The sequence below is a fragment of the Equus asinus genome, chromosome 2 (genome assembly GCF_041296235.1).
Source record: "Equus asinus isolate D_3611 breed Donkey chromosome 2, EquAss-T2T_v2, whole genome shotgun sequence".
In the NCBI taxonomy this organism is placed as follows: Eukaryota; Metazoa; Chordata; class Mammalia; order Perissodactyla; family Equidae; genus Equus; species Equus asinus.
This window is the reverse complement of record NC_091791.1, coordinates 80,128,283-81,186,953: the sequence shown is the minus strand read 5'-3', so window position 1 is coordinate 81,186,953 and position 1,058,671 is coordinate 80,128,283. Positions and strand designations below refer to the sequence as shown.

Genomic DNA, 1,058,671 nt, shown 5'->3' with positions numbered 1-1,058,671 from the left:
ATACCTCACAGAGTTGAACATTTGCGTACCTTAGGATCTAGCTTATGACTCAGACTCCCGGTTGTATATCCAATAAACTCGTGCACATGTGTACCAGGAGGTATGTATGAGAATGTTCACAGTAACATCTTCATGACTGTTAATAACTGGAAAAGCTGAAATGCCTGTCTGTAGGAAAAGAATAAGTAAATTAGGTATATTCATACTAAGGGGTAGTATTCAATAGTGAAAATGAATGCAATACAGCTATACCTGATAATAAGAATGAATCTCAGGAAATATTGAGAAAAAAGGCAAGTTCCAGGAGACCATATTTGGTATGAAACTATTTTTCTTGAGCTCAGAAACCATCAAAACCAAAGAGTATATTGTCTGCATACATAAATGGTAAAACTATATTGTAAAAAAAAAAAAAAGTAACAACAATATACCAAAATTTAGCCTAGTGGTTATGCCCAAGAGGGGGAAGCAGAGGGAGCGGATAGCAGAGGGACTCGTAGATAGATGCAGGTTATTAGTAAGGTTCTAGTTCTTGGGTTGTTTTATGGTTGTTTATTATATTGGCTTTATGACTAAGATATAACATACAGTTTTGTATGTATTGATGTACTTAATACATGTATTAAATATATTATAAAAATAATAAAGGCAAAATGGAATAATAAGCAAAAATGTGGGATGATGACTTTGTATATAATGTTTTATATGTGTCAAATATGTTTTTTAGAGAAAGGAAGGGCATTTTGACCAGAGTGAACAACAATGCAAAGGCAGGGGGCAATGAGTGGTGCATTTGTGCACCGCACAACAGTGCCACAGGGCTGGAGCCATCTGTGGCTCCCAGATATCAGGCTTTGGTGAATGAATGGATGGCGGCTCCGTTTGCCAAGGTGGAGAATATAGGAGCGGAGAAGTGATGAGTTTTGGACAAATTTGATGTGACTGAATATGGGCAGTTGGATACCCGATTTTGGAATTTAGGAAGAATGACATTAGAATTGAGACTTCAGCGTGAAGATGGAGGTCAGGCCATGGGTGGAGATAGGTTCCCTTATGGAGGATGTGAAGAGAAGGGGACCTGAGATGGAACTGGATTCTAGGAATAGGGGATGGGAGGAGTAGGAGCCAGTGGAGGAGCACTGTATGGGGCTGAAGGACATCTGGAGAGCGCGCAACATCGGGAAGCAAAGGCAGAGGGTTTCAGGGCCTGGCCGTTGGAGCCGAGTGCTGCAGAGGTCTGGAGTGGGCCTGCAAAGGGCCCTTCTCCCAGGTGATCCTCGCTAGAGCAGCTTCAGGAGATTCTGGGGACCCTGGCAGACTGTGGTAAGTTGAAGATCGAATGGGCGGTGAGGAAGATTTGTTGGTTATTTTAAGAAGATGGGAGGAGAACACAGAATTTAGAGAGTGTTTATTTTAAGATAGAAAAAGGCTTTTATGCTGAGGGGAATGTATCAGTTAAGAGGTTTGCAGAGCGTGCAAATTTTTTAAAAAATCTCTTTTAACCTAACTTCTGGAGAGACTGGACTTCCATCTACCAAGCACCACCATTTTAAGCCTGGGAATTGTCCCTAACCCCTCCCTTTTCCTTAAACTGCACATCCAGTTAGTTTTCACGCCCTGATGGCTTTACCTGCTAAGAATCTCTTTAGTCTCTCTCTTCTACCCCCGCCCGGGTTTAGGTTCTCATCATTTCTCCTCTGGACACAGTCTACTGGGTGGTTTCCTGGCCTCCTACAGCTGTAAGAGTGAGCTCTCCGATCCTTTATGCTCCCCCAGTCCTGTGCCTAAATCAGTCATCTCCCCATGACCTAGGATCTGTCTGAAGTCCTTTAGACGCCTGCAAAGCCTTCCACGTCTGACCCTCCTTCGGAGGCCCCAGAAGCCCCAAACTGCTGTGGTTTCCCTGCATGCCATGAAGGAGGTATCTGCTGGCGTTAGCCCCTCTGCCTGAAATAACCCCACCCCAGCTCCCCCTGTGCACTTCAGGAAGGCTTCTCAACCCCCTTTTCTGGCCCCCCCAAAGCTAAGTGGTTGACCCCATGTCTTGCGTCATCTTAGCACCATGCGCATTTCACACTGCTCTCATGGTAATAGAATAATGTTTCCCCATTTGACTGTTCCTTAAGGGCGCGTTTGGAACCTTGTTCGTCTTTGTGTTTATTGTGTCTAAAATAGCCGTTGGTTCATGATGGGTGCTCAGTAAAGGTTGGCTTGAATGAGTTGGCGAGCAGATGCTTTCAAGGGGGCAGTGGTTTGTAGGGCGAGCAGACTGTAAAGCTCCGTGGGGGCAGGGCCGTGTCTGACGGGGCTCAGAATCCCCAGAGCCTGGCCAGCACCTGCCGTGTAGTTTCCTTCCATAAAGTTTTTAAGTGAGTGGAGGGGAAGCCATGATGATTTTTTCTTGCTCAGGAGGAGACCTGGGCATAAAAGCCCTGGCACCCTCCACATTCGTTTTCAGGATTTCACATTATAAGAAATGGCCTTGTTGATGTTCTCTCAACTGCTCCACAAAGACAGCACATTGACAGCCCCGCAGGAAAACCACCGCACTTCATAGCTTACTTTACTATAAATCAGCTGTAAGTATTGTCAGGTTATAGAACAGAGTATATTATGATTCCATGTTGTGTGTGTTTTAAGGAAATATATGCCAGTATATGCACTGAAAGTGTCTAGAAGGAGACTCAAGAAATTGTTAAGTGATTACCTTGGGGATAGGATTGGGGGATCAGGGGTGAGGTACTTAGGGTTTGGGTATTTCTCATTCTTTCTGCACTGTTTGAAATTTTTACAGCAAGCATATATTATTGTACTTTTAAAAAGATAAGCTTGGCAACAAATCCAGTGTGAAATAGATATTATTTTGAATAACTTTGAGTGAAAAGTTGGGATTTAAATGAATTAACCCCCAAACTTGGTCCTATTTCTCAACACTTGGAATAGCTAATTCCATTTACATTCTCCCTTCTTCAAATGTAATTTTCAGAGATATCTTTTGCCTCATCTTTCGCTTTAAATTGTTATTATAGCCTTTTGGAGATTCACACAAAAAAGCAATCTCTGTAGTTGTTGCCTAGAAAAGGATCTTGGATTAAGTGATTTTTGAGAACTTTGAGATTAGATAGTCCATGAAATGGAAGAAACAAAAACCAGACAGACTCATGAATGATGTTTATCACAGTCTGCCTTCTATTATGCAAATACATATGGCAACCTACAGAGTAGGCAGCTTGCAGCAACTGAGAAGAGAACTTTGAACTTTTTATCGTCCTGTTTATTCTTTCACCAGAGAGAAACTCAGAATAGAAAAAAGTGACATTTCATTCCAGATTATCTGAAAGAATTTCAATGCGTACCTATCTTTAATCATGAGATATTGTTTATCCTATTATAGAAAAGAAGAAATATTTATTTTGTGCATGTTTTCAGTAGAAATATGTGAAATCCAGTTGTCTTGGATAGTCTAACTATCATCAATTAAAAATATTTTAGGTCTGGGGAGACATGGGGACCAAGCGGCAGCAACTCAGACATCTGAGCTGTCGCTGCTGAAAATAGGCCTGCAAGACAGATGAGCAATATGTGTTTCCAAGGCTTTTGGCCATGTTTGGGTCTTCTACTCATCTCAATTAATGCAGAATTTATGGATGATGGTGTTGAGATGGAAGAATTTGATGAAAATTCAGAAGAGATTGATGTTAATGAAGGTGGACCCTCTACAGAGATTAATATAAGACATCTCCACCTGTACAAGAAGTATATTTTACACAAACTTTTGATAGTGGAAGTTTGGCTGGGCGGTTCTTATCGAAAGCAAAGAGAGATGATACAGATGGAGATTTCTATGATGATGGACTCTCCTTGAGTATGATGAATTTCTTCCTTCTTATAAATCCAGCTGCCTCAACTGTTGTGTCCTAACGCAAGATCAGCTTCTCAAGGAAGATGGGAAATAGAAGAATTGAAAGAAAACTGAGTACCTGATGCCAGAGGCTTGGTCTTGAAATCTAGAGCTAAGCTTGTGCAATAGCTGCTGTATTAGCAAAACCCTTCTTTTTTGCTGATAAGCTTTTGATAGTTCAGTAAGTTTTATATTTTTGAATGCTTTTTCTGAAATTTGTGTTAGTTTTGTATAATTTGGCTTCTGACTATAGGTTGTATTTGGATAATGGTTATAAAAACTGAGATTTGCCTCTTCAGTTTCACTTACTTAAAAACACAATTGTGTATACACATAAACACCCTGAGGGTTTGAGTGAAAAGCATGTTAATTTAAAAATTATACAATATATATTATAATATATAAAATTCTGCCACCATAAACTATGTGGTACATAGTGAAATCAACATTTTTATTTTAACTCTTAAAGTTACTTGCTATTAAGATATTAACCTCAGTGTGTTCAGAATGGAACCATAAATATTGCTGTTAAACCAGTGATAAGATTCAAAGGCAGCAAATTGTTTTAGAAAGGAAATAGATATATAGATCAGTGTCTTTCAAGCATGGACCCCTTTTAAAGGGCACGTGTTCTCATAGGCCATCCTCTCCTTCTCCCCAGTGGGACGTAAACTAGTTTTATTATAACGTGGCTTGCGTGTGTTTATACAAAACATTGTTTTGCATGCATTTATACAAAACAGGTATAAATTCTTCAAGCTTATTTCACCTTTACTAGTATAAAACCAGAATGCATCTAAACAAATACAATTTAAAAATCAATAAAATTCAAATTAAAAACAGGGAAAAGGAAATGTATTAATGTTACTTTCTATCTTTTTGGAAGATTTGGCTGTCCAAAGTTAATTACAGCATAAGGAATATCATTAACTGTAAACTATATGACTCCAGAACCTCTTCAGTTTTTTTGTTAACGTGTTAAACATGTTCCTACATGGTGTGACTAAAATACCATTTTCTATTTTAGAATTTTTAAAAAATACGGCATTAGGTGTATTACACCTAATGTATTACACCTAATTTTTCAGTTGTGGTGCTTTGACTTAGTTGCGCTGTCATTTCGATAAATTTAAAATACTAAGTCAAAATTTTTTTTAACCTGATATGATAGATTGTTGTTTGTTTTTTAATTCTGTTGAAATGAGCACATCAAGAAAATTGGAAGAATTTCAGTGAAAAACATCTTAGTATCAAAAAATGCTTGATTATTTTTAAAACAATGCAACTCTTCAGAAAAGGTAGGAATTAGCTCTAATACATATTTTAATGGCTTTCCTTCTGTCAAGCCTTCCATCCAGTCATCATCTGACTTCTCCCTTCATTCCTAGGGGCAAGTACTAACACATCCGTTTTAAAATCGTTGAGGAAGCTACAGTACAGGAAATCCAAGCAAGAGCTTGGCCGTTGGCAGAGCCAAGCCTGCTTCCTGGTCTGCAGAGTCCCTTCACCGTGTCTTCAAATTAATTAAACCTTGAATAAAGTTAGAGATCAAATATCAATGAGCGGATATCATACCCCCGCCCCGCCCCCCCCCCCCCCCCCCCCCCGGCAAAAAAAAACCTCCTCAATTGCTGCATTATATGATGGAAGGAAGGAGGTGGGGCACACCTAAATATAAGTTTCTGAGTCCATCTCAGCTTGGCCTAGGGATGAGCTCAGGTACAATTCTCTTTTGTAATTAGAAAAATGGTCAAGAACTGGAAATAATTTAAAAACCTAATCATGCTTCACATTTTTATCGTGCGTTACGACCCAACGAACCAGATGAAGAGAAAGACTCTACAAAACTTCTACTCCTCTTGCTATAACTGACCATCGTGGGAAAACAGACGTAAACAAAGCTTTACCAGAAAGTTGGAGGCTTGACCAGAAAATAGGGAGGCATGGCACCTATTCTGTCTGATGGGGTCCTCAAGGAGGAGATCATACGCAATAGTTAAGGCCAGAACCAAAAATTTAGAAATACTGCCAGGCCCCTGTTAGGAACTTAAGTATTTGTTGAATGGATGGAATCATATTAGAGGACTGAACAGCGAGAAACCAGCCAGGACGTGAGAGAAGTCAGAGGAAAACAAAGACTGTATGGTATTACTTATATGTGGAATCTAAAATAATGGAACTTGTAAAACCGAGAGTAGAAAGGTGGTGACGAGGCGCTGGGGACAGGGCACTTGGGACATGTTGTTTAAGGGCACAAACCTACAACTAGTAGGTAAACGAGTTCTGGAGACCTAACACACAAGATTGTGATTATGGTCAACAATGCTGTATTATAAAATGTCAAAGTTGCTAAGAGACTACATCTTAACAGTTCTCAACACAAAGAAGAAATAATAAAGATGTCACATGGTAACGGTATTGGGTAATGCTGCTGTAGTAATCATATTGCAGTATGTAAATGCATCAAATGAACAGATTGTACACCTTAAACCTACACAATGTTATATGTGGATTATATCTAAATTTAAAAAAAACCAAAAAACAGCCAGGGTTCCCCACGGGTTTTGCAGGCACGTTCAGAGATTTGCTGCACCTGTCCGTTGCAGGGAAACAACTGAGCAGAAGCAAATCTGATGCATCCCTCAGGGGCCTTTGCAAAACCTAGAATTCAGTAGTGATCACTGGTATTCATAATGAGTCATAAGCATTGCAATATTCCTGCGGTGCCTTCTGAATCATCAAAGACTTACTAAAATTCAGTATAACTTCAGAATTAAGTACATTTTACCATGCAAATTACTGTATTTGAAGGTTGGCCACCCAAGATGATAAGCGTGACCCCTCTCCTTTATCCACAATATAGATTAAGAAAAATTCTTCCTTCCCTTATGATGTCAGACAACAGAGTATCTTCTGCCCACATCATAGGTGGCAAAAGAGCCAAATCCGACCTTGTGGAAACTAGAGGGATGCTGAAGTGAAGAAGGTTCATCGGGGTGAATGAAAAGATGTGGAAGAAGCGCCGTTACAGAATGAAGGAGTGTCGTGACAAGGATGTCAGCACAGACCCTGGAAGCTGAAGGGGCTGGGCATGGCAGGGTTGAGTCATTTAATGCCATTGGCATTGAGGGGGAAGGAGCATGCTAATTTTGGATGGTTGGTGTCGGGTTTGCAGGAGTATCTGTCTTAAGAAAGCAGAGTAATTATTGGGTTTTATTAAGTGAAAAGTGAGGTTTGGTTTTGGATGCCGCCTTTAAATTTTTGCTCAAAAAGTGTGTCATGGGGCCAGTTGAGATTTCTGGGTGGTGAGAAGCAAGAATAAATTTCACTAAGGATTTGGTAATATAAGTAGCAAACATTTCTGGCCATATGGGGAGGCGGGGCAGGGGAAAAAGTAGGAAAGAGTAGTAGAGTCATGACTGCCCTAAAAATGGGGGGAGAATGGAAAGGACTTTACCCAAGTATTTTCCTACAACATTAGAGGGATAAAGGCTGCCTCTGTAGGGAAAAAGATGTGGGTCTTATTCCAGTGAGATGGGTGTGTGGTTGCCAATCTCTTTGGTATTATGAATACAGGCCACTTCTGTTACTCCTCTCAGGTAAAATTCTGAAAAACTTTTATTCTAAACCTTTTATTTGTAGATTTGATGGGTGCCCTGCTATCAGGGCCCTGCTAAGATTTGCAGCAAAGGGGGAAAACTGTTTACTTTCAACTTCTTTTCCTATGAGCTCTTCCTATGAGCACAAACAGTGCCCGTGATATTAGAGAGGAAATGCTGGCTGGGCAAATTACCTCCACTTTTGCTTTGGCTGAGATCCCCCAAAGGAGAAATATTTATGGTTAATATCGCATTTGTGCATCACTCAATTCATTTATATGTCATTCATCAAATATTTATTGGGCCAGGTCCTGTTGTAGGGCTGGGTGTACAATGATAAGACCTGAGTCAAATTCCCTGGCCTCCTGGAGAATAACATTCTCTGCAGAGTTTGTAGCAGACAGACTGCCTCCAGTAGCTCCTATAGTTCAACTCAAACTCATACTGCAGATTTAAAAACAGAGGAGGCGTCTCCTGGTCTCTGGTGTATTTTGAGGAACATTGCACCACCCATGTATATTTCAGGTCTCTTTCCCAAGGTTTTCCAGCTGCTTCTGGATGCAACTCCCAGTGGTTAGGAAACGCTGACCTTTCTTTCCCTCTGCCCCGTGACCACCTCCAGTTTCAGCCTTCACCAAGCAAGTGTGATTTCATTTCTTCTTGTTTAACCAGGACTGAAACCAATATGCTGGGTGCCACTGGTGAAAACACTGGAACGGTGTCCTAGTGACAGAACTCTTTCTGAACGTTAATCTCCTTATTGCTAGCCCAGGATCAGTAAAGGGTGTGTGTGCGTGCACGTGTGTGCACTTGCAAGCATCATTCTGTATCTTAGAAGGAAAGGCCTGTGATTAGCCATGAGCATAAGTATGGTTCAGCATTGCTTCATGAATACAGATCCAAGAGCAGCTGTCCAGCTTCCCTCCTCCTTATCTCATCATGGCCTTTGGGGAACGAAAGTGCCCAGACATCTCCCCCTGCAGATTAACAAGCTGAGCTTCTGAGGAGTATTTACCGATAAACATCTGCCTTCCGAAGAGAAACCATTTATTTAACAAACTGCTCTTTCGAGATTTATAGATGCGACTTGTCTTCCTGCCGTTGCTCTAACTCATGAGTCCCTTCCTTATCCTTCTCTATTTTTCTTTTCTAAAATTTTGCTTTTTGAGCCTTGGTACACTGAGGAGTCAGTAATTTCACAGTAACATAAATTTTTGAAAACCCCCAGCTCACTTTAAAGCATCTTTTTTGTTCGCTCATTAAAGGATATTTATGATGAATAAAATCTATAGAAGAACACTGCTTTATCACATTAAACCATTGCCCTCCAATTCTGAGTCAAAGTGCCTTTAGCCACCAAATGCCCTTCCGCGATGAACGCATCCTATCCCCCTCAGTTGGTATAACTTGGCCCATCTTCTGTCGCTTGTGTTGCATTTTTGGGGCTACATACTGCTTTGTAACTCTGCTTACATCATAGGATATCCGTACTGTCTCCCAAATTAGACTGAAGGATCTTTAACAGGGCAAGAAATGTCTCCTCTGCTTCTCGGTAGGTTTTGAAACTTTAAAGAGTTTAAAGAGAGCAGATGATTAGGCGTTTGTTTACGAATAGTCTGACCCGAGAGGAGCAGTTGTGTGAGGGGACCCTAGGGTCAGACCTTTCATCTTTTCAGTGGACAGGTGCGGGATTAGCTGTAGTGTATATTCCGCATTGCTTCATAGACGCTTCCTCCCTAGGGCCTCCAACAATTACTAGCTGGCAACTTTGGGCAAGTCACACGGCCTCTCTAAGCTGCTGCTTCTCCATCTGTAAAATACCCACGATGCCAGCAGCCACCTCCCAGAATAGTGCAGGAATGTGAATGTGGTGCTCCATGGAAAGCTCCTAGCTTAAAAAAGAGTCTTCCTTAACCAAAGAACGATAATGAAGACCCTTGGGAGATGCTTCATTTGCTCAGTTCTTTACCAAGCTTTACCAGAAAAATGAATGCCACACCACATCGAATAGACCTCATTTATAGACAATGTGTATAAATCTAATTATAAATGCCAGTGGCACAAGAGAATGCAGGGACAAGAGACCCAACTGTTGTGAGACTGGAAATTTTCCAGAGGGAACTGTAAGCATCGCAGAGGAGCCAGCTGAGTGCAAATCAAGGCCGTGCTGTGAATTGAGAGAAGGTGACTTGGGTTTTGTCAAGTATCTTATCATAACTGTAGCATCACGTTTTTGTATATTAACCTTCTCTACGTAGGAATTTTATTTTCATTTTGACGGGGTTTATTCCTGAGCAAAGTCATAAGTGGGCAACTTATTTTGGTCCTTTAATTATAGACAACATTCCAGTTACAGAATTGACATCTTACCAATGGCTTACTCTGGTCATCAGGGAAACTATACCAGACATGATGGGGGATTAGTGAAATCCATTCCGCACCTGGAAAGCGCCCCAAATCCGTTAAGCTACGTTTGCATTTAAAAAGCCCACTTAAAAATAAGTAGCATTTTTCATTATAAAAGTTGCTCATTGCAAAAAGCTTGTAAACTATATAAAAGTGTACAGAGGAAAACAATTGATGATTCTATAATCACATTTAGCTGCAATTAATGTTTTATTATATTTCCTTCCATTGTCTTTTCTTCTTTCTTTCCTTCTGTCCATCTGTGTGTGGGTCAGCTGAATAATGGCTCCCAAAGATGTCTGCGTCCTAACCCCCAGAACCTGTGAATATTACCTTAGATGGAAAAAGGTGAATGTTACGTTATACAGCAAAAGATGTGGTTAAGAATCTTGAGATGGGGAGATTATTCTGGATCATCCAGTGGGCTCTAATGCAATCCCAAATATCCTTAGAAGAAGAAAGCGGGGGGGGGGGGGGGGGTGGATTTGGCACAGAAGAGGAAGGCAGAGTCACCCCCGAAGCAAGAGACTTCACAGCTGGTTTTGAAGATGGAGGAAAGGCCATGAGCCGAGGAACAGTGCAGGCAGCTTCTGGAAGCTGCAAAGAGCAAGGAAATGGAATCTCCCCTGGAGCCTCTGGAGAGAGCACAGCCCTGCTGACACCTTGGTTTCCACCTGGTGACACTGACTGCTGACACCCAGAACTGACAGAGAATAAATGCATGTTGTTTTAAGCCACCAAATTTATGGCAATTTGTTACAGCAGTGATAGGAAATGAACACACAATGAATCTGTCTGTAAACCACACATCACCCTTTTGGTATGACCTACATATTGCTGTGTATATACGTAACTATAAACACTCAGACATGAATATGTACACTAAGTATGATATATATAATAATACACGTATGTGTATATATCCAGGTGTATTTTTTATTGTGTTAAAATATACATAACATAAACATTTACCATTTAAATCATTTTTAAGTGTACAGTTTCATGGCATTAAGTTCATTAACGTGTTGTGCAACCATCACCACCATTTACCTTTACATCTTTTTCATCTTCCCCAACTCACACTAGGCACCCATTAAATTCTAACTCCAGGGCTAGCCCAGTGGCATAGTGGTTAAGTTCACACCTTCCACTTTGGTGGCCCGGGGTTCACTGGTTCCAATCCCAGGTGCTGACCTACACATCACTTGTCAAACCATGCTGTGGTAGGCGTCCCACATATAAAGTAGAGGAAGATGGGCACAGATGTTAGCTCAGGGCCAGTCTTCCTCAGCAAAAAGAGGAGGATTGGCGGCAGATGTTAGCTCCTCAAAAAACAAAACACTAACTCCCCATTTTCTCTCACCACATTCCCAGTCCCGGCAGCCACCATTCTACTGTCTGTCTCTATGAATTTGACTCCTCTAGATATCTCATATAATTCGAATCATACAGCATTTGTTCTTTTGTGACTGGCTTATTCCATTCAGCATGTCTTCAAGGTTCATCCGTATTGTAGCATGTGTCAGACTTCCCTTCGTTTTTAAGGCTGAGTAATATTCCATTGTACCACATTTTGTTTATCTATTCATTTGTTGATGAGCGCTTCGTTTGCCTCCACCTTCTGGCTATTGTGAATAATGCTGCTGCGAACATGGGTGTACAAATATCTATTCGTGTCCTGCTTTCATTTCTTTTGGGTATATACCCAGAAGTGGAATTGCTGAATCATATAGGAATTCTATGTTTAGTGTTATGAGGAATTGCCATACTGTTTTCCACAACTGCTGCACCATGTTGCATTCCCACCAGCAGTGCACAAGGGTTCCAATTTCTCTACATCCTCACCAATATTTATTATTTTCTGGGTGTTTTGTTTGTTTGTTTGATAATAGCAATCCTAAGGGATGTGAAGTGATATCTCATTGTGGTTTATACCTGTATATTTTTATCTTGCTTTTTCCACTCACTTTTCTATCAAAGTTTTCAGATTTTTTTTAAAGCCTATATTATAATTTATTCTAAATATGTACTATAATTTACATAACCATTCTTCCTTATGGAACACTAGGCTATTTCTAATTTTTCACCATTGTAGATTACAAAGTGTGAGCATAATTGAACACTAAACATTTGTTCACATCTCTGGGAATGTTCTAAGAAAGAATTACTCAAAGGAGAATTACACTGAAAACTATTGGTGTGTTTAACAAAATTGCTTTCCAAAATGAGGGTCCAGTCAGCAGACTATGAGCGCTGAGTAGCACATTTTTTAACCATATTTTTTCAGGTGTAGGGTATCTCTAGAATACAGATGAGAATACCTGTGAACTTAAAGAACCACAGTGGCAGAATCCACTTGCTTATTTGGGGGCAAAAGTCTCATTTTTCAATGTGGATTTTGAAAACAATTAGACCTGATTTTTCCTTAGATTCTCAAGAGACGGGATTTCCATATGAAAAAAGTAGATGGCTGGAAGGAAAAAATAATTCGTAAGCAACCCATAAGACCTGAGCTCTGATCTGGCTCAGTCACTAAAAAGCCATGTGACTTTTCCACAAGTTATTTAAAACCTCAGAGTTTCAGATGATTCAATTATGTATGAGAGGGTTCAGTTCTAGAATTTTCTCATGTACCATATAATTATGGATTGTGAGCTCATGTTTGGTGGAGTTTTATCTGCTGGGATCTTATAGGCTTGAGTTAAAGTTGTGTCCCTCTAGATGTTTCTTTCTTTCAAGCATAGCAGGGGTATTATCAGCCCAAGATGGCTTTTTATGTGAGTGTTTCAGTGTGGGAATACTTAGACCACAAAGGTAGTACGAATTTGAACTTCAAACACGAGAGAGAAAAGGTCCATGGTTAGAACTCTCAGAGTAGTATTGATTTTTAAAGACAATTAGAACACAAGAGGAGACCAGAAAACTATCTTGTCACACTTCTTTGCTGATACATGGATGCTATTTTATTTTATTTTTTTCCTGAGGAAGATTCACCCTGAGCTAATATCCATTGCCAGTCTTCCTCTTTTTTTTCATTTTGTATGAGCTGCCGCTATAGCATGGCTGCTAACAGACAAGTGCTGTAGGTCCTCGCCTGGGAACCGAACCTGGGCTGCCTAAGTGGAGCAGCTGGACTTAACTAACAGTCCATTGGGGCTGGCCCAGGTGGGTGTTATTCTTAATTCACACTTTTACTGAGGTTGTCAGCCTTCGAGGGTCCTGACTCTAGATAAGAACTTCTGCTCCATCTCCCTACCATGTGTCCAAGGCCTTATTTCCTGTCCTCGCATGACTATTAAAATGATGCCCCTTGGCTGTCAAGTCCAGCAAAATTCCTTAGGGCAGTCTGAACTTCTGCTTTTTGGTTTTGTTTCTGGCTTTGCTCCTAGGGGTCTCCCTTACTTTCTTGCATGTTTAGTTATACATTTAAAAGGATGTTTATGATATTTGTCCATTATTCCCAGGTGGGAGGGTTCTTAGTTAATCTAATCTGCCATAATTGCAGAAATGGAAGTCAGCTAAGTTCTAGGATTCTATGGGTATTAACCATTTTTCTTCCATTTAGCTAATTTGGATAATTATCTCATTTTTTCCTCATGAATTGGGTATTCTGAGTCCATAATGTGTTGGAACTGTCCTGACTCAATCCTCTTGGAATCCTAATAAGAAAACTGCATACATGAATTTAGAAAGCTGAAGTGAAGGGCTGTAGATTTGGTGTCTATGTGCAGTGGCTGAACCTAGCTTCAAGAGGTGCAATTGTCTTCTCTCGAACATTTCGGCCTGTGCCACTGTATGGACCATCAAGGTCACTTTTATTGCTATGCTGGGCAAGTATGTCTGCTATATCATGAAGGAACAAACAGCAACATCCCTCATCAGTAAAGTCAAGTCAGTGGTGAACTAAGGAGGCTCTACTTGTCTCTATGCCTGGCACTGGGGGAGGTCTGACTGCCCTTGGGAGTGGGTATACTCTGGGTTTTCTAGATATTGATGGTAGAGTCACCTTAAGAATGTAAAAGATGGTCTGCTAGCAGGCCTACAGATTATCAAGCCATTAATTGGAAAAACAAAAGATACGTGATTGTGTTTCTATCTGGAATGGGTGGAGTAGTTCACAGTGGCTAAGCATTATTTTTCTCTTCCATTGATTTTCTCATTAAAAAAAAATGTTGAAACTGTCTATAATGGAAAATTTCACGGTTACACACAAGTAGAATGAATAGAATAATGTACCTGGTATCTTCATTGCCCGGGGTTGTGGGCTGAATTGTGTTTCCCCAAAATCCATCTTTTGAAGTCCTAAACCCCGGTACCTCAGAATGTGAGTGTATTTGGAGAGAGGGCCTTTAAAGAGGTACTGAAAGTAAAATAAAGGCATATGGGTGGGCCCTAATCCAATGTGACTGGTGTCCTTATAAGAAGAGTAGATTAGGACAGAGATAGGCGTGCACACAGAGGAAAGACCATGTAAGGACCCAGAGAGAAGGCAGCCCCTGCAAGCCAATGAGGGAGGCCTTAGAAGAAACCCAATCTGCTGACACCTTGTCCTTGGACTTATAGCTTCCAGAACTGGAGGAAATAAATTTCTGTTGTTTAAGCCCCTCAGTCTGTGTTATTTTCTTATGAAAGCCTTAGCAAACTGATATACCCAACTTCAACAATTGTCAAAACATGGCAAATCTTTCTTCACCTACATCCACATTGACTCCATATTGTTTAGTAGCGAACCCTGGACATCATATTATCTTATCTGTAAATTTTTTCATGTGTACCTCTAAAAAGACTTAAAAAAAAAAAAAAAGAACGTGACCACAATACCGTTATGACACCTAAAATTTAACAATACTCTAATATCCAGTCAGTGTTTACATTTTCCTAATTGCCTCTTGTTCTTTATTTTCTGATGGTTTGTTTGTTGAATTGGACTACAAATACAGCCCATGTATTGCAATTGACTGAGGTCTCTTAAGTCTCTTTAAATCTATAGATTCCCCCTCCACATCTTTTATTTTTATTATTGCAATTGCCTTTAAAGAAAGTGAGTTGTTTGTCTCACAGATTTTCCTCAGTCTGGATTTTGTTAACTGCAGCCCCATAGTGCTGTGTAATGTGTTCCTCTTTTCCTCATGTTTCATGTACATTGGCAGAGCCTCAGCAGATTCAAAATTTTTGTTTGTTTGTTGTTTTCGTTTTGTACAACACCTGAATAGGTGGTGTTGGGTGTGTCCATCAGGAAAGATAGAATTTCTGGAGTCTCTCTTTTTGTGAGGTTTCCAGCCATTGATTATTATTGCCTAGATCTATTCATTCATTAGGAGCTGCAAAATGGTGATATTCTCATTCTGTCAGTCCTTCATTTATTAGCTTGAGTACTTACGTAAATAGAAATGTGCTCTCTTCAATTATTTGGTTACCCTGAAGCACAGATAATATAGAAACAGCAAAAATAAATACCTGATTTGTTTCCTTTACTTATAGTATTTCAAAATAATGTTTCTGTTCTCCAAAGATGACGAATGAGGGGTGTTTGTTTGATGACATTATGAACTAACTCATAGATGTTAACATATTTCAAGTGTTTTACTCTGTTTCATTTGTTGTTTTATTTTGATGCTCAAATTTTCCTACCTTTGATCAGTGTGGTATTACTCAGGTTAGCTCCTGAGTCTTTGGGATACAAATATAGCAATCTTTAATAGCATCCTTGCTTTAGGTATGATCCAGGCTTATCTTTTACACTTCCTGCCGCAAAGTTAGAATTAGCCATTTCTCTAGAATTCCTTGTCCTTTTAGGGAAATAGTCTTTAGAAACCACAATCTTGGCTCAGGGAGTGCTGATTGCTACTGGGTTTATTATTGGTTCTTGTTTTAGTCAGTGGAAAGAGCAAAGAAATACAATTTTAAAAAATCTTTTCATTGTAATATAACTTAGATACAGAAAAATGCATAAATCTTAAGTGAACAGCTTAAAGGATTTTTACAAAAGTGTACACCAGTGTAACCATGATTCAAATCAAGACATAGGACATTACCAATATCCGAAGAGCCTCCCTTTTGTTCCTTCCCAGTTACTATCATCCCCAAATGTAGACATCCTAACTTCCATGAACTTAGATTGGTTTTTGTACATTCCATAAATGGAATCCTATCACATGGATTCTTAGGTCTTGCACTATTTACCTAAAATTTTATTTCTGAGATTGCAGTATGTTGTTGTATGTTATTGTAGTTTTTCATTTTTCATTGATCTATTCTATTGTTTGAATATACAGCAATTTATCCTTTCTACTGTTGGTAGACATTTGGGTTGTTTCCAGTTTTTACTGTTAAGAATGAAGCTTCTATGAACATTTTTGTGCATGTTTTTTGGTGTATATATGCACTCATTTCCGTTGGGTATATACCTAAGAGTAGTTATAGGGTATGTTCAGCTTTAGTAAATGGATCCAAAAACTTTTTTCAAAGTAGTTGGTCCAGTTTACACTTCCACCAGTAATGTATAAGAGTTCCAATTGCTCCATTTAATGGTCACTATTGATTGTAGTGTATATCTCCTGGCTTCCAGCTGTCAGTATCTGCATCTCTCTTTGCCGAAAGGCTGTCTCTGAAGGCTGGAGCCAGCTCTGCCCAAGCAGATGGTAGACCAAAAATACTATAAGCTTACTGCCTACAGGAGCCGCTCTCAACCAGTGATTGACAGGAGTTGGTATATAAATCCTTCAGGTCCCTCACTCCTCAGGTAAGATAACTTTGGGGCAAGTGTTCTACAATGTCTCTCAGAGTTCCCAGTGGGATAAAATTTCAATTACTCCTAGTGGTAACTTGCTTGGAACGCATACTTTTATTATCTGCCTTTTGTTCCTTATTTCCCTCCCTTCCTCACTTCTCTACCACTGTTTCTTGGGATCATATCCCAAATAAATTACTTGCATTTGAAACCTTGTCCCAACATTTGATTTTGGGGGAACTCAAATACTGATGTTCCACATCCTTGTCGACACCTGTATTGCTGGCCTTTAAAATTTTGGCCATTTGTATGATGATAGTATCACATTGTGCTTTCAATTTGCATTTCCCTTATGATCATTGATGTTGAGAACCTTTTCATATTTATTTAATAGTTTTATTTAAGATCACTTCCTCAACATTCATAAGTGAAATTGTTCTTCAGTTTTCTTTTCTTGTACAATCTGTATTAGGATTTTGTATTGCTATTATTCTTGCTTCATAAAACAAATTGGGTTTTGTGTTTCACAATAGTTTAAGTCTACTTGGGAATATCTGAACTTTGAAGTTTGGTAGAGGTACTCTGAGAAACCATCTAGTCTTGGTTTCTTTGTTTTCTGTGTATTTTCTCTGTGTGTGTATATGTGTGTGTGAATAACCTTTTATTTCCTGTGACAAGTAGTCTATTAAGACTTTCTGTATCTACTAGGATTCATTTTTTTAACGTTACACTTCTTTTTTAGAATTGCTCTTTTTATCTAGTTTTTAAAATTATTTGTAGAGAGTAGGGCAAAGTAGTCTCTTAGAGATTTTTCCCTACTTTTTCCTGTTTGTTAGTTATTCCCTTTTGTCATAGATTATTTTGTATATTTATGTTCTATCACTTTTTGTCTTGCTTAGGCTAGCTAGTGGTTTGGCTATTTTGTTGAGTTTTTTAAAAATCAGCTTCTTGATTTGTTACTCTATTGGTTTTCTGTTTTCTAAATCATTAATTTCTGTTTGTAGCTTTAAGTCCTTCTGCTTTCTTTGGTTTCCCTTTGTGGCCTTTTTGTAGCTTTTTTACTTGGAGGTTTAATTCATTTTACTTTTTAATATTTATTGCTATGACTTTTAATGCAGGAACTTTTTCTTTGCTAACTATTTTAGGTTTTGTGTGTGTGTGTGCATAAGATTGGCCCTGAGCTAACATCTGTGCCAATCTTGCCCTACTTTATATGTGGGATGCGGCCACAGCGTGGCTTGATGAGCAGTGCTAGGTCCATACCCAGCATCCAAACCTGTGAACCCTGGGCTGCCAAAGCAGAGTGCACAAACCTAACCACCATGCAACCAGGCCAGCCCCAACTATTTTAGTTTTATCCTACAAATTCTGACATATATTGTTTTCATTATTATTTTTTTAATTGCAATTTCATTTTATGTTTTCCTTAGACCCAAAAGTTGATAGTATTTTTTGTTTGTGGTTTAAACTGTGGTCAGTTTTCTTGAATATTCCATGAGTACTTGAAATGGAGGTGTATTCGTTCTTATTGGAGCTCAGAATTTTATATATAATATATATATTATTGATTGTGTTGTTTAGGTCTTCTATTGCCTTACAAATTTTTTATCCATTTGATTTGCCTTCAACTGACAGAAGTGTATTAAATTCTCCTATTATTATTCTGTTTCTATCATTTTCTACTTGTATCTCCTTTATGAAAGTTGTTGCTGATATTTGGTGCATAAAAACTAATAACTGTTATGTCTTACTACTAATCAATGGTTTTTAAGACAGTGTGGACCTGACCTAAAGATAAACATATAGATTAGTGGAATAGAATTGAGATTTTAGAAATAAACCCTAACACTGATGGTCAGTTGACTTTGAACAAGGGTGCCAAGACAATTCAGGAGGTGAAAGAATAGTCTCGTCAGCACACGGTGCTGGGACAATGGGATATCCGCATGCAAAGGAAGGAAGTTGAACATTGACCTCACACATACACAAAAATCAAGTTAAAATGGATCAAAGACTGTTTTAAAAAGACATGTAAAAGTGAAAACTAGAAAATTCTATTAGAAGAAAACAGGCATAAATCTTTATGACCTTGGATTAGTCAATGGTTACTTAAATATGACACCAAAAGACAAACATGAAAGGAAAAAACCAAATAAATTGGACATAATCAAAATTTAAAACTGTTGTGCTTGAAAAGGCACCATCAAGAAAGTGAAAACCCAGCAAATGGGAGAAAACTTTTGCAAATCATAGATCTGATAAAAGACATGCATATGAAATATATAAAGACACATAACTCAATAATAAAGAGGAAAATAACCCAATTTAAAAGTGAGCAAAAAATTTGAATAGACATTTCTCCAAAGAAGATATACAAATGGACATTAAGCACATGAAAAGATGCTCAACATCATTAGCCATCAGAGAAATGCAAATCAAAGCACATGAGATGCCACTTCACATCTACTAGGATGAATATCATCAAAAAGACAGATAATATGAGAATGAGATTGTAACATTCCTAGAAGAAAACACGGGGGAAATTCTTCCTGACATTGGTCTTGGCAATAATTTCTTGGATATGACACCAAAAGCACAGATAACAAAAGTAAACATAGACAAGTGGCACTATATCAAACTAAAAAGCTTCTGCACAGCAAAGGAAACAAACAACAGAATGGAAAGTCCACCTACAGAATGGGAGAAAATATTTGCAAATCATATATGTGATAAAGGGTTAATTTCCAAAGCATATAAGAAACTCCTACAACTCAATAGCAAAAAACCAAATCACCTAGTTTAAAAATGGGCAAAGGGAGGCCGGCCCAGTGGCACAGTAGTTAAGTTTGCACATTCCACTTCGGTGGCCCGGGGTCCACCAGTTCAGACCCCGGGTGCAGACCTACGCACCGCTTGCCAAGCCATGCTGTGGCAGATGTCCCACATATAAAGTAGAGGAAGATGGGCACAGATGCTAGCTCAGGGCCAGTCTTCCTCAGCAAAAAGAGGAGGATTGGTGGCAGATATTAGCTCAGGGCTAATCTTCTTCAAAATAAAAGGACAAAGGACTTGAATAAACATTTCTCCAAAGAAATTTAAGTATGCTATTGTAAGACTCTTTTGTTATTTGCGAAGTGATATGATATCACTTGAAGGCAGACTGTGGTAAAATAAGATGCGTACTGTAATCCCTAAAGTAAACACTAAAATAGCATGACAAGGAGTTATTGCTAATAACCTAACAAAGGAAATAGAATTAAATAATAAAGAAAGCCTCAACTTATCAAAAAGAAGGCAAAAAAAAAAAAGAACTAAAGGGGACAAAAAACAGATGGAACATATAGAGAACAAATAGCTATATGGAATAGTTAATCAAATCATTTCAATACTCACATTAAATGTAAATGGATTATTCAATTCAAATGCAAAGATTATCAGATTGGATAAAAGAGCAACACCCAACTATATGGTGCTAACAAGAAACCCACTAGAAACAACTCAGCTAAACAAAACAAAACAAATAAAACCTACACAACCACTATTGTCATCTCTCAAGAATCTTGTCATAATCTTATTTTTATATTTTATACTGTATGAGTCTTTATAAGCTTAAAATTCTTTCTCAAATGAGGCAAGCTATAACTGGTAAAATATTTATGAGTGATACTTAAGATAAATATATAGCCTTTAATACTTATTTTAAAAGGGAAAAAAGGCTAAGGGCCAATATGAAAAAATTAGGGAAAATAAAACAATAGAATAAGTCCAAAGAATGTGGAAAGAGAAAACATAAAAAATAAGAACATAAATCAATAATAATTAAAAATAAAAAACGATGCCTTAGAAATCATCAAGAAAGCCAAAATTTAGCCCTTAATAACTAATAGAATAGTCACTTCTCTGGTGAGACTGATGAAGGGAAAAATCATAATATTGGGGAAGGAAAAAATGATATAACTATAGATACAACCAAAATTAAAACAAAATAACGAGTATTATAAACAAGTTTATGCTGATGAATTTGAAAACTTAGACAAAAATGTTCTTAGAAAAATATTACCTACTGAAATTTTCTCAAAACAGAAAGAGAAAGCTTGAATGGCTCAATATCTATAGGGGAAAGAAACAGTAGTTTAAAATTTTCATACAGAGAAAATTCCAAACCCCAATGATTTTTACAGGGAAGTTCTAACAAACTTTCAAAGAACAAATAATTCTAATCTTAGAGATACTCTTCTAGAGAAGAATAAAAGATCAATTATTCCTCAACTTCTTCTATTAGCCTAGTTTAATCTTGATGACACAACCAAACAGCCCTGGCAGAAGAAAAGAAAAAGACAAATTGCAACTTTAACACAGATGAAATTCTGGACGAAATGATACCAAACAGAATCCAGTAATGTATATAACCAAAGATTATATATCATAATCAATCTGGATTTATTCCAGTTATCAAAGATAACATTAGGAAAACACCCACCACACACACACATTTGTACAATTAATAGCTAAAAGGATACAAACAATATGATTATGTCAACAGATACAGAAAAGGTATTTGATAAAATTCAACACCTTTCAATGGTAAAAACTGTAGAAAACTAAAAATAGTAAGCAACATCCTTGACCTGATAAAAGCTATTTATTAGAGAACCCACACAAAACATCAATCTTATGGGAAACCTTGTAAGAATTCCCATTAAAATAAAAATCAAGTTACTTAAACATTGAACTGACGATTCTAGCCAGTGCAATAAGACAAGAAAAAAATTAAGTCATAACTGATGCTTCTGGTTAGGATGGATTAGGTTATAGTGGACTAAAATTTCCATCAAAAACAACTGGAAAGGTCATATTTTTTAAAGAAACTCTTTGAAAGTGTCACAGAACTACTGAGCCAAACAGGACATGATCAGCCATGATCTCTAGAGAAGAAAACCTCAGAGGGGTAAGCCAACACTATGCAGTCTTTTTTACTCTCAGAGTATTTGCCACTTCTTGATAGTGGGATGAGGGAAGTTGAGATTTGGTGTAAAAGGCCTAGGTAGAAAGCTGCTGGTAAGAAGTAGAAATACCAGCTGAAGTTTTGGCAATCTCACAGGACAAGAAAGGCAAAAAGTAGCGTTCAAGGTTATTAAGCCTCCAGAATTTGGGATCGAGGGTAGCTAAGATCCTGGTAACAGGGGAGGCATAGAGCAATTGTGCCTGAAAAACTGCTATTTTCCCCTTTAGACATTTTCTGAGTTCTTAGACTGTTCTTGAAACAAGACAGAAAACTACTGTTGGGTCAGGCAGAGTTTTCCTCAATTTCAAAGCGCTAGGGAGGCAAAAATTGGAGTTTAGGACCCACTAAGGGAGAAGGGCTTCAGTCAAAACTCCAGAATCTCAGTTGGGAATCTTGGAGGGCTACACACTAGGTGTGGGGAAAAATAGAGAGAGATGGAATTTTGAAAATAATTACAAACCAGTCCCTGATCAGCTACTGCTTTAACTGACTACCAGAAAATAGGATGAGCTCTCTCTGGAAGATGAGAACATCATTTAGAACCTCACAAACAAACAAAAATCACCAAAGATGCCAATAAAGAGGACCAAAGAATAAAGACAATGGAAACAGACATGCAGATGATTATTGGAGTTACCAGAGATGGATGTTAAAATCTCTGAACATATATTCAAGAAAATGAATAACAAAGAGCAGACTTCTACTTGAGAATCGGATTTCCCATTCTAGATGGCTTCATTGATAGATTTTTCCAAGCATGAATAAAGTCACTATAAATATTCTTGTACAAGTCTCCTTATGAATACATTTTTATTTCTTTAGTTAAATACCTAGCAGTGGAATTGCTGGATCATAGATGTATTTTTACTTTATAAGAAAGTGCCAAATGGGGCCAGCTCAGTGGCACAGCAGTTAAGTTTGCATGTTCCACTTTGGTGGCCCGGGGTTCGCCAGTTCAGATCCTGGGTGTGGACCTATGCACTGCTTATCAAGCCATGCTGTGGCAGGCATCCTACATATAAAGTAGAGGAAGATGGGTATGGATGTTAGGTCAGGGCCAGTCTGCCTCAGCAAAAAGAGGATGATTGGCAGTAGATGTTAGCTCAGGGCTAATCTTCCTGAAAAAAAAAAAAAGAGAGAGAGAGAGAGAAAGGAACCCAAACATAGAAGTAAAGAAAGCCATCAAACCACAAGGGAAGAGAGCAAGAGAAGAAGAAAGGAACATAGAAGAAAAACTAAAACACCAGAACAAAAGTAACAAAATGGCAATAAGTACCTACTTCAGTAGCTGCTTTTAATGTTAATGGACTAAATGCTCCAATCGAAAGGCATAGAGTGGCTGATTGGGTAAAAAAAAAATCAAGACTCATATATATGCTGCATACAAGAGACGCACTTCATACCTAAAGACACTCACAAACTGAAAGTGAAAGGATGGAAAAAAACACTCCATGCAAATGGCAATGAAAAGAAAGCTAGGATGAAATACTTATACCAGACAAATGGACTTTAAAACAAAGACTGTAACAAGAGACAAAGAAGAGCACTACATAATGATAAAGGGAACAATCCAACAAAAGGATATAACACTTGTAAATATGAAGCCTACAGAGGAGCACCTAAATACATAAAGCAATTATTAACAGACGTAAAAGGAGAAATAGACAGTAACACAGTAATAGTAGGGGACTTTAACACTCCACTTACTCCAATGGATAGATCATCCAAACAGAAGATCAGTAAGGAAACATTGTCCTTCATTGCCACATTAGACCAGATTATACAGAACATTCCATCCAAAAACCACAGAATACACATGGAACATTCTCAAGGATAGATCACATATTAGACCACAAAACAAGTCTCAATAAATTTAAGAAGAACTGAAATGATGCCAAGCATCTTTTCTGACCACAACAGTATGAAAATAGAAATCAACTACATGAAGAAAATTGGAAAAGCCACAAATACGTGGAGACTAAACAAAATGCTACTGAACAATGATTGAGTCAACAAAGAAATCAAACGAGAAATCAATAAATACCTGGAGATGAATGAAAATGAAAATATGACATGCCAGAATTTATGTGATACAGCAAAAGAGATTCTAAGAGGGAAGTTTACAGCAATACAGGCCTACCTCAACAAACAAGAAAAATCTCAAACAATCTAATAGTGCACCTAAAGGAACTGGAAAAAGAAGAAACAAAGCCCAAAATCAGTAGAAGGAAGGAAATAATAAAAATCAGAGCAGAAATAAATGAAATAGAGACTAAAAAAAATAGGAAAAAATTAATGAAAATAAGAGCTGGTTCTTTGAAAGATAAACAAAATCGACAAACCTTTAGCTAGACTCACCAAGAAAGAAGAGAGGAGCCTCAAATAAATAAAATCAGAAACGAAAGAGTAGAAATTACAATGGACACCTCAGAAATACAAAAGATTATAAGAGAATACTATGAAAAGCTATATGCCAACAAATTGGATAATCTAGAAGAAATGGGTAAATTCTTAGAATCATAGGACCTCCCAAAACTGAATCAAGAAGAAATAGAGAATTTGAATAGACCAATCACCAGTAATGAGATCAAAACAGTAATCAAAAACCTCCCAAAAAATAAAAGTCCAGGACCAGACAGCTTCCCTGGTAAATTCTACCAAACATTCAAAGAGGACTTAATATCTATCCTTCTCAAAATCGTCCAAAAAATTGAAGTGGAGGAAAAGTTTCCTAACCCATTCTAAGAAGCCAACATTATCCTGATACAAAAACCAGACAAGGACAACACAAAGAAAGAAAATTACAGGCCAGGGGGCTGGCTCTGTGGCCGAGTGGTTAAGTTTGTGTGCTCCGCTGCAGTGGCCCAGGGTTTGGATCCTGGGCGTGGACATGGCACCACTCGTCAGGCCACGTTGAGGCGGCGTCCCACATCCCACAACTAGAAGGATGTGCAACTAAGATATACAACTGTGTACAGGGGGGATTTGGGGAGATAAAGCAGAAAAAAAAAAAAAGATTGGCAACGGTTGTTAGCCCAGGTGCCAATCTTTGAAAAAAAAAAAAAAGGAAGATTGGCAACAGTTGTTAGCCCAGGTGCCAATCTTTAAAAAAAAAAGAAAAGAAAGAAAGAAAATTACAGGCCAATATGACTGATGAACATCAATGCAAATATCCTCAACAAAATACTAGCAAATCGAATGCAACAATACATTAAAAAGATCATACGCCATGATTATGTGGGATTCATTTCAGTTCAACATCTGAAGATCAATAAACATGATATGTCACATTAACAAAATGAAGAATAAAAATCACATGATCATCTCAGTAGATGCAGAGAAAGCATTTCACAAGATACAGCATCCATTTATGATAAAATCTTTAAATAAAATGGGTATAGAAGGAAAGTACCTCAACATAAATGAAGGTCATATCTGACAAACCCACAGCTAATATCATACTCAATGGAGAAAAACTGAAAGCTATCCCTCTAAGAACAGGAACCAGACAAGGATGCCCACTGTCACCACTCTTGTTTAACATAGTACTGGAAATCATTGCCAGAGCAATCAAGCAAGAAAAAGAAATGAAAAGGATCCAAATTGGAAAGGAAGAAGTGAAACTGTCACTATTTGCAGTTAGAAATCTTATATGTAGAAAACCCTAAAGAATACACCAAAAGACTTTTGAAAGAATAAATTAATATAGTAAAGTTGCAGGATACAAAATCAACATGCAAAAGTCAGTTGTGTTTCTGTACACTAACAATGAAGTAGCAGAAAGAGAAATTAAGAATACAATCCCATTTACAATTGCAGCAAAAAGAATAAAATACCTAGGAATAAACTTAACCAAAGAGGTGAAAGATCTGTACACTGAGAACTATAAAACGTTATTGAAAGAAATTGAAGAAGACACAAAGAAATGGAAAGATATTCCATGCTTTTGGATTGGAAGAATTAACATAGTCAAAATGTCCATACTTCCTAGAGCAATCTACAGATTCAGTGCAATCCCTATCAAAGTTCCAATGACATTTCACAGAAATACAACAAAGAATCCTAAAATTTATATGGAACAACAAAAGACCTCGAATAGCCAAAGCAATCCTGAGAAAAAAGAACAAAGCTGGAGACATCACACTCCCTGATTTCAAAATACACGACAAAGCTATAGTAACCAAAGCAGCATGGTACTGGCACAACAACAGACACACAGATCAATGGAACAAAATTGAGAGCCCAGAAATAAACCCATACATCTATGGACAGCTAATTTTTGACAAGAGAGCCAAGAACATGCAATAGAGAAAGGAAAGTCTCTTAAATAAATGGTAAAACTGGACAGCCACATGTAAAAGAATGAAAGTAGACCATTATCTTACACCAAATACAAAAATTAACTCAAAATGGATTAAAGACTTGAATTTAAGACCTGAAGCTATGAAACTCCTAGAAGAAAACATAGGCAGGATGCTCTTCAACATAGGTCTTAGCAGCATATTTTCAAGTACCATGTCTGACCAGGCAAGGGAAACAATAAAAAAATTAACAAATTGGACTACGTCAAACTAAAAATCTTCTGCACAGCAAAGGAAACCATCAACAAAATGAAAAGACAACCTAACAATTGGGAGAAGATATTTGCAAACCACATATCTAATAAGGGGTTAATATCCAAAATATATAAAGAACTCATAAATCTCAACAACAAAAAAACTAACAACCCAATTGAAAAATGGGCAAAAGATCTGAACAGACATTTCTCCAAAGAAGATATACAGGTGGCCAACAGGCACATGAAAAGATTTTCAACATCACTAATTATCAGAAAAATGCAAAACGAAAATACAATAAGGTATCACCACTCACCCATCAGAATGGCTATAATTAACAAGACAGGAAATAACAAGTGTTGGAGAGGATGTGGAGGAAAGGGACCCCTTGTACACTGCTAGTGGGAGTGCAAACTGGTGCAACCACTATGGAAAACAGTATGGAGATTCCTCAAAAAATTATGAATAGAAATACCATATGATCCTGCCATTCCACAGCTGGGTATTTATCCAAAGAACATGAAAACATGAATGTGTAAAGATACCTGCACCCCTATGTTCATTGCAGCATTATTCACAATAGCCAAGACTTGGAAGCAACCTAGGTGCCCATCAAGGGACGAATGGATAAAGAAGATGTGGTATTTATACACAATAGAATACTCCTCAGCCATAAAAAAGGATGAAATCTGGCCATTTGTGACAACATGGATGGACCTTGAGGGTATTATGCTAAGCGAAATAAGTCAGAGGGAGAAAGACAAATACCATATGATCTCACTAACAAATAGAAGACAAAAACGACAACAAACAAACACATAGAGACAGAGATTGGATTGGTAGTTACCAGAGGGGAAGAGGGGCAGGAGGAAGGCAAAAGGAGTGATGAGGCTCATGTGTGTGGGGATGGATGGTAATTAGCCTTTGGCTGGTGAACATGGTGTAATCTACACAGAAATTGAAATATAATGATGTACACCTGAAATTTATATAATGCCATAAACCAATGTTACTGCAATAAAAAAATGAAATTTTTTAAAAAAGAAATTAAAAATAGAACTACCATGTAACCCAGCAATCTCACTTCTGGGTGTATATCCCAAGGAAACGAAACCATTGTCTCAAAGAGGTATCTGAACCCCTATGTTCATTGCACCATTATTCCCAGTAGCCAAGGTATGGGAACAGCCTAAGTGTCGATTGATGGATGAATGGATAAAGAAAATATGGTATACATATGTACAATGGAGTATTATTTGGCCATAAAAAAGAAGAATATCCTGCCACTTGTGACAACATGGACTGACCTAGAGGGCATCGTGCTAAGTGAAATAAGCCAGACAAAGACAAATACCGCGTGGTATCACTTATATGTGGAATATGAAAAAAAACTTGAACTCATAGAAACACAGAGTTGAATGGTGGTTGTTAGGGGCTGGGGGTGGGGGAATTGAAGAGAGGTTGATAAAAGGGAACGAATTTTCAGTTATAGGATGAATAAGATCTGAATATCTCCTGTATAACATGGTGACTGAAGTCAATAACACTGTATTGTACAATTGAAATTTGCTGAGAGAGTAGAGCTTGTGTTCTCACCAAAAACAAAAAGGTAAATTATGAGAGGTGATGGATGTGTTAATTAATTCGATTGTGGGAATCCTTTCACAATGTATATGTATATCAAATCATCTCGTGTACACATTTAATATATTACAATTTTATGTGTTAATTATAACTCAATAAAACTGATAGAAAACTACTTTTATTAATAAAATTTACGTTTCTCACTGCTGGAAAAAGCAGTTTTAAATGTGGAAAGGAGGAAAGACCGTTGCCATAGTCAGCAATCTCTGGCATCTCTTTTTAATCTAAAATTTTAAAAATTCAGAATTTGGAAACATTTTGGATAAATGGGAATTTATTATAAAATAAATCAGAAACCTGATAGCTATGTATTTTGATATATGTTAATTCTCGCTCAGGATTATTCTAAAACCATATCCCAGGAATCTAATAGATTTTGCTTTGATTTGGAGTTTCCATAGAAAATTCCTTTTAAAAATTCTTTCCTACAAAAAGAAACAGCGGTTTTCAAAATATACGCACAGAACAAGAGAAATTTCCTGTTAGAGGTAGGCATAGGTCCGCGGTGAAGCCTGAATGGTCTGGTGTTTCCACTTTAAGCCTCTTAGCTAAATTTCTGTTTCCGTGGAGCAAGAGCAGATCCCAGAAAAGTAATTTTTCTTCTTTTGTAGAAACTTCTTTATCTGGCAGAAAATGGCAACTCATCAAACCCGCAGCAGAAGGCAACTTTTCAACTCTCCATCAATATGACCAGCATTAAGCATCCATCAAATGAAGGATTGGGAGCGATAACCTTAAAAAACCCTGCGAGGGAACTAGTTATTGATTCTCTGTTCAGCCTGATGGATGAAGGGGCAAGGGCCACAAGTGATTGCAGAAGGCACACACCTGGCTGCCCGCCCACTCTTGCCTGTGTTGGGCAGGACTTTTGGCTAGAAAGCATACCTTTGGTTTTACCAAAAGCACAGTTCCCTCATGGTGATCAATTGCAATTTGATCCAAGCTGGAGGTCTGCTCTTCCTTTCCTTTCCTTGGGATTTCAGAAAAGCCCAGAGGACAATTTACAATGAAACGTAATTACTCTTCGCCTGGCTGTTTGTATGATTGGGACTATTTGGAGGATGAATTGTGATTTATACCAAGAAGGAAAAAACTGGTCTGTTAATCGTGTGAAGGAGCTTGTAAGAAGGGCTTAACTTACTTTGGAGATTAAATTCTTTTCAGGGACTTGAGAAGCATTGATTCATATTAAAATAACAAATATGCTAACTACAGTTTAATCCTTTCACCTCATTAAGCTAGAACCACAAGACCTCTCATTAGCCACGCCACCTTTGTGGGCAAGAATGATTATCCGTGTTGGCCAACGACTCCCGGAGTCAATCAGCTGGCCATGGCTGAGCTACCCTTGAACACAATCAGAAAGAAGGGATCTTTTTGGCAGCATCCTTCTCTCAAACCCCACTCCTAGAGGTGTTCAATGCCCTGCGGTTTTCTGCCAGAACACCTCTGAAAGCGTTCCCTCAGCAGGTACCATAAGAAGGATCGAGTCAATGAACTGTGCTTTACTACGACACATAACTTCCTGTTATAATGATTTATTAAGTTTCTCTCCCTACTAGACTCTAACTTCTAGTCGATAAATTTTTATAAGTAAACTAATGTGTGATGGATGAAAGTCATAAATGACTGATACTTTTTTGCCTACTTGAAAATAATTAAAATTTAGTGAACTAGATTGTAAGCTCCTGGTGGACAAAAAGTAGGTCTTATTTAAGTTGCGTCCTGAAGATAAGACAATGTCTGGCACAAAATTGTTGCTTAATAAATAGTAACGAGAAAGGGGCTGGCCCTCTGGCCGAGTAGTTAAGTTCTCGCACTCTGCTTCAATGGCCCAGGGTTTCGCCAGTTTGGATCCTGGGCACAGACATGGCACCGCTCATCAGGCCATGCTGAGGCAGCGTCCCACATAGCACAACTATAAGGACTGGCAACTAGAATATACAACTATGTACTGGGAGGCTTTGGGGAGAAGAAAAAAAAAAGTGAAGATTGGCAACAGATGTTACCCTCAGGTGCCAATCTTTAAAAAAATAATAAATAATAATGAGAAAAACGGTGACAGTCTCTCCACCTCAAAGGAATGAGCTTTAATGGGAGAATTCTGACCTTGGACAAGAGCAGACCTGGATGGGCTTCTTCCCAGTTGCCCCTTGGAGTCAGATATCTCCCAATGGGACCCCCAAGGGGGGAAATGTTTGTATGAATAACTAACTCCCTTTGACTCAGACCCAGCAGAGCCGCAGCAAACAGCTGTCTGGTAGGAGTGAGTAGGCTGTCACTACTGGACACGTCCAATGAGAGTCAGGATGTGTCCAAGTCACTGGACCAGAGTTCCTCCATTGAGAGGATTACATGAGCTCTGAGGTTTTGTGGATCATGTATTTATTTACTCCATCACTCACACAGTGACAACAGCGAACCGTCATCATCATCTAACGTGGGCTCAGCATTACCAGAGAAGAAACCAGGACAAGAAACACTTGTCACATGGAACTGCTCATTAAGCTACGGTGAGGTGGTGTCCCACATACCACAACTAGAGGGACCCACAACTAAAATATACAACTATGTACTGGGGGGATTCGGGGAGAAAAAGCCGAGAAAAAAAAAGAGAAGATCAGCAACAGTTGTTAGCTCAGGTGCCAATCTATAAAAAAAAAAAAGAAATGCTTGTCGCAGCTACCTGGGGTGCTCAAGCACGTAAATCAATTCCCGTCCTAATTAGTCAGTGTCTGCTGAACACCTTGAAAATGGAAAAAGCCATACAACGCAAGTTACATAACAAACCTCCAGCTGCAGCCCATGCCCTGAAAATTCTTCTAGTAACTTTCTTCTGATGATCCATCTTTCCTGTCTTAGAAATTGTGAACAAACAGATTAAGGTAAACAATTAACAAAAAAACATTTCAGAACCCCTCCTCCTATTAGAGGATGTAATCTGGCCGAGTGTTGTCTATTTACTTGAGTTGATTGAAAGAGGGAAAAGAAACTCATCTGGCACCATGCAAATCAGCCAGCGAAGTGTTGAGAGGGTGTAAGATTTTTACAAAACAGTCCAGCTGGTTTACACTGTTGGTTTAGAAAAAAATATTTTTTCATCTACATTCCTAAGTTAAAGGTTTGTTTTGGAGATGGGAAGAAACTTCATGATTCACTTTTGTTCCTGTCTAATATTGACATTGAGATGGTGAATAAAGAGAGAAATCGACAGGTGCTGAGGGTAAGTCAGAAGACACGTGTTTTGTGGGTGGGGGAGTGTAGTCTTCCTGTCTTCTCAGCTTTGTAAACTTCATCCAGGACAGTGGGGAGGACGAAGTCTCCCTCAAAGCCTCGTTAAGGAAGGATGTATGAGCCAAAGACAACTTAGAAGCAAATCAGGAAGATTCTGAGGGAGGGGTGTCTATGCAGAGAATAATAACGTTAAATCTAAGGATTTTTCAAGCTCCAGCATTCCTATTTCACTGGAGAGGAGACGTGAAGACACCGCCAGGGTGGAGGTGGGGCGCAGGTGTGTGCCTGGCGTACTCCTGCACTAGAGACAGGGAGAAACGCGTGCATGAGTGAGAGAGTGAAGAAAAGCAAACGAGTGAGGACAAATGAGTGAGGAAGAGAGATCTGTGGAGGATGGGGAGAGGAAGGGAGGGGAGAGGTGTGGATATCCTTCTTTCCCTCTCTCTGCGCCTGGCTGCCCAGGGACCCAACAGCCCCACAGTCATCTCATGTCCGCAAACACGCCTCCACGCTCAGGCCCCAATCCTCGCCCCGTCTCCTTCTCTTCCACCCATGTGCAATCCGTCAGTAAATGTACTTGCCTCTCAGCAAATACATCCCAAACCCACCCCCTTCTCACCCGCTCTGCCTCCCTGGTCCTGCCTGCCTGAGTCCTGGAATGGGCTCCTAACGGACTCGCCACTTCCCCTCTTGCCCTCCAGCCTGCTCTCTGCACTGCACTCACAACAGGCCTTTTAAAATGATCTCATTGCTCTCGGTTCGAAACCCTTCGGTGAGTTCTCTCCTTCAGAATCCTGTCTAAACCTTGGGTGACCTCGCCCCTGGGTGCTTGTCTGTCCTCATCTCCCGCCGTCCTCTCATCTCCAGCCTCCCTGCTCATGCTCTCTCTTTCTCCATCGCAGGGCTTTTGAAGGCGCTGCTCCCTCTACTGGATATTCTCTTCACAGAGGGGCCTGGGGCTCACTCCCCATCTTGATTCAGGTCTCTGCTCAAATGTCACTGCTTAGAGAGACGTTACCAGCCATTTCATAAAAGGGGAGCTCCTCTCTTCTCCACCCAGTCGTGGTCTAGCCTCCTAATCGGCTTTCTTCGTAACACACATCACGGTCTGATATTATAGTCTATATCGGTTTATCGTCTGTCTCCTCTGCTAGAGAGTGAGCTCCATGAGGACAAGGACTTTGTTTTGTTTACTGCTGTGTCTTCGGTAATCTGATAAAGTCCAGCACATAATCAGCGTCCGATCAATACTTGTTGAATGAATATATGAATAACTGACTGGACCGTGTCCATGTTTGCTTTGCTTTCCCTCAGCTTTTGTGACTAAATATCTGTGTGTCACTCTCCTTCCTCCCTGCCCCACTCCCCACAGTGCCTAGCATTGGGCAGATCCAAAGTGTCTGGAAAGGAGAGCATCCATCATCTTCTGTGATCCTTCTGTGCGCTGGTCACTGAGAACAGTGCTGTCAACCGTGTTAGTAGTTACTTGATAACATGGGCGATGACCTTATCTATCGCCCTCCTTTATGGATATGAGATGGGACTGAGTGATCGGCACATAGTTCTTGCTGCTCCCTGTAGGAAAAGGTCCCTATTAAAAGTTGTGATTCCCAGGGCTCCTTAATGTGGAGACTCAGCTTCAGTCATACTGTTTACTTTGGTTTCATATCTAAAGAGCTGTTTTTTTCTTCCCTTACAATGAAAATTTCATAGTCAAAGAGTCACCTCCTCACCTTGAAGAGGCCTTGGGCTAGGGGACTTTCCTCTTGATAGGGATTTCTTCACCTCAAATAGAACATGTACCAGTCCTACCGAACGCGGCCCAGATGGAAAGGCGTCCTTCCCCATCCAGCGCACTCTCGGCTCCCTCCCGGCTCACCTTAACCAGCCCCCACAGCTCTGCCCCCTTCAATTTCTGCTCTGACAACTTTTCACTTACAATTTAGTCAGCAGCCTGAGCATCTAATGTGGCTGACAGACCAGGACGTGCCTTTGTTTACTGGGGGTGTGGCGGCAGCTTCCTGGAGTGGAAATCGACTTTAATTAGCACTCCTCCAGGCTATGGAACTCCACTACCTGAAGCGAGTGACACCACAGCTTTGTGAGAATCTTTTCAATCCCTCCAGGCCATTCTAGAAACCACAACAGGGGCCGCTGCGGCCATCCCTGGGGGTTTCTGAAGTTGTTTTACGGAAATACTGACGCTGATGGTGAAAGGTCCCACTTCTACTTCCCCCACAGCCCTAAAATCCTGTGATAATGAAGCATTTTGTGGATATGCTGCAGAATTTAAACTCATAAGACAACTGGATAGTGTGGGAAGAAATTTAATTAATCATCCGTCCTGGTTTAAAGTTTAGTCTGATCCGATCGTTTGGTTGTGCCCAGCTCCTCCTGACTAAAAATGCTCAGTCTCTCCAAGACGTTCCTCGCCGGCTCCCTGTCTGGGATCGTACGTGGAGTGGGTGAGGCTTACACACATCTCGTGTGGTGGGGAATTGTCGGGATGCTTAGCAGGGCTCTGGGCTTGGAGGGTGACATCTCTTGTCCATCTGGGAGCTGCTCACCTTGCTAGCCTCTGCAGCTGAAGCCTACAGCTGTGTAACTCGTAAATTTGTCTCTGTCTGGTTGGGGCCCAGCCTGGGCTGTATCTCCTTTGAAGCCTGCCTGTGAGTCTCACTGGTCTGGGCCTGGGCATCCATGATAGGCCTAGCGAGCCCACTCATGCCTGTTACCTCCTCTACAGGAAGCAAGCCCCCTGCAGACTCTGTCAGTCCCTGGGGGTCTTGTCTACCCACTACTTGAGCTGAGGAAAGCCCAGTCAAGACATACCCAAGGCCTGCTCACCTCAGCATCTGATGTGGTGGCATCCTGGGTGGGTCCGGGGAGGCCTCTTCCTGTGGCCTTCTTCCAGAGTCCCAAAGAAGGAGGGGAAGAGCACCCCTTTCCTCTGCTTCCCACAGCCCCTCAGGGTAGAAAGGCTGGATTCCTTTTATCTTCCTTGGGTCACTGCATTAGTCTGCTAGGGCTGCCGTAACAAAGCACCACAAACTCGGTGGGCTAAACAACAGGAATTTACTGTGGAGGCTGAAAGTCTGGGATCAAGCTGTTGGCAGGATTGGTTCCTTCTGAGGGCCGTGAGGGAAGGGTCTGTCCCCAGGCCTCTGTCCTTGGCTTGTGGATGACCATCTTCATGTTCACAAGGCATTCTGCTTGTCTAGCTATCTGTATCCAGTTTCCCCCATCAATAAGGATACCTGTCACATTGGATTAGGGTGCATCCTAATATCTTCATTTTAACTTAATTACCTCTGCAAGGATCTTATCTCCAGATAAGGTCACATTCTGAGGTACTGAGGGTTAGCACATCAACATATGGATTTTGGGGGGACACAATGCAACTCATAAAAGTCATATTCCGCTTCCACTGTAGAAGAACTCAGATCATAGAGTTATCCCCACAATGTGGCTGTTATGGGCAAACGGGTTATCTTTTCTTCATTATATGGATGATTCTATGACCGAATCATCCAGGCTTGATTGTTAATATGTGAACAGAGGAGAGAAAGATGTTTAGAAAATCCTCTATTAAAATTGTAGCCTGGTTGTAAGACTGTTGCCTTAGCACTTAATCCTACTTTACATGCCAAAAGCAGAATATTAATTAAGTCTTTCTCTTTGCACTTTTTCTGTAATAATTTTAATCTTCCCCCAAACATTTCCTCCTCCCAATTTGTGCCTGCCTCTGGGAAAATGGATGCTCTGGACCAGCTTGGAAGAAGGTCATGCAATTAAAAAGGTGAAAAATCAAGTATCACTAAATTTTAAAATAGTATTCCCATTACAATAAATTGATGGGAGAAGCCAGTAACTTTTGGAAGAAAACCTTCTTGCTCTTCCATATGCCAAGCTTATTTTTAATTAAATATTTACTGAAACCCACACATCTTGGTTTACAATAATATTAATTGAGGAGAGAATCTGGTGTTCAGATTGGAAAGAGATGGAATCGGTAAAAAAAATTGTAATTCAGGGAGGAATTGATTCGGAAAGCTAAAGACGTAAGCACAGCTTAAGACGAAACATTTAAAGCAAATATAGACTGGGGATGAGGTGGCTGGAAGTCTTTCAGCACCATTTTCTCCTCTGCCACCCGCTCCTTCCTCGATTCTTTCTTCTTCTGTCCCCGCCCCTTCTCTCTCTCTAATTTTCCTTCTGCAGAGCCTGTCTTCAGGCTGAGGATGGAATGATTAGTACTTAGATTAACTACATCTGAGTTGAAGGGCCTCTTTGCATTCATGCAGAGAGCTACCTAAAATTTGTGTTGCTCTTTGTTTCCATTTTTATTTTTAAAATAATATAGCACCCCCAAAAGAAAATTTTACTCATATTCCTACGAGTATAATGCAACTCATTTTATTTTTCTATAACACCCTTTTGGCATGCCATTGTACATAAATATTTTTGTGAAATTGCAAGCTGGGGCCACATATCAGATGTATCTTCTGACTCCTTCACCTAACATTACATCACAAATATTTCCTATGTGACATAATAGCCATCATAATCATTTTTAATATTTGCATAATGTCACAGCACACTGATTTCTCTTATTTTATTTAACCGTTTTTCTTTACGGCACAATTTGACAGTATCTAGTTCTGCAGTTTAACAATAAGAACAATCATTGAACATCCTGGTTCTTTTTTTCCCTATGAATCAGTCACTTAGGCCACATTCCATGCAGTGGGATTCCAGGGTCAATGACTATAAACACTTCCATGGCTTTCGCTGTGTATTTATATGATTTATTTAATTGGAAAATAAATTCTGAGTTTTCCAAATTGCTGCACGAATAAAATTATATCACAGTGTCGTTTTAAAATTTGGGACTGGCTGTTCTGTGTTACATTCATACTATACAAATTTATCCTTCTGAGTACAGACCCACCAAATGGATCAGTCTTCTGGTGAACAGCGTATCCTTAGCTTTGGGGAGCTACAATGTTATGCCTGAGGGCAGGCGTTCTGGGCAGGCGTTCTGTTCCCCTTCCGGTCCCAGGACTCTTCAGCCTGCTGAGAATGCTAATAAATGCATCTTGCTGGATTCTGGCTGCAGGAGGTAGAGCAAGGGAGGAGAGGTGGTGTCTCCAGTGTACCAATGTCTTTTTCCAGAATATTCCTGTAGGCGGAAGGAGTAGGAAGTGTTGTCAAGGCCTGAGAAACAGGACCCAGCTGCTTCTCAGAGCTCTGTAAGGAAATGGGAGGTTGCCTTGTGGGCCGCTGGCTGTCTTTCCTCCTTCAGGTGAAGCCACAGTTTAAATATCTTGCTAATGGAGTTCTCTGGAGGAGCAGAGATTTGATTTTCTCGCTGGAGCCTGCTGCCAACTCTCAAGTACTTTCGAGAGCTGGCAGAGCTGCCAACAAATGTGTCCAGAGATAAATTTGAAAGAGGAGAAGAACAGAAATGGCTCTTCCTTGCCTTCCTTCCTTCCTTTCTTTCTTCTTTCTCTTTCCTTTTTTTTGTGAGGAGGATTGGCCCTGAGCTAACATCTGTTGCCAATCTTCCTCTTTTTTGCTTGAGGAAGATTGTCACTGAGCTAACATCTGTGCCAAACTTCCTCTATTTTTGGTATGTGGGACTGCACCACAGCATGGCTTGGAGTGGTGTGTAGGTCCACACCCAGGATCTGAACCCACAAAGCCCGGGCTGCCATAGCAGAGAGCGTGGACTCAACCACTATGCCACTGGGCCAGACCTTCTCTTTCCTTTTTTAGGCATTAAAAAACTCAGACCATTTTCCTTTAAGGGAAGAGCCAACTTTACACCGCACACTTCAGAACAAAATATGGAGCTCCACAAGGAGCAGTGGGAAAGTTCCAGTTTCCGGGCCCCTCCCCAAAGCTGGGCCCTGACAGCGCCCCTCTCTCCTAGCCTTTACCCATGAAGATTAACTTAACCTGGAAGCCAGCACTGGTGCTGGTGAGTGATGAAGGCAGGAGCTTGGACTCACAGGATGACACCTGCTTTCTGATCAGCTGTGGAAGGAGAACACTATTGTTCCTCTTGAAGTGGTGGATGTTGAGGCTGGGCTTGGCTCTGTTAAAGAAGCGACAGTGTCTTGCTCCAGAAGCGGCTCCAGACAAGATGGGGATGGGTATATCCCCCGTGTATAGTATAAACCGTGTTTAAATAGGCTTAGAACAGTGCACGTAGGAAGCACTTGATAAAAACATGGCACAATGGAATGTTATTCAACAATAAAAATAATGAACTACTGGGGCCAGCCCAGTGGTGCAGCAGTTAAATTTACACATTCCACTTTGGCAGCCCAGGGTTCGCCAGTTCGGGTTCCAGGTGTGGACCTACGCACTGCTTGTCAAGCCATGCTGTGGCAGGCGTCCCACATATAAAGTAGAGGGAGATGGGCATGGATGTTGGCTCACGGCCAGTCTTCCTCAGCAAAAAGAGGAGGATTGGCAGCAGATGTTAGCTCAGGGTTAATCTTCCTCAAAAAAAAAAAAAAAAAGAACTATTGATATATGCTACATTACGCAAAGAGAAAAAAAAGTCAGACACAAATGAACACATTATGTGATACCATTTATATGAAATTTCCAAAAAAGAAAAAATGTCAGTGATTACCTCAGACTGGAATGGAAAGATCGAATACAAATGGTTGTGACAGAATTCTTTCAGGTGATAGAAATGTTCTAGAACTGGATAGTGGTGATGTTGCACAACTCTATATTCTTTCAAAATAATTGTACTATACACTTATAATGGCTGTATTTTTATGGAATTTAAATTATACTTCAATAAAGCTATTACAAATAAAAACTAAAAAGAAAAACAACAAAATTCTCAAAGAAATAAAGGAGGGTGTCACATCCATAAAGTTGGTGATTATGAAATAAGAACATGTAGCTTTGAAAAAAGACTATTTGGATATCTTGAAAACAGAAAATACAATTTTGCAAAAGCAACAAATTCTTCATTGGCAAGGCTGGAAGTCAGAACATGAGGGAGGCATATCTTACAGTGCCAAGAGAAGAGATCTGAACTATAATTCTACATCTAGTCAAATAATCACTTAAGAGTGGGAGTGAAATAAAGACATGTTAAGCCATGTAAGGTCTTTAAAAGAGTATCACTCATCGATTCTCCCTGAGAAATTCCTAGAGGTTGTATTCCAGTTAAAAGACAGAAGAATTCAGCAGCAAGAAGTGTCATACAGGGTGTAATAGCGAGAAAAAGTAAGTAAAATGTATTCTTGTTTAAAAAAACAGCTTTTTATTAGAAATACGGACCTGAATTTGCAGATATCAATGGAAGTCGTAGACATGAAGGAAGCTGGGGTCGGAAAATCTGTATATCTGAAGGAGATGAAAAGTGCGTTAAGGATGCTGGCTTACACTAGGGGAGCCTTTTGAACCACATGAAATTACCACTTTTTATAAATAAAAAATGACCTAATACTGGCAATTTCACTTGGTTCACCCGAATCAATACTGATTTACTCGATGAAGGAATCCACCACGGGAAGAAGAGAACTAGAACAGATAGCTTTCAAATCCAGAGAGAGAGAAACGGAGCATTTCACAGATAAGGAAACAAAAATGTTGAACACAGACGTTGCTTTGTGTTGGCACCCGGCCACACTGACTTCGGGACTCGCACTTTCGCTGGGAGTTACCCACCCCATTGGTTCACGCTGGACGCTGCACGTTCCTCCCTTGGCAACCAGAAATGTATGAATCGTGCAACTGAGAAGCTGATCACACAGTCGAGCCTCCAGGTCCTCTACCCTCTGCTCTCCCAGGGGCAGAAGCTCGAATCTGCATTAGGAATAAAATGGAATCTGGTTACGGCAGCCCCCGCCGCCCCCCCCCGCCCCAAAGAGGTAGAGCTTCTAGTGGGAGGAGATGAGGCGCTGTCGGCCTCCGTCCTTGTGCTCTCAGGTGGCTCCATCTCATAGCCAATGCTCTCAACAGGCAGGGACAGGCTCTGGTTTGGGAGAAGCTGGCCCTCTAGCCCTGCCCCCCAACCCAGAAAGGCCAAATGGAGGTCAGAGTTGGGCCCGGAAAAGAGAGGCCTGAGGATCCACCGAGGAGGCCTCTGCTCTAGACCTGAATGTGCTCGAGGGGCTCACTCCATGTGCATTAGCCAGGGCTCTCCTGAGAAGCAGAACCTGGAGGAGAGAGACAGAGAGAGAGAGACTGACTTTAAGAATTGACTTTAAGGACATGATTATGGAGGTTCAAGTCCCAAATCTGCAAGTAGCCGGCAGCTAGAGACCCAGGGAAGGGTCGATGTTGCATCTCAAGTCTGAAGGCAGCCTGGGGTCACAACGCCTTCATCTTTGGGGCACCTTGGTCTTTTAAGGTGTTCAACTGAGTGAATGACCCACACGCTTTATGGAGGGGAATCCTCCTAACTTCAAGTCCACAGATTTAAATCGTAATCTCATCTAAAAAATGCCTTCACAGCGATGTCTAGAATGATGTTTGACCAAATATTTGGGTACTGTGGCCTAGCCAAGTCGATAAATAAAATTTACCATCGCCTTATGGTTGGGTCAGTTCATCAGGGAAGACGACAGTGGAGCTTCCACACTCATGACCCCAGGGCTGCAGGGAGCAGGAGGACGAGACTCAAGGCTTCTGAGCCCCGCTGGGGGCCCGTCCGTGAACACCAATCGCGCATGACTCTGCCTCCCTCCTCCCTCCCTGCCTTTTCTGAAACAACACAGCAAATGTTCTCCAACCCCACTGATATTAGAAGCTAGTTTGGCAGTGTACAAAGTCCCCAGGATTTAGAGACACGCAGACCTGGCTTTACATCTCAGTTCCACCATTTATCAATCATATAACCTTGAGTAAATAACCAAACTTCTCCAAGAATCAGGTTCTTGAAAATAAGTTGTGAAGTTTTAGTGAGATAATGTGGGCAGTCCCTGGCACATGATAGGCAATCAACAAGTGTTGGTTCCACCACTTATCTGTAAGGCAAGGCTGGGAGAGCTCTCAGGGGCCCGATAATGGGTACATGAAAATTATTTGGCTGTATCAAAGGAAAATGTAACAAATGGAATTGTTAACTCAGGTGATACAAATACAGGTCTTTGGGGATGAATAAAATTTTTTGGATACTTTCTTTCTGACGGTCTTTTCCTATTTCTGTGGAAAATGTTTAACTCTGGGATGTGTCTATCAAAGACTGCCCAGACACTCCTAGGTTTATGGATGAGATTTGCCTGCAACTGGCAGTGTGGCCTCGGCTAAGCCTTGTCACCTTTCGGGGACATCTGTAAAGAGAGGAGGTTGTGCCGCAGTCTTTAACTTCCTCCCCAGCTGTAATATTCCATGATTCTATGTACCAGTGTTTGTGTACTAAGATGTACAAGGCATGCCATTTTATAGTTGGCACCAAGCTGTGTTTAGGTGAGAGCTGTAATGTGACGTGACTCAGCGATGGGACTGCAGTTTGCAGCTGGAACATTAATCGTTGCTGAGAGCAGGTGCCCGGGTTTTAATGAAGTTTGCCTCTTAGTGCTCTTATTTTGTGTATTGACACCCCAGTCCTTCCCCGCCGCCTTACAGTCTGTGCATAATCAGAGTCTAAATTCTATTGACACAAGATATGTATTTCGAATTCTTCAGAAATTTCAGCTTATTTGGAAGTTCTGAATTCTACAACTTTTTTTTTTTTTTGGATCTTGCAGAATAATTCCCCTCCCTGTAAGAAATCCTTTCAATGTTTCCATTTTGAAATTGAAGTCACAAATTCAACATTATGAAGAAGAAGCTGTTTTCCCCCCTGGGGGATATACCGTGTGCCTAATCTTATTTTGTAAGAGTTTAAAATTCATGGGAATGCGTTTGAGATTCTGCCTCTAAAGTAGCTCAGGACTCAGCCTTGCCATCTTGTGGCTGGGGCAGGCTCCATCTGGCAATTTCAGGTTGGGACAGGTTGTCTGAGAGAAGGATGTGCCCATAGTTTGAAGGAACAACTCCTGCCCTAGGTTATTGCCTCTCAGGTGCTGTGTTTCAAAGACACAATCCCCAGGTCACAGACTGATGAATGTGGGCAGTTAAATTCATGGGTAAATGGGGTGTAGACTCACAATTGGATCTTTTTCTTCTCTTCCCAATTCCATTCTCTCTAAACAAACACTGAACTAGTATTCAGAACACCTGATTTCCAGTTTGTACCCTGCTTCCAACTAACTGTGTGGCCTTGAGGATGTCACTCAACTTCTCTGGACATCAGTTTCCTCACATGCAAGTGAGATCAATAGACTAATTTGGGAATGGTAAATACACTACCTGCACATTATCAGCTGCCCAACTGGCGCAAGGAGGAGACATCACTAATCAATTGTAGCACTGACAGTACTCAAGAAAGCCTATATGAATTGATTGAAGTCAGCACATAAAAGGCTATCTGTTTATTGTCCTTGCATGAAATGTCTCTAAGATCTCCTTTAGTTTGTTTGAAATATCAGAAAGTAGAGTAGGTTGCCAGTAGGCCAGACTCGCATCTACCTAGAATTAGGAAAGTCCTACTGGAAGGCAGCAGAATGGGTAAAATGACCTTAAAGTTTCCCAACAAAACTATAATCATGTAGCAATCGAACTCAATTAAGCTGACATTTATTAAAGATTTACTATGATTAAAGCTCTCTGCTAGGTGACACTGAAATGCAAAGATAAATGACAGTCCTTAGCTTCAAGAAACTAAAAATCCACTAGAAGAAGCAGATAGAATAGGCAGACAGAATGGTCTGAATGTAAATAGCAATATAAGCAACACGTGGGAGTCAAGATACTAGATAATTTCTTGTCTTGTTCTACATGCTTTGAGCACAAAATCTCATTTAATATTCTCAACAGCTATGCAAGGAGATATTTTTATTATTGCTATTTTTCAGGATAAGGAAACCAAGACCCAATGAGATTAAGAAAATTTCCCGAAGTCATACAGATAGTTAGCAGCAAGTCAGGACTAAAACTCAGGTCCTCAGGAAAGGATTCCAAGAAGACTAGGGTCAACGTTGCAGAAGGTTGGCATCTGACTCGGAAGATGAGAATGATTTTAAGAGGTGTGAAAGAGCAGGGCCTTCCAGGCCGAGGAAACAGAGCCAGCATTGGGCAGAGTTGTGGAAAGACGTGGTAGGCTACAGGACTGAACACCACTGATAGGCCTGATCACAGGCTCGCGTCCTGATTACCAATCTTCTTGAGCAAGTTCAGAGTCCCCAGCTCTAGCAGAGCTCAATGTATGTTGGTTCTATACATGGTTGGTGGGATGAATTGTAAGGTTCATGCAGTGGGTGATGAGGTTAGAGGTAAATCTGGAGACAGGTTTGGCAGGACTTGGAATGCAAGGCTAATGAGCGTCGACCAAGGCACCACTCCTGTGGGATTCTGAGAAGACCTGTGACGTGACCGACCTTATTTAAGGATGATGATTCAGGCTTTAACGTGATGAGCGCAGATGGGGCAGGAGGCTGGTAGAATTGTCTGGGTCAGAGAAAAAGAGGAGACCCCAATTGAATGAGGACAGTGTCTGCTGGACTGAGGGAAGGATGCAGACTTGTGGGTGTTAGCGAGCGAGTGTGCACGGGCAAGCTGAAGACGACTCCACAGTTTGTAGTCTGGGAGACGGGGAAGATGGGACATGCACACACACACACACGCACACTTCTCTGTCCTGGTCTGACACTATTCTCAAAATTATTTAACGGCTAAGTGAAACATGCTTTAAGGCAATGAGATCTGATTCCACAATATAGTGGTTCATCAGATTTACAAAATGGAAAGTGGATGGAGCCAAATATAACCCTCCAGAGTTTGTTTTTGAAGCAGATACCATGCAAGGTTGGGTAGATACATACAGACACGAAGCTAGGGGTTAATGTGAATCGGGCATTCCCTTCTAGAAGGTATGGACCACCGCTTCTGATTCCAGAATTGTTGATCTCAAGCTCCACATTTCCAGGGGATTGAGGGAAATATTCTATCCGAATACACAGCCAAAGCCAGGAAGCAGTGATGCTGTGCAGAGATAAAGGTAATGAGCTAAGCTGTCAGAATCAACGTCGGGAGCAGAGAAAATCTATGAGCCCAGCAGCTCCTAGTCACCATGACGAGGTCTAAGGGCTTGTCATGGAGAGCTACACCCGGGGCCTAGGAAGGGGGTCCTCACTGGGACTGATCTGAACCAAATCCAGTGAGATGGGCAGATGGGTGTGATGCGGGCATCAAGCCCTTGCTCCCTCACTTACTAGCCATGTGACATCGGTGAGTCCTTCGAGCTCTCCGAGCCTCGAATTCTTCATCTCCAACACAGGGATGTTAAGGAACATTCCTCAAAGGTTGTTGTGAGGATTAAATGAAATTGTATAATGAGTGCAGTGCCCGGCACATAGCTGGTGCTCAATAAACATTAGCCATGGCCATCTTATTATCAGACGTTCACAGTTTGCATGTGTCTACAGAGGTTACATGTTTCAGATCTCGGACAATTTTCAGGTACCATTTTTATCCACCAGATTTTGGTTTATTTGTACTAGATTCTGGCAGGAATCTTGGTCATTTAGTCTGACCTCCAGAAAGAATTCAGAATATAGTGCCTGTGTTTCCATTTGTATTTCTCACGTAAAGCAAAGCCTCCACACTAGGAGTGGGCATATGACACACATGGAAATGAAACAGTTAAACAGCAACTCCCAGTGGGGCAGCAGGTGGGCAGTTTTCAAGCCAGTTGCTCATGCCAAGGTGAGTGGTACGGGAGGCACAGGAGGCTCCGTGGGGCATGGGCTCCTGGGGCACAGGAGACTTCCCAGCAGCATTCAGGCTGCCATCCAGTACCAACAAGATCTAGGGCAGGGGAGGGAGAGGGTAAAAGGAGAGGGGGGAGAGAGAGACTGTTTACTCCCCCAGTGGAGAGAAATTTGCCCTACAAACATTGAAGATGAGCCATACCTTCTTAAATTCTAGGATTTTGGCAAAAATGTGCTGCTATATAGCAGCAAATAAGAGCAGATATAACCAGAGCTATGGAGATGCTGTTGCTGAAAGTTCTAGATTTAGCATGAAGACCTTCACCTGTTAGCTGGGCTCTATCTCCATTCGCTGGGCTTTCCCTGCTGCCGGCTGTTAGAATGTATCCAATGCAGCAGGTTCCGGCCCTTCCCCAGGGGTAGCCAGAGGGAGCTAGACCTGGGGATGCTGGGGCCTTGCTCAGGGCCAGGAAGGAGAGCAGCCACTTCCCTCCCCTCTCTGTGCCTCCTCGTCCCTAGGACAGTTCTGTGGCCTGAGTTCCCCACTGCCAGTTTCCATCCCATTTCCCTGCTGGGAGGGGGTTCAGCCATGGGGCCCCATTTGTCGGGTCCCTGGGCCAGTTTTGCCATCTCCTGCTCCACAGTTGTCCTTGTAGCAGATTTGGACAAACTTCCTGGCTTCTGATCCTCACCCTCCTGTGACACGGAGACTCCCAGCTGCTGCCCGCCATGCCTCTTCCCAAACCTGCATCAGCTCACGTCTGGTGTTGACAGTGGGCCCGAGAGTGACTGCAGATGGGCCACCACCCTTGGATTCAGTGACGGCAACTGCCAGCCACGCTTGAGAGGGAGGCCCCGTGTTCAGGTTAGCGCCCCACCCAGTTTTGTCTGGTTCATCCACCGCCACCCCTGAGAAATCCCCCTCTGCTCTTCTGGATTACAGGCCGGGAGCCTGAAAATTCCCTGCAATTTACATGTTAGCGCTGATACAGAAAAGCAATGAGGTCTCTCTTAAGATCAGCGATGTAATTTGTGGGGCCCAGTGCAAAATGAACACACGTGGGGTCCCTTGTTCAAAAATTATTAAAAATTTCAAGATGGAGAAAAAAGAGCATTAAACCAAGCTCGGGGCCCTTCTAAGGCTGCACACCCTGAAGCCAGCCCTGGCCTCGCTGAATGAGTTGGGACACAGCCAAGGCCAGGAGCGGATTCCAAACTGGCTGGTGGGGCCTAAGAAGGGACCCTGACCCCATCCTGGACCGTGAGACTGGATGAGCTTTGCTCCAAAACCACCCTGTGGTCACCTGTTCTTTATAGTTGCATATTGTATGTGTGACTATACACTTATGATGACTTTATTAAGCGATATATCACTCTTTTTATAGTGGGAGTCCCATCCTCAGTAAATAGCTTTTGCCGCTGTATGAAGAACCTCTTCAGGTATCGTTACAGTGAAAAGTCTAATTGGGTGGCTTTACCGGAAGTCATGGTGGCCTTTCCAGTGTAGGTGGGCGGGTGCATTAAGCATCCGCCCTAATTCTCAAATAACACAGGAGTCGTCTGACCAGCTGGGTAGCAGGGAACGCCTCGGGGGTTTGGCCAGGCCATTGATAATCTTCAGGCTGTAGTTTGAAGGATATTTGGAATAAGTTCTTGTGTGTGCTTTGGATTAATTTAGACTTCACTTTTGCAAGAAATAAAGCAGAGTCATCCTGGTTCAGTCAGCAAATCCTCTGCTTGTCTGGGTAAGGCTTTATATCAGGTGTTGCAAGGGCTGAAAGAGGACTCAGACGTGGTTCTGGCCCCAAAGGGGGTCCTAGTTGTGATAGTAGGGTGCAGTATCAAACTGTCGGGTTAAACGGTGGTTTGACCGTTTGTTCCTGGGAAAGTCCAGATGGCGCAGCTGGGGAAGGCTGCGTAGCGAGGAGCAAGCGTGAGGCACGGGGCCAGCCCAGCAAACCTGTGAAGCCAAAGGCGTTTGTCTTCAGTGGGACTCATCAGTACTGGGTTTGAGTCCAGGCTCTGAGGGTGACCTTGAGCGACTCACATGTCTTTTCTGAGAGTCTTGTTCCTCATCTATAAAACAGAGAGAGTATCTCCCTCAAGCACTGCTGTCAGGATGAAATGCTACTGTGAAAGCAATTTGGAACCATATAATCTTCTACAAATATCAGATATTAGCGATAAAACAGCCTTCCTCCTTCCCTTTCTCTGTCTCTTCCTTCCAACTCAATACAGCACCCTTCCCACGTGCGCAGCTCCCTTATAATTCTTTGGAAATCTTCTCCAGAACTTTCCTTTCTTGGGAAGAACCTAGTTCCCAATTTCACTCCAAAGCTCAATGGGTTGGCAAAGAGCAGAGGACCAGATAAACTAATTTACATTAAGGAGTGTATTAGTTTACTATGGCTGCCATAATAAACCACCACAAACTGCGCTGCTTAAACAGCAGAAATGTCTTTTCTTACACCTCTGGAGGCTGGAAGTCCAAGATCAAAGCGTTGGCGGGGTTGGTTTCCTCTGAGGCCTCTCTCTGTGACTTGCAGATGGCTGCCCTCTTGCTGCCTCTTCACGTGCTCTTTTCTCCGTGCTCTTGCATCCTGGCATCTCTTTGTATGTCGAAATTTCCTCTTCTTACAAGGACACCAGCCATTGGATTAGGGCCCATCTGTCTGACCTCATTTAACCTTCATTATCTCTTCAAAGGCCCATTCTCTAAATACAGTCACATTCTGGGGGTTGGAGATTCAACATATGAATTTTGAGGGACACAATTCAGCCCTTAATTAAGAGTTAATGAGAAATGCTGTCCTCCTAAAATTCTTTGCATTTGTAAAGAGGATACTGAAGGAGGAAAGAATGACTAGATGAAGGATGGTAGATTTTAGCATCTCATGACCAGTTGGATGTGGGGGGATTTTTGGCTGGGAATCTTCTTGGCACCCTTCACAGACCAACATATAGGCAGCCACCTGCTCTGCCCATGAACACGGCTGGCGCTGGGTAGACAGACTGCATTTCATTTTCTTCCTGGATTCCAAAGAAATAAGCCGGTCTCACCTTCCTGCCTCTAAGGAACACCAGCATTTTTTAAATAGTTCCTCGAATGGCAGCTGTTTCAGCTCTCCCTTTAGAATTCAGTCGGTGGCCTTGCCAACTGTTGAGTACTACAGGGAGAGGCATTATGTGGCTCCGAGGAAGTAAGAACTCCAAAGTTTTCACCAGAGCAGGGCGCAGCCCTGAACGGCTGCTACTGGTCACAGTCAAGAAGCCAGTGGCTGCTCCAGCCACGGCGAGTTGTAGATAAATTACTTGCTGTGTTTTTGTGGAGAAGAAAAAGATAAAGGGTATTTTCAGTTTTCTGTTAAAAGAACAGGGCTCCTGCCTTGGGTCATTGAGAGATTCAATGCTAGAATATGGAATACACTGTCGGCAGAAAACAGCAAGCTGAGCCCAGCAGGTGTCAGCTCCCTTCAGGGGAGGGTTTCAGGAACTCCACTTGTCCCCCAAAGAGACTGGACTTCCTCAGACAATATCTGTGACTCATCCTTCTGTGCCTGGAAGGGATGGAAACCTTTCATTATCCCCTTGCTTGCAGAAAATGGGTTTGTGTGTGTGCGTGCGTGCCCAGATATTTTAACAACTACAAGCATTTGAATTCAGAAATCTGCTGGAGCTTTTAGAAACAAAACACTTGACAAATGTAAAATAATTTTACCTTGCTAATCAGAGGGGATTTCCTCATCTCTTGCTGATTGGAGAGGAATGCCCTTTCATATCTATACACGCATATGTGCAACTAATTTTGTGCATTAGAAAAACAGATGAAATATTTTGCTCCAACCTCTGTCCTTATTCACAGAAATCTTTGCTCACCACATATCCAGGCCATTATAATAAGGATTGCTTTCTCTTGGTTTTCCTACAGCTCTTAAGCTACGATCCAAAGCCTGTTGTTTGTTTGTTTACATTTGCAGCATGCCAGCAGCCTGCTAGGTGATGGCCCAGAATCCATAGCTAATTACAGTCTTTGCCAGTAGAATTCACCAGCTGAATCCCCCAGTCACACGAGACCCAGGGAAGCTTCTCCATCTGCCTGCAGTGGCAATCAGAACTGTGCTGGCGGAATAGTGCACGTTCAGGGAAGGCTAGGCTTCAGAAAGTCAGATGAGGGAGGTGGATTTTTCCCTGAGATGTGATTTTTAGTCCCTTGCCTGGGAAACTTTCATTGCTGCGTAAGGCTGCAGCTGTCTGGACAAAGGAAACAGATAAAAGGTGCATTCTTGGGAATAAAGGCGATCACCCCCTCCAGCAGAGAGGAATAGAAAATAAGACTAGATACAGAAAAGATCCTCTGGATCCAAATGACTCAAAGAAAGCGAAAGTCTCTTTGTACCTGGATTGAAATAGGAGGTATTGGTGAAAGTGGGACTGGAAAAGCAGGTAGAAGGGCCGTATGTCTGGATAGGCTATGTTATACTGTGATAACAAATAACTCCATGTTGCAGGGGCTTTAAACAGCGCAGGTTCATTTTGTAGGCATGCTAATTGTTCCTCAGATCAGCCAGAAGCTCTGTCTCTTGTGATCATCCAGGAACTGGGCTGCTGGAGGCTCCATCTTGACAATGTGGTAAGGGACAAGAACATAAGTTAAATTTATATTGAGTGCACGGTCTTAACACTTCCACACCAAGTGGGTCAAGGTAAGCCGCTTGCTCACACCTAAATTCCAGAGGATGAGGAAGTGTAATCCTATCACGCTTAGAAGGAGAACCAGCCACTTTGGTGAGTAGCACTCATGACGACCACAGTAGACATCACAGATTGAGAGAAGGATGGGAGGGGGACACGGGTGAGAGAGATGACCAGGATCACATATATGAGAGAAGCTGGGGTGGACTTTGGATAGGGGATACTTGCGTATATATCCTGGAGGGGTAGAAATCTGGCAAGGAAGTAGAGTTACCAAGTTTCTACTTCTAAAATCTTGAGGTCAATCTTGCCTTGCTCGTGTAAGCTGTTGCATTGCCTTACAAATTTATACACACACATACATGAAGCCATTCATTCTCATCAGTTAAATAACATCTCTTCAAGTATTACTTTGCCCCATTCTCTCTCTCTTTTCCACCTGAGACACCAGTTCAACTATGTTAGACTAGCCTCTTCGTCTCATATTTTCTGTATATACCATCATTTTGTCTTCCTTTCATCTCGATTTTTTTCTGGCTTAGTTTACAGTTACAAATTCTCTCTTCTATCCTGTCTTATATGATGTTAAATCCATCCAATGTGCTCTTAATTTCAGTCACAATATTTCTCCATACTAGAATTTCCATTTGGTTCATCTTTTTAGTTTTTAAACATAATTTACAGTTATTAATCAAAATTCTTAGTTCTGCCTTTTATATTCTTTTATTTAGCTTTTTTTTTTTAAAGATTGGCACCTGAGCTAACAACTTTGCCAATCTTCCTTTTTTTTAAAATTTTTTAGTTTTTTTATTCTTCTCCCCAAAGCCCCCCAGTACACAGTTGTAGATTCTAGTTGTGAGTGCCTCTGGTTGTGGCATGTGGGACGCCGCCTCAGTGTGGCCTGATGAGCAGTGCCACGTCTGCGCCAGGATAAAAACTGGCGAAACCCTGGGCCACTGAAGTGGAGCGTGTGAACTTAACCACTCGGTCATGGGGCTGGCCCCCCTGCCTTTTATATTCTTAAAGGTATTTATCACAGTTATTTTAAAGTTTGTATGTGCTTTATTATCTGGACCTGTTGTGGGTCTGTTTCTATTGTCTATTTTTTTCTTTATTTTTGGTGATGTTTTATCTTCCTACATGCCTAATTATGTTTTAATGAGTGCCAGAGGTTGTATATGGAAATCTATAGAGATAATTTCAAGCTTTTAATGCTGTTATCTTCTTCCAGAGAGGGTGCACTTTAGCTTCTGGCAAACAGCTAGGCTATGAACCTTCATAATTCCAGATTGCCTGCATTCAATCAAGGATTTAAATGATTTGAAACTGAGCTTAAGATCCTGTGAGGGCTGGTCTACTGGTTCACGCTTATTTCCGAGGTAACTGATAGCGTAGGATATTTACCTGGGCCCCTCCTCCTCGACAGTCTCTTGAACCCATAGTCTCTTGATTTGTGGAGAACTTGATCTGTGTGAGAGCTTTTCAGGCTCTCAGCTCCCACTTTCAGAATTTACATATGCCTCTGAGGAAAAGTGGTTCCAGATGCCAGGCACATCTTGGGCCTCCTTTCTCTCTTAGACGTGCAATTCCTCATTGCTTTGGTAGCCATCTGATGCCTCCAAACAGACATAATTTTATCTTCACCCATCTTCCTAGCTGTTCTCACGGGGAGAACCATTTCCAGAAGTGGAAATTTAGGAAGTGATGTTTGGACTGAGACCTGAGTGAGAAAAAGCTAGCAATACCAAGATCTGGGGAAGAATGTCTAAGGCAGGGGAAATATCAAGAAAAATATCTTGCAGCGAGTTAAAACGTGGGTATGTTTGAGGAGTAGACAGGCCATTGTGGGTGGAGACAAGTTGAGTAAGGAGGAGAATGGTATAACAAGAGGTCAGTGAGGTAGTGGGGGCAGGATCATGGAGGTGCTAGAGGCCATGGAAGGGAATGTGGGTCTTTTCTTAAAGAAGATTCAGAGGGAAGTGGACACAGTGCTCAAAATCTGTTTGTTGAATTGGTCCCTGCCTTTCAGGGAGCTTTCATTGTGGAATGGCTCATGGATTATGCTCAGTTCATAGGAACTTAAATAAATGATCCAAAGGTCCTACTTATAGATCTGAAAACTAACGAAGATGCCTAAGTTTTTGGTTTATCCATAAACCAGACAGCTTACTTACATCAGAGCATATTGATATACAGAGCAGCTTCAGCAAATAGGGACAAACTGAGAAGCGTCATTCACTGGCACACGGTAGCTGCTGGGACTCTAGGAAAACGGCCAATTGACTGGTGCTTTCCCACTCTCCTTTTTCCTTCTCCTTCCTCCTCCTTCCTTCTCTTCACCTCCTGTTGCTTTCATGCCATCCAGTGTGCCATCCAAAGTCCCCCAGGTCCAGACCTTTCAGGAAGCCCAAGACAAGCCTCCTATTCCCTGAGCATTCTGACCTCATTTACTTATGATCTCTGTCGTGGAAGGTGATAAATCCATATTGAATAAAGGTGTGACTGAGTGTCTGAGCAAAGTAATTCGCAAAAACGTCTACTCAACTCAGTTTTCTCTGAAGAGAATGTACTTACCCAAATGAATTTATTATCCCCCATAATGTAACAGAGTTAATTTTGAGCAGGATTTCAGATGATTTTTCTTTTCTCCACAAACCTCCCAGGGAATAGAATGTCTGTTCTCAGTACAAAACCTTCACAAGTTATCTCAATTCCTCCCTCACCATTTGGAAGTGGCTCAGCACCTCCAGAAGCTCAGGAAACAGAAGCTAGTGCTTCTGGGGAAAGGCTCTGGGGTGGGAAGGTGGGTACGAAAAGACTCAACACTGGGAATCATGTCTCCCTTCATAGGAACTTGGAATCTATGATCCGAATGTCCTCCTTGTAGATTGCAGACCTCATCCATGGTTCCAGAGTTTTTGGTTTATCCATAAACCAGGCAGCTTACCTACATCGGAACATATTGATATTCATTGCAGCAGAAGCCACACCTGGCAGGCCAAACATCAAAGAGAGAAGCTGCATGGCAGCCTGCTGTCCTAAAGTTCCTGCTGGCGTTTATCAGGTGACCTTGAGTGGGGCTGATCTTTTCTACATGCTTGAGGGTCTTAATCTCATACATCACAATGATTGATCTGAATACAGGAATAAATAGCTGCAGGATTCTGCTACCAAGAGATATCTCTGAAAGAAAGAGAAAAAAAGGAGAAGGGAAATATCTTTCTTTTTAGTAACATTTTCTCAAATGGTGTTTTCTAATACTGTGTCCTTCAGGCGTATCCCACCTGTGGTGAAGATTTTCTGGGCTTGTAAATGGATCTTGTGCAGAAAATGCAATCCATTCCATCTCAGGGGGTATGGCGTGCCTTGTTATGCTCAGCTGGGGCTTTCTTGCCTCGCCTCTCATGCTGATGATATGCCCTTGATACGTGTGTGATCTTTTCTTGAAGCACTAACTCATTCACACCCCAGAGCCCTTCCTAGAAGACACGTCTACTTGTTTCGTGACATGTTTGATGAGCTGAGCAGCGTCCTGAGCATGTCATTCCAAATGTACTAGGAAGGTGTGTCAATGTTGAGCTCTTTGACAAGGGAATTCAGTGGTGGAAATAATGAAGAACAAACAGCTCTGGGCTCCAGAAATAGTGCTATTTTCCTTCCCCATAGCGCCAACTCAGGCGGTTAGGATCACAGATGGCTGCAGAACGCAGGGCCCTCCTGGGAGCATTCTAAAATATGATTCTAGAATAAATACCATAATTGCATGGGAAGCACCTGCAAGCAAACACCTCCCATCCATGAGGACGAGGCTCTGTTTAGTGCCCGACCTGCTTCATTGGCATGTGACCCATCCATCGGAGTAGAGCTGGGCAGGACGCATCTCATGCGGAAGAAGAGGACAAGGAGAGATGCAAAATGACTTACCTGAGATCACTTTATAGGTCAGTGCCAGCTTTTTCTGAAAGGAACTAACTTCCTATTCCCCACGCTCAAGATATGAAGCCTACTGACAGCCAGCATGTGGGATCTGAGGAGCCAAATTTTGATTCATTGATTCATTCAATAATTTTTGTGGGGAAAGGGGTATCTCTCATATGAGGCACTGAGAATGCAGCTGTGAACAAGCTGACGTGGTCCCCATTATCACAAACTTCCATTCTCGAGGGAGAGAAGACAATAAACAAGAACACAAACAACACTGTGATCAATGCTGTGAAGGAATGACACAAGATGAGGAGGTGAAAAGTCTGGGAGAGCGGTCAGGGAGGCGTCTCTGAGGAGGGGACATTCAGGATGCTGAGATGAGAGGAAGAGCTGGAGTCAGCTAGGCACAGGCTGGGTGAGAGAGTACAGGAATGAGAAGTAGGGGAATAGCTTGGCATCTTCTAGAAACTACCACACTATCAGAGAGCCTGGAGTGTGGTGAGCAAGGGGCAGAGTGGCCAAGATGAACTGGAGATGAGGGAGTGGCCAGACTGGGCAGGACTCTGTGAAAGAGGTTAGGGACTTTGACTTTGCTCTGAGCACCAAAGGAAGCTAGTGAAGCTTATAAGCATGGGTGGCCACAATTTGATTTGTATTTTTAAAGATCATTCTGGATATTACGTGGAAAACTTAGACTTTGAGGGTCAGAGTGGCAACAGGAGCTTACTGCATCGTTGGGAAACAGTGGAGGCATGGACCAGGTGTTGGCCGTGGAGGGGCAGGAGTGGGCAGTCTCGTTATATTTTGGGTGAATTGCCAGGACATACAAATGGTAGGATGTTGGGGAGGGCAGGATGAGAAGAGGGAGGAACCAAGGATGTTGGCTAGATTCTTGGCTTCAGCAACTGAGTTGAGAGAGGTGTCTTGCTGAGGTGGGAAAGAAAAGGGGAGGAACAGGTTTGCAAGATAAGAAATCAAAGAGTTCTGTTTTGTGTATTCTATCCAAATGGAGAGGTAAAGAAAGCCATTGGATTTGTACGTCTGGCACTTAGAGGGAAGGTTTGGGTTGGAAATAAGCATTTGGGAGTCCTCAAGTTGTAAATGGTGTTTAAGGAACTAGGAATAAACTAGACCCCCAAGGGAGAAGGAGTAACTAGAACTGTAGCTGAGCCCTGCAGCACTTGAGAGGCTAAAGGTGCTGCAGGGGAAGAGAAGCCCACAGGGTGACTATGCAAGTATATTCATTTCTACTGCACTGCATCGAATCATCATAAGCATGATGTTTAAAATAACACACACTCTCTTACAACTGGAGGGCAGACGTCCAAAATCAGCTTCAGTGGGATGAAACCACACTGCGGTCTGGGCCGTGCTCCCCATGGAGGCTCTAGGGGAGGATCTCTTTCCTTGCTTTTTCTAGCTTCTAGAGCTGCACTCCTTGGCTCGTGGTCTCTCCCTCTATCTTCAAGGCCAGCAGAGGAGCATCTTGCTGAGTTGTGACTTAGCCTTATTCTTCTGTAGTCATATCCCCCTCTACCTACCTCTTACAAAGACCGTTGTGATTGCATTTAGGGGCCGCTCAGATGATCCAGGATAATCTCCCTGATCTCAAGATCCTTAACTTCATTACATCTGCAAAGTCGCTTTTGCCATATAAGGTGACATATTCACAGTCTGGGGATTAGGACGTGGAGATCTTTGGCAGGCTATTTGCCGCCCACTACTTGCTGTCACCAACAAAACATGAAGAAAACAAACACTCCAGGAGAACAGAAGACCATAGAAGTTGAAAGAATAGTTTTTCAAGAAGGAGAAAAGCTTCCTCTGAGTTTGGAGCTGCTGTGAGACTAAGTAAGATGGGGACAGAAAAGTGTCCATTGGCTGTGGCATGAAGACACTGTTGGTGATCTTTAGTAAGCTTCTTGATGTCAGTCTTGGTGATGATTTTTTGGATTTGACATCAAAAACAAAGGCAACAAATGTAAAAATAAACAAATGGGACTACATCAAACTAAAAACTTTCAGCAGAGCAAAGGAAACCATCAACAAAATGAAAAGTCACCTATGAAATGGGAAAAAATATTTGCAAACCACATACCATTAAGCGGTGGAGTTCGAAAATTTACAGAACTCACACAACTCAATAGCAAAAAACCCAAACAACCTAATTAAAAAATGAGCAGAGGAACTGAATAAACATTTTTCAAAAGAAGACATACAAATGACCAATGGGTACATGAAAAGGTGCTCAATATTACTGTCATCAGGGAAATGCAAGTAAAAACCACAATGAGATATCACCTCATACATGTTAGAATGCCTATCACGAAAAGACAAGAGATAACAAGTGCTGGTGAGGATGTGGAGGACCCTGTGCACAGCTGTCAGGAATGTAAATTGGTACGGCCACTATGGAAAGCTGTATGGAGGTTGCTAAAAAGATTAAAAATAGAACTACCATATGATCCAGCAATTCTGCTGCCAGTGTATATTCAAAAGAAATGAAAACAGGATATCAAAGATACCTGCACTCCCATGTTTATTGCAGCATTACTCACAGTAGCCAAGACGTAGAAATAACCCAAGTGTCTGTCAACAGATGAATGGATAAAGAAGATGTGGTATATAAATATATATATTTATACAATGGGACATTATTCAGCCATGAGAAAGAAGGAAGTCCTGCCTTTCACAACAACATGGATGGGCCCTGAGGGCATTATGCTAAATGAAATAGCCAGATAGAGAAATGCAAATACCATGTGGTGTCACATATAAATGGAATTTAATATAAAGTTAAATTTATAGAGATATTGATAAATAACAATTTCAGTGGAGCAGTGGTGACAAGAATGAGTTAAAGAGTAAACGTAGATCTTTCTGGTCAAGATGGTGGGATTTCATGTGTTAAACCCCTCTCCTCTGCTCCAACTCACAGTCATAATTAGATAGAAATGGCAGACAGATTCCTACCCCTTCTTTATAGTGTGTACTTATTTCTGGGAGCCACCTGCCCAGCCAGAGACTGCACTTCCCAGGTGCCTTGCTTCTAGATGGACCTATGTGGTTAGTTCTTGCCAATGGACTTGAATAGGGGAAACCATGAGCTGAAAAGAGAGGAGCCTCAAGATGGAAGTTTCTTAAGTCTTCCTTGAATTACCGCTAGGAGATAATTATCATTCTGGTGAGAAATGCATTTCCATTGTATTTAAGACATTATATATTTTCACATTTGTTTGTTGGTAAAGTTAACTAAGATGCAAAGCCTAAAAGCAATATTAAAATGATATACGTGGCCACAAATAAGACAAATCAAAAACACCTTTGTGGTCTCTACACACAGAGGTAGGTGGGACTAAGGCTGTGGGCTCAAGGACCCAGGTTCTGAGTCCATCACTTGGCAGAGGCAGCCTCGAGTTTGATTCTTCACAGAACCAGAAGCTGTGGTTTCTCCTGAGTGACCTGTCCAGCATTGAGCTGTGCTCTGGGGAGAGCAGAGGGACCTGAGACAACCAGGAGCAAGCTCCTGGGCCAAGCCTCCTGCTTATTGGATCAGAACATCTCCAAAAACAAGAGTTATAGCCATTCATCTTAGCCTTGCTTTGAACTGGGGAGCCTGTTGGATTGGGTGGATACAAGTAAAAATAACCAGACATGAGCATGCAAGAGTAAACACGCACATTCTCTCTCTCTCTCTGCAGCTATCTTTTCTTTTCTGTCTCTGTCACATCCCTCCTACTGAAGATAAATCTGTATTAAAATTCCAAGGCACACACAAAAAACTAACATAATGAAAAGTAGCCAACGAACTGAACAAATAAGAAAATTAATTCCTGAAGCACTTCAAATAATAGAGAAAACTTCTGAAACCACTTAAATCAAGTATATTTGATTCCTCAAATAGATAAAGGGAACAATAATAACACCCAGAAAGCCAGGATAAGAAATTATGAACCAAAAAACAAGTCAAGAAGTCATTCTGGAATTCTTAGTGCTGAGAGCCATCTAGATCCTGGCCCATTTGTGCCTGATTCCTTGCTTCCGTCGCCCTCTGCCTCTCCATCAGCATAAGTAAAGAGAGAAACCCAGAGTTCTGTGTGCTCCTGGCAAGACCCCCACCCCTCTCTCCCACTGCCCCTTCTAACACTCCCACATTTCCACCATTACTGAGGCCCATAACGCCTTTGATCCAGCAAGTTGTAGATGCTTAATAAATATTCTTCAATGAATGAATGAATGAATGAATGAATGACAAACAGATGGAGATTTAAAAAATAATAATAAAGAACCAACTATATGCTATGCACAGGAAAAATGGAGGGGTTTTTTTTTGGAGAAAGATTAGCCCTGAGCTAACATCTGCTGCCAATCCTCCTCTTTTTGCTGAGGAAGACTGGCCCTGAGCTAATATCCATGCCCATCTTCCTCTACTTTATATGTGGGATGCCTGCCACGGCATGGCTTGCCAAGCGGTGCCATGTCCGCACCCAGGATCCAAATTGGTGAACCCTGGGCTACCAAAGTGGAACATGCGCACTTAACCACTGTGCCACTGGGCCAGCCCCTGGAGTTATTGAAATAATAATTCAAACACAGATTGGGTAAATACTTGCCTGGATACAGCAGAAGAGAGAATTTATGAATTGGAAGATAGTATCAAGAAAATGACCCAGAACACAGCCTGTAGATACAAAGACATCAACATTATGACAATAGATTGACAGGCTCCACTATACACCCAGTAGGAGTCAGAGAAGTAGAGAATGGCAGAGCCAATAGTTAGAGAGAATTTCCTAAAATTGCAGAAAGATATGAATCCTCAAATCCTCAGATTGAAAATGCACATCAGGTCTCTAACAACACAATTTCAAATAAATCCATCCCTAGACACATTTTAGTAGAAATACAGAGTATCATGGATAAAGAGAACAAGGCTACCAGGGATAAGGTTACTGAAAAAAAGAATAGTGAGATGACAGCTGACTTCTGTGAGCAATAGAAGGTGTCAAAAATCAGTGCTGAGTTAAAATAACTCATCAAAGTGCTGAGGTCAAAGAACTGCAATCTAGAAGTCTATTCGCATCTAAACTCTCTTTCAAGAATGGGGGATGTAACTAAGGCATTTTCAGACATATGCAGTTTATCACCCACAGATCTTTGCTGACAGAATTGCTTATGAATCTACTTTCCCAGGGAGAAAAGTAAACCCAGAATTAGGAATGGAGCATAACAAGCAAAGTAAACAATTTTATCAGTAAAATGTGTTGGGAAAACTAAATAACTATTGACCACTCAGAAGAAGAATAACTAGTATTTTGTATTAAAACAGGAGTGAAGTGAGGAAGTGGTGACATCACGTTAAGATACTTCTTTGAAGAATTTTTGACATGAAAAACACCAGAAAGTGGGTCACAGGACCGCTGGATGTGGGTCATTACCACACATTTACAAATTTCACATCACTGTTCTTTCAGAACAATTTTGATTAGATCAATATTCAATATCACAATATTATGGATATGTATGCTATTTAAAATAGAGTCATGTAGGAAATAGGACTACTTTTTCTTTTCTGCAAAATCTTTCCCTGCAGCTAAACCATTGTCTTGAGGGATTTTTGTTCATTTGCTTATTTTTCTAGGTATTTTTCAGCAATTCAGTCTCATATTCCATGAACAGTTGTCTAAATCTCCTCTTAAAACATTTACTCACATTAGTTTTTTCTTATCCATTTGATCTTCTTGATAAAGTTCCTCCTGTTGACTTCTTTCAATTTGGGGGGCTGCCCAGTTGTCATCCTGAGGTCTCCACTTACCATCATTCTGAGGATTGCATCTGCCTTCCTCCCCTTGGTCTCCTGTTTCCTGTATCTCATGCTTTGTTTTCTCTGTCCGCTTTCTTGGACCACAGCCTTGTTTTCCTCTGTATTTCTTTCGCTTAGTTTACTGCTTTGTTTTGATTGAAATATCCTCCAGGGGGTTCTTCCTGAGAAAGGCTGAAGGGGAGTTTATAGCATTAAATTATAATTACCACGGTTTTATAATGTAGGGCAAGCCTACCACCCAGCCCAAACTTCCTCTTCTTAAAAATTACCACAGCCACTCCTGGCACTTCATTTTTCTATAAGTTTCCATTCTTGCATTAGTTGGTCAACAAATATCTATGGAACATCTATTCTGCAGGCACTTTTCTAGGCTCTGGATACTGCAAAGAAGATGAAGGAGCTTACATTCAAGTGGAGAAGACAGATAATGAACAAATAAAAATACATGAAAATAAAATGTAATGTCATACAAAAACCAAAGCAGGATCAAAGGCTTCAGAGTGATAGGGATGGGAGCGGGTACTGTTTTACTTAGGGAAGGCCTCTCCCTCTCTGTGGGGGTGACATTTGAGCAGAAGCCTGGAGGAAGCAATGGGACAAGCCATGTGAAAGTGTGATTATGCCAGGTGGAGGGAACCTACAGGACAAAGGCTCTGAGATCTGAGAGACAGTCAGAAGGCCAGTATGAGTAGAGGGAGTTAGTAAGAGGGAGAGAATTGGGAGATAACGTTAAAAAGAGATGTGGGACCATGTAGGCCATGATAAGGACTTTGTATTTTACCCAAGGTGTCACGTGGATCCAATGGGGGGCAGGATTGAGCCATGGGGGGCAACTTCTGATTTTTTAATTAAATTTTTAATTTTGAAATAGTTTTAGATGTACAGAAGAGTTGTAAAGATAGTAGAGAATTCCTGTCTACTCTGCTCAATTTCCTCTCAAATCCCAGCTTTCCTCTCCTATTTGGCCAAGAGGCACCTGAGAGTTGCTGTGTGATTAGGAGACAGTGACCTAAGAGGTAGTTCAGTGTAAGAACCCCCACTAAATAGATATCAGGATCTGCAGGCAGCTCTCAAAACTCTACCCACCTCCTGCTGATTGTTAGTTTGCCCAAATTCCCAACAGGAAGGGCCACATCCCTTAACAGTGTCCACCCCTGCCTGCCTTGCTCAGGAAGTCTGTTGTCAGAATTCTCTTCCTACAGCCACAAGATGTCAAGGTTTCAGAAAAAAAAAGTTCTCTATCACGAACCGTCAGGATCTCTGGCTGGTGGCACCTTGGAGAAGTATGTTATTCTACTGTGCACGCTTTCTCTTCTATGCACAACGCCTCCCTGGGGTTTTCGACACTTTTCCTTCTTTCCTTCCTCCCTTCTTCCCCTACTGCCTTCCTTCCTTCCTCCCATCCTAGGATTCACAAGCTCAATGGGCATCTCTCTGCCATCTACCATTGTGGGTGAGATGCTGGGAGGGCCCATCAAGTCAGGTGCCAGTCCAGCTGCCTCACCTCGCTGCCAAAGCAGCACTCATCAATGGAGCACTGGTGAGGAGAGTTCATGGTGATGATAGGAGGAATTTCATTTTCTAGTATTCCACGTCTCACAGCTTAGATCAGTTGAGTTCTTTGCTTTCCTGGCTTTTGTCCCCACAAACATTTAGGGTTCTCTTCTCCCTCATTCGTATTAAAGACGGGGAGGCAATAAAAGCTGGCAGGAGGAAACCCTGTATTCCACAAATATAAAACCGTAAAAAATGCCTCATCAAGGTGAAACGATGAGAAAATACGCACAACCTGGGGAAGGAATTCCTTTTAGGGGAGGAAACATCATTTTTGGCCTCTGAAATGATAGCTCTCAGAGTATGGCTTGAGTAGGCCAAGAGAGAGAGATAGAGAGACAGTTGAAGGTCTCTGAAGAATTTCAGAGAGCCAGTGGGAGGTATTTAAGGAGACAGAAGGAGGTCTGAAGAGAAAGGAGGGGCCCAGAAATACGGCAGGATGCTGAGCCTGAGTGGAAGAGATCACTAGCCGTGGGATTAGGGGGCAAGCTCTAATATTCTCCTCTAAATTATCTGCTAAGCTGGATTACAATGTAAACCCCTGTCTTAACTCGCTGAATCCTCAGCAAAATCCACTGTGCACAATTATCATGTGTAAATGGTATTTGTTGCAAATCAGGAGAAAGGGGCTGCTTTTGTGCCCTGCTTCCTTTGTAAAGCCCTCTGCACACACCTTCCTGGTCATGAGGAAGAGATGGAAAAGGGGGCCACATTAATTCATATCATGCTCCATCCTCTCACCCCTGTATTAATTTTGCCCATCTTAATTTTAAGAGCTTTGCACTTACAGAAGGGAAAACATGTCAGTACAAGTTGCCATTATTGTCTATATCATTTGGTAGGGAAGGAGTTAAAGCTTTCTCAATGAGTGTAAAATTAGTAAGTTTTCTGATCTCCTACTAGGGTCTACAGGAAAGCTCCAAAGAGGGAGAAGGGCTTAGACATAGTGATGATTTTCCTGTCAAGAAAAAGCCATTTAGACAGGAGAGGTGTGCGGGCAGCCAGTTGGTTCAAAGGAATGAAAATGAGAAATGGATTTTGGGCTGAGTTTCACGAGGCTGCTGCAAAGGTTAGCCTTAGGTTTAGCTAACGTGGCATTTTAAGAAAAGTATCTGGGAAGAGAATGAGCAGCAGGGTAGATGTAGGCAGTACTAGATTCAGTGGGGCCCCCAACACTGGGGACATCAAAGATCGGCTATGAAAGATTGGGATGTTTGGTGGTCATTGGACAGTAAATAACAAGAGAGGAGGAAACCACAAAAAGTAATCTAATTGTAAATTCTGTGTGGAATGCAATAATGCTTAAAAGATGGCTGGGGAGGAGTGTGGGCGGGATGGTGATAAATTAGGAAGTCAGGAAGGTTTTGCACAGATTTTGCATCACAGTGCTGAGACTCCTAGAGCTCTCGCTAAACCATATTGGATTGGAGAGGGAAGTGCTAGTGGGATTATTTTCTGTGAGGACTGGGAACGATGATGAGATGGAGATGTACGCCTACAGTGGTTCCCTAGAAAAGCCTTACCTTTTGTGGGGAGGAGAAGCTATTTTTGACTTCCTAAGAAATGGGGTCCTCTGGGAATGGACGGTGCTACCTTTGGGTCCCAGGGAAGGGACTCCTGTTGCTTCTACTTCCCTTCTTTCTGGAATTTCCAGCAGCCTTGGACAGAGGGACAATGACAGGAGGGGAGGAGAAGACTCCACAATAATTAGGTGCAAGAAGACACACTTAGCTTTATTTCGAAAAATTAGACTTAGATTGAGCTCCAAGTTGTACTTATCAGGATTTTGAGAAATTCAATCTCAGTCACGTATATTTTGGGGGATGGAGGTGGGAGAGAGAGGAAAGGCTGCCACTTTCTGAGATCATTCAAGAGTTCTTGGGGACTAGGATGTATACTTTCCTGAAAATTTGAAGGAAGCCTATATTTGTTTCCTATGGCTGCTGTAACAAATTAACACAAATATGGTGGCTTAAGACAAGAAATTCTCTTTTCTGCCTTCTCTTTCTATTATTAGGATACTTGTGATGACATTTAAGGCTCACCAAGATAATCTAGGATTATTGCCTCATCTCAAGATCTTTAACCACATCGGCCAAGATCCTTTTTCTCAATTAAGATGCCATTCATGGGTTCCAGGGATTTACATGGATATCTTTTGGGGAGCCATTTTTCGGCCTACCACAAGAACCTTCTGGTTTTCAGTCTGCTTTCGCACTATTGAGATTCAACCTTGTCCAGAGCATACGGCCCTGTTCAAAGCCAGGGCACAGAGAACTTTGAAGGAGGCTCCCAAGCCTTCGTGTTTAGCATCCTGTCATTCTAGGTCTCTGCTATTCAAGAAAAGTCCACTCCCTCTCCCCTCCTCAGTCTCAAAGAAGATCTTCCTGTGGGGCCTAGATGTCTTCACTGCAAGCCCAGTCTCCATTCTCCACCCAGTTTACTCCTCCAAAAGAACTGGACTCCCAAACAGACTGACTCTCGTCTGGCCAGAGAGGCACAGCCTAGAGGATTACTGGGGTCAGCCAAGAAAGACGTGAGCTAAGAAGTAATAGAAGAAGACTGGGCTATAGAAAGACTAAAAGACATTGGCCTGTTAATCATGGAAGGTCCTGGAAAACAAGCCAGCACTGATAGCAATTACTTAGGATGGACTAATGGGAACAATGGCAGCAAGTTAATAATAATAATAGTAATAATAACAGCAGCTACCAGATATTGACTATTAATTATTAATATATACTATGCTAAGCACTTTATAGACACATTCTCAGTTCATCATCAAAACTTCCCATTCTACAAAAGAGAAAACTAAGACTGAGAAGGAGTGAGTAATTTAGTCAAGGTCATGCAGTTAATAAGGCAGAAACAGGATTGTGACTAAGATTTGTGCAATTCCATAGATTGTACTTCGTGGCTAAGTATAAATATAGAAAACTATTTCCCTATGAAAGCCATTGTTTTGTTTAGAACATAAAGCTGACCGATCCAAATATTTCCCTTATTGTCTTGAAAGATTCCAGGAACCTAGGAAGCCCTTTAATGATGTGACATGGACACAACTCATCCAATATTTCCAGTGAAACTCTGAACGTATCGCTTTTGCCTCCTGAGAGTTTAAGCTCTAGGCAAACAATCAAATTTCCCAAATTATTGAGGAAAGGAGAAGCCCACATCTACAGAGCTTCTAGAAAACACGATTGGCTCTGCATACATCACTTTTCCTTATCAGTAAGAGAGTATGAAACTCCTCCTATATAAGAATAAAATAATGCTGCTAAGACTGATACTAATGAAGAAATAGATTTACTGGGAAATTACTCACCGGTGTCCTACGGTTGAGGTTCTGGAATGCAACTTTGTGGTTTTGTTTCTGGTTCTGCCTCTGACCTCCTCATGTAAAGGGTCCTCTGACAGAGCTGAGCGTTGGGCTCATATTTAGTTTTAGTCGTTAGAAAATGCTCTTATGCCAGAGTAATGGCAGGAAATGAGGACCTCAAGGGACCTGGTGCCTGAGTGCTGTGAGTCTGGAGAAGTCGGTTGTTAGGCTTTTACGACTGATCAGACTACTGTTTTTAAAAACTCCTCCCTTAATTTCTTATTTTAAAGGTAAATGCTTTTTATGTGATTTCATGATTTAGAGAGAAATGGGAGAGGCCAAATTCGGGTGTATTTTAAAACAAGGTTCTCCTGTCTGAAAATCACGAAGTGGAAGAATCTGAGGCCCCAAAGGCACTTTTGAGAGCCCTGGTCCAGTCCTCCCATCTGAGGATCGAATGCCTCCCTTTCAAGACTAAAGCGGAGAATAGCATCAACTGGTTACATCAGTTTCATATTTTAAAGAGAACAATGAGATTGGAATAATCTGCCAGGTCACATTTGTTTAAAAAATCTTAAGAATACTTTTGAGTGGGAAACAAGTAAGTTGAAGCAAAACTGCAATGGACTGATGACAGGATAAAGATGATGTAAGGTTGCTAAAGACAAGAAAAAGGTAATTACAAAGGAGAATGTATGGTACTATCCGATATTTTTTAAAATGCGGTCACTTACGTGAGAGTATATTTGCAAACCTGGAAGAGCCTACACTGAATATCAATTCTGCTTTACACTCACGCAGTGGTGGAAAGATGGTTGTTTTAATTTTTCTTCTTTCTTCTTTCTCTATTGTCCAAATTTTCTAAAATAAACACGTAAATTTCCAAACACTTCTCAAATGGACGTTTACAATAAGAAACAAAAAAAACAAGGAAGTTGCTGTCTCTTCTGGGGTGTTTCCTGTTCCTTCTCAAATGCTGTGATCCCCTCGACAAAGGAGCCAATAAAGGTAGAGGTGGTTTGGGAAACTCACTTCCTGGGTTTAGGCGCTGAGTGTTCACGTTGCACAGACCTCATGAATGACTCTGTCAGTTCTCACTGAACTGAGATGAAGATCTCTCACACCTCACATCCAATCCATTTGCAAATCCCGTTGTCTCTACATTCCAAAATAGCCCCAACCCCATCTCTTTGCACCTCTCCACCTCTGGTAATTTAGGCATCGCTTCCCTGGACTTCACAGCAGCCCCCTAACTGCTCTGTCTGCTTCTCCTTTGGCCTCCTCATCTCATTGTCCACACATGTAAAGACAGTCAAAGCAAGCCTTTAAAAATGGAAATCAGATCATTTCACTCTCTAGTTTAAAAGCCTCCAGTGGTCCCCCCAAGACCTACAAGGCCCTGCATGGTCTGGTTGCCCCCAGTGTCCACTCTGCCTTGATCTCCTCCTCACCCCCTCTTACAACCTCCACTTCTGGCCTCCTTGGTGGAGGAACCTCAGAAATCCCAGAGGTGTTCCTATCTTTGTACTCTTTTTTTACCTAGAAACATTTTCCCCTAGATACTCACATGGCCCCGCCTCTTTTATCCTTTAGATTTACATGTGCTCCAATGTCACCTACAGGAGAAGCGTTCCCTGACCACCCCGTATAAAACAGGACCTTCGAGCTCTGTCTCCCTTCTTTGCTCTATTTTTCTTCAGAAACTTCTCTCTTCCGTGCCTAGAACAGTGTCTGGCACATAGTGCTCAATACAATCATGTTGATTAAATAAATGAATGAATGAATAATTAAATATATTCATTATTAATGATAAAATGGATCCTTGTTGTGCTTTTGTTTTCTTTAGAGAAATACCAGTGTGTAATTATCCCCTACCATAGAAAACAGAGAAATGAGGTAATTACTGCGTCTTTCAGTCCCAGGGACAACTTTTACCTAAATGACCTAGAAAATTGAGATCAAACTATATTTTGACCCAAATATAAGAACTGCTTCAATTTCCTTCCTCATTTTGTCAGTGACAGCCACGCCCTAGTTTGCTAAGATAAATTAGATTTTAGCCAAATGCAGCCATGGATCGTCGGCCTAACTGATGATAAGTAAATGAAGTTTCCATTTTCTCTCTTTTTAAAATGGGACCTTGGATTTACTCTCATAGTTCTTCATGTCCTTCAAACAGACAACTGTTTACGTGCACCAAATTCTTTAAACAGAGAGCTGTCATTTTAAGGCTTCAGTAATCCTATTTATATAGGAAATGCTTGTCTAAATATCAAAAGAGCTCCTGGTTCTCTGTTTATTCATTGTATAGGTGACCCAAGTTCTGCCTGTTCCCTTTTTTGAGGACATTTTCCTCAACTAAATTTGAAAAGAAGGGATTTGTATCATGTTCTCGCCTGAGTCACCTCTTAGTGAGTATTTCTTCCCACCTCATGCTACATTCCTTTAGTCTAAGACAAAAATAAAAAGTAAAATATGAAAAAATTAACTGGAGAGATGTTTCATCTTCATGGATCGGAAGACTCAATATTGTTACGACGTCACTTCTTCCAACTTGGTCTGTAGATTCCACGCAATCCTAACCAAAATCCCAGCAGGTTATTTTGTGGATATTGACAAATTGATTCTAAAGTCTATATGAAAAGGCAAAAGACTCAGAATAATTAACTCAATCCTGAGAAAGAAAAAGTTGGAAGGCTGACACTACCTGACTTCAAGACTCACCCTAAAGCTACAGTAATCAAGACAGTGTGGTATTAGTGAAAGAACAGACACACAGATCAGTGGAACAGAACGGAGAGCCCAGAGGTAGACCCGCACAAATACAGTCAACTGATCTTTGACAAAGGAGCAAAGGCGACACAACGGAGAAAAGATCATCTTTTCAACAAATGGTAGTGGAACGACTGCATGTCCATATGCAAAAAAAAAAAAAAAAAAAGAGAGAGAACTTAGGGACAGACCATACAACTTTCGCACAAATTAACTCAGAATACACCTTAAACCTAAGTACAAAATGCAAAACTAAAAAATTCAAGAAGAAAACATAGGAAAGAAATCTAGTGATCTTAGGTTTGGTGATGAGTTTTTAGATACTCCAAAAGCACGATCCATAAAAGAAAAAAATTGGAACAATGTACATGAACGCTTTGCAAACTGTGAAGCGCTGTGAGATATAGAGCATTGTTATTACCACTATGACGCCACTATGACGAGGGCTTTCCCTCACACGGCTTTCCCCTTCCATCAGGGAGGGATCTCTTTCCTGGGAGCCCAGCCACCATTCACTGTGGCACTTTCCCTCAGGTGTTAGGAGTCTGAATCGCATCACATGCTTACCTCAAAGCTGCAAAGAAGAGACGGGACTTCCACGACCCTGTGGATGAATCACGATCCATTCCTGGGTGCCAGACATAGAGCCACCTGCTACCTGAACACAACTGGGGGTCAGGGAGCAAGGAAGGAGTATGGAATGGTTGTTGGGAAGGCAAAGAACGTGGTCTGCCACCCGATTGCTCTCTTGTGCACTTCACAGTTGGCGTCATAGTGGTAATAACAATGCTCTATATCTCACAGCGCTTCACAGTTTGCAAAGCGTTCATGTACATTGTTCCGCTTGATTCTCACCACAACCAGGACAGATATGGGCTAGCTGTTATTCTCCCTCCCTGACAGAGAGGGAGGCTGAGGATTGTAGGTGGTGGGTGATTCGCCCATGGTCGGGCTTCTGACATGAACGTCCAACATCTTTTTTACTATTCCTTTCAATGGGCGCATTGCCGGGTAACTGTCAACTCATGGATGTAGCTGGACTGTAAGTTCTGTGTGAATTTCCTCTGCGAGCCGATGCCCTGTGTGCTCCTGACAGATGCAGAGTGATGGATGCTGTTTGAGCATAGGCAGCTGCCGAGAAGGAGTGGGTGGTGCAGTAAAACTTTCACACAGACACGTCTTGTGCAAAGCAAGCGATGCCCGAACAGAGGACGATATCCCACAACAGGGGAGCAGATGGAGGCTGCAGATGTGTGAAGGCTGCGCTCAGCCCACGCGGAATCCAAGAGCTCCAAAAGGCGTCTCGGTCGTCCAACTTTCTGTCAGAATTGGCTCCTAGATGGGATCCAGCTCCTAGCTTACTTACTCTTAATGATTTAAGGCAAATAAGATAAAGATGATGGCTTTAAAGAAGCAGTTGGGAACACACAGAAAACGAGAAAGGCGTTTGATTACTGTTTAAAGCAGAGGACTGAAGGCAGCGAGATCTCCCAGGATTTACAGCCTGCAATCCTCTTGTCCTCACTTCCCATCTGGTCCCCAGGCCTGGTCTCCTCGCCGAGGAGTCAGCAGGAAAATTGTCTGCTAGTGTGCTCGGGCAATGCTGGCGACAGTCTACGCTGGGAAATTCTTTTTGAAAAGTAATTTGGACATATATATCAAGAAGTATAAAAATGTGGATTCTGTTTAAACCACGGATCCCGCTCTTGAGATTTCATATTAAGTAAATAACTAAAGCAAAGGAACAAAGCTTTAGGTGTGGTGATGGCTGTTATTTTGTTATTCATATGTGAGTGGAGAGTTGAAAGCAACCTAAACATTCAACAGGAGGAAATAAGCATATGATCTACTCAATGGCATCGAAGCAGCTGTTAAAAAGTATAATTATAAAGCTTATGATTCACTCAAAAAATATTTATTGACTGCCTAGAATATGCCAAGTGCTGTTTTAGACACTGAAACAATGAACAGAACAGATCAAGTCCCTACTTTTGCCCAGTTTATACTCTCTTTAGTGTATACGGCAAAGGGGAACTGATGTGACAAGGAAAAAAAAAGCAATGATTCAGAATTAGTGAAAAACGCAGAAGCGAAAAATTTTAAGTACAATATGGCTCTTTTTATGTAATGTTTCCAATTCTATGAACAGGAATTGGAAGGAAACAAAGAAAAATAGACAGCTGATGGGACGATGGGACTATGAATAATTTCTTTCCTTTATTGTTTTTCCCATGTTTTTAGTGTAATATTGTTTTAAAAAATCTAAATGGGGACAGAAATCATCTGATATTTTTAGCATTCACTCTCCTGTTTCAAAAGAGGTGTGTTTATCCAACTTTGTAGAAGTCGAAGAAAAAAATATAATGAAAACATATTTGAGAAAAGAAAGAAGAAAGCAAGGAAAAAGGGAGGAAAAAAGAAGAATAGACTCAGCTTTTGTGTTTATTTCTGGGTTTAATCAGACCCCGTTTTGTTCAAACTTGTCTCTCTAGACCCCAAGCCCATGAGAGTGAAGTGAAAGACCGAAAATGTTATTCTAACTTAAGTTCTGGTTTGCCTGGGCGAATAAGAACCTTTGTATTGTCACCACCATAATGGACTAGTGAAATCCAGTGAAGGCAAGTTCTCCAACGACTGTAAAAATAGCAAACACTTGGTGACTACTTGCAGCCAAATTCGGTCACAACCTTTAAATTCCAAGTCTATCTCTAAATGTGGAAACTGTGCCTGTCTTCATGAATGCCTCTTGTCTAAGTCTGGCCACGCAGCCACCCAGACACAGATGACTCTATGTAGCCTTTACTGTTGGTATTGGACTGCCGTGATGTGTGTTTCTTTAAAACAGCTTTTTTCTTGTTTTCAAGATCCAGCAGTCATCTGTTCCAAGATCCAGGCATTTGGGGTCATGAAAGAATCCAGAGCACTTTTGGTAAAGAGGTGAAACTATGAAGCCCTTTTTGGCTGCTCAGTTTCTACCATCTGCTCCTTATATTCCGGCTACTTAGAATTCCACCTGCTGCTTCACCTGCTCCGTCATTTGTCTTCAGCTCCTGCCCCGAGCTCCTCCGTGCCATCGCCGTGCTCTGCTGAACAGCTGCTGTCTCAGAGAAGGCTGCATTTCTCTGAGCTACAAGATGGTCCTTGCAGGTGTCTGGTGCATGAATTTTCAGCTTGCCAAATGCTTTGAGACATGAAGCTAAAAATACACATGCGCGTGCGTGTGTGTGTAGGTGATTATTCTTTATGATTATGAGCAGTAAGAAAAAAGTGATGATTGAATATATGCAGTTGATGATTGCCACATCATTATCATCATCAAATAATATTTATTAAGCTTCTTCTATGTGGCTGATGTTAATGGCTTGCAGGTCCTCATGAGATGAAGACTGGGCTTCTATTTTCTTCCTCTCCGTGTACCCAGTCTTGAACTTTCCTTTGCCCTTCACCAGCCTCTCAATTTAGGCATTTTGTATTGGTTTCTGTTCTGGGACTTGAGCAAACAATGTTTTGAAGGAGAAAAGGAATGCTATGGTCTGAGAGGGATGGCTTAACATGCAAATCACACATCCTCACACCATCTCAAAGAGCAGAACAGAGCAGGCGCTGAGCCTAAGGGAGCCCTGAAATGAATATTGTTCTTTCCTATGTGGAGGAGATTAAATACAAGTAGAGGGTTTCTCCTTCAAAAAACGTTCTGGAGACTCCTTCCAATGACGCACCACCAGAATCCCCCTTGAGGAAGGATTTTGGTTATAGCCACTGGAAGTGTGTTGGCAGACAGCCTCAGCTGCAGAGAACTGCCTTGGCTGGGGTCACACCCTTCTTGTGTAGCCCACATCCAGTGACTGGTCAAGGCAGGAATATAAAGGCATAGCCAGTTTAGATCAATATGGGAAAAGGACTGGGTCCCTTGGGGGCTTGCAAGAGCTCACCAACACGTCCTGGCAGGAGCTTGACGAGTACACATGATAACGTGTTCGGAGAGTGTTTGATCAAGGAGACCTGGACATAAGATTGGCTAAGGAAGGATTTGTTGACTTAAGTGGGCTCCAGAGAGTTAAGGAGATGGTTACTAGAACTGGGTGTCCCCAGGGGGAAAAGAAATGGGCAAATGGCAAGGATACCACTCAAGCTGTACCATCAGAAGAAATCATCCCAGTAAGAAGTCATACTGCTTGCCAATTCCCAGACCTCACCAGGTTTGGAACTGAAGCCCATTGATTGAAAGAGAATCTGTGTCTTCAAGAGGAAGGACCCTATAACAGCATGACAAATATACATGGTACATCCAATCCATAGAGAAGAACTGAGGAAAGAATACCAAACATTTTAATAAAAGACTATTGGACACAGAGCCCTATCTGACATTTGTTATGGACTAAATGTTTATGTCCCCCTCAAATCCATATATTGAAGCCCTAACCCCCAATGTGATGGTATTTGGAGCCTTTGGGAGGGAATTAGAGTTATATGAGATCATGAGGGTGGGTTCCTTGTGATGGGATTAGTGCCCTTATAAGAAGAGACCTCAGAGTGCTTGCTCTCTCTCTGCCATGTGAGGACACAGTCAGAAGGTGACGGTCTGCAGGCCAGGAAAAGGACGCTCACCAGAAGCCAATCATGCTGCTACCCTGATCTTGGATTTCCAGCCTCTAGAACTGAGAAAACACATTTCTGCTGTTTAAACCTCCCAGTCTGCGTCCTTTGTTATGACAGCCTGAGCAGGCTAATACAACATTGATATCTGAACACCTAAAGCATCACCTTGGGCCCCCTATTGGAGTGAGGCATATGGGAATTAGGCAATAACATATTAATTTGCAAGAACTCTCTTTTTTATTATGGATATCAACCCTCAGATTATCATATCTAACAGGAGATTTTCCTAGTTTGTTGTTTGTCTCAATTTTTAAAAATTTTGTTTACTTGTTTTTGCTCTTTAATTTTTATGTTGTCAAGTTATGACTTTTTCCTCTTTCTGCTTTTTTCACCAAGATTACAGTGGTTTTCCTACTTGGAGATGATAAAAAGATGCGTCCATATTTTCTTTAACAGTTTCACTTTAGAATTTATTTGATCCTTTCTAGGGTTTTCAGTATGGAGCTTTATTTTTTCCTTAATTTATTTTTATTATTATTTCAGCTTGGAGCTTCATTTTTGCCATAGATGGAGAGCCAGTTGTTAGCACACTTTTCAAGAAAAAAACTTTAAAAAACATACCTTTAAAAAAGAGGCTCTCCGGCCACTTTGGAAAGCAGTCTGGCAATTCTTATAATGATTAAACATGGAGTTATCATATGATCCAGCAATTCTACCCCTAGGCATATACCCAAGAGAATTGAAAACATGGCCGCAGAAAAACTTGTGCACAAATTGTTCACAGTAGCATTAATCATAACAGCCCAAAGGTGAAAACAACCCAAATGTCCATCAGGAGGTAGATGGATAAACAAAATGTGATGTATGCATACAATGGAATATGTTCAGCCATAAAATGGAAAAGGAGTCCTCATACATGCTACAGGATGGATGATCTTCAAAATTACGCTAAGTAAAATGAGCCAGTCACAAAAGTCCACATACTATATGACTCTGTTCATACGAAAGGCCACAAGAGGGAAATCTATAGAGACAGAAAGTAGATTACTGGTTGATTAGGGCTGGGGTCGGTTGGAGTAGGAGGAATAGGAGAATGACAGCGAAGAAGTACAGGGTTTATTTTGGAGGTGATGGAAATGTTCTAATATTGACTGTCGTGATGGTTGCACAGCTCTGTGGATGTACTAAATACCATTGAATTGTACACTTTAAATGGGTGAATTGTATGGTATGTGAACTCTATCTCAATAAAGCTATTTAAAAAAAATAAAGGCAAGAAAACTTAGGTATAGAGACCTTACGGAACTAAAAAGGAAACATAAAAAGAGCCCATCTGCTGAAAATTGAGGCAAAGCTTTGATCATCAGTGAAACAAGCAGGTGAAGGACAGGAGGACCTACTCCTCCCAGTGGGTAGGGCTATCTAAAGATGATCTGACCATATTGTTGGGTAAACGCCGTCATTCATTGGCATCCCAGTTGACACAGTGCAGAAAGGATCATTGTGAGAAAGAAAGAGAGGAAATCTTCTACTAGATTCACCAAATCAATGACAAATGAGCAAGTATCTGCTTTCACAGCTGGAAGACTCTACAGAACAGGCTGAGCGGATTCCCAACAGGCCAGCTAAGCAGCAGATTTTTCCAGGCATTATGTGTCTTCACTGCTTCCCCCATCACTTCTCAAAGTGCATTGGAGGTTATTTCACAGAGCGAGTGATATTTTCTTGGATGACATGATGATAGTACATGAGACAGAGATCCTTAGTTATAGAATTGGCTCTGCCACCAAAGGGCTGCAGATCCTTGGCAAAATTAACCAATGTACAAAATTTAGATTTTCCTCACCTAAAAACTGAGAGGGTTGAAGTGTGTGGTATCCTAGTTCCTTTTAACGATGACATTCTATGCCTGTTTATGGAGCTCCAGAGAGCCTTTCGTCCTGACTCTGACTTTCAGGCTGAAATACCCATGTGTGGTACCCTACTCTGTAGTGGAATGTCACTGTAAGGCTGTGTTGAGCATTATCTGCCAAAAAGGGTTTTTCTGGCTTTGTCCTTATGGGAAGTCAAGAGCAGTGAGGTGTATTATGCAGTCCTGGCACTAAGCATTCTTAGACTTTCATCTTAGAGGGGGACTTCCCTCCAGCTCCCACTCTTCCTGAAGAACTTCCTTCAGAATTGCTTGATCTCACAATTTTCAATAGCCTTTTAGTAATTATCTTCTCTATGGCATCATATTATACAATTATACCCCTTTTTGTCCAGAAAGCTCTCCCATTGTGTGACTTTATGATGCTTTTTCCCTTTCTGTTATCCTACTTATTCTGGGCCACTCCTTTTCTGTTTCCAAGGGTCACCCTGTGTTCTCCTGTCTCCAGAAGTACACATCCCTCAAACTCTGCCCTTGGCCGCCTTCTCTCCTTCCTCCATTGGCTTCCTGAGTGAGATTACTCACTCTTACAACTTCAGCTGTCCTTTTTGTGTCTCTCTCCCCCAGAACCCTTCTCTACCTCTGACCGCTTTCTGGAATTCTAAATTTCTACTTGCTTGCTAAACATCTTCACCCAAATTTCTTGCCAATGCATTGAATTTAACATATTCAAAATAGACCTCATCAACATAGCTAGAGAAGTTCTCTTTCCTAATGAGTATTTCCCAGACACTGAGAGTCAAAATTCCAAAAAGCTTCCATCAACCACCCTTGACACCTCCCTCCCCTCAAGCTCTTATCCAATTTGGCCTCTACAGGCTCTTGGCAAACCTCTCAACTTCTGGACCTTCTACACACCTACTCAGCTGTATACCTGCAGCTCTCATTCTTCTTTTCTCATGCCCATGGGTAAGAAGCTTTATTCTTGCTATGGCTAGTTTCTCTAATGCTGCTCTGGATTCTTTCCCATCAGCCTCTTCAGGGACCTCTCTATATCACTTCCTCCACCTGGATCCTTCTCTCTTCTGTCTTTAAACTTTGTTTTTCTATCAGTATTGTAACATCCTTCAAGTCTAGGGAGAAAGAGTTGTCTATTTTCTCTTTATCAATATCTTCCTCCTATTAATTTCTTTTAAATTGAAATATCATTCACATATCATAAAATTCACCTTTTTAAAATATACAATTCAGTGTTGGTACATTCATAAGCTGTGCAACCTTCATCCCTATCTCAGTCCAAAATGTTTTCATCACCCTGAAAAGAAACCCAGGATAAGTCACACATTAGGCCACAAAACAAGTCTCGATAAATTCAGGAAGATTGAAATAATACCAAGCATCTTTTCTGATCACAACAGTGTGAAACTAGAAATCAACTACGGAAAGAAAATCAGAAAAGCCACAAATTTGTGGAGATTAAACAAAATGCTACTGAACAACAATTAGGTCAATGAAGAAATCAAAGGAGAAATTAAAAAAATACCTGGAGATGAATGAAAGTGAAAATACGACATACCAATGGGGCTGGCCCCGTGGCCGAGTGGTTAAGTGCGCGCGCTCCGCTGCAGGCGGCCCAGTGTTTCGTTGGTTCGGATCCTGGGCGCGGACATGGCACTGCTCATCAAACCACGCTGAGGCAGCGTCCAACATGCCACAACTAGAAGGACCCACAACGAAGAATATACAACTATGTACCAGGGGGCTTTGGGGAGAAAAAGGAAAAAATAAAATCTTAAAAAAAAAATACGACATACCAAAATTTATGGGATACACCAAAAGCAGTTCTAAGAGGGAAGTCTATAGAAACAAACAAGAAAAATCTCAAATAAACAATCTAACAGTGAGCCTAAAGGAACTGGAAAAAAGAAGAACAAACAAAGCCCAAAATCAGTAGAAGGAAGGAAATAATAAAAATCAGAGCAGAAGTAAATGAAATAGAGACCAAAAAGAAACTCCACACACTTCAGTAGTCACTCTCCATTCTTTCCTTTCCCCAGTTCCTGGCAAACACGAATCTACTTTCTGTCTCTATGGATTTTCCCGTTCTGGACATTTCGTATAAATGCAGTGATACAAGATGTGGTTCTTTGTGACTGGCTTCTTTTACTTAGCATAATGTTGTCAACGTTCATCCATGTTGTAGCATATCAGGAATTTATTTCTATTTTATGGGTGAATAATATTCCATTGTATGGATAGACCTCATTTTGTTTATTCATCTGATAGTTGATGGACTTTCGGGTTGTTTCCATCTTTTGGATATTATGAATAATGCTGTTATAAATATTTGCATATAAGTTTTTGTCTAAACACTTGCTTTCAATTGTCTTGGCATATACCTAGGATAGCAGTAGAATTGCTAGGTCTATGTTAAACTTTTTGAGGAACTTCCAACTGTTTTTCAAATTGGTTCTATCATTTTACATTCCAACCATCAATTTTTCACATCCTTGTCAACACATATTATTGTCTTTATAGTTCTAGCCATCCTAGTGGGTGTGAAGTGGTATCTTATTGGGATTTTGATTTACATTTTCCAAATGACTACTGATGTTGAGCATGTTTTCATGTGCTTAGTGGCCATTTTTATATCTCCTTTGGACAAATGTCTACTCAAATTCTTTGTCCATTTTTTCCATTATCTTTTTAAAGTAAAATCTTTGTTTTAATTTTTTGTTGGTTGCTTTTTTAAAATTAAGACATAATTGACTTTTAACATTATACTAGCTTCAGGTGTACAACATAATGATTTGATATTTATATATATTATGAAATGGCCACTACAATAAGTCTCGTTAACTTCCATCACCACACATAGTTACAAATTTTATTCTTGTGATGAAAACTTTCAAGATTTACTCTCTTAGCAACTTTCAAATACACAATACAAGATTACTAACAATAGTCACCATGCTGTACATTGTATCCCCAGGAATTGTTTATTTTATAAATGGAAGTTTGTACCTTTTGACCACCTTCACCCAATTTGGCTCCCCGCTCCATGTTTTGGCTGTTGTAAACAATGCTGCAAGGAACACATGTGGGTGCATGTATCTTTTTGTTAGTGTTTTCATTTCCTTTGGATAGATACCAAGAAGCAGCATTTCTGGATCATACAGTAGTTCTATTTTTAATTTTTTGAGGAACCTCCAATGCTGTCTTCCATAGTGGCTGCACCAATTTACATTCCCACCAATAGTGCACAAGGATTCCCTTTTCTCCACATCCTCACCAACACTTGTTATTTCTTGTCTTTTTGATAATAGCCATTCTAACAAGTGTAAGGTGATATCTCCTTGTGATTTCGATTTGCATTTCCCTGATGATTAGTGATGTTGAACACTTTTTCACATACCTCTTGGCCATCTGCATGTCTTCACTGGATAAACATCTATTCAGAGCCCATGTCCATTTTTAAATTGTATTGTTTGGTTTTTTGCTATTGAGCTGTATGAGTTCTTTATATATTTTGGATATCAACTCCTTATTGTATATATGATTTGCAAATACAAAATAAAATATTACTAATATCTTTAAAACCCTTGCACACTTCTTGTTGATTGCATCTTCTTCTCTATCCTCTCCCTGGGTTATTTTTACTTTGGTGTTTAACATTCACGTGAATTTTATTTCTATATTTCTAATTCCTTTCAATATTGTTTTAAACTTTATGTAAGTTGTATCATATTGTATATTTTCTTATGCAAGGTGGTATCTTCATTTAACCTTATGCTTATAAAATTCATCTATGGTATTGCATTTAGCTCTGGTCCATTTATTGTCACTGCTGTGTGTCATTTCACTATGAGAACAGACCACAACACATTTGTCCATTCTTCTGATTGCCTCCTCCAAATGACTCTCCACACTGCTGACAGAGAGATCTTTCTAAAGTGTAAATTTGATCAAATCACTTTTCTGTTTAAAATTCTTTAATGGCTTCTCTTTGTCATTAGGGAAAAAAAACGGATTGAACTTGTTTGCATGGGGTATAAAACTCATATAATCTGGTCCCTCTTCAGACTCATTTCTTTGTCTAGTCGCTTACAGGATTTCCCCTTTATCTTTCAGCAGTTTGACTCTGATGTGTCTGGTGTGTGTTTGTGTGTATGTGCATTTTATTCATCCTGCCTGTGTTCTCTGAGGTTCTTAAACACATGGTTGTTGTTTTCTCCTTTGTTTCAGAAAATTCTCATCCATTACCTCTTTAAACATCTTTTCTGCCTCTTTCTATTCTTCTTCTTCTGAGACTCCAATTCCAAGTATGTTAGACAATATGATATTGTCCAACTGTTCTTGGATACTTTGTTCTTTTATCCCCCTCACTCTTTTTTCTCTTTGTTTTTCATTTTGGGTCATTTTTTAAAAATATAAACTCATGTTTACTGATTTTTTCTCCTCTGTTATGTCCAATTTGCTAATAAACCCATCAAATAAATTCTTCATATTTGAGACTGTATTTTCCATTTCTAGCATTTCCATTTGACTTTTTAAAAGCAGTTTTCATCTCTGCTTAAATTTTCTATCTGCTCATCCATTGGCCCATCTTTTCTTCTAGATCCTTTAACATATTAATCACAGTTATTTTAACGTCTATAAGAGCTATAAGATCTGGGTTATCTCTGAGTCTGATTCTATTTATTGCTTTCTCTCTTGACCATGTGTTGTGTTTTCTTTGCTTTTTTATCTGTCTTGTAATTTGTTATTGAATGATGGGCATCATTTATGGAATAGTAGAGACTTAGGTAAATAGTATTTACACCTGGAAATAGAAACTCTTGGAAACACCTGGAAATAGATACTTGTTAGTGTGTGTGTATGTGTGTGTGTGTTGTGGGAACGAGTCAGTCTAATCAGCAGCTGAGCAAGATTTGAGTTTTCTTGTTGTTTGTGTCCCATGGGCTTCCTGTTCCTCCAGGGTTGGGCTGCCAGGCAGTTTTTCTCAGTGCTCTTACTCCACTTCAGCTTTCACCATCTCTCCACATCTAAGCAGATGGGGGTGTCTCTCCCCACTCTTTTCACTTCTCCAGTGGTATACTGCTATTATTTAGTGCTCACTGCTGGGTTCATTGCGAGAGACAAGGAGGGCCTCTTGGTCCTCCTGGCCCAGCCTCAGTTTTGGGCAGGGCCTGTGTGCCTCAGGTGTGAGCCTTCTTGGAATTCCTATCTTTACCTCCATCACAGACAAACTTTGCCTTGTATCTATTGTAGGGCTTGGGCCGAAGAGTGTGACCTGCCCACCTCCTACAATAGCACATGCCTGCTCTGTATTGGTGCAGGATCCTGGGTCAATGAAGTTTTCTTGCCCCTCCTCCAGGGAGAGATGACTGATGCTTCTACCCTTCCTCCAGACACACAAAATTGCTGGCTGGCTCCTGGGGCAGGTTAGAGGGTTTCTACCCCACCTCTAGAAGCAGACAGGTTTTCTTCCTCTTCTTCAGCAGTCCTAGGGAAAACGAGGGTTTGCTGCTGCTCCCCCATGGCTTAAGGCTTTTGCTTCACATGAAAAGAACATCTAGGGAAGTAGGTGATGTTTATGTCTGTCCCCTAGAGGCAGCATTCAACTCCCACACTCCTGGGTCAGTGAGGGGCACGCTTTCAAGGCCCCCTGCCCTGCCACAGCCAAACTTTCTTGTGAGCACCAAGTGCAGGTTTATGGAAAAATCTTGGGGTGAGTACAAATTTTCTGGGTATATGGGGCTCCCAGTTCTAAACTGATAGGCTAGCCACACGTGATCTTTAAGAATTTGTTCACTTTTTAGCTGATTTCTTCTTATCTAGTTCTGCCACAGCCTCTTTTCCCTTGTGTGCTCTTCCAATGGTGAAAGAGTTACTTGTCCCATCTGTCCTTGGAGGGGCTCATCACTCTTTGAAATTCGGTTGCATCCTAACTCCTATGCAAATAGAGCATTTTGTGATGCTGAGGCAACGCCATATCATTCCTTCTGCTGAGAATGTCTTTCTGCTTTCATTTATTTTCGTTGTTGTTTTATTGACTTTTTTCCATAACATAGTTTAAAAGCAAGTACTTTAAAAGGCTTGTTACTAAAGGTAGAGCCCCCTTGTTCCTGCTGTCCCTTTCGATCTTCTTTCCCAGAGGGCAACACTTTCAACTCTTTTAGATGATTTTTTAGTATATATCTTCATATCTCTAAATATCATCTTTAGATGGCTACCTCTTGATTTTTCAGTTTTAGATAATATCAATTTATATTCCATTATGGAAACTGAGGAATTGTCTCTCTTTCACCCTTTCCTCTATCACAAACATCCACCTATTTTGCCCCCAAACCCCAACTTCCAAAAATATTTCCTTATGTCATAACTTTGGCAAGATCAATATTTAGAATTTACTTTAATATGACTTTTGACATACTATTCAAAGCTGAGCTATGGAGTAAACTGTAATTATTTTAACTTTCCTGAAAAATGTTTTGATTTCCTTGACTAAATAATTGTCTTGTTTGCTCAGTTTCTATTGCTAACCCAAAACTAATCATTAATTCAACCATAAAACTCTGTGTCAACGTCTCAATTTTTTCTCAATACATTTAGACCCAACAGGCATCCTGTCAATTTCATCTTCTTCCTGATGTGCTCAGTCTGGACTGGTTGGCTCTGTTCTATACCTGCTGCTGATGTCTTTCTTTTTTGGTTTATTTCATTGTTTTGATGGGGCATATACTCAAATAGCTTCCTCAGATAGTCGAAGTTCCAGGGGTTCGTGACAGGTAAACTTATAAGACTGCACATCTAAATATGTCTTTATTTTACCCTGTTATCTGACTGATTGCTTAACTGCATATCATGTTCTACGTTGGAAATAATACTCCTTAAAAATTTTTTAAGACATTTTGACATCGTCTTTAGTTTCTGGTGCCATTTTGATTTCTGCACCATTGTTTGTCCTTGGTATTCTGAAATTTTATGACACTATCCTGAGCATTTCCTGGGCTCTTTCAAATGCGAACTAATGTCCTTTGTTTCTAGGAATTTATCTATTTTGTTGATAATTTCTTCCCTTTTTCTCTCTTTCTGTGAACTACTGTTTGGTGTTAGATCTCCTAACTTGGTGCTTCAAATTTCTTATTTCTCTCCTCTAATCCATCTTTTTCTTTCTGCTTTGCTTTCTGAGAGAATGCCTCAACTTTGTCTTTCATCGTTTCTGCTAATTTCTCATTTTTGCTCTCATATTTTTAATTTCCAAGAGTTCTTTTTCATTCTTCGCATGTTCCTTTTTGAAAGCATCTTGTATTTGTTTTATGGAAGCAAAATCTTGTCTCTCTGGTGATATTAAAGAAAAGTTTTTAAAGCTTCTTCTTCTATAGTCTTTGTTTCCTTTAAGTTCTCTTTTACTTTTTTTTTTTTTTTGAGGAAGATTAACCCTGAGCTAACATCTGCTGCCAATCCTCCTCCTTTTGCTGAGGCAGCCTGGCCCTGAGCTAATACCGTGCGCATCTTCCTCTACTTTATATGTGGGACGCCTACCACAGCATGGCTTGCCAAGCGGTGCCATGTCCTCATCTGGGATCCGAACCGGCAAACCCCAGGCCACAGGAGCAGAATGTGCACAGTTAATGGCTGCACCACCGAGCCGGCCACATCTTTTACGGTTTTCAAAATTTTGTTTTCTTGCACCTATTTTAGGGGCTTTTCTCAAATGTCTGGTGATTCTTGGTTGTCTGCTCATATTTAAGAGCAGGGTACTAAGTAGACTGTTGGAAGATCTAAGTTTGGTGGTGGGGCTTGTGGAATCATGGGATCCACCGCAGGAGAGGCAGCTGGCTGTTGTGTTGGGCAAACTCTGTCAGTAGTGAGTCTTTCTGACAGAACTGGCCAGATTTTCCAAGGATCTTCCTGTCTCCTGCCTCCCAGCATTCTGGGAGCTGAGCTGGGGGAGAGGGCTGGGATCTCAGCATCTGTAAATGAATGTTCATTTAATCCCCTGCTTTCAGTATGGTGCCTGCCCCTGTGCTGGGCCTGCAATCCCCAGTCTACGGACCCTCTTCAGGGAACAAGCCTCTAGTCTTTCGCTGGGGAGTGGATCTCAGGCACTTCTTTGTAAGCATTTTAGTGCCATTCTGTTTGGATGTCCCTTCATACCACACACCCCACGCCTCCCTGTCTTGCAGAGGTAATCAGTGCCACCCGTTCCTGAGCATTTGGAGATTCTTTGGTGTAAGATGAGTTGATTTTTGACTTTCTCTAATACTGGTTTAGGATTCAGCTTTCTCAGGTCTTCCAGTTGGTTATGCTGTTCCAACAGGTTTCCAACTACTTCTCTTCTCCCATCTTCCTTTTTATTGGGAGTTTTTCCCTTCAAGATGGGACAGTCCTGATGGCCTTTTTAGCGGAAGGTGAGGCAGACGTCCAGGCCAGAACCCAGTGTCTTTGGCCATTATGGGGTCTCTGGTTATGGTTCTCTCTTGCAGGAGAAGCGAGCTTTCCAGAGCAGAAACACAGATGTTCTAGGCTAGAGCCCTCAGTTTGTGCAGGTCTCAGGGATGGGAGATGTCACTGGAGCAAGCAGATGGAGGTGCACCAGCTTCCTCAAGGTGCTCTGACAAGTGTGTGTTGGGGCCCAGGGGAGAGGGGGAGGTACCCATTACTCATTACGATTGGCAATAAGGTCTTTGCTAGGCAGAGGTTTGGGGCTAGAATAGTACGAACATTCCAGAAGGTGAGAAAGCATCTGTGAGCCTTCAATGTCCCTCTCTCCTCCATGATGGTCTTTCTGGCCTGACAAAGGCAGTCACACCAGTTAGATGACCCCGTGCCCAACTTCCTTGAATGGAGATGCAAAGAGCTGTCAGCGTCAGAAGTGAGAAGTGCTTGGCCTCTCTCGTGGATGTCACCTTACTCTATGTCCTTTGTCACCCTCTCCTGCTGACAGGACTGTGCTCACGAGCTTTGGCAAAGCTGACGAGGAGAGAACAGTTCTCTGTCACTCAACCATTGAGGCAGCACTATGTAAGGTGGCCTTCTGTCCCCTCCTTGGCTGTGACCCTTCAGTGTCCTCGTTTCCCCCACAAAATGAGGATGACTAACATTCCATGTCACTCAGTGACTGCACATGCCACGAGAAGGGGAATAGGTCAGCCGTGCTATATTTTCTCTCACGTTGGGGTTGACATTTCACCACAGCACTTTGTGGAAGGACAGTTTTCCCCAAACTCACAGCTGGGGAAGAGAGGAAGAACATACTACCAGTTAAATAAAAAAATTCTCAAAAAGCACAGTAGATACAACACCAGAGTGACCCTAATGTAAGTTATGGACTCTGGGTGAGAGTGACATGTCAGTGTCAGTTCATGGGCTGTAACAAACGTACCACTCTGGTGGGGGAGTGTTGACAACGGGGGAGGCTGTGCATCTGCGGGAGGCAGGGCATCAGGTGAGGCAGGGGGGATATGGGAAATCTCTGTCCCTTCTGCTCAATTTTGTTGTGAACCTAAAACTGCTCTAAAAAATAGTCTTTAAAAAAAAAAACCCCCGTAAATTCCCAAAGCAGACTCTTAAAAATGGTTTAAATTATAGGACTAAATAAGGGTACCTGACTCCATGCTTAGAAGACCTGACTAGCTCAAAAGAGCTTTGTCATTATTACCTCATTTGTGAGCCAATTAGCCCAGGCAGGTCTTGCTGCCCAGAAAGAACGCTTGGGGACTATCGGTTGAGCGCAGGCCCGAGGCACAGCCCCTGTGATTCCTCCCAGGCTCTCCCCAGCCACCGGACAGACACCGTGCAGGATCCCAGTTCTGGTTGTTTCTCCAAAGGGGTAGAGGAAATCAGTGGGTCCAAGGGCCCAGGCAGGGTCTGGGCAGTGGGTGAGTTCTGGTAAGCTGCTTCTCTCTCCATGCCCACTTGAGGGTTCTTTTCGAGAGAAAGGAAGTTGGGGTTTCTCTGCAACATGTCACCCTTTGACCTGGCTCCCCATTACTTCGTGAGGCCAATGGGATTCCTGATTCTGCCCTGTGTGGTCAAAACCCGTTGAGAGAGACAGGTCTGAACCGAGACTCTGCCACTACCTCACTGTGTTAACAGCTAAATCTCTGAAACTCTGGGCATCCCTTTACCTCTCTGTACAATTGTGGGGACTTTAGGGGCCTTACCACTCCAAACCTCTGGAGCTCTAGCGGCTCTCTGGCTGTCCATGGGTAACACACACGTCTATTTTGCCCTTTATTGGCAGGAGTGGAGACTTTTATTGATTTGGTTTGGTCTGAGGAGAAGGAAGCCCTGGCACTCATATTCTCCTCATTAATTTTTCATGTTCCACAGCAGCCATTCCTCCTACAACCAGGAGAGGCTGGGCAGTGGCCTCTCTGATGCTTTTTTAGCATCAGATATGAGCAGAGCTCCTCCATCTACTGGTCAGTGAGTCCCACTGGGTGTGTGGGGAGGGGACACAGCTGTCCTTTCTGTCTTCTCAGAGATAGTGTGGCTAAGAGGAATTGAGGTGGGGGGAAGAGAGAGAGGAGAGGTTGGTGGGGGAGAGGGAGGAAGGAAGGGAGAGAGAGAGGGAGAGAGAGAGAAAGACGGAGACAGAAAGAGAGAGGGGGAGAATGGCTTGAATAATTGAATTGCAACCATCCTCCCTCAGATGAAGTCCCTCCTCCCTCCCTGGGCCCAGAGGATGATGAGCATTTCCCAGCAGAGAACTGCTGAAGCGGAAGGTGGCCATTAGTCTCCTCCAAGTGTTAAACGGCACCACTGCAATTCCTATTGGTTTCCATCACTGAAGCAGAGCTGCCTTCTGCCACGAGGGTAAGATTTGGTTTTCCAAATTGTCACCGAAGATAGTAATGTGCATCACTATTTGCTACCAGAAGACTGTTTTTCTCTTATCAAGAAGTCCTGTGGGTCTTGTTCCACAGAGCTATGGAGATCTGGTTGGCCTGTGGACACCTGCGATGGTGATCGTGGCACCATCTTTGTTAAAATACAGATCACACTGTTGGGAATTTCTTGTGTTGAATTCCTCCACTGGATTGAGAATGCTCTGAAGAGAGGAAGTCTCATATTTTTCCGGTTCCCAAGGTCCCATCCAGAGCTGGGCACAGGAGGTGCCCATTAAATAGTCGTCCAATGGGTGGGAAAGAAATATGACCCTTGTAGGCATCTTCCCTGGCTCCTGAGCTCTGGCACTTAGACTGAGTTGTTACAGTTTATGGAAGTTGATTCTGCAGGACTGTGGCATATGAGCACAGGGAAAGGGAGTCTGCCGAATTATAGCCCTTCAATGTGCCCTGTGCTTCGTTTCCAGGCTTTCTGATGTAGCTTGAAAAATCCACAGTGAATTTCAAAACAATCTCCTTAGAGATCGTCTAGTACAATTCCCTCATTTTCTCAAGCAAGGAGGCCCAGAGAACATAAATTAATCAAGTTCCCCATCAGTAAGTGCCCCCACTAACTGCCTATTAAGAATCCTGCTTTGCAATCCTATACTCCTTTTACCATATTATCCTGACTGCCTGTTTATTTGCTTCTTTTAAGAATAGAAATTGCATAGAATTTAAAGACTAGAAGTTGAAAAACTAGTGTGGTAAGTGGGTAGTAAGGAGAATGTTTAAGTGACTCGCTTCAGAATGCAGTGAGGGTCGTCTCCCCTTACCCACAGTTTCGCTTTCCATGATTTCAGTTATCCACGGTCAACCATGGTCCAAAAATATTAAATGGAAAATTACAGAAATAAACAATTCACAAGTTTTAAATTGTGCATTGTTCTCAGTAGTGTGATGAAATCTTGCGCCATACCGCCCTGTCCTGCCTGGGACATAAAATCATCATGGTGAGTTTTTGTTAGTTTACTTTGTTAAATTTGTTATGTCCATTTTGAAACATAGAAAGTAAACCAATCCTAGCTCTCTCTTTTTGACATTCTTGCTCAGACTGGGTCTCTGTTCCCAGGAGAATACTGGCTCTTGAGCTACGTTCTTGGTGGCCTTCTCTTCTTCCTCTGATTGTCACTGAACACACTGAGGAGGAGGTAGAGGAGAAGACGGAAGATGAGGAGGAGGAGAAAGAGAAGAAAACCAACCACCATCCACGGTCACCAAACAGGCAGTCCAGGCTGCCATGCCGCATGACTCCAGTGAGAGCCACTGTCATTGTGGTGATCACGGATGGAGCCTTCTGGAGGTGTGCACTGACAGCCACATACTAAGGACAGCCCTGAAGTTAATAATCCTGGAACAGAGGATGCTTTTTCCTAATAAAGGACAGTGGGCTACCTTCCACAGATACCCATTAAAGTGCCGTCCTTTTCCTCCTTCTGCGAAGGACTGTGGAAACTTCCTCAAGGCCCTGTGTCTAGAGACAGCACCCTCAAAGGAGCTGTGAAGCTCCTCTCTATTCAGGCATTTAGGATCCACGAGAACTTGAGAGACGAGCTTCAAGGGGTTTGGGGATTTACTCTGCCATGAATACTCAGGCCAGGATTAAATATGACACTTACCAAATGCTTTCCCTTATTAACTGTTTAATCCTCACAACAACCCCACTTCACATGTGGGGAAACTAGGCAAAGTCCACACAGCTGGCAAATCTGATTTGTGCCCTTTCTATCACAGCAGTTTGCTGGGGCACAGGCCCGGCCCCCACGGTAAGGTGTGTGGTTTAGTGGCTGCTGTCTTGTGGACCCCAGACCTCGATTCTCTCCCTCCATTGGCTAGGACTGGCCTGCTCACTGGTGCCTTCTCGTGATTTAGCTTCTCACTGAAAGGCCAAATACATATAAACGCTTTGAGAATCCAGTAAATTTTTTTCAGGCTTTTGGGAATTTTTGCCTGTTCTCAGTTTTTAATTGTGACATAACAGAAGAATAGATCTGAAGTTACACAAGAATGCCTCAAGTAATGCCCTGTGCTTGTTTTATCCTAGTTTTTAATCCTATTAATAGATCTTATCACAGAGATTCTAATTTATCTTACAATTGAATTTCCAGTAACTGAACATACTTAATTTTTAGTCTTTTCTTTAGTTCAAATCTTTATCTCAAGTCTTCTTTATTATAAATACTAGTGCCAGAAAATAAATATACAACACACTGTATTTCATGCATAGAATGCTGGTTCGTTCAGCTCTGAAAAGCAGAATGTGGTCCTGGGCATGGCTCTATGCCACGGCCTGCTCATCAAAAGGATTCCGTGAGTATTTGTTGAGCGATTAAATAAATGAATGAATGAGTGAATATGACGATGCTGATATATGACATTAGATAAGTCACTTAATTGTGAGTCTTATTTTTTTCTGTCTGTTCTCCCTCACTAGGATGAGGCCAGAAGTGTTGTCTGATTTATTTACAGGCACCTCACATGGTGCCTTGGACACAGAAGACACTCAAGAAATATTTCTTGAATAGTTAACAAGTCTGAGACCACAGCTCCAGATTACAGTCTCATCTCAGCCTGATTGTTCCTGAAGGTACGTCTTTGGTCACAAAGGGAATTGGGAGAAATATTTTGATGTGTTAAAGGACGAGGGCGGATTGCTCACTGTTCCTGGCCCCTTTATGCAAATGTAGTCTGCCCAAAGGAGCCCTCGCTGGGAATTGTGACAGGCAGCCACAGATAGCAGCACTTTTTTTCAGGAAATTTCCAGATCCCCTCTAATTTGTTTGCTCTACAGTTTCTCACTTTTGATTCCTTAAAACTTTTGCTTCTAGTGAAAGCAGGACTGGAAGAAATATCTTTACACCCCTGTTCACAGCAGCATTATTCACAAGATCCAGAAGGTGGGAGGATGGATGGATGAAAGGGTAAAGTGTGGTTTACATATATGCAACAGAGTATTGTTCAGCCTGAAAAAGGAGGGAAATTCCGACACGTGCTACGACATACACGAGTCTTGAAAACATAATGCTAGGTGGAATAAGTCAGTCACAAAAGGACAAATATTGTATGATTCTACTTTTACGAGATACCCAGAATAGTCAAATTCATACAGACAGAAAGCAGAATGATGGTTGCCCGGGCCTGGGGGAAGAGGGAATGGGGAGTTAGTATTTAATGGGTATTTTCCCTAAACTGAAATGTTTAGGAAGATGAAAAAGTTCTAGAGATGGATGGTCGTGATGGTTGCACAACAATGTGAATGTATGTTGTGCTACAGAACCGTACACTTAAAAATAGTTAAAATGACAAATTTTCTGTTATGTATGTCTTACCACAACAACAAAAAAAACACTTCTGTACATTTTGGCTCTGTGATTCAGCTCATGACCATTACCTTGCCCTTGGTTTGAGGTCCAGTTTTTGATAAATCTCCAGTCACAAATCTCAGCCTACTTAAAAGATTCACCCTGTGCCCTCGATCTCAGGTTTGAGTGGCATGTTCTCAGACAGTCCTGAGCCACCATATGAGAAGTCCAACAACCCTTTCTCCTTCATATAGGAGAGGCTGTGTTTTGGGGGTTTGGTCCGTGGTCCCAGATGAACCCAGCTTTCCAGCCATCCACCAAAGCACTAGCCATGTGCTGGAAGTCATCTTGGACCTCCCTGATTAGGCCGTCAGCCAACTGAGCACCACTTAGAGACCTCAGTCAATGCCACGTAGAAGAGGAGGAATTGCCTGACCAAGCTCTGCCTGAATTCCTGACCCAAAAGTCTATGAGATACAATAAAATGGTGGTTGTTTTATAAAGCCACTAGGTTTTGGGTAATTTGTTATATTGTAATAGATAACAGATTTTACCACTCAAAGTAGTTTCACTTTTGGAGATTATCTGCTATTGTTTCACTAACATGGGTCAATCAACTAGGGAGAGTCAGTCTCCTGTCCTACAAAACTGCTCTGTCTTTAAAGATCTCTGCAGGACCAGATGTCCTCTGGCAAAGCCAAGGGGGCACCATCGCAGTCTCCAGAATGATTCAGAAACTCTTACCTTTTCTGCTGCCATTGTCCATGTATTTGAGATGATCTCAGCCTATGGATTCTAGACTGTGTCTTTGCTGGTGGAGACTTGAGCAATAAAATAAACGGAACTGGGAAATCAATGGAATAAAATTCCTACTATATCATTTTTTAAAAAGTGAGGACCAGAACTGCTCTTGGCTGTTGTTGTTTTGTTTAATCAGAGTAATGCACCCACATGCTTAAAACAAATTCAAATGCTACAGGAAGGCATAAAATAAAAAGCGTCTCCATCACCACTGCAGACCCACTCCCCAGGGGCCATCACTGTCACTGTTTCTTGTGTATTTCTTCCAATGTTTACATCCATAACTTTACATATTATACTCATAGCTATTTTTCTTACTCTGTTAATGTTTGCTGGTAGCTATTTATTCTTAGCTATTAAAGATGGATAATTTTATCACCTAAACTCTCTCCTACCTCCCATTCTCCACCCTGTTTACACATTTGTTATGTCATTATTTTGAATTCTTCTGTTGGTAATCTTTATAATATTAGTCAATACACACAAACCTCTATTTGTTGTTCTATCAACTTTAGACAGTATCTCTAATCTCCTCATTGTGTAGTAAGAGCCTGCCTTCCTGGTCCACTGCAAACTTCTGCTAGTTACACTGTTATTTTTACACTGTTCACTAGTGTATCCCCAGAACCCAGCAAATTACCAGCACATGGTAGGTAGTGAATGAATAAATTGTCAAGATCTAGAAGATTTTGATCTTGTTTTGTGCTTTTCTTATCATTGATTCTAAAAAATGACAGCATTAAAAATATGATGATATAAATATTATTCACTGAAGAAACAGACGGTCTAATTGAACCCATAGAGAAGGGAATGTGTTTTGTGTCACTAAATCTGTGCCTCCTAAAGTCTGATGTTTTGAGCCTCAAGGTCAACTGGAATTTGTTTTCTAACATTATAACTTAATTTTCTAATTAATTCAAATTGCTATAGAAAACAGCCCCCAGGTTTCAATGGCTTCACACACAAAAAATATTATTTCTTACTCACCAGAATCCAATACAGACATTCCTGGTTGGTCAGCTCTTCAGGAAATCTCTTCTCCAACTGGTGACTCAGGGTTTCTGGGTCCGTCCATCTTGTAGCACCATCAGTTTCTAAAGGCTTCAGAATCCTTCACTTCTAGCTGCAAAGAGGGAAGAAAGAGTTTAAGAATGGAAGATTGTGAAGGATGCTTTATGGACAAGGCTAGAAATGGTAAAATCACTTCCACTGGCCAGAACTCAGTCACATGGACTGACCTAAATGCAGTGCGGGAGGCGTTTGCAGCTAGAAAACGTAGTTTAGCTGTACACCCAGGAAGGAGAAGGGAACCAGACTTTGATGGGCGTTGACAGTATCTATTATGTACTCCAACATACTCAGAAGTATGCCACATTTTAGTTTGCTTCATGTATGTGCACTGCCAATCCTTGAAGTTAGATGCAGCGATGTGACTCCCCTTGGCTAACGAAATGTGAGCCAGTGTGTGCTACATGACACTCTCTTCTGTCACAAATATTGGTAATGCTTCAATTTTGGCTGCCTGTCAGGCTGAGTCCTAGATTGAGGACAATGCAGAGTAGAGCTTCCAGCTGACCCTCAAGGGGCATGTAGCATAAGTAAGAAATAAGCCTTTGTGGTAAGACACTGAGATTTTTGTCTTTATTACTGCAGCAAAATCTAACTCATCCTCATAGAAACAAATTTCTCCCCTACTTCCTATTCCTGCCCTCCCTTCCCATCTGCTCTTTCCCCCACCGAGCTTTACTGAGATGTAACTGACACACAACATTGTGTAAGTTTAGGGTGTACGATGTGATGACTTCACACATGTATATATTGCAAATTGTTTACCACAGTAAGGTTAGTTAACACACCTTCACTTCACATAAAAACTATTTTGTTGTTGTTCTTATTACAGTGAGAACATTAAAGCTCTACTCTTGTAGCCACTTTCAAATATGCAATAATACAGTGTTGTCAACCATAGTTACCATGCTGAATATTAGATTCTCGGGACTTATTCATTCTATAACTGAAAATTTGTACCCTTTGACCAACATCTCTCATTTCCCCCACCTCTCAGCCCCTGGTAATCGTCATTCTACTTTCTGTTTCTATGAGTTTGATGGTTTTGGATTCCACAGTATTTATCTTTCTCTGTCTGACTTATCTCGCTCAGCATAAGGCCCTCAAGGTCCACCCACGTTGTCACAAATAGGAGGATTTCCTTCTTTCTCATGACTGAATAATATTCTATTGTATATATATATATATATATATATATATATATATACCACATCTTCTTTATCCGTTTGTCCTTTGATGGACACTTAAGTTGTTTTCATGTCTTGGCTTTGCAAATAACACTGAAATGAACATTGGGGTGTCGAATAGTCACCCAGAAGTGGATCGCTGGATCATATGGTAGTTCTATTTTTAATTTTTTGAGGAACTGCCATACAGGTTTCCATAGTGGATATAGCAATTTACATTCCCACCAACACACACAAGGGTTTTCTCTTTTCCACCTCCTCACCAGCATTTATCTCTTGTTTGTTTGTTTGCTGTTGTTTCTTGATAGTAGTCATTCTATCAGGTGTGAGGTGATATCTCAGTGTGGTTTTGATTTGCGTTTCCCTCATGACTAGTGATGCTGAGCACCTATTCATGTCCTTCTTGGCTATTTGTCTGTCTTCTTTGGAAAAATCTCTATTCAAGTCCTCCGCCCATTTTTAAATAAGATTTTTTTTTTACTATTGAATTCCTTACATATTTTGGATATTACCTCTTATCAGATACATAGTTTGAAAATTTTCTCTCCCATTATGTAAGTTGCTTTTTTATTTTATTAATGGTTCTTTTAGTGTGCAGAAGCTTTTTTGTTTGATATGGTCCCGTTTATTGATTCTTGCTTTTGTGGCTTATGCTTTTGCTGTCACATCTGAAAAATCACTGCCAAGACTGATGTCAAGCAAGTATTTCCCTATGCTTTCTTCTAGGAGTTTTATGGTTTCAGGTCTTATGTTTAAATCCTTAGTCTATTTTGAGTTAATTTTTGTGAGTGGTATAAGACAGGGGTCCAATTTCATTCTTTTACATATGGATATCCAATTTTCCCAGCACCATTTGTTGAAGAGACTATCCACTCCCCATTGTGTACTCTTGGCTCTCTTGTCAAATATTAGTTGACCAGATGTGCATGGGTTTACTTACAGACTCTTGATCCTGTTCCATTGGTCTATATGTCTGTTTTTATGCCAGTACCATACTGTTTTCATTACTATAGCTTTGTAATATAGTTTGAAATCAGGCAGTGTGATGCTTCCAGCTTTGTTCTTTCTCAAGATTGCTTTGGCTATTCAGGTCTTTTGTGGTTCCAGATGAATTTTAAGATTGTTTGTTCTATTTCTGTGAAAAATGCGATTGGAATTTTGATAGGATTGCATTGAATCTATAGATGGCTTTCAGTAGTATGGACATGTTAACAATATTAGCTCTTCCAATCCATGAACATAGGATATCTTTCCATTTATTTTTGTCTTCCTCAACTTCTTTCATCAATGTCTTATAGTTTTCAATGTATAGATCTTTCACTTCCTTGGTTAATTTATTCTTAAGTATTTTAATTTTACGGGTTTTGATGTTATTGTAAGTAGTACCGTTTTCTTTATTTCCTTGTTCATATAATTCATTGTTAGTGTCTAGAAATGCAACTGATTTTTGTTTATTGATTTTGTATCCTACAACTTCACTGAATTATTTTATTAGTTCTAACAGGTTTTTTTTTTTTTTTTTTTTTTTTTTACCGAGTCTTTAGGATTTTCTATATACAAGATCATGTCATCAGCAAACAGAGACAATTTTACTTCCTCCTTTCCAATTTGGATGTTTTTATTTATTTTTCTTGCCTATTTCTCTGGCTAGGACTTCCAGTACTATGTTGAATAGGAGTGATAAGAGTGGGAATTCCTGATCTTAGAGGAAAAGCTTTCAGCCTTTCATCATTGAATATATTAGCTGTGGTTGGCATATATGGCCTTTATTATGTTCAGATATGTTCCTTCTATACCCAGTTAGTTGAGAGTTTTTATCATGAAAGGATGTTGCATTTTGTCAAATGCTTTTTCTGCATTTGAGATGATCATATGACTTTTGTCTTTCATTCTATTAAGGGATGTATCATATTTACTGATTTGCATATGTTGAACCATTCTTGCATCTCAGGGATAAATCCCACTTGATCATATATATAATCCTTTTACTGTGCTGTTGAATTATGTTTGCTAGTATTTTGTTGAGAATTTTTGCATCTATAGTCACTAGAGATGTGGGCCTGTAGTTTTCTTTCTTGCAGTATCCGACCTGGCCTTATAAAATGAGTTTAGAAATGTTCCCTATTCTTCAATCTTTTGGAAGAGTTTGAGAGGAATTGGCATTATTTGTCTTTAATTGTTTGGTAGAATGCACCTGTGAAACCATCTGATTTTAGACTTTCGTTTCTTGGGAGATTTTTTATTAATAACTCAATCTTCTTCCTTGTTATTGATCTGTTCAATTTGCTATTTCTTCATGATTCAGACTTGGTAGATTGTATGTCTCTGGATATTTATTTGCTTTAGGTGATCCAATTTATTGGCATACAATTTTTCATATCAATCTCTTATAATCTTTTGTATTTCTGTGCTATCAGTTGTAATGTCTTCTATTTCATTTAGAATTGTATTTATTTGAGTCTTCTCTCTTTTTTTCTTGGTGAGTCTAGCTAAAGGTTTGTCAATTTTGTTTATCTTTTCAAAAAGCCAAGTTTTAGTTTCAATGATCTTTTCAATTCTTTTTCTATTCAATTTCAATTATTTCTGCTCTATTTCAATTGTTTCTATTTCAATTATTTCAGTCATTTCTGCTCTGATCTTTGTTATCTCCTTCCTTCTGCTAACTTTGTGCTTAGTTTGTTCTTGTTTTTCTAGTTCCTTGAGTTATGAAGTTAGGTTGTTTATTTTAGATGTTTCTTTTTGTTAATATATGCATTTATCACTACATACTTCTTTCTTATCACTGCTTTTGCTTCTTCCCATAAGTTTTAGTATGTTGTGTTTCTGTTTTTGTTTGTTTAAGATTTTTTAAATTTCATCTTTGACCCGTTAGTTTTTCAGGAGCATGTTGTTTATTCTCCACATATCTGTGAATTTTCCAGTTTTCCTCTTGTTACTGATTCCTAGTTTCATACTATGTGGTCAGAAAAGATACTTGGGGGGCCGGTCCTGTGGCTAAGTGGTTAAGTTCCCGAGCTCCACTGCAGTAGCCCAGGGTTTCGCTGGTTTGGATCCTGGGCATGGACATGGCACCACTTGTCAGGCCATGCTGAGGTGGCATCCCACATGTTAGAACCAGAAGGACTCACAAGTAAAATAAATCCATACAACTATGTACCAGGGGGCTTTGGAGGGAAAAAGGAAAAATAAAAATCTAAAAAAAGAAAAAGAAAAGAAAAGATATTTGGCACAATTTCAATATTTTGAAACTTGTGGAGACTTGTTTTATGACCTAACATAGGATCTGCCCTAGAGAGTGTTCCATGTGCACTTGGGAAGAAATTGTGCTCTGCTGCTGTTGAGTAGAATGTTCTGCGTATGTCTGTTAGGTCCATTTGGTCTAAAGTATAGTTCAAGTCCAATGTTTCCTTATCGATTTTCTATCTGGATGATCTATCCATTGATAAAAGTGGCATACTGGAATCCCTACTATTATTGAATTGTTGTCTATTAGTCTCTTCAGGTCTGTTAATATTTGCTTAATATATTTAGGTGCTCTGATGATGGGTACATATATATTTACAATTGTTATATCCTCTTGATGAGTTGACCCTTTATCATTATATGACCTTGTTTGTCTCTTGTTACAGTTTTTGGCTTAAGGTCTATTTTGTCTGAATGAATTCCAGCCACCTCTGCTCTCTTTTGGTTCCATTTGCATGGAGTATCTTTTCTTTTCTTTTCTTTTTTTTTTTGAGGAAGATTAGCCCTGAGCTAACATCTGCTGCCAATCCTCCTCTTTTTGTTGAGGAAGACTGGCCCTGAGCTAACATCTGTGCCCATCTTCCTATACTTTATACGTGGGACACCTGCCACAGCGTGGCTTGCCAAGCGGTGCCATGTCTGCACCCAGGATCCAAATTGGTGAACCCTGGGCCACGAAAGCAGAATGTGAGAACTTAACCACTGCACCACCAGGCCGGCCCTGGAGTATCTCTTTCCATCCCTTCCCTTTGAGCCTGTGTGTGTCCTTGAATGTGAAATTTGTCTCTTGTAGGCAGCATATAGTTGGATCTTTTTTTTTTCCTATCCATTCAGCCACTCTGTGACTTTTGATTGCAGAATTTAATCTATTTACATTTAAAGTAATTATTGATGGGTAAGGACTTACTATTGCCATTTTGTAAATTGTTTTCTGGCTGTTTTGTAGTTCCTTTGTTTCTTTCTCCCTCTTTTGCTGTCTTCCTTTGTGAATTGATGATTTTCTATAGTGGTATACTCTGATTCCTTTCTCTTTATCTTGTGTGTATCTACTATGGGTTTTTGTTTTGTGGTTCCCCTGTGGCTTGCTTGAAACATATTATAGATATTATAGATATAGTCTATTTTAAGCTGATAACAACTTAACTTTGATCACATATATAACTTTATCCTTTTGCTCCCCATCCCCACACTTAATGCTTTTGATGTCAGAATTTACATCTTTTTATATGTGTACCCATTACAAAATTATTGTAGTTATAGCTATAGCTAATTTTAATACTTTTGTCCTTTAAGCTTTGTATTAGTGTTAAGTGGTTGACACAATACTGTATTACAGGGTTGCAGTAACCTGAATCTGCTTACGTACTTACCTTTACCAGTGTATGGTATATTTTCATGTTACTAGTTAACATTCTTTCATTTCAGCTTGAAGAACTCCTTTCAGCATTTCTTGTAAGGTAGGTCTACTGGTAACAAACTCCTTCACTTTAGTTTGTTAGGGAAAGTCTTTATCTTGCCTTCATTTCTGAAGGGCAACTTTGCTGGGTAAAGTACTGTTGGTTGGCAGTTTTTTTCTTTCAGCACTTTGAATATATCATCCTATTCTCTTTTGGTCTGCAAGATTTTCACTGATAAATCTGCTAATAGGCTTATGGGAGTTCCCTTGTATGAGAGAAATTTATTTTCTCTTGCTGTTTTTAAAATCATTGATTTTACACAGATTTACTATAATGTGTCTTGAAGAAGAGCATTTTAGCTTAAAATATTGGAGTAACCTATTAACTTTATTCACGGAAGTCCAAATCCCTCACCAGGTTTGGGAAATTCTTGGCCATTATTTCTTTATATAAGCTTTCTACCTCTTTCTCCCTTTCTTCTCCTTCTGAGACTCCAATGATGCAAAGTTGTTTCTTTTAATGGCGTCCCACAGACTTTCTTCTTTCATTTTCATTCTTTTTTTTGCTTCTCTGACTGGATACTTTCAAATGATCCATCTTCATACGGTGATTCTTTCTTCTGCTTGGCTCAGTCTGCTGTTGAATTCTTCAGTTCCATCACTGTATTCTTCAGCTACAAAATTTGTTTGCTTCTTTTTAATGTTTTCTATCTCCTTGTCAAACTTCTCATTTTGTTCCTATATTGTTTTCCAATTTCGCTAAGTTATTTGTCTGTATTCTTTTGTAGCTCTCTGAGCATCTTTAAAACAATTATTTTGAATTCTTTCTTGGGCAATTCCTGTGTTTCCATTTCATTGGGATCAGTTACCAGAAGTTTACTGATTCCTTCGGTGGAGTCATGTTTCCTTGATTTTTTATGATCCCTGTAGCCTTGTGTAGGTGTCTGTGCATTTGAAGAAGCAGTCACCTCTTCCAGACTTTATGGGCTGACTTCAGTAAGAAAAGACCTTCACTTGTGGGTGGAGGCACAGTGGAAAGTGCTGTGATCCCATGTCTAGTGTAGGGCACCAAGTGTGTAAGTGTGTGGTAGCTCTGGGCCTCAGGGTGGGTGGGTGTAGTGACTTGTTGGCCCAAGCCACTGGAATCCACAGCATTGATAACTGCATGGTCCTCAGTGAGCACTTTGGGGCGTGGTCTGTAGAGGCTACAAGGGTTGTTGGAGTTCTAAGCGGTTCCTCCAGATCTAGCAGCTAGGGACCAGGGGAGGCAACAGAAGTGGCCGGAGCTGGTGGTATGAACACACTTGGCTGTGGGGGCCAACTATGGGTGCTCGTGTAGTGGCAGAGGCTGGTTGCAAACATACACAGAGTGGTGGTGGCCACAGCAAGCAGAAAGGGCTGGGGCCAACTGTGGGTACCCTGGGAGCTTCAAGGGCCCTGAAACTTCTCTGGCTGCTGGTTCTCACCACAGGTGCTTGGCAGTGGAGGCTGGTGTCAGGAGTCAGGCTAGGGCATTGCAGATGCACAGCTGGAGGGGCTAGCTGCAAGTGAGCCCAGTGGTATAGGCCAGTGACAGGAAACAGGACTGGATCTGGGCCCACAAGCAGCTGCAGAGGCCTTGGCTGTCAGTGTGTCCTCTTGTGGCTGCATGAACTCTCCACGGATGTGCACATGTCAATGGTGGCTAATGATGGGAGTCGGCCCAGAGGTGTGCAGGTGTGTAGATGCCGGGGCTAGTTACAGGTGAGCCCAGTGGTACAGGCCAGTGACAGGAGATAGGGCCAAATCCTGGCCTACAAGAAGCTCTCTGGGCCTTGGCTATTGACATGCACTACTGTGGCTGTAAGATCTTGCCATCTGTGCACACCCAGCAATGGAGGCTGCTGTGGGGCATCAGGCTGACAGTGTGCAAGTACAAAGTGGACGAGCTAGCCCTGACTGCACACATGGTTGTGGAGTCTTTTGCAAGGATAAAGGCTGGCATCTTGCACTTGCACAGCTCCAGAGGCCTGAGCTGGCTGCCAGTGCTAGTCCCAGGTGCTGGTGGGGGCTGGGGCACGGAGGGAGCAGGGAGGAATTCAGGCAGCTGGCATCAGTGAGCATGAGTACCGGTGGACTGAAAACCAGGGAAATCTGCAGGGGGTCCACAGCAGCTGTGCTGGCCATTGGTTTCTTCAGTGGCAAAAGGTGCTGGGTCCTCTGCTGAGTGGGTCACTGGGAACTTTGGTTGCTTTCACTGTGCTGCTGCTATTGGTAGCCCCTGCTTTTCTTCCTTGTTCCTAGCTGGTCTCTATACACTTCAGCTTTGCCAGTCTGGGTGGGGTGAAATCAAAGTGGGTGCTGTGCCCCAAAAGGCTGGGGAAGCTTACCACTCACCCTACTTCCCATTTTCTGGTGAAGGGAACTCCTTCCTGCTGGGCAGTTCCCTCCGGGCACTGAGGGATGCTGGCCTGGGGGATGGGATGATGCAGGCAAAAGGAAGCTGTCTTCTTCTCTTCTTGTGTGGTTATTCTCGGGGTTTTTCTCCCATCGTGTTGCTGAAGTTTCTTAAATGGACTCCAGAGCTCTCCCAGAGCTGTTTTTATTTCTGGGCAGCTGTCTGTTGATTTTTGTTGGGGACAGAGGCTGGGGTCTCCTACTCTGCTATCTGGGTGATGTCACCCCTCCCCCCATCACTTTTGAGTTGGGAGCCTAGATGGAGCTCCCTCGCTGGCATTCCCTTCACTCTTTCCTAATCAGGGTCTGAACTGTAGCTTCCTACACTGTTTATCTCTATTAAAATATTCCACACATTTTCTATATTCCAGAGTTTGTCAAAAACTCTGCTTCATTGCTACCTAACTTTTCCCATTTGTTGTACTGTTTTGGGTTTATTCCATTTGTATGTCTTTCTCTTGCCCTCAGGTGAATGGGTTTTGGGGAGGGGAGAGCAGCAGTCTTGTACATTCCATTCGTTCACCATCTTGAACCTAAAGTAAGGGATTCACTTGTGAATGTTGTCTTGGTTTAACTCAGGGGCCTGCATATTAGAGCTGCTTTTTCTGGGTTTTGGTTAACCAATCAGAGTTATTCAGGTCCCCGCTGAAGACAGATTGAAAAGTTTCATGGAAGCAGAAAACAATTAGGAACTATAGATTGTACTTATTGTACTATTGAAATCTGTTCCAGATAGGAAGGAAGTAAATATTCTAATAGAATACATATGTCTATGTACACATCTACCTTTGAGTGTGTATAAAAATAAGTAGGTGATTTGTGCATTTGCTTACGTGTTATCCTAGTCTATAAGTTTATGAAGGTAGGGATTTTTGTCTGCATTATTCAGTATTCTATCCCCAGTGCCTGTAACAATTAGGTGTTCAATTAACACTGATTAAGTGAATCAATGAGTAAATCTTATACGCATGTGTGTGCACACACACACACAAACACACACACACAGAGCCATTGCTGCTTCTGGCTTATTGCAAGAAGTGCTACATGTAGAGAAACTCAAATCTATTAGAACATTCAGCTTTTGACAGGCTTTCCTTATTCTCGCCAAATCATAATTGTGGACTGCTGTAAATGGCATTTCCTCTCATTCTTTGGAAGGTCATCTTCATTTTAAACCTATTTTATAGTCCAATTTAATGCTCCCTTTCTATACTGTGTGCAATTTCATGAGCAGATTGGAAGATGAATTTTAAGGATTTTAATGACAGTATTTTGAGTATATAAAGGAGAAAACCACTGAAATTTTCTTTGTACAGTTCTTAATGCTTTAGAATCCTCAGGGCAATTTAACGACTATTATTTAAGGAGACTATAAAAAGTCATGCAGATTTTTTTGCATGTATTTGAGACATACGTAATGCACTAATTATTGGTGTTAGTAACACCAGTTCGTATGCAGCATCCAGTATTTGTTAAGCATTACAACAGTAATTATGTTAGTTCCCTTTAGGTGATTCCTCTAAGGCATATATGTGACCATGTGTTGTTAATCCTCATAACACTCTTGGGAGCTAAATATTGTAGGTTGATGGTAACAAATGTCTCAGATATTAACTGATTTGCCATAAAAGGACTGAAAATTCAGGAAAGTGTATGGTGCAAGTATTATGAATTGCTCTGAAAACACTTGAATTTCCGCCCCGTCCATTTTGTCAAGCAACTGCGCAGTATCTTTTCTATGACTTTAGCTTTTTCTTCAAGACAAGGTTGAGCTAGATTTGGTTCATCTCAGGCCGTGACCTCAGCCTCTTTGAGGCCAGGGCAGCAGCACTGGGTTTTAAGCTCCCGGAGGACTGGGACTTCTGGATGCCAAGAGAAGAGAGGGAAAGGTGAAAGTGAGTTTGGTCTTTGAACTCCTACCTTAACTCCACAATGCCAGTGGGTTAGGTAAATTGCCTTCTATAGGTTTAAGCAACTGAGCAAAAAATACAACTTAATTGGAAATGATATGGGGAGGGTTGAAGGGGCAGGAAGGAGTTAGTGGGGTGCCACTGATCTCTCTAGTTTCCCTACAGCCTCATAGCATCTTCTTACTCCCTCTCTCCATCACCTCTCTCTTTACAGGCTCCATGTCAGCAACAGGAAAAGCAAGGTGGGTGGGAGAGCTGCCAGGCGTTGAGATACAAAAACAGGGGAGACAGAAGGGGAGGACTTGGTTCTTACTCAAACTATTCAGTTCCTTCTCCTCTCTCTGCTCTTTTTACTGATCCATTTCATTTTCCCACATTGTCCACTTTTGCAAGCGCAAACACAGAGGTTCTTTAATATAGCATTAAAAATACAGTTACTGAAAGTCCATTTATCTTTGCAAAATGAGTATGCAAGATAAACAGGATGCTCAGTTTCTAACCATCTGAGGACTAGAGGCAGGGGAGGTGGAAATGCCATAGGGCTGCATGACATCCAACATCCATCATGTGGCTGTCCCTGTCTGCTGGTAAGCAGCAGAATTAGATAGAACAAGTTGACCTAGCCAATCAGGGCTAGAAAAGCCCTTGTGGAGATTAGGAACCCACAAGGCAAAGAGATAAAGCTGCAAATAGAAAGGGCTTCGCACACAGTAACCATGGCCATCACCCAGAGGACAGTCTTAGCACGTAAGCAGTGGGGCTGTGGCTTCAGTGTTGGCATTTATTGTTAATATTTTTTCAAATGGTATAATCTAGAGTCAGAAAACAACTATGTATGTCTGAAATGATAATAAAGAAATGCAGTCACTACCAAAAGGACAGTGGCCCACCAAACAGCATACTAAGTGAAACATTTTGTAATTCTCTGTCAAGTATAGATTTTAAATTATATTAAAAACAATTTCTCATATAATTTCACAACAATCCTATAACGCAGGAAGGAAATTATTTGCACCATCCTTTGACCAGTGGATCAGCTAAGGGGCCTGCCTGGCTTACCTGACAACTGTCTCTTTGGGACCAATGATCACCTGCTCACCCAGGTTGGGAACCTGCTCATTTCTGAATCATTTAAATTTTGTGTCTTCCATTTCTGGGAAGTATCTCCCCCTTCTTTCAAGGTGTCTCATTTCTCTTCTCCATTCTTGCTGCTTCCTTTACCAGCGCAGGTGCTTGTGGCCTCATTTTTGGCTAATTGTCCAGAGTCCCCTAGCTGAGGTCTCTCACTTCCCATTGGGTTCCTCCAACGCCACCTCTCTTTAACCCCACTTTATTCCTCCTGATGTCAATGTCATTTTCTGACATCCCTGCAGTGCCTGGCACACAGTAGGGATCGAATAACCTTCAGTAAACAGAATCCTTCCACACTGTGTCTAAACTTCCCTGTCTGCTTACCAATTCTCCATACGCCTCCTTTTCCAAAGGCCTCACAAGCCAGCACAGGTAGTCTTGCCTCCCACACCCTGAGCCGCGCTTGGGCTCTTTATCTGGAAGGTGCTGCGCCCTCTTCTTTCCCTGTCCACAGCTTACCTGACAGTCTAACTTCTACCTTGAGGCCTCGTGGGCTCCTTTACTCATTCCTTGGAATTGTGTATCAGCATAGAACCTCACTGCAAATTTTCTTACTGGGTGCCACTGTACCTTTGGTTTTAATTTTGTGACACCAACTAGATGTGAAATCACTTGAGGGAAAAGATGGAACATGTCTTCTCCCAGACCCCTCATTTACTTGGAATTGTGCTATAGTGAATGCTCAGCAATTTTAGTTAAATGACTTGACTCAAGTAGGACACTAGAACCCAGGTCTCCAATTCTCTCTCCGCAAAGCCATTGTTCTGGAAGTTATAGCACTTATGTCCTAATTCTGTGATATTTTCTATGCCTAGCCTGACAACAACATGGCAGTTCTATTAGTCAACGAAAGTCAGAATTATATCTTCTCACTGGAAACTAAATAAAATTAGTTTGGCTTTAGTTGTTCTCATAACCAATTTGACCACATTTCCAAATAGTGGTTATTTATATTCAAAATCACTTCATATACTTACAGAGATTCAAGCTTATTTGTTTGAAGAGATTGACAAATGGAAACATTTTTCTCTGGTTCCGACTGTGATTAAAAAGCATTTAAATGTTAATATGATCATCTGAAAGGTGAGGTAATCTGGTCTGGCTTTACTTTATAATTCACATTTTTATTTCAGTGTGTGGGGGATATTTTTGGATACTCGTGGAGTCACACAGTTCCACACTTAGCTCTTTTGTATATCAATAGTTCACTATCTTAAAAATAATTGTAACTGGTGACTAATCTAATAGAAGGGTGAAAGAGCTTCTCATTTGCCCAAGTTGATTTCGCTGCATTACGGAGACGATGGGCAAGGATAGCAGGGCAGCTTCTTCCCCACACTGGTGTTGGTCATCTCGCTTTTCTTTTGCCCAGCCTCCCACAAAGGGTGCTGGACCATTCTCCTGAAGGCCCAACCCAGCTCTGTCTCCCAACTAACCAAGCCCGGAGGCAGGAAGGTATGAATGGTTCTGCACCTCCTCTAGCAGGATTCAGAATGAACTCTGTGAGGTGGGGTCCTGAGTAATACCAGGACCCCCAGGTGAAACCAGCCACTTCCACAAGTAGCAGCTCTTCCCTGGACTCACCGCTTTTTCTCCCAATGTTGGAAAATTCTACAGAGTTGGTTGTGGCTGACCCCACCAGGGCATGTTCTCCACCCTCTGACGAGGTATCTGGGACAGTACTAGGAACCTAATAAATCGCAGGCTAAGTGTTTGGAGCCATGCACCTCATCAAATAGGTCCCAGCTGATGACCGAATGTTTAAGCTGCTCCTGCCCTTGAGGGCCAGATCAGTGTGCCGGCTCACTCCCTAAGGCTCCGTGTCACTTGGATGCTGTGCCATGCCAGGAGGGCTGGACCTTAGAAGTTATCTTCCATAGCCTCTTGGTGCTCCCAGCTCCTGGATATCCCTGCCAACACCATACTGCTGAATGATTGCTATGAATGACAGCGACAGTGACAAATACCACATATAGAGTATCACGGATATTGTATTAGTGCTTACCATACATTTTCTCATTTAATTCTCACAACAGGCTCATAAAGCAAGAACTTCCCCCTCCTTTTTGCAATTGAGAAAACAAAGTCAGTAAGTATAGGTAACTTGAAAGGATTTATAATGAGTAAGTGAAAGTTGGAATTCAAATCCAAATTCGAAGCCAAGCTCATATTCTTAACTATTAAGACATGTTGACTTTCAACAGGATTTTGGATTTTCTTTCCTCCCCACAACTACCTTTTTTTAAAGACTCAGCCAGTAGGTCACGTAAGCATGAGTTTATTTGTCTCATTTGCATTGTATCTTTGGCCAGAGCAGGGTAGGTCTTTTTTTCCTCCCCCAAAGCCCCTGGCTCAGTGCTGTGCACAGAGTCGGTCCACAGTAGATAGAGAGTGGCCAATTAATGGTAAAGCTATGTTTCATAAACACAGAGATAGTAGGGATAGCAGGACTCAGCTCAGACTTTGTCCCAGAATCTGGTACCATCAACAAAATTAGGTTCTTGACAGCCCGTTAGTTGCTGTGGACTTGGCAATGCGTGTACCTGTTGTTTACAAACAGTGGTTCGACCACTGGCTCCGCTTCGTGTGCTGACGTCTAGCCCTATATAAACATTTCTTTTTTAGAACTAGTTCTTAATTCCTACACCCCTTAGTTTATCACTAGTTTCTTGAGAAAATAATCTGTCCGCATTCTCCAGTCATGGGAAGATGACTCAGGCCAGGGATCCAGGCCATTTTCTGGGCAGTAGCTGGATTTCTGGCCCTGTCCTGGTGGGACCCATGCCAGCACGCCCCAGAGAGGTGCTCCTTCCACCTCCTTCCTACTGATGCCAGCCCTTCTGCTCCTCGCTTCCTGCCCACTCTTGCCTCTGTGGTTGCCAGAGTAACCATAAAAATATTACTCCACATGCTCTAGGAACAAAATGTCAGCTCACTTTACTATTGTTTTAATTTAAAAAACTAAAGTGTGAAAATAACTCCAGCCTGGGAGAAATTCCCTTTCTGGCAGGCAACTCCCTTTGGAAAGGGGTGATACAAAATCAGTACGAAGAACTCAGGAATGGCAGCCACACTTAGGCTTATTAAAAGAGCCTAAACTCCAATGTCCAACACAATGGTAAATGTGCAATAATGCTTGTTCAATGAATGAATGAATGAAAAATGTGACATAAACTTTGCTGAAACGTTTACGAAGATATATATATATATTTATATGTATATGTGAATTTTTTTTAAAGATTTTAGTTTTTTCCTTTTTCTCCCCAAAGCCCCCCAGTATATAGTTGTACACTGTTCGTTGTGGGTACTTCTAGTTGTGGCTGCCTCAGCGTGGTTTGATGAGCAGTGCCACGTCTGCGCCCAGGATTCAAACCAATGAAACACTGGGCCGCCTGCAGCGGAGCACGCGAACTTAACCACTTGGTCACGGGGCCAGCCCCTATATGTATATGTGAATTTTAAAGTAAAATTCTTAATTCCTGGATGCTTATACATTTCAGGATGATGGATATAGTGTGTTGAACAGATCCCCCCAAAATTCACATCTACCCTGAACCTCAGAATGTGCCCTTATTTGGAAATAGAATCTTTGCAGATGTAACTAGTCAGGAATCTCACAGTGGAATCACCTGGATGGTTCTAGATGATTATAGAAACAATCCAGATTGATTCTGATCATCCAGAATCAATTTGGATGATTATAAAGATAAGAAGAGGAGAGGACACAGAGATGAAGACAATGTGAAGAGAGGCAGAGATTGGAATTATGCTGCCACAAGCAAAGGAACACCATTAGCCACCAGGAGCTGGAGAAGCAAAGACGGATTCTCCCCCAGCGCCTTTGGAGGGAGCATGGCCTTGCCAGCACCTTGATTTCAGACTTCTGGCCTCCAGAACTGTGAGAGAATAAATTTCTGTTGTTTAAGACACCCAGTTTGGGGTGAGCACAGTGGCGCAGCAGTTAAGTGCACACGTTCCGCTTCTTGGCGGCTTGGGGTTCACTAGTTCAGATCCTGGGTGCAGACATGGCACTGCTTGGCAAAAGCCAAGCTGTGGTAGGCATCCCATGTATAAAGTAGAGGAAGATGGGCACGGATGTTAGCTCAAGGTCAGTCTTCCTCAGCAAAAAAGAGGAGGATTGGCAGTAGTTAGCTCAGGGCTAATCTTCCTCAAAAAAAACACAAAAACAAAAACACCCAGTTTGTGGTAATTTGCTATGGGACCCCTTAGAAACAAATCCAGTTGGATAGCTAGGATTAATATTGATGTTTCCTTATTTACTTAGTAGTCAAAGGGCATATCATGAACTCAGAAGGTGTGTGGAAAAGTGAACTTATTATAATAATGATGGTAAAGAAAGATAATCTCTCTTCAGCCTATTTTGAGGAATTCTTCTCTTCTTTGGCACACCTTTTTTTCCCCTAAATTTACAGCTGCTCAGTGATACAGATGTAATGGGAAGAAAAACAACTGATGGGCTAAGGAGGATGTGTGGATTCTCGTTAGAGAGAAGTCTCTTTTGGGTCATGAAAATGAGGCCTCTGGAGCCTAGTCCTGATAATAAATGTTTTTTAAAAAGAAAAGTTAAATTGCTTGGAGTGAGAAAGTAAGAACTTGGAGTTCTTCTAGTTGGTTCCAAAGAAAGTAAGAGAGGGGATCTTGGAAAAACAGAGAAAAGGTGACATACAAAGATGTCAAGGGAGAAAGTCGGGAAAAGGGGGAGGGGTGACACAGAGGAGGTGGGAAAGAGAAAGATAGAGAGGAGGAGGTGAGAGAGAGAAAGAAGAAGGGAGAAAGAGAGAGAAGGAGGGAAGAAGAGAGGAAGGAGAAGGGGGGGTAGGGAGAGAATTTTTTAATCCAATCTTCCTTTTAATTGAAATGTTTAGACTATTTACATTTAACGTAATTAGCGATAAGTTTTGATTTAAATCACCATCGTTGACATTTGTTTTGTTTGTCCCATCTGTTCTTTGTTTTCCTCTTTTCTGCCTCCTTTTGGATCAATTGAGATTTTTATTATTGTATTTTCTGTCCTTTTTTCCGTCTTTTTTTTTTTTTTTTGCTTATTAGCTATACTCCCATTTTATTGATTGATTTATTTTTTGTGGTTGCTCTGGGATCAAAAAGATATGTTTTTAACTTATTGCAGTTCAAACCTTCAAATAATATCATGCCACTTCATATATAGGGTAAGAACCTATAACGGTATACTTCCTTTTTCCCCTCCCACCCACTGTGTGATAGCTGTCAAACATTTTACATAACATTATAATAACATATGTATATGCATGTACAATGTATATACTATTTAAAATTATGTTAATATATATTATATATTATAGTTATATTGTTACACGTAACATGTAATATAACAAATGCATATACAATGTAACGTATGCATAACATAATACCATATATATGTATAAACAATGTATATATGTTGTTATTAGTTTTGCTTTAAATAGTCAATTATCACTTAAAGAAATTTAAAAATGAGAAAAACAAAAGTGTTTCTTATTACACAAAAAAATCAGATCATGTTATGTCCTTGCTTAAAACTTTTCAATAATTTCCTGCTGCACTTTGAATTAAATCTAAACTCTACACATCCCACAACTTAAATCTAGCTAGGGGGAGTGAACAGGTTTTCAGCATCTAGTTCCATGCTCATTTCATGAGAAGTTCTCAAGAAAGGGTAGCTAGTTTCATTATTAAGTTAATTCTATCTCGGTGTAATTTACATGCCCAGAAGAGAGTCAATTAACCTAAATGAGCGCCTAGCAATAAAAACTTCCTTCCTCCTTTCCTCTGTTTCTTCTTTTCTCCCTCACCTCCCCACCCCTAGCTTTGCTGCAGTCTCAGAAAAAACACTCTGCCAGGGATTTTTTTGTTAGAGAATTGGACCTTTTGGATTTGTGATGGACCTCTTACATTTGTCTTGTGTTTTTAATCAGATATTTTGAAAATGTAGAGGTTTTCTGCGAATTATTTGCTCTTTTTTAAGAGACTGCTTTCTTCATTCTCAGGGCTCTGTTTTCTGGTGGGAGGGATTGGCTTGTTCTCGTCTTCAGAACACTGGATTTAATTGTGATTACTGTTACACAGAGCTGCTCAGCACACGTTTCCCTTAACAGTTCGATGAACAACCTAATATATTTCCCTTCCTTGTGGGCTCGCAAACGACTGGTTCTTATCCAACACCTCGTCTACATCTGCTCTTGATGAGGCATTCCGCCAATCCGTGTGTGGGTTATTGGAGTTCTCCATTGTTACTAACTGACCTAATTTGACGTTTCCCCGGGGTGCCAGCTTTTTCTGCTCGGTCTCGAGGCTGCGCTGCTGAGCATGGCATTACTCCTCACTCTGCCGCTCTGAATCTGTCCTTGTCCTTCTCTCTCTGTCCAGCCCTTCTGATTCACTCACTGAAGGGAGGAGCACAAACATGCCTGACATGTATGACCTGCTCCTCTTTCTATACAGCCCCCTGTACTACCCATTCCAGGAGAGTTATTTGCTCACGCAGTCGCTCACTCATTCCCACTTTCAATCAATGTCCATTGACTCCCTCCTATGTGCCAGGCACTGTGAACTGGGGTGCTTTGACTACAGTGAAGTAGACCACTCCCAACACCCTACCTGCCTTTCAGGGGTTGTAACTGATGTTCTAGCTTGGTTCTGCCTATTCTTATTACAAGAATTGGGCAAGAGAGTTTGGGCTAGGTCCTCTCCTCTTGTTATAGTGATGATGCTCCATGGTAACGATGCTACTGCTCTATGGTTTTGCAGGTCTCAAGTCCGGCTGCCGATTGACTCTGCTTGGTCTGCTGGGATCTCTGGTTTTCCCCAGTGCTATTTGCCCCTGGAGCCTAGGGCTACTTAATCAGTGCATTACTACTAAACAGCAGACACTTCCTTTTCCCAGAAGCTCAGACAGAGCCTCAAACATGGAGTGGAGCAAACACTCCTCATGCCATCTCAGACTCTTAGAGGCTTCAATTGTGTATTACTGTGTCATATTTTGCCCCTTTTACTTTTTCCATTCTTTTTTCTTTCCTTCCTTCCTTCCTTCATTCCTTCCTTCCTTTCTTCCTTCTTTCCTTCTACTCTCTCTCTCTCTCTCTCTTTACTGTGAGCTAGATAGAGCCCCCGGTCTTCATCTTTCTCTCCTACTTTCCATCTCTATCTTTTTGTTCTACTTCTAGGAAATCTCCTCCATTTTGATTTACAACATTTCTATTGAAGTTTTTATTTTGGTTAACACTTTGAATTTCTAAGAACTCTTACTAGTTTTCTCATTCCTTTTACATGGGTACCTGTTCTTGTCTTACAGGCGTAACATCTCATGAATGATGATATTCATTGTTGCTGTTGTTTTCATTATTTGGCTTTATTCTACACCCTATATTTTCTCTGTTTCTTGGGGTCCTTTTTTCTGTTTATTCTGGCTTCTCTTTTCCATGGTAGTGGTTTCCCTAAACTATCTGCTTATCCCTAGCTTTATATTCTTATTTAAGATTAAGGTATAGTGTCTGTTAGGGGTCAAGCTCAAGCTTCTGTAACACAGAGGCCCCAAAACTACAATTGCCTAAATAAAATGGAAGTTTGTTTATCTCTCTCATGGGTAAACTAGAGGTAAGTGGTTCCAGTTGGTGGGCAGCTCTGCTCTATGAGGTCATTAGAGTCCAGCCAAAGGTGACTGTGGCGGTCAGTTAGCGCCAAGAGTTGGGGGAGGTGCCGTGGAGAGAGGAGATAGAGAATGAGAGAGCTAAGACATAGCAAGGAGCTCCAACAGAGGGTAGAGGGGGAAATGAGTAGGGTTGGTGGCAACTGGAAACATAGGTAGGGAGACAATGAGCAACATCCCACTAACTCAAGGCTCAGGAGTAGAGTTCACATGCCTGGGGTGGAGCCTGACAAAGGCAAGGCCCAATCTCAGTCTAGAAAGAGACAAGGCGTCATAACAGAACCCAGGATCAGGGCCCAAGGACTGAGCCCAGAATGACCTAGAACCTTAGCAACTGGAGGTTTGCTCCAGATTGTGAGGCCATTGCAGCCAAGTGCTTCTTGCCTTGGCTCTGTGACAGACTAAATGTTTGTGTCCTCTCAAATTTCATATGCTGATATCGTAACTCCCAGTATGATGGTGTTAGGAAGTGGGGCCTGCGGGAGGTGATTATGTCATGAGGGTGAAGCCCTCATGAATGGGCTTAGTGCTTTTATAAAAGGGACCCCACAGGGCTCCCCCATTCCTTCCACCATGTGAGGACACGGTGAGAAGACACCATCTGCAAACCAGGAAGAGGGTCCTCAGAGGTACCGGATCTGCCGGTGCTGTGATCTTGGACTTCCCAGCCTCCAGAACTGAGAGAAATAAACGTTTGTTGTTCAAGCCCCCAGTCTGTGGTGTTTTGTTATAGCAGCTCAAACAGACTAAGAGAGGCTCCGAGAGATTCTGAGAAGCAGGGCAAGCACGCAGCATGTGTACGGGGTTCGGTGGCTCTCGGCTGTGCGGCTGTGGTGCCCTGCTGCTGCTGCTGCTGTTGCTGATTGACTTTCAGTGTCTGGAAACAAGGAGGATTTTGTTTTCTATCTGAAGATACCTTCTACTGAACAGATTAAGATTGATGAGCAGATAATTAAAATGCATTTTAAGGATATGCAAATTGAATTAGCAGAAACTGAAAAAGAAATAAAAAATGAAGCCAGAGCAAGAAGACTGGACATTTTTACATATACTTTATTAAGAAGAAAATAGTAATTTCCATATACGGACAAAGAAAAACGTAAAATGAAAACTAATTGACTAAGCAAAATACTTTCTAGGACATGGAATATAAATGAGAATGTTACAGGAATGAAAGTGGGGCAGTTTACCGGGAGTAACATGAAGAAATGCTGAAAGCTAGCAGGTAAAATGAGAAAACTAAAGCTTATGAAGGAAAATTGAAAAAGACTAAATGTCTTAGTAATGAGATATACAAAGAAAAGTATTTCTACTTATTAGATAGATGTAGAAATGTGATTTTAAATGAAACCTAGGGGGCAGAGACATTAAAAAACTGTTACTTATCCATCCATCTATCTATGTATCTATAGTGGAACAGCACTGTGTGGTTTTACTTAGGAGGCATAGATTGAATCTAAAAAATCGAAAAAAATCAGACTCATAGGCATCCACAAGTTTGGGTTATTTATAGTTTTAAGTACTGAGCAAGCGTTGGTTCCATTTTAGAGAATTTGTAGAGGAGAAGTTTGCATACTAACAAAAATAATAAGTTATATATTTATAAAAAATAACCTAGATGTCTTCAGACTGATAAACATAAACTCCATACCAGGAATGAAGATGGAAGGAAATGATTGTGAAACTATTTTATAAAGATTTTAGTAAGAATAGTAGTAAACAACATGGCTTTGTAAAGAACTAATCCTGTCAGACTAAAATCATCTCCTCCTATGACAGAATGACAAGTTTGCTGGATTGAGGAGGAGGTAACAGATATTAGCTACCATGACTTCAGCGAGGATTTTGATTTCTGCTTGGGAAGCAAATAAATAAGATAATTTCAGGTAGTGATAACCAGTTAAGAAGGAAATGAAGCAGAATAACGAGGAAGGAAGTGATGGGTGAAGGCTAGTGCCTTAGAAATGGTGGTCGGGGAGTCTTCTTGGAGAGGATATTTGAACTGAGATCCAAAGAGCTACAAGGATCAAATCCTGTGAAAATCCTAGGGAGAGTGCCCTGTGGCGGGAACAGCTAGTGGGTTACCGCGGCCTGTCTGGAGATGGGTGGAGAGAAGGCCAGTGGGGTGAACGCAGTGAACTAAGGTGGAGGAGGGTATGACGATGAGAGGGGCAGGAAGGGACGGAGAATGCAGGATCTCGAAGGTGTGTGATAAAGGGCATGGATTTTATTCAAGGGCAATGGGAAGAGTTCTGAGTGTTTTAAGCAGGGGAATGACATGATCCAATTTATGTTTGTAAGAGGTCTCCTGGCTGCTGTGCAGGGAGGACTTGAGTGGGAGAGGAGAGGCAGAGGGAGGCCATTGAAGTAACCAGAGAGTGGAGGCTCGGATGAGGATGCTGGCAGCGGTCATAGTTAGGAGTGCCAGATCTGGAATATATTTAGAGGGAGAACTTGACAATGGGTTAGATATGGGGAGTGAGGAAAGACAGTTGACCCAAGGATGCTGCCTGGGACTTTGGGCTTATCAGCTGTCCACCATTAACTGGGATGGGAGAAGACTCATCAAGGAGGGGTTTGGGGAAGAAATTTGGGAGGTCAGTTCTGTCTGGGATATGTGGTATTTGCCTGCCTGCTCTCCATCTACACGAAGGGCTTGTGTAGATAGTTGGAAATAATTCTGGAGCTTAGGCAGAGAGGTTGGTGTTAGAGAAAAACCATTTAGAAGTCACAGTATAGAGATGATATTGAGGTAACCTCGTTGGGATCCTCACGATTTCTCTGGGAGGTAGTTGTAAATAACAGTAGATGAGTGGTGAGTATGTACTGGTCCAAGTGTGACCAGGTATGTCTGTAGAACCCACAGTCCAGGAAGAACAAGACCAATGAGGAGGACAGATTATATAAGAGGATTCCAGGGCCCATCTCTGTTCCATGAGCATAGCTGTACCAGATTTAGCAGATAAAAATATTGCATGGGACATACTTATACTAAAACATATATTTGTTGTTTATCTGAAATTAAAATTTAACTGGATGTTCTGTATTTTGTCTGGCAACCCTACTTCAACATCTACCAAAGTTGGAAGCCATCTTTCTCCATCCCATATGCCTCACAATCATAGTTTTAATTTTTAGCACATTGAGGTAAAACTGCTTTAAATTTCTCTTCCCTGTTAGACTTTGCGCACTTCCTGAAGACAAGTCTGCGTGTTATGCATCCTTGTACAGCTGTGATGTTCAAAGTCCAGAGCTGAATAGGGACATGAGGAAGGTAAATTTATTCTTTTTTCTCACTGGCCCTTTGAAACCACTTAAAGCCTGTTTTTTGCTCTGTTCTATGAATGAAATCTTGTGCCCATAATTTAGAGGACACTCCTGTCACTTTTAGTTATAAGAATAGTCTTGCAATGCCAGAATGTTTAGTCCAGCTTCATAGTCCTGATTTTAAACTTCATATAAAAAGTGTCTCCTTTAGCCAAGAACATACAATGGAGAAAGGAAACCCTCTTCAGTAAATGGTGCTGGGAAAACTGGACAGCCACATGCAAAAGAATGAAAGTAGAACATTATCTTTCTCCATACACAAAAATAGACTCAAAATGGACCAAAGACTTGAAGGTAAAACCTGAAACCATGAAACTTCTAGAAGAAAATATAGGCAGTACACTCTTTGACATCAGCCTTAAAAGATCTTTTCGAATACCCTGTGTACTCAGACAAGGGAAACAAAAGAAAAAATAAACAAGTGGGACTTCATCAGACTAAAGAGCTTCTGCAAGGGCAAGGAAACCAAGATCAAAATGAAAAAAACAACCCACCAACTGGGAGAAAATATCTGCAAATCCTATATTCAACAAGGGGGTAATCTTCACAATATATAAAGAACTCATAGAACTGAACTCCAAAAAATCAAACAACCCAGTCAAAAAATGGGCAGAGGGTATGAACAGACATCTTTCCAAAGGAGATATACAGATGGCCAATAGGAACATGAAAAGATCCTCAATATCACTAATCGTCAGGGAAATGCAAATCAAAACTATACTAAGATACAACCTTACACCTGTTAGAATGGCTATAATCACCAAGACAAAAAATAACAAATGTTGGAGAGGGTGTGGAGAAAAGGGAACCTTTATACACTGCTGGTGGGAATGCAAACTGGTGTAGCCACTATAGAAAACAGTATGGAGATTTCTCAAAGAATTAAAAATAGAACTACCATATGACTCAGCTATCCCACTACTGGGTATTTATCCAAAGAACTTGAAATCAAAAATACAAAGAGACTTATACACCCTTATGTTCATTGCAGCATTATTCACAACAGCCAAGACACGGAGACAACCCAAGTGCCTATTGACTGACGAATGGATAAAGAAATGTGGTGTATATATACAATGGAATACTACTCAGCCATAAAAAGGATAAAATCATCCCATTCGCAAATGCATGGACGGAACTTGAAGATATTATGTTAAGCGAAATAAGCCAGACAGAGAAAGACAAATACTGTATGATTTCACTCATTTGTGGAAGATTACCTAACACACAAAGAGAACAGTTTAGTGGTTACCAGGGGGAAGAGTGTTATGGGGTGGGCCCAAGGGGTGAAGGGGCACATTTATATGGTTTCTGACAAATAATAATGTACAACTGAAATTTCACAATGTTATAAACTATTATGACCACAATAAAAAAAAGTGAAAACAAACATGTACCATGAAAAAAACAAAGTTTCTCCTCTCCTGGAGCTTCGGAGCATTGGCTGAGAGGCCTAAGGCTGGAGGACCATGAGTTGAGCTTCTCTCTATTTCCCTACCTTGCTCCTCTTCTCCTCCCCACTGCCCCCCAGGCAGCCGCTCACCCTCCAGGGTTTGAGGGGGTCTGTGAGAGTGAGGAAGAGCACGAAGGAAGAGGGATGTCAGGTTACTTGCATTTGGGAAATCCTTAAAGGTGATTCTTTCAGGGAGGTTTTCAGGGGGTCCCCCCGCCCCACTTCAGGTCCCTACAAACAGCAATGCCTCTCCCGGCCTCTCCCCTCTCTCCCAGCTTCTGCATTGTCAGCACACCTCCAGCCTCTCTGTGCTGAGGCTGTCCTGCCCTGGCAGGAAGCCCTCTTGGGTAGGCTCCCTTAAAAATGATCTTAAATTGCAGGAAGATACGTCTACCTGTGGTTTGTAGGAAGAAGCTGGCTCCTGGTGTGGCCGTGTCTCATCCCCAGGGAAAGCCGCTCCCTTTTTGCTTTCTCAGACACGAACCAGATATGAACCCCCAGAGGACCCATCCCAGCTCTCTGAGTAGTCACATTGCAGCCCCTCTCCCTGGCTCCAGGTGAGGGGGACACTCTCCGCTCCTCCCTGTCTCTCCTCCCCCAGGCTGGGTGGATATGTTCAGGAATATGACCACACTCCAACTTTATCCAAAGAAATTATCTCTCTCAGTGACTTCAACCTCTACCCTTTTATATCCTCTAGGACTAAGGGCTTCAAAATCAGTTTCCAGCAACTTCTCTGAAATTCCTACATGGGTGTTCTAGAATTTCTCTTTAGAATGTAGAGTCTTTGCCACTTATTTTGTTGGTTTTGGCTTTGGTGCCTTAGCTGAAGCTGAGACAAAAGAGTTCCATCCTACTATCTTTTGTTAAACAGTCATGTGCCGTATAAAGACGTTTCGGTCAATGACCAATCGTGTGTACCACAGTGGTCCCATAAGATTAGTTCCATATAGCCTGGGTGTGTAGTAGGCTGTACCATCTAGGTGTGTGTAAGTACACTCTATGATGTTCACACAATGATGAAATCGCCTGACACATTTCTCAGTATGTATCCCTGTCGTTAAGTGACCCATGACTGCATCTGTATTTTTAGGACCCAGTTCACAGCCTGGTATATAGTAGACACTCAGTAACTGTTTTTTGAACAAATGAATTATTAACAAGAAACAACAGTCAGGAAAGGAGGTTGGCGATTCCCGATCCAGACAACCCATTAGTCTAGCTCAGGCAAAATATTTCCCTGGAAATTGAGATTTCACAATTGAAGTGAGATGGACTTGAGGGAATTCAGAATGTCTGCTCCATTCCTGGTTCCCCCAAGGACAATATGAAAGAACATCAGGACAGGCTCTTAGGTAACACCTTGGCCCATCTCAGCTTAAGTGGAGATTCTTGGGATGGTGTCACCATTCTCAGCTTCATCCCTGAGATCTCTCCCTCTGCCTTGCTCCTTCCTATGCTCCTCAATCACGAGGACCACTGCTCTTCCCATGCCTATCCCTCCCCCAAATCTGGATGACACCTCCTTACCATTCAGCTTATAAGTCACTTCCTCCTTATTGCCCTCATCAGCTTGTCCCCTACACCTCCCATCCTCAGCACCTGTCACTCACCCTTCCGCATTGTGTACCCCTGTAACTTTCTGGAAGCCTGGCACTGCCTCATTCACTTTGTGTTCCGAGAAGAGACACAGAGCTAGGCAGGAAGTGATGATGAATGAATGAATAAATGAGTGAATGGATTGGCACTGGAGTATCAGTTATAAAACCTCCTGGGTTGGGTTTCAGGGGTGGGTCTATCCTGGGCCTACAGCCTTCATCTCTCATTAGAGCCCAACGTATGTCAAGGAGAGGGTGCTGGTTTGGGCAACCTCATCCTTCATGGCTGGATGAGGCTCCCATTGATGGCTTTGTGAACCTGCTACCTGTAGTCTAAGCACAGTCATGCGTCACTTAAGGATGGGGATACATGTCGAGAAACACATTGTTAGGTGGTTCCAGCATTATGTGAACATAGAGTATATACTTACATAAATCTAGATGGTACAGCCTGCTACACATCTAAGATGAATGGTACTAATCTTATGGGACCACTGTCGTATATATATGGTCTGTCACTGACTGAAACATCACTATTTGGTACACGACTGTATAGAATTGTGTCTTCATGTAACATCACAGAGTTGATAAATCATTTTGATCTTGAGGTTTATAGCTCCTTTCCTCAAACTCACATTCTTTAGTCCATCACCTTTGGACACCAATTTCACTGTGATCATGGCATCCAGTGACAAATTTAAAAACATAATTCAGTTTGTAGCATAACATTATTATTCAGTTTGTATCCAGTTTAGCACTGTATAAGTCAGTGTTAAAATTCCCCTGGATTTTATTATATTTTATTTTTTATTTTTTCGAGGAAGATTGGCCTTGAGCTAACATCTGCTGCCAATCCTCCTCTTTTTGCTGAGGAAGACTGGCCCTGAGCCAACATCTGTGCCCATCTCCCTCTTCTTTAAATGTGGGACATCTACCACAGTATGGCTTGACAAGGCGTGCATAGGTCGGCACCAGGATCTAAACTGGCAACCCCCAGGCCGCCAAGGCGGAGTGTGCGATCTTAACCACTGTGCAACCAGGCCGGCCCCTTCCCTGGATTTTATACTCTTCCAAAAGAATCATAATGTTGATGTGTGTGTGACCCACTCTTTTGCCAGCATCATCTCTACCCCAGACAAATGGATCCCTTATAGTCAAATCAAGGTGAAGCGGGAATATGGCATGAACTTGTGGTTAAAAAAAAAATCCAATATCTTCTATGTGGAAGAAGTTCAGTACGTGTATTGGAAATCTAATTAAACTGAAAAGAAAACAGTGAGGAGGTCATTTTAGTAAATTACATAATTAATTCTTTTAGGCTTTTGAGGAATACCTAAAGTTTTTCCATTTATGGATTAAACAAATGAGTATCCTGGTTGATGACACAAAATATATTTCTTTTCTTAAGGGATTGTAAACATTCTTGAGATCATCCTCTTAACTATGAAATTGTAAAGTCATGTACACACATTATCCAAAAAGACAGTTATAAGGAAGTTGAGGCCAATTTGCTGGTTGCCTACCCAATGTTCACCTTCATTTTCTTTCTCACCAACAGAGCCCTGATTTTGTTGAGGGCTGCAATATAACCAACTAAAAACTGTATTCCATAGCCTCTCCTATAAAGAGAGGTGACTAAATTCTGGAAGTTATTGGTGGGAGTTCCAGGAAAGCTCCTTAAATGGTGGATTAACTCATATGGCATGAGCCCTTTTGTCCCACTGTACACCCTTCATTCTTATCTGGAACTTGGATCTGATGGCTGGTGCTGCAGCAGCCACTTTGCAACAGTGAAGCTTGATTCTATGAACTAAGGATGATGGAGGTGAAAGATAGAAGGAGAATGGCATATTGGTAACATCACAGAGCCACCATACCAATTTTGGATTGCCTAGTTTTAGACTTAATGTTACATGAGAGAAATGATCCCTATACTGCTTAACCTTCTGCTTTTTAGGTCTTTGCTATTTGTAAACAAACAAAAAAAAACAATGAAAGATAATGTTTCATTCTTTCAAACACATTCAGTGTTTATGGGACAGTTAATAAGTTAGTGCATTTGTGTCCTAGATGAGAACTTAGCAAACAAACTCTTTGTATCAACAATAATCATGGAACAACTAGAAAAATCCTCATTTTTGAATTTGTTCCACTGAATATGCCATCTGATTGATTTTATTTCAGAGAATATAAATAATTTCCGTTCTAAATTTAGCTGTTCTAAATTTAAATTACACAGACATGCAAGCACGCACAATTTAATGAGTGTGTCCATGTTCCAGGCATTGTGCTCTGCAAGTTATATTCTTTATCTCATTTAATGTTCACAGCAGCCTTGTGAGGTATTATGATTCTCCACATCTTATCCATGGGGTAACAGATGTCTAGACAATAAAGTAACTTCATAGTAAGTGGCAAAGAAGAGATTGGAACTGAGTTTGTTTAGCTTCAAAGCCCAGACTTACGACCACAACCTTGTCCTGTTTCCTGGGACACGACCAGATGAGCATGGGTCCTTTGTTTTACCCATTTACCATCAATAGCAAGGGTGGGAGAATACAGGGTGCCATAGTATAACAATAAATAAATATAATCCATCAAGTTGGACCTCAGCAAAATTTGACAGATAAAGAGAATTTATACTCAGGTGGAAGACTCCTAGATGCACAGAGAATGGAGATTCAGGTTAATTGTTAAACTGGGTAGCCAACTGGCCTAGTTTAAACCAGGCTGAGCACACTAGACCCTCTTTCTTGAAAAGGTGATGGGTGTTACCACTCGGAATGGGGCAGGACATGTACATGTTCACCGCCCCCTGACCTCATTGCCCACCATCCTTTCACTCCCTTGCTCTGCCCATTACACTGCCCTTCAAAATGCCATCTCACCTCAAAGTTTTTGCACATACCAGCCCTTCTGCGTGGAATGCTCCTCCTCCAGAAACCCATGAGGCTCATTCTCTCACTTGATTCAAGTCACCGCTGCCATGTGACTTCATCAGAGATGCCTCCCCTGACCATTTTATCTATAAAATAGTCCCCTCTGTTACTCCTATCCCCTTATCCTGCTTCATATTTCTTCATAGCACGGAATGCTCTTGACATATATATTTATTTGTTTATGTCTATCTCCTCCCCTAGAATAAAGCCCATGAACATGGGGCCTGTGCTTTATTCACTAGGACAAGGCTTGGTACATACTAGATGCTCAATAAATATTTGCTGAATGAAGGAATGAAAGAATGAAGGATTCCAAGAACCTGCTCATGTCCTATGTTATTATGTGAGAACCTGGAAGACATTGGAGAGATTAGTCCTATTCTGGAACAGACTCTCTATTCATAAAGGTTTTTAGGTTAGTTTTGTGTTATGAGCACAACCAGGTGGTCAGTACCTTGCCATTAATGAATGACTTCCATGTAGAAGAAGTGATAGAAAGAAGAATGGTGTTTCAAAATGGAATTTCCTTAAAAGGAAAACAAAACTGGAAAGTCACATACAAAGTGGTAGCAGTGACTAGCAATCTATGACCATGGAGAGAAGACATTCTTGATTACTATCTACGAAGAACAAGCATGATGAAAAGCAGATGCCTCTAGGTGGGTGTGAGTGCATTTGGGGGACACTCTCCTTAGATGCATAACGACAATCCTTGGCAACACAGGATGAAGGGCTGTGCTTCAGGAGGAACTTACTATCTCTGCCCAGAGTAATCAAGCCCAGAAGTGGGCTTTGAACTGTTCCTAGGAGGATGGAGCAGATTTTGACAGGATTTTGTGGCCCTAGGTGGCAGAAGAAACAGCAAAAGAAAAGGCACTTTGATTAATGCACACATGTTATCTGAGGAACAGCAGCCTGGTGTGGGGCCCAAACAAGGTACATTTGGAAATAAATATGGAAAAGGTATGTGGAGGTCTCTATCCTGGAGGGCCTCAAATGCCAGGCTAGGGGGTTGGAACGCAATATGGTAGCTGTCTGGGAGCCATTCTTCAGTGGCTCCAGTTCTGAGTGGCAGTAAGGAGCTGCCATGACTAAGGAACCATAATAGGACACTGATGGGTGGTGAAGGCGAGGGAGTGTCTCAGTGCGCTTGGGCTGCCAGAACAAAATCCCACAGACTGAGAAGCTTACACAACAGAAATGTAATCCTCATAGTTCTGGAGGCTGCGAAGCCCAAGATCAAGGGCTCGCAAGGTAGCTTTCATTCTAAGGCCTCTTCTTTTGGCTTGTAGGCAGCTGCCATCTCGCTGTGTGCTGATATGCCTTCTCTTTTCTCCCTTCCCCTTCTTATAAGGGCATTAAGCCCATCATGGGGGTCCCACCCTCATGGCCTCATCTGAACTTAAGTACCTCCCAAAGGTCCCACCTCCAAATACCATCACATTGGGAGTCAGGCTTCAAATATGAATTTGGGGGGACACAGACATTCAGTCCATAACAGAGAGGAATCAAAGAGGATGATTAGGTTTTCATCCAAGTTGTGGTACAATAGAAATAGGCAAGCCAGGAGGAAGACCTGCCTTAGCGGGTGTGTGACAGCCATAGTGACCTACTTGTAAAGCCACTGAGGTGATTCGGGCTGCAGATGTCTCGGGGGAGCCCACACCTCCTCAGGAAAACCTCTTTCAGAAGAGAGGGTGATTAATTAGCAAAGTTTCAGTCATGTAGGGTCAACCCTCTCTGTGATGTCAAGGGCTCTGCTGACCCCAAGGAACAGATCCTGTTCACTTTTATCGTCCATATGCTGTTCAGTACCGATTAGAATACTAATTATAGTTTCTGGCTTCCTAATGTTTAGATCAATTTAGGGAACTGATAAGATAGTGATGAATAACTTTCGAGCCTTAAAAAACTGATTTCCCCGAAGAATCCCAACTCTGGAGGAGGGCATAAGTTGGATTTTATTTCTAAGCACATAGTAATCCCTGTTTCCTTATGCAGAACTCACGTGGCCTTCCATGAGCTAGCAGGACCCCAAGGGTTGACTCGAAACTAGGAATAAATCTCCTGGGGCTGTGAGGCCCTTTTTTAGTTCCTGCTGGTCTAGACTTTTCTAGTGTTTTCCATGCTGGGATGGGGAGGGGCAATAGCATAAAGAGCTCGGGTTTGGAGGCCTCAGACCCCTGCCTCCTTGCTCAGCAGCTGTGTAATCATGGTCAAGTTACTTAACTTCTCTAACCCTTGGGCTCCTTTTCTCTAAGATGGCATTGCTCTGAAGACGAAAAGAAACAAAAATAAAGTGGCTGAGCACAATAAATTCTCAGTAAATGAGCCTTTATCGTCACCATCATCGTTCCTGACATCATTCCTGGCCACCCGGCATTAACGCAGACCCAGAGATTCAGCCTGTGCGGCCCGGGGCCAGCTTGCCGTGAGTTCCTGGATCTACTGGCGTTTACTTTTAGTTCAGGTCCACATTAGAACTGTCATGTTCTAGAATCCAGGTAACAAAGGTGTAAATAAAATGGAAATTTTCTAAAATTTTGGTTTGTTGGGGCCAGCCTGGTGGCACAGCGGTTAAGTGTGCACGTTCCACTTCGGCAGCCTGGGGTTCGCTGGTTCCGATCCCGGGTGCGGACATGGCACCGCTTGACACGCCATGCTGTGGTAGGTGTCCCATGTATAAAGTAGAGGAAGATGGGCACGGATGTGAGCTCAGGGCCAGTCTTTCTCAGCAAAAAGAGGAGTATTGGCAGCAGTTAGCTCATGGCTAATCTTCCTCAAAACAGAACAAAACAAAATAATAAAATTTTGGTTTGTTAAGTTCTGAAATGGGATACGAAGAAATGCTATGAAACCTTTCTAAGAGATATTGAAACTGGATATCTGAGTTGACAAGGAATGGGCTAACCCTCGAGATGTTAGGGCTGCTCCAATCCTAAAATAAGGATCTAGGGATAATTCCAGAGGCTTTCACTTCAGCAGTAAGGTCTTTGTGTGGTCTTAACTGAAAGAAGCTGAATTAAAATGACAGCACTGAGTCTTTTAGCAGACTTTCTGTAGAAATCTCGAGAAAGAGCTTAATTTTCTAATGCTCACATACATCATTGGTGAGCTTAGTAAGTTGGAAGTCAAAATGAAAAATCTTACATCTGTCTTAATTTTTTCTTCTTTAAGAATGCCCAGAGTCCTGCCACGTGAATAGAGGGCTACCCTGGCCCATTCTGAATGAGATGACTGTAGAAAAATTTGAATCAAAGAAAAAAGGAAATATGAATTTTTCCCTCACTTTCAGTGTATAAAACTGGTCATAAAGAAAAACATTTCCCAAATTTGGACTAAAAAATATAGAAATATCATCCTCTAAATTATTCTTCATTATGATTAATAAAGTCCTAAAGTGGAGTATTATGGGAAACACAACATCTATTGAGTGTAAAGATTCCAATAAAGCAATATTAAAATGACAAATTTCAGTAGCAAAAAGCAAAATAAACTATTATACACACTATGCATTTAGAATATAAGAAACATTTTTATAAAAATTACAAACTCCATAGATATCAGGTATTGTATGCTTATGAAAATACTAAATAAAAAATATATTTTTTTCTGTTTTATGAACTATAGTTTTGTGCCTGTGAAAACGTGTACTTGCTAATCTCTTATAGCTTAAGTCTACAATAAGAATTAAAGACATTGTGGGGCCGGCCCCCTAGCTGAATGGTTAAGCTCATGCCCTCTGCTTTGGCGGCCCAGAGTTTTGCTGCTCTGGATCCCGGGCACCAACCTAGCACTGTTCATCAAGCCATGCTGAGGTGGCGTCCCACATAGCACAACCAGAGGCGCTCACAACTGGAATGTACAACTGTGTACTGGGGGGCTTTGGGGAGAAGAAGAAAAAAAATAAAGACTGGCAACAGATGTTAGCTCAAGGCCAATCTTTAAAAAAAAAAAAAAGGATTAAAGACATTGAACATAAACTTTAAGCTGTATCCAAATATTTCTTTTTCTCAATTAAAATTATATCTAAAATTGAGATTAGTCTCATCCTGCCATTTTATGATCTTTCCAGTCAAAAACAATTTTTCTCACTACAGTTGTTCACCAGAAGAAGAAAGTAGGAAATCGTACATAAAACTAAACCAAACAGTCAAAATAAAAAACATTTTAAATAAAAAATTCCCATAGCCTTTAGTAGCTTTAGTAGTTTTCTTGTAAAAATTATCCCAATTTTTAAATTATGAAATATATCAAAAGTACCAGAGTACCATACATAATATGACACCCATATACTCACCACCAATATTAAATCACTTGCTATATTTGAGGCTCTCCTTTTAAAGATAAATATTACGGGGGCTGACCCCATGGCATAGTGGTTAAGTAGGGGCTGACCCGATGGTGTGCTCCACTTCAGTGGCCCAGGTTCACAGGTCTGGGTCCCGGGTATGGACCTACATCACTCATCAGCCGTGCTGTGGCAGTAACCCACACACAAAATAGAGGAAGACTGGCGTGGATGTTAGCTCAGGGCTAATCTTTCTCAAGAAAAAAAAAAAGAGGAAGATTGGTAACAGATGTTATCTTAGGACAAATCTTCCTCAACAAAATAAATAAATACTATGTATCATTGTCAAACATGTTTTTATACTTTCAGTACAGAGATCTGTAAACTTCATAGCAATGCATTTTTGTGTTTTAAAGTCCACATAAGTCGGATGTTTTATAAACATCCCCTGCTCTAAGTCTATTTGCTGTTGAAGACTGTATGTGGTGAATCATAATCATTGAGTACTGAGGCCATCTAGCACTATGTCACTCATGTTGAGAGAATTAAAGAAATACTAAATGTAACTCTTGTTAGAAAAGTTTGCAACCTGGTTAAAGTGCCCAAATGAAAAACTGGTGAGTTAGAGTTTTTATAATATTTTACCTACCATATGGGTAGAATGGAGTAATTCCCCAAAGTAGAGTATGTATGTTTATTTTAATTAAGAAACTGTCTATGCATAGTTCCAAATGAAATACTTGAAAATGTCAATTTGACATGTCTTAAGTTTGGAAGATCAAATAATTTAACATAAATTATGAGCCAATTTCAGAAATATTCATCCCTTGTGGAGGACTTTTATCTTTTGCAAGCTCTTGGATTGCTGGTTTAGAGGTTCCTGGGAGTAAAAAGTCACGTAAATTATAATGGTTTAAGAATTGGTTAGTTGTCATGGATCAATATACAGGAGTATGTCAAGGACTTGGGTAAGATGACTAGTATCATGAGATAGAGCTGAGCATTACTAGTCTCACCAGGGAGGGAGAGCACTTACAGAGATATTCTTCATGGTATTTATTCCACTGGAAATAGGCAAAACCAGCTCGGTAAGTATAAAGTTAATAAAAGCTGAAAATAAAATGTAAGCTGCGTAGAACTTCCCAGCAGAGTTGAATAACTAACAAGATGTTGCAAAATGTGTAATGTAGGTAAAGTGATGCAAAAGCCTCCATTTTACAGTTTCTGCACCTTTGTAGGATTGTCATTTGGAACCTTTGTTTTGCATATACTATTTTTAAGTTTCCTAAATGAAAGAGCTGTGGACTAGGAATAAGAGACAAGTGCTAATTCTTGCCCAGATTGTGTCAGACCCTGCATTTTCTTAGTCACAGCCGTTTATCAAACGGCAATGTGATGGGCTATTGCACGGAAGGTTGCGGCTCATCAGGGATTCGCACCTGCAGATGTTATCCCATCAATCATCGCAATTTTTTGTTAAATTAAGGTTTGCAGTTCTAAAATACAAACTCCGGTCTGTCTTGTACCCCACTGTCTGGCATAGGCACTCACCGTATATTTGTTGAATGACTCTGTTAATGCTCTGCTAATGCACCATGAATTTTGTGCGGTTTATCCGTGAAAAGCATGGTATCCCGAAACTAGATACTACTGAAGAATTCTCATGTTGATGGGGAATGGAGGGAATCCAAGTTTAAAATACCCTGCGTTGGGTAACCTTTAGTTGGAGACTACACACCCGGCGCATCCGGATGAAGGATGATCCTTGCGTGCGACCTAAAGTGCTGTGGAAGTTACTGCCATTGCCCCCTCCCGGAGGGAGGAACGCCAGCGCCGGGTCTAAGGGCAGAAGGGGCAGGCGGAGGAGCCCAGGCGCTCCAGAAGGGCGCAGGTAGGCGGCCGTGCGCTCGTCGGGTGCGCTCTGGCTCCGATACCCAGCGCAGCCAGTAAGCGGCGCTGGGCCTCGGCTTTGGCGGCCCGGAGGAGCGGGCTGCGGATTACCTGCAGTAGAGGGGAGCCGGCGAGCTCCTCCCCGCGCGCCCGCCCCCACTCCCCGCCCCCACCGCGGCACTCACCCGGGCTCGGCGGGCTCGGCGCACTCGCCCGGAGGAGCCAGGGCAGAGCAGTCCGCCTGCTGCGGGCGGGGAGCGCGAAGCAGGCGCGGCGGGGCTGCGGGGCCACCTCCCCGCGTCCTCCAGCCCGGGTCGCCCTCCTCCCACACAGTGCGGCGCAGGGTGGCTCCCGCCCCGGCCGCCCCCGCCCGCCTGCCCGCGCCTCCTCCGCTCTGCAGGCGGGGACCGCCTGGCGCTCGGCACCCAGCAGCCGCGGCCCCCGCCCGCCCCCGGCTCCGGGTAGCAGCAGCAGCAGCAGCAGCAGCAGCAGCAGGAGGCAGCGCGAGGGGCCGCCGCCGCCGGGCTCCGCGGGGCTAGGGAGCCGGCCCCGGCGAGAAGGCGCGGAGCCATGGCCGATGGGGGCGAGGGCGAGGATGAGATCCAGTTCCTGCGAACTGTAAGCGCCGCGCGTCTTGTGTTCCCCAGGGGCAGGGGCCGCCGGGGCATCCGCTAGCTGGGTCTGGGCGAGTGACAGCGGGCAGTGGGGACGCGCGGGCTGCGGGGGGGGTGCCCACGGGGGATGTCTGAGGAGCCGGGCATCCGCCAGTGTGTGCAGGTGTGCTTGTTGGGGCCAGGGGAGGTGCGTGTCTGTGCGCGCGTGTGTAAAGCCAGGGGACCAAGGCGGCGAGAGCGCGGCGAGCTGGCGGGAGGCGCACGGGCTCGGTCCCGGGGCACCGAGGACGGGGGAGGAGGAGGCGGCCGGTCCGGCCTGACTGGTCGGCGGGGCTGGGACCTTCCGGGCTAGCCGTGGGAGGGTGCAGACAGGGTGGCCGGCGGGGCCGCGCGCTGTCGCCGGGAATTCCGCCGCGGCGCGGGTTCTCCGGCTTTCGGGCTGGCCCCGCGCGCTGACGCGCAGCCCAGGGATTCGCCTCCTCGGCGTGGCGCGCGCCGGGGCTGGCCGGCCGCTGCCCGAAGCTGTCCCCCAAGTTGGGCTGTTGCGAAGGGGCGGGAGAGTCGCCTTCCTGGCCCCCGCGGCTCCCCGGGCTGGGGCCGTGGTGATGCTGTGACTGCTTGTAGAACGTGGAAGGGATAGGAAGCGAGTGTGTGTGTGTGTGTGTGCACGCGCGCGCGGGGGCGGGGGGAGGACAGCGCGAACGTGTCGTTCTCTAAATGCTGGCTTATTGAATGCCGAGTGCAGCAAAGTGTGTGTGTGTGTGTGTGTGTGTGTGTAAGGGCAGGATGGCTGCCCGGAATTTCCACACTGGGTGGCAGCAGGGAAAGGTTGGCTCCACGCGAATACAATTTTTCCTCCTTAAGTACCTCTTGGCGCTGCTGCTTCCTCTCCTGATTTGTTCGGACGCTGCAGATACTCCCAGGCTGAGGCATTGCTCCCTCAGAGCTGGGACTGGAGAGCCTCTAACCCAAGAAAATGCCCCAACTTTGTCTTAAGAATAGCCTAGTTAGCGTTTGCAGCATCCTTTCCGTCCCGTCGGTCCTCCCCTCCACTCCTGTCCTCCTCTCCGAGGGACGGTCCCTTCCAGGATTCCCCCACCGCCGCCCCAGACTGCAGCTTCTGCGGTCACTTCTCCCCTCAACAGTGGACAAGATATCACTTCCCGGTTACAGTTACTTCCACAACCGCAGAAAGTCACAGAAATAGTTAAATTTTGAAATATTTACCAGACAGTAACTTTTAGGTTTAGGTTTTGAGTGCTAAACAAGTGAAAACAGTAAATTTGTCCAAGAATATTGTAAGTGACCGTTTTTTCCTTTATACTCTTCGAATTTTTTTTTTGGCACTCATTTTTGCATTAAGGGGGAAAATCTTTAGAACGGATAAAATCCAAGGTATGCATCAGAAGGTGAATGATTCGACCTAATGGCTGCGTGTTTTGCACCATTGCATATGCTGTTGGCGGTGCTACTGGCCCAAGATCAGCTCTGAAGCTGTTCACTAAAACCTTGTTCACGGGGAATATTTTAAGCCTACTGGTGATATAGTTTATTTTTGTGTGTGTATATGTGTGGAAAAGTGTCTGTAAGGTTTTAAAAAAAATAATAAAAGCCACATGAATAGATGTTTCTGAAAACCACCAGATCTTTTGTTCAGGTGAACAGAATATTTAGTTACTTTGTAATTTTTAAATTCATTTTTTTTTTTTTTGACTCCATGGGGTTAAAATTAGCTAGGAAATTTTGGCAGGCTTTGTGCATCAAGGGCTGCCTGCAGGCTTAAATGTTAAGCTGAGCTCATGGAGGTGGTGTTATCAGAATGCTTAATGGAGATGGACGTCCTGTGCTTGCTGCTGGGCTTCTGTACATATAAAGTCATGTTAACTCTGTGCCACTCGACAGCTGCCTGTCAACTGGAGCAACACCTTTGATAAGTGGGTCCTGGGTAGAGATCTGGCAGTCCCAGGCTGGGAGTTTTCTTTTAATAAAACATCCGTAGGTTGTCGTGCTGATGGTAAATGACCTTGAAGGAGGTAGCACAATGGAGCAGGGGAATTTTTTGGTGTAGCGTTAACATCTAAAAGGAAAATATTTCTTTTCCTCTAAATTTTGGAATTTTATATGGAAATCCTCAAATCTTTTATCAACTCCTCTGTCTCCTGCCTTGCTCCTTTCTATTTTATTCTTTTAACCTAAGAATGTTAATGGTCCGCAAGTGGTAACCGAGTTAGTAATGGAGAGAATGTAGTTCTTACGGTAAATTCATCTTTTTTTTTTTCTGGGGCATTTATTTCTCTGTTGTGTGTAATCTTGTCCATGTGAATTATTTCTTTTTTTTAATAGCCCAGGGAATATTAATAATCTGTACACCTAGATACAGTAGTTATAGATTATGGATGAAGCTGTTGTACTTAAGAAAGAAAATCAGTCATTAAGAGACCATAACTGTGAAGTTGACTAGACATTTCGTTTATTCTGATTAGAGCACCTTAACTATTATCTTGGATTTTTATTCAAGCACTGCAGCCCGTTGAAGCATCTTTGGCATCTTTCTGTCCACAGAAAGCTTTTTTCCCTTCTTCTTGTTCTGGAAGAGGTCACTGCTAAGGGAAGCAGAGGTGTAGTCTGTAGTGGACTGTAGTCATGAGTTGTGTCTGCTGCCGTGAATTAGTTCTTCTCTTGCGAAGGGGAGTTTTTGCACTGTTTAGCCCGTGCCAGCCCCTCTCTCATCTCTTTTCCTTTATGCGGTTGTGAGCTTGCTAACATTCCCTTCAAACGGTTATACAGATGAAGGACCATCTTCTATTCAGTGGCTCCCCCACCATCTGGAAGCTTGCCCACTCCAGTATGTTTATCTCTGAGAGAAATTGAGAATGTGTCCATGTCGGCTCTGGATGTGCTGGACACTTAGAAGAATCCTATCAGAAACTAAGCCTTCGGCCCCGTGATGCGTTTCTTCACTCTTGTTTCCAAACATCCCCATGATTTGGAATGTGATGTTTATTTTATTTTAAAATTTTACTAAGTTTACTAATATAGCAATGAATTATAATTTGGTACTTAAAAACATGAATCTTTTTAGTTACACTCTTTTTTTCAAGCAATCATGCAGAATTTTATAGACGGAATTCCTTGACTTTAAGAAAACCATGATGTAAAATAACCTTGGACAAGGGTTGATTCTGTGTACTTTGTTTCTTTCGTCTGTGTAAGTACAGTTGAGCTACTCCTGGGGTATACTGTGTCTTGTAGTTTTGTCTTTATATATGCGCTAAGACTTAAAACTTAGTCCTGGCTGCAAAAATTATCCTGATAAATATGCTTCTAGCTTTCCTCTGGCCTTCTTTTGCAGAATGAACTATTTCACTGTAGATTTCTTCTCCATGCTTATACATCTTGCTCGATAGTAACAGGAAGCATCTTAGAAAGTATTCAGCAGTTAATAGTAATAATCATAAAGTAGAGATGCCACTGCACAATACTGTGAAATAGATTGGGCTGAAATATTTAGCTCGAGTTTGTAGAGGTGGAGGAAGGTTAATTGTAGGAAGTCAGAGGCTCAGCCGTGCAGAACCAAGACTAAAACTGAGATCTTTGGCTAATGTCCTTTGTGGGAGAGAAAGCCCGCTTTATCAGCTGCTCAAGTGTGTTTTCGATTTACAGCAAACAGGATATGCAATCAGATTTCTCAGCTGTAGTAATGTCACAGGGTGCAAATGAACAGACCCTGAGTGAGCAGTGGGAATTGGCACCTTTGGCTCCCTGGATAATGAAGGTGTGAGAAGCTTTAGATAGACGTGGGCTGTGGTATTTTTTCAAGGAACTGATGGAAAACCCATCCAGGCTTATTTTTTGACTTAGATGTTTGTGTGTACACATTGGCAGGAAGGGCGGGATTTAAAACACTTAGGGCACTAATTTATTTGACATTCATTCCTATTTGTACTTTGACTTTAGATAAGTGTTTTTATCAAGGCTGAATTACCCAGGAAAGGACTACAGCTTCTGGTGACTGCTTCTAGAGACAGCTGTTGGGGCAGAGGGAGAGATGATGAAGCACACATTTGTCTCCTGAAACTCTGACATTATGGGAATTTTATTAATTCAGGAAAACATTTGTTGAACACCTTCTGTATGCATGGCATGATAGTAGGTATTAAGGAAGCGTTCGAAATGAGAGAAGTGGGCTGCAATTATAATCACAAAGAAAAGATTTAGAGGATGGCATGAAGCAATTAGAAGGAAAAGTACATGTATAAACTCTAGGATATTGGGCTATGAAGAGACCTTTAGAAAAAGTTACCCAGTCTATCCCTGCCTCCCCCTCCCCCATCATTTTGCAGATGAAGAAATTAAGCTCAGGGAGCTGAAATAATTTGGCCCAGTGTCCCACTCCACGTTAGTGCCTCTCTTAGTTCAGGTTGCTGTAACAGAGTAGCGTATACTGGGTGGCTTAAACAACAAACGTTTATGTCTCACAGTCCTGGAGATCCGGGAGTCCAAGGTCAAGTGCTGGTTGATCCAGTGTGTGATGAGGGCTCTCTTCCTGGTCTGCAGATGCCCATCTTCTTATTATATCATCATGTGGCTGAGACAGAAATCATCTCTCTTGTGTTTCTTTTTCTAAGGGCACTAATCCCGTTCATGAGGGTCCCACCCTCGTGACCTAATTTCCTCTAAAGGTCCTACTGCCTAATACTATCCCCTTGGGAGTTAGGATTTTAACATGTGAGTTTAGGGGGACACAAATGTTCAGTCCATAACAGCAGCCTAGAGTAATGCAAAGCGTGTGAAAATCTCTGAAGAATTGCCAAAATGGTAGTTTATCAGCACACCATTCTTTGTAGAATAGATGCCTGCCTCATTTTTATCCTTATCTTCTCCTTCTAGGGTTCACTGTCTAAATCTGCCCGCTTGTTCTTCCAGCCACTGAAAGGGAGGTTTCTTTCCTCCTTTCTAAAGTTCCAGTCCCTCGTGTGTGTGTGTCCTAGATCTCAGTACTTACTCACTGGTCCTTGACAGGAATCTTGCACATATTCCATCCTTGCTTTACCTCCCTTTCCGCTTGTTCCTTCTGGTTGATCTTGAAACATCCTGATTTCTCTCATCTAAAATGTCTTTGTTTGACCCTGATGCCTGATTTAGTGCTTAATTCCTCCAAATGTGGTTTCCACCCACTGCTCATCTCCACCTCTCCTTGTAGTTGTCATCTAGCTTCTCTCCCCTGTTAAAACCACTTTGCTGGATGTTACCAGCATCCTCCTCCATGCCGAATCTGAGTGCTCCTCTCTATCGCTGTTCCTTAGGCCCCTCAAACTCTACTAACCTTGCTCTCCTTTTTGAAGCTCCTCTGTTTGGCTTTGGAGATATGGCACATTCTGAGTTATTTCTATATTTTTCTGCTCATGCTTTTTTGAGGTTCTTTTCACTCCTTCTACTCCAAGTCTGTGTTTATCCCAAAAGATTCTGTCCTATTTCCTATTCTGTCTCTTCTGCCTCCGTGAGCTTATCTGTGCCACAAAGTCTGGGATCCTTGGAATAATAGATTTAAAAAAATCTTAACAATGACTTCATTTAGCTCTGAGAGCCAGAAAATTATAGGAACTTTTCCAAAGCTGTTCCTTCCTGTGGAAGAAACTCACTATAGATCTGACAGCCCCCAGCCCCTTATTCCCAGCTCCCCACGGCCTCTGTTTTGACTCCCCTTCTACGTCTGGACGTACCTCTGGAATGTGGACACACCATGCTGAGCTCACCCGTATTTGGTCCCCAGGAGGCTCTTCCTCCTAGTGGCTCTGTGTTGGCCAGTGGCACTGCCATTTCAGGCTCTGGCTTAGAAACACCAGTCTGATCCTAGCCTTCAGAAGACCTGGGTCTGAGGCCTGAATTCACCAGTACCTAGCTAATGGACTCAAGAAAATTTTTAAAATTTCCCTTATAACAAAAATATTGGGCATCTCAGAGGGGTTTTTGATGATCGTATGATGGAATTTATGTGAAAACCCTGTTACAGTGCGTGGCGCATGGTAGGCCCTCCATGCGTTGGTTTAGTTCTTTTTTTCTCCCCCTGTATCTAATTTGTCACCATCTCCTGTCATGTTTTCCTTGGCAGTCTAGCTCAGATTGAGATTTTTGTCCTAGCCCTGTACTTAGGTTCTAGCCTTTGTCATCCCCCCGCCCCCATCCATTTGCAGGCCACCTTGAATTCTCCTGCCATTCTGATCTTCCTGAAACCCTTGTGTCCGTGCCACCATGCCTAAGTTCCAGCTCCCTGTCACATCCAGTCTCCTCTACTTAGCTCATGACCTTCTATAAACTGTTTTTTGGCACCTTATTTAAGTTCCCCATCCTTCGTGGAGCTTTCTTGGATCACTCCACGCAATTCTGAATTTATCTTTTTCTACCATCTCTTGAGCTTCCCAGTTCTACACATCTTATCACTTATTTGTGATCCTAATTTTGGTCCCCTAATGCTCTGTGGGAGGGCTGCCACCATGTTGGGGGCGTTAGTTTCCCATGATGCTTAGGGCAGTGTTAACTACAAGGACAGGCTTGAGAGAAATCTTCAGGCAAATGGAAGACTGGGACAAGAGAAATTTTCCTCCTTCTTTTCTCCCGCAGTTAAATGTAAAGATCCCCTGAATGTGTTCGAATGCAGAGGGAGAGGGAGGGAACCTGTTATGAGGGAAGTAGGCAAAGAGAGCGGGGGCGGGAGGGTGGAAGTGGGGGCGGGCGGGTGGAAGTAAGATCCCTTCGAGAGGCGGAAGAGTAGGAGGTCAGTGGGTTAAATTCTGAAAGGAGGACAGAGGAGGCGTGTGGCTGAGACAGGCCAGGTGACGTTTGAGGCCGTGGGAGGGCTGCCTGGCTCCTGGGCCAGCAGGGGAGCACATCTGGTCTCAGGCTTGTAATGGGAATTTGCCAGAGGGAAGTTCCTTACGGTTACTGAGGCAAGTGGACTACAGAGAGAAAGAGAATGAGTGAAGGATTAAGTGAGTCCCAGTGATTGGGGCTGCCCAAGAGAGACACTGGGTTCTAGCCAGACTTTGTATTTCAAATGAGAAGCTTCTAGGTGGTGAGGTGACTTCCAGGGCATCGCAGGGGCATCTGGGTAGAGCAGTTTTATCCACTTACTTTCATCTTTATTAATTGTGGGAAGAACATTGGGATGGGGACTCTGCTAATAAGTGGTTGTGTGACTTCGTGGTTGCTGGGGTCCTGTAAAATTCTTTCAGGAAAGATAAAATGGGGCGTTAGTTATCTCTGAGGGGCTCTCTGAGTTAGTTTTATGTTGTCTTGTTATGAGTTGTGGGGTAGACCAGACTCAAACAGTTTAGACGGATGTGTGTAGTAAAACCTTGCCCTTGGACTAGAAATGCATACTTCCAATGGTCCTGGGGTCCCTGGAAATTCTCATTCTGGTGGATCACAGGGTCATTAACAAAACCCCAGCAGCCTTCTTTGCTAATCCTCTCCACTATCTTGGCTTTGAAGTGCTTCTTTGACTTCTTATTATTACTTGGGCTAGTGAGGAAGTGACACATATTTCTGGGGTTTCCTACAATGTTACACTTGGCTTCAGAGCCCATATAGGAGGTATGTTCTCTGGGTCCTGTGGCCCAGTGAAAGTTCTTGTAGTGACATTTCTACAATGAAACGGAAATCTGAAGCTTTCCCTATTACTAACTTGGAGTGTCCAGAGGACCTGCATGTAATTGCTTCCACTCTCATTATCCAAGCAGAGTTCTCCCCAGAAGAAGGGACAGAGAGAGCTAGAGCCGCCAACACTTGTGCCCAGGTGAGACCTCCACTAGGTGGCTGTGCCTGGGGACCTACTGTCACTAAATGATGATCAGTATTTGCCAATTAACCTGACGAAAACCTAAAATTTACCTGGAGAGTGAGGGCAGAGTGGAACAGCAGAAAGTGCTGTGGGAGCTCAGAGGGTGACGGGGCCTGCTGGGTCAGAGGAGGGTTGAGGCGGGAGTTATGGGTGGGTGCTGTGAGCTCACACTTGTTCGCAGGGACACACTCTTCTCAGGGTGTGGGGAACCTCATGTATGATTGGTGAGCAACACGGGCTCACACATGCCCATCAGCGAGGCAGGAAGAGCAACTTGATGTGGTCAATTTATTTTTTCTGCTATGGCAAGCACTTTTTTTTCCCTTAAAACAATTTTGTGATTTAAAAGCTTTTTGTACATTTGTTCCACTTCTAAATAAATTTTTAGTTGTTTTATTTCCCTCTGAATTTAGAATCTGACTCTTAATGTTCACATGAACCTGTGAATTTCACTCATATTTAATACATAACCAAAGATGTGTTTTGAGAGGACAAAAAAAAAAGAGAAAAGTAAAAAGAAAGATTACAGGAAAAATCAAATCCTTACTGTTGAGTAAATTGGGACACTGTTAAAATAAGTACTAAATGTTACACTGAGTTTATATCCATTAAAAGTTGTGCTTACTTATTTTCCACAGCGGGTTTCTGGTTATTAAAATAAAAGGAATTATGATTTAACTTCTTTCAGATTTCACTGGAGTTTATCTTTATTTCACATTCAAGGATATTTTCAGGGGGAAATTTTGGTCTCACACACACACATACATGCACACGAAAGAAAGCTAGTACTCCGTATTTCTTTTATCAAATTTTGACCCTAAAGTGATATTCTATTAAATTAGTACCTGGGTAGCAGTGAAGTGTTAGTCTCTGTTACTGCTTGCAGTACTTTGGGTTTTTGTTTTTGTGTTTTTGACAGGAGTACATGACAGGGCTCATGGGTGAACTGGCTGTGAGAGGCGCCATTTTGATAGTGGCCGGGCTGACCACAAGCCAGCACCTCTCAGTGCTTAGGGAAAATGGTGTCCTCATGTCTTTACGAGGTTGTCTGGGGCATTCTTAGGGCACATCTGAACAGCTCCAGAGGCTGACGGAAGTTCCTCCTCTCATATGAGGTACAGTGACAGTCCTGAGGGGTAGCCATCTCTCTGGTGTGGTCAGGAGGCCAAGGGGTGTTTTATATAGTTAGCTACCTTCTAGTGTTAGTGGCCTTATTTCTTGTAGGTTCATTTCTGTGTGTGGTCCAGAATGTCTGCTCTAAGTATTTCCATGCCTTTTCTCATGAAATCCTTGCAAGATCCCTCAGAGGAAGGTCCAGATAAGTCTGGTCGCTGGGCCCATGTCTGTAGGCACAGCTGTGGAGCTACTTTCAGATCCAAGCAGGTGGCTCTAGAACGTAAACTCTTAAAGACCAGATGGGGTCCCTTTCTGCTGGAGAGGAATGTGTTTTAAAACCGGAGGGAAACTTGATGCCATGCTTCCCTCTGAGGGAATATGCTCTATATTTTCGAGTGTGAATTTCTTAGACTCCCAGTGCCTCGCAGGATATGTACCCGGTAACAGGCCCTCGTGAAATGTTTGGGGAATTGAGTTGAACTGATTCTGTGAGACAATATTTTAGATAATATATGCAGAATAGAGCAAATGTATGCAAAGTTTACTAGGTTATCTTAATTCAGACACACAAGTTGGGTACCTGGTTTGTTCACAGCATAATACCAGGTACAGAGGATATACCTTGGGGGTCTCCCGTAGAGTTGAGGGGTCAAAACAGTGGAACCTTATACACATCGGTGTGGGAACGCTGAGCTCATGGTCCTGTGAGGATTGTGCTCCGTAATTCAGAGGGGACAGGAGGTGAAGAGGTGATGCTTGTGGCTATGGTAGGGGACTCAAAGCCTTTACCTCTATCGTGTGGAGTAAATGGCTGTAAAAGTAGATTAGATTTTATATAAGATGTGAAAATAACACGAAAGACAGCACTCAGAATGTGGAACAGCATGTAAGGCAGGAATTAAAACTTCAGTAAAATGCCACATAGATCTCTGAAAATCCCGCAAATTCCACTTGTAGTTTCTGAAAATTTTGATTCATTTTATTTTTGACACAGTTGAAATTTGGGGGATCAGGCGAAGCGGTGAAAATACATTTCGAAGTGCCTTTTTTTTGAAAAAAGAATATTTTAAAGAACGGTGCTTCAGGGACATGTACAGTTAGGAGCCTATAGGGCTGGGCAGAATTTCTTTTCTTCTTGTCTGAGAAGAACAACATACAGAAGGATGACTAGGGCACTTGAAACATTTAGCAGAAATTCACACACACTCATACTCGCTGGATTTCATCCTCAGTGCCCTTTTACCTCTCTCCTTATTGTCTTCCACAATATTCCCTCTGTCCCCTTTGGTCCTGGACTCATCTGACATGATTTGTCCTCAAGGACAGTGCCCACGGTTGGGAGCTATGATCAGCTTACAAGTTCTGGCCAGGAGGTTCAGTGAAACGTCAGGAAATGTTTCTTCTTGAGTCGCAGACAAATGAAAAGCTGAGATGAATTGTTTCTGATTGATGGCTGTCAAAGAAGCTTAAAACGTGTGGTTCTGTTGCTGTCCTCTTTGTGACAGGAAAGGGGGCCTTCGTCTCCTGAAGGTGGGGCATCGTTATTGAGTCTAAAGTCCTTTTGCTGCTGCAGAGAACAGCATCGCTCAGGAAAGCCTGCAAAATCGGCCCAGTTTAAGTCCTGCTTAGGCAAGAGAGGATATGTAAACTGATAAAGGAGAAGAGAGTTGTGGTTTTACCCCTGCCTGCTCCGATGCCCCGATGCCCTGTGTTGTCTTTTTTCTTTTTTTGCCATGGGACTGCATTAGTATGTATACATGCATATATCTATGTATTTATTTTATTGTGGTATAATTGACATATAACATTATAATAGTTTCGTATGTACAACACACAATTTGTATATATTATATATATTTGTATATATTTTGTATATTTGTATGTATTGTAAAATGATCATCACAAGTCTAGTTTAACATAAATCACCACACAGAATTACAAAATATTTTTTTTTGTGATGAGAACTTTTAAGATCTATTCTCTTAGCAACTTTCAAATATACAATACAGTATTGTCTGGCAATCACCAATTGGTTCTCTGTATCTATGAATTCAGTTATTTTGGGGATTTTTGCCTTTAGATTCCACGTACAAGTGAGATCATTCAGTATTTGTCTTTGTCTAACTTATTTCACTTAGCATAATGCCTTCAAGGTCCATCTATCTTGTCACAAATGGCAAGATTTTGTTCTTTTTTATGGCTGACTAATATTCCATTTGCATATATATACCACAACTTCTTTATCTCTTCATCCATCGTGGACACTTAGGTTGTTTCCATATCTTGACTATTGTAAATAATACTGCAGTGAACATGGGGGAGCAGATATCTTTTCGAGTGAGTGTTTTTGTTTCATTCACATAAATACCCAGAAGTGGGACTGCTGGATCCTATGGTAGTTCTATTTTTAATTTTTTGGGGAACCTCCATATGATTTTCCCTAGTGGCTGCACCAATTTACATTCCCACCAGCTGTGCCAAGGGTTCCTGTTTCTCTACATCCTTGCCATCACTTGTTATTTCTTGTCTTTTTGTTAATAGCCATTCTAACAGGTATTAGGTGATATCTCATTGTGGTTTTGATCTGTCATTTATTTTAGTTCATTTTGAAATATTTGTTGACTACCTACTGTGTGCCAGGCACCATGCCGGGTGCTAGGACTCAAATATATCTGAGCTTCTTCCTGCCTTCAAGGAGTTTGTTATAGCTCTGGTGGGTAGGCTGGGGAATAGGGAAAAGCAAATGTTCTACTGCAGAGTGGATGTAAGAGGCACAGAACCGTTATGGGAGAGGATGCTGAGGAGGGAGGCATTCATGTCTGGTCATTATGATTGTCCCAGGCTTCATGGATTTACAGTCACAGAATTTTCTGACTGAAAAGGAACTTCAGGTCTAACGCCATGATTTTACAGTGAAGGAAAAGGAGAGAACCTCAAGTATTTTGGCTACCATTTAGCTCGGACAGGATAGCCACAATTCATTTGATTCCTAGAGCAATTCATTTAGTCTGTAAAGCAGTTAATTGCTTTTTTGCCGATCAGGAAACTGAGTTGCAGAGAGGTGAAATGAGTTGCTCAAGGGCAATTAATGAGTAAGCGATGTTGTTGGTGGTGCCCAAGGTCTTTCTGACGCCAAAGCCCTTTTCTTTCCTTCCTTCATTCCCTCCTTCCCTCCCTCCTTCCATCCTTACTTCTTTCCTTCCAGCGGTTGGGAAAGGTTGTGAAAAACTGTGAATTTGGCCAATAAAAAAAGAGTTGTGGGTGCTCTGTCTACTTTACTCACCCATTTGGATTATCTCTGCCTTTCGTTTGTCTCTGAGCAATTTTACAACTCTGTCAAGTTGTAGAAAACTGATAGTCATGATTCCTGAATGTTTGATTCTTGATCATAGAAAATGCAAATCGTATCTGGTGGAATGCAGTTGTGGATATTGAGCAGTTTTGCACTCAGCAAGCAAATTCATTTCAGTTTTCCTGATTGGCTTATGTATTCGTGTGTTCTGTGCATTCTCCTTTGAACCTGCTGTAACATCGTACTGGTTCTTTCATTGATTATGAATTCAATAAAATCTTAGTCACACATACATTTTATATTTGTTTAAGAGTTACGTTTTTACATTTTTATAAAAAAAAATCTTTTGTATCACTAATATGCCTTTTAAAGGTGAGTAGGATTTTGTTGAATTGGAGTGAGAAGGGTGGGCAGACAGGCTCCCAGGTGAGTAGAGGCAGTGTGTTGATATTCTCTCCCAGCTTAGTGGGTTTTCACTCGTCTCTGCCCTGCTCTGTGTCCAGGGGGCTCCTGGACACTGGGAACACTATTCTCCCCCAACCTCCCCCTGTCGCGTAAGACAGAGGGCTGGTAATAGCTGCCCACTGTTGCTGGTCACCAGGTATCTCCCCCTCTCTGTTGGACCCCAGCAGCCTCCCCGACCGCTCCTTGGCCCCTTCCTTAAACGCTTTTCAGTGAAAACCCTTTGAGAGTGCCATCTCTTTCCTTGTCAAGTCCCTCACTGAAGCAGCTGGGGAACACAGGGGTCATGCTGGGGAAAGAGGCTCCGTGAGAATGTGGGCTGTGGTAGTCCTGGAAGGGTGGGAGCCCTAAGACCACTGGGGGCAGGGATTTGTGCTTAATTCATAAGGCAAGAAGAGCCTTTGAAGTTATTATCTTTTTCTTCTTTTCCCCTCTCTAGGGAGGGAAATGGGTCAGAGCTGTCTGTTAGGAAGATTAATGTGGCAGCAATTTATAAGATAAATTGGGATATAGAGAGATCAGAGAGAGACTGGAGCGAAGAAGTCTATTAGCAGACGGTCACCATGGAGTTGGTGCAAGATAATTCAGCCTGAATTCGTGTGGTAGTTGTGGGAAGGAAGAGGAGGGGAGAGGTTTAGGAGATGCTCTGGAGGAGGGGTTTCAGCATCGATAACCGATTAGATGTAAAGAGAGGAAGAGACACATGAGCTTAGGAGACTCGAAGAAATGTGGTACAAGTGAAGGTTTCAGGAGAAGGCAGTGCGCTGATTTTGGAAATACTGATTTTTGAGTCCCCCCCCCAATAATATGTTGGAGTCCTAACCCTCCGTACCTCAGAATGTGATCTTATTTGGAGATAAGGTCTGTAAAGAGGTAATCAAGTTAAAATAAGGTCATTACAGTGGGCCCTAATCCAATATGACTCATGTCCTTATAAAAAAGGGGAAATTTAGATTCAGACATGTGCAGAGGGAACATGCTGTAAAGACACACAGGGAGAACACCGTGTGAAGACAAGATTGGAGCGATGCTTGTGCAGGCCGAGCGATGCCTAAGGCTACCGGAAGGCAGGAGGGAGGCCTGAAGAGATTCTCCCTCCCAGCCCTCCGAAGGAGCCAAGCCTGCTGACACCTCGATCTCGGGCTTCCGGCCTCCAGAGCTGTGACGATAAATTTCTGTTGTTTCAGCCATCCAGTTGTGGTACTTTGTTACAGCAGGGCTAGGAAACAAACAAAGTACAAAGCTGGAAGTGTGGGTTTCGTGTTCTGGAGAGAGAATGGGCCTAAAGAGGCAGATTTGAGTGCTGTTGGTGTGATAGCAAAGCCACGAAAATGGATGAGTTGATCTCGGATAAGGAGCATTAGAGTGCTCTGTAGCTGAGGGGCAGGTGACTAAAAAGACCTTTGAGGTGGTCTCCAAGGGGGACGGTCAGAATAGGTGCCAGACTGCAAAGTGAGGGGGTGTCAGGAAACTGAGGCAGCCTCCCTACCTCCTACACTGAGGAAGAGGAAGAGGAAGAAGAGGTGGTAGCTTGAGGGGGAGACACGTTTGAAAGAAAGTTGTGATTTTCTTCTTTTCTTATGGGAGAGACCATCATCTAAGTTATGGGGGAGAGGGATAAATGATGGAGCAAGGGCCTAGGTACAGGACAGGATAGACAACCTCGTCCTGCACCTGCTGCCATAATTGGGCACACAAAGAGACTGATGCATCCCCTCTTTTTGCAGATACTTAATTATCTATTGCTTTCCCTAATTTGAGAGCACACAGTGTTTTCATTTGGTTTTAGGGTAGCTTTGCATAATTTCATTTTCTGCTGGGGACCTTTGGATGAGCAATTAAAGTTAGAGCTTCGTTGGTTCTAAGCTGGGCGTGTTTAGTTTAGATGTGTGGCTTGGTGATTAAATAATCCAGCTAGTCTTGAAGCAAGCATATCTCATTAGGACAAGTGGGAGAGGGTCATACTGCTAGTGCTTTTTGTTTTTTTTCCCATAGCTACTGACTCACAAAGACTGCAGCGTTTATATAGATATTTACAAAGACTTTTTAGCCAATTGACAGCCTAGGAATATATTAGAACAGTTTTCCAACATCTTAGATTGGGGAACATGTTGAAATATCTCAGGGAACAAAATGATGCTGGTAACAACTGCCATTGGCTCTTTTACTGTGATAAATACCTTATATGGCTAAACAAATTTCAGGAATTTTTCAGAAAATTCAGCAATTTACATTTTCTGAGTTTTTTTCTCACAGTTTTTGTAATTGGCACTATACTGCATATACAATTTATAGCCCGTGAAGCTCTGATTTTTTTTTTTTTGAAGCTCTGTTTTTAAAAAACCTAAGCAGGAAATATATATAGCATTTAAGTGTGTAAATCTCAGTTTGTTTCATACTTAACACCAGTGATTTAAAAGCAAAAGCTTTCAACAAATGTCGCACTTAACAACAAAAAATCGTAATCTCTTTGGTGCCCTGAATCACTGCCCACAACACTTTCTTAAAAGGAAACAGCTTTTGAGGTGATGATTATAGGATCTGCTCAAAACTAGCTAAATCACAGACTTACCATGCGTTGAATACGTAATTAAGATGAAAGTACGTCACCTCTGCCCCTATCAAAATAGATACATCTTACCTAACGGTTTATGTAGTACATATATATGTGTGGGCCAAATGTTGGTCAAATTTATGTCTTTTGTAACTTTTTAAGAACTTTCTTCAGCCAGTAATGTGCTAGGTGAATTGCCCAACATGTCATCCGTCTCCTCGCTCTTGCCCAGCTATGCTCAGGGCAGCTAGCACTTGCTGGGCATGCAGAGGTTCTCACAGTTTGAAAGTGGAAGATTCTGTCTTTCTGCGTGCCAGAATTAATTTTAGAATGCGCCCAGGATCAAACTTACCAACCCTGCATATCCAGTTCTTACTCCTTTCTTAGAAAATGAAATTAACTCTCGTGCGAATGTGAAAGAGGATTTGGGAATCAAATGCGAGGAAGAAGGGTTGGATCAAATGATCTAGAGGCTTCTTCCTGTCTACCCCTGGACTCTGCCGTCTTTTCACCTGGTTACAGTGCTTATGGATACTGGTCCAGAGAAGAGGAAATGAGGAGGATGGTAACACTCAAGTACAAATTAAAAGGTGGGGAGATAGCTACCCGATATGTTCATTAGATATTAACATTTTCATTATTATTATGATAATAAACTGCCATATCTACCGTTAGTAAAACATTTTCTAGTTTCAGTCCTGCCAAGGACATTTTCTATGGAAAAAATTTTGAGAATTTCACATGATTGGCAGAACAAGAAACATGGCATAAGTTATAACAACAAAAATATTGCTCTGGAAAGGCCTAAAGCAAGGACCTGAATGTCAGTAGAGAATGGTACCATTGAGTCCATAAATCACACCAGTTTCATGCAGTCACACAGTAGGGGTGGAACAGAGAGATCATTTCTCCATTTCCTTCTACAGATGGCCAGACTGAAGCCTAGAGTTTTCTAAGAAGGGTTATCTATATAGATAACCCAGATGACTAAGGATACAGAAATGGACTTTAAGACCTCAGCATTAACAGTGATTGTGCTATTCCCTCTACTGTGAATAATGGAGCAAACTAAAATCTGACCAAAACAGTCTGGTAAATAAATCAGGGAGGACTTGCAAATCGTTGCATAAGAGAGAAAATGAGTAATGGCACCCTCTTTTGCTTGTTATTTACACTATCAGGAGGCAACATAATTTAGTAGTACAACTTCCAAGAAGGGGCCATATTGTGGATAAATGGAGTCTAATTTTAAGGTTAGATAAATTCAGCCTATTTTTATGGGCAGAGGAAAATTATTGCTGTAGTGTTTTTGATAAGATTCTTCTATGCCATAAACTTAAATACTGAAAGCATAGCAGTTTTTCGCATGAGTGAGGCGGAGAGAAAAAAAAACTCCCGTAAATTATAGGAGACAAAGGCTTTATTTTTATTGGGTACTGAATTAGTAAGTTTTTGGACATTTGTTTTTATTTAACTATACAGTTGGCTTTGTGGTCGCTCCAGTTCATTATGAATGCTATAAATATTGGATTGACCATTTCTTAGGCTGCTGTTTTCACTGATTGGTGATGTTATGAATGTCCTGGATGGGACCCTGATTATCTGTGTACGTGTATTCCTGTATTCAACAAAAATGTATTTATTCACTACCTCCTGTGTGTCAGGTATTTGTGGGGTGCTGTGGACTTATCCTAAAGCTTCCTTCTTCATTCGTGTTTTAAAATAGTTTCCATAGAGGCACTAATAAGTCTCCTAAACAGGAAAGGGCTGAGGCTAGAACCCGATGGCCAACCTAAGATTTCCCCTTAGTTGTCAAATCAGTTCTATAGTACTTTATAATCATCCAGTCCACATTTTTCTGTTTTATCTACAGGGAAATTAATGAGGATGATCAAATGCTGGCTGAAAGCTCTCATATTTGTATCCATAGAAAATGCAATTATGTGTAAATTTATATATTATTATTGTTATGTTCTTAGCATTTCTAATTATCTCTGATACGCTAGACATTCTTCTTGACTCTCTGGACATAATAAGATGTATAAGACATAGTCCTTGCCCACAAGCAACTATTCCTAAGACGTTTGTTTGCCTCTCATAGACTTTTTTTCCTGTTAAGTTTTTCTTAAGTAAATTAAAAAAATATGTAAAATCGTAGTGTAATACAGAACATACATGCAGTAAAGTATGTAAATCTTAAGTGTCCAGCTTGATGAACTTTTGCAGTGTGACCACACCTGTGTAACTGCCTCTCAGATCAGTGTTGTGAGCTCCTAGAAGTCTCCCTCATACCCCGTCCCAGGAGTTACCTGCCTCTCCAAAGATAACCACTATTCTGACTTCTGGAAAAACAGATTAATTCTGCCTATTTTTGTATTTTGTATAAATGGAATAATACAATATGTGCTCTTTTGCTTAATATTATGTCTGTGAGATGTGTACATGTTGCTGATCAAGTGGTGGCTCATTATTGTCATTGCTTTATATCACAATTTGTTTAGCCATTCTGTTGATAGACATTGGGTTGTTTGCAATTTTTACGATTATGCGTAAAGCTGGTATTGATATTCTCAAATGTTAAATGCATGCCTGAAATATGGGTATGTGTACATTTCTGTTGTATGTGCATCCATGACTAGAACTTCTGATTGGAGTGTACACATGCTCAGCTTTCTATCCAGTTTTCTAAAGTGTTTGTACCAATTAATGTTTCCACTGGCAGTACTTAGTAAATGTTAGTTTCTGGAAAAATTAATCATTATGATGTATTTCGTTGTGACTTAATTTGCGTTTCATGATATCGAACACCTTTTTGTACCTTTAAGGGCCGTTTGGAAATACTCTTGTGAAGTACCTAGTCAACTGTTAGCCTGTTTTTAAAATAAAGTTGTCTTTTTCTTATTAATTTGTTGAGAGTTTTTATATAGTCTACATATGAATCTTTTGTCAGATATGTCTATTGCAAACATATTTTCCAACACTGTTGCTTCTTTAGCCTTTTCCTTGTTTTTTGTTGCTGTTGAACAGCAGTTTTTCATTTTAATGAATTTCAGTTTATCCATTTTTTCATTCATGGTTTGGCTTTTTGTATCCTGCCTAAGAAATCTTTGCCTACCCAAAGGCCATAAAGATATTCTCCCATGTTATTTTATGGAGTTTTTATTATTTTAACTTTGACATTTAGGTCTATGACCCATCTAGAATTGATTTTTTAGTTTATAGTTTGAGGTAGCAATCAGTCTGCTGCCTGGTTCCCCCATGAGTGTCCAGCTGATCCAGCACCAGTTGTTAAAAAGACGTCCTTTTCCCCATTGCGTTGCAGTAAATCAGGTGACTGGAAGCGTGGCTGTCTGTTTCTGGTCTCTCTTTTCTGTTTCATTGCTCTATTTGGCTTTTCTTCCTCTGATGCTATAACTTTTAAATGGCTCTAGTTTTATATGGTCTTGTTTTATGTTGGTGTTAGTCCTCTAACTTTGCTCTAATTCTTCAAAATTTTCTTTGCGGTTCCTGGCTCCTTTTGTTTCAGATTAAATTTTGGAATTAGCTTGTAAATTTCCACAAAATAAAGTGCTGGCATTTTTAATGAGATAGCATTGAATCTGTAGGTCAGTTTGGGAAGAACTGACATCTTCACAATATTTAGTCTTCCAATCTGTGGACATGAGCCACCCTTCCATTTATATTTAGGTATTCTTAAAGTTCCGTCAGTAATTACACTTGGTTTTCTGTGAGAGGTTTTGCACATTTTTTGGATCAGATTTAGTCTTAGGTACTTGATGTTTATTGATCTTAATGTAAATTGTATCATTTTTGCTTTGTGTGTGTATGTGTGTGTGTGTGTGTGTGTGTGTGTGTGTGTGTGTGTGAGAGGAAGACTGGCCCTGAGTTAACATCTGCTGGCCATCTTCCTCTTTTTTCTTTTTCTCCCCAAAGCCCCAGTACGTAGTTGTATATCCTGGTTATAGGTCATTCTAGTTTTACCATGTGGGATGCTGCCACAGCATGGCTTGATGAGCGGTGTGTAGGTCCGTGCCCAGGATCCCAACTGGTGAACCCCAGGCCACCGAAGTGGAGAGCATGAGCTTAACCACTCGGCCATGGGGCTGGCCCCTAAATGGTATCATTTAAAAATTGTTTCCTAGAATGTAAAAATATAATTGACTTTAGATATTGACCTTGTATCTAGAAACCCTGCTAAATTCACTTATTAATTGTAATAGTTTATCTGTAGCTTCTCTTGGACTTTGTATGTACTCTATCATGTCATCTCTGCATAATGACCATTTTGTTTTTTGCTTCCCAGCTTTTATTTTTTGTTCTTGTCTCATTGCACTGGCCAGGACCTCAGTAAATGTGGACTAGAAGACATGATAGCAGATCTTTGATCCTTTCCTTTAATTTCAGGGAAATCTTAGAGAATTTCAAGTGTGATGTTGCTGTGGTTTCCTGAGAGGTTTTATTTTGTTGTTTTAAGCAGCTGAACTCTGCCTAGTATTGGGAGTTTTACCCTGTGCACATGCAGCATAAAAATACGTGGTTTGAAATCTATTATCTTATTTTTGTTCTGTTCTTTGTACTTTTTAATTTTTTAATTTTTTGCCTTCTTTCAGATTAATCAAGTATTTATTACCATTAACTTGTGAGTTACATTCTTATGTATACAGTAGAGATTATAACATATATCCTTAACTTATTGGTATCTATCTGAAATGAATACTTTTATGTTTTTCTGGTCAAAAATAATATTGCAAGGATCTGGTAACACTTTAAGTCCATTTACCCCCTCCTGCTTTTTGAGCTATTGTGGCCATATTTCAATTCTACATATGTATTTAAACTCCACAAGACACTATTGTTGTTCTTTTCCCAGTCAACATTCCTTTAGATTTACCTGTATATTATTCTGTCTTGTACCTTCCATTTCTTCCTGCATTACCATGCTTACATCTGGGATCATTTTTCCACTGTCTGAAGAACTCCTGTAGGATTTTTTAAAAAAAATCATGGATCTACTTATAATATCTTCTCTTGGTTTTTGGTTGAAAACATCTGTGTTTCTCCTTGTCTGAGTATAGAATTTGCAGTTACTGGTGGTTTTTCTTTCAGCACTTCTGACTTCCATTGTTTCTATTTGAAAAGTCACTATCAGTTATTATTTCTTTTAAAGGTGATATTTTCATTTTATTTATCCTGTTTGGGATTTGTAAAATATCTTGAATTTCTGGCTTTTTATTTTTGGCCATTTTGGACAGTTTTGGACCAGTATTTCTTCAGACATTGCTTCTGGCTTATTCCTTCTCTTCCCTCTTTTTGGGACTCCAATTATATGTATTTTGCTCCTTTTCATTGTATCTTTTTACATTTTCTCCTGTATTTTTGCTCCTTTTTCTCTTTGTACTTCAATCTGCATGTTTTCTTTTGACCTTTCTACCAGTTCACAAATCTCTTTTGCTTTGTCCAGTCAGCTGGTGAACCCATCTTTTGAATTCTTAACTTTTCAGTTATTTTATTTTTTAGTAATAGGATTTGCATTTGATTCATTTTCTAGATTCAGATTCTCTTGTGATATTCTTCCTGTTTTCAAAGATATTTTTTATAGCAGTTTTGTAATAGATAGTTCCAATGTTTTTCTCACATCTAGATTTATTTCTGTTGTCTTTTGTTTTTCAGACTTTTGGTCTCCTTTTCTGGCATGCCTGGTAGTTTTTAATTGAAAGCTGGACATTATGTAAGAACAATTGTAGAGGTCTGGATGATATCTTCTTCCACATGTCTTATTCCATAGAATATTCCATATTCTTCCACAGATATATTAATATCCTACAGGTAGAGTATGAACACTTCACATTAATCTCATTGAGGTTTGTTTCTAGATTGCCCATACTCATGGGCATAGCTCTTCCAGAGTCTTACCTGAATGCCTGAAAGATTCTTACATGCAGAGGCTGGGCTACTGGCTGGGTTCTCACTTATCCAGAGGCAAAATTTGTGCCTCAGCAAAAATACTAGTTTTATAGGTCATAAACCTTTGACATAGCTTAAGAACAGTTGAAAGTGCTATTGTTACATATGTACAGGTGAAACTTTTCTTATGATGGATAAGGTTAGGTTGGCTGTCCATCTGTCCCTTGCCAATGTGACTCTTTGCATCAATAGAGTCTCTGTTTCAGTCTGTAGTTATTCGTTTGCACTGGTGGATAGATAGATGTTCTCTATTTTTAGGGATTTAAAAAAAAACTTCCATGTTAATTTATTGTCATCCACCTTATAGTCCTATTATGATTGCCTTTGCCCTCACTTTTGTAAGAATGGGTTTGGGGATGGAAATTTCTTTAAGAAAGTCCTTACTCTGTTATGATTAAAGCACATATTTAAGTGAATTCTTGTTTTCCAAAATCCATTTTTACTTTGAGCTTAAATGGTTTCACTGACTCTTTTCTGGCTTTTGATGTATGAAATGAACTTCCTGTTCCTGTTTTTAGAATCTCCCTGTTCTGTGGCCTTTAACTGACATTTTCTTCCAACCTGCTCCTAGGTGAGCCAGTTGATAAAAATACATACAACAGAGCCATTGTTCTGGGGCAAAATCTCTTGTATCTCTTAAAGTTTGGCATCATTGTAGCAACTCCAGGAGACCTATGTTTTTCTGAAAAGACCTTATTAAAGTAAGAAGAGTTTAATGATGGATGCGGGAAAATGACTCTTTAGGACATTATGATCTCAAGCTGCTAATTTTTTAAAATGGAATTAAAGTCTGCTCTTTATAGGTTGCTCTGGAGGAGTATTGGTGAATATATTTTAGGTGCTAGAAAAATCCATGAGATAAATTGCAGCTTATCCCAGTTTGCATCATTTACTGATAATCTGGCTGTATTTTGTGGTAAGAGAAAGTGAGGGAAGAATAAAGAAAACCATTTAGAGGTGTAGCAATAGACTTTAAAGGGAGTGATTTAAAAATGGTAATTTTCTTATGTGTATTGATACATAAATTTACTTTGTAAGAGATTTAATAATTTTAAAAATTATTTGTGTCTAGTACAAGTCATTCATTTCAAAATAGTCCCAGCAAGTTGGACATTTATAGCTTGTATGATGGGTACAGAGCAGACTTTTGTACTGGACTTAATTATTAATGTCTGCTATCCAGATGGCTAAAAGTAGTCCAAAAAAAAAAAATCAGGAATGTTTATATAACATTTAACTTGAGAGAAATATTTTCCAAGAAAAATCCTTGATGCTTTTAATCAGTCAATGCTATTGCATGTCACAATTTTTTTAAACTTAAGTGAACTACTGAATTATCAAGAGTAAATAATTTCCTTTAATATTTTGGCAAAGTCTATTTTTTTTCCTTCTAAATAGTGTCAGGCAAGAGTTTGGGTATTTTTTATGATGCTTGATTTTCAAAGTTATTTATTTTAGGTTAGTTTTATTATGCCATTTCTCAAGAAATGTGTTTTGCTTTATAATTTTTCACTTTCATACTGGTTTTCCCTAACCATTTCTTTTATTAGGAAGTTTTTCTTAAAAACTTACATTTGAAATTGAAATGCGCATTGAGTATGGCACGATGTTCAACATTTTCCTTTGTTCTCCTCACCCTAAATTTTTGTTATTTCCCATTGCTCATCATATTATTATAAACTCATCACTCATTGTTAAGAACAACATGTTTGTCCAGTGAAGTTATTGGGGGATGGTTTGACATACCTACGTTTGCATTTAACTTTTTGCTTTTCCATTTTTCTTATTTTCCTTTTGCACGCTGCCTTGAATCAGATTTGCCTGCACATTCTGTTCATCCTTCAGTCCAAAGCGAATCGCTCCAGGGAATTAGAAGCAGTGGGAGATATAGTCCCCGCTCTCAAGGATCCTACGATGTAGGAGCAGAGAGGAAGCTGGCAACCTAACAATGTTAAATGGGTCTAATCGATGCCAGAACGAGAGAATTGTGCAGCTTTTGAGGCAGGTGGAGTCGAGGAAATTCTACATCCCACCAGTCAGGATGGGCTTTCTGGCATCTTAGATGAGCAGATAAGGTGAGGGAGAGACAGGTTGGGGGAACACTACCAGCAAATGAACAGAGATGAGGAGGCATGAAGTATGCCCAGGTGGCACCAGGCAGCCAGGGCTTTTCAGAGTGTCGTCATCAATGCACCAACCAGCAAGAGGGGAGCAAAGCCCAGTGGGAGTGGCTGGAGGTTTTCTGCAGTGTCAGTTTTAGAGCTGTTTGCTGTAAACACAAAATGTACTTGGAGACTTGTAATTAATCTTAACAATCGGTAGGGGTTTTAGCCTTCTCTTTCAGTATATGTCAGAGCATTTCAATATAAAAACATTTAAAAACACTCACCAGTTAGTATAACTGGTGCTCCAGCAAGATGCAGCGTGTTCACTTTGGGGCCTTCTTCTCCCTTCACCCCCCTGCACACTAAACCTTTTGGGGCCCAGAGTAGAGGATTTATAAAGAGGAAGAAGGGAGGTTACAGGCTAAACCTGAATGTCATTTTAAGGCATTTGGATTTCATCCCAGCGTATTTAACTGATTGACTTTAACAAACGTTTATTGAATGTCTGGTTTGCGGTAGGTGTTGAGAATACAAATATGGCTCTTGCTTGGGGTGGGCCCTACTTTGAGCAAGTGAGTCAGACCACGTTAGGTAGATGACTCCAGCTGCGACATGGAACATGGTGGTGAGAGTGGGCGAGGGGCAGAGAAGAACCTCAATGAGAGAAGCGGTGACCATGTAGTGAGTTAGTGCCGTGGTCTGTATTTGAAATAATCGTTATTCAGAGCGATCTGTGTCCAATATGGTAGCCACGTGCCACATTGAACACTTGAAACGTGGCTAGTGGGATTGAGATGTGCTGTCAGTGTAAAGTACATAGCAGATTTCAAAGACAATATGGCAAAAAGAATGTAAAATATCTCATCAGTAGTTTTTCGATATTGATTACATATTGAAATAATAATACTTTGGACATATTAGATTACATAAAATATATGGTTAATTTAATTTCACCTTTTTTTAATGTGGCTGTAAGAAAACTTAAAATTATACGAGTGGCTCACATTATATTGTATTGGACAGCAGTGCCCTGAACTAAGTGACAGCTGTAGGGATAGAAAGAAAAGGATGGACCCTTGGGAGGAACACGTGGCACTGTTAGGAGATAGATAGAGGCTGCTTTAGACTGTAGAGGCCTCCAGTGGGATTCACCATGAGGTCATTTGTATTCATCCAAAGTCACCTGCTTCTGTCTTTTTACTTCACCTGTTTCAAATGGTCTGCCCATGCCATAACTTCTCCCTGCAAAGACATGTTTAGGGTGTTATTTTATAACTGGTCATTTACCATGGGTATAATAGATGTTTAAGTGCAACAATCAAGTATGACCAGTGTTAACCCAAGGTGCCACTTTTTTGCGCTGTATAGAGTCTGGCCCATGCCTGGCCACTGAGGATCGGGGAAAACAGTCCGTCAGAGATGGCTCAAGAGATTTTGCATTTGTGTGACTGGAACTGTGGTTGTATTATTAATAGAGAGAGGGACGTCACTGGGAAGAGATGATTTGCAGGTTGGGATGGTGAGTGATTGATTTTTAAGCTGGTGTATGTCTAAGAAAGAATATTAAACATGCAGCTGGAGTTGTGTGGCTGGGCCTCTAAGAGGAGGGGTCAGGGCTAATATGGCACGTTTGGGAACTGCACTCATAGAGAGAATGGAGTGTGGGAGTCACCCTGTTATTATGAGGATAGAGACCCAAGAATTAAACTCGCTCTGATTTAGCTTTCATGCTTCGGTGTCAAAGCTATGATTTTAAAATCTGAGGCTCTAAGCAAAATTTTGAAAATCCTGTTTCATAATTCTGCCTGTTTAGGGTTTTCTACCCTTTCTGCCCCTGTATTATTTTCTCCCTTTAGAAGAGGGTGAAATGTGGGAAGCAAGTTTGTGGGAAAGAATGTCAGCAAAGATCCTGAGCCATAGATATGACATATTTACATTTGCTTTGGTCCAGGATGCGCCAGATTTGTGCTCCTTAGTCCCCTTGTGTGGACACCCAAGGCTCACACTTCAGGGAGGGACTGCAGGTTATAAAGGGACAACCTGGACCTGTGAGAGGTCCCTCCCTTTATGCATATATGTATATGTATACATACCTATGCACATGCATACATACGCACGTATGTCTGTGCATGTATATGTGCTTGAAGTTAGTAAGTAAAATTCCTCACAATTTAGAAAATTCTTGGCAAACTTGCATGCAAGATGTGTGTTACATACATGTTGCACATGTGTCACACATGCCTCGTCATGGTTTCCCACCCCAGTGACCCTCCGAATTGAAAGATGGTTTAATTGGCTCTTCTCTGGAGACTTGTGCTTCCCAGAGGCTTCCCTCGTTTATGTCAGTAGGAGAGAGCCATCTAACGACTAGAAACACGAAACCTTTACTCCTGAAAAATTGTCCTTCCTTCTCAGGGTGCAGCTTTTTCTCTCCTGGCTGCCCTCATTGAGCTCTTCTTTCTTTTAAAGGTGAGCTCCCCCAGGCAATACTTGGAAATAATCCCTGGAAGGCAGGAGTTATCAGGACCTGCGTGAGAGGAGAAATAAACAGTCAAGATCACTGTGAATTTTCAATGTGGAGAAAGATATGGGGGCAAAGACTTCTTTAGGGGTCAAGCTCTCCGTCCTGGTCACACTCTTTGTGTCTGTGAGGTCACCAGCTGGAATCTTGGTTTGCTGTGATCAGGTGCTGATAAGCATTAACTGATTAAAATAGCAGCTAGCGTTATTGAGCACTTAGTAGGGGTGAGGTCCATTGTAAGCAGGGCTTGTGTATTAACTCATTTTCTCCTCCCAAGACCATGTGGAGTCATACTATTATTATCTCTGTTTTTAACTGAGTCATAGGGAGGTTAAACCATACAGCTCATCGTTTTGAGCCAGGACTCAAAACCTGTTCCAGAAGGTGACTGCTAATGACCACCCTATACTTCTGTAAAAGAAAGGTCTTCTGTAGGAGCCATCAGTGAACTGAGCTGGTCTGGAAATGAAGTGTTAAAGTTGTTACTATCAATACACCTTTGTATTCGTTTGTTGGTGCCGCTTTCATGCACTGCCCCGTTATCTTGTGGGATTAAAACCCTTGTCTTATGTTCCTTCAATTAGGAAAAAAGATTATATTATGCCAAACAGAGAATTGCATTTTACAGCTGCCCCTGCTGCAGTCCTGTTGGGTTTCAAGTTCTCAGCCCCGTAAGGTGAACCAGCAAATGCTTGGCTGAGCAGATGCCGAGCGCTCCTTAGCTTCTCTGTGAGTTTCTCCTGTATATCGGGAGTGTCCAGTTGGACGCTGCCCTTGTTATAGTTCATTACTTGAGGAATTTAATAGAGAACATTTATAAGTTATGCAATTTACATGTGAAATAACCGTTTCCATCCACACCTGGTGTCAGGTGACATTTTGCGTGTCCTGGCTGTTCTTATAAAGTACTAGAGAAATCACAAAAGCTTGAATAATGTCTAATTGTTTATGAAACAAAGACTGGATGTTTTAGCAATTTGCCAGATGACTTAACTTCTATAACTACTTGCATATTTTCTTTTTTTGTGAAAGTTTATAATGACTTGTAGCCCATCCAGAATGATGGCTTGACCCTGCATCAAGCATGCAGAAGTGTCCATTTTTGCCATGAATGGAGATTCAGAAGTTACAGGTAGCTATCAGCAGTTACAGCTTTCATAACTAATTTATTTGTGGGCTGGAGAATTGGAAGAATAAGCAGCCTAAGGGTTCTATGGCATTTACGTACATGCTTGAAGTTAGGTAGTAGTAAAATTTCTCACAACCATGTAGACATTTCCCGATAAATGTATGTTCAAGCAGTGGCAGGTGGCAAGCCAACAGCCGCGTGACAAGTCCTTGGAATCCCAGGATCCAGAATGTGGTTGGTGGTGCCCACCCCATGCTGTTCTCAGAGCAAGTGGTCAGCCCTCCGTCAGCACTTCCAGGCTTGCTCTCCATGATCTCATCCAGGATTTAAAACAGAAACCCAATGAGCAAGGGCCGAGCTCCTTTTTAGATGAATCACGTAATACCTCCCATTCTGTCCCCTTCTGCCTTCTCTGCTTGTGTTGGGGTGTGAGCTGTTCCCTGATGGTTCCGTGGGGGTGAGAATGTGAGTTTCGGAGGGAGCATGTCTGTGTGTTGCTGGGGAAAAAAAGAGGAGCTGGTATGCTGTTTACAAACACTCACAGGTCTTCCCTTTCATGAAAAACAAAGTGGAATGTCCCCTATCTCTGCTTCTCTATTTCACTGCCAAAAGTGTCTAGAGACAGCAATTGTTTGTTTACTCACTGGGGAGTAGTCCAGCTCCCCACTCTCCAAGATGGCTGTCTCAAATGCTTTCCCTCAGCATTAGTCCCCTTGAACTCTCCTGGTAGACATGGGACTTTTGTCCATTTAGGCCTCAAAATCTAGTGTGTGTTTTATCCTTACAGCACATCTTGTGCGGACCGGCTACATTTCAAGAGCTCAGTAGCCACATGTCACGAGTGGTATTGGAGAGCGTGGCTCTGAACACTGATGATTTCACTCTCCATCCTGGTTTCCTTTGGCTTCCCCTAGTTCTCCCACTGGCCAAATGTGAATGCCTTGAGAGTCTGGCCCTCAGTTCTTCCTCATCTGCCCACACTATCTCCCCTCTGAAGGTCTCATTCACAGCCAGCCACCAGTTCACTGTAGCAAGGACTCTACCCCAGTGCCTTGTCTCCATTTTCACCCGATGCCCCATTGTTCTCTGAAAGTCAGCTTGTCCAAAATCAAATGCATCCGTATAAAGCTGGCTTCTCTGCTTTCGTCCATGCTTCTTTTATTTTCCTGGCTTCTAGTGTTCCCTCTAATTTTATAAAGCTGTAGAACAATCAGGTTATGTAAGCAAAACGCTGTGAATACTAAGAACCAGGAGCTGAGGGTATTGTGCACATTGAATGGCACTTATAAGAAAGCCCAACATATTTAGTGACGTGAATAATTCTTATAGGCAGCAAGGTGGCTAGGTATATGTAGCTATTCATGAGCATTAAGGTCATTAGTGCTTTTTTTCATGGGCAGAGCAAGCATTTTGGGTAGCAAATGGCAAAGTTGGGGAGGGAGTCGCTTATGGCCCTCTTTCACCTCCTTGCTGCTAGGATGCTCCCCTCTCATCATCCCATACTCCGGTTCTGTTCCTCGGAGCTGGTCCTGCTGGGTTGGGTCCCTTCGCTGTTTCCAGTTTCACTGCTTAGGGACTGGTGCATCTCTTTCACTCAGGCATTCCGAATGCGCTCTTGTCCCTTTTCAGTTCTCAGGGAAGAAAATTAAATTAAGGGCTGATTTGGGGCTCATTATAAGGTGAAGTTAACTGCTGATTTCACCCGCTGCCCCCATGCAGGAACCATGAAAAGAGCTGCCTGCAGTGGCAGGCCTGGCACTCTCCTGGACCGTGGCCTCTGAGAGCCTGGAATCACCTTGTCACCAAAACCGTATCCTCCAAATGCTGAATGATGTTAGGAAGGCACAGAACTCACGTTGCCTTTTTATAGTCATTATTCCGTATTTTAAAAGAAGGTATTTCATTGAATTATCTTTCAGCAAAAACTATTCAAGGGTGTTATTGTCATTTGTGTTCATTTTCAGCATGATTTGTAAAACATGAATTCAAATTTTATTTTCTCTACAGGCTTACATAGTAGAGAGCATCTAATTAATACAAATTTAGAATTGATCTCTAGGGATATTAGGGTAGTGTTTACAGTGGCTTTTCCCCCCAATAGAACTATTTTATAAAACATTAGACCATCTCAGCTGCAGGAAAGAAACTGTGGCTTGGTGGGAAAAATAAGGTCTTCAGAGTCAGAAATATCTGGGCCAATTCCTGGTTCTACTATTGGGGAGGTTACTTTAACCTCTCCGAGCCCCTCCCGTTTTGCCTAAAATGAAATCTACCCTATAAGATAAAATTCTTAACTTGCTCAATAAATGTTTATTTCCTCTCTGCTGTTCCTGGAAGCTGGAGGGGGGAGAATGGAAGCAATGGGAAGAGTAATGGACTGAAGCCATAGGGACTGCAGCTGCTATATTTTTGCAATAGTGTAATGATGTGTGTGTGTTTAATCAGATTGCTTTCCTAATATCAATAACTGAGAGCATTTGGAGTGAAATGCTCCATTACTCGATTTCAGTTAGGGGACAGTATGAAGATGATGGGGTCCTGGGGACATGAGGGGAGAGAACTCTGGGGGGAGACAGCATGTGGAAAGGGATAGGAAGAGGCAACTTCTGACATCTTTAATCTAAGACATGCTCTGTTCCTTCCTGTATTGATGTGCTAGGGCTGCTGTGACAATATACCACAGGCTCTCTGGCTTAAACGACAGACATATATTTTCTCACGGTTCTGGAGGCTGGAAGTTTGAGGTCAAGGTGTTGGGAGGTTTGGCTTCCTCTCTTCTTGGCTTGTAGATGGCCGTCTTCTCTCTGCCTCTTCACGTGGTCTTTCCTCTGTACGTGTCTGTGTTCTAAGTTTCTCTTCTTGTGAGGACACCAGTCAGATTGGATAGGGCCCACCCTAATGCCCTCCTTTTACCTTAATTACCTCGTTAAAGATTCTGTCTCCAAAGACGGCACATTCTAAGGTACTAGGGGTTAGGGCTTCAATATAATAAATTTTGGGGGGACATAATTCAATCCATAATGCTTCCAATCTTAGCAACCAAGATTTTTTTTTTTTAACTCTTCTGTGTTCTGGATTCATCCTTTCCTCCATCCCCGTCTGTTACCTTTAAATTATTAAGGTATCTTGGTGGGAAAGAAAGGAGAGGTGCTGACCGCACGAGGGAGCTTAAGCATGTTGGTTAACTAATCCCGGCCAGGGCTTGCTTAGGGGAAATCTATTTCCTACGATATCATCGGTACCCTGTGCAGGGCAGTGAGTGGTACAGGGTGGCAAGGAGCATTGGTCAGGGCCACACTGCTTTCCTCTGTGATGCCAGGAGTGTTGGGGCTTTGGGAGGAGAGGAGGAGAGGTCAAAGGCAGTGTTACAGTTTGAATGTGTAAAGGCATGAGCCTTCATTCTCCAGCTGCAGTGGAACCAACCTGGCTAAAAGCAGTAAAAGTTATGCTTTTTAATTAGATGGATGACAATGGACAAGTTAATACTAAGCCCAGAGGAGTATGAATTGCCTGTATTTGTGTGTATATATACCCACAACTCTCAAATTATTGTATTGTGTCTTGTGGCGTATGAGTTCTTCTCTTTTCAGGCTGCATGGTGTATTTTCATGGCTAGCGGCCATGGAAAAACTCTTCTTAACTTGCACTTGTGGAAGCTAGGAGGACTGCTGTTACTTAAAGCTTTGATCCCCTGCGGGAGGGACTGCTTTAGGGCAAACTTTAAATTGCTGAATTTCTTTTTTCCCTGACTAGTGGCTGTTCCTTCCCAGTGGCACCTGAGCCAGCATCTGGGCCAAGAGAGTGATGTGCCAACCAGTCTTCATTCGCTGGGCTGGGTTTTTGTTGAGTGTCTTTATAGCAGCAACTCTGTCACATACTGTTCTGGTTCCAGGTTCAGCCTCAGGGTTAAGATATACTGCTCTTGTAGCTTTCCTTTGCTGCTGCTGCTGGGTTTTTTTTTTTTTTTTGGTAACCTGGTTACCTGCCTGTGATGAATCGTCTGATTTTCTAGTCTAGCAAAGTCAGGATAAAAAATGTAAATGTTTTTGTTTAAATGGAGATGCAAAATGCAAGAAGCGTAATGAGTAATGATTCGCTCTTGAAGTACCATTTGTGGATGTGGATTGATTCCTAATACCAGATGCGCCGGGACACATTCTTTCTTTTCAGCCCACAGAGATGTCAATAAGCAGAAAATGGTGTTCACGCCTTTTGTCAGAAACCAAGTGCACAGAAGTGAAAGTTACTGGATCTCACTACATTCTTGGATTTGAGATGTTGACAGAATTGTTGTCCCTCTCTGCATCTGGGGGGCCATCTTGGGTTTCTCTTCTCACATTCCTCTACCACAATGGACTTGGATATGTTTTTAAAATGAGCTTTAATAGGGGCCAGCCCTTTGGTGTAGTGGTGAAGTTCATGGGCTCTGCTTCAGTGGCCTGGGATTCATGGGTTCGGATCCTTGGCGTGGACCTACGCACTGCTCATCTAAGCCATGCTGTGGCGGCATGCCATCTATAAAGTAGAGGAAGATTGGCACAGATGTTACCTCAGGGCCACTCTTCCTTACTAAAAAACAAAAAAAGCTTTAATAAAAACTTGAGATCTCCACTTAGCTTTATGTGGTTTTCATCTCAGAAATTCTCATTATTTAGAATAGAGAGAACATTTTAGACCACTTAAAAAAGACAGTATTCCCTGCCATTATTCCTCTGTGAATGCTGGCTTAAATTAGTGGTGTATGTGCCACCCATTTGGTATCTGCTGGCACCAGCTGAGAACTGTGCCCAATAACACCTTCAAATTTAGAAATGGAATGATGGCTACATTTGCTATTTCTGTCTTTCAGAGAATGCTGGAAATTGATGTAAATAGATGGAAGACGTGATACTCACTGAATTTACTCCTTCTCAAATTGTTTGGGATGAACTCCCTATAGAGACGTGCCTGGCATATATGCCTGGCATGTACGCATGTATGGGTTGGTGGCCTTTGGTATTTGGGCAGAATGCAGATGGTTAGTGAGGTCCTCCTAGCCACCGCCACACCCTTTGTGACCAACACTTGTGTCTCAGTGCCTGGTCAGGAGAGGTGGAAGCAAGTACTAGTCCTGTCCTTTTCTTCTTGTACTTTCCTTACAGGAGTGGACCCTATTCATAGGTTCCTTCACCAAATGAGTCAATGTGTATTGGATGTCTGCTAAATGTTGGGCACTGGAGTAAATGCTTTCCTTGACCTGTCACCCCAAACTCCTATGCCATACATGACAAAACGAAAACAAAACCCAAACCAGGTCATTGGTGTTGTACCTGACTTTTCTAAGGTTGATCTATGATTTATCATTCATCTGTGTTTTTGGGTTCCATGACATGGCAAAAGATTAAATGAGTGATTCACAAATTAGCCTACATTGGTTTTATGTTGTTGTAGAAAATATTGGAGGGCTAAAGTAAGTTTTCTACCAATCAAGTTAATTCTTTCCAGCCTTGTTTATGTGGTAGCTAGTATTTTTCCCATAGTACTTAAATATGTTTAGCTTAAGCTGTCATGTGAAAGATAACAAGATATGGCTCATAATATCTTGCTTTCGAACGAGGTAACAATGGGACAGTATTCTGAGGGATAGCATTTTATTGAATTTCAGTTAAGAGTTTGTATTATTTATGAAGCCAAAATAACCATTTCTTGACTGAGTTTTTACCATAACAGAAATGTCTGTTTTGTTCATAAATGCAAACCAACCTGTGTGGGTTCCACAAAGCTGAACCTCTCATCCTTGGTTTAAAAATAGCCCCCAGCTGGTGGAGAGGCACCCTCTTGCTTTCTGCCCTTTTCACCTGCCGAGACTTATCTTTTAAGTATTTCAGCCCTCTTAGGAGCTCTCTGCTCATTCCGTCCATTTCATCTGCCTCCAACTTAACCCATTCCTAGTGAGGGAACTTTATTCGGGAATGGATCTCAGACTAGTTTTTCTTAGATGTAAATGAAGAAAGCTAACATCTTGGTTGGCATATTTGAGAATAAGCAGAGCCTTTTCTAACCATCCCTTTAATTGCTGAATTTTTAGAAGCATTTCCAAATTAAGATAGTGATGTAAAAAATAACCATTTCTTTTCATATACTGTTTCATTCCTTTTGAATACATTTATTATTGGAAATAACTTTTTTGTTCAGTCTCATACTAGTTCAGATTTGTCACTAAGAGCTAGTGAATCAGTAAGAAATAACCAAAAAGCCACATGAGTTTAAAGAAATAAGCTACTAAGAGTGAGTTAAACTAAAACGTATCATGTCAACTTTGTGTATGACCTCGCATTTTATCACCAAAATCCCTCAAAGGAAGCAGTGAAATCCACACTAGTTTTAGCAAATGATAATTGCATATTATCTTAATAAGAAGTATGAAAAGGTAAATAGTCTATAGTTCAGAAAAAGAATTCACATTCCTTAACTGTTCTCAGGATATCTCACCTGATGTTGAACTGCATAATGCAAATATAAAACTTCAGTTGGTAAGACTATATATCATGAGTTTTTGATTAATCCCTAGTCCTTCAAAACATTACTCTTAATTGGGTAGTGTGCAGAGATGAATTTATAAAGTTGGTATGGTAGACAGAATAATGTCCCCTCCGCCAAATATCTATGTCCATTATCTGTGGAATGTTACCTTACAAGGCCAAAGGGATTTTGTCGATATGATTGAGTTAAGGATCTTGAGATGGGAAGATTATCCTCAGTTATTTGGGTGCATTCAGTGTAATTACAAGGTTCCTTATAAGAAGGATCCAGGAGGGTCAGAGTTAGAGAAGATGTGTCCATGGAAGCAAAGGTCAGAGAGAAAGATTTGAAGCTGCTCCACCACTGGCTTTGAAGATGGAGGAAGGGGCCATGAGCCAACAGACTCTCTCTTGGAGCCTTGAGAAGGAGTGTAGCCCTCTCAACTCGTTTTAGACTTCCAACCTCCAGAACGATACAATAATAAGTTTGCATTTTTAAGCAACTCTGTTTGTAGTAATTTGTTACAGCAGCAATAGGAATCTAATACAGCTGGGTATAGAAGTAGGATGTTATGATAGCCACATTTAGTGCAATTGGCTTGAATGGTTTGAGGCTTTGGGTACCCTTGGTTATAAATGACTGTCCTCTCTGATCTTCAAGTGAAGTGTAGTCCGTTATTTGACTCTTAAAAGTGAAAAAGTTTTCAGTTGCAGGAAGATCACAGAAAGAATATTTTACTTGGCCAGGTGTTTCAAGAGGAAGGTTCTGTTTTACAAAGGAAGGTTGGTGATGAAGCACAGGGTCAAGACCTGCTGTGACAGTTACAGCCGATTGACTTGAGAGCATTGCCACACGTGCGTGACTAAATTTGAGTTACTGGTGAAACAAAGATTATGTACTTGTGTTTGAGCTTATACATTTACTTTTGGAAAAATCTTCACATAATATTTGTGTAGAGTAAGAGCTTTGGTTGGTGAAGGAGTTATTGTTCTGGAGGAAGATATTCATACTTGCTGAATTGAAAATGTGGCTTGGTGAATGGCCTGAACTTGGTGAATGGAAAGAATTGTGGGATCTACCACCGCTCTTAACTACTGGGGGGCTCTGTGGACATCTAGAGAAACAGTCGGCAGCTGCTGTAGTATGAGCTTCATCATCGGGCAGGTTGTTTCTGGGTTCTGATTGAGGGATGGAAACATGTTTTTGTATCGTTATGGTGGACTTAGGCTCCTGTAGGAAATGCTTCACCTGAAGAAGGGCGCCTTTCCCAAATCTCTGGTGATATGGACTCAAAAAATGGACAGAGCTGGGATTGTTCTTCTAAGACCTGTTCTTCAAATCCTAAACCATGGCCAAAGCTGAGGTCCCACTTTTCTTTCCTCTGAGCCTTACCCTTGTTGTGTAAATCCTAGACCTGTGCTGCCTAGTATGGTAACCATTAGCCAGAGCATTGCTAAATGAAAGGCCCCCTGGAAGCAGAAAGCACAGCTTTTGATGCCAGGGTTCTTGGCTAAGAAGATGGGAACATGGAAAGAGGAGCAGAGAGTCAACAGGGGATGGGTTAAAAATGGCAGTATGTTTTTGACATCCATATGTTTTTTTCCCCTTTTATTTTGTCCTGTTTTTTCCTAACCCTCTCTGGTCTTGATTTGGCATGAATACAGCTGGAATGATAATTGCCTGATCAGAGTGCACTGGGGAACCTTCATAATACTGATTTCCGAGGAAAGCGGTCTTTCTAGAAAAGATGCGCCATCAGGATGTGTTGTATATTGGAATGTAGTCTGTCCATGTCTGGGTTAATAATGGGTTACTGTTACCTGGTAGCATTGTACAGTGTTGTTAAGGTTAAATGAAGGAATATTAGAGCAGGTTGAAATGTCCTTAGACAGAATCTAATTGGCCTTTTGATACCTTAAAAGCCCCTCAAATTAAAAAAAAAAATTGTTTTCTTGAGAGAGAACGTCTGCTGACTTCTCAGGCTTTGCATTTTCTCCTCTGTGTCTTTTTATGTGCTATTCTGTCGTATAAAATGTTATCCTATTTGAGATCATGTTCTTTAAAATATATGTAAAAATTCCTTTATATGCAAAATACTATACAGATATAAGACTGTTACCATGCTTTCAAAACCTGTTCAAAACTCACTTCCTTCATGACATTTCTTGGATAAGTCCCACTGTAGCCAAATTGGCCTCTCCCCTCTACATGCAGAACCTTGCTTGACTGTCACCAGAGCAGCAGTATATGGGTATGTATACAGTCAGCCCTCTGTATCCGCACATTCCACATCTGCGGATTCAACCACCCATGGATTGGAAGGCTTATGATGGTTGTGTCTGTACTAAACATGTACAGACCTTTTTTGTTTTTGTTTTTTTTTGCTGAGGAAGATTACCCCTGAGCTAACATCTGTGCCAGTCTTCCTCTACTTTATATGTGGGTTGCTGCCACAGCATGGCTGATGAGTGGTATAGTTCTGTGCCCAGGATCCAAACCCGTGAACCCTGGCCGCTGAAGTGGAGCTTGCTGAACTTAACCACTATGCCACGGGGCCAGCCCCCAGACTTCTTTTCTTGTTGTTATTCCCTAAACAATACAGCATAACAGCTATTTACATAGCATTTACATTGTATTAGGTATTAGAAGTAATTTAGAGATGATTTAAAATATACAGGAGGATGTGCATAGATTATATGCAAATATGATGCCATTTTATGTAGTGGACTTGAGCATCCTCAGATTTTGGTGCCTGAGGAGGTCCTGGAGCCAGTCCCCAGTGCCTACTGAGAGATGACGGTATGTCAGCACTCTGTAACAGCGCTGTCCTGTCGAACTCTTTGTGATGATGGGCATGTTCTGTATTTGCACTATCCAATACTATAGCCACTAGCCACATGTGGCTGTCAAGTCCTTAAAATGGGGCTAGTGCCACTGAGGAACTGAATTTTAAATTTTACTGAATTTGAATTTAAATAGCCACATGAGGCTGGTGGCTGCTGTCTTGGACAGCGCTTCCCAGGAGCCTTGCACGTTGCTAAGCATGTTACATGGCTTATGTCAAGTAAACCTCAGACAACCTCATGAGGTAAATGTTATCCTAATTTTATAGGTGAGACTTCTGAGGCTCAGAGAGGTTAAGTACCTTCTTCAGGCTCTAGCTGCAAATTAAAATGTTGGAAGGATCATCAGTGTTTCTCCCTTTGCTAATTTCCCCTCAGGTTCTAGAGGGTGTGAGTTGGAGTTCCCCCTGGGCCTGTCTCACTTCATAGCCCTTGTTTTTCCTCTCCACCGTGTGGATTTGTGAACTGGATGGCAGTTTTAGTGGGCTGGCAGTAGAGAAAGGAAGCGACGTGATGGTCCATCTCTCTTTGGGATGGAGAGCAGCAGCAGCGAGTGGGTTAGGGGCTCACTCGATGGGGGCCAGCTGAGGGCATTAGATGAAGGAAGATGGGGGCGCAGGAGAGACCCCACAGTGAGACTGGGGCTGAGAGAAGAAATATAGAGGACCAGAAAGAGGGCTGTCTGCACAAAATCAACATGGCGAGTTAGCTGGGGTTGCTATTAGACCACATGTCTCTAGGAAGTTACAGTGTTGAAAATAACGCCATACAGGTAGCGTGCCTTTTCTCCCGTCAGTATTTTTTCCTTAAAGTTTTAGAGACAATGAAGGGCAGAGGGCATGTCAAGGATATCAAAGATAAAGTTTATGTATTAATCCTTTTTCTTAGGAAGGGAAGCCTTGGCTTCAACTATGAAACTTGGAATTATGTAAGCCAGAGTTGGGCACTGTGTGTTTCTAGGATTTGGTCTTCAACTGAATACTATATATACTCTAAATATGTACCACATACTCCCATGGCGACTTCTGTGGGGCCGTGCAGCGCTCTTCCAACAAAGATAATCTAGAAGTTATGGGACGACCATCCTCCCATGCATGTAGGAAAAGTGTAACATTTTGGGGCTGGCCCCGTGGCTGAGTGGTTAAGTTCGTGCGCTTCGCTGCAGGCGGCCCAGTGTTTCGTTGGTTCGAATGCTGGGCGCGGACATGGCACTGCTCGTCAAACCACACTGAGGCAGTGTCCCACATGCCACAACTAGAAGGACCCACAACGAAGAATATACAACTATGCACCGGGGGGCTTTGGGGAGAAAAAGGAAAACATAAAATCTTAAAAAAAAAAAAAAAAAGGTGTAACATTTTACTGGGTCCATACTTGAAATCACCGTGCCTGAAGTCAATTTTTGTAGCCGAAAAGTGCTGTACAAAATAAGAGGGTTATTTATCATAATTTTAGCTGACAGCAGGACTGACTGCTGAAGCCTCTTTCTCAGTAAAAGGAAATGCCCAGTAGGCAAACTACAGTGCATCCCTCTAGCCTGGTAACTGGAGATCAAGGAGCTTCCCTTTAGTGTTCAATCTGCGAGGAACGCTTTGCTTTGGTGAGGCGTTGGGAAATGTTACCAACCAGCCATTGGCACACACTGCTCCCAGCTGGGGAGAAGTTATATGTGAAGGATACCAGTCGGAAAACAAGATGGCAGGTAATAGGCATGTAATAAGCTACTCATTGCATGGCTCAACCTGGCTCAGGCAGCAACTCAGATGAGAGGAATCAGCAACAAGAGATAAGGATGTCAGCTAGATATACAAGGAAGTGGATTTGGGGTTGACCTTGAACCCTGGGCATTGCAGGCAGGAGGGACAGCATGAGCTCTGAGAAAACTGGGTTTCACTTGAATCATTCTACTAGAATAGTTTTCCTTTTTCATGCAGAAGTCTGAGTCTTCATGTGAATTATTGTGAAGAACAGAACTTATAAACTGTCACAGGAAAATGGTGAAGGTCATGACCTCAGGGATCCTGAAAATTATTTTGTGTTTTCATAGACTTTTACAGTCCTGGATTTATAGGAAGGATGAATAAAAACCAGATTTGACAGTCTCTTCCTTCCACAGAGGGGGCATGCCTTTTAGTTTATGACATTAAGCAATGCTCTATTTCAAATACTTTCCACTGAAGAAAGAGTGCCCTTTGCTGTCCTATTGCCAGTCTGGGAAATCTCTTTCTGGAGTTGTTTTGTTTGGGATTAAATCACATGGCACTCTTTTCTCCAGGTCTTGTCATTGTACTTCAGACACTCTCACTTTTCCCCTGTCATTTCTAAACTGTGAACCTTTTCTTCTGTATTTTTTTTTTTTAAGCCAGAAACGAACACTTCTAGTGTATGGTTCCTATGAGAATGGTTTCCTTACAGCACCATGTGGAAGATAACAAGATCTGAAACTTAAAGTATTCGGGACCACAGTGTTTTCAGTTCCAATTTCCCCAAGCAGCTTTGCCTTTTGGGAAAGGAATATACATTGCTATCTTATTTTTTGAACCCCAGTACCAGTATTTGGGAGTAGTGTGGATTATCATGGTAGTCATTCTACCATCTGTAACCTGCTTCACAAAAAAAAGTATCCGAAGATACTTAACTAAAAAATTAAGGCTACTCAACACTTGGACAAAAGATGAAAGTTCCAGAAGGGGAAAAACTGAGCTCTCCAGCATGTTTGGAACTTGTCTTGTATGACCTCGCCAATAGAGGGCAACATCTCCTGCCCCCTTTAAATCTGTGGGGGTGTGCTGTGCTCCAGAAAGCCTTTCTCCTAAACTCTGTTGAATTAGAAGTCTTACGCCCTGAAGGAATTGGAGCTGAAGTCCTGTCCCACAGTCTGTGGTGGGAGTAGAGTCCCAAGTGAGAGCTGTTCAGCTGCACTTGTGATTTTAGTCTATTTTAGTCTAGCCTGTGTGTTCAAAACCTTACTAAAATTGGGATTGACTAATGGCCTTCTTATAATTGAGTTGATATGAGCTTGAATACATATTTTCTTTTCTTTCTCTACTTCTGGGTGGCTCATATTCCAACTAGTATGATTCAAGTATTCCAGTGCAGTGAAGGATCCAAGCTATGTCCCTTAGGTAGATAAATAAACAGAGAGTGGAATTCTTCAGAGCTGCCAGATCTTTTCCATCAGCACTAAACTCTGAAAAATGGTACCGAGATTCAAGGCCTGCAGTTAAAAGGGGAAGAGACTGAGCTGTTGACCTAAGGAATCCAGGAGAATCTATCTGTTTGGGTCTTCATTCTTGTGTATTAATGTTTAATAAGGAAGTGAACCCCAGATGACAGAACTGATTTTCTTTTATTGGGTGACTGTGGAAATCTATTCCATTGCTTAAATCAGGTTAAATCAGAAAGAATTATGTTTCGTAAGTCTGGCCTCTGGGTCTCTGGTATATTTACAAAGATTTCTACTTAATACATAGTTCTGTTTCTCAGGGATCCTCAGGACACCACCCTTGAGTTTAAGAGATCGACAAGGATAAGACAAAAGGAAACTATCTTTTTTTTAGATTTTATTTTTCCTTTTTCTCCTCAAAGCCCCCCGGTACATAGTTGTATATTTTTAGTTGTGAGTCCTTCTAGTTGTGGCATGTGGGATGCTGCCTCAGCATGGCGTGGTGAGCGGTGCCATGTTCACACCCAGGATTCGAACGGGCAAAACCCTGGGCCGCCGAAGCGGAGCACACGAAGGTAACCACTTGGCCACAGGGCCGGCCCCGGAAACTATCTTTTATAATACAGTCAAAGCAGCTTTAATTGTATTAGGCAGGGAGGATATGGGCTTAGGTAAAAGACTTAATTTCACTCCTTCTTGGACTTTATTTTTTTAAACCAAGTATGATAATATTCCATGTATGTCCATTACCAGTGATGTTAGTAATCGTCAGTCGGGCTGGAGTCCTGGAGAGGGAGAAACCAAGCCTTCCGTGCTGTGACCTCTTGGCAAGTGAACGCCCCCAGTCCTGTTGGCCTTTATGTTGCACTGGTTTCGTGGGTGCACATTTGTATTTTAGATAAATATATTGGTCATGATCTGAATTTCCTTTACCATTTTCTTTAGGTAAATGTATATGTTAAAATTTTTGTACTTGAAGATAAAAATTAAGATCAACTCTGATGGTCTCTTTTCCCATTGGAATGGTAAAAATTCAGTTATTCATGTATGAAAATGGCATTTAAGACCTTGAAAATGGAGAAAATTTGGAAGGGAAAGTCACTTGTGCTGTAAAATTCCTGAACACAGAAGAAGGGCCAGTGACTCAATCTTGACTGAAGGGGAGATGCAGGAGACTTCGAGCAGACCCTGCTAATTCTTCAGCCAGGACCTGACACAGGCTCTCTTACCGCACATCTCAGCCATCTCTGCTCCGTGTGCCCCATTACATATGATGCTGAAGGAATCTAAAAACCACCCAAGTTCCTTGTCTGCTTGGACTCTGAGTCACATTACCCCCCTGATGATTAATGGTTGTAACAATCATCTTTTAACAATGAGAAAATAATGTGAACATTAAGGGAAAAGAAAAAAAGAATGCTATAGCAATATAAAGACAATATTTAGGTTAATTCAGCCTACCTGGTCAGCAGAGGTTGCTCTGCTCTCCATGTTCCAGAACCACAGACGGCCAGCCAGCCTCAATGGTTCTTTTATAGCTCTCTGCTATCGGTTACAAGATGAATCCAAGGACAGGGCATAAATATATAAGGACAAATTACAAATTGAAACTCCCACTCTGTACTAGGAAATTGTTTAATACCATATACTCTATGGTGGATCAATAGAACCTTCTTTCACTCTAAAAAACATTGCATTTGAAACAAATATTTAGGTATTTGTTTGGGGGGGGAAGCAAGGAAGAGGTGAGTATTTAGTGCCAGTCACTGTTCTAAGTACTTATTTAATTTTCCCCCAAATATTATAAAATAAGCACTCTTATGTTTTCCATTTCACAAATATTGAAACTGAGGCAGAGAGAAATTTTGTAGCTTTCCGCAAGGTTAAGCAGCCCATTAGAAGCAGAACTGAATGTGAACCCAGGGCAATGGGCCTCAGAGCCTGTGCTCTGAAGCTCTGTGGGACAGTCTGACTTGGTTCTGTCCCTTCCTGGCCTCAGTTCCTGGATTAAGGTAACTGCCACCTCTGTACCTTCCTTTTTGGGCCCCTCCTTCTGCCCTCGCTAACAATTTAGGTTAGAAATGGGTAAGTTTCCATTTTTCTGGGGTCCCCATTGGGACAAATCTGGAACTTTTCAAGGAATGCTTACTAAAAAATAAGGGGTGGGAGGATGGTATGAAATTAGAAAAAAGAAAATGGGAAGGCAGGGAAAGAAATAGATGAGGTTAAAGAGCATGAATTTCTTTCCTTCATGCTTACGTCATTCATCGAGCCTCTCCTGCACGCCTCTGGGCTCTTCAGGAAGTTCCTGGTCTAGAATTTAAATGGGCAGTTGCTGAGTGATGGGAAGCTGGGGCAAGAAAGGCGTTACATGGCTGGAATTCTTGGGGTTTTCGAGTCAGCCACTGATTCTTACTTTTGTATGGGTCCCTCTGAAGTTTTCCTCCTCCCTGAAGACAGAAGATACTTCCTCACCTGGAAGGTCCTGCATCTTCCTTGCCTGCTGCACTGACCTCTTGGTCACCCCTTCATCCCGTCTCTGCAGGCCCCAAAGTCTCCCCTTACCCGAGGCTGATGCCCTCTGCCCCATGGCTTGTGACCCCTCCCTTCCTAAGCTGACAGAGGGGTCCAGGGGGCTGCTAACTCAGAGCTGCATGACAGTGCTTCCTTTCAGGGTCCAGCACCTTCCCGTTTGGTGTCTGGCCTACCTGCTGAAGGCCTCGTCTGTCTGAGGGACAGCTCTCCATTTTAGCTCATTGGCAGAGCTGGCGTGACTTACTGGTCCCCAGCTCAGTGAATAAGCAAGTTCAGACGCTTGGCTCTGGCCGTTCTGTTCTCTTAACTCAGCCCTTTGATGCCTCTGGGGAAATTACCTGCCGCATTCCAGTTACTACTTTTTATAAGCTGAAAGAAAACCCTAAAAAACCTCATGAACAAAACTGTTTTTTGGTACAGTTGTAACAATATGCTATCTCACCATTAGTAAGGGAAGCTATCTCCTTAGAGTAATGGTAGTTGTTTTTTTTTGAGTAAGATTAGCCCTGAGCTAACATCTGCCACCAATCCTCCTCTTTTTGCTGAGGAAGACTGGCCCTGAGCCAACATCCGTGCCCATCTTCCTCTACTTTATATGTGGGATACTGCCACGTCTTGGCTTGCCAAGCGGTGCCATGTCCGTACCTGGGATCCGAACTGGTGAACCCCAGGCCGCGGAAGCAGAATGTGCGAACTTAACCGCTGCACTACCGGGCTGGTCCCAGTAGACTTTTTTATGATACACAAAACACAGTTCATTTGTATTTCTGTTTTTTGTTCCTTTAGTTAATCATTCAATTAAGTGATATTTATTGAGCACTTATAGGTTCTATAGAGGTCAAAAGCAAACACGCACACAGTGAGAGTGAGAATTCCTGCTCGTACACTGTTTTCAATCTTGTTTAAAGTACATATACACAGAAGAGGTATAAGGCAATATCAGATAAGTGCCACATGGGCCTCCACACAGGTTTATAAATATCACACAAACCTTTATTTGTACAAAAGCAAAAGCATGCACCTCATCGTTAATAGAGGAGTTTTTGCCCCACACCCTAGGAAGCTCTTAAAGAATTACACAAAATGCACTTTTCATCTATTTTTCACTTTTTTCTGTTTTAAACTTTTTTTGTCAATCAGCTGCTTAATATTTACTAAGTATTTCTTCTAGGCCAAGGTGGAGGAAGGTGAGATTTCAATCTTGTTTAAATGATCATTCATAAGAGGTGAGTTAGTGAAATAAGGTGGTATCGGATGAGTGCCTCGTGGACCTCTCGACGGTGATGTTACAGGAGTGGGAAGTCAGAGATCGCTGTGGGTGAAGTCTTTGTGGTAGACTGGGCCTGAATGGGCCCTTACAGGTAGACAGGATTTAGGTAGGTTGATGGGGAACAGGACAGACAGGTGGGGAGAATGCTCACAGGGAAGAAGGAGTGGACAAGGGACGAGGTCAGCCCACCCAGAGTCGAGGCTTTGTTTAGGGAAGAGGCAGTACTGTTTAGCCTGGAGAAGCACCCAGGAAGGTCAAAACCATATATTTCTGTCCCCACCTCCCAGCCTGTATGCATGCGCACACACATAGAAACACACCAACAATCCTTCCGTAGGTAATGTGTCTTCTTTCTAAATACAAACATGTCCAGGAGGCTTATTCTTGCTGCTCATTTAAAGTAGTTAAATATCAGTGAGGCAGGCCGCCCAGGGCATGGGACCTGACCTTAGCACAACCAGTCAGAGCCTGGCCCGGGACTTTGAACCTGCAATGTAAGTGATGTGAAGAGTTGGGTGGGGTTGGGACAGAGCCAAGTTCGCTGGTGCTGGGACATCCCATCTGTTCCCATGTGGGGCTGTGGGCCTTGTTCTGGCCACCAGCTTCCTGCCCACTTTCCAAGCCGGGTTCTCTAGTCTCCCTGTCAATTCTGTGAGCTCCCATCAGCATTCCAGCTCAATCGTTTTCTGTTGTTAGCAACCCAGAACTCTGACTGGCTCTCTTTGTTCTGATTGTCTCTCTGTGGTCACCCAGGCCTTTCCTGGTCTACATTATCCTGACTGAAATTCCTCAAGGGTTCATAATCTCTTGTGGCTGTAACTCCGTCTTCAGTGCAAGCGCGTTAGGTCAGCCCCTCATCATTTCTCCCCTGGACTAGGAAGAGGCTTGCCTCTCTCCAGTCCATCTCCTACCCTTGTTGTTTGTAGTAGGTCCTGGAGGGAACAACAATAATCTATCATCCCTGGAAGGTGCCTGCTTGTGGCTTGGACTTGTCGGGATTTGTCCCTCTTGCATTGCATTTGGTGCGCAGAAACTTCCCTGAGTAGTCATCAGCTGTCCCGCTCTTCAGGAGTTTAGTATCATGCTTTGGGTTATTTTCTCCTCTTCCACCAAACTGTGCCTTTTCCCACTTCCCATTGAGTCTTCCTAGGTGATTGGCTAGATAATTCTACCCTGTCAATACCTTTGATGTGGATCTTGCTTCGTCTCCTTGTTGCTCTTGCCTTAGTTCAAGCCTGCCTGGTTTCTCACTGGGACTCCCACCACAGCCCTTTCATTAAGGGCCCTGCCAGTGAGGCCTCTTCCCTCCAGCTCCTCCTCCTGCCTGCTGCAAGGGCATCTTCCCGGGAATCTGCCCCGTTCTCATACTCTGCCGCCTTCCACCAGCCAGGAGACAAAGCCAGTGTCTTAGCTCGGCACGCTCTCCCTCCAGCCTCGTCTTCCACTGCTCCTTCCATGTGATACTCCAGCCCAGTGAGTTTATCAACACTGTTGTTTAAATGTGCTGTGCCTTTTACAATTTTGTGGCTTTGCAGGTGCTGTTCCCTCTTCCTCCTTTCTTTGCCTGACAAATTCTGGTGGTTTGTGAGCCTCTCTCCTCTCTGATACTTGAGGGTGCTGTGCACACCTTTATTGCAGCTTCGACCCTACAATTCTGCAATTGTCTGTGTAAGCTCTTCTCTCCCTGCTGAGACCCTGATGTCCTTGAGGGTAGGGATGGAGGCTCCTCTTAACTTTGTTCTGAGTTTCTAAGCACAGTGCTTGTGCTTGGCAGGCCCTCTATCTGTGTTTACTGTTGCGGATGGATATTCCAGCAGACTCATTTTTCCCCAGATGATAAGGGCTGTGAAGGTCTCACCACATTCTCTCCTCCCTTGAGGCCCCAGCCAGAGGTCTGATGGTAATGCTGAGAATTTCAGGCACTCTGGCAGACTCTCAGGGGAGAAATTTCAGTGCAGAAGGGCCTTCTGGAATCTTGCAAATAAGATCTCAAATAAGGGTTGCTGCTCTCTGCTTGTGAGTCATCCTCCTCCTGACATAAGATCCTCAGTTCTGGCAAACATGGTGGTGCGGTGGAGCGGGACACTGACCTGGTCCAGCTGCTCTCTTCACGTTGTGTGAGGAAGGTGCGGGTGTTTATTGAGTTCCTCCCGTGTTTCAGGCACTGTTCTAGGCGACTGAGACAAGTTGTTGGACAAGCACTCTGCCCTCATGGAGCTTAGATTCTGGTGGGGAAGACGTAATTAAAAATAAACATAGTAAGTGAATTACTTGGTATGTTAGAAGGCATTATGGGGAAAAATGAGAAGCAGAACAGGATGAGGGGGTTGAAGGAGTGGACGAGTCTGATTTTAAATACGGTCATCAGGATGGGTCTTCTTTAGCTGATGCCATCTGAGCAGACTTGAAGGAGGTGAGGGGGTTAGTCCAGGGGCCTCCAGGCAGGAGGAACAGCCAGTGGGAGTGTGCCTGGAGAGTTCCAGGAGGAGCAGGGAGGTAGCAAAGGGGCCGTCTGACTGCCTGGGGCAGATGGAGCGGGGCCTTGAGGGCTGCTGAAAGGACTGGCTTCTTGGTAGTAGCTACCAGGAGTCATTGCAGGGCTTTGAGCAGAGGGGTAACTTGGTCCTTTTTGTTTTAAAAGGACTACTCTGGCCGCTGTGTTGAGAATAGGTGGTGGCCAGGTAAGCGGGGAGCAGACCAGCCTTGTCGCAGCTCCTGCTGTGCCTCACACAGGATCTCATGTGGCCTGTACCAGGGTGGTAGCAGGTGGAAATGGTGCAGAGTGGCAGGACTCTGGACATGGTTGGACCCTTGGGGCTGCTGGATTTCCTGGTGGTGCCGGTGTGGGCTGTGAGAGAGGAGGAGGAGTCATAGCTCAAGGCAGGTTCTGGCGGATGGATGATGTTGCCGTCAGCTGAGCTGGGAAAGCTGCAGGTGGAGCCGGGCTGGCAAGAGTGGGGCTCAGGAGGTTGGTTTTGGACACATGGGTGTTTTCCACATCTGCTGGAGAGTCAAGTGCAGCTGTTGGCAGCTGGGCAATCTGGGGTTCAGGGGAGGGGTCTGAGCTGGAGATAGAAACTTGTCCTGGGGGAGATGGATTTCTCAGTGTTGTGTATATACAGCATCCCCTCCCCGAACATGCGGAGGGTAATTTGGATTAAGAAATCTAAGCCTGTATGGGAAAAATAGGGTTGCAGGCGTGAAACATGAAGTCTCTTACAGACATTAATATGTTTATGAAAATAAAACAGACCACATTATATAATGACATCAAAATGTCAATGACAGTGTATGCTTTATAATTCTTAACTTAGAAGTCATGGGAGCTGTACTATGAATCCCATTTATGATTCCTGCTTATTAGAAAACGTTATAGGATCTCACTTCCCTGTGATTTTAGTTTTTCTGAGATGCTTATAAACATACCTTGCCCTGTTCTGGGCAGCAGGAGCCAAGTGCTTCTGGTTTCTGGCTCTGAGCTGGTGACTTCCATCTCTGAGGCCTTGTCCCTGAGTGCCCTCAGGCTCTGGTTGGGTCGCAGAGATGTGGAGAAGTCCGGGTACTTGAGGTGGAAAGCATTGTGGGGAGTTTCCTTCCAGATACTCAGTGTCCTGGGGTCTTGGTTCTCCCTCGAAGCACTTCCTGCCAGAGCGGGTGATGGCCGCCCCGTTCCCCACACGCCAGCCCTTCCCTCCTTCCTCAGGGCCCCTGACACGCTACCGAAGGCTGAGCTTGACCTTCCCTCGTCTTCCTTTATTTTCTGGAGTCATTGCTGGAAAACCTCTTCTTCTTTGCCGGGCTACTTTACCTCCTGGTAAAAAGGTTCTAGTCTTGCGCTCACAGTTTCTCTGATTTTCCCCTGTGGGAGTGATTAGAGCTAAACTTGTTGGCAGTGCTGTAAACCTCTGTGGGAGCTGGCCATGTAGACCCCCAAATTTTGCATAAAAGGGACCTCAATACTAGAATATTCTTTTAGACAGTTTTCCGAATAATGAGAATCTCCTGGGCTCCTTGCATAAGCATTAGGTGCTAATTTAGACTTACCCAACCAGCACCTCCAGGGAGGGCCTGGGAACCTGCATTGTTAGACTGTACCCGGCTGTCCAGTGTATGCTAGTCCTCTTTCCTGCCCAAGTTTTGGGCAAACTGAGAAGAAAAACAGTGACTAGGACAAAAGGGAGGTCAAAATGTCACTTATTCCCTAATACAGGCTTGGCTGGGGGATGTTGTGTTAAGTCGGCTGGCCCGTTGGCTTGCTAATTAAGTTCCTGGAATGAGTCTTATTTGCGCTGAGTCCAGACCAGACCTCTCCCTTGGGGCCGGGGCCCTGGAGCAGCTCCAGAGCCTCACAGCCTGCATGAAGCTCATTTCTGATGGGAGAAGGACAGAGCTGAGCAGGGCGCCATGATTCTTCCAGATCTATCAGTCAGAGAACTTACTTCTCCCCCCAGGGGCAGAGGGAGGGGAAAGACAGAGGCCAAGAGTGTGTTTGGGGGAAAATCCCTCCAGGAGGTCAGCAGTGGGAAACGACTTCTCCCTCAGCACCCTGGGGGATTTGCGAGATAAGGGAAAGCTGGAAGCAGGTCTTAGGGTTCCTACAGTGTTCTCTCCCGTCTTCTGTGAATGCTCCACCAATACAATTTCAGCGTCTCTGAGCTAACTCAGCTGCTGTGTTTTGGGGTGCTGGCTCCTAAGAGCAGCGAGGCTGTGCACCGTTAGACGCGGATCTGCCTCACTAGTTTATCCCTGTGGTGGCCACATGGTTTTACACAGACCTGAGCCAGTGGGTTCAATTCTGAAATCACTAAAAGAATTTGGGCTTGTGACTTCTTGCACACGTGTGTGTGTGTAACAGAATAGTCCAGGGAAAATCTAACCGTGTGTGTGCTCGTGTGTATATATGTGTGTGCGTGTGTATATATATATATATACACACGCACACACATATATATAAACTTTTATTTTGGAATAAAGATTCACAGGAGGTTTCAAAGAAACATACAGTGATGTGCCGTGTGCCCCTCTAATTTATATTTTTAAAAATATAAATTTTTTTTAAGCTAGCAAAGAACAGGTAGTAAAATTCAGGCGTAGCCTGGAGAGAAAACTGCCTTGAAAACGAAGATTTTTTTTCACATTGATTTTCGTCTGTGATGTTAGTTGTATGTTTTGGGAAATCTAAAAGCAATATTTGATTCCTAAAACTACGAGCATGCCAAGACTGTCGACTCTCCGGAAGGGCCTCGGAGAGGGGCCTGGTAGTAGTGCGTGGTGCCTGCAGCATCTCTGCCCTGTAGCACGGGTGCAACTCCACTGATAGGGGAAATTTTAACACTGTGTGCTACGGCAGGTGGGGGAAATAGAGAAAGTGAGATGATCGCTGACCTGACTACTGATCTTTTCCAGGGAAAATTGCCCCCGTCAGGGCTTTTTGCTGTCAATGTCATCTTATGGTGTTCAGCGACACTTATGGACTGTGTGACCCGGCTCTGAGCTCTGAGAGAATTACCCAATAGAACAGGTTCCAGAGTTTGGTCACAAGATACACACATGGCCAGCTGTGCCCTCTTTGCTAAGCTGAGCAGGTCTAATCCCTCTGCTGTACTTTCCAACAGTAGAAATGTTGGACCGTGCCATATCCTCTATTAGTTTTCCTTCTGGAACTATAGAACCAGAGAACTAAATGTTCTGTGCTGCTGACTTTCCTCACTCATGGTTCTCAAACTATGCAGGCGTCAGAATCCCTTGGAGGGCTTGTTAAAACACAGATTGCTGGGCCCCACCCCCAGAGTTTTTGCTTAGTTGGGGCCTGAGAATGTGCATTTCTAACAAGTTCCCAGGTGATGCTGATACTGCTGGTCTGGGCACCACACTTTGAGACCTGCTGCTCTGGGCAAAGCTGGCAAATTCATTTTGTCTCAGGTGCACACCTCCTACCTTCCCAGGTAAGCTCTGCTTCTCCGTCACTCTGTCGTCACAGCTTCGTTTCTCCCTCTGGGTGCCCGTGCTCTGGAACCGCCTCTTGTGGAATCCACCTTTCTCTTTGATTACTTTGAACTAAGATGTCGATTCAGTGTTTCTAACATTTGTGTGTTTTGCTGTGCCGGCGGCTCTGCTGCAAGGTGCTTCTATTTGTTATTTAATCTTCACCACAAACTCCTGAGGTAACTTTTGTAGTCTCCCTTTATCAAGACTGGAGAGTTAAATGACTTTATCAGGGTCCACTGTGATGACGGGTCTCCACCTCGCAGCCTCTGGTGCTGGGCCTGCTGTTTTTCCCCCGCCAGCTATGAGGTCTTCTCAGGAGCATTTGAATCCTGTGTGAGGAAGCTTGGAGGGTAGGTGGAGTGCCGAGACTAAAGAAATGAATGTGCCTTTGGTGAAATTTCTGACAGTGCTGTGTCAGGCTGCTACAGGAGAGGCAAAAAATTTGGATGGAAGATTCTTCACAAGGCTATCCTCCTTGAATTAGTTATGGAATTAGCTATTCCAACCGTTATATTTTTCTCTCCTTTTTCTCTCTCAAAAGTAGCAGAGGATGGAGGAGAGGATATTATATTTATTTCTGAGAGGAAATGATTATAGTTCACTCGCTTCCTCTCCCAACTTCCCACAGTGCCTCCGTGTGTGACGGAGAGTTGGATGGTGACAGGCAGTGGCCATGGCTTTGAGGAGGTGGCCTTTTAGGTAGGTCTGGAGGAAAAGTGGAAGTTTGAAGTGCTGAGTGTGAAGCGTGCTTCAGGATAGGAAATGGGAAGTATCAAATGGAAGACACTGCTGTCCTTGGGATTCTCTTTATTTTTTGCTCATTTTTGCCTGTCCTGTCAGGGACCAGTCAGGGTAACAGAAAGCTCCTGAACTTGAGGTCAGACAAACCTGCCTGGTCTTTGCCCTGGTTCTGCCCCACTCGAGCTCTCGAGTTGTAGTGCTGGATGTCTCTGGGCCCGTAAAACTGGCATGACGAAATGTAATTCACTCCTCGGTAAGCTCCACGGAAGCAGTGGTTGTGTTTGTTTGGTCCCCTTGTGGCATCCCTGTGTCCCACCCAGCAACTCTCAGACAGACACCCAGTCGGTGATTCAGTCAGGGGGTGGGGGGTGGGGTGGCCCCAGGGAATGGTCAGGAGGATTAAATGAGATTCTGCCTGTATAGAGAGGGGAGTGCGGGCCACTCTCACTCAGTCGCCACCCCGTCTCTACCCTTGATGATTCCCTCTTTTCATTGGTTTACCTTCTCCATTAAATTCTGTTTTTTGCCCAGCCTATGCCTTGGGCAGGGAGGGGAACTCCGCCCACCTGTCCTTTCTAACCTACAAAGTTAAAAAAATTTAGCTAATGGCTCACCCCTTCCGGGCAAATTTCTAGGATTAAATGACTTAATGTTTTCTTCCCCTGATATGAGGGTTTGTCTTTCCAGGCTACATATAGTAATAATTATAGTTTTACGTTTCTGGGGATCCACGTTTATTTGATTTATCTCCCTATGAGAATGTAAGCTTCTTAGGAATGGGGACCATGAGTCTCTCATGACATGTAGCTGACTTTTAAAATAACAACTGAATTTCTGGCTCGTGTTTAGTTTATGCTTCATTGTGTAGTTTGCTGTCATTCTTGTGTGTAACTGGTTTATCCTTAATCCTGGATCTCGGTTGGCTGCTTTTTTATGCCTAAGTGTCTCACCTCACAGAGCCTCAGTGTTATATAAATATTTATTAAATAAGCTTGGCGGAATCTTACGAGGGACTGTACTCACATATCCCAGCAGTGTGCTCCTTTCACATGCATTTCCCCGTCTGCGTCCTGGACACAGTACTCTGTAGGAATCCAGAATAAACCCCTGCTGTTTCGGTATTAACAGTTTCTGAGGTTCAGTTTTTATAAGCTTGGAAAGGGAGCTTTCCCACTCCTCCCGACTCTAGGCCTCACGACCCTTCATTTTAGGACTCTGCCCAAAGTCGTTTAAGGATGTGTCCACTCCCTGGAGGTCAGGAACCACGTTGTATGAAAGCATCTGACAACATCTTGCACAGTTCCTGCCGGGAGAGGGCACCTCCTAAATGCTAGTGGAATGGAATTGAAACTGTCATGAAATAGAATAGAGAAGCCATGTGGCACGCTGTGAGGAAAGGGAGATGAGAACCTAAATTTTGCAGGCAAAAGGATAGAGAGAGCTAGAAGATGAAATTCCATAGGCTAACACCTACTGGGTGGTAGGGAGATGAATTTCAATCACATCTGTTTCAGCATCTCTGAGTGCATTATTTATAAAAATCACATGAGAATAAATACATCTTAAAACTGTAGCGTTGATATGCTGGTTAACTCTTCCTTATTGAAGAGAGGGAAATGAAAAACTCAGTGAGGGCCCTCGGCTCAGGCAGAACAGGTGGCCTCAGCACAACTCCTGCTCAGTGTCCTTCTTGCTCCAGATATGCACTAAACTCACCTCTTCCTCTCCCAGCTATTTGCCCAACTAACACACGGTCCACTGGGCATTTCTTTATATAGGGAGCGGAGACTTTTATTTCACAAATAGAGAGTATTTTTAAAATATAGATGTCTCTGGGAAAAATAATAATCCAACTGATATAAATTCACATCAAATTGTATACAAGCAATTCTTTTTGGTTAGGCATTTTCATGGGAGCGTGGAGAGAGGGGAAAGGTCAAAGGGCCAGGGATCCCCCAAGACAGACCTGGCTTGGTCAGTATGACTAGGACTGGCCTCAATGCTAACAATGATCTTTTCTTTATTTTGTTTACTTTTTTTTTGGTGAGGAAGATTGGCCCTGAGCTAACATCTCTTGCAAATCTTCCTCTCTTTTGTATGTGAGATGTTGCCACAGCATGGCTTGATGAGTGGTGTGTAGGTCCACACCCAGGATCTGAACCGGCAAACCCTAGGCCGCTGAAGTGGAGCGCGTGAACTTAACCACTATGCCATCTGGCTGGCCCCTACATTTTCTTATTTCTAGACGACTCTGTTAAATTGGATGTATAAAATATTTTTTCTCTTTGTAATTTTAGCCACTACAGTTAACAGTCTACACAAAAAGTCTTTGATTAACAAGATGTTCTACCACATGAAAGCTTTCAAAAGTGGTGGAATTGAAATGACGTCTTCACCTTTAGCAAGTGATACTGAATCATAGAAGTTCCTATTATAGAATGTGAGTAAAATATTTGAGTTTGGACACTTTAGCTCTGTCAGAAGATGGTAAATATTTAGATTTTAAAGCTGCTCCTCTTCCATCTGTATCACTCTGGGAAATCATTTTGGAAATCATGTTCTTGAGGGAAGAAGACCGAGGGTGGCCAGAGCATTACTCCATTGAGAAATGTTAATTTAGGAAAATAATTGGCGTGAGGGGCAGTCTAGCCTAGAGGGTAAAACCCATGCTCTGGAGTCAGACTGCCTGGCTTCACATCCCAGCCCCACTGCCTTCTAAGTAGCCTGGTGACCTTGGGCAAGTTGCTCAACCTCTCTGAGGCGTGGTGGCTTCTTACTCTGTAAAATGGGACTAGGACAGTGTTTGCCTTCTTGGGTTGTTGGGAGAACTACTTGAGTCAACGTGGGTAAAGGTACATTGTTAACAGAACATGATGACTGACTCTGCCTTTAGCTGTGGGCTCTTTTGTCGTAAAGATGATCCGGGAAACTGACAGAGTGAGGTAGTCACCACCAAGTAATAGCACTCGGGGAGGGTTCCTGGCCTTTGAGATCCAGATTCAAAAGGGGAGAAAGAGAAAGGAGGGAAGTGAAGTGAGGACGTCGTTTCCCTCCCCCAGTTGTCATGGTGGGCACCACTGCTGGCTGCACAGGAGCAGCCGCTGGCTCTGGCTGGGCCACTTGGCAGCCTTCTGCTCTCGGGGTCGGTCGGCCTCTTGCATGGCACTGTCTGTTCTGCGGGAAGCAGGCTTCTTTGACAGACATGGAGGGGAACCCCTCTTCCTTCTCCAGATCCACAGGGAATGGAAGCCCCTATGCCACAAGGCTAATTTCTGGAAACCCTTAACAGCCCCCCACTCACCTTGACTGCAACACAAAGGAATACTCGGGTGGTTAGAAAAGAATGGAAAGTGTGTTGTTAAACCTTTCTTTTAGAAAGTGTGATAGAAATTTTTCCTTGTGAGGAAGGCAGTATTCTCCTTCTTGGAAATGAAGTCGATTTTGTAGTAACCACTACTAAAGACGAAGGTTTATTTTCACACGGAAAATGCGATGAAGCCCCAAACACCACAACTTAGCGTTGATGTCTAAGAGAGGTGTGAAGGTATCTGTGCTGCTGGGGGAGAACAAACTTGTAGGCCTTGGAGCTTTCGCAGGTGTGAAATGTTACCTTCAGAAGCTGCAGAACTAACCTAATAAATTTCAGAACTTTGCTCCAAAGTTTTTTTTTAATTGACTTTATTCTAGATAGGAAGATTAAATGTGATAGTGATGTTAACAAATTGCCCTTTTTGGTCTTAGTGGATCATTTAGTTCCTTACTTTGAACAACACATTTCTTGTGTTTTCTTGTCCATGACTGAAAAGTGGAAGAACTTGTGGACCTATAAGAAGAGAGGAGAAAACTATGAGGAAAATTTAATAGGGTCAAAAGATGATTTCAGTTGATCTTAAAGTCTGAAATTATGATATCAGAATCTGAATGTCTTCTATTTAAGAATTGGAATTCTTTCAGAGTGTTTTGCAAGCCTTCTTGGTTGATCCTCACAGAAGTCTGCCAGGGGAGGACAGTGGGTGTGATGACTCTCTCTGTTTTGAGCCAGGCTAAGTGACTGCCCAACCACTTACCCACCTTGCACGGACTGTTGTCACTCAGAGAGAGGAGGGATGGGGGAGATGTATTCCTGTCCTTTCTTCATTAGGGACTTGCTTCATGTCAGAAACTGTGGCCAGGCCCTGGAGAGTGACAGTTGCCCAAGACACCTTGTCTGCCCTCCAGAAGGTTCTGGTCCAGTGGAGGAGGCAGACGTAATGGGAGGTACTCTGATCCAGTAGAAGTGTGAGCAAATGGTCCGAGCTCCCAGACGGTAGAGGGATCCCTCAGTGCCAGAGCTAAGGAAGGCCTGGATCATGGGAGGCCACGTCTTGAAGGGTGAGCAGAAGCTTCTCAAATAAAGAAAGCGATGAAGAAGGAAGAGAAAGTAGCAAATGTTAAAGCAGAGAGAGAAACTTATGAAAAGATTGTGGGTGACAGTGAGAAGTACAGTGCAGTGGAACATGAGGTACTGCTTGGGCAGGATAGGGGGAGGGTAGAGTGGTAGGTCAGACTCAGGTCATGAAAGTCTTTCTCTGTTTGACTAAGGGATTCTGACCTATTTCTCCAGGCAGTAGAGGTCAGTGGAGGTTTGTAAATAGTTGAGAAACATCAGGCTGTGGTACTAGGAAGATAAATATGGTAGCAGTGTAGAGGTTGGACAATTTGGGTGGAGGCACTCATTTCTTTTCTCTTTGCTTCTCTACCTATATTGGGTATTTGGGATTCCCGCAAGGAGGTTAAGGAGGACCTCATGCCCTGGGCTGGGATGTTGGCCATCTTTAGGAAGAGTTGGAGTCTGTGATTGGTTGGCTACTGTTTCAGTCAGTTTTCAACTTTTATGGTTTTGCAACATACACACAAATACCTGCCAATACTCTTTCTCTCATTTCAAAGGAACTTAGAGGACTATGCATATATGTAGGTATATTTTAAATAGGAGTTGATTAGAATTTATTTACTTTTTGGGTTTTTTTTTTGAAAATTAGATTTCCCGGGTGCATCTGAAACTGTGGCTGGGAACCAGCACCATGGAGAGTGAGAGTGCTTCCTGCTGACTTAACACAGAGTGTGTTTCCACATCTCCTGTGATAACTGAACTCAAAACGGAAGCCACAGACATTTTGCTAGATGTAGAAAGCAAGCACTAGTTTTCTCATTCAGTAATCTGTCTCAACTACAACTGGATGCTGTGCTTGGCCCTGGGGAAACAAGAATAAAATTATTCATGGTCACTACCTTCAACGGGCAGGCTCATTAGCTAGTTAAAAATACTTACTCTGTAGTCAAATTAATAGGGACAGAAAGTAGACTGGTGGTTGCCTGGGGCTGTGGGGAGGAAAAAACAGGGAGTTGTTGTTTAAAGGGTAGAGTTTCAGTTTTGCAAGATGCGAAAGTTCTGGAGATTGGTTGCACGGCAATGTGAATGTACTTAACACAACTGAGTGGTACGCTTAGAAATGGTAAAGATGGTAAATTTTATATTATGTGGATTTTACCACAGTTAAAAAAAAAGCTTTCTGTTATGTGTATGAATACATGAAACAATTTTTCTGGAAGTATGTTTTGAATACATCGTAAGTACTTCAGAAAGACTCACTGTCTTTACTTCATAGGTGAGGAAACTGAGGCTCAGAGACCTGGAGAGCCTAGATGAAGAGCATGTGGCCAATCAAAGGAGAAGAGATTAAAAAAATTTTTTTTAAATGCTAACAGAAGCAGTACATGCTCCCTCACTCTCCTGGGGATAAGTTTAGCATATATCCCTATGTCTATATATGAATATACTTTAAAAATTAAAAGTACAAATTGGCAGCATTTGGAACCTACTGTTTCATAACACGTATTTTTTTACTTAGTAGTATTTTGTGAACTTTTTCTAAGTCATGAACACTCCTCTACTACCTGATTTTTAATGGCTGTGTGAGACACTATAACATATTTAGTCAGTTCTTTAAATGTGGGGCATTTAGATGTACAGTTTGCTAATATAGAGCATGATATGATGAAGTTCCTTTATATAAATGTTCAGAGTAAATCTATACAAGTGGAATTGTTGGGTCAAAGAGATTATATATTTTTAAGGCTTTTTCCTTTCTATTTATTCTTAGCAACATTATTCAAGTAGTTGTGGTTAAGTATTTTTAAAGGAGCCTAAATTTATTAAATTTTTTTGGACCTAATTCACATGGAAAAAAAAAGCCTTCTGTAAGAAATGAATTTAGAATGAAACTGTTCTGATTAGTTGTAAAGAAGTTTATTTGTAATGTGGGTCTTACGGGCTGAATTGTGTACCCCCAAAATTCCTATGTTGAAATTCTAACCTCCAATACCTCAGAATGCAACTGTGTTTGAAGACAGGATCTTCTTTAAAGTGGCAGTTAAGTTAAAATGAGATCATTTAAGGTGGTCCCTACTCTAGTCTGACTAGTGTCCTTATGAGAAGAGGAGATTAAGATGCAGAAACAGAGGGAAGACCATGTGAAGACACAGGGTGAAGATGGCCATCAACAAGCTAGGGACAGAGGCCTCAGAAGAAGCCACCCATGCTGACACCTTTATCTTGGGCTTCCAGCCTCCAGAACTTAAATCATTTCCCTTGTTTAAGCCAGCCGGTGTGTAGTACTTTGCTATGGCAGCCCTGGCAGTCTGAGACGGCGGGGTAGTTGTTACCCTCATGCCTGCGTGCGCTTTCATCTTGATGCACCTGAGCGAGCATCTGAGCACTGGGGCTGGTCATGACAGACTGGACTCCAGGTGTCCAGAGACAGACCTACAGGGGCAGCGTCAGCTGGGCCGTGTGGGTTCTAGCAGGTGCCTCTCTCTAAGGACAGTCGCTTTGTTTGGGGGATCCACACACATTTGATGAATGGAAGAAAAGGCTAGCTTGGCCTCAATGGGCATGATGCTCTTCTACCATTCATGTTTAACCAGCTGAAGTCAGGCCTAGAAAAATGGACTGTACTAAAGTGAAGAGCCTGCCTTCTGCTGCCTTTCAATACCAGGGGGACCTGGAGCGAAGCCCTGTTCACCGGGATCCCTAAGGGCTGTCCGTTGGTGCCACATCTCCTCACTGGATCTCATCTGTGATCACTTTTATTCATAGTTTTGGGCTTAGTTCACAACACATATGCTATTAAGGGATAAATTAACTATTTATCCTAACATGTTTTCCTGAAGGACAGAGCAGCTGCCTTTCTCTGTGAGTACACGCAAATGCTTTAGGCCAGGTACCCAGGTGCTTGTTCTTAAAAGCAGAGATAGTAGAGTGTAATATTTCTTTTGATGGTCTCTGGAGTCACTCTTATCTCCCTACTCTGCTTTATATCCTTTAGCAAATTTATCAGCTTCTCTGACCCTCAGTTTCCTTTTCTGTAAAATGGTTTAACAGCTTTTTCATCATAGGAGCACTGGGAGGATTAATGAGGTAGTTTATTTATGGCTCATGTCACATTGCCAAACACATAGTAAGAGCCTGATAAATGTTAGCTTCTGTTATTATATTATTTAAACATCCCATCAAAAAATACCTTAGGAATTGCAGTGGTTGAGAAATGCTCTTTGAAGTCCAACAACCCTAGCCTATTTAGCTCCGCTTAAATTTGTGTCAGAAATATAGTAGATTTGATATCGCTGACTCACCTTTAAAATGCAGAGTTGTTAGGATTCTGAAAAGAGACGATGTGTGAAAAGTGTTTAACACGGCGTGGCATCTTGTAAGTACTCAATAAATGGTGGTTATAAGTCTCCAGAGTCAAGGTGAGTCTGAGCCGGTTTTGGGTCCAGCTCTTCCACTAAGTAGCTTCACGGCTTTAGGTAAGTCTCTTAGCTCTTCAAGCTTCAGTTTCCTCATTGGTAAGATGTAAACAATAGTAGAACCTACCGTCTTCGGTTTGTGAGGCTGAATGTGCTTCATGGAGCTTTGTACAGCTCTGGATTGTTGTTGTTGCTTTTGTTGTCATTGTTGTTTTTCCCTGATCTGGCTCTCTAAAATATATAATGGCTAATGAGGGATAAGGACTTTCAAAACGGAGTTCTGGGAGGCTGTGAGAACAATCTGTGTGGTGCATCTGTGGCCCTGCTGATTGCCAGGAGATCTGGAGATCTGAGTGGCATTCTCTCCCCTCATGCCATGCACATCCCTCCTGAGGCTGTGGGCTGTGTCCAAGAGATGACCTTCCTAGACAGGAAGGCAGTTTTGCAGGCAAAAAAAGGAGGAGCTTCCTTCTTCTGTTAGAACTCACAACAACAGATTTAAACTGCCGTGTGTGTGTATGTGTGAGTGTGCATGTTTAGTTGGTGAGACCACTGTAACACACACAGGTAGAATATAGAAGGCCTGATACTGGCTCATAAGGATGATGACAGAAAGGATATGTATCCCAGAGAGGTTTGTTCATGCAATTTGCAAAATGCAGACAAACCAACAAGCACCTTTTTTTAGGTTGTATTTAGGTCAAGGAGAAAAATGCAAAAAGATTACTTCAGCTCCTGGTGAAGTAGGGAAAGGAAGAAAGCAAATCCTTTTTTGATTACCAACTTAGTACCAAGCACTGTGGCTGGCATTTTGCAAAAATTCTCTCATTCAGTTTAAGAGTAACTGAAGATAGAAAGCAGGAACACTCAGCTCCTTTTTTGCTTCTGATTTCTTGGTCAAGGAGGAGGCTGTAAAATGTACTTGTCAGAGAATTAAAGCCTAGGAAATGAAAAGAGCAAGTAAACTCCAAATGAGCTGGTTTCCTAATCTGGACAAATTACTTCCTAGGATTTTTCCAGAACTTGTAGTGGAGGTTGCTGAGCTACTCTCATTACTTATTGAGGAGCTGTAGAAAGAGAAGTAGCAGAAGACGGAGAACTGAATCCCACATGCTTTAGATTAATGTTTTTGATATTAGTTTCAGTGAAATTCTGGCCTGATAATCAAACGTATGTTCTGTGAGAAAGGGAAGCAGTAATTACCAAAGCCCCTCATGGGTTCGCTCAAACAGGCATGGTGGGTAACCTCGTTGGGTTTGTAAGTAGCCTCACTACACTGGAAACGTTAGCAGAATGTTGTAGCTATGGGATCTATAGAGTGGCATGGTGTACTTGATAAAGTTTCTTTTGGTATCCCTGTGGGAAAAAACAAGAGTGAGCTATAGAAGAAACTATAATGGATGATGGCTCATTATTGTGGAGACAAGACTATTTCAATGTCTGTTTCCTCCCAGGACTGATTGGTGGGTTAGGATCACTCTAGAGGGAAGCCTGCCTTAGCCTCTTTGGGTTCAACATTTTCTTCAGTGCCTTGAATGAAGCATAGATGATAGGCTTAACAGACTTGTGCAAAATTTGGGGTTAATGTTCGCCAGGAAAGTGGGGTTGCGGTTGAAGGTCAAGGATGCTGGTGGGAATGATTCAGTCAAGAGAGAACTAATTCAGAGGCGAGGGTTATTTTAGCAGTGAAGTCCCTTCACATAAACTGTTTGCTGATTTGAAATGAAAAATGGGTATCTAAATAAGGAAAGACTTAACAGAATTATGACCCTTCCTTTCCAAAAGATGGAAGCTCCAGGGGAGCATACATAAAAAGGATGGCATATATAGGATGATTAAAGACTTATTCAGCAAATTCTATGATCCTAATTAAAAGAGAGGAGAAGCAGTTAGCTAACTTTCTTTTAGGCATGCTGCCTGATTTTTGTTAGGTATTGCAGAAGTACTAATTTTTGTGATTGCAGACAAGTTTATGCTATTTGTAAAGTGCTATTACTTCCTCAAATAATTTTCATTGAAAGTTAACACGTTTCCTCTTTAAATTTTTAAAAATGAAAACCTTATGTATTTAAGGGCTAAAATAAATTTTCCAGAGACTCTGAGATGAAAAGTCATTTATATCTTCCTTAATGTTACTTAATGAACAAATGTTTGTGTTATAGCAGTTGTGTGCAATGCAGCTCTTTTAAATACTGAATTGCAATTTGTGTGTGTGCCTTTTGTACTAAACTGTGTGCTCCTGTCCTTTCTAGTACAGTGGCTTTCAGAGCCTCAGTTCATGTTCAAATGCTATAGTTGTCCCTTTCTTCCAGGGAGAAACTGTTTGATATTGTCATCTCGTATTGCCTCATTACAAATGAGGTCAAGTGAAATACTTCTAGATAGCGGGCAGTTTGTTTTTTACAGATGGAGAGCAGTTACATGAGTGGTGAATCATAGTCAGGAAACAAGCTAGAGTCTGGTCATTGGTTTACGGTCCATTTTGGTATGACTTGCCCAAAATCTGTCAGCTGCCTCATGTCTGGAAATTAGGAGAAAATATTGGCTCACAGACTATTAGAGTTGGAAGGAGTTGTAAAGGTCACCTGTTATAACTTCTCACTCAGTGCAGAGGTCAATTCTGTAGTGTCCTCATGGTTGACCGTTCAGCATCTCCTTGATTACCTTCAGAAACAGTGAGCTCACTGCATTAGTTTTCTATTGCTACTGTGATAAATTACCACAAATTTAGTGGCTTAAAGCAACACAAATTTATTATCCTACAGGTTTGTAGTTCAGAAGTCTGAAATGAGTCTCATTGGGCTAAAATCAAGGTGTTGTCAGGGCTGCATTTTTTTCTCCAGGTTCTAGGAGAGAATCTGTTTTCATGCCTTTTCCAGCTTCTAGGGGCTGCCTGCATTCCTTGGCCCCATTCCATCTTCATAGCCAGCAATGATGAGTTGAGTCTTTCTCAGATCCCGTTGCTCTGACTCTCAAATCTTCTGCTTCCCTCTTTCTTTTTTAAAGGACCCTTGTTCTCTGGGTTAACATTGAGTCCACCCAGATAATACAGGATAATTTCTTTATTTTAAGGTCAATTGATTAGCAACCTTAATTCCACCTGCACCCTTAATTCCCTCTTGCCAGGTAAGGTAATATATTCACAAATTTTGGGGATTAGGACATGGGCACCTTGGGGGGGCATTACTGTGCCTACCATTCTCACTGTCTTCTGAGGTAGCCCATTCTATTGTCTCATGGTCCTAATTATGGAAAACACAAGTGTGGACTTAGGACAGTGATTTTTATTCATGTAACAGGTGAGTTATTAAAAGTAGAATAAGGAAACCTGAAGATTTTCAACTTCGAGAAAACCAGCTGTGTTGAATGCTGAAACAGAGAAAAGTATGGTGGAAACTGATTCACAGGAAGTCAAGTCTCTCATTACTGCTGTGAGTTACCATTTGTGTTTTTATAGAGAGAGATATTTACTTGGTGTTTGCCAGAAAGAGGAGAAACCGTGAATCTTGAATAAAAGGCCCAGAAGAATCTGTAAGACATTGGGCTGCTGAATACCTTACTTGCACTGTTTCACTTGGTCGATGTTGGGAAGGTATTTTTAAGGTGGCTGCCACCAGGCCCGGAGGTTCGGTTGGTTATGAGTGATTATAGGGCATCTTTTGGCAGCTCTGAGTATACTAGAGATTCTAATCTGCTGCTGAGCCATGTGCGTTTGGCCTGCTGTCTGTGACTCTCAGCCACAGAGGGGAAATAACTAAGCAAAGTGATGACTTAATAAAGGCTGTTTTCAAAAGAAAACAGCTTGCAGGTTCTGTGATTTACTGCTCCATTCTGTTAACATTGAAATTACGACAGTTTAAATACTAATACTTTGAAGTATTCTACTATTATTAGGATGCCTTCATTTTGGGGAGATGACAACAGATAAATTAAGAAACGATGTAAAAGTATTAGCACCCTGTTCCTATACTAAGTTCCCCAAGTGCATTTAGAGAATTATCAAACTGAATGCAAAATCAATTTAGAGACAGTTTTTCAAATTAAGGTCCTTCGTGAAAGCAGAATAAATATATAGTAAAAGGAATTTTACTTTGTTCTTTGGTGCCTATTTTGATTTTAATTTAACATGGGCAAGGAGAGACCTTTGTTACTTATAAATTAAAATGCCACTTTTCAAAATGTCACTTTCTCTAATGTACAAAATAAAGTAAATATTGGCCAAAAACATGTGGCAGAAGTGGAGGTGTGCCACTCAGCTCTCCCTTCTGGAGAACCTGCTGTGAGAGGGTAGTTGGTGACAGCCCAGCTGTTGGACCTTCAGATATGCTGTAGAGTTCATGCTGAGCCCATGCTCCCCCTGGGCTGCTCCCATCCAGTGACTGAGTCTGGTGGAAGGACTAGAACTGGGCTGTTCCTGTGCTACGCAGAATGCTTCTGATGGGCACTCTTTTGTCTCCCTTCTCCTACCCTGCCTCAGTCTTACCAAGACCTTTTCAGAGCTGCAATTCAGCCTGAGGCTCTTCCTCCCTCATCCTCCTTCCTTCCCTCTCTCTTTCACAGATGTCAGGCCTGCATCTGGGTCTGAAACTTCTCCCTGCCCACTCCTGCTTTGTTTCCCCTTCCTCCTTCATGAGTGTTTCCCCAGAAAACTGCTTGCATGTCTAAATCTGCCTTGGTGTGAGTTCCTTGGAGGATCTGAACTGGTATAAGTGTGAAGAATCATTGAATGAATTTTAAGATCCCTTTAGAACTTGTTCAGTTTTCCCTTGCAAAGCTTGTGGTATGGTTGACCAACTCATCCAGGTCTGCCTGAGACTTTCTGGGTTTTAGCACTGAACGTCCACATCCTGTGAACCCCATCCTGGGCAAACCAGAACAGTTGTCCACCCGAATATGGTGTGTGCGTGTGTATCTATTAATTGACACTTCCAATCTTTTTCCCAAAGGGCTTAGAGTAGCTCTCAATCAAGGAGTTACATAAGATAGTAATAAAATTTAAATATAGAATCAGGATCAAGCAAAGCAGGAAGCAAATATGCCAGCCATAAGCACTGATCTATTTTGGGGAAACATTTTTGTTGGCATTAAATTCTTAAAGGAATTTCTGACATGGGACTTCATATAAGGACAGTGAGTAATTTAAACAATGTCCTTGGCAGTAGTTCTTCAGTAAATCCAAAAATGTTTTTCATGTGGCCCTTTTTAAAGTGATCTTTGATAAAAACCAAGGGGATATTTAGATGTGCCTTGGCAGGTTTGATCTTACGAGGTTCTGGGCTAATTTAATACAGCTACATTGCAAATGTATTGTGAGTGTTCTGTTCATCTAGAGTTATTCGAGGAAAAAGCTTTGAGTACCAGGAGGAGTGGATGCTTACATGGTCTTATCCCTTAGAAAAGTAGCTCTCAGAGTTGGTGGAATAGGTTCAAAATTTGCTCCTATTAAAAATATCTAGTTAGTTAATACTCTTGAAACTTACTATGAAGACAAATGTAATAGCAGAATGGCTAAAAACAGATTCTCTGCTTGGTCACAAGTTCTGAGAGGCCATCCCACCATGTGATGAAGACACTCAAGCAATCTGTAGAGGGGCCTGTGTGAAGAGGAACTGTGGTCTTCCACCAATAACCTGGACAGTGTGAGTGAGTCATCTTGGAAGTGTATCCTCCAGCTTCAGCCAGTCCTGCAGATGATTGCAGCCCTGGATGACATATTGATAGCCACCTCATGAAAGACCCTGAGCCAGGACAGCCAGCCAAGGTGTTTTTAAATTCCTGATTCAAAGAAACTGTGCTTTAAATAACTTAGTTTGGGTTAATTTATTATACTGCAATGGATAACTAATGTGTGTGGTCTTAGGAACAGACTGGGCACTTCAGAGGACAGAGGCAGTGAACTTGAAGATAGGTCAATAAAAGCCAAGCCAGAACACAAAGAATGAAAGGAATGAGAAACAAAACAAAAGAGAACAGCACATCTGATATATGTGGTGCAAATATGAAATACAGAGAGAGATAAAGGTACAGGAGAAATATGTTTAAAAATAATGAGTGAGAACTTCCCAAAATTAATGAAAGACAATGAACCACAGATCCAAGAAGTTCAGAGAATCTCAAGCAGGACAGGTATGTAGAAAAACACAACTAGGCACGTAGTAGCCAAACTGGTGAGGACCAAAGATAAGGAGAAAATCTTAAGAGCATGTAGAGAAAACAAAACTATTACAAACAGAGCAATAAAGGTAATAATGACATCTGCCTTCTCATAAACCATCCAAGCCAGAATACAATGGAATGATATCTTTAAAGTACAGAAAGAAATAAAAAACAACTGTCAACCTGGATGTTTTATCTAGACAAATTATCTTTCAAAAATGAAGATAAAATAAAGGAATTTTCAGACAAATAAAAACTGAGAAAACTCATTACCGACAGACTAAGAGTATGAGAAATTGTAAATGCAGTTCATGAGGCAGATGGAAAGTGATAACAGATGGAAGTTTGTATCTACACAGAAGATTGAAGAGTGCTGGCAATGGTAAAAATGTGGACAAATAAAAACAGATATTTCCCTCTAATTTTTGATCTCCTTAAACAATAATTGGCTGTCTCAAGAAAAATAACAACAGTGTATTGTGGAGTTTATAACATATGTAGAAGTAAAATATGTGACAACAATAGCACAAAAGGCAGGAGGTTGCAAATGGAAGTATACTGTACCTTATGTGAAGTGGAATAATATTATTGGGAGGTAGATAGTGATGTTAACAATGTATATTGTAAATTCTGGAGCAATAACAAAAATAAATGAAGAGCTATAGTTAATAAAAGGATAGTAGAATAAAATAAAAATTCTTATTAAAATCAGGAAAGAAGGAAAAAAGAACAGATGGAACAAGTAAAAAACAAATAGCAAGATGGTAGATACACATTGAACATATTGATAATTACATTTAATGTAAATAAAATAAACATGCTACTTAAAAGGCACAGATTGTTAGATTTGATAAAAAAGCAAGAACCAACTATATGCTCTCATTAGGAAACCCACTTTACGTATAAAGATACAGATTAGTATTGAAAAAATATCCCACTCAACCACTAATGAAAAAAAAACTGAAGTTGCTATCATAATAGCAAAGTAGATTACAGATAAAGAAATATTACAAGGGATAAAGAATGATATTACATAATGATAAAGGCATCAATTCATCAAAAAGACATAATTTTAAATGTACATTCGTCTAATAACAGGACTTCAGAATACATGAATGAAAAACTGATAGAACTGAAAAGAGAAATAGGTAAATGCACAGTTATAGTCGGGTATTTCAACACTCCTATCTTAATGAATAGAAAAAAACAGAAAGAAGATCAGTAAAGATTTCAATAGCATTATCAATCAACAGCATCTATGGAACCCTCACCCAGTGCCACTCACTAGTACTTTTCAAGTACTCAGGGATATTCGTTAAGGTTCACTATATTCTGGGTCATAAAAAAAATCTCAAATTTAAGAGGATTGAAATTACAAAGTATATCCTCTGTTCAAAATGGAATTAAACTGGAAATCAGTATAGTAAAGGTATGTGCAAAATATCCAAATATTTGGAAGTTAAATAACACCCTTCTAAACCCATAGACTAAAGAAAAAATGACAAGGGGAATTAAAAAATAATTTTTAACTGAATAAAAATATAACAATAAAATTTCTAAATCATTTCAAAAGAAGGCACAAAAGAGGAACAGGGAGATGGGACAAATAAAAAGCACATAGAAAGACGGTAAATTTAAATCCAAATATATCAGTAATTGCATTAAGTGAAAATCTTCTAAAATTGCCAATTAAGAAAGACAAGGCTTGTCGGATTGGATAAATGAATGCAACTTAAATATATACTGTTTACAAGACACAGTTAAACATAAGGATACAGAAACGTTGTAAGTGAAAGACTGGAGAATGCTATACTATGTAAACATTATTTTAAAGAAAGATGGTATAGAATATTAATAACAGGTGAAGTAAACTTTAAGACATAAAGCGTTAATAGAGCTAGAGAGACATTTCATAATGATAGAAGATTCATTTAATAATTTTAAATTTGTACGCAACCAATAACATAGACTTAAAATATATGAAACACAAATTGGCAGAATTTTGAAGCATAATTACCAAATCCACGATCATAGGAGAGTTTTACATGTCCCTCTCAGTAACCGATAAACAAGCAGACAAAAGTCAGTAAAGATAACGATTTGAGCACTATGATCACAAACTTGACTCAAATGGTACCATGAAGAACATTTCCATGGTACCAAGAAGAAGATTTCCTGTAGATTTTTTTTGACAGTACTCTTTATCAGATTGAATATGTTGAGTTTTATTCCCAGTTTCCCAAAAGGTTTTATTGTGAACAGATATTGAATTTTGCCAAAGATTTTTTCTTTATCTCTGAAATGATGTTATAATTTTTCATCTTTATTCTTTTAATGTGGTGAATAATAGTGATTGATTTTTGAATGTTAAACCACGCTTGCGTTCCTAGAATAAGCCCAGCTTATTTGTAGTATATTATGGTTTTTATATATTACTGATTTCGGCTTGTTCACATTCTGTTGAGGGATTTTGCATGTGTGTTCATGAGTGAGCTTAATCTCTAGCTTTTCTTTCTTGTAATGTCCTTGCTGGGTTTTGGAGGGAGTGTAAATTAGAAAACAATTTCCTTATCTATTAAAGTTGAAGATGTGGTTCAATTACCCAGAAATTTTACTCCTTTCTATATACCCAAGAGAAGTGCTTGCACGTGTGCACAGAGACATATGCAAAATGTTTATAGCCGCATTCTATGGGTCAGTAAATTGTGGTTTACCTGTAGAGTGGAATACTATATATCAAAGATAATGAGTGAACTGCAGCTAGAGACAACAAAATGGAGCAAAATATATTTGAGTGAAAGAAGTGTATTTCGAGAGGACATAGGGGCCGGCCCTGTGGCTGAGTGGTTGAGTTTGCATGCTCCTCTTCGGTGGCCCAGGGTTCGCCAGTTCAGATCCTGGGCATGGACATGGCACTGCTCATCAAGCCATGCTGAGGCGGTGTGCTACATAGCACAACCAGAAGGACCCACAACTGAAAATACACAACTTTGTACCGGGGGCTTTGGGGAGAAAAAGAAAAAATGAAATCTTAAAAACAAAAAAGAGGACATGGTTTATGATTCTATTTCTAAGTTAAAAAATTGGCAAAAGTAAACTGTAGTGTTTAGAGATGCCTGCTTAGATGGCAAGACTATAAAGAGAAGCAAGAAGAGGAAGTGAGAATGATGCTTACATTTACCAAGCGAGGTGAAGGAAAGTCATTAAGTTGGGTCATGAGGGGATTTGCAGAGTAACGTTTTATTTCTCGACATGGTCTGTGATTTCAAGGGTGTTTCATTGAGATGTGCATATCTTTTTGTCTATACTTTTCTGTATGTTTATTATATTTCACAATAAAACCTGTTGAAAAAGTACAAGTCAATTCATGTTATTCCTCTGCTTGAAACCTGCACAGGCCTCCACCACCCAGAGAAAAAGCCTTGCGATGGCCTGTGAGGCCCAACAGAATCTGGCCCCCTTGTTATCTCTCTATACTCATCTCTTCCTGGCCGCACTGACTCCTCGGTGTCACTCCAACAGGCCAGGCCTGGGCTTGCCGCAGGGGCTCGCACCAGTGCTGGCCCCCATGTGGACCATCACCCTCACTTTACACAGGGCTCTTCTGTTACTTCTTGTAGGGGTCTTGACTCACACATTGTCTTCCCAGTGAGACCACCCCTGCTACCCCATCTGTTATTGTAACTCATCCCTTCCCCCACATACACTCCCTGGTCCCCTTCCCTGATTATCTTTCTTCTAAGCCTCTTCCTTGTCTAATCCATAATACATTTTATTTGTTTTGCTTATTGTCTGTCTCCCTTATTAGCCCAATAGCTCCACAGGGCAGAATTTTTTACTGCTTTGTTCTCTGCTGTACACTCAGTGCGTATGCCTGGCATAAAATGCATGCTTAAGAAATATTGTTGAATGGAAACAGAGATGAAATTAATGAATCAGGAGTTGAGAGGAACAATGTGGGCTGGAGTTATACCTTAGGGCTTTAGAAGGAAAAAAGAGAAGACGATTAAGGACAGAATCGCGGAGATGAAGAGGATCCATCAGAGGACTGGAGGAAAAGCAGGAGAATGATCTTCCGAAGACCTACTGAAGAAAATCTTTCTAGGAGGATGTGATTGATAATAGTCATGTTCCAGCCAATTTTCCAAGCCCTTTCCTTATAATAACTTATTCAATCCTGACAACAACGTCTAAGAGATAGATATTATTATTATCACTCCCATTTTACAGGTGAGGAAACTGAGGCACAGAGAGATTAACTCTTTATCCAGGGTCACCCAAGAAGGAAGTGGAGGAGGCAGGATTTGAACTCAGGAAGTCTGGCTCCCGAGTCTATGCTCCTAACCACTTTACCGTGCTACTTTCCAGCGGGGTTAAGTGCTGCTGATCAAGTAAGATGGTGATTGAGAATTGGACTTACTGTGGATTTTTCACTGATGACCTTGGCATAGGGTCATGGGGTGAACTTCTGATTACAGTGGTACAAGAGCAAATGGAAGGAGAATTGAGTGTAGACAACTCTTTAAAAAATTTGGCTCTAAAGGAAAGGAGGAAAATGGGATGATACCTGAATTGGAAAGCAGGCTCAAGAGAATTTTAATACAAGAGGAATAAAAGCATATTAGTATGCTGAGGTGAAGGATCCCATTGAGAGGGAACATTTGATGATGCAGGAGAGAGAGGAGACTTGTTCTTCAATAGGAGAAAGGTAAGAGCAGGACCTTGTGTTTCTAGCTAAGGGTTGGCCTTAGCCAGGAACTAAGACAGTCATCCCTATAAACGGGAGGAGGCAGAGAATATGGACACAGGTGCACTTAGGTGAGTGAATGGGGTGGGAGCTTGTGCAGTTTTTCTGATTGCTTCTATTTTCTTGGTGAAATAGGACACACGGTCTTCCATTGAGAGTAAGGATGGGAAGATGTTGGTGTTTTAAGGAGAAAGGAAGAAAGAAATAACCTAGGATTGTATGAGATTGAACAGGGAAAAACTTGAGAATTCCTTCCGATCCCACTTAGTTTAGTGTCCAGGTAGAGTTGGGCTGTTACCAGGGGTGGTTTTGTCAGGCAAGTAGGGTGAAGGAAGAGAAGACAGGGAGCTGAGGGTATATGCCAGAGAGTGATGTGATGATGTCTGTAAGGTGGCTTGTAAGTCTATAGGATGGCTTATAGACTTCAGCTGAGTGAGGAGTGGAGCGAAGACTTTGGAGGAGTAGGGATGGGGTTGAGAGAGAGTGGGCTGGTGGCAGGATCAGCGTTCAGGGGATCAGATGAGTCTGCAGGCAGAGTACTAGCAGGAATGCAAGTGGGATGCTTGAAAGTGAGGTTGTGGAGGAGTTACACTTAGTAAGGTCTGGGGAATGGCCCTGGGTATGAGGGATGGAGATCTGGTGGAGAAAAGATCATCGGAAGAGAAGAGATCAGGAAAGAATAGGTCACTTTCTTGGATGTGAATTTAAGCTATTGGTTTAGAATGTGTTTTCCAGACTACTTTTCTTACTTGAGATTTGATAGGAGTTAGTAAATAATTTGTGTAGTCCGATAAAGACCTGAATATTTTGCTTGCAACCAGTTGAAACAGGAGGTAGGTTGAACTTTCTTGTGGAAGTTGAGAAGTCTGATGTTCCCACCCATTCAGAAGGCCTTATTATAATTTAGGCACAAGAAGACGTATAGAGCAGTGTGGCTTTGTGCCTTTTAATACTGTATGTTCAGGGTTGGATTGCCCCTCAAAGGGCAAGTAAACGTCTCCCCAGTTGTTTGTAGGGAGTCAGGGGGCGGGGAATCTGTGTAGGTGGTGGTCCTCCCTTTGTTAGGGAAGTTAGGAAAGCACATGCCCTGTTGGTTGCCACCCTTTCTGTTTGCAGCTGTTGGAGGTGTTTCCTTGGATTTGAAGCACTGAGCTCACCAGGATGACTTCCGCGTGACTCATGCACCGATCCGACACAGTCGGCATTTGGGATGCATAGAGGGTATTGGGCTGCTTCTGGGACACCATTGTGGGTGAAGCCTGTGAAGTTCCTGGCTCAGAGTGCCTCTGGTAGCCATCGCTGCTGCACTTGGCTTGGCGGACTCTGAGCCTGTCCAACCCTGCTCTTGGCTCTCCGTTGGAAAGAGCAACCACTGATTTTTGGTATTGTTCTTTTTTAACTGGTTTATCTGATGTTCTCTGTAATTATAATATGTATAAAGATGAACAGGGTAAAATAGAATTTAATACTTCCTTTCAAAGCAAGTGGTCAAAGGTACTGTCAAATTTTTGGTTCTGTAATAATGATATAATCATAAACAGCTGTCGAAAGTGCTCGAGACTGTTGTAAGTACTCTACGTTTATTAACTTCTCTAATCCTCAGAGCACTCTGTGATGGTTGTTACTGTCATCCCTGTTCTACAGATGGGGAAACTGAGTCATAGAGCAAGAAAATGGCAGAGCTGGGATTCAAACCCAGATAGTTTGGTTCCAAACTCTTTTCCCTATTCACCATGCTTTACTGTGTCTCACTGTGGCAGGAAAAATTGAAATGATGGAGGAGAACCATGCCAGGAACTTGAAAGTGGAGGCAGAGTCCAGAAAACATAAAACTTAGATCACTTTTAACTTTTAGTTAACAAGTAAGCTGTTTGCAACATATTTAGTCTGCAGGCTCTCGGTGATAGATGACTCATGCTTTCAATGCCTTATGTAAGGTTACTCAGTTACATTTAGTTTATTTTCAGGTATCTTCGAGAAATCTTAGCAACAGCAACCAAGGATGGTGTAGCATCACTTTTCAATTTTCTTTGTGATATAAATCCATGAGGCAAGTAAAAAAAAGTTCCTGTAATAGAATGTCATGGGGAACAAAGGCCTCTCATTGTTCTTTTGGCTTACAAATTCTGAAGTCACACTCCCCAGCCTCTCTCAAGTTCTTTTTACTGCTTGTGTTTTATATCAAGTTTTGATTTATGGCTTATCGAGCAGTTGTAAATTTTTTTTTTTCCCTGAGGAAGATTCGCCCTGAACTAACTTTAGCTTCCAGTCTTCTTCTTTTTGTATGTGAGCCACTACCACATCATGGCCACTGACAGATGAGTGGTGTAGGTCTGAATCCAGGCCACTAAAGCAGAGCACACCAAACTTAACCACTAGGCCACCGAGGCTGGCCTGAGCATCCTTAATTTTGATAGGTTTGTCTTTTGTACACCCTTCACTTTCATACATTAAACCTATGTGGCTGCCTCTGGAGGGTCTTTCCTATGCTGAATGCAATCTTTTGAGTTGATAACATGAAGCAGAGAGAGAGAGAGAGAGAGAGAGCAGAGCCTCCAGGGTGGAGATGGGGCGTGCAAGCATGTTAGCTTGTTACCACTCCTCCACTTGGTCATAGGGTCCCTGGGGAGCACCCAGAGCTTCCCTGGCCTGAGGGGTGGGCAGCATGAGCCCCACTGAGTTCATGCTGCTGTGTTCCTCACTGGTTCTTGGGAAGGAGGGCTGTATACAATTAACTTACCAACATAACTGGGGTGTCCATGACAAATGACCCTTCTACCCTCTCCCAAACACTAGCTTTGCCCACTGAATTTTATTAATGCTATTTGATGCAGTAATAAAGCAGAAGCAATACTCTGCTACCTGCCTAAAATGCAGTTGCCATGTAAAGAAAGTAATGTGGAGTGTGATAGCACTATAATACAGAGGCTCTTGGAAAAATGTCAAGTGCAAGGCAGAGTTGCCTAAGGGGCTGAATAACCTTGGGTTAGTCTTACTGTGAAAAATCGCGTCACCTCTTTCCTGTAGTCACCTGGGCTGTGTGACCGCACGCATGCTGGTTTGGAGGGCTTCTGAGAGCTCCAAATGGTAAAGGTCCAGATCAGATCTTCCCCTCTTTCCCCCTCTCTCTTGTTTTCCCCACCATATGGGTTATCAGACTCCCAACAACAAGCGTATAAAGAGCACACCCACCTTCCTCCAGCAGGTCCTGGGCAGGCTTGGCATCTTGCACAGTGATGGTTATTTAGGATGTGTGCTCAGTGCATTGGATCTTTCTAGAGCAGGCTGTGTGTGGGAGGGAGAAGTACTGGGGGGGAGGCAGAGGTTTTGCCTGTTCAGATACACCGCAGTGTGAAAGCAGCGTGATGGTTCTTAGTACATCAAAGGTTATAAGTTGGTGGTTAAAAAAGGATGCTGAATAAAATATTCTAGATCCCTCTAGCCTGCGGTCTCAACCTTAATGTTCATGAACTATACTGGAGAACATGCAAAATTTTACTTTGCTTTGAGAATCACCAAGTAACATAATTTTGTGTGTGTATGGTCCCTGTTGTAACCATTAATTTCACTTCCCTTAAAGAACAATTCTTTGCCGGTGGTAGGCAACTGAGTCAGTGAGAGTGGGGAGCATTACCTACGCCATTGTCTCTAGAACCTTGTGGCTTGTGTTTGTTCTGCTGGACTGACCTCTAGTTCTCAGCTCTAAAATAATTTACCAGAGAGCGGGCGCAGGGTTCCTAAGCATTGTAAATATTAAGGCTTTTAGTAGCTAATGTGAGATATCCCTGCTGCACCTAATAATTTCTTGGTGGGTGAGGGAAAACAGGTGTGACCCTGGGGTTGTGCTTAGTTTACAGTTGACAAGAATGTCAAGGATTTCCTGACCTTGTAATCCATGTAATTTTCAGTAAATTGTCAGGAAATGATGTTTATCAAAGGGGAGTCACTTAGAAGAATGGGTTATCTTTGAAAGCAGTGCTCTGTTTATCTGTACGGAATAAATTAAGATGTGCAATGAGGTCTCTATTTGAATAAGTGTGAAGAATAGAAGGAAGATAATTCTCTCCTTTTAATTGCCAGCTTTGGATGAATTTTAGGCAATTTCTTTTGTAAAGCAAAATCTTCCACTTAATTACCAATAAATTTGCATGAGCAAAGATTTATTTTTAAAGTTTTTAATTGTGAAATATAAAGTCTACATGACATCTGTAAACAGTTAAATAATTAAGTGATAATAAATAATAAACAATGAAGAAGTGAATACTTTCTTAATCACTACCTGAAATAGAACATTGTTAGCACCACAGAAACTCAGAATGCTATGCCCTTCAGGGTGACCTCTATCTTGACTTTTGTGATAATCATTTACATGCTTTACTTTCTAGTTTTACCACTTTTCTGCTGGGAATATTATATAAAATGTATCACTAAGGTGTTTTTATTAATTTTGTTGTTGTTCTTGTTCATCTAATTCTGCTAGAAAAAGCTGTCTGGGAGACAGACTATTATCATCATCATCATTATTATTATTTCTCCGGTCCAATTTAGTTTTGTCATTTAAAGTCTCTTGGCTTATTTTCTTATATGTGGAAAGAAACAGATGAGAGATTTGATTAGATTAGTGGTTTCATTTTTTTAAGGTAACATGAAGTCTATGAAACTTGAATATAAAAAAAATAAATTAGTATTTATTTTGTCAGTTTGGGTTTATAAAATTTACTCATTACAAAATCAATAAATGAGAACGCATTAGCACACTGGCAGTTTTCAGTGTGTTAAAATTGGTAATCAGCAGGTTTCTTATTTTAAATGTAATCCTACTTTAAAGATGTGTGAAAGTTGAATGTGCAATAGCCAATAAGCACATGAAAAGATACTCAGCATCTTTAATTATTAAGGAAATGCACATCAAAAACCACAATGAGATACTACTTCACACTCACTAGGATGACTATGCTAAAAAAGACAGACAAGTGTTGGTGGGGATGTGAAGAAATTGAAACCCTCATCCACTGCTGGTGACAATGTAAGATGGTAAAGCTGAAGATGGTCTTGCATTCCTTAAAAGGTTAAACATAGGGTTATCAAATGACCCAGCAATTCCACTCTTAGGTATGTACCCAAGAGAAATAAAAACAATGTCCACACAAAAACTTATTCACAAGTGTTAATAGCAGCGTTATTCATAATAGGCAAAAGTAGGACCAACCCAAATATCCATCAACTAATGGATGGATAAACAAAATGTGGTATATCACACAATGGAATATTATTTGGTCGTAAAAAGGAATGAAATACTGATATAGGTTACCATGTGGTTGAAGCTTGAAAACATTATACTGAGTGGAAGAAGCCAGACACAGAAGACCGTGTTGTATGATTCCCTTTATGTGAAATTTCCGGAATAGGCACATCTACAGAGACAGAAAGTAGATTAATGGTTGCCAGGGGCTGAGAGGGTGATGAGAATCTTGGGAGTGGCAGCTAAGGGGTACAGGGATTCTTTGAAAATATTGTAAAATGGATTGTGGTGATGGTTGCACAACTCTGTGAATATATGCTAAAAACCACTCATTGTACACTTTAAATAGGTGAATTGTATGGTAAATGCATTCTATCTTAATAAAGCCAGTATAAAAAAGTTGAATGTGCACAAGTGAGATGATCTTGCATGATCCAAAGCTCGTGGTAGAAAGGCGGAACTCCGTTCCTGAGAGAAAAATAGCATAATGAATCCCTGTGAGCAGTATTTGACATGTATCCAGCAGGTTCCCTGCTGTCCGCCCTGACCGTGATCAAGGTCATCTTGTCTAGCATGCCTAGTGCCTAATGATTTTCTTTGTCTCAATTATCACTAGCAGTTGCATTTTCAAAATATTTCTATTTATATTCATTTTTTCAATAAGAGCAAAATTCAGTAACAGCTTCAAATAATTTCACAAATACTGTGATGCTTTGTTTTGTAAGGATGGGGGCTTTGACAAAATGGAATTGCTGGCTGGCAGGCAGTGCTCGGTGATGAGATAGCTCAAAATGTGTATACAAAGAGGCATGCAAGTTCAAACTCAGGGACGAGAAGGCCATGTTTGTAAAGGTACACTGTAGGTATCCTTTTGGGTCTCCTTCAATTAGCATTATGTTTCCAACACTCACCTGTTGTGGCATGCAGCTAAGCGTATTCATTTTTGCTGATATCTAATATTCCATTTCTTGTATATATAAGTGTTTATCCATTTTCCTGTCTGTGGACACCTGGGTTTTTTACTAGTTTGTGATAACCTATGAACATCTTTGTTGTGTCTCCTGGCGCCATATGCAGGAGTTTCTCTGGTTGTGTACCAGAAGTGGAATTGCTAGGCGCCCTGTTTTATTTTCCTTATAGCACTTCTGCCTCTGAAAATATCTTGTTCATCTGTTTGTTTCTTTGTTTTTTGTCTGTCTCTTCCCCTCCTGCACAGTGTGAACTCTGGTCGAGTGGGTCTTTGTCTCAGTCTCCTTTGTGTACAGGTTTGCTCGAGACCTGCTATACACGTAAATACCAATGAACCAAATCCTGATGACTGGTTTTTCTAAATAGACCCTCCAGATAAACACCAGCTTTCCATTCTGGTGAAGGCAGTGAAGAAAAAAATGAGGAACACTAGGAAACTGATGGTTGCGAGCCTGAAAATAGAAATTTTAAGGGAGAAATTATATGCCTTAGTTGTAATTTTAAATGTAGGGGTTTCTGACTGTCAAGATCTATTATTAGTTAAAGTTGAAAGGATTTTCTTTTCCAGCTGCCACTGTTTGAGTAAACAAAAATCATGTTTAAGGCTTCGAAGTCTCAGTAAACAGGATAATGTCAATATTAGTAAGAGTGTTTGAGTAAAATTTGCCAAGAGATAGGTATGCTGATAATAGATAATGACTGATGAGGGATTTAAGATTAACATCCATTTAGATAACAAATTTGATATGTGGTGTTGTCTTTGGTATAATGAAGACACAATTAGTTGTTGAATTTCTCTTAAAAAGCCATCTTTTTTAGATAGAGTGGAAAAAGTTTATCAGAGGGCAGGGTTTGGAAATTTAGGGAGATGTCCAAGTATGATTTAAAATCTTACTTCATTGATTCCACTATTTTTAATCTCACATTTTAATTTAGCACGCGATGTCTATAAGTAAGCTATCTAAAGAATACACCAGTATTGGAAAGGGGTGCTGCTGAATTTAGTGTGTGGTTTGTGTTCTCAAGAAAGTTCTTCGGTTGACATGGAGAGGAATGCGTGGGAAAGCAGACCCAAGAATGACTGAGATGGCTCTCCCGGGAACCCACTTCAAATATGTAGATAACGTAGCAGTCAGCCTTTTTGGAGTAAGTAATTCCCACTTTTTATAGGATACACTTCTTCTTCTAGCACTTTGCTCTATGGCCAGCTATTTTCCCTGACTAGTTCACTTGTGACAATCGTTTTAAAATTCATTTTTTACCAGTTTCTGTCCTCAAGTAAAAATCCTTCTAAACCGCACTGGGAGTTGGGCTTTTTTGAATTGTCATTTTGCCAATTTTTCCTTTCACTTCCAGAATGTGTTAATCTATTTCCAGAATGCATTTTAAGTATTACCCTCATCTATTCTAGTAGTTTAATTTCTAAATTTTAAGCTACAGATTCATCATCCTGTTGAACCTTTGAAAAAAGAGCCTATAGTTTAGAGAGATATCTTCTCTTGGAGTTTTTTTCCACTTAAAATCTAGAATAATCACCCATGTATAATTAGTTTAGCATCGAACATAATACCTTTTGAACTTCAATTTGCCCTTCATTTTATAGCAGCTTTCAAGTTTAGGGGGCTGTGAGTGCCCTTTATTTTAGAGTAGGGGATGATTAATGCCTAAACAAAACTCTTCGTAAGAAGTCTTTGGGGTCAACCAGATGACTTGAAAATAGATTTGAAATCCCAGGAGACTCTTTTTACCTAAAAATATTAAGTGCCAGAAAAGATCAAGGATATCATGCTGAATTAAGTATTTACATAAGAGGGACTAGGAAATCTTTCCTTTGATTGAAAGGTAGAAGGACTTTTAGAGCATTTTTAGTTTAGTTTAATAGTTAAACAGGTGATCGCCTTGTTAGTCTTGCTAATTTTGATAAACTTCCCTATTTCTGTTACTCTAAGAGGGAAGGCGTCTTCAGCTGTAACATTAACAAAATCCGACACTACCAGGATATGGGGGCGGGGGTGGGATACGCACAAATATGATCTGTTGCTTGGGGTATTCTTTCTTCCATCTTTTCGCTTAAACTTTAGCTCTCCACTAATACATCTTCCTCCTGCTCAGATGATAACCGTCTTACATCTTCAACAATTTGATTTGTCTGGGGGCAATCATGCAATTTTGAGATCTCAGTGGTGATCACATTTTTAAATTGCATTGTGAGTCACTTTTCACTAAGAGGTTGCTACCTCTTATATAATACATAATGTAAAATAAGCTGCTTGGTAAGAGGAACCATTTCTCAACTACTTGTACATTCTCCTCATGGAATATCTGGCGCTGAGTCCTTGTGCCCTGAATATTTGTTAAATTGAATGTTTTGGAATCCTGGAGCACTGTGTCTGTCAGAGAATTTAACTGAATATAACAAAGACCAAACATCAGTTATTGCAAGGACTTCTTATTTGGGGATAATAGCCAAGCAGGTCACGTTGGCCAATTTCAATGGTGTTTTCTTAAAAGGACTTCCACTGTTTGCCTTGACCTTGACATTCTTATGGCAACCCTGTCTGGTTTTATTCAGGCCAGCTTAATTATAGTTAGCAAGCCTGTGCTTGAGTCATCTGAAAATGTGATATGACGTGATGGTTCTCTCCTGAACTATGCTCCACCACAAGTCATATCACACATGTCTTGTAGTGGAGGTGACATGGGTGTGTAAATGGGCTTTGGCTGAAGTGTCAAGGTCTAATAAAAAAATCAGACAATGGGATAAATAGATAGTTAATAAAAAAACAGCTTCTCCTTTCTGATTTCCTTTTTCTGGGAAATTGGTTCTCATTGAAATCTGTATATGTGGATGACTGTTGGTCTGCTTATGATAAGCAGAAGTTTGTTGGAAAAGGCAGTGTGGAATAGTGGAAAGAATATGACTTTTGAAGCCACCTGTGCTTGTGTTTGAATCCAGGTTCTGGCTGTGCGGTCTCGGACAAGCCACTCTGAGCCTCCATTTCCTGATATAAAAATGGTGATAATTATACCTACTTTGTAGGATTGTTACAAAGATGAGAGATGAAAGAATATAAAGTGTGAGGTACACAGTAGGTATTAAACAGTAGTACTTGTTATTTCTACTGTCATTGGAATTGCCATTCCCTTTAAGATTTAGATAACATTGCCCTTGACCCTTATTTTTCAGAGTGGAAAATCCAGTCAATTCTAAACTGCTGTGAATTCTTCAGGTTTTTATATTTTTGCATTCACTTCTGACCCCAAGCTCTAGCTTCTTCTGGATTGGCTTTTCCTTTAGAGTGAGCAAGTCATTCAAAGCATTGATGGAGTGTTCCGAGGGTCAAATGTCCTGGGAGACAGTGCCTCCAAAACTAAGGCAATAATTGATACCAAATGTGAAAGAGGAAGCATTTTTAGATCTGGATAGCTTGTTCGAAAGGTACCACTTACATTATTTTCTATGCCTGTTTGTATCCTTGAAATATTTGAAAATTAAAAGAAAATTTTAAAGGAGCTAAAATAGGGGATGTGAGAAGTAATTGATATGGCTAGTTAGTTTACAAGGATGTTTTGGTGAGATTCAGCAGTTAGGACCCCAAAACATACTTGCAAATGAAGTGTCATAAACAAAATAAAATAACAGATTCATTTGATAAGATTAAGAACAGGCAGCGTTCTGTCTGTGAGGGGAAGAGTGCAAGACAGTAGCAGAATAGTATTGTGAGATCTCATGAAGAGTGAGGTGAGGGATTTTTTTTATTCTCCTGTGAACTGTAATGAAGGTCCCCTCCCCCATCTATTATAGACCACCCTGAAATATTGTGTTAAATGTAACTTGTAATTTGACTTCTCCTTTAATTTAATTGGAACATGAAGATATGTCATAACTGGCCTTTGGTTAGCGTATCACCTTTTTTTGTGTGAAATGAAGCTGTCAACTGAAATAAAGAGTCTGGATAAAGGTTAATTAAAGGAGTTTATTTGATAATCAAAGGGAGGAATTTGAATCCTGGGAAATGGTTCAGCAGAGTTTTCTGAGGAACTGCTCCGAGATCTCCAGGTCTGAGTGCAGTTTTTATGCTTTTTAACAAAGCAGTGTACATACAGGAAAGGGCTTACATGTCTAATAGTCATCTGCTTCAAGGATGTCATGAGCAAGAGCTTTTTGGTTATACATCAAACAAGGCTTGGAGTGCTGGTGTTCTCTATGTGTTGGGGGAGGCAAGGACCAGGGTCATTATTTTGTCCCTCAATCTCTAAGATGTGGGCCTGGGAAATGTGAGAGTGAGTACGCTTTATCTTTCCTGTTGTGCATCTGTCCAGCTGGCCTCTTCAGTCATGAGGTGAGGGGTTGCAAGGTCATTCTAACACAGGCTTAAGCTGGCCTGCACGGCTGCTTCACAGAACAGCATGGATTTTTAATGTACTGTCTTTAAGCCTATGCAGCTTGCTTGCTAGATTGACCTGTTAGACTAGGGAGAGGGGCCCACTTTCCTTCACAGAGCCCAGGCTACTTCAGTGATATTTTGAAATGGTTCCCCTCTGGGAATTTTTAGGTAAGGAAGATAGATACCCATAGTTTCAAATCTGAGACATGGCTGTTATGGTTCACACGCTGGCCTGTTTCCATTCAAGAAAGCTCATTAGTGGGGTTTGGTGTTATGTAAAAATTTTGAAGGCTTGGCTTACCAAATAGCTACGACTGTTATTCCAGTACCACCACATCAACAAGCAATGCCTACTGAGAACTTAGGTGTGTTAGGCACAATGCTAGGTATTCTGTGTGCATTCTCCCTCATGACAATCTTGGAGGTTAAATTCTTTCATTACCTCCTTTGTTTCTTTCCTTTCCTAAGGCTTAGAGACATTACTTTTCCAAGGACATAAATGTGTAAGTAGCAGAGTTGGAACTTGAACAAGATCTGTGTGACTCCAAAGCCCATACCCCTGATCATTGCGGTGTCTCTACTTCTGTAATAGCTGCTTCTTGAGATGTTGAAATTGAAAAGCATGTAGAGAAAGAGAGCATTTAGTTTCATCTTGGGCCATAGTGTGGCCCTCAAACTAGCAATGTTATTGATGGAGCAAGGGCAAAGGCTGGAAGGTTCTTGGAAAGCAAGTTTCTGAATAGAGTGGGACCAAGCCTTTCATTTTTGTATCCTTGGTGCTTAACAATACTAGCATGTGGAAAGCCCCTGAATGTAGGTAAGACAGGTACTTTTCTCAGATTAGCGGTTGCAAAGTTTCTTTTTTTAAACAACATAGTCTGTACAGCCATCTCCTTTATTCTGTGAAAGAAAACACTAAAGATAAAAATAGACTAATGGAAATATTGAACCTATGGTACATTTTTCAGATTTTCAGGAATAGATTTGGGGTGTTTGAAAACGCAGGGATGACGTTCTTGAATATTTTAACTGGAGGATTCTGGAAATCCTCCTGGATTTCATGTCTGGAGGAATTAAGAGAAAATCCCACAGATTTTGGCTTCAAAGGCTTTAATTTTGCTTTTGATTGTCAGGGGTCTACTTAACTCCACGTGCTGCTGGAAGAAGTGAATTCTAATTTGCTAAGATGAGGGTCACGGGTTTAACTTGGTTTTACTTTTACTTTGATAACTTCTCTTCTTTTAGATCTCAGGGTTATGATTTTGAAGATGAAACTTAACAGATAAACATGAATCACAGGAGAAAATAAAGTCATTGATTAATTTTCATCTTGGTTTCTCTTCTGATTAATCTTAGATCTAGGAAGAATAGTGGTGCTCTCAGGAAAATAGGTTTAGGGGCTATTTAATTTTGCATTAGGATTGTACTGTGCCTGATTTTTAATTTTAATCTTAGCATCAAGAAATTAGTATTCAGATGCAATGCTGCAATTCCAGAACTGTCCAGAGACCAAAGCACGCTTCTTCTGAAAGACGTTATTACTTGCTTAAAACAAAAACTGGGCATCTGCCTGCAGCAGAGATGGACGTGTCAGAGTGGAATAAGTATCCTACCAGAGACAGCCACCCAAACTTTTGGTGTTTTGACTCTAGAGAAAATGACTTGCAGTAATGCGTAAGGCACCCCTCAAAATGCTCTTTGAATGGTTACTTCTGAATGTTATTTAGAAATAGCGAATGAAGTGGTGTTTCCTGTTACAACCGAGCTGTAGGCAGGATAGTGAGACGATGTAAAGTTCAGTCAGAAAGACCTAAGTTCAAATTTTTCTACTTACAGTCTTTCTGTATTTCCTCATAAACTGCCAATTTTCTCATCTACTAAGTGAGGCTGTACTTTAAAAAATTTTGAGGTGTATGATATTTAGCTTAATATGCAACTGTTATTGTTATTGCTGTTGTTATTGTTGAATGTAATGATGAAAATGTCAAGATGACTGCTAAGGGAGCCGGGCAGTACTCTTATAATTGGTGCCCTTTAGGAAATGGAGGTGGGCTAAGTGTGGAATCAAAGGTTTTTAAGCAATGGGACATGATATGGGCATTAATCCAGCAGATATTTACTAAGGATCCTAATAGCAGATACTGTGCCAGGTGCCGGATCACATGTGCATTTTAAAAAGGTGGTTCAAGGTGTATGTAGAGGGACGAGAAACAGGGAGAAGAATTAGGATGCTCTTGTATGGGTGAGAGATAATGAAGGTCTGCACAAAGAGTGGACGGCTGTGAGGGACTATTTGCAGCAGGAATGGGCAGAAGGCAGGTGGGGAAGAATTGGGTTGGGGAAATATCACTGCAGGGAAAGGAGTGAATTGTGAATGAGCTAAAGGTTTCTTGCCTTGGCAATTGGGTAAGTGATGACTTTATTAATGGAGGTGGGACATATAAGAGAAAAGGAGCAAGTTGATAGGGGGTGAGAAAGGAAATGGTGTCTTTCCTAGGAATTACTTAATTGATACCTAAGTTGTTCTGTGTCTTTTTTGTTTTAATAGTGATGGGCCTTCATTGCCCATCATTATTCTGACAGTTGAAATTAGGTGCTAACATTTTGATGAAGTAATTCTGGTGCACCGATGCAGTGCCTTTGGAATAATGAATTAAATGTTGATTCAGCTGGCAGGGAACAGTTATAGATAGTATGAGGGATGTGTATGCAGAGCCTTTTTTTTTTTTGGCAGTTCTTGAAGGTTATAAACCACAACTCAATAAGTATCTTTTAGTTTTTCCAGTAAGTTTGCAGACAACCTGCAAAACCATTTTTTAGGCCGTGGGTAGAAAATGAACATCGTACATTAGATGATGCTTCTGTGGGTCATTATGTATTTTCCATTTAAATCACCCAAAGGCTATGTTTGTATTGGAAAGAAAGAAGTCATCTTCTATTGTAGAAGTACTGTTTTACCACTGGGCAAAGAGTGCTTTTTGATTCTGAAAGAAACGGATTAAAATAATGATATATGTTTAAAAATTTTCTGGGTTGGTACTTGTTCCTTTCAAAAGTTTCTGTTCTAAAGGACAGTAGATTTGAAGAGTGGGTGACCTTGGGGAGCAGCTTTGTCATAAATTGATAAATACGACTTAAGAGGAAGATGAGGAGGAATGCAAACTGCAGCCCGGGAGAGGGGCATAGGGCTGCACTGCTTTGACGAGATAACATTGCCAACCGCCAGTTATAGCCAAATGGACCCATCACAGGAGTTGTGAATTATGAATTGTGCAGTTTTCCATGCAAATATGATTCTGCGCTTCTCTGCAGCTTAGCTGTATATTTCTGAACACTCCTAGTGGGGCTTGTTTGTTACTTCACTGTTACTTCCCTATGACGCAAACAAGGTTCCCCCGATGGTAAGTAAGGGATTCATTGCTTTTCTGAAGACTCTGGAACAACATTGCTGGTGGGGCAGTCTGAGATCTATTGCGACCTGCAGCGATGCGATGATGTTGTCAGCTGTTCTCTGATGAGGTTACCTCCTGCGCAGGGCTGAAGATCTGTTGGCTAAGGAAAGCTAGTTGCAGCTTATTTTCAGGTTTGTTTTTTTTATAGACAAAGATAGGCAAGTTTCTTTATTGCAGAAATTTTCAGAGCATTTAAAATGCACAGCATCAATCTGCAACTGAGAAATATAGTATATGGCTTTCTTACTGAGAATGAAAAGAAGAGCGCTTCATCGCCGTTCACACTTTTCTGCCTCGGTTACTAAGTCTCAGATCCCACTGGGGGACACTTGCATTCTAAGTCACAGGGGTGTTTAGGTCTTTTGGGACTTACTTTGGTGACAGTTGTCTCTTTGTTTCCTCAGATTAAACTCCCTCATAAAAGAGGGGAAGTGAAATAAATTAATACATAAAACTGACAACTATTATCAGACAGTGATGTATTAAGCTAGAGAAAGGGAGATTTGGTTCAATTTTGGAGTCTTATTTAGGTAAAAGAGTAGATGGCTTGATTTCAAATTGAAGGTAGATATGTCTAGTTTTGTATTGGAAGACCCCTTATTAAATTTTCATTAAATAATGTAAATGGTCACCTAAATGTTCCTGTAGTTTGTGTCTAAGTGACTTAGTAATGTATGCATGGCCGGCTCTTGAACGATTTCTCATGCAGTTACAGATCTGATTGGGGTGAAGGAGAATGGCTAGTCCTGTTGCTTTTCCTGCTCCCTGAGAACAGAAAGTGAATTTGAAGTTTCCGAAAGTTATTAAAGTTTACCATCTCTATGGCACGAGGAAAGCAACGCAGGAATAGAGTAATCTTCTCGTTGGCCAATCTCCTCACCATTTAACCAAGCATTTGCGTATATGGTGCTACTCTGTCTCTGAGGGCCTGTGAGTAATTTTCATAGCCCCGATGATGCACTCTCTCTCCATGCTGGGTCTTTACCCTCCTGTTCATCCTGTTCAACCTCACCTCTATCTTTTTTTGGCTAACGCTTGGCCCCCAGGTGTCTGATTAGACATTTAGGCCTCTCTGTTGGAAGGACCTGCCCTGGGCCTTCAGTAGTGGCTTGGGCTCTGTGTTCTCACAGCATCCTATGCTCCCCCTGCCGTAGCGCTGACCATCGCGTCACATATTTCTCAAAATGTTCTCTGGGACCCCACGCTGGTGGTATTCTCCACAAAAGCAGTGGTCAGAAAGTTCTGGAATGGATGATGGTGATGGTTGCACAGCATTGTGAATGTACTTAAGGCCACTGAATTATACACTGAAAAATGGCAAATTTTATGTTATGTGTATTTTACCATGATAAACAAAAACAGGAAGTCTGGGAAACACTTATATTACAATCTCCTCCTGGAGACTTTACAATAAAGAATCTGAGAAGTCTTAAAAACCTGTTTAACTTTGCTTGACTCAATGTTCTCAATGCTGAGACTTAAAAAAAATACACAATTACCAATACTGTCCAGCTAATCAATATTCTCTGGGACAATAAATTGCAATTGCCTGCTAATTGTGCCTTTCCCCACACTAAGTGATGATCTTCCTGAGGACGTGAGCAGGACTACTTTTGTAGTCCTGGAATCGAGATCAGAATAAGCCTTCAGTAAATACATGTTGAATGAAATACTTAAATCAGTATAATAACATGTGGAATGCCGTGGTGTATTGTGAGAGGAACGTAGAGACGTGGAGACCAAGATTTAAATCCTAGCACTTATCACATTTAGCTATTGTGACTTTTGGTGACTACTTGATTTCTTTATCTATTAGATGGAAATAAAAAACATCTTGTGAGGATTAAAAGAGTTAATATGTTAAAAGTGTCTAGCATAAAAGGTAACAAATAAATGGTAGTTCCTTTCTCTTCCCATAGAAAGTTAAATTATTATAAAATATTTATAGGTGAGGTGATCTGGGGGTTTGCGATGAGAGTTCTTCCAGCTATGGGGATCAGGGAAATTTTTATAGTCGTATGAGTTGGGGGATTGACAGAATTTGGACACGAGGAGATAAAGGGAAAGGACGTTAAAGAGCGAGAACACGATGAATAAACATCTGGAGGCAAGAGAGTAGAGTACATGTACTCTTAAGAAAAATATTGTGTTCACTTCCACGTTTTATTCTTTTCATATGTTCTTTCTCCTTGATTTTGAGGAAGAAATGGTAATGTTTTTTTCTCTTTAGGGATATATCTATCAGGATCAGACAGTTTTGCCTTATTTCCCTCTCTCTCCCATTTTCTTCTCCCATTCCTAAAAATGCCTCGACTTTAGCTTTCTCACCTTCAGCTTTTAGCATGTTGATATGCTGTGTCTTTTGTCCGAAGGATTCTTATCCTATTTTGGTTAACACTTGAACTAACAGGCTATAAGCTCTTTTAGGGCAAGAATCACATTCATGTTCATCCCCTCATTTTAACATCATGTTCAACACTGAGAAGTTGTGGACTAAATGATTACCAACTGACGACTGACCAAATGAATGAATGAAGAGAGAATGGATCTAGTTCCGTGTGCCTAAGACTGAGGCTAAGGGTCTCTAATGAGGTTATGTGAAGTGCCAGGTGGTAGGCAATGTTAGAAAATAAGTCCTTTCCTTCAGGCTTGATGTGATCTGGCAGAGAGCAGCATGCTCATAATAGACAATATAGTAGTCCAGGTTAGCCATTGGTGTTAGAATGTCTGAGAAAAAGAAGAGAAGTGGGAACTAATTCATAGATAGTCTCGTTTGGTTCAGGACAAAGTGTAGCCTATGGGGAGTGCACCTGGGGAGGAAGAGGTGATCGAGTAGACGGGAGGGTTCTGTTAAATGTGTGACGATAGAGGCTCCATTTCATCGCTTTGATGAGAAATACACTTATATTGTCATGACACTTGTGATTCAGTTCATTAAGTACTTATTTAAATGTGTACTCAGCAAGGGACTGGGAATCAGAGGAATACAAAGAGCTTATGGTAGATTGATCCTTTGGGAAATTTTCAGTCTTATAGAGAAACAAAACATACAAATCCAAGCTATCTTTTAAGGCCCGTATCAATCACCATCTCCTCCATGGAATCATCTCCAGTGAAAAGAGAATCCTATGAAATTAGGAATGTGAAGTTGGAAACTTAATTTTGTGTCCTCTTATATTGTTTACAGTTGCTTCCTCTGTGGCTATTAGTTTTATTCTCCCCTCCAGATTGAATATTTGAGGTCAGGGACCATTCCTTACTGATGGAATGATGACCATAACGTGTTAATAGAATAATCTACGATTCCTGAAGTCTCTAACAATTGGTACTTGACAAACACATACTGTAGAAGCATGGAATCTTTGGAGTAATTGTTTTAACACTGAAGAAGAGTACCTTAATACTTGTATAAAGCAGTTTAATTTATAGAACAAGTTTATATGTATTATTCATGTTAACTTCATTAGGATCTGGAGTGTACACATTAATAATGTATTTTGGAAACAAAAGATTGTCAGTTTTTAGACCAAACATTTTTCAAAGCTGTCAGTATAGTTCAACAATTTTATTGTGGTCTTCAATCACATTTTTCCCCTTATTTGTTTAATGTTGTTTCTAAATTGTTAAATTCTACTGGTCAATAATACCAAGTGATGCTCTTCTCTACTAGATTATCCAGATTTTGCCATCTTGAAAGACAATGAAATTTAATTTTGTTTTTTTCCTCGTCTCTGAGTCCTTGTTTTGACTTGGAACAAATGTCTGTGGGTTTTTTTTTAACGGAAGGGATGTTTGAGAATGTAGCCCTGAGTGTCTGAATGTATATATTCATCCAGTTGTGAATGGAGTTATCCGTTTCACTAATGTTTGTGGACAGCCTCTCATTGATCTTTATAGTTCTTTTCTGGGAAGGTGAGATTTTAGAAGCTCAAGATGATTGGCTTAAACTTGGATTCCCCCCCGCCCCGCCCCCCGCCCCCAGTAGATGATAGAGAACGCAAAACAAGAAACTTAGAATTGATTCTGAAAATTGATAAAAGAATTGTTCTTTGTAACTTAATTCTAAACCATTATAATTTGTATTTTAGTATTAATTATTTGTACACGCAGAAACATAGTTAGGTTCCACAGGGCTTATTTACATCCCTGGATGTTAGACCCATGATGGCATTTTGTTAAGTTAGAGTTTTATTGTCCACTGTAGTTGTTTTCTTTCTGCGCTTTTAGGAAAGCATAGAACTTAAACTTGCTGAGTTATGCATTGAATGGAGTGCTGTGTTAGGAGATTCTGATATTTGTAGGTTAGGAATTATTTGTTTGAAGTGCGGACTACGCGTGCAAATATTGTGGATAAAAAGAACCATTTAAGCATCTGAAAATCATGTGTGACCTGGTGAAGTTGTGTTGCTAATGTGTATTTGATTAGGACTTGACTTCTTGTTACAAACAAGATGAATTTGAAGCATTCTTTTCTAATCATAATCCCAAATGATTTCAATTACTTTTTTAGATTTTTGTACCTTTCACACTATATAAGCCATACCTGTCTTCACTGTCAGTTAAAATTTTTGGAAAAAAAAGAGAAACATTGTGTACACAGTTGATAGTGAGTTTAAATACAAGCAAAGGAAGTGCTTTATAATTATATCAACTGGAAGTTTTTTCAGCTTGTTGATCAATACAATAGTTTTAATAAAAAATCTTGACTCCAAGAATGCTGTCCACTTGAATTTGAAGCAAAAATATACAATTTGTTAGATATCTTTTCCATGTAAGTATCCACAAGAATATTTCAAATTGAGAGATTACAAATAGATCTCTTCTTTTGCATACTAAAGGAGTGGTTGTTGTGGATGAGTTTAAATGTCTTTCATGTCTATTCCTTTACTCATTCATAGATACATCCAAATATACTTGTTAAAGAGATTCTTTTTCTAATTTAAACATAGACACTAGGTGCTGGTGACACAGTGATACCAGGTCTCAAAAGAAAGTCAGTTGGTTCCAAAACCCACGTTCTTGCTGGTGTAACAAAGATAACAAATGGGTTTGTTCGTTTGTGTAACAAACATTTCTTGAGCATCTAGTAGGTGCCAGGATTTGTTTTTCTGTGCCCTCCATATGGTAGCCCCTAGCCACATATAGGCATTTAAATTTAAGTGAATTAGAATGAAAAAAAAATTTAAAATCAGTTCCTCAGTGCCGCTAGCCCCATTTCAGGTGCTCAATAGCCACTCGTGGCTCCTAGCTCCCTATTGGACAGCAGACACAGAGCATCCCCATCATCAGAGTTCCATTGAGCACCTCTATTCTAGATGTTGGAGTCACAACACTGAACAGACAGAAATTCTTGCCTCGTGGAGCTTATTTGCAGGAGGAAAACTCAGACAAACATACTCAGCATGTTAGATGGTGATCGGGCTAGCAACAGCCAGCTATTCAGGGAAGGGGCATAGGGAGTACTGGCAGGGAGGGGGATGCGGTTTTAAAGAGTGATCAGATGTGTATTCACACACCAAATCATCATGTTGTGTACTTTAAATGTCTTACAATTTTACTTGTCAATTATACCTCAATAAAGTTGAAGAAATTAAATTTAAATAGAGAGTGATCAGAAAAGTCTCAGGGAGGGGACACCATTTGAACCCTATGGGGATGAGAGTCTGGGGGATGTGGGATGGGACCTGGAAGTTCTGGGCTCCTTCTGGTGACTGATGTAAATAGGGATATGAGAAATTATTCTTAATTTGGGGAGGGAGTGATGATGGTATTGTGGTTATATTTATAAAGGGAGTCCTTATCTTTTGGGGTTGCATGCTAAAATATTTAGAGATTAAGTTTTAGAGATTAATTGGTAAATCCTGGATTTCCTTTAAAAGGATCTTGGGGGAAGGGCAGGGTAGAGATATAAAGAAAACAAGATTGGCTATGGGCTGATAGTTGTTAAAGTTGGTTGGTGGATACATACATTATGTGGTTCTCTCTATACGTTAGAAACTTTCTATTAAAAAAAATAAAGGGCCTAATGAGATTAGTGCTGATAGCCTCATGTAGTGGCAGTGAGGCTGTGAGTTTGGTGAAGTGGGTGGAATTTCTTGCCAGGAACTGACAAGGTTGCTAGGCCCTCTCTGAGGAGGTGGCTCCTATCTAATGTGCCGACTCCTATCAATTGATAGGAACTCCTGGAACATTCTTCTAGAGAAGGCTTTGGAGAAAAGACTCCAAGATCCGATAGGGATGTTTGCATGGAGGGAGGAGTGGGGGCCCCTCTGCCAAGCTGTTTGCCATCCCTGAAGTACATCATGCGTCCTCCAAGGGCAGCTGAAGGGTGAGAGAGTTTCTTCAGGTGGAAACGGGGGAGAATATTGTTATATTTGCCTCCCCTGCTTCCTGAGGCCCTGGTGGCTACCAGGGCGTCTTCTGAGGGCGTGGAGGAGCTTTGGATGTTTTGTTAATCCTCAGTATCTGCTGTGTTTAGGCTGGTATTCTAAGCTGGTGCGCCGCTTCCTCTGGGCAGAGGAGGTTTGGAAGCAGGTTACCCAGCTTACTCTTTTGGTGAATCGTTTATGAGTCAGGCATTTGTAACTTTTTATCGTATGTTAATATAGACTAATCATGCCATCATATAATTACATAATCCATCCAACAAATCTTTATTGGACTTCTGTGTGTCAAGTAACTTGCCCCCACCCCATGAATAACCTTAACTTCTATCATCAAGGAGCTTCAAAAGGCTAAATAGAGATAATGAGGGCTGTGATAACCAAAAACAATTTTAAGTTGAACAAACATAAATAATTTAAACTTAACAAATATGATGACCAAAAAGCATGTTTAAACTTAATGAACACTAACCAGCAGTTTCTGATTATAAGTTGCTATTGTTTTCCTTTAATAAAATGTTTGGATTACATGAAAAAAACTTTAGTTGAGTAGTATAATTTTGATAGGAAATGAAATCACAAGTTATAGGAAAATGCCAAAATAAGCATTCCTAAATGTTTGAAATGTTCAAGTACCATGATGCATGATCACACTTAAATCAGTGGTATCATCAGTTGCCTTTATTGCAAAATAAAAGGTCTTAAATGTAATTGGCCTGGCCTTAAATTTTTTTAGCTATTTTTAGCTATTTGGTATTACATAAGTATGGTATAAAAGTCACTTTCCCATTTCAAAAACATATACCTTCACAAAGAAAGCTATAATTCTTCAGAATCCTTAAAGTTTTCCTTTCTTTTCAAAAGAAAGAAAAAAGGAAGGAAGCGAACCAGCACACTTGGTCTTGAAGATGTGTTAATGCTGTAGGCTAACTTTCTGGACCAGAGATGCCATTGAGCAGGCTTTGCTTAGTTCACTGAACAGTTGTTCCAAGTCAACGGTTCTCAAACTTTTATGCTAAAAAATTATTGAGAGTTCCGAAGAGCTTTTGTTTATGTGAATTATATTTATGAATTTTTATTGTATTAGAAATGAAAACTGAGAGCTGTTTAACATTTATTATTTCATTTAAAGCAGCAATAAGAAACACATTACATGTTAACATAAGTAACATTTTTTAATGAAAAATAAAAAATATAGAGAAGGGTCTTGTTTTATATTTTTGCAAATTTCTAATGTTTGGCTTCGTAGAAGACAACTGGATTCTCATATCTGCTTTTGTATTCTATCTGTTGTGGTATGTTGCTTAAGGTACTTGTCTGGTTGAAATATATATGGAGAAAATATAGCGTCTCATAAATATGTGGTTGGAAAAGAGATGACATGTGGACCCCGAGGGCCCCCAGGCATCCTCAGATCACATATTGAGAACCAAGGTTCTAGCCTATAACTTGCTGTGTTTTCAAACTCTAAGGTATTTAATTTGACAAAAAGTTGCCACCCCTAAAGGCTCCAGGGTTAGTATATCATGTATATACTGAATTGATATACTGAATAGTATATCATGAATTGAACCCATTTAATATTTAGTAAGTATGCTGTTAGTATAGCTAGAATTCCAGAATAGTCTTTTTATTCACTTATCTAATGAAAAGGGAGTTGTGTGCTAAGTTTAACTCTCGGGGTCTTTTAAATTAGAGAAACAGGGATAATGTAAAGGAGAAGAGTACTTACCCTGCTATACAGAGGAACAGTATTTCAGTAGGATGCTTATGCTGGTTGGAAAGATAAAGTGTAACGAATCTCTCATTGTCTAAGCACTGTCTGTAGGTTGAGTTACAGTTTTCTCCAGGAGACCAATCTTGCAGTTACAGGAGTGTGGCTACTAAGCAGAATATCCAAGGGAAAGAGGCCTCTTTGGCATAAATGGTACTTACTTCTGCAACTACTCCTTCAGTAGAAATAGGAGTCAGTCAGAAATGCTCCATCTCCTTTATTCAGTGGTAAGTCCAGTGGTATTTGATATTAGGGTTACTATTTACTCATTACTTGATAGGGCCAGAGATCAAACAAGAGCTGACTCCGGCCTCAGTTAAGTTCCTCTTTTAGATTTTAATATCAAATTGAAATATACAAGCACCCATATTAAAGCTCTCCATCGATTGCCCATTTTGGGAATCCACAGTGACCTCTAAAATACCTTTAACACTCAGAGTTAACCAGTGGTTCCTTCTTTTTATCCACCTAAGGAATATGCCACAGCACATGCGTATCAATAGTGTTTCCCCTCAGGTTGCAAAAGAGAGGTTGCAGTTTGCATAAAGCCCACAGATGTTTTCTAGAATGCACGAGGTGTGCATAGGTATGCTTCGGGCCTCTTGGGTCTTCCTTGGGAATGACTGATGCAAACTCTACAGGTTTTCTGACTGTGCTTTATTATGTCCATGCACACGTTGGTGCCTACATCGCTTTAGGTTTAAGTAAGTAATTCCCTTGAAGATTACTCCCTTTACCTCTTCGTATAAAGCACTGTTTATTTAAGGAAACTCAGATCTCAAAGTCATGTTAGTTAGTGGTGGTTGGTGAGTTGGTCGTTCCTTTTGAAAACTAGAAGGAGCTGGAATACACACTACTTTTTTGTTAACTCCCAGGTGTGTTAGCTTACCACAAAGATTTAATTCACGTGTGAGAGATCTAGACTTTGTCATACGCTTGAGCCACTGGACGTAAAGCGTAACTGTTTGAACCTATCTATGTGCGCGCAGACAGGCATGGAGGAGGCGAGCTGAGGGGCAGAGGGGCTGTCTGGGCAAGTCGCCTGCCCACCCATGTCACTGACGAGGGAGGTGGAGGTGGAAGTCTGCCTCTGCTTCTTGCAGGATCTGAAAAGTAATTTCCTTCGTGTCCTGCTGTGAATCAGATCTGCTGCCTCAAATACAGAAAGCTCATAAAACTGAGGAGTAACATTAGAGCGCCGATTTGCTAACTGACACTGAGAAACGTTACCATCAGCTGGGCTAGATTTTTGAAGTTGCCCAGCTGTAGACTTGGTGAGCCACGTTATTCATTTGTTCATAAACAATAATTCTAGGCTTTGCGGTATAGTGTGAACAAGACACACGTTCTAGGGTATGCTGAGAGGGAGGCAGGGAGAAGGAGCAGAGATAGGCAACAAATAAATATAAGAACAGGAAAACTATCAGGTAATGATGAGTGCTGTGCAGAAGGTGACGGTAAGAAGCTGTGACAGCGAGTGGCTGGATTGCTGGCTGACATGGGCTGGCCAGCCAACCTTTCTGAGACTTTAGCCGAAGGGTGCTTGGTGACCTTGGAATCAAGGACCTCTGCAACCCTCTACCTTTTTTAGCAGACATAGGCTTTCTGTAGTTGTGTTTGTAAATACGGTGTAGTTCACGACAAAGCTCTCCAAGTTGATTTTGCTTATTTTTGTTTCTGCTCCTTTCTATGCTAACTCTTAAAAGGCAATCGTCTACCATCTTTTTTTCCCAGAACCACTGGGGCTCTATCTAGCTCCTCTCCATACCACATATGCCTCTTAGGATGTATTTAAAATCAAGAAATAATCTTCCCTGTGTAGGAATGTATTTCTGATAATTATTGGCGATATTAGTGCTTTTAGGTCTCATGTTATTTATTATTCATTTTGCTTTTTATTCTTGGAATGAGAGTACTGATGGGGAAGATAGAACAGTGAGGTAAAGTGGTGGATGGTTGAAAATCAGTAACATTATAGAAATGAAACTTATTTTCAGGAGATAATCTTAAGTGTTATTAACAAATTCATGTACCAATTCTTGCTGAACTACTAGAGATAGAAATTCTTAAAATGGATCAAAATCTCTTTGCTTTTGACTTCATTTGAAAGCACTGTAGAAACAGATTTATGAATTACAAATTTTTGAAACTGTCAGAAATTGGGCCCTGACTTTTTTAAGGTGGGGGTAAATTATGAACTGCCTATCATCAGATTACACAATGTTGTTTTATACACACACACACACACATATGTGTGTGTGTGTGTATATATATGTATTTTTTTTTTTGGTGAGGAAGATTGGTCCTGAATGAACATCTATGCCAACCTTCCTCTTTTTGCTTGAGGAAGATTGTTACTGAGCTAACATGTACACCAATCCTCCTCTATTTTGTATGTGGGATGCTGCCACAGCATGGCTTGATGAGCCGTGTGCAGGTCCACCCCCAGGATCTGAACCTGTGTATCTCAGGCCCCCAAAGTGGAGCACGTGAACTTAACCACTATGCCGCTGGGCCAGCCCCTGTTTAATATATTTTAAATAGTATTTTTTCATTTATTATTAAAACTTCAAAATGAGAAACTGTATGAATATGGTCTTAATGCCCCACCCACCACAGCAGGGTGAGTGTCTTCTGTGGGCCGCAGGTGGTCCTCTGTCAGCATGTGTTTCTATTGGGCTGGTCTTGGAGCCTGGGAACTTAGCTTCTTAAGGACAGGTTCCAGTCATCCGACGTAGATTGCTGGGTGTTTTGCCAACTTCCTCCTGCGTCTCTGATATTATTTGTGAGCAGTCTTTTGAAAATAATACTAGACAACATCAGCAATAAAACAAATACTTTCTGCATGAATGTTTTTGGAGGCAGAAAGATGAGCCAAATTAAACATTTTGTTTCCTGATGCATATGAAACATTTGTACACGTGGATGGTCTTTTTGAAATTTGTGATTTGCTACTGTTTACAGTGACATTTAGACTGAAGTCTCTCAGGGCTGGAACCTAGATTTTAAGATTCTTTGCAAAATTTTTTTAGCGTGAAACTCTAAATAAGTAAAATTAGCCATGTATTTAAAACAAATGAACATAACAGAGTTAACTGTTAAAAAGTAGGTAGAATCTAACCTAATCTAACCTAATCTAATCATATATTTTATTCCTTAGACATGCTACATCATCAAGTCATGTAATAAATAAGAAAACAAAACAATTCTCTGGAACAGCTAAATTTCATATTGACAGTTGGGCATAATAGAGTATTTGCAATTCTGGTTACAAATTGTGCTGCAGTGCAGAGGTCTCCTTAAGCTTAGAGCTTTTGCTGCCTCACGTATCTGTTTGGAGATGAGAAAATGAAAACATCAGGGTGTACGTGTTAGGTTCTAGGGTTTCAAGTTCGATCTCTGTACAGCAGGACTTAACAAGAAAATTAGTAGTCACCAGAGAGTATGCTTGACTTTAAATTATATGAGGCGAAGCTAAATGTTTTTGTTTGGGTTTGGACAAAAATATGCTGAGAAATAATGAAGCAACAAATAAACTAATGAGCAAAACCAACTTCTTCATTGCACTTTGGCTGTTAACACTTAGCGTTCTAAGATTGTCTAAAAGCTATAACCAAAGGTTTTTTATTTGATTTGAAAAGCCGTGCTTTGTTGAATATTTGATGAAACAGACTGCAGATATCTGCAGTGGCGTTTTTGGTGAATCCCTGCTGGCAGCTTCAGGAGGCTGTCCCTTTGGAGATTTCCAGGGGTTGCTTCTCAATCTGGAGGATAGTGGAGAGGAGTGTGATGATTACAGTCAAATGCGTAGGCATCAGAATGGTACGTGAACACTCAGAACTTCCTACCTTCCAATAAAAGTTCCACGTGAGGTTAGAGTAGCGGTCCTCACATCAGATGGAGTCGTGGTCCAGCTTTTCTTAGAGGAACAAAGACTGTTCAACAGTTTGTCTCCAGCGAGGGCAGTTTTGCTAAGTAACGTCTCTGGAAATGATGGGGGAGGATATCCTTTTGTTTGTGATAAATTTTCAACTTAATATGATAGTGTGAGCATTCTTCCCTAAAGGCAGAGACTAAGCCATGCAGTCTGTCAGTAGTTTCTCTAAATTAAGGAATCCGTGTAGTTCTGTGATGTCAGTTTGCATGTAAGGAGCCCATAGTTGAAAGCTGTGATTCAAGATATAGGCTAACTTTCTTTCTCTTAAAACAAAAAACCAAACAATAACAACAGTTTCTTCTTTTCCTGGATACCCACCCAGCCAAAGTGAAATGGATTTACTGTGATACTGATCTTCTGAGAACGGGAGTCCTGGGAATTGGGGCAGGCAGGAACCTATGGCTGTCACAGTGTGTCTTCAGAAAGGCATGGGACTTCACTCAATTCACTTATCTCTGCTTTCTGTGGATCCCAGACGGGATTGGTGGGTCTGGCCAGCTGCTGAGTACAGGGTGAATGTTAGCCCCACTCTGTGCCAGTGATGTCCTGCTCAGATTCCTTGGCGTTACTCATTAAATGTTTTGTTAGGGACGAAGCTTTAATAAAAATGGCTTTGATCTGTGTGCAGAGAGAGAGACTGGTTTGGGAACTTCATATCAGCATTTTTGACGTCCTATTTTTCCTTTGGGTCAGTTTTTTGAGGGTTACGAACTTTGGTGTTATCTGTCTTCTCGTCCCCCGCCTGTTAAAGGTAGAGTCTGTTATTTCTTAAGAGACTGATTAGCAGGTTGATAGATTTCCGAGCCTCTGTTCCTCTATGTCATCTCTTCTCCAGCCTTTCTCTGAGAGGATCTTCAGTGCCTTCTGAGGATGGAGGTGAAACAATATGTACTGCATAATATTGGAATTACGGTTTTGGGGAAAATTTAAGGGTGGGGAATTTAAAATCTTTAGATTTCAATTATCTGTTTTTGCTAATTTTGTATGTCAGTGTGAAGAACAGCAAAGCAGACTGCCATTAGATATGTGCTGTTTTCAGATAAATGCTCTCCACTGGCTATAGATTTAATTTGATGGTCAAAAGTAATTTTACCTTTTGATATTTTAGGATGTTGATTTCAATGTACTAGGAATGTTTAAGACTGTCTAATTCTTTCCTCCCCATGGGGTTCGTGCCTTTGGAAACAATTTGGTGATTGATTTTTCTGTTTTTTTTTTTTTTTAATTCTTTATAGTCAACCAAAAAGAACAGAGCTGATGAAATGTTTCATTGGAGATATTTCTATTCTTTAACATTTTTTCTTTCATCTTTGGTTTTTCCACAACAAGAATAGGAATCATTGAATACCTTTGATATGCCATGGTGGTTTCTTTTGATAGTGACAGAATGAGATGTCTGTGATTACATAAAACATGAAATTGTTATTAAATTGTAGGTGGTGTGAACATGCGTCCATCATTTTCTAAATGTCATCTAATCAGATTCTGATTTACTTTCCCTTAAAACACCAAAAGATCATTTTCTTTTTGTCTTGGCTTATGATATAAATGGGCAGCTGTGGGTGATTGCTTTTTACTAGATGAAATATACTTCTAATTTCTTACTGGGTTTTTAAAATAAATATGACTGGAATTTTACTTTCACATTTCTAAATGCATAAGCTAATTGAAATATTTTAAGCAGAAAATGATAAAAGAAGCAGATCTGCTTGAGCCCTGGAAATAATTATGCCATTTGCATCTAAGTAGGTTCTTGCTGTATGGATAATTCATATACTATAGGCATGATATGCTATTTAGTGAAAATTCTGAAAATGAGTACCACTTAAACTCCTACCTTATTTGGTTAGATACCAAATAAAACTTAATATCTCAAAATTCTTCTGAAATTTGCCATGTAATATTGATTTAGGTGTAGTTTGGATATCTTTTTCCTTTGGTCATTTGTTGAATGCTTATTGTGTAGAGTCATTCTTTTAGGTGCTGGAGATTCAATGGTGAACAAAATGACAAATGCCCTTCTCAAGTGAAGCTTGCCGTAGAAGGTGGAGTGATTCTGACAATAAACAACATAAGTAAGAAGGAAAATTGCAGACAGGAATATCGTTTTGAAGAAACAAACAGCAGCACAGTAATGGGAAAGAGAGCAACATGGAGTTTGGGAGTGAGAGGGAGTGTATTTTAGGCAGATTGATCCAATTATTCTTTTCCATGGTTGTGCCATTTGGGTTGAGTCATGAGTGATGAAAAGGAGCCAGGCCTAGAAAGATCTGGAGGAAGAACCTTCCACGCAGGGAAGCAGCCAGTGCCACGCTCTTAGGCATGAAGAGGCTTGGCAGGTTGGAGGGTGTTGTGGCAGAAGTATATCCAGTGTGTAAGGTGGAGGGAGGGAGGAGGCAGGGTTCCAGTGAGGATGTGAACTGTCATAACCTTTAGAGCAATGACTCCCGTCAGTCCCATCTAGGTGGTCTGGGAGATGCCAATGGCTAACAGGAGACTGGTGGACTAATTATAAAATTGATATAAATAGAAACAACTTTGTAGTTAATAAAAGTATGTATTTTATTTCATTTTACCCTCTTAACAAGCCTATGTATTTTTAGATCTTTACAATAAATATTTGTTAAAGTGCTTTCATTGTAAGGATACAAGAAGGAAGTTAGGAGAGCCAGTCCTGATGGCCTAGGGGTTAAAGTTCAGCAGGCTCTGCTTTGGCGGTTCGGGTTCGGTTCCTGGGTGTGGAACCATGCCACTTGTCTGTCAGTAGCCATGCTGTGGCAGGGGCTCACATAGAAGAACTAGAAGGACCTACAACTAGAATATACAACTATGTACTGAAGCTTTGGGGAGAAAAAAAAAAAGAGAGGAAGATTGGCAACAGATGTTAGCTCAGAGTGAATCTTTCCCAGCAAAAAACAAAAAGGAAATTAGGCAACAAAGAGATTATTATCCTATGGGTATAGAAAATCTTTCAAAAACGCAATGAGAAGGAACATACGACTTATGTTGAGAGACTGAGTTCTGTGTTGTGGAGCTCGATGAAGATACAGCTGATGTAAAACACAAAACCTGCTTGAACTTAAAGTGATTCTGGAAAACAGAACAGGTATAGGTGTCATGTAGGTTTAGGTATGGGAATAGATGTAGGAGCAGGTGGAGGAAGGAGCAGGTGGAGGAGTGAGTGTGCATGATACCAGGGATTTTAATCTGCGTTCTAGGTTGTTCTAGGATTACTGCAGGTTTCCAAAGGGATATGGTTATGGTAAAGAGGAGCGTGAGGCCAAATGGGTGGACTGTGCTTAAAAAAAAGTTTTAAAATACTCTGCTTTAAACTGTAAATTACAATGTGAACTTGGGCATGAAAATTGCCATATGAGTGAAGTAGATACTAATGTTTATGGAGGCAGGGGATTTTCTCATTTTCACCCTTTTGGCCACACATTTACAAGTCACTCAGCCTGTGCTGTTGATGACCACCTGCAGAGAAAATACGGGAGTGGTTTTAATATCATAATATGCCTACGATTTATATTATCTCGCTTCTGTGTACTCATTTCCTTACTAGGTATTAGAAAGCTTCGTAGCTCAGTGTCATAGGTAACCTGCCTGTTGATATATTGGCTATTAGCCACTAGCACTATCAAAATATTGTCAAGTATTATCTAGGGACAAGCAAAAATCCCTGAGACTCCTCTGGAACTTATTATTCAAAACCTGCTTTCATCAGAGTTGCTCTAATTATGCAGTGCAGTGGTTTAGAAAAAGGCTGCGATAGATTCGTCTGCACTTGCCTCATTTCCTCAGATTTTTGTGTTGCACAATGAGTAATGTGCTTTTGCTTCCTGAGCGGTTTGAAGATCACAGAGCTCTATGCAAACATAAGTAGTTTCTTAGCTGGAATATCAATGCTTTTATTCATGGGTTTCTCTGCTTTGCTCCCAAGAGGTTAATAGTACTTTTCATTCCTGTCAACGTGGTGTTTCCTGGACCTGGCTCTTTTTGCCCTTACATCACTGCCTGCTTAGCAGCAAGTTGGCTTGGCTGTGCCCTTAAAAGCATACAGACCTTTGAGAAGAAAGTAGGAAGTTCATCAGAGTCTGGCCTAAATGGTCTCCATTCTCACCACTACTATTTGGGCATATTGAAATAACTATTTAATTCTTTCTATTAGGGTGATCTTATTCCTCTTTAAGTTCTTAATGTATGGTCATAAAAGATGAATTTAATCGGATTCTTTCACTAGCCTTTGAATTTTGTTTCCTGTTGGGTAGCTAAAGCTCATTACGCTTCCCAGCAAAGGATCCAGACAGCTTTCTATCATTAACCTTGTTTTCATTAAAGGGACAGTGTGCAAGCTAGTTACCACCTGTGAGAAGCATTATTTAAGAGATCAGAGGTGAGATCTAGAAAATTGATGTCACCTAGTTCATAGCCCAGTGTGCAGAGGAAACAGAAGGGATGATAATTTAAAAACTGTTATCTTTCATCTTAAATACCTATTTTTTTTTTCTAAAGAGGAAAGCCAGTGCTCCAACATCCTCATAAAGCCAGAGACAAAATGCCGTACGTTTATTAGGAGGGGTAAAAAGACATGTGAAGAGCAACCAAATATTTTCAGAAATTTACCAAATTTTCTTTTGCTCTGGGATGCTTCTGGCGAAACCAGTTTTATTGACTTCTGTTCTTTAAGTACTCACTGTACATGGAATGCTGGAGCGGGAGGAACTGCCCACCTCATCTAGGTGGGACTGTGACTGGAGAGCCCCAGGGAGGTTCCAGAACACAGACTTTCCCCTTTCTCGGAGAGCCATTTGCGTTACAGCACACTGTAGCTGTATACCCAGAAGGATGCCTGGGTTTATATCCAAGGTAAAATTCTTTCTGTGTTCAAGTACTTGGGGTATCAAATGCCAGAAACCTGCTAGTCTGAGCTGTTGGCTGGTTCTTGTGCACCAGAGTAATCATATCGCCCACTTAATCCTCTTAAAAACTCTGTTAACATTGTATTATTACTGCTAAAGTATTATTGACCTGACTTTTCAGATGAGGAAAAAGACATTCAGTAAGATTCACCTGAAACCAGGTGTGATGCTGTAGATTCGACTCCTGACTCACACAGTGGCTCAGTGCATCCTGACAGTGTTAGATTCGGCTCTGAGAAGAAAATAAGGAAGCATGAGTGCAATTTGTGTGTGTGTTTTGTTTCATGGCCAGCTCCTCCTACTGGGGTTTGGGACTGAAGACAATTGGTTTGAGGCCTGCCACTGCTGCTTATTAGCCTTGTGCCTTGGGCAAATTACTTAATCTCTTCAAATCCTAATTTCCTCATTTGTAAAACAAGGACAGTAGTAGAATAGAACCCATCTCACTGAGTTGTGGCGAGAGTTCCAGGAGAACGGGAGAGATGAGTGCCTGCAAGCAGTCAGGCTCCCTGGTTGTCAGCTAATAATATTATGATGCTTACTTCTTTGAGAAAACGCAGTGACTGTGAGCTGAGAAGAGTTGCAGGAGAAGGTAGCTGGGTCAAGTGACAGTCTTTCACCTCAGGAGTGACTGGTCTCTTCCTCTGCATGTCAGATTTTCCAGAGATGGGCTGGGACATGCCTATCCACATGCTGTACATATTCGTCTATATGTGTGTGCAGGCTTTTTTTATGCATGATTCTTAATTGCTGCGTAGGCATTAGAAAATTGGACAGACACATTAAAAGACAGTTTGACCTTCATAAAAGATTAGCATGGTTAATTTTATTTAATTTAAAAGAGATAGTTCCAAGGATACTTGATTATGGTATTCAGCACTATGAGAATTAAACAAAAATGTTTCACTTTGCTTCAACCTAGTTTAATATTTAAACAGAAGATATTTAGTTAGGTTAGAGAGTGGTACATTTATAATAAATCAGCGTGGCTCTCAATTTTCCTCAAGTATTTTGAGTTTTAATCTGTCCTCAGATTAGTGGAAATATTAACATATTGTGAACAACCAGTATGTTCTTGTTAATATCCATCTGGCTTGTAACACGTTTCGTGATCTGGTTTCTTACCTAGCTCTAAGATGTCATCTTTGGTCCCTTCCTCCTAAACTAGGCGCCCTTTGAACTGATCTTTGATTTCAAATGCACCTACTCACTCTTGATGTTGATCTTTCCTACTTGGGAACTTTCCCTTCCCCACCCACTGCCCCCCGGCCCTAACCTGGGTCTTCGCTGACCTCACTGCCCTGTTTGAGGTCCACCTCTCTCCCATGTGCTACCTCGCCTTCCTGTGGCAGCACCCCAAGAGAGTGAGTTGCAGTTACCTATTTAGTTCTTTTTTTCCCCCTTAGACCTAATCTGAAATTTAGCAATCTCATGTTCTTTCTAATAGACCTACTGCTGTTTCAAATAGCAGCCAGCACTGTTTAATTCAATTTATGCTAAATATTTAGGAGTAATTTCATAATGGAACTTCTTTGGACTCTGCTGTTAGAAATATTCCAACAATGACCCAGGGTCAGGATTAAGTAGTATTTGTAAAGTATTTCGATTACTAGTGAGGAAAAGCTGATCTATAAGATAGTCTCCGCATTTAAAAAAACCAAGTCATTGATTTATGTAAGTTGATCAAGGAAGGTTAAAAAACACTACGTTAATTAAGGTTTTCTGTTTGCGTCATTCCTTAACAAATATTTTTCTCCAGATTTTCAGTGTGTTATCATGAGTCAACCTTTATGATTGCAAAGCCTTAGTCTCGTTAATAATGTATAACTTCCAAATGAATCATGCGCTTATGTATTGCACTTGAATATGCAAATTTTATAATACTCATAATCTGAAGACTCATATTTTTCTGTTTATTTAAAAAATGTTATGTCTCATTTGCATTACATTTTATAGATACATTATGTACTACGTAATCTCTTCACATTGCATTCAATCTGGATAGTGTGCCCTTAGGGTACCTTAATTATACACTGTAGTTCTTGAATTCTTTTTGTATTTTTCAGAAATAATTTCTTCTCTTTATTTTCCTGATGGTGGACCTTAAAATAGCAAAAATGGTTTCTCTGGAATTTGCTGTTACAGATGCCAGTCTGCTGGAAGTTTCCAGGTTTCTTTTCTTTTGTGGCCTTCAGTACATCTGGTATTACCTTAGAGTCACGCCCGTAACCCTGTGGACGATTTCTTCTTTCAGTGTGCGTCTGTCTGTATGTACCTACATACTTAAATACCTGTGCTTGCATGTGCATATTACATATTATCTGTAATAATATTAGAAAATTGGTTGTATTGTACTTGTTTAGTAGAGAACATTGAACTATTGATGTGCATTCTTTTGGAATATAAAGCACCATTCTTAATGCCTGTGGCGTATCATATATATAATTTTGAATGACTTTGAAGCTAAAGATATCTCTGGTTCCAGCAGAGTACCCTGCTATCTCAGACTGTCCCAGCCAGGACAACCTCTGTGGGGTTCCGGGTTCGCTCTGGTCTTGTTCCTGCCTTCCTCATTTATAGACAGAAGGACCTGGACTAGGGCCCTTTCCCACGTGCAGCTGGAATTTGAAGAGCCCAGAGCAGGCCTTCTACTTTTGTTCCACACTGTCGGTGTTGGGCATATTGCAGGTGTAATAGGTCGGAAAGTTAATTTTAAACTTATAATAATTTCCCACTAACTTGGACAAGTGGCATATGTTATTTCACTCACATTCACGTTTAAAGTTTTCACAGTTAATTTTCTCGAATTAGAATTGACAACGGTTCCTACTTTACTTTAAAATACGCTATCATATATAAACATTTATGGTAATCTTCTTATGAAAATCTCAAAAATGGCCAAAAGATGATTTTATTGAGTTCTGTCACTTAGTTGCACTAACTGTTGTTTGAAATAAGTAAACCCAAGGTTTTGACTTGGAAATCTTGCTATTTAAAAAAAAAAAGACAAACTTTAATAGTACAGGTTTTGTTATAGTAATACAGGAACTTTATTATTGCCTTCCTGAGTTTGTGAGCAAACTGTCAGTACTTTCTGTACCTTGGGGAGTACGTGTTTTTTAAAAAAGCAAAAATTTTTTAACACTGCAGGTGTTAACTTTTTGCTTGGGATCGCACTGAAAATGTTGACATTTTATTTGATACAGGTGGTGGCAAATCCTTCATTTGCATTTTACTGCTGTGTGTCTGGTGAAGATGTCTTTAAGTGTGTATGAAAGCACAGTGGAAGGTTCAAGAACACAGTATTTCAAGAAACCTTGTGTATCTGAAACAAGTTGATACTGGGAACAGATGTGTCAGATGTTGAATTATGGAGGAGGAAATAATACCTTGATATTTACTGAGATTACCAGCGCTGTTGCAGATAGAATAACTAGATCTTTTTGTAAAGAAAAAGGTAGTCGTTCGTCTATGTTATGTTGTCCTTCAAAATACTACCTCCTTATCAGCCTCCTACAGCATGGAGCCTGGCTTTGGCAACTCTTAGGGTTTTTCTCTGCTCTCTTGCGGGCAGTCTCTGCCCGAATCATTCTGAATTGGCTCCTACACGGTAAAGTCAGCTGTCTGCTTTGGAATCGCTCTGTTATTTTAGGACATGATGTGACATAGCAAATTTTATCTTAATTGTTTTCAAAATTACTATACTTAGATATTTAAAATAATATTACAGATATGTAAATTATAAAAGTTATTGAAAATGTTGAAAATGTATGAGCACAGGCCCCAATTCAAGGAGCATTATCAACTTCTTTAGCTCCCTGTGAGCGTTTTCCTGATTGAAATTCCTATTTCCCAGCTGAAATTCCTATCCTGAATTTTTTCTCATTCTCTTGCTTCTCTATTTTTTAAAGTCGTGTATGAGTGTGTTACTTGTTTCTGAACTTTGAAAATGATTTCACATGCTATAAATGTGTTCTATTACGACTTGCTGTTTTCACTTAATATTGTTTCTGATCGATCCACACTCATGCTCCTAGCTGCAGATCATTTATTTTCACAAGTGTATAGTATTCCATTTTGTAAATACAGAGCAATTTACTTATACAACTACTGCTGGTAGTCATTAGATTGTTTCTTTAAAAAAAAACCAGTAGCTGCTATGAACAATCATGTGTCTGTTTTCTGATGTACATGTGCAAGGATTTCTTTAGGATTTATACCTAGAAGGAAAATTGCTGGGTTGTAGGGTATAGGCATGTTCATATTCACAAGATAATACCAAATTGTTTTCCAGAATTTTCAACGAAATGTATATAAAATGTTTATATATGGGAAAACTATGTTTTCCAGGGCAAAAAAATATATACATTATATTCAAGACATTGCCAAATTGATTTCCAGAGTCTTCCAATGTATGCTCTGACCAGTGTCGGTAAGAATTCTGCTTGCTGCACATCTTTCCGTATTTGATATTGTCAGACATTAATTTTTGCCAGTATGAGGGATATAAAATAAAATCTCGCTGTGGTTTTAATTAGCATTTCTCTGATTCCTAATGTGCCCTAATATCTTTTCATATGGTTTTAGCTGTTTATCTTTCTTCTTCTGGAAAAACTTATAATTTGTCTATTCAGTTGTCATTTTTCTTATTTTCTTTGTATAATCAAGATGCCAATTCTCTGTCAGTGACATGTGCCATGAACAATTATCTTCCTCCAATTATTGGCTTGCATTTCCACCCTCTGGAGTTCTCTGGTGAAGAGGCATTCTTAATTCTTATATAGGAGAATTTATCTATTATTTTTCTTTATAGTTAGGACTTTTCTGCATTTGGTTTAAGAAATCCTTCTCTCTTTCAGAGTCATAGAGATTTTTTTTTTTAAAGATTTTATTTTTTCCTTTTTCTCCCCAAAGCCCCCCGGTACATAGTTGTATATTCTTTGTTGTGGGTTCCTCTAGTTGTGGCATGTGGGACGCTGCCTCAGCGTGGTTCGACGAGCAGTGTCATGTCCGCGCCCAGGATTCGAACCAACGAAACACTGGGCCGCCTGCAGCGGAGCGCGCGAAGTTAACCACTCGGCCACGGGGCAAGCCCCCAGAGTCATAGAGATTTAAAAAAAATTTCCTTCTAAAAATCCCAAAGTTTTATTTTCAGCCTTTAAGTTCTTAATAACCATCAGTTTTTATTAATACATACTGTACGGTGTGAGGAAGATACCCAATATTATTTTTCAAAATATATGTAAGCTATTGTCCTAGCACTATTTATTGAAAAGGCATCTTGCCCATTGCCACCTTTGTCATATGTGTGTTTCTGAGCTTTCTATTTTGTTAAATTTGTCTATCCCTCTGACAACACTATCCTGTCTGAATTCCAATAGCTATTGATAAGTTTGATATCTTTTAGGGCAGTCTTTGCTCTTCTTCAAGAGTGTTCTGATGAGCAAGTTTTATCTGGGCCATATGACAGTTCACAGAGAAACAGAAATAGTACTAGGACTTCTGCCTCACTTTCACTCATCTTCAGAAATATCTCAAATAGTTAAGAGACATACCTGTGGAGCTTGTTGGACAAAGAATGACTAAAACGACTATCTGCTGATAAGGTTAATCATGTTATGTTATGTCTTTCTCATTATAATTTTTAGAGGCAAGCTTGAAGGTTTAGCAAGAAATTTAGAAGCTGGGATTAGATTCTGCTTGTGACCCCCTGGAAATTCTTTAAATTTAGGAGACAAGGAATACCTTCAGAAGTCCTTGTGACAGTCCTCCAGGAGCGGGGAGGAGGAGGAAGCAGAGGGGAAGAGCTGACATTTATTGGAACCTACAGGCTCCAGCTACTCTGTTAAACCCTTCATCTGCATTGTTTCATTTAACTTCCCAACATCTCTGTGATGGGGTTGCTCTGCTTGTCCTATAGCTGAGAAAACTGACTTGGAGGGCAGGTCATCAGTCACAGGTGTCTGCCTAGGGCTCCATATCCGTCTGTCTATATCCAGAACCCACATGCCTCCCACTCACACCAGCTGCCCCAGCAACAACTGCGTGTTGCTGACTGGGCTCTGGGACTAGACGCAGTGGGAGGTACGGAGAGGTGGGGGTGGCCCTTCAGAATCAGTCTGAGTCTCGTGATTCCCGTCATCCTTGCAGAGCTCCGCACTGGGACTGCCTTCTGCTTGATTAACCAAGAGGCTGCAAAGAGAGTCAAGAGGGCCAGCATGCCCTTGGGGAGCCTGGAGGATAGAGCAAGGTGCCAAAGTGGCACTGGCTTTCTGACCAGATTTCAGGTCTGTGACGGCACAAGTGATAACGCTTTGACTCTGGGTGTTGTTGTTGATGAGAGATCCCGCTGTATCCTTGTCATCCACAGTGGGCCACAGTTAAGCATTAAGGACAGTTCAAGATCCCTAGTGGTGAAGGCTGTTTGGGAGGTAGAGCCTGGGACAATTGCCTGATGGGTGAATGCTGCATTTCAGTCCCCAGGTCTGGAAAGTGGAAAGCGAGGCTCCTGTAGAGCTGGGCGGAGGAGGGAAGAGAGTGAGCACAGCCTAGCTGATGAATGACAGGGGAGGATTCCCGGCTGCCCACCCCCAGGCTCTCAGCCCTTATCTGTTCTCCTCTCCTCTCAATGGTAGATCCTGCACTGCTCTGTGTGGCCTGCGTTTCACATTTTTCTCTTTTTGGACCTTGGTTTCTCTCTTGATTGCTCTTTGGTAACTGACCCTCTGGTCCTTCATTTCTAATGCACAAGTGGCTTTATGACCCTCTGAGACTTATTCTCCCAACTTTTGATCTTTTAGTACAACTCGTCTTTTTCTGCTTTGTTTTTCTGGTCAGCTCAGATAAAAATAACAATAATAACAAAACCGCAATAATAGTTATTATTATTGCTAAGCCTCACTGAGCAAATTCAGCCACTGCTCTTGGGGCTTTCATGCCTTATTTCTTGTAATCCTCACAGTAGCCCAAGAGAGAGGTTCCAATGATTATTCCCATGTTAAGTCCTTGACTCAAGGTAAAGCTTGTTGGTGAGTGGTAGAGCCAAGATTTGAACTCAGGCTGGGAGCTCCAGAGAGCTCTTTAACATCCAAGCATCCCTCAGAGACGGATGAGCAGATGTTAGAAGCACCCGGGATGTGTCAGATGATTTGGTTTAGAGATGAGTCAGAGCTGGGGACTGCCAGGACTCATGTTCACACAGTTGGCTCTGGTATGCCTCAACTAGAAATAAGGTGGCACGAAGGAGGCAAAACCAGCCCAACTCACCAGCCTCAGCGTCCTAGGGAAAGGACAGCACGTAGCTGTTCTTTGCTGGCAAAATCCAGACTCTGGTCCTTCTAGATCATCCACCACATCACAAGTTGGCTGTGACAGGAATTGCAGATTTGAAAAAAGTTGCAAGTCACCACTAATCCTTCTCTTTTTCAAAAATATATATCATCCCAGTTTCTTAACCCTTTGCACGCATGCATTCGTTTGCTGTATTTGTTAGTGGAATCCTAGAGCAAGCCCTAGTTAAGAGTTTGATGGAGTAATAAGAACCTGTGAAAAGGGACAGGGGAAGAGAAAAAGGACTAGAACCAGGAAGGAGGAGTTGAGGGGAGGGTGTATGCTCAGTGTATGAAGAAGGCAGTGATCAAATGAAGCCTGTTGGGTTGAGAACCACAAATAGTCCGTGCGATTCACCAGTTGGGTCACCAGTTGGGAGGCCATCAGTGACCTTTTGATAGCAGTTTTAGGAAAGATGAGAGGGTGGAAGCAGCTGAGTACCTAATGAAGGAAGGTGTATTTAAATATTGCTCTGACATCTTCAGGTTAGGAGAAAGAGAATTTCCAGATGGTAAAGATAAGGAATATACATAGAAATGACTTGTGGGGACTCTATTAAGGAAAGCTTACCAAGAAAGTAAAATGTTGCTGTTGAGATTTAGGCTAATGGACAAACAGGAGGATAGACTAGGTGACCTTTCAGTGCCCTTCCTGAATGTACCCAATATCGTGTCTCATCCTTTGTTCCATTTAGAGACTTACCTTTGCTAAAATACCAGTGAACGTGGGTCAAGGGTGGAAGAGAAGGGAGGACTTTCCTCTGTAAACAAGGGCACCTGATACTAGTCAGATTTTCCTTAATCCCTTTGAGTTTATTTAACGACTAAAGAAGGAGCTTCATATTGCATATCAATTTTTGGGTGAGTCAGTGATTAGGACTCTGAAACCCCAGCTACTTGAGGGGAGGAGGTTCCAAGCACTGTAAGATCTTGCAGTTAAATTGATCAGGATTTTTGCCATGATACTGCCACATAATTTGTTGCTTTAGGAAGCTGCCTGTGTCTCTATCTCCTCCTGGGAGTACTTGTCCTAGCGTCAATGTGTAACCCTTGAATGGGGTGTGCTGGGAGTCGGGGTGGCAGAGCACTGGGGTTGCTGTGGTGAACTGGCCTGGCACAGTGCATGGGGCCTCTGGGGGCACCCTGCCTCCCTCAGAAAAGCCTGTGTGCCCAGACTCACGGTGGCTGTGCACAAGGATGTTGGGTGCAAAGGAGGAGATGGGGACTGCAGTGAGGAAGCCCAGCAAGAGTGAATCATCTGGCCGCAGTCACGAGGGAGGATGTGTGGCTCGTGCCCTTTCTCTCGATTATGAGATGTGAAGATGCTGGCTCAGCTTTATCTGCTCTAGATGTTGCGAGTTTTCTCAAGTGATGGAATCAAATTTGTCAGAAAAGGACTACTTTTCAGGAACCATTAGTTGAATCAAGAACATGTTTTTCGGAGGCTTACATAATTTATTTTCTGTTAAATAATAGGCGTAGTTGCATGACTTGTAAGTTCTTGGCAGAATAGATAGTCTGACAAAAATAATACTTACATGGTCTGCTTTTATTTAAACATTAGATAATGATCGACTCTAGCTATTACTGAAGTTCCATTTGGGGTGTGATGGTAGGCCATAAGATCCTGGACGTTCACAGTCTGTTGTACATTAATGTTTCTCATATGATAATGCTTCTACTTTTCTAGTATGATAAATTTATTTATTTATTTTGTTTAAAGTGTATAGAACCTGCTGCAGTCTCACTGAAAGCAGTGCCATTCCTTCTTTGGTTGAGTTGAGGGATCCTAGTTCCATCTGAAGAAGTCTTTATACCAAAAAGTCCTGAGCATGACTGTTGTATGTAATTAGCATAACATAGTTAGATTTTAGGTATAGATTTTATTAGGTGTTAGATTTTAGGTATAGTTAGCATAACATATTTAGATTTTGGCCTCTTTTTCCAAATTTAGATTAGATTTTGTGCTCTGTTATGGACTGAATGTGTCCCCCCTCAAAATTCATATGTCGAACCTGTATTCCTAAGGTGATGGTGTGGTGAGGTGGGGCCTTTGGGAGGTGATGAGGTCGGGAGGGTGGAGCCTTCCTCAGTGGGATTAGTGCCCTTATCAAAGGGACCCTTCTGCTCTCTGCAGTCTGCGACCTGGAAGAAGGCTCTCACTGGAGCCCAGTTTTGCTGTCTGGAAACTTCCAGCCTTTAGATCTGTGAGAATAAAGGTCTGTAGTTGATAAGCTACCCAGTCTATGGTACTTTGTTTTAGCCGCCTGAACTGACTGAGGCGTGCTCCATATACCTAAAACAGAGCTCTTTATCTTTCCTCAGAACACTCCGTTACTTCATAGATGTGCATCACCAGCCCCTTCATCCTTGGCCTTAGGTTGGCACCCCGTGAATTCAAGTGTCTCAGACTCTCAGTCCTCCTGCTGTCAGTCCAATACCAATAGCAAACAGTAAACCTCTGAGTGCTTACTATGTGCAGTAGGGCTACAACTATGTAGAAGACAAGATTCCCTTCCTCCGTAACCTCCTGGTCCAGTGGGGAAGGTAAGTGATGCTGCGTGGCTGTGTGTGCCCAGGGTAAGGTGAGTGGAAGTACCCAGGCGGTTGTCAGGTTTCGTCTCTCTGGGGCCATTCGACATGTATGGACAGCATGTGTGTGACTCCAAGGCTACTGAAGGCCGAGGAAGCATAAGCATCTTGCCCCTTTTGCTGCTCTGTGCACCACAATTGGAATGCAGCACAGCTTCTGGCAGCCCTGCTGTGCGATCTTCAGTTTACCTGGAGTTCGTACAACTTGGGAAACAGTAGTGCCTGCTCTGTTAGGTGCCTGGTGAAAGGGTTTTATTGCCTGGATTATATTGACACAAATCTGTCTCTGGGTCTCAGGCCCTTGATTTCTGAGGTTTCAGGGGTCTGAGGGCTGCAGCTCCAGGACCTCATGGGTCGGCACCCTGGGGGCTGCTCTCCCCTTGAAATCCATGCCCTCTTGTAGGTAAATGATGCACCCTGATTCATGAGAGACGAGATCTTGTCTTGCAGGACTTTATAGTTGTGAATTAGGAAAACATTTTTCTCTCTCTGTATCCTGTTTCCAGATGTAGTTACTACCTGTGGCAAAGTCCCCCCATTAGTACAGGTAAGTGCATTTAGAGCTGTTTTATTGCGAGCGTTATGGTTGTGCTTGGCTCTTTTCTAACATATAATTGCATATGTAAAAACAAATATGTGGTCCTATGAGATCCTTAGAATAATGGTGAGAAATCTGGATTCCACCCTCACACTGTTGGAGTGGCATCTAGTTTCAGTTTAACTGGACCAGATCAAACATGTAGATCTGAATATTGAAGTTGCTGTGATGTTTTGACTTTTAAGGTGTCAGAGATCCCCAATTCTTGGTTAGATGCTTTGATTTACATTTGTCTCTTGTCAACTTTGATGGCCAAGATGTATTCTGGATGATTGTTCTGGGTTGTTCCTTCTCAGGGAGCAACAGAAACAGATTAAGACCTACTTGCATAACAGGCCACATCACTGTGCCTAAAAGTACAGGCTGTCCTTTCCCTTATGTCCCCAGAAATCCCATCGTCTTGATTTACTGTTAGAAACAGAGAGAAAGCCTTAAAAAAATAATTATTCGCTTTTCCCTGTGGTTGTGAGCATCACCAAAGCCTGCAGTAAGTTTTCAGCATCAAGACGTATTTGTGTCAAATGGCTGCAGAGCTAATAAGCTGCGGAGGATGCAGCCCGCGTGGTGGGGCCTCCAGAGAGCCTTGCTCTGAGAGACTCGCCTCTTCCCACTGCAGCGTTTTGAGGAGGAGCTCTGTGGCCTGTGCCGGCCAAGGGGAAGGGAACCCGTGGAGGAGAAAGCAGGTTTCTGCCCCTTCCAAAAGCCAGAGAGGCAGAGTTCATTCACTGCAGCCTTGCTGAAGCCTGGCTCTTTGCTAAGTTCACAAAGTAAAGCAATGGAATCCTTCGCAGCCCTACGTCCCAAATTTAGGTTAGAGTTGTGATAGAAATGTGATGGTAAGAATGTCATAGAGACTTTAATTGTGAAATCGCTGTCTTGGCAAAAGGCAGATGGCAGAGCTGCACCGTCTTCTGTGGACTGAGAGGCTTTGGGGATTATTGTAAGAACCGAAGTCCTCTCCAAACCACCTCTATTAGGGCAGGGATTTCTTGTATTTGATTTTTTAGTTGCCATTTGCTTTTTGTTGTTATGTCCATGACAAACATTCGAGCTCTTTGCTGTCTGCCACATGATGCATACTTCTAAATAACCTCCTCTTTTCATCCTTTGATTTAACTTATTCTTCCGTTTGCCCAGACCACTGAAGTCATGCGGCTCAGCCAGCAGCCCTAGCCTGTCTCACGGTCCCCAGGCCTTGAGCAGCTTGTTTGAGATGAGAAAACTGAGATCCGTCTGGTCTCATTGACTGCTGTTCTTGGTGAAGGATTGTAATAATATATGCCTGCTGTAAGTTTGCTGGGCAAGGTCGGTAAATGAACATGCTGCAGCTGTAAATATATTTCCCCAAAGGTGGTTTTCTAGCATTGATTTATAAATTTAGGTCAAAAATGAAGGAGAAGGGTGAGGGCCTCCTCGTGTGGGGTAGGTATCCCAGGTTCTCTATAGTGAAAATGGGCAATAGACATGGGGCACCGCTAGTCGGTTGTTTTCTAAAGCTCAGCATTGCTTTTTTGGCTATTCATTTCTGTTCAATTAGGAAAAGATGGCATCTGTTGGGGCTTTTATCTCTAGTCTCAGAAAGTGTTTCATCAGAGAAGGTAGTAGGTCTTGCAACATGCAGCACAGCACTCAGCAGCATGGCTAAGAGTCATGCAGTTCTCATCAGAGTGTGACCTCTCTAAGCCCCAATATTTTCATTAAAATGGTGATAATAATTCTGATCTAACTATTGGGATTATTACATGAGAAAGTACATCTAAAGCTCCAGCACAGTGTCTGGCATATATGTTCACTAAATGGTAGCATTTATCATTATGTCATTTAAAATGGATTCTTAGGTGACTTTATCTGGGGAGTCTAGCGTGGCGGCATTATTTTGTAGTTTAATATTGACTGCCTTTGATTTTTTTTTAAGTTGTGATAATAAACACATAACATTAAAATTTCCATCTTCATCATTTTTAAATGTACAGTTAATTCAGTAGTGTGCAGTATATTCATGTTGTTGTGTGAGAGATCTCCAGAACTTTTTCATCTTGCAAAACTGAAACTCAATACCCATTAAAAATTAATTCTCCCTTCTCCCTCCCTTCAGCCTTTGGTAACCACCTTTCTATTTTCTGTTTGTATGATTTTGCTGACATTAGATACTTCATATGGATGGAATCACATAGTATTTGTCCTTTAGCATTATGTCCTCTAGGTTGACCTATGTTGTAGCAAGTGACAAGAGTTCTGTTTTAAGGCTGCATAATATTCCATTGTATGTATATACCACATTTTCTTTGTACATTTATCTGTTGGTGGATGTTTGGGTTGCTTCCAACTCTAGTATTGTGAATAATGCTGCAAAAAACATAGGTGTGCAAATAACTCTTCAAGATCTTGCTTTGAATTCTTTTGTATAAATACCTAGAAGTGGGATTGTTAGATCATATGGTAATTCTATATTTAATTTCCTGAGGAACTTACATACTGTTCTTCCATAATGACTGCACCATTTTATATTCCCACTGATGGCGCACAAGGGTTCCAACTTCTCTGCATCCTCAATAACACTTGTTATTTTCTGTTCTTTTGATAGCGGCCGTCTCAGTGGGTGTCAGAGGGTATCTCATTGTGGTTTTGATTTGCATTTCTATTAGGATTAGTGATGTTGAGCATCTTTTCATACGCTTGTTGGCCATTTGCATATCTTCTTTAGAGAACTGTCTATTCAAGTCCTTTGCCCATTTAAAATTTTTTTTTTTATTTATTGAGTTGTAGAAGTTCCTTATATATTATATTCTGGATATTAACTGCTTAACAGATATATGATTTGCAAATATTTTATCCCATTATGTAGGCTGCCTTTTCACTCTGTTGATTGTTTCATTTGATGTTCAGGAGTTTTTAAGTTTGATATGGTCCAATTTATCTTCTTTTTTCTTTTGTTGTTTGTGCTTTTGGTGTCATATCCAAGAAACCATTGCCAAACCCAATATCCTGAAGCTTTCCTTCCGTGCTTTCTTCTAGGAGTTTTTGAGTTTTAGGTCTTAAGGTTAGATCTTTAATCCATTTTTTAGTTAATTTTGTATATGGTGTAAGGTAAGGGTCCAACTTTGTTCTTTTGCATGTGGATATCCAGTTTTCCTAACACCATTTGTTGAAGAGACTGTCTCTTTCCCATTGTGTAGTTTTGGCACTCTTCTTGAAAATAATTTGATCATATACACAAAGGTTTTTTTGTGAACTCTGTTCTGTTCCCTTGCTCTATATATCTGTCTTTATGCCCGTACCACACCATCTTGATTACTGTTGCATTGTAGTATGTTTTGAAATCAGGAAGTGTAAGGCCTCCAACTTTTTTCTTCTTTTTTTCAAGATTGCCTTGGCTATTTGGGGTCCCTTGAGATTCTGTGTGAGTTTTAGGATTTTTTTTTCTCTTTCTGCAAAGAATACCATTGGGATTTGGATAAGGATTGCACTGAATCTTGACTGCCATAGATTTATCAGATAAAACTGTTAACCAGTCTTAACAAGAAAAGTGAGCTGTTGGCTATAAAACAGCATTCTTTTGCTGCAGGGTGGCCCGTGTTGCCAAAGTTGTGTTCTGATTGAGGTAAGATAAAAGAGCAGCGTGATCAAACCATGCAATGCAGTCTGTAGACAATGATCTCTAGCTCTAAATGATGAAAAGGCTATTTTAACAACTTTTGATTTGATTTAATGATAGAAACAGTGAACATTTATTATTCTTGCTGACAAATAACAGTTTTATGTGAAAAACTCTCACAACTAGCAGTTTTAAATATCAGATGACTAATGGAAATTTTTTACAGAGGGAGAAGTAGGTGATAGGAGTTTTCTGTTGTTGCTGTTGATATTGTTACTTGCTGAGTAATATTTGCTGCGTTTTTGGGTCAGGTCCCTTTAGTGAGAATAAGTGGGTTTTGTGTATGTAAGTCCTTGATTAACCACAGCCTTACCTTTTTGAATTTCTTCCACAGCCTTATCTGAACACTGCAGTGAAATGGGCAGAATAGAAGCTTCTGGAAAATGTTTAGTGTGGACACTAAACCTGGAGGAGTGGGGCGACTTGTCCAAGGCCTGGTGGCTCTCAGGGGCAGAACCAAGATTTGACTTTATGCTCTGTGACACTGCGGCCTATGCTTTCTCCTGAATAAAATCATTTCAGGTGGCATTTAATACATTTATTAGTAATTCCAAATTCTGTGAACTCACTTATGTGACAGAAACCACACATTCAACTACTAGACCAATGAATTAGCCTTTGGGCAGTGCCTTTACGTGGGAGTCACAAGATCATGGGAGACGTTAATCTTCTTAAAATTCAAGAAAGGGAGGAAGGCAGAGCGCATTTCTTTTCAGCTAGAACAGAGACATGTAGCTGTTAAATATAACTTACTAAAAGCCAATTTTCTTAATTTTTATTTTACTCCACTTAAAGGTGTTTTTTCAAGTTAAGAATAACTGAATAAATAGTCATCAATATGTGTTATCTGCAATAGTACTCTAGATATTATATGTAGTTAAATTATTTGATGTTATTTAGAACCCAAACATAATGACAGATAAAACAGACATATTATTCGGTATTCTCCCAAATCCAAAATCCATGGGTAAAATGACACCTGTGTGGAGTTTCTCCGAAAATTACCTTTCTCTGCCTTTCGAAAATATCTTGAATATTTTTGGCAGACTTCTTCTAACTTGTCACAATGATGATGTGAACTGATTAAAATGATTAATCCAGGGGGACTTCATTGCCCTCCACAGATCAGTATCCCTACTCCCTCCAGCACTAGATACTGAGTATTGCTTTTCGGAGAAGAAGCTGTTGTAAATTGCAGATGTATTTGGATCTCGTTTTTATGTAACTCACATTTCTTATTTTCCAAAAACTCTTGAGAATTTTGTGGAAATGAGATGCACATTTTCTAGTAATGTCAAAACTGACAAGTCCTTATGAAGAGGCATAAATATATTACAAAACACTATACAGAAAAATCATAGACATCAGGACTTTGACCAAATTCAAGAAGAATGTATTTGTTACATCCCTGTCACTTTTTTCTCACTGCATTTCTAGTAGTTTAATGAAAAACTCTAATGAAGAGAAGATTGTCTTTCTCTTAAGTCAAACATTGTCTCATAACTGCCATTCCATCTTTAACTTCTCTTTTTTCTTGAGAACTTTGAGGAAGCAGAATCCTTTTGATGTCTTTGAGTACTTGCCATTGATTGGAGCACTTCAAAAGAAATTTTGCTTGGAAGTGCCTTTCTTCTGCATTCTTAAATATTTCCGTTGCATAAATGCATATAATTTCTTCGTTTCTTGACCTCCATGTAGTTGCTGGCAGCATTACAGATAGGGTTTTATAGGTCCTTGGTATCCACTTATTTCCCTCTCTTATCTTAGGATACTGGCAGGGCTGGCTAGGAGGGACCTGGATGAGAAATCTAGAGAAGAAAAGAGGTTTTGTGGCTATGACAGTTCTGTCAGGTGCAAAGTCAAGATCATTAATGAATTAATTATTCTTAAGCCCTGTATTGCACCCCCTTGCACCCCCTGTGTATAATACATGAATGAGACACAGCCCTCAAAGTACTAATAGTCCAGTCTCTGAGATTACTGTGCAGGAGAGGTGAGTCTGGAGCATTGAATGCTGATGCCAAGTCCGGGAGAATAAGGGGTGGTTGGCTGAGGTAGAAAGGTACCAGCGGGGTCCATGGCATTAGGCAGGCCATTGCTGAGGTCATAGAGTTAAGGAAACCAACACTGAGCACTGATGTGGACCCCGACTCTGCCCCAGAGGCAGGCCGTTGCAGAGGTCATAGAGTTAAGGAAACCAACACTGAGCACTGGTGTGGACCCCGACTCTGCCCCAGAGGCAGACCGTTGCTGAGGTCATAGAGTTAAGGAAACCAACACTGAGCTCTGATGTGGACCCCGATTCTGCCTCAGAGGCAGGCCCGCACTCATCTTCTGTACCAAGTTAGGGAGAGTGAACAGGGCCCACAGAACTAAGTTGTTGGAGAGAAGGATGACAAAGCATCTTTGTTTCTCCTTGAGTCTGACAAGGAGAGCCAGGAGTTTGAAGTGGTTTTAGCTGCTAGTTTCCAAATGTCGTGTTGTCCCCCATCAAAGCTTTCTTTGATTTAATAGAGAGGCAGCTGAAGAATTGTGAGAGGAGCACTGGGCTGGACTCCCACTCCCCGGAGAATTCTCTGAACCCCAGTTCCTTCACAGGTAGAGTGGGGGTCTGCTGGGCAAGCACATGAGATGCCGTTTGCACCTGTACCTCATGCAGTGCCGGCACCGATCAGGTGATCTGCAATGTTTACTGCATCTGATCTGTGAATAGGGATTTTAAGATTTCTCCAAACACTTTAAACTCTTTTAAGCTATTACTCAAACTGTTAGGTTCATGCATGTAAACATATTTTTTTGGTTATTTTTCCAATATCTTTACTTTTACCAAAGAAGTTGGATAGGATTACTGGATAAATTTTGGAAGATATAGAAAGATGAATTAAAAACTTCAATTATTAAAATTAATTTAATTAAGAATTGAATCACCCAACATTCTGGCAGTTAAGAAGAACAGTATTAGAATTTGGTCAGTCTCCTTCAGTCTTTTCTCTGCATTAATTGGGGAGTGTACTCTATTCTGCCTTTTACACACACGCATTTATATATTGAGGCAGTGTGGAATGGTGGTTAGAAATATCCGATTTGGCACCAGACAGGACCTATCTTCTGGCCCCAAGTCTGCTATTAGTAATTACATAATCTTTGGTTAGCTGTTTACCCTCTTTACGCCTGTTTCCTCGCCTGTGAAAGGAGATGATATTGCCCACTTCATTGTGTAGATATGAGGAGTATGTGGGATAATAACTGTGAAGGGCTTAGCCTAACACTCAGGAAATAGTGATCACTCAATAAATGGGATCATCCTTCTTATTATTGAATTGTGACTATTAATGAGGAAAAAAAACAATTCTGTGGGAAAAGTCCTTTATAATTTTAGTCTTCAAATACCTAATTATCTAATAGTGCTTCTTGTCTGGCAGGTTGTTTGAATCATTGGGTACTGAAAGGAGGAATCTGTTCATTTCTTTTCCAGTGTCAAGACTAAAGGACACAATACTAGTGCTTTCCTTTTTCATAATGCAAAGGTCAGGATAAGCTAGGAAATCATTAATTATGAGTGTCAAATAAATGGTAGCTTAAGAAACAACTGAATATGGAGCCGGCCCGGTGGTGCAGCAGTAAAGTGCACACATTCCGTTTCGATGGCCTGGGGCTCGCCGGTTTGGATCCTGGGTGTGCACATGGCACCACTTGGCAAGCCATGCTGTGGCAGGTGTCCCACATATAAAGTAGAGGAAGATGGGCACGGATGTTAGCTCAGGGCCAGTCTTCCTCAGCAAAAAGAGGAGGATTGGCAGCAGATGTTAGCTCAGGGCTAATCTTCCTCAAAAAAAAAAAAAAAAAAAGAAACAACTGAATATATTATGGTCTAAGAATCCTTAGTGAAATGTACTTTGGGTATACTTTTAATGTTCTAATAGCAAATTATTTTTACTTGCATTTTAACTGTGTTAAATAAATACATTGAGACAAAGGAAATAACAAAAAAAAATTTTTGAGCTGGATGACCTGGGTAGAATAGTAAGCCATGAAAACAGACTTATTTGGCTTTATAATACTAATAATATTGCCTCCTTACATTTTTGTGATACGGTTTCTGCCTTTTAAAATGTTTTCATCTGCATTATCTTATTATATTTTCTGCGAAATTCTAATCTACAAAACCCGAAGTCTTCTCTCTAATTTAATAGTCTTTTAGCAAAACCATTATATGTGGTCATCCGTGATAGCATGTTTGTGATTTGGCTAGGATTTACCTACACGGGGAAAAATCTTTTGGTTTTAAAAACAAAGAAATTAATATTTTTTGATATTCTAATAATTAGTAATTTAATAAAAATAAGTGTTCCAGGTTTAATTTATTAAAATTAATTATACTTTTAAGTGAACTACTGCTTACTTTAAAAAATTATGCAGTGTTTTTACTATTTTAAAAGATTTTACCCATATCTTGCTCAGGCTCTATCTTTAGGAACACAGATTGGAACTGGACTGATAATATTTGGACCATGTTATATATGTACAATGAGTCCTTAAACACGTGTTCTAAATTTTTTTCTTAAACTTTATTGAGGTATAATTTATATACAATTAAATGCATCCGTTTTTAAGTGAACAGTTCTATAAGTTTTGTCAAATATGTACACCAGGGTAACTACCACCACAATCAGTTTATAGAATATTTACATTACTCCCACAGGGTTGTCTTGTGCCCCTTGAAAAGTTGTAAAAACTTTTAACTTTAATAAAATACTAATAATAGAGAGGGGAAAACCATAATTGAGCTATATCAAGTCTTATCAACTTTGGTGCTATTGACATTTTGGACCAGATAATTCTTTGCTGTGGGGGTGTATGTCCTGTGCATAGTAGGATGCTTAGCAGCATCCCTGACTTCTCCCCGGTAGATGCCAGTAGCCCTTCCCCCATTCCCTTCCACTGTTGTGACAATCAGAAATGTCTCAGACAATACCAGACGGCCCTGGGGATTGGGGATGGGGCAAAACCACTTGGTTGAGAATCACTGGGTTAGATAACCCCTATGGAACACAGAGGGAGCATCCAGCAGAACTTAAAAAGTTTGTAGGACTAGCCTAACCCAGGTTTGTATGTAGTATTAAATAAATTAAAGATATTATTTATTAGAAACAAATTTTTAAACCTTTTGCGTTTGGAGAGTGCTAAAACAAATGAATATTTTGTGGGAAAAATTTCCAGTGATTGCAAAGATTTTAATGAAAGTTGTGCCTCATTTGTGTATTGTGTAACGGTTTATGAAAACTATATAGGTTCAATAGCTATAGTAACCACAGGAATAACACCCAATGTACTGTTATTATCGTGGTTTGACAGATGTGGAAATGGAGCCATGCAGAGGTTAAGGGATGACCAAGGTCACCACCTGGTTGATAAGTGGTAGAGCCTGTGCTCTTCACAACTCTTTATACTACTTTCTACTAGGAAAAGGATAGTGATATTTTATAGAATCAGAATTTTAGTGTAATAAGGGAATTCAGTAGTTATTTTGTCTAAGCTCCCATAGTTTGAAACTATAGCTCAAACATCTAAACTTAAGCAGTAAGTTTACGGTAAGTCTCTGTAATTTCACTCCTACATCTTATTGGAAAAAGATCCTTTAGCCCTCAGCTAAAGGATAATGAAGAAAGAGATCTTATTTTACTAATGTTTAATTGTATTTCTTAAAAATTTTATATAGAAATGGATTGAGGAATGGGATCCTCAATGTATATCACATGTTTTTAAAAATATTGCTTGTGGTCACTAAAGACTGAATTTATTCATTTAATTCATCCATTCAAGAAACATATTTAAATTGTTGCAGTCTCTACAAAGATGTTAGAACATTCTAGATTGGATCATAGGTGATGTAACAAAGCCAAAACTGTGGCAATGTCAAATACTATGGAGAAATCTATACGGAAAAAAGGGAAAACTGGATAATTACATTTTGAAGAGCTTAATTTCTGATTGCCTGACAAAGTCACATTGATAATGTCCCATAGGATAATATTAATCCTCTTTATGATCACTTTACTGTTTAAGAATGCGTCTTTTTTTATAGCACATTCAGTCTTAAGGAAACTCATGAACCATGCTGGTTAAAATTCAGTGAGGGATAATTAAACATCCTTTTCACCTGATTTTGCTCTCATGGCGATGCTTTCACGGGTCTGAATCTGACTCCATTTTGTGTCGTACAAGATAAATGGTTAGCCTGTGGTCTAATCTGGAGCCTGTTTCCCCTCCTCTCAGTTTGGGCAGATTTTATCTATTTATTTTTAAGGTCTAGGTGAAGTTTTATTTTTCCTAGTGAAATCTTCACTGGTTACTATAGTCCACACTCGTGTCTTCCTTCTATCTTCAGATTTCTCTATTTTTAAAAGCTTTTTAAGAATATTGAAATATTTTAGGCCTTCAAAAAAGTATGAAGCATATTATAACAAACACTCATGTACCCATTACTCAGATTAAGAAAAACATTTACAGATATTATTGAAACCTCCCATGTCTCCTCCCTGGTCTCATTCCCTCCCTGCTTTCCCAGAGGGAATCGTTCTCCTAAATTTGATGTTTATCATTCATGTGCGTGTTTTCCGTATGCATCCATACATAAGCAGTATGTGCTGTTCTTTTGCTTGCTTTCAAACATGATAAAGTGATATAATGCTTCTTGTATTCTTCTGTAACTTGCTTTATTTCTTCAACATTGTTTGGAGATCTCTCCAAATTGATCTGTGTAATCCAGTTCACTGATTTTGTCATTGTACAGTATTCCATTGTAAGCATATTCCGTATGCCACGATTTATTTATCCATTCTCCTTTCTTTGAGTATTTATATTGTTTTCAAGTGTATTTTTTTTCCCTATTTGAGACACTGTTCCAGTGAACATTCTTGTTCATATCTCCTCGGGCACATATTCGGAGATTCCTCTAGTGCGGAATTGCTAAGGGCGTGTGCGTTTTCAGCTTTTCTAGCTCGTGATAAATGCTGTCCCAGATGGTTGTGCCCATTCTTCTTCCATCTACAGTGAATAAGAATAAGAATTCCTGACCCTCCACATCTTTGCCAACAATTGGTATTGTCAGACTTCTAATTTTTTTTTTTTGCTAATCTGAGGGATGTAACAAAATTAATTCAAAGTTTCAAATTTACATTTTCCTCACTAATAGTGAGATTGAACACTTTTGGTATATTTATTGGGCATTTGGGTTCCCTCTTCTGTGAATTTCCTATTTATGTTCTTTGTCCATTTACCATTGGGTTGTTTTCCTTGGTTCATCTTATACTACAGATAGAAATATATATTTTTTCTTCTGGATGGTAAATACTTTCTCCCAGTCTTTGGTTTGCCTTTTAACATTATGATGTCTTTTGATATGTAGAATTTTAAAATTTTGCTGAAGTCAGAATTTTCAGGCTTTTCTTTTTATGGTTTGTGTTCTTTTTTGCTTATTTAAGAAATCCTTTTTATCCTGAGGTGATGAAATTTTTCTCCTCTTTGTTCTTTTAAAGGTTTCTAGGTTTTGCTTTTCACAATTACTTATTGAATTCACCTGGAATTTCCTTTGGAAGTTTATTTTTTCTGTATTAATAATATATTGTTGTTCATCTTTACCCTAATTATTTATATGTCAGCTCTGATATATTTCAAGTTTGTGTATACTTACAGATCTCATTTGATCCTTCTGAGTCTTTTCCGGTTCTGTGCCATTATCGTACTGTCTTAACTATGGTTTTATAAGTCTTGATAATAAGTCCTCTACCTTGCTCTTCATTTTTAACATGCTTTTAGCCATTCTGGGCATCTTGCATTTTGGTATAGATTTAAGAATCAGCTCATCAAGCTCTGTGAAATACACTGTTGGTATTTTAATTAAAATGGCGCTGAGTTTGTGAATCAATTTGGGAACAGTTTATATCTGTAAAACATTGAGTATTCTTATCCATGAATATGGTATCGCTCTCTATTTTGGTCCCTTTAAGTTTATCTATGAAGTTTTATAATTCATAAAGTCTAATGTATCTTTTGTTACATTTATTGTTAGGTACTTTCTTTTTCTTGCTCTGGAATCTTTTAAAAATTATGTTCTGTTTGTTCCTAGTGTATATGAAGTAAATTGATTTTTTGTTATACTGCTCTTATATTTGCCACTTTGCTAAACTCTCATTTGAATAATTTGCCTGAAGATTCTATAGCCAATCGTATTGTCTGTGAGTAGTGTCTTTCAATTCTCATATCTTTTATTTCTTTTTCTTGTTATATTGCAGTAGCTCAGTTCTTTAGAACAGGGTTCAGTAGAAGTGGGATAAAGTGGGCATTAACTGTGATGTTTGCTATAGGATTTTGATACACTTTCTTAAGAAAGTCCCTCGTCATCCTGATTTCACTGAGAGTTTTTTTTTCATTGGTGTTGAATTTTATTAAATTCTTTTCTGCTTTTATAAATCAATCATACTTTTATGTCTCTTAATCTCTTAATTATATAATCACCTAACAGTATTAAGGCAAAGACTTTCCAGAGTGAAAAGGACTTGACCATTTTTATCCCAATGAGGAAAATGAACAAACATTATAAATCTAGCAAATTTCTGAAAGATGCATTTGTGTAGGTGTGGAGATGTGGACGTATCGTGGAGTGGATGAGGGCGTGGGAGGTGATGTCATCTTGTAGAAATGAGAGTGGTAGGGCTTGAATAGAGGGCTGGAAGAAGTGATGAGCTTTTGGAGTTGTAGCTGGGGGAATAGGAAGTGAAATGAATAGTGTCGTGAGCACACAGCTAAGATTAAAATTACGTTTTTAATAGCACTACTTAGCAGAGTCTTGTGATTTTTAGGCATAGCTGGAGTTTGAGGGCAGAACACGAGAATCGAGGGAGCCCGATTGATCCAACGATGTGAATATGGAAGGTGGTTGTAGCATAATGGCGAGGGGAGTGGGGAATTACTGAGGAAATTGGTGTAAAAAAGTAGCAGATTTGATCAATCATGGGTGGGTGAGGTTGCTGCTTGAAGAAAGAAAACAAGTCAGAAACAGGTCTTATACACCTGGACAAATTTTTGGTAATGAGGCAGTGGGAAAGATAGAAGGAAGAAGGTTACTAATGGGGAAATTAGAGTATGTGATTTCCAAAGAGGATTGTTTTGAGGTAATGACAAATTCTAGGTTATGGCTATGTATTTCAGACTTTTTGATAGAATGGTTTTCAGAAAACACTGTCGATGAGTCCGTTCTGGTCAGATTGTCTGCAAGTGAAATGACCCGCTTGTTCCCGTCTCTCATAAATACCCTTTTCTTACTGTAGGACTGTTTAGTTTGTGTGTTGAGTCTACACAAGTATCAGGCTGTTTTTCCTGTCATTATACAAATGGATTACCGTCTGAACTGTGCCGCATTTTCATGAAATGTGGTGTATGCTGTTTAATCCTTGCATTTTAAAGGAATTGGATATCTAATGATCTTTATTAAGTATGTTTGAATACAGTGTTGACTTTTTTTTGAGACTGGGATCTTTTTCTTAATTCTTTATTTTCTGCTGATTTGTATCCCTTTAGCATTTATAAATAAGAAGGAGCAAATCTTTTGTTTTCTCAAATAGCCTTCCACTCTGAGAAGCATTGACAAATGTGAAAAGAATAGGTTTTCAACGTGGAGGATTGATTTGTTCCTGGTGTTTTGGAATAGACCAGTATCCAGAATTTATTTTCTAATCCACAATTTTTAGGACCTTGAAAAACTGGAAAAGGATTCAGAAAATTGCTATGGAAGAATGTTCTTTTGAAATACATTTGCTTTTTTTTTTTTTTTTTCTTTTTAAGAAATGGTAGTCCATGTATGACCTAAGAAAGGTTTTCAATAACTTGAAGGATTATAGTCTAACCAAGTTGGCCAGGCTTTCTATATTTACACTAAGAATTTAACAAACTTAATTAAATTCCAGGTAAATGCCATAAAAATTGTCAGGTTAATTCAGTTGATTTGACAAGGGCCAACGTCATGCCCAGTAGTTTGCAGGGTCCTGCAGAGTGTATAAAATGAAAGTCTGACGTGCCTTTGTCTTCAAGGAAATTTTACTTTCACGATAGGAGGCAAGACATTCTTGGATTGAAAACTAACGATACAGAGCAGCTTAGGGTTGCATCAATTCTTCGGATTCTCTCCACTTTGTGGGTCTGTGGAAAATAATTTCATGTCTGCACACATCTCTGATACATGGGAAAAACTGAATATTAAAATAGTTTCCGACTAAAAATTAAATGATATATCAATATTTACATTTATATTAATTCAAAATTATGCTAATATGAAGTTATTTCAGAAACATTTGTTAATGCACTGACTTTTATTGTAATAAATATTTCTATAGCACTTGCTCTGTATCTGTACTGTGTTTTACAACTGAGAACTCATGTGACTGGTCATAGGAATCCTATGAAATAGGTCGGTTTTGATCTCTCTTTTAAAGATGAGGAAGGCAGAGAGATAAAGTAATTTGCTCAAAGTCACACAGCTAATACACAGTGGAACTAGGATTTGAATCCTGGCAGTTTAGCTCCACTATGCCTCTTTATTTTTAGTTTCTTGTGTTTTATTCTTTACCACCTATTCTCAATGTTATCCTTTAGTGAATGAAGTAGAAAGAGATACTCATCAGAACATAAATGGAAAGTCTGCAAATTTGGGGAGGATTGCTTTAGCCATTCCGGAGCATATTTTTAATGGTTTTTTGTATGTTGATACTTTGGGAGGTATAATCCCTTCCTTCCCCCCAAAAAACACAGAAAGGAAGAAACCATAGAAAACGGAAAGTGTATTTTGTTATATACTGATGATGTGATTTTCTCTGAATTTGGTTCAAAGGAACCTCAATTTTCCCATCAACTGCTAAAGTTATCCATTCTATGACTCTCTCTTTTAGTTTTTACTCCCTGAACTGATTACTGAGGGGTTCCATCCAGTATGGAATATGGTGATGGGGCTGGACTATCAATCATTCAGGAATCTGGCTCATCAGTGTGTCAATCATAGACGAGTAATCAATGTAGGGTTCCCAAATCTGAATATTTCTGTTCCTCCTGCCAGGCCTTCTCATGTGGATTTTCATGATACAGAATAACAGTTGTAGAAAGATGGGAATTTTGATGATATGAAACATCGGAGTATCATTTTCTTGAGTTATGTTTTTAAAATAAGCCTCTTTCAGGCAAGAATTGAAAATGACTGGACCAAGACATATTTGGCCTGTGTCTGTCATTGCCTTGCTCGCTAGTAACTGAATGAGAGAAATCAACCCGACTCGATGCTAGTTTACTTCTGCAGTCTATTAGTGTCACTTTGAGGTCCTGACACTGCCCTTGCTATTATTCAAGGTCTTGTTTTACTGGCAGAACTTGGTCTTGACAGCTGTCTTTTTTTTCCCCTGATAGTTCTGGACAGATATGTTGATTTGTAGCATCAGATGAGATGCACACTTGCCAGTTTGGAGAGAAATAGCTTTGTGATTCTTGCTGTGAAATCTCATCGTTTCCGGCTGTTACAGGGAAATTGCAAACAGACATGGGTAGGATGTCTTTTTCCTAAAAGCTTGATGCACTAGAAAGGAAATTAATTATTAGTCTACAGGTTCAGTGTCTGGAATAATTTAGGAAAGCCTGTTTTGACAAACTGGCATCAACATCCTTCTCACCCCCGATCCCTCCCCATCATCATTATCGCTGAGGTTTAAAAGAAGGTCCAACTTTACCTGTGGAATTCTCATTGGATGATGGGCTCTGGAGGCGGCTGCTGTCTTGCTCCTCCCTTGGCTGTGTGATGACTCTGGCATTAGAGTGTAGGGAAGGTTTATGGCAGGCTTATTGTGTGCTAACGTTATCTGTCAGGGATGGACTGAAAGATAGAGTCTATTTGGAATTAGTGTGATAAGCACCATTTAGTTTTATCTGAGGTATTTCATCATATCTCCTGGTTTGTTGCATTACCTGCCGGATGACTAAAAGATAGGCTATCAGAATTTGGCTGGATTTTCTCAGAGAAGGCAGCTCGGGGTGAATGTGAGTGCAAGACAAAAAATATTGTTCATAGAGAAGTTGGAGAAATAAGGCTGGAGTAAACAAAAACCTTGACTATTATGAGTTTTATTAGGCATAAGAAAAGACTGTCATTTTAACATCATCAACATCCTATATTTACTTATAAACCTTGCCTTAAAGTTTTCCTCAAGATAGACATGTGTGTGATCTGATGGATATATTTTTGTGACTGATGATACTCTGCTGTCATTTCTTTGTCACTCATTTCTAATTGCAAGACTTTGTCCCACCTGGTTTTGATTATGAGCACGTCAACATTGGGAATAGATTTGATGATCTCTTGCCATAATCTAAATTTTCCCCTATTCCATTTCCTTTACAAATTATACACGAAATTTCCTTTAAAAAAAAGCTTAACTGAAAACTTGTTCTGAACAGTATTCATTGAGAAATTTCGAGAATGGCTGTCTACATCTTTTGAGTGTTGCTTCTATTCAAAGTTTTCTCTCTACTCTGATCTCTTAGCTCTATGATGGTGGAATGTGGAGAAGGGAGGAGGATGACAAGTAAGCGAGGAAGGCAATATTGTGAGTGTGAAATCCTTCTAAATGAAAATAGTTACTATAGGAACAACTTTATAAAGCAATATAGTGAAAATTATCTTAAAACATAAAGTTCTTCACAATCCTTTCACTCTAATAGATCAACTACTTTTTGCATGTGTGTTTAATTATAGTCTGTATAGATATAAAAATATAGACATTTTTATATGTTGACTTTTACAGTTAACATTGTATCCTACTATTACATTTATCCCATAATTTAAATTATTCCCCTATTGTGAGCTATTTAGGTCATGTCTGTTCTTTAGCTTTTACCAATAATGCACATTACTTTATTCAGAAAACCCTCATTCGAACACCTGTCAGTCCACTGCTGGGTGCTTTCCTGGGTATTGTGTTGTTCTGGAAGAGGCCAAACATTTGAAAGACCAGTGGTGATGAATTCTGTGGGACTAGCTGTTACAGGAAAAGTAGTTTTTGTGAAATATTTTATGTTTGCCCAGCTGCATATGATGACAATCCTTTCTCAATTTTAGAATAAAAATGTCCATTCTTCCACTGGTAAGATCTCAATACTTTAAAAGATTTCCACTCTTTTTGCCTTTGCACATAATTACAAAACTATAGTAGCGTATTCATTTTTTTTTTTTTTACCTTAGATGGGATCTTTGAAAATAGTTGAGGAGTGGAAGGTTCTAGGAAGGTGTAAGGATTTAGATTTGAAGATTTAGATTTGCTCTAAGCGAGGCCCATGTGGCTCTAGCCAACTGTGCCGCTGGGCTGGGCTGATGTTGGGTTGACCAGTTAGAGCGATGGGGAAGAGCTCACACATCGGGGCCCATTTGCTCTGTTGCAGCCAGCACCACTGCACCATATGCGTGCATTTGGCGAATGATTTTTTCTTGTTGGACTAAGATATGTGTAGAGTAACTAATCATTTCAGTTATCTCTGGCAACCGTTGAGCCACTGACAAAACCAGTGACACCATTAAGGAGTTTGCTGACTCCACACTTTGTTTACAAGGGTGACAATTTTGAATGTCCAAGACGATGCTAACACGAAGAGCTGAGTGATTTCCTTCTGTGTGGGTGTACGTGTGTGTTTTCCTCAACTGATGCACTCTGTACTCTGTGACATAAAATAAGACATTGAGATGCATATGTAATGTGATTTCTTTTGAAAAATTCTTGAATAATACAGTGGGTTGAACTAGAAGTGCTGAGCAGTCCTTGCCTCTTGAGATGATATATATACATATATAAGTATATAGCATTTTGTTGGATGGACATGATTTTTGGAAATGTCATCATCTTAAATTTTTATTTTATATAATAAATGATACCAGTCTCTGGAAATTACATATATGTGTATGTGTGTTTACATATATTAAAGCTTTGTTCTGAACTCTAGATTTGCTATAGTGTAAATTCAGCTGATATATTTTTTTCCTTTGGGAAGTATGAGTCCAAGTGAATTAAAAATGCCAGAGAAGGGAATGTGATACATCTGAAACAGCCTTAGGATTTTGGAAAGATTGCACTTCTTTTTCTCTCTCTTAATTCATAATGGTATTTTTTATTAGAAATGTAACATGCAGAAAATTTGGAAAATACAAAAATATGTGCAGAAGAAAATAAAAACTACTTGTAATCTTGCTACCCAGATAGAAACTGCTGGTAATATTTAATATATTTTATTTCGTTCTTTTTTCTATATGTCTATGAGTATATTCTTCTTACTTTTATTTTTGAAAATAAATTTGGAATCTTCTTATTCATCTAATGCTTGTCTTTTTTTTCACTTTTTATATTATTAGTATTTCTCTACCAATAAACTCTTTATAAAAATGGCTTTAACATGGCTGCATGATATTGCAGTTAAAGTACATTTTCCTCCTGAAATGTTAGGGGTTCTCTGTTTCATTTCGCTGAGTCTTTTCTTAGGCACTTTTTTTTTAAATAAATCACTGTGAGTCCTTATAGTTGTCTCTACTCATGCTTTTTTTTTTTTTGGTGAGGAAGATTGGCCCTGAGCTAACATCTGTTGCCAAGCCTCCTCTTTTTGCTTGAGGAAGATTGTTGCTGAGCTAACATCTGTGCTAATTTTGCTCTATTTTTTGTATGTGGGATGCCACCACAGCATGGCTTGATGAGTGGTGTGTAGGTTGGCACTCAGGATCATAACTATGAACTTGGGTGCAGAAGTGGATTGTACAAATTTAACCACTATACCACTGGGCCCTGTTAGGTACCATTTTTCCCCGTGCACCCATGCTTGAATAACAAGAGCCCATCTTACATGGTCTCTCTGTTCTTGAGTGCTCCTAAAACCTCCTTCAGATCCGGAGGCCAAACTGATAGGTCTAGCCCTGGTTGATTTTGGATGTCTCCTTTCTGGTGTTTCCCTTGCGTGGCACAGGGGTTGATCTTGGACTGAGTCAGCATTTTCCCTTGCTCCGCCTGCGAAGGTATGCTCCCTGTTTTTTCCCTGTCTTCACCATTATATTCTGCTGGCTCTGTGTCCTGAGGCAAAGTAATGTCCCCAGTCCCTGCTCCCCGCGACAGTTTGCGTTCCTGAGTGCACTAATCCTGTGCGAGTCTGCAGAGGCTCGGAGACTGGCTGCGCCCTGTGTGGTGGAGCAAACTGTCCCACCACCTCCGAAAGCAGGCTCTAGGATCAGCAGTCCAGCCCCGGTCCCTGAGGGAGGCAGGACTAGGACCACCGGCCAAAGCTGGGGATAATTCCTCAGAGATTGATAACTACTTAATTGATTTTCTTGATGTCTGTGCTGTTAAACCTTTGCAGCGTTTCTGTGTGGTCACGCGTCTTTCCGTTGGAACTTGTGGGAGCGCAAATGGAGCTTAGTGAGTTAGCTCTCAGCGCAGCAGAGCCGTCTACACACTGCTGAGGGCAAGTGCAGTGTGATGTTCAGTGTCAGCCTTGGCCCTGGATTCAGCTGAGACTACCGGATGGCGTTCCTGATGAAGACACAGATGGCGATGAGTTTGTGCATTTCTTCCCTGTTTACATAGAAACTTTAAACTTTATCTCTTCCATAGATCGCACAGTTCTAGGCTCACCACGCCCATTGCAAGTGCAATACCACCCATGGCATGGCCTCAGAGAGTTTGGGCTGTGCCAGCACTCATGTTTGACTATATGTGTACAGCTCGTCAGTTTACTCTGCAACATGGTAGAGAGGCTAAGATTTGTAGGAATTGGTTATGCTTTTTGAGTCATCCTTTTTAGCATAATTTTGCATTTGTACCACGAACAATCCTCTGATATTTTTCAGAGGTAATATTCTTTCAGGTGTGAAAATGAAGCCTGTAGACGGGCTGCTTGAGTTCTCATAGCTAGGAAGTGGTACAACTGGGTTGAAACCCTGGCTTTCCCTATACCAGGTCTAGAATTTTCCCACCATTGTACCAACTCTTAAACCAAACTACTGAATCCTTTACTTTCTAGAAGGCAATTTCATTGCAATGGATTTATCCTTTGCTTTACCATTTATCCATTTGACAGACCTCTGAACCATGATTGCCTCACTTTTAAGAAATATCAACAATGCCATGCTTGATTTACTTGCATGCCAAGGTGCTTTCCGTGTGTGTTGAATAATTGCAGTGTGTGTTTAAGGATGCTTCTCAGTGACTCACCCTCCTGAAATTCACTCCAACGGGCATGATTTATTGCTCCTGACGGTGGTTGATAAGTAGGAGACCCACTTGAGAGAAGTGTCACCTTTTATGTGGGACGCACTTAGGATAAAATTGATGACTCAAACAAATGAAGTTAATTAGATGAGGGATATTAAATAGATAAATAGGATATTTGAAGTCAGATTTGCACAGAACGATGAAGATTTGTAAATTTTATGATAGCGTTATTTTAAATCTGTTTGGCAGGTAACTAAGCATTAAAAAAATTGCAGATATCTGTCTTGTTGACTGATTCTTGCAATGTTTTCTGTTTGCTTGTTGCTGTTTACAAGGAATGTTCTTTGGAAAAAGTTCAAAAAATACTAAAAACGATACAGAAATAAGTAAATCAAGTTCACACTTAATCCTATAATCTAGAGATAGGTACCTCCAAATTTCTTTTTTGATACTATATATATTAATTGTCTTTTCTCATTTAAAACTATGTTGTGGACATGCTTCCTGGACATTAATAAAATCAGTTATTTGCCAACATTTTTAATGGCTTCTATTCATCCTCCTATTAATGAACATCTAGGTTGTCCCTAAATTTTTACCATTATAAATAATGTTACAGGGAATATCCTTTTACATGTACTTTTGCAAACATTAATTCTTAAGAAAAATTCCTAAAAATAGCATTGCTGGGTCAAGGTATGCATATTTTAAAGTCTTTTGAAACATTTTGCCAAAAATAGTAATATCAATATGTACTCCTAGCCATGTAAAATAGTGCTGATTTCCCCATGTGTTAACCACCATTGGTTACTATTAATCTTTTTCACTTGACAGCCTGATAGGTTAAAAAAGAATTTATTGGCTTATTTTTGTAGTTTTGTATTTTAATTGTGAGGTTGAACTTTCCACGTGGTTGGGTGTATTGCTTTTTTTGTGTGTTTTCTACTTAATATTCTTTGCTCATTTTTCTATTGGGGAGCTCGTCTTTATCTTCTCAATGTATAAGGGCTGTTTATAAAATAAGAATATTTACCCTTAGTGAATTATGTATGATTGCTTTTCGTAGTTTGAAATTTACCTTTGACTGGGTTTATGGTGCATGTAGTCATATGTTTATCTCTTCTTGTCTATCTTTTATGAAAATGTTTTATATTTTTCCCTATTTTTAGAACTTAATCAATCTGAAATTTGTCCTGGTAAAGCATGAGGTAGAGCTTTATCTTTTTCCAAATTGTTAGCCAGTTGTCCCCAAAATTTGTTATCTCAGTGATTTTAACTGCTTTAATGTATATGCACAAAATTATAAAATTTCATGTTTCTTTAATTACTATAACTTTATATTCCATTTTAATATATAGTAGAGCTAGCTTCACTCAATATATTTTTTCCAGTATTTTCTTTGGTTTCTCATTAATTTATTCTTTCAGATGAAATTTAAGAATAAAAATGTTCATTAAATCCATTTGCAAAATCAATGTGAGAAATATACTTGGAATTAGATTGTCTTCTCACAGCAAAGGCATCGTGGAGCACATACATATCTAGGAGTTTGAAATTGACAGACATTTTGTAAGGCTCTCCGATTCTTGAGCAGGAGGAAAAAAATGTGTTCTTCACGTCAGATGAAGTCAGTTTGGTGAAGGTGAGGATATATGTGGTTTAAGTTCATTTTGTTCTGTAAACAAGAACTGGCAACTTAATTTTGGCACCCACTGTACCTTCATTTGGCCCCGAAATTGAGCCAGCAATGCCAGGGTAAAGCAACCTTGAAAATTTTTTTTTTCAGAATCACTTGAAAAACTTTCCAGGAGGAAAGTCTTAGCTTTGGCTCTGAATGAAAGACTGCTTTTTCCTTGTAAAAGTGCACATAAAAAGGTAGTGTCTCTCATTTCTCAGCCATCATCAGTGTCTGAGATCTGCTTGGTTTCCTAGGCACCTATAACTCTGCTTAAAAAAGAACATGACTCTCAAAGTATGGTATACAAACTAATTAAAATTAAACTGACAGCTCTATTGTGTTACCATCTCGCCACGTCTTCACACCCTTACTTTCTTTCTTTCTTTTTTTTTTTGTTGGGGAAGATTAGCCCTGAGCTAACATCTGTGCCGGTCTTCCTCTATTTTATGTGGGATGCCACCACAGTGTGGCTTGGCAAGTAGCATCAGGTCGGTGCCTGGGATCCAAACTTGTGAACCCCAGGCTGCTGAAGTAGAGCACATAAACTTAGCTACTAGGCCACTGAGCCAGCCTCTTATTCTTCTTTTCTAAAACAAGTTAAGGTGATATAAATGGGGATTCTTGTTCCCTGGTACTCCTGGAATCATAAATAGAGTATTTTTCTTTATGTAGTTATGTCTTCATATTTCCCTTTATTATTTTATATTTCTTTCCTTATATTCTCCTAACTGGGTATTTTGGCTCTGTAGTAATCATTGTAAATACATTAAAATACTTTTATTATGTTCATACACAAGTGAAGAGGGAAACAGACTAGGTTTTCAAGATTGGTAGATATAGGTTTACTAGTCTTGTAACCTTGGAAAATTGCTATGTTCTTGTGGAAATTAATAAAAGAAACCTTACCTAAATTGGAATCGGGAAGGCCTGTAGGGGGAGCTCTCACACCCTATCACACATCACCAATTACACCAAACAGGGAGATGGACTCTTGAATCTTCTAGAGGAAGTAAAACTGCTACTGAAGGGAGGATTCTCTCCCCATCTGACAGACGCTGCCCTGAACTGTTACTTTCCCCCAATGGGCTTTCCTTTAGAACAGCTCCTCCCTGCTCCCCCTTTTTCTCTGTAAAAGCAGCTCCCCTCTTTGTTTTCTGGTTTGCCCATGGTCTGCCATAGCATGCACATCCAGTATTGCAATTCTTTTGGCTATTCCGAAATAAACTCATTTTGAAGGTAAAATAACAGGCAAATTTGCTTTTAAGTTGACATCCTCCTCTTTAACATGGGGATTATACAGGATGATATCTAGGGAAACTGTTTAGCTAAGTTCTTGTGACGCCACAGGTAGTTTCCATGATAACTAAAGAGCTTCTCTATTCATTCATGACAGCAAATAGTTTGCAGGATTAATACTGTTTACGGCCGTCCCAGGTGCCAAAGTTTCATGTCTTCATGGATTAGCATTTTAGTAGAAGTGTGGACTGAACTTTACAGATTGTTTGTTGCAAGTCCTCCAAACATTTTTTATTATATTCTAGTATTTTGTATTATTAAGATTGTGTTAAGAAACAAAGCTTAAGGAATTAAAAATATGGAACTGTCACAATGTCACTTCATTCCAGTATTATTGGCACTTCAGTTTGTGCAAGTTAATAAGCCAATATTTGCAAGTTTAGATCAGTATAAATTAAAAATATTTAAGGAAAGAACAGGGTATCTCATTCTTGATATAAATCCTGTAACAACATATAGAATGAAAATTGGTCCAATAAGATCATATATTAGGACTTCTTACTTTCAACCTAACTTTAATTCTGATTTTTAAAGACTTTTCTGGTTCATAGATGAAGTTTAGATTCCATATGACATCTGAATCTCTATGAATTCAGTCTTTTCCAGTTATATACCTGTTTCAGTAGGTACTTGAATTCAACACTCGGCATTGAATATTGAGTTTTAAAACAAAAAATTTCTCTGCTTTTTTCCAAAACTCAATAAAATAAGAAAATATATCTGGAACCTAAGATAAAACCTAGAAAAATGAAGATTCTAAGCCTTTGTTGGGTGTTCAATTGTATCTTTCAAAAACCATAATGTATTCAATACATTATATAGATATCGCGACTTGAAGCATTTAATATAGGGCCCAACAGAGCACATATTCAATAAATGGTGGCGCAGTGCCTTGCGCATAGTAGGTATTCAATTAATGTTTGTGAATGAGAAGGACTATTCCCAAAATCTCTCCTGCTCCTCCAGGGTACCTGAAATTCCAGCTATTGGACATTGTAATATTTAGTCTCTAATAAGAAGTGGGGTCCTCACATAATGGGGTCAGGCTGATGGGATAAGATCTTTTGGGCCTCTATCCAAGGAGGCTGCCTTCTCTGGGGGAGGCTTCCCCAGTGGGGACCTTGACTACCATGTCACTGAGCATCCTGGGTGGAGAAGTGGCCTCCAAAAGGGAAGTGAGGTTGGCTCATCTGACATGTGTGATTTACTTGGTTTTTCTTTCAAAGAAATCTTTTATGATCTTTTGCTCTCATTCTCTGCTATGTGTAATGCTACTTCCTGGTGACATTATTATAATAAAACCTTTTCCCTTTTGGTGCCTCAGGCTTCAGATGACTTGTTGATCTGCTTGTCTTCTTGACATTAGAGTCTAAAAGACTTTTTTTTTTTTAAAGAATGTGGCTGGTAAGTGAGATGTACCTAAAGTGACCATAGGAATATTTGGGAAGATTTAGTTTTGGATATCAACCAGTTGTTACCAAGGGCTTTAGGTAGTGGTTGAAAGTAGAGGTTTTCGAGTCGGTTGGCCTGGCTTTGAATCCTGGCTGCACACTGCATACTGGGCATATGACCCTGGGCTTGTTACTTCTCTGTGCCTCTGTTTTCCCCTCTGTCAAATGGGATAATAATAACACCTGGTTCACGCAATTGCGAAGTCCTTAAGTGGGGTCTGGGATGTCGTAAGAGCTAGCTCAGTGAATATTAGTGGTGGTGATGATGAGAAAATGTGTGCAAATTCCTAGATACCATGCAGGCACAGTACGAAGTAGTTGTCTTCTGTGATTAAATGGGAGCAATGACTGCTGACTCCCTTTCCCCTGTGCCCACCAGAGGGACCCTCTGATTCTGTCTGATGCGCCCTAAGTACCACCTGAGACAGAGCAGAGATCTGTACTTAGGATTGTGGTCGGCAAACAGAGGCTTTGCTGTATTTCTTTTACTCAAAGCGCTTATTGCTTTGGCATTCAGAATGTGAAATAATAGTTACTGGGGACAAGGGGATTAATGGTAAAATTTAAAATCACTTAGTGACTAATAACTTAGTGGCCTATGAAATCTGTATCTTGATATGCAGGATGGCTACCCTATTAACATTTCTAAGCTATTTAAAAGTCGGTTGGATGCTTTTCGTTGCACATTCATTTTTCATCTTTGCTTTTCCATTCAGGAAACATCAATAGAGTTTAATAATTCCCTGTCACTTCTGGAAAGATAAATAAGATTATAGATTATTAAGGGTAATTTTTCATTTTGATGGTGGATAAACATTAAGAGGAATTCTTGCTGAATGAAAACTGTGACTTATTGATTATGATTACAGGATTAACATGAAACCACTCAAATGTTTCAATCGCATAGATTCTTTTCTAGTGCTACTGTAGATAGATGCAGGAATACTGTTAACTCTGTTTATTGATTATTGAACACCTACTATCTCACATGAGCTTCTCAGAGTAGGTATTTTGCAGTTGAATAAATGTAGTCTGGGGGAGACAACAACTGACCCAAGGTGTTGTAGGTTTCAATTCCTAAGCCTGTTTTCTTTCTACCATGCTTTGCAAATCAAGGCTTTTGATACAATTGACTTTTTTTTTTAAAGATTTTATTTTTTTCCTTTTTCTCCCTAAAGCCCCCCAGTACATAGTTGTATATTCTTCGTTGTGGGTCCTTCTAGTTGTGGCATGTGGGACGCTGCCTCAGCATGGTTTGATGAGCAGTGCCATGTCCGTGCCCAGGATTCGAACCAACGAAACACTGGGCCGCCTGCAGTGGAGCACGTGAACTTAACCACTCGGCCACGGGGCCAGCCCCACAATTGACTTTTTAAAAAAAAAAAAAAAATGTTTTCAACTTTAGCAAAATGTAGCCTTCTGGAGGAGAAGCGAATTCCTATTCACTGTGGTGAATTTGTCATTTGAGTCCCAGAGTCAAATGCTGGGTTTTGGGGATGAAGTTAAATGTTTATGGAGTATCTTGAAGGGATCTGTCACACAGTCACTGCTTTCTCTTTAGCCCAGCCTCTGGCTTTGGGTGGGGCTCCCATTGTACCTTTTGAGTTCCCATGGCACTCAGCAGTCCAGGGAAGAAGCTGGGGCATCAGACAGACCTGAGTCTGAACATGGCCCTCTCTCACTTTGGGCAGTAGACCACTTGGGATGCTTTTGGCTGCAAGTAAGAGACTTATTTCCAAATGCCTTATACCAGCGGGAATTTATTAGCTTAACTCTAGAGGCAGAGCCCCTCCAGAGCTGGCTGATCCAGGTGGTCCATCTGCTCTGCTACACTTGATCTTATTCCATCTATTAATTCATAGTAAGATGGCGGTGGTACTTCAGGCATCATATCCAGAGGTGACAATGTCCAGAGGAAGAACAGAGCCCATTTCTTCTTGTGGCCTTTTCCTAGTAGAGGGGAACATTTTCCTAGAACCCTTTTCCCCAAGAGGTTTCTCTTATGTCTCATTAACCAGAGTTTGGTCGAATGGCACTTCCTGAAATAATTACTAAGGAAGTAAAGATAGCCTCTGCAGTGTGGAGTGGGGGGGCTCCTTGAAGCACTTGGAGGAGGAATGGATACCTGCACAAAACTGAGCTCTTGTTGGAAAGGAAGAAGGAGGGAAAGGATGTTGATCTCCTCTCTAAGCCTTAATTTCCTCATGTATGAACAGGCAAGTGTAACACTTAGCTCACAGGGTTATCAAATGGGACATGCACCAAAGATCAGCATCAGAACAAGGGATTACTGTGAATTTGAAGGAGTGCGAGACCAGGGCCACAAGTTATAGCCTCTACTTAAGCTTAATTACTTAAAGCTGTGCCATTTTAAGCACTCTGGGAATCACCTTTTTTCATTTATTGGCTATCTTTTGAGAGCCTGCCACATGTTAGGCATTGTGCTAGGAACCAGAGGCAGGACTTAGAACAGAGTGTCCCACTGTCTGTTTTACACTCTGTGTGCATTCTCTCTGACCCTCACAACAGCTTCTCAGAGCAGGTATTTTACAGCTGAGGAAAGGCATATAGGAATGTCAAGTGAATATTAGCAAGAAGTGGTGGTTGGGGAAACCACCTCAGAGGTCAGAACTGTTGGCAGTGTTTCGAAGGAGACCAGCAAGTCAAAGTCTGTGCCCCTCTGATTGGTGAACATTGGAGATAGATCTGCCTACCTTGGAAGTTGGTAGCTAAAGTATCTCACACATTTATATTCTTTAAAATCCATTACTTTTCTGGAAAATATTAATTTATTATTATTTCGATTAGTGAGAAGACTTGAATGAAAACATTGATTTGACAAAACACCAAAACAGCTAAACCTCACTTCTGCTTATTTAAGACATTAACTTTAGTGTATGAAATGTACAAGCAAAGGAGTGATTTTTCTGAAGAAAGCAGTCGATATTAGAAAGAACAATTTGACTAACTTTGGTCACAATCATGACATTTCTAACACAGTATATTTTATAGGTATTATGATCATAGGGGAAGATTTGATTTAAAAAGAAAAGGGCATGAAAATCCTGGGAAATTTCAGACCTTCTCAGACACTTTGCTCATAGCACCTATGTTTGATTTAGTCACGCATACTACCAATTTTCCAAGAAAAAAACTCTTTCAGTATTTGCTTTTTTACATACATATTCAGAAGTAGAATTAATAGCTGGTTTCTTACCTATTTCTTGATTTAAAGCACTGTAAAATCCATGTGATTTAACAAGAAAGGAGATGCTTTTATCTCTTTATCAAGTGGCTCATTGAAGTGACATTTTCGGGTAGTTGTCACCACAGACATGGATTTCTTTTCCGTGTCAGAGGGTTAGTACTGGCCCTTTCAACCTGGCCCCCAGGGTAACGTTGTGTTGGCATTTTCCCATTTCGTAAATTACTTCATGGTCTTTCAATAGAATGGTTAGTGACCCTGCTTTTTTTTGGGAGGTAAGAAAAATATTTGTAATGTGAGGAACAGCTTCTCCCAGAGCAGACGGGCCGAGAGTTTGCAAATAACCATTGGCAGATACTATGGCAAGGAGTTGCTAGCAGGCTGTGGGAGGACCTGTGCATCTGTTTTATACTGGGAATACTGCATTTGTGTGACATTTTGGATCTTCTTTCAGAATGTATCAAAATGGAGGCTTGGGGCCAGTGGATATATTGGTGCATAATAAATAGGCCAGAGAGAAGCTCTAAATGTTGTGGCTCTTCAAATATACTCTAACATTCTTCTGTTTGGCCAGCCAGAATCCTACTTTTTTTTTTGGTGAGGAAGATTGGCCCTGAGTTAACATCTGTAGCCAATCTTCCTCTTTTTGATTGAGGAAGAGTGGCCCTGAGCTAACATCTGTGCCAGTCTTCCTCTATTTTTTTGTATGTGGGATGCTGCCACAGCATGACTTGATGAGTGGTGTGTAGGTCTGTGCCCAGGATCCAAACCCACAAACTCTGGGCTGCCAAAGCGGAGTGTACAAACCTAACCACTATGTCACTGGGCTGGCCCCCAGAGTCCTACATTTTTGCTGTTGCTGCTCTTTCCTCAGATTTTTGGTAGTACACTGGAAAGAAATGTTTTTCTTCTTCCTTGAGCTTTTCAGTCTATATTTAAGGTTTTGACAATATCTGCAATGTAGGTAGACCAAAGCTGTGCTTTTAGATTTGCGGAAATTTTCCCAGTAGTCCAGTAGCAACAGCACTTTCCAACACCAAACTTATGTTTCTTCTTCATATTATTGTTTCAAGGATAAGTTTTTCTTTCAAAGAAATCTTTTATGATAAGTCAGGCTTGTCCTGAGTTACTGTGGGCATACTGCGTTTTTCTGACAATGAGGTGTCTCTATGCTGCTCACCTCCCAGCTTCCATCTGAGCAATGGTTCTGGCGCTTGCTGCCAGAGCAAGTTGACTCCTGAAGATAACATGTGCCCTAAAAACTAGAGCTTGTGATTCTTCTGAGCCTGTTCCCACTGCTCCGTATGGTCCTGTCACAGGAAAAGAGACGCTCGTGTTCCCGAGTGATGCTAAGTTAAGGCGTAAAATCAATTTTAGTTGCTAATGAGATGAAAGTTCTGATAGCTTAACTTTATTCCTAGAGGGGGTATTTTAGCTGTAGGCGTATTTGGTCAGTTCAAATGTACGCTGGTGAGTCAAATAAAATTTTCTCTTCTATTCCTGTATGTTTTTAAGTTACATCATCAAGAGAGAGAAATTACCACACTGGGTCATAGAAAACCCTGAGCAAAGGGTGCCTGACTTTTCTTCTGTTGTCCAGAAAAAGTTTGGCCACACCACAGGTTTCCCTCCACCGGTCTATCAGGCACATTCACACACATTAAAAATTTAGGGAGCAGGTGAGGAGCAATTACTGATGTGGAAAATCAAAACAGAAATACACAGATCTTTTGTGTGTGCGCCAAGTAGTGTGCAGTTAGGGATTTCCCTCTTCTTGTAAAGTAAAACTATTTTCCAGGTGACAGGGCTCATAGTGGACCAAGCTGATTCATTTTCCTACATATTTTCCATTATGGTTAGTTCATCATTCTTAGTGTCTTACTATAGACATAAACTTATACAATGGAATCTAACCTATCATGGACAAGCACTTTTTTTCAGATCTTATCTTTTGAGGCAAAATAATAATAATAATAGGAAAAATGTAATATTAATAATAGCTAAAATTTACTTGACTTATTATGTCCAGGCAGTGTTCTAAGGTCTTTACATATATTTATAATCATAAGAGTTAGCACTATTATCCCCATTTTAGAGGTGAGTAAAGTGAGGCCCAGGGAAGTTAAGAAATTTGCCCACTGTTTTATAGGTGGCAACGAGGGACTCAACCATTGCATTCTAGTTTCAGATTTTTCACTCTTAACCACTATGCTGTGTTTCCAAAGGTCCTAATTATTTCAGAACATTTGTTTGTTCTCTGTTGTATAACCAGCAGAGCTTAGATTTTGTCTACGTCTTCTTGGGTGACATTCGTGTTTTGGTCTCTCTGAGTAGGGCAAAACAATAGCATCCATTTTCTTGCTTAGATTCTGAAGAATTTGGGAAAGAAAAGAGTAAAGCAGCTGAGAGATGATGACATCACGTTTATTACTGATTGGGTGACCTGTTCTTGTGGGCAGCTTGTTCTCAAGAGGAAGAAAGGGCAGAGCTGAGCGAAGCATGCCACTTTTTCCCGAGTTTACTGGTCGGCGAGGTCAAGCCATCTCCTGGGGGTGGAGGGGGTGAAGGGACAGAAAGAGCCCAGAATGTGTGGTTAGGGAGACTCCTTCCTTCGTAATGGAAACCAGGAATGGTGAAAAGGCTCCCTTCTAATATTAGAGTTATGAATTGATCAAGTCTGGAATCCAGCAAAAAGTTAACGTTACCGTTAGCATCAGGAAATGGGAGCCGTTGCTGTGATGGTCAGTAATAGTTTTGTGGTTCGGTGGGAAAATTGCACATTGGTATAAACATACTTGGAATCCTCCTGAGTTTGTGTTAAATTGCTGCATATCTCACCTCTCACCCATTTCTGGAATTTAAAAGTGTGTCCCTCTGGACGTGGGTCCTTCTGTTTCTTTCATGTCCTTGAAGTGCTTTGTCTTTTCTATCATGTTTTCAATGGTGTTGCTTATATACTTTTTATTATGGACAGTGTGACCAATTATTGTGCTTTCGAAGGCGTTATTGTCTTAATGAATGTTATATGATAGGCGTAGTAATTCTGTTTATTTAGAAAAATACCTCAGATGTCAAAGTAATTTAGAGAGCTCAGAAAGCAGTATCTGAATAGACAGTTTTAAGGGAGAACTTAGTAGATCATAGGCCTCCAACTTCTTCCCTGTTGTAATAACCATTTAAGAGTATTTAAAACTGGATTGCTATTTTGCAGTATAGACAAGAAGTGATTAGTGGTGAAATTTATGGTTCTTAAAAGTGACCAGACAGTGTAGGAGGCCAGATTTTAATTTCAAGACATCTGCCATCTGGAAGGGAGTGGGGGAGACACATAGGTCATATAATGTTTAATAACAGTTATATGTAAATGGTAAGGACTTGTACGGTCCAAAATTTACATAAAATGTTGTCTACAACACATTGCCAAATTCTTTTCCTTTTCGTGGTTTTCAAATGCTACTGGTGCATGGCTTGAACTAGAAGCCTTTTGTGCCATGAAGGAAATAGGAAAAAAGAACGGCGATAGCTAACGTTTATTTAACAGTGTACCAAGAGCTGTACCAACCACTTCAATCATTGCTTCATTTAATTCCATGAGGTGTTTACCGTTCTCCAGACGTGGGAATCTCAGGCTTTCCGTGGTGAAGTTGCTTTCCCACGGTCATGCAGCTAATTGTTGATAAAGCTGTAAGCTCAGCTGGGTTGACACGTGGTGGCATCTTTCCTGGTAAGGGAGAGTTGATGGGTGATGCTTTGTTTAGCTGATTTTAACCTGGTTGGGAGGATAAAGCTGGAGAATCCTTAAATACCCATATATCAATAAGTGAAAAATAATGTAATGCTCTACATGAGAAATGTAGTGCTTTATGGCAATGTTAGTGCTTAGGTTCCTTTTGAGTTTCATTATGCTTGCTGCAGTGAGATTTCTCTTTTAATATCACCTGAAGCCCTGTGGCGCAAGGGCTGCCGGGAGTAAGCATCCTAGACCTTGGTCAGGGTATTGAATCAGCTTCTATCCTGGTGCTCCAGCAGAGTGGACCTAAAATGGCTGCCTGCGGGCAGGGAGGTGGCATTTTATGCGTTAGTGTACTTCTTAGGATTCATATGCTCACAGGTTTTTATTCTGTCTTGATCCTCAAAACACAATGAAATAAAAACCAGAGGCCTTTGGACCTATGTAAACTGAAGTGGCTTGGTGTGCCTCAGTGGATCCTAAATGTAATGCGATCTCTCACTGTCCCTGCATCCACCGGGACCAGAGCAGGTGATGAACTCGTCGGGTCTCACAGCACATTTGCCCCCAGCACCATCTCTCTTCGCTCATATAAAAGAACAGCAACCTGGGAAGATAGTTGTCTTTTTACCGAGGTTTGCCATCTGCCTCCACAATGCAATCTGGATGCTTTCTTTAGTGTCGTAATATATGTTGTTAGTTTTAAAGGTGAATAAAATGTTGAAATATTACATTACCCAAAGAAAAATAACTAACATTAGTCATAAAAAGCAACTATCTTTCATTTATACTGGAAGAAACACTGAATTGAAAAAAAAAAAACTTAAATTGTGGCTAACATAAACAGAGAGAGGGAAAAATGTAACCTTAGTGATAGTTTCAATACCTTTTATTTTTATTCATGTTTTTAAGATTTATTTTTATTTTTTTTAAAGATTGGCACCTGAGCTAACAACTGTTGCCAATCTTCTCTCCTTTTTCTTTTTTTCCTCTGCATATTTTAGTTGTAGGTCCTTCTAGTTGTGGTATGTGGGATGCCGCCTCAGCATGGCTTGACAAGCAGTGCCATGTCCGCGCCCAGGATCCGAACCTGTGAAACCCTGGGCCACCGAAGCGGAGCACGCGAACTTAACCACTAGGCCATGGGGCCGGCCCCTTCAATACCTTTTAAAATGAATATTTCCAATATTATTCCTAATAATATTTGGTGTATTTAAAAGAAGATGTTGAATTACATCTCTCCTCTATGTACCACAATTATAGTAGTTTTAGACTTGCTATCGAATCATTAAATGGCAAATAATTTTAGAAAAAAATACAATAATACAAAAATACACCCAAAAATCACTTGAAAAACACAATCAGGTCTCTCAAAATTATACCAACTTTTTTCCCGAATGGACGTATTTTAGGGAATTGTCATTGGAAGTAGAGACCTATTCAATTTTTAAAAAACAAGTTCATCTTTTTACCAAATGTAGTTCAGTCCTGCCCCTGGTAGATAGCTTAATAGAAGTCAATTGTAGACGGGGATGTTTTTATTTTTAAAATGGTACTCCTAAAATTATGACTACTTGTAATTTGGAGTACACTTGCTTTTCCTTGTATACAAATTAAATCTGTGGTAATTTTAGGAAGAGTGTGATTTTAGCATGATGAGTGAGGATTATGAGATTTGTCTATGTAGCTGATTGAATTGTTTTGTCTCTAAGTAGCTTTATATCAAAAAAATAAAACAACCATATATTTTTGTCGTTTTTGTATCTGTTTTTCCCTGTTTATTTTTTAAGCCAGTGAAATGCCTTGCTAAACAGCAGTGGGTAAAGCGAATTAGTGCTCTTGAAAACTTCCTCAACAAATTTAGTTTATGTTTATTAGATGTGTGTGAATCCACGATGGAGAGTCCAGCATTGGCATTAATGGTGGACATGGTTTATTAAAATCAATATCATACCTTCCCTGTATTTACCTTTCCTGTATTTTTTTTACCCTCATAAAATCCCCCTGAGGCTGAAACTTTGTTAGTCTCTCCCTAACATAGGACGTGGTTATGAATGCAGAAAATGCTTTTTCATGATCCTGGATGAAGGGAGATAGATGTGGCATTAGAGGACTCAGTAGCCAGGGAGTACGGACCTAACTGGCCTGTACGATGCTTACGTCCATAACGCCGTAGTCATGGCCTAAGTAAGTATGTGTTATCAAGCCTTTTCCCTGTCCCCATGCCCTCCCACCCAATCTTATCCCGCTTTCATCTTTTAAAAGAGACACAGTGAATACCAGTTTCCTTTGCTGTGGATCAGGGTGGTTATGGACAAATCACTTAGCATCTCTGGGCCTCATGTGGGCTATCGCTGTGAGGTGAGGTGGCCTGTTTTCTCCAGTAGGTGCCAAATGAGACGAGGTCTTTTCACTACTCATTCAGTCTTCTGTAGCTTGTTTCTAACTAATTAATTTTGTGTAGCCACTTCTGTATTCCACATGATGCTATAACAAACCACCAACTGAGTGGCTTATAAGCAACAGAAATTTATTTCTCACAGTTCTGAAGGCTGGAAGTCCGAGATCAGGGTGCCAGCATAGTTGAGTGAGGGCCCTCTTCTGGCTCACAGACTTCTTGTTGTGTCCTCATGTGGTGGAAGGGCCTAGCTCTGAGCTCTATGGGGTCTCTTTTATAAGGACTCCAATCCCATTCACAAGGGCTCCGCCCTCGTGACCTAATCACCTTCCAAAAGGCCCCATTTCCTAATACCATCGCATTGGGCATTAGGATTCCAACACGAGAATTTGGGGGAGTCATAAACATTCAGACCATAACACATTAGAAAATGAATAGAGGGGAGAAAATTTGGAATTCTAGAAAGATAGGAAATTGTGCTTGAATACTTCAACACTGAAGACATTTTTGTTTACTGCAACATCGTAGGATGTTTGGGAAAAGCCGTGCATAATTGATCTTTTCATCAGCTTTGCACAGGAGGATAGGATATTGACAGAGAAAGCAGGGAAGCCTACAGGAGAAGTGTGACCACTGAGGAACCCCACCTTGCAGTTAGGCAGGGCACGTTCCTTAAGAGGAGATATCCTGAGAGAATTCCTATATTCCCATGAACATTATAAAATTGCTGTTTGGTAAGCATCTGTCCTCCAGTTCATTTTAATGCCCTAAAGATGTTTAATTACACTGCGAGAACACATTACTAAATTGGAACTTAGGCCTTATTTAGAGGTTCATAAATCACTTATCCATCTTGAAACTCCGCCTTGCTCAAGCTTAACTCCATCAGTTGAACAGAATTTTTTGTTGTTTGGGAGAGACAAGATTATGACATAAATGGTAATTTTAGGTATTTAGGTAGTTTTTTCTTTTTCTCTTGGTCTTATCCATTAATTTTGTAGTATTATTGATGGACCCTTTTTAGGTGACTTTCTATACTCTATTTCCTTTGGGTGAATTTCTGATTAATGTTTACTGTATTTGTTTGTCATTTGTTGCATAGCGAAAAGTTAACATATGTCTGCATCAATCGAGTGTAATGGCTATTAGTCTTGTCATTCCCAGCTTGGTAGTCTTAAACTTATTTTTTCATTTATATGTTCCTTGGAGTGTTCTTTAGGAGTGATATGCCCTTTTCAACGTAACTTGTTTAGAAATTCTGCAAACCTAAACTTCACTTTAAATGTACCTCTCTCAACCATTAATAGTACCAACTGTAGGAAGGTATGTTGATAACCATGTTATCCACCACTCAAAGAGAGTTGGATATTCAACTCTGTCAGAGGTGTTAGTAATACCCTAAGGTCCACTAGACCTTTGCTTTAACCTGCTAGCTCGATACTTGGGTTGTAGGTCCTACTGGACAGTTCCGTGTGATGTTCTCCCACTTAGTTATCAGCAAAGTACCAAAAAATGAGAAACTTTTTTGAAGTTTCTTGTAGAGGAAGTTCTAGGTAAGCTGTCTGACATTTGTAGGAATAATAACCTTCTGTTCCCACCCTCAAGGTCCCCAGAGCCCTTTCAGCTTCTGGGAGGAAGGTGCTCTCATCTACTCAATTTTACTCTGCCTTCTTTCAAGAAGATCTGCCACCTGCCCTCAGATGGAAGCTGGTCGTATCATGTCTTAAATCTTTCCTTTTGTCAAGACATAAGATAGCTCAAGCCCTACAAGCTAGAGCAAAGAAAACAAATACTTTAAATTGAAAAAATAAATAGTGCCCATTTTTTCTTAATTAATTGTGATGGGTTACCATTCAACTCTCTGTCTTTGCCTATTTTGTCATTTTGTATGCGAAAGATTTGGTGTGAATTCTGGGTTTAAATTACTTTATAAATCATGACATTCGTTGAGAATGACAGTGTCTTGAATTTAGTCAATGAGTGTCTACTGAGGACACACAAGATACTGGGCCTGCTGGTCACCGCTGGGCAGACACCCATGAAATACTCTGTAACTGACCTGAACTCACAGAGAATGCACTGAGTATGCATTTCCCTTGATGATTAGAGCCACCAACATTTTGTTTCTAGAATGTCCTGAAGTAACCTTAACCTTAGAGTCAAACTCTTTATTTTTCAGCAAGAATTAAGTCTCCTGCCTGATTCTGTGCCTTTTCTCGTATAGACACATGCTCTTAGATAATAAGATCATAGGAGCTGGATGGAGCCTTCTAAAGGAGCCTTTGAACCTTCCTCTGTCACTCCCCACCCCTCTCTCAGCCCTTTGGCTATGTCTAAATGGAATTCACAATACTTCCCAGAAAGTAGTTTTGACTATTAGTTAATTATGGTATTTAATTCCTTCATAAATTCCTTTCCATACAGAGCCTATGAAATATTCGGAAGTTTACATCTGAAATATCCGTTTTGTGGGAATTGGCTTGTCATTGAATCTCAGGTGTTAAAATACTTTTTTTACATACTCTATTTTGGAATGATCTCAAATTTGACTGAGGGAATGAATTGAAATATGTAAGTTAAATGGAAACATGCTCATAGTTGTAAATTAATTTTCTTTTTGCTATGAATATTAAACAGGTGGTCGCTGAAAGATAATATTCTAGAGATTGGAAAACATTTCTAGGTAGTCTGCAAATCCTGTTTAGATACATGGAAAGTAAGAATATTCAATCATTTTCTCATTCAGTAACATTTAGAGGTAGCTACTAATTTCTAGACATTTCAATAAATGTAGGGGACTCAAGGTTAATGTCTGTGCCCCCCATCATCAAGAAGCTCACAGTTTTGTGGGATTTTTTAGTGCTCAAGAATCTAGTTAATTTTTAGAGTAGTTTATGGATGCTGTGGGAAATACCACCTCTACTCTTAATGACATAGATGCTTAAAAGCACTAATGTAGCCTTTTTTGGGATTTGGGCTGAACTTGGTGTCTTCTTTGAAGGGTCTTGATTCAGAAGCCCAGGCATCCTCTCCAGAATTCTGACTGATTGTTGATGGGTTAGGTTTTACTATTTGATCTCTTCTCTCCATTCCAGTCCATGTGTGTTGACTTTTCCTCTTCGTATGGTTTTACAGAAAACAGAATAAACAATTCTAGAGAGCTGTTACTTAAATAAAAAGAGCTTTCCTACTTTTAACCAAAGACCTTTTAAGTGTGGGGAGCTCCTTGTACTGTCTGTGCCTTCCTGACTCACCTTCTGGTCATCGATGCGCAGTTGTTCTTGATCTGACGTCCAGTCTCCTGAGAGCAGCCCAGAAAGTGAAATCGGGAGTCGGTGTTCAGCTGATAAGGTCAATGGGGATCCATACAGCTTCTGATTTTGCTCTTACCAGTCAGATTCTTTACCTTGGTTAGTTTTACGGTTTCTATAAACTGTAGGGCTGCTTCTCAAAATGGTTCCCAGATACTAACACCAATTAATCTGAATTTGTGGCATAGTTCCTTCTCTAGTTACTAGCAAGCAAAGTGAAGATTGTGGAGTGAACTATTTATTGTCTGGTTTTTCAAAGAGTTGGAAAGTTTCGATATGGCTACTGTAGTTGTGACATCAGTTGGCTCCCCAAGCAGATGTGAAGATGACAAAGTTATGATCATTCATATCATTTAAGTAACAAAGGGTCTAAGAGAATGATAGACCATTGAGATATTTTCCCATCATCCTTCTGGGCTAGGCACCATGGTTATTAAAATAATTTTTAGGGCAAAGGGTAGGCTATAGATGTGCCATCATTTAAACAGACAAATGCTAACTTTCAGTGTGCCATGTGTATGTATGTTTCAAGGAAGCATTTGAAACAAGTTTCTGTGTTCATCACCTGCTTCTCTTTATCCCAATGTTGTTTTGAATTATATGACTGGAAATTTTCTTAAACCTCCACTCATTCCAGCATAATTCTGAGGGAATAAGGTGAGTCCATGTGCATAAACTTCATCTTTCCCCTTCACAGTGTCCTATCATCCTTCCATTTTTCAAAATAGCAACAAAAGTAAAACACCAAAAACCTCCTTTACAAATTGGAGAGGTTTATTTCTGATAGCAAATTGATAGCTATCATTACCCCTGATACAAGCAGGAACAGGAAGGATGCACCTGCCGTGTTTCAGGCACTTGCTAGTTTCTCTATTAGCTCACCTCCTGTTCACCTGCCGTGGTTATTGTGAGATAGCAGATCAGTGAATAGCATTGAAGTTTTCTTGTTTTGCACTCTTTTTATTTGCAGCTTTATCAGTTTTTTTTTCTTGGGAAGTGGCAGGAAAGGATTAGGAAGGACAAATAAAGATGGGACATATATTTAGATAGTGAGAACAGAGTTTAAGGAACAGGAAGTGACCTAGAGTTACAGGATGAACACTGACTTAGTAAAAGTCTTAGGAATCCACAAATTTGGCCTGATATTTTATTTTGTTGATGAGGAAATTTATGTCTAGGATAATTAAATGATTTATCCAAGGTTGCACAGATAACTCTTGGTAGAGAAAGGAAGTCTGAGTTTCTTTTCAGTATTAAAAATAAGTAACAAAAAATCCTGAAGAGATCAGGCAGCAAACTCTTTATCCTTTGAGCAGTCAACAAAAGAGGCAGCTTAGATTGAGTTTAAGTAATTTAAGCTAGAGTTTTTGATGGCAGAAGCTCTCAATAATGGAATGAGGTGCTTTGAGATATTATTTTGAGGAGATCCACAAATGTAAGATGTTTTTGGCATGGTCCTTTTCTGACAAGTGGGAGGGGAATAGTTGGAGTACCCTTTGATTATATACTAAGGTGTTCTATGAAGATCTTGTGGGTCAGAAAAGGAAAATATTGATAATCAAATATTGATAATCCTAACCCCTCCCTTGGTCTTGACCTCCTTCTCCACTTGTGAGGAGCCATGGTGAGGACTGTGGAACCGCCATCCAGACCATCTACGCTAGAATTCTCTTCTTTTGATCTGTAGCTGCCCAGTATATCCAGGTTAATAATATACCTGTGATTCACCTCAGATCTGTAACAGATTCGCTATTGACCTTTGCAGTTAATGGTCTGCCTTTGTTTCAGATTGGATAATGAAATATTATCGAGCATATTTACTAGCATTTGTAAATTGATGGTGATAAACAATAATAGAGGATACTAAACCAATCAGGATGATTTGGGGGCATCCAGGCAAATGATCATTCCACCTGGATCAACATCAGCGTAATATACTTTTCTCAATGAGGCTGTCTTCTTGCCTCCTCTTTCAAGTAGACATTTATAAACTTACAAAAATTATAGTGCAAAAGATGTGTGAGCTTTTATCCATACATGGAAATATACGTATGCTTGTTATTGTTATTCCTTTGGAAAATGATTCTGAACCTTTCCAGTTGGGCATACCCAGCCTTTGATGATCCTATAGCACTTCACTTGAACAAGGCTTTTAATTTTTCTTTCTTAGCAGTTCCTGCATTATGTAGTATCTATATCAAGAGCGCATCTTTCTTTTTATCAACAATTTATTCTGCAAGATTGCAAGGATTCTGAGAAATAATTGAGATTTAAATTATTACATAAATTATATCCCCAGCAGGGAGGGGAGGGAGTTTGGATAAAAGAATTTCTCTCTCTTTCTCTCTTAGGATTTTATCATGTGAAAAGATCATTTGGCTTGCTCATGAAGACTGCTGTTAGTGCTTAAGCACAAAAGAAAATCACAGGCTTCTGCCATGTGGAGTCTGTTGTTTTCACCTGTTGTTTGATCCTGGTATCACAAAGGAATTTAAATCTTAGATTTTTTTCAGAAGTTTAGGAGTTCTGCTCCTGTGAGGTCACCATTGTCATGTTGCTATGAAGTAAAGGATTGAGAAAATGTGTAACAGGAATTCTTGCAGATGAACAGTAACCTCATGCAAATCACTTCAGCTCGAGGGCCCATGGAAATTCCCTAGAGAAAATTACGTCCTTTCATTGGAAAGGTTTGAGATTTGAAGTTTTGTGAATTTGAAGTTCAAATGTTGCCAATGCTCTATTGATTTGCTCAAGTTACTGGTGGAACTCTTTTGGATCTATGTGCAGAAATCCAACTCAAACTGTTTTAAGCCAAAATAAAGGAGGGATGTGTAATTGAAAGGTCCTAGGTAGGTCTGGATTCAAGCATGGCCATTTCCAAATGATGCCATTATGGCTGGTCCTCTTGTTTCTTGGCTATGCTTTCTTCAGTGTTGGCTTCATATGCAGACAGGTTTTCCCCATGAGGTGGCAAGATGGTCACAGCAACTCCAGGCCCATATTCTGCTAGCTTTGAGACTGGCAGAGAGAGCCTCTCCTTCCTCATAGTTCCATTGCTGGGATCGAGTCTCATTGCACCAACTTGAGTCATGTCAATAAGAAGATGGAAGGTGATGCGGGGTCGGTGAGCCGAGGAGTCGAAAGAAAGATTTCTTAGACTCTCAAGATCTGGCAGTAGTGCTCTTTTATTTAGAGAATAGTGTGGAATAGCATGGGGACAGGACCCATGGGCAGGCAGAGCTCCTGCTGCTGCCCCCGCTGGCATGGGGACAAGACCCATGGGCAGGCAGAGCTGGTGCGTGGGGACAAGACCCACGGGCAGTCAGAGCTCCTGCTGCTGCCGCTGCTGCTGCCCCCGCTGGCATGGGGACAGGACCCATGGGCAGGCAGAGCTGGTGCGTGGGGACAGGACCCACGGGCAGTCAGAGCTCCTGCTGCTGCCGCTGCTGCTGCCCCCGCTGGCATGGGGACAGGACCCATGGGCAAGCAGAGCTGGTGTGTGGGGACAAGACCCACGGGCAGTCAGAGCTCCTGCTGCTGCCGCATGGGGACAGGACCCATGGGCAGTCAGAGCTGGTGCGTGGGGACAGGACCCACGGGCAGGCAGAGCTTCTGCTGCTGCCGCTTCTGCTGCCCCCGCTGGCATGGGGACAGGGCCCACGGGCAGGCAGAGCTGGTGTGTGGGGACAAGACCCACGGGCAGTCAGAGCTCCTGCTGCTGCCCCCGCTGGCATGGGGACAGGTCCCATGGGCAGGCAGAGCTAGTGTGTGGGGACAAGACCCACAGGCAGTCAGAGCTCCTGCTGCTGCCCCCGCTGGCATGGGGACAGGACCCATGGGCAGGCAGAGCTGGTGTGTGGGGACAAGACCCACGGGCAGTCAGAGCTCCTGCTGCTGCCCCCGCTGGCATGGGGACAGGTCCCATGGGCAGGCAGAGCTAGTGTGTGGGGACAAGACCCACAGGCAGTCAGAGCTCCTGCTGCTGCCCCCGCTGGCATGGGGACAGGTCCCATGGGCAGGCAGAGCTGGTGTGTGGGGACAAGACCCACAGGCAGTCAGAGCTCCTGCTGCTGCCCTGAGTTGAGGGTTAGGGCTAATTTTATAAGGCATGGGTACGTGACTTATTTTTACTGGAAAAAAAAGAAAAAGAAAAAGATGATGTAAAAAGTCATTAAATGATTTCAGTGCAGATGGGGTCTGGTTATTGTGCGGTCATATAACTTTAGATACGAATCTGGCCATATAGATCGGCATGCAGGTGAGGATGCCCCGGGCTTCTCTCCCTGGGGCGGTCCTAATTCATACCATAAAAAAAGTCCACTGGGTCGTATAGTTTGGCATGTAGGCCAGGTCACCTTGGGCTTCTCTAGCTGGGGCAGCCTTAATCCACATCAGAAGGTACTGGTCACTTGTGTGCCCCCTGACCCCCAGAGGGGTGGGAGGGCATAATCATCTCTACCCAAATCACCTAGACTGAGAGTCTGGGAGGAGTTCCCTCCAAAGAGGAATATTAAGTCATCCCACCAGAAAGGGTGGCGACTACGGGACTATGGAAACAACAGATTGCCACTCCCTTCTGCTTAAATGTTACTATCCATTTGCATTCATGCACAAGGTGGTATTTAGAAATTTAGAAAAAATCATCTTTCCACATTTAGTGCTTCCAGTCTGATTAGTCCAAGTGGAGGCTCCTTTTTCAAAGCCATTTATAACAAAGCTTTTAAAGTCTATTTGTCTCATAAAAATCAAAGGATTCATTGTTTTATTTTAACATTTTGAAAGTAATTGAACCTCCCTCTACTTTCATATTTTTTTGGCTTGGTTATTTGTGGCTTTTGTTTTCTTATTATATTTGATTTGATTTTTATGCAGAAATACACATGATGATTTTTACTTTTTAAATAGTTTGTTTTTGATGGTTTGATTGCATGATTTAATCACCACTAGCTTAATTTATAAATTCAGCCACGTGATGGAGAATTTAAAACAATGTCAATTTTAATGGAAGATGAATGGAAAGTTTTGTCCTGTATATTATTTTGTAAGTGATTATTGGTGATGCGGGGTCGGTGAGCCGAGGAGTCGAAAGAAAGATTTCTTAGACTCTTAAGATCTGGCAGTAGTGCTCTTTTATTTAGAGAGTAGAATAGCATGGGGACAGGACCCATGGGCAGTCAAGAGTTTCTGCTGCCCCAAGTTGAGGGTTAGAGCTAAATTTAAGGCATAGGTATGTGAGTTATCTCTTTACAAGACAAAGAATATGTAAAAAAGTTAAAGGGGTATCAGTGCCCGTAGGGTCTGGCCATTTGGTGGTCCCACAACTTTTAGATAAGAATCAAACCGGATTGAGTAAATGGCAGAAGTCACCACTTGAATTTTATCCTCAGCTAAAGACAAAGGAGGATTTGTTGGGGGGGGGGTCAGTTACATGAGGTTGCCAGACAGTAACCAACTTAAGTTCTTGCCTCTGGCATTGATTAAGAGCTTCTAGAGATAAGACCATCCCCCCTTCTTCCTGGCACAGAGAGGGAGGCATCTTCACAGATAGAGGTTTCCCTTAGAAATGTAAATGTTTCCCAACAAAGGGGCAAACAAATTCCATTCCTTGGAGCCTGAATCTCATCTGTAGTTTCAAAACTAACCAGCCTAAAAATCCTCATCAATTGGTACTGTAGGAGAGGAAGACAAATCCTCTGCCCTCTGGGTCCTTCTGGCTGTGCTACAAATTAAATTGACAAGAAACAGAATAACAGGAGAAAATCAAATGAAGCTTTATGACTTGTATATATGGGAGAAACTCAGGAAAACTGAACAACTTGCCAAAATGGTGGAGGCTGTTCTCTTAAATACTGTCTTCAGTTAAAGGAAGGTGGTGTGGGTAGTGGCTTGGGGCTTCAAAGACTAGGAAGGCAACTCACAGGGAAATGGAAAAGCAAATGTTTGGTAGATAAGAATGGGCTTAGCAAGGACCCTCACAATCTACCAACACCCGGAGTTATCTATGGTGATAGCCTGTCCTGGAGACATGCCTTTTGTCTTAAATTCTTTTACCTTGTGAGAGGGAAGTTCAAAGTTTCTTTCAGAGTTTTTTCTTCTTAAAAGTAATCAAGCCAAAGAGACATTTTGAGGTGGCCAATTCTGATTCCCCACAGTACCAACTGAAAGATGTCTTTTTGAAATTTATTTTGTCTGGGACTGGCACTCATATAAATGTTGCTTTTATCTACTTCTTATTTTAATTTGAAAGAAGAGATCTCTAAATGATTCACAGTTTATCATAAACAGTTCTGCAACAATTTCCTTTCCTAATTTTTGTATGAGATTGCTTGAGAAGAAGGGAAAAGAAAAAGCCCTCAAAACTATTAAATAGGCCCGGAAGGGTAAGCACTTGAGCTCCTGAAAAAAATTTCTTTAAAATCAGCCTTTTAGCTACAGGTCCACTTTTCTTGTCACTTCCTTTGGCTGTAGAGTTTTAAATTACACAGACTTTCATGTTCAGAGTGCCCACTCTCCCTCTCCTGTGCATTCACTGCAGAAGGGCTCCTGTCAGGGGTAATCTTAATAAAAGAGATGGTTACAGTAACTACAGGGTGGAGGAAACATGAGCAAAGGAGCCCACACAGATGTCATGGACCTGCGAGCTGCGGGTGGGCTGGAAGCTTCATTATGTTCACTACACAAGAGATTTCCTCTTTCTAGAGTTGATTAGAAAATAGGGCTCAGTGACAGCTTAATTAGCTGCCCCTGGCCGGCCATTGTAGATAAATCAGGAGCGTGCTGCATCATGGAAGAACACACAAAAGAGAAACATTTTGTAGAACAAAGACCACCTCACGGGTATTTAGGTAACAGGAGAAAGGTGGATAGAACCTTGTGGCAATGGAGCAGAGAACTGATTGTTTTGAGAGGGGAGCCTGCTGCTGGTTGTGCTGAAAGAAAGAAAATGCAGAGTCCAAGATATCTTACGTGGGTCTTAAAAGTTAAAAAGTGATACTGTAATTGACATAGGGAGAGACTGAGCAAAGCATTCGGTGGTTTCCATAACGTTGAAAACTCAACTGTAAATCATGATGCTTATGGGTTTTTGCAGAATTTGATTAGAATAATATAAAGATGATACATAATTTAGAAAAATCCATTTATCTCAAAAGAGAAATAGTGCTTTGGGTTATGTTTCAGTCACTATTTGACTAAATCATCTTTTGCCAAGCGTCTTCAGCATAAGCTGGGGGGATATTTTCTTGGTTTTTATTTCCCCTCGTTGGTAATCATGTAGAGAATCCCAGGTGGGAAATTCCTTCTTTCTTTATTTGTATGAAATTTAGTTTTTGCTTGTAATATAGACTTTACAGCTTTTGATTGGTAGAAAAGGATGTTTTAATATAGCTGTGTATTTGCTCTAAGAGGCACATAAAGCAAGGAAGGAATGAATCCAATTTTCATGATAAACTTAAGAAAATAGAGTTGTGACTCTACCTTAACACTGAGAAATTTCTAAAAAATCTAATTTGAGTTTTTAAAAGACACACAAAGATGACTAGACATTGAATGTGCTCTTAGACAATTTTTTCATCTAAAGATTAAAAAAGTTGTTAAATTGAGCATCCTTGATAAGATACCAGAAACCAGTGGAGTTTAAAATGCCAGATGAAATTTTTGATGAGTACTTTTGGAAGGTTAGTAATTTATTTGGGCAAACTCAATATGGTTTTCTTTTACTTATAGTGTCTGCCTTCTTACATTTTCCTTTAAGCTTTGTTTTGTTTAACATCGCTGTGTGTCTTTCATGGATAATATGGACCCAACGCAAGATGCCCATGGATGATCAGGTTTTGCCTTTAGTTGGTTTCTCATGCTACTGAAACTGCCTATGACCTTGTTCATGACCTCTGTTGCTAGTCCAAGTTATCAGTTATGTGGATGTTTATAACAACCAACTATTGCATGGTATGTCACAGTTTACAAAGGGCTTCATGTGCTTAGTTTTATTATATCTTTATAATAATCAGGTGATGTAAGTAAGGGTAGGTTTTTTTAATAATGACATAACTGAGTCTCACTAAAGTGGATTATTCTAAGGTTAACCAGCTAGAAAGTGAGAGACTTGATATTTTAACTCATGTTGGCTAGAGTTTTTTTGTTTGTACCTTTTCATTCATTCATTCATTCATTCATTATTCATCCATCAAATGTTTGTTGAACATCTATTATATTACAGGTCTGATGCTAGACAGAAAGTGCAGCAAGAATGAGACCTAGTCCTTGTCCTTGAAGAGTGCAGTCTAGGAAAAGAGGCATAAGGAGGAAGTGTGATGACTATTGTGAATCATGGTCCCGATAAGGAATCCCATCAATATACATCAAGATTTAGAGTAATTTACACTTTGACTCTGTGAAAGTACATTGTGTTAGGTGACTGTAACAGCCTTTCCTAATATGCCCTGAGTAGTGCTGGGATGGATTAAACTGGGCAGCAGGTGGGGAAGAACTCTACAGAAGTCTTTTATGTATAAAAGTTAGAGAGACAAGGGCACAGCAGTGGGCCGTGGCGACACTCCCAGTGGGGCTCATTGGCACTCTGTATGCTCCTCTAGCATCCTGCTCTTTTTTCTGTCATAGTAGTGTATCACATATACACTCTATTAAAATCAATTGTCTACTGCTTCTCACTCCCCAGGGGACTCTAAGTGCTTTGAGGGTGCTTGTTGCAAACATTTTCAGAATACTTAACTCGTCCAGCTTATGTCCGTGCTAGTAGTGTGTTTTATCTTCTCTACTCAGCCATTATCTTTCGTGATAAGACCACATATTTCCATAGCATTTTAAAGTTTATAGATGTTCATTCCCATCAGCGTGTAAAGATATGATAGTATGTTTCTCGAACATATCAAGAATTCCTTTCCTGGAACCTTTTCCTAGGTGTCTTCATGACTTGCTCTCTCACTTCGTTTAGACAAATGTGATCTTATCAGAGAGGCCTTCCCTGTATAGCCATTTAAAATATCAACTCACATCATTTCTTTGTCCTAGGCTGCTTTATTTTGTTTATATCATTTCCCCAATATTATTATTATTATAAATATATATTTGCTGATAGTCTGTCTCTCCCATTAGGCCTCCCCGTGAGAGCAGGAGTTTTGTCTGTTTTGGTCATCTTTCTTCATAGCGCACAGAAGAATGCCTGAAATATTACAGAAACTCCCAAATAGTTCCTTCCTTCACTCCACATCCCCCTCCAGCTACTGTACGATTTCTCTGCTTCCCTTTACAGCACAATTCGAGAGAGGTCTCTACCTGCCACTCCACTTCCTCTGTTCCCATTCTATCTTAAATCCCCTCCATTCTGGATCTCATTTCCATCCCTCGAGTGAAATGATATTTGATGAGGGTCGTGAACACCACGTTGTCAAATGTAGCGGTAATTCTAAGCCTTCTTCTCACTCAGCATCTGCCTAGTGTTCCATACGGTTGACCATTTTCCTTTGTACCTTGTTTATCTCACTTGGCTCCTGATTTTCCTCCTGCCTCTCAGCCCATTCACTATAATTCACTATAGTTCTCCTTTACTGAATTTTCTCTTCTCAACCTCCTAATGTTCTCTTCCCATCCTCCTAATGTTGGTGTGCACCAGGGTTCAGGGGTCACTTTTAGATTCTTTTGTCTTTATTTGCCCATTCCTCCCCTCAGTTAGCTCAACTGGTATCATGGCCTTTAAATACATTCTCACACTGGTGACTCCTAAGTATTTATCTTTAGCTATGATGTTTTTCCTGAATGCCAGACTTGTATCTCCACCTGCCTACGTGACATCTCATTTGGATGAAAGTAATCACAAACCTAATATGTTCCAACTTGACTTCACATCCCCCTCCCCTGCTGCAAACTGCCTTCTCCCAGTGTTCCCTATTTCCATACATGGCACCACCATTTGCCCAGCTCTGCTTTTAAATTATATCCAGATTCTGGCTATTTCCTAACGTTTCCCCAGGCAACACCCTAGTAGAAGCCACCATCATCTTTTGCTTCGGCTACAGTAATAACCTCTCAACTAGTATTCCTGCTCCCAACATGGCAACCAGAGTGATTCTTTTAAAGTGGAAATGAGTCATGTCACTGCTCTGCTCACAGACCTCCATGGTTGCCATCATACTTGGGCTAAAGTACAAAGTCCTTCCAAGGCTTGCTAGGCCCTCTGGATCCAGCCCTGCTAAGTCTCCTTTCTTCCTCTCGTCCCACCAGCCCCCTCTCTCCTCCGGGAGCTCACCAAATCCTTTCTCATTCAAAGTATTTGTGTTTGCTGCCCTTCTCTGCCTAGACTATTCCATGTGCTCACTCCCACCTTTATTCAGATCTTTGTTCAGTGTCCCCTCATCAGAGAGACCCATTCAGACCAGCCTGTAATATAACCCCATTCATTACTCTTGATACTCTGCACCCTGTCCTTTTGTATTCTTGGCTCTTATCACTATCTGATGGCAAATTTTGTAACTATTCATTGGCTCATTATTCATCTTGTCCCCAAGTGTAAGCTCCATGGGTGCAAGAACTTGTTATGTCTTGAATTGAGTGAATTTAATCCTTACAAAAATAAAAATGATGAAGTAACAATTTTTAAGAATCTTTTATATTATGGGCACCTTGTCCTGGGCACTTTGTAAGTATTATATTTTTGATTAATTCAGTCCTTCTCAACCACCCTCTAAGGTAGGGTGTTATCTTCATTTCATAGATGAAAATACTGACAATCACAGTGACTAATAAAAGGAGAGCTGGGGAGGGGCTGGCCCCGTGGCCGAGTGGTTAAGTTCGCGCGCTCCGCTGCAGGCGGCCCAGTGCTTCGTTAGTTCGAATCCTGGGCGTGGACATGGCACTGCTCATCAGACCACGCTGAGGCAGCGTCCCACATGCCACAACTAGAAGAACCCACAACGAAGAATACACAACTATGTACCGGGGGGCTTTGGGGAGAAAAAGGAAAAAATAAAATCTTTAAAAAAAAAAAAAAAGGAGAGCTGGGGAGCAGGTATTCAAAGTCTGAGTGAATCTAGTCCAAGAATAATGCTTTTTCCACTTAATTCATATGATTTATTATTACAAATTATTAAATAATTATTGTGGATATTGGACAAGTTATAGGTTATTATCATGTAACATTATTATTTTCAACTAATAGATAAAAACACTGAGGATAAAGTAATGAGTGAATTCTGCCCAGGATCATGCAGCTAGGAAGTGTTGAAGAAGGCCTTCAGATCTGGGGTTTCCTTCTGGGCTCCAGTGGGCTCTTTTTGCAAAACCGCAAGATTTCTGTAATGACCGTTTTGTGTCTCTCTCTTTATCTGGGTAACTTTTATGTTTTCCATCCATTATGTTTGACCCCTTGTAAACTGGCCTTTATGAGTTCAACAGTAAGCTTTTCAAAAACTAGTCCTAAAACTTGTATCATGATTTTGCTTCATGTGCAAATTAACCTTTTGCTGATATTTTTAATACTTGTGTAAGCTGAGTGAAAGCAACACAAGAGCTAAAATTTGCTATTTTGTTTGTACTTACTTTCTGTAGCACAAGGGTATCTGACTCTTCTCAGGAATGGTTTAATGCTCAGGCATAATTTGCTGGTTCATCGATTCATTCCCAGGTCAGAGAAAAGCCTCAGCTGAAATATTTACTGATTGAAAGAAAAGTGATGTAATTTACTGAAACCCTATAAAAATATGGAGGTTTTGGTGCCTGGTACACTGGGTGGCAATCTCCATTTTAATTAAAGAATTACATTTATAATTAGCAAGAATAGAATTTAATAGGGTTGCTGCTTGTAGAAATAAATTGGAGCCTGAAATTGCAAACTAATATTTCACTGTGCTTTTCAAAAGCAAATCTGTGAATGCATAGATAAATGTTATGTCCATATGTTTTGAGTTATGAAACCCTTGTATAAATATGCAAGTGGGGAGATACATATCAAAACATATCCCAGAAACAAAATTAAAAATAGTTTCTATGGAGGCTGGCCCGGTGGTGCAGCAGTTAAGTTCACATGTTCCACTTCGGTGGCCCCCGGGTTCACTGGTTCGAATCCCGGGTGCGGACATGGCACTGCTTGGCAAGCCATGCAGTGGTAGGCGTCCCACATATAAAGTAGAGGGAGATGGGTTCGGATGTTAGCTCAGGGCCAGCCTTCCTCAGCAAAAAGAGGAGGATTGAGAGCAGTTAGCTCAGGGCTAATCTTCCTCAAAAAAAAAAAAAAAAGTTTCTATGAGTAATGTTATTCCACGCTCCACGTTTTTGCTGAGAACTCTTTGGTGTTTATTCTATGGGTGGTGTACTATATATAGCAGTCCAGACTGCTGTTATTTTTTTTGATTAGTCTTGAAAATTTATCCTTGTGTTGTGCAATACAGGAAAAATATGCTTAGTGGAGGTCATAGAGTAGTATATGTAGCACCTAAAAGAGAGAGAGAGAGAGAGAGTGTGTGTGTGTGTGTGTGTGTATGTAATACAAGAAAGCATAGTGTTCTCAAGTCTAAAATTGCCTTATCTTGAAATAGAGTTTTGAATATATAGATTCAGATCTTGAAAATTGCCTCTAAAATTACTTCTCCAGTTTTGCTTGTCTTTTCAGTATTTTTCCTTAAAATATAGTCTTTTTGGTATCCTTCCTTAAAATGTTGGATAATTAGTACACAGTTGTTTTCTTCTCAGGATTTTAACATAGTTTATACAGTCTGAGTCTGGTGGGGATCTTTGAGATGCCACTCGCTCACTGTGGTCTCTGCCATTCTTCAGAGAAGAGGAGGAGGACTTTCAACATTCTGAAATAGGCATGCAATCTCAACCAATATATTATGTATATTGGTTATAGATTTATACTTATATGTGAGTCTCATCTGCTCTTCATAGATAGTAAATATTTCAAAGTGGTATGAATAAATATATTTAATTTTTCATAGAGGTATCATATCTCAAAAACAGTTTGTACAATAGATAATGCTCTGGTGTAATTGCAGAATGAATTCTAAGGGGTCAGCCCATCTGGCCCTCTCTTTGGTCTCTTAATACTTAATGCTTGAGCATCATCTAGGTGACAGGGAGACATTAATGAGTGCTAAATTACTCTGCTTGTCTCTGTGCTTGATTTTCATGCATTATGTGCAAATAGGGACACTCATTTTCTTTAATAGCTGTTTCTTTGGTCATATTCCACATATGGGAATGAGAGAGTTGAAATAACATTCTTATACTCAGCACATATATTAAGATGAATTTTAACAAGAATCTTTATGCGTTGAGGCAATCTTCAATGCCAAGTTGGAAATTCAGATGATTTCAGAGCTGGGAATACAGGCACAGATTTTATGCATGCTATTTTCTAAATGGAAAAGAAGAAAAGATACATTTCTGTTGAGATTCTGTTAAGACATTACTGTTGGTGAATGTATCTGTCAACCTTAATCTCTGTCTCACAAGAAACAGACCCTGAGTTAGAATGTCTGAAATATACTCAGTCTTCTGGATCTGGTTTTTCACTGGCATGTCAATCCTCTTATGATAAGGGTCAAATTAAGTGCTTAATTTTAGTAAGCTGCTTCCATTGTTATAATTCTACATCTATGATCTCATATATTATCCAGGCCATTTTAGGCTCTTTAATTCCATTTATCTTTTTTTTAATTCTAATTTTTGTTTTATCACAGCTGTGAAAATATTTCAGAAACTTACTTGCAAGGATTTATAACATAGGAGCAAAGAAATTTCCTTTACCTCATGGTTTCTGGGAAACTTTTTTCTTCTTCGCTTGCTGTCTATCGAGAAATATAGTTTTTAGGCACTAAATCTTCGGTGGTGTTCATGAGGGAAGTTTCAATGTTTTTTCACACGTTTGAAATAAAATTTCACTAGAGAATAGATGGGATACATCATTATGATACTGAAATGGATTTTTCACATAGTCTTATGGTGCAACAGACCTGACCTACCTCAGTTCTTCTGTAGTTGGGATCGGATAGATTATAGGATCGTATCTGCATCCATCAATTATTTGTGTGTTCTTCTAGTTGTGCTGTTGAATATGCCAGCCTCTGTGTGTGTATGTGCATTCTTGTGTGTTTGTGTAGCCTTCCTTTAGTAATGTAGCAGCTCTAATAGTCAGTGAGTTCTGGGTTCTTCCTCACAGGAATCTGTCTTCCTTTTCTCTCTTGTGTGTAGATCTTCAATGTACCGTTCCCACTTTCCCTATATTTTCTCCTGATCAGGTAGTGTGCTTCCCTGTTGGTCATTCAGCATTCCTAATCTAGGTTTAAATTTCCCTTTGACTTCTGGAATTTTCTAAAGAGACCTCTTGTTCTTCCTTTTCTGTGGTTCTCTTCTCTCTCTCTGCACTGGCCGTTAGAGTGGTTCTCTTTATCTCTACGTGACAGTCCTTGAAAAACTGCGTTCAGATTCTAACCCTGCTTTTGTCATCTACTTTTGCTTCTTGCCTGTTCTTAACCATTTTTAGTGTTTCTTCTGTTATCCGTCTCAGTTTTTTCTTTTCTTTTTACTTCAGGCTTCGTCTTTTCGCATTCTTCCTTAATAATACTTCCGGTTTCAGTCTATAGCTCTTCCAGTTCTCTGTCAATTAAGTTTAACAATGCAAATCTGTTTTTTGTGAGGACTTTAAATTCGTAGGAATGTGGTTTATGTTATATTTTGGTGCTGCGATTCTTTTAGTGTTCTTCAGCTTTACTCTGGTATTGGATATGCATATATGGAGCAAGAAATGCCTGATGTCCAAGCTGGATTTCGAAAAGGGAGAGTCACATGAGATCTAATTGCAATTACTCAATGGCTACTTGAGTGCTCCAGAGAGTTTCAAAGGAAGGTTAGTCTTTGTTTTATAGACTGCGGTAAAGCCTTTGACTGTGTGGATCGTGAAAAGCTGTGGGCTGCTCTCAAAGAAATGGGCGTGCCTCAGTCACTTGACTGTCCTGATGCATAACCTATATTGTGGACAAGAAGCCACTGTCAGGACAGGATATGGAGGGACAGAATGGTTTCCTATAGGCAAAGGTGTCAGACAAGGGTGCATTTTACCTCCCTATCCATTTAATCTGTACACAGATTAATACGAAAGATTGGACTAGACTCAGGAAGCAGGAGTGAAAATTGGTGGAAAAAATACCAACCATCTAAGATTTGCAGATGACACCATCTTACTGTCAGAAAGCAGCAATGACTTGAAATGAATTGATGAACGTGAAAGAAGAAAGTGCGAAAGCGGGACTTTTTTTGAACATGAAGAAAAAATCATGACTACGGAAGAACTACACAGCTTAACATAGACAATGAAGACATTGAAATTGTTAAAAGATTTTGTTTTCCTTGGTTCAGGCATCAATTTAAATGGAGCCAAAAAATCAAGAGAAGACTAAGACTCAAAAGGGCAGCAAGGAAAGAATTAGGAAATATTATTAAGCATAAGGAAGTGTCATTAGAGACCAAAGCCAAGATTATCCACATGCTTGTATTCCCAGTTACGATATATGGGTGTGAAAGCTGGACAGTGAAGAAAGCTGACAGGAAAAAAATTGATTCATTTGAAATGTAGTGCTGGAGGAGAGCTCTAAGGATACCTGGACTGCTAGAAGGAAGAACAAGTAGGTCCTACAGCAAATTAAGCCTGAACTATTGCTGGAGGCAAAAATGATAAAACTGAGGCTGTCCTACTTTGGGCACATCATGAGAAGGCAGGATTCTTTGGAAAAGACAATACTGCTGGGAAAAGTAGAAGACCACAGGAAAAGAGGAAGACCAAATAGGAGATGGATTGACTCCATACAGGAAGCCAGAGGCATGAGTCACCAGGAGCTGAGGAGGGCTGCTGAGGACAGGCACTGTGGACATCACTCATTCATAGATTCGCCAGGAGTGAGAGATTTGGCGACATGGCAGATAACACACACAATGCTCTGTGACCTACCGTGCAGGAGGAGGGGGTGTGGTGGCGGGAGCAGTCAGCCAGGGTGGTAGGAGTGTATTCCCTGACAGTGTTTAGAATTCCCAGTGCAGGGTGAGAATCAAACGCAGGCCAACTTTTTGTGGGTTTCCCTCCAGTTTTGAAGCTCCCTGCAGAGAGTACCACCTTCTTGCCTGCCCCTGGGGCAGCCTGTGCCCATGACCCTGCTCCGCCTTGGTTCATTGCTGCTCCTGTTTCCTGGGTTTTAGTGTAACATTGAAACTTGGGAAAGAAGTAATTGAAGAGGAAGGTGCTCTGCTGACTTCTAAGCCAACAACTTTATTTTATCAGTATTTTAATGAGTTCCAAAAGGATATGGCAGATGTTGATACATTCATTCCTTCTACAGTAGCCCAGAAAAATAGGTTTAAACTAGTATTCCATCTCTAAATGAATGTTAAAAAGGTCCCTTTCTCCTCTTCTTTCTATGTTGATCTCTGTCTTCTACTTTGGTTTTCTCTGTCCTTTCCAAAAAATCCATTAAGTGGCACTACTTGAGACTGCCCTTTCTCAGGCTAAATTTTAATTATTGACTAAATTTTAATTACCTACTAGTGATACAGGCAACCTTCTCTTTCTCATCTCACTACTGCCTGCCACTCCTCCATTCTAACAAATTTGCTTATTTTCTGTAAATTATTTTTCAAGTGGTTTTGTTTTTAACAGAATTCAACCTGCCTATAGTAACTTTATTCACTTTACCTGTAGCCACATCATCAAAACACATTTGATACAAGGAAATCAGAGGATTGTCCTAGGGTCAGTTTCTGGGAGGAGCTGGGTAACCATGGGCAAATGATTTACTCTCACAATGGCTCTTTTTCTCTCTTATCTGTAAAGTAACCATAATAATAGCATTTACTCATACTTGTAAGTACTTAACTCATAGAGCTGTTCAGTTGTTTATCCACTGACTATCTATTTGGTGCCAGATGCTGTGCTCTATGATGGGTAGAAGTCAATAAATGGAACTGACATGGCACTTCCCTTGGTGTGTCATTGAGAAAATGCACAGTTCCTGAGACATAGGTGCTTAGTGGTTGTTAGCTACTACTAAGTGGGAGGTGGTTCAAGTATAGAATAAATGGCAGCTCCTTTCCCCTTGAAAGGCATAGAAAGAATTCATTCCTTCTTTTATTCTTCAGATATCCTTTATGAATGTTTCTTGTGTACCAGGGATGCAGTATAAACAGGGTAGCCAGAGTCCCTTTCTTCATGGAGTGTACATACTTGGGGGAGAAGACAATGACCAAGAAAAGAGCTCAATAAAACAATTACAAAAGTGATCCATGTTATAAAGGAATGAGACAGATAAGGCTGGGCAGGGCGGTAAGGAGAGGACTGTAAGGTACGCCTCAAGAATGGGAAGGAGCGGGCTTTACAAAGGAGGAAGTGCATTTCTGGCAAAGGGAAAAACGAGCAAAGGCCTTAAGACAGAAAAGGACTTTCCACATTTGAGCAATAAAAAGAAGACATGGATAGTTGGATTGTCACGAACAAAGTGGAGAAAGATGTGAGAGACTATTCTAGAGGTAGGAGCAAATAGATGGTGCAAGGCCTCATAGCCCACGGGAAGGAGTTGACTTACACGAGGCCTGGGGCAATGGAAGGGCAGGTGGAAGAAATATAGCAGTTAGTAGAAGGAAATAATAGAGATGGCGCCCAGGTGTCTGGTTTTAATTACTTTGATTGGCAGTGCTACTATGGAGCTAAGGAACAAAGGGGATGGCAACATTTGGGAGAATTAAAGAAAGATTTACATTTTGGACGTGTTAAATTCCAAGAACGTAAACCTATTAAAATGGGATCATTATTTGTGGCTATTCATAAGATAAAAGCTTGTCTGTTTCCTGTTTTGTGTTTCATTTTGTTTCTGTGACATTTAAGAAAGGCATTCAAGACTTCTGTAGTTTCCAGCTTGTATTTTTGCTAAGTCTTAGTTGGCAGGAAGCTAGAAATTCAAGTCACTGAAGATTGCCACTGGCCTGTGAGGGGACAAGTAGAGTAGGACTCTCGATGGGTTGGTTGATGACAGTGAAACTGTTTGAGAATACCAGAGGGTTTACTCAGAGCTTATTGGCACAGTGAATTTACTCTGTGCTGATGGATTTCCTGATTTAGTGTATTAAAGATGAAAAAGGTAAAGTTCCTTTCTGATAGAAGTGTTTGTTTTTACTAATCTGGGAATAGAAAGGCATTGATGAAATGTTTATATATTCAGAGGAAACATTCTGCCTCCTGCCTTACGTTTGGATAGCTGCCACTGTGACTGCTGGAAATTAAGTGAGAGGTCTGATGTCTTGATCATCTCTGATATTTGGGTGTTTCTGTCCAGCTCTCTTTCAGCTGACATTACCCAGACACACTGCTAATGCTGTGCTTGTAGCCCGTAAGCTCTTTCCTGTCGTTTTGTGTATATACTTTTGCTTAATAGTCATCAGCAGAGAACAGCAGATTACTTTCGTAGCTGTATTATTTTATGAGATAAAAAAGGTATTACTGTGATCTTGCGTAAAACCACATACACAGCATGATTAGTTAACGATACTAATGAAATGTCCTCTAATTCCCTCTACCAAAAAAACAAAAACAAAAAAACAGGGCTGGAGATCGGCTTATACAGTAAAAGTGTGAAAGGTACACTTGATTTTTCTCTTTGGATTTGTGCAGGAGAGGGATTCTCTTCTCTCCTTTTGCGTTTTTCCACAGAACCATAAAACCTGAGTGCCAGCAGAGCCCTCGAAGGATATTGGGTTCATTTGCTGGTGAGGAACTGAGGACTGGACAGTCATACTGTAGTCCAAATGGGATCATGTCATTGCGAAGAAAAATCTTACTAAGAAGAACAGATTTTTCCCAAAGCTGCTGTGGTGTCCATTCACTGGTCCCTCCCATGCCTCGGCGGGCTTTCACATGCCCTCTCGTACTGCATGCGTGAGAGATTATGAGTCTTTACTGTTTGCTTCAGCGCCTTTAGTTTTACTGCAAAGCGTATGTTTTTGGGGCAGGAGTCCCTAACTAGTCACTTATGGAATCTGGTATACTTCAATAGAATCTGATGTCATGGTTCATCTCTTTTTCCAAGACTTGTGACCATTTTTGCTGATGTCCAAGTCTGCTTGGATCCTTGAGGTTGCCACATCTGCGCCTGTATCACATACTAGGCCCCACAGAAGAAGGCTCTTCCAGCACATGTTGACTTTAGCCTCAGTTCTGAAGTGCTCACCGCAACCCATGCCTTGCAGTTGAATGCCTTGGTGAGCAATCTGATTGCTGTTTCTGTTATTCTTCTTGCCTCTTCCGCTGAATTTGATGGTTAGCACCATTTTCTCATTCATGATTTTGGTGCCATTATGAGCATTCTTACACATGCTTTCTTGTACAAATAAATGAGATTTTCTTTAGTGAATTTATGTAGAAATGGAACTGCCAGTTGCAGGGCATGTGCATTTTCAACTTCAATGTCAAATTGTTTTCTAAAGTGTTTTTTAACAATTTACTCACCATCAGCAGTGTATAACAGTTTCCATTTTTTCCCATTCTTGCCAACACTTGGTATTGTTGGGGTTTTTTTCTTTTTTGCCAGTCTGGAGAGTATAAAATAAATTTTATTTTGCTTTTAGTCTCTATTTCTCTAATTACTAATACCTATATTTCTCTAATTACTGATACTCTAATTACTAATAACCTCTTTTCATATGATAATTCACCATTTGTATTTCTTGTACTGTGAAATGCTATTTATATCTTTTGCCTATTTTTCCGCTTTTTCAATGATTTTTATAAATTCTTTATGTCTTCATTTGTCTATTATATGAATTTCAAATATCTTCTCATAGTTTTTGGTTTGTCATTTTACTTTACAGTGGCTCTTATTGAACAGAGCTTCTTAATTTTATGATGTTGAAGTTATCAATCTTTTGTATTCTTTGTGTCTTGCTTGAGAAATCCTTTCTTATTATAAGCGCATACTGATATTCACCCATATTTTCTTCTGAAAGTCTTAGAATTTGCCTTTCACAATTTAACTTAAATCTTAGGGTCGATTTTTTTGTACATATGGTATAGGAATCTAATTTTATTCATTTATTAATAAATTATGTATTTGTTTATCTGTGTTTTCATTCATTCTTGTCATGTGCTTTTGTATTTTAACACTTACATAATAGTTAAGATGCATTATTTTGTATTCTACATTTTTAGTTGCATTCAAAGTTGTTTTCTGATTGACCTAAGTATTTGTCAGTATGTTTAGTGCTGCATAGATGACAGAAGCTGTCTAACTGACGAACAAAGAGAGATTATTAAAGGAAAAAAGGCCCATTTTCATTCAGCATAATGTTCATGGTTCTGTCAAGACAAATAGCAACATATTACGGTTTTCAACAACTTTTACGGCATACATATTCACAAGTACAAATTTATTGAGGAGTGTGTATCTTAATTAATTATTACTTGTTACCAAATTCCACACTCAACATTTATCGGAATACTGTATCTCTATTCCACATCTTTTCAATAATTCATCATTCAGCAAAAGTCTGAATTATTTGCAGAACTGGGTGCTGAAGGGTTCTTTGCAGAGTGTCTTCCTGGTAGTTTTCTGATGTGAGCTCCACCTGTAGCTTCTCCACCTTGGTGTTAGGATCGGTGTCTCCTCAGATGAGCTCTTGAATGTTGACTAAGGAATGAGTGATCGTTGAAGATATCCTTCATTCCTAACACTGAGATTGTTTTATACAGTGTCAATCCACGTGTCTTATAAGTATTGTTCTCTGAGAAATGGGTTTCAGATGTTTACTTCATTGAAGTGCTTGTCTAGCAGGAATTATCTGGTACTCTCCCAGAGGGTTCTACCTCCTGGTAAAGGCTTTCTTGCCTTAAAGATTATAACCATTCAGAGTTTTCTTGTGCACACCGAGGCCAGAGCTTGCTGAAGGTCCACCATGGGTGATTACAGAGCTAGGCCTGCCCTCTGATGCAAATTTGCTCATGTTTTTGATTTATCAGTGAGGGCCTTTACACACTGATTACAGACAGAAAATTTCTCAACCATATGAATTCTTTAGTGTGTAAAGGGTAGCCTGCTGGCTGAAATCTTTCCCGTAATCGTATAATTCATATAGTTTTTCTGAACCCTGTGTGGATTCTCTGGTGTCAACGTAGGTGTGTGCTCTGGCTGAAGGCTCTTCCATATTCATTGCATTAATAGGGCTTCTCTCCAGTGCAAAGTGTCTGATGTTGTCTAAGGACAGAGTATGCATTCAGAGCTTTTCCATGGAAATGACATGCTTATGTTATTTTACTGGGGTGAATTTGCTCATGTACCTTAAGGGATGAATGATGACTGAAGGCTCTTCTACAGAGAGCACAGTCACATAGTGTCTCCCCCATGTTGGTTTTCAGTGTGCGCATAAAGGTTAAAGCCGTGCTTGAAGGCTCTTCTGCATTCATTCCATTTATAGGGTTTCTCTCTAGTGTGACAATTTTTTTTCCAGTTGCACAACTGCAATTTATTAAACGATATTTTTCTGGTTTTTTTTCGTATAATTTGTCAGCAAATCCTGTCAACTTCTACTTTCAAAATGTGTTTAAATTGCTGTGTCTTTAGTAGGTTCTTAATAAACATAGGCGGGCTGTGCTTTGCGTGGTTCTGATGTGCACAATTTCAGTTAGCGTAGTTTAGTTAGATGACGTAAGCACCCCAACATAATGTTCAGATTTCATTTACGATGGTATATTAACTGAACAATTGCATAAAGTCCAAACTTCGCTGTTGGCTCTTCAGTCTGTGAATCGCTGTCATGTACCAGCTGCACATTGTGATCAGTGACCAATCACATCACTTCTTTCAGAGTCTGTGCTGGTTGGTCCCTGCACCTCTCTTCTTCATTTCGCAGCCAGACAGCAAGTGTATAGTTGTGTTGCCTCCTTGTCTCCCTGTGATCAAGGCACGGGACATTTTACAAAAATGGATAAATGGGCATTGGCTAACAGAGATGAAAGTGCAGTAAAGAAACCAAAAGTGGTAATCCTGGAAATGAAATTCCCATTGAACATAAATGGAGTTGGAGAAGCAATATCTGAGTGTGGGAGTGTGGACACGGCTGCCGCTTGAGAAACTGTCAATATGCAGCCCGAGACACTGGCTTCCCAGAGTGAAGATGGGCTTATTGACGTAAATGAGGAAAATGGTTGTGACACAAAGGATGAAGACGTCCCACGGGAAGTGACACTGGCAAAAAAATTCACATTAAAGGAACTCTCAGAGACATTTCATAACATTGAAAATGCTGGAAAATGATCCAAATGTAGAAGAAGTGTGACAATTCTCCAAGGCATGGAAGAAATGCACATTCCACATGGAAAGTTATGTAATGAGAAGCCGAAAGCAGGCAAGTGCTGTTGAAGTGGCTCTTGATAAATGTTTTACGAAGAAATAAAATACTTTAATTCTCGTTGTTTCTAATGTTTTAAAGTATAGCATAATAAACAAATATTAATTTTACTATTTTTCATTTCTCTATGCTTTTATAACTGATACAAGGAAAGATTTTAATGTTTGGACAGAATGTTTTAAAGGTCACAGAACAATCATAAACAATTTTCCCAAAGATTGCTTTGTGTGGTCATTTTTATGGTCCTGTACTAACGTGCAAACCGAGCGCTGCCTGTGTCTTTTCAGTGAATAAATATAGACTCAGTGCAGGACCAAAAATATGGGCTTCTTTTCTTTGAATTGTCTCAACTCCTTTGCTCTGATAACTACATATTCACTGTAAGAAAAATAAATATTATTTCTCTATATGTTTTATTTGGCCACAGGCCAGGAAAGTCGGATGCAATGATGGAATAAATGAGATAAATTTGTGACCTCCTGTCGCAGTTCCTGGATCATAGTAGGCACTCGATAAATGCAAAATATATGCAGAATCTGATCACTTCTCTCACCTCCACTGCTGCCACCCTTGTCTGAGTCACCGTGACATCCCCTGAATGGTTGAGTAACGCCCTTTAGGTCCCCCTGCCTCTTCCATGCCTCCCTGCAGCCTGCACTTGGTACATGACACAGTGGCTGCCCATTCCCTCAGTAAAAACCGAAGATCTTACCCTGGGCTCAAGGCCTTTCGTGATCTGGCCCCATTATCTCCAGCCTCGTCTCCCATCATCTTCCCCCTGGCCTACTCCACTCCAGCTTCAATGACATTTTCCCTCTTCTGGAATGTGCTAAATGTTCTTCTGCCTTAGGGACTTCCGCTGGCCTTCCCTCTGCCTGGAATACTCCTCCTGCAGATCCTCATCTGGCTAGTTCCCCTTCCCTGTTTCAAGTCTTTGCTCAGAAGTCATCCCCTCAATGAGGCCTGACAGGTCTAATCCTAATTTCAACCTTCCCCCCCGCAGCAGCGTTCCTAATCCCCCTTATACTGTTTCATTTTTTTTTTCATAGAACTTTAAACCTCTAACAATTTATAAATTTAGTGTGTATTTATTTATTGTCTCTCTTCCTCTGCCAGAATATAAGCCTAATGAGTTCAGGGATCTTCGAATTATTCAGTGATTTATCTCAAGTGCTTCGAACGTTTCCTAGCTCATATTATGTCCTCAGTAAATATTTAAGTGATAAATGAATGTTTGAAAGAAGCTGTTGATGTTGCTGCTTGATAATTATTTTCCATGTTATACTATTCCAGTAGTTTTGGCAGCATTTGTTATAGAAATCATGTCTTATTTACTCATTACAAAATTACCTGGAATACAGTATTACATTGCCGGCTTCTCCCCTCCTGAAGAATAGATCTCTGTTCTGAAGTGGTGTAAGGTCACAGGAAGAATACAAGAATGTTTAACAAAAGGAATTCAGTCCAACATATATTTATGGAGCAGTTACTATGTGCAGTGGACTAAATTGGATGGTGATATTATTGCCTCAGGTTTTAACTAAAGTGTTTATTTTGACTGGACACCTGGTTTCCGTGGAGTTTAATCTGACCTGCTTGACAGATAGCCAGAGGCTGCAATGCGTATGGTGAACTTTTTGAGTTGGAGCTAACCATGGAGAAATTGTCAGGACATAACTGAGGGGAGGACAAGTTACAGAAAGTCTGAACCTGGATAAACATCTTGAAAGACAAGGGTAGTAAGAATCTAAGGAAAGTACCTGGAGCGATGTGAGGGATTTTTTAATGACTGGGATTATTAGGAGCATTTCTTGACTTTTCAAGAGTACAATTTGTTTGATTTGCTTAGATTGTATATGGAAAGAGTTGTAATCTAAGTTTTATTACGTTTATGTGGAAATAGAGGGAAAATTAGGGACTGGGTTGCTTTTTTTCCAGTGATCTGATTGAATTTTATATTGATGCTACAGATACTTATGATACATTAAAATTTGTCATAGACTTAACAGACAGGGTCGATAACTTCCTCCAATATTGTCCTATTTCCTGGCGTCATGTAACCATGAAATTACTTAGTGGGATTGTGCAATACTAGCTTTAATTGGAAGTTAAAAAGGATCTTACCTTGGCAATTCTAAAAAGCAACTCCATTTGTCAGCATGGCAGCACATATTTATGAGCAATCATAAAGTGGGTTATGATAAGTAATCATTTTATTGAGACTGTTTGATTTGCCAGGCACAGTGTTAGACACTGTAATAGTTACATAAATGAATGCATAATGACAACTGAGGAAACAGAAGGGGGGATTATAGTGCTTTAGGAGCATAAAACCAAGGAACTGACCTAGCCTGGTGGGTCAGGGAAGGCTTGTCATTGGAAAGGATGCTTTGGTTGAGACTTGAATAAGGCTTAACTAGAGGAGGGAGAAAGAGTTTAATAGCATGTGCAGAAGTCCTGTAGGAACATAGGAATGAAGTTTGTTTGGAGGAAATGTTGGGCTGGCACCAGACCATTCTTTTGGTCTTTTTCCTCAGAACAAAGGGAAGCCATTGAGCGATTTGAAACCAGGAAACAGTATAGTCAGATTGATGGTGTGACCTCAAGGTGAAGCACCAATGGAAGGGGGTTTTGCAGTGTGGAAAACTATTCAGTGGGTTTTGAAGATGTCTGAACGAGAGACGATGATAGCCAGGGGGGTGAGAAACTGATGGATTTGAAAGGTATTGGAGTAGAAGCCGTAGGACTTGGTGGCTGTAAACTAGGTATCACTCTTACTTAAGCACTGCCATTTATCTAATTGTTCATGAGATTTCTTCTAAAAGATTCTTTCTTTATAATTTATTATTTTGTTTAGGATTTGTATAAAGAAAGATTAGGTAATTTTGTTTCTTCAAGTTTGTGTTATAAAATAGGGAATGGTGTAGGGGCTGGTCCTGTGGCCGAGTGGTTAAGTTTGCGCACTTCGCTGCAGGCGGCCCAGTGTTTCGTTGGTTCGAATCCTGGGCGCGGACATGGCACTGCTCATCGAACCACGCTGAGGCAGTGTCCCACATGCCACAACTAGAAGGACCCACAATGAAGAATATACAACTATGTACTGGGGGGGCTTTGGGGAGAAAAAGGAAAAAATAAAATCTTTAAAAAAAAAATAGGGAATGGTGTAGATTCAAGTGCTTCCTGGAGCAGCAAAATCCTAGTATCTTAGGATCATAGTAGTCATTCATGGTTAATTAACAGACTTTGAAATTTTAAAAAATAATAGAACATAAGCAGAATTCACCTTTGTAGCATTTTGGTTATGGAATATGATTTTTTGTGAGTTGAATCAAAATTTGTTGCCCTAGGTATTAGGTGCTAGGTACTAGAATATAAGACATAGGAACTGAAAAGCAAAATATACCAAAAGGTGAATATTTAAGGGTGATTTTTTATGGGCTAAGGCAGGAAGAATGGTGGTCCTTGTGTGCACTCAAGTGCAGAGGTACACCAGTGGCATATGTGACCAAAATGTGAAGGCAAGAAATGAGAGGTGGGAGTGTGGGCCTCAGGGCCAGGGTAGCAAAGACTAACTCAGAAGAGGCTTTTTGGCCCAAGAAGACATACTTTAATGAATCCTTACTGTTCTGTAACCTGAGCAGTGTTAACTCTCTGGATGCCATCAGTACTAGGCAGTGTTTAGTTTTTCTTCTTGGAATAGGAAATAGATTCCGTGTGTGTGTGTGTGTGTGAGAACCTGTATCCTTATGCACACATATGTTGAGTATAACCAGATTTACTCCACATGGGTTATAATCAATAAAAAATAAAGCTATTTATCAAAACTTATCAAATCCATAGTCAGTAGGCTCTCAAACCACAGTGGTTCTGGGGACAAACTGTACTTTCAGATGAATAATGAGTTAATTAAAGGGAACTGACAGGTGTTTGTGAACTGGTGTTTGGTCTGTCAATGCTCAGTATATTTTACTTTGTGTCACAAAGGAACCCTTTGCTTGCTGGAATGTAAAATAAAACCAGCTCCCAGATAAACTGAAAAAAGCCTGTAAGTATGTCAGGCTGGGTTCTGTCATTCAAAGTTGAATTGTGATTGAAAGTTGTAGCTGTAGCCTCTTCCTTGGAGGTGTAGCAGAGCTCTCTTGAACTTAATGTTGCTTCTTGGCCAGGCGCTCCGTCACGCAATGCTAAAGGGAAACTTTGTACAAATGAGTTGGTTTTATAAATTTAATAGAGTAGTTCAATATATTATTTGTTTGTTCCTTTCTGTTATATGGTTGGTGTGTATCACATATTAATGAGCAGCTCCACATGTGCTCTCATTTCTGGCTCTGTCCAGAGTACACAGACTTCTTGTAATATTCTGCTGCTATTCATTGCTCCAAATTCTTATCAGAGACTGCTCACATCTTTCTTGGAATCCATATCCTTTCTGGGAGCTCTTCAGGATCCTAGCTCCTGAGAGCGTGGCCCTCATACTTGAGCACTTGTTAAAGATGCAGAATCAGTCCCATCCAAGACCCGCAGAATCAGAATCTGCATTTTAGCAAGACCTCTGGGTTCTAGGACGTGTGTTGAAGACCGAGAAGGACTTCTCTGGATAAACGTGGTGAAACTCAGTTAAACCTCCAGAAGCAGTATGGGGCCGGGGACTTTTCCATTCAGGCAAATTAGGTTAAATGGTCGGTTCCTGGAAATATGTATGTTCAGCCCTCTGTGAGTAAAAAGTTATCTTGAGCCTCATCCTCATCATCTATATATGTGTGGGTAATCTTGATATTACAGAGATCGTGTGAGCATTAAATAAGTAAGGCCAGGACTGGCACACACTATACTTTTGGTAAATATAGTGTGCCTTCTCTTCTTTTGGGGCTTATTGGTAGCACTGTTATTCTCACCTGGCCTATACCCTGCTGTATTCTCTTACTCTCTTTCCCAAGCTGTCTTTAATTAGTACATTAAAGCAATTATTTATTAAATGGTATTTAGATAACCTCCAGCATCCAAAGGAGCCTGTCTTACCCAGGAGTGAAGTTTACGTGCTAGACTGAGTTTCATAGGGTACGTGAGACAAGACAGGAAAGGGTTGTGGGCATTGTAAGGCACTGAGCACGTCAGCACAATTCTGTTCTTTGTTATTACACTACACATTTGGAAAACACAATATATCTTTGATCTTACAGATTATATAAGCAACAAAAATGCTCCCTTATTTTTTATTATAGCCATGCTAAGCATAAATTAATATTCAGATACACTCATTATATGAAAATAACACTATTTTCTTAGCAAATGACTTTTTAAATGTAACAATTGAATGTTCATTGGAAATTAATGAGCACCTGGGGGGATAGCTGGGAGGTGATTATTAAGAGATTGGACTTGGCCTGTGACTGGTGCTATAAGCCAGCTATTAAGTATTGCTGCTACCATATAAGAAATAAACAAATACATAGCATTATAGAGTTTTAAATGCAAATTAGCGTTGCACTTTTCCAATTTATATAGCTTATTCTTCAGGCTAACCAAAAAGGCTTGTTTTTGGCTTCTGAATATTTATTCCGTCTCTTCAGCTCCACTCTGCCGTTCTGCTGTGGTGAAGGTCTTCCAGGATACACTTGTATGTTCCTGATTAACAGAGTCAATGAACATATTTGTTCTTTTGCTACTCTGTTAAGTGTCCTGTTTTTTGAGATTGAAATGTCAAAATATAAATGGTTAGATTCTTTGGGAATTTGCCACTTAGAACCTCTTAAAAGTCAGATACTTTGTTGAAAAAAATGATAATATCTGCAGTTTATTGTCTGTTTAGTAGTGCCTTTTGCATGTCAGTCACTGAGTAAGATTCTTTATCTCACTTATCTCATCATTTGAGAGGTTCAGCACTTTGCCTAAGATCACTGACCTGTGCGTGGCAGAGCTGGGGTGGGAGTCTCAGCTATTGCTCCTTCTAGAGTCCAGGCTTCTTGCAGTGCTCCTGCTGCCTATACTGAGTCACCCCATTTATGAGCTTTTCCCTTGTATGTTTTTTCCTGTAATCCTGCTTAATTAATTGATTGAAATTGAATTTCAGATGACTGAACTAACAAATGATCTCTCTGTACATTTTTAAGCAATCCAGGATCATTTCAAATGCGATCAAGTAGACAATGTGTGGTTGAACTAAGATGATTTTTCTGGTCGATTTGAACCCAGAAGTTCTGTTATTGACCTGTTCTTCTGTGTTAGTTTGGGAACGACATGTACACCTGCTATTAGCATCTGTTCTGTTCTTGGTGATATTTGATGTCCTAGGAAGATGTCAGAAAATTTCTTGTTAATTTTGATGTTTCAAACAGTGTGTAAGAGTGCTAACATGGAAAGCCTGTGTTTTACGGTTCTCCATACGGCTTGCCTCTGGGATCAGTATTGATAGTGAGAAGACTGTCGATTGCCTTGAATGGCGATAACCTCCCCCTCGGCCCCCCACCCAGTTACCTTTTTTGCAAGTAAAACTGCTCTAGGAATTGATTCTCTGGCTTTTCCTGGACAGCCATTCTTACATTTTCCTCTAATTTTTAAAATGCGCTAAAACAATATTCTTCTAAGTCTGATTTAGACTGTGTAGTCATGTGAAATCTCACTTTCCCCTCTTTCCCTCTGCCTTTGCAGGATGATGAAGTGGTCCTGCAGTGTACTGCCACCGTCCACAAAGAGCAGCAGAAACTATGTTTGGCAGCAGAAGGGTTTGGCAACAGACTTTGTTTCTTGGAGTCCACTTCAAATTCCAAGGTGGGATAAAGCCTTTTGAGGCTATTCGAATATTCGGGTTTACTAGAGGCCTGGGAGTTATTTATGGGCACCCTACTGTTTTCTGTGGAACACGTATACTAAAGGGGATATGAAAAATGTTTTCACTATTCATTAAGCAGATTTTTAATTGAGCCCCTACTCTGCAAATAACTCAGATAAGATTGTTGACAAGAATAGACAAAGTCCTTGCCCCTGTGGTATTTGTATTCTAGTGGAAAAGTCAACAGTAAATGAGTGAGATAATTTCAGAGCTGATAAGGGCTATGAAGAAAAGCACAGCAATAAGATAGAGAGTGATGAGGCAAGGACTCATCCTTTCACAAAGAGTGTGTAGAGGGAAGGCCTTTTTTGAGGTGGTGACATTTGAGCAGACTAGAATGAATTGAGAAAGTGAGCAGTACTAAGTTCTTTAACATTCCAGAAAGAGGAACCAGGTAATGTAATGGCCGCTGGCTAGCAGTGTGCTTACAGAGTGTTTAAGGAACAGCCAGGAGGCCGCTCCAGCTGTGGTACCATGAATGAAGGGACTAATGGTGGGAGATGAGGTTTCAAAAGGACCAGGTCATGGAGGACCTTCCAGACCATGGTTGGGAATTGAGGTTTCTTCTTAGCATGAAGAGAAGCCATTGGAGCAAGTGACTTTAGCGATTTGATTTAGATATTTGAAAGATTGTTTTGGCTCTCGTATGGATTAGAGGATGTTGAGAGAGCCATAGGAGAAGCAGGGAGGCTGGTTGGAAAGTACCTGCAGAAGTCTGGGTGGGAACTGATGGTTCTTCAGACTAGAAGGAATGGTGGTGGGAAAATGTGGTAGGATTGGGAATACACTTTGAGCACTTGCAGGATGTGCTGATAGATCAAACTGTGTAGGATAAAGGAAAGAGAGGAAATGAAGATGTCTTTGGGGTTAGGAAATCACCTAGAAAACAGTCAATGTAATAATCTTTTGTGTAGCACTTTTTAGTTTACAGAGTCCCTTGACATGCATGATCTCATTTAATTGTCACCGTAAGACTATGGATAGTTATTGCTGTCATATTCATCGTGCAGATGAAGAAATGAACAGCTAAATGGAGATGAAGAATGGAGAAGCCAGGTACCAGACCTGAAATGCTTCATGTAATTTGAAGCAACCGTGTTAGCCGTGGCTTTTCACTTAGATCTTGGTCTTTTGGCTTCAAATCCCTGATTCTTTCCTTTATACCACAGTACCTCTTTGCTTATCCTGTGAAATAATATTGAACACTGTATGCATATGATTGATTTATTATAGTATAATGCCAAGTAACATAATTAATATTGTAATAGTGCATGGCAAAACATTATGCATTTTATAGCCCTGTTTAAATTTATTTTTAATTTGACACGTGTTTATGAAACATTCTCTTTGTACAAGTTACTGTGATAGGGGTCAGTTGTGAAAAATATTCTTCTTAAAAAGAAAATATTAATCATTTTAGTATTTGGCACTTTCCCGGTGGTTTCTGATATTCTGTAGTGGCTAGAAGCAGGCAGGCTATTTAGTGAGCTGGGTTTTGATTTTCCACATTATACTGAGCACTGTACTAGCTGTGGTCCTCTTGATCTCTTCATGTAAGAGCTGGTTTCCAATACTAAAAACGAGTTCTCCCAATTCTGTAGTAGGTATGTCAGGTAGCCATCGAGGCACTGAGATAGGGCTAGGCATCCATTTAAACTGGTTAATACCTAGCAGATATACTAGACTATGTGGTTGTTACTGATGACCTACTGATCTGAGCATTTTAACCATTTTTGTTGCTGTCATGCTATCTTATTCTTTTCTGGTTTATCTGAAAATTTGCTTGTAGGATGAGATATTGAGATTGTTTTTCAAACATAATAAAATAGCAATTGAAGTCTAATAAATCAATCTGAACTGTTTATGTTTTTAAGTTCTTACAATGTAAATGCTGTCTTTTCTTTCCCTCACTTAGATTACTTGAAGATCCTGCACTATGTCAGGTTTTTTTTCAGATCTCCATTTGCCTTTGTCCTCCCTGACTTGTACACTCATGCACCACATAGCAATGTTTCAGTCGACAACGGGCTGCACATATGACGGTGGTCCCATAAGCTTAGTACCACCTAGCCTAGGAGTGTAGTAAGACTGTGTTATCCAGGTTTGTGTAAGTGCGCTCTATGGCATTCACACAAGGACAAAATCATCTAACAACACATTTCTCAGAACTTATCCCCATTGTTAAGTGACATGTGACTGCTTATCCCACCTGTACTTTTCTGCCTGCTGAAATGCTGCTTGTCCTTCAGAGCCTGTCACAAATAGTCCCTCTCCTGGGCTGCTTTTTTCCAAATGTTCTGAATTCTCCTCTTTGTGCTTCTCAAGTGCTTTGTTTATACTTCTATTATATTGCCAGTTGGGCTTAATTCTGCATAATATCTGTGCCGCCTTCTCTTCCTAAATACATATGTATGTGTGCTCTCAGATACATACACCAGCTTCTGAATTCCCTAAGGACCAGAGCAGCTCTCATTTATTTTCTTACTTCATCCTACCAAGCACAGTGCCTTGAAATAGTAAGTGATTCATAAAATTTAGTGGATTATTAAGTTTGAAAGGGAACTACTAGTCTTAGGCCAATTATATTTTTTATGAGATAGACTTTTAATTTTCTATAATAACAAAGAGTCAGAACTCTAAATCTCAGTTCATGTTTAAATTATGTAAGCCTGGGTACAGATGTGTTTCATGCAGATATATCTGGATTTGAATTTCATTGGCAGAAAATGGGAGATGGCCTTTTTTCCCCCTCAAATTGGTGTTTCCTGAATTTATTATAAAGGTAGGGAGAACAAAATTATTGTTGGCAGTGAGTAGTCACTCTATAAATTATATATGTGTTCTTGGGAGTGATCCCAGAAGTATATTAAGCTCCAGAAGTCTTTTAATCAAAGGCAGGACTTACTTTTTCAGAGGTCTGTTTCATGCTCCTAGGCTATCAATTCAGGCTGATGTCTACCTTAAAGAGAATGGTTCACAATTTTAGCATAGATTTTCTGGCAGAAAATATAAACATTAAATCTGATGATATGTTTCAATTAGTTATTTGTAATCGTGGATATTTACTCTGCACTCTTTATATGAGTGACTTTTCACTTTTGTTTCCATATTTTAGAATTGATAAGTTGGGTTTTTGCTCTTAGGAACTAGTCACTTTCAGATAGACCCACCTTGTTATGATTAAAAGTTTAAGGAGAAATGAGAATTATCAGGGAGGCATAGTCTTTGATCTCTTTGAATCTCCACATAAAAACAGATAGAGCTATGAAGATGAAAAACCTCAAACCCATAGACAATATTATATCTAAAACAAACCAGATGACAAGTTATCCCCACGTGTGGTATCAGTAAATGTACAGGAGGAAGTGGAGGAAAGGCAACATGATTTCTGTTTTCTCTGAAAATCAGTAGCAAATACTCGCTGGAAAGCATGGTGGGCCAATGTGAAAACAGCAGCCAAAAACTAGGAGGGAGAAAAGGAACCACGGTCAGGATGGATATTTCTGGAGCTACCTTGGCCTGTGGACTTTGGAAACTAACCAGGTAAAGCTTCCTTCTAGACAAAGCCTTGCTCTGAGGGGAAATTGTTGGGAATGAAGTTCAGATGAGCAGGGGTGATAGGGGCCAAGGATAGGGAAGAATCAGGCAAAGTGGAGGAGGGAAACAGAGCCAATGCATCTCATAAAATAAAAGGCTGTGTGTTGAACACTGGGTGAAAACAGCAGAACGAGTTGCTTTAGAGCCGTGAAGCTACAAAAGCTACATTGAGCCACCCTCCTTCCCCAAGGGTGCAAGAAACCTCATCTCCATTTTTATCTGTTGATCTGGTGTGCCTTTATTGCCTGTAGACATAATTCTGCTCCTTATTTCTCTCTCTCTCTCTTTACTATACACTATATAACAATTATATATAATCAGGTATAATTTATATATAAACATGTATAATTTATATGTAATATATTAGTGAAATAATCTAATTCATATAATCATTTATAATTGTCCTTTATATGTATAATTTATATATATGTAATTTTATACGTCAAAGGGAGAGAATAAGAAACAGAATAATATTTATAGGTAATACAGGTCTACGAGACTTACGTCTGTTACCTAGTGTTTCAAAATGAACTAAAAGAAATTCGGGAAATGAGAGGTACTATGAAAGAATGCCGTAATTATAAACTCAGAAATAAGGTGAGTAGAGAAGAGAAAGATTTGAGAAGAAAGATAACAGGAGAGAATTGTAAATAAAAGACTAATTTTAGAAATGGAGACTGAACGAGAAAGAACACCAGAGCATATCAACCCATAGGTAGTGCCTTCAGAATAATAGCAGATGGGGAAGCGAAAACCTGTACAAAAGACAAACGAAAGAAAGAAATCCAAAGGAGACGATGTAAGAGGTGAAAGGACATGAGAGACTTCTAGATTTCAATCCAGCTTGTAAGAAGCTTGGAAGTTGCCTGTCCAACCTAGCAGGTAAAAAGTTGAACAAACTGAAAAATCAACAACCCCTCTAAGAATGGGGAAAGTTTATAAAAATTATGTTAAACTTTCTGATAGCCTTATAGGTATTGTCTGAAAGTAAAAGCTTATAACTTCAAGTTGGATGCTGGGAAAGAAGAGTGAAGGAAGTTATTAGCTATTTTTAATACTGCTTATAGAACAAATAGATTGTAACCAAAAAAAAAAAAGAGACTTCAGGGTATTATTTAAAGCTATTAGTGTAAGGGTAGCCTATACTTCCTAAACAAAATAGATCTATATCTTTATCTTTTATGTAGATATTATATAAATATGAAAATGAGATTACAATATTATGCAAATAAAGTAGACTGCATGGTGAAGAGATAGATATATATAATCCATGGGTGATAATACACACATAGTGTTTTAAATAAAAGAAAAAATGCATTATAAAAAGTCAAATTTATATTCCTTTTAAACAAAAGTACATTTTTAACAATATAAGAGAATTGAGGCCAAAATACATTAATCATATAAATAATTACAAGTGGACTTGACTTACCTATTAAAATAAGAACTTAAAATTTTAAGGTTGACTAACAAAGCCAATAGTTTTAGTAACTGTGTATACCAAAAACAGAGATTCAGAAAGGAAAAATTAAAGGATGGACAATGGTATACGAAGAAGTACAAATAAAAGGAATGCGAGTATCTCAGTCTCATTATTTGACAAGGTCACTCAGACCACAAAACTTTAAGAGAGACAAAGAAGGATATTTAATACTGTTAAAGAGTATACTTGACAATGAAGATAAAGTAGTTGAATGTACCCTATAACAAAAGAACTTTCACAAACTGGAAACCGTAGGAGGTGCGAGGAGAAAAACATTAATGCTGGGAGACGTAACACTTCAACTGGAAGAAAATAAGTAACATGCTTAGGATAAAAGATCAGTGAAGGTGGACCTTGTAGAGCTGTGTCAAAATCTGAACTTCAGAAATAGAGCGTATGCATTTTTAAAAAGTTCACATACAACATTAAAGAATATAGACCTTATTTTAGGCCATAAAGAAAACCTCAGTTAATTCCCAAGAATCGCACTAATACAAACATGGCTATAAAGAAATGGAATTAGGAGCTAATTTTCAAAAACGGAAGCCAGAAAAACCACAAAAGTCCCTTCTACTTGGATATTAAAAACACACTATTAAATAAATGTTGGGTCAAAGGAGAAATAAATAAAAATTGAAGAATTTCTTGAACACAGTGATAACGAATACATGATGTTTTAGAATATGTGGGATACAGCTAAAGGAAGTTACCATAGTATAATTTTTAGCATTCAATGCATATATTAATAAAAATGAAAAAAGAAAATAAATGAATTAAACAACAGATAAAAAGCTATAAAAAGAACAACAAAGTAAACACAGGGAAAGTGACAGGATGGAATTAATAAAGATGAAAAGGAAATTGATGAGTTAATTTAAAAATTGGTTCTTTGAAAAAAAAAATCAACAGGCAGACCAGTAGTTAATCAAGGAAAAGGGAGAAAGCACAAATAGTCTAATATTAGAAGTTACATAAGGGTAGGAGGGGGATAATGATCAAAACAGGAAATTAAATCATAAGGGACCATTTGCTCAATTATATGCAAGTGGATTTGCAAATCTTCACGAAATGAATCATTTTCTAGAAAAATTAAGCATACCACAGAAAGTCTAAACAGATTAATTATCATAAAATAAATTAAGTAGTAAAAGAATTTCCTGACAAGAAATACATTAGGGTTGGATAACTTCTACTTATTTATGGTACTTAAATTATTCCAAAGCATAGCAAAAGAAGGAAAACTCCCAAATTTATTTCTTCAAGTAAGTATAACATAGCTTCCAAAATCATAAAAAATTATTTTGGAAAGCACAGATCAATTTCACTTATGAATATTGAAACCAAAGTCTGAAATAAAATATTTTTTAAAAAGAGACCAATGTTGCAGTAAAACATACAACATAACCAAGTCAGGTTTATTCCACAGATCCAAGAGTGTCTCAACACCAAAAAAATCCATTAATATATTTCTGCGTATTAGTAGAGCTAAAGGGGAAAATGCTTTGAACATCTCTAAAAGTAGGAAGAAGTTACTTGATGAAGTTCAGAATCTATTTATGTTTCAAAAAAATGATAAAATAGGAATTGATGGATAGCTCCTTAACGTTATTTTACGGATAGACACACATTCATACTCACACACTTTGGTTCAAAATCAGCACCTTGTTTGTGGGGCCCACGAGTGGTCAGAATCAGGTACATGTTAAGGAAGGGGATTCCCTGTCTCTCTGCTGTGCGTGTGTGGAGGTACAAGCCAGTGTGTTAGACATAGTGTCTTAAGTTTGGAAATGAAGGCGTAGTACTATCTCTAATTGCAGACGATTTGATTGTATATCTAAGAATTCCAAAAGACTCAATGGAAAAACTACTTCCAAAAATGGATTTAGGAGAGAATCCGTGAAATAGCTGGTTATAAAATCAGTGTATCAATAGCCTTCATATGGATAGACCAGGTAGAAGTTATATGGAAACATACACGTATATGGAATGATACAGGGCATATACGCAAACACACGTGTACATAGATAAATACAAACTCACGTTTACATTGAGTTAGAAAGGGGTCCAGTGACAGTGTTAGGGTATTCATTTGTCAATAGTTGTGAAATGGTCTCTCAAAAAAAGAAAATTCATTAAAAAAAAAGAATTCTGTTTAATGATTTTATTGCTACAAGCGTAGTTTTCTGGTGTTATTCTATGTAGACTCAGGACAGAGATAGTAAGAGGATCTTTAAGATCTGTTTCAGCCCAGCACTGCAGTAATTCTCTATTTCTAAGCCTCATCTACACCCGCTGTATGTATGAAGCAACACTGTTGATTTCTATCACGCTTCGAAAAATGAAGTTGGGCCTGGTAGATAGAAGAATATCAAGAGCTCTTTCTGTTTCTTCCAATTTCTATGGCATCACTTTAATTAAAAGTATTTCTCCCTGGGACTAGCCTAGTGGCATGGTGGTTAACTTCACATGCTCTGCTTCAGCGGCTCAGGGTTCACAGGTTTGGATCCCAAGTGTGGACCTAGCACCGCTGGTCAAGCCACGCTGTGGCAGCATCCCACATAAAATAAAGGAAGACTGGCATAAATGTTAGCTCAGCGACAATCTTCCTCAAGCCAAAAGAGGAAGATTGGCAACAGATGTTAGCTCACAGCCAATCTTCCTTACAAAAAAAGAGGAAAAAAAACGTATTTCTTCCCATAATGGAACATGATAGAGCAATACTTTATCTTCAGTGGCTTCTCATTTCAGGATATTATTCACCACCATAAATAATGCATTAGGATATTAATGATGCATGATAGTTGTGATATTTCAGATCAACCGCTCTTCTTATTTGAGTGAGAATTTTTGAATAATAAAAATGTCAGTATAAGATAAATGCTGGATGATATAAGAAAGATTCACTTTAAAAATAAAGTTTATGAAACATTTTAAATGAGATCCTTTTTTAAATGTTTCCTCTAAAAATTAATTGAAGTAATAAAACAATTATAGGAAAATAAATATTAACATTATAATTGTTTTGCTGTCCTGTTTACTTTTTTCATTGTGACCTTCACAGAATATTGTTTGTGCAAAAGGGAGGAAAAAGAAAGACCAAGGTGGCTGGAAAAGAACATAAATTATCAGTAGCCATATTTGTTTCTCAAAATCCTTGTGTCTTGGTTACATAATTATTTCTCTGCCAATATGTTAAAAGGAAAACAAAGTAGACAGTAGGTGTGGCAGAAAGGAAATATCCTAATGATGTATGAATATCCAGTATATAAAGAATAAATGATTGTATACTTTAAGTTCTGGTAGAACAGAAGAGTTATAAAAAAATGTCCACCAATCTTTGGCAGATTGTTATATTGGCCAGAATGGAACTGTTTGTTAAATTATAATTTATTTAAGTTGTGTGGAAGTAATTCTTCTTAGTGTTTTAAACATACATTGATGCTGCTACCCAGTTGGGAAAGGATAATGAGGCAAAGATGACATCATTGAAATACATAAAGTAGAAAGCATTTTGTGGACTGCTTGAATAATATGGTGTTGATACATTGTCTTATTAGCTAAAGACTCATTCTTGGAATATGTATATATTTTTTAAAGATTTTATTTTTCCTTTTTTTCCCCAAAGCCCCCTCCTCCCCCCGGTACATAATTGTATATTTTTAGTTGTGGTTCCTTCTAGTTGTGGCATGTGGGATGCCGCCTCAGCATGGCTTGATGAGCGATGCCATGTCTGCACCCAGGATCCAAAGCGGTGAAACCCTGGGCCACCGAAGCAGAGCTTGTGAACTTAACCAGCTGGCCACAGGGCCGGCCCCGTCATTCTTGGAATATTTTAAAGAATTAAAATTATTCTCTTTGTAATGAAATATGAGCTTCTGATTTCCCATTAAGCTTCTTGAAATGAAATGAAAACTTAAGAAAACACTGAAATCTAAGACAAAAACTAATATAAGATCTGGGAGAGATATCTACTAATTAGAAGGCAAATGGAACCAATTGGAGAAAAACCTACCGGTTCACCTCTGACACACACAGTTTCACCTCAAATACTGCAGAAAGATTGGCAGACCCTTTAATCTGCCTAAGCCATCTGCCTCTGACCAAAGGGCTGTGCTAACAAACAAAGTGAACAGCAGTCTTTTGTCCCGTCCCACCATTCTATCACATCAATCGGATTCCCAGCAAATGGCGTGGGCATTGGTAGGCAGGAAGCTGGTGATGACCCCTGGCATTATGGAAGCTTTAGTCCTCACAAATAAAGAACTAAGGGCATATGCAGTGATAGGAACAGCATTGGGGGAAGTATAGGCTAGGAATTGTGAGTTTGATTTTACTGAAATAATAGAGAACGGAACCAAGAGTAGGGGAAGGAGAAGCTGCCAGTGTAGACGATCAGAGCTGAATTACGTGAATGCAGGTAAAAAACTGAAAACTGCAGTAGGGGCTTGCATCTTTCATTAGATCAGAGAGTATGATTTAACCATCCCTGGAGTGCACACACTGCAGCAAATGGTGATCTAACACAGGAGTGGGCACACTTTTTCTGCAAAGAGGCCAGCAGTAAATTCTTTAGGCTTTGTAGGTCATACTTTTGTTGTTACAAGTACTCACCTCTGACACTGTAGTGTGAAAACAGCCATAGGCAGTATGTAAACGAACCAGTGAGGTTGTATTCCAAAAAAACTGTTTTTGTGAACTTGAAAATTTGAATTTCATATGGTTTTTATGTGTCATAATATATTATTTATTCTTCAGGTGATTTTTGTCAACCATTAAAACATGTAAAAGCTACTCTGAGCACACGGAGTGTATAGAGACAGGCAGTGGGCCGGATTTGGCTCATGGGGGGTTGTATGTTTATCCGTGATAACATGGAAAATATTGTATTCCTAAAGGAGAAGCTAGAACAAATACAATAGGAGCAATAATCAAAGATATGATAGAAGAAAGTGTTCTACCTGTGGGTTAAATGTGCTCCCCCCATCCTGAAGTTGGGAAAGAGAATACTGCTGGCTGGAGGCCTTGGTGAAGTCTCATGGAGGTAGAGGCGTGGCATCTGAGCAAGACTCCTTGACAGATGGTTATCAATAAGTTAATGAATGTGTTGAGTATTTGAATGAATGAGAGAACAAATGAGTAAAATATGAATATAGATAAATGGAGTATAATGTGGAAGGAAGCATTTCATAAGGAGGACAAGGAATAAGGAGAACAAAAGGAATAGAGGAGGAGCATTTGTCTCTAGGAATCTCCAAGTATTCTCTTGGGGATGGGACAGGGCTTCAAATGCTATGTAACCGGCACAACTTTATTTGAAAGATAAAGAGAGCTACTGAAAGCTTTAGAACATTGCATTATTTCATGTTCTACCAATATCAAAAATAAACAAAGCCAGACACTAGTTAAAGTGGTAAGGACAGATTTTAATCAGTAATACACTGCTGCCTTAGGGAAGAGAGTCCAGCCTAAACTGAACTCAACTCCAATTTGTACAGAGGTGATTGGATGTTTCAAAGGGAGAATAAGAGGATAGGAAGGGGGCGGCTTAAGTAGTGTCAGGGAAGTGAAACTTACCAAGGGTTGATCAGATAAATACTGACAAGGCCAGCTGGGTCTGCAAGCTGACAGTTATTCAAGTCAGGATTCTCAGAGACAGAGGCCATATCCTTCCTGATGATTACATTCCAAAGCAATGGCTTCAGGTGCTTAAGAAAGATACTCAAATTGTAGGAGATATGTGTATCTCTCAAAGGGACAGAAGAAGGATTCACAGTTCTAAGGCTCTTTTAGTAAATGCTCTAAGAAAAGGTGGTTGGGGCCTGTTGTCTGGTGTTGGCTACAACAAACTGTAAATTCTCCTGGCAGCCTTGAGCCTTCTCAGTCAGGCTCTTTAAGGAAGGCTAGAGTCATGCTAGGGATGTGGCCTTGAACTGTTCGAAACTGTGTTAGTGGGGGCTGGCCCAGTGGCGTAGCAGTTAAGTTCACATGTTCTGCTTCACTGGCCTGGGGTTCGCTGGTTCGGATCTGGGGTGTGCACATGGCACCACTTGGCAAGCCATGCTGTGGTAGGCATCCCACATATAAAGCAGAGGAAGATGGGCACAATGTTAGCTCAAGGCCAGTCTTCCTCAGCAAAAAGAGGAGGATTGGCGGCAGATGTTAGCTCATGGCTAATCTTCCTCAAAAAACAAAAAAAAACAAAACCAAAACTATGTTAGGGCTGAAGTCTTTTGATGTCGGGGGGAGGGGGATGGCCAAAATCATTTGTGTTGAGCACCTGTAGTTTTTATAGACAAAGATTGAGACCTAGTCAAGAAGAGGGTTCAGAGGCACCTGGCTAGAGTTTGGTCAAGAGTGAATCCTTGTCACTACCTTCTGATTTGTATATTTAGACACAAATAAACCTCCCTGAGCTATAAACAGTCCAGCCTGATTGGGTTTTCTGAAAGACGACATGCCTTTGAATGTTCTCTGTTCTCTCTCCTGGAAAACCCTTGCACAATTCTTCACCTGGACGACGCCTGCTCATCCTTTAGGCAGCTGTCGAATATGCCTGCCTTTGTCAGGGCCTCCTGCGTGCCCCTCCTTTCTGCAGAAGTAACTCTCTCTCTCTTTTGCTCGCACTCATTCTTTCTCCCCCCCTCCTTCTCTCCCTCTCTCTGTCAGGCAAAATGAATTCCTTCTTCTAATTACCTCTTGCTCCTAAATCACATGTCCCTTTATTTTACATTTACCTTTTGAAATGATTATGAAATAATGATCATGAAAGCACCTGCAGACAGAGACAGCGTCTCACTCATCTTGTATCTCAGGTACATAATACAGTTCAGAAGGAAGTAGATGAGCAATAAATGTTGGTTCATTTTAACTGATTTTCCTTCTTTGAACCAATAAATTAATATTGATATATCTATTTTGACTGTTCACCAGTTCATTAAACTTTTTTTATTCTACTGTAACTTCCAAAGAATGCACATACGTTGTCGTCTTGCTTCAAGAAATTAATGTCTTTAATGTTACCAGAATAAATATTCATGTTTGTGACTATAATAATGCTTAATCCTATATAGATTGATAATGGACTTGGTACAGTGCATTTTCAGTAATAATTTACTACTTCATGTAAAGGATGAATCTTCGTTAGCACGCTCATACATAATTTAAAGATTTATATGCTTTACTGAAAAATAATTTAAATATATAATTATTGACAAGCTTGATACAGAATGAGATGCTAAGACTTTCTTGCCAGCATAACTCTATCTTGGCATAGAAATATTTTAATTTTACACATTGTTTTACAGTAAGTAATAAAGAACTTTAAATTATATTTCTATTTATTTTGTTTAAATTAAATGATAGGTCAGGCAGGATTATTTATAAAATGTTTAACATGCGTTTTGCTATTAAAATATCCTCTTTCTTGAAAAACTTAAAATCAAGCTCACACTGGAGAGAAAAGGAACCTTTATTTAATCAAATGTACCAGTGGATCAGTCAGTAATCATGGTAGATTCCGTAGTGTATCAAGAAGGGAAAGGCCACTATGAGTTGGGTAGTCAAGAAAGCTTTCAGAGCTGAGATGTACTAGAGGTGGGTTCTAAAGTAGTTGTGGAGGTTGGACTGGTGAGCCATGTGTTCATGTCCTGTGCAAAAAGGGAAAAATAGTGGGCTATGATCTGAACTTAAAGATGGCCAAGAAGGGGCTAAAGATGAGCCCAAGCAGAGCACCAAGAAGAAGACAGTCTAGGTTAGAGTCAAAAAGGCCAAGAGAGGAGAACACTTTTGTTGGGAATCAAGTGATAAACAGTATCACTTGCAGCTGGGAGTCTGAGGGGGTGAGGAGTGGGAACTCAATTGGTTGTGTTCAGAATTCCTTTGGAGAACCTAGAATTGTTTCAGTGTTGTGCTGTGATTGAAAAATATGTTGGTCAAGTAGGTGGATAAGCACATGAAAAGATGACCAACATCATTAGTTATTAGGGCAATGCATATTAAAACCACAGTGAAATACCACTGCACACCCACTCAAATGGCTGGAAGATTCATAATACTAAGTGTTGACAATATCAAAAGCAGGAGCAACTCCTGCAATGCTGATGGCAATGCAAAATGTTACAGTCACTTTGGAAAGTATTTTGGCAATTTCTTGCAAAATTAAGCATGAACTTATGATACAATACACCAATCTACCCTTAGTTATTTATCCAAGAGTTATTTACCCATGTTTCTGCCCAATGTCTTGTACTCATATGTTTGGAGCAGATTTATTCATAATAGACTGAAACTAAAAACAACCCAAATTTCCATCAATTAATAAAGAGATACTATTTAGCAATGAAAAGAATGAACTATTCATCTGTGCAACAATGTAGGTGCAACTCAAAAACATTAAGTGATAGAAGCAAGACACTGAAGACTATGTACTGAATGATTCCATTCATGTGATATTGTAGAAAGACAAAGCCACAGTGACAAAAGGCAGATCAGCGGTTGGCAAGGGCTGGGGAACCAAGGTGGGAATTTACTGAAGAGACATGCAAACATTTTTATTCCATAAAATAGAAGGAAGTTTTCTATTTTGTGATTGTGGTGATGGTAATATGATTGCAGACAAGTATTAAAACACATTAAGTTGTATACTTATATAAGTGGTGAATTTTATTGCACTAAATTATATATAAATTAATTTTTTTGTTTTTGTTTTTTTTTCTTTTTCTTGAGGAAGATTAGCCCTGAGCTAAGTACTGCCAGTCCTCCTCTTTTTTCTGAGGAAGCCTGGCCCTGAGCTAACATCTGTGCCCATCTTCCTCTACTTTATATGTGGGATGCCTACCACAGCATGGCGTGCCAAGCAGCGCCATGTCAGCACCTGGGATCTGAACCGGTGAACCCTGGGCCGCTAAGAAGCGGAACGTGTGCACTTAACTGCTGTGCCACCGGGCCAGCCCCTACATAAATCTAATTTTTAAAAAATCTAAAACAATACAAACCACAGAGAAAAATAAAATTTGCTACGTAATAAATATTTGACTACATTAAAATTAAAGACTTCTGGATATCAACAAATACCATAAAAAAACAAGTCTTGGGTTGGGAGAAGATGTTTTTAAGATGTGCATATAAGCTGAAAAAAATGTTACTATCCAGAATATATTAAAAAAACTCCTAGCAATTAATAAGGAAGAAAGAAAATACAAAAATGTTCAAAAGCTTTGAAGAGTTAGTCCATAGAAAAGAAAACTCAAGTGGCTTACAAATATTTAAAAAGATGCTCAAGATTGTTAGTAATAAGGGATGTGCAAATTAAAGAGATGTTCTAATTCTTGTGCAGGGAATTGGAAAAAGTTGATAAGTTTGGCAATGTCAAATGGTGGCAAAGATATGGACCAGTGGAAATTTTCATACATTCATGTTAGGAGTGTAAATTCATACACCACTTTGGAGAGCAATATGATATACCTAATAATGTTTAAATGGTAATCTCTGGGGCCTAGCAAATTCACTCCAAGAAATATACCTGGCCTAGACCAACTCTTGCATGTGGGCTCATGAAAATATGTATATTCATGTACATTTCAACATTTGCTTTTGTTTTAGTTTTTTCTGAGAAAGATTGGCCCTTAGCTAACATCTGTTGCCAATCTTCTTCTTTTTGCTTGAGGAAGATTGTCCCTGAGCTAACATCTGTGCCAGTCTTCCTCTATTTTGTATGTGGGATGCCGCCACAGCATGGCTTAATGAGCGGTGCATAGATCCATGCTCAGGATCTGAACCTGTGAACCCTGTACCACCAAAGTGGAGCATGGGAACTTAACCACTACACCACCAGGCCAGCCCCTCAATGTGTTTTGTAAAAGCCAAAACAAACAAAAGATCTCTATACACCTGTTAGACTAGCAAAATTCAAAACCATGACAACACCAAGTGTTGGCAAGGATATGGAGCAACAGGAACACTCGTTCATTGCTGTGGGAATGCAAAGTGGTACAGCCACTTTGGAGAACAGTTTGGCAGTTTCTTGCAAAACTAAACATTCTCTTACCATGTGATCCAGCAATTTTGCTCTGTGGTATTTAACCAAATGAATTGAAAATTTATATCTACACAAAAATATGCGCACTTACGTTTATAGCTGCTTTATTGATCATTACCAAAGCTTGAAAGTGACCAAGATGTCCTTCAGCAGGTGAGTGGGTCAATAAACTGTGGTACATCCAGACAATGGAATATCATTTAGTGCTAAAAAGAAATGAGCCATCAAGCCATGAAAAGACGTGGATGTTACTGCCTTACATACATATTACTGAGTGAAAGAAGCCAATCTGAAAAGACTAGTACTGTCCGACTCCAACTATTAGACATTCTGGAAAAGGCAAAACTACAGACAGTGAAAAGATCAGTGGTTACCAGCCATTAGGGAGAGAGAGGGATGAATAGCCAGAGTACAGAGGGTTTTTAGGGCAGTGAAACTATTGTGTATGATACTATAATGGTGGATACATGTCATTATACGTTTGTCAAAACCCATAGAATGTGTAACACCAAGAGTGAACTCTAATGTAAACATTTGGGTGATAGTGAGGTGTCAGTGTAACTTCACCAGTTGTAACAAATGTACTACTCTGGTGTAGGGAGGCTGTGTGTCGGGGGGCGGGGGTGGGGATGGGAGGGCTATAAGGGAACTCTGTACTTTTCTGCCCCATTTTGCTTTGAACCTAAAACTTCTCTAAAAAATAAAGTCTATTTAGGAAACATACAAACACAAAAAATCTCTACATTTTATCGAGGGAAATTGATAATTAAATTGAAGCATATTCAAACAACGTTTATACTGCACACAGTGAAACTATAATCATACATATCAATAAGAATAAATCCTAAGAACATAATGTTGAGCAAAAATAAAAAATCAGATTGCAGATGGACATATACAGTATGATACCGTTTATATCATGTTACAATATGAACAATTCTGTGATTAATATTAGAATATAGACATATGTAGTAAAATTCTGAAAAAATGCCCGTGAATGATAAACACTAAATCAGCAGAGTGGTTACCACTTCTTCAGGGGAACAAGCAGAATGAAATCACGACTGGTACCTAGTTGGTTTCAACTGTGTAAGTAATAGTTTATTTTTTAGCTAGTTGTTGAAACATGGATGTTTATTATAGTACTTTTGTACTATTTTGTATTTCTGAAGTTCTCCACTAGAAAATAGCTTCTGGAAAATAAGATGCTCGATTGGTAGCCAGAACATTTTTTAAATAAGCAGTAAACGTTCCAGTAATTAATCTGGGAAATTTTGATGTTGTGAATAATAATTTTTTTCCTTGTTAGATTTACATTTTCAAGGTTATGCCTTAAAAGCCTGCTGCAGAAATTGCTCTCCTGGAAATTTATGGTAATTCAGGGTTTAAGTATTGGGCTAAGATAGTCAGCTTGGTGACTAGGAATATATGAATATAGAAGAGCTAACGATACTTGCGCTAGAGATCCGCACTGCACCTATGAATGCTACTGGGCTGTGGTTTGGACTTATTGTTCAGGCCACTAGTAACCAAAGTTTACCACCAGTCTTTTAACTCATAAGCCTTAATTTGCATAAAGCGTATGACTTGAGTCAGGGTTCCAGGCATCATCCAGTCTCCCATGCTTACGAAGACATTGACTGTATGTAGCATTCCTTTCTCATTTTTCCAGATATAGCCTCTCCATATTTTTAAAATATGTTGTTCCAGGTAGCTACTACCAATCAGTTGACCCTGGAATGAAACTGACTTGCCATCCTGGGTTAATCAGGATAGGCTAAGTTATGTTTTTATAAGAAAAGAAAACCCAAAACAAAAAAATGAAGCCCAAATCTCAATAGCTTTTTATACAGTAAAGGTTTAACTCATGTGCATCCTACATGTCCAACACTGGCTGGGGACTCTACTCCAGAAGGTCACTCAGGAGCCCCAGATAATTAGCACTGCATGGCTAGAAAGCCTTCGATTACTATGATGGGAAGAAAAGAGGATGGAGAACTAACTCCCTTTTTCTGGTGCTTTGGTCCCAAGGAGACACATGTCATGTCTGCTTCCAGCTAATTGCTCAGAGCTAATGGTCTGATTTAACTGCAAGGGAGCTGGGAAATTTTAGGGATCACGTGTCTGTTCAGTATATAGTATGTGCTTCCTCCACTTGGACTGACACTGTAGACTAGAAGGGCACAATCCAAAGGAACTGCAGTGGGTAAAGGGCAGGACAGAAGATAACATGGTGTTTTATGTACATATACTATAATTTAGGGCATTTAGAATAGTGAAGGTTTTTAAAAATCACCTGGCTCAATCATTTAGTTTTATAAATGAATAAAGCGAATCTTAGTGACTTGCTCAAAGTCATACAGATAGTTAGTGGCAGTGTTGGGTCTAGACTGAAAAAGAAACCAAACTGTCAACATATCTATGGACACTATGATTGTCTACAGGGAAAATACAAGAAAGTCTGTAGATTAATTATTAGAACTAATAAGATCGTTCAGCAAAGTTGCTGGTTATAGGATTAATGTACAATAATGTTCCTATGTTCTAGCAATAAACAACTAGAAAATTTAATATAAAAAGGTTATTCACAATAACACTAGAAATGATAGGGCATATGGAAGCAAATGTAAAAAGAATGTGTGAGACCTGGTGAAAGTGTTAGCCTTGTTTGACAGACATGAAGGAAGAATGGAATAAAAGAGTGTATTCTTTGGATAAACACATATATAATAATAGGAATGGAAACAAAATTGGTTATACATGGGCATATGCAAAGATGTTGGAGATTTGTCGAGAATAATAGCCTCATCATTGACTGTGTATTGTCAATGTGAGGCTAATATATTGAAAAGGGAAACAACATTTTAGGATATGTCAACCTGAATATAATATTTTAGAACTATGTAATCCTTTGTATATAGTCTCTATTTGCTAGCATTTATATCTATCAGAAAATAGCAGAGGATGTTAAAATAACAAAAAGAATAGAAAATATTCTGTTAATAGGTCCTATTAAAATAGATTAAAGTTTTCAATTTGCCTTGTTTGGCAAAGAGAGTCAATTTAATAACATTAAAAATAGCAAAATGGTGTTTATACCCATATGACACTTACAAGGTGTGTGGCCATGAACCACTGTTAGCATAATGCCTGCTTCTCAGCGTCTTCAGCTGTAGAATGTGTGATATAGTTGAACTTACCTTATGCTATCATTATAATGATTATGTGAGATAAATAAAAAGTGCTTTGAACAGTGTCCTTTGTTAAGTGCACGGTAAATGTAACCTGTAGTTTTTACTATTTATTATTATTGTTTCTATTATTACTAATTAGGATGCTGATCAGTTGTTTTCCATTACTACAGAAAATTAAATGTGAATAGATTCTAAAAATGAATTTGGATAGATTTACAGAAGAATTCCTTTCTCTTAAAGTTAATTAAGAGTCAAAGTAACCTACAAATGATGTTGTAGATTTTATATCTTCAGAGGTAACTGAATTTGTCTCAGATAGTTTGGAGATTTATTGGGTTTTCAGTTAGAAAGAGGGACTTTCTCCTTTCTCTCTCTCTCCCTCTCTTTAAAATATGTATTGTGTGAATTATGAGCAGCTTGTTGATTAATTGATTCAACAAATATTTATCAAGCATGTAGTAAGTTTTAGACTCTCTCAATCAAGCGGTGAGTGACACATGATCCCTCTGTTATTGAAATTTTCTGCCTGATATGGAGGCAGGAAGTAAATATTTCTTTACATGTCATGAGTGTTATCTAGGGTCCAGTACAAGATGCTAATGGAACCTACAGGAAGGTCACCTTGCTCAATCGTGGGGTTATGGGTAAATTGGTGCCTAGGTCAAGCCCTGAAGAATAAGTGAGGTTATTTTGGGGAAGAACCGGCAGGTTAGAAGACCATGGTGATACAAAAGCATATTTCTTATAGTTACACAGAGAGTAGATCGGTCCTTCAGACAGGAAGAAAACTTCCGTATGTTTGAGTTATCTTTGGGTATCCTCTTTGGACAAACACAGAAATATGGTAACAGTCTCACATCTCTTAATTACAGAGCCTACCTACTATGTGAGATGGACTGTTAAGGTGTAAGTCAATTTTTGAAGGATAATTGAACACATTTTCAAGTATTTTTGAATGGAATTAACTTTTAAGATATGTTTTAAAAACATTAAGTTTTTATATCCATTGAATATATTACATTTCATTATTATTTACTCAAAGAGTTGGCTGCTTGCATTGACTATCTCCCATTTTTATTTCTGATGAATAATGTGAAATTGGTAATAAGTTAATAAGCAATAAGATAAATGGTTTAAAATCAATAATTTAATAAATTTACTACCATGGTGTGATGATGACTCTCCTTACATGTATAAACATAAAAAATCATGAGCCCTGTGTTCTAAAAAATTGTCTTTCAATTCATGTTTAAAATTTCTGTGTTCATTTTTGGTTTAGAGATAGTCTCAAGTAATTTTCCATCAGTGCTAATGAGAGTAGTATTAGCAATTTCTAGACCTTTCACAGTAAAGTAATAGAGGCTTTTAGGAATATCTTTAATACTATTTTTTTACTTTCTTAACATTTGACAAGTAAAAAGTGAGTTGAATTAAAATATGAAAATTATTTACCTTCATTGGATCAAAGCAGCCCATTAATGTTTAAAGTGTGTAATGGACTGATGATCAGAAAAATTTACCTTATTAAGGGAGACTTCTTAGGTTGATATCTTTAGAGTGACCGACACTTGGGTTGACATCATAGTAAATATTTGTATTATGAGTTCAATTAATGAAATAGAACATAATAGAACTTCTTAAAATATGGAGCCCCCTTTTAATGTTAAAAAGTCTTTTAGGAGGGGCTGGCCCCGTGGCCAAGTGGTTATGTTCGCGCGCTCTGCTGCAGGTGGTCCAGTGTTTCGTTGGTTCGAATCCTGGGCGTGGACATGGCACTGCTCATCTAACCATGCTGAGGCAACGTCCCACATGCCACAACTAGAAGGACCCACAACGAAGAATATACAACTATGTACTGGGGGTCTTTGGGGAGAAAAAGGAAAAAAAAAATGTCTTTTAGGACTTTAACATCATTGTAGTTGTATATTTGGCATCTACTTATTGAGAAAATGGAACGTGACTAAAACTACTATGAATTTAGAAACGCTACTGTATATTTAAATAAAATGTTTTATTTGCTAATCAAATAGATTTTAAAATAGTATATACAATTGCAAATATATGTGTGTGTCATACATACACACGTATGTATACATATATATACGTTTTCAAGAAAAATAACTTATCAGCCTACAGACAATGCTTCTGGAATGTATGGTGGTTCTGCTGTTTCCTTCCTATAGCCCCTAATTCCTGGTCCACAGATTGTCAACCACTGAATTATGTGTTGGAGATTTCAAGAAGAGTTTTTTAACCTAGAGCACAGTCTTTGTGAGAAAGTTAGCAAAATAGTATTAATGAGTGTGGGTTTTTTCTCTTCTCTTCTTTTCCTTTTTTGGACAGAGGAGTGTCCCAAATAGAATGATTTTTTCCCAAAATTGTACTTACAATGTTGGAACAAAAATGGAATGAGGAAAGCCAGAAGAAGGGAGGGAGGGTTACTTCTTGCAGTCATCTTAAGTATAATGTAATGAAAAATTTGATCTGTATTGGTGGAAGAGAAAAGGGTGCTGAAATTTTGGAGAGAAAGGCATAGCAGGTCTTGGTGACATATTTCACATTGCCAGTAAAATTCACATAACGTTGAGATTAAATTTCTTACGCCTGGAAAAACATAAAATATGATGTTTTAGATAACTTAAAGAGACATCGAGGTGTGGGCTAGCTGTATTTCTAATAATTATTGAAAAATACAATAATTTAGAATGTATAATTAATATCATGGAGAATTTGGAGGTACCATAACTTCTGAAATATATTAAACATTGTAATATATTATTTTAATATTCTTTACTGGCTAAAATTTCCATGAAAATTGTCTAAAATGAATAAGTTTAATTGAAATTTTTTAGCATATGTGATAACTTTCTATAAAAAGAAAAAATATCTATGCCATGAAATTTATAGAGTTTGGTTGTGTTTAAAATAAATTCTTCAATTTCATTCATTCAATGAACACTTTATTGAATGCCTACTATGTGTTATGCAGTGTCCAAAGTCAGGAGAAGAGAGCAGTGGTTGAGACAGAGTTCATCATCTCATGGATCTATTATTCTAGTTGACAAGACTGAAAATAAATAATTAGATAAAGATATGTGATGGGGAGAACATTAAAATAAGTAGGGTAGTAGTTAATGACAGAATAGCTTTGTTAGATTGGTTTGTTCATGGAAAGTCTCTCTGATTGCTGAATAACCAGAAGGACCAGCCATTGGGTGTGTAGAGGAAGGAGCATTGTAGGCAGATAGAAGAGACCGTGCAAAGACTCTAAGGGGAGAATGAGTGTGGACTGTTCTGAGGACAGAAAGAGGCTAATGTGTTTGGGGTCTAGCAGGTGAGGTGGGTAAGTGATATGAGATGAGGTCAGAGAGATAGGGCCGAATAATTAAGGGCTTTGCAAGCTGGGGTAAAAGATTTGGTTCTTATTCTAAGTTCAGTGGAAAGCTATTGGATAGTTATAAGCAAGGGTGTTATATGATTTATATTTCTAAATGATTGTACTGCTGCACGAAGAAGGGATTGGGGAAGACAAGAAATGACAGTAGCTTGAAGTGGGCTGGTGGTAGAGGCAATAGAAGTAGTTGAATTCAGAATCTGTCTTGGATTGGATTTGAGAGGTAAGGGAAAAAGAAGAATCAGAGATTTTGGGTTTGAGTATATTGTTGAGATGAGGAAAATTGGTGGAAGGCATAGAGAAAGGAAGACATTAATATTAAGAGTTCTATTTTGACTATGCTAGGTTTGTGACATCTGAGGAGAGATGTCAAATAAGCAGCCTAAAGTTAGCTCGGAGTACTAAGGAGAGGTCAGGTCTAGTGACATAAATTTGAGAGTCATTGGGTTATGTTATGGTATTTAAAACCATGGGTTTGGGTGAGAAGCACCTGACTTAATTTGTAGTTACAGAAAAGAAGGGGGCTCAGGTCAAGTGCTTCAGACACTTAGAAGTAGATCAGAGGAGAATAACTCAGCAAAGGATACAGTTTTTTTTGTCCTCTAAGAATATAAATATCTTTCTCGAAACCCTTATTGTCTAAATAAACTAGAAGAATGGACTATGAGTTTAATGTTGCACAAAGCTAAAGGGGACTAAAATGTAAATATGGTATATAGTTGAATTTTAGTGATGACTATATTTTGTTTCTGCAAAAGTTGAAAAGTGCATGATGAACATAAAAATGAAATCACACTTTGGAAATTATTTAACAGATGAATGTGTTTGAAAAAAGTAAGGAATGTAAAAGGAACAAAACAGTTGTCAAAAATACAAATGATAAAAGCCAAGATATAATTATAGTCATATTTCCTGTGTGGGAAATTCTCTTTCTTCTGAAAGAGAAATGAAACTAATAGAAAACTCTGTCCCAGAAGTGGAAATAGTTGAGGGGGGGAAGATTGATATGTAAAGAAAGTGAGAGAAAAGAATACAAAAAGACAAAGCCATGAGGCTGACCCATAGATTTAAATAATGAGAGAGAGAGGCTGGAGCCAGTCTCTATGCTCTACCCTAAGAGCATACCCTTACTCTCTGTTTCAGCACAGAGTAAGGACTTCCATAAAAGTGAAAATCACCGCCTGCCATTTTTGTAAGAGCCCGCCTACAAAAAAGTAAGGTAAAGGTGGGTGTTAGACTTAAAGACTTCAGTGCACTTCTAACCCCAGGAAGAATAACTGTTTCAAACAGTGTAAACCATGTTTAGTAGAATCACATCAGTCGTGAACATAAAGTGATGGCTTGATTCAGAAGAAGTTTGAAGCAACGTAGCCACCCTTAAATATCAACAATAACTTCGATTTTGAAGTTTCTTAGTTTAGAAAAGTATTCTGGAACTCATATGGAGAATTTCACTGTGAAAGAGTGTTCGTAATATATTGGGAGCATTAAGTACAAGTTCAGCAATTGCCTTCTTTTAAAAGGCTAAGCTCTTTCTTTATATCTTATGATGATGCTACTGATGCATTTCAATCATTCGTTCCTTCAGGAGCAAGTCACACCATTCCCTTAACCAATCAAATTATTCTTTGTGCTAATCATTCATTCATCATTTGACCACAGACACACATGATCATTCGTCACCTCTGCCGCCATCTGGACGCAGGCACAGTGCTTAGTGCTGAGGTTCCTCACCTCAGGAGCACATGGTTGTCTTACAGGGACTCTGATCATCCAAGGACGACTTGTGAGGACTCACAGTCCTTTGAAGTTGTATCCACGGTTGTGAATACATGAATGAGGTTTGTGACTAAACAAAAAAGGGACTGAGAGCCATTGGTATAGGTTCTGCAAGTAGAATGTCTGACCAGAGGACACAGTATTGGTTTTGTTCTTGTTTTCAGATTCTCCTAATCTTCTTAAGGAATCAAAATCCTTAACCTTGGTTTCGTTAGCTTCATTTTGCTTTCTTTGCGGGCTTCCATGAGTCCCATGTAACTAATGCCACTGAGGCAACATAACAGGGTAGGTGAGGCTAATTTTTCTATATAGAGGAAAAAAATAGTTTTGTAAGATTCACTGTTACCTTGTTTTTGTGTCATATGTGTGCCTCTGATTGTTAAACTGTTCAACATTTATATAAATGTGCTCAGAGGTCTTTTTCTTGGTCAAAATTCTAAACATTTAAAATACAATTCTGACAGTTTTGCTTTTTATTGTATAGATCTACACACAGGTTTTTCTCTAAACTCAGTTAGTCTTAGCTTAAATTCTTAAAATGCTGTGGACTTTTCTGTTTCCTCCTCTTTATTCTGCTGGTGGGTTTAAGAGTTCTCTTTGATCAGAGTGTCTTTATTCTAAAGTGGCTCCCAGAAGGTGACCTTCTATTAGAGACAGGAGCCAAGGTTGAAACTTGCCCTAATGGAGTGAAGAAGAAAAGTATAAGATTTGAGTCACAGAGGGTTAATAATAAGGAGCAGGAATGATACAAAAGAAGATTATTGGATTGAGGTCTTTGAACATCCAACTTCTCTCAGAATTCTGCAGCAGAAACTTCTCAGCATGGTAATGACACTTTGGGTGTGGTGGACTTCTGGGCTGGGAGAGGTTTTCTGAGGCACCCGAGAATCTTTTCCACCTCCATTAGTTCAAGGTCATAAAACAGAACTGGCTGGATCTAAGTATAGTATCCCCGAGTGGTAAGTTACACCATCTGCTAATAAAAAGTTTTATACTTTGACATGTTCTGCTAAGTTTTTATTGTGGGCTGTGGATGTTTAATGTCCTCCTAGGGGCTTTAGGAGAATATGTTTTCACGGCACATGGGGTGCCATTATACTGTGATCTGAACTAATGGGTTTTAATTATGCCAAGGGCTGGGGATCCTGGGGCTGCTGACACATTCGTAATGTGTTTTAAATTGCTAGGATGGAAAGCCCAAACCAAAGGTTTAACCTGGAATAATGTGTGGAAAATAATTTGCCTTCCTGAGATGCCACCTATCATTTTTATTCCTCAAGTTGGAGAATATGGTTGACTCGTGGCATCCACACCTGCACTGTAGAGGAGAGGAAGTGTTGCTCTTGACTTTGGGAGACGTGAATTTTAGGCCAGGGTTTTCACTTAGTTTGGATTTGAACAGTCACCTGACAGTAAGCACTTCATTTACCTTGTCTGTAACGTAGGCAACAGCTATAACGTAAGGGAGGCTCACTGAGGATTAGTGAGAGAGTGCAGTAACGTGATATATGGACAGTGAAAATTTCAGAGATCTCTTCCCTGCTGTTTTGGGTAAGGGGGTTTAAGTCATAACTAACAGAGCCATTAAGAGGTCTCTGCCTGGTTGGGAATCTGGTTACTTTTGTTGATATTTTCCCCCTCTGATTACTGTTAGAGTCATCTAATTTTCTGCATTTCCTTAGTCTATTAAATGCGGCTGTCTGTGTGTGGCGGGGTAAACTATACCTCCTTTTGCATCCCAGTTGACATGTAGGTATATGTTAATCTTGATATTTGCCTGAATCTCTTAGTTCTAAAAATGAAAAAGACCCAAACAGTACCCTCGTTGCTACAGTATTGGGTCAAGCCCTGCTCCACTGTGAACTTTTCAGTGGTCATGTATGTTTGCAGGCTGTCATGAGTTGCTGGCAATTCACAAAACAGAATAAGATCTTCAATGCTAAATTAGGCAAAACACTTGTAATTTTCCTGATAATGCTCCTACAGTCTGTCATGAGATAGTTCTAATGATGGTAGAGAGTTAGTTGGTGCCAGCAGGGGTAACTTTCCACATTTTTGATAAAATAAATACTACAAGCTTGCTGGGGAGTCCCAGCTTTACTCTCTCAAAGCGAAGGACTTCATGGCATCCATGAAATCTGTTGGGTTTTCTGCCAATCAGTCCAATGTAACTGAGTCTTTGTAACTGTCTTATAATAATTGAAGTGAATTTCATGGAAAAGTGGAATTCCTGGCACCTAGTAAGGATTCACTAAATGTTTCTGGAATTGAATTGATAAGGACTTTTTTTTTCCCAAGGAGGAGGAAGTGGGTGTGCCGTAAATGTTACAGGAAATGTCAATATTGTTTGTGACACATGGCTTTGATTTAAATATATGATAACTTTGTAGTGACCAGCTTCCATATACTCTTTAAATGCTGATAAGTTGAATTGAGTAGTTAATTAACAGATTTAAAAAATTATAGTCTCATAATTGAAGTTCTACTTGGAGACTGAAAAAAATGCCTATGCTATTCCACATTATACGCACTTGAGATCTTCCTCAGTTGAATACACACCTCTCATCCCTGTAAAACTCAAAGTTGTAACTCTTAATATTTAAATATGTGATTTCTTGTGTTCTCATGAGGGTTATAAATATTGTTTATAGCATACTGTTTGTTAAAGAATTGAAGACAGAAACGTTGTGATGAGCATCTTGCAAGAACTCCATTTAATATGAGTGGTAGAAAGAGATTTACTGTTCACTGTAGGAAAGAATTGGTGAGCTTGATAATTCTAGAGCTTTCCAAGTAGTTTATATGAGTTTGAAAAGTTAAGCCTTCTTAACTAAAAACAGAGCTTGCTGTTACAACTAGAAATTTTCTTATTTAGGATTTTTTCCCTAGTTAAATAGCAGCAATTTCATAGTGATGAAGTTGATAAAACATAGGCCAGTCTGATGACTTTTGTGTCCTCTCAATGAGAAAAGACAAAAGAATCTAATTGTTACTTCAGACAGTTTGTCAAAAGATAAAATGCTTGTGATAAAATCAGGAGCCTCACCAATTAAGGTCCATCCATCTAAAGGTATCTTAGCTAGAGTGTCCTTTTCTAGTTGTTGCTCATATTGGCATCAAATCCTTTGAAATTGTTCTCTTGGAACAACAAACTGACTCATACCCTTCTAACAAAGGCATAATTTAATTGAAATATGAATGTGGTGAATATATTATTACAATACGTTTTCACTTAATTCATGAAATCTTTAGTGATAATTGATAATATATCTTTAAAAATACCAAGCCTCAAGCTTCTGCTCAAAAGCTTTTCTGTTATTTTGCTGATTCATAAATTTGTCTACCGTCAAATTAGTAAACACCGAGTTAAAAATCAGAAACTTTTATATATGTGACTTCTCTTTACAACCAACTTAATAGCTTAACATACTTATTTTATGATAGAAAATGTGTCAGCATGACTCACAGTTATTGTAAGAAATAGAAAAAGAGTATACTCTTTTAACTAAGAGCTTCAGGAATTCGGACCAACGCACATTCCTTATGCTAACAGATTCTGTTAGGAGAGGCTTAGAATCCACTCCCACTTCCTAGGTGAGCGTTCCCAGGGTGGGTTAATTATATTAGTCAACAAGTGTCCCTGGCTGTGCAGGTTGTCCCTCTTATTCCAGAGGGGTCAGCTAAATGTCTCCTTCAGAATCTCTCTGCACCGTATGTTGGTTACTATAGGGTTAGGAAGTAGACTGTTAGGCTAAGAGAATTGAATCTAAATGCATCAGGGGCACAAACACTGAAGACAGAAGGCCTTCAGTTAAAATCCCAGCTCTATCATTTCTGTATTTTTTTTTTAAATTTTTTTCTTTTACTATTCTAAACAACAGTGTAGTGAACATACACGTACAAATATGTCTGGCATTGTTTAATTATTTTCTTGGAATAAATTCCTAGAAATGGAATTTCTAAGTTAAAGGCATATACTTTTTAGGGTTTTTGGTATTTATTGCCATGTTACCCTCTGGAATAGTTCACAGTCCTGTGAGCTGTGTTTCTGAGCATCCATTTCCCATTCCTTCATCCATTCCAGGTATTTTAATTTAAAATAAGAAGCCTGATAATCTCAAAGAGAAAAGGTCTCTGTTTTAGAAAAATTGTATTTCTTTGATTACTGATAAGTCTGACCATTTCTCATGTTTTACTGTGTTTATGTGAATTCCCTGTTCATATCCTTTGCCAGTTTTTCTAGTGGAGTATTTGACTTTTTCGGTATATAGCTGTCACTTACACACACATGCACACACACACACTCTATCATGTGTATATAAAATTTTCTAGTTTTCTTGTTAAAATATTGCTTTGGTTTTAGTGTTTTTGTTATATAGAAGTTTAAAAAATATATTTAGTAAAATCTGTCCATTTTGTTATATTTCTGCCTTTAGAAATTTTTTCCTATTATAAAAATGTCTATTGATGTTTTCTTCTAACACTTTCATGGTTTTCTTATGTTCTTAATCGTTATGGAATTAATTTTGATATAAGATATAGGAGTTGTGCATTGCATTTTCTTGAATAGGTGCAAAATTCAAAAGGTACAATGGGACTCTCCCTCCTATCCTTGAAGCATATGGATATATTACTATATCACTATATTAAAGTTCCAAAGAGTTTAATTCATTAATAATGAAAAATTTTCTTATATGTAGTCATATGGAAATGATTCTGTGGTTGTCCTTTTAAATTTCATTTTTAAGAGAAAGCTGTGTTTACATTACCTAAAAACTTTATGCATTTATGATATTAACTGTACATATGTACCTACTCCTTCCATTTTCCTACCAATCATATAAATTATGATAGTCTTTGCAGTCATATCGAATAATGGAGGTCTTCTTCAGTTTTTAAAACTGCCTCGGTGATGATTCAGATACATTTGGAGCGTGCTCTTCTTTGTGTGGTTATCACATTGCTTGAGGAAATACGCTCATGAGGCCAAATCCAAGAATCTTTTATCCAACTGGATATTCCTAGTTACTGGATAATTCAGTAATTCCCACCACCATAGCCGTGTTTGACTGTTTGTGTAAATCTTCTGTGAGGGGTGCAAGACTGTGTTGAGGGAAAATCTTGACTTGGTCGAGCGTGAGTGGTGTGGGAGGGAAACAGACCATTATACTGTAATTCTGTCTCAGCACCTGTGCTGGAACTCACTTTACAATAGAATTCTTTCTGGGTACAATATAATCCTGTTATAAGCAGTAGGTACAAGTTGACTACATGGATGAGCCAGACTTTAAACAAGTGCCACCCCCTGCTTTGCAGCGTTCGTTCCTTACCTTGGAAGGCAGTACGATGTTGAGGAAGGCATACCAGACTAGAGGTCAGAAGACTTGGACTTGCCTCCGAGCTCTTCCCATTTTGGGCAAGTCCCTTCATCTTCTTTACTTTCTTAGTTCTGAAGTGGCAATAGTAATTCCTTTCCCCCATCCATTATAATTGTTTTGAACATCATATAAAGTATGCAAAGTACTGAAAATACATAACGCGCTACACAAATGTGAGTTACTGTTAAGGAAAGATAAAAATCTCCACTGTGATTATTCTGGATCTCGGTGCATAAGCTCAGTGCTCCAAAGATGCACGTGTGCTCTGTCACGTGGGCTGTCTGTTTCAAAGGCTACTTATTAATAGATGTTTTTATGCATCCTTGTGATCACTTGGCTGTTATAATACCATCTTCCATTTCCAGGTATGGGGAACTTGGGATCGAGTTTTCAAAATAAATGCAATGAAGATTTTCTCTTGGTATTTATTTGGATGCATATTATTATTATATATAGATATAACAAAAAAGGGGAAGAATATCAACCATTAAAGAGCCATACACTTTATGAAAATATATTTTAACAACAAAGCCAAAAGTGTAGACTGTCAGAGGAAAACTCAATTTTATTATTTGATTTGTTGCATTCAAAAACATAAAATTTAAGATATGGAAATATTCAGAATACATAGAGTATTCCTGTCACTCAATACAAGAATGACAAATAACCATGCAGAAAAATGAGAGGTACACGTGAATAGGCATATTACAGAAGAGAAAATACAAATGGACCGTTATAATATGGGAACTTTAACAGTCTCATTGTTAATTGGGGAAATGAAAATTAAAAGCACAATGAAGTATCATTTCACAAATTGGCAATATTATTGTTGATGGGAATGTGGAGCAATAGGAATTTCATCCGCTTCTGGTAGGAATGTATACTGGAAAACTGTAATTATTTAGTAAAGTTGAAGATATGCATGTACTATAATTTAGGATGTTCACTCTTAGTTACATATCCTACTGAGATTTTTGCACATATGCGCAAAGAATCATATATAAGAATATTTGTTGAAGTATTGTTGATAAGAAAAAAATTGGAAATAGCATCAGACTGTCTAAATAAATTGAGTATAGTTATAAGTGGATTACTCTATAGCAGTGAAAATGAGTGAACTCAGGTATTCACATCAACATAGATGAATCTCAAAAATGTAGTACACTGCCTAAAAAGTTACAGAAGAATATATACTTTCTGTTTCTAATTAGATAAAGGGCAAACCCCAGCAAATTTGAACAATATATTGTGTAGGCATACATAAATTTGGGATAATATTATAAAGGAAAGCAAGAGAATAGTGTTGAGTAGAGGCACACAGGGACCTTCAGAATTAATATATTTCTTAACCTGCTTGATGGATTCATGAGTGTTCATTTTATTTAAAACATGCATTTGTTTATGTACATTCTTTTGAGTATGTCATACCTTTTCAGTAAAACTGTGAGGGCCAAGAAGATGTTGGTGGGGACCCAGTCTGGAACTTTGGCCATAAACTAGAGAAAATGTTAACAATAAATGAAAACTTTTTTCTTAATTACTGTTTTACTAATACTGCACTAATAATCAGAAGAACAAGTATGTGGATAAGGAAACTAATGACTCACAATTAAACCGAGATGAGAACTGTAAAATATTTACCAAGACTGGTCTATTGAATAATCATACAGTAGCTGACAGGCTAGCCAGCCCTGGTGGTCTAGTGGTTAAGATTCGGCGCTCTCCCTTCCACGGTCTGGGGTTCCTTTCCTGGTTAGGGAACCACACCACTTGTCTGTCATTTGTCACAGTGTGGTGGCTGTGTGTTGTTATGATGCTGAAAGCTATGCCACTGCTATTTCAAATACCAGCAGGGTCACCCATGGTGGACAGATTTCAGCAGAGCTTCCAGACTAAGACAGACTAGGAAGAAGGACCTGGCCACCCACTTCCAAAAAAAACTGGCCAAGAAAACCCTATGAATAGCAGCAGAGCACTGTCTGATATGGTGCCAGAGGGGAGAGGATGGCAGAAAAAGACGAGGCAGGGTTCTGCTTTGCTATATGCAGGGTCACTAGGAGTGGCAATCGACTGTAGGGCACTAACAACAAAGCTGTTAGGATTAAATGCCATTTTAATAATTATCTGATCATCTATTTACCATGCTAAAAATTAATGCAGTGAAGACTTGTATCTTACCACAAAATTTAAATTTTACTATTCTTGAACTAAAGGTAATCTATGTGCCTGTTAAACATACAGTTACATAATTTCATGTTTTTTTAATCCTTAGATTGGTCAGTGACTCAACAATTGATAGGAATCTAGTGTTATTTTAAAATATTGGTGTATGAAGGGTCTATGAACTGTTCCATTGTTTAATCTTTTTATAATACCAAATTTCACTTAGGTGCATCCAAGCATTTTGAAGACATTTAAATAGATTTCTTTTGAAATTAGTGAAAATGGAGACTAACTATTCAACATTGTTCTCTTGGTTACACTTTATATGATTATATGATGTTAAAAATAATTATTTGGCCTTTTCTTTTGTGTGATAAACATCTTTCTCCTAATGCCTTGACTTTTCTGTGTGGGTTTTTGTTTTCATGATTTAGATTGGCTTTGTTTCATTAGAAACTGCAGAAATACACCTGTTAATGATGTGACCAAACCAAGCAAGGTGGTCACTATGGATGCTGTTTAGAAAATGAACTTGAAGCCATTTTAGAAATTATTTTACCCTTTCTGCTTGTTTCCTCTTGAGGAAATTGGAGCATTTCGGTTAAGTAACTTACCCAAAGTTGGTCCTATAATGATAAAATCAAGACTAAAATTTGGGCCTTCTGAGTTCTAGTACATCATTTCTTCCGTATCTATTCTGCCGTAATCTGATGACTCATTAGAAAATAGCGACGCTTCGGTGCGTCATCCTCAGCTTATTTTCTCTATTATGTGTTCTCTATCTAAGATACCAGTTGTCTACTGTACTTTAATCCAGCTGGTATTTTTTTTTTACACCTTAAAAGCTTTAGAACAATAGCCTTATTACCACTTTTTACATTCACATGGTGTCTCTAATATTCTGCTCGGTATTACACATGCATTCTCTCGCTTGTTCTTTACATCGTGAGGAAGCATCTGAAGTTCAGAGAGTTTAGGTCATACAGCAGCTGAGTGGCAGAGCCAGGGTTCTACCCAATTCTTTCTAACTACAACATGACAAACTGTCTTCCGCATGGACTAAGCGTTTGACTCAGTAGTGAATTTATAGATGTTCTGAAACTGAAAAGCAGCTGGGAATGTTGGTCTAGATTTTCATAGTATGATGATGAGAAAGTCACATGGAACAGACGTAGAACTTCTACAATAATTCTGAAATTGCTATTAGGAGTATGTTTAGTGTGAGTTTTTCCTCCTTATTTGTTGATTTCTTTTCTTATTGAACTTTGTCATTTATCTTCTTTATTAAGCTCATGTGAACTTTGTTCCTGTTTTCCATGTTTGTCAGCATTCTGTCACACTTCATGGCCCCTGAAACGTTCCGTGCCATAACCCCAGAGTCTACTCAACTCCTTCTGATATTTATATAGATCCTGAGAACTGTTACTCCCGGTACTAGATACAGTTTGCTACCACGTTATATACATGTTTCTAAGTCATGTTTGGGCTGTTACTCATTACCTGTAAGTATGATCCTTCAGTTAACTGTGCTATCTGCCCAATATTATTATTCTGTAGTAGTCTGTAGAATAATAGACTTCTAATATCTCTAGTAGTAGTCTCCAATCTAAAGCGTTGCCTCTAGGGGTTGTACAAGGCAATTCACTGGGGTGTGAGGAGATAATATTATCTCTTTACGTTATTTTTATTCAAAAACAGGTAAGAAAGAAACAAAATTTCATGAACAGTTATGACACAGTTTGACTGTCTCTCTCTCGTTTGGTCTGAATGACGTTTGGTTATACATCACCATCATTTGTTGGCTAACATTTGCAAGGTGTTCTGTGGATGAGTGGAGGTTCTGCAGTTAGGATTTGTCTGATTTTAGTATATCATAACAAAATATTAATTTAGTAGAGATTTATCTTATGTAAGTTTCTAGATGAATTGAGTTAATAAATGTCAAATGCTTAGAGCACTAACAGGCACAGAGTGGGCACTAGTTGAAAGTTACCCATTATGATTATTCATTATTATTATTATTATCATCATCACATATTCTAGATTTATCTAAATTAGCTCTAAAGTGGACAACTGGCATTAAGAAATTATGCAGAGACACACAAATTGAAAACTATGGTAATAATGTAAGCACAAATAAAAAAAAAAAAAGAAGAAAATAGGGAGCCAGAAACATGGCCTGGTGGTTAAGTTCTGTGTGCTCTGCTTTGGCGGCGTGGGTGTGGTTTCCAGACACAGACCTGCACTGCTTGTCAGTGGCCATGCTGCGCCAGTGACCCAAGTACAAAATAGAGGAAGATTTGCACAGATGTTAGCTCAGGGTGAATCTTTCTCAAGCAAAAAGAGGAAGATTGACAACAGATGTTAGCTCAGGGCAAATCTTCCTCAGCAGAAAAAAAAAAAAGAAGAAAAGAAAAGAGCTAATATTTTTATTTCAAAACAATGAGAGTAATTAGAGCTGATAAGAAAATGGCCAAAAGCATTCAGATTTCTCAGGAAGGTATATATGGCTTTACCTTCTTGTTAATTACAAATCTTATCCTATGGGTCAGTTGATTTTTGAGATATAAACTAATGAGGGTGTGAGCTCAGCACAGTCAGTATGACATTTAAGAACTAAACATTTAGAATATAGTTTATCACATGACTTGCAACCTCCCTGAAAAATATTTAGAAGCTTCTTTGTGTATCTTCTTTAATAGTGAAATACAAAAAGTCACATTCCTTTGGGAAAAACACTTGTTCTTAGCATCATAAAACTAGCTGAAACAATACTAGGAAACCATATTTTCACACACTAAGATGCACTCCTGTGCTGGGAAATATTGTCGAAAGCATGGGAAACATTGCTGAATAAGTGACAGTATTAGGAACATTGCTCAGCATAGAGAGTCAGCCCTAGAATTACAGTGATTCTGTTTCAACAATGAAAATCATGAAGAGTTACTTTTGAAAAAACGTTTTGAAACATTAAGAAGAAGATATATTCTCACTATTGAACAACTCTCTTGTAAAAGTAAGGATATTTTAGGGGTAAAGATGGTGTTCATGAAGAGAAATAGACAATAATAACTACTAAGGGAGTGGCTGCTTGACTGGAAATAAAATGCAAATCCTGGGGAAGTTCACAGAATTAGCTCCTCACGTGGAATTCATACCTTTTTTCATAGGCAAGCTTATTGCAGCAAATAAGTTGAAACAAGAATATAAAATCTTAATAGTACTTTATAGTGATATCTGGAATGACTATACCATGGGCAGGCTTCTTGTTATCTTGTGAGAAAATAGTTAAAGTGTTTAATTTTACAAAAATATAAGTGTTCTGACCTGCAGTGATAATTGGGAGCTTTTCATAGCATCCTCCTCAGAGATATTTCTGAGGTGAAGATGACATTTTTACTATGAGAAAGTATCTGTTTTCCAGGTAATCTTACAGTGGAGAGAACATTTTGAAAATGAATGTTTGGGTATGTTTTCTCATTATATCAATATGTTGCTGAAAATGATCATTTATAAAAATGTATAAGAACTCTGTCATGTGTAAAAACTCTGACATAAGGAGACTTTAAAACTTGAATGTAAAATTTTACAATTGTACAAGTAAAGAGGTAAAGTGAAATTTGAATCCATTTATTCAAAATATAAAAATGAAATGTGTGATTAGTTTGTAAGAACTGATTAAAATTTAGTGAAAGTGGAAAGTTACTAGCTGAATTTCAACAAAATCCTTTTATAATTGATGAATTAGAATGAAAAATATGAATTTTTTTTATTTGGAGCTATGCATGTTTGTGACATTTCTTTTTCAGATTTGAAAGCCATTAAAACAAATTATTGAGATAAACTGGACTTGAAACCAGCCTTTCATATTGTATCACAAAGTTTCAGTCTAAGATTTTAAAAATAATGAAGCATATTTAGTCACATTACATTCATAACCCGAGCAAAAGATTATTTCTCCTTTTAAAAATATAATACAACAAAATTTATAGAAAATATTGTTTTATCTTTTAATTTTCATTTTAATATTTTATAATCTATATATATTAGTATTGGAGTAGAGATATATGATTCAAATAACATTAGAATATGCTCTTTTTTGCAAAGGCGTGCTCAAAATATTTGCTTATGGAGGATGTGGTCGGCTGAATGGCTGCCACAGATGTCCACGTCCTAAGCCCTGTAACCAGTGAATGTGTTACATGGCAAAAGGGACTTTGCAGGTGTGCCTAAGTTAAGGATCTTGGCATGAGGAGATGGTCCTGCGTTATCTGGGTAAATTCTAACTGTAATCACAAGTCTCCTTATAAGAGGGAGGCACAGAGAGATTTGACTCCAGAAGAGGAGAAGGGTATGTGATGACAAAAGCGGAGATTATAGCGGTGAGCTTTGAAGATGGAGGAAGGGGCCACAAGTGAAGAAATCCGGGTGGCCCCTACACCTTGAAAAGGCGAGGAGCCAGATTCTCCCTTGAGAGCCTCCAGGAGGAACCAACCTTCTTCGTATCTTGATTTGAGCCCAGTGAAACTGATTTCAGACTTCTGACCTCTAGAACTAGAAGAGAATAAATTAGTGTTGCCACTGCATTCATGGTAATTTGTTACAGTGGCCTTAGGAAAGTAATACAGGGTGTAAAGTGAAAGAAGTTGGGAGACCATTAATCTCTACTCCAGTTTCCGACTTAGTGAAATGCTCCTGCTTGAGGTTACTGAAATTAACCTTAGGTGTTTTATAGCATCACGTTTTATTTCATTTTTCTTCTTTCAGTAGCTCTCTACCATCATATTGCTGATTTCCATGAGTTTCTGGACTAGATCCCTATATTCCACACTAAATTTTCTGAAGGTATTTTGAAAGATTACATGAATAACTTAATAGAAAAATCAAATTTAGAAATCAAATTCAGGCCACAAAAAAGTATTCTATATTTCAACATGAATTTTCAAAGGCAAAAATACGTTCACACACCTCAATCAGGCATCCTTGAACATAAAGCTTTACCTAAGAGGTTGAGTTTTTATGCTATCCTTTAAAATGTGTTTATAGCTAAAGGCTTAAAGGTATATAGGTAAAAAGTGGTACTAGCTTTCCTGGTGCTCAGATTTCTAATCTGTATTTGAGTAGACTATACCAAATAAATTGTTAGTTTTATTGAGCATATATCTATTCCATGTGAGCTGTTTCAGTTGTTAGAGTTACAGGTGTATCATGAACTGAAAAATTGTGAGCAGTTTAATGCTTGATGATGAGAATGTTCCTTTGAACACAGATGGAGGCTTTCCTGATGTCCCTGATACATTGTGTTGCTTGCTTTTCACTTGTCCTTGTGGCCTGATACTCTGTCATAAGGGGAATGAAATTGGTTTCTACAGGAAATGAGATCAATCTACCAAAGATGCATTTCAGCAGGCACCAAAAACTTAACGAGATCATTCATTCTTTCACCACTTATGGGTCTAGACATAAACTGCAGTTAATGTGGATGAAATTAATGTAAACTGGGATTAGCTTGTAGGAAATAGATGGATGGTTATTTTAATAGGTGATTTTATCATTAAATCTCTTTACTAGGATTAAACCTGGCATCAAACATTCAATTCCATTATAGTATTTGCCAGAGAAAAGATTTAGAAGTATGTAATTTCATCGCCAAAGAATTTACTCCTGTAAAGATCCAGTCACTCTTTCAGATTAGTGACTCACATGTGAATGGATTAGATGTGTATGAATCTATTTAATTTCCTCCAACAGAGGGTCTGAAATAATGCAATTAAATTCTGTGCAGATGAATTTGATTTTTTTAATGTTTGAGCCATGAAGATAGTACTTTTTTTGAAAATGAGCATCAGTTAGAATTTTCAGACCATCATCAAAATATTATAGTTAGTTGTTACATTATTTTAACATGTTTACCTTTGAAAAATCCTATCTGCATTATTTAAAAATTATCAGTTAATATTTTAAAAATAATTTAAAACATTTCTAGGGCTTATTTACAAATATTTTTTCAGTTATCCATTTGCAATGAGATGTCACAAAAATTGTTTTTCTTTAATGGACTTTGAACATGAAGTATAGGCAGCACTATTAAGAACAGTCAGCAAACTGCATAACAGTTAAGGAGTTATGGAGAGTACCAGCGTCTCTTAGCTTATAAAGAGTGTGGAAGATAATGTTGCATACAAATATGTATAATACATGGCAGTTTGAGTCATCAGGAGATGCTTCATGGATGAGGTAAATATATTTGACTTGGAGTTGGAGGTTGAGTAGAAATTGGACAAACAACAAAGATGGGAAAAGGAAATATGTTTGTGAAAAGTAGAGAGTTATCTAATTTAGCCTAATTGTAATAAGCATTAAGTATAGACTGGAAAATTAGGCTGGATCCAGAATATGGATAGCACATGGGGAGCTTAGACTTAATTTATTAGGCAATGGGATTTCCCCTCAAGTTTTATTAACGTTACAGTTGACAAATAAAAATTATATACATTTAAGGTGTAAAATGCTATGTTTCAATATACATATACATTGTGAAATGATTACTGCAATCAAGCTAATGAACATATGCATCACCTCACATAGTTATGATTGCTTTTTTATTTGTTGGGAACATTTAAGATCAAATTCTTAGCAAATTGCAAGCATAAAATACAGTATTATTAACTATAGTTACTATGCTGTATATTAGACCTGAAGAATTATTCAGTTTGCATAACTGAAAAGTGAAATTTGTATCACTTGACCGACATCTCCCCATTTCTCCTTCCCCCCGGCCTCTAGCAACAACCATTCTACTTTCTGCTTCTATGGGTTTGACTATTTTAGATTGCACGTATAAGTGAGCTCATGCAGTATTTGTCTTTCTGAGTCCAACTTACTTCACTTAGCATAATGCCAGCTTTCATCAATGTTGTCGCAAATGTCAGGATTTCCTTCTTTTTAAAGGCTGAATAATATTGCATTATATAAACACACACACACATATATATACACACACATATATATACAGATGTTTATATACACATATATATACACCATGTATATATATATGTATCAAATATTCTTTTTAAAATAAGCAGAAAATTGTTGGATTTACATTTGCCATTTTAATTGTTTTTTATGTGCTGCCTTTTTGGTTGCTGTCCCTCTGTTCCTTGGTTATGTCCTTCTTTTGTGTAAAATGGTTCAGGTGCCATTTTGAAACCTCTGCTGGTGTTTTTTACCATATTTTTTTTGAGGTGTGTTCTTACTAGTTATTCTACGGATTGCAATATGTATTATTTTAATTTGTTTTAACTCATCATTGTAACTGCACAATCTACTTCAGATTAATACCAGTTTAGTTCCAGTAAAATACAGAAACTTTACTCCACATAGCTTTATTCTCTTTGTACCTCTTTTTATTCAATACATGTGATATGATGTACATGGTGTGTATATATATCTATTACACCTGTATATGTTGTAAACCCAATAATATTGTTATAACTATCACTTTATACAATCTTACATCTTTTTTCCCCAGCTTTCTTGAGATATAGTTGACATGTAACATTGTATAAGTGTAAAGTGTACAGCATGTTGATTTGATGCACTTACATAATATGTAAAGATGCCCCCCGTGGCACTACCTGACACCTGCCTCACGTCACGTAATCACCTTTCCTTTTTTGTGGGGAGAACATTTAAGATCTACTCTCTTAGCAAACTGTGAAGTATATAATACAGTATTATTAAGTATAATCACTATGCTGTATATTAGCTCCTCAGAATTTATTCAGCTCAAATTGGAAGTTTGTACTCCTTGACCACATCTCCCTTCTTCCTCACCTCACAGCTCATGGTAACCACCTCTCTAGTCTCTGTTCTGAGTTTGGTGGTCTTTAGGTTCCACATACAAGTGATATACAGTTTTTGTCTTTCTCTGTTTGACTTATCTCGTCTAGCACAAGGCCTTCAAGTTCCATCTATGTTGTCACAAATGGCAAGATTTCCCTTTCTTAGAGCTGAATAATACTCCATTGTGTGTGTGTGTGTATGTATATATATATATATATATATACACACACATATATGTGCCATATCTTTATCCATTTGTTCGTTGACAGACACTTAGGTTGTTCCCATTGCTTGGCTATTTTGAAAAATGCTGCAATGAACATGAGAGTGCAGATTATCTCTCGAGATCCTGTTTTCACCCCCTTTGGATATATACCCAGCAGTGGGACTGCTGGATCATATGGCAGTTCTGTTTTTAATTTTTTGAGGAACCTCCATATTGTTTTCCATAGGAGCTATACCAATTTACATTCCCACCGATGGTGTAAAAGGGTTTTCTTTTCTCCACATCCTTGCCAGCGTTTGTTACTTCTTGTCTTTTTGATAATAAACAAGTGTGAGGTGATATCTCATCTTTTTTTTTTAATGAGGAGGATTGGCCCTGAACTAACATCTGTGCCAGTCTTCCTCTATTTTGTATGTGGGGTGCCACCACAGCATGGCGTGATGGTCAGTGCACGCTTCCACACCCAGGATCCAAACCTGCAAACCCTGGGCCGCTGAAGCGGAGAGTGTGAACTTAACCACTACACCACTGGGCCGGTCCTCTCATTTGGTTTTGATTTGCATTTTCTTGATGATTAGTGATGTAGAGCACCTTTTCATATACCTGTTAGCCATTTGTATATTTTCTTTGGAAAAATGTCTATTCAATTCCTCTGCCATTTGTTAATTGTTTGTTTGTTGCTGAATTGTATGTGTTCTTTATACATTTTGAATATTAATCCATTGTCAGATACATGATTTGCGTTTTCATTTTGTTGATGGTTTCTTCTGCTGTGCAGAAGCTTTTTAGTTTGATGTAGTCCCACTTGTTTATTTTTACTTTTGTTGCCTTTGCTTTTGGTGTCAAATCCAAAAAATCATTGCTAAGACTTATGTCAAGGAGCTTACCCCCTATGTTTTCTTCTTGGAGTTTTACAGTTTCAGGTCTTACCTTCAAATCTTTAATCAATTTTGAGTTGATTTTTGTGCATGGTGTAAGATAGTGGTCCAGTTTCATTCTTTTACATGTGGCCATCCAGTTTTCCCAACAGTATTTATTGAAGAGACTGTTCTCTCTCCATTGTATATTCTTGGCTCCATTGCTATAAATTAATTGACTATATATGCATGGGTTTATTTTTTGGGTCTCTTGATTACTAAGCTTTGTAAATATAGTTTGAAATCAGGAAGCTTGATGCCTCCAGCTTTGTTCATTCTCAGGATTGCTTTGGGTAGTTGAGGTCTTTTGTGGTTTCATGGAAATTTTAGAATTGTTCTATTTCTATGAAAAATGACCTTGGGATTTTCACAGGGATTTCATTGAATCTGTAGATCACTTTAGGTGCTGTAGACATTGTAACAATGTATTTTTCCTAATCTATGAGCACAGAATATCTTTCCATTTATTTATGTTTTCTTCAATTTCTTTCATCAATGTCTTATAGTTTTCTATGTACAGATCTTTTACCTTCCTGGTTAAATTTATTCTTAAGTATTTTGTTCTGTTTGATGCAGTTGCAATGGGATTATTTTCTTAATTTCTCTTTTTGATAGTTTGTTGTTAGTGTACAGAAGCACAACTGATTTATGTGTATTGAAATTGTATCCTGCAACTTTACCAAATTTGTTTATTAATTTGAACAGATTTTTGGTGACGTCTTTAGGGTTTTCTAAATATAATACCATGTCATCTGCAAATGAAGACAATTTTACTTCTTTTTTTTTTTTCCAATTTGGATGCCTTTTATTTATTTGTTTTTCTTTCCTAATTGCTCTGGCTGGGACTTCCAGGACCATGTTGAATAAAAGGGGTGAGATTGAGCATCCTTGTCTTGTTTCTGATCTTATAGGAAGAGCTCTCAGTGTTTCACCATTGAGCAGGACTTTAGCTGTGGGCTTGTCATACATGGCTTTTATTATGTTGCGGTACCTTTCCTTGACATCCAGCTTATTAAGACTTTTTATCATGAAAGGATGTTGAATTGTGTCAAATGCTTTTTCTGCATCTATTGAGATGATCATGTGTTTTTTATCCACATTATGTTAATGTGGTGTATCACCGTGATTGATTTGTGGATGTTAAGCCCATCCTTACATCTCTGCAATACATCCCACTTGATCATGGTATATGATCTTTTAATATATTATTGAATCTGGTTTGCTAATATTTTGTTGAGGATTTTTGCATCTATATTCATTAGGGATATTGGCCTGTAATTTTCTTTTTTTATGGTCTCCTTGTCTGGCTTTGGTATCAGGGTAATGCTGACCTCAATAAATGCGTATGGAAGTGATCCTTCTATGGAAGAGTTTGAGAGGATTGATATTAGTTCTTCCTTAAATGTTTGGTAGAATTTACCTGTTAAGTCTTCTGGTCCTGGAATTTTCTTTGTTGGCGGGTGTTTGATTACTGATTCAATCTCCTTACTGGTAGTTGGTGCGTTCTGATTTTTAATTTCTTCATGATTCAGTCTTGATAGGTTTTCTGTTTCTAGGAATTTATCCATTTCTTCTTGGTTGTCCAATTTGTTGCAGTATAATTCTTAATAGTAGCCTATTACCCTTTGCATCTGTGTGGTATCAGTTGTAATATCGCCTCTTTCATTTATGATTTTATTTAATTGAGTCCTTTCTCTTTTTTCTTAGTCTAGCTGAAGATTTTTCCATTTCATTTATTCTTTCATACGTTAGTTTCATTGATCATTTCTATGTCTTTTTAGTCTCTATTTCATTTATTTCTGCTCTGATGGTTGTTATTTCCTTCTTTCTGCTAATTTTGGGTTTCATTTTTTCTTCTTTTTCTAGTTCCTGCAGTCCTATATCTTTAAAGAAGTTAAGAGATGAAATAAAAACATATTTCTAGGATCTTTTATATTAATTCACATATTTTCCATTTCTGGTGCTTTTCATTTTAAGAAAGCTCCTGAAGGACTTCCTTTACCATTTCTTGGAAGGCAGCTATAGTAGCAATAAATTCTCCTTCCTTGTTGATCTTGGAATGTCTTGACTTTTACTTCATGTTTGAAAAATAGTTCAGTTGTATATCGAATTCTTGGTTCACAAATTTTTCTTTAAGCTCTTTGAATATGTCGTCTAACTGCCTTCTGTCCTCCCTTGCTTCAAATTAGAAGTCAGCAATCAATCATATTGATGCTCCATTGTATGTAATGAGTAATTTTTTTCTCTTGCTGCTTTAAATATTTTCTTTTTTGTCTTTAACTCTCAACAGTTTGTCTGTGGTGTGTCTAGATGTGAATTTCTTTGTATTTATTCTACTTCGGAATTGTTTTGCTTGTTGGATGTGTAAACTAATGTTTTTCATCAAATTTTGGAAGTTTTTGGTCATTATTTCTACAAATATATTTTTTGGTCTTTTCTTTCTCTCCTATTCTTCTGGAACTCCCCATACACGTATATTGATACATTTGATATTATTCCACAGGTTTCTGAGGCTCAGTTAATCTTTTTCTATGTTTTTTTACTCTGTGTACTTCTGATTGAATAATTTCTATTGATTGATCTTTAAGTTCACTGATTCTTTCTCCTTTCATCTCAAATCTGCTGTTGAGCCCATCTAGTATATTTATCATTTCAGTTATTATACTCATATCTAGAATTTCCATTTGGTTCTCTTTTTTGTAATTCCTATATCCTTATTGAGAATTTCTATTTATTGATTCATTATTATCATATTTTCCTTTATTTGTTTAAAAATGATTTTCTTTAGTTCTTTAAATACATTTGTATGTTTAAAGGTTGTTTTGAAACCTTTGTCTGCTAACTCTTATATCTGGGGACATTCAGGGACAGTTTCTCTTGACTATTTTTTTCCCCTCAGAATTGGTTAGATTTTCCTGGGTGTTTTTAGGTTTTGTTTTTTGCCTGTGTTGTATTTTTTCCTAAAACTAGACTTTTCATATAATGTGTTGCAGTAACTCTAAATTCTGATATTCCGCCTGAAGGTTATTGTTGCTGTTTTTGTTTGTTGTCTTCGTTTAGTAACTTACCACAGCTAAATCTGTGAAATATGTTTCCCCTGTGATGTGTTGCCACTGAGAGCAGTGTTGTAGTTTTTTTTAATTCTTGTTTTTATTTTGGCCTGGCTTCCTAGAAGTCGCCCTGTTTCTGTGTAGCTTAGAGTTAAGGGAATGATGGTACAGCGGTTGCACTCAGATGGTTTGAGCAACAAGGCTCTGTCCTCTCTAAATGAACCTGTGTGTTGGTAGAGAAGTGCATGAGAAGTTCAGGTCATTTGAAACCTGCCCCAGATTTACTTTCTACTGGGTCCTTTGTGTCTCTCTTGTGCGCATGCTACTTCAGGCTTAACCAGAAGTGTGTGAATAGCTTGGGACTACTCTGTGTGCTTGCAGCTTCAGTCAGGAATATACTGAGTCAGCCCAGAAGAGCTGTTGGGTCTCCCTGGAAAGTGTCACTTTCACAGGTAATGCGGTGTGCGTGGCATCTGCTCCAAATTGAATGAACCCTCTTTCATGTGGTGGCACAGCTTTGGGTCCTCACAGCCTATCCCACGCCACACTCTGGCACAACCTCCACGTCCGCTGAGCTGAGGGGAGATAGGTGCAGCCTTGGGAATAACACTACAGACTCTTACTGTTCTTTCCTAAAGTTCAGAAGTTTTCAAGCATAAAATTTTGTCAGTTTTTTTTTTTGTGTTTGGTTAAGCTCCATTGCTCTGAAGGGCTATTTTTGTCAGTTTTATCCAGCTTGCTTTTTGGGAGAGAATTTGCCAACCTCATCACTTTGCCATAAGGGAGAGTCCCCATAATTTCTTTAAAAAATGTAGCTCATAGACCTTTTTATCTTTTCTGAATTGATCCTTAAATGTAAAAAAGTGTTGCACTGTGTCTCTGATTCATCATGTACCCAGCTGCTAGAGTTATCTTCCTAAAACTATCCTTTGATTTCTTTGTGTTACCTATTGCCCCCTTTTGAGCCAAATTATATGTTAGGTGAGATGGAATTTTTGTTTACCCAAATGGTATTTGTATTCTGTTATCTTCAGCTATATCTTTATAGTTTATATGGGTGAATAGGCCTCTAGAGTATGTCCAGGTCACCTAACCTTATGTCAGGGTTAAGTCTCACAAATACAGCTTCAGTTTCAGTTCTCTATAACATTCCTGAAGTATCTACCCTTAGTTTTCTAATTCCATTATATACCTCTCTCATCAAGATTCTTCAACCAGAAAATATCGAATCTTCCATTGAAGTGGTAACTCTCGTGGTCAGGCAACAAGGGAAAGATGCCTGTGTCCAAATACACCCACAAGGCATCCATCCCGACAGGGTCACTATTTTAACGCCTCACTACAATTTGCTCCTGCTAGTACATTCCCGGGGGGCTTATACCAGGTCATGGGCTTCTAAAATGTCCCTCAAGTCACAGGCCAAGAGGTTGGGGTGTTCATGACTCTGGTTCTGTGTATGAGCTCTTTCAGAGCATGCACACTGTCACATTGAGGTTTAATTTGTCAATCATAACTACTACCACAAATGGACAGGAAAAACAAAAGAAAAAGAAAACAGAGAGAACCAGGCTGATATGACCCTCAAGGAGACAATGAAGTGTGGGTTTTAGGTTAAGCAGATATGCCTCTTAATAATTCTGGCTTTGATCAAGCCATTTAATTTTCCACTCACCATTTACTCATTTTGAAAGTAGGGATAATAATACTTCTCTTTTAGGGTTGTGATGAGGATTAGGACCTAGAACACAGAGGACAATTAAAAGGTGATATAGCCTTTGTTATTTACATAATTATGTCTACATGGTTATTTTTTACATGCTTAAAACTGTGTAGAAATTCCAGGCTAGCAAAACTTTTAGTAAGAATTCCATGGTGTTGACCGTTTGCATCTGAGCCTACTTGGAGTTCCAGTTTTGAGCTTCCAAGTGATGTCGCTGAGTTGATTCCAGCTTGATTTGTTCAGACTGATACTGAGTAATTAATTTAGCTCTTGCCATTTTAAATTAATTTAGATGAAATTATCCAGCTCATTTTCAGAGAATGAGATATGTGCAAAGAGTGAGATGGATGGTATTTTGTATGGTTATGCCTGAATAAATCTGCACTGTATTACATAGTTAATTAAATTTGAAGACATCATCTTATTGCCTGCATAACTTGATTTGGAAGCCATACTTTCTTGTTTTCACTATTTTCTTCTTTCGACTTTCTGTGGAGCTCTAGGTAAGTCAGAGTCGGTTGGCTGCCCTCATCTACAAGTTTGTGTGAAGTGATCCCCCTTTTTGAAGCAGATTTTGAGACAAGGGACTATGGCTATTGTGGCAAAGGTCATCTGGCTGGCAGATGATTAGGTTGACCTGGTCATGGTGAAAATTATTTTTTGCCCCAAATACTTTTAGGGAAAGAACCTAGGATTAGATTCTTCTTAAATCTCGTTTTCGCTCAACTCCCTAGAGAGAACACTGTTGCTCAGCAGGAATTTTCACTGGAAGATCTACCAAGTTTGATCACTATCTGTGGCTCACTGGGGTCTTACAGGAGCAAGGCTGAGATGTCACTGATCTGATTCTCAACAGATACTTGGGCCATACATTATTTTTGTCTTAGTTATCATTGCTTAGTTGCTGTCATGACAATGCCAGTTGCTTACTGCATCTGTAATGAACATGTATGTATTTTGCTAATTATTAAAAAATTCCCTTTTGAGTAAAACTCTGTTCCAGAGTAATTTGTGGCTACTTGAACTATAGCAGTGATTCCACTATTTCCACCAATTTATTTGTTTTGTGGTTTTATTTTTCATCCATTTACTCGAATATTTACTCAAATAGCTCTAAACTCTTTGACTTTAGTGGTGAGACTCCATAGCTTTTTTAAATAGTACATTTCCCAACTTGAAGCCCAACTTGTATCATTGTGATATACTTCTCTGACTAGAAATTGTGTTTTAAGTGCAAACTAGGTAAATGGGCCGTTATCTAGAGTCTGGAGAGTTGGTTTGTTCTTTAATCAAGATTGTGACGGATGGGGGGTTTGGCTTCACAGTCAAAGGAGGCTACATCCAATGAACCACTGGATGGTTTTATGTGATTGTAAGGATACCTGCATATTCTCTTGAGGCTTAATTCATAGTAGAAGTCCCTCCTCTGCTTTCCCTTTGTTTTGCTTTCAAAATATCATGTACTTGTGTTCTCAGCAACAGTGGCTTCCACTCAAGATGTGTGTGAACAGATTTGACCCAAGACAGTATTCCTGTTGTCATCTTAGAATGAGAGCGATAATGTGGGATGCAATGTCAAACTAGTGTGTGTACTTCTAGGTTTGCATTGGTAGATCTGAGTCATCTGAATGTTAAAAAATTGTAAAAATAAGATAGATTGACATATCTACTTAATATTATGTTTAAAGGACACTGTATTACAAAAGATGTGTGCCAAGGAGCAAAATGAACACTGACAAATCATATGAAACCCTACCTATTCACTAGGGATTTTCATAATTAACTGCTCAATTGGCAGAGCTGTGGCTCTTTGTAGTGGTGATATACTGCTAATTACATCTCATTTAAACCTGCTAATAAGTCCTCCCCTACCTGGACCAATGTTGGCAAGAATGCCAAGTAGAATGATTTGAGTTTTTCTGAAGAGATTCAAAGGTTTTAGACCTGGGGAAATCAGACATATCAGTTTCATCTGTGACAATCACATTCAGCCTTGTCTTTCAAAAAGCTCGTTTGAAAGAATTAATTGACACAGGATAAATATTTCCTTCTCTAAGACAATCTCATGTTAACCTTTGGTGCAAAGTGGGATGAAGGGAAAAAGAATATGACAAGAAAAACTACTCAGAACTATGATCTCCCCTGAAGAAGTGTGAAGGTCTAGTGATAACCATATTTCTAGGCTGGAATATGGCGAAATGTTATGATTGGGGTTTTGAAGAAATATAAAGAGGAAAAACTGAACTGAGCTTTTCCTTATATCCTGCTTGATATAGCTTTTCCACAGTATTTCAGATAAGTCAATGAGATAAAACACCATAATTTTTTTTGAATAGGAGAATATATAAACATTTTCAAGGTTATTATTTCCCATCTGGTAGGTGAAATTTTGCCTGGTTCATGTCTCCAGTTGGCAACTTACAAAACAACAACAACTTTTCTTTTGGAGAAGATACAGTTTGCTATCTCCATAGTTGTGGAGAAGTTGACCCTCAGTGATGATAGTGCCTTGCCAAAGGCCGCTCAGCAGATGGGTGGCTGAGTGAAAACAAATCTGCCTCCACTTCAGCCCATCTGTTCCATTCTAAAGTACACCGTCTTCACAGTTCTTGCTAGAAGAGCAGCTCTTCTCTTAATTTATATCTCTGTGATTCTGAGCTTTCAATCTGATTTAGGTTTTTCCTTCAATTAGGCAGTTAAAATGACATTTTATTGGCATTTTCCAATGTATAATGCGTTGATTTTCTTATTTGAACCTCAGAACAAGTCTTTGAAGTACGATGAGTATTTTGCCACTTAATAGGTGGGAAGCTCAGACTGATTACCTGGGATCCCTTGGCTAGTTATGCACTGAACCTGAGTCCTCTGTTCTTTGGAACAGTGACCTGCCCATTTCCTTATGTTCTCAAATGATCAAGATTTAATACCTCATTAATTTTCACAATAGATTTAGAGATATCTGTGTTACCGGCAAGGTTATTTGGAGCACAATTGAAAGGCGATATAAATTAACTTGTCTTCCTATTAGACAACTAGGATTACGAAACAGAAACAAAAGTAATCATTAGGACTAACTACCTATGTCCCTATGAACACATTTGTTTAATTTTCCAGAAATAGATGAAATCATAGTCTGAGGTCAATTCCTCAAACATCGAGCACGTTCTTTTGTTGACTGTATTAGGCTGGTTGTAGTGGGGTGGGAGCGTGAGGATCCAAGCTGAATAACAATGTTGCAGGGCAGGAAATGTGACCCAGCCTTCAGGAGGAATATGGCAGATCTTGCTTCCCTAACAGTTGTGAAGAATGAAGTAGATATCTATCTGCTATGAGACAATGATCTCCAGGATATATTAGTAAATTAAAAAATGTAATTTGTACAAAGTGAGCCCATTAATGGGGAAAGCCAATCTAGATACTTCTGTATGAGCATACGTATGCATGTAAATGCATAGAAAAAGGCCTGGAAAGATGCACAGCCAGTAGCTCGTGAAACTTCCATGTGGTTACACCCGGGAGGGAGAGTGAGTAGAATTACATTCGGAAGAGAGAATTTTCAACTTTTCAGTATTGTTTGAATTTTCAACAAGGAAAATGCTTTTATGTGTGATTTTATTTATATGTGATTTAAAAATATGAAATATTTTCCATAGCTAGAGATCTGGATATGGATTTTTCAGGCTGAGGGAGAAAAAAATATGAGCAAAGGCATCAGGATGTCGAAATGGAGGAGTTTGTTAGTATGCAATTTTTACACAATGATAATGAGAGAGATGATCCCCTGTGGCTTATGTAGTCCCCAATTATTGAGTGCAGTTCAGTTAAGGTAATGACATGTTTCAGTAGGTTTTTGAGTGAGTTAGGCAGATAGATCTGTGGAAGCCAAATGGTTTGATGAATACCTCAGTTGGAAATCTAATTGATTTCACATAGACTCTCCAGTGCCAACAAAGCCAGATGCTGCCTAGTGGTTATTCTTGAGAATTTTTTTCTCCTACGATTAGATAATGTTCGTCAGGCAGAAGAGAACGGTGACCAGCTTGTATTTTAAAAAGAAGAAAAGGCACACAGCCATGCTGCTGGCTTAAGGTTTGATACCTTGGCCAAAGTACACATATCCTGATAAAACTGGTGTTGTCTCCCTATAAAAAGAATTATTAACCTCCTGCCTGCCTGCTTCAGGGACTTTTCTGGGCAGCCTACATGGACATTTAGACAGACTGAAGCACTTTCTCTGGTTCTGTTTTGCATAAAAAGTAAACGTTCTGTGTAATGTTTAAGAGGCAGATAGGTGTCCACGCTGTGCTGTGGATGTTAGTTTTGTGTTTGGCTGCGTTCCATTTTGAAGCACTATACTACCCGAGAGTTTCTTGTATGATTTGAGAGCGCCCTCATTTTAAGGGCAAACAAATTTCTTTCAAATTGAAGTTCTAAAAATTAAGTTTCTCAGTAGTTAAGACTTGACGTAAAAAGAAATTAAGACTAAGGAAAAGATGATAACTTGCAAATATTTACGGATCGGAGCTCCCACTACAGATGTTTATGTAGACTGTTATACTTTCTCTCTTGTGCCTGGTGTTAGGGGTCATTTTGGTTTCCATTTTGGGGCCTTGATTAATGAATGAGACCCTTTATTTTCCATTGACTCAACTGAATTTTTGGGAAGTGGGAACAAAGGCTTAACATAAATACTATTGTTATAGTAGGGTATAGCTATAAACATTTTAAAGTTATTTGAAGAAATATCCTTGTAAATTAAGGAATACTTTTAGTAGTCTACTTTAAAAGGTAACAAGTTATGGTAATGATTATGTTGCCTAAAATAGCCAGACCCTTGTTTTTAGAGCAAAATAAACAGATGCTGTTACAAAGCTCTGATTTGTGTTAAGTTTTCCTGAAAGCAGTAAACACCATTTTTTTACGGTCTCAGCTCTTCTATTACATTTATGTGTTTTTTGAGGTGGGAAGGGGGTAAAGAGAGAGAGGATAAAGATGGGTCAAAAGAAAATGGGTTGAGAGACAGCTTGTTTTGTTAAGAGACAGAGAATTGCCTTTGTGGATTGGCTGTTCATTTGTTCCTGCTAACTCCCGCTATCTGGAGAAAGATCTGGAGAAAGATCTGTAACAGGCGTGTTACTCTGTGGCAAAATGAAATTATTTGGCAGGATTAATTCATTTCAAAACCATGTGGTTTTCAAGGATCTTGAAAATAAATGTTAGGTATTTTAGCAATCCGTACTCTAAAATTTTGATCAAAGTGAAGCGTGAAAAAATTTACGTACACCCAGTATGTAAATGTTTAAATGTTACCAGAAAGTGCTTTTTCCTGAAAATACTGTAATATTTTGGATGTTACAAACAGGTGGATAATTATTGATTTCTGTTTTCAAACACTATTTCTCCAAAATAGAATCCATTTAAGAACCAATTTTGAGAAGTGAGCGGTGCTTCATCATTGCCACAAATGGAGAGAAATGACAATATGCAAAACTAACTAATGACAGCGGCTCACTTATTCTGAATTCTTGTTGTGTTCTTGACACTGTGATAAGCTCTTTACTTATATTATCTCCTTTATTTTTCACCCCAAACCTTTGAGGATGGTACAACTTTTATCCCATTTTTCAGGGAAGGAAACGAAAGATTAGAAAAGTTAACAGCTACTAGGTAGTGAGGCCAGGATTCTTGCTTAGGTGATCTGTTTACAGAATCCAAGGTCTTAACTGTTATAATATACTGATTCTAAAGCAGTTAATGAATAGCGATCTGAATTCATTCCAGCGGCGTGCTGGAAATGGCTCTTATAGACTACTGAGAGCCAATTGTTAGATATGTAGGAATTTCATGAGCTGATTTGTAAACTTTGATACTTTGAGATTAGCAATCATGGGCATATTTACACCACAGAAATGGGTAAACGCTACAAATGAAGGCTTTTCTTTTTGAGAATTGGTTCACTTGCACATCATTTAATAACATACTACCCTGCCAGCACTGTGTGTCAGAGTGTATCTCCCAAACCTTCACGTTTTAAATGGATATGAATGAAATAAACACTTCCATTAGCAGATTTTTTTTAGTAGCATTTATCTTGATCTGAGCAATTGTAGTTAGTATAGTTAGAACTGAGAAAATTAAATTTAAAAGCATTTATTCCCAAATTTCACAGTAGAAGTGAATCTCTTTTGCTAGTCTTTTATCTGAGAATTTTGGAAAGAAGTTCTTTGTCTGGCTGACTACAGAGTATAAAAACAGTAGCTGTACCCAGATTTGAGAGCTTCCTTTGACTGCTGCCTGAGATGGTATCAGGAGAAATGGAAAGAAATTGGGCTGGGGGTACAGAAGACAGTGATAGGATAGAGCAATCCAGAGAAGAAAAGTTCATGAAAAAACAAAGCAAAACAAAACAAAACATCGGTGCCAGAAAGGATCATGGGAGTATAATCAGCTTAGTTGCCTGATTCTGTGCTTCTTTCGTCCATAAAGGAATTTTAACTTTAATTCTGGATCCCTGGTACTTAATCTTTCCTTGAAACCTTAAAACATTATTCTCTGCTGCTAAGAATCATTCTAATGGTAGTGGTTCAACTTAATAAATACTTAAACATTATAAATTGTAATTTTGATGCATTGCATCAGGTGATCAGATTTATCCTCCTAATGTTCTTTTTATGAAGAAGACATGCTCTTGCTTGCATTTTGTGCTTAATATATTTATAATGTTCTTCTATTATGAAAATCCTCTTTTAAGTGTCTTCCCATACCCAGCTGGATGGCCTGCTGGATCATGCTTTTCAAAAGCAAAAGCATATAGAAATGATAATATATTTGTTCCTGATCAGGAGAGTTCTTGCTGACTCGCCAATCATTTCTTATCTTGCGTCTTTCACCTCCTTGGTAGATACCTTCTTGGATTTTCAGACTTTATGATTTTATTGATTGAAGTGAAAGTTTGAGGGAAGGAAAGAGAAGGGGAAAAGGATGACTGGGAAAATAAAGCAACACACACACACAGAACAGAAGTAAAATGACCATATCTCAAGTTAGGGGCCAAATATGATGCTAACTTGAGTGAAACAAAGGCATTGTTATCTTTGTGGTTAAGGAGAAGCTTGTGTAAATGAATATTTTGTACCAATTCAATTTTTTATTTGATTAACTTTGGTATTACTTTGAGGCAAGTATTTTTCTCTCCTTTTTATTTTTTTAATCAACTGACTGCTCGGTAGGTTATAAATGAATGCTTGAGAGTCAGAGAAATCTGGCTTTTTAATCCTGGCTTAAAATTTTTGGTAACTTAGTGACTTTGGAGAAGTAACCTAACTTTTCTATTTTCTTGTCCACACAGTGATAGTAATAATCCTTCCCATAGACGACCACAGGAGTTCATGATAAAGCTCTGAGTGCGATGCCTATCAGAGTAGGCACTCAGTAAATGGGTAGCCACTGTTATCCGTAAATTAAAAAATAGATTAAGTGTGAGCAGAATAGACAATGTATTTTGATGATTTTGGAACTCATGTTAGATAATTCACAAGTACGCTTACTTTTTCTATGAAAGGAACTGAAATGTAATAAGGTAAATTGGGTCTGGACACTTGATGATGATGATAATGACAATAATGGCTTTCCCTCTTTCCTCACAGAATGTCCCCCCAGACCTCTCCATCTGCACCTTTGTGCTGGAACAGTCCCTCTCCGTCCGGGCCCTGCAGGAGATGCTGGCTAACACGGTGGAGAAGTCAGAAGGGGCAAGTACTTAATTTATCCAGACTTGCAGTATTTTAATGATCTCAGCTACTGTACGAATGATTTAATTCACAAGTATTGGAGACTTTCTTCTTGCTGAAAGAAGTCAATGCCTTTTCCTTGTGATTTCCTTAAGTTTGACTTTTTGCTTTATCTCCCAGACCTGTGATGTCTTAGAGAACTTAAAAAACAAAATCCAACCTTAAGGTGATCTGTGTCATTGAACCTTATGCTTATGTCTATGGTTTAAAACAGAATCTTTCTTTGAGCATTTGTGGGTTTTCTTCCATTTTCAGAGCTGTTGTTGTTTGTTTGATTAATTGCTTTATGCATGGCTATTTGTCATTAATCTGTATTTCATTTTCAAATACCTCTAACCATGTGACTATGTTCTAAGCTTCTTTATGGCATGTAAAATTTCATGGCACTCATATATTTTAAGTAACAAAATTATGGTGATACAGCTTTAGTCGATTGCAATTTTGCAAACAGCTGATCATTTTCTTCTGAAAATTGAAATTCTTAATCTGTCTCCTAATGCAGACATTTTTCTTTGAAAGCTTATTTGGTAATTTAAATTATTTTCCAGGCTATTCCTTGGTATGACTGATTATTGGGCTACTACTCATTCTTAGCCAATTCATTAAAGTTTAGAATTAAGCAGGAGGATGAATCGTCAAATTTTTGATTCCTGGTTTTATTTTTTGGTACTATAATTGCTGCAGTATATAGTTTCATAAACTATACTATTTCCAGGAATGAAGCTGAAAATCTTCTTTTGCTGTTATTGGTCTATGTGTTGCTGTTACTGTTGTCAGTCGTTGTTGTGGTCTGGATAAGCAAAGAGATGAAAAAATGATAATGCACAGTTCAACAGAAAACGAGTGATCAATTATGATGTAACATATTTTCATTAGCCTTGTAGTTTTAAAAATTTTAGTGTCACACAGCTTAGGACTTTAACTGATTTCTGCATTACTTCTAAATTCATTTAAAATTTTAGTAGTTTACTACTAAATACGGAGGAGAAACTTTAGTGATTTTTATTTGATATAGACTAAAAACTCATTTTACGAAAGATCTGAATATGTGTGTTTTAATCTTTCAAGTTCATTTTTGGTTACAACAAAGTTTGAAATTACTTTATCAAACTGTATAAAGTTTCTTTTAAAATTTTTGTTCTTTAATGCAAAGTTTTAGAGTGGGCTTAAATGTAAGAGGAGCAAAACATTTTCCAGTGTATCTAGTTTCCTTTCTACCTGGAATAACCCCTCCTGATTTTTAAGCATCACTGAGACACATCGACTTTGAAATTCAAGTCTCTCTTTACAAGGAAAAATCATTTTTATTTTGCATTAGCATCTAGGAAAATGTATTGTCATTTTGCTTATCTTTGTAGATACCAACTTATGGCTAAATGGCCATAAATGTAATTTTTATAATGTTAAGCTGCTTTTTCTAAATTTAACACTTTTGAAAAAGATGTTTTGTCTCCCAAAAATCATGGGGTTGGACTAGGCAAGCTCTAAATTTTCTGTGTATATAAGAATTGTTGGTAATACTATTTTAGGATTTATGTTTTTAAGATATTTATTCAGAGTTAGAATTTCTGGACCTTCCAAGTATTTTTATTTCGCTGAGTTTTATTTTGAGTTGTTCTTCATCTAGAGTTTCTATTAGAGATCAAGTCGTAATTTATGTGATGTGTGGAACACCATTTTATAAAGCCCAGCTTAGCTGCTATAAGACATTAATTAAAAAATATGAATTGAGAAAAATCTCCTACAGGAAAAGAACATATTTTATTGAGCTTAATCTCAGTTTTAGACAAGTAACTTTTAGGAAGAAACCATTGTCACATAGCTCATAGGGATGTTAAATTTTGGGGAAAGAAAGATTCTCTCTTAGACTGCAGAGAAGTTTTGATTATACCAGGGGTGATATTCAAAATATTTAACAACTAGTTTGGGACAGGCATCAATTAAGCAGCGTGGACCTCTGCGATAATGCTAGAGGCAAGGTCCTAGAGAGATTTGGGATGGTCTGAGCAATTTGGGGGTGTCCTGGAGGAGCCCTGAGGCAGTCACGGTCAGAGAGCACTCAGGACTTGGGGCCACGACTGTTTACCAATAGGGATAGAAGTTTTCCAATTTAACAACTGTCTTAATCGTAATAGTGCAGACTGGCTAAATAGCATGTCTGATTATTCACGATCAATGGATGCTGCCGGCACTTGTAGTAATCAAGTCTTTTGGACTCCACAGGGATCCATATCCTCTTTCCTAGTGCTTCCTTCTGTCTTCTTGGTTTCATTATGGGACTCTTAAATCCTTTTGTCGAGCAAATTGTCATCTCCAACTTAATAAATTACATGCAGTAATTTGCTTAAAGGAAGATCTACTTTTAGTAGGACGAAGTGTGTCAGCAGGGTAATGCTCATTTTTACGAAATCATTTCCTTCCTTACAAATTAACAGTTTATCAAAAAGAAACTTGTGGATTCCCTGATTCCCCCACACTTTCATAATTAACTTTCTTTATGAAGCCTTGATTTTTTAAAAATAATTCTTCCTGAATTCTTTATGTAATTCAATAAATTGAATAATACTGATACTATTTAGTGTCCAGAATGCTGTGATATCCACATAGCAATACAACATACTTGACATGATAAGGAAAAAATTTCCATCTAGAATCATGCCCTTTTTTTTGGTCGCTAAATACCATTTTGTTTGTATTCTTGGGTCCCACTGGTTAAATGCATGGTTTTCATAAAGCTGCAGGAAATCTAGCAGGAAATTCCCAACATTGTTTGTGCCAAAACAAATCATGAAAATTATTGATAACAAAAGGAGATGTGTAACATTAAACAGGAAAAAATATTACCTAATTTATGAAGTTTTGATCCCATAGAATTGCTTATTGTGACTGTTAGTAAAATAACAAATATTTTTGTGGCACAAAAAGCATTCTGAAGGGCTTCATCTGAAGAGATTTTCTAAAATGTCTGTTTAATAAAAAAAAATGTGCTAAGACAGAGACCTAGATGTGGTGTTTCTGGTTCCACTGAATATCATTTAATTTTTCTTCTTCTTCAAAGTGTATCAATATTGAATAGGCCAAGATCTGTTTATCTTTGTGTGAGTCGCTCCTTATGGAGCCTTTAGAATTCTGTGGGTGGAGACAATAGGCATACAATGAGGAGACAATGACTGTTTGCAGTGTCCATCCTTTGGCTGAATTTTGTCTGGGCTCCAGTGTTTGCACATCCTGCTTCTGTTCTTCCTTCTGCTTGCCCCTGAGTTTTGTGTGGTTCTGGATAACTTGTCTGCTAGTGAATCCACCTCTGTCTGTCTCTTCTCACTCTTCAGATTTATTCTGCCTGTTGGTGAGATAGCAGAGGGTGAGACAGCGTAGGGCTAGAAGCAGGGCTGGGTGGTCTTAGAGAGCTGCTCCAGCATACCAGCTCTAACATGTGCTCGCCCTGTGGCTTTAGGGGAGGTGACTCTTTATCATCAGGCTTAGTGATTAATAAATGAATGATGGTGGGTATAGACTATTTAGCATACATGTAACGGTGGCTGTTATTATTGTTTCACTTATTCTTTATCTCATACCTATATACTCCCTTGGTGGGATTGTCACTAGTCCCTAGCCACCCTTTCCTTGACGGCCTTGGCAGCTTCCTTCTCTGCCGTCTTGGCGGGTCCAGTCCCCGCTTCCCCTCTCCTCCAGTATCCCAACTGTTTCTGGCATGTAGTTCTGCCAGTTTAATTATGACACAATTATGTCAAAATACAGTCAATGACAGCATTTTTGTATTTCCGTGTGTGTTCTAGTTAGTAAAGTTTAATAATTTAGATGATCCTATGCTTTTGGCTATTTATTTTATTATACCTTATTTAATTCACAAACATTTCTGATGAATACTTTCTCCATACAATTTTATATTTAAATGTCTAGTTTAATTTAAGGACTCCATTTTACAGGAGCCCGGATACAACCTGAGAGTGACACTGTACAGTGGAAAGAGCTTTGGTTTTGGAGTCCATGAAGTTTATTGAAAATTGTTACTTTTCCAAATAATATTTTTAATAATTAGCATTTGTTGAAAAGGCATTGCTTTTATTTAATGCTGTGGGTATGTTAAGTGGCTTACTTGTATATTCTATTTAGGAGAGTATATTTTAAAATTATAACAGTGACTGTCCTTTCTGTCTATTGGTTCACTTGTTTCTGAGAGGACTTGGGACCCTGCCTTTTTTATCTTTGGCTTATGGCCACTTGGCTATTGGTCTCTTGTTGTTAGGGTATTGTAGATTGACACAAGAAAAAAATAAAAATTAAACCAACATTTTCCCCTTATATTCTGCTCTTTGGTGAGGAAGTAGGTTGAAATTTATAATTTAGGTGATTGTGATTGGGATCATTCATTCAATTTATGTCATATATTTTCCTCAATATTATAGGTTATTGGTAGTTTACTATAATCTAAATTACAGTTGATGCTTTAAATATCTATAACATTCAGAATGTAATATTATAAATATTACTTATGAATAACATCATTCAGTTCTAATCTTTCATTTACTTAATGCAAACTTTTTGAACATTTATAAGATATACTTTACAAGGCTCTGTGGATAGAAAGTTGAATGATAAGTGATTTTTGTCATCAGTGAGTTCACAGTCTCGTGCAGGTATAGAAAAACAATTATAATACAATTGGATGTGCATTATCATAGAAATACATGTAATTATAGTGTTAGCAGGAGGAAGGAATTGGGTATGCGGAATGTGTCGTTCCTTTGAACTTTCCTTGGCCTTCTGTAATCATTTCTAAGACAAGCAGAAATAATATTAAAACTGTTAATATAAAAATCATTTACAATTTTTCTCCAAGGAGCAATTTGATCTCATTAGGCTATTCCTCAGAATTCTAATAGAAAGTAGTGCTTGCCAGGAGGACAATGCATAACATGTCCAAAGATATTCTTAAAATGATTTTTATGTGTCAATTTACTAAAATGGTTTATTATTTTATATGAAGTCCTAAGAATGTTTCATATTACTAAATTATAGACTGTCTTGTAATTAAACGTACAAAAATACTCCAGTGACTTAATTATTAACAGAGATAAGAATCAGACATGTCTAGGTTTTATATGAAAAATGAAGTTATAGAGTGTGGAGAATTAGTGATACAGTTGCACCATTCTTCTAATACACCCTCTGCCTTTTTCAAGCATGTGCTCAGAGAGTATTTAATAAGGCATCAAGAAGCAACTAGCTAAATTTGCTGGTAAATGAGTTTTTTAAAAATACATTTTTGAAACATGGAAGCACCATAAATGAGTTTTTAAAAAATACATTTATCAAACATTGATGCACCAGTTTCAGGCAAGTAATTGCATTCAAGATCATTTTCTATAAATGCAAGAGCAGAAGATGAAGTTCGAGAAGCTCTGTGCTGTATTGCATAGTGATCTTTAAGCACACAGATTCTAGAGCAAACTCCTTGAGTTCACATCCTGGTAATCTCAGGAAAGCTGCTTTCTGTGCCTCAGTTTCTCATTTACAAAGTGGGGGAAATAATAGTATCTCCTTCGTAGTGTTGTTGTGAGAATCTACTAAGTTAGTGTAACTGAAGTGTGTAGAACAGTCCTGGCATATAGGAAGCACTGTAGCTATGCTATTATCAATATTATTATGACTTTTGCTTTGGGTATGCCTGAACAAGCTCCTACCAGACTTGGCCTTCTGGAGAATACAACTGTAAACTTTGGAGCAAAAATTAAAAACAAAACAAACAAACAACAACAAACCCCCCAATTACCTGGAGGCTCTAGAGAGTTGAACAAAAGCAGGCAGATTCTGGAGAGGAGTCAGACTTGGAAAATGGGTTTGGTGTAGATGAGGTTCCCATTTTTAAGGCTTAGCCTGAAGGTGGACTGAGGTCAGTGCTAAGTGGTAGCTAAAACTCCCAAAGAAAACACATGGTCTCTCTGAAGACAGAATTCAGGGCCTTTGGAAAGTCAAGAAATAATCCTGGAAAAGAGAAATCCAGAGACGGGGTGCCCCAAATTCTGTGCCTAAAATCTGCCCAAGTTCTGGCTGCTGCTTAAACCATGTGTCGGGGGGCAGAGGTCAATTCACTCGCCATGGCTAAGGACAATACTGAACTGAGATTTGCAATACCACCAAGTACTTTGCAGTTTGAGTCCCACCAAGTTAATTTTCTGTTAAAACAAATACATCAGTGTTCTTCAGAGGAATATAGCAGAATCCAGAATCTGGACAGTATAAAGGGACAGGATACAGTCCACAATTGCCTGACATATAAAGAAACATGCAAATGTTACCCAATCTCAAGAGAAAAGACAACCAAGGATAATGCAGGTTTGATTTTACCAGACAAGGATTTAAAGCAGCTATTATAACTATGTCCAATGAGATGAAGAAAAACATCTTTATAGTGAAGAAAAAGATAGAAATATGCAACAAAGAAAAATTATTCAAAGAAAAAATAGAATTTCTAGGCTGAAAACTACAGTAGCTGAAGAGATCACATAGCTAGCAAGTGGTAGAACTGAGGTATGACTCCATGTCCATTGGGCTCTGAAGCCTATGCTTTTAAGCTCTTTATTATGGAGTATCTGTGTAAGGAGAGAAGAGCAGTGGAAGAGCGCAAGGGGATATCCCTGTTAAAGCACTGGGAAGAAGAGGAGGAGGACTCCCTGGAAGCCTCTGGGAAGAAACAGAGTTAAGAAGAGAACGAGGAGAAAATAGTCACAGAAGCTGTGTGTGTTAGTTTCTAAGGCTGCTGTAACAAACTGTCACATACCTGATGCCTGGAAACACCGTAAATTTATTATCTGACACTTCTTGAGATCAGAAATCTAAAATCAGTCTCAGTGGGCTAAAATCAAGGAGTCGGCAGGACTGCATTCCTCCTGAGGGCTCTAGGAAGAATCCATTTCCTTGCCTTTTCTCGCTTACATCGTTGGCTGTGGCCATCCTCCGTCTTCAAAGCCAGCAACATACTATCGTGTGACGTATTCACAGGTTCTTGGGACTAGGTTGTGGACATCTTTGGGGTGCCATTATTTGACCCACTACATCACAGAAGTACAGAGTTTCAGAAAGGTGTTGTTGACAAGATCAGGTGAAAATCAGAGAAATCCACTTGAATAAGGTCTGAAAAGCGTTCTTTGGTTTGACAGGAGTCTGATTTTCCTGAAACCCAATCAATGTTAATTTCAGTCTATGTTATATATACATATCAATTCATAGATTCACACACATTTTACATTTAAGAGACTTATTCTCTGAAGAGTTTGCTGAGTTTTCAGTATTTATTGATCGCCCCCAAAGTGGATCTTAATATTTCTTTTATATCCTTCTTCTTCTGGTATTTTGGTATATGTTCAGTGGTACTACATCTAAAAGGCTTTTGTTCAAGCTGTTAGGCAGACAGGCCAAGGACCAAAAATCGAAACGATTAGTGTTGTGTTCACCCTGATTGAGCTTTATTTCCATATTGATTTTTTCCCTTTGCTTTCTCTTCGTGAAAGTGAATTGGGGTAGTGTAGAGGAAAGAGAAAGGGATGACAAACCTTGCATGTGGTTCATGTAGTATAGCTTGTGTTCTTTATATTATTAAAAATAAGTTTCTCAGATGGCTGGGCTAATGACTCACTGGAAAAAAGTGAAGTTTACTTAAACCTTGATATTGTTTATCCATTTTCAAGTATGTTACTACTTGGTACATCCTAAGTCTGCATTATAATAGAGAATCAAGCAATTAGGATGTAACGCTGTGATTACACTTTTAAGTACTGTCAGGGCAGTCTGTCTTTGAAGAGACTAGAGTCAAAGACTGAACAAGGCAAGGCTACCTTTAAATAAAGAAAAATAATACCACACTCACAGTTGTTATTCTTGCTTCAGCAAGATGCCTGCCTGGAATATGGTAGGGAATCAATAAATTATATGTCTACCCGTCTGTCTATCTATCTATCTTCATTTGTTTGTTTATTTGCTTGATTAGTGGTATTGTTTAAAGTAATTAGTGACACCTAAAGCATGATCAAGAAAATAAAAAAATATAAGTGGACATTAAACTAAAAAGGTTCTGCACAGCAAAAGAAACCATCAACAAAGTGAAAAGATAAACTATGGAATGGGAAAAAACATTTGCAAACCATAATCTGATAAGGGATTAATATTCAAAATATGTAAAGAACCCATGTAACTCGATGGCAAAAAACAAATAATTTAACTAAAAAGTGGGCAAAAGACCTGAATAGACATTTTTCTAAAGAAGATATACCAAAGACCAACAGGTACATGAACAAATGTTCAACATCAGCAGTCATTAGAGAAATACAAGTCAGAACCATGATGAGATATCACCTCATGCCTGTCAGATGGCTGTTATCAAAAAGACAAGAGAGAACAAATGCTGGCAAGGATGTGGGGAATAGGGAACCCGTGTGCACTGTTGGTCTGAATGTAAACTGGTACAGACACTAGGAAAACAGTATGGAGAGTTCTCAAAGAATTAAAAATAGAAATACCATATGATCCAGGGATCCCATTTCTGGGAGTGTATCTAAAGGAAACAAAAACACTAATTTGAAAAGATATCTGCATCCCCACGCACATAGCAGCATTATTTACACTAGCCAAGATAGGGAAACAACTTAAGTGTCCATCGATGGGTGAATGGATAAAGAAGTTGTGGTATAAATATGTGCAATGAAAATATTATTCAGCCATAAAAAGAAGGAGACTGTGTCATTTGTGACAACATGGATTGACCTTGAGGGCATTATGCTAAGTGAAATAAATCAGACAGAGAAAGAAAACTACGTATGATTTCACTTATATGTAGAATCAAAAAACAAAACAAAACATAACAACCCAAATTAATAGAAAAAGAGATCAGATTTGTGGTTACCAGAGGTGGGTGAAGGGGATATTGGAGGAAATTGGTTAAAAGGTACAAACTTCCATTTATAAGATAAATAAGTACTACTAGGGATGTAATGTACAGTATAGTTACTATAGTTAATGCTGCTCCACGACATATGTGAAAGTCGTTAAGAGAGTAAATCCTGAGTTCTCATCACAAGGAAAAAATTTTTTCTTTTTTTGGCTTCTCTTTTTATTGTATCTATATGAGATCATGCATGTTAACTAAACTTATTGTGGTAATCATTTCACAATATATTGTGTCAAACCATTATGCTGTACCCCTTAAACTTCTGCAGTGTTGTATGTCAATTATATCTCAATAAAACTGGGAAAAGTGATTAGCGCCTGTGATGCATGCAATATAAAAATATACTTAAATTTTCGTTTAAATTTGAATTCCAGAACCATTTCAATGTTTTGTTCTCATAACAGTAATACAGAAGAGTATAAAATGAAAGTACCTCCTTCATAATCCTCCTTTCCCCTGAAGATAACCACAGCTAAAAGATTAGTTTGTATCCACCTAGAACATCATGTATAAAAATATTTGTACATAAACAGGATCATATTATAGACTGTTGTATCACCTTTTACAGCTTAATCATATATTGGTTTAAAAAAGAAAAGACACAAAAGTCCAAAGGAAGAGAATCTAGGTTTAATTTATCAAGCGTCTGACTCAGATTTTCTATAGTTCTCTTTACTCTGTTCTCTCTGTTTGCTTGGTTCTTAGGCTAATTTCCCTTATGGTTACAGTACAACAATTTCAGGAATGATATCCAAATTCAACATCATCCATAAGCACAAAAAGGAGCTGACTTTATTTTTCTTTATGAGAATAAGGAACTTTTCTCAGCAACCTCCTGTTAGACTTCCCCTTGTGCCCACTGTCACGTACTCAGGCCTAAATGGTTTATTGGCAAGGGAAAATGTGGCAAATACAGCTGGCTTAGAGCATGGTGAGTGAGACAGGAAAGGATACCTCTACAAAATTAGATTTTTTGTTTTGTTTTGTTTTTGCTGGGGAAGATTGGCCCTTAGCTAACATCTGTTGCCAATCTTCCTCTTTTTGCTTGAGGAAGATTCGTCCTGAGCTAACATCTGTGCCAGTGTTCCTCTATTTTGTATGTGTGTTGCCACCACAACATGATCACCCATGAATGTTGTAGGTCCACACCTGGAAATCCAACCTGGGCTGCCAAAATGGAGTATGCTGAACTTAACCACTAGTCCATGGGGCCAGCCCCTAGGTTCTTTTTTTTTTTTGGAAGAAGGAAGACAATTATATGTGTAAATGAATGTTGGATAATTTCTAACATTGTTTTCTATAATACATAGCAGGCACAGAGTTAGCATCCTTCTGCCTTAATTGGAAATAGTTATTTATGTTTAGGATCCTCCAGGTTCTTGGGCCAAACTAGGTCTAGCAAGTTTAATCTTTATCTAGAAAAAGAAATCAAAGTCTGTGCTCAGTTGTCCCCATAACTGAGAAATGGAATAGTCCCTCCTCCACCCAACTGATTCAGGCAGCGTTCTTTCCACAAAAGTATATTAATTTGCCATTGGGAATTCTGGGCTGGAGATCCAGAGGTAAATAAGAATGCATCCTTGTGCTTGAAGAACTTAGCAATCTAATAGTGAAGAGAAAAGGTCAATAAATCATTGTAATGTGAGTGAAACAAGCTTTGGTGGTAAATAGTTCAATGAGAGAGTGGAGGAGGGAGGTCCTAATTTCTTAGCCAACACTACTCCCCATATACAAAGGCATCCGTCCCACTGGATAGGGCTGATGTCCTCAACAGGTAAAGACTGTGAAAAGCTTAATGGGTTAATCTGACTGTATTGTAGACACTATGATGTTACTAGCTATTTATACTGAAACAGCAATTCCCAAATATCTACTATGGCTTAACATTTTATTTCAAGAGGCTGGGTTCTATTTACCTTGCTGTTCAGGAACATCCCTGGTAAGGCATAAATACTGCTTTGGGAATGGAGCTATAATGCTAGTAAGTTAATGAATGCATTTAGTAACTTGATGTGGTCATTAGCCAGCATCTCGTCTAACGCCTCTGTGCATAACTATGTGTCTGTGAAATTGGTGCAGTGATTTAAAAGGTGAATGTGATTGTAATCTCCTACAGGGCTTATAGCTAAAAATATTCCCTGAGCAAAAGCTATTTATCTACCACTTATGTGAATGTGGACATTTGTCTGTGGTTGAAATAGGCATCTTCTATTTGTGGACATTTTCTGTTTTACTGTCTTTCTGTCTCTAGAAAGACTACTTTCTACTCTGAGGCTAAGAATACCACATATTTCTGTATATTTGACTGGCATGGTTTCCAGAGACTCCAGCATCAAACTCAATAAGGAGGCCAATTTAATCAACATGTAATTTAATCACTGTGGCACAGTTACGCACTGTTTTAAATTATGAATTTTGAATGTATAGATGATTTGATTAGTGTCATTCAATTTGCACATCTTCCTCATATTTTTTTGTGTTCAAAATAAAAAAATATTTTTCATGTGTAAATATTGGATGGTAAATGAATCGGATGGTAAATTTATGTGATAAAACGATTCCTGAATTTACCAGTGATTTAAAGAAATTCATAAGCTATTGAGCCAACCATCCTCTAATTTTTATTCTCTTAAAGTTCTAACTTTATTTCCTTAAAGCATTCTGGTCTAATTTGATAGAACACTTCCTTCTGTCACCATTCTTTAGCAAACGGCCCTGCCCATTACTGCCCCACCCCCTAACTCTTTCTTACCTTGTTTGAATTTCTCCAAAGCACTTACATACTATATATTTCTATTTTTATTTTTTTAATAGCCTGCTATCCCCATTAGAGTGTAAACCCCACGAGGGCAGGGCTTTTGGTCTGTTGTGGTCACTTCCTAGACCACTGAGACCTAGGACAATGCATGTTATGAACCAGATATTCAGTTAATATTTGCTGACTTAAGAGACTGCAAGATAGAATTTCTAAACCAAAAATTGAGGGACTGAAAAGGACCAAAAATTCTGTTTCTGTTACTATAGTAACAGTTTTGAACATAAAGTAGCATTTTTGCCTAAGTATAGCTGTTTTTCACCTTGCCTCTCTGTGGTGGGAGAAAAGGAATATTTTCAGAAGAGAAAATAACCTTTTGGGGTTAGGTAACCATATATCTTTGTTTGCCTGGCACAGTCCAGGTTAACACCTGTTGTCATGGCTTAACCTATTAGTTCCCCCTTTCACTGTCCAAAATGTACCAGTCTAGGTGAGAAGTTATATGGCCGTCCCCAGTCAGGGTACCTTTGTGAATCAGATAAAAGTTATAGAACCTTTCCACAGGAAGAAAATACAGATAATATGCACACATACAGAATCTTTCATTTAGTTTCAGATTTGAAGAATTAAGAGGAGTCCAAGCGGCTCCTTTGACTCACAGCCACATGTCCTTAGAAGCTACACTTTTTTGTAGCTAATCTCAGAGCTATCAGAGAAGGACAAAACGAGTGGGATTTACATAATTTTGAGGATTCGAGAGACCAGATGGAACATTCTGACAGCTAGCATGTGGCCAGTACTGGCAGTACGACCAGATTGTGTTCATGTGGCTTCTGAGATAGTGGTGAGGCCGTTAGTTCTAAGACCACATGGAGCTGTGATGCAGTTTTTACTGGAACAGGAAGCCGTAGAACTGTCCTTAGACCATTGATGGAGTGCAAAGAGCAGCACACCAAGGGCCCACAGGATGGGCTTCATACTGGCAGTGCACTGATTTCCACAGTTCTGGAGAAGGCGAGCCTGGTATGAGACAAGAGGAATATATTGAAAGCATTGCTTTATCTGACGTGAGAGACACGTGTCCTGATGAGATTAGACACTGCAAAGAGAAAGATAAATTATAGGTAAATAACAGCAGAGACAATAGAAGAAGCAACAGCAAACCAGCAAAACTGAATACTTCTTAAGCTCACATTCGTTGGATTTGTTCACTCTCCAGATATATCATGATTGACTGTGTTCCAGGCTGTGTGTGGAGTAAATGGTGAGAGACAGCCTGAGGAGCTAGGCATGTTTCTTCCAGGACAGGGCCTAAGTGGAACGTATGCACTGCGAATACAAAGACTCAATAAATGTTTTCTTGGGGTAAAGGAATGAAAACAAGATTCCTGAGTCAAAGATAAAAACTGGGATTTTCTTTACACACCCATGGCCTGGAGATTTTGTTTCATTTTGTTTCTGTGGTTTACAGAATAGAAGTATGAGTGTGTATAACAATTATGAGTAGGGAAATGAATTATATTATTTATTTGTTCATGAGGAATAGTCTCTATACTTCTAGAGTGGACTTGAGGTGGATGCTACATAGATATTTAAATCTAGTAGATTTCTAGTTAGTTTTCCCATCAGAGTTTTTGGTTCCTCTAAACCAAAGCAATTCCAGCCTGTCTTAGGAAGAAATCTGTGCCCTGGGTGGGTTCAGCCAATAATTAGATCACTCTTGTGGTGCTTTGGCTTTGATTATGTCTTCTTTCTAGGCCTTTACCTTGCCTGTAACTGCTGCACAGCTGTTCCCTGAGCAGACTGTTCCTAATTTAATTGTTGCCATGTGACCTCAAGTTTTTATGAAGGAATTTAAGGCTTTAGTTTTTCTTTATGTCTAGCTTTGGTTAGTTCTTTCTACTGTCCATTCTCTATCTGAACTGGACTCACTCCTTGAATATGTTCTCATTTTCCTCAGATACATATTCTCGTATTCTTATCACACTACTTCCTCAACTTAGAATTCTGGACCTTTTGAAAGTTTACCCCATCCTTCTATGCACTTGTCCAAGGAAGTACCTTCCTTGAGTCCTTTCATAATCCTCCTAGCCAGAAGTAGTATTGCTATTTATGGAGTCCCATATCACTGAGTTTTTAAGTTTTCCTATATTTGTCTGATTTTATATTATGTAATAATTATTTCATATGTATTGTATACCATTTCTTTACATTAGAACACTTTTAAAAATGTCTTAAAATGTTTTTATTTCACTTTTTAGAGCAGTTTTAGGTTTACAGAAAATTGTTTGGAAAGTTTCCACACACATACCCCACCACCACTTTCCCCATTATTAATATCTTGCATTAGTGTTGGTAGATGTGTTATAATTGATGAGCCATTGTTGCATATCATCACTCAAAATCCATAGTTTACATTAGGGTTCACTCTGTGCTGTACAATCTGAGCTTTGACAAATGTATAATGTCATGTGTCCACCATTGCTGTGTCATGCAGAATAGTTTCACTGCCCTAAAAGTCCGCCATGCTTCACATATTCATGCCTCCCTCACATCCAACCACTGGTCTTTTTACTGTCTCTATTGTTTTCCCTTTACAATATGTAGACTTTTCATACTGGCTTCTTTCATATAGCAATATGTATTTAAGCTTCCTCTATATCTTTTCCTAGCTTGGTAGCTCATTTCTTATCGCTAAGTAATGTGCCATTGTATGGATGTACAGTAGTAGTTTGTTTATCCATTCACCTATTGAAGAACATCTTGGTTGCTTGTAGCTTTGGGCAATTGTGAATAAATCTGCTATAAACTCATGTGCAAGTTTTCATGTAGACACAAGCTTTCAACTCTTGGGCAAATACCAAGGAATGAGATTGCTGGATCATATGTTAAGAGGGTGTTTATTTTTGTAAGAGACTGACAAACTGTCTTCCAAAGTGGCTATACCATGTTGCATTCCAACTAACAATGGATGAGAGTTCCTGTTGTTCCACATCCTCATAGTATTCAGTGTTGTCCATCTTTGGAGTTTAGGCATTCAAATAGATGTGTAGTGGTATCTCATTGTTATTTTAATTTGCAATTCTCTGATGACATGATGTTGAACATCTTTTCATATGCTTATTTGCCATGTGATATCTTCTCTGGTGAGGTGTTTATTGAGATCTTTTGCCAAGTTTTTAATTGGATTGTTTATTTTTGTACTGTTGACTTTTAAGAATTCTTTGTATATTCTAGATACCAGTCCATTATCATATATGTGTTTTGCAAAGATTTCCTCCCAGTTGTGGCTTGTCTTTTCATTTAGCTAACAGTATCTTTCACAGAGCAAAAGATTTAATTTTAATGAAGGCCAACTTACCAGTTTTTCTTTCATGGCTCATGCTTTGGGCATTTTTTCTAAAAAGTCATTGCCAAACTCAGGGTCACCCAGATTTTCTCCTGTGTCATCTTCTAGGAGTTTTATAGTTTTGTGTGTTACATTCAAGCCTGTGGTCCATTTTGAATTAATTTTTGTGAAGGGTTTAAGATCTGTGTTTAGATTCAGTTTTTTGCACACGGGTGTCCAGTTATTCCAGCACCATTTGGTGAAAAGACTATCCTTTTTCCATTGAATTACCTCTGTGCCTATGTCAAAGGTCGATTGACCATATTTGTGTGGGTCTATTTCTGGGTTCTCTATTCTGTTCCGTTGATCTATTTCTCTGTTCTTTGGCCAATACCACACTGTCTTGATAACTGTAGCTTTATAATATGTCTTGATTTTGGGTAGTGTCAGTCCTCCAACTTTATTCTTCTCCTTCATTGTCATGTTGGCTATTCTGGGTCTTTTGCCTTCCCATATAAACTTTAGAATCAGTTTGTCAATGTCCACAAAATCACTTGTTGGGATTTTGATTGGGATTAAATTGAATTGTTTTGTTAAAATCACTGTATCCCTTTTTGCATGTATCATTTTTCAATAGTAAATAGATCTGGAATTTATTGAGTTTATTATATGGAGTTTATTATTTTTCATAGTAGATCCATCTACAGTTTAAGATTAGTATTTAAGTTGATTTTTTTCCCAATAGTTTCATCATTGTTCATGACTGATGATTCCCTTTATTTATTAAGATGCCTTTTTAGTCATACGTTATATTCATACATTCCCAGATGTGTTACTCTAAGCTAAATATTCTGTCACACGTCTGTTTATTATTGTGCCTAAACAGCACTAATTTAATCACTGTACTTTAGAAATGTTTTAATATTTAATTGGGCTAGTTCCACTTTGTTGGTTTTTTCCCCTCACAAAATGCTTATAATCTTCTTGACTGTTTATTTCCCCAAGTGAATTTACTTGTGGCATTTAACTGAACGTAATAATTCTGATAAGAGTCCACACTGGAAGAGAGCTACTGTATTACTTGCTTTGCACCCATCCATTTGAATTTGTCTTAATAACTATAGCTTTAAACTACATTGTATAACATTAAAATTTATACAAGAGCCTTTTTAACATATTCTGTGCTTAGAGAAAGGAGGTATTGGTAATTCTGATTTAGAAAGTGTGTATATGTTCCTGAGGATTTGGACAAATTCAGAAAACAATTTAAATAGTATTACAGGAACTGTTCCCATTCTAAAGTAGGAATAATTTAGGAAAGCAGTCGATCTTAGTCTTTTCTTCCCTAGTTTAAATTTTAAAATATAAATTTTTAGCTTCCAAATGAAAATTCTAAACCCTTTCCTTGAATTAAGTCGAATGTGTTAGTGGGGGAGATTGTCCAGTTTACTGCGCTGTGTAAGTCTGTTTCATTATTTGACAAATCCAAAAAAATGTGAGCATTTTGCCTGATTAATACAAAAATCAGAATAAAGCCAGAAAATTGGGCTAAAGTGTTATTCAGTGAGTTACTGGACTGACTTTTTGTGACTTTTTTTGCTTAATTAAATTTACGATGAGTTTTTTTCTCACACTGATGGCACGAAGGACTTGTGGTGTCATGTATTTAAAACACAAATCCCATTCAATATTGCAGTGTGGAGAGATGCTTTTTTTCTTATTTCTAATTTCCCCAACATTGACACCACAACTATTTGTCCTAATTTAATACTTTGTATTTTCCATTTTAAAATCACTTGGTTTGTTTTTGGGAGTATCTAGGTAGGTACCTCAGTTGATTCAATAGAATCTTTAATTCTATTATTTAGGAATATATATAAAAAAGAAAAAGAAAATAGAGATAAGGAAAAAGAAAAAACATCCTTGGTAACGAATGAGACTAATAGTTATAGGAGAGAAAGCAAGTATAGAGGTACCTAGGATAGTACCTACGATAGTAGATTCTCAATAAATGTTAGTTTCTTTCTCCTTCCATTGTCAAGGGATAAAGTTATTGCTTGTTAAAATGTAATTGACCTGTCTAAATGCCAACGTTTTAATAAAAGTGTCTAATGTGGATTTCTTTTAAATCTTTGTTAAATGGTACTTTGGCCACTTATTCAACAAATAACTAGGCACCAAGGAGTCTATAGATCATACTTTTTTGGGAGGAGGAGGGGACGGAAAAATCTAGGCCAAAGCACAGTAGTTTTAATTTATTTTAAATATTTTATTGTTTGGGTCACACTTTGGAAAAATTAGAGAAAAATTTCATTAATTCCACTTCCAAGTTACAGTAGACCAATACTCTCACTGAGGAAAAGCAATAACAACAAACTAGGAAAGTTTTTAAAGGATTTGATTATATGGATTTAAATAAAAAAAGATTAAATGACAAAAGATATCTGTTTCAAGGTATTGGAAACTTGTGAGGTAGCCGGGACATGAGAGGGCCCAACTCCTAGAGACAGGAGAAGTGCATTGAGGTGGGCCTGATGTTCTGTATGCCACTTTTCCCTTTGGGCACTTACTGAATGTTAAACTGGGCAGAGACAGAGAAAGGGAACCTGCAAAGCTTATATAATCTCAGGGTCCTGGAGAGACAAAAGTTAGAGCTGGGCCTGCCAAGGTAGTCCAGACTTGAGGATACAAGATCTTGAGGGAAAAGGAGACAGAGAGAAATAAGGCTTACTTTCTGCAAAGGTTTTCCTCCTCAAGACATTTTATTATTTCTCACTGTTGGACACAAGCTAAAAAGATTAGCAGAAAGGAGCTGAAAAGTTCAACATTACGTTAATATGTGACTAAATACGAATTATGCAAATCACTACTAATAATGTCTTATGGGGTTTAATTCTTGTGCTGGGAAGACAAGAAATTGTATTTCAGAAGTTGTTAAGGAGTAGGGACCCTGGTAATCACTCTAGGCCCTCACGTGGGACCCCTGGAAATTTTATACTATGAGTAGAGGTGAACCAGAAGTAGTCTGAGTTTTACTGAGTCTGAAACCCAGCCATCAGTCTACTCAACTCCAGATTGGATTGAAGTGACCTCCTCATTGTCTGGCTGCTAGTCTGAGGTAATCGTCTGTGGAGGGAAAAGCATCATCAAGCTTATATTTAAATTTAACACACAATATCTGACACACAATAAAAAATATTGTTAGACATACAAAGAGTTAGGACCAAGAGAAAAAAGACCTGATAATAGAAATAGACCCATGAGTGATCCAGAAATTGGAATTATCAATCATATATCTTAAAGCAATTGTGGAATCTACAAAGGAAAATCAAATGGAAATTCTAATACTGAAAAACACAGTAAGTAAAATAAGAATTCAACAGATGAGTTCAACAGCAGCTGGGACATAGTTGAAGAAAGAATTCATGAACTAGAAAATAGGTCAGTCAAAAATGTATAGACTGACATATACAAAGAAAAGAACAGGGGCAATAAAGAAAAAAATTATGAGACATATTAGATATGAAAATAAATCTAACATGTAAGTGACTGGATTCTCAGACTGTAACAGACACAATATTTGAAGATTTAATAGTGCATAATTTTTCAAAATTAATAGAATACATTAATTCACAGATTCAAGAAGCACTACAAATCCTCAGTAAGATGAATACATAGAAAACGACACTTTAGTGTATCATAGTAAAACTGCTGAACACCAGAAAAAGAAAAAAATCTTAAAAGCAGCTGTAAGAGGGGAAAAAACAAAAAGGCAACAATAAGAGTATTAACTGACTACACGACAGAAAAATGTAAGCCAGAAGACAAAGGCATGATAGGTATATTGTGGGGAAAACAAATAATCACTAACTTAGAATTCTCTGCCAGCTGAAATATCCCTCAAAAGTGAAGGTGAGATAAAGGCACTCCAGACAAATAGAAATTGACATAATTTGGAGATAGGAGGAAGAATTCTTTAGGCAGAAAGGAAATGATACCACATGGAAAAAAGTAAATGCAGGAAGAAAGAAGACCAAGGATCAATATGTTGCCAAATGTAAAATTAATACTGACTAAACAAAACAATCATATTAATGCCATTAATTAATTAATGCCATGGGGTCTAAAATATATATGCAATTAAAATGCATCACAATAATAATGCAAAAGATGGGAGGGCACAAGATTGTTAAATATATTACCAGTTTTTAGGTTTTCCTGGGACGTGGTGGAGTTACTCATTTGTATTAGATTATTAAGTGTCATGGATGCATATGTAGTCTTTAGGGCATTAACTAAAAGAATAATAAAGTATAACCAATATTTTTCTAGAGGGAAAATGGAATAATCAAAATATTTGATTAATGTAAAAACTGGAATGAAGGAAAGAGAAAAAAGAAATAACGTGGGACTGAATCTGTTCGAATGTTAGATTATGGTGATGGTTCATAACTCTGTAGATGTACTAGAAAGCACTGAATTATGAACTTTAAACAGGTGAACTTTATGATCTGTCGATGATATTTTAATAAAGCTATTAGAAAGAGCATGAGACAAATAGAATACAAATAATAAGATGGTAAATATAAATTCATATTTTAATAATAAAGCTAAATGTAAATGGACTAAATACTCCAATTAAAATTTATGGACTGTCAGACTTGATTAAACGACAACAATTATATGCTGTTTACCAGAGATGTACTTTAAAGCAGTATTACACAAAGGGTAAAAGTAATAAAATGGCAAAGTTGTACACACAAACATGAATCCAAAAAAAGCTGATGTAGCTGTATTAATAGCAGAAAAAGAAGAATTAAGGTAAAAAGTATTGCTAAAAATAAAGAGACAATTTTTATGATGAAAGGGTAAGTTTATAAGAAAAAGATAATAATTCTGAATTTCTTCAATGATATAGTTTTCGAATTTATAAAAACAAAAATTAATGAAATTATAAAGGGAAATTAACCAATCAACAATGCATGAGACCAAATCTCTCCCAGTATAACTATTAGAATAAACAGGCAGATAAATCAGTGATGATATAGAGAACCTAAATAGCATGATTAATAAATGTACATGGTGACATACATGGAATACAGTACTCAGTGCTGACAAAGTACATATTTGTTTCAAGAGCAGATGGAGCATTTATCAAAATTGGTTGTGGAGCAAATATAACCAAATTTCAAAGGTTTGTAATCATTTAAGAGTATATTCTTTGACAATAATGGAATTGAGGTAGAATCAGTACAAAAAGATAAATAGAAAATCAATGTCTGTGAAAGACTGAAAGAGTTAATCACAATGGAAAATAAAATGTTTGAAACAGGATAATAATGAGCAAAGAGAAACATTTCTAAAATTGTGGATACAGTTAAAACTGCTGAGAGGGAAATTTTTAGCTCTACATAAGAAAAAGGACCAAATAATCACCTACGTATCTCAATAAGACAACAAAAAGAACATATTAAACCTCAAAAATATAGGAAGAAGAAATAATAAAAAGCAGAAATTAATGAAATAGAAACATAAATCATCAAAGCCAATAGTTGGTTCTTTGAAAAGAGTAATAAAAATTGCTGAAGCCTTAGTAAAACTGAACAAGACAAAAAAGAATATAAAATTAACAATATTAGAAATGAAAAAGAGGAAATCACTGCAGAACCTTCAGATAATTAAAAGATAATTAAGACTATTGTGAATAACTTTATTCCAATGAACTTGAAATTTCCTAGAAAAATACAGTTTTAGAAAAATACAGTTTACCAACCTTCACACAACAAGTGGGAAACATGAACTGTCATATCTCTTAAAGACATCGAATTGGTAAGTAAAAGCATTACCACAAAGACTTCTTGGCCCAGAGGGCACGCTCACCAGTTCTACCAAACATTTAAGGAAGCAATAATACCAATCTTAAAGTCTTTCAGAACGCTTCTCAACTAATTTTATGAAGCCAACATAACCTTGATCCTAAACCATGACAAAGACCTTGGAAGAAAAAGAAGTTATGGACTGCTGTTCATCATGGACGTAGATGTAGAAATCCTCAGCAAAATATTAGCAAATCAAATCTGTGGATATATAAAAGCGATAACATATTACAAGCAAGTTAGGATTAAAAACCAGTTAATGTATTCACAAAGCCAACTAACGTCTTTCATCATATTAAGAGGGGAAAAACAAAAAAAATTATATATTTTAATAGACACTTTAAAAACTTTTAAAAATAAAACATTCATTATAAAACAGTAATTTTGTAATGCAAGGAAACTTCTTTAATGTGATAGAAACTATCTACGAAATGGAAAACCAGTCACATTTTTAATTCTTTCAGTGCTATGTTCAATAAAAGTGGTGAAAATGGGCACTTTTAGAATTAAAAAGTAAATTTAGTAAAGTTGCTGCTTAATATAAATTTTTAGTTACATTTTATATACTGGCAAAAAGCAATTACAGAATAAAAATTTCTAATGAGTCCACTTAGGTTAGTATAATACATCATATAGCTAGGAATAATTCTAATGAAGGATGTTTAAGTCTTTACATAGAAAATTGAAAACCATTTTGAAAGAAATTAAAGATGACCTAAAAAGAAAAATGGAGGAATATACAATGTTCACATATTGGGAGACTGAATATTATGAAGATGGACGTTCTTTCCAGTGATCTGTAGATCAAGGCAATCTCAATAGAAATCCCAGCAGGTTTTCTTTTTGTGTGCATGAAAATTTATAAGGTGATTCCAAACAGTATGGGAAATGAAGAGGGTCAGTATTAGCAAATACAATATTGAAGAAAAAACCAAAATCGGGGCCTTTGGCTTCCAGATATTAAAACTTATTTTGATGTTATATATGATTAAGAAGATAGTATGGTATTAGCACAAAGATAGAAAAATAGGCTAGAATGGAGAACAGTTCATAGATAGATCCACACATTAGCAGTAACTTGATTTATGACGCAGGTGGCGACGTGCTGTGGTGGGGAACGTGTTTGCTCGTAGTAAATAGGGCTAGGTGAATTGGACAGGTGTATGAGGGGGAAAATGAATCTTGTTCCCCTCCCTAATATCATACACCAAAAAATCAGTACCAAACAGGTTGTAGCTCTCAGGTGAAAGGTAAAATACAAATTTTCTAGAAAATAATGTAGGGGCACCTTTTCATGACAAAAAACATGAAGGAAAAGATTGATAAATTGTACTACAAGTCAGAAGACTGGTCATCAGAGTTACCATTAAGAGACTGAAAAGATAAGACCAGACTGGGGAGTAGAATCCTTGGAAAAATATAAACAATTCTGACTAAGCAGGAAGAAAAAAGATAGATGACCTAATAGAAAAAAATGGGTAAAAGACTTGAAGAAATAGTTCACAGCAGTGGATATTCAAATATCCAAAAGCATATGAAAAGGTGCTTCATCTCAGTAGGTATCAGAGAAATGCAGGTTAAAACTGCTACAAGGTACCACTACACACCCACCCGGAGAGCTAAAATTAAAAAGACTAGTAATCCCCAGTACTGGTAAGATGGGAAGCAAGTGGAACTCATACCCTGTTGATGAGAGTATACATTTAAACCACCATTCTGGAAACCTCTTTGGCAGTATCTACTGTAGCTGAATATTTATAAATCCATGACTGAGTAATTCCACTCTTGGTTAATATCCAATGGAAATATATTCATGAATTCACCAAAAGGTATGTACAAGAACGTTCACCACAGACTTATTTGGAATAACCCCAAACGGGAAACAACCCAAATGTTCAACTGTTGAATAGATGAATAAATTGTGATATATTCATACAATGGAATAATAAAAGCAGGGAAAATGAATTAATTACTACTACATGATGAATCTTAGAAACCTAATGTCACCTAGAGAAGCTAGATAAAAAGAGAACATAGTCTGTAGTCTGTATTTCCAAAATCAAAAAAGGGCAAAGCTAATTAATGGTGATAGAATAACGGGCGCCTTTGGGGAGGACATGAAGATAGCCTCTGGGTCGTAGACACTGTCCTCTTTTTAGATCTGGGTGCTGATTTTGTGGATTTGTTTACTTAGTAAAATTTTAGCAAGCTATATACTCATGATTTATATATTTTTCTGAATTTGTTATATTCATTAAAAACACGGCCCCTCCAAGTCATAATTTTATTTAAAAAAAATCTAAATGACTTCATTGTATTTTGAATTCTGGAACACAGTATGCAAATTTTTCAAGTTTTTTCCTCCTAATCTTAATAATAAACAGTATGTGTGGTGGAGAATTATTTACAGGGTAGAGTAGTTTTTTGTTTTTCATTTTTCTCTAATTTATTATTTAAAAACATTAGTAGCAGGATAATAGATTGTAAGCATCTATTACATATTTTAATTACTTTTCTTGTGTATGCCTCCTCGATATTAAAAACTTTATATTCATGATGGATTTTTTATTGTTGTGATGTAATTTTCTAGAAATCTATCTATGCAGAAACCAAGACATGCTGCCCTTTGAACAATGGTAACTAAATAACATCTTTGATGTTAAAGGATGTCTAGGTGCATTTTATATTCTGTAATCTTGATGTTAACACATTGTATTAGTTGGCACTTACCATAGGAAATAGGCTGTTGAACAATTCCATTAAAAATTTGAAACAGGGTCTGGCCCTGTGGCTGAGTGGTTAAGTTTGCGCCCTCCGCTTTGGCAGCCCAGGGTTTCGCCGGTTCAGATCCTGGGCGTGGACATAGTACTGCTTGTCAGGCCATGCTGCGGCGGCATCCCACATGCCACAACTAGAAGGAGCCACAACTAAAAATAATATACAACTATGTACTGGCGGGCTTTGGGGAGAAAAAGGAAAAATAAAATCTTTAAAAAAAAATTTGAAACAAAAGAAAAAGGGGATGATGTATGTTGGACGTACATAGAGGTGGCTTAGGAGAGTGCGGCTTCGAAATCAAAGACCCAGTTTGAAGATCAAGCTCCATCTTTTAGTGCTTATGGGACACATTTTTCTTGTGAAAGGTTCTTAACACTTTTATATGCCATTTGTTTTCTCATATGTAAAATGCAGACAATAAGATTATATGTAAAGTGTTTAGCTCAAAGCCTGGCACATCGTAACTTCTTAGTATGTGTCCTATAGATTTAATAATAACAAAATTCACCGTCTTAAACAGTAAAATGAAGTTAAGCAATTTGGAAGAAACAGCTAAACTTTTTTTTCTTAAGGTTATGGAATAGTTCATGTGTGCCCTCAATTTATTAATTAACATAGGAATACAAAAGTAGAGATGTTATATGAATGTTTCACCTCTCATATGATGATATGATATAATTTAGAATTAATTACTTTTGTATTGTATTCTTAACTTATGTCCTCTCTGCTAAAGCAAGTTGATATTTAAATGACTATTTGGTTTTCCTTAATGGGAATTTTGTTTTTATTTGGAAAATGAGGTTTCTCTTCTTTTGGTCTTAATATGATAAAATATTTAACGTAGTTTCCTACAGATGTGAAAATATTTATTTTTTCTAAATTAATGGAATCAATATATTTTAAAAAAATGCCACATACTTGGCTAATAAATTACTGGAATAAATATTCATTTGTCTTATATGCTTTATGGATTTGGTAATTGTTTAAACTATAAAATTGGTCAGGTTATTGTGATCTTTATATTTCCCTTTCTTGATTAGCTCCATATAAATCATTCTCCTCTTCACCGTAGGCATTTAATTAAATGATTCTTTTTAACATGAATAAGAGACGTGTCATGAAATCGCTCTGCATTGCTTATGCGTAATTACAACTTTATTGCACTTTAGTCAGTCTTTTAATTCTGTGGACCATTTGTCTTGTCTTGTGTGTTTAGCTGATAATTCACCCCCAGCACATGCTGTTGCTAAGCTTTCTTTGAGTGTTTGGATATTGAGTCTGTTATATTATTGCTACTAATTCTTGCTATTTGAGAAACTGTCTCTCTTTTGTAATATGGATCATTAAAGAGCTGCTATTGCTAATACTAGTAACTATGACTCTTGATTACAAGTTCACTTTCTTCTAGGAAAGTCCCACAATCCTTTGTCTTTGCGCTGATGCGTGTGTGTGTGTGTGAATGCTTAACATTTAGAAGTAAAAATGATGGGATAATATGTCTTTGCTAATAACTGAAATCACTAAACGTATGGTATATCCTGTTTTCCTGATAAATATGAAAAGGAAATCATTTCATGTTTCCTTGAATTGTTTTTCTTGAATAAATATAAGAATTTGTCTTTTTGGAGGTAGCAAAGTGAATGATAACTACCCTATCCTGGACTTGACTAAATTGCTTCCTTTTGCCCCAGGATCTAAAGAAATGCATTCATCATTCAAATAGGTTAATGTTTAAACTGATGACTCGAACTTTGTATGACAGCCAAATATATTAAAAATTTATAGTGAAAACCAAGCTTTTCCATTCAGTAAAGTGTTTTTCCTTCAATAACAATTGTGTTTTTAAATTCGAAGGTTGAGAGTAGGCTTAGAAGAGCTTTTTCTGAGGACTAAATAAATTACTGAAGGGCCGAAATGCTCTGTCATGAGTAACCTCTTGAACCTAGTGAATTTCCACCAGGGCTTCAAAACAATTCCACCTGTATATTTAGGTTGGTATTGTTATCTCCCTTTACAACATTTAAAAATAATCGCTCTGTATGTTGCATCTTATGCACATTTCGTCCTTGAGGCTTGCTTACTAAGGGATGGAGATTCTTAGCTATTGCCCAAGATTTCCACCTAAAAAGCATTAGCTTCTTACCTGATTAGTGAATTGTCTAAGGAAAAAATTACCAAGAAAACTTAACTGCTTCAGGACTCTGAAGCAAACCTCAGTTCTCACAGGAAACCAATCACATGTGCTATAGAAGGAAGGTGGGCTGTGGAAACTTAGCTTCCGTGTTGACATTTTTCATTCTGATTGATTTGCTAGGAATCCTAGGGCGTTGTAGAAGGCAGTCTTTGTTGACATATGGCTTTTTTATTGTTCTATTTTACACTTTGGATACAATTATATTCAGTTATTTTTTAAAGAGTTATATAATGATTATAAGGCTAACATTGATTAATAAGTACAATTTTAAAAATAATTTGATTCTGATACAATTTCGGAATTATTTGGCAAGGCATACCTTTTGTCATATTGTGAAATTTTATGTAATGCTGGAAGGATTAGTATAAGAGAAATTTTACTTTTGTTTCATGAGAGATTTATAATTAGAGGCTGTATTTCTAAATTGACTGTTTTCATTAAACAGATTCTTATAGTTCAAGGAGAATAGTTGTTCCCAAATCAGGAGGCCTTTTAGGTTTGAGAATTAGGTAAATGTTCATATTTGCTTTTGAATATATTGGATTATTATTATTTTATGTACCTGGTGCATTTCCAGCCTAATGCCTTTTGAAGTTCTGATTACTAAATTAATTGAGATTTTTTTGTTTGTTTGAGGAGATAAAATGTTATTAATTAAAAGTTTGAATACTGTTTCTTATCCTTTAGAATTGGAAATAGATGTTGGTGCAGGGACCACATTTCAATTTGTTTAAATGACAGTAATTGAAACGTTGCTGGCTGTTCATTTGTTTGCTTGTTATTTATTTTGGCTTTTTCTTTCCACAGCAAGTTGATGTGGAAAAATGGGTATGTGTTTCTATGTATTTACAAAGAAATTGTGATCTAAATGAGTGCATGTTTGCTGTTGCCTTTAATCTTTTTGTTTTGCTTCCTAGTGTGGCTTGTACTGTTAGTAATGTTCAAAATAACTGCTATGTTGTAATGAACGAATATTTTATCAGTTTCTAGTTAGAACCTTATAAGTTTCTGGGTGTGCTTCATCTGAAATGGGGTATATTAAAATACTCTCCATCCTTAGAATCATGTAGCTTCTGTATAACTGGCTTTGTAATTATGATATGCTTCTGGTCAACAGGAAGCTTTTATTTATTAATATCGTATATCATTTACCCCAAAATCTTGACTGTTTAATCTTAAAATTCTAGTGCCATCTCTTAATATTTGTCCATGTACTATAGAAAAAGGCTGTTTTAAGTATTCATTCAATCCTAAAAAGTGAAGACAAATGACAATATCATGAGGAAAGATATAGTTGAAGGATTCTGGAGGCTAAGTCTGGGGACAAATTGTGCAGTGTGGCCAAGTTATGTTACTGCTGTTGGTCTCAGTTTCCTCATTTGTTAAGAAAAAAAGAGATTGAGAGAGAGAAACAGAGAGAGAGAGAGAGAGAGAGAGAAGATTATTCCAATTATGAAAACCCCGTAATTCTGAGTGGAAATTAGATTCTCATCAACACTGATGTCCACGATCCATTTTTTCCCAAGCGTGCAAAACAATGAGGGTTTTCACTGTTGTTTTGTTTTGTTTTTATTTGCTCTGTGAGTTAATATGATGAGTCATTTAAGTTTGGCTTACCCGACGGCTTCATTTTACCTTCATTATTTTTCCTGGTTCTAGGATGCTATTCTCTTGCTGCCATATTTTGGGAATTTTGCTGTCTTTTCAGTAGTCTTTCTGTAGTGTTTCCCAAACAGCTGCATGTCAACCTGGATTTTTGGCTCTTTTTCACTTCTTTCAGCCCTTTAAATTCAAGGAAAGTTTCATTTTTTAAATCTACCATTTCCATGGTGATGACACTCATATACTGATTTTTGAGAACTACTACTTCTATGTTATATTTCTGGGAATAATTTTAATTCATCATCAGTTTCTTCATAACTAGCTATTACTAATTTTGCTCAACTGTTTTCTTTTGAAACTTTATATCTTCTTCTGTGCCTGTAATTAACAATCTGATCCAGGCTTCAATTGCTGTTGTCTTGGACATGTAAGACTATTTCTTTCTAAAAACATGTATGTCACCTTTTTGTGTCACCTTCTCACCCCCATCTCAGCCATCCTAAAATAAGTCCCTCTCTCTTTTCTCATCTTTGTATCCCTTCACTTCCATTCCAGTATTTCTGTGCCATATCCAGATCAGTATTTCTTGAATCAATTGCTCAAGGCACTTTAATTCTTTTAGAAATAGAGAGAATATGGAAACGAATAAATTCCCTTTCACCATTGCCTGGGAGTATTCCCATTTGTGCTTCTGTGCATTTGGTTACTTTTGATCTCCCTCACGATGTGGTTTTTCTCTCTCATTTTCATAGTAATTTCTCATCTCAAAATTTGTTCTTGTTAAGTTTATTTGCAAATCTTTGCAGTAGAGATTGCTTCTCGTTCTGAGAGAGTGATAGAAATAACATTGAGCTGAAAGTCATGCAGTTTAGCTTTGCAGTTGACTAGCTTTATCAACTTATGTAGGCTGTTTGTAGGCACTGATCTCCTTGTACTATGGGATTAGAATCTAGACTAGTTCTTTCTTGCTCTAAAATATTGCTATTATATTAATGATAAGACATATTGATGCTGAAATATATGTTCATTTAGATACTCTAAAATGAAAATATCCTGCTGGATTTGTTTTAGAAAACTGATATTCGTATATGCATGTCTCAGTAAATTTTAGATTTGAGCTGTTTCTTTGAAGACCCATGTAGGTCCAGTCTTGTGCATTTGTCATAGGAAGTTTGAAATTCTATTGTAACAGGAACCTTGAAGGGTAACAGAAAACAATGGAACCCCCTGCTTACCTACCTGCTCTGTGGGTTTGTTCTCCTCTGCCCCTTGGGTTAAATTAGGATGAGGCCCATGATTTTCTCATATTCAGACAGTGAAACTCCTGCCAGTCATTTCAAGTCACACAAGTCTCCTTAAAATGGCCAATCCTGTGTAATAAGGAGGTTGGTGAAGTTAATTCAAGTTAACTTGTCTCCGACAGCTCAGGCATCTCCAGGCAGGAGGCCTGGAGGGGGAGGGGTGTGGGAAGCTGCTTCTCATTACCCCCTGCAGCTTTCTCACTCCCCTGCACATTGCCTGGAGCTTCTGCCCCTTGCGAGGTGCAGGGCGAATAAGGGAGAACAGGAAACTTAGCAGGAAAAGTCTTCTTCAATGATAGTGTCGATCATTGAGCTTGGCAGATGTTTAAAGCCGACTTTCTCCGTGGGCACGTGGGAGGTTTATTCAGGGGGAGCTTCTGTCACCAGCAATCTCTGACCTGAGGTCCTCTTGCTGCATCCAAATGCACCTGCTCTGGCTGCTCAGAGGTGATTGCTCCCTCATCCTGGGCTCTTGGCGGTAGTGAAGACAGTCCCAGGCTGGCTTTGTCTAGTGTGGCCCCCATGTGCTTGTTGGCATTGCAATCTCTGCCCAGTTGCAGTCTTGCACTCTCCTGTCACTGTCCACTTGAGCCAGTCTCTCGCCTCTCCATCCTAGGCACAGTCAGATGCCAGACTGTTGTGCCCCATCTCCCCGGGTCTCAGGGATCCCTGAAGCTGCCCTTGCTAGGCTTGAGGTGAGGGAAGGCTTGGGATGGGCGGGGAGCAGGATGCCAAGCCTACCTACGCCTCTCTCTAAGACACCATCTCTGCTCTCCAGCCTCTTCTAACAGCTGGAGCTGGGGGTCAGCTAAGGGCAGCAAGCGGATTATTAGCCACCCCCTTGGGTGTCCCTGTTTGAGTGGTTTTACAATGTGGTTGGAATATGGTAGTATTTGCCATCAATTTGTTGTGAGATAGGTGTCCTGTTTTAACACCCTGTTGTGTTTGCTTGTCTACAGAGTGCATTGAACAGCTCCAGGTGAAGACTTTTGCTTTTTTTTTAATTTTCCTGAGGAAGATTAGCCCTGAGCTAAGATCTGTTGTCAGTCTTCCTCTGTTTTTTTTTTTTTTTTGGCTTGAGGAAGATTAGCCTTGAGCTAACATCTGTGCCAACTTCCTCTGTTTTATATGTGGGATGCCTCCACAGCACAGCTAACAAGTGTGTAGGTCTGTGCCTGGAATCCCAACCTGCGAACCTGCGCCACCAAAGTGCAACACACTGAACCTAACCACTAAGCCCCCAGATTAAGACTTTTAGGAGCTGTATAAAACTTAAATGCACATGGAAATTAAAATGGCTTCTTGATGAATTTTCTCGTAGTGTAATTCTGGATAGCTTCATCAAAGGTCCATCAATCAATCTCAATAAATCTCTCTCTCCCCCTCCTTACTTCCCACCCTCCACCTCCTTCCCAGCGTCTCCTCCAGCAGCTTTGAGCATTAGTGTTTAGTTGTGCACTTGTTGAGTAATCAAATGCTGCTCTTCATACTTCAAGAGAGAACAGCATTTGTGAGTCTGGGACTAAAAAGTGATTAGCTGTTATTTCCATCTGCCCCCAGCCCTTTAGCACTCCTCACCTGTAGCATTGATTTCTAATATGCAGACCTGGGATGTGGGGTCTCAGGTGGAGTTGGGGACAATAAAGGGATGGGAAAAGACTGTGATATTGTTGTGTATGAAGCTTTGTCTACAGACCGAATCATGTCTTGTTCCTGTACTTACTTTTTAAAAAAACATGTTGATGCTGCTGTAATTGTTAAAATATAAAATCCTTTCAAATGTTCCTAATTCAATAGTAGTTTTAAAAAACAATGTATTTTCCTGTGTTCCTGCTATTATATCAGGGTCTGTGAAATGCTTTCATGTTACTCAGGTTCATTCATGTTTGAAATGGTTTGAGAATGATATATAGACCTTCTATATCCTGATATTGATGACTTTTTATATGTAGGTGGTGATCTGAGAATATGGCAGGCTTTAGATGCCCCCAGGTCACTATTATCCATATATCCTTTGTAATGATCAATTTGTTGGTTTTGATTTAGAGAAATGCTCTCTTGAGATAAGCTGGGAAAAGAAGAAAGCCCCAGATAGTTCTGCTTCATACTTTAGGCATTCATGTAGCTCAGTGACTTATAAACATGTGTCACAGAGATAAAATGTGAGGATTTATAGTAGTTTATCAGAATCATTTATTTTCCTTTACCCTTCTAAAGAAGAACTAGATAAGTATATATACATATATATGTCAAGTGCATTACACTCAAAAGAAAAGAATCTGTTTAAACACTGTCTGTTCAGAGTTTTTGATAGGTTGAGAAGACAACTGTTGCTATAAATATACTTTCCCCAAAATATACTGAATTCTTTTAAAAACTACCAGCATGCACACATAACCAGATGCCAGTGATGGTCATTTATATGAGCCATGCAAGAGCTTTGCCATGGGTTATGTCATCCTATATATAATTGCTCTTTCACAGGCTGAAAGTCAAGCCCTTTTTAGATGTTTTCTGGGCCTACAATCAGCGTGTCTGTCAATCAATGCAGTCTTGGATATTTTCAGTGGGGAAACCCAGAAAGTTAAGCATTTACATAAGATATTTTCATCATAAGAGAATTAGCTGTGGTTTTTCACAAATATGTGTCCACATATGCTATTAGATAGTATACATTGATATATGTTTGGAAGTTGGAATTGTTGATCTTAAATTTCTCTTGTCCCCTAAAATTTTTTGGGAGTAGCATTAATTTAAAATAGCCACCATCAAATCCAGCTCTTTGGTGGTGAAATAACTTTTCCTTTTCTCAATATAATGAAGTTTACCAGATATATCTTCATTCACAAAGGAAAGGTTACCAGTTGGAAGATGATGAAGAATCCTAGCATCTTGATACGTGGTGAGAAAAGATGACAAGAGAGGCTTAAATTTGATGGATATTTTGTGTGCAGAGTGGGACATTTCACCTCCTTAATGGAAACTTCATATTAGAAGGACTCTTGAGCCAAAATTTTGCCTTAGCCTCTCAGATTGTCCTGTTTGATAATTCTTTTTAATGACAAGCCCCCAAATGTTTATCTTGTTGCTTTATTGCTAATTCCTTATCTATATAATTTTTAAGTAGACGTTTTGGTAAAGGTTCTTTTAAAAGTTCTAAGACAGGTCCATATATAGAATTATTGACTTTTTTAATCACTTGTCATTTCAAGACACTGAAATAAGTTAAAAAAAAGTTCAAGGTTGAACTGAAAGGCACAGTTATGGTCGAGGAACTTTTTTACATCACCTGCGTTACTGTTTCTTTGTGCCAGTAACAGATTGGACATGATTATGCATTCTCTTGATGTCCAGTGTTTGATTAGAGTTTTCACAATAAAGTATTGCTATTTGACTTGTTTTTCTGCTCATATTCATTTGCATATGCTAAGCAAAATCTCTTAGGTCTTTTAGATCAAATAGATCAAATGACATATGCTTAAAGACCAGAGACTGTTCTGCTTCTGTTTGTCATCCGTTAGACTCCCAGGGCCGTCTATATTTGAATTAAAACATGAGGATCGCTATTTCTCTTCCTGGTTTTCGTGTTAATGCAGCATAACAGGGGGTTACATCCACAACTCTTGCTCACATTTGAACTTCATCCGACCTGTCAATTCTAAAACGATAGAACTAAACCTGGAACACTGAGTTGCTGTCATTGGCAGTTTTACCCTAAAGAACGAAAATTTCCCCCTTTACGTTTCTGTAGAAATTGATGATCATCCTAAAATTTCTTCTAAGACAGAAAGCAGTGTTAGAATCCATGCTGGTGGCTGGATTCTGTCTTCGTAGTCATCCATTTCTGTATCTTGTCTAATGAAATTTTCACTTTTCTCTACTGAAATTTTCATGAAGGAAGTAAATCAAATAATTAATTCCTTTATTAAATGTGTTACAAAGATAAAAGTGACATTCTCTACACCTAAATTGAGCCTATTTTCTTCAATATTTATTTTTATGCATGGGTTTCTTTTTTTTCTCCCTTCTATCATGTCATCAACTTTTAAAGGGTTTTTGTTGGTATTCTTTTTCTGTTGCTTTTTATCATACTTAAGCTGTGTTTACATTGAGGTTAAAATGATATATTCATTCTTTTTGTTTTAATGTATTTTGCTTTCTTCCTTGCCTTTGAATCATTCCTTTTGAATATCTTGTCATGTTATAACTTTGGTAATTTCTAGCACTTAAACCAAATTGACCAATAGATGATTTGTATAAAAAGTTAATGTCAGTAATGCCACAAATAATCTTTTATGTTCTTGATTATCTTTTGAAAATAATGTGTGTCCGTTACATCTGCTATTATTTCTCATTCTACAGATGGATATTTTAGGCTTTGCTAATTTGCAATATTCATTCGATTTTATCATTTATACAGATTACTCTCCTGTATGACTTCCTGCAGTCATATTCAACTTAGAAATTTTGAATAGCAGACTTCAGAAACTCTACTGAACATTCTTTTTTCTATTTACTACAATTTTAAAGGAGTTAACCTAGATAGCTGACAAAAATCAGGCTGAGAACATTTCTGAAAGAAAAATTCTCCAAAACCTAGATCAAGTTTTAAAAAGCTAATCAAAAAGGTATCTATTATAAACCATGTTGTGTAGCAAAATTTTGAATTTTTGTTTTTCTTTGAATTAAGGCTTAAAGTGATTTTTCCTAATTTTTGATTTAGTGATATCTACATCACTAGTGATCACATGTAGACCTGTGATTGATCAGTTTCAACAGGGGAAATAAATTTCTTGGTATCATTTACCATTGCTATCAGTTACAAAAATGTAACTAAACAACATTTATTTTTCTCTGCCAAGAATGAGATGGTTCTTTGCAACTTTTCCTTAAAATTATATTAAAAATGAAGCAAATCGGTCACAGTAGAATTGCCATTTAGTATTATATGTATTACTCTGGATGTATGTTTTAGGGAAATTTCTGTGATATTTACAAATATTTATTTTATAACACTTTCCCTTGCTATTTTCTTTACAACTAATGTAGCTATGTATATCTTTTCTATGTAGGAGTTACTGCTTGCGACAGCTAAATTTAGCCCTAAGTTGAGAAATGTAGTATCATTTTTCCTTTTTAGCTCTTTTTCATCTGTATACCTCTCCTAGGAATAAGAAGTCAAAGAAACTTTATGGGTCTAAAGAAAAATGAAGGAATATACGCACATATTATGTTTTGTTAGCAGAAAAAAGAAGCTATTATAAATCATGAGAAGAGGCTGTGTCATTTTAAGAGAAAAAAGTTTTTGTGATTTTTCTTTGAAATTCACATCTCACAATATGTAGTGTCTAGAGAATTGCTTACCGTTATTTTGCATGAAATTTGAGCAGCTCATCGCAGCTTATGATCTATCTTACCTGTTTCTAATCCACTATTTTTACTAAAATTAGTTGTGTTGCTGTTTATATGACTGCATTTTTATCCAAAAGATGAAATGAAAAAATTTTTAATCATTTTCAGAGTGTAATTTTAAGCCTATAACTTTGTTTTTTCAGGGGCTTAGGTGTGTTGTAACTTGAATCACGCATTAAAATAGAGTGGCATGTTTTCACAGAAAAAGAAAGTACTAATATAAAAACATTTTAGAAAAGTTTTGCTTGCTACAGCTTTTCTCTAGCATGTAGCTGATATTTAGTTTTCTTGTGACAACACAGTGAATGTTTTTTTATGTTTATTTTTCACTTAACTCCATTTAGAAAAATAGAGTCTTTATAAATAAAAGATATTGAAATAATATATATTTAATATTTTCTCTCTTTTCCTTATGCTCCAACAGAAATTCATGATGAAGGTAAGACATTGGATCATCTGTATATATGTAATACTATGTACATTTTAAGTTTGGTTACATGTATTTGTTTAATTTTTGGATTCGGGGCACTTTTCTTCACATTTTAAATTTTTTAAAAATTACATCAAATCGTAGAACTTTTAAATTTAAGTAAATAAATCACATGTTTAGATTTGACAACTTAACGATGTTTGACATCTTTGGGTCATATTGTAACATATTAAGTTTTATTTAGCCGATGTTAGGAATTTCTCTCATTAAAACAGAATTTTTTATAGCTCTCCACTTAGAATTTTCACTGCGGGAATTATATTGGCTGGTTTGTGTTTAAGCACTCTTGCATGAATACAATAGGAAATTCATACACTGGGAAATTAGAAGAGGCACCAAGAAGCTACTATTGAATTGCTTAGTCCAGGAGAAGGGAAAATAATTCAGACCCTTTTCCTTTCTCAACCAAATCAGAAAAATGGAAAGGTTTTAAAAGGAGGCAAACTGAAAGAGATGAGTAAAGTATATGGTCATATCATTGAAGGAAATATGTAAGGGAAGGAGAGGAAGAACAGAATGTCATTATTTTGAGACGTACAGTAGAATGTTTTTGTTTCCTTTTTATATACCTACCACATTGCTCATATCATATTCATGAAATTTAATTTTTATTTTTAAATATAGTACATTTATTTTTTTTAACTTTTTATTAAGATTACCTTGTGGAATTTCAGTTGTACATTATTGTCAGTCATGTTGTAGGTGCACCACTTTACCCTTTGTGCCCTCCCCCCACCCCCCCTTTCCTCTGGTAACCACCAATCAGTTCTCTTTGTCTATATGTTTAACTTCCACCTATGAGTGGAATCATACAGAGTTCGTCTTTCTCTATCTGGCTTATTTCACTTAACATACCCTCAAGTTCCATCCATGTTGTTGTGAATGGGATGGTTTTATCCTTTTTTATGGCTGAGTAGTATTCCATTGTGTATATATATATATATATATATATATATATACCACATCTTTATCCAATCATTAGTTAATGGGCATTTAGGTTGCTTCCACATCTTGGCTATTGTTAATAATGCTGCAATGAACATAGGGGTGCATGGGACTTTTGGAATTGCTGATTTCAAGTTCTTTGGATAGATACCCAGTAGTGGGATGGCTGAGTCATATGGTATTTCTATTTTTAATTTTTTGAGAAATCTCCATACTGTTTTCCATAGTGGCTGCACCAGTTTGCATTCCCACCAACAGTGTATGACAGTTCCTTTTTCTCCACAACTTCTCCAACATTTGTCACTTTTTGTTTTGGTTGTTTTGCCATTCTAACAGGTATAAGGTGATATCTTAGTGTAGTTTTGATTTGCATTTCCCTGATGATTAGTGATGATGAACATCTTTTCATGTGTCTATTGACCATCCATATATCTTCTTTGGAGAAATGTCTGTTCATGTCTCCTGCCCATTTTTTGATTGGGTTCTTTGATTTTTTGTTGTTGAGCTGTGTGAGTTCTTTATATATTATGGAGATTAACCCTTTGTCAGATATATAACTTGTAAATATTTTTTCCCAACTAGTGGGTTGTTGTTTCGTTTCAATCCTGTTCTCCCTTGCCTTGAAGAAGCTCTTTAGTCTGATGAAGTCCCGTTTGTTTATTCTTTCTATTGTTTCCCTTGTCTGAGGAGACATGGTGTCCAAAAAGATCCTTTTGATACTCATGTCAAAGAGTGTACTGCTTATATTTTCTTCTATAAGACTTATTGTTTCGGTCTAATCTTTAGGTCTTTGATCCATTTTGAGTTTATTTTTGTGAATGGTGAAAAAGAATGGTCAATTTTCATTCTTTTGCATGTGGCTGTCCAGTTTTCCCAGCACCATTTGCTGAAGAGACTTTCTTTTCTCCATTGTATGCCCTCAGCTCCTTTGTCGAAGATTAGCTGTCCATAGATGTGTGGTTTTATTTCTGGGCTTTCAATTCTGTTCCATTGGTCTGTGCACCTGTTTTTGTACAGTTACCATGCTGTTTTGATTACTGTAGCTTTGTAGTATGTTTTGAAGTCAGGGATTGTGTTGCCTACAGCTTTGTTCTTTTTTCTCAGTATTGCTTTAGCAATTTGGGGTCTTTTGTTGCCCCATATGAATTTTAGGATTCTTTATTCTATTTCTGTGAAGAATGTCATTGGTATTCTCATTGGGATAGTGTTGAATCTGTAGGTTGCTTTAGGTAGTCTGGATATTTTAACTACGTTTATTCTTCCAATCCATGTGCATGGAATGTCTTTCCATCTCTTTATGTCATCATCAATTTCTTTCAGGAAAGTCTTGAAGTTTTTGTTGTATAGGTCTTTCACTTTCTTGGTTAAATTTACCCCAAGGTATTTTATTCTTTTTGTTGCAATTGTGAATGGGATTGTGTTCTTGAGATCTTTTTCTGTTAGTTCGTTGTTAGAGTATAGAAATGCTACTGATTTATGTATGTTGATTTTATACCCTGCAACTTTGCTGTAGTTGTTGATTATTTCTAATAGTTTTCCTATGGATTCTTTGGGGTTTTCTATATATAAGATCATGTCGTCTGCGAACAGTAAGAGTTTCACTTCTTCATTGCCTATTTGGATTCCTTTTATTTATTTTTCCTGCGGACTTTCTCTGGCCAAAACTTCCAGTACTATGTTGAATAAGAGTGGTGAGAGTGGCCACCCTTGTCTTGTTCCTGTTCTCAGAGGGATGGCTTTCAGTTTTTGCCCATTGAGTATGATGTTGGCTGTGGGTTTGTCATATATGGCCTTTATTATGTTGAGGTACTTTCCTTCTATACCCATTTTATTGAGAGTTTTTATCATAAATGGATGTTGGATCTTGTCGAATGCTTTCTCTGCATCTGTAGATGATCATGTGGTTTTTGTTTCTCATTTTGTTAATGTAGCATATCATATTGATTGACTTGCTGATGTTGAACCATCCCTGTGTCCCTGGTATAAATCCCACTTGATCATGGTGTATAATCTTTTTAATGTCATGAAATTTAATTTTTATCATAAAAGTCGAGAAATAATGTATAGAGAAATTTGTTGTATTTAGTTAATAAAGGCTTAATGTAATTTAAAATTTCAAAAGAATATCATTTCAAAATACGTAAACTCTGAAAAGTGTTAAATCAAAATTCTGGATGTAGATTTAAAAGCTTGCTTAGAAGAAAAGGAAGCAAAGTATTCATCTCAATTGAGTTACTTAGCTAAGTCTATCATTCATACTGTACAAAACTCTGAACCAGGAGCATTGTGGGTTACTGACCGTGGATCTACTCATTAACATTAAGAATTTGACAGTTTGGATAGGATGACAGAGAAGAACACGTCTCTGAAGCCATCTATCAGCAAAAACATTTTCCAACATTTCAAATAACTGCAGCTATTATCTTTAAGTAGAAAATATTATTATTACATTGGGAAGAGAGGACATTAACTGCTAAATTAGACATATCCTGAAACAAGAGTTTTAGTTGGGAAAATGTTATAAACAACAGCAAAACAGGAATGTATCCTCTCCTTGAAAATAACTAATAAAATTGAGTTTGAAAAAAATTCAGTGTTTCTTGCTAAATCTGCATTTACTTACTCATTTTATCATCTCACCCCATTCCAATCCCTTATCCAATGTCATATCTACTTCCCCCTGGAGAAGGGTGAATGGAATTGATGCCTAGAACACTTATCTTAAGCTCTTTCATGAGCAAATTCATATTAAAATCAGTACAGGAAGAAAGATGATATAGAATCACTTTCAACCAGGTGGTTTACCTAAAATAATTTGAGTAGGCTCTGATTTCTTTTAACTGCAAGGCCAGAAACCCGATGGCTTATTTTCATCCCTGCATTAGATGATCTGGGAAGGTTAGAGTGTGACTAAACAGAGGGCATATGCATGAAATTATCGTAATTTAAGCTACTTTAAAGGAAAAGGATGCTGAATTTTGTTCAGCTTTCACCTTTCAATCATGATTAGCTTTGGATTTCATACCTGGACAGGCAGTGTTTAACCTCCCAGAACCAGACAGATGCTTCTTTGTCCCATTTATGCTTGTTGGCGCTAAACAATCTTTAGTAGTACTGTCACAGGCCTGATCTGTTCCCTCAGGAGACTTTTGCTTAAGACACCATCACAAGTAAGCCACCCAGTGCCAAGGGGCTGTCTTGACAATGTTCAACTGGCTTTATCAAACACATGTATGTTGCAGTGAAGCTAGATTTCTCACTAATTATTATAATTATCCTGTGAACCTCTTATATGATTCACTGTTGAACATGGCAGGACTGTTTGAATATCTCGTGCTGCCTGGGGCCCACAGGTCCAAACCACAGGACCAAAACATCAGGCTTAGCAGCTCTCTGCTGCTCCTGTGCATCTTGTGCTGTTCGCATTTGTGTTTTTAAGTCATTTCCAGATGATGTGAAGGCTTACGCAGAGAGATGGTTTTCTAATTTTGTCCCTGAAACTACTCATTTCCCAAGTATCGCTATTAGTATTTGAAGGTAAACTTAAAAGCTTCTCTACTTAAATGTCTGACACTGTGAAAGAAGTTCTCTCGTGCACATTTCTTTTTGTTGTCTATTGTTTTTAGTTTTGGCGGTATAGTTTACTATTACCTGCAGTAATAAACTCCTTTTATGATTTCATTGTTTTACTTCTAAAATGACATGTTATGTTATAGCAGTTAAGGGAATACAGAAAATTTCTCCTGTAGAGTCCGATTTATTTTAAAATAAAAAACAACTCTTGGATAATAAGGGCCTGGAATTCTGAAAGATGTCCTACATTGATTAATATAGCATTTTTGTTCAGAAAAAATGATTAGAAAACCCTTGAAAACAGAGAACCCTAGAAAACAGAAAACCCTAAAATATTTAGATATTATATAGTTAGTAAATTGCATGGTTTTACACAGCAATAATACTAGAGACATGTTAATAGCCAATATATAGTACAAACATATATTTTAAAAAAACAGAGACAAAGGAAAAAACCCAAATGAATAGAAACACAGAGTCAGTAATTTTTATGTGTCTATAAACCTCTTTAGTTGATCTTAGTCATTCCTGTTCTGGTTTTATGTGTTATGCTTTTCTGCTGTTTTACTTTAAGTTTATGACAGTAATACCTCAACTGTAGCTGCCATGATCCAACTTGTCCCCCTCCCCACAGAGAAGGATAACAGAACTCTGTAATATTCTGAATAATTGTAAATGTGGATGCATTTACATCAAAGCTTTTGCTTACAATATGAGTCCTGTAATTGGACCTTTTGGGCAAGATCGCGAAAGCTGAAAGCGTAAGAATGCCTAATGATACTAAATTGATATTAAAGTAATTTGTGGAAAGCGTGAGGTGAGGTTGATTTAGAAATCATACAGCAGTTTGTTTAGATTTTGTTTGAATGTACCCTGGGCTTTTGTATCCACTTACAGTTCGTGAGTTCATGTTTTTACCCTATTGTGTAACATTAACCCTGTCAGTTGTCTCAGGGGTCATGGGACCAAACCCACACACAGAACTGAAAAATGTTTTTAGTTGATATTTTCAAAAAGTCAAAGTTTACCTTTTATTAAGTGATGCTTGGCTCTCCAACAGCAGGAATATTTAGAGGGAGTAGTTTGAAAATGGTAGATTTATTTATTTATTTATTTATTTTTTCCTCCCTAAGAGCAACAGCCCCTTAATGTAACTGTGTTAGTCCAGCAGAAGCTGACTTCAGGATCCTGGTCTGCAGAGAGTCCATGAAGGGCTGGTGACAGCTTACTAACTAAACCTCAGGCTCAGCCAGTCCCAGTGGGGGGCTGGGCTGCAGTGGACTGACAGTGCACAGGGACGGATAGGGCCTAAGTCACAGTTGGAAATGTACTTTAAGGACATGCAAGTTCCAGCAGTACTTTTACTACAAGGAGCTGATAATCTGTCATCTAGTTGGGGGTATTAAGAATACTCAAAGAATTAGTTCTTAAACTTCCATTTTCTTTGCTATTAGTGTATAAATATTTTGAAGGAAATTACATGGGATTCAGTATATAATTGTTGAATGAATGAATAATTAGAGTTTTCAGAGAAAACTCTCATTCTCAAGGCAGGGGGAAACAGACTGTGAGCTGATTATGCATAATCGCCTTGGCATCAGGTACTGTTCTTCTCAGATGGTAGACACCCAATAAGGATTTTTGAAATGAATAGGAAAGAATGTTTCTCTTGTGTAACGTTTGCTGGAGAATTAGCAAGACTAAAATATAGATGGCGTTAATGTGAACTGGAGGTTTATTTGTTACTTAAAATTTAGTTTCCTGATTCTCCTTTTCATTGGTGCAGTTGAAAACACTGCCCACATTGCTTGTGTTTTAGATTCCAAGCAAGTTAACATGTTAACTTCAAAAAATGCTAAGATGATTTTTTCTGAAGTGTGAATCTTGAAAGGCAGGTCACCTCTGAGCTTGCGACCCTGTTAGCTTGATTCTCTTATCTAGTTGGTCCTGGCTAGATTCCCATAGTTTACAGAGGTTATGTCACTGTGTGCCTATGGGTTTAGGTTTGGATGGCTAGACAGAAAATGGACCCTGTTCTAGAGTACTGAATGACTACTGCTTGTGACATACTACTCAGCAGTAGTGATCTTTTTTCATTGAAATTGCTCTGGAGGAGTCCCACAGTCCATCTAAGACAGGATATTGTAGAATCTTGAAGGACTAACCCTAGAAGTGGCTAGCCAGTATTTGTAATAACCATCCTCATAAAGTACCAGTAGCTCCCTACAGAGGAAGGCCATAATTATTTGTTCACTTAAAGCAAGGACCAGGCCAAATTTAATAAGAAAATTGACTAAATCAAAAAACAGAAAAGTGCAAGTGCTGTCACCATCGTGGCAGAGTGAGTTTTTCCAGCAATCTTTCCCCTCTAATATACAACGAAAAGGACATTCATACTCCAACAGAGGACATCCAACCACAACACAAAAACATTGGAGAGACCCACACAGCCATACGACAGAGGGCAGAGAGGCTGGAGCCCCACTTGGAGGAGGTGGAATGGGGTAAGAGAAAACTTCACTCTCTCTCCTGAAGACTGTGATCTGGGACCATGGGCGGCCTCTGAGAGGGGAGGAACAGGTGAGAGGACATTCGTTCATGGAAACATCAAGGACTCCTGAGGGTCCTTGCAGCATAGGGGCAAGCCCTCTACCAGGGTGACAGCATTCATTGGGGGTGACCTTATCAAGCCAACACCCCAGGAGAACAGATAGTGAGAGCAGAGTGAGAAAACCCTGAGAGCACAGAGGAGAAAGCACCCCTCCCCCAACCTGCTCGGGATCGCTGCAGCTCCTGGGATTTCAGCTGAAGGCACAGGGCTCAGAATACATGGCTCTTGACACCCACCTAGTGGCAATAGGTGGTAATGGTGACCAAATAACACCAGGATGCCAAAAACCAGAGCCATTCCCTCCAGCAATATCTAACATTATATTAGATCTCCAGACCAGACAGAAAATGACAAGTACCCAGCAATCAGTCCTGAGGATGCAGAAATATGTAATCTAAATGACAAAGAATTCAAAATAGCTATCATCAAAAAACTCAATGAGGTAAAAGAGAATATAGAGAAACAATTCAACGACTTCAGGAGCTACTTTACAAAAGAGATTGAAATTATAAAGAAGAATCAATAAGAAATATTAGAGATGAAAGACACAATGGAAGAAATAAAACAACTTATGGATTCCCTGAATGCTCGAGTGGACATCACAGAGAGGAGTGTATCATCATAATCAAAGATAAACAAGTTGAAGTGCTCCAGATAGAGGAGGAGAGAGAACTAAGACTAAAAGGAAATGAAGAAAGTGTCTGAGAAATATCCGACTCAATTATACAATGCAACATAAGACTTATAGGTATACAAGAAGGAGGAGAGAAGGTGAATGGAGTAGAGCGCTTGTTCAAAGAAATAATAGCAGAGAACTTCCCAAACCTAGGGAAGGAAATCCGTATGGAAGAGGCTGCCAGATATCCTAAGTATGTCAATGTAAAAAGACCTACTGCAAGGCATATAGTAGTGAAACTGGCAAAACTGAATGACAAAGAAAGAATACTAAGGGCAGCAAGGCAGAAGACAATAACCTACAAAGGAAACCCCATTAGGCTTTCAGTGCATTTATCTGCAGAAACATTACAGGCTTGGAGAGACTGGAATAACATATTCAAATCTTTGAAGGACAAAAACTTTCAGCCAAGAATACTCTATCCAGCAAAAATATCCTTTGTATATGATGGAGAAATAAAAACTTTTCCAGTCAAACATAATCTAAGGGAGTTCGTAGCCACAAGACAAGCCCCCGAAAAGAAATCCCCAACAAGGCCCTCATACTTGAAAAAACAAAGGGAGAGAGGGGTTACAAAGCATGGAGTAGGGAGATAAATAGGTAGATAGAATGAGAGCAGGTTAGCAAATACTCAGGTATAGCATTAAAGACAAAGGGAAGGAAAACACCAAAAACAAAGGTAATCTTGTCATTTTAACCACGAACTCATAACACAAGATAGAATAAGATGTGAAAAAACAACTTAGGGGAAGAGGAAAGGAGTGAATTGGTTTACTCTAAGGAAATTAGATGACATCAGAGAAGAAACTATCTTATCCATGAGATTTTGAATACAAACCTCAGGGTAACCACTAAACAAAAAAGCAGAACAGAGACAAAAATAATAAATGAGGAGAAAACAAAGAAACACACCATAACAAACTACTACTCGATTGGTAGACCAAAATACACAGGGCAAGAAACAAAGGAAATGTAGGAGAATGGGAAAATGAGTGATAAAATGGCAGCATTAAGCTCTCATATGTCGATAATCACCCTAAATGTAAATGGATTGAATTTTCCAATAAAAAGACACAGAGTAGAGACATGGATTAAAGAACAAGACATGGATTAAAGATGTGCTGCCTCCAGGAAACACATCTCAGCTCCAATGACAAACACAGGCTCAAAGTGAAGGGATGGAAGATGATGTTCCAAGCTAATGGCAAACAAAAGAAAGCAGGTGTCACAATACTTATATCAGACAAAGTAGACTTCAAGATAAGACAGGCAAAGAGAGACAAAGAGGGGCAGTATGTAATGATCAAAGGGACACTCCATCAAGAAGAAATAACACTTATAAAAATCTATGCACCCGACACAGGAACACCAAACTTCATAAAGCAGCTATTAACAAACCTAAAAGAAGACATTAATAGTAACACAGCAATAGTAGAGGACCTCAGCACTCCACTCACATCAATGGATAGATCATCTAGACAGAAAATCAACGAGGAAACAGTGGAATTAAATGAAAAGCTGGACCAGTTGGACTTAATAGACATATATTGAACACTCCATCCAAAAACAGCAGAATACACATTCTTCTCAAGAGCTCATGGAATATTCTCAAGAATAGACCATATCTTGGGAAACAAGGCAAGCCTGAATAAATTTAAGTAGATTGAAATAATAACAAGCATCTTTTCTGATCACAATGCTATAAAGCTAGAAATTAATTACAAGAAAAAAGCTGAGAAAAGGATAAAGATGTGGAGGCTAAACAACATGCTATTGAACAAGCAATGGATCATTGAAGAAATTAAAGGAGAAATAAAAAAATATCTGGAGACAAATGAAAATGAAAACATACCATAACAATTCTTATGGGATGCAGCAAAAGCTGTATGTATTAAGAGGGAAATTCATCTCAATACAGGTTCACCTTAACAAAGTAAAAAAAGCCCAAGTAAGCAAGCTCAAACTTCACCTAATTGAATTAGAAAAAGAACAGACAAAGCCCAAAGTCAGCAGAAGGAGAGAAACAATAAAAATCAGAGCAGAAATAAATGCTATCGAAACAAAAAAGGCAGTAGAAAGCATCAATGAAACAAAGAGCTGGTTCTTTGAGAAGACAAATAAAATTGACAAACTCCTAGTCAGACTTAACGAATCAAAAAAGAGAGAAAACTCAGATAAATAAAATTAGAAATGAAAGAGGGGAAATAATGGATACCACAGAAATACAACGGATTATAAGACAATACTACAAAAAACTATGTGCCAACAAAATGGACAATCTAGAGGAAATGGATAAATTCTTAAACTCTTACAACCTCCCAAAGCTGAGTCAAGAAGTAGAGAATATGAATAGACCAATCACAAGGAAAGAGATTGAAACAATAATCAAAAGCATCCCAAAGAATAAAAGCCCAGGACCAGCTGGCTTCCCTGGGGAATTCTAGCAAACTTTCAGAGAGAATTTAATACCTATCCTTCTCAAGCTATTCCAAAAAATTAGGGAAAATGGAATGCTTCCTAACACATTCTACGAGGCCAACATCACTTTGATACCAAAGCCTGACAAGGACAACACAAAAAAGGAAAACTACAGGCCGATATCAGTGATGAACATAGATGCAAAAATCCTCAACAAAATATTGGCAACCTGAATACAGCAATACATCAAAAAGATCATACATCATGGTCAAGTGGGATTTATACCAGGGACAGCAGCGATGATTCAACATCCACGAATAAATCAATGTCATACACCACATTAACAAAATGAGGAATAATAACCACATGATCATCTCAATAGATGCAGGGAAAGCATTCGACAAGATCCAACAGCCATTTATGATAAAAACTCTTAACAAAATGGGGATAGAGAGAAACTACCTCAGCATAATAAAGGCCATATATGACAAACTCACAGCCAACATCATATTCAATGGGGAAAAACTAAATGCCATCCCTCTGGGAACAGGAACAAGACAAGGATGCCCACTATCACCCCTCTTATTTAACATAGTACTGGAGGTTTTGGCCAGAGCAATTAGGCAACAGAAAGGAATACAAGAAATCCAAATAGGGAATGAAGAAGTGAAACTCCTACTCTTCGCAGATGATATGATCTTATATATGGAAAACCCTAAAGAATCCATTGGAAAACTATTAGAAATAATTAACAAGTACAGTAAAGCTACAGGGTACAGAATCAACTTACAAAAATCGGTTGCATTTCTGTACTCTAATAACAAACTTACAGAAAGAGAACTCAAGCATACCATTCCATTTACAATCACAACAGAAAGAATAAAGTACCTAGGAATAAATTTGACTAAGGAGGTGAAGGAATTATACAATGAAAAATAGAAGACATTATTGAAAGAAATAGATAATGACATAAAGAGATGGAAAGAGATTCCATGCACATGGACTGGAAGAATAAATATAGTTAAAATGTCCATACTATCCAAAGCAATCTACAGATTCAGTGCAATCCCAACGAGAATCCCAATGACATTCTTCATGGAAATAGAATAAAGAATCCTAAAATTCATATGGGGCAAAAAAAAGACCCTGAATTCCTAAAGCAATACTGAGAAAAAAGAACAAAGCTGGAGGTGTCACAATCCCTAACTTCAAAATGTACTACAAAGCTACAGTAATCAAAACAGCATGGTACTGGTACAAAAACAGGCACACAGATCAATGGAATAGAACTGAAAACCCATAAATAAAACTGCACTTATATGGACAGGTAATCTTTGAGCAAGGTGTGAAGAACATACATTGGAGAAAAGATAGTCTCTTCAGTCGGTGGTGTTGGGAAAACTGGACAGCCACATGCAAAAAAATGAAAGTAGACCGTTATCTCATGCCATACACAAAAATAAACTCAAAATGGATCAAAGACTTGAAAATAAATCCTGAAACCATAAAACTCCTGGAAGATAATATAGGTAGTACACTCTTTGACATCAAACTTAAAGGATCTTTTTGAATACCATATCTTCTCAGACAAGGGAAATAAAAGAGAAAATACACAAGTGGGAGTTCATCAGATAAAGAGCTTTTGCAAGGCAAAAGAAACAAGTATCAAAACCAAAAGACAACTCACCAACTGGGAGAAAATTTTTGCAAATCATATATCTGATAAGGGGTTAATCTCCATAATATATTAGGATTTTACCCAACTGAACAACGAAAAAACAAAGAGCCTCATCAAAAAATGGGCAGAGGAGATGAACAGACACTTTCGCAAAGAAGATATACAGATGGCCAATAAATGCATGACAACATGCTCAACATCACTAATCATCAGGGAAATGCAAATCAAAGCTACACTAAGATACCACCTTACGCCTGTTAAAATGGCTATAACCGCTGACTAAAAATAACAAATGTTGGAGAGGGTGTGGAGAGAAGGGAACCCTCATACACTGCAGGTGGGAATGCAAACTGGTGAAGCCAGTATGGAAAACAGTATGGATATTCCTCAAAAAACTAAAAACAGAACTGCCATATGACCCAGCTATCCCACTACTGGGTATCTACCAAAACAACTTGAAATCAACAATCCAAAGTAACATATGTACCCCTATGTTCATTGCAACACTATTCACAATAGCCAAGACATGGAAACAATCCAAGTGCCCATCAACTAATGATTGGATAAAGAAGATGTGGTGTGTATATATATATATATATATATATATATATATATATATACACACACACACACAATGGAATACTACTCAGCCAGAAAAAAAGACAAAATCATTGCATTTGCAACAACATGGATGAACCTGGAAGGAATTATGCTAAGCAGAATAAGCCAGACTGAGAAAGACAAACCCCAGATGATTTCACTCATGTAAAATGTAAACAAGCCCATGGAGAAAGAAAACAGTTCAGTGGTTACCAGGGGAACGGGGTAGGGGGTGGGCACAGGGGTGAAGGGGAGCAGCTATGTGGTGACAGATAAGAAACAATGTACAACCGAAATCCGACATTGATGTAAACTATTATGAACTCAAAAAAAAAAAAAAAAACCCAGGAAAGAACCAAAGTACCTTTTTGGTGCATCCCACACACACAATTCTTCTGAAAAATGTTAAAAGAACACATTATCCAACCTGCCCAAGAGTCATTTTATTTTTCCTGAATCAGAGCCAGAGTAGTGTCATTTAAAATGACAAGTTTAGGAAAAGTACTGTCACAGACAAATTGCATTCACTTTGTGTTAACAGTGTTTCTATAAGTAACAAAATTAAGTTAGTATGGGTTATTTATATACTTTTATAAGAGTTCTCTTGAAACTAAATCTGTGGCACAAATTAGCATTTCAGTAATAAGGAAATCCATAGTGTGAAATTTATAACTGACTGTGTAAAATCTATAGTTGAAAGAAAATTCAGACACTGAAATATCTCGTTATGTTAACCAAATTGAATATTTATATATATGTTCATATGGATATATGAAATGCGTAGGCAAAGCTTTACAGTAAAAGGAGAACTTAATACTTTTTGGCTACAGTTAAGGCCTATCCTTCGTTAAAAAAAATCTTATTTTTATTGGTATGACTGTCAAGTTTTATTAAAGTTCAGCTGGCTTTTATAGCTTTGGAACCTATATCTGGTATGAAAAGGTAAGCTCCTACCAAGGTAATCCAAAGCAGACAAGGTAAATAAAATTATTCTTGGCTGCAATCAATCAAATATATTATAGAAAATGAAAGTATTCTCTAACGACAGCCTCCTTCTGAGGAGGAATACAATTTTGCAAAGTAGGTTTTTCCCTTTTTCTCTCAGTATGTGAAAAAGTGATTTTCCCTTTATTTAAAAGCAGTTTTTTCTTATAATTTTAACTTTTAATATCCATTTTAAGAATGGTTCTGAGGTCTTTCAAGCTTAATGTAAATAAAGTTATTTTAAGAAATTATGTGGAATAGGGAGGCGATATATTTCTAGTAAAAAAGGTATAATAGTATTGGGTATTAAAGTACTTTCTGTACTTGTTAAAGTTTATAGAGATCAATGTCATCACTCTCATCCTTAAAATCCTTAAAGACCTCCTTTTCCTACAGAAAAAAGTACAGAGTCCTTGGCATAACATTTTGCACCTTCCATGATCTTACCCTCATTGAATGTTATAGTTCCTGTTGAATTTCTCTCTGCAACCCAACGCTACTCTCCCGTGGCCCTTCCTCTTTCATAAATACCTTGCAGTTGTAGACCATGCATGACGCCTTTACTCATATCCTCACTCAGCCTGGATGGGGCTCCTCCACATTCCAGTTTTTCATTCAACAAATGTTTATTGAGTGCTTACTGTGTCTTGCCATTGTGCTAGTAGCTAAGTCCCTGACCTTGAGGAGTTCACAGTCTGGTCCAGGAGAGAAGGTGCTTGCAGTGGAGAGTGATAAGGCCGTTATACCCATGTAGACCAAGGCCTGCAGAGATGCTGCGGGAGCACTAACTTTGAGGAAACCAGATGAGGCTTCATAGAGGAGGTAGCCTTTAAATTGAGTTTAAAAGCACCGTTTATAAGGCAGAAAGACCACAGAGGGAGGGAACATTGCATTCTAAGAGTGGCATGAAAGCAGCATTGTATATTCAGGGCAGGGAAAGTGTGTGTGTTTGGAATATAGGGGGTTTGGGGGAGGAAGCGAGAAAGGGTGGAGACTAAATGTCCCCTATGCTTAAACTACTCAAAGTGTGGTCCCCACAACAACTGCCCTTGCATCACCTGGGAAATTTTTGAAACGAAACTTCTCTGTATCTACCCCAAACCTACTGAATCAGGATCTCAGGGATAGGGCCCAGGAATCTGTGTTTTAACAAGCTCTCCAGGTAACTCATAAGCATGCTAAAATTTGAGAAGCATCTCTCTATTTCATATGAAGGACTTTGGACTCTTTCCTATAAAGCCTGGAGATGATTTGGTCAATTTTGTGTTTTAGGAAGACTCATTCATTGAACAAATATTTATTAGTCCTTGCTGGGTGCCAGGCATTTTGCTGGGCACATGGAATACAATGGTGACCAAAGTATCAGAGTTCCTGCCCAATGCAGACCACAATGTAATGGGAAATAAAGACAATAAAAAGCTATGAAAAATAATTACAAATTATGGTAAAGATTTACTGAAATTAAGTCCATTCTTCGAGAACTAAATCAGCTGCTAGCCCCACAGAGAGATTTTATTGATAGCTGTGTTCCAAATGAAGCATTCTTCCCACCGCACTTTGCTTATTTGCGATAGCTCTTTATTCTTTCCTGTTAAACTTTTCCTTGAGAACAAGAGAGCATCTTCTTGCCTTAGTTAAGTTTACTCTCTTATTCATTTTTTTGTCGACACTTTCTCTTCTCTATGCAGACTGCTCAGGGTGGTAGTCATCGAACACTCCTCTATGGACATGCCATATTGCTCCGCCATTCCTACAGTGGCATGGTGAGTAGATGTTGTGATTTCAAACCTCATATGATCATGCGATCCATTTGGGCATACATGGTCAGGAAATGTTGGTAACAGAATTTTAGCAATGGCATTAATGAACTTGGATATATGTGTTCTTTAATATCTTTGTACCCTGTTTAGTTTTCTCATTTATAAGATGAGGGTTAGCTTAGACGACCTTTATGGCCCTTCAGTTCTATCGTTATATGACTCCTACTTTCCGTATCTTACTTTTCAGAGACTCGTCTTAGGAGGAGAGTGGTGTAAGAGTCACATGTTTCTCATTTGTGATTTTGTTTTAAACAGTTTATTTATTAGAGAATTAAAGTATCTTAACTGAAAGATAATGTAAAAATAAACTGCCTCTGAGTTCTACTGTTAATTCTCCACTGACTTCCTTTCCTTCTTAACTAGATGTTCTCTTTCTTTTTCCATATGTGCTCCTTTTTTCACCCAATTATCCATATTACCCATTGGGCTCCTCTCAGCCAGTTTTCTCATTCTCTACCATGTGTATTTTATATATGCTTAGATATATATATATATATTTTTATATCTTATATGTATAAAATATGTGAAATTTATAAAAGTTTCATTTCATTCTTTTAAAGGCTTTACTAAATTATAAAACTACATATTCATTCTATAAGATTTGGAAATTACAGAAGAAAAAATTCTTAATGATTACACTAATGAGAGAAAACTTTTGATGACTATAATTTATAAAACATTTCAATCTTTTCTGGTCTTAAAATTCTTTTTTACGTAATTGACTTCTTACTACATAACCACCTTTATATCCTGATTTTTTTAAATGTATCATCACAGCATTAGCATTATCCCTGTTATTCAAATTTCTTCATAAACCTAATTTTAGTGACTACGTGATAGTCCAATATCTGGAAGTATAATGTATTTCGTTATTCTTTTTAAGAAGGAGATAATTCCCAAGATATGTAAATTGTTCCAGAGCAGGAAATTAAGCATAACCACAGCCTCAATACCAGTACCCCTCAAAACACAAACAATTTCAGTCTCCATCGTAAATATTGATGTGAAAATCTGGCTCAGAAGTCTGGTCAATGGAATTTAAAAGTGTAGGAAGAGAAGTATAGGAAAAGTATAGATAGGATTTTAATGATGACTTAAAAATATCATTACTCTTCGTGTGCTACCTCACATAAATGGGTCAAGTAAGAAAAAATTGTGATCATCTTAACAGGTGCTGATAAAAGTTTTTAATAAAACTCAGCACCCACTCCTAATCAAAACTTAGCATCGATCATTTCCTCAATGATAAAGAAAATATCAAGGTCAAATCAATAGCCAACATCATACTTAATTGTCAAACACAAAGCCATTCTTGACAAAACTAGCTCAAACAATTAAACAGAAACCAGAATATGCTGTCTGGCATTATTCTGGCAATCTTGGCTGACATAGCAAGATATGAAATAACATAAAGGAAAACACTTTAATAAAGTGGATACAAGACAAATATATAAAAACAACTTGAGTGTATATAGCAATCATACATTAAAACTTCATGGAAAGAAATCCTTTGTCAGTAGCAATCAAAACACAAAATCTGGGGGCCAGCCCTGTGGCCTAGTGGTTAAGTTTGGTGCGCTCTGCTTTGGCAGCCCGGGTTCAGTTCCCAGGCACGGACATACATCACTTGTCGGTGGCCATGCTGTGGCAGTGACCCACATACAAAATAGACAAAGACTGGCACAGATGTTAGCTCTGGGTGAATCGTCCTCAGCAAACAAACAAACAAACAAAGAAAACCCCCCAAATCAGCATAGAATAATAAACGTGAGTCTGTTTTAAGAAAACTCTCTGTACATAATAGACGGCTTAAGAGCCTGGCCATGGTTGGTAGATATGGGTTCAGGCTCACTTTCTGGCATGCTGTACAGTCTTGGATACCTTGCTGAACCTCTTTAAGCGTGTAATTGCATCTAAACATTTCATCCATTCATTCAATAAATATTATTTAGCATTTACTGTGTGCTAGGCACAGTTCTAAGTGCTAGATATAGTAGTAAGTAAGACCAAGTCCTTGCCTTCATGAAACTTAATTGACATTTAGTGGAATAATTATAGTATCTACTTCATAGATGCTATGAACATTAGAGGAAGAGAGAATGTGTGTTAATAGTTACAGTGCTAGTACTGTAATATTCTGGAGAAATATTAGAGAAAACTTTAATAGGGATTACTTTATGCTTTTGTCTGGAAAGTCAGTATTGTAAAATTGTTACTTTTTCTCAAATAGAAATATTTAACATAGTTTAGATCTAAAGTCTATAAACCTAAGGGACCACTGTGGGCTGCCTGTCTCAAGATCAGACTCATACTCTCGTACTGGCTAAGAATACGTTTGGGGACACTTGAAGCATCTTTTTTATAACCTTAAGGGAGCCAGTGCTTTATAGTCCAGAGAGAATCAGTCTCTGTGTCAGTCTGACCATGGCAATGACTTCCACCGAATGTGCCAGCACATCTGTCCCCGTTGGTTCGTCTCCTGCCTCCTCACACTCGCAGACACCCACTGAGCTGGATGGACCTTATTCCATAGTAGGAACTTTCTAAGCTTTGCATTAGTGGTCCAGTGATTCTGGGAGGTCTGGGCTTGCCTGATCCCCAGAATTGTCTCTGAGCGCCCCTTGCTCGCAACACGATTGGTGTAGATGGTAGTGTATCCTGAGCTCATCCACATTCATCTTTGTGTCCTCATTCTTATAACACTTAACAAGACTTTTGAGGATGGGGTGGGGGTAAGGGAATTGGCCCCCCAAATTATCCTAAACTGTATGTCCAAGAATATACAGTTAGGAGAACTTAGGAACGGGGAAAAGGAGTAAGGAGATGATGATGTTGCAAGAGTTCGATTACTCTTGGGGAAACACGCCTATGTGTATACACGTGATAAAACCTCACTTCACTGAGGTGGCATGCTGCACACCACAATCAATTCTGGGTGAATTGGAAAGAGTTAAAATTCTTTAAATGAAAACAAAAAAAGACAAAATTGAATAGTTTTCAAATTTCTGTTTGGGAGAAAGATTTCTAACTGTCAGATCAGGTTGTACTTTTGCTTATGATCATGAATATCACATGAAGTGAGAGATGTATAAACACATCCCTGGTTCCTCATCTTCTTTTACTGACAGAACACATTTCCCTAGTTTTTTATGAAGGAAAAAGGACCGCATTTCTTTTAGAACATTGCTCCTAATGAATGCTGTGCGAGTGCTGTTCCCCCTCACAATGGAAAACCTGGGCTTTGCACAGAAGCATCCAGATTTGAAGGAAAGGACTGATATAGCAGAAGTAGACTGATACCAAACTGTGTGTCAGCATTAGACTCTGATAGGACTGTAAATGTTTAGTGACAGCTCCTGCTTCTGTGTCTTTTAGTATCTGTGCTGCCTGTCCACCTCCCGGTCTTCAACTGATAAACTGGCCTTCGATGTTGGCTTGCAAGAGGACACAACAGGTGAGCTCCTTGCTGTGCGCTGAAGCTGTGTTCAGAGAGAGCATGGCCGGGACTGGACTGGGAGAAGACCTGAGACATACTCCAAGATACGTTAGATGAATGTTCTCACAGATGCAGTCAGGAAAAAACAAACGGCTTTCTAAGGGAAGTTTTTAGTAGAAGGAGGAAGTGTACATTGTTTCTATAGCTTGGTCATTCCCACATAATTAGCTGAATGTTCAAACTAAACTTCAAACCTTATTCTTCTGAGGGATTTGGATAGAAAAACAATACTTACTATGTGCTTTACTGGCTGTTAACAATATTAATGTACACTGATTAGTTTCTGAAGTATTACTGTGTATCTCTTTTATCCTTTATCTTTCATCTTAAAAATATTTTCAAGTCTGGGGCCAGCCTCGTGGCGCAGCAGTTAAGTTCACACATTCCTCTTCAGCAACCCGGGGTTCGCCGGTTCGGATCCCGGGCTCAGACCTACACACCACTTATCAAGCCATGCTGTGGCAGGTTTCCCACATATAAAGTAGAGGAAGATGGGCACGGATGTTAGCTCAGAGCCAGTCTTCCTCAGCAGAAAGAGGAGGATTGGCAGCAGATGTTAGCTCAGGGCTAGTCTTCAACAAAAAAAATTTTTTTTTTAAGTCTAAAAGTGTAATAGACTCACTGTCAACATTCAGACAGAAAGGTAGAAACTGAAAGTCTCCTTCATTTCTCTGTCCACAGGGCATTGTGCTACATATCCATCCGAATAGACGTGTATTTACCTATTTTTGAAACAAAAAATATATATATATATAACACATTTATCGTTTTGGAGAATCAAAATAGGAGAATACAGGCTTCTTTGTGGTATTGTTCTCAGGGCTCTGAAGACTTCACACTTTAAATACCTCTGTACTAGTTGTTTTATCTTTTACAATGAGCACGCATGACTGTGGAGATTAAAATAAATAAAAGACCAAGTAGAAAAAAAGAATGGAAGGAAACAGACCAGCTCTTGTTAAGTTATCCCTTCAGGGGTGGGATCGAGCTATCCCCTCACACTCCCTCTCCTTTTTAAAATACCTTCTCGTGTTCTAAATTCGCAGACAATAAATGGATAAAAATAAAGCTGTATTTACCAAGCTAATTAACGTTTTAATAGACCAGGATATCACCTTGTACAACAAATTCCAGGACTTCTGATTTTTATTTCATTGTATATAGGCTCAGTCATTCCTCTGTATTTTTGCTTGTTTTTTTTTAGTTTTCTCATTGTAATTAACTTGTTTCAGCATACAATGACATGAAAAAGAAAGTCTTCAGTTCTCTCTCTCAAAGAAATCGAAGAATTGCATGATCTTTAACTTGTTTTCCTACATTGAGGTGATTATGTAACGGTCAAAACAAGCAAACAGGACAGCCCTCCTCCCCACCCGCTGAGCCCGCATGCTGCCCTGTTTTCCTGGTAGCTTTCTACTTCTTCTGAATTGCCGACTTCTTTATTATATTTATCATTTGTTGTATGCCTGCCTTGGTCAGAATTAAACTCACAAGGCAGATAACTTTTTCTTCTTTGTTTATTGCTGTCTCCCCAGCTACTAAAGCAATGAAAGACAAACAGTGGGTGCTTTATAAATGTTTGAGCAAATGAATGAAAAACTCACTACAACTCTAAAAATGTGAATTGAGTGAATAAAGATAAGGACTTCTGCAAGGTGACATTCAAGTAAAACCGTGGTTTGTGTAAGAAAGCAGCTTTAGGGCACAGATTACATATTGGCTATAAACATGCTTAAGAAATATTTTTTGCTGATTCATTTACTCTTTATGGAAAATGAATTTTTATCGAGTGCCTACAAAGTTCTAGTAGGAGATGGGGAAACTCCAGTGAACGAAATGTACAAAATCCCTGCCATTATGGAACTTACATTCTGGCATTGGGAAATTAGTAAAGAAGAAAAAAATAAATGTTATAGAAAAAGAATAAAGCTGGGCAAAGAGGAGAATGATAATTATTAAATAACAGGTATCACTAAAACTATTCTCATTTTTGGATAGAACTTACATTTAGATTTTAACAGGAACTATGAGGAGATTGAAGAATTGTATGCTTACGTTTATATCTTAGGTAATGGGACTCAAGAATGAAGAATGGACATGTGGCTCATGAGGTTTATCCTTGAATTAATCTAGAAGAAATTATTTGATTTAATGTATGCTCAGAAATTTTTATAATTTATCCTCCTATAGTAGATTAACAGAAACTATTACATCTTAAAGTAACTAAACAAGGCATAGGATCGTAGAATTTTAAGTGACAACACTTGCATCTGTTTTGAATGAGCATCCCAAAAAAGGTACAGAGTTGATGAAACTGTCACATCACCAAACTCCAAATCCTTTTGCAAATCAAGTGGCAGAAGACAAGATGTTATTACAGAGAGCAATGTGAACAGTGTAATAACCTGTGATTGTATAGAGAATGAGATCAGATCAGCAAGACTGGTGAATTGGCCTTATGTTAGCATAAATAAATATCCTTTTTAAGCAGTTCTTAGTGGGAAAGAAAGACACCAACCTTCCCATATTGTCACAACCAGTTTCTATGAGAAGAATCTTTGTATTTCAGTATGTCTTCTCCTAAGCTAATTTGGCCGAATTCTTTTTTTTTTTTTAAGATTTTATTTTTTCCTTTTTCTCCCCAAAGCCCCCCGGTACATAGTTGTATATTCTTCGTTGTGGGTCCTTCTAGTTGTGGCATGTGGGACGCTGCCTCAGCGTGGTTTGATGAGCAGTGCCATGTCCGCGCCCAGGATTCGAACCAACGAAACACTGGGCCGCCTGCAGCGGAGCGCGCGAACTTAACCACTCGTTGGCCGAATTCTTTTGATTTTCATGGTCTAAGAGATCAATTTGCATTAAATTTCAAATTTCTGAAAGTTGTATCAGTAGGACGGTTTCATTTTAAGGAGATTGATTTTGAAGACTTTTTTCACTTCTCTCTTTGATTTTGGAGTGGCTGGCAAAGAAAATCAGTTTTAAACTGAGGCACATCTGATGTTTCCCTTTTCAATCATCCTGCAGGTGAGGCTTGTTGGTGGACTATACATCCTGCCTCCAAGCAGCGATCAGAAGGAGAAAAAGTGCGAGTTGGAGATGACCTCATCTTAGTTAGTGTGTCCTCTGAAAGGTACTTGGTAAGTTCGGAAAGGAGCATCGTGTACTTGGTGATAGGATAAATGACAGGTCAATAAAACTCTCTCTTTAAAGTGTAGATTGCAAATTATCTAGGAAAATTGCTTAGAAACAAGCCCATGTCTCTACTTGATGAGTTATAAATAACCGTAAGTAGGGGAATCATGTGACATGTGTGGAAGCGTGGCTTACCGGGTTCATTTAGACAGGCACCTAGTGCCCTTGATGTGTACGTTCATGATATTGACAGTGCCTGTTCTTGGATTATTAACAGCATGTAAATGCAGTGTAATCAGGCATTCAAAATTCCACGGACTTAATTTGTACCCAGTGAGGAGGCTGTATTAATGAGGTTGTGATGACCCATTTTGATATTTATGAAAGCAAATTATTATATGAGAAACACTTGCCATGTTAAGAAAGGAGAAATAGACAAAATAAAAACCGGTTTAAGTCTCTCGTTGACATTGCATTGTTTTGAAGGGGAGGGGTTGGAAATGAAAGAATGAAGAAAGTTTGTATTTAATCATTGAGGGTATTTCTTATTTTTGTGATGAGGCCAATATATTTTTAACTTATTTAGTAGATTGTATTTTTGCTAAAGAATAATCATGTACACAAGGTCACAGAAGATTGGAATCAATGGAAGTGAAGGATGCCAGTGCAAAATATTAGTTTTATTTTCAGGTTGAAAAAGTAATTAAACAAATATAAAATGGGGTATTATAAACTTTACATGAATATCCACATAAAAAAATCCCAGACATCATGATGGAAACAAAAATCAGAAATAGGGCACTGTTGCAGTTAAGCACACACTGGTTTATAGAAAGTATGTTTGCGCTGCCATAAATAAAATATTATTTGTGTGTAATTGATTTAGGATTAAGTAAGTAGTTGGTACCCATTTGCTCTATGAACATGGAAATAGGATGGATTTGGGAATGTTGCAAGTCAGTTTTTGCTTGGCAACGTGTTCCAATTGTGAAACATTTCTAGGAAGAACGGTTTTGTTTTACTTGCTTTGTGGAAAGAGGCAGTGATGGAGACAGAGAGATGGTGAATCCGTGCCTCATGTAACTGACAGGAGCTATTAAATTAAATGGAGCATCTCACGTTGCATAGCTGTAGGGAGGCCTGGAGCATTTCTCTCCTTTTTGGTCTCTTAACCAAAGTAGGCACCATGTACATTTCTAGGACAAGTGTCAGCTTGTAAGCATTTATTAAGCCCTTGCTGTGTGCATATGCTGTATATGTTAAAGAACTGTTTTTTGATCAGGAGATAAACATTTTGAATTGTAGTTTTACTTGGAAACCAACAGCAGCAGTAAAAATAATTCAGGCATGCTTTTCAATATATAAATTCTACACATATCTTATTTTGATTTTGGCATAACTATGCATGTTTTTGATTTTGGCATAACTATGCATGTTTTTGTTGTACAACTTGTACTTTCCACTGCATTGCAGAGTTTATTTGACAGGATGGCATCATTATGCACTGAAGGAGTAGAAAATTGGAATCTTACAGAGGCCAGTGCTTCTGGCATCAATTCTGTCATTTAATTCCCTGAATTCTGGCTTCCTCACTTGCAAAATGGTGATAATTATACTCAGCACCAAGGTGATGAAGCAATGAGATAATGAATTTGAATGTGCTCTGAATTAAAAAGCACCATACGAATAATAGCAATAATCATAATGCATGAGGATCACCTTCTAATGCCTTTGGAAATAAATAAACCTCATAATTAATGAAATTCACAAGTAATTTTCAAGCTGCATTTTAGCTAATTTATTTATGTTCCTTATCCGGTAACATTTTATATAGAGCTACAAACAGTGGCCAACCAGATTGGTAAAATTTCACTTTCATATAGCAGTGAACTCAGTGCATTCAGTGTTCATGTCTTTGGACCCAGCTATAGTAGAAACAACAAGAAAGACCAAGGGCACATTGCACATTGATTCTGCCCTCAAAGCATTAGGGGAAAAAAACAAACCAAACACAAATAGAACTGTATGAGAGTATTATAAGACAGTAAAGAAGTAAGTAAGTGTGGTAGTTTAGGTTAGAGATGATAAGGGAAGTTCCTATGGGTGCAAGGATGGTTAATTATCTCACATTTGTACTGTACTTGATGAGTAGTGAGTATAAAGAGTATTATGTTGATGGATTCAAGGATCTATGTGGTGCTTAGTGAGAAGTATCTTCTCTAGAGAAAGTGAAATGGCAGGAAGTCAGGTAGTAAAAGCACTTTGGAATAGACAGTGGGACCTGGAATAATCTGCATACTGAACCCTGAATCAATAAAAATGGGCTGTATATATATTTGTTTATGAGTATAGAGCCTGGTAAGTATGAGCCAGGGCCAGTCACGTAACCTCTTAAAACCCGTAGTTTCTTCATCTGCAGTATGGGATAATAAAGAGCCTGGCTCACAGGGATGTTAAGAGGATTAAATGCTTTAATCCAAACAATACTCTTAGCTGTATGAATGGCACATATAAAATTGCTTAGTAAGTTGCTATCATTATTTTGGTAGGAGATTTGTGCCTATTAAAAATGATTCAGGAAACTGCAGATAGTTAACCAGAAGAAGAGAAAGTTGGGAAGGGAGGAGTAAAGTGAATATTATAACCGATTTAAATAAAGGTCCATCATGTGAAAACAAGGTTCATATTCTGAGAAGATGTTGATGAGGTTAAAAATAAATAAGTTAAGAAATTTAGCTGGAAACACAGTAGTTAAAACTAGCTACTAAAAATAAACGTTTCCAGTCATTGATTTTGTATCTTTTCAGTCATTAGTGTCTTTGACCTTGGACCTGTTTTTCCTTCACTAACAGTGATGGTTAAGCTAAGGTTAAACTATCTAATTGTGCATTTGCTACTCTAATGAGCTTTACAACTATTGAGGGGTAGATTGATTAAAGCTGGTTTAAGGGACACATTTTCCCCGTCCTCTGCGGAGGTGCCTCATGGACAGAAGAGGGCGCTGTGCCAGATACCTGGATGGAGCCCAAGCTCCACCTAGGATTGCCCCGCCCTCCTCTGTTTTGTCTGTCGAACCTCTGCACCTGATTTCATAGGAATAAAGGATCTTAGTTCTCGAAATGGTTGTAAACCACTCCTTCATAATGTCTTTTCTCATCTTGCTGTTTCATGTTCTAATATGAAATGACGTCTTAATCCTTTTTTCAGGAATATCGAAGAGGAAAAAATTCCTTTGCCCCTATTGGAACTACTTATTTTTTTCTTTTAAAGAAGGCTTTAGCAAAGCAGCTTAAATATAAGAGAAATATATAACTTAAAATAGAGAAAACATAGTCAAAGAGGTATTACTATCAATCGATTTCAAACTAAACAAAATAAAGAATACAAAACAATTTTTACTTGTGTTAAAAAGATATAAAATCACCCCATCGTGCACAGAAGTTTTCAATCCATGGACCAGAAACATTGATTTTTGACCATTTTTTCTTTATTAGCTCACCTACAGAAATGGCTGGTTTTTTAAGATTCGTGAGAACATTGCCAAACAACCTGCTGAAAGTAGTTTAGGAAAAGCAGAACCCCACAATCTAGAGAGTGATGAAAAATGTTTAAAAGAAAGCTGTTCTGGGGTTCATAAATGTTGACTCTACCTCTCTCCTACCCATCTGTGAATTTCTGATAAGAAGTGCAAGGTGTTTTAATTGCTTAAGTTGCTCAAACTACCTCGATTTGCATAAAATATTGATGACTAAAAAGGCAGCAATCATAAATATTTTCAAGCTATTTATTGTATCAACCAATGTATTTTTGATTTATCTTGAGCCTTTGTTTCTCCCTGTGGCTCAGCTGATGGAATCGTAGAATATTACATGTGGAACGAGCATCTATTCTGTGCCCTTCTTTTTTTCCCTGAAGAACAAGAAAGAAGCCTGAGGGGTGATAGGTCTTGTTTACTTGTGTTCCCTGTCACAAATTATCTGGATAATAATTTATCCAGAGTGTTGCATCACTAGGGCCCAAGTGCCTGACACTTAATACGAGAGAAACAAATGAGTGAATAAATACATCAGGTAAGGGTTGAATTCAGACATTCTTCAAAATTTTTATGCCATGGACCCTTTTGGCAGTCTGATAAAGCTTATTGACTTCTTGTCATCATAATGTTTTAAAATGAAGGAAATACACACACAAGATTACAAGGGAAGCTAAAAGTTTCAAAGTGGAGGGATTGCATGATATCCTCTCTATTTCTGAGGTGTTGTGCGTCTATCCTATAATGTCGTGTTACTCAAAACATGGTTCTTGGGCCAGCGGCCTTGGTTGCCTCCACCCCACCTCCTGAATTCAAATCTGCTTTTTTTGACAAGACCCTCGGATGATTTGTGCGTGTAAAAGAAGTTGAGAGTCCCTAATGTAAGGCTGACGGTGATGCGAGGGAGCAGCTAGATGCCCAAAGCCGCTGCACTGCTGGTGGGTTGGTGCCACCGCATGCTTGTGAAAATTCTAGTGTTACAGATTTGTGCCTAAGGCCAATTTTGCTTTCAACCTCTGACAACATCTGTTTTTCCTTTAAAGATAATTCCTCTTAGTTTGAGTAATTGCAACTGTTACTGCATTCTGAGTATTTAACACCACAGGCCTGACTTGATGTTGTTCCTACTCAGATTTCCCTTTGCTGTTTAAGCAGCAAAATTAAATAGAGGCATCCAAAATAGTTACGCCTAGAAAATATTTTCTTTAGAAGAGAGGACATTTTTTAGATAACTTTATATGGTATGATAAGATCTTAAGGACATTTTTGGGACTTTCTCCAACACACTGATTCTCATGTGTTTTGGTTTTCTCAAATTTGTTATTTATCTTTAGGCTTAGATATGATTTGAAAATTGCATTTGAAGCCTCCTCCCCCCATTATGTTTTCGCTGCGTTTGTTCCCTGTTGTCTGGAGTATTAAGGTCCTTGACCTGGTGCTCGCCTCATCTGTAGGCCTCTCACTTTATTTCTAAGTATGTGCTCTAAGCCCCAAAGACAGACCTCTCTGCTGTCTTTATGCTCCTGTATCTCTGCTGCTTTGGGTACATTCTTCTCTTTTCCATATCATTCCCCTTATCAGAGGCTCTTCAAGGCCGTGGGTCCCACTCACTTCCCACAAGGTTTCTGGTGTACTAAAAATGAAAATCTCCAGACTGGTTTACACAAATGTCTGTATGTTTTAAATATTTACATTTAGCCTGTTAACTTTATTAATATGCATACCCAATCCAAAGTGTATACAAACTTATTTGCAGAGAGCATCTCTAAGTATATAAATGTGAGGCCCAGGCCAGATGACCCTACTGGCTCCTCAAAGCCCTCATCCCACGTGAAATCCCGTGTCTCCTGTGGAGATGCCCCCTGTCCTTAGGGCCCAGTACAATGAACTTGGTTCCAGTTAGGCTGGCTAATATGTTCTCTTTTTCAATCCCTATTGCAGTTTGATTGAAATTCACCTACATTTGTTAAATAGTGATTTGTAGCATTTTGTGTATATATTTTACCTTCCCTAATGGATTATAAGAGGTAGGGAATTAATACTCTGTTAATATTTAACACAGTTGCTTTATACATAGTATATTTAATGAACCATAATGAGTTAACAAATGATGATAATCGATTTATTATAATATAGCATGAACTTTCACTTGAATTCAAAAGTAAAAATATAAGCATTGGCATTTCGAATCGTTTTCTCATGGTTTGGTAAAATCTGTATGGTTTTATGGAGTTTTCTGTGTGTGTGTGCTGTTATTTTGGCTCAGGTCATTGAAGTAGGACTATTTATGAAATAATGCAAATTCTCTTTAGGTTTATGCCACTTCGATTTTCAAGGTTCGCTTGGCTTCTGCATGTATTTATTGAAAACACCGCTAGATGCGAGGGACACGGTTGTGAACCTGTGTCAGATAGCTTACAAGAGGGAGAAAGAAAAATACACTGAACAATTACATTGTGTGAGGATTGCTATGAAGTAAATGTATTTTTTCATTTGTGGAAGCAGATAGCATATGATTTATTTGTAAATAAATACTTTTAACATATTGGGGAAGAAATTAATCGATAAAGGAATCTCAGATGAGAGTTTGTGAGACCGCCAGCCTGAGGTGAAGCAGTGGTTATGAAAAGGCAGACAGCTGGTTGAGATGAGGAGAGGGGTACAAGCAAGTTATTGCTAAATCTGATGCAGCAACTGGTAAACTTTTAGTCTTATTGACTGGAAAAATTATTGATAACTACATATATGTCAAGGTCAAAAATTTGTTTGGTTTTGTTTTTAAGAGACAGATAGTGAAATACTTATCTTTTGCTGGTGCCTTGAGAATCATATATTTAGGTAAAAGAGACTTTTAAGGTGTCGAAAGGCCTGTCCAGGGAGTACACCAGGGTGACTGCTTCGTGCTGTGATTGTTCTTTGTCTAACTAGGAGGTTGGATTTCTGGGAGAGTTCTAGTACAATGAAAGTCTTTAAAGGCTTGGACTGTCATCAGCTTTGGAAAAAGTGTTGCAGAAACATTACAGGAACATTGGTGATGTTTACTGCGATGACTCCAAGAAAACAGGTGGTCGTTCTAGGTTGTGTTTGAAATTCTGGAGGCAGCCAAGTAGTGACTAGTAAAATAACCAAGGAATTTGGGCTGTACTCATCATTTTGTTTTTCTTATCATTTGAGAGCTCTATATTATGGCTCTCAAAGATATGAAATATTTTAATACAGTTTATTGGTCTGGTCTTAGATAGCTATTAGGAAATACCGCCATCTAATGGCTGTTATATCAAATTGCAGATAAAAGTTCCTTAAGGACCCAGTAGATCTCACCTACTTCATTGTCCAAAAACTGTCACAGTGTGATATGTAGAAAGCTTAATTATAATTTTAATGGTAAGTGCCCACTATCTGTACAATTTTGTCCATCAATAAGGCTTAAAACAAAATAGTCTATTTTAACAAATAAATTTATTTTAGTATATTCCTTTGTGTGTTTTCTGATTAGTAGCTTGTTAGTAACTCTTAGAATGAAGCTGAAAAATACCTCAAGTCAAATAGAAACTCTAATTTTGTTTCTGCTAGTCCCTTCATTTTTCAGTGACAGGATTAAAATAGATGTTCTCTATGGACATTTGCAAATCTGCAGTGTTAAGTTTTCATTGCCAGAAGCGCTTCTGTATTAAGACGTACTGAGAGCCTGAAGCAAAGCCTCCTTTTGCCTCCAATGCAGCACTTGTCCTATGGCAACGGCAGCCTACACGTGGACGCCGCCTTCCAGCAGACTCTCTGGAGTGTGGCCCCAATCAGCTCGGGAAGCGAAGCAGCCCAAGGTAAAAACTCCACTTCGATTAGAGGGGCCATCCTTGATGCAGAGTTGACAGTCATCTTTGGGATTGTGATAACGAGCTGATGGTTAATTAGAGTTTTTTGTGTCAAACTATTCTATGATGCGGATATATGGTATTTAAGAATCTCAGTTAAATTGCTATGTAAAAGTGAAGTTTGTGTTAAGATTTACCTTTCCTTATTTTTACGCTATGGTCAGTTTTAGTTTATTTGCGTGTTTTATGTGCTGGCTTTCTAGGGTTATTTTCTCCAATGTTTTGGTCTCAGGGTCTTGCTCACTTAGGCTAATGTCAAGATTCCTCATCTTCTTGGGTGAATGACTTAGAGCTGGATCACAATAGTGTTCATGCATCAGGGTTTCCCTAGAAATATCTGCATTTGTTCTGATTAATCTCACTTATGTAGGTTCAAATCTGAGCCTATCCATGCTTGTATGTTTAATGGAGGATTTTATGGGGTTGAGGTTGTGTTTTCTAGTGGGAATTCTGCTAACTGTGGGACTCAGGAACCCAGGGCTCAGAGGTAACAGGCAGCTGGCACCGTGCATCGCTGTGATTTTGGTCAGGTCCTTAAGCCTTGCTAGAGTTCTGTTTCTCTAAGAAAATAGAAGATTGGACCAGATGGTCTGACCGTGGCAGTTCAAATGTGACTGGTTTCAATTCCTACAGGGTATCTGATTGGCGGTGACGTCCTCAGGCTGCTGCATGGACACATGGACGAATGCCTCACTGTCCCTTCCGGAGAACACGGTGAAGAGCAGCGGAGGTTGGTACTAGAGCCCAGGGCCCAGAGCCTTGCATTGTCTTGCCTTGATAGAATTTTCTAAATGAAGGATATGTGTTTCAATAAACTGAATTTATTGGCTTTCACAAAAAAAAGGAAAAAAGGATATGTCTTTCAAACCCTTAGCATATAGAAAGCAGGCACCTGATAGTCACCTGTCCACTGACGTGATCCGTTCGTTAGCTTCTGTAGGAGTTTTTCTCATGTTTTTATTACCTGTCAATAGAAGTGCTAAAAAATTTGTGTAATTAAAACATGGTAAGAAGCATTGAATAAACTGAGTGGAAGGAGTGAACACATTAAACTAAACTAGTTAAAACTTCATTAGATGTTCGTTAGTTTTGATAATTCTCTTTCTGGAATGTTTATTCTCAAATTCAGTTTCAAAGTCAGAGTTCTGAAATTGCACAAAAGTTTAGCACCTTTTTCTATTACCTTTCAGTTACTGACATAGATAATAAAATTGGTCACTTTCCCTAATAGTTTGTGTGATTATAATACGTCTCTCATGTTAATATCACTTGGCATTGGGCCAAGATTGAAGTAGTCTGGATTACTAAGGAAAATGCACAAATAATACAAAAGCATAAAAATATTTAGGATCTGAATGCTCTGCTTTGCCTCATGAATTAGTGTATGAATATAGTAAATTGAATCCATAAATAAGAGACTACTGTGAGAGAAGGCATTGTCTAGGTGGCCAGCCCTTGGTGCAGTGGTTGAGTTTGGTATGCTCCACTTCAGTGGCCCGGGTTCGCAGCTTCAGATCCCAGGCTTGGACCTACTCCACTCATCAGCTATGCTTTGGCAGCAACCCACATATAAAGGGGAGGAAGATTGGCACAGGTGTTAGCTCAGGGCCAATCTTTCTCAGCAAGAGAAAAAGAAGAAGAAAAAACAGAAGGCATTGTCTGGATGATTTATTATATGTTTTAAGTCTTTTAGTGGACATTTCTCTTAATACTAACATATACACTTAGGTAGCTACTATTTAATAAATATTTATTTTTGTTATTTAGAGAAAGGTATAGGAAACATTTAGAAAGTTCATAACCATTAAACTAGCTGTTTAACCTTGGGAAAAGTCGCTCTGAGACCTTGGTACTAGTCTTACCTCACCAGGCTAGATGTGGCTTGTGAGGAAGAGTGAAATGCAGAGCCTGGAAAAAGATGAGGGGGAATTCAAAACGCCGTTGATTTGAGGAATTAACTTTAAACAGAAGAATAAACATAAGACTGCAAAGGATGGCAGTGCATTCTGGGAAAAGCAATTATTCTGGAATGACGAGGGGCAGGAGGGGAGAAAAGGTGGAAACTAGACCAGAGAGGGTAGTTTGGTCAGCTTTCGGAGGGTCCTTAGTGCCATTCCTGTAGGCTGGCTTTCACGCTGAGGTAGTTAGAAGGAGTGGGGGTGAAATGGTCAGATCTCTTTTAAAAGAATAGCTCTGCTGGGCAAGAGGAGCTTAGATCGGAGGTGGAGAGAGTCTGAATCAGGGAAACCAACTAGGAGAAGGCTGTTGTAGTCATTCATGTGGGAGAAAATGAGCAACCTAACCTGGAGAGTGGCCATCAGAATGGAGAGGACCACCTGGACCAGGGACATTTTAGGTCAGATTGTCTCGTTTAGGGATAACCTAGATGTGGACTGTGAGAGAATGTGTGAAATCAAGTTTAATTTTTTGTTTCTGACTTGAGCAAAGAGTGTTGGTGCTAAGGATTGTAGGAGATGGTTATATTTGGTACAAAGGACTGAGTTAAATTTTGGACACTGGTGGGTACAGAGGGTCTATGAGATGTCAAGCAGGAAATTAGAGTTTTTTAGTCTCTAACTAAAGCTTTAGACAAAGCTTGGGTGGGATATGAATCACAAGTGTCCAGGGGATAGTTGAAGGAATGGGAATCCTAGATAGAGAGGGAGGCGTTGTGATTAGGCGGATGTGTTTATCAATTTGGGCATTGCTTTAAAAAGGCTGCAAAGCCTTGGGATAGACTAACCAGAGAGGATGCTGCGGATGGAATCCTAGAGAACGCCGATATTTAGGATATGGACAGGTGAAGAAGTTAGCTCGAGAGTCAGAATGATAGGCACGTGGAGAACCAGGGAAGTTAGTCCTGGAAGCCAAAGGAAGATTGGGATGTAGATGCGTTCCGTGCTGTGATGTACTCACATAGACTTGGGAGTAAATAGAGGCCATGTCGGAGTCTTTCGGGTCTTCAGTCTCTGACTTGTCCAATGGAACGCTTAGACCAAGTGATTCTTAGAGCCCTTCTACTCTTTTCTACAGACGCTGTAGAGATTTGTAGTTAAGGGAATGGGCTCCAGAGCTATGCAGACCTGGGGCTGGGCCTCGGCTCTGCCGCTTACTGGTTGTGTGACTTGTGTAGGTGACTCAATTTCTTTAAATGGTGTTTTTCTCCACTTTACAATGCAGCTTAAATATTAGCTGCTGCTTCACGGGATTGTTGTGAAGATTCAATAAGAAAGTGAGTGTAACATACTTGATGCATATCAAGAGATCAACCAATTTTTTACTATTGCTATTGTTGTTATTATAATCATTATTGTTTAGGCAGAAGAGCAGCATTTAGTCAGATATGGGGAAACTTGGGGACCCTAGGCGTGTGGATGAAGTGTGGTAGAGCATAGACTATGGAGGAGGAGAGGCTGAACTCCATGAAAGAAAATCCTCTGTTCTTTTGAGTTGAATGGAGTGGTGTGTGGTGAGGAAGGACTCCCCGGTTTTGCTAAGGTTTAAAAGCCAGGAATGGATGACCAGAGTTTTTGTTTTAATAGTTGGACATTTTCATTTTCAAATGAGAATATTTGGTGTCAGACGATCCTAGATTTCCTAGGTAAGCTCACTGTCAGTGACTATAGTTTGACATTTCTGCAGGGCGTTAGAGAATCTGTAAGGTAAAGAGGTGTTTATTGAATGCGGCACTTACGGAGAGGATTTCCTGCTAATTCTTTAGATAGCTTGTTATTATTGCAGGGAAAACTAGGGGAAATTTCCAAGATGTTTTAATATTGTTCTGGACCCACTCTCCCATTGCATGCATGTTGAAGTCCGCCCACCTCCAATATTGTTCTTGATTTAATGTTGATAACCTCTGTGTCAAATTAATTTCAATATGTATTCAGATCAACATATCAGCTCTTTCTAGGTGGTGATGTCAGTAAGAAAACAGCCGTTTGTGCCCTTTGTACGTCGTGTTTACATGAGTGAAATTAGATTAAAATGGATGTCAGATCATGACTTGAGGGAGAAAATGAATCAGAAATAGGCAGCAGGAGCCTAAAGGACGTTGCTTGAGAAAGAAGAGTTATATTTGTCTTGATTACACAGTGAGATTGAGCAATTATTTGCATATAATGATAAAAATAATTCCTTACATTTTACATACATAGAGCACTTTATTATTTCAAATCTTGCTAATATCAGTGTGGAGAAGTTTCTTTATCTCCCTCTGTTCTCCTCCTAAGTCATTAAGTGCCTTAGGCGACTGGGGAAAGGCACAGGCAGCGTTTCTTTAATTGATATGAATCTGTATTGGGGGAGGAACACATAAGGATAACCTAAAAAATAGATTTTGATTTAATTTAAAAAAACAAGTAGAAATAATTTGACCTTTGGACAGTGATTTGAAAGCTGGAGAAGTTCCAGGGAAATAGGTAAAAATTTCTTGTACCTCATAGCTCTTTGCTGTAATTATGATCTGGCTACACTCCTCAATGGTATTCTGTCACTGAAGTTAAATACTTAAAGTCAAATCAGGTTTCTTATAAGAAGAAGTGGGAATGATTGAGGAGATGGCTGGAAGTGACATTTACTTCTAAGTAATTCAGGAACATGTTGGTCATAAGCGCTGTGTTCCTAAATGGGTTTGTCCATCTGCCTGTACCGCCTTTCACTGAAAGTTATTGAATATATATATAACTATAATTTTAGTGATTGAAATTGCAGTTCAACGATAGATTCTATAACTCTAGATACCGATGGAGTTATCTTTAACTCCCTCTTCATATTTAGATTTGTAGGTGTATGTGGTTATCTGTACATTCTCATGAGAGTATTAATAAAACTCTTAGAATGAAGAGCATATCGTGTCCCTTTCATTTAAGTAGAATTGAATTGGAGAATGGAGAGTGAGGTCTACCAAAATTAAGCTAAATATCTATTTCCCCCCATACTTCCTGCTCCTGTTGCTTTTATGGATTGATTTCTGACATGCTCGTGAAAGACACCATCAATATTGTTTTATTCTAAATTTCTTGAGATTTTTTAAGGAAGACATATGGCTCTAAAATTACTGGTATACAGCTGGTCTAAACAACAATAAAAGTAGTAAAAATATAATATATAGAAGTTGTAAGCACTTGGGTGAAAGGGAGAGATGCATTATTGAGCATGAAGTGTAGAATTGTTCTGTCTTAGTTCTGACTCAAACTCTCAGAATAGTGTGATAGAATAAATTAGGGAGAAACAGGTTCTGGTACTTGGCAAGGGATTTGTCAGATGCAACACAGTGTTTTAATTATTGCTTTAAAAAAATAAGCTTCATCTCGAGGCTGGAAATTTGACTACCAATTTTTAATTCAAGCATGAAATATTTTATGTGGGGAGTATTTTCTGTTCTAAATTCTGTCTCTGGGTTGCTTCTTCTTATTTCCGTCCATTTTTATGTGAATGTAAATAAAATATCAACAAAGGCATTTCCTTTATGTGTACACACACTTCTGGATTAAATGTGCACTATCTGCATTAAGTATGCCATACGTTTAAGTTAACAAATTTTAAAATGGATAAATTAGGGGACTATTATTTGGAATTATTTTTTAGGATCGCTGATTTAGAAACCAGTATTAGGGGAACATTTTTTGAAAAGCATTACTTTTGTAGTAGAACAGATTTTGCCACATAGCTCATAAGTAGTTGTATTCATTCAATAAAAATTTGTGGAATGGCTATCATGTTCTGGGTGCGGGGTTTATAGTGGTTTATACAAAGATAGAAAGTCTCTTTTCTTGAGGAGTTTACATTCTAGTGGGGATATTTGACAATAGAAACATAAATGTGCTTATTTATAAATGTGCACACATACCCATGTGCGCATAGATAAAATAACACTAGATGGTGATCAGGAGTATGGAGAAAAATAAAGTGAAGAAGGGAATGGAGAGTGTTCATGTTTGTGTGTGTTAGAGAGAGAGACCGGAAGAGAGGGCTTGTTCTGCTTCCATCTTATCAGGCATTACTCTTGGCGTGTACCTGCTCTGTCTTGTTACTTTGAAATGCAGGACAATTAAGTCATTGTTTCTGACAATATCTGGAAATAAATGTTACATTTGCCTTCCAGAATGCGACTCAGCAGGCAGAAGCCATGCCGTATATATGCGGGACAATATATTTGCCTCCATGCCCCTTTTAATATGATGACGATTTAATGAGCTTTAGTTGTAAATAACTGATCAGACATGACATGAGTTTCAACTAATGAATTAAACGTCCCTCATTCTGGCTTAGAAGGAGATGCATGGTTTTTGTCTGTGTACACGATTGGGTGACTCATATCCTTGCAGGGTTTGTATGCCCTCAGTCACCCCCTAGGAGGAAGCCTATAAAGCTGCTCTGTTGTGCTCCAAATGGTCAAGGAGGAAGTTGTCCCATGCTGGCTTTTCTTCCTTCTCTTCCCCTCTATGTCCTTTGTATACCTTTGCAGCGTGAGTCGGGAATAGGATGGATTTGCTAAACAGTTTGGATCGAGGAACAAGTACATACAGGAGAACTATTTTCTCTGCTTTGCCTCTTCTCCCTTGAGAGGGCTTTACTCTTTCGCCCAAACTTAAACTCGCTGCTGATTGCAGAGAACACAGTGGCCTTGCTTCAGCCTGCGTCATTTAGCAGCCTGCCTTGACCTAGGCCACACTCTCAGGGTATGACTGGGCTAGGATGCACTGTTTTCAAAAATATAGCCATTGAAGGGAGAGGATTAAAAATATTTACAGGAATCGGAGCCATTGGATTTCAGTAAAAATGAAAAAACAATGGAGGTGTGTGAGTCACTTAAAGTGAGTGAATTGAAAAAGAGATGATAGATTAAAAATCAACATTAACAAAAAAAGAGACCTCTAGTTATTTTCTCAGTGAAGACTTAAGACCATTCTTACTTGTCCACATTTACTTTATTAACTTAATCTGGATGCTTGCAATATCTTTCAGAAAAAAAAGAAAGAAAAGCTTCCTCTTCTTTTTAATTTCCAAATGCCTTTGTGGTTGTATCATATTCTGCATGAAGAGAAAAGTGAAAGTAACATGTATTTTGTTGTTTTCTGCTCTCGTCCTATTTACGATTCTTTGAATATTGATTTGGAGTGTAAAGATATTATTGTTTTTGATCCATGATGATTCATTTACATTTTATACAGATGTGTCAGCTCAAAACATACCTGTTTCCCCTTTTGCAGCAACTTGAATGGTAATTTTGTCGCAGACCCACCCCCTCAGTAAATAGGTGATGCCTCTTTAAATGCTGTTTAGGCGTGTGCTTGACTTCTCTGTTCCTGTGAAGAGCTCCCGACAGCTTGCTCTAGCACCCACCTGACGGCCCAGCTGCTCAGCCCAACACTCCCATAGGCGCTTACAGAGAAGACTGTTGGAGAAGCAGAAATTCTACTGTGAAAGTGTGTAAACTAAAACACTTTGAATTTCACTCTGCAATAACCTTTTAATCCTGGTGGGTCTGCTTTTCAGTCGCTTCCACTCAATTGCTTTAATGCTTATGGAGGAACTTGTGTATTCTAGGCATTTTGGTGTGTGCTGAGTTTGAAAAATGAATGCGAGCCAGCCCCTGTCTTGAAGGAACTCACACTCTGTTAAAACCTCAGCAACATTATGATCAGGAGGAAGTGAATGTTGATCTGGGAGAGGCCAGTCACAATCTTTTTAAGAATTGGATTGTAGAAAACACATCTTACCATTCCCCCCTTCGCCGTCTGGAGTCTGGTGCTACATTAACACAGCTGAATGTAATCTGGTTGAGGCCATGTTGGTGGAAGGACTGTCTTTAACTGCCCCGCACAAATGGCACTTGCCACATCCCACCATGTGTTATCTTCATTGGTGAGCGTGTTTACGTCTTCTGTTCAGTTTTCAGCCGGGGCTGTGTCATTTATTCTTGTGTATCTTTTACATAGTGATGTGTATATTGGAATCTGCACACAAATGTTTGTTATTTTGTATTCGTGAAGGAAATAAATGGAGAAAATAAAAGTCACACATTTCGTTCTAGGTTGTTTCAGGAGAACAATGGGATGCCTGCATTGAGAACCACTCTGGCTAACTCCGAAGGGTTTGAGGTCCCCCATTTGTATTAGTTTGGTGACTCCTGAAAGATTGTTATCTGCTTGCAATTCAAGGATAGGAAGAAAGCCGTCTTACTAAGTCAGCATACCAACCTGAGGGAGCAGAAAACTGTTTTGAGGCCCATGAGTCCCAGAGCATTGTCTGTTGGAGGCGCCTGACTTCAAGTCACTCCACAGGGAAGCGTTCCTATTCCCATAGCAGGAATCTGAACCTTGAACATAGTGATTTTCTTTGAAATTGGGGGTGGGGATGTGGATATTTTTGACAATCTGATGTATGTTATTGATTTTTCTTAGACAATTCCCATGCTTGGCAACATGCAAAATTCTGCCTGTGGGGTAATTTTTGTGACCTTAATTTATGTTTTCTCCCAGTATTTTCCGTGTTATTCCACCTTCAAGCGGTTATCAGTCCCTGTGCTTTCTCACCTCGGGGGAGGTCTGAGACTTGGCAGAAAACTCAGGGTTTCTACAAGGCACTGCCCATCCTGACTTTTATTCCTGAAAGACTAGGTCCAAGGAGGTTGTTATGCTTTTTGTCTTGGACAGACGGGAGAGAGAGAGTGCCTCTGAAAGAAAAGAAGAAAAGGAATTTTCTTCAGACTTAAAAGACTTTCGTGGGGCTGGCCTCATGGCCGAGTGGTTGGGTTTGCGTGCTCCGCTGCAGGCAGCCCAGTGTTTCATTGGTTCGAATCCTGGGCATGGATATGGCACCACTCATTGAGCCACACTGGGGCAGCGTCCCACATGCCACAACTAGAAGGACCCACAACTAAGAATATACGACTATGTACCAGGGGACTTTGGGGAGAAAAAGGAAAAAGATAAAATCTTTAAAAAAAAAAAAAAAAGACTTTCGCATGGAGCAAATGGACACCCATAGGAAAAAGAAATGAACCTCCACCTAACCCTTACACTTTATACAAAAACTAATTCAAATAATTGATCATGGACATAAATGTAAAGCATGAGGCTATAAAACCTTTTGAAAAAAATCTTTGAGATCATGGAGTTTTAAAACTTGACTTCAAAAGCATGTCCATAAAAAGAACACATTGATAAGCTGGACCTCATTAAAATGAGAAGCTTTTGTTCTGTAAAAGTCCATGTACAGAGGATGAAACTACAAGATACAGACTGGCAGAAAGTATTTGCAAACCGCATGTCCAACAAAGGAATAGTATCTAAAAATATGTCAAGAACTCTCAAAGCTCAACATAAAAAACAAACAATCTAATTAGAAAATGGACAAAAGGCACGAGCAGCTGTTTCACCAGGAGGACCTGCAGATTGCAGGTGAGCACATGTAAGGATGTTCAGCATCATTAGCCATTATGGAAATGTAAATTAAGACCATGGGGAGCTGTCACTACACTCTTATCAGAATGGCTGAAACAAAAGCAATGTGGATAACCAAATGCTGGTGAGGATGCAGAGAAGCTAGATCACTCATAAACTGCTTGTAAAATGGTACAGCCACTCTGGAAAACATTTTGGCAGTTGCCTTAAAGACTAAACATGCACTACTGTATGACCTATCCATTGCACTCCTGGTGTATAAATGAAATCAAAGAAATGAAAGTGTGCTCACACAAACACCTATACACAGATATTTAGTGTAAAGCAGCTTTATTTGTAATAGCCAAAGACGGGAATCAGTGCAGGTGTCCTTCAACAAGTGAATGTTAAACAACCTGTAGGACAGCCATAGCATGGAATATTACTCAGCACTAAAAAGGAATGGCCTGTTGATACACACAACAACTTGGATCAATCTCCAAGAAGTTATGTTGTGTGAAAAATGTAAATCCTAGAAGGTTACATACTGTATGATTCTATTTTTATAACATTTTTGAAATGATAAAGTTTTAGAGATAGGGGACAGATTAGTGCTTGTCCAGGGTTAGGGAAGCAGGAGAGGGGCGTGAGAGGGAGGTAGGTGTGGTTGCAAAAGGGCAACATGAGGGATCTTTGTGGTACAGGACCTTCCCAATGGTGGAGATCCAGGAAGTTACACAGATGGTAAAATAGTACAGAATTTAATACACACACACACACACACGAAAATAAGCAGAACCAGAGAAATCTAAGATCAAGAAGTTGTGTCAAAGTCAGTATCTTCATTGAAAAATTATTATACTGTAGTTTTCATAGTATCAGGGGAAACTAGACAGAATGTTCAAGGGATCTTTCTGTATTATTGCCTACTATGTGTGTGAGTCTATAGTCACCTCAAATTTTTTTCAGGCATTCTCAGACTGAGAGGGAGCAGAGTAGCACATGAGTCTGGAGGAGAGTAAATAGAACTGAATGGTGGTTCTTGTATTGTCTGGGAAGTGGTAAAATGACTAATTAGATCGTATTTTCATAAGTTAAGAACACGTTGTAATCTTTTGAGTAATCACTGAAAATGTAGTAAAAGCATGTAAACTTTAAGGAGAAACCAGAATACTACTACTAATAATGATAATAATAAAATACTTAATCCAAAAGAAAGCAGGAAAGTTTAGAAGGAGTAGGACAAATAGCAGAAGAATGAATTCTGAGGTGGCCCATAAGATCCCCGCCCCCTGCTGTACATGCTGTGTGTAATCACCTCCCTTTTTGTGGTGTGGGACTGTGAATAGGGTGGACTTCACTCCCATGATTAGGTTACATTATATGACAAAGCTGAAAAGATATTGAAAATGTAACTAAGGTTCCCAATCAGTTGACTTTGATTTAATCAAAACGGAGATTTTCCTGGGTGGGCCTGACCTAATCAGGTGAGCCTTTCATAAAAGAGACTGAGCCCTTCCTGAGGTCAGAGATTCAAAGTGCGAAAGAGATTCTCCTGCCAGCCTTGAAGAAGTAACCTGCTGTGTTGTGAGAGGGTCTGTGGAGGGGGCCATGTGGCAATCTGAGGGCAGCCTCTAGTTGCTAAAAGCAGTCCCCATCAGGCAGCTGGCAAGAAAATGGGGACATTGGTCATACAACTGTAAGGAACTGAACTCTACCAATCACCAATGAGCTTAGCTGAAGACCTTGAGCTCCAGGCAAGAACACAGCCCCAACTAACATTTTGGTTTCAGCCTGTGGGACCCTGAGCAGAGAACACAGCTATGCTGTGCCCAGACTTCCAGCCTACAGCCTGTGGGGTAATAAATGGGTGGGAGGTGGACAGTAACAGGAAACTGAGAAATCCTGGATGATATCACCTCAGGAATGAGGATATATGGGAAAGAAAAAGACTGATCCTGTGTTGGAGAGATCAGCAAAGAGTACTGAGAAGCAACAGCCAGTGATGTCAGAGGAGCACGTGGAAAGAGTAGTCTAGAATCTCAGCAAGAGAAGATTTTCAGGGGAGGGAGTGATTAGCTGCGTCAAATGCAGTGCTCGCCTCAAATTCATCCATAGATGCACGTGCCTTTAAAACTCAGTGTCTTCATTCTTTTCTTTTCTCTCTCTCTTATGGCTTTGACCGTGACCTTCATGAGAATTACTGTCAAGTCCAATGTTTTTGCCACGTACTCATTCTCCTGAACCTCTGTCATAAATGTTCAGGTCCTTACTGGATATCGCTGCCTGAATTTCGTTTGGGGCTGCAATTCGAATGTTTCAACCTTGTGTAATTCTTCAGAGATGTTTTCCCTCTTAGAGTCCATAACTTGGTTGTGCATACCAGTCTACTGTGCTTAAAAACTTTGCTTTTGCCTTCCTTTTTAATCAATAAACTAAAGCCTTGGCCTTTAAGTCCTATTGATTTTATAGCTGAGACTTCTTTCCTGTTGGACTTCCTTCACTTTTAAGTGTGCAGTTTTCCTGTTTACTGTGGTTTGATGCCTTCGTTGCTCTCGGTTCCTATCCAGATGCCTTACCACGGGGTTGAAGGCTTTGTGTGATTCTCGTTCAGGAAAGCAGGTGAGGAATCTTCCTTCACTTTCTCTTTTCCTTGATCTCTTCACCCCCTTTGTCAGCCGTTCAGGGCTATTCTTGCACTTTAAACAGGGAGTACGATTTCAAAATTGTACGTGCTTTCTCACTCTCTCTGCCACGTTATCTGAAATATCCTTGCTCCTTTCCTTGCCTGTTGAATTCCTACTTGGCATCCAGAGTGAGCCCAAGTATCGTCTCCCTCATGAAACCTTTCCAGAGCTTTTCCCAATAATTATTCTCTTTACTCTGCCCCTCCCTCCCTCCCTTCCTCCCTTCCTTCCTTCTTTTCTGCCTTCCTTCCTCCCTTCCTTCCTCCCTCCCTCCCTTCCTTCTTTCCCTTTTATAGTAGTTTTACCACACTACCACATAGCCTATTTTTTGGTTTCACTTTGTGTCTTACCACGTCAAACTGTACATTCGTGAATGCTAGAAACTTGATCTCTTCTTTCTTCTAAAATCTATAACCAAGTGCCTTGAGTATAAAGGATAAGTAATTAGTGTTTTTTTTCCACTAAATATAATTGTGCTTCTAATTTGCTTTTAGTTGTGTAAAAGAATAGAAAGATAATAGTTCTTAATATTATTTAATTTTATAATATGTACACATACAAATTTTCATCCTTTCATCCTTCTTTTGTAAAGAGAAGCCCCAAAAGTTATTTGAGATAGCTTGGTATTATTTTGTCATTCTGGAGAAAGAAAAGCATAAAAGGGCTAAATTTTACAACCATTCTCTTCTTTTTCCTCCTAATATTTTCCTAATATATTTATGCCTAATAGATTAATATTTGTTGAGCTTGGGGCTATTTAATGATTTTTAAAGAAATTAATAGGACTAGGCCCAGTGGCCTAATGGTTAAGTTCAGTGTGCTGTGGTTCGGCGACCTGTGTTTGATTCCTGGGTGTGGACCTACACCACTTGTGTGTCAGTGGCCATGCTGTGGCAGCAGCTCACGTACAAAATAGAGGAAGATTGGCAACAGAGGCTGGCTCAGGGTGAATCTTCCTCAGGAAAAAAGAAGTTAGTAGACTTTATTTTTGGAGAAGTTTTAGGTTTACTTTAAAAAAATTGAGCAGAAAATGCAGATACTTCCCACATACCCTTCACCTGCCTTCCCCTACAATTTCCCGATTATTAACGCCTTGAGTTAGTATGATAGTGTGATACTTCTGTGACAATTGATGAGCCAATATGGACACATTAGTATTAATTGAAGACCATAATTTTTTTTAGGTTCACTTTGAGTGTTGTATATTATATGGTTTTGATAAATGTATAATGATGTATATCCACCCTCATAGTATCATCAAGAGTAGTTTTGCTGCCCTAAAAATCCCCTGTACTCCACCTGTTCAAGACTATCCTTTTTCCAGTGAATTACCTTTGCTCCTCTGTCCACGGTCGATTGACTGTATTTGTATGAGTCTATTTCTGGGCTCTCTGTTCTCTTCCATTGATCTATTTGTTCTTTCACCAGCACCACAATGTCTTCACTACTGTAGCTTTGTAGTAAGTCCCGTAGTCGAGTAGTGTCAGTCCTCCAACTTTGTTCTCCTATAATATTGTGTTGGCTATTCTTGACCTTTTGCCTTTCTGTATAAAGTTTAGAATCACTTTGTCAATAACGGATTAACTTCCTGGGATATTGATTGGGATTGAGTTGAATATATGGATCAAGTTGGGAAGAACTGACATATTGACAGTATTGTCTTCCTGTCCATGTTTGTGGAATATCTCTTCATTTATTTAGATATTCTTTGATTTCTTTCATCAGACTTTTGTGGTTTTTCCTCGTGTAGATCTTGTACATATTTTCTTAGATATATGCCTAAGAATTTCTTTTCTTTCTTTTTGGTGGTACTATAAATGTGTTTTTAATTTCAAATTCCTGTTCATCACTGGTATATAAGTAAGCAGTTGACTTTGTGTATTAGTCTTGTACCTTGTAACCTTCTTATAATTGCTTCTTAATTTCAGGAGTTTTTGTTGTGGTGGTGGTTGATTCTTTGGGACTTTCTACATAGTCAATCATGTTATTTGTGAACAAAGACAATTTTATTTCTTCCTTCTCAACCTGCATACCTTTTATTTCCTTTTCTTGTGTTATTGCATTAGCTAGGACTTCTATTACAATGTTGAAAGGAGTGTTGAGAGGGGTCATCCTTGCCTTTTTCCTGATCTTAGGGGGAAGGTGTCTAATTTCTTGCCATGGTATATGATGTTAACTGTAGATAATCTTTAACAAATTGAGGAAGTTTCCCAGTATTCCTAGTTTACTGAGTTTTTATCATGAATGGACGCCAGATTTTGTCAAATGCATTTTGTGTTTATTGATATGATCCTGTGGTTTTTCTTCCTTAGTCGGTTGCTGTGATGGATTTTATGAATGTTGAATGATATTTTAAATTAATGAATTTATATATTCAAAAGGAGAAAAGTAATAACTTCTGCTATATATTTATACTCAAACAGTACATTTCTTTTGATAAAAAAAATAGTGGTAGTTCATATGGATACCAATTATAACTTTTATAATCTATTTCATTAAGATTAAAAAAACATTTTTCAAAAGAGAATTTAATTCTGTGGCCCATAATTTATTCATTGAACATTAAATTTGGAAAAATGAAGAATTCTGATACTATTTTTTGTATCTTTGCTGTAACTAAAATTCATTGCTGTGGCTTTTTCCTTTTTTTTTTTTTTGGCCCTACTGAATTCTGCATAAACATGTCATAAGCATTTTAATTGGCAAGGCAATCTTCAGAGGCTGGTAAACCACTCTTCTCTATTTTTAACTTGTATAATTGATTCATTATCAAAATTTGACATGACTGATTAAATTTCCTCTTATTATTGTTGTTCCCACTTCTGTTGTTGAGCACTTGTCACACACTCTAGTCTCTCTCTGGACAAAAATGAAACCAGAATGTGTTCAAAAAAGAGAACTCTAAGAGCAGCATCCTTTATCCTCATTCCTTTAAAGTCGTTTGGTAAGTGTCAAAACAAAAAAAAAATAGAAAAAGCAAGTAAGTTCATTTGGAGAAAAAAAATGGTGTCTGTGGGACTGCAGTAATAATTGACTCCATAAGCAATTTAGTGTTAAAATAATATGCTAAGTTCTTTAGGGTTTCCTTATGTTGAAAAAACAAAAGTAGATTGAAAATGCTGTAATTGTTCTTTTTGTAATTCACATATATGACAGTTCTGTTGTTCATACTTCACTGATCAAACTGAAGAGTTTTGAGATGAGCCAGGAGCTCTGAAACACTGTGAATTTATCTGTAATTACCCTGGGAAGAAAAACAAGGAATCACTCACAATGTGGATATTGATTCCAGATTTAGAAACATCATTTAAGATAAATAAGTTAAATTTTCTCTCAGTTATTTATTGTGATATTTAATTTTCTGTGTCAACTTCACTGGGCCACAGCGTGCCCAGATATTTGATCAGACATTATTCTTGGTGTTTCTGTGAGGACGTTTTAGGATGAGTTTAGCCTTTAAATCAATAGACTGAGTAAAGCAGATTGCTTTCCCTAATGAGGGTGGGCCTCATCTAATCAGTTAAAGGCCTGAATAGAACAAAAAGGCTGACTCCTCCATGAATCAGAGGGAACTCCTCCTGCCTGACTGGTTTTGAGCTGAGACGTCAGTTATTTCTTGCTTTTGGACTGAAACTGAAACATGAGCTCCTCTTGGGTCTTGAACCTGTCACGTTTCGGACTAGAACTACACCATTGGCTCTCCTGGCTCTCAGGCCTTTGGACTTGCATGGAACTTACACCATCAGATCTCCTGGGTCTCCAGCTTGCCAACTACAGATCTTGGGACTTGTCAGTCTCCTTAATTGCATGAGCCAGCTCCTTATAGTAAACTCTTTCTATATAATTATATATATATATAAAAAGTTTTATTGGAACATAGAAATGCACTTTTTTTAAAAAGTTATCTTTCTTGGCTGCTTTCAGAATTGAATAGTGTAACAGAAACCGTGAGGCCCATGCAACCTAAAGTTTTTACTCTCCAGCCCTTTACAGAAAAGCTTGCCAGGCTCTGCTGCAGACCCCCTTTCGTGGTGGCACTGAAAGTCTTGTATGGGCTGTCAGTCCCCACTGTCCTGGAGACACGCGGCAATCCTGTGCTGAGAGCCAAAGGTAGTGTGACAAAGGTGACTTCAGAAGTAGACTTTTTGCAAGAGGGAGCAGGTGGTTAGGAAAAGAAATATCTTTTTAATTCGTATAATGTATACATTGTTTTCAGAGCTCACATTTTCTATAGTGTCCTTTTACTTGCAAAATGTATTACAGCAGATGCCAAAAAAAAGTCATATGGGTTTGTATGTGAATCACGTTATTTGATACATAGAACTGCTGGAAGCAAGAGAAGTATGTAGATCATGGCTGAAAAGGAATTCCAGAATCCGGCCATTGTATTGTAGGGAGAGGCTAGCAAGGAGGTGGTTTGAGTTATGGCTTTCCTACTTATGTTGTGCAAGCAATTTTATAATTAGGGCTTAATATACCTTTGAATATAAACAGGCATGTGATACTATTGTCAGTTCAATTCAACAAACAATATGGAGTCCTTAACTCCCTCTATGGAAACATTGATCATAACACCTCCTCCTCCTCCTCCTCCATGTCCCCAGAGCTACTATTTGCTGTGCAAGGACTCTTCCACGTTTTCTACATGGGCTCTATCATCCTTTTCTTCTTCACAGTAACCAAGTGACAATTAGCTTCATTTGACATAGGAAGAAATGAGGCACAAAGGAGTTAAGCAACTTTGCGCGAATTCATACACGGAAGTGACATCTTCAGAAAGTTAATAACAGTCAAATGTGGGAGTGATTTATTAACTTCCTGGTGCAAAAATGTGAGCTGTGGTGCCATCGAGTGACGGAGCTCTATGGCAGTGCTCACGATGAAAGAAAGTAGTTTCATTACAGGGGGGAGCATTCTCTTTACAATGTTGAATCTTTTATTAATAATTTGTTTTATGATTCTGCGCATAAGTCTTCTAATTGGAATTGTGTATCCTTTAAATTTTCTTATAAATATATGCCAGACTGTCAGGCTGTGAAGAGCTTGTAAGGACTTGTGCTTTTATTAGTATGTGAAGACTAGTTTTCTCTGGGTCTCAGATTCTGAAGATGAACTATCCTGTCTGTCAAACTGCCTACTTTTTACTGAGAAATAAGTAGTTTGACAATTGAGATAAGACTTGGTATTTTATAACCCAAAATACAAAATAGCTCACTACTTTTATTTCAGTGGACAGTATTATAATACTTTATATAAGTGGAATTGATGACATAATAGGAAGAATTTGTATTTATTAAAAGAATAACCTTAAAGGGCCTCTTCAGGCAATTTTGTGTGATCAGCCTGAAATATGAGTTCTTAATGAAGTGTGTTATATTGGGGGATAATGTGTTGTGTAGACATAACTTACAGTGTAAAGCCTGGGATTTTCCCCAGTACTGTTGAATAAGGCACATGCTGTTGGTTCTTAGATGTACATATTTAACAAATTCCTGCTCAGTGAAATTATAGGGACTGAGTTTTTCTGCTTTATGAGGTGAAAGAGTCTAAAAAAAATCTGTTACGAATAATATCAGTGTCCTGTTATTTTAACCCCTTTCCTTTTTCTCATTAGCTGTGACGTTGTTTTGGTTCATTGCAAAAACAGTCTTCATTGCGCAGAGAGCTACACAAGTGCTTTTGTGTTTTCATATCCATTTGAATTTGACATCACTGCTGCCATTCGCCCTGAAATCTCCTGTGATGATTAGTTCAAAAGGTGCTATTGCTATGGGTCTGCTTAACTTCTCAGAGAATCTTTCTACCTTCTCGGTCTTGCTGTTGGTAAGGGCGCTTGCTATGAAGATCGTCATTTAGTTGTAAGAGTTTCAATATGGTCGCTAATACCATTTGATAAATTGTTGGTCTTTAAAACAATTGTTTTCATGGACTCTGATTTGATACTTGAGAAACAAGGCAGGGAAAAGGGACCATCCCTTCTTAGAACAGGTGTGCTTCTCCAGGTGGACCAACTTCTAAATAAGTTTGATTGCCCGTAGTGTCGTTTGCAACGGACTGAGATCCTTATTCTATTTAGCATCTTGTTATTGTGATGCCAATTTTCAGTCTGAAATAGCCCGTGAAGACTTGATTAGACAACCACTGATGTTCTGCACAGGCCTTGTACCTATATGGGGAAACTCCGTATAACAGCAAAGATTCCCCAGTTGGCAACAAAGCATTGTAAGCAGTCATCAGATTCTCTACAGCTGCCAGTGAAGCATTTAAAAAAAATAAAGAGAAATAATTAAAAGCCAAAGTCCCTTCAGGAGACAAATATTCAAGAAAGTCAACCAGATAAAGCTAAAAGTATTTCAGGTAGGAAGGAGGATCCAGCTTTCCTTTTGAGTTTATATTTGTGTTTTTAAATATTAGTTTCCCCCTAAATTAAAAAGATCATTAGAGTTCTACTTATATAAATAATAAAAGCTCATTGTTGAATTCAATCAATAATGGAAACGTTCTGAAAGAGAGTGAAATATTTGAATGGTAATTCTTCATATCGTTTATTATGTATAGTATATATAATTTTGCATAAACATACTATTTGTATCTTAGAATCCATTTTATTTTATTTTCAAGCTTAATTCCTAAATGCCTTTTCTTATATGATTAATGTTAATAGCTTGAAGTTCATTATTCAGCCACTTTCTTCATGCTCATACAGATATTTCTGCATGTATACATCCCTACGTACCTACATATATAATAGATTTATAATGATTTATTGTTGTACAGAAAATGTATATTATTTACATTGCTGCATCTTGTTATCTGACTTAACAACACGTCATGGAATCGCTTCCTATTTTTATTTTCTCTTGGTTTATTGTGTTCTCTGTTTAATTTCTTTAGACAACTCTTTAGTTCCTTCGTTTTCATTATTTCTTCTTTAATAATTAAGGAACTGCAGGCTAAAACTTTTTGAAGTTTACCTGTAAATTGTAGATTTGTTATGAAGTGTTCTCTTCGTTACATTCTAATAGTATATAATTTCTGTTTCCTTTTTGACCTGTGATCAATTATTTAGGAGAGTTTTAAAATTTTCCAAGTTGTTAATTTTTTTCATCTTTTTAGTATTTCCACATTTTATTGGTTATGATCAGAAAATGTTATGAGTAAATAGCTTTACTTTTACAAAAAATCTGATAAAATTTTCTTTATGGCCAAGTACAAGATCTTTGTTAAAGGTTTGATTGACTTAAAAAATCTGTATTTGTGTATCTATATATATGTGTGTGTGTGTATATATATGTATGTGTATACACACGCACATACACACACACACATTACATCTGTATTTTGTCATTCATTATTTTTCAAGTATATACCCGGAGATTCTGATTTAACTGGTCTGAGAATTGTCTGTGCCTTGAAGTTTTTAAAGCTTTCCAGGTGATTCTACTATACAAACCAAGGCCAAGAGTTACTGCCCTAATGAGATAATGGTTCTAGTCTGTGGTTCTCAGAATGTGGACCAGCTGTGTCAACATCACCCTAGACCTTGTTAGAAATACAAATTCTTGGGTCCCACCCCAGATCTACGAAATTGGAAACTCTGGGGGTGGGGCCCATCAATCTGTATTTTAACAAGCCTGCAAGGTGACTCTAATACTCACTAAAGATTGACAGCCACTGATCTATATCGGCGGCTTAACATTAGGGGTGATTTTGCCCCCCAGAAGACATTTGGTAATACCCAGAAACATATTTGATTGTCACAACTGGGGCAGGGGGAGGGGGACAGCTACTGCTGGCATTTGCTTGGTAGAGGCCAGGGATGCAGTGAACATCCTGCAATGCACAGCACAGCCACCCACAGCAAAGAATTGTCCAGCCCAAAATGTCAGCAGTGCTGCTGTGTAGAAACTGATCTGGACCATGGTTTACAAACCTTGGCTGCCCATTGCAACCAGCTCAAGAGCTTTTAAAAATCCTGACTCCAGATTTGGTTTAATTGGTCATTGGTGAAGACATAGCATCAAGATTTTTAAAAGCTTATGGCATGATTATATCCACAGCCACAATGGAAGATCACTGCTGTGGACAGTGGTCGTTGATGTACCTAAAACCCTTAGGTTGTAGTGAATGGATCAGGATGATCTTGAACCTACTGGTCAATTTAAACATAAAAAGGTAGACAGTAGTCATCATTACCTCCTGATGTGATGTAATAGGAAGTACAAAGCAACAAATTCTGAAATGATCATGAATCAAACTTGAACCTGCCTGAACAAGCTTGTAGGTTTCTAGATCTAACTACCAGTTTAGAGGTACATGTTTCAAAAAGCCTGGGGAGGATGTCATCAGCAAAGTCCAGAATGTAGAATGTACTCCAGGACAAATGATACGGGTTTTTTTCAACAAGTAAATGGCAAGGACAAAGAAGAGAGGAAGGGGGATCTGTTCTAGAATAAGAGAAATTCATGACACCTAACCAGTTTGTGCGCCTTGCTTGGATCTTGATGTGAAAAGACATCCAAAAAAAAGACATTTTGGGGACAATTGGGAAAATTAGAACACTGACTGGATATGTCATAAAAACTAATTATACGTATATACTCTAGGGTTTTAGGGTTGTATGTGGAAGGGTAACTTGAAATTATAGGTAAAACAAGATTGGCCGTATGTTGGTCATTTTTGAAGCTGTGTGCTGGGTGTATGGGGGTTTATTATAATATCTACTTTTATGTGTATTTGAAAAGTTCCACAATAAAAATAGACTGAGAAGGAATATCTAAGAAGGGAAAAGGAAAAGCAGGTGAGAACAGTGTTAGAAAAACTGTCAAGACAGTAGGAGTTTCCACAGTGTTAAAAAAAAAAATTCCATTGGATTTGGGAACATGAAGGTCATTTCACGGCCTTCGTAACGTCTGTTTCAGTGGAGAAGTGGGTCTGAGTAAGATTGGAGTCACTGAGAAGTGAGAGGAGGTGATAATGAAGCAGAGAAGTGGAGGGCAGGAGAGGAAAACAGGTCAGACATGTTATTATATTTAAGACAGGACAGGGTTATATGTGTTTGAATGATGAAAGAGATCCCACAGAGTGGAGAGATGGTGAGTACTTGGGAAAGAAATGGTGTGTGCATAAGCTTTGGTTTCCTTAAAGCAATCTCGAGGAGTGGATGCAGAGACGAATTTGGATAATGTATATAAATTCCTTCACCTCATGTCTGGCATATTGACAAATTGTTATGAGAGCTTTTGAATTTGGGTATGTATGATGTACACCCAAAGAAATTTCTTTTTGTGTGTGTGACTTTTTTGTTGATATTTATATTCTTGGTGATATTCATACTTTTCTATCTTTTATCATTTTGCAGATTGTTATATTAAAACATTAAAATTAATGTGTTCTCACATTTCTTTAAAATGTTTTAAATATCTAGAATAGAATTTAGAACTGCAAGTAATTATATGCATATGTTGAAATAATAATATATTAAACTACATCTAAAGTCTTAGCTGAGTACTTTTATGGACCTAAGTTAAGAGATGGGTGGGGGAGAGGGAGAAGGAGAAGGAACGAATGGGATTAGAGGGAGAAAATATTGGGAGAATATGTTTAAAAGTCAGATGTTTATTCAGGGCAAACTTATGTTGATCACCATTATTGTTATTTTGATTATTTTTATTTCCAGCTATATTGTCTCCTTCCAGAAAGTATGACTTTAACAAGTTTATCCAGAGGCTTTCAATTGCTTCTCTCTTTTAATTGGCTTGAAAAATTGAGTCCAAGAATGAAACACGTTAAAATTGTTTTTTTTTTTTGTTTTAACAGAACTGTTCATTATGAAGGTGGTGCTGTATCTGTTCATGCACGTTCCCTGTGGAGACTAGAGACGCTAAGAGTTGCGTAAGTAGAATTTCTAAATACAGACTAATGCGCCAAGTGTACAAAATGCTTCTAGTGCTCTTGACTTGCTAACGACTACAGTGAACAAGCAAATGAAACACTGAGGAAGTGGTGGAGAGATTCTCTCATCTTTTCCTTTCTATCTGTTTCATTTATCTTTCATTAGCCTAAATTCACCAGGTGGTAAGCGATAATTTTATATAATCTGCTTTTGTCTTTGACCTCGTTTGTTTTTGTGGCATCGTCTCATCCCAGTCTGTGCATCTCCTGGCAGAAGGTGTACTGGGACAGAGTGATGTAAGATTTGGACACAGGACAGATTGTTTGCAAGCCTGTCACACATTTCAGGTCTAACAGACCGTTCTGCCACAGGCCTATCTAGGTGAGCAGTGTGGGCTAGGTTGTCAACAGACCAAATAAAAGACCCAGAGACAGCGAATGAGACATAAGGGTTTACTGGGAGTTACATACAGGGAAGGGCCAGTGGTGGCTGACTGGACGACAGGCAATGTGCATCAGCTACCACCCCGAGAGAAGCTTGCTTACGTAGGCAAAGGAACAAAGGCTGCGTGCTTGCCAAGGGGGACTGTCCCTGTAGGACCTGCATTTCAAGGAGCAGAACCCCCTTCCCTTCCCCCGGAGGGCCTCCTTGTTCCCTTAGAACATGAGGGTCTTTGTGCTAACTCTCCCATGAGAAACCAGCTGGGTTGGCCCAGCCCAGGACTGTTATCATGGTGAGTGCTGGCGCTTAGCCCAGACAAGGAGCCTCAAGGACACATAGTTTTTAAAGGGACACACTGGCTAATGCCCCTACACAGACTCTGGATTTAATCTTCTAAAGGCACTTGTACACAGGAAACTTGAACATGAACGAGAGTACAAGGGTTGTCATTGGCAGTCACTATCTGTACTTACAAAAACCTTAAAAACCCAGTAAGAAATCTGGATTGCAATACAGAGTCATGGGTATTCATTATAGAAATAAGAATATATATATATTTATATGTATATATGTTTTGATGATTCAGAAAGCTGTCTAGAGATTGACTTTTAGTTCTTTAAATAAATGCAGTATTGATGATAAAGTTATCATTTTGAACTATTTTAAATAGAATTAAAATATCAGATTTTTAAAAAGAAATTATTGAAAGGTTTAATCCTTTACCTAAGAAGCAATAAGTTTTCCATGTATTTGTTCCCTATTATATTGTACTTTAAAGAAATTATTGATATAGGATTATAGACTCCATGGATCGGAATAAGGAACTATCTTAGTATAAAATGGTTATCTTTGTAGATCTAATATTTTGAGATTAATGCTTGTCTAATGATGATTAAAATAGTTTAGTGATCTTCAGTTGTTTTTGCTTATGTATCTTATATAATAATTTTGAAAAACTTTGTATATCCTTGAACATTTTAAGGTTTGACATAGAAATTTTTTCATTATCAGTTTAAAGAGATGCATAGAATGTAACTTAGTGTATTATAAGTAGTGATATTTTAAAGTAAAGTGGTTATGCCACTCTTTTAAAAGTATCCCATTGACCCTAAGTATGGCACTGATTTACTAACCATCTTTGTTTATTTAAAAATACTTGAATGTGGTCTTCTTTAACAGCAAGAGTTGCATATTATTCCGTTTTCTTGTTGAAATCGTATTTCTGTTAGTCTCCCATGACAGAATTTTATCCCAATCATATTTTTTAGGATCAAAGGACTTTCACTGCTCACTCTGTCATACTCCTATGCAACAAAAATATGTATGTAGGGGCTGGCTCTGTGGCCGAGTGGTTAAGTTCGCGCGCTCCACTGTGGCGGCCCAGGGTTCGGATCCTGGCCGCGGACATGGCACTGCTCGTCAGGCCACGTTGAGGCGGCATCCCACATCCCACAGCTAGAAGGACCTGCAGCTAAGATGTACAGCTGTTTACAGGGGGGGTTTGGGGAGATAAAGCAGAAAAAAAAAAAAAGGTTGGCAACCGTTATTAGCCCAGGTGCCAATCCTTAAAAAAAAAAAAAAAAAAAAGGAAGATTGGCAACAGTTGTTAGCCCAGGTGCCAATCTTTTTAAAAAAAGTATGTAAATTAAATTGATTTTTTATATTTCCTATGATAGTAAATCTGTAATTTTAAAAAATTCTTCTATGCTAACCTTGTTAAATATTAGTTAATTGAAAATATTAAACTCCTTCCATATAAGTACATAGTTGATTAAATTCACCTAAATACTAAAACTCTTCATAAATATTGAACTTGAAAGTAAAATTTTATGAGAAATGCATCTCTTAATGAAATGGAGAAAGAAGTGGCAACCGTTTAAAGCAAAAGAAGGAAAACAGCTTTTATGTGCTTCATTATTTAGGCAGAGAATTTAGGGAAAAGGGCTTTAAATATGTACATGTATTTCCTTTACCTTGTGTGTTATAAAAAGACAGCTTAATTAGAGAAAAGAAGTAGTGAATAAAAGTGAAATTTAGAGAAGTATTGTTACCTTTATAAAACAGATTCCAGATGTGTCTTCAGATTTATAGGCATGCCTGCCCTTCAGGATTGTGTGCTTAAAGAAATAGATTTTTTTTTTTTTTAGCAAATGAGGCCCTAAATCTGTCTCAATTTATAGATTAAAAAAAAAAAAAGGAGGGATGAGAGCTTCAGAAAACCTGACAGGGCTTTGTTTTTATTGTCAACAATATTGTAGATGAACTGTAATTGCATAAATCCGGATTGTTCTCCACACCTTTCTTTGCACACCTAAGACTATGTTATCTTGATTCTGTTTCTCTACTGTTGCCTGATGTTTGAAGTTTGAAATAGAAAGTGTGGAGTTTGTTTTGACTTTGAATTTGGATGACTGGTATATAGAAAGGGCCTGGTCTCACCGTCACCAGAGTTGAAAGGGGCACGTTACTAAGAGTACTATAATTTGTGGTTATGATGTTTGCCTCCCAGAATCCAGATGACACCAAAGGGAACTTGACAGCAAAAGACAGGGCAGGTAGTTTTTCAACCATTTAAAAGAGTAAAGAGAGGTGTTTTTAGTCTACTCTGTGGCCCTTGATTTATACCATTTCTACCTTCCTGTCTACAGTAGGAAATCAGGAGCTTCATATATAATGAATACAATTATTTTAAAGTTCTTATTTTATTCCAGATTCTGCTGAATCTTTTAACTACTTTGGCTGCATTGTAATCGTACAAATTAGACTGCATTTAATTTACATGTTTTACTATATGCAGTGGCCACATATTTACTAATTTTTCTTTATGCTTAGGAAATGATAGTCCAAGATCCTGCTATGTTTATAACAGAACTTTATTTCCAAAGGTCAATGTTTATATTATAATGTTTTGGATACTCTATGTTTTTTTCCACCAATGAGGCCCCAAACTATATATTTGTTATAATTTATGTAGCCAAATAATTATATATTTTATATTGCATACTTAAAGAAATAAAATTAACATTGTCAAAAGTTTTTCAGTATCATAACCACTTTAATAAAGCAAGTTTTAATTTAGGGAGTTAAATATAGTAGGAAACACATTCCCGTGTTTTACCCCGATACAAAGTTGTTAGAACATTGTGAGTAGGATATATGTTAGTTTCTGTAGTGGGAATGATCATTGCAATTAAAAATATGCATTATGAATATTTCAAATTCCACTTTCTTTTATGTTACAAATAAACAAAATCAAAGGTTGACATATCATGAAGAGTGAGCAAATACTCCCTGTTCTCTTCAAGGTAATTTGAAGTAAATATAGATAGTAAGTTGGGAACAGTTGTCTGATATGTTACTGTAGGAAATTGCTTTATGTAACTCCATTACTATTACTACTTCCAGCTTTTACTAAATATTATTATCTTGCCCCTTGATTCTCCTGGGCTTCTCCTCCTCTGGGCTATAAGCATATGAGACCAGCTAATTCGAGTGCCTGTAAGCTAAAGAAATAGTGTCTAGACTTCACGATGCTTTGCCAATAACTGGCCAAATTCATTCCATTTCTAACAGAATCTCCTTAGTGATTTGAAATGAGCGCTTGTATGTATGAGCTCTGTTAAGTAGATTTGAACATGGTATCCAGAATACCCTCTAGAAATTTTGGTAAAAAGTATGTATTTGGTCAAAATGTTGGACTATTTTGAAAATGAAGTTGTTTTCTATGATGATTAAGATGAGTCATTATTTGGAAAAAATATTCAAAATCTTCAAATAATGGAAATGAATATTAAAAATAATTGTGTTTTTCATAACATCTGCAAAGAATAAACCTAAGTTTATAAGGAGGAAATAAATACAGCTTGTTTATTAGCAGACTAGAAATGCTTTAATATCCTGTTTTTGCTAAACAAACTTTAATTTCATTTTTAAGATAATACTTTGTTATTATCAGTGTTTATTGGTACATGGTTATTAACTTAGTTGGGGAACTTGTCCAAATTAGTTGTCTTTATAAACAAATCCATGTAAAATGAATTTATTATGTTATCATTCTACTGTTAATTCTCCATGCTAATATCTGAAGTCAAAAACCAGGGTTAGGAAAACAGCAGTATGGTTACAGAAAACAGACTTATGGTTTCCTAAGATTGCTGAATTTGAAAAAAGTATTCTCAATTTGTAGACTACAAAAGTTTTTAATGAATCTATATTAAAACAAGTTTATTCATTAACAAAATCATATTGAAATCCTCCATATCTTTACTTGTATCTATTTGACTCATTACATAGTGATAAAAGCTTCTACTGTAATTGTCTTTTTAAACAATCATCCTTGTGTTTCTTTTGTTTCATTTTCTCTTTGTCATTGACATGTGAAGCTTCATGACATGCGTTCTTTGTAGAGTATATCTTTTCCCTTTCTAAAATACCTGACAGCATCCCCTTTATGTTTTTTGCCTTGGATTCTAATTTATCTGTTATCAACTTTACCATCACTATTTCCTTTTGATTTTATGTGCATGGTGAGTCTTTTCCAATCATTTATTTCTAGCTTTTTTTGAATTACTTGATTTTTAGCATGTTTCTTATCAGTGATAAGAGGTGGTCCTCACTTTGTACGTTACCACGTTAACTGAAATTCCTGCAACTCGGAACCTTGTTTTCACTCTGCAAGTGGCAAGTGGATGGTTTCGATGTGCAGGACTTTCAGGTAACACAGTACTGTGCAAGGCGAGGATAGTCTGTATCTTGTTTCTCCTTTTCTACCCAATCTGAAAGTCATTATTTTTAAAAGCAGATTTTAATGATCATAACTTTGCTTTTTATCTTGTTTTCTGCAACCTTGGTGTATATTTTCTGTTAATTGCACTTTTTCTTTCCTTCTTTCCCTTGCCCTTTTTAGAATTCTCATTTTCTTGGTTTGTCTTTTTTGCTCATCAGTTTTTGATGATATCATTGTTCCACATTATTAAAATTTGAAGCATAGGAATAAACTTTTTTTAGGTAAATATGTACTTCAGTTTTTATTTATTTACTTTTTTTTGGAGGAAGATTAGCTCTGAGCTAACATCTGCTGCCAATCCTCCTCTTTTATTTATTTGCTGAGGAAGGCTGGCCCTGAACTAACATCCATGCCCATCTTCCTCTCCTTTCTGTGTGGGATGCCTGCGACAGCATGGCTTGATGAGTCGGCATAGGTCTGCACCTGGGATCTGAACCGGCGAACCCTGGGCTGTGAAAGTGGAACGTGTGAACTTAACTGCTACACCACTGGGCCAGTCCTTATACTTCAGTTTTTAAATATGAGTTCCAATTAGTCATAATTAGGCATTGAGTATAAGACTGCTATTTTTTCAAATCTGTGCAAATCCAACAAAAGTTTTTAACTAGTAAATTTTAAAGTATCATTAAACTTATAATTTTTATATCTGTTACTAGTGATTAGAGATTACCTTGGAACACAGTTCCTAGTCATCTTTGCCTGGAATAGTGCACAGTGTGGATGGATTACATTTAAACTTGGAAGGCATTGAGTTAAATTTCACTTCTACTTACTAATAGCTGCATAACATTAAAAATTATCTAATCGTTCCAAATCACCATTTTGTTATTTGTGAAATGAAACTAATACTACCAACATCATAAGGTTTTTGAGAACATTCAATAAGACAATATATGCAAAGCACCTTTGTTTGTTGTTTGACATGTACATTTTAACTGTTATTTCTCCTGTGATTGTGGATACCATTGGATCGAGTCTTAACTCTTCTTGTTAGGTGGAGTGGAAGCCACATAAGATGGGGCCAGCCCTTCCGACTGCGCCACGTCACGACAGGAAAGTACTTGAGTCTCATGGAAGACAAAAACCTGCTACTCATGGACAAAGAAAAAGCTGATGTAAAATCGACAGCATTTACCTTCCGATCTTCCAAGGTAAGACAGGAAATAGAATTTTGGATTTCCTGTAAATATATTCCACCAAATTTCCTTTGCTGTTAGAAATACAAAAAGCAATGATGTGAGCATGTTTTACGTGTATTTCTGAATTCCCAGTTTCTCTTCCTTCCATTCCTCCTGTGCTACTGTTGTATGACCATATGATGTTAAAGCATGCCAGAACGTTTTTCTCAAAGGCACGTTTGCACATCCACTCTTATATGTATAGACTTATATAGAGAGACTTATATAGAGACTTTTCTTCTTACTATGTTGAATCATTTGTAAGGATAAAACCTCTAAGGGAACACTTAAGATCTTTAATGAGACTCTCTCTGAAACAGATGTTGAGTAGAATAGGAAAAAATAAATGCACATCCAAGTCAAGTGGGAATGCTGGTGCCTCATGAGTGGTTCCTAACTCACCAACCCCGCGATGCAGCGGATTCCTGACCGTGCCTCAGCAAGAGAACAAATGTCCTGAGCAGTGAAGTGTCTCAGGAATAGTTGAAAGTAGCACATGTTCAACTGACAAATGCCAAGCATCTGTTGTATTCATGTTTATGATAATTGTCTGTATTCCTGTCCTTCATTTAATAAAGAATGTGAAATGTGAGAATAATGATAGGAATGGGGTTGAATTACCATTAGCTTTTGTCTCAGAAATGCAAAACTTTGCCCCTGTTATAGATAAAGGTAAGTTTGGGCGAGACCAGGAGTATCGCTGTAGACCGAGTCTATGTCCCTAATGCCCTTCTCTCAGGACTCCTGCTTTGGAGTAAATAGAATGGTGGAAGATGCTCTGATTCATCGTGAGATTGAACCCCAGAGTTCTCTGTCTCCCAGAAAGACAGCCAGTGTAGTTGCTATTCCCTGTGGTGAAAATAGACAAAGCTGGTCAAATCCAATGGACAATCTTAGACAGGGTCTTCATCTATTATACTTCTTGTGTGGACCCATCCAGGGACTCTGAAGGGGCTGCTTTGGTAGACCTCGGGTGGGCAGGTGCTCCTTATCTCTGTAGTTAGAAAGCACAGTTGATCTCATTGTGAACAAACACGGTGCCAGTGGGCTTCTTCCTAAAGCCTAACTAAGCAGAGGAGTGGAAATTTGCTAGTTTATCCACTGTTAGCATTTCAGTCCAAAAAGAAACAAATTCAGGAGGAATTCAGACAAAAGAAAGCACTGAGTGAGACGAAGGATATTTGTAGTATTAAAGAGTGCAATTCACTGAAGATATAACAGTTACAAAATCTGTGTATCAACTGAAGTAACGTAGTATTAATATTCATAAAACAAAACCTGCTGGTCCGAGTAACTGGGCTGGGAGTGCAGAAGAGCCAGTGCAAGCCAGGTCATCTCTGTCTAAACCACCTAACTAGTGTGGGTTTAAATAACCAGGAGTTAGCCCCAGGCCTGGAATCCTGGGCTGGCTGGTTCACTCATTCACCCCTGGGTTGTCACGGCTGGCGCAGAGGCCTGGAGGTGCACCCTTGACCTCGCAGGGCCTCACACAGATGAAGCATCACTCGACCCCTCCATCAGCTCCCAGGCAGCAGCCTGACTCTGTTGTCTAACTGTGGTCTCCAAAAATCCTACTCTTGCATGTAGAAATCTGAATCCTGAGTTCATCTTTCTCTTTTCGCTATTTCTATAACAATCCTATTCCTATGGTCTCCAGAAATCGTACTGTTGGCTGTAGAAGGCTGAATACTGACAGTCTTTCTCTTTTCATTCTTTCTATAACAATCTTAATTCTCCAGGAGGTAAATGGATGCCTCTGTCAAAACAGGGGCTAGTTTATTCAAATGGAAATGCAAATGCAAATGAGAAAAGTATATTAACATATCTCAAAACTTTCTTGCATACATATAGCCATTGATCTAGCAATCTATTTTTTTTTTCAATGAGTGGCGTTGTCTTACAGAAATGAAATAAAACCTGTGCGAGTTAATATTATTCTTTGTCGTGGCAAAAAACTGAAGACGACTCAAATATTCACCAAATATATTTGATAGCTAAATGCTATTAGCTATCAGAATATATTGATCAGGAAAGGTAGCAATGATAATATTGTTGAGTGAAAAAAAGCAAGTCATAATTTTAAAAATCTTATTTTTTTAATTAAAAATGAAATCCTTGTGTGTATGTTTATATGTGATTATATGATAAATATGGAAGGATCTACACTAATCTTTTAACTTTGAATACTTTAGAAAGATCAAATGGAGTGTTTATAAGAATATCAATGCAGGGGGAATTTTTAGTTTAACTTTGAAAAAACAAATCTTTGGATTTTTTGCTGTTATAAAAGCCTGTTTCTTTTGTAACAAAAAAATCAGTTAAAGAATGAAACAGCCAATGTGCTGACATCCTTGAACACAAGAATGTGTACATTTTATGTGTTTTGTGCACATTTTTGATTTATTTTTTTAGGATGCATTCCTGGAAATGGAAATGTTGACTCAAAAGCTATGAATATTTTCAAAAGCTCTTGATAAAAATTCTTGCCCGAAGCAATAGCCCTTGAAACATTTTTCTCCAAATATCTCTGCTAATATTCTGTCACTGTTAGAGTATAACTTGCATTTAGAGAATTTTTACTGGCCAGAGCCTTCTCTGGTCTTTGCTCAGGGCTTCTGCTCTGGGGTTTAGCAGTTGCGTGATGTCATAGCTTCCACTGAAGGCACAGAGACCAAGGATCCCAATAGTACGTTTTAACATGCTGTTCAGTTTCTCTAAAGCTGGTTTCCTGCCTGGTACTTCTTCACGGAACCACTCTAATATAAGGTTGTTAATAACTTGCTGGCATACACTCCACTCATTTAATTCACAATGATAATTGCACATGATAACAAGGTTGAGGGTAGTGAAGGTGGAGGTGCAATTGAAGAAAACGTTTTTTTTTTAAAATCACAGTCGAATTTTAATTTTAAAATCATTGGCAGATTAGGTAATAAAGTTATGTTCCATGAGACAGAGACAGTAATTCTTTCCATTATTTATTCCTAAAATTAATGTTTTTACTATTTATTTAGTGCATAGTCATGTAGAAAATCTTAAAAGGGAGTATGAAAATATGGTAAGGGGGAAACTTAAATCATGTACAATTCATCACTCGGAAACAACTCGTGTGTGTGTGTGTGTGTGTGTGTGTAGTTCAGGTTTTTTTTTGAAGAAGATTAGTCCTGAGCTAACGTCTGCCACCAATCTTCCTCTTTTTGCTGAGGAAGATTGGCCCTGAGCTAAAATCCGTGCCCATCTTCCTCTACTTTATATGTGGGACGCCTGCCACAGCATGGCTTGACAAGTGGTGTGTAGGTCTGCACCTGGGAACAGAACCAGCAAACCCAGGGCCGCTGAAGCTGAATGTGCAAACTTAATTACTACATCACCAGGCCGGCCCCTGCAGTTCAGTTTTTAGCAAATAGGTACATATTTTGATACTTAATAGGGCTAATTATATACTATGTTGTATTTAGTTTTTATTTAATATACTACTATATTCCTTATTTAATAGAATTTTGACAATAACTCAACATTCTATTATAGATTTATCATGATTTATTCAGCCACTTCCTTATATTTGAATATTTAATTTTCAATTTTGTTCTCATAAATTGAGCATTTTTGTCTCTAAATATTTCTGTATATTACTGCCTGCTTCCTTTTAGGAAGTTGAACTGTTTGATTAAATTATATGAAAATTTAAATAAGGTTTTTGGGTTTGGAAGCTCTTAGAGGCTGGAGGACTGTGACTATGTTAGACGCCATGCTATGGCGCCTGCCACTCCGTGGGTCCTGGTAACGCTCCAGTGAACGGACGCTTGGAGGCCAAGTGTTCTTCCAAAATTTGTGCCAGTATCCATTCCAAGCAGCAATCTATGAAAGTTTAGATTTCTGTGTTGCCTCATCACAGATAATTCTTAAAAATCTTTGCTAATTTTGATAGGTAAAGATCAATTGTATCTTATTTTATATTCTATGGATTTTAAGTTAATCTCTCTTACTGTGAAACACATAATTTTAAAGCCATATTATAATGTTTGTAATATGCTGATGCATGAAACATATTCCCTGCAGTAAGCGGTTTTAGAAATTGCTTCTTTTCATTCCCCTGAACTCATGTGGCTTTTACAAGCAAATGAATCTGAACAAAACGTTCCTACACTTTATACTCTGTCTCTAGAGCGATGTCTTTAGACTTCCCTTCTGGTATGTGACATTTGCAGTTTAGTCTAGCATGTATTTCAGATTATTTAAGGTATTTGAAGTATCTTAAATATATATGTATCTTATATATATATTCCTCATGAAATATGTATATATTTCAAATGAGCTCCTCATCCTAACTAATATGGACCCAAATAGGAAGAACGGCAATAACATGTCTCAGATTGTAGAGTTTTGGATTTGCCAGTAAAATTTATTATAAAATGGAGTGTGGGTGTATTCAGTTGGGAATGGAAAGAAATTCCTTATTTTGCAGTGCGTTGAAGTTGGGTAGAGAGACTTGATTCTCCTGCCTCGCTCTTCTCTCAGAAGAAGGGGAGGAAGGGGCTTTTTCTGTGCCTTCTCCCACATTCTTTGAAACTCCCCTATGTCATCTCTTGAGCTTTCTCTAATCATGTTAGCATCTTCTAGTTAGGCCTAGGGCTGGATATAATGAATTAAGAATTTTAAAAGTGACATGTTCACAATAATGCCTGGTGTCCAGTGTCTACAGCTGGTCACTCAGATTCCCATTTTGTTAGTAAAAAGTAGAACAGTGACTTTAAAAAATTTTTTTCTGTAATAATAATAGTAATCTTTATCAAATCAAATTAATGCCTCTGGCTAACTTAGTCTCTTTAGAATGCATTATACTCTCTCTACTGTATTTTGAGTGTTTCAGTTTTTAAGTCCTGATTTTCAGAAGTATGTGGATAACCATTGACTCTGTAAGGGAAGTAAAACCGTAACTGAAATTAAAACTCTGTGTGTGTGTGTGTGTGTGTGTGTGTGTGTAATATCTTACACAATAGTGCATGATTCTTGCATAATATTTTAACTAATTTTGTCTTGGTAAAAGATATCTTTAAAAATAGAAGCTGCTTATAATACTAGAAAAATAGTTAAAATCTAACTACATGGTCTTGGGAAAAGCACTGGAATTAACATACCACAATTTGATGACATAGTTTTATTGAAAATAAATTACAGAATAGCAACTGGTATCCCAGGAGAAAATAAATGGCACAGAAATACGCTCACATATACAGATATGTTGTGAAAAATTAAAGAGTTATTAATAGTAGTGATTGTAGGGCCTGGCCACTGTAAGGTTGAAAATGCTTGCCATATCTTTACATGTGCTCCACTTCGGTGGCCTGGGGTTCGCTGGTCCAGATCCTGGGTGCAGATCTAAGCACTGCTTATCAAGCCATGCTGTGGCAGGCGTCCCACATATAAAATAGAGGAAGATGGGCACAAATGTTAGCTCAGGACCAGTCTTCCTCAGCAAAAAGAGGAGGATTGATTGCAGATGTTAGCTCAGGGCTCATCTTCCTCAAAAAAAACCAACCTATTTTACTAGTTGATATAAGGAATATTTCCCTTGATTGTCATTGTGATGTCTTTGACACTAATGTGAACAGTCAATAATTTATCTCAAATTCAGGATTTGACACCATTTTCATGGTCAACATCCCGAAAAATGTACTCGAGTGTTTATTTTATCCCAGGCACTGTCCTGAAAACTTTACATGCATTATCTCACTCATTTTTTTTGATACTCTGGGGGAGATGCTTTTGTTACCTTGATTTACAGATGAGAAAATTGAGGCTGAAAAGCTTTAATTAACTTGTCCTAAGGACACAGAGGTAATGAGTGGCAGAGACTGGACTCAAAACTGGATTTTGTGTCTCCCAAACCTGTGGTCTTAACTACCAATAATGAAAAGAATAATCTGGAAAGAATATGAAGCCTCAACTACTAGTTTTAAGATCTCTGTTTTGGAGTTTGCCATTAAGCAATATAAAGTTTTGTGTTAAGGCCAAAATAATTTTCTACCAGTGTGAATAATTCAAGAATATTTTAGTTATTTTTGCAATTTCCTTCTTTGATTTTCAGTAGAGGTTGAACTGCTAGAGTAAAATATTTTGACCATTATTGTTTCCGCGGATTTCAAAGGGCTGAATTTTTCAAGGGACATATTATCAACAAGGCAAAATTCTTTCAATATAAACTGGTATTTTTTAAACTTTTCATTATCTTTTTTTTCCTCTCTCGTTAGGAAAAATTGGATGTAGGAGTGAGAAAAGAAGTCGATGGCATGGGAACATCTGAAATAAAATATGGAGACTCAGTATGTTACATCCAACATGTAAATACAGGCCTGTGGCTGACTTACCAGTCTGTGGATGTGAAATCTGTGAGAATGGGATCCATACAACGCAAGGTAAGATTATATAAAAACACTCCTGATAGGGGGCTGGCCCCGTGGCCGAGTGGTTAAGTTCGCGTGCTCCGCTGCAGACGGCCCAGTGTTTCGTTGGTTCAAATCCTGGGCGCGGACATGGCACTGCTCAGCAGACCACGCTGAGGCAGCGTCTCACATGCCACAACTAGAAGGACCCACAACAAAGAATATACAACTATGTACTGGGGGGCTTTGGGGAGAAAAAGGAAAAAATAAAATCTTTAAAAAAAAAAAACACTCCTGATAGCAGTCATTTTTCATGACAAAAAACACAAACGCAAGACAAAAAGAGGTAGCTAACACTTTCAGCCATCTGCTAAAGTTCATTATTTACATGCTAAACATCAAATCCCACCATAATAAACTCTGGTTTTTTGTAAGATGAACATTGCTGGATGTTACATCACTGATTTAAATATTAAATGAAGAAATATACTCTTTTCTGAAGTCTAGCTTAGTCTACCTGATTCACTGCATGCTGCTGCTGGAATGATTTTTCTAAAATGCCGAAGTGCTCATGTAGTGTACTCTCATCTCTGGGTCCTTCACTGACACCCCATTGCTTGCAAGACAATGACCACAGTTTTCCATAGTAATGTGATCCCCTTCTTGACCTGCCTTCCACCTCAGCTGTGCCCCAGTCTCCTGTTCTTTGGTCAATCTCTAAGCATCCTCTTCAGTTTCCCCAGCATGCTACTTACAGCACATTCCTTGCAACCCCTCAAAAAAAAAAGCCCTGGTTTGTACACATCTGTGCATTTGTATATACCATTTCCTCTCTTTGGAATACGCTTTACAAGTTCTTTTTCCTCTGCCCAATTCCTAGCCATCCACCAGAGGTGAAGTTTAAAGATGATCTTAGAAGTTCTTCCTGACTATCTCAGCTTATCCCCTGCAACCTCCCTTATGTCCTCATAATATTCATATATAAGTTTTTAAATTTTATATACACTCCCTGTGCTGTTTTATTTACTAGGCTACATGTCTCTCTCTCTCCGCTAATTTATGAACTCCTTTAGGGCAAGTACATAGTACTAGATTGTTCGTATTTCATATTTTTACACCAACATGTAATACAGTGCATAGAACCAAATAACCAGACACAGGTTATTTCTCCAAATGGGAGAGCTTGGAAAAGAAGACTGTAGGGGGCAGAAATTTTTATTTTCAATAGATTTATTAAATGTAACATATATACATTCCAGTATAGATTGTTCATCGTTATTGTGATCTGTTTAGAGGGACCAGTGCTGACTTTGGTGAATTTGAAGGCTGATTTTGCTTAGATGGGGTTGGGCTTAAATGCATCCTTACACTACCTAACTCTGAGCTTTGGATGGAGATCCTGGGACAATTCTGCAGACCTGTGTAATCTTTATAATGAGATGATCACTTGTCTTTGAAGTCTTTGATCTAGGTTCATAAATTTAAATTCATATGTTTGTATTCAGTATTGTAAAGCATTCCTTATTTCCTGTTACTGAGCCTGGCTGTTTTAAACTTTTTATTTTGGAAAATTCAAATATATACAAAGAAAACAAAATATACAATGAAGCCTTACATATCCATTGTTAACCTTCAGCATTTTCAGTGCTCTCCTGTTCTTGTTTCATTTACACCTCCACCCCCATGCCATGTTCCACTGGATTATTACTGTTACTTATTTTTAATTTTTGGAGGTAAAACTTATATTCACTGGAATGCAAAAAATTAACTGTAGAGTTTTGACAACTGGATACATTTGTATGACCCAAACACATCGCAATATGGAACATTTCCGTTTCCCCAGAAAATTGCCCAAAATTCTTTTCCAGATTCTCCCTGCCCCTTCTTCCCAGGAACAACTTCTCTTGTGGTCTTTACCTCCCAGAGGTTGGTTTTACCTGATGTAGAACTTTATATAAGTGAAATCATGCAGCACACATGCTTTTGGATATAGCTTTTTTCACTCAGCAAAATGTATGTAACTTTTATCCTTGTTGTTGCATGTTTGGATCCAAAGAGTTGCAGCAGCCTTTTGAGGTCCACAGAAGCCAAAGAGCCTAGAGGTTAGACTATGTTCAGTTCACAGTCTAAGGAGGAGGGGCAGAAAGGAAAAGACACGACAAAGGTGTATAATCCTGATTTATGATCTGTCTCCATCACTAGACTCTGGGCACTGGAACCACATCTTTTATTTCTGTATTCTCAGTATCTAGCACAGTAGATGTTCAATCAATGGTTCTTGAATGAAAACATATATTTTCAAGGGTGTGAAGTTACAGTTGAGTAAAGAAGATCCCACATACACCTATTCGCTTGGTCTCCAACTGCATTAGCATCGCAGAATTTTGAGTGTACAGAGTGCCATCTTAGCGTTTGGAAGGTCGCTAGCTAACGTGCAAACTGGAGCAAAAGAGTTTGATTGGGCTTCAAAACAAATTTGTATTTTGATAAAGATATTTGGCCATGGCTCTTCCATAATATTTACCAGATTTTTTTCTAAATACTTTCTTTTGAAAAATTTCAAACATACAAAATGTTAGAAGACTAATTCAATGAATATCCATTTACCCTCATATTAGATTCAACAATCATTAATAGTTTGCAATATTTACTTTCCTTCTCTCCATCCCTTCCTTCTTCCTTATTTCTCTCTCTCTGTATATGTGTATGTGTATGGACACATCCACACTACCATTCTTATACCTAATAGATAATGATTCATTATATTATCTAATATTCTGTTCATATTCATATTTCCTCCATTGTCCTAGGAATGTCTTTTATAGCTCATTTTAAATCAGAATCCAATCAAGGTTCATGCATTTGTTTATTTTTTTATGCCTCTTTAGTCTCTTTTAATCTAGAATAATTCCTTATCTTATTTTTGTCCCATGCCACTGACTTTTTTAAGAACCCAGGCCAGTTATAGAATGTCCCATGTTCTGGATGTGTCTAACCATTTTTTCCTGTTGCTCATGTTTCTTATAATTCCCATAAACTTGAAATTAACTTTAGGGCTGTGCTGGCTAAATCAGTAGCCGCTAGCCACGTGTGGCTAGTACTATAGGAAGTGGGTTTTTAGTTTTGTTAAATTTTAATTAATTTAAATTTAAAAAGTTATGCTTGATTAAGTTATTAGAAAACTTTTATCCATGTTTGGAACAACTTAAGTATCTGAATGTACTTTTCCAACTATAAATGTCATGAATTCTAAAACAAGTCAAGTACTTTAAATAATAATTTGTTGTCAAATCGACATACTCTGTAATTATAAAATACACACTGGATTTTGAAGATAAGGATTGAAAAAAATAATGTAAAATATCCCATTAACAAGTTTGTATATTTATTACATGTTGCGATAAGAATATTTTGGATATATTGCATTAAATCAAATATATTACTAAAATTAATTTTAATTTTTTTAAAAAACTTTTTTGAATATGGGTTCTAGAAAATTCAAAGCTACGTATGTTAGAAACACCTTCGGCCCCCCACCTCCATGATCCCTTCTAGTCACTATCACACTCAAGGATAAACACTATCATTGCTTGTGATACTGGACATGAGTTTTGTTGGGCTTTTCATTTTATTAATCATGATTTTGTTGGATCCGCCATACTGCAGTCAATGTTGTTAAGCCTCAAAATTTACCAGAAAGGTAAAAGTTCAAAATAGATTTCACAAATAGTAAAGAACTGAAAGAATAAACAAAGGAAAATTCTTAACTCACATATTACTTTCTAAGAACTCTGCCTAATGTCACATTTTCCATATAGCTTTTATTAAAAGTTGAGTATGATATATTGTTATGTGAGAAATATAGGTAGAAATGGTAACATGTACACCTGCATTTTTGTAAAGATAGAAGTAAATTTCTACCAGAAAATCATCAGAAACTCTTCAGGTATGATTTACCATTCAATATACGTAAGTGGTAAATGCAAAAAAAAAAAAGTCTTTCATTTTTCCAATTAACCAATTTAACCAGTTGTCTTCAATCTTTTTTTCATAAATATACCCCTTGAAAGAATTTTTAAAACCACATACCTCATGACATACTTTTCTTTATAAATTTAAACAGTTGCAAGTAAAAGGATTTATGGTCTACTAAAAATATGAACATTTTAAAGCAAACTCTATATATATGTCTTTCAAATTTCATATGGGAACTAAATATCAAGAGTTTCCACAATTTCGTTGCCTCATTCTGCTGAGTTCAGTAAAACACCAATCCTTGACAATTTTATCTTTTTTTACCTCATATCAGCTTCCTCTGCTCCATCCCCACAAATCTAGTTCAGTCTTTTTCGTGCCTCCTGTGCACTCTTCCCATAGCCTCTTACCCAGTCTCTCTGCCTTCAGTCTCACCTCTTTCCAGTCCGCCCTGACTTTGCGACTGCCCTGTTTAGACACGTCCTGGCTGAGCCTGCCTTCCTGTGGTCATTCCAGCCTCCTTACCATGACAAACCCGATCCTTTATCTCACCTCCGGCCACTCCCTGTCTTCAGTCCACTGCAGTAATGACAGGGTTCTTAGTCATTACTCCACTGTCTCTTTCCTTAACCATGGATTAAAGTCAGAATAGTATTTATATTCCCCATCATGGGCTAACATAACGCTTGCCTTTCTAGAATAGTTTGACAAGGGTGTTAAAAGGCTAAACTTCTTAAGTTAGTAAGTAACATGTGAAACAGACTTTATAGGCCATAGAAGAGATAATCTAATTAAAACCTCCATTATAAACTTATTACTACTTCTAGAATTATGTATTAATCTTTTTTTTTTTTGAGGAAGATTAGCCCTGAGCTAACATGTGCTGCCAATCCTCCTCTTTTTGCTGAGAAAGATTGTCCCTGAGCTAACATGTGTGCCCATACTTCCTGCTACAGCATGGCTAGATGAGCAGTGCGTGTGTAGGTCCGTGCCCAGGATCTGAACCAGTGAACCCTGGCCTGCTGAAGTGGACCACACGAACTTAACTGCTGCGCCACCAGGCCACTCCTACTCTATTAATTCTTATGGGGAGATTTCAGTGTGGTCGTGATATACCAGGACTTCCCCAATCTAGATCTCCCAATTTTTATATACTTCCCAGTTAACTAGTGTCTTCAAATCATTTTTTATTTCAAGAAAAGCGTGTTAATGATATATTCGCCAAATCTTTACATATTTGAAACTGTCTTTCTGTTGTTGTTTCATATGAATAAGAACTTGGTTAGTTAAAAAATGTCTGAATCACTCTTCCTGGCTTTTATATATGCTGCTTAGTGTGAATATTCATGTTTTGCTTCAGAAATATAAACTTATGATTGTGGAGTGATGCACAGACCACACTGAAGTGTTACAAATATATAGTTTGTACACTATATTACCTTTTTTAAAAAAAAATCCCAAGCATTGGGGCCTGCCTGGTGTAGTGATTAAGTTCATGCACTCTGCATTGGTGGCCCAGGGTTCGCAGGTTCGGATCCCAGGCGCAGACCTAGCACCGCTTGTCAAGCCGTGCTGTGGTGGTGTCCCACATAAAATAGAGGAGGACTGGCACAGATGAGCTCGGGGCCAACCTTCCTCACACACACACACACAAATCCAAAAACTCTGAATTATGAGATGTATCTGTCACCAAGGATTTTTAATCAGCAGAAACTCCCTTTTGGAAAATAGATGTTGGGAATCACAGCATTATTTCTGCTTCCTTATAGGCTATTATGCATCATGAAGGACACATGGATGATGGCTTAAACTTATCTAGGTCTCAGCACGAAGAATCCCGGACAGCGCGAGTCATCCGCAGCACCGTCTTTCTCTTCAATAGATTTATAAGGTACATTTTCTTTTGTTGTTGTGGTTGTTTGACATTTTATTTCCATTTTCTTACTGGATTTACATATAAACAGTTCGAAAATGTATGATGGTGATAATCTCATACAATTTGGTAGGTCAGCAGAACACATTAGGAAGTGCTAGTTAGGTGGTTTTGTCTTTCTTTTAAATGACCTTTTTAAAAAAATGGTTGTGCTTTTAGAAATTGTATGTGTGACTTGTAATTGCTACCTGTAGGGTCAGGATTGTTCTATAACATACCCTGTGCTGGACCTATTTAATTCTAATTTATACTGAGGATAGGAAAGCCTAGATACTTTGTGGGTTTGGAAGTGTATTAAGAAAATAAAATGATTCTTACAGTAACTAAGTTTTCCTACCTAATAATGGAAATAGTTGTGTATTTACAAACTAAATCAAGCTTGTGGCCAAAGTGTTTTCTGGCAATATTTTACCAACCTACTCTCTGACTTGTGATGGATATCATATATCTCTTTAAACTTCACCAATTTGATGGGAAAAAAATTATAATATGTCTGTGTGTGTGTGTGTGTGTGAGTGTATATTTATAACTATAATTAATTTTAGGTTTGTATTTATTTGAGAATTGTGAGAATGGGTATAGTTCATGTTTATTAACCAGATTTCTTCCTTTATTTTTTTTTTCTGGTTTACCCTATTTGTTGATATTTCTATTAGGCTGTTATGAGGTTATGTTATGTTAGAGACATTAATTTCCTGTCATCATACATAAATTTCAAATATTTTCCTAATTAGTGGTTTGGAAAAGAATTTTAAAGTGTTTTTTTCATAGTAGTTTACTCAATAAATCATGTTTTGGTTTCTATAATTTTCACCACCCAAATTACATAAATATTAGCCTAATTATTCTCTGCGTCTTTTATAAACCACCCCACTGTGTGTGTACATTTGTGTGCATGCTTTTATGTAACCAAAGAATGTGTACAGCATTCAGCTTCATCATATCCTTAGTATTTATCTCATTTAAACTCTAGTCCGTATAGGATGGAGTAAGGCATAGAGATGGGGTAAACATCAGGTTTTTATATTGCACTTATTACTTGTATTACTTTTAAGTATTATTTGTATTTATTGTTGAATCATTTTCATAGTATTTCTTGTAATAAATAAAATTTCTTATGTTAGTGTAGTATAAAATTAATGATATCAGGAAGTACTACTTGGAAGTTATAACTTACTTTAGAATCAATTCAGCATAGCTTTCTTCCATCTTGTTCTTTCCACTGGTTCTTCTTTACTACAGTCCAAATAGTTCTATAAGGATTGAGGAAAATAATCATAAATCTTTAAAATAGTCAATTTTTTATTCAATTATATCCATCATTACTGACTTCGTCAAATACAACGGACATTTTTTTATTACAGTGTGACTTCTGTGGTGTTTTTAATGGCACTACTGAGATTCTGTTTGGTAAGCAATAACTTACTTAATGCCAGAGAAAAAAATGATTATTTGTTTTGAAATGCATTTTGTCGGAAATATACTGTATCAGTGTTCAGACTTAATGCAGTGATGGTATGGCGTAAGCTACATTGTGTATGTTGACTGAGATACTATCCTTCATCTTGGATGTGATTTGCTTTAGCAAATTTGTTCTTTGCTCAAGACTACACTCATTTATTTTTGAAGAGTAGTGTCTGTGATTTGGAAGATTAATTTTAGAATTTAACAATTGCTTAATTGATTAGATAGTTAGAGGTCCAAACATGAGAAATTTAGATTCTGTAGCAAAAGTACTTACTGAATTATGTATTTGCAGCTTCATATTGAAATTCAACTTCCAGCTGGGTTATTTCAATGAAATTCCTTCCTTGTACCTATACTGATAAAATAGGATGGCTGTATAACCCAGGTTTAACTATAAAAATGTTATCTGATTCCCACTCTGATCTTTAATATTTCTTCCCCTGGGTTTAATTTTTTCTTCTTTTTCTAGTTTCATGGGATGAAGGCTGACATCATTGATTTGGGACCTTTCTTTTGTATTATAGTCATTTAGTGCTATAAATTTATGTCTTTAGTGGCACTGAACACTTGATGTGCTGTCTTTCATTTTCTCTTTTGATTGCTTTTTTGACCAATAGATTATTTAGTTTCCAATTATTTGGGGATTTTCTAGAGATTTTTGTTACTGATTTCTAAGTTAATGCCATTGTGGTCAGAGAACATTCTTTGTAAGATTGAATGCTTTTAAATTATTGAGACTTGTTTTATGGCCCAGAATATATTATATCTTGGTGAATGTTCTGTGTGCACTTGAAAAGAATATCCATTCTCCTCTTATTGGATGGAGTGCTAAAAAATGTCCATTTGATCTAGTTGATTGATAGTGTTGCTTAGATCTTCTGTTTCCTTACTGATCTTCAGTCTAATTGTTCTATTAATTATTGAAAGATGGGTATTGAAATCCCTGACTATAATTGGATTTTTCTTTTTGGTCCTTGCAATTCTATCATTTTTTCTTTATGTATTTTGAAGCTCTGTTATTAAGTGCATACAAATTAAGGATACGTCTTTTTGATGAATTGATGCCTTTATCATCATTAGGAAGTTACTCTTTTTTAATTCCTGGTGGTATTATTTGCTATGACATCTGTTTTGTATGATGTTAATATAGTGCTCCAGCTCTCTTTTTTCCTTGGTGTTAGCATTGTATACCTTTTAAAAATCTTTTACTTTTAACCTATTTGTGTCTTTATATTTAACGTGCCCTTTTTTTTAGGCAGTATGTAGTTGAGTCTTGCTTTTTTTCCAATTTGACAGTCACTGCCTTTTAATTGTGAGGTTTAGTCCATTACATTCATGTGATTTTTGATATAGTAATTTTAAGTCTCCCATCTAGACTTTGTCCCTTTTCCTTCATTTTCTGCCTTTTTGGGGGTTAGTTGAGTATTTGATTCCATTTTATCTCCTTTGTTGACTTATTAGCTATAATTCTTAAAGTTATTTTAGTGCTTTCTTAAGATTTATAACATACGTCTTTAACTTATCACAGTCTTCCTTCAGGTCATTTTATCACCATGAATAGTATAAGAACATCTCAGTAGTATACTTCTCTCTCAGTCTTGTGCTATTTTTGTCATACATTTTGCTTTTACAGATAGTACAAACCCCACACTACATTTTTATCATTTTTATTTAAGGTCAATTAGATTTTAAAGAGATTTAAATAATAGCAAAAGTACATTATATATCTGTGTATATAGTTATCATTTCTCATGCTCTTTGTTCCTTTTTGAGGATCTATATTTCCTTTGAGTATCATATTCTTTTGCCTAAAGGACTTCTTTTAACATTTCTTCTAGTGCAGCTCTGCTGGGGATGGACTCTTTTGTCTATTGTACATCTAAAAATGTCTTTATTTTCCCTTATTTTAAGTGACATTTTTGCCAGGTATATCATTCTAGGTTGATATTTTTTTCTTTTGGTTAGTTGATTTTTCTCCTTATTGCTGATTATATTTTACACTTCTTTACATGCCTGATCTTTTTTTTTTTTTTTTTTTGCTTGAGAAAGATTGTTGCTCCACTAACATCTGTGCCAGTTTTCCTCTATTTTATGTTGGATGCCACCCCAGCATGGCCTGATAAGCAATGCTAGCTCCACACCCAGGATCCAAACCTGCGAACCCCAGGCCACTGAAACAGAACATGCAAACTTAACCACTATGCCATGGCTCTGGCTCTGTGCCTAGTCATTTTTGTTTAGTTGCCAGACGATGTGAATCTGTTGCATGCTAGATATTTTTGTTTTCTGTAAATATTCTTGAGCTTTTTAGGGGGATGCAGTTACTTGGAAACAGTTTGATTCTTTTGGACTCTGCTTTTAGGATTTTTTGGGCAGGAGCAGAGCAGTGTTTGATCTAGGGCTAATTATTTCCCATGATTGAGGCAGGACCATCTGTCTACTCTACCTGATGCCCCATGAATTGTGAGGTTTTCTAATCTGGCTAATGGGAAGAGGCGCTATTTCAGATCCCATGTGAGGGTCGGCTACTGTTCCTTCCATTCATTTCAGGGGGTTCTGTTCTCTGCCTTGGGTCGTTTTCTCACATGCATGTGCCGATCAGTGCTTTGCTGAGTATTTGAGGGGATGCTCTGTAGTTCTCCATAGTCCACTCTTGTACAGCAGTCTCCTCTCTGGTACTGTGTCCTGTGAACTCTGGCAACCTCGGTATCCCCAGGTATCCCCAGCAATGTCTCCTCAACTCAGGGAGTCTTTCCATGCCTCACCTGGTCCCCTTTCTACTCTATAGCCTAGAAATTCCTACAAAGCATAAACTAGGGCAGTTGTAGGACTCACCTTGTTTGTTGCCTGACTCTCAGGCATTTCTGTTTTTTCCTTTATAGCCAATGTCTTGAAATGGTTTTTTCCCCAGATAGTTTTTTCTGTTTTTTGCGAGAAGAAGGGGTTGTTTCAGAAGAGAGAGTAAATCTTGTCCCTATTGCTTTATCTTGGCTAAAAACAACTCAAATTGCAAATGACATATGCAATTCTTATTTCAAGATGAGATTCCATGTTTCCCCTGGCAAACGTAGTCTAGGATATTTTTGCTAATTCTGTATTGACATGTTTTCTTTTCTCCTTTAGATTTCCTCCTTATTACAAACCCATCACCTAATGCCATCTTTTCCTGAGTTATCTAGTATATCCTTTTAACAGTGTCTCTCTCCCCTGTGACCACGTAACAAGTGCCATGGATGAATATAATGTCTGTTTCCTTCTCTCACACTTAACTGACCTTAATGGTGTTTTAATTTTTCAAAAATTAAATTCAGTTAGGCTTTAGTTTTTTCTCTTTTTTTCTTTCTAGAGTATTTACCTGTTAGTTGTATTATTGAATTCCATCCATTACATTTATATATATTTCTATATATACAGATTTTACTTACATGCTCATTAGTATTGCTGAACTATTAGAATTCCTGAATTTATGCAATTCTTTAATATATCTCAGAAACTTTGAAAAGTTTTATGTAATTACAGAGCATTATAAAGGGTATATTATTTTAAGTAGAATGCTTTGATCCTTCTGTCATATTCATGAACACACCAAAAGTCCTTAAAATCTCAATAACTTTACAATATTTGCATCCATGTATTTTTCAAGGTAAATTATTTTTTAATTGTTCATTTTATTAATATAGATAATTTACTATTAATTTTTAAAATGTATAAATTTTATAAATGTATAAAATGTTTTAAAATATTTATTTTATCTATTTAACAGAAGAAATATATTTATATACTTAAAATAAAAATATATTTAAAGTGTATAAAATATTTTAAAAAATGTATACTCAGACCTCCCTTTTTACTTCTTAGAGTAGAAGTCAAGACCATTTAGTTTTTGTTCATTTGTGATTTTCTGATATAGTTTGTTTTCTGTGATCCTTCTGGTCTCTCTCCCAGGTCAGGGTAGTGGTGGTGGTGGTGGTGTGTGTGTGTGTTTGTTTGTGTTTGTGTTTGTGTTGTGTATAGGGGAAGGGATTCTATTCTTATGGACTGTAAATATATACATATAAAACCTTTTTGTCTCTAGTATATTAATAAATGCATTCATGAAGTAAATGAGAGAAGGGAGGAATCTGTGTTTGTTAGGTAGTAATGTGGTTAATCTTCAAATTACAAAATGTAGAGATGGAATTCATGGCTTTAAGTTTTGCTCTGACATAGTGTGATTCTACCACTTTTGGTTTTTCCCAATTAGTTTTTTCTTCATTTATTTTTGTCCTTGATAAATTAATGTGGTAAATATGTCTATATTAGATACTTCTAAAACTTAGCATTATTAATAATTTTAGAGTCTTGGTTAGCAGTTGTTTGACAAGAAGCTTTTCCTAGAAAGTTACTGAATGGTTACATTTCTATTTTTTCCCAGTTTTATTTAGATATAATTGACATACATCACTGTATAAGTTTAAGGTATACAGCATAATGGTTTGATTTGCATATATTATGAAATGATTACCGCAATAAGTTTAGTTAACATCTATCATCTTGTATAGATACAATAAAAAGAGAAAAATAAAAATGTTTTTTCTCCTTGTGCTGAGAGCTCTTAGGATTTACCCTCTTAACAGCTTTCCTATATACCATACAGCAGAGTTGACTACAGTCAGCATGTTGTACGTTATGTCCTTAGGCTTGTTTATCTTGTAAGTGGAAGCTTGTACCTTTTGCCCGCCTTCCTCCAGTTCCCTCTCCGTCCACCTGGTTATGATTCTGATAGCAGATATGTTCAACTCAGTAACCTAAAAACTGACATTTACTGTTGTTTCTCCTTAGGTTTGAAAATGTAGATATTATACTTGAGTGACTTTTGAATTCCTTTCACCTTTAGTATGATGAGAGTTGAGTTTGACTTTGTTTTAAATATATTTACGTTTCAAATAGAGTTAAGGGAATAAAATGTTAGAACAGAAATATTTCATTGCATATGAATTTTTAGTCGAAAAGGGGAGAAATAATTTTCTTTTAAAATGTCATTTCTGTTGCCTCTTAGGCATAGAAAAACTTATAGAGATGATAAACTAGGTAATAGATGAATTCCATCGATATATTGATTTGGAATTTCAGGCAAAAATTTTAGAATAGTCATGCAGTTTTACTATTTCTACTGTTTATAAGGCTGAAGTCAAATATTCCAAAATTATTCGTAATCTGTGGAAATGATAATATATTTTGAGTAATGTTTTTGAGCATCGTAAAGTTCAAAGATAAGCTAATTCTCTCTTATAAGGGTTTTATTGTTTTTTAAAATACAAATTCCAGTACAGTCAGATGATTAGCTTTTGGAAACATTTCCTTGGAATAAAATATTGCTGTACAATTGTGCTGATGCAGAGAGCAGGAAAGGAAATGTAATATTTCTATGCATTAAATTTTGTTATGAATAATATGAATATTACTATATCAACTATAGTATAGGCATTCTCCTATTCTTTTATGGTGCCTGTTGTGTGTGTGTGTGTTTTTTATTTTGATGAAGATTAGCCCTGAGCTAACGTCTGCTGCCACTCCTCCTCTTTTGACTGAGGAAGACTGGCCCTGAGCTATCATCTGTTCCCATCTTCCTCTATTTTATATGTGGGACGCCTGCCACAGCATGGCTTGGTAAGCGATGCACAGGTCTGCGCCCCGGATTCGAACCAGCAAACCCGGGGCTGCCCAAGCGGAGCACGTGAACTTAACTGCTGTGCCACCAGTCTGGGCCCCTGTTGTATATTTTTTTGATAAGCTTTTTTTTTTAGAGTAATTGTGATTTATAAACACCACGTGTTAAGGTTCTTTCCAGATCCATTCAAAGCTATGAGTTTCGAAACTCAGAATCTCTGAAAGTTTAACAAATTAACACGTTTACATGCCAGTAATGTTTCTCTTCAAAGGCTAGAAAATGCAACGTGATAGTGTTTTTTAATCTAATTTTAAAATACACTTATTTCAGGAAATAGAAAAAAAGTTTAATATATTGTTTCCTGATTAATAAGCAAATATTCTAAATTAATATCATTAGAATATATTTTTAAACTGGCAGGAATTAAACAAAATGGCAGTGAGTGTCAATGGTAGTGTAGCAGTTAACGGTTCCTTCTCCAAAAACTAAACAAAACAGAACACATACGTGTTAGAATTTTGATTCTGGGAAGTTACACCTTTAACTTTAAAGTATTTAGTGCTTTAAAATGGAAATCAGGGGCCGGCCTGGTGGCGCAGCGGTTAAGGTCGCACGTTCTGCTTTGGTGGCCCGGGGTTCGTGGGTTCGGATCCTGGGTGTGGACATGGCAGCACTCAGCAAGCCATGTTGTGGTAGGCATCCCACATATAAAGTAGAGGAAGATAGGCATGGATCTTAGCTCAGGGCCAGTCTTCCTCAGGAAAAAGAGGAGGATTGGCAGCAGTTGTTAGCTCAGGGCTAATCTTCCTCAAACAAAATAAATAAATAAATAAAAAATAAATAAATTGAAATTCAGTTGGTTTCTAAATATTTAGACCATTGGTTTTGTTTTATAGACATGGGTCCTCTCTGTCCTTCAGGTTTTTCTCTAGATGAGTTTCTTTCCAGACTGGTGTTTCTAATACAGCTTTATATATACATGACAAAATGTAAAATTTCTCATTTAAATATATTAATTATTGCCGTTTAAGGAAAATGAAGACCTTTGTTATATGTTCCTATATAGGGAGAGAGAATAAAGCTTTAAATCATCTAGAAACTAAAAAATAATAAAATTGTAAATCACTGATGTAGAGAAATGTTTGCTTGTTTGTTTTAGGGGCCTTGATGCTCTCAGCAAAAAAGCGAAGGCTTCCACGGTGGACTTACCCATAGAGTCTGTAAGTCTGAGTCTCCAGGACCTGATTGGCTACTTCCACCCGCCGGATGAGCATCTAGAGCACGAAGACAAGCAGAACCGATTGCGAGCTCTGAAGAATCGGCAGAATCTCTTCCAGGAAGAGGTGAGTTTCTGCCCACACTCATTTCTTCTTTGCTCTTGTCTTGGGAAGAGAACTTCCTGGTGGGGAAAATTCTCCCTTTGACATCTTTGCATTTTGAGATATAGCTGAGCAGGTATACTACTGTACATGGAACCAGGCCTCAGAGGAAGCCTGCAATTATTTTTATTTCTCCATCAGTGAGTACTAATTTTAAAAGACGAAACTCTTCACTCCCCTGGCAAAGGACAATTTATTTTACTGTCTGCTCAGCCTCCATACTAATCTTTCATTGGACTATAGTTTGCTTCATCTTAGTTACATAAAAACAGAATCGTTAAGCGTCTAAATAAATGAATACAGGCTTTGGAAAGCAGGGGGTATTCATACTGTTGAGTGGGTTCTTTGGGGCTCCTTGGAAGTGCCTGAGGCTCCACAGGGAGCCTTGTGTTGGAGATGGAAGCTGCCAGGAGAAGACCCCTCGAGGTGGCAGAGCTCTAGGCTCCCTCCTTGGACAGAGCAGCCCCACTTTTTCCCTTTGTGTATATTAATTTTCTACGTATGATTTTATTTTGCGAAAATTCCACTGCTAAGAATGGCTCAGGTGCCATGTTTTGTAGACAGAATAACAGAGGGACCAAGTGAGATGTCTGATGTTCCTGTGGTTGTGTCAGAACTAGTACCGTGTATTCAGGAGTTTCAATGGGAGGATGTCAGAGTTGAACTGGCAAGTGAAGTCAGCCCAGCAAGTGATCCCACTCTTCTCAATGCTCCCTGTATGTAGAATAATGAATTTTTCTGAGTAAAAATGTCTAAGAAAAAAGGTTAGAGGACATCGCTGAGTCCCCAAAATCCCTAAATCTATGTTCTTTTAGTTTTCAAACTGTTTCCTAATTTTCCACCCAAAGCCTTTGAAACTGACATTAATTTTTGTGGACTTTTTCACTGTGTATACAAAGGAAAGACCTATCTGGAGACCCTAATAGCGTGAAAGCACGGAAATGTCAGCATAAACCACTAATAACAACATGGAGTATTTGTTGGGACCTTTTCTTTTTGTGTATGCCAAATCATTAGACTGTACTGTATTTATCTAATATCAAGAAAGAGTGAAATGAAATATTGGGCTGGGGAAATTGAAAATATTGATTTAGATTAATTTTTTTTCACTTTCTTATGTAAAACAATCTGGATGGGGACCTAGAAATGTTCTTAGGTACATTGTGCCTCTTAAATTCCCTGTGTGAAATAAGATAATTTGATTAGTTCAACTTTTTATATCTGTTCCTTTCATGTGCTTTGCCTCATTTTGACAATCTTGATCTAGCAATAATCATAAAAGCAGAATTTCAAATTTAGACAGCATCTTACAAAGTTCTGTAGTGAATTTTTGATTTACTTTAAAGGCATCTTTTCATGAGCTTTTTAAATTTAATTTATTAGATCTTCAGTTTGATAATAAAAATAATAACGATGACGATTGTGATGATGCCTATTCTAAGGATAAGAATCTGCTCTTATGTTTTTTTAGTGGAGGAAAAAAATTGTATTTTCTCTATTCATCTTAGGTTCATTGGCTGGGGCTCTGCAAATTAGACCAGCAGAAGACAGATTTACAAGAAAAAAATAAATAGAAATTTGCTAATGCGTATGTAGTGTATACACAGAAGTACTCAGTGATGAGTAATTCAAAGGAGTAGTTAGAACTTGGGCTCCTATAGCATTTTAATGAAAGAACAATAAATTTGTAGAGAAGTGACAAAATAAAGGGAAGGGATTTGAGCTTCTAGGGTCAGCAAATTGTGGGAAGGAAGATTATGGGGGAAACTAATAGAAGAGAAGGGCTAGTTAGTAAAGTTTATTATATAGATTTCTCTGGTGCAGTCTCTGGGCTGCTAAGAGTCAACGTTGCCTCCTTTGAGTAGGAATCTTCCTGCCCTTTGATAGAGAGGGGGTGGGCAGATAATTCCTCTTGTGTCTGATTTTACTCTTTTGCTCTCAGCTCAAAATAATCCTTATGCCCAAGTGGCAGATTTTGGGGTGGCACACTCTGAACCCCGTCACTTACTTACAATAGAAAGCTGTTATAACTGATTCGTTAATCTAGTATTAAACCTTACAAATAGAAGTATGAAGTTTGTAATTAGATACTGTTCTTCTGCCTCTGAGAATAGTACTCAGGATTTAAAATCTACTTGAATGATTTCAAGAGCATTTTGTTTCACACGCATGTGTGTTTCTTCCTGTCCTTTGAATAAACGATCTCAATTGTCTTTCTGATTACCAGACTTTTTTTTTTTTTTAATCAATTTAGCGTGTTTTGTCTGTGAGCGGAGGCACAGATTCTAGTGGTGATGTTTTTAATCTTCCAGGGGATGATCAACCTCGTGCTTGAGTGCATCGACAGGCTGCACGTCTACAGCAGCGCGGCGCACTTTGCAGATGTTGCTGGGAGAGAAGCTGGGGAGTCGTGGAAATCGATTCTGAATTCTCTGTATGAGTTGCTGGGTAAGAAGTCTGACTGGGTTCTCAAGGAATGGTTCATGTCTGTTTGAAATGATCACTTAACAGTTACAGCAGTTTCATAACGTGTTTCCTAATTGAGGCTGTGTTTGCTTTAGCTGCACTAAATCCAGTGATGTTTAGTATTTAACTCCGTCTCTAGTGCCGAATGTGGCCAGAGCAGGGCATTTGTCTTGGATGAAAAGAGCAGGGTCATCTAGAGTGCAGTTTTGTAGCTGAGGGGCCTCTGTATGGATATGTGTTATGTATTTCCTTTTTGATTCTGAAGTTAGTCCCACAAGAGCCCCTCTTACTCCCTCACAGTCTTGTCTTGTCAGGGATCTCCTTCATTCTCCTCAATCTCCTTCTCTAGTCTTTTTGAGATCTGCATTTGTGCTTTTTCTAGGTACACTTGACACACATTAAGCAACACCTTCCTGGTTGATGCTGCATTCCTGTTGGCTCTTGCAAGCATATGACCTCATTATTTTTGTCCTGAACTATTCCAGTAGCTTCTACTTGTCTCTTGTCAAGAACTGTGGAGGATCTGAGGTTTCACCCTACTTGCAAGCTAGTGAGTTGGCCAGAAATTAGGAGAATGAGGGACAGTTTATCTCTCAAAGCAATGGCTTTAGCCAGAATATCAGCATTTTTGGTGCCAATTCCTTGAGCCTCAGTTCTCACAGGACAATATGAAGGGGACAATTGACAGCTACACCTGCAGTGGGCTGAGTGACAGGAAAGGAATCTTGAGTTTAGGGAGCCCAGATAGTTACACTGGAAATAGGCCTGCCTGCTCTTTGCTGCAGGTGGAGAAACCATCTCTCTTTGCTTTGCTTGCTGCAAACATTTTTGAAAGGAAGGTCTGAGACAAAGGCTTTCAGTGACTCATTTGCAAGACTTGCAAAAACACGAGGCTTCTGGAGAATGCTCTCTTTCTTCTCTCTCACCCTTCCCTCCAAAATCCCAGATTTATCTGGTACACTGCAATTGCACATCACTTGCCTGTTAAGGAATTTTTCATTTTTTCCCGTTTCCAGAAGGTACAATTCAACTTGCTTCACCTGGTATGTGAGGCCCCAGCCAACTCTTCCAGACTAGTCTTTTCCTCTCTCCTTCTCCTACCCTGTACTCTGGTCATACTGATTTTCTGAGTATCTTGTACCTGTGCACACTTCTGTGTCATTTTCTTATTTCACCTTTTCCAAAATTCCTATCTATCCTTTAAGGCCCAGTTCACATGTCACTTTCTTTTGAAGTTACTCTTGACATTTCTCCTAACTCTTAGACATGATCGAACACTTCCCCCCCCCCCCCGCCCCCCCCCCCCCCGCCTGCTTTCTTGGCATTTTGCGTTTGCTTGTATACAGCACTGACCACATTTCTTCTTTAGTTATATGTGTGACTGTGATCTCCAGGGCAAGAATAGCACCTTCCTGATTTTCGTATCTCTGTCATTGAACTTAATGTCTGGCACATGGTAGGTACCCAATAAATATTTGCTAATTAAATAAATGTTTACTGATTAAATGACTGAGTTCTGATAGAATAGGAAAGTATATGTGGAAGTAGAGAAAAGAGATCTCGATGCATTTTTATGTTAAGAATGAAAGGCAGTTAAAATATTTGAAAATTCGCCATAATTTAATTGAACTTCATTAAAATTTATAGTCATAATACTCTTTAGTAAAGAAGACTCTTGTGCCTGCTAGAATTTTCCATGTGCTTCCTTTCGGTGGGCTATTTGATGCACCATTAAAATTAAACACATGCAGCTTGGTGCTTTCAGACTAAGTGGTACCATTGGCTATCATTTCTCTGAGCAGGTCCCAGGACATTGAGGCTTTTCAGGAATCTCAATTCATTATTTAACCCACATCGATTATCAGGATAAGGATTTTATGACGCCAAAATCTAAAGACTGCGTGTCTTTGCCAGTGTCAAAGTTATAACACTGAATTTTGGAATAGAGTGGAGACTGAATACGGTAGTGCTTTTAACACCACAGTTTAACATCTTCACTTGGTATGATTGGCTTCAGTCTTTTGACAAACTAGATGTTTTAAGTAAAGAGGTATATCATTGGTGTGTGTTGAGGATAGAAAGGATTATATTTAGACAGAACATTCTTGTTGTAGATAAGTCTAGATAATATGCATCTTACTTACATTTTCATATCAACTCTTCCCATAGTCTATTAGTCATTCCCTTCAACAGGTCCATGTGCTCATCTATTCGTAAGTAATAATAATGTACAGAGAGAATTATAATGATTTTTCTGTAATCATAGAAAAAGTCTATTCCAGCAAAGTCAATATTTATTCAGTTTTATCCTTCTGGGCTACTTCTCCCTCAAGCCTGTACCCGCTTTAACTTCCCAGAGTTCTTTGGGGATTAAATCTGACTATTTTAGAAGCTGCTGAAGTAGCAAAAATAAACTTTACACAACGCTGGAGCATTGGTGAGTATGAGCATAGCTCCTCGTCAGAATTGGTTTTCTGATTTGATTTTTAATGGGAACATGGCTAGAGATGTGATTTTAAAATGATTTTCCTAGTCAGATCGCGAGGGAAGAAGCAGTTATTGTAGGTGGAATGATGTATCTGTTAGGATGTGTTCAGTTGCAAATAACAACCTCAGCACAAACTGGCTCAAACAGAGGGCACTTATTGGCTTGTATAACTGGAAGTCTGCCAGTGGGTTTGACTCAGTGACTTAATCAGAGCATCCAGAACCAGTTTATTTATATCTGTTCTGCCTTCTGTGGGGTCAGCTTCCTCCAATGCTGGCTTCCCTGGATGGCCTCAGTTGGCTGCCATCAGTTCCCAGTGTACTGCAGATCTTGCTCTGGCATGGGAGAATTGAAAGAAAGCTGCTCATGAAAATTATCTCTCAAGAAAGAGTATTCTAGGCCTGGCCCTGTGGCCAAGTGGTTAAAGTTCCACGTGCACTGCTTCAGCAGCCTGGGTTTGTGGGTTGGGATCCCAGGTGCGGACCTACTCCATTCACCAGCCATGCTGTGGACGTGTCACACATGCAGAATCAAAAGAGGAGGATTGGCGCAGATGTTGGCTCAGGGTGACTCTTCCTTAGCAAAAAAAAAAAAAAAAAAAAAAAAGAACATACTATTTTCTAAAACTCCCTAACAAGCTTAACAAACTACTCTTTGCATCTCATTAGCCCAAACTGTGTCTGTGCCAGTCATTCTGGCAAGGGGCTGGGACTTTCACCCACACTGGCTTTGACTGATCAGAGGCCCACTCCTGAAACTGAGGCCAAGCCCCTGGACTGCCTAGTGCCATTCAGAGGTGAACGTTACAGAGAGTGTTGGAGAAGAAGCTCAAGTGTCCACTACAAATGTTAACTCATGTACACGTCCAAAAGTTGTAATGGACTGCATTGTAGTCAGAATGCGTTTATCTACTACTGAGCACCATGTTTAAACAGAGTAGGCACTCAGTAAATTCTTGGTTGGATTATTTAATAAATATCTTACAGATTCCCAGTGAGGTTAGATTTTCTCTAGCAGGGTGGATGTGGACATTGAGTCACTCTATTACACACCAGTGCACCTGTTACTCCTCTACCATTATGTCCTTTTCTTGAGAAACAAAAACTTAATATTTAATCCATAGACATTGGCCTCTGAGAAAATGACCCTTCTCTTTGCCAGTCAGGGTCTCAGAATCCCAGCTCTGCACTTATGTGACTTTAGACAAATTGCTAAATTTGAGCTGAGTTTCCTCATCTGCAAAGTGGAGGAAATAGTAGTGTCTACTCTTAGGGTTATTGTGCAATTCCGAGTTAAAGTAAGGCACTTAAAAAGATGCCATGACATAGAGAGTGACACCTGTTATTATTATAAATATTATCTGTAAAATGCAATAATAATTCCCCTCATAAGTTTGTTGGGCAGCTTAAATGTGGCACTGTATGTCAGATGCTTAGCATAGCATGTTCTTCTTATCATTGTTCCCATTTCTTTTGGATGCTTATCATCCTTTTGCTCACTAACATAGTAAAAGTTTCTTCTCCAACTTCTGTTTTTGTTCTTGTGGTTGTTTTTGCCTTTTAAATGTGTCTCAGAAAAGAAACTTCACTTGAAACTATTGGCTATAACAAGGGAAGTCCTGGCTGAGCTGGTAGAAGGCATAGCATCGTGATTATTGCACATACAGCTAGCTCTTGGTTTCCTTATCAGAAAATGGAGGAAATAGTTTTCTTCATAGTTCCCTCCCGGCTGAAAATTTTGTATTCTATTATTCCACCCATTCTCTGAACAAATATCACGCCTCTTCTACATCTGTATCCTCCACATCTGGTGCATAGCTGGTGTTCAGTAAATACCTGAGATATGAATTCTTGAGATTGCATTGATAGTTGGATGCTGTAAGATTTCTGCTGCATATCTCTCCCTCCATCCCTTCTCTCCATCAATCTTTGTTTCAGACTCCGGGGAGCCCTCACACACTTCCTCATGAACTTTCATTGCCTCCGTTACTTGGTCTACACTTCTTGTTCTAGTCTTTGGAGTACTCAGGCCAATGTTTGGTCTGTTCCTTCTCACCTATGGCCTCACTTGCTTTGTCTCAAGTCACTCAGCATTGTGTTCTTCCAGGCCTTTCCTCCAATCCAGTTCTGTCCTTCCAGAATATCAGGAATGATTTTATATCAAAGATTTTATATACAGTAAATATATATTGATGTTTAAATATATATGTATATATAAAATATATGTGTGTGTGTATATATATATAAAGTCTATATTTTCTTAATTATTTACATCTCATTTGATTAAGAAAGGATTTAAGGGAGCCATTGCTTAGAATTGAAGTAATTAGAATCCCCTAAAACTCACATCTTAAAGGAGGATAACAGTAACTATAAATGCTACTAAAATAACACACATTGACTTCAGGCACATGCATATTTTGTGGCTTTTAAACTAATTTTTTCATGCAACAAGAGACATAAATTCTGAACATAGCTTCCATAGAAACACACACATCCTTAACTTTAACTTCTGTATTTTCACACTGTTACTCCTGAGAGTGTTTTTGTTAATCCCCCACACCTAAGTTTTTTCTTTTTAATGCCTCTCTTCAGGAAAGTTTCCTTTTCCTTTTTGTCTGTTTTTCCCAAGTGTCTTGCCCTTAATTCCTGGTACAGTTTCCTGAGGGGGCGTCCTTTGTAACAGAGACTCTGTCATGGTAGGGGAACATGGAGTTGGAGTCCAGTGGATCTGGATTTGAATAGAGGCTTTATCTATTCATCAAAGATTAATTGAATGCCTGCTATGAGGGATGCCCTAATCTGGGCAATGAGGGACATTGTGACCAGGACATAGTCCCTGCTTTCATGGAGTTTATGTTTGAGTAAGAGAGACAGACGTAAATCACCAAGCTAGCCATAGTGCTGTGCAGTTACTGACTTTACTGACATGACCATCTCAACACAAGTTATCGTTAAATAATGTTAATAGGTAATTAATAAAAGACTGATAAATTTGACTACACAAAAATTGTATGACTACATAAAACTTTAAACTTTTATAATAATATCATTACAAAACAAAAAAAGCAGAAGGGAATTTTGTAAAATATGCAATCTATGTGAAAGACAAAGGCCCAGTTTCTATAATACATAAGAGTTTTCGTAAATCCATGGGAAAAGAAATATCATCTAATAGAAAACCAGGCAGTGGATAGAGACAGGTAGTTCACAGAACAATAAATAAAAGATTCTCAACATGACAAATAAAGAAAAGCAAATTAAAATAATAAATAAGAATCATATTTCACTTATTAGATTGGCACAGATAAAAAATGTGATAATACCCGTCAGTAGGGAAAATATTGGGTCATATCTTCTTAGTGGGAGTATAAATTGATGAAAGTTAAAAAATGAAACAAATTTCAGTTGACAGTATACATAAAACTTTAAATGTATATATCTTTTTGCTCTCAGAAAATGTATTCTAGAAATATGTTTGTACAATTGTGGAGGGGATGTCCACTGCAAAATTGTTTATAAATAGCATACAATTGAAAAGAATTTTTCTCTCAACAGGGGATTGGTTACATAAGTAATAGATTGCCTATATGGTGTAATACTATGTTATCAGTGAAAATTGAGATAAATAGGTCACTTGGAAAATTGTATGAAACAGGCTAGATTCCTTTTCTTTTTAGTATGGCAATCTAGGATATGATATTAAGTGAAAAAAAGAAGCAAGATGTTTACTGTATGCATAGTAAGATTTCAATTACATAAAACTAAAAATATGTAGAGATACATTCTTGAGTATACATTGGACGTTTATGAAAGAATGCTCAGAAAACTATTAGGTGGCTGCTTCTTGGGAGAGAAATATTTTACTTTTCTGTGTGTTCTCTTACATATTTATTCTTAATCTGTTTGCACATATTACTTTTATAATTGAAAAAAGTAGTTAGCCTAAATGTTTAATGCTAGTTAATTGATGATGAAAGGAAAAGCTAATATATTAACTCCAGTTGAGAGATAAAATAGAATATTTATATATTGGTACATGTAAAGAGAATCTCTCTCAATACATACATGGTAGTTTTAATGGTGGTTGTTTCAGGTGAATAGAATTATGAAAGATTTTGTGGCTTAAATATTCCTCTGACTACTCTTGATTTTCTGTTTTTATTGTCTTAGTGATTTCATGATCAGAAAAAAATAATGAATAAAATCTTATGTTGAGGTAAGAACCATCTGCTGCCAATAGTTTTTACTGAAGTCAGTATAATCATAAAATAGGTAGCCATGTATATGGAAATGTATACTTCAGTTTGGCTGGAAAAGTCTCAGATCTACAGCGATAATTGGAGTTCAATAAGATATTTATGTCTCACTGTCCATCTTTACCCAGCTATCAAAAAGTTTAGTTTCAGTATCAGTAACTCCACATTTGTTATGCTTCCTCTCCTTTGTTCCAAATACGTAGATGGTAGATTCTCTCTTGGGGTTATGTGTGAAATAAACCTCCTCCTTCTTCTTTTTCTTCAGCAGTTTATTTAGCATGGAGAGAAAAGGGAGAAGATGGGAATGATAATCTATAACAATTTTACAATCTGACATGGATATATGTAATATGTGTTTTAGGCAGAGAATGATCAAAGTAGATTTATGAGCCTGCCATTTGGAAGACCTAAGGATCCTAGAGACACCGATATTCCTAGTTTGCAAAGCATGGCTGTGGCATGCTTTCATACATCTTTTCTGACATCCGCACAATTAATCTATAGGAGGCTTGCAAGCCAGGATAATTGTCTAAAGATGTCTGAGAAATGTCTCTTTGGCAGTCTCTCTCTATGAATACTCATTTTATGAAGATTCAAAGTATAAAACAAATAGGCTAGACTGCTGCTCTTTTAGGAAGGCAGAAGTTACCAGTTTCTGAATCCTTAAAGACTAAGACAGGACACAGCAGTTAAGGATTTTTGCCCATCCAGAGCATTTTCTCAGGGTCTAGGGAAGACAGTTCTTCCTAAATGTCCTAAAACACTGGCAAAAGCAGTCAAGAGATGAAAAAGGAGGGCATTGGCTTCAAATGCACCCATGACAGGTGTTCTGGCGTTTGTGCGTACAGATATTTCTTATCTTGTTCTCTAGGAAATCCTGGAAAGATACTTTATAAACACAACACATTATTATTTTTTGACTTGGTGATAATCTCATGTCTATGAATTGACAATGACAGTCACTAATATATTTTTAATGGAAATTCCTTTTTGTAACCAATTTTGTGAGATACCTATTTTCTTAATCTGCTTATACACTACCAGGACCCCACCCTTCTTACCTCTTCCAGATAGAGGATTTATGCAGGACGAGATTGTGGTGGGGGGCAGCATAGCCTAGGCCCGGAGCACAGAGTGGATCAAAACTGCCTGGCTTTCAGTCTTGGCTCCGCTGCGAGCTGTGTGAGTGTGAACATGCTGTAGTCTCTACTCACCTTCTCCTCCACCGGAAGCTGCTGTTTGCCTCCTGATCAGGGTAAAGAGGCAGGAGAGAAGCTAGCACAGTTCTTACTTGGCTGTGTGGATGTGCACCCTCTTCCTCTGCCACAAGGTTAAAACTGGCTTCCGTGGGAGGCCCAGCAGCGGCTGAGAGCCGACTTTCTCTGGTGGGCATGTTGGAAGTGCTTAGCTGAGTCCCTGTTCCTGTGACAGGGCACCTGCGTTTCTGTTCTGGGTGGCTGACTGCAGCTGCTTGCTTGGCTCTTGTGCAGCTAGTAGTCCACCTCCAGCCTCTTTTTCCTAAAGTCTTCCTACTTCTCAGATGGCCCTATTGAATAGACTTGGGATGACGCCGCAGAGGCGCCGTCTACCCAGGATCCATGGGAAACACGCCCAACGCGGTCATGTAGCCAATCCACCCAAACCAGTCACTCTTCCTCTCACCCTGTCTGGGCAGGAGTCATCAGACCTGAGCTCACAAGGTCCCCCAACTGCAGGGTCAGCTCCTTCAGCTCTCCAAGAAGTTTCCACGGCACTAGGCACTTCAAGTCTTCAACACCACTCTGGACAGTTTTTTCGTTTGTTTATTTTTGTATTTTTAGGGTTTTTAAGACTTAGGAACATCCACTTGTTAACCTGAAAATTTTAAAATTTTTCTGGATTCTGGTTCTATCAGCCCCTCATTTGTCTGTGCTGTTTACGGCCTTTCATTTAGTATTTCCAGACTTTGAATGTAGCCCCAACAGGGAACTTTGATTTCCTGCTGAATCTCCAGCACCTGGAACAGTGCCTGCTGCAAAGCAAGTAATCCGTATCTGCTGAATAAATTTTAGAAGTGAGAGTTTTCTTGGAATTTCTTTACATCTCAGTCCATCTGTAATTTTCTGATTCTATGAATATTTTGAGAAATTTGGAGTCTTTAACACACTAAAGCATGAGGACAAAGGGATGTTATGATACTAATGAGAAATGCAGAATAGAGTATATTTTACAGTATTAATTTTGCATTGCCAATATTGCTTGCATTTCATATTCTGATTGGATAAAGTTTAGAGATTTAACTAGTTATTCAACATTAAAAAAATTGGTTCAGTGAACTAGCACTTCTTTCATAAGAGCTGAGTTCAGAGTGTTTTTATAGTATTGTAAGTGGTACTACGCTTAACCCCTGACATTCTTATCCAAAGAGACTGAATGCTACTCATTCATTCACCATGTTACAGAATATCTTCTAAGTTTCAGGCAATGGGCAAAGATGGAATAAGACAGAGTGTCAGATCTACAAGAGCTTAAAATATGCTAGCAGAAGAACTGCAAACCTTGTATTATAGTCACTTTTTATTCAAGCTCATATTCACATTCCCAACCATAATGCCTGATGCATTTACATTAGTATTTCTTAAATAAATGAGGAAAAATAGTGATATATGGAGGATGCAAGGTCTTAACTGTCTTTAAGGCCAATTAGCCAGCAATTAAGATAATTTTAAGGTTTAATGTACTTGTCCTGCATTGAGGAAAGGACATTTGTCTTGAGTTTGTTTCTGTACTTGAAGCACCATATAGATTAAAGGTCGCTGTTTTTTGGACTTGAGAGTGGCATTCTGAGACATCTGATAGCAGTTGTCACTATAGATACTGATGTTGCTGTTTTCCCTTTTCTTTTTGAAAGGAAAGTAATGTTATTGTACTGTTTGATTTTGACATTAATACAACTTCATTATAAAAAATTTAGATAAAAGAAAAAGAAGGTGGAAACTGCTTTTAAACTTGACAACCCATTTTAGTATGTAACCTTTTAAAAAACATGTCTTTGGGGGCCGGCTCCGTGGCTGAGTGGTTAATTAAGTTCCCGCGCTCCGCTGTGGTGGCCCAGGGTTTTGCTGGTTCGGATCCTGGGGGCGGACATGGCACCGCTCATCAGGCCACGCTGAGGCAGCGTCCCTCATGCCACAACTAGAAGGACCTGCAACTAAGATATACAACTATGTACCAGGGGGGATTTGGGGAGATAAAACAGAAAAAAAAAAAATATTGGCAACAGTTGTTAGCTCAGGTGCTGATCTTTAAAAAAAAAACAAAAAACATGTCTTTGACTCTCTACATAACATTATACACATATAACACGTTCACCCAGCCACATGCACACATGTGTGTGCATGCATGTGCAAATCCCTGGACCACTAAGACATCAGCTGTGGCCCTCCACCCCCAAAGGTTTAGTTAATTTTGTCCAGACTCCAATTTCACGAACTGAGACAGACTTAAGCTTCGCTTTGATGTCTGTACATTTGGGGGGTTATTTGGTTACTATTCCCACTTTCATGCTTTTTCATTATTTTTTTTCTCAAAGGTTACAAAATATCTTGGCTGTGGAACATCACCTCCTCACAGGTTCACACAAACTGCTATTCTTATTGTGCATTTGTGATTTTTTTTTTACAGAATTTATTGTGGCTTCAGAGTCCCTGTGAAGGATCATATCGCAGAGCATGACCCTTTTTCCTCCTTGCTCCATTCATCTTCCTTCCTGTTTTGAGATAAGAAAATGTCCCCTTTTGACCCAGGGAGAGCAGTCTCCCACTTGTCAGTGTCCCATCCCAGGCACTTACAGGATGTATTTCTCAAAAAGTTGCTCTCATTCTCTAAGAAATATTCTAAAAAACCCAGTTTCTCCATGGTAGGCATACACTTTTATTGAGTATACGCATGCACTTCACAAAAATGGGGTCGTACTATGAATACTCTTTTATAGCACTTGTTTCCACTGACTTCTGTGTTGTGGGCATCTTTTTTTGGCAGTAACTATAAACCTTTGTCAGGTTGTGGTGGGCGTATACTACCCTACTGAAGGGATGTGTCAGCATTTAGTTAGCCCACACTCATGCTGTTTCCAATATTTTACTGTTATAAACAGTGCTGTGATGAGCTTCCTTGTAATTTTCTGTATAGTTTTCCATTCCTTCAGAAACGTACTTAACTGATTTCTTCTTAACTAACTTGCTGAATTCTGTTCTTTCGCACACTTCATTTATCTGTGGAACATTCTGTGCAGGTACACACGTGTGCACACACATACATTGGTAATGTTCAGGAGGCATTCTATTTTACTGAGTCTAAAATTTTTTTGTTAGAAACGTATACATTTTCCATCTGTCGAGATCATCATATCTTTCACTTATTAACAGTTTGCTGTACATTTCTGTCTCATTGGAGGAATGAACCCCCACTTGGATTAACATTGCTAATATACTGCTGAATATGATTTGTAAATACCATCCTTGTATAAGATTTATAGAATTATATTCATTGGTCAGAGTTCTCTCTGGTTTTCTTGTATACATACTCTGTTAGGCGTTGATATCAAAGTTATACTGTCCTTGTCAAATAAGTAGAGAGGTTTCCTTAGTTTCTTTGTTTTGGAATAGTTTAGTATAGAATTACTTATTTCTTGAATATAGAAAAAAGCTTTTGGTCTTGACATAGTTTTCAATGTTATTCATGGTTTATTATTCTATTTAGATTTTCTCTTTTGGATTTTTCTCTTTGGGTTAGTTTTGGTGAATATATATATATTTGGAGACTATTCTTTTTCCTAGATTTTCTTCTTGATGAAAGTCGTTGGTATTAATCTTATATTAAAAAAAAAGTCCTTGATTCTATTAATCAAGTCTAGTATATTAATTTATTACCTAGATTACTTATACTATTTCTAATTTATTACTTTCTCCTTTATTGCTATTTATTTCTTTTTACTATTTTACTTATATTTGATATTCTTTTCTATATTTTGAAAAGAATGTTTAGTTAATATATTTCACCCTGTTGCTTTGCAATTAAAGTAGACTTTTCTGAGTATAGTTTTGACCATCTACCGTTGGCTGTGTTAGGAGGCATCCTATTTTGATATTTAGTAGATATCCTGTAATTGTGGTATTGATTCTCTGTTGACTCCAAGATTATTTAGGAGAGAATTTAAATTTTTAAGTGCTTGGGTTTTATTTTTATTTCTGCTTTTCTTACTAGTTTTTAGTTTCATTACCTTGTTGTCAGAGAACATGGTCCGTACTATTTCTGTTTGCAGTAAATTTAATGAAGTTTTCTTTGTGGCTTACCATATGATTTTTTTTTTTTTTAAGATTTTATTTTTTCCTTTTTCTCCCCAAAGTCCCTCCAGTACATAGTTGTATATTCTTTGTTGTGGGTCCTTCTAGTTGTGGCATGTGGGACGCTGCCTCAGCGTGGTTTGGTGAGCAGTGCCATGTCCGCACCCAGGATTCGAACCAACGAAAACACTGGGCCGCCTGCAGCCGAGTGCGCGAACTTAACCACTCGGCCACGGGGCCAGCCCCTACCATATGATTTTCTTAAATCTCCCATTGTTTATTCTTCTTGCATTATTAGTTTCTTCAAAAATCACTTTCTCTCTAACATTTGACCTCTAGAAAATGTTTAATATCTTTAATTTTAAAAACCAGAGGTAAAATGAAAAGAGTGAGTTAAATTTTAAACAAATGAGACTATAAAGATTAAAAAATTTCTCCATATCCTCTCCCCCAATGGCTGTTGTTCTAAGTGAGGAACAGATATTAGTACAATTAAAGTTAGAAGTCCTGCCGAGCATATAGGGCTCCTCATTCCTCTGCTACACCTCATACTGACACTTGTCCCTGACACTCGGCACTCATGTGTGTGTAGCTGGTTGCTGGCTCTTGTTGGGAGCTGCTGTTCCCAGAGCTAGAGAAGAGTCTAAGTAATTGAGTGCATCATCTTTTAATCTTTGTAAAAATGTTATGGGAGCTCTGTACACAAAAGTGCTCTTCTCAGACAGTTGTAAGAATAGAAGCCTTCCTGTTGTGTCTGTCATTTTTTCTTTTCTTACTCTTAGGTCAGGTAATGACTTTTTTTTTTTTTTTTTTGGAAAGAGGAAATATGAAGAAAGTCTTTAAGATTAATTGTGCTCTGTCACTGTAGGGTCTTCTCCATCTTGCTCCTAACAAGGAGATAAACAGGCAGTATTCCTCAAACTTCAGTTCTGTACACTGCTTCCTAGCACCACTAGATTCTAAATAGTGGTGTTTCTTATGGCAGTATCTTTTCCCATTAAATATTGTTTTATGTAAAAATTTCACCAACCCGTTGTAAACAGTTACACTGTTTCTGAACAATCCCATGGGTATAAGAGTGGAATTTATGTAAAATATTTACCAGATTTGCTTTGAAAGAATTGTATAATTTTGAAGTATTAAAAGTTTATTTTTTTTAAAGATCAGCACCTGAGCTAACAACTGTTGCCAATTTTTTTTTTTTTCTGTTATATCTTCCTAAATCCCCCTGGTACATTGTTGTGTATCCTAGCTGCACGTCCTTCTAGTTGTGGCATGTGGGACACCCCCTCAACGTGGCGTGATGAGCAGTGCCATGTCCACGCCCAGGATCCGAACCAGTGAAACCCTGGGCCCCCGCAGCGGAGTGCGTGGACTTAACCACTGGGCCACAGGGCCGGCCCCTGAAGCGTTAAAAGTTTTAAATTGAGGGGGCTGGCCCCGTGGCCGAGTGGTTAAGTTTGCGCACTCCGCTGCAGGTGGCCCAGTGTTTCGTTGGTTCGAATCCTGGGTGCGGACATGGCACTGCTCATTAAACCACGTTGAGGCAGCGTTCCACATGCCACAACTAGAAGGACCCACAACAAAGAATATACAACTATGTACTGGGGGGCTTTGGGGAGAAAAAGGAAAAGATAAAATCTTAAAAAAAAAAAAGTTTTAAATTGAGTATATAAGTTAGATGGAAAGAGTTCATAAAGTTCTCATAAGAATTCCATCTTTGGTCAAAGAAGTGTAGAAAACAGTAGGTTATCCAAAGTTAGAATAGGTGACTTTACTTCAGGAGTCCTGAGTCTTTAATATACATTGTGAAGTCTCTAAATGGGAAGAAGGGATACAGGGGGAGAAAAAAGGGTTTGAAACTTAGTAGCCAATGGCCCTCCCACTCTTTTTCCAGGTAACATTTAATTCTGGCTCTGCATGCCTGTTATAGTCACTAGTTAGATCTCCTTGTATTTTGTGCTACATTTTCAGGAAAACTGATGTGCTCTTAACTTCTGCGTTATATTGGTGAGAAAATTGGGCACTAGAGAAGTTAAGTAATTTAGTCTCAAGGCTAATTAAAAGCACTGAGTATTAGGACTCTAGTGAGGAAACTCCCAGAACACTGATTTTCCCATTATTATTCCCTTGTTATTACCTCCTAGTATGAAATGTTACTTTCTCAAAATATATTTTTTCTAATGAGCACTGTTTTTTTCAGTCCCCATTAATAAATATCAATTCTTTTTTTAATGTCTGAATTTTGGATATGTGTATGTATATATGTATTTGTATATGTTTTAGACATAAAGTAAAGGTATTTTGTTCTTGATCCAACATTTCTGGGCTACTATGAGTTTCCATTGCATTTTGCACTGCAAAATCACATCACTGTAAAATCTGCTTTTTCTTTTGCAGCGGCTCTAATTAGAGGAAATCGTAAAAACTGTGCTCAGTTTTCTGGCTCCCTTGACTGGTTGATCAGCCGACTGGAAAGACTGGAAGCTTCTTCTGGTATGTTTTCCAATTATCTCCTTGTTATATTATTCTTTTCTTCTATTTTACGTCTTTTAAGACATAAAAAGAGGCTCTTGAGGTTCAGTGTAATATAAATGTTTTCCTTTTAATAGGTTAAAAATTTTACATACTGATAAAACCGTTGGTATTTTCATTAGTTGTTTCTGAAAAGCAATCTAACAGTATCATCTTCATTTACATTTAAAAAAGAAAGAAGTCCTAAAAGCCATTAGAGAGCCAGAATTCCCATTCTTTTTCAATTACTCCTAATGCACTATACAAACAAAAGGATAGGTTTGACATTCTCAGTTTTCACTTGCTGTCAAATGATTATTTGGAAAGATTTGGGAAAAAAAATTAGTTTTCCAAATCATGTAGCACAATATTTTATTTTAAAGGGATTTAGTAAAAACTAATAAACAGTTTGTATCACAGTAAAATAGTTATACACAATAAGCCTGAAGTGTCCATTTCTAACACATATGCCATTTTTATTTATGTTGTGGAGACTTGCAAGTGATTACCAGGCCTGCCTGAACTCTCCAGCACCATGGATTGCCTCAGCGGGACACCCTAAACTGAATCTATTGCTCCTCCATCTGTTTGTGTAGTGTTTCATTAGTTGCCCTTCTGCAGCACTACTGCCCCCTTTTGTGGTATTTGTTTCTCCTTTATCTGGTATACTAGTAAGGACCTTCTTGAAGGCAGGGGCGTTTTATTGTATTCTCTGGATCTACCACACCATCTGGCACCTAGTAGGTGGTTAGTAGTATTTGTTAAATGAGTGAATGAATGAACATTTGAATTCACTTTAAAAAATGCCTGTCAATACAGCAATAATTCCATGACTTTTGCATGAGAAGGACCCATCCAGGGACAGGTTTGTTGGAACTGAATGCATAGAGAGAGTAACAGATGGTTGTGGTCAAAGAGGGTAATTTTAAGTCACAGAGTGTAATTTCAGAGTTTAAGATTTAGAAGGGAGAAAGTCAAATACCGTATGCTCTCACTCATAAGTAGAAGATAAAAACAACAACAAATAATCACATAGAGAAGAGATTGGATTGGTGGTTACCAAAGGGGAAGAGGGGAGGGAGGAGAGCAAAAAGGGTGACTAGGCACATGTGTAGTGATGGATTGCAATTAGTCTTTGGGTGGTGAACATGATGTAATGTACACAGGAATTAAAATATAATGCTGTACACCTGAAATTTATATAATGTTATAAACCAATGTTACTGCCATAAAAAAAAAGATTTAGGAGCAGGAGAAATTTGAGTCACAATGAGTTCTAAGATATTGCTGAATTGTTGGGTGGCAGAAATAGAGCAGAGAAAGATATGGTTGAGATAAAAAAAGATACAAGAATTATAGAATGCGGGCTTTCAGGGTTTCACAACATGAATGAGATGATGAATTGATACAGGATATATTGAATAAGGAGAAAAATGAATAACTACTGAGAGGAAGTGATCAAATTCACGGTAACAAGATGATGGCAGACATTGCAAAAATGGGTAGACTCTTGGGTCAAAGTGTCTAGAATTATTGGCAAGCTCCAGTAGATACAAAAAAGTAAATAATACTGTTTCTGTTACCATCCAAATGGCGTTCGTCTGCCCACCGCAAGAGGCAAGATGGTAGGAGAGAAAGGATTTTTTATTACAGCTTGCTAGCAAGGGGGAAGATGGCCAACTAATGTCCGAAAGAACTATCTTACAGAACAAAGATGACAGGCCAGTTATGTAGGGGACTGGTCTCCAGGTTGGGGAGGCAGCTGGTCTTAGTTCCTGATAGTCCTTTGTTTTACTGCATGTGCATCAGAGACTGGAGAAACGCCCTATACCCTGATCTTGCAATTGTCATTGATGGTGGCTGTCAGCATAGGCTCTCTGCCTGGGGGTCAGCACATTCCTAAGGACCTCAAAAGAACAAAGTTACCAACTTATAGCAGCTGGGAGGCGCCGTAAAATCTGCAGAGCATGTCTGGGTTAGTTAATCAGAGGTCATTCAAAGTTACAATATGATTTCTTTTCTACAGTATGACTTCCCTTATGTCAACCTTATGTTGAGCTGGTATCATTTCCAGACAGTGTCTGGAAAGGAGAGGAGCAGAGCAACCTCAGGACAGAGTGTTAACGCTGGACCAATCAGCTGCTTAACTTAAAAAAAAGCTAGAAATCGAAATATAATGATGTACCCCTGAAACTTATATAATGTTATAAAACAATGTTATAAACCAATACAGCAAAAATGCTCAAAGGAAAAGAGGAGAGCGAAAAGGAAAGAATAGAGCTGAGCATCGTTTAAGCTTAGCCAAGAAGAGTCCAGTGTTTACAGAGTCTTTGGTTTAGTCAATTATAGGCACGATTCCATTGGATATGAATTACTATTTGCTATTATCTTTTCCCAATCCAGCTGTTGGATTAAAGCTGTGCTACTTAAAGTAGAAGCCCTGTGCTCAGAGAAACCATAGTGCAAGTCGAGAGAACACTTAGAGAATGCTTAACCTAACATTCTCACTTGAGAGGGAAGAAAATTGAGGCATAGAATATTTAAATGACTGATTCGAGATGCTAGAATTAATCGTTATTGCTAAGATGAAAATCCAGCTGCCATACGTCAGACTTGAAATATGTTCACTATACCTTGTAGCCTCCTAGTTTTTAGATATCTAAGATATTTTTCACTAAACAATTTTCTCTACTCTGGTTACGTTTATGCTTTTAATGATCTCCTTTTTTCCTAGAGGAAGTAGAATGTTGCTTAGTTGTTATATGATGACAATAATGATATGCATATATATATATAAATATATAAATTTATTTCAATCATGCTTTATTGTTTACTGAGTGTTTGCATATACATCATCTTATTTTCTCTCTGAGACTGCTGAACACACACTCCGCTCAGCTTATCCGTCTCCCAGCTGCATCATTAGTCTCTGTGTATCTGTATGTGAGCGGCAGAGCAGGGCCATGAGCTCTAAATTTCCTTGAGTAAAGGGCAATGGACAAAAGTTAAAATAAATTTGTGCAAAATTAAATAGAAATCTGAATGAGACTTGAAAAGTGTCAGCAAAAGGATGTGTTAATGAAACTGCTTACCTTAGTTTGGGTTCTACCAGAAGTAGACTTTGAGACAAGGATTGAAGGGCAAGTTTAATTGGGACATCAGTGGACATGAGAAAACGCAGAGAAGGGGCCAGAGAGGGTGTGTTGACAAGCAAGTTACCACCATGGGTACCTAGAGCTTTCTTCACTGGGGAGTTCTGGGAAACCAGAACATGTTCCTTAGAGTCATACCACCTGAGGGGTGAAGGAGTTGGGGTGTTTATAAGCAACTTCTCTCCGTCATTGGGTCATACTGCTCCCAGCAGGCATTAATTCTGGGGCTTCTCCAGCTGCCACTGTGGTCAGAGCAAATCTCAAAGCAAAGAAATGCAGGAGCCGACAGTTGGAAGTCAGGCAGCGTTCACTGTATGGAGAGGATGAGGTTTCGGCAGGGCCTGGCGGGGTCAGTTCCTCAGCCACTTCTGTTTCTCTCATTATATGATAGAGAGGCTCAGAAAGGGCAGCTGGACAGATTTTTTTTGCCCCACATTCTGCATCATCTAAAGTTGCCCAGGATCACTAGTGCATAAAGCTTTAGCAGAGTATCTGATCAGTTTATAAGAACAGCCACTGTGAATTTCTTGAGGGGAAAAAAGATAAGTTAGACGTTGTCCTAGGCTTCATGTGTGACTGTCTCTGGACCAAATTTAACTGAGAATACAAAAGATGTGTTTGGGCAAGTACAGTTGATTGCGTTGATGTGTTTATGAAGGCTGGGTTTTTCTTTAGGACGTGCCCAAACAGCATTTCAAGCGATAGCCAACTAAAAAGAGTCAGCTGGTTAGGAGGCCGCATACTTTTTCTGAGTCTTATTTTTTGTGCAGTCTATTCCCCAGAGAGTTTTGCAGTGAGTAAAGTGCCCTTCTTCGGGATTCCTGCCAATTCCAACCCACTCCTGGTAAGTGCCATGAATGAAGTTCCCTCTGGGTTTAAGCAGAATAAGGAGTCTTTGAGTGGTCTTGAACTGCCAAAGCTTTTTGCGTTCACACATGATGGAATGATGGTTTAAAGCTTCCAAAGATGTCACACTATTGCTTGCAAGGCATAAGCTCATCATTTTTCAAAGGGAAGATTTTGTAATCTGTCCCAGAATCTTGTGTGCAGGAAGTTCTTCCTCCTTAATATCTACTTAAGGTGTGAGCAGTTGAGTTAGAAAGAGTATGGACTCACAGGATATTATATGAGCTCCACTGTTAGTGATGCAGAAACCATAGCTAACCTTTCTGAGTGGTACCAGCAATTCAAGCAACACTAGTTGTGACAGAGAGGGACAATTTTCCAGGGGATAGCCTTAGAGAAGGCAACTTTAGCTTTTGGTTCAAAGCTTTTGATTTTGCGGAAAGTCAGCTACCGTAGGCCCGGGAGGTTATGCACCTGAACCTTAGGAGAAACACTAAGTCAGAATGATGATGACATTTGAACACTTTTTAAAGAAAATCTTTTGTGATAGCTGCCGGGATCAGTACCTGTTTGACCCTATTGCCCCATACCAGAATTATCCATCTGCCTCCTGAGCTTCATCTATATAGCACATTACAGTGATTGATGTTTTTAGTAATGATCCTGGGTCATGAAGTTGTATAAATTATGTGCAATGCTGATAGATCACTTAAGAAGACAGGGAAATAGAGAATACATTTTTCAAGGATATTCACTTTAAATGTTTGAAATAATGTATTAACAATTAAAGGTTTTAGTTTAGTAGTAACCTTTGGGTAGCTAAGACCATTGTCAAAGATTACTCATTTTTGAATGATGCTAGAGAAGTCAGCATTCATCCATCCTCCTCCTGCCTTTCTCAGCAAAGCATCAAGTTGTAACTGTAAAGAAAAAGAGGAGAGAAAATGGAGAATCTGGATTTGGAGAGCTTCCTGTATTTTGATATATTTTACTGGCAATGTGAAAAGCAGAAAAAGAAGTCCCCCAAAGTAAAGTCCAAATGAAACAACATTCATTTCTGAATTAAAAAAATGGTTAAAGTCACTGGGTTATCTGAAATCTTTCTCCTTTTCAGAATGCGTTTCTAAAAGCCTTTGTGTGGGATACGTGGCAAAGTACATTTCTAGATAATGATTCTTGAAATGAAAAAAATCTTCAACTGTCTCATATTTGAGGAAAAAATATAGTATTTACGAAATATAGTTGATTGATTTTATAATCATTTTCCGTAGTTACTCATTTAACCGTATCACTCGTTTCTAGCAGTAGGTGTTAAAGTTTGAAGGAAACCAGAAGTGCTGGGCAAGAGCATCCTGGCTTTCAGAGACACAGAGGGGGTCTGGCTGGCCTTGGCCCCGGTGTAGCTCTCTGATTGTGTGATGAATTGGCAAGGCCTTTGGTTCTTTTAATGTGCTTTGTCACTAAATAGGAATTCAAATTCACACATAGGTTCCTAATTCCGCTGTCCATTTCTTGTGCTCTTTTTACATTCTTGGTCTATCTGTTTGACAGTTCTTCTTCAGTGGTATATGTTGTGATCCCTTTAAGGTAGTTGTGTTCACAAGTGTCTGTGCATACTGGTCAGTGAGCTTGTGTTGTCCTGGAGCATCCGTTTCTCTGATACGTGCTGCTGGGGCAGGACCCATGCCAGGCTCAGTCTTTGTCACCCCAGTCTGTTTAAGGAGCAGGGAGAAGGCGAGCCCCAGGTCTGAGAGCTACAAGTGCCAGAACACTGACCACTCCATTTCTGCCAGCATAGGAGGGGATGCTGGCCAGGGCTTTCACCCTCAGAGAGGAGTGCGATTTGACAGAGGCAGGCTCCTTAGGCCCTCGTTAACCAGCCACCTAAAGATTTGGATGAGGCGGGAATGAAAGATTGAGCCCAAGAGGTGGTCAGTTGGCACCTGTTTTCGTCACTTCCCTTCCCTTGGGGGGCTCTGCTACTCTCCTGACATTACTCCACATTGGCCCCAGTGGCCGGGCTGTTGCTGTCAGTTTTGCAGCAAAGGACAAGCAATTGTCTTAAAGCAGTGGGGAGAGAAATTTACAACTTCACCTTGCCCCCGCCTGTCGTGTGTGCCTGCTCTGCTCTCCATCTAGGCTGCAGCCCCCCACCTCCCACCTCCCACCAGTTCAGGAGGGCCTTTATCTCCCAGGGGTTTTCTTGGGCAATTTCTGAAATCCAGCTTTTCATCCTACTTCCTTAGATTCACTCCTTTTGCTGACTTTATTCCTTGCCACATGCAGCCCTTTTGGTTGGCATTCCACAAAATCCTGGTTAGCTATAAGAATAAAAAAGGAAGTCTTGTCTCAGAAAAACTACATTATCCAGGAAGGGCTCACTTGAGAAAAACAGCTTATTAAAAAAAAATTACAGACAGTGATTTCTACATTCGACCTGGGCCATTTCTAGTCTTCTCTGGACACTGAGCTTGGTTTCCTTGTTGTGGGCAGAAATGAAGTTTCAGCAATTCTGTGCTGCTGGGAGAGGGCTGTGTAATGCCAGTGTCTGACTGATGGAGTTTTGCTCGTGACATTCTGGTTATGAAATATTTTTAGCATCATCTTTGGTGAAATAATTACACTGTGTCCCTTGCTTTCAGTCAGGCTTAGGGTTAAGTGTCTGTGATCTACCTTAGGTACGTGGCTTAAGGCCTCCATCTGGAACTGAGTTCATAAGTTTCCTTGCAGTGTAACTTATTCCAGTCTTCTCAAGTCAACTTGCCTCTTGATTGAATTAAGCCTTTTCTGTGCCAAGGCTTTTAAAGTGTGTTCTATTTACTTGGGTGCAGTAGTCAAAAGAAGGAAATCGATCACTACCCATGTGAATCTTCCATCTTCAGTACCAAGGCAGGATGCCCCAGTGTCCTGGCATCCTCCCTTAAGGTCAATGCGATGCAGTAAATGTAATCTGACGGACATTAGCTTGGCTGCGTTGGTACCCACCAGATATGGCTGCTCTGGAGAAAAGTAAATAGGATTAGGTCTCAGGGTGAAGTCAATGCAGTAAGAAATGATCTCTCAATGACTGACAGTTGCCCCTCTCCCTTATCCCTGCTCCCCTAAAAGGGTTTCCTACCATTTCATCATCAAAAATAGGGTTCACCTCTGCCAAGACTGCCTCGTCAGAAATGACAGCTCTTTCTTTAATTGTTTTCCTATTTCTACTTATTTCTGTACTATGTTAAGGAGAAACATAGCTTACAGGTTACAGGTGTGGATTCTGAGTTGGTATGGACTGGCTGAATTCCAATTTCAAGCTCATCCTTTATATCTGCATGCCTTAACCCTTTTGTGACTCTGATTATTGCCTATAAAATGGAGATTATAGTAGTACCTACCTCAGAGGGTTGTTAGTAAACACTAAAGTTGTGTTCATTAAATTAAATGAATAAAAATGTCATGGTAAGAACCTTGCACCTGGACCCGGTTGCACAGTGGTTAAGTTCACATGCTTGGCTTTGGTGGCCTGGGATTTGCCAGTTCGGATCCCGGGCCCAGACCTACTCACCACTTACCAAGCCATGCTGTGGCAGGCTTCCCACATATAAAATAGAGGAAGATGGGCATGGATGTTAGCTCAGGGCCAGTCTTCCTCAAAAATAAAAAAAGAATCTAGCACCTTTTTCTTTTGTAATTAGCAGTTGTTGATAACTACAAGATTATCTTGATTTTCTTAAAACAGCATTTGCAGTATAGAAATAAACTTGACATGTATTCTGTCTACTCAAGTCAAAATAATGAAAACTGCCAAGAACTCAGATGAAAAGTGTGCCTTTGGCACAAGGGTGGGGATGTTGGGAAAAGCAATTAAAAATTGGAATGCCAAATCTGTGCATGGATGTGGAGGTGCAAATTTGCACTATACACACTGTACAAAGACCCTGGGCCAAGGACTTAATATAAAAACTTGTGCAAAACGCAATGAAATCTACAGGTACAAAATTATAAAAGATGTGCTGGATTCTACGCTGGATTCTTTGGATCAACAAAGATCTAAAACTGGAAGAAGCTTGTGCGAAATCCAAGCCTGACTGCTTGGACTAAAGGCAGTGTCTGCTGAGGTGTGGCAGGGCCAGTGTGAGCCCGAGTGTCCACGCCTGCTGAAATGACTCCAGAAGATGATCTGCTCACGAGGCTACTGGTGTTTGTGCACCCAGCCTAACCTAGACCAGACAGATATTAAACTAAAGATGCGGAATAAGAAGAGGGGTTGGAAGAAAGCTAATAAAACAAAGCTCACTGGTAGAACTGGGTAATGCGGCCTATGGAAGCAAGGTTTTTCCATGTTGACACTGCTATGACTCAGTATGGAGAATTTCAGATGGAAAAGAATAATAATAGCAAACAGTTACACAAGCTTTCCATGTGCCAGACACTCTTCTGAACCCTTTAAATACATTAACTCGCTTAATCCTCACAATAACTATTAGTATCCCCATTTCATAGAAGGGAAAGTGGGGCATGGTGAAGTTACTTTTCCAAGGGCACACAGGATGTAAGCAGCCAAGGCAGAACTTGAACCCTGGCATTCTGGCTCTAAATTTCATGCTTTTTCTCATCATGATAGATGCTGCTCAGATTCAGGGACGCAAAGGACTGATTGTGTGCTGTTGTGTTCTTCTAATGTCATGAGGGAGAGCAATAACTTCCATGTAAATAGGCAAGTTCGACTGACATAGATTCATAGAATTTCTGAGTTGCAAGTGATTTTTTTTTTTTTTTAAAGATTTTATTTTTTCCTTTTTCTCCCCAAAGCCCCCCGGTACATAGTTGTGTATTCTTCTTTGTGGGTTCTTCTAGTTGTGGCATGTGGGACGCTGCCTCAGCGTGGTCTGATGAGCAGTGCCATGTCCGCGCCCAGGATTCGAACTAACGAAACACTGGGCCGCCTGCAGCGGAGCGCGCGAACTTAACCACTCGGCCACGGGGCCAGCCCCGTTGCAAGTGATTTTTTAAGGTATTCTAACCCAACTAGCCTCTCTTGGGCATTACTGCCCGGTGTCCCCTCTCTCTCATTTGCTATCTTGAACCGCATTACACAATGCAGGTTTAGAGGTGAATGATTTAAAATACTGCTCTTCACCACATGGCCAAGTATTTTAATGTCTTCTGGTAGTATTTTCTGATATTCTCAGATCTGAAGCAAGTTTCCTAAAAGTATATCCCCTTTTAACTGTGTTTTTAAGTTATACTTTGCTCTACACATATTGATAATTCTCAGGACCACATACCTTTCTGCACATAGTACCCTATCTAAAATTCTGGGTTTTGGTAAACAATTTATTGCATAACTTTTCTCCCTCCTCTTAGTCCACACTTGCCAAGTATCAGAATTAGATCATCCTGTGCACTTTTATTTTTTCCATTTGTGGTCATTGTAAATGATGCCTCTGGCTTGTCCTCATACTACAAAAGAACTTTTTTCCCCTCAGTTTTTTTGAAATGTAATTGACATGCATCACTGTAGAAGTTTAAAGTGTACAGCATAATGGTTCGACTTACATATCTTGTGAAATGATTACTACACTAAGTTTAGTTAGCATCCATCATCTCATGTAGATACAATAAAAAGAAAGAAAAAAAATTTTCCTTGTGATGAGAACTCTTAGGATCTCCTCCTTTAACTCTCCTCTATATCATACAGCAGTGTTGGCTATAGTCATCATGTTGTACATTTCATCCCTTAGCACATATCCATCTAATAACTGGAAGATTGTACCTTTTGACTGCCTTTCTCCAATTCTCCCTCCCCTCACCCCTGCTTCTGGTAGCCACAAATCTGATCACTTATTCTATAAGGTTTTTTTTTTTTAAGATTCTACATATAAATGAGAGGTACAGTATTTGTCTTTCTCTGAGTTATTTCACTTAGCATAATGCTCTCAAGGTCCATCCATGTTGTCTCAAATGGCAGGGTTTCTTCATTTTTTATGGCCAAATAATATTCCATTGTGTGTGTAAATATGTGTGTGTGTGTATAAAACAACTTCTTTCTCCACTCATATGTTGATGGACACTTAGGTTGCTTCCACGTCTTGACTGTTGCACATAATGCTGCAGTCAACATGGAGATGCAGATATCGTTTCGAGTTAGCATTTTGTTTCCTTTGGATGTGTTTCCAGAAATGGAATTGCTGGATCATATGTTAGTTCTATGTTTAATTTTTTGAGGATCCTTCATACTGCTTTCCATAGCCGTTGCACCAATTTGTATTCCTATCACAAGGGCTCCCCTTTCTCCACACCCTTACCAACACTCGTTATCTCCTGTCTGTTGAGGATAGCCTTTCTAATAGGTGTGAGGTGATATCTCATTGTGGTTTTGATTTTCATTTCCCTAATGACCAGTGACGTTGAGCATCTTTTCATGTACCTGTTGGCCTTTCATATATATATCTTCTTTGGAGAAATGTCTGTTCAGGTCTTTTGCCCATCTTTTGATTGGGTTATTTGCTTTTTTTGCTATTGAGTTGAATGAGTTCTTTATATATTTTGGATATTAATCCCTTGTCAGACAAATGGTTACAAATATTTTTTTCTCGTTCCATAGGTGGTGTTTTCACTTTATCGATTGTTTCTTTCACTGTGCAGAAGCTTTTTAGTTTAATGTAGTCCCGCTTGGTTTTTTTTTATTTTGTTGCTTGTCCTTCAGGTGTTATATCCAAAAAATCGTTGCCAGGACCATGTCAAGGAGCTTTTTTCCCGTTTTCTTCTAGGAGTTTCATGGTTTCAGATCTTACCTTTAAGTCTTTAATACATTGCAAGTTAATTTTTGTGAGTGGTGTAATATAAGGATCTAGTTTCATTCCTTTGCCTGTGAATATCCAATTTCCCCAGCACTGTTTATTGAAGAGACTGTCTTTTCCAAGAGAACTTTTGAAATTAACACAAAGCTCTGGCAGATGATATAATCATTTTACATTTCTGACCCAAATAATAGTTCTCAATAAATATTTGCTGCTTTGAAGTAAGTATCTTTTTGAAGAAGTGATTAATCTGTATTGCTCTGGCCCTAGAGGATCTATCTTAAAGATGCTCAAATGTATATATTTTTGAAAAATTTATTTAAAGAGCTTTAGAGCAATTACATCTGCCAGCATTTCTGTAGATACTAATATTTCACAGAGAGACACACCATTTGTGGATTTTTTTTAAAACATTTTAATGATTGCATTGTTTGGCCAAGGAAATCTTTAGTGAATGTAGGGCACTGTGCTGAGAATGTCATATGTATCACTTCACTGGATTCCCACAATAATCAATAAGGTAGGTTCCATTATAATTTCCATTTTACAAATGAAGAATCTGGAGCTAAGAAGCTCAGAGGTAACTTTTTCAAGGTCAAATGAAAGTAATGGAGCTAGGATTAAAATTGTGTGGTCTGTAAACTCCACCAGAGCAGGAATTCTATCAAATTTTGTTCCTCCTTTTGCTCATACCCGGGACATAATACAGGAATGGCCCATTTTATGTACTCTGTGATAAATGAACGAATAACTGGGGAAAAAATAACACTCATGAGTAAATAGCAAGATAAGAGTGTCTAAAAGTATTTACGATTTCTTGTCTGGCACTCAGCACTCTGTGCGCTTTGAGACACGGCAATTTATACAAATAAATATTTGTGTAACATAAAATTTCTGACATTACTGTATAACTGTTGTATCATGAACTCCTTTTAATTGACATTTACTTTTCTTGTTTTAGCTGTCCTTTAACTTCTCTAGTTTGTCTATCTTTTATAAAGAATCACTCCCTAAATTGAAGGCAGCAAACCTTCAGAGGCCTAATTGAGGCTGAATAGTACATGATAATTACATTGCTCATTTTATGTGTTTTACTTCAGCTAATTTACCCCAGGAAACTTTTGACTCATATTCATCTTGCCTTCCAATAAAATACCCTGGGTCCATCTTTTTTGCTTATCTTGCTAATGCATCCGTGATATCCACCTTCCTGATATGTATAACAATGCAGTTTACCTTTTTCTTCACTTACTTCCATTTCTGTTAATTTTTCTCTCACTTTCCTATTTTTTTCAAATTGTATTATATTTTAACCTTACGTCTGTCACTTTTTCTCTCCTCAGTTTTGTATTAGCTTGAGATTTAATGAGATTATTTTCTTCTCTAACTTTAAAACCATCATAAAAAATTATGGATATCTGCAATTATATATTTTGCCAATTTGGCTTGATACCACGTCTTTTGGAGATTATTATTTTTAAGCCGTTATATATTTTAATATTGATGTAAATTTAGTCTATTTTCTTTCTCTATTTGAGTGAGTTATGGAAACTCTATTTGGAGTAACTTTTATTTATTTCACAAAGTAGCCCTTTGCTTTCAGAAAGAAAGCAAAATGTATATTGCTTCTTTTTTCTTTTCTCCCTCTCAACTCCTTTAAAAATGTTAACTATGGGGCCAGCCCCATGGCTGAGTAATTAAGTTCCTGCACTCTGCTTTGGTGGCCCAGGGTTTTGCTGGTTCGGACCCTGGGCGTGTACATGGCACCGCTCGTTGAGCCATGCTGAGGCAGCATCCCATATGCCACAACTAGAAGGACCCACAACTGAAAAAAAAAAATATAGCTACGTACTGGGGGGCTTTGGGGAGAAAAAGGAAAAATAAAATCTTAAAAAAAAAAAGTTAAGTAAATCTAGCAGTTTATCTCAAACTGAAACTCACATTGTTCCTTGACTTCAAATTTATACCCATTTTAAATGAACAAACAAAAAATTGTTCCTTTCTCTCTCAGGGCTTCAATCTGTGACATGCAAAACTCACTGTAAACATTGAAAAAGTTGTGTTGTAATTATGCTAGATGTTGATTCGCTATTCAACTCCTGGTGTTTATTCCAGGTGGGCCCCGCCCTCCTTGGTTAGGGAGAGCAAAGAAAGCTCCCAATCAACTCAAACTACAAGTTTCTGGGCTGGCCCAGTGACGTAGTGGTTAAGTTCACATGCTATGCTTTGGCTGCCCGGGCTTTGTGAGTTTGGATTGTGGGCAGGGACCTACACATTGCTCAACAAGCCATGCTGTGGCAGCATCCCACATGCAAAATAGGGAAAGATTGACACAGATGGTAGCTCAGGGCTAATCTTCCTCACCACAAACAAAAACAAAAACAAAGAAAAGTTCCTGCCATTTCTAGTTCCACATTCATGCCTACCCATAGAAGAAGGACAACTTGGATGCAGTGCACGGTTTACCAATCACTGGCAGTTCAATTAAAATCAGTGGAATAAAACAACAGATCATGTGCCTTTATGGAAGCCTCCCAGATGCATAGGCCCAGGCACACACTAAGGCATTCTCACATAACTCAGAATCTCTCACGGCCTCACCTTTGGCGTGTAGCAAAATCCCCCCCAAACTTCTTAGGTGTCTCCTCAGCACAGAGCTAGCTGGACTTGTCTTCTGTTGTATTTCCCCGCTGCTCACTTGATTTGCAAGGTTTTCTTTTCTCATAGTGTTAATGCCATGAGAAGGAGTTCCTGTCAACTAGGAGTGCCTTATGCCTTATTTTAGCATTTATTATTTATTTAGTCTACTTGCTTAATCTTTCACTGTCTTTTTGGCTCAACAATCTTGTCTGAAGAATGCAAAGTTATTTTTACAGTTCAGTCTCCTTCTCCTTCTTGTTTTGTCGGTGTCTCTGTCTCTCTCTCACCAAGGTCTAACAGACCCATTAAGTTTCTCCTGGATTTACTACCTTAACTAATTTTATTTTGATAACTAACCTCGATGTCATTTCTTCGTGTTGATCAGTAAATATTTTCCCTGGATTTTATTCTGATCACTGTTGTCCATTCAGCATTTTCCTACCTTTTTCTAATTTTTAATTTCTGTTTAAAAAGAAACATGTTTATAATGTTTTCCTGTTGATCCTTTTTATTTCGTTTCACTTGTCTTCTGTATTATTTTGTTACAAGCATAAAATACTAACAGATGCTTATATAGCACTGCTCAGATCCAGGCCCTGTTCTAAATGCTGTGTATGTATCATCCCCCCAGTTGCTACCCTTATTGTCTCCGTTTCGGAAGTGGGGACACTTGAGCACGGAGAGGTTAAGTAACTTGCCTGAAATCTGCCAGGATTCAGATCTGGGCACATTGACTCGAGTCCATGCTTGTAACCGCTACATAATACAATAGAATAATAACAATACCTTTTATTATTATATTTCCTCATTAAGCCTTGTAAATATTGAGTCGACCTGTTCTTCTTTTCAGAGGATGACTGTTCTTCGCATACCTCATTACTGCATCCAGGAGCAATCTCCCGTACCTGCTGTGGATGGCTTGGCTTTCTGTGTTCTTTCTATTTCATATTTTCATCTTCTTTCCCAGTCATGTCCCAATGTATTTACCCCACTCTTTTTGCTTGTTATATCACTTCATTTAAATTTAATTACCCATGGCTAAAATAAAAATTTCCTTATTTCCATTCGCCTTCAGTGAATGATGCGGATATTCATAGTAAGGTCTGACCAAAATGTTACAGAGAATTGTAACTCCTGGTGGGGGGAGGGGGAGAAGCAATCTGTGGTTTGAATACTTTGGAATTCCTGCTTTGTCTAATTCTAACTGTCCACGATCCTGCTGTGGACACCACCTGTCCGTGTGCTTGCATGTGCCGGGTCCCCAGAGTTTCCTTGAGTACGGGGCAGTCTGATTCATGCTACCCAACACACAGGTCGAAGCCTTCCTGTTCGCTCACCTCTAGCTTACACTAAATAGTTTCCGTGTTGAAATTTTCAGCTGAGGCTGTGTGCTCCTTCTGGAGTTGTTTGGGATCGTTACTCCCACTCACAGTGGAGATGTAAGAGAGACTTCCCTTCTCTCCAAGCTCAGTCACACCCGCATATCCCTCATGCATTGAGCACTAGGTTCCATCTGAACCCACACACACCTCAGTGTCTGAGGTTATTTTAATTTTCTTTTATGTTTGCAAAACACTTGTAACCATAGATGAGAAAACAATATCCTGGGGGGTTGGCATTATGCTTTCCAAGTCAATTGCTTTTTGTTGTTCTCCTGTGATGATGATGGGAGCACAAGTATCATGACTTTCTCTGTCTCCACATTGGCCTCCTATGCCTGAGTGGCTACCAGTCTGATTCTAGTCACTCCTTCTCTCAAATGTGCAAGATTCACCAATAAGCTTGTGCCAACTTGGTTTGGGGTGAAATCCTCAGGTTAGATTCTTCATAGCAGGTAAAGTCAGACCAAATATAGTACCTCTTCTGTGGCTTGTTTCCAGTTTCTCTGTACAGACTCTCCGCAAATTTCTTTCAACCTTGGACCACCCTGGGCATGATCCATGAAAAGAAAATAGCACAGTCAACTTTGACCCCAGATGAAGCTGCCACAATTTTGGAAGCCAAGTAGCAAACGTATAAGTTATCAGTAAGAAGCAAACTGGGCCACTGAACTTTGATTACAGAAAACATGACAAGGAAACTTCTCTACCGTCGTGGCACTTGGATGCTCCCAATACCAATAGGTTATTTCTAGACATTTTGTTGCATCCTCAGAGATTTTTCTTTCTCAATATAAATAATATAATATAATTAATAATTATAATAAGATATATTATAATAAAATGAATTATAATTTATAATTAATAAATATAAATAATTCAGAAGGTTACAGGCATAAAAGTTTTAAGACAAAAATAGTTAAATATTGCGTGTATTATACATTTAATGTTTTTACTCTCAACTTTGCATTCTGTGCATAACCCCAAAAGAAATGGAATAAAGCCCATAAAAGTTTGCCTAATTCACCAAGTAAAATTTTTCCTCAATGAAATTAAAATATAGATAAGGAGATCCTAGAGCTAAGAAATATAAATTCTCATCTCTGTTGTATCATATATCTTATGTACCTTTAAAAGGAAGATGAAAAATTTTAATATTAATGTCTCCAGATATAAAATATATCAGAGTAGCTACTCTATATACACTTCACAATAATGAATCTTGTTATGAGTGAATAATTGCAGGTTTGTTTTCTTTAAACTGAAGGTGGGTACTGGTGGTCCACTTATATTCATTCACGTACTCATTTGGCAAATTTGGGATGAGCTTCTTCAGGCCAGAGTGTGCTGGGAGACAAGGAGGCAAAATGGAACCAGTCCCTGCTCTCAAGGGCTCATTCCCTAATGGGAGATTGAATTGAAAGTAAATAATTTGAATAAAGCATGATCAATACTACAGAGAAGGAATAATTCATCCCAGGATGTTGGTAAAAACTCAGCAGATGATTGAGATTCTGCAGTCTCAGAAGAGGGGAGTGTATTTAAGTCTGAGACTAACAGGCACAAAGGACTAAAGATGAGAAAGACTCTGCCTTGCAGGCCATGCCCACCTGCTTGCTCAGAACAGTGCCTGGGAGGTGTCTAATAAATATTTATGATTAATAGTTAGGTAAAAGTATATATTAATCATTCTTTGTAGGAGGAAGTGCTGGGAACGGAGGCTGTAAAGGAAGGTTGAGCCATCCCGTGAAGGGATGATATACGACTCTACAGGAAAGGGACTTGTACCTTGGAAGGTCTGGGAAGCCACTGAAGATTTTCAGCAGGGAGCTGACATCAGTTAAATGTGTATTTTAGAATAATACCTGCTCAGAGTGTGGAGGATGGATTAGGGAGGGAGGAGAGACTAGAGGCAAGGAAGTAATAGGAGGCTTTCAGGGAAAGGAGAGGAGGAGTTTAACAGATAAATCAGGACAGAATTAATGAAGTTTAATGACTAGATTTGGGAAAATGGGAAAGTGAAAAGGGAATTCAAAAGTGACCTGAGGCTTTTAGCTTGAGGATATGGATGAACAATGGACCAGAGAAGCAATTTTACGTGTATATGTACAAAAAAAGGTAGTATGTTCAGTTTTGGAAAAGTTGAGTTGGAGGCGCTTAGAGACATTCTGGATGAAATGTCCAGAAGGCAATTTGGAAATGGTGTTTAAAATCAACCTGAAATAGTCTGCCTAAGTTCTTGTTACTCCTCCTCACTAAGGCATAGCAGTCATATTAAAAGGCCAGTACCTGGGGCCGGCCCGGTGGCGCAGCTGTTAAGTGCTCACGTTCCGCTTCTCGGCAGCCTGGGGTTCGCTTGCTGGTTCAGATCCCGGGTGCAGACATGGCACCACGTGGCACGCCATGCTGTGGTAGGCATCCCACATATAAAGTAGAGGAAGATGGGCATGGATGTTAGTTCAGGGCCAGTCTTCCTCAGCAAAAAGAGGAGGATTGGTGGCAGTTAGCTCAGGGCTAATCTTCCTCAAAGAAAAAAAAAAAAAGGCCAGTACCTGAAGAACAACTCTGGTTTACTGCTATGTACTACTCAGCCCTGATATAAACTCTTAGTACTAATAATTTGTGTGCTCTGTGCGTGGGAAGTGGTAGGTTTGTTTATGCTTATTCTAAATTTATGGAAGGAAAATAAGTTCACGTAATTTAGGTGAAGCATAAGATTAGGCTTATATAGAATTGTTGCATAGATTAAAACTTAATTGTGATTATGTACTATATAGAGGACAGGCAGGGACTGTTCTTGCCCATTTGCTGTCAGGAAAACAGGATTGACTAGTTTTTGTGAATTAAGTATTGAGATTTAGTGGTAGAAATAAAATGGAAATAGACATTGTCTTCTATTATAGTATGGGCCTTTCTAAAAATGATTCTTACTATAAAAGTTATGCATGCTCACTTCATAGAATTTATGAAATATTTGAAGTGTACTAAACCAGCAATAACCAGCGTTAACATTCTGATGAATTAATTTCTGGTGTTTTTTGAAATTTATATTTTATACAAATAAATATATTTTACACAGTTACAATCATAATGCATATCCAATTTTATATCTATTCTTGAAAGTTGACATTATACATTATGCATTTTCTTAAAAGATTCACTGAAATCATTTCTATAAATTTATTAAAACTTGTGAAATCAAATTGCTTTGGCTTACTAGTTTGTGTGGGTTTTTTTTTTTTTGACAATTTGTAGCACATTCAGAATTGTTTTATTCGGTAATACAGTTATGATCTTACAAGCTTTAAAATTTTTTCCTTGAGAATCTCGCAATAAGTGTTAGACACTATTGCCATTTCTGGGTCTTATTCAGTGTATTTAGAATTTAATTGTCAAACCATCTTTAGCAGAGTATTGCCATTATAATAAGTGCTGTTTTTCTGTCTCATATTTTACCCAAGGATTTGAGGCATCTATCAGCATAATCTTTATCTATACACGATACAGTCAGTCTAGCTAGTCTTTATTTTTTTGCAAATGAGTCTTTTGGTGTTTCCAATTTGTTTTCCTTCAAGAATTTCTTACTGCAAAAAATAAAGCACTTTATTTGTGGTTTATTCCAATAGTTGAAAATAAAAATAGTTTTCTCTGACTTTTAGTTGTCAGATTAGAGGCAGTCAGTCCTTTTCAACTGTTGGTTTATTTGCTGGATTTGACCTGGCAGCACTGAAAAAAAATTGTTTTGAAGTGAAACCTAAACCTCTGAATGAATATGAGAAAAATCAAAAATTTATTTTCATATTGTGTTTTAGGATATGAGCTGTTCATTTCCAAAATCTAGTCTTAAATCTTTTCTGATATGTATTCAGGTTTATGAATGCTGTGGGCTTTCATGAGTATTTATTTACAAAGAGAATTTATTTTTCTTAGTCTTCTACTTCTTGGTCTTTTTTCTTAATGGTTGCACTCAATGGCAGAGATTGGCAAACTTTTTCTGTGAAAGGCCAGATAGTGAATATTTTAGGCTCTGTGGACCACAGAGCTCTATTGTAGCAACAACTCAGCTCTACCTTTTTAATTCAAAATTATTCATATAGGCTGTATGTGAATGAATGGGTGTGGATGCACAGTACAACTTTATTTACAAATATAGGCAGCCACGTGTTCTATAGTAATAAATAATGGGGGATGAAAAAAACAACACCAGGATAACATATGACTAATCTATTAAAAATGCTTTTTCCTATTATTTTAATTTACTTTATCTCAGAATGAATGTTCATTTTATTGCTACATTTTTAATAATAGCAGAAGCATACAATTTCAGTACCCTTATATAAACATCTTCTTTAACTTAGCCATCAGCCTGTTGTATTATTATTTTCTGCTATCTTTGATTTTTAACTGGCACGCATTGTTAGAAGGCAGCAACTGGTTTTGGACCACACCAAAAATTAACTCATCTTTTTGAGTATTTTTTTAAACTGAATACACATTCATATTTCAATGCATTAAGTTATTAGTGAAGAAATTAGCATCGACAGCCCTTGTCTTGGAATGGATTGGGATTTGGATCAAGTATAGATTGTGATAGCCATAGTGAATTACTTCCATATTTTACCATGTGTAAACCTGGGCACTTTACATTCCTTCTCCAAGAAAGTGGCTCTATTTGAAATGTAAAATCCTTTCTGCAGGGTCTCTCTGGGGTCTCACCCAATGCTGTGTAGCTCTCAGAGAGAGGTCACGTTTTCTGAATGTGGTATCTAGTTGCTGTAAAGCACCTGCATTCTCATGATTGACATGGCAAGCTTGCTCTGAAAACATGAATACACACGTACACTTTAGCTTTTCAAATTCACGCTAAAAATTCTGCATGAATTTTTTTACTTTCTATTCTCTTTTTTAAACTTTAAGATAAGAAAGGATATATTCCATTTTTATCTTCTCTGATGGTTAATACCTAAAAGTATCACTATTCCTAATCAGGCTTGGTATATTTCTATGTATTTTGTATTATTTTATTTTATATATTTCTCTTGTTTTGCAAACTAAGAAACATTTTCAACTATAAACCTCCAGAAGAATGTAATGATCTCCGTGGGTTAGGATGCCTTGTTGCAGGGTTATAGTTTTAGTGCCAAGAATCTTCACAAGGAGGCCCGGAACTACCTGTCCCGTTCGTCCCCCACTCTCTCTGTACTCCAGGCACACCAGGTATGCCCTCCATTCGGGGCTGGACTCAGGCCTGTACTGCCCTAACTTTCCCATCTGGAGAATGGTCATGAATGTGTTTTCTGAGGTCCCACTTAAATGTTGCTTTCTTTAACACTTCCCGTCCTCTCTCCCAAACACCACCTGTCCTCTTTCACAGTGCTCTGTGACAAATACATGGAGCACATAGTACAGTCACACACTGCATACCAATGTTTTGGTCAATGACAGACCACATATATGACAGTGGTCCCATGAGATTAGTACCATATAGCCTAGGTGTGTAGTAGGCTATACTATCTAAGTTTGTGTAAGTATATGCTATGCGGTTCACACGACGAAATTGCCTAAGGACTCATTTCTCAGAACATAGCCCCGTTGTTCAGTGATGTAATTATATGTTGAACTGAATGAATCCATAGAGAAAAGGGAAGACTCTGTCGTTGTAGACTGGTTAATCATATTTTCCCCCTTTCTTTGTTTATCTTTAGGTATTCTTGAAGTTTTACACTGTGTGTTAGTAGAAAGTCCAGAAGCTCTAAATATTATTAAAGAAGGACATATTAAATCCATTATCTCACTTTTAGACAAGCATGGAAGAAATCACAAGGTTAGTGAACCACTTTATTGCCATGAGTGAATTCTGGAATCATTTTAATATGCTTTTAAAATAAGATAACTTTTAAAAGATGTGTGTCAAATTTTTTGTGAATGTTTTTCACGTCTTAATTACAACCGGGTAATATTGTTTAGTGTTTATTTGTAGCATCAATGGGAGAAGGAACAGTTCTCAATTTGCATATGAAGGAAAGTTGTAAAATAAGTGGACACATTGCTGTCATGTTTAAATGACTGGGTCAGAGGTAACTGGAGGGAACGTGCTTGTGTCTGTGGAACATGCTGCAGATACTTGACTATGAAAAGGGAATTAGAGTCAGCTGAAAGTGATTTCTCCTTTCAGGTTCTGGACGTCTTATGCTCTCTCTGTGTTTGCCATGGAGTAGCAGTCCGTTCTAACCAGCATCTCATCTGTGACAATCTCCTACCCGGAAGAGATCTGTTATTGCAGACACGCCTTGTGAACCATGTCAGCAGGTAGATTCGGATAGACAATGTCACCCAATAGATAGCGAACCAAAGGAATTCATGTTCTAGCTCTGCAGCTAAGACACGGTCTATTTGTTTTATTAGGATCTTTCATGTATTTCCTCACTGAAGCGTATAAGAATTTTTCTGCCAATCAGATGCGATAATAACAATAGATGAACCAAGCAAAATACTCATTTATCAAACAAATGTCTAAGAGCTTTCATTCACATTCCTGTGTAGCTGGATTGTCATTGACATCTTCAGGAGCAGGCTGACAATTATACAGGAGTACAGTTGTATATAATTATGTTTTATACCTTTTTAGAACATAAGGAAAAACCCTACCCTTCAATACCAACTTTGAAGTGCCCACTATGTATAATAAAAAAATTGAATTAAAATGTCAAAAATATAAAAAAATTCCACAAACAACCAATAAAAATACATTTTCAGTTAGACCTACCTTCCAAGATCTCCAACATTTATTGAGTGCTGTGAGCCAGCCACTGTGCTAAGTGCTTTATGTTTTTTCTGCACTGTGTTTGTATGAGGTGCTACTGTCATTCACGTTTGACAGAGTAAAATATTGGGACTGGAAATGGAACTCAGGTCTGACTCCAGGGACTGCACTCTTAACCATCATGACATGTTTCCTTCCTTATACAAAATAATAGTAATAATAATAATAAATACAGCTTACAATTAAGTAAATATTATCTGTGCTTGTAATAACTTTGATACACTGTATCTAGCAGCTATCCAGAAAATACTTGCTACCTCACCCTGTTTTAAATAAAAATGTAGGGTTTAGTGTGTATTTTTATATCGTGTTTTTCAAACAGGATTGATTGAAGACTTCCTTCATGGTTCTTTATCCTGTGTAATAGACCTGCTGTTAATGAGTGGTGTTTCCTGAGGCCTTCTCTAATCTCTAGTATTAACATAGAGGATAAGTCTCCTTGTAAAATGCAATTAAATACGACTAACTAGAAATTCTATTCACAGCACGGCATAGAGAACAACAAAACTGACTGTTCACCTGGGTTCCTTCACTAACGACCTGCTTCAGCTTCATACCCTATGTGACACAAAGCTTAGCTTAGGAAAATGTCTGCATCTGCTGGATTAATAATAACTCTATTAATTCTAAGGGTCTACTATATTGAATGACTCACCTTAAACATGATTAATGATATAAAATATGCTGAAGAGCAAGTAAGAATAAATATTAGACCCTTGAGTGACATTGCCAAGTAATCCAAAACACAAACCCCATTTACTGAATGTTAACTGTAAGACTGACCGTCACTGCGTACTACCTCAGTGGTGGTTTCAATAATTTCGTAGAACTTAAGGAAACATACATTTAATATGTTGCATCTTAGAGAGGCAGGACTAACGTTCAAAAATGTGAGCTGAAAATTAAACAATGAAACGTTTGTTCAGATTTTTTTATGTGCTATTCCTATCTCTTTAAAGCATGAGACCCAATATTTTCCTGGGCGTCAGTGAAGGGTCTGCTCAGTATAAGAAATGGTACTATGAATTGATGGTGGACCACACGGAGCCTTTTGTGACAGCTGAAGCGACTCACCTGCGAGTGGGCTGGGCTTCCACGGAAGGGTATTCTCCTTACCCTGGAGGGGGCGAAGAGTGGGGTGGAAATGGTGTTGGAGATGACCTGTTTTCCTATGGATTTGATGGCCTTCATCTCTGGTCAGGTAAGTGCTATCCGTTTTCTTTCACAACATTCTTCAGGGAAATCTTTTGCCCTTCCTGTACATTTCCTAAAAGCTATTGGTGCTGCTTATATTGGATAGATATATTGTTCAGAAATTTAGCGTTGAAATGATGAGTGAGAGTATTAAGTAAGAACCAAAATTGCACTAGGGCAAAAAGAAAACTTTTACAATTATATACATTTCTAAAGGACTGTATTGTTTATGAACAATACATTTTAAAAGTAGCATTCCGATGATCAATGGCAAAAAACTTGTTTATTCCTACTTAATTTTAGTTGGTATGTGCAAAGCTTTTACCTCCAATACAAAAAAGAACTGAAACAACCCCTAGAAAATAATTGAAACAAATAAACTAAGTTCCACCTCCTGGTAATAACGTAATGTCAGGGATCTGGAATTTGTAAAGTGTATCGTGAGGTATCTGTTCATAATCAAATGACGCTTTGTTTCGGAAATATGGAACTGTTTAGAAATATATGAATAGTTCATTTCACAAGCTACGAACTCTCAGCTTTGATGGTTGAGTATATATTAAAAATGAATAATATTAAAAAATAATACCCTTGAGGCTAGCCTGGTGGCATAGTGGTTATGTTCGTGCACTCCTTTTCGGCAGCCTGTGGTTTGCAGGTTCATATTCTGGGTCTGGACCTACACACTGCTCATCAAGCCATGCTGTGGCATCTTCTTACATACAAAATAGAGGAAGATTGGCACGGATGTCAGCTCAGGGACAGTCTTCCTCAAGCAGAAAAAGAGGAAGATTGGCAACAGATGTTAGCTCAGGGCCAACTTTCCTCACCAAAAAATAAATAAATAAATAAATAAATAAATAAATAAATAATGTTCTTTTTTCTGATTTATGAAAGGGAATGTTTGGTTGGCTCTACTTAAAAGTTGAGCTTTTGGGTATGTAGATGTTGGAATTCATCTGGAATCTGCAGACATATGCTTGTGTTCATAAACCTCCATGTAGAATATAGTTCTCATATGACCTTGACATATTTTTTAATGCATTTAGCATATAGAAAATACAAAAAAGTCCCTTACATTATTAAAAGCTAAGTGTTGCCTTTTATGGGGTTCAAGTAATATTCGTTTGATAGGCCTTATAGCTTATGAAACGAAATTTTAAATTTAAATTGAATTAAACCCAAGAGTTTATGGTAATGAGTTTATAAATGAAAGCACTCCGTGTAGTTGTATCTAACAGTAATACTTACTGAACTTTCTTTTATTCAGTGCCAATAGGTCAGTAGTCTGGAAGAGATAAAGCTGTATTTTCGATATTTCATCTAACCACTGGGGCATGTGGTTGGGACCCAGGTTGTAGTATGGCGTTGGCGTGTCTTATGCACAGGAGTACTGTGCTGGTTCAGGCTACAATAACAATGTCTGTTCCCGTAATTAAATTTTCCTACTGACCAAACAGAGGCAAAGAGCATTAACTTCAGAAGACCTAACAAACATAAAATAGTGGTAGTGTCTATTATAGAGTACATTTTAACTCTTACCCTCCAGATGTCATCCTCTCTCCTTACCCGCTAGTATCACTCCACACGAAATGGGTATTCAGGTAAATGAATGAAATGTGTTAACTTGTTTTCCCATTACACCGCGATTAGGGAGGAAAAGCATTACTCTGATAAGACGATGCTGAATTGCTTCTAATTATTTTAGTCATATAACACCCCTTCACCATTTTTAATTTTGCATTTAATTTGAAGCTTTTTCCTCAATACATAGAAAGAACCCAGTGCTTATGGAATTGAACTGTGTGCAGTTTGCCTTTCATTGCAAAATAGAACACTAAGAACAACAACAAAAAATTGAGTGAATCTGTGAACATATTATAGTGCAGGACAGTAGGTTGTGGAATTTCAGGAGAAAGTCCTCTTGAAACTTTATGTCGAGAAAATATTCAGCTGTTTTTTTTAAATGGTAAGAAAATATGCAGCATATCAGCCTGTAATTGAAAACTGTGTTCTCTTAAGCCACTAGAATTTATTAAATGCTTTACTAATCTTAGATTCACAGTCAACAAAGACAAATCTAAGTTAATTGGCTTCTGACTGACTTACAAAGTTAAATGCATGGTAATTCAGATCATCTTCTTGGAGTCACTCTCCTCTTCTTTTTCTTTTGAATAGTTGAAGTAGAATTTAAAGTATCGAATATCGGTGATTTCTGGGCCACAGCACATTCTTTACCAGTTAACTTTTTGTGATTGGAGAGTAGAGATGTTCTTTAGAATCAGAATTTGGCCATTGGCAAAAGTTTTGAGCTATGTCTTCATTTCTTCTTTCCAATTTAAACTTTGCGCAGTGTGCTTGCTACATTCCGCCTCTGTGAATGCAGAATTGGATTTGGGGCATTCAAACATCCAAGTATGTTTGTAATCCAAGTTGTAAGCGCCAAAAGTGTGAAAAGCCTTGGGGCTTTGGAGAATTTAGCTATAGAAGTATGGAGGAATGTTGTAGAACAGTGCCGGAATGATAGGTACAGGCTTGTAATCCAGGGCCTTAAGTCGGACTGCTGCTGTCTTCTTTTCTGGCTAATGCAGAGAACAGGAATGTAGTTCTCCTATGGATTTGCTGTGAGTTCATATAAATGCAACCTGAAAATGCTTCTAAGTGGATTCAACAACGTGAGTGCCATTGAAACGGTAGGCCTCAGGTTGTTCACTAGTGATCTTTTGTATCTTACCTGTTTGTTTCAGGCACTGCAAAACAGTGTTCCATGGTGACTTTTAGATAGTCATTAGCATCAGCATAATAATATCCTTCAGACTGAGCAATACATTTGGATTATAGTAAATATTTATGTAATAACATTATTATTAGCTACAGATCTTGATACAAACAAGGATATAGACCTATTTCTGTAAGCCCCATTGTTTTTATATGATTTTTTTAAAACTGCCTTTATTATACTCAGGGAACTCTAGAAGAACCACTTGATAGTAAATTTTTTGCAGGTTTGAATATTGATAAAATAAAAAATGTATGCATTTAAAAAACAGTAGATATGTTCTACTACTGGCATTTCAAATATGCTGTTGGTAAAAATCGTGGCATGTTAGGAAAAAAAGGTGTTATGAAAAAAGCAAAGCTTGTGTCATGAAATCTATTTTTGTCTTTGCTTAAATTGAGGAATTTTGTGTGTTTGTGCTTGTGAGCATGTGTGTTTGGGAGAATCTTACTTTCTTGTCTTCCAGTATGCCATGGGGATTCTGATATAGTCAAGAATGGGCTTAGGCCAGGGCCGGCCTCATGGCCTAGTGGTTAAGTTCAGCACGCTTTGCTTTGGTGACCTTGTTTTGATTCCCAGGTGTGGACCCACATCACTTGTTGGCAGCCATGCTGTGGTGGCAACCCACATACAAAATAGAAGAGGATTGGCGCTGATGTTAGCTTAGGGTGAATATTCCTCAGCAAAAAGAAAAAAAAAGAAATAAAAGAAAAAAAGAATGGGCTTAGGCCATAGTTTGACCAGGACAAGAAATGACGTTTATCAAATATCATTTTCATGCCTCAAATTGTATCCTGCTGTACTTAAGAAGCTAACCAACCAAGATCTTGTATGAAATACATTGTAAAACAACAACAAACCAATTGGCATATATTTGTCTGTCAATAAACAGTGCATGAATGAATGATCACGCTTTCTGTTTTCATTATCCTTATGCATTTTTATATTATGAAACAAAGGAGCCTTAATATTTGAAAACAGGACTGACATGAAACACCTGCTGTGTCTGAGACTCTGTGTTTTTGTAAACCATTAATTTAATCATCACAACAACTCTACAAGGTGATGGCATTTGGTTTACAAGAAATCAAGGTTTAGAGAGGTTAAGTAATTTGCTGATGGTCATACAAGTCGTAGGTGGTGAAGTAGCTCTTTGAACTCAAATGTTCCCTGGAGATTTTCCTCTGACATCATTATATCATCAGCTCTCATCTGATTCCTGCATCAAATGCCAGCCATATACATGCAGAAATTTCTGTGTATCAGAAGGTCCATTTTACTTCAAAGATAGCAGCATGGCTCCTGAAAAAAGCAACATATTTTTGGCAAAGGATTTAACATACAACATTAATATGCATACAAGATTTATTCTATTCTAGCATTTGCGTTAATTTGTCACTACCTATTCAAATCTTTGCCTTTGGATCTGAAGATGATTCTCTGAGATAGAATTACCTTCCTTAATGTTTTTCTCCCATAGGTTGTATTGCTCGTACTGTGAGCTCACCAAACCAACATCTGTTGAGAACTGATGATGTCATCAGCTGCTGTTTAGATCTGAGTGCCCCAAGCATCTCATTCCGAATTAATGGACAACCCGTGCAAGGAATGTTTGAGAATTTCAACATTGATGGCCTCTTCTTTCCAGTTGTTAGTTTCTCTGCAGGAATAAAGTTAGTATTTCTGTATTTTTTTTGGTCTATTTCACTTCTCACTTCTCATATGCTCACAGAAGACTCTGCACTGCCGTCACTCCTGCTTCACTAACGTTTTCTCTCACTCGTGGGCATCTGTCCACAGGACATTTGCTTGTCCCTTGTAGGAAGAGGTAAGGTTTATCAAGAAGGGAATCTTGGGAGTCTGAATGCTTTGTCACATCTTCTACTATTTAGATGTGCGCAGTCTACTAACTCATCCTCAAATCAGTGTCTGGAAATATTTCAAGTCCATTTAAGTTCACTTTTTTTATTTTAATAATTGAAATGAACATTATGTAAAAAATACCACTTATTTTCTTATCTCATTTGCATTCCTTTTCCTTTTCTTTTCATCATGTTCTCCCACCCCACTCCAAACCCTCTCATTTCTACAGAAACTAAATTTTTTTTTTGTTTGTCAGGTCGAGATGGCTCCTCTCCATGTTACCCTCTACTCTTAGACTTGTAAATTATCTGCCGTGGTCAGCTGGGTCAAGATGGTTTCCTCTAACCCTTTGCTTTTTTGCTACTACCAGATGGAAAAAGAAATTAAAATGCTAGTTCTTTGGAGTTCTACAAAGAGAACTTTAATAAACAATAGTCTTGTGATAAGGGGCCACGCTGTCATCTATTAATATAAGTATGTACCTACTTAGCAAGAGTGGCTCCCTTATTACCACTGACCATCCATTTATTGTGGTTGTTCTTTTCATTATAATGCTACTCACATGAATAATTCATAGTTACAAAAGCACCATATTGAGGAAGGGACAGAGTAATCATGAAATATTAGTACTAGGGACCTTTTCTGGTGTATTTATACAAACTATATTTCTTTCTATAAGCTTCTGGAATGTGTTAAACTTTTTGCTTTTCCTCACTTTTTGTTCTTTGCTTTTTATTTCATTTATATTTTTTGGCCTGGAATGAAAACACAAATTGGAAAAAGAATTACAACAAAAATGAAAATTTGAATTTATTTTTGTAAGCTGAGAGCCCCAAGAAATTGGTATCAATTAGCTATGTTTCTAAGAGGGTTGTTCAATGGAACTCAGATTAAATTGTTTTTAATTAAATGAGTATGATGTATAAAAGAGTTTAGTAAGTTTTTTTGTTTTTGTTGAATAAGAATAAGAAATAAGGTTACCTTTTCTCTTCAGCAAATGGACATATCATTTGATTCTCCTTTAAGGAGTTTCACTGGGAAATTGGACACTGGAAAGTGACTGGTTTTTCTTTTTATCGTGCCTTGTCCAGCCCTGTCATTTTAAGTATAGAGGTATTTAGACCACGTCTGCTCTTTCTCTGCCCATTATCTGGGCCCCTTGAAACATTAAATGACCAGTTACTACGGAGAGATATTTCGCTCACACAGGAACGTAGCGCCTGTGCTGTTGTTATTTCTCCTGTGAATGGTAAGTCTTTGCTGATCCATTCACATAATTGAATCAGGTTTTACCTTTTATGATTGGGAGCTCTTAGACTCTAAGGTGCCAACGTTATGATGGTACTTAGGGAAAACAATATGGCTTCTGCTAAAGTAAATTGTTTACTAATAATTTGTTCCTTGTGTTTTGTCGATTAGGAAACTTTTATGTACGTCCAGAGACATAACTGACCTTGACGTGTGTCCTTTTCAGGGTACGCTTTCTGCTCGGGGGGAGACACGGAGAATTTAAATTTCTCCCTCCACCGGGCTATGCTCCTTGTTATGAAGCTGTTCTGCCAAAAGAAAAGTTAAAGGTGGAACACAGCCGAGAGTACAAGCAAGAAAGAACTTATACACGGGACCTCCTGGGCCCCACAGTTTCCCTGACGCAAGCCGCCTTCACGCCGATCCCTGTGGATACCAGCCAGGTACCCAGATCAGCTCTGGGGGCAGCCCTTTGTGTTGGAGTCAAGCTGATATGCAGTGGCTTTCAAACTCTTTTGATTACAACCCACAGGAATGTCTTACAGTAATACAATGTGTATATGTATAATTGAAACAAGTTTTATAAAATAATGCCCACCTTTACGCATGCCCATTCACCTATGTTTTTAAGGATGGTCCCAAGCCTCTAAATTGATTTTGTAATGCACTAATAGGTCACAACCCGAGGTAATGCATACTAATTTTAGTGTGTACTTTTTACGTAGGGTAGAGGTAGAATTTTTAATTTCTTCTCCCATCTAGATACACATTATTTTGAAGCCATTTAACTGACCTTTATCTTTGGTAGAAATTGAGATGTGGGCTCTAGAGTCAAAATGCCTGACATCAAATGCATTACTCTGGGACCTTGAGGAAGTTACTCATCCTGTCACTTGGGATGCTAAGAGTCCTTTTGATGTAGGTGATATATAGCACGGTAGCACAATAGTTTGCAGATAGGCCCCCAAGTAGTGTCAGCCATTGTTCTTACTTTTCTGTTTATAGATGTGAAAGTGTCCCAACATTGACAATGAATTAAATATTGCTTATTTTGATGGTGCAGTAGCTTCAGTAAAGTTGGTTAGATATTCAAAGTTTATTAGTTTTTGAAGATCAAAGGCATTGCTTCTAAAGTGTGAAGTCGAATTAATACCAGGCCTCGGAAGCTTTGGTCGTTCAGTAACCACTTGTTTAGCTCTTTGAATCACATTTCTTGTCTTTCCTTGCTGACTTTTTATATTCTGTAGTAAAATGAACAAACAAGCTTTGTTCATGGCTAAAATTCAGTTTTATGTTGTCCATTTCTGGAATGTGACAGGATATATCTATATAACATAGTGCTACCAAAGTTTAGTAGTAATTGGGGTTGGAAGGATAGAAATGGACTGAAATGGGCAATGGGATTATGCAATGATATCACGTTTAGGATTTCCTGAGACCTCGATAACCTCTGCTGTTTCTGGAAGGAAGCAGTGATAGCTTTTCCGTGTGGAAGCTCTGCCTCATCCCCTCGGAGGCGGTTGCCTGCTCTGTCTGTGGAGGGACTAGATGTGGGGTGACACATAAACGCATCACCAGGCGTGAACGGCCAAACCCTCAGCTTGAAAACTATTTTCTGTTCTTTATGAAGAGGTCACTAAACTTCCCTTTTTTAGTGGGAACGTGTAAAGATCTTTTCCCTTGAGGCTTACATTTGGAAACTGCTAGAAGTAACAGGGCAGAGTTAAGGGAAAACATAAGTCACTGCAGTCAGGTATTTATAGGCTCAAAGAGCCAATGGACTATCCTTTGGGCACCGATTGCCTTCATCCTGGCCTGCAGATGCTGCCCAGGTTGGTTTAAGAACTTTGGGGTGATTTCTCTTTTTAAATAATCCCTACTCTGGTGGCTATCCCACATCCATTACGACATCTTTCTTAATGGTGGTCATTCCCACCAACACTCTTTTCTTTCTTCCTATACTTTTGTTCATAAATTCAATTAGAAACCTAAGGTATACAAAAAAAAAGGAAGTCCCTCAAACTTACCTAAAGAATATTTAGATACCTAGTCATGTTTTTATAACTAAGTCGTACTAGGAGGTTTAGAATCCGGTTATATTATACATTTTAATGACTTCTGAGAGAATTTTATTTAGTTTAGTTCACAGTGAAGAAAATTAGCACTGTGTTTTATTGCATTTGTTTGTAATGTGTGCTTTTTCTTTTTTTTAATTTTAGATTGTGTTGCCTCCTCATCTAGAGCGGATAAGAGAAAAACTAGCAGAGAATATCCATGAACTCTGGGTTATGAATAAAATCGAACTTGGCTGGCAGTATGGTCCGGTACATAACTTTGAAATTTATTTTCAGATTCTGTTAATAGATGTTTCTGAAAACATAACTTTTTCTCACTCATCCTGTTATGTGATGACATGAATCGACTGGATTGATTTTTTTCCCCTACACATTAGTGTTCGTGCAGTATTTCTTTGCTAGAGGGAATGACAATATTGGTGGGTTCATTGAAGGATGGCTCAGATGCCTGGACAATTGAAAAGTTATCAATCTTTAGGCTGAAGGTTATATTTTTAAATCAATGTTAGCATGTACAGACAATAGGCATTGATTTCTAAGCCACCTAGAAAAAAATCTCATTGAAATTGAAAGTGAAAACTGAAAGTGGAAAAGAAAAGAAGTCAATTTCCTTCTTCCGCCACTGGGTTTCACTTCTCTGAGCCCCAGTTGTATGTAGCAGCATAAGTCCTGTGGGCAGAGGTTCACAGTTGACCTCACAAGTGGAAGACAGGCTGAAGAATAGCAATTGGCTATGTTTCCAAAGGATTATTTTTAAAAGATCTTAGTTTACAGTTTGTCAGTAACATTTAGATTAAAAACAAAACAAAACAATTATGTAATCCCAGTGTGTACCTGTTTTTAGGGGGACTGTGGCAATACTTTCATTTTTATAATATTGTTAGTCTAAATATCCCAAAGATTGTAACACTTTCTTATATTTGACTAAATATAGACATGAATGTAATCACTCCGGTCATAGTTTCTTGCATTGAGCTTTGAATAAAGAACATCTATGACTACTGTCAGTAGTAATACCATATGATACTCCATCCTACTTTGTAATGTTTATATTTTTATTTAGAGCTTTACCTTTTCATACTACCTTCTCACAGGTTATTAGGTTAAATTTTCATAACAGCGCACTGGGCTATGTGTTAGAATTTCAGTTTTCCGGTGACGACACAGCTGAGAAGTCTCAGAGTAGAAGTAGCTGTGCTGGGATTAGGGTCCAGGGTCTCTAGCATCAGATCTAGAAGCATGATCAGAAAACGGGATCCTTTCATTAACTCAATCATGGTTAAACAATTTCAAATCTTCAAACACTTAGTAAGTACCTAGTTTTGTGCTACATTCATTGACTTTTAAAACTTGAGGAAATGTACAAATGCTCAGTAAAGATTTAACCATCAACTAAAGTCAGTAGGAGGAGAGAGATTATAAATGAGTACACAGTCAATTGCCGGAGGAATTATAGACGAAATTCACTGTATGCTTCAAGATGAGGGAAAAGATGATTGCAGGCTAGGAAGGATTAAAAAAGATTTCATACAAACAAACCAAAACACCTCCTCAAAAAATGCATATGGTAACAGGAACTGTGTGGTGGGTTTATGTTCAAGGAAGATGAGCTCTATTGCAACTCCTAAGATCGCCTAAATGATGATGTTCTCCAGTGAACTCTTAGTTATATTTCTACTTTAAAAAGTGAGGAAACTATAAGGTCTCATTATTATCTGTTCTTCCAGTTAAATTCTGTTTGGTTCAATACCATACCTCATCTTACTGCTCTGTTCAAAGCACCGTTTTGGTTTCCAGATACCAAAAGGGAATACAGCTCCTCAGAGCCATCTTTCTCACGGTTGTAGCCAGTTATCCTTTACCTAGTCTGAGGCTGATGAGGGCGCCGTTGGGCCTTATGCACCTCAAGGGCAGAGATTAAGCACTTGGTCTGCGGCTGTAGCTCTAGCTCCTGGCCCCTTTCCTGGTGCAGGAAACATACAAATATTTGCTGATGGAAAGGTACAGTTGTGTTCTCAGGATCCGTTCTGGGCAAGCACAGCTCCGAGTATCATATCAGAAGGCCAGCAATTTGGGAGAGTCTCAGATTGACACGTAAAGAGATTTCACGTTGCTCTTTCATCTAACAATCGACTTTGCGCCCTGCCTCTTTGTTGAGGGCTTCCCTAAAAGTCCTTTCACATAAGTAGTGATGATCGCAACCGTGCGATCTCTATTGTTGTAGACTTAAGTACGTCTCTGTTGTTAGACGAATTCCATAAATTCTTTAACTTTTTCAATGAAGTATTCAAACGTGTTTTACTTTGGAGTAAACTGGCCAGTATGTTGAATAAGTTGGTTTTTTGTTGTTGTTTATTTTTGGTTTTTGCAAAGAACTTATAAGAGTTTCTTTAAATGTCTTTGGTATATATTTCACAGAAGCATCATGTAAGAGCTCTGTTTTATGGAATAACATCAGGCAGATCCATTCAGGCATTCATCTGTCCTTTAACATTTATTAGGTAGCTAGTATTTACCTGGCCTTTGCTTCGTACTCGGGTTCCAAAGTTGAAAGGACCTTGGCTTTTAGTCACTTTGTCTTTCAGGAGCTTCCAGTTTAGGTGACTGATAGACATGCAAACAATTTCAAGCTAAGTACTATAACAGAGGTGCTAACAGAGTGAAGGAGGAGGACTAATTAGGTCTCTCCTGGGAAATCAGGGAATGCTTCCAGGAGGAGGAAAATATTCAATCTGAAGTCTGAAGGACAAGTTACAAGTTGACTAGCAACCAGGGAGCAGGAGGGTATTCTAGGCTGGGGACATGGTGTGTGTAAATGCATGGAGGTGGAAGGAGCGGGACATTGGCAGTGACCTTTCAGTCGCTCAGCGTTGTCAGAGGATAAAGAGCAAGGAGCTAGTGATGCAGAGGAGTAGAGGTGGGAAGTCTGGGCAGGTAGACAGGAAGCCTTCACAAAGGGCTTTTGGCAGAATACGATTTTATTCTGTAGGGGGGTAAAGAGCATCGAAGAATGTTTAGGAGGGAGATGGCGTGCTTAAGTCTGTGCTTTGGAAAGAAGCTCTGCTGTTAGTGTGGAAGAGCAGTGAGCCTGGAGGCAGGAAGGAGGTCAAGGAGAGGGCGCAGGTGAGCCAGGTGAGCCAGGTGAGTTTCACACTGGGGGCCTGGCGGTGGGATGGAGAGGCATGACTGCAGGAGATGTTTTGGAATTCAAGTATGGCATCTGGGTAAGAGAGGGAAGGAAATCTGGGCAGATTTCTGGCTTTAGCTTGGACACCCAAGAGGGTGGAGGTGTCAGTTATTCTCTGGCTTAGGGAAGAGAAGGAAATTACATAAATGGAGAATAGATTAATTTAGGACTTAGACATTCACTTTTACTTTTATGTTTGGAATTCAGAGTTAAATTTTGTAACGCTAGATTTCATTTCCAGGGTTATACATTGAAATAAGCATATATAATATATACTTTTGTATAAGCCCCATCCATTTGTAATGATCACCAGAAAGAAAAGAATAAATGTCTTACTTTTAACTTGACTTCTGAAGTCTTAAAAAAAATTCTTGCCCGTGTTTGCATACTTTTTATGTGGCATTTGTAGAACATGGTAATTATTCCCATGGAGTAATTTGTTCCCTGACAGCATATGGCTGTCATCTTGGTGCCACCTCGGCAGTAATGCCTATGTAATTTAGGTCTCTAAGAAGATAAAAAACCTAATTACTAATGCAAGGATATAGAACATCTTTCTCATTAATTCATCCCTAAAATCTTGAACTTAGTTTCATCTGATTGCTAATACACACTTTCAAGGATTAATATGAAAAACGCTTATATTATGCTAACTGATTTTGTTAAGATATTGGAGTGCTTTGTGAGAGCAGAAAGTAACTTACGGGGGTGAAATGAACAGCTGGAACCACCTCACAGAGTTTCCGTCAGTCAGTCATGTTGTTAATTGATGTCTCTAATCCATTTGGCTCAGCAGTAAAAATTACTGCACATTGAAACTAAGTCGTCACTACACCCTTCTTACATAGAATTCATTTCAGTTTACAAAACATGTGCGGAGTTCCTGCCACATGCTGGGCACGTTCTAGGTGCTGGGAAGACATCAAAGAACAAGAGAGACTAAGTCTCTGTTTCTGTGGTTTTATGTTCTAGTTCAGAGAGACAGATAATGACCAAATAAATAAAGATCTAATCTGTTGGCAGGTGGTAATTGTCACAGGAACAAAAGGGAAAGAAAAGAATGGATGGGCAGATTGCCGTATTGGGAAGGTGGGCAGGATAAACGTTATTGAGAAAGTAAGATTTAAGCCAATGCTCAAGTTACGAAGGGAGTGAGCATGTGACTATAGGGTAGAGCAGGCGTGGAGGCTGGGGCCAGGAATGTGCCAAATAGATGGGAACGGGGAGCCCGGATAAGCCAGCTTTTCCTCCTGAGTTCAACATGAACCATGCCTGGGGATCACAGAGGCAGCTTTGCTGGGGTGGGGAGCTGAGTTTTCCTTCTTGCTTTTCCCTTTCCCTTTGCACCAAAACACTGGATTCCCACTGCTGGTGTCGGACACTGGAGACTATCATATGCCGATTTCCTGTCCTGTTTCAGGTTAGAGATGACAATAAGAGACAACACCCGTGTCTGGTGGAGTTTTCCAAGCTGCCTGAGCAGGAACGCAACTACAATTTACAGATGTCGCTTGAGACCCTGAAGTGAGTTTCCTAACTTTTCTTATTTTCCAATCTTCCTTACCTGAAAGAAACAAAGTTCTGATGTACTCGAATTCAGCTCTGATTTTTATTCCAGTTAGAATTTTTCAGGATGCACAGGCAGATTGAATCAGTACTTCTGGGGAATTAGACTTTGACGGTGTTATTTTCTGTCTTTGTGTCTATATAACTGTTTTCCAAAGAGTGTTCCCGGATGTTCATGGGTAATATGGAATACAAGGGTTCTGTGATCCCATTCAGTGCTGCTCAGAGTTTGGACCGTGGGCCGTGGACCGGGTCAGGCACAAATTGCTACTGATTTGTGACAAGATAAGTAATGATATTAGGAACAAGTGTTTAGAAACTTTTATGCCAATTTAAAGGAGCAATTTCATGTCTGTTGAATCTAAATTTATAAAATGTAGGCTTGTATGTTATATGTCTTTTATTTTAAAAATTTAATTTCCTCTAATAATTTTTATTGTATTTTATCAGAGAATCAAACCATGATGGACTGGACAGTAAAGAAAACTGGTCCTTTACCACAGAGTTTGAGAAGCATTGATATAATATATTTAAGAGATGCTGAGTTAAAATAATTAAGTTTTTGTTGTTGTTGATGAAATTTTTAGTACTGTGAATCTCTGAAGTGGGATGGGAAATCCATTTATGAGAGTTTCCAAACTGATTTAACCATGGCATCCTTGTTTCAGAGAGTACCTCGGGACAGTTTGTCTGAGGACCACACTTTGAGAAAAGCCACTGTAGAGTATTTGATGTCATCTTGTAAAGACAGATTTGCTTTTCAGTGGCTCTGCCAACTATTCTCCTGAAATTTGCCACTAACCATTGCAGATGAAAGAATGAGGTGGTATAAAATAAAGGAAGGGAAATAATTTCAAGTTTTAATATAGAAAAGTTCAGAAAATATTTTTGAAAAGACTATAACTTTTTGTTTGGTCTTGTTTTTTTTTTTTTTTTTTGAGGAAGATTAGTCCTGAGCTAACATCTGCTGCCAATCCTCCTCTTTTTGCTGAGGAAGCCTGGCCCTGAGCTAATATCCATGCCCATCTTCCTCTTCTTTATATGTGGGACGCCTACCACAGCATGGCTTGATGAGCGGTGCATAGGTCCGCACCCGGGATCCAAACTGGTGAACCCCGGGCCATGGAAGCAGAGCTTGTGAACTTAATTGCTGCACCCCCGAGCCAGCCCAAGATTATAACTTTTCTTTTGGTCTTTTTCCATCCTTGATGGCATGTAGAACTGGATTTGTTCAAATAGGTCACTTATCCTAATACATATATTAAGTATGAAACAATACTTTTGCCCTTTTTGTTTGTTTCAGTTTTGTTAAGAATAGGGAGTTATTTCCACTGAAGCTATTTTAACCCAGGACCCAGAATATAAACTTAAACACTGTTTCAAATTCTAGGATTTGAGTTCAGGTCTATTTCTTGAAAGATGTGGTAGTAATTTTCACTATGGAAATAAACAAATTGGGCATAGAATGAGTTTAGGTTCTACTAGTAACTTAAAAGGAAAAAGAGTGTTTATGAATCAAGTCAATTGAGAAACTCCTAAAGGTAAAAAATGCCAAAGCTTGCCTGGAGTAGGGAATGCATACTGCGTTGCCGTGACCTGTGTACCTTGGATCCAGAATCTCCTTTTCCTTTGCGGTCCTGATGTGAGGCTTGCACATTTAGCTTAGCAATTCAGAGCAGCTCATCGTTTGCCCATCTTTTACAACAAAATGTTTATTGAAAGGTCATGGTCTAAGATAATTTAGTTAAATTTGCAGTACATTCCCCCTAATTTTAGGCACTGACAGCTAAGCCAGCTATTGCAAAGAGCAAATCTTCGGAAGCACTGAAGTGTACAAATCTCCGTATTTGCATTCAGTGTACTGGGCCTTTGACTGCTGCGTGTCATCTCGGCTCATTCCCGGCATCTCATTCTAACAGCGGCTGGTGGCTGGTTTGGGTCATCATCAGGCTGACTGTCCCATGGTGCTGTTGTGGATGGTAAATGCTAACAACCCTTTTCATGTGCTAATTCTTATGTTTTTTTTTTTTTTATGGTTTTGCAATGAACTGATTTCACCTATTTTTTAAAATTTAAATTAGGGCAAAAAGAGCCCTTGCTTCTCCAAAATTTGCACTATACTCATTTCCAGTAGTTTAGAGAAATCACAGTCCTTTCTTTCTGTGTTTCTTTTATAGTTGGCAGGCTCCAGAGCAGGGTAGGTGAGCACACAGGGTCCGGAGATGGATGGTCTGATGCAAGGACTTGTTTCCTCCTCCAAAAGGAATCGTAGATTTTCTTCCATCAGTAAAATGGGGATCATGATGTATCTACTTCATGGAATTGTTGTGGGGACTAAATGATATAATACTGAGGAAGCCGTTAGCACTACATGTCTGATAGAGGAAGCACTGTAGAAAAGTTAAGTTAAATATATATATATTTTGGAATTTGGATATACATATCTCATGGAAGGGATTAACAGCTTTAGTCATGTAAGTCCTGAGGAGTGCCAAATAACAAATAAGCAAAAGATTGTTTCAGAATATCCCTTATTTTGGGTAGAGGAGTGATGAATGTGAATGTGAATTTTCGATACTTTCTCTATGATTTTCTTCCATTATGTAAATTGTTTGCAAAGACAACTTCAGATTTGAACGGTCATCTGTGTATTTACAGACTGCGAAATTCTGACGCCGTTTTTCAGAACAGCACAGCTTGTGACAGCATGCCTGTCAGCTGTCCTCCCACTTTAAACGGTGTTACGAAAGTTTTAGTTTCTGAGTTAGTTTTCAGTCCATACAATATTTTCCCAGTTCCAGATCTTAATTTCTGAATAAATGGCTCAAGTTTAGGAAATGAATGTTACAATGATTTTTAATCAACGTATAATGTACTTTCATACAATTTTTCTTTGAAAGTTAACAAAATGTAGTGAGACCGCAACAATATTTTTCTTCTGGTCAAGTAGTTTGTTTACCTTAAAATTATTTTTAGGAAATGTGATGTGTTTATATACATATGTGGGGGAGTGGGGTGAGGGATAAGGACACAGGGACAGTGAAGAGGGCAATACAGAAGGGAGAAAAATGGCTGTTCAGGGGAGAGGCATGATTTTTGTCTAAAAGAGCAGGTTCTCCTCCTGTCTCTGTACCTTCTTTTTTTCGGTCTCTTGCTGGCAACGATTTTCCCAATCTCTAAATGTTGTGATGCTTTATGTTTGATCCTGGGCCCTTTCTTTTCACCATGCAAACTCTTGGGCGGTATTCTCATCACACTCATAACTTAAATAGCACACAAGTGCTGAGAGCTCCCCAAATGTACATCATCTCTCCCCCAGACATATGCTCTGAGCAACAGAAGTGTGTGTCCCATTCCTCAGCTGATATTTCCCCTGGATGCATCTGAGGCACCTTGACCCGCAGCCTTACATCACCTGTGAATGGTACCCTCATTCATCTTTCTGCTCAGGCCAGAAATCTAGGAATCATCCTTGACTCTTCCTTTTGTTTTATCCCTACATCCAGCCCATCACCAAGTCCTCCCAAGTATATCTCTGATCTGTCCCCTTCCCCCATTTCCACAGTAGTCATCCTGATCCAAGCCACCATCTTGTGTCACCTTGACTACCATAGTATTCTCGTAACTGGTCCTCCCCACTTGCCTTCTTCTGATTCATTCTGTACACAGCAGCCAGAGTTTATGCACACACACATATGCATTCATACACATGTTGCTTAAAACTGTGCTGTGGCTTCCCATTGCAGCTAAAAAAATCTGATATCCTCAAGAGTCTGTGCAAGCCCAAGATGATCTGACACCTCCCATTTCTCAGAATATTTTGCATCACTCCTGCCCTTGTTCACAATGTTCCAGCCCCATGGTGTCTTCCCTTCCATGAGTTAAACTGTTTACTGCCTCACATATGCTGTTCCCTTTGCCTGGAGAGTTCTTTGCCTTACTCTTAGGCTCCTCCCTACTCACCCTTAGTTTTCTGCTTAAATGTTACTTTCTTGAAGAGACCTTCCCCATCTCTTCCTCTCATAGCACCTTAGAATATTTTTATAGCTCTCACTACAATTTTTAATGTTACTGTCTGAGGTTAATATTTGCCTTTCTTGTTAGACGTTCAGCTCCATGAAGACAGGCGCTATGATTTTTTTTTTTTAATTCACCATCATATACCGAGTTCTAGCATGGTATCCAGCACATATTTACTCAGATTCCAAGTTGCATGGATGTTGCAATGTGCCTCAAACTTTGTGATTTTTTTATCCCCTCCGATCTCAGGCATTTTTCAGTGTTCTTTCTCTTAGATTGTCAAGTGCCCCCTAAAACACAAACCAGATAGCTCAGTCATCCTTGACACTTCTTTTTCCCTCACCCAAGCCTTTCTAATCATCTTTTAACCTATCTACTCCTTTCCTTTCTTCCATTGCAGAGATGTTATTACCACACCATCACCTCCAACACTACCAGCACCCTTTACCACCCTAGCTAAACTACCTTTATTCCCACCTGGCTGTAATATCTCCCAACAGATCCAGTGAAATACACCCTAGCTCCTCCCTTAGCCATTCCATACTTCATAGCCAGCTGATCTTTTTCAAACAATTAGGTGACCATGCCATTCTTCCTACTTAAATTCTTTTAATGGCTTTTCAGTGCTCTTAAGATAAAGACAGTGTCTTTATTTGCCTAAAGGTCTGACAAGATCCAGCTTCCACTCTGACCAGCCTCATCGTATGGAGGCTGCTCTTGTTTTCTTGCCTGCTGTCACTCTAGTCTTTGTTTTGCCCTCCTGTTTGCACGTTCCTTTCCACCACAGAGCCTTCTATATGTCCTCTTCCTGGAATGCTCCCGTCGGTGCCCTGTTCTCATCCTTTACATCTCAGGTCACTTCTTCTTAGGGAAGCGCTTGCTGAGCTCCTTGACTCAAGAAGGCCTCCTTCTGTAGGCACTCATCCCTTCTGTATCTCTCAGCATAGAAACTTCTGTGTAATCACATGATGCCCTGTCTACTCCGCCAGACCCTAGGTTTCTTGAGGGCTGGCCTCTCACTTGATCTTATTCGCCACTTTTCAAACTTTACATAGAGCTCAGTACACATGCGTCAAATGAATGAATGAATAAATGATAAAGCTCAGTCTCTAACCGGGTGTTCACACACCAATGCTTGTCATCTACAGGGTGCCTCATGTTGTCTCTTGGGCTTTGTCCCAGTCTGTTTACTCTTCTTTTCTGTGGCTATAAACTTTAAGTACTAAAATGCCACCTTAAGCAATTCCTGCTGCTTAATCTAGGAGTAAATATTTACCGAATGCATGTGCGAGTTAGTGTGGAAAAAACAAGAATAAAAGGACAGAGAACCCACCCTCAGCTGATCCTTTTGTACTTCCCTATTCTGTTCTTTTCTACCACAGCTCAGAACATCTAGCCTCTGCACAGGCGTCTCAGTTCAGATTTTGTAGTGCGCTCCTCTTTCCCCATCCTTCAGCAGACTTTTTAAAACTTTAAACAAGTGAGTTAAACAGTGGTAAATCAAATAAAATGGTTTTAATAAAGATAATATAGAGACGAAAGAGGTTTTATTCCAAAAACTTGGTGTTGTTGACAGCATTACTAAATAGATTTCTAAAATGATCTGTTGCTCTCATTTAAAACCTCCTTGGGTTAGGCATAGAGTTCTTAGATGTAATACCAAAATCATTAGCCGTAAAAGAAAACAAAATCAATAAATTGGACCTCATCAAAAATTAGGCCTTTTGCACTACAAGAAAACCCTGTGAAGAAACTGAAGAGACAAGTCACAGACTGGGAGAAGATATTTATGAATGATCTAAGCTTGTGTTAGTAGGATTTGTAGTAAATTGGAATGTATAAGAAACTCTTACAACCCAATAATAAGAATAGATATAGCCCACTTAAAAAATGGACAAAACACTTGAGCATATATTTTGCCAAAGTAGATATATGAATGGCTAATAAATGCATTAAAAGATGCTCAACATCATAATCGTTAGGAAAATGCAAATTAAACCACACAGAGATACCACTACACACACTAGAATGGCTGTAATCTAAAAGATGACATACTCAGTATTGGTGCAGCTGTAGAAAAACTGAAACCTACATGTATTACTGGTGGGAATGTAAAATGGTCCTGCCATGTTGGAAAACAGTTTGGCAGTTTCTTAAAAGGTTAGGCATAAATTTACCATACAACCTAGCAATTCTGCTCCTACATATCTACCTAAGAGAAATGAAAGCAGATGTCCATGCAAATACTTGTACATGAATGTTCACAGAAGCATGCTCATAGAAGCATGATACATAAAGGCCAAAAACTGGAAACTGCAAAAATGTTCATCAACTAATGACTGGATAAACAAAATGTGATATAGCCATACAACAGGATACTGTACATCAATAAAAGGAAATAAACTGCTGATACCCACTACCACACGGATAAACCTAATACACATTATGCTAAGTCAAAGAAGCCTGACACAAAAGACTCCATATTGTTTGATTCTCTTTATATGAAATGTCCAGAAAAGGCAAGTCTATAGAGACAGAAAGCAGATCAGTGGTTGCTTGGGGGTAGGAGTGAGGAATGACTGCAAATAGGCATGAGGGACCTGGTGGGTTGACGGAAATATTCTAAAACTGGATTGTAGTGATGGTCATACAATTCTATCAATTTACTAAAATAATAAGAAATAAACCTTTAAAAAGTACATTTCCGACCTGATGACTTCTTACCTTATGCCATTCTGAGCACAACCTTCAGTGACTCCTAATCCATCCACATAAGTGTGACTCCCTCAGTACGGCCTGCAAGGTCATCACTCAGTGTATTATTCAGGGTTCTCTATGTATGATAATCAGGGGATTTCTTGGTGGGCATGTACTCAAAAATTTAATTGCCTGAAGTTAAGACAAATCCTAGTATTATTGTCACCCTTTGAGTACTGTCAGAGCTGGGTTTGGTAGCCTCCTTGATACTTGCATAACCCTATACATATCTCATTGCACACAAGACACTATATCATAATTAACTATTGTCTGTGGTCCTCACTAGCCTGTGGGCTTATTCCCAGAACTTAGCGCAGGCCTGGCACACAGTGGCATTCAACAGATATTTACTGAATAGAGAAATGAATGGATGGAGAAGGATGGCAAAAGGCTTCCTTTCCCCTGGCCAGTGTTTGAATAAGTATAACCTGTATTTGTTCTGTCAGTCAATTTTCTATTCTTCGATTGCTGACCAATCTCATTTTAATTGGCACATTCTTTGTTTAGATAATTTTATAACTTCAGTCAGTTCTTGCTCTATCCAGTTTTGCAGTTTAACACTCAAAGGGTAATTTTATGGAGTCATCTTAATTTTGCTGTATATAATCTAAAATTTCACTTTTCAACAGTGTGTGTGTGTGTTTGTGTGTATGTACATACTTATTGTATGTATATACATACTTGTGTGTGTGTATATCTATGATATATCTATATATCTCTCCAGATTTTCATTTTTAAAATGTTGTGGAGGATAAGCATAGATTGATTTTAAATCCTTGCTACATCCCAACTGGAACTGACCAGACTTTAGAAATTCTGCAGTCCAAAAAAGATATGCTATTACATCTTATTCTATCAAGATAGGAGAAAGCACTCATTGTCATGGGTACTAAAGGCCAGTTCTATATAAGCCTGGAGGACTTTCAAGGTTAAATTCTAAATGTGAATGGTAAGGATCTTTCTTGGGAAAATCAACAAATGGTCATTCAGTGGAGAAAGAAACCCAGGATATCTAAGAAATGGGTAAACAGTTCCTGGCAAATTGGGACCCCGATATGTCATGTGAAAATGAGACTTTTCTAGATAAGAAAGTCCAGAAGACGATTTCAAAAAAACATTTAGGAAATTTAATATATGATAAAGGGAGCATTTCAAATCAGTGGTAAAAGATGGATTATTCAGTAAAGATTTTGTGGAGAACTGGGTATACATCTTGAAATACAAATTGAAATCCCTACTTAAACCATATAGTCTCCCCCGCCCCCTACAAAAGCAGGGACATTGTCCTTCAAGTGACTTTATGAGCAAGGAATCTCTTTCTAAGTACCACGTAAAGCCCATAAGCCGTAAAAAAAGATGGAAAAGTTCAGCGTTATAAAACAAATTTAAAACTCCGCATAGACAGAACACCATAAAGAAAGTAAAAAGACAAACAACTAGAGAAGAGACAAAACTAGAGAAAAGTATTTGCAGCTCATGTCTCAGACATTTGAAGAGCTTCTAAATACATCAACGAAAACCAACTCTAATAGAAAAGTGAACACTATTTTCACAGAATAAAGGAAGTACACATATCTCTTCAGCATCTGAAAAGGCGCTTAAATGCTCTTGTATTAAGAAAAATTCAAATTAAAATTATAATGAGATACCTTTTAAAGTATTAATCAACAAAGGTCAAGCAGTTTGATAACTGTGCTGGAAAAGGTACGGGAAACAGGCAGTGTCATGCGTTGCTGGTGGGAATGTGGATTATTATCAGCTCTACAGACATTTGACAATATTTCTCAAATTCTAAAATGTACAGACCCTGTGACCCAGTAATATCACGTGTAGGAATTTATCCTACAGATGAAGGATATAGTACATGTGTTAAATTTATGAGGTTATTCATTGTGGCATTGTTTGTAATAACAAAAGACTAGAAACAGAAAATTGGGTAAAACACTGTGACACATCCAACTAATGGAACACTTCAGAGTTGTTGAAAATAACCCAGTTTTATATGAAGGGCAGTATATCAAGGTTATATTGTCAAGTCAAGATAGCAAATTGCAGAGAACTGTCTCTTGTATATACCCATTGCATAAAAGGGAAACAAAACAGCACGCACACACACGCACACACACACACACACACACACATAGCTGCTTTAGAACATGTATAGACTCCAGCAGGACATTCAAGAATTGGTAGCAATCAGTGCCTTTAGGGGAAGAAAGGGCTTGAAGGAGACTTCCTTTTCAATGTATTCCTTTTTTGTGCCATTTCAGTTTTCAATGTCTTACTCATTACTCAAAAGTAAGTAACTTATAAATAAATGCTTTCCTTTTGCTTTAAAAACAAAAGGCTTCTGCTCTGCTTTCAAGCTGGCCTGTTAGACCTTATTCCCAACTGCTATTCTGTTGGGTTATTCTGGACACAGGGAAGGAATGGTTGCCGCTGATCTCTGGTTTTGTTTTCCAGGACGTTGTTGGCATTAGGATGTCATGTGGGTATATCAGATGAACATGCTGAAGAAAAGGTGAAGAAAATGAAGCTACCCAAGAAGTAAGTTGAACGTCTTAGCAATATTAAATAGTCTATGCACTGGTTAGTGCACCCAAATTACTCTTGATGGAGACCTAGATGCCTGGCTTACACTTACGCTATAAAATGCAGATTCCAAATGGAAACTTTCTATGTTACACGAGGGGCTACATCAAGTCTGTGGTGCAACAAGAGTCTCTATCACTTTGTCCAGAGAGGAAACAAAGGTCAGAAAATCTTTGGGAGTATGCTATAAAAAGTGTGTTATTTTCCCTCTGTGTGTGTGTGTGTGTGTGCGCGTGTGTATGTGAACACGTGTGCTCATATTCCTAACTGATATGTATGGCTTTCCACCAAAAAAATATAATTTTATTTGCTTTTAAAAGAAAATATTTTAGGAATGGTTATGAAGTTGGTATTATTATCCCCATTTTAAGGGGAGAAAACTGAGGCACTTAATGCAATGTTGGCGAGTTTGCATGCTGTGCTGCCACCTCTGTCTGTGGTCCTGTTTAATTTCTTAAAACCTCCGCCTTCTCATGTGTTCACAGGTATTGATAGTCCCTTCATAGGGAAGTTTTAGGTATTAAATGAGTAAGCGCTCAACAAATGATAACTGTTTCATGTTATTATTTTTTCTTCATTTTTTAATTTAAGTATTCAAGCCACTTTGCTGAGGCCCATGCATGATAAATAGTAGGCCTGGAAATATGTTAAGTAATGTCATGGAAATAAAAACAAAGTAGCCACCTCGTCATCTTCATCAGTCACCCCAGGCCTCGGGTTCCCCAGAGAAACGTAAAATCAAAATAGAAATCGTACGCTTGCTGTGCAAATGCGGGTTCAAGCAAGTCCTCCAGTTCAACACAGTTTTACTCAGTTGCCCCATTAATTTAAATTAAAAAATTTATAAAAAGCTATATTATTACCTCACACATTTTTAGGTTCTAAATTTCTTTTTAAGTCTAAATAGTTCCAAAGAATGCCATTTATGTCATATTTCCCATATTTACATTTTGAAATGACACTTTTATGCCAATTTTTTGTGCATCTAATAAAAGATTCACAATGATTATATATGTACCATCATCTATTTAAAAGCTGCATGTAAAGGATGTTGATAATAGGGAATTTCAAATCATTTTGTTTTTCCTTTTGAATTGTGTTTCTAATCCATTTCCCATATGCACTATTACCCAATTACAATATATTTTTATTGTTCAATCATACTTCTTTATAAACAAATATGTATCTAAATTGAATTTTTAATTTTTTGCATTTTCTACGATCATAGTCACTAAGTATTAAAATTTGTCTTCTGAGTTATAATTATTTTTAGTTTACACGTGTTCAAAACAACATAAATTAATTTTTGATAAAGTTCAATATAAAATGTAAGATTTTACTGAAAATAGCTCATAATGAAATAGATTCAGCTATTCTTTTTAGGATCATATGGTATAGCCATGTATAAATATTATTTATTGTCGTAGAGACAAGTTGCAGGGTCCGTTACATATTTTGTTCACATAAGTAAATAATTTTATTATTAAAAAAATCACTCAGTTCAGTGAACCAAACTTCATAGTCATTCATCATTAAAAAACATGTTTAATGATCTATCGTGTGACAATTCAATCATGTCCTTGTTCAGTTTCTTAAAAGCAAAAGATTGGAAACTACCTTGTTTGTCAAAGAATTTATTATCCTCTCATTTAAGTAACTCAGTTTTTTGGAAAGTCTATCATAAAGGCATTATTAAGACTAAAAACAACAACAACAAAACTAGTTACATCTGTTACTCTTTCACTTAGAGATACCTTATTTAACCTGGTGTACACAGGGATAAGGAGGTGGAAATGTAATTGCAAGTTACCTTTGCCAGCATAATATATTTAGTAAATTATTTTTGTCGTGTGCTATGTAAGTGTGTATTTCATCAAAACCTTAGAGCAAAGTAGTCAATCTGAAAAGGCTACATCCTGGATGATTCCACGTATATGACATTCTGGAAAAGGCAACACTATGGAGACAGTAGAAAGGCCAGTGGTTGCCAGGGTTTGGGGGGCAAAGAGAGGGATGAATGCGTGGAAGACAGAGGATTTTTAGAGCAGTGAAAATACTCTGTATGACACTATAATGGTGGATACATGTCGTTACACGTTTTTCCAAACCCATAGAATGTATAACACCAAGAGTGACCCCTAATGTAAACTATGGGCTTTGGATGATAATGACGTGTCGATATAGGTTCATCAATTGTAACAAAGGTGCTACTGTGCTGGGAAATGTTGATAATGGGGGAGTCTAGGGGGGCGGGCCACAGGGTATATGAAATTTCCCTGTACCTTCTTCTGGATTTTGCTCTAAAAAATTAAAGTCTTAAAAAAAAAGCAACTTTAGTCAGAATTTAGCTTATTCAATCTGTGGAATTCATCTGCTATGAAACCTTCTTGGTAAAGCGAGTTTTCACTTGTCAAAGGAATCAGTTTAAACAGCATTATCTCTTGTCAGAAAAAATCTGGCTTCTTATTTCTGTTGAAACAAATGGGTTAATATATGTTTTTATGGTAACTATCTCAATTCTGTTCTCTAAATCTAAGATAGATAGATAGATAGATAGATAGATAGATAGGGCACAGGGTTTACAATAAGTTATTCTCATGGAGGAATTAAGGTCTTCTGCCTTCCTTAGTCTTTATACTGATGCTTTTTGTTTGTGTTGCTCTCAGTTACTGTGCATTACTGGAGAATAAGTGGAGAAATGAAAAAGGTGAGGTCATTAAATGAAAACTGTACTCATTAAATGAAAACAGTATAGACTGCTGACAGTCTATACTATATCTAAATTTGCCATGAGATACTATTTTATTCTTACTCTATTGGCCAAAATTAAGGAATTTGATAATAACAAGTATTGATGTGGATGCAGATCAGCCCAAGTCTAAATGGTTGGAGTGTTTTTACAACCATTTTTAAAGCAATTTGGAATCATTGTGTAAAATTAAACATTCGCACACCTTGTTACCCAGCAGTTTCACTTCTAGAGATATGCCCTAGAAAGTCCACACCAACAAACATGAAAGCTAGAGTTCATAGCAATATTATTTGTAATTATATAAAATAAGGGAGAGATCAGAAAGAGTGGGAGGAATATTATTCAGTATGAAGATGGAGTAAGTTGGATATAGTCACATACTAAAATTAATGAAGTATAGTTATAAATGACAACATAGATGAACCTAGAAAATAATGTCAAGGATGGATAAAAACATATCCCACAAGTTATATAAAGTATAGCACTCTTTTTTGAGGATCAAAGACAATTAAAACTAAAAAAAAATAATATACACACATGTGCACATATCTTTAGGACTGTCTGCTTATTTGATAAGCCTATTTTTTAAGCAGTAGAATAATAATTCTAGATAGTAACTGTCTTTGGGATGGAGTATAGGAAAGGGTGTGGGATGGGGAGGAGCATCCAAATAGATATAATGGTGCTGGTAATGTTCTAATTCTTAATGTGGTGGTGGATTAATGGAGTTCATTTTATTATAATGCTTTAAAGGATATTCTTTTGAATCAAAAATAGTTATTTTTTAAAATAAAAAATATCATGATAGATGTGAATCCAAATATATCATTAATCACAGTAAAAGTAAATGGATTAAATTCTCCAGGTAAGGTACAGAGATTGTCAGATTGGATTAAAAAAGATAGCTCATGTTGTACACACCTCAGAAAAATAAAACCCAGCTATTGAAGACACATCAAGAAATCCAGAACAGAAACGTTGAAAAAAATTAGAACACAATGCAATAAGAAATATTACTCAAAAGGAAACTGATGCAGTTTCCTTTTTATCAGTTGTCCTGTGTGAGACAAAATAACTCAGAGAACAAAATTAAGAAAAGAAAGTCACTGTAGAAGGATCAAGAAAACAAGCATTTTGCTGTAAATACTCATTTATGCACCAAATAAAACAGCTTCCAACAGCAAAATATTAATAGATTTTCAAAAGTAAGTAGACAAATGTACAATCATAATAATAATACAACTCTCAGAAACTATAACAGACAAATGTTAACAAAGATTAATAAAAATTTAATTACATGCAAATTGAAACGTTGATATATATAGAACACTGCACACGTGGAACATTTATAAAATGTAACATCCTTTACTACCTGAGGACATTGATATCATAAAGATCATATTCACTGAATCACCAGGAGTAATAGTAGTAGCAAAAAAATCCTGTAAAGCCGTGACATATTTAGAAATTTTAAAACATGGTTCTAAATAGCTTATGGATCAAACATATCAACATGGAAATTTAAAAACACAAGAATGGAAAAGGAAAAGACTTCATATCAAAACATATGGTTTGCATGTATAAAGAAATACTTGGAGAAAGCATGTTTTAAAAGCTAAATAAGCAGGAAAGAAAACCCTGAAAAGATTGATAAAGGAAAAAAGAAATATTTCTTTTAGCAATTTTAGATATTTTCAGAAGAGATAGCAAAATCTAATAAATTTCTGCCAAAATTTTCAATAGTTAAATAATATGGACAATTGTGTAGAATAATATCAAAACTGACCCAAGAGGAAAGAAAATGTTAGTAGAGCTATAACTTCTAAAGGAATTAAATTAATAATTTAACACACACACACACACACACACACATCCCAAACAACTTTTCCATTGATTTCTACCAAATATTTGAGAACAGATTGTCTCAAATGAAAAAGAAGCAGTACTTTACAGCTTATTTTCTGATAATAAAATAACCTTGAAACCAAAGCCCAGATCAGGGCAGTATGAGAAAGGGAAATTATAGTCCAGTTTCACTTCTGGGCACAGATGTGAAAATGCTGAGTAAAATATTAGCAAACTTAGCAGTTTATAAAGAAAGTATATTATGACCAAGCTGAGTTTATTCCAGTAATGAAGGGATGGGTTAACATCAGAAAAAGTATTTGTTACGTTAACCCCTAATAAAGTAAAGGAGAAAATTCATATGATCATCCTAATGCATTTCAAAATAAAATATTTCAGAAAATGTTTTACTGATAAGCACATGAACTCTCAGCAAGCAATAATCTGATAGAACCTTTTTAACCTGTCAAAATGCCAACAGCAGCCAATAATCTATAACTTAAAACACAGAAGTTTTCCTGTTAAGATTCAGGAATGAGGCAATGTAAGCCACTATTACCTGATGTATTCAACATAGCCAATGCAATGAGACATGAAAAAAAGTATGAGTATTGGAAAGGAAGAAAGTCATCAAAAACAGCTAATATTGTTATATAGAAAACTCAGTAGAATTTACAGAGTTATTTATTAACAATAAGTTCAGCAATATTGCTAGGTCAGTATCTCTGAAAATACTATTTAGGTAGCATTTATAAATGCAAATTTAAAAAAAGGAAAGGAAAAAAGAAATCCCTAATTCCTAAGACAGTTAAGAAACTTAGGAATAAATCTAACAAAAGAGGCAAGAGACTTCTGTGGACAAAATGTTTAACTTTGATTCAAAGAATATCTAAATAAATAGAGACAGATCATGTTCATGGATGATAAGACAAATATATCATTTCTCCCCAATCTTTTTATTTTTAAGTATGCTTTTTGGGGAGGAAGATTGGCCCTGAGCTAACATCTGTTGCCAATCTTTCTCTCTTTTGTTTTTTTTTTCTCCCCAAAGCCCCAGTAAGTAGTTGTATATCCTAGTTGTAGGTCACTCTAGTTCTATGTAGGATGCTGCCACAGCATGGCTTGATGAGCTGTGTGTATGTCCCTGCCCAGGATCCAAACCAGTGAACCCCAGGCCACTGAAGCTGAGCATACAAACTTAACCACTTGGCCAAGGGGCTGGCCCCTCCTCAATCTTAAAATCAACATTATTCTAGTCATTCCACCAGCAGAGGTTTTCAGCAGTTTGATAAACTTATTCTAAAATGTATATGGAATTGCAAAGGCCCAAGAATAGCCAGAAGTTTTTTGCAAATGAAGATCAACAAGCTTTTTCAGATATCAAGACTTAGAATAAAGCTGTGGTAATTAAGGCAGTGTTATAATGGTATTGGGATAGACAAATTGAGACAGAGAAAGCCTCCAAGTATACCGAAATTTGACATATGTGAAAGGTTATTCCATAAGTGGGAAGATGCAATCTTCAATCAATGGTATTCAAATAACTGATTAGCAAAATAGAAAAAAAAAGTTAGGTCTTTACCTTGCACTATATATGAAGATTTGCAGGTTAATTCAAGAGCTAATTACACAAAACAAAAAACTTTCTGAAGACAAGCGACTGGAATATCTTCATGACCATGAGGTGGGGAAGGATTGTTTTTTTAAATCAGAAAAAACACAAACCACAAAAGAACCCTCATTTCATTTAAGTCTTTGCTAAAATATAAACTCCTCTAGAGGTCTTCCCTAAGCATCCTATCTATAATGCACTGGTCATTTCTCTACCCTGCTTTTTTTTAAAGTTGCACTTCTGTACCTGATGTTCAGCTCTCTGTCTCCTAAACTGAAATACGTACTCAACAAGGGGCCGGGGCTTTGTTTACAGCAATGCCCCCAGTTTCTAACAAACCTGGTTCAGGAGTGACATCAGCGACATGGCTGCATACATTTCTCTTTTGTATCACCCTTTTAGTCAACAAATTAGATGCCCATATATGAACAAGAGCACCTTTGCGGGGTTTTCCAGACTTTTCACCTTCCTCCAAGGGACCCAAGAGGAATCTCGCCCACCAGTGCAGTGGGTAGAAGGTAGACACACCCCATAAGGGCTGTGGACCCAGCAGAGCCAGCAAGATGTCCTGAACCCCTCTTGTGGCTGTTGGGAAAGAATCTGGGGAGTGCTGAATTGGGCAGGCATTCACCCACGAGAGAGAACTTGCAAAGTCCAGCCCTCCCAAAGGAAAAAAAAAAAAGGGAAATGAAAAATATGAGTTTGGTTGCAGCGGAGGCTGTAAGAGAAACCTTCTGAGCGCCATCCCACCCCCAAGAAGATGCTAATCACGCTGAAGGATCTGGCGGAGGCTGCCTCTCCCGCAGGGAACTTGGAGGACAGTGATGGAGGGCCCAGCTACTCCAGCTGGGTGGGATGCAGCTGGAGAAACCCATTACTCTCCACCAGCACTTCTAAGGTGGGAGCTCTGCGACTGGAGGGAGGGAGAATATTGGGAAAGAGGCAGATAAGAATTTCAAAGGCCTTGAAGTGATTGCATTCAGCAGAAAGTGCATGAATGAGCCTCTGTGAGAGCCACCCCCAGGGATCTCCCTGCTGGTCCATGGGCACCCCCAACTCACCAAGTGCTAAACCCACATCTCCCCCGCGACTCTCTGCCAGCTCCTTATTCATGATCTGGAGTGCATCTGAGAGAGCAAGCTTTGGTAAACAGGGAGTAGCAGGCTCAGAAAACAGACCAAGGTCAGTTGGCTAGGAAGAAACCACAAGGGAGATATAGTGTCATCTTCTGGAAAACAAAAGAGAGGTTTCTAATAGGCAGGCTGGTGAATTATAAGAAGCAGCGAAGACAGAGAAGCTTTTCTGAGGAGATGTCTGCTACTTCAAATGTGGCAGCAGAAATACATAGTTACAAGTAATATGAAACATACAAGTAATATCAAACCAGCGGCTGAGCTCAAAGGCACCGAATATTACTATCTAACTGATAAAGAATTCAAAATAGCTCTTAGTAAGAAACTCAATGAGCTACCAGAAAACTCGGAAAGACAATTCAATGAAATCAGGAATGAAATTAATGAACAGAAGGATTTCTTTACCAGAGATTGAAATTATATAAAAGAACCAAACAGAAATACTGGAGCTGAAGAATTCAATAAATGAGATGAAGAATGCAATGGAGACTATCTGTAACAAAACCCACAAAATCCTTGAGGACGTTAGTAGAATGTGTGATTTGTTGTAGTTCTGTTCTCCTTTTCTGCCTGTTCCACCTCCTCTTCCTTCTCTCAAAACAAGCATGAAACTGAAAGGTACAACACAGTATCGTCTATTCTTAAATTCAGAAATCTTCCTACATTTATTGTAAAATTAGACTCTTGATCCAGTGCGTGAGTTGATGAGCATAGAGTTCATTTGCTATAGGAATAAAGAAAAATGCAACAGAAGAGGAATCCATTCCCAGAGCTCGTGATCCCCAATATCTAATGTGCCTGAGTAATTGAGGTTTTAAAAGAAATCTATAGGTTTAAATGAAAATAAAATCCTTGTGTGAATATCAATGCCGTTTATTTAAACTTTTCTTTATCACTTATCTGTTATTAAATCAACACTAAACCTAGTTGGTCAGAAACTGGTTGCCTGTATATATTCCTGGGAAGTAAGAGGTAGTGTTGAGTTTTGAAAAAGCATATTAGAATCGTCTGAGAGGCTTTTCAAATTACTGCTAAATTCCCTCCTCCTTCCACCACCTTCTTACCCCTAATGCCGTGAAGCCACTGGTAGTGATGGGAAATGGAGAGGTAAGTGGCAGCTGGGCATCTTGGGGCATACAGGGGCAGATAAAAGGTTAAGAATGATATTCTGAATACATGTATGTATATATAAATTTAAAATGCCTTTCTGAAATGAATGCTTAGATGGATGCTGAATGTGCAGGCCCATGTGTATACTGTGTATATAGATGCGAGCACATGTACACAATTCAGTTTATGTAAATATTTACCTACCTGGAAAATGGTGTTACACATACAGTTGGATTTTTTCTGTAATGGCTGGGCACTGTGATTGTGAAAGAAAAAAAAGTTTATCCACTCTTTTTATGTATCGTGAATAAATTTCAAAGACTGCAAATTTAAAAACATGCTAATATGTAATGTTCTTCATTTTCTCTGATTGGGCTTAATTTCATATTTAAACCCAATGGGCCTTGCAGCCAGAATGCAGCTTGGTAGCAGAAACCTAATACTAATGTGTTCAGTGCAAACTCAATTAAAATCAATGGTTTCTGTGTTTCTTCTCACCTTTAAGTTTCGATTCAAATGTCATCTTCTCAGTCGTCTTCCTCAACTTCTTTAGAATTTAAAATTATGCTTTCTCCCATGCCCCCTTTTCTACTTTATTTTGCCCGACAGTACTTGCATCTTCTAATATACTGTTACTTTACGTTTATTTTGTTTGCTCCCTGAGTCCCCATCAGAACATAATTTCCGTAAAGATAAGGATTGTTTGTCCATGTTACTCAATGATGTATCATTGGTTCCTAGAACAGGGCCTGAAACATGCTACCACCGAATAAATATTTGCTGTTGAGTTTGAATTCAAGGTTTACCCCCTCTTACTCCCAGGGCTACATACATTTGGGACACTCACCTGATGGAGAGGGGGCATTGGATCCTTGGTCATTCTCATTTGAGTTTGCTGTCATGGACTGAATTATATGCCAAAGAAAACCAGAGCTGGACAGAAGTTAAAGTTGTAAAGGCAAATTTTACTCAGGAACTGGTGTAATAGGGGAAGAGAGACCTCACGATTGAACTGGGCTCCATTCTGAATACAAGGACAAGCGGGGTTTATAGCCAAGGGGCAGGATGGGGGTCTGTGGATGGAAATAGCTAAGAGGAAACATCAAGAATAAGGGGGATTCTGAGAAAACTGACTCGATTGGATTTTTGCTGAAGGCAGACCAGGGTGATAAGATATCAAGGGTATGGGATGAAGAACATGATCTGATTTCATGGGTGGGCATTTTCACTAAACTGATCCATCAAGATTCTTGCTAAAACTGGGCTAAATGGAAAAAGGATGGAGCCCAAGATCAGAGGCCCAGTCAGAAAGGGGACACAGAGGAGCCTGACCCAGGTTTGGTCAAAGAGAGTCTCTGTCACTTGTCTTTATTCTTCTCTGCTGGCGTGTTATGGGCTGCATGTTTTCCTGACTGATCTTTGGTTATGGGTCCACACAGTGGGTCTCTCCTCCTCATCTCTGTGAGTCTTCCAGATCACTGCTCTTTTTGCTTCATTCAGGACTCTTTAGGAAGTTCTGGAAACCTAAGATGCTCTCTTTGACAACTTGGGGAATGAAGTCTGTTGGAGCGGGGAGGGCGGCTTGCCTGTCAGTCTAGACTTGGTTTGTTGCCATATCTGTTCTCCTGAAGCTGTGATGCACAGGGTTGGGTGTGGGAGATTCTGGGACCTGGCTCTTTCCTGGTACAATCTGGGAAGCAAGACAGAAGTTCACCTCTGCTCTGGGATCTATCTGCTCTCCACCTGGGCGAGGGGTGGAGCATGCTGGCTGCCTTCTACCTCTCCTCTTCTTTAGGCTCTGGAACTGTCAGCCTGACTGGGGCTGGAGAGATGGGGCTCTCTACTTGATCTTCCTTTAAGTCCCAAGGCATGAGGACCTTGCTTTTTTGGTATTCAAAAGTAAAGCTTTTAATATCAGGAGGCCTGTTTCTAAAGATTCTTGTCTCTGCAATGAACTTTCAAAGCCAATTTTAGAAATCCAAAAGCCAAGAATGGCTTTTTTTGGGTCTCTCTCTCTTGAAATGACCCTTTCTTGGGGCAGTGGATACCTCCTGGTTTTGTTTCAAAGGGACTGTGGGCTGGAGGAAGGCCTTGAAGTAACAAGGAATTGGGGGGAGGGGTGGCACAGCACATCATCATATTACACTTTTATTTAAAAACAAAACAAAGATGTGAAGTAGTAGACGAAATGTGTCGCTGTTGTTTTCTTTTCTAATTTCTACACGGAAGTTAATTCTTCCGTATTTGTTTTCTGGAGAAGGGTTTTGAATATTCTCTATATCCTTTCTGTGAAAATGTCAGGCTAGTAGTGATTTTTAGTAGATGTGCTTCCAGTCAAACTTGGTCTTAATATCTCTGGTGTGCAGTCATCTGAGATTTTCCTGTTTGTTCCAAGGTACTGAAGGACTGATTTGGTTTTGAAATTTACAACTAACATCCACTGAACTTGGACATAATCTTTTCATGTTTACTGCACATCTTTCACATCAGAATGCCTTCCAAGCTTCATTTAACCTGGTTCATATTAAACAAGTAAGCTTGAGAGGTGAGAGAGGCTGGAAAAAATGAAAAGACTTGCTGCTTAGTGTTTTTGGTATCCTGCCATATTTTTGTTGCACCACTTTAATAGGCCCTTTAGTCGTATTATACTGAGCACTTTTCTCAAAGGCTCATTTAGAATACCTGCTTAGGAAGAATGTGGGTAGCGGGGAACGAAGTACAAAACTGAATTGCTCCTCAATGTGACAATTCATCAATGGGAACAAGTACTATCAATTTTTTGTTTACATCTTTGGTAATTTGATGCAAATGAGATTGGCAGTTTGCCAGTTTTGTTTTCCCCAGGCAAAGAGGTATTTAAAAAAGAAATTTTACTGTAAGGAAACTGAAGCCCAGACAGTTTATGTAATGTATTAATCTCGCTATTTAGAAACAATTTATTGGATTGTATATTACGTGAAAATAAAACTAAGGCCTAATAACTACAAAAGAATTTTGATACTTTGGAAAGTGAACGTATTGAATGTATTTGTTTAATTCCATATATATTCCTCATAAGCTAAATTTCCAAGATGATTGATGGCACACAGACTTTGCTTATTAAAGTAAGGGAGGTAAAAACTATACCTACTAAAAAAATAGATTGGGAGAGAAAGGGATATATTGACTGATTCCGGCAGGATTTTCCCAGAAAGCATGAGAAGGTAGAATGTCATACATAGATGTCTCTAATACAAGCTATGCATGGTTTTTATTAATATAATTACTAATGACTGTTGCCAAGCAAGGGCTTGCCCCCCATTATGTATAAAGAGCCAATTATTATGGCAACAGCCTTTGGGAAGGGAAAAGTAGCTTTATTTTCAAGATTCCTCTTCAAGGAGACAGGAGGCATATGCTCTCAGATCTGTCTCCCTGATCTAGAGCTTGGGGAAAACTTTATGGGATGAAGGGCAGGGTGGTCTCAAGTGTGGAGATAGATGATTGGAGGTAAGGAGAAGTGAGGTAATTGATGATCTGCCCAAGTGTGGTCAAGCTTCACAGCTCTTCATAGGACGCATGTTCACAAAATGGTGGTGTTAGCATGATCTGAGGGTGGAGTTTTCAGCCCTTTGACATCAAAAAGTTCACTTATCAGATATTTGCACAGGCCCAATTTGAAGGGTTGGTGGGCTCAGCTGGGCAGAACTGGACAAAGGGTCTCAGTTCCTGAAAAATCACTCTTAATTACTCTGTTGATGAGATGGGGTCACTTGAACTGGTCCTAGAGGACCCATGGTTACAATATGACTTTTTTCTCTTATTTGTGTTATGAAATTCTACTTCCCGAAAATTGTTATAGCAATCTTTCCTTTATTTCTTCTAAATTTCTGCATATCAATCTGAAACTTTACTTGAAACCATTTAGCTTGCAAGATTCATATCAATCACATTGTATTTTAAAGCTTTGTTCTTTGTTTTTTTCAAATACAAAAAGATAATAGTTCATATTAGCAATTGATTGATTTATATGTACCTAATTAAATTGCATCAAAAGGATGAAATGGATATCATTTGCCAAAGTACATTTATATTTTTTAAAACATCTTATTTTGATGTAATGATTTGATTTTTTACTTTGTCAACATGTCCTACAAACAGAAAAATGATTTTATAAATCATTGTTGATACCACTAATTCATATTGGTTAAAGCATTCATAATGTTTGCATTTTTATCAAATACAGTATGTTGAAGTCTATGAATTTCAAAGATATTTATATTTGTTTTTACTGTAGAAGATAATTTGAAGTATAACAGTGTGGAAATAAGGTTCAGGTGAAATGGGAGTTGGTAACTTTAATTTGGATGGGATTAGTAGCCATTTGAAAAACCACTTTAAGCTTCAAATCCTTTCTTGTACAGAATTATGAAGAAAAGCAAGTAAAATAAATTGTAGTTTACACCTGAAAATGAGCACGAACTAATTATTGTGCTCTTTCAAATAAGCAGATGCAAATGCATCTCTGTGTGTGGGTTTTCATTCCAAACACAAATTAAAGCAACTCTAGTAGATGTTCTGTATAGGAAGAGGAAAATTTAGAAAATAACAAGAAATGCTTATGCCAATATTACCTGTTTTACACATTGGTAGAACTTATCTAAAATTTTTTATGTGGAAGGACCTCCTTCCCACGCTCCACCTTTCAAAAATACCCCCTCATTCTACATGAAGTATTTCTGGAAAGTCTACCATTAGAATTGGTTGCCAGAGGAAGGCTCTTTCTTCTTTTATAATGCACACATCCCTCATTAAGTTAGCATAGGCTCTAATCAGTTATTCATCGATTAATTTCAAAACTTTGTCATATGTGTCTCATCTATGACAACTGGGATGGATCAGGGCCCCCGGAAAATGAGAGAAGGAGAGTTGTGTGCTCTTGTGCTACCGTGTGCTGGATGATTGTGGGAAAGTCAGGAGGCGAGTGAGACATAGAGATGGGAAGGTGGGAAAGTACAAAAGACAGTTCTTTATCGTTGCTCCTAACTCTGCTTCCAGCAAATAATGTTAAACTTGGGAATTAGACTGTGCTAGCTTGATCACCTATTGGTGCATTTGCATGTATTGGGAGCGTTTTCTGGAAGAAAATATTTTCCAAATGAGAACTTGCGTATGAGCTGTGCTTACAGTTTACAGATTCGTCTGTTTAAACATCAGAATTCTATAAAATACAGTGATTTGTATGAGCGGCTGAAAAATCCTATGTGGCTTCTTTATTTAAAAAAAAAAGAAAAATATATTTTTAATTACCCAAACATGCAGAGTTCTGATTTAAAACAGAACAAAATTTCCTGTCTGTAAGTTTAGCTTGTGAATGTAAATTGAATGACAGAAGGCAGCAATTAGCTATAATTATTGAAATTACCAGACCAGCCTAATCTACGTAAACAAAACATTTCTGAAAATTCTGTCTGTAGATAAATCCTTTATAAAATGCAAGATGTCTTATAATGAAATAGGAGTAATTAAGGTAAAGTCAACTGTGTTCAACCTTAAATAATTATTTGTTGCTGTTATACATCGATTCATTTAGCAAATGTTTATTGAATGCCTACCACATTTCCGGCAGTAGTCTAGGTCCTAGGGACAGCCAGGAAGGGCACACCCCCTGCTGTCAAGGAGCTTACCTGTAATCGTGTTAGCCATAGCCCAGAACGATTCGAAGAAGAAAGATTACTTATAGTTTTATCATAAAGACCAGTTTCTCACGTTCTCATAAATTTATTTTTTTAACAGCACAATTATCTGCTGAATTTTCTTTCCTTCATTTGTACAAAAGAAGAATCTTTGAGATGAAGATGCATGTTTCTTTATATAATTTGGTAAATAAAGTTAATTATTTCAAAAAGTGTAGAGTGAAAGGCTACTGTCTGCCAGGCACTGTTTTAAATATAATTGCAGTTAGAAAAATGGATCAGAAACAGATCCTGACCTCAAGGCATAGTTGATTATAGGGAGTACACCAATGACTGAAGAATGAGAGAAACATCTGGAAAATAGGCTTTGTGCCAGTCTCTGTAGTTGAGAGAATGAGACAACAGTGTGTGTGTGTGTGTGTGTGTGTGTGTCTCTATAGCAGGGTGATATTATTCCCCTAATATGTGTGTGTTGAAAGTTTTGTATTTTCAGTTTTATATTTCTTCCAAAAGATTAAAACTTATACTTGTTTTGGTATCTTCTCGCTCTAGCTCAGAGTGTGGAAATAGTCCCTGGTAAGAGTTCCCTAAAATCCATGCCTTAATATTTTAGATGATTATATACCTAAGATTTCCTAGTCTCTTTCTTATCTAGAGGCTTCCTAAATTATGTAACTAGGAATGGCAATAGGGAAATAATTGATAAATGCATTAAAATTTCCCTATAGAATAATGAACAGCTAGTATCTGAAAGGATACACAGATTTATGAGACATATTAATATAACATTTAAAAGTTGAAGAAAAATGTGCGCTTAGGCACAGAAATTCATTAAATGTTTTAATCAATTACCGATATTTTGATTTATACTATACAAAGCCTCCATTATTAGGAACACAATCAATGATAAGTCCTCAAATTTGAGAGATAGGTAAGTTGTCTCATTTGTGTTTTATTGGTGTAAGAATGAAAACATAAAGATCGTGTGGCCTTTCCACCCACCGAGTTATTAGCTTAAGTGAAAGGGGCCCAGGCTTACTGACTGGTGCATTACCAGTGGTTACCACTGTGCTTTATGGAACAGTTGAAATTAGGTGGAGCCACAAAAAGACTATTATAGGAATTTTTAAACCATGACTTTTATGAAAAGGTCGCTTATGTATTTCTTTTACTTTGCTTTGTAGTTACCAGCTGACGAGTGGATACAAGCCTGCCCCAATGGACCTGAGCTTTATCAAACTCACCCCGTCTCAGGAAGCGATGGTGGACAAGTTGGCGGAAAATGCTCATAACGTGTGGGCCCGGGATCGAGTCCGGCAGGGCTGGACCTACGGCATCCAGCAGGTACGTGGCTACTTGGCTCTTCAGCGTGAAGGCTGAGATGTACTTAAGGGAGAATTAGTATGGTTTGTAACAGGAGAGATTAAATAATGACTGTTTTAAAACCCACATAGTTATCTTAATGTATATATGCACTAAAGCACCTTTTTCGTCCTGGACCCAAGAAGTCAGATGACCCCAACTCTGGATGTTATCAGGAGGTACACAGTGAATATTACCAGAACGGTGATTTGTAATGTGATTTTGTGGCATTTCTCTCTCTGAGATTGTATTTTAGGAGAAATTTTGAAATGTGAGAAGATTGAGATAAAATAACAATAAAAGAAGTCCACAATCTCTTATTTAAAACCCCTGGGGCCAGGTGAATTTCAGAACCCAGATATTTTCTGGTTTTCAGAATACTGATGTGATGATATATTACATGTGCCATAGCACCCTCAGCAGGGCCGCAGACCATGGATTACTATTTGTTCAGCACAAGGTGGGCATGATAATACCAAGAGGGATAAATAAAGACTATAAAGAGCCTTGCGTCAGTTCAGATCATGTTTTGCCACCAACTGAGATTTTGTTAAACTTAGTAAAAAATGAGTTTTCTAGATTTCAAAATCATGGATCTCTATTAATGGCACCCTCATGGGAAGAGCTAACAGTCATTGAGTGCCTACTGAGGCAGCACAGCAGAGGTATTAAGAGCAAATTTTAGCCTTGTCTCTTAGTGACCGTGTGGCCTTGGGCAGGCTACTTAAATTCTCTGTGCCACTGTTTTCCTCATCAGTAAATTATTTAACTTTATTATATAATTTATGTATGAGAAAGGCTTATGACAGTGCATGGCATCTAACAAATACCATACAACAGTTTGTTATTATTATTAAATGCCAGTCACTATGCTTAGAGTTTTACATGTATTTTCTTCTTTAACTCTCATAACAATTCCGTAAAGGATGAACAATTTTTATTCCTAAGGCACATATGGGGAACAGGGAGCCTTAGAGAGAGCAATTTGCCCAGTGCAACACAGGTGGCTGAACCAGGCTGAGATCAAACCTTCTTACTCCAGAGCCAAGATTCTTCACTTTCTTGTTACAATTCAGTGCCTCTTGCCAGCTCGTGGGGGGTTGACTTTTCTTAAAGAGTTTCAGTAATAAAATGGAATTGTTACTTATAGACTTAAGACTATGGTTCAGTATAAAGCCAAAACTTTGGTTTGAAAAATGTATTTCCAAAATCCTTCTAAACCAATGACTTTTGTCACTTGGAAGGCTAAGGAAAACTTGAATAGCCTTGATTGCCTCATAAGATGATATTTTTATATTGAATTAAACTGGTTGTAACTGATGAGAATGTCAGCACTAAATCTACTTAAACATTTGTGTGTGTGTGTCAACCTGAACCTTGTACCACAGAGGGAATAGGATCCACACTGGCTCTCTGCCAAAGGAGGGCTTTCTTGCCTTGAAGACCATGTGGTTCTGTTGGACAAACCAGGTTTTCCTGGAGGGTGCTCCTGCCTTCTCCTTGTGAAAACACATGGCTCTGTATGAACCGGCCGAAGCTCCCATTTGAACCGTTTCTCCATTCTTTGTCCCAGTTCCCACCCACCCCTTCCCCATGTTCCCCACTGACATAGCACGTGTTTGCTCCATTGTGTGAGTGAGTGTTGTCTTTAATTTTTCATCACCCTCTTGTTAACATAATCTAGCTTAGAACTAGATTGTAAACTGCATGAGAGCAGGGGTTTCCTTGAGTTACGTCTTGTCTGTCCCTCTGGCGCACTTGATTTCAAACATTAGTGTGCATGGAAACCCCTGGGAGCTCCTTGAACAGTCAGATTCCCAGGACACTATTTCCAGAGAGTACGATTCATTAGAGGCTTCTGCATTTCTGTGTGGGAAAAGTCTGGGGACAACGACCATGTTGAAAGGGACAGTTGCAGGGTGATGTGACTTGAAGCTGCCCTGGCGGTGCAAGCACTCTCTTGACACCGTGTGTTTATTTTGGGGTGTCTTTGGAGTGGTGTTGCCTGAAAGCAAGCCAGATGACTTTGACCTTGTGTCAGTAGGTGTTCATGTATTCAGAATTAGCTGTTTAGTACAAATTTGTTAGAGAGAGGGAAGAAGAAAGGAGGAAACCATTTTTTCCTTGCTCCTATCCAACCAGAACAAACCCTATCTACCACATAGCTTATTTCTTTGAGAAGCTTTAAGAATAGCCACAGCCTCCTTATTCTGCTTCATGCTAAGATAAATTGAGAATTGAGTATGGGCCTGAAATATGAGAAGTTTGACAAAAACTCAGCAGAGTCTCAGTGAGTGAATGAAAAGAAGTAATGTCTTAAGTAGGAGTGCCCTAAAGAGTTACCGTCTTTGGTGCATCCCCACCTCCCATGAGAGTAAGTTTTATACTCTACTCTAAAACTAGTGAGATAGCCTGTTTTCTTGCTTTGTCAACACCATTTTAACCACACTTTAAACTTGGAGTGTCTTTTACAAGAGAGACATTGTGAGTTTTGTAGTTATGTCAGTCCTCCTGCTATTCCCTGGTTTCACTAGTTGATGAAGTCAACTTAATGCATATTTTTCAAGCTATCTGAGGTCATAGAATGGCCTTCTGTAACATACTGGTTTTTTTCTTAAGAAGGTACAGCAGCCTTATGTTGGCCATTGACACAAAATCCCTGAGAGGTGACCAGTATTAATGTGACTCCTTTTGTAACAGACTTATCAGTCAACTGCGCAAGGAAATGATATGTTCTCTGAGCTAGCTCATTGCCTTGTGACCATGGCAGATGGAAGATGGTTAGAGATCCTTCAACTTGGCTTTCATTATTGCTGGTGTTATTTTCACTTTTTCTTCTCCTGGAGACGGCCTGCTTTAAATTGATACAGTTACTCATTTGATTAAATCTTTTACGTTAATAATGGTTCAGTAACTTCTATGGTCTGAGAAGACAAGAGGAGTGTGGAAGGGGCAGTGTTTACCGTCATAGGCTCTATGTTTTGATGTATTTGGTAGCTGTCTCATTTCCAAAGGCTGTTTATCTTGCTTTGATGACCAAGCACCTTTTTTCTTCCTGTAGGATGTAAAGAACAGAAGAAACCCCCGCCTTGTTCCCTACGCCCTTCTAGATGACCGAACCAAGAAATCAAATAAGGACAGCCTCCGTGAGGCCGTGCGCACGCTGCTGGGGTATGGCTACAACCTGGAGGCACCAGACCAAGATCATGGTATTTTGGTTTTCTTTGTTCTCCTCTGGTTGCAAAATCCTGTAGTAGTTCTTTAAAGCCAAATAAGTGAGTAAAGCGTAAGTACAAGACAGTGCTTTAGTCTAAGTTTGTAATTTAGGCCAGTAGAGGTTTTTTTTCCTGAAGGACACTTCAAGGATTACACCCATCTCTGAGTAGAGTGGCTCAGCTCTGCAGTGATTCTGCAGGGAGAGGAAATGGGTTTACCTTCCTGAAGAGTCTGAAGTGAACATTTAACTCTGATTCTGATACTGTCTGGAACTCTCTTTCAGAAGAGTTGGTTTGAGTTGTTTATGGGAGTAAACCTAGAGTGGGGGCTAGTGTTTTCTAAGCCTTCATTATTTATCCTCATACATATAGGCAATATTAATAAATGCAATATCTTGCTTTAAGGAAAACACATTAAAATAGGTATCTGATAAATATGTATTGATTAAACGGATTTTTAAAAGTACTGTAAAGAACACATTTCCCTTAAATAATACCTTTTAAGAATATGATTTAAAATGATTAACTCCTTAATCCTTTGCTCCTGCATTTTCAGTTGATATTAATATCCATATTTTAAAGTTTGCAAAAATGAAATGAGGTATGTGTGTTTCATTATCGTACCTATTCTTTTGACAGGAAGTTTTTAAAAATCTATCCCAAATTTCCTCTAATGGCCAATATTTTCAGTGTAGTAACTGTGCATAGGAATCTGGACCTTAAATAGTAATAATAGCTAACATTTATCTGGAGCTTACCATGTGCAGCCAGTGTTTATCAGACCTTTACAATTATCATTTAATCCTCACAGTAACTCTATGAGGAGGGTCCGTGTATTGTGCTCTTTTTACAGACGAGGAAACTGAGATTCAGAACCTTCTGTCTTCTGTTTCCTAAGTGGTAGATGCAGGATCCCAAGCGCAGACATTCTGACTCCAGATTTCAGTCCTTGAAGTTGAGTCACTGTGTAGTTAGCATCTCGACAGCTCTTAGTACTGAATCCTTATATTTCCTACAAGTAAAATGTGGTATCTACTTGCTAACAGTAATATTCATAATCATAATATAACTTCTTGTTTATCTTGAGGTCAACTTTATAGCAACAAATATTTGGCAGACTCATTATGATGCAGATGCTACTAGATATGCAAAATACTGAAACGAGCTCTGTCTTAAACAGTATGTCGTCCACACGACCACTGGGATAGAAGTAAACAATAAAAGGTTTCTAACCAAGACATAGCAGTTAGAAAAAGTTCTACAACTGTCTGGTATAGGATAAGCCCTCAAAGCTAACTGGTTCTTTTTAATTATATTTTTAAATTGAGGTATAATTTACATATAATAACATGCACACATCCTCAGTGTTCAGTTTGGTGAATTTTGACAATTGTATGCACAAAAGGAACCACCAGCCAAAACAACACGTGGAACATTTTCTTCATCACGGAGAATTTCCCCCTGCCCCCAACAAGTAACACCTTTCTAAATTCTGTCAGCACAGATTAATTTTGCCTCTTGTAGTTTGCATTAATGCAATCACTACAATATATTTTATTTTTCTATCTGGCTTCTTTTGTTCAACATGTTTTTGTGATCATATATTTTTTTTGTATGTATCACAGAATTATTTGCTGAGTATTCCATGTACTAATAAACCACAATTTACTTATCGATTCTCCTGTTGATGAAGATGTGGGTTGACTCCAGTTTCTGTCTATTATGAGTAAGGCTGCTATGAATATTTATAGACAAGTCTTGGTGTAGATTTATACTTTCATTTCTCTTAGGGTAAATGCCTGGGAGTAAAACTGCTGGATCAGAGGACAGATATGTGCTTCACTTGACAGGAAACTTCCAAATGGTTCTGCAGATTTATCCCCACGACCAGTGTATGAGGGTGCCAGTTGCTCCCACATCCTGGCCAAGAATTGGGAGTGCATCTTCATGATTTTAGCCATTCTGGTAGATGCGAAATGGTATCTTATTGTAGTTTTAATTTGCATTTTCCTCATGAACAATAATCCTGACACCTTATACTCGTTAACCATTGGTATATCTTCTTTTCTGAAGTGTCTGTTCAAATCTTTTATCCGTTTAAAAAATTGGATTGTTTTGTCTTCTTTTTATTGAATTGTAAGTTTTCTGTAAGTATTCTGGATATAAGGACTGTGTTAGATATTGGGAATATTTTCTCCCAGTTTGTGGGTTGCTTTTTCATTTTCTTAATGAAATCTTTCAAAGAACAGACATTCTTAATTTTGATGAGGTCCGTTTATGATTTTTGCCCTTTATGGTTGTATGTTTTGTGTCCTAAGAAATCTTTGCCCATGTGAAACCGAAGTTTCTCTCTTATGGTTTCTTCCATAACTTTTATCATTTTAGCTTTTTTCTTTAGGTCTGCAGTCTAGTTTGAGCTAATTTGTGTGTGTGATGTAAGGTTAAGTCAAGGTTCATTTTTTGTACAGCTATGTATCCCGCCATCGTAGCTCCATTTGTTGGAATTATTATCCTTGCCCATTAGATTACCTTGGCACTTTCATCAAATGTGTATTGACCATTCTGTTCCATTGATCTATATGTCTATCTTAAGCAACTATCACACTATCTTTAATATTATCACCTTATAACAAATCATAAATCAGGTCTTCCAACTTCTTTCTTCTTTTTTAAGAGTTTTTTCGCTCTCTTTTTTCCTTTGGATTTCTATGTACATTTTAGATTCAACATGTCAATTTGATTTTGATGGGATTACAGTTGAATTTATAGATCAGTTTGGGGAGAATTGATATTTTAACAATATTTAGTTTACCGATTCATGCACATGGCACATCCTTCCATTTGTTTTGGTCCTCATTAGTTTATCACAGCATTGTTTCGTAGTTTTCAGAGTAGAGGTCTTGTCCATTATTAGGTTTATCTGATATTTTTGATAGTATTGTAAATGAAATTAGTTTTAATTTCATTTCATCTTCCAGTAGTTCATTGTGAATATGGGAAACATAATTTATATTTATATATTGACCTTATATCCTGTGATCTGACTAAATTTATCTATCAGTTTTTTTTTAATAATAAAGAATTACAATGTTGGGGGCCAGCCTGGTGGTGTAGCGGTTAAGTTTGCATGCACTGCTCTGGCAGCCTGGGGTCTGGCAGTTCAGATCCCGGGCGTGGACCTACGCACCGCTTGTCAAGCCATGATGTAGCAGGCATCCCACATATAAAGTAGAGGAAGATGGGCATGAATGTCAGCTCAGGGCCAATCTTTCTCAGCAAAAAAGGGCAGAATTGGTGGTGGATCTTAGCTCAGGGCTAATCTTCCTCGAAAAAGAAAAAAAAAGAATTACAGTGTTGAATAGAAGTGGTTAGAGAGGTTATCCTACCTTATTCCCAATTTTAAAAGAAAATGGTTTTTGGTCTTTATTTTGCATCTATGTTTATAAGGAATACTGTGATACGATTTTCTTTTCTTGCAATCTTTATCATATTTTGATGTCAAGCCAATACTGGCCTCATACTATAAATTAGGAAATGTTCCCTCCTCCTCTATTTTCTGAATTTGTATTAGTTTTATTTCTTCCTCCAGTGTTTCGTAGAATTTATCATTAAAACCATCTGGGCCTAGAGTTTTATACTTTAAGAAAGGTATTTGATTATGAAGTAGATTTCTTTAATAGTGGGAGAAATTTGGACATTTTTCTATGCTAAGGGAAAGAACCGGTAGAAAGAGAGAGGTTGAAAATAAAGGAGAGGAGCTTGATGAAGTGTGGTCTCTGAGGAGGTGATGGGGGGAAGGAATTGAGAGTGTGGGTAAAGGGATTAGCCTTATATAAGAAGAACACCTGCTCCCCTAAGTTTGGTGGGAAAGAAATAAGGATTGAAGAGAATGTAGAAACCTCTCTTCATGGAGAATCAGGAGGAAACTGAGGGAATTCTTGTTCTGCAGTTACTACTTTCTGTTGATATTTAAAATGAGCCTTTTGCTAAGGAGGAAGACTGGGAGAGGGCTAGACTGTGTTAGAAGCCTTGGAGAGAGCAATAAAGATTTGCTGAATGTAGAATTGTAGATTGACCTTTTTTCCTTCAGCACTTTGTACCTGTCATCCCACTGCCTTCTGCCCTCAATGTTTTCTGCTGAGACGTTGGCTGTTACTCTTATTCAGAATCCCCATATGTGATGTGTTGCTTCTGTCCTGGTTCTTGCAAGATTCTGTCTTTCTCTTTGAATGGTTTGATTATGATGTGTCTCGTGAATTTCTTTGAGTTTGTCCTACTTGGATTTTGTTGAGCTTCTTGGATATGTACATTAATGCTTTTCATCAAATTTGGAAAGTGGTCATTATTTCTTTAAATATTCTGTCTGCCGTTTTCTCTCCTCTCCTTCAGAGACATCCATTTATGTGTATGTTTGCACACTTGATTGTATCCCACGGGCCTCTGAGGTTCTGTTTATTTTTCTTCATTCCCTTTGTTCTTTGTTTTTCATGCTTGATAATCTCAATACATCTATCTTAAAATTCATTGATTCCTTCTTCTGCCAGCTCAAACCTGCTGTTGAGCCCCTCTAGTGAATTTTTAATTTCAGTTATTTTACTTTTCAACTCCAGAATTTCTGTTTGGTTCTTTTTTTAATAATTTCAATCTCTTTCCTGATATTCTCTATTTGATGAGGCATCATTCTCATACTTTCCCTTAGTTCTTTACGCCTAGTTCCTTTTAGTTCTTTGAATGTATTTAAAATAGCTAATTTGAAATTTTTGTGTACATCCAATATCAGGAAGAATTTCTATTGACTGCTTTTTCCCCCCATTGAGACATAATTTCTTGTCTCTTTGCATGTTTCACTATTTTTGTTGAAAACTGGACATTTAAAATACTATAAAATGGCAACTCTGGATTCTTCCCTCACCCAGGGTTTGTTATTGCACTTGTTGTAATTGTTGTTTATCTAGTGACTTTTTGTTTAGCTAGTTTTTTTAGAGTTTTTTTTGTCTGTCAAGTGAGGCCACTGAAGTGTCTGTTTTAGCCACTTAGTGGTCAGCTAGCAATGGACAGAGACTTCCTTAAATGTCTGGGACTTGTAAATCCCTGGTCTTTGTCAAGGGAGGGACTGTGTATACATGTTGGGACTTGCCTTTGACACACAGCCAGGAGTCTTCACCTTAGCCTTCCTTTACTGCTGTGCAGAGCCTCTTGTGCAGGGGTGAGACCTTAGAGCCTTCTTAGGTGTTTCTAGAACACATGCACAGCCCTGGGCATAAGCATGGCTTTCTAGATTGTCACAATTACACTGGAACTTTTCACAGTGTGCTATGGACATCTCATTCCCAGCTTTTCTTTTTAAATCTTTTGGTCAGCTTGTTGTTTGCCTGAACTGTTATTGCTACCTCAAGCAGCTGCAATGTTAAAAAAATTTCCTCTGATTATTTTTAACAAATGCCCCATAGAGGAGGAAGACAATTCCTCTACCCTCGAGGTCCTTCTGGCTGGTCTAACAATTAAATTGACATGAGACAGAATAATGGGAGAAAACCCAGCAAAGTTTAATAACACATATACATGGGAGAAACCCAGAAAAACTGAGTAACTCACCAGAATGGCTGAAGCTGCCACCTTAAATACCACTTTCAGCTAAAGACAAAGAAGAATGTTGGGAATAGTGGTTTGGGATTCCAGAGGGGAGGAGGGCAATTTACATGGAGATGGAAATGCTAGTGTTTGTTAAACAAGTGTTTGCTGGGCCCCCTATAGACAATGTGACCTGAGAGACAGAACTTTGATAAAAATGGGCTTGCTGATGCCTTCTGGTCTATCACACCTGTTTTACATTTTATTATAGTTATCTTCTGGTATTAGCTCCTTCCTGGAATAGGCCTTCTATCTTAAATTCTTTTAGGCACTTGGAGGAAGGTCAAAGTTGCTGTCAGAGTCTTTCGTTCTTAAAAATAATCAAGCCAAAGAGACACATTTTCGGGTGGCCAGTTCTGATCTGCCACACCCCTAAGGCAAAGATTGTTTGCATTAGGCAAGCTTTAAGTCAGGTCAAGTAAAGATAAGCCTTGCAAATGGGATTTTCCAAGGAACTACCAGAAAGGTAAAATAATGACAGTTATCTGAATTGGGCTTTGGGGGAGCTCCAGCTCTGTTCTTTCCACTCCCGGAGGCTTCTGGGTTGCTGATTTTCGCTATAATTGAGGGCTGTTGGCTTTTAGTGTACCATGTAGCTAGGGAGAAGGGGATGGGACTAAGGCGAGTTAAAACAGCAATGAGCTTGCCGTCTTTACAGACATTCAGCTGTTTTTATTAAATAAACACTCTCCATATTATTGCCAGCATTTGGTTAATTTACAGAGCTTGAAAAAGTTGACTTTGACAATTTTTTCAGTGTTCTCATTGCTTTGATGGAGAGGAGGAGTTTCGGACGTCCTTACTCTGCCATTCCTGCTGATGTCACTCAGCAATAAAGATTAGAAATAGCTGTTTTGTGGGATGGAACAGAGAGTGGGCTGCAAACAGATGAAAAGATTGCAGAGAAACATTAATGGTCCTATTGGGGTTGGAGACTGAGCTAGTTGTGGTGTCAGTCTGTTGTGTGCGTGTGTTTTCCAGCAAGCTCAGCACAGCAAGTGTAGTTGTTGAGAATGAAGATGGTGAAATTAGACGAAGATTGAGGTTAACAGAGCAAGTAAGGAGAAGAGTAATAGGCAAGAAGGGATGAAAAGCTGTGTATATAAGGAAGGGAAGCCAGGGAGGAAGTTAGTGTGTTTGAAGAGTGACTGTGTTTGTATAAGGAAATGAGAAAATTGGGAGGGAAAAGTGGTGATCAGAGGATGTCATGGTTTCTGAATTTTAAGAATTTAGCAATAGAACCATTGATAGTTGGTTGACAAGGTTGGATCTTACTGAAGTTATGTGAGCGGTAAACAGTGAGGCTAGTGCAGTATATTCCACAAGGGAGGCTAAGATCCTGTTCTTGTTCACCAGTGTATCCTAAAATGCAACAGCCTGCCTACCTCTGGTGGGGATTCAATTGATTTTTATGGAAAATCAATTTTCCATAAATTGGAAGATTACTTTTCCAATTGGAGGAATCACTAAGGGGAGAAAAAGGCATCTGAGGTAGACGTCGAAGGGATCAAAATGTCAGCAAGGAGAAATTAGTGTGAGAAAAGACATTCCTGCCAAAAGGAAGGTGTATCTGATATAGTTAAGTATAGAAAGAGCTGAGGGAAGATTGATAGTCTAGTTAGGCTAAATTACAGGCTACAAGTGGGGAGAGAACAGTAATGGATGAAAATAGAAGAATTAGGACAAACTATAGAATATCTTGCAAACCCACCTAAGAAATGTGGATTAATTTGTGCCAAGAGTTCCAGCACCAGGAATTTTTAAATCCAGAGCTCTCTGTGTGACCACAATTTACAGCAGTGATATAGCTGTAGCGACATTCGGAAGGAACAGATTGGAGGTGAGAGTGCCTGGAGATGGAAAGACCGATTGGGAGGCTCTGGAAAAAATTGTGATTTTTCAAAACAAGGATGATGAAAACGGAAATTAAAAGATAATTGTGAGAGATTTTATGGAATAAAGGAAAGTACATCTGGTGATCACTAAGATAAGATTAAAAACGTTAATTTATAATAGTCCATACTGCTCTTGCTGACATTAAAAAAAAGGTAAGGGCATAAAATTTGATAAAATTGAATCTAACCCATTGTAATTAATGAGGGTTACAATTTATTTTCTATTAGCGGAATGCTTACATATTCCAGATTGAATACGAACTCAGTATTTGAATTGTACTATCTTTGGAGTATTGTTCTAAATAATATTTAAAACATTTGAACAAGTAATTTATTCATTATAAGGTTTGATCAAAGTTTGAATTGCTTAATTAGAAATAATACCAGGAGATTAAAAGGATAACTGGTTAATGGCAATAATTTTTAAAAGTTGTTACATAACTAAAGATTCTAGATATGTGTAAAATTTTAGAGACTAGCTTATCTTCCTTTATAGCTGCTTCTATAGAACATAGCTTTGATACATAATTAGATCTTGACCGCCCTCTAGTGGTAAGCGTCTTTTCGATGCACGGTTTGGAGCGCAAGCGTGTATAGATATTTTAGGCCCTATCTGAGTGGTCACTGGTGTGTGCCCTCTCTGTGCTAGGATCTACGAGGTACTGGGAACACAGTATTTTATCAGACATTGCCCTTAATGTTGAGGTTGTTTGTTAAAGTCATAATTCCTGAATTTGTTCTTTGAATACCAGCAGCCTTGATAAAGTTTCTTAGGAGTATGTCTTCTGTTCACTTTTTAACATCAATTATTAATATAGCCATTATAACAATGTACAAATCACTTATATAGCATAGTACATGAGCTAGAATTGCCTACCAAATATATATGAATGCCGAGTGTTTAAAATCAAGAAAGCATAACAATTGCGTGTTTGGGGAGAGCTCTGTGCTGTTGACAGTGGTGCTGCCCATAAGCTGTCTGCCTGGCCTCCTGCTCCTGGACTCGGGAGTCTTTGTTCCTGGATTCAGTCCAGCCAGTATTTATAGAGTGCCTACTTAGTGTTCAGCTGCCAGATGCCACCGGGTATTCAACAGAAATTGGTTACAGACTGCCTGCGTCTTTTTTTAAACTTTATGGATCCAGATTTTCATTTACTGTTGGTATTTTATCAAGGAACAGAATACTGAACTGTTGCTTCTTTAAACCATGGCTGCAAACTCCCAAAACTAATATAAGATATAAAGAAGGTGAGCTGTGAACTGCACAGACATTTGGAGGAAGATCCACAGAGATTACAAATCCCTTGCACGATGGTGACTGTGAATAGAATGTTCATTTCAAGTTCAGATGGAGTCTTATCAATAAGTCTAAGAATAATGCAGCAACTTAAGGTCAGGAAAAAAAAAACAGGACTAAGACATTCTGCATCATTACCTTTCTTTTCCCTTCCTTCCCTCCCTCCCTCCCGCCTATCCTTCCTTCCCTCCCTCCCTGCTTCCTTCCCCTTCTTCCCTTTCTTTTCTTTTCTTTTCTTGGGAAGATTAGCCCTGAGCTAACATCTGCCACCAGTCCTCCTCTTTTTTGCTGAGGAAGAGTGGCCCTGAGCTAATATCTGTGTCCATCTTCCTCTACTTTATATGTGGGATTCCTGCCACAGTGTGGCTTGACCAGTGGTGCGTAGGTCTGCACCTGGGTTCTGAACCAGCGAACCCCAGGCCGCCAAAGTGGGTCCAGCGCACTTAACCGCTGCGCTACTAGGCCGGCCCCTGCATCATTACCTTTTATTGCCACACATATTTTATATAGTCCCTCCCTGTTTTTATCACCTATATGATTGGAGAGGATTAGTGGTAAATCTTAATGCCAAGAGAAATTTGTAACGGACTTTTAAGGAAATTATCTGTTATATTTTTGTACCAAATTTGCCTCCCAGCATATTTGATTTAAGCTAATATTAAAATTTGTTTGCAATCCCTGAGTGCACTGTGCATATAAGTGGTGTCTGATGTCCTGGAAACATAAAAAGGGAAAATGAACCTGTGAGGTTTTCAGTAGTTTAGTATTCTGAAAACCTGTTCAATACTTAGAAAATTGGGAGTTGAATGTATTAGTGCAGACTAGAATATAATGCAGGATTTTATTTGTAAAGGTTGATGTAAATAAAAATAAGGATAACTACATGAGAGCTTTTTCCTTTCCTGGAAAGTAATCTCCAAATATTTGTGTAGTTGTAGCTCCTATTCTGTATCTTTTAGATTAGTTTGGGGAAGATTACAACCATGATTTAAGCAAGGAATGGATCACTTATGCTGTTTCTTGAGGAAATGCTAACTCTGAAAATTTGACTTTTCTTATTTTTTCAGTATTGCAGCATTTAGAACTATTTTCTTAATAGCGGTAATGCCTGTGTCATAAAATCTGATTTTTCTTCTCAAAAAGTATTTTATTATCCTGTCTTTCAAAAATCATTCAGTCCTAACTAAAGACATGAGGCTTTTTCACCCTTCTCCCTAGAGATGTTTTCCTCTCTCGTTCAGGCCCCTTTTCACCCCTAGCTTGGATGTATCAAAAGCAAACTTCTCTCAGGAAATTCTGTCCATGCTCTGTGCTCCACACAGTATAATAAAAGTCTTATTTTAAACCGTATTATGCATTTATTTTGCAGTAAGATGTTTGAATGTATTGATGATGTGAGTGTGCATGTGTGTGTGCACACGTGAGCACACACGGAAGTGGCATTTTGAATTTGCAGCTGTCACTGCTAGAAACGTGAGAGTTGCTCCGAGCAGACTAGACTGTTAGGTGTGCACGTGTGTGCGGATGTGAGGAAAAGGTGGAAAAACAGAGTGTTGCTTATCCAGAAACTTACCCCAGCTTTTGACAGATTCATCAGCAGATGCGGTTCAGCTGTATGCCCTGTGATCACCAGAAACGTCTTAGTCTATTTTTCTTACTTCAATCTAATCTTAAATTGATATAGATGACCCAGCTGTGTGTTTATTGGCACCGTTAGAGCTTATCTAGATTATTTTTATAGTTCTTATTTGGTCCTATCAAATCCGTGGTTAAACTGTTATTAAACTTTTATTGTTTACAAGATCTTTCCCAACTCTTAAAAGGAGAACAGATGAGAACTAAGTATTTAACCAGTACCTGCTAACTCTGTGCCGGCTACTAGAGGCAGAGAGGAAAGAACACAGGCTGTAGAATTAGGCAGATCCCAAATTCTGCCATTTGTTAGTTCTGTGACTGTGGTCAAGTCACTTAAATTTCCTCCTCTGTAGCTAACTTAGATCTTAGCTGAACTGACCATATCCTTTAAGATGTCAATTCAGTTGACCCTGTCCTTGTGGCCTGTGGTTTCTTAGGGGCCTACATTCTCATGGTCCTCCACTCCAGGTTCCCTTGTCTGAGGTTTTGAATTCCTGGCACTCACAATCTCGTGTGCATCTCATTTCTTACAGATTATTTTTTCTCTTTGCACCACACTGATCCTGATGTTAGACTTATCCTTTTATTTTTTCCCCAGACCTCTTAAACGCAACATTTGTGTGTGTGGCATGTTAACAATGAAGATGTGGGATAGTGGAAGAGTTTTGCCCTTGGCCATCTGGTCTGGGAAATTTGTCAATGGTTGCTGTTCTCTGCTATTTATAGCTTTCTCTTGTTGAGCTCTTGCTCTCTGTCGCTCTCCCTGGCGAGCTCTCTCTCTCTCTCACCCCCCTTCTTCCTGGCTGCTTCTTCCTTCTCTCTCACCCATAAATGTCTATTCATTTCTTATACAGAGCAGTTTAACTCTCTTCTATTGTGTTTTTTCCAATCATGCCCTCAAGTTCATCTCACTTCCACTTCCACTGGCTGGTAGGTTTTTTCTATAGAAAGAGAGTTCCTCCTGAAAAGGGGCTAGTGGAGGAAGCATCCTCTACCCTTAAGAGTTACTGAGGGTTACAACCAGCCTCTCGCCTGAAAGCCCTTGTGCTTTCCACTTCACCGTGCTGGTTTCATCTGACAGTGGCTGATCACATATATGAAAACAGTTTGTGAAGTGCGATCCAAGATAAGAATAGAATGTTTCATTATCATTATCACTGTAGGTTTAATTATTAAAATGATGTGCTCTCTTCCCTCTTCTTTCAATTTCCCCTCCAATGGTCACCAGAGTCTCTTTAAATCCACAGCTGCCAGAGCTGAAGTGTGTAGCGGCACAGGAGAAAGGTTCCGCATCTTCCGCGCTGAGAAAACCTATGCTGTGAAGGCAGGAAGGTGGTATTTCGAGTTCGAGGCTGTCACTGCTGGAGACATGAGAGTTGGCTGGAGCAGGCCAGGCTGTCAGCCCGATCAGGAGCTTGGCTCAGATGAGCGTGCCTTTGCTTTTGATGGCTTCAAGGTGAGTGGACTTTGCTGTGTACCAGACACTGAAGTCTGTAGGCTTCTGGTTTTGTAGGCTGCTGTGTAACGGGCATCTACATGCTGTCTGCTCCCACACAGCCATGGCTGGATCTCCCAGGTCTTCCTTTTGGTAGTACAGTAATATTGGTACTTTCTAGAGCACAGACTTGGGAAAATAGTTTCTTAGGAAAACTTTCATCCTTGTAGTTTCAAAATATTTTCTCCCACCCCTTGAATACAGTGAGATTCGAGATATAAAACATTGCTTCTCCATCGTTATCAAAAAAATACATCATCCTTGTCTATCGAAAGTGTTAAAAATACATAACACTAATTAAAAATGCGTACAGTTGGACACCACAATTTTGTAGAAGGAATTTATCCTCAAGCAATAATTAATGACAGGTATACAATAATTATTGACAGGTATACAAAAAGTGATAATTAATAGCCACAAGAATGCTTAAGGCATTGTTGTTTATAATCACAAAAAAGTTTTCATTTTCAACATCATTAATAATTTTTATTTCTTAAGCTGGGTGGAAGCTGGTCAGGTGCTTATTTTATTATTTATTTATGCGCAATATAAATCTTTAAAGATTATTTTATCTGTATAAAATGTTTGAAAATTAAAAATAAAAAAATACATGTATATGCAATAGCCACAATAGAACAATAATAGTTATTTGGAGCTGATAAAATTATAGATATTTTATTCTTTTTTTTTTTTTAAGATTTTATTTTTTTCCTTTTTCTCCCCAAAGCCACCCCGGTACATAGTTGTATATTCTTCGTTGTGGGTCCTTCTAGTTGTGGTATGTGGGACGCTGCCTCAGCGTGGTCTGATGAGCAGTGCCATGTCCGCGCCCAGGATTCGAACCAACGAAACACTGGGCCGCCTGCAGCGGAGCGCGCGAACTTAACCACTCGGCCACGGGGCCCGCCCCAGATATTTTATTCTTTTATCTTACTTTTATTCTCTGATTTTCTTCAGTGAATTTGTATTCCTTTTCATATAAGGGGAAAAGGTTTCTGTTTTTGTTTTGGTAAGGAAGATTGGCTCTGAGCTAACATCTGCACCAATCTTCCTCTATTTTCTACGTGGGATGCCACCACAGTGTGGCTTGAGGAGTGGTGCACAGGTCCGCACCCGGGATCTAAACCTACAAAACCTGGGCTGCTGAAGTGGAGCTCACAAACTTAACCACTATGCCACCAGGCCAGCCCTGGGAAAAGTTAGTTTTTAATTAAAAAAAAAGAAAATTAGAATAATTAAGCAATCATGAGCAGATTTGACATTTGGGTACTCAAGTATGCATGTATGGGAAAGCGTTTCTAGGCTAGAAATTAGTATTGTGTCTACTAGGACAACTGATGTACTTTATTTTGAAATATCCTATTTCCTGAATCCTGTTTTTTACTTCAGATGAAAAAATTTAACGCTTTTTCATACCTAATGTAGTTAAATAATTTTTTAAAAAGTACAATGTTTTATACTTGAGAAAAGTCATATTATTTCATATCAATTGTTTTGCATTCTGACTATATTCTGTTATATTTGTCCACAATGAAGAGAAAGTTAAAAGATTTATCTGACACAATAATTAATGTAATTAATTTTGTACCTATAAATAAGTGGAATATACTTATGGATTTGAAATCACATATACAAAAACTATGTTTGAAATGTATTTATAATATGAGATTTCACCTATGTATATAAAACAGTTTTGGCATCTATATTTAATTTTTGGCTTATTATTTCAGCAAATATCTTAAGAATATTTTTAAGTTTGATTTGAAGCTTTTTAGGTTTTAGGATATAGTGAAGTGTTTCTAGGTTTCTACTTTGTTAAGGTATCAGTGCCATTGGTTCCAAGGTATGGAATTATATTTTGAAATAAATGAAAATTAGAATGTCATTTTCAAAGATAAATTCCCAGCTTGATTCTCTGCTCCAAATTCTTTATATTTTGAGGAGGAGAGGAAAACAAGCCATATCCTGGGAAGCATTCATTATAGTGAGAAAAATAAATTTCTAAAGACATATAGTTTTTCTTTTAATAGAAAGTATGTGGGCTTAGATTTTTAAAATAACAGATTCCAAATCATTACATAGCATTTGGGTTTTTCTCAAGATTCAGTAGCATACAGTGTTAATATTAGGGATTGAGAATTCCCAGACACCTCCGTCTTGCTTAGGGTATTGCAGTAGACTGATGTGCTGGCCGGAGTTCTTCCTCCTGCTGCGTTAATGGAAGGGGCTGCTGTGAGCCATGCCAGTAGTGGAGGGTGGGTGCTGTTGTCTTGGCTTTCTCTGTGACAAACGATTCTTCTGTTCCTAGGCTCAACGGTGGCACCAGGGCAATGAGCACTATGGGCGCTCTTGGCAAGCAGGTGATGTTGTGGGGTGTATGGTTGACATGACGGAACATACCATGATGTTCACACTGAATGGCGAAATTCTTCTTGATGATTCGGGTTCAGAGCTTGCTTTCAAGGACTTCGATGTTGGTGATGGTAAGTGTACTGCATTTTGTGTTGTTTTCAGATTTGCGGCACGATGACGCTATTTGCTCCGCTGCTTCATAACCAGCCATCTTTGTCTGAAAGGGAGCCGGTGAGTGGCAGCTGTAAATCGCAAGAGTGCCATATGGCTTATTTGATCAGACACCCTTGAAATTACTTTAGCAGAAACTCTATCTATACTACTTAACTAGGATTTTGATAAGGCAAGGAATGGTTTTTATCAGTGTGAATAAGAGAATAAATGGCAGGCAGAAGGATAGTTTTCCACAAATGTTAAATTTTCATTTAGAACTTCCTTGTTTCATCAGCTGCTTATAGCTTCTTTCTGTTCATTTGTTTCATAGAAATGTAATAAGAACCTACCATGTATCAGGCCCTCTGCTGGATGCTAAGACGACAAAGATGCATGAAACATTGTCCTATCTTTACTAGATTACATATACCAGGGAAGTCAACACTTGCATAATTTCTGTTCAGTGAATAATTCTAAAATAAAGAAATTCAGAAAGTTCTATGGAAGCACATGCAACGAGCAAATACCTCTGCCTGTGGGGCTTTGAGATGACCTTGAGCAGGGTTGTAAAAGAAAGAAGAAAGCCCTTTTTGAAGCAAATAAGAAGGCATTTATTCCTCAGAGCTGTACTCCCAGTAAGGTGGCCACAGGTCACATGAGTTTATTTGAATTTACTGTAGTTTAAATTAAATGAAGTTAAAAATTCTGTTTCTTAGTGACATTTGGTACATTTCAAGTGCTCCATACCCATCTATGGCTGGCGGTGCCCCTGTTGGACAGCACAGGATAGAATGTTCACATCAGCACAGAAAGTTCTGTTGGATAGTGTTTCTCTAGAGCATGTAAACAAGACAGTGTTTAATAAAATATTATAGAAATATCTGATTTCAAAATGAGCTAACACATTTTTTTCAGAAAGGCTTTTGAATACATCCTACTATTTGAAAATATATAGTCTTGGATTTTAAGATACACCTCAGTCAATACTTTTAATATTCTATAAACTTGTCACCGATCTTCAAACAGTTAGTCAGCTCATTATTTACATTAAGTTCTATATTCATTCATTCAACAAGCTTTTGAATGTGTTACCATCATTTCCCAAATACAGATTTGCAGAAATAGTAGGAATTTTGCATTTTAATAACTTAATATCTATTTTGCACACCTGTATCTCTGGGTGGTGAAACTGGCAGTCTAACCCTCCATCACCTCTCTTTCTTTCTCTGATATTGTCTTTAGAAGCCTCAACTTATCAGGGGGAAGGTGGGAGAGGGACTTTTTCTGTGTTATCTGTCTCTGCTGGCCAATACTATGGATACGACCTGAGATTTATTTTTTTCATTGGTTGTTCTTTAAAAGTGCTTGCATACTATGCTTTCCTTCTTTGGAAGTTAAAAATCTTGAAATATATGAGTTATGTTTGTTCAATTTATACCACATGACTCACAAAATGATGTTAGATGATAAACAGTTTGGAATGTCCTCGTGCTGTTTAAGCACATAACAATGCTAATGATATAGTGCTGCCGCGCAGAGCAGTCGCCACTGCGGTGAGAGGTTCCGAGGTGAGTCTGAGTGGCACAGTCATAGAAACATCTTTGTTTTTAGACTTTATAGTTCACCTAATTTTTAAAGTTAGAAAATGACTTTATGCTTATAGTGATGTCTCTCTTGTAGAGATAATACTGTAGTCTGATGAATTGTCCGAAAATTTTGTGGTCCATAGTGGGTTTTTGTTGGAGGTGTTGGGAAAGTATCCTTTTCGTCTCTAAGGCAGGGTATAAGCTTTATGTAGCCGTGATTGTTAACTATGAGCTTTGTAGGGGTCAGTCATAATTAGGCTGACATAGAAAGGCTTCAGAGTGTAATCGTATCTGTGACTTTTAAGTGCTTTTTGGGAATGAAATTTTCCCTTTTGCTCCAAGTTAACTTTATGTAGCTTCCTAAAAAACAGGAAACTCAATGGAACTGCTCTGCGTATAATTGTAATGGGAGGCCGGGGATGAGCTCCTTAACTTACCCATCACAATGGAGAGAGAGCCCTTGAGATATCTGGGGCTCAAAGGAGCAAGTTTGAAAAACCATTATTTGGGAACCAATATTCCTTTGGCACTGGAATATACTGTGGTTGCTAAAGTACTAAAAAGGTTTCATAATTGTTCTATTTTCAAATTATTCTTACACCTAACTTGTCTTTATGTCTGTACCACGTTTGATTTGGTATTTTTTACCATCTTCATAATTCCTTCGTATTGCTACAGAGACAGCCATATTACTACAGACTGATAGTCAGCTCACTCATACGTATACTGGCTATTAAAGCAATCAAAAGAACTGTGTGGTAAGTTGGATGGAAAAATTTCTATATATGAAAGATATACATATATATGACACATACACACACAACGTAGTTCCCTATTTGGTTAACTTGGTAGACAACATGGCTAGGCATATTTTGATGTCTTTGCCTTTTGTACAGTTTACACAAATGAAACAATATCTTGACCGATATAAGTTGTTTCCAAATAATATCGAAAAAGAAAATCATAAAAGTCTTTGAAAGACTGATGAGGTCATCCAGTTAAATCCATTGGCAATATGGCCATCCGGTTGCTTCCAGGTGAGGACAGGGTTATTCCATAGAGATGCAGGCATCACTTTTCTAAAAAGCTACAGATCTCTTCCCCAAATAGGGACTGCAGTATGCCCGTTGACCACAGGCCTGACCTTTAAGCCTGGATGTTAACTGGACAAAGAATAAATTGCTGAGATACACTGTCCTCTGGTAGAAGAGGATGACTCCTTTATCCACGCAACTCTCACCGAAGAACCAGGACTTACATGGTCAAGATCAAGAGCATTATTGATCCATAGTACAGATGTGGAGTGTTCAGAATTTAAAAGTTATTTTGTCTATGTGGCAGATCCTCTTTTAGGGTTCTCCCTTCTATTTGGCTTTTTATCTCCTCAGGGTATCTCTAGGTAAAACAAACAGATTAATTGAATCTTCATCTTTATAAGATCCCTCTGGTTGTAATGTAAACAAAGGAATTATGCTGGGCAAGCACAAAAGCAGTCCCTGGTAAGCTTTTCTGTGAATTCTTCCTTATTTCTTCTCACCATTAGACTGATAAACATTCAGAATCAGGATTGGGGAGAGCCCAGGAAATGAGGTTGTAATGCCCACTCTTGTAGGCACAATTCTAAGATGGCCTCTAGGAGTCCCATGCCCTGTTGTACATGCCTCGTATAACCCTCTCCTCTAGAGTGTGGGTAGAACCTGGAAATATGGTGGTTCATGATTAGGTTACACCTCATGATTAGGTTACTAACCAGGTGACTCTGAGTTAATCAAATGGATATTATCCACATGGGCCTGACTTAATCAGTTGAGGCTTTAAAAGGGATTGGGCCCATCCTGAAGTCAGAGAGATCCAAAGTGTGAGACAAACTCTTCTACTGGGCTTGAAGGAGAAAACTGCTGTGGTGTGGAGAGAGCCACGTGTCAGGGATCTGCAGGCCATTTCTAGGACCTGAGAACTGCCCCTGGTTGATAGCTGGCAATATCTTGATTTCATCCTCATGACACTGTCAGCAGAGAACCCAGTCATGCCGTACCCAGACTTCTGACCTGTAGAACTGTAAGACAATAAATAGGTATTATTTTAAACTGCTAGGGTTTTCATTATTTGTTCCACAGCAACAGAAAACAAATACTCTGACCAAGGGGGCTTTTTAGGTTCAACTGAACCTTCAAACTCAAGACTGTCAAAGGCTATCCTTGGTGCCAGTCCACTCCTGGGACTAGAGAACAGGAACTTGGGCTTGCCAGCAGGGCAGCCTCAGGCATTCTTCTTCATTAGGAATCTTTTTAGATGTATATATAATTCTCCCAGTCCATATGCAGTTAATTAGTTAGGAATCATTTTTATCACAAGCCATGTTGCCTATTACATAGTTGACATTCTAACTTTTACCTGCAGAGGTCTGATAGCCAATCAATCTGTGATACCTGCCCTTTAACAAGAACCTGAAAAGATCTCTCCTGACTTGCCCATAGTCTAGTCCATCTTACCAAAGCCAGAGGTTATTCTATGTCAAGTTTGGGACTAAGGTTTTATATATATATTTTTTCCACCCACGTTACCACATGGTTCTTTTAACTGCTTTAATAGCTAATGTATATATGTCTGAGTTGACTGTTTCTATAGCAATAAAAAGAAATTATGAAGATGGTAAAACACTCCAAATCAACCATGGCACAGATATAAAGACAGGCCAGATGTAAGAAGAATTTAAATATAGAGCATTTATAAAATCTTTTAGTACTTTAGCAACCATTCTTGTACTAAAAATTCTGTTGTCCTAAATTATTATTCAAAGTTGTAATATGACAAGAAAAAGAAATTGGAAATGATAAGAATTGAAATAAAGGAAACAAATCTATTATTATTTGCAGATAATATAATTATTTGCAGAGAAAACCCTAAAGAATCTACAGGAATTTAGGAATAATTGCAGTAGTTATGAAGGTAGCATTTCTATACTAGCAGTAAACCTACAAAACTGAACTAAAGAGAAGATATCGTATACAGAAACATCAGGTACTTTCAGTAATTAGTTATCACTCTAACAGAAGGTATACAATACCTTTACAGAGAAAATCATTAAACTTTACTGAGAGATTATTAACTTTATTAAGAGATTTATCAAATATTGTCAACTGATCTTTGACAAAGATACTAAGAATATATAATAGGGAAAGGATAGTCTCTTCAATAACTGGTGCTGGGAAAACTGGATATTCACACGCAAAGAATGAAACACACTTATCCAAATTTGGACCATAAACAAAATGTTTTAATGATCAAACACAAAATGATTTTATGCCATACACAAAAATCAACTCAAAATGGATTAAAGACTTAACTGTAAGACCTGAAACCATAAAGCTTTAAGAAGAAAATGAGAAAAGCTTCTTGACGTTAGCCTTGGCAATGATTTTTTTGGACATGACAGCAAAAACATAGTCAGCAAAAGCAAAAATGGACAAGTGGGACTACATCAAATTAAAAAGCTTCTGCACAGCAAAGGAGATAATCAACACAACAAAAAGGTAACCTACAGAATGGAAGAAAATATTTGCAAACCATATATCTAATAAGGATAAAATTCAAAATATATAAGGAACTCCTGCAGCTCAATAGCAAAAAACCCCAAATAATCCATTTAAAAAATAGTCAAAAGAATTGAATAGACATTTCTCTAAAGAAGGCATACAAATGGTCAATAATTATATGAAAAGGTGCTTAACACCACTTATCACCAGGGAAATGCAAATCAAAACCACAATGAGATATCACCTCATACCTGTTAGGGTGGCTATGATCAAAAAAATTAAAGATGACAAATGTTGACTAGGGTGTGGAGAAAAAGAGACCCTTGTACACTATCAGTGACAACATAAATTGATATAGCCACTATGAAAAACAGTATGAGGGTTCCCCCCAAAGTTAAAAAAAGAACTACCATATGATCTAGCAATTCCACTTCTGAGTATATATCCAAAGGAATTGAAATTAGGATCTCAAAGAGATCTCTGCATTTTCATGTTCATTGAGGCATTATTTACAATAGCCAAGATATGGAAACAACCTAAGTGTATGGGAACAGATGAATGATGTAAAGAAAATGTGAAACATACATTCAATGGAATATTACTCAGCCTTCAGAAAAGCAAATTCTGCCATATGCGACAAGTATGAGCTTGGACATCATGCTAGGTGAAATAAGGCAGACACAGAAGGACAAATACTACATTATATCACTTATATAGTGGCTCTAAAATAGTCAAACCCATAGAAGCAGAGATTGGAATGTTGGCTACTAGGGCCTAGGGAGAGGGAGAAATAGGGAGGTATTAGTCACATGGTACAAACTTTCAGTTATGCAGGATGAGTAAGTCAGAGATTTTCTGCCTTTAGTTAACTATAGGCCTGTATTATATGCCTAAACATTTTCTAAGAGGGTAGATCTTATGTTCGGTTCTTATCACCAAAAAAAATAAAAATAATAATAAAGAATAAGAGGGCAAGAAGAAACTTTTGGAGATAGTTGGTAACGTTTATGGCATAGATGTGGCAGTGATTTCATGGGTGTATACTTATCTCTAAACTCATCAAGTTGTATACATTAAGTATGTAGAGCCTTTTCTATGTCCATCATATCTTAATAAAGTGGTTTTAAGAAAGAGATTTATTACTAAATAAATGAGAGGCGTATTATGTTCATGGAGAAGACAGCAGCCTTAAGATATTAATTCTTCCAAAATTAATCTATAATTCATTCTACAGATCATGCTTTGCCCATCAAAGTCCCAACAAGTTTTTCATGGGGCTTGAAATGATGATTCTAAAATGTATAAGGAAGAGTAAAAGGCTAAAATATCTAGGTTACTTCTGCTGAAGAAGGGCAAGGATGGGGTATATGTTCTACTAGATGTATTTTGAAGGATAAATAAATCAGGATTTATTTTGAAGCTGTAAACATTAAGATAGAGTAGTATTAGTGTAAGGATAGGCAAATTGACTAATAGGATAAAGTAGAGATGCCAGAAAAACACCAGCACATGTATGGCACTTTAGAATATGATGAGGTGGCATGTCAGAGTGCTAGGGAAGCAAGGACTGTAAAAAATGGTGATCTGTATGGAAAAGTTGAGATTGGATCACTTCCTCACACCATCTACGATAGCCAAACCCAAATGGACTGAGGTCTTCAATGTCTAATGCGGTCTTAAATGTCTTAAATGTTACTGTTAGGAAAATATACAGAACTTCTTAAATCAATAAGAAAACAGATGAAAAGCACGAATAGTCATCTCAGAAGAAATTCAGATAGACAATAAACATTTGAGGAAATATTTTTTATTATTAATGATCAGGGAAATGCAAATCCATAATTGCATGCTATTTTACATCCTTTCTATTGGCAAAATTCTAATAAGGTCTGACAGTACTAAGTCTTGGTTCTCCAATAGACCTCTTTTACATTGCTCTTAGGAGTGCAAATCGGTGCCCTCACTTTAAACAACAATTTGACAGTATCTCTGAAAGCTGAATATTCACATACCCATGGCCCAGAAATTCGATTCCAGTTTCTCAATGACATTTGTGTACCTCTAAGCAGGAGACGTGTACAACAATGTTCATAGGAGCACTGCTCACAGTAGCCAAAGCCAGGCAACCACCAAATGTACACTCCCAGGAGAGTGGCTGAATAAACTAGGAACTACAGTGGTAGCTGACAATATGGATATTTAAAGGAAAGAAGAAAGTGCCAAAAGATAGCTATGCTGGGCAAAAAATATTGCCCCCAAAAGATGTCCATGTCTTACTCTCCAAAACCTGTGAATAGATTACCTTACATGGCAAAATGGATTTTGCAGGTGTGATTAAGATAAAGATCTTGAGATGGGAAGATTATCCTGGATTGTCTGGGTGAGCCCAATGTAATCACAAGGGTCCTTTCAAGAGGGAGGCAAGAGTTGGGTTGGGGGAGCAGAGAGAGAGAGGGATTGAGAGTGAGATTTGAAGATGCTAGCTCTGAAAATAGAATAAAGGGCCAGGAGTCAGGGAAGGTAGGAAAATTCTAGAAGCTGGAAACGGCAGGAAACAGATTCTCTCCCCAGAGTCCAGAGCATCCAGAAGAAACACAGCCCTGTGGATATTTTGATTGTAGCCCAGTAAAATCCATTTCGGACTTCTGGCCTTCAGAAGTGTAAGAGAATAAATTTGTTTTAAGCCACCAAATTTGTGACAACAGCAATAGAAAATGAATATAAGAATGATATATTATTTTACCTTTTTTATAAAAGTTATAAACAACCAAAAATTGAAACATATATTTTAAAAATATGTTTAAAGGAAGGTAAGAGAATGCTGAGTTTAGGATTTAGAGGGATGATTTCCTCAGGTGGGGGGTGGGGAGATGGGAAGGTCAGCATAATATGGTTAGATGTAGGCTATTGTTAAAGGTCTAGTTTTTCCTTTGGGTGGTGGGTTAACAGATGCTTATTACAGTATTAAAAAAGGACCAGCTAACTAAGTAAAAGCAGGTCATGATGAGAGTGTGTCATGAACGAAAGGTTATAATTAATCCGCCACCCACTTCTATGGGCTTGAGAGTCTTAAAGAAGAAATAAAAGATTCATGAGCAGATCTGTGACACTTTTGGGAATAATCTAGTAGGGAGGGAAAAATTGATGATAAAGGTCTGAGAGAACACAGTTACTAGGGTGGAGTTCCTGATAGGGTGAAAGGGGCGTGTGATCTCGAGCAAAAGTAGTGAAATCAGAAGACTTTTTCATTTTACAGCAGAGAAAAAATGGGCATGGATACAAGTAAGAGTAATAACCTTTGTCGGATGAGCAAGGTGCCTTGTGGTTATGGGAGAGCCCTCCAGGCAAAATGAATGGCTTTTTGTTTCCCATAGTCCTAAATTTCTTTTCTTTGTATTTCTCCATCTTCATCAACTCCCTAATATTTGGTTGCCTTATATCCTTCGTGTTACCTTGGTGCCTCCCACTGCCTCCTTCTCTGGAATCCTATCTCAGATGGGAGGTCTCCCCTCCATGTTACAACATACACTACACAAGGGAATTCTTTTCGTAAGATTTCCCAACAGGAATTCTCATTGATGCAACAGCCCTTTTCAGGGTGATTTATCTCAGTTGAAATCTCTTCTCCCCTTCTGCAGTTTTGATAAGGGGGTAGGAGTCGGGGGCATATTCTCTCCCACAGCATCTCCCACTGCCCTTCCTCCATAGGGTCAGTCCGAGACCACCTCAGGGAAGGGAAGAATCATTCATCAAATGGCTTAACCTGCTCCAGGCCACAGGAGAAAGGACCTTTGCCTTGGTGAGCTTTTGGGTTGGGTTTATTTCTCCTTTCTCTTTTGCATCATCAGAATGGTAAAATCTCAAGGGCTGAAATTTGGATATCAGCCTAGAGAACAGAAGCCAGGAAGCCCAACCAGCAGCTTTTTCTCTAGGTCTCTGGAGAAACAGAAGGAAATCATTAGGTTCATACATGATCTAGCCCAGCTCACCAATTAAAAAAAAAAAATCAGAATTTGAATCCCAAATACCAGCTAATGACAAATTATAGTTTTTATTTGCCCTGTAGCCTCTTCCCTGCCTTTTGAGAATAATTTATTCCTTAAAGCACACTCATAGGGCAGATTTCCATAGGTCAAAAACTAATTATCACTAATGTCAGTAGGAAAATATGTATGCATTCCTGAGCCCACAAATTGAACCTCAGTTATACTAAAACAATACCATATCCCCTTAAAATTAGGTCAGTAGTTAACTTAGTGATACCTTAACTTAAGGCATTTCTTTTTTATCTGTTAATTTGATTGTTTACCTGCTCCACTCAGTCTCTTTCTTAACTGTCACATGGTATAGCCTTCAGATTCTACCACAAAACATAAATATTATGCTGAATATTTATGTAAGTCAATCTTCAATGTAGGAAAAGCAAATCAAAACAGCAACAATAAAGCTAAAAAGAAAACAGTAAAGACCAAGGAACACTGGTGAAAACATAGAGATGATATGACATTTACCTGACACGTTGACATTGTAGGGAAAACGATGCCCAGAATTTTCTCTGTTGCATACCTTGTACTCCACCCTTACTCTGAAAGAAGAACCTATGCAATAGAGCCAGTTCTTACTACTGTGAAGATGACTGCGTGTCTTACTTCTGCTGGGGCTTGACACCTCCTGAAGGGTGTGAAATCTCAACTATTCTTATTTTAAAAAAGTAAGAAGAAATTCCTTGTAGGAGTATTAGATGAAATTCCTTATAAAGTAGAGTTTGGATTCTTCTAATCCAGAGGTTCCTTTAGGTTCATTGGGGCTCGGCAGGCATGGCTTCAGAGGAGATGTGTCTGCTGCTGAATACAGCATTCTGAATACAAACCATGTCTTCATACCCCGTGTTATGAACTGAATTGTGTCCTCCCTAAGTTTAGATGTTGAAGCCCAAACCCCATAATATGACTGTATTTGAGTTTTTAAAGAGGTAATTAAGGTTAAATGAGGTCATGTGGGTGGGACCCTAGTCTAATATGACTCATGTCCTTATAAGAGGAAGAGACAAGGGATGCCATATGTAGAGGAAAGGTCACAGGTGGACACAGGGGGAAGGCAGCCATCTACAAGGCAAGGAAAGAGGCCTCAAGAGAAACTGAACCTGCTGATACCTTGATCTTGGACCACCAGTCTCCAGAGAAGAAGAAGAAATTTTTGTTGTTTAAGCCACCTAGTCCATGATGCTTTGTTACAGCAGCCCAACAGGCTAATGCACTACCTGCTCTGAACTTATATCTCCTACTGATCTCATACCACTCTCAATTTACTCTTATGGGTAGAGCCTCATGTTACCAATAGTTTGACGAGCTAATCATATAAGAGAGTATCTCTTACTCATGTAAGAGAGTAAGAGAGTCATTTAAAACCTTGCCATATGGTGAAAGAATAGTCATTTTGCTGAAGGTTATCTGCATTTTACAAAGTAGGCTGTGGGTTATCTAACCAACATATCAGTTGGGGAAATTCACTGTGAAATCAGTGAAAATCAAACTCTGCTTAGCTTAAACTGACTAGTTAATTGACAGTTAAATTTTACATGTTGGTGAACAGGGGAAATTACTATCTTAAGACCATTTTGAGAATGAGTAAGCCTGGCAGGTGATTAATGAGATAATTTGTATATATACTAGCTTATCTGCAAATTGGAGTTGTTCATATAGTGAATGTAAGTTTGAGGTACTAAAAGAACGATTTGAACATAAAACCCCACCAGCTCGTTGTCTAAGAATACTGTAGAGCTAAACAGCAAGATACTGCCTGGGAGGATTTAATGTTGGATAATCTATATTACACTGAAAAGATCAAGGAATCAGTTAGAATAAAGGATGTAAGAACTTTGTGTATATGAAACTTTTTTGGGGGGATTTAAATTAATGGAAAGAATATGATGGCTTTAAAATGGTATTCGGGGTCAAAAGTAAAAGTCCTATCGATATCAATTATCTGAGATGAACCAAGAACCAGGAAGAAAGTATGAGAATGTCCCTATTGTGCCAAAGTTAGTATTACAAAGTCCATGCACTAAAGAAGCTCTTGCATCGTAGGAAATTCCCTAAGACCTCACTTAGCGTATTTGTTAATTCATTTGCTAAGCCAAATGGAATGGAAGCAACAAATTTCACGTCTGAAGCCGTGGGTTCTAGACCTAATTTTGAAAATAATTCTTCTTGTATGACCTTGGGCGAATAGCCTCTCTGTTTTCATTTCCTTAAAATAAAAGCACTAATTGGCGATTATCTCCTCATGCTTCTTCCAGTTCCAAAGATCCCAGAAACCTGAGGCGCATGTTTTTGTTTTTGTTCTTCCCTCCCTCTCTGCATTCTGGATTCAAATTCTCACAGCCCATTTAACTACCTCTATAGGATGCTAGACAAATGATTTAACATCATAGTTATTTCCTTATCTGGAAAGATGGGGTTAATATTTACTAGTAAGTGGGAAAATGCTTATATATTATCTGGCACGTAGTAGGCCTCTAATGTGTTATCCTTCCTTTTCTTCTGATCAAATAATTTGAATATACATTTTAGTATAATATTGGCCATTTTTATCTGCCTTTGGCTGATTGCTTTGGATCATAAATGTGGATTCCCATCTGTGTTTCAGAACTTTCAAAGTCTGAAACCGTATGTTCTTAGGAAAAGCTAGTAGGCTTGTGATCTGCTTTATCTTCATTTTAGCCCCCACTGCATATTTCACATCTGCGTCTCGCCCCCACATCCTTGTGACTGCCAGTTCCTTTGCTGGACCCGCATGCTGATCACACACCCCTCTGCTCTGGAGCAGGGATGCTCATCAACGGAGAAAGTTAAAATTTGCTGAAGCCATCTGTCTTTTGTTGGAGGAAGCAATTGAGCCATAAGTTGTAGCTACTGTTTTAACAGATTTACAAAGAGTTAGGGTGGGTCTGGCTCAGGCCCAAATAACCAATTGGACTCATGTGTACTAATTTAAGATCCACTGCCAGGAAGAAAACTTCCCTTAGATATCGTGAGGCTTTGTTACTTGCAGGGTGTCAGTTAAGGTAACTGGAATAGAAGATCGAGACCACAAAGGACAGGAAGGTAGGACTGAAATTTTATGTCTGCAGGGGTGTATGCATGAATTCCTGGGAATCTGTTTTGTGTTGTAGTATTTGTGTGTTCAACCTACCTCATACTAATAAAGCATTGGACCTCAATGATCATGTTTGGCTATAGAGTAGTTATTAAGAGTGATGTCATTCTATCAACCCGTCTTGTTTAATTTATGGCAAACATTCAGGCAGTCTTGATAGCATTTCTCATTTTCTGACATTTTATTTTACATATGGTAACTATGTATTTTTTTTACTTATTATCTGTCTTCCCTACGCAAAGGTGACTTCCAGCAAGTCAGGGACTCTGTTTGATTCTGTTCACAGCTATGTCCTCAGTGCCTAGAACAGTGCTTGGCACATGGTAGGTGTTCATTAAAATTTGCTGCATGGAGGGACCTGATACCATATGGAGATGACACTGAATAGTAACTTAGAGCAGGAGTTGGCAAACTGAGGCCTGAGGGCCAAATCCAGCTTGCCACCTGTTTTTGTAAATAAAGTTTTATTGGAACACAGCCACGCTCATTTGTCTACATATTGTCTGTGGCCTCTTTTGCCGAATCTCTACTATCTGGTCGTTTACAGCTCTGATTTAAAGTGTGGGCCTTGGGACCTGGCAGATGGGTTTCTTTTCTGGTCATTTAGCTGTGAGAACAAGTGATTTAAGCAAAGATTTCGGTTGCCTCCTCTGGAAAATGATCATAATGCTTCCTGTCTCACTAAATGGTGGGTGATGTTCACGGGGCTGAAGCATCAGATAAACACTCAGGGAACATACTATAAGGGAGCTTTCTGTGGTGGGCATTTCATCTGTCGCAGCACCTTTCTTTGCAGGGCACTTTGCCAAGTACTGGCAAAATGGAAGAACTGAGGCCTGGCCCTTTTGCCATGTGGTGACTGAATAGTCCCTGTAGTTTTTCTCCACTCTATCTTCTCTGATGCCATTGCCATCTAGTTGTTCCTGCTGTGTATATGCTAATTTAATAAATATAGCTTTTAGAAATATTGGTTGTTTTATTAGCATAGCAGTTATTAAAACTGTAACTTCAGAAGTCAGAATATGATTTAATTTTAGTAAATTCTACTTAATTTAAATTGGGAAGAGAAAAAAACATAGACCAATTTCTACTTATGGATGTACTTTCATAAATACATTCCTTTGTTGTTGTTAGCGCTGTTGAGTCAGTTCCGCCTCCTAGTGATCCTGTTTACAGCAGACCAGAACCCTGCCAGGGTTTTTTGCGCCATCCTCTCACCTCCCAGCACTGTGTCAGACGATGCTCCACCGATTTTCATAGGATTTTCGTGGACAATTTTTGGAAGTGGGTGGCCAGGCCCGTCTTCCTGCTTTGTCTTAGTCTTAGTCTTACTCTTAGCTCCACTGAAACCTGTCCACCATGGGTGACCCTGCTGGTATTTGAAATACTGGTGGCATAGCTTTCAGCATCACAGCAACTTGCAGCCACCACAGTATGACAACAGACAGACAGGTAGTGTGGTTCACCTGACTGGGAAACGAACCTGGGCTGGGGTGGTGAGAGCACTGAATCTTAACAACTACACCATCCTTTAATGGGACCAAAATAATAAAGCAGTAAGAATACCATTTAAAAGTGTATATAACAACTAATAAAAAAATTACAGCTATTTATTTATCATTAAAGTAATAAAATCTCATTGAACATTTGGAAAATACAAAGGAGTATAGTGAAAATGGTTAAAAATTATATATATCCCTACTACCCAGAGGGAAATTTGACTTCTAATATATTTTTCTCCCATTTAAAGAACTGAGATGTAAAAATAATTTTCTATTGCCAGTTTTTAAACTTAATATTATAAATGTTGTCCCAAGGCATAAAAACATTTTAAACATAACTTTTGATTTTTTCTTTTTTACTAACTTTATATTTTGAGAAATGTCAGCCCTTTAGTGCAAGAATGGCACAATGAACACTTTTGTACCCTTTATGGGAATCACCAATTATTTTTATTTTGCCATATTCGTTTTCTCCCTCTCTACAGTTTTATTTTGATGAGCCTTAAACATGATTTTTAGTGACTGCGTATATTTAATCTTGTGTGTAGTATCACAATTAACCATTCTTTTATTATGGATATTTCGTTTGTTTTACCTTTTTTTTCCACTTTAAATTTAGTTGAGTGAACGTCCATGTTAAGCACACTACATATAGAATCTCAGTTTTAAAATCATAACCCTTTATGGTAGAGGTTACAGAAGGACGGATTAAAGTTTAGAGAATTTAAGTGACTTACCAAAAGTCAAATTAGCAAGATTTCTGGTGTTGAACTCACCAGACACTCCCCGGCACTGACAACTAGAACTTCAACAGCTTGAAGAACAAGCTGTTTGGACCATTTTGTGTCCATATCACTCACGCATTCTATATGAGAACAATGTAGGTATATCTCATCTTATTAAATGGATGTTTCATTTTTACAAAGGCTATCACTTGTTTTCATAATAAAATACGTATTCACTGGAAAAAATTGTTAAATTGAGAGATACAAAAAGAGAGAACAAAAAGGGTTAAAAATCCCACTACTCTGAAACTTTTTTGATAAAAACCTTCTCGTGTTTTCCCATCTTTAAAAATAAACCATACATTATATCTTTCTTGAAATTATATTTACTGTGAATATTTTTCTATATATTAATGAACCTTTGAAAATAACATTTTCAAAGGCTAAGTAGTATTCCATCTCATGAAAAAACCACGTGCATTTATTGTCAAAACAATATTCTTTGAGTGTAAACATAGCCATAGTGAACAGTTTAGGACATTCATCTTTGTGCACAACACTAGTTACTTGATTTTTTAAATGAAAGTGTTTCCAACATACAGAAAAGTTCAGATGTTAATGTAACAAAACACCCAACGATCTACTATGCAGATATTTATAGGTATCCAATAACTTCATTTATAGTGTAGGAACTCCTTTTTCATATAAAGTGGTGAGAAAAGAATAAATGTTTACCATCTGAGAAGATATTTCTATCTTGGTATCCTCTAGTTTATGTCCCAATCCCTTAGATTTGCCAATTCGTTCAAGCTGTCTCGAGTCTATTGTATTTATCCACTCCCTTTCTTTGATTCCTTTGGGAAGACATTTAAAACCACTTTCCTTGACTCCTGCTTCAGGAGCTGGCACAGCTGCAGGCACAGCTGCGATTTTTAGTTTTAACTAGAAACTCATCATTCACACTTCCTTGAACACAGCTGGATGTGTTCTTGCTTTCTTGTTGGTAACGCTGTTATGCAACCATTTATTTGAATATATATTGATGAATACAAACTGGGTGAAATCACTGTGAATTATTGGATGTAATTTTTATCACCTCGTGCTGTTTTGAGAGTTTTATATTGCTTTTACTGCCACTCATTTCACAAGGAAAAAGTGTAAGTCATAATGGTAGAAAATTGTTAGCTTATTCTTAGGATCTATTGCTTTTTTGATTTACAAGTTAAATCCACTGATTTGTAGCCTGCATTCCAATACTGACCTTGTTTACTGTGCTGACTATTTGAACTTTTGTGTAAAATATTATATAAAAAAATGAAGAACACATAAACATTCCCTTCTCCCGCCGCAAAATGCTATCTTCTTTTTGCCAGACAATTGATTCCAGAGAACTAAAATTCAAAAAAAATTAATGGAATTAATTTGGTTTCCCCTTTTTATTCAAGAGTGTAAGGATTGACTAATCTTGCCACACATTAGACCAGCTTATGCAGTATTTTGGTTTTTTCCTCTATTGCTCATTACTATTGCTTTTGTTGCAGTTTCTTGTTTACTTTAACTTATTCTTTGATTTCATATCTTAATTATTTAGGTGAGATTTGCATTGCCCTGCTTAATCTACAATAATAGTGACATCAAAGGGAAAGGGATAGATGGAGGAATTTCAGTAGGATTTCAGTAACTACTTCCAAATATTTATTTATTTGTATATTTTTTTGATGCTCACATCTAGCGTACCCAAGGAAAAAGAGGCACAATTCTCTTCAGAGATCAAAAGCAGCTATCAGTGAATGAAAACCTTTAAAAATGTGCCCTCCTTTTTACTCTGAGTAATATGATAAGACGTCTATAGTTCAGACTGTGTTGGTGTTTGTACATTTCAATCTCTTTCGTGAGATGGAAGAGCAATGCACTTTGGCACCTGTTTTTTTCTCACTTTCTCTCTAGAAGAGAGTCCTGTGCACTCCTGAGCTAGGAGGCTGTGGGACGGGGATCACTTTCTATGATTGGACACCCAAAAATCTCTGGAGGACTAGGGGACTGCTTAGCAGTTATCTAACTTTACAGAAGATGTCCAGGGTGAAATAGGGGGTGCTTTTAGTAAATTATGATGCTATGGTTAAATCCTCATCCTCCGACCCTTCCATTTCATGCTTCGTGTCAGTGATCTCTTTATTCTACTCTCGTGTTCACCTTAAGGTGGAATCTCTCACAAAAATGAGAGTTCTGGAGCAATACTTTTGGTAATTCCATACTAACAAGGTCTTATGCTAATGATACTGAAGATTTTGATATTTTTTCTTTGCAGGATTCATACCTGTATGTAGCCTTGGAGTGGCTCAAGTGGGCAGGATGAACTTTGGAAAGGATGTCAGCACCTTGAAATATTTCACCATCTGTGGCTTACAAGAGGGCTATGAACCATTTGCTGTTAATACAAACAGGGATATTACCATGTGGCTAAGCAAGAGGCTTCCTCAATTTCTCCAAGTTCCATCAAACCATGAACATATTGAGGTTTGCTTTTTCTTTAAAAATCAGAGCATTGCCAGGTCTGATTTATCCATCAAACCAGGAGTGGCATGTGTTTACACATGGGAGTTCCTACTTGGCCAATTATTGTCACTTACTTAAAATGATGGCCCTGATGTGTTACATAATAGTGGAATCTAAGCATAGGATTACCCTCTGATTTTAGGTGCTTTATGAGTAGCTGCTTGGACTGATGAGCAATAATTAATTCTCTTTTTATGTAGGCAATGTCAGGCTCAATCTGAATATATATAATTGTAACATGAATTTCCCAAACCATCTTTTAAGTTAGAAGCAGAGCTATGAGTATATCTATAGCACAGTTCTCTCTCTGTTTAGTCATCTCATTTACAAAATTATGCCAAGTGTGGGCTGTGTTTGGGGTTTTAAAGATTTGATGCACATTAGTGATCTTTAGTACTGGGAAATCAAGAATGATGATTAGAATTTGAACTATTGCTTCTTCATTTGCTAGGTGACCAGGATAGACGGCACCATAGACAGCTCCCCGTGTTTAAAGGTCACTCAGAAGTCCTTTGGTTCTCAGAACAGCAGCACTGATATCATGTTTTATCGCCTGAGCATGCCGATCGAGTGCGCAGAAGTCTTCTCCAAGACTGCGGGGGGCGGGATCCCAGGTGCCGGCCTCTTTGGGCCAAAGAATGATTTGGAGGATTATGATGCAGATTCTGACTTTGAGGTTCTAATGAAGACAGCTCATGGCCACCTGGTGCCTGATCGAGTTGACAAAGACAAAGAAGCTACAAAACCAGAGTTTAATAACCACAAAGATTATGCTCAGGAAAAGCCCTCTCGTCTGAAACAAAGGTCATTGACATATGCAAAATCATTTTAAATATGTAGTTATTGTTTGGGGAGGGTTTCATTAGAGGGCGATAGAGGGTAACGGATTTCCCAGTGTCAATTTGTTCTTCCTCCTTCTCCTTTATATACAAAGTATTCTACAAGAGACCATAAAGCAACCTATTTGTCACCTAATTTGTTAACACTGGTGTAATCTACCCTGAGAGTTACTTTTTTAATGCATTTTTTAATTGTGGTAAAAAACACATAACGTAAAATTTACCATCTTAACTATTTTTAGGTGTACAGTGCAGTAGTGTTAAGTATATTTACATGGTGTGAAACAGGTCTCCAGAACTTTTTCGTCTTGCAAAACTGAAACTCTATACTCCTTAAACAACCCTCCTTTTCTACCTCCCCAGAGCCCCTGGTAATCACTATTCTGCTTTTTGTTTCTATGAATTTGACTACTTTAGATACCTCCTATAAGTGGAATCATACAGTATTTGTCTTTTTGTGACTGACTTACCTCACTTAGCATAATATTCTCAAGGTTCATACATGTTGTAGCATGTGTCAGATTCCCTTCCTTTTTAAGGCTGAATAATATTCCATTGTGTGTATATACACCACATTTTATTTACTCATTTATCCATTGATGGACATTTGGGTTGATTTCACCTCTTGGCTATTGTGAGTAGTGCTGTTATGAACATACGTGTACAAATATCTTTTTAAAGGCCCTACTTTCAATTGTTTTGGATATATACCCAGAAGTGGGATTGCTGGTAGTTCTATATTTAAATTTTTGAGGGAACTTCATATTGTTTTCCATAGCAGTTGCACCATTTTACCAGCCCACCAACACTGTGCAAGGGTTCCAAATTTTTCCACATCCTAGTCAACCCGTTACTTTCTATTTTTTTGATAGCAGTCATCCTAATGGGTGTGAAATTATATCTCATTGTGGTTTTAATTTGCATTTCCCTGATGATTAATGAAGTTGAGTATCTTTTCATAAGCTCGTTGGTCATTTGTGTATCATCTTTGGAGAAATAAATGTTTATTCACGCTCTTTGCCCATTTTTCAATTGAGTTACTTGCTTTTTTGGTGCTGAGTTTTAGAAGTTCTTTATATATTGTGGATATTAACCCCTTATTAAATATATGCTTGATAAGTATTTTCTCCCAAGATTTAGTTTTTTAGAAATCTATATTTACATTCTTAGTTGAAACTTAGAGTATTCTCTCTAAATAGTATTTTTTATGGATAAGAAGGCAAGTTCTTTTTAGCATCCTTTCTTGCGCTAAATCAGAACTTCTCAACCTCAGCTCTTTTGACACTCTTGGTCAGATAATTATTTGTCATGAGACTCTGCCTTGTGCATTGCAGGATGATTAGCAACATTGCTAGGCTCCGCCCACTAGAGATGCCAGTGGCACTCCCCTCCACTCCAGTTGTGACAACCAAAAATATCTGCAGATATTGCCGGATATCCTCTGGGGAGCAAAATCACCCTGGTTGAGAACCACTCTACTAAAGTGACTACATGCTCCTGTTTGAGATAGGCAGAACATTTTAATGTTGCTTATTCCTACTCATCTAATATATTTCAGATTTTTGCTTAGAAGAACAAAGCCAGATTACAGCACAAGCCATTCTGCTAGACTCACTGAAGATGTCCTCGCGGATGATCGGGATGATTACGATTACTTGATGCAAACATCCACGGTATGCTGTTACGGCTGTGGCATTTATTTCTATTTGTCAGTTATTATACTTTACATTTCAAATAGTTCACATTGATTAGCAGATTTAGCAAGCTTGTTTTTAAAATAATTACTCACTTATATTTTGGAGACCGAACAGTTGCAAAATATATGTATATTCTGATGTATATTATGCAATAAGAGAGCTATTTTAGGGAAAACATCCTTACAGCACCCTTAACCCTGATTTTATTATCCTGTTTTTTGGCAAAATTTTATTTTGCCAGTTGATTTTTCCAAGTACATATAATTTTCTTCATCTTAGTGATATGTCTAAGAGAAAGACCATTTATCATACTTTGTTAGAGGTCAAGTTTTGCTGTCTGCCATTTAAAGTTTTCAAAACAACTGTTCCTAAAACACCAAATGGAAAAAAATGCATAGTTGTGTCCCTTGTAGTGTGCCCCCGTCTTTAAACTTGATTTTCATGTATTAGATCTAAACTATTTCAAAGTGACTTTAAGGTGTCAAAATATGATGTTAGCGATAGGAAAGTCAAAGCATAGTTGAAGGGTCGGTGACAAGTGAAAAGCTCTAGCATGGATTACTGTACTTGTGTAAGCTTGAAGCTTACCTGCCTAATGGATTGATGCTGTATATGGACCCATGCATATCGTATGTATGTTACATGTATACATACTACATACATACTTGGGAGTATAAAAGCCTCAAATCACTTAGCATGTTTTCTCACCTAGTCTTTTCTCTTTTTCCCATTATTTCTGATTTAATTCAGGATCTCTGTTTTAACACTTTTCTTATTTTGCAGGGTCAGTTCTTTGAGCCTACAACATTTTAATTAGGCCAAATGGTTTTAAGCAAGGACATATATTCCTAGGCAATTCAAAGGCATTGCAAATCAAAGTTTTGTTTCTTTTTACTTTGCCAATACCTGGTGTTGCTATCTTGACAGTACTATTACTCAGTGAGAATCTTTCCTGGACAAGAACCTGCTAACGTCTGGGTGGGCTGGATTACGTCCGATTTCCATCAATATGATACAGGCTTTGACTTGGACAGAGTTCGGACAGTGACCGTTACGCTAGGAGATGAAAAAGGAAAAGTGCATGAGAGGTGGGTTTTCCTCAGTTTTTTATGTAAACAACATCTGATAAAAATTTTGGTAAACCTAGGCATTTTTTTCTTGGATTTCATGCTCAGGATTATATTTTACTTGTAAGAACCATATAATCAAACCATAAATGTCGGTGTCCTTTTGGTTACTCATATAATCCAGTAAAGAATCTGAATATATTAAAAATGAAAAACGTTATAAAGAGTAGTGCATCGTTTTGGGCTAATAATCACATATTCCTTCAGTTGACATTGTATCTGATGAACAACTTGGGTTACCAAAACTTAACCGTTGTTTTAGGGTTTGGAGATGGGTGAATGTGAGGCATTTAGCATACGGTGTGATGTGTATCTTGGGAACTGGTTATCTGGTGGGGAGAACAATGTGAAGACAACGTGGGCTAGTAGTTTAGACCAGGGGGACGCATTTGAACTCAGACTGAGGAGTAGTGGGTTCTTTCCTCAGCTTTGCCATTGACTTGCTGTGTGGCTTTTGGTAAGTCAGTTATACTTTCTGTGCCATCCTCTTTTCCATTTGTAAAACGAACCAAACTCAAACCAAACCTTCAAAAAAGTGAAGAAGGCTATCTTCCTTGCAGAATAAGACAAGAGAAGATCTGACCATTTCCATCCACCTTTTGCGCCCATGCATCCTCTCTGATCTGCTGTGACAGGTCTCATAGAAAGGGTCTTCCATTAGGTTGCTTTTCTTTTATACCTGCACCATCATTTTTGGTGACTGGAAGCTCACTCTCCTGCCTTCAGGTTTTAGCACTTGAAACGCAATGAACTTAGCACTTGAGACAGTGGGCTAGTAGAAATCTCCAGTGAAGAGCACTTGGCATCAGTAGGGTGGCCCCAAACTACATGTCCCCAAGAGTGTTCTTGGGGGACAATTTGATTTTCAGAGATGGCAACAATATAAGGAAATAACTCAGTATAAGGATGAGGTAGCTGATAGATGATTTTGGTATAGGAAATAGAAGCCAGGGAAAGATTGTTGAATCTTATGTAAGCCGTGCAAAGAAACACAGCAACTTTGAATTATTCAGAAACTGACTTCATCTCCGCCGTCTTGTTCTTTTCTTTCTACTTGCCTGCCTTTGGCCTTTTTTCCTTGTCTCATTAATATCTTGGCTATATAGTGGTAGAGAAGGGGAAGGAGGTGAAGCTCAAATCTCTTAGTTTATTACCGTCTCTGGTAAAGGTTTTGGTAAGGGTGAAACTCAGGCGGTGTTTGTTGTTAGCATCGCTAATTTTGTGCATATTCGTCTACGAATGTCTCTCATAACAGATCACCTGGAATTGTCCGTAAAGGGGTATCATTTTAGTCAAATTTAAAATACATTGAATAACTGATGGTTCATGTAGAATTTGCCTAAGGACTTTGATAGTGTTTGGAAACAAATGGTTCTTATCTCAGGACAAGGGGTTAAAAAAAAACCTATGAGAATGAAAATTACAAATTTAGATGATTATTAAATAGTTAAACTTTTTTGAACCTCAGAGAAAGGTCCAGTTTGGTTTGAGTTTTTGGAGGGAAGGTGAGGTCAGTTCTTACTGAGTTCCAATTTGCTGACCTGTCTCCATTAGGTGTGAAATTTAGAGACATGTAAGACCTGATTCAGAATGTCCACCAAAGTCAATGGAGTTTTTGCTCAGAATCACAGAATCGGGCCCATTGTGCACCTCTCCCATTACAGCATGAGCTTGTTGCTTGCGCAGCATAATTTAGGTTTAGTTTGCAAGATTTACATGCTTTCTATTAGATCTGTGGTTGTACATAGATAAAAATGTTGTTTTGACATTCAGCATCAAGCGCAGCAACTGCTACATGGTGTGTGCGGGCGAGAGCATGAGCCCCGGGCAAGGACGCAATAATAATGGACTGGAGATCGGCTGCGTGGTGGACGCCGCCAGCGGGCTGCTCACATTCACGGCCAATGGCAAGGAACTGAGCACATACTATCAGGTGCGTGGTCAGTGATGGTGTCGTGATTCTAGGGAGGAAAAGCTTTTTTCCTTCTTTAGAGGAAAACACATTTTCTAAGATCAAAAAATAAATGAGAAATTAGAAGAAACTGAAAACAGAAATGTTAATTATATATTTTTACTCCTGTTTGAATAATAACAGTGCCATACATCCTTCAGAGTAAACTGCATTTGTCCAAAATTGTTCACGTAGTAATGAAATGAGATACCCCAAATAATTATTGAAAGAGGATATCTGTATGAGAGAAAGGAAAAGTCTCCATTTTCCTCCCGTGAAAGTGTTCCTTAGTTGTTATGAAGAAAATAGTTTTCCTTTGTGTTCCTTCCTTTATCAATATTGTTAAATTCATTTGTTTGTTTAAGGTGGAGCCGAGTACAAAATTATTTCCTGCAGTTTTTGCACAAGCTACAAGTCCCAATGTTTTTCAGTTTGAGTTGGGAAGAATAAAGGTAAGAAAGATTCATTCCTGGTATTATATTTGGGTTATTTTCTGTTAGGGAATACTATTTACTTATTCTTAAATGAATTCAGTATTTTATTAGTACTGATATTAATCATAGCTTTCTTCTTTAAAATAAAGGTAGCCATGTTTGAAAGTTCTGTATCTCTTTCAGGTTGCTAGGTTAACATAATTAATTAGAAAGAGTTTCTCTTTGGTTATCATAAACATATTATTCAGTAAAATTAGGCACACACAGAACAAAAATGCCAAATTTCATGCAGCTTAGTAATCATTGAACTCACAGGAGAGCTAATGAATGAGATTAAGGATCTGAAATTATGCTACATTATGATAAGTGCTAGAAAAGTGGCATGTGTGGAGTACTCTGGAAACATAAATGGAAGAAGGACTAAGTTGGATGGGGTGGATCAGGTAAAGCTAAAAGAAGAGGTGACATTTAGGTTGATTCTTAACTGTTGAATAGGAGATCTCAGAGTACATTTACTAGGAAAGGGCATTCTAGACAGAGGGTGAGAGAAAGCAAAAATACATAAGACGAAAAGTGCTGAAGCTTCGGGAATTCAGTATGACTGTAACAAAGGATGCCTTCCAGCATGTGGCTGGAGATTAATATGGATAGAAGGTAGCCCAAGTCCAAGTTGAAAAGACCTTGAACGCCATGCTAAGAAGTTGGCACCTATTACAGAGACAGTGACAATCCATTGGAAATGTGAAACAGAGGACTGAGTATAACCAAAACTTTTTTGGAAAAATACATTGATATTAATGTGGAGGTGGTAATGTGGAGAAATGTCTGTTCTCACAAGAATGAGTGTAGGCTGTAACAATTAGGTATCAATGATTTTATACTGTCTACATGGGAGAGGAGGATGAGGGCTATGAAAGTTGTCATGGAGAGAGAGTGGTAAATGATAAGATCTTTTAGAACAGAAACCAATAGAATTTGACAGTGATTTGAATTAATAGGATTTGTTGATGAACTGGATTCAGGTACTCAAGGAGAATGAAGAATCAAGGATTAATTTAAATCTTTTAGTTTGGACAACTGGGGAATGCTAACAACAACAAGCAGATGAACTTATGAAATTCAGGAAAAGGAATTGAATTGAATTTTGAAGTTGTAAAAATTGAGATGCCAGGCGAACATCAGGGTGAATATGGTAGACGGTTTTATTGCGCTCATTCCGTGATCTTGGATGAGTTCCTTAAACCATGTGAGCTCAGTTTCTGCCTTTATAAAATGATATTCTCAGCTGCCACAGAAAGGCCAATACAATGTGGACTAAAAGAATCCATGTCTTTTGTTAATTAGGAGGACTTTAGTGACCTTGCCAGAAGAGTTTCAGCAAAATGATGGAAAAAGCCATATTACAGTGAATTCAAGATTGAAAGTGAGAGAAAGGAGACAGCAAGTTTAAATGATTTTTTAAAAAATAAAACTTGACAAAAAAGTGGTGGTTTCTCAGAATCCTGACTCATATATTGGTCTATTTGACATTTCCATTTGGATGTTTTATAGATATCACAAGTTGAATATGTCCAAAACTGGACTGCTGACCATCACTAACCCCTTCTCCTAACCTGCCTTATCTACAGCTTGCCACATGTCACTTAATAAGAAATCCAGTTGCTCAGGCCCAAAACCTTGGAGTCACCCTTGACTTCCCTTCCTTACACCGCACATCCCAGTTTCCTCCCCCAGCACATCCTCCACCTTCTGCCTTCTCTCGCCCTCACTCCTGCTGATCACCACACTGGTCTCCATCGCCATCATTTCCCCTCTGGGTTACTCCAGGACCCTCCTAATGCAGTTTGCCTTCGTTTATCCTTGCCCATCTGTTTGTTGTACAACAATCTGAGAGACTGTCATTACTTTAAAATATAAATCAGGTCATGCCCTTCCACTGCTCGAAACTCTGTTTTGCTGAGAGTAAAAATCAGAGGTCTTATAATGGTTCTCAAGTCCTAAATGATCTGATGTCCCATTACCTCTCTGATTTCATCTCCTACTGCTCTCCCCTCCCTCTCTCCCTCTACTCCATCCACACTGGCCTCCAGCTCTTCCTCAAACTTGCCAGCAAACTTCCTCCTCACGTTCTTTACATTGATATCCCCTCTGCATGGAAATTTCTTCTCCTACACATCCACAGTTCTTCTCCTTGTCATCTTCTCAGCCACACCCAGTCTGACCACCCTACTTATTATTTATTATTGCTGTCCTGCATTCCCATTCTCCCGTCCTGGTTTATTTTTTTCCTATGATCTGTTTTCTAATATGCTATGTAATTTACTCACTGATTTTATTTTATGTCTCTAATAAAAAAATGGAAGCTGTATGAGGGCAGGTATTTTGTCTGTTTTGTTCACTGATATAGTCTCAGTGCCTGGCTTCCCCCCACCCCTTCTTTAGCAGAAGAGAATCAGATAGTAGCTTGAGGATGAGGCAGTTTAAAGAATGCAGTAGAGAAGGTTCTAGTGGAGGGGGAGAGACTGAAGGTAATGAGAAAGATGAGACAGTCATTTTTATGTGGTCCAGAAGAGGCAGGCAAAGGTGGTATCCTGACCATAAGGGGATGAATAAGCTTTGGCGAAGTGGAAACTTCTCTTTCCCTGTTATTGGAATTGAATTAGGAAGGAATTAGGATGGCCGAAGGTACATATTGGAGGTGGGGGAAGGTGGAAGAGAAATGAATTCTGTTAGTTAATGCCTGATTAATTCCATTTTCTTGTTTGATAGTCAAGTTTATTTGTTGAGCTGTCTCTGGTATACTGCTGGTTACTAAAACCTAATAAACCTGATGATGAGTGAGAGAGTGGTTTAGGGGTGAGGTGGGTGACAAAGGATGGACCATGGGAGAGAGAGAGAGAGAGCAGCAAGGGGTATGACTTCTCCTTCAGGAAGTTTGACACTGGAGGCAGCTGAAGACTTGCCAGGTTTCCCTGAGGGCCACTTTGGTAAAGAAATAGGAAGACTGTAGGGTTATGTTCAGTTCCCCTGCATTCTGAGTGTGCCACAGAGTGTATGGGAAAGAAACATCCCCAAACCTGTTTGCCTGCCCTGAAGTTTTAGTTGTTTTCCCTCAGAATATTATCTCTGCTCTTCCTTTCAGGAGCGCTTCAGCTTAATCTCAGTTATTTCTTGTATTGCCTTTGCTCGACTTGTAGTCTTACTTCCATTTTCTCTTTCCTATGCAGAATTCTAGTCATTATTAACCCTAAGGAGTGTTATAAATGAAGTCATTTTCTGCTTTCCCATCCCCTAGAATGTGATGCCTCTCTCTGCGGGACTATTCAAGAGTGAACACAAGAACCCCGTGCCGCAGTGCCCGCCGCGGCTCCATGTGCAGTTTCTGTCACACGTCCTGTGGAGCAGAATGCCCAACCAGTTTCTGAAGGTAGATGTCTCTCGAATCAGTGAACGCCAAGGCTGGCTGGTGCAGTGCATGGATCCTCTGCAGTTCATGTCTCTTCATATCCCGGAGGAGAACAGGTCAGCCCTACATGTCCCTCACTGTCACATTGGGGCTCTTCAAGTTAGGCTGCTGCACAGGGGTTCAGGGGTGGTGCTGGGGAAACCAAATGAGGTTTAAAGAATATCTAATTTCTTGTGGCCATGGAGACATTATTTTGCATAGTCCAAGTTTAAATCTGTTTCTCGACTACTTTGTTACTGAAACAAACTTATTGTACTGCATTTGAAGAGGCGATATGTTGGTGTATAGTTTCTTTTCTTGATCTTGTTTTTCTTGTGATGCCAACAGCAAGTAAAAATTCCAACAAGTACAACTGCAATCTGACTTACAACTTAGCAGAGTAATACAGTGTCACAGAATTGTAAGATAGAGACAGAATCATAGAAATCCCTTAGTTCAACCCTTCATCTGGCAGATGTGAGAAACTGAAGACTAAGAGACATTAATGAAAGAAAATTATAGTGAAGATATGCTGAGGGCTTTGGAAACAAATTTATACGCATTCTAGGCAGTATTACTAATAATATAAAGGGCAATAAATATTCAAAGGTAGCTTATTTTATGATTTTCAGTTTTTCCGTATTATAGTCAATTGCAGGGAATTCATTTTAGCAGTCTCATTATCAATAAAAAGCTAAGTTTCTAGGTTTGTAACCAAGACTTTCTCTCCAAATATTAAAAAGTTAAGTGACAAACTGAGTGAAGACATTTCACAGAAACAATGCAAAGACAAACACGTTTGTTGTCCTTCTTGTGTTTTAAGTCTTTAATCCTAAAATGGTTGTAGGAGCTATGTCCCTTTTTATATATTAGACATGCTTGGTATTTTTCTTTTATGTTAATACCTTTGTGATTTACCGTGTGCTTTGTAAAACAGTTTTTCAGTTCCTCAGAAAGTTAAATACAGAGTTACCATCCAGCTCATCAATTCCACTCCTAGGAATGTACCCAAGAGAAATGAAAGCATGACCACACAAAAACTTGTACACGAATGTTCATAGCGGCATTACTCATCGTAGCCAACAAGTGGGAACAACCCAGATGCCCACCAACTGATTCATGGACAAATAAAATGTGGTGTATCCATAGTGTATTATTTGGCAATAAAAAGGAATGAAGTACTGATACATCTTACAAAGTGGATGAACCTAAAAACATTATACTAAGTTTTTAAGTAGTTAATGTTGTAGGATTCCATTTACATGAAAAGTCCATAATAGCCAAATCATTAAAAGAAAAAGTGTAGATTAGTGGTTACTTTCAGTTAGAGGGGGTGATGAAAATGTCCTAAACTTTTAGAGTGATGAAAATGTTCTAATCTTAGGTTTTAGTTCTGGTTGCACAACTCCATTAATATACTAAAACCAATGAATTGTATGTTTTAAATAGGTAAATTGTTTAGTATGTAAATTATGTCTCAAGAAAGATATTTTAAAACAAAAGAAATCCAAAGAAAAATTAACCTGGCCAGGTGAACTTTTTCATGCATTAAATATTTATTTACATATTTTTAAGTGAAATAATTTGAAAGATATATCATTCATAATGTACTCTTTAGGTAATTAGATTTTAATTTTATACTTCTTATTTTACATGAGAAAAGGTTTATTTTGAATTTTACATCTGATGATGTTTAAAAAAAATTGTTCATGGGCCAGCCCAGTGGCGTAGTGGTTGAATCTGCATGCTCTGCTTCAGTGGCCCAGGGTTCCCAGGTTCGGATCTTAGGCATGAACCTGTGCACCACTCATCAAGCCAGGCTGTGGCAGCATCCCATTTACAAAATAGAGGAGGATTGCCATAATGTTAGCTCAGCAACAATCTTCCTCAAGCAAAAAGAGGAGGCTTGGCAACAGGTATTAGATCAGGGCTAATCTTCCTCGTGCAAAAAGAAGAAGAAAAAAATTGCTCAACAACCAGAAGAAGCATAACATTTGGTAAGGAATTTTTGTGAGAGAAAATATTGTCTCTCTACTAAGCAAAGAATTTTAAGATTGTAATTTATTATGTTGGCATGCCATAAATCAGAAATTCACCATACGTTCCTGCCTAGTAATTTGTAATTTATATTAATTACCTGTGATAAATTTACATGTAAGACTGGTACACAGTCATTCATACCACACCATTCTGTGTGGTTGGTAAAGTCAAGTTCTACATTGGTTTCATGCCTCCTAGAAACCAAAGAAAAATCTGAAGAGTTTCAAAATTCAGATTTCAAAAGGGAAGTACCAACTAGTGGTTGAGTAGAATCTTTTTCTCATGCCCCAATAACATGTCAAATAATTAATACTTTAAAATTAGGGGTGGTAGTAGATATACGTCAATCCCCTGTTTTCTTCATGACACATATCACAGTTCCTAATTTAATTTACTTATTTTGGAGGAGGATTTCCTGCCTCAACTAGAGAGTAAGCTCCCATAGGGCTGGAATCGTGTCTGTATTGTTCACCATCATAACACCAGTGCACAGTGCTTAATACATAATAGATACTTCATAATGTTTGATGAATAAAAGAATTATATGGAATTATGAAAGAAATTTCTCCACCGACGACTGTTAGAGTCTAAGGAGTTGTTTTAGCTATTATTGCAATAACAACCCAAAAATCTCAGTGGCTTACAGACAAACATGTATTTCTTGCTCATGTTACATGAGGTAGTGGGTCCACTGCAGCTCTGCTCCAGTCTGGGGAGGGACTGTGGGTGTGGCCCATGTGCCTTCTTACCCACAGACCCAGCCTAATGGGGCAGCCCTGATCTGGGACATATGGTTTCCATGGCCAACAATGGATGTACAGGAGGGCTAACACACACTTTCAGGCCTCTAAGAGTTTCTTTTTGTTTGTGGCAGACGTTGTGTCCACCTACATCTTATTGGCCAAAGCAAGTTACATAGTCAAGCCCAAAGTAAGGAGAGCAGATAAGATTACTCCAGCTGCAGGGAAGAAGGAAGGAGAATATTTACTGACAACAATATAATCTACAGCAGTGGCAGCAACAATGCAGACTGTTGAGTCTTTATATGTTGTTTCTAGAAACTGACAGTTTGAGAATGATTAGACTGCAGGCTAAGTTGTGTTCTTCAGTAAGAACCTAGAGTACAGATAGTCTGTGTTGCTAAAATGAACAGGTTTGCGTATTTTGACCATCAGCCGGGCAGAGGGGTGAGGTAATAGTCTTCTTGGGAGATTGAAGAGCCCAGCTGGGACCAGGAATCATTGTCCACTACACTTGGAGAGAGGGGCATTTCTTAATTCTACCTTTCCGTGAATTGGTGCTAGCAACTGGGCCCAGCAGTTTTGCAGTTTCCCGGAAGTCTAGGTGGTACATGGGGTGGATAATCATTTGCTTTTAGTTTGTAATGTATGAAGCTTCTGATTTTGTGTCGGGAGGTAGAATCTGGAATAATTCTGTACCGTCAAGCTACAGTAGCTTTTGATAGAATGCCTGTGCGTTAGAAAGCTTAGATATAGTGGACAGACATGGACAGGAGGATGGTCTACCTAAGGATACTGACAAAGCTTAGCCACAAATGATCACAAACAGTTATTTAGCACCTGTTGTGTATTATGCTAGGTGCTAGATGAATATTAATAAACAAAACAGAATAACCTCCGTTCTGATGAGCTTATATTATAGTCTCACCAAGGACAACTTTCTAGATGAATGAGTGATTCCCTTGATTATGGATATATCACATTTCTACTTTTAATGCTGCACTGTCACCCATGAACAATCCATATAATTTAAATAGTTTTAGAAAAATTAGCACATCTACAGGAATTATGTGTTCTTAAAATTGACTCTTCCACAAGGAATGACTATACGTTAGGCATAGTAGGCCACATTTTTAAGGTTTTATTCTTTGAAAGGGCATGATATGTGGTAGAAGCAAAATGACCTGAATTAAGAGCCCGGTGTAAATTCAGATTCTCAGTAGAAACTTTCTTAAGTGAAATTGTCTCTGATAGTGTTTGTTTTACGAGCTGCACGTACCTGGTGGAAACCAGAGCGGCACTGGCATGTATTTGGTCTGTGAGGGATGTGTCAGAAGGTAAATTATGTCAGAGGAATTAGTTCTGGTCACCCACCTCTGATGGGTTAAGCTAATAGCTAATCCCAGGTCAGAGACAAGGGCAGTATAGCCTAAGGCAAAGTTTTCTGGCTTCTTGAACCTGGTTAGCTGAGTTGGGAAAGGAGATTCACAATTCTCCAGGGTACTCAAATGTTGAAAGGAGGGGAGCCCCCATGTTCAGGTTGAGACTCAAATATCTAAAAGAGGTGCCCAGAATCTCCGAATGATGGAAGATGAAGGAAGTCCCAGCGCTAGTGGTTGGAAATTCTCAACACAAAATTCTATGTGGAAGAAAACTTGTAAAACATCTAGAACTGGTTAAAAAAAAACAAAACCTATGCTACCATTAAACATGTCATAGAACACTTAAAAAAAAGACAGTGTCTGTTTCTATAACTTTTTGAAATCTATGAGTTACATGGATTTCTTCTCTAATTCTGAATTGTTTTAACCGTTCCGTGCTTAACCTTGCTACCGCTGTCCTGCTCTCTCCCACAGATCTGTTGACATATTAGAATTGACGGAGCAGGAAGAGCTGCTGAAATTCCACTATCACACCCTCCGGCTCTACTCTGCTGTCTGTGCTCTTGGGAACCACCGGGTGGCCCACGCCCTGTGCAGCCACGTGGATGAACCTCAGCTCCTCTACGCCATCGAGAACAAGTACATGCCTGGTTTGCTGCGTGCGGGCTACTATGACCTGCTGATTGACATCCACCTTAGCTCCTATGCCACTGCCAGGCTCATGATGAACAGTGAGTTCATCGTGCCCATGACGGAGGAGACTAAGAGCATCACCCTTTTCCCTGATGAGAACAAAAAGCATGGCCTCCCCGGGATTGGCCTCAGCACCTCCCTCAGGCCACGGATGCAATTTTCCTCCCCAAGTTTTGTAAGCATTAATAATGACTGTTACCAGTACAGTCCAGAGTTCCCGCTGGACATCCTAAAGGCCAAAACAATACAGATGCTGACAGAAGCTGTTAAACAGGGCAGTCTTCATGCCCGGGACCCAGTTGGGGGGACCACTGAATTCCTCTTCGTACCTCTCATCAAGCTTTTCTATACCCTGCTCATCATGGGGATCTTCCACAATGAGGACTTGAAACACATTTTACAGTTGATTGAGCCCAGTGTGTTCAAGGAAGCTGCCTCTCCAGAGGAGGAGAGTGAGGCGCTCGAGAAAGAGCCCTGTGCAGAAGACTCAAAGCTGGAAGGAGCTGGTGATGAAGAAGCCAAAGTGGGTAAGAGGCATAAGGAAGGTCTGCTCCAAATGAAGCTGCCCGAGCCAGTTAAATTGCAGGTAATCAGAAAAAAGATTGTAGTGAATTTCAGAGTTGCTAAGTATTAAGGTATTGAAATTTGCCTTTGTCTCTTTTTCTGTGTGCGTGTATGTTTGTGTGTGTATTTGTTAGTGTTCCTGTATAATGGTATTCTTCCTAAAACTAACTGATTTCCTGTTGTGTTTTGGGATGTGCCAGTCTAATTTTCTTGCATTTGAAATGGAATTAATGAATTTTCCAATTGAGTTAATCGAAAAGAATTAATAAAAGATAAATTTAGTATCTTTGTCAAGGTGGTTTCCTTGGTCAAACACATCTGTCTGTCACACACATCTGTAAGTGTGGCATGTCGCTGTTTGTGTGTGTGTGTGTATGTGTGTATATGTGTGTGTATGTGTGTGTGTCTATCTGAAAGGAGCAGAGGAGATGGGCTTTTGTCCTACCAACTCGTCTTCTCCCTCCTATTTATTAGCCATTTCCTTGGATCTCTCCTCTTGTTTCTGCAGATGTATTTCACTGACATTTTGTTGGAATGCCTGAAATACATGACATTCCATATGCCTTTTCTATTCCTATCTCCATTCTTGCCAGCCTTAGAACACCTGTTCACCAGTAGGTCTGAGTTTACTTCCTGATTGTATGTTTCTAAGGAATCAAAGATATTGCCTTTTGTGCTCATGAAGGTGTCTCAAGGATCCTTTCTTAACACTTCTTTGGTTCATTAGAATCAATTTGATGTTTGCATCATTGACATGCTTTTTTGCCCTTCATTCCTCAGTCAGTATTGACTGAGGTCTTCCTCTGAGCCAGGCACTTGGTACCAGGTGAAGGAAACAGGTGTGGGCCCTGCCTTCCAGAAGCTTATAGTCTCTGGGAGAAATATCCACTTATTTATGCATTTATTTTAAAATATTTTGTTGCTAATCGCATTAAATGATCTAAAGGAAAAGGATGGATTACTAGAAGAAAGAAATTTCACTGGATTACTGTGAGAAATGTGAGGGAAGGCCTCTCTGAGAGGGTGACTTTCAAGCTGCGGCCAGACTGATGAGCTGGAGTTCAGTAAGCACGAAGGAGTAGGAAGAGTGTTCTAGGAGCTTTTCACACAGAGCATGTAGCACGACAGAGATTTTGAGGCAGGAAAAGGCCACTGTGGCTGTAGCTTAATGGGCTAGAGAGAGAGGGCAAGATAGACAGAAGGCAGTTCGTACAGAACCTAGCTGTTTTCTAGAACCAGCTATATGATGGACTTTTAATTTTATTCTAAGTTCAGTTAAAACCATTGGAGAATTTTAGCAGGAGAATTTTATTCTAAAAATCTTAATGTAGATCTTTTTCCTCCTGAGAGGACAACAGATAAGGGAGGAAAGGGAGAGGGGTCCAGAACCCACTTAGTCAGGAGACTGTCACGCTGGTCCAGACCCAAGGGGACTGTGCTTATATCGGGGTAGGGTGGAGGAGATGAAGGGGGCGATGGATCCTGGGCTCCTTCAGAGCTGGCATTGACAGAAATGGCTATCTTGTATATGGTGGCATACAGGGTTTTAAAGTTCTCTTTAACATTGCTGCCCATTTATATCACAATTGGTATTATGTGTATTGAAATGTTTTCCTAAACTTGGGCAGAGCGTTCTCTTGTAGGCATGTTTCTATCGACATATTCTAACAGTTAAAAATCCTTTTGACTTCCAGTAAGAGAATACCCTGCTAACCACTAAATGAATAAGGAGTAAAACCACTTATAATGAACTTAGGTGCAATATCTGGAGGTAGACAGATCTAGAATTGATATGGTAGCTCAATGAGGTCATCAGGAACTCAGATCTTAATGTTCTTCTGTGATCTTCAGTCTTTGATTTTCATCCTAAGGTGTGTTACCTCACTCTTCCTCCAATGATCATGTCATTACCAGTTACGCTCATGTTGTAAAGAGGGTGTTCTAGTCTGTTGCTAGTGATGGAAAATCTTTCCCACAAGACCCCTGGCAAACTTCTCCTTATATATCCCATTGGCCATGGCACCTGTAGCTGCAAAGGAGGCTGGACAGTGTGACCAGCTAAGGGACATGTATTTGCCATTTTGGCTTAGACTAATTATGTTTCATCCCCTGGGGCCAAGCACATTGCTGCCTACACAAAATCAGGATTCTGTTCATACGGGAGAGGAGTTGGCAACCAAGCGTGTCTGTCACAGATTTTGATGTGCTATACATTAACTATTTAAAGACTAGGAAATTACATTTGATACCTTTTTATTGTCTTATTAGATGTGCCTGCTGCTTCAGTACCTTTGTGACTGCCAGGTCCGACACCGGATAGAAGCCATTGTGGCCTTTTCAGATGACTTTGTAGCTAAGCTCCAAGACAATCAACGCTTCCGATATAATGAAGTTATGCAGGCCTTAAACATGTCGGCAGCACTCACAGCCAGGAAAACAAAGGAGTTTAGATCACCACCTCAAGAACAGGTACAAGAACGAAATGAAAATTCTTCCTTTTTGCTTTGGGTATGAGTTCATTCAAATCCATGCATTACAAGATTATATCACAAGTTACAAGTGTATTTTTTTCCTGTTCTCTTTAAACTAGCCAAGTTGATTTAGTCAGAATGCTTAGTTTCACCAAAAGAATCTGTTTGCTTAGTTTGAACAAACAAGAGACTTATTAAAAGGTATCAGGTGTATCATAGACTCTTTGCAGAGACCAGTGTGCCGGATTCTGAGGTCTGCAAATAGGAACAATATCCAACCACTGGTGGGTGTTCTTTAGCTGACACGGCACCACCCCAGCTAATGGGAACCCTTGACTCCTAGGACTCAATGCTAGACACTGTCTATTTGGTCCCTCCCTAGAAGAACCAAATGTCACTGCCACCAGTCTTGCTGGAAGATTGATCACCTGTTTTTGATTTTTCCTCTTTGTTGCTCACCTCAAAACTCAGGTCTCTTTAGGGTGGAGCAGAACCAAAGGCACATGCCTGAACCAAAGAATGAGCTTGTCTTGGGATGTGAGTTTTCTGGAATCTACTTCAGGATGGGACTCATGATGTGGGAAATTACCAAGATGTAGCTATGGTGGTCAAAAGGTATAGCTGACAGATCTCATCTTCAATGTCTTATCCTTTCCCTCTGTATCCAAGATACCTCTGAGTGAAAGTGTTTAGGAACTAATTTCAGAATTTATTTTTTATCATCAGATTTTAATTTCTTTGAGAGAAAGGAGAGGGATTTATGTATATTGCCGTAAACAGCATTTATTGAGCAGAGAACAAGTCCAAGCTCTCCTAGGTTAACTCCATTTGTTAAACTACTATTGGGAGACTTCTGCTTCTGGAAAGATGGAGTACATGTGCCTTTCCCTATTCTTCCTTCTAAGTACAACTATAACCCTGGACAGTACATAAAAGACAACATAAGAAGACTGAAAGATAGAGAGAAGAAAGGAGACTGGCCACAGAACTTGGGACCTGAGGAACGATGTGGTGGTGAGTTCCCTGGGTTTTCTTTTTGCCTCATCTATCCCAGACTTGGAGCTAAAGAAGCCGGCAACCCAGAAACACCAATGGGCATAGACAAGAAAAGCCCCAACAAAAGCCTTCTATATCTAGCCAAAGGACCAGGAAAACTGTCTGTCTCTCTAGCAAGACAGAAAACTTTTAGGTAATAACTGCCCTACTCCAGCCAAACACCACAGTCAAAACTGTGCCCCAACCCCCAACCCAACCAGTGAATGCTGAGTGGGGAGCCTAGTCTTCCACTCTCACCAGGTTATACTGAAGTGCCTCAGCTGGGACTGAGGGAGTTGGGACTTTATCCCCACTGAAGAGAAGCAAGGCCTACTCCTTCAAAAGTGTCAGTAGAGGCCAAAGAAGGGGAAGTACTAAAGCGCTCTTACCCTTTCCAGCCAGGGTTGTTCAGTCCAGCTCGAGTAGGGAGCTGGATCTTCCAGCCCTGTCCAGCAGGAACAAGGTCTCCTTCCTCCTCCAAGTGTCCATGGAGGCCAGGTAGGGAAGTGGACTTCTACTCCCACCTGGCAGTAACGAAGCACCCCAAGCCTTTCTCCTGCTAGATAGTGTCAGAAGAAGTCAGAAGTTTAAATAAGATCCTAAGTCTCATAACATAATACCCAAAATGTCCAGGTTTCAATTAAAAATCACTCGTCATACCAAGAATCATGAAAAACTTGAATGAAAAAAGACAATCAATAGATACCAACTCTGAGATGACAAAGATGTTAAATTATCTGACAGAGCCTTTAAAGCAGCCATCATAAAACTGCTTCAAAATGGAAAAAAAAAGAAAAAGGAAGTCGCAGAAAGAAATAGAAGATATAAAGAAGAACCAAATGGAAATTTTAGAACTGAAAAATACAGTAATCGAAGTTGAAAAACCCTCAATGGATGGACTTAACAGCAGAATTCAGGGGACAGAGAAAAGAACCATTGAACTGAAGAGAGAATAATAGAAATTACCCAGCATGAAAAACAGAAAATAGACTGGGAGAAAAAAAGAGCCTCAGAGACCAGTGCAAATACAAAAAAAGATCTAACATTTGTGACATCATACTTCCAGATGGATAAAAGAAAGAGGGTGAACTGAAAAAATACTTGAAAAAATAATGGTTGAAAACTTTTCAAATTTGGCAAAAGATATAAAGAAAGAAATTCAAGAAGCTGAGTAATAACCCAAAGAGGATACCCAAAGAAATCTGAATCAAGTCATTATCATAGTCAAACTTCTGAAAACTAAAGGCAAAGAAAAAAGTCTCGAAAGCAGTGAGAAAGAAATGACACCTGTAGGAGAAAAACAAGTTGAGTGACAGTGGATTTTTCATAAGAAAACATGGAGGCCGTGAGGAACTGGCACACATTTTTCAAGTGCTCAAAGAAAAGAACTGTCAACCGAGAATTCTATTGCAGTGAAAGTATCCTTCAGGAATGACGGAGAAATCAAGATGTTCTCAGATGAAGGAAAACTATGAGAATTTGACTGCAGCAGACCTACCCTGAAAGAATGCCTAAAGGAAGTTCTTTAAACAGAAAGAAAATGACAAAAGAAGAAAATTTGGAAATTAAGGAAGGAAGAAAGAATGACAAAATGTTAAAATATGGGTAAATACAATGCATTTTCCTTCTCCTCTTGAGAGTTCTAAATTATGTCCGATGGTCAAAGCAAACATGATAAAACCATCTGATGTGTTTTCAATGTAAGTATAGGAAATATTTAAGGCAATGTATATTAAAGGGAAGAGAATAAGGGACATAAAAGGAAACAAAGTTTTGACACTTCACTCAAACTGATAAAATGCTGATACCAGTAGATTGTGATAAATTATGTATATATAATGTAATATCCAGAGCAAATACTATAAAAGCTATCCAAAAAGATACACTAAAAAATACCATGAGTAATTCAAAATGGGATCTTAAAAATAGTTCAGGGAACCCACAAGAAGTTGGAAAAAATAAATCAGAAAGAACAAACAGAAAACAAGGAAAATGACAGATGTCATAACAATATCAATAAATTAATGAATATAAATAATTTAAATATACCAATTATAAGACAGATTGGCAGAGTGGATTTTAAAAACTTGGCCTAATTATATGCTATCTATGAGAAACTCTCTTCAACTATAATGATGTAGATTGGTTGAAAGTAAAAGGATGAAAAAATATATATCACAAAAAGTTAATTAAAAGAAATTGAGTAACTATATCAGAGAAAGGAAAATTACCAGAGACAGGAACATTAATGATATACATCACAAAAAGTTAATTAAATGAAATTGAGTAACTATATTAGAGCAAAGAAAATTACCAGAGACAGGAACATTACATTATGATAAAAGATCAGTCCGTCAAGAAGACAAATGTGTATGCAGTAAACAAAAGAGCTACAAAATATGTGAAGTCAACATAGACAGAACTGAAAGGAGAAATAGGCAAACAATTATAGTCGGAGACTTCAACACACCTCTCTCAATAATTGATAGAAAAGCTAGACAGAAAATCAGCAAAAATATCGGAGAATGCAGCACTATCACCAACTAACAGGATGTTTGGATGTTTGTAGGACACTCCGCCCAAAAAAAGAATACGCATTTTTTAAAAATACCCATGGGACACTTGCAAAGATGGACTATATTCTGGGCCATAAAACAGCCTTAACAAATTTAAAAGAATTGAATTTTTTTCATACAGAATGTTTTTTCTGACCATAATGGAGTCAAATTAGAAATAAATAACAGAAAGATAACAGGAAAATCTCCAAGCACTAGTAGACTAAATAACACACTTCTAAATAATCCATGAGAAGGAAGTCTCAAGGGAAATTTAGAAATACAGGGAAGTGAAAGAAAATAAAGATATCACATATCAAAATTTGTGGAAACAACTAACACAGTGCTGGGAGGGAAATTTATGACACTGAATACTTACATTTAAAAAGAGAAATGCACACAAATCAATAATCTAAGCTGCCAAACTGCCATCACAAGAATTTGGAAAAAGAGCAAAATAAACCTAAAGCAAGCAGAAGGACGTTAATAATAGAAGAGCCGAGACAATGAAACTGAAAACAGAACAACAATTGAAAAATCTCAATGAATCCCAAAACCTGTTATTTAAAAATATTAATAAAATTGACAAACCTCTAAAAAGAATGAGAAAGGAAAACAGAGAGAAGACACAAATTACCAATATCAGGAATGAAATGAGATATCACTACAGACCCTGCAGATGTCAAAAGGATCATATGGGAATACATAGATGCCTGCTGTATGATTCCATTTATATGACATTCTTGAAATGACAGTAATAGAGAAATGCAGAACAGATTAGTGGTTGACAGGAATTAGGGATGAGGAGCAGGTAGGAGGGAAGTGGGTATGGTTATAAAAGGGTAGCAGGAAGGATTCTTGAGGTGATGGAATTGTTTTCTATTATGACTATATCAGTGTGAATATCCTGGTTGTGATACTGTACTGTTGTTTTGTGAGATGTTACCAGTGGGGGAAACTGGGTAAAGGGTACATAGGATCTCTCTGTATTGTTTCTTACAATAGTGTGTGAATGTACAGTTATCTCAAAATAATAGTTTCACAAGAAACATAAAAAACTCTAAAAAGAAAACTTAGAATTGTTTCCTAAAGGAAAGTTATAGAACAGCAACAGACCTTTCGTTTCATCATTCATTAAATTGAATGCTATTGTGTCTAAAACTAAAACAAATGGAAGAAAGTTTCTTGCAGTTCATTTAGTTGGATCATTAATGTTAGCAAAAGCATAGTTATCAATTATGTTACTTTTCAATTATATTTAGATTTTCCTTCTTCTTTGCTGCTGTGTCCTTCTCAAAAAGAATTCTACAAAATATTCAATGAAGTGTAGAAATTAGATAGAAAAAAATGGTAATCCAGGAGAAGCATAATAAAATATTTTTTAAAAATAGCGTTTAGATCTTAGTTGATTTAAGAACTCTAAGTATACAAGGGTCTAATATATTGTGGAATTGAGAAAGAGGAAGCAAATTAGATGAGTATTTTTCAGCATTCTCAGCTTTGAATTGTTTGATTTATTTTGTGGTATTTGTCGGACTGAGTGATAGATAATGATTTTTCGTCTGTTGGGCAACTCGAAAACAGATTTTGAACATCTTTGGTTTTTATGTTCTCCTTTGCTGTGTGTGTCATTCCCAAATTCACTTTTCTATTATTCATATTCTTCCTCTTTCTTGATTTTCTGTACTTTTAGATCAATATGCTTCTCAATTTTAAGGATGACAAAAGTGAATGTCCATGTCCTGAAGAAATCCGAGACCAACTCTTGGATTTTCATGAAGATTTGATGACACACTGTGGTAAGGTCCTCTTGACTTCCAATGCTTATTAAATGTGTATTTTTCATATACATATACTGGTACAAAAGTAAGTATGTGTGTAAATAGATTCACAAATATACAAGATGCCTATGAAGAGTTCATAGAAGAATATTCATTATGGCGAATTGTTTAACTGACCCCATGTGGGAAGTCATGAGGGGTAGAGAGATCAGAAAGGCAGTAAGACTGAGCAGAAGAGGACGGAAATTTTTTCTCTTTTTTCCCTCTTTCCCTCACTGGCAGGGAATGGAAGGGGAATGGGACTATGTAACCAGGTGCTTTTGGCAGAGCAGTGAGTGTTAAGTTGATTTATTCTAAAGAAATTTGATCATAAACAGTTGTATTTAAACTGGTTGAGGGGCCACTTTTTAGGACTGGCCTAAGAAATCCAGCATACATCTTTTGAAACTAATTAATGTCTAAGGAAATCTTGCATTAAGTTATATGTCAGTAGCCAAGATCTATTAAGGGAATTCTCTCCTTCTTTCATTCTTGGAACTTTTAAAATGGAATTGATTGGATGTATGGTTCTTTCTTTCTTTATGCAGTGATGTGGATAAAATATGTGTTCCAGTGAAGGAAAATGAATTAGTCATTTCTTAAGTGATACATAAGCACCAGGTGTATTATTTTTATTTTATTTTAATGAAAAGAATAAAAGAATTTCCTTGCATACGAATTCAGCTTATAATGAAGAACTACTAAATGACTGCCAGAAAGTTATACTGTATGTGTACACTATGAATAAAGGGATGTGTAAAATGGTAGCATTGTTGCTTCAGTTGGGAAGCATTCCTTGGTATAGGATACCTAATTATGCCTGTTCTCTTTGTCTCTCAATTTATTAAAATACCACTGACATTTTTGGAGGCAAGTGAGAAGGATAAAAGCCCAGGGAAGTTTTTAGACAGGGCAGAACTAGGTCTAGGAAGACAGTGCCCAAAGTCTGAGATGCGTATGGGTCAGCCCAAGTAGCAGAATTGATGTTGACTCCAAAAAGAGTCTTTCTGCTCTCTGCTCAGTTTTATGTTTACTGCTGGCTGCTGACAGCTCTGAGCCCAAAGGAACAAAGGAAAAAGATAAAGGAGGAAAAAGGGCCAACAAGCGAATCTTATCTCTCAGTGCTAGTGGGCAGGAGTGCTTAAGTCAGTGTTGTCAAATGTTTGAGACATGGCAGCATTACTTTAAGCTATGGATGGAAAAAGTTGCAAAGCCTGATAATGATTTCTCCTAAATGTATTATTTTTTTTTTCTTCTTCTTCCCAAAGCCCCCTAGTACGTGGTTGTATATTCTAGTTGTGGGTCCTTCTGGTTGTGCTATGCGGGATGCCGCCTCAGCATGGCTTGATGAGCGGCGCCATGTACACACCCAGGATCTGAACTGACGATACCCTGGGCCGCCGAAGCAGAGCGCTGCAACTTAACTGCTCGGCCACGGGGCTGGCCCCCTAAATATATTGTTTTTAATAGATTTTTTCTTTTCTTCTTTCTCTTTGCTTTTTTCCTACTAGGAATTGAGCTGGATGAAGATGGGTCTCTGGATGGAAACAGTGATTTAACAATTAGAGGACGTCTGCTGTCCCTGGTAGAAAAGGTGACATACCTGAAGAAGAAACAAGCTGAAAAACCAGTTGAGAGTGACTCCAAGAAGTCCTGTAAGTGGTGTGAAAGGGTGCTGGCAAAATGACTCAAGTGCTGACATTTATTCATCCTTTGTACCAATATCATACTCGATGAGCCAGGGAGAGAACTGAGTTTGCAACTTCTAAGAGTCAGATTCTTAAGTAAATGCCTGCAGCCATCAGAAGTAGACAGCATGTCAAACTATATTTGTAGGAAGAGACTGAGAGAGCAGCATTATAACGGTGGGTGGGTTCCCTAAAGAACTAAAAATTTAGGTATTTGATCAGAGACTATCAAGAGAAAGTATAAATGAGTAATTTAGCCTTCCTATCTAAATATTATGCTATTGATTTTCAAATATTCTTGCATCAAGTTAAAACTTTTCTTAAAGTTTAAATACATAGTCCGTAACTATATTTTGGTTCTGAAATATTTTCTTAAGTGTTATGCATTTCCAGTTTGTCCATACCCTATTTAACTAAATGGTAATCGCTAATACTCTGTGAAACCAAATACAGTCATGCACCACATTATGGCATTTCACTCAACGATGGACTGCATATGCATTGGTGGTCCTGTAAGTTTAGTACCATACAGCCTAGATGTATAGAAGGCTATACCATGTAGATTTGTCTAAGTACACTCTATGGTGTTTGTACAATGCCAAAATCGCCTAATGACACATTTCTCAGAAGGTATCCCCATTGTTAAGCGATGCATGACTATAAGCACCCTGGGGCAATGAGTCTCTCAGACACAGCACACTCATCCTTAAGGGGTTCAAGAAGTAGGTCTGTGAGATCCAGCTTGCTTACTGTCTCACTTCTAAGGCTCCATTCATTTTAAGATGCAGCACTGGTTTATTAACAGCTTTTACTGAAAGAAGAAAAATAAACACACCAGATTTTTTTCTTTCTTTGCTAACTTACAAGGGAAACCCTTAATCCATACAATTACTTCTAACTTTATTCTTCAGTATCACAGTCAAATTTGAGGCAGATCTTAAAAATCAGAATTCAAAATTTCTTATGAATTACTTTTTGTAATTATCAAGTTTATGATTTTGACCGTTTAAAAATGACAGCATAGGGGCCAGCCCTGGTGTCCTAGTGGTTAAGTTCAGCATGCTTTGCTACGGTGGCCCACGTTTGGTTGCCAGGCACGAACCTACACTGCTTTGTTAGCAGCCATGCTGTGCTGGCAGCCCACATACTAAAAAATAGAGGAAGATTGGCATGTATGCTAGCTCAGGGGGAATCTTCCTCAGCAAAAGGAAAAAAGTGACAGCATGGTTTTGAGATATGTGGAAGTGTATTGGTATTTTCTCTGCATTTTGCATTTGGTTAAAATTGGTAGTTTTTGTTTTTCCTTAAATAACGTATAGGTTAAAACAGGTTGAACAGCTTCTTTTGAAAATCAGCTGGTGTATTGATGATAGGAATTAAGTACCTCACTTTGGATGAACTGGTCACATCAACCCTACTTAGTTTTGATGATTTTAGTATTTATTGTAAGAGCTTTGGACGTTCTATTACTGTTAAGTGTACTACATTACACATTACATTGCAAGTAATCTTTTATGTATGGTATAACTTTTTCCTTTAATACAGCTTCACAATCAAATCCTTTTGAGGACATCTTAAGTAACAATTTGGGATCCAAATTTAAGTAAAAATACAATTACATGAGGTCACTATTGCAAATGACTCAAATGAGGAGACAATTTGATAGATAGCTCCTTGAAGGCCCATGACTGACCTTTATAGGGATGTATGATATCACATCTTCTGGGAGGAAAATATTGGAGCAAAGGAAATAAAAGTAAAAGTAACAGGACAACGTGTGTTGATTGCCCTGTGGATTGCCAACAGTAGTTTTGCAAAGTGGTTGCAATTTTGAAACAGCTTAAATTCTTTAATTATAAGAATGTTTTTTAAAGGAAAGTTTGTATGTTTTTATCCTTGCATGTCTATAATTCATCTTTATTGATATATATAATGTTATGTATGTTATATTTAAATTTCATTTCTTATTAAACATTCATTACTTTATCATTAAACTTCATTTGTCATTGAACATTCATTTAACGTATATTATATTTAAACTTCATTTAAACATTTTATGATTTTATATATATTATATATAATATAAATATTAAGAATATTCCTAGTCTTTTTCAATTTTTGTATAAATATAGATACCAGTTTGGGGCTACGAGATATGCAGTTGAAATGCCCAATTTAATTTGTCTTCTCTTCTCTTCCTTTTTTAAAAATATCCATAATGACTTTGCAGCCACTCTTCAGCAGTTGATTTCTGAGACCATGGTCCGATGGGCTCAAGAGTCTGTCATTGAAGACCCTGAGTTGGTGAGGGCCATGTTTGTGTTGCTCCATCGACAATATGATGGCATTGGAGGTCTGGTTCGGGCTCTGCCAAAGACCTATACTATAAATGGTGTTTCTGTGGAGGATACCATCAACCTGCTGGCGTCTCTCGGTCAGATCCGTTCTCTGCTGAGTGTGAGAATGGGCAAAGAAGAAGAGAAGCTTATGATTCGTGGATTAGGGTAAATTATTTAACTATTACAAACTTTTATTTTATAAATTTATTTTTTCTAATTGTTTATTCCAATTAGGTGCATTAACACAAATATACTGTCTAGATTATATGATCATTCAATTAAATTGCTGTTTTTCTAGAGATTATGTTTTAAAGCTAAATAGAAAGTTGCTCAATGACAAAATGTGACCAATTTTACAGCTAGATATGAAGGTGGCTGTGATAAACAGAAAATATCTTAGCATTTGTTTTTTTTAATTAGTTTCTCAGTAATGTATAATCATATATAAAAATATGAGTTAATAAAAACACATTAAAATCCATGGGGGCACAAACACTCACCAGCTGGAAATAATAAGGAAGTCTGTCTATGCTGGCCCTTGAAAAAAGAACAGGGGAAAAAAAGCAACTCTTCTGAGAGTTCAGCATCATATGTTGTGCTTCATGTGGATTTGGGGGTTTATGTTTATACCTCATGCATAGTCTCAGGATCCCCAACCTGAGAAATTAACATAAAAATTGGCCTGGAGGTATGCTTTTTCAACTTAAGTCACTGTGAAATCTCGCAGGAAAAACCCAAATACTATCAAAGATTAGCCTACAATCAAAAAGTGCAAAGCATATAAGAAAACAATCCACCATAAGTAGCATCTGCAGATACAATAAATAGTGGAAGTTAGAACACCTCCTCCAAGAACTTTAGATAATATGAGAAAGAGAACATAAAATTACTGTATTTAAAATGGTTAAAAATATAAGGGGATAAATAAAATCTCCCAAAATAAGACATGTAAAAAGTCTGATGATTTGAAAAATATCCAAATAGAACTTCTATAAATGAAAAAATATAATAATTGACATTAAAAACAGTGAGTTAATGAAATTACAGATAAAATATAGCTGAAGAGAAAGTAAATTGGATCATAGATCTGAGGAGGTCACTCAGTAATGCAGTTCTGAGAGATAAAGATAATGAAATATAAAAGAGAAGTTCAGAGACCTAGGTGATAGTATAAGAAGGTCCAACATATGCTGAATAGAATTTCTAGAAAAGACACAATACAGTCATGTGCCGCATAATGATGTTTTGGTCAACGACAGACCACATATATGATGGTAGTCTCGTAAAACTAGTACTATATAGCCTAGGTGTATAGTAAAGCTGTACTATCTAGGTTTGTGCAAGTACTGTAGAGGAGGAGGGAATTTCATCTACCCTTCTAGGTTTTTCTGGTTGGTCTAAGAATTAAATTGTCATGAGACATTAACAGGAGAAAAAGAAACAAAAGTTTAATAACATGGAAGAAACAGAGGAAAAAGGAGTAACTTGCCAAAATAACTGAAGCCCTCACCTTAAATACCATCCTCAGCTAAAGACAAAAGAAGATTTTGGGAGTGGGGAGAGTCAGGCTTCAAAGGGAAGGAAGGCAATTCACAGGCAGGTGAAAAGGAGCAAACATTTGGAAAACAAATATTTGGCCACAGAAACAGAAGAACAGGGGAGGACAACAAACATGTTTTTCTCAGTTTCTCCCTGTCTATCATCTAGTTCATGTTACGCTAAGGTGAGAGGTCACTTCCTGAGACAGGTTTTTTTATCTGAGTTCTTTTAGGCAGTTAAGAGGGAGGTAACAAGAAAAACTTTCTGAGTCTTTTGTTTCTTAAAAATAATTAGCCTAAAATAACCTTCACGTTAAAGACACATTTTGGGGTGGCAAATTTTGTTCCCCTTCAGTACACTCTGTGATGTCTGCGCAATGATGAAATCTCTTAATGACACATTTCTCAGAATGTATCCCCATTGTTAAGAGACGCATGACTGTAGATGAACTACAGAAAGGGGATATTTGAAGAGCTGTTGGCTTGAGTTTTTGGAACTGATGAATAACATTAATTCACAGATTCATAAAGCACAAATAGTTCCACATCCACAGCTGGATATCCTGTGGTGAAACCGCATGAAAAAAAAATACAGACTATTTTAAAAGCAAGTGAAGAGAAAAGCCAGAATACTTGCAAAGCAATAATATTTAGAATTCTCAGTAGCAAAACTAGAGATCATAACTCAGTGGAATACTACATTGAAAGTTCTGACAGGAAATAACCATCAAAATAACCAAATAGAATGTGTTACCCAACTGAGAATTCGACACAATGAGCTCATGCTTCATGTGGATTTGGAGATTACAGTTTATATCGAGTATTCAAAAGTGAGGGCAAAACAAAGATATTTCGAAATATTTACTTATAGTCCCTCACTGAAAGACCCTCTAAAGGTATGCATTAGAGAAAAGAAAACGGAATTCAGAGAAAAAGAACTGGAAGCAATACATTTTAGTAAGTATATTACTGATGCATATATGCATAAATCTAAGCAATCATTAATAAGTTTGCATAATTTGAGGATATGAGAATAAGGAAATTAATGCATCAGAGAAAAATTAAAACTTGCATTAAGCTAGATAATGTTTGCAAGAAAAATACCTAAACATAAAAATATAGAAATCTGGAATATAGAATGTTGAAATGTGATGTAGAAGAAATATTTAGCCAAAAAAAGATAGAAAAAGCTAATCTAGTTATATAAATATCAGATAAAAGAGGAGGTAATGAAGATAACTACTAACATGGATAAAATAGAATGCAAAGAAACAATAAACAGGATTAAAGAAACCTGGAGTTGGTTCTAATCAAATAAAATAACCAGTGTTTTCTTTGAATGACCTAAAAAATAATCCTGAGGGAAAAAAAACAAAGAATGGATATCATTTATATACATTTTAAGTTCAGAACACAGCACTGTATATTGGCTGTGGGCCTATTTGAAATCATAAAAATAAACTGGAAGGTTATATTCCAAAATTGTTATCATGGGTGCACACCAAAAATAAGTATACTAATGGGAGAAAGAGGGAGAACAAAAAAATGCTAAACAACAAAAGCAAATTTTATGGTCTTTATAATTGTCTGAGCATGAATGAGTCCTTTTTGGAATACTAATACTTAAATTTAACCTGGAGAGGCCTCTCATAAGAAGTGATCTTCATTAACCAAATGAAAAAGGATGCCTTCCAGGAAACGGAGGGCACTGTCTTTCTCAAATGAGCATGTAACAGTATTATTTGCTGTTAACATAAATCACTCAGTAGTGATAAAACTCAAAATGATTATTAAACAAAATAAAAGGTTGCTTTTTTGTGGTCCTAGAAATATTCCACAAAAGGACACATTTAATAAGTGACAACTCACCTACTGGGTAGTAGAATTAGAAATCCATTTAATGTACCTAAAACTAAAGGCAAACAAGATTTTTCAATTAAGTACTTTCCAAAGTTAGGCCATGCAAAAGGATTTGAATTAACGAGAGAGAATTCCTGTAATTGCAACTGTGGTTTGAGAGTTGACGTTTCTCTTGACAAATAGGCTGCTGTCTAATGTGAAGGAAAAGGATGTCTTTCTTTACTGGAGTTGTTCTTGTGTGAAATAGATCAGACCTCTATCAGTCCTGGGCCCCAAAGTCATTTTTCTGAGTTGTGCTATCTGCAAGCTCTCTTTGTTAAAACAAAACTAAATTAAAAGTGAAAAACTAAAACAAGGAAAAGAATCATACAAGAATCACATTATTCCTCTTTCTTGAGATAGCCAGAAAACTAAAAGTTAGCATATGACTAAATGATCAGGTGAATGACTCAAGGAAATTAGATTCAAAGGGAAAGTCTGTTTTCATGGAGGCTATATTTTCTTGCAATAGCTCTGACAGGAAAGTGTTTTGTAGAAAAGACTTGCAATGGATCTGACTTATGTTAAAGTAAAAATCAAGAGAACTCTTTATTTACAATGACTACTAAATATTAAGATCCTTTCATACATATTGTAATAGTGTGTAATGCAATATCAACAATCTGAAACATTTTAGGTATCACCTGCTGCTGTTTCTTTAAATTGAGTGTCCATTTTAATGAGTTGGACCACTTGTACCTGCACTTCGCATGTATTCAGTTTCTCTTGGAGAATATGTATCCTTTAAAGCATTTCACCAAAATGATAATGTAAATGTAACAGGAAACAGCACTGCTGTAATTACACATATAAATATTGAATATAGTACTAAAAATAGCATACATATGAAAGGCAGAGATACTTATATGTCAAGAATTTATATAGGAATTCTCATATTAACATAGTACAACACTAATTCATATTTCTTTCTAATAGAAGGCTGAACACATTTGGATATCCATAAATTTAGGAATGATAAGTGTCCAAAACTATATTTCATGTAAACTGTTTACATATTTAGTACACATCTTGTAATTGAAAATGACGGACAACTTGTATACTATTTTTGGTAGGCTATTAGTATTTTGGGGGGAAAACTCAATTAATTGTGCTCGTTAACTTTTGTAGCTTATCTATGATTGCCCTTACTTTTTCATGCATGCCAGTAATTATTTCCAAAAGATTTATCGTGATCTCAGATCAGTTTTTATTTAACTTTTGCTCTGACCTCTGTGCTTCCTCCCGCGTCTGTGTCGTCCTTTCTAGGGATATCATGAATAATAAAGTGTTCTACCAGCACCCTAATCTCATGAGGGCACTCGGGATGCATGAGACCGTGATGGAGGTCATGGTGAATGTCCTTGGAGGCGGGGAGTCCAAGGTAAAAGAAAATTGATTCTTGGGATGCCATCTATTACAACCTCCTGGAGTAGATGCATTGCATATCCTTAATGAGAATTTCTTAAATCCTCTTAGGATGACTGTTTTTTAAAGAACACTTTTGAAAAAAACAAACAAAACCTTGCAGACTGAGCGTTGAATATGCTACTAGTTTTCTTTTTTGGATATTGATAACAATTTCTATCTTATGCTGTATAATTTGCTGTCTCCTATATCACTCTCTTTTAGGGGATGTTTGGAAACTTTAAAAATTAATAGTATACTAATTTTAAAAACTTTGAATTAATCAGTTTCCATCACTTTAGAAGTCCATAACACAACCACGCTCTTCAGACCCTTGATTCAGATGACAGTTGGTTCCACTAAATTCCTGATCCAGAACAACACATGAGGATGATGCTCTGGAGTGTACTGTATTTATTTAAGACTCTAAAGTGAATTCTTAAGTGACTAAAATTAAAAATAAAATTCTTTAAAACCAAATGTCTAGAGTAATATAACAAATGACTTCATATAAATCAGTATAATATTATGACCTCTGATGGGCAAAATATGTTTCAATGTTTTTTAAAATTTTAAGGTGTATTTTTCAAAATATGGAAATGAGTCCATATTTCTCATGTTCAGTCTACCAGTTAGACAGATATTTATAAAGTATTCTGTTAAAGAAGGACTCCAGGGATCATCTTGGGTATACTAGAACTAAATTTGGCTCTCAAGGGAGATGTGTTTGATGGGGCCTAGCAGGCAGGCCTTCTGGTCAGGATGCTCATCAGAGCAGACAAGTCATGTGCAAGGTGGGGATGCTGTGAGTTCCTGAAATCTTAATAACAATAATTATGACAACAACACTGATGATAAGAACACCCTGTCATACGATTCCAAGTATTAAACTGGGTACTTTTCACAAACTATCTCATTGAACTCCCTTTCCTTTACCTAAACTATTATTATCCATCTTATTCCAATTTTATAGAACAGAATCTGAAACTGAATAATTTCCCAAGGAAGCACTGCTGTTAGTGGGGTCAGGAATCATAATTGAGTCCACCTGATTCCTAAACCAGACGCATGCCACCTTTAGGTTTAGGGCTGTAGGTTAATTCCAGGTCAACCCAGTGATGGTAATGGGTTCTCTAAATTAGTGCCAGCTTGATTTTCACTGGCTCAAGGACTAGGTGAGTCAAAGTCTGCATGTTTGAAGGTCTTTAGTATCTGAGGCTCAGCAGACATGGGCACAAGTGCGTTGACAATGTGATTGAGACCTCAACTTCTAAATTCAATATTGTAAAGATCATTTGCTTTCACAGCTAACTAAATGCTCTTTTTGTAGGAAATCACTTTTCCCAAGATGGTGGCCAACTGTTGCCGTTTTCTCTGTTACTTCTGTCGTATAAGTAGGCAGAATCAAAAAGCTATGTTTGATCATCTCAGTTATTTATTGGAAAACAGCAGCGTTGGTCTCGGTAAGTAAATGTCTGGCTTTAATTTCATCTTTAAGATAGAATATACATAGTACATTTAAAAATTAAACTTCAAAGTAAATTAACTTAGATTAGTGCAGTATGTATTGCACTTAGAAATTAACTTTTAAGTGAAAGTTGGTTTTTATATGGAGTTCATAGTTGCAGCACAATTCAAATTTTGTTTCATCTTCATTTGAATGAACAGCCTCACCAGCTATGAGAGGTTCCACACCATTGGATGTGGCGGCAGCCTCGGTGATGGATAATAATGAACTAGCCTTAGCTTTGCGTGAGCCAGATCTGGAAAAGGTAAGTAACATTCCTGCCTCATGTTTTTGGGTGAGTTATGTTTGTTCATAGCTGTTTCTCAAGATTATTTAAATATAACTATAATATAGTTATATCACTATAATTAAAATATATATTATGTACTATAAATGTTACATATATTATATATAATATTATCATTATAAAGAACAAGAAATTTGAGACAAGGTGTTTCCTCTGACCACATGCATTTTTCTCTGAAAAGGGCATCAGCTTACTCTATCTGTATTCTTGCATGTTCTTGTCCTTTCTGTTTTCCCTTTTCCTTTAATCACAGTTTCTTAAAAGATTTTAACATCTCCTGCACAGATTTTATATCACACCGAAGTTTATATATTACAGTGCAAGGCATCAGTGGTACACTAGGTCCGTGCACCCTTAAGCATATTAAGTGACACATATGTTTGCCAGGATATAGATAAATTTCCCCCATATTTTAATTGCAAATACATTCTAAGTATTCTTTCTGATCCTTCCTTTGCTCCCCTACTTAGCAGCCAAAGTGAGCCTTTTAAAAGCATCATATTGATCCTCTGCCCAGAACTCTCCAAAGACTTCCTATGTCACTTCGAGCAAAAACTAAAGGCATTGCATTGGCTCTTACTGCATCTGACTTCACTTATTAGTTTTGCTTCACTTCCTACAACTCTTCTGATCTCTTTTTTCACACCAGCCACACTGGACCCCTTGCTGTCGCTGGAACTTGCCGGGTGTGCTCCTGCCTGAGGGCCTCTGCACTTGCTGTGCTGGCCATCTGCAATATTCTTCTGCCAACGTCCTCATGGCTCTTTTTTAGTCATGAAAATACATATTTGTATATTATATATGTAAATATACACTTTGATTATATTTATATTTATATAAGTATAGTTTAAATATTTATAGTTTAAAAATATTTATATTTTAAAATAAGTGTATTTTACTAAAATCTATACATATTTTAAAAAATCTATTCCATACCAGAATGTAAGACCCGTGAGTTCAGGGCATTTTTTTCTCTGCTGTTCACTGTTTTGTGTCAGTCGTAGAGAACAGCATTGGCGTTGGGTGGAACCTTGACGCATAGCTGTTGAAGGCATGAAACAGTGAACTCTTGCCCACATCCGTCTGGCACGCTAGTCAAGGATCGTGAAGTTTTACATCTCTGACTAACCTCATATACATAGTTTAAAATATTTTTATCTATGATTAAAATGGTTAATATTAAAAAGGTTGGTAATGTCAGATTTTGAGGAGGATATGGAGCAGCAAGAACACTCATCTACTGTTGTTGAGATGAAAAATGGTGAAGTCAGTTGGAAAGCAGTTTGGTCATTTTTTTAACAAGTTAAAATACATCTTTCCTAAACATACCCCTAGCCTTTCCACTCCTAGGTATTTTCTCAATAGAAGTAACATATATGTCCACACAAAGACATGGGCATGAATGTTGACAATGGCTTTATTCACTTAGCCCAAAACTAGAGACAACTCAAATGTCCATCAACTAATGAATGGATAAACAAAACTGGGATATTTCCTTATACAGTGGAATGCCATTATTAGACTATAAAAAGGAATGAAGCACTGACATGTGCTACAATGTGAATGAATCTCAGAATCATTAATCTGAGTGAAAGAAGCCAGGCACAGAAGACACATACTGGATGATTACATGTAAAAATGTTCTAGAATATGCAAGCTAATTTGTAGTGACAGCAGATTGTCAAGGCTAAGCGTGTAGGGAGGGATGGAGTGCAAAAGGCGTGGGACCTGAGGGGTGGTGGAAATGTTCTGCATCTTGATTGTGGGTGTTTTTACAGATGTATAAATTTCTCAAAGCTCATTGAATTTATACTTTAAATAGATGATTTTATTGCACACAAATTATACCTCAATAAATTTGATATGAAATCTTTTTAGCTGTATTACTTATTTCTTTTTAATCTTGAATTAGCTTGTGATTGAGCTGGGTGTAACTTAATTTGTTTGATAAGTTGCTCCTCTAACAATCTACCACCATTGATAATGACTTGTTTAGGGATTTCTTTTAAAACTGGATCAGTTAGGAAATATTGTAGAGGACCAACATTCATATACAATAGAATATTTTAAAGGCAAAGCTATGCAGAAATTTTAATGTGTTAAATTCAACTATTCTGAAAGGTAGGTGGCGTTATCCCAAATTTTATAGACGGTGAAACCATGGCTCAAAATGATCCAGTAAGTCTTGACACAGGTCAGATTTCAACCCAAGGATATTTGACTCTAAGCTTAGTTGTCTCTACTTCTCTGTCTTCTCACACCCTCCCTTCCCTTTTAATTGAAATATCATTTTGGAAGTAATTTACTTCTTTAAAATAAGGTTGTGTGCCAGATGGATCTTTCAGTATCTCTGATGGATTCAGGTTTTACATTGAGCCAAAGGTCATTAGACATTTTTGAAGTTTGTCAAGTGTTATGACTTTGGTAGATAAAAGTCTCAAATGATATGCAATTTAGGAATTTTTTTTCATAGAGTTAGTTTATACGTATTTTTATTATGTTAGCATTTCCTTATGATTTATAAATACTTCTTAATTTTAAGGTTTTGCTACAGAGAGTTCATGAGGATTGTCATGAAATTAAGAAGAATTTGCAGAAATGTATTTGTTTTAAACCATCCTTTGAGGATATCATTTAGCACGGGTAGTGTAAGCATCGAATGACTTCTTGCCCAAGGAGTAACGCTTTTGTTTATTGTCTTGTTTGTAGGTAGTTCGATATTTGGCTGGTTGTGGACTGCAGAGTTGCCAGATGCTGGTGTCTAAAGGTTATCCAGACATTGGGTGGAATCCAGTTGAAGGAGAGAGATATCTTGACTTTCTCAGATTTGCCGTCTTCTGTAATGGTAGGATTGAATGCTTGGGGTCTTTTTTGGTCATTATTAAAACACATAAAAATAGATGTATAAAACAACAATGTATCCCAACATTTTCATGAAGGAATTAACTATTAGTAAAGGAATTTAATATTTTATATTCAGTAGTTTTTCACATAGTAGTAATTTATTTTATAATATATATTTTGATAGTGATGCTATGCTTTCATTATTAAATTAAAATTTTTAGGCACTTACAGTTTTTACAATATATAGTTTTTATAAGCTATAATATAAATCTATAATGCAAACTATAATATAGTTACAGCTTTTATAAGCTATAATAATAGCCAGGATTATGACTTTATTTCCTGTAATGAATTAACCAAAATGAAGAGTTTATGCCTCCATAATCCTTTTCTTTACTTTGAAAATTTCAAGTAAATTGAAGAAAAGAAATTTACTGTGTCTTGTATATGTAAAACTAGTAATTTGGATTCAGTTTTGGCTTTACTACTATGTTCTTTGGTTTTAGTTATTTTTCTTTGAATATAAATGAATTAGTATAGTATTTATTTGCTTAGAACTCCCATATAATCAATGTTTGTTTACTTCTGTTCTCCATTTGATTTTAGGGGAGAGTGTGGAAGAAAATGCAAATGTTGTGGTGAGATTGCTCATCCGGAGGCCTGAGTGTTTTGGTCCTGCTTTGAGAGGGGAAGGTGGGAATGGTCTTCTTGCAGTCATGGAAGAAGCCATAAAAATAGCTGAGGATCCTTCCCGAGATGGTCCCTCACCAACTAGTGGATCCAGTAAAACCCCGTAGGTCTAATATACACACTCTTAAGAGAAAATTATGCTACCTGACTTCAAATTTTACAAAATATGTGTTCTGTTAATTGCAATATAACTCTCTGGTACTCATGATTTCTCCCCTTGAAAAGTGAAGTGTGTTAGACTTGGAAGAATGGTTGGAATTTTCTGCTGGAATAGGTCGAATGAACAAAGAGACCTGAGGAAGATTATGTGGATTTAGTAGAGAGAAATTTAGGTTGTAGGAGGAGATGCATTTTGTGAATTGTCCCAGGGGGCTATGGTAAAGTGAGTTATGACAAATGATGGCAGGTGAGCCTTTGAAATTAGAGTAGAGTTTAGTGGGAAGCTAGCTAGAACGAGTTTTCATGGTAATAGGGAGAGAGAAAGAGATCTTTAAGAAGAGGATGGGGGACTTAACTAAACTGGTATGGTGGTAAAGTTCAAAAAAGGAGATGTTCTCATTCCGAGGAGTGAAATTCTTGACCAAGGTATTGTTATTACTGGCTAAAAACATCTATGCCTTACCCATCACAGAAGAGGGGCCAAATAAAAACTGGAATAGCCAGGATTATGACAAGGAAAGGGTGTTTATTCCGGGTGACGTCAGCTGAGAGAGACAAGAGTGAGTCCTCAAATTCGTTTCATTTCATCTCCCCAAAAGAGGAGAGGCCAGGGGTTTTTTAAAGTTGCAAGGAATGCGTCTGCTTGTAGGAGTTGGGGGCGTTGTCGGGGGGAAGCCAGTGGCTTTGCTGATTAGAGCTTTCCCACCAGCCTGCATTAGGCCTTGGGAAGCTGCTTACAGGGAGGAGGATGATAAGAGAATTTGAGAGTGAGTGTCCTTGGCCATTTGTCTCCATGGCAGATAGTGGATTCTGGAGCCAGGAAGCCAGGGAGTAAGCAGGGAATGAGTGCTCTGGTTTTAACCCCATATATGCTAGGTTTAATGTAGGAGAACTGATATCAGGGCTGATATTGTGACAGCTAGGGGAGGCAATGACTACCTTACATTTCTCCACAGTTTATGTTATTAATACTTGATTCCAGAAATGGGCATAAATTAATCCAGGTGTGTTGCTTCCTATTTTTTTAATCGTGGAGGTGAATTCTCTGCTAGGGGATCATGCACCCACACTACTATCACCACTGGTAAAGATGTAACATAGGGCTAATTGGAGGCAAATTTCCAAGCAAAGAAGTAGTCCTGCAAACCCTTGTTCTTCCACATATAGACTGGGCATAAATGTTCTGTCCTCACCAAGGCCAGGGTTCCAGACTGGGACCTCTCCAAGTGTATGTTATGTATTTATCAGTTAGCTATAGAGGGACCAGGGATTCCTTAGTTTCTTTCAGCAGTAGACAATATATCAAGAGATCTGTGGTCCCAGACCACATGAGCAGATGTACACCTGAGGGTGCTGGAGACAGTCTTGCCTGCCAGGAACAATGTTGTCAACAGGCCTTGATGCCACTCTGCACACTGCTGAGTCCAGCTGAGGCAGCTATTTACCGAGCTCCTAAAGGAGGAATGACGTGATCTTCCAGGGCCTTCCAGAGGTGTCTCTCATTAATGAGATAATGAAATATTTCTATTTTTCTCACAGAGATGGGGAGAGAGACATGCTCGATTACTTGGGAGTGGGTGGGTGGGGTGGAGTAGATGGTAAAGAGACAGGTGAGTACATGTCATCAACTCTGTGAAGTACTTACTCTGGGCAAAGCACTGTACTGGGTGCCTTACGTATGTTGTCTTATAGGACAGATCTTTGTCACCTGTGCTTGAAATGTATGCTATTTGCAAAAGTAGTCTAAACTTACCAAGTCCTTCCATCAATTATTTTCTTTGTTAATACTCTGTCTGCTAGTAGAAATGAGCAGAATCCACCAAATTAGCAATTCCTCTTCTTCCTTTTCAAAGGGATCTTAACATTAAAGTTCCCACAAATGTATTCTTGATGATAGAGTCTCACATCTGGTCTTTAACCCATTGTTATTTTCTTTTAAAAATGTCAAGCTATAAATTAAACACATCTATGAAAAGTATCAGAAGAGACAGAATTAATTACCTAGTGGTCCATTTCCTCTGCAAAGTATGTAATAAACCTGAAATGTCACTTTATTATCCTTTTTGCTTTGCTTTCTGTTCTTTTTGAAAAATCCACAAAAGTGATACGGAGGAGGAGGAAGATGACACTATCCACATGGGGAATGCCATCATGACCTTTTATGCAGCTTTGATTGACCTATTAGGACGCTGTGCTCCTGAAATGCATGTAAGTGCTCTGGGGCCCAAGAGCAACAATCCTGGCTTACTTCTCTCTGAGTCATTCTTAGCTGGCAAAGATCACAGCAGCATACAAAACCAATAAACTTCATGCTCCATTAAAAATAATATCTGCAGCCTAATTGCTGAACAAGTGTTTGTTCAGTTTGAAATGTCTTATTGGTTGTAAAAATTAGTAATGAGATTTCAGAACAAGTCATGAATAGAATAGTCAGTTGCTCATATATCTCTAAAACTCATATAAGCATCCCCATACATTAAGAAGAAAAGAACGTATTTTCTCTATACAGTTTTCTCTTCTATTTTAGTGCATGCAGAAAGCAACCATTGCTATGAAGCGTTCTTTTCTTCTTGTACAATATTTCGTCTTTGTGAGGGAGCTGCTACCGGCTGGGCTCTGGTTTAGGGGAAAGTGGGAGGCAGGTTAGGGGGAAGAAGAGAGCTATTCAGTCCCTATTGATTAGTTAACAATACTTACTTTTACATTGTAATACATTCTGATGTTTTCTACTCCTATTCTAGTCTACTCTTCTCTTCTTTTCCGTTCTATTCCATTCTATTCCATTCTATTCTATTCATTTGACAGATGCTAGCCAGGTCCCATAAGATTAGCTTCATGACCTGTTAGGGGGATACGACAGAGTCTGAAACGCACTGATCAGTGCTGGGGTGGGAGGCAAATACACTTCTAAACTGGTGTGAGCAGGAAGCCAGAGGGACTGTTGCTAACAGATCACCTCTTTCTCCCTACCCTTAGAAGCTATGGTTTTTGGGGTTCTGTTTGTTTTTGTTTTGTCTCCTTCTCTTACACCCACAGGTTAAATCTTTCTTGATATAACCTTTTGTTGTGAACAGAGAGGAATCCCAGGATGGAGAAATGTTGGAATGTTAGAAAACCAAGAGTCTGATTTTCCTAACAGCTTAACTTGTAGCTAATGAGATTTTCAGCATAGTAAATGGGAATAGATTATGAAAAATTTGTATGCTGGAGGTGATTACAAACAAAAAGCTTTCTGCTCTCAATATTTGTTCTTTTTCCTATTAAAGTGGATGATTAAAGGAACCAAGAGCGATGTTGCGCTAATAGTTCTTCATTCTATTACATTAGGGAAGACAAGACGAAGTGACTTAGTAAGGGGCTACCCTTGGCACTTCCGAAATTTGTTCATTTTCAGCAGCCGGTAGTTGAGAATATCCTGTGTGTCAGAAATTGGGCTTGTGTTTCACACCCAGTGGAGGAGGAAGCAGACACCTGGCCTGGCTCTGGAAGCCTGCCGCCTGTTCCAGGGACCGGCTGAGGGTCCTCACTGTGTCAGATCCACAGGCTTCATGGGAACTTACTTAGCCAGTGACAGTCTAACAGGCTTGGTAAAATCCATGTTCACCATTCCCTACATTACAAACCCATCACTGGAGAAATCAGGGTGGACCGTAGAGGGACGTACAGTTACATTTTCATCACAAGGCAAGAAAGAGGCTAAATCAGTCGTAAGTATTAGTATATATCCAGGGCCTAAAGATAATTTTTCCTTGTATTATTGCTCATGTAATGGATAGGCATTTATATGTAATTTGGGGGGCAAGCAATTATAGACATCAGATTCTTAATATATTTTAATACCCTAAAGAGGATAAAAACTATTGTTCTAATGGGTAAACCAGCTGGCCTAGGTTGTATATATAATTCAGTGTATACTGAAGTCAGTGAAAACTATGTGGGCAGGTAAATACCTGTATGTAAGCCTGAAATAATTTTTGAGAGAGGTCTAACTTTATATGTATACTTAACAGAAAATTAATTTAGATTTGGATTTGCATACTTCAGATTTTCTGGATAGAATTTTAACATTGAGTTCACAAAGTTTTTCTCATGTTCCTTATTTTTCTTCCTGCAGTTGATTCACGCTGGTAAAGGAGAAGCTATCAGAATCAGGTCTATTTTGAGATCCCTAATTCCACTCGGGGATTTGGTGGGAGTAATCAGCATTGGTTTTCAGATGCCAACAATAGCCAAAGGTAAGGCCACCTTCCATTCCTTGTCATTCAGTAGGTCGTTGGATGTTTTAATATTGTTGTCAGTAGTCAAGGTTTCTCTCCCTGCAACATAGTTACGATACTTAAATTTCTTTAAAAGAAAGAATTACAAAGTACATTATTTTGGAAAACATTTTCTATTCTTATGGTTTTTAAACAGCTATGTTTCCAGTGAGATCTTAATTCATTTTTATGTGACATCTCAGAGTTTCCAGAGAGGAAATACACATCTCCTAGTGTTCTTTGGTCCCTGTTCTTCTCTGTCTTTCTTGATCAACATCCTTTAATTCACTCTTTGTAATACTGTTTGATGTGGGCTTGCCAAGCTGAGGAGTCGAAAGAAAGATTTCTTGGACTCTAAAGGTCTGGTGGTAGTGTTCTTTTATTCACAGAATAGCATGGGGACAGGACCCACGGGCAGTGAAGAGCTGCAATGTGTTGAGGGTTAGGGCTAAGTTTATAAGGCATGGATTTGTGACTTATTTTTACTAGACAAAGGAAAGATCATGTAAAAAGTCATTAAAATGGTATCAGTGCAGGTGGGGTCTGGTTATTGTGTGGTCATATAACATTAGACATGATTCGGGTCGTATAGATCGGCATGTAGGCCAGGACGCCTTGGGCTTGTCCCCCTGGAGTAGCCTTGATCCACATCACTTTTCATTGTCACTTTCTTATAATGCTTTTTTCCAAACAATGATCATAGCTTTTGACTTAGAGATTTAAAAATTCCCAATGCATCGAAAGAAGTGCTCTTTTCCAGACTAAGGAGAAAGTTTTAAAAAGATTTTTCTTTCCATTTTGCCTGAATGTTTATTGTCCTTATACGACATGTCATTTTGGGTTTCGAAACTGCTTGTGATTAGTTTTCCAATATTAACTCAAAAGCGTGTAAAATAAAATCAATCCACTCTCTCTATAAGTGCCCAGTACCTGTGCCCCCTCGCCCTCCTGCCCAGGTTGCGTAGGGAGAAGGGAGGGCCCAGACAGCATTGGGTGAAGTGCAGATGCTTTACTGTGGGGGTGGCGGTAGGGCCTCAGTTCACCCCAACACTAATACATTGCACTGCCCAGACTATGACAGAAACGGCAAATGGCGGAGGCCGAGGCCCAGTTCCCTGTTGGCAGTTCACTGTCTGCTTCCCATAAAAAAGATTTAAGCCATTATTGAAGGCACCTAAAAGATGTCTTAGATCCCAAATTATACTTTAGTTTTCCTTTTTCCAGTTTCAATTTTGTTCAGTTTTCAATACTTTGTTGGATATTGTTACATATTTCATTTTTGTATAAACTTCTAATTTTAGAACAACAACATAATCAGATAGAAAGTGCATGTTGTTATCCTTTTCTTTCATTAATTGTGCCCCAGAGAAGATTGGCTATTAATACCTCAAGCCTAGAATGAAGGGATCTCTCTGTAACTGAAGGAGGCTCACCCTACTTGCCAGCCATGTGATTATGAGAAAGTCAGGTTTCGTGTGTGCTAACCTTACAGACCCAAACCTCCCAGTGACACAAACAGCCATAATAATTGGACACTCATAATTTTAGGGAAGGTTAGAACTTACAAATTGTCCCATAGCTTTTTGTCTTCCCCACTTCAGGCAGTTTCTTTTTCTTGTGTCTATACAGATTTTCTCGTTTACCTTCTTTTTACCTCTCCTTTAACTCATGTTCGTTTACTTGAGTAAGACATCTTTTCATTCCCCTACATTTTGAGCCACAAAAGGGACACTTTTAGGAAAAAGATCAGAAAATACCAGTGACACACAGATTAGGAAACAGAGAAGGGCTAAATTTTTAAGGTTAGAATTTGTGATAACAAAGAACCAAGAAAAGGGACTCTAAGAGCATCCAGATGTCCCTTCCAGAATTTCCCCAATTTCCTCCAGTATACCCCGTTTTCCTCCAGTTGATGTGTCTTCACCAGCCTTCAAGATTTTTCAAGTTGATTCTTTCCTGTTCTACTTAGTTATGCTACAGTAATATTATTTTTATGATGTTTTTCTTTATAAATATGCAGTATATTGTCTACTTTGGGATTTAAAGGATTTCTTTGTGAACTATCACAATCGCACTGAAAGTTAGTTTTTAAAATGTAATCCATTGGTCATTGTTAAATTTCTACATTTTTCTTTCACCTCTTTCCTTTTACAGAGAATGTAGACAGAAACCTATGTGTTTTTATTTCGCCGTGTTATGCATTTAAATCAACTTTAAAACTTAAGCCATCAATATTTCTTCATATGTTTCAATGACAAGTCATTGTCATGGTTGTTGTTGTTTAAGCATCACAAATTATCAGTAATAATTACCATATGTTCTATATTTAGAATGGGAAGTTTGCCTCTAAATGTTAGTCGTCCCCCCACCTCAGTATTAGCTAAAGCCTTTCTCAAACATTTTTATCATACTTATTCTAGAACTTGAGTGTGGCCCAGACTAATAAAGAAGGAGGGGTTCAGAAAACTTGAGGGACAAGCAGATAATCCTGAAAGTAGATGTTCTGTCCCTGCAGCCCTTGGCCCAGTCAGGTGTGAACCGACTGTCTGAGCAATAATTTCAGGCAAATGGATAATGCAGGTACCACAGGGTACAGCTGTGCAAGAGGCCCTCCTCATTCCAGTTCAAAGGCTAGAAGTCTGGGAGGAGGCAGTTCATCAGCTTTATTGTCTTCAGCTTGTTTGAGGAGATGACGACAAATAAAACAGTAACTGTAGCAAATGGATGAATCTTGATTCCCAGGCTGATATAGTTGTAGAATTCCTTAAAATGAATGTCTACTTGAATAAGTGTTTGAAAAACAAACCCTAGGGACTGGCCCGGTGGTGTAGTGGTTAAGTTCGTGCACTCCGCTTGGGTGGCCCAGGGTTCACAGGTTCAGATCCCAGGTGTAGACCTTTGCACCACTTGTCAAGCCATGCTGTGGCAGGTGTCCCACATATAAAATAGAGGAAGATGGGCACAGTTGTTAGGACAGAGCCAATCTTCCTCAGCAAAAAGAGGAGGATTGGCAACAGATGTTAGCTCATGGCTACTCTTCCTCACCTAAATAAATAAATAAATAAATAAATAACAAATCCTAATTTTAGGATCAACGAGTTGATCAGTCATTTCCTTAGGCACAGCTATATGTTAAAATAATAGAATCTTATATATATAAATTACCTATAATGTGATTTTTAGGAGAATTGAACTGGAATTTCATATAGATTTTTAATTGAAAATTATAGCATGCTGATTTAACCTCACAACTAAATTAACTTTGGTTGGATTTTAAATACAATTTTTCTTAGCTTAAATCTAACTTTTCCAATTACTAGGTGTACAGCCTTGAACTTGGACAAATTATTTAACTTCCTTAAAGATCAGTTTTCATCTTCTGTTAAATGAAGATAATAATACTAACTTCATGGTGTGCTTGTGAAAACTGTATGAGATCATGTCTGTAACATTCCTAGCATAGTGCCTGACAGCAGCACAAACTACAAGAGCTATTATTCTTATTATTGTAATTATAGGAAGGAAAGTATTAGTTATATTAGGTGTTATTAGAAGCTATGGAAGCTATTTGGTATTAGCCTTTAATCTAATTTGCCTTAAAACATTGTTATTTGTTCATTTCATGATTTAAATATCAAATGCATTCGTTGACGTTGAATCAAAACAAAAAAAGTTTTGACTTTATTCTTTCAGGATCATTATGGTCATGTATCATTTTTTCCTGGGTCCTTCTTTCTTCAACGTTGCATCATTCTTAAACATTCTGTGATATTATTTGTAGACTCTTATGGTGTGTTATCAGCAACAGTTTGCTATAATTGTCATGTGGTCAAGCAAGAATGCACCGGTTCTCTGATATTTTAAATTGGCATGTAATCCCCTAATTCCTCATATCAATGATCCCCAACCTATGACTCTATGGAATTATAATCAGACTCATTCATCTATATAGGCATCAATCACTGACTGTTGATAGAGAAAATAGAATGTCTCTCAAGTATGTTTTAAATGTTGTTAAATGCTATTATGATTAATGAAGCATGTTTCATTTGAAAGTCAAACTGGCTCATAGAGTTGTTTCATCATTTTGTAATTGCCTAAGCTATAAATAAGTGTACCGTGATTATCACATGGGGTACATGATTTTTATTAATGTTTAAAAGCAGCTCTTACTCTTGAAAAGAGTGAAAACCTTACTTTTACATTTTAACTTTTCATGGCATTTACTCCTAGTTTTACAATGTGAATTTTGGATGTTTTATTGTTTCCTTGTTAGTATCTAGCTTAATGCTATGTTCTTGTCATAGACACAGTTAACAAATGGATGTGAAAGTAATATTTAAATGACCTTGGATTCAAATTGTACTGTCATATTTCCTCAGTCAGTTCCCCGCACTTGCTTGGGGGTAGTAGAAGAACAGAAAACCAGTCAACTGATAACTTTATTTAAAACATGAGAATGCCATGTTTTACAAAAGTAGCCATTTGTAGTCTCTCTCATGAATGGCATGGCCATTAACAACAACGTGTCACCTTCTCTCTTTTAGATGGGAATGTGGTGGAGCCTGACATGTCTGCAGGGTTTTGCCCAGATCACAAGGCAGCCATGGTTTTGTTCCTTGACAGGGTCTATGGAATTGAAGTTCAAGACTTCCTCCTCCATCTTCTAGAGGTTGGCTTTCTGCCAGATCTCCGGGCTGCTGCTTCTTTAGACACGGTAATGATTTAAACAATTGATTCCCTTGACTTTTGACTCTTCATTCTTTGGCTTATGATATTCTTTCACAGATAGGTTCATTCATTCATTTATTGTCACCAAATATTTATTGAGTATCTATTATACTTTTAGGTAAGCAGTGGGCAAGCATAAAATAAAATAGACTGTGTACTCAAGGATTTCACTGAATAGTGGAGAAAACTGACAATCTCAGGAGTAAGATAAGAATTCTGATCAGGTGCAATGGAAGACAATAAGAAGTTCATATAACACTAATTTTAGAGATCACAGTGGCTCCTGTTAACCTCTAAGTTGTCCTAAACAATTATGCTTCTCAATTAAAGCAATTAAAGTCTTCAGAAAGCTTAATGGACATTGTTGAGTCATGCCAATTACAATATCATCCTGGTGCCTTCATTCTTTAACGTACAGATATATCTGTACGTATATCCAGTGGCCCTGTCCTGTATATCAGCGGTCCACATGGAGAATCTGCCATTGTCAGTGCAACTGTTCTGCTATTTGAAATGTTGTAGAATAAGCTGACGTTCTAAATGTTATTCTAGGAGTTAATAATACCTCCTTTTATTCTCAATTAAATAAGTCCTCTTTAATTCAGAGGAAATCAGATCTTGAGTTGACAGTAGCTCTTTCTTGAAAGCCGTGAGAGGAGAATCATAAAAATGAAACTGAAATTTGTTTTTTCTTTCTTGAGTGTGTTCACATGAAATTCTGAACCTAAAGAGTGTAGTTGATAACATAGTAAGGCAATCTACCTTTGATTGTTGGTGCCAGTGGACATAAGCAGAAATATAAATAAAATTAATAAATAGAATTCAGAAAGAATTTATGAATATGAGATCTGTTAGAAGAATAAGTTCCTTTCTCTTTCCTCCTCTCGTAAAGTGCTGATATTCATTGATATCATTAGTGTCTTCATCTTCCTACTATTGACATTTTATTATAGACCACGAACCTCTTGGGCTTTTTGAAGAAATAGGTATCATTTCATTTTTATCTATTTATGAGCAATTGAAAGTTGATTGTTTTTTGTGGTAAAAAATTCATATGAACCACATTAAAGATATAATTGAGGAATACAATTACATTTTTCATCTTTTTTTGCCATTTTCTAGATAGTGAAATTGTATGTCAACATGTTGATTCCTTTGAAGATTGTCTGCTGCCGAACACAAATGACTTTCTACTCTCCAATTCCTTTTTAGGCTGCTTTGAGTGCTACAGACATGGCCTTGGCCCTCAATCGGTACCTTTGCACAGCCGTGTTGCCTTTGTTAACAAGATGTGCTCCTCTTTTTGCTGGCACAGAGCACCACGCTTCCCTCATTGACTCCTTACTTCATACTGTGTATAGACTTTCTAAGGGCTGCTCACTTACCAAAGCTCAACGTGATTCCATAGAAGTTTGTTTACTCTCTATTTGTGGGTAAGTGGGCAAGTAACTCAAAAATACCAAGTTTCTTCTTCTTCAAGAAAGAGAATTTACTGTGTGGCCCTTGAAAAATTATGAATTTTGGAAACAATTTCTGTGCCAAACAATTAATTCATTTGAGATAGTCCCATGTACTGAGGTATGAGTCTTAGCAGAGCACCCTTGCTCCTGGTCAAGTTCAGGAGTATTCCTCCAAGCCCCTTTAGGATATCTAGCTGTTGGGTAAAGTGTTAGACCGATTATGCTATTCTGGATGTTGGTGGGCAGGATGATTGCGTGAGAAATCCCTGGCCACTTTAGTGTAAGATTAGTAGATTCTTTTTTCACTGTGTGTGATGGTTTTAACTCCTCTTCCAGAAGGGAAAAGAAAAAAGAGACTTATTAAATATTAAAAGTGATACAGTATAATATTAAAGCATTACTTACGTGTGGCAGTGATGAAGGCTATTTCCTTCAGTCTGGAAAACTGGAAGTGTTCAAATGTCTTACCATGAAACCCAGAAACATATCCCCTCCTTTTGAAGTTCTCTCGGTGAAAGTGGCCATTTCTCAGGCCTCTAGCTGGAGTGATGGCTTCTTTCTAATTGGACGGGAGCTTTTGGAGGTGAAGGCTTGCAGCCTGACTGTACATTGGTGAAGGAAAGGTTTTCACTCATTCTGTGGTATGTGGGGTAGAAGACAGATGGGCTGAGGGAAGTGAAAATTAGATTAGCTCCTCCCTGACCCTCAAATTCCATAAAATGGAATCAATTTTCTAAATATTAAATGAGGTGAAGCAGTCAGGATTGCCCGACACGGTAGATGTTCACTATGCATTGCTTGTCTTTCCTTTCCTCCTCTGGCAAAATTTGCCTCAGCCTTTTTTCTCCCTCCTGCTCCTACACTCCCTCTTCTTTCTGCTTCTAATCTGGTCACTGAAGATCCTTCCCACCCACTAGAATGAGGGGAGAAGCATTTACTAAATTAATGGGAACAGTGGGGTCTGCAGTTGTGTGAGATTGGGAAGGGAAGGAGCAGAAGAGGCGCATCTCCCATAACAAATAGGGATTGGTCTTCAGATCTGAGGGATGGAGATGAGTTGGAAATGTAACCTTTTATAAAATTATGTAACTATTGGTTTGTCTTTGTATTGGAAACACGTCAAATTAACATCATCTGAAGAGAGGTATAGGTCCAGGTTCTTGGGTACATCATTTAATCTAATGACTTAGTTTAGACACATTTCCCATCATTATTAAAATTAGCTTTGTTCCACCAGCCAATTGAGACCTTCTATGATGCAGCACTTACTCAGAAGATTAGTATTTGATGTCCCATTATTAAATGAACATGCAAAGATGCCTCTTAAGGTAAGTATAGGAAATATTTGTGGTTGTTTGATTACTGGGTCCTCTGACTTTGTTTCCCATTACAACATGTACATCTCTTAGATACATCATGTTTGACCTTTGACATTGGAAAATTTCTCCCACTTATTGAAATGGGCATACAAGTTATAGATATGTGTATATTAGCCTAAAATAAACAAGTAATAAAAGACCATGGAAATCCTAAGACATATCCTGTAAGTCAATGGACATGCAAATCAATGGGAACAAATGGGCTACAAGGAGGAGATGAGCCAAGATATTCTTAGGCTGAAAAAAGTCTTTCTCTATGAAAATTGATTTTGGTTTAATAAATTTAGATAAATTAATGAATTATATAAAGTAAGTTATATCCTTGCTGATAATCTCATTTTTCCGGGTTTTATCATCAATGATAGCCCTTGTCATGCAAATTTTCTTGATACAAGTAAGCTGGAAGATACCCGAAAAAGAGAGTATCAGTTTATTTATTTATTTATTTATTTATTTATTACCCGAAAAAGATAGAGTATCAGTTTGTTTATTTATTTATTTATTTATTTATTTATTTATTTATTTATTTGGGGAAGATTAGCCCTGAGCTAACTGCTCCCAATCCTCCTCTTTTTGCTGAGGAAGACTGGCCCTAACATCCATGCCCATCTTCCTCTACTTTCTATGTGGGACACCTACCACAGCGTGGCGTGCCAAGTGGTGCCATGTCCGCACCCGGGATCCGAACCAGCAAACCCTGGGCTGTGGAGAAGCGAAACGTGTGAACTTAACTGCTGCACCACCGGGCTGGCCCCACAGTATCACTTTATGTGATAACACTCTTTTACATTATAGATGTTTCCATGTTAATCCAAGCAAATTAGATCTCAATATTTCATCATTTAAGATTCCTAAATTGTGTGTGTGTGTATGTTTTGTAACTGAAAGGGAGACTAAGCTAGAAATATTTCTACAGTGAGAGATGTAGTTAGTTTTAATAACAATAATCCCTATCAATTTATTTCCCTCCTTAGATGTAGAAGAGAGAGTCCAAAATTTTACTGTTGACTCGCAAAGTTCATTTTATTAATTTGGCAAATAGTGAATACTCGTTACTTTATAGATCAAGAATGAATTATCGTAAGAGCTGCCAAATAAATGAAAAATTCTGCTCTTGTCTTTGAACTTCTGATTTAGTCCTGAGCAAACAAAATATACATAAGTGAAACCTAAGAACCGACATAGACATTCAGTAAGATAATAAATTGCATCCATAGCCACCAAAGAAATATAGATAAAGAAATTATTGAAGTAGGGCAGTTTTGAAATTTACTTAGAGATGGAAGTTCTGAAGCAAAACATAAGGTGTGATCATTACGGATAGGCAGACAGGAAGCAAAAATATTCAGCAGTATAGTTCCCTTAGAATGCACATTTTAGGTACTTACTTGTGCCTCTGGGTCACCTGAAATTAATTCCTTTGTTGTATGCATGGATTCCAGGGGATAATAATGCATAGAATTGTGAGTAAATGATAAGCAAAGAATCTCATAAAGAATGCTGTTCAAGATAGAGTGATTTGTAAAATTGAGTGTTTGGTCCTCATACTTTGATCAACATGTGATAAATTTGAAAGAGACATAGTATTTAAGGTAATAATATTCTCCGAAAGAATTGATGTGGACTGAGCAGTTTCCTTTCAGTTATATGGCACTAGAATTCCATATGGGAGGAAATGGAGAAAATATAAAATTTGTCTTTAGCTCATTGTTTTTATCATTGTTTTCCCATGTAGCTGCTGACAAATCATTATGAAAGATGCTGGAAATATTACTGCCTGCCTGGAGGGTGGGGGAACTTCGGAGCTGCCTCGGAAGAAGAACTTCATTTATCAAGAAAGTTGTTCTGGGGCATTTTTGATGCCCTGTCTCAAAAGGTAATTTACTATTTTGTGGGTTTATTTGTGTGATGAAATATTTTGTCTGTGTGATAAAATAATAAAAAAGCCATAGGTTCTTAGGTACTCTTAGTAGAATACTATCTTTACTTATCAAGCCTTAAATGTTTTATTTTTTCTCTTTTCTCAACTTACAACAAATGTTGAGAATGCAATTTATGTCGACTTTTCATAATCGTTAAGGTAGCATGTTCCTTGTGATAATAACACATTCTGGGTTAAAAATGGCTGAGCATTTCAGGAAATTATGCCCATGGTTTGATCACTTTCTGTGCATTTTGACTTATTTGAAGTTAAACCCTCCCCAGTCACCTCCCCCCCAATCTTCTAAAGCCTGAAGAAATCTTATCAAAAAATAAAAATATTGAAGCTGGTAAAATTATAATATTCCAGTGGCCCTCACTGACTTTTCCCACTTTGCTGCTATGGGATTTAAGTACCTCCACTCAGAGTCGCTTTATATACGTGACATTCCCTTATAGTTGCCATGTTTATAATGAATGGTTCATATCCTTTCAGAAGACTGGACGGTAGTATTTCATGGAAAGTCAGAACAACATACTTTGTATGCTTATGCTTAAATTACTAATCAAAACCAGTTTGAATTCCCAGCTAGACATTATTAGATGACTGGAGTCATATAACCAGAAGTGTGCTCCATAATAGGGGAAAATTGGTTTGTGAGTACATTTGATCGCTCTGGCTGGATGCTTTTTCTTGCTGAATTGCCTTTGGTAAACTGAGAGTCCTTTTAAAATAATATCTAGAATGTATTTTTAGAAGAATTTACGACATTAATTTAAAATTGAATATTTAAAGTGAGATAACTTCCAAATAATTATTTTTTTTGATTTTTTAAAAAAATCTATGAATATAAATTTAACTAATTATGTAATTAATATACAAATACTCTTTCCCAGAAATTTTGATTTTGTATAATCTATATGTATATCTACATAAGGTTAAAATGTTTTACTCTCTGGAATGTTTCTTTTTTCATGCTTCTTGATCGGGAAGATTGGCCCTGAGCTAACATCTGTTGCCAGTCTTCCTCTTTTTTTTTTTTCCTCTCCCTGTAGCCTGAGTATGTAGTTGTATATCCTAGTTGTAAGTCATTCAAGTTCTTTTATGTGGGATGCTGCCACAGCATGGCTTGATGAGTGGTGTGTAGGTCTGCACCCAGGATATGAACTGGCAAACCCTGTGCCGCTGAAGCGGAGCACGTGAACTTAACCACTCGGCCGTGGGGCCAGCCCCCTGGAATGTTTCTTTATGTATTTTTCATGTATAGTCTTTATAATGTGGTGCAGCAATAATCTATAACTAACTGTAAGGAATATAATCATTGATTAAAATTATGTTTATAGTGTAAAGACATTATACATTTGGAAGATTCAAGTTTGCTTCATTTCAAATATTGGAGAATAAACTTTTAGAGAAGAAAAGATTTTACCCTTCTTATGCTGCAACTACAGCAAATCTAGCTTCAGCTTCTCTTGTGTCTGATGGTATTTAAGGCTGTGTATTCCATTTTTTAGAGCAAGAACGTGCTAGGGAGTTAAGTTAGCCCAGGGTAATTGAGAGTTTCTCCTACAGTGTCATATCAGCCACTGTGATTATGTTGACAGCTTTTGCCAAATAGTAAAATGATATCCGTTTTTTTTCTTGGTCCTCCATTTCTTCCCAGAAATACGAACAAGAACTTTTCAAACTGGCACTGCCATGCCTGAGTGCAGTTGCGGGAGCTTTGCCTCCAGACTACATGGAGTCAAATTATGTCAGTATGATGGAAAAACAGTCATCAATGGATTCTGAAGGGAACTTTAACCCACAACCTGTTGATACCTCAAAGTATGGACTCTTTCTATTGCAGCAGATTTTTATTGTAAATGATGTGTGAAGTCTGAAATTGAATAAGGTACTAAAGTGAACTTTCTCTAATCCATGCCCCCTTTGAATTGGTATCCTTTTAATAGGGGTCCCTTTACTTGACAAAATGATAGTAGTGATAATAATGATTATACAAATATCAGAAGTAGATAAGATGTACTTTCTAGGATACTCTTAACACAATCAGGATTCTCTCTAGGTAACCACATGGTAATTCTATAATAGTGAGAATCAAGAAAGTATATCAGTTACATTTTTAGTAGAAAACTTACCCTCAATGTTTATTAATAATTGCAGCCAACCTCTGTGTAGCATCTTTGACTCAGGATGATCCCATCATGCAGTGCAAACTGTTTCTGTGAGCTGAGGGGAATCATTTCACCATCACTACATCTCAGCAAGGCGGAGGGTTACCAGCTGATGTTCAGCATCATAAAGCACAGCATGAGATTAAAGGGAATATCAAATGAGAATATTTGTGGAAACTTTAGCATGCAGTTAGAATACACTGTGACAACCTTAACTACAGACAAAACATTACTTAACATAAAACTTCTTACATGTACTTAGTTGCATAAATTGTTCTACAAATAAGATCTTGGGTAGTTCAGGTGTCTGGAGTCTCAACATTGTTGTTGTTGTTCCTGTCTTTAAGTAGCACCATGGTTTCCCATTGGCTGGGAAAGCTGCCTGTTTATGCCACATTATATTGTCAGTTTCATGGTGACTGGGCAAGATCAATGTTAGCAAGGTAGTCACTGATGGCTCCTATCCGTGGCATCTCAGTTTGCTTGGGAGTAACTTTCAGGCTTCTGGGCGGTCCCCCAGCTGATTTAGCTTCCGTAACCACATCACAATTACAACGCCAGTGGTATGCCATTAGTTTGATAATGCCTTAAATTTGCATGTTTGGTATTTGATGACAGTCCTGTGAGAAAAGACTCTACCCCCAGTATTTGGCTTATGTGATTGATCCTTTGTATCTCTTCCAAAGTAAGTAAACCAAAATATCACATGTTCACATTCCTACGTGGGTAAGTTTGTGGCTTGCTAACGTACAATATAATCCAGAATTTTAAAATAACATCAGAACAAGGTCATGGTTTTGGTGTTGATTAATTAAATCTAATTAATTAACAATGTTGGGCATGTATATTCATTTACCTAAGCTTGCCCCTTTGGGGACTTCTTAACAGATTAGGTTTGCATAGTGATATCAAAAATTTCTGTCTTTGTGATTTTTATATTTTGGTACTTCAGTATGTGTATTTCATATGGTTCAATTACTGACTGATAACATTGCTGGAAAACAACAGTGATGTACCTCATTATACTCGGTTTAAATAGAATTCTATTCTCAAAGTTAATTGTGTTAAGTTATATTCATTAATGAATGGAATTATATATATATAAATTTTCCATTCATAAATAAATTTGATATTCCCAAGTCTTACATTTACCATCAGAGTTGGTCATCAACTGCATGCACTCAACATCTGCTCAAGAGATTAAATATTTATTTAAACATGAAAGGAATCAAAACTAAATGTTATCAAAATCATAAAGCATGAGTTTGTTAATAACTTTTCCCTATAGTCCTATTAGTAACATTTAGAATTTTATATATGGACCATTAATATTTCAAATCATTAACACAGCACTAGCTGTATGAAATTAATTTAAAATTTTCGTTCATTTTTAAAATTTAACACGTCAGATTTCAGCAGTCTTTTACCAATTTATACCTGTTGCAGAAGAGTTAAGTCAAAGGGAGACTAACTTCAAAGAACAAATATGGGAGAGAAACATGTCTTTAAGCTTGCTCACTCTAACCAGATCTTGAGTCAGGTTTTTAAACTTTTTTCTGGTATAATCTTTTGTCCTCATCTTTGAATGTATTTTAATTATTTTTGTTTATACTATGTGTAATTTTTATCTATAACTTATATTAAGATACAGTAAAGTATGAATCAGTGTAAGATGAGCAGAAAGAACATTATCTGCTTGACTTTTCTTATATAGTTCTACGATATGGGAAAGCAATACCTTGTTAAAATGATTTTGTAACAGTTGTGCATCAAATGAGATTTAAGCAGTCATAAGTTGTGAGTAAATGATTAATATGATTCCCTGTAAATCCTGTGAAAATGAAGCTTTTTTTTCTTTATTTTTCTCATAGTATTACAATTCCTGAGAAGTTGGAATACTTCATTAACAAATATGCAGAACACTCCCATGACAAATGGTCAATGGACAAGGTAAAAGTCAGGGTGTCACATTCTAATTCAGTACTGAATGTACCTAATGACTAGTCACTCAGAGATTCCTGACCATGACGACTGATTACTTTAAAGGGAGAGCTTTCTCTAGATTCACAAAGAGCACTTAATTACGATTTGCTAATATAATATTTAGCTGGTTCTGCCACTGATACACATATGAATAAGACTATTTGTGTTGGTAAAAAATACAGTTTAAGAATTCAAAGAATCAATTAATTAAGCCATAAATATAGTTTCTAAACACACCTTGTTTGTGGGAGTAAAAAGTAATAATCATCAGGGGCTTGAGGAAGAAATGGTGACTCAGGGTTCAGAAATCCTTTAAGGAAACTTTAGCTTTATGTATAGATTAGATAAAATCTTTAAAATTATTAATGAGCATTTAGTGATCAGTCACACTTTCTAATCGTCTGTTGTGTTTCTTGTTGCTAAGTGGGTCTGCAGTTCAGTAAACGTAGATTACCTGGACAGATGACATGTTTTATTTGTATTGACAAAAAAACCCAACCCGAATGAGATGAGTAAACCAGTGGCAACCTGTGACAGGAGTCCTACATATTATGAGATTTTCTAAAGGAAACGTTATGCCTGAGTAGTCACATTTATGCTGTCTCATTTAAACTTGAGAAAGGGGTGGTTAAAATAAGTTTGTCGGAGACACTGACTTGAGATGATGCAGGGATCCAAAATAAGCAGAGAGTGATTTGGTGAAGCAAAAATCCAACAGCAAAGGTTCCAACAGACGCTTCTGTTAGGCAGCAACTCAGTATCATTCTGCTAGACTTCACATGAGGCTTCAATCCTTGTCCTGACCAACCCAGTCCCTGCTCCCTCTGAGAAACCATCTTTTTGTTTTGATAAACGTGTGACTCTTTCTTCAGTAATTTAATTGACTTACTAGGTGAATCAGTAAGAGTTAAGTGTTGGTTTTATGTAGAGACTAGTAAGTACTGAGCTGGTGGGCATGGTGATGGAGAAGACAGCAGTATTGATCTGTTCCTGTCTAGTTACCTGGATTCCCTAGGCAGATGTGATATGGGAAACAGTGATATGTATGAAATTATACAGGCAAAATAATTGGAACAAATGTGTTGAAAGATAATTGGATGTAGGAGTGGGGGAAACAAGCAGCATTATTTAGGGAAGCTTCCAAATAAAATGGCATACTCTAGTTTTCCTGTTTAAAAGGAGTGTTTCAAATACACGTGTAACAGGTGAGGGTCCCAAGAGGTACTAGAATAAATATCACAGGGGCCCTGTGACCTGCAGCCTCCTCCCGGGGGAGAGCTGATTGACACAAGCACAGACCTGGGTCTGTTCAAGGACCACAGGGTGTCTTTAATCTCTGGATAAACAGATTTGTCTCAGGTGATTACTCAAAATAGTATTGATTAGGATAGAAATCTTTATATTGACTTATGCTGGATAAAATTCAAACCTTAATCGTTATTTTGGTTCATTTTAGATTTATTTTACCAAATACACACTTAGACACATGCACATCTATACTCTCTAAAGTTAAGAACACACATAAGGGGCTGGCCCCTTGGCCGAGTGGTTAAGTTCACACGCTCCGCTGCAGGCGGCCCAGTGTTTCGTTGGCTCGAGTCCTGGGCGCGGACATGGCACTGCTCATCAAACCACACTGAGGCAGCGTCCCATATGCCACAACTAGAAGGACCCACAACGAAGAATATACAACTATGTACTGGGGGGCTTTGGGGAGAAAAAGGAAAAAATAAAATCTTAAAAAAAAACCACGTAAAACAATTTTGATGTTTGTTTATTTTAGTTGGCAAATGGATGGATTTATGGAGAAATATATTCAGACTCATCTAAAGTTCAACCATTAATGAAGCCATATAAACTATTATCTGAAAAGGTGAGGGATTTTTTAGGTTATATAAGTTCTAATATCTTTTCAAAATTTTTTCTTTGTTATGTAATTTCTTATTAAAATATGTATTTTATATATACTATTTTTACCTTTATTCAAAGGTCTCATTTTTTTTTTTTTACCTTTTATCTTTTTCTCTCTATTCCCATTTCCTGTCAGGATTTAATTGATTGTTCTCTTCTCCACTTAATATTGTTCTATTCCTTTTTGATTTTTATTCATCTCCTATATTTCTAAGGACTTTAGAAAATATTCTTACCATTCTTAAGAGTTTCTTGATGAGGGATGATGAAATAATATTTCAATATGCTTATTATTTACAAGTTTTCATATGTTTTACTTCTTTGGGAGGAAGTCAATATCTTGACAAATGAAATGAGAAAGATTTTCTAGCTTGGTGTTGATGGAGGAAGAGTTACTTCTCTATTTATTCAGATGGTAGAAAAGCCTTCACGCATGTATCATGTAATCTGGCACTTTTTCCTAATTGTGTTTCTCCTTTCTAGGTTCTATCTAAAGTCTCAGGAGCTGGGAAGCTAAAGGCAATGAACCTCCATGCCATAATAAGCTAGAATCTCTTTTAGCAGCATTAGTGAAACTAGATCTCAATTCACACTCTGCTTTTCAGAATTTTAATTTTTTTAATTTTTAAAGTAACCATGCCAATCAAATTTTTTTTTAAATGGAGACAGTCTATTTCAGAACAACGCATTAAATATTTTTATTTTCATTTAGGTTCGTAATATCCCATTTGTTTGTTTTCTTCCTCTTTCTTTTTGTCTCTAGGAAAAAGAAATTTATCGCTGGCCAATCAAAGAATCTTTGAAAACTATGCTGGCTTGGGGTTGGAGAATTGAGAGAACACGGGAGGGAGACAGCATGGCCCTTTATAACCGGACTCGTCGTATTTCTCAGACAAGCCAGGTAAGAATCGCAGTGATGAATCCACTGTTTATGTTATTTTAAAATAATTTTAATCCTTTATTTAATTATTGGGTTTTCCACAACAAATAATTTGAAAATTCTGAAGACTAATGTAAAGTTTAGAAGGGGAAAAACCATGTTCCTTTTTCTTTCATTTTAAGAGGTTAAGTCTTGGTTAAAGTGCTGGAGTTTATATATCAGGTCATACTTTTCCTGGCTGGTATGTAAAGCAGTACCCAATGGTAAGGTGTTGAAGTTTTGCTAGTGAAGGCTGTAGAAAGTGTTCATTGCCTACAATTACGTGGTCTTTAGAGCTTTTGTCTCCTTTCCAGTAAGAATTGGAGGTTGGTTCTTAGGGAGCAGTGGGGTGGTCAGACAGTAGTGCTCCAGATCTAGAACCTCCGTGGATGTTCCACATAAGTGAACTTGAGCACCTGTCCATTTGCACAGGGGAGATATGCAACCAGACAGGCAGAGCAAGAATTCAGAGAGTGTGTTGCTAGTGGGCCGTGTCAAGGAAGGCTGGTCAACTTAGCAAGGCGCTAGCTGTGGGGCTCCAGTCCTCAAGATGGCAGGCTAAGGCACAGCCTTGACCTGGAGCACCTGTGGTTCAAGGTGGGGACCAAATATCAACTATTAAAATCTAGTCACAAGGTCACTGAGCTGCTTGCCTCTGGACCTTTCATTTTCCTTTTCCAGACTGCTCAGGCCACTATGTTTGATTTAAACAAAATATTGTGTTTATTATTGCCATTTATACAGATTACGCTTTTGAAGAAAGAAAATGAGGGTACTCAAAGTATATACTTCACATACTTCATATTTGAAATATACTTTTAAATGGATTAAGTTCTGATTTGCACATATTTTACATTAAATTCTCTTAAATAAGTATCATGTGGGTGGAGGCTGTAAAGGCGTATTTTACCTTTTTATCATGTATGCACACGTTTCTACCTAGATTACATTTTGTTTTAATCTGTTTCAACAAATACTGAGCACAAACTGTGTACTAGGCAAAAGAAATGCAAAGATAAGAAGATCCAGTTCTCATCTTAAGACTCTCACTTTGGCTTTAGATTGTCAAGTTAAACCTACTGCAGTCTAGTAGAGTAAGGATTAGACTGGTGGTGTGTACAGGTGCTACAGAGTGCAGAGAATGGAATGGTCTCTTTACTTTCCCTGTAAGTTTGATAGGAAAAAAGGAAATTACTAAAGAATGCAGGTGACTTTAAGCTTTTCTGGAAAAAATATGGTAGATTCCCCCTCTGGCCTCAATAGCAAAAATTATGAGCTCTAATTTAAAATTGTAAATGTCGTATTTATTTCCTCTTTTCCTTTCTCCCGCCTTAGCTCCTAGTATAGTTTTCAGTGCACGTTAAGCCCTCAATACATTCTATCAACTGATATTTATATAACCATCTCTTAAGTCTCACTGACTTTCAGAGGGACATGTGTGATGTATGGTATATATTGTTAAATCTCCTATGTGATTTCAGTGTGCCAAAGCTGTTGTGTGTAGATTAAGAAGGAAGGCTCTGGGAGTGGACCACAATCCTGGGACCCCACTTTCTAGAAATGTGCCATCAGGCATGTTACTTAATCTATTTGCCTCAGTAAATGATATCTATTATTATTACTATTATTATTTAAATATTCCAGAGAGCATTTAATTAATGCTAAGTAAAATAGCATGTTTGCATTTGTAGTACTTTGACCTATTAGTAGTAAAGAAAGAATGTTTCTGTCCGTATCAGAAATGGAGAGCAAAATCCAACCAATGCCACAAATGTATTTATAATCCTTGTCATGATTTTCACTCAAATGTCCTTTAAGCATAAACCAACATTATTTGAAATGTTGTAATAGATGGTCATTTCTTAATTACTAACCTGACAGTATTATCCTCTTTTTCAACTATCATCTTACCAAACTTCTTTTCTTTTCTCCATTACTTCTGTCCATTACTGATTTCCCATGGGATTATAAAGGTATTTTCAATTATGTAATAGATAAACTCTTTTGAATAAATTAAGGAACACTTTTATGGCATCAGTTTATAGTAAGAAATATAGATGGATGAATTGAGATCACTTGTTGACATGATTCTGGAGCCTGGTATTCTCAGCTTCCTTCCACTGGGGCTCAGTACTCCCTCTGAAAGGCAGAAATGGTCTGTGTTTAACTCAGCAGGATCTGGCACAACCTGCCTGGGTTGAAATCTTGGCCTCATCACTGAGTAGCTGGCTATGTGTGCTCAAGCACACTGGTTAACCTCTCTGTGCTACAGTGTTCTCATCTTTAAAATGAAGCAGATAAGGGCATCTACTTTAAAAGATTATTGTGAGGATTAAATGTTATAAAGCTTATAAATCACTTAAAAGAGTGACTGGCTATATTTCAATAAATGTTAGACCTAATAATTATCATTATTTTTATGTGGATCGATAAAGTTATTAATGTCTTTTGTTTACCATGAACACCACAGGAAGACATGAATCATGATTGCAGGAAATTTACTACTCAGTTAGAGGCTTGTAATTTGCTTATTAAGGCAACATAAGGGCATGGACAAAAGCCAATAACAACTTGATAGGGTATAGGTTAGAGTATATAAATGCTGATAGAATTAGAAGCGAGGAGACACTGGCCAATTAGAGAGGAGCTAAATGGGTGGATTTTGGCTTAATGGTCTCGGTCATTCAAAGTCAGCACAAAAGGAGACATTTCTGACAATCTTAGGCATGCTCCATAGGTTATGCAAAATTGCTGATTTACCCCTGAATTCCAATTTCTTATCCTGTATCTGGTTTTCAATATTACAACTGTAGAGTGTAAACTATTTTAAAAAATTTAAAATAAGCTTGTAACCTCAATATCTGTGCTGAATGATGCAATTATTAAGCATAAGAGAATTACTAATCAAGTTACTTCTGTATTTGGAATATGGTTTAAAGTTTTTAAAGAGATCAAAATTTTTTTTGAGACAAAGTTTCAGAGTATCTCAAAGAAAAAGAAATAACTAAACAAGCTTGTTTGTAACCTGGGAGGGAGAGGGAGGTGGGAATAAACTTTGGAACGTGTTGCCCATCTAGAACTAAAACTCAGGCTAAGAGAGAAGAATGATTCATTCATTCCTTCAACAGATATGTATTGAGCAGCTACCATGTTCCATGCACTATTCTAAACTGTTCCAATGGATATAGATCAGTGAACAAAATAGACAAACATCTCTGCTCTCATGGGGTGTAGATTCTAATGGGAAGAGTAAACAATAGATAGAAGTAAATTGTACCCTGTGTCAAAATATAAATATTATAGAAAAAAAAATCAATATGCAAAGACAGATTGGGAATGCAGAGGGAAGGGGGTTGGATAGTCTTCGGGGACGAGTTGCAGTTTTATATAGGGTTGTCAGAGTGGATTTGACCTTCAGAGAAGATAAATTAAATAGGGACTTGAAAGAGGTGAAGAAGTTATACAGATTTGGGGGAAGAATGTTCTAAGCAGCACACATGTGATAAGTGGGGAGTGTGGCTTGATATATGTGAGGATCCAGGAAGCCAGTGAGGTTGCAGCTGAGTGAGTAACAAGGAGGCCGGGGGGTGGGTGGGGACTCAGGAGCCAAGTCATGAGGACACTGGGAGCCATTTTAAGAAATTTGATAAGTGCTTTGGAGTCAGACAGAATTACTTTCAAAACTTGATTCTGCTGTTTACTATTTACATGATATAAGGACTTTTAAAATTATTTAATTCTCTTCAACTTCTTTTTTTCTCATTTTAAATTGGTAAAATGTAATATCTACTTTTCAGAGTTGTTCTAAAGATTAAATGAGATAATCTTTGTGCCTTGCTCATAACTATTCACATGGTTGTTGTTATTCTTATTATTATTGCTAATATGACTAGAATTAATTAAGTTAACATTAAAGCTCCTAGTTCAGAGATGGTATATATTCTAGGTAACTTGAGATTATAGAAGACCTGGCAAGTCTTCTGACTTCTGTGTGTGTAAAGGAGAAAAATAAGTCATGAAAAACGTAAAAAGACTCTGTCTGTGAATAAATAAATATCTACTTATACTTCTTTAAATCAGCCTCAATAATTTAATCTAAAGCTAAAAGGATGTAAATTACAGTTTTATAAGGAACATGGTCTAAGAGGATATTAAATATTGGGAATTTTATTTTAGAAACAAATAAAGTTATTGATATCAGCTGTATTTTTTTCATTTACTCAACAAAAACGGAAAGTCAAATACTTTTTTTTTATCAGTTTTAAGATACATGTTTGCTATATTTCACTATCTGTGAGATTAGGAATGATTTCATAATCCTAAAGTTGATGAAAGATGGCTGTGCCACACCCTGGGAATACTAAGATGAATAGGCTCAGCCTATGCCTGCAGATTTTTACTGTACAGTGGAAAGGCTTATCACTCAGGAAATAGTAAAAGAAATATCTTAGAAATATAATTCTGACAACACAATAGAGAATGCATCAGAGAGTGGGGAGTTTGAAGGGGGAAAGACAAATTCCTTAGAAGGGTATTGTAGACATCCCACAAAGCAAAACTTAAACATTAAATATCTGAATTAGAGAAAAGAATGGAACTGGAAGGAAGTGAATGTATCCCATAGATATTTTTGAAGTAGAAGGGAAAGAATTCTGTGATTAACCGGTATGTGATAGTGCATGAAGAGGAGTAATCAAAGATGATTGCCCTGGGTCTGGACTGGGCTACCAGGCGGGTGGTTATGTTAGATGAGGTAGCAAACACAGCAGTTCTGGGGTAAGGCAAGAAGAGAATAATGAATTTGATTTTAGTTGTGATGTTAGGCAGAATTATGGCTCCCAAAAATGATTCCTCAATCAGTGAAATCTGTGAGAATGTTGCTTTACTTGGGCTTTGCCAGTGTGATTAAGTTTGCCAGTGTGATCAAGGGTAAAGACCTTGAGATGAGGGAGATTACACTGAATTATTGGTGTGCCCAATGTAATCACAGGGATCTTTCAAAGTGGAATAACTTTTCTGGCTGCAGACAAGGGAGACGTGACTACAGAAGAATGGTTAGAGGGCTGCAATGTTGCCAGCTTTGAAGACGGAAGAAAGGAGCCATGAGCCAAGAAATGTGGGTGACCTTTACAAGCTGGGAAAGACAGGGAAAAGACCCTTCCATAAAACTTCTAGAAAGGAACACAGCCCTCCTGACCTTGATTTTAGCCCACTGAGACCTGTGTCAGACTTCTCACAGCCTTGTGATATTTTAAGCCACTAAATTTGTGGTGACCTCTTATAGCAATAGAAAATTAATATAGATGTGGAATCCCAAAGGGAGATGGTAACGAATAGTTGAAAACGTAAGCCTAGAGCACAGGAGCAATGTTAGGCTAGACAGATTGATTTGTGGTTTATTAAAAAATGGTCAATAAGTTAGATATTTAAAATAGATATGGACACCTAGAGAAAGCATTTAGAATAAAGAAAGAAACTACTGAAGAGTGGACCCAGAAAACCACAAATATTTAAAGGTAATTTATGGAAGAGGAGCCAAAGAAAGAATCTGAGGAAAAGAGGTCAGAGTGTTTGAGCAGCGCCGGGGGTGGAGAGTGGTTTCATGGCATTCATGAAATGAGCGGAATGGTGACTGGTGGTTAGTAGCGTCAAATCTAGAAGGGCCAGTGGTGGCTGGAAACAGGACTGAATTTAGCAACTTGGAAACTGATAACGTTTGAGAAGACAGTTATAGTAGATTAGTGAGGAAAGAAATATATTGTAATATGTTGAGGACATAAGAAGTGACAGTGAGAGAGAAGTAAGTCTATAGTCAGACAGCCTGAGTTGGAATCCTGCCTGCTCAGATGTTTAGCTCTGTGACCTTGAGTGAGTCACTTAAGCTCTTTAAGTCTCAATTTCCTTTCAGGAATAGTTAAAGGAGAAAAAAAAATGTGATTTTATTACCCATTCCACTATTAAATGGTACTGGGCAGTGGAGAAGGTACAGAAGCCAGGGTTCAGTAAAAACTGACCAGTCAATTCAGTATAGCCCATGACCTGTTACTAATAAGAGCATATGATCGCCTCCCTTTTGTTTTACAAGCATGGATATAAGCTATATTGTACGTTGTATTTTAGTCTTTTGTTTATTCATGCCCAACAAGAGAATATATGCAATTATGAAATATGTCTAGATATAATTTTAGATTTATAATCATGAACCAGAGCTCATTTCTATGATACACGTTCACATAATACGTCATTGGGTGGAAGGAGGTAGGAGCTCAGGACAGTAAGTGAAACCTTCTTACAGTTGATGAGAAAATAGGTTTCATTTTAAAAATGCCATCATTTAAAAATTAAGTCTTCTGGTTATTGAGGATATCTTTGTAAATCATCTAATGTGATGGACTTTCAAAATTAAAAAATTTGTTTTATTTTATCTTAACATTTGGCCCATAAAGACATTTGTAGGGGCCAGCCCGGTGGTGCAGCGGTTAAGTACCCACGTTCCGCTTCTCGGTGACCCGGGGTTCACCAGTTCAGATCCCGGGTGCAGACATGGCACTGCTTGGTGTGCCATGCTGTGGTAGGCATCCCACGTATAAAGTAGAGGAAGGTGGGCATGGATGTTAGCTCAGGGCCAGTGTTCCTCAGCGAAAAGAGGAGGATTGGCAGCAGTTAGCTCAGGGCTAATCTTCCTCAAAAAAAAAAAAAAAGACATTTGTAAGCATTGCCCTTTTTGATTACTGTTTGCATGAGGAAGAGTAAATTTCATTGCAGCCAATTAGAATTTGTAAGAAGCTCAAGGATACAATGATCCTTTGACTAAGGTAATATTTCAGAATCTTGGATTCATTGCACAATTAGTTGAATTCTGATTATTAGCCTTTGGCAATTCCTAAGATACTGGGATGTATTATTCAATCATGAATAATTGTCAGACTTCCAATATAATTTTACTTGCTAGACACATTTGCAAAATCAGTTTCTTTAGATACTTGCCAGTTTTATCTGAGGAAACGTTACGTTTGGAAGTTTGTTAGCCTTATATTTCTAAAGTATCTCATAAGTCTCTCTGCACTAGGGGTTTTTAATGAGACACTATTTTTTCTCATAAATTATCTAGGTTTCTGTAGATGCTGCCCATGGTTATAGCCCCCGAGCCATTGACATGAGCAATGTCACGCTATCCAGAGATCTGCATGTAAGTACTATTAACTTTTAAAAATATTCTGCAAATTTCATTTTTAAAAAGCATACTGTAACCCTTTCCTGCATGTATTTGCAGCATGAATTTCTTGAATTTGGTGATCATATAAAGGGTCCATGGAAATTTATAGATACTATACCCCAACTTTTTAATGCTATGAAACTTGATATAACTTTTTCTAGACTGTTTCCTCTAGATAACACATTTTCTTTAAAGATAATATCCATTAAAAAAATCCTAATATAATAATTAAATAGCTATGTGTGAGAAGAGAGTAAATCTGTAATTAGTAATGCTCTGTTCAAGGATCACCTTAATTACTTATTAAAGAATATGTATTTTAAGTTGTTTCTCCAGGGAAACTGATGACAGTTTGCTTGCTCCATCCACAGCTTTTTCTATTCTCCTTTGTCAGTAAGGAATGTACTTTGAAATGGCTGATTTGAGTGAAAGATAAAATTTGTTGCCATGGAACATAAGTTAACAGGTCGATATAATGATCAAACAATGATATTGGCATTGTTAGTACTAGTCCAACAGAAATAAGTATATAAAGATAAAATCTATGTATTGTTAAATTGTTTGGCTTGCCCTTTGTCCTTGCTCCTGTATGAATGTATTAAAATGACATAGTAAACTTGAAAATCAAAAGTGAGAAGAATCTTAGAGACAATCATGCCAAAATCCAAAAGGCCACAGAAAGGTTGATTTGGCTCGTCCAAGGTCTCCTGTCCAAGGCCTCTCACCTGGTATGGGCAGACGTTGATCTAGGCTGTCCATCCAATGTTCTTTGCATTCAGTGTTCAATAAAGTTTAGATCTCCTTTTAAAGCTTTGGAAATTAAAATAAGAACTTGTAAATACATCTTTTTTTTTTGGTTAAAGTTCGTAACTTATTGCATTAATGAAACATGTCTTTAAACATTATAAGTAACAGTGGCCATTCCCATCAAATCACCGCTGCTGTTTCCTACTGCATCATTTCGCAGATCATTGGAATTCTCTGGGATTCAGATTCCGAATGAGATAGTTACGTTTGCTTATCTTTTAGATGTATTTTAGCACCAACACGCTATGATTTATTAATTGAAAGTATGTTTTGATATTACATGTTAGAAAGCAAAGTCATCCTTTTCTACTCATGTTATAACTCAGTTACTAAATATTTCTTTCATTTAAGGCTATGGCAGAAATGATGGCTGAAAACTACCATAATATATGGGCAAAGAAAAAGAAACTGGAACTGGAGTCCAAAGGTAACATTTTCTAAAATTCCTCATGAAAAAAGAAATCGGCGGTTGATTGCATGAATATGTGATCTTTTAGCACAAGATCTCATTATATATTTATTTTATTGGAATGGTTCAAATATACCTGTAATGTTTTAAGTGGAAATTCTGTAATTTCCCGACCACTAGTGTATATGTCTTTGTGTCTCAAAGTTTCTGTGGCTCTCTTTCGCCCATTTAATCATGTAGATATCTATACTCCTCATCCTAATACCTGAGGTGTTCTGTTAATTACTTGGCCCTCCCTCACTGACTTCCATCCCCAACTTAAATATGTCTGTCTCCTCCCATTCTGTTTCCCTTCCCAGCCTCTCTGTTTTGTTTAGTCCAGTTATGTTAATGTCTCTTACTTGCTTTTGCTTGCTCTTTGCTGTCTTTTTAAAATACTAAAATGACCTAATATTCTTAGTCATTTCTCAAATCTTTTCTTAACTTATTTGCATAAATATTTTCTTAACACTTGAATGCATCACACACTGATGATCTCTTTCACTGTTATTTATTCAACATTACACTATACGCATATTGTTTATAATGTGTGTGTATGCTTGTTTTAGTTACTTCCTATGTGAGTTTCTTTCCCCCAGTGAGAATATAATTGTTTCAAGTTTAGGGCCACAACTTCTGTTACTTTTCTAATCCAGTTTTGGGCACCAAGAAACTACTTTTTGTTTGTTGTTATAGGCAAGAATATAGAGAGAGATAATTTTGAAGGGTGGGGCTATTTCATGGTGATAGGAATAGTTGTGATATTGAAGGATGGCACCAGGTACCAAACGCTTAGAAACACAGTAACACAAATTAGAAATGGTCGTAGAAACGAGCAGAGAGGAGTCCATATGCCAAAATTGCTTATTCCAAAATTTGGCTCAGAGCTAGGCCTGTTTTTCTAGAAACATTCCATAAATCTTCGTTAAAGGAATGATTAGTTGCTTGGCTGACTTACGAATGGATGGCTGGCTGGCTGAGCCACAGAACCCCAAGTTTTGCTTAGTGAAATTCTTAAAGGGATGTTGTCCACGTGACCAGTAAATAAAATCACTATTTGTTACACAAGCAGATTACGTGAAAAAAATCTATTCCTCTTTTTCAAAGTATGTTTCACTCACTACGGTTTGGTTAAAATTAATAGTAATAAGTTGCTATCTTATTACTGCTCTTCTAAATAAGTATGCTACAAAATCATCATTGTTCTTTAATTTCTGGGCCAGCCATTACACATCTCTATAGAGCGTGCTTTCTTTAAAGCACACTGCTCATAAATGAGACATCCATACCTCTGCATCCAGCTTGTATTGGTCCAAATTCATGTTGTGTGGTTGGAAGACAAGCATCGTTGCAGTGGTCTAAATGACGAGATAGAAAAATTAGCCCACCAACTCTTCAATCGTTCTGCTCATTCCACACAGGCTTCTCTTTTTAAAGGAGAAAGTCGTTATTAAGGACCAAAACAGCAAACCAATAGGAAAGGTATTGAAATATACAGCACTAGATCTTAGCTTTTATGTTATTGAGACTAATGAAGCAGGAATGAGTTTTGGAGAGAAGATAGACTAGAGACTGTGAACAATTTTAGGAAGGAAAATACATGTGTGTTTTCTTAAATTTGTTCTCTCTCCCGGAGACTTCAACAGCCAACTTGTGTCCTGACAACTCTGCTTCCACTGCTGAGAAGATCTGGGTGGGAATGCGGGAGGTGCCTTTCACCCACCCTATGCCTTGGTGCCTGTCGGGTGTGCATGTGCGTGCGTGTGTGTGTGTAAGAGAGAGAGAGAGCGAATGAGAGAGAAAAAGCTGGAGAGAAGCATAGGAAGTCAGGAATAAGAAGAGAACTTGAAATAGCTGTTTAGTCAATCAGACACCGAGACACCTAAAAAGAGCCAGTGCGGAAGCTGCACAATTTAGTTACCACCCCATCTTTTATCATTGCTGCTTCTGTGTGCGGAAGATTAATCTGCTTTAGAAAAATCTGAGGAAAATTTCCTCTTTTGCTCGCCCAGGTTGTCTGTTCCTCAGTGCCCTCTCAATCTGCTTTAAGAATCTAGGAGAGTTTGGGGGGAAATCAGGCAGCATAAGGAGTATATCATTAATAGAAATAAAAGAGTGAAAGTCCAAAAAATATTATTAGTGCTCCCAAATTAGTGAAAAACATAAAGAACTAGCATTCTTTTTTAGTTTCCTTTCCCCACTACCACTTCAAGTATTTGAGGCTGTGATGATCCATCACCAAGCCAAGGACAGCTCTGGTGTCAAGCAGTTTTGACACTTCAGCGTGAATGAGCTCATGAGCCAGTGCTCCATGTTTGAAGCAGTGTCCTAGGAATTACTGCATTTTCTTTTGCTTCTCACATCCTTCCACACTTTCTTTCCCTCCCTTCCACACATTCATATTATAAATGGGCAGGATGCAGGTTGGAAGAACAAGGTAGCCACACTGCTGTTAAGCGGCGCAGCAAGGACATAACTTCTAGTCTGCTGGCTGACTTTGAAATACCTGCCTTATCTAGTTCAGAACAGTTTTAGAGTCAGAGAGTAGTTTATGTTCTTAGGATTTTTAAAGTATAAACGTTATTCTCTCTCTCTACCCACTTTCCCCAGAGAAATGAGTAACCTATTAGTATCTGACTCCAAAATCATTGTGGATTTCAAATTAAGTTGCCAAATTAGTATAACTATCTAGAAATAAAGGACTAATGCAATAGTGGAGTTCAAAATATGTAATGATCGCAGGACGATTAAATTAGGTGTTTGATTTACAATTTTTTTCATAAAATATCCTAAGTTACATCTTTGATTATGCAAGAAGTCAAATTTATTCCCAGTGCACTTAGTAACATATTCAGTGTCCTTGCTTTTCACAAAATTGTCTTCTGACAATTGTGTTATCCTTGGTACTGTTAGCATCATACTATAAAATAACTGATGGCACCTTAATAGGTTTAGTATTTGTTAGCTTGGTAGCTCTTGACTCTCCCTTTGCATTTATGAATGTAGAGTGTCACCTAATGGTCATGAGATTCCGTGTGTGACTGCATTTCTGTCGATGGCACTCTCAGTAAAGCCAGCTTACGGAAAGCACGCACGGCATTTTCTCCTTTCCTTTGTTTCTATGTGGGGCAAATTCGACAGTTATGCTTGTTTTAGTAGCTCCTGGCTAAACTACACTGGACACTGATTTAATAGGCTCTATGTTGTCACCATAATTCAAAGAAAATGTTTATTTTCAATTATTTTATTCTGGAATTCCCTTAACAGTTATGTTTCACAAACTATATTCCCATTCCCATAAGTGTTTTGTAAAATTTAGATTTGGGGCAGACCATGCTGTTCATTTTGCCTGCTGCTTTAATAGCATATTTTGTACCCAATTTTTCCATCTGGAATTACCAGTGCATTTTTTGAAATTTTTATGTTTTACAAAAATTTTTACAAAATTTATAGTTTTATGAATGTTTTTCTCATTATTATTTTTTTAATTTGAATAGTTCCTAGAATTTTTAAATCTAAAGGAATGCTTTTAGTATTTCTTACCAGAATAGGTATACTAGAAACCTAGACTCGTGAAAATTATTAATCATATCAAGTATGTATTTACTCTTATTAGATATTTAGGAGACATCAACTTATAACTTAGCAATCTAAGCATGGGTTTTGTGTATTTAGAAATATGTAACTATAAAGTACTTTCTGATCTAAGAGGCATAATAAAAATTCCAGATTTAAGGCATTTTTTTTCTTCTCTCTGTGGAGTAGAAAATGAAGTATAGCTCTTGAAATATACTTTATATTTATAATTTTATAATTTTACTAGATCCAACTGTGCACGTTTTAGTGCATATTTACACTCTCTACATTCTGAGTTCCTGTGAATTTGCAGAGGAGAACACAGCTTCTTCTCCCCCCTTGTGTCATCACTAGCACGTGTTATCGACACTTCATATTACAAATGCCTGTATGTTCATGTGTTAATTGCCTCTTAGAAGGCATATGCACAGTCTTTCTTTGAACAGCTTTCCTAAATTAACTGGAACATTAAAGGCACTAGATAAGGAAGAGTCTTATATGAGTCCTAAATACTCTATCTATAATTAGAGGATACCAGAAGTTCTGTAGTGTGGTCCTCTTGTACATGCCACTGTATCTCATTTTAGATTATTTTCTAATTACTGTGCTGTGTTCTCGTCTTGACATTCTCTTAGGAGGTGGAAACCATCCCCTGCTGGTACCCTATGATACACTGACAGCCAAAGAGAAAGCCAAGGATAGGGAAAAAGCACAGGACATCCTCAAGTTCTTGCAGATCAACGGATATGTTGTATCCAGGTAAAAATATCTACTTCAATTACACATTCTTATTACAAGATTGAATCTTTAAATATCCCTATCAGACTTAATGCTGAAAATGAATTCAACGATCTGTTTCAACCTTAGAGCTGCTATTTAGCATGTTCAGAATACACACATCAGAAGTATTAATGCCCTTAGCTATTTGCACATAACTGAGTTCCTTTTGCTACTTACATTAAATCCCCATCCGTCATTTAGGCAAAATCTCTAAGCAAAACTGACACCTTTTCTTTTAAGGGCAACATTTTGTTGCATAGTAATGGAGTTATTTACTATAGTTTTATATCAGATGCAAAGTATTCCTTATCAATTAAATCTCAATTTTGCCTTTAGCTACAAGAATATTAGATAACCTTCCAAATTTATATATACATAATATATATAAAGTTTTGTTAACAAAATTTTGCCTTCTAATAATCTTTCTAGATATTGGTCTCCATAGTTTATTTTTGCTGTTCTAGAGGATTCAAGGACCTGGAATTGGACACCCCTTCTATTGAGAAACGATTTGCCTATAGTTTCCTTCAGCAACTCATTCGTTATGTGGATGAAGCCCATCAGTATATCCTGGAGTTTGGTAGGTAGCATCGTCCTAATACTACAGCCCAGTTTTTGTTATTCTTAACATTTACAACATCAAGGTATAGAACAGCATAGACTACTGGGCTCTTTATGGTTTGTACCTGATGGTATAAACACTTGCTATCCATCCTAGTACTAGCTAGAGTGTGACAGTCAATAGGCAAACACAGTTCTCAGGGATGGGTAAATTTTGAGATCGTAAAAAAACATCTAACATATAATTCTTTTCTCCTTATAATGTTTATTGGCATTGATTTTTCATTTTGAGAGATACATTGGATGGACATCAAAATTTAAGGTACAGTTAAATCTTTCCTTATGAAATTAATTGCTCTGATATTAAAAAAGCTAAAACTCAGTGGATTCTCAGAATTTCTAGACAATGTAAAGGCCTTGAGTTTAGCCTTTTTAGGGACACACGTTTATACTAGAGTATCTGCAATGCAGAATACTTTATTATCTTCTTCGAGTAAAATCAAAGACTTCCTCCCTATCTAGCCCAGTGCCACCTAAGTACAAAAAGAACTTATTTTAAATCGTAGATTCAGAACAGATCATCAAGACGGCGTCCTCTCACTTCTATTATTTTGTGATCATCCTCAGCACTGGCGAATTAAAACTGAAATTGTTAATAGTCACCTTTATGTCAGATCACCTTCAGCCATTGGTTGGTATTAAGATAGAAGGAAGTAGAGTTTGGTTCCTTTTGAAAAACAGTGTGCTTTTCTGGTGATTATCACTTTTATTTTCTTTTCCACTCTTCAGATTTTGTTTCTCGTTGTGTTTTTGTTTTTTAATCCTCATTCTCTCTATTTTCAACACCTGTCCTCAGGGCCCACAGTCCTAGATCCCTTAGCAATACATCATCCACAGACCCCTCCTCATCAGCCAATGGCTCCTTTTGCTGCTGTTTTTTTAGGACTTATACTCAGTTTGGGGTACGGTATCAGATTAAAATTCATAGGCATTCAAGTTCTTATATTTTCTTGTTCCTAGCTTCCTGTGTCCCAACCAGCTGAGCGTCGGTTCTCTTAAGAAACTCCCTCTCTTTCAACCTGCCTCTTTATCTACAGTTCAAATGCTCTATTTTTGCTCTCTTCCTAACCATGTTTTTCAAAGGCCAATTATGCAAGCTAATTTATAATATGTAATCTCTTTGTAACTCATACAACAAAATTTTTTAGAAATATGATTTATGAGTCATCCAAATTAGTCTGAATTAGTGAAATTTGACCAAAGAACAAAAATGAGGCCATGGAGTATTTTTGAAGCTTTTATGCACAAAGTTAAATATTAGAATTTCTGATCCACATTGGAAAGTATCCGATATGAGTCACAACTGTGGGACCAGTCTTCTTTTTGGCAAGTGAGAGGAGAAGAGGGAAGGAAAGAGTAATCATTTGGAGAAGGGAACAAGAAAATTGTGTTTTGCTTGTTTTTGCCTTTGCATGGATAGCAGAAAAAGCATTTTGGAGGGTCAAATGTGTTTAGGCTTTATTCACATTATATTCAAGTTTCTGAATAAACCACCTATGGCAGTGTTTGTGTACGGGGCATGGTGGGAATCTTGCTGCAGGGCAAATTTATAGGGTAGAGGGTCTTATAGACAGAATGCCGGGGAGAAAGTAAGGCTAGATTAATGCACAGCCCAACAAAATGAGGTTTTTTACAGCTGCTGGTGTTACAAGTAGCTTTTTCAGATGGCTGTGGCAAATTTTGTGCAAGAACTCTGTTAAAGCAGCAGGTAGAGCTGAGATTGCGCACATCATTTATTTTGGTTTTCATCTTTCATTGTTACTACAAATAGAACTTCTATAATGCCTTCTCCTTTTATCCTTCACTGTATTGCTTTCACGATATGTCTCTAATATATTCATTCTTAGACATAGGCTAATGGTGATAGTAAGAAGATGCGTTTGCCTTTTTTCTAAGTTTTGTATTATATCATAGATCATATTCTCTCCAAATCTTGTTCATATTTTGCACTTAAGCGTTTTTATCAAAATGTATAATGAAAGGAAAGATATTTCCTATTTTAATTCCCCAAAATATTAGCAGATTTAGCTATGTGCAAAATTCTGTCTTGACTTAATTTATATGAGAAAACCCTTTATATGGATTCTGCCATTTTGTATAATATGCTTGAGAGAGATTTAGTGCTAAAGTGATACAAAAAATGAAATTTGAAAGTGTTCAAAAACCATCATTTTCTTTTACTTATTCATGGGAAGAGCATTCTTCTGATATTACAAAATATTACCCTAAATTCTCTAAAAATTACTCTGAAATTATGTCTAAGAGTTGATAATATATATCTCAAATTGTTTTCATTTCTATTTGCAAAAGAACTTTTTCAAGCAAAAGTGAGTTTGATTCTTATAAAATACGGAAACTCTTGCTTACAAATTTTACTAAAACTTTATATCAATTCTGAAATTTTTGGCTATCCAGTATGTTCTACACATCTTCTTGGTTATTATAGTTCATTATTACCTCTTTTACATGCCAGAAACCTCCTCCCATATTCATGAAGGAGGCAAGAAACGCCACCTTCTAAGGTAAATGCATTAGGTCAATCAGTTCTTAACCTTGAAATCATTTTCTAAACCGTGGGGAAAACTTGGGCCTTTTTGCTTTGCTGTGGAAATTAACTTTTGACAACAGTGAACTTCTTTATTCTCCAGCAGAAGGTCAATTTTCCAACCTAATGTTACAGTGGTGATCTTCCCCCTCATCATAGGCGCTGGCTTCCTGCAATTTTTTTCATTGGTTTGTTGATATTGGAATCTTTAATTTTTAGTCACTCCAAGAAATGGCTATCTTTATTAGGAGCCAGGGTTAAAACCTAACCAATTATGTGTACTCAGCTTACACTCACTTTCCTCACCCCAGTGAGCTTCTTTCTCAGTGAAAGGAGATGTGGGATTTTTACTTTCTTCTATGCCCAGTTTTCCTCCTACATGCCAATAAGATCTCAAAGCTACCCTAGTGTGTTTGTGCTCATTACCACGTGTATGGACTCTCCTCAATAGCTTTTTATTTGGACTTGGGTATTTTTTAAAATCCTTTTTTTTTTTTTTTTTTTTACTATACTGCCAAAGTTAGCCTTTATGTTTTTGGTTGGCTTTTTATGTTCAATTTAGTGGTATGACATGTTTAGCAATATGTTCTAAACTTTCCGTTTTGGGTGAATATCTTGTAATGTTTGAAATGCAACATGTACCTAAAAACTCTTCCTGTCTACAGATGGTGGCAGCAGAAGCAAAGGAGAACATTTCCCTTATGAACAAGAAATCAAGTTCTTTGCTAAAGTACAGTATACAATCCATCTTGTTTTTGCTTCAATATGTCTGTTTACGAAATATATTCTTTAGATCTTTGCCTCTTTTCAGAATGCACTTGTCTACAAATGTGAGTTCTACTACAAGTAAATATTCTGTGGCATGAAAATAAATGCATGAATCATATGGGGTAAACTTGCTCCCAGCATACGTGGTCGTGTTTTAACTCGCTCTGCTCTCCCTACCATATTTCTCAAGTGACTTCATTCTATTTGAAGTCTGAGTCAAAGTTCTCTTTTTTTTGGCTTTATCATATGATGTAGGAGAAAAATATCTATTTCTTAACATTTGAATGTTGTTGTGACTTAAAATTTTTAAATGGACATTTCTTTTTTGAAGAGGAAAATATTAGTTACTTTATAAATGGGCGCATTATTAGAAGCTTTACTATAGAATCTTTATTGTGGGACCTCAGTCCTACTTGTTTTACAGATGAGGAAGCTGAGGCTGAGAGAAGATAAATACTTCATCTATAGAGTATATCCCATTATTATTATTCATTTCATTTAATAAGAATTTATCAAGAACTTTATATATGCCTGGAACATTCATGACTTCCTTTCAGCCAATAAGGGAAGGAGACGAGGAGTTACAAAGTCGCCATCGTGGGCTCATTCACTCACTTGGTTTGGACTCTGTGCCTTGTCTGTGTCAGGCATGGGGGTTCCCTGGCACAAAGGCAGTATGCCCTTGGGAAACTTTCCTGTTTACAGTATGTTGCAGTTGACCTGAAGGCCTAATGATTTCTGTCAATTTACTTTCAAATACTTGCATTTGGTGGTTACTATAGATCATTTGCAAAATGGCATGTTACTTTGATTGATTAATATTTAGCTTGTATTACAAGTTTTTGGAATTGTGCCTATTACTACAAGGGGAGATTTCTCTTGTCTTTCTATTCAATATAGCGTTCAAAATCTGTATCAATTATCTGAAGTTTGTCTTGGGCTTCACGTTGCTAGTTATCTGTTCTGCTAGGATATAATCCCCCTTGATAGCCAATTATCAAAAATGCTGTAATTATGGCCTCTAATCATTCATTTAAAATACATTCTTGCATTACATTGCCTACGTACTCAACACTCCTAGTGATCTTGTTTGCAGATGCTTAATGAGGCTTAACTTAGCTACTAAGTCTATGATTCATTCATTTACTTATTTATTGACTACCTATTGTGTGTCAATCGCTAAGTTCAGGCAATGTTACAACTTTCTAGGAAAATCACTAAGAACTTGCATATTCCTATTATATATAAATATGTAAGACCACATTGTAGGAAAAAGATGTAGTTAGGCTGACTTGAGACTAAATATTGGTAATGCCAATTATTATTACTTTTTTCATTGATTTATTCAACAAGTATTTATCTAGTGCTTGCTATAGACCCAACAAAGTCCTAAGCACCGGTGAGTCCATGGTAGACAGAATAGAGCAAGTAGTTTTCATAGAGGCCAGGAGAGGGCTCTAACAGGAAACAAAACCAGAAATGTTTCTCAGTTTTGTGTATCTCATAGGCTCTTAGGGAGAGAGACTAATCAAAAATTACACATATAAAATGTAAAATTGCAAATGATGTTCTAAGAGCAGAGAATATGGGGTTTTTTTTTGAGTTGAGGAGGTCAGCAAAGGCTTATCTGATGAAGTGCCACTGAGCTGAGGTCTACAGGAGAAGTGGAGTGAATAGGTTATGGGATGTAGGAAGAACATTTCAGACAGAAGGAATGGCATGTGCAAAGCCTTGTGGAGTGAGTGGACAGGGTGAGGAGGAGGAATTGGCTAAAGGCTAGCAGGATTAGCATACAGAAATGGAAGGTGGCCTTTAAGAGGGGCCAGATAAGAACATTGTGGAGGTAGCTAAATGGCAAAGTGAGTAAGTCACTCACTTTCTACATCTCAATTGCATACCTATAAAGCAGGGGTGATGGCACCTACCGTACAGAGTAGTTACCAGGATGAGTGAGATGATGGGATGTCAGTTGCGATCCTCACACACAGTAGAGAGTCCATCAGAGGTAGTCATTGATTATTTTTGAACCTATTGGGCACTGAACTACGTTATATGAAAATATTAAGAATATTTTTTTGGTAAAATATTGAAAGTAATTTCACACTGTTGAAAATTTGGTGTTTCCCCATAATTACATCCACACACACACACGCACAGAGGGACTGGAGATGGCAGAGTGAGATTTCAGAGAGGCATACTCGGAAATGGTGCTGACTGACGTGGCTGTGGATGTCGGGGGACCTGTTGCATGTAGACAGAACTCTGGCTGCTCCGAAGCCTCAGGACTCATTCATCCCCTAAAAGATTCCACTGTGTAGATCTGTTTTCTTTTCCTTTCTTTCAGGTCGTTCTTCCTTTAATTGATCAATATTTCAAAAACCATCGTTTATACTTCTTATCTGCAGCAAGCAGACCTCTCTGTTCTGGAGGACACGCATCAAACAAAGAGAAAGAGATGGTGACTAGGTAAACAGCTATAAACAAATAACGACTGTGATTGAAGTATATTTGCATTTGAGAAAGAGCATCTCAGGACCCGGAAGGGGGAGCATGCACAGAGGGCCCCCCCATCTTCCCTGGCCCCATCCTCTGGGAATCAAACACCATGAGGAGGAGGGATTCTGCGAGTTAATACACGTGTACTAGATGTTGAGTTTTCTTATATTTTGCTGCTAAATATAATGCTGAGTGGAAGGAATACAATATCCAATACAGAACCCACAAGGAGAGGCTGGAGATGCATCATTGCATTAATATTTTTGATAAATGGTGCTTTTAACAGTAGTTTCTTTAAAATTTCAAGTCTAATTTTTTGCCAGCCTTTATTTTCAGGAGGGTAAAATCCCACTTACAGAAATTATAACTTAAATTAAAAAAATAATAATGACCAATCTTGAGAAAAAATAAAATAAAAATATATAGTTTCTGAAGATTTCCCCTTACACCCCTCGAGCCGGCATCTTAACGATGCTTTCTCATTTCTGTTTGAACCCAAGTATTCTTCATAGATTTATCTGTGATTATTCTGGCAATCTCAAGTCTCCTTCCTTAAAATTCTGCCAGAACTTAGTATAAATGAGAATCGATTACTGAGCAGTCTTACTTCTGTATTATTACATTGTTCAAGAGTTCACACCAAGCTTTTAAATTGTATCTGAAAAAAATTTCCATAAAAGTGAATAACATGTATAAAATAGGATACAGGCTTTCCTTGACTTTAATGATATGCTGAATGTCAATGCAGTATCAGCCTGTTGGATAGAGTGAGATGAGATTGAATACAGACTGTTTCCAGAGGGTAAGGAAGAAATAAGATTCCTTCATTGAGAATGGGGCCTTGCATGGAATTTTAAGCTCATCTCTTTATTCAGATTTATTGTCTGTTTTACCAGCTAGTCAGCCAGTCATGCAATGTAGGATTGCAACAGCTTTAAAATGTCCCCAAACTTCTTCAAATAATAATCTTCCTGGGAAGTTGATAAAACGGATGTAGTTAAAATAACAGAGATTCCGGCCCAGTGACATGCTTTGTTTCTGCAAACTTTTACCTGAAGATGATAATGAAGGACCGCCTTCCAAGATAGGAGTCTCTTCCTTTGGCATGGCCTTCCTCCGCCTTCTCTGGGAGAGAGAGCAGCCCATCCCTCCTCATTTCACAAGGGCACTCCTCTGCTTCAGTGGCCCAGCGGGCCCCTGTGAACTGAGTACACACAGCTAGAAAACATCAAGCCACCAAGTTATCATTAAACATCATGGAACCAAGGCTACTGCAGAGTCTCCTAGTCCTGCCTGGGTCCAATGAGCCTTTTGTGACAGACACTTTGTTCCCAGAGGGTGGTGTTAATGTTGATGTTACTAATTACATAAACCAAGAGAAAATGCAATCAGAGAATGTAGGAAAAAGTATGAAGAAATTCATTGAAATTCTTCTTTTCCCCCTCTCCTGTATTGTACTTTGTTATCTCCATTCAATTTTGAGTCTTACTCTAAGAACTATTCACTGACCACAAAAGTGACTCATTTTCCTTCACTGACTGTGTCCCTCATAGACTAAATGAGAAGAACATCACTGACCTGTGCTAGCCTCAGTTGATGGAGTTTTGGGGGCTTAGACTTACTCCCTCTACAAACACTGCACAAGCATATTTTTAATGATTTCGTCTTCAATTTTTCTTCACCTGGAAAGAGGGTTGGTAAATTTTACTTCTCCCATTAGCATTGCAAAAAATAAAAATATCTGTCACTTAAAATTCCAACACATAGGAATGAGACGCATTATAGTAGAAGTAATTTATTTCATCACAATACTTTAGTGCCAAACATAGGTAGAATTTAACCTCAAAGAGAAAAATTCAGGGATCAAAAAATGAATCATGTAATGATAAATAAATTATGTACATACAAAATGCTTGTCAGTCATTAAAATTATCATGGATACAAATATATAACTTAGGAAAATGATCCTTTAAAAAAATAAAATATATGGCCTAATAGTATTGATCCAGGTTTTTAGAAAACCTAAATTTGTTTGTATAGAAAAATACTGAGAGGGAATAAACTTAATTTTAATGGTTGTTTCCTTTGAGTAGTGAATTGCAGATTTTTTCTTATTATTTTTATGTATTTTCCAAGTTTTTAAAATGAAAAAAATCATATTTTATAATCATAAAAATGTGCTTTAAAACAACCAACATAATCATTACACTATCAAAAACCAACTAAATAATTTGTTTGACATGTTGAGATGGAATCACTGAAATTTATAAATGTCTGATTTCTTACCATTTCAGTTAAATATAACTTCAGTGAATAAAATAAATAAAAACTGGCCCTGCTACTATGAATAAACAAGCATACCTTCATACACATGATGGACACTGCAATGCTAGTGTTAATTTGTTTTTAACAGTTGTGTGTAGCAGTAGTTGTGTGGGTGGAAGTTAACTTCTCCACAATTAAAAACAGGTTGTTTCCATTAGCTGTTTAGATACTTCCTGGCACTAGAAATTATGCATTGAGCATTTACTGTGTCTAAAGTCAGTACTATCATGTCTACAAAGAAGAGTAAGACGTGGTCGCTGCACTCCAAGTGTACCTGGCAGTAGCTAAGTATGAGAGTATAAATATAGTTCTGACAGAAGAAAAGCAAGCAGTGCTGTGGGATTCAAAGTAAAGTAAGACCACATTGGATGGGTATGGATGAGCTAGAGATTTATGGAAGTCATGACATTCCAAATTGGTCTTAAAGAATATGTAGTTGAGAGACTAACAAAGGCGAATATTTTCTAGATGTAGATAGCAGAAAGTATAGAAGCTGGTAATTTAGGGGAAATGTAGGTTATGTAGATTTGTTATGGAATATTGTAGTTTATATTAACTTCCAGAATAAGGTATCTTCTTTCTTTCTACTTTTTAATTTTATTAATTATTATTATTTTTTACTTAATTAGCTGTAAGAACCCGTTGAAACTTTTAAATAGGAGAATGATCAGACTGTCCTTTAAGGACACTCTGGCAGCAAAACTGGGCTTGATAAGAGTAGGATTGTTATAGACTATGGCAGGCATTAGGAGGCTATGGCAGCAATGCAGGCTGTCCTGACAGAAGTACTGCCTCAAATAGCTGGTGCTACCCAGGAGTTTGTTCAGCAGATATTTCTGAATGCCTGCCGTGTACAAGATGCTGTCCTAGGTCTGAGGCTAAACACAGACGTTCAAAACACAGTTCCTAACTTAACGAACTTAGAAGTACATCTGAGTAGACACATACGTAGAGAGTTAACCATATGATAAGCTGTGGTGAGTGTAAATGGAGACGTGTAAAGTGCTAGGTGGGAAGATTGAGGAGATGTAAATGTGGAGAGGGGCTGGAAGGCAGAAACATGGAAGAGAGAAAATCACCATGCCTTGGCAATGAGTAGTATGGCAAGTGGAAAGAAAGAGGCCAACACAGTACTGAAGACTCAGTACTGAGTGGTTGGAACAACATTGTGTCACTAGCAAAAGCAAGAAATTTCAGAAGGACTAGTTTTGAGAAGAAGAGGTTAAATTTAGTTAGGTATTTATTGAAGTATAAGTACTAGCAGGCCATCCAGCTGGAGATGTCCAGGAGAAAGTTGGAAATAAGTGTTTGGTGTCGTGGAGAGATAGGGCAAGAAACGACATATTTGGGGATTATCTCTATCCGTGTAATTCTTGAAGCTCTGAAAGTAGATGAAACTAAGGAGAGTGGAGAGAGAAGCAAAAAGGTCTGAATACCAAAATTTGGAGAATTATTATGTTTGGAGGGTTTTCAGAAGTGGGTTTTTGAAGAACATAGAGAATGATTAATTAAAGAGGAAGGGGGGAAATATCGCTGTAAAACAGAATCCAGAGTGTCACAGATTTAAGTAGTCAGTGATGCCAGCAACCATGGAGAGCTCTCCAGGATGAACAGGTATTGAGAACTTCAAGGGAGTGTTTCCGTCGAGCAGTAGATGGAAAGCAAAAGTACAGGGCACTGAGTGAATGCCCAGGCAGTGTAGATACATTATATATTCTTAAGAGTGTTAGTAATGAAGGGCTATAGAGAAAGGGGATAACATTATCGTGGAAACTACTTTTAGAGAGACTACGAAGCCTGTATTAGTCAAACCTCATAGGCTATACAGAAACTATACACTGAAAGAGAATGGCACAGGAGGAGAAAGAGATATAATATGTGTTTTTGGAAGATCTACCATTCTATATATATTTCTCTCTGGTGGCACGTCTGTTACTAATTAGGAACAGCTAAGGTTAGGAAGCAGCTAATATTGTAAGAAGCCATTTTTCTCTGACAGATTCTCAGACATTAAATGTAATCCAATGTAATGGGACACAGAGTAATTGTTATCGATTGTAGCAAAACATCCTAGATCTGGATTAATTGGGTTAAAACATAATCCTCGCATTATAAATTGAGCAACAGCTCATAATGTTTCACCCTGGTTCCTAGAGAGTATCAGTTGGTAAGAGGTGAAGATATCACTAAAAATTGATTGGAATACGGGGATCTAAAATGTGTCCAATGTACCACTCTCTTTAGATGGAGACAGATCCTGGTTGAGTTGACATACATAAAGCTTGGTGGATGAGGGTACCTGGAGAAAGTTGCTCTTGTTTTGTCTTTTTTTGTTTAAATTATAGCACAGATATAAATAATGCAGCTCAGGGGGCTAATATCTAGTCTTATGTCTAATATCTACTTAAATAGATCGTTGTTTTAAAAACTTTTAGCACTAATAAGAGATTTCCCAAGACCTCAGATTCACTTAGACATTTGTGGATGAATGGTTTCTTGGAAAAGCTATGCAATGCCCAACATAATGAATTTTCATCAATATATTATTCCCTGTTGTTACTGAAGTGAGATATGATGGGTGAAACTTACTATAAAAGAGATCAACATCACAAGTTTGATTCTCTCTGTCTCCTTTCTCTCATTCTGCCATGAGCTTTTGCCTTCGTTTTATTCCATGGCATAGTCTGTGTCCCCAATCCTGGTGAGTGTACGTCTGTACACTGCTGCAAGTGGGAGAGCTTTGTAAGAGAGGATGGGGCAATCTAGATGTAGCTGTTATCATTACAGTCATGCTTTGCTTAATGGCCGGGATATGTTCTGATAAATACGTCATTAGGCGATTTCATCATTGTGCAAACATCATAGAGTATACTTACAGAAACCTAGATAGTATAGCCTACTACCACCTAGGCTGTCTGGTACTAACCTTACAGGACCACCATTGTATATGTGGTTCGTCATTGACCAAAACATCGTTATGCAGTGCATGACCGTAATGGGAAAATCAAGCTTAGTGTGGATGGTGCTATACAAATGGATCTTCAAGTTTAGAGCTTTGGTAAGTTCTGGCTAAGCAGAGCCTCTGCTCTTTGAGAGCTCAGAACAGTGTCAGTAGATGTGAAAATACTGTCAGTTGTAATATGGGAAGTTAAGTGTCATGGTAGAGATTTGCAAATGGCCCCTTGGAGGGGACTACTTACAGCTTGGGTTGGGAGGGGTGAAAGGTGGGTGTTAGAAATGGCTTCATGTCCTGAGCCTGAGGGATGGGTAAAAGAGAGTATAGCATGCAAGTGAGTGGAGAATACTCCTGAAAAGAGGGACCTACAAGGAATCCAGCGAACTGAGGCCTGGCAACAAGACAGGACAATAGCAGGTATTGCCCAGGTTCTGGAGTCTGATCAAGAGTTAGTGCATACCAATGCTGTCATGCTGAATGCTGAATGCAGACCACTTAGTTGGAATCTCCCATTGCTGAGCTATAGGAAGGGCACAAAAACCCTGGCACTTGCTCCAGAGGAGATAATATGCTCAGTCCATGCATTAGCGTTCAGAGCCCTTTAAGTATCACATCTGTAACATTTTTCACTGAGTGATTATCAGTTCAAATTCTGTGTCTACTTCACTGTTTTCAAATTCACTGGATGCTTTGGTATATGTGTAAAGGGTGCGGTCAAGGTTGGGAAGAAGGAAAGTTTAAATGATAAAACATACTAAAATATAAAATTAAATTTTATGCCCAAAGTACCATACTTCCATTAAATAATGTCCATAACAAAAAAATTCTGGAATTTCTGCGGTACTTTTGGGCAGATAAAATTAAATTTTTTCCTTGTGGTTTTTCAGTAGCTATATTCTTGTGGGGTTCATATAGATTGCTTTTATATTAATTAGCTTTGCTTTCAAATTTTTTTTTTTTAGTTTCTTTACTTATAATATGTGCTTTTTTAACCATGTTTGTTAAAGATATGCACTCAAAGACTCTTTCTTTAATACCTTTACTCCACATTCTGCTCAGAGAATTGATTCTTTCTGCGTGACATCATGTTGCTTTTTCCGGCTCATATATCAGCTGTTTATTTTTCTTTTTTCTTCTTCTTTTTTTGTTTTGTTTTATTTTCCCCCTGTCTTTTCTACCTTCCCTCCCCCTCTCCCTTTTCTCTTTTGTTTTTCTTTTGTCTTCAGCCTATTCTGCAAACTTGGAGTTCTTGTCAGGCATAGGATTTCACTATTTGGTAAGGAGACCCTTGAAAAAATACTAGCATGGCCATCACTTGGTTTTCTTTGCCATTTTTGCACCGTGTTGTGTGCTGCTATGTTGCATGAATGCATGTTTGCATGGCTGCATGCATGGTCGTCGTAGGCCAAGGTAAGGTCTTCAAGGTTGTTTGTAAGTAGCATTATCTATGGTGAAATTGAAGGCTGTAACTTTTTCATACTCGCCCAAAGCACATTTTAAAATCAAAAGGTTATATTCTTAAAGAGCAACTGAATGGAAATGGCCATTCTGCCATATTTTATTTCAGAGAGGTAAAGCAAAACTGTGCCCTTGAATTTGTGTTTGGTTATCTCTTATAGATTAAATAATGAGCTGCTATAAATCAAAAATTTTTAACTGTACTTATATTTTTAATGCTCTTGACTACAGATTTGCATGTCGAATACATTGCAGACGTTGGAGCTTCACTGTAGAGACAGTGATGCCAAGGACTTGACTTGGCAAAAGTGACTTTTCTAGCACCTCTCAGCCCATAGTTAGTTTTCTTTGGTTTCTGAGAATTCACGTAGCTGAATTCACTGGCTTTCAGACGGCCATGCAGGGCAGTCACTCACTTTCCACAGATTGTCCTGGCTGTGGGGTTTTAGGACTCTATAGCAGCTGGCAGAATTTGTGTTGTACATTTCCCATATCTGCTTTTGTAAACTGCCAAGGCAAATTTTAGCCCCATGCTCTATAGATTTTGAGATACTGTTGGGGTAATTTCCTTAATAAAACATTTAGTATGTTGATAGAGATATTATAAGTTCAATTCAATTTCCAGGAAAAACTAAGGCTTAAGTCATTTCTATAAAAGCTACAGTGAATAAACTGAGGAATAGATATGTGTGTATGTGTGTATACACACACACAAGTAACTTTTAAGTTCTTTAAAGCATTAAATTTTTTTGAGAAATGATAGTTTATGGGTATAATTACTTAATGCTATATTTGGCTTCCAATATTGTTTATACCCAATATTTGCTGCTCTTAAATGTAGTTATTAAAAGTTGTATTTAATATAAATTGCCTATGTTTTTGCATTAATGCTTCAATTATCCAAAATTAATGGGGAAATTATCTTCAGAATAATTTCCAGTTGACTGACTTTTGTTTGACTTCCTTTAAAATAGAAAAATTTCTGTGAAAGTTGTTCAGACAGAATTTTCATGGACTCCTTAACCTTCTCATAACAGTGGCTTCAAATATTCTCCCTCTGTCTTCAGAGAATACTATCTAATTATATAGAGCTCTGATGTGAACCCCATTTCTCTTGCAGTTTTTGCATTCTTAATAATGAGCGTAATAATACTTTCTATGGTGCTATTTCTAACTTATTACATATCATAAATTCTTGGTTTCCTATGTTATGTCTCACTATGATTTTAATTTCCTTTTAAAAAAGATTTTGAGGTGGGCTGGCTCTGTGGCATAGTGGTTAAGTTCTGCACACTGCACTTTGGTAGCCCAAATTAGCAGGTTCAGTTCCAGGGCACAGACTTATACCACTCATCAGCCATGCTGAGGCAGTGACCCACATACAAAATAGAGGAAGATTGGCAAGATGTTAGCTCAACCAAAGTATAAAAAATAAAAAATTTTGAGGTATTCCATACATACAGCAAAGCACACAGATCTGAAGAAGAGCTTGATGCGATAGCCTGTTGAAATTTTATATGTATATACCTATTTGCTCAGGTCAAGACATAGAACATTTCCAGGATACCAGAAGCCTCTTGGTGCCATTTCCCAATTTATAACCCTCTGTAAGCAGCTATATGTAGACTTCCATTACCATGGATTAATTGTGTCTCTTCTTTAACCTTTTTTCCTTTTGACTACATTAAGGGTTGTAACTGAAGATGAATGCATAATATAACTCATCATACCTATCAGGGGAGAAGAACTGGACTTTAATATTCATTCCATCTCTATGTGATTCTAATATTCCATTTAGGCATTTTAAATCCCTAAGCCTTTAAAGACTGTTTTTTTTTTTAACAGGAATTTATTGGAGAGCTACTCTGTGTCTTTACCTCCAAAGTATATTTGTGTGCCTTCTTTATTTTATTCTAGTGTCTATTGTTATTATTGTTTCAAACTTTCTTTGACATTTGCCTGTAAATAATACAAATTTCAAGAGTCCTTTATTAATCAAACATAGTCTAATACAGACTTGTCAAGTTGTTAGAATCTTTAAGTCTTAGACGTGTCAACCTTACATGCTACAGTTATAACCTGGCTTTTGACACTAATATGGTGTCCTGGAGAGAGTAGTAGGCTTATGAATTGGAAAACCTAGGTGTAAGTCCTATATTTGTAACTAAACTAGCTAAATGATTTGAACTTCTGTTTTTTCATTTTTGAACTAGGTTAAAATAACTACTAATCTATTGCATGCGTGAAATCTAATGTGAGGTAATGATTGTTAAAGTCCTATGTAAACTGTAACCTTACAGCTTTTAAATCAAAGGTATTCCTAGTCTTATTTGTATAGCTTTTATTTAGATAAATCAAATTACCTACAAACTAAACTAGGGGACTTGGCTATTTAAAGTACATGCACAACGAAGCCTTTACAATCTACTCATTTCCAGACAAAGTAGAAGTGTTATAATCCAAAGATGTACATTTTGATGTATCACTTACGCCATTATGGGTTTTCCTAAAGAGAGAGACCTAATAGCATATACTCAGTGGTCCTTTGTACATAATCATATTAATCTCTTGTTTTTTCCATTCACCCTTTACGTGATATCATTTTTCTGTATTCTGGCGGACAATAAACTCATGATCAAAATGTTTTTCCTGTACTGATTTAGTTGCAAAAATTGTTTATAACCTAAACCAAGAATAAACTAAGACAGAATTGAAAGTTGAAGTTAACAAAGAAATACTTGGGCTTTTTGTCAATGAGCAAAGGTAAAGGTAGAAAGATACACATTAACCTTAACCAGGTCAGGAAGGTGAGACTGGAGACAAGAGGGGAGCACTTAAATAAACCAAGAGACGAAATACTCGTCCTGGCGGTGGTAATTGTAGTGAGCTGGGTTTGGTGAGTAATGGACTGTTTATTCCAAGTTGGCTGCCAAATTATAGTTATATCTCAAAACTTCATCTATAGTTGAAAGATATTTCTGATATATAAAGTGAGGATCCCCAAAACTTGGACTTCTATATTTGTGTATATCTTTTATCTACTTTAAAATATTTCCTATACATTGAAGCACACTGTCTAAGAGTTAAAGAGATTAATAGTGTTTTCATGCCTCATATATTCTTTTTGAGACATTTAAACTATTTCACTTTATCTTAGAAAAAGGTAAGATTTTTAAAAAGGAGGACTAGCCATCTTCCTCACAGAACAGTAGTTCTGGTGTCTCTATTAAAATATTTTATGGAAAAAAATAATAAAGAAAATAGCATCTTGTTTGTATTTAGGCTTCTTGCTTGAATTCTGAAATGCTTGCTAATGGTTGTAAGTTGGTGCACTCTTGTATTTTGGAAAATGAGTTAGGACATGGATAGGACCCAGGCAGGTTGACAAGTGATAAGGATCCCAATTGCCATTTTTAAGGACCCATTGTCAACTAATGAAATACTGCTTTTAATCCAATCATTTTCCACCACATTTGCTAAGTGGAAATTCTGATTACTAATGTTAAGGCAGTTAGAGAATACATAAGCCCTCCTATTACAGCCTCTTTAAGCCTTTCAGTCATTTTCAGAGGAAGCAGATTCTAGTAATTAACCTTCCAACAGAAATAGTGGGTGTATGCACAGCAGGACTTCATTTTTACATGTGAAAATAAGTCTAACGGCTTAATGACATTCATTTCATACATTCAGTCAATAACCATTTATTGTGTCCTGCTATGTGTGGGCATTCTCTCAGGCTGTGAGGATAGAAAAATGAAAATTTCCTTACCTCTCCATTACTACCACCGAAGGCAATCTGCAGTTGACTTTCACCTGGACTCCTCCAGGAGCATACTAACCATTCTCTCCGAATACCTTCTTGTGCTTCTAAACTGTACTCCATAACAATCACATCTTCCAAAAAAATCTAGTCTTTCCTATTTCCACATATTCCTGCGTATTCATATTCTCCTGCATATTCAGTGGCGTCCTATTTCTTTAAAATAAAGATCAAATTCTTAATCTGGCCACATTTGTTTCATGGTTTATCCCCCACTTACCACTCCATCCTCATGTCGCAGCAAGTTCTTGCTTGCTCACTGTGCTTCAGCTTACATGGCCTTCTCTGCTTTATGAAAGTGTCATATTCCTTTCTGTCCAGGGTCCTTGCACATGGTATAATTGCTGACCGGAATGGGATCCCCATACTTAACATTCACCTCTCCAATCCCTCACACCCATAATGAAGTAAACTGCTCATCCTTCGACTTCAACACAAATATTACCCTCTCAGGAAAACCTTCCCTCACCTCTTAGATTTTGCTCCCTCCTCCTGCTGTTGTAACATTCTCACAGCTCCGTGTACCTTTCCTTAGTCTCACTGGTGATGTTACTAGATGAACATCTCTCTCTGGGACAAAACTCCCAGCTCACTGAGGGCTTCTTATTGTATCCTCAGTGCCTACCAGGAAGTCTGGCACATAGTAGGTATTTTATAGATATCTGATGACTGAATCAATGAATGAATCAACAAGGTCCTGCCTTCAGGAAGTCTACAGTCTAATAGAGAAGATAAGTAAGGAGACCCTTAGAACAATGAGAAAAGTGCTATCAATTTGGAATTTTCTTAGATTCACGAATGACCCAAACTTTACTTTTTGTTTGCTAAGACATTAGTGAGAAAAATGTAGTATGCAATTATTCTACAATTTACGAGAATCACTTTTTTTATTCTTTAAGTGGTCCGTGAAAACACTTCGGGTACTTACCCTGAAAAGTAATGCATAATTAATGACTCTTCAAACAACAAGATCATTAAATTCTACCAACAGTGATCCTTGCAGTTTGAGGAACTTTTTGAGAAGGCTGGCACAAGATAGTTATCGTAGACCTTTCCTACTCTCCCATTTTCTGGTGAATTTTTAACATATTAGCAAGATGGTAAATCGTCCAGAGACTCCCCCGAGTTACTGGAGACTTCCAGCTGTGATGACAGAGAGACTAGAAATCCCTAAAATAAAGCAAACATTTTGTTACCTAATGAACACAGTACTCCAAAGTGTCTTCTGGTTTGACCTCAGATGACCCTAGAACTCAACATGTAACGTCATCAATACAACTCCAATATTAGCTCAGGAATCTTGAACAAGATAAGTATTGTGATGTGTTTAAATGAAGCAGTAGTTCTTATTAAAATATTCGGTTTTTTCCCCAGGTGAGTATGGCTGATTTAAACCAGTACATAAATCTTAATGTTATGTTTGGAAGAGCATGAAGTAATATGCCGAATTATATCAATTGGTATCTCTCCCTGATTAAAAAATTAGTGAATTAAGTTGATGTTATTTCTGTTATCCCCACAAAAAAAACCCATTCTTGTATTTAAATGAGGACTACTATCATGTATCACTCCTGATTAAAAATTTGTATATGTTTGTATTATCCCTAAAAAGGTTTGGATTGTGCTTGTGTTTGTTTAATAGTATACATATAATGTGAGGAAAATCCTTTAAAATACTAAGAATCTCTGAGGATAGTGCATATCTGAGAATTGAATGTGTCATTATGCTGAGAATTTTATGGTTCAGTCATGCACAGTCTGCTACTTTTGCTGATCATTGTTATGATCACTAGAGGATCCGTAAGGTCTTTCTCTAACTTAACAATTCTGTAGTTTTGTGACAGTATACATGGCAAACACAAGAATTTCCTGCATTTAACTTGTTATGTATGCTTTATTAAAAATAACCTACTTCTTATAGAGAGATTGGTGAGGTCAGAAATATCAGAATCAGACACCTGTCATGAAAATGATATCAGAAGATAGTATTAGAGTGATACAGCTATTTCTTTCATTTGCACATTTCACTATGAGAGAATTTGCTGACTTTGGGACAAATGAATAGAATGTGTAGTTATCTAAAATATGTTCTCAGTTTAACTGACACTTCTTCCCAAGTTAGGAAATCAATAATTTTATTCTTTTGGTATCACAGACTTCAGAAGTAAGAAAGTCATTGGCACTCTTCACTTTCTCTCTAACTCCTCATAATTTTGAGAGAAATTTTTATCTTCCAGTGTAATTTTATTTCACATTATTCATAAGGATTCTGCCAAAATTCATCATCTCTTCAAAGAAGAGAATTAAATAAGATATTGTGTCAAGAGTCATGTTAGAAAAGTGGAGAAGGAAAAAAAATTAGAATGTTACTGCTATTCCCAGAGGAGAAAAAGTCAACATTCTGAGAATCCTCAACAATCAGATTACAAGAAAGAAGGGGTACATGATATGTCAAATTTTGTATAACATTGAAAACTCCTGAGTTATAGAATCCTTATATTAAAAACCATGAAACAATTTGGGATTAAACTACAAAAGAATATTTTGACTCTATCAGCTTTAACTTTGTTATTTTTATTATTTAGAGAGTTGTATTATTTTTTTTAAAAACCCAATGCTGGCCGTCTGTGGTTATCAGATTCAAGTATGAGCTTTGATTTTAATTGTGTACCTTTTATGCTCACACACACACACTCTCATGCAAACACACAATCTTAAAGACAAAATAGGAACCCATAAGCGTTTCCCTAAGTGTTTAAAGGTGATGAGAGGTATGTTTGAAGAGAAGGAAATTAGCTTAGACATGGAAAAAGCATGAGTTGAAAAGTATCAAACTTTTGATGTTTATACTACTCAGAGCAGTAAAGCAATTATATATAGTTAAGTACATAGGAATATAATCATCACTTTAAAATTTTACCATCTTACTACACTTTCACTAGCCCTTCCTGTGCTTGCTAATAGCATGATTGACATTTCTGATTACGGTGATCTGGATAGTCTTAAGAAGGACAATATTCAGATTTTTATTTTACTTAGAAGCCTTACTCACTACATGCTTTATCTCTTCAAGACTAACCATTAGTTTAGTCTTTTACACAAGCTAATGGACTTGATGCTTGTGCTTGGTCTCTACACGAAGTTTCAACTAATACCTTTCTGCATTCCTTAGCGTCCTTTTCCCACCACTTTTTACATAGATATGTTTCCATTGAAAGTTGTAGTGTGTATGATCTGGAATGTCCTGAGATGTGTAGATCCGTGGAGCTTACAGTTATTTTAACAGTCACAGAAATCTCATATTCACCACGCACATTTTCGTTTGGTCCACAGAATTTGTCTGGCCACTGGTGCTATTTCCTGCTCTTCACATCCCACAGTCATCCCACAAAGATGTAACAGAGTGCCTGCTGTGTGTCGAACGCTGTTCTAGGTGCTGGGTTACATTGAGGGACAGAGCAAACAAAAATCTCACCTCGCAAGCTTATACAAATAGAGGTTTAAAATACCCCTGGCCATCCTTTTGAAATAGGGCAAGGTGTAGGCTCAGTACAAAGGCTGATAATCTATACGGAGAGACTGTACATCGGAAGTGAAAGAGAAAAAGAACTGTGAGTTTCAGGAAGAGCGTGAGGGACCAGCCTCTCTGATTTGGTGCTAAATAACAGTTGCATGACACTCATACGGATTGCCTGTGTCCCTTCTTCCTCCTGGGCCTTCTCTTTCTCATTTTCTGTGCTGCATCCTCCTTTATCTCTTATACCTCCAAGCATAAAATCCAAACATTAGAGGCCCTGGGACATTTTTACTTCTGCATTTATGCCCACACTGGCTAATTTCGTTCAAGTCTATGATTTAAAAAATTATCTATATGCCTATGACGCCCAAATTTATAGCTCCAGCTCAGATCTCTTCTCTGTGCTCCATATTTTTGTATCAATGGCCTATTCCACATCACTGCCTGAGATTAATAGGCCCATCACATTTAACCTGTTGAAAGCAGAGGACACGACTCCCACCCTTCCCCTCCTCTCACATTCTGCTCTTCCCTTGTACACTCTCCACATCATTAATTCATCCCACCCTTCACTCAATTGCTCATAAAATTGCTGACCCACACAGTCTTGGATTTATCCTTGACTCCTTTTCCTCTCACCTCACATTCAATCCATAAGCAAATCCTTAAAATAGATTCTTAATTTCTTCCTTGCTAATATACTAATCCAAATTCACCATCATCAGTCCTCTGATTCTAGACTACTGCAGTAGCTTCCTACTCAGCTTCCACTCTTGCCCTTCCAGAGTTTTGCACATTGTGAATTAATCCTTTGAATACATGAATCAGATTTCATTCTGTTGAAAACCTAAGAATGTCTTTCTATTGCACTTAAAAAAAACCCCAAGGGTTTGCTTTGCTTGCAAGGCTCTGGAACCTGGCTCCCCTCCTCTCCACCTCATATCCTCCTCTTTTTCCCTGAATCTGCACACATTAGCCACCTTCACTGCCTTACCTGGAACACCAGGTTCATTTTCCACCTCAGAGCCTTTGCACATGTTGTTTCCTGTGCCTGGGCCTTTCCCGCAGATATTTGCATGGTTTGTTCCTTCATTTCATTTAAATCTGCTCAACTGTCACATTCTTGGGGAGGACCTCATGACCACTCACCCTATTACTGTGTCCGTTTACTCTAATCCCTATTCCCTGCTATATATATATTTTTTTTACTGTGGCCTGATATTATGTTCCATATTGATTTTTTTTGCTTAATAGTTCATTATGTGTAGTCCCTATTAAGATGCAAGTACCACAAGCTCTCTATTTTACTTGTTAATGGAAGTTTAAGAGTGCTTGGTATTTAACGTGCATTTATTGAGTGAATGAATAATTAAATGAGTAACACTTCTAGGGGCTACAGTAGAAGCCCTTGGACTGCTACAGTCAATAGACAGGGACATAAACTTTGCTTTCTGCTGATTTTGTCTTCATGATCACCAGAAATTATGAGATTTGAAGTACTAGATAAATGGAACATTTTCTTAAAGAATTCACAGGCTCAGCAATGAATACTTTATTTTTATTTCTTATTTGTATCATATCACTTAATTGGCTTGCCCACATTCTAAGGCAATTATTAATTTCCATGTATATTTAATTCATTAATTTTAGAATACTGTTTTGTATAAAGAATATAACATACTCAAATGTTATAAAAACTTACATTCAAATAAGAGTTGTTAACCTCGGGACCTAGGAAATGACTATAAATATTATATATTGGAGAGTATAAAATGAGAATGTGATAATGTCAAACTATATTGTGAGTGGTAAATTTCCTTGTGACTTTGGATTCACTGTTTTATTTATTTGCTTTTCTGTATCCTTATCACAAAGTAAAATATATGTAGAAATTGTATAACTCATATTTCTGTACTTTCTGATAAAATATGCCAATCAAAATAAGTGAATTTCATCATCTTACTTTGAAAAAGAGTAACTCCCACTTCAAATATCTCATAAGAGTAAGATTTAACTTCTTCAACCTCTGATGTTTTTTTACATGATAGTTAGGTGCTTCTTTTTCACCAAAGACCAATAACATTCAGGCAAAGTAATTCATCTTAAGGCCATTGAAATCAGGAAAATTAATTCATCTTAATGCAGTTGAGTGCAATCAGAAAGCAGACATTTGGGGTGATTAAAATGGAATTAGATGTATTAGACTTTTAGCCCACCTCATTTCATAAAGGATATGAGCTGACTTAAACAGTTGGTGGACAATATGATTTAAAAATAAGATGAACTAGTGTGGGAAGGGACTATATCTGAAGAATTCAGTTAAAACTCCAGCCTGGTGCAGTGCTTTGAATGCTTCTGAGTATGTCAGCTATTTGCTGAGACATGCTTTGTTGCTTTTCTACTTACATTCGCATAACCACTTTTCAGCAGAAAAACTGCATGATTTTGAACTTGATTATCAAAACATCTTTTTAATTGAGTTATTATTGAGTTGTGCCATTGACTAATTTTTGGAACACAAACATTGCTAGAAAAGAACAACACTGAGAAATTCTCAGGGCAGTTTATACAGCATTTTGTTTCCTCTTTAGGAAATGATGCGACATCAATTGTCAACTGTCTTCATATTTTGGGTCAGACTTTGGATGCAAGGTAAATGGATACATCTTTATTGAAATCGATGAGTATAGTAATGATATATAAAAGTATTAAGATGGACCTAGTGTTTTGATTTTATTCTTTGGAATTGTAATAAAGACTTCAATGTAGATGAAAAGAAACTCTTGTAAATTACTAACACAATAGCATTGTATTATTTTTATGATCCTACATAGATTGCTATTTAAATTTCAAGTACTTTCTGTAGCAGTTAGGTGTATAATTGAGAACTGAATTGAGAATGTATCCTGGGAAACAAAAATGGTAAGCTACAACTCTAGAGGTCTTATTAGCTTCTAGGCATGGTACTTGTGCTCCACATTTATAATAATGTTTAGCTTTATAGGAGACATGAGGATTTTATTCTCATTTTACAGATGACTAAAGTAAAGCTTAAGATTGCATAGTAAGTGTGGAAGTAGGCCAGTTCCCAAGCCTGTGCACTTTCTGCTCTGCCCTACTATCAACATGACCAGAAATCCAACATGTTGACTAAATAAAATCAGTTTATTTAGCACGATTGATTCAGCCTTTAAGCCATACATTTATTTGGTTTATTTGTTCTCCAGGATAAGTCTAAATAAAAATTCTTAAATGTCTCCCACCAAAAATATTCTATGATACTCTTCGATTATCCATTTTTTGTTTAAAATGTTAATGGAGATGTTTTGTGTAGTAAATGAAGAAAGGAGATGCCATCATCCACTTCCATTTCCTAGCAGAAACAGTGGCATTAGATAGTCTCTTCTGTACAAAGTTGAGCCTTCAGAGGCTTATTTAGAAAAGACTTGATGGTTAACCCTACGCACAAAATATCTGTATCATTCAGTGACTTGGTTTAGCTGTCATTAAATGTTTCTTTTACCCCATTGCCTCAGGAAACATTCTAGTTGTGTTGGATTTGGGATTAACTAAACTGGCTCAGAAGCGGTGATTTGTTAGTCATAAAATAAATATTCTCAAAATTTGAGGACACTAGTGGAAAACACAAAGATTAGCACTGCCTTTTGCCCTGAGGTTCTAGTTAGGTTGACTATGAAGGCGTTTAGGAAAGGTTATGCATTTGCAAAGCAATATTGCTCTAACCTCTGGTATATTGAAAAAATGTTTTTGAGAGTGGATTTAAAAAATTTAGAGGGCTGAGTGAATGTTGTAATGGACAAATGAACATAAAGTAGAAGCATATTTTATTTGTATTTCACTTGCTCCTCTCACAAGGTATGAGTTCTCCCTTATTTACTTCCTAGAACTGTGATGAAGACTGGCCTGGAGAGTGTTAAAAGTGCCCTCAGAGCTTTTCTGGACAATGCTGCAGAAGATCTGGAGAAGACGATGGAGAATCTTAAGCAGGGCCAGTTTACCCACACCCGAAACCAACCCAAAGGTGTTACTCAGATTATCAATTATACCACGGTGGCACTGTTACCAATGCTGTCATCATTATTTGAGCATATTGGCCAGCATCAGTTCGGAGAAGATCTAATATGTATGTAAATCTATTACTTAGAGTTCCATTACCTAAACAGTACAATCAGAAATTGTAAAAGCCACATCTGGGTTACTCACATGCTGCTTATACATTAAAATGCCTTTTTTGAAGAACATCATAGGGTGACATGGACAATCACTTGCACATTGTTGAAGTACAAGTTCCAAATTTTACATTTTTCTAGGTTGTCTCTTTCCATGGAAATTTTCTAATGCAGTTTGACCATGAGACATGCAACATCAAATGTTTTCAGATTATTTCTGAGTCAATGCACATCGTTTCCACAAGGCTTGTTACCAACAAATATGGAGACCACTGAGACAAAGTGTGTGTCTAAATAATTGGTCTACTAGAATGGCTCAAGTATCTTCCATTTATAGGTTTCAGTCTGTTTTCATGGAGGATTTAATTAGCTGTTTGAACCTGAAATTCTGTAGTTATTAAAAATATCCACAGAATGCCCACGGTTATGTGGGAAGAAAGAACACACAACTTGTCCTAATTTCCTGCTCTCCTGCTGATATGAACATGAGAGATGTGAGTCCTTGTCAAGCAGTCAGGTGGGTCTTGACTGCAGACCCACCCACTCGGGCTGTCAACAGGTGAAGTGCAGCTCTGTGTAAAAGCCACTGCGTTGCTCAGTGGATGCTACAAGCACTGGTTGAGCCAGTGGGAGCATTGCTTGCAGCACAGTGTGGACGTGGAAACAGGTCTGGAGAACAAGGATGATTTCTCCATTCACGTCATGGTGTATCCCCCAGGAAATAGTAGCAGAGTTGAAATTAGAAGTCCAGGTTCTTAGATTTTCTTGCCTCTTAAACATGACTTATTGGATAATAGATCATCTGTAAGGCTTTATTTAATTTTCTAGCTTGAAAAACTATCAGAGTGACTTACTTATGCCTTGAATGTCAGGTCATTTCAGAAATAACTAACACACTACATCCTCCAATATGCTCATTCTCATTCATTTAAGAGTTAAAATAAAAGATACAGTCTTTATATACCTTTGGAAAAGGAGTCAAAATCTACCTTTCCTCCAAGATAGTCGTGTTCTTAATTTTATTCTTGAAGAAATCTTTTATTCTTGTACCTAGAGAAAAATTATTAAAAACTGGTTCTTGATAATGTTCTAAATAATTACAGCGTGATTCCTTAGAACACTTTCAACTCCTTAAAGAGAAGAATTTTGTTTGAGAAAAATTTTTATATTTCATTTTATATATCTGTTTGTTCTTATATTGCTTTTTTCAAATGTTAAAATATTAGTGTGCCTTTAATGTGGAATTTTGTTTTTAGCATAGACTTTCTCAAGGCAATGAATAAATAACAAGTGTTTTTTTTCAAGTGAGATTCTCTTTTTTCCTTAGTGGAAGATGTGCAGGTGTCATGTTATAGAATTCTGACTAGCTTGTATGCTTTGGGAACCAGCAAGAGTATTTATGTGGAAAGGTAAGGTTTTAAAAGTTTAACTTTGTGTTAATAGCTTTTTCAAGTGTTATGACAATTTGTTTCAAGAGTCCCCACCTGATAACTTTTTCTTAGTTATAAACTAAACAACCAGATTGATATACTGAATTCCTTGGGAATAATTAGACACTCTTTAAACTGAATTGGAATTGATACAACAAAAGATAATCAAATTATGAAACGAAAGGTAAAGCAATAATGGTAAAGATCGTATTTAATAAAAACTTGAAACTTAGTTCGTGAGTCTTTATGAAGGAATCCGCTAGTACAATTTCTCATTATATATCAGAAATACAAAGCAAGCGCAAGTATCAGCAGTTTTTAAAACATGTTCTCAAGTTCAAGAGAGAGAAAGTAGCAGGGTCAGACAATGTAGATGGGTCAAGTAAGATAAGGTGTCCCCATTGAACTTAAAATAAGAGATCACTGGCTACTTCAGTAAAAAATTTCCATGTAAGAGAAAAGAAAAAGTGGGAAGTTTTAAAAAGGCTTGACTAAATAAAAAGACATTCTGATAGAAGACTGATAAATGAAATAAATAAATGAAAGAATATTCTGATGGAAAAATATTGAATAGATGTAAATTCTCCCCGAGTTGATCTATAATTAATTACAAAACAATTTCAAATAGATATTTACTTTTTATTGAACTTGACAAAATAATTCAAAGGTTCATTTGAAAAAAATAAACCCATGAAACAGGCCAATAATGTTTTGAGAGAGAAAAAAAGAATAATGAAAGGGTTCTCATTTGGCCTACCAAATACTAAAATTTATAAAGCAATAGTAATTAAAATAGGGTGACATTTCAATAGAGATAGGAAAGTAGATCAATGGAAAAGGATAATTGAATTCACTCTGAATATTTTTAAAGTTTTACCTGCAAAATATTACGGTTTATTGAAAGGTTACCTTATTTTTGTCACGTAGGCTGTTTTCTCTTTTTCGCTAACTTAATGCTAAATCTATGTTTATAGTTTTCTGTGTATATTTATTTTTATTTCCCTTAGCTATATTCTCAGAATTTGGAAATCTAAGTTAAAGAGTATGCATATGTTAAAGAATTATGGTATACATTTCACTATCTTTTCAGAAAATTGATGTAATTTTCACTCTCAGGTTTTACAAGGGAATCCTCATTTTCTCACATTTTTCTCATCTCTGATTGTTATTCTTTTTTACTATTTTACATGTAATAGTTAAAAATGGAAACTCATTTTTGTTTTCAAATGCATTTCCCTTATTACCAGTTATTGGCTATTTTTTGGTGTTTACTTTGCCATTTGTATTTCTTTATTTTATAAATTGCCTTTTTTTCATCTTTTGTACATTTTTCTATTAATATGTTGTCCTATTGATTTGTAATAACCATTATATTTATTAAAACTGTTAACCTCTTGCCTGTTATTTCTCCCATTTTTATGACTTTTAACATTTTTATACCTTTATAGTGCTTATATACAAAACACTACTTATAGTGTTTTATGACCAAAGAATTTTGAATTTTTGTATAATCAGACCTACCAATTATTTCATATATGTTTCTTCCCCTTGGTTTCTTGATTTAAAACAGTTTATACTACACTCTTAACAGCTAGAAATTCAAATATTTATTCTCCTAGCTTTTTCATGCTTTCACTTGTTTAGACTTAGTTTTTAATCCTTTTGTTCATTTAGTAGATATTCATTACATGCCAGGTTCTGGGATACAAAAGGGAACAAAGTAGATCTCAGCTCCCATAGAGCTCATATCAAGTGGAGGAAGCCAAACAAGCAAAGTGAGGAAGAAAACAGTGGCGAGTTACTATGTGTGAATCAGAACACAATGTAGAGAGCCACACAGGGTCATCAGGACTGTGTCTGCTAGAACGTGATCTTTGAAGCTCAGAACTCTCCTCCATTCAACAGAAAACAGGTGGAAGATGCATCAATGTAAATAGGTTTGTCTAATAGCTTCCGTTTTCTCAGTGAAGCATGACTTGAGTACTCAGCCAGATGCTGGTTGAAAAAAGCCTGAGAAGCTTGAGGAAAGTAGAGAATGTCTGAAATGGTCATCTCTAGGGTAAGAAGGGGATTTACTAGAAATACGTCTGAATTTCATGTTTCTCTTTGGTGTTATGTAGAATTCAAACTCGAGGTTTTCAATTTTCAACCACCTGTAAATTAATGATTTATTAAATATTTCTTTCACCTACTGATTTAAAATAAAACCTCTGTAATATACTATACTAAAGTAATATATTTCCTAGGTTATATTTCTAGAATTTCTATTCTGTTCTATTTGACTTTTTCGGGATTAGGTCAGTGCCCTCTAGCCTGAATTGGTGGCGTTTTGTAGTATATTTGAATATCTGGTAGTCCACACTCTCACACCTCAGCAGTGGCTGTTGTTGTTGTTGCTCTTCTCACCTAGATATTTTTCTTGCTAAAATTTGGGATCCTTTTGTTAGATTCTAAATATATACATTTTTTTTTTGCAATTAACTTTGCAATTATAAAGTGAGTTGAGGGAAATATAAAAGTAAAAATTTGAAAATGAGTCAGAGGTATTTTGAAAAAAAGATGGAAAAGTGACACTGTACTAAAAAATGTAGATATTTTAATACAAGTCAAGTAAAACAAAAATTGCTATTTCCAGAATACCAACACACAAATGATCAGAGTTGGTCTGACACTTACTAATTGCATCCAAATTTTAAAGTAAATTACTAATGAAATAAAAGAAGTAGTCCAATCAGATATAAGGGAATAAATTACCTACTTTGAGGTCATACACAAAGCATTTTAGGCTATTAAATTCTTAAATAAATTATTTCTTATTATTTTAAAACATTGGTTGAACTTATACTATGTGCTAGAAATTTTGCAGTTCTTCATTCCCATTTTTAGGTAAGGAAAGAAAAACTTGGAAAGAGTGAATAATTTTCCTACAGTGCCACAAGTGTTGGGTCTAAGTTTGGGATTCGAGTCTGTCTGAATCAAAGTCTGTACTCTGTAATTCCTTGGTGTCCCACGTTGTTTTCAGTAATGAACTATTATTAAATGTTTGAATTGTACTTCATCTTATTCAATGTCATTCTACAAAGGGATATTTTCTCCTCGCTGACTGGATATGTAGTCATTTTTAAGTAAAATAGATACTCAGAAATTGTTAATTTTAAGTATTATATTTTTCCAGTGAGAAATGTAAAATGGCCTAAGAGAATTATGTAATCTTTTCTTAATTAGATCCATTTTATTGACTTTTAAATAAAATTTGAATATAAAATCATTTAAGGAATTTATAACTTGCTGAAATAACTCTCATATTATTCTGTAGTAGTTAATAAACACTTAATGTTCCAGTAAAGCCTTGTCTATAGATTACTAAGGGAAAGAATTTGTATCCATGGCAGGGGGAGCCCTGGGTCGTAACCCGCCTGAATCAGTTGATCACAATCTGATTCCTTAAACACCTTCCTTCTCTTGAAAATGATAAATCAATTTTAAGTGTTATCAGTACTTTTTAGCATGTAGTGTGTCTTAGTATTTCATAGCTACCCTGAAATTACTTACATATGGTAAATTTTGAGAAAATTGTGTATTACTAGTAGTACTTTATTTTTTAATTTTTATTAAACCATTTAGTCACACAGCAACAATTTTTCCTCAATAGATCATTATGTTAAAAGAAAAGAAAAAGAAAAAAAGAATTAAAAGGAAAGCAAAAGAAATTTCTAAACTTGTGGGAGAGTTGACAAGATTTTTCTTGTTATTTTGGTCTGTACTATTGTTAGCTTCTTTTAGCTGACAATTTAGCTTCTTTTAAAGGGCGGAGGCTATTGAAAGCATATGATATTTTGCAATATGGAAATTGGATTTGGGGGGTAATTTTATTAGTAGCACTATGACTGTCCCTCTTTTAGGTTAAACTTGCCAATTTTAGTATAACTTCTTCAGTTACTTGCTTGGAAGACTTAAAAAATATAGGCATTTTCCACTTACAGGCAACGTTCTGCGTTAGGAGAATGTCTGGCCGCCTTTGCTGGTGCCTTTCCTGTAGCATTTTTGGAAACTCATCTCGACAAACATAATATTTACTCTATCTACAACACTAAGTCTTCACGAGAGAGAGCAGGTAACGCGGAAACACGTGCGGTATTTGGGATATGAAGCTAAAGCTTAATGACATTTATTGTATTTTCCTACTGTGATTTGTTAATGGGCCATTTCAGTTTGCTATCTCCAATGCTATTTGTTTCTAAGTGTTATACTGGGATTTTTTTGGAATGCTGTATGCTATTCTCATAGTGTTTCTGAAAGAAAATTAATTTCATCTAAGATAATGAGCCACAGACAAATTAACACTCTTAAGAGTAAGATAGATCAGAGGATATGGAAAAAACAGGTCAGTCTGATTTCTGATTCAGTTCCCTCTTAGAGTCGGCAAGTCTATGGCATTCTTGTTCATTATGTCTGTGGATTTATACTTGTCATTTTTCTTTGTTCACCTCATATGTCTACCTTATTGGGACAATTTTATTCACTGTGACTTTTTTCTAATAGTTAGATCCAATTTTTATTATTTAAAAAACTTAAAAACATAGTTCTAAGAGAGAGTTAATCAAAAACTTTAATTTGTACCTGATCCTAGCATGCATATTTTAAGATTTTTATGTCTATATGTACCTTTCCTTGTGGGAAAATCTGATTATTTTCTGGATCGATAGATCCATTTTTTTCGCTGTCCCAGTTGAAAAACTTTTAGACCATTGCTGATGATTTCACTGATTGGACTTTAGAACCTATTAAAATTATTTACTAGGATTTTAATTGACTTGACTAACAAATAGTTAATAAAGCAGAAACTAGTTATTCCTCAATTCAGCCATTTAAAGCAATCAAAGCAGAGTTCTGAAAGCCTGAATGTCACACAAGGGCGCTCTCTTATTGTTTTTTTTCTGTTTGATTTCCTCTACATCTGATAACGTATATTGTACTTTAGTTGTTTTCCAATAGCCCTAAACAGTTCTGCAAACTTCGGCAAGAATTATTTGCCCAAATAATTCACAAATGCATGCTTTTCTGTTAACAGGATCATTTCTCTGTATAACTCATGTTTTTATGGGAGCTGCTGGTTACATTGATTTTATAATGAATTTTATCAAGGAAAGAATCTTTTAAAAAGTTAAATAATCATCATTTAATTTGTTTATTTTATTATTTTAATTTTATATAACAGAGTTAAAGAAAAATATGTTGAATGTGACTTAGCAATATTTTTCTACGTAAGTGCCACAGTATATTTGTAAATAATAAAACATGGTTGAGTTTGAAGTAATTATCGTGTAAACATGTCTTATTAAGTTGTCTCATTAAGGATTTTTAATCAGTTAACGTTTTTGCTGTGAATCAAAAATGAAGCAGATTTGTTATTTCATCACTGATGAGGAAATACACAGAGCAGTAATTTACCTACTTATGCTCCTATGATACGTCATTTGCATCACAAAGTAAAAGAATTGAATTGAATGGTTCTGTTTCGTTCATTTTCCAGTCAGTTATTCAGCAAATAATTATTTGTGGTGTACACTGCAGTAGATGGAGCACATAGGATATAAAGGGGATGAGATTTGATTCTTTTCCTCAGGGAGTTTTCAGTTGCAGTGGAGGCAGAGAGACTGATAAATATATGTGACACAATTGAGAATAAAGAACACTGGAGACACAAAAGAGCAGTTTTAGCTGAGAACACCTGGAAAGACTTCACAGAGTTGGTACAAGATGAATCTTGAAATTAGGAACACTGAAAGTCTGGTATACTAGGGGAAACTTGAAGCACTTTGAGGTGGAGATAAAAGTCAGGAGAGAAAAGAGTAAAAGACGAGACACAAATGGAAAACCAGAAGAAGCAAGGTAGGCTTTCTAGGTCAGGTGAGGAGTAGGGACTGTACCAGTGGCAAAGAGGATCCTTTTATTGGCTTTAAAAAGGGGAGAGACATGAGTACATTTGCATTTTAGAAATCCATCATGACAGAAATAAGGAAGATGACTGGGTGTGAGACACTAAATAGAAAATGATTGTGGGAATTCAGAAGCGATATGATTGAGCAGGGCCCCTTGGATGGCGCATATAGTAAAGTGGTTATGAGAGATCCTAGAGGTAGAATCATTGTGTGGCAGATGAGGGAGCATCGCAGCCTGGAATTTCCCCAGGTTTCTAGCCTGGGTGACTGACTGGAGAACATTGTCCCCACCAAGGTAGTACATGCTCAAGAGGTAGGTTGCAGAGGAAAGGTCAGATTTAACTTTAGACCCATTGTGTTTTAGTTGCTTTTGAGACATTCCATATTAGACACAAAAAATTTTAAGAAATATGGCTTTGAGAGTTATTAGCCTATAGCAGAAACCCATAGGAATGGCAAAAATTGCCTACGTGAATATATAAGCCAAAAAAGAGAAGAGAGTTAGGTAGATCCCTAAAGAAAACCAACATTTAAAAGTTCAGAAGGAGAAAAGGGTCAGTAAAGGAGACTGACAGAATTCAGAAGAGAGCCGGGAAAGACTGAATGCATTGAAGTTAAGAAAGAGGGGAATTTTAGGAAAAGGGAATTTCGTCAATGATGTGAAATTCCACTGTAACAGTCAGTAAGATAAGGATTGTAAATGAGTAAATTCGGTAAGTGGTGGAAAGCTGAGGTTTTCATTTCTGTGGACAGAAAAATGCCTGGAAAGCTAACAATCTAGGAAAGATCTGAGCGTGTGTATAGGCTGCGGGGTAGGGGGAGGAGGTATTTGAGAGGGAGGGGTACTGAATACATGCCTGATCAAGGCCCCTGCTGTGGGCTAGGCTGGGCAACAGCAACACAGGTGCAACCACGACTAGGAACCTCAAAACTCCTTCCTCTGAAAGTGGGGAGCAGACCTTAATGTGGAACCAGAAGAAGGATGGTAGGCAGTGACATTCAATGTTCTTACTTGCTCTGAAGTAGAAGGAAAGGTCAGTTGTAGATAGAAGGAAAGAAAGAAAGGAAAGGTCGGGTAGAAGGGAAGATCCAGGGAGTGGTAGTAGGGTAGGAACTTGGGAAAAAGAGACAAAGTTCGAAATAGCTGCCATGGGAAAAGGGAGAAGGAGTGAGGCGAAGGCATGCCAGGTGTTGCTGTGTTTTGAAGCCCAATAAGAAATGGTTGCTTGTGTCTGTTATAAACAGTGGCAATCTGGCTGTCATGTCAGTTTTTTCATTGAACACAATTCCTTTCTATGTGTGCTTCTCTAGCTCTCAATTTGCCAACTAATGTGGAAGATGTTTGTCCAAATATACCATCTTTGGAGAAACTCATGGAAGAAATCGTGGAATTAGCTGAGTCTGGTATTCGCTACACACAAATGCCACATGTAATGGAAGTCATACTGCCTATGCTTTGTAGCTACATGTCTCGTTGGTGGGAGCACGGACCTGAGAACAATCCGGAAAGGACTGAAATGTGCTGTACGGCTCTGAACTCAGAACACATGAACACACTTCTGGGGAATATATTGAAAATCATATATAATAACTTGGGAATTGATGAGGGAGCCTGGATGAAGAGATTAGCAGGTAAGAATTGGAAAAGAATGTACCACTTAAATTTGTTTTATTTCCAAGAATTGTCCCCTTTGCAACAAAATGGATGGAGCTGGAGGGTGTGATGTTAAGTGAAATAAGCCAGAGACAGAAAGACAAATACTGCATGATTTCACTCATATGTGGAAGATAACAAACACGTGGATAAAGCGAACAGATTAGTGGTTACCAGAGGGGAAGGGGGTTAGGGGATGGGTGAAAGAGACAAAAGGGCACAGATGTATGGCGATGGATAAAAATTAGACTACTAGGGGTGAGCACAATGAAGTGTATTCAGGAATTGATAAACAATAATGTAAACCCGAAATTACACAATGTTATAAACCATTATAATCCCAATAAAATTACTTAAAACAAAAAGATTTGCGATATATAAGACAAAAAGATTTCCTGTCTTAGTCTTTATTAATATTTTCTTCTGTGCTCAAAAAATATTATTAATTATTTCTGTCATGTTGTTCTTTAAAAAATGCAGCTATAATCAGACATCAGGTAACTTTTCGTATAGTTACTACTTTTAAGTAAGTAAACCGTTTTCGTGATTTGACAATCTCTATAAGACTAATTAGTAAACACAGTGGTAAAAACTGATGAACATAAATAAAACTGGATTTTGAAACAACCCACTTTTAGCAATCTGTCTTGATAGGAGTGGGGGGAGGATAATCAGAAGATGCAGTCAGATATTTACATTTAAGTTTATCAATCATTGCAGTATTTACATTAAGTAACCTGAAGCAATTTAAACGCCCAACCACTGGAGTATGGATAAATAGGTTGTGTACACCATATGCCAGAATACTGTGCCATTTTTAAACATTAAGGTTTCAACAATGTTTTTTGACTTAGAAAATGCTCATAGTATTGTGGAGAATGAAAGGAGAGTTTTAAAAAAGTTTAATTCAGAAATATGTATATAAGTATATGAAATTACTTACTGATAAAAACCCTAAGGAAATACAGCAAAGTCTTACTAATTTGGAAGGATGATTATGATTGATTTTAACATTTTTCTTTTATACATTTCTCCAATGTATATATGTTACTTTTCGGGAAAAATTTCCTTTTAAGAATGGCCTAATCAAATTTGGAACTATTGCTAACAACTACAGCTATTATTAAATAAAAGAAGCAGTGTTGTATGTAATCTAACTCTTCACTGGGACAAGGATGGGGACAGTCAAAGAGATGGCTGTATATTATTCAGCGATTCACATCTCTTCTAAGGAAAGGGCCAGGGGACCTTTTCCATTTGGGGACTTTTTTCTTTGTGTAAAATAATTGATTTCCAAACTTAATGAATGTCTTTTTTTTTTTCTATTCTAAACTGGCCATCAATCCTTTTTTCAAAACAAGGAAGCACATCAAATTCAATTCAATATGTAATCATTTTTGAACTGCAACTATGCGATTAGGTTTTGGACTAGAGGGATGACTGAGGCGTGGGCTGAATCCTAAAGGCAGGCCTGTGCTGGCGGAGAGGGACGCTTGAATTGTGCTACAATTGTAATTACAATCTATCCTCATTTTAATGAATGTTTTCGCAGAGCAGAATATTAATGTCTGTCTTCAAACAGTATTTTCCCAGCCTATTATAAATAAAGTGAAACCTCAGCTCTTGAAAACTCATTTCTTGCCATTAATGGAGAAACTCAAGAAAAAGGCAGCAATGGTGGTGTCTGAGGAAGACCATCTGAAAGCGGAGGCCAGGGGGGATATGTCCGAGGCTGAACTACTCATTCTAGATGAGTTCACCACTCTGGCCAGAGATCTCTATGCCTTCTACCCACTCTTGATTAGATTTGTGGACTATAACAGGTATAATGTTCAAAAGTGATTAATTCTCTAATTCCATCATAACCTTACTGGGTTCATGTGTCCCCTACTTGGTGATGAGCTTGTTCTGCTTATGACATAACCAAAAGTTTATAGATAAGTTAATTTTCACTGAGCATCTTAGAATTATAGTCAGAAATCGCATTCTGGAGCAGTCCACCTTTTGCATGTAAAAGTTAGCAGTTTTGACAATTACGATGTTTTAATTGTTTCAACTGTTCCTTGAAGCCCTTTATGAACTCGTTGGGCAGTATGCTCCTCCTTAGTTTACTTGGTTTCAAATTTAAATTTGGGAGGGTAATTTTTTTGAATTAACTGTGAGTGACTGAGAAACTGTATTATTCATTATGTGATCCAGGGCGAAGTGGCTAAAAGAGCCTAACCCAGAAGCAGAGGATCTTTTTCGCATGGTGGCCGAAGTGTTTATCTACTGGTCAAAATCCCACGTAAGGAAGAAAATCTTGGCAGTGTTTGCTGTTTGGTTTATGTTAAGGGCTTTCATAATTTTAACCAATTTTCCAATCCCCTTAGTGAATACCTGTCATGGTGTTTCTCTAGCTTGTCTCCTAAGTGTCACTTAACTGGTGAGGAGAGAGAACAGGTTCCCCTGGAGAGTTGGAGGCAATATAAATCTTCTGTAGAGTTTTGTAATTTATCTTCAAAAAATTACAGGAGTTTTTAATTGCACTGCATAAACATTTCTTATGTCTGCCCCTAAATCTTAGGCTAAAATAATATAGAGACATGGCATTTTTATCCTTCTCTTAGTGTTTTGCTATCTAACCCCCGGGAGTACTCATGCCTCAGTTTGAGAAGTGCTGAGATAGACGTGTTTTTCAATCATAGGACACACCTGTTTTACTTGTATACTTTAGATTTGTTCTATCACCTCACACATTTGTTTCCATAGGAATTTAGTTTCGGTCACATGTTAGAATAAAATAAAGCTCCTCTGAGGAGTCCTGTTGATAGAATTTATAAAGTACATCTTTAGTGAATTTTCATTATTTTGTATGTTACAAGCAGAACTATCTATTTTCAAATCTGGAAAAGATTTTAATCATAAGAATTTTATAGTATTCTATAATTATTTCCAATTAACTAGCATGACATGGGTAAGTGAGCACTTATAATTGCCCCAAATTATTTCGAAAGCTTAGAATTTTTGGATCAATTATAATTCTCTGGTGCTTTGTAAATCGGAGACTGAGAAAGTAAAAATAAAAACCTCAACCTCAGTTTCATTATTTGAGGAATCTTTCCTGTTTATTTCATCAGATTGTTATACAAATCCTATTACTTTGTAATGTACTATTTTTTAAAAAGAAAATTTTCCTATTTAATGTTTAAGATAATAAATATTATTTGTTGCCTACCTCTGAGGAGTCTGTCAAACATAATACCAAATGTATATAAAAACATACATTAAAAAGTTAGAATCACACAGAAATAATCTATGAAATAATGTTTTTTGACATGTGAATTTGTATCTTCACATTGACATTCGTTTTCTGTGATGTCACAGGAAATTCTTTTAGATTCTTTATGTTCCTCTAGATAAAAGCAAATGATTTCTTGTCCTGTGTAACTCATGTTATAAGGGGGGGCGTTAGATCATTCAGGGTACTGTGAAGGAAATTTTGAAATCCAAAGCCCAAGAGTGAATCACTTAAGAAAACTAAAAACTGCATATTTTTCCCGGAAGAACTGGGAGTCTTCAGTTCATCAATCACTAAATTACCAAAGAAGCTTCTTTAAATTTATATACAAGACGAAATTTTGGAACAAGAGTATCTACCAGAATCAGTAGGTTTTTAGATGAATGTCTGATGCTAGTTTAAAGAATAAGAAAAAGTCTGGATATGTGCTTTTGAAGCTCATGGGTGCATTTAAAACACAAATCTGTTAATATGTGTCATATATATTCTTCCTCAAATATTTAAAGATGAAACTATATGAGCAACCATATTATTATTAATAGTAAAATTAGAATGTTAACATGAGCTGAATGAAAGTGGAGGCTTAGTCTTTTTGCTGTCCACACAAAATCTTTTACTAGTCATCGATTATTACATATTTACACACTTACTAGAAATTGTTTTATTTAGGGTTTGCTCATCTAAAAAAGGAAGGCATGCAATCAGAAGTTCTCTTTTAAAACTCTGTAATTATTTCTGCTTTCATTTTGTGTTTGCTTTCTCTACTACCACCACTCAAACGCTTGACTTTGCCAGTGTTTTTATGTTCCTAAATAAAAGTGAATAAAATAATGTTATGGTATTTGGAAAAAATATCATAAAATGTCTGACAAAGTGGAAATGTACATCATATTTGCGCATGCCCTTGGAAAGTCTGTGTTTATCCCAAGAAGTAGTATATGCTTTTCACCAGCTAAATTGGAGTTTGAGTATTCATCCTACCCCTTGGTAGGTGTGTGACTTTGTTACTTAAATTTTCTGAACCTTAGTTTTCCCATTTTTGAAACATACGTATTTTTATCTAGTTCCCAGAATTGTTGCCCTTAGTCAAGAGCTGTCACTGGATATTCAAGAAATATTTGTTCCTTTTCTTGATAAGTCGTATATATCAAATTACTTCTTATCTTTGTAGAAACTTTTGGGTCCTGTGTAACCTCCAATTTCATGGACTTCTTATCTATGTGATTTTAACTGAGATTTCCTTTGCAATTTCTCAGAATTTCAAAAGAGAAGAACAGAACTTCGTGGTACAGAATGAAATCAACAATATGTCTTTCCTTATTACTGACACCAAGTCAAAGATGTCAAAGGTATTCCAATAATCTATTTCACTGTTCTAGAAAATTTCTGAATGTAACTTTCATTGGTTGATTTGGTTTTAGATTTTTTGAAAGTTTATAACTGGAATTTGATAGATTTGGTAATGTTGTTTACTGATTAAGCACACACACACAGAGTTTTAAGGGTACCAGAATTTGTTTTAATCAGGTATGGTAAGACACACAGACACAAATGGTGAAGGAAGAAGTTTTTACTAACCGTTTCCCAGAAACAGAAGGCACAGCATATAGTGAGGACATGAGGAGAAGCGCCAGGTCACTCAGGAGGCAGAGAGAGTGAGGGAAAAACATGGGCAGGAACCTTTATTGTGGTTTCTGTGGGAAGGAACAGGCAAGGCCGGGTCAGCAGACTTACCTTACAAGGACTGGCTAGTTTGAATAGTTGCAGTGGGCCCTGGGGTGTAGGGGCTGCTCCTAGTTGTCTGGTACCTGGACCTGGGGTGATTAGGGCAGGTGGATTGAGCTTAGATAAAGGAGGAGATTGGGGAATATGGACTCTGGATTGGCTAGTTTGTATATGAAAGGCATGCTTACAGGCTAGTAATTTCCCATCTCTAGGAACTGAGAAGCCCTGGGAGGGGTAGCCAAGGATCAGCAGGGCCCCAGAATGTCAAAGCATCAGAATAAAAAGACATGCTTAACACACACACACACATTCACAAAATTATCAGTCAATATAATATACATACAAGTAGTCAATATTATATATCCATCAAGAATAAATATATACGTACTATGTGTGCCAAATATATAGACTTCAAAATAATTAGCTGCATTGTTTAAGAACCACATCGATGAATTCCAGGTTCCACATATGATGTAGGAAGTGCACCTCCAGATTTTCTGGGTTTTTTTAATCACTTGTGTTCCTTTCAAAACACTCTAAAATTCATGCCTTGGGGCCAGCCTGGTGGCGTAGTGGTTAACTTCACGCACTCCATTTTAGTGGCCCAGGGTTCACAGGTTTGGATCCCGGGTGTGGACGTATACACTGCTCATCAAGCCATGCTGTGGCAGCATCCCACATACAAAATAGAGGAAGATTGGCAGAGATGTTAGCTCAGGGCCAATCTTCCTCACACACACACACACAAATTCATGCCTTTATCTTTTGAATAACCACGAAATAAGAAAATGAACATACTACATGGAATAACACACACAAAGTGTGCTGCCAAGTGGCCAAAAATGCAAAATAGTGTGGTTGTCTTGCCATGGAAATCAGTCTCTACCAACGCAATAAATTATGGGACAAGAGTGGCTGTAGGAGGTACACCTACTCCACTGAACCCCAAGAGTGACTAGTCCATCTGACCTGCTTTGTTGGCGAGCACCAGGACAGGAATATAGTATCACTCAATGCACCTAGTCTTATTTAGAGTTTAAATGCCATGTTTTTGACACAATTACACATGAACTAGAAGCTCATGCCATCTGAAGCTTTGTATACATAGAACATTTGTCCAACTTGAGTAGGCTGTTACTTCATGTGACCATATTCGTGAGACACACGCATAAGATGATGATTTTTCTCTCCTCCGGGCTGACAGTAAACCTGAAGAGTGAGGAGATGCTCGTTCAGAAGATGCTATACTAAGATTGCACATTTCACCAGTGTTTTGAACCAAAATCTGTTAGTGAATTTCTCTGCTTAGGCAGTATGTTGTCAATTTAGGTCAGTGTTGTTAAAGGCATAGAGAGAAGACAAAAGAGGTCAGTGTTTCATTTGGAGGATGACAGTGATTCCAGCGTATAATCGAACTCAAGATAAATTAAAGGTCTTTAGAACAGAGATCTGCATGTCCCTATACAGACATTCTCTTCCCTCTTTTCCATCATTCTAGTCCAGTGATTCTCAAAGCAGCACTGCACATCCTGTAAACCAGACTGAGACAACTACAAACAGATAGTGACATTTACTCCTATTTGCAGGAAAGAAATGGAAAGTAATGAGTGGGAACATCGCAATTTTAATGTTTCTCCCCCCCGCCCAATTTTTGCAAAACTTTTAGTCTTTTTACCACATGACTGCTAATACTCTGAGACAAGATAGGTAACAAAAAATAGTAATATTGATGAAAAATTGAGAAATTACTGATTATGCTCTGTTTTCTTGTTTTTACATTTGTTTTTGTTTTTGCCTGCCATATGTGCTTGAAATTTTATATCACATAAATATAATGAACTTTTTTCCTAGAAATAGTGTTTCCAGTTCAAACAATGGAGTCAAAAACACTAACATGTTATATTGTTCTACTAAAGGAATCGTGATGTCCCTGTGTTTCAGCATTTGGACAGGTTTGAGCATCACTGTGTTGGCCGTAGCAGCATTGTCACACAGTTTTATCAGTATCATTGAGGTGCTCTGCTCACCACGGATGGCATGAAGGACCCAAAAGTGGGATGTAGTCAGGGGATGAGTAACATCTCTCCCAAAGAGCTGTACTGTTTAGGTCTAGTGCCAAGAATGGATAAGAGGAGGTGACCATTGAACTTACAGCTGAAGCTGAAATGGACGGAGATGTTCCCCATGCAATGCTGAGAACAGAGATGCAGAGAGCTTCAGGGCTTCCTGTGAGACGACCTCAAACCGTCTGCCTGAGGCATCACAGCAGCAGTTAAATCTACCCCACCCCCAGAATCCTGAGGGGAAAAGGACCTTTTGAACAGGGATTAGGCAATAGAAACACAAACCAAAGGACAAATTGTCATGTATCAGTCTTCAGTCAGTCACCCAAGCAGAGATCATCACTGTTCATAGAGTGCCATTTCCCAAATTAGAAGAGAATATAGAACAGCAGACCCATTTGGAAAGAGGTAATCTGGGGTAGGGAACCTCATTTTGATTTAAAGCAAAATGTGTGTAGCCCATGAGGCAGAGAGAAGCCAGTGCATATTGGTCATAATGCTCTTAGAAGGAGCGTGACCACGTGTGTGGTATGGAATGGCTGCTATGCCCTTGCCTGGGACATGCAACATGGTGATAGTGACTACAGCAGGTGGCTATGAGTGTACCAATCATTAATATGAAGCCTGGTGTGTGCTCTCCCTCCGTGAAGCCTGCCTCCTCCTGCTCCCTCCTGTGCGTTCACTTAGGGCTTGTTACTCTCAGCAGGGCCTGGGCCCTTCGCTCTGCAGTCTTCTGTGACTTCTTTTAGACTGTACATTCTTTGAGTCGGGGAACGTTATTTTAGTCACTTGGTAACTCTAAAGCTCAGTGCAGTACTTGGCACATAGTAGTTAATTGATATGGATAAATTAAATTAAAATTTGACTTTAAAGAGTTTAAAATTTGATTGTTAATCTAGGCATTTTTATATGTTATATTTTACTGTTTTTCCTGACTTGCTGTTAGAGTGGTACAAAATATATAATATTGCATCATTAGATGGCTAGCATTGCTGAAGTTTTTAATTTCATAACTTATTTTAAAAACATATACAGACAGTATCTGTTATAGATTCTCTATGTTAGTTTGTTGATGTGAGAAAAAAATTGTAGGTTTTGCCTGTTGCATTATAGAATGGTATTCTATTTTTTCTTAAGATTTCAGTTCCTACTGAAATGTAGCAGCTGGTATTAGTTATCTAAAGCTACACTCACTATTTTTTTCCAGCTTTATTAAGATATAATGGACATTTAACATTGTGTAAGTTTAAGGTCTACAACGTGTTGATTTGATGCCCTTATATGTTGCAACATGGTTAATGCCATAGCCTTAGCTAACCCCTGCATTAAGTCACCATAATTTTACCATTAATTAGCATTAGTTGTTTTGGTGAAAACAGTTAAGATCTGTGCTCTTAGCAACTTTCAAGTATATAATACAGTATTATTAGCTATAATCGCTATATTGTACATTAGATCCCCAGAGCTTACTCACCTTATAATTGGAACTTTGTACACTTTGACCAACATCTCTCCATTTCCTCCACCCCTCAGCCCCTGGTAACTACCAGCCTACTCTCTGTTTCTGCGAGTTTGGCTCTTTTAGATCTCACATATAAGTGAGATCATACATTATTAGTCTTTTTCTGTCTGACTTATTCACTTAGCATAATGCCCTCATGATTCATCCATGTTGTTGCAAATGGCAGGATTTCCATCTTTCTAATGGATGCATAATACTCTGTGGTGTGTGTGTATATATTTATATATATGTGTGTGTGTGTGTATGCACACCACATCTTCCTTATCCATTCATCCTTTGATGGACATATAAGTTGCTTCTGTATCTTGGCTATTGTGAATAATGCTGCAATGAACGTGGGAGTGCAAATATCTCTTCAAGAATTTGATTTCATTTCCTTTGGATAAATACCCAGAAGTGGGATTACTGGATCATATGGTAGTTCTATTTTTAATTTTTTGAGGAATCTCCACACTGTTTTCCATAATAGCTGAGACAGTTTACATTCCCACCAAGTGTACACAAGGGTTCCCTTTCCTCCACATCCTTGCCAAAACTCATCTCTTGTCTTTTTAATGATTAGGCTGACTTTTATAATTAATATATCTAATTTTTTTAAATTCCTAAATATCTATGTTTTTGCTAGGCTATTTCAGTATAGGATTATTCAAAAATTCTTCCCTTTTTCCTGGTCCTCAATTAAATTTTTGTTTCTCAAAATTGAGCAATTTATAGTTGGCTTTAATGTTGATTTAAATTATTTTCATTATGAAGTTGCTTAAATATTTATAAATATCAAACCAGGTATAAGCTCTTTCTGCTTAAACAACCATAAAACCAAAGGAAATTTATGAGTTAAAATCAAAGAAAACTCTAACATCAATAAAAATTTAGACTTTAATATATTGGGTAATATTGTTTTGCTGAAACTAAATTACCAGTATTGGATAGAAATATGTTTGCATAATTTGTATCAATTTGTTTAATTTTTAGAATAGTACTTCCTCATTTGGGTAATTATTTTATCACTGTGGTTATGTTTCCTTTTAGCAAAGAGGTCATTTAAAACCACTGATCCATTATTTTTATGGGTTGTTGAATATATGGGTTTATATTTAATAGTAAAATAATTATTCACTGTACTTTTTCTACTAAACTTATGGAGCATAATCTCTTACAAATTAGTACAGATAAAAGTGGGATCCATGCAATAAGTACATTTCTTTGGAAACTGAATATGATTCTTATTGCTGTGGTTCAGATATTATAGTTTTGATATACTATATCAATATATACTATATGTAATGGAATATTATAATACATTGTATAATATGTATTATATTATTAATATAATATAATATAATATAAGCTACCATTACTATTTGATGACTCAATTGTTTCACTACTTTCACGATGCAAAAACTTCTGTCAACATCATCTTGTGATATATTTTGCCTTCTTTTAGGGAAAGCAAATCATTTGTATTTGAAATTCTCTTCTGTTTTTTCTCAGTAGCCCAAAACTCTTACAATATGTCATTATCGTGAAAATATCTTCAATTTTTAATTTATTGCTACAAAGAAATTCAATATGCACAAAGAAGTGGATATGGGACAATTATTTTAATTTTGACATCAGAACATGCCCTCTTAATAGAAAGAACACTCACTACCCAGTGAACATTAGCCTCTGTCACTTGAGGTGACTCTGTGGCAAGAGCATAATGTTCAGCAAAGTCACAAGAGAAACCCTAAGTTGCATGGCTGTACTTAGTTGTAAATAGGTCATCCAGAGATAATCCTAAATATTTACATAACGCCAATTAGTGTATTACACCTGTTTCCACCAGATAGGGATTAAGGCCCTTGGGGGACAAGTCTGCAGACCATATAAAAGAAAATGTGTTTTATAATAGTTTTATATATACCATATATGTTTGTGTATGTGTATTGCAAAGCAAGCATTTGCTAAAAGAAAAATAAACCATTTGTTCTCAATTCCTTTTCCTCTTAAGCATTGAAAATTATGAAACATACAATATCTTAAATTATCATGAATTTTTCATATATCCTTCTACTTCTGTACAATTTCAGTGTGCTTTTTCCTTCTAAAATCATATGGAAATATGTACCAGTGTAATGACTTGGGAATCTGAGAGTAGGACTTAAAATTAGCAAGCGACGCTAAGAAGGAAAGAGAAGACTTACTCTCAGTAGAATTTTCAAAAATAAGGTCCAACAGAAAGTAAGAAAGACACAGCCACAAGTTAGAAAAAGTTTGTAGTTCTGAATGTGAGAAAAGCAGTGACAGATTCCAACACTTATCTTTGTTGCACAGGCAGCTGTTTCCGATCAGGAAAGGAAGAAGATGAAGCGCAAAGGAGATCGATATTCCATGCAGACCTCTCTTATTGTGGCAGCTCTGAAGCGATTACTGCCCATTGGGTTGAACATTTGTGCCCCTGGAGACCAGGAACTCATTGCTCTGGCCAAAAATCGATTTAGTATGGTAAGTTTCCTTTTCATACCAGTGGTAACGACCATTTGACCTCCAGACTGTCAAGTGTTTGGACTCTTTTGTCTCACTGCTGTATGTCAAGATTTCATTTGCATTAAATGTTTTATTAAACAGTTTTTTTGGCAAGACTCTAAGACTCAGATACAAAGACTATTTTTTTGGGAGGCTGTTTTTTATTTCTAAATTGTGTTAATCACCTCCAGGGCATATTCAGGAACCTAATGGAAAAGATACAAACAAGTTGCTCGTAGTGGGAAAAAACATGGATTTCATATGAACTCCTGTATAAAATTTGTGATAAGAAATATATTCAAGTTTATGAAGGGCGATTGCTCAATGTTAGAAGCATGACGTATTGTGCTGATTGTGCTTAGCTAAGGTGTTGACTTTTAAATCAGCAGCTCTTCACCTTTGCAAGCATCAAGATTTTAGTTCTCCAGATTGCTTTGTGGCCTCTGTTTTTCCTCTTCATGGCTACACAGATGAGGATGCAGTTTTTCAAAAATAGACATTTGAGTTATTAATTCAGATTTATGTAAATTGGAGGACGTCTTCTTCCTCCATCTCCTCCCACACTGCAGCACCCCTCTGTATATCCCCAGTTTGATACTCTAATGAGCACACGGAGAGGGCTTGTGGCAGAGTGGGCTGCGTAGATGCAGTTCTTTCGGTGGTTGTCTAATTGATTGTCCTCGTTGCTACTGGATCATTGGTGATGTTATTAAATGCTAAAATTACTTTGTGGAGATTATGGAGAATGCTGGAGACATATTTCTGTTTGAACCCAAAGGAACAGGCTTCTGCCCCACTTATTGAGAACTGGAAATTCAGTTCCATTGAGTCTTATTGTACTTACTGTGGAGCTAAAGTAGGTTATTGTCGTGTTTCAAATCACAGCAGTATCAAGAAATTATCTGAAATTATCTGAGAGGGAACTCCCAAAATTTGTGGCTTGTATTTAAATCCTATAAAGATATTTGTTCAGACATGCCATTTCCAAAGAAGCTGGAGTTATTTCCATTGACTTGTGACAGTTGATGCATTATAGGACTTCTTTTAGGTAACATTTATTTCTTGACAGAAAGACACTGAGGATGAAGTACGAGATATAATCCGCAATAATATTCATTTACAAGGCAAGGTAAGCCAAACTTTATTCTAAAGCACATTTAGTATGTATAAATTAGTTAATCTCTCTTTGGAATAGTACTACACATAATGTTACTTTAGCAATTAAGATAGTGAAAATATGTTATTTTAATCAGCCACTATTTTACTTGCAAATCTTTTTTAGTAAATACTCTCAAGATAATAAATGATGTATTTTTAAAGATCATCAGAGATTGTCAAACTTTGAAAAAACATGTCACCACTTGAAACAGAGGTTGGAAATTACCTTCATATAGCTGAGTTTGAGGACCTTTGGGACATAGAGACAGGTGTCTATAAGAATTTGAAATTTTGCTTCAAGTGCTAAGTAATTAAATTTGTGTATTTAAGAGTCATTAATACATAGGAAATATTGAGAATTGCTGCAATGGGAATAAATGAATTTACCTAGGAAGGCAATTGTACATTTAGAAGAAAAACATGAATGGAAACCAAGATAACATCTACTTTTTAATGGTAGGTGAAAGAATTGCTAGAAGTAATTTTTGTAGTTCAGTAAGCATTTGCTATTACTTGGAAATTTTTACATACTAGTGGATAATTATTCATTTGTTTACAGAATGTGTCACGTAATGTGAGAAGTCTAACAATTTATTATTTTGACTCAGCATATTCGCTTCTATTTTGGTGTCCCTTCTGAGGAATTTTTTTAATATGAAAATGTCCAAATGTCAAAAAGTAATGACTACAGTATAATGTATGCCTTTCTGGGTATTAAAATGTTTCTTTCCAAACCATATTCTTTTTCTTTTAACACTCTGGGATATAATATGTTAAAGGCAAGACATACCTTTGCAATATTCGCAAGGCACTAATATTTATTTAGAGCAAATTTCCTGTGCACTTTGATATGTGCTCGATCATACATTTAGTAATAACTTTTCTGGAGTAGAAGATTAATTCCTATTAGTGCATGATCTCTTTCAGATAGCAAAAAGGTTTTGATCATTTTTAAAAAATATTCATAAAGCCTCCAGCTGAACCTCAAATGAAAGTTGATGCTACATACGTGAGTGTTTGAGGAGACCTGTGTCCCCTGAAAGCATCTCGGATCCCCAGGGGACTCCAAACCCCACTTTGGGAACCATGTCTAGGACAACCACTACTGAGTAGAGACAGGAAATGTTCAGTACCTCTTAAGAAGGGGTTTATGCCACTCTCAGGAAATGGTCAAATAAAAAAGATTATGTCTTGGATAAGCAGAAAGAAATTCTTCCATTATATTTTAGAGGTTTCTTGTAGGAATATTTTGGACAATTTATACTGTATGTTAGGGCGTTGGGAAGAAAGAGGAGAGCAGAAAAGGAAATACATTTATAATCAATATTTCACTTCCAATTGAATGAGACCTGAAGATAAAGAGATAATGAATACATATTCTTTTCGACATTTCATTCTATCCTTTTTTTTTTTTTTTTTTTTTTTTTGCTGAGAAAGATTCTCCCTGAGCTAACATCTATTGCCAATCTTCTTTTTGCTTTTTGCTGAGGAAGATTTGCCCTGAGCTAACATCTGTGCCAATCTTCCTCCATTTTGTATATGGGTCACTGCCACAGCATGGCCACCAACGAATGGTGTAGGTCCGCACCCAGGAACGAAACCTGGGCCACCAAAGTGGAGCGTGCCTGACTTAACCACTAGACCATGGGGCTGGCCCACATTTTATTCTTTTTTATGCTAGGAGTTGGGAACACGTATTATGGAGATATAAAACTTGTAAAAAGTGAAGTGTTTTGTTCCTAGCTCCTCCTTGAATGCATTGTCTTGAAATTGTAAAAATGGTAATCCTGGGGACATGGAAAGTAGTTTTACATTAGAGAGAATAAAGATGGTACTTATTTTGCCAAATATAAGTAAGACTGCATATCAAAATCTAGAAGTACCAGAAACAGTCCTCAGATGAAAAAAGTATACAGAGAAGAAGCACTTTGTTTCATCAAAGGACAAATGGTGTTTATAGGTCATTCAGTGTATGAAGCTCTGTTTCTGTTTGCCTCTAGAAGAAAGTTATTTTTGACATTTCAAACTGTGCTTTCTCAGGCTAGGAGTTGTGAAGATGTGGATGGTCTCCATTTACTTCTGCTTCATTACAGCCCGTCTCTCATTTTTAATGGAGATTTTAAAGGGGAGGAGAAAGATAAGGGGATTGCTTTCCCTGTTTTTTAATAAATAGCCATTTTATATTATTTGTTTGAAGTAGTGTGCTATCTCTGTAAAGATGCTCGTATTTGTCAGTTTCTATGAATTATAAAAATGCTTTTTAAAAACATAGAGAATTCAGTTCTGTCTTTCAGGAAATTTGACAGTATTAAAAAGAATTTGTAGATTCTTTTATTATAAGAATATGATTTTTTAGCCCTCCATCGATTTATATTAATTGATTTTTTTGTTTCAGTGAGATTAAGCTCTGTCGTACTCCCCATATTTGTAGATAAATGTGGTCCTATATAATTGCCTATAAGAGTAAATACGTATGTCTTTCAGAGTTTGTGAAAGGAGAAGAGAAAGATAAAGATTGCCTGTTTCCTTTCCCTGTCTCCCACTCATCCTTAAATCCTAGTTGAAACTTCACTTGTTGAGGGAAATCTTCACAACCACCAACAGATTAGGTTAAATCTCATGGTAGCTTATATTTCTTTTTAGTAGCCCTCATCATAACTGTAAATATTTGTTTAATGTCCATCTTCCCCGCTAGAGGATAAATTTCTTGAGTATAAGGCCCTTCTCTGTCTTGATCTCTGCGTATTATTTTGACCCGTGCTATGCTCAATAATTGTGCATTAACTCTTCAAAAGTAGGTCTTTCCCTGTTCACATTGTGACCTTGTATTTTTTGAACTTTTTCTTTTTCTGCAGTTGGAGGATCCTGCTATTAGATGGCAAATGGCCCTTTACAAAGACTTACCAAACAGGACTGAAGATACTTCAGATCCTGAGAAGACAGTAGAAAGAGTATTGGATATAGCAAATGTGCTTTTTCATCTTGAACAGGTTAGATTTTGTGTTGATTCAGTTAGATTTGCCTTGACCATCTAAAAACATTTTAAAAAGTGGATGTGTGTTAATTTGTTAACTATGGGCCCAAAAGTATCTGTGTTCAGCACTTTCGTTATAAAGAATATATGACTCAGGAGATATTAGTATCTGATAAACACAATTTCCAAACTTCAAATTTTTACCACAATATATAGATAATGTATTTGGGGAGAAAAAGGCCTTTGTTTTATTGTCTTTTTCAAAACTTTTCTAAAAGTATACAGATAATTAGAGTTATATTCTTAATTTTAAATCGTTCTAACAAAAATTTTGGGAGTTATGCCTGATTTCAAATGTTTTATGCTTGTATCAGTTTTTGTTACTGTTCATAACAAGATGTTTGAGATACTGTCTTTCACTGTCTTCATATTTGAATTTTTTGTCACTTAATCTTTCCTTTTATTAGAGATTTTTTTAGCTAATTTTCTCCAACATCAGCAATAAATTACATTTAGAGAAGAGCAATTGATTGATATTAAAACCATGTGAGAATAGTGGGTTTTTTTAGGTTGTTTTGGTTTTTTTGAGGAAGATTAGCCCTGAGCTAACATCTGCCACCAATCCTCCTCTTTTTGCTTAGAAAGACTGGCCCTGAGCCAACATCCATGCCCATCTTCCTCTATTTTATATGTGGGACACCTGTCACAGCATGGCTTGATAAGCGGTGCGTAGGTCAGCGCCCAGGATCCAAACCGGTGAACCCCGGGCCGCCAAAGCAGAATGTGCTAACTTAACTGCTGCCCCACCAGACCAGCCCGAGAATAGTGTTTTTATATAATTTTTCAGTTGTATCCTATTTTAAACTACAAAGCTCACTGCGTGTTTGACTTTTTTATTCATTACCTTTGCTCAAGAATTCCAAAACCAATAATGTTTGAAACATTATCAGTCGTTGGGTTATAGTTCGTATAAGGAATCTTCTGGCTTAGGTAAAGTATATGTAACACAGAGAATAGTCTCTACTTCTCAGGAGGGCCATTCAACAAAACACCAGAGAGAGAGAGAGCAGTGTGAACCCAACAGTGTGATCTGTCAGTGGGTCTTTATGACAGTCCTTGCCTGACATGGCATATTGATCATTTTATACTGAACAGAAAATAATAAAATGCCTTATGTCTTCTCAGGAACTTTGTCACCTAAATGTTTTGCAGAACATATTAGCATAGCAATAATAAACATTTTTCTTTGACTCCTGTTTCATGTTTTCTGATGATCTCCCATCCCTGCCCTGGTCGGTAAATAACATAAAGATATCATCTAATGTAGTATTTTTTAAATCTCCTTCTTGCTGACTCAAATGCCCCCCAAATTCTAATAACTTCTCCAGTGCCATGCAATTTATCACTACACCTGATGAGATTAAACTAAGATACTCTTAAACCATATGACTATCAACATATATTTATATTATGTAACATATCAATAATATAATAATATAATATAATATAATACAATTTAGGGAACTTAATATTTTCCCTAAATATTTTCGTGAAATATTAAATAAATACAAATTATCATCAATTAGCAAATGACAAGATTTGAGGTAATGAAATTTTAAGTGATTTATGTAAAGTTGTAAAGTTGTGTTTTCACAATTATATACATATTTAAGAAGATTATTAAATGCTCATTAAATGGTTGCTGAAGGACCATTTCTGGCAGCATTACTCTACCATAAGTTTTATTCTTCCTGATTTTCATACACATATCTGGATTGGTGTGAATGAATTTTAGCTACATTAAATGGAGCTTATTGAAATCTGATTATGTTTTATTATATACATATATTATATATTCATAAATATACCATCATGATGATGTCATTTGTAAAGTAGTGAGATTCATTTTACTAAGCAGCTGTTCATTCCATGAACGTTTCTTGGGCGAACTACCATATGGCGGCATTATACTCTGCAGATGCTGGGGATTGAATACTGTCCCTCTACTCAAGTACCTCATGGTCTAGCAGAGGATGTGGATATATATATAGATTAATATGTAGTGGTGTAGATGTGCTAGGATAAAATGTGCTGAAGAGAATATAAAAGGAGCCCAAAGTTAATCTAGTTGTGAAGTAGGTTATCCCTGTGTAAATCTTAAAGGAGAAGTAGGAATTATCTAGGAATGGGTAAGGGGGTTAGATTTTAGTTCAGGCCAAATATTCTTCAGAATGTTAAGGATATAACAGGGCTGGTTTATTATGAAATGAGGATTTTTGAGCAAAAAGAAATCATCAATTATCAAAGAATAGAAAAAAGCGGAAGATATCTGTGTGTACAACTCCTGCCTTTAATACGTCTCTTCTAATGTACCTTTAGGTTGAGTGTTGGAGTAGTTTGCAGAGAATATTTTTGCTTGCTAAACTCAGTGCAAAAACAGTGGGTGCACAAGAAATGCTTGATTTGATTTATCTCAAGTATCAGCGACCTTTGGAAATTTATGTTTTGTGTTGTACATCTGGTAATTTTCTCATGAGAATGACCTGTCTCTTTTGAATTTCCTAACACTCAAACACTAGCCAAGCTAACACATCAGCACATCCAGGCATTCAGTTACAGATACATCTTGGTGTTCACCTTTGGATCACAGATCTTACTGATATCTATTTATTTGATTTATAGGAGAACCCACTATTTAAGGTCTTTCCTTTTCTAATAAAATGCTCTGCCAAATGGTAAGCTTCACGATGGCAGAGACTTTTTCTACCATGTTCACTACTGTATCTCCAGTGCTTTGGTACATTATCGTGTTTGTAGACTGTCACCCATGCTGATCAGAATGCCATAGTCCCATAAAAGCTACCATTTACAGTGTTGGATCTCAAAATGGAACTTTAGATTGAAATGTGTTTGGTTTAGTTAAATAACAGTACCCTTGATTCTGTTTTCACGTACAATGTTAAGTCTCAACAATGTTTTATTTCACTTAACACAATCACCAAGAAGAAAACTGAAGTGGACAATTAAGTGTTTATTGATCCTTATCGAGGGAAGACGGTCACAGGGAAAACAGTCACAGAGAGAAGTGCTTTCCAATTAGCTAAGTTATTTTGTGAAAATTTCTAAACCACTGCAGTCCAAACATTTTTAATGTTTTCTTCAGGCATTAATACATTCATATTTTGACCATTTACTGCAAAGGATAATAAACTTAGTTTTACTTTTTTAGCTAACATAACATTTTTATTTCTTTCAGAAATCTACATGTATGCGCCGGAGATATTACAATCCGGGAAGTACAGTGTTCAATTGCCTAGAGATTACTAATTAATTTAGAGTTACATCTTGGGATTTTTTTCTCTCTAATACTTATAATTAATCTCTTTTTCCTCTTGGAGTTCCAAACACCATTAGCTAAATAAAGAGCTTGCTTGCATCATTTACTGCAACTTTTGAATTCTCATCCGTCCCTGTCTAACAAAATAGTTATATATTTTAACATTTTTGCAAAATTAAACTCTTTTACTCAATCCTAGTAATGTGGTCATGAAGCCTTGTCATCTTCTCTCCAACCTGTTATGTTAAGGAACAGTAGAATTTTCATTAACTGCTTCTTCATGTTTACTGCTATAACTCTTATGATAAAATTACTTAAAGTGGATACAGAAAGAATACAGTCATTTTTTGTGTAGGTGGAAGATATGTTTTGGAACCATAAAGAACCAAATTCTGAGAAGGATGCAAAACGATGTTATATAGAATGATTTTATATTTCTTTGATTTTAGAGATGACATAGCTTCTAAAGTTCACACTACTGGGAAAGTGTCATATTTTTACTAAGGAAAATGTGTAACATTTGAAATTATTTCAAATTTAGCATTGGGTAACTTTTAGGATGTGGGCTTTTCCATAATAATTTTTAAAACTTTTGGAATTCCTGAATTCCAAAAAGGTACTGAAAAGGTACAATTGTTTAATAGTGTATTTTTGAGAGTAGTTTGGGTTTAAATATTTATTTCTCTGTGTCATTTTACTCAGGTGGAACATCCTCAGAGATCTAAAAAGGCTGTATGGCACAAGCTGCTCTCTAAGCAGAGGAAAAGGGCAGTGGTAGCCTGCTTCCGAATGGCTCCTTTATATAATCTGCCAAGGTCAGAATTCTTTTAATGTTCATAATAGATTAAAGTTATTTTTTCCCTAATAAGTAGTAGGAGTCTAGCATTTACCTTAACATGAGTACGATAGTCCAGAAAAAGTTAGAAGAGATTTATTGGCTCTTCTGTGTAGTACTTGACTTTTTCTTTTTGGATATTCTCAGAGAACTGTGCTCTGTAATGTAATTGTTAAATTACTTTTAAACACCGAGAAAGATCTGCTCACCAATGTGAGATAGGATAGAGCGATTAAGAACTCATTCTTTGGAGTCAAACTGCTTTGATTGGAATCCTGACATCTCAGCTTTTGGCTGTCTGACGTTGGTGAAGTTTCTTACCTGACTTTGCTATAGTTTTCTCATTTGCATCATGGTAAGGTTTGCCTCATAGAGTTGTTCAGACTCTTTAATGAGCTGAGGTATACAGAGTGCTTAGAACTTAAGCTGACAAAATAAATGTTCTTTGTTTTTGATTTTTGTGATTATTAGCCTTTAGGGAAGAGAACTAATATGGAACTAACTTATGGGGATAACATAAAACTAATATGGGACTAACTTATGGAAATAACGTAAATACACTTGACAGACCCATCAACCTTCTCTTAGAGATATAGCAGGAATACTTGTTAATAGAGAAGTAACCTGGTACATTCAAGTCTGGCCTGGTGGCCTAGGTTACCATTTCAGCCTTCTTTTGGTTCCCCTAAGAAACTGTGCTCTTTCCCACTCTGAGCTTTATGCAAGTGGCATCACTCCCATGTCTGGTAAACAGGACTCAGCTCAGCTACATCTCTTCTTTGGAACATCTCTGACCAAGCCCTGCCCATCTACTACTTGCTAGTGGAATGCTTCCTCTCGCTTGTCTCTAGGACACATTTACATACCTCTAGTTGTAGCACTTTACTAGAGTACTGGGGCTACTGTCTCTCTGATTCAAACTTTGAGATCCTTTAGAGGTCTGTCCAATTTTATATCCTGAGAACCTAGAACACTGACTTTCATTAAGTGTTTGAATGAATAAATAATGTAAGGCAGGAGTGAAAGAACAAAACAAATACACCCCCAAATAAAACAAAACAAACAAAACCTCACACGTTTCCCTTTCTCTAAGATAGTTGGATTCCTTGCCATTTCATCACACTTACTGAGTCTAAAATATATTAATTTCCTCCTCAAACCATGTGCTACTTCTAATTTCTCCAACTCAATTGTGTTGTTACCATTTAGTCAAATAAAACATTAATTCTGAATTTATATTCTTATTCCTTTACTGGTTATTCCTATACAGTCGTTCTCCAAGTTCCATCAAATTTTTCTTTGAAGTATTTTCATTGCCAGCCTTCCCTTCATGGCCACCTCTTCAACTAACCTGTCTATTGCTTCATATTAGGTTGACAGCAGCAGATGCTGAGTTAGTTTCTATGATGTCATAGAGTCTACTGTTCCACTCTCTCTGATATAACATTTTCAAAATTGTGTCCCTTATTCCAGTGCTTCTCAAACCTGGTTTTTTAGAAAATACACTCAAATTAATTTAAGAAATATCCAAGTTTCAACCTACTGAATCAGAATTTCTGTGAGGGCTTAGCATGTGCATTGTTTAAAAGCTACACAGGTGATTCTGATATACCAGTAAGGTCGAGCCCATGCTTTGTCATGCCTCTCTCATGTACAAGAATTTATGGTGATTTCTAGCAGTTCCAGCTGCGTTGTTGTTTCCTCTCCTCAGTTTTCAAGGTCCTTCATAAACCTGTCTAACTATATGTCTCATGACTCCTCAGCCTGCCTTTGGTATTGTTAAGCTCAGCTTCCCATCCTGCAATGGACCATCTCATTTTAGTACTTCTGATATTTTCTTATGATGTTCCCTTATTATTAAAATAAAGTCATGACTTTTCTTTTTTATCCTTTCTTATGTTTGAATCTTATCCACATCTCTCATCAACTTCATGAATGCATTTACTGATTCTTCTAGTCTTCACTGGTCTTCTTCTATTTCCACTTATCATCAGTATTCCAGGATTTAGTCTAAATATATATACTCCTATCAAGTTCACTTAATAGATTTTGTTTTATAATCCTCAGACCCTATATCTAATGTTAACTCCAACACTGAATGATCCCTCTATTGACACTTCCTTTGTTGTTTATCCAGACCCACTTGATGTCATAATAGATAGCATTTAATGAACATCCATCCAATGTGCTTTACATTTTTTATCTCATTTTAAGTCTCACAAAACTCAAGTGTAGATGGGGGTTATCATAGTTCTATAATGAGAAAAATGAGCATTGGCAAAGTTGGATAACTTGACCAATGTTACAAAGCTTAGAAATGGCTGAGCCAGGATTTCAGTCCAAGTCAGTGTATGATCTGAGAAACCTTGTTCTATCTCCTACAATGTATTGCCTCTCCAATCAAGAGTAGGAAGTTTATTTTTAGTTTATTCTTCTGGTGCACAGATAATCCAGTGATAAAGCACTACTGAGTACCTTTTCAATTTATGAAAGAAAAAAAAATCTTTGTTTGAAATTGTGCTTATCTTTTAGGCATCGAGCTGTCAATCTCTTTCTTCAAGGATATGAAAAGTCTTGGATTGAAACAGAAGAACATTACTTTGAAGACAAACTGATAGAAGATTTAGCAGTATGTTTTTAATGGGGATATATGCTGAAAGAGGATTTGGGTTTGGCTGGAATAACATTGGTGTGACTAGTTACCATATAACATTGAAGAGAAAATATCATTGCAGTTTATTGGTCTTGGGCAACTTTTTATTCTGCATTCTATTCTCTTTTTATACTGCATTCAATGTGTAGGGGGAAATTCGCTCTTTTTATTTCAAAGAGATCTCATCAACATCAAGCAATTCAGAATTTAAGATGAATAGTACAAGTTTATTATTAACTAAATTTTGACTCCGTTATTCTGTAAATTCTGCCTCAAAGCACCTTTAAACCCCTCAGATCCAGGACAGAACTATAAAAGCTGAACTGTAAAGAAATTATTCACCAAAAATAAGTTGAAGGTTAACAAAAGCCGGTGAAAAGTAACTGGGTTTTAAGGATACTCAGAGCAGAGAATGAAAGACTGGACACAAGAGCGGGAATTCATGGCAAACAGAGTAGGTGGCACGCAGAATTTCCGTTGAGCCGTGCTGATAAGAAGGCTTGTCTTCCTGAGAGTGCGGTGCTCTGGGGAGCCATTGTCATAATCTTTTATAAGTTGTGATCTGTTTAAAAATCTGACGGAAGCCATCTCTTCGGGAAAATTTACAAGCATACAGTCCTGCAGAATTTTGCAGGCTATTAGAGGCTTCATGATTCCCAAGTTAAAGACCTCTTATCTAAAATCTATTTTTTTAACTCAAATTATCAGGGAATATAATGGAAAAACTACTCTAATTTACAAAAGCTTAACTGATTACCCCCATATATTTTAAATGAATTCAATTTGCCTTTAGCATCAAAACAACCCATAGAATATTGGCTATCTTAGAGAAATTTACCTAGCACCCACAACATTAAACCTTGAATCCAGAGAACAACCTCGTTTATATAGAGAAGAAATCAGTCTGAATGGATGAGTAAGTCAAGAGAGATATAAAATTCATTAAACCATTCAACAAGAAGTCAGGATTAATTAATTAACAGTCAATAAACATGCTTAATAGTTTTCTTCATTGTAAAAGTTCTATCCAATAGTATGAAATTATTTTTTTAAGTTTTAAAAGTAACTGAAAATGAAAAAAAGTAACATGTAAGTGATTCAAGCATTAACTCATTTAGCATTTTTTACCTCTCATTGTTTGTGTAGGCAAATAAAATGTTTCATTTTATAATCAGTTTGCATTGCTATATGAACTAAATTTTTATACTTGGAATGACTTAGCATTTTATTGCAATTCTTTATAAATTGAGCCCATCTTAAAGTTGAAATCTATGTAGCAAATACAGTTTTGGGTAGTTATGAATCTGCTTATAAGAATGGCATTCAGAATTTTTAAAGGATGTAAGTCATTCTTTCCCATAGTGTTTTTTGATACAACTATTAAATATCTTTTTTTTAAAGCTACATAGTTTTGCATTGACAATGTAACACACTCACATACACACATATGTGCATATATAATGCTTATACAATACACACACACACACACTCCCCCACAGCAGGAAGAGAAAGGCTTTCCTTTTATTTGTTGTTCCTAGCCCTCATATTGCTCCTGGATTTGAGTGAATGTTTCATTTAGAAGTGAAATTTTATAAATTTGACTTTTTTATAGAAACCTGGAGCAGAACCTCCAGAAGAAGATGAAGGCACTAAAAGAGTTGATCCTCTGCATCAGCTGATCCTTCTGTTTAGTCGAACAGCTTTAACAGAGAAATGGTATGGTTGGGAGGGTTCATACGAGCCATAGGAAGAATAAATAAAGAAACCCATGTCTGAGTATTCTATGTGTCATGTATTGATGTTCAATTTCATCTTGTTCTGGTTAGGAGAGAGAGTTATTCAAAGATATGACCAGTCTGGCGTACACCTATGGACCAACATTCATTCAATTTCAGGCTTTAACATCTATGTATGGGCTCTAGTTTTTCTTAACAATTTTATAATTAGCTGATTTAGTTGGTTCTGAATCTTTTTATAAAATGATTTTTCTCTTTATCACAAGAAGCCTTTATTAATAAAGCAAAAGAGCCCAAAGCAAATTTCAGTACCAAAAGTGTTGGGAGACCAATGGTAACCCAAAATTTTCCGGCTAGATTGTGTCTCCATTGTGCAGTGGGTCTTAGGAAACCTTTAGAAGATGGGTAAGCCATTGTCTCAATGAAATGTTTCTTTAAGATCTATTTTAAGGGCATTCCCCATTTTTGTTGGCTTCTACAGTCTTGTTCAGATGAATTCACCAAAGCTACAAAGGGCAAACCTCTATGGAGTTAAATAAGAAATGCACTCATAGGCCTGAAAATCAAAATGTGCCCAGCATCTACCTGCTCATTACAGTGGGCACTGCATAGATTGGCTCTGTAGATGAGACATTTCACAGGTTATAAAACCATTATCTGCTTCCCTGCCATGTGAAAGAAAGCCTACCTTGCCCCAGGCCTCACTCTCATTCTGTGCAGAAGCTGGAAGATAAATTTAATTATCAATCCATATCCACATGAGTCTTCTCAGAGTCTTGAAGAGTTCATTTGACCTCTATGCATGCCATAATAATGTACATTTCTCTCTCTTAGCCACTGTGATCCATCCTTCTCTCACTATTTCTCTCTCTCTTATTATTTCCTAACTAACCAAATCATCTCATCCCTAAGCATAGAGCAACTCTCTGTCTGGCATTGTCAGGTAATGAGGTATTTCTCATAAGTGAATTTTTCTGATGGCTGAAGTTTAAAACTGCTAAAATAACTTTGCAAATATTAGGTATTTTTTGATAGAAACCTTTCTTCCTGAATTAATGGTTTCCGTACTTCTTGAAAGAGGACAATAAACATATTTAAACTTTCTTAATTTCATAATGGTCATTATTATGCTCATCGTATTTTTTAATTATATAGTAGCATAATAATTTGGGGAATCTTTCCATCAAATGTCAAATATCAGTTCCGCTGTCAAAAGCCCCTACCTCATTTAAATGTGCTTATTTCAACTTTTGTAGTTTCAAGAAAATTAAAGTTATTATATTTATGTGTAAATCAATAGAGCATTTATTTTGTGAGACTTGCAGGCCTGTTCTGAAAGGTAAGGTGGCACAGCTATTTAGGAGCTCTGAGATCTTTGCTTTCTGATTCTATGTTTTTGAATTATTACTTTGCCTAAGTTTTATGTTTATTTCATTTAAAAAAGGCATACTTGGTGAAAAATAAAGGTTACTTTATACAGTGATGGTAATTCTACGTATGACTAGCCTTCTACTTAACAACTGCTGTTTTTGTCTTGTTTTTCATAGCAAACTGGAGGAAGATTTTTTATATATGGCTTATGCAGATATTATGGCAAAGGTAAAAAAAAGTCTTGATTTTAATGTTTATTTTAATAAAGGGAAATCATTTTCATGTGATAAAGGATAAGAATCTATGTATTTCTGGATTAAAATAAAATATTGTTAAATCTTAGAAACCTAAGAGGCATTAATCTCAATTTTCCACTTGTTGTGTGAATCTCTGTTCTAACTTCCTTGACAGGTAATCATTGTTGCCTCCTTTAACATTTTATTTGTGAGGAGCTCACTGATTTTCCAGATGTTCATTCATTCAACAAATACTCACTGGGCATCAGGGTATTGGAGATAACATGGTGAATAAGAAAGAAACAAACACAGCTTGCCTTCTTGGAATTTCTCGACCGATGGAGAAAACGAAATTTAAACAAATGATTAGAAAAAACTCTGATAAGTTTAATGGTAGAGAAACTATTAGGACTTTTGGGAACAGGTAACAGAGCATAGTAGTGAGGGCCACTTAGTCTGTGGTTTAAGGAAGTACTTGACCATTGACTGTCCAGACATTCATGTCTGACATTCAATAACACAGGTAAGGCTTATTAATACAGATTTGAGATTCATCAGCATCAGCAACTAATTGAAGCCGTAGGAGTGGATGGTCTTGCCCAAGCAGAGAAGGCAGCATGAGAAGAGAAGAAGGCCTAGGACTGAGCTTCTAAGGACAAGGAAGTTTAAAAGATGGTTAGAAGAAAAGGAACCCTTAAAAAGAAAATAGGAGAGAAGCTTAAGTGTGAACATATATAGTAGGTATAGGAATAAGTGTTTGGTATTCTGGTGAGGGGGTGAACAAGATAAGGATTAAAAGTTCTCCAGGATGTATTACATGTATATCACGTGACCGTGGTGAGAATAGTTCTAGAGGATTGTGGAGAGGGGCCATTGGTGGTGCAAATGCTGTGTTGTGGGGAAGTAAGTAGAGATTCACAAATAAGGCGATGTGACATAAACATTTCTTTACTGAGAAGATTGAGAGGGAGGAGAAAGATATATGGTCCTAAATCTCTACAGGGAATTGCAAGGTTGAAGGGGGATTATTTTTGTCTGTTTGCCATTTGTTTATTTTTTTTGAAGAGAGAGATTTGAACGTGCCTTTCTCCTGATGGGAAGGACCCAATAGAATGGGCAAGGGAATAATTTGTGGAGTGAGGCCTTAAGTCAATGGGAGCCAAGCGAGAGACAGGTTACAGAGCACGAGGGAAAAGTCATGGCTTTCCAACTTTATTTCAAACCATAACCCACAGTAAGAAATACATCTACCCAGAATGTTTACAAAAACATAAAAATAGATACCTTGAAAGAAAATTATGAAATTATACCCTTCCTATGAGCAGGATATTTTCTGTTCTATTTAAATTTTAAAAAATTGTTTGAGAGCATGACTCACTAAATAGATATCATGTCCAATTAATGGGTTGAAACTCATAGTTTAAAAAACGCTGGGTTAAAAGATAAAAGAGGAAGGATATTCCTTCTGTAGAAATTGGCATGGAATATTGACTAGAAACTAAAATAGAATTCTCAAGCAGTGTAGCAAACCTGATTTATGTTGTTTTCTGTGAATTTATAGTAGTACCGGTCTTCCTGCTTGTGTGACTTTTCTCTTGCAGTTCCCAGAACTAAATGCAAATTCAGAGAAGGCATTAGAAGTTAGATTCATTAAGGATAAATATTTTTGCCAGATCATTGTTGAAGGACAGTGGATTGAAGGGGCTTTGTATATTGCTATGAGGGTGGCTGAGTCATTGGATCTTGGATTCTAACTAGGATAAATAAGGAAGTGAGGAAAGAGGGAGCTGATAAATAAGGAGATTGTAAAGGAGTCCGTGGACTGTCATCCTCTGAGGTTGAAGAAGCAATGAGCAGGTGGGCTGAAAAAGTAGAAGTTCCTGGTTTGAGAGTAGGATATTCTTGATGGTTAAAGTTCTTCCTTGTGACTGGACCAGATCCTGCCTCCACATTTGTTCTAGTTGTATCCTAAGGTTAAATCTAATCTTCTGATAGATGGTCAAATATTTGATGATGCTCACTTTCTCTCAAGATTTTCCCCTTCATAATTAAGTAATCTTATTCCTTTTATTGTTAAACATAGCCCAGGAATGCCAAACTTTCATCACTCAGTTCATTCTACTCTGTGTGTGCTCTCTTTTATCAATGTGTGCTACCTAGAAATGAATTGAACACAGTATGCTAGGAACGAGTTCTCCTGGGTAGGACACATTGGGACTGTTTACTTGCTTATTCAGACTTCGGATCCTATACGTTTATGATAAAGTATAAGAATTCATTAATTTTTTTGGCAGCCAGCTTGCATTTTTGTCTCCTTTTGAGCTTGCCTGTCAATCTAAATTCCAGGTCATTTATGAATTTATGTTGAGTTTTATCTCACATACCTCTGTTTTGACAATTGACATACTTTTTAATTAAGTAAATGTCATCATTTCTCTAATTAGAGTCAGACGATTGTCCAAGTCCAAAATATTTTTAAAGTTCATTTCTATCATTCAGTGTTAAATATCTCTTTCCGTTCATGTTAACCACAAACCTGGTAAGCGTGCTTCCCTGTGTTTATCTAAGTTGCTAATTTTGATGATTGATGTCAAACTTCTTAATAAGTAGTTTCTAATTTTGAAAATCAGCATCTTGATAGTCTGAAATTTCCTCTTGCCCTTCATGGTTTCTTGGAGTTTACCAACAGTCGTCTTGCATTCACCTATGATTATTTTTGCCTTGAGTCTTGAAACTTGAACTGAGTTCAAGACATTCATGTCTTCATGTCTTCTTTCACCAGGGCCTTCCTTCCTTGCAGGGCCTTTTGAAGCCATCATTTCTGTCTGAATTAGGTTTTTACTTTCAGTTTTGATTTTTTTTAACCATAGGAGCACAGAATTAGGTTAATCATAGCGCTGGATTCATGACACACTCTCATCATTGGTCCATTAGTGGCCTGCTTTTATTAAGTTAGTTACTTAGTCATTTCTAGTAATGTGGTAACTAGCCATAAAACTGCTACTCACAAGAAAAGCTAAAACCTTGATAATATCTTATGTGTAGTCACACGATCATCCCCATTAACCCATACCCTGCCTCCCCGCACAAGGAAGCCATCATCCTGAATCTTATGTTCAAGACAGCCTTGCTTTCCTTTTATATAATTTTCACTTATTATATGCATTTATTAATACATATACATTACACATATAATTATGTATATTTTAATTAGTTGTTTTTAACTTTTATAAGGGAAATATGCTGTATGCAATCTTTTGGTACTTACTTATTTCACTTCTTATTGTTTTCTAAGATTCATCCATACATTTGTGTGTTGCTGGAGTTTATTTGATTTGACTCATATTATATTCCATTGTGCAATTACACTGCAGCGTCTCCATTTGCTTTTTTGTTGATAGCCTTTCGAGTTGCATCCATGTTTTTGCTGGTGTGGAACGGGCTTGAAATGCCCGTTCTTATTTATCTTTTCTATTGTAAATGACTCAGGGGCCACGGGATGTGTGAACACTCAACTTGAGGAGAAAACGCCCAACTGTTTTCCAAAGTTATTGCATTCCTACCCACAATGTTTAAGAGAGATTCTGATGATCCATATCTTCTCCAATATTTGATATTATATGATTTATTAATTTTTGTCAATATATGAGTGTAAAGTGGTATTTCCTTGGGGTCTCAATTTTCATTTCCCTTGGCTCAGTAATTTTTCTAGTTAAAATCAATTCTCTTTCGGGCCAGCCCTGTGGCGTAGTGGTTAAGTCCAGGGGCTCCGCTTTGGTGGCCCAGCTTCATGGGTTCGGATCCCAAATACAGACCTGCACCACTCATCAAGCCATGCTGTGGCAGCGACCCACATACAAAATGAAGAAAGACTGGCACAGGTGTTAGTTCTGGGATGATCTTCCTCAAGCAGAAAAAGAGGAAGATTGGCAATAGATGTTGGCTCAGAGCGAATCTTGCCCCCACCCCCCAAAAAATCACTTCTCTTTGGTGGCTGAGTCTGAAGCAAACAGCTGATGCATTGTTCTGCACTTCCTCTCTGTTATTATTATTACAGCATCTGCTCTAAATCACGTACTTACTGTTCCTGTTCTCCTTGCCTTGGCTATATCTTGAAAAGTCATTTTAAATCTTTGTATTCATCAAGCCACACTTTGTTCTAAACCTTAGGTTAATATATTTTTTTTCTTGCCTATCTTTCCACCACCCTACTTCCATCATGAATACTTCTTCTTTTAAAAATCTTATCAGAGAATTTCCAGTGCATCCACTTTAGTTTGCTCATCACCCCCTTTGTCCTCAACATGACCAGTCATGCTTGATTCTCAAACTCTCTCTTTACTTTCCATCATCCCTCCTGAGCTGTCTGAAGCTGTTTCATCGTAATGGAACGGTTTTACCCATTTAAACGAGTATTGGAAGTATCTAGAATGACAACATCATAAATTAAACACTCAATAATGTTTCCACTCTTTTGAGTTTCTAGCTAAAAAAGCCTTTTCCTCCTCCTTCTCTTACTAACTTATTGAAATATTTAAGATATACATTAATTTATGCCCAGTAGTTCATTCTTCATTGGTTAAAATGACAAAATACCAGAGTGACTTTCTTACGAGATTTCTCTCTTCTCTCTCACCCATTAGCTGTTAGGTTTAAATCCATACCAGAAGTTTCTATTTTTGCTTTCTCCATCTTCTGAGGAGTTACACAATCAAAAAGGCAACTTAAGACTGTATGAAATATGCTTGGTTTGCAGAATGAAATTTCCAGCAGTTACTGGCCAGATGAAGTGCCCTGCTTACTGCTTTACTTATTCTCAGTGCCAATCTTGAATTTTGGTGCAGATGCCTGAATGGTCTGAAGTCTCCTCTATTTTAGTTTTCTCTAATTTTTTCTTTTAAATTCTCTATTCCATGCTTCTGCCTCTTTAAGTACAGATTTTATTCACTTTTCTTCCCTGGCATATAGTATCATGATTCCTTGCCTAGAATTTATCATTTTGATCCAGAAAGCTAAATCCTGTGCTTCAAGACCATCTAATGGAAGTTGCTGTTTACTTGGGCATTATCATATATATTGCATGGATGCAGTTTGCTATTGAAAACCGCATCTCCTATGCCTGTAAATCTTTTTCTTTCTGTCCAATACATTACAAAGTGCTAGAGATCTGCTAGAGTTTTCTTGTGGTCCCAGCATACCCTCATGCCAATCAGTACAAGTTTAAAGTAGTTTATGGGTTTGATGAATTTTGTCAGATATATACTCCAAATAGATTCAGGCTTAATAGGTATTAAAAAAATCACAAATTTTAACCTTATTAGAAACAAATCTCACTAAATTGTCTTAGGAAGAGTTTTTTAAAAGTTTAAAATATTTCATTTCAAAATAATTCTTTGTAAAAAATATTTGTCAGCTAGAGCTCTAAATTCCTTTACACAAAAGCAGACATATCATGTGAATTTTATAGCTTCAAAGCATATTATTATAATTCAAAGTGACAATTTTTCTGAATACATTCTTCATCTCAAACTTTTTCTGAAGATAATGAAATTTATAAAGGAGATAATGTGTTTGAGGAAATTTAAAACATCATATCTTTAAGAGACATTTGATACTAGTATTCTAATTTGCTTAAATAGGAAGCATGCTTGTCACCTGATAAAATTCCCATGCTTCACTCCTAATTGCTAATGCAGATGGAGGGAAATGTGACATCAGTGATCCTAAGGAGCAGATAAGCCAAAATTCCTCTGTATTCCTCGTTAGATGTACAGTATTTATGGAGGACTACAGATTTGCCTTCCAGATATGTTTTGCTAAAGTTCTCATGGGTTCTTACTTTCCGCATTCCTGGTTAACTGATGACATGGGCATCAAGGTGACATTAGCACATAGTAGAAAATTAGCACAGAATGAAAAATTTCCTGCACTCTGAATGAATAAGTAACCTCTTTGTTTTTGTGGTGAAACATGCTGTTTTAACACCTTTTCCATGTAGTGAAATTGTCACGGGTCTGTGGTCCCTTATTTTCTCTTTTGCAAACCATGTTCACATTCTTATTATTCTAAATGGAAAGCATGATACTCAGTATATATTTGTTGAATGAACGAAAGAATGTGATAAGCCTTCTATCATTTATCACTGAGTGGATGGAAGGATCACATTTTGTACCCTCCCTCCCATCCCCACTTCATCTCCATACTCAGAGTGCTGTGAATCATTGAATTAGAAGTATTCTTCTGACTTGTAACTTATATTTAACCACGTGCTTCCATGCACTTCAATGATACACTGAGTGCTTACCAACCATAAAAAGTCCTTAGAAGATTGGGAACCGTCTAACTCTGAAGAGCTATAGGTCTCTTCCTACCACAGGTCTTGGTTAACGACCAGCTTCCTTTGGTCGACATGATACTCCTAATTCCAAACCATAATAATAATAGCAGTTGAGATTTATTAAGAGCTTATTATTTTTCAAACACTTGTTCCTAAGTGGCAATCAATTTACATATATTAATTCATGTGATCCCTCAGGAACTGGGTAGTATTTTTCTTATTCCCACATAAAATGAGGAAATGGAGACCCAGAGAGGTAAAGGAACTTGCCATAGGCTAAACAGATAACAATTGGCAGCATCAGGATTTGAACCAGGCATTCTGTGTTCTCAGGCCATGTACCTAACCACCACACTGCTCTGCCTCCTTATCAAGCAAAAATTTCAGCTGTGGGAATTGGATAGAACTATATTCATGGATTAGCACAACTCCTTTATCATTTCTGGGAGTCTAACTCAAAATCATGGAATCAGTTTTATCATTTTTCTATAAAAGGATAATAGTAGTAGCAGTTAGAATTTCACTTTCCTCCTTTGGACCAAATACAATAAAAAATGAACTTTTAAAAAGAGATTACAAGAATGACTTTAATTAATGCACATTGCTCTCTATTAATTTTAATTCCTAGTTATTGCATGTATCTGTATTAGTGTGTTGTAATGGCAGCGTACAATAAGAGCAAACAATGATGCTTGTCTTTAAGGCTTGCAGTTTGGTTTGAACAAGGCAAATGCATGAATAAGTATTATGTATAGTATGATGTGGACCTTGTAAATATCTCCATGATATGTATAAAATTGGTAATTTCATATTTTAATTTTGTAAGTACACAATATAATTTTCTTTTAGGTCATGAATTTTATTGATTATATCATCTAAGCTTATCATATCCAACATATTTATATTATATCTAATATATTTAAACAATGTTGATGTTAAACTAATACAAATGATTTGATATTCTATGCTAAATTCTTTTGTAATTTCTGTCTCAACATATTCTAGTCCTGTTGATCTTTTTAATTTTTTACATGTATCAGAGTTGTCATGACGAGGAAGATGATGATGGTGAAGAGGAAGTGAAGAGTTTTGAAGTAAGATGAATCTTTCTAGATTTTTCTTTTTTCCTACTTTGAAACATTGTTTCATAGCTTATAACTGACATTTATGTTTCTTGCTTCATGGCTTATTGCAGCTTATTGTGTCAAGGAACTGCATGTCAGAAGCTGGATGGACATATCTGAGTCCTAACATTTGCTGAAGTTAAGACCAAGGAACATAGAATAGTTAAATAACCAAACAAAACCCATATGTTCAGAATGAGTGTTCCTGAGAACTCTCAGAGATGAGATTGCTTCAAATTGTTCTCATCTCATTGAATGTTGTGATCTGAAATTTCCAACAGACATGTGAGGAAAATATTTATTGAAGAGCGACACAGCATCGGATTTTTAATTAAACCTTCGGTTTGCTATTTTTTTCTGAATTGAAGAAGTCTTAAAGATTTGGCCTCTTTCGACTTTTGCCCGTTAAGGTCACTCATTCCCTGTACATATGTAAATGGTGGCACATGATGCAGTTTGCTTGCATGAGGTAGGGGTGCGTATATTCCTAGGACTATGTTCTATTTTTTATAATTATTTTCTCAAACGTTCTCAGCTTTTAAATATCCATATAATTTGAAATACTGCTCAATATTCATTAGCCAGAAGGAAAGTAAATATATGTTATTTTCCTCCTTTGCTTAGACGCATTTTTGCTTTTTATGAGAAAAACTAGCTTTTTGCTAACTACCACTCTCCTTATTTATTGGTTCTTTTTTTTTTTTTTTTTTTAGAATTTTCAAAAAGAAATTAAGTGGAAGGAAACAGATTAGGTTCTTTTTTTTTTTTTCTATTAATTTACGTGACTAGACTTTGAGGTCGAAGAGTCTGGAAATATATTAGTAACCAGCAGTAAGTCTCTGATTACAGTGGACCCAAAAAAGGCATAGGTGAGGAGTGGATGTCAGTAGTGCCCCTCCCAGAAACAGTTTGATCTGAGCATCCCAGCAATGAAGTCAATGTGTAAAAATACAAAAACAGGAGAATAAGCCAGGACTATTGCTCGCTGAGAAAAATGCCGTAAGATTAATTTCCTATGTGTCACTATAAGCTGTTCTGATGTATGTGTATTCTATTCTCAAACCCCTCTTTATTGATTAGAAACTGAGGTAAATTAGAATGAGCTGTGAGCAGCAAATACTATTGTTTTTCTGAAGTGCACGCCGTTTGTGGTCTATCAGTTGTCTTCAGAGCAGTTGTTTATTGCTATTTTGCTTCTTGTCCTCATCCTTCCTAAGGTCACAGGATCCCAACGCAGCAAGGTAAAACTATATATATGTGTGTATTTGTCTGGGTCTCAGTTTCGGTTTCTTGTGACATTTACCTTTATTAGACCCAACATCTTGGATTCTTTTGTAATAAAAGGTCTTGCGATCTTTCTACAAGTTTGTAGCTCCAATGCAATTGGTCTCTTCAGTATCCTTTCCTTGACACAGGTTTATTCTTCTTGCAATTTAAATGACTTGTAATTTGAAATTTTACCCTACATGTTAATTTTGAGCTGCATACTGTGCTGGGATAAAAGAGTCCATCCCTTTAGGTGGTTAACTTTTAGCTAGAGACCTTTCAGCATGGCATTCTGGCCTCATCCCTCTTGATGTTTGTTTTTTAAGACCAGTCTCAGTACTTGAAAGGAGATGTGATAAATGGCATTGCTGGCGAGATTGGAAAGAAATCTGCTTTCCATTGTGTTAGTAGTACCTTCATTTAGTAATTAGAGATTATGTTCCACTATTTCAGTGTTGATTTCAGCATTTCACTATAGGGAAGAACTTGACGATTGTTTGTGTGTCAATATTTTGAATAGCGAAGTTCTTGGAAAATTTGCTAAGAGAAAACAATTTGATCTAGAATTACAAAAATTTCTCTCTGATATGAACTCTGTTAAGCTTACATTTTATTTTCATGAGACTGTTTAGTAGGAAAATCAGTCATAAACATCCTAGGAAGAAAATCTTCATCGTAACTTCAGTTAAAAAACAAAGCTTTTCATTTTAAATGTATTCTTCTAGCCTTCTGTAAAAAAACAGTGAAAGATTTGTTGTTAAGATGAATTTAGAATGTCATAATAAACAATCTATTTAGAAGAAACAAATTATAATATTTTAACTCAGTTTTATATTTGGAGGAATATATTGTTCTTACATCATGATCCTTGTAAATTTAAAAATTTGAGTTCATGCAGATGCTATCATATATAGCTCCAATTGGGTGGATGTAGTGGTTAATGACAATAATGGACATAACACTTAATAATATATTATGGGCTTAAATAATAAGTAATAATGAGCGTGATACTAATTTGGTAGATTTTTATACTTTTATCACTAATTATCTCAGGTAGAATTCTTGTGAATTGTTGAGGGTCAAAAACATGAAAGGACCTCCTAACATCAACCAAAGATTTGATTTTCTAGATAGCACAGAAGTTCATGCCCCAAGAGCGTGTTGATATCTGTGGGTGTGGGTAGGGAAGGCAGGCCAGGATGAGAAGGTGTTGCTGGTTAAGAAAATCATTTTACTTTGAAAGAGGAATGGAGTTTCAGGGAGATACAAAAGCAAATCCAGTTTGGTAAATAAGGTCAAATTTGATGACATTAGAAATGTTCCCTATTCAGAAAAGAAGTCTGGGAATGGCTAGAAGTGGAATCTTAGCTTTTTGAGTCTAGGATTCAGGTTGGACTGAAGACAAGAAATCAGGTGAGGTGTGGAGCCTGACCTGAGAGAATGGGCTACATGCCTTGGATTTACAATGATGGGCAAGAAGTTCATATAATGGTGAAACCTGGCAATTAATCCCAAGAAAGAGGATATAAATCAGCATGTATGACAGTCCCAGCATGAGACAGGATTTTAAAATTGCCGGTGATTGCCACATATTCATAAGCATAACACAATAGACAAGATTTGGGAATTTTCACTTCTTAACCAGATGTTTTACTGAATCTCCATGTGACTTGGGACTATAATTTATTATCTATGTCTAATTTGTGTAACAATCTACTATTTGCAAAATATAAATTCTGTGAGTAAGCAATATGAACTCTTTCCAAGTTGAAAAGCAGAGTGGTGTTCAGTCGATCACCTAGGAAAATACTTTCTCTGAGGTCGACTCTGTGATACCAAAAAAAACACAGAAAAATTTGACCAGACCACTGGATTATTACTTTCTCTTTATAAATTTAATAGTGTGCCAGACTTTTTCCATTGAGATGTCTAGTTGTAATATCATTTAGATAAAGTCTAATAGTGGAATTTTTCATTTAACTTATAAGGAATCTGAATGCAGTTTCAATAATTCTTAAAACGAATTATAAGTACATTTGGGAATAATGTGAAGTGTGTTATAATTTAATTTTATCCATATAACTGGCTGATTATTGATATTTGCCATACTTTCTACTTAAATTCTCTATCTGTAAGGTATTTAGCAAAGATATTGAGAAGAAAAAATAGATATAAAAAAGTGGCATTTTAAGGAAGATTTCCGTGAGGAATAAAATAACACTCAAGAAACATGGAAAACAAGGAGTGGGGACTAAAATGCCAAGTATTTGCCAGCTCTTTTCTTTTTCCATCACCTGTATGTTTTACTGATGCAATCCTGTTAAAACTTACCTGATTTAACTTGATAATTTAATTCCCTGCTTCGTCTATGATAAATGTAAATATACTTTTTCTACAACTACTATTTAATAATTTTATTGCATATTTAGTTAATTATTACATATAACCTTTTTTAGATTTGAGGCTACTTCAATATTAAAACTATGAAAAAGGACAGTTGAGTCTTATAAAGAGGTCAATGTTAACTGAAAAGGAAGAAATGTTTTAGCAATTACCTGAAATGTTAATTACTGCAGTTGAGTGCTTTATTTAGCTTCGAAGTTTTCCTAAGCCAAAGCAAATAATAATAGGAACAAATAAATAATAGCATTTCAAGTCAAATAATTTCATTTTTCTGAGCATGAGAGATTTTTCTCACGTTGATCAACAAACAGCTTTGGTACCAGAATAGACCACACTTTAAAACTGTGATTTTGCAAAATAAACAGAAACATCTTCAAATGGTTTCTTCTCTGTTACCATTCTCTGAAATCTGAGGGTATGGCATTAAATGATAATTCAATGTGGAATACTAAGGTACTATAATGCAGATTTACTACTTACTGAAAAATCTAAATTAATGAAATGGAGCTTAAGTGAGCTAGAGGAATGGAGCGTTAACTTACCTTCTAGACCATCTTTCTCAAATATTAGGCAAGTTGCATCATCCTTTGGCAAATGCCCAATTTCTAATTCACAGATGAATTCTCTGATGAGTCTCTGAGGTCTCATTATTCTGTACTATTGATTAAAGAGGATTTCTTATGTCTTAAATATGAAATATGCCAGTGGCAGAGTTGACATTCTGTAATAAAAAACTTAGCAGAATAACTTATTTTCTCTCCCAAATGGGCCTCAGACATAACTAAAATGACATCATACCTGCTAAAGTACTCAGACCAATACCCAGCTCATGTTCCGAAGTATGCACCATTCAGTATGGAAGAATAAATTTAGGTCCAAATTGTCTACACAGTGATAAAAGCACTTTTGCCTGGCCCCTCCAATGGTCTAATTTTGAATAGAATTCCAGGGGGCGTTTTTTGGTAGTTCTGCAAGAATGAATTAGCTATAAGATGTACCCTCTCAAATAGCTGGATAATTTGATTTGATCTTTGAATGGGTTTATACAATTCTATTCATAGGAACACACAATTTAAATTAGAAGGGCTTCCTGAATTTTAACAAAGAGAACCCTTAAAAACAAAACATTGAGGGGCTGGCCCCATGGCATAGTGGTTGGGTTGGGCATACTGCACTTCAGTGGCCTGGGTTTGTGGGTTCAGATCCCAGGCACAGACCTACACCACTCATCAGCCATGCTGTGGTGGCAACCCACATACAAAATGGAGGAAGATTGGCCCAGATGTTGGCTCAGTGGTAACCTTCCTCAAGCAAAAAAAGAGGAAGATTGGCAATAGATGTTAGCTCAGGGTGAATCTTCCTTAGGAAAAAAATTAAAATAAATAAAAAATTGAAGATATAGCTATGGATATAAAACATTGAAATAATTATTGCTTTTATCAAGAAAATGTAGCATTCTTTAGTTCCTACTGTAGAATCTCTATTTCGTGTCCAAAATATGGACGAAAGTGTTGAGTTGCTTGATGTACCAGTGAATCATAGAGCGGAGAGGGGAAGGAGTTTTGATGGCCAGCATTCTCCAATACTCATGCCTACTGTGCAATCTGCCAACTGCACTTTGATTTACTAACTTGTTGATCTCAAGGAATGCCCTCATGTCTTAGACCAGGTTCCTTAAAAACAGAGCAAAGAGATTATGTGCTAACAATTTTTGAGGGTTGGAGGTGTTACAATCCCTGGGAAGTAAAAGTGAGGGAAGAAGAGAACTGATACAGGGAAGGAGGGAGAGCAAATACAAGGTTGTACATTCTTGAGCTGACCACGGCTATTCAGTAGCACAGCTACCTGCTCAGTCATCTCAGATGCCCCTTGAGAGGCCATATACATCATGGAACAGTGCCTGCTGGGGAAGGATGAGCACTTTATCTGCTGGTTCGGTCCCACCTCTTTTCTCTTATTTGTCGTAGGGAGTTGATTTCTTCATAATTTCTTATCCAGCTCTTCCACACAGCCCCTGGGGAAGCCACAGCCAGCTTGGGTCCAGCCTGCCACGTGCCCAGGCACTGCAGCTTCTCTGTCCCATCGGCATGGATCTCCTTAGTGACTGGTAGTGGAGGTAGCAACCCCAGCTTTCATAACCACAGTAATGGTGTGAGCCATTTCTAGGGCCACCCTGGCTCAGAAGCAAGACTACTTAGCAAGGCTTGGAGAGAAAGGGCCTAGGATGGGGTAGAGTATGAGAGGTCTTGGTATGAGAAAAATTCCCAGAAAGCATAGTCTTCTGTATCCTCTATATTTTATATATGGTAATTCATGCATATGAGTGTGTGGACCTAAAGAGCAAACTGTATAGAACATATGTTTAAACATATAATTGTGCTTTTTTTTTTTTCCCTGGGAAAGATTTGCCCTGAGCTAACATCTGTTGCCCATCTTCCTCTCTTTTTTTTCCCCAAAGCCCCAGTACATAGCTGTATATTCTAGTTGTAGGTCCTTCTAGTTCTCAGGGAGCCACTGCCACAGCATGGCTACGGAGAGACAAGTTGTGTGGTTCTGCAACCAGGAACTGAACCCTGGCCACCAAAGTGGAATGTGCTGAACTTTTAACCACTAGGCCATCAGGGTTGGCTCTAATGGTGCATTTTTGACATGCACAATAATTTGACTTCATATGCTGTCATTTTTTAAATAATCCAAGTTGAACTTTATGCTTGACTTCATCATCTACAGCAAATGGGATACAGCAGAATCATTAAGAGCACAGATACTTGACTGAATCACCTGTCTTTGAATCCCAGCTCCACCACCTAGCTGTGTGATCTTAACCCTCAATTTTCCTTTCTATAAAATGGGGTTAATTATAGTATCTATTTCACAGGATACTGATGAGGATTAAATTAGTTAATACAAAAAGGCACTCCGAACATTGGCTATCACATAACAAGCTCTATAAATATTTGTTATTATTATTACATTTAATCAATTTCACTTCCTTGCTAAAATCAAGTCAGGGAAGCCCATAGAGAAACTTTTACCATCTGGTGAGCACAGAAGTGCATCAGACAGGAGACCTGGATTCTCATGCAGATGCTGACTGGATGGTCTTCAGCAGGTCACAATTCATACTTCTGTGCCTCAGCTTTTTCTTACTTGAACTTAAGGCTTTGAACTAGATGTTCTCAGGCGTCATATCCACTTTTAAAATTGTCTGATTTGCTGTTCATAAGTGAATTCTTTTAATTTTCAGGGATATTTCATAATTATTCTACACATGTAAATATTGATAGAAACATATACATTTTCCTTACTTTTCTTCTGATCTTTTGTGGGGGGAGCGAAAAGGCACCCCATGTTTTTTAGAATAGGAATGTTGCAATAAAAATGTTTTACAGAAAATAATGTCTAGCTTCTGTACATATATCTCTACCTTTTCCTATTTTGGTATTTAAAACATCACACAATTATACATAATACAGTTAGAGAAAGAAAAAAAGTGTTGAAGGATGAAAAGCACTTAGAGACACAAAGTACAGCCTTCTAAGGATGAGATTAATCCAGAAACCCAGCCACAGAGTCTTGCTCATTTGCTGCAGGTTGTTAGCACTGCTGATTCCAAGCTTTCTAGGAGCCAGCATAAAAATCACATAAATGTGACGGTTTACTATATCAGCAAAATAAAGCCAGTCTTCTTGTTTAGGGGAAACAAAAATTCCTGAAGCATTTTTTTTTTTCCCTGAGGGTCTTTGTGAAGACGACAGTGTGTGATATAATGAAAAAAGTCCTCAGTAATTCAGTAAAAGTGATTATTTGAGAATTTATCCAATAAAGTTCAGGTGTACAGGGGCCGTTTGAGGATGGCTTATTGTAGGAGGAGTATCAAGTGTCTGCAAGAATGGAAGGCCTATGTATCCTTTAGACACTCTCCAGAAAAATCCTTCTCTCAGCTAAACAGGCAACTCTTGGCAGGGAATTTTGAGACTGTATCAAGTACTTAGAGTATAGCTGTTCCTCAAGAGTGGATCTGGGGTAGGATTAGTAATTTGTGAAAACTTCGAATTTGTGAAAACTTAGAATTACAAACACTGGAACTACTAGAATTGGGAGATCTCAAAATCCCAATAATGAGTTGTTATGATCCGTTCTAGGATAAAATTTATCCTAAACTTCTTTTTCTCACTAATTAGCCCAATATTCTGGCACCTTCGTGATCTCACCACACCTTTATTTGATTAGATGTCATCAGTCACCTTATTGTTCTTTCCTCCCTTTTGTGAGGGCTGCTAGTAGAACTGCACAGCGTTTATTTCCTGTATTCAAGGCAGTATCCAGTGCTTTTAAGGCTTAACAAACAAACAAGTAGGTAAAGGAAGGCTTGTTAAATCCATTTTGTGCTCAGGATAAACCACATTCCTTCTAATGATGTCAACCTACCTTTGCTAATTTGATAACCTCTGATTTTAGAGTAAGTCATTGTTTCCTCTCATTTTGTACTTTGTTAGTGGAGCTTTTTGTAGAGTAGTATAAATTTTGTCAACAGGACCCTATAATATAGAATTATTTCAGCTCACCTGGGTTTTATTGCTTTAGCATAGTATTAATTAGTTCTAAACATGCTGAATCCAGGGGAAACAACCTTCCAACCGAAATGCAAGTATATATGGTACAGGAAGAAGTAAGCCATAAAGTCACACTACACAGCACATCAAAACTTCAGAGCCTCCCAAACATTAATTGAACTACGTTGCTCTGGTTTAGTGTTCTTGTCTTCGATCATTTATCAGTAAAACTTCGATCAGCATTTAAATAAAGTTTGCTTTGGGTGAAAACATTTTTCTCTTTTTTGATAAAGAGAGAACATTAGAAACTATGTTCATCCTATTGAGAAGCAGAACTCTGGAAGATTATTAAAAGATTTGATAGTTCAGCAGCATAGAGAATGGGTAATAATGAGGGGTACAGACAAAAAATTAAATGAGCTGAAAACTACAATTGGAGAATTATTCTTGGTTCGTGGATGTATACTCCTAGACTTCTTAGACCATGTACTGAAAGTGAACTGAATAAAGTTTCACATTGGACTAGCTTTGTAGCTCTTCAAATGAAAACATTTATAAAATTTCAGGTTGATCATACACACTGAGTGATATCACATTATTTAGTTCTGTTATTCAGTCACATTTTCTTCAACATCTTTTATGTGCAAGGAACTGTATTGGATATACAGTATATGCGTACTGGTGAGGGTGGATCAGACAAATAAACCAGCTATGGCCCCTTTTGTCATGGAGCTTTACTTCTAGGGAACTCCATATACATTTCTTTATTTTTAAAAAAATTAAATTTAAAATCCAAAAGTTTGAGGAAGCAGCCATTATTAACTAAAGTTATAATCTTATAAGTGTTTTCCTAGCACTGTGAGTCATCTCTATATGAATGTGGCTAATCTATAGTTTCGGAAGTTGGAATACAGAACAGAATTAATTGAAGTGGAGAATAAGACTGTTATCTATACTTTTGTTTTTCCTTAGTCTGAGTTGGCCTGTTTGTGTTATAAACGAAATTATTAGTAGCATTTCACTGCCTTTCATCTTTGTCTCATAGTTATCCAACTGAATCTTCCATATTTCAATCTTTTTTCTTATAATATTGAGATTCAACATCACCTTGTAGATTATGACTACATTTAACATGCCAAATAAGAATATTTAATATTGACTTATAACGTTACTAAATTGTGGGAAATATTTTTAGAAAGAGTTCAGCTTCTGGAAATTTCTATTCACTTATAACTATCGCCACATGCAGCTTAAAAGGAAAACATTGTGAAAACCTTTTCAGCAGTTGCTGAAAACTTGGAAAAGCAAAGAAAAAAATCAAGCCAACGGGGCTCATTTGGCATAACGCACAGACTGTAGAATTAGTAGCCTCAGCCTGTGATGCACAACGCTGCCTCCATGTCCACGTAACTGAGGAAGGTCCTTCAGGAACAATGTGAAGTTCTTTGCTGTCATCAGGCTGCCCTGGTTTAAAATACATTTTTCAACTTTGTTATGGGAATAAACTACTTTCTCCATCAAGAAGCAAGGGACAGTGTATTCTTATTCTTCTTATTCCAATATTTTTTCTCATATAAGGCAAATTGTTGAAATGGATTTTTTTCTTTAGGCCTTTCTACTTTCCCCCTGATCAAGTGCTAAAAACTTGAGATACTCTTGGAAAAAATGGAAGAATATTAATAATTTTATTATAAACTTCAGTTATACTAAAAGCAAATCATGATGTTGAATACTTCCCTTCAACGCCTGTGATTTGATCATGGTTCTGATTTATGATCACCTTTGACCTTGAAAATAGTCATAAATTTCTCATTAGGATAACAGCTGATAATTCTTTGTTGCAGGTTGAAGGCATAATGTTTAAGACCCTTTTGCAGTTTAAGCAGAATCTGGGGTGGGGCAGGAAACCCTCCTTTTAAAAAGGTGCTTTAAAAAGTTACTTTCAAAGTGCTGGTTCCCTGAGTAAGGTACTTTTAAAAGATCTGTCTTCAATTTGCTTAGAAAAGCTAATGTGCCATAAATTTAAAATAAAATAAGTTCTTTTCTTTCCACATAATCCATCATTTTATTGTCTGAAAACTTTCTGGTTTAACTTTCAAGGTTTTGTTTTCTTATGTTGTAATAAAATTTCCAATGATGAGATTAAATTACATACCCAGAGGTAGTTCTCAATGGACAAAGTCCCCGAAAGAAATAATATAAAAGGGCATCTGAAGAGCAAGCTTCCAACTCAATCTAGCAAAGAGGAAATTCAAGAGAGAGGTTGACCTGACCACTCTTTGTGAAGTATGAGTTCTGCTTTTAGATCAGTATATCTTTTTCAGCTCAATATTTTTTCCAAGTGAGTCTCATCATCTCCCTTGAAATATTCATTATTATTGAAATTTAGATGCTACATAAGAGCAATGAGAGTGATCTTTGCCAAGTAGTTTATTTTTTAAAGAAGGCAGTTTGATCTCCTATTTCTTTATCCTCCTGATGCCCATCCGTCATACATAATTTCAGTTACTGAAGAGGATACTGGGAACTGAAAATCTTTTATGCAAGTTGTTCTGGCAAATCTTTGAGCTGGTCTACCTACTTTTGGAGCACAAATGGCAGAGAGTTTCATTTTGTTTTCCTCAAGAATGTATGGCATGTTCCCATCTTCTGTCTTCTTTGGATTTCCTGTTGACTATCTTTATATGTTCTATTGGGTCAATAAAAGAATTGCTCTTTGTAACTTCCTTGGCTTCTTAGTTGTTGAGAACAATAGGGCAGTTGGTTAAGCCAATAATTTCATATCATTGTCTTACTGGAAAACTCTTACAAAAGGAGTTGGTTAAGCTGGGAAGCGAAAGTTCCATCTATAGTTCCGGCAATGGGAGGAAAGTGAAAGATTGTTGGGTCTAAAAGGAAGAATCAAATGTTGCTCACCAATTTTAAACAACACCTAAAGAGCAGACGAAAGGATCTTCTTTCGGTTTTTCTGAAACTGTGTTGTAATGACAATATGGTTTTGTGTGTCTGTGTGGTTTTGTTTTCGTTTTGTTTTTGACTTCACAGGAAGAGGTTTAAACATGAAGGCAAACCTTTTAGATGTTAGCATGGCTACATATAAAGCAAAGCTGCCTTTTTTTTCTTTTCTCTGCTTCCATTTAGGCCTATCACATAATTTAAGAAAAAATAAAAATTTAACCACAGGAGCTCTAACTATAGTGTGAAAAAAAACCCTGATCAATTTTGTTTTCGCAGCACGATATTATCAAAGATTTAAGAAACAAATTTGCCAGCCTCGGCGAGAACTCTCTGGTAACAGCATAAATGTCTGTGTTGGTTGCTTTTGATTTAAAGGTTTCTTTTTTCATTTGTTTGAGCCCATTTCTTTTCCCCTCCTTTTAGTTTACTTTATTTTTCATACTCTGTAACTAGCAAGCCTTCATTTTTTAAACCTCTTCCATCTTCCAGTGTCTATTTTCCGTACTTTGGATGGAAAGTTTATGGCAGCAAAGCTGTCACTCTGGCTACTTCTGCTGCAGCTCTTCCTGCTCTTAGGTCATATATGTTTTGGCCGTTGTGTTTATGGACATGATACTAATTGACCGTTTCATGTCCCATTGACTAAGCTTCTCTACCACGCCATTTGATGGACTCGCTGTCATAGGGCTCTATGCAACTTTCATTCTGCAACTTATACTGCTTAGTTCCGTCTCAATTCTCCAGCGAACTGGATAGCTCAAGTGAATGATCCTACCAATCTTGAACTTGCTGTGCCTTTATATTTTATTTTTATTTTCTTCGTTATGTTTTCAGTGGTAGCTTAAGTGGAAAAGAACTCAAGCCATTGCTCTAGCAGCACCATGCAGTATTGTTTGTTACCACCAGAGAATACAAAATATAAAGGCACATTGCTTCTTTTATTCTTGGGGGGTGACTGGGGAGATCTCTATCCTAAGTCCACCACTTAGTTGAAGCCTACCTTTTGATCCATGTCAGCTTTCAATTTTGCTTAAACTCCAACACGTCTCAGTTAACGTTTTTCTGTCATTCAGTGATACCTTGCAACTCAAGCCATTTGCTGAGCAGTATCAAGTTATGGCCATGACATGGGAGATTATTAAAAACGTGACAAACTGATGCACAAATGTATAATTCAGAAAGTGCAAGTTTCACTGCTGAAGTACAGTACTTCAAAACTATGGTACAGGCTTTGGACTAATCAAATAATTAAAATTGAGAAAATCTATCCTGATAAACCAGTACCAAAAGTCTATCAAGAAAAATATAAAGGGGAAAATCAAGAGTTGAATATGTTACTATCTGTATAATAACATTGTTGGTGTTGAAATGGTCCATAATGTTGTCATAGAGCCCAAACATGAAGAGATGACTAAAAATATGGTTTATAGAAAGCTGCTGTGCTTACTGATAGCCACAACATAAATGGTTGGGATTTGTGTTCAGGAAAAAGAAATGGAAAAGCAAAAGCTTCTATACCAACAAGCCAGGCTCCACGACCGCGGGGCTGCCGAGATGGTGCTGCAGACCATCAGTGCCAGCAAAGGTGAGGTTCATTACTCTCCCTGGAAGGCTTTATATTTCAGATTTCCACTTTACTCTCTAGGACCTCCCTTATTTAAATTCTGCTGATTTATTTAATCCCTGAATTTCTTGTTCATGACTAGGTCAAGTGACTTCACAAAATGTGAGCTCCTATTTACCAAGTCCAATATTGCTTTTTCTTTTCAGAGTCTTACTAAAAGGTTGATTTCTGTTCATTAAGTTTTAGAAATTAAATTGTGACTCAATTCTAGCAAACCGATCGTATAAATCAGAGGTGGGCAAATGTTCCCTGTGAAAGGCCAGATAGTAAATATTCTCAGTTTTGCAGGCCGTGCAGTGTGTCACAACTAGCATGAAAGCAGCTAGAGACAATACAGAAACAGTGTGGCTGTTTTCCAATAAAACTTTATTTACAAAAACAGGTGACAAGCTGGACTTGGCCCTCAGGCCCTCATCCTAATAAAGCAAGACTATAAACATATTAAGAGAAAAGTGATGAAATGAAAATTGTTCAAACATAATATTGTTAAGTGAGGATGGAGAGAAATTTTCCTTAAAGGCAATTTTAAGTGGCTTATATTCATTTCAATATTATTTTAACACACATGATTAGTTTTGAATCTCAATAATTTTAGGTCTCAGTATTTCAAAATCAGTTGTTTCTTCCTATTCTTTTTTTCTATGTCCTCATATAGTCAATTCTTGAATATAACATAGAGAATTTAGTAAAACTGTTGATGGCAAAATATGCGTTAGTACTCTTCTAATTTTGGGGGGTATATAAGTCAGTCTGTCCCACTCTACCATTTTACCGATTTGTAGGGGTGTAATAATATTTTTAAAAGTGTACATTTTGAGAAAGAATAGATTAATGCAGCAGGTAAAATAACTTAAGGAACACTACTTTTTGTATTTTTAAGGTGAAACTGGACCAATGGTAGCTGCTACTTTGAAACTTGGAATTGCTATCTTAAATGGTGGGAACTCTACAGTACAGCAGGTAATGTCGTTAAGCCGTTCACATAGTGTACTTTCAAATAAATGGACTATATGGTCATCCTATTGAACTATTTTAGTCATCCTAAAAGAGTTATTAGTTGTAAAATTTTTCATTTTCTATCTAAAATCTGTCTTTATTTTATGGTCATCTTGTCCCAGTATCCAAATATCTTCTAAGGAGTACACTGAACACCCCATGTGGGGCACTAGCTCTCTTTAGAAGTCTGAAGTCATGTTGTATGGTCATGTCATTTGCAATGCAACCAGCTGGTTTGTTTTAATAGTGAAAAATAAATATTCTTACCTACAGAGCCTAGTTTGGTAACATGTTTTATGGTGTTATACCTTCTATAAATTGATTCTCAGGATTTTGTTGTATATATAGTATGAAGCCTGCTCCTAGGTTAACATGTCAGAAAAATGCACTGCTAATTCTCTTAGCTGTAGTTCTTTCTAGTCTCTTAAGACAAGAAAATCACTTCCCAATCAAGATTTGTAGCTATGCTCTGTTTAAAATTTAGACATGATCTGGGCTGGGATTTTAGTAACTTCAACCAGTTCTGACAAAGGATGCCATCTCTATATCCAAATGAAGGCCACGGTTTGTGGGTTTATTAGAATAAGAGTATCTGAGTAACTGAAAAAAACTGCAGAAACAGACTGGCACAGGTTGTGTGTTGCACACCTCGGGGACACCATTTGCATGGCCTTCAGTGTGGCCCTGAGCTCAGAAGAATATCTTATGCTAATTGAAAAGCAGCAAAACAAAACATAATTTAAGCAGCAGATTATGTTTTTCCAGGACTAAAATCTCTCTCTTATTTTTATATCCTGGCTTCTGAATGAGAAAGCATGGTGCGTGAACATGGAACTAATAACCATTCTTTCTTGCGTAAGTGTTAGTGAGGCAGGTAAAGGGCTCCCCTGACAGAAGGAAAGAGAGGCTAAGGAAAACCTAAGAATGTCTGACTGTAAGCCGCTATGAACCTCAGAATCACGACAGTGGGTCAGAGCCACGAATGCGCTGCTAAAAACCTTTGAGTCTGAGAAAAGAAAAGCAGAGAAAATTGGAAGGTGGCTTTTAGATTGGTAAAGTTTTAGACTAGATTATGTAGCAACCCAGAATGGCTGAAAAGTTCATCTTTACATTTTTCTCAAATTGTATATTTTTGTCTGTAAATATCATCATTACATTTTAGGACTGGAAGAGAACATAGACATAATCTAAGCCAGGGTTTCTTTTTAGTGCCTCTTATAGTTCGCTGAAGCCTCTGGACTCCTCTTGGTGTAATGTTTATAAACACACAAAGTAAAATTGCACAGGTTTACAAAAGAAACCAAGTATATTGAAATGTGGTTACCAAAATATTATAAAACAGGTTTCTGGTAAAGTAATATGTGTTTCTTTGTGAACTCATTAAATAAGAAATCTAGTGCTTGTTCTAATAATTATTGAGAAAGAATGATTAGTCTAAATATTTTAAAATAGCTGTAACAACTGTAATGTGATATGAAAATATCTGGAATTTCTATTGGTGACAAAATCCTAGTCACTGCTAATCTTACTTGTGTTTGTTGCCTAGATTAATAGTTGAAAAGAATGCTAAGTTTGAGTTAGGAGTTAGTGGAAATAAAGATGTCTTTTTTCCCATCCAATTTAGAAATGTCCTTTTGGATTTCCATAGTAAATGACTACATGGCATTAAAAAAAAAAGAGAAAGGAAAAGAAAGAATACCTAAAGAACCTACCTAATCTCTCTACAATATTTATCAGAAAATAATTTCCCTTGCCTTATATTTTACTTCAAGACCTTAATTGTATAGTATATATATATTCAGAAATCCTTGGAGCTGAAAGGAACCTTGAGAGGTCATGTAATATATGTACTTGTTTATACAGAAATTTTTCTTTTCTCTCTAAACCTTCAGATATATATTCCACCGCCTCTCTTTGACCCTGTAAGCCGCTTTTTGTTTTAAAAGACCAATGATTAATAAATGTTTCATGTTTTATTAGACCAATGTTATCATGCCCCCAAAATGGTTATATGTTTTTGTGTATCTGTGTGTACATATGTGTGTGTGTGTGTATATATGCATGTGAAGTTGTATGCATATGTGCATATATATACATATACTATCTGTGTGTGTATGCAACATTTACATATTTAGTTTTATATTACCTTTGATTCTGATTACTAAAAAAAGATTACTACCAAAATTTTGACTGCTAAGCTGAGCCCTGTTTAGAAAGCATTGATGATAGGAATTATTCTCATCTATTCAATATTTGTAAAGAGCAGTATCTTTATTTTCTTATAACCTTTGGTATGCCTTCTATCATCTTACCATCTTGTATGTACTTCTTGTTTGAAACCTCCAACACATTTTATCCACATTCAAAATAACTGTTTCTTTATGGTGTGTGCCAATCAGCTAACAAGACGGAGCCATGCGTGGCTTTAGCACTTTTTATATTTACGTTTAACCAAAATTTTGACCACAGAGTCTGGATGTCGTTCTGAGGACAGAGGAGAAAAATTTAATAGTCAAATGATTCCTATCATTCCTTGTGTGGTAATGGAAACTGAATTTCTGTCTCTGTCATTAGCGTACGGTAGTCAAAACTCTGGGATTATAATGCTGTTTAAGGAACTCACTTTTGTATGGAAATCTGTGAATAACCTCCAGATGGATCTTCTTCCCAGTAAATTTGAACTAAGTATCTAAATCTCCAAATGCTTAAAGAGTGACTAGAAGAGAATTGAGTGTATTTATAATGCTTATGGTGGTTATGTAGAGCCACTCCCCTGTGCCAAGCCGTGTTTATGTACTGCTGCAATTGAAAACGTACAACTGTCTTGCTTTGACACAGTTGTCATTGTTTCATGGTAAAGATGACAATAGTAATATTTGTATGCACTGAATATTTTTTATCTTTATTTCAGAATAGAAAGCATATTTTTGTTGTTTCTTTGTTTATTTAACGAAAGGCAAAATTTGTGTTCAGTGGCCATATGGTTTATGTATTTACTATAGAAAATGCTTGACTACCTCAAGGAGAAAAAGGATGTGGGCTTCTTCCAGAGCCTTGCTGGCCTGATGCAGTCATGTAGGTAAGCACACACTCTCCCTGTTTTGGGTCTACTCAATGTGCCTTTCAAAGTGTTTGTTTTACATTACTGACAATAATTATGCATAGAAGAATTTTTAATGATTAAACACACTTTAAAGTGGGACGATAGGTAGTGTCTTATTTTCTACCTTGTTAGGTGTTAGTAATATCTTAATTACTAAATTACTCAACGTTAAGAATGTCTTAAAATAGTCTTCCCTGTGCTTAAATGGGGACCTTTGAGAATTAATGTGTGTTCTGCATACTTGAAAATGAGTAGAGTCTGATTTTTAAAAGAGAAAAAAGAAATTATTTTGTTTTATTTGGGAGCTTATAGAGCATTTCTCATTTTCCCCAAATAAATGATCCTTAACCAACTAACTGTGATAATCATTTTCTATTTTTTACAATATTTAAAATCATTCAGACAGCATTTGATCACGGAAACTGACACACACTTAATGTAATAAGCTATTCCAACTGGAAAAACATGATTATTATAATTATATTTCAGTGTGTCTGCTAATTTTGTAATGCACTCCCAAAGTTGAAACCCATTACTGCCTGCTGTCTGAGCTTCACGTGGATCATTTCAGTGTAGGCCCTGGGGAGAGACTAGTCTGCTGCTTGGAAAATTATGGTTGGTAGACATTGAATTGGGCCATGTTTTCAGTATGTGGTAACATTTGGTTCACATTTCAAGATATATGGTTTTTAGACATTTGCTCTCTTGAAGAAACAAAATTTTCTGTTAGCCCTCTAAATGTTTTCTCCCTGTTATTTTAGTGTCCTTGACCTAAATGCATTTGAGCGACAAAACAAGGCTGAGGGACTTGGAATGGTGACAGAGGAAGGATCAGGTATTAATCACTTAAATTAAAAAGATCACCTGTTTCCCTTTCTTCCCTGAAATGAGTCAGTTATCGATGACCTTTTCAATACAGAGAGATGCAAAGTTATTTTTAGATGGACATAATGCTTACGTGACTCATTTAAAGTTCATAATTGCACACGCACACAGATCACACCATAAATCCAGCCCTCCCACGTCAGTCGTTAACCCCCCCTCTGTCCCAGACCTGCCCTCGGTGGCCTTTCCCCTAGTTGGGTAGTAGAAAAAGATCCCTTATTAGAGAGTTATCTATAAAATTATAAAGCACATGGATGAATCTAATTAGAGAATGTGTGACTTTCTTTGGCCACTTTAGCAAACTGTCAGGCTGTCTGATTCTTCTCTCTCCTTAGGATAGTAATCCTTTCAGATGCTCCACTCTATCACTGTTCCTACCATCTGCTCCCTTTTAGCACAGTCATCCTTCTCTCTCACATATCCGTATGTCTTTGCAAGTCCAAGTTGTTTGATGAAAGAAATTAAAGTCATTTTTGTGTTTAAATAACTCTGATCACTTAATTTACATGTGCACAAAAATAATGACTCACATAATCTTAGAATTTTTCTCTCTGTAAATAGATGTGTGTATAAACTAGAAAATATAGCACACAGTGTATTTAAGGAAGAAACAACTATTGCTGTGCATTCCTTTTAGTATTTGTTAAGAAAATAATTATCTGCAATATTTTTGTTTTGATTTATTTTTCTTTTGTGTTTGATTTTAAAGTTAATTTAGTTTTAGCAAGGCCCTCTGTGTTTATCTGTTTTTGTTTGTTTGGTCTGGTTTGCAGTTGTCATCTTATCAGTGTATTAGTTTTGGAACATTGACTCTTCTATAAACCTAATCATGTTGCAAAAAATAGGGTTTCTCCCGTCTGACATTTGTAGTCTGCTGGCCTTTCTGAAATATTTTAGGATTAACTATTCTTGCTAATTACCTCTGTATATTTTTGCTCTCACAATAGGGAAAAAAATTAGCTGCATTTCTCTTACTGTATTTTAAAGATGTCATTTATACCTATTCTAACACTGCTAGTCCTATATGGCTTCTGTGTGATTTTATTTTCAGCTTGGTACTTGAAGGTATAGGTTCAAGGATTAAATATTAGTCATCCAGTTACTTAATTGTGTTAGCTACCTTCCAGAAAAATCACCAGCAGCACTGTAAGCTTACTTAGGTTTTCTGAAAATAAATATGAAGCCAAATCTCTTTGTTACTAATGTTTGTGTCAGCAATTACAGCAGCCGACCTGAAGGCCCCATATGGAAAACTCAGAGCCACTACAAATTTCAGGGCCCACTATTTGCCTGTCCCTAGCATCTCACGGAAGTCCTGGGCATTTTCCAAATGTAAAGGACCTGAAAGCGAATGAATTCTCATCCACAGTCTGACTTCCTTGTCTTGGAATTAGAAATCAATTTCATTTTTCCCCACAGTTATTACCTAAAGTTCCAGAGGCTCTGAACACAATTCTGTTGATCGTTCTTAGTCACCCTTCATAGCAGTTCCCACAAAGGATAGTGGCCACACAGGTTTATTTGACTGGGTCTCCTCTTCTGTCAGCCGGATATGGATTGGAGTAATATTTGTGAGTCCCAAATCAGAAATAGCTTCCTGGAGTGACCATTGTGACATGAGAATTTATTTCATCTCTCAATATGAGATTGGTTTGTTTATTCTTTTTCAACACACACATAAAAATAATTGCCCAAACCGATTAACACGTTTTTTTTTATTTTCTTACAAACAGCAAAACAAAAACAAAATCTCAACTTCTTTCTTTTTCCCCATTTCCTTTTCTTTCGACTACTCTAAATGTACTATCCTCTCTTCCTCAGTCATCACTCATGAGCGTGGTAATTATTAAAAATGAACCGTCTTTTATTTATTTGCTCTTTTATTTCTTGTTAGCTTTGTGTACAGTCTTGGTAGTGATAGTTTTTTGTGCATTTTTTCCTTTTATAGACCATTTTAACAAGTAGATTATTTAATTACCATCATTATGCATCCTATTATTTTAAAAATTTATATATCAAGCTTTCCTTTTTTTTCTTCTTCCTATGAGAATGTGCAGTTATTAAAATATTAGAAATGAAGGGGCAACGAGCATTTAAATTGTTTTTGGATTTGTTTTGTTCTGTTTCTTTCATTTACAAAAATTTCTGGTGGATTCAGTGTTTGCAGTTGTGTAAATGAATGAATCATAGAATGTGTGCGGTAGTTTCCCTGTGGCGTTTCTGTCTTGGACATCCTGTGGCTTTATGGCTGCACCAACTGGTGCATGGGAAATCAGTGGTGACCCACGGTGGGCTGTGACCAGCTGAGTCTCCTCTTGGCCACTGGGCTCTGCCAATTCCCTTCCAAGTACTGAGAGATCTACAGAGTTTTTCTCTATTCCTTTGAAAATATCCCCCATTAAAAACCTTCTTAACATAAAAACTAATTTTCATTCTTGAAACTGAACTCAAAAAAAACCAGTAGCAAATATTTACTCCTCAAACTAATAGAACTACAAAGATTGCTTTTTTATTTCAAAGTAGTTTCTGAAAGACATTATATACAACAGTAATAAAGAAGAGATGAGATTTTTGAATAGTACGTAGTATGTCAACAAGGCTTTAGAGATTAAATTGTGCTTTCTGAATACACACTGTTGCCTTACTCAAGAGACCTATTAGGAGAACATGCAAGGGCAACTCATTAGCTCTATTAATATTACACTATTTCCTAGATTAAGGATCCCTATTCTGACTCGATCTTTTGGCATGTTTTAAACATTTCTGTTACATGGCCATTCTTTTGTTCCAGATTCTACAAAAGTTAAGAAAAGTTTGTACCCTCATAGGAGAAGGAAAATCTGTCATCCCTCTTGGAATATCTAGAAAAGCCTGAAAAATCTAAATCTGTTAGTGATATCAATGTTTCAGAGCTTGAGGCTTGGACAGTATAGGCTCCACACTGGGAAAATAATCTGATAGATCGAAGTCTTCTGCATCCTAACCAACGGTCTTGATTAGGCTAAATCTTTCCTAATGAAGGTAAAATAACCATAAGTTGTATAGGCATGGAAAATGTATAACTTAAATGCCTGAACTTTAGATACCCACAGCCCTCCAATGAGGTATTGTCTCCATTTTAAAGATAAGGAGACTGAGGAACAGAAAGGTTACATGACTTGTCCAGGGTCACACAGCAAAATGGCTGGGACAAGACTGAATCGCAGGCATTCGGCCTCCCACCATTTAATGTACCAGTGCCATGAACCAAGTCCCTTTCCCGCCATCTATTAGTGTTCTTTGGGGCTTATTTTTTGTCCGACATTTTCCCGCAGGTGTTATTTTTGCCCCTTCACTTCACTCCCTTCGAAGACACTGATCTATTGCCAATTTTTGCATTTATTGTTGAAGTTTTAAAATCACTTTTGAACTTTTTATAGTTACAAATGATATTCCTAATCTGTTACTGAGATACCATTAGGAAATATGTGTTTCTTTAAGGTTTGTATATACAGATTTCAGACTAATCATTTATATTCCTTTTTCTACTGCTATTATTGTCACGTGAGTTTGTTGTGTCCCCATTCCTCCTTTACCAGATTTCCTCCATTTTATCAAAGCCCGGACCTCCCACTTGTTTAAAAAGAAAAGGTTCTTCAGCAAGTGTGTTTGGTAGATTTGTGATGTGCTCAGTGTTGTCCTCTGTATATTTTTTAGTCATATGTGTTTTCTTTTAACACATAATGAAGTTCAAAACCAAAAACCTACATGAGTATTTAAAACTTCATTCCATTCTTGGATTTTTAATTTTTGTTTTCCTCAGAACCATTTAGCCTCATTACTAAATCATTTTGAGCTTGAAAGTGCAATTTTCCTTCTTTCAAACTTCTTGGAATGTAGTTGGAGATATTCCATTTTACTTTTTGGCTGTTTTGCAGTGGTCCTAGACTTCATAAGCGAGATAAAGTTTTGAAGCTTACCCGATTCCTCAGAAATTGATTTTTTAAAATTTTATATAAACCATTAACTACCCATTAACCTTCCTAAATTTCTATCTGTATCTGATAATGTGTTTAACTGAGGTTCTTATTAATGTGTTTATAGTGACCTCCTCAAGTTTATGTGAAATTGAAGCAAAAAGTATTAATTTTTAATTAATTAATCAAAAAAATCATGAAAGCAATTTTTAGATACTGGTTACCCTAATTTTTTGTTGGTATTTTTAGGGCTTGATTATTTATTGGCTGTCTCTCACCCCAGATTTTCAAAGTCCTTTCACAAGTGGGCTGGTGCTAACGCCTGAGTTCTAACTACACTGCCATTCCTGTGGGTAAACTTTCTCTTCAGAGAAAACCTGTGATGTTGATTCATGACCATCAATAGGTTCTCTTAACAACAGTGCACAGTTTTTAATCTTTGAAGTACTCATTTAAATCTGAGCAGCTCTTTGTGCTAGCCACTGTCCTAAGCGTCAGTATTATGTACACAGACTTGTAGACAAATAACTTCAAAACAATGCTCAGTGTGTATGGGCAAACTGAGTTGAAGTACATAGCTGCCAGGGGCCATGGGGAAGGATAACAAAAGAAGTCACATATGGCCTGAAGTGGAAGTTTATCTGATAGATATGGAAGGCAAATAAAGACATTCCAATGGAAGGGAACAGCATATGCAAAGTTTAAGATACAAAACATGTCAGAGAACAGTTACTAACTGCGTGTGGTTAAAGAGAAAAGAATGACTAGAGGATGGAAAGATAGTATATGAGAGGCCATAAAAGGCCTTCTGTGCCGCGCCAAGGAATTTGCACTTTCTTTCTGAGGCCGTGGAGAGCCATTCAATAGGAAACACTTATGTGATATTATATATTATGTGATGATCCACTTGGAATTAAATTCCTATCATCCATTGTTCAAAAAAAATGCTTCAAGAATTTAAATGAGTGCTTCCGAGTTGAAAAACTGTGCAAGGATGTTGAGAAAACCTATTTACAGCCATGAGCCAACATCACAGGCTTTCCTTGAAGAGGAAGTTTACCCACAGGAATGTTCAAAATGTTCAAAAAATGTTAGAATCCACTGACATTAAAGTGCACAGAGTTCTCATTTCTCAGGAATGCTAGTGTCCTAAATAGACATTGAGTCCTCCAGAGACAGACCAGCATCATTTCCCTCATGGCAGCTGGGCAGCTCTGAGGTTATGTTTAACGATAGATTGTAGGAAGTTTTTGAGAGTTTATTTTTCATAATTACTGTTAAAGAAATCAATCTGTTTATCAGTAGGGTGTTATAACTGGATTGCTTACCATTGTTGTTTTAGGCAACAGTGTGTAACATGGGCATCACAGTCTGAAGGCAGGGAGAGTGGTCAGGATGTTGGTGGATGGGATGGATGAAGGACAGTAAGGATTTCAATTAGAGTAGTGAGAGCTGAAAGGCGTGAAGAGAGGGGTATAAGAGAAACAATCTACAAATCACACTTGAAAGCAGAGGGACTTTTTCCTCCACAGACAACGTGTACTTGAGTCCTGTTATCCATGGCACATACCTAATTTATTTCACACAGTGGTCATTTTTATTGTCTTGGCATCTGAAATAGGAATGCATTTTATGCACTGGTGCCAAGTTGTTACCTTAATTTAAATACATGCACTTAGTGGAATTTATGGATTATTTATCATAGCCGCAACCCACTGAAATTCTTTATTTTAGACATCTAGGTCTTTTGAACTTACGACTTCAGATCATTGAAACTTCACATTTATTCCTACTGTGCTTTGCATATTTAAAAGCAATTATACTTGTTTGAACCAATTTGATTATCCCAACAGCCCTAGGAAGTAAGGAGGTCGGGAGATTGTTAATCCGCATATCAAAATGATGGAACAAAGGCTCGAGAGGTGAATTGACTTTCCCAAAGCCAAATATCTAGAAAATGATTTTCCTCAGGTTCTAAAATTGGTGAAAAAAGTTGGAGTTCACAACTTAAATTACGTATAGTGCACGTAATGATTGTCGGTCAAAGATCTTATTGATTACTGATATGAACCTTATGAAGTTTAGGAACTGTGGCATACTGGATTCAGAAAGACCACATAATATTGAAATCATCTGTCTCTCCCATTAGACTATGAGCTTCTAGAGGTTAGGGATTATACCCATTAGTCTTTTTCTCCCCAGCGCCTCACAAGGTGCCTAGCTTATAGGAGACACTTAATGAATGTTTATTGAAGTTTACTGGATTCAAATTTTTTACCAGTTAATAGCTATAGGACATTAGTCAAGTTACTGAATTTGTCGGTTGTTTCCTGAACCACAAAATGGGATTCATATCACCTAATTTATGAGATTATTATAAACTTGAAATGAAATGGTGAGAAATACATCTAGCACAATACCCAGCACGCTGTAGTCACAAACTAAATGTTAATTGTAAATCCATTTAAAAATTTTTATTCTTTGTTAGTTGAATTGAATTAAATTTAAGCAGCCATATTTCTGTCATTTAAGCAACAACATTAAAACTAGCGACGTGAAATCAAATACCTGATTTTTCACTATTTAAAAAAATATTTGTAGCCTTAATCCTTCAGTTTTGCCATATACAAAAGAGATATTTAAGTCCTCTAAAGATCAGTAATCAGAATTATTTCCTCCATGGCAGTGGGAGGCTCTTGGGTTCCATTTGACAGTAGATTATAGAGAATTATTTGATGTGGCCGCTCTTATGCCTCGTGCTGCTCACCCCTTTATCTTTGCATTATTAGAGATATTGACATGACAAAACCCTACAACAAAAGGAATCTTAGTCTCCTGCAGTCTATTTATTCTAATTCAATTGTTTATATACATATATACACACACACTTATGTGTGTATATATATATAAAAGATAGTATTTTTACTTATTTCATTAATTTTATTAAAAATTATTGATAATTATTAACAATTAAACTAAGCTTTGTCTAGAGATAAGGCTGTGAACTTTGGGCTATGTTCACAGATATTCTAAGTAACCAATAAGAAAAAAATTGTTTGTATTGAACTTGAGCAGACATTTGTGTACTTTTCTATTAATTGGACAAACCAGTTGTGACTAGAACAATTTTTACTTCCAACTGAAAATTTATGTTTTTGAAAATATTTTTGTCCATTAAAATTAAGATGGCTTTTTGAAAATATAAACACGTTTAATGAATATGTTCTAATAACCATATTCATCATCTGGGCATGTTGTTCCCATCTTTATTTAGTGTTATTGCCACTGCTAGTAATAATATTAACCTTTCCACAACTGATAAAAATGGTCACATAGATTATGAAGCGCCAGTGAGGTAGAGAGTGCACGTTATTCTCGTTTTACAGATAAGTAACCTAAGGCGCAAAGAATGAACTCATCGTCAGCAACAATATTGAAATAACTCTCCCTTTATTACAGTATTAGAAATCATAAGCCCCTTATAATTAAAAATGAAACTAAAGGAATGCCCTTCACAATATCTACATTTGGCCATCGAGCAGCTATTACAAATAGTATCTTAAGAAAGTAAGAGCACTTTCAACTACATTTACTCCATTTTGTTATTTGTTATTAATCTTAGTTTCCATCCTACAGTGGAATTTCTTTTGCATACATCACCAAATAGACTGTTGATCCTGTACCTTCTGCAGACATAAAGCCATCATCCAGCTCTGTTACTGCACCACCTACATGCAGCATGGGCAATGGCAGCATTTTAATCGGATAGTAATGTGTTCATTAAGCAATAGCACCCTGGTATCACGTGATGGTAAATGAAGGCTTGCCCCCTCCCTCTCTTCTCTCCCTCTTGTTCTGCTGTGTGCAGTGTGTCCTTATGTAAGCGAAATTACTTGTATGTGTTTCGGTATACAGTCAAGAAAATACTATGCATGCCAACAATAAATAAAACCTTGTGTTATAAATCAATGTACATTGTGCAGGACATTTTGAGGTACACAGGTAGACTATATGATATTTATTTCAGTGTTAACTTTTCTGAATACTTTCTATCAAGGGTTACTTATTCCACATTGAATATATGAACATTAAAAGGATGTACATGGTTTATTGATTCGACTTTCTGAAAACAAACTAAATTTTAGCTGGGCCTACAGGGAAAGAATCAATAAGTCTATGTAACTAACTCATAATATTTTGGTTTAAATATCATTTTAAAGACTCTTCCAATTAAAATAGCTCATGAAATGATACTAAGTGTCATCAGTGAATTTAGTTTATTGGCCTAGAATGTACTCCCTTTCTTTCCTATCCTGTCATGAACGTAAACACTGAGGAATGGGCTTATCAGCCATGTATTGAGATTCAAAACAGTGTGCAATTAACACTTAAACTTCACACGACTGATTTGTATACTTTGTATACGTGGTGATTTTAGTTTGGTCACCGAATATCATATCTTTCAGGCTAACAGGGAAACCAGTACAGTGATTTTATGTACTTTTTTTAATGTTTATATTAGTTTTCAAAATGGTTTTGCTTCCTAACCCTCCCATTATATGAAGCCTCTCACTTTGAAAGTCACAGACTGCAGACTGGTAAGTCCATCAGCTCTCTGTCATTATGATCATTCATAATTTTAGTTGAAGTAAACACATGATCATTGCATAGTTTCCTTTATTAGCCCAAAGTGTTTCTAGTCTGAAAAGTTATTATTATTTTTTCCAATACATAAGTACATCCATTCACTTTCCAAACAACATTTTTTTGTCATTTTGCTTTCTAAACAAATTTAGATCCCAGAGCATACACTCATAATGTTGAAAATTTTTTTCACCAACACTCTGTGCTTTAAAAAATCAACTTTCATGTGTGTGGTGCTGTTTTTCTGTTTGTTTCCTTCTTTGTGTTTTTGCTTTCAAAGTAACTTGTGATCAAGATACATTTAAATTGAAATATAGGTAAAATATCTAAGCCCTTTTTTGAGGCTTCATCCTTGCCCCACAATATATTTAGTTTTTAATGATGCAGAGTAGCTTCGATGCCTATGAGATGTCCTTCTTTTCACCTTTCTTTATTAGGTTTAGTTCTCATGGCATGAACCACCAAAGTCTTTCTTTTGGTTTAATATTTTGAATTAGGTCTCTTTGCCAGTTCTCTCTCCTCTGGAAGTAATGCTCTAACCAATGACATCGCTATTTTAGATTTCAGAAGTCTTTTCTTTTTTTAGATCCATAGACAAGCTTATGAGAGAGTTAACTGAAATAAGAAACATTTTTCTTGTCATTTACAATTTTCACAAAAATCCTTAAATTAGTCTTTAATAAAGGAAAGTCTTGGCCCCATTTTATATATGCATTGGATCCTTTGCATTGAATCATGTGGTCATGCTCTGGGAACAAAGCAGATTTAACCTTAACATTCATAAGAGGTGCAGAGATCATTTCTATATACACCTTACTGAAAAAAAAAGAAGAAAGAAAAGAAAAGTTTAAATCTTAGGTTGCTTCTAAAATGTTGCCAAACCCATGCTGCTACTTTTAACAGAGAGAAATCTGAGTTTTAAGATTCAAATGTTCTTTTCTGACAAAGAAAAAGTGCATCTATCTGCCAAGCGCATGATCTTCTGAGCTTCAGATAGAAAAGTGGCTATGACTTGTGACTGTTTTTGGTTCAGAACGATGCTAGATCAACATGCAAGTTTCATGGAGGTGGGGATAGAAAGGGAGGGACAGACGCGGGTGGTTGATAATGTCTGATCTCTCTGAACTTTCTGCAGGAGAAAAGGTTCTGCAGGATGACGAGTTCACCTGTGACCTCTTCCGCTTCCTGCAGCTGCTTTGTGAGGGACACAACTCAGGTTTGTGAGGCCCCAGACCATCTTGTGGAAGAAGTAGCTTGAAGCCTGCAATAACAGGAGCCTGATAGTTCCAATTAGGCTCCATCCCTTGAGTCAACAAGCAGTTCTTGAGCATTACGCTGTAGGCATTGGCACTGTGACATTTTATATATTGCTGTGCTGTTGTCAAAGTCCTGTGCTAGCTGTTTCACTTAATTCTTATCAGTTGTTCTTATGTTACAGAAGACAGGTGATAGGTAAAGAAAGATCTAGATTAGATAGATACCTATGGAGGAATATATAGCTTTATTTCTTTTCTACCCTTTCTCTTTAACTGGGGCATCTACTTCATTGTCTTACTTAGCATGATGAATTTCTATTCGTTGTCTGAATATCTACTTCTCTACCAGACTGTGCATCCATGAAGGCAGGAACTACATCTTAATTTTATTTCAGTTTCCCCAGCACTGAGCACAGTACTGAGGAACAAATGATTACTGAATAGATAATTTAATTACTGTATTCTAAAGGATGGGCATCCTTTCAGTCATTCACAAGCCCAGAGCTCTAGAGCTACGAATCAGGAAATGGGTATTAGCAACATCGTTGACAAAATTGATAGTCTGTGAAGCACCTAGATATATCTGTGGGTCCTCTCTCACTTTTTATGGAAAATATAAATTATTTCAGATTAAAACACTACTCTAAGCCACAATTATTTTACTGGAGACATCATTTGCTTTTGGATTTCCTCGAATAATTCAAACTCAATTTTAAACTTTTGAATGAGCTTTAATAACGTCTTTTGATCTTATATAGATTTTCAAAATTATCTGAGAACTCAGACTGGCAATAATACAACTGTCAACATAATCATCTCGACTGTAGACTACCTACTGAGGGTGCAGGTACGTTGCCTTATGTGTTAGTAACAAATTAAAGGGGTCGGTTAGTTGAGATAATATGGCAGAGTTGTTGATCTGCCATGTTTTAATGTGTTTTGATTTATGACTAGACAGAATTTTTTAGATATTTTGTCTTTGATCACAAGCTGTCACCAAGTCTTGGGGTGAAACTGCCACTGTTGTCTTTGCCTCTGATCCTGGCTCCTACTTTGCTCATTATTTTCTTCCTGTAAGTGGGGATTTTTTTTTTCTACCGTTTTTAGCTTGATGGCATTTTAAATTCATTTTCGTGTTGTAAAGCACTTACATGCTCTGATCCTTCTTCTACAGTTGATTAGATAAGCAGGGGAAGGATATTTGAAACATTCTTAGGCATGAGAAAGCACTTTCAAACTACCTACCATATACTTAAATTTAATAGCCTAAGGTTAGTTCTTTTCAGCTGTCCTAATATTTGAATTAATTTTAAAATTCAGCTTAATACTCCATTGCTTAAAATCTCCCTGATATTGTGCTAATCTTTTACATTTTAATAAAACTGAATCTGAAGGTGTAGGCCACCTAAATAATGAGAACCCTCAACGACCTTTATGTCCCTTGTTTTATTTATGAGTATAGTACTGTAAAAGCTGCACATTCAGACTTTCACTTTTTCCCTTAATCTTCAAGTACTCAAAAGCACACCACTATTTTACTTAAAGCTTAATGGGAGAAAAGTCCATTTTTGAAGTAAGTACATCAAGAAGTGTTGCTGAAACCGTATTTGTGACTTTTGTTTTTTTTTTAATTTTTATTTTTTTCGGATGTACATCATATTTCAAATTCTGGATACATTACATCATGTTCACCACCCGAACACTAATTATAGTGCATCCCCTCACATGTGGCCCTAATCACCCCTTTTGCCCTCCCCCCTCCCCCCTTCCCCAATGGTAACCACCAGTCCAATCTCCAATGCTATGTGTTTTTTGTTTTTTTTCGTTGTTTTTATCTTCTACTCATGAGTGAGATCATATGGTATTTGACTTTCTCCCTCTGACTTGTTTCACTCAGCGTAATACCCTCAAGGTCCATCCATGTTGTCACAAATGGCTGGATTTCGTCATTTCTTATGGCTGAGTAGTAGTCCTTTCACGTCTCAGAACTCAAATGTACTTTACATGCTATGCTAATTTGTATTATTCATTTAGCTAACTAAAATTCCTTCACAATGTAAGTTATTGTTGAAAACATGCTGTTGGAAAGATTAATCTTAGTTAGATGTTTGTTTACAGTTATCGGTATTTGTAAGTAGTCCAGTCAGTTTCTTCAGAGTCAGTTAGCAAAGCAGGGACCATCCTGGATTTCTCACCGAGGACGTGTTATTGGCTTTGCTGGAGACACAAGAGGCCGGATGTCCATAATCAAAACAATATTGTTCCATAATTTCTCTAACTTCTGTGCTCACGTAGTAAAACATCTAACTTGGTTCGATGGATAAATACGCATTAATCTTATAGACCCTTATGTTTTTGAAGTTCAGGGTCATCAGAGACAGAAAGTCAGTTTTAAAGCTAAGTTTTCTGCTTCTTATCTTCTCTCCAGTTGTTATTTATATCTAAGGAGCACGTTGCTATATTGTATATATAGGAAAATCATTGAGAACAGTATTTAATTCACAGATATTTATATTTGCTTCCAAATCTGTTATTTAAAATGATTTCCTTTTATAGAGTCCAAAACTGAACAGGTCAATAATAGCTTCAGAATGTGCTTTAATCCTATTGTCTCTGTTTTCCAGGAATCAATTAGTGATTTTTATTGGTATTACTCTGGGAAAGATGTTATTGATGAGCAAGGACAACGGAATTTCTCCAAGGCAATTCAAGTAGCAAAACAAGTCTTCAACACTCTCACAGAGTATATTCAGGTAAACGTTTAAGAGTTTCTGCCGTTTGAAGAAAGAAAGAAAAAAGTCAACTAGTTAGCATTGAATTCTGTGGAAAAATACAACATGCCTAAAGTATTTTCCTGACATCATTCACATTTCTGGTGACCCCCTCCATAGATTCTTAGCCAACAACTACAATGAAAATATTAGGTTAAGTGTGAATTTATGTGGAATGAACCTGCTTTACCATTTGGCAGATGGGGTTACTAATACCTTCGAGGCACATATCATGATGGTGATTCTCTTGTATCTCCAGGGCCTGGTATATATATTGAGTACTCAATAAGTATTAAGGAAGGAAGCACGAGAGAGAGGGAGGAGGGAGAGAAGGCAGAGCATTAAACCACTCTTTATAGTATTGTAGTACAAGTGAGGAAGAGGTTTCAGAGAAACTTCATAAAAAAGAGAATGGTGTTTACAAACCTCATTATATATATATATATATATATATATATATATGCAGACTCATATATATATATATATATATATATATACATGCAGACACACACACACATATATATAATTATATAATGTACAATATGTTATAGGTAAGATTCCAAATACCTCGAAGAATATGCCTTTTTCTTTTACATTGGTTTGTTTTATATTCCCCTTAGGCTAAGCTTCTAGTCTTAACTGCAGATTTTTAAAAGATTTTATGAAATTCTGGTTTTTTTCAACCAACAAAACTTTGCTACATCCTAGAAACCAGTCCATCCTCTTTCCTTTCTTTCTTCTGTCTGCGTGGCCAGTATTACTCTGAATGAGTCACTGTGTTTGAAGTGCCATATGCTAAGGATAAATCAGGAAGAAGAAATTTATAGTTTGCTTCATTAGATTAAACATAATCCTGTGGGGGGGGAAGAAGTTACATAAAAATAATAGATTGTATCCCGGAGCCTAGTGTAGCTGCAGGTGTTTGTAGAATGACTGTTTGAGTGAATGAAGGATTCATGGCCAAGCAAAGCCGACCAAACGTAAGTGTTGTAGACATATAATGGCTTGTTGCTCACCTCTTCCAGGCTCATTCTTTCCTCTCTGTTCATACTTTGGAAGGATCTCATTTTTTCTGTTCTCTGCCTGGGCAGGGAAGAGGATCCGTACTTAGCATTTCAAAATGGAAAAGCCACACTTGATAATTTAATAACTTTGCTTTAAATCAAATAAAAGCAAATTTTAAATCAGTTTTAGTCCACTCATGTTCCTATTTTCTTATCTTCCCTGGCTTCCATTATTGCCTTAATATTCTCATCCATGTCTAGAAACATATTATTCACATTCAATGTGAATTGTCCTGATTAAATAAGATTAACTATGACATTAGCAAGCCAGTGGATTTTATACGAACTGTTAGTAAAATGGTTCTTATATAACAAATGAAACTTAAATGCCTTTTTCAGCCAAGAGTGGGCATTTCTTGGCTCCTAAAATAAGTGAGATTCCTGAATTTACATAAAACTAGAAGCATCCATTAACCTCTCACTATGTGCAAAATTCTTTATTTTAACCTATTTATATAAGACAGAGCATTCTAGATGAACATTCAAGGGACAACAGGTAAAGTAGCACGGCTTATTATGGCTTGTTCATTTTTTAACTTCTCCTTAACCCTCGTTTCTATGACATATTTTTATATAAATTAATCGTTTCTGCAATACTTATTTTAGTAAAAATTTATTTTGGAATAATTTTAGATACACAGAATAGTTGCAAAGATAGTATAAAGAATTTCCATGTATGATTCACCCTGCTTTCCCTAACATTGACATTTTGTATAACCATGATACATTTGTCAAAACTAAGAAATTAACATCAGCATAACCTATAAACTAAATTACAGACTTGATCCTGGTTTTTCCAGTTTTTTCATTAATGTCCTTTTTCTGTTCCAGGAGCCAATTCAGGTTACCACATTGCATTAGTGAAATATATTTTGAAGAAGCTTGCCTTAGCATCATATTTGCTGATGATTAGTGATACTATGAACAGCAGCTCATCGTTAGCCATGCTGGTTTTGGACTACCGTTTAGATTACAGCATTGCATCTTGCTTTTTGATTCCAATTCTTGCTAACTATAGAGAGTTATATAAGGGGGCAATCTAAAACCATCAAAATAAAGGTAATCATCTATAAGATTCTAATTCCAGTTTTAATAATGAGAGAAGAAGAATTGCTTGAGTAAGAAGTCACTATATTGTCAAAGTTCCCAGAGTAAGACCACAAGGTAATTGGTAAGAAAAGAGAAAGTTTTGTTTGTTGTTGTCACAAGAAGGTCAAACGGGAAGTAAGACCGTCTTGCCTTCTGGCAGTTAGCAAAGCTTTTGTGTGTTGCAGGCACTGACTAGATCATGAGAAATAGGAGTGTGAGGCGGGAGGCAAGGCAGATGTTCCATTCAGATTGGGTACCGGTTCTCAGAAGTGCATGGCCTAAGGTTGAGCAAGTCTTGGAAAGTACATTCTGTGTGTTTGAGGTTTAGAAGGAAAAATGGGTACAGTAATGCCCCCTTGTCCACTGGGGATACATTCCAAGACCCCCAGTGGATGCCTGAAACGACGATAGTACCAAACATTATATTTACTGTTTTCCCTATTCATATATACCTATGATAAAGTTTAATTTATAAATTACTCACAGTAAGAGATTAACAACAATAATAATAAAATAGACAATTATAACACTATACTTTACCAAAAATTATGTGAATGTAGTCTCTGTCTCTCTCAAAGTGTCTTACGGTACTGTACTCGCCGTTCTTGTGATGAGGTGAGATGGTACAGTGCCTCCGTGCTGAGATGACGTGAGGTGAATGACATAGGCACTGTCACGTAGCGTTATTGACCTCCTCACCATACGTCAGAAGGAGGATCCTGGAGCCAAGGTGGTGTCGATGGCTGCCTGTGGGGGACAGAGGATATTTGCAGTTGACTGTGGATAACAGAAACCATGGGAAATGACACCACAGATAAGGTGGGGGGCTACGGTACTTTGGCTTTGGGTTTGCAACACTGTCACATAAGGGTTACAAAACAACTCTCGGTCACCTAGGGGCTGCAGAGGATCTTTGTCTTTTATGATATAATATATTAACTTTTAATTCAAATCTTAATTATCACATGAAGAAATTTTTCCTGAGGAAGAAAAATCAAGTTTATTTTCTTCAAAATGTCCATGTAGAGGGGCTGGCTCCGTGGCCGAGTGGTTAAGTTCGCGTGCTCCGCTGCAGGCGGCCCAGTGTTTCGTTGGTTCGAATCCTGGGCGTGGACATGGCACTGCTCGTCAAACCACGCTGAGGCAGCGTCCCACATGCCACAACCTAAAGGACCCACAACGAAGAATACATAACTATGTATTGGGGGGCTTTGGGGAGAAAAAGGAAAAAAATAAAATCTTTAAAAAAAAAAATGTCCATGTAGTGTTCACCTAATGGCCTCTTGTGCTTTCACCCTCCCTGGTGTTTGCACCACGGGCGGGGCGCAATGCCGACGCTGGACTTGACCCACAGTGAAATCCTGAGGATCCATTGCTTTGAAACCAGAGTTATTGTAACAGCCAGACAGGACTAAAGTACACTGTAAAATTACTATAGCCTGGTATATTGAATGGGCTGAATTTATTAACCTGTAAATTAAAATAACCTGATCCTCCCCACCACTGTCCTTTCAGACTTGCTCTGTGGACCATTTCTCTACCACTCTTTGAATGGCTCTTGTGCTCAGGCCACTCTCAGATAAATAAAATTCCTTCAGCCACTTTGTCACAAGAATAATAGTATGGTGGCACAGTCACTTAACTCTTACGCCATTTAAAATCTCCCCTCACCCTTGGGCCTGATTTTATGCTGGAAAGGCCTCAGGGTGAGAGTGGAGGGCCAGGAGTTTGACCTGGGCTTCTCTGCTGTCTCACCACAGGGTTCTTCTCTTCTTCCTTCCTTTCCTTGTCAGCCTCAGGCTTCCTCAAGGGTGGAACTGTGGGAGGGAGGAAAGGTCTTCCTCCAGGGCACATGTAATTCAGGACTGCCATGTGGAGCTGGCCCTCTGGGGTGGCCTATTGTATTCTTTCTTCAATAAGGGTGCGTGGCTCTCTTACTGCCTCCAGTGCGTGGAAATGCCTCTTATTCCACCCAGTTTCAAATTATTCCACAGACTCTGTGCATCTGGTGGCCCCCCTCCACCTTGGAATCACCTTACCCTTTCAGACAGTCTTGTCAGGCAAGATTTCAGAGTCTTGTTGGGCAAGGTAGCTCCTGCCTGGGTAGCCCATATAAGAAACACAGATCTTATTTTATCACCCTCTGTCTTTCACACTTTCTAAAACCAAACCTTATGCTACCCAATTTCAGGAGACAGAAGCCAAGCACTCCGGATGGGTCTCTTAAAGCCTCTTCTCTCACTTGGTGTAAGGGTGCAAAAGCAGCCCCTCTCTTTTCCCATTGCAGCAGGGGTGGAAGGCAAGAGATGCCCAGCATGTGGTGAGCTCTCTCTAAACGCTCTCTTTTCAACTTCAACCTGCTTACAGTCTTAGGCTGGGAGGATCTCTTTAGTCTCCCCTTTCGCAGGTACTGAGTCTAGCACTTTGCTTTTGGAATATGGAGGTACTTGGCGTTTACTGTCTTTTATTCTCAGCTGTAGGGCCTCAAGAGAAGTTGAGACAGGACAAAGTTCCGTTTCAACATTGTCATTGTCTTCAGTGCGGTCATGTCTTCCAGTCACTTGTTTCTAGAGTAAAATCTGAAATGTTTTAATGCTCTCTCCACTGTAAATTTTTTTATGAGTCGTTTGTCTAAAAGAATGAATGAATTGGAAGTTAAGAACTGTGTTGTATATATTTTTTCTTTTGAAGTAAAATCCCTATTATTTATTTTTCTGGTTGATTTGAATGTGTTTGCAAAACTTAGTGATTGTAGAATTTTTCCTTGGGAAGTAAAACAGAAATTTTCTCCATCCAAATGCTCTGCCCATTACAACGTAGTCTCCAGTATCACAGAAAGATCCCTTCTGATGTGTAAGCTAAGACAGCACATTAGGTTCCAATTACCTTGGATTCTGAGTTTATCAAATGAATGACTAACATTAATCTTTCAAAGTGGCAATGGTTGTATGACTGGTAAAGCAGGTGCATAATTAAGAAAGCTTCGAAGAGGATTTTTTCCTCATATGAAGGCTTTGTCCAGGTTACTATTTAGCAATAAGAAGTAATTGCCTCTCATCTTAAGCGTAATCTCAGATTCTTTTCACACAAGGTGGTAACTACTGATTGACTTAAAAACAAAAACAACTGGACTTGACCCTTTTCCTCTAAATGGACAAAGCCAAAGCCAGACAAAAATGAAATAACTCACCATTCTCTTTGGCAGTGTTTTATTATTCATACAGAAACAGAATATGAAAATCCTCGAGAAATGGTTTTTGGGCTGTATTATATTAAACATTTCACAGAAGAGTATCCTTCTCTCCTCAGGGCACTATACCAGTATCATCACTGTATATCTTTCCTTTTGGGTTCCTGCCTTTTCAGACAACATGTTGGTGATAAGATATGTCAACACTAAGTTAACTTTGTCCCTACTATTGTCCAGTTTATTTTGGCATATCAGGAATGATTGCTGTTTGTCTGTTTCTGCCCCAGGGTCCTTGCACTGGAAATCAGCAGAGTTTGGCCCACAGCAGGCTATGGGATGCGGTGGTGGGTTTTCTTCATGTATTTGCCCACATGCAGATGAAGCTGTCTCAGGTAAATTAACTCTCTTCCACTATCCTGAATGACAAACCGGAGTCTGCAATCACTGGCCAATTACACATGCTTTCCTGCTTTCCTTTGTTGGAATATTATCTTTCTTAGATTAGTTCTTTATACATCTTTTACTCTACATTAAAAAACATTTTTTTAAATAAAAGAGTTTTATGCAAGCTGAGAATAGATAGGAGCCATTATTCAAATTTGAGAACAAAAGATATTAAGGAATTGAATATAATGGAAAAATAAAACATTGTGGTCCCCAAACGTTGCGCATTTTACAGTCCTTCATAGACACACTTCTCAATGATTACTCACTGGAATTTTCCTCCTCCATAGAAATAATTGAAGAAGGATTTGTAATCTATTACAAATCCCTTATTAAAGGGAGACAATTTTCTTAGAGGGTCATAAATGAGCAGTTGTTCTCAATAGATGACAATTCACCCATTAACAGGAAAATTTAACTTTGTGAAAGTCGAAGAGAAGAAGATAGCTATAAGGATAAGCAAATAAAGAATAAACAGATTTCCATGTTTTAATGTTCATTTGGGAGCACATATTGAAAACATCAGCATGTTATTTTCTCACTACTGTATCTTTTTCCTTTTGAAGCTAAGAAATGCGCAAGTAGAAAAATTCTTAATATAAATCTTGAGTAAAGTTATCCCTTTGAAGCAGTGAGTTTTGATGGTATGTGCTGAGATCTGTTGTATCTTTCAGGGCTTGGATTTCTGTCAGGTATCAGGTAGAGGAAAGAATGCTAGATTTAAATTCAGAATGTTACTGATGCCAAAGTGGGTTCCCTCCTGGTGAGTTAAATCAGACTCTCCACCAGAAGTAGTTGTCTCACAAGGTAAGGTATATTTGCAGCAAATAGGAAACCATGAGGAGTCATTTCCAGAGTCATGGTGTCCCTGAAGCAGGGACCTTTCATTTCAGATGGGGGATGAATATTCAAAAGGCAGAGGAGGGTATTCGCTTGCGCAGGCTCAGTTGGAAAACATACTTCCACATACACTGCAGGTTACAGTAGTAAGGCTTAAGCATCTCCTGGAGAGATCTTAGCATTAAGAAATAAGGCAAAGGTCAGAGGTGGAGCTCTTTGGTGAGGCTTGGTCTGGTTCAGGGTGGTTGGTAATTGCATCTCCTTAACATAACAAAAGGGAAAAAAAAATTTGGAATAAATAGCTCAATGCTTCCAAACCCACCCTTGTGTTCCTTGGGCCAATTAGTCGGTGACAGGAAGACCACCAGTCCAGCCTCTCCATTTTCCTTCACGTATCCCATGAGTATGGGCCAGCTGCCTCTCTTCCCTAAGTCTCCTTTCCTCCAGGATAGTGAGGATATTCACACCTGTCCCCTGGCCTACAGGCAGGACAATATAGTCAAAGATAAACAAAGCTAATTAAAATGGTAAGGACAGATTGTAATCAGTAATAACTATTACAGTATCGAAAAGAATCCAGCGTGAACTGAGCTCCACTTTGATTTGTACAGAGGTGATTGGGTGTTTTAAAGGGAAAAGGAGGGAATAAAAAGGGGGTTCAGTAGAGTACCTATAAGGGGCTCAGTAGAGTCAGGGAAGTGAAAAATTACCAAGGATTGGTCAGTGTAAATGCTGATTAGCCAGCTCTGTCCGTTAGCTGTTATTTATTGAAGCCAGGATTCCGTGCTCCCTTAGAGACTGGGAGACAGGCCCTATCCTTAGGTATTGGCTGGAAGAAATGGTAAATTTTTTGGCAGCCTTGAGTTTTCTCAGGCAGGCACTCTATAAGGGGGGCTAGGTTCATCCTAGGGATGTAGCCTTGACCTGTTAGAAACTGTGGTAGTGTTTGTTCAGGTCTTTATAGGCCAAGATTGAAGCCTAGTTGAGAAGAGGCCTCAGAGGAGCCTGGCTTGAGTTTGGTCAAGGAGAGAATCTTTGTCAATATCTAGTTAGGGTGACTTCAACCAAATAAGGAAATATCATGATTCTTTCATCTAATCACTAATGACATTTTAGTAAATAAAGGAAATCAATGTGAAATAAATTTATACACTCACTTATATATGAGAGAGTTCTCATTCTGATATATTTCCATCATTTTATTAACGTCTGGTGTTACCTAGCAGTTGTTCAGTTTGTAGACCCAGTCAAGGTAACAACTTATTTAGAAAGAAAAAGTCTCACCCTTCCAGCTTGTAGAACTTTAGCTTTATATGTAGCAATATCCAAATGAGTAAAATGATACCTTGTATAATTTATTTAAAAGGAATAGTTTAAAATAAAAAGAAAACCTGATGATTTATAACGTTGTAATGTAGATGTCAGACATTCCATATTTCCAGGCACTGAATCTAAGCGCAGTGATGTTTGGACACAACATATCTATGTAAAAGAAATTTTTTCATGGTGAAAAATCAAAAGCAAAAACAATGACAGAAAATTTTAATCAGAGAAATATCAGAGCTGTTTGATCTCTGATATTTGATTTCTGATACCAATAATAAAATTGATAAATAAGATACACTGTGCACTATTAGTGTAGGTAACAGCTGTGTACATTTTTGGTTAGCTTTATGTAAGAAAAGTTTATTTCTTCTCACTGTTATGCCTGTTTTTTCCAGAATAAGTAATTTTTACAAAATATATAACATCTTTGTGTAACACATTATAAAGAAGAAAAAACAAGTACAGTCTTTCCAAGTGAAAGAAAGATGCCCAAAGTGCAAAAGCCACTGAGTCTTGCCTGCCTGGCCCTGAGAATCCACCACTGCCTTAGTTCTTTCATACTCTTGTTGGACTTGTTCTTTGTCCTTACAAATACAGTCATGTGCTGCATAACGACATTTTGGTCTATGACAGACCATGTATATGATGGCGGTTCCATAAGATTAGTACCTGTAGTCCAGGGGCATAGTAGGCTGTATTATCTAGGTTTGTGTTGGTATACTCTATGCTGTTCACACAGTGACGGCCTGCCTAACGACACATTTCTCAGAATGTATCACTGTCGATAAGCGACGCCGGACTGGACTTTAATAAACATAAGTTGGAGTCAATAGTAAATGCTCTTTATTTCTGAAGGGTATATTTCTAATAAGCTATATACTTCTATTTGGCCTTCCTTCAGTTCTGCAATGCTGGTAAGTGTTGACTGTTGGTAGAGCAGTTCTCCTTTTGTGAGAATAAGTATGATGTTCTTACTGCATGGTTTTCTCATATTATCTCAAATGCAATGTGTTAATATTTTCAGGATTCCAGTCAAATTGAGCTGTTAAAAGAATTAATGGATCTTCAGAAGGATATGGTGGTCATGTTGCTGTCCATGTTGGAAGGTAGTTTTGATTTATATTTTTAAATTCCCTTTATTCTTTTATTTAAGGATCAATAGGCGCTTGCTTATGGAGTCAGCATGCTACAAAGAATAAAATATCAGCACTGAGATGTGACAGATACCTTGGACTTATGGCTGGCTCTAGCACTCTTTTCTCAAGTTAGTTCTCAAAAAGGAGAAGTCCTGCGTATGTCAGTTTACATATCTACAGAGTGAAACCAGTGTACTTTGTACTAACACCTTAAAGAGTATGCTCTCTGGACAGATAGTATATAAAGGAGATTTTATTTGTTTGTTAGCTTGTTTATAACCAGTGGGGGTTACAGACATTTGGATGGACTCCAACTGTGTGAATTGCTGCTTTCAGCTGACTGCATTGTAGCTCCTATGAGAGGGTCCTCAAAGTCCTGCGGGATGCTGCCCAGAGCACCTCAGCCTGCTGAGGCCGCTCCTGGTGGCCGTGTAGTGCTTCCCACCACATGCCTCTCTCGAGTTTTATTCTACCTCTTTTCTCTGTCCAAAATGCCTTTCTTTGCTATTGCATTTCTTTTCTGTATCAGGCAGTAAACATAGTGGTTAAGAGCTTGGGTTCCAAGATCTGCCACCAGCCTTTGAAGCCCTGCTTTCCCACTTCCAAGCAGTGGGACCTTTGGACAAGTTTTGTCTCCATTTTTCAGTATCCTCCTCTATGAAATGGAGATAATGATAGACTGATGTGAGAATTCCATGAAATCACGTGAGCAGGACCAAATCAACTAAAAAATATTTGCAATTATGTTACCTACCCTTCTTTCTAAATCCTTCCAAATTTTTTCCCCTCTGTTTCTATGTCTGCCATGCATTGCATAACTGCACTTTGGTTAACTAAGGTGGTGGTCAGGCCTCGTGCTAGGGCTTCAGAGATGCAACATTTGCTTAAAACCCTTAGTTGGCAGCCACGTTATACTCTCTGAGCACAGGATCCTTTTCCTATGACCTCAATTCAAATTTTAGTCAAAATAATAATAACAAGAACAACTATAGTCACTGCAGCATTGGGGGCAGCCACAGCCAAGACAACTTAAAATTTGCCTCTTACAATGTGCCAGCTGCTGGTTTCCGTATTTGTTTAATACTGATACCAGTTATGACTTTCATAGTATCTTTATGACTATTTTGCAAATGAGGAAACTGAGGGCAGAGAGGCTAAGAAATCTGCCCAGGTACTTAGCTAATAGATGGTGGAGTCTGCATTCAAACCTGAAAACTGGCCCCCAAACCCACACTCTTAACCACGATGCTTACTGCCTCACAAATGGACTCAGCAGACCTCTCGCCATGCATCTTTCTTCTGTTGTCTGTCCTTGTGTTACATAGCATGCTCTGTTCAAGGAATAAAAGCATTCTCTGACTCTGTCATTTAGGATAATATCTAATTTTCTCAAGCTTATCGGTAATCTGCCATTTTCTAACTATAAACATTCTGGACCATGAAGATACGGAGGGAGATGCTTTGCATTTTACATCAGAAAGAGCATATAATTTGCTCTCAGAGGATCTGGCACTAACGTCCTGGCACTAACCCTCAATAATCATGTCACAATGGGCCTATTCATTTAGCCTTGCTAAACCTCAGTTTCTTCGATAATAAAGGCAGAATTAATAAAAAGTACCTGCCTTACAGGCATAGGAACATTAAATCAGGTATTGTCTATGAATAGCGATTTTTCAACCCTAAAGGGCTGTGCAAATGCTCATTTTATTAATAATAATAATTATTTTATTAATAATATGAAACCGGATTTCAGTTTCTAGCTTTAGGATATAAATGTTTGCCCAGGTTTCTTTATCCTAAAACACGTTGCTTCTTTGATCAATTACTTTGTAAGTATGGTTTTGCGTGTGTTCATATAATCACTCTTTAAAACTAGAGTTTAGAAATAATTATCCATCTTTTCCTGAGACTTCATATATTGGAAGATAAACAAGGAGATATCCTTGATTCAGATGTTCTATAAGATTTATATTGTTATTTTCTCTATAGACACTGGTTTTATCAGGAATGTTCATTTTGAACAAGTGCAATTCTTTACCACCAGGTAATGTTGTTAATGGAACCATCGGCAAGCAGATGGTTGATATGCTTGTGGAGTCCTCCAACAACGTGGAGATGATTCTGAAATTTTTTGACATGTTCTTAAAACTAAAGGATTTAACATCTTCTGATACATTTAAAGAATATGACCCTGATGGCAAGGGAGTCATTTCCAAGAGGGACTTCCATAAAGCAATGGAGAGCCATAAGCACTACACGCAATCAGAGACTGAGTTTCTTCTGTCCTGTGCAGAGACAGATGAAAATGAAACCCTTGACTATGAAGAATTTGTCAAACGATTCCATGAACCTGCAAAGGACATCGGTTTCAATGTTGCTGTTCTTCTGACAAATCTTTCCGAACACATGCCCAATGATACTAGACTGCAGACTTTCCTGGAATTAGCAGAGAGTGTGCTGAATTACTTCCAGCCCTTTCTGGGCCGCATTGAGATCATGGGCAGTGCCAAACGCATTGAGAGGGTTTATTTTGAAATCAGTGAGTCCAGCCGAACCCAGTGGGAGAAGCCCCAGGTCAAGGAGTCCAAAAGGCAATTCATATTTGATGTGGTGAACGAAGGTGGGGAAAAAGAGAAGATGGAACTCTTTGTCAACTTCTGTGAGGACACCATATTTGAAATGCAGCTGGCCGCTCAAATCTCAGAGTCGGATTTGAACGAGAGATCAGCGAATAAAGAAGAAAGTGAGAAGGAGAAGCCCGAAGAGCAGGGTCCAAAAATGGGTTTCTTTTCCATTCTGACAGTCAAGTCGGCCCTGTTTGCTCTCAGGTATAATATCTTGACCCTGATGCGAATGCTCAGCCTAAAGAGCCTGAAGAAACAGATGAAGAAAGTGAAGAAGATGACGGTGAAGGACATGGTCACAGCCTTCTTTTCATCCTATTGGAGTATTCTTATGAGCCTCTTGCACTTTGTGGCCAGTGTTTTCAGGGGCTTTTCCCGCATCATCTGTAGCCTGCTGCTGGGAGGAAGCCTGGTAGAAGGGGCGAAAAAGATCAAAGTGGCAGAGCTCTTAGCTAACATGCCAGACCCCACTCAGGATGAGGTGAGAGGAGAGGGAGAGGAGGGGGAGAGGAAACCCGTGGACACTGCCCTGGCCTCAGAGGATCTAACAGATTTAAAGGAGCTGACAGAAGAAAGTGACCTTCTTTCGGACATATTTGGCTTGGATCTGAAGAGAGAAGGAGGACAGTACAAACTCATTCCTCATAATCCAAACGCAGGCCTCAGTGACCTCATGAGCAACCCAGTCCCCATCCCTGAAGTGCAGGACAAATTTCAGGTAATTTATCCCTAAGTCGCAGCAGCTCTCTGGCTTTCAAGTGGGCACAGTGAGTGAACTTGACGTCAGCTTTCATTCTAGTGCCAGAATGGTGTTCAATATGTGACTCAGATTTCCAAAGAGAAATGGCTTTTTGGTAGGCAAAGCTAGCCTTTTGAAGATTCTTTACAAATTACTGAATTATCTTAAACTATTATAGGGTAAGCTCAAGTACCACCCTAATGACATTAGTCAACTGAACAATCATTCCATCCACATGACCATATTTTATGAGTATTTACCGTGTGTCTGACACTACTCAGAATCATAGGGAATTAAAAGAAATGTAAGATGTGGTCACTACTTTCAAGTTGCCTTAAAGAGTTGATTAGAAAGATAAACAGCACTCATGAAAATACTAGAAAATTATTCAGTGTTGAATAGAATAGGCAGTAGACAGTAGAAGTTACGTATGTTGAAAAAATGGAAACATCAGTATGGTTTGGAGTAATTAGATGAGACTTAAGAGTTGGGATTTAAGTTGGCCTTGAAGGATAAGTGAGATTTGAGTGGGAGGGTGAGGTAAGGAAGGCTGATTCTGAAATAAGAAAAGAAAGTGGGAAGAGCTCAGAAAGTTCGTACCTACGCTAGCGTTGGTGGGTAAGTGTGGAGAAGAAGGGGAAAATGTCTGGACCAGCAGAATGAAAGGTACACGTGGCACTTTTATCTCGATATGGGCAAGAGACTATCATTTATAGGTTACAATTTGGCACATGGTCTCTACACTCATTCAGAGGTGATGTGTAACCCTGCTTTTCTTTTCCCCATTGACTCATTCAAGGAACAGAAGGCAAAAGAAGAAGAAAAGGAAGAAAAAGAGGAAAACAAATCTGAACCTGAAAAAGCCGAGTATGTGTCATTTCTGTGTACTTTCATTTGTTTCTGTAAGTCTCTTTGACTTGTACTCCCTCTTCAGGAGATAGAATGGAGAGTCGCGTGCTATGTGATGACGTCTGTCATCTCAGTGGAGAGACTCAGGTGCAAGGACCTCAGTCCCCCGGCGGGGAGAAGTGTAGATGCCTCCGGGGGCTGCCCTTCCAGTCTCTTTCTCCTTGTTCCCTGAGGATTCTGTGTGTGCGTGTTTCTCTCAGCAGAACAGACTCCAGTGATTCCAGATGATGCTCTCCATGGGGTGACTGCAGCTGCAGTCCTGTGTTTAAAATCATGCATGTATTTCTGTCCTTGCAGAGAAGGGAAAGACAAACGCCATTTTGAACGCCATTGCATAGAATCCTTGAGGCCTGGTGTTCCTCAAAGTATAGTCCCAGGGCCACATTCATAAAAACTGCCTGGAGAGTTTGTTAAAAACACAGATTCCTTGCCCCCTACCCCCCACCCCAAGATTCTGCTTCAGCAGGTCTGGTGTGGGGCCCAGGAATCTTCATTCTTACTAACACTCCTGGTGTTATGGAGCACAGTTATAAATGCAGAATAAGAAATAAAAAGCTGGATATGAAGCAATGAAAACCTATAATTTCCTCCATAACCCTGGCTTTCTGTTATTAATCAAAACCTACACCTTTCCCCAAGTTTAAATAGTTTTATATACATATTTTTAAAAATTCAGGAAATCAGGGGCTGGCCCTGTGGCCGAGTGGTTAAGTTCGCGCGCTCCGCAGCAGGCGGCCCAGTGTTTCGTTAGTTCGAATCCTGGGCGCGGGCATGGCACTGCTCATCAGACCACGCTGAGGCAGCGTCCCACATGCCACAACTAGAAGAACCCACAACGAAGAATACACAACTATGTACCGGGGGGCTTTGGGGAGAAAAAGGAAAAAATAAAATCTTTAAAAAAAAACAAAAAATTCAGGAAATCAAATTTTTAAGTGTGTGTAGTGCCACTATTCTCACATAGCATTATATTTTCCTCCTCTGTTCTATTGTTTACTTTGGCCTGTTTTCATTGTCTGTTCTTTACAGTCAGCACTATTTATTGTCACAGATCTTACAGTGTTGGATTAGTTGTAAAAATGGCCACGTAAATAACTATTATGGTGAAATGTAGACATGTGCAACAGGACACGGTAGTCATTTCATTGGCAATTCTTTATTGTTAAAAATATGAGTAGATATACTTCATATAGGTTAAGGTTAAGCATTGGTTTTGTATATGTGGGTTATATATATTCAACTACACATAGAAATAAATACACTTTCATGAAGGATTGGCATTTTGCACCTAAAGGGGTTTTTGGTGTTAAATTTCAGTGCTTGTGATTCAATTATTGTCTGCAAAATTAATATATTGACAGCCTTTAAATGTGTGAACAACCAATGCATATGCCTCTGATTTTGAGTCCTAATGGCTAGTCAGTGTTAAAGATTGAACATTAAAATCATAATTTGAAATAAAGTATGTTGGAAAGCCACAGCAAAAAAATATCTTCAGAGCCAGCCCTGTTGGCCTAGCGGTTAAAGTTTGACACACGCCGCTTCGGTGGCCTGGGGTCGGTTCCCGGGTATGGAACCACACCACTCATCTGTCAGTTGCCATGCCGTGGCAACGGCTCACAAAGAAGAACTAGAAGGACTCACAACTAAAATCTACAACTATGTACTGGGGCTTTGGGGAGGGGAGAAAAAGAGAGGAAGATTGGCAACAACTGTTAGCTCAGGGCAAATCTTTCCCAGCAAAACATAAAAGAATAAAATGTCTTCATTTTTTCTCTTTTTAGTTAAATGTTTGATTGTGCAATTGGAAGGGAATGTGCTATGTATACATATATAGACACTTCAAGCCTGTAAAATGCCCTTTAGATTTGAATTTCACAGAATTACCATCTACAGGTGCTCTGATAAGCAAGAAATCCTACCCCTAATTCTAAAATTCTAAATATTATACTTTATTGGGAGAGAAACTGGTTTTCAAAAATGATACTATGATTTAAATATTTGTTCATTTGTATATTTTGGCACAAAGCCTGTTCAGTTCTTTAGTTTCTGGATGGCTTATATTTCATTCGTGTTCATAGGGGAGAAGATGGAGAAAAAGAAGAAAAAGCCAAAGAAGACAAGGGTAAACAAAAGCTGAGGCAGCTCCACACACATCGATATGGAGAGCCGGAAGTTCCTGAGTCAGCATTCTGGAAGAAAATCATAGCGTATCAACAGAAACTTCTAGTAAGATGACTTACAATGAATATTGTTACTGATGTATTGTGAGACCATAAGAATTCAGGCTCAGTAAATATTCATTGACCTTCCGTCGGGTGGCAGTCAGGGAACGAAGCTAGTCCTACAAGTATGTTTTATTTGCCTGTCTTAGTGTGTTTATGTTTCCTATAAATGGCTTTGGTCCACCGCTCCCTATCCTTAAACCCATAATATCTGCATACGTTCACATTACCAGAAACCGTTTGATTTAGTGACCAATGGCGCACTGCAACCAGTGTCTTCCCACAAAGACTTTAGAGCAAGTCAATAAATATATTCTGACACTCCACTCTTTGCAGGACCCTGTGTGAGGCTCTGCAATAGGTTAAACCAAAACATGCTTTCTAGGGTGTAAGTAATTCAAATAGATGTTCCAAAATTGAGTCAGTCAGTATTTGTAGAACATTACCCTTTTAGTAAAAATCCAGCCATAAAAATATTAATGCAATGAGCCAATTTTCCATTGATAATAAGAAGGTCTGTTCAAAATCATTCTTTAAGTAGAAACAAGTTAAAAAAAAAAAAAAAAAGAGAGAGTGAAGAGAGAGAAGGTAGTTCTTTATGTAGTGTCCTATACATTTTCCAGAAATGCTCCCCAGATTAGTAGAATACATATTAATATTTGGAAAACAGAGAAAGAAGGTGTAGTTCTCTATCTCTATTCATATTCATACAGGACAGAATTCTTAAAAATTTTGTTTGAAAAACCTTTTATATATGTGTCTAAATATTATAATAATTTTTAAAGCAGGAAAAGATTGGGAGATAAATGTGTAGAATAAACCTACAAGAGATACTGACCAATAGCATCAGACCTAGAAATTAAGAACAACACTCCTCATAATAAAGCCATTTGAAAGGCAGAGGCATATTTAGTGTTTTACAGCCTTTGTGAAATCAAAAATAGCCCATTAAGAAACCCAGTGTACTGTAGGATTTCGCCTATAAGGGAAGTGGATTGATCTCAGTAATTATATATTCTAACTGCTTATGCATAAATATATATATTACATATTTTTATGTAATTTATGCACATATATATTTTAATTAATAGTTTTAACTGTTTTCTTAACCCATCTTGTATTTTCCCTATATTGTTTAATACGAAGTACACTGAGCATAAACGTTTTCTAGAGAGCTCTGGATAATCACTCATTTGATGTGTTGTCATAGTTGCCATGGCTGCAGATGTAGTATAGATGGTATAGGGCATGAGGTTGAATGTGCTCCACAGTAACTTGCAGTAGCCCCAGTGAATTACATTTAACTACAGTTTATGTAGAATAGGTTTAAGTACAGTTGTAAAAGCAAGTAATTGAGGTTTTCTTCCATCTCCCTGTCTCAAGGGTCAGTGTTCTCTTATGTCTGTACAGTTCCTATTTTTCTGCTTCTCTTTGCAGTATGACTTGCTCTGCTCACCAGTTTGCATGCACAAGACTAATCATGGCCACATCAGACCACCACAGGCCCTTTGTCCCCCAAGTCTTTGTGACCTCCCAGCTCAGATAACCAGGGTAACTAACTCAGCCTCTATGACTTAGTTCCACCTTCCAAGAAGAACCAATGTGATTGACCCAGTTTGGTATGGTGGCCAGCCTTGGTCCAGTAAGCTGTGGCAGTGAAGGCAGGGTCACGTGTGGGGAAATGAAATGGGATGTGTATACAGAGAGAGAGAATGAGATGTGTTGTTATTTTGAGATGGCCTTATGACGCTAAAGCCCCTGGCATATCAAGTTGGATACCTTATAGACGTCTCCCACTTAATATGAAAACAAACACTTGGTATCTCCTGGAGCCGTTTTCCTTAAACCCACCTCTCCTCTAGGTTTTGTGGGGTTTTTTTCTCAGTTCAATAAATGGCACCAACCATTTACTTAGTTGCTCACACCCACAAATCCAGAATGGATCCTCTCTGAATCCTCTCTTTCTTTCCCACCTCAAATACAATCCAACAATAATTCTCCACAGCTCTGTCTTCCAAATATATCCACAGTCTGCCCATTTCTTACCATCTCCACAGCTACCCCGTGGTCCAAGCCACCACCATCAATACTATCTCTTCCCCCCCTCCTGGAATAACTTTCTAACTGGTCCCTTGGCTTCCTCTCTTGCCTCCTGTCTATTTCCACATGATAGCTGGAATAATCTTTCCAAATCATCTGATTGCATCAAGCCCTCTTCAGATCCTCCAATAGCTTGCCATCCTACCCAGAATAAAATAATAATTCCAATTATAATAACAAGATTAATAACTAACTTTCCCTGTATTAACTTATCCAATCTTCATAGCAAATTTAGGTTCTGTCATATCCCCACTTTACACATGAGAAAAATGATGCTACAAGAGTGATTGAGTTGCTTGTCCACATCCGTCGGTGAGGAAGTAGCCCCAGAGATCATCAGCTGAACCTCTGCATCCTAAGGGACAATGCAGACTTATCAGAGGCCTACAAAACTCTCTCCCCAGGTCACCTCTCTGACCTCATTCCCTCCTCTTTCCCCTCTTCTCACTGTGCTTCCTTCTCACTACTCCTCAAACACACCAACATCACTCTGAACTCAGGATCTTTGCCTGCCATGCTCTCTCTGTCTGACATACCCTCCCACAGTCGTTTGCTTGACTTGCTCCTCTATGGCATTCAGGCCTCTGCTCAAATGTCGTCTCCTAGAATAGGCCTTCCCTGACCACCTGTCTAAAATAACACCCCCATTGCCTAAGCCCTTAACCTCATGGCTTTTTCTTCACAGCATTTAGCATTCCCTGAAATTATGTTTTTGATCTGTGAGTGTGCTTCTTTATTATCTGTCTCCTCCATGGTGGCCCAAATTTTCTCATTCACTATAACGTCTACAGCACCAAGAATGGTACTTGATATGTGGTAGGCTCTCAAGAAATAGATTTGGGTAGGGGCCGGCCCCATGGCCCACTGGTTAAGTTTGTGCTTTCCACTTTGGCAGCCCAGGGTTCTCTGGTTCAGATCCTGGATGCGGACCTACACACTGCTCATCAAGCCATGCTGTGGTGGCATCCCACATGGAAGAACTAGAATGACTTACAGCTAGTTTGTGCCACTATGTACTGGGGCTCTGGGGAGGAAACAATAAAAATGGAGGAAGATTGGCAACAGATGTTAGCTCAGGACCAATCTTCCTCACCAAGAAATAGTTTTGGGTAAATAAATGAATGCTTTATTTAAATTGCCTGCAAATTTCAAGTCTCGATTCAGTGACCTTCTAATAATCTTTTTCGTCTTCAGAACTATTTTGCTCGCAACTTCTACAACATGAGAATGTTGGCCTTATTTGTCGCATTTGCAATCAATTTCATCTTGCTCTTTTATAAGGTATGTATGTCTTAGTCTTTTAATAACCATTATGAAGCCACAAATAGACTGAATTGAATGAAGAGGCTTCACAGATCCACTAGTGAGCACATGTAAATTTCTTCTAAAGTATATTTTGATGAAAGAGAAAACCTCAGGCTTGGGCGCATCACTGAGCGTCGAGTAGGGCAGGCATAGATCTGTTCCTCTGAACCAAGCAGAAGTGCCTCAGCTGAAGAGTGTTTGATTCTGCAGAAGAGTCACCCACAGTATTCCTCCCCTAATTTGGCTGAATGTCTCACCTGTTACTATGTGTGGGCATGGCATCCCTGTATGACATTAAATTCTTTTGATAACTGAGAAGGCAGCTTAGCCATCTCATTTTTTCCTGCATGCATTGGAACCCTCATAACTCTTGGTTAGATTAGAAGGAATTTAAAAAATGGGTTCATTATTTGCCATTGGCTTTGAAAAGCTATCTTTTTAGCCTTTGCTTTTAGTCCTTTCATTGTACAGTGGTTTCACATCAAGCTATTTGCTGATAAGGCTGAGTTTCCTTCTGTTGTTTCTTGTTTACACTGATATCTTAGAGGAAATGAACTGACCATACTTTCAATGGTTTGAATCAGGTCTCCACTTCTTCTGTGGTTGAAGGAAAGGAGCTCCCCATTCGCAGTTCAAGTGAAAATGCCAAAGTTAGCAGCCTGGAGAGCAGCTCGCCTCGAATCATTGCAGTTCACTATGTTCTGGAGGAGAGCAGTGGCTACATGGAGCCCACGTTGCGTATCTTAGCCATTCTCCACACCGTCATTTCTTTCTTCTGCATCATAGGATACTACTGCTTGAAAGTAAGATAGTAAGGCACCAAGGTACCTGTGTGTGTCTGTGTGTGTGCATGTCTGCTGCAGGTTGCACTTCTGGGGAAGCAGATTCTGAGATGAAAATTACAGGCACAAAGTTTATTAGGGAATGTTCTATGAATCACCACCAGTAGGGCAACGGGAAGAAGGAGGTGGAACAGAGGGAAGAGTGGGGCTACAGTGCAGATGCAATACAGCACAGTCACAGGCCTCAGTCTCTGAAGTGGGGCTGCCCGCTCAGGGTTGTCCTGGGCTGGGGCATTGGAACCTGACCTTAGAGCTCCGTGTTGACCAGCCATTGGCTGCAGTCTGCCCTGGGAAGGGGATGTGGCCTTGGGCTGTCTTAGGTGGCTTTCTTTCACATTATTGGTAATTATACACATAATGGCCAATTTCCTCTATAACTTGACCCCACAAAGGTGACCAACCCCTATGTCTCCTAGCAATGCTCCAATGGATTAGGAATTATAGAAATACATCGTATCAAACCTATGAATCATTTTGATTGTTCTGTTATTAGGTACATATGTTGCCATCCTTGGCAGAAATGCTTCACAGTTTGTCACACTTCACCCAGAAAATAGTACAGCTCTATCCTTAGAGCCCTACCAAAGGATTAATATAATCTGGTGCATAGAACGTAAGATAGTCTCTCTGAGTGCTCAGAGCTCCCCATTACCTTTGCAAATGTCTTTATCTTTACCTAGAAAGACACTGTTCACTGTAATGCCCTATTTCACTGTCCCCTGCCTCTGATTGTGAAACTTGCAGAAGACTTTTGAAAAACCAGGGCCCAGGGTACCAGACTAGACTGTAAAGTTTTCTTCAGAAACTCCTCTCCCAACCTTTTCTTCCCTTGTTTTATGAGGGGGAATATTCTCCGATACTTCCAGAATATCTGCCTCTTTCTTGTATCTGTGCCTTGTATAAACTTTGTTCATATGAAAAGAGAATTGATACGTTCTGGAAATATTCTGGCAAACTGACGAAGATTTTTGCTGATGTTGAAATTAAAATTTATTTCAAAATAGCATGTGGGCATGCTGAGCATGGAATTATTAAAGAGATTTCTCAAATAAAACTGCATTTTTTTTAGAAGCATGCATTTTGGAACATTAGTAACATTGCTATATTTTATTGCCTACATTAGTGTTGCTATATATATGTATATATGTATAAAATATGCAAAAGAAAAAATTTTGCATAATCTTTTTAATACTTAAAAGTGATTTTATTAGTACAATTATCTATGAACTTCTATGTGTTTAAAAACGTATGCGTATATATATAATATCTATTCTGTCTTCTGTTTTTCCAAAACCTCTAGATCTTCTTTCTGCCTAAATATAGCCGATTTATTTTCACTCAATTTTTACCTTCCTGGAAGTAACATGGGAAATATTTCTTTCCAAAAGCTGTTTTATAAAGATAACGACCACAGGAGATGCCAGTAAATCTAAGCTAATTTTAACATGTTTATTTTTCCCATGTAGGTCCCATTGGTTATTTTTAAGCGAGAAAAGGAAGTAGCTCGAAAATTGGAATTCGATGGGCTGTATATTACAGAACAGCCTTCTGAAGATGATATTAAAGGCCAGTGGGATAGACTGGTAATCAACACACAGTGAGTAAAGAATTATATGGGACATTTCTGTGCTCAAAAACTTAAAGACATAAAATACTTTACTGGAGTTTCTGCAGATTTGTCAAAAGTTTAAGAGAGGTGAATAATAGTTATATATTCCGCCAAGAAAATCAAAAGACTAAGCACCATCAGCTTCTTAATGGATGCCATCAATTTTTGCCCTCTGTGTTTCGAATTCCTTCATCAAAGATGGCTTTGAGTCCATTTCCACAGCACTGATGGAACTTCACATCCATTACTCAGTGCTCAGGGAAGTGTGTAGCTGGAGCTACGTAACCTACAGGGCAGGGTTATCTCATCCGAAAGCGCAGACGAAGCGAAGATTATTCATTAAGGAAAGAGTTGTAGCATTAAAGGCAAAAATATTGAATTTCACACTTTTAATATTTCTAAGTTGTTAACTTTTAGTTGATATCATCAAGCAGCCTAGCATACAACTAGCTAAGCATTATGGCATGTGAAATATGACACAGGAAAACAAATACTTTTTCTAGACACTAATCATTTTGCCTTGTGGCATCAAGATCCAAACCTCTAGCTGCTGTTTCAGGTATAAATCCATCACAAAAGTATAATTTCTACTATAGAAAGTATTGGTGATACAATATTTTTTGAGTAGTTTGTGCTTCTCAAGAGTGTAATATCTTTTCTTAATTGTGATTAGTTCTGCTTCTTCTTAAAAAGTTATTATTTCTGGTAGGTTCTGAGTTTTCAACTGGGAATGTTTTATTTGTGAATTGTAAATCTTTCCTCTAAATGCTCAATGTTTTGTTTAGCAACTCTAGCTATTGGTACTAAATCTAATCAAGTCTTTCCCTTTCAGTGAATCCTCCATTAGTCAGAGTGGCAGAGTCCTGTTTTTAGTACTGTGCTCAAAGTGTCCCTGAGGATAACTAGCGGGAATGAGATTTTTTTACTTCATAGGGAAAACAATGACAGATATTTTTTAGATACTTTAATTTTTAAAGATAATTGACAAAGAAATGTATGTATTGACACATTTTAAGTAAACAAAAAATATAAGGACTACTTATTAATAAATATTCTCATTTTCTTCTCCATAAAAATATTAGTTCGTAGTCTTTTTGTGATTTATATATTTATATATTGAGATTTAAAATAATATTTAATATACTCATGATGTAGAAAAATTATGAGATGTGATGGGAAACAAATTCATTGTAATTTTTGTGAATGGAAGAATACATGTTTACTTATTATTTTAAGTATTTTGTATATTCCAAACAATATATTGTTATTTTTCATTTTTAAAAATGATAGTGTTTTACTTCTGTGCTTTCATATCTTTTAGGTCATTCCCCAACAACTACTGGGACAAATTTGTTAAAAGAAAGGTAATACTTCTTAGAAGGAATAAAGTCTCTATTTTTTTCCTAAAGTACAATTCAGTTTTGAATTTGATGTGGCTCATATGTAGAATGAGATACTGATATATGCTCTATCTGCCATTTCAAACTGGAATAGAATTGAATATGAATTTCAAAAATTGCTCGTAAGAAATCCATACTCTGCAACCACGAAATAAACAGGCATTCCTTCATCCACCCTTTCTCTGACCCAGGTGAATAAACAGTGCTCAGTCTGCACATTAACAAGAATTGGTAAGAATTTTCTCTGAGGTCGTTTGGGTAACCTAAATTAGTGGGCGGCCATTTTCTGGTAAGACAGCTGATAAGTCACCAGGGGCATCCTCCTTTACACTTAAGAAGTAAAGTTTTTGCACGACAACAAAGGACTGAATTTTGTTTACCTTCTATAACTTGAAAGATCTTTTCATAAAGTCTTGTCCTGATGCAGACTGCATCAGAGGGTGGTAGAAAGAACACTGAAATGGATTCAGCTATGGGCTGTGAGGCCTACGAAAGCTCGGCATGTGAGAGCTGAGGGTTATCTCTGCCCTGCCTTCCACACAGGATTTCCATGTAGATCAGGTTTTTTTTAAATGAAATCTCAACACAAATAACCAATAACCACTCTATAGATAGGAGAAATAAGATGAGTTTTACTTGAGCCAGAGTCAGGATTATAACCTGGGAAGGCCTTTTCTAGAAAGGAAGAAAGCATTTGGAGAAGCATGGTTTTCAGTACAGTCTTATATCTTTTTGGAACAAAGAACATACATTCAGAGAACATACACTCAGGATACATTTTCATCAAAGTTTCAAAGAGGTATTTAGTTGCACGTTAGCAGGTCAGTGTGACCCAGATGTCGGGAAAGGGACTAATAGGCTGTTACCCATAGGGCGTAGGAGCAGAAGTACACATTCTTATCTTAAGAGAGAGCATTCTTTACTTTAATGGTTAAAGGCGATGGGCAGTGTGTGTTTGGCCATAAATCAGGCCTCTTTAGTTCAAGCCAACCAGTTTTGAACCCAAATACCTCAATATGTAAAAATCTCGTCAGAAATAATGTATGGAACAGTACTTGTAAACAGTAAAATGCTATAATCCTTATTTTCTAGCTGCTACTTATTCCTTGAACCCCCTAAGTGCCAAACTGACTCAACTCACCCCTGTTCCATGTGCAGACAGTGCGGAGCAAATGGCTGACGTTCCTGCCCAACAAGGTGCTCTTTTCCCTTTGATTCCGCCAGCTCAGCACTACTCTGAGTGCTTGGCGACTAGCAGCCACACACTGTTTGTTCCCAATCTGAGGGGACACATGGAGCTTGCACCGAGAATTTAAATCAAGTACATCATGAAGCGCATGGCCTTTTTTCTGAAGTAACAAGACTTTCTAGTTGAAGAGAGCAGTGTGTTTGTTGATTTTTGTTTTGTGTAAGTGTTTTGTCTCCTGACTTGGCCTTCTGAGTCGCATTGTACTGCTGCATGTGAGGGCATCCAAATTAGGCAAAAGCTTTGAAAGAACAGTTTTTAAATAGCTAATGTGACTATTTTATTCTTACTATTTAACACAATAAAGAAGCTTCTAAATTATCAAAGCGAGAATTTCTATGAAGGAAACTCTGTATTTAGAGTCAAAGAAATAGATAAATTGTAATTGCAGCCAAGACTCTTGATAGCATTCCTACTCTCGTGCCCAATTTGTTCCCCAGGGAATGGGGGTGAGGATACAATCCATAGGGAACTCCCGCTCAGATCAGCCCAGCCCGTTTGTAGTGCAGTGAGAATAAGGCAAAACAAATTGTTTTACTTAACCAAAATAATGTATATTTATAGGCTTTTTAAGTACCGTTGCTCTTTTATGTTTTCTTTTCATTTACCTGATTCAGATTATATATTCAGAAAAGGCCAATTTTTATTTCTGCCAATCCTTTCTTTCTTTCTTTCTATTTATATGTCTTTCCTTCATCCATTCTAATCTTTTACTTTAACATCCCACTTCTCCTTTTCTCTCACTCTCATTTCCTTTGTTTCTTCTGTATTCCTGTTCTTTGCTTACCTCCCCTCTTTTCACCTTTCTCCTTGTGCTTTTGCTTCGTTACTTTTCCTGTTCACTCCATTTCCATCGTTCTGTGGACTCTCATGGTATGTAGACTGTGGGCTGAGGGTCGCCCTATCAGAGTCCAACGTACTGAGCTCAAGGGTGAGCTGGGAGCCCCCGTCTAAGCACTGATGTAAAAACATGACACATGGGCAAAGCCAGGCCAATGTGGCAGCAGGAGAGGGGCAAGGAAGCCAAAGGGGGTTGCTAAGAAGTGACTCCAGTGGTGGACAAGGAAGCTACACTGATAAGAATTACGCTGAGGACCTGAGGATGGTGAGAGGGTTCCAGGTCCAGGTGTTATTGAAGAATTGCTGGAGTCAGGAAAGTTGAATGGTTGAGTGGAGACGACAAGGGGATGCCGTCACGGTGGTGGCCAGCCCAGTGGCCTGCAATGGTCTGTGCAGAAGATCTTTGCTGGGAGTCAGGAGCTGCCTACATGCTTCCTCACCCAATCTCACTTGCCTAGCTTGGCAACCTTGGCATGTTACATTTTCTAAGACACAGTTTCTTTATCTGCAGAATAGGACGCTAATAACACAAACCTTACATGTTGTAATAGTCACATGAGGGAAAACAAGTCAGGGTTCTTAGCGTAATTCTTGGCACAAAGTATGAATTTGGTGGAAGTTACTTTCATTCCATTTTCTCCCACTTCTTTACCCGTTGAGTTCAGCCCATCCTCCTTCTATCACGTGCCTCCCTCTCTTCAATAAGAAATCTTGTTCCTCAGATAGGCATTACTTGAAATGCTGTAAGTTTGCTTAGACCTTAAGTGGTATAAATCACAGAAAATGAGCCATGAACTAGAATTTTAAGTGAACTCGAAAATAAGACAAACACATGCTAAGTACGAAAATAATTAGATATTTGAGGCCAGCTCGGTGGCATGGTAGTTAAGTTCGTGTTCTCCACATCAGCGGCCCAGGGTTCACGGGTTCAGATCCCGAGTGCAGACCTGCACACCCCCATCAAGCCATGCTGTCGTGGCATCCCACATACAAAATAGAGGAAGACTGGCACAGATGTTAGCTCATGGACAATCTTCCTCAAGCAAAAGGAAGAAGATTGGCAATGATGTTAGCTCAGGGCCAATCTTCCGCACCAAAAAAAAAAAATAATAGTAATAGTTAGAGGTTTGTGTGCACGTGTATAGATAAGGCTACTTAGTGGTTGAGGCCAGCAAAATGTTTTTGTTTCCTGCCTCCAGGTTATGGATAAATATGGAGAGTTCTATGGCCGAGATAGAATCAGTGAGTTACTTGGCATGGACAAAGCTGCTCTGGACTTTAGCGACGCCAGGGAAAAGAAGAAGCCAAAGAAAGACAGCTCCCTGTCGGCCGTGTGAGTGTTACTTTTGCTCTCTCCTATAGGTCCAGGTTGAAAGAAGAGAAAATTAATACATTCCTGAACTTGCTCGTGCATTGGTTTCCTTTGCTTCAGTGTCAGAGGAAGAGAGAGATGAGAGAAACAGAGGATGCATATAAAGTCTACTTTTAAATTTCTCAGTATTTTGTGCTCTGGCATGATTAGGTTTTTTTCTATTAACTTTTGAAGGTGGCTTTTTCCTTATTTGCATTAAGCAATAAAAAATAAAGAAGACTTATGTTCTTAATTTAATTTGCCTTTCCTATCCTTAAATGCCATTTAAGTCAAAATAAAACATATGCAAAAGTGCAGTACATGACTATGTTTTCTGATGCTTCCTGTTGAAAAGAAGTTTATTTTCGTATGTTTTGGAAAAAGGAAGTATGTATCCCTTTTATTAAAAATATTCAAAGGTCATATCCTTTTATTACAATTATTGTATTTTCTTTAAATAGCAAAGACTTCATATGTCAGAAATACTATGCAGGCATACTATTACTTGGAAAGTTTACTTTAAAATGGGGTACTTTTTAATATAGTGCTTGCATGGGAGAATGCATTATGATATAACTAGGAGGGTGTAAACCAGTTGAATTGGATTCACCTGAGACTGAATTTTACACACACCCGTATATGTATAGTGTGAGTATGTGTACATACATATGTATCTATTTTGAAAATTTAATGAACTGTAATTCTGGAATAAATGTAAAGCATACATGCTTTAAAAATATAATTTCTTGTCATAACCGCTTAAAAAATTTTAGCAGAAACATAATAGTTACCTTCCATTAAAAACATGTCAGCCTTTCTTATCTGTGTATTTATCGTCTCAGTCCATTAGGGATGTGATGATTACTTTGAAAACATAAATATTTAAGATTCTGTAGAGCAGTGTTATTTTACCTTAGATCAATATTTTACTTAGCATTACAAAAAGTCTTTTGAGGGGCCAGCCCTGTGTCGTAGTGGTTAAGTTCATCATGCTCCACTTCGGCTGCCCGGGTTCATGGGTTCAGATCCCAGCACAGACCTCCCATTGGCCACCATGCTGTGGCAGTGACCCACATGGAATGTAGAGGAAGATTGGCACAGATGTTAGCTCAGGGAGAATCTTCCTCAAGCAAAAAGAGGAAGATTGGCGACATATGTTAACTCAGGGCAAATCTTCCTCAGCAAGAAAAAAAAAGATATTTTGGCTTACCCATCTCATTGGTCATATATTTTTTATCTGTCTGAAAACTTGTTAGAGTTACTAGGGTCTATAAAAATAATGCGAACCCAGTTGAAAAGTAGTTAGATAAGCAAATATATGACAGAAATTGTGAATTTAGATCCAAAATATTTGTTGGATATTTTGAGAAAACAAGTGCGGTACATAAAGACTATGTCACTGTATATAAGATGAAGTACCATTGACAGTCCTTAGGAACGAAGGCCCTTATGTTAGAATATCATATAAAACAAGGACTGTGCTGTGAACGGTACTGAGTTTCCTAGTAACATTTTCAAGTTCCTGATGAGCAATGTAGAATTAAATAATTTTACTGAATTATACATTTTCAATGGTCATATTTGTGAGTCTAAAAAGTAATTTTGAAAAAATCAAAGAAAAGTTTAGGCTGTTTTCTTACTATGAACAAATAGTTTTAAATTAGTGGAATATTCCACTGTTTTACATAGTAAATGTTTGCAAGTTTGACCCCCAAGAAAGCACCAAGAAATCAATGTGGCATTTATTAATACCTTTAAATATAGATAATAAAAGTAGAAGCGTAAAGATCTAGTAGATGACATACAGTACTTGTAAAAATATTTACATGTAGTGTTCCTTTATTAAAGTGTTTAGAAAGATCAAATTTTAAAAGATATCTGGTTTCTATATGACTATCATCTTAATGTGAACACTTGAATATAAGGAAAATATATGTGTCTATGTGTGCATGCATTTATCTATCAATCAAACATATAGGATTTGGTATGTGCACATTTAAATAGATGGCCAGCTTGCCTCTTGGGGATAGAATGGCTGCCAGCATCCAGAAAGCCCACATGCGTCTTCATTTGTGTCTTCATGGAGTAAGAAGGGGAGCTCATATCTCAAAACCATCTAGCAAAGCTCCTCAGCTTCTGGCTTTTAGTCTACCAGTGAACCAAGCCCTGTGGCCAGGGGAGTGCTGTGCCCTGATTGGCCTAGATCAGCTGTGGCCCATCCCTGGAGGTGGGGTCAGCCCCATCCAAACAGCATCGCTGCCACTGTTGGTGAGAAAAAATATTGTACACTACAGAAAGGATATGCTGCTTAGTGATGTTGGTATCAGTGATGTATGGTAGGGATGGAAAATAATCATAAGAATAATTTTCTAAATCAAGTAAGAAATTACCATGGGAAATTCAGACATCCTGATATAAACCTTTATTTTACTTTAGATTGCTTTCATGGAAAATAATCATGCTCTCATTTAAATTACCCCATTGTTTTTTTTTTTCCCCTCCCTTCCTTTTTTATTTAAGAAAAATTTGGGGGCCGGCCCCGTGGCAGAGTGGTTAAGTTCGCGCGCTCTGCTTCGGTGGCCCAGGGTTTCACCAGTTTGCATCCTGGGCACGGACATGGCACTCTTCATCAGGCCTCTTTGGGGTGGCATCCCACATGCCACAACTAGAAGGACCCACAACTAAAATATACAACTATGTACTGGGAGATTCAGGGAAAAAAAGCACACACACAAAAAAAGATTGACAACAGTTGTTAGCTCAGGTGCCAATCTTTAAAAAAAAAAAAATTCTTTTTCTATTGAAACCCGTTGTAAATATTCATGGAACTTTAAAAAAATGCTCTTTAATAATAAAATTAATTATAGCTCAAAGACAATGTTGTTTCCTTAAAATAAAAAAATCCTAGGCTAGGGTGAATTAAACCTTAACTCCTGGGGGGAAAGTCTTCTGAGAAGTAAGCTTGGATCAGCAACTACCTATCCTAGCACTTATAATTTAAGATTGGCCTGATTAAAAGAAATGATTAAAGAAGTAATTAAAGACTAAAACAGTAAGTCTAGAGAAGCCCTTTTGAAAATAATAATAATTTTATATTATATTGTATTGTATCATATCCTGTCATATCAATTAATTGGAATATTGGAAAGGCTAAGAAAGTCATCATAATTTCTAACCCATAAATCAGTGGCATGTTCCGAAAAAATGAAAATTAAAAAGTATATTTTACTGTGGGTATTTTAATCTGCAAAGATCATGAATATTCATGCTAAGATTCATTTATTGGACCTATATTTATTGAAAGATATTCACTGTGTGAGATAATGTGCTTGGTGCTGGGGAGTTCACAGAAGAGTGAGCAAGGCATAAACACACACACCTACAAGCACAAAACAATGCGGAAGCCGTCATAAAGGAAGGTGTCTACGGAGTGCTATAGGAACTGAGGGGGAGGGTTAAATTCCGTCTTGCATTGAGAAGGGGAGGTTTCTGAAAATAAAAGGAAACAAAAACAAAATGAAAAGGCCCTTTCATTGGCAAAATCAGTAAGTTGTAAAATAGCTGTAGACATTAGGCAGGTTTTCGTTAGTTGAACTAAAAATTGTTCTGTTGGAATGCAATTACAAATGTATAATGAAAGTTAGTGAGGAAACTTATGGTACAGACCTGTTGGTTGATTTCATACAGTTTCCAGGAATAATTGTCACAAAAAAGTGAGTTTATATTTAATGTAGGAAAAGAAAAGGTGAAAAAGAAAGGACGATTCTTAAATAATAGAAAAGGAAGGTGGTGAAGTTCTGTTTTATTTTGTTTTCCAAGATCCCTCTCAAAAAGCGTGATAAAACTCTGGAATACATTGTCCAAGGGGGCTCTCAGCGCTTCCCTTGGCACCTGGACTAGAACTAATCTCCAGAGATGCTACCAGTCTCGTCCCATGTAAACCCTAAATGTTCGCATCACAAGGGAAAAAAAGTTTTTGAAACTATATGATGGATGTTAACTAAACTCATTATGGTAATCATTTCCCAATATATGTAATGCAATATATATATGCAAGTCAAGCCGTTATGCTGTAACCTTTCAACTTATACAGTGCAGTATGCTAGTTATATCTTTAAAAAACTGGGGGAAAAAACGAAAGTGAATGCCAGCAGGCTCTTGCAAGCCTATGAGTTTATGCTTAATATTCATATCTATAAACTTTTCCTTTTGTCTTTCCAGACTGAACTCTATTGATGTGAAGTATCAGATGTGGAAACTAGGAGTCGTTTTCACTGACAACGTAAGCCCGCTTCATTACCACAAAGTAAAATGCACTCTGATTACAGGAGTCTGTTGGGCTTCTGCAGATGGAAAGATGGTTATTGAAGAAAGTTATTCAAATATCAATTCAGTTAATACAGACTATGTCTGGGAAAGACGCATGGAAATATATGATTAATCAGCTCATCTCTCATTCCATTTCTTTCAATTGCTGAAAGACTAAAATGAAAATAAATTTACACCAGAAAAAGAAACTGAGACGCGAATTCATGTGTATTATCACTCAGATTTTAGATGAGCAATGGCATACTTCAAAATATTATAGATGTTAAAAAGAAAGTTTTAAATATGTTTAAAAAAAATTTTTAAGCATTAATTGTGATCAATTTAAGTTTCCCCCAAATTAAGTACGTTAAATTGTTGTGTTCTTTTTCTTGATTGATTCTTCTTTTTTCAAAGAGCCTAAGAGCTTATGAACTAAAAATGAGGCCCAAGTATATGCTCCAATTTAGTGAAAAAAATCACCCATTACTAAAAGCTACAGCTCTCAGAGCAGATAATCACATTTTACTACCCTGACTTACTCAATAGCTTAACATTTGTGATTCTTGGAATTTTCAGTTTGAATAATTGTTACTATCACTTATTTTGATGCTCCCATTGAGGCTGTGGGAAGGTGCTGGGAGAATCATGAAACTCGTTGAAAAGGTCAACTACACATTTTTTCTGTAGGATCTCAGCCCATCTCCTCATTGCTGCTTCATAATCCTCTCACCGTCCTCACGCGCCCTGCAGATAGGGTCACATGAACAGACCTGAAGGCTTAGCCCTAAACCTGCTGCTGCTCTTGCTCCTGTGCTTTCTCTCAGACGTCTCGTTTAGTCTCAAAATCTCACTCTGATTTTAGTACTGACTTTTATAGTGAATGTTAGTTCCATTCTCCTAAAGACCTATGACACCCCCAAAATTCTCCTACCTCTGTCCCCACCCCTGCCTCACCCAGCCATGGGCCCAGAACTCTTGGTCTCTTAGAGAACCCTTCTAAGAGCTCAAAATCAAATCTTGCAAATATTCTGTAGAATTGTCAACTGTTAATAAGGTGTCTTGCAGCTACTTTCTCATCTAATACTGGAAGCAACTCCCTGAATAAAAAGGAGGCCACCTCAACTCCAGTGTTGGTGTTTTCCATTCAAGTAGCCAGGCCATCGTGGCTTCTGTCTGCCAATGTCAATCCTCAGTGCCACAGGATTGCATAGCCCACTTTTGCCAGATGCAGCCTGTCTGTAATATTCACTTTGCTATGTAGTTTCCTTGTCAAGAATTTGGGCACAGACAGATCCTGGAGGAAGTCTGAAGAACCTTCTTCAGACATCTTTCTGATATGTTATGAGACATTCATCCACCTGCCGTTTCCTGGCTTCTGTTTGGCCAATCACCTCTCAATGTGTCTTCATTCTTCAAATTGCAGTTTCTCTCTGAAACAAAGCTAGAATTACCAGACGAAATAAAGGATTCTCAATTAAATTTAAATTTCAGACAACTAAACATATATATAATTTGTAGCATAAGTATATCCCAAATATTTCATGGGACATACTTATCTAAAAATGTATTTATTCTTTATGTGATGTTTCACTTTAACTGGGCAGTCTGTATTTTTCTTTGCTGAGTCTGGCTATCCAAGCACAGCACCAATGTACAGTCCACACATGTATCCCTGACTCTGCTTGTCACTTATGTACATCTCCTTACTCATCTTAGGCCCACAAACTTGTCCTTTTTCCTCAGCCTTTGCATTTCTTCCTAGCCTGCTAGAGCTTTCCATCTGAATGTCCCTTGACAAATTTATCATCTTCTCTCTCCTCCACACCTCCCCACCAAATTCAGTCTCCTGTCTACAACTTTCTCTTTCTCTTAGTGTTTTTGCTCTTTTTGCTCCCCAAGCTCCAAAGATCAGTTTGGACTCCTTTTCCTTCTTCCAATGTATACATTTAGTTATTTGCCTAATCTTGATCCTGTTTCTGTTCTTTGTAATTCTCCCGTCTGCCCTTACTGATTTTGAGGCTAGTTGTGGTTCTCATAACCTCGCCACTGGGCTTGTCCAGTAGACATTCAATTTAATGGCTCTGCCACTTACAACATTTTTCAGAAAGTAGCTTAACCTTAGGGAGCTCACTTTCCTCATTTCTAAATTAAAGCTAAAATTGCCTATTTATCAGGGGTCTTGTTAGAATAAAATGAGAGACTGTATGTGCAAATATATGGGACACTGAACAGCATTTAGCAGGTACTCAAGAAATTATCATAAAATGCCACCTTTCGTATACCATTATTCTGTTCAAAATGTTCCAGTGGCTCCCATCTTCCTATGGGACATGCCCATATCCCTTAACTTGGCCTCAAGGCCTTCCAACTCCACTGTACTTTGCAGCCTCATCTTCTGAAACAGAAACTCACCACCAAACCAAACCATCATCCTCAAGCACTCTGTGTAGTCTTAACTCAGTGGCCGTCTTTTAATGCTGTTTTCTTCTACTTGATCTCTAACTTCAGTCCCACATTGTCCATGAAATCTCTTGTGCCACCTCAGCCCCCTATATCTTCTTATTGGTCTCTGTTAAAGGTTAGATATATTAAAGTCAAAAAGAAGGTTTCCACCCCCTCCCCAAATAGGTAGCTCCTATCTCCACTGGCAAAACATACTTTATGCAGAAGAGACTCTAATCCACAAAGTAAGAGCAATCACAGAATATTTTATTCTACTTTATTTATTGCCCCCTCCAAAAAAAATATACCTTTTTTAGCCTATGTAAAGTTAATCCCTTACACTGATTATACTCAAGAAGATTTCTACAGAGTACCAATTTTATTATTAGGTTTGTTACAACCTTCAGTGACATCAGATACTATTAGAGTTTTCTCCTAGACTTATCTTGGCTCATGTAAATTGAGATGCCTAGATAATAAAAGACCTCATATAATCTCTTGTGACTAGTAGGTTGCAACAAACACTGAGTTAGCGAGTGAATAAATGAAAGAGGGAAAGAAGGGAGGGAGGGAGGGAGAGTTGGTTGGTTCTTTGGTTGACTGTAAAGCAGTGCGTCCCAACTGGGGCAGTTTTGTCCCCCAGGTGACATTTGGCAATGCCTGGAGACATTTTTGGTTGTCATGACTTGGGGAGGGAGTGTTACTGGCATCTAGTTACTAGAGACCAGGGATGCTGCCGACCATCCTGCAGTGCACAAGACAGCCCCACAACCAAGGAGTGTCAGTAGTGCTGAGGTTGAGAACCCTCACTGTCAAGTAGTAAGTCAAGACATTTTTCTCTGTGGGGGATAAGTAAGAACAGACACTCTGATACGGAGAAGGGAGAGCATGACATTGAGCTTTTCAGAGCAAACAAATAAAATGTAAAAACAAACTGATATAGCTAATTTGAATTATATAAATTTATAGTCTGAGAAGATAAAGTAAATCAGTGATTATAATAGGATGAAATCAGCGTAGCTTTTGACAGTAGTCACGCATTGCATCTTCTGATACGCCTTTTCCCCATTTCGTCTTGACAGTCCTTCCTCTACCTTGCGTGGTATATGACTATGTCTGTTCTTGGACACTATAACAACTTTTTTTTTGCTGCTCATCTTCTTGATATTGCTATGGGATTCAAGACGTTAAGAACCATCTTGTCATCAGTAACTCACAATGGCAAACAGGTAAAAGTTTCTTTTTTCCCCCGTAAGAACTAAAAATGCATCAAATATACCAATAAAAATAAAACCAAACTTCAAATGACAATGTATAGTTTTAAAGATTTTTGTGAATGGAGGATCTGTACTTTTTCTCTTATAAACCACGAGGAAGAGTAATTTGAGAGTCCCCTCCACCCATATTCATGTCTTGTCTTGACTGATTTAGCTGTGACCTTGGATAAACTATTTAACATTTTAAAATCTCAACTCCCTTATTTTGTAAAATGAATAAAATAAAAGCACCTACCTTATAAGATTTTTGTGAAAATTAAATAAAAACATGAATGTGGAGGCCTTAGCTCAGGCCCTGGCACATATTAAGCACTCGAGAAAATAGTTATTATTTTGTTCCTAATATGATATTCACTCCATTTGATAATCTGGGAAACCAAAATGTGTTGTAGCCTCCTGATGCACTAGTTGCGTTAGTAAGAAAACATGAGATGCTGCATTCTTAATTTAATGTAATATCTTAAAACTGGATATTCATGTGCTCTGTTCTCCACTTTTAAATTGGACAAAAGGAATAATAATGTTTCATACTTGACAAGGTCCTACTTACTTGGAGGAAAACTGGCTTAGTTCCAGATAATCAACTTAGGTTCTAAGGGAACCCAATTGTAATGTTAAATGTTCATTATTAATAAACTTATTAAAGAAGCATTTATTTATTAATTCATTCTCTATCAAGTGTCCACAGGGAGGTAACACATTCTATGTTAGTTATTTAGATTAACAGAGTCCTTCTTTTCCAGAATCTTAAATTCCAGCATATTTCTGAATTAGTGCCCCTCTAAAAAACTAGAGCTGTGTCCACAGTTCAATTCACATTATCATGATCTTCAGTTTTCTAAATTTCAGCACACTGTTCTTATAGATGTCACCTTAGTTTCTGAATATGAGTATGACATGCAGGCACGTCATGGGTCCAGTGACAAAATGTGTGCTCTGCTTACTTATCAGTCACCTAGTAAATAGGTTTTGAGTTCCCAATATACTTAAGGGACTGGAGATGCTGAATCTATTGTGTATTTTCACACAAAAGTTCTAGCACTACTTTCAATCAATTCCTAAACTTTTATTGTGATTATTCCTTTTCTATTTGAGGCATCAATTTTTCATTTGCCAAAATACATAGAACTTGTAGTTTTTATAGGTAAAATGTGCATAAATTTACAGTGGCATTGTACTTAAGTTATAGTAGTGAATTAAACCCTCTATTAAGATAAAATGTTTTCTCCAGATAGTTATAAAATGACTTTTGAAAGACTTAATATATGCCACCACAGTCAAGAACATAGGGATGTGTTATAATCAGAGGAAGCAGACATAAAAATTAATACATTTTAGTGTATTTAGAATTTCTGCGATATAACCAGAAATATATTTTCACCAACTTGGTCAAAGTCACATTTTTAACGTATACGTATTCTACAAAATATATACATATATATATATATAAAGTATAGTTTGGAATTAAAGAAAGATTACATAGAGCTGAAACTATGACATTTAATTATACATTGAGAAAATTAGCCTTCAAAATAGCATTGGTTATTAGCTATTAAAGTGTCTTTCACTTTGATGATTGCTTTATGTTAATAAAGCAAGACTTCTCAGTTTTATTCTTTTGAATGTTTATATTACACCTTATTAATAGTTGTGCATTTCTAGATGTCAGAAGAAATATAAATTCCTGTTTAGTTTTAGGATGTCCTGGAAAGAAAAAATGGTTTCCAACCCCTCTTACTATCATAACCAAGATAAGATAGTTTTTATTAGGAATGTAAATTACTGAAAGAGAATAGACCTTATAAAATGAGAGAAAGTACTTAATGTAGTATCTGCTACCAAATATTTAGGTAATAGAGAAATGAACAATTTAAGTTGCTGATTAATTATTGTTTTGGATGTGAAACTAAATCAGAGTTTATACCTATTGTAGCTATAATATTATTAGCCAATTAAGTAGTCAAGTTTTGCGTAAAATAGTCTGACAACTTGATAAATAAAGAGAATATGAAAATAAATTTCCCCACTAGGGGATAAGAAAGTATGTTTTGACGTATGGATCCCATTAGCTTCCAGTCAGTAAATCCAGCTATGTACTCATTGAATGCTCCCCTCCCACACAGAAGTCAATATGCCAGTCATATATGTCTTGTATTTTTAATACACGTTCAATGTCACATTGCTTTCCAGCTTGTATTAACTGTTGGCTTATTAGCTGTTGTCGTATACCTATATACTGTTGTGGCATTCAACTTTTTCCGAAAATTCTACAATAAAAGTGAAGATGGTGATACACCAGATATGAAATGTGATGACATGCTAACGGTAAGTTCATACACTTTGATCTCATAGGAATGAAAAAAATTCTCCTGCTTCTTCAATCTAAGTAATTGTGTAGTTACTCTTTAACAGTGCAGAATAGAAAATGGTGTACACAGTAAAAAGCTGCATCGTTCTTTAAAGAATCAACAGTTTTTGTTTTTTGTGAAACATAAAGGACCATCTCTGCCAATTTTGCAAAAACTACTGCGCCAACCTGATAATTAGTAGAATTCCTGAGAAAAGTGGTTGAACTGGAAGGATTAATGTAAACACTTTATTCTATTCATATATTCCGGGACAGCAGGTAAAATTCTTTCCTTGGAGAACATTTGAAGCCTTAGTTATTTGTTCCCTTTAATGACTTTAACTGAAGTTACTAAAGTCCAAAAATATATCTCTTAATAGAACTGTTAGTTTTTGCTTTTACATTGAGCAGCCTGGCTTAAATTACCTTTTTAGCCTTCATTTTAAAATCAACAGATGTTAAAGCTTTCATATTGCTTTATCCCTGTTCTATAACCTGCCTCTGTGATATTGGCAAATCAGAAATTACCATCCATGCAATCTTAGATTGGGAAGGGGAAAATTAGACAAAAAAATGTACCTCTAGCTGGAAAGAGGTGCATCCTTCAGTGAGTTCAAATCGAGATACTTATGTAATTGGGGTTGGTGGTGTACGTAAAAGAGACTGACACAGTGATATTAAAATTGCTCTAGAAAAAACAGACGTTCCAAAAGAGTAATGAGAGAGAGCTACTACTGTTAAAAAGGCTAAATAATTAAGATAATTTTTGTACTAGAGAATGACAAATCAATGGAACAGAATAGGAAGCCTAGAAATAGATTCAGATACACATGGAAATTAAAAATATGATAAAAGTGGCTTTTGAAATCATAAAATGAAACATAATCCAATAAACGGTATTAGTACCATGGACACGCTGTTTGGGGGAAATTGATAAAAATGGATACCAACCTAGTTCTTTAAATCAAAATAAATTCTGAATGGAACAAATATTTAAATGTGAAAAAAGAAAGAAACAATAAAAGTTAGAACAGATTTTGACTTTTGAAATAATAATAACAATTTTTAAATGTTTCAAGGGGCCAGCCCAGTGGCATGGTGGTCTAGTTCACATGCTCCACTTTGGCAGCCCAGGGTTTATGGGTTCAGATCCTGGGCATGGACCTAGCACTGCTTATCAAGCCACACTGGCAGCATCCCATATAAAATAGAGGAAGATTGGCACAGATGCCAGCTCAGTGACAATCTTCCTCAAGCAAAAAGAGGAAGATTGGCAACAGATGTTAGCTCAAGGCCAGTCTTCCTCACCAAAAAAAAAAAAGTTTCTGAGTATGACATAAAATGCAGGATCCATGAAAGCCTAAAAATTACATTAAAAAGGAACAACAATAAGGCAAGTCTTAAAGACAAATGATGAACTAGGAAAAATAGATTCAACACTATAACAAAGGGCCAGTTTCCTTAATTTACTTAATTTAAAAGTCCTTATTGCATCATAAGAAGAAATGAATACGCCAGTAGAAAAATGAGCAAGTTATATGACTAGACAATTCACAGTAAAATAAATTCAATCCGCTTATAAACATGGAAAGATGCTCAGCCTCTATTATAATTATAGAAGTGCAAATCAAAACAATCAATTGCCACGTTTTACCTATCAGATTTGCAAAATATTAAAGTTAATACCCAGAGTTGTTAAATTGATGTAAAAACTGGCACTTTCATGAATACTTGTTGAGTATTTAACTTAACACAATTTTAGAGAAATTTTGCAATATCTATCAAATTTTTAAGTCTACTTACCCTTTTACTTGTTAGTTCCACTAGTAGTAATTGGCCTACATGTTTATTGACAAATATGCCTCTGTAGGGTCAAGGATATTAGCTGGTCCTGCAAATTGGAAATAATCAAAATTATCATCAACAAAATTTTCCTTAAATTGATTATGGTAAATCCATGTAATGGAAAAGTGTGTAGCTATTTAAACACCAGACAAATCTGTATATGCTGATATGAAAAGACATACAAATTACATGTAAGTGGGGAATAAAAGAAGCAAGATCCTAAACAGTGTTATGATAGGATACTGATTTTGTAAGATGGCACACACATACATACACGATTGAATGTATAGATTAGATATGCTAGGATATGCATACCATTTTTCTGGAAGGATACATAAGAAACTGCTAACAAGGCTTCCTACAGGGAGCAGGACCACAGATCAGGGAGACAGAAAACTTAGGCACTAACAGTCACCCCCACCAGAGTCACTAACACAGGACACTTTGCCACCCCTCCCTGCTTCCCCGCATCCCCCACCCTCCCCATTCCAGGCCCAGGGAGGAAGGTACTTTGGGGATCCTTCATCTCCTCTTCTGTGCACTGCCTTTAGTATCCACTTTGTTTCTCTACCCCATGACCCTGAAGACTTGGGGTAGCGCTGGCCAGAGGCAGGGAGGGGAGCAGAGGGCTGGAGGAGTCAACAAGGTACAAAAGAGGGTCAGTAAGTACTAATAGCAGGCAGTTGTGCCTACACTCACTCTGGGGAGGTTCATTTATATTCCAGAAGAAATAGCCCAGTGGTTCGAAATCTCAAAATCCCCAAATCCACCAGCCTCTTGTCAGAAAGTTTTACTGAGGGCATTGACTCCCAGAGGCCATGATGCTCAGTGAATTGTTCAAGACTGGTGGAGAGTAGGGATGAGTTCAGCCAGTGATATTCAGTGGCCTGTGTTAGGTCGTTAGAGCGATCGGTGGCCTGTGTTAGGTCGTTAGAGCGATCGGTGGCCTGTGTTAGGTCGTTAGAGCGATCGGTGGCCTATGTTAGGTCGTTAGAATGATATGAGGCCTTAGATCCCCCTCTTCTCCCACAACAAGACCTCTGCAATATCCTGGTCTCCCCTTCTAACACCATGAGTCATATTTGAGCCCATTCAAGTGGTCCTAATAGTATCCTTAGATGACTACATTTTGAACCTCACTGTCAGTATGAGTTTCCGCTGCTTTGTTAATTTTGCCGATGTCCTTATTGTGAGAAAAATCCATACATTATTTGAACAAGAGGTGGGTTGAGAAGACAACTGCTTTCATCTGGTTGACATTACCCAATTACACAGAATATGTAAAGAGAGGTAGAGAAGTTGGCCTCACTTTAGGTTAAGGAAAGAAGGCCTGTTGATGTTTTCAACTATGGGCTCAGGATAGAGCGAGAGCTCGGATTTTGTTCAGTTTGAGAGATTTCTGTCCTTATGAGTGAGACTGATGTGGGCTCGGTGAGCCAAGGGGTCAAAAGAAAGATTTCTTGGACTCTCAAGGTCTGGTCATAGTGCTCCTTCATTCAGAGAATAGCATGGGGACAGGACCCATGGGCAGTGAAGAGCTGCAATGGGTTGAGGGTAGGGCTAAATTTATAAGGCATAGGTATGTGAGTTGCTTTTTACTAGACAAAGGAAAGACCATGTAAAAAAGTCGTTAAAATGGTATCAGTGCAGGTGGTGTCTGGTTATCGGGTGGTCGTATAACTTTGGATACGAATCAGGTTGAATCAGGTCAGGATGTCCTATACTTCCCGGAGGATGCTATAGATCGGTACGTAGGCCGGATGCCTTGGGCTTCTCTCCCTGGGGCAGCCTTGATCCTCATCAAGACTACTTCTCACCAGCTCTGTTGTAGGTGTTTATACGTCTGCTCATAATAGTAAACGTACTGTCTTACCTTTGGCTGGGGTCAGTTGCAGGCATCTTAACTGTGCATCTTACATGTGTCTTGCAGGAGAAAACTCACTTCCAAGACACAAACTACATCTCAGCTCCAAGCTCTTGCAAACTATGTACTGCTGCCAATTAGGCGAACCAGACAGGAGTCTGTGTAGCTTTGCACATGCCCATATCCAGCTGATTGTCTTTAAAAGCTATCAGAGGCCACATTATGTAGATTAACCTTACTAATGCTTGTGCAGGGAGGTTTTGAAAAAGCCAAGGACAGTTGAAATGTAACTGATCACCTACACTGGTGCTCATTAGGGTAGAGGCTTAGTAAAAGCAAGCAGCCAGCAATACAGAGAAGTGTGAAGTAGAAAGTGGTCAGATTTAATTTCTTTAATTGAGTTCTCGATGCCAGTCTCTTTTGCATTTCCTCTCCACAGGGTGAAATTCAGTATTCTCATTTGAGATAGGTTTTCCTCACTCATGTCATATTTTATCGGCATCTTCCTGAGTTTCCATTGCCTTTCTTGTCTCTCCGGGTCTAAAGGAATGTTTTAGGTTTTCACAGGGACGTAATTCACCCTCCAGTGTTTCATAACTTACAGCAGGTGGCGCTGTAGCTGCAGCTTTGCTGACTCGATGATGAGCCACACTTGGATTTCTTTCTTTCGTTCCTTCCTTACTTATTACTTATTTATTTATTTAGGATCATGGTGTTTTGAGCCTGAGAATCTAGTTAAACCAGCAGTGTCCTGATAGAACCTCTGCTCCAAGAATGTAGGAGGAGAAAGGGAAAACTGATCTAAAGTTGTAAAGTCCTGGGCAAAAAGACGATTGTAGCTAGATAGCCACGGAGACTGGCTTGGCGTAGACAAGGACATGCATGGGAAAAGGAGTGCTTCTCAGCCTCAGGCACAGAGGAATCACCAGGGCAGCTCTTTATAAATCCACAGCTCAGAATCCCTGAAGCAGAAGCTGCAGGGAAGGTATGCAGACCTGTGCATTTTGGAAAAAGCTTCCCAGGTGATTGAGATAAAAAGTACACGCCCAGGGAAGTAACCTCCTTAGGTAATTGCTCTAAATCACTGTTTTATCCCACCTTCCATTCCCAACAAATAAGCTGTTTTTCTCTAGTTTGTTTTCTCTTTCTTTGTCTCTGTCTCTCCTCTTTTTTGCCTAAATAAAGATCATGTAAGAATCTTCACTAATCCACTAGGAACTAGTCCTCCTCAGAGTGTGTCATTTAGGAGATGGATCAGGGAAAGCCATAGAATGGTAAATCTTGAGAATTAACAACTGCCTAGTCCCAACTTCTTTAGTGCCAGGCACCTTCCTTCCCCATTACTCAGATTCTCTGGACAAACCGTATCTTTTTGTCCCCCACAGTTACTTCTCTGGCTCTTATTATCAGGTTTAAGCTGATTCTATGAAAAGGAAGGTGGGTGAAAAGATCTCCATTTTCAGGAACAGAATGATAATTTGGTAGCTAAAAGCCTGACAGCCCCGTGTGGGGGGTGTTCAGTGCACCGCCTCATATTCCACCACAGCGGCCATCTATCTGCTGTTTCTGGGGAAAACCAGCTAGCGAAGGATAACGTTGGGAAAATCAGTGTCAAAACCCCACTGACGAACTCTGCATTTTATTCTTTTTAAATTTGGTATGTTATTTAAGCCTAAATAGTCAAATACACAAGACTCCACCGATCTTTCCTTAAGTCTGTTATTGAAATATGGTGGAATCCCTTCCTGAGAATTCTTAGGGCTGCCATAGATGAAGGTGAGCAGTGAGACAGGGATATTGCCTGGAGAGGCTAAATGGCTGACTAGATCTGAAAAGAAGGAGACACTTACTCTGATAATTTAGCCTCATTCCATGGTCTTGTCTTCAACTTTACATGTCTGGAAACTAAAAGTGAATCATTTCTTGAGGACAGACTCACATTAACCAGGCTCATAAGAGTCAGAGGAATGTCAGAATACCAACATCCTATTTATTAAGAGTTCATGCAAGAAGTGGACACATTCTCTTCCCTATGGAAAAACTCTATGTGGGAAGCCAAATTGAAATCCAACAGTCTTGGTCAGCAGGAATTAGAAAGAGGAATTAGCTGGATGATCTTAGTCATATACATGCCAAACAAGGAGGGCTTGGAGAGCTGGGACATTCCAGGACCTGCACTGGGAACTGGAGTGGTACACGGTTGGCCCACTATGGGAATTGGTGTGCAGAGCCAAAGGGCCAGAGTTTGACATGGAGAAGTGCCACACCACTGCCAGGTTGACTCCCCAGCCCAAAGAGGGGCATTGCAAACAAAGCTAACTATGGTAAAGCCAGGAAGATGGCCACTGTTAGTGTGTTAGGCAAAGAGTGGGCAGCTGCAATAAGACCTCTGTCCATTCCCAGTGGCCACAAATAAGCACATATGGAGACAGATTTGGAGAAAAACATACAATCCCTGTTTTTTCTTAATAAAAACAAGAAATGAATATGATAAAAGTAATCCCAACAGTATGCAAGAATATACAGGGAAAAGAAAATTTCCTCTTCTCACAGATCCACTGCTAACAACTTCAAGCAGTGTTTTAGACACACAGTTGTAAGAAATTAATGCAATATCCTGAGGGTTTTTTTTTAATTGAGGTATAACATTGGTTCATAACATTATATTGTATATATATATATACATTTGTATATATACATTTCAGGTGTACTTCATTATATTTCATTATATTTCGATTTCTGTTTAGATTACATCAGATTCACCACCCAAAGACTAATTACCATCCATCACCACACGTGTGTGCCCAGTCTGAGGGATTGTTAAAGTGATTGTCTTCAAACTTTTACTTCCAGAGATTGATTCAGTATGTGGTACCAGGAATCTGGAGTTTTGAAGCCTCCAGGAGATCCAGATGCATAGTTAGATTTAGGCACCATCAGGCTCATCAAGTTGCCTCTGAAGAAGGACTTTCCTGGCCCCTCTGCAAGACAGACCCCTTACCTGGGCTCTAGACGGTTCTCAGATGGGTAGTGGCAGAGCTGCCTTATGATGCTTTTGATCATTGTGTGCCAGTCTGACAAATCTCTTGCCCGAGTAACACAATCTTTTCTTAAATCTGTTCATTAAATTTCAGGCAACCAACCCAGGAAACTTTTGTATTCTGCATCTAACAATACATTAGCTGTTGAACTATGAGCATTTTGGTGTCACCTTGATGTCTGTTCTCTGCCCGCCCTTTGTGCTTTTTAAAGTGATCTGAGAATTTGAGGTCTGTGGGTTGAGGCAGTGAAGTCTCCATGAGAACAGCTGGCCAGTCATAACTTTTCACTCCTCATTCGTCTCACAAGGGATTTTTAAGTACCTATCGTGCTCTGGACATTATTTTGGGCACTGATGATAGAACAGTAACCAAAGTAATTCTTCTTGTAATGGAGCCAATTCTGGTGGAGTGAGATAGATCCTAAAACATCAAATAAAAAATAAGTAAGATGGAGATACAAGTCTGGAATTCAGGACAGAGATCCAAGGTATAAGTAGAAATTTTTTGAAGTAATTGACACAAAGATGATATTTAGATATGAAACTGAGGACATTCCCCAAGGGAGTATCTTAAAAGAAGAAAGGTCAAAAACCCAATGCTGGAGCATTAGTTCATGAAAAGATAGGGAGATGAGGAAAAACTGGCCAAGGAGGCTGAGAAGAAATGGCCAGAAATGGAGAAGAAAACCAGGGGAGTGTGGTGTCTCACCACGTGAAGACACTGTTTCAAAACCTTTGCCCCCTTCGTGACGGCAGACAGCAGGTTTTTTGTTTTGCATCAATGAGTGACATCATTTGGGGAAATCAGAGTGTCTGGAACAGTCTAAGGAGGCCTCATGGAGGAAGGATTATTAACTTAGGGTCTAAAGGATGAGAAGGAATAGGATAAGAATGGGAAAGGATATTGCAAGACAAGGAGAATGTGCAAGCAGAGACCTAGAATCAAGAATGGTGAATTTGGAGGAAGTGTGGGAAAAGCGAGAGGTGCCTGGGAGCAGTGAAAGATCAACTTAGAGAGGTGAAGTGAGACTAAATGTGAGGCCCTGAGTGTAGACGTCTCCTGAATGAAGAGAAAACACTGGATGCTTTAAGCCAGTGGCTCTCAACCACTGTCATGATTTTGTCCCCCAGGGGCCACTTGGCAATGTCTGCAGACATTTTTGATTGTCTGCGGGGTGGGCTGCTATTGGCATCTAGAGGGTAGAGGCCAGGGAGCCTTCTAAAATATTCTACAATGCACAGGGTAGACCTTGCAATAGAGAACTATTCAGCCCCAAATGTCAGTGATGCTGAGGCTGAGAAACACTGACCCAAAGCTCTGAGTGAGCCTCTCCTTTTCTGCAGTGGGCACTTGAGCTGTACTTATTGCTGGTGCTTTAATGTTTCAAGGTTTAAACAATGAACTGCTATTTCCTCCCTGCCCCTTCCCGCTGTCTTCCTGCTTTATTCTAGATAGTAAAGTAGAAAAAAGTGTCAGCATCATATTACATATATGATAGATGAGGGCAGGGTGAGCATTATTAAGTTGCTTTTTTTCCTAGCTTAATTTCTAAGATTCCATCTTGTTATGCGTTGAGCTTTTACTTCCCCTTTCTTATGTCTGTTATGCTTTAAAAAAATGGAACAATGCAATTAAATATTGTTTTGTGGACGTTAATGTTATCTTAATGGGATTACCTTGTGCCAGATGCTAGTGAGGTATTTTTCATTTTCTGCAAAGCGTGACAGAAGGTGCTACGCAGAGTGTGCAGTATAGAGTTATGCTGGAAAGACAGCAGAGTGTAAGAGGCAAGTGTTTGCATCACATTACAAATGTTGAAACAAAAAGTGGAGAATGCAACGATTCTCATCATTTTCGGGGTGAGGATTAAGAACTAGAGGGAGAACCTTCGGTGTGTTGAGTATAAAAATGGGTAGTGTTCTCCCAGGAAGTGACAGCCTTTTTCTCTTTTCCAGTGTTACATGTTCCACATGTATGTCGGGGTACGTGCTGGCGGGGGTATCGGTGATGAAATCGAAGACCCAGCAGGCGACGAATATGAGATCTATCGAATCATCTTTGACATCACCTTCTTTTTCTTCGTAATTGTCATTCTCTTGGCCATAATACAAGGTAAGCATCATCCTCAGTGAAGCTCAAGTACATATTGTTGAAGCTAACCTGAAAGTTGGTAAGAATGGCAAGTGTTTTTTGGAAAAGCCAAATAGAACTTATTCTTTCAGTATTTCTTCATTTGAAATGTGTAGAGGGAAAAACAAAGAAACATGAGACCCTGTCGTAGGGGATGATGGCTACAGGTTTCTTTGGCCTCCTTTCAAATAACGTAATAGATAGAGCGCTGACCTGGATTTGATTCCCATCTCTGCTGCTTACTAGCTTTAAAACTTGGGGTGCGTGAGTCATTTAGCCTCTTTGGGTCTATCAAACGGAAATTATATAAATCTCTAAGCCATGGGTTGTTGAAAAGTTGTTTTAAAAAATGATGTACATTCAATGAGTTCTGTGAGAATGGTGTTGTTATTCACATTTGAAAAAACTGAGCCATAATAAGTCTAAGTAACTTGGCGAAAAAGCTAAAAAGTGCTATGCCTGGAATCCAAACCCACAGAGTCTAGACCAGTAGCCCCTCGCTTACAACCACAGTGCCATATTGACCCACGAGTTCTTCCTTTTACTCCAAGGTAACTTGGAGTGTGGTGTTTTTCTCCCTCAGGAGGAAATCACTCATGCTATCTTTTTTCTGCTTACACATTTATCCTAGACTGAATTAAGTGTCTATAAATGTCATATTATCCTCTAACTTCGACAGGCATAAAATGGTACCCTTTTTTTCAGTAAAGTACTTGAGCAAATTTAAAGAATTCATAATCCATCGTTTATGTCTTTACTGAGTGTAACAATAATGTTTTTTATAAGAGGGCAAAGTCATAGAACAGTTGGAAGAAAATGTGCTTCCAGCAAGTCCCAGGAGATAAAAGGAGCTGAAACAAAACAGCACGATGCAGTTAGTGTCTGACTGTCACAATTAACAATGTTACGGAAAGTTTATTTATGAGGAACATGTGAAAAAAATGATTCGAGGCAAATTGCTCGCAGTTAATATGGTCATATTTGATTTCCAAGTGAGTTCTTGAAAATCTTATGAGTGGAGTTTTCTGTACTTTACAACCATGAATCTCAAAGTTCTTTCTCGGCATGAAGCAGGTAGGAGCAGACCATCTCTACGTGCCAAGTTAACTAAAGGTTTTTCCTGTTCTATCATTTCATTTTTAAACCCTTTTTCAGGGAGTGTATGCCCCAGTAACTGAATGTATTTCTGCCCCCAAAGGGAAAACGCTGCTGCCCTCGTAGGAGTTGTGTGTGTACTCACACTTTTTACCATGTTCTGAGCACTTCCCAACATGGTTGTACGTTTTCTCTTTCTTGGAAGGATTAGCCAAGGGGCTATAGATTTAATTATTCTTCTTTGGTTGATACAGGTTAAATTGTGTCTTTATCTAACACTAGGTTTAATTATTGATGCTTTTGGAGAACTAAGAGACCAACAGGAACAAGTCAAAGAAGACATGGAAGTAAGTTTCTCCATTTCTGACTCAGCTCTTTCGTTGTGGTGGGCACTCACTTTCCTCTCTCCCTTTATCAAGGAATCACGAATGTGAGAGAAGGGAGTAAAGGACTTTAACAACATATGGCTTCCTTGGCCTATTTTCAATTCAGGCAATACATATAATTGAGCAGTGTGCTAGGCTGGAAGTGTGGTGGGCTCTAGGAGCAGACAGACAGTAATATGGCACCGTCCACCCCTCAAGGAGCGGGAGACAATCCATTCAAAATGGTGAATTCACTGACAAAGAAGTAAACAGGAGATTGCAGAGCTGTAGGTTGACTCCTTTATAGGAGGAAACCCTGAGTACTCAGGTCTCCAGGGCTGGTGTCTCATTTCCTCTTGGTTGATTAGGGAAGTTCCTAAAAGAAGGAACCTGAGTCCTAAAGATTGCAGAGATATGGATTTGAGAGAGAGCAGGACAGTTTAGGCAACCTCCCCCCACCCCACTCTGCCACCATACACATCTCCAGGGTACCGTTCTGTGAAAATGTCACCAACCAAGGTTATAGATACCAAGATTCTGATTTTAGGGAATTTGATATGCACTTTTTTTCTTGGAAGCTCAAATGGTTCAAGATGAAGCATTACATTCTAGTGATGGGGCTGGAGAGGAAGCCCTGCTAATTAAGAGCCTAATAACTCATTGGTGAGATTTATAGTGTAACTTATGGGCTGAGGGAAATAAAAGGGTTTTAAGCAGAGCAATGAGGTGATCAGATTTACATTTTAAAAAGATAGCTATGATTTAAAATATGGGGAATGAACTAGAGACTGGCAAGACCAGGGGCGAGGAAGCAGGCTGTCAGCATTTTCTAGGTAGGAGATTAAGAGGATTTTGCTAAAGAAGTGCCACTCAGGATGCGGGAGCCAAATGGACTCAAGCAGTCCTTTGGAGTTGGCATGAAAAGAAGTTGGTGATTGGCCAAATGCAGAGAATGAAGAGTTTGGAGCAACCAGAGATGACACCCAGGTTTCCAGCATGAGCCACCAGAAGGATGGTGGTTCAGTTACACTCAGAGTAACTGAGAGAGGTGACACAGAGGAAGAGCAGGTTCCTGGGTAAAGCTAAGTATGAACCTGTTTAGTTAAGAGGCATTGAGTAGTGTAAAGATGTGATAGGTGCATGTTGCCTATCTGCTGTCAGCATCTGTGATCAATAAGGCAGGGAGAATTTTACCAATTATCTTAATCATTTAAGGCCCTCAAATCAAGGGCATTATAAACATGCCTCCAATGATATTAAACAGCGACTAATTCAAAGGGAAGATGAGCATCTGGAGCCACACGAGGACAACGATTATTGAATTCATTTGAGTTGATGCATATGAAATTCCAATAATAAAATGGAAGGCCTGCTTCCCCTTGGGTTCGGTGTGCCAAGCCTGCAGGTGGCAGACCTAGGCAGTGCTGCTCTACAGGCTGCGTGAAGAGAGAGACGGTGGAGATGAGGGGGAGGCAGAAAGAGGAAGCACCCGATTCCTAGAGTAGAGGTTATTCCAGTATGTGTCCCTTAGTCAATTGTGTACCCAGCACAGTGCCTGGCTCATGGCAGGACCGTCTCTGAATCGTTGATTGAATGCCTCACAGCTTGGTATTTGGTTTGGCCCTCCCCAGATGGAAATAACCTGTGCCTTCCCCCTTTGGTCATCAGACTTTGTCCAGGTAGGTACCAAGTTTGAGGTTTCAGTTGAGGACACAGTCAGTCCTGCCTTGATAACTTTAGTCAGTGTCATGAACAAGAGTGATCACTAAGCCTGGGCATTCTCACTTAAGCTGGAGAAAATAAGGAAGACATTGCTTTTCAGCCATTCTTATCCTGTCGTCTTCTTTCTGCATCCATTACTTCTTGCTACTGGTACCTAGGTTATTTAAACCTACAGCAAGATAGAGTTATGGCACCAGTTAAATTGACATTCACGGGAGTGGCACAGGCTTCTACGATGATCTTTTACGTATATTGAGTTAATGAAATAGAAATAGCTGCCCCTAAGTGAGAAGTTGTGTTTTCCTTTCTGAACTCTGACATTTTAATATTTCCCTTTGTCTTCTAGACCAAATGCTTCATCTGTGGGATAGGCAATGATTACTTCGACACAGTGCCACATGGCTTTGAAACGCACACTTTACAGGAGCACAACTTGGCCAATTACCTGTGAGTGTCTCAGACTCCAGTGTCTCTCAAGACCCACCAGGCCCCACCTCCACAAGCTTGAGAAACAGGAGAGGGATCCGCTTCTTTTTCTTTACGACTGAGCTCAGGCTTCATACACATCCTTGAGAGAAAGACCCACAGTTAGTGGTTCTCTTTCTGTCAGAAGTAGGTTGACTTAAGAAGTGAAGTCGCAGCCCTTCACATGAATGATTTTTCTAGAACGTGAAGTGAAAAGACGGAAAAGGAAGAGCGGAATACATGTGGAGCCTCTCAGAGCGCCTCGGCAGCGTTTCATTTCCCACTTTGAATAAGAATCCTCTGCTGCTTCCTAGAGATATGTGAATCTCCATTTTTCTTTTTTGGGGGCCTACAGATCCCCTTAGGCACTATTGGAAACACAAAGTTGTATTTTTTTTTTCAATACATAGAAATCTGACTATTACTTGGGACTAGCCAAAATGGCAGTTTGGTAAAATATCATTCTTGGTCAGTTTCTAACCCAATTTTAATATCAAACAGAAGAGATGCAGAGTAGCATTGTAGCAAAAAAAAAAAAAAAAAATGTGGGCTTTGGAATTCACAGCTGTGTGACATTAGACAAGTTATTTCACCTTTTTAATCCTCGGTTTTCCAAATGGGGATTGCACTTCCTGCCCATGAGTGAATAAATGTGGATAGAGTTGCTGGAGGTGGGGTCTGGCACTAAGGCTGACATATAGGAGTTCCCAGGAGGTCTAACTTGATCTGTGCACACACTTTAGCTCCTCTGAAAAAATATTTTAAAAGAAGGTTAAGCTTTTGATCCCCATGGTATTTTTTGCCTTATAGTTTTAACCCAGTTTGTTGCTCTGCCAGCAGTGTGAATAGTTAGGCCATAGGGGGATCCAAAATATCTGTTTATGCTGCTATTTCCATGTAATCCATTTCTGATTCATCTCTCTGTATCTGTAGGTTTTTTCTGATGTATCTCATAAACAAAGATGAAACAGAACACACAGGACAGGTAGGTAAACAGCGACTGTACACCATCTTCTGAGAGAAATGATGGAAAGAGGATGCCTACACGTTCAAACAAAATGTGTGCATTAAACATGAAGAGGTAGAATTACTTTCAGATGTTAGTCATGGCATCTTAATACAAAGTTTCTGTTATCCTGAATGAGTGTGCAAAGATTGTCTTTGTAGAAAAAGTCAAATTTTAATTTCACATAAGAAAATGAGCTTTTGTTAGCTGAAAATGCTGAGTTTGGGTTTTGATAATTAGAAAGTTCTCGATTGCTTAACCAGATAGCAGATGATTTCAAATGAACTTCAAGCCATGGTATAAAGGTCAGTTAAAAAGAATTGCATATTAAATGTCTGAGGTTCTCCTTAAGCTATTTGAAATTCTCCCTCCATAAATATTCACCTCCAGTTGTTAATAGTTTGAATTTGAAGGATGCAATTAATAATATTTTTAAAAGAACTTCCAGAAACATATACCACAAATAGGTTTTTTATCATTATTTTATTATGGTTAGGATGAAGATTGATTATTTGTTTATTACTAGAAGTAAATAAGGTCTGGTAGAGTTAGGAACTATCTAAATGACTTGGGCTTCTCCAATTACATAATTCTGTGTAATTACACAGTCAGACGTATGTGATGTATATAACAACAAATTTGAGTTTCTTTCTTATATTTTGTGGAAACACGGAGATGTGGGGGATAGACATGAGGTTTAAACATTTCCTTTACATTTACAGGAATCTTATGTCTGGAAGATGTACCAAGAAAGGTGCTGGGAATTTTTCCCAGCGGGAGATTGCTTCCGGAAACAATATGAAGACCAGCTGAATTAAACTGCAACCCAGATCACCTCTGAAAACCAAAACATGCACACTTTCTCTCTCTCTCTGTCTCTGACTCTCTGACTCTCTTTGTCTCTTTCTCTCTGCTCTCTTGGAAACATCCTGCTGAGTTTGTGAATTGCCAGCATCGTATGCTTTCTGGGAGCAGTGAAGCTCTTTCTGAAGACCTGGCTGTGCTTCCCCCCCACCTTGTGTATTTTCTTGGAGAATAAAAACTGAGGAATAATCTAAAGTCATACACAGACAAAATAGGAACTCTGGAAAGAAAACCATTCCGGACACTCTCAGTCATAACACAGACAGACAGATTTCCTTCGGAGACTCCTGGAAGTCTCCCTGAGCTACGGGACATTCACAGACAAGCGTGGCAGCCACACTCATCCGGCCTCTTTAGTTCACCATCCTGAAAGGAACTCTCTGATGGTCACAGAGCACTGTAGCACTTAACAGATTGCCGTGGACACCAGTTACGAAGGGAAATAGTGCCTTACTCTATGTGGGTTGAGCTATGCAGAAGATATGTGCATGAAAAAACATCTTTATTTTCTTTTTGTCGACCTTTTGTTTTTCTTAGTTAGATTGATTTTGTGAGATTTTTTTTCCTTTCCTCTTTTCTTTGGTAGGGGAGGGTAAGAAAAGCAGTTTGTGTGCACCTTTTAAAAAAGACGGGTGGCCTGTCTCAGTCGATGAGGCTCTTCTCATTCAGTTAAATTCACATCCACCCTCCCCCTGCGCTCCTGCTGTTATTTTGGTAATGCTCTGATGCAACATTGCAACTTTATGAAATCTTTGTATGAAAACAAAAAGACTGCAAAAAATACACTTTCAAAAGAAATAGTTCATTGCATGTTTATTATGCAAGTTTAAACAAACAAAGAAAACCTTCAGAAGCAAGTTGATCAACGTGAGAGAATTTTCACGGTAATTATACTCATAGTAATAAAGTGTCGTGGGCTTAATTGTATCTTTGGAGCCAGTGTCATCCACCAACAATGTGATACGTTATGAACTTGACAGTAGTTTTGGGTTTTTCTCTTTCTTTAGGCCACCTGTCATCAGTTGTTGATTAAGGACTTCTTGTCAGGCCATTTTTTAATCTCAAAGCTGAAGCAATATCCATTCAGGGATTTCATCAGTTGCATCAAAAAACACGGATGATAATATCAATCACTCCATTTTGAGTCCTTTTAAATGTAATGCTAATCTTTACAAATAAAAAGGCAGATTCAGAATGGAAGCAAGGTCATTTTGCAAACATTGGAGCTCTTTTATTACAGTCTGCTTGTTAATTTTAGAATTGTAAAACTGCTCTGATTAAACTATTTAACTAACTTTCTCACCCTCTTCTTTCTCCATTTCACTTATAACCGGGACCTGTTATAAAACCTTGAGCTTTTAACTCGAGGAGTTGAGGGCCATCCAAACAGGGCCCTCTGGCCTTTCACACTGTCAGACTTCCTTGTTGCTAAGCAAGTTGGCTGCATTTATGATTACGGAACCTCAGAGTTAGCAGGCATTTGAATCACCTCGCCCCACCCCTGTCATTTCGCCATCTTGCATTTCGCCATCCAGGTTTCTTGAAAACCACCAAAGACAGAAAAATCACCATCTCCCAAGTCGTTTAATTTTTGTACAGCTCTCATTTTAGGAAGCTTTTCCCTGCTCAGGGCAAATTCATTTCCCCATGATAATAGGGATCCATTTTCTGTCTTAATGTGAAAGACAATTGGTGCGCTACTAAGTGGTGTATTAAACCCTCAAACGCTAATTGATCATCTGCTGTCTGCCACCACCGTGCTGGGTATCATCTGTCAATTTTCAGCTTATTGGCACAACATCAGAGCTATGGTACCTAGATTTTCCATTTGTCTTTTGTTATCATTTTTATTTGGGAGAAGGAACCAATTTGGCTGCACCCTGGGCATTTCCAAGCCTGCTCAGGGAGGTAATCTTATGTTCTGAGGAGTTTGAATAAAATAAATCAGGTCAGCTCCATTAAATATCAAAGAGCACATTCCTCTTTGCCATGAAACACTGCAGAGGAAATGTACAGTGGAGAGGAATAAATATTTTCCAGGATAAAATCTACGGATAGATTCAGGTTTTCTATTTTTAGTGCCAAAGTCAGAGTTGATGTGTAATGATAGTCCAGGTGAGAGGTGAGCGAACAAATTCCCAGTTGTAGACTGGAGTTTACAGATTCCTCTGGTCTCTTGTTTGCTCCTGGCTTTAGAGCCCTGGGAGGTGGCAGGCAGAGTGCTCAGGGAGAGAGAGAGAGAAAGAGGCTGAATTGAAGGAAGGAAGCTTCCCTCCACCCGTGGGCTTGGAGCACCAGTGTTGGAAGAAAAGTAAAGAAGCTGAGCTGGTCACTTTACAAAGCCACCTACTGCCCGACCTCGTCATTGGAGGACCGTTGGAGGGGGACACCTCTTTGTTCCCTTCTCAAGGCTGCAAAGGAAGAGGAGGCTTTTCTTTATCAGTATTATTAATTCTCCCAGGAAATGAATCTCAAACACAATGCGGCTCTCCGCTTCTCTGATGAAATTCAGGGCTGCTTGACTCAAACTCCAGAAATGTAATCCTTTAGACATTTTGTATTGTACAAATATTCAAACATTCACAAAGAGTGTTGTAATATAATGTCTTAATATCTCCACTTCAACACTTACAGATATTTTTCTGCCACTCTTTTTTTTTTTTCCTGCTTTTTCTCCCCAAACCCCCTCACTACATACATATTACATATTTTAGTTGTGGGTCCTTCTAGTTGTGGCATGTGGGACGCCGCCTCAACAAGGCCCGAGGAGCAGTGCCATGTCCGCGCCCAGGATCTGAACCAGCAAAAGCCTGGGCCTCCAAAATGGAGCATGCAAACCCAACCACTCGGCCACAGGGCCAGCCCCTCTGCCATTCTTATTTCATCATTTTTTTTTTATTCCCTTGGAAACATCTCTTGATCTCACTCTGTAAAATAAACTTAGGATCATAGCTAAAGTTGAAGTTTTCCAAATGCATTAAATGATACTCACTCCTTGGACTGATGGCCATTATTTTTCTTGCTCGGGTGGCAGTTTGTTCTTAGCTCCACAAAAACTCATTTAGAAGTCATATTGTAATGAGAATACTTTCTGCCTGGTTGTAAAAGCGTAGCTATGAAAATTGTACATTTTTTCACTATCTTGCTTTGCTAGGGAAGTGTTCCTATTTCTTAAGCTCCAATTTTCTGGGTGAATATACCAATGTGTGCCCCCCTTGCTGGAAAGGTCTTTGGGTGGCCATCACTGTGGTGAGTGCCTTATTTACTATGGACACAGTAAAAGAGAACTTTTAAAAAATGCATTTGTTACATTTACCCAAGCATGCATGGGATTCATGTAAACTTGACTTGAAAAAAGTTTGGACAGTTAGACATTCCCCAAATTATTTCATAAATATCTATTGGATTGTGAAGAGGATGAGCTACTGATGACATTTCTGCCAACACTCTGAAATATCTGTGACAGAAGCTGGAAAAGGAGCATCTCCATCTTGATACAAGTGCGTGGATGGCAGCTGGGTTTTTGTTGTTTTTTTTTAAAGATTTTATTTTTTTCCTTTTTCTCCCCAAAGCCCCCCTGTACATAGTTGTATATTCTTAGTTGTGGGTCCTTCCAGTTGCGGCATGTGGGACGCCGCCTCAGCATGGTTTGACAAGCAGTGCCATGTCAGCACCCAGGACTCGAACTGACGAAACACTGGGCCGCCTGCAGTGGATCGCGCGAACTTAACCACTTGGCCACAGGGCCAGCCCCAGCAGCTGGGTTTTTTCCATAAATATTAATAGCACACATTTCTTGATGCGACAAAGTCTGAACCTATCATACATCTACAACTAAATAATATTTAATTTTGTGGCTAATGTGAGTATTAAACAAGTAGCTAAATAAATCCTCGAAGGTCCATGGTCCCAAAATCGCATAGTATTTATAATGTCACAACTCAATACAAAAACAGTAAGCAGCAGTAACACTAATTTCCTCACATAGATAACATTCAAGGACTTCTAGAACGTTAGAGTTGGAAGAGATTTAAGCAATCGTGTTTTGGATGGGACAATCTAGGCAGTTTAAATGTCTTGGCTGAAGCCACAGGCTGGTTAGTGGGAGAGCTGGAGCTTTTCCTAAGAAGTCAGGTTTCTTTTTAATCTTTTTCTTATTATGGCCAGAATGGCTTGAAAAATAACAGGTTTTTTATGACCTAGCAAAAATGAAACAGGAAAGCAACTAGTTACAAAAGCTTTGATGAAATATCGTCATAGTTCACCAATACTCTGTTTCTGTGATAAGGGGAATTCTGGCAGTGAGTGTGGAATGACTGGCTTCAAAATGCACCATTGAACTCAGCGATTTCCAAGTAAAGAAATCAAGCATCAATTTTAGTCCGAGACAGTAGAGAAAGTTTCATCCTGATATTTTGTTTCAGTATCTGCTTTATTTCTTTATGGAGTTCTGTAGAATGGTTCATTGGTTTTCATAATTGTTCATAAGTTACTTTATTTTGGCTAAAATAGCCAGTTCTAGTTGTAACATCCATCACGATTAAAATAATTTGGGTTCATATTTTCTTCTTGAAGATTTTGGATATCAGTCGAAGAGAGGTTTTAGGGATCAAAGAACCCTACATGTTAGCACATCGTCAATGGTGTTTTAATGGCAAAGGAGCATCTAATTTGCCTTTCTTGCCCACCAACTCCCACACACCCAGAACGTGTTCCAATTCCTTCCACACATCATAAAAGTATATTTATTTTCTTCCAAGAAACCTAGGAACTGGATATATGTGCACTCCATTAGCATTAAGCATTGCTACATGGGCCTTTAAATTTTTGTTTGTAGAGAAAAGAATTTACTTTTTGTAGACCTGGTTAATGCCAGTAAGTATTATGAAGTGTAATACCCCTAACGTGAACAATACTATACAAACATAAGCAGAAACTCTAGAGTTAATAATTTTTTAAAAGACCACCAAACCTGAAAGTTATTACACATTGTAACTTGAATTACCTGCAGTTTTGAACCTAATGTTCAAAAATGTATTAGAATTAGGTAGGCTAATATGTTATATGTGACTTCAGAAATATAGGTATATGGAGATGTAATGTCAAGAGTAAAAGCAATACATGGGCTTAAGATGATTACACTCTTTACTGGCAGAATGAGAAATTGGAGATAGCTATTTAAGGTTTTAATATTATGACCAAGCTAAGGACCTCCCTCCTACATAAAATAAAGATGAATGGAGCAGAAGCCTTGGCAAGATATTATATTATAAATTAATAAAATTTCATAGCCAGATAATGGTTGCCAGTTTATTCGTCTTTTATTTATATATGTACAGAAGAAGAATAACTAAGCAGTTTTTTCAGCAGTGAGGTAAACTGGTAGAAACGTCATTTTGTTTGTAGAGTATAAATCATGAAATGACTGCCTGCATATAAAAATGTCATGAGGGCTAAGCTTAGAATGAGCTGAGGCAAAATGCTGCCCACATGAAAATAATTTATATTCCACACTAGGCATAATAGCAAGAAAGGAACTAGCTCTTGTTTATCCTGGGCGGTGCCTACATGGTATTGTCTGAGCCTGGGTGCTCTAGAAGATGCCCTGGGCAGGAGTGAAGTGGTGCAGCTTTATTGGGGCAGCCAAGCAGCAAAAGTGAGTCAAGGAAGGCTGTGCAGTAATGCAAACGCGTGCGAGCATGCACTGGGGCCACTGCGCCAGGAGTCAGGAAGGGAAGGAGCTGCTGGGCAGGTGTGTCCAGGTGGCATGCTGGGACTTCACGAGACATTCTGTAAAGAGAAATTGTGCCTTGGAACAGTCCATGGGAGAGAGGGAGGACAGGGAATGATTCTGTCACTTCTCTCCCGTCTCCTATTTCCCATTGGTCAAAGTTCACCCCAAGGCATATCAAGTCCCCCTCAACTTGCTGGATTGAATCATCTTGCCTTGGGGAGTCCACTCTTGATGTAAGATCTATACCCTGTAGTGGGCAGGTCTGTCTGCGAGTAGGAAAAGGAGCCAAACCCCCAGCCTGCGTGCACAACGGGGAGCCAATGGGAGGGCCCAGGATGCCAAGGGCAAGAGACTGGCCACGCCCAGGCAGCAGAACCATGAGGGCCTGGAAAAAGTTGTCTGGTGCAGAAGACTGAGGTAGAGCCAGTGTCGCTAGAGGCCCAGGAAGCAGGTGGCTTGGAGGAAATCTGAGGAAGCGAGTGAGGTCTGGATCTGATACGCTCGTCCATCCTATGATTTTTTGTTTGCTTTGTAAATGTTTGAAATATTAACTAATCAAAGATGAATGATAAGGAAAATCTAGCTTCAAATCTTGGGGAAGCGTGGCCGAATGCTAACAGGTCACAGAAAGAGAACAAAATTTTCTTAACATTTACTTTACTTCCAGTTTCTCCAGGAGGGATAACAGTACAATCGATTACTTCACTGAAAGCATAAATGGTCTGCTCATCGAATTTGAAAAAATGCAAGTTCCTGAAGATGTCATTGGGGGAAAAAAAAGAAACAAACGTGTTCCGTTTAGCTCCAAGAAGTTAGAACTTTTTTTTAGAAGTAATGAAAGATTTTGCTCAACTTTCTAACAACCTTTTAATACTTCTGCTGAACAGTGGGCTAGGCAAGTCTAGGAGGTAACGTGCTCCCTGTGAGAACTAGTTAAGTAGAGACTGTATGGTAATTTTTCAGTATTCCTAGAAAAGATATTCTCAGCATAGGAGCATAATAATCATCTGGGAATTTATAGGTAATCCAGATTTCTCAGCCATACCCCAAAATATTCTGATTTGGAAGGTCTGATAAGGCCAGGAAACCTGCATTTTAATTCAGAATGGTGCCCATTCTCCACCAATGCACAATGTTTTGATACAATTCGTTCACAGACTACAGTTTAAGGACACATTAAAGATCTTGAGGCCCCTAAGATTCTGTGAGTATGTGGTGATGACAGGATGCATTAGCCTTCAAGAGCACTAGCCTGGGAGTCAGGGGACTCAGATCCAGCCCCAGCTCTAATACTTAGTATTGACATATGCTTGATAAAATTATATTTAACCTGCAGTGATGAATTCATTTAACCTGGCTAAGATTGTGTTACTTTATTTGATATTTAATGGCAGAATTCTGACAATCCAAGTTTATGCAAATGTTAAGAATTGAAAAAACAATTCAAAACAAGGGACTTTATATTATTAACTTTCCCAAATTACAAAATGAGCTTCTACTGGAGATAATCAGCTTGCCTAAAGCTAAAGATTTTCTAAGACTAAGGAGAAAATTTTTATCAGTTTAGTATATTCATAATTGTAAAATTCAATGCCTTAATTCTGAATAATTTCTTCATTAAGCAAATCTAAAATGGTGCATTTTCTCTGTAATTCTGATAATTTAATTTGCTTCTGGTTTATCCTCTGTGGTTGTAAAAGAGAATATTTAGATTTTGTGTTTATTTTTCCATGTGTTTCATGCTTGGTTATTATAGGGTTTCTATTACTCCTCTGAGAGAGTACCAAAATGGGTAAAGGGTTTCAGCTTCTCAGGGCAACTGAGTCCGTCAGGGTTCCAGGTTCAAAAAGAAATCAATTGACCACTCGCTTTGAATTTCATCTTTGGCTATAATACTGGATAAAGGGACCATTATGGAAAAAGGAATCAGCAAGGCCTTGGTTAAAGGTCAAATTTGGAAGGGAGGTGAGGAGACAGGATTGATGACCCCCTTTCTTCTCAACCCTAATATAAAAATCAAAGGCCAAAACCAGTTAGGAACTAGAGACCAGGGACCACGATTATAAGGGCTTTGCCACTTTCTCATATTTTTTATTATTGTTAGCCCTGCCCCCTTTTTTGGCCAGTTGAAATAATAACTCTTAAAAGGAAAAAATACATTAGAAAATATTTCAGAAAGAATGATAATTAAAATTGAACATAAAATTTATGAGATGTAGCTAAGGCAGTGTGTAGAGGCAAATTTATAGCTTAAAAATGCTTATATTAGTAAAAAGGAAAAATTTTAAGTCAATTGTATAGGTTTCTTTCTTTTATTTTTTTATACTTTTTTCTTTTTTTTGAGGAAGACTAGCCCTGAGCTAACATCTGCCAATCCTCCTCGTTTTGCTGAAGAAGACTGGCCCTGAGCTAACATCGGTGCCCATCTTCCTCTACTTTATATCTGGGACACCTTCTACAGCATGACTCGCGAAGCGGTGGCAGGTCCGCACCTGGGATCCGAACCGGCGAACCCCAGGCTGCCGAAGCAGAACATGCGCACTTAACTGCTGCACCACCAGGCCAGCCCCTGTATAGGTTTCTATATTTGGAAGTTAGAATTTTAAAAAAAGGAAATTAAACCCAAAGTAAGTATAAGGAAACAGGAAAGATATGAGTTGAAATCAATAAAATCAAAACAAACAAATACAAAATAGAGAAGATTAACAAAGCCAAAATTGGTTCTTTGAAAGGAATAAAAAGGTTGATAAATCCATGGCAATACTGTTTGAACATGGAAAAAAGAAAATGAAAGCACAACTTAACTATTATCAGGAATAGAAGGGAGGAGAGCATTACAGATGCTATAGGTCTTAAAAGGATAATAAGTATTATGAACAATTATATGGCAATAAATTCGACAGAGTTTTTCTAAAGTGAAATGGACAGATTCCTAAAAACACTATACCACACTGACAAGATGAATTAAATATCTATTGAAGTAATTGAATTTGTTATCAAAAACTCCTTCAAAGGTGGTTTTATTGGTGAATTCTATCAAACTTTGTTTCCTCCCTACTATTTCAAGTGTCCTTTTGTTCTGGTTCCAATTATCCTTGTGTAAAAAGAGACTTTTGTATAGTTCAAAGAGGATCAGCAATGAAGTACCATATCCTTGACCTTGTCATTGTTATAGAGGTACGTAGTTGACTTAAGATGGTCCATGAGAAGTCAGCTTGGGACTTCCCTTTGATGGCATGGGACATAATGTGATATATCCCCATGGAGATGAATCCATCTATCCTGTTGGATCTGAGTGACAAGCATTAACCTTTGGCAGTGCAGACAGTCATTTTGCTACCATGAGAGAACACAGTTTGAGGATGATGCTGACAGAAGGAGTAGGGTAGAAGAGAGAACCACAGAGAAAGAGAGCTGCAATCCTGACGTCATCATGAACTTCTCAATTAAACCATCACTGGAAGCCTGCCACACATCTTTTTATTTATATAAATTAAAACAATAACATTTTCATTACTGTTTGTTAGTTTGAACTAGTTTTCTGTTACTTGCAATAGGAAGTGTTTGAAAAAGTCCTACATTAGGACCATATTTTAGTCACTAAAACTTTAAAATGTGTTTTAATATATTATAGACCAAGCGTCCATCATCATTTATTATTCTTCCCCAAACTCTCAATTTCCCAATGCTTTAATTCTTTTCAGATAACACTTTAAATCATTTTCTCAAGTTTAAATAAATTCCATTGGGTTTTGGTTATAATTTTTTTAACTATCAATTAATTTGTAGGAAATTGACAGTTTTATAGTTTGAGGATTTAGAAACATGTTGAATTCCCAGTCTATTCACATTATTTTCTGTGACAAAGTACCACAAACTGAGTAGCTTCAACAGAAATTTATTGTCTCAGTTCTAGAGATTAGAAGTCTGAAATCACAGCTCTCCTTGAAGCGACGAGGGAGACTCTGTCCCACACCTCTTTCCCAGCTCCTAGTGGTTTGCCTGTGACCTTTGGCATTCCTTTGCTGTGCCAAGTGCAACTCTTACCTTCACATGGCATTCTCCCTGTGTTTGTGTCTCCATCCATATTTCCCCTTTTTGTTAGGACACCAGTCATATTGGATTAGGGCCCACCCTAATGACCTCATTTTAACTTGATTACCTCTGTAAAGACCTTATCTCCAAATAAGGCCACATTCTAGGTCATGGGGGCGGGTAGGACACCAACCTATCTTTTGTTGGAGGAACACAATTCAACCCATACCAGTCCTAAAGTAATGATTTTTGATTTCTTCATATAGATCAATATTTCTCAAAGTGATGTTCAAGGATATAATCTTTGGTGTCAGTGAATTCTCTATAAAAATTTAAATTTTTAAGAATTCATTTCAAAATCAATTGTTTAAGATAATGCTGGCTAATTTCTCCTGAAACAACAATGCTACCCTAAGTTAATGAGATGTCGCTAGGAGTCTGGGGAGGCCAAAAGTGGTTAGTGTTCTGTAAAAAGAGAACCGAACCGGAGAGAAGAAAGCTGCAGGGAGTCGGGTGGGGGCTCTGCAGAGGTGCGTGAGTTCCCTTCCAGTCTTCAGCTGAGTAATGATCAACAAAAACATGTGAGGAAACTACCTGAGGCCACAAAAAGAAACGCCTGAAAGAATTTTCTCAGGCTGAAGGCAGAAAAGAGATGAATCAGAAGAGGATGTTAGAGAGATTGACAGTGTGACAAGAACTCATACCATTGTTGCTGGCTTTAAAGATGGAGAAAAGGGAACACTGGTAGCCTCTAGAAGCTGAGAATGACCCTGGCCAGTAGCCAGCAAGGAATCAGGAACTTCTGACTTACAAGTGCACAGTACTACATTCTGCCAAGGACATGAATGAGCTTGGAAGTGTATTCATGCCCAGAGCCTCCAGGAGGAATGCAGCCCTGCCAACACCTTGAGCCCAACCTTGGAAAACACAAAGCATAGTCAGCTGAGTCACACAGGGCCCAGACCTCTGACCTCCAGAACTGCAAGATATGGAAGAGTTTTGTTTTAAGATGCCAAATTTGTGGTAATTTGCTAGGATAGCAATAGAAAGCCAATACCAGTAGAGACACAATAATATAACAACACAGTGTCTGAGATGACAAGTCCATGACACGGAATTAACAGAAGTTTAGACTGCATAAGAAAAGATGAGTGAACTTGAAGAAATAGCAACAAAAACCACTCAAAATCAAACACAGAGAGAAAAATGACTGAAAACAGGGACTTAATTTAAAAAAATGAGTAAAGCACCAAAAATACATGATCATCTCAATAGTTGCAGAAAAAGCATTAAACAAAATCCAATACCCTTTCACGTTTAAAAAACTCAATAGACGGAAATAGGAATTTCCTCAACCTGATAACAACATCTACAAACCACCCCCCACACAACTAGCATCACAATTAATGATGGAAGGCAGGCTGCGTTCCCCCTACATCAGGAACAAAACAAAATCTCTGTTCTCTCCATTTCTACTCAACTCTGTTCTAGAGGTCCTAGCCAGGGAAACGGGGCAAGAAAAAGAAATAAAAGGCAACTAGACTGAAGGAAGTAGTAAAACTATCTCTATTCACAGTGGATAAATCTAGGGAACATATGTATATATTTTCATACACACACACACATCTATATTATATTTATTTATATATCTATCTCTATATATTAAAAACCATGAATTTGCACTGATATCTCCAACTCCAATCTAACATCACAGAATTCACTCTAGTTTCTCCCCTTCCCTGTTTGTATCCCCTTTCTCCAACAGTTAGAAACCTGGATCTCTTTATCCTGAATAGACTTACTTATTGGATCAACACTCCCTCTGTATAATCTGTCTCTCGTGGCCACATCATCCTCCACTTGGTCATTCTCCTCCCCTCACTCAGGCTCTGATATCCCCACCAGGCTGCCCTTGCCTATGCAGCCACCTCATGTCCGGTCACTGTTTCCACCGGCCTGGTCACTTTCCTCCAACCTGGACACCTTCCTATTCCCTCAGCAGCCCTCTCTGGGCTGCCCCACCATGTTCACCCTCACTCTCCCATGAAGTTGCCCTCTTCAGTCCTCTGGGATTCCTACATCCCACACTGGGCTGTTACTATTGCTTCCTCCTCACTTAGATGCCCCGTCTAATGGTTTTCAGGCTGAATTATTATTAAGGAAGGATGGATGGAAAGAAGTAGGAAGGAAGGAAAGAAGGAAGGCAGGCAGGCATGAAAGAAGGACTCTTTGTCCTCCAACTATTCCTTATTTTCTGGCCAATTCATCAAGGATGTTTAATTAGCTGATTTTTCTGTGTGAGCTATCTACTAAAGGTGATCATATGCATACCCTGTGAATCAGAAATTCCGCTACAAGCTATATACTCAACTGTACAAATGTGCACCAAAATTATACATACAATAGTTTTCATAGAAGCATTATCCATAATAGCTAAACCCTGCAGGAAAATGTCCTTCAACAATTCAGTAAACAAACAAATTCTATATTTATGTGCCATATTCATACAATGGAATACTATGCACCAATGAAAATGATTGGTGTATCAATATGCATGTGCAACAATATGGATGAATCTCACAGTAGAATGAAAAAAGTGAGATCCCAAAACAATAAATATTGTGTGATTTCAAAGGCAAAATTAACCTATGGTTTTAAAGACAAGTTGAGGGAAGAGGAAGGGGCTTGTGGCTGAGAAAGGGCACAAGCTGGCTTTTGAAATGCAAGTAGGGTTATGTTTGTTGATCTGGGTGGTTGTTATACATATGCGTTCGCTTTGTGCAAATTCAACTGTACAAGTAGTGGCACATTTTTCTCTATGCACATTGCACATTTATAAAAGTGTTGATTTAAGCCACAGTTGGTTTTTATGTTTTTTTTTTTTTTTTTTTTTTAAGATTTTATTTTTTCCTTTTTCTCCCCAAAGCCCCCCGGTACATAGTTGTGTATTCTTCCTTGTGGGTTCCTCTAGTTGTGGCATGTGGGACGCTGCCTCAGCGTGGTCTGACGAGCAGTGCCATGTCCGCGCCCAGGATTCGAACCGACGAAACACTGGGCCGCCTGCAGCGGAGCGCGCGAACTTAACCACTCGGCCACGGGGCCAGCCCCTGGTTTTTATGTTTTATTTGGTATATTTATTTGTTTTCCCTAGGAAAGATGATCAGGATAGCTAGCCTACCATGCCACCAGAGATGAAGTCCCTCCTCATTGTATTTTGTATGGATTTTTAAATAATCACTTCACTGAAACATTTTTAAAAAAATAAAGCTATTTGTTTCTTTTTTATTAGATGATGATTTCCTGAAGGGCAGCCTTGCTGCCTTATTCTGCTTTTATTCAGCAGTGGCTAAAACAATTTTCATTGTTATAGTTGTTTACAAATGTTTGTTAAATGAAAGAACAAACGACTTCTGCTGTTTGAGTTCGTGCTGTGAATGGAATTTCAGGCTCCTCCTTACAAAAATGCTTTTTGGTTGACTTTGGTCTTCTGGCTTTCTTGAATGGCACTCAGTTGGAGGGGCCTCAGTTTAATCTGACTTAGGCTGTGGATCTGGGGGCTTCTCATTGTAAGACACAACTGGGTCAAGACTCTGGTGGAACCCTCCTTCATACTGAAATTGTTTCAGCCGTGGTAGCGAAACTTTGCAACCTAATTAACACTTTAGAAGGAGAAGGCAAGCCATAGTCAGAGGCAGGAAAAGGCAACTGAACTGAGCTAGAGATATGCAGCTTCTATTAGCACCGAGTTTCAGGCCGGATGTCTCCCTGGGGATCACTAACAGAGACAAGCGAGGTGAAGCACTCGCACGAGGCGGGTTCGATGGGCCTCTAGTTTGTATCAGCACAGCATGTTCTGCTCCTAATGTAATTATCCTCCGGCCGTGTTGCACCAAGTTGAGATAACTTGACTACTTAACTGAGGGAGACACATAAATGAATGTGGGACAGGGTTTCTCCTTGCTGTGAATATGGCACACATCACCTATGTTGCACAATTCCAATACTTTCTTTTTCAGCTCATATTTTGAAACTTTTCTAATGTGGCTTCACTTTTATCTCCTATAAGCAGTTTCTTTCTCTTTTCCTTCTTCTTCTTTTTGTTTTTGGATTTTTTTTTTTTTTTGCCATTAAAAAAACACTGTGATGACTGCCTGATTGCTGAATATTTTAGAGTTTCATTTATTTGTAAATATGGGTTTTTGCAGCTACTTCATAAATGTACATTTTCCTCTAATCATTTTTTTTTTTTAGCCTATCTTGAATTTAGGGACTAATTTTTGTTTTGGAAAATGAGAGAAGGGCTAAATTGCAAGTTCTATCTATTCTCTCCAGTGTTTGGATTGTTTCGGTAGTTATTTATCACATTAGCCATCAAAGTACCAAAGATAGGATATGGCTTACTTCTCTTGATGGCTGCTGAAGGTTGTTAATACTGTGAAACTCTCATTTCAAACTGTATTTCACAATCCTATTAGTAACAAGCAATAGAGCAGAGCCCTTAATAGGCAGTCCCAGATGTGAACCTAGGCATCACCACTGTGTTCCTTCATTTGTTCATTGATTCATTCATCATTCCTTCAGCCAATTATTACTAAACACCTTTATTTGCCAGACACCTGGCTAGGTACTTCTGTTACCGAAGCAAAGTGGGTTCCCTTCCGGCAAGTTAAATCAGACTCTCCACCAGAAGTAGTTGTCTCACAAAGTAAAGTGCATTTGCCGTAAGTATGAGCCCATGAGGAATCATTTCCAGAGTCATGGCATCCCCAAACAAAGGGAAGCAGGGACCTTTATTTCAGATGGGAAATGAATATTCAAAAGGTAGAGGTGAGTATTCACTTGCGCAGGCTCAGGAGGAAAACACGCTTCGACTTACACTGCAGGTTACGGTAATAAGGCCTAAGCTCCTCCTGGAGAGATCTTAGCATTGAAAATAAGGCAAAGGTCAGAGGCGGAGCTCTTTGGTGAGGCTTGGTCTGGTTCAGGGAGGTTGGTGATTGCATCTCCTTAATGTAACAAAAGGAAAAAGAGCAATTTGGAAAAACAGTTTAAAATATTCAAACCCATCCTTGAGTTCTTTGGGGTAAGTAGTCCATGATATGAGGAACACAGGGGTGAACAAAACCGAATATGGCACATTTCCTCACCCTTTGAAGTCTCAGTTGTCTCCTTTGTAGAATGAGGAGAACAATGTCTCACCTTGTTACACTGTCATGAGAATTAAATGAGATAAAGCATCCAATGTTACTATGTGTCTGAACAATGCTCAGTAACTGTTAATCTTTATCATATTTATTAATAGTCTGTATCCATGCTTCAAGCATGCAGTAAATCAAATGCATTGAATCCCCCTTGGTGTTTTTAGTTAAATTGTTTCAGCAGTTTAAAATACTGCAAAATCCAGTTGTGATTAGAGTTTCTGATTACATTAAAGCAATCTTCACAATGGGACTGTAATAAATTGAGTATGCCTCGAGATGACACTTTCCTTCGGCACTTAAGAGAAAGTTTACGGTCTTTCCCATTCATTTATCATTTTATTGGCTTACTGGAAGCTGGTAACCTCTCAATTTTCTCTTGTGTTCCTTAACTGGAATTTGTCTTGGCGCGTGATTTGCATTTGCCTTCCACGTAAGGTTCCCGAGTCAATGATAAAGCATTTTATATTATTGAATATATTTTTAAAATACCCTTGATGAGGCTTTAAAGAAGGAGGTTGATCACATTTAGAAACATGTCGGCAGGCAGGTTTTAGGTGATTGCCTTCCAGAGCATCTCTCTCTCTCTGGTCTTTTCTTTTTATTGTCAAGCTCAGCCTGAACGTTCTGCTGTGGCTTCAATTTCAGAACTGCGAAGGTTAAAATTCTCAGTCATCCTTGGAGAAGGAGAGTAAATCATGGCCTCCTTTTCTTATCCTTAATCATTTTTATTGAGTTGCAGCCAAATATATCCATAGCTTGCAGCTAAATCCCTCATTCACACAAATGTGCCTTTAGCATAACCTTCTTGTCCATGTATTGCTTGCAGCCTCTAAAATAAACTTCCTAAATTGCCTTTGTCTCTTAACGCCTTGACCCTGTCTATCCCTCCCTCAGTACTTTATCTCTGTCTTTGCTTCCCATATTGTCCCAAGATGTCTAGTCTGACAAATGTTCCTTTCTAGTTTCTGTCCTACCTCCAATATTGTGTCTTCCACCTACATCCACCAGCTTCACTGAAATACTCACTCTGTAGAGAACGCCTCTGCCTTTCTCTTTCTCAGGTCCTGATTGATACGCTACCTTGTTATCTAGGATATCAACTTTGCCCCAATTTCCATTCTAGGGGAGGAAGACATTTCCTCTTCCCAAATGTGGGTTCGTCTGGCTGGAGAACGAATTAAATTCACATGAGACAGAATAGCAAGAGAAAATTAAACAGAGATTTATGAGGAACCATGGCCCGGGGCCTCTCTTCCCAAAGGAAGAAAGGGCACCGAAGAAGTGGGGTGCACACAGTGGTTATATACCCCCAAACAGGGTGTTTCACATGTGATTGAAATGTCCCTCCCACAATAGTCACAAGATTGCCCTGTCAGCACAGGGCTTGATGGAGACAGCAGGTAGTGGTAAGTCTGGGTGGGCTACCTCAGTGGGCATAGCAGGAGGCAAGTCTATGTCTGGAGCTGGGCGGTCACAGGTGAGCACAGCAATCAGTTCCTAGCCTAAGGAAAGATGCTTAATCCTTAAAGAAATGCCAGCGTTGGGAGGGGGAGGGAGGTCAGTTACTGGAGGTTACCAGACAAGCACAATAAAATGCAGATTTAAGTCCTTGCCTTTGGTATTGACTAAGAGTTTCTAGAGAGAAGGTCATCGCCTTTCTTCTTCCTGGTACAGAGAGGGAGGCACCTTTTACAGATAGAGATTTACCTTACAAATGTAAAGGTGTCCTAACAAAGGGCAAGTTCCATTCCTCAGAGCCTCCTTCCCTGTCCCAGTTTATCAAAAGCAATCAGCCTCAAATAATCCTGATGCCAAAGAGACACATCTTGGGGTGGCCAATTCCAGGTCCCCACACCATCATCTTGGATTAGAAACAGTGTAGACAAATACCATAAGGCCTCTTCTCCTCTAGAAATGATAACACTCTTGAAAGGGTTTTTTCAAGCCTTCAGATTGACTCTTTTTGGGAAAATATCCTGCCATATTGTCCCAATGCCATGCTGTCTTCCTGAAAACATCCTTGGAATAAGAAATCACCATTGATGAAAACTACAAGCACGTGCCTATAGTGTGTACAGTCAGAAGCACACATTTCTGTGGGCTAAAGGATTGTTTGAAGGATCTCCTCAGGGCAATGCTCAGTGTTCTGTCATTAACCTAGATGGTGAGGGTCCTGTTTGCTCTACAGATCTCAACATAAACCTCCTCCTGTCAGTTACCATGGATGTGATTTTTAACAAGAGTCAAGTAATTGATTTCTGAAGACACTCTGGCCTTTACATACTCGCCTGTCTTACTTAGTGTAATTTCCTCCTGCTCTTCAAATACACGATTAGCCACAATGTGATAAGTATATAAATCAACTCCCTGCTGTCTAGGACTTTGCACATTTAAATTTAGACACTAAATTGCTTTTGTTACACTGAAAAGACATAAAAATGCTCCATTTGAATCACATTCAAGCCATCTCAGAAGCAGACACCGGTTTCCCACGTGGCCAGAGGGAAATTATTTTCCCAAATACATTCTGTTTTGTAAGGCAACACACACTCCCTCCGCCACCTCCATCACTGAGGGTTTGAAGTCATCCAGCTGCCTACTCTACAGGGTATTCAGAGTCAGTGGCAGAAGCTTTCCAGGCAGTCACTCTCTTCCATGGGACATGTGATGGGTATTGCACATTACCCACACTCTCCTAATGTGGGGACATCTCTTGGCTGCCTGACTTAACGACGTGCACCCCTCTCCCACTCAGTACTCCTCTTAAATGTGTCCTAGGTATTTTTAAATGCAGGTTCGAGTTATTTTGGAGAGTTCTACAGTGTTCTTTGAAATAATTGACAGCACCCAGAGTGTCATTAAATAGTACTGGGAATCACTTTTCATTTTCCTTCTAAGCTGTGCTTGGAAATGAGTAGCATCAGATACAGGACTTGAGAAAGGGTTGTGCCATTTGTGAAATTAGATTGGAAGTAGAAAATTAAAAGGACTAATGCTATATATGCCAATTTTCTATCTAGTGTACTACTCTGATCCTTGTACTTTCACGCTGTCTTCTGCCAGCTCCCGGCTGCTGCCCCCAGCAGCGTCTTGCCTGGTCTATACCAGTACTCCTTGCTTCCTGCCAGGAAGCAAGGGCTTCTCTGGGGCTACAGCATGAGATGCCTGAGGTTTCCCATCTCCTTTGAGGTTACTCATATCTCTGCTACCCAAAAGAGCAACTGAGGCATTCAGTCCTAGGAGGTCCCCCAGGGAAGACAGGTCAGAGTCACAGACAGAGTCAGAAAGCTTTTCAGAAAATGCCACAGGCTGGAGCACCAGTCTATTGGAATAGTGGCTAACTTGGCAACTCACCCTGGCATCGCCCCTCTTTCCTTCCCTGTCTCTCTCCTCTTGGTCCCTCGTCCCGTCCCTGGTTTTACACACCCTACCAACATGCAAACTACCTGCCCAGAAGACTTTGTCTCAGTCTTTGCTTTCAGGAGAACCCAGCCTAAGACACCAGTTGTTCAATCAGTTCAAAAATTGCTCATTTAGACCAACTGTGTAGCTTGGACCTCTGTTATTACCAATTCTCTCCTGTAGAGGGAAAAAGGAAGAAGGACACAGCTGGTATCTAGACACAGAGGAATTCACAGGGCCACCCAGCTACAGAGACATGTTAGCAAAACAAAAGATTCACAAACTAATCTTATTCCAAGGAAGGAAAGCAATTCAGCAATTAGGATAAAATCTCCAAGGTGGGTGGGGCTGAAGGGAAATGACTTTAGCAAATGCTTATTTAATGACTTAACAAGATAAGATAATTAGGCATAAGCTACTGAACTGCGGGTGGGGGTGAGGGGGGGTGGAAAGACAGTCACAGCTGAGAGATAGAAGCGCATTTATAAACTAATTAAGTCTCAAATGCTGTTGTGGCCTAAAGGAATTTAATTTTTTAAAAAATTTTAATCTTTGACTCAACTTTTGAAAAGCTGATTGTGTCTAAGCCTTAAGGCAAGTTAGCGGTGGGTGACTCCTGGTGCATTTGGACATCCCGCTGGGCTTGGAGTGGCCACTCAGCAGCAAGAGCTGTGTCTGCATCCTCAGGCTCTTCCTGCCTGGTAAATTAGGAGGACAAGGAAGATAAATGAACTTGCAGGCTCTCTGTTGAGTGCTTTAAATGCCTTCTCATTTTACCCCGCAATAACCTTAGAAGGAGGTAGTCCTCTCCTCATTGCACAAACAAAAGATTGAGGGCAGCCGAATTATTTGAATTCAGACACGTTTCACTCTGGGATTTGGGCTTGCAAGGGTGCCCAGGACAATGGACAACAGCTCACCTTTAATTATTCTTTGCTGAAAGGGGAGGAGGTTATAAAAGAAGAGCCCATGTTTTCTATATTCCTTATACAGATGGCACAGGTTGTATATAAATTTGGTGAAATGTCTTTAAACTCACAGACCAAGGTATGATTATGGTATTGAGTTTTCCTACAGGGAGAAAATAAATGCACTGGTCAGGGTTATTCAACCATCTTCCACCCACTGGCAATTATAGATTTCGTGGAAAATTAAAGAGTTGCCGTTCTAGTTTACTCACTGGAGCCCTGTGAGTTTGTTTTATTTGAGTTTGTGTCAATTCCTGAGAGATGAATCAAGTCAGGAGAACTAGAAATGAAGTTTCTGGCTCTATAGTTTCTGGACCTGAAAGGGGCGAATGCCCCCAGATCTTTCAGCTCGTCCAGGCCCGGTCAGCTGGCTATCCCCCAGCACGCCCTCATCTCAGAAGTAGCTTAATCTAGAGTCCCCAAGTTTCACTAAAATAGCTGAGCAATAATGTGGGAAAACTCCTATAATAACAGATGTTAAGACTCTGACATAATTATTCTCATTTTAAATTATGTCACATTCAGTCCATATCAACCAACACCATGAGGAAATTATTGATTCCAAAATTATTTATTCAGTGGCATCTACATGCTGGTTGCTATGGATATAGAGACTAGTGTTAACCATAAAGGAAAATAACTAAACTGTATATAGTGTATACTGTGTGCCACGTATATATATACATTTAATTCTCACAATAACTCTATCATTTTCACTTTAAAGACAAGGAAAAGAAAGCAAAACAAAGTTAAATAACTTTGTAGAGAGTCAAACATCCTGAAAGAGCTCACTGTGGTGAAAAGACAAAAACTACCCAATGATGTGACAATGCTATTACAGCAGCGTGTAAGGCGTGTGGTAGGAAGAGAGCACGGTGTGATTCGTACCGTCGGGGGGAGCTGGGAAGCCTTCATCAGGCAGGTGACATCTGAGTGGCTCTTGGAAAACAAAAAGCAGCTTCCAAAATAGGACAGGCAGGCCATAACAAAGACAGGTCATACGATCTATAGCAGTTTTATTCATAATTGGAAGCCACCACGATGTCCTTCAGTAGGTGAATGGATCAATAAACTGTTATTCATCCAGACAATGGAATATTATTCAGAGATAAAAAGAAATGAGCTGTCAAGCCATGAGAAGACATGGAGGAAGCTATTATTAATTATTAGTAATTATTGAATTACTAAATTATTTAAATTATTAAAAATAACTAATATTAATGCATATTACTAAGTGAAAGAAGCCAATCTGAAAAGGTTGTACAGTGTATGATTTCAACTGTATGGCATTCTGGAAAAGGCAAAACTATGAAGACAGTAAAAAGATCAGTGGTTGCCAGGGGTTTGGAGGAAGAGAGGGATGAATACACGGAGGATAGGGGATTTTTAGGGCAGTGAAATTATCCTGTGTGAGACAGAACAGAATTCTGTGTGATGGTGGATACACAATATTATGAAGAAGACAAAATCTATAGAAGGTACAACATAAAGAGCAAGCTATAATGTACACTATGGACTTTGGTTAATAATAATATATTGATATTGGTTCATCAATTATAATAAATGTACCACACTAATGCAAGATGTTAATAATAGGGGAAATCGTTGGAGAGAGGAAGGAGAAGATAGAGGAACTCTCTTTACTTTCTGCTCAATTTTTCTATAAGCCTAAAATGGCTCTAAAAAACAAGCTCTGTTAACAAAAATGACAGAGAGTGAGGAAAAGGAAACAAAGGAAACAATACAAAGTATTACAGGAGCGGGCATCAAATCTTCAGTGTCCTTTCAAACATCTGAATTAACCCTGCAGTGAACAGATGAAACATTAAGCCACGAGTAACTTACAACTTAATATAAATTAAATTATCAGCTTATTTTCTTCCCTGTCATTAATTGGCTTTAGGATGCAGAGAAAATGACGATTCCTTTGGCCACAAGTGAAATAAACCTAAATTAGACTCCTTCAAGCAAAAGGAAATGTATTGGCCATTTACAGGGGTGGCGCTTCCGGCACAGGTGAGCCCAGAAGTACAGATGAAGTCACTTTACTGCTTCTCATCTCACCTCTTCCTTCTCTCCTCCTCTTCCTCTTTCTTGCTGTCTCCTTTTCCCCCTCTCTCTCCCTCTCCCTCCCTCTCTCTGTCTCCCTGCTGTCCTCTGTCCTCTGAGTTGATGCAGTTCTCTGTCAGTTTCCCTCTACTTGGCTGTAGTGACGGCCTCTAGCTGGTCTAGGCTAATATGACTCTTGATGCTTCCGCTCTCTGAAGGCAAAATATCTTCTCTGTGTATAGCTGTACCAGTCACAGAAAAGGGACACTAGCGCTTCTGGAGTCAAATGATGACCCCAAATCAATCTGTGCCGAGAGGAATTGGATCATTTCTTTTACCTTAGGTTACATGCCTGACCCAGTGGTGGGGTGTGGGTTACGGCTTTGGGTGGCAGTGGAAGTAATTGAAAGGAAAAGGAGAAGCAATTGAAAGTTTCCTCTGGCAGAAGAAGGGGGAAGGGTGGCTAACAGGCCCAAACTAAACCAAACCAAACCCAAACCAAAACAGCTTGAAGAATGGAAATGGAGGCGTCTTTTAGCCGTGGCTCTGATTGGCAAACCACAGAGATTATATCAGTGCGTCCATCTTAAGCAACTCAATTTATTAGCAGGATCTCGGGGCTTCCTGGGGGAGACAGAAGGCTGGAGAATAGAGCTGGTAAATAGGCAGGAGCCAAGGAAGGCCCAAGGATGAAGAAGCAGGTAACAGACCAAAGGTCACACTGCCAGAACCCGCTAGTTTATTCCCAGGCCACTGTTGCCTTGTGAGGAATATCACCTGCCAGGAGCTTAGTAAACGGCACCTTTGGTTACTTTTTGGACAGAAAATAAGAATAAAGACAGGAGAGGCAATAGTGCCCTGACCTATTTCACTGTTTTCCGATTTTGGTAGGACTGAATACTGTTCTTCAGATGAGCGTATCATGCTTCAGGACCACTGTTTGAAGGTCACCTTGATAGAGCAGATAATGGAACCTCTATTTGCACTGGTACCAAATCTCACAGCTTTAACTCTATGGCTTTTATGATGGGGACAAACTAATCCAGAAAACCCATCTTCTAATTTTTCCCCTTGCGTATCTGTAGATATTCTCGCTGATCCCAAATCACTGGCCAGGCCACAATCCAGGAAATATCTTCTGCCTCTTTGAGAAAGTGCCAGCTGATGGTGTGTCCCTTTGGCTGCCTTATTATCCTCAGAAAGTACGTGAGGAAAATTGGATGTCCTTTGCTTATTATATCTCTCCAAATCCTCTCTCTAAGAATCTAAGTTATAACCTCAAAATAGACAACAAGACGGTAAAAGAATTCTCTGTTCCCATCATCTTTTACATTAAATTACTCTATTAGGGATATCTATAGTCTAGAAGCCAGTGTTGTCCAATAGAACTTCCTGCAATGATGGAAATAGCCTGTATCTGTGCAATCCAACGTAGGAGCCACTGGTCTCATGTGGCTACTGAGCACTGGAAATGTGGCTCGTGCAAATGACAAGCTGGATTTTTATTTTATTTCATCTCAGTTACTTTGAATTTAAATTCTACGTGTCTCTGGTGGCTACCATATTAGACAGCACAGCTTTACACAACCTAACTGTAACCCATGCTAAGGGAATGTACCCCACCCACAGTTAAGTGGCCATGGTTTGTGTCCCATGACCTTACCCATTCACCCACAGCTGATTGGACCCGGGTGGTTCGTGTCCCAAGGACAGCCAATCACGAGCTGCTAGTGACCAATAATTTATGAAGCCTGACTCCAAAGATGAACTGTTCCAAACATATTTCACTCCCTGGAGTTTGGAACTGAGAAATATAAAGGGGATATTTATGGGAACTGAGCATAAAATCCATGAAGCCAACTCAGGGTTCAGGTGGCCACTATGAGTCACGTGCAAACGGAAGCTGTGGGGGAACCGGAATCCTGGCGTGGGTTAGCTGGGAAAGCAGGCTGCTGGAAAGAGGGGAAAATGGGTCAGAAGAGCATGCTCAGAAGAGCAGACACCATGAGGAGCATCATGGCCCATGAGAGAGAGAGAGAGAGATGGGAGCGTCTCTGACTCTAGTTAGTCTGGGTTAGCTTCCTGGTCCTGTTTCTTTCCTTGAGGCCTGGCTGTATTTCAGCTTGTGTTCCTGGCTCCTCATAAGATTCTCTTCCTCACTCCTTCTTTCCCGACAATAAACCTCCTTAATGTGAGGCAGTATGAGTGTGACCGTTCCCTTTATCTAAGCCACTTTTAATAGAAGCATGACAATTCTAATACAAATTATAAAACATCGAGATCGACATCGTATGCACCCTAGAAGGCAATATGGTATTCCTGAGCTGGAGGAAAATTTAGGAATCATGAAGTTCAATCTTGTCATTTTAAAGATGAGGAAAACAAAGCCACGGAATGCTACTGTCTGAGGTCACACAGCTGGTTTCAGAGAAAATTTCATGAGTTAATTTTCTTTCTAGAAGTTTACAAAAGACAACCAAACCAAACCAAACCTCTATCATTGTTGACTTTTAGTGGAGAGGGCTGCCTGCCAACACACAAGCCCGGCCCAGCACGTCTGAATCCCTGACTGAGTTCACGCTGCTTCCCTTCCTCCCAATCTCTCTGTGTTCTCCAGTACATCGGTTAGACACAAGACAGCTGTTTTTGTTTGTTAGCAAGTGCTACTTCAGGTGAAAAGTGTCATTTGTTCATTCACTCCATTCATTCATTCATTCATTTAGACTTGTTGTGGGGCATGGGGCATCAGTTCCCTGGCCTCCTGTTTCCATATGAAGTACTTATTTGGGGGTCATACTCTTGGCCTCTCTTCCCACCCCATGCTGGGGCAGGGAGAGGGTTGAGAGATTGGTGAGTCTGAGAGAAGGAACAGAACGTGCCTGGCCTCACTGCTTCCCCTCTCTGTCCAGCAATCCAGCATGTCTTCACTGAGCTGGGTAGGCCTATGTGGGGGAAGCCTACAGTTTTCCATCTCTACCTAGGATAGGGTGGGTATGTGTAATTTTGGGATGAAGGACTAATAAGGTCGCCTAATGCTATTGTCTCGCATCAGCTAGTATGTGATATAGTGATATTTTGATCTCCACATGTCTGAGTCCTGCATCTAATCTCCCATTTGGTTCCAAACAGGAAAGGGTGTGAGAGGGGTTATTTACTGAGCCTCCTTAAGCTGGAAGTCACCTACTATGCACCGTGTTCAGAGAATGCTGAGAAAACCTTTCAGAATCTTCAGAGGGCTGGTGTGTAGGGAGCAGGAGGGAAGTGAGGGACAGGAAGAAGTAAGGCAGGAGAGAGCGAGGCAGGGACCAGACCAGGGGAGCATGTGTGTGTGAGGGTGGGAGTGTGTGTGTGTGAGGGTGGATGTGTGTGTGTGTGAGGGCGGGAGTGTGTGTGTGAGAGTGGGTTTGCATGGAGGGTGGGCACGTGTATGCAAAGGTGCGTGTGTTCATGAAGATAGGAGCGTATGTTGCGTCTTTAGTGGAGCCATCTGCAGGTAGTGAGGAAACAATGAAGGTTTTGAAGAGGAGAGTGAAGGGGTCAAATCCGTGTTTCAGAAATGCCACTCTGGCCTCAGAGGATGGTTACTCAGGCAGGTAGGAGGGACTGTGAACTGGGGAAGGAGCACTGGGACAGGAAGACTAATGGGATGTGGAGGGGGAATTCTCAGAGTCCTGGGGTCCTGGCCTGGGAAGGATGCACATTGGTGCCACCAGGCAAGACTGGAAACTGCCAGAGAAGAGGTCACAACATGGCAACCTTGGTCTAAATGCTTGTGGCATTTGCATTTTCTTGTTTTTATTTGTATTAATGGACACTTGTTTGTCTAAGCTTGTGATTTTATACCCACAGTGTCTTTTTTTCCCAGTAAAGATTGTTGTAATGATAGAATAACATGTACTCATTCATGCGGGATGGGTGAGCCGAGGAGTCGAAAGAAAGATTTCTTGGACTCTCAAGATCTGGCAGTAGTGCTCTTTTATTTGGAGAATAGTGTGGAATAGCATGGGGACAGGACCCATGGGCAGTCAGAGCTGCTGCTGCTGCAAACATGGGTGGAGAGCAAGCCTAAATTTAAGGCATAGGTATGTGAGTTATCTCTTTACAAGACAAAGGAAAGAATATGTAAAAAAAAATTGTTAAAATGGTATCAGTGCAGGTAGGTTCTGGTTATTGGGTGGTCCTATAACTTTTAGATAAGAATCAAACCGGATTGAGTAAATGGCAGAAGCCACCGCATAAATATTATCTTCAGCTAAAGACAAAGGAGGATGTTGGGGGCGGGGGTTCAGTTACATGAGGTTGCCAGACAGTAAACAACTTAAGTCCTTGCTTTCGCCATTCAGAGTTTCCAGAGATAAGGCCATCCCGCCTTCCTCCTGGTGCAGAGAGGGAAACATCCCCCACAGATGGAGGTTTCCCTTACAAATGTAAATGTTTCCCAACAAAGGGCAAGCAACTCCACTCCTCAGAGTTGCTTTTATTAAAGGTAACCAGCCCCCTTCTCATCTGTAGTTTTCAAAGTAACCAGCCTAAAATAATCCTCATCACTGATCATTTGTGTTTTGTCACACAGAGTGTTGGGACTTCCAGATGTAAAAATCTATACACCAATAAAACATTTTTCAATCAAAGGAGGAAAACCCACACCCATGATGTCACCCCGTTGTGTTATATAAGCTTCCCTTCCAGTCTTCTTTCCTCTCTGTGCAGGCTGATGTGTCTTTGTTTGATGGCCTTTTGATTTAAACTCAGTTATGATCATTTTTTCATTTTCTCCCCAGAGTTTGCCACTTCAGTCTATAACATGAGGATATTTTCATGGTGTAGCATACTCTTCATAAACATACATGATAATGGCTGTAAGATATTCCATTAAGCAAACATATTCTAGTTTAACCATTTCCCTATGTTTAGATAGTTCAGCGTTTCAGTTCCTGCCACTTTTTGCTGCTACAAAAGACATAAAGGAAAAAGCATTTGAAATCAGAAATAAATGGTTCTAAATCTAGCCTTGCTGCTGGTAACCAAGTTCCTCAGTCTCTGAGTCTCTGTTTTTGGCTCTATAAAATAGGCAGAAATAATTCCTATTTCAAAGGTTGTTTTGAGCATTAAATAAATATTATACATGAGGCGCCAAGTGCAAAGCTTGACATTGTCAATGCAAATAATCCATAATTAACCTATAAATCAAAATTGGGGTGAGTTTATTCTGGGCCAGAGAGAGGATTATAACCCACGAAGGCCTTAGAAGGTGTTCCAGGGAAGCATAGGATTCAGTACAGTCTTATATCTTTTCAGAACAAAGGGCATACATTAAACACCGCCAGGATACATTTCCCTCAAAATTTCAAAGAGGTATTCAGTTGCAGATTAGCAGGTCAACATGACCCTGATGTCAGGAATGGGGCTAATCTGGGTGTTACCAATAGGGCGTAGGAGGGGAAGTGTGCATTCTAGTCTTAAGAGAGTGCATTCTTCCCTTTAGTGGTTAAGCAGATGTACAATGTAAGTCAGCCTTGTTTTTTCAAGCTGAATCAGTTTTGAACCCAAATAGTTACCTCATATACCTCAATATGTAACAATCTCTTGTCAACAGTTAGTAAATGTTTAATAAAAGTATTTATTTCCTACTTCTCTTTTCTAAGACATGAATACATAAATAAATTATTTGACCTGTGATAGGCATTAGCTTGCTGACAATTGCAGGTCACCAGGGGAAGACAAGCGCTTTGCTTTATTAAAGCACCAGCATTTTATGAAACCAACTATAAAATTTATGACCTTGGCCTAAAAGATTTTACAATTTAGAGTTAACCATTTCCCACCTGTATCAACCAGTATCAAGTCTAATTTTAAACAGGACTGAATTGGAATGGATTACCTTCATGAGTCAGCCCCAAAGGGAGTTCCCAAACAAACATTAAATATCCTTTAGGGTAAAATTACTCCCCGCCCCATGATTGATATAAAGCTTATCCATCCATCATCTGTCTATCTATCTCGCCACCTACCCTCCTACCTACCTACCTATTTATGCCTTGATTTGTCAAATAAGTCAGCCGGCTTCTTGAGGCCACTCCTTGTTTTGAGGCCAACGTGGGCTGAAAGAGGCTGCTTTCCTTCCTGTTTGCTGAGGGGAGAGAGGATGCTTACAGTTTGTATGAACACTGAAACACATGATTTATGTATAATTTTAATTAAAGGCTGCCTAGGATCCATTGGGAACTGGACCACTAAGGATGAGCATTCTCCTTGGGGCATCCACTCATTCATCAATGAGCACCTGTATGAATGAAGCTGCTGTCTTAGCTGTTCCAGGAGACACAAACAGACTGACAGTACCCATTTCTATCAGGTGGCTCATAGTCCAGCAGGGAGAAAGACTTGGGACAAATACCTGCTGTGGGATAAGGGACGTGACGGAGGCTTGTCGTTCATTTATCCAGTCAGTCATTCAATGTCTGTTGATTACCTAGTACTGGTCAGACTGATGCCAGAAACTGAGGCTGTAGAGACTGGAAACGAAGTCACCCCGCGGAGAAGCTGACTAGCAGTTGAAAAGATGACAATGAATAAACAACCACTTACCTGTGGGAGCTCAGTTGGGGCTGAAGGATTGACCTCTTACCTCCTAGGACCAGATCCTGCCTGAGAGAACCTGAGATCACCTGCTTTTCAAATCCTGTGGTTCTACAGTAGCTTGAAGTTTGCTTGTCATTCCTTTGTTTTAAAGTGGGGAAATAGTTATGTAAGTTGGCCTCAGTCATGTAAAGATTTAATGGTCACTTAGGAGTGTCATCTTTTCCCTCAATTCAAAAATTGGGACTGGATTGTTCTTTTCTGGACCTACGCTGTCTCTTCCCAGGAGTCCTGAGCGACAGGAGGCTAATCTCTTTTTTCCTAAAACTCCAGGGAGCCTGTGTCTGCGTCTCCTACTGTGTTTGCCCATCCTCGGGGAATTGTGTTGGCCTCTTTACTTGATAATGGGGAAAGGACTAAGATTTCAGTCCTATTCCTCCCCTTGAGGGCAAAAGAGAAAGAAATAATAGGAGAGCAACCTGAAAGGGAAAACCACAAGTCTGAGCAATTCCACCAATGAGCCCTGGGGCTGTGCGCTTGCTCCCTCCAGGTGAGCGAGGGACTCCGGGGAGGGAAGCCTGGGCTCTAGTGAGACTGGGGAGGAAGCAATCTGGGCCCAAACTTTTGTTTTAGAACTGGTGGTCTGAAAACACTTTCATTCCTTTCGCTTTTCCTGTGTGGGGCTTTGTTTTGTTTTTACTTGCCTTTAATTTTAAAGTACAGTGTCTTTTTTGTGTGTGTGAGAATTGCCGCTGGAGAGATTTGGCCCTTACATGGGAAGTGCTGGGTCGCCTCAACTCACGAGCTACTGATTTTATTTTATTTTTTAATTCAATTTATTTGAACTAAAAAAGAATGTATTTTCTTTTGAAATCTTCACTCAACTTTCTTTCATCAGGTTGGTGAAATGGGCAATATGCATGTCATTTGACCCAGCAATTCCACTTGTAGGAATTTGTCCCAAGAGATAAATTAGAAAAGGACGCAAAAGTGCATGTATGAAGGTATTCGTCTCTACATTGTTTATAATACTGTAAAAACTGGCTATGACATAAATGTTTATTAAATGGATACGGTTCAAAAAAGTCTAATTTAGTCTTAAATTGGAATACCTTACAGCTGTTTGCAATGATGTCTGTTATTTGCCTTAAAATATTTCACCATAGATGGTGTGTTAATTTAAGTTAGACACTGGATGTAGCTATTTACTCCCTCAGGAATTTAAACCCTGCAGGGGTGGTCAGCTAACATTCTAATCAGGAAACCCCCATTCAGTATGACCACTGCCAGTGGGCCCCTCATGCATCTCTCCTCAACCCCAGAGACTGCTATTTATTTATTTATTTATTTATTTATTTTGAGGAAGATTAGTCCTGAGCTAACATCTGCTGCCAATCCTCCTCTTTTTGCTGAGGAAGACTGGCCCTGAGCTAGCATCCATGCCCATTTTCCTCTACTTTATATGTGGGATGCCTACCACGGCATGGCTTGACAAGCGGTGCCATGTCCACACCCCGGATCCAAACCGGCTAACCCCGGGCCGCCGAAGCGGAACGTGTGCACTTAACTGCTGTGCCACCGGGCCCGTAAGACTGCTAATTATTGTAGTGATTGTTAGAGATGGGCCCCATTGGTGAAATCAGTGGTATTTAAGACCGTGGATTGAATTAATTATTTGAAATACTCTCTACCTTTGCCTAAAAAGAGTGTAAGAATTTAGCAAGGCCCGTGGCCCACACTCTTAGGCATGACACGTGAGGCTTGACATCCAGTGGCCAGCTTTGATTCAGGCTGGTCTTTAGACAGTGCTTCCATTAACCTTGGATTCTGGTTGCCTAGTTGCCCATGGTGAGTGAATTCTAGGATATTCTGCATTGTCTGACTGAAGCTTTTATGCAAGATGGTAAAGGACACAGAGCTGGGCTTTCGTCTAGCTTGCAGAACAGTTGGCATTACTGTTTTTGTGCTTGCTTCTTGTGTGTGTGTCTGTGTGTGTGAATTTGATCTGAGTCTTGCTGTCTTTTGTCCGGGGGAGTAGCTAACTCTCAGTTATCTCAAACTTTTCTGTGGCTACCGTTATTTACCAAAAACAACTTCAGATTTATATGTGGCCAGATTGGCTAAGGTCCGTTTGCCACAACATTTAACAATAACGCAGATTTGTGTATGTTAAGATGTCCATGATACCAGTGTATTTCTTATCTATTACTGTACAACAAACTACCCCAAAACTTAGTGGATTAAAACAACAATTTTTATGTATTATCTGTCACAGTTTCCATCACTCGAGAGTTCAGACAGAGCACAGCAGAGACGGCTGACGTCTGCTCCGCAGTTGTCTAGGGTCTCCCCTAGCAGACTTGAAGGCTGGAGGCTGGAGTCATCTGAGGCACAGTCTCTCACATTCTGGTGGGTAATGTCAGCTGCCCGCTGGGGGACTAACTGAGACTGCTGGCCACATAACCCTTGGTGGCCTCTCCCCATGGCAGAAGCAACCACACAACACGTGCTGGGGTCCAAGGGCAGATGTCCTGGGTTGGGGGGGCGGAGTTCAGACAGAAGCAGTATCCTTTTATGACCTAGCCTCAGAACTCACACCTTGTCGCTTCCAACTGGTTTCTATTGGTTAGAAACCAGTCACTAAGCCTGGCTTATATTCAGGGGAGGGAACAGGGGTCTACTTCTTAGAGGGAAGAGTGTCAAACAATTTGCAGAAATATTTTAAAATCACCACAGTTGACAAAAAAAATTAAAAGAGACACAGAAACACAAGGTCATAAAGTATAATCCCATTTTGGTAAAAAGAAAAATACATATATAAGAAGTTTGGAAGAGTATGTACCCAAGGATAATGTTTGTCTTTTTACGTTATGTATTTTCTAAAATCCGTAATGAATGTGTCTACGTTTATAGTCGTGAAAGGCAGTAAATGATTTCTATTTTCATTAAACAGTATAAATAATACATGAATGTGTTGTGAAAATTCAAACAATGTAGTGGTATAGAGAGTGAAACGTGAAACCCCTCATCATGTCTACAGTGATTAGAAATGCTGCCTTTTTGATATACGAAATTCACTGATGTAAATGGTTTTCTTTCAGCTCTCTGCTTTGTCCTATTCATACGCTTGTCCATTCCAGAACCATTTTCACAGTTTTGGCAGATTGGTAGTTTTAGGATATGCTTTGGCATCTGGTGGACACATGAGGCTGCTTGTCACCTCTCTCTGATCTTGTTTATGCTCTTTTTGTGCTTGGAATGTCCTCCTTTCTCTCCTTCCAAGCCCCTCACTCTACCTCTGCCCTTCCCACCCCAAACCATTCACCAGTCTAACTCCCAAATTCCTAAGCCTTTACCTCACGCTTTGGGTCCCTACCAGTGCCCCTAATCAATACCCTTCCTTGTCTCTATCTTTGTATTACAATTACCTCAGTAAGTTTTTATGCTCCAGGCTGTGAGTTTTGATCATTAGTACCTCCCTCTCACAGTGCCTTATGTAGAGAAAGTGTTAAGAAAACATCTTTGAACAATGAGTTTCACTTTTGCTTCCATGAGAGTGTGTCCTTCATTCTTGCCAAGGAAAGTACCAGATGGGTGGGAAACCCAAACAGTCTTAGTTAACCTCCCATGATAAACTCAAAAGAGACATTGGGTAGATAAGTAAGAGTTTGCTTTTCTACAATTATCTTCTCTATAAAATAAGGAATGCACACTCACAGTAGGAGGATGCAGTATACTATAAATATCCAGTAGGTTTTGCTATTTTTGTGTCTGTGTTTATAAATTTAGCAACTGTGGTATCTTTTAGAGATACTTGGCTTAAATAATAAGGACTTTTATTACCACATATAACTGGAAGTCCAGAGACAGGTCGATTGGGTGGCTCAAAGATGTCACTCTGCCATCTTTGGTACTGCTTTTACGTGTAGGCACAAAGGCACATGTGAGCAGTGCTAGATTTGCTAGATGCCACAGCTGCACACAAAAATACCTGGAGGAAGAAGAGAGATTCTTTCAGCGCTCTCTCTTAGAAGTGAGAAGATTTTTCTAAATTCCCTCGGCAGGAATTCTCCAGTCTCAGAGCCATGGCGCATTCACAAGTTCACTCCAGAACCAGCTCCTAGTCAGGGGCGTGGGATTCCTCTTAGACCACAGAGGCTCCTCCTAGAGCCGGGGTGGGGTGAGCTTCCCTCAAGAACCCAGATGTGTGGGGGTGGGGTAGATACTGATTAAAATGGCAGTTCTGTCTGGAAGGAGGGATGGCAATGGGTCCTGGATAGCTCATTAATTTTGCTCATTTTTAGGGGTTACAGCTTTAAGTTCTGCACTGTAAATAAGTATGTACTTAATAAGTGGTGATAACAGTGGTAATAACAGTAATGACGTGAAGATTGAGAATCTCTACCATTTTTTGTGTGCATTTTATGTACACTGTGCTAAGCTTATTACATATATCATATTTAATTCTTACAACTCTTTCCTACATATTAATGTCATTTGCTTCTTCCATCTTCTCAAAATATACTCTGAAGCTCTATGGGGACAGTGAATTTGAAAAGGGGTTTGAAGGCAGAAAGGAAGCGTATGCTCCAGTTGAAGCAGGGGTCTTGGGTGAAGTTCCCAGCAAGTGACCTAAGGGAGCAGCTGAAGGCCAAGGGGCCAGGAAGGACAAGGAGCATGGTTAGGTGAAGTGGGTTATGGGGTAGCTGGTGGAGGGTCTTGTAGGTCCTGCTGGGGACTGATACGTGATAGAAGAACTATTTTTGAGCCAAACTGCTCAGATCCCCAAAGTCTTCGTAGGAGCTGATCTCTGATGGATTAGAAGTCAAAATATTATCTCATATTAGTGACTTAAGCCACAGGTTGTTTGGACATTCCCATTTACACAGATGAGAACGCAGAAGCAGTTATCCACATGCTGACCGACAGGGGCCTGAGGGGAGAAGCTCTCCCACCCAGCTTCAAGGGATGCTCATGTAGAGTGGCCCCCAGCTTCTTCCCCTTTACACATCCTGTGCAAGCACCTGCAAAGAGACGTGAAGCCAAAGCAGTTGTGGAATGGAAGGAACATAGTATTCTGGCATTTCCAAATTAAAGTGGAGAAAATAAAGAGAAATTCCAGAAAGGGGAAGAATGGAGGGGAGTGCTACAGTGGGAGGAGCATGGTTTTTGGAAGGAGAAAAATTCAAATCCAAATTTGGATTACCAAGTAAATCCACAAGTGCTCTGATTCTCAGTTTCCTGGGCTCCATACAGTCTGGAAAGTCATAAAGAAAGATTCAAAGAGCAGCTGAGATCTGGAGTGGGATATATGGGCACGTCCTGGAAAAGTAGGGGTTTGAACTGCTTCTCCCCTTCTTCCCAGACTCTTAGCACTGGAAGAGAGGTGCAGAGGTCAGCCTGCCTGGTGGTGTGATGTGGGCCATGGACAATGTCCGTTTATTCACCATTCATTCACAAAATATTTATTGAAGTTCTCCTAGATAAACCATGGTTTTCTTTGTAGCATCAACTTTATAAAACTCAGAAATCTTTTTTTAAGGCGCTGATAATAATATTACCCACTTCATAGGTTATTGTGAGCATTAAATAAATCCATGGAAATTGCTTACACGGTGTCTGGCCTGTTGTGTGTGCTAAAAAATGGTAATTATTATTTTACGCTTTCTAAACACTTTTTCAGGGGTTAAATGCAGAAATTAATCTTTTCCTTTCAACGCCATCTGTTTCGTAGAATAACCTTCCACTTAGATAAGTTCACCAGGGTACACTCATGATTAATTCTGCATCTCATTTTGTTTTGATTTTACCCAGCGCATTGTTAACATGAAATAAATATTTATTACAATCAAAATATTTAAATAGCACTGCTTTTGTGCTCTGTCCACTTTTCCATGAATCTATTCTGGTATACTTTTTCATCAGACCTCAGCTGGAGAAGTACTTTCACTGTGCTACCATATTTCAATTATCAGAGGTTCCGTATTTTATTTTTCTTTTGTGCCCCAAAGAAGATGGTTTCTGAGGTACCAGAGATTTAAAAAAATAAAAGAAGGCTAAAATGACAATCTTATAATGTAGACAGTAGGGTGAAATGAGGGGAAGGACTCATTCATAGGAAACACAGAACATTGAGTCGATTGGCCCCAAATCAAGGGCACCGAGTCATCCCGGAGGTGTCTCAGGGCTTCGCTGTCATTTTGCCGAGGCCACTCTGGTAGATTGTATTAAGCTTGTCTGCGTGGTAATTGCAAGAAGGGTTGACTCATCGAATTTAAATGTGACTTTGACAGAGGGCTTCTTCCCTGGCCTTCATTACGAACGGACTTATTTATGAGCGTTTTCCCATCACCTGGCTGTAGCTTCCTGGGCAACAGCGAATGCAGAACAGCATGCTTGCAGGGACGAACCATTTGAAGGAGACAAGGAAGATAGTGTGCAGAGCATTCCCAAGAGCATGGAGCCTGATCCAGCGGCCTAATGCAGAATTAGATGCAGGTACATAAAAGCACTGCTGAGCCCGGCTCAGCCTTCTCTGCCTCCCCAGGATTACTTTAGGGAGCTCAGCAAAAATGCCAACCCACAAACTACTTCTTCCCACTGTGGTCAAATAAAAGCCATCTTGTAAAGACGGTTTTTCCTGTATACAGAGCACTTTACTGGGCCCATGGGAAGACGCAAAGGGAACAGATACTGCTCTGCCCCCGGGACTCCAGATGGGCAATTCGGTCCTCCTGAGCCAACTTGTCCTTATTCTTTGGAGGCTATAGGCCTTCTGAACAAGAGATGAATGACACACACACAGAGAATAACCACAGTGACAGCACGTATGGGAGAGCTTGAGGAGGGTTGTCACTTTTGTGTAAACTAAAGGACACACACAAGACTTGTTTCTGGAATGACATGCAAGACGCTGTTGAGGACAGTTACTTTCAGGAAAAGTGACTGGGGATAGGGGATGGGAGTTCTTTTCTTTTTATTTGCACTTTCCTATATGGTTGGAATATTTTTTTCTAATTTGGTCGTACCCTTGAGTATTTTTATTGGTGGGATTATGGGGTCTTTTATTGTCTTCATACTTTTTATATTTAAAAATAGTTAAAAATGTTATTTTGCAATATGAGACAAAAAGATAATAAATATTGGTGAGGATGTGGAGAAATTAGGACCCTCATACAATGCTGATGGGAATGTAAAATGATGGAGACACTTTGGAAGACAGTTTAAAAATTTCTAAAATGTTAAATATAGAGTTACCATATGAATCCAAAATTCTACTCCCAGGATATGCCCAAGGGAAATAAAAACACATGTCCACACAAGAAATGATTCCTGAATGTTCATAGCAACATTTCTCCCAGTAGCTAAAGGGGGAAACAATGCAAGTACTCATCAACTGATAAATGGATACACAAAATGGAACCTGGAATATTATCAGGTCATAAAAATGAATGAAATAGGGGGCCACCCCATGGCCGAATAGTTAAAGTTCCATGCCCTCTGCTTCAGTGCCCCGGGTTCACAGGTTCAGATCCCGGGCACAGACCTACTCCACTGATCAACCATGCTGTGGCAGGCATCCCACATACAAAGTTGAGGAAGATTGGCACAGATGTTAGCTCAGGGACAATCTTCCTCAAGCAAAAAAAGAGGAAGATTGGCAATGGATGTTAGCTCAGGGCGAATCTTCCTCACCAAAAAAAAAAAGAATGAAGTACTCATACATGCTACAACAACATGAATGAACCGTGAAAACATGCTAACAAAAGAACTCAGTCACAAAAGGTCACATATTGTATGATTTCATTCATATGAGATATACCAGAACAGGCAAATCTATAGAGACAGACAGTAGATTAATGGATGTCAGGGGCTGGGGATAGGAGGAAATGGGGTGTCACTTCTAATGGAGTTTGTTTTGTGCTGATGAAAATGTTTTAAAATTGAGTATAGTGATGGTTGCACAACTCTGAATATACTGAAAACCACTGAATTGTACACTTTGAATGGGTGATTGTGTGAAATGTGAGTCATATCTCAATAAAGCTGTTAAATTATGACAACCAAAAGCTACGTTTCTGAATAAAGTAGTGGTATAGCTGCCACTGGATTTGTGATTTTTCTTTGTGGCATTTTTATTCCTTGGTCAAGTACCTTTCCTCAAGGGGAGAAATGAGGTGTGGGTGTTTTAACAGGAAATCTGAAGTCTGTGGGTTTCCTAATGATCGAAAGGTAAAGTCAATGCAAAGCGACTATCCTTAGTTATTGTGAAGCTTTTCTCATCCCTGTGAACCACGAGGAGTCAGGGAGGAACGAAAGAGTAGCTGACAGAGGCCGAGTCTGCTCTCCCTCAAAGGCCTGCTTGGTCAGGAATTCCTACACTAGGGGACGAATGTGTTCTGGTTAAAATCCAGCCATTCTCTGGGAATTTTCTAGGCTCCTTTAAACCTGGTTAAATTATGTCATAGTCTGGTGTGACTCACACAGCAAATGTTCCCTGAGCTCCTGATCTGTGCCAGGCCCTTTGTCCTGGACAAGGACAAGGGAATTTTTTGGATAAAAGTCTGACTTTGATAAGGTCTGGGTAGGACAACCACCCATTAAGGTGACTGGTAACAGGAAACAGCTCTCCCAATAATCACCCTGTCACCTCAGGGCCACTTCCTAGGTGTGCCCTTTGCCATTGTGAGGAAATAGTGGCTGGTGGACACTGTGTCGGTCTCCTCAGTGTGGCACTTCTCCCCTCCCCCTCCCCTCCATACACACACTCACATCCACCTCCCTAATGTTTACCCCACAGAGGACAATATGACCAAGTAATTATGAGGGTAAGAGAGCAGATGCTTTAGAAAACTAACCTCACAGGTGTTTTTGGCCCATGTGAAATAAGCTCCATGTTCTGAGAGGGCTGTGCTTATGTGCTGCTGAGGGGATAAATTGACTGGGCACTTAACAAGAACACTTGGTAAACGGGAAGCAGTGGCTATTATAATCCAAACCCTTACTCCAATATTGAGATTAAAAGACAAGATTTCGCAGGTCCAGTTCGTTTTATCCAATATCACTGAAGCCCATTCTTTATGTTACCACCATAAGTCTCTTTACAATCAGCCCTTTGCATCAGCTCTCTGCTCCATCCCTTTCCAACCACTTTGCTTGAAATGAGAGACTTCACTTTCTTGTCACCTGACTGGGCTACTCGGGAGTGTTGGGGAAGGTGGCTTATGTCTCTGTGCAATGTCTTCCGTCCCTTTCACATCAGCAAGGGTGGAAAAGCAATACTTATTGGAAAAAGTGGGAAGAGAAGAGGTTGGTAAGTGTCAAAACTACCTAATTTCTGCTCCCCCGGCCTGTGGCTGTCGCACTAAGGTTTGCTCAGACTTTTATTAAATAAAAGCTAGCCTTCAGCTCTCAGGAGGTAGAAGCGTGGTGTGGTGTAAGACACAAAAGCACACTGCCTGCTCACAGCACAAAACTCTGAGCAAGTAGAATTTCCAAGGGAGAACCAGGAATCAGGACCGATGGAAAATGACTGAAGGAGATTGAGAATATTCCAAGAGCCAAAATTTAAAGCCAGAAAGGTAGAAATAATTTAGTCCTTGCTTCAGAAGTGAGAAAGTTGAGTTCCCTAGAGATTAAATGTTTTGCCAACAGTCACGTAGCTAATATCCTAGTCTGAATATTCTGGGTGAAGGAGAGGGTGGAAGACACTAACGTTCTCTTAGAAAGTGCAGGCTTCCTCCTGAATGGCCACTGTGATTCTCAGGTTCAACTTTTGGTTTCCTATTGTTTCTCCTGTTCCCAGACCATGTAAATAAGTTTCCTGCTGGTTGGTGAAATAGAGTACTCTAATTTCAATTCCTAATATGAAAGAGAGTTCATTTCGCTGAACTTGAAGATTCAATAAGATAATGTTTCAATACATGAGGCTGAAGTCAAGATGCTGTTTCCGGTCGTCTTCCAGCTGCTTTGGGTTTTCCTTAGATTTGCCCCAAGATGAAATTCTGTTTCCCTGGAAAGTGACAGAATGAAGGAATCTTAACGCTTCTTAGATCCCTAAGTGGTCAGTGACCAGCAGATCATCATCCTTACTGACTCTGAAAGTGTGAATTTTATCTCTCAGTCTTATAGTTTTTATGAATTCTAAGATATTTGTCTTATTTTAAAATTCCCTTGCTTGTGGGTTGATTAGACATGGGCAGCAACCGTCCCCCACCCCCCAGCTTGCTATCACTGAGGAGGAAGCAGTCTAACAGGACCTACAGTCACAAACTCACAGAGCATCAGAAACGAGTGCAATGACACAAAGGGGACAGAAGGCAGCCATGGGCCCCTGTAGTTTGGACCAGGTCTAACCTAAGGAGGAGGAGCTGACACTGGATTACAGCAGGTCTTACCTCTGGCGATAGGCGCCTATCCTTAAGGGATTTCGAACAACCAGACCTCTTTTACATAGCCGGAATGAATGTAAAAATGGTGGAAATACTTTGGAAAATAGCTTGGCTGTTGCTTATGAAGTTAAACATACGCTTGCCCTTTAACTGAATAATTCTACCCCTTGATATCCAAGATATGGCACCTCCACAAAAAAACTTAATGTTGGTATTACTTATCTATCGTGGCTTTAAAAAAATCACCCCCAAATGCAGTGGCTTTGTTACTATTAGTGCCATCAAGTCGACTGACTCCTAATGACCTTAGTCTGGAAGTAGTGTCTTACAACAACAACAATTTTTCTCATGGCAGTGGTAGGGCAGGTATTCAGAAGGGGCTCAGCTGGGAGGTTCTAGTGTAGAGTCTTTTATATGGCTGCAGTCAGATATGGATTGGCAGATCCACTTCCAAGGAGGCTCGCTCACTCAGCTGTTGGCTCAGGGGCCTCAGTCGCTCTCTCCAGGACTGCTTCAGCATTCTCACCCCGACATAACAGCTGGTTTCTCCAGAGCAAGTGATCCAAGGGCCAAAGCAGAAGCTGTGCAATCTTATACAACGTAGGCCCAGTCCATCATCGCTTTTGCTGTGTTCTATTGTCCCAGGGCCAGTTGAATTCAAAGTAGGAGAAGATTACGTAGGTTGTTATATACTAGGAAGGAGCCTGGCTACCAATGTTCATAGCAACTTTATTACCAATAACCCCAAACTGGAAACTCAGATGTCCATTACTATGAGAATTGATGAGACATTAATTTAATATTGTACATAAAAGAACAAACTTTTGACACATGCAATATAGACAGATCGCAGACACTAGATCAAAAAGGTCAAACACAGAAGAGTATATATGATTCCATTTATCCGAAGTGCAAGAACAACTCATCTTTATATATAGTTCCATTTATCCGAAGTGCAAGAACAAGTACAACTAATCTGTGACGATAGAAATCAGAACAGTTATCACCTCTAGGAGGTGTTGACTGGGAATAGGAGTGAAGAAACATTCTGGGGATGCTTCATATATTCTATCCTTGACCAGGGTGGTGGTTAGACAGGTATATACATATATAAAAGTTCAGCAAGTACATATAACATTAGTAAAACTTATATACTTCATTGTATGTGTATAATGACTCAATGAGAAAGTAAAAGAATTATCTGAAGCTGTTGAACATCTGATCCCTTTGTCATATGACCAGCCGATTTACCCTCTTCCATCCTGGCAGTGGATGGGTTGACCTGGGACCAGTGATTCCTGGAATTTAGGGATGTTAGGCACTCTGAAAGACAGTTTAATGTTAAACACTCTTCCAGTGTTACTTTGAACAAGTAGATCCATCAAAATGGGGATGAAATATGAGAACCGGTAATTTTTGGTCCAATGTTGGAGCTTTGAGTCTTCACAACCATACAGAGCTTCCGATTGGCTTTGGTACCTTCTCCTGTGAATGGACAAGATTGATATTTGAAGACATAATAATAAAGAAAAAAGTTATGAGAAGACAAAGCAGGGGAAGCAAGATTTGTATTTGAATGAAGAGTCATAATATACAATATTTCTGTAAATCTCAAGAAGTCGTAAGTTAAAACTAAAGAAAAATCAAGGAAGTGAGAAGAGAATTTAAGAGCATTTCATCTGGAAATGAGTCAGGGGAATGGAATCATCAGAAAGCTTCCTGAGAGCTTATTTTGGTGATGCACTCATGCTTAGCTTGGGGGTAGGCCCATATGTTCCTTTCCTTGTGTTTTTTCTTACATATATCATCTTGACACTCATAAATAAACCCCATAGGGGAGTAAAAACTTTAGTTATTCTTATCCTCCTGAGAGTGCATCTAAGTGATAGGAAACTGCAAGGAGGACAGAATAAGAAAGTACTATGGAAAATATATTTTTAAAAAATAAGACTTTGAAGAACTATAAACCCAAAGATATGCAAATGGTAAAAAACAATATTAACTAGGTAGTTTAATAGCCAAATAAGAATTCCAGGAAAACAAGGCAGAAGGGAATAAATCAGAAATAAGAACTTTTCCCCAAGTTGAAAGCCAGGTACCTCCTGGACTGAAATTCTTTTCCATCAGTAAAGCACAAATAAAAGACCCAAGAACGCTTAGAACAATGATAGAGAATATTCTAAGTTCCAAAGCAGATGAAACATCCAAGGACAGGACACTATATGCAGGATCAGAAATCAGAATGACAGGCTGCAACACTGAAAGCTGGAAGTCAATAGAGCAATATCTTCAAATTAGAGACTAGGCAACTCCACACCTGTAATTTGGTGCCTAGCTAAACTGTCAAGAGCCAGTGGGACGGCAGGGGAGAAAGATCATCTCAGATATACAAGTCCTCAAAGTTTGCCTGGTACATCCTTCTTTCTCAAATTGATACAAAATGGTATTTGCCACTAGAGCCAGGTAATGAACGAAGAGACATGACCGGGGATCCCTTCCATGAGAGAGGGAAGACATTGAAGGGAAATCTTAGGCTATCAGCAGTGCAGCAGGCCTAGAGCACTCCCACTCCATATTGGAATAGGAAGCTATGTTATCACATGGATACTCTACAAATCAGTGACAGCACACAAAGAAATAAAATCACAGTGATTTTATCTAGGAAAAATCCAAAATATACAAGAATGAATATCATTCTGGTTGTATTTGAACAATCCTTTAGTCAAAGGATAAAGAGGTAACTAGGAGTCAGTTTTGCTAAATTTGGAGGACATGGTGAAGGTAGGGATGAGTTTTGGGTGGTGATGTAAGTCTTTTATAAGAAAGTACTAGAAAAAGATTACTTAAAATTAGACAAATGCCAAGAAATTGTATAACTTTAAGAATGGGCCTCTGGGGATAATAAAGTTTCTAATTTAGCTAAGAGACTATATATATTAATAAGCCATTCAAGTTAATGGTCCCAACCGATATTTCACTTTAGAGCAGTGATTCAACTTCAAACTAGGTAATTTTGGCCAGGGGCTTTTCAGTTCAGAGGTACATTGTAATATTTTCTCCCTGCAATATGCCTTTCTCCTTGTTGAGCAGGCCAGGTTCCATTAAGGACTGCATGGTTAGGAAAGCAGAAACACTCTAGATCTACAGATGTTAGGTAGAGCACTACTGTATGATTCTCTGAAAAGAGGCCTCATGGTCAAATAAGTATGGGAAATAAGTTTTTATCTCCCTTTGGAGGTTCACAGAATGTGGTTATAATCAGCCTGAGAAGCCCGGCTAGAGAGAACCTGGGAGGTTCTAGGTCAAGGCTTAAGCACCAGGGTTTTTCTTCGGTTGGATCCAGTATTAGTATAGGTATTACCACTCCCCATCCCAAAAAAGGCAAGCTGACAGTGAGTCAATCACCTACATGCAGGCACTCCAGGAGACAAGGCTTCCTTTCTCTGCTCTAACCCCGGACACCTGGCTTATCAAGTTAGTTTTGTTTAGAGGACTCACACACTTGCTTCGTTTTGGAAAGGTAGGCCAAGAACTCATTACCATATCCATCTAGTTTTCTCACAGGAAGGGTGAGATATGACTTGGCAACTCCCTTTTCTAAATTGTTCTTTACTGACTTTTTCCTTATTTATCATCTGACCTTCATCTTGCCTAGTTTCTGGAGCAGCTTTCCTGGTTTTTGTTGCTTTACTCATTGAGAGTAAATACCCATCGTGTAGCAGGTCCAATTCATGTTTGAATTTAGGGGACTTTAGTCATGCTGTAGCTCCCAGCTTGAGAAGCTCCTAGCCAGATGTGGCTATAGACAGTTGAAATGTGTTTAGTATAAGAATTCTAGTTTAGTTAAGAACAGCTACTCTGTTCAGCTGCTGGAAAACAAGTATGTTAGGAACAATTTGGGTATGTAAATCTAGTTTTACAATATAAATCTCATAAGACCTAAAAATTTAGTATTTCTAGCTAATGTTCAACCTGAAAATTGAGATTTGCTATAAATATACACTGTATGAAAAAATAAATCTCAAATCTTTGTTATAAGTGAGATTTTAGATGCATTATGTTAAATACAATTAAAATGAATTTCATTTACGATTGCTCCGGTGAAGTACAGTTACATTTAAGTTGTTTAATGACCAGGTTAACCACTATCACCACTGCAATCCAAGGCTATTGCTTTTCCCTTTAAAAGGGTTGGTCTTTAGCACATCAGAAGGTAGTCAGTAGTGTCCGAGCTTTGCTTCAGGCATCTAGCTTAGCCACATCTCCCCATCATCAGACAAGCCTCAGATAAACTTTTGTCAAGCTAAATCTGCATACCACTGGAAATTGGTCCCACTGAAGAACTCAGCACAACATGGAGCTAAGAACACAAGTTCTGGAATCAGACTTGAGTTCTTGTTCAAGCTCTCCTATTACTTGACCAAGTGACACTGGATAAGTTATTTGACCTCTCTCCCAAATTCTTGGGGATATTGGGGATGAATGGCCACCTTATCAGGTTTTCAGGCTCAAGAGTGTTAATCAAGCATCTAGGATGGTTTGTCACATGAAAAGCATGTAATATCTGTCAATTGAGTAAGAAAATTTGTTTCCTATTTAAAAGCAGTTTGAAGCAGGGTTGGCCTCACTACAAAGCACCTGTTTAAGAACCAAGATTAACACTATTTACCTTGCTAAAGTGTCAAAGGACCTAGAAATTACTCCCTGAAGATGAGTGAGGAAACCTTACTTAACCAGAATTACTTTCAAAGCCCCAACATGGTAGAGACTACTCCCGGAGTATAACCAACAGTGTTAGTTACTAGAGGGTTCTTCGCACAGGACGTTTACCTTGTGAAGTCACCATGATTCATTCTTCCCCTGTTCTTCTACTAGTCTTAAGAACTACTAAACTAGGAAATTACTTGTCGGTTCTGGTTCAAAAGTCAGCCTCTTGGGAGCAAGGCATTTCCAGTTGACCAATCTGTGATCAGACACCTCCTCTCAGTCATTGTTCTAGACACATTGTTCAAAGTGTGATGCTTGGAATGGGAAGACCAGTGTCACCTGAGAAGTGGTTAGAAATGCAGGTTCTTAAGCCTCAGCCCAGACCTACTTAATCGAACTCTGGCGGTGGGGCCAGGAATCTGTTTTTATCAGCCCTCCTTTGATCCCAACGTACACTACAGTTTGAGAATCAGTCATCTAGGGGACTCATGACTAGCTCTAGACTAGTTCTACTTTAGTTTGATTGATCTTGGGGAAAAGTTTTGTTCTATATTCCTCAAGCTTGTAAAAATCTGCTAAGTCTAAGCTATTTAGTTCTTGTATACACTGCTCAAATTGTCAGCCAACTACGAAATTCTACTGAAATGTTGTTCAGAAGACAGAAAGGCTGGAGTAGAAAGAGGGTTATGTTTTGATACCATCCTGAACTGGAAAGATGAGATGCCAACAGCAGACGAACCCTTTAAATGAGAAACTGGGCACAGGCTGGTAGTGCAATCTGGTTTTATTAATGCATTTAGTCTGAGGAACTCATCTGCTTCCTGATAGCCAAGTAGGACACTAATGAGGCTCCGACAATAAAGGTCCCAGAAAGGCCTGCCACCCAGAGAGATTGGGAGTCTACAGGAGAAGCTGTAGGATGGAGAAGTAGGTTAATGCACGCTGAAACCAAGTGATTCTATGTCCTGATAAAGACTGGCAATCGCTAACTATAGGGAAAAAAAACAAGCTAGTCGGTTTCTTTTGAGGTTCACATTGATCACATCACTAAGGGCTTAAAAAGTAGGGGTAAGGAAGTAGCTTTGGTTTGACTAGTGGTTCAGGTGCGGGGCTTTGGGTAGCTGGTTAGGCCTCCTCCAACTCACTTGAGTATTTATGGAGCTTTTCTGAAGAGTCCTTTGTGGCCTGGAGTAGAATCATGGGACCCTTGCTAGAAATGCTGGCAGTGCTGTTCTGAAAGCGGATGTCAGAGCTTCGTCTTCCTGTTGGAGAGATGAGAACCAGAGATTTGTTAGAACGTGTTTGCACATGTTGTAGGGGTAGTTAGGAAAAGAGTCTAATACGAAGGCCAGGCCCCATGGTATGTGCAACTCTGCTGGCTGCCTTAAGAAAACCTCATTGTGTTAATACAAATGAGCAAGCCCGAGACTTTGTATCTAACACTTACCTCAGTTTTACCAGAATTTGGGAATGAAGATGATGTTAGACTATCTCCAAACAGCCATCCTTCCCTAAATAGAGGTACGTGAATGATAGCTTATACAATACCAAGACCCTTTCCTACGATACAAAGGTAACTGGTAAGACAGTAACGGCAGAGCTGTTTGAACCCTATTTCTATTGCCAGTTATGGGACCTTGGAAAGTCTAAAAGTTATTGTTCTTTGAAATTATATACCACTTGAGTTAGGTGTTATGTTTAATACAGTTATGAGAAAGACTATGAGTTTCTTTGCCAGAAAGGACTTAAAGCTTCAGGGGTCATGAATTCCACTTAATTCAGAGGTAGACAGGTAAACGTTAGTGGACCAGGGGGAAGCACATGCACATGTTTGCCACACACACACTTTAGGAACATTGAGCCTGACCAACTAGAGCATATACTCAAAGTCCGCAATCATATTCCACCTGCAGATCTTCAGGCTGTGTTGCCAGACCTGCCTTCAAGCAGGTACAGAAGTCTACATTTGTGAACTATCCAGATATAAATAGTTATATCGAGCCATATGTAGGCCATGACCCAGTTTGATGCCTCGCTTAATCAAGATTTATATGTAAAAAGCTAAGGTTGAGAGTTACTTGAGGATTTATAGCTTATATTTAGAAGCCCTGGGATTCTAAGAAGCTAGCTGTATTTCTGTTCACTCCATCATAAAACTACTTTAAGAAGCCTCATTAATAAGATGAATCTTCAGTTTGAGTCATTGGCCCACAGGCTACAAAAAGGTTAGCACTGGACTCAAGGTTCATTCAAATCCGTCTTCCAGTGCAGACTACTTGGATACTCACGCCTAGTCACAGGACAGGTTATCATACAGGGTGGTGTCCCAGCAGGCTGGCAGACGGATGCACTGCAGTGCAGATACACCTGGAAGCCAATAGAATTGGGATCATGGTGTAGCCCCACGTCATATGGGAAGTCTTCAAACCCACTTTACCTCCCCAGGAAGAGGGTGAAAGTTATCAGAAAGTCTTGATAAACCAAGCTGGTATCACAATAGCACTAAAGAACTCAGTTTAGTTGACACATGTCACTCACGCCATTGGTATCAAGGATTGCTCTAAGGTAGTACCAACAGCCAAAATTAAAGGGCAACCTTGGATGAGGAGTGGTACAATGTGAAAGCAATTCTGAATTGGGGGTGGAGTGTTCAGAGCCCTTCTGAAGAGCATGGAAGGAGGCATCATACCGGTCCCTTGAATGCTCGCTTTGCCACCGAATCCACAAAGCTGAAGGTAAAGATGCTGAAGCGCTGGTAGTGAGAAGGAAATGGCAGATCCAAGGCTTTCTGAACAGGGATCAGTTGGGTCTGATAACTGTCTCCAGTGTAGGGGCATCTAAGCAAAGGTATCCAGCAGTCAAGATGGGCCTCTTTGAGGGACTCTAGCACAGCTGCATGAAAAAGCCACTTACCCCTTTACCAGCAAGGGCCACTGAGGCTGATGCAGGGGGTTTGTGCTGGGTGTGGCCCAACACTGATGTAGCATCAGCCCTAGGTCGGGGTCTGTTCTGTGAAGGATGGAGACCTCCACGTAAATGGGATCCTGAAGTAACTTCACCACTGGGTAGTCACTAACGTTGTAGTAGGAGATGTAGTGTTTATCTGTAAGAGGCCAAAATGAGTTGAAGCAGTAAAGACAGAGCTGGGAAGTTGGGTTGCTTGAGAAAGACTATCACCCACAAACACCTCTAACAAGTGTCTTGTTACCAAGGTAAGGTCTTCACACCCAGAAGAGGGACAGGACTTAGATGGGAGGCCAGATGCTCCAGCCAAGAGTGTCCTACCTTTGGCAATCCGAAGTTCCAGAGTGAGGGGTCCAGGCTGGGTCTCAGGAAGGGGTGGTGGGAGAGTAAAAACCTGGACATTAACCGGGAAGGCATTGCTACTTACAGAGTAGCTGCAGCTGACTTGGAACCTACAGAAAAATAAGATTTTAGCTGGCGAACTTGGGTGAGTGAGCCATGTCACCTTTCAATTTTTAAAGGTTGAGGAACCATTGAGTGCTAGGTGTTGGCAAGTCTGTAAACATGATGGGCATGATTCCTAGTCTTGTGGGAGCTATATTTTAGTTGGAGCGACCAATATGTAAACAAGATAGATGTTTGTGAGGTGGAGATATAAGAATCATACACAAAATAGACATGGCACCGTGAAAAACAAGTGCCTTCTGTAGAGAGGGTCGTCAGGGAAGATATTGCAGGGATTGATGTGAAGGAAGATGAAAAGCAGTAACTGAGAAGTAGAGGAGGAAGAGGAACAGTTGACAAAGAACAAAGAGAGGCATGCAGAATTTGAGGTTCTTTGAAGAGCCTACAGAAGGACAATCTAGGGTTGGGGAAATAGCAAGTGAGGACTTGACAATGTCAGGTGAGATCAGACTGAAAAGCAAGTAGGAGCTGTTTCACTCAGGGTCCTGTAGGTTACGCTCATGATGTTAAGTGATGGAAAGACAATGAGAAAGCTTTAAAAATGCTATCTGATCAAGGCTTTAAAGGGATTCTTTTTGCTACAGGATGGACTATGGAGGTGGAAGGAAGAAGGCCAAAATGAGAAAGAAGAAACTCAGTTACATCAAATAGAGGTCTAGGTAAGTTTGAGGCTTAGGTCAAGTTGGTGGCAGCAATTCAGGGAGACTTGGTCAAATACTGGTCAGCAAGTTGGACAACCAAGGTGGTAGACAGGTTCTTTCATCATGAGGAAATGTTCTTTTATGGACTCAGGGCTTAACCTAGAACTCTTGCTTTATGGAGGAAGGGAAGTCATTCTGGTTAAGCAGGATCAGGTTAACTAAGAACTTTACCTGAAGATACTGTCCCGGGTGATGGAACCATGGCTCCAAGTTCTCACATCCCTAGTGGCAACCAGCTCATTTTCATACACTGCTTGGTCTCCAGTGACCTATGAGTGGGTAAAAAAGTCTGGTCAATCCTGCTAGCCAGATGCTGCTTCGCTCACAACTGGCTTTGACCTAGAACTCAGCAATGCTACCCTATCACAGCTTGCATTTTCTGCTCTATGAGAAGAGGCAACGACACTACATTGACCAACCCGGGAAGTTATCACTTCACCTTACTTTGGGACAAAGGAACAGAAAAGGGCTTTGAGTACTCATCTGAGACAGCCAGGAGCACCAATCTTAGCTGGCCTCCCTGCTTGTTTCCCAGGGCAGTGTGGTAGGAGGAACCTGTTGCTTGTTCTTCTCTTCCAGGCTTGGTGCAAGTGCTAGCCCCTTGCTGGGGCACAGCTGTGAGAGTCTTAGCCAAACACCTAGGGGAGCTTTCAGCTTTCTCAGTGATGAAGCACTTTTTAGTCCTAGAGACTATCCTACACGCCAAGCAGTGTATCCTGCACGGCTTAAGATATTCCAGCTCTCCCACTAGTCGCTAGGACATTCCTGCCCAACTTCTAAAGTCAGGAACAGAGCCCATAGTCGATTGTTCTCACCCGTCTTGTGGTACCACAGGAAGTAAATGGAAACCGGAAGAGGGCAAAGGCATGTGTTGCCATCACAGGGTTACATTCACTGTCATTCCTGAAGGCCAAGTGTACAGAATTCAAGAGCAACGGGGGTGAGGTCACATTCCGAGACACGGCGATGGAGAAGTGGCCATCTTGCGTACAACGTGAGGTCACTGAAACACCAGAGTGGTTGTGCTGAAGGCAGGTCATCTCCTCTGTTATTGAGCCAGCTAGACAAAAGTCTAATGATTTGGCTACTTTCGATCCCTCCCTCTGATAAGTTGGCATCCCCAGCTAATGACCTCAGTGCAAGTTCAGCTGTCCAGAGCTTCATCAAGGCTCGGGATGAGCACCTGGGCTTGAATCTTACCTTCGCCACTTATTGTGAGACCTCAAGCAAAGCTTAATCTCCTTGCTTCAGCTTTACCGTCTGTAAAATGGGGATGGCAGTACCTGCTTTGTTTTAACTTATCAGTTAGAGTTCAGAGCTTAGCATAGGATATGGCATATACAAACTCAGTGAGTGTCTTTTGCATTAGAAAACTTAGAGCATGATTTAGAACATATAGAAAGTAACGTTTGTGAAATAAGGCTCTCTAGATACTTGATCAGACTATCAGTCACCAGTGTGGCTTTTCCTTGGGAATAGGTTAATTTTCTGTCAGTTAGCTAGTATCTTGCACGTAGATTTAGCTTCTTGAATTCATTGAATGTTATTTGCTTTGTGTTTGGTTTCTAGGACAATAGGAAATAGAAGTCTCTAGAAAGCTCCATCACTTAGGGTCAAGTGTTCTAGGATGCATTAACCTTTGGTCATCTTTAGTATTTGCCTGAGGTGGGGCGGGTGGGGAGATCCCCCTCCCTCCAGGTTTAGTGGCAAGTAATTGGAACTTTTCTGGTTTCAAAGATGCCTTAACTCACCCGTGTTTCCATAGTAACAGGAATTCACCTCCGAGTTGTAGCAGCAGCCTCGCTCCTTGCAGTCTCCTTGAGTGACAGGTGAAGGAGCACATGTCAGTCTGTCCCACACTGGGACAGAGTCACACAGGTCAGCACTTGGAGCATTCAGGGCTAGATTTTAGAGGAGAGTAATCAAGCTAGGTAAAAATCTTTGGTCTTAAAAAGGACCGTTTTGTTAGAAAGCATCAAAATTCCCATATAGATCTAGAGATTAGAATAGATATATCCATATTGTATACTAGAGATTGTCTCAGGAAGTAACCATTAAATCACTCTGAAGAGTCCCCTGAAGTCAGTAATTTTTGAAAGAAGAGACTATCAGCAAGATCAGTGGAAGCAGTGGGGCCCTTTCCTCTTTCCTTCCAGTAGAGTCCTTCCTTCTGTTCTCTAGAGGCGCTCCTCAGTCTTCTGAGCTACAAGTTCCCTGGGGATCTTTTTGAAATGGAGATTCTGGTTCAATAGGTCTGGGGTGGGGCCTGTGATTCTGTATTTGTCAGTGGTATCCCTCTGGGTTATCTTTTGAGCAGCAAGGCAGATGAGAAGAGTGATTTACAAGTTTGAGTCTGCTATGACTTTGAGGCAGGGCTCTCGCTCACAAGACAAGATTTGCTAAGGTTGAGTAGGCCTCCTACTTCCCACTAATTCCCCAGTTAAGTGATCAAGTAGCCCCCAACTGAAAGGGCTGAGCTCTAAGTGCATGGTCTGCTTCTTGGAGGCATTTGCCAAGTCTCCTTGATAGCTTCAGCTTCCTTCTCTACCCTTCTCAAGACCGAGGAGTTCCTGGTCCCGGGCTAATTCTTGTTTGAATCCCAGCTCTGCCACCCACCAGTGAGGGGTCCTTGGTCAAGCTCACTGCTGGGGAGCAGCAATAATTCTTACAGCACTGGGTTAACACTAGAGAGGAAGCACTCTCCACTGTGCCTTTGCACTGAGTAATCTCTCAGGCATAAGAGTAATCTCTAAGGTTGGCCTGTGGAGGTGAGAGTTGGAAGATAATCCTTCATGAGTATCAGCTGTCACTACACAGAGCCGGTAGGGGAGGCCCAAGGGCACTTTCCAGGCAACTCTACACCATTCAGAATCTGAACGTTTTCAGCCCTTACCTAGAAAATCCATAGGACACTCGAGCAGCTTCATCTTTGTAACTGTCCTGTGTCCAGCTGCATCTGTTCTTTCAACTCCTACCGGCATGATGTAGTGGGAGTCCTGGAGAGACAGGCCCTGAGGAGTCAACCTGGATGTAGCCTGAGGTGTCTCAGTGTTCCTCGTGATTGCATTATACTCACCCACTGGGTGACATAGCAGCTACTGTAGGATGCTTCTAACACCACGGAGCTGCCTTGGCCCTCCCTCACCCAGGTGCCACAGTCCGAGTCATTCTGCAGCCTGCGGGGCATCCCACGGTTGTCTGGGCGGGAGTGGGGAGAGGCAAAAGCACAAGTGGTCAGTCACCAAGGTCAGCAGGGCTGGGAAAGGACAGCTCACTTTGCCATTAGACCCAAGGGACGGCTGCGAAGAGAGAGGAGCAAGAGGGGAAGCAGCTGCAGAAATGAAGTTATATTTTAGATGATTCCTCTGGAGAGAGAAGCTGTGGAGTTTGCCAAAGGGGGATAATGTCAGGACCAGCAGCCAGAGGGCAGCTTTAGGCAGTGGAGGAAACATACCACTGCCTGGCTAAACCAGGTGAGTCGTCAAACTTACCCCAAGCGATTAGTGCGGGAGGAGTCGCTGTCTCCTGCCTGAGGTTCACAGTGAACTGAAAGCTCCGTAGCCCACAGTGGAGTACACCGGGATAAGCTGGTGCCTCCAGTTCACGCTGACCACTCAGAGCAAGAGATAAGGAAAAACAGAGCAAGACGGACTGCAGTAGCCACATGGTGCCAGTAGAAGCCTCTGCTGGCAGAGAGTCCTATGCTTCCTTTCTCAAGAGCCAGCGCTCCCTGTGCTCCAGGAGGTTTCCTTATATATGGAAGGAAAGCTGGTGTCAGGTGCACATCTGTGTAACACGCAGGTGGGACTCCTTTGGAAAGGGCGATTCCTCCAGCTTCATTCACTTTAGGCCACAGTCTGCAGCTGCGTCTCTTTAAATGTTGCAATCCAGGTGGCCTTCAGAGTCCAGGAAAAATGTGGTGCCTTTTAGCTAAAAGAGGCTTCCTCAAGATTGCTCAGGGTAGCACTTATTTTACTAGCTTTGTGACCTCAGAAGAGCTTCCTCCAGAATCTTGCATAATTGGGTGTGAATCTCAGCTCTGCCACTTATGAGTTATGTGATCTGGGTAAGTGATCGCCTCGCAGAATCTGTTTTCTCATCTGTAAGTTGGGCATATTATCTCCTGGCAGGAGTGTTCTGGGGGATTCAGTGAGATGTTCTACGTCAACTCTCTGGCGCAGTGCTTTGCCAAACAGAGAGTGCCCTGTCAACATTGTCGGGGACTTCAAGGAGCCTTGTCACTTTCTCCACTGGTTCTAAACTTTCAGGAGAAGTCACTGCACAATTGCAGCCTGGCTTGTGTGGGGACCTGCAAATGGCCACCCCAAGATATGTCTCTTTGGCATGAGGATTATTTGAGGCTGGTTTCTTTGCAGACAGGAAAGCAACTGAAAAGTAGAATTAACTTACCCTTTGTAAGAGACATTTACATTGTAAAGGAACTCTCCATCTGTAAAGATATCTCTAGAAACTCTTAATCAGTGGGGAAGGCAAGGACTTAAATCTGCATTTGTTTATTGTGCTTGTCTGGTAACCTCCTGTAACTGACTTCCCTCCACCTCCCAACGGGCATTTCCTTCAGGATTAAGTATCTTTCCTTAGGCTAGGAACTGATTGCTGCACTCACCTGTGACTACCCAGTTCAAGACAATAGACTTGCCTCCTGCTATGCCCGCCAAGATAGCAGACCTCTATCTGCTGTGTCCATCAAGCACTGTGCTGACAGGGCAATCTTGTGACTATTGTGGGAGGGGCATTTCAATCGTATGTGAAACATCCTGTTTGGGGGTATATAACCACTCTGTATACCCCACTTCTTCGGTGCCCTTTCTTCCTTCGGGAAGAAAGGCCCCAAGCCATGGTCTTCATAAAGCTTTGTTTAATTTTCTCTTGCTGTTCTGTCTCATGTGAGTTTAAGTCGTTCTCCGGCCAGACGAACCCACTTTGGATAGAGGAAATGTCTTCCTCCCCTACACTTGAAATCCCAGAAAAATTTAAATTTGATTTTTGAGAAAAGCTGACTTAGAACCTTTCCCTGGTTCTAAGAGAGAATTTCACCACAGGGGTCTTTTCTTGACAAATTCCAAAGCTTTCGTTTGCCATAGTTGTCCTATTGGGCTCCCTTACAGGATCTGGGTGAAAATGTGGATTATGACATGAATTCCCCAACCTAATTCTGCCTCTTATAGATATCTTGACATCTCTTACCATTTACCTGTGTTTCAGTCATATTTTCACAAATACTTTGGGGTTTCTTATGTGCTTACTTTCCACATTTTCATTCTCTTTCTTATGAGCCACAATGTCCACGTTCTGGCCACTGTTAAGTTTAGGTCACACTGTCAGACCAGGCTACAGAGGCATCTTCAGAGATTTAGGGATGAATGGATACACTCCTCACTGGGTGAGGTGAGAGCACGGAAACAAGCTTTCGTGGTCTTCCACCAGTGTCCCCACATGGTCTTCTGATTATATTTATCATATGACAAAATTTCCCAAGTTGACTAAAAATCTTAGCCAAAGCACTGAGAATGTATAACCAGGTATCTCTAATGCTCTTCAACCAATAAAAGAGAACAAAAATAAGCATGCATCTTCCTGGGGAAATTGGGTTACTCATTTAACCACGTGGTGACAAACATTGAGGGAATGCTGGACTCTGCCCTTCCAGATGCGATGTGGCTTCCTGTCATCCTCTGTCTGGATTGGGTTTGGCCACTGGCCCATCATATCTCATTTACTTGCTCACAGGACTTACCGCATTGGATTTTAATGGCCACCTATGGATTCAGTGTTCCTACTAGAAGTGCTTGGGAGCAGGGACTGTGTTTTATTTTTCATTAGACCTGAATGCCTTAGTGTGTACTCCAGGTTCACTGAGTAAAGAATGAATCTAGTGGCCATGTCCTAAGGCTAATCCCCTTGAAAATGTGGTTTCCAAACCTCATTGGTACAGATTCATTTCCTTTATGATGAGCTCAAACTCAGAACCCTTGGGTATTTTCCCTTGGAATAACAATACATGTGATTGCAAGTATAAGAAAGAAGATGAGGATTAGACTGTGCGAGATGCCTCAGGAGTTAAAAGGCCAGTCTCTCCACTCGACTTACTAATGCTGCTCTCTAAAGTAGTGAAAAATCCAGAAGAGTTACTCATTTTGCTAATGCTTGGAGGCAGCATAGTGTAATGGTTATATGAATTTTGGCAATGAGTGAATCTGGGTACAAATTCTCAGTCATTACTTCTTAGCTCTGTGACCTCTGTCAATGAGTTACAATTTTTACATCTGTAAAGTGGGAATAACAACATGTTCCTCACATGGGAGGTGTTATTATTACTAAGAGGCGGTTGTTAGATGAAATACGATAATGTATGTACAGTGCTTATTACAAAGCTTGTTGCATAATCGTTACTTGTTAAGTTGTTACTGATGTCAACAAGACCAGTCTACATGCTTGGGAGATAAAGGTGAGGCTGGAGGCAGGTACCAAGCAGTGGACTCCTTTGATCGGTGGGGAGTCTGAGGAACAGCCTGTACTTGTGGGATTGTATTCCCTAGTCAGGGTATGTGTTTACACTGTTAAGAAACAAACATAAAAGTCTGGAACTGTGTGGAGATATCTGGAAGTCCACCCAGGCTCATACCAGTCATCCTGATGCCAAGGAGGGTCAAGGATGAATCCCAAGATAACACCAGCAGGGCTGGGATTAGATGATTTCAGGCTCACTCCTGTGCCAGATGCTCTGAGGACATCTTCATTCAACTGTACTACTCAATTTGGGGAGAGAAAATGCACTGATAACGTGTGATCCACCTCGAGGAGCCCCAGGTTTAGCTGATAAAACATCCACCACTGGCCTCACCCCTTCCCCCACCAATCTCTCAAAAGTAGTGCTCTGCCCTTTGAATTTGGCAGGGCAAATGCTGTTCTTAGTATTCTCTTATGTTAGAATCGCTCAATCATTTAAAATAATTTTAGTGGGATTACAGACAGAATACAAATCATCATGACTTACCAAAAGCCCTGTAATCACTGTAGTGTTCATTTGATCCACATTTTATAGTCTTAAGAATCCACCTACCAAAGTGCTGGGGCATCCCACACAGAAGGCTAAACTGCCTGTGACGGTTAATTTGCTGTGTCAGCTTGACTGTGACAAGGAGTGCCTGGATTAAACATTATTTCTGGGTGTTTCTGGATGACATCAGCATTTGAATCAGTGGATTCAGTAAAGTAGATCGCCCTCCCCAGTGTGGGTGGGCATTATCCAAATAGTTGAGGGCCTAAGTAGAACAAGAGACCAGGAAGGAGGAATTCACCCGTTTGTCATTCCTGCCTGCCTGCTTGAGCTGGGACATCCATCTTCTGCTCTTGGACTAGGATTTACACCACTGGCTCCCTCGGTCTCAAGACTTCTCTGCCTCCAACAATGAGTGAGCCAATTCCTCATAATAAATATGTCTGTCTGGTTCTGTTTCTCTGGAGAACCCTAACACATTGCCCGTTCCTCATTCACTGATGGCCACTGAGGGTCCCTATGAGAGGGCAGGACAAGAGTAGCCTGTGCCACTGGTGAAAAGCAAACTATGATTTCCAAAAACCTTTTTCCATCTGGGCATATTCTTCTTGAGTCACATTTGAATGTTTCTATTTAAACTAGAGAACAAGGGTATAGCTATGCCAAGCTTACTAGTGTGCCCTTTATTGGAATTTGGGTACACTGAGTGATTTCTCTAGAGATCAGTTGGTTTTGAGAGTACCAGAGTTGTCATAGTGCTTCCTGGCTGTTGGCCACATGTTCCTTGGGATCAGACACTTGTAGTGGTTCCCTTGCTGTGCCTGGAGTGGGTCCTCCAGACAGAAGGGTGAGGTGTCATGTAAACAAAGCCCCAAGGAACCCTCTTCAAAACTGAAAAGACAATAATCAAAATTACCCTCCAAACAAGGAGGACCCGTTAGCCCACTGTGTGTGCTAATCAGTAATTAGGGAGTAGTGAGGGCGCACCCAGCTGTCCTCGGCATGTGGTGGAAAGTAGGAAGCTTCTCTTCTGAAGGAAGATGTCAGACAATTTACCGTAAGTGCTTACATGGTTTTCCTTTTCAACAAACAAGAATGAAACATGAGCCCAAGTCAGTTGTGAGGTGACAAGTCCCATCACTAGGTCTCTTCTTTCAACTTCCTCTCTCCATCATGTGCCCATGCAAATACCTCCCCAGGGCCCACAGCCCCGTCTGCCCAGCACTCTGCTCTGATTTTGTCTTGTCTCTCCTGCTCCGCCCCTTCCTTTGTCACCAAGACCACCACCAGGAGGGGGAATTGTCCTTCTGTTTCCATAGTCAGGAGGAGATGCAGCAGAACAGCTTTCTGGACTTTGACAGGAATGTCAGTATACTATGTTCTCTCTTGAAGTGGAAGCAGAAATTCAGAAAGAGGTAGGAGGGTAAGTTGTTAAAGAAAGAAAAAGAAAAAGCTAAAATTAAGGTCTTTGGGGTGGGGATTTAGAGAAAAAGTTGATGTCAGTGTTCTGACCCATACAGGTATCTATTGGAATGCCTGCCCCCCTCCTTAATTATGCTCATCTGCTTAAGCAGAGGACACCAGTCATTTTGGATTAGGACCCACCCTAATGACCTCATTTTAATGTTAGTACCTCTATAAAGAACCTATTCCCAAATACGTTCACTTAAGTTCACATTCTGAGGGACTGGAGGCAAGGACTTCAACATGTCTTTGTTCAGCACCATTCATCTCAAAACACCTTGCAAGCCATTGTTAAATGGCGGCAACCAATCTCATCTTTGGGTCTTATTTTTTTTTTTAGATGATGAGAACTGTGTGCGTGCAAATGTTTGTTTCTTTACTTTCATCATTTTTATTTTCTTGTTAAAATTCCTTTTGAAAATTCCCAACCTTGCTTTAGCTAAACTAAAGGACTTTTGTTTAGAGGGAAGGGATCAGTAACGCACTCAGTGGCTGAGTTAGTTGGTACTAATGGCTGTTTCCATTTAGAGAGCAGGGCAGATCTGAGGAGCTGGGACAGTTGAAGGCTAGAAAATTTAGAGGCAAGGTACAGGCACGTGGAAGCCATTGCCTTGCACTTGATGAGGGTTCTAGCACAACTGCTCTCAGCCACCGGGAGTTGACGGGTAATTATTTTACCAAGGTTGTGCCTGATGCTATCTTATCTACTCACGTGTCTTACATTCTACCCCGACTCAATTATAATCAGGAGATAATCTTGCTTTTCTGACCACGAGCCTTTACGTACATGCTTTCCTCTTCACAGGATGCCTATAGCCTCTTCTCTATTTGACCAGTTGACGTGAAAATGGAGGCACTACGGACAATTAGACCAGAGCAGTTTCCGGGCAGACATGACTCAGCATGTCCTCTGCAGGCAGCGCATGCGCCAAACCGTGTATATAAACATATCTTATGTAATGTGCATACTGGCTGTGTGCCACTTTTGTGTGGAAGTCGTATAAATGTGGCTGCAGGGGAAGCCACCAGGGCTCCCTCCCTCTGTCCGCCAAAGAGAATAAAGCAGGTCTACACTGCCATCGTTGCTGCGCATCTTTTTTCAACTCCCCGAGCCCTGTGGTCCAGTCGTTGGCCGATCCCCTCCTGAATACACCAGTTCTTAACTTTCACTTAGGGCAAATCTTCTCCAAATTCTCCTCCCTGGACGAGTATCATCAGCATCGCCTGGGGACTTATTAGAAGTGTAAATTTTGAGGCCTCATTCCCAAGCTACTGAATCAGAAACTCTGGTATGGAGACCAGTAGTCTACGGTTAGCAGTCTTCCAGATGATTTTGACACACACTCAGGTTGAGAACCATTGCCTTAGAGTGGAACTTTCCAGGGCCTCTTCTCCAGGAAGCATTTCCTTATCCTCCAGCTGGAGGTAGTTCTTTCTTAATTTGGCTTTCCAGAGCTCTTCGTCTGTATTCCTCTTGGATGGTTGTGATGCAGTACTCCACTTTCCCCTCCTGGATTGTAAGGTCCTTGCAGGCGTGTCCTATTCGCCTTTGTATTCTCCACATTGCTCACCCATATGCTCTGACAGTATTTTTGAGATGAGTGAACTCTGATTATTTTAATGGTCTGCATCCGTGCTTCCGAGGGGAGCTGGTTTTGCAGGGCCTACTTTGTATTTGTTACCAGCCTGTGTTTTTGTGCTTACCTCAGCATGTGAGCAAAACCTCCTGTTATCTTCAGGATAAGGGCCAGTCTCCTTAGCATGGGCCCTCAAGTCCTCCCCAGGTGTCCCTGCCCGTGTGTCCAGCCTGGCCTCTTTACTCCCAGTGGCTGGTCCTATGGAAGTCTTCTGAGGTTTCTCAAACCCATTGTGACTTCCCCCTTCCCTGTGCTGTGGTCTGTGCTCTTTTCTCTTCTGGAACATTCTCTTCTGCTTTGTCTGCTTGTTTGCTCCTGCTTGGCTTCTTTTTACTTATTTCTTTGCATCTTATTCTTTACAAAATCTGGCCAAGGCATCACCTCCTCTGGAAATCCTTCTCTGGCTGCTGGCCCCCGGGCTGGGCTAGGGGCTGTGTGTCTTGAGCATTTTAGTGCCTTCTGTTCTCACAGCTCCTCTCAGTGCATCAGTTACTTCTTCTTTCTGGGTCCTTTTCAGCCATAGGATCTTTGAGTACAGGGTCTGTCCCTTCTAGCTTAAGGCCTTCAACATAGCAAGGCCTCGATAAACATTTATGGAATGGGTGGATGATGTTCTGGGAATTCAGTTTAAACAAAATTTAAAAATCCTATTGAAAGCCCGTCTTCCCCCTTGCCTCTTTCTGCCCTGGATTCCACACTCATGACTAGCTGTCCTTTGTATTCAGAGTTTTCTTTGCCTTCTTTACAAACTTCCCTGGAAGTGGGACGAGCTAACTGATCTTGCCAAAGCGTATTTGTGCGTATTCAAAAACATATCATGAAGAAGAGTAGCTGCTGACTGCCTTCACTTCCCTCTAAGCAAATATTAATGGAAGCATAAAATTTTTGTGTTAAGATCTTTTTATCTAGCCTGAACACAAATAACTCAAGACATCCAGTGTGGTTGATGCTTTGGGAATGTCATGTTAATTCCACTATATGTATAAACAATAACTAACATTCACTGGGCCTCTGCTCTGGATCAGATATTTTCCTAGATGCTGGGGATAGAACTCAGCTCTCTCCTGCCCTCATTTCCTGGTTCTCCCTCTCCATACCAATCTCTGTTTCATTGGACACACTCTCTGCCACATATTACGCTAGGCTCTAGCAATAAATAGGAGAGGTGCTTGGTCTCATAGAGCTTACAGATAAGATATTCTCTGAGCAATAATTAATCACACATGTATTCCCTATGCTTAGCCCAATATCTGGCAATAGATGCTTGTTCATGAATGAAATTATAAAATCATGAATAAGCTATTTCAAATGTTTCTATACATTTCACTTAAGGACAACTTGCAGCTCATGTTTTATTAGTGAATGTGATTTGGGGCTGTCATTTCTGAGTGGGTGCTGTATTCCAGAGAATCCCTCTGATATTCTCCTTCTGCATTCACTTTTCACTCTCCTCCTTTCCCTTTCTTCCTTAGTGTGGTAGATAAGTGACAGGGTAAAATCAGAGGTGGAGAACCTATTCGGGGTTGCCCTTTTTTCCCCCCAAACTCCAAAGTCCTACTTCACAGAGAGCCACCTGAATTACTTGATGTTGACTAAATTTGGAGTAGGATTCCTCCAAATTCAGCAGGAGCCTGCTAACAACCAGCTTTCAGGCTGGTGTCTGTGACTGGGGAGCCACAGGTTCAAATGGCCAAGTGGGGCTGCCCCGTGAGTCTCCCCTGGAAGCTGACCATGGCCTCACTGGATTGTCTCGGATGGAGAGCACGTAATCCCTCCACACTCCCTTACCTCCACTCCCAGTGATACTTGCAAAGTTAGACTATTACACAAAATTCTCCAGAACTGATGGAAATGGTTGCAAGGACAAATTGAGGTAACAGCTGGAGAAAGATTGCTTGTGGATGGGAGATGCAAATTGGCCACGGCATTGGGTAATGAATGACTGCAATCTGTGTAAGAGACTAGGGTCATGCTTATTACAGCCCCACATTCTGATAGCAGCGAGAGTGAGACTTTGGCAGGGATTTATCACAGAATATATTAAAAATGTCATTAGTAAAAAATTAATATTACAAAACGTTTTAGAAGGGCTGAAGCAATCATCTCACTTTAATAACAGAGGACAGTTCTCATAAATACCCTTTATTTTTTCCTCAAGAAGAAAATGAGGAACGTGCCAGGTTTATCAGATCTCACCCTCTCTTTCCAAATTGCAAACTGAAACTGTTGATCATTTCATTTCTTTCTTCTTAAATTGCGTCGGGTTGTCGGCTTGTTTTGTGAAGGTTGCGCTTTTCCTTTTATTTAAAAAGACAGGAGACTCCTGCCCTTCAGAGGTAAAGGAATTGTTTCTCATTGGTTGAAAATTATAAGCTTTGAGGATGGATTTTTAGGAAGCCTTTTGCTTCCAATAAATACCGAGCTGTGTTTATATCACCCTCTCCCACGCTTTGAAGGGGAAACAAAGACTTATGATGCTCATAGCTTAATAGCAAAGACCTTAGTTGTTGAGGGACACTTCCAAAGGCACTTCACTTTAATCCTTGGAATTCTGGTCACTTCCACAGAGCAGCCAGGGAGATGATCTCACTGGCCTGGTAACTTCCTCCTTGATTAAGCCTCTATCATGTGCTATAATTTTGCTAAGAATTGAACAGAGTAATAATAATAATAAAACTCAAATGAATAAATCTGAATTTTTAAACAGTAAACAAAATAGAATTATAGACTATTAGAGCTGGAAGCAATTTTAAGGATCTTTCATTTTTTATAGAAGAAAATGGAAGATCATTGGTTTTGCTCAGAGTAGTGGGGAGTGATTGAGAATTGGGACAAGAAACTAGTACTTTTGATTATTTAGAGAAGGGGTTGGAGACTTAGAAGGGAGCCAAGGTAAACACAGTGAAGCAATTAATAAACAATGCAAAAAATTCCAAAACAATAACATGGGACATTATATAAGTAGAAAGGGCTAGGACTTCAGAGCAGGCGAGGCCAATGACATTGGAATTGAAGGTATCCAGAGGTGGGATTTGAGTTTCAGTTAAGCACGGTTGATGGGATAACAGATGGTAAGGAAGCAGGCTAGTCTAGAGTTGATGAATGAATGACTAATGAAAATAAAATGACTAAGGACATGAATAAACACTTCGACTAAGGAATCAATAGGATATACGTGGGAGACAGTAAATATCATGCCTAGTGGAGAAGGGGGTCTCTGTAGGGAGAAGAATTTGAGAGGTGATGTAGCTTGCCAGGCACTGGGAGCAGAAGCACAAGGGTGAGTGATTTAGATGTGGAGACGTTTACATTCAAATGTGAGACCCGGAACCAGAACGCAGCTCTCCTAAATCCTTGCCTAAGGACTCTTCCACAGCAACAAATAGCTTTTGCAGCTGTTTCCTCTGGTGGTGTGTGCATATGGATTTTCTTCTGTGTTGTTTAAAAACAGATTCATGCTTGTCAAAATAGATAAGGAATCTGGAGTTTTGTCTCAGCATGGGAAACCATCAATCCCGTTTAAAGAAAAATAATTTAAAAAGGAAACACCAAAATGACAGTGATGATGATGTTCTGGATAGCCCAAAGGGGTCAGTGGTGGGTAGAGAATTAGAAGTAAATACAATTGAAATAAAAACTGAGACCAGGGCCGTCCCTGTGGCTGAGTGGTTAAGTTCACTTGTTCTGCTTTGGGGGCCCAGGGTTTTGCTGGTTCAGATCCCCGACTTGGACATGGCACTGCTCATCAGGCCACGCTGAGGTGGCGTCCCATGTAGCACAACCAGAAGGACCTACAACTAGAATATACAACTATGTACTGGGGGCCTTTGGGGAGAAGAAGAGGGAAAAAAAAGAAGATTGACAACAGATAATAGCTCAAGTGCTAATCTTCAAAAAAACCTGAGACTCTCTGGGAGGGGGAGGCAGTTCTTCAGGCCTCACATTTTACCTCCATGCTAATACCTTTCTCTGAAACCAGGGGGAATTCCCTTTGGTCAGAAAGTTCAAGTTTTTCCCAAGTGATCAGGCTCATAGCTCATGCTTCCCCTGTCCCATCTACAGCTTTCTTCTCTGCTGCTAAATGATGTGGCAAATTGACATTTCTGCAAAAGCACAGGAAAAAAAACTCACTTGTTTTTGATTTATGCATTGCATTTTCATGCTCCGGGGAATAGAAAATTTAGCTGTGGCTTGCAATGAAGGAGAAAACATTCCAAGTGGTGTGGGGACTTGATAATGCCATTGGATCAAAGTTACTTGTGTGAATTCAGAAATAATTTCTCAAATCTTCTGTATTTGCAAACAGAGGTTATTAGTCTACTGGTGTGTAAGTGACCCCTTGGTGTTAAATGAAACTCTCGGGGTGTGGGACGTTGCGTGGGTGTTTGCTAATGCAATCAGGCATTAAATGGCATTCCACTTCAACGTCCCAAAGGGAGCAGAGGCTATTCCCACAGTCTGTCTTCCAGGGAAGGAGAGACCTTTGGCCTAGGAGTGAGGAGACCTAGCTCCAGTAGACTATTCCACGTACACTGCGTTCATCCTTGCACTTCCCCCCCAGGGCTGGCGCATACTAACGTGTTGCTGAATGGAGGACAAGCTAGTTGTAGGACTTTTTACACTTGCCTCTCTTGGTCTCAGTTTCCCCCACTGGAAAATAAAAGCATCCTTGTTGATCATCTTTACTGCACTGAAATCTCATGTCTTAGGTCTTGTGAGATTTGAGCTTTTTATTTAATTATCACTTTGACTCACTCTGATAAAGATGTTAGCTGTGATGTTTGAGTTGAAAAGTCTTCCTACTGATTTTGCTCATGATGAAAATTCTGATTCAGGCAACCTTTGTCTTTTTAAAGAACATCATATAGAGATAGTTAGAATTGTTTAGGCATAAAAGACCACATCAATACCAATGAAAGAAAATATTATTTAAAAAATGAACAGTTTTCAGTTAAATGTATGAATCAGGACACATTGCCTTGGTCCATTCAGCTTTATTTCTAATTTTAAGAATTAGCCCAAATGGGTGATTTTATCATTATTAGTTACCTAATAAGATAAAGTAAGGAAAGAAAAGCTTGGGCTGCCTTAAGGGCTTAAGAAATCCATATCAAGTCTCTTGGTGAACTGTGAGATGCGGGCTCAGTATGATTTATTTCATATTTTTTTAGGAATCCTCTACAGATGCAGTGATGCCCTTCTAGAGATTGCATTTATACTTTTTTCTCCACTGACAGAAGAGCCAGAAAAGTGCTTTGGAACCTGGGAAGGGAACTGCCAATTCCTCAAGCATGGGTGTTGGTCTTCCTGGAATCCATTACCTGGCTCCCCAAGGAAGGGTGAAAACACTTGGGATCATTAAAGAAGTTTCTTTTAGATGAGTGGGGCTGAGCAATAACCCTGCTCCTGTAGAAAAATTGAGCATATGCAGATTCTTTGTGTTTTCTGTATTTAAAAGAAAAGTCTAGGGACCTCTGAAGCATGGATTCCGGGGATGAAGTAGGGTTAGTGGAGGGGAATGGCAGAAGATAGGGAGGAGACCACGGTGGTTCTAGACCAGTGAGGGTCAAGGTGGGTGGACACATCAGAGCTAGCCTTGACTCCACATGAGAAAGCCAGCTGGTCCCCTGAGATGTGGTTGGGTGTGGCAATGGAAAGATCCAACCCCTAAATTCTGCAGACTTGGGGGCATGTTGGATTATTTTAACATTAAAGGAGTGGGTGGGCGGTAGAGCCCCCAGTCTGGCCAGTTGGCCATTCAGTAGAGGCTCAGATTCGCCTAGTTGGAGTGGGTGTAGGATGCATCTGCCACAGGGATGGAGGCTTCGTGAGGCTGTGAGCTGACTCTGGCACTTGCCCTCCTTTTGTGATGAGATCTTGGCCCTTCCCCACCCCCTCACCTTGGGACAGGTAACATGCCCAGACAATTCCGGAGATAAGGGGTATCTCAGAAGTAGATAATGGACTTCCTGCTAATGGTACAGATCAGGGCTTGGATCATTAATTGAAAATTAATTTAAAAAAGTGACTGTATGGCAACTTGGATTTATGGAACAATTCTTACTGTTTTTATAAATAATATGTACTCATTTAGAAAATGTAAAACATGCAGAGAAAAGACATAATCATTCAAACTGCCAACCAAATGACAATCACCGTTAACATTTTGGTGTGACTATTCTCCTAAAAAAACAATAGTTTAACAAGGAGACGGCTAGTGTTTGAGAGGCAGCTGACTGTATGTGGTTTGACGGGTGACATCTTGTACGGAGTGGTGGGGGGGCCACTTCTCAGGTGCCGCAGTCTGTCAGATTCCACAGGCACCTAGGTTTGGTTTTCATTGTGGACCAAAATCTCAGTGAGGGATTTTATTTTGTTCACAGCTGAGCCCTGGCAGCTAGAACAGAGACTGGCCCACAGTTGGCCCACTTGAAATATGTTTGATGAATACGTGAATGAATGAATCAATCAGTGAGTGGACTTTGGTTAGGATTATCAGATTTAGCAAACAAATATGCCCAGTAAGTTTGAATTTTTAATAAACAGTGAATAATTTTTTAGTATAAAAATGTCTAAACATTGCATGTTCATACTTATATTAAAACTATGTGTTTATCTGAAATTTGAATTTAAGTGGGTGTCCTATGTTTTATCTACTGTCTTTCCTCCTTTCTTGTTATTGGGATATTTAAGCTGTCCTTCTCAGGAGAAGAGAGGAGGATGACTGACTTTCAGAAAGTAGTGGAGGTTTTTCATAGCCTCTTCACCCAAGTGGGTCCTTTGCCTCCCCTCCTACCAGCCTTTCAGAGAGTGAAGACTTTGCACCTGGTAGATATGTGGATGACATATCTGTGCTGCCAATCCCCAAGGGAACCATGCCTTGGGGACCCAAAGAAAGAGTTCAATGACAATCGCTCGTCAATGAAAACAAGTAAAGTTGGTACTTTTTTACTTTAGGCTATGAAGCAAGTCTCTATAAGGAAAGGATAACAGTATTTCTATGAGAAATTTTGTGTTCAGTTCTGTTAATGTATCAGGAGAAACAAGTAACACTGGGGAAAAAATAATGAATGCTAAGGAAAATGTCTTTCCAGAGCTACTTAAAATACTCCATATTGGTTTAATTTCCTACAACCTTATCTACCCTACACATTCCTCCTTGGGTGCCTGTGAATGTCAACTCTCCCGGGTTCTTTCTTTGACCTACTTCTCTTCTCATTCTAGCTGAACTCATCTTCTCCCATAGTTTTAACTGATTAATCACAAATGTAATATCTTCAGTTTAGACATTCATCCACTAGATTCATTCTACTGTGTGGGAGCAAAATGCTTGGGGATAAAATATTGAACAAAATATACGTGATTTTGAAAACAGTCTTTTGAGAGAGACAGATAATCAAATACTAAAAAAATAGCTATATAAAAATCATGAAAAATGCAATGAAGGAAAAACAGAAAGTGCTATGAGACTGGTTGACACTAACTAAAAGAAGGATAGTGTGGCTGGAGTGGAGAGAGGGAAGAGACAGGTCCGGGCCAGGTCACATGAAATCTTGTAGAACACATAAAGTATTTTGCTGCTTATCATGAGAGCAATGGAAGACCATTACAAGGTTTTAAGTTAGAGAATGAAATAAACGGATTTACATTTTGAAAAGCTTACCTTGGCTGTGGTGTGAAAAACAGATTTAAGGCCAATATTGGATATGAGCAGGGTCAGTTAGAAAGCTTTACCAATAGTCCAGGTAAGATAAGAAGGTAATTTGGTCTAGGGTGGTAGTGGTAGAGACAGAGAGAAGTGAAGGATATGGAAATTAGGTAAAAAAGTAAATGGCAGAGCTTGGTGTGATATGTTACATGAGCTGGTGAAGGAGGGAGTGGTGGTGGTATGAGAATTGGTTCTCTGGCCGGCTCCGTGGCCGAGTGGTTAAGTTCACGTGCTCTGCTGTGGCGGCCCAGGGTTCGGATCCTGGACGCGGACATGGCACCGCTCGTCAGACCAGGTTGAGGTGGCGTCCCGCATCCCACAACTAGAAGGATGTGCAACTAAGATACACAACTGTGTACAGGGAGGGTTTGGGGAGATAAAGCAGAAAAAAAAAAAGATTGGCAACAGTTGTTAGCCCAGGTGCCAATCTTTGAAGAAGAATAAAAAAAAAAGAATTGGTTTTTTGGTTTCTGGTGTGCAGAGCCTGGTGCTGTTTGTGCCATTCACTGAGATATGGAAGGCTAGAAGAAGACCAGGTTTGGGGTTGGAAGAGATCTTAAGCTTGGTTTCGGCCATGCTGAATTTAATGTGCCTTCAGAGTTTCACGTGGTGATGTTGAGTAGGCAATTGGATGTATTGGTACTGAAACTTGAAGAAAGGGTCTGGATTACATGTTTACGTATTTAAATTGGAACTTATTGACACCCAGATGGTGTTTGAAGCCATGAGATTGCCTAACCAAAGAGTATAGGGTGAAAACAGAAGCGGGGACCTACGGCTAGTTCCTGAGGAGCCCCCATATTTAAAAGGGTATGTAGAGAGGGATGAATTAACCAAGGAGAGTGGAGAGTGGCCGGAGGAAACCAATGGTGTGTAGTGCCATCAGAACCAACAAAAGAACATTTTATGAAGGAAGGTCAACAGAGTCTCTTGAAAGCTTAAGTGAGATGAAGACTGAAAAATTCCCATTGGATTTATTGTCATAGCAGTCAGTGACAACCGCTATAGAGTTGTTTTGATGGAGAAAGGGATGAAAGTCAGATGGAAGAGTTGACTTTGGAGAAGTGAGGAAGTGAGGATAGAGAAATGAAACAACACGACAATTATTTTGACAATTTTGTCTCAAGGAGGGGAGATAGGGCAGGACCTAGAGAAGTAAGTGGTGAGGGTAGAAGAAAATTTACTTTAGGATGAGCAAGACTTCACACTGATGGAGTGAAATCATTAACTAGAGAGAGAAGAAAAAACACAGGAAAAGAAGGGATCATTGATAGTCTAAGAGTCCTGCAAAATCAGGAGAAAATGAGCCACAACATAAATTGGGGTACTGACCTTAGCTATGAGAAGAGATATTTCCTCCAGAGTGACAGAAAGAAACAGGCACATTTCACCTCCAAAAAGTGTGTAGGTTTGACGTTAGAAAGTGGAGATCTCCTGCTGGAGTCTGTTCTTGTGAAGTAGGAGGTGAGACCGTTCATCTACTGAGAGTGGAGGAAATTGGGCAGTACTGGTTCCTAAGTGAATTGATTGGGCCATGCTGGTGCCTAAGTGAATTCCACTAGGCTTTTACCATGTGTATCCAATCAGAAAGGTAAACCGAACTCACACTGAACTAGAGTTCTTCTGTTAGATGATTGGGTGATGAGAACAGAGGCAGTGTAAAATGCTTCTTTTGAAAAACTTTCTGACGTGGATACTATTAGTATTTTATTGTTCCCAGCATTTTTTAGCCTGTGATCATCTATTGCTGTAAGCAATATATCTGTCTAGTGCAGAAAAATCTAGAATTCTCCTCAAGTGTAATTAATTTTATGATCACAAAGCTCAAAAATTAGATTTGGAAAGTTATTTCCATTATGCAATGTTATCACGGTCTAAGAAATGCCTGCACATGTTTAATTTTTATGCTTAAGGATGATTAGCAGTTATTATGAACAACAAAAACTCTTTTCTGAAGCCACTGGAGTGGAATTAATTTACAATGGCGTATGTGATGTTAAGAATATGAATGATCAATGTTAACAAAATAGAACCCTTTAAAGTTTTTTCTTAAAACTATGTCTTTCTTTTAAAAGTGCAAGGAAAAGTAATGATAAATACCAATGTTTGAGGGAAAAATAAAAGTTGAGCTGTTCCATTGAGTGAGGATAAGCTATCTCAGACAGTTTAGTTTTTCTTGCACTCTGAATTAAAAGGGGCAGGAATTATATCAGAATGGTTTTTTCCTCCTCATTTAACAATTTGCCGTTCATGCAGAATATATATATATATATTAAAACTTGAAAGCTACTGTTGCTCATTTATCTTAATGCAAATGCCCTAAGGTTAAATTAGGGACTGGGAAATCTTTTGTTAAACTTGTCCAAACTCATGTCAATACGGAATTACTTTTTGGCCAATAAAATAATTTCATAAAGACTTCTTAGCGAGTTGGCTGAGATCTGTGAGCCAGTTCTTTTCTGCAGCCTTCAGCCATCCTTTTTTAGAGGCTTTCATTAGGGGCTGTCAGTCACATGTGGATGTGAACTTGTGTTAATTACGCCATGAGAGGCTCTTTTTACTAAGGAGGAACAAGTATACAGCTTTGCAGTTTGAACCACACCAAATAGGACGATGGTGGTAGCAAGATGCTGAAGATGAGTAACACTGTGTTATATATTTAAAGCACGCAGGACCCTGTCAGAGTGTAGGAGTTTTAGCTGCATATTGTCACTAAGATTCATCAAGTATTTATTGAAGGCATGCTAAAGTCTGGGCACTGTACTGGGACCTAGGGAGACAAAATATGAACACATATTTTGCCCTTAAAAAGCTAGAATAACCAACAGATGGCTCATAGGAACAGACAGCTCATCAAATCCTGATCATTTGAGAAGTCACAAAGGGAAAATGATGTTAGTTCAAGAAAGGGTTAAGCAAGTCATCTAGCGAGAGGAACTCAGGAAATTCAGTCCTTTGTCCCTTCACAAGGAGATATGGAGAGTTCCTTCTGTTTCTCTCTCACCCAAAGTTGCCCAGTCCTCTTCCTCACCTTTAGAGTTTTCCTTAGTTCTTACCTTTTCATGAAGTCTTCCTTGGCTGGTTGGATGAGGTGCCAGCTCCATATACGCGCTCCACCCCAGCCCAACACATCACCTTTGCTATCCCTCCTCAATGACCACATTTCTTTTTCGGATTGATTGATTTGTCCAAGTCTTTGTTTAATTCATACATTTCATCAGTGGTTAGTTGTCTGTGCTTTGTTTTTTGAACTTTAGAGCAGTATTAGTAGTTTCAGACTCCAGGACTCCTGAGTGTGATCACTCTGCCTGCGCTTTTTTGTTTGCCTGGGGTTCAGTATGCTTTATGAGATAGACAAGTAATAGCTGATATTTATTATTGATATGATGCTAACATTCTGAATAGGGCTCAGAATAGTAATAACGAGCTACCATTTGTAGTCACTGCTTTTTAGACACTGGGCTAAGTGCTATTTATATATGATCTCATTTAATTATTCTGACAGTTCTATGAGGGAATTATCTTCAGTTTACAGATGATAACAAGGCTTAGAGAGGCCATACAACTAAAAGTGGAATAGCTTGGATTTGAATCCCAGTTTGTCTGATTCTGCTCATGAATGCATAGCCACTAAATATATGAGGTTATATAGCCTAGTGGCAAAGAGAACGGACCTTGGGTCAGGCCATCTGGGGTTGAATCCTAATTCTGCCTCTACAGCAACTCTGTGACCTGAGCCACTTAAACTCAGTTCCCTCATCTGCAGAAACTTGTTGCATAGAAGTTTTTGTAAGAGATATGTGAGTTCATATATATAAATACATAAAATATTGCCTAGCATGTAGTAAGTTCAATAAAGGTCAGCTATAACATCATTGCTATTGTTACTGTTATTTAGCCTTTCTGACACGAGAGTAGTGGAAACAGAAGAAGATAGATTAGATCTATAATGTTTTTACCAGCATGGTCTGAAATCACAGGATACATATAACAATGGGTTATTAATAATGTTTGATGAAAGTATCAAAGGGATGAGTGGGTTGAATGAAATGAGAGGGCTGGGTCCTCTGTGTAGACTATGATGGAAGTCTTTGGGATAGCGGTATTTTATTGAAGCAAAGAAATAAAGAAACACAAGAACTCTTTAAGAGTCACACAAGTACAAGCCATAGAGAAGAATCTGAAATATTTGAGCTGCTTATCCTAATCCCCAGCTCCGTTCTGTGCAGAGTAGGCAGAAGAGGTTCCTGGCACACCTCTTGATGCCATGTAAATTGGCAGTCATTGGCATAACTGAATGGATTGAGGAGTAGTTGTGGACAGGGAGGAAGTCAGCATTTTAAAAGCTGGGCTTCAGGGAGACTGGCAGCCTCTGAGAGGTCCTACTGTAAGGACTTCTTGACAGACATGGCCTTCACGTGGAGTGACAGCCTATCACATCTTCTCTTATTAGGAATTTGAATGCAGACACTTCAGAGAGAGGCATCCAAACAGAGAAGGCATACATGAGTCTGGAGAAGCTACATCTAAGCAAAATCCTTGAGCTGGAGAGGAGGATGAGACAGGACAAGCCACAGTGCAGGTGGAACCACAACAGAGGAAGCTGAAGCCCATACAGAGACTGAGGCCCTGGAATAGATCAATCTGAGGTTACTTTTAGGAAAAACATACTTTGTGAATCCCTATCTGACATTGCAGGCCTTCCAGAGGCCTTACTGACCTTGGAGCTGGATTAGTGCATTTCATTAATTTATCGAATATCTGTACAGTCAAACTTTTGACCTGGGGTAACAGAGCTTGATCTTGATTTTGTGCCTTGTGATCTGTGGTTACCTAACGCTTGTGATAGGCTCACTCACAAACATACTGGATCCTTCCAGAGCATTGTGTCTGAAACACAAATCTATCATGCCAATCTCCAGTTTTTTCCTGCTGGGACTCTGCTTAATAGTATGTTATTGCAATGACTTCTGGCACCAACTACCCAGAGTTAAGTCAAATGTATAGGTGAAGGTCACAGTCCTCCATAAGACTGCCCTAGCTTCAGGCACGAACCACAAGTTCAGGGGTCTCCAGGCCACCCACGCTTCTAACCAACTGGCTAGATCTTTGGGGATTCCCACTACCCCCTCAAGTTCAATAATTCACTAGAATGACTCGTAGAACTCAGAAAAGAGATATACTTACTATTACAGTTTTGTTCTAGCAAAAAGGCTACAAATCAGCACCAGCCAAAAGAAGAGCTACATAGGACAAGGTCTGGGAGGGTCCCAAATGTGAAACTTCTGTGTCCTTTCCTTGTGAAGTCAGGTTGCATCACTTTCCCAGCATGTCATTGTATAAGAATATGCACAGAATATTGTGAATGAAGGAAACTCACCTGAGCTTAGTTTCCAGAGTTGTTGTTGGGCTTTCATCCCATACGCATGATTGATTGAATTGCTGGCCGTGGGATTGAACTCAATCTCCAGTCGCCTTCCCTTCTCTGGATATTGGGCTGATATCACACATCTCAAAGCCCCAATCCTCTAATTATACAGTTGGCCTTTCTAGTGTGGCTAGCCCCCTTCAGAGTCATCAAATTAGCACAAACTATCTAGGAACCCACCATAAGTCACCATGATAGCATAAGGTATCAGGGCCCACTCAAAAAAAAAAAAAAAAAAAGAAAAGGACACTCCTATCACTCTGGAAATCCAAAGCTTTAGAGACTTCCTCCCAGGAACTGGGAAGAAATGCCAACCAAATTCTGTATTACGTAATAGTTATGTCATTTTGTATCTTCTAATTCCTCTTTCATATTTTTCATTTTCTGCCTCTCTAATCTTCAATTTAAGTAATTATTTCAGATGTATCTTCCCATTCTCTAATTCCCGTTCTTTCTCCGGCTGTGGCTAACATAATTTTTAGCCCATCCACTGAGTCTTTCATTTCAAAGACTCTATTTTTCATTTCTAATAATTTGATTTAGTTCTTTTTTACCTCTGCCTATTCATTTTTGATAGCCTCTTCTTTCTTGCTCATTTTTCCATTTTTATTTTAATTTCTTTGCTTTTTAATATTTTATACATTGTCATTTTCTCTTCTGTATCCAACAATTCTGTTAACTGTGGTTTTAGGAGCTCTGCATTTATTACCAGTTGTTTCTCACCATCAGATTTGTTTCCCTGCGGGTTTGGTGATCTTTGAGTAAGAGTTCTTATTTAGTTGATCCTTGTCTGTGGGTATCACAAGGGCTTAAATTGGGGATGGTTTCCTTGAGATCTTAGCTCCTTGCCCTGCAGTTTTCTGCACTGTTTGGGAGAGATTGTAAGTAATTACCTTATTTTTCATACTACTCTTCACACTGTGATGTTAAAGAATAATATGAGTTAAAATGAGAAGTTTAGAATGAAACATTTTAAAAACTTAAGCATCTATCTCCTTAGGAAATTCAGTGAAAATGCACATAGTAGGCGATTTGAGGACTGTCAATTAAACAGCAGAGAAATTGCTCTTCCTGCTGGGTTGGACTCTGGAAAGGGTCTGAACACAGTGTAGGAGAGGGGAGAATGAGGTGGAGGAGGAAGGCTCAGCTTTTTAGATCAGAGGAGCCAATCGCATCATGAGTTGGCTCTACAGAGCTGCCAAGACTGAAAGTTGTGGGTAAAGTGTACGGCAGGGGCCACCACAAATACAGTGAGATCCAAGAGGCACTGAGCACAGGGGGTGGCCTCGTTGGTGGGGGAGGGGAGACAGCACTGATTTGATGTCTTTGAATTGGACCTGAATTGCTGATGTATTAGTCCCATGGCTTTGAGAAAGACATTGCACCATTCCCAAGAAAGCCTCAGTATCCTTCCCTGTTAAAAAGGGAATGCAGCTACTACTATTACTATCACTACTAAATACCTCAAGGGTTATTTCATTTTGCAGAGCAAATGAGATGATATCTATATAAGTGGTTTTGAAAAAATAGATAGATGTTAGTTGTTTTTACTAATTCACTAAGGGAAATTCTGTCTTTGATGTCCCACATTATTGATTCCTTTGGGTTCCAGGGTTAAAGACTAACTTCCAAATGCTAACCTGTTAAAGTCTTGGCCGAAATACATTTGCTCAGTTAGCCTCAGCAGTGTTCTCTCAGAGGGCACCAGGCCCAATGGGTATTCGAAGGAAGGGTGGAGGAAAGTGGTTCTGGATCTTGAGAGTAGGGAGCCAGAGGGCACCGAGCACCTAGCTGTGGACTCTAAGAGAGTCGGACACAAGCACCTGCTTCCCCACCTTGCCTTAGCTCGGCCCTGGAAGTAGGCCAACCCTTACCTGAATTCACAGTTTAAAAACAAATGGAGTAGCAACTCTTTCTGGTTACCATGCTTCTGTTTCATTCCACACTTGCCTGTTTATTTAATTTCATTGGCTTTTAGTTAGAGATGACTCTAAAATATTTGGAATAGAAAGTAAAGTGGAACATTGAAAATTCGAAGGGACAGGATATACATAGCAAACACAATTTTCTTGGCCACTTACTGCTTGTTTCCTTATCAGTGATGTGGACTCTCAGAGACCTGAGCAAGTGCGCCTTGTGGTCCTTGAACCTTAATGAAGTCAGAATCCTCAATTTGCAGGATCCTTGTTACTAAGAAAATGGAAACTGGGCCAAAAATATAAACGATGCCCCTTTGCAGAATCCTAAAGGAAACAGAGAAACTGGCAACAATGGACAAGCCACTCTCATGGGCTCCTTTTTCCCAGGTAAACATGGATTAATTTAAGAATCATCCTTGTTACAATATTAATTGCTTAAATAAGGTTTTCAAATTTATATAAACATTAGTTAAAATTGATTAGGCAAGCTTTAGAATGGACGAGGATTTATTTTTCCATTTAATTAAGCAGCAAAAATGCCAGACTAGTTATTCAACAAATTAATGGAAAGGTCAGGGGATTTATGTTGCAAATTTAATACATTTGAATATCTCCCTTCTAAGAACTCATTCTTGGGATTTATTTTGTACAAACATCCATATGATGTTTTCCTTTGCAAAAATGCTTTCCTTTCATATCAGTGGAACCTGTTGTTTCATGTCTGGTGGGCAGGTCCCAGAAAGCAAGACTTACTGAGAAACTGCCCAGCTTCTTACTTTCCAGCTTGAGTTGGGGAATGTTGGCAAGTGATCTTGTTAACGTGGGACGAGTCCAAGCCATTCTGAATAGGCAGACAAGGAAGAAAAGTTGGATTAAAAGGAGAAAGAAAGAGAGAAAAAAGAAGTGAGGTACTTTGCATGCCCAGAAATGGCACTAAGGTGTTATGTTTTTACTGACATCAACACCTTACAATTCTCTCACTGTTGGAAGAGGAATTTCCAATAACTTTGAAATGACCCAGGAGAAGTTTTCACCACCATTAGATTTTTTACCATGCCAGTAACACAAGACGAGATGAGACAAGACAACACAGCACGACACAACAGTACACAATGAGCTTGTACTACTTCTTCACTTGTAGAGAGCATACTTCAGCCTACGATGCAGACTGCTGAATCCGTTAGCCCACTTGAGAGGGCAGGGGGACTGCATGCTGGGTTAACCATATCCAGAAAAGCACTTGTGAGTCAGTTCTTTGAAATAGAATTGATCTGACCATTATGCTACTAGCAATTTTCTGGCGATATCGGGGCTAGCAACAGAAAAGGAAAAAAACCCCACACAAATAAAATATTGTTTTGTGTTTACCAATAAGTAATGGTTGTTTACATAAGAAGTTGTTGGGTGGGTCTAAGGAGTGTTGTGGGACTTCTTCTCAGGCCTGGAGGACATTTCAGGGAGCAGAGAGAGGGCATTTGCTGGGAGCTGCTCGCACAACCTCTATCCTGATACAGGCAGTGAATCCCATTCCAATAGCAGGATTGGTGAGCGATGTGGTGAGCTGTTCATGTGCTTGAGTTCTGCAGCGAGACAGCTGGTATGGGATCCTCTTAGGAACTCTGTGACTTCGGACAGCTTACTTAACCTTTCTGAATCCCAGCTTCCTCATCTTTAAAATGGAGCTAATAGTACATACTTAATAGGTTTGTTGTACCAATGAAACGATGTATGTAGAAAACACTTAGAATATGAATATTTATAATGATGATACTAATTATTATAATGATTATTTTATCTTTTCATCTGATGAATGGACAGAGCTATAGCCTCTTTCCATGTGAGTACTAAGGAACAAGAGTGGGTAATATTAACATGGCAGGGCATTCCAGATAATGTGAAGTGGGTGAATAGCACATCATTACAATCTAGTTTTCTTGCCACAAGACATTTCTGGAGGAAGATCATGAAGTGTTATCCTAAAGCTGCTTGTAATTTCCCATGGGAACAGCATTATAATTTAATATCACAAATGTGAATCGAGCACCATTCTGTCCCAAGCATTGTGCCAGGGGATGGTAAGGTACAGGGAAGAATAAGATGGTGCTTTTCCACCCCCATCCCCACACCTACAGTTTCCAGATTCACAGTCAAATGAGAAGAGCAGGCCCACAAACTGGTAAAATTAATGCAAGTAGGATTCTGGTGAGTGGGTGCAAGAGCCTGAGGCTGGTTCTGGAGTCAGTTGGCCTGGGTTTGAAGCCCAGCTCTATCTCTTATGACATGCATCTTCCTGGCATTTCCGTATCTTATTTTCCTCTGTAAAATTGGGATCATAAAACCTTTATTAGGTGGGATATTGGGTGGATTAAAGGCGGTTATCTCTGTAGGGTTTAGCATTGGGGTCTGCCACATAGCAAACCCTCAACATGTTAGGTTTACCACTTTTATTCAGTTGGAGCACAGGGAAAATAGCAATACATTATGATGGAGAGAATAAGGAAGGCTCTTTAGATTTTGTTGTTGTTGTTTAAATTGGATGTGGGAGGATTTCCATTAGTGGAGGAAAAGGGACCAAAAGAGAGATGGTTAGAGAGAGAGAACAAGAGAGAGAGAAAAGAGGAGAGGATGAGAAGGGATCACAGGCAGCGGGAACTGCCCAGGATGGAGGTGTCCTGCCTACTGAGGGAACAGAAAATATGTTGGAAGCTGGGATGGAGAGGAGATGGGCAGCAGGGTAGTTTGGGTCAGAGTACAAAGGCCTCCTTCAATGTACACACTAAGGTTGCTTTCCTGTCCAAGCGTTCACCTTCAATAAAGGAGAGCTTTGTGCTGGACAAAGGAGAGATAACCTAACTATAGACCTATGATTACTTAAAGTGCCAAAATACAATATCAAGTCTTGTAACATGGGTACAAATGTACACTGGTTACGTAAGAGGACATAAAATATTATGATATACTCAAAAGGCAAAACAACAACAAATAGAACTAATGCTAGTGCTAATATTGATAAAGATTTCATGAGAGTTTGCCTCTGTAGAATTTAGGACTTTGTCAGGTATGATTTGCATGTGTATAAAAGTGGCCTGGGGCCAGCCTGGTGGCGCAGCGGTTAAGTTCGCACGTTCCGCTTCTTGGTGGCCTGGGGTTCGCCGGTTCGGATCCCGGGTGCGGACATGGCATCACTTGGCATGCCATGCTGTGGTAGGCGTCCCACATATAAAAAAGTAGAGGAAGATGGGCATGGATGTTAGCTCAGGGCCAGTCTTCCTCAGCAAAAAGAGGAGGACTGGCAGTAGTTAGCTCAGGGCTAATCTTCCTCAAAAAAAAAAGTGGCCTGTGATATTTTAATGACAGAATTCATATTCATTCTTTTAATATGAGGTATATCGTCAAAGATGAGATCTCGAATCGTTTGCTTCAAAGCAGCCACTGCAGGGTGGAATTGCTGGGTCATATAATAATTCTGTGTTTCTGGTACAATCATACGCCATATAACAATGTTTTGGTCATCAATGGATCCTATATACGATGGTGGTCCCATAAGATTGGTACCATGTAGCCTTGGTATGCAGTAGGCTATACCATCTAGGTTTGTATAAGTACACCCTATGATATTTGTGCAACCACAAAACTCCCAACCACACATTTCTCAGAACATAACCCCATTGTTAAGCAATGCACGACTGTAATTGCCTAATTGTTTCCTAAACTATCTGCACCATTTTACAACCCTACCAGCAATGTATGAGGATTCCAATTTCTCCACATCCTCACCAACATTAGTTATTGTCTGTCTTTTTGATCATAGCTATCCTTGTGGTAGTGAAGTGCTGTCTCGTGGTTTTGATTGGCATTTCTCTAATGGCCAATGATGTTGAGAATCTTTTCATGTGCTTGTTAGTCATTTGTACATCTTCTCTGGGGAAATATCTATTCAAGTCCTTTGCTCATTTTAAAATTGGGTCATGTGTCTTTTTGTGGTTGAGTTGTAAAATTTCTTTTTCTTTTATTTTTTTAATATATTGTGGCTATACGGCCCTTATCTGATATGATTTGAAAATATTTTCTCCCATTCTGTGGGTTGTCTTTTCACTTTCTTGATGTTGTTGTCATTTGAAGCAAAAAAGTTTTAATTTTGATGATGTCCAGTTTACCTGTTTTTTGTTTTTTGCCGCTTGTGCTTTTGGTGTCACATCTAGGAAGTCGTTGCCTCATCCACGGTCAGGAAGATTTATGCCGTGCTTTTTCTGAGGGGTTTTTACTTCCAGCTCTTACCTTTATGTCTACACAATTTGAGTTAGTTTTTGTGTGTGACATGAGGTGGGAGTCCAACATCATTCTTTTACATGTGAATATTCAGTTGTCTCAGCAACTGAGTATTTGTTGAAAAGACTAATTTTTTTCCCCATTGGCTTGTCTTGGTACCCTTGTCAAAACTCAATTGACCATAAATGTGAGGGTTTTTTTTCTGGTTTCTCTACTCTGTTCCATAAATCTATGTATCTACTCTTTTGCCGGTACCACACTTTGTTGTTTTTCAAGATTGTTTTGGCTACTTGAGACCCTTGCATTTCCATATGAGTTTTAGGATCAGCTTGTCAGTTTATGCAAAACAAGCTGAAATTTTGACAGGGATTATACTGAGTCCATAGAACAACTTGGAGAGTATTGCCATCTTTACAATATCAAATGTTCCAATCTATGAATATAAGAGGTCTTTCCACTTATTTAAATTCTATCAGTGATTTTTTTTGTAGTTTTCAGTATACAAGTCTTGAATGTCTTTTCTTAAATTTATTCCTAAATATTTTATTTTTTTTGAGTGCTATTATAACTGGAATTGCTTCCTTAATTTCATATTTTTGGATCTTCTAATGCTGTTATATATAAATAGGATTGATTTTTGTATAGTGATCCGATATTCTGCAATCTTGCTGAGCTTGTTTATTAGTTCCAATAATTTTTTTTAATGGATGGCTTTGAATTATCTGCATTCAAGATCATGTCATCTGTCATTTACTTCTTCCTTTCCAAACTGAATGTCCTTTCTTTCTTTCTTGTTTTGTCTAATTGCCCTGGCAAATCAATTAAATGTAATTTTGACAAGATCCATGTACTTCATCTCTGGTAACATCTGTTTACTTTTGTCTTCAATGTTTTGTTTTTCTAGACTTTATCTTGGCTGATGGCCCTTCAGGTGACAAAGATATGTATTAGTCTAGCTGCAGAAGAGTAGCTCTGCCAGAGATTTCCATGCAGCACAAGACTGGGACAAATGGAATGGCAATTTGGTTTCTTTCCTCTTCTTCCTTTCTACTTTGAAGATTAGGCAAAAACAAACAAACAAACAAACAAACAAACAAAAAACAAATAAAGAAAAGCTAATGTTCACTATGTGCAAGGCACTAAGCTAAGAGCTTTAGATAGATAACCTTATTTAAGTCTCAATATAAACCAATGAAGTAGGTATGATTAATATCCCCATTTAATAAAAAATAAACTGAGTTCAGAGAGGTCGACCAATTTGTCTCAAGTCAGATGGCTTGGAGATTGTGGCTTCATGAATGGACAAATTGATGGATGAGGGTTTTTTTTTTTTTCAGAGAGAACAATGACATCACCTAAGAAGTGTCTTCCACACTTGGAAAATCTAGGGTTTTCCATAAGAAATGTAAGACTGTCTTATCAGTGTTCATCGATCTATCCTTAAACACACATTCATAGTGTCATTATTATGTGATAGTGATGTCCTTAAAAATACTGACTTCTGTAGGAATAGACTCTAAAAAGTGGATTGTGAGGAAAACAAGTGAATGTAACACCCCTGGTAAGTTCAGTAAAGTTCTTCAAAGGTCCCTCCCCTATTTGAGTTACCTTATTTTCATATAGATCTTATACATATTTTTCTAGAATTATACCCTAAGTATTTCATTTCTTTGGTGCTAATGTTAATGGCATTTTAATTTATAATTTCAAATTCCTATTGTTCATTGCTGGTATATAAAAAAGTGATTGACTTTTGTATATTACTGTTGTATCCTGCAACCTTGATTTAATCATTTATTAGTTCCAGGAGTTTTTTGTTGTTTTTATTGTTGACTCTTTGGGTCTTTCTACATAGATAATCATATCATCTGAGATCAAAGACAGTTTTATTTCTTTCTTCCCAGTCTGTGTACCTCTTATTTCTTTTCTTATTGCATCAGCTAGGACTTCCAATGCAATGTTGAATAGGAGTAGTGAGAAGGAAAATCCTTCCCTTATTCCTGATCTTAGAGGAAAAACATCTAGCTTCTTTCCCTGAAGTATAATGTTGGCTGTATGTTTTTTGTAGATATGCTTTATCAAGTTGAGGAAGTTCACCTCTATTCCTAGTTTTCTGGCAGTTTTTATCACAGATTAGCGTTGAATTTGTTAAATGTTTTTTCTGCTTCTATTAATATGAAAATGTAAATTTTCTCCTTTAGCCTGTTGATGTGATGGGTTAATTGATTTTCAAATGTTGAGCCAGTCTTGCATACCAGGAATAAATACCATTTGGTCACAGCATATAATTCTTTTCATACATTGTTGAATTCAATTTGCTAATATTTTGTTGGGGAGTTTTGCATCCATGTTCATGAGAGATATTGGTCTGTGGTTTTCCTTTCTTGTAATATCTTTATCTTATTTTGGTATTAGGGTAATGTTGTCATCATAGAGTGAATAAAGAAGTGTTTCTTCTGCTTCTGTCTTTTGGAAGAGATTGTAGAGAAATGTTATTATTTCTTCCTAAAATATTTGGTAGCATTCACCAGAGAAGCCATCTGGGCCTGGTGCTTTCTGTTTTGGAAGACTGTTAATCATTGATTCAATTTCTTTGAAAGCTGAAGGTGAATTGACATCATCTATTTCTCCTTGTGTGAGTTTTGAGTTTTGGTAGATTGTATCTTTCAAGGAATCACTCCATTTCATCTTAGTTATCAAACTTATGGGCATAGAGTTATTCATAATGTTCCTTTATTGACCTTTTAATGTCCATGGGATCAGTAGTGATGGCTCTTTTCCTATTTTATAGAAGAAAAGATAACTATAAAGTATCAGTCCTCCAATCAATAAATATTTATTGAGCACTCACAATGTACCAGACACTGCTTTAGGCACAGCATGAATGAACTGATGTTCCTGTACTCACCAAGCCACCTTCATTCTATCAGGAGAGAGAGCCAGTAAGAGGTACCTATATATAAAAAAAAATAAAGTCCAGCATAACTGAGATCTTCATCGTGTGTCACGTGTTATCCTAAAAACTTTTTGAACATCTAATTTCAAATGTGGGACAACCTTGAGAAGTAGGCAGTATTAAGCCCATGGAACACATGACAAAATTAAATTTAGAGAAAACAAGTAATGCACTAATTCTCATAGTCATTAATTGGAAAATTCAAAATTTTAAGCAAGTCTTACTTCAGAGCCCTGACCCTGAAAGTGTGGGTGTTCACATCGGTTATTCAGATGTTCGCATGGGATGGTTCAATAACAGAACGACGTTTTCCTGAGAAAGCCTCTTCAGTTTTTCCTTATAAATTAGAAACTCTAAAATAAGATTTTCCAAACAGAAAATACTTTGAACTTTTCAAGAAGCTTTAATTTTGTCTAATAAGATATGAATCGATTAGATCTATTATTTAGAATGATTAGAGCCCTGGGAGTACTCTCAGCAAATCCTTTGAAATTGATAAAAATATGTGCTCTCATCTGACAGGGATCATCAGTTTGTTACATCATTCCAAAGTTCCATGTTATTTTCTGTGACATTTTCCAAATCATCTAGAGAATTCAAGCTGTTAGAACAGCTTCTTTTATCAGCCATCTCCAGAGGCTCATCAAAGTGAGACTTGTACAATTTTGGGGGAGTCCATGTGGTACTTCCGCCCTTTGGAAGATGATACCGTTGATGTCTAGCCTCCGGTTAAGATCAATGCTTGCTAAGTGATTTTAATATTAATAAAAGCAGCTAGGTTACCTTTGTATCTTGCTAAATCTTTGTTCTTTAAAAAAGCAAAGAGAGTTTTCTTAAAGAAGTAAACAGAGTTGCAGTGTTATCAACTGGTATTCTTTAAATATGAAAATTCAGTGATAACTACTTTCAAAATTAAATTTATTCTTCATATCCCATTACCCAAATCCATACTTTGTCACTATATATTTATAATTCCATGTGCTTTCGCATTGACTTAGACCCATGGTTTTAAGTAATATTATGAGCATTTTATTTTAAGTTTTTTTCTCTTTAGGTTTGCAAAGAAATAATTAATATTGCCTCAGAAGACCACTTCTTTGTGGCATCTATTGTTGTCCTTTATAAGATGAATAAAGAAATAAAAGGTGTTTTATTGCCAAATCATCAGCGTTGTTAATGAATACCCAGTGAAATACAGGTAACAACTTTCTGAAAACCCTATACAGCCTGATTAACTTTTATGTATGTCAGTACCAGTTCCTAGACCTAATATTATCCTGGTGAGACCGAAAGTATTGGTTTTTAGAGATTTCCAATTTATAAAGTGTTATATAACATAACTGTTACACTCTGCTTGTATTTGTGAAAACTAGGAAAGCATAATTACTTGTCTTCCAAATTCCTTTCTTTTATTTTCCTGAGATGAAACAAGATGCCAGGCCAGGTGTGTATCTGAGAGTCCTACTGTATCTTAAGTTGATACTTGACACCTGATGGCAGACTGTGTTTTCTGTTGACATCTGGAGACACTTCCGTATGTCATTACAGAACAGCAGCATGGTTAGGAGCACAGAGTCTGATATTTTCAGAGTTCCACAGTATAAGAGAAAAAAGACACTCAATATTGGGCTTTTTGAAAACCAAGACCATACCTCTGAAGCACTTGATAAATTTTTCTACACTCGCTCAGGAAGGAATGTGCCAAGCTCAGTTGTTTCTAGGCAGGTAATTTAAGCTAAGGGAATGTGATTCCTCCAAAGGAATTGTGGTCAAAACAAATAATCTGTACTCCTGCAAAAAGTGCCAGAAAGATCCATTTTGCATATTACTTCTTAGGAGCTGAATGAAGTGAGTTTAGGAGATTAGGAAGTGTGGATCTGAATTGCCTAGTCTAATCTTGAAGCCTCTAAGCTGGAAATGCAACAACCTAGGAAAGCATCATTATCCCCCAAATGAACGTTTAACCATAGGTGGATCCAAAGGAAACCTCTGTAGTTCTCCTTTCTTTGGTTCATCTGTGTGGTGTTTCCAAAATCATTGGTTTAAAATCTCTCTTCCATAGAAGTAGCTTGTACAGCTGTTGGCGTAGAATGTAATGTCTGCTTTCCTTGCCCAAAGAGTCTTTTCTGGATAAAGCATTGCATTGGAGATATATATGGAACAGAAGTTTCAGGAAAGCACTCTGATGATGTTTCTAACTAAAAAAATTACATGCTTCATGGGAAATTTCATTTTTTGCTTTGCTATAAGAAATACTAAAATAGTGTGGGGATGGAAGTTAAAATACTAAAGGTAACCCAGAAAAGGATGACAGCAGCTTTTCATGCCTCACAGCATTTTTTTTTTGGAGAATAACATCTTAAATAAAGTTTAAGGTCATATGATTAGACTCAGGTAGAGGCAACCCAGCCAGAAAGTTCCATTGCATGTTTACTATGTGTAGTCTGGGAGCTGTGGTGAGCACAAACAAGACAGGGCCCCCACCCTGGAAGGGAACAGGGAAACATTCTGAAGGAATGTAGGAAGGTGGAAGGTACTGTGGTAGGCTAAGGAACAGAAAGGCTAAGTAACAAACCCAACGTGACAGCTTTAGAGGAGAGAGAAGAACTGAATAGATTAATAATAAGCATTAAATATATGAGCAACGATAAAGGCACAAAATTCAGATAAATTACATCTAGTTGGGGAGATGAATTTCAAGCTGTGTATCACTGAGAAGATGAAGCTTATTTGGCTTTTTAAGGAAGTAAACATTTTGATTAGAAAAGCAGAGAGAGAGAAGGAAGGAACGAAAATGAGAATGAGAATGAATGAATTCTAGGGAGGTGGCAAAGAATGAAAGAAAGCTTTCAGAGGTAGGAAAATGCCAGTTGCATCCAGAGGGCGTAGAGTGAAGGGCTTAGCCCGGAGTTGACTTGACCCCAGGTGTGACCCTGGAGGAGTGTCTGTGACTGGGTGATCAAGGGCCTCGAAGAACTTGCCTTTGAGAGGTTTTGCAGAGGGCAGTTTTACATATAACTTCTCAGCAGTGAAGTAAATTTAGGTCATTAGGAAATGTGGATCTGAACTGCCTGGTCTAAGCTTGTTCTCTGTAAGTAGGAGAGCTGTTTGAGTATTAACTTTTTTGCATGATAGATTAGAAGTAGCGGCAGAGAGAGCCAATTGTGAGTCTGTGGCTAGAGTCCAGATGAGAAGAGAAAATGTTCTGGACAAGGTTGGTGTGGTGGTGATTGCTAATTGTGTACCCCAACATCCATTATCCCCTTCCTGCATGGGATAAGAAACTGGCTTTCCACTGGGCATAGGTCCAGCCAGCTGAGGCATTCTATTTGTCAGGCTCCTCGCAGTTAGATGTGACATATGTCTGAGTTCTGTCCCGTGAGGTGTAAGCAGAAGTAGTCGTGGACTTCCAAGAGGGGAAGGGCTCACTCTTTTTATTACCTCCCTCCTGTTGGCTTAGAAGAGCCTCATGATGGCAGGAACGCCACCTACCATCCTGGACCACAAGGTGCTCCTGAAGATGGCAGACATGGGCGAGGATGATGGAGCAGAAAGGAAGATAGGTACACGGTCCCCAATCATCTCATGGGGCTGCCACACCATCCTGGATGACTAATTCAGGACTTTTCTTATGGGAGCGAGGAATAAACTATTATCTTGTTTAGGCCACTCTTAGTTGGGGTTTTCTGTTTTAAGAAACCAAACAACCCCAACTAAGAAAATGGTAGGTAACAGAAGGAAAAGAAGTGGTAGATGCAAAAATTAATCATTAGTGTTAGTTTGAGGAGGGGCAGGTTGTTAACAATCACATCCTCTTTTTTCTTACATTGAAGTGCTTGAGATTTCAGGGCATTGGAGAGAAGACCACTGTGCTCACATCTTCTTAAAAAGCCTTATTCATCTTATGCCGCTCATCTGTATCCTGAGAGTGGGCACTTGTAAGTACTTATGCTCAAGTGAGGAGTTAATTTTCCTCACGTTGGATGTATGAGGCCCCTTCCCCACATTATGGTATTCTTTTCATCTCCTCTCCATCCAGACACTTCCTCTGATACAGTAACTCTCACGTTATGATAACAGAGGTGGCATTATCATGAGAGACAAAAGGGGGGGCTTTTACTGTTTCATTTTGGACAGGCTGTCCAAAATTTTTGTGTTCTTCTCGTATATTAGATTTCTAGATGCATCTGAACCCCTGACATCTTGACACAGAGTTATGTAGCACCTAGGATATGCTAAGCACTTTCCTAAGCACAAATAATAGATGATTAATCCTCTCTTCTAGCCACAGAGGCAGGTACACTTATTGTAGGCTGGTGTTCCTGGGAAAGCAGACTCTGAGAGACATTAGTGGGTAGAGCATTTGTTTGGGAGAGTTCTTGGGATCAACACCACTGGAAGGAAGAGGAGAGAGGGACAATTAGGTAGAAGGAGAAGCTAAGTTGACCTACAGTCCAAACAAAGGCCTCGGCCAACCCCACAGGGCACACCAGAAATACAATGGCCTCTCAGCTGTTCTGAGCTGGGGTGAGGGGCTGGGTCTTTACACCCTCAGTCATTGGATGAGAGCTGCCTTAGGAAGACACGTGACCTTGGAGGCAGTTTTCTTCAGCTGAGGTGATCCTCAATGGGAGACAGTAGTTGAGGGTCGTTTTCCAGAAACATGCCCGGCAGCTGGGGAATAAGATCCTCGTTCCTCAAGAGGGATCTGGGCAGGGCATCTGAGCATCCATCACAGGAGGCAAGGGCTTAAAGAGGAGGAACAATTAGGAAGCTATTGCAAAAATGGAGGCAAGAAACAGGGTCTTAGCAGAAGAGGTTATGAGAAGTGACTAGATTTTAGAAATATTGTGAAGTGATGCTGCCAGAAATTGCTGACAGATGCGATATGTGATGTGATAGAATAAAAATAGCAAAGGATAATGCCAAAAGTTTGGCCTGAGCAATGGGAAGGATAGAATTACATCCCAGCATCCACCACAGTCCATTTCTTATGCTACTCAGAATGATGTCTTTATATAAATTCTGGAAGCAGCTCTTCCAGTCCTCTGGTGGGCCTCACTTCCAGGGGAAAATCCAGAAGAAGAAAGTTAGTGGGACATACCTCAGCCCTCTGCTGTGGTTGGTCTTGGGGCTGCAATTGACACTCATCATCTTACTTCCCCACCATACATTCTAGATTTCCCTCACCCTAAGTTAGCTTCCCTACTGGTCTCAGTGGATTTACACACCTGGTGGTATGATTCAGACACTCATTCTTGAGGTGTCTGTGCCCCTGGTCACTATTCTTTTCTCAGGCTGGGTTTGTTAAACTTGCCTATTTACCCCCCAAATAGGGCAAGGGCATTTCAAGAGGAGCGCAGGTGTATAACCTGGTGTCAACCTACTCTTCTCTGCCTCATTGTGTAACAGCAGTCGTACCTTACACCTGCCAAGGTGTTGACTCATCTCATTGCCTGCTGTTCTCTCCCTTGGCACAAGGGGCCTGAAGTACTTAGGCGACAGCCATAGATTATAGTTTACTGGAAAACTTACTAGGTCCCTTGGTAGAAGTGTTCCCCTTTGGGAAGCAGGATTTCTAAATCTGCAGAGCCCAGAGTTGCAGGAATAGGAGGTGCAAATTTCCCAGGTAGGTCACTGGGAACAATGTTATGAATAAGTAGGGACACTTCTTCCCCTTGTTCCTGGACCCATGTATTCTACCTATTGGGGTATATACTCCATTCAGGAGGATGGCACCCCATCCTGGTAAATATAGCCACACAGTTGGTTCTTCAGCTGTACCATCAATAGGCTTATCTCACACTCTGTCAGGCCAGCAGTTTCTAGACAGAGGACCAGTGGATCCCATGGTCATGCGTTCACTCCTGAACTTCCTTTGGTGTATAGTGGTTTCCTTGGACTGACGCAATGTTACATAGGCTTGTATGCTGATGGATAAAACACTCTGCCAACACTTAGCTAGCAGTGAGATCCTGCAGGTAGGAAAGGCAAATCCAAATCTAGAACAGGTATCTATCAAAGAATTGTGGCACTTTCCAAAGGGAAAGGGGTCCAATGTAGTCAACTTGTCACCAAGTGGTCAGCTTGTCTCTTCCAGGCATGGTGCCATATTGAGGAAGTGGCATTTGTGTCTATTACTGGAAGGTTGGATATCCAGCAATGGCAGAAGCTACATCAGCCTCTAAGTGGGATCCCATGCTATTGGGCACCTGCATTGCCTCTATTCCTGCCACTGTCTGCTTCACTCATGTGTCCATTGTTCCTGCACTGAAGTGACCAAGAAAAAAGACTTGTTGAGATTAACTGGCCAAGTAATTTTGTACTTGGTGGTTCACTGACACATCCGCGGTGAATACTCTCTGGTAGGTGTTAATATGCAATGGAAAGCTCTTTATGTTTTTGGTTCTCTTCCATATGCCCATTCCCATGGCTCTATCCCAGAGCTCCTTGTCCTAGTTTGCCCAATATTTCTCCTTGTAAGCTGCTATCTAGTTGGTCAAGGTATTCACCACTGCCCATGAGTCCATATATATATTCTAATTTCAAACCATTTCTTTTTTCACACAAAGTGGATCACCAAATGCCTATTGGGAAGATCTATCTTCCCTTACAATGGTCTTTCAAAGCCATCCCTGAGCAGAGCTCTATTGCAGCTGCTCTCCATTTTCACCACGTACCCACAAGCTAAGTTACCCATCTGTGAACCAAAATCCAACGTTGTCTTCCTCTCTCAGCTTGTCCTAAGGAGCACCAACTCTCCCATGTGCACTGCATTCAGCAGGGTGGATGACAGGGGGGTATGGCCTACCTGCTTATATAGCTTGTTCATGCCCTCCGATCCTATTAGTGCTTGATCCCATATATTACACTTCCATCTTATGACAGATTGTTGTTGAGTTGTCCCAACTTTATGACTTGGTGGGTCTGATAGACCCAGATCATGATGGGGCAGTTCTGGCTACACGGTTGCTTGTTATCCCATATTTTGCCATTGCCAGGCACCCCATCTCTACCAGAGCAGAGCCTGTTGTAAATGATGTTTACTTCTTTGCTGTACATGGCATGGCCTTGCCCTAGATGTTTGTGTTATAATTTTTTCATGTGCCTTTCAATCAACTCCATGCAGAAGCCTTCCCCACCATCAACACCTTTAAGGCCATAGGGTCTTCTGCATCCTATGGCTCAAGTGGCCGGGCTGCTTGCACTGCAGTCTGACTGACTTCAGAGTCCTTTCCTGCTCTGGGCTCCACTCAAATGGGGCAGCCTTTCATGCTACTTGGTATATGGGCTGGGGCAATATTCCCAGATGTGGAATATGCTTCAGCTAGAAGCCCAAACATCTTTCCAGGCATTATGCTTACTCCTTTTTGCACAAAAGCTAATTTGCAATAATTTGTCTTCTACTCTGGAAGAAGAGATCCTGGCATGCCCCAGGCCACTGGACACCTAAAAATTTTATTGCTATGTCGGGCTTCAGAATCATCGGAGTTTTTATTTATCCCCTCTGATGCACGTGTCTTACCACGACCTACAGATATGCTAACTTCTTTATTCTTCCATGTTAATTAGTCCCTGGATGTGGGCTACCCCTGGAGGAGGCATAACCATGTTTTGTTCAGCCAGGCAATCCCCAAGGGGGCTGACAGCTGAGGGCCACCTTCCCGCAGCCCTCCCAACAGCTGAGAGAAAAAAGTCCTCCTTTCCTGAGAAGGGATCTGGGTTTCTCATGACAGCACCCACAACAATTATTATCTCCTCTCTGCAGAGGAGGAAACTGAGGCACAGGGAGGATAAGCTACTTGTCTGAGCTCACAAAGCTAGTAAGTAGTCCAGCCAAGAGATAAACCAAAGAAGCCTGACCCTCCGGTGTGTGTAGGAAAAGGGTCAGGAGAAAATGGTGCTGTAGAAATCACGGCAAGTAGAATGTCAAGAAATGACAAAGACTGAGCAAAACTTGGTAATATGAAAATCATTGGGATCATTTGAGTCTACAGTTCATTAGAGCTGCTTCAGAAATTTCAGGAAATTCCCCAGTTTCAGGAAGTTACAAAGGAGTGGGTGGTATAGAAAGGAGCAATGAGGACAAGTCAGCAGTGTGAGAGATTTGGCTGTAGAAAGAAGAGGGGTGGTCTGGAAGATTGGAACTGGGGTGATGGAGATGGGTGCTGACTTTTCCCCCAAGAGAAGGAGAGAGAGGAACCGGTGGAAAAGTTCATACTGGAGATGCTGGAGACAAGGATAACCGAGGCAGCAAGAACTTAGAAAATGAGTGGAGCAGCACAGGTTGGGTGGTCTTTTACTGGGTGGCCCCCTTTACTTGTACTCATGGACTCATACTATAGGATTGGCGGTTATTGCAGGAATGTTAAAAAAAAAAAAAAACAAAAAAAAACCCCAACACATTAGAGTTTGCAGTGAAGTCAAGTTTTGGTCTGTACTGACTTTTTGGGCAGTTCTGTACTTTTCATTCTGGGTGAATTCATCCTGTAATACTGCCCCAAATAGTGTTAGAATCCTGGGGGTAATCAAATGAGATGAATCAAAGTTGGGGGTTGGGGAGGGAGCAAAGATCCTGCCAGGCACAGCCAGGCATTTTTGGCCTATAGAGGTCTCCTTTCAGCATGTAACTTTGGCTCCAAGCCCTTCTGTCCCAGCCTGTGTTGCTTTTTCTACCCCTCCAGAGTTGCACCTCCACTGAAAATCAGCTTCACAAAGAGCAATAGTCTCCTTCTGCAGTGACAACTCATTTCTCCTCTCTTATGTGACTGTTTCCTTTTTGGTGGTGTCTTCTCACCTCCAAAATCTGATCTCGGGGCTTTTCCTGTCTGGCAGTTTGACCCTGATCCCATCTCTCCCTTTCATTTTCGGTGGTGATCTGTGTGGATATTCTTTAATGTGTGCTCTCCCCTGTTTCTAGTTAATTCAATCACAGATAGCTTAGATGACAAAGCTCAAATCCTTTCCTCTGCCAAATGATCCCTGACACAAGTTTCACTAATTGGGATACAGGAACTCGTGTAAGGACGAAGCAAGGATTCAAACTGGTTCCCTCCAACTGCCCAGAGTTGCAGAGCACATGCTGGATGCTCTTTCTCTCAGATAGCTTGTGTAGTCAATCTATTTTTATTAGTAAGGTAAAGCTTGTTCTAGTCTTAAGTGTTTGGAGCCTTTCCCAGTGTAAAAATTTTATTCATTTTACATTCCGCTTATTCTAAAGGAAGAGAATTGACATTAACTGAGCAATTACTATGTGCCAAACTGTGCTACAGAGTTTACATATTTTATCTTTTAAAAAATCTCAGAAAAGCCTGTTGAGGGAGCTATTAACTCCATTTTACAGAGAAAAGCTGAAGCTTAATGCAGACTATGATTACAGAGCTATTAAGTACAGAGGAAAGATTCAGAGCAAGGCCTCTGTGAGATCAGTCTGTGACTTTCCATCACAAGAACTAATTTGAGGGGCTTAAAAAATCCATGTGGACTTCACAACAAAGTGGGAAATATGATATGCTTGTGTATGCATGTGTGTACATACAGAAATATAGTTATAAAACAAAACAAATTTTTCACACCAAACTTCTGCTACTAAATTCTTTTAAAATGTATTACAAATAATGAAGTCTTTGTATGAGTTTCATTTGATATAGTCAGTGTAAATTAAGCGATGATATTTTACAGTGGACACATTTATCAAGATAATTGAATATTCATTGCATCAATAAAGTTAAAACAAAAATTATGTTTAAGGGGAGAACGTCTCTGAAACAGGAACCCCACCCGCTGCATTTCATAATTGCCCATTGGAGCAGGGAACTTTCGGGTGCCTGGCTTGTCCATGAGTTGCTGACCGCCTTTTTGGGGGGCGAATGCCTCCTTTCACCACTGATCCCCACAGGGCAGGCTTTTGGCATCTGTTTCTGCATCTCCTGACCCAACTTCTCTAACACAGTTCAAGCCCGGGGTGGACACCCAACCGAGGCTGGGTCACTTAAATTCTTTCTAAGGAATTTGGAATGGGACTGAAAGCCATCAAGTCAGTTTCTTTAGAGATCTGGGGTGGCCAGAGTGCACCCTAGGGACTGGAGCAAAGCAGAAAACGCCCCATGTTCCAGGAGTGGACACAAAAGCAAAAAGACAGAGAATGTGGATACAAACCTCTGAGAGCTTCACTGGTTGTGGTTCCAGCGCCTTCCTGAGGCTCAGCAGCTTTTCTCTGGTTTCATGAAATATCCCTCTTTTCTGGCAATAAAACCTTTATTGCTTAAGAGAGCTCGAATTAGTTTCACTTAATTTACCACCAAATGTTCTTTACAAAGAACACACATACTATTAGCGTTCTTTTGGAGTACAACAGTCTAAGCACCCGGCACGGAGTCACAAAGCACCCCAGCTGCAACCTGAAGTCTGAAGCAGCCTGTGGTATTTGTTTCCAGGTCACAAGGCCAGGTCACAGGGTGCACACGTCCTCCTCCCATGTCATGTCAGCTTACTACCGAGGCCTGGGGAAGAGCACAGAACCAGTGAAAGTATTTCTCAGCGCTTCATCTACTCTGATGTGACAGACTGCTAAGTGTGGGTAAATTTTGATATAATGACCTGATAATTTTCTTGTGACAAATGACCAAATTGGAAAGGGGAGACCACACCCCCCCAGGAGCAGGGTAACCAGGCGACAACGGAACTATGGAGGATTCCCAGGGGAGTGCAGCGCCGCCTTCTGGTGCTCACCGATTTAGCAGCGATCGAATCCCAGACTTTTCTGTTTCTCCTATGAGCGTCTGTAAGGCTGTGTTCTCATATGCATTGAAAATGATACTTCTGGATATGGAAGGCTTTACTTTTGCAAATTTGGCAATGAGATAATCATCATATGAACAGGGAAGCAAACCGTTTCTGTTTTTAGAATGACTTCAACTTTGTTCTCAGCTTTCTATAAACCAATATTGACATTAAGAAAAACAACCTTTGAGACAGATAGGATTTAAAATGTTTTATGATTCATGCTGTGCTTCAAACATAAGCTGGCTGTCAAAATGCTGCAGGGCAAGTCAAGGCTTTAAGTGGCCCCTCCTCATTTTACTCCCCTGGGGCAAGGGACAACGGAGGAGATTGCTCAAACGTGCTGGGTACGTGAAGTTCTGTAGCCAGGAGTCGGGCAGTGAAGTATATGGAAAGGAGAATAGGATTAAGATGTTTCCTTGGTCATTCATTATCAAAAATTGATGATTATTATGCCAGAAGTACCCGTTTAAAATCCTTCCGTGCATAATAAATTGCTCTTTGTGAAATGTAAAGAACTACAGGAAGTGTAAACCTGTTAGTATTTCACAGTGACGAATATTAATGCTGGACACAACCTTTGTTCACACATTTAGTCAAAATGTGAGATTCTTGACTTGCTATTAGCTTCGCTTATGCGGGAAGTGATGAATGGTTATTTCTCTTTATTTAAAAAAATGATCTTTGGCTCTATTTGCCTGTTGGATGGAGGCATCCAAGAGCCACAATGATTAAAGAGCATTATTTTCGGTTGATTTAGACTTCTTTGCAGGCTGCTCCCTTTCTGTGTGGGAGCACATTATTCTGCCTTAGAAAGATTTTGCAGATTTCCCACGTGGCAGAAAGGTCAAAGCAAATACCTCATTTTCTCCCCTGGCGTGTCTGACTGAGACCAGGAGACAGGGCATGGGGAGGGACAGCCGCCTCACACACTGGGGACATGTAGGAGAGAAAGGCCTTTAGAGACCCACATGCTCACTGCAAACAGCTAGCGCAAGTCTAAGCCATAAAAGGAGCTGGCAGACTGCTTTGCAAATTTGTTTTTCTTCTCTCTTTGTTTTTGGTACATTTGGGGAAACGAATGTTCCATTCAGTAGCTGTTTAAACATAAAATTGCTATTTTCTTAGATTGCCTATTATCAAAGGTAGGTATTAAGCTAGCTGTTAAATGTTTGAAATTATTCAACTTGTATAAGCAGTATAGTTTTGTGAATATTCACAGGTCTTAGAAATAGAAGACATAAAAAAGTTCCTTCTGTGGAGCCTGGAACAGAACTGAGATGGGGGAACTAGAGGAACCATTAGCTATTCAGGGACAGATTTTTAAAATTCTGAATTTTCTATACATCTATCTAAAAAAATAACAAGTTAAAAATAGTGTATTTTTGTAGTTAAATTATGCACTCAAAATCATATTGAATATATTAATTCTGCTCTCAGCTCTTAGTTCCTGTTTCCTCATTTGGGGAGTTCGGTTTTGCTATGAAGCATATGCAGTGTATGATTTTCTGCCAAAGAGTATAAAATAAGCTTATGGACATCGTTCCGAAGCAGAGTGCAGTGCTGCACGGAGGAATGGTTCTAGAGCTAAAGCTTGGAAAATGCTGTCTTTTGTATTCTCTCTTTGGGATTTACAAGGCGGATTCTCAGACAAGTCTTTTAATAGACATAGACATTTAACCTGGGACTTCCCACGCTAGAACCCTTTTCTGGATAGTATCTATTAACATCTCATAGAATTCTTAGGGAATTAATGGTGGAAAATGCAGTAATTGGCTCTGTTGTGCTGAGGGCTCTTGTAGACAAACGTGTGGAGAAGCTGTCTTGGTGATGAGCCTGTTCTGACCTTAGTATTCTAATATCCCAGCAGCTAGATTCCTGCCTTAGGTTATTTTCTGTTTGTTGTTGTCTCCCAGTATTTTAAGTCCCGGAAACAAGGTCACTATTCCTGCTCTGTAACAAAAGGCGTGACTGCAACCCTGTTCCTCTTAGGAATATGATTCTTTTCTCTGAACCCTCATGCCCTTGGGATCAAGTCTCTAAGGTGCGCTGCTGGGCATGCTAACAGATCACCTGCCCACTTGCATTTCTGCTCATTGCTTGCCAACTAGACCACCAATAATAGCCTGGCTTCCTCCTCTTTGCACAAAATCCTGGATATTAGATGTTATTTACTCATTTGACAAACGTTTATTAAGTGCCTACTCTATGGTAGACATTCTTCTAGATTCTGGGTATGGCAGGGAACATATCAGATAACTTCTTGCTTTAATGGAGCTGATATTGGGGGCACCAGGCAACAAATAAACATATAAATAAGTAAACAATGATGCATACTGTGCATAGAAATAAAACAACAGGGTTGAGGGGCCAGCCCCATGGCCCAGTCATTAAGTTCATACGCTCCATTTCAGAGGCCTGGGGTTCACTGATTCAGATCCTGGGTGTGGATCTATACACCACTTATCAAGCCATGCTGTGGCGGCATCCCACGTAGAAGAACTAGAATTACCTACAACTAGGATACACAACTATGTATGGGGGCTTTGGGGAGAAAAAAAAAAAAAAAGAGGAAGATTGGCAACAGACGTTAGCTCAGGGCCGATCTTCCTCACCAAAAAGCATACTTAAAAGAAAAAAAACCTATAAAAAAAAACCAACAAAAAACAAGAGGGTTGAAAATCTAGAGTGACAGAACACGTGGCTATTTCAGATGGTGTGGGTTAACCAAATCTTCTGCTTCATGGGAATCTGGGCTTCAGTCCAGCTGTCTAGGTCTGTTTATCTGGTGATCTCATATAGGTAAAAATGCCAACTATGTTACTAAGCAAACTTGCTTATGATAAAAATGACGCCATACTGGTAAGTTGCATTTGAACTAGGAAGTACTACAAATAAACTCTTAGCGTCTGATGGAGGGGCCATGCTTTGGGCTTCTCTGAGTCTGTGAGTCTTACAACTGGCATGTTGGTTTTGGGGACTCTGTAAGATATGCCCATGAATTTATTGCAAGAATTATTAGCTCTAGTGGGGTATGAAACTCTGAAGCCTGGGCAGCACCCGCACCACTTGACATGGATCTCTTTTCCTTGCCCTGGTGTAGACGGAGGTACCTGAGTTACTGCACGGTCACCCCCTGCAGAAGGGGAACACCTGAGGCTATGGTTTGGCAGGCTCAAGTTTGTTCCTCTAGGATAGCCTGCTCAGGAATCTGGTGCCATGCGTGGCCCGTGGTTGTCTTCTGAGACTGCAGATTTAGTTTAACCTCAGAAGGTCTCCTGGTGGACGCAGCAGAAGGAACGGTCCTGATGAGCAGCAAAGAAATGAGGGAGTGAGCCAGGGGAAAAGCATTTCAGGCAGGGGGAACAGCAAGTACCAAGGCCTTGAAGCAGGAACAAGTTTAACGTTATTGCAGAAAAGCCAGAAGGCTGGTCTAACCCAGGCAAAAATTCCAGAGAATTTTGATATCCATGATTTTATTCATGACTAAACTCTTGTAGAAGTAGGTATGGTCATGAGGGTGCGTTCCAAAGGCAGTGTTATCAAAGTTTCACTGGGAGTCACTTTTTCTTTCCTTTTTTAAAATTTTCATTCATGATTAAAACATTGTATTTTTATGTTGTTTTGAAGCAACTAAACTCTGATTTATGTTTCACAATATACATAGGTACTTTTATGTGTTTTTGCAGTCAATATCATATTCCCTATAACTACACATTTTCCCCAATCTGGGAAACTGGGGGAGGGATTGCTGCGCCTCCTATTACCCTCCCCTCCTGCAATCTCCTCCCCTCCCCCATATGCGTCATGTCATTGACTCAAGGCCAAGGTAAGATGAATATTATTGTCTGCAGTTTTCAGATTCAAAAGTTGAAAGACCCAACTGAAAGGATAATAAGGTGGTAGAACTGAGACACGAGCCCAGATCTTTTGACAGTTTTTTTCCTACTGCCCCCTGGTGGTTGAATCTTTGATTAATGGGATTTGTATCTGGCTTGCTCTTTTTCTACACTCTATCAGTGAATTTCTTGGTTTGAATCTTCCTGTGATGCCCCTCTGTCCCCCAGAGAATCTGTTCCTGCTCTGAATCTCATCTTTGGACCCCTCATAACCATCTGACTTGCTCTGGCTCTTTCCTCTTGTGGTCTCACCTGTTCCTCTTCTGCTCCCAGAGCCCCGGCTGTGACAGTTGGTAAGCTGTCAACAGCAGGGGTCACCTACTTCTGACACTTTATCAATCAGCCGCTGGTGGAATTCTTTGAGTTGATTGAATGCTCTGCAAAAGAAGGTGTACACCAAATCAAAGGAGGAAGAGCTTTGATTATCTTCCTATTTCCCCGTTCGAAATTTGTTCTCTTGCTTTTTCTCTCTAAAAGAACTCGTAAGAAATTAAGGTTGCTGGAATGTGATGGCGTGTGGCTAGAGGAACTGAAATCTGGCTGAGAGCTTCAGAGGTTTTCTGGCAACGAGAATGCGCAGCAGAGCGTGGTTGCGGAGGGAGGTTATGGTGGTCCGAGAGAAGATGGAATAGCTGCCCCATCATGTGGAGGCCAGACCTAGGGCTGCAGCCAGAAGACGGCAACTAAGGAAGATGGCGGACCATCCAGCCTTGAAAATGGAATAGACAGCCTTTCAGAGGCAAGGAAAACAGAAGAATCAAAGATGGTAGATGGAAGTCTTTAAGACAGTGCTATCCAATAGAGATATAAAGCAAGCCACATATATGAGCCCCATCTGTGTTTAAATTTTCTAGTAGCCGCATTACAAAAAAGTAAAAAGAAACAGATAAAACTAATTTTAATGATGTATTTTATTTACCTTGATTATATTAAAAAATATTATAATGTTAACGTGATCGACATAAAAAATTGTTGAGATACTTTACCTTCTCTTTTTCATACCACATCTTCAAAATCTAGAGAGTATGTTATACTTACGGCACATTGCATGTGTACAATAGCCACACGTGGATAGTGATACCACGTCAGACAGGGCGGCTCTAAGATGATGCCAGGAAAGAGGCAGTGAAGCAGAGATGGTTGGGGAAAGGAGATCAGAGAGGGAGCCTGGACACTGGAGGCCCAGACAGTCTTGAGTGGCAATGGGACTCTTGATGAAGTGACAGCTTGAAGCTTCATTCTCTCACTGGGACTCCACCTTTTCTAACTTATTATAATTAAATTATAATAAAAGCTCTTTATTTCAAATTTTTATTCTAAAAATTTATAATTATAATAAAACTCTTTAAAGGATATAGGTAGGAAGTATAGAATATCTGAGTTGGAAAGTTTCTTGGAGAATATATGCTGAATTGCAAGGATTGCAATTTGTTTTCCACTCCTGAACCAACTGTGATCAGTTGGTTGAAGCTGCCCAGATCACTGTGTTGAGTAGGATTCTGAGGTTATGTCTTGGCACAGTAGGAAAGAGCACTATGATTGTCTGCCAGGGATGTGGCACATAGTTGCCATCCCTGATGTAGTAAAAAGATCTCCAGGTTCTGGAGACATAGGGGGATGCTTTGTGAATTGTTGGACATTACTGAACTCAGTTTCTTCATTTGTCAAGTAGGAATAGTTGTCCATGCTCTTCAGAATACCTGTGGGCCTCAAAAGATACAGTGCATGTCAGGGGCCTGGCACGTAGTTATCATTCAATAAATGCTGATTTTCTTCTCATTTTCTGTTTTACTATTTAATCAATATTTGCTGAGGGACTAGTTTGTGCTCAGTATTGTCCTGTGTAATCTGGGGATTATGATATACAAAACACAGTTCTTATTGTAGGAAGCCGGGTTAAAAAAAATATTACATATTAAACAGTGAATAGTCCAGTGTAGTACATATATTTATATGTCTTATTATGGTTCAGAATATGTGTGATTACTGTTAAATGGGAAAGAAAAGGAAAGTCAGGGAAGGCTTTGTGAGGGATATAGATCTTGAGTTCAACAGATACATAATTATTCATGATATTCACAAGAAATAGACCATTTTAAAGGACATAGACTTAGAACTCTCAAATTAATCCCCAAAGTGAACTCTTAAGCCTATCAATTCAAACCCTACCAATTGCTGGCCCCATTTCTGGGTTGTGGGTTATGTTAATGAGTTATTGGAATTAATACATATCTTACAACAGGCTCTGGGTATCATTGCATCTTGTTTAATAAAATTGTTAACCATCAAAAGTCAAAACAGAGATGTTCTATTGTCCTAAATTTATGGATGCTCTCGAAGGGCTGAGTAATGGGTCCGATACAGATTGTCTCCTCTGATCATCTCCTCTGGCTGAGATTCCTTAGGAGGCGAGAGACTCCTACTCAAGCAGCAATTTAAACCATTTCACATTTCACCTGCTTCAATTCCTCCTTTAATTCCAAATCATTTTACTTCCAGCAGGCAAAACAACTCTTTGAACTTCGCAGTCTTTAATCAGAAGATTCATTATTCTAGAAACATGCCTGGTTTTATGATTGAAATAAGTCGGGCTGCACACATTTCGTTTTTCCTGTAAGAACCCAGCAGCAGGCAATAAAGAATCTGTGAAAGATTAGCTTCTTTTAACAAATACAGAGGCCAGCTACTTCGAGCCCTGAAGCTGTTAGAGGAATTCCAGACTTAATGGATTTATGCATTAAACTTTCTTTCCTTTTTTTTTTTTTTTTTAAAGTACAGAGGATTCTAGGGGAACTTTCAATTTTTAAAATTTGTGTCTATTTTACCTTGCGACCCAAGCAATCGCATACACACACAACTAAAAGAGTTTCATAATCCAACATCTGCATTGACTTCGTGTGATGGACTTGATATTTTTCTATGCCTTTTTCTTCTAATAGGTTGACTTAAAAAACAAAATTGATTTCACAATATACTAAAGGGTTGTGGCCTGCAACCTGAAGATGTTGCTCTAGACAAACCCTTAGGGTCCTGTCTAGGCTTACTGGTTTTTGAAGGATATGTGGTCATTGTACTTAGGAGAAACCTACGTCAAAAATTGAAACTATTTGGCAGCAAAGAAGCATCATAGCTTCCCACCATTAAAGCTAGGGGTTTGGACAGAGCAGAGAGGGGGTGAACAAGTTTGCTTGGTCCAAAGTCTTAAACCTTTGGCAGTGCTACAGATATTAGTTTTTCAAAGGTCAAGAAGAATTTCCACTGAAGATATCTGTTTCAGATCATTTCATGCAACATATTCTTAAGCATATTTGAAAATTATATTTCTTAAATTACTTGATTTTTATAACATATCACTAAAGGAAAAAATCATGTAACAAAATAGAATATGTAGTGTGATCCTGTTTTGTGGAAAATAAACATATATGCACATAAAAATATTTGCTTTTTATGTATATGTGTGTGTGTAAATATATGTGTATATATATGCGTATATTTGAGATTGGTGGGATATAGATTTTATTGCATTATTTTTAATAAGAAAAACTATTATTATTAAAAATACAGATATTTACATATTACTTTAACTCCACGAGCTTGTCTAAAGCTCTTAGTGCTATGTGACGTTCTGTAGGGAATACTAGAGAGGCATAAGTTGTCCAGATGGTGCTACTGCTCTGCCTTCCACGGAAAATGCAGCATGGCACAGGGAAAAGAAGAAGTAAGTTGTGGTCCTGTTTCTAAATGTGACTGGTTGTGAATTGTGTAAAATACAGGCCTCAGCCCATCCCCAGCCTCACTTAGGGTGGTGAGAGATTGGCCCTTTCCTATGCAGGCCCCTGGTGCTCACCAGTAGAAAGGCTGTCCGGGCCTGGGCATTTTGTCTTTAGTCACAGTCTTAGGTAAAACTAAGTGGCACATGTGGGGTCAAGTCTTGACTCTTGCTTCAGTAGCATCTTGTAGTACAATGGGTTTAATAGCTCACCTGTGATTTCTGAGTTAGTAGTCACAGCTCTGTGTACAAAGCAGCACAGATCACTGGTCTTCATTCTTGCTTACTTTCATGTTAGAATCTGGGAAGGTTGTGCAGTGGATCACTCAGTTCAAAATAGCAAGGGGTTTGACGAGGTTATTATAATCCACAAACTAGGCTTAGTTGAATTTTGGCAAACCTAACCTATTTTCCCTCCAGTTTTTGTATGCAATATCGTATAACATTAGCTTCAGATGACTGGCATGGCAAGCAGCTGCTAATATATTCTTGTCATGTCACTATCTATTTAGGGAGTCTTTAACACACAGCTGTTTGACACGATACAAGTTAAAGCCTCTGTTGAAACTATTAGACTGTGACTTAACAGTATCTATCCAGGAAATCTTTTACACTACACTCTTGATGTAATGCACCATGTTGGTTTCATGGGTGTCGTTAGGGTTTATTGTGCCAATTTGTATATAGGAATCACGCAACCTACTGGTCCAGGTGGGCAGAGTAATAACAAGAACTAATGATTCCCAGGGACTTTGCCGAGTGCAAGTAGCCAATGCTTGAATAGGACGCCCTTTCGGAAAGTGGCAGTGTGTGGAACTGAAATGAATACACCTTTTCCTCAGCTGCCTTATGAAAACAGGGGTGGCTGCGTCCCTCAGCCCTGCGTCCCTGCAGTGCTGCGCAACTCCATGTAATGCTATTGCATGTCATTGCTCTTGTGTTTGTCTTAAGATGGCAACTGCTTCCTCAATAGCAATGACCTTGGCGTCTTTATGGCAGTGTCTGGTAGCATGCCTTCCATAGACTTGAACGTCCTTTAAGAAGCTGTTGGCATTTCTCCTTGTCCTCTGTGTGAGGCCCTTCTCTGGAGAGGAAGTCTGAGCTCGGAGTCTGGTCCTCTGGCCAGCGCCCACTGGCAGGCTCCACTTCAGTTACTCACAGTGTCCTTACTGCTTTGGCTTAAACACATATGGATTTATTTGTTTAAATTCTCACTTTTGGGAAGTTATAGCAAAAATACACTTTATCCAATCATAAAACATAAATGAGAATATAAATTATATTATCAGAGAAATATAAGATAAAGTAGGAATTTAAAACCATGAGGAGTACTTTCTCTCCTAGGAATCTCTAACCTTTTCAGTTTTGAACCACTTTAGAGTCTTTTAATAGCTAGAGAAGTTCTTGTCCCCAGACCCCCAAAAAAGCACATACACAGCAATTGTTGCCTACAATTTCAGGTCTTTTTGGATTCTCTGAAGTCCATGCATGGACCAACAGAGGTGCACTGGAGTCACTTTAAGACCCTTGCCTAAGACTTGCTTCAGTTGCAGGATATTAGTTGAGATAAGGAGGGAACTTGTCACGGAGAATATATGTCCTACAGGAACATTCCTTAGGACTTGAGGTTACTGGTGCTAAAAAGGACTGAACTTGCATGCTAAAGATCTTAGGCAGTGACTCAGACCCAGATCCAAGGTGAATACATGTTATATCCTGAACTTGGTGCAATTACCTTAACTGTTGGCCCTGGTGATTTGTTTGCTGAATTGAAGCAGTGGTGCTTCACCAGGGAACCACAATAGGGGTGATGAATGGCTATAAAGAAGTGTAGGGAGAAGAATTTGCCATTCCAAAATGTGTGTCTTTGGCTTGATTATTTGGGGCTGATTATTTTTAAAAAGCAGAAGACTCAGGAAGTTTTCCTTTTACCTCCCCCTTACCTGCATAAAAGAATTTAACTAAGTGGCCTGTAACAGGAACAGAGCTGTTACCAGAGATATCTGCAAAGAATATGGGCTAGCTGTGATGGAGGAGACCAGCAGGGCCTAGAGATCAGTGTCCTCCTGTCCCTTTGTCTCTGCAAGGCATCACAAACATTTGTTTACCAAAAATTTGCTTTTTCATCTCAATATGACTTGCCTTCTACCCCTTTGAAGTCCCAAGCCACCACTCCCAACATCTTCTTTTGTCTCTAGCTAAGGATGGTATTTATGGTGGTGGCTTCAGCCATTTTGGTGAGTTACTCAGTTTTCCTGGGGTTCTCCCATGTATACAAGTTATTAAACTTTGTTTGTTTTCTTCTGTTATTCTGTCTCATGTCAATTTAATTCTGAGACTGGCCAGAAGAATCTGGGAGGGTAGAGTAAAGTTTCTTCCTCCCCTACAGAACTGAATACTTACAGGATAGTGTAGCCTTTCTTCACCCTGTCCCTTAATACACAGCAGAGCCAGGCTTGTCTTGCTCCATGATTACTGATTTCCCTATGTCATCTTAAAGATGTTTTAATTTCATATCCTCCAAAATGCAATCTCCCGGTTTAGGATGAGAGAAAAGCCTTTGTTAAGTGGAGGAAAGTGAAACTTTCAATTCCTATTCTCTCCTCATCCCTACATATTGTAAAGCAGGGTGTAGAGTAAAAGGAATTGGGCTGGTGCAAAGATCATGGGCTTTAATGCCAGATAATTAGTTTTAACACCCAGCCTCACCATGTTCTAGCTGTGTGACCTTGTTCAGTGTCATGGAACATCTCTGAACCTTATGAAATAATATACGTGAATGAGCTTATAGTTAGTGTCCAATATACAATAGCTTCCCAGCCTTGCCATTCTTTCTTATCCCTTCCCCTTTGCAGGCTTAGGGCAATTCATCAATGTCAAAGGAAAAGAACTGATTAATTCATTTGTTCATCTGTTTATCCCTTCATTTGTTCTTTCATTTCTGTGAGCAGTCTTTGAATACTTACATGCGTTAGGGCTAAAAAGAAGTGAATAAGTTATGGTATCTGGTCTCAGAGGAATTATAGCTTGGGGACGTATTTACAAATAACTAACACACCTAGCTAGTTAGGGTGTGACACTTCCCTAAGTTCCCAGAGTTGGATCTGCTAACTAAGCCCTTTCCCTTTTGAAAGCTCCTTAGTACATTTTTAGAGCTAGGATTTAAAACAAAAGGAACAGGGACTTTCGAATTGTATCTCAGTCCTATCATGTGGAATGAGAAAAGGCATTGACAAGTCCACAGTGACCAGATTAGAAGGCTTGAGGCGAGAAGATGGCTGTGTCATGCCAAGTAATCTTAGCAGTGACTGAAACAATCAGCTAATCACTAAAAAAGTCAAATTATTTCTTTAGCTTAATCAGTTATGGATCTAAATAACGGCTAAGTGGAGTTTGCATCATTTCATCTTAAAGACTACTTAATATCCTAAAATGCAAACCTATAGCGAGAAATATGAAAATAGTAACCATTAGTGACTTTGGTTGTCAAAAATTCTTTCTGTTTAAAAATAAATGCCTTTTGTTCAAATCGCTTCCTGATAAGCATTTAGATACAAAAGGAAGAATAATAATTTAGACCTTAGGGTCTCCCTTTAGTCTATGTTAGTTTTTTTAGGTGTTTCACTTCAAAGAAATTGTATATGTTCCAGGGAAAATAGAGTACATTATTTTCAGACTTTAGTTGCCACTATATATACATTTTCTTCTTAAAAAAGACTCATGAGTAACATTTTTCTATTTTCAAATGTTAATAATCTCAATTCACATTATTTGCATTTGAACTGAGAAAATTATAAAAACCCTCAAGAGTTTCCCCAGAGAACATGAAGTTTAATTTGCAGTGGAGGGGCCGGCCCTTTGGCGCAGCAGTTAAGTGCACATGTTCCACCTTGGCAGCCCGGGGTTCTCTGGTTCAGATCCCGGGTGCAGACACAGCACCACTTGGCAAGCCATGCTATGGTAGGCATCCCACATATAAAGTAGAGGAAGATGGGCACAGATGTTAGCTCAGGGCCAGTCTTCCTCAGCAAAAAAAGAGGAGGATGGCAGATGTTAGCTTAGGGCTAATCTTCCTCAAAAAAATGAAAAAATAAATAGGATAAAAAGCAATCCAGTGGAAATTAACAGAGATGATTTGATTTTTTAATTGTGGTAAAGTAAAAACATCTGGTACCTCAAAATAATTAAAAAGAAAGAAAAAGTCCTCTAGATTCTTGAGTTCAGACGCTCTCAGAAAAATTGTGAATGTTGAAAACAGCTTTACTAATTTTATTGAAACTTTCTGAAATAGAACACAGCAATCAACATTATTTTTCTGAAATATTCTGTTTATAAAGAGGTAGCATCTGATTTCAAAGCAATCGATGCATGTTGAACCATAATATGGCTATAATATACCATCAGCTTTTTCTAAGGAGGCAGTGAGGGAGAAAATTAGTTGTCCAAAAATTTGTAGCCATTTTTGAACTCTAGAAAAATAATGTTCACCAGTTCCTAATTTCTAGTGTAGTCCTTTTCTCCACTAGAATATACTGTTTCTCTTTCTTCAATGGCCATCCTTTGGGACGAAGTCTCAAATCTCGGTTATGGGAATTCTTTTCTCACCAATGCTCAATCGAGTGTCTACTACGCTCCTCTCTAAGACTTTTTCCCCCCTCAGAAAATAGAATGCTTTGTAATCTAGGAAAACACATCGTTTTTGTTGAGAAAAGGACAGAACTTCTATACTTGGCAAGAGAGGGCAATTTAAAATTCTAAGATTTTCCTGAAGTGGCCAATTTGAAGGGAGGGCATTTATACTAAACTCAAACAGTTGACATTGCCAGTGAACATGATATATCTCTCCTCCTGTTATTGCTGCTGCTGCTGTTTGAACAAAAGCTATTCTGGTCACTATCCATCTTCCCTGTTTAGCAAAAAAGATCCAATACCTATGTAGTAAGATTTGAAGTGTCTGGCTAGAGAAAGTAATTTTATTCTAAGTAATTTTGGCCCCATGTGGAGGCTGAGTGATTCATAGTAACTCCAACTTAAAGTGCTCCTATGAGGTTAAAAGATTTTTATAAATATATGTAGTATTCAAACACAAATACCTAAGGCAGTAAGGCATGTGGCTCTTTTTAACCAATTGAATAAAAATTGTCCTTCTCTATTTATCACCAGAAGCCATCACAATATACTTTCAAACTACCTTTCCAGCTTGAGCACATTCCACTGATCTTTATATTCCCTCTGCTCCATCCAAATGGGAGCACTCCAGAAAAAATGATGCGAGATTTTTCTGGTTCTGTGCCTCTCCTCATGTTTTATCAGCTCGTATCATCTAGTGCCAATATTTTGTCAGTTCTTTAAGATCTAACTCATATGCTATGTTGTAATAGAAACAATTGGGATGACTCTAGATTTAATACACTTTTCTCTTTTCTAGAAGGGGATGAAGATCACTGGCTATCTTCGTGCTATGAGACTCTTCTCTTTGACCATGGCTGAGTGCTCTGAGGTGAATACTGATCGCAAATGGAGCCAATCAGATTCTTTGAATGAGGTACTAGAACTTGACAGAAAGACCCAGGACTCTGGGAGCAGAGTCATCTTAGTGGCTAATATTTTGCACGTAACTTTTATAACCTTCTCCCCTCTGTTTTACTATTGTTTGCGAAATTGTCTTATTTTTTCTACAAGACTATAAGATTTCTGTGGGCAGGGATGGTGTTCTGCCTATTCTTTTAAATTCCTTTATGGCACGTAGCAGAGTGTCTTGAACATACCTATTCAAAACATGCCCCTTGCATTTAATAAAATGGACCAGGTATAGAATTTGGGCTATAGTTTACTAATACCTGGGGTGGAACATTAAAAATGATCTAGGGTAGGGGCTGGTCCGGTGGTGTAGCAGTTAAATTCGTGTGCTCCGCTTCAGTGGCCTGGGGTTCGTGGGTTCAGATCCCGGGCACAGACCTAGCATTGCTCATCAAGCCACATTGTGGTGGCATCCCACATAAAACAGTGGAAGGTTGGCACAGATGTTAGCTTAGCAACAATCTTCCTCAAGCATAAAGAGGAAGATGCTGGCAACAGATGTTAGCTCAGGGCCAATCTTCCTCACAAAATGAAAAAAAAAAGATCTAGGGTAGATGTGGTCCACTAGACTCAAGCTACATGTGCTGTTAGAAGAAGATACATGAAATAAGTATGCAAAAGTTTGGTGACAGAAATGATGACTTTCAAACTTATTGCACTGGAACATTTTTAATTTATATAACAGAATAATCAAAAAACAGTCCCTAATACTTCAATTAACGTTCTCCAAATTAAATATATATGATATATATATAAACATGTGTGTGTGTGTGTGTGTGTGTGATATTTCACCATCTCTATCTCTGCTCTGATCTAGAGCTCTTGGCGTTTTCTTTACTGGCATGTTCAGGTGCTATCAGTTTAGCACCCAAGTCAATGAACTGATGGTCCCCAAATGATCACTGCTGAATGTTTTTGGAAACCACTGAGAAATGTCTCGTTTTTGGTTTCTCCCACCAGCTCACCTATCCCCCTAATGAATTACAACTACCTTCTCTATTATCTACTGTCCTCGTTCCTATGCTCTCTTCACTTGCTGACACTTTCTCTTTGCAAATTAAAGCTCATTGCCCTTGCTTCATCTGGAAGTGCCAGATCTTACAACTCACATCTGTTAATAAGTTGATAAACCCATTTATAGAATGTTCTTACTGATACAGCATAATTTCATCCAGAGGAAAGACTTTGGACTTAAGAATCAAAAGTCCTGCATTCCATCCTGCCCAGGTCCGACATGAACCAGCCCTGGAACCTTGGGCAGGTCACTTAGCCTGCCCGAACCTCGGGCTCCTCCTCCATAACTTGGAGACAATAATTACAACTCCCTGACTCCTTCACAGGATCTTGTGAGAAGCAAACAAGACGTTTGTGGAAAGTGTTTTGTAACCTATAAAGTACTTTGAAAACCAAAAAGTTCACTCAAATGCTAATGGATTTCCTTCTCGTTTAAGGCTGAATAACATTCCATTGTATGTATATATCGCATTTCTTTATCTGTTCTTCCATGATGACACTTAGGTTGTTTCAATATCATGGCTGTTGTGAATAATACTGCAATAAATATGGGAGTACATATAATTCTTTGAGATCCTAATTTCAATTCTTTTGGATACATACCCATAAGTAGGATTTCTAGATCATATGGTGGTTCTATTTTTAATTTTTTGAGGAACCTTCATACTGTTTTCCATAGTGGTTTCACCAATTTACATTCCCACCAATAGTGTACAAGAGTTTTATTTTCTCCTCATCCCCCCAATACTGATCTTTTTGTGATAATGGTTATGCTAACAGGTGTGAGCTTATATCTCATTGTAGCTCTGATTTCCATTTCCCTGGTAATCCTGCCATTTGTGACAAGGATGAAACTGGAGGATGTTATTCTAAGTGAAATAAGCCAGCCACAGAAGGACAAACCCTGTATGATTCCACTTATGTGAGGTATATGAAATAGCCAAACTATTAGAAGCAGAGAATACAATAGTGGTTGCCAGGAGCTTGGAAGTTGAGGAAAGGGGAGTTGTTATTCAATCAGTGTAAAGTGGGGGTTGGAATTGGCCACCCCAAGATATATCTCTTTTGCATGAGGGTTATTTGGGCTGGTTACTTTTAAAAACTGCAGACATGAGAGAAACTCTGAAAAGTAGAAGCTACCCTTTGTTAAGAGACATTTACATTTGTAAAGGAAATCTCCATCTTTAAAGGTGTCTACCTCACTGTACCAGGAAGAAGGGGGGATGACCTTATCTCTAGAAACTCTTATCAATGCAGAAGGCAAGGACTTAAATCTGCATAATAACCTTACTCTTGTTACTGTGCATTTCTGGTAACCTCCCACAACTGACTTCCCCCACCCCCAACATCCTCCTTTGTATATAGCTGAGGAGGGTATTTAAGATGAGAACCTCCGCCATTTTGGCGAATTACTCAGTTCGCCTGAGTCTCTCCCATGTATATGTGTTATAAAGCTTTGTTTGATTTTCTCCTGTTATTCTGTCTCATGTCAATTTAATTTCTGGTCTGGCCAGAAGGACCCAGAGTGGGTAGAGGAAATGTCTTCCTCCCCTACAATGACTTCCAGAGATCTGCTGTACAATATGGTATTATAGTTAACAATACAGTATTTTGCACTTAAAATTTTGTTGAGGGTAGATCTCATATTGAGATCATACAAACAAACAAAAACAAAAGGATACAAGGAAACTTTGGAAAGTGATGGATCTATTACCTTGATTGCATATGTCCAAACTCATCAAATTGTATACATTAAATACTTTCAGTTCTTTATATATCACTCATACCTCAATAGAGCTGCTGAAAATGTTACTTGAGTAGAAGAAGTAATAGTACCACCACTAACAGCAGCAGTAGTACTAGTAAAGAGAGGAAAATCTAGAATAGAAAGGGAATTTCAACATTCTCTAAAGATGAAAGTATATATAATTCAATGGCTTAAGGAAAAAATTCTCACGAGTATTCATTTTAGGGAAGGAACTATATATGTTTGTAAAATCTCCCTGATGACTACTTGGGGTACAAGAGGGGACAACTGAACGTGTGTAGAGTTAATCAGCACATGGTGATGGGAGGCAGCTCTTCAAATGCTTCAGGAAAAAGGATGGGTGATGAGAGAGAAAGGGAAAGTTGGTGGGTATGGAGCCAGAAAGAAGGTTGGTTTCGTTCCTTCCTGTGTATCCCACATCATCAGAACATGCGAAATATTTCTTGAGGAGCTGGTGAAGGTGAGTACAAACACCAAAAGTGTGTGGCACAAGAGGGACGAGACAGAGAGAAGCATGTGCAACTAAGCCAGAGGACCTGGTGGAAACGGTGAGGGTCTGTGAGTAGTCACTGGCCTTGGAACTGAATTCAGGTCAACTCTCAGCAGTTTTCTTAAGGGCAGCTAAAACCTGGCTTACACCACAAACCGAACTCGTCATCTTCCTACCAATACTGGCTCTCACTCTGCCAGTCACATTACAATATTTCATTTTTTTCCTTCTCTTGCCTAATATCTAGCCAATGACTAATCAGCCCTGGCAAATTTTTTATTCAACTACCATGAGAAGTTTGAGATAATATGCACATATCATTCATTTCTAACCCTGACATTTTTTTCCTTACAATTTAAATTGGTTTCAGGGGAGTGTCAACTACATTTAGCATTTAGAGTTATTAAATACAGCCCAATAATGATCTTAGTAGCACCCCAGCTGTTTTAAAAATACGTTATCATTTCATGCAGCATTATAGATATTCCGTGCACTGTTTGGGACAGTCTCATTTTAATAGACAGCCGTTAGTTTTGCCTTCGGGGAAGGTTTTGTTTTATTTACACAGGTTACGGTGAAAAGAATGAGGTTGTGCAGAAGAGGGGTGATTGATGACGGAGTTTCTAGGGCACAGGAGCCCCAGCAGGATAATCAGAGTTTGGCACAGGGCTTCCATGTCCCCTCAAGGTTGTTTGTAGACTAAATAGCGACTCTGGTTTTCATCAGTTGTTGGATCTTTTTATTGCTGTTTGCTTGCTCTAGTAGGAGTGATTCTGCTTGTTGTCCAGCTCTGTTTCCTGCCTTTGTTTTAATGAGGCTGCCCAGACGAGGGAAAGGATAAGACAGGAGCTTCCGAGGCAGGGAGCTAACAACTCTTGCTCCGGAGTTCTACTCCTAAGGCAAAAGCCAGCAGTAACATGGGACCAGAGTCCAGGTCTTCCCCGCCTGCTAGTTATCCTTCAAATTTTCCCAAAGGAACTTGTCATTGAGATGTTGATGACTCTCCCACACCTTGTTATTTAGAAAACTTAAAAATATTCTCCTGATAATTAAAATTATTTATTCTCTTATAAATACATTCTAAGGAATGAGTTTGATCAATATAGACTGATTCAGTTACTCTGTCCTGATTCATGTTGGGTTTGTATTTTCTACTTTGGACATTCACAATAATCAAATGAGTTATGAGATAGGTAGTGATATTTAGAACAGAGGAAAGCAGTGGAATGGAGCACCAAAAATAATAAGAAGAGGAATAATTAGTGAGAGCCCCGAGCAGGGTGGTGATGGAAAGTCCAGTACCTATGTTTACAAGTAGCACCAAGAGGAGACCTGATGGGACAGGAACAGAGTTGTGAGTGAAAGATGGAATCAGATATCCAGGCAGACATAGGGCGCTAGGTGAACATTGGTTGGGGTCATAACACAGCAGGGACAGGGATAGTATCAGGGGATGGGTTGACTGGGACGTGAATCAAGGGGTAGATCTGAGATAAACGGATCACATCTTTAGGAGGGGAGTAGCAGGGCTAATTACCTTCCCCAAGGGACCAAACCAAACTCAGACCTCAGGCTTCTATCCAGGCAGGGACGGAGGGAGGATTGTGACTCTAAAGATTCGAAGAGCAAGCAACTGGTGGATGCTCAGGCAGACAGATCAGCAGCTTGAGAAAGCACAACTGCTGTTTCACGGAAACAACAGCCTGGTTTACTGAGATACCAGGCAGCCTCAGGCAACCAGGCAAGTGCATGTTCGTGAAGGACTGAGGTACCAGTTAGATACAGCCTTCTTCTAGGCAACACTTTCTCAGTTTTGCCTCTTGGTTTATCATCTCCCCTGCACACTGCACCTTCTCAATTATAAATTTCAGGTGTACATCCTTATATTTTATCTTTTGTATAGACTATATCATGTTCACCATCAAAAGTCTAGTTGCCGTCTCTACACATGTGTCCTTTTACCCCTTTCACCCTAACCCCCTGTTACCTGGTGAATTTCTGATTCAGTTTTGGAAGGTTGTATAATTCTTAGAATTTATCCATTTCTTTCTTTCTTTTTTTTTTTTTGGTAAGGAAGATTGTCCCTGAGGTAACGTCTGTGCTAGTCTTCCTCTATTTTGTATGTGGGATGCCACCACAGCATGGCTTGATGAGCAGTGTGTAGGTCAGTGCCTGTGACCCAAACCTGAGAACCCTGAAGTGGAGAGCACGGAGTTAACCACTACACCACCGGGCTGGCCCCAGAATGTATCCATTTCTTCTAGATTATCCAATTTGTTGGCATATAGCTTTTCATAATATTCTTTTATGATCCTTTGTATTTCTGTGGTATCTGTTGTAATTTCTTCTCTTTTCTTTCTGATTTTATTTATTTGATGCTTCTCTCTTTTTTCCTTAGTGAGTCTAGCTAAAGGTGTGTCAATCTTTTTTATTTTCTCAAAGAGCCAGCTCTAAGGTTTGTTGATCTTTCCTATTGTCTTTTTAGTTTCTATTTCATTTATTTCTGCTCTGATTTTTATTTCCTTCCTTCTACTGATTTGGGGCTGCATTTGTTCTTCTTTTTCTAGTTCCTTTAGGTGTGCTGTTAGATTATTTACTTTGAGATTTTTCTTGTTTCTTGAGGTAGGCTTGTATTGCTATAAACTTACCTCTTAGTACTGCTTTTCCTGTATTCCATAGATTTTACTATGCTGTATTTTCATTTTCATTTTCATTTTTCTCCAGGTATTTTTTTTTTCTTCACTGACCCAATAGTTTTTCAGTAGTATTTTGTTTAATCTCCACATATTTGTGACTTTTCCAATTTTCTTCTTGTAGTTGATTTCTAGTTTCATATCATTGTTGTCAGAAAAGATACTTGGTATTATTTCAATGTTCTTAAATTAATTGAGACTCGTTTTGTGGCCTAATATGTGACCTATCCTGGAAAATGTTCCATGTGCACTCGAAAAGAATGTGTATTCTGCAGTTTTTGGATAGAACATTCTGTACGTATTTTCTAAGTCCATCTGGTCTAATGTCATTTAAGGCCAATGTTTCCTCATTGATCATCTGTCTGGATGATCTATCCATTGATGTAAGTGGAGTGTTAAAGTCCCCTACTGCTACTGTATTACTGTCTATTTCTAATTTTATGTCTATTAATAAATGCTTTATGTGCTCCTATTTTGGACACATAGATATTTATAGGTGTTATGTCTTCTTATTGGATTGTTCACTTTATCATTATGTAGTACCCTTCTTTGTCTCTTGTTACAGCTTTTGTTTTAAAGTCTATTTTGTCTGATGTAAGTATTGCTACCCCAGCTTTCTTTTCGTTTCCATTTGCATGGAATATCTTTTTCTATTTTTTCACTTTCAGTTTGTAAGGGTCTTTAGGTCTGAAGTGTTTCTCTTGTATGCAGCATATATATGGGTCTAGTTTTTTTAATCCTTTCAGCCACTCTATGACTTTTGTTTGGAGAATTTGATCCACTGACATTTAAAGTAACTATGGATAATTATGTACTTATTGTCATTTTGTTACCTTTTTTCTGGATGTTTTTGTAGTTCTCTGTTCCTTTTTTCTCTTGCTCTTTTCCCGTGTGATTTGATGGCTTCCTTTGGCGTTATGTTTGGGTTCCTTTCTCTTAATTTTTTGTGTACTTATTATAGGTTTTTGGTTTATGGTTACCATGAGGTTCATGTATAATAATCTACATAAATAGCAATCTACATTAAGTTGCAGGTCTCAAGTTTGACCTCATACTAAAAGTCCTACACTTTTAATCTCTGCTCCTCAATGTTTTATTTTTTAAATTTTATTTATTTATTTATTTTATATTGCAGTAACATTGGATTATAACATTATGTAGCTTTCAGATGTAGATCATAATATATTTCAAATTCTGTCTAGATTATATCATGTTCACTACCCAAAAACTAATTATAGTCCATCCCCTTACATGTGAGCCTAATCACTGCTTTTGCCCTCCCCTCACCCTTTTCCCCCATGGTAATCACCAATCCAATCTCCATTGCTATGTGTTTGTTTGTTGTTGCTTTTATCTTCCACTTATGAATGAGATCATACAGTATTTGACTTTCTCCCTCTGACTTATTTCATTTAGCATAATACCCTCAAGGTCCATCCATGTTGTCACAAATGACCAGATTTCATAATTTCTTATGGCTGAGTAGTATTCAATTTTGTGTATATATACCACATCTTCTTTATCCATTCATCCCTTGATGAGCACCTAGGTTGCTTCCAAGTCTTGGCTATTGTGAATAATGCTGCAATGAACATAAGGGTGCATGTATCTTTATGCATTTATGCTTTCAATTTCTTTGGATAGATACCCAGCTGTGGAATAGCTGGATCATATAGTAGATCTATTCTTAATTTTATGAGGATACTCCGTGCTGCTTTCCATAGTAGTTGCATCAGTTTATTTTCTCACCAGCAGTGTACAAAGGTTCCCTTCTCTCCACATCTTCTCCAACACTTGTTGTTTCCTGTCTTGTTAATTATAGTCATTCTGACCAGAGTGAGGTGATATCTCATTGTAGCTTTGATTTGCATTTCCCTGATAGCTAATGATGTTGAACATCTTTTCATGTGCCTGTTGGCCATCAATATATCTTCTTTGGAGAAATCTCTTGTGCTCATGTTTTAATTGGGTTGTCCATTTTTTGTTGTTGAGATGTATGAGTTCTTTGTATATTATGGATATTAACCCATTATCTGATATAGGGTTTGTAAATATCTTCTCCCAATTGTTAGATTGTCTTTTCATTTTGTTGACGGTTTCCTTTGCTGTGCAGAAGATTTTTAGTTTGATGTAGTCCTATTTGTTCACTTTTTCTTTTGTTTCCCTTGCCTGGTCAGACATGGTACTTGAAAATATGCTGCTAAGACCTATGTCAAAGAGCGTACTGCCTATGTTTTCTTCTAGAAGTTTCATGGTTTCGGGTCTTACATCCAAGTCTTTAATCCATTTTGACTTGATTTTTGTGCATGGTGTAAGGTAATGGTCTACTTCCATTCTTTTGCATGTGGCTGTCCAGTTTTCCCAACACCATTTATTGAAGAGACTCTCCTTTCTCCATTGTATGCTCTTGCCTCCCTTGTTGAATATTAGCTGTCCATAGATGTGTGGGTTTATTTCTGGGCTCTTGATTCCGTTCCATTGATCTGTGTGTCTGTTTTTGTGCCACTTTCTATTTTGGTTACTATGGCTTTGTAGTATATTTTGAAATCAGTGAGTGTGATACTTTCAGCATTGTTTTTTTCTGAGGAATCCTTTGGCTATTTGAGGTCTTTTATTGTTCCAAATAAATTTTCGGATTCTGTGTTCTATTTCTGTGAAAAATGTTGGAACTTTGATAGAGATTGCATTGAATCTATAGATTGCTTTAGGAAGTATGGACATTTTAACTATGTAAATTCTTCCAAACCAAGAGCATGGAATATCTTTCCATTTCTTTGTGTCTTCTTCGATTTCTTTCAACAACGTTTTATAGTTTTTGGTGTACAGATCTTTCACCTCTTTGGTTAAGTTTCTTCCTAGGTATTTTATTCTTTTTGTTGCAATTGTGAATGGGATTGTATTCCTAATTTCTCTTTCTGCTACTTCATTGTTAGTGTATAGAAATGCAACCAATTTTTGTATGTTGATTTTGTATCCTGTGACTTGATTGTATTCATTTATTATTTCTAGAAGTTTTTTAGTGGATTCTTTAGGGTTTCCTATATATAAAATCATGCTGTCTGCAAAGAGTGACAGTTTCACTTCTTCTTTTCCAATATGGATCCCGATCCCTTTTATTTCTTTTTCTTGCCTAATTTCTCTGGCCAGGACTTCTAATACTATGTTAAATAAGAGTGGTGACAGTGGGCATCCTTGTCTGGTTCCTGTTCTTAGAGGGATAGTTTTCACTTTTTCTCCATTGAGAATAATGTTTGCTGTGGGTTTGTAATAGATAGCCTTTATTACATTGAGGTATTTCCCTTCTATCCCCATTTTATCTTGAGTTTTTATCATAAATGGGTGCTGTATCTTGTCAAATGCTTTCTCTGCATCTATTGAGATGATCATGTGATTTTTATTCTTCATTTTGTTAATGTGGTGTATCACGTTGTTAGATTTGCAGATGTTGAACCATCCTTGCATCCCTGGAATGAAACCCACTTGATCATGAGGTATGAACTTTTTAATGTATTGTTGTATTTGATTTGCTAATATTTTGTTGAGGATTTTTGCATCAGTGTTCATCAGTGATATTGACCTGTAATTTTCTTTTTTTGTGTTGTCCTTCTCTGGCTTTGTATCAGGATAATGTTAACTTTGTAGAATGAGTTAGGAAGCCTCCCCTACTATTCAATTTTTTGGAAGAGTTTGAGAAGGAAAGGTATTAAGTCTTCTTTGAATGTTTGGTAGAATTCACCAGGGAAGCCATCTGGTCCTGGACTTTTGGGGTTTTTTTGGTTACTCTTTTGATCTCCTGATTGGTGATCAGTCTATTCAAATTCTCTACTTCTTGGTCTAGTTTTGGAAGGTTGTATATTTCTAAGAATTTATGCATTTTTTCTAGATTATCCAATTTGTTGGCATATAGCTTTTCATAGTATTCTCTTATTCTCTTTTGTACTTCTGTGGTGTCCATTGTAATTTCTCCTCTTTCATTTTTGATTTTATTTATTTGAGCCTTCCCTCTTTTTTTCTTGGTGAGTCTAGCAAAGGGTTTGTCAATTTTGTTTATCTTTTCCAAGAACCAGCTCTTGGTTTCTTAAGTTTTTCTTTGTTTTTTAGTCTCCATTTCATTTATTTCTGCTCTGATTTTTATTATTTTCTTCCTTCTGCTGATTTTGGGATTTGTTTGTTCTTCTTTTTCTAGTACCTTTAGATGTGCTGTTAGATTGTTTATTTGTTATTTTTATTCTTTGTTGAGGCAGCCCTGGATTGCTATAAACTTCCATCTTAGATCCGCTTTTGCTGTATCCTATAGATTTTGGCATGCTGTATTTTCATTTTCATTTGTCTCCAGGAATTTTTTGATTTCTCCTTTGATTTCTTCATTGACCCAATCATTGTTCAGCAGCATTTTGTTCAATCTCCACATTTTTGTGGCTTTTCTGGTTTTCTTTCTGTAGTTGATTTCTAATTTCATACCTTTGTAGTCAGAAAAGATGCATAGTATTATTTCGATCTTATTAAATTTATTGAGACTTGTTTTGTGGCCTAATATGTGATCAAACCTGGCGAATGTTCCATGGGCATTTGAAAAGAACATGTATTCTGTGGTTTTTGGATGGAATGTTCTGTATATATCTACTAAGTCCATCTGGTCTATTGTGTCCTTTAAGACCAGTGTTTCCTTATTGATCTTCTGTTTGGATGATCTATCCATTAGTGTAAGTGGAGTGTTAAAATCCCCTACTAATATTGTGTTACTATCTATTTCTCCTTTTATGTCTGTTAATATTTGCTTTATATATTTAGGTGATCCTATGTTGGGTGCGTAGATATTTACAAGTGTTATATCTTCTTGTTGTATTGTTCATTTTATCATTATGTAGTGTCCTTCTTTGTTTCTTGTTACAGTCTTTGTTTCAAAGTCTATTTTGTCTGATATAAGTATTGCTACCCCTGCTTCCTTTTCTTTACCATTTGCATGGAATATCTTTTTCTATTGTTTCACTTTCAGTTTGTGAGTTTCTTTAGGTCTGAAGTGTGTCTGTTGTATGCAGCAGATATATGGGTCTTGTTTTCTTTTATCCACTTGGCCACCCTATGCCTTTTGATTGGAGCATTTAGTCCACTGACATTTAAAGTAGCTATTGATAAATATGTACTTATTGCCATTTTATTACTTTTTTTTCTGGGTGTTTTAGTAGTTGTTCTCTGTTCCTTTCTTTTTCTCTTGCTCTCTTCCCTTGTGGTTTGGTGGCTTTCTTTAGTAATATGTTTGATTTCTTTTGTCTTACTTATTTGCTTACTTATTATGGTTTCTGATTTGTGATTACCGTGAGGATCCTGTATAATATTCTATGTATATGACAGTCTATATGGAGTTGATAGACTCTTTAGCTTGACCTCTTTCTAAAAGCTCTACTTTTTGACTCCCATCCTCCCACATTTTATGTTTTTAAAATCATATGTAAGCTCTTCTTTTGTGTGTGTCTATCCATTACCCTCTTATCATTGAAATAGGTAATTTTAGTACTTTTGTCTTTTCATCTTCATCTTATCATCACAGGTGGTTGATCTGCTATATTTTTACCTTTACATGATTATATTGCCTCGTTTTTTTGGGGGGGGTATTTTTTTTTTTAATAATTTTCTTTATTCCTATTTGTGGTGATTCTTTTCCCACTTAAATAAGTCCCTTTAGAATTTCTTGTAGAACTAGTTTCTTGGTGATAAACTCCTTTAATTTTTGCTTGTCTGGGAAGCTCTTTCTCTCTCCTTCCATTCTGAATGACAACCTTGATGGATATAGTATTCTTGGCTTTAGGTTTTTTCCTTTTAGTACTTTAAATATGTTATGCCATTCTCTTCTTGCCTGTAGAGTTTCAGCTGAGAAGTCCATTGATAGCCTCATGGGCTTTCCTTTGTATGTCACTTGTTGCATTTCTCTTGCTGCTTTTAGGATTCTCTCTTTATCTTTAATTTTGGACATTTTAATTATAATGCGTCTTGGTGTGGGCCTATTTGGACTTATCTTGTTTGGAGTTCTCTGTGCTTCCTGTACTTTGATGTCTGTTTCCTTCCTTAGGTTAGGAAAATTTTCAGCTATTATTTCTTCAAGTAAATTTTCTGCACCTTTGACTCTCTCTTCTCCTTCTGGGACATCTATAATATGAATGTTAGTGTGCTTATTGCCCCAGAGTTCCCTTAGACTGTTCTCATTCTGTGTAATTCTTTTTTCTTTTTTCTGTTCAGCTTGGGTGATTTCCTCTAGTCTTTTATCTAGCTCACTGATCCATTCTTCTGTATCATCTACTCTGCTATTGAGTCCCTCTAGTTAATTTTTCATTTCCAGTATTGTATTCTTCATTTCTGCTTGGTTTTTTTTTTTTTTTTACATTTTCTAGTTCTTTGTTGATGAGCTCACTGTGTTCATCCAGTCTTCTCACAATATCTGTGAGCATCCTTGTGAGTTTTTGTTTGAACTTTGTTGGGTAGGTTGCTTATTTCTGTTTCATTTAGCCCTTTTTCTGGGGTTTTGTTCTGTTCCCTTGCTTGGAATGTATTCCTTTGTCTCCTCATTATGCCTCTTTCTCTGTGCTTATATCTATGTATTAGGTGAATTGGCTGTCTCCTGATCTTGGAGAAGTGGCCTTATGTTAGAGATGCTTTTTGAGGTCCAGCAGTGTGCTTCTCTCTCATCACCAGTTCAAATGATCCAGGAATGACCCCTTTATGGGCTACTTGTGTCCTTCTGCTGTGGCAGGGTTGCTCCCACTGCAGTTACTCAGGGAGTCTAGTCTTTCTTTCCCTGGCCAGCTGTTTGTAAATCTGATTTGGGAAGCCTCAACACTGTTGACTACAAGGTCTAACAGTACACTTCTGTTGCAGTTTTCCTGGTAATTGGGTAGGTACCCCGTGTATCTGATTGCTAGGCTCAGGGGCTTACAGTTGCTATAGGCCTCAGCCCTATAAGCCTTTTGTCAGTTCTCCTAGGAGTGCAGCTGAGTGTGGCTGGCCCTGGGCATGGGAACACTCAATTGTTTCAGGTTTTGGACGATGGGGCTGATCCTTTTTATGGCTATTTGTGAAGCACAGGTCTTCTGCTGCTGATAAGCCTCCCCCGCCCCCACACACACAGGACCACACACGCAATCAACACAGTCTTGTTGTGGGTACACTTCCCAACCCCCAGAGGGTACTCTGATGCCCCACTGCAGAGGCCCACATCTCTCCACCAATGCCCCCCACAGTTCACCTGGTCCTCACATAGGCCCTGCCCCACAGAGGCAGGCAGACTCATCTGGCTGTACAGGATCAAGGTACCCAGTCAATGCAGGCTGACAAGTAAACTGAGGGCTTGCTGTTGGGTGGGGCCAGTCCCTAGGGCCAGCCTCCTGCCCTGTCTGAACTGGATTATATTTGCACTCTAGTGGGTGTTGCAGACCCCTTGGCTAAGAGGTCAGGGGAAGGATTTCAATGGCTTCTGCCAGGATCTGTGTCAGCATGCCTGGACTAGGTCACAACAATGGCCAACATCAATGTCTCAGTCTCCGGAGAGGTCTCTCCTCTCACCGAGATGTGCCCAGAGCCCACTAGGTGAGTCTCTTTTCACCAAAGGACTGTCAGCCTTCTCTTTGGTGATTTTAGGTTGCTGAGATAGGTGAGTTTGTGCTTGGGCCCTTTAAAACCTGGGTCTTTCCAGCTTTTGTCCGATAGCTTTTCTGGGGGTATCACCACTGCAGTTAATAGCCAGCGAAGCCAGATAGTAAGACCCTCGTCTCAGTTATGCTGAGTCTGAAGGATGCTTATAGCAGTATTGGTCCCCTATCCAGAACTCACTCCTCCAGGGAGGGCTGTGTACCTTAGGGTGGCTCCTGCCTGGCTAGCTGAGAAACTCCGCTGCTCCTGAAGGTCGCTTTTTTTCTCTCCAGAAGGAATTTCTGCCTCTTCCACCTTAGTCAGGACTGTCCCTTGTTGTGGGTGTTCTTTTTATCCAGTTTTCAGTTTTCCATCCAGGGTAATTTTTCCAAAACTAGTTGTAACCTGGTTGTGTTCATTGGAGGAGATGAGTGCAGAGTCTGCTTACGCTGCCATCTTGATGAGATCTTCCAGTGCTGTTGTCTTTTGACCTTCATATTAGCTTTAGAGGTGGTTGATCCATTACCTTTACTATATATTTACCATTGCCAGTCATATTTTTTCTTTGATAATTTTCTTCTTCCTATTTGTGGCCTTTTCTTTTCCACTTAAATAAGTCCCTTTAACATTTGTTGTAAGGCTGGTTTAGTGGTGAGGAACTCCTTTAGTTTTTGCTTGCCTGGAAAACTCTTTCTCTCTACTTCCATTCTGAATGATAATCTTGCTGGGTAGAGTATTCTTGGTTGTAGGTCTTTTTCCTTCAGCTCTTTGAGTATATCATGCCACTGCCTTCTAGTCTGTGAGGTTTCTGTTGAGAAGTCAGCTCATAACCTTATAAAGTTTCCTTTTTACATTGCTTTTCTCTTGCAGCTTTTAGGATTCTCTCTTTATCTTTAATTCTTGACATTTTAATTATAATGTGTCTTGGTGTAGGCCTCTTTGGCTTCATCTTGTTTGGTGCTCTCTGTACTTGCTATACCTGGATATCTATTTCCTTCTCCAGATGAAGTAAGTTTTCAGCTATCATTTCTTCAAATAAGTTCTCTGCCCATTTATCTCTCTCTTCTCCTTCTAGGACACCTATAATGTGAGTATTTGTATGCTTGATGTTGTCCCAGAGGTTCCTTAGACTGTCCTCATTCTTTTAAATTCTTTTTTCTGTTCAGCTTATGTGATTTTCTCCATTCTTTCATCTGAATCACTGATCCCTTCTTCTGTGTCATCCACTCTGCTATTGATTCCTTCTAGTGAAATTTTCGTTTCCATTATTGTATTCCTCAGCTCTGATTAGTTCTTTCTTATATTTTCTAATTCTTTTTTGAAGTTCTCACTGTTTTCATCTATTCTTCTCCCCAGTTCAATGAACATCAATGTGACCATTAGTTTATACTCTTTATCAGATAGATTGATTATCTCTGTTTTTATTTAGTTCTTTTCCTGAGAATTTGTCCTGTTCTTTTATTTGGAACATATTCCTTTGTCTCCTCATTTTTCCTACTTCTCTGTGCTTATTTCTGTGTATTAGGTAGATCAACTATGTTTCCTGATCTTGGAAATGTGGGCTTATGTAGGAGATGTCTTATAGGGTCCAACAGCATGCTTTCTTCTCATCAACAGTGCCAAATGCTCCAGGGATGTCCCTGTGTGAGTTGTGTGTGCCCTTCTGTTGTGGAAGTTCTGCTATTGCTTCAGGCTGTGTTGGCCCCTGGACTAGCTGGTTGCAAAGCCCAGCCGCATGTGGGCGCTATGGGTACATTATTGTGTGGGCACATCTCTGGCATGGCTGGCTGCAAGGTCTGGTAGCACGCAACTACTGCAGTTTCCTTTTGAGCAAGTCAGGCCTCCAGTGTGGCTGGTTCTAGGCCTGAGGGGCACAACTGCTGGAGGCCCCCAGTATGGCTGGTTTGTGGCCTGGCAGCACTGCTGGGTAGAGCTGGCTTCCAGTGAGGCTAGCTGCTAGCTGCATGTTGTGCAGCAGCTGTAGCTAGCTTTCTCTTGGGTGGGGCAGGCCTCCAGTGTGGACTGGTTATGTGGCCTGGCAGTGCACAGCTGCCTAAGGAGCACTTATAGGCAGGGCACGTCTTCAGCATGGCAGTGCAAAGTTTGGTAGGCAGGACAAATCCCCTGTGTGGCTGTTTGTGAGGCTTAGAGGTGCAAGTCTGCTACTAGCTTGCTGGTGGGTGGGATTGGTTCCTGCGGCAAGCTACTTGAGTGGCCTGGCTGTGCTCAACTGCCGCAGGTGCTCTAGAGGGCAGGGCAGGCCCCTGCACAAACAGCAAACAGGCTAGAGGAAGGATTGCAATGGCACCTGCCAATGTCGCTGTCAGCATAGCTAAACTAGGTCACAATAATGGCCTGCTGTCAGTGTCTCAGTCCCTGGGGTGTAGGCCTAGCCCCCTCTTGCCTCTCTGGGGTGTGCTCCAAGCTTAGTAAGTGAGTCTCTTTTTCCAGTGGACTGTACTTTTCTATTGGTGTTTTTGTGCTGGTTTTCAGGTTGAGTGAGTCTGTGCATGAGCTCTTTAAGTGCTTGTTTTCCTTTCCCTGATGTTCTATAGTTTTCCTGGGCACATTCCCTGTTGGTTTTCAAAGCCAGGTGTTTTGGGATCTCTTCTCTTACATGCTGGATCTAAGGTCTGGGTGCCTAATGTGGAGCTCCAATCCCTGGCCCCTCTGGAAAAAGTCCTGTACTTTTGAGAACACTCCAGCTGTGAAGTGCTGTGGCTGGGGTGTGGTTTTCTCCTCAGCATGGCTGTATCTCTGCCTCTTCCACTCCTCTGTGATGTCCCTTGTTGTGGAGGTTGTTTTCATCCAGTTGCCAGATCTCTCTCAGAGGAAATTGTTCCACAGGTAGCTGTAGGTTTCTTGTGTCTGGTAGGAAGGGGAAAGGTCAGGATCCTCCTGTGTTGCCACCTTCCATACTCCTGAAGAACCTCTTACTGTGGAGTTTGAAAAGCAATGGCAGTTGGTGTATGACCATTAATTATAATGATTTTTGTTTTTTGGAGTGACTGTCTCAGAGGGAATAAAAAGCAGAAAAAAATGATTCTATCAGTTAACTTTTGGTGCACCCATCTCCAAACTTAGTGGCTTAAAAGAACAAACACTTATTATTTTTCGGTGATTCTGTAGATTTGCTCAGTGGTTCTTCTGGTCTAAGCTGGCACAGCTGGAGCTGGATGGTCTACAATGGCCTCACCCACAGATGTGACCTTTGGCTGACTGGCTGATCTGGGAGATTGAGTGTCAGCTGAGACAGCTTATCTCTGTTCCATGTGGTCTCTCACCTTTCAGCAAACTAACTTGGACTTTTCACATGGTAATCTCAAAGTTCCAAGTCTCTGCTTGCATTTGCTGTTGTCCCATTGGCCAAGACAAGATATTGGCTACAACCAGGCTCAAGGGGAAGAGAAATGGATTCTAACTCTTAATGGGAGAAACTGCAAAAATTACATTGCAAAGACACAACCATATGGGAATGGGAAACATGGAACTACTGTTTACAATCTACCACAATAATTTTCTAGATTTTGTTTATGTTTCAGTTCTACAGGTTTATAGGGAATGACAGAGAAAGAAGAGCAAAGAAGTGGAGATATGAAGGCCAAGAAAAGAATCTTTTTGTAGGAGACAAATTAATAATCTGAAAAGATATGTTTCCCATAGAGAGACAGGCATGGCTTTGTAAGCTCCACTTTGCTAGGTAACAGATTTGTGTTAATCTGTTAGCTATTTCTGTAATTTCGGACTAATTTCCTGGTGTCTGCCAGGCTTTTCCACTGTAGGATTACTTTTTCCCTTTCCATACTCTTCTTTTGGAATTGAGTCACTAAGTCCTGCTCACACTCAAGAGGAGGGGAGTTAAGCTCCTCCTTTTTTTTTTTAAGATTTTATTTTTTCCTTTTCCCCCAAAGCCCCCCAGTACATAGTTGTATATTCTTCGTTGTGGGTCCTTCTAGTTGTGGCATGTGGGACGCTGCCTAAGCGTGTGATGAGCGGTGCCATGTCGGCGCCCGGGATTTGAAGTGATGAAACACTGGGCCGCCTGCAGCGGAGCGCACGAACTTAACCACTCGGCCACAGGGCCAGCCCCAAGCTCCACTTTTTATGGAGCAGTAGCTGCATACATTACATGAAATCCTTCTATAAGGAAGAGTTATCCCCTTTTCTTCTTACTTTTTCAATGCCTCTGGGGTGTTAGTAATGTTCTCCTTTTCATTCCTGATATTAATTATTTGTGCTTTTTCTTTTTCTTGATTAGTCTTGTTTGGGTCTATACATTTCGTAAATATTTTCAAAGGAACTACTTTTAATTTAAAGGAAACTACTTTTAGATTTTTTCTGTTGTATGTTTTTCTTCTATTTCTACTTATCTTTTTTTTGTTAATTCTACATTCTTTACTTTTGATTTGCTACTTATTTTGTAGCTTTTTGAGTTGGATTATTAGTGCACTGGGTTTTTTAGTCTTTCTTCCTTGCTAATATATTTATTCAAGGTTCCAACTTTTCCATCAGCATGGATTTAGCTGCATCCCACAGTTTTGGTCTGACTTATTTACATTAACATCTAGTTTAAAATATTTTCCAATTGCTATTGTGATTTTTCCTTTGACCCATTGGTTAAGATGACTAATTTCTAAACATTTGGAGATTTTCTAGCTATCTTTTTGTTATTGATTTCTAGCTTATTCTACCATGGTTGGAAAACATAATCTATGAGATTTCAGTACTCTATAATTTTTTGAGACTTGCTTCAGACTTGGATTATGGCCAATTTCAGCAAATGTTCCATATGCAGGTTAAAAGAACGTGTATTTTATACCTACTGGGTGTTCTGTTCTATATGTGTCAGTCATGTCAAGTTTGTTAGTTGTGTTGTTCAGCTTTTCTGAATATTTTGGGCTTTATTGTCTGTTTTTCAATCAGTTATCAAGAAAGATATGTTAAAATCTCTAATAACTATAAATATGGCTTTTTTTACTTCTCCTTGCAGTTTTGTTATGTTTGATTTTATATATTTTTAGGCTATGTTATTGGGTGAATAAAATTTTCAGATTATTACATCTTTCTTTAGAATTGACCCTTTATCTTTAGGAAATGTCCTTATTGTAACTAGTAAGACTTCTTCCCTTGAAAGCCCACCTGTCAAATGCTAGTAGATCCACATCAGCTTTCTTTTGGTTAGTGTTTACATCACATATTTTCTGTTTTGTTAGTTTGTTTTTACTTTCAAACTTTCTGTGTCTCTCTTGTAGGTAACATATAGTGGGTTTAAAAAAAAATCCAGTCCGAGAGTCTTTTTAATTGGAAGCATTTACATGTAATATAATACTGATGCACTTGTGTTTATATTGATTATATTACTATTTCTTTTCTATTTGTCCCATCTGTCCTTTCTTCCCCTTATTGACTTTTTGTAGATTAATCAAATTGTTTTTAATTATTCATTCCATTTTACCCTTCATTTGCTTTATAATTATGCACACTTTTATTATACTTCTAATAGTTACTACAGAAATTAAAAGTCCTATTTAGGACTATATCTGATATACTCGTAAGTAGGGTAGGGTGATCACATAACTTATTGTTCAAACCTGTAGCGAAACGGGCACTATTCATTTTTCAGAATTAGAGGGGAAATTATTCACATTCACTTTGGGACAACAGATGTAAACAGGCCTGTCCTGAGCCAAATTCTTCATATGGTCATTCTCTGAACAAGACACTTGATAAAGTCACTATATAAAAATCACTTGTTTTAATCAAGAGGTGGTTTTAGGTGCTGGAGAGTCAAATTAGATATAGTTTCTCCTTGTAGTATTATGTTTTTAAACCTTGAAGTCCATTTATCTGAATCTTTTTCTCACACCCTTAAAAAATGTGTGTATGTTTGGTGCGGGAGGAGAGAAAAGAGTATTATTGTAGACAGAAAACAGAAGGTGAGAAGAGGATAAATCAAAGGATAAGGAACCCATGAGTTAACGCACAATGTAAGACATTTGAAAATAAGGGACGAGGAGAAATGGATGGAAGATAGGTGAAAGTTTTTGTAAGCTGAAGATCTCATCTAGAAGGGAAAATGAAAGAAGCTACTGGAGAGGGAAAGTTTAGGGTGCTACTGGGTTGGGGAGGGAGGAGGGCTAAGAATAAGATCAAGATTTTTTAGGGAGAAGGGAGAAATGGATTCAAAACTCTGAAAGAACCCCACACTCTGTTTAAATGCTGATTATGCCTCTAGTAGGCGTGATACACAGAAGGAAGACTGCATACATTTTTTTGAAACATGGCTTTCTTTCCCCAAATCACTATTTGAGCCAGTTGGTTATGAGAGATGCTTAATTCATTACACTGGGGATTCCAAATAAACTGTATCAATTTACAAACTCTTGTCTGCGTCAGGACATATAAAGAACTTGTGATCAATGTTCAGTGTAAGCAGATTGGTAAGGAGGCCCTGAGCAATACGGTATTTTTTCAGAGCTGTAAACCGTCAGTAAGTTTCTATTATGGGTGTGGGTTTGTATGTGTGTGTATAAATGTGCATTGGATTCTTTTGTTTCTTTCTGTTCCCTATATGTCCATACTACTGAGGGATATGTAAGCATACGTTTTCATTTGTGCTTAAAATCATTATGTAAACCTTATTAGCTAAATTAGATAAAACTCAAGTTCCTAACCTTCCACTTCCACCGCAAGCTGTACCAGTCACCAGCCAGAAGGCTAAGGACTGTAGTCACCCTACATGGAGAAGTTGCTTTTGAGGAAATTCATCTTAACATCAGTGCCTAATTTAACTTGGCTATTCTCCCATGAAAAAACTTTTGTCAGGTTAGAAAAATGCATTGGTCTGTATCAAATAAAATGGCTTTGAGTCAGTTCCTAGGGGATATATCTGCCACTTTCAGTTCAGACCAACTGGTGTTCTCACCTGAAGCGGGAGATGGGCGCGTGAGGGCCGAGCTGGGCTGTTCTCCTCGCTTACCAGGCATTCCCTTTGGTGGTCTCGTGAGAGTTTTTGGTGAGGGAGATTTATACTGCTGAGAATCGCTTTCACCATTCAGGCAAAATCATTCCAGTTCCTTTCATCTGCATTAAAGTCACTGAGATCTTATTCACCTCAGTAACTTTGCCATGCAAAACAAAGAAAGGAACCCGGTTATCCACGTTTCCCTCTTCCATTTGTTGTTAAAGGCAGCTGGTCTCCCGGAGAGTGTGGTGGGGGAGACGAGGGGAGAGAATGGGATAGGACAGATGGTCTGTCAAAGGACATGGATGCCAAGCTATAAAAATTGTAAAGCATATTTTTTCATGACAGCATTAATTCCTTGACAGAATCCATAAGCCTCTGTGTTGGCAGCTGTGAAAGTCCCTCTGGGGCTGTCACATGAGCGGCTGTTATCAGGAAGCCCCAACCGTCTTGCCTTCTCTTTCCTGATGGACACACACACAGAGGAAAGTATCAAGTAACCTCTGGTTCACAGGGACCAGTGTCCTTTTCGCCTTTGAAATTAAGCCCTCCCACAAGATTTGTCAGCTATCAAACAAGGCCTGGCTAAGTTTGACACAGCTAAGTAAGTTCCAAACTTTATTGCTTTCTTGAAATAATTTTGAAGTGACTAGAACCTTTGTGTGTTTGTGTATATATTTTGGGGTTCCTCAAGCAATCTGAGTGCATATTTATAGACAACTTAGGGGATAAGGGAAAACCTTGGGTACAAAAAATAAAGCGTGACTTGCAAATTTCGTTTTGAAACAGTTCACCATTTCCAGCTTTCTTAGGGACACACATCACTATCATTTGTGAGAATATTACTTTTACATTGTGCAGGACTTACATAGGCAGAAAGATTACACAGGTCACTTTTCTATAAAGGAGTTCTTTCTTGATCATCATACATTTTGCTACGATATACCTGATCTGTTGGAAAAGTCTGCTGTGAATTAAATGTTTATCGCAAACATACAAATCACTGTGTATTCTGAGACCAGTGCAGTGTTAACATTTTAGTCTTTGAACAGTTATGATCATTTTGCTTACAAATGATAAATATCAACTCAAATAAGCTTTGAAAAAGAGATGAATTTACTGCAAGCGTATGTGAGTAATTCGTATATTTGAATGAGGAGTTGAACAACGAAGTCACAAGAAGTCCTGATTCAGCTGGACTTTCAGAGTGTCTGAAATCAGAGGTTTAAACTCTAGAATATTCTGTCACCTATATTTGCTTAATTCTCATCTACTGAACAAGTTTCCTACATATGGTGAGGAATGTGGCAATAATCACTTCTGATGTTCACATCTCATAGTTCTCACCACTAGAGAGGGTGGTCCTAAGTTTTGTAAGTCCCAGGGGAGGGATTTCATTAGTCCACCTGGGCAAGGTGTCTAACTCTAGACCAATCAACAATGCCTAAGAAAGTGCAGTGCTAGAGGGCCCCAATTTGGGTCATGAGTTTGCCCTTGAACCAATGAATGTGGCCAGGCGGTCAGAATTGGCAAGAACCTGGAAACTCTGATGGACATAAAAGTTGACATAGAGGAGAGCTCCCATAAGAAGAAAGGACGTGCTGGGAGACGATTTCATAAATACTCCTCAAGGTCCCTTGGTATTAGAAATAGTTGAGAGATATGGATCATATGGAAGTGGAGGGCGAGGTACAGCACGATTTCTTTGACTTTACTCATAAAATTTCATGCCCTGTGCATTCTATTGGTATAGGCTCATGAACAGTTTTTTTAAATTTCACTCCATAGGAAAAGATTGTATTTTTTTGAAGATATACTGACCTGTTGTAAGATTTTCCCTAGCCTCTTAATCCAGATTTCTGTAGCATTGTTTCGCTTAAATAGCGTGAATGAAGCTGGAATGCTTTGTGGAAGTAAAATGTTTTGATCAAGAAATTCTCCATCTAATCTTTTGGGGAAAAAATGAAAAGCATGGCTTTTGTAAGAAGAGAAAGGAACATAATGAGAAAAACAAACTTTCTTGAGGTGAAGAAAAACATGATTCTGGAGATTTAATGAGCTTATCCAATTTTCCAAGCAGGATTGGTGAGAAAAGACAGAGATACATATTCTGGTAAGGTTTTGAAACTCAACGGATAAAGAGAAGTTCTGGTTTACAGACAGAAAGGACAAGTGTATGTGCCATCAGGCCTTTCTTCAACCTGAGAGCTGTAAGTAGTGGAAAAAACACTGAAAGAAAGGATCATATCGTAATAACCTTATCCAGTCAAAATATATTCACTTCTCTGGGGAAAAAGAGATATTTACAGATAGGTAAGGACTCAATCAGAAACTTATCTGCATACCCCATGACAAAAATAGTAGAGAAGAACTTTTAAGTCTCAAATAAACCAGAATGGAGACCTCAAGACAAGAAAAGATGACTAGGAATGGTAATAGTAGGTGTAGATGAATTTACCTGTCTTTCTATCTATCCACCTACCTGGGAAGGTAAGTGCTACATAAGTTATCCTCAACAGAAAGGACAAATGCTACCTTTACAATGGAGAAATACAGCAAATGTCACTTTCACTGAATAATCAAACTTAGTGTCACCAATAACGGTACAAACCAAAATTATGTGCCTCCTGATATGATGTACAAAGAATGACACGGTATCACCTATACAATATTCTTGTCAAAATGTTTAACCTGAACCTATTCACGAGGAACTGATTAGACAAATCTACATTGTGGAACATTTTTACAAACAAAACAACGCTAACTCATGGGAGATTGAAAAATAAGGTAAGGAAACTGTTCTAAAGAGATGTGACAACTAAATGCAATGTGTCGTCAATTGATTGCTCCTGGATTAAAAATCCCACAACTATAAGGACATTCTTGAGACAATTAAGGAAATATTAAGAGGGTTGGATATTAAACACCATTCTTTTATCAATGCTAAATTTCTTAAGAGTGATGTTGTCTTCTGGTTGTATAAGAGAATGTTTTTATTCTTAAAAGAGGCAAGCTCAAGTATTTAGAGGTTAACATCACATATGCCAGTTACTTTCAAATAATTCAGTATAGATAAATATGTAGTATATGTGCATCTTAAGGAGAGAGAGAGAACAAGAAAGAGAGAAAAATAGAAAGCACATATGGCAAAATGCTAGTGAGCAGTGAATCTGAGTGAAGGATGTATGGATGTTCATTATACTATTCTTTCAACCCTTCTTGTAGGTTTGACATTTTTCAAAATAAAAATTTTGGAAAAAAAGGAAGAGAAATATTGTAAGAGGAATTTTTATATTAAAAAAATCTATGATCTAGGCACAGGATGTGAGCAGGGGAAAGAAAAACTTTCTAAGGTTGTTTCATCTAGAGTTGGGGAAGAAAGGAGGAGAAGGGCTGAAATTTTAAGGCTCATCTTATTAGGTGTGTGGTATAGGTGAATAAGGGTAAGAAATAGTACACTTTGATGATAAAAATAGTGTTTCTTAGTGGAAAAAATTAATTTGTTAATGTCAAATAATAGGAGAAAAATGTGTTTGATTTTTTATTGAGATATAATTGACATACAACATTATGTTAGTTTCAGGTGTACAACAAAATGATTCCATGTTTGTATATATTGCAAAAGGATCAACACAATAAATCTAGTTAGTAGCCATCCCCACACATAGTTACAAATTTTTTTTCTTGTGATAAGAAATTTTAAGATCTATTCTCTTAGCAACTTTCACATATACAATCCGGTATTTTTCACTATAGTCACCATACTGTACTTACATCCCCAGGACTTATCTATGTTGTAACTGGAAATTTGCATCTCTTGACCACCTTCACTCATTTGTGCCACCCCCAACCCCCACCTCTGGCACCCATCAATCTGTTCTCTGTGTGTAAAAGTTTGATTTTTTTTTTTTTAGAATCCATATATAAGTGAGATCACATGGTATTTGTCCTCCTCTGTCTGAATGATTTCACGTAGCTTAATGACCTCAAGGTCTATCCATGTTGTTGCAAATGACAAAATTTTCTTCTTTTTTATGGCTGAATAACAGTCCATTTTATATATATGCTACATTTTATTTATCCATTTATCCATCATTGGACACCTTGGTTTCTTCCATGTCTTGGCTATTGTAAATGATTCTGGACATGGGGGTGCATGTATCTTTTCAAGTTAGTGTTTTTGTTTCCTTCAGGTGAATACTCAGAAGTAGAATTGCTGGATTTTATGGTAGTTCTATTTTTAATTTTTTGAGGAAGCTCCATACTGTTTTACCTAGTGGCTGTACCAATTTGTATTCCTACCAACAAGGCACAAATCTTCTCTTTTCTCCACATCTTCATCAACACTTGTTATTTCTTGTCTTTTTGACATTTATTACTATGAACTTCCCTCTTAGAACTGCTTTTGCTGCATCTCATGTTTTGGTATGCTGTATTTCCATTTTTATTTGTCATGAGGTATTTTTTTTATTTCGCTTTTTGATTTCTTCTTTGACCCATTGGTTCTTTGGTAGCATGTTATTTAATCTCCATGTATTTGTGAATTTTCCAGTTTTCTTCTTGTAGTTGATTTCTAGCTTTATACCATGATGGTCAGAAAAGATGCTTGATATGATTTCAATCTTCTTAAATTTATTAAGACTTGTTTTGTGGCCTAACATATGATCTATCCTGGAGAATGTTTCAGGTGCACTTGAGAAGAATGTGTATTCTGCTGCTTTTGGTTGGGATGTTCTGTATATGTATGTTAAGTCCATCTGGTCTACCATGCTGTTTAAAGCCAATGTTTCCTTATCGAGTTACTGTCTAGATGATCTATCTGTTGATGAAAGTGAGGTATTAAAGTCCTCTGCTATTACTGTATTGCTGCCTGTTTCTCCCTTTAGGTCTGTTAATATTGGCTTTATACATTTAGGTGCTCTTCTGTTGGGTGCATAAATATTTACAAATGTGGTATCTTTTTGTTGGATTGACCCCTTTGTCATTATATAATGACTATCTTCTTCTCTTATTACACTCCTTGTCTTAAATATATTTTGTCTGATATAATTATAAGGTACCTCAGCTTTCTTTTGGTTTCCATTTGCAAGGAATATCTTTTTCCATCCTTTCACTTTCTGTCTGTGTGTGTCCTTACAACTGAAGTGAGTCTCTTGCAGGCAACACATAGATGGGTCTTGTTCTTTTTAATCCATTTAGCCACTGTATGTCCTTTGATTGGAGAATTTAGTCCATTTACACTTAAAGTAATTATTGATACCTTTGTATACTTACTGCCATTCTGTTAATTTTTTTCTGGATGTTTTATAATTCCTTTGTTCTTCTTCTCTTGCTCTCTTTCTTTGTGATTTGGTGATTTTCTGTGGTGGTATGCTTAGATTCCTTTCTCTTTATCTCTGGTCTATCTACTATAGGTTTTTGTTTTGTGGTTACCATGAGGCTTACATGAAACAACTTACATATATAACAGTCTATTTTAAGATGTTAACTTTCAAGTTGATAACTGCCCCTCAGGTCACAGCTATGAAGATAAGCTAATAGGCCTTTTTGACAGAAAGCCTGGGGCTGCATTTCAGTTGACTGGCTCTGCACTGGGCCCTGGAGTAGGTAAGTCTGTGTGAGCCCTTTAAGAACTGTTTCTCAGGTTGCTATAACCTTGTGGGTCTCATGGCTGCAAGCCTGTTGGCTTTCAAACCTGGATGTTTTGGGGCTCATCTCTCAGATACAACTCTTAAAAGTTGAGGTTCCAGATGTGGAGCTCAAACCCTTTGCTGCTCAGGGAGAATCTCAGAGTTGTGTGTTCCCTTCCAATTGTGAAACACCATGCTGGGTTTGGGGTTTATGGCAAGATTGTCTCAGTCTCTCTTATCCATTTCAATGTGGGCTTTTTTCTCATTTGCCCAATGTGTAGGAACTGCTCAGCTAGTTTTTGGGTTTCTTGCAGAGGAAAATTTCAGTAAGTAACTGCAGATTCAATGTGTCCATGGGAGAAGGTGAGTTCAGATCTTCCTGTGTTGCCATCTTGAACAGGACTGAAATATGTCTGATTTTAAGTGCTAGAGAAAGTAATTACTAATGGAATAAAAAAATATGATAGAAATTCCAAGTTATCTGTGGATTATTGTCCAAAAATGTCAAATAACATTTTAGCAAATATGCCAAATAATAAATTGACAAATAAGGTCAGGTAACAAAATACCAAAAATGGAAAAAATAAAATAAATAATAAATATAAAGTAAGATGAAAACAATAAAGTCAGGTAAATAAGTCTAAATGTGAATTCTTCAGTTGAAAGAAGAATTGATGAGACAGTGAATATGAGCTAAAGGAAACCAATACCCCTGTATTAGGGATCCAGTATCAGGACAAACAAGCCTCTGAATATAGTCTTTTACCAGCCCAGAAGATAATGCAGAACCATTTCTTTTTTTTTCCATTGTGTCACCTTCAATCCAAAGGTTCACCTGGACTTGTGTGCCCTGGGGTCTTGTCCTTTTCTGGTCTTCCTTTTATTCATCTTTACCCATATTCCCCTCAATTCTACCCCCTGAGTCTTGGCTTAGTCCTCAATGGAAGACTGACTACATAATTTGTGGGGCCCAGTGAAGACAAAAATGCAGGGCCCCTAATTAAGAAATTATTAAGAATTTCAAGTTGGCCTTAGCAGAGCGTTAAACCTAGTGCAGGGTCCTTCTGAGTATGGGGCCCAGTGTGACTACACAGGTTGCATGCCCATGACACCAGACCTGCTTTCAGGTTCTGAGCCATTTTCCTACTCCATCCTTGTGGTGAACCAGTAGGATCTGAGTGGGAAGCTTTAGGTCTCTGAGACCATCCCAGGTAGGAGACCAATCTTCCATGTCCTAATATGGGCCCCCTCTCCTAGTATAACTTGTTTGCATTATTATGCTAACAACCTCTCCATACAAAAAGATCACCTCCCCTCCAGGGGTGTGGGAGGAAGATAACAAGTAGTCAGGTGGAGTCAGGATTCACATTCTCCTTTTCCTTCCCTTTAATAGAAAAAAATAGGGGTAATTAACTGAGCTATTGGAGGGTTAGTCAAGTTCACTTCTTTTTTTTTGAGGAAGATTAGCCCTGAGCTAACATTTGCTGCCAATCTTCCTCTTTTTGCTGAGGAAGACTGGCCCTGAGCTAACATCCATGCCCATCATCCTCTACTTTATATGTGAGACACCTACCACAGCATGGCTTGTCAAGTGGTGCCATGTCTGCCCCCCAGGATCCGAACTGGCAAACCCTGGGCTACCGAAGCAGAACGTGCGCACTTAACCGCTGCACCACTGGGCCAGCCCCTCAAGTTCACTTTGATGAAGAAGTGTTTGGCTATTACAATGAGATTTTATTTAGATCACAGCAGACACTCACTGAGGTGAAGAAAGAGTACCTTTCAGGTTTACAAAATAATTTATGTTAATTGCTTTACCACTGATTAGAGATATTCCATAACACCAATCACATCACCTGATTACATTATCTGTCCTGTACACACTTCACACATGAAAAGTTTGATTATGTAAGCCCATCATACAGAAATTTTGCTGGCAATGTCTCAAAATAACTAATTGACTATCAAAATCTATGCTAATAGTGTCTCACTGTAGCTGTTGCTTATGTAGCAATCAGCATCCTTAAGATACTTATTTCGGTAGATTAAGAAGTGCTTAGAGGCCTGATGCCTGCTCATATGTTGAATCACCAAGAAGCACACTATTTTGCCCTTGAGGTCCCAGGCAACTTTCCCTAAGCCCAGGGTTTTCTGCCCTGTGCTCTGACTGTCCAGCGAGTGTGTTACATGGCCACAGGTGGGGCTGGTTTTTGCGGCAGAGAAATCGTTTATGGGTTAATCCTGGTATGGAGACAGTAGCGTGTAATGTAAACGCAAGAACGTTAGGTTATATGAAATTGGTTTTGCCAATTAACTTTCTTTTTCCCCATTCTTATTAGAAAAGCGATTAGGAATTTGGCCAAAAATCCAAATATTATAGCAAACTATAAAATAAAAAAGCAAAAGACTCCTGCCTCCATCTAGTCTTATTGCACAGAGATGATCCTCTTAACTATTTCTTGATTTAGTTCTCCTAGTTTCCTCTAGAACTCTGAACAGTGTTATTACACATTTAGGTATCCATTTGTCAATTTTAAATATTGCCCCTTGACTCCCTTGCAAAACTAACTACTCTCCCCTAATTGTGGCTAGTTATTTTATTATTTTAGTTCTACCGGTCAACTTTAAATTGCCTTCTTGACTATCCAGTGGAACAACAAGAGTAAATATCTACAGTACAGTTGTAGGATTAAGTGAGATAAGCTGTATATAACATTTGGCAGAATGTCTGGTACAGAGGGAATGTGCAAGTAAACACTAGTGTGTATGCCAGCTCAGGGCCTGTTTGTCCTTAGATCCATCCTTGCTCTCTCCTTTGTGGCTCTGCCAACCCCTGAGGCTGCATGTCTGCTGGTTTCTGGCTGAAGAGAGAAGCAAGTGAGAAGCCAGGGTATTTCTCCTCCTCCCTTTCTGCCTCAGATGGTATTTCTGACAGTTTCCTTTTTCTTTCCATAGCTTCAGCCCCAAAGTTTATGTGGTTCCAGATTCTTCCAGGCAATGAGATACTCTAGGATCCAACAACACTGCCTCATCTCTTTTTTTTCTGAGGAAGATTAGCCCTGTGCTAACATCTGCCACCAATCTTCCTCTGTTTTGTATGTGGGATGCTTCCACAGCATGGCTTGATGAGCAGTGTGTAGGTCTGCCCCAGACCTGGGCCAGTGGACCACGGGCTGCCGAAGTGGAGCGCATGAACTTAACTGCTACGCCACGTGGCAGCCCCACCCTGCCTCATCTTTTTATAAGTGGTAGTGGCTTCCTGTGATTGCTCATTTGTTCATTGCCTCATTATTTCTTGGTTGGCTGTTTCGCCTCTTCCATCTCCTGTGAAACCAATTCCCTGTATTAAGTAGAACTGTATTAATAAAACTCAGAATGGTTTTGTTTCTCTGGTTGGATGCTGACTGATAAGGTGTTGAGGGTAGAAACTTTTTTTCCTCTGGTTTTATGTTTCTGTTTGAAGGGGCTTTCATTAGAGTTGCCTTTCTAGCCTCTCAGCCCCATCATTCATTCCTCCCAAGGAGGGAGTGTTGACTAATCTGTTTGGTGAGTTTGGTGGGATGAATGGTTATAAGCTATATGTAGTTCATCTCCTTCCTTTCTCTTTGTTCTTTGCGACTGGCCAGCCTGTGGAGAGCTTGCATCTTGCTCTGCCCTCTGGTAAAAGGGGCCAGCCTGGGGATGAGGACTCAGGTAGTCCTGCTGTAACTGGGTTGGTAAACCTTCCTAATTCTGGGGTGCAGTACTATAAGCCCATTGCTGCTGCAGACCTAATTCAGATTTTCCAGTTGCTTTTTTAATTAATAAAGTTGATATTTTGTCTTCTGTCAGACTTATCCCACTGTCTCCCAAATGGTCCCACAACCAGGCAGAAACAGGGGTATCACTTGTTTAGCTTCCACACACAAAAGATTTTAGCTATTATTTTTTGATAGTGATGATGATGAGGAAGGCCTTCAGCCCTTCAGCCCACCACCCCCTTCCAATGGACTGCTGGGCTTATTGAGAACTCTGTGCTCTGTGCCACATGCACACTGCACTTGAGAGTGCGTGGGTGAGGAGCAGGCAGCTGGACCAGCCCCACCAGACCTGCCACATGACAGAGAGAAGAGGGGCACTGACACCCACAACAGGGACACTAGCCCTCCCCTAGAAAATCAGTTAATTGCTTCTGAAAGCAGATTCCCAGGAGTTGCCTGTGACAAATGTCACCTTTTGCCAGGTGGTTTGCACATGTGGGAGTGGATGAGATTTCTGGGTGCTCTGACTGGCAAATTTGTTCAATAGACTTATCTTCAATCCATCACACTGCTTCTTGTCATTCTTTCCCTTCCTACCTCCAAGCCAGAGTATTCAGAATTAGGAGCTAATGCTGCAGGACCCTCCCTTCTACTCTCCTGTATCTGTCTGTATTTTTCTCTGAGAAATTCAATGAATCTCTCTTCTGCAGCATCTCTTCTCTTTTCATTGCCTGTTACAAATTTATTCTCTTTTGTTCTTTGCCTTCATTTCAAGGGCTTTAGAAGGGATAGAAGCTAAATGCATGTTCTTAGTACACAATCTTGACCCTGAAGCCTTTACTTAAGCTTTCAGAGCTCCAGATTCTTCTCTGAGATATGAGGACAATCATATTGAACTTTAAAAAGGCCTCAGAAGTGTGCTTTCTGCATATTAGGAGCTCAATAAATGACATCTTTCCTTATTATTTATGTGATATAGTTGGTGGTTTTGGTTACTTTGGTGATAATATAAGCAACACTCAAATGAGCTTTCATTATGTGGTGGCCATTAGGGCTGTTGACAGATAATCTAGAGAATCAGGCTCTCTCTCTGTGCAGGCACATGGTGGGACTACATTCCCCGACCCACACCTAAAGTTATGGGGTCTGCAGGACCCGATTGTTTTTAGCCAATTCAAAGTGCTTGAAAGATACACGAGTTCATCCTGCAAGGGGACTTTGAGAACCAATGTGTACTTTCCCAAGCTCTTTTAACCCTTGTTTTGGTGAGCAGAATATTTCAAGATAGCGGCTGCTGAATTATTCTGCTTCCCGGAAAGACAATTGGACCCAAGCTGACCCATGGTGAGCTGAAATGTGGGAAAGAAATCAATCTTTGTGATTTTAAGCCTTTGAGTTTTGGGGGATTATATGTTAGTCAGCATAATTCAGCCTGTTCTGAGTGATACGTGTTAGGTCAAACGCTTCCTTCCTGCCTCCTCCATGCAGATGCCCTTCCCCATCCGCAGTGTTAAGATTCACTTCTTTCTTAATGCTTTAGATCCAAGGCACAAGCTTGTTTATTCACGCTGCTTTATATAGGTCTTGTGCGAGGTTTTGAACGTGGGCATGACTAAAATTCCTGTAATTTCCAACACTTTAAACAATGGTGACTTGATGTTGGTGGCTTTTTGAGACACTGTTTTGTAACAGAAAAACCATGATTTTGAAATTAGGCAGACCAGAGTTTTTGACTCCCAGACCTACCAGTAGCTTTATTACCTTGTGCATGTTTCTTAATCTCTCTAAAACTTAATTTCGTCATCTGAAGAAATAAGGATAAGAATATCTAAAGCTATAAGGACTGGGCACATTATTTTGGAAAGCACAGCCTCTTTCCATTCTCAATGTGAACAGTATGTTTATCCACAATTAGTGCTATCTCTGACTGTCAATGTGAGCAGACACTAAACTCATACACTGCATCAAAGGGGCTCTGTTACGTCTTGTCCTAAAATTCCATCCCTTGCAGCAAGCTACAGGCAGGATACGTTCACAGAATTTTTAGAGTGAGGTCGGTATCCTGAGATGCACTGTGCATGTTTGGGAAAGAGGATAATCTGGTCATTTGCTTTCAGGCTGTAGGGGTGGCTGTTATTTCCCCCTAGTGCTGCCTAATGAGGCAAGAGAAGCTACCTGTTCTACCTACTGACTAAATCAAACCAGAAAAATGTCCTGTTGCACCCTGCCCCAGAATCACAGGTGTCTGCTGGCCTTGCCATTCATGTAATCACCTGCAGAACAAAGATCTGTTTGGGAGTGACTTGCTGTGACCTCTCTGTGCTAATTGGGGGCTGGAACACAGCTTTGATAAGGCTCTGTTCACCTCTTGATTGACCCTGGTCCTCCAGGATTTGCATCTGAAAGCCTGGGGAATTTTCTGGAGCCCCTCCCTACTGTGGGCCACTAAATTGCATTTTGTCTCATGCAACCATTGAAAACTCCATGCGGCTTTTCAGAGTGTTTTTGCTTAGGATTTTAGTGTGCCACCCAACTCAGTGCACAGATATGGCAAATGACCTGGAGAAATTTGAGGGCACTTGAGTCTTTGCCAGAACCTCTACTGATTTCTCATTCCCTGATGGTAGCCCTTTAAGGCAGTGAAGCCCTGATTCCTACCCTCATGTCTGTGCCCCAAATTGGCAATTGCTTTGTGGTGAAGGCAGCTGCAGAGTCAACTCTGCCCAGCATTGGTGTTTCCCGTTAATTCTCTCTACTTATTGTTGTCCCAGCAGCGTTCTGCGGCCTTCAAACACATCAGCTCCACATTTTGCTAACAACTGTTGCCAATCTTTATTTTTTTTCTGCTTTTTCTCCCCAAATTCCCCCAGTACATAGGTGTATATTTTAGTTCTGTGTCCTTCTAGTTGTGGTATGTGGGACGCTGCCTCAGCGTGGCCTGATGAGCGGTGCCATGTCCGTGCCCAGGATCCGAACCAGAGAAACCCTGGGCCACTGAAGTGGAGTGTGCCAACCTAACCACTCGGCCATGGGGCCAGCCCCATGTGTGTACTTTTTACTCTGTATTTTAACTCTGGCTTTTCTAATTATTCTCAGAGGGGGGCTGGGCTGTCACAAGCTACTTCCACCCACCAAAAGATTTATAGTTTTTCTGCCCCTCTTTCATTTTGACATAAATAGTCACACTCTGCATGTCTAATTCTACAAATTTCTTCTATTACTTAGACATAGTTTTGGTAATCTTCGGAAAGATTGGCATCTTTGGATCCATTTTTTGCATCTTTGGATTATTGCAATCCAAATAATAGAAACTTTGGATTCCATTTCCAATCTTTCATGGTAATCTTTACACACACACACATACACACACGCACACATTTCGTATAAGTACATGGTAATCTATCTGTTTATTTCTCTCTGTATATGTATTTCTTTTAATCTGCAACATAATATTCCACAGTATAATTATACTCCAGTTCTTTTCACATTTTCTCTTTTGATTAACATTGGGATGGTTTTGCTTTTCAAAGATGTTATTTATTTTAATATTATAAACAATGACAAAGCAAACAATCTTGAAGGATTGGTAGTGTGTTTAAAGTTTTAAAAATATTCTAAACTGCATTGCACTATACTAAAAAATAAAAGATCCTCTGTTTTTGACTAGATCACATACTAGCAACAGCAGGAACAGTGGAAGAGAACGAGGTCTACAAGAGGCCTAATTAGATTTTCTGGTTTTCTCTTCATGAGATGCAGATAGTAGCAACTACTGAAGAAAGACCAAACAGCGGTTATTGTACTTATTAAAAGCGTTAGTTGGGGGAGGGAATTAAACCAAGATTACAGAGGAATATTATGATGATGATGTGAAGTGAGCCATTTCATTGTCACAGTTTAAGGAGTTATGATAACCTTGAATCATGACAGGTGATGAAGAATATCAGTTATATTTTACCTGGACAATAGAGATCTGGTTTACAGACTCCTAAGATTTTCTTAGAAGCTTTATCTTTATAGCTAGTTTGGATTATATTTTACCAAAAATTATGACTTAAATGGGCCTGATATTAGAGATAAATGATGTTCTGGTAGATTTAATGTGCTTCGTCCTTAGACCATCTATCAAAAGAGTTGCCATGTTTACTGGACAGTTATATTAAACTTGAGTAAAATATCAGAGATAGAGGGAAGTAAAAGAGAGAGAGAGAGAGAGAAAGAGAGAAATTTGACTCTATTTATATGGTTCTTGAGGTAACAGTATAGATTACAGGTGAGAATGGAAACCCTCTTAACATTATAATAATGAAGATGTGGTTCTCTGTGTCCAGCATTAGAATGTGTTTGAAACTCCTTGGATACATAGCTTGACTGTGAAAACATGGCCTTTTACCATGTAAAAGATATAAGAAAGTCCCAGTGGCTAAATGTCTAGGAACACATTAATTCCCTTAGCACTAATACGTACAAAATTCTCTTGAATGTTGCAAGTGCTGTTCCCTTTTCCAGAAGGTTATGAAATTGATCATCATGTCTTTCAAATCAATAAACTTCCTCTGAAGGGGTTTATTAAGAGGACACTATAAAATAGAATACACAAGGTCAACATTACTTTCTCATGGAAAAAACTGCATAGGATGCTACATGTATCTTTTTGCAGCAGCAAAAGTAAATAAATTTGGAGGCATTTTTGAAAAAAATCAAATCATATTCTCTTTTCCTTTCTCCATCCATTCCCTCTGCCTGTCACTTATTTTCACAAGTAGCATATTTCTTGCTAAAAAGTAATTTGGTTAATACAAATATACTGAGCCTATTCTAAAGCTTGATTAGTTTTATTTGTGTTTTCTTCATTTTGATCCCTTTTTTTTGAAGATTCTTAAGCAGAAATACTGAAAGGGTTTTAGGTAAAGCAAAAATAAAATATTTTGGTTTTATTCTGGTAATTACAGGAACAGATGAAACCGAGAAGAAAAGATTGAAACTAGGAGAGGAAAAAAAAGACTACAAAGGTAGAAAAAAAGAGGACAAAGTTCTTTTGATTCAAGATGGCAGGCTGGAAAACTCCTGGATCTAATAAGCAATTATAGCAAGGTTGTAGGATATAGGGTTAATATACAAAAGTCAATTGTTTTCCTATATACGAACAATGAACAAGTGGAATTGAGATTAAAAACACAATGCCATTTACATTAGCACCCCTAAAAATGAAATACTGTGGATGAATCTAACAAAACATAGACCAAATCTATATAAGGAAAACTAAAAACCTCTGATGCAAGAAATCAAAGCAGAACAAAATAAATGGAAGTATATTCCATGTTCATGGATAAGAAGACCCAATATTGTCAACATGTCAGTTTTTTCCAACTTAATCTGTAGATTCAATGCAATCACAATCAAAATCCTAGAAAATTACTTTATGGATATTGACAAACTGATTCTAAAGCTTATATGGAGAGGCAAAAGACCCAGAATAGCCAACACAATATTGAAGGAACAGAACAAAATGGAGGACTTCAAGACTTATTATAAAGCTACAGTAATCAAGACAGTGTGGTATTGGTGAAAAATAGACAAAGAGATCAATGGAACAGAATAGAGAACCCAGAAATAAAACCACATAAATATAGTCAACTGATCTTTGAGAAAGAAGCCAAGGTAGCACAATGGAGAAAAGATTGTCTCTGCAACATACGGTGCTGGGAAAAACCGGACATCCACATGCAAAATCGTGCACCTAGACACAGACTTGACACTCGTAGCCAAAATGAACTCAAAATGGATCATAAACTTAAATGAAAAACACAAAACTATAAAACTCCTAGAAGATGCCATAGGTGAAAACCTAAATGACCTTGCATATGGTGATGCCTTTTTAGATACAACATCAAACACATGATCTGTGAAAAGAATAATTGATAAACTGGACTTCTTTTAAAATGAAAAACTTCTGCTCTGCAAAAGAGAATATCAAGAGAACTAGAAGAAAAGTCATAGGCTGGAAAAAAATATTTGCAAAAGACACATCTGTTATAGGACTGCTATCCAAAATATGCAAAGAACTCTTAAAGCTCAACAAGAAAACAAACAACCTGATTAAAAAATGGTCAAAAGATCTTAACAGATGACTCACCAGAGAAGATATAGAGATGGCAAATAAGCATATAATCCACATCATATGTCATCAGGGAAAGGCAAATTAAAACAACAAGGAAATACTACCACACACCTATTAGAATGGCCGGAATTCAGATTACTGACAACACCATATGCCTGTGAGAATGTGGAGCAACAGAAACTCTCATTCATTGCTGGAAGGAATGGAAAATATACAGCCACCGTGGAATACAGTTTGGTGGTTTCTTACAAAACTAAACATACGCTTACCATATGATGCAGCAATTACTGTGCTTAGTATTTATCCAAAGCAGATGAAAACTTATGACCTCACAAAAACCTGCATATAGGTGATTATAGCAGCTTTATTTATCACTGTTAAATCTTGGAAGTTGTCCTTCAGTAGAGGAATGGGTAAATAAACTGTAGTACATCCAGATAATGGAATATTATTCAGTGCTAAAAAGACATGAGCTATCAAGCCATGAAAAGACATGGAGGAAACTTTAATGCATATTACTAAGTGAAAGAAGCCAATCTGAAAGGATAGTACATATTGTATGATTCCAACTATATAGCATTACAGAGACAATAAAAAGATCAGTGTTGGCCAGGTTGGTGTGTGGTGGGGAGAGATGAATAGTCAGAGCATGGAGGATTTTTAGGGCAGTTAAAATGCTCAATATGATATTACAATGATGAATATATGTCACTATACTTTTGTCCAAACCCATAGACTGTACAACACCAAGAATGAACCCTAATGTAAACTATGGACTTTGGGTGATTATGATGTCAATGTAGGTTCATCCTTGGTAAAAAATGTACCGCTCTGGGGAGTGATGTTGATAATGGAGGAGGCTACTTGTGTGTCAGGGTAGAGGGTACACGAGAAATCTCTGTACCTTCCTCTTAATGTTGTTGTAATCCTAAAAGTGCTGAAAAACTTCTTTTAACATTAAAAAAATGGCAGGCTGAGAACAACTGTGTCTCTCTTTCCTTCTTAAACAACACATAAAATGATTTTAAAAATGAATCAACTCCATGTAGCGAAAAGAATAAGTGGTAGATTAAAAACTTCTGGAAAGCAGAGGGAGATGGAAGCTTGGTGTTGGCTAAAACAAAGCAAAGAAACAGCAGCCAAGCACATGCAGGATGGAGAATAGGAAAAAGAGAAAGCTGCTCAGTGGAACTGTGAAAGGCTCAGGCTCGGGGTGGAGGTAAAGAAAGGGCAAGTGTGAGAGTGACGGGGAGTGGTTGCGCTCCTTTGGCCACCATGTTGCTCTGCAAATAGAGAACTGGAAAACTCCATTATCTTACTAAATTTCATGGTTTGCTTTTGGAAAATTAGGGCTGCTGAAGTCAGTATAGAAGCCTCAAATAAAGCTCTCCCCATTCTGACACCTGGAGTCCACGGCATAAAGACACACTCTCTACCCATGCATGCGGAACTCCAAGCCAGCTTCTTGTTCAGGGAGAGATCTCAGCAGGAAAGCAGACTTCCACAGAAGATAATAGAAGACAACTAGGCACACAATTGCCAGGACAAATACACCCAGCTCCCAATTCTCGATTATGTACAGACAACTAAAGAATACTGGACATATGAAGAAAATCACCAATATGAAAGAGAAAGACCAAGATACAAAGAACTAATCAACTCAAACAGAAACAGAAATTTAATAAACAAATAGCTCTTTAAAAAATTATAATTACTATCTTCAGAAAAATTTCAAAAAGATATACATAAAACATCAGAGAATAAGAAGAGATCTTTTGGAAATTTAACATACAATTGCTGAAATAAAAACAAGAGAAAAATTGGAGGAGTGCTTGATAGAAAAAAGACAAAAGGATCGATTTAGAGATTGAATATATGACAATAACTCTGGAAAATCAACACAGAGAAACGGGAATAATTATCAAAGAAAGAATAGAATAAATTTTCCCAGAATGGAGAGATAAAAATCTTCATGTTAAAAGTACAAATAAAATTTCAGAATAGTAAGCACAAATAGTTCCTTTCAGCTTCTCCCCTGAGTAAGATGGTTGCTGAGAAAGGAATGAGAATTAGAATTGTGTTAGGTTTATCTTCAGAAACAATAGCTGTTAGAAGACAATAAAGAAATGCCATCAAAATTCTTTGGAACCTAGAATTTTATAGCAGACAAATTATCACTCACATGTGAGCAAAAAATAAAAATTACAAAGAATTAGACAATTTACCTTTCAATGCCTTTCTGAAGGAATCACCTGAATACATACTCTGATAAAAGTGAAAACTCAGAGAGAGAGGCAGACATGAAATACTAAAAATAAGCAAATGAATCTAGGAGTATATTTCAGAGAAATTCAGAATGACAAATGTACTTCAGGCCTAGAAAGAAAAATGGCCTAAAATCCAAGAGGAGGTCATTCGATTCCAAAGAGAATATCTTAAGAAGGGTTCATTCTAAGCATTAGACAAAGTGACCAAGGGGCTTAATGACATCAATGACATGGAGAGGTAACCTATGTTTCTTCTGCTAAAAAGCAAAAGGCAATGCCATTAGAACCTCTAGGAAAAAAATGTACATAGGAAAAATCATTGTCCTAATATGAAGTAAATTAAAATATGGCATTATTTTAAGTCATAGATGAACAGTGAGAATATATAATCCTTTTGTCCCGGACACTAGACCTCATTTCCTTCAAGTAATATGGGAATTATTTTTTTGGGTTTGTGGAGAAAGGATTGTGATCCTAGTGCACTACTTGGTCTAGCAACGAATGCTATTTTCATAATCCTTACAATGGAAATGCTGTTTATTGTTTTATATATATAGAGAGAGGGAGAGAATTGAAGGAATTGGCTCACATGATTGTGAGGGCTGGTAAGTCTGAAATCTGCGTGGCAAGTGGCAGACTGAAGACTCAGGCAAGAGTCGAGATTGCAGTGAGTCCAAAGGTAGTCTGGAGGCAGAATTCCTTTTCTTTGGGGGACCTCAGTCTTTTCTCTTCATCCGATTGGATGAGGCCCACCCACGTTATGAAGGGTAATCTGCTTTACTCAAAGACTACTAATTTAAATGTTAATCTCATTTGAAAAATATCTTCATAGTGACATCCAACTTGGCATTTGACCAAACATCTGCTCATTATGGCCTTGCTGAATTGACACGTAAAGTAGACTACCACAAACCTATAGAACAAACATGAAAGATTTAGATATGATTCAAGATGAGGAGTAAATGTTAACCTCAACAACATAAAAGCTCAAATCTAGGTGACAGAAAATAGAAGGTGGACAAGTAAAGGAGAAGTGGTTGGAATTGTAACCTAACGGGGAGTAACAGGGTACTGTATAAAGTTGAAGGACCAAGAAATAGAAACTTAATAAAATAGTATAAAAAATTAATATATAACCTAAATTTGGAAAAAAGGATGGGGAGAGCAGGGTGTTAGTGTGAATGAGAAAATCCTGATTTTTCATAGTGGAGAGTCAATGTCTTACAGTACAGTTTTATAATAGTGGTATGAGTATATTATTTAGGTCAAGGGTTATCAACTGGCTGCCCATGGGCTAGATCTGGTGGACAAATGAGATTTTTAGTGGACAAAGTATTTTTTAAATTTTACATGACACAAAGTATGTACTCTCCATTTGTTATAATTTACACTACTTATGGGAGGTGTAGTGCCTTATGCATAGCTCACTCCAAAATTTATATTTCCTGCTATGTCTCTGTAGGTATAGGTGCTTACAACCCTGATTTAGAGTTAGAAAAGTGATTATCATGTCTAAAGACAAAAATGGTTAGAAGAGGTTGCCTCTGTGGACAGGGGACAGTAGTTTTACATTATAAACTTTTCTGTTCTTTTTTAGGTTTTTTTTTCTTTTCTTCTTTTTGAGGAAGATTAGCCCTGAGCTAACATCTGCCACCAATCCTCCTCTTTTTGCTGAGGAAGACTGGCCCTGAGCTAACATCCATGCCCGTATTCCTCTACTTTATATGTGGGACTCCTGCCACAGCATGGTTTGCCAAGCGGTGTGTAGGTCCGCACCTGGGATCTGAACCGGCGAACCCTGGGCTGCTGAAGCGGAATGTGCAAACTTAACCACTGTGCCACTGGGCTGGCCCCTGCTTTTTTAAAACTCTATGATTATATAACTTTGATAAAAATCAGGAGAATAAGGACCTAGAACAGAGTGAGGGGACAGGATTGTTCTCCTTAGACAAAACTGAGGAGAGGTAAATAGAGGAAAAAGAGAGAAAAGTAAAAACAAAAAACAAAGAAAGAAAATAATTGCCATTTAGAAGATTCTTCTATTTGGACCAGGCATCCTATGATTTGTCTTCTGGGTGTGGCCCTCTTTCTGTTACTGGAAGGTTGGCTTTCTGCTAGCTTATGGTTCATTATTTGCTCTTTGAACTGGGCCCAAGGTCTTGGCTGCTCTTTCAATCATGAGCAAAGAGTGCCTAGTATCCTCTTTAGGGAAACACAACTGGCCGCTAGATCTAGAATATTATCTGCCTATTTATAACTCAGAGTGGCTGGCACTCAAATCTGTGGATTTCTCAGGAGAATGCAGTGAATTCGTGTGAAGTCTTCTACTAAAACTTGAGACTTTATTTTTTTCAATAATACAGTCACTAATCAGCATTTGTGAAAAATATACAATTCATTAAAATAGCATTACACAAAATAACGCTACCTTTATCCTGAGGATAAATCTAATCAACTAATTCAAATTAGCTTAACTAAAGAATATTGATAAGAAAATCTTAATGCTAAGCTATTCATTGATATTACCATTGGGGAAATTTTCTGAAAACTCCAACATGATAAGATAATGTCACTAATGATAATGTGACAGCATGGAATTAATTGTAGTTAGGCAAAAAGAATGAAATGTAAATGTTAAATTGGTAATATATTCATTATGACATCAGTGATATAACTCTGTACATGGTGATTTTACAGGTATTTTAAGGCATTTCCTAACATGAAATGCTTCTAATTCTCTGGAAATCATCTAATGCAACATTTTTGTAGTGGTGGTAATATTTTGAAATACATGAATTTGCTTTTTTCCCCCCATCTATATTGGTAGTGCAAGACCCTTTAAAGAAGTAACATTCATCTTCTGGCTTTATAAATAGGATCTGCAACAAGAAAATAAGATTGAGGGGTAAGGCACTCCTGAGAGAGAACTAATTTTCCAAATTCCTTTATCGCTACATCAGCATCTCACCATCCAAGCCTGAAGGAGGGTCCTCCAAAAAGTTGCACACAGAGTTAATTTTTTATCCCACTACACTTTGTACCACAACAGTGGATGTAATTTATTCTTGCAAAGTTGTTGCTGGCAATCACTATTCAACAACAAAACATAGTAGTTGTTAATTAGTTACAGGGCTTTGCTACACGTGGGGAACAATAAACATCATCAACTTACGTTGGCTGCAAAAATTGTAGAGATTTTCTAAGGTACCCTGGTGCTGAGTTTCTACCAATTGTCAAGGTGAAGAAGATTAAAAACGAAGTTTTACTTTTGGGCTTTCACAGGGAGAGGATAAATTGTGGCCCCAAAAGAAGACAGTATGTGGAGGATTTTACTTGGATCTTGATCAGAGGTGAAAACATCACGCTAATTTAATTTACAAAAGGAGGTACAGCAAACACTACTTATGAAAATCGAAGAGCTAGCAGTTTCTCATTTCAAGCAATGTTAATGGAATTATCTTTACTGGCTTATCATTAGGGTTAACTTTTCAAATTAGTAACTTAAGTCAGTTTCTCTTTTCATCTTTTTCTCCTCTTAGAATCAGCTCTGTGCTTCTTTTCCATCAAACATTCACCTAATGGTTTTAACATCAATTTTTGCCTTAATCAATAATTTCATTAGAATGTGAAAAGGCGGTGTCATTTCTTATACATTTATTAGCTAGAATTGTTCTAAAGAGATTTCCTTGTCTACAGGGGCACTTGGTTATCCTGAAATTCATTTCTTATAATTAATTGCTTATTTCTTTCCCTTTAATTACCAATTTTCTGATTGAGGAGTTGGTTTAATAGCCTCTTGAATGGTGAAAAGATGAGATTTTTCTGACTTTTGTGAGTGTCATTATGGACTCACGCATGTCTATAGATTCAATGTGTTACACTCTCCTACTGTCTTTTTCATGTTCAAATTGTCATTATTTCAGCCACTGGGAGCCACTTCGAGCTGGCCATTACGTCATTTTGACAGCAGCATTAAAAACTTCTTTGTCATCTAAACTATTAAGATGTTCTTTTTTTAAAAATTTTTTTAACTGTAGATAAATATATACAACATAAAATTTATCAGTTTAACCATTTGTATAGTTCTGGGGTATTAAATACATTCATAATTTTAAGCCTACCTTTTGCCTTCTGTGTTCTAGGTGTGAAATCAGCCATTTATTTAAGAAAGCTTGTCCTATTTAGTGTGAGTGTTTTAGAGACAAAATCTGTGCGAGGGAAGGTCATTGCTGCTGGGGTGACATTGCTTAGATACCATTTTCTACCATTTCTTGGGACAGAGTTAGAAAAGAGAGATTTTAGAAATCGTGAGGTCATATTGATAATTTTCCATTTCATTTTAACATTACAGTATTTTAATTTTTCTTTGATTTCACAATTACATCTTTTTTCCTAAACTGAAAATCTCATTTTTGACTTTAACAGAATTACTTATTTTGTTTTCTCCCACAAAGTAAAAGAATAGTATCAAAATAACAAGATATTATTACTAACAATAACTCTACAACGTTTACTGTAGTGAGAGAGCTAGTGAAGTTTGAAACGTCTTTATAGTTCTTTTCAACCCTACACAACATCCCAGTGAATATGTATAAAGTACAACACATTTTTTTCTATTAGTTATGTTAACAATTAGATATATGGTTAGATTCATTTGTTATGTGTTGTTTTCAATTTTTAGGTATTTTTTAAAGGTAACTTTTTGTTAACTTTTATTTTGAAATAATTTCAGATTCACAGAAAAAATTAAAAATAGTACAAAGAAATCCCATATATCCTTCTCTCCAATTCCTCAAATATTAAGAATTTGTCATACTTGCTTTATTATTTTCTTCTCTTTCTTTATGTCTTTATGCATATTTAAGCATTTTTTTCCTGGTCCATATGAGAGTAAATTGCTGATGTAATGCCCCTTTACCGCTAAATATTTCTGTGTTGGTGTCCTGAGAATAAGGACATTTGTATTCTGGTGCAGTGTTCAATCGTGGATCGCAGGTTGCATTTCATTGTCATTTCTTGTGGTCTCCTGTAACCTCGGACAATTCCTCAGTCTTTTCTTACTTTAGTGATCTTCACATTTTAGAAGAGAACGGGCCATTTATTTTATAGAACAACCCTTAATTTGGGTTTGTCTGCTGTTTTCTCATGATTTGATCTATGATATGTATTTTTCTCAAAGAAACAAGCCAAGAGAACTGTACAAGCGCTGTCGTGTCCTTCCTGTGCATTGTGTCCTGAGGAACGTGGTGACGTTTGTCCCATCACAGGTGATGCTCACTTAGTCACTGGGAAGGGCTAAGTCTGCTGGGTTTCTCTACTGTAACTTAACTGTTTTTTCTCTTTGTTTATATTGTGAAGAGATGCTTTGAGACTGTATAAATATCCTATTTATCATCACTTTTTTACATTAGTGTAGCAAGTACAAATGATTTTTGCCTAAAATAATTATTTATTTTGGTTGCCTAATAGTGATTTTATTATTCCACCATTCTTTCTACATTTATTAGTTGACATTCTACTGTAAGGAAGAGCTTTTTCTTCTTCTCCGTTTATTTATTTATTCATGAATTCTTAGTTTATTTGATATGTTATACTGTGTTATCACCATTACTTATTTTGATGCTCAAATTGTCCCACATTTGGTTAGTGGGAGCTCCTTCAAGCTGACATTTGTTTCCTTTTGATATACTCCTATTCTTCTTTTTAGCACTCTTCCTTTAGTTTTAGTTTTTCTGAATCGCTTCATTTTGGGTGTGTTCCTTTTACATCATATATAATTAAGTCTTATTTGAGAGCCAAAGAGAAAATATTTTTCTGTTAACAACTAAGTTATGCCCATTGATATTTATTGATACGACTGATACCCTGTCTCGGTTCTGTCATATATTTTAAGCTATAGCTATTATGGTACATTTACTATGTTTCTTTGACATTTTATGTAAAAAAATTTCTTTGAGTATTTACAAGAATTTGTATTTTTTTAATGGTTATCTTTGTGCCTATCTCCTTTTGAATGCCCTTGATTCCCCCCCTCATTTTTTTTTTTGGTGAGGAAGATTGGCCCTGAGCTAACATCTGTTGCTAATCTTCCTCTTTTTGCTTGAGGAAGATTGTTGCCAAGCTAACATCTCTGTCACTCTTCCTCTATTTTGTATGTAGGATGCCACCACAGCATGGCTTGATGAGCAGTATGTATGTCGGTGCCCAGGATCTGAACCCATGAACCCCAGGCTGACAAAGCGGAACACGTGAACCTAACTGCTATGCAACCAGGCTGGCACTAGTCCCATGTTTTTTAATCTAACCTTCTGCTTTGTGGTTTGTAAGTCTTTAATAGTATATTTTAATTCCCACCCCTTGCCTATACAACAAGCAACGAGCTGTTCAACTTTCCTCTTTCCTACTTCTCTCTCCTTTTTTTAGTTGCTCTATGTCTATTTATCAGATCATATAACACATAACATGTTACTTATATAACTTATTCTTCTTCCTACCTCATCCCCACTGTTTTTTGTTTTAAGTAAGCCTCCTTAAGTTAATTCTGATGTGCAGGCAGGTTTGGAATCCATCATTCTAGAGTTCCTTCTTCAACTTGAAACTTAATGATTATTCAGCCTTTTGCAGACACAATCTTCAAATAAGATAATTTACGTTGTATCTACCTAATTATACAATCATATATCTTACAACTTGTCCAAAATAGGTGATAAGAGGCTTATTGCCGGGCAAAAAGAGAGTAAAGAGACTCTCCAAGGTACATTGTGCCACATGAATGAAGTACATTTTAAGAAATAGTCAGGGGCCGGCTCTGTGGCTGAGTGGTTAAGTTCGCGCGCTCCACTGCGGCGGCCCAGGGTTTGGATCCTGGGCGCGGACATGGCACTGCTCATCAGGCCACGCCGAGGCAGCATCCCACATGGCACAACTAGAAGGACCCATAACTAAAATATATAACTATGTATGGGGGGATTTAGGGAGAAAAAGCAGAAGAAAAAAAGATTGGCAACAGTTGTTAGCTCAGGTGCCAATCTGGAAAAAAACAAAAAAAAATTTGGGAAATACAGGGTCTGGCCTGGTAGCATAGTGGTTAAGTTCATCTTCTCTGCTTAGGTGGCCAGGGGTTCGCAGGTTCGGAGCCCAGGCACGGACCTAGCACCAGTTGTTAGATCACTCTGTGGCAGTGACCTACCTAAAGTGGAGAAAGACTGGCACAGATGTTAGCTCAGTGACAGTCTTCCTCAAGCAAAAAGGGGAAGATCGGCAACAGATGTTAGTGCAGGGCCAATCTGCCTCACACACACGAGAAATAAAAACAATAATTGGGAAATGAAGAGAGAGAGAAGGAGAAAGAATCTCTTTAGTTGTATTCTTAGAAACAACTCTGCTAATATTTTGTTATATTTGAATCCAGTTTTTTTACATAGTTAAGATCATACATGTATAATTTGAGCTTTTGTACTTTTTATTCAGTATCACACCAGAAACCTTTCCTCATGTTTATTCCATGTGAATTTTGAGTGGAGTTTCTTGTAGTTGCTATCCTATCTCTATATAATTAGCCCTTTGATGAAAAATGTTAACTTGAAAAGCAGAGGCTAAGCTCAGAAGAAATATGGGTGACAAATTGTCTCTGGTGTATAATATGGGTAAACAAAAACAATTAATAGCAATAAAAAAATTATGTGCCTTGAAAATTAGAGAGAAAGTGAGGTCATAACAGAACAGAACCAAAGGCCCAAGACATACAAAGTGGTTTTGAGCAGTGTCTGAAGCAATATTAAATGGATTTTGCAATGTCTTATCTTTTAATGTCAAAGACATGTTGGTTGTATCATATATAATAAACTGTTTAATATTATATGACATAGGTAAACAGGATTAACATTCATAATCTCCCGAATTTGATTTTATGATAAAATGCTTAAAAAATAGATGGGAGAGATAGAGAAGAAATTGATGAACCTATGTATGTTTAATTCTACTGTTGTCAATGCACTGAATTTCTAAATATCTAATCTGACTTTGGGAAATTGAAGGACGTGTTCAAGAACATGACAGAATCAACATTCAGGGATGTAGATTTTCAGTAAAGCATTTCACTAAGTGATGAGATTAGCATCTACCTGTCTATTGCTTAGCCATGCATTGGTTCAAATTCACGTTACGTGATTTTCTGCTTTGGCTAAAAACAACTTTAAATGTGGAACCAGGTCTTTTTAGCTAACTTTGTACGAAGCAAAATATAGCAACTCTGTTGTTAAATATAAGCAAATCAAACAGGTAGGTAGGTTTGTTTTGATAAATGGGAGAACAAAGAAAATCAAACCCAGGGAGAGAAGAGATGTTGGAAATTTTCTTGTGAAAGAACAGAGCCTCCATCAAATTAACTGGAGAGAATTAGTGCTTCTGGTAAAAATGCATGTAGCCTGAAACTGGAAAACTTAGGATCTAAGGCAGCTCTAGGAATCAGCTTCTCCCTCATGGTCCTTCTGTTTCCCTTTGTGTACCTGTTCCATTCTCATCTCCCAATTGATTATTACCTTGGCTACTATCCATATCTTTTCAACTTCCTTATAACTTCCACTAGAGAAGGTATTTGGCTTACTCGGGGTTCAACTTGCCCTTTGGCATCCTTTTACACTTGATTCCACTACCAACCACCTTAATCTCTTCTGGCAGAGGAATATGAAGGGTGAAAATCACCTTTTAAAGACTGGCCCCGCAGCTGGTAGGTTCATGGGCCATCCTGTGATTTGGCTATGCTTGGGTCAGGTGCCGTACCTGATTAACCAACCCTGCCCAAAGAGGAGCTGAGTCACAGCACAAACATGATGGGGTCTTTGGAGTTATGGTGGGCTGTCTACATTACAAGAGATATAGACAGGCAAATCTGTAAAACGTCAGTATAAAAACCAAAATCAGGTGCACTATATTGATTATATATGCAAAAAATAATATCATGGTCAAATAAATTGATTGTGTACAGTGTAATGGACAGACTCTCAGGTGATTCCCAGTGATCCCCACCTCCTGATGTTCACACTCTTGTATAATTCCCTCCCCTTGAATGTGGGTGGGGCTTCCTTCTAGCCAATGGAATATGGCAAAGGTGAAGGGGTATCCTTCTGTTTTACAGAAAAGCAGTATCACTTTACAGACTCTCTCTGCCTTGCCAGCTTTGATGAAGCAATTGGCCATGTTGGGGGTCCCAGGTGGTGAGGAACTGTGGGCCGCTTCCAGGACCTCCAGTACTCCAGCAAGAAGCCATGGCCCTTGGTCATACAGCTTCAAGGAAATGAAATCCACCAACAACTTGAGTGAGGAGTAGATGGATCCTTCCCCAGCTGAGCCACCAGATGAGAGCCCCGCCCTGATGGCGGCCTTGCAGAGAACCCAGCTAAGCTGTTCCTGGACTGCTGACCCACCAGGACTGTGATATAATAGCTGCTAATTAGTGGTAATTTGTTATGGAGCAATAGGTAACAAATACACGCTGCTCCTGGTTTAAAAGGCAGAAGAGCTATATAATTTGGATACAGAAAACTTTAGAATCAGAGCCCTCCCAGAAAAGCCAGTTTTCCTATGCCTTTTCTGCTGTTTGTATCCTAGACATCTGTCACTTTCCATTTGACTCTCCATGTCTACTCTCCACACTTCTGCACCCTGCCTTATGACCAGAAGGCTGCCCCCCAGAGATTGTCTTCTGCCTTCCAGTTCCATTTACGCAACGGAAACACCAGCAAAAGACCTATTGGGTGGGAGGAGAGGGAACCGTTTATTTCTCTGATTCTCTCCCTGCCAGGTCTTAGCAGGTTAGTTGTGAACCTTGCTGAAGATCACAGTCTCTCTCAGGTGAGTCTTTCTAAACAGCTCCGTCTTTGGGTTGGGTAACCACCCCTGACTCTTTGTCCCTTTAGGCCTAGGGCTGGTGATGGCTCCCATTGTTCTGAGCTCCATAGTACTGTAACACACCTTGCTGCTTTCCCTAAAATCTGACTCCTCCTTTGTGAATAGTCCCTGTAGAAAACTAACATCAAATTATCTAACGTCAGGGTGCCATCTGTTTTCTGATAAATAGTACCAAGTTCAACAATGTTTTCCATATAATATTGTCTAGAATTAAAAGTGGGATGTCTGTATATACAGATTGTGAATTGGAAGAAGGAGCCTTATAAGAGAAGGGCGATGAGGGGAAAGCATCAGATTGTTATTCATCGTCTGACGGGCTTTAGATCTATGAATATGGCATGACAAGGAATAGACAGGAAATTCATTCCCAGGGACCCCATTTTGTAGACTGCAGGCCAAGAGTGAAGAGTGTAACAGGCTTTGGTTGTCACTGAAGCCTGCATAGACAGCACTCCATTCTTTTATAAAGGATGTTGAACAGACTGACAAGGATTAAGAAGAGAAACTGTAAAATCTTCAGAGACTCGTCAGAAAAAGAAAGACAGCCATCTGTCTGGACAGGCAGAGGCACAGAGCTACATGGAGGATTCTTTGACTCATTTCTGTTTCTCAGAGGCTTGAAACCAAATGATAATACAAAATTGTTGAATGCCATCGATAGCATTCTGTTTCAAATGTGTATGACACACAAGATGAGTCTGGGAACTCAACACGATATTTAGATTTTAAAAGAATCTGGCTTTTTCCTAAGTTCTCAAAAAGTGGGAAGAAGAGCAAGACTATCTTAAGACTAGCTCTCTGATGCCTTGGGAAGTGAATATTCCTCTCCAGTGTGGTACAGCTATGGGATTTGAATAAACTGGGAGAGTGCTGTCTCGACAGAATGAAATGTTCAGGCAGCAGATTGGCTGGGAAGATGTATATGGTCTTCACCCCGAGTTCCCTCACACCAAGGCTGTTGCTTAACGTTGACTGTAGAATATTAGAGCTAGGAGGGACCTAAGGGGTCATCTAACATCACTTATGTGTTTTCCAGATGTGGAAACTAAGCCATTGAAATTTACACGGATATGTCTCAGCCCACGTGAGACTTCGATGAAGCCTAACTTTGTATTTCTGAGCAGGTTCTTCTCCCTGTAAATGACTGGATCTTTACATAGAAAGGCACACTCAGAACTTACAGAGTCGACTCCAACTAGCTGGAATACTGCCTCCTGTGCTTCTGCAAATCTGTATGGGAAGAAAGGGGAGGATTCTGAGCTAACGAAGAGAATAAAATGCCACAGTCGTCACCACCCTGGGCAGGGTGCAGCCTACTCCAATACCACAGAAAGTGTCCAAGCGATTGTGGGCCCTGAGGGAACCCAGGCCTTTCAGTTTCATCAAAGGGACAGCAACTGCCCAGGCTGGGCCAGGCTTAACACCATATTTTGTCCTTGGAGAGAAGGTGATTGGGCTCTATTTATGGGTTTGTTTGAGAACCATCTTGAGTCTTTCTGAACGTGGCCTGATTCATGGTCAGGCTTCCCTGGGCAAATGAATTAACCCACAATTTCTAAATACCCTGCTAAATGCTTCTCATATTTCAACCACTATTTGTGTTTCAGTTCAAACTGCTGAATTATAATAGTTGCTGGAGCAAGTTTTATATTTAATACGAATACTAATACTCAAGTTTTGAGCACAAAGAAAAAAGATTTGTCACAAAGTGGTAATTTTTGGTAAGGCTTGGAACCTCCTCTGCCCCCTGAATAAGTTGCCCCAAAAGCACATGCTCCAAACAGCGCCCACATACTCGCACTCACACAAGCAGACATGCACGCTCACACACACCCCTCACACACACACAGCCAAACTAATCCACATCCTTGGACTCACACTTTGGTGCTCCTTTCTCAATGCGATGCTCTTGCTCATACATGAGAAAAATATAATGCAGCCAAATACTTTCTTGGCCCAAACTATATTTTCAGATAAGATGAATTGTTAGTTGCCTGTCTCTCTCTACAACCACATCTATGTAAGAAATAGAGATTTCTTGATTTTTAAAAATCAGTTAAATTTTGTTCTGATCTCCCCTGTCAGTGGATGGTAGAACATTAATCAGTCAGTTCGGGGAAGACTTTCCCCTGGTGTCCTCTCATTCCTGGGCATTGTGAGGCGTCTGTTTCTCTATCCTTATCTATCCAAGCATCCTCTGAGACATGCACCATTCTTTCAGGTCCTCCATCCTCCTGGGTCACAGCTGTGTCACCCACCATTCCTGACCACAAGGCCTCTTCAGTCAGGACTCTCTTTGCTACTTCAGGGCACCTCTCAGGGCACGTGGCTGTCCTCAGGCTTCTTCCCTCCACCCTGGGCATAGGAAATTTGGTGTGACTGTCTTCAGACCAGATGCCTATATTCTTCACATTATCATTTCTCTTCTAGGGCATTTCACTTGGGAATAAGCTCATATTTTCCTTAAAACTTTCCGGGTTCCTGTCAGCCCTTACATTCTGGAAGCAAGTGTCTGGCCCCTTCTCAAAGCCCAAAGTCTAAGCTCTCCTTACTTCCTTTCTACCCATCTTCTCCCTTACTCTACCCCAACTTGTGGACTTTTTGTCTAGTTTTGAGACATGCAAGCCTTGCCCTGACTCATCAAATATTCTCTTAAATTTACTTTTTATGCCCTGAATCCCTTACCAGAGTTTAGACTTTTGAAAATTGAATGGCTTCCTGTCTGTCTTGTCATTCCTCCTCTGAGGTGGTGAACATGCATTGCTCTGACGCATTAGGAGAAAGCTGGGGTGAAAGGAAATACCAAGAACAGACATCTTTAATAGTATTTCCAAAATGCTATATCACCACCGAGGTATTAGCAAAGACATTTTATTGTGATAAGTTCAGACTCTCAACTGAAAAAATAGTCTACACTAAAAATGAGGTTATAGAACTTTTAGATTTGGACATTTCAGTATTTTCAAATTGAATACTGACTTGAGGTTATGCCACTGCTTCCTCTCAACCTGGGGTTCTTAGGCACCTGGGAGACAGCCCCGAAAGCTTATTTTAATTGTACCCTCAATAAAGACCTCGTACAAGAATCTCCATCTCAACTTCTACTTCTAGGGAATCCAATTTACGGCACAGATGGACATTCATAGAAATAAAGCATCTAAAACTGAAGAGGGTCAAATGATCATTTTGGGGGTCACCAGTGCCCACAATGAGAGTGGATGCCATCACTCAGGGAAGCCGAGAATAAGAAGTGCATTGAGCTAAAATAGGAAGTCCCAAGTGATATGAGTTTTAAATAATGAGTGAATGAAGGGGAGGCCATGGAGACCAAGGAATGTCCTCAGTCAGGCCCAAAGTAAAGAGCAGTGTCATAGATGTCCAGGGAGGAGAGAATTTTAAGGAGAAGTTTCAACTAATTCATTTAAAACAGAGGATTAAAAAAAAAAAAAACAGTAATGATTTATGTGACTATTTGCCCTGTAGGATGTCACTGGTGGTCTTTGCCTAAGCGGTTTCAATGGAAAGGCAGAATGCGGATGAAGCCAAGTTGCTGCCAGCTGAACAGTGAATGGGAGCTCAGGAAGTGGATACAGGGAGTGTAGACAGTAGGAACATTTGTTACTTCTAAGTTTTGAAGCGTCAGAGAGACTTGAAAGGATTTATAGGCAGAAGACAGAGAACCAGAAGAGAACTAGAACTGAAATTAGAGAGATGAGACGTTAAAGGGGGTAGGATGGGAGGAGATCGCCAAGGACGACGTCGGGAACCCTGCTCTCCCTGCTCAGCTGGGTCTGCGACAGCCTCTTTTATATCATATCATATATCATATCATATCATATCATATCATATCATATCATATCATATCATATTGTGTCATATCATATCATATGTCATTCATTCATTTATTCATCAAACATTTACTACGTACCTGTCTTATGCCATTTTAGGCATACATTTTTTTTTTTTTAAAAGTCAAGACCCCAACTCCATGGAAGTTCATAACTTAGATTTTAATGGAAAAATGGACAGGAAAACAATCACAAAGCTGTGTGATAATTGCTGTAAAAAGGGTAGAAAGTGCTATGGAAGCACAGGGGTGGAGCAACTTGTTCTGATCGTGGATGACAAAATAATTTGCAGAGGAGGTAAAGTTTGAACTGGGAATTAAAAGTTTAAAACATCCTTTGGGGAAAAAGAGGTGTGTCTAGATGTGTGAACAGGGCCAAACCCATCTGATGAATGAATCTGTTGAGAAGGCAGCATTCTGTGTCAGGCAGTGACTCATTTTCCCCCTTAATATCTCAAATTGCAAAATCTATTTGGATATTTCTTTAAAAAGTGCTTTCTTTAAAAAAAAATCTGTAACTAAGAACAGTAGAAAGAAGGTAAAAGAAGGAGAAAATAAATAATTTTCCTCCTGGCAAGAGATCTGTCAGAATTGTTATCTTGGGTGAAGTAAGAAACTTGGTGTGTTTGCACTTTTGAACTAAGCTGACACCTTTGCATTCTGCCTTCAGTAAACAACAGACAGATCTGTGAAATATTTAAGCAATGGACCACCTCACTCAGGCATGCCCTCTCTTTTCTACCTGTGAAAATCCCACTTGTGCTGAAAAGACTTAGTCAAGTTTCAGATCTTCCTTAGGTTGCTACCAGCAGCCCACAGTGACTCTAGCAGTTCTGCTTCTATCAGAACTTCCTTTCGTTGCTGATTTTTAATACTCTCATTAACTCAAAATGTTTATGTGTTTATGTTAAGACGTTCTTCTGCTGTGGTCAGTAAATGTACTGATTGGCTCATTGGTGGGTTGAGATGTGGGTGGTAGCATCTTAAAGAATCAGGTGTTAAACATGTAATAATTGGAGAGTCCAATGTTATTGATTTGAATGTCAAATTGTAAACATTTCCTTTCCAGTGATTTGATGTGACTTAATTATGTTAAAAAAAACCCTCCAAATAAACAAGAATAGCGCATCTAAAGTCTGTCTTAGCATGTGCATGTGTGTGAACCATTTTCTTGATGATTTCTTTCTTCCATCCTTCCTGTTCTTAGTAACAATTACTGCAATCACCTAACAGGTCAGAAGAATCAACATATTGAAGAAGCAATCACTTTCTATTGGGTGGAATATGGAAGAAGAAAATAAATGTTCCAGGGTGTAGCTCTTGTCTTTCTTACCTCTCATCTCTAGTATATTTGGTTCTCAAATTTAGTGTGCATAAAAATCACCCAAAGTGCATATAAAAAATGCAAAGCCTTGGGCAGTTCCTTGGGTGTTCTTATCCTTACTTTGGAAGTAAGGTCCTAGAATTTAAATTTTTAAAAATGTTTCAGGGAATTCTGATGAGGTCAGTCCACAATCCATCCTTTCTGGAAACTGTTCCATTGGTTTCTTATTTCTTCTGAAAAAACTCCTGAGTGGATCCTCAAACCCAAGAGACCATTTCAGCTGGATGCTGTGGATCTCACTTCCAAAATTCGTAAATTTCATTGTTAAAATTGAAAGGAAATGGAATCCTTAGAGTAAATAGCACCTTTCAACATCTTACCATCCATTCACCAGTCCAACTGGGGTTCGTTATATCTGTGGTCGTGGTTTAATCTCTAGCTCATAGAAAAAAGCATAAAGAACCTTTGCTAAGAGCAGGAGATGAAGTGAGCTTGACATTGGTTGTAAAAAGGCAGCTGAGATGTTAAAGATTGTGAGAGGCACAGTTCTACTTGCTTTACTCCAAGCGCGTTACTCTAAAGAACTGCCAGCCTCTAGCTGTGAAGTTAGGTGAACTGAAAAACGATCTCACCATCGGGGAAAATTATGCTAAATGGAATTTGCCAAGCACACTTATTCCTGAAGATCTCGTCATAATTTTAATCTCAAAAATTGTCTTTTCAATCTACAGGGAAGAGAGGTCATCTTGTACCTTGAGCAATGAAAGCCATCTTTCATAGAAATGCATTTTTAATAAAGAGCCTGTACAAATAGAGATATTTTACTCTTGACAAATAAAAACGGCAAGTAATAGGATATATTGGAGTATATGAGGAAGCCATTTGGTGTAAACCTAATTCGGCCTGAACTTGTCTTTCCAAAAGGGCTTGACCGAGGCCGTTGAGCATGCAATGTATATCTGCTTTAGAGATTCCCAATGGCAAGAGCAAAGGCCCTTGAGATAAAGGTGCAACTCCCCTCCCCCTCCCAACGTTGGCGTCTCCTTAAGGATTAAGTATCTTTCCTTAGGCTAGAAACTGATTGCTGTGCTCACCTGTGACCGCCCAGCTTGAGACAATAGACTTGCCTCCTGCTACGCCCACAAAGATACCAGACCCACTACCTGCTGTGTCCATCAAGCGCTGTGCCGACAGGGCAATCTTGTGACTATTGTGGGAGGGACATTTCAATCATATGTGAAACACCCTCTTTGAGGGTATATAACCACCCTGTGTACCCCCACTTCTTTGGAGTGCTCTGTTCCTTTGTGGAAAGACTCTCCCGGGTTATAATCCTAAAATTTAAGCTCAGAATAAACTCACCCAAATTTTCATTTATAGGTTGGTTATGGATTATTTTCGTCGACACTCTGTTTCTGAAACCAGCACAGAGGCATTTTAATGGTAAAATGATGCACTATAATTCTGGAAATGACTTTGACAATTCATAATTTCTTCTTTATTTTATGAATTTAGAAGTCACAGAAAATATTTTTCTTTTTCTTAAGTATCTTTCTCGCAAGAAACCCTTGAAGGAAACTTAGTGTGCAAAATATTAAGTACAAATAATACTGTCAGTGGGGATTCAGTGAAAAAGAGCTGATTAGGGCTTATGAGGAAAAGATTCCCTAAATTGGGGAAATTTGGGCAACAGACAGATATTTAACACCACACCAAAAGAATGGGCACTGAGTTCTCTTCCAGGTGAAAAAGGGCCTGCATGGAAGCAAATAGACACTTCAAAGCGCAGCTTAGGGCAGCGCATTAAAGGGCCATCTTCCTGGGTGTGGTGTCAGGGAGCATATGTGTTTACAGGAACTCAGAGACTGCATTTCTTTTCATAGCATTCTTTTTAAAGAGATCTTAGAGTGAAAAACCAGAGTTCTGTAGCTTATGTAAGGACGTGCTGTTTAGATAAGGAAATATCTCACAATTGGAGTTCCTCTACTTATTTGAGTCCTGGCTTGCTGAAAGATATAAAGAACCATTAAGTTTTCTCGTTTTCACAAATCTTTCCCAGTTTATTGAACACAGGGCATGTTCAAGATTAGGCTGCAATTGCCAGAAAAACAGAACTTGCTTTATTCACACTTGAATCCCCAGTGCCTAGAATATACTAATTGCTCAATAAATATCTGAGCACTTGAATTCATTGGTGAACACTGAACTATGTGCTATGGAGGGAAAAAGAGGTCAGTGACCTATAGTTCTTATCTCCATGAAGCTTACTTATTGCTCTTAGTTTTAGGGAGTGGGAGCAATCAAAGGGTGGATTCGTTTTGAAAAGTATGCTCAGGATTTGAATGTAGTCACTGAAGTTTTAATGTGTCCTTGGCTTTCTCCTTCTGTCATTCTACAGCCCAATGGCATCTATCCTTGCTTAAAGTGGCACCACTGAAAATGAGATTAGAGTCCAGAAACATTAGTTGGAGATGCTCAAATAGGCCCTGCATATTTCCATCTTGTTAAATTCAAAAATAAGAATTAATATTAGAGGGGCCAGCTCCGTGGCTGAGTGGTTAAGTTCACGCGCTCTGCTGCAGCGGCCCAGGGTTCGGATCCTGGGCATGAACATGGCACCGCTCGTCAGGCCACCTTGAGGTGGCATCCCACATCCCACACTTAGAAGGACCTGCAGCTAAGATATACAACTGTGTACCGGGGGGGGGGGGGAGGTTGGGAAATAAAGCAGAAAAAGAAAAAAAAAGGATGATTGGCAACAGTGGTTAGCCAAAGTGACAATCTTAAAAAAAAAAAAAAAGAATAAATATTAGAAAAGAAATCATACCAATAACAAAAATTTCCTTCCCTTCCTGTGGAGAATGGTATTGCCCTGTAGGTATTTATATTGGGTAAAATAATTTCTCTTCTCAGAAAAAATCATGACCTCACTTATAAAATTCAGCAATCACACTTTGCTATTGCAAATGGCAATCTATGCAGTGAGCGTGTACTATACATTAGAAATACTTCAGTTATAATGAAGCCTAACAAATAACAGTGGAATAATGAGTACCTGGTTTAGTAGAAGTAGGCACTCTTAACATTTGAATGCTAACTATTATTACTGCTGGAGAGTAGCCTGTATTTAGAAAAGAATACATGTGTTTTGTTCTTATGGGGTTTCTTGTCAGTATTCCTGCCAGATTTCATTAATTCTATCATTCATAAAAGATATAGTTGCTTTAAATAATAGAGGGAAACCCAATGTGGGGGACAGAGAAATAGTTATCATAAAATTAAGTGGAGCCTTGTCTTCCCATCAGCTTGGAGCAAAAATTTGTTGGCATCAGCAGAGGCTGCACAGACTGTAGGGTTTAATGGAAGAGCCATTTAAAAAAATTAGAGTAAAATATACGTAATGTAAAATTTATCATCTTCAGCAATTTTAAGTGTACATTTCAGTGGCACGAAGTACATTCACATTGTTGTGCAGCCATCACCACCACGCGTCTCCAGAACTCTTCATCTTGCAAAACTGAAACTCTGTGCCTGTTAAACAACTCCCCATTCCCTTCTCCCCTACAGTCTCTGCGAACCACCATTCTACTTTCTGTTTATGAATTTGACTCCTCTAGGCACCTCATATTTGTGGAATCATACAGTATTTGTCCTTTTGTGACTGGTTTATTTCACTTAGCTTAATGTCCTCAAGGTTCACTCACGTTGTAGTGTGTGTCAGAATGTCCTTCCTTTTTAAGGCTGAATGATATTCCATTGTATGTATATATCACATTTTATTTATCGATTCATCCGTCAGTGGACACATGGGTTGCTTCAACCCCTTGGCCAGTGTGAATAATACTGCTATGAATTTGGGTGTACACATATTTGTTCAAGTCCTTGTGACTACCCTGATGTGGAATTGCTGGCTCGTATGGCAGTTCTATTTTTAATTTTTTAAAGGACAGTTTTCCAAAGTGGCAGGAAGAACCATTTTGGGGCTTCAGAGAAGCTCAAAAAGAATTAAAGAACCACTAAAAGTTTCTCCTTTTCATATACATATTTTTCCAAATCTAAAACTACCTTTATTGGTGGTTGGTGCAACATGATATGCCATCATCAATCAGCGGAATTATAAAACTGCACAGGAGGTCCCAAATTAGGCCATTTAACATAGATAATTACCCTCACATCATCAAGCCTTAAAAATACGGATAAAAGTTGGACAATCTGGTGGTTTATAAAATACAAAGTTAAAAAGAGGATTCTAGATTCCACAAAGAGGACTGTGTCACACAAGTAACACATACCATTAACCAATTAAGTATCCACAGAGAAAACACAATGGTATAGATTTCTTTTAAAACATCATTTAAATATTAACATTTTTACACCAACCAAGTTATTCACCCTTTAATGCCAAAACTACCATAAGCTACCCATCCCATGGAAGGATACAGTACAACTTGTCCTCTTCCAGTTTTGAAATGGTCAGGGATGTTGTCCAAAACAAATATTATGCGCTTTAATGAAGTGCACTTGTAACAATACACTTCAGAGTGGAAATTAAATAAATATAGATAAGTTAAATAAATAGGTCATCACAAAAAGAACGCTAACATAAGTTTCTTGCTTCATTCTTGGACGGAGACATGAATTGGTCCATGACTGCTTGGTATCACTGGTGATGTTCCCATTGGTTTTGCCTGGAGTGCATGATCACACTTTCTCTTTTTTTCCCCCTCTCTGAAGAACTCTACTACTTTTCCAATGAAAATTAAAAGTGGTTTATAGGTTACTGTCAAAAATGCTAGTTTCAAGGTAGTATTCTTGATAAAAAGATTAAAGACGAATGAAGGTAAAGTTAACTTATTACTATGATATTGCATCACCTCTTATTAAAGTACCTAACAATTATCGGATACCTACTATGTACCAGGGACTTTATAAATGTAGAAAAATAAAATTTGTCTTGTTTTAAAGATAATCCCTTAGATTCACTTATTTTTACTTCCATAAATGTCATACTTACAAATAATATTCTAACTTAAAAAGAAAAATAACCAAGTTCATATATTACAATATATTATTATAAGGTCATTCTAAGATCTTATATTACAATATATTATAATAAGATCAAAGAGGCCACAATTAGCAGGTTAATTTTCAAGATGTAGATAAGCAAATTCAACTTTTTTTGACAAAAGGTGGATTTTGATTGCCATTCTAATTTCTTCTTCAACTCAAATTATTTAGATGAATATTTTTGATTTTTAAGATCTTTTGCTGTTTTTATCTTTATGTTGTTGATTTTGAATTTAACTTTATTTGGCCAGATAAAACAGACTGTTAGATACTAATTCTTTGAAATTTGTCAAGATTTGTTTTATATCCTAAAATGTGACCGAACCTGAAGTGAGTTCACTCACCAGTTGCGCAGCAAGCCAGTCTCTGACACCGGGGGTGGTGGAAGAAAGTAGGAACTTTATTTTTGCACAGCGCTGAGCAAGGAGAGAGGGCAGTTAACGCTGAAATCCTACACTCTCTGAAAAGCTAAAAGGAAGGGTTTTTATTTGGGGCTTTAGGTAGGGGAGGGGGAGCATATGGCCTTGCTGGTCGGAGCTTTCCCACCAGCCTGTCTTTGGCCTTGAGACACTTGCAGAGAGGAGGGAGCTCAAGACCTTGCTGGTCAGCAGCTTTCCCACCAGCCCGTATCTCTTTGTGGGGAGGAGATGGTCCAGGTGCTTGTCCTTGACGGTGTCTGTCTCCATGGAGGATAGTGGATTCTGGAGCCAGGAAGCCAGAGAGTAAGCAGGGAATGAGTGTTTTGGTTTTAACCCCATATATGCTGTGTTTAATGTGGGGAAACTGATATCAGGGTCGGTATCAACTTCCCCCCTATTTTATGTCCATCCCTCAATCTTGAGGGATTTGGGGCAGCGACCGATCTAGCTACTTCCTGCTGAAATGGGGCATAGGTCATTTCATCTCATTGAACCAGTCTTTTAATAAGGCAGTGATGCTGGTGGGCTCCTGAAGTTAGGCCTGTATCATGTAAGTGAGTAACCAGGTATTTAATAAGAGGTTTTTCTAGAGAAACAAAAAGAGAAAAACACAGTTAATGATTGGAGCAAATTATAAACCAGTTTCTGAGCCCGGGGGCAGCCACTCAAGATTTCTAGAAGTCAGGGTCGAAGAATCTTTTGCAGTTTGAAAGGTCTCTGATGGTATCATTGGGCATTCAGGTAGGTTTTTGAGTGGCTTACACAGCAGTAGACATGAATCTCTCTTAAGTTTATCTTGGGTCTTCCAGCTTCAGTTTGTAAGGCTTTAGGAAAAAGGGCAGATTTAGTTTTCAATGACTCTAAATGAAAATAATGGGGCCCAAAAAAACCCTGAAAATGTCAGTTTGGAGGTTTTTAGCCAGATATTTCAGAAGACTAGAAGAATTCAAGATTCAGTCCAGTTAACAGAAGTAAAACAAAAATTTCAAAGAGAATTGAAAAAAATTAAAATTCAATATCTATAAACATGTATTATAGTTTCTATTGAAACATAATCTTCCTCCCTAAAGTCACCCTCAATTTTATTAGACATAGCAAAATTAAGACTAACTGGTTTGCAAAATGTCTAGTTTTAATAAATTTGGCATAATTATTTACATAAGTACAGCAAGAATAGTAATTGATCATATAGTCTCTTTTAAATCTGCTTTGCTGGAACCTTATAAGGAATCTCAGGTTTATCTTTAAAGGTCTCTCAAGGAAAGCCAAGCAAAGGACCTGTATCACATTCTGACTGCAGTACCTGCAGATTTGGGTGAATCTCTCTCTTCATGAGGTTCCCCAAAACATTGAGGCTCCTGGTACCTGCCAGAGGGAGCGACATTCTTTGCTCAACCTTACCAGGTTACAGAACCCATAAGCACAGTACCAGGCCAATATTTCCAAGTGGCTTTATTCCAGAATGTCAACCTTCATTCCTCAAAAGCTGTCGTGTTATATCCAAGCCTGTATGTTTTTTTAAAATATGATATTCCAGTCAAAGTCTTGGTAATATAACCAGTGTTTCCAATTGTGTCCTGTTAAAAGAAGAACAGATTCTTATTGTACTTATGCAAACAACTATATTGCCATAAGAATAAGAATACTTACTTATCAGAAGTTTTTGTGTTTTGGGGGGCTCAGATAGGGAGGAAAAAACAAATGCTTCAATTTTGTTTATAAATTGTTGTAAGTCATAGTTCTTTAAGAGAAGAGAGAAAAAGGTTTTCTTAACTCTGAAAAAAGCAAAACATCAAAAAATCAGCAATATCTCAATCAAAAAGTCATAAAAATTATAATCATCCCTATCAGTTTATTCTGTCCTCTGTAATTGGTTCTTGATCTTAATCTGTCAGCAGTTTGTGAGGTCATCAGTTTCTCTGTTGGAGTTCTGTAATTTTTACCCAGTTTAGTTTTATAATCTGAACGTTTACTGGAAACCTGTATTCTAGAGTGTCAGAGTCCTTTCCATGAATTTCTCTGAAGATGAAGCATATTTTTCAAAACATCAAAGTAAAACAGCCACTGTTCATAAATAACAAAACATTCAAAAATGGTAATTGACAAAGGCATTTAACCATCTCTGTGATATACAACATTTTGAGATAATAACCAGGATTATAGCTGACAATCAGAATAGATCAGATAATTTTTAAAATATTTGTATCAATAACATTCATTTACATAATACCATTTAAGAAAGTTTATCATTACTTATTTGACAACGATTCTCATGTAATTTAACATACAAAATAAGCCTTATTAGTTTAGCATTCTTTTCTTATAGGAAGAGAGCAAATTTCTCCAAGAAGTCCCAGGAGCCCTCTGAAAATCCCCAGAGAAACCTTCTCTCCTCTTCCAGGTCAAAAGAAAGCTTTTATTCAATACTTGAATATTTGTGTCATGGGGGAAGCTTGTCAAAAATATTAAAAGCTTTAAAACATTTGTTCAGACAGCAAACAAAGCTCACTGTGAAACCATGCTCAGGTATCTATTCAATGTGACAACAGAAACAGTCAAGGGGAAACAGAGTTAAAATAGTCAAAAAAAAAAAAAGCCTTTTTATAATTTTTTTATAAAGAGCAGATTAAAAATTTAGGAAAATTATCCTTTTAAGAAAGAGGAAATAAAGTTTTAATTTTATACCAGTTTACTTCTGACATATAGGTTTATTTACTTAATTGGATTTACTTTAATCCTGGACAACTTGACCATACATAAAACTCTTTAGGGCTTTACTTTTACAAACCTTTGGTTACTTTTTTACATTTAGAATTTGTCCCAGCATTTTAGGACAAATTTATCTTTCTCAACTCAAGAAACAAAAATATTTCCATTCTTTACATCTTTTTACTGAAAACATATATTTTACTTTCTTTGTATACAGACCTTTTAGAAATATATGTTTTCTCATAGAAAGTTTCTCAACATACATATAACATGTTGATCAATAACCTAAGCACTTTTCAGTCTCTGTGATATAAGAAACCAAAGGCAGACAAATACATGCTTAGTAGTTAACCTTTAATATTTTATCTTATGTGGAAATGACCTAGATACCCAATAAACTGTTATTATTTAACTTAACTTAGTAAAACTATAAAATTTAAGTTTCCAAAAAGATTTTGGAAGCTGTTTTTAAGTATGCAGACTATAAAACATAATTATTGTACTTAAAACTTTTACCCAGTTTTAACAACTACTCTTCAAAACTTCATGTGACATTACAGCAGTGAAGCATTATCTTCAGTTGTTTTAAGTACGTATATCATAATATAATTATTATATATAATTATACATATAATTATTGTTAAAAAGTTTTTCCAAAAACTTTTATTTTTTTTTACATTTATTTAGTTTACCTGTTCTTAACAATTATATTTAGATCGTCTACAAAAACTCCGTGAGACATTAAACAAAATTAGCTATTATACTGAGTTATGAGTTTTGCTGATAAATTTTCTAGCATAGATGACATGAGTTCATTTGACCAGTAAACCCAGGCTGTATGTCTGCATTGTAGCCAATGCTGATAACTTTGAGGACATGTTCCTTTTAAATGAAACCAGCAAACTTAAACAGGCTTTCATTCATCAAAGATCATTTTATATCATGTTAAATAACTTTGTCTCTTAGAAGTTTTTGCATATTCATTAAAGACTGCATTCCACTATGAGAGATTTTGAATCCTCTTCTGAAACAGGTTTTCATAATGGTCGTTGCAATTCCAAATTATCTCAAAAGTTTACTTATTTTTACTTGTTCAATTTTAGATCATAAATTTTGGGGGAGTTGAAGCTCAGCTCAGCTTGCTGGGAAGCTCAGCAAGAGAGTAGACAAAAGCAGCAGATTTGGGTTCGGCTGCTGGCATGTTTAATTATTTAATTATTTTCTCTTAAGGAGGCAGTAAAGTATTTCTAATTTTATTTAGAAGCCTCAAAAGATTAAAACAGGCTCCCCATTGTTGCAGGTGGCTTTTCCAATTGCATACATCAGTTTGTGTGAACTGAAATTGGCCTGTTTAAGTATATCAATTTTTACAAAACTTTATCTTAGTTTTACTAACGCTTATACTTTTAATTATAACTTACATTAGAATTCTCTTAACAAGTTTTGGTATTACAACATTGTTCAGCGGAAGCATTCCCAGTTAGACACAATATTTATTCCCAAAGAAAACATCCAGGCAAAGTTGACATAACCTTTTCATATAATATTAGCTTAAACACTTTAATCTTTATAGTCTTATGAATCTTAGTAGCCTAAATGTTGCCCCAAACAATTGTTGGTCAGGTTTCTCACTCTGATTTTTGCGTCCTGACCTTTTACATTTTTCAAACTAGGGTAAATAGAACAGATTTGTCTGATGTCCTTTAATGTTGGGGAGCCAATAGGGGGGTCCCTTTAGCCCATCCAACCTTAGGCAGTGTTTTATTAAAACCTTTGTTTTAACTTCATTCATATCTGTTCCATTTATCCCATTGAGATGAGTCCTATGACTCTTCTCTTTCTAATTTCTCTTTGTTAACTTAACATTTTTATTAGCATCTGTAAGACTACAAGAAGCTGAGATCCCAAGTTTGATTAAGTTCTTAAGACTAGTCATTATAGTTTCCTCTTAATTTGGTCTTTTCATAGGTACCAATAAAACAGTTGTTGATCATAAGAGCTCTCTAAAAAGTTTCCCAACTTGAGAATCCATCGTTTGGCCATTTTTTTTTTTCTCTCCGGAGTCTAAAGAGTATTGTGGCCACGTGGTGTTACAAAAGAAAATCATCCCTCTTTAGACATTGGCTTATAGCTATAGGTCGACCACCAGCTAAACTTTTTCCCAAGGGGCTCTCAGGTGGAATAAATGCAGAATCTCCCATGTTAACACTTTTAAAAGGACAGACAAACAGACAACAACAACAAATACCAAACAAGCGCGCATTCCCAAAAACCCTCGGCCACAAACGGAAGCCAAAACAAAGACCAAAACCAAAAACCAAAGTGCTTCCAGTCCCAGCTTAGTCTGTGTCCTACACTCGGTGGGTGCCCAACAAATGAAGACCCGCTATGCAGATCTTCCCAAATGAGCAAGGACAAGGGACCTCGGTTGTGCACACCCGGGGGACTTACCAAAATTTGGCCAGGGTGTCGCGGCGACTTCAAAACAAACGGAGCCCAGAGGGCTGCCAGGGTACTCATTATTTCCGCCCGGTCCTGTTGGAAAAGGTTAACACAAAGACAAAAACAAAAACTACCAGCTACTTACAAGAGACGTCTTCCTATGTCCTAAACCTAGTTTATTCCACCACCAAAGCAAAAGCGCCGTGGGCCAACGACATCTGGCTAGCAGCCAGCCACTTGGGGCTGTCCCTGAGACAAGGGGCTCAGGCAGCTGCAGGACAGCTTCCAAGAGAGGCCTTCAGCCAGAGGCCGGTGTGCCACAGGTGAGACGTCCACCTGGGACATTGTCCCATCTGGGTCGCCAAATTGTTACCGAATCTGAAGTGAGTTTGCTCACCCGTTGCACAGCAAGCCAATCTCTGACACCGGGGGTGGTGGAAGAAAGTAGGAACTTTATTTGTGCACAGCGCTGAGCAAGGAGAGAGGGCAGCTAACACTGAAATCCTAAACTCTCTGAAAAGCTGAAAGGAAGGGTTTTTATTTGGGGCTTTAGGTAGGGGAGGGGGAGCATATGGCCTTGCTGGTCGGAGCTTTCCCACCAGCCCGTATCTCTTTGTGGGGAGGAGATGGTCCAGGTGCTTGTCCTTGACGGTGTCTGTCTCCATGGAGGATAGTGGATTCTGGAGCCAGGAAGCCAGAGAGTAAGCAGGGAATGAGTGTTTTGGTTTTAACCTCATGTATGCTGTGTTTAATGTGGGGAAACTGATATCAGGGTCGGTATCAACAACACTGTTAAAAATCTCAGTGGAGATGGTTTTTGATATTTTTCTTCCATCCAGAGCTTATGTTGAGAGCGGTTTCTTGTCATTTTGCAGATAGGACACATTTTTTCCCCTTATTCACTGTTTCATTGTAGGTGTAGTAACTGAGAGCCCAAGCTTTATATGGAGATCTAATTTCCAACTCTGAACATTCGTGTGCCCAAGATTTTGTCTTCTATTCTCTCAGTGTTTGTGTGTTGGTAAAAACCTGAACATTAGGCTTCAGGTAATGTCAAATGTCCCAGGACAGCTACAGTTTCAGTGCTAATCCACCACTCTCTTTTCAGCTCCCTTTTCATTTTTGGCCCCTGAGTTTTATCTACTTATGTTCTTGGAAGCTCAACTATGCACTTAAAAGGATAATTATTGAAGTGTATCTGTCATCTAGATGTTTTGTAGCAGGAAGGATTATCAAGGTATCTATTCTAACATAATTCCAGAAATGGAAGATCCTTATTCTCCTAAAAAAAGGGTTAACTCAGTGTTTTGCATTGTCAAAAGTACTTATGAGTACTTTTGTTTCTCATCATTTATTATTGAAAATGATTGCTTATGGCTTTAACCATCATTTAAGCAGGATGAAAAATCACATAGGATGTGACATCACCAACTTGGTGGAGTGAGTCGTTCCCTTTGTCTCTCCCCATTTGAACCACAACTAAATGGATATTTATTGTCAATGGAGGATACTCACACAGTAGCTCAGGATGCCTGAGAGACCTGTGCTGCTATACATTGGAATGTGGATGGACTACCCCCAGGGAGGAGGTGGAGATAGGTGTGAACTCTCTGGCCCTCACTCAGCCCAGTACCTGTGAGCAACTGCTTTCCTGGCTGAAGCACTCATAACACGGCTGCAGCCCCAAAGGTGGGTGTGCACCTCGACATGACTGTGGAAACAAGTGACTGCAGCCCTGAGCCCCCTGTGATTGCTTTTTGGTCCAGTGGGAAAACCCACAGTCCCACCACCACCCCAGGGAGTGACTCGGGCTCAGACCCAGTGGGGAGGCCCTGCTCACCAAGCACAAAGACTGGTGTGACCTGGGAGCAGACAAAGTGTCGCTGCGAGTCCAGGCAAACAAACTTCCAGCTGCTTTAAATGCCCTTGGCTTTGCTGTGGACCTGAAGGTGCAAGTGAGATCCAGCGGGACTGTGGGAGCGGGTGGGGATAACCCTGAGCCCTAGCACAATCGCTCCTAGGTCCAGTGGAAAAGTCCACAGTCCTACTGCTGTCCCAGGGAGTGACTCGGGGTCTGTCCCAGTGGGGAGGCCTCATCCACCAAGCTCAAAGGCTAGTGTGACCTAGGAACAGCTGGTGGTATATCTGCAGCCTGGGTGAAAGTGCTCCCAGCTACTGCAAACATCCACAGTATCACAGCAGCCCCTAAGGGGCAGTATGACTGGCAGGACTGTGGCAGCAGGTTACAGCAGCCCTGAATCCCTGTGTGGTCACTCTTTTGACGAGTGGGAGAGTCCACAATCCCACCACAGTTCCAGGGAGTGGTAAAGGGAGTGGTGAGTGGGAGGCCACACTCACCAACACAACAGCTGGTACAACCTAGGACTAGATGGTGGCAGACCTGTGAGTCTGGGTGAACAAGCTCCTGGCTGCCTTGAAAGCTCATAACACTGTTGCAGTTCCTAAGAGGGTAGTGTGTCTAGGTGGGTCTGTGGGAACAGACAGCAGTGACCTGGAGTCCCATGTGATTGTTCCCACAGTTGACTGGAGACCCCACAGGGCCACTGCAATCCCGAGGAGTGGACCAGGCTCAGTCAGGAACAGTTGACAGGGATCCTGGTGGATGCAGATTACTCAGCTCCTGATCCCTGCCCCAAGAGGCAGCAAGTGGAAGCTGTAACCAAATTCTATCTCTATGCATAGGCACAAATATACACCATCATGCATTATGAAAAAATATATTAAATCTCCAGAACAGAAAGAAAATAACAAGTTCCCAAAAATCAACCCTGAAGACACAGACGTCTATAACCTAAATGACAAAGAATTCAAAATAGCTATCATTAAAAAACTCAATGAGTTAAAAGAGAATACAGATAGACAACTCAACGAGTTCAGGAACTGCATCAAAAAAGAGCTTGAAACTATACAGAAGAACCAATGAGAAATGTTGGGGATGAAAAACAATGGATGAGATAAAGAAAAATCTGGACTCTCCAAACAGTAGTGCTGATAATACGGAGGACAGAATTATCAGTCTGGAGGACAGGAATATAGAAATGCTTCAGATAGAGGAGGAGAGAGAATGAAGACTAAAAAGAAATAAAGAAACTCTCCAAGAAATATCCAACTCAATTAGGAAATGCAACATAAGGATTATAAGTATCCCAGAGGGAAAAGAGAAGGAGAATGGAGTAAAAAGCTTGTTCAAAGAAATAATAGCTGAGAACTTCCCAAACCTGGGGAGGGAGGTGGAAATCCATGTGACATAAGCCAATAGATCTCCAAACTTTGTCAATGTAAAAAGACCCACTCCAAGGCATATAGTAGTAAAGCGGGAAAAGTCAATGACAAAGGAAAAATATTAAGGTCAGCAAGGCAGAAGAGAATAACTTACAAAGGAACCCCTAACAGGCTTTAAGCAGATTTCTCAGCAGAAACCTTACGTGCTAGGAGAGAGGGGAATGATATATTCAAGATTCTGAAAGACAGAAAATTTCAGCCAAGAATACTCCATCCAGCGAAAATATCCTTCAAATATGATGGAGACATAAAAACTTTCCCAGATAAACAAAAGTTAAGGGAGTTCATTGCCACAAGACCCCCCCCCCCCACCACAAGAAATCCTCAAGAAGACCTGGGGGGGGGGGAAGGAAAGGGGTTGCAAACCCTGAGCAAGGATATAAGTTGATAGACAAAATCATAAAATTGCACCTCTCCATCAGAAGCGCTTAGCTTAATTATAACATTAAAGATAAATGGAAGAAAAACACCAAGAATAAATATAATCTTGTCATTTTAACCACAAACTCACAACACAAGATGAAATAAGAAGTGACAATAACAACTTAGAAGGAGAAGAGGAAGGGGGTGGAACCAGCTTAGTCTAAGGAAATAAGAGTCTATCAGAAAATGGATTATCTCATCTATGAGATTTTTTATGCAAACCACCTGGTAACCACTAAACAAATAATTACAACAGAGACACAAATTATAAATAAGGAGAAAACTAAGAAAACCAGGATAGAAAACTACCTAACTGAATTGGTAGCCTGAAATACACAGGATGAAAAACAAAAGAGATACAGGAGAACCAGAAAATGAGTGATAAAATGGCTGCATTAGTCCTCACATATCGATAATCACTCTAACTGTAAATGGATTGAATTCTCCAATCAAAAGACACAGAGTGGCAGGATGGATTAAAAAACAAGACCCAAGAATATGCTGCCTCCAGGAAACACAACTCAGTCCCAAAGACAAACACAGACTCAGAGTGAAGAGATGGAAGAAGATACTCCAGGCTAATGGTGAACAAAAGGAAGCAAGTGTCACCATACTTATATCAGAAAAAGTAGTATGATGAAACAAAACAGGTAAAGAGAGACAAAGAGGGGTAGTATATAATGATAAAAGGGACACTCCACCAAGAAGACATAACACTTATATATGCACCCAACATGGTAGCACCAAAGTACGTAAAGCAATTATTAACAAACCTAAAAGGAGACATTAACAACAATACAATAGTAGGGGACCTCAACACCCCACTTACACCAATGGATAGATCAACTAGAGAGAAAGTCAACATGGAAATTGTAGAATTAAATGAAAAACCAGAGCAGATGGACTTACTAGATATATATAGAACACTCCATACAAAACCAGCACATTACACATTCTTCTCAAGTGTGCATGGAACATTCTCAAGGATAGACTGTATGTTGGGAAACAAAGGAAGCCTCAATAAATTTAAGAGGATTGAAATAATATCAAGCATCTTTTCCAACCATAATGCTATGAAACTAGAAATCAATTACAAGAAAAACCTGGGAAAGGGGCAAAGATGTGGAGATTAAACAACATGCAACTAAATGACCAATGGGTCATTGAAGAAATCAAAGGAGAAATCAAATATTATCTGGAGACAAATAAAATGAAAACACACCATACGAACTTATTTGGGACTCAGCAAAAGTGGTCCTAAGAGGGAAATTCATTGCAATACAGGCTCACCTCAACAAACAAGAAAAATGTCGAATAAGTAATCTCAAACTACACCTAACCAAATTAGAAAAAGAACAACAAACAAAGCCAAAAGTCAGTAGAAGGAGGGAAATAATAAAAACTAGAGCAGAAATAAGTGAAATTGAAACAAAAAAGACAGTAGAAAGGGTCAATGAAACAAAGAGCTGGTTCTTTGAGAAAATAAACAAAATTGACAAACCCTTAGACAGGCTCACTAAGAAAAAAAGAGAGAAGACTCAAATAAATAAAATTAGAAATGAAAGAGGAGTAATTACAACAGATACCACAGAAGTATGAAAGATTGTAAGAGATTACTATGAAAAACTATATGCCAACAAATTGGGCAACCTAGAAGAAATGGATAAATTCTTAGACTCTACAACCTCTCAAAACTGAATCCAGAAGAAATAGAGAATCTGAATAGACTAGCCACAAGTAAAGAGATTGAAATAGTAATCAAAACCCACCCCAAAAATAAAAGCTCAGGAGAGACAGCTTCTCTGGAGAATTCTACCAAACATTCAAAGGAGATTTAATACCTATCCTTCTCAAACTATTCCAGAAAATTGAGGAAGGTGGAACACTTCCTAACACATTCTATGAGGCCAACATCACCCTGATACCAAAGCCAGACAAGGACAATACAAAGAAGGAAAATTACAGGCCAATATTGCTGATGAATGTAGATGCAAGAATCCTCAACAAAATACTGGCAAACGGAATACAGCAATACATTAAAAACATCATACACCATGATCAAGTGGGATTTATACCAGGGACACAGGGACGGTTCAACACCCACAAGTCAATCAATGTGATACACCACCTTAACAAAATGAGGAACAAAAACCACATGATCATCTCAATAGATGCAGAGAAAGCCACCAACAAGATCCAACATCCATTTATGATAAAAACACTGAATAAAACGGGTATACAAAGAAAGTACCTCAACATAATAAAGGCCATGTATGACAAACCCACAGCCAACATCATACTCAATGGGGAAAAACTGAAAGCCATCCCTCTGAGAACAGGAACAAGACAAGGGTACCCACTGTCACCACTTTTATTTACCATAGTACTGGAGGTTTGGGCCAGAGCAATTATGTAAGAAAAAGAAATAAAAGGAATCCAAATAGGCAATGAAGATGTGAAATTCTTGCTGTTTGCAGATGACATGATTTTATATATAGAAAACCCTAAAAAAATCCATCAGAAAGCTACTAGATATAGTCAACAATTACAGCAAAGTTGCAGGGTACAAAATCAACTTACACAAGCAGAAATCTGCTGTATTTCTATACTCTAATAATGAACCACCAGAAAGAGAACTCTAGAACACAATCCCATTCACAATTGCAACAAAAGAATAAAATATTTTGGAATAAATTTAACCAAGGAAGTGAAAAGACATATACAATGAAAACTACAAGACTTTTCTGAAAGATACTGATGACAACATAGAGGAATGGAAAGATATTCCATGCTCATGGATTGCAAGAATAAACACAGTTAAAATGTCCATATTACCTAAAGCAATCTACAGATTCAAAGCAATCCTCATCAGAATCCCAATGACATTCTTCATGGAAAAATAGAACAAAGGATCCTAAAATTCATATGGGGCAAAAAAGGCCCTAAATTGCTAAGGCAAATCGTGAGAAAAAAGAACATAGCTGGAGACATCACAATCCCTGACTTCAAAATAGACTGGAAAGCTATAGTAATCAAAACAGCATGGTACTGGTACAAAAACAGGCACAGATATTGATGGAACAGAATTGAAAGCCCAGAAATAAAACCACACATCTACGAACAGGTAATCAACAAAGGAGCTGACAACATACAATGGAGAAAGGAAATTCTCTTCAATAAATGGTGTTGGGAAAACTGGACAGCCACATGTAAAAGAAGGAAAGTGGACCATTCTCTTACACCATTCAGAAAAATAAACTCAAAATGGATCAAAGACTTGAAGGTAAGACCTGAAACCATAAAACTTCTTGAAGAAAATATAGGCAGTACACTCCTTGACACTGGTCTTAAAAGAATCTTTTCGGACACCATGTTTTCTTGGACAAGGAAAACAAAAGAAAAAACGAACAAGTGGGGCTTCATCAGACTAAAGAGCTTCTACAAGGCAAGGGAAACCAGGATTGTAACAAAAAGACAACCCCCCAACTGGTGAAAAATATTTGTAAATCATATATCCCACAAAGGGTTAATCTCCATAATACATAAAGAACTCACACAACTCAACAACAACAAAAAAATCAAACAACCCGATCAAAAAATGGGCAGAGAATATGAAGAGACATTTCTCCAAAGAAGATATACAGATGGCCAATAGGCACATGAAAAGGTGCTCAACATCATTTATAATCAAGGAGTTGCAGATCAAAACTACACTAAGATATCACCTTATACCTTAGAATATCTATAATAATCAAGACAAAAAATAACAAATGTTGGAGAGGTCGTGGAGAAAAGGGAACCCTCATACTCTGCTGAAGGGAATGCAAATTGGTTCAGCCACTATGAAAAACAGTATGGAGATTTCTCAAAAAACTCAAAATAGAATACCAAATGATCCAGTCATCCCACTACTATATCTATCCGAAGAACTTGAAGTCAGCAATTCAGAGACTTATGCAGCCCTATGTTCATTGCAGAATTATTCACAATAGCCAAGATGTGGAAGCAACCTAAATGCCCATTGACTGATGACTGGATAAAGAAGATATGGTATATATATACAACGGAATACTACTCAGCCATAAAAAATGACAAAATAGTCCCATTCACAGCAACATGGATGGACCTTGAGGGTATTATGTTCAGTGAAATAAGCCAGATAGAGAAAGACAATCTCTTAGGACTCCACTCATATGTGGAAGTTAAACATGCAGACAAAGAGAACAGATTAGTGGCTACCAGGGGAAAGTGGGGGGTGGGCACAAGAAAAACACTGTATGATTTCACTCATATGTGGAAGATAAACCGTCACATGGACAAAGAGAACTATTTAGTAGTTACCAGGGGGGCACAAAGGGGTGAGCACAAAGGGTGAAAGGGTGCACCTATAAGAAGATTGACAAATAATAATGTACAACTGAAATTTCACAATGTTGTAAACTATCATAACCTCAACAACAAAAAAAATCACATAATATTGGGTTTATGATAATGTGACTTCATTTGGTCTTTTGCTACCAAATCACGTGTTATTTAATCTTCATAATTACTTTAGAATATACACGTTGCCATTGTGATTTTTATTTTAGTTGAGAAAAACAGGGAGTTGCCCTAATTCCCATAAGAGGCAAAACCAGAATGGAATCCATATATATCTGAATTCATAGACTGTGTTGCCTTGCTTTTTGAAGTGCGGGGCACCTTCCCATTTCAGTGTTGTTCCACAAACACTTAAGTTTCTATGACATGTGAGGGGTCATTTACCGTATGTCAGTGCTAGGTGCTGGGGGGTAAAGATTTATTAGAAACAGTCATTACTGTGAAAAACTAAGAAATGAGGGGCTGGCCCCATGGCCGAGTGGTTAAGTTTGCGCGCTCCACTGCAGGCGGCCCAGTGTTTCGTTGGTTCGAATCCTGGGCGTGGACATGGCACTGCTCATCAAACCACGCTGAGGCAGCATCCCACATGTCACAACTAGAAGGACCCACAACATAGAATATACAACTACGTACCAGGGGCCTTTGGGGAGAAAAAGGAAAAAAATAAAATCTTTAAAAACAACAACAACAACAACAAACTAGGAAATGACACAGAACTTCAAAACAGTTAGGTATATACTGAGAGGTAATCACAGATCCTAGGAATGATGCTCTAAAGAACTGAGTGTTAGAACATTCAAGAGTCATATTACTCAGTCTTTGTTTTTGAGTTACGATTTAATTTCATTTTTAAATATTATTTTTTGTTTATAAAATCCATGATGGACATATTCTATATAACAAAATGGTTAAAGTTACAATCATTTGATTTTTTCCTAATAAAAATTCTAGTCTATTTTGATATCCAAAATCTACCTTTGATGTCTTTCTAAAATAAGAATAAAATACAGATTATCAAGTAGAATACAAAATAGAATCATATACTTCAATAGGGTATCAGAAAACAATGTGTTAATAGACTAAATTGAGATTTTGTAAAGCAGCAATAGCAAGGTTTTTGTTAACTTCTCTGCCAACTATTATCTGGACTGTGATGATAAGAGACTATCAAACTCTTAATTATGCCAAAGGGCTACTCCATTGCCCTTTTGTAAGTCACATCTGTGGCTACAAATAAATATTAGTAAGGAAAACATAGAATTCTCGTTCCCCATAGGACAATGTTTTCTATCTGATGTCTGTGGTGGCTGGACACTTGTGTTTCCACAGCTTTAGTCGTCACATGTCTACAAGTGTTAGTTGATGTTCTGGGGTATTTAGATGGGAGAGATGAGAACTGAGCGTTGAACTCTGGGCAATGCCTAATACTGAGGAAAGGTAGAAGAAGAGGAGCCTGTGAAAAGACTGAGCGTGGTCATCACAGTGGGAGGAAAACCAGGAGCTGGTATCTCGGAAGCCTGAGATGAGAGAGTAGTCAAGAATGTCAAAGAGGAAGATTAGCTTTCGGCAAGAGGGATTCACCTTGTCTTGAGAGAGGAGGAGACATGGAGTGGAAGAAGATGCAGGTAAGGTTGTTCACAGGTGTCAGGAGAAGGAAGAATATTGTCATTGGAGGAGTGAATCCATCACGTAGTGGCTCATAATTGGCATCCACTGAAAAAAAATCTTAAGGTTTTGATTTCTGAAGATACATCTGTTTACCTTCTGTTATAATATAATATTCGGATTTGGAATGAAACTCAGATCTTGAGCTCCAACTAGGCACACGCACCTCACATATGTCTCCTTTCCTTATTTAATTCTGTTTGTATTTTACTTCAGTGGCTGCTAGAATTGGATGTGTGTATGTTTTACTCTATTCGACATAAAGACAGCTTGTAACCTGGATGGGATTCTATTTAACAGCCTGCTTTCCTCAAGCTACTTAAAAGCATATTTTCTGAAAACAAATCCAATTTTTCCTTTGGCCAAAAGTTATGTATTTTACAATCTCCGGGTTTTCCCCTGTTTGACTGTGAAAACTAAATTCTGTGATTTTCCTTTGCTTTCTTTTTCCTTGCAGCATCTCTATTCTCTATAGATACGTAAGACAGAGATCTCTTTAGCAATTTATATGACTACTCAAGCATACTTTCCATCTTTTGCGTGCCTTCTGGAAGAATCTTTCTGCTCAGTCTTCCAGCTCACTATTTAAGCTTTGTCTAGTTCAGCTCTGCTTTTCAGCTTGTCTGTTGCATTTTTTAAAATTTCAACCAGATTTTTAATTTTCAAAAATATTAATTATTTTTCTTTATAGCTGCTTCCTCTGATTTTGAATGAGATTTGTTTTGACTCTCTCTGAGGATACAAAATGAATTTATCTTTGTATTCTTCTGTTTATGAACTCTGACTCTTTAAGTTCTAGTTCTCCTTTTTGTTGGCTTTGGGGCCTCTCTTGCAGGTGTTGATTTTCCTCAAATATTTGGGCATATTGTTCCTGTTTCTTATCGGCAATCCTTGTTTGCTTGTCACTGAATGTAGGTTCTGGCGACAGGAGTTTCCCTCTTGTAATTAATTGTGGGGGAGGCCTGGAATGTGAAGTCCGAGGCAGGGGTCCAGGAGGCTTAACCTCTAGATTTGGGCGCTCCCCAGCCCTCTCGTCTGTGGCCCCAGGACATACCAGGTGAATCTCCTGAGACAGGACAACTGCTTCAGAGAGTCCTAGTTGGTTCAGGCAGGCCAGTCCCTGCTTCTCTCTCTCTAGTCCCAACACTGAGGCCACTTGCTTCTCCAGGTGGGTTGAATCTTTTTCACAAATGGCTCTGAGGGTTTAATCTCTGGGTGGGAGGCGATGCTACTGCCATCTGCCGTTCAGAACATGGAAGGGTAGAGTGAGGCTGGTTGCCTTCTCCAAATGTAGTTCTTTAAGTGATGGGTCTTTTTTTTTTCTTTCTAGGAAGATTAGCCCTGAGCTAACTACTGCAAGTCCTCCTCTTTTTGCTGAGGAAGCCTGGCCCTGAGCTAACAGTCATGCCCATCTTCCTCTATTTTATATGTGGGATGCCTACCACAGCATGGCTTGCCAAGCAGTGCCATGTCCACACCCGGGATCTGAACCAGTGAACCCCGGGCCGCCAAGAAGCGGAAAGTGCACACTTAACCGCTGCGCCACTGGGCCAGCCCCTAAGTGATGGGTCTTATGTTGTCTCAGGCCCCACCTTGGTTTCTGTGACTGCGTATATGAACTAAAGCGTCTCTGGAATTGTGCTTGCTGGGTTACGTTCTCTTGTGTCAATTTTGGGCGGTGGTTTCTTCAATTATATTTATCAGTCAGATTTCATCTCTTTTCCGTGTTGTAAGAATTTCTCCAAATTTCTTTCTTTGCTGAAAGGATTTTTTGTTTTCCGTCATTTATTCTTTTAAAAAATAAATTTACTATCATTTCATGAGATTTGTGATGAGAAGGAAAGTAGGTCATGCATTCTAAATACTCTCAAATGGAGGTTGACATCTATTTTATTGAAAGATGAAAGTAAGGTTTGAGTTCTTTTAGTCAAGAGTCTGAAATTCAATTAAAACATTAGTACCAATGACAATGACCACCACTAATCCGTATTTAGTTTTGGCTGTGTGCTGGGTACTCTGCTAAGCACATACCATACAAACCTTATTAGGTAGGTTTTATTATTCCCAGTTTAGATCCAGATGAGGAATTGAGGCTCTTGAAGGTTAAGAAACTTAACCACAGTGCTAAAGGATTATTACCAAAATTATTCAGATATTTTATAGGGGGAATAAAAAGTAGATGGCAAAATGGAACTTTCAGGAAAGAAATCATAGCACAATCAAGTGACACTTTTGAGTAAAAATTGACCAATTTTACCTTTCTTTTCTTACAACATATTTAGAAGGAGATAGGCCATAGCAACTTGAAGCACAATAAGAATAGTTTTGGCTGGGGTAATTTGTGCAGACTAATGAAGGAAATGGTTGGACTGAAGAGGGGGAATAGGATAACAGGCAGTGCCACCCAAGAGAACATCCAGCGTGGGCAATGGTGGGAAAGTCTAGGATCCACCCCGTAAGGCTGGGGGTTGGTTGTTTTATATTTGAAAGGGTATTGTGGGAGGTGAGATTTTAGAGATTACCGATGACAAGATGCTCTGCTCAATTTCTCCTGTTTGTGATCCTAGTTGAAATTCAAGATCCTGAGATCATATAATAAGTATAACAAACCTATGCTAAATCTATCTGGTCAATTAATTGAAGGCTCACATAATTGACAGGGTTGCAGTAGCTCCATGTTTTACTTTCTTTCTACTTTTGCATTTGCTTTCCCTTTGTGCAGATTCTTGATGAAGTTGAAATATGCCTAATAAAAACAAAACAGGCCAGACTTATTGAATATGGAACTTTGTTTTCTTTTGTGTCATGTACACAGCGCACCCTTATAGAGAAGAGAAAAAGACTTGGGATGGCTTTTGAAGGATATCTTCTTAGTAATGCTTTTTCCTAGTGAGCTAGAACAGTTGAGCAATGATGGGTTACTGAAGAGGCTGCACAGGCTACGTCCCTTTTACAAGTTCATCTGGGTGTTGTTTATGCTCAGAAGTTGCAAGACATCTAGGTAAGATTTAGGTCCAAATAACTCTCATTGGGATAACCATCAACTTTTAAAGGAGACATTAGGGAGAAGGAAATGCTCTTTGCCAACAAAATAGACATAGAGATTTGGCTAGGAATTGGTATCTTATTAGCTAAGTGGATTAGATAAACTGAAGGGGACAGGCAATTTTAATTACAGAATCTGCAAAGAATATTAAAAACATATAATGCAATTAAAATCGCTGCCTTGGGTATGGTAGGTGCACAGATTAACTTGGCGGGGTGTGGGGGATGGCGGTGGTGGTGGAACTTCGTAAATATAGATCAGGTGTTTTAGTCTTAACTTAAATGGCCTTAGAAGAACAATGCAGCTGCTGGGAGAAATGTTGGCATGTCCTAATACTTATGTTATTTCTTAAACTCTGTATTTTGAAATAAAGTTAGATTTACAGAAGAATTGCAAAGTTAGGACAGAGTGTTCTCAGATATCCTCTGCCCCGCTTCCTTTAATGTAACATCATACATAACCATGGTACACCTACCAAAACTGAGAAATTAATAGTGGTACAATGTTATCAAATAAATCTCAGACTTTATTCGTGTTCCCCTCCCTCTTTTTTTCCCACCTATGCCCTGTTTCTGTTCTAGAATCCAATTTAGGACACCACACTGCACTTAGTTATGGTATCTCTTTAGCCTCCTCCAATCTGTGACAATTCCTCGATCTTCTTTTATCTCTCCTGACCCTGACAGCTTGAAGAGTACCTCAAAGCTGGATGTGTCTGATGTTTCCCTCATGATTAGACTGAGGTTACGAACTATTGTGTTTTGAGAGCTAAATAACCCTTTTCCTATTTTCCAGCACTCTGCTAGCTAGCTACCGGTGGGGTTTTATCTTTTCCTCACTGTAATTCTCAAAAATCCAAACTTTATCTTTTAAGTTACTTTCCTCATAGGACTCATTTTATTTTCCTTTAACACCAAAATCAATGAGAATGCCTTTTCTGTGGGTGCAGTACACTAAATTTTGATAGTGCAGAGGTCAGGAATGAAGCGATGCAGACATTAGGGAAAAGCCCACATTTCACTGACTGCCTAATAAGACAAGATGTTAAACAGCCACCATATATTATCACTGTCGGTGACTATTGGACAGTTATGATTAAAAGGTGGGTTGTTTATGATAAAGAAGAAGCTACTTTCCTCACCTAGACATGATTTTCTAAATGTTGAAGATAGTCAATAAGCTACTTGATAATTTGTTTCAAAGAATTTTCAATAAAAAAATAGAGTTTAAAGAGGCAATAATCGTTAAACCCAAACCTCTCTCAACTGGATAGACAAGATACAGTTTCCTTCCAGTGAAATAATCTAATTGAGTTAAAATGAAATACTGTTTCCCAATGCTGATGCGTTGATTCAGCATCTTGAATGCAAATGGTTTGCAGTGATAAAAGGGAAATCAGGCAATAAATTTGAGTTTTTGAAAAAGGCGTAAACTATATACAGGGAATAGCTCAGGGATTCTGAGCTGAATTTATTCCTTTTTGGCGTTATAATCAAGTGGCATGACAGTTTTTAACAGCTCTTATTCTCCATGCAAATGTCAAATTTCATTTTTATATGTATATAGAGCAAACACAAACAAACACGAAAGTGTACAAGTTGCGATGTGATCTTGGTGCTGATGATATTTGTTGAGCAAGCAATTTCCAGGGTGTGGGATGAGGTGGGATGGGCCACTGGGATAGTCAGTTGTTGTTGGTTTTTTCTCTAGTATAATTATGGGGGCAGTTTTATGATATTGTTGGGCAGAAGGTGCAAGCCCACTCTGGATTCTTACTGGAACTCAGTGGGGAAAGCATGGTAACTTGTTTACTCCAAGAAACACAGGGTTCTCTCAGCCTTTGGTCTTCTTTGAGTCCTGGCACTGGCCCAGCTGCTTTCCCTCTCAGAGTTTGGGAGACTAGGCCGGTGACCCTGCTCTTCTGCAGTGAGACATGTAGCTTCTCTCTGGCAATCCACCTCTCTAAAAGGTGCTCTGGGCCTCCACACCCTGCAAACTCAGGCCCTGGGACAAGAGACCCTTCCATCGTGATGTCTCCCAAAATAGTGCAGAATCTCTAAGTAACACAATTCGGTTGCAATGTACCAGGGAGAGACAGACACTGGCTAGGCAAGTAGAAGGTTTATAATGGTGCTCACATGTCAGCTCTAGACTGTGGGAGACAGAATTTTCCATAATCCGAGTGGCTGAGAGTTATAATTCACAGTGGCTCCCCTTAAGGCTAGAGTCCAGGTTGATATTGTAAGGTGGATTTAGTGAGTAGTGAAGAGCAATGTGCCAGGATTTCCTTGAACCTTGTATTGAATTAGGGTGCGTGTGTATTTGGGGTAGGTGATAAGAGTTTAGTAATTGGCTATTGCTAGAGGGATGGCGAGAGGGAGAGAAGGCTATATCTAGGCCAAAGAATACTCCTCCCAAAAGTTTTTACTTACAGGAAATTGTCTGAGTCCCACTGTTATGGCTTGGCAAAACCAACATGGTTATTTTCTGGATGTTTCGTGGGCTAGAGTGGCCCTCTACACACACAGTTCAGAAGCCGTTGGAAATAATAGATAAGGATGGAAGGTAAAGCCATGAACTGGCGAATGAGGAGAGGAGGAATGTTTCCTGTAGATGTGCAGGAAAAAATAGGAAGAAAAAAATTGGCGACAAAACCTTACAAAGAAGCTATTCTTAGCAGTTTTCTAATAATACCAGTATTCTACTATACATCTGCATTCAGTTTCTGTGGGTGGCCCTAGATTTTAAGCCTTTCCTGGGAGGAAATCGAAGGCCTGAATGTGAAGCCAAGGTCAGGAGCACAGATAAAAGAAAAATCATATTATCTAATGGAGAGCTAATTAAGATGAGATAATATAATTTTAGACACATAAACTTGGGTGCTGGCTCCCACATTAGCAGCTTATGAAAAATCTGCTTCTTGTAAGCTTTATGCTTTCCGTTCCTTGAACTTCGCTTTTCTCACTTTGGGCTGAAATTTAATTATTGGACATTATATGTTACTTAATTTGGGGATCTTACTTGTTTTGGGATCTTCCTTGTTAGCAACACAAACCACAGTCACTGGTTTTTGATCGCTGGTCAAATTCCATCCATATAGATGCCAAAACACTTGAGAAAATGGCTTTGAGATTCTCAGAAGCAACAGCTAATAGTACAAAAGCACATATAGAAACTGGGAGAACTAATGAAAAACAAGGTCTGATGTCTTTTCTTTCAAGTGTTAAAGGTATGTTTCTCTCTACTTCTGATAAATTGCTAAAATCAGATGATTAGAAAATATTAAGTGTCGCATTTTGTAGGTAGAAACAACAACAGGAAACTGTCCAGTGTCCCATGTGTAAGGCAGAGTGGAGGAAAGTCTATCGAAGGGAACAGATTTGAAAATAAATGATTACAATGCAGTGTTAAAATGTTTCAGGAGCATAGGGAAGGAATCCAGCAGCTTGGCAGAATCAAAGAAGACTACGCAGGAGTGGGATTTTGAACGCTGAGTGAGATTTTACCCAATAAAAACAAAGAGGAAGGTCATTTGAGACAGAGGACTTGGAAAATTCCTTGCAAAATGGCAATAGGATTGCTGTGGCTGAAGAAAGGGGGACTTGGAGGCCAGAAGCAGAGAGTGGAAATGGAAAGGAAGGCTATTTACAAGATGCCTAACAGACTCTGGACTTTATTCTATAGATGTTGGGGCAGTGAAGCAATTATTCATTTCAGAAGCACAACTATGCAAACAGAAGATGGATCAGAGGAAGGAAACATTAGAGGCAGGAAGACCATTATACAGGAGACTGTTGCGCTGACACAGTTTGAAACAATGGGGGCTTGAACCAGGGTAGTGGTGTGCAAACAGACAGGAAGACACGGATTTATAACCATTCAGGAGGTGGAAGAGCCAAACTTACTAAAGATGGGTGAATGGTAAGAAAAGAGAAGAGTAAAAATTAAGTATGAGTTCCTTTTTTTTTTTTTACTGTTATTAATTCAGTGAAATAAAAAAGGAATTAATAGATTAATATATGCTGATTTTTAAAAAAGTGTATGTTCTCTATAGAGAGAGCAAGTGAGTGAGAGTCACTACTGCAAATGGTAAAACTAGTTGAATTTAGGTGATGGATATAGGAGAGTTTTTTGTACTATTCTTTTCCACTTTTCAGTAGTTTAGAAATTTTTTTCTAATTTACAAAGTTACTGGGGCTAGCCCCATGGCCAAGTGGTTAAAGTTCCATATCCTCCAATACAGTGCCTGGGTTCATGGGTTCAGACCCCTGGGTGTGGACCTATGCCACTCATCAGCTGTGCTGTGGAGGCATCCCACATACAAAATAGAGGAAGATTGGCACAGGTGTTAGCTCTGGGCAAATCTTCCTCACCAAAAAATAAATAAATAAATAAAAATAGAGAAATTACAGAGTTGCTGATTATTGGAGCTATTGACATGAATAAACCAAGTGGAGCTGAAGAATCAGTGGTAAGGACAAGATGAGACATCGCTGCATTGACTCTTGCTGTTTTCCCTCCAGCTCTCCTGTCACTGCCGGAGCACTGCCACTCTTTGTGTATTTTCTAGGGCAGAGCAACAAAGAGAATACAAATTTAAAATGTAAGCTTCAACTACAAATTTATACAACTTCAAAATTAGAATACTTTTATCACATATTAGAAATTAGGGAAACTTCCACATATCTAATACAGACACATTCCCAATTACTGTATTTTCACATTATCCTTCTCTGCTTATTTGGCATTTCCTAATTATACCCTGTGTATCATCCCTGCCCTCTTTATCTGTTCACTTGAGGATTCCCACCTGTATCCAAATAGTCAAAGACACACGATCAAACTCTTGACGTTTCTTTGTTTTACTCCTTAGAATTCCACTGCAACGTGTCAGTTTTTTAAACTGGCTGGCATAAACAATTCTTGCAGATGGAATATAGTGAATTCTGAAAATGAAAGTATCTCAAAGTGTGAAGACTTGACACATCCATGGTGTTGAGACTGTATACAATGATAATTTGTATTATGTCTAATTTACTTTGTTTATAGATCTCCTTAAGGTATATAAAACCAAAGACTTTTATCTTGGTTTTAACATGTCCACAAAATGTGTGTGTGTGGGTGTGCATTCACACATGTACACGTAAATGTTATAGTTGTACAAATATTTTTTACTTCTCAAATTTTATTTTATTTGTATTTTAATGTAGATCTGAAATTTCAGCCTCTTGGTAACCTGAAATTAAGATCATGTCTATTTCTTTGTGCCTCCCACTTCCCTTCAACTCACCCACAAAATGCAGTGCCATGCACATGATGGGGGACAATGAGCCTGCTGAGTTAGTCCAAGTTTTCAGTGACTAAATATACTACTCACTAAACCAGCTAGGATAACTGGACAGGAATGACCATGACTGAATATCCTAATCAAAGGAAATAACAACAATGTGCATTTGGACCATTTTTCATGAATGAGTTGATTCCTATGCCACATAGTATTTAGATATGGATAGTAAGCCAGATAAATGCTGATGATTTTTATTTCATTTCTATAACCAGAACAAGTGAAAATGAGATATCTCATGAGGTAGAACTTTTTTCTCCCTTCTTTCTTTCCTCCTTTCTTGTCTTCTTCCTTCCCATGATAATTTCCAGTTAAAAAGTGCTGACAATTTCAATTTTGAGTAGCTGGACTGCTACATCATCTTTGAGCATACACATTTCATTTGGGGGCAAATCCTACTTATTTTCAGTCCCACATTGTACATTTGTATTGACCCAGAGCCTTGGCATCAACTCTGAGTCTGAATGGGACCATGTTACTTCGATTCTCATTTCTGTTGACATGTGGAGCCTGGCAGTTGCTGGGAAAAGGCTGGGCAAATAGCAGGAGGAGCCTGGGGCTCTTCCAAGAATGGTAGTATTGAACAGTTTGAGTTTAAAAGTTATTGCAACGTGTTGAATAAAGTTAAATGGCTCCGTCCAAAACTGGTTGTGGGGAGAGGACAAGAAAGACTTTGGCACAAAAACTCCTCTTTAGATTGAGGTGGGGGAGAGGAAGGGATAACTGTATTTGTAGCATGCCTTTGACCCAGAGCCGAGGCTGTCATACGTGAGCACTGGCTCTTGTTGCTGTGTGGCCTCATGTTGGAATCCTCCTGAGTCAGTCTAGTCACCATAGTCATGATACTGGGAAAGTGAGTGATGTTTGACTTAGGAGTATAATGTACAAAAATTTGTAAGTTCTTATTCCATGCTTTCATCCTGTTTTGATGAAATATTAGAAGAAATCTTAACAATCATCAAGCACAAGTTTAGGTGATTTGAAAGTAAGGATTTCCCATCCTCTTCTTAGCACAGATCTTTGAACAGGGGAGCTGCTTTTGTGTCCACTATTATGTTTCCTAGACCTCCCTTGGGAAATTCTTGATTATTGCTGTGGCTTACTATAATGGTGATCCCACAGATGGTGAGATTTTATTGATTTAATGAACTCATTATTCAAGGAGACTATAGCGGATATCATTTGTTGTTTCCCCATTATCTGCCTGATTTTCTCCTGAGGAATTCACTCACTCCCATTTTGGCTGTGTGGTCTTGATTGACTTCAGCAAATTGGGAGTATCCCAACCCCTAGACCACAGTGGCTGGTTCAGGGATAGGCACATCACCCTGTCAGAACTAATGAGATTTGAAGACACCTTTCCTGGGGCACCTCTTTTTTGCCTGTGGAATTGGTGAAAAGAGACTTCCCTTTTCCTAGTCTATAGGAATGAGGAGAGCTAGCCCTGAGTATAATGGGCAGCCACTCTGGGACCATGAGGGGAGATTCCATATAAGATGAGACCCAAAAGCAATGACATTGACCCCAAAAATGGACAGTGGGAGACTGGATCCTGGCCAGATTCAAGCTCTGGGTTAAGCGCTGAAATGTTTTTCAATTTAAACTACTGTTTAAGTCTATTGTAATTGGATTTTCTTTTATTTGAACCATAAAGAGTCCTAAATGATATAGATAAAATGTTTCCTAGGCTCAAGAAAATGATCCTCAACAGCAGTTTCACTAGCGATAATAACACATTAAAAAAATAAAGAAAAATCATAGTCATAAGGAATGTGATTAATATATCCATGGTTTAGAGTTGGAAGAAAAAGCGAACATATTTTCTAAGAGCTAGTACATCTGTGCAAAGTAAGCAGCATATATTCCCTCTTGTGGAATCAATATTTGGATGTACTTTCCCAGAGCTCAGGTGAAACACACCTTTGAAACCTTTTTACTTCTGTTGTTAGAATGACAAGATCACAGAGCAAAGATATTGTGAACAATGCAGGTTTTAGGTGCCTTGGTTAGGTGAGGATAGAGAGCCCTAAGTAGGAACTGAAACATTCTGGTCCTGAAAAAGTGTAAGTTCCACTATTAATTAGAGGTTTTGTTTATGTAACATTTTGGGGTATATTTAGTTCATATGAGCACTTTTTAGTTATCAAGTGCCTGAAGCTACATTAAGAAAATCTGGTGTGAACTGAAAGGTTGTGGACCAGATCTTGAGCTATGGGACCCCAGGAGAAGTACAGGCAATGATAACCTGTCTGCCCTCCTGAAGTGCTACCTTGACTCTACCTTTTGTGACTCTGTTTAGAAGTCAGGTATGCTTTTGAGAGAAGAGTAAAAATGTATATTTGTGTGCTTCAAACAGAAAGCATGAATTATGACCTCACAGGATGAACCCTTAACTTAAACTATGGTGGATATGATAGATAATATTGACTGTTTCATTAAAGATCTTTCATAAGTGTGTAAGCATATGAATCTTTTCAGAGATTGTCAGAGTTCAGACAATGCAGGCACAAAATGACAGAGAAAAAGTTTCCTTTCTCCTTGGAAAATAGAAAAGTTTGACACTGTAAATACTAGTTATAAATAAGTAATAAAAACTTCTAGTGGAAAAGTACATATCTGGAATTATATTCTCCTGTTCCAACTGTCAAAGCACATCTCTCTGGTTTAATTTTAAAATTCATTAAAAGTCCTGTTTCCTTAGCTTAGGTATTACCATCTGGAATAAAGTTTGTTCTGATGTGGAATAAAAGGAAGACTTTTTATTATTGAGGAGTTAGATTGAAGATTGCTAACTGTAGAGTTTCATTCTTAAGAAAAAAGAAGAAATGAAGTTTAAGATTTTCATGATAAAGCAGCTATTTTCAAGTCTGATAGTTAAAGTCCTCAGTGTAAACTTCCTAACGTTCCATTTTACTTTATAATAAAAGTAGTACATGTATCTGTGGAAATTTTCTAAGCAACAAACACTCCCTGACAAGATATATGAATATCCATGGGGACAGAGAATTTTACAACTGGAGTCTTAACCTGCACCCTAATGGAACCAGCTATTCTTTGTGTACCTGTTCAGAACACCTGGTGAAAGCTTTTCCAAGTGTGGTTGACAGAGCAGTTGCATCAGAGTCAGCTTGGGACACCTCCTTTTTGGTTGGGATGTAGAAAGTCACAAGGCACTATTACTTCTATCCTAATAATAAGAAGCCAGATAAGTTACAAGCTATGCAATCATAATTTTAAAAAATTCATCACAGAACTGAGGACATAAATAGACCTAAATAAACTAAGATATAGGAAGTCAAAAGTCCTTTATAGGAGCTAAGAGATACATTCTTCCTTTCATGCCTGGCAGAGTGGTGGAAATGGGAGGATTCCACACAGATGGCAGCAAGGAGAAAGCTGTGGAAATTTTAATAAATTTTTAATGACTATGTTTGAGTTAATAAGATAAATTACAATACTGAAGAAAATGAGCCACAGAATGAGCCTGCACACACCCATTCTTTCTCTCCACTGTCCCTCAGTGAGTGGACATGGATGCCAAATGCTGGAGCAGGCTGAAATGCTGAGATAAGATATCCCAAGAGCCTTTGGGGCTATCACCAGGGAGACTGAAAGGATGATAAGAGAATGTTATGAATAATTTTATACAATAAATTTAACAAGGTAGATGAAATTGACCAAGTCTCTCAAAAGACACAATATATCTGGACATCAGCGTCATGGCAGAGGGAGCTTACCTGGGACTCTCTCCCCTCTAACACACAACAGAAGGAACAAGCATATTCCAACAGAAAACATCCTAATAGCACAGGAATCCTCAGAGACTCACGGCAGCCAAATGATGGAGGGTGGAGAGGCTGGAGCCCCCCTTGGAGGAGCTGGAATGGGGTAAGACAGAACTTCACTCCCTCCCCTAAAGACTGGGATCACTGCTGCAGGAGGTTCCATGAGGGAAGGAGTGGGGGAGGGGTCATGCATTCACGAGATCACCCAGGACTCCTAGCACCCTTGTAGCCAAGAGGGAAGCCCTCTAACAGGGTGAAAACTTTTGCTTGGGGTGACCTCATCAAGCCAAGACCCCAGGAGACCAGATAGTGAGAGCTAATTGGGAAACCAGGGACTGCGTGCAAGAGAAAGCACCCCCCCACCCGCGCTGTGTCACACCATCTTGGCTGAAGGCAGAGGGCTCAGAATACATGGCTTTTGACACCCATCCAGTGGCAATAGGCTGTAACTGCAACCAAATAATATCACAATGGGGAAAACCCATACTTCCAGCATCAATCCGTTCATTAAAACTCCAGACCAGAGAGAAAACAAATACCCAGAATTCTGTCCTGAGGACTCAGAAATAAGTAAACAAAATGACAATGAATTCAGAATAGCTATCATCAAAAAACTCAATGAGGTAAAAGAGAATATAGAGAAACAATTCAATGAGTTCGGCAGCTACCTCACAAAAGAGATTGAAATTATAAAGAAGAATCAATCAGAAATACTAGAGATGAAAGACACAATGGAAGAGATAAACAAAATACAGATTCCCTGAATGCTAATGTGGACACCGTAGAGGAGAGAATCAGCATAATTGAAGATAGACACAGTGAATTGCTCTAGACAGAAGAGGAGAGAGAACTGAGACTAAAAAGAAATGAAGAAAGTCTCCGAGAAATATCCAACTCAATGAGGAAATGCAACATAAGAATTATAGGTATCCAGGAAGGTGAAGAGAAGTAGAATGGAGCAGAAAGTGTTCTCAAAGAAATAATAGTAGAGAACTTCCCAAAGCTAGAGAATGAGAGGGAAACGTGTGGAGGAAGCTTTCAGATCTCCTAGATTTGTCAATGTAAAAAGACCTACTGCAAGGCATATAGTAGTAAAAATGGCAAAAATGAATGACAAAGAAAGAATACTCAGGGCAGCAAGGCAGAAGAAAATAACCTACAAAGGAACCCCTATCAGACTTTCAGCAGATTTCTCTGCAGAAACCTTACAAGCTAGGAGAGATTGGAATGACATATTCAAAACTTTAAAAGATAAAAATCACCAGCCAAGAATACTCTATCCAGCAAAAATATCCTTCAGATATGAGGAAGAAATTACATCTTTCCCAGACAAACAAAAGCTAAGGGACTTGGTAGCCATGAGACACCCCCACCCAAGAAATCTTCAAGAAGCCCCTCACTCCTGAAAAAAGAAAAAAAGGGAGAAAGAGGTCACAAAACACAGAGTAAGGAGATAAACAGATAGAATGAGAATAGGATAGCAAACATTCAACTATAGCATTAGGATAAAGGGAAGGAAAACACAAAAAACAAAGACAATCTTTTCACTTTAACCACAAACTCACAACACAAGTTGGAATAAGAGATGAGAATAATAACTTAGGAGGGGAGGAGCAAAGGGACTGAATCAGTTTAGACTAAGGAAATAAGAGGCCATCAGAAAATGGACTCTGTTATGCACAAGATTCTGAATACAAACTTCAAGGTAGCCACTAAACTAAAAAGTAGAGCAGAGACACAAAAAATAAATAAGGAAAAAACTGAGAAACACAGCATAAGAAACTGCATAAGTCAAAAGAAAATCTATTAAATAGTACTATATATCCATTAAAGACATTGTAATCATAATAAAAGCTTTCCTCAAACTTCTGGCCTAAATGGCTTCACTGGTGAATTCTAGCAAAGAGCTTATGAATAAATATTACCAATATTTCATAAACTCTTTCAGAAAATAGAGGAAGATGAAATAATTCTCAACTGGTTATATGAGCCCATTATGACCCTGATGCTAAAATGTGAAAAAGACATTAAAAGAAAATTATAGACCAATATCCCTCTTGAACACAGATGCAAAAATCCTTAATAAATTCTTAGTAAATCAACACTAGCAGTTTATAATACATTTGATCAAGTGGGATTTATCCCCACAGTGCAAGATTGATTTAACATTCAAAAGTCAAACAGTGAAACTCACCATATTAACACAATAAAGGAGAAAAATATGCATGATTCTCTCAATAGATGCAAGAAGAAGCATTTGGCAAAGTCCATTCATAAAAGAAAAAATGACCTATTAGGAAAGTAGATGTTGGCAAGATCTCCTCCAGTCTAATAAAGAACACTGACAAAAAAAATAGCCAACTTTATACTGGATGATGAAACATTAAACTCTTTTCTCCTAATATCAGAAACAAGACAAAGACATCTTCTGTCACCCACTTCTATTAAATGTTATGCTGGAAGTCCCAGACAGTAGGCAAGAAAAGGAAATAAATAACATAGAGTTTCGAAAGGAAAAAATAAAACTCTTATTTGCAGATTATATGGTGTGTACCTATAAAACTCTATGGAACCTTTAAATGCACACACATACACACAAACTACTGGAGTAATGAGTATTTAGCAAGGTCATGGAATACAAGGTCAGAATAACAATTATATTTCTAAGAACTAGCAATAATAAATTTGAAAATGAAATTAAAAATGCCATTTACAGTAGCATAAAAAACCCAATACCTAGGAATAAAGCTAACAAAATATATTTGAGATCTGTCCTGTGGCTGCGGTAACAAATTACCATAATTTAGTGGCTCAAAACAACAGAAATTTGTTGTCTCACAGGTCTGGAGGCCAGAAGTCTGAAATCAGTGTAACTGGGCTGAAATCAGAGTGTCAGCAGGGCCATGCTCTGTTTATAAGCTGTAGGGGAGAATGCATTCCTTGCTTCTTTCAGCTTCTGGTGGCTGCCAGCATTCCTTGGCTAAAGCCTGCATCACTCTAATCTTCAATGCCAATGTTTTCAAATCTCTCTCTGCTCCCTCTTTGTGCCTGCATCACTCTAATCTTCAATGCCAATGTTTTCAAATCTCTCTCTGCTCCCTCTTTGTATTGCCTTCTCTGTGTCTGTGTAATTTTCTGCTACCTCCCTCTTATAAGGATGGAGGTGATTGTGTATAGTTCCCAACTGGATAATCCATTATAATAAACTTAATCACATCTATAATGTCCTTTTCTAACCCTATGCTATATAAAGTAACATTTACAGGTTCCAAGGATTATGATTTGATATCTTTGGGGATATTACTCAGCCTACTACACCAGGATTCTATAGAAACACCTGCTAGAAGTAATGCCATTGAGCAAGGTTGTGGGATACAAGATCAAAATACAAAATCAATTACATTTCTAAATAATAGCAATAAATAACTTCAAAATGAAATAAAAATAATTTCAGTAATATAAAAACAATCCAATAACTAGTAATAAGGTTAACATAATATATTCAAGGCCTTTACACAGAAAACTGCAAAATATTGTTGAGAATAATAAAAGGTGACCTAAATAAATAGAAAGATACATTATATTCACGAGTTGTAATACTCAATATTATTAAGATATAGATTCAATGCAATCTCAATCAAATTCTCAGCAAAAACCTCTTAGAAAATTGACAAGCTAATTCTAAACAGTATAGGGAAATGCAAAGAATCTTAAGTAGCCAACGTATCTTGAAAAAGAAAAAACAGTTTAAGAATTAAAATTACCCATAATATATGCTATAGTAATCAACATGGTATGAAATTCGTATAAAGATAGACAAATGGATTAATGGAACAGAATGGAGGGTCCAGATGTAGACATGTACCTATATTGTCAATTGATTGTCAATCAAGCTATTAAGTCAACTCAATAAGGAAAGAAATATATTGTTAATTAATGGCGCTAGAACAACAGGATGTACACATAAAAAATGAATCTAAAATTCTAATTCACTCAATACATGAAAAGTGATTCCAGTTAGATCACAGACATAAATGTAAAAATTATAACCTAAAGATTCTTGAGGAAACATGGAAGTATGTTTTCGAGACCTTGTAGTAGGAAAAGATTTATTACAGAGGACACAAAAAACACAAATCATAAAAGAAAACAATGTGAACTAGACATCATCAAAATCAAGTTTCTGCTCATTTTTAAGGGCTCCATTTAGAAAATCAATAGTCAAGTCTCAGATTGAGAAGAAATAATCACAATCTGTGTACATGACATAGGAACCAAAACTAGAACATATATAGAACTCCTGCACATAGAAGACAAAAAAGCCAATAAAAGATGGGCAAAGTCTTGAACAGACATTTTCCAAAAGAAGATAATAGAATGTCCAATAAGCACATGAAAAAGGTGCTCTAATCATAGTTATCAGACAATGCAAATTAAACCACAATAAAGTACTATTTTACACATATTACAATATGCAAATTAAAAAGACTACTAATTGGGGAAGATGTAGAACAATCTCATATATTACTGGTCTCAGTGTAAAATGGTACAATTACCTGGGAGAATTTTTTGAAAGTATAAAGTAAAAAAAAAAATACATCTACTTATGACTTGGCTATTCACTCCTAGGTGTTTAAACGAAGATAAACGAAAACATCTGTCCACAAAAAGACTTATGCACAAATGTTCATAGTAGCCGTATTCATAATAGCTTCAAGTTGGACATGTCCATGAACTTAAGACTGATAAACTATTTGGTAGTATATTCATGCAATGAAATGCTACTCAGCTATAAAAAGAAGCATAGCAATGATAGATGCTACAACATGAATGTAACCCAAAAACATTGTGAGACACACAAGGATGACTATATTGTATGATTCCATTTATGTGAAGGGTAATGGAAATCAGAAAGTGCTAGCCAGAGCAATCAGGCAAGAAAAAGAAATAAAAGGGATCCATATTGGAAAAGAAGAAGTGAACCTCTCACTCTTTGCAGACAACATGATTTTATATATCCACTAAGAACTTTCAGAAATAATAAATGAATACAACCAAGTCACAGGATACAAAATCAACATACAAAAATTGGTTGCATTTCTATACACTAACAATGAAGTAGCAGAAAGAGAAATTAAGAATACAATCCCATTCACACTTTCAACAAAAAGAATAAAATACCTAGGATTAAACTTAACCAAAGGGGTGAAAGTTCTGTACACCGAAAACTATAAAACATCGTTGAAAGAAATCGAAGAAGGCACAAAGAAATGGAAAGATATTCCATGCTCTTGGATTGGAAGAATTAACATAGTTAAAATGTCCATACTGCCTAAAGCAATCTATAGATTCAATGCAATCCCTATCAAAGTTGCAACAACACTTTTCACAGAAATAGAACAAAGAATTCTAAGATTTATATGGAACAACAAAAGACCCCGAATACCCAAAGGATTCCCAAGAAAAAAGAACAAAGCTGGAGGTATCACACTCCCTGATGATTTAAAAATATACTACAAAGACATAGTAACCAAAACAGCATAGTACTGGCACAAAAACAGACACACAGATCAATGGAACAGAATCAAGAGCCCAGAAATAAACCCACACATTTATGGACAGCTAATATTCAACAAGGGAGACAAGAGCATACAATGGAGAAGGGAGAGTCTCTTCAATAAATGGTGTTGGGAAAACTGGACAGCCACATGAGAAAGAATGAAAGTAGACCATTACCCTACACCATGCACAAAAATCAACTCAAAATGGATTAAAGACTTGAATATAAGACCCGAAACCATGAAAATTCTAGAAGAAAACATAGGCAGTACACCCTTTGACGTTGGTCTTAGTAGCATATTTTCAAGTACCATAAGTGACCAGGCAAGGGAAACAAAAGAAAAAATGAACAATTGGGAATACATCAAACTAAAAATCTTCTGCACAGCAAAGAAAACCATCAACAAAATGAAAAGACAACCTAACAACTGGGAGAAGATATTTGCAAACCATATATCAGATAAGGGATTGATATCCAAAATATACAAAGAATGCATACATCTCAACAACAAGAAAACCAACAACCCAATCAAAAAATGGGCAAAAGATCTGAATAGAGATTTCTCCAAAGAAGATATATGGATGGCCAACAGGCATATGAAAAGATGCTCAACATCACTAGTTATCAGGGAAATGCAAATCAAAACTACAGTGAGATACCACCTCACTCCAGTCAGAATTGCTATAATTAACAAGACAGGAAACAACAAGTGTTGGAGAGGATATGAAGAGAAGGGAACCTTCGTACACTGCTGATGGGAGTGCGAACTGATGCAGCCACTATGGAAAGCAGTATGGAGTATCCTCAGAAAATTATCCCACTGCTGGGTATTTATCCAAAGAACTTGAAAACACAAATGCATAAAGATTCATGCACCCCTATGTTCACTGCAGCATTATTCACAATAGGCAAGACTTGGAAGCAACCTAGATGCCCATCAAGGCATGAATGGATAAAGAAGATGTGGTGTATATACACAATGGAATACTACTCAGCCATAAGAAATGATGAAATCCGGTCATTTGTGACAACATGTATGGAACTTGAGGGTATCATGCTAAGTGAAATAAGTCAGAGGGAGAAAGTCAAATACTATATGATCTCACTCGTAAGTAGAAGATAAAAACAACGACAAACACACACATAGCAACGGAGAGTGGATTGGTGGTTACCAGAGGGGAAGAGGGGAGGTGGGAGGGAAAAGGGGTGATTAGGCTCACATGTGAGGGGATGGACTATCATTAGCTTTCGGGTAGTGAACATGATGTAATCTACACAGAATTTGAAATATATTTCGATGTACATCTGAAAGCTATATAACATTATAATCCAATGTTACTGCAATAAAAAAATAAATAAAAAATTTAAAGAAAGTTTAATAAAGGTTTTTGTACAAAAAAAAAAGGAAAGAAAGTGTTTCCCATTACACATAATGTGGGGAAAATTGAATGGAGAAGAGTATCAAGAATTTTCTGAGAGGATGAAATGTTCTATATCTTGTTTGAAGTGGTGGTCACTTCACTGCCAAAACTCATCAAACTGAACACTTAGAATCTGTGCATTTTATTCTTCTATGTAAATTATATCTCAATTATAGAAAATTTCATTGGAGAGTTTGTTTATAATGCAGATTCTTAGGCCCTACTCCAGATAGACTAAATTAGAATCTTCAGGAATAATTTGAATGAATATTAACCTCTGAAAATCAGTACCAAAGGCATTTGACAGAAAGCAGGACTTTCTCCTAAGTAAATGTATACAGAAATGGAGAGGCACTTTTTCTGAAACAGACATAGAAAAAGACTTATTTCTTCACCAAAGTGGAAAATAGCAAGTGACAACTGTTCAGGATTTTCTAATTCTTTCTTTCTAATGCCAGAAAGAGGAATCTGTTCCAGGGAACTAAGGATGCATTTCCTTAAGGAACTGGGAATATGAACAAAGGGTGGTTTTGTGGGACTGAAACGTTAGGAGGTACTAGATTTATTCACACTCTGGGTTAAATCTTGCGGGCTGGCCTGGCACCTACACAACATTTACCTTAATTGCTAGTTTGAGACAATGTATTCTGAGTTCCCAGCAATTGACTCACAAATAAACTTGGAAACACAGCTAGTTTATAAATTGAGGACAGCCTGTACTGACAAAAAAGAAATCTTTATTTACATGACAATTGAGAGAGAGAGAAGGAAGAATGTGGCACAGTGTAGATTTGTGCAGTGAGAAAAATTAGTCTCTTGCAATTTTGTAAGCTAAATCTCATCAACAGCTGTAACAATGTCTTGCTAATCCCAGGTAAACTCTCCTGTGAGCTCTCTTTCCCGCTGCGGCAAGGAAGCAAGGTCTAAGGCTGGCTATTTTGCTTTTTACCCAGAACGCCAGTGCCGTGGACAAACTCCCACATAACTGTGATTTGCTTCCCTTCTCTTCTCAGGTATAAAATGGGCGACGGGTGATGGATAGAGACCTTTGGTCCAAGCTGTGAACATAAGGACTTGCTGTTTGAGATTTCCCCCTGGCAGGAATTTTTAACCTTTGGTTTGCCTTAAAGAATTTCACACAGAAATCCAACATTATCTAGAATGGTAGGAGCATGCGGCTGTGCTCAGATCTCGGTGAGCCAAGCTTTGTGGAACAGAGAAAAGAGATTTAGTGGAGGAGTGATTGGAGCCACTGTGTGGGCAGGACTGAGACGCACAGTACCTGAAGGAGCCTGTGTGCTCAGAAAACCCTAAATGACCCCCAAACTAAGAGGGGGATGGGGAGGAAAACTCCTGGAATTCTCTTCCTTCTTTGAGGGGAAATGATTTGACTGTAGTTGGCTGTTCTTATAAGTCCAGTAACCCTCCAAGCCATTCTCCACACCGCTGCCAGAGGGCAAGAACACTCCGGAACCCTGTGCAAATATGTTATTAGAGCATCTGCTCTATGACACTCATTCATTTACCTGTCTGCCCGTCTGTAATAGATGATGTGCTCCACAGAGCAGGGGACCTGTCTGAGTTGGCTCAGTCCAAGCTCAGATTCAGTATTAGTGGTAGCAGGGGGCGTTAAAGTAGTAGTGGTAATAATAGTAGTAATGGTAGTAATAGAAATACTATGCCAAGAACGTGAACAATAATAGTGAATAGTTATTGCTTATGCTGAGCACTCTACTTACATTATCTCATATAATTCTCACAGTAACTTTATGAGGTATTTATTACATTTAGCCTCATTTTACAAATGAGGAAACGAGACAAACAAAAGTCAGGTATTTTGTGCGATGGTATCCCTTCAGTGAAAGAAGCTCTAGGACTTTCTCCTGGCTGGTCCAGACCTCACGCCCTCAGTCTTTGTGGTGTCCCCTCTCTAGCACTCATTTCTGAAAAGAATGATGGGAGGGGAGAGGTGTTCAATCATGGGCAGACTGCCAAAAACCTTTACCCTCAGAATTGTCACTTAAATTTGGTTTTGGGAACATTGTCAAGCCACCTCTTCAGATACACATCTTAAATCCATGAGAATAACAAATAAGTAACCCATTTATAACAGTAATCCAACAATGTTTGAATCCTGCCTCAAGGATAAGTCATTGGTGGAGTTCCTCCCCACCTCTAACAATGGGTGTATCATCGTTTACAAATGAAAAATTTTGATGTTCAGATTTTCTTTGTCCCGCAGATGAGCACACTGATGAAGCTGGACATTCATCTTGTCTTCTATGACTGTACTGTGATTTTCTGTTTCTAGGACAATCGGCAAGCTGGTAGCCATCTGGGACTCCGTGGGTCCTTGGGAGGCTTCAGCGCTCCCTATGCCAAGTCTGCAGAGTAGCTGTCAGAAGTCACCTCAGAAGGTGTTCATTACGCTTATTTGTGAGGTCACTGCCTCAGATCCTCTCATTGCAGTTTAAAGCTCATCTAGAGCAGGTAATGAGGCTAGGTACCATTGATTGATGATTATTGTGAAGAATTATGGACACTAGACACATTGACCTTAGGAGAAATAGTGACAGCAAGTACAGAGGAGAGAAGTGGCAGGAGACCTTAAAAGATAACTGGGATTTATAGCCTGGCTAGGGTTCCCTAGTTGCTCAAGTCAGAAGGAGAGCAGCCCCAGTCCTGGGCTACCAAATGTTTGTAGCCTAGGTAGTTTCTACTACATATCCTGAAACATTTTGCTCCTTTTATTTCCTTACTTTTCTCCTTATAGATTGCATATTTAATTAACTAGCTTCTAATTATATCTACTATATTTTGAAGTCATATGCCGGTGGTTCTCGAACTTTTGTGGGTCACGGACTTCCTTCAGACTCTGACACCAAAGTAGGGAAGGAGCACAATTCCTTCAGAGAGGCGGAAGAAAAAGCCATTTGCTGCTGTGATCTTGCTTGCCACGCAAGTTCTCTTTATGAGCATAAGATTTCTCTTAAGCAGTTGTCTTTTCTTCAAATTGAGCTGAAACTGCCCCTTTGCCTAAAGGTTTCTGGAAAATTATTACTAACGGAAAATCACAGCCACTCTCATCCTTAAAGGAATCATATAAAACACCTCTTGTGGCTTATTAAAATGTTCACTATTTTGCCAAATATGTGAGCCTTTAGATAATAGATTGAGAGATTTTTACATGCAAACATGTACTTGTATACAAAATGTTATAAATTTGGGGTTTTATCATATATATGAATAAGGATAAACACATCTATTTTCCTTTGACAGCATATTCAACCCACAATTGGTGCTATAATCGATGCTGAACTTATTGAAAACAGTTAAAATAGTTACCAATGCTATCATATATATCATTATACACAAGAAGTCTAAAAGGAAGAGTTCTATCTGAGGTCTGTTACCTCCCTTTCATCCGAACTTGATGTAAGAATTGACTGTAAATTGTGACAAAGACAATCTCTCTTCCATTGACTCCTCTCTCCCTCTGAGTATTGCACAATATGTCATCTGACATCTGTTCAGGATTGCTAATCACAATTATTGGTTTCACGTACTTCCTCTGAAAGTAGCTCATATTTGATTTTACCCGCCTCATCAAACCTATGCAACAAGCTCATCACATTTATTCTGTCATTATTAGAAGATGTCATGATTCTTCTTTTCTCTTGTAATCGAATAAGTTCTGCACTTTTAGTTTTTCACTCATAGCATCAATTTCCAATATTTTATCTACTTTTTCCATCAATTTCCAATATTTTATCTATTTTTTCCTCTTCCAGGTGTACAACTTTTGCTCAATGCTTTAATGTAATCTGGAGTTGGATAAAGGAAGAAAAGAACACTGAATTGAAGACTAGGAAGAATTAAGAAGAGAAAACATTATAATCTGTAACTGTTTTTTACTTGACAATTTATATCCTCTTAGGTTAGTCCTGCCTTTGTTCTTTTATGCTACTTTTCTCTGACTGGTTGATATAAGTGGGAACAACTTTCATCAGAGGATAAAGGAAGATGAAATTTCTTTAGTTACAATACTATGTACTTAGTATCACAGTTCAAATGACCTTCAAAAGCTCACTGAAAAAGAAGTAGTAGCAAGTACAATGTGCCAGGAATTGTGTTACAGTTATCGCATCGAAAGAGAGAAACCTGACTTTCCCTGAGTCCACGGTCTAGTGAGAGAGACAAGAAACACAAAAGCAATTGTAACACAGCATAAAAGGACAGAGACAAGGGTAACACAGGTTGCTGTGGAAGACAGAGTTGGGTCATCTGACCAGGGACCAAGATTTCGGAATAACAGTGTTATAATGGCCATGAAAATAAACTCTTCTTGGCCAGTCATCTTATTACCCATCAATGTATTGGATCTTTATGTATAAATAAAAGTGCACCCAGATGGTTTACGTAAAACCAATGGTTTCCCAGTCAAAATGTTTGAATTTTGGTCTTCCTTTCATATGTCCATTCCTTCTTGCTTGTTATTTTTTTTCTTTTTTTTGTATATGGTTATAACTCTTTAGATGTTAGAGTCTAGATTCTTATTTCATATAAGAGCTATGACGAAGCCACACAAAAAAGTACTGTTTATGTTAGGAAAATACTCTGGGAACTGATGACGCAATGTGATTTTCTTAATCTACTCAGAATTCTTTCGGCTAGGAGTAACCTGCTTATAGATTTCTAAGGCTATATCATTGTTAGAAATTAGATTTGCAGCATAGCAAATCACTTCATAACTTGGTAGTTATAGCCACAAATGTTTATTTCATGCTCAGGGGTCCGTGGGGCTCGTTTATCTTGCCCGGACTTAACTCTAGGTTCCGAGCTACTGGTTGGTTCAGTTCTCCTGTACTTGCCTTTCTTTCTGGGATACCAGCAAGGGGCAGCTGCTGTTGGAGGAATGCTCTTCTCAGTCAATGGGGTAGGGATATATACGACATCCAGGAAAAGCATGGCAGGAGGAAAGGAAGAATTGTGGACAAATAATAGTATCTACCACAGGAATAATGAAGCTAGTAGAGAATGACGTATTGTGTGCGTTAAGTGTGGCAATGTCTATAGGGAAGTAGAAGCATGGTGAAGAAGGTAAAGAGTAATGCTTTGGAAGATATTAAACTTATCAATAAAATCTTAGCAATTGCTTGGAGAAATTGTCACATCAGAGTCAATATATAAAATGAATGAATTGTCTTTTTTTGCTGTATAGACGCTGGTGGGAATAGTTTGCCAAGTGGCCAATATTAGAAAAATGTCTTTCCCCCTCACTTATATGAGGTATGTTATCACTTATGTTTTAAAATTACAATAACTTATAAGCTTTGCAACAAAACAGTTGGGGGTTAAATAAAAGCTGTAATACCAAAATGTTATTAAATGGTGCATAAAATTTGTGAAGAATACTTTCAAATTATACAGTAGCAACCAAAGAAATTGAATGAGAGAGAAAATTTACATTCTTTCTCCTCCCTGGAAAGACTTCCCATGTACCCTTCAATGCAAGTTTAAAGTAAACAGCAATTACAGTTTATTTTTCAACTCGCAGAAGGGACTCTTTTGATAGGTCTTTTTGAGCTTGTTAAATTCCTTTGTTCAGCTTTAATTTGAGAATCAGCAGGGTACAATATTCTATGTGTCTGATGTAGGATCTTTGTCTTGTCACTCAACCTTCAATGACTTAAAGCTGTTTCCACATTATACAAGAAGCTGTAGGTTTCTGCCTAAATAGCATATTATGTTTTTGTCATGTGTCTATGTGGCACTGTGAAGTTCTGAGAGTTGATGTCTATATAACCTCAGCAGCTAAAGTTTTAGATCCCTCAGAATAAACTCCAAGAGAAAATTTTTCAATCTTTCTGATTTCCTTTTAACAGTGTAAGTAATTCTGTTAAGTACTAAGACAACCTCCAAAGACTACGGCAAAAGGTGTTGACCAGATTGATCAAGCATGCCTACTAGGTCACAGCTATTTACCATCTAAATAGACTCATCATGGGAGAAGGGTGGGAAGGAAGAATCCTTCCCTTCTTCCTTGTGTTTCTAGGAAAGATTGGAGGTTGTTTGTTTTATTTCAAATAAAGTTGATATTAATACTATTTATTGTTATTCAGTGTAGTTAGACTAGAAGTAGTCTATTTCACTTAAAATAATATTATTACTGCATTTTTTGTATCATTATTCATTAACATTTTGAAATTAAGAGGCCAAGAAGCAAAAAAAAAAATGATTTATAATTCTACCACCAAGAATAATGCATAGCATTTTGGAGTATAAACCTCCAGATGTTATGGTACATCTGTGTTTAGAAGACTTTTCCTAAGTATAGGTATGGATATATTTACAAAATACTAACATGCTGTATGTGCTGTTTTGTAATCCATTATAATCACTCAATCACATATAGTATTACAAACATTTTCCATATTAGCATGTTTCTAAAGTAATACTTTTAAATAGATTCTAGCATTTTAATTGTTCAGATACACTAAAGCACTAGAAAATTTGGTTGTTTTTCTTTGCTATTATATGCAGTGCTACTGTGCATACCCTTATAGCTAAATCTTTGTCTACATCCTTATTTATTGTCCTTGGATAAATTTCTGGTGGTTGAATTAATACTTTTATCATATTCTAATTCATATACGTATGTTTGTATCTTTTCCTGAACTTTATAATCTGCTGCCTTGATTTCTCTGTCCATTCCTATGCTAGTTCCTCACTCTTTTAATTATTATCATTATTATATTATTGATACACTAATTTCAAAGGATGTTTTTCCTCAGTACGTTATCAGAGTCCTCAGCCTTCTCCAGTAAATCAGTCAATGTCATAAAACACATAAGAACAAGAATATTTATTTCTAATGTTTAACCTATTTTGCTGTTATTTTAGTTAATCCTTCATTGTTCAATGGCCCCCCCCATTCGCCCCCCCCCCCCCCCACCACCAAGGTAATGACTAAGCATCAGCCTGTGCCTGCCGTTTTTCTTCAGGACCTCCTCGAATTTTTCTTTCCTCAAGGGTAATTTCCCAGGTGTCTACATTTTGATCAAATTCAGGAGGTAATTTGTCACCGATTGTGCTTACAGAGATAGGATTTCTTATTTTCCACTATCCGTATTGCTGTTTCCCATTTCTATCCTTCATGCTACTATTTCTCACTTCCTATTTTTGTAGTGTGTTTTTCTTTGTCAGCGAAGCTTTTCACCTGATCAGTTCACATTTGCTTATGCTCCTATGCAGCACAGAGATCTTTCAAACATTAAGTTGGTGTCTCAGCTCACACCATTTCTGCATTCTTTTCCATCAATTCTGGTGTTTGGAGATGAATATACATCTTCAAGTCCACTAGTTTTTCTTGTGAATTTCACAAGCGAAAGAAAGACGCTTAGCCACTGGGCTCATCACTGTGAAAATTATTTTATTTACAAGGGGAGATCAAAGCACTGAAAATAAACAAAGCACTCTTCTTAGAAAGTGGAGAATCTGAAATCTTTCTGGGGTAGCTGAAGGATGAGTAAAATTTCAAAAGGAATACTTTAGCATTCACAATAATCTTATGATCATAAATAACGTGTATTGAACAAATGTTTATAGCATGCCTGTGTTTGCCAAGAATTATCTTAGAATTAGAGAATATAGGGACAAAGAAGCCACTGTCTCGTGAAATGTCATTTATGGGGAAGCAGGTGAGTAAAAAGATAGTCACAATGTAAAGTTTAAGCTGGTAAGCTCTGTAACATGGGTGAGAACAAAGGTGAGATGGAAACACATAGGAACACACATAGCTCTGTGTGTCTGTGTATGTGTCAGAGAGTAGAGGACTGAGAATACCTCTGTGAAGACGTGATATCAGAAATGAAGTCTCAAGGAGTCAGTTTGATGAAGTTGGGTTGCGAAGAGAATGGAGAAAGAGAACTTTAGATAGAGAAACTAACATGCACCAAGATCCAGGGTTAGGAGAGAATACTTTCTTAGGAAACTGCAAATAATATGGTTTATTTAGAGCATATAGTGTGTAGCACACAAAATTGTAGAGAGATAAGGAGGTGAAAAGAAGAGATTTTTTCTTTTGACTCAAAAATCCCATTTTTTGGAATCTGTCTCAATGATACTCTGGCAATGACTAATGTACACAGCTATTCATTGAAGCGTTGTTTTAATAGCACAAAACTGGAAATGACTGGAATGCAGATCAAAAGGAGATTGGTTGAATGAAAACTGGCATATTCATGTAATTGAGAACTATGCAGCAATAAAAGGAAACGAGGGATGTCCAAGATCTATTTTTAAGTAATTATAGCAATGTGCAGACAGTGTTTATAGTAGCCTTCCTTTTATACAAGAATGAAGGGGTATGAAAATATATCTATCTATCTAACTAATTATATATGCATATAAACACACATACTAAAGAAGTATAAACCTAAAGCTAATAACATGTTCAAGTATGGGAAGGAACAGGAAAGAGGGCACAAGTTTGGAAGTGACATTTGTGTGAATGTACCTGATTATATAATTTTAACTTTAACATCATGTGAAAGTTTTATATAATTTTTAAAAATAAAACCTAAATTTAAAAAGAAACAATCCTTCTTGCTTGTGGATCAGATCATGAAGGAGTCACGGGTTTAGTACTTATTCTAACAAACTATTATAGAAGTGGAAAAAATGTATGAAGCAATTGTTTTCAGGCACTTAAATACAGGCAAGGTGTGGCTGTGATCCTTGGCGATGAGGGAAACACATAGGATGAGATGCACATTCACTCCAACTTTCTACCTGGAGCAGTTTCCATAATAACACTGAGAGGAGAACCTCAATAGAGATCAGTGGGTGACATTGAATAAATAAAAAATAAACTAGAACTCAGGGATTCTAAGGTTGCTAGGATTTCGGGGACAGGATACAGAAGAGAGAGCTATGCAGAGGAAATGCTACAAAGATCTGCATAGGGGTTCCCACAGATCTTTGGCTGAATACTAAGTTGTTCATGTGTAGCATGAGATTCCAAAGGACTAGTCAGACAAGAGCTGCAGGAGGACAGTGAGCTAAACAGGACATAAGAGGTCACACAATGCTGTGAAACATTAGAATTCAAGTAAGTCAGAGTGAGAAAACCATGCTGAACATCCCAGACATTTATCTGAGATTGTGGAAAGTTTATGCCTAAGGAGTAGGGTTACTCAAGTCTTAGAGCTGACCTGTCCAAACTGGTAGCCTCTAGCCACAGGTAGCTATTTAAATTTAATTTAATTAAAATCGAATAAAATTTAAGATAGTTATTCAGTCACATTAGCCACATTTTAAATGCTCAATAGCCACAAGTGACTAGTGGCTATCATATTAAAAAGTAAAGATATAAAACATTTCTATCGTCATAGAAATTTCTATTGGACAGCATTGCTTTAGAGTAATGGCTACTCTAGACTTGCCTTGTCAAAGTATAAAGCCGAGCCTTGAAAGAAATAAGCTGATCCATCAGTAATGAACTGCCTTCCAGAAGAAAACACAACACTTTTTAAAGGCAGAAAAAAAATCCAGACTCTCAACAATGTAGCATGTACAATTGTACAGATTCTAATTAAAAAAATTATGTATGACAGAAACAAGAAAATGACATCTGTAATTAGGAGATAGAACAATTAACTGAATAAACCAAGGAATGATAGAAAATTTGGAAGTAGGAGAAAAGGACTTTAAAATGGCTACTGCAAATATATTCAAGAATTTAAAGGAAAATATGGACACAATGAGTGGCTATATAGGAAACCTCAGCTGAAAGATGGAAACTATAAAAAGCTACCAAATGGAAATTCTAGAAATAAAACATCCACTAGATAGGTTTAATGCAGCTCTGACACAGAAGAATAAAAGATAGATTAACATGAAGGCAAGACATTACTTAGAAACCCATTGAAGCTGAATCATAGAGAGGAAAAAAATACTGAAAAAACAAAAAAGACAGAGACTCAGGACTAGTGGTAAAATAATATGCATGTTATTGGAGCCCCAGAAGAGAAAATAGATGGAAAGAGATTGTGGCAGGAAAAGTGTTTGAAGAAATAATATCTGAAAAATTTCTAAATTTGATGAAAACTGTAAGAAATAAGCTGATCCATCAGTAATGAACTGCCTTCCAGAAGAAAACACAACACTCTTTAACTAATAAAGTACACCTAAGAAGCTCAGTTAATCTCAATCAGGATAAACAAAAATAAAGACAACTCTAGGTACATTATAGTCAAATATATAAAAACCAGAAATGAGGAGAAAAATCTTAAAATTATCTACAGGAAAACAGACATGAAATACAGTAAAACAATGAAGAGAATGATGGCTGATATGTAATGTGAAGCAATATAAGAGACGAAACAATAAAATTACACCTTTAATAAAAATCTCAAAGCAAAACTGTCCGTTTAAATTCTATATCAAGGAAAAAATGGCCTTCAGACAGCATAGTTTAATGATCTTCTACACACTGAACATCTATGGTAAAGTGGCCTTTTGTGCCTTCTGAGGTAGCCTTCTGCATTGAACAGCTGCCTTTTAATTTTCACACATTGGACCATGTCTTAATACAATAGAAAATAGTTCTAAACTGTCCTCTTGTGATTACCGTCAAGTTGTGTAAAGATAGAAAAAAAATGCACCATTGAGTGTTTTCCTGTTCAAGCAAAGAAGCCCAATGCCTTTAATAATTTCCTAATATGACCTGGTTTCAGAACCTTCAGCATCCTAGTTACTCTCATCTGAATGTCTTTTCATTTTTTTATATCCTTCCTAAATTGACTAATCCCAGAAATAGAGCCATTCTCCAAGTACCATCTAATTAGAGGAAAGTGTGACAAGGCCCTTCCTTACAAATTACATAAAATAATGCATCTGTTACTGCAGTATTATTTCATATAATTTGCAAAAAAAAAAGCTGTTATAAATAAATAAATAATATTTATATGAACTCACAGTCAACTAAAACCTCTTAGTCTTTCCAAATGTAGTTTTGCTGAGACAAAACTACATTTGGAAAGTTTTGCTCTGCCCTGTTCTTTCTTTTCTTGAATTTAGGTGTCCTATGTGCCAAATCTGAAATTGATTCTTATACAGTTTAATTTTGTGCGATTTAACCCCCTGGTCTAATGTGCATTCTTTCTGAGAATTTACTTTTGCCTGTGAATTTGGACTTTATCCTATCAGGAGACCCAGGCAAGCGATGACATTTGTTTTGTTTTTAATGTTTCAGTTGGGGAAAGCAATAGGTGGAAAGATCTGAGGAACGAATATTCTTCATCTGTTGAAGGAACAGCAAGGAGGCCAGCGTGGCTAGAGCAGAGGAAGAGAACGTGGGGGTGACTGATCTTTTCATAGAAGTGATTTTTTTCCTTTTTTTATATGATATCAATGAAGAATGTCAGTTTTAGGATATGTAGACCAGACACTGGGCCAGAGTGTAAGACACTGGGAATCATTTTAGGGGGCTCGATCAATCCAATTTAATGTAGGAAAAAAGATTTGCTTTAAGCTGTGACCAACACTATCAAAGTTAAGAAATTGAAAAGCCTCAGAAACTATGTCTTCTAGAAACTCAGGCCTTCACTGGAGCACACATCAGTGCATTTGAATGAAAAGAAAGATCCAAAATATTTTTTCCGGGATCCCTCTCTCTTTCTTTTTTCACTCTGAGGCTGTTAGCTTGTTGGCTCAGCTCTGTTTTGAACTGCTGTTGAAAGCATGCTCATATGACACAGGCATTTTTGTATTCACTGTGCAGATTTTAAAAAAAGAGATTGATTTTTTTCTCCCAAAGGTGAGAAATGAAAACCTCAAAGTCGTTCCCAGTCACTGCCTTGCTGTGGGTAGCCTTTACGAGAGCAGGCTTTTCAGTAACTCATCGTCGAGTTGTCTAACACCTGTCAGCTGAAAAGCTCCACACTTCCTTCTCTGAGACCACAGTCATTACCGAGGGTGCCGTGGGGTCCCTGGGCCAGCACTAGAGAGTGGTTGTGCGAAAAGGCTGGCCCTGGGCTTCCTTAGAAGAAGTGCTGAAAGGAGCATCAGAAGAAGTTCCCTAAAGGTGCTCTCCACTGAAATCCAGTGCTGGGGAACTAGTAGAGGTCCTGAGGGAATAAAATAGGAAAATAGTACACTCTGGAAAGCATAAAAATCCTGTATCACAGTCAGGGTTTAGACACCATGGTTGGGAAGCAGTATGTATAACACATGATTCCTTATGTTCTGTAGATGGTCAATTAACACAAAGATGGAATTTTAAAATATCCTTCTTTTAAGGCAAAATTACATCTATTGAAGTGTCTAGATCTTTAAAAAATTGTGGTTAAATATACGTAACATAAAATTTACCATTTGAATCATATTTAAATATACAGTTCTCTGATACTAAGTACATTCACAGTTTTGGAAATGCACAGATCTTAAGTGGACAATTTGAGGATTTCAGTAAATGTACTGTGGGGTAGCAGAATTTGCCACCCCAAAATGAGTCTCTTTGACTCGATTATTTTTAACGACAAAAGACTCCGAAAGAAACTTTGACGTTCCCCCTAACTGCCTAAATGAGCTGAAGATAGAAGGCCTGTTCCAGGAAGGAGCTAATACCATAAGATAATGTATAGTATAATGTAAACTAGGTGGGATAGACCAGAAGGCATTAGCAAGCGCATTTTTGTCAAAGTTCTGTCTCTCGGGTCACATTGTCTATAGATGGCCCAGCAAACACTTGTTTATCAAACACTTGCATTTCCATCTCCATGTGAATTGTCTTCCTCCCCTTTGAAGTCCCAAACCACTACCCCAACATCCTCCTTTGTCTTTAGCTGAAGATGATATTTAAGGTGGCAGCTTCAGCCATTCTGGCGAGTTACTCAGTTTTCCTGAATGTCTCCCATGTGCACATGTTATTGAACTTTGTTTGATTTTTCTCCTGTTATTCTGTCTCATGTCAATTTAAGTTTTAGACCAGCCAGCAGGACCTAGAGGATAGAGGGATAGTTCTTGCTCCCCTACAGTACATATTAGTGAAACCAGCATCTCTTTCAAGATATTCACATTTTTATCACCCTGGGAAATTTCCTTATGTCTCTCAAGGGTAAAATGTAAATAATAACATTTTTTTTTGGATTATATGGTCTTTTTCATTTTAAAAAATTTTAAGTATAGAAAAATAGCAGAAAAGAATCACCCAATGAAGTAAGTCCTGATACACTGAATCCTTAAGTGGGCCAGTGACACAGCAAGAAATAAAATTCGGAAGAATTAAGATTTTATAAATGTGATACATTAGAAATTTCTTTTATGATGATAGAAGAATTCCTGAGGGTGCTATCCCACTCATCTCTCCTACCTAAGTTTAAAATAACATAGAGTCAGTGAGTCCATGATTCCAGGCTTCTCTCACCTAGATTTCCTATCTAACAAGAGATGCTGAGACCACCAACTTTTGGATGTACTGGTAAGACAAGCAAGGCAGGCGCCAGGGGCCAAAGTGTGTTCAGGGCACTGTTTGTCCCTAGTGGAAATATTCCTAACTGGGTCTGCTGTGCTGATCCTGATGATCCTGGAAAGTGGGTGATCCTTTGTTTCTTGGCCCGCCTTATCTGGTGCATTTGGCAGCACTGGCCAGAATGGCCTTGTGGTTTAAGGGGGGATCATGGAAGAACTAAAATCATGGTGGGCGACACCCTCACCTCCTCATTACCGAGCAGGTTCAATAGATGCCTATGGCTTAGGTGTGGCCTTAAGGAAATGCCTCTGTAAGTGTGCTTGGGCATGTAGGGATGGAGCTTTTAGGGCAGAAGGGCCATTTATGGAGCTAATGACCTCTCAGGGAATAGGATATTCCCATTTGTGTCAGCTGGTCTGGTGATGATATCTTTGGAAGTTTGGGGTTATGTTGCAGATTTGGCATGGGGGCAAGTGCTGTGGATTGGAACTCTAGCCAAGTGGGGCTGGGGGCGGGGACCAGGTGCCAGCGGTGACTGTCTATGCAAGCTGGGCCCTCCTGTGGATCTCCCCAGCTGTGATGGGCATTGCGGTTGTCTCCGGGTGTTTCAAGAAGCTGGATCTGCCCACCCTGGATAGACCTTCCATCTTGATCCTGCCGTGCCATGCTGGCATACCCTGTCCTGCCTCAGCTTGTCCCTGACTGCTGATTTTAGAACTGTAGTAGACCAGGGAACTCTGCTTATTAACCAAAGTCTAGCCTTATTTTCAGGGCTCTGGCCACTTGATGGCCCCTCTGAAGGGAGGAAAACTGCACTAGGGTACCATGGCCACTTGAAAAACTGCCTTTCTCTAGAAGCAGTTGATCCAGGTGTGCTGACTGAGTGAAGGTGAAGGAGGCCTATCTGTGCTACCACTTTCACCACCCAAATGTGCAAAACTCTCAGAGTGAATGCTGCTGGAGGTTGGGCCAAGAGCGCTGGACCTGGCTAGTTTTAGCATCAGGATATCAATGGAGAGTAAAAAGTTGGCTTCCAAGTGGTAAGGAAAACATGTTTCAGCATTTAGGAAAGCAAACACTATCATCGCAAGTGACCAGGACACAACACCAGAGGTTCATCCTGGGAATAGACAGACTACGCAATTGCATGCACTGCCTGTTTACTCTTTTATCATGGAGGCATATCCTCTGTGTGAGAGAGTTCTGAGGGCTGCCAGACTGGCTTCTGCTGGTGTGGATAGAGGCTCCTGATGCTGCAGGCTCGGCTGCCCCATGGAGCCCTTATAGGTGGAGCTGCATAGAAGTGCCGGGCTAAAAAGCAGGGGGATGGGCATCCAGGATATGGGGCTGGCTCTGCGGGGGACCACACTTGCTATAGCTCAGCTGCACTCAGTGCTTCTGCTGGAATTTCCCTGTGACACTGCTCGCACATGGCCAGCCAGATGGTAAATTTTCTCCTTCAGCGTTCATTAAACCCAGTTCATGGGTGCCACACCTGAGTCATTTCCTTTGGCAATGGCTGAGAGAGTCCCTCTGCCTTACTGGCAGGCAGGCCTCCCTTCCAGGTGTACAGCTCTCAGGAGGTAGTGCGGGTCATTGTTGGCCAGCCTGCATTATTCAGCCAGAAAAGGTGTTGCTGGGCTGCCTGTCCACTGACAAAACAGACCTGAGGATAGGAATAAGTGTATACCCAAAGGAGGCGAAGCCTGCAAGCCCTCCCTTCCTCAATTGCTGCTTCCTTTGACAACTTTGAAAGGCAGTTCCTGAAAGCTTTGGCTTTGCGTTAGGCAGCTACTTTGGATGTAACTGTGTTCTGGAGCAGTTTCAGCAGAGAGGAGTGGATGGTCCAAACACACGGGACGGTTGGGAGAGAACACCAGAGAAATTTTCTCGAGAGAAAGTATGTTGTCTCATCCTTAAAAAGAAAAAGAAACCTTGTAAATTAAAGAACATTTTTCTAAAAAATTTGCATGAAACCAAGTTTAAGTTACTCTAACCATTTCTTAATGTCAGTCCTCAAAATGAAGAGATGGGCGTGGGACTCTACCATAATTTTTTTTTTTTTTTAATTTTCATGGCCTCTACTATGGGGACTGTGGAATTGACTGTTCTTGCTCTGAGAAAGTCAGATTCTGGACAGGCTCCAAATGTTACCACTGACTTAAAATCACCCACCCTCTGGGATCATTTGGGACAATCCTCTTGCGCTTCAGTCTTGTGAAGTGACGGGTGATGGCCGTGTGGAGAGGAGGATGTGGCCTCTTAGGGGAGTGTGAAGTTGACAAAGGTGGATCGCAATGATTTTTTAATGTGTCAACTTGGCTGGGCTGCAGTCTCCAGTTTTTCAGTCAAACACTAATCTAGATTTTGTTGTGATAGGATTTTGCAGATGGAATGAAATTCTCTAATCAGTAGACTTTAACTAAAGGAGATGATTCTGGACAATCTAAATGGGCCTGACTTAACCAGTTGGAAGACTTTACGAGCAGGGCTGACATTTTCCCAAAGGACACAATGAATTCATCCTATGCACAACAGCTTCAGCTTGTACCAGTGGCATTCCAGTTTGCTCATGAGCTTCCTTTCCTGACTACTAATATATGGCTATGATTAAATATTCAAAGTATTGCCTATAGGCTGACTCTTAAAATTTTAAGCTCAATCTAATTAGCATTTAGAGATTTATGATGATGTAAATATTACCTATCACGAAGTCAGGTGATAAGATTGGAGCCATAAAGAAAGAAATGGGGTCATATGTAACCAAAAACCTGACCCTTGGAGACCTTCCCACATATCCACACACTCTTTGCTCACTTTTTTCACATTACTATTTACTTCTTTGTGGTGAAGTCTAATGATGCTGCTCCTTGTTTCCCACTTTGTCCTCTTTTTCCCTTGTCAATGTTTTTTTGTAGTACTAAAATTCTTTGTAAGGTTGTATGTGTGGTAAAGCTCCAAGCTCAGAGCTAACAAGTGAATACGGAGACCCGAAGTGGGATATAGGGCTATAAAATGGGCAGTTATTTGAAGAAGTTCAGTTGGAAGAACTGGGAATGTGGGCATGGGATCCTGAGGGAGAAGTAAGCAAGGTTTGTGGTAACTGGATCTGCCTATCAACACAAGCGAAACAAAGAAGAAAGGGCAGCCTTGATTACGAAAGCGGTATGCAACACACCCCAAACGCACTGAGTACCCTATTTTACCTGGAATCAGCTTCATACTAAAGGGACGTATGTGTATGTTTCCCACAGTTATTTGAGAGCTCCTAGGAGTCAGTGTTCTAGTCTCATTGATCTTTGATTTCAGACCCTACCTTCCCAAAACATCCTCTCATCACCCATCCTCCATCCTCCCATCTTCCACCCCAAGCCTTACCCATTGTCTGTCTCAGACTTTGTTACAGTGTGTGTACAAGTAGTCACAAAGAAGACACTGTACTCAATTCCATTGACTACAGCCCACTAACCGCGTCCTAAAAAATTTACTGCCTAAAAAATATCATTTATGGAAATAAACTCTTTCAAACACAATAGCAGTGTTCACCTAACAACTTCCATCTGTATAAGCACATAGCACTTGTGGTTATTCTTTATAAAGATATAAAATAAAAATTTATGCTAAGAATAAAGTTACAGTTCCAAAATTATTTAAAACTTGATTTTAGTTTTCAAATTTAATCAGAGATATTGCAATTATTACAGCTCAGAAAAAAAAAGAGGAAGAGCCTTTAAGAGACTCTTCTTGCTGAAATTGTGCTTCTAAACAAGTAAATAAGCATACTTGAATTGATAGCAAGGCTTTGAGCTTTTCAGCTTAAAAATAGGCTTACCCCATTAAGATTATTACACTCAGAGGCATATTCTGAAAAGAGGTTTTGAAAATGGATTTCTTGCAAACTGTCATCAAATATTCACAGATAAAATAATTATGTAGAAAGATAAAAGGATGATGGAAATTGAAGAGGGCTGACAATAAAGGGAACTAGATTAGATGGTTATACAAACTGTTTGAGAGGGAGGTTTTTCAGACAGGGTTGGTATGAGGCTCAGACATCAAAATTTGAGCATCTGCTTTTACGACCTCTCATCACTCTTGCCCGACTGAATGGGGATGAGTGTAGGGGACAATTATTTGACTGTGATGGAGTTGGCTCCCATATGGGTTTGTATTCTTCTTTCGCTGTCGCTCTGCCCTGAGCAGGGTTTGCAGCCTCTATAATGCCCCGCACAGTTCAGGATAAGTGTTGCTGAACAATAGGCTGGTGGCTGAGAAGGACACCATTCCTTGCTAAAGAGCAGCACACCAGACATTTTAATTTTTATGGTTTTACAGCTAATTCTGATGGGAAAGAGAAGGACTTGTAAAATTAACAAACAATTATTTTATATCTGAATATTTGACATTTGAATGTAGAAAATCCATTTACAAGGGAACTTTGTAGAAAATTCTTCCTGTATGAAGTTCTTCTTGTCGATGTTTTCTAAAGCGTTCTTAGATAGTTGCTGGAAGTCCACATGGATATCTGTCCTTTAGTTTTACTTGCCAAATCTCCCCAATCCTTGTAACTCTGCTTTTTGATACAATCAAGGGTTGGTGAATGAACCTGGTATCCCTCTGAGCTGAAATATGCCATTTCCCTCCTGTATTGAGCTCCACACTGAATGGTCTAAACCATCTCTATCCTGCTTAAGGAGTCTCTGCCCTGTGAGTCCTTTCTCCTCCAGATGGTCAAAGGAAGCAAAAATGTGAGTCAGAGCAGTTGTGGAGAAGAAATTTATTTTCTGAATTGGCAAAGATACCTAATAAGTTACAGAGAAATAGATTTATATTTAACATCGTTACCTAATAAGTTACACAGAAATGGATTTATATTTTACATCATGTTACCTAATAAGTTGCAGAGAAATAGATTTATATTTAACATCGTTATATTTTATAACATAAATATATTTATAAATCTATAAAATATAAATATATCCTAGGTAATATATGTATACATAAATCATTATATATAGTGATAATGATTTAGTAACTAGGTTTTATTGTTTACTAGACAAGCAACTTTGATGTGTGAAGATGATCCACACTAATTTGCCTAAAAGATATTAATCATAACAAGTGAAAATATACTTATAAAATCTCTCATATTAGTGACTACCAAGAAATACTCTACACAGATTTTACCTGATGTTTCATAGTAGAAAAATTAAGGACTGAAATGTTTATCTTGATCATTTGACAAGATAATATTGAATATATTGTATATATTAAGTACCACCCTTTGTTCTAGGAATAAGATTGTAAAAATAGAGTAAAAATATCTGCATCCAAGGAGTCAGGGAGACAAAAGGTAAAAGTACCTTAAATGCTGTGGCATATAAAACCCAGGAGGCCCTGGGGACCCCTGGGAAGGCCACCTAATCCAAATGAGGTCAGAAGGCATTCAGGTGAGTTGACATTTGAATGAAATCCCTCCGTCCTTTGCTTCCTAAAGCATGAATGTCCTGGGTCCCATTTCTACAGGATTCTAACCTAAGCAATGAGTCCTCATGTTAAAGAACAACATGGATAAACTCGCAGTGAAGTGTTAATAGCTGATGATGGCTTCATGTTCTATATGCATTTTAATAGAAAACTGGAGACCTTATGTCTGCTTCTTGTAGCTAAAACATTAACAGCTGATCATGGACTTTCAGATTCCTAGTAGCGCAGCGAATTAATTTGGATAAACTGTGTTATCCTAACTCCTTCAAATTAGATACTAGGGGCCGGCCCCGTGGCCCAGTGGTTGAATTCTTGCGCTCTGCTTCCGGCGGCCCAGGGCTTTGCCAGTTTGAATCCTGGGGGTGGACATGGCACCACTCATCCCACATGCCACAACTAGAAGGACCCACAACCAAAAATACACAACTATGTACTGGAGGGCTTTGGGAGAAAAAGGACACAAATAAAATCTTTAAAAAAAATTAGATATTAAAATATTAGATATTTAAATTGCATGTTATTGGCAGACCAGTACTAGTAAACTAGTAACTAGTAAAACCTAGTTGCTAAATCATTATCACTATATATAATGATTTACGTGTATATATATTACCTAGGATATACTTATATTTTAAATATTTATAAATATATTTATATGTTATAAAATATAACATGATGTAAAATATAAATCTATTTCTCTGTAACTGGCTCTTATACATTTCTTCTCTCATTAGCTGCTAAATGCTTCCCTAATCCCCTCCCCCAACCCCCATAGAATTTTAGGAAACTTCCAGGACTCTGAGCTGGATCTCAAAGTCTCCTGAGTTCAAATATCAGTCAATCAAGGTGTAAAAGAGGAGATGAGCTTTTAAAATTGATTAGTAAACCAGCCAATGTTATCCAAGGGAGTAAGGAGTTTCAAAAAATAGTCTTCATTTTTTAACTTTTAATTTAATTTAATTTTTTTAAATTGAAGTCACATTGGTTTATAACATTATATAAATTTCAGGTGTACATCATTATATTTTGATTTCTGTATAGACTGCATTGTGTTCACCACCAAAAGTCTGGTTACCACCTGTCACCATACACTAGTGTCCCTTTACTACTTTCACCCTCCCCCTATCCCCTTCCCCTCTGGTAACTACCAATCTGTTCCCTGTATCTATATGTTTAAACCTTCTTATTTTAAAATAGTTTTGATTTACTTAAAAGTTGTCATTTATCCTTCACCAAACTCCAATAGTGTTAATATCTCTGTCGTCATAGCACAACAATCAAAACCAGAAAACTAACATGGATACAGTAGTTTAAACAAAACTATAGATCTCATTCAGATTTTACCAGCTTTTCCACTAACGTCCTTTTTCTGTTCCAGGATCCAATATAGGATCTCACATTATATTTAGTTGTCATTTGTCCTGAGTCTCCTCCAGTCTGTGACAGTTCCTCAGTCTTTCGTTGTCTTTCATGACTTTGACACGTTTGAAAGTATTGGCCAGTTGTTTTGTAGAATGTCCCTCAAATCAGATTTGTCTGGTGTTTGCTCCAAGTTAGATTGAGGTTAGGCACTTTTCGACAGGAACGCCACAGAACAGATGCTGTGCTATTAGTTCATCATATCAGGGGTACACGATGTCTGTGTCTTATTGCTGTTGACGTTAACCGTGAGCATTCGCTTGTCATATTTGCCAGATTTCTTTATTGTAGTTTCTCTTTTCCTTTTGTAATTAATAAGTATCTTAAGGGAGACACTTTGATATTATGCAAATATTCCATTTTGCCTCCTACTAATACTTCTAATTCCAACCCTACATCACAGATTTCTTTCTAGCCTTCCCTCAGTCTTTACTTGTGAGGAATACTTCCCTCAATATTGTTCTCCAGTAATGGGAAACTGGGCTCTGATTATTTCATATATGTACTTATTTGCTCAATTCTAGTATAAACATAAAATGATTCCGGATTTACTAACCAATACCCCTGTGAGAAACAAAATTACTAATTAGATTACAATTTTTGCATAGACTTCTTTTTGTCTACAGCCTTCCTATATCCCATCAAAATATTGTTTTCCAAGGTTACTTGAGTTAGTTCTTTTCTTTCTCACTCCCTTTAGTGTGATTAAGATATTCATTTACTGAAGTTCATTTCTTATTTGTGGTATTCCATTTGGGGTCTTTCTTCCCCCATCCTGGTGTATTTTAATTGTTGATGCATTTTGTGGTGTGTGAAAACCTTACTAAGGTTCTAAGAGTCAAAGCTGTACAAAAAGATGTGTTCTGAGAGTTGCCACTATCCATTCCTATTCCTTTTTTCCACCCTTTAACTCTCACCCTCTGTGGGTAACCACTCTTTTAGTTTCCAGTTTATCCTTCCTGCATTTCTTTGCACAAATGAACGGATATATGTTTATTTTCTTATACCGCTTTGTTTCTTACACAAAGGGTAACCTACTCTAGGTAATATTTTGCACTTGGCTTTTTTTACTGAACAGTATATCACAGAAATCATTCTGTATCAGTTCATAGAGATCTTTCTCATTCTTTTTCATAGATATATAGTATTCCATTATGTGGATATACCATAGTTAATTCAATTACTCTCCTATGTATGAAGATTTAGGTTGTTTCCAATGTTTTGCAATTACAAACAACATTGCAGTGTCAGAATAAATCTGTTCATATATATTTTCATGTGGTTGGAGGTATACATTCAGGATAGATTCCTAAAGGCAGGATTGCCAGATTGAAAGGTAAATGTTTGCTTCGTTACAGATTATCCAACAGAGTGTGTTGTTATATGTCTTAATTTTTACCCATCTAATAGGTAAGAAATGGTATCTCTGTGTTGTATCAATGTGCATTTCTCCAATTATGAGTAACTTTGCACTTTTTTAATATTTGAGGGCTAGTTTTATATTTTTTTTGGTGAATTATCGATTCACATCTTTTTACTAAAATGATATTTTCAGCAGAACAGATCAGCTGGGAGAGAAGATTAAAGAATGCTCAAGAAGAGTTGTTTTAAGTCGTTGCTATAGCCCCATATGTAACATTAACTAGTTCAAAGATGAAGGAAATTTCACTCTCAAAACAAGTCAATATTTAAGGTATAATTTAACTTTAAACTTTTAGATCATAAATATATTTTATATATAAGGTAGTATAATGACAGTATCAGACTCAGACTCAGACAAATGTGGCTGCTGTTTTGAGTTCCACATTTTACGAGGCGCAGAGCAGGCACTCCTTTTGCCATACCTCTCTCCATGGAGCATGGATTCCACGAGGCCAAGAGGACAAGCCACTCAGAACTGGCAGATCCCGTCTAGACTACACACCAGGTATGTGAGGTGTTGCAATTCCATGCTCAAATTGTCCTGAATCCAGCTTCCAGGGCCTGAGTAAGCCTGTTTCCTGACTCTATCTTCCCAAGGATAGACCATGTTGGGGCCCAAGGACAGCCAAAGAATGGCTGTTTGTGGAGAGTGAGGTGGACTGAATTTAGATGTGCAGCTGTGATGTACACGCATATATATACATAAGGCCTCTTGCAGTGTGAGGTGGAGCTTGCAGTGGGAAGAGAATGGGAGCTGGCCCCAAGCTGGAGGCCTCAGAGTTGTATCCATTCCCAGGCCTTGTAAATGTTAGCAGCAGGCCTTTATACTGAAATAGTCTTTCAATAATTCTGTTTTGTAAAAAAGGTATTTAATTACTTAAGATAATTAGTAAGACATCTTCATGTCCTAAAGTATGAAACGTGGGTCAGAGAAAATAAAAACCATTTGAAAAAGTTGCAGGAGGAGCAGTATTCTCAGAGTGAGCCAGATTTTCATTAGAGGAAGAGCATGAAGGGAATGTTGAGAGACAAGGATGAAGATGAAGCAGATTTTGCTGATAACCTCCCTTGAATTCTAGAGGGCACAGGGAAAGAGTTTCAAGTGAGGAGAAGGAATGGGATATGGGGTAACATAAGGCAAGTAGAGAGTCCAAAAGCGAGTAGAGTGTGAGAAATGAACTATGCATTTGGGATGCTGGGCTGTCCATGGTGACTTTTAAATAATTTTTATTCAGATTTAATTCACATACCATAACATTTATCCATTTGAAATATATGGTTCAGTGGTTTGTCATATATTATATTCATAGAATTGTGTCATCACTAATATAATCTAATTTTAGGACATTTTTATCACCCCCAAAAGAAACCCAGTACCCATTAGCGGTCACTCCTCATTTTACTTGCTTCTACCCTCTAGTGAATTTTTATTTCAGTTTTATAGTTTCCAGCTCCAGAGTTCTGTGCATGTCTGATAAATTTTTGTTGCAACCTGGACATTTTAGATAAATTGTAGCAAGCTCTGGTATCAACAAATCCCCCTACCCACGCCCCACCTCAGAGTTTGTTTTTGTCGTTGGGTGTTTATTGTTGTTGTTCTTATTTTTATTGTTGCTGCTTATTTGTTTGGGAATTTCCTGAACTAATTCTATAGATTCTGTTTTCCTTGCAGTGTACAACATGGTTCTCTGTTAGAGTTTTGTCTTTTTGATTCTCGTGTTTATTTTTATGTTTGGCTCCTTAGGGGTCATCCTGGAGTCAGTTTATTTAGTGTTCAGTCAGTGATTGGTCAGAAGATTTCCTTAAATGCCTTGCCTGTGTGACTTCCACTTTTTCCCAAGGTGTTATACGTGAGAGAGCAGACCTTCAAATTTCAGGCAGTTTACAAGACATTTTTAGCTCTCACTTCCTATTTTTGCAGGACTTTATGACCAGCCAGCGGGTGATTACAGCCTTTTCCTTTCCCGCGTCTTTCCTGGGTAGGCCCACAGTCTTGCACAACACAAACAGCCTTTCAGGTCCCCAGGAATAGGTTGGAGCTTCTTAAAGTTTCCTATGCCCTTCTTGTTTTCCAGGAGCTACTTTTAAATTCATGGCCAGGTTGTGATTTTTGCCAACTGACATCGCAGCCTAAGGCAGCTGCAATGTTGCCAGCAGATTCCTGTTGCTTTGGTAATGCCCTGGGGGTGGGGGTGTTTTTATTTCTGCTGAGCTGGGCTCTGAGCTAAGTTAAACAGCCACAATACCCTGGGAATAGAGATTTTCTAGGTATCTGGAAGTTTGGAAAACATATGGGAATGCTGCTTTTGTTAGAGCACTGAAAGTGGTGACTGAAGCTGGAATAAGCAGAAAGGAGTGGTATTTGGTATCCAGGCAAGTTGTCTGAACCTTATAATGAGTTTTCAGGGATACGATATTGGCTGAGGATGCATTTGTTTCTGTGATCAGGGAAGCTATACTAGGGGCATTCAATTATAGTTAATCATATTTTGTGTTGGCAGAATCTTACATGGAAAAGGCAGATGGCTTCCTTAGGGCTGGGGAAGCCTCCCTCCCTTAAAACAGGAAGTGGGTATTTACAAGGCTTTAAGACGTTGAACATTGATTGGTCTGGTTCTACCAGATTGATAGTGCCAAAGTAGGCTCCTGTTTACTTTGTTGTCAATTGCATCCAAGACTCCAGCTTTCCCTGCCCTGCCATATTTCCCCTCCTCCACTCCATATTTTGAACTTGGGTTAGACTCTAATTATGCTTTGGAATTTGGAGTCATAAATCAAGTTAATTGCAGTGGTATAAAATATCTTATCAAGGCACAGATAACGAAAAACGGTGGCCTTTATTCTATAAGACATTTTTTATATTCTTGGCAAAATCTCAGTAAAATTATTGTAAAATTAAGGGTTGATGAGATTAAAAAGCTGTGTGGCTGGGTCAGTTTGGCTTGTGAAATCAAATTTGCTGTTAGGCAGAGGGAAAGTTTACTGCAAGAAGCTGAGAAGGCTTTAGGGTTTGACATAAGAAGAGAGATTTAGAAGGAAACCCAGAGTCTCAGGAGGAAAGGGTGTCTTACTCTTGCAGAAAACAGCAATGGTAAGACACAGAAAGGAAAGGATGGTATGCCAATAACAGAAACAGACGTGCCTCTCTTGTGGTGGAGCAGGAAGAGGACATAGGCACGATCTCCTGAAAGTGAGAGAGGAATAACAGATGTAACTGAAATACCAGAAGAGTCTCCCATGAATAGACAAAATGGTAGAAATGCATGTTTCAGCTGCTCTTGAAATAGCACAAATTCTGTTACCAATGTCATCTTACTCCAGTGGGATTCCAACCCACTCTAAGGGAAGCTCCAAAGAGGGGCCCAAACCTTGTACCCACAATCCATCCCTTCCTCAGAGGGTTCTTTCCTATTTGGTGTCACGGATTTGAAATGAAACTGAAGTTGAGAGTTCAACAACACAAGCTTTATTCAATGGCCAGAGAATGGAGAAGTGAGAACTAAGTTCACAGATGAACTTCTCAGCTTCTGGGTGATCAAGCAGCAATTATGAAGGGTCTAGGTAAGGAAGGGGAGGAATAGTGACAATTGTTGGGGGAACTGGGCAGGCTTTTCTGGGGAACAAGGGTGCCACCTCTTTTCTTTCCTTATTTGGTTATATCCTGCCATTGCCGTGGCAGTTGTCAACTATCACAGTGTCAGTGGAGGTGTTCTATAATATGGTAATGTATTACAATGAGTGTATATTGCGCTGTGGGGTCTATGTCTGGTCAAGTCTGACTTCCAGGTTGCCTTTGAATGGCTTTAACTGCGTGTGACCTATGTCTCAGCCATCTTCTCCTTCCTCTCTTTGTGGTTTCCTGTAAGCTAAAGAGAATGTATTAGGCTTGTTCTGAGCAGGGTTGTGGTTAACACCTTATAGGGTCAGTGGGCCTGGTAACCCAAGGCCTGGAAAATTAAAATATAAAGGGAAAATGAAAGGAGGAGCACACAACTGAGGTGTAGGGGAGCAGAATTTGCCACCCCAAAATGTGTCTCTTTGGCTTGATTATTTTGGGATGATTATTTTTGATAATCTCCTAAGGAAGAAAATTCCCTTAGGATGCAGCATTCATAGGTTTACAGAAAGCCAGGGCAGGAGGCTGGGGCAGCAGGACAAAAATGCCTTTGTTAGGATTCTGGTTGGGATATAAACACAGAGAAAAGGGCTACACTGTAGAAAATGGAGTACTCTTCTCACAATAGAGATTCTAAGTAGACCTTTGGGCCATCTGGCTTTGTGGCGCTAGGAACTCAGGGGGTCAAAAGGGGACTTCCCCTTTATGTACATCCCCCAACAGAATTGTACATTTGTTACAATCAGTGAACCTACATTGACACATGGGTTTGGACAAGTGTATGACATGTATCCATCATTATGGTATCATAAAGAGTATTTTCACTGTCCTTAAAGTCCTCTATGCTCTGCCTATTCATTTTTCCTCCCCTCAACATCTGGCAACCACTGACCTTTTTGCTCCATAGTTTTGCCTTTTCCATAAATGATATAACTGTAATCATATAGTATGTGGCCTTTTCAGATTGGCTTCTTTCACTTAGTAACATGCATTTAAGTTTCTTCCATGTCTTTCCATAGCCTGATAGCTCATTTCTTTTTAGTGTTAAATATTATTCATTGCCTGGATATACTACTGTTTATTTATCCATTCACCTACTGAAGGACATCTTGTTGCTTGCAAGTTTTGGCAATTTGAATATAGCTGATATAAACAGACTGGGAGTTCCACCGTGGGCCTCCCTGGTTCTTAGGCCTTGAAACCCAAACTAAATTATACCACTGGCTTTCCTGGTTCTCCAGCTTGCAGACAGCAGACTGTGGGACTTCTCAGCAGAATAACAAAAAGCATTGTCATTTGGTAAAAATTCCATCTGATTACCAAAGTTCTGAAGCTTATGGATAAAAAAGGGAGAGGAAGAAATCTAATAAAAATGTAAAGAACACATAGAACAAAGGAAGAATGTTTAATTTTTCTATTTTTGTGCCATACTCTAAGACATGCAATGCTTGCTTCACGATGCTTATATTAAGATGTTTTTGTGATTAAATTGATGAGGATCAAGGCTGCCCCAGGGAGAAAAACCCAAGGCGTCCTTCCCTACATATCATCTATATCATCCTCTGGGAAGCACAGGAAGTCCCGACCTTATCTGATCTGATTCTTATCTAAAGTTATAGGACAACCCAGTAACCAGATCCCACCTAAACTGATACCATTTTAATGGCTTTTTACATAATCTTTCCTTTGTCTTGTAAAGAGAGAACTCACATACCTATGCCTTAAATTTAACCCTACCTTCAACCCATGTTTGAAACTCTTTACTACCCATAGGTCCTGTCCCCATGCTACTCCATGCTATTCTCTGAATAAAGGAGAACTACTACCAGACCTTGATAGTCCAAGAAATCTTTCTTTTGCCTCCTCAGCTCGCAGAGCCTACATCAAAATCAACGTCATAGCTATGAGTGCCTGTTTTAGCCAGAGTGGGATAACTCAAACCCTCCATGTCTTTTAGCATAAAGGTTTATATTTTGCTCATGACACAACCCAGTGTGGGTCAGTGGGAGTGGCATTCTGCTTCATGCAGTCGTTTGAGATCTAAGCTTCTTCCAGCCAATGGCTCTGCCATCTCCTAGTGCTTCCTCTACTGGATACAGGTGACAGAGAAAAGAAAGAGCTTGGAGGACACCATGGGAATTTTTATGTCCAGGCCAGAAGTGGCATAAATAATTTGTATTCTCATTCTATCAACCAGAATGGCTTCTATAGATACAGCTGTCTGCTATGGAGGCTGGAAACTCTGGTGTAGGTATGTGGGGAAGAAGAGGAAATGAATTTGATGAGTGTTATGGGTTGAATTATGTCCCTTGAAAAGAAATATTGACGTCCTAACCCCCGATACTTCAGCATGTGAAGTAGAGTCATTGAAGATATAATGAGTTAAGATAAGGTTATACTAGAGTAGGGTGGGTACTTAATCCAACATGACTGATGTCCTTATAAGAAGAGAAGAATCTCACAGCGAGGAGATGGCCTCATGGTGACAGTGTCAGAGATTGGAGTAGTGTCTCTACAGGAATCTGTCAAGGATTAGCGGCAAACATGAGAAACTATAAGAGGCAAGGAAGGGTTCTCCTCTAGAGGTTTCAGAGGGAGAATGGCCCTGCCGACATCTTGATTTTGAACTTCTAGCCTCCAGAACATTTAGACAATTTAGACAATAAATTCCTGTTGTTTTCAACCATAAATTTGTGGTGACTTTTTTGCAGCAGCCCTAGGGAACTAATATAATGAGCACTTAGCCAATCTCTGTGACAATGCATTTTGCTTTTCCTTTGTCAATGTGTTCCGAGAGGTATTTAAACAGAGGTGATAGGATAGACAGAATAGACAATGGAAACAGTATGACTAGGATGGGAGCAGATTAACATTGGAGAGGAGCCTCACCTCCCCACCTCCCAGGCAAATACATGTCCCCTCTTCTGTGTTCTCTCATAACGTGTTGCTACTTTAAGGGCACATGAGACCCAAGTAAGACTTACCTGGGCTACGTCTGCTATCCTGGGTCATGACCATAGAGAATTCTGAGTGTGGAGAATTATAGAACCAATATCATAAGAACAGGGGCAATAACTTCCGTGTAAACTAAGCAAATACAGTTGAAAACAAAAATTAGACAAAACTCCATAATACCTTTATGAGAGTCCCTGCTCACGAGTTTCACAATAGTGAACAAGACACACTTGAGTCCTTTGCTCAGGAGCTTATTGCGAAAATAATATGAAAAATAAATTCTTATTCAAATGGAAAGTATAATAATTAATCAAAACCATAAAATGAAAAGAGACTCTCAATAGTTCTAACCAATTGTTTGTTTACTGTCTTTCTGAGAGAAGAAAAACATGGATCCCTATATACTTTTAAGGAATGACATACATTTATTTAAAAATTTAAAACTTTGAGATTATTTATAGAATTATGTATGTCTCCTTCCTAAAAGCTTATCATTATATGTATGATTTTAACCAACTTTCCTTGTAAAAAGGAGAATTCTCAGAATGTTGTTTAGTGACTACTGATTATCCTTCTATGTTAGCAAGAAAACGTTCATAAGTTAGTCTTTCCTGGGAAATTCTTTTCCGCAACGTGACCTTTCTGATCATGACATTGTTTTGGTAATGCAAAATTCAATGACTCTGTCATTGAGAAACATTAGATTATTAGTGAAATTCACTTAATCTCTAAGTTTTTTGTTTTCTCCAATGGCATATTTTATACAGAGAACAAAAATCATATTTGTGTGCATTTTCTTCATTTCTATGAAGCCAACTGATTGTTTCATGTAAATTATAACATGGAATCTAATTTTAGTATTAGAAGTATTGTAATGCTGAATGAATAAAGAAAAAACAGAAAAACTAGTCAGTCTTTTCATTTTTATTTTAATTATCCAGATATGAGTTTGAATTCCTAATGCTTCATTTAAGTAACTCCAGAATAGATATGCATGTATACAATATTAACAAATAATATTGTTAATTAGCCAGTCTGCCATGTGGCTAGTCGCCTGGATATACTGTATCACAAAGACGTGCTCATGATTCCTGCTTTTATGGAGTGAAGGTTGGGGCCATCTGTACTTCCTCTGGGGATGACATGGGTGTTGTCATGAGATGGGGATGATATGCTCCGTTCAACAGGCTTCATCTTTATTGGACATTATAAAAAAATCTTTTCTCCTTCCTTTCCTTCCTGAGAACTATCCTCTTTCCTCAAAACCAAGTAAGCATTCTGGAAGAATAGAAAAGGAAATGATCTGGAAGGATAGTGAAAGGGAAAAATTATCAGAAATGGAAGCAAGTAGATCCATGCCGTGTGTACAATCCTACCATTAATCCGATGAGTTCCATATACTTAATGCCATTAACAATTTTCTTCATGTTCGATATTACTATTTACCTTCATTTAAGGGAAATATCTAATATATTTGAAAGATTTCAGGGTTAAAGAATATTCTAGAGAACCTGGCATACATGTGGATGTGTGTGTGTATTGGATAATTAGTATAATGTGACAATGTCTGTATTTCTAGGTTGGCTTAAAACAGTTCATTAATTTTCTTCTTGTAATATTTAAATGTATTTTGTCACTGAACTTTTTTCTACTCATTTTCTCTCACAAAATGATTGAAAATATTCTGAGGAAACAGAATTTCTTTGTTCTTTGTGTCCCCAAAGCACTTAGCAGAAAGGATTCAATGTGGCGGCCTCTCAATACTTTTGCTGAGTGAATAAGAAGCTTGCAAGCTGGTCGGCTTTAAATAATTGTTTGTTGAGTTGCATCACGACTCCGCAGGGTTCTAGATTCTATGGAAACCAGCTTATCTCTGTCCTACTTCCTCGGCTGTGACATTGGCACTGTAAACTGAAATATGTCTTTATTATTAAAATCACAATGAACACATTCCAGTCGGACTAACAGTGTTCAGGGAGAAAATATCCAATTATTAATAGTCTCCCTGGACTTTGGTCTTAACCAAGCCACTTTCCATTACTTCAACTCAATTTAATGGCTTTGAATATTTTCATTTATGCTCCTTAGCATGAATAAAAACAATTCCAGGAGACGATTTCTCCCAAACTTAACTCTTTGTGCAATGAGAAATTTATTCCCCTACACCAAGGTCCATGAAATTTTTCACCACATTACCTTAACTTGGAAGACTTGTTCTGTCTTTGTATGTGATAGTAAATTATTTCAGAAAAAATTGCTCCTTTAACATATCAAAATACTTTAACTATAATAGAGATTTTTCTCTAGTTCATAGTGGAGTTTTGCTTATAACAATAAGGAAAACTGCACAAGTCATTCTATGCATTAATGTATTCTTTGCTCTAACAGAAACCAGTGTTTAGTGTATGCATATTTATATCTTTCATAAAAAATAATATTTATTCTCTACAAAGCATCCAGTTCAAATAGATTCCAAATATCAGACCTACAGGCCATACCATAAGGAAAACTGTAAGAATTTTAAGATCTTGTGCTTTTCCTCAAAAGAAGAGAAGAGAGTTCCTGGATACAGTTAACAACGTTAAACTTTGGCAACAGAACTTAATAGAGTTAAGGCATTAGAGAGGCATGACTTCACAGACAGAAGGCATTATTAAAAAAATGTATAAAATGATAGAATTTTTGAGTTAAGATATCCCTTGGCATTCTTCTAGTCTAATCTCCTCATTTTACTAGATGGGGAAAATATCACTGAGCTAGAAATACCCAGCTCATGCATCCAGCCAGTGAGATCAGCGATGGCTGGCATAGCAAGACTGCAGGACAAAGCAACAGCCCATGCTGAAGGAATAAATGTTTTGATGGCTTCCTGCAGGAGGAGGAAGGGGTTTAAGGAAGGTAGGAGATGTAAAGTGTCTACTTAGAATCAGGTATTTAGTTCTTCCTGGAGTAAAGGTGGTGTGGTGATGGGGAAGCAGTGGTTTAGAGCCCAAAGAAAAGTACACAACAAGCTTTAATGAGAGGAGAACAGACAGAGAGAAGATGGCTATTGAAAGAACAGAGAAGCCTTTTTGTTGAATGTCTGGGGGTGGTTGAAACAGGTTTCTGCTTCCAGTTAAGGGGGTTTCCTGTTTATCAAACCATGTGAAAGAAATGAAGGTAGTTAAATTGAGTTTGAATTAAAATTAATTTAGTGAAAATTAATTCACTTTTAAGGATAAAATTACTCCACTTTTAATGAAAGTCAGAGTTACTTTTCCAAACAGCTAAATCTAGCTTTCTCTCAAAATATCAGGCTTATGTACAACAACATCACCATTTCTTGAAGGTATGTCTTGCCTGGTGTAAGTGTACTCTGATTATCAAAGTTTTTGTTTTGTTTTGTTTTTGAGGAAGATTAGCCCTGAGCTAATATCTGCTGCCAATCCTCGTCTCTTTTTTGAGAAAGATTGGCCCTGAGCTAACTTCCGTGCCCATCTTCCTCTACTTTATATGTGGGATGCCTGCCACAGCATGGCTTGGCAAGCGGTACCTAGGTCCGCATCCGGGATCCTAACCAGTGAACCCCGGGCCGCTGAAGCAGAACATGTGAACTTAGTTGCTGCCTCACTGGGCCAGCTCCTCTGAGTATCAAAGTTTTGACCGAAGTTGCAAGTCATGATCCGTCTGATAAACGAACAACATATTGTGTACTCTGGAGGAAGCATGGAACAGTCTAGCTGGGAGCAAATATGCTGTGATGGATCAACCCCACTTTTAGTTACACATTCCCAAGGAACTGCTCATACACAGCCATAAAGAAACATGTACAAGTTGCAGATCTGTGTGTCGTAGTAGGGAGGAGAGCATTGATGCCATAAAACGGTGCTGAGTGAGAAAGAAATAAGAGAAACAGAGTAAGATCTATAATAAAATTTGTATAAAACAAACACAAACTCCACATATTTTACCAATTCAGTTGTACATGTTAAATGTGTTAGGCATTTACTTCTATCTGGAGGGTTTTGGAGATATGAATGAGCAAATAAAAAAATTCTAAGGCAAGAAGTACATCTTGCATGAATAAATGACTTTTATCTGCAATAAATTAAGGACTATGGTTTACTCCAACTTCTGTATCTGGGGTCAAAGGAAAGAACAGAAGACAGAGAGATAGAAGGAAAGAGGGAAGATAGGAAGAAAAAGGAAGGAAGAAAGTTTTGTAATAACACATTAATGGATTCTTTGCAGAACAAGATGAATTGAAAGATGCCAAACATGTCCCATGGAATTTTACAGCTTACTGAACAGTTAATAAGAAGGCCATGCATATGCATTGTCTTTGCTTCCTTGCTCTTGCCTGCCTGTCTCCATCACATGAAATAAACTACAAATAATCCTCTTTCAATCATTACTGGGAGGAAAAGGGAAGGATATAAGGGAGATGCTGAGTCTGATGTGGAGCTTTTTCTATGGAAGTGGGTTTTGTCATTTGCTGATAATGCTAGTATTCTACATGTGCTGCTGCATTTTCCAATTCACTAAAAGCTCTGTTTAACGTTTGTCGTTTATTACACTTAAAGTGTATATTTCCCCTATTAGAGAACATGCCTATGTACAGCTCAGAATTAAAGTAACTGAAAACCAGACCTCAGCTTATTTAGAAAAATTTAAGGTGCAAACTATATACCTGCAAGCTCTGATCACACAAAATGAAAAATGCTTGAGGAAATTATTTGGAAAATCCAAATAGAAAATGTGATGCAGGGTGGAATGTCCCGTCCTTATCTCCCTTCAGGGCGAAGATGCTGGTCCCCTGCAGCCCAGAGTGCTGCTGCTGAGGACGGTCAGTGAGTCTCTCCCTAGTCCTTGCTGTGGCTGAAGGGAGCTGCCTCTCCCTGGAACAGCCTGCATCTGAATGCCTGGTCCTGTGAGGGCCTGGTCCCCACGCCTCAGGGAAGATCAGCTCTGATGGGCTTTCTGAGCTCCTGAGCTTGCTGTGGATCTGCTGAGGCCTTTGTTGAAGCCCGGCATCCCAGTTTGACCTCCTCCTCTGCCCAATCTCTTCCTCCCAGGTGTCTGCCCCACCACAGCTCCTACACCTTGCTCTCAATTGGCGTCTGTTTCCCTCGGGGGAATCTGAACTAAGACAATCATAAAAGGGTTTCCCAGTGAAGACAAAGAAACGCTTGAGAAGACCTGACGTACTGTTACCAACACAACTACACTAACTTCAGTCTGTAAAATAATCATAATCACAATCATAACAATACTAACAATAGAGTGCCTACCTTTTGTCAGATACCATATTAAAACAAGAGAATTACAGAGACTAGGAGGACATGGCTCTTGGTCTGGAGAAACTGAGATGAGTGAAATTTCTTGACAATTATTTAGCCTTAAACTTCCTTTTATCTATGTATATTGGTTTTGATATGACTGTTCTTATTTAGTCACAAGAATGTTGAGACAGTAAGCCCCTGGAAGGTACTAGTGGATTTACAGCCATTTTTCAAAGACAGGAATCAGTGGAGAAGATAGTACAAAAAATTTATATTTGTATTATCCAGAGTTGATAAGTTAGTGTTTACTTTTGCCAGTCATGATGTGCTTGCAAATTCCTTTTCATTCAGTAAGTCACAGTCAGCTTAAGTTGCTAAAACACAAAATCTTCCAGGGAGCAAAATGTGTATCATGGATGAACAATTCAGAAGTGAGTGAGGTTGAACTATTTGTATCAGGTTTTCTTCCTAAAATTTTGCACTTTGAATGCACTGCATCCAAGAAGAGAATTCCACTTTCTTAAGTCTTCTCAAGAGGCTTTGTTAATGAAAGCATCTCTGTAGGAGCTAACGGGGCAGAAGACCTTAAGGAGTTTATAATCCAGTTGAAGTAAAGAGAGATGTAACCTAGAAAACATGGAATACACTTAGAAAATAGTGGGTGATAATTAATATTATAGTTCTATATTGAAAACATGAACTTTTTCAAAGATACATAATGCCAAAAACAGCGCCATGTCAGATTGTCAGTGGTGTAGATAATAAATCAGTGAATCCTAGAAACCCCTTGAAAAGGATGTGAGAATTGAATTGGTCTTTTTGCAGCAACTACAGGTGATGAGAGGGTCACTGAGCTGGCTGAGATGATTGATGACGATGATGACGGTTGAAGGGAAGCAGCAGAATTGGTGGCACAGTGGGGACAGAGAGGAATCTCTGAAAGCAGGAGTTCATTGGGGTGCCTCAGAGGTTGCCCTTGTCCTGTGGCAACCAGGCTAACAAAGAGCGCAGGAGTGAGGGTTTGGTCACCCCACCAGGTAAGGAGCCATGACCAGCTGAAGTTCCTGCTGAGGGCAAAGAGAGCATGGGATGCGTGGAAGTAAAGGCAGCCACTTTATAAATACTATGACCACATGTCCGGTTTCAGAAACAAGGACTAGAGCAGGATGAGTATTTCTTCCTTCTTTTGCTATGAATATTTTGCATGTATATTAACCAATTCTTTTCCTTTTTCCCCATTTCTCATTTCCTTATTATCTAACGTGAGATGTGTCATAAGAATAATTTCATATCTCAGATACTGAATATCAAAGAGGGAGTGATAAGAGGAATAAACATTAACTAGTGATGGGCAAAGTACATGGTGAGGTATCTCCTTTCTGGGGGGAGGATTGGCATGTGTTTGGTTATATGAAGGATAGTTGCATCCTGTTAGGTGGAAGCATGATCTTGCTGATGTCTTTATTTGCAAGATATATATGGCTAAAGGTGGTGCGCATGGATGCCTCTGAAGGATAACAGATATGTCACTCCCAAAATATGCCACTCTGGCATAAGAATTGTTTTGAGCTGAAGGTAATTGGGAAGAAGCAGATACAAGACAAGCTCTCTGCTCTCCCCCTATTTGACTAAAACAGGACATTAATTTGTAAGGATATTCCCTTCTCCCCTTTCTACGAGGAAGGACTGAAGCCAATCACTGAGATAACTCTAGTCCTTTGTCAACCTGGTGCTGGCACCAGAGGAATCTATACAACAAACCTTACTAACTAGCCCTTCTATAATATTAGTTTCCTCAAATATTTGCCTTACCACAATTTGCTAGCCCTAGAAACTCAAAGTCTCTTTCCTTTGTCTTGTCACTTCTCTACAAAATATATTGTTCTTTTGTTAAGATGTTGTGTAAACCCAAGTTCTAAACACTCCTTTGAATTACTCATCGCTGATACTCCCATGTGTATGTGCAACATACATATTAATAAACTTCTGTTTGTTTTTGTCTTGTTTATCTGTCTTTTGTTAGTCTAATTTCCGGGATTATGCTGGGTCTTCATGGTTAAGGCTGGGAACTGCTTTTCCTGGAATCCCCAAGCCTACAGATTTCTGGGTTAGAGAGGTAAAAAAAAGCAACTTGTACAAGATTGGGAAGGAGGAAGGAACAGCCATTTCTCTCGAATGTTATAGTAGTCAGAGACTGACTGATTCAACAGGGTCTGGCAGACCCAATGCCTCACTCTCCTGACTCCATGCCCAATTGTCTTCTTGACTGCTGACCCTAGTGACCAACAGCAGTCATGAGCCCACAATGCAGTCATGCTGGTGGACCCCAGGGACAGTGACCAAACAGAGGTGGCAGCTTCCTCTAGACCTCAATGAGTTGCCCTTCCTTGTCCCACCTTGATGGCCAGACCGTCTTGGTGTCTTAGTCGGCTCGAGCTGCTATAACAAAGTACTATAAACCAGGTGACTTAAACAGAAGACATTTATTTCTCAAAGTTCTGGAGGCTGAGAAGTCCAAGACCAATGTCCCAGCAGATTCAGTGTCTAGCGAGAGCCTACATCCTGGCTTACTGTGTCCTCATATGGCAGAAAGAGAGAGTTCTCTGGCCTCTCTTTTTTTTTTTAAGATTGGCACCTGAGCTAACATCTGTTGCCAATCTCTTTTTTGTTCTTCTTCTCCTCAAAGTCCCCCAGTACATAGTTGTATATTGTAGTTGTGATCCTTCTGGTCATGCTACGTGACACGCCGCCTCAGCATGGCCTGATGAATGGTGCCATGTCTGTGCCCAGGATCTGAACTGGCGAAATCCTGGGCTGCCGAAGGAGAGCACACAAACTACTTGGCCAATGGGAGGCCCCTGGTCTCTTGTTATAAGGGCACTAATTCCATCATCAGGGCCCCCACCCTCATGACCTCACCTAAACCTAATTACTTCCAAAGTCAGCACCTCCAAATAGCATCACATGGCGGGTTAGGGCTTAACCACATGAATTTGAGAGGGACACAAACATTTAGTGCGCAGCATTTGGCTTCTTGGAATTCCCCAAAAGCCTGACTATCATTTCATGCCAGTGCTTCAGATGGACTGATTAGTGAGAACTGCTCTAATTCCCTGACTCTCCCTTCCAGCCTTTCACTTCTCCAGCCCCTTCCACTTTGGTGTAATATCTAATTCCCATAATAAAGCCCTTATTTCCATTAGACTTATAGGGGCTCTGATTGCCAGCTGAACCCTGAGTGAAGCAGGTGGGATGGGAAGAAGTATGGCTATATGCAGGATAGGCATGAGGGAGAGCTGGACAGAGGAGAGGGCAGTGTGTTGGGAAGTGAGAGGAAATGTATTTGCAGCCACCATGGAGTGGGGACGGATTAGAGAGAAGCTTGAAAGAAGCATTGGAATCAGAAGTTGCTGGAGGCAAATCAGAAGCCACGATTGGTCCCTGAACAAAGGAAATATTAAGAAGGAATCTAAAATTATAAATAAGTTTTGCCTCCATATTGGAAGAATCTGGTGAAATGTATGGTAAAAGTTAAGATAATCAAGCATATTAGCAAAAATAATTGATTATTTGGAAGAGAAATATGAATACCTAACAATGTGTTAAATTGATATGGGCATTAGAAACTTTTTCAAAAGATCTCACACTACAGATAAGATGTAATATGTTCTTCCTCATGCCGAATGGAAAAGTTTAGAAACATGGAACCAAAGCTTGATAAATGGGCAGCTTTTTCTAGACAGAAATGGAAGAATGGTTTTTTAGGATAAGTGCTAAAACAAGCCATTTTTCATTTTTATAAATGATAAGTAATAAGGTATGCACAGATTTGACACTATAGTGATATTTTTCAAGTGTGATCACAGAGTGTGTCCTGTGAAAGTCTGTTTAAAAAAGCTGTGAGGAAAAGCTGTACATTATATCCCATTTTGGAAATCCACAATACACGTTAGATATTAGTATTTGAAGGGCTCTGAGAAATCATGTAATACAGAAACTTGTTAATTTTGTCTAACACCTCACTTTTATTTTTAAGTTTTAGAAGTCTGCTTTATTCCACATAATACTTAACAAGATATCATTTACATACGAGAAATACATGGACTATGAAACTCACCCATGGTGAAACACTTACACTAATAAATGTAGTCCAATTTTATACATTTCCAGGCACTCCTAGGCAAATGTGTCACCATGAAGAAATATGGGTGTCCCTACTCATTTTGCATAAAATAAAAGAGAACCATCGATAAATTCAGAAGTTCGCCTGTCACTTAAAATATGAGCATGCAATTGTTAAAAGGCACAGTAAATGGTTTATAAAATGTAATTTTATTTTATGTAACTCTACTGTTGCATAGGATATAACATTTTTACAAGGCTTTTTTGGGACTACTGTCAGTGGTGAGCAACACACAATGGTGGTCCAGCTCCCTAAACAGCCATCACTAGACAAACTGGACACTCTCTCACCTGTGCGCAAATCTGCACAGAAAAAGTACTGAAGTTTTAGACTGGAAACTGTGTGCTTTAATTTATTTCCCCTTTCTAGTGTATTAGGAAATGTTATGCACTTTAATTTGCCAAAAGAAATCCTTGTATTCTGGCAGCAACATGTTACTTCTGTTACATAGTAAAGACAATACCAGAACCACAAAGACAAGTTGTCAACCTAAACAGCAGCAAATGAAATGTGAATGGCAAACTCCCTCTTGTCGTAGAGATGCAGGACCTCTATGACGTATTATATAAGAGGTCTTTCAGTGGGGGACCCCTAAGGCCAGAAATGTCAGATGCCTTTCCGTTCAATCTCCTACTTCAGATTTCTACTAAAAAAATAATACATTAAGAGTGTGAAAAAGTTGCTTCCTGAAAGCAAGACCTAAAGAAGAGTAAGGGAGAGAATGTAGAAATTAAGAAGTTAGTGTAGAATACTCTTTAATTGTAATTAACTATATTTGCATATCTTGACAGTAACATAAAACAGTCACTTGCGGAACTGGTTTAGATTACTGCAATACCAAATGCATTTTTAGTCCTCTCCATTAAGTGTTTGGAAATCACATATGTTTATAGGAAATGAAGCTGTTAATACTTTTCTACAGCAGCAGTTGCCCACCACGAAGGCCAAGACAAACACAAATCAAGGCATGGAGTCTCCCCAAAGCTGCAGCGTGAAAAGCCTACACATGGTTGATTCCATACACATGAATGGGTTTCTTTGCAATGGGAAATTCAAGTGGACTAAGGAATGAGATGTGTAAAAACGTTTCTAGAGAGGAAGAAGGCTGTCCCCCGTATGCATTCAGTTTTCGTCACTTTCTTTCCTGCACTATCTGATGTCATAAATGTAGATTGTGCTAAGCGACAGCATGAGGACTGTACTGTCTTTGTATGTCTTTGTTCAGTGTATCAAGTTCTATGATGGCCTCATCAAAAGCTGTTTTAGTCAGTGTATAGCAAGCTCTGGGTTATTAAGGAGTTCCTAGCAAAACACAAAAGAGTGAGGAGCCTGCCCCAGGCAGACTGTGTGTGTGAGTTGCATCTCTTTCTGGTTTATATCAAATGTTTGTTGCTAAATTCCTTGGGAATTATCTATCATTTGGTTTTGATCATCACCACATGCAACTTCAGCAAGGTCCTGGAAGTGATCCCTTTCATTTTCAGACTGAAGACCTTACTCTCTGGATTGGTTGCATTGACTGTTAATAATTATCCAACAATTCCAGGATGAGGGCACCGATGGATCTCAGTTCAGACTACACTTTCTTCTGATGGTAGTCCTTATCATAGTTTCAGCTTCTTCTAAGGAGTGACAGTTTTCCTCTTGCTGCTCCAGATGACCCTTCAGGAGGACCTGCAGCTTTGTGCTTGAGATTAGCTGGGTCTTCTCCATGACAGGCTGGAGGTGGACTTCGGTGATGGGAGGGAGGCATGGAGGGTAGCGAGCACCACCCAGGTGGGGACGAGCCCTCCTCCAGAACCTGCCCCTCTGATCTGCTTCTGACTTTAGCAAAGAATCCTTCTATCTCTAACTGTGTTTTTAAAACATTTTGAGAATTGATTCATTAGTGTCTTCCAGATAGTGAAAAGCCAAGCTGAGAAGGATAGAGGATGGAATTAGACAGTAAATGTATATGAGTAAGTGTAGAAATTGGTATAAAAATTTTATTGAGGCCCTGTTGAAATGAATGTGTTTAGGAATGAAAATAATCCAGCATACATGAGTATTCCATGTATATAGTATACATATTGAATTAATGTGTGTATATACATTTATATACACATATAATTGCACAGATATTGCACACAAACACACTCAGAAGGGCTCTGAGCCATGACTCAGGAAGGCAATTTTAAAGCGTTCTCAGAAAACATTATTTCAAAATAATTCTACAGCATAAAAGCTGAACAAAATGAGTGGTATAATTAATAAGTCCACTGAAAACAATTCAAAACAAAGTGATTTAATTCTAAAAGTAAAGTTTGAGACATTCTAGAATGCTCTGTGCATTTGCTATTAATTGAGCAAATACTACTCGCTAAGCAAACTTGGTGCAGTGACAGAGCAGTAAACAAAGTAGATCGGATCTCTGCTCTCCTGGAGCTTGTATTCTAGTGAAGAGGGAGAGGAAACAAGTAAATATGTGATACGTAAGCAGTGACGCGTTCAAGACGGCCTTAACATTCCCTCAGCTTGACTAAGCTTTAGACAGCCTTCTTCCTGCCTCTAGACCCCTGACATCTCCTTTCTTGGAGCTGTGGGGACCTGGAATTGGCCACCCCAAGATGTGTCTCTTTGGCATCAGGATTATTTGAGGCTGATTGCTTTTGATAAACTGGACAGGGAAGGAGGCTCTGAGGAATGGAACTTGCCCTTCCTTAGGACACATTTACATTTGTAAGGTAAATCTCTATCTGTAAAACTGCCTCCCTCTCTGTACCAGGAAGAAGAAAGGAGATGACCTTCTCTCTAAAAACTCTTAATCAATACCAAAGGCAAGGACTTAAATCTGCATTTTATTGTGCTAGTCTGGTAACCTCCTGTAACTGACTTCCCTCCCCCTCCCAAAGTTGGCATCTCCTTAAAGATTAAGCACCTTTCTTTAGGCTGGGAACCAATTGCGGTGCTCATCTGTGACCCCCCACCCCAGCCCGAGGCAACACACCTGCCACCCCGCGGCATTCACTGGGACAGCAGACCTATCTGTCGTTTCCATTGAGTTCTGTGCTGGCAGAGCGGCCTCGTGACTCTGGTAAAAGGGACATTTCAATCACATGTGAAACACCCTGTTTGGGGGGTATATAACAACTGTGTGCACCCCACTTCTTCGGTGCCCTTTCTTCCTTCGGGAAGAAAGGCCCCAGGTCATGGTTCCTCATAAAGCTTTGTTTAATTTTCTCTTGCTATTCTGTCTCATGTGAATTTAATTTGTTCTCCGGCCAGACGAACCCCCATTTGGGGAGGGGAAATGTCCTCCTCCCTTACAGAGCGTTTGGTTTCGAGAATTTGTAATTGTAAATTCTTTCTCTGCCCCTTTGAGATGTAAGTCTTTTAAAAGCTTCTGGCCTGTTTTACTACCAGGACTTTTTTTCTCAAGGACCTCATCAAGGGAGATAGAGGCCCTAAATCTCAGTCTCTGTGGGACACAAGGAGCCTAATAACTTGGGTGTGTACTTTGCTCCAAGTTGTAAAACTCTCTCCTATCATAAAGACCGAAAGTTTACTTTTCCTTTGGGTAAGCCAATTAGCGAACACAGATGGCCTAAGATCCACCCCGCCTCAGCTCGTAAATGCTCGCCCACCCTTTGTTTCAGAGGAGCTGAGTTTCTGGACTTGATCTGTGTTCCCGCTGCTATCACTGGAGATAGTATCAGAGTAAAATCAATTTCTGGCTGCTCATCTTGTCTGGTGCAATTTTTCTTAGGTGAGAGTATCTATTGTTTTATGAAAGATGATCAGAATAAAAACTTTTGATATGTGGGTTATTTGGACAGAGAATTAAATGGTGTGAGAGAGTAAGCTGTGTAGATCTGCAGTGGGCGAGTAGTTCATACAGCTGGAAGAGTCTATATAGGCTCTGGCAGGCATGCGTATGAGGTACAGTGAGGGAGCCACCATGGAAGGAGAGAGTGAAGGAGGAAGACAGTGGTAGATGTCAGAGAGGTGGTGAGGAGCCAGTTCCCATGGGACCTTGCCAGCCATTGAAAAGACTTTGGCTTATAATTTGAATGGAGTGGAAAGCCATCAGAGAAGGGTTTGCAATATAGGAGTTAAATGATATGATATGCTTAAAAACAGTTGCTATTTTGAGGAAAACAAAACAAAACATAAAGGAAGCAAGTATAGGATCAGGGAATGAGTTTGGAGCTGTAGGCAGAGATGATGGAGTCTTAGATCGGGGAGGAAGCCCTGGTGACAGTGAGAAGTGGTGGGGTTTGGATATGTTTTGAAGGTTGAGACAAGAGGATTTGGATGTGGAGCATGAGAGAAGGAAAGGGGCTCAAGGTGCTGAGGTGTTGGCCTAAGCAAGTCAAGGGATGGCGTAATCCAGATTGGGTCACCACAGGAGGGGCTGACCTGGGGTTTGGTACTTCCACATGCATCACCTTCTTTAGTCCTTTCAACAGTCCCGTGGAAGTTGTGTTATTATTCCCACTCTGAGATGAGGAAATTGAGTTCCAGAGAATGTGAGTAATTTTCGCGAGATTGCACAGCTAGTAAATGGCTGTCTTAGTTTGGATTTCTCTGAAAACAGAGCCTGGGACAAGAACTTACGTGCAAGTGATTTATTTGGGGAACAAAGGAGACCAGGGAGTTGGAGTGAGGGACTGGGGGAGCGAGGGCAGGAGAGAGGGAAACCCGATGTAAGGCTTTACTCTGAGTTTGTGGGCAATGAAGGCTCAATTCTACAGGACTCCTTGAGACCTACAGATAGAATTGTCTGCTGGAGAGAGAGAAGAGGGGGCATTCGTCCATCTGTTCCACTCCCATTTCCCACTAAGTGAAGGTTGCCCCCGGGAGAATCTCCTCTCACTTCTGAACTTCAAGTGCGTGTAGTTCTAGAGCTCCTTGTTGAGGTCAGTGGTGTGGACAGAAAATGAAGATGTTTAGCACCATGCTAGGTCCTTGATATATGTTATCTCACCTAATGTTCACAGAACTCAGGGAGGTAGAAAAAATATTTATGCATACGTATGTATCTATGCATCTATTACTTATCGATCAATCTATCTCTGTGTATCATCACTCTATACGAAACTGAAACCCAGTGAAATTAAGCAATGCTTATTTTGAAAGAACTAGCTTGGGACCCAGATCAGGATACCCAGGACCCTGGGGCTGAAACTCCATTTCTGCCATAAACATGTTCCTGGGCTCACTTTCATCATTATCTCTGCCTTTTAAGCTCCTCTTTAATCCCACGTTGTTCACAACTGCAGCAGAACAATGGATTGTAATACATGCATCTGGCTGATGACTTTAGCTCACCTCCAAGTGAGCTGCACTAGCTTGTTTAGCACCTAAGCAGCCTGGATGCTGAGAGTTGAGGGGAGCAGTGCAGACTTGAGAATCAAAATGGTGGCATGGAGGAATGTTTTATTGGAAAGAGTTCCACTTGAATTTCTCTGGAGTGTCACGTAGGCAGGTTACTCTTCTTCTCTGGGTCTCAGTTTCCTCACCAGTAAATGAGGACTTGGGGATGACCTGCCTGATGCCTTCTGATTCCAATCTTCTGTACTTTTAAGGGACTTATTGGTGTGCAATCCTAAAAATGTATCTTTGTAGTGACAAAAAGGAAACTCCCAAGGTTTAAACATTTAAATGGCGTTTTCCGAGAACTCTTTTCTATGGGAGGGTGCTATGTTCCCGGAGAAGTCTATGCACCATCATAGCAATTATTTCCTATTGTTTCCACAAGTTCACCTTGAAATTGAAGGCAGTAAGAGCTTCAGCTGCCTGTTTCGTGAAAATAACAAAAGCAATTGGGATGATGCCAGAATTTTAAAATGCTGATTATAATCAATGTTTTGGTATACACTTCTTTAGTTGGAGCCAACGTTTTGCCTTAAGGATACGACTCAAACTTCCAGAAAACAAAAGCATAGAAAAAATTTTCCTCTTCCTTCTCGCATCTTACTCAGGTATCAATCTCTGAAATTATTTCTGTGGTTCTGAACATTAATCTGTTATATCAGAGACTAGAGGTCAGGATGGCAAAACAGGATAATATTTTCATAAAGGTTATCAGGCAAAACTGTAGCAAGCTTACACAATACAGCATTTAGTATATTGGCATGATAATGATTATCTTATATTATTCCCCATCAGCACTCTAAGCCAAGACATTGTCATCACCCTAGCAAGTTAAATCTGTCGGCTATTGAATATGAAACACATTACACTAAAAGCTTTGAGGAATGTTAATTTCTTCAATTTAATTTCTAAAAGACAGCTCGGACACTTACTTGACAGGAAAGATTGCTAAATTCAGTCAAGCAAGAAACCATTATTTATGTTTTAAAATGCGGAGGAAAGATGGATCAATGATCTCTTTGTTATTCCTCATGGTTCTGCATCGACTGCCACTCAGGATTCAGAAGTTAATTTTGATTGCCTGAAGAGACCATAATCTATCCTTGTAATTGATGCCTTTGTTTCATTTCTTTTGCCATCAAGATTTTGTGCAAAAACCTGCTCCACAGTGCAGCCTGTCAGGGCCAACATGAAATTGTAGTGAACTGTTATATATGGGTGGAACCTAAAGGGAGAGGGTGCATGTTTCCTTTAAAACATTTGAACCTTTCAAAAGACAGGCAGTGCGATTTCCAGTGTAAAGATGGAGCAGGATAATGGTCTGACCAGAATGGTTTTGGACTCTGGGGCAAAATAGCACTTTGGAGAAAGTAGGAGGGGGACGCTCTCTGGAGCTGGCCTTAAAATGTTTGGGGCGGAGTCTATCATTTGCTTCAATAACTGCAATGTTGGAAAGAGGTCTTTTTGACAAAGGGTAAGATTTTGCTAAACGTGAGATTTCTTTCTCTTTCTCGAGATGGATGGATGGTGGAGATGGTTGCACAACAACATGAATGTATTCAATACCACTGAACTGCACACCAAAAAATAGTTAAAATGGTAAATTTTATGTTATGTGCATCTCACTGTAATAAAAAATATTTCTTTCTCTTTCCCCTATACCTTTTCCCAAACAACAAAATAATGCAACTTTATATGAAAATGAAGTTAGATTAAACCTATTTGAAATGCAAAAGATAGAAATTTTTATCTATTTAAATTTACAACATTCTGGTCACTAGGGAAAGTCTGAATTTTATCTATCTCAATTTTTTTTTTTTTTGAGGAAGACTAGCCCCGAGCTAACATTTGCCACCAATCCCCCTCTTTTTGCTGAGGAAGACTGGCCCTGAGCTAACATCTGTGCCCATCTTCCTCTGCTTTATATGTGGGATGCCTGCCACAGCATGGCTTGCCAAGCAGCGCCATGTCTGCACCCGGGATCCCAACTGGTGAACCCCAGGCCACCGAAGCAGAATGTGGGAACTTAACCACTGTGCCACTGGGCCAGCCCCTATCTATCTCACTTTTAAAAACTGGGGATCAATTTCTCTTCCAATGTTAGGTTGCATGTTATAATAAAGATTAAAACTCTAACCAGTTGTTTTTTTCCTGAGAAAGAGTCACCCTGGGCTAACATCTATTGCCAATCTTCCTCTTTTTTAGCTTGAGGAAGATTAGCCATGAGCTAACATCTGTGCCAATCTTCCTGTATTTTGTGTGTGGGTTGCTGACCAGTGGTGTAGGTCTGTGCCTGGGATCTGAGCCCACGAACCTGGGCTACTGAATTGGAGTGTGCTGAACTTAACCACTATACTATGCGCCTAGCCCCTCTAACCAGATTTTTGAGGAGGAACTTAAAGTGGCTCATCTTGTTTCCTGAAAAGAAGGAAAGCCATTGAGAAACACTTTCCTAGATGTTTACTCCAAAGGAGCAAGTATAGGCTGCGGGACTGGAGTTAAACGGAGGTTAAAATTCTGATATGACCGTGAACTGTATGGATGAATTCAGGTGTCTAATGTTTAAGGGGCTCTTTAAGCTGATGAGGATTCTAGGAAATGTAAGAGGACCAAGGCTGTATATGAATTTGAATACTTTGTTGATATTTTAAGATTATAGTTATATACTAGTGTTTATAAGTATAAATGTGATATTTTTATTTGCTTAGAGTAAAATGCTAAAATTTATTTGCTAATATTAAATATTTATTTCTCATATTTATTTTGTTGGTGGGCATCATTTATTTCTTGGCAACCCAAAGAAGAAATGCAAGTAGAGAAAGGAAAATTCTCTCTCCTAATTCCTACAGTCAGTTGTCACCATCCAGAGTTAAATTGTTTTCACATTAAGACTCATGGTCTTTTATTTTTGAGGTTGGAGCTGAAATCTGTTTTGTCTCTCTTCAGTCAGCCCTCTCTCTTCATCTAGAAACCTCATCTTCTCTGGGAAATGTCTTCTTTCTCTGTAATGTTCTTCCAAGCCTGAATTCCTTAACCACGTTGGTTTGGCCCGGAAGTTGATGCCTGCCCTGATTTTACCTATAGCTCGTTGGCTCATGGTGGACAACTAAACCAGGAATCTTTCTGTGGGATTAGGAGCAAGTGTCCATTTTCTCAGGGGATGAGATGTGTGCTGGTGGTGGTGGTGCTGGAAAGCTGTGTGCTGTGTTTGACACAACGTCTCCTTCCTTTGCAGAGTGAAAGAGCAAAGCCTAGAAGCCAAGAGAAGCAGAGACAATAAATGGAGATATGGAAAGTGTCCTGGTGGCCTGTGAGTCTCAAGTTCCAACCACTCTGAGACATCTGTCCACCTCATTTAGTGGCTGAAGTATTCCTTCGGTTATATGAGATAACCCAATTTCCTTACAGTATAATCCTCTTTTTGCTTAAGCTATATTTCAGTTAATTTGTTTCTCACACTTATAACTGGAAGTCTTGACTAATTCAACGGCAACCTCTTCTCAGATAGGTGGGCGAATTTTGGAATCAGACTCCTTCTCCTTTGTGCTATGATTGGCCCTCCTTGGGCAATCTAAACATTCCTAATTAGTGTGCCCTTTGGCCAGATATCCAAACTCATGGTGCTGTCTCCTCATACTGAAGAAAGTCCTTTCAGCCTCCAAGGAAGGGTAGCAGGGGTAGTGAGTTTCAATTTCTGTTGGTTTGGTTTCTAAGGAGGGCAGCATGAATTAAGTTTTGTAAAATTAATTCCTAAAATAGGCAGCAAAGTAGCTTAATATTTTGACACAATCACTCAGAGTCTGTTAAATTTTAACAACTTTTTTGATCAAGATTTATACATAAAGGCAAAAGCATCTTTGATAGCCCCAAAACGTTGAAAATGTTCCAATTTTTGAACAGCTAAAAGGCAACTAACTGCTCTATCATTCTCAACCCCTGTTGCTTTCAGATGAAAGCACTTACAATGAGTAGTGTTTCTCACCCCAGAAAGAAAAGACCTCTTTTCCCTTGAAAAAATAATTTTTGAGGCTATCTTTCAGTCTGTAAAAAGGAAGTGATATGCCGTAATGTCTATGATATGCCTTTAAAGGCAGGACATAAAGACTGAACAATACAGTCCAGGACCCTTGACAGAGGTGGAATCCAAGAGAAGGTGGGTCTCTTGGCAATGCTCCTCGGGGAGCCCCATCCCAGGACCTCTTTTTTGTGGACATTATGCTTCATCCCAAGACCAGTTAGGGCTCTTCAGAATGGCAGTCCTAGGGTCTTTGATATTTTGACCCACTGAGACACTTAATTGGAACAGATTGGCAAATAGATAAAATACAAAGCATGACAAAATTTAAAAAATCAACCTTTACTAACAGTACATGGGAACAATGACATGTCCATGTGCCTACCAGTTACACAGCTTTCTTCTCATAAAAGTCACCGTAGGAGCACGTCTTTCCTCAAAATTTGCTGTACTTTCTGACATGACGTGAGTACATTGGCCACCGTGGTATGGACTGGGGACCTGGGCCTATCATGGTGCAGGCATGCTATGATGAAGCAGAGGGACGTTTGGTGGGAGAAACCTGCCAGCAGAATGCGCTGTATTGGAGAGTAACTAATAAACTGGATCAGGTTTCCTTCCTTTGGGATTTGGAAGGTGAGACCCCAGAGAGTATAGCAGTTCAGAATAGTGAACTTGAAGCAGCGGTAGCTGCGGGACGACTAGGAGAGGATGTGCAGGAACCAGCTGGGTAGTGGGGATGGTGGGGCCACTCCTGTCAGGAGCGGGCTTCGTGGGCTCCTGGCTCCTGCTCTGTCCTGAGCGGTTCTCCTGTTCTGTAAGACCAGGTAGCCCAACTTACGAGAATGTTTTCTTACTTCTCTCAGTATTCATGTATTAAGTACATATTACTTAAGGTTCGTGATCAAATCTATTGCTTAGAATCTGAAAGGTACTGGCCAACAGAATAAGCCACACAGCTCAAACACAGCTACTTCCTGGCATATGTCTAGAGGGAGACAAAAGAAAAAGTAAAATCAGTGAAATCTATTGTTTTTAATGAAAATTAATAATAAATAGCAAATAAGTATATAACACTCCATGCCAGGCACTATTCTAAACGCATAAATGTAGTTAATCCTAATGACACAGTCCTATGAGGAAGGTCCTAGTATCTTAATTGCACAGATGAGGAAACTGACCACAGAGAGGTTAAGTAACTTGCGCAGGGTCACACAGTTGGCCAATGGTTGAGCTGAGATTTGAGCCCACGCAGTCTGGCTCCAGGGCACTTGCCCTTAACTGCTATACTATGTCACCTGTATGCATTTCTGCAGCTCTTTGACTTTGTTAAAAGACTTGATAATCTGAGGATACTGTAAACCATATATTTATGACCTTGGATAAATTACTTAATTAAGCTATGTTTGTTGCATTTAGCCCAACTGTAAATGGAGTCAAGGGTATTTTTCTTGTCATCCTAATGTAGTTTTTGTCTGAATAAACTGTGATCATAGAGGTTGGGACCAAATAAACCCAAGACTGTTGCAGCTGTAAAAAACATCCTACAAATAAATCTTGTCTGCAAGAAATAAATCAGAGCCTGGTGATGCATTCAGAGTCAGCCTTTTCTTAAATAGTGCAACTCCACTGAGAAACACTGCTCAACTGAAGAAAGGAAAATTTTTTTTTTTTTTTTTGCTGAGGAAGATTTGCCCTGAGCTAACATCTGTTGCCCATCCTCCTCTTTTTTGTTGTTGTTTTTTCTAATGTGAGCTGCCACCACAGCTTGGCCACTGATGAGTGGTTTGGTTCTGCACCCAGGAAATGAACCCGGACTGCCAAAGTGGGGTGTGCTAAACTTTAACCGCCCAGCCATTGGGGCTGGCCCAAGAAAGGAAAATAGTTTGCTTCAAATTTCTAAAATACTCATGCATTGAGGATTGTCAGATCACGGATTTGAATATTTATAGGTGAGAGGAGTATTGGAGGTTATGTAGAGAAGAAAATCCACGACCAACGGGAGCCTCCCTGCCCTCCCACAGATGGGTCAGGTGCTCCCCCCTCCTCCTCACTTAGCACCTTGCCATCACCCTCATTACAGCACATAGCACATTTTATTGTAAGTACTCAAGTGCTGTACGTCTCCGTGTTGGGTTTTAGAGGCTAACTTGAGGGAAAGAGAGAGCAGGCAGTAAGTTGATCCTATTTGACAGGACGGAGCTGGTGATCCAACGGGGGGAAGGAAATTAAATTTTCTGCACACGTGAATTTGTGACTGAGAATTGAGTCCACTGCCTATGGCGAATAATCTGGGGTTTCTAAAAATATCCTTGTGTGGCATTATCTGAACCATACATCAAGCACAGTCCAGGACTAGAGTCGGTGCGAAGTCACTTAGTGCAGCCATCTTGACCCTGTGGGAAATGGTGTGTGGCAGGGAGGGGCCTTTCAAAACTTACAGCCAATGTATCTCCCTTACACGGTAAGTTGACAGCGCCTGAGCTGTTCTGGGCTGGGAAAAAGGGCAGCCTGTCTGGTCTTCCTGTTCTAGTTTCTTCTGCTTTCACCTTTATGGGCTGGGGGAAGTTTGGCGTCTTGGTAGCTCCTTGGGAAATACTCCAACCTCCAACCTCTTGGCTCCTGGAGCTCCAAGACAATCTAGAGCTTCTATCTTCTTTCCTCTATGCTGGGAGGCATGGGCACAACCCACGTCCTCTAACGAGGTCATTAAATTGTGAGTTTGAAATGAGATTATGTTTGAAAATGATTTACTAAGCAATATAACACTAAAAATAATATTGTGCTGTTATAATCAGGATGGGAGTAGTTTGGAAGCATCAACTTTTACTGAGATGGGAAGATTAGCAGTTTTGTAACCTTGGCTGTGATAGCAACCTCATTGTAGCTCCTGAGGAAGCCTTTGTCTTGCAGAGGACATTACATCACTTTCAGGGTATCCCCTCAGGGCATCCCACGAGCATCACTGAAGGGTGGAAAGCAGAGAAGGATAACTGCATCTGTCAGGGATTCCACTCCTTGAGTGAAGAACGGAGCAGGCAGAGAAGCTGGAAATAGGAAGGCATGATTACTGCGAGGTCCCGGCAGAGCAGTTGTTTTACACCGTTTCAGGAAATTTCTTGACTTCTAGATCATTTTGAGAGGCAGAGAAAATAGAATTTACATTCACAGGAGGCAGCATGTGGCACTATGGAATTGTGGAAATGAGAAGTTCAGCCAATAGCACTTTGCTGGCCATGGAATTTTCTTGTAGTTCTTTCGTGCATCAAATGAGTTGAAGTTAAATCTGAACTTAACTGCTTTTTGGTTGTTGTCAGGCTAGATGTGTTTTGATATATGCTGATTTTTTTAGGTCTAATTCTGAAATTAGACCCAAAAAATACCAGCAGATGCATTCTCCCTTTGAAGGGAGGAATTCTTTAAAGCTGCTTATATCTAGGTAAAAATCAATCAGGCTATAAAGATATTTGTTTTTAGAGAGTCAAGTTGAGAGGAAGATGCCATTTTTTAAGTGTAAATAATACATTCTATCAAGTTTAAAAACTCGGAAATTGTTTTAGATGCCTTATTTTATTTAACTTGGTTTTTATTATGAGGCTCCCATTTGGCCAAGACGGCTGACTTTAATCTCAGTAGATTTGAGATGCAAGTTGAGTTTTAAGTTTGAGAGATTTATATTTTGCCCGGTCTGGGCTGGTTTTGGAGGTGGGGGTGAGGTCGGGGGAAAAGGGGTTTTGTCCTTGATATCATTCGGCCAATTAGGTCTCAGCTGATGACCACCTCCGTGTCTAAGAAATGTCCCTTTCAGTTGAACAGCTGTCTCTCCCTCTTAGCCCCTCCTGCGCACTTGAGGAATCTGTGCTGTGTCTGCTTTCAAGAGAAGTCACAGAAACCTCCCAAATTAGCTAACCCATCCTGCCTAGACAGTCCATACAATCATTTATTTTGTGATCTTGCCCATTCCTGGGTTTTCTCTGGAAAATGGGCATAGTTTGCCCCTGTTCTTTGATGTGATAAGCCTATTTAAAAGACATTTTTAAAAACTTTTTATCTGGGAATAACTTAAAACTTCCAGAAAAAAATTGCAAGAATAAATACAAAGTTCCCTGTTCACTAATTTTTAACATCTTGCTGCACTTCCTTTTTTATTCTCCCTCTATGAACACATATTTTATTTCTGCAACCATTTGAGAGTAAATTGCATGAATCATGCCACTTTAATCCATAATATTTCAGTGTGTATTTCCTGAGAACAAGAATATTTTCTTACATATCCATAGTTTGGTTATTAAACTGACGAAACTTAACACTGATGCTTTTATCTAATCAACGGCCCATGTTCCAATTTGTCAATATTTCAGTTTCATCACTTGTCCCAATTCCATCATTCATAGCTTTTTTTTTCTAGTCTAGGATCAGGTATTGCATTTAGGCGTCATTTCTGTTTAATACCATTTAATCTAGAACAATTTATCAGCTTTTCTTTGTTTCTCATGTTGTGGATGCAGATCTTCCTCAACTTAGGATGGGGTTATGTCCAGATAAATCCATCCTAAATTGAAAATACCGTAGGTTGAAAGCGCATTTCATACACCTAACCTACCAAACATCCTAGCTTAGTCTGACTTAAAGGTGCTCAGAACACTGCCATCAGCCTACGGTTAGGCAAAATCATCTAACACAAAGCCTATTTTATAATAAAGTGTCAGATATTTCACGAAATTGATTGAATATTGTACTGAAAATGAAAAACAGAATGGTTGTCTGGGTACAGAAAGGTTGTAAGTGTATCAGTTTTTCACCTTCATGATCGTGTGGCTGGCTGAGAGCTGTGGCTCGCTGCCACTGCCCAGCATCACAAAGGAGTATCTACCACATATTGCTAACCCAAGAAAAGATCAAAATTCAAATTCGAAGTACAGTTTCTACTGATGCGTATTGCTTTCAATGTTTTGTAAAGTCAAAAAATCATAAATTGAACCATTGTAAGTCAGGGACTGTGTGTATTTGTGAGAATTCAATAAAATAACATCCCTGTATTTGGGATTCAGCAAGTTTCCTCATGATTAGATGTTTTATCTGTGTTTGGCTAGAATACTGTATAAATGACATTGTGCCCTAGTCATGGTGTCATATCTGGAGGCTCATGGTTTTCATGTGACCCTTACTGGAGATGTTAACGCTGAGCATTTGGTTAAGGTTTATCCATTTCTCCGTTACATAATTATTATTTTTCCTTCTGTAACTAATGGGTATATTGCGAAGAAATGTTTTGGGATTATATATTTGCTTCTTATCAAAACTGCCCCCGTACACTTATTGATGATGCTTGCTGAAATCAGTATTTACCATGACAGCTGCAAATGGTTATTTTCTGATCCATCATTCATTTTATAAGTTGATATACTAGAGTAAGGAAGAGCTTTCCCTTTTCATCTATTACCTACATTATCTATCTATGTATCTATCTATCCATCTATCGATCTTCTATCCTTACCATCATCTATCTCTATTGTTAGTATAGACTCATGGATCCTATTTTATAAAATGGTTTATAAGCTTTTAATGTCTTCATCTATTTTGATCGTCAAATTGCCCTACCTTTGGCCAGCAAGAGCCTCAAGCTTGCCCCTGTGTCTTTTTGACTTTAACTTCTTTAACTTTTGGAGCACTTTCTTAAGTTGCGGCACGAGATTTTCATTCTTGTACCTTCCTTGCACTAGTCCCACAATTAGTCTTTTTCCACGGATGCAGATTCTTTTTCACTGGGAATGATATTTAGAAAACAGTTTCTGAGCCCTAGGTGCACTCTTTGCTTCTAGGCCCTTTCAAAGGACAGAGTCAGAAACACACACATACATACACACACACACACATACACACAGGATTGTGAATCCTATAGTGTTCTTACTTCCATAATTTTATCTCCTTTTTTTCCACAGAGAGAACTTGCCTTCCAACAACGTCAATATATTTATTTACTCCATCCTACAATACATACAAAATAGTTTTAGAATTGTCATTCTTATATTACTCCAAAATATAAACAATCCAACTAAGATTTGTTTGTGGGTCTTTGTCCCTCATTAGATGAGGTTGATACAGTCAAAGGACAGTATTCAAAAGTCACTTGGATTGCATCGATTGTTTTCCCTCAGAGTAGTTATTTATTCATTTAACATAATGCATCAAGTCCGGGGTTCCACCCATTCCTATTGATTTAATGTTATTTTTTAACACACTGAACATTAATATGATTCAAAAAAGCAAAACTGTGCAAAAAGTGTACTCAGACAAGGATCTCTCCCTTTTCTATTTCATATTTCTTCTTCTCTATCCCCAAAACCTTTGAGTTAAACAATTTTGTTACTTTCTGGTTTATTGTACCTGTTTATTTTTGAAAAAATAAAAAGACCATGTATACTTTCTTGTTTCCCCTTTCACTTTACTATATCTATTCAAATCTTCAGGCCGTGGGTCATTCCTATTAAGAGGCCTAGCCAGCAGCACTTCGCTTTTCTTATTTCAGTGACATCTTCTATACCCTGGAAATCACTCGGATCATATCATGGAGATATTTCTTAGTCCTTGTTCTACAACTGTGCAGTATTTCAACCCTTCTTTTAGGTTTGAACATTTAGGTAGTTTCCAGTATTTTATAGTTTCAAATACCACTGCAATGCATGACCTTTTGCATAGGTATTTTTGTGATGTTGGAGGTATGATTTCAGTGTGGAGTCTTAGAGGAAAAACCAGATCTCCTTGGGGACATGGCTGACTCTGGGCTGGGAGCAGAAAAGGTCTGAAATAATTTAAATATCTTGTGACAAAAAGTAAGACAGTGCTCTAAAGTGATGGAGGCATGTCAAAAAGACCCAGGAGCAAGCTTGAATGAGTTCCCACTGGCCAAATCTGGGGCAATTTGAGCATCAAAATAATACGAGGGTAAACGTGAATGTGGTTTTGTCTGATATTGACAGATTGCCCTTCACAGAGATTGTGTTGTTTTGTGGTCCCATTCAGCAATGCATGGAGCGCCCGCTTCTCCACTCTATTTTGTTTGTTTGACTTCATAATAGTTTACGTCATTGTGAAATTTCAGTTGTACATTATTTCTTGTCTGTCACCACATAAGTGCTCCCCTTCACCCGCTGTGTCCTCCACATCCCCCTTGCCCTGGTAACCACTGAACTGTTTTCTCTGTCCCCATACTTGTTTATATTCCACATATGAGTGAAATTATCTGGTGTTTGTCTTTCTCAGTCTGGCTTATTTCACTTTGTATAATTCCCTCCAGGTCCTTCCATGTTGTTGCAAATGTGATGAGTTTGTCTTTTCTGGCTGAGTAGTATTGCATTGTATATATATACACATCTTCTTTATCCAATCATCAGTCAATGGGCACTTGGATTATTTCCATGTCTTGGCTATTGTGAATAGTGCTGCAATGAACACAAGGGTACATATGTTACTTTGGATTGTTGATTTCAAATTGTTTGGGTAGATCCCTAGTAGTGGGATAGCTGGGTTTATGGTAGTTCTATTTTTAGTTTTTGGAGAAATCTCCATACTGTTTTCCATAGCGGCTGCACCACTTTGCATTCCCACCAGCAGTCTATGAGGGTTCCCTTTCTCCACACCCTCTCCAACATTTGTTATTTTTAGTCTTTGTGATTATCGCCATTTTAACAGACACAAGGTTGTATCTTGGTGTAGTTTTGATTTGCATTTCCCTGATGATTAGTGATGTTTAACACATTTTCATGTGTTTATTGGCCATCTGTATGTCTTCTTTGGAAAAATGTCTGTTCATATCCTCTGCACATTTTTTGATCAGGTTGTTTGTTTTTTTATTGTTCAGTTGTGTGAGTTCCTTATATATTATGGAGATTAACCCCTTATTGGATGTAGGATTGGCAAATATTTTCTCCGAATTGGTGGGTTGTCTTTTTGTTTTGATTCTAGTTTCTTTTGCCTTGCAAAAGCTCTTTAGTCTGATGAACTCCTACTTGTTTATTTTTTCTTTTGTTTCCCTTGTCTGAGAATACATGGTATTCAAAATGATCCTTTAAGTTTGATATCAAAGAGGGTACTACCTATGTTATCTTCCAGGAGTTTTGTGGTTTCAGGACTTATCTTCAAGTCTTTGATCCATTTTGAGTTTATTTTTATGTATGACATGAAATAATGGCTACTTTCATTCTTTTGCAAGTGGTTGTCCAGTTTTCCCAACATCATTTGTTGAAGAGACTGTCTTTTCTCCATTGTATGTTCTTAGCACCTTTGTCGAAGATTCCTGTCTGTATACGTGTGGTTTTATTTCTAGGCTTTCAGTTCTATTCCATTGATCTGTGTGCCTGTTTCTGTACCAGTACTGTGAGGTTTGGTTACTATGGCTTTGTAACACATTTTGAAGTCAGGGATTGTGATACCTCCAGTTTTATTCTTTTTTCTCAGGAATGCTTTAGCAATTCAGGGTCTTTGGCTGCCCAATATGAATTTTAGCATTCTTTGTTCTATTTCTGTAAAGAATGTCATTGATCCTGATTGGGATTGCATCGAATCTGTAGATTGCTTTGGATAGTATGGACATTTTAACTATGTTTATTCTTCCAATCCATGTGCATGGAATCTCTTTCCATCTCTTTATATCATTATCTATTTCTTTCAATAATGTCTTATAGTTTTCATTGTATAAGTCCTTCACCTCCTTAGTTAAATTTATTACTAGATACTTTATTCTTTTAGTTGTGATTGTAAATGGAATTGTATTCTTGAGTTCTGTTTCTGTAAGTTCGTTATTAGAGTACAGAAATGCAACTGATTTTTGTAAGTTGATTTTGTACCCTGAAAATTTACTGTAGTTGTTAATTATTTCTAATAGTTTTCTGATGGATTCTTTGGGGTTTTCTATATATAAGATCATGTCATCTGCAAACAGTGAGAGTTTCACTTTTTCACTCCCTATTTGGATTCCTTTTATTCCTTTCCCTTCGTAATTGCTCTGGCCAAAACCTCCAGTACTATGCTGAATAAGAGTGGTAATAGTGGGCATCCTTGTCTCGTTCCTGTTCTCAGAGGATGGCATTCAGTTCTTCCCCATCGAGTATGATGTTGGCTGTGGGTTTGTCATACATGGCCTTTATTATGATGAGGTAATTTCCTTCTATCCCCATTTTGTTCAGAGTTTTTATCATAAATGGCTGTTGGATCTTGTCATATGCTTTCTCTGCATTTATTGAAATGATCATGTGGTTTTCATTTCTCATTTTGCTAATGTGGTATATGACATTGATTGATTTGCGGATATTGAACCATTCCTGTGTCCCTGGTATAAATCCCACTTGATGATGATGTATGATCTTTTTGATGTATTGCTGTATTAGGGTTGCCAATATTTGTTGAGGATTTTTGCGTCTATGTTCATCAGTAATATTAGGGCATAGCTTTCCTTTTTTGTGCTGTCCTCGTCAGGCTTTAGTATCAGAGTGATGTTGGCCTCATAGAATGTATTAGGAAGTGTTCCATCTTCCCTAATTTTTTGGAATAGCTTGAGAAGGATAGGCATTAAATCCTCTCTGAAAGTTTGGTAGAATTCCCCAGGGAAGCAGTCTGGTCCTGGGCTTTTATTCTTTGGGATAATTTTGATTACTGTTTCCATCTCTTTACTTGTGACTGGTCTATTCAGATTCTCTATTTCTTCTTGATTCAACTTTGACAGGTTGTAAGAGTCTAAGAATTTATCCATTTCCTCTAGATAGTCCATTTTGTTGGCACGTAATTTTTTGTAGTAGTCTGTTATAATCCATTGTATTTCTGTGGTGTCTGTTGTTATTTCTCCTCTTTCATTTTTAATTTTATTTATCTGAGCTTTCTCTCTTCTTTTCTTTGTAAGTCTGGCTAGGAGTTTGTCAATTTTATTTATCTTGTCAAAGAACCAGCTCTTTGTTACATTGATCCTTTCTACTGCCTTTTTTGTTTTAATAGCATTTATTTCTGCTCTGATTTTTATTATTTCTCTCCTTCTGTTGACTTTGAGCTTTGTTTGTTCTTTTTCTAATTCAGTTAGGTGTAGTTTGAGACTGCTTATTTGGGATTTTTCTTGTTTGTTAATGTGAGCCTGTATTGTGCTGAATTTCCCTCTTAATATGGCCTTTGCTGCATCCTATATGAGTTGGTATGGTATGATTTCATTTTCACTTGTCTCCACATATTTTTTGATTTCTCCTTTAATTTCTTCAATGATCTATTGCTTGTTCAATATCATGTTGTTTAGTCTCCACATCTTCATCCCTTTCTCAGCTTTTTTTCTTGTAATTAATTTCTAGCTTTATAGCACTGTGATCAGAAAAGATGCTTATTATTTCAGTCTTCTTAAATTTATTGAGGATTTCCTTGTTTCCCAGCATTTGGTCTATCCTTGAGAATGTTCTGTGTGCATTTGAGAAGAATGTGTATTCTGCTGTTTTTGGATGGAGTGCTTTATATATGTCTATTAAGACCAACTGGTCTAGCTTTTTGTTTAATTCCACCATTTCCCTGTTGATTTACTGTCTGGATGATCTATCCATTGATGTGAGTATTGTGGTGAGGTCCCCTACTGTTATTGTGTTATTATTAATATCTTCTTTTAGGTTTGTTAATTCTTGCTTTATGTACTTTGGTGTCCCTGTGTTGGTTGCATAGATATTTCTAAGTGTTATTTCTTCTTGATGGAATGTCCCTTTGATCATTATATACTGCCCCTCTTTGCTTCTCTTTACCTGCCTTATCTTGAAGTCTACTTTTTCTGATATAAGTACTGTGACACCAGCTTTCTTTTGTTTGCCATTAGCTTGGAGCATCATCTTCCATCCCTTCACTCTGAGCCTGTGTTTGTCATTGGACCTGAGATGTGTTTCCTGGAGGCAGCACATTGTTGGGTCTTGTTCTTCAATCCACCTCACCACTCTGTGTCTTTTTATTGGAGAATTAAGTCCATTTACATTTAGGGTGATTATCGATATACAAGCGCTTAATGTTGCCATTTTATCACACATTTTCCTGTGCTCTTGCATTTCCTTTGTTTCTCTTCCTGTGTATTTTCATCTACCAATTGAGTTATATAGTTTTTTATGTTGTATTTCTTTGTTTTCTCCTTATTTATTATTTTTGTCTCTGTTCTGCTTTTGTGTTTAGTAGTTACCCCGAGGTTTGTACTCAAAATCTTTTGGATAAGATAATCACTTTTCTGTTGGCCTCTTATTTCCTTAGATTAAACCAATTCAGTCTCTTTCCTCTTCCTCTCCTAAGTTGTTTTTCTCACATATTATTCCATCTTATCTTATGAGTTTGTGGTTAAAATGACAAGATTATCTTTGTTTTTGGTGTTTTCCTTCCCTTTGCCTTTAATGATATATTTGAGTATTTGCTATCCTGCTCTGATTCTGTCTACCTATTTATCTCCTTACTCTGTGCTTTATAACCCGTTTTTCCCTTTTTTTTTTCAAGTATGAGGGCCTTCTTGTAGGAGGAGTCTCATGGCTATGAACTCAGCTTATGTTTGTCTGGAAAAGTTTTTATTTTTCCATCATATCTGAAGGATATTTTCACTGGATAGAGTATTCTTGGCTGAAAGTTTTTGTCCTTCAATGATTTGAATATGTCATTCCAGTCTCTCCTAGCCTGTAATGTTTCTGCAGAGAAATCTGTTGAAAGCCTGATAGCAGGTCCTTTGTAGATTATTTTCTTCTGCCTTGCTGCCCTTAGTGTTCTTTCCTTGTCATTCACTTTTGCCAGTTTCACTATATGCCTTGCAGTAGGTCTTTTTATGTTGACATATTTAGGAGATCTGATAGCCTCTTCCACATAGATTTCCATCTCCTTCTCTAGATTTGGGGAGTTCTCTGCTATTATTTCTTTGAACAAGCTTTCTGCTCCATTCTCCTTCTCTTCTCCTTCTTGAATATCTATAATTCTTATGTTGCATTTCCTAATTGAGTCAGATATTTCTTGGAGACTTTCTTCATTTCTTTTTAGTCTTAGTTCTCTCTCTTCCTCTATCTGGAGCATTTTAACATGTCTACCTTCGATTATGCTGATACGCTCCTCTATTGTGTCTGCTTGAGTATTCAGGGAATCCATATTTTGTTTTATTTCTTCGATTGTGTCTTTCACCTCTAATATTTCTGATTGAGTCTTCTTTATACTTTCAATTTGCCTTGTGAAGTAGCCCCTGAACTCATTAAATTGTTTCTCTACATTCTCTTTTAACTTGTTGAGTTTTTTGATGATAGCTGTTTTGAATTCTTTGTCATTTAGATTATATATTTCTGCATCCTCAGGACTTATTTCTGGGTACTTGTCATTTTCTCTCTGGTCTGGAGATCTAATATAATGTTTGATAATGATAGAGGGAGTGCCTCTGTTTTTTCTCATCCTGATGTTATTTGGTTGCAGTTACCACCTATTGCCACGGGGTGGGGGTCAAGAACCACATATTCTGAACCCTCTGTCTTTGGCTGAGATCTCAGGGGCTGGAGCTGGTGCTGGGTGGGTGGGCGGAGGAGTGCTTTCTCCTGTGTGCTCTCAGGATTTTTCCCACTGCCCTTCCTATCTGCTTTCCTGGGGGGTTGACTTGAAGAGGTCATCCCCCTCAAAAGCTTTCACCCCGGTAGAGGTCTTCCCTCTAATCTGCAATGGCCCTCGGGGATCCCTGATGTTCCCATGAACAAATGTCCCCTCCCCCCTTCCTTCCTTCTTGGAGGCCTCCTGAAGTCCTGCATCACAGTCTTTAGGGGAGGGAGTGACGTTTTCTCTTACCTTATTCCACCTCCTCTGAGAATGGCTCCAGCCTTTCCGTCTACAGTCGTATGTTTGCATGGGTCTCTCCAATGTTTTTTGTGTTGTGTTTGCATATCCTCTGTTGGAGCATGAATGTCCTTTTAGTTGTATGTTGGAGGGGAGAGATTACTGGGAAAACTCACTCTGCAGTGATGCTGACATCACTCCCCGGTTCTCCACTCTTTGATAACAGAGAGTAATGCCAAAATTTTGAATTTTTGCCAATCTGATGATGAGAAATTATGTTTTTGTATAGTTTTCATTTGCATTTCTCTTATGATGAATGAGTTTGAACACCTTTTCATATGTCCAAGGGCCATTTTTACATAGTTTTGTTGATTGTCTGTTCAAGTCTGTTTCCCACTTTTCTGTAGAATTTGTGGTCTTTGTTTTCTTAATTTTTTAAATGTCCTTATCTGTATAGTAGGTATATTAGTAATTTATCTGTCTTACATGTTTCAAATATTTTCTTCCTATTTGTTATTTGTCTTTTGACTTTGCTTCTGTTTTTTTTTAATTATTCAAAATAAAGTCCTTAAAAACTTTTTATACAGTCAATTTATCAGTCTTTCTTTCTTTTTGTATCTGGACTTTCTGCTATAATTACAAAGCCTTCCCATACTCTCAGGTTGTAGACAAATTCACCTATGTTTTTTTCTAGCACTTTTCTCACTCTATTTACTACATTGAGGTTGCTGAACCATTGGGGACTTAAAACTGGATTTCTTTTTTCTTTATTGCATTTCACTTGTTTGGTTACATTTCTCTCCCATTTTGCTTTCTAACACCTTGCATTCTTGGTGACATTCTTTCCTTCCATTTTATCCTAGCATTTTTTAAAGTTTCCTTTTTGGGTTGAGGATGAAGCCTTGTTTATACAAGAGCTTCAAGTGTTTGCCTTCCCCATTTTGCTGTTTAAGATCTTGAGCAGTGCAGTCAGTACAAACCAACAGAAATATAATGTGAGTCACAAGCCTATTTTAAAATCTTTTTCTAGCCACATTATAAAGGTCAAAAGAAACAGATGAAATTAATTTAATAATACATTCAATTTAACCCAACATATCCACAGATTAGCCTTTACATAAAATATTTTGTTATATTAGTATCCTAAATGGTAATCTTTTTAAAAATTAGTATAAATATTTTATGAAATGTTTACTTTTTTCATATTAAATCCTCAAAATCTGTTGTTTATTTTATACTCACAGCCACCTCAATTTGAATTAGCCACATTCAAGTGCCCAGTAGCCACATGTAGCCAGTTGCTACCATATTGGATGGCATAGATCTAGATAATCTTGCTTATCCTCATGGAAGATACCACAGATCAGAGCAGTATATCTAGCATCAAGAATTGGGATACTTGATCCAGAAGGAAGATTTTAAATTATAAATTTTCAGAAATCTGTGGATGAGATCTGTGAGGGCACAAATCTTCAAATAGAGGGTAAAGATCATATACATAGATTCCCTTTTTGTACTTCTTATAAGTGTTCTTAAGAGTCTTTCCATGTTATGGACAGCATGCACAACTGGATGATAATTGTGATGGTTGTTTATGTGTGAGCAGAGACATTATTACATGCATGATGGTGGAAAGCTTACTTCTTTTGTCTTGATGCTCTGGCAATATCATTGGTAAAGTATGAAGATTCCACAAACCTGATTGGTTTTTGTTACCATGATGACTTCAGGGATTCATGGCCACTAGAGGGGAATCACAATGTTGGGAAAAGGAAGAGTCATGTTTAAAGCAATCCCTAAATTTTTAGAGAGATTACTGGGTACCATTTTCCATGTGGATCAATTTTAGAACATCTATTTCTTCAAAGACAGTGACTGATCATTCTTAAATAAAATAACAAAATTCTAGAATGAAGATTTTTTTTGCTGGCATTGAACAATGTTTGTTCCATGATCACTCCATCATGAAGGAGACACTTGGAAAATGGACCATGGATTATAAAACTGTGGCAACATCAGGCATCACAAATCAGTGGGCAGAAGAAACATTGTAAAGACTTGCTGATAAAAAACTCTAAAAGATGTTCTAAGGCTCACAGAGTGTCCTTAATCTTGCATCCATAATCTTTTGAGAATTGATAAAAGCTAAGGACCCTGAAGAAGCTGCACATAAGAGTATACACACAATATTTGCTGACAATTTCAGGGCTGACTCAAGCCTAAGTCTTCAGGAACCCGGGATGGAATGTCAGGGTTTGGGGTGGGCAGGAGCCTATTCAATATTGTATCTTACTTAGAACCAAATGTAGTTACTTTGCAGCCTATTGGGCTAAGGGTTAGAGAGAGAGAAGGCGAACTTCTATGGTTAGAAAGAAACAGCAATCTTTATGTGTGGCATTTAAGGAACTAGAGATCAGAATCTTGAGGCTTTGAGTCATACTTATTAAAATCCCCTAGTGCCCAGCACTCTGAGGAGAAGGCTGTAATAAAAGAAAATAAATACTTCTTATCCTTAAGGAGGAAAACAGAGAATATGATAACGTAGTCTATAATCAAATGTAAACTACTATAATGTAAGTTTATGAATTCCAAGCAGATTGCAACATCATTTTTGAATACTAAGGGAATACATATTACATGGAATATATTATTAGGGCTTACATGGTCTTAATTCTGATTTTCCATAAATAAATTCATAACTACGGATCATAAACTTGCTGTGGCATTTTCCCAAAGGGACCACAATTTAAACTTACTGGCCTAGTTCCCTTCTGCTTTTGTAAAAAAGTTGCTTTATAGTCAGGAATAAGCAGCTGCAGGCAAGCAGTCAAGCAGTCAAGTTTCTGAGGCTGTCTCAAAAAGGATGCCATGTCATGGGCTATATATTCTGGGAATAAAAGCCTATTGACATTGGCTGACCCCAGTGAAACAATATCACTGCTGACTGAAGCATAGACTCCTCAGAACATCTCAAGTCAGTGCTTGTGCTGTAAAGAAAGGCACTTTGTTTAGTTTTCTGACAGCTATGGATCCTAGTGAGTTGGTCTCCTGGGTCATTCATGCTGAATACAGAGTGAAAGTATTTTCTATTTCCTCCTGGAACTTTAAATAAAAATAAAGCCAGTGTTTGTATTTGGGACCCTGCCACAGAGTTACAGACTAAAGTCCCAGACAACTCAGACTCCAGCTGAAGTAGCCTGGCTTTGTGTTTTCAAACAATGGCCATTTCCCAGCAGGGACGTGGAACACACATGCCTTTTGTCAGAGCACAGATTCTAAAAAAGCTATTTGTGTACAGAAGGTGCTGTCTCGTGACATGAGGAACCAGCCAGAACAAATAGAGTGGGGAGGCAGAGTTCGATCCAGACTCCACTGCCTACTGGCTGGGAGTCCTTGGGCAAGTCTGTAGCTCTTTCATGCACAGACTTAGTGTGAGGGTGAATGGGTAAATGGACAGAAAGGTGCTCTGAACAGTGACTAACACAAAGTAAATATCAGCCAGATCAGAGTATTGCTGGGAATTTCTCTCTTTTCCATTCTATTGAACAATCAGAAAAGCCTCAATACAGAAATAAAAGACAATATAATAGGACTATGGTTGTTTAGAGCTGCCTGGGAGTGATATGATGGAAACAATCCACTGAGGGTTTTTCCAGAAAGTTTGCTTCCCAGCCTCATGTTGCTTCTTCCAGAGAGGCCATGTTTATCAGGGTAGCAGCAGCAGAAACAAGCCACAGTGACACTGGAGCTGGAAGTATTAGGGTTCCAAGGCAGAGCTGCACATGGGGGCTGACATTGAGGGTCAGGCTGGGAAGGAGACTAAGGCAACCAGCTGGGGCTTGAGCAGGAATAAGGAGAGGGTCCAACAAGAGTGATACAGAAGCCAGAAGCCAAATAGCCTATTCTTCAAGTTCCCATCCCAAATGGACAACTGCTCTGACGCCTGAGTGGCTGGAGACAGGACTCTGGTTAAGATTCACCTGCAGGGACACTAAAAATCTTGCAAGTCTGGAGTGACATTTGTGATTATTTTTAATGAAAGTACGCATTTTTGCTTCTGCAGGATGTGGTGGAAGGAGACAAGTGTGGTTAGAGAGCCTCAGTATTCCTCACTGCCCTGCATCACTGCATCACTGCATCACATCACTACATCACATCACTGCATCATGGTATCACTACACTGTACCACTGCATCACTGCATCACTGCACTGCACCACTGCATCTGGGAATCACTGCATCACTACACTGCATCACTGCATCACTGTACCACGTCACTGCATTACTCCACTGCATTGTTCTGGGAGGACATGACGCCTACCTGCAGGATCCTTGGCTGCTTCTGTGAGATAGCCTAGGTTAGAGAGATTTTAGTGATATCAGGAGGAACAGATACTGTCATATTAATTGCAGGCTCTTTTCTTTTCTCCTTTGCTTCCTCTCCTCTTTTCTTCTTCCTCAGAGAAATTCGTATTTTTAGATAGATGATTAACAGGTAAAATGATAATCCCTGCAAATGGCCAACTTCTTAAACAGAAACTTTAATATTTTTGTATCATGTTAACAGCTTTTCTTGACCACTTACTCTATATCAGGCACTACATGAAGTCCATTTTTTACATTATGTCGTTTAATCCACACAGAGCCCTATCGTTATATGCTGTTATCCTGGTGATTTCTATAGGTGTGGAAATGGGGTGTTAAATATGACATGGTCCATGAGAGGCAGAGCTGGGATGTGAAGCTCTGCTGCCTCCAAGGCTCCTGTTGCTCACAGCCACCTACTCCATTCCAGCCAGCTGCTTCCTGTGGTCACCCACATCAGCAAACCAACCAACTGGAGCAAAACCATTTTCAAGCTAATTAGCTAAAGCCCTGCCTAGCAGCAGGCAGCAGATTTCGGTAACCACCTTGCTTCCCCATCACTTTTGATCTCACTCCCCGGATGTATCACACACCCTGGCCTCTCCCCTGTTTTCTGTTCCATTTCATGCACCTTTGGTGTATTAAGTCTTGGCTGTACTTTATTCCCCATGTGTTGCTTCTGGGCTTTCTTTTCAGCTCTATTTCCTGGACTGCACCCCTTCAGGGCCCCAGGCTGTTTCTCTTTCTTAAGCGCTAGACTGGCCCTCCGTGAGTGTTATCCTTTTTGCTCTTCGTGAGTTGCTACAGTCTCCTCGACACCCACCCCACTCCCAGAACTTGATCTACTTTCTTCAAGTGAGGATCAGGCCCTTCAACTTCCCTTAGAAATGAACCTCTTATCTATT

General features: G+C 38.7%; 2 protein-coding genes, 1 long non-coding RNA gene and 1 pseudogene across 9 annotated transcripts; 2 read left to right on the top strand and 2 right to left on the bottom strand.

The window, feature by feature from the left end:
* The first annotated feature begins 123,404 nt into the window (after positions 1–123,404).
* RYR2 (ryanodine receptor 2) lies at positions 123,405–798,147 on the top strand. 7 transcript variants are annotated; one of them, XM_070492176.1, is made up of 106 exons: positions 123,405–123,589; positions 299,930–300,049; positions 352,539–352,643; positions 379,386–379,406; positions 387,318–387,332; positions 402,557–402,631; positions 406,064–406,142; positions 409,209–409,321; positions 416,570–416,669; positions 417,354–417,450; positions 438,616–438,690; positions 444,913–445,069; positions 451,348–451,512; positions 457,224–457,345; positions 465,664–465,847; positions 468,196–468,331; positions 482,820–482,915; positions 503,444–503,562; positions 503,914–504,047; positions 505,521–505,762; positions 510,015–510,207; positions 511,872–512,088; positions 513,865–513,969; positions 518,328–518,431; positions 527,714–527,797; positions 543,154–543,313; positions 546,393–546,540; positions 558,252–558,460; positions 560,808–560,982; positions 577,820–578,028; positions 578,519–578,871; positions 580,465–580,579; positions 581,531–581,691; positions 583,504–583,663; positions 584,047–584,133; positions 587,411–587,637; positions 592,197–593,001; positions 595,248–595,448; positions 600,734–600,839; positions 602,372–602,515; positions 604,779–605,052; positions 609,591–609,705; positions 611,059–611,191; positions 611,397–611,500; positions 614,252–614,387; positions 614,993–615,179; positions 617,338–617,443; positions 619,350–619,470; positions 624,039–624,208; positions 625,435–625,655; positions 626,920–627,010; positions 628,797–628,937; positions 630,646–630,809; positions 633,028–633,106; positions 634,923–635,012; positions 635,814–635,951; positions 643,081–643,158; positions 644,344–644,419; positions 648,652–648,775; positions 649,261–649,376; positions 652,628–652,692; positions 655,075–655,196; positions 661,734–661,783; positions 671,894–671,954; positions 673,208–673,446; positions 674,820–674,901; positions 678,906–679,036; positions 682,176–682,496; positions 684,101–684,341; positions 684,718–684,805; positions 687,055–687,147; positions 693,425–693,595; positions 694,686–694,745; positions 697,630–697,764; positions 701,005–701,041; positions 701,789–701,900; positions 704,453–704,549; positions 706,186–706,289; positions 707,857–707,908; positions 715,294–715,347; positions 716,595–716,618; positions 728,046–728,145; positions 729,065–729,144; positions 732,183–732,259; positions 733,045–733,118; positions 742,904–742,984; positions 743,783–743,871; positions 745,649–745,777; positions 751,426–751,530; positions 754,773–754,854; positions 756,932–758,229; positions 759,056–759,117; positions 761,241–761,388; positions 764,679–764,765; positions 765,374–765,592; positions 767,098–767,228; positions 768,562–768,604; positions 771,926–772,059; positions 776,299–776,359; positions 779,910–780,056; positions 782,295–782,429; positions 791,157–791,313; positions 792,709–792,773; positions 794,860–794,960; positions 795,912–795,963; positions 796,707–798,147. In XM_070492176.1, the coding sequence occupies exons 1-106, from the start codon at positions 123,542–123,544 to the stop codon at positions 796,800–796,802; spliced, it is 14,922 nt and encodes a 4,973-aa protein (XP_070348277.1). In that variant the 5' UTR covers positions 123,405–123,541; the 3' UTR covers positions 796,803–798,147. The 7 variants fall into 7 exon arrangements, with proteins under 7 accessions (XP_070348277.1, XP_070348272.1, XP_070348282.1 ...); XM_070492171.1 differs by having other exon boundaries at positions 759,050–759,117; XM_070492181.1 differs by lacking the exon at positions 701,005–701,041 and having other exon boundaries at positions 701,788–701,900; positions 759,050–759,117.
* A 42,532-nt stretch (positions 798,148–840,679) lies between these two features.
* ZP4 (zona pellucida glycoprotein 4) lies at positions 840,680–847,922 on the bottom strand. The gene is made up of 12 exons (XM_014861135.3): positions 847,536–847,922; positions 847,121–847,242; positions 846,938–847,040; positions 845,796–845,945; positions 844,860–845,047; positions 844,216–844,313; positions 843,200–843,330; positions 842,828–843,017; positions 842,604–842,751; positions 842,203–842,281; positions 841,060–841,176; positions 840,680–840,826 (listed from the first exon to the last, which is right to left on the bottom strand). The coding sequence occupies exons 1-12, from the start codon at positions 847,708–847,710 to the stop codon at positions 840,711–840,713; spliced, it is 1,617 nt and encodes a 538-aa protein (XP_014716621.1). The 5' UTR covers positions 847,711–847,922; the 3' UTR covers positions 840,680–840,710.
* A 184,383-nt stretch (positions 847,923–1,032,305) lies between these two features.
* On the bottom strand, positions 1,032,306–1,034,247 carry LOC106843890 (14-3-3 protein theta pseudogene; annotated as a pseudogene).
* Positions 1,034,248–1,034,857: 610 nt separating this feature from the next.
* On the top strand, positions 1,034,858–1,042,189 carry LOC139046220 (uncharacterized). The gene is made up of 4 exons (XR_011505980.1): positions 1,034,858–1,034,989; positions 1,037,113–1,037,207; positions 1,038,116–1,038,198; positions 1,039,835–1,042,189. It is a non-coding gene; the product is annotated as an uncharacterized lncRNA (long non-coding RNA).
* Positions 1,042,190–1,058,671: the final 16,482 nt, after the last annotated feature.

What these genes read in the sequence shown, in the direction of transcription:
- RYR2 (XM_070492171.1), top strand. Translation starts at nt 123,542, where the DNA reads ATGGCCGATGGGGGCGAGGGCGAGGATGAGATCCAGTTCCTGCGAACT. An exon ending in GGCACCAGACCAAGATCATG is followed by an intron (nt 546,541 to 558,251) that starts GTATTTTGGTTT and finishes TTAAATCCACAG; the next exon opens with CTGCCAGAGCTGAAGTGTGT. An exon ending in CAACCTGTTGATACCTCAAA is followed by an intron (nt 630,810 to 633,027) that starts GTATGGACTCTT and finishes TTTTTCTCATAG; the next exon opens with TATTACAATTCCTGAGAAGT.
- ZP4 (XM_014861135.3), bottom strand. Translation starts at nt 847,710, where the DNA reads ATGTGGCTACTGCAGTCCGTCTTGCTCTGTTTTTCCTTATCTCTTGCT. An exon ending in GCTGCTATGTCACCCAGTGG is followed by an intron (nt 847,041 to 847,120) that starts GTGAGTATAATG and finishes CTGTCTCTCCAG; the next exon opens with GACTCCCACTACATCATGCC. An exon ending in CTGTTACTATGGAAACACGG is followed by an intron (nt 845,048 to 845,795) that starts GTGAGTTAAGGC and finishes CTGGTGTTTCAG; the next exon opens with TGACCTCACGTTGTACGCAA.